At 40.4% G+C, this 1,153,433-nt stretch overlaps 2 protein-coding genes and 2 pseudogenes across 5 annotated transcripts; 2 read left to right on the top strand and 2 right to left on the bottom strand.

The window, feature by feature from the left end:
* The first annotated feature begins 3,634 nt into the window (after positions 1–3,634).
* Positions 3,635–89,567, top strand: trub1 (TruB pseudouridine (psi) synthase family member 1). Of its 4 annotated transcripts, none has more exons than XM_087998849.1 (9): positions 3,635–3,774; positions 20,131–20,226; positions 21,767–21,822; positions 66,551–66,632; positions 71,735–71,807; positions 73,092–73,231; positions 78,485–78,541; positions 78,670–78,916; positions 89,389–89,567. In XM_087998849.1, exons 1-8 carry the CDS (start codon positions 3,642–3,644, stop codon positions 78,882–78,884), a joined length of 852 nt encoding a protein of 283 aa, XP_087854975.1. In that variant the 5' UTR covers positions 3,635–3,641; the 3' UTR covers positions 78,885–78,916; positions 89,389–89,567. The 4 variants fall into 4 exon arrangements, with proteins under 4 accessions (XP_087854975.1, XP_043568744.2, XP_043568743.2 ...); XM_043712809.2 differs by lacking the exon at positions 89,389–89,567 and adding an exon at positions 88,559–88,708; XM_043712808.2 differs by lacking the exon at positions 89,389–89,567 and having other exon boundaries at positions 78,670–79,221.
* A 109,684-nt stretch (positions 89,568–199,251) lies between these two features.
* On the top strand, positions 199,252–1,147,141 carry atrnl1b (attractin like 1b). Its single transcript, XM_043712811.2, has 29 exons — positions 199,252–199,546; positions 222,061–222,144; positions 225,903–226,016; positions 233,206–233,334; positions 256,069–256,271; positions 296,535–296,709; positions 310,699–310,792; positions 361,034–361,289; positions 379,496–379,679; positions 392,135–392,289; positions 419,365–419,449; positions 419,991–420,199; positions 427,938–428,056; positions 438,555–438,687; positions 439,586–439,767; positions 458,240–458,453; positions 472,857–473,045; positions 478,943–479,161; positions 494,413–494,550; positions 569,473–569,566; positions 579,307–579,359; positions 603,438–603,532; positions 626,901–626,979; positions 648,496–648,653; positions 742,498–742,559; positions 789,254–789,332; positions 942,015–942,122; positions 1,090,959–1,091,073; positions 1,145,360–1,147,141. The coding sequence occupies exons 1-29, from the start codon at positions 199,266–199,268 to the stop codon at positions 1,145,482–1,145,484; spliced, it is 4,131 nt and encodes a 1,376-aa protein (XP_043568746.1). The 5' UTR covers positions 199,252–199,265; the 3' UTR covers positions 1,145,485–1,147,141.
* Positions 944,710–944,802, bottom strand: LOC148145960 (U6 spliceosomal RNA; annotated as a pseudogene).
* On the bottom strand, positions 1,012,155–1,061,111 carry LOC148145959 (uncharacterized; annotated as a pseudogene).
* Positions 1,147,142–1,153,433: the final 6,292 nt, after the last annotated feature.

Here is a 1,153,433-nt window from a genome sequence, read left to right as displayed (position 1 = left end):
TCTAAGGGGATAGTAGATGGGGTCTAACTTGATGTGTTTGTTGGTAAGAGTTCCGGTTGGATTGCCATGCTTTTAGGAATTCTTGTGCGTGCCTCTGTTTAGCTTGTCCTAAGATGGATGTGTTGTCCCAGTCAAAGTGGTGTCCTTCGTTATCTGTATGTAAGAATACTTGTGAGAGACGGTCATGTCGCCCTGTGGCTATTTGTGGCGAGTAATAACAGCTCTGAAAAAATTGACTAAAAATACTTATAAAAACAACATTAGATTCCACCGTTCCATTATAAATAAAATCCCACATAGGAGGCTAGTGAGCAAAATTAGGGTGCATGGTATTGGGGGCAAAGTACTAACTTGGATTGAAAGTTGGTTGGCTGAGAGGAAACAAAGAGTAGTGATAAATGGCTCCATTTCGGAATGGCAGGCAGTGACCAGTGGGGTACCGCAGGGATCAGTGCTGGGACTGCAGCTTTTTACAATATATATTAATGATATAGAAGATGGTATTAGTAATAACATTAGCAAATTTGCTGATGATACTAAGCTGGGTGGCAGGGTGAAATGTGAGGAGGATGTTAGGAGATTACAGGGTGACCTGGACAGGTTAGGTGAGTGGTCAGATGCATGGCAGATGCAGTTTAATGTGGATAAATGTATGGTTATCCACTTTGGTGGCAAGAACAGGAAGGCAGATTACTACCTAGATGGAATCAATTTAGGTAAAGGGGCAGTGCAGAGATTTGGGTGTTCTATTACACCAGTCAATGAAGGTAAGCATGCAGGTACAGCAGGTAGTGAAGAAGGCTAATAGCATGTTGGCCTTCATAACAAGAGGGATTGAGTATAGAAGCAAAGAGGTTCTTCTGCAGGTGTACAGGGCTCTGGTGAGACCACACCTGGAGTACTGTGCGCAGTTCTGGTCTCCAAATTTGAGGAAAGACATTCTGGCTATTGAGGGAGTGCAGCGTAGGTTCACGAGGTCAATTCCTGGAATGGCGGGACTACCTTACGCTGAAAGACTGGAGCGACTGGGCTTGTATACCCTTGAGTTTAGAAGACTGAGAGGGGATATGATTGAGACATATAAGATTATTAAAGGATTGGACACTCTGGAGGCAGAAAACATGTTTCCGCTGATGGGTGAGTGCCGAACCAGAGGACACAGCTTAAAAATACGGGGTAGACCATTTAGGACAGAGATGAGGAGAAACTTCTTCACCCAGAGAGTGGTGGCTGTGTGGAATGCTCTGCCCCAGAGGGCAGTGGAGGTCCAGTCTCTGAATTCATTTAAGAAAGAGTTGGATAGAGCTCTCAAGGATAGTGGAATCAAGGGTTATGGAGATAAGGCAGGAACAGGATACTGATTAAGGATGATCAGCCATGATCATATTGAATGGTGGTGCAGGCTCGAAGGGCAGAATGGCCTACTCCTGCACCTATTGTCTATTGTCTAAATACTGACTGAATTATTTTTTCAACAAAGGACAAATTTTCTACATTAGAATGTTCTAAATTCTACTTTAAGATCTTTTGAAGAATGCATTAGTACAGACTTCATTCACGTTGTAAGTTAGCATCAATATTAAGCTACTTTTGCTGACCAATTTCTGGAGGTGATAATAATTCTAATCTTGCTGTACACAGTGTTGCCCGAGGATTGATGTCTGCCTACTGTGATTCCAGCTACAATACTGAGCCAAATTCTTGCCAGGATAGAACTGCAAGAAAAACAGATTATTATAAAGATCATTGCTGTCAGAATTGTGATAACAGGAACACTACTCTAACTCCTTTCACAGATCCGATGTATGTACCAGAGATATTTGGACAATTTCTGTGCATCCTATTATATTTTAAACGTCTTGGCATTTTTGTTTTCCGTAGAATTACACTTTTAGCAACTTCTTTTTGCCGATACATAATAACAAGTTTTTAAAGGCATGTAATAAATATTATTAAACATACTTATTAAAATGTGCATATATATTCCTTTTTATCTGGAACTGGCCATTAAGTACCTATGTACTTTAAATTTCCCTGCAGTTTCAACTAACTGCATACTTGTTATATATTACCATTCATTTAAACATGTATTAGCCCCAATCCTCAAACTATTTGTAGAAATTTGTTGATGCACTTGTTATTTACTGTGTATTTATTCATCTACCTGTGCTAAGAAAACAAAATATAGTTTATTTATTTTCCAAAGCCAGCCACAAAATATATATAGAAAAGTAAGACTGTTGAAAAGATACTAACAAAACTATTTTCCTACTGGGCACTGTACTACCTTATAGACTCAGTCTGAATTGATTAAGGGAAAAGAGTATAATGAGAACTTCTAATATCTCATACTTGTTCAAAAATCTTTTTTAAGGTTTAGAAGATAATTACCATTCTATCTCAACTATTGTTAAGATTCTCTATAATGAGAATTACTAGTTGCTTAGTTGAACCCAGGGCCTTCACTTTTCCGGGTGCTTCAGTATTCCTCCTTTCAGCCACTCCAAATATAGCTTTTCCTCTCTTTCAACAGAGTTGGGGAAAACATTTTTTCAGAGCAAGGGAACAGAGAAATAGAGAGAGGTGTTGACATTGCAAGCTTTGCGAAGAAGGGTCTCTTGAGTCAAAACGTTAACTCTGTTTTCTCTCCATAGATGCTGTCAGATGTGCTGAGTTTCTCCAGCATTTTCTGTTTTTGTTTCATACCTTGAGCATCTGTGGTTCGTTAGTTTATTCTCTTGTGCCTTAACTGACGTATACTTTCTACGTTTTCTTGGCTCTCTATTCTAATTGTGGCTGTTCATCTCTCCTGCTGAACCTTCTCTTTGGATCCCAACCCCTGTCAAGTTAGCTTAAATCTTTGCGAACAGCACTAGCAAATGTCCCTGCAAAGATGCTGGTTTAGGTTTTAGGTTCAACCGTCCGCCTTGCACAGGTCCCACCAGGCACTCTGCCTGTATTCCTGATGAAGGGCTTTTGCCCAAAACGTCGATTTTACTGCTCCTCGAATGCTGCCTGAACTGCTGTGCTTTTCCAGCACCACTAATCCAGAAACACCACATCCAATACAGTCCCAATATCCCACCAGTCTGAAGCCCTCCTACCTGCACATTTCTCCAGCCATAATTTAATGTCGACTAACTTCTATTTTTATACTCATTATAATGGGGTCTGAAAGTAATCTAGAAATTACCTTTTGGATCTTGTTCTTTAACCTACATCCTCACTCCCTAAATTCAACTCAGTGGACCTCATCACTTTCTCCACCTGTGTCACTGATAGCATCATGTACGATTATCTCTGTCCATCCTTCCCCTTCAGAGTCAACCTATATTTTCCTGCATTTTTCGGGTGCTGACAGTTCAGCCGCTTCTTGCAAGGTGCGTTAACTTCCCACCCCTCACTTCTTTGGGTTTTAATATGGAAACAAAAATGTCTACATAACACAATTCCGGCGTCGTAATTATCTAATTACAAGAGCAGTCTATTTTCTTGATCCGAATTCTCCAATCACTGAGTTTGGTACTGTCACTGGGTATGAGCTCTCCAATCAGGATAGCGGACTCCAAGTCCCAGAATGCAGCGGGGGCCGCTGGTAGCACGTGACTGAAGAGGCAGTTGGCGGTGTGTGCTCGATAAACATGGCGTCTAGCTCGGGGTCTGTCGCTTTGGCTGAGAAGCTGCAGGGTCTGAATGGGCTCTTTGCTATCCACAAAAAGAAAGGCCCTACTTCAGCAGATGTACTGAATCTTCTGAAAACTAAGCTTTTAAAAGGTACATATGTTTTACAGATTTTGTTTGCATAAGGAAGCATCTCTGCGTCTAAACCAAACACATTAGTTTTGATTCGTTTCTGACATCTAATATGTATTTAAAAGAACATTTCCTGGAAGTCGAGCAACGGGGTAAAATCCATATTACGAAGAGAGTTTAGAACAAAAGAAAAATCTATAGTTTTAGGTATTTCCTTTGTTTCTCATCAGCTCCTTGGATGTAAACTGTGATTTAAATATTTCCTGCCCAGAAGGGCGGAGCTTCTTTTTAAGAGCGGTTTGCTTTAAATAGTTGATGAATAAATTCAAGTTTCTGTATACACTACATGAAAAATGCACAGTTGGCGCAGGGAATCTGCAGCTTGTTTTGGGGCTAAGTTTTTTTAAACATTCATTATCTTGAGTTGCTGAAGACCTATAGTATATATACCGTGTAGTGCTCTGACATTGAGATATCCGAATTGGAAAGAGTCGAGATTTGTTCCTGGACGTCAGATTTCAGTGCAGTAGTGGGGTTTAGATCTATGGTTAAAATCGATTAAAGTTAGATCTTAATCACTGTTGTGACCTTGAGTTAGTAAAATTTAAGTGGTTGAATACTGGCAAATCCAGACTTGAGCAAGGTTTTGTACCTGGAGAAGGGCCTGTGCCCGAAACGTCGAATCTCCTGTTCCCTGGATGCTGCCTGACCTGCTGTGCTGTTCCAGCAATAAAGTTTCAACTTTGATCTCCAGCATCTGCAGACCTCACTTTCTCCTTTGTACCTGGACAGGAAAGCAGCGTAATTCATAATATGGAAGATTTTGTAGCTGGATCAAAATTTCATGAGGAAATCGGGCGTGTAGACCATAAATAATCTTGAGCTTGTCTGAGAGATCATAGCTGATCTGATACTATAAAATAACAAGAACATAAGAAGTTGGTTCACATATCTCCTGTGGCTATACCTCTTTCAATCAAATATTTCCTTCTGGAGACTGTTGAATGAATAGTGTCTCAAGAAAAATAGAAGTGGCAGTCAGATCTTGGGCACTAAGAATGAATTTTGCATTAAGCAGGGTTTGTCAAAATTTAAAAGAATTTTTAAAGGGTACTCTCCTATCGGGCACAGACAGGATGCTCTGTGGCAATGGGTGTGAATCTAGAATAGTATTTTGAATTCCTAGTGCCAGGGTTCGAACTATACTGTCAAAGGGAAGAGTGAGGAGCCGGAAGTTGCTGTACACATTGGAAGGAACGACATCATTGGATATTGCCGAGTAAATATAAGAGATAGAAAGTTAAAAAATAGAACCTCAAAAGTAGTAATCTCTGGTTTCCACCTGCTGCCAAGTTCTAACTAGGGAAGGGAAAAGGCAGATAAATCAGTGCGCCACCTCTTGAGCCAATGTGCCGATATTCAGAATCTTGGATCATTGGGACCTCTGAGGTAGAAAAGGTTCAAAAGGGGTGGGTTTCGCTTAAACTGGAAAGGGACCAATATCCTGGTAGAGAGATTTGCTAGTTTACAGGCTTCTGAAATAGAACTATCAAAGAGCGTGAGTGGGAGGAGGGGGCGGTTCCTAAGTAGCAGTGAAAACAGATAGATGAGACTAGTTCTGAATCAGAAAAGAACAAGTTAATTGATTAGAAATTAATTGGCCTTTCTGTAAGGAAACTAGTGATAGTGGGTCATGTCTTTTGGTGGCTAGTAAGTGTTTGTGTATCCTGGTGGCTAGTTTTCTGCCTATTTGTCCGATGTAGTGTTTGTTACAGTCGTTGCAGAGTATTTTGTAAATGACATTTTTTTTTTAGATTACTTTACAGTGTGGAAACAGGCCCTTCGGCCCAACAAGTCCACACCGACCCGCCGAAGCGCAAACCACCCATACCCCTACATTTACCCCTTACCTAACACTACAGGCAATTTAGCATGGCCAATTCACCTGGCCTGCACATTTTGGACTGTGGGAGGAAACCGGAGCACCCGGAGGAAACCCACGCAGACACGGGGAGAACGTGCAAACTCCACACAGTCAGTCGCCTGAGGCGATTGTTTTGCTGATTGTTGGTACAGGGTCCTTTAGTTTATCAGCTGCTGTTTGTGTTGATAGGTTTGTGGGCTACAATGATGCCAAGGGGTCGGAGTAGTCTGGTACTCCTCTCCGAGATGTCTTTGATGCATGGTAGTGTGGGTAGAGTTTCTGGGCATGTTGTGTCTACTTGTTTGGATATGTTGTTTAAGAATAAGCAGACTGTGTTTATCGGATACCCGTTGTTCTTGAATATGTTGCATAGGTATTTTTCTTATGCCGCTCATAGTTCATGAATGTAGCAGTGTATTGTGGCCCAATTAAATAATATCCAGATGCAGCTCCATTTGTGGGACCCCCGACCCATAGTGTCTCACCATGGCACACTGACATACAGTCTAGCAAAGGAACTCGTGCCACTCCATCCACTCCACCCAAGAATTCCTGAACATCATTAAAGACACCAAGATAGAAGAGGGTGAAATAATGGTCTCCTTTGATGTAACAGCCCTATTCACATCAATTAACATCAGCCTGGTCAAAGAAACACTGACCACATTACTAGACAAACCAAGGACACAAACACCAGAAAGTACTAACTTCATCAGCAAGGACAACATCCTCAAGCTAGTAGACCTGTGCCTCACTACCCACTTCACCTTCAATGACAAGACCTACAAACAAATCAATGGGATACTCATGGCTCACCAATATTAGGCTTCTTAGCAGAAGCAGTAATGCAAAGACTAGAACGAACTGCCCTCCCCCACGATCCAACCCAAACTTTTGGGTCTGCTACATGGATGACACCTTTGTCATCACAAAACTGAACAAATTAGAGGAAACTTACAACATCATCAACAACATCCTTACTGGCATAAATTTCACAAAAGAGGAGGAGAACGAAACGACAACAGACTCCCCTTCCCAGATGTCACAGTGGAATGAACAGGTAATGGAAAACTACAGACCAGTGTCTACAGGAAGGCAACGCACCGAAGACCAGATACTTAACTAGAGAAGCAATCATCCCAACACCCACAAACGGAGCTGCATCAGGACATCATTTAAATGGGTCACAACACGCTACAACACCCAGGAACATAAGTGGCTGAAGAAAAATACCTATACAGCGTATTCAAGAACAATAGGTACCTGATAAACACAGTCTGCCGATTCTTAAACAACAAACCCAAACAAGTGGACACACAACAGGCCCAAAAACAATAGCCACGCTACCAGACATCAAAAATATCTGAGATGACTGCCACACTACTCTGACCCCTTGGCACCATGGTAGCCCACAAACCTACCAACATAGGAAAACAGTACTGGTGAATCTAAAGGACCCTGTATCAACAATCTGAAAAATAAATGTCATTTACAAAATACCCTGCGAGGACTGTAACAAACACTACATTGGACAGACAGGCAGAAAACTAGCCACCAAGATACACAAACACTTACTAGCCACCAAAAGACATGACCCACTATCACTAGTTTCTTTACATACAGACGAAGAAGGACACCACTTCAACTGGCAACACATCCATCCTACGACAGGCTAAATAGAGACATGCATGGGAATTCCTTGAGGCCTAGCATTCAAACTGGAACTCCATGAATAAACACATTGATTTGGACCCCATTTACCAACCTCTGAGAAAAAGAACTGGAGATGATATTATCCACCTTGACAGACCAAGACACACAAATAGAATGCGGGACAGAACATCAGCGCTTCACTGGAGGCTCACTGATGATGTTACCTAGCATGGTGATGCAACATCTGAAAACAAACCTACTAGCTCAGCAACCAAACTTACAATCTACAAATTTTAATAGCCTGAGACAAGAGCTTTCAAAAGTTGGCGTAGACTATTTGCAGGTAATGGGATGAGTGACAAGTGGGAGGCTTTCAAAGGTGTGATAATGAGAGTTCAGAGGCATTATTTTCTTGTTAGATTGAAAGGCAAGGTTGGCAGATTATTGAACGATGGATGAATAAAATATTGAGGTTCTAGTCAAGAATAAAAAAGTCATTATCAGAAGTATACAACTGGGAACAAATTATTTTCTTCAAGAATATAAAGCATGTAGGGGCAATCTTAAGAGGGAAATCAGAAAGGCAAAGAGAGGATATCACATAGCCTTGGCAGATAAGGTTAAGGGTAATCCAAAGAGATTCTGCAAATACATAAAGGGCAACTAGAGAGAGAGAGTAGGCCCCTGTAAAAAAAAAAAAAATCAATAGTCATTTTTGTGTTGAATCTCAGGAAATGGAAGTGATATTAAATTAATATTTTGAGTCTGTTTTTATTATGGAGAAAGAAATGGAGGCTAGAGAACTTGTGGAAATAATTATTGATGTTTTGAAAATAATTCACATTACAGAAGAGGAAGTGCTGGAGGTCTTAGCAACTGTAAAGCTGGATAAATTTATGGAACCTGTGTATTTTAGGATGTTGTGGAAGGTTAGGGAGGAAACTACAGGGCCGAAGTAGAAATATTTGTATCGTCCATAACCACAGGTGAGGTGTCAGAGGACTAGAGAGTGGCTAAGGTTGTGCCTTTATTTAAGTGACTGTAAGGCGAAGCCTGCAAGTTCATAGATGTGCGAGTCTGACGTCAGTTGGAGATGATTCTGAAAGAACAGAATTTACGTGCACTTGGAGAGGCATGGACTGAATAGGAATAGTAGGCATGGTTTTGTACAAGGGAAATTGTGTCTCAAACTTGATTGAGTTTTTTTTTTAAGGAAGTAACAAAATTGATGAACAAGGGCAATGGTAGATGTTGTTTACTTGCACTTTAGTAAAGCCTTTGACCAGGTTCCACATGGTAGATCAATTAATAAATTTAGATCATGTGGGATTCAGGGTTAGTTAGATACAAAATTGGCTTTATAGGAGGAGACAGAAGGTGGTCAGGAGAGCCATTTTTTTGTTGTTTGTTGTTTTTCCCCAGAGTAATAGGATCTTTATTTTTGTTCAACAAAGTCAAGGCAACTTGTTTTTCTGCCTTGAAAGACAGCAAAGTGACACTCTGCTGTGTTTTGCCCTGTGCTGGCCTTTTCCTGGAAGTGTTTGATGGGGTGTATTGTTTTTTTTCTGTTTACACCTTTTGGTTTAAAAAAAAGTGGAGGGTTGTTTTTTGGATTGGAGGCCTGCAACCGGCAGTGTTCCACAGGGATTGGTACTAGGTCCACTTTTGTTTGTCGTTTCATCTAAATGATTTAGATGAGAATATAGGAGGCATGGTTAGTAGGTTTATGGATGACACCCAAAATTGGTGGTAGAGTGAATAGTGGAGAAGGTTATCGAAGATTAAAAAGAGATCTTGACCAACTGGGTTGGTGGGCTGAGGAGTGGCTGATGGAGGTTAAATTTAGATAAAAGCGAGCTATTACATTTTGGTAATACAAGCAAGGGCAGGACTTACACAGTTAATAGTAAGGTTCTGGGTGGTGTTGTAGAACAGGGACCTGGAGGTTCAGGTACGTAACTCTTAGAAATTTACATCAAATGTAGACATGGTGGTTACCAATATGTTTAGCACACCTGCCTTCATTGCTCAGACTTTTGAGTGTGAAGTTTGGATGTTATGTTGAGGTTGCACAGGCTGTTGAACAGGTTTCTGTGGAGTACTGTGTCCGGTTCTGGTTGCCATGCTAGAGGAAGGATATTATTAAACTGTAGTGGATTCACACAAGATTTACCAGGCTGTTGTTGAGGATGGTGGGTCTGAGCTGGTCTGGGACTTTTTTCACTGGTGTGTAGGAGGTTGAGGGGCAACCTTAGAAGTTTATAAAATCATGAGGGGAATAGATAAGGTGAATAGCAAAGGTAATTTCCCTAAAGTAGGGGAGTTCAAAACTAGGGGGTACATTTTTTAAGGTGAGAGGAGAAACATTTTTTTAAAAAGGCGTGAGGGGCAACCTTTTTACATAGTGGTTTGTATGTGGAATGAACTGCGGGAAGAGGTGGTGGATGCGGGTCGAGTTAGAATATTTAAAAGACATTTGAATAAGTACGTGAATAGGAAAGGTTTGCGGGGATATGGGCCAAATGCAGGCAAATGGGAATAGTTTAGTTTGGGAACATGGTTGGCATGGACTGGTTGGATTGAAGGGTCTGTTTCCGTGCTGTATAATATGATAATGACCTTAACCTTCACTTTCTGCCTGCCCTATAACTCCTGGCTTCCATGTCTAACTCAGTCTTCAATATATTCTATGACACAGCCTCTTCTGCTGTCTAGGCAAGAGCACTCCAAAGACCTGAAAGAAGAAATTTCTCCTTATCTCAGTTTTCAATCAGAGACTCCTTATTTTGAAAATGAGTTCAAGTTCTAGATTATCTTTCAAAGGGAAACATCAGTACCTTTTCTATCAAGTCTGCTGAAGATAGTTTCTTTCATTCGGATCACCCTTCAATCTTCTAAATGCTAATAAGTAAAGTCTGCTCAACCTTTTCTCTAGACAGCTGAGGAAACAACTTAGTGAACCTTATCTGAATTCCCTCCTTAAGTAAAAAGAGCAAAACTGTGTACAATGCTCTAGATATGGTCTCAGCAATGCCTTGTATAGGCTACATTGTACATGGACTGTCTTATTAAATTCCATCTTTTACAATAAAAGCAAACATCCCATTTGCCTTGCTAATTACTTGTTATGGTTTCATGCTCCTCTTTGCATTTTGTCAAGAAGAACAGCCAGATCCAACTGTACTACAGCTTTGTGTGGTGTGCATTTAAATAATTTTGTTTTCTATTCTTACCACCAAAGTGAACAACTCTCCTTTCTTCATATTAAACTCTTAACTGTCAATATTTGTCTATTCATTAATCTACCTATATCCCTTTCCATGCTCAGTATCCTCCTTGCAGCTTGCTTTCCTATCTATCTTTGTCCCGATATTTGCTGATGGTTCAATATAGACTGTTGCTTCATCCAAATATCGACCATAAGTAGTCAAGGCCCCAGTGCTGATTCTGCTGGCATTTCACGAGTTAAAATTTGCCAAATTCAAAATGACCCAGTTATCCTGACTTTGTAAAATGAACAGGAAACAATCTTGTGTGGCACCTTATTGAACACACTTTGTAAATATGAATACACTGCATGAACTGATGTTCTTTTATCCACATTGCTTGGTACATTCTTATCGAGCTTATAATTTTATTAAATGTAATTTCCTTTTAGGAAGCCGTGTTAACACTGTCTATTTTGTACAGGTTCTCCTATAATGTTGTAGTTGTGTTTTAGAAAATCGTGCAATAGAAATAGTGGGGGTTATGGGAAAAGTAGTTGGGGCGAATGACCAAAACAAAAACCTGTAAAAATAGAAATAAAAATATTAGTTAGCCAAACACAAACAATAACACAGTCTACATAAATTTTGACCAATTGTAACTGACCTGTTGTATGGTACTGCATAGTGCAATGCATCAGAATCTTTAACTGATTACTCTTGATTGGCATCTATATGTGCTGGCTGCACTACATTCTAGCCAGTCTTCTGATCCCATCCAATGGTAACACTGCACAAGTCAGATCCCCGAATGAAACCTACCTTGATAGGTCAAGCGCTGAATCTTAATTTCTTTTGCTTACTGTCAGTTTTGTCAAGTTTCTTTTGGAGGGTTTCATATTGTGATGCTCGGGGACATCTATCACCTCATTTTACAAATCCCACCTGATTTATTACCTACCCACCCTTTGGTGCTCCTCTGTCACATTCTAGCACCACCATACCATGTGCCATTTCCAAAACAATTCACCACTTCCAGGATATCTCAGAATTGACCAATATCCGTAGAGCAGCATCATCTTTAAAACGATAATGTGCACTCAGACCAAGAGCTGTCAGTCTGGATCTGCCAAGCATGATTTCTGACATTGGAGAGGCTCACTGCCTTTATTCCTGATGAAGGGCTTTTGCCCGAAACGTCGATTTCGAAGCTCCTTGGATGCTGCCTGAACTGCTGCGCTCTTCCAGCACCATTAATCCAGAATCTGGTTTCCAGCATCTGCAGTCATTGTTTTTACCTAATGGAAAATTGGTGCCTCTCTTTGTGGACAGGGACATGGAGATGCTGCTGATGGGGATGGGGTGATGTTGAGGCAGGTCCTTTTCTCTCAGGCCAAACGAGGATGCTATTCTACTGGAACCATGCCAACCGGAACCAGGGTTACCATCCAGGCCAGTGTAGTCTCAACCACCTGAAGGAATACACTAAAAATAGGAAGAAGATCAATGACCTTCTCCACTCTGTCAATGAAAGTGCCATCATCTTTTTGTTGATACTTCAAACTCATTCTATCTCTCCTACCGTACTTTCCATTTTCTGCAACATTTCTCTCCCCCACCCACCACACACACGCTCATCCTCGCTAACATCATTCCTGAAGAAGGGCCTGTGCCCGAAACGTCGAATCTCCTGTTCCCTGGATGCTGCCTGACCTGCTGTGCTGTTCCAGCAATAAAGTTTCAACTCGCTAACATCTGACTCTGACTGACTAACCCTGAATCTCTTCTGCACAGCCTACTCATTCCCTCAGTACATCTCCACACATGCAGCAGCAGTAACAATGTGTGCCCATCTTTTTCTCCCTCACCCGCTATGTGCAGAGTTTGCTGACTCTGACCACCCTGAGCAGCTGACTGTGTCCAAGCCCCTGTACTGGTATTTTTTTGGAATTGGGTACCATAGTAATTAGTCACTGAAACAGATTCATGTGAGTCTGCAGATTTTTTTTAACATCTATCTGTATTTTTTAAACAAAAGAGAAAAAAGCTCTTAATACAAACAACAAAGCCAAGTTTCAAACTACTGGTCAGTTCCAATGAAATTTCACACTTATTCAACTCTAAGTTTTTAAATTAACAGATCTCTCCCAGTTTCTTGTCCTCAGACCATAAAAACATTTTTACGATGCTTTGCTAAAGTTCACAAGCACAAACCTTTCACAATACCTTTCATGAAGCCCTTTGTGAAAAAGTGCACGAGCTGACTGATCATGTGACACTGACGTGGAGTCCAATCCTCCATGACACCTAGTGCCAGGAATGAGAATCGTGTAACAGTGAGCGGAAGCTTGCTTTATTTTAAAAAAAAGTTCACGATTCTCAAATCATGTTATAGACATGTTGCATTTAATAAATGCACATTATAAGAACTACCTGTATCGTGGTTTTCTAACTGTCTCATTACAACCTATTTAATAATGGAATCCCACAATTTCCCAAGATCAGAGATGGGCAAGGACAAAATCAGGAAGGCATTTGCAAAGATGAGAATAAAATAATTTGCATTTATAGGGCGTAAAATGTTTCATAGTCAATGCAGTTTTATTAAGTATTGTCATTGTTGTAATATCGGAAAACATGGCAGTCAGTTTGTGCACAGCATTGTTTCGCAATACAATTAACTTGATCACAAGATCATCTGTTTATAATGATGCAATTCAAACACTGGCTGAAAGGCTATCTAGTCACTTAGCTCTGCTTCGTGTTGGACTTTTGCTATGTTCCAAACGTTGGCTACATTTCTTTGTTATATAGTTTGGGTGTGAAATGTTTTGGGACATTGTGAAAGGTATTATGTAAGTGCAAGTTCTATGAAACATTGCTAAAAAGAGACATGTAATCTAAACTATTCGTATTGCACTCATCAGGACTGAATTACAAAAAAAGCTAACTTTAGAAAGGAGCATTAAAGCAGTGTGCAGTTAATTATCAATAATCAATCTAAATTAACTGCTTAAATTGAAACCAGGCAAGTCCATTCTCATTTGAAAAGCTGCAGTATGTGGATATATTCCTTTTACCCGTAAAGAACAGGTTCCTATTTGTAAATCTATGATTGCTATCACATACTGTTATGGACCAGACCAAACCCCTCTCAAGATATGTAGAAAGTAGTCTAGACCCTAATTTTTTTTTATTGTAGAGGTAAATGTAAAGTGTTGCATTCCAGATCCAATTTTTGTCAACTTACTGGGTTTAAAGCAAAACACACTTTATTCATCCACTATAGTTAACATATAACAAAAGAAAGAGGGAATTTAAAAACTTCATTCTATTGGAAAACTTAACAGAATAATAAATAATTACTATTACTGATTAACTGCTCCAATATAGTAACATCTCACAAACACATGCTTGGTAAAAGGTAAAATCAGAATACAGTTTATCTCATACGCAACTCCAGCAGCAGGAAGAGAACCCCCATCTTTTGGCTGTAACAAGCAGAAGGAAAAAGAAAAAATTTCAAGACCCCAACAGCAACTGAAGAAAAAGAAAAATCCTGGCTTTGGGAGCTTGACCACACCCATTCAGGCTGCTTTTATTGTTCCAAAAGAAAACCCGAGGCCTTTCAAGCTGTTTATTGTAGTTGCTCTGAGAGATGCGTGGGTATTTCCTTTAAAATCTCTCTCCAAAGAAAAGGACAAAATAAACCTCTTAAAGCCAAAGTATTGTCACAATACAAATGAATCGCCCTGTGGGCTCAATTGATTGTCTTAAATTCATGTCTGATGTGATTCTTACTGCAGTCAGGATTAATGTTGATTGCCGTTGACCAATATCAGAATTTGTCCAGTGTTGCATGCTATGTTTGGAATTTTTGAATTTTTTGAAGCTGTTTGCACGCTGCCTTCTGGAGACAGATATATTGTTTGAAATAGTTCAACTTGTGATGTGTGACCTGCTGTACATAACTGGCTTCTCAACAGCATTGGGATTCCTATAACCTTACTTATTTTTGTGGTAAGCAGAATGCCATTTTGGTATAGCAGCAATATCCTGTTAGATGTTCTGTTTGCTGTGAATGATTTGTTTTGTGGAAATGGTTGGAGAATTGGACCTTCTTTGCTTGAAAGAATATGAAGAAGATGGCTCCATAGGGAGCATGAAATGTTATTTAGCAAAGGAAAATTTGAGTTTGGCCAACTTGAACTAAGCCAAAATATTGGGTAAGGACAATTTAGGAAAGATGTGACAGAATGATTGATGTTTGTATTGTTATGCGAAGTAAGGTGAAACTCTTATATTCATTTAATTTGCAGTTAGAAAATGTGTTGGGGGGGAGCTACCTGTTTCCTGTATTGATTGCACTAAAAAGTATTGGGCTTTCTATGTCTCTATTTGGGGGTGGGGGGGGGTGCATTATCTGGATGTCAGCAAAATGAGGTCAAACTTGGCTCTGATACACTCTGATTTACTTGTAGTTTTATATCTGCAGTAGTGTCGAAGGAATTGGAACCCATAGTGGATGAGAAGATATTGTTAGTTCATAATTGCAAGAGCACATTCTTTGATTAATAGATTTTAGAGCAAAATGATCACATCTGGGCCTGGAAATGGAATGACTATTCCTATTATATGCACATGATCAACCATAAGCTTAACATCTCGATGTTGGGAAGGTTGTGCCATTTTCTTTTCATAATTTGGCTTTTTCTGGCGCATCTAACTCGGAATGAAGTATTTGTGTAATTTCTTCAGATGATATAAATAGTTGAAAAGAAGCTGTCTGTTAATGTAGTACTTAAACAGAGATCTTGAGTATATATTTGACTTGACTATTTGTTTTGTAGTGTTGCTGAACAAAGAGACTTTGGTGTGCAAGTTCATAGTTCCCTGAAAGTGGAGTAGCAGGTAGATAGGATAGTGAACAAGGTGTTTGGTATGCTTACCTTTATTGGTCAGTGCATTGAGTGCAGGAGTTGGGAGGTCATATTGCAGCTGTGCAGGGCGTTGGTTAGGCCACTTTTCAAATATTGCATGAAATTCTAGTCTCCCTGCTATAGGAAGGATGTTGTGAAACTTGAAAGGGTTCAGAAAATATTTACAGGGATGTGGCCAGGTTTGGAGAGTTTGAACTCTAGGGAGATGCTGAATAGGCTGGGGCTATTTTCCCTGGAGCCTCAGAAGCTGCGGGGTGACTTTTTGTAGAAATTTAGAAAATCATGAGGGGCATGGGTACAAAGACTAAATACGCACTTTCTGTTTCCTGACTTGATAATTGCGCCCAGTTTTATCTTGGAGAAAGCACATCATTGTGACTGGAAGGTTTGGTGATTAATGGTAAACCCCAACATGTTGATAATGGTGGAATCAGAGGTGATAATGCCAACATACATCAAGGAATGATGGTTGGAGTTTGTTATTGCATGGCACAAATGTTTCTTGCCACTTCTCAATCCAAGCTTGAATGTTACCCAGGTTTTGCTACATTTTAGTATACTTTCCTTTACTATTTCACTTATTATAAATGAGACTGCATTCCATGAAATTATCAGTAAACATCCTCAATCTTGCTTTATGTTGGAGTCAAGGCTATTATTGAAGTAACTAAACGTTGTTGGGCCCGGAACACTGCACTAAGAAACTGTAGCAGCGATATTTTGGGGTTGAGATGATACACTGATTGTAACTTAATTTCCTTTCCATCTTCTTTTCAACTTCCCTCAATTGGTTCCACTCTTGCCTAACCATAGGCATAGCATTGCAAAAATCTTCACCTCCTGCTCCTACACCATTAAGTTCCTCCAAAAGGCTGATCTTTAGCTACATAGTCCAACGTCATGGGGTCTACTTCTATACCAGTTCTTAACATCTTTCTTAAAAATCCAAATCTTAAAACCAAGATTTTACTCACCAAATCTCACACTCTTTAGCATCAAACTCGGTCTGATAACATCTCTGAAAAGCTGCTCTGAATGCATTTGCTTTAAAAATCACCATCTATATGCAAGCCATTGTTTCCAAATAAGCTAAATTAATCCACTAATGAACGGATTGTGTCACAAGCAGTGTGGCACAATGGTAGCATCCCTACTTCCAGGCAAGATGATTCAGAAACAAGTCCCAACTGCCATGTACGGATGCATGTCATAACGTATACAAACGTTAAAAATAACTATAAAATTTAAGCACAGTTGTAACTGATGATTAAAATTCGGATTTGAAAAATCCCATTCAATGACCAAACTTTCCAGTCACAATGATGTGCTTTCTCCAAGATAAAACTGGGCGCAATTATCAAGTCAGGAAACAGTGCGTATTTAGTCTTTGTAGCCATTATAAAGCAGAGGTGGATGGCCAATATTATAGCTAAAGGTACCTTTTCATTATACATGTGGTGCGCTCTGCAATGAATGTAGCGCACAATTTGACTGTTGACCGACAATTCTATTCATCAATCCTTAGCTATCATTTGTTTCTCCAAATGTAGCAATGGCTCTATTGTTTAGAAGCGCAAGTCATTGGTCAAAACAGGTAATACCACTACCTCATACTTGGAAGCTTCGGGTTTGAGTTCTGGACTGGATAGTCACAGAACGTGCATTCGTAATAGAACCGAACGAGTTGATGTTCAACCTGCGAATGCAGATTGTAAAAGCAGAAGGATCTACTGATCAGTTAGAACCATGTGACAGCTCCAGTGCAACAGCCTACCTATGTTAGAAAAAAAATGCACATGAGCTAAATTCCTCGTTTCAAGGGATTGCTGATGATGATAGTCTTTAGTAAATACAGCACTTTTGATGACACAGGATCGGAGATATATAACACAGAAATAGACCTTTTGGTCCAACACGTCCATGCCGACCAGATATCCTAAACAAATCTAGTTCCACTTGCCAGCATTTGGCCCATTTCTCGCTAAACCCTTCCAATTCACGTACACATTCAGATGCCTTTTAAATGGTGTAATTGAACCAGCCTCCACCATTTGCTCTGGCAGCTCACTGCACACACGTACCATCCTTTGTGTGAAAAAGTTGCCCCCTCTGGTCCCTTTCAAATCTTTCCCCTCTCACCCTAAACCTGTGCCCTCTAGTTCTAGACTTCCTCACCTTGGGTAAAGGCCTTGTCTATTTACTCTACCCATGCCCCTCATGATTTTCTAAATTTCTACAAAAAGTCACCCCGCAGCTTCTGAGGCTCCAGGGAAAATAGCCCCAGCCTATTCAGCATCTCCCTAGAGTTCAAACTCTCCAAACCTGGCCACATCCCTGTAAATATTTTCTGAACTCTTTCAAGTTTCACAACATCCTTCCTATAGCAGGAAGACTAGAATTTCATGCAATATTTGAAAAGCGGCCTAACCAACGCCCTGCACAGCTGCAATATGACCTCCCAACTCCTGCACTCAATGCACTGACCAATAAAGGTAAGCATACCAAACACCTTGTTCACTATCCTCTCTACCTGCTACTCCACTTTCAGGGAACTCTAGAGACTTCCACATGCACAGTCAATAGGGGCACCTGGTGTCAGCAGATACTGACTCCTGAAGAAGGGTTTATGCCCGAAATGTCGATTCTCCTGTTCCCTGGATGCTGCCTGACCTGCTGCGCTTTTCCAGCAACACATTTTCAGCTCTTTACCATTAATCAGCAATTCTGAAGTAGCCTCAAATACTGGTTACAAGGGAAAATCAGAAACTGGAAATTCTGCAATGAGTAACTTAACCTTCTGTCTCCCCAAAGGTTGTCCATCAACTACAAGGCAACAGGTCAGGAGTGTGATTGAATAGTCACCAGTTTGCCAGGTTCAGTGTGGCTCCTATAATTCTCAACCAAAGAAAATTTATACCATCTCGAACAAAGCCCACTTGTTAACGCCCCATTTACCACCTTCAACATTGATGCATTTCAGTACTGGTGCATTGTGGCAGTGGTGTATATGACATGCAAAATGGATTGCAGCAACTCCCCGAGGACCTTTTTAACAACATCTCCTACCATCTGGACAGCAGATGCATGGAAACACCATGACCTCCATCTCTCAACATCCCAATTTTGAAATATGTCACTGTCCTTCACTATTACTAGATCAAAATTCTGGAATTGCTTACCTAATGGCACTGTACATATACCTTCAAACCATGGTCTGCTGCAGTTCAAGACGACAACAACTTGCACCAGCTTCTCAGTTAGAAATGGACAGTCACTGATATTGTTTGTAACTTTTTGGTCAAGCTTATTTCATCACTGGCTAATTGAATCGTTTCAAATATTTTTCCAATCTTGGAGTTGCAGAGAAAATGGGTACATTCTAGAGATGTAAAAATTTGCAAGGAAAAGGAGATTGGAAATGGCTGTAGTCTATAAGGATAGAGGGTGATCATAATCCTAAAATGAACTAATTCCACCTGTCTGCGCTTGGCCTATATCCATCCAAACATTTCTTATTAATGTACTAATCCAAATGAATTTTAAACATTGTAACTATATCCGCATTCACCACTTCCACTGGAAGTTCATTCTGCACCCAAATCACTCTGTAAAATAGATGCCCCACATGTCTTTTCAAAATCTTTCTTCTCACCTTTTTTTAATATAAAAGATGCTCCATAATCTTGAAATCCCCCTTTCTAGGGAATAGACACTTGCCATTCACCTTATCTATATCCTTCATTATTTTATAAACACATGTAAGGTCACCTCAACCTCCTATGTGTCAGTGTGAAAAGTCCTATCCTATCCAGCCTCTCCTGATAACTCAAACACTCTATTCATAACAACATCCTGGTAAATCTCTTCTGAACCTTCTCCAGCTTAATAATATCCTTTCTATAACGGAGACCAGAACTGGACATAGTACTCCAGAAGAGGCCTCAGCAACATCCTGTATAACCTCAGCATAACATCCCAACTCCTATCTCCAAAAGTTGTGAGCAATGAAGACAAGCATGCTAAACACCTCCTTAACAACCCTGGCTATATGTGATACAAACTTCAAAGAATTATGTACTTGAACCCCCATGTCTCAATGTTCTACAATACTATCCAAGGCCCTACTTTAAATTGTAGAAGTCTTCTTTGTTTGTTTTACTAAAATGCAATGCAATGCATTTATCCAAATTAAACTCCAAGAGAGGAGAATTCCCAATTTTTAATGTGATTGAGCCACATATGGTGATGGATGGCTAATTAGTTGTTGACCAGGTAAAGAAGTTCGAGAGAACTCACCTTTTTCCAGACTTGATGCAATTCAAAACCATAAATGATGGAGAGCATTCCTCTAAGTCAAATGAGATCATACGAAATTTCACTTGCTACTTCAACCATGAAATGAATTTAAAATCCATATCCTACACATCATGGTCTTTCTTCTTCAGTGTTCATTCTCAAGATTTTGGTATAGCCAACAAGATGCTGGCCGACTGTCAAATTCTGCAGACTATGGGAGAGTGCACTTTGGTAGTACCATTTAAATTTCAGCCAAAAAGCATAATAAAACACTTGTTCAGATATTTTGTGACATTTCAATTTTGTTTTTAAACAACTGACGTGTTAGTCTGACATTTGAATTGTGTTGCTCAAACAGAGGCTGGCATCAAGCAACATCCAATGAAAAGAAAGAAACAGGTTTTAAAGTTGGGACATGGAGGAACTCTTGACAGTGCAGCATCAGGAGTGCTTGGTAAGAAGAGGTGGGGATTGAAAGCTAAAGGTACTTCCGTAGCAATGGGTAAACAGCTATATGCATTGACGACTTGTTTGCTTTTATCACCCTTCGATGTCTTAAACATGTTAAAATAGACTTTGCATACTAGAAGGCATATATCACAGTATGTATGAGGGATTACAGTAATTTGCAGGCTGTGTTTGTTATCTATCAGCATTCTAATTTGGGCGGCAACTTTATACAATGCTGGTGAGAGATTGTACAACCAGCTGATGACTCCTGTTGCTCACAGATCTTGAGAAACAAAAGGCAGCTGAAGCTGATCACTAGCAGTGATGTACTGAGAAAGCCTATCAAAACATTAGATTTAAATGGACAAGAGCAATGTTTTAGGATTACCCTAACCCTAATACTAGGAGAAAGTGAGGACTGCAGATGCTGGAAGTCAGAGTCAGGATTGTGGTGCTGGAAAAGCACAGCAAGTCAGGCAGTATTCGAGGAGCAGGAGAATCGACATTTCAGGCAAGAGCCCTTCATCAGGATAGATGCATTCAAATGAAATGCATTTGTCGATAGATGCATTCAAATGAAATCCAGAGAAAATATTAATCTAGTCTCCAGCTTCCTTGATTTTAATCATATTTGTATTCCTTTCCTAGTTTTGAGTATTCGGATACTTGGCCTATATTGACATAAGAATCCTTTTTAAAATAACAAATTAACTTTGGAGCTTTTTTTATGTTGCACAATCCTTAAACTTCTATTGACTTTGCTGAACTGGAATGTTGTGCTGCACTCTGTCTTTAAGATAAACTCGCATGCACTTGGAAAGGAATGTTTGAGAGTGTTTCTTTATTCCCTGCATGATATTTTCCTAATTGCTACATAGATATGCATGTGAAAGAGAATCTTGGTTTGAATCCCGAATTCCAGATCATCTTTCTCAAGTTTCTCTCAGTTCTTGCATCTTAACACCTTCTTTTCTAAAGACTAGAGTTCAAATATAACGCTTAGCATTTTACCTCTGTATTTAAAGTGCAAATAACAAGGTTCTCTATGACTACTTTACTTTGTTAAAAGCAATAATATTTTTTGTGATTGCAGCAAGAGCTGTACAGAGTAGTCCAGAATTAACATAAAAACAGAAATTGCTGGAAAATCCCAGCAGGTCTGGCAGCATCTATAGAGAGATTTTAAGAGTTAATATTTTGGGTCCAGTGTCCCTTCTTCAGACCTCCGTTCAGTCCACCCAAGATTTTTCCAGCAATTTCTATTTTTATTTCAGATTTCCAGCATCCACAGTTTTTTCAGTTTTTAGTCAGAATTGAGTTATTGCTAATAATACAATGTTTGATTGAACGTTATCTTTCTGTTAACAGTAATTGAGCACTGTTGATGGTTTCATAGATTTATTTTGCATTATAGTCTTAAGACCTATTTCCTGACCAATGTTCTGCACAGTGCTCGATCTTTGTTTACAATTCTGATTTGCTGCAATTGTTTCTCTTGCCATATGTTTAAAAAAAATTACTGTTTTCCTTTTGTTTTACTTTAGTGGTTGGAATTGGCAAAGGGACCAAAATGCTTAGTGGAATGTTGTCCTGCTCCAAGGTAAGTGTAATTGTTTAATATGAATATGATTTGTTTCTGGTTCTGCTAAATTCATAGCCTCAGCATTTAATTCACTGTAAAATGTTCCCTTTTGAGAATCTCCCTTAACTTTGGCTGCATTTGATTGTGCTGCTTCAGCAAAAGTATAAACTGTGTTAATATTGCTGACATAGTTTAAGATTGCTTTATTAATATTCATCACTCAATAAAGTCATTGTTAATAATATGGGTGAGGTGACTGCATAACAGTATGCAGAGACCCAATTAATGATCTGTGGCCACAGCAGGTGGTAGAATTTGAACAAAAAATCCAGAATTAAAACTAAAATGAATTTCAAACCATTGTTGCTTGTCATAAAATCTCATCTGGTTCATTACTGTACCTCGAAGGTCAACTGATGTCCTTAACTGGTCTGGCCAACAAGTGACTCCAACATGATTAAATCTTAACCGTCTATGAAATGGCTGAACAAACCATTCTGTTGTATCAAGCACTAACTTATTTTTAAAAAAGGAAAGGAACCTGACAGATTTCCTGACGTTGACTAAGGCGCTAAAAAATAAATGAGGAGATAATGGCCTAATGGTATTAATGCTCGACTATTAATTCAGAAACTCAGCTGATGTTATGGGGGCTCTAGTTTGAATCCCACCATGATGGTGGAATTTGAACTCAACAAAAAACATTCTGGAATCAAGACTCTTGACCGTGAAACTACTGTCGATAATGTCCTTCAGGGAAGGAAATCTGCCATCTTCACCTTGTCTGGCCTAGGCGTGACTCCAGATCCATAGCAATGTGGCTGACTCTCAACTGCCATCTAAAATAGCCTACCAAGGCACTCCATTGTATCAATTACTGCAAAGTATCAACAAAGAAATGAAAACACACAGACCACCTGGTATCAACCAAGTACCGGAAAACACAACAGGAAAAACAGCCCTGTTAATCCTGCAAAGTCCTCCTTACGAATATCTGAGGGCTAGTGCCAAAATTGGGAGAGCAGTGTCAAATACTAGTCAAGCAACAGCCTGACATTGTCTGTAAAGTATGATTCTCTGAGTATGATGTATGTCCCAGGCGCCACCATCATCATCCTTGGATATGTCTTGACTCACGAGCAGAACAGCAGAAGTTGTGGCACCATGGTACACAGTTGGGAAGATATTGCTCTGGGAGATCTCAACATTGACTTCAGACCCCAAGAAGTCTTATTGCTTCAGGTTAAACGTGGGATTTGAAAAATCTTGCTGTTCTACCATGTGCCATCTTCTGTTGGCTGATGAATCAGTACTTGTTGAATAAAACTAGAAGGACGTATTGAAGTGGCAGGAGCACAAAAAGTACTCTGCATGGGTGATTTCAATATTCCTTGCCAAGAGTGGATTGGCAGCACTACTGATCGAGCTAGTCAGATCCTAAAGGACAGAGCTGGTAGACTGGGTCTGCAACAGATGGTGAGAGAACTAGCGAGCGAAAAACATACTTGACCTTATCCTTACCGATTGGCTGACTGCAGATGCATCTGTTCATGACAATCGGTAAGAGTGATCACCACACAGTTCTTGTGGCAAGAAAATCCTGCCTTCACACCAGGAATACCCTCTGTGTTGTGTCACTATCGCTGTGTCTAAATGGGGCAGACTTCAAACACATCTGGTAAGTCCAGACTGGGCATCCATGAGGAGCCATCAACAACAGCAGAATTGAACTCCAACACAACCTGCAATTTTATGGCCTGGCATATCCCCCACTCAGCCACTACTATCAAGCCAGAGGATCGACCCTAGTTCAAAGGAGTGTGTGGGATGGCATGCCAGCAATATCAGGCATACCTAAAAATAACCTGGTGAAGCAACTGAACTGGATTACTTGCATGCCAAACGGCATGTGCAGCAAGTGATAGAGCTAAGGGATCCCACAATCAACGAATCCGATCTAAACTCTGCAGTCTTGTCACATCCAGGTGTTAATGACGGTGGACAATTAAATGATTCATTGGAGGTAGAGGCTGCACAAATATCCCTACCCTCAAAGATGGAAGAGCCCAGCATGTCACTGCAAAAACTGTGCTGAAGCATTCGCAACAATCTTCAACCAGGCGTCCTGAGTGGATGATCCATATTGGCAACCTCCAGTAGTTCTACTCATTTAATTGTCCCTAATTTGGAATTTGGAATTCTAAATTGGAGAAAAACTAATTTTGACAGTATTAGGCAAGAACGTTCAAAAGCTGATTGGGTGCAGATGTTCGCAGGTAAAGGGACGTCTGGAAAATACGAAGCCTTCAGTAATGACAATCCAAAGACGGTGTATTCCTGTTAGGGTGAAAGGAAATGCTGGTAGATGTAGGGAATGCTGGGTGACTAGGGAAATTGAGGGTTTGGTTAAGAAAAAAAAGGAAGCAGATGTCAGGTATAGACAGGAGAGATCAAGTGAATCCTTAGAGTATAAAGGCAGTAGGAGTATACTGAAGAGAAAAATCAGGAGGGCAAAAAGAGGACATAGCTTTGGCAACTAGGGTTAAGGAGAATCCAAAGGTTTTTACAAATCCATTAAGGACAAAAGGGTAATTAAGGAGAGAATAGGGCCTCCCTCAAAGATCAGCAGCCTTTGTGTGGAGCCACAGGATTTGGGGAGAATATACAAAATGAGTATTTTGCATCATTGTTTACTGTGGAGAAGGGCATGAAAGATTTAGAATGTGGGGAAATAGAGGTGACATCTTGAAAAATGTCTGTATTACAGAGGAGGAAGTGTTGGATGTCTTGAAATGCATAATAGTGGATAAATCCCCAGGACCTGATCAGGTGTACCCCAGAACTCTGTGGAAACTAGGGAAGTGATTGCTGGGCCCCTTGCTGAGATATTTCTATCATCAATAGTCACAGGTGAGGTAACGGAAGACTGGAGGTTGGCTAACTTGGTACCATTATCTAAGAAGGGTGGTAAGAAAAAGCCAGGGAACTATAGACTGGTGATGTCGGTGGTGGGCAAGTTGTTAGAGGGAATCCTGAGGTACAGGATGTACATATATTTGGAAAGGCAAGAACTGATTCGGGATAGTCAACATGGCTCTGTGCATGGGAAGTCATGTCTCTCAAACTTGATTGAGTTTTTTGAAGACGTGACAAAGAGGATTGATGAGGGCAGAATGGTAGATGTGATCTATATGGACTTCAGTGAGGCGTTTGATAAGGTTCCCCATGGGATACTGGTTAGCAAGGTGTTAGATCTCATGGAATACAAGGAGAACTAGCCACTTGGATAAAGAACTGACTCGTAGGTGGAAGACAGAGTAGTGGTAGAGGTTTGTTTTTCAGACTGGAGGCCTGTGACCAGTGCAGTGCCACAAGGATCAGTGCTGGGTCCACTACTTCTCTTCATTTCTATAACTGATTTGGATATGAACATAGGAGGTACAATTAGTAAGTTTGCAGATGGCACCAAAATTGGAGGTGTAGTGGACAGCGAAGAAGGTTATCTCAGATTACAATGAGATCTTGATCAGATGGGCCAATGGGCTGAGAAGTGACAGATTGAGTTTAATTTGGGTAAATGCGAGGTGCTGTATTTTGGGAAAGCAAATTTTCGCAGGACTTGTACACTTAATGGTAAGGTCCTCAGGAGTGTTGCTGGATAAAGATACCTTGGAGTGTGTTCACAGCTCCTTGAAAGTTGAGTCGCAGGTAGATAGGAATGTGAAGGAGGAGTTTGGTATGCTTCCCTTGATTGATCAGTGCGTTGGGAGGTCATGTTGCAGCTGTACAGGATGTTGTTTTGGCTGCTTTTGGAATATTGTGTGCAATTTTGGTCTCCTTCCTATCAGAAAGATATTGTGAAACTTGGAAGGGTTCAGAAAAGATTTACAAGGATGTTGCCAGGATTGAAGAATTTGAGCTATAGCGAAAAGCTGAATAGGCTGGGGCTGTTTTCCCTGGAGTGTCGAAGGCTGAGGGGTGACCTTATAGAGGTTTATAAAATTATGAGAGGCGTGGATAGGATAAATAGACTGTCAATAAACACAAGCAAACGGTCTGGTCCTTTAATACTTCACACTTAATTTCTTATACGGCTGGGCACAGATCATCCAGAAACAGAGGTTAAACACTTCAGTGTTCCTCAGAGGAACTGAGCACATGGCTTAAAACCAAGACATTTTTATACTTTTTTTAAAGAGAGGTACAAGCTATAATTGTATATAAATACCAATTAATTGACGGAATGGTTTTATTGACAGCAACTCCGTCCCATGATTTTTCCTGGGAACCAACTTTGTTTTCCAACATTCAAACTATTCTTCTCTAACGAACCTAGTCTCTGCACCTGCACTTGAAGGTCAGTTAAGATGGCCAGTAATGTCTATCTAGTCTGGTTTTTTCTATGCGGTAAAGGAAGCATTGTCTGCTAATCTCTGTAGAGGCAGATTGTGGTTAAGTCAATTATGCAGCTTTAACAGGGTTAAAAGCCATTTTATGCAGCTTTAAGCAGAATTGGCAATTTGCAGCCTAGATGCGTTTTATTACGTTATTTGCATTAAAAAAACCATTTTATTTCCACCTAAGTTAGTAAGAATATGTATTACGTGGTTGTTCCTGACAACTATTAGTTACCTCCACCTGTATTTAGGTTTCAGATCTTCAGGCACAACATCGAGGGCCAAAGGGCCTGTACTGCAGTGTTATGTTCTATGAATGGCTTGCTAGGCATTTCAGACTTCAGTTGTGAGTCAACCACATTGCTATGGCTCTGGAGTCACATGTTGGCCAGACCAGGTATGGATGGCAGATTTTCTTTCCGAAAGGACATTAGTGAACCAAATGGGTCTTTTTATGACAAAAAAAAAATGGTGGTTTCATGGTCATCAGTTGACTCTTAATTCCAGATTTTTAAAATTGAATTCAAATTCCACCATCTGCCATGGCAGGACTTGAACCCAGGTCTCCAGAATATTATTCTGGGTCTTTGGATTAAAAGTCAAGTGCTCCTACCATTAGGCCATCACCGCCTCTCATAAGTCATAAAATGGAATGTTTTGCCAAGTGTCATTGCAGTGCCATTAACCAGGAACAGAACTGGACTAATTCAATAAATGTGTGTGAATGAATCACCATAGTCTTGCCAGCCCGTAGGTCTGCTGTCTCATTAGAGAGACTACTGATGGTGATTTTAACCTGAGGGCCACCATACCTCAGGCGAAGGGAGAGGTTAAGAACAATCTTCTTCAGCTGGCGATGAGAATTGATCCCATGCTATTGGCATCTCACTGCAACACAATCATCTAACCAACTGTGCTAAATATTGTTGATACAAGAGAAAGTTATAGAGGCTTGGAGTTCCGTGGCAAACAATTATCGAATAAATAAATAATTCCATCATTTGCTCATTTCCCCCAGAGTATGTCCATCATCTCGAGACTGAAGGCAGAATTTTCCTGAGTACAATTCTAACAACATTTGAAACTCTGCTCCATACAGGACAAAACAGCCTACTTAATTAGTCTCCATCCACTGACTTCAACATTCATTCCCTATGCCACCAGTGTCCAGCTGCAGCAGTGTGCTATGTATACCATTCACTGCTCCAAGTCACAAGGCCTCAGTCAATGGAACTTCCGAGTGAATAACCGCCTAGAAGTACACAGGCAGAGGATGCTTGGGAGCATATTGTGTACTCCCAATCATCTTTCATCCCCATGGTGTTCATGAATTTTATCTATCTCTGCCTTAAACAAAATTAAGATGGATGGAGCATGGAGATTCTCTGCTTTAAACTGTTCTGGATATTTGCTGAAATTTTGTTGCAACTTGGGCTGCTTCAATGAAATTTGCAACTCCCAGAAGATAACCTACATAAATGACAATAAGTAGGCCAGTACTGTCAGCAGAGGACAAAAAGTTAACTTTATTATGGAATGCGTGTAGGTATTGATCTCCATGTGGATTTCATGGCAAGCTGGTAGATTTCCTACTTTGAAACTAGTAGTAAACAAAACTTGTAAGCCTTGTTTTTATCAGAATTAGCTGGGAAGTTTTGAGGAGGAAACAAGAGCAAGATATTAAGGCATCTGCAGAAAGTGATGGTAGATTAAAATTTTACATATTATATCATGAAGTGAGGTGAATTAAAGTAGTTTGCAGTGGACTGTGATATATTAATGGGTGCTAATAGCAAATAAGCTATTGAGATACATAGAATAAGAAAATTCTTGGGGTCAGTAAGAAGTCAAACTGAGAGCATCACATTATTACATATCGACCATGTTATTAAATCAGTGGTGCTTATTTAAGCCTTTTAAAGTGAACTCTCCCACTTTGAAAGATAAGGACAGCAAACGTATGGAAACATAACCACCAGCAAGTTCCCCTTCAAATCTTTCTCCTTTCTGAATTGGAACTATATATTCATGTCTTCTGAGCAGCATCAAAATCCTAGAACTTTGCTTCAAGTGGTGTTATGTCTGTACCTCTTTGCACCCTTGCATGTCCTCTCGTCCTGTTGCTCTTGTCCCCTCTCTCTCTCCCAAAATCCATTTGGTCCAAAGCCAATTGGGAACCAGGTGATTACAGTTCCAAGTGTGAAAATATTGGATGAGGGTGTGGTCAGCTGTGTGAATTGCTGCGGAAGCTAAAGGGCATCAAAGTGGAACAGTCATAAATGGCATTTGTTACGATTGGAGAAAAGATGTTTTAATAATGGGGCAGAGGCTCAAACATGGAGAACGATTGCCGAAAGCTACAACAGAGTCACTTTGGAGTTTTCTTACATCAACACAAAAAAATAGGATACAAGTTCAGGTTAAAGTTAAGCAAATGGAATATTGGTCTTTATTTCAAATGATGCATTAAATAGGGAGGTCTTGCTAAAACTGTATAAGGTAATTATCACACCAGATTTGGAACATGGTGAACAGTTTAGGGCCCTTAATCTAAGGAAATTAGATCTTAATCTAATCTAAAACCCTTAAAATACTGGCATTGGAGGCAATCCAGAGAAAGTTCTCTAGACTGATACCAGATATAGAGGGACTGGTTGAATAGGTGAGGCCTGTTCTCATTTGTATGCTTCAATAAGTTCACTTCCTATTCTTCCAAATGGGGGACTTGACAGTGTAGATATAGAAAGGTTGTTTTCTCTTGTGCGAGAGTCTAGGACAAGAGGGCATAGTCTGATTAAGGGGTCATAATTTCAGGACAATGAGGAGCAATTTCTTCTCTGAGGATAGTAAACCTATGGAATTTTTTATGCAGAATGTTGTAGAGGCTGTGTCTATTCAAAGCTTCAGTCAGGTTTATGGGGGAAAGGCAGGAAAGTGGAGTTGAGAATTAACAGATCAATCACAATCTCATGGAATAGTGGAGCAGACTCAGGCAGAATGGCCTACCTCAGCTCCTACAGCTTATGGTCTTCGAGATCTGGCAATGATGGAAATGGATTTTGAAGGTGATGATGTATTGAGGACTGTGGCAAGCCAGAAGACGTCGGAGATGGGATAGCACTGCAAAGACAAGGGGATTAAGGGACCTCTTTTGAGGAGAGAGGTGAAAAAGAACATCACCTGAAGAAAGAATCATTTACAATATTGGCTACCTTAAGGGCTGGGGAGGAAAGTTGGATGATCACTTCAATGAGAATAGGATTGTCACTCAAAATGAGCTAGTATTGAATGCATCGATACACCTATCTGAATGTTAGGAGATATTTAAGGGAGCTGTTTCAAACTTATCCAACAAGCCTGCGATGATAGCAAGACAGTAGGGAGATTTAAGGAATACTGAAAAGTTGGGATGGGTAATTAGCAGCACAGAGCACATGAGAGTAAAATGACGGAAGGAATGACAACAGGGGAAAATTTTCCATTTGCTAGATTCATGCTATTACATAGGAAAATGTTTGCATTTGTTGGTGGTTAATCATCTCAACCTCAGGACATTTTTGTAAAAATTCCTTAGGGTGGGGCCTTGGGCCGACTCGACTTCGGCCAATTCATTTATCAAATCTTTCCCCATCAGATATGGAGATGTTCACTGATTATGCAATTTTGTTTATTTTGTATCATCTGTAATAATGCCGACTGTGCACATGCGCAACCCAACATGATCAACGTCCCAGTCATGGGCTGATCAGTGGTAAGTAACATTTGTGCCAGCTAAAGACTATCTCCAACAGTAGGTGATGTGACCATCTACTCTTGGTACTTAGAGTCAATCAGCACAGAAAGAGACCCTTCTGCACCAATCAGACATCCCAATCTGACCCAGTCTCATTTGCCAGCTTTTGATTTATATCCCTCTTAAACCCTTCCTATCTATGTACCCTGTTTTTTTTAAAAGTTGAAGTTATACCTGCGTCTACTTCCTCTGGCAGCTCATTCCATACGTGTACCACACTCTGTGCAAAGAAGTTACCCCTCAGGTCTTTTTAAAAATCTTTCCCCTCTCACCTTAAACCCATGCCTTCTAGTTTTGGACTCCCCTACTCTTGGAAAAAGACCTTGGCTATTCACCCTATCCATACCCTTCATGATTTTACAAACTTCTATTAGGTCACCCCTCAGCCTTCAGGGAAATTAGCCCCAGCCCATTCAGCCTCTCTCGACAGCTAAAATCTTCCAGTCCGAGCAACATTCTTCTAACTTTTTTTTTGCATCCTCTCAATTTTAACAACATCCTCCCTATAGAAGGGCATCCAGAATTGTACACAGTATTCTAAAAGTGGCCTCACTAATGTCACGTGTAGCTGCAACATGATGTCCCAACTCATATGCTAAGTGTTCTGACCAATGAAGGGAAGTGTGCCAAATGTTGCCTTCACCACCCTGTCTACCTGTGACTCCACTTTTAAGGAACTATGCACCAGTACCTCCTAGGTCTCTTTGTTGGAAACACTTCTCAGGGCCCTACTATTAACTGCATATGTCCTGTCCTGGTTTGCCTTATCAAAATGCAACTCCTTACATTTAAAATAAACTCCATCTGTCACTCCTCGGCCCATTAGTCCATCTGATCAAGGTCCCATTGAATTCTGAGTTAATCTTCTTCACTGTCCAATAAACCTATTTTGTGTCATCTGCAAATGTACTAACCATACCCCTCTTATTCACATCTAAATAATTTATATAAATGAAGAAAAGCAGTGGACCCAGCACTGATCCTTTGGATACCTGCACTATTGGTTATAGGCCTTCAGCCTGAAAAACAGTCCTCTACACCACCACTTGTCTCATACCTTCAAGCCAATTTTGTATCCAGTTGGCTAGCTCCCTCTAAATCCCATGCAGAAGAGTATTTAAATATGGTAAATGCTGACCTTGCCACTGCAACCCATTTCCCTTTAAAAAGAAGTCTCCAGTATAGGTTCTTGGATTTCTGACACCTGCCATTAGCACTGTCCATTGGACAAATCCGCAATGATTACTCTTGTAAGATCTGGAGAATACAGCAACCAATACACGTTATGCATTCCTCCTATGGAGAAAAACAACACATTGTACTGAACCGAAAAAAAAATCACGATGAAGAGCTAAACTCACCTGCCCAATGCTATTTTGATAGGTACAGTAATGCAGGAAGTAAAAAGATCTGCTGATAAATCCAGGTTCATAGTTAGAATTTCAATGGCCTCACAGGCAGCTAGCTGGATACAGTTCTTCATTGGTGACAAAGGCAGTGGATGATTTGGTTTGATAGCTGCACTCCACTCAAACATCATCCTAGATTGTGTGGTGAAGTTCTAACATTAATGATAATACCATCATTGCATGCCCCTCTTCAGTATCCTGTGGGTTAACTATTGAACCAGCATTTTGATTAGACCAGACACTTAAATGCTGTAGCTACAAAAACAGACTGAGGCAAGTCATTGTGGCATGTGACTTGTTGCCTAACTTCCAACAAAACCTTTCCACATCTACAAATCAGAAGTGTAATGAAATGTTCAATTCTGCCTACTTGCCTAGAGTATTGCAGCTCCTAACAACACTCTGTAAGCTTAACACTATCCAGGATAGAGCAGCCATTTGATTGATGGTGCCTTTTAACATTCATCCCCTTAACCACAGGCAACAGTACCCTCAAGCCTCTCCTGATGTTCACAGATAGACAATGTCAACATTGTGTACCAAGCATAAAAAACTGCCGTTAATTCATCGGAGACCTCTTTGATATCATTGCCCAAACCTGTGAGCTCCCCTATCCAGGAGGTTTAGGGCAACTGATGCATGGGAGCACCATAAAATGTTTAAAAAGGGTTTGACATAACAGGGAGTTGCAAAAGTGAATAGGAACTCTTGGGTTAATAAACCGCTTGCTCTGTTAGCCAAGTGTAAATGAGCCTACTGCTGCACAAGATATTTTTGCATTTTGTGCCAATGCGATGCTATAGAAGGGCAACGTGCATAATTTTTAAATGCCTAGGGTTGTTGGCCAGTTGAACATCTCTTTTGATATAGTAGTCAGAAGTCTTTTATTATTTTGGTGTTGACATTAAAATAGCTCCTATTTGTGTTTGTACAAAGCACAACATTGCTTGCATGATGCTTAATTGACAGTCTATTAGATGAGATATGCTATTGGCTAGATATTAATGCCAGTGTGCCATCATGTTAATCCTTGCATTGCTATTGGCAAGACCACTCATTTGTGACAAATCCTGTCCTGGACCATCAATAATTGTCTCAAACAAGTAAAGTTTATGAATCCTTTTAGTAGTGCAAGAGGTCTGATGTCTCTGGTTTAGAGGCTGGCTTTTCAATCAATTGTGTTGCAAAATTTATCGATACGCTTCTTTATCGTAGAATAAGCATAAATGTAGCTGTTAGAACAATGGATAGCTTTAAGGGAGACAATGCAAATGCAAGAAATAAAAATTAAAATCATGGAAGTAGAAAAAGAAAATAGTGAGAGTGGAATGGTGTTTTTGAGATTAATTAGTGATTAATTTTAGCAATTGTAGTCTTAATTAGGAATTTTAGTGCCACCTTGCAAGAGTTTAATTCTACAAGAAGCATAACATTCTGTGGAGCTATTAATAGCCTTGTCTTGGTGTCCTACAAGAATAATTGTTTCCGTTGAAATGGCCATTTGGCGTTGGAATTAAACTTTTTTTCTAATTTTCTTTTTTTCTCTGCTGTCAACACTTACTGTCTAGGAAATAGGCTAAGATGTTCAAAAATCTTTTCTCTCGCTCTCTTTCTTACAAACCCCTCCCCAACCAAGTTCATCTTAACTACCAGAAAGTGGAGATTTTCATCTCTTTAGCTCTGACTTTTAGTTCAAATGTCGCCTGAAGTACTCAAAGTGTAATCTAGCCCACTATCTGTCATTACCCCCCAAATTGCTTGAAATAAGTCACTTTATTTTTGATGGTGAGGCTGCACCAACCCATTTTTTTTTCCCAAAGCAATGGGTATATTTCCTTATAGTGCTGGCCCAATTAAGTCAGTGTCAATAGCAATGATACTGTCACTCCTCAGATTAACTTGAAATTTTTTTTTATATCAGCTTCAGTTTAGCCACAGCCACTGAGAAGATAACCCTTTATATACAGGGTTTATGAATGCCAGATTTACGAATGCTCATACATATGAACGTAATCTCATCTAGATGTGTAATTATAAAAATCCAACATACAAACATTTCCGATACTTGTGAACGGCTCCTTTATCTTGTCCTGTATTGTGTTCCAACTTGCAAAGGACTCCAGAATGGAACATGTTCACAACCTGGGGACTGTTATGTCTTGATTTTTAGAAACTTTATATTACAAATGTGTGAACCATTTTTGGAACATTTGCTGTAGACCTTGCCAGTGCAGGCATTGAATTATGGTTTGGTTATGGATATTGAGGTTGCCACCATGCCACTTATTACCTCACTCCTCACACTTTAGCAGTTAAAATTATTAGTGTAATTAGGTTTCCTGCGTGGACTTTTAAACTTCTGGTGTGTATAGTGTGTTTGTTAATAAATCTAAAAGCATGCACTTATTTTATGGAGGTTGGAAGTTTGTCTTATGGCTAATGTAGGATTGAATTTTTTGCTTTTAATTTCAGACAGTCAGGTGTTTTCTACAGGAAGTACTCCTAACCTTTCCTTTTTGTCAGTTGTACTTGCTTTGAACTAAGAGATGGAAGCATGTCTTGTGCTAGGTTCTTGTGATTTAGACATGCTGTCAGTGACCCTAGTTCACTGCACTGAGTAATTCAACACATTTAGTCTTAAAAACATTGTCTTATCTTCATTTTTTTCATATTTCCTTTTGTACTGCAAGTGTAATTGATGGAGAAGGACCTAGAACAGACCTTGTAAACTGCCTGTCCACTGAACTGGTAGATGTATATTGCTTCACTGCTGGCAGCACTGGTCTTCCATTTCTCTGCAGCTGTCTCCTGCAGCACACTAATTTTGATTTCCCTTGCTTGAAGAGAGTGTGGTGACAGAAGGCGCGGTTCTCTGGGTGAGGAAGGAAGCTTAGAATCTCATCTTCAAAGAAGCTCTACCTTAAATCATTGAATGTTTTTGGAACAATGAAAAAGAAATTGCCATTAGTGTTCCAAGAATTGGGTTGTGGAGGATGGGGTCAGCACTGTATCTTGTATGGAATTGCATTCTGTTATTGTACTGACATTTTCAGTCAGATTGCAGCATTAAAAGAAAAATGGCACATTTTGGGAAACGTATACATTTCCAAGGAATTGATCTTTGAATGTTTATAGTTTGACTGTTTAATTTGATGCATTGCAGTAAATTCTGCACTTGGAGGGTAAATGCATTTTTGTAATATTCAGAATTTTTAAAAAAAATGCTGCAGAGTGCTGTAACATCAAACATGAGATACAAAGGCCCACATTTATTCTGTTGTTAGCTACTGTTTCTTAGTTTTCTGCTGCAATAATCAATCCATACTTCATTTCAGATTGAACTTTTGTATGTTGAGGAGGGTTAGAGGACAAACGAATCAAACCATTATTAACCTTTACCTTTGGCATTCCTGTCCATTAATCAATCTGATAATTATCTCAGCATTGATCACTGAACCGTGATAAAAGATTGCTTTCCTTAACACTATACTCCCCCAAATGCAATGGTAAAACAACATAAATGAGCTTCTCTGCCTCTGTAGGCATGCACTTAGTACAGAATGAGATTTGATGCCTGATGTGTACTGAGTTAGAAATAACGAAGTCTGTTAGATGGAACCACCATGGTATACCACAGTGACCTCTGATTTGAGAACTGCAAAGATACGGAGAAAAACTGGAAAGTGCATATTCTGGTTTGAGATTAAAAATCACACAACACCAGGTTATAGTCCAACAGGTTTATTTGGAAGCACTAGCCTTTGGAGCACTGCTGCTTCATCAGGTGGTTGTGGAGTACACAATTGTAAGGCATAGAATTTATAGCAAAAGTTTTCAGTGTGATGTAACTGAAATTACATATTGAAAAAGACCTGGATTGTTTAAGTCTCTCATCTTTTAAAATGAGCATGTTGGTTTCAGTTCTTTCATATATAAATCGCAGAACATTTAAAAGTTACATTCTTAAGTGAACTTTAACAATTGGTGTCATGTTGGCCCGGATAATGCACTTAAAGTGTGAGCTGCCCTGTGTGAGACTGTCTGTATCACAATGGTCAGATTGATTCTAATCTTAAAAAATGGATTTATAGAATCTGACATGAATTCATGCAGTTTTTGAGCAAAGTAAAATGTAATTCTGCAAGTACAAATTCACCCCACAAACTTTAATGTCTGTGTGTGCATGTGGGTGCGAGTGTGTGTGTGTGGGATGGAGGGGGGGTGGGGGTTATGAGCGTCTGTGTGTGTGTGTGTGTTTGTGTGTAAAGGGATAGAAGTCTGTGAGAGGGTGTATATGTGAATGTGGGAGTGTATGGGTCAGTAGGAGTGTGTGTTTGTGTAGTGCAATGGGGTCACTTGTAGTATGACATGAACCCAATGACCCGGTTGAGGCCATCCCTATGGATACTAAATTATCAGCCTCTGCTTGGCCACTTTTCGTTGTTGCCCGTCGGAAGTCTGCCTTGCAGGACGGTCACTCGAAGGTCCGAGGTTGAATGTCCTGGACCGCTGAATTGCTCTCCAATTGGGAGGGAACACTCCTGTCTATTGTTGTGCGGTGTCCCTTCATTTGTTGCCCTAGCCCCTGCTTGGTCTTGCCAATGTTCAATGCCTTAGGACATCCTTGCCTGTAGTGTATGAGATAGACAACTTTGGCTGAGTCGCATGAGTTCCTGTCATGTACATGGTGGGAGGTGGCCCCACGCGTAATAGTGGTACCAGTGTTGACACTCTGACACGTCTTGTAGTGTCCTCACAAGGTTGTATGGTGTTGTCCTGAAAGCCAGGCTGTTTGCTGCGGACAGTGATCTGTTTGAGGTTTGGTGATTATTTAAAGATGAGAAGTACTCATCATCATTGATAATGTGTTGAAGGTTGGGAAGAACATGGTGTAGGTTTTTGGCTCCTGGGAAGTACTGGACAACGAAGGGTACTCTGTCGGTTGCAGCTCATGTCTCGTCTCCTGAGGAGGTCACTACAGTTCCTTGCTGTGGCACATTGGAACTGGCGGTCGATGAGTTGAGCATCATACCCTATTCTTATGAGGGCATCCTTGGGTACTTCCAGGTGCCAGTCACTTTCCTCCTCATCTGAACAGAACCTGCATATGCATAGGGCTTGTCTGTAGGGGGTGGCTGTTTTAATATGTTTTGGGTGGAAGCTGGAGAAGTGTACCATCTTGAGGTTATCTGTGGGTTTGTGGTAGAGTGAGGTGCTGAATTGCCCATCCTTGATAGGGATGTATGTGTCCAAGAATGAAACAGATAGTAGAGAGTAGTCCATGGTGAATTTGATGAAACTCGTTGGTATCACTGTGTAGATGTTTCAGTGACTCCTCTCCATGGGTCCACAGGAAGAAAATGTTGTCCAAGTATGTGATGTATATTGTTGGTTGGTGATGCTGCGTAGAGAAGAAGTCTTATTTGAACCTGTGCATGAAAATGTTGGCATATTGGGTTGAAAATTTGGTCCGCATGGCTGTTCGGTGTGCCTGGATGAAGAACTTGTTGTCAAAGGTGAAAATGTTGTGATTGAGGATAAAGCGGATGAGTTGTAGCATGGTACTCGGAGATTGGCAGTTGTTGGTGTTAAGTACTGAGGCTGTTGCTGTGATGCTGTCATTCTGGGGGATGCTGGAAATATCCATTGTGATGAGGAATGTTCCCGGTTCGAATAGTCCGTGGGTGCAGAGTTTCTGCAAGAAGTCTGTAGTGTCGTGACAGAAGATGGGGGTCCCCTGTACAATGGGTTTCAAGATGCCTTCGACATAGCCAGAGAGGTTCTCACACAGGGTCCCATTTCCTGATACAATGGGATGTCCTGGCATGTTGGCTTTGTGTTTCTTCAGAAGGCAGTAGAAGTTGCCTACACGAGAAGTATGTAGGATGAGGGCGTGTAGGGAACTCTGAAGGACTGGATCCAAAGTCCTGATCAATGTGTTTAGTTCACGGGTGTACTCTTTGGTCGGATCACTCTGTGGTTGCCTGTAGTGTTCCTGGTTGTTCAGTTGTCGGAACACTTCCTTGCAGCAGTCTGTTCTATTCTGAATGACTATGGCTCCTCCTTTATCTGCTGGTTTGATGAGAATGTTGTGATTGGTTTTGAGAGCATGGATGGTATTGCGTTGCGATCGGGTGATGTTCTGCTCTACCTTGTGGGTGTGGCTGATGAATCTGACATTTATATATGTCCTGACGGTTTGTTTGAGCATACATGTCAAGCCCAGAACAGCGGCCCTCCAGTGGGGTCCAAGTTGACGACTCCTTTGGTCCTTCCTCTATGGACCCCTGTGATGACTGTTCTACTTCCTTGGTAGGCTCACTGGGATCACTGCTGGTATCTCAAAATAATTTCCGGAGTCTCATGTGTCTGATGAATTCCTCTGTGTCTGCTGCAAGAACCATGGGGTCCATTTTGGTGGTGGGGCAGAAATTGAGACCCCTGCTAAGAACTTCAATCTCTTCTGGTTGAAGGGTGTGCTCCGATAAATTGACAATCAACCTCCCCGCAGTGATAACATTTTCCAGGGTGGGTTTGGTTACTGCTGGTGTCATACTCCAAATCATATTGTGGTTAGCTTTTGAAATTTGTTTATGGTTCCGAATATATTGCCTCCAGCACCTTTGTTTGAATGTTGATTTCCATTTAACACTTGTTTTAAAAAGTACTAATTGGTAATATAGCATATTGGAGCAGGAGAGACATTTGCATTTAGTTATTTTTATGGTACAAGTTGGCCAAAAGAAAATGGGAAGATTCCTCTCAAGGAATATATTTCTTTACTGCTAACCTGCAAGTGTTCCTATTTTTTCTGAAACTGGAATGTGGTGGTATTTTAATTTTAATTTTACGTCAACATTTTGTATCTAGATTTCTCCTGTGTCCTTGCATCAAATTTCAGCTGTAAATTTCAAAGGAATGGTTTGCAGTCATTCTGTAGGGTAGCTTTTGGGTCCAGCAAACATTAACTGCTTCACCTATAACCTTTTGTGACAATGAGGTCTGAAATGAAGCGGTTTGCTGATGATTCTGTAGTGTTCAGTACCTTTCCTTGCTTCTTTAGATGCTGAAGCAGCCCATGCCCTTTTTCAGAAGAATGTAGACAGCATTCAGACCTGAGCTGATAAGTGGCAGGTAACATTGCTAACTCACAAATGCCAGGAAATGACCATCTTTAACAAAAGCGAATCTCCCTTTGATGTCCAGTGTCATGACTGTTGCTGAATTTGCCATCATTCTCTCGGGGGAAAATTAGTAGCAGACTATTTCTTTGTCTCAAAATAATTTTATAGAAATACAGTAGATTCAACTTGCTGGTTTATTATTGTGTAAGTCTTTAAAAAGCTAAGACCCTGCAGTACTGTAAAATTGACAGTGATCCGGGTCAAGATGGCAATTGTACATGGCTTCCATAGGTGTATATTGAGAAATGTTTTTTTTTAAATTATTTAATATTGAAATCGATTTTAAAATCATGTCAGTTACTTTGTCTTCTATCCTTGCATAGTGTGTGTCTTTGCTTCTACAAAGGTGGGCTTATTTCTCTGCTCTCTTGTCATTCCATCTTTGAATCAAACCCAAATATTGAATCAGGACTCATGAATTGTTGGTGTCTGGAGTGTCGAGATCTTGTGTGCAAGTTGACCACTATGTTACCTGAAGTAGTAAATGTATGCAACAACTTCAAAGGCAATTTATTGGCTATATGACATATTTAGATGTTCTGTGGACAAGATTACTACTGTATAAATGCAAGTTTTTCCTTTTTACCATTTCTCTTGCCAATCTCTGGACAAGGATTTGTTTGTGTCTGTAATCATCCAACTCAAATTAAGAATTTATTGACACAGAAGCCTCGAACAGTGCACATTTGTTCTACCTTGGGAACCTGACATGAGCAGCATGGCAGTGCAAAACCTTGTGGCACAGGATGACTTTGAACCATGGAAATATGTTGTGGTGTAAAATTGCACAAGTTATTTAAAAATTGTTTAGGAGCTGGAAAAAATGACCATATGTTTACTACTTTTAAGAAATTGAGAATTAATCACTTTTGCTTCCTAAGGCCATAGTTTTTGTCTCCAAATCTATCAAATATGGCTTTTGATTTTTTTTGAAAAATCTCCTAAAGCAATATATTTCTGCTTGGAGACCAATATACTATACTCAAAATGGGTACAATCATATATTGCTGTTGTAGTGCAAGTTATAATATATTTTGAATACTGTGTGTGGCAGTACGAAGCAAGTCAATTCATGCTTCATTTATAAATATAGCATATATAGCATGGGATATCACCTAATTCTCAGATGCAGTTATATTGATGTCTAAACAGGTTCTTTTTTCCAAAACGACAAGGTCATTGCATTAATTTGGAGCTGAAGCAGGACACGAAATATGATGTCGAGTTTGTGTGCTAACAGTGCTTTGCTTTTCAGACATGGTATTTATCTGCATGTGATCAAATCATTGCACTTTCAACTGCTTCCTCCTTTTTCTGCTCCTCTCAACTTCCATCCTACATGATCTTACTCCTTTTTTGTTTCATTGCTAAAAGTCAAGATTTGTCATACTGTAACTCAGTCCTTCTAAACTGGAATATCTTCTTTCTTGCCAGTAACTAGTTATACTTGCTGATCTTAGCAATGTTTCAAAAACTTTTTTTCAATTGGTAGTCCTGCTTTATGGGTCTTATTTTTAAGCAATTATCCCTGCTTCTCTTATAAAATTTGGTGAACGGTAAAACAAAACTATTTTCTGTAGCTTTATCTCAGCTTGACCTGGTTGGAAAATCCCACTATTTTAGCAACAGATCAAATTTGTACAGAAACCTTAGAGATATTGAGCAACTGTTAGGGTAATTAGATTTGAGTTGCATAATATATCAATTCTTAGGTGTACAAAATAAAATTTTGGGAAGGACCATTGTACAGGAGAATAATATTGCAGTAGGTGAAGTAATAAACGATTTACTTCAGAGTTCCAGCATATTAGAGTCAGAGTCCTACAGCACGAAGATAAGCCCTTTGGCCTAAACTGGTCCATGCCGACCAAAATGTCCATCCATGCCAAGCCCATTTCCTTGCACTTAGTCCATATCCTTCTAATCCTTTCCTACCCATGTATTTGTCCAAATGCCTTTTAGATAAGGTCCCTCATAGAGTCATAGAGATGTACAGCATGGAAATAGACCCTTTGATCCAACCCATCCATGCCAACCAGGTATCCCAACCCAATTTAGTCCCACCTGCCAGCACCGGTCCATATCCCTCCAAACCCCTCCTATTCATATTCGCATCCAGATGCCTTTTAAATGTTGCAATTGTACCAGCCTCCACCACTTCTTCTGGCAGTTCATTCCATATACGTACCACCCTCTGTGTGGAAAAAGTTGCCCCTTAGGTCTCTTTTATATCTTTCCCCTCTCACTCTAGACTGGTGAGCAAGGTTAAATCTCATGGAATACAAGGAGATCTATCCATTTGGATACAGAACTGGCTCAAAGGGAGAAGGTGGTGATGGAGGACAGATGCCTTTCAGACTGGAGGTCTATGACCAGTGATGTGTCACAAGGACCAGTGCTGTGTCCACTGCTTTTCGTCATTTATATAAATGATTCAGATGTGAGCATAGGAGGTATAGTTAGTAAGTTTACAGATGGCACCAAAATTGCAGGTGTAATGAACAGCGAAGAAGTTTACCTCAGATTACAATGGGATCTTGACCAGATGGGCCAAGGAGTTGTAGATGAAGTTTAATTTTAGATAAATGATAAGTGCTGCATTTTGGAAAGGGAAATCAGGGCAGGACTTGTATACTTAATGGTAAGGTCCTGGGGAATGTTGCTAAACAAAGAAACCTTGGAGCGCAGGTTCATAGTTCCTTGAAAGTGGAGTCCCAGGTAGTCAGGATAGTGACGAAGGCATTTGCTATGCTTTCCTTTATTGGCCAGCACGTTGAGTAGCGGAGTTGGGAGGTCATGCTGTGGCTGTACAGGACATTAGTTAGTCCAATTTTAGAATATTGCGCGTAATTCTGGTCTTCCCTCCTATCAGAAGGATGTTGTGAAACTTGAAAGGGTTCAGAAAAGATTTGCAAGGATGTTGCCAGGGTTGGAGGATTTGAGCTGTAAGGAGAGGCTGAACAGGCTGGGGCCGTTTTCCCTGCAGCGGCGGAAGCTGAGGGTTGACCTTCTAGAGGTTTATAAAATCATGAGGAGTATAGACCAGGTTTTTTCCCCTGGTTTCAGGCGAGTCCAGAGTTAAAGGGCATAGGTTTATGGTGAGAGGGGAAAGTTATAAAAGGGATTTCCTTGATCCCAGCTGCCTGTATCTGAGCCACATCGTCTTTTCCTGGTCAAAGCCTCAATATCTCTTGTATTGAAATAAATGCAACTTAATCCTTGTTCCCCATTGTGTTTTAGCCTGACTTCTCTCTTCAGCTTACTATTACTGTATCTCCACCGAGCCCCGCACTTGCCTCTCTGCAGTTGAGGATGCCACCCCCCTTCTTTTCCCCCCCCCTCGCCTGCACAGTATCCAAAATGATATATGTGTTTTTGAGGAGAATGGCCATAGGGGATTCCTGCACTTTCTGCCTACTGCCTACTCCCTTTACCTTTCCTGGTGGTCACCCAGCACCTTGCATGTGACCAACTCACTAACAATCTTATCTATGAAACGCTCAGCATCTCTGATCCTGAGTGCATCCATCTCCAGCTCCCCAGCATGGTCTCCCAGGAGCTGCAGATGGATGTACTTGCCACAGGTGTAATGATTAGGGACAATTGAAATCTCCCGGAACTCCCACATCCTTCAGGAAGAACATGCAACTACTCTAACTGCCATCTTAACTGCTGTAAAACTAAAAATGAAAGTTAAAAGGACTTCACCTGAGCTTACGTGTACTTTTTGTGAGCTGCTGCTCTCCGAAGTCTCTCGAGTCAAAGCCTTACTACTTGGCTACCAACAAATTTTACAATAGCACATCTCTCCAACCTTCCACTTTTTTTTTGGCTAGAGAACGAGGGAACCACTATAGCGATGTAGTGTTTGGGCCTTAAGCACTCCTTCACACTAGGCCCACAACGACCTGCTCTTCAGTTAGTTAGGGAAAGAAGAAATAGCAAAGGACAGAAACTTTTGATCAAGCTTGCGCATCCCTTAGAGGGCAGAATTTATCCATGTTTATAACCCACCTCTCATTAATTGTCAAATGACTATGAAGGAGAGAATGAAAATACATTTTTAAAAACTAGGAATAGCTCCTCATTTATTGACCTGCAAAGGTTAGTTTTTCACTATATTTGAAAGCGCCATGTTATTCTACATTTGAACAGATGTTGTGCATTTCCAGTAGAATTAAGACTGGAGTTTGGAGGTTCTGTCCTGGCACAGTGGTAGTATCCCTTGCTCTGGGCCAAGAAGCCCAGGTTCACATGTCATCTGCTTTGGGGGTGTGTAATAGTACAGGTGCACAATCCTTTATCCGAAATGCTCAGGACCAGCTGGTTTTCGGAATTCAGAATTTTTCGAATTTCCGAATAAGTGATAGTTTGGTGAAATTTTACATGAGGAGCAACTCACTGAGTAAAATAGGCCTTGACAGAATTGAGGCCTGCCAGTGCTGGGCCACGCCCCCCACACGTTGCATCTGAGTGACATGCATAGAGTAGGTGTTGACTTGGCTTAGCTGTTTGTACGCCAAACAACTTAGTTATTGAGAAAAAACTTCTCAAAAAAACCTTTGGACTTTGGAGCTTTTCGGATAAAGGTTTGTCTACATTTAACTCTAAACAGGTTGATTAGAAAATATCGAGACAGGAATTTGGAACAGCAACATGAGGCTCAGACCAGGGAAAGCTTTGACTGAGCGTGGAGTCATAGATTTTTACAACTCGTCCATGCCAACCAGATATCCTAAACTGATCAAATACCATTTTCCAGTATTTGGCCCATATCCCTTTTGCCCCTTCCTATTCAGGTATCTATACAGATGCCATTTAAATGTTGTAATTATCCTTTATGACGTTTGACAGTTCATTGCATTCATGCCCCACACTCTTAGGTCATTTCAGGTCATTTTTCAGAAGAGTCTGTTTCCATACTGGACAACTCTGACTCGAAAGGTCACCCCTCAGCCTCCGGCACTCCAAGGAGAGAACTCTTCCTATTGCTCAAACCCTCCAATCGCTTCAACATTCTTGTAAATCTTTTCTGTCAGAAAAGAAGAAAACATTATAGGTGAAGAAATGGAATAAATAATAAATAATAAATATGTACTTTAGTTTGCTCAATATGCAGTGGTCATGTGACTGAAAAGTTGCAGAAGTGGATGTTGTGCACTTGAATTTTTAAAGATTTGTTAAAGTAAGTTTCCACATAGGATAGCCTCAGGACAAAATTATGGCAATAGTTATTAAATGGAGATGCAGCCTCGAAAAAAGGATAAAAGATGAAAAATGGTGACTTTATGCTTTTTTTGACTGAGGCCAAAGTGCAGCAGAGATTCACCAGTAATGGAAGACTTAAATTAGCAAGAGAGACAAGAGGAACCACTTTATCTTGAGAAAAGAGAAAGGCAGGAAAATCTGACAGAGGTGTTCAGGTTTGTGTGGATTTTTTGAGATAATAGGAAAGAATTATTTGGTAAATAGCCATACATTTGAGATCAGCTAGACAAGGGCATGGTTTAGATTTTGTTTTTAATGAGGTGGGGTGGGCATTAACATTGGAATAATTATTGCTGGAACATTGAATGCTCTGACACTATTGTCTGCAACTCATTGATCACAGTGTCTCTGACTGTGTCAGTCCCTCATACAGTGTTTGCCTTCTCTCTAAGCTGTGTGTGCATGTTAACTGTCATGTCGCTACATGACTTTCTGGAAACTCGTGCTACCTCAGAGCTCGGAGGTCCACGCAGGATGAAAAACATGTTATGGGTCTAATGTCTGAGTGACAGAAGCCAACCCACAAAACAAATTGTGACCATAGGAAAGACTTCCTGTGCCATACTTGAAAGTAGCTAATAATCTGATATTCTGGAGGAACAGATCCAGATGACTACTGGCTGAAAAATACATACCTACATGCATCAAGAAACTGACTTCTGTCACAGCTGCAAATGTGAGCTTTGTTGCATTTTTCAGAACTGATCCTTTTTTTGCCTCATTCTCAGTTAGATTAGATTACTGAGTGTGGAAATAGGCCCTTCGGCCCAACAAGTCCACACCGCCACGCCGAAGCGCAACCCACCCATACTCCTACATCTACCCCTTACCTAACACTACGGGCAATTTAGCATGGCCAGTTCACCTGACCTGCACGTCTTTGTGACTGTGGGAGGAAACTGGAGCACCCGGAGGAAACCCACGCAGACACGGGGAGAATGTGCAAACTCCACACAGTCAGTCGCCTGAGGCAGGAATTGAACCCGGGTCTCTGGCGCTGTGAGGCAGCAGTGCTAACCACTGTGCCACCGTGCCGCCCACTTATATTACTGTATAATTCACAAGGAGCATTAGCAAATAGGTTATGGACTTTTCTCATATAATGAAAATTCTTGTCAAGATTGTAAACTGAGTTTGAGCGAGATCACGTTTGAACTACTTGTTTAAATCCTTATTCTACGTACTCATTGCTGTCTGCGGTGAACTGATTCTCCATGTTGATGAGTTAATTCAAGTCTAGGGGAAGGTCCTGCAAAGATTTCCAGATCTGATGTCTCAAATCAACACTACTAAAATTAAGGAATGAGCTATGCATTGAGCTGTCCAACTTCAGGTTCGTTCAAGCTATAATGTCATACCTGAAGCGCACAGACTTTGCACAGTGCTGTGAATACATGCAAATTGAAACAGGGCAGTCCTCACTTTCTCCTGGGTCTCTGTCCCTCCAAATTAAAAAAAACTGCAACACCTTATGAGCGAATATCAGAAAGACAAAAACAAAAATCAGATGGTTCCACCCAGAAAGCCTCTCTGTACACCTGAAGAAATTAGCTGAGGAATTCAGAAATTAGATGTGTGGGATCAAATCATGATGATTATCTTAAATCCATTCCATCAAGTAAACATTGAGTGGGTTAGCAAATTCCATAGTGTTTACAAACCACTGGCATTAATCTGGAGATAATTACTGTGCGAAATGATATTTAAACTGGGAGTCAGATAAAGAGTGATTTTTGTTCATCTCACATTGTCATCTCACATTTAAAAGAACGTTGATGTTAATTTCCTACCCATGCAAATCTCTTGGATCATGGATTGAAACTCTTATTTTAGAACGTTAGTCTTCTGCTGACATTCTGATGTATATAATTGGGTATTAAAAGTTGAATTCGCAATAAATATTGAAAATTGCATATTATTTGTAGTGAGGTTTCCTCATAAGAAATTTTAGACTTTTTTTTAAAACCATGTTGGATGTAAGAGGATTTAGAATAAAGATTAACAGTTAGAGATGTATTTTGTAGTAACCAATCTGTTTTGACTTTGATTTTGTGTTTTTTATTAAAAAGAAACCTTGGTGTGGATGGTGTTTTTCCAAAGATGATCTGCACTTGTGGGTTTGTGGTTTACTGCTACGTAGGTTGAAAGTTATGGGGTGTTGATGAAGATTGAGTGCTGAATTGCGTAGTGGTCATATGCAGGCCTGATGAAACTGAACAGTGAAGATACTGCTGCACAGTGAGAGATGGAGGGTGAGGATTGAGAGGAAAGTCATCTGATTTTGACTTCTGAATTTTGACAATACTTTTGATTCTATTATTTTAAATTTTTGATTAGTCTTTTGGGACAAGGTTAGATGAAGAGGGTCTACTTAGTAAGCAAATGCAGGAGTAATGAATGAATTAGGTGATGTGTAAGAATTCTTCTCCCTTCCATTGTGTAATTGTTCAGAGTTACGAATTAAATGTCTATTATTGACTCAATACTGAGATTGATTGCAGTTCACTTAATGTTGCATTTATGATCGCAATACTGCATCTTGTCATCAATTGTTTAGGAAAAATCTGTATGGATAATATTATTAGTGAATTAAGGAGAACTAAGTGTTTATCCATTTGAAATATGTTTGATATAACTATTGCACAAATGTAGAATTCTGAAACTTGGAATATGGTTGTTGCAGCTCCAATTATTAGGGCTTGTATTTTTTTAAATGATCATGAAGTCAATTAAAGTGGTTGACTCCAGTTTGAAATCAAATATGCATCAAGTTTGTAAATACAGAATGATGATTTTACCAAGAAAACAATCTGAAAAAGAAACAAGAAAATTATTGCATCCATAAAAACAAAATACTCGAGAAATTCTGCACATTTGGCAGCAACTTTGACGGGGAAACCATTTTGAGTCCTGTATGACTCCTTCAAGGTGTATGGATAGCTCTTGAAACATTAACTCTGTTTCTCTTTGCACATAATGCTGGACCTGCTGAGTTTCTCCAGCATTTTCCTTTGTTTTTCAGGTTTCAGAATCTGCAGTATTTTGTTTTTAAAATGATTGTGAATGCAGATATAAGCAAAGTATAATGTTGAAATCTATCCTTAATTGTATCCTCGATTTATCCTATAGAATTTGCTGATGTGTGCATCTGTTTATTTTTTGGTGAAATTCCCAATTTTTAAACAATTTTTTCTATTTTAGAATTTGAGATATTGGTGGATGTTGTGAATGAGATGTTGACTGCATCATATCATTTGATATTTGTGTTGATTAGAAATGGATTTATGTTGAACTGTTGGTTTATCAGGCTCTATTCGCCTGGCATTAATGAAGCAGAAGTATTGGCAGGATGCCCAGATTCCTCTTTATATCTTATGTGTAAAAATGCGCTATCTATTTGGGAAGTGGCTGGTCTCAGAATCAAGTAAATAATAAATTAGGTGGGTATGCATGATTTGAAATAGCATCATAAATGGCAGAAGTGACTTGATTTGCAAGATTATGTAATACTGAAATCATATTTTTGGAGTTGTGTACTAGTGGTATATGCATGTTGGATTCCACTGGTTTTGGATATCGTGGCAGCTGAATTACTTTTTTAGTACAGTGCGTTGATATATTTGCAAACTGGTTCATGAATGATAGGTTCAGACATTGCCAAATTCTTTCTCTTTTCCAGCGGGTTTCAGAAATCTAGAGATTAGAGCAGGTTGTAGGAAATAGGTGGTTTTTTTATAAACTGTGTGCTTTTTTTTCCAGAAAGCATTTCGTGCATTGGAATGTTAAAAGGAGCCCTCTGGGGGAAGGTGCCCAACTTTCCCATTTTTAACCTAACATAAAAGGATATTAAAGTCAGTGTCAAATCATGCATAGAAGGCAAAATAGAGGGAAAATGAATTGGATTGAGAGATTTGATTTTGCAAAATTACAAATGAAACTTTTGTATTAAATGCTAAAGGAATAAAGCTAAAATCGTAAAAGTTCATTTTCAGTGAGAGAGCACTTATTTGGTAGTAATTTAAAAAATAATTTCAGTGGATTGCACAAACCTTTCAGCATGTATGATTTATATCTGAGACGAATTCAGATACTTTGTCATTCAGTTATTTGAATGGTGTGTCAGGTGGAGAAGTTATTTCTTGGAAACTTTGGTGGAGCTGGCATACTAGTTAACAAATTCCAGACATCCATGTTTATGTGTATGTATGGTCACTAGATATTGCTGTCCCAATTTTTATATGTGAATAATAATGAATATTATTGTCACCTCATTATTTTGACACAAAAATCCAACCTTGTTAAAAATAGTGAGTTATTGTGACATTGCTCATTTCTGAGGTTACTATTAAACTAGAATGTGCTGCATTGGAAATTGGAGAGGCCAATGGACAAGTTTGCAAAAAGTTATTTTGAGATATTATGACAACACTGAAGCATGTATCTTTTGATTTGTTCCCAGAAAATAACCCAACAGTGTTTTCCTCATTGCTGCAGGTAGGTAAACAGATTTTCTCCTTTCACAATGCTAGTTACATTAATATGAAAATCTATTGTGTTGTAGTTACAGAAGTAACTCCTTACTTTGTTATTTTATCTCTTGTTTTAACTTTATTGCCAGCCTAATAATTGCATCTTCTCTTGCATTGCTGATCATATTCTGTTACTAAGAAGAGCTGGATTGGATAACGCTTACAAACTCTCAGCCTTGGTACTTTTTGTGAATGGCTAGTATGTCTATCAATTGAAAAAACCTGATTTTAAAAATGCTGCTACTTTTATTACTCTTGGAAGATGTTTAATTTCAGGCTAAACTCTAAGCCAAAAGCCAAAATTCATTTGTTCAGTCTGCTGCTTATATGTGTATCATTAGTACTTCCCAAGTGGATTGAGTTAGCTTTTATTCTTTGTAACAATGGTCAGTGCATTGTTTTGATAGTTTGAGATAAAACTTAATTTTAGAAAATTGTATCTTGCACTTTTTGAGTTTAATCCATTTCACTAATTTAATTACTGCTATTCTTGGTTTCCGTGAAGTTTGGAATCCATTTATAATGTGAGTAATGTTAGTTCTTTACCTAGACTATGATCCCAGCTGATGGCATTGCTGGAGAAGTCCAATAGATCATGTTGTTTTAATGAGGTGGTCCTTCCCTGAAAGGTAGTTACACAAGGCTACGGATTTTCTTTTAATAATAAAATAGAATGCAATAAAATGATATAGGTAGAAAGAGGAAAGAGTTTGGGCTGCAGAGATATGAGCAGCTAGTGGATAAATAAAAAGCAGAACTGTAAACAAATCTACAGATTACTTCCTGAGCCACAAGGAAATTGGCACAGGGACAACAAGATTAAAGAGCTGTAAACCCTGTGGCTCAAAGATTTGTGTCGGAAAAATGGTTGCAAATTCATTGGACGTGGGCATCAGTCCATGCCGAAGAAGAGAGTTGTTCTGATGGGACAGGCTTCATCTAAATCCTGTTGGGACCTGAGTCCCTGTGAATCACATAACTGGACCTGTGGATTGGGTTTTAAACTAAAATGGGGTTTTGGGTTCAGTTGCATGGAAAATTATGGAAAAAGTAGAGGGAGGGGACAGAGCAAATAATAAGACAAGACAAAAACAGAAATAGCTTGGGAAACAGCGGATCTGGCAGCACCTATGGAGAGAAAGCAGACCCACTGGATCCGAAACATTAACTGTACATTCTCTTCACAGATGCTGCCAGATCTGCTGAGGTTTCCCAGCAATTTCCATTTTTGTTTCTGTTTTCCAACATCTGCTGTTCTATGTTTACCAATAGTAATAGGACTTAGATTCCTGACACTTTCGATACTCTACTCTAACTTCAGGCAGAGTAGATAAGGGGACAAATATGAAAAGGTGAGCAGTTAGTGCAGGACTGAGGATGTTGTACTTAAATTCATGAAGTGTACAAAACAAAGTAAATGAGCTTGTACCATTGAAATTGACAGGTATAATGCTGTGGGTATCACAGACATATGGCTGCAAGGGGATCAGGGTTAGGCATTAAATATCCAAGGTACTTGTCCTGTTGAAAGGACAGACAGGGGGCAGGGTTGCCTTGTTGATAAGAAATGAAATTAAATCAATAGCAAGAAGTGATCTAGAAACTGAAGGCATGGTGTATGTAGAGTTGACGAACCGCAAAGGGAAAAAGATCCTGATGGGAATTATGTATAGGCTTTCTAGCAGTAGTCAGGACATGGGGAAGAAAATAAATCAGTACATGTTGTTATCCTATTTCTGTATCAGTCAAAGCAAAAACTGAGACACAGTATGGCTCTACCTCCTTCATCTTTATTCTGACCCCTGGAGAGAGAGTGATCACCCATGTACACAAAGACATGAGTTCTCAGTCTTCTCTCGAACAGCAAATTCTTAAGGAGTTATATAGTCACTTACAGGGAGCAGCATCCAAATAAGGCAACATTATATTGATTGGGTAATCGTTACAATCAGCAAGCATCAACAGTAAAGATTAAGCCACCTGGCATTACACAATAGATGTTCTTCACTCATTAAACCATTACCCTTTCTTCCAGCACCTCATTGTTTACTGCAAGGTCTTACCTGGTCAAAGGCATGTTCGTTGAGTCTTTGTCAAGCAACCCTAAACTTAACTATTTTCTTACCTGCTCATACCTTATACACTCTCTCAATAAGAAAGGCATTGTTACAACAATCATGGGATATTTCAGTATGAAGTGGGCTGGGAAAATCAAGTTGGTAGTGGACCTCAAAAGGATTTGTGGAATGTCTGCAAGATTTCTTTGGAGAAGTTCGTGGTAGAAGCTGCTGGGCAACACACAGTTCTGGATTTGGTGCAATGTAATGAGGCAGACTTGATTTAAGGAGCTTGAGGTAAAGGAACCTTGAGGGTGGTGATGATAATATGATGAAATTCACCCTGCAGTTTGTGAGAGAAGATTGAGTCAGATGTAATGGTATTACAATTAAGTAAAGTTGACTAGAAAGACATGAGGGAGGAGCTGGTCAGAGTTGATTTGGAAGAGAAATGTGGGCGGCACGGTGGCACAGTGGTTAGCACTGCTGCCTCGCAGCGCCAGAGACCCGGGTTCAATTCCCGCCTCAGGCGACTGACTGTGTGGAGTTTGCACGTTCTCCCCGTGTCTGCGTGGGTTTCCTCCGGGTGCTCCAGTTTCCTCCCACAGTCCAAAGATGTGCAGGTCAGGTGAATTGGCCATGCTAAATTGTCCGTAGTGTTAGTTAAGGGGTAAATGTAGGAGTAGGGGTAGGGGTGGGTTACGCTTCGGCGGGTCGGTGTGGACTTGTTGGGCCGAAGGGCCTGTTTCCACACTGTAAAGTAATCTATGTAAAGAAGACAGTAGAGCAGTAGTAGCAGGAGTTTCTTGGGGTAATTTGGAAAGCATTGCAGAAATGCATCCCAAGGAGAAGAAACATGGGGAGGTTGAGCCAACCATGGCTGACCAGGGAAGTCAGGGACTACATAAAAACAAAAAAAAACTTACAATGTCGTGAAGATTAATGGGAAACCAGAGGATTGGGAAGCCTTTAAAAACTGGCAGAGGATAACTAAGAAAACGCAATAAGGGGGGGAGAAAATGAAACATGAAAGGAAGATAACTAGTAATATAAAAGAGTTTCATAGTTATCTAAAAAGGGAGAGAGAAGGAGGGAGTGGTCATTGGACTGGTGGAAAATGAGATTGGAGAAGTCATAATAGAGCACAAAGAGATAATGAAGAAACTGAATAGATACTTTGCATCAGAGATTTCACGGTGGAAGACAGTAGCATGCTAGAACTTGGAGAAAGTGAGGAATGCAGATGCTGGAGATCAGAGCTGAAGAATATGTTGCTGGAAAAGCGGAGCAGGAGAATCGACGTTTTGGGCATAATTTCGAGAGTCAAGGGCAGAGGTGAGTATGGTGGCCATCAATAAAGAAAAGATGCTGGGGAAGCAGAAAGGTCTGAATGTAGATAAATCACCTGGACCTGTTTAGAAGATTAAGGGGAGACTTAATAGAGACGTACAAAATAATACATGGCTTGGAAAAGGTGGATGCTAGGAAATTATTTCCGTTAGACGAGGAGACTAGGACCCGTGGACACAGCCTTAGAATTAGAGGGGGTCATTTCAGAACAGAAATGCGGAGACATTTCTTCAGCCAGAGAGTGGTGGGCCTGTGGAATTCATTGCCACAGAGTGCAGTGGAAGCCGGGACGCTAAATGTCTTCAAGGCCGAGATTGATAGATTCTTGTTGTCTACAGGAATTAAGGGCTACGGGGAGAAAGCTGGTAAGTGGAGCTGAAATGCGCATCAGCCATGATTGAATGGCGGAGTGGACTCGATGGGCCAAATGGCCTTACTTCCACTCCTATGTCTTATGGTCTTATGGACCAGATGGGCAATACGCCAGAATTCCGAGTTGTGATTGAGATAGTTGAAGAGATTGTAGAGGAATTGGTAGTGATCTTTCACGAATCACTAGAGTCAGGGACGGTTCCAGAGGATTGGAAAATGGCTAATGTAACACCCCTACTTAAGAAGCAGGGAAGCACAGAATTGGAAACTACAGGCCAGTTAGCCTGACCTCAGTTGTTGGTAAGATTTTAGAGTTCATTATTAAGGATGAGCTTGAAAATTACTTGGAAGAGTATAGTAAAGTTGGGCAGAGTCAGCACAATTTCATCAAGGGAGGTAATACCTAATAAATCTGTTGGAATTCTTTTGAGGTGGTAACAAGCATGTTAGATAAAGGAGAACCAGTGGATGTGATCTATTTAGATTTCCAAGAGGCCTTTGACAAGGTGTTGCACAGGAGGCTACTAAATCAGATAGGAGTCCATGATATTAGGGGAAATATACTGGCATGCATAGAGGACTGGCTGATTGGTAGAAGACAAAGCATGGGGATAAAGGGGTATTTTTCAGGACGGCAGCCAGAGTCTAGAGGAGTTCTGTAGTGGTCAGTGTTGGGATCATAACTATTCAAATTATACATTAATGGTCTGGATGAAGGAACTGAGGGCATTGTAGCTAAATTTGCAGATACAAATATAGGTAGAAGGGCGGGTGGTATTGAGGAAGAAGGGAGGCTGCAGCAGTATTTGGGATATGTTCGGTGAGTGGGCAAAGTTATGGAAGATGGAATACAATGTGAGAAAATGTGAGGTTATGCACTTTGGTAGGAAGAATAGAGTCACTGACTATTCAAAGTTTGTGAGAAGATTTGTCGCTCGGATGCTCGTTGTTGTGGTTCTGTTCACCGAGCTGGGAATTTGTGTTGCAGACGTTTCGTCCTCTGTCTAGGTGACATCCTCAGTGCTTGGGAGCCTCCTGTGAAGCGCTTCTGTGATGTTTCCTCCGGCATTTATAGTGATTTGTATCTGCCACTTCCGGTTGTCAGTTCCAGCTGTCCGGTGCAGTGGCCAGTGTATTGGGTCCAGGTCGATGTGCTTAGTAGCCACACACTTGGATGACAAGCAACATGAGTTCGACTGGGACAACACTACTATTATAGGACAAGCCAAACCGAGAACAGCCAGGGAATTCCTAGAGGCATGGCACTCATCTACAGATTCAATCAATAAGCACATTGACCTGGAACCAATATACCGGCCACTGCAGCGGACAGCTGGAACTGACAACCGGAAATGGCAGATACAAATCACTATAAATGCCGGAGGAAACATCACAGAAGTGCTTCACAGGAGGCTCCCAAGCACTGAGGATGTCACCTAGACAGAGGATGAAATGTCTGCAACACAAATTCCCAGCTCGGCGAACAGAACCACAACAATCACAGACTATTTTCTAAATGGGAAAAGGCTTTGAAAACCTGAAGCTCGAAATGACTTAAAAGTCCTGTTTCAGGATTCTCTTGAAAGTGGATGTGCAGGTTCAGTTGGCGGTTAGGAAATTCCATGTTAGCATTCATTTCAAGAGGGCTCTAAGAAAAGAGCAGAAATGTACTGCTGAGGCTGTATAAGGCATTATGTAGCATTTGGAATATTGTGAGCAATTTTGGGCCCCATATCTAAGGAAGGAGGAAGGATGTGTTGGCATTGGAGGGGATCCAGAGGAGGTTTACAAGAATGATCCCAGGATGAAGGACTTGTCATATGAAGAGCAGTTGAGGAGCCTGGCAGTCTACTCTGTGGAGTTTAGAAGAATGAGGTGGGATCTCGTTGAAACTTCCAGAATACTGAGGCGTTTAGATAGCGTCAACATGGAGAAGATGGTTCCACTAGTAGGAGAATTGAGGACCCAAAGGCTCACCCTTAGAAGAAACTACCCTTTAGAACTGAGATGCAGAATTTCTTTAGCCAGATAAGGAGATCAAGGGGTGAAGGTAGGAGAATGAAGTTGAGAAACCTATCAACCATGATCGAATTGCAGAGCAAAATCTGACCAAATGGCCTAACTCTGCTCCTATATCATGTGGTCTTATGGTCATTTTTAGCCTTGTCATATCAACTGTTAATTTATGCTAAGGAAGAAAAAGTATTATGAAGCACTCTTATTCATTAACTTCTTCCTTCAAGTCACCTCCAAGTGCCAATCTCAGTGGAACCTCAACATGTTTTGGGTGGCGCGGTTGCTCAGTGGTTATCACTGCTGCCTCAGCGCCAGGGACCTGGGTTAGATTCCAGCATCAGATGACTGTCAGTTTGGAGTTTGCACGTTCTCCCTGTGCGTGCGTGGGTTTCATCCAGGTGCTCTGGTTTCCTCCCATAATCCAAAGATGTGCAGGTTAGGTGAATTGGCCATGCTAAATTGTCCATTGTGTTTAGGGATGTGCAGGTTAGGTGCATTAGTCAGGGATAAATGTAAAGTAATAGGGTAGGGGAATGGGTCTGGATGAGTTACTCTTTGAAGGGTCAGTGTGGATTTGTTGGGCCGAATGGCCTGTTTCTGCACTGTAGGGATTCTGTGATTCTCTGAAAAGTGATTTCTTGTTACAGGTTTTCTTATTAAAATCATACAACGTTCAGGCATATTGACTTCAAGATCTGTGACGCCTCATTCCTGCTGAACAGTGAAAAGGATGGATGTTCAAGCAGTCTGACTTGGTCACAAAATGAAGTTAATTTAGAAATATTCCTATGAGGAAGATTGGCTGGCTCAAAATCACATTTTAGTTTTCTCCTCGGGACCCAAGTTTAAATCCATCCTGACCATTGGTGCTCATGGTGTACACTTAAAACTGGATGATTGCACTGTTCTCTTCTAGAGTCAAGTCCTGTAATTTTTTTGGTGAGAAATCTAGAACTTTTTTGGTGTTTAAAATTGCAGAAGTAATTAAACTACCAAAATTTGCCAAAAGTACTTCTAAGATTTGATTTTTATCGAATGAATTTTGCTTATCATGCGGGAAGACAACATAACTTCAAAACTTATGAACTGTGTACACTTTTGGAGAACACCTCTTTATTAGCTCATAAATAAGAGATTGATTTATTTCTCTTTCCCTACTTCCTCCATGCTGCTGAGCACCAACCACCAATGATATTATATTGCTGGAAAAATTGAGTACTTGTAATCAATGTTCCTTGGTTGCAGCATCTATGTGCTTTATTATTAAATTTACAAATTCATTTTGTGGCTTTTCTTTTTCCTTATCTATCTGCTACCTCATTACACTCATGGGGATAACTTGAGATGCAATTTTCCCTCCATTTTTGGTAGTGGAATAGGTGGCACGAAGTAATTGGAGGAGTTGGGCCTCGAGAAACTTGTTTCCTTCTCACTATCCCTCTAATTCAAGTTTTGGGTTTCAAAATCCATGGGCAACCTTCTCGACCCAACATCAATAACCAATTCAGAGCCTCAACACGTGACCTTACCAATCACCTGCCTCCTAGATGGGTGGCATTGTAGGCTAGAAGCTAGATTAATCTATCTGCTGATTTGGTGAGGGCTTCCAATGGCCCCAAACTGGTGGAAATCCGTGGATGGATTCCAAAGAGTGATCCATCAAAGCTATTTCCTTTAAACTTGCCCCCAACTGACTTTGAGAGAAAAATATACAAAGTACATACTTGAGGAGTTGGTCTCAACTGGGAGCAGCTCAATAACTAGCACTGCTGCCTCAACGCCAGAGACCTGGGTTTGATTCTAGCCTCTGGCAACCGTTTGTGAAGTTTGTACATTCTGCCTGTCTCTGTGTAGGTTTCCTCTTTCAGTCCAAAGACATTCAGGTTAGATGGATTGGCCCTAAATGGATTGGATTGCTAAATTGCCCTTAATGTCAAGGGATAAGTGGGCTAGGTGGATTAGCCATGGAAAATAGAGGTTTACAGGGATTGGGTAGGATCTGGGTCTGGGTGGGATGCTCTTTGGAGGGTCACTGTGCACTTGATGGGCAAAATGGCCTGCCTCCATTCTGTAGCGATTCTGGCAAGATTTTAAGAAGCAAAAGCCACTGGTATCTGATGGTCAAGAGCCTCTATTGAGCTGGGACGCCAATGTCCAGGTCTACGATTCATCGAGAACCTGCCAACACTCACCTGTCAGCTCTTAACAAACTGATTGGTGGGCAATTGGGCAAGTATGCTTATCATTAGCAGGGTCATATTACTTTACATCAAACATATTTGTGTCCACGCTTAAACAGAAAATGAGTGGAATGTTTCCTTTCTGCATTTGATTCCTTTTTGGGTGCCATTTCTGTCCTCTGCTGAAGTCCTGACCAATTTCAAACTTGGGTTTCAGTCTTTTGTCAGGTAGGCAGGAAGAATGGAGCTTGTAACGTTTACCAAATTTTTGAATTTTCTAATAGAGGAAATCTTGCTTCACTTCATCTTTCTTCTATGTTCTCGTCAAGGAGTTTAAGGAAATGTTTTAAATTATGAGGTTTGAAAATTGACAATTTCCCAAAGACCATGATCGAATTGCAGAGCAAAATCTGACCAAATGGCCTAACTCTGCTCCTATATCATGTGGTCTTATGGTCATTTTTAGCCTTTGAATTATGCTTGGTGTATGTCTAATTTATGAATTAGGAAATATAGTGAGTGAGGCCATTGGAGCCAAAGTTGATCTTATGAAACCTTACAGGAGAGCATAGCTATAGGAAGTATTCATGTGTATGTTATGTCGGGTTTCTTATTTTGAGTCTTCAATAAAGGGGAATAATCACCTTGAATAATAGGGGCAAGCCCAAAATAATTTTTTTACCTTACCCAGTAAGTTTTTAATCTTTGCAGGGACTGCTGTTATCTCCCAGTTCTTTCTTTAACAGATCAGATTTGCAAAATCTATGACAGTGTTGCAAATATACCAACTCAAAATGTTTGGTCCTTTTGGATATCTGACATGCCAGGTGACAGTTTTGTATGGTTTTTAAGCCTTCTGAAGATTCAACAGCCACTAAAGTTATTTTGAGATATTCATGTTTGAGTATCTAATATTGAAAAGTGAACTCTAGTGCAGTGCAGTGATACTTTAGCAGAACAACATGGAGGTACCTTCACATTTGTTTTCTGCAATAGCCTAATCATTTATCCAAAATTATCCATTTAAATTGAATACATGAAGGCTTTTGTAGATCTGTTACTCATGCATGCAGGCTTCAGTGAAATTTCATCAGGTAAGCTTCTAAACTGAGTAAGAAAAATAAAACTGGATTACTTATTACTTATGCTATTACTTAGTTATTTATTACTTTATTTCATATTTATGATCCCCTATGTGTATTTAAATTTATTTTCCAATTACATGGGAGAAGCTTAAAGTTTAAGCTGTAAGCTTTCGACTTAATTTGTGTTTTTGAGGTCTGTTAAAGTCCATATTTTCTGAGCTACTGATGTTGATTTTACCTGATTTGATCAGATAGTATCTGACCTTATTTGTTCTGTCGAATAAAATAAACCCTACATGACCGCCCATTGTAGAGTGTTTTACTGGGAGGCATGAGTTCCTACATGTATGTATGTCTTTAAGCAGGTCTGTTTATCTGTTTTGTTATAAAGCTTTTTTATAACATTGACTGACTAGGTTTAATTGAAATAGAGATGAAAAGCTGTTTTTCTTTCTCTCATTTCCACAGTGTAGGTGAATAAATTAAAATAAATTACCAGTTAAAGAAAATAATTCAACATAAGTGGTATCCTATAACAATTGGATAAATTAAGACCGAGGGAAGTTAGAGTTGGGCAGTAATATTCATTCATGGGATGTAGTAAGTTTTAAACAATCAAAGTATGATGATTATTTACAAAACACAGTGGTATAGATTTACAAATTATCTCACGGCTGGCCATCTATTAAAGTGACCAGTTGATTTTCTACTCCAAGGATGTTTGTGCAACTGACTGGATAAATGGTTCTTGATTAGGGACTAGTCAGAATAGACTTGTGTGCTTTGTAAATTCAGATTTTATAAAGGAGAAGTAGTTATGCTTCAGTTGAACCAAGTCTTTGTCAGACCCCACCTGGAGTGCTGTACCTCTACAACAAAGAGACTCTTTCTTTTCCTGTAGAAAACAGAGAAAGAGACTCTGTTCCTAGCTCTGGGCTGGAAGTCCTGGATTCAAGTCCCATTGGCTCCAGACGTGTGCCATAACATGTCTGAACAGGTTGATTTTTAAAAATTCTACAGGAAACCAAAGAAGTCAGGTATTACAGTTCATCTTGTAAAATGCACAATATGTTAAAAACTTACTGTAATAAAAACAGAGGGTCCAAGAAAATAGGTTGCAAAATGACAGAATTGTTATGGCATGGTAGGAAACCATTCAGCTCACTATACCAGTGTCAGCTCATCAAATGACGATCATAATGAAGTGCTAATTTTCTGCTTTATCCCCATATCTTTGCACGCTATTTCTATCCAAGTAATCATCCAATGCTGTCAATTGAACCTGCCCCCACCATACTTCAGGGTAATGCATTCCATACCCTAACCACTTGATGAGTGAAAAGGTTTCTCCTTATCTCCTGTCTTCAGCCTGCTCATGATTTTCAAGACCTCTATGAAATCTCCTCTCAGCTGCCTTCTCTCCAAGGAGAACAGTCCCAATTTATCCTCAATTGAAATTTCTCATTCCTGGAACCTTTCTTGTAAATTGTTTCTACATGTTTTCCAATTCATTCACATATTTCCAACATCTGAACGCAATACTGCAGCTGAAATCTAACACTATCTCATGCAAACTTAACATCACTTCCTTGTTCTTTCCTTCTCTCTGCCTCTGTCAATAAAACTGAGGACACTGCATGCCTTAAATGCTTTCGCCATTTGTTCTGCCACCTTAAGTGATCTGTTCCTAAACACACCTGGGTCTGTCTGTCCCGTATCCCTTTAATAAGTATACTCCCTATTTTACGTTAATGCTCCCAAAAAGTGCAAAAATGTTTTTAAAACTTTTTATTGACACTGGTTTTGGATGATAGCTTTTAAAATTAATAACTTTATTATTTTTTAATTGTTGTGGAGTGTGAACAAACCTTTTTTCAATAAACAATAGTTTGCTGGGAAACTATTTTTCCAGAATCTGCTGGCAATCCATTCATTAAAAATGGCATTGTTTAATTCACACTTCAATTTCAACCACATTACCTTCCTTGAGATTTGATAGTTTCGGCCAAATCCATAATAGAATAGACATATGTGGAGAAACCTGATTTAATGGACTGAGTTGTCTATTTCGGTTGCATACTTGTCCCACATCCTGTTTTCTTATAAAAGGAACTAAATTCCCTGAAAGCAGTATTTAATTCTTTACATTGTTTGAAGTGGTAAACTGAACTTCTTTCAGCATTTGTCAAATGTGGAGCTCTTGGCATCAAGTTGTTGGACTAATTCCAATTTTCCAAAACTTCGTCATCAACTGCCTCGCACTTTTTATTTCTAATACTCACTCATATCTGGGTATCATTAGGTGAATCAGCATTTTATTACCCATCCCTAATTGCTCTGGAGAAGGCATTGGTGAGCTGTGGCATTGAACCAATGAGGTCCATGTGCTGTACCCACAATGCAGTAAGGAAGGGAATTCTCAGGATTTTGATCCGAAGACACTGAAGAAGACGTGATACGTTTCTAAGTCAGGATAGCAAGTGGCTTGGAGCAAAACTTTCAATTGGTGGTTTTCCATATCTGCTGCCTTTTTCCCTCTAGATGGTAGTGGTTGTGGGTTTAGAAGGCACTGTCTGAGGATCTTTGGCAAATTTTTTCAGGGCATTTATGGATAACGTACAACATTACTGAGCATTAGTGTTGGAGAGACTGAATGTTTATAGATGTGGCGTCAATCTAGCAAGCTGCTTTGTCCTGGATGGTGTCAACCTTTTTGAGTGTTGGTGGTGGTGCTGCACTCATCCAGGCAGTTAGGGAATATTACATCACACTCCGACTTTTGCCTTGTAGATCGTGGGCAGGCTTTGAGGAGTCAGGAGGTGAGTTTCTCACAGCACTCTTCCTTGCCTCTGACCTCTTGTAGCATCTGTATTGAGTTTCTGGTCAATGGATGTTGATAGTGGCAGACTCTATGGTGGTAATGCTGTTGAGTGTCAAGGGCAGTGGTTCGATTGTCTCTTCTTGGAGATAGTCATTGTCTCCCATTTATACGGCACACATTTCTTGCTACTTTTCAGCCATTCTGGATATCATCCAGGTCTGGCTGCATTTGGACATGGACTGATTCAGTATCTGAGGAGTTGTGAATGGTGCTGAGCATCCCTACTTCTGACCTTACGATGGAGTGAAACTACATTGTGGCAAAAGTGAGGACTGCAGATGCTGGAAACCAGAGTTTAGATTAGAGTAGTGCTGGAAAAGCACAGCGGGTCAGGCAGCATCCGAGGAGCAGGAGAATCAACGTTTCGGGCAAAGGCCCTTCATCAGGAATAGAGGCAGCCTCCAGAGGCTCCCTGCCTCCTATTCCTGATGAAGGGCTTTTGCCCGAAATGTCGATTTTCCTGCTCTTTGGATGCTGCCTGATCTGTGCTTTTCCAGCACCACTCTAATCTAAACCCTGAATCTACATTGTGTTATATTCTTTCAGAATTTTTCAAGTCATGGGATGTATTGATATTGACCAGGTTTCATTTATTGCTTGTTGTTATTTTCCGAGGCTAGCAGTTGATTCTTGTATCACTGCAGTTATGATATGACGGTGATTCTACAATGGCAATGGTTATCAAAATTCTGGCATGTTGTACCTGTCCCAGTAATGAAGTGGTGGTGTTTGTCAAACAAAATTCGGTCTCAGGCGACCGAATCAACACGGACATCTACTACAAACCTACCGACTCCCACAGCTACCTGGACTACACCTCCTCCCATCCTGCCCCCTGTAAAAACGCCATCCCATTCTCCCAATTCCTTCGTCTCCGCCGCATCTGCTCCCAGGAGGACCAGTTCAAAATACGTACAACACAGATGGCCTCCTTCTTCAAGGACCGCAATTTCCCCCCCGACGTGGTCGACGGTGCCCTCCACCGCATCTCCTCCACTTCCCGCTCCTCCGCCCTTGAGCCCCGCCCCTCCAACCGCCACCAGGACAGAACCCCACTGGTCCTCACCTACCACCCCACCAATCTCCATGTACAGCGCATCATCCGCCGTCACTTCCGCCACCTCCAAACAGACCCCAGCACCAAGGATATATTTCCCTCCCCTCCCCTATCAGCTTTCCGTAGAGACCACTCCCTCCGCGACTCCCTTGTCAGATCCACACCCCCCACCGACCCAACCACCACTCCCGGCACCTTCCCTTGCAACCGCAGGAGGTGCAACACTTGCGCCCACACCTCCCCCCTCACTTCTCTCCAAGGCCCCAAGGGAAACTTCCATATCCGCCACAGATTCACCTGCACCTCCACCCACATCATCTACTGCATCCGCTGCAGCCGGTGTGGCCTCCTCTATATTGGGGAGACAGGCCGCCTACTTGCGGAGCGATTCAGGGAGCACCTCTGGGCCACCCGGACGAACCAACCCAACCAACCTGTGGCACAGCATTTCAACTCCCCCTCCCACTCCACCGAGGATATGCAGGTCATTGGACTCATCCACCGCCAAACCACAACAACCCGACGGTCGGAGGAGGAGCGTCTTATCTTCCGACTGGGAACCCTCCAACCGCAGGGGATGAACTTGGACTTCACCAGTTTCTTCATCCCCCCTCCCCCCACCTTGTCTCAGCCGGATCCTTCCAGCCCGGCACCGCCTTCCTGACCTGCAGTCTTCTTCTTGACCTCTCCGCCTCCACCCTACTCCGACCTATCACCCTCACCTTGACCTCTTTCCACCTATCACATTTCCAACTCCCCTCCTCCAAGTCCCTCCTCCCTACCTTTTATCTTCTCCTGCTGAACACTCTCTGCTCATTCCTGAAGAAGGGCCTGTGCCCGAAACGTCGAATCTCCTGTTCCCTGGATGCTGCCTGACCTGCTGTGCTGTTCCAGCAATAAAGTTTCAACTTTGATCTCCAGCATCTGCAGACCTCACTTTCTCCTGTTTGTCAAACAAGACTGGTGAATGATTTGGAAAGGAACCTGGCGGTCTTAATGTTTTTGCAATATTGTTGCTTCTGTATCTCTTGGTAGTGGAAGATGCAGAGGTAAAGGGAGATGACAAATTTAAGTTTTTTGAAGTTTTTTCTTCTAGGTGATGTGTCCCGTTCTGCAGTCACACAATAAGTATGATATAGTGAGAGTCTTTTAGCAAATGAAATTGTTCTGTCCTGGATTATGTAAAGTTTAATTAATTTTGTTATGACAGAACCTGTTCAGGTGAATAATGCTGAAAAATGTGTTGCTGGAAAAGCGCAGCAGGTCAGGCAGCATCCTGCTCCTTGGATGCTGCCTGACCTGCTGCACTTTTCCAGCAACACATTTTTCAGCTCTGATCTCCAGCATCTGCAGTCCTCGCTTTTTCCTCAGGTGAATAATGGACGTGTATCACACTCTGACTTGAATTAAAACGTTTAAGGTAGTACACCCATTACAGAACACTATCTTTGCGCTGTTTCTGTAGTATTGTTACTGGTCACTTGTTCTTGTTTGAATGACAGTGAATTAATTGTGATGCTGTTCGAATTCAGGGAGAAATAACTGGTCTTGCTTTTGAAATGGCTGTTGCCCACCATTTATGTGGTGTAAAGTTTTTCTACCTTTTCGCTCAAGCTTGACATTCACACCCTGCTGCAAGCTGCTGGCTAACTATCAGAAAATGTGCACAGCATATTGTGAAGTTGTCAGCAAATGTCAGATTCCCAATCTTTATGAAAGAAAGACTGCTAGAAACATGCTGGATCTTTGGACCAAGGACATTTCACCTAAGGAACTCTGGCAAGGTTTGGAGCAGTAATGATTGGCCTCTAACTATACTCATCACTCTTTTGACAGCAATGACTCCAGCCACTGGAGAGTTTTCTTTTGACTCAGTTGATCTTATTTTTGCTTGGACTGCTTTATGCTGGACTTAAGTGTTGTCTTGATGTTAAGGTTAGCTACTCTCTCTCTTAATAGAAGATTAGATTCCCTACAGTGTGGAAACAGGCCCTTCGGCCCAACAAAACCACACCGACCCTCTGAAGAGCAAACCACACCTCCTCTGACTAATGCTAACACTATGGGCAATTTAACATGGCCAATTCACCTGGCCTGCACATCTTTGGACTGTGGGAGGAAACCGGAGCACCCAGAGGAAACCCATGCAGATATGGAGAGAATGTGCAAACTCCGCACAAACAGTCGCCTGAGGATGGAATTGAACCTAGGATCCTTGTGCTGTGAGGCAGCAGTGCTAATCACTGAGCCACCAACTGATACTAAAATAACTCATCAGTATAGAATAATACAATGAAACTGAGAACAATTCTTGTGTCTTGTGGTCATATCTGGATTAAATCTGTGATCAGGTCTGGAACTAAGTAAACTTAGCAGAATCTTAATTTAAATGTTGGTGAGCGGTTCTTGCAAAATAGATATGACATCGCATAATTGAAGTTTTCTAGCACTTTCCTTGGACTGAGGTGGTTGATAGAATGGAGGTTACCTGATCAAAGTTTTCCGAGGGTTTTTTTTTGTAGATTCATTATATCAGGACATTTTCTACACTTTTAGGTAACTAACAGTGTTTTAACTGTACTGGTGCAGATTGAACGAACCTACATAAAATATGGGGAAGAGAATTCCCACCTTTCCTCACACTGCATGTCTCTCCCCTTAACATTTTAATAGCCAAACCTGTAGGAGTGACATTCGCTCACTTTGAAGGACAGTCCCGACCAACTGAGTATGGCCCAGCCCCGTACTGCAAGGACACTGATCTCCAGATGTGGTTGGACTAAGTGTCTATCTGATTGTGGCCATCCATGGGGACTGAGATCAGACAATCTCCTGGATCGAGTATGGCAGCAGCCCCTGACTGATCAAGGTTCCTTTTTGAGCGTTGGTCCCCTTTGACTTTCAGACATTGCCATCAGCTTGAATTATATGTACTATGTTTTTTATGTAAGCTGCTCGCATGTACTGCAGGTGTGACATTGACTGGGCCCAGAGCCATGCAGTAACATACCCACCCCCTCTAACTGTGTAGTGATCTGAATAGTGGCTTTGCCCTCTGCATTGAAGAGCAATGGACACCAAAGAGGCTGGCAACCTTTAATCATGGCTGACAATCCTTTGTACTAAAAAACAATGCAGGTTAGAAGTTTGGCAGCCTCAAGGTCTGTACTAAGAATATAAGCTAAGAGACATTCTATGTAAATGCATGAGAAGTGCAGCCAAGGCAATCTGGCAAAAGAATCCGCAAGACACAAATGTCCTTGAGTCCAAAGTGAAGTCCTGAAGGGCTTAAGTTGTGTGGAAATTGTTCTGAAAGTACTCGTGAAATGAGACTGATTTATTCAGTGATGCCCACTTGCGTGGAGGAAAGGTGAAAGAGGACGGTGTCCATGAACCGTGCTGGGAAATGGTGAGATGGTACAACTGGTTAATGGCCCAGAGAACCAAGTGTTAAGCTTCAGCACTAGGTATCTATGTTTTGATTTTTTTTGCCTGGACTTGGTGCCCTCTAGTTTCAGAAAAGGAGGGGAGAATGAGAGGTTGCATAGAAATGAATTGAGATTAGCTCTGAGCAAGATGCAAATGTATGGAAATAAGCCTGTTTCTGTTCATTAGTAAGACTGTGAGCTTGCAGCTGAAAAGTTAAAGGGAAAATGGAAAATATTTTTCTTCACATCAGGAATCTGATTTTTTTTCTATTCTTGTAATATTCAATCAAATATCCTTTTTAACTTCACAAGGGGTGGCACAATGGCTCATTGGTTAGCATTGCTGCCTCACATCACCAGGATCCAAGGTTTGATTCCTGCCTCGGGCAACTGTCTGTGTGGAGTTTGCATATTCTCCCTGTGTCTGCGTAGGTTTCCTCCGGGTGCTCCGGTTTCCACCCACAGTCCAAAGATGTGTAGGTCAGGTGGATTGGCCATACTAAATTGCCCAAAGTGTAAAGGGAAATGGGTCTGGATGGGTTTACTCTTCAGCGGGTCGGTGTGGACTGGTTGGGCCAAAGGGCCTGTTTCCACACTGTAGGGAATCTAATCTAATCTAATCTTAACTTCTACAATTGCGAAAGGCTTTTAATTCTCTCCTTTTTTTTCTGCTGTTGCAAAATAAATTTTGTAGGATGAAAATTAACTTGAACTACCATAGTGACATATTTCAATTCTGAATTCATTTATGGGAGGTTGTGACTTGGAATGGTGCTTTAAAACATTTTAAGCTGGGAAACAAAGTTGTAAGTAAACCAGTAATTTGTAGTAATGACATTGCATTTAATTATCATTAAAGTTTTGCTTTATTGACACAGAATAGTGAGCAGTTTTTGATAAATATGCTTAAACCTCCATGGGCCAGTCACTGGCATTGTGTGATAATATGCTACATGACAGCTGGGGTAACAATTTGACTCCAACCCTGTCTAACATCTGGCCTTGCAGGTGGTTTGCTGCCAGTTGTTTACATGTCAGGCACAGCATATTTTAAAGACAGAAGCCAGCATAATAGGAAATTTACATAAATTCACCTTGAACCATATATCAAGTCTTACGAGCTTTGCTGAAAACTTTGGAAGTTCATGAATGTCCATTCACCCTCAATCAAGTATGGGATATAATGTCTTGGAGGCTACCAGGGAAATGTTAACAAATTGCTTGTTTTTCCATTCCAACATTAAAATCCTCAGAATAATCATTCATAGCACAGAAACTGCTCATTCTTTTTCCATTTTATTATAAGTTGTTTCTGTAGTGGCTACAATCAGCTATTTAATAATTCACAAAATCAAATTAATATGGTTTCATTTCTGTAATTCACAGTAATATTAGTCCCTTTAATTATTTAACAAATCAGCTGGCAGTTTAGGCTGGAGGGAGTGATAAATAATCAAGTGTCAAATTCAACCAGATAGATTCATGATCCATTTTTGCTAATGCGGTCGCTGGCTCCCTACTAGTTTTCACAGACTACGATAAGCAGCAAGCAGTCATTTTTTGTTTCAACGAAAGACATGCTGCAAAAGAAAGTGGATGGTGAAAATATTTGGGTCGAGACAATATCTACAAATGTGACAATTTAATAGAAATAAAAATAGTAATTTACCTTGAATTTATGCTTTTGGTTATGTCTGGCAATGCAATCTTGTCAAATTTAGTTATCCAATTTATTTACAGAAATATACAACAGTTGGGGAATTTGGAAAGGCCACAGACACATTTGATGCTCTAGGGACAGTGACAGAAGTGCAATCATATGGTAAGAAAGCTTTTAGCAATCTTGTTTTAATAATTCTCTTCCAGATGAATTTTCTACACAATATGAAACTTGATAATGCAATACTTTTGGCAATGTACTTTCAGCAGCATTTAAAATATTGGACAAAGTCAGAAGTCACATGACTCCAGGTTATAGTTTAACAGGTTTACTTGAAATCACAAGCTTTCAGAGCGCTGCTGCACAGTCAGGTGAAGTGACCTGAGGAAGGAATAGTCACTCGATCCAAAACATTAACTGATTTCTCTCCACAGATGCTGCCTGACCTGCTGAGTTTTTCCAGCAATTTGTTTTCTCTCTGTACAGTATCTGCAGATTTTTTTGGTTTTCATTTTAAAATATTGGATCCTGGCTCTAGTTTAGTGCGTTCACTTCTGAGACAGAAGGTTTTTGGTTCAAGTTGCACTCAATTGGCGCCTAGTAAATAACCTGGGCTGGTGCATCAGTGGTCTATCAAGGGGGTTGTATTGCCCTATCCAACAGAGCTGTCTGTTTGTGAAATAAACAATCTCATGCCACTCTTGCATGTAATATCAGGAATTTTGCTCCACCAACATTACGAAACAGATTTATTGATAATTCATCTCATTGTGGGACTTGATTAAAATTGGTTGTTGCATTTGTCTATACTAAAAGTAATGACTGTGAAGTAAAGTGCCTTCTTTTGTTCCCAGTCATAGTTACAAAATAGTTCAAACTTAAGATTGTTTCATTAGTATCTTTAGTATATCCTCATCTGCTTCAGAGGAGAAGCAAACATGAGTTGACAATTCTAAATAAAAGTGCTATGCTGATTCTTTTGGAATGGAGCTGTTCAGTTCTGTGTACTTAGTTGAACTTCTGCACCAGCCCCTTGCTGAAAGTGTGTTTCTTTGTGTTAGCTCTGCTTTGCAGTGGACTTAACATCCCCTCTAGCGATTGCAGCTTTCTTTTCTTGGAGTGGGTATAGACATTGTAGAATAAAGAATATTGTGTTTTTCCATCTGAAAGCATTAATTGCAAACATAAATTAGTTTAAATATCATTTTCTTACTTGATCTTTGATATATGAATTATCAAAATGGACTAATTGTGACCGTGCCTTAATTTCTCCACACCCCATCCTTGAAAGTAGCAAATTGTATGACTTAGCAAGTGCCGAGGGTGTTGAACCCCTTCATGCTTTTCATAACTGAGTACTGGTATGTTATTTGAATTTGAAGCCTCACCATGCCCTCATTTGACTTCATTAGTTACAGCTACATATGTCAGAAGGATCAACCTTAGTTGATTGTTCTTGGGTAAGATGGAAGTGGATGTGGGGTTGCATGTTGATGCTAATTGTAAGTGTCTGTTACAATCCTGGCTGAAATAATTTTGCATTGATCATTGTAGAGACTATGATCTTACTATTTTTGTGGTACTCAGTTCCACATTGCTTACTGGGCAAAAGTTTCTGTGATGTTTATTCAATTTCCTGCTGCAGTTTTGCCAGATGCCTCAAGAAATTATCTAAATAGCAATAAAGAGGAATCTCTGTAGAAATTCCAACTTACTTTCTTTAACAACTGAGAAAGTGTGGAAATTTTCACAAATCCCTTTTAAGGCTAGGTATTTTGTAGCTGTTGAATGGATCCATTTGTTTTCTGTCTTTAGGGAGTGAAAAAGAAGTGTTGAGCAATATTGATGCAGGTATTCTTTGATGCCAAAGGAGAGTGATTTCATTGTTCTGTCCCAGTAATCATAATCATTAGAATAATGCAGCACAGATGGAGGCCTATCATTTTAATGCTGCCTCTTTTGAAGAACAGTCCCAGACATCTATTCTCTTATGCTCTCTCCTTGAAGTATTTATTTAGTTCCATTTTGAAGGCTACAATTGAATCTGTAGCCACTGCAAACACCATATTAAGCAATGCATTCAAAATCTTAACATTCTCAGATTTAAAAATGTTTCTTTTTGTCGTTTGTGGTTCTTTTGCTTGTGACTTTAAATCTGCGCTTCTAAACAAGAGTCATGTTGGTCTCAAAATGTCAACTCCAATTCTCTCTCCACAAACGCAGTCAGAGCTGTTGAGTTTCTCCAAGATTGTGTGTTTATTTCAGATTTCTAGAATCTCCCAGTATTTGTTTTTAATAAGACCATAAGACATAGGAGTGGAAGCAAGGCCATTCAACTCATCAAGTCCACTCTGCCATTTAATCATGACTGATGGGCGTTTCAATTCCACTTACCCACACTCTCATGGGGGCCTTAATTCCGTGTGAGATCAAGAATTTATCAATCTCTGCCTTAAAGGCACCCAACACCCCAGTCTCCACTACGATCCATGGCAATCAATTCCACAGGCCCACCACACTCTGGCTGAAGAAGTGTCTCCTCACTTCCGTTCTAAATTGACCCCCTCTATTTTTAAGGCTGTGCCCACGGGTCCTAGTCTTCCCGCCTAACTTGAATCAACTTCCCAGCATTCACCCTTTCTAAGCCATGCATTATCTTGTAAGTTTCTATTAGATCTCCCCTCAACCTTCTAAACTTTAATGAATACAATCCCAGGATCCTCAGCCATTCATCATATGTTAGGCCTACCATTCCATGGATCATGCGTGTGAATCTCTGCTGGACACGCTCCAGTGCCAGTGTGTCCTTTCTGAGATGTGAGGCCCAAAATTGGACACAGTATTCTAAATGGGGCTTAACTAGAGCTTTATAAAGTCTTGGAAGCATGTCGCTGCTTTTATATTCCAACCCTCTTGAGAAAAATGACAACATTACATTAACTTTCTTAATCATGGACTCAACCTGCGAATCAACCTTTAGAGAATGTTGGACTAGCACTCCCAGATCTCTTTCTACTTTGGCTTTATGAATTTTCTCATGGTTTTAAGAAAAAAAAGTCCATGTCTGTATTCTTTTTTCCAAAGTGTAAGACCTCGCACTTGCTCATGTTGAATTTAATCAGCCATTTCCTTGACCACTCTACTATACTGCCTAAATCTTTCTGCAGCCTCCCCACCACCTCAGTACTACCTGCCTGTCTGCCTAACTTCGTTTCATCGATGAACTTCGCCAGAATGCCCCCAGTCTTTTCATCCAGATCATGAATATATAAAGTAAACACCTGCGGCCCCAACACTGAAACCTGCAGGACCCGACTTGTCACCAGCTTCCATTCTGAAAAAGAACCTTTTATCCCAACTCTCTGCCTTCTGTCAGTCAACCAATCCCCAATCCATGCCAGTAGTTCACCTCGAACATCCTAGGCCTTCACCTTATTCAGCAGCCTCCTGTTAGGCACCTTATCAAAGGCCTTTTGGAAGTCTAGATAACATCCATTGAGTTTCCCTGGTCTAACCTACATGTTACCTCTTCAAAGAATTCGAATAGGTTTGTCAGACCCAACCTCCCCTTACTAAGTCCATGCTGACTTGTTCTAATCCCACCCTGCACTTCCAAGAATTTAGAAATCTCATCCTTAACAATGGATTCTGGAATTTTACCTACAACTGAGGTTAGGCTAATCGGCCGATAATTTTCCATGTTGTGTCTTGATCCTTTCTTGAACAAGGGGGTTACAACAGTATTTTTCCAATCATCTGGGACTTTCCCTGACTCCAGTGACTTCTGAAAGTTGACACCCAGCGCCTCTGCTATTTCCTCAGCCACCTCTCTCAGAACTCTAGGATGTAGCCCATCGGTGCCGGGAGATTTATCGATTTTTAGACCTTTTTTAGCTTTTCTAGCACTTCTTCTTTTGTAATGGCTACCATACTCAACTCTGCTCCCTGACTCTCCTTTGTTGGGATATTACTCCTGTCTTCCACTGAAGACTGACACAAAGTACTTACTAAGTTCTTCAGCTATTTCCTTATCTCCCAGCACTAGCCTTCCAGCATCAATTTGAAGCGGCTCAATTTCTACTTCTGCCTCCCATTTATTTCTTATATATTGAAAGAAACTTTTACTATCATTTCTAATATTACTGGCTAGCTTACCTTCATATTTGATCCTCCCCTTCCTTCTCTCTTTGTTATCCTCGGTTTTTGTAGTCTTCCCAATCTTCTGATTTCCCAGTGCTCTTGGCCACTTTATCGGGTCTCTCTTTTTCTTTGATACATTTCCTGACAGCTATGGCTGTCGAACCCCTCCCTGGATAATCTTTCTTTTCTTTGGGATGAATCTCTGCACTGTGTCCGCATACATCTATGCCATCTGGTTATTAACATTTTATTAACTTCAACTAATTTGTAGTTTTAAATACATCTATCAAATCTCCTCATAGTTTTTCCTCCTCTAGGGAGAACAACCTTAGTTTCCTAGTTCATCCACAAAACTAAATTTCATCCCTCAAACAGTTCTAATAAACTTTTCTGGACCTTCTCCAAAATGCCTTCATGTCTTCCTGCAGGGTTGTGCCCAGAATTGGAACACAGCTGGAGCTGAACTCACTTTGTATAATTTATCGTCAATTGCTTTTGTACTTGTCTCTATGTTGCCCAGAGTAGAAGTGTCTTTTCACCTTCAACAGTTAGCACACAGGAATCCTCAGACCTATTTTCTTGCACCCTTTTTAAAATGTTACCATGTAATATACATTCTGGCAAGAAGAATGAACATAATACGTGATCTCATACTTAACTACATTTCCACAAGTGTGTCTATGTCCTCCTAAATTAAAGGAGTTCCCAGTACTTACTGTGATTTAATCCCTCCAATGGAATTTTTGACAGTCTAATGCCAGTACTCCTCCCTTTTTCAAAGGGAAATTCGTAGTACTGTGCTATCAAGGAATAGAGTTTATCCACTAGACTTGTTTCAGCTATGTAACAAAAGAAACGTAAAAGGTTACTCACCACATCAGTAAGGCTAGGTTCCAACCAAGTGATGAAAGTGCACTATGCTAATCCATTAAACTACCAACTAAATATTTGGGATGCGTGTGGCAGTAAGTTGTTTTTGTGCTGGACAAGAGTCTGTACTATTCAAAACATATTTTAAAAGTGATACAATTTTGATTATTCTGAACTGAAGTAGTCTTTGGATAATAACTTTTCTCACTTCTTTGGCACAAAGAGTTTGAGTGTTTTATTTTTCCATTAACTAGATCACATAACAAAGGATGATCTGGAAAGTACTCTGAAGAAATTTAGAGGAAACATTATGCAGACTCCTCCAATGTAAGTTGATACTTATTATTTTTGGCACTGCTATAGATATTTTGCATTTCTGACTCTGCAGATCTATTTGCCACTTTGATATATTAAAGTACGGTTTTACATATAAAAAGTCTTTCATTTTTTACCTTTTATTATGAATTGGAATCCCTGCATCATTTAGAATTATAGACCTGAGTTTTAATGGATTCCCCCCACCTTGTTAGGAATGAGGTAAAATGGGAGGTTATTGGTAAAGTTGTCATAGTTTTACCACCATAGGCCTATTCTTCTGTTAGAGAGAGACAGCTGGTGATAATTTTAACCTGCGGGTCACCATGCCTTAGGTGAGAGCAGAGGTATAGAAAGAGCGCCAGTTGTTCAGCTGACTGAGCTGACCAGCCCCCTCCCTTTTTGGAAGACCATATATCCAATGTCATTTACCTTATCCTTATTAACCCTTTCTGTTCCATGTGTTGGTATAGAATAAATACAGTATTGTAATGGAGCTCTGTTGTTTAGCCAAATTGATTTGGTCTTTTGTCTACCTCCAGGACCATTAGACCATTTGTCAATGCTATCACCCCTCCCTCCTTTCTTTTCTTAGTTTGGTCATGTTTAGTCCAGGGAATTTGGAATACATGTTCTTGAGCCTTTTCCCTCGAAACATTATGTGCACAATCATGATTTTGGAAAGCTTAGCTTTTTGTCACACTTTTTTTTAAAAAAAAAAAGTGCGATTAGACCATATTTATTAATTTTTCTGTCTGGGCATTATTATAGCTAAAATTATCATTTAAAGAATGGATTTTGGAATAGTTTTCAAGATTATTCAAATTACAACTTCTGAAACTGTCTCCAGATTATTGTTCCTGAAATATGTATTGCAGATGATCTGATATTCATCAAGCATCTAATGCAGTTGTGGGATAGCCTAATACTGGTTGTATTGAATTTGACTAAATTTAAAAAAAATTTTGCTTTTTAATATAGGATTATACAACACAGGTTCAGTCACCTTTTCAAAAGTATTCCAAAGTACTTTAGGGAGCTTGATTTAATGATTATTGGAAACGCAAAGGTAGAATCTTGCTTGGATTGTGCCTCAAAACTACACAACAGAGAAATTGGATGTATGGGTGCAGGCTGCACATTAGTTCTGTCAAAAGAAATTAGATTAATCTGAAGCTGTGAATGTAATTTATAATGAACATGACAGTTGTTTTATTATTTTTTTTAACAGCTGATTGGTAATTTATTTTTGTGTTAAATGTATAATTTAACAATGCTTTACATTCTTGCTTTCAGATATTCTGCTTTGAAGCAAAACGGGCAACGGCTTTCCTGTTTGGTAAAGAAAGGAGAAGCTGTGGAAGCTAAACCTGCCAGACCTGTTGTGGTTTTTAGCCTTTCTGTACAGGATTACAATCCTCCTCTTTTTACTCTGAGTAAGCAAAGTCACTTGTTCAGTTCCTTCAAGGAGAAACATTGCAACCTCGGTACTTGCAATTTATTATTAAAGAGAAAATCTCACTTCTGAACCTGGATGGCAGTAAAGAAAAAGAGGAAATATTTTATGTTCATATCGTAGAATCATAGAGTCCCTACAGTGTGGAAACAGGTCGCTCGGCCCAACAAGTCCACACCAAAGCGCGCCCCCATTCGTGTAACCCTGCATTTCTCATGGCTAATTCACCTAACTTACACATCCCTAGAGACTTTGGGCAATTTTGCACGGTCATTCCACCTACCTGCACAGCTTTGGACTGTGGGAGGAAACCGGAACGCCCAGAGGAAACCCATGTGGACAGGAAGAATGTGCAAACTCCACATAGACAATTGCCCGAGGCTAGAATTGAATCTGTGTCCTGAGTGTTGTGAGGCAGCAGTGCTAATTACTGAACCACTGTGTTACATAAATGTATGTAATAGCATTTCTGATTTACACATGGTTGAAAATCGAAAGTAGCAAGAATAAAAGTCTTAATTTTATAACAACTTTTCAAGAGGATAAGAAGTGGATCAACAGTGAAATTAGATTTTAGAGATTAATTCATAGGCATGTTAATTTGGAAATGATTTGCCATTTTACATTAGCTTTTTGTTTCTTCATTGTTTACTATGCATCAAAATTGCATGTATTTTGCAGACTTTGCAATTGTGTCCTTTGCTCCAAAGTCCAAATCTAAGTAGAAATCTGAGACATCAGCGGTGCTTGTATCAAGCTGTCAGTGCCTGTGCAAATCTCTTGCTGATCTGAAAAACAGCCATTCACCACAACTTTTACTCTCTCTTCTATCCTTTTAGGATATTTTATATCCAGAAACTCTAATCATGTTAGTCGAACCTGGTTTGTCTTAAATAAATCTATTCTTTTAGTCCACATTTGTCCAAATGATTGTTGGTATAAGACCATCTTATCGTTTCCATATGTTTCTCACCATTTAGATTAAACTGAGATTTCATGTAGACCATGTCATGTCTCCATTTATCCTTTTTTTTCCCTTTGAACAGAATGTGACGTACTTATAGTCATCCAATCCTTTGACACCAGACTGATCTCCAAGGAGACTTTGAGATTATGGCCAGCAACTTCATAATTTATATTCCGATTCCCTTGGCACCTTAGAGGATGTATCCCAGCTGTCCACTGAAGCATTTGCAGCTTCTCTATTAAATATCTTGTTATATTAAATATAACAAGACTACTAAATTTAGCATGGTTTTGGCAAAGTCATTTTCCTAAATAATACTTCAACCATTCATAATGCCCATCCAATAGTTGTCTCATGCGGTCCCTTAACAATCCTCTAGCCACTGTTAGTGCTAATGTGCTCCGAGAAGAATTTTGGGTTTCCTTTGTATTAGCCACCAATCTACCCTCGTGACATCTTTTTATTTCTCCATTTGATATTTACCTTTGATTTTACCTTTTATTAAAGGTAATGCTTTTCTACCCTCTTTTTTTTCTGCTTCATTTGACTCTCCAGCTCCTTTATCCATGAAACCCTGGCTTTGGTTGTATTCCCTTTCCCTTTCACAACTGCTATCCCATTCAGTTTTGACACAGTTGAGGTCTCCAATCTCACAGCTGTATACTTCCTGAATCTTATTTCTTTGCAAGTCTGCTCCTTTAACTCTTTGCCATTCTTTGGCTTATAAACAAAGAGCTGCTTTATTGTTTTCAAGCTTCAACCAAATAGATTTTATCTTTGATCCCTTGAGGATTTTTTTTTCGTATAATACATTATCTAGAACAGAGAACATTACAGCACAGTACAGGCCCTTCAGCCCCCGATGTTGCACCGACCTGTGAAACCAATCTGAAGCCATCTAATCTACACTATATTCCATTTTTGTCCATGTGTCTTCCAGTAACCATTTAAATGCCCTTAAGGTTGGTGAGTCTACTACTGTTCCAAGAAAAAGGATTGTCTTGCCCACCTTATCTAACCCTCTGATTATCTTAAATGTCTCAATTAAGTCACCTCTCAACCTTCTCTCTAACGGAAACAGCCTCAAGTCCCTCAGCCTTTCCTTGTAAGACCTTCCCTCCATACCAAGCAACCTACTAGTAAATCTCTTCTGAACCCTTTTCAAAGCTTCCACCTCCTTCCTATAATGCGGTGATCAGAACTGTACGTAATACTCCGAGTGTGGCCTCACCAGAGTTGTACAGTTGCAGCATGACCTCATGGTTCCGAAACTCAATCCCTCTACAAATAAAAGCTAACACGGTATGCCTTCTTAACAACCTAATCAACCTGGTAGCAGCTTTCAGGGATCTTCGTACAAGGACACTGAGATCCCTCTGTTTATCTACACTACCAAGATACACTACATCTACACTATCATTAGCCCAGTATTCTTTATTCCTGTTGCTCCTTCCAAAGTAAATTACCTCTCACTTTTCCACATTAAACTCCATTTACCACCTCTCAGCCCAGCTGTTCAGTTTTTCTATGTGCCTCTGTAACTTACAACATTCTTCATCACTATCCCCAACTCTACCGCCCTTAATGTTGTCTGCAAATTTACTATTCCATCCTTCTGTGCCCTCATTCAGGTTGTTTATAAAAATGACAAACAACAGTGGACCCAAAACATATCCTTGCCAGACACCACTAGTAACTGAATTTCAGGATGAACATTTCCCATCAACTACCACTGTCTTCTTTCAGCCAGCCAATTTCTGACCCAAACCATTAAATCACCCTCAATCCCATGACTCCGTATTTTGTGCAGTAGCCTACTGTGGGAAACCTTATCAAACGCCTTACTGAAATGCAGTTATACCACATCAACCCTCAGCCACGTGTTTGGTCACCTCAAATAACTCTGTTAGGTTTGTGAGGTACAACCTACCCTTCAAAATCATGTTGACTATCCCTAATCACGCATTCCTTTCTAATGATTGGAAGCGATAGGATTTATAACCTTTTCCAACACTTTATACTCAACCGAAGTAAGGCTCACTTGTATATAATTACTAGGGTTGTCTGTTCTTTCCTTCTTGAACAAGGGAACAACTTTTGCTGTCCTCAAGTCTTTGGTACTATTCCTGTAGACGGTGACAACATAAAGATCAAAGCCAAAGGCTCTGTAATCGCCTCTCTGACTTCTCTTCGAATCCTAGGATAAATTCCATTCGGCCCAGGGGACTTACCTATTTTTACACTTTCCAGAATTGCTAACGCCACCTCCTTGTGAACCTCATCTAGTTTAGTAGCCTGTACCTCAGTATTCTCCTCGCCAACGTTGTCTTTTTCTGCTGTAAATACAGTTGAAAAATATTCATTTAGCGCTTCCCCATTTCCTCTGATTGCATGCACAACTTCCCACTACTTTTCTTAATTGGTCCTCATCTTACTCTAATCATTCTTTTATTCCAGATATACATTTGGCCTATATCTAATCTAATCTAATCATTTTTACTTCCCTATGTTTCGTGATTCCCTGTACCAAGAAAACTTAAACATCCAAGGCTCCCCTTTGTATTTTGCTCCAGGTCCACACCAATGACACTAAATCTAGTTTCATTATGGCTATTTGCATCTGCAGTTCAACACCCTTATTAACTGCACTTTGTGCATTTACGTAAATGCTATACTTCCATCTTTTGGATATCTCTTAGATGTTTTGTATGAATTTAACTTATTGTGTATTATCTTCAAGGCTATCTATGCCAGTGCACCTTGTTTCTACCCCTTATTGCCTAATCCCCTGCAAATTCGATTCCATCCTTTTCCACAGTACTGGTTATCCTACCTGATGAACGTTGATATTAACTTTGTTCGTATGCATTCCACTCTGACAGAACTGGTTCCACTATCCAGGAGTCTGAAGCCCTGCCTTTTCCACTGTTTTTAGACATGCATTCGAGTCATAGAGATGTACAGCATGGAAACAGATCCTTCGGTCCAATTCGTCTATGCCGACCAGATGTCCCAACCCAATTTAGTCCCACCTGCCAGCACCTGACCCATACTCCTCCAACCCTTCCTATTCGTATACCCATCCAGATGCCTTTTAAATGTTGCAATTGTATGAGCCTCCACCACTTCCTCTAGCAGCTCATTCCATATACGTACCACCCTCTGTGTGAAACAGTTGCCCCTTAGGTCTCTTTTTAATCTTTGAGAAAGTGAGGACTGCAGATGCTGGAGACCAGAGTTGAAAAATGTGATGCTGGAAAAACACAGCAGGCCAGGCAGCATCCGAGGAGCAGGAGAATGATTCCTGAAGAAGGGCTTATGCCCGAAACGTCGATTCACCTGCTCCTCGGATGCTGCCTGGCCTGCTGTGTTTTTCCAGCATCATATTTTTCAACTCTTTTATATCTTGCCCCTCTCACCCTAAACCTATTCCTCTCTAGGTTTGGACGCCCCCCACCCTGCTTTATTATCCCATGCACTTTCTTCCCTCCAGTTCACATTAAATATCTAGATATTTAGCTTAGTTATTAGCTTAGTCTCTGTAGTTTTACTTCTGAGTTGCATGTGAGGAACGGCCTGCTGAGTCTCTCCCAAATTCCTGAAAACATCAAAGTTTTAGCAGTTTATGTTTAACCCCACTGTCAACAAGCCATAAGACATCATATTATGAGAAAAAACTTGAAACCTGGACTTTTCAGCCAAGTGCCTGAAAAATGATCTTGTAGAATTCTATAAACAGTACACAAATGAACACTAATTTGAACATTAATTTAAACTAAATCTCGATGGAACATGTTTGAATTATAAAGCATTCATTAATGATTGATGAAAAAACCGTTCTTTGTACAAGTGATCATAATGTGGCTTGAGAGTAGAAGAAGCAAAAACCTTGAAGATATGGGGACATGTAACAGGAATATTTGGTCTTTTGCACCCTTGAGATGTGGTAAAATGGCCTTGCCTATTTGTGATGAATTCTAGTAATATGTTCTACTCAGCTGATGAAGTGGATCTAGAGCAATTAATTCTGAATTGTAAGTAAATTATCTTTTGGATCAGTTTTTTTTTCCCATATCGATTATATATAGGTTATCCTGCTTTACTTTGTGTACTACCGAAATAAAATTTGTTTAGCCCTCCAAAATGTAGATATTCTAGTTTGTAAGATGTTGCTCAGAGAAGGGTAAAGACATTGATTGATTGATTGGTTGATTGATTGTTTTTTGATCCAAATTAGCTGACTAAATTGATGTGTTTTTATTTCAGATGTTGAATGTGGTGGTGGGTTTTATGTCCGCAGTTTGGTTAATGACCTTGGCAAAGGTAGGAACAAATAAATAAACTTACCTTGTAGCAAAACCCAATTAATAAAGATTAGTGTTATTCACAGTTTTCTTTGCTCTATTGGAGTAATACCCGTGAAATTAACATCATATGTTTTTATTTTTAAGAACTTTCTTCATGTGCCCATGTAAAGGAGTTGATCAGAACCAAACAGGGTCCTTTTACACTGGATGAACATGCACTTCAAGAGGAGAAATGGACAATAGTTGAAATAGTAAAAGCTGTAGAGTCCGGCGTGCAATTAATTCCATCCGAAGTGGCATGCAAGAAATTGAAGATAGATTCTCAGGACAACAGTGAACAAGTGAAAGAAGCTACTTGATATTGAGTTACATTTCTTGTTGAAAAAGCAAAGTAAGGAATACAGTTTAACCTGAATTATTCTACTGTATGTTTATGATCTGAGCAATAAACCACTCTGATTAATAGCACTTTAAACATTTGCTTTGAAGTGCCAAGAATTTTGACCTTTTGTGTTGCCTAATTTGTCAATCCGGCTTCATAAGTTTGAATGATGTTTGGATGTTGGTTGTCAACAAGAGAAGGTCACTTAACGTCAAGATATTTTGTTGAAATGTTCAAGTGAGTTCTCATTTTTATACAAGATATAAATGTCAATAATTATTAAATAATAGACAAATATAAAATTTGAAAACTTACTTTTGAAGTTGTATTTGATCAATTATTGATATCAATACACAGCAATGAAAAATGTTCATTTATAACCCCTGAAGATGAAGAATTTCATATTGAAGTGCATTGGATTTTACCCAGCAACTTTGCAGCTCAGCTATGAGATGTAATATTATCTTCCTTGTTAGAAATGACCCCTTTACTTCCTAAGGCAATTCATCCCTGCACTATATCTATTTTGTTTAAAATGTGTAATGTAGGTCTGTCACATGTACTAATCAAATTCCATTAAAAGTTCAAGACAACATTTTAAAACTGTTAGCAAGTTTTGAGAAGATTTGTAGCTTCGGTCGAGGTTCTGGATGTAGGTTTGCTCGCTAAACTGGAAGGTTCATTTTCAGGCGTTTCGTCACCATATTAGGTAACATCTTCAGTGAGCTTCTGTGTGAAGCGCTGGTGGTAGAGCCCACTTTCTGTTTGTGTTTTGGGCTTCCTTGGGTTGGTGATGTCATTTCCTCGGTGACATCTAGCCATCAGGATACATGAACATAACTAGCCACAAAAAAAATGACCTACTCTTTCTAGTATCCTTACATACGGATGACGAAGGACACCACTTCGACTTGTACAACACATCCATCCTAGGACAAGCCAAAAAGAGACATGCACAAGAATTCCTAGAAGCATGGCATTCCAACCAGAACTCGATCAATAAACACACTGACTTGGATCCCATTTATCACCCCCTGAGAAAAAGAACAGGAAATTACATCAGAGGAAATGACATCACCACAGCAAACTGCATCACCAAACCAAGAAACCCAAACACAAATAGAAAGTGGGCTATACTACTAGTGCTTCAGCCAGAGGCTCACTGAAGATGTTACCTAGTATGGTGACGAAATGTCTGAAAATGAACCTTCCAGCTCAGCAAGCGAACCTACATCCACTTTAAAACTGTCTTTAAACAAAACAATTTCAAACTAAAACAGAAATTGTTGGCAAAATCCAGCAGGTATGGCAGCATACGTGGGAAGAAAGCAGAGTTAACAGTTCAAGTCTCTTGGTGACTCTTCGTTAGAACTCCTTAGCCACTGGGCAAAATTAATACTTTATGCTGACGACATAATTGGAGGTATGGAATGAGATGAGCAGATAGTGGAGAGCCCAGAGAGTTACGAATGGATTAGATAAACAAGGAATATATGGATAATAGGCCAGGACAAAAGAAATTCTAAAAAACTATTAGCTAAGTATAGGAAAGAATGGGTGAGCTGTACTGAAAATTGCCTATACAATGTGATAATAGGCAGAGGAGTAGGTGAGAACAGATTTCATAACAGGACTGGGTGTGGGGTAAGTAGTAAACATTGGAAGCAGGCTTTGAAGTTATTGAACTTGATTGAGTCTTCAAGGCTGCAGGGTCCCCAACCAGAAAATGAGGTGTTAGTCTTTGTGCTTGCACTGTCTCTCGCTGGAATCCTGCAGCAGGATTCTGTCTCTGCTCGCTCTCTTGCTCTTGCTCTTGCCCTTGCCCTTGCCCTCGCCCTCCCTCTCTCTTGCCCTCCCTCCCTCCCTCCCTCTCGCCTGCCCTCCCTCGCCCTTGCCCTCACTCTTCCTCCCACTCACCCCCCCCCGAGAATCTGAGAGACTTGAGGCTGTTTTTGTTGGAAGAAGGTTGAGAGATGACTTAATTGAGACATATGAGATAGGTTGCAGAGCGAGAGTTCTTTTTTTCTAGGATGGCGTTGGCTAGCACGAGGGGACATATCTTTAAATTGAGGGGTGATAGTTATAGGACAGATGTCAGAGGTAGTTTCTTTACTCTGAATAGAAGGGGTGTGGAATGCACTGCCTGCAATAGTAGTAGACTCATTAACCTTAAGGGCATTGGATAGGCATGTGGATGAGAATGGAATAGTGTCGGTTAGATGAGCTTCAGATTGGTTCTGCAGGTCGACGCAACATCAAGGGCTGATGGACCTGTACTGTGCTGTAATCTTTTATGTTAGCAGCTGCTAAATAACACAAAATATTATGCTGTGAAAAACTCCTTGAAGCCCAATGGAAGATTATTTTAGCTACTCGTTGAATTGAATGGCTTTTTCTTGTTAAGATATGGTGAAAGATACAATGTGTTTCAGTCAACCTCAAATCCCATGATATTGTGGGAGCCCCATTGCATCTGACTTTCCCCCTCAGCATGACCTGACTTTCTCTTTGGCCTTGATCTCAACCCCAGCCCATTTCACTTACTGGTTTTTGATCCTCTTCCATGGCGCCATCTTTCCACGGTTCATTTTTCAATCATCCATGGTCATATTACAATACATTTGCACTCTGGTTATAGCCAATGCGGCTATAATTTCACAATGCAGTCTGGACATTTGTAATCTAAATGAATAGACTGAACACCAGCTCTGAAGCAGACAGAAACTCTGCCAAAGTGTTTCTTACAATTTTATAAATACCCATATCACAAAAGAAGATTTGAAATTTTGGAACAGTAAAGCTAGCAGATGTTAGTTACTGAGGAGTTCACCACTTACACAAGACATAATCGATACTTATAATATGAGCATAATTTCTACAGTAATATACTTGCCACTTGTTAATATACAATTGGTGCATTGCAGTATTTCTCCATCTGAGATGTGGGACTTAACGGTGCAATTTTATTTTAAAAAGCATTAAAGTTTTTAAATGTTTTAATTTCTGAATTGTTTGGACTTCTGGATGTTCAGGCCTTTAGCAAATTATTTTTCTTGAGCATTGAAGTGTGTTAAATCTGGGGCCCAAAAAAAGACAAGCATATGATGAATTACTTTCAAAATACTGCAGTGTGCCAAGTAGATAAACAGTTTCTTGGGATCAGACTTAATGCTGCTGTTGTTAATTGATGCTTCAAAAAGATGTTTGATGTAGTATATGTAGATTGCTTAATGCATTATTCTTACTACTTCAAGTTTTATTTCCTCAGAAGTATGACCTTTGCTAAAGGCATAGAGTATAGAAGTTTTGCTGCAACTGTATAAGGCATTAATGAAACTGCATTGGAGTCTTACAGGTTTGGTACCCTTACTTGAGGACAGACATAGTTGCAATGGAGACAGTTCAGAGGAAGCTCACTCAATTGATTCCAGAAATGAGGGGTTTGCCTAATGAAGGGAGATTGGAAGAGTTCAGAAGAATAAGAGGAGATTTAATTGCAAATGAGATTGACAAAGGAGAGAGGCTGTTTCCTCTAATGAGGCAATCTAGAACATGAAGTCACAGTTTTAGGATAAGGGGTTGCAGATTTAAAACAGCTAAGCAGAAATTAAAAATAAAAAAAATTAAATATTAACTCAGTCTGAAATTTTTAAATATTAAAATATAGTGCACTTCTCGAGTTTTTATGACACTCGTTGACACACAATGATTCCTCTATAAAGCTGAATGTCAGATATAACAGACGTTATTTTTTTCTTGTATAGCAATTCACCAAGCAGAGGGACCAGAGCTAGAGTTATAAGACTGTTAGGCTAGTTAATTTCCCAACAAGCATCATTTGATCTGTTAAGTGAAATTTACTATTACATCCATCTATCCTCCATCCTTACAATCTAAAATACCATACTTTATAGACTAAAATACAGCAACCAAAACTAAACTAAAACCATTAAAACAGTTCTAAAATCTAAAATATTAAAACATTTAACATCAATTATAAAACTAAAATCAAATCTAAGACACAAACTATTTACCAAGAATAATTAGAAGTTCATTTAAAAGTCTGTAAACATTTGAAGCAGTTCTACAGTCAATGATGTTGTCAAGGTAGAGGTTTCCTGAGCAAATACTTTAAATTTCTCTATTCCTAGGTGTTCCATCAGTTTATTATTCATATCAGTCCATTTTCACCTAGCTCCCATAACAAAATCATTAAAGGAGAATAATTCACTCAGTTAATTCTTTAATCTCATCCTGAAGATGTTTATATTTACTTGATTTTTCATCCCAAGCTTTCTCCAAAGAATTGTTTTCATTTTCGAAATATACAGTGACATCCACTACTGTCACTGTTCTTTTTGAAAGAACAGATCTATAGCTTTCCATCCTTATCCCATAATCAAGATTCTAAGTATGCTTTCCAACCATATTTATCAACAAATTTTCGAAGTTTCTCAATTCTATTGTGTCTTTTTATCGTTGCCTGTTTAACAAATGGGCACTATCCAGAGATGTGGGGCAGGGTCTCCAACGATATTTCACATCTACGATAATTTTTGTTGATCTGTGGTGTACCATGGGTTAATGTAGTTTTCGTGGGATATAAGTTGGTTTGTAACAACATAATATTAATCAGTCTTAATGTTTTAGTACATAATGTGTTTTAATCCACGCATTCGACAATTTATCACTTTTAAAATCCCAGACTTTGACAGGGAAGAGACGTCCATTTACTCATTTCCTTTTCTCTCCAGCTTCTGTAATTAATGGTAATACCGTCTATAATTTTTCTTCTTTCTCTTCTGGATCCATCTCTTCTCAAGTCTCGACCACATATTGGGGGATTCCAAACTTATCTAAGATTATGTAGTTGGCCTAGTTCCATTATTTAACTAAAATGTCTTCATTATTAAATTGAAAAAGGCATGCATTATCCTATCCGATGAATGATTAAAGGCCTCATGTCTCCTAATAATTGTGTAGGTATTTGAACCGCTAACTTTGGAATCCCTAACCCTCCGTCCCTGTTTTTCACATAGAGTATTACATCAAATACATATGGTGATAAACGTAACAGCTCTTTAAAAAAAACCTCTAACAATTAAATCCAATTTACATAATAAATTCTGGGAGGCCTCTAATAGCTAAATGATAATATAGTCTTGAAAAAATAAGGTTTAAACAATTCAACTTTCTGCATAGGACGCAAAGCGGTTTTTTTTTTAAATTCCCAATCCATTCCTGTAATTTCAGCTCCCAGTCTCTCAAAGGTTAACAAATCTGTGGAGTTCAGAATCTTGAGTGCAGTGGATGCCTGGACATTTAGAAGGAGACAGATGATTTTTAATTAATAACTGATGGAAGGGTTATGGAGTGCAGGCAGGAAAGTGGAGTTGAGGCTAAGATGAGATCAGCCACGATCATATTGAATGGCAGAGCAGGCTTGAGGGACTGAAATGCTTACCTGCTCCTAGTTCTTCTCAATTTTCTAAATTCTCTTGTTTTGAAAGACTGGAATGTTAAACAATGAAAAACATCAATCATATAACATGGGTGTTTTTTTAAATAATTGGTGGCTAAAATATTTAGAAGAAATGTAATGGTAAATGTTTATAATTGCTGTTTTGGAAAGACTATTTCTCATAAGGGGTCAGCTCTTTGGTGTACACTTCACTGGATGCTAACTGCTCGACAATGAATTTCCCAGATGACTATTATTCATGGAATTGATCAGAGATCAGGTTAATCTTATTGCTTAATAGCCCATTGCTGCTGCAAAATGTAAACTTGTCAAATCTAACCTTCCATGGTCTACTGAGTTTGGCAGTGAGGTCAGTTTATACACTTCGGTACTATAGATAATGTCCATTAACTCTGCACAGGTGGGGTTATTGAAGCAAAATCCTGACATTCGATTTTTCTCAGCTGACTGCTGAGACATCAAATGTGTTTCTTTTGTGCACTTATGTTTTTAGTCATGCCTTTTGTTTGTAGTTATTCACATGATTGAGCATTGTCAAGTTGGATATAAGTCAGGCAATTTGTGATAAATGGAGAAAAAAAAACAGTTCTTGTTTTCCATCTTGTTAACTATTTGGTACTTGCTGGAGCAAGTTTTTGTTTGAACCTACTTCTATTTTGAATTTTGTCCCCTCATTATTGCTAATGATCAGAGAACCTAGTTGAGAAGATAAACCACTGTAAAGGCTTAATGCCAATGTACAAATGTGTCATAAACTGGAAGCTGTGAAGCTAGTTCGCAATGTTTATGAAATAAACATTTAATCGTGCAAATCTTATTCTGAAAATCACAACTAAGAAATGGTTCCCTTACTTGCATTTTCCATTTCATATTGATTTTTTTTTGTATTTATAATCAAAGACCATATGCATGTTGGCCATTGGGAAGGTCAAATTGCATTCTTCGCAAGACCGATAATTTGCATTTATGTTACACTTTTCACAAGTCAAGACATCCCAAGGTACTTTACAGCTTCTGCTGGCCCTTCGCATTCCAACAGTAGAAGCAATTCTGTTGTAACTTTTGCTAATCTGTTTGATTCATCCAATTTATAACCCAGCATGAAATCTACAGCATAAGTAATTAAAGATAATGAGCTGCATGTTCTCAAAGATTCACACGCAGCTGTCGGAAACTAGGTTTGTCGTGTGGCATGCATTCCTGGTGCTTGTGAATTCCCCATTATTAGACAAAGGTTCATGTAGGTGAACAAGAAACTACTGACATCCATGGATGGGTTGAGCACCAAGTCCTCATGCAGCAGAGCAAAAGTGCCCTACTTCATCAATGATGCATGGTATTTTTATTTGACACAACCACAGACATTAATTTTGGTTCCTCTGCCTAACTTAATTTTTGTGTTCACATTAAAGTTACAGTTACTACCTCTACTGTAAAGCACTGTAGTGGAACATGGCCTGATCCTCCTGAAATTTCTAATAGAAAATTAAAGCAACTTTTCTTTTTGGTCAGATTGTTAGTGCTACTCAATTTTCATGCAATATGTAAACCTGCAGAAGGTGAAAATCAGGAGTATAATCTCAGAAAAGAATTCATATAATTTGCAAAGTATTTAAATAAATCAAACTGGTAAAGATGGCAGGATGAACATCTTGCTTCTTAGGGGGTGGGTGTTGCTGGCTAAGCCAGCATTTGTTATCCTCCAGTTGTCCTTAAAAATATAGTATTAAGCAGCCTTTCTGAAGCGCTGTAGTCTGTACAGTGTAGCTATGCCTACAAAAAGCAGTGCAAACCCAACCCAGCCAATTACCACCCTATCTGTTTATTCAGCAAAATGATAAGAATAGTCAACAGTACTGTAGAGTGTCATTTGTAAAGATATAACATACTCGATGTTTGACCAGGTCTCAGCTCCTGCCTTCATTACAGCTTTGGTCTAAATGTGGACAAAAGAGTTGAACTCAGGAGTTAGAGAATTCTCTTGACATCAAGGCAGCTTTTGACTGGGTATAGCATGAGGCACCTAGCAAAGCTAAAGTCATGGAGTCATACAGAAACAGACCCTTCACTCCAATTCGTCTGCGTCGACCAAACATCCTAATCTGACCTAGTAATTCACCCATATCCCCCTAAACCATTCTATTCATGTACTCAACCAGATGTCTTTGAAAATGTTGCTATTGTACCCGTCTCCACCTCTTCAGCTGGCAGCCCGTTCTATACACACCCCACCCTCTGTGTGGAAAAAGCTACTCCTCAATCCTTTTTAAATCCCCCTTGGACTCTCACATTCTAGGGAAAGGACCTTGGCTGTTTTCCCTCTCAAGAGGGAAAAAAAAACCCTAGTCTATTTAGTCTCTTCCAATAAATCAAACCCTTCAGTCCCAGAAATATTCTTGTAAATCTTTTCTGCGTTTCCCCAGGTTTAGCAACATTCATCCTATAGAAGGGTGAGCAGATTGTAGGCAATATTCTAAAAGTTTTGTGCAGCTGCAACATGATGTCCCAACTCCTATATTCAAATGTTCTTGTAGATGAATTGAATGATTTGTTATCACTTGTATTTGACAATGAATAATTCATCCCAATCAGGCCCAATTTTGAATAGTTTAAGAATAAAAAGATATAATTGGGGCAGCATAGTGGGGCTCAGTGGTTAGCACTGCTGCCTCACAGCGCCAGGGACCTCTGTTTGATTCCTGCCTTGGGTGACTGACTGGAGTTTGCACATTCTCCTCATGTCTGTGTGGGTTTCCTCTGGTGCTCTGATTTTCTCCTACAATCCAAAGATGTGCAGATCAGGTGAATTGGCCAAGCTAAATTGCCCATATAGTGTTGGTTGCATTTCTCAGAGGTAAATTTTGAGTAGGGGAACAGGCCTGGGTAGGTTACTCTTCGGAGGGTTGGTGTGAACTTGTTGGGCCGAACAGCCTGTTTCCATACTGTAGGGATTCTATTCTAACCGAAAAAAGAGTCTATCTTGTACATTTGTTGCATTAGTTGCAGGGTTGGGTGGAGAGAGATTATTGCATTCTGTAAGTTAGCTCGCTGAGCTTGAAGGTTTATTTTCAGGCATTTTGTCACCATACTAAGTAATATCATGTTTATTGCGGAGTTCTGGTTAGAATGCCATGCCTCTAAGAATTCTCGTGCGTGTCTTTGTTTTGCCTGTCCTATGTCATGTCCAGAACTCTAACCAGAAATCCATCAATAAACACATCGATATAGATCCTATCTACCTTCACTTGAAAATAAGAACTGGAAATGACATCACCCACCTTAAGAAACCAAGACCTATAAATAGAGGCGCAGGACATGACACCAGTGCTTCACTGGAAACTCTCACTGATGGTGTTACCCAGTCTGGTGAAGAAACGTCTGAAATTAAAGCTTCAAGCTCAGTGAGCTAACTTACATACTTATTGTTTGCTTATCTACGCTATTTAATTATGTGATCTGCCTGTATTGCTCATAAGACTAAGCTTTTCACTGTGCCTTCACACGTCACAATAAATTTAATTCGGTTCAATTCAATTCATCAACCTGAGCTACAAATTTTTTCAAAATCCTACTTATTGTATTCTCTGTTACTAGAGATGCTCATTGCCCCCTCCTCGCACTTTCGTAGTCCGAGTGTTAGCTGTCGCTATCTGACCAAATTTAAATGCTGTTCAAGCCTTGTTGAGTCTGGATAGACTGCTTCAGTATCTAACAAAACATTATGAAATCATCAGCGAACATTCTCACCTCTGACTTCCTGATGCGGGAAACTCAAAATGTTCCTCACTTAAATTAACAAAATTATGCAAAATATTGTTGAAGCTATGAAGGTTTGGTCTGGAGACTTCGGACAACTCCATTTGAAATTCAGGATTTTTCAATGGCTAAATCCATAGATTCTGATGTGAGATAGGATGGTGCAGTTGCAGTGCAAAATCTTATGCTGCATCAGAAAATGGTTGAATTGCCATATCAAAACTGGCTTGATATGCATTGGGAAAGAATTCTTTGTAATAGGAAAAAGTATTGAAACCTTTGGTAATTTGGCAAAATGTGTAGATTTCCTGATTCATTTTGGCACAAAATGGAAATTTCCTGATTCATTTTGTCAAAGAACTGTATCTTTGCCTCTCTGTATATGCTGTTTCAGTTTTCTAATTAATTTTCAGTTCCATCTAGAAGAACAAGATCAGCAGATACGTGACAGCATCTTCACCTCAAGCTCCCCTCCAAGTCAGTCACCTTGCTGATTTGGAAATACATCACCATTCCTACATTGTGACTGGGTTAAAATCCTGGAAACCAACCCCTCCACCCCCCCCCCCCCCCCCCCCTCAAAGTATATGGACTCCAGTGATTCACGAAGACAGCTCAGTACCATCTTAAGGGAAATTAGAGATGGGCAGTAAGTGCTGCCACATCCCACAAATGAATTAAAACAAATTGTACCCCATTTTTAAAAAAATGTTTATTGATTCTATTTTGTCCCTGCCTAAATGTTCAGAATCTTGCTTCTCAAGATCTAAACTAATTGTTTGCTCCAATCATCTCACCTGACAGTAAAATTTTGTTTTCGTGTGCATTGGAAATCTTTATTATAAAGTGTAATATAAATGCTTGCTATTGTCATGTTAGTTATTGTCTGAAAGAGGATGTGTCTTTTTTTTTAGAAACTTTGCTCAATCCCTAACTATAAAAAATTTTGCTCAAATATATGGTTTCACCCTCTGAGCTTAGCTTTATGTTCCCTTCCAACTGGGTATATTGTTTTGGCATATTTCGCTTCAGTCGAGTTACAGCTTTAAAGTACATAGAAAAAGGAACTTACCATTGTTTATGATTTATCAACATGATTCAACATATCCAGCAGTCAAGCTCATCTGAGAATATGCAGCTAGATTTATTATTTTAGTAATCATATTAAATTACAATTTACAAATATGCTTTGGTTGCTTTATTCTGAAATACATCAACTATATTAATGTTTTGGAAATTCCAGGAAAATTGTGAAGATGACCAAGATTCCTACTGTCTCTAGGATGCAAAGAATAGAATGCCATACCTTGTTCAGTGCTTTGTAATTTGTTTGAAGCCAGACTGAGCAACGCTTCCAGTTTTGTAATGCATGATATCGAATGATTCCCAATAAAATTGCATCAAGAATTATGTTGCCAATCATATAAACAGTCTCAAAAGACTCATGATTACTCTGAAGATAAAGCTGGCTGACTGACTCTTCCACTTGTTTGTTCACTTCAATTACTGTTTCATTAACTCTTAATTATTTGTAGTTATGTTAAATTCAGAAGTTTCCTTCCTTTGGTATGTTATCCAAGTTTAAAAGCCTGAGCTGCAGCAGCTGAGGTGGTTGAAATTACTATTAAGTCTGAGGAGTAGCATGCAATGCAACTAAAGAAAACTACTTAACTTTTTTTTTTAAAGTGCTCTTGACTTCTATTTTGAACTGCCAAACAGTTCTGCTCTGATTTGTTTTGGAAAACTTCACTTTCTGGTTTTGTTCAACATATCCAAAATTCTGTGATAGCCTCATAAGGTGAGCTGGAAAAGAACTTCTCATCATATGCTCTTGATTCAAGTCTATTTCTCTGTGTACTTAAAAAGATTACATTTTTCTTGAGTTTTTATGATGCAAAAATCTTGACCATATAATCTCTCCTGTCTCTATCCCAGACCTTTCATTTTGTTATTCCACCCCAACCCCATATGCTTTCAGTCATATTCACCTCAAAGTGTTGACTGTTTTTCTGGCAGCACCTGTGGAGCAAGAGTTGATGTTTTGGGTATAACCCTTCATCAGGACTGGGGAGGGTGGAAGGGGGCTGAGAAATAAATAGGGGGAGGGAAGTAAGGCTGGGGGAAAGATAGGTGACATGTGGATAGGTGGGCGAAGGTATATTGTGAAGTATGTTGTGAAGTGTGGAGAAGATAGGTGGGAAGGAAGATGGACAGGTGGGTCAGGTCAAGCGGGCAAAGCTGAGTTGGAGAATTGGATCTGGGTTGGGGGAGTAAAGATTTAGAAATATCTCCCTACGTAGAAAGGATGAATGCACAGAGTTACAGGAAGAAGGCAGGTGAATGATACTAGACTAAGTCATTCATTTAGGGAGACAGTGCAGATATTGAGCTGAGTAGTCTCCTGTGCTGTAATGATTTGTGATTCTCTGGATAAGACTGGATAGGTAAGTGTGGAACTGGGAGAGGGTAGTCCCATCCAATTTGATCTGAAAACAACAAATGCTGGTGATCACAGCGAATCAGATTGCATCCATGGAGAGAGAACAAGCTAACATTTGGAGTTTAGATGATTCTTCAGAGCTGGCGTGAAGTGTGGAGGGGGCAGCATTTATGCATGGGCGAGAGATGTTGATGAACGATGGTGCTCAAGGGTGAGGAGGTAATGTTTACCACAATTGTAGTCATAGCAATACCTGTACTTTTTAGTAAGGTTATAATTGATCTTTTTGTGTATTGTATTCTACATTTCCAAATGTCACCTAGAGCCACCACTTCCTTTGCCTAACAATCTATCCACTTCTGCCATAAAAAAATTTGTTGAACCCCCTCTCTACTATTTTCTGAAGCAGGGTTCGCAAGCCTCAAGTCTGTCTTAAAACTGCAACCTCTAATTTTAAGTGTCCTTTAGTTCTGGATTCACCCACAAGGGTGCTTAATTTTCTTTAATTCTACTAGTCAAAATGAGCGATTACACAAATTTCCGTATTATAAATTATCTGTCAGATTTTTGCCACTGTCTGTCTATCTATTTGCATCCTTTTTACATCATCTTCACACCATAAATCACTGTCAGTCAACAATGTAGGGCCAAATATAAAGGGGAGTATTTTCAATGTTGCTAGGAATAGTAAAACATGGTCATTAGTGATTTATAGGTCATTGAAATCTACTGTTTATTCAGAAACCTTGTGATTGTTGAGTAGTTTAACGAGTTTATACCTGGTGCTTTGGATTTTCAGTTTTAAAAAAATAATGAAATACGTGATGCATGCAGTCACTTATGTCATTTCACAAGAGTTATGTGTCAGACACAACTGTTTTGTACATCTAACTTCAATCAAAACTTCTATGAACTAAAACCAAGTGTTTTCCAAGCTATGTATTTTACTTCCCCAAAGTGAAAGCTTTTCAATGTTTGCTCTGTCCAAACATAAAACTCTCCCTACCTCACACTGGCTTTAAAAATTCATGGGCTGTCTTTTCGCAGAATGATAGTGTCCCTCCCCCTAGACAGGGAAGCCTAGGTTCAAATCCCACCTGCTCCAGAAGCATGTAATAGCATCCCCAAACAGATTGTTTAGGAAAATTTGATAAAATAAATAATTAATGTTTAAGAATCATGGGCTGTCTTGTGTCTCAGTGGTAGTGTCCCTACTCCTGGACTGAGAGACAGGTTCAAGTTTCACCTGCTCCAGAGGTGCATGAAAACATCGCTCTACAGGTTGATTAAGAAAATGTCTATAACTTGCAACAAGATGGCCAATTCTTTAAGGGGCCCTCTTGTCAAACAGTAATCTATGTCTGGACCCTGAAGTTTGGGCTGAAGTCCTACCTACTCTGCAGGTGTGTAGTAACATCTCTGAACATAATAATTAGCAAAACATGTTAATAAAAAAATTTAAATATGGGCCCTTTTGTGGCTCACTGGCAGTGTCCCTATCACTGGATTAGGAAGCCTAAGTTAAAGTCCCATCAGTTTCAGAGATGTGTAATAACATCTCTGAACAGTTTGATTAGAAAAACAGGTTGAGCAAATTATTTTTAAAAACATCATAGCTGCAGGAGTGCTGACAAATTCATCATGATGCCCTATTTTGTGTGTATGTATGTATAGATAGATAGAGATCAAATACCTTGCACTAAAATTGCACCATTCTCTTTCTTTCTTTCGTTATCTTCTCTCCTTTTTTATACCTTTATTTTTAACCTTTCTCCTTCATCTCCTTTCCCCTATTCTCCCATTTCCTTTCCTGTTGTCCTTTTTCATGCTTAAACATTTCACTATCGTCTTAAGTTTATTTAGTCTGCGATGTTAAAAATATAAAGGAATATTAAAGGATTTTGTGAGTCAGCCAGGTGATGGAATTAGACCAGGAGACTAAATGAAGAATAACGTTGAAGAAATTGACTCTTTGTGCTGAAGTGGTCCATGACCCTGTGATGGAGTTTCTATTTCTGAAATATATTCAGTAAAGCAGCACTGGATATATTTAATGAGTCAGGGATGCACAAAAAGAGGGAGACTCAAAACTGCAGAAGATAGAATCATTATATTTTCCACCTTAGCCCTAAGGGGTCAGCCTTACTCCTTGACATGATAGAATTAGCAGAGACATAAGTCCCATGTTTCACGACATTCTGCCAAACAATAGATTTCCTATGTTGTCCAGCAGCAGAACGACCACTCCCCACCAGGCATCATACCAAGCTCCAAATCACTTATATTAAACTCTGAGGACTAGCTCAGCTCCTAATACTAAGGATATAAACACCCCTCCCAGAAATGTCAATCTCAAATGTTCAATCCTCACTATGGCTGTTAAATTTAGGTTAAAGATTTTAAAATAGTGCAATAGTTGAAAAGCATCTAATGGTTAAACAACAATTACAGTTTTCAAGTAAGAATTACCAGAAAACTGAATTCAATCCCTCAAATATTGGCAAAATCACAGAAATTCAAGTTTTAAAATAATGCAGTTTGACACTTCATTTGTTATAAACCAATGGCTGAGATGATCATAGCTGGCACAAGACTCTAATAATGTTCCTTCCAGCTCATCCTGAGCAATACCCTGGAAAATTCCCTAACAAGTCCTGGGCCCAATATGTATCGATCACACCCTCAGAAAGGTCTTGTAATATTTTTGATATTCCTGTCCAGTTTCAGATTCTTGATTTTTTCCTTTTTAATAATGTTTTGGTCGCCCTTTTGGTCTCTAACATATTCCTAATTCTCAGATTTACAACTATTCTTTGCAATCTTACATGCCTTAATTTATAATAACTGTAATCTTTTCTATACTTTCTAATGTTTTGAAGGGAAGAACCAGGCAAGGATATGGGGCGGGGTCTGAGAAGGCAAATGTGAATTGCTTCAGAGGAGTGGTTGCCTTCTATGTCATATTTGAAATTTGTTCCAGATGGAAAGTGATTAGTTTGTTTAAAAAAAATCAAATTTATATGGATCCTGAAGTGGTCAAGCAGTTAGTTACTCCTCTGAAAAACGTATTTGGAACAATAATACTGAAGAGGAAGATGAAATTAGCATCATGCCCATTTTGAACCAAATCTGTCAGCAGCAACACAAGAGGCTCAGAATTTTTTTAAAAGTTCTATTTAAAAGAAGCTACATGTTAAGAAAAAGTATGTACTGCATACCTCAGCTAACATAAATCTTTAATGCTTTTCAGCCACGTTGTACAGAAAAGACATTTGTCGAAACTCATTGTTCCAGGGCATTTAAAAAAAATCTATGATTTCAAGCGATTGTTCATACAATTTATTGTATCTCTGTACTGTGACTCCTCAACAGCACCTTTTTGATGAACTTGAGTTCTAATTACCATGTGATGTGCCATCAGTACTTTGTAGATCATTAGCACTGGGTTATCCTCTTCAAGGTGACTTTAAGTACAAAATTGGTTTTCCATAAGCAGTCAGTCATACTGAGATGAGTAAATATTAATGTGTTCTTCAATGGCATAACCCTGTTGGATGACTTGAATTTTACAGTATTAAGCAAAGACTTATCCTGTCAAATCTGAAATTTTACATCAAATTTTGTCTTATACTTAATTTTTTACATTGAGCAGATTCTCCTTTTGTGCACCAGCCTATCTTTTAGCTGTGTTGGTGAAACATTAAAATGATTAGAGAGTCCTCATAACTTCCTATGGTAGGGCCTATTAGGTGAGGGAGGAAGAGAGTCATATCAATGGTAACATTCATTGCATGAAGTACTGGAAGGTTTGTGTTATAAGGAGAGACTGGGACTTTTTCCCCTGGAATAGGAAGCTGAGGAGTGAACTTTTAGAGGTTTATGGCAGAGCATGGATAGGATGAATATCCTAAGATGGGGGAGAGTCCAAAACTAGAAGGCATCGGTTTAAAATGAGAGGGGAAGGATTTCAAAGGGGATTGAAGGGCAACTTTTTCACACAGGGTGGCACTTATATGGAATGAGATGTCGCAAGAAGTGATAGAGGCAGGTACAACTACAACATTTCAGCTGGATGAGTTGAGTCATAGGATCTGTTTTCCATGCTGTATGACTCTATAACTCTGATAGGATGTGAAGACTGCCTGCATGCACTGTGGCTCAAGTCCAACATAGTTAAGAGGAAATATTAAATGTTATCTTGACACTTGTCTGGTGGTGAATGAGAAGGTACATTATCCTGACCCGTACCTCTGGAAGGCAATTATAGAATATTTGGAAGTGATTTGGATCGGTTTGTTTTCTGAGATAGGGAATGCCATATAATGCATCAGCTAAGGATAAATTGGCTTCACATGCAATATGTAACTACCCATTAAATAAATGAAATCCATCTGTATGTTGCCAAGATGCAGCATGATTGAGACCATAATTTAGAATGTGAATTAGCCTTGCCCTGGATAGGAATTATAGTTCGACATGTTGGAGTGCAGTAATTCTGGAACAAGTTGTGTTCAAAATTGTGCTAATTTGTTCTATTTCCCCTCAGCTTCCATTCAAAGTTATTTTATTATCAAATGCAAAATCTGCTGTGGATCAGTGAAATTGGGCAACATTTTAAATTATAATATTTTTGTTAAATAATTGTGCTTTAAAATGTTTCATTTGTGATTTTAGGAGTAGTTTGATGTTTAGTTACATCAGTTGTGAATTGGGCTTAATCATAGCATTTAAGTATGTTAATCACAATCTCTGACTGAGCTGATTTTAAATCCACTCTAAAATATATAGAGAATGAATTTTCTAGTTAGTTGTTCCAGGTTTCTTAGCTTCATAGTCTGGTTAGTCCCTGTTTAGAATACTGTGTCCAGTTTTGGGCCCCACACCTCAGGAAGGACATACTGACACTGGAGTGTGTCCAGCGGAGATTCACACGCATGATCCCTGGAATGGTAGGCCTAACATATGATAAACGGCTGAGGATCCTGGCATTGTATTCATTAGAGCTTAGAAGGTTGAGGGTTGATCTAATAGCAATTTACAAGATAATGCATGGCTTAGAAATGGTGGACGCTGGGAAATTGTTTCTGTCAAGTGGGGATACTAGGACCCGTGGGCACAGCCTTAGAATTAGAGGGGGTCAATTTAAAACTGTAATGAGGAGACATTTCTTCAGCCAGAGTGTATTGGACCTGTGGAATTCATTGTCACGGAGTGCAGTGGAGGGCAGGACTTTAAATGTCTTCAAGGCAGGGATTGATAAATTCTTAATCTCACAAGGAATTAAGGGATACGGGGAGAGTGCGGGTAAGTGGCGTTGAAATGCCCATCAACCATGATTGAATGGCGGAGTGGATTCGATGGGTCAGCTTCATTTTAAAGTCTTTCTAACATGCAATTAGAAATTGCTCTCAATGGTGATTAACTGGCTTTGGCAGTTTTGCACAGCTTTGAGGGTGAGTCTGCCTCCAACATTTGAGACTTTTAAACTTACCATGAAGATCATGAAATTGCGCTTGAGGTTACAATTCTGCAATCATGTGCACCAATTATGCCAATTTCAGTCAAATTGCACTGAAAAGAAAACACAACTGAGCGTAAATGCCAAGTTCTGTTAAATTGAGTAAAACAACAATTAATGATAAAAACTCCACAATGAAATTAGCAAAATTAATTACCAGTGATCCAGGTCTCCATAGAATGCACAAGCTTCAGATTGTATGTCTGGGCAATCCAATAATATCTTTGTTCAAACAATTTCTTGCAAAGGCAATGCAGTGTAAATGCATGAGTATACAAGCCCAACTATTTTGTTATAGATAGTGTCATAGTGAGTATACTCAATTCAAGCAGGTCTGGCAGCACTTGTGGAATAAGTGAGGACTGCAGATGCTGGGGATCAGAGCTCGAAACGTCGATTCTCCTGCTCCTTTGATGCTGCCTGATCTGCGCTTTTCCAGCAACACATTTTTAAGCACTTGTGGAATGACAACACGTTAAATCAAATCAATAATTTGTCATTAGAATTGTTCTGACAAGGTCGTCAACCTGAGATATTAATTCTATTTTTCTCTCCAATATTTTTGTGTATCTTTCATTAAAAGTGGTGGTTGTCGTTGCAAATCTAAAATGGAAGTCTTTTAATAATCAGTCTGAAAGCTGCATAGAAACAATGTATAGTCTTGGTGGTGAAAAGAGAGAAGATTTATCATGAAATTGGCCAATATTCTTTGCCATTAAAAAGATACATCATATATTGTGAATCTAACATATGAGCAAGAGTTTTTCCCAGAGTATCATTCTGTGAAACTCATCCACATTTACTTTTTTTTCCCTGGTTTCTGACAATCGTCAAGCTTTCTACCAATCTTTGCAACATAATAAGCCTTTTCATCTAGTATTACCCTTAACTTCCCAAGAAAGCCACAATTAGATCCTACTGAACTTTTGATTGTTAATAGAAGGATTTTTATTTTACACTTGGAACTTTTACTTGAAATATTTTCCACTGCTACTCAGCACCATACCTTATCTAATTGACCTTACCTAAATATCATGTCTTATCCACCATGTGGATAAGACATGATATTTTTGGAATGGAATATATCACACTGTTCAATTTGAAATAGCCTTATTTCTAGTTAATTCCAAGAAAATTTCATAAATGCATTCTACAACTTAATCTGTTGGCAGACATTTTGTAACTTGATCTGGTCAATCTAATTGAAGATTTAAGTTGCCCAAAATTATCCTAAACTTCAATGTATGGCTTTAACTTCCAGATCTTCTTTTCTGTTCCATTTTTCTTAAGTTTTGTTTGCCCTGAAGTATTTATTTTCTAACCTTGGTCATCTCGTAACCTTGTGGAATGTTTATCTCTCAGAGGTGATGAGAGAGGTGAATGAAATCATTGGGCAGGTTTGCCTGGAGTGAAGCTCACTTCTTTCTCACTACCTCTGCAAATAAATGATGGGTGATGAGGTCCATGGGTTACGTTCTTGGTCAACAGTCACACAGAGGGTAGAAAGAATTGCTAGAGGAAGTGATGGAGGGTGGTACAATTACAACATTTAAAAGGTACCTAGATGGATATATGAAGGATTTAGAGGGACGTGGGCTAAATGCTGGCAAATGGGTTTAGATTAATTTAGGATATCTGGTCAGCATGGATGAGTTGGACTGAAGTATCTTACTGCGCTGTCCATTTCCATGACTCGATAATGTTAATGGTCACTTCCCCAGTTACCTGTGTCCCTGGCAGATGAGAAAGGTGGCTAGTTTCTGGACTGGAAAACCTGGGAGACCTATTTGGCAAGTTTTGGGAGAAGGGTTTTACTTGCCTCAAACTCTGGGTAATCTGAGGCATAAATGACAGGCAAGGGGGTGACCTTTAAAAGCAAGCATCTTCTCCTTCAGTCTGATCCCTCTTGTTCCCCACTCCACATGACCCCCATCCCACAACAAAAAGATGAAAAAAAGATTTAAAATTGCCACGGATCCCTACTTCTCTTGACCTCGACAACAGGTATATCTAAGGGTCCTAATAAGCAGCACATAGGTTTAATTATGTGATGGATGGACAATTGTAAGAACTATCTTGCCAGTGTGGGTGGTGTGTTCATTTCTCTATAACACACTCCTTACAATTTAAAAGAAAAGTCAAGATTTTCCTGTCTCTAATGACAAATACATTCATACTATTTATCTCTCTTTGTGCCACTATCTCATCTACCTTATTGTAACTGCTCTGTGAATTAGGATAAAGAGCCTAAAAATCTTTTTATCAATATTCTTTGCATTAATGTGATACAATATTGTATTTTACCGTCAAAGCCTCTTCATTCCTGTCACATTCTGATCTCTTTACGCAAAATGCTTCACTGTGCTGTTGCCTCAACATTTCTGTGTTGATTTCTAAAATTCCCTTTACCTAAAGCTTTCTCTCACCTTTCATTTAAAGTCCTTTTAACAGCCCAATATACAATTTGCTAATACCCTGATCCCAGCCTGCTTTGAATGGAGCCCATCCAAATGGAACAGATCCCTCTTTTTACAATACTGGTGCTAATATCCCATAAATCAAAACATCATCAGACTTTGACTCATGCGTATAATTCTCTAATTTGTTTGACACCATGCCAACTGCGTGTGTTTCCAATGCAATATAGAGATTCTTAAGCTTGAAGTTCTGCTTATTGTTTTAAAATGCTAGCCCCCCTCTATCTGTTGATTTCCACATGGAAGCATCAATTGAATGCATCCCCTCTCACTTCAAGTTCTTCTCCAGTCATAGGGAGCTGCCCCAAGTTCTGGTACTGGTTAGCCAGCATCGCCTCCATAACTCCTGGTCTCAGATATTTGAACACTTCAACTCCCCATCCCACTCTGCTAAGGATATGCAGGTCCTGGGCTTCCTCCATTGCCACACCCTAGCCACACCCTAACCACCCGACACCTGGAGGAAGAATGCCTCATCTTCCACCTTGGGACTCTCCAACCACATGGCATCAATGTAGACTTCACTAGTTTCCTCATTTTCCCTCCCCCCACCTTATCCCAGTTCCAATTTTCCAACTTGGTACCAGCCTCGTGACCTGTCCGACTTGTCCTATCTGTCCATCTTTGCTCCCACCTATCTGCTTCACCTTCCTCTCCGACCTATCACCATTCCCCCCCATCTCCATCTACCTATCGCACTCTCAGCTACCTTCCCCCCTCAGCCCCACACCAACCCCCCCACCTACCCCTCATTTATCTCTCTATCCCCTTGGCTCATGAGCCTCACTCCTGATGAAGGGCTCTTGCCCAAAATGTAGATTTTCCTGCTCCTCAGATGTTGCCTGACCTACTGTGCTTTTCCAGCACCATACTCTCAACTCTGATCTCCAGCAACTGCAGAACTCACTGCCTCCATGAAAATAGACCCTTCATTCCAACTTCTAGATTAGAGTGGTGCTGGAAAAGCACAGCAGTTCAGGCAGCATCCGAGGAGCAGGAAAATCGACGTTTCGGGCAAAAACCCTTCATCAGGAATAGAGGTAGAGTGCCTGCAGGGTGAAGGAATAAATGAGAGGAGGGTGGGGGTGGGGAGAAAGTAGCAGAGAGTACAATGGGTGAATGGGGGTGGGGTTGAAGGTGATAGGTCAGGGAGGAGGGTGGAGTGGATAGGTGGAAAGGAAGATAGGCAGGTAGGACAGGTCATAGGGACAGTGCTGAGCTGGAAGTTAGGAACTGGGGTGAGGTGGGGGAAGAGGAAATGAGGAAACTGGCGAAGTCCACATTGTTCCCAACCCCCCCCCCCATTCACCCATTGTACGTTTTGATACCTTGCCCCACCCTCCTCCCTGACCTATCACCTCCATGCCCACTCCCATTCACCTATTGTACTTTATGCTACTTTCTCCCCAACCCCACCCTCCTCTCATTTATTTCTCCACCCTGCAGGCATTCTGCCTGTATTCCTGATGAAGGGATTTTGCCCGAAACGTCGATTTTCCTCCAGTCCAACTTGTCCATGCTGACCAGAAATCCCAATTTGACCTTGCGATCATTTGGCCTACATCCCTCTAAACTATTCCCATTCATATACCCATCCAGATACCTTCAAATGTTGTATTTGTACCCACCTCCACCCCTTCCTCTGGCAGCTTGTTCCATACACTATCCTCTGAGTTGAAAAAGTTACCTCTTGGGTCCACTTTAAATCTTTTCCCTCTCACCTTAAATCTATGCCCTCTAATTTTAGACTCCCTACCATAGGAAAAAAACCTTGGCTAGTCACCCTATCCATGCCCCTCATGACTTTATAAACCTCTGTAAGGTCACCCCTCAGCCTCTAGTATTCAAGGGAAAAAACTCCCAGCCTACTCAGCCTCTTCCTATAACTCAAACCCTCCAATCCTGGCAACATCTGTAGTGGGTGGCACGGTGGTTAGCACCGCTGCCTCACAGCGCCAGAGACCCGGGTTCAGTTCCTGCCTTAGGTGACTGTCTGTGTGGAGTTTGCACATTCTCCCCGTGTCTGCGTGGGTTTCCTCCGGGTGCTCCGGTTTCCTCCTACAATCCAAAGATGTGCAGGTTAGATGAATTGCCCATGCTAAATTGCCCGTAGTGTTAGGTGAAGGGGTAAATGTAGGGGAACGGGTTTGGGTGGGTTGCGCTTCAGCAGGTCCGTGTGGACTTGTTGGGCCTGTTTCCACACTGTAAGTAATCTAATCTAAAAAAATTCTTTTCTGCATCTTCTCAAATTTAGCAACATCCTTCCTAGAGAAGGGCGAACAGAATTATATGCAGTATTCTAAAAGTGGCCTTACCAACATCTTGTACAGTCCCAACTTCTGTACTCAATGTTCTGATCAATGAAGGCAAGCACACCAAATGCCTTCTACACCACCCTGTCTACTTTTGACTGCACTTTCAAGGAACTATGCAAATGCACTTTTAGGTCTCTGTTTGATAACACTCCCCAGGGCCCTACCATTTACTGTATAAGTCCTTCCCATGTCTACCAAAATGCAATAACTCACATTTATCTAAATTAAACTCCATCTGTCACACCTCAATCCATTGACCCATTTGTTCAAGGTCCCATTGTACTCTGAGATAATCTTCACTGTCTATTATACCACCTAGTTTAGTATCATCTGCAAGCTTATGAACCATAGCTGTATATTCACGTTTATATAAATGATGAAAAGTAGTGGACCTAGCATCAAATCCTTGTGGCACACTGCTGGTCATAGGCCTCCAGTTGAAAAGCAATCTTCTACCACAATCCTGTGACTCTTGCCTTCAAGCCAATTTTGTAACCAATTGGTTAGCTCCCTTTGGTGCCCCATTGAAATGTTTTTTGAAATTGAGGGACTGGATAGAGTGAGTATTTGGAGGATGTTTCCTCTCCTCAAGGAGAGTAAAAAGTGGGATTGTTTTTAAAGATACGTCTCACTTCTAAGGTACAGATGAGGAGAGAGCTCTTCTCTCAGAAATCCATTAATATGTGGCATTCTCTTCCCCAGAAGGATTCGAGGCTGGGTCTTTAAATTAATTCAAGGCTGAGTTTGATAGACTTTGATAGACCAGGAATCGAGGATTAAATGGGTAAGACCGGAGAATAGCACTGAGACCTCAACCGGTTTATCCAGCATCTTATTGGATGGTGGAACAGGCTGAAATGGCCAAACAGTCTACTCCACTCCCGAGTCCCTTGTTCCTATCTTCCTGCTTTCCCAATGGCCATGGCTAAGCCAGGTTTTATCCTGAATCTCCCTTCTTGTCTTTTGTGAATCTAGCCCCAGTCCTGGTTTTATCTTGGTTCTTTCTTTTTATTCCACATTCAACAATGGAGCTGTCAGAAGCAATGCTTGGCAAACAAGAAAAGGTGATACATTGCAATTTAGTGCAAGCTGCACCCAACAGATGCAACGAATGGAAACAAATTAACATAAATATTTTAGTCCCAGTGAAATTGATATTTATTAATACAATTGTTCAAAACTATGAAAGATTTTCATACATTTAGATAAATGCAAGGTGCTGCATTTTGGGAAAGCAAATCTTAGCAGGACTTATACACGTAATGGTAAAGTCCTCGGGAGTGATGCTGAACAAAGTGACCTTGGAGTGCAGGCTCATAGCTCCTTGAAAGTGGAGTTGCAGGTAGATAGGATACTGAAAAAGGCGTTTGGTATGCTTGTGTTTATCGATCAGAGTATTGAGTACAGGAGTTGGGAGGCCATGTTGCGGCTGTACAGGACATTGGTTAGGCCACTGTTGGAATATTGCATGCAATTCTGGTCTCCTTCCTATTGGAAAGATATTGTGAAACTTGAAAGGGTTCAGGGAAGATTTACAAGGATGTTGCCAGGGTTGGAGGATTTGAGCTGAAGGGAGAGGTTGAATAGGCTAGGGCTGTTTTCCCTGGAACGTCTGAGGCTGAGGGGTGACCTTATAGAGGTTTACAAAATCATGAGGGGCATGGATAGGATAAATAGACAGTCTTTTCCCTGGGATGGGTGAGTCCAGAACTAGAGGGCATAGGTTTAGGGTGAGAGGGAAAGATATAAAAGAGACCTAAGGGGCAACTTTTTCACGCAGAAGGTGGTACTTGTATGGAATGAGAGGAAGTGGTGGAGGCTGGTACAATTGCAACATTTAAAAGGCATTTGGATGGTATATGAATAGGAGGGGTTTTGAGGGATTTGGGCCAGGTGCTGGCAGGTGGGACTAGATTGGGCTGGGATATCTGATCGGCATGGACGAGTTGGACCGAAGGGTCTGTTTCCATGCTGTACATCTCTATGATTCTATGACTCTATTTGGCAAGAAGAGAGGGATAGTAATTAAAGCACATTGTCTAACAGTAGATAATTGATTAGAATGTTGGTGACAGGACGGGTAAGTGGGCAGGTACAAATGATAGCTCTTTTAATTCTTCAAGTTGTTGAAACAATTCCAGTTAAATTTGTCTAAAATGTATTATCTGAGGGGATAGCAGAATTGATTCAATGTTTGTTGCTAAAAGATCAGATATAAACTTAAAAACATTGCAGGGATATGGGAAAAGAGCAGGGTAGTGTGTCTAACTGGTGAAGCTTTCAGAATACTAGCATCAGCATGATAAGCTAAATGGCATGATCCTATGATCTTAAGTTCTAGTATACACCGCCCAGGTGATGGCATCATTAAGTATAATTACTCCAAAAGATAATGCTTCAAATATTCTCTAATGCAGATTTGTTTTTGATTTCACAATTCGAGGTCTAATATTGTGAAAGGCTGTATGTATACCACACTGAAGCTGTATGTGAACACAATTTTTGTTTATTTTGTGCAGTAAATATGCTGTATTTTTGCATTTAGGTGATTTTCATCCCAGCTTTTGTGCAAATAAATTAACTTTTCAATGCACTTTACAGGGCAAGTACCTTTCAGAGAATGCAGGCAGAAATGTTTCTTTGCCTTTATTTCATTCAGATGGAAATGAGCACGTGCCTTTTGTTACTGATGGTAATTAATAAATTCAATATTCTAGAGACAGCTGGCTACTTAAATCAGCAAACTTCCTTGTCAAGTCATGTTGAGATAATGTTGCCACTTAGCATTTTGTTTTAAATGGATGTCGAAATTATTTGAATGTGTGCCTATTATAAGCTGTTTATTGGATTTGTCCATCTGTATTATACAATTGGGCAAATTCTCATCTGGATTTTTTACCAAATCAATGTAATTATTTTAGTTTTACATGTCAAAATTTATACCTGTACATTTTAGTTTTCATATGTCTATAGGTTAGGGGGGCTTGTAGCATTATTGCTGGACTATTAATCCAGAGACCCAGCTAATGTTCTGGGGATCCACTTTCAAATCCCACCACGGCAGATGATGGAATTTGAATTCGATAAAAAATCTGAATCATAGAATCCCTACAGTGTGGAAGCAGGCCATTCGGCCCATCGAGTCCACCCCAACTCTCTGAAGATCATCCCACCCAGACCCACCTCTGTAACTCTGCATTTCCAATGGCTAATCCATCTAACCTACACATCCCTTAACGCTATGGGCAATTTAGCATGGTTAATCCAAATAACCCACACAACTTTGGGTTAGAGTGAATTAAGCATTTCATGATGACCATGAATCAATTGCTGATTGTCAGAAATAAAACACCTGGTTCACTAATGTCCTTGAGGGCAACAACCTGCCATCCTTTCCTGGTTTGGCCTACGTGTGACTCCAGACCCACAGCAATAGAGGGCAGTTAGGGGTGAGCAATAAAATACTGGCCAAGCCAGTGAGGTCTACATTTCTTGATTTAATTACAAAAAAAGGAAACTTTAAAGCTTAGGGGCGAGACAAACGATGCTGTGTGAAGGAAATCAGGGTGCACAAGACACTTGAAATAGAGGAATACAGAGATCTTTGAGATTTGTAGGGCTGGAAAAGGTTGCAGAGATCAGCCCTGAAAAAAAGGTTGAAAGTTTTAAATGTGAGCTGTTGGCCGACTAAGAGCCGACGTAAGTCAGTGAGCACAGTGTGACGGGTAAAATGGGATTTGGTGGAGGTTAGGAAATAAATGATAGAAATTTGAATGAGGTTATCTCTGGAAGGGAGGCCAACCACAAGAGCATTTGAACAGTTAAGTATGACAAGTCAGAGCACAGCTGAGGGTTTCAGCAGCAGAAACACAGAGGTAGGTAGAGAGAGATACAAGTATCCAATCTTTGTAATGGAATGGAAGTATCATTGACACTCTTTGATTCACTTTTTTGTTTAGGTACCATGGGGAGAATTTTCATTTGCCAGCGGAGGTGAATTTTTTCTGGGTGGGCTTCTCTCGGGTATCGCTGGTTCCCAATGCTTCAGTGACGCGTTCAGATTTTCAAAAAGAGAACCGGAAGGGCAAGAGGTGACCAGCAAACTTCAAGTCACCAAATAGTTGCTTGTTGAGCTTGTTGCACCTATAGGGAGCAACACGTAGTGCTGGCTGTTTCGAAAAAAACTATCAAAAACACAGTTGGAAGTTATGAGTGCTCATGCGTACCGAGTGAGAAGTTATATAAAGTTGGAGTGTGAAACTAGCTTTCTCATGCAGTGGTACAGAGTTGCTATTATTAGAGCTGAGACACTTGATTTGGTGGCAAGAGAGAAACATGACATCTTTGACCACCTCTAGACATATTTATTAGTCTGGCTTACTATTGTTCTTCTTCTGGAAAGAGGGAACAATATAGCTCTCAGCCACAGCCTAAATCACTGTCACTGGAGGCATAAGAAAAATGTGGAAACACCCAGTATGGCTGCTCAAAACACTGCTGTCTACTTTTCCTGGTCATCCATTTACATAGGCTGCCATTGCTTTTACAATGATCCCTTCATACTTGGCTTCCATCTCCTGTCAACTCTGAATCTTAATTGGGCATCATTAGAGCCAATTAGAGCCAATTAGTGTCTGTGACTTTTAAACTAGTATTGTCACCGCACTTAGGCGGTAATGTGGGGGTAAAAAAAAAGAGTCAAAAAAAAGAACCAGAGTGTTGGAAAAAAATAAGCACTACCGCACTAGGTGGTAGTGTGGGGGTTAAATAAAAAAAAACGGGGTTTATCCTCCCCTTCACTGAAAAAAAAGCAAAAAAAAAGAAAGAATTAAACTCGTCTTGCCTCACTGGTGCAGGATCGTAACCTGGGAATCTTTAAGGTCAGGTTTTCAATCCTTGAATGAAAATTCTCCCCAAGTTATTGGGGAAGGACCTTTTAAGCTCCCCCTCTCAAGTATCTGTCTGGAATTATTGAACCTCCTCCATATCTAGAGGAAACTTGTCTAGATATGTCAATTAGGAATAGAATTCCAGTGTGTGTTTCCCAGTCATGAGTATTGCTGTCCAATATTATAGCAGCTCATCTATTTATTAAAGAGGAATGGAAATAGAAAATGAATGGCTGGGATTTGACTAGAATCCTAATTCTTGAAATTCAGATTGTGGTTCAATTTATTTAAATTAAAATACTAAAGGATTAGGACAGATATAATGGTTAATGGAATTCCAGCAGCTGGTTCATTAATTCAAACACCATTAACCTAAGATTTGGAAATGCAAATAAACAAGCTTGCATGCTGAAAATCCAATTTCCCTTCTGGCAATAAAGCACGCAGGTTTCAAATATATTATTGCTTTATCCTAAGGGTGCCTTGCCTCCTTGAACTCTTCTGAGGTGGCATATCATTGGAACTAAATGCTGACTGATTATAAATCAAGATCATTTTCCACACAATACTTTCTCTTCTTGGTATATTCACTATTTCAAATTAATATTTGTTTTTGAGTTTTACATTGGTATTGTGTTTTGAATGGCCCCTTGTACTGCACACAACGAATAATGGTCCAGATGTAAACAAAATCATGGTGAGCAGTCTACAAATGTAGAATTATGTATGAAATAATTGTTAATGTTTTAGCAATGAATTTAAAAAACCGGTAATATTACTAATGTTAATTACGCCACTAGAAATGTTTGCCTTTAACCTAAGGGGTTAACAAGCAGGAGACTTCTGTTTTCAACTCTCTCAAATATTAGATTAGATCACTTACAGTGTGGAAACAGGCCCTTCGGCCCAACAAGTCCACACCGACCCGCCGAAGCGCAACCCACCCATACCCCGACATTTACCCCTTACCTAACACTACGGGCAATTTAGCATGGCCAATTCACCTGACCCTGCACATCTTTAGAACTGTGGGAGGAAACCGGAGCACCCGGAGGAAACCCACGCTGACACGGGGAGAACGTGCAAACTCCACACAGTCAGTCGCCTGAGTCGGGAATTGAACCCGGATCTCTGGCGCTGTGAGGCAGCAGTGCTAACCACTGTGCCACCGTGCCGCCCACAATATATTTCTGTTACAGATTAATCAAGGTGTGATTTTCCAAATATTTACAACTACAGGTTATGGATCCTCAGTTCATAAGATGGAATGACAACCAAAGGGCTTTAGAGTCATGAATTTGGGGATATGGGAAGAGTACAATGGTAGAAAATCTTGTGTAGCTCAAAGAGTCGAATGTGCTAATTCATCTCCTAGGTTTTAGAGTATCAATATCTTCTGAATTATGGGCTATAGAGTTCAATGATGGGAAATTCTCTGCCTCAGACAGTACCATATTTTTCAGAATCACAGCTCCAGATTTAACAAAATGGTTATCACGCCATGGAATCTCCTTCATGAAGTCAATAAATTATGGCTTTCTGTTCCAGTCTCTGCATTTTGTAATTCATGAGTTTTGCAGTTAACTGAAAAAGTCATGGTTAGCATTTCTATGGACTGTTTTTTCAAATCAAGTCCTTTTTAGAATTTCAAGTATTTTGGTGAGGCTTCAACTTCAGTGTGCATTCCAGCCAGTTAAGATGTGCCATCTTGATAACTGCAATCAGTGAATAGGACTGTGATATAGTTCTGGTTTTCACATTATAGAAAGGATATAATTGCATTCGAGAAGGTTAAGAGGAGATTTACAGTAACGTTATCAGGAATGGAGAGTCTGTTTTATGAGGAAATGTTGATCAGGCTGGGGGCAGAGAAGACAGAAATATACCCAACATCATCCTCCTCTACATTTTTGTATGCTTAGCGAACAATGAGCAAAACTAATATCATTTACAAAATACCGTGCAAGGACTGTAACAAACACTACATTGACAAACAGGCAGAAAACTAGCCACCAGGATACATGAACACCAACTAGCCACAAAAAGGCATGACCCTCTCTCACGAGTATCCTCACATACGGATGAGGAAGGACACCACTTCGACTGGGACAACACATCCATCCTAGGACAAGCCAAACAAAGACACGCACGAGAATTCCTAGAAGCATGGCATTCCAACCAGAACTCCATCAACAAACACCTTGAGTTAGACTCCATCTACCACCCCATGAGAAAAGGAACAGGAAGTGCTTCACCACAGGAAATGACATCACCAACCCAAAGAAACCCAAACATATAAATAGAAAGCAGGAATTTTCAGCATTGCTTCACCTGAGGCCCACTGAAGATATTACCTCGCAGGGTAATGAAACGTCTGGAAATGAACCTTCCAGCTCAGTGAGCAAACCTAAATCCAAAATTTTTGTATGCTATTGCATCAAGCTGTGTATGTGTCCTTGGGACGCAAAACTATGTATCACTAGATAATGAGGTTCTACACGTGAAGGATGGGTCTAGCCACTTGCTGTGGAACACTCAAAGTAGTTGAACCCATGTCATATCTACTGACCCTCATAGAGAAAGTTATGAAAAAGTCCATCAAGCAGTGAACAGAATGCATCATCTTAGAGGCCCTGTGGGATAGGCAATAAAAATCCTGTCAGTTCCCTGAGCAGAATGTCAAAGGCATTAGCAGAATGCTTAATCGCCAGAGCATACAAACAAGCACCAAAACCTGTATTAGCTGGTGGTGAAAAAGGCCCTTCTGATGAGATCCATTCTGTATACCTAAAGTTTCACCCATTGCACATGTTGCCCTTGAGGTGGATGGAGTGAGAAAAGAACTGTTGTCTACCTGCTCATGCAATCTGTCTTTTCAAAGAAGGTCTGGAGAGACAAGCAGTGTTTTTCATCCTGAGCAGCTCCATAACAGAGGACTCTGTGCTTTTTGAATTGTACCTATGGATACAAACCAAGACAAACTTCAAATGAGGACAATCAACTCAGTGAAAGAGACTTTTGACCTTCCAATATAAAATATTTCTCTTGCTGAAGTGTTGCAGATTGGTCAGGACTACATGATAAGAGACGCATTGAAATTTGGGACAGCTGTTGCAGAGGCGCATTGGGAAAAAGATGACTTGTAAGGTTTTTCAGCCATAGTACACAAAGGGGCTAGAATCTGTAGTACCTCTCAGGCTGTATGCTGACAAGGAATAGACATTGTGAATAACCATTAAACTAAAATTATATTGTGGCAATCCAAAATGGAACATTGTATCCAAAGAAACGTTTATTTCTATTGCACTTCCTTAAATTGCAATATGAAATGTTTGCCCTTGGTCTATGTGACAGGGTATATAATTAGTATGATAAATATCAAGACTCTTACAATTATATTAAAGCACCTTGGAGTGAAATGCTGTATGGAGACAAGACATAATGGAGTTATAAATTATGTAATCTTCAAGCTAAAAAATATTTTACAATGCATTTTTGTAAATATTATGAATAATGTACTTTCTGGGAAAACATTTGGATAGACAGCAATATTTTTCTTGGGGACAGAGGAAGCTGACGAGAGATTTAATTGAGATATATCAACTTAGAAGGAGCCTATTCTCCTTAGCAGAGAGATCAATTACTAGGTTAGGGAGCATGGTATAGATTTGGAATAATTGGTAAATAGATTGGAAGGTATGGTGATGAAGGTATAGAACTGATTTCCTGTAAAGGGTGTAGAGGCTGAGGTACTCGGTTCACTTAAAAACATTTGAATATTCAATTGAAATTCTATAATCTACAAAGATCTAGAGCAGGAAAGTAAGGCTTGAGAGCCCTATTCAAGTGGCACAATCCATGAAGGACAGAATGGTTTGCTTCTATGCCACAAATTTTCTATGTTGTTGCTCCACTGCTCAGTTATATCAGATTTTTAAAAATGTTTTTATGCAAATTTATAAATGTTCTGTATTTGGGTTAAGGTGTTGCACTATGTTACAGTTTTATTGCCAGGTATTCACTATTTTGATAGTTTGTTCTTTCCTCATCAATGTATTACTTTTCAAGTATATAGAGTCATAGGGATGTACAGCACGGAAACAGACCATTCGATCCAACTCATCCTTGCCGACCAAATATCCTAAACTAATCTAGTCCCATTTGCCAGCACTTGGCCCATATCCTTCTAAACCTTTCGTAGTTATGTACCCATTCAGCTGCCTATTAAATATTGTAATTGTACCAGCCTTCACCAGTTCCTCTGGCAACTCATTCCATACATACACTACTCTGCATGAAAACGTTGCTCCTTAGATTCCTTTTAAATTTTTCCCCTCTCACCTTAAATCTATCCTCTCTAGTTCTGGTGTCACCAATCCCAGGGAAATGACTTTGTCTATTTACTCTATCCTTGCCCCTCATGATTTTATACGCCTCTATAAGGTCACCCCTCAGCCTCTGATGTTCCTGGGAAAATAGCCCCAGTCTATTCAGTTGAGCTCTCCCTATAGCTCAAACCCTCTACCTGTGGCAACATTCTTGTACATCTTTTCTGAACCCTTTCAGGTTTCACAACATCCTTCCTTTAGGAGGGACACCAGAATTGCACACAATATTTCCAAAAGTGGCCTAACCAATGTCCGTACAGCCACAGCATGACCTCCCAACTCCTATACTCAATGCTCTGACCAATAAAGGAAAGCATACCAAATGCCTCCTTCACTGTCCTATCTACCTGCGACTCCACTTTCAAGGAATTATGAATGTGCAGTCCAAGGTCTCTTTGTTCATTAACACTCCCCAGGTCTTTACCATTAAGTGTGTAAGTCCTGCCCTGACTTGCTTTTTCAAAATGCAGCATATCACACTTATCTAAATCAAACTCCATCTGCTACTTGTTGGCCCATTAGCCCATGTGCTCCAGTTCCCTTTGTGCTCTGAGGTAACCTTCTTTGCTATACACTACTCTGGTTGGGTCCAGAGCAGAAGTTGGGAAGCATTTTAGGACTCAACATTTTTTCAATGTCGAGTCAAACATTACATTTTTATTTAAATATACTAATATGATCAATATCCTGGTTGAGACTTGACCATTGCCATGAGGCTATAGAAGTAATCAAGTTGTTCCTTCCTAGCACATTCTTCAAAACATTAGTTTATTCTGGGCCTGTTAGCTGGCCAGCAGTTTTACATCAAGACAAATTGGTGGTTGCAACCCTTTTAACTTTCTACCCTGTGATTCTCTTTATAGAACTCATATTCTTACGTGCCTTTTAATTCACTTAAACTGCATATCACCTTTAAAATTGAAAAATAAGATTCTTAATGTTGAGAAAAGGAGTCTGATTTTCCAGTTGAAGTTTTAATGTTGAGTTGAGAATCCTGCAAATGAGCATATATTAACTTCCCATTATTACCTAATTTCACCTCATCTAATACACATTAGATATGCTATTTCCCAGGTACTGCAGAGAAACTAAAAAGTGACAGTTCATGACATGAAAGCCAACTTAGGCACCTGTGCGACTACAACTCGCTATTAACTTCTCTGGGCCTCCATCCTGGTGAGCATAACCTAACATCTAAGGGCATGCTTGTTTGTGCAGCGATTGTCTGTGCCCACAACAATGGAGGTTGTCATCAGACACACACCACCCTCTCCATACCGTCATGGTACATCTCTGACTCACTGACGCAGTTCACCACTTCAATACTGCACTTTAGAGTACATCAGCATTACTCATTGTAATGCTGCTGCTAGGCAACAATTGCACAGGGACAGGCAGTCCATTTCATGCATTGCTGCAGGGTGTATCTCAGCTTGATCATTTAGCGTTCACTCATTTTGTGCTTATTTATATGCTCTCAGCATTTCTCTCTTGCTTTGCCTTACCTTTTTCCATTTTGTCACGTAATTCAGACTGTACAGCCTTGCAGTATTTTTGGTTTGCCTTGCCTTTTAGAGCAGACACAAGCATGGCAGCTTGACATGATTCGACAGTGATCAGTCAAGAGATGGAAATATTACTGTGCAGCATCTTACTACACCATATCAGTATGTGCCAGCAGCTTGCATGACAAACACACTTCATGTGCTTCAACCAAATATACATGTTCCTTTGTTCAAGGGGAGTAGACCTCAGTTAAGATAGACTGTCATCAGTCAGCAGGTTCTGCTACATAATCACTTGGGCATGAAGGATGTTCGCAGTCAGGGATTGCTTATCACTGCAGTCTGGGGAGTGAACTAGACTCAATCCTGCCATGCCTGGGTTTTGCAGTAAGACGGTCAGAAAGGTGGATAGAGATCAGTTGGAGATCTGGTGAAATTGTGGTTGTGCTTCCAGGGTGGTCACAAAGATGGGCCACAGTCAGTCCTGAGGACCTGTTCGTTGAAAGTCAATGGATGTTATCGGGGACTATTACTGTGTTCGGCAAGTTGGGGATTTTAATTGTGGGCATTGAAGGCACCATGCCAGGATGGAGCAGGATTATAATTGATGAGATTGTAGACAAGAGAGCATTGAAGGACACAGATTACCATGGGAGGGGGATCAACATCAATCACAGTCACCCTGGCTCTGACAGGGAGACAGTGCATCACACCGTTTAGCATAGTTATACCATAGGCCTGGGACTCAAGGGGTAAAATAGAGATGCTGTTACATCACTGAAGCTTATGCAGATTTTTTTTTGTTGTGTCTTCGCTTATCCTGTTGTTTCAATAAATTAATGTTAATTATTTTAAGGCTTTACAAATTGTAACATTCCTGTATTTACCAATGATAAAATGTTATGCTATGTTAGGCCTTAGAGAAAGAGTAGCAGTCCTTCACGCTTAGTGCTAATATGGTGTGGCATCAAGGATGGGAAGCCTCTGTAGCTTCATTTTTGTAGCTGCAATTTCTCTGACAGCTGAGTAGATAGGTGATGATCTAAAGTAGCAATATATATCTAAGTGTGATCTTCTGTTTTCAGTGAAGTATCACCCATGCCACATATATACCACCTCACATTTCTAAATTTCCTTCTTATTATGTGGACTGTGAATGACTATTCCTGGCTAGAGACAAAAAAAACCTTGCAGATTCTGCAATCCAAAGTAGAAAGACAGGAGGCTGGAAGAGCACAGCAAGCCAGGCAGCATCAAGAGGTGGAGAAGTCGATGTTTTGGGTGTAACCCTTCTTCTGGACTGGGGGTGGGTGTGGGAGGAGCTGCAGATAAAGGGAGAAGCAGGGGCAGGGTGGTGAAGTAGGGATAGGAGCCGTAAAGTGTACGGCTTGGCTGGTCAATGGGAGGAATGAATCCAGTTGGTGGCCAGGGAGCTGTGGAAGGGAGGGGGAAGGGTGGGAAGAGAATCTGGAGATGGGGAGGGAGGTTATTTGAAATTGGAGAACTCTATTTTGAGTCCTCCAGGCTATAGGGTGCTCAGGCGGAAGATACGGTTTTGTTCCTCCAATAGGGGCTGTAGTGTGTTTGGGCAATGGAGGAGGCCAAGGATGGTCATGTCAGAAAGAGGGTGGTTGGGAGAATTGAGATAGGCGGTGACTGGGAGGTCCGATCTGCTCCTGTGGACCCAGCTGGGATGCTTGGTGAGCCATTCCCTAAGTTTATGTTCGGTCTCCCCAATGTAGAGAAGACCACATCGGGAGCCCCTGATGCAGTAAACTAGGTCAGATTTCACCTGGTGCACAGATGGGATTTAAATATGGTACCAATGGTATGTATTATGGAAAACCACTGTAGCGGCACATACTTCTGCTGCAGGAATGTGTGTTAGCGAATCTCCACAGAAGTGTGGTGGATAGTTCATTAGGTAAGCAGTGAAGAATTGCATGAGAAAAATTGCTGGGGCTCATGGAGAAAAACTCTCCAAGAGCTCCTTGAAATTGAGGGAATTTGGGGCAAAATGTAGCCCGTACTTTTATGCTTTTCATTCCCAAATCGTGTTTTGTAGGAGCCATTGTCTGAAACAGGAATTACATGAACAAAGCAATAATGAGATGAATTTTTTTTTAAGCAACTATTGGATATTGTTTATAATATTTTTACATAAATTTTTATACTCTTATGATATTTGACACTAGTGTTTTGTTTAATGTTGGCAGAAATATCAGGTAATCCTTTTGTGATACCAAAAGACAGAAACTAATTGAATCTGAACTATCTTAATCCAAGTTGCTGTGGAAACAGTAATTCACGCTTGGTAACAGGACTAGCTTCTGAAGCTGCTCCAACATCTGTAGGAGAATGCATTTCAAAAACATGCATAGAAATGACCTCCTACTCCTGCTGTAAAGGTGAAAGAAATTACAGGAAACCTATCATCAGCTTCTTTAGTGTAGGTTGCTTTTGAAACTCAAAGTAATTTATGTTATTATAGCTAATAATTATGTTGTCTCAAGCTATTGCTCTTTCACTTAATTATTAATATGTTACTTTGTAATTGACAGTAATATTTTTAAAAATTGTTTATTTATGGCTATTTTTAATCATGCCTTCTATGTGTTTATAACAAACAGGTCTTTTTATCTTTAAAAGGGAAGATTTTCTTTGACATTTCAGCTCATTAGTAATGCATAAATGTCACATGATCTCTTCTGAGACAGGAAATCAGGTGGAGGTCAAGGATGTTAGTGAACCAGATGGAATTTTCTAGCAATCGACAATGGTTTTATGGTCATCATTAGACTCTTTAATTCCAGATTTTTATTGAATTCAAATTCTGCCAACATGGGATTCAAACCCTGGTCCCCAGAACATTACCTGGGTCTCTGGATTAACAGTTCAGCGATAATACCACCAGACCACCACCTCCCCAATTTAGAATGCCAATCTCTAAGTACCCTTGAGAAGGTGCTGGTGATCTGTCTTCTTGAATTGCTACAGTCGTGGGGCATAGTTATGCTCACATTGCAGTTAGGAAGAGAGATCAAAGATTTTTACAAGGGTCAGTGAAGGAATGAAGATATAATTCCAAGTCAGGATGGTGTATGGCTTGGATGGGGACTTTCAGATGGTGGTGCTGTCATGTATCTGCTATCTTTGTCCCTCTGATAGTAGAGGATCAGGTTTGGAAGATGCTTTTGCATGAACCTAGGTGAGTTGCTACAATTATCTTGTAGATAATATTGCTATGGTGACAAAAGGAATGAATGTTATAGATGCTGTATTCCCACTAACTTAAATTTTTCCAGCATTCCTGATGCTACACTTGGTGAAATGTCATCTGAATGTCAAATGCAATCACTCTCACTTCACCTCTTGAGTTCAACTCTTTTGTTTGTTTTTTGAACTGAGGCTGTAATGAGGTCAGGAGCCAGTTGGCATGAGCAGAGCATAAACTGATTGTCTGTGAGCTGATTATTGCTATCTAAATGCAACTTGATAGCATTGTTGACAGCAGTTTCCAGTTTCTCATAACTGAGGTGTTACAATTTAGCAGTCTTGTCTAGGATCACAATAGTGTATCTATAGTAATAATGGATGTTGGAATCATAATAAGTATGCCCATTTTCCATTCCCATGTTTGTTAGCTAGTAAGAGTGTTGCTACCACTGAATATCAAGAGGTAGTGATTATATAGTCACTTATTTGATATGGTCCTGGCATTTGTGTGACATGAATCTAACTTGCCACTTGTCATCTTGTCAAGCCTGGATGTTGTCCAGATCTTGTTGCATTTGAACATGGATTGGTCAGTATCTGAGGAGTCTCAAATGGTGTTGTACATTGTGCAAATATCAGCAAACATTCCCATTTATGGTGGAGGGAAGGTCATAGATTAAGCAGCTAAGAAGGATTAGTTCTAGGGCACTATCCTTAGGAACTCCTGCAGAGATGACCCCGAGTTGAGATGACTGACCTCCAAGAGCCAGAACCATTTTCCTATGTACCCATGTATAACTCAATGAGTGGAGTGTTTGCCCCCAATACCCATTGATTCCAGTTTTGCTAGGGCTCTTTGATGCCATAGCTTGGTTGAATGCAGCCTTGATGTTAAGGGTTGCCACGCATCTCTGGAATTCAGCTCTTCTGTTCACATTTGAACCAGGCTGTCATGTGGTCAGAAGCTGAGTAGCCCTAATGGAACTCAAACTGGACATCAGTGAGCAGATTATTGCTAACTGGAGCTGTTTGATAGCATTGTTGATGACCCCTTTCATCACTTTACTGATGATTGTGAGTAGACTAATAAGACAGTAATTGGCCCGGTTGGATTTAATATGCTTTTTTCGCACAGGATGTAACTGGGCAATTTTCCACATTGCTGAAAATGTGTTGCTGGAAAAGCGCAGCAGGTCAGGCAGCATCCAAGGAGCAGGAGAATCGATGTTTCGGGCATGAGCCCTTCTTCAGGAATTTTCCACATTGCCAGGTAGAAGCCAGTGTTGTAACTCTACTTGAAGAGTTTGGTTAGAGGAGCAGCAAGTTCTGGACTATTTCTGGACTGTTATCAGGACCTACATCCTTTCAAGAAGTTCAAGATCTAATCAAGTTGCAAATGTTTTATGAACACGAACCTACAGTTTAAGTTAGTGGAAGAAGAATGTGCTGGGAATCTAATAACTCGGGTTTGTATAAAGGGAAAAGGTAATGAGGAAATATCTTTGTTTAACATATCCACTAGCATGAATACAGAGAATACTGAGGACTGCACAGAAAAAATCTAATTTTTAATTTTGATTTGGCGTATCTGTTTACAGATATTTGGCTCTTTATTATATTTCTATGTTCAATATATTATTATTATTATCCTGTTGTAATATATTTAACAGTAATATGGCAGCACTTAAAATTGTGAGGATGATACAACTTTTTAAAATATTTGGCTAAATAAATCTCCATTATTTAAAATTTATAAATTTTTAAACTTATTTATTTTGATACTAATTCTCTCAGTACTGTTGAGCTATTGAGAATTTTCCTGCATTCAACAGCAAAAGAGAAACTAGGTAAGCTTGATTCCATAATTGTAACATGGAACAGCCAATTGTAGGGCTACATGACCAGGCCTGACAGTTAGGTGATCCTAAGGGCTAAGAGTTCACAGATGATTCAGTTGCTGCTGCAAGCACAGCTTTGCAACTTTTCAGAAGTTAATTTAGTAAAAAGGGACATAGCTGAAAGGTTTGGGTTGAACTTTACAAAAAAAAACAAATGTGTCAATTTCCATAGTTTTTCTGAAGTGTTTCTCTGAGGGCTTCTTTATATTGTCTCTCTCAGTTCTTTGCTGCTTACCTCATTAGGCGTGCACCATGTCCTTCTCACTACCTTGCAATCACCAGCAGTAGAAGTACTTGCCAGTGCCGGGACTTTCCAGGACTTCTGCAACTGGTATCATATTTAAGACACAGCTGTGCAGCAGGTCAGACACTGCCAGCCACACAGCCTTTCACAGTAAACGTAGATGAATGGAAATGAAAAGGAAAAGCCTCTGAGGGTACAAAAGTGGTATAAATGACAAGTGCCACATGATCCTAAAGATGTTGCTGCAGTCCTGCAACTTGTCATTTGGCCCAGTACCTTGGATAAGCTTGGCTGCTGCACCTGTGTCTGGTTGTATAACTCATTTAAGTTATTAATTGCCAATACTACAGAGTCATCTGCTGGGCCTGAGCAGCCAAGTGGTCTTTAACAACTCTAGGAGTGCCAGTGACCTGGGAATGTTTCTTTTGGACCAGCCTGTGGAGATGTGGCAGTAAAGTGCTCACCACCAGGTGTTCATGACTGTTCTCTAGCTAATATATATACTGAGGTGTCAGTATCTGAGCTAATGGAGGATGCCTTACCAGTCATCATCTGAAGCAATTTGCCTTTTATCCTGGAGGGTTGAGAAGGGGATGTCTTGTAAGGTCAGCCTTTTTAATGTCAACATGGTGCCACTGATACCTGCAGCAGTCAAAAGGGAGAAAGTGTTGCGAACAAGAAGTAGAAGTTCAGGCATTTAAGAGGACCTTCACCATGGTGGTAATGGGAGAGTAACACAGCAATGGACAATGGTTCTTACTTTGTTGCTAGGGCCTGGAGGTTTTAGCATCACCAGAGCAGCATTTGTGGTCCTCACTAGGCAGAGCCAGGACCTTCTTTTTATAGGGAGTGAGAAACCAAGTGTGAAACACACCATGACTTGATTTGGCTTGCCCCACCCTGTTGTGAGTTGTTTTCTGCTGGACTGAGACACATGGAGGGATTGAGTGAAATGAAATTAGCTGATATTACTGGTTGTACTGGGAGAAAGTGGTGAAGTCTCCTGAATGAATGTATAGACAGCACAGACATTATGAAAGTTTAGTAATGTAGGAGGGTCAGGCAGTAGGACTGAGAGAGGGAAGATGTGGCAGGTAAGAGTGAGAGTGGGTGGGTATAGTAAGCAGAGAGAGAGAGTGAGTGTGAGGTAGCAGAGAGCAGAGGGGAGAAAGACATTAGCTCTCTTCCCACACTGCTGGACATTTCTCTGGACCATGTAGTCTGAAATAAGCTAGATCACAACCTTGGGGCAAGCTGGTAGTGTCTGCTGTTATAGCCTCCTCTGCCAGTCCTGGGGAAAGAGGACAGTTCTTTTCTGCAGCATCCCATTCTCTCTGTCTCTGTTTACAAAGTAGGCCATCAATTTTTTTTTCCTTATCTGCCATGTCTGGGGCAAGTGGACTATTGGGTGCATATTAGCTTTTAAAAAATGGCACCAGTGTTGGGAGTCCCAGAATTCACTGATAGTGATGGGTTATTCCATTCATGGCATTCCAGAATGCATTAGTAGTGATGAGTTATTGTATTCATGGCAAATGAAAGAATATGAAGAACAGGGCACTGTTAGGACATAAAGCATGAGGTAAGTTTGGGACAATAACGCAAGAACATACGCTAGGCCTCATGAAGATAAACCTTCCATGAAACTTGCCAAAAATGATACTTAGCCAATGTCTGGTAAGATTCCGCTGCATAGTGACTTCTGGTGTTCGAGGGAGCTATTGTCCACTATCTGACATCAAGGCAGTTATTTGTGTATAGTATTCAAGTAGGTGAGTTGGATCTTTAGTTCATCTTTGTATTTTGATCTAATATCCTTCCATAACTGACCATCATTTTTTATTGTGTGGATATTCTAGAATAATGCATGAATATTTGTAATGGACCAGACCACATACATTTCAAATATATAAAGGAGATAGCCTAGGCTCTAAATTGCATCTTATTTTAAAGGCAAGTGTAAGGTATTGTATTCCTGATGTAATTTGATCAGTCAAACTACTAGGCTTTAGGCAAAACATACTTTATTCTTACATCCAGCTCAAATACGAACAAAAGAAAGAAGAACTGGTTTAACTTTAATTCTTGCAATAAACAGGAGATATTGTTAGTAAGTTTGCAGATGACACCAAAATTGGAGGCACAGTGGACAGTGAAGAAGGTTACCTCAGAGTACAAGATCTTGATCAGGTGAGCCAATGGGCTGAGGAGTGGCAGATAGAGTTTAATTTAGATAAATGTGAGGTGCTGCATTTTGGAAAGGCAAATAAGGGCATGGCCTATACATAAATGGTAAGATCCTGGAGAGTGTTGCTGAACAAAGAGACCTTGGAGTGCAGGTTCATAGTTCCTTGAAAGTGGAGTTGCAGGTAGATAGGATAGTGAAGAAGGCATTTGGTATGCTTTCCATTATTGGTCAGAGTATTGAGTATAGGAGTTGGGAAGTCATGTTGCGACCGTACAGGACATTGGTTAGGCCACTTTTGGAATATTGCATGCAATTCTGGTCTCCTTCCTATCGGAAGGATGTTGTGAAACCTGAAAGGGTTCAGGGAAGATTTACAAGGATGTTGACAGGGTTGGAAGATTTGAGCTATAGGGAGAGATTAAATAGGCTGGGGCTCTTTTCCCTAGGGCGTCGGAGGCTGAGGGGTGACCTTTTAGAGGTTTATAAAATCATGAGGGACGTGGATAGGGTAAATAGACAAGGTCTTTTCCCTGAGGTGGGGGAATCCAGAACTAGAGGTTTAGGGTGAGAGGGGAAAGATATAAAAGAGACCTAAGGGGCAACTTTTTCACGCAGGGGATGGTACATGTATGGAATGAGCTGCCAGAGGGAGTGATGGGAGCAGGTACAATTACAACATTTAAAAGGCATCTGGATGGGTAACTGAATAGGAAAGGTTTAGAGGGATATGGGCTGAAAATGTGTTGCTGGAAAAGCGCAGCAGGTCAGGCAGCATCCAAGGAACAGGAGAATCGATGTTTCGGGCATAAGCCCTTCTTCAGGATTCCTGCTTATGCCCGAAATGTCGATTCTCCTGTTCCTTGGATGCTGCCTGACCTGCTGCGCTTTTCCAGCAACACATTTTCAGCTCTGATCTCTAGCATCTGCAGCCCTCACTTTCTCCTTAGAGGGATATGGACCAAGTGCTGGCAAACAGAACGAGATTAGTTTAGAATATCTGGTCGGCATGGACAAGTTTGACCAAAGGGTCTATTTCAATGCAGTACATCTCTCTGACTCTATAACCCCGCAGAAGCTGGTATCCTGATACCAAATCACCCTTTATTTATATGTGCACAGTACGTGGACTCTGACCAGCTAACTCATAGCCATTTTCAAGAATGAGGAGCATCTCTGAGGCTCCTGTATATATCTGTCAGCCAGGGCTCCCTGATTGGCCCCAGGTTAACAACCCCAATTGGGGATCTCATACTCAATGAGCTCAAACTGTCCCCTGTTGCAGATACTATAACTCTATTGGAAAATTTAAGAGAATAATAGATTATCTAACTACTAAACAGCAACTGTTCCAAATTGATGACAGTCCATAACCACACCTTGGCAAAGGCAAATTCAGTAAAATGAATTGTCTCACATGCAATCATTCTCCAATCCAAGAGGAAAAAAACATCAAGAGAAAATTCTGACAGGGAAAGAACTCTAGTCTTTTGCTGTGGAAAGCAAAACGAAAACCTTGGTTCTGTGGGAGCCTGACTCAACACATTCAGGCTGCTCCTATTGTTCCAACTTTTAAAAATAAGCTCCAAGTCCTTACAAATGAGTTATTTGCTTTGAATAGATAGCTCAGTACCTATGAATCAAAACCTCTCTTCATAAAAAAGGACAAAACATACCTTTTAAAGACATTATATCATCACATATTTCATTATAATACTAATTCATTGGGAGTGAAACGTCTTTTACTCAGCTTAACAAAATATTAAATATCCTGATACTATTCAGATGTAAATTATGGCATACATTGCTTTCAGATAACTTAGTCTTCCTCCTTGAATGTCTGAGAAGTGAATAGGGAATTGTGCGCTGTCAGGAACATCGGAGATGTGTTCGTTTCCATCTTCCAATTCCTTCAGGCATAGCCTCCTTCAGAAAAGAACTATTCTTTAATATCGTTTAATGTGCTTGCCACCCACTGGGTAATGTGAAATATAATAGGATTGAGATAATCATTTCATAGCAGTGAAGCAAAGGAGGATTTTGTATCAATGTCTTTCTTTATCAGTTATGTACCTAAATTTGTGGAATAATTCCATTTGTGATTTAACATTCCAGTATTGAATAAATGTCAAAATATGGTGGTATAGAATATAAATCTTCTATTAGCCATTAGGCTGATCTCAGCTTCCACATTCATGACCAGTAATATTTAGAATGAAAGATAGGGGATACAGCTGCATGAATTGCTTGTTTCAGCAGAGGTGGTTAAAGATTTTCTGCTCCCGAGGTTTCCATTGTAAAATAAACAGTCACCCAATTTCATATTCTAATTACAGTGAATGACAGAGGTATTCTTTAACTGGAGCTATATTTACTTTAACTCCTCTATTTAAACATCAACAATATTAAAACGTAAGCATATATTTAGCATCTGTGAATGGTTGTGTAGTCGGTGATCTTTTATAAATTGCTTTAAACAAGAATCTATGATGAATGGTGTAATTAGGTCACTGTAACCTAAATTAGTGTTTAATTATTATCTCACTGAAGAGCAGATGATCAATTTGCATTGTTCTGCAGTGGTTATGGTATCTATTGAAGTGCAGGTAAAATTCAACCATCAGTATGCTAGCACAGGCAGTGGAGTTTTTAGCAGTGAATATTTCCTGGTTGTATAGATTTTATGGATTATAGCTGTGTTGTGTTTCAAGCATAGTCTTCAAATAGAGTTTCCGACAAGGAATGCCAATAATGCATAAGAATTGTATATAATAATAACTATTTGTTATTATTTGGACACCTTGTAGCATAATATTGGAGAAGAGCAAGTTCAACTTGTTTTCAGCTTGACAAGGCTAACAAATCTATCGATATTGCTGGCAATTGTGTTGGCCAGCCTCTCAAGTAGAATTTCCCACCATTCAGAAACAGTGTTGATTTTGGAAGACTTGAGAATTGCATGACAGACAAGGCTCACATTCCATGAAAGCAAAGGATGTTTACATGAAGATAAATGGTTCAACAAGAACAGAATTTGAAACAATGGAAAAATTAGATAATGGCAACTATGCTTCAAAAGGAAATATCCATCAAAATGCTTCAGCAAATGCATCATAACTAGCACGCAATCACAGAAGTATTTAATAGTGCAGAAAGACACCATTTAGCCCATCCTGTCTGCACCAGCTCTCTAAACGAGCATTATGACTTTGTTCCATTTTCCTGCCTTTGCCCAATATCTTTGCACATTGTTTCTATTCAAATAATCATCTATTGCTCTTTTGAATGCCTCAAGTGAACCTGCCTCTACCACATTTCCAGGCAGTACATTCAAGACACTTAGCACTTGTACGAAAAAGTTTATTCTCACTTCGCATTTGTTAATCTTACAAAACACTTCAAATCTGTCCTTGCTTGTTCACATTCCTTTTATGAGTGGGATCAGTTTCTTGCTATCTACTCTACGCAGACGACTCATGATATTGAAAACTTCTGCAAAATCTCCTCTTAGGTTTCTTCTCTCCAAAGAAAAGTCTCAACCTCTCCAATGTATCTTCAAACTGAAGATTCTTATCCCTGGAACTGTTCCTGTAAACACCTTCTGCTCTCTCTCCTTCTTACATGGCATCCAGAGTTGTACTGTACTCTAATACTCCAGCTGAGATCTAACAAGTGTCTTCTATAAATTCAGAAAAATCTCATTGCTCTTGTATTCAATGCCACTATTAATAAAGCCCAGGATACTGTCTACTTTACTAACTCCTCTCTCCACCTGCTCTGCCACCTTCAATGATCTATGCACATATATACCAAGTCCCTCTGCTCTTGCACCCTATTAAGAAATGTACCCCTTCCTTTATATTGCCTGTCCATGTTCTTCATATCAAAATAAATCACTTCATACTTGTCTACTTTGAACTTCATTTGCTACCAATCTGCTCACTTTTCTATGTCCTTTTGGAGTTCTACATTTCCCCCTCTGTTACAATGCATCCAAGTTTTATATCTTTTGCAAACTTTGAAATTGTCCCCTGTGAACCAAGCTCCAGCTCATTAGTAAATTCCAGGAAAAGCAAGGGTCCCATTATGAGCCCCTGGGGAAAGCCAATAAAGACTTTCCACTAACCATTACTCGCTATTTCTTATCCCTCCTGAATTTGTATCTCTGAGCTCTAACTTTTCTCACAAGTATGGCACTGTTTGAATGTCTTTCAAAAGTCCATGTACATTATATTAACAGCATTACAATCATTGGCCCTTGTTTTAATTTTTCTATTGGTGTTAGTTGAACATGATTGACCTGGCGAAATCCATGCTGGATCGTCCAAATTAACCCACCAATTTCTATGGGACCATATGATGTACTGCCTTAATATCAAATGAGAATAATTTCACTGCACCAACATTTTAGGACAAGATACAGGAGTAAAGTCACATCTACTCCACCGTTCAATAAAGCAATGGCTGATCTGATAATTCTCAACTCCACTTTCCTGTTTTTGCCTCCTAGCTGTTGATTCTCTTACTGTTTATGAATCTATCTAACTCAGCCTTGAATATTCCTAACAACCAAGCATTGGCAGCACTCTGTGCTGAATAATTCCAAAGATTCATTATCCCCTGACAGAAGAAATTCCACCTCATCTTTGTCTTAAGTGGGTGAGCCCTTACTTAGACTATGCCTCTGATCCTAGACTTTCCCACAAGTGAAACAACCTCTTCACATCTATCATGTTAAGGTCCCTAAGAATCTTGTATGTTTCAATATGGTTGCCTCCCATTGTTCTAAACTACAATGAGAACTGAACCTACTCAACCTCTCCTCATTTAAAAAAAACCCTCTTGCCCAATGATCAACCGAGTAGAACTTGCTCTAAGTTACCTCTAATGCAAACTCTATCTTAGCTTAGATGAAGGGACCAAAATATGTTCACAGTATTCTAAGTGTGATCTAACTAGTGTTTTGTACTGTTTAGCAAGACCTAACTATTTTTATACCCAATTCCCTTTGAAATTAAGGCCAACATTCCAGTTGCCTTTCATGTTACTTGCTGAACTTACATGCTAACTTTTGTGATTCATACATGAGGATCCCAAATCCCTCTGTTCAGCAGTCTTTCTCCATTTAAATAAGATTCATTCCTCTATTCTTCCTACCAAAATGCATAACTTCACATTCTCCCACATTATATTCCATCTGGCAAATATTTGCCCACTCACTTAAATCACTTTTTGTCATCCTCATCACTTGCCTTCCCACTTATTTTTTGTGTCGTCTGCAAACTTGATTATTGTACATTCATTTTCCTCATCCAAGTCATTTATATTGTAAATAATTGTGACCACAGCATTGATTCCTGCAGCACTATAATAGTTAAAAGTTGCCATTCCTGAAAATGACACCTTATTCCAATTTCTGACCTTTATTATTTCTGCCAATCCCCTATCCATGCAAATATACTACCCCAAATATTCTTGCCTTCTTTCTTATTCAGTAACCTTACCAAATGCCTTTTGGAAATCTAAATATGTTTCATCAACTGGTTCCTCTTTGTATTGCTTGTTACCTCCTCCAAAAATCTTCATAAAACCATGCTGACTCTGCAAGATTATACTATGCATTTCTAAATGATATATATTATTACTTAAGAACTCCAGGATATAGGCATTACGGTACCTTGCACAGACTTCTAAGATGTGTGATACCTGAACCAATGATTATAGATTACTTGTACATTGATGTAATGGAATCCTTCTCTGTTCATGAAGTCAGTTGCATTATGATATGGTGCTCTCAAAGAAATGTATTTACAGCCTATATTGCACTGCTACTGTTGGCAAAGGCTACTGCTTGGGCTTCAGCACTGAACTTGTCACAGAGAAATGAGACAAAGTGATGTGATCTGGCAAAATAGTTTCTGTAACAGACTTGATATATTTGTGTGTCAAGAGTTGTGAGATCCCACACAGGTCCTGAGTGGATCCTTGGAAGCTGCCAGTTGCACATAAGTTTAGATAGAATGGCCACCCACTTCTTCAGGTTGCAGATGAGATGGTTCTGTGATAGTGTCGTGGGACATTCTCAGTCTGTGGAGAGACTACATCTCGCTAAACTGGAAGAAATGACATTAAGGACAATAGAGTCTGAGATCCTTGTGCATCTGGGGTGGACATTCAACAACATTCCCTCTAAGCTTTGCAGATATGAATGAATGCAGTTGTTCCAAGGTTTTGTGGACCCCAATTGTGGCATTGATTTCCAAATCCCGAAGTCACTGTTGCACATGGACTTCAGAGGCCCATTCAGCTGAAAGAAAATTAGAGGGAACGTTGGTTGCAATCTCTTCAAGTGGAGATTGTTCAGCATCCCCCAAAGATTGCTTGTGGTCCTCAGGTTACAGACTCATCTGTTTCTCCTCCATCTCTCTGTGCCTTTATTGAACCACAGCTGAGCCACAATGACCCATGTTACGACTGGATCTAATGGTGATGGTTCTAAGAAAATGGTTGGGGATATCAGACCTGCTTACAGGTCTTTACTAATGTAAGCAGTCAGCATTTATATCACTTACAAATGAAGATTCCGCATACACCACAAACAATGGGACATAGACTACTCCAACACAGAAAGCCCTAAAATGTTTGCATATACAGTAGTCCTCTGATGTAGGGACCTGATTCTGATGAATGCACCCAAGCCACATTAGACAAATATATTGGCAGAATATAAATCCAACAGGCTTACTGAAACTTTGTTCCCTTGCTATCCAAGGAATGCAGCATTGCATATGACAGCATGATAGTGAATATTTACACTTCAAGGTGAAAGGATATCAGTTTTGTGCCCTTGTGTTATCTTTGAGAATTTGAATTGTCTTTGGGTATTGTAGCCCTCATTTGCCTCTTTTAAAGTCACCTGTGATTTACTTGTGCTCAGTGCTCAATCTGTAATGACCAATGATATGGTCAAGATTCCTTATAATCAGGATTTGTATCTCAAACACTTGGACTCTGCGTTCTTTTCACATTTCAGGGTACTATGATAACAGATGACTTCAACCTGTACTGTGAAAGTGCCTGAGTAATGCAATTTACCTTTGAAGGGAATTACATTATTCACAAATGGAGCCCACATGCTCAGACAGAAAAGAAATCTTACTCCAACCATTGGTGTGGTGTCAGCTATTTTTCATTTCTACCAAGACATTTTCACTTTGCATAAATACAGAAGGCAACACATGTTGCGCTTGGGATAATGAGTCTCAGGCTGTTAATTTCATAGAATCCCCACAATGTTGAAGCATTGACCCATTAAGTCTACAATGCCCCTCTGACCCTCCCCCTACCCTATAAGCCTGCATTTCTCATGGCTAATCCTCCTAACCTACACATCTCTGGACACTATGGGGTAATTTAACATGACCAATTCACCTAATCTGCACATCTTTGAACTGAGGGAAGAAACCCATTAGATATGGGGAGAATGTAAATTTCATACAGTCAGTGTAGCTGGAATCAAACCTGGGTCCGTGGTGCTGGGAGCCAGCAGTACTAACCACTGAGCCACCGTGCCGTCCCAGTGACAGCACTGCGGATCATAGTCAGCAGGATTTGAACCTATGTGGCAGCTGTTCCAATCCATCACCTTAACCATTTGGATATGACAACAGTAGTCAAAAGGTTTCCTGACCCTCTATGTTCATTTCTTCTTTGCACTCTTGTTCAGCTCATCAGTACTGAGCTTCCACACATCTCTTTCATTTACAACTTCAACTTCCTATATTACCCTGAGCACTGGCACCAGAACTTAGTTATGCATTGTTCCTGTGTTGAAGCCACCACTCCCACAGTAACTCCTGTCTATGTGTGTATTCTTGTCTCTTCCACTTAGACACTGAGCTTCCCCCTTCACAATTATTGTCCTTTTGATCTTGCCATATTTTCCCAACTGGCTTGTCATTGCTTATGTTGTTCAGAGGTTGCGAAGATTCCGCTCTGTGTTTTAATATATAGGAAACACAGCAAAATGATAACCATCAGAATATTAATTTTAATGAGTTTAATTGAGAGATATGTATGCTCAAGGGTACCATAAGAACTCCCTTGTTTTTCTTTGAATTTTACACCCACCTAAGATGTGGGTAGGAGTCTGGTTTCAGTTTCTCAGTATTGACCTGAAATGTCAACCTAGATATTGTGCTAATATCTCTGAAGCAAGATTTGAATCTACAATTGCTAACTTAGAGAGCAGACATTATCACTTTGTCACAATGGATATCTACCAAAGCCTTTCTCTGGTCAGTAAAAAAATTGTGTGGTAAATGTAGGTTAATATGGAACAAGATCTGAGCTCATATCTTATGTTCAGAAGATAACTTCCATCATCATAGTCATCCTGTCAGAACCATAATGCACAAATAAAATTTCATTTTTATTCAATTTCTTAATGGAAGCATTCATCATGGTTGTAAGTTGTTCTAATTGTTGGTGCTCATGGAGTCGGTTAAAAACATACCAGGATAGGTATGGGTAATATACATGAATGTATACCTGAACATCAAAGCATGAAGTTGATGGTTTATACGTAATACTACCAGACCTTGGGTGAGGTTTCTTAATTTGTTACAGTTCCAGATAGGATGCCCCAAATCATTCAGCTCCCAGGTGAGGAGGGATGAATGGGCTTCCCTTAGTTATTCACCGATTCCTTTGATTGGTTACAATAGGTAATTTAAAAAGGATAATTTCTTTTCTACTAGACCCAAATTAGCTTCTATTTTAAATGGATTTAATCAGGATTTCTTGAACTAACAGAAGAGTGAGTTTTCTAAACTAAATTTGAGCAGAGATAGTAATGCAACACACACACACAAAGTATAAATAAACAAGAGTCTGAAGATATTAAAGTATAAAAAAAAACATTAGTCTAAGTTGTTCATGAACAGCTTCACCTGATGAAGAAGCAGTGCTCTGAAAGCTTGTAATTTCAAATCAACCTGCTGGACTATAACCTGATGTCATGTGACTACTGACATTGACCACTCCAGTCCAATATCGGCATCTCCACATAGTGAAGAGCAGATATCAAGATGTTGTGGCTGTACCCAAAGGTCGCAGCAGCAGTTGAACAGTTAGTCTTGAGATTCTTGGTTTTATAGGTTGCATGAAATTCTTTTTTTCTGATTCCTTTTGAATTGGTTGTAAAAATTGAGAGTGAGAGAGAATCTTTCCTCTTTGTTTTACCTCCAGTGCAAGGATATTTGATTGGTTGTTCTCAAAGCTGTAGTTTTCACAACATTCTAGTCTATACATTAGAATTTCCAGGTAATAATACATGCAGACCAGTCCTGCAGTCATACTGTAACTCCAGATATGTCGGCAATCTGTAGCTTTCTATGGATGGTGGGAGGAAATAGTCAACTCCCTCATTATCTCTCTTTGTTAAATCACTCCCTATTCAAAGTTACCCTGAATCTTTACAGGTGTGATGTTCTATTGGCTTCACTCAGGACTTCTGCAAACAATTACTGAAGTTACTCCTGCAGTATTTATTTTCCAGTAGCAGTTTTATTTTAAAGAATTATGAATTGTAAGTATCTATAAATACTTCAGGATACTGATCCACCATCATAACACATGATATTGAGTAACAAATATGATTATGATGCAAACAAAATTAACTAAATAAAAATGTACAACTAAATAAACAAGAATGCTATTCTCTTAAATGGTGAAGAGAATATTTTATACATTAATTGAATAAAGCCTACCATGATGTAATGTTTGATTTGTTACCTTTGATGATCCTCCTATTTTGTCACAATATACAGTTGCTTGATTGCAAATTGCCATTACATGGCAATTCAGGTCACAACAAACAGGTGCTTCATGTAAAAAATGTTTTTCTAATAAAGCTATTTCAGAAACTGATATTCACTTATACTAAGATACATGTGTCTGTTTCTTGCTGCAGAATCTGTGTATTTTTAGTGTGATGTTTGACAATGACTTGTGTAAATTATGCCATACAAGAGACTGTTTCATCTTTTTCAGGACACAATGGATGAAATAGCAGAATATAGTCCCGCAAAACAGCCATAAAAGTCCCATGTAATTAAAAATTGAATTAGATTTATTCAGTTGAGTAAAGCAATGGCCCTCCAGAGCACTGGGAGATCAGATGAGAGATGGTCAGAGAATAGTTTGGCAGCTTTGAGTACCTCTTTGAGTAATAGTGTGTCAATGCAAGAGGCTGAAGACTGTTAATATCTGGCATTTCACTCTCTGTGGGGCTATTAACCAAGAAGCCCAATGCCTTAAGCTGCAACATGTTGTCCTGAGTGGTCATGTAATGGCAATATGCAATCAAAACCCCAGGCAGTCACAGACTGGGAAGTCCAGGCCAGCTCAGCAAGCCTTTTAAAATTGCAATGCAGATCCTCACCCCCCACTCCAAAAAGTCTCTTCACCTTTCAGTTTGAGAATTATTAGTCCAGAGGATGTAGAAATGGCAATAGCAGAATTGTCAACAGCTGCCGTTTGACAAGAACGGTGCTTATGATCCGAAATTGTTGAAATCACATGTTGAGACTGGAAGGCTATAAATTGTTTATAGAGTCTTTGAATCATACAGCGTAGTAGCAGACCCTTCAGTCCAACCAGTCCATGCCGAACGTAATCCCCAACTAACTAGTCCCACCTGCCTGCTCCTGGCCCATATCCCTCCAAACTCCTCCGACTCATGTGTCTTTTAAATGTTGTAACAGTGCCCGCATGAAAAAGATCAGGTGCTGTTCCTCAAGATTCTGTTGAATCTCTTTGGAACAGTATAGGAAGTGGGAGACAGAAAAGGAGGAGTGAGTGCGAAAGTGAAGATCTAAACTTTACAGGAACCTGGAAGCTTTTTTACTGATGATATCAGTCATATTTCCTTCTTCTGCAACCAGAAAATGTAATCAATTTTCTTTGAGTCTATCCTTCCCTTACTTTCACATAGTCCTCTATCATTTGCCATTTCTGAGGAATAGACTGTTGATTTTAAAACTCCCATACCCAAAGTTCCGCCTATCTTGCAAATATTGGTGCTTCTCTAATTTTCCCTCTTCTCTCATTTCTCAGTTTCTTTTTCTCTGCCACTTACGTTGGAATGGTCTGTAATGCTATTACTTTCACCACGTATTTTGTTCCCATCCAAGGATTGTCCTTCATCTTGGTTGACAGGACTTTACAATTGCCCCCCGACATACCTACATTTGGTCATTTTCTACTGCATCTTCCTTTGCAAGTGCAGTCCTGTCAATATATGCCCTCATATAATGTGGCAAGGAGGCTTCCCAAGGAATTCATTGTCATGTTTTTGTGAGAATTTCTGAAGTATGTGACCTTATCCAATTGTATATTGTACAAGAATGTTTAGCCGTAGAATTATGCCAGTGAGACACTAAGATACTACCACCACAACCACCTCCCCACTACACCCCCAGGCTAGTATGCCATCAGAGAAAAGGCTCCCTTCCACTTGCCTTACATTTGCAAATATGGCAGTTGCAAAGCTTTAACTCCTATGCTTGCTGTGAAACGTGGTTGTGAAATGGAAACTTCAGGCTCTGCTTTTAAGTGTCTTGTTCTCACTCCAGTTGCTTAACTAACATGACACAGAAGGAATTAGTGTAGTGATGTCTACCTAGCCCCCTGACTTATCTACATGTAATCATAGTCTGCTTGCACTAAACCTGCAATTCCTTTACTTGACAAGATCACTTAACTGAGGCGTGATGCCCCTCAGGCTAAACCACCACCAGACATCTCTCTCAAATGAGAGAGCATCCCAATAGTCCTCTATGATTACTTTACCTTTATCTGTAAAACACAGTGACATGCTTTACTGATAGATTGATTGTTTAGGGTTTCCCACCTTCACAATCTCGAAAAGTGTGGTGCCAGAAAAGCACAGCAGGTCAGGCAGCATCGAAGTAGCAGGACAGTCAATGTTTTGGGCATAAACCCATTCCTGATGAAGAACCTCAGATGTTGTGCTTTTCCAGTATCACACTTTTCAACTCTGACCTCCAGCATCTGCAGTCCTCATTTTCTCCCACTGTCACAATGTGCTTATCTTTACTTTATGCTAGAAAATGAATTCAAACCACGAAGCTGCTGCCTCTAACTGAGCACTAAAGACACAGCACGAAGAATGAAATGCAAGCTGCACAAAGACTGGCAACCTGTAAATCAGTACTAAGCTCAGTGATTGTGCGTATGAAAGCAAATGAAGAGTTACAAGTGTATGAGTCCACATGTATGTAAAGGCATTCTGTGTAGATGCAGAGATGCATACCTGGCAGAAGTATGCAAGTCATAGATATCCATGAACTCCAAAGTGAAGTGGTGCCTTATTTGGTCCATAATAATATGATGATTGAAAAATGTGTTGCTGGAAAAGCGCAGCAGGTCAGGCAGCATCCAAGGAGCAGGAGAATCAACGTTTTGGGCATAAGCCCTTTTTATGCCTGAAACGTCGATTCTCCTGCTCCATGGATGCTGCCTAACCTGCTGCGCTTTTCCAGTAACACATTTTTCAGCTCTGATCTCCAGCATCTGCAGTCCTCACTTTTTCCATAATAATATGATGCTTTGCCAGTACCAACTTGCATGGACAATAGGTTGAGAAGAATGGTCGCCATAGGTGTGCAGGAATGTGATTCTGAAGAAACTGCATATGATGACTGGTAAAAACATTTGACAAGATGCAGCCAAGTACCTGCTGTCATTCACATGTTGGAAATTTGCACTGTCTAGTTTTTCAATACACAAGAGGAGAATTAGAAGTGGCATACAAAGTAAGTGAGTGGGCACATTTGCATGGAAATAAGGTAGGTCATAAATCAATGGTGATATACCTCAGTCCTAATTTAAGGCTTGAGGGGAAAGTCAGGAAAATTGTTGAGAATCAGGCCTTTACATTTTCACCTTTTGTGCTTTACTAATATCGCACCAAGGAGGGGAAATTGCACCCATTATTTTCAATGTTGAAACAAAGGGGAGAAATAAAAAGCAATTTAAAATTTTGAATATGAGAATAATCGAATTCCAGCAGAAGATGGTTTTACTCAGGGTAAACCAGAAGAGACAACACGTTCAATGATCTTGAACAGAAGAAGGAGCTCAGAGAAGGTGAAGTCGTTGAAGAGAAAGGAACAATCAGGCTTTTTGAGGAAGCAATGATAGTGATACTTTTACTTCAAAAAGATTAAGAGATGTAAAGAGAAGTAATGATGTTTTCAATGCAAGTATAAATGATTGACAGTTTTAGAAGATTGTATGAGGATTAATATTTTTCAAAGGAATTTTTAATGCCTAAATGCTTATTTTGACTGTTTCATGGGTACTTCAAAGACTTGCCAATGTTATTGAAGGGCTCATCCTGGTGGATGTTGGAAGAGTACTTTGGAGAATACATGAAGCTTTTGGAAAGAGCATAAAAGATGTGCAGGAGACATGCAGAGGTCATGGATTTAGCGAGGATACATAGGGGTAAAAAAAGGGCATAAATTTTGGGGTGGGATTGAGTAGGGAGGTCTAAGGGGTCTTACAATCAAATTGTGAATTAACTGATGTACCATCCAACTGGGGTACCTTCAAATCTGCCTGCTTCAGTATTTCTCCACCTCCCTTGCCACATCCAGCCTGTTTCAGGATGGGATGGATCAGTGAGTCTCTAGCTTGTCCTGTCCTCCTCAGGGTGAAAATATGTCATGCAGGAACTGCAGGATGAAGATGTGCTCACAAACTCTGATTCCCACCTCAAAGACAAAAATCCAGTTTCGGGGGTTTGGATGAAAGGAGGTAAGTCATGAGAAAGAGAAAGGAGAAGGCAGCAGAGGGAATTGTGCTGATATTGTCTCAATCTTGGAGATAAACAAGTCCACGGACTTAATACTTAAGGTGAGTATAGGCGGGGTAAGGAAAAGGGTTAACATAGAGATACAGACTGAACCTAATCATAAAACTAATTAAATACAAACAAGGTGGTGAAATAATGAAAGATTTATTTTAATTATTAAAACAGTATTTTAAAATCATTTAAAACAAATGAAAAATAAATACAAATTTATGTCGTGACTTTACATGAAAATATATCTGAAGGAAGCCAATTAGAAATGATTAATAAATACTGGACTCGGTGGCAACACATACATCCCAAGTATGCTTTTTTAATATAAAAAATGCTTTACTCTGTGGAACAAAATCAGTTGTGTCAAGATTTCCCCCATTTTAATTACCTTTCACATTAAGTTAAGCTCAGGTTTTTGCTCCAGTTTTTCTTTTGTATGTATAAAGAGTATGAGCTGCTTTCAAAAAGAAAGTAATTATTGAATAATTACTTTCAGAGGAGGAATGAGCAGTGGTTTGTTTAGACTTTGGCATGGATAATCTTAATCACTTAGGGCTGAATCTTATATTCTTTTGGCTAAGTGCTCATCAGATAATAGTACTTCTTGTGCATTGTGATAGGTTCATGTTCTTTGGACTGCAAATTTTTCACAATGTGAACCTCATTTTGAATAATTATGCCAATTGCCAAGTCTTCCAGGCAGTCAAAGTGTATAAAAATAACACTTCCACAGCTTGAATCATGACCGACAGATGTCTGTTCGTTTCAAATGTTAAGTAGCTATTTATCTCCTTTTCAAATTAAGTCTGTGATAGTGGAAGTAAAGACTCTGAAAACTGCTAGATTGTTCTAAAAATCCCATTGATTCATTAATGTCCTTCAATGTAGCCTATATGTAACTCCAATCTCACACTATACCATTGATTTTTAATGTCCTTGGGTCAGCAAGAAATGGACAATAAATATTGTGTTACCATAACTAGCTAAAGGAATATTTATTGTTTCATCTAAAATCTGATCAGGATAATTACCTTTCTTATGTTATTTTATTCCATCACAATTGAAGGAGAAATTCATCACTTCGTGAAATACAATTTTACATTCTATCTTTGTTAAGGTGGTAGAAATTTAACCTTGAATCTGGAAATTGTTTCCATATCTCTGAGTTTGTCACTTACATTCTCTCCAATGATGTTAGATTTCCCCCATTTTATTCACCTTTCACGTTAAGTTAAGCTCAGGTTTTTGCTCCAGTTTTTCTTTTGTATGTACAGAGAGTGTGAGCTGCTTTCAAAAAGAAAGTAATTATTGAATAATTACTTTCAGAGGAGGAATGAGCAGTGATTTGTTTAGACTTTGGCAAGGAAAATCTTAATCACTTAGGGCTGAATCTTACATTCTTTTGTTTAAGCGTGAGTTGCATGAAGTTTTGTTTGGAGGGAATCTCACCAAGAGACCCAGTGAGATTTCTCATCATATTTTATCAAAAGTGCCTTGTTAACTACCAACGCTGCTCCTGTGGCATCCCTGTTGTCCAATTCGATATTACCATATACTGTTCCTGGAACAACTCATCATTCACTAGGTATCTATCAAATGACCAGCATTCATGGTGCCCATGCCATATTTAAAAGATCACTTTGTACCAGGATGAGCACTGGTACTCTGAAGTTGCCCTGCTTGTTTTGGAAGATGTTGGAGAAGGAAAAAAGATAGCACTGTGATTCTCCAAAAAGGAACTATAAGTTTTGGTCAAGGGGATGGTGCAAACGAAGGGCATCTACTTCTAACAGAAGACCAAAAGAGGAGGCCATACCACTACAACGTACCCAATATGATCCAAGGTCACCAACCAGGTCAGTGCCATCTTGATGATGCAGAGAAACAGCTAGCATTACCATATGAAGATCAACTACCTGTTCTGCTGCGCTGGGGTAAGGTCTGCACTCTTTCCTCTACTACCTCACATTGTTTCTGCAACTGCACCAACTTCCACCAAGACTCATGCTCACCACTCTCACTATTCTTGCCACATTTTCCCTCACCTAATTTTATTGCCTCCAACCTTCCACACCACTAACTCTGCAAGGCCTCATTGCGTCTCTTCACTTCCTCAGAACACCTCACCACTTTTCAACCACCTGCACAAGCACAACCAGACATACCACTCAGATAAAAAAAAGAAATAAAATTACTGCTGATGCTGAAAATCAAAAGCAAGTATAGATAATGCTGGAGAAACTCAATAGGTGTGTTAATCAATTTGGAAAGAGAGACAAAGTTAACATTTCAAGTCTGATATGATTATTCTTTAGACGAAGTTTCTCCAGTAGTTTAGAAGAAGTTTTTGTGTTTTTAACAGTCATGCCACTCACTTTCACTTCACTCAATCCCCCCTTTTCTCTCATTACAGGAGAAGGTAGCCCTTAATAGGACAGAAAGAGCCTAAACAGGTGGAGCAGTGCCTGACATTTGACTCCTCACTCTATACAAGGAGAGAATCCTAGCTCTTGCAAATGAAGATTGAGTCTGTTCCTGCAGTGGTGCCCAAACATCCATGTTCTGCCAACCAAGTAAGTACAATTCTTCATTCACTGCAGCTCTCACCGTTACCCCTCAGTCAGTCCCATTCATTGAATAGTACTACTAAACACTAACTGCAGCACCTTCTCTCTCTTCTGTCTTGCAGATACTGCCAGCATGTCCATCAATTATCATGGTGAAATGGCTGGCCTTTCCAGAAACAATCTCCTTGACCTCTGAGGATGCATTGGAAAGGTTTCCTCCTGCATCCACTTCCAGTTTAGCCACTAACACCTCAGTGTGAATGATTGCCTTGTGAAGTTGGAATCACCTCACTGAAACAGCTTTGCAGCCAGCAGAGGAAGAAGCGTCACAGGAGGACTGCTGGAGACCAGGTATTGCTCAGCCCCAGACATTAGAGGAACTTGTGGTGTCAGCAATCAGGGGCTTCATCCACATGCACAGGGAGGAATGGGAGCAACAAAAGGTATGTGCCCAGTTTTCATCATATACACCATCTATATTTAGCATCCTGGAATCCCTACAATGTGGAAGCAGGCCATTCAGCCCATTGAGTCCACACTGATCCTCTGAAGAGCATCCGACCCTGACCCATCCCCTTATCCTATCCTATTCCTGATGTCCTGTATTTCCCATGGCTCACCCGCCAGGCTTGCACATCACTGGGGACTATAGGCAATTAAGCATTGCCAACCATCTAACCTGCACATATTTGGACTGAGGGAGAAAACCAGAGCACTTGGAGGAAACTCACAGAAACACATGGAGAATATACAAGCTCCACACAGACAGTCACCCAAGGCTGGAATTGAACCTGAGTCACTGGCACTGTAAGGCAGCAGTGCTAACCACTGAGCCTCTGTACTGCCCCATAGATAGGAGGTGGTGGGGTGAAAATCACAAAACAAATTACTAACACAGTACTAGAGGCTTTCATATCTCACCCTGATTTAGATGTCCATTCCCCTTGTCCAAAACAGGGGTGCTTATTTGTTAACAAAATGAAATCAAGTGGTCTCTCAGCTTTGATTTTCTTGTCCTTGTTTACAGATCCATTCATGTACTTGTTCTTCTCTATTCCTGCCAGATCCTCCAGCCGAAGAACCATCTCCACTCCACCTCTGGTCTCTCTGCCTTTGCTTTCCTCGGTGCTATGCTCTGGAATCACATCTCTTTTCTGTCAGTTCTTCTAACTCTCCTCTTTTAAGACATCTTCAAAAAATGGACTACTGGGACCAAGCTTTGATCTGTCCCAAAACACCTTAGGCTGCTTGGCATCTGCAACTCTTCTGTGAAGTGCTGCAGGATATATTATTGCATTGAAGGCATGATACAGATGCTAGCTGTTGTTCTGATAATGTTATTCCAGATGCTTTATTTGTGTCAATTAACACTGTCACTGTTACTTCCTCAACCTGCTGACAAACCATCAGTGGTATGAAGGTTACCTAGCAAAGTTTGTAAGCGGCCCTGATGAAGCATTATTGTTCTTGAAATATTAACTCTGCTTTCTTTCCACAGATGTTGCTTGACCTTCTGAGCTTCGCCAGCAATTTCTATATTGCTTTGAAAGAAAATAAATTCTTAAAATCAATTTTAATTATCTAATGATTGGTAATGATTTTTTCTTCATTATTTTGACTTTTTAAAAAAACCTTAAAGGTTCCCTTAAATTATACGCTTTACAGTTTCCTGCCAATTACACCTGCTATATACTTGACCTCTTTCAACTTTTGACCCAACTTTGCATGTCCAGTTGGATCACTTTCCCCTGTCATACTTCATACTGTCCCAAAAGTGGACTGAGTAAAAACAGCAGAATTAACACTGCTCCTTATTCTATGCACTTCAGTAAGGCCCAATCAGAAAATCTTCCAATTTTCTACTGACGGTACTTGGGGTGTGAAATGGACACATTATCCACAAGCCACTGATACATATCAGAAAGTGATCTCTTCTCTTTGCAGTTACCGTTAGTGTCAATTAACCTTGGACCAGTGACGTAAGTAGTTTACTGTTATGTCTCAGTGATCACAATAAAAATTGTTAATATCATTATTTTGTATGTAAGATCAACACTAAAAAAGTTTTAAAATTAAAATGCACTGTATATTGTTTTGTAGCATCCCATCCTTGCTCATCCAATTGAACAACAGCGTCCAGCAGCATTTGACAATCCTTACAAACTAAGAATAGTGGCTATGACTTGCAGAAAAGAATAGTGTAGCCTAAATCCACCAGCTGCCATAGTTTGATTAAGGGATAGGTGATTATCCATTGCTTCAAACAGCCATTGGCATTTGTCCAAAATTAGAAAGAGACAATTGGTTATGCAATGCTTGAGGACCACCATTCTGCAAAGATGGGATAAATATGGAGGAAGGCTTTCATGAATTACCACAGGAAGAACATGGATTAGATCTATGCCATTGATATAATTCAGCATAGATTTTAGCCAACTAAGTTAACTGACCACCCCCATGCAAGTATTTATCCAGGACTCCCAACAGATCGTGCGCCACTTTTTCAATCACAAATGATATCATGCTAGCTTCATGCATATTAAATTTAAGTTTAGTCATAGTAATTGAAAGTATTAAAAATCTTTGGAAAAGTATAAAGCATAACGTCTAGAAACAGCCTGCAAGGCCCTAATTTAAATTCTCAGTTTTGAAGAAGAGTTGAAATGTTAATTCTGATTCCCTCTCCACAGATGCTTCCAGATCTGCTGTGTATTTCCAGCATTTTCTATTTTTCTTTAAAAAGTTAATTTACAACATTTAAACTTCAAATTTTCTGAAGCAAATATTTTGTGGTTAGATTCTATCAAATGTTCCTGTATGAATATGTTTCCTATTGGTATGCTTTCCTTTATTGGGTACAGAAGTTGGGAGGTCATGCTGCGGCTGTACAGGACATTGGTTAGGCCACTGTTGGAATATTGCGTGCAATTCTGGTCTCCTTCCTATCAAAAGGATTTTGTGAAACTTGAAAGGGTTCAGAAAAGATTTACAAGGATGTTGTCAGGGTTGGAGCATTTGAGCTACAGGAAGAGGTTGAATAGGCTCGGGCTATTTTCTCTGGAGCTTCAGAGGCTGAGGGGTGATCGTATAGAAGTTTATAAAATCATGAGGGGCATGGATAGGATAAATATACAAAGTCTTTTCCCTGGGGTGAGGGAGTCCAGATCTAGAGGGCATAGGTTTAGGGTGAGAGGGGAAAGATATAAAAGAGATGTAAGAGGGCAACGTTTTCACTCAGAGGGTGGTACGTGTGTGGAAATGAGATGCCAGAGGAAGTGGTGGAGGCTGGTAGAATTGCAACATTTAAAAGACATCTGGGTGGGTATATGAATAGGAAGGGTTTGGAGAGATATGGGCCAGGTGCTGGCAGGTGAGACTAGATTGGGTTGGGATATCTTGGTCGGCCTGGATGAGTTGGACCGAAGGGTCTGTTTCCATTCTGTATATCTCTATGACTCTATAAGACAGTTTCTTGCAAAGAATATGAAAATATTTGAGAAAATCCCAAAACTTCAAACAAAATTTCTGAATGTAAAAACATATCCTTGAAATTATTTTAAAAAGTCAAACAGTCGTGAAAATGTCATCAACCAGCTGTTCAGAAAAAAGCTGGTTTAGAATTTAAATGTCATAGAGTCATAGAGATGTACAGTTACAAGGCTAGTAGCGCATACAATTTAGTGTACAATCTAGTTTGGGCATCAAGTATAAAACTTTAGAAGATTGGAGGTCAAAATTTCAAAGTAGAATCAGGAATCCAACATATAGATGGATTCCGGATCCTGATTCCATGCCACGAACGAGTTATCTGATGTAAAGTACTCAATGTTATGTGTGGAGTGCAATTTTCTGTATTTTGAAAAGCACCATTATCGGGTCAATGTTCAACACAAAGCACTTAAGATGCAACTTGTATTCACAGGAACTCCTGCGCTTAAACTGCTATAGAGGTGCATGCATACATTTGCATACAATTAAAGTAAAGGAATGAATGACTGAATAATGTGCTTTTGATAATGTTGCTTGAGGAATGAATGTTGACTAGGACATGGCGTAACACCCTCCTCTTCTTAATTCTGCCACTTTTCCATTCACCCAAAAAGCCAGACATTGCTTTGGTTTAATGTCTAACCCGACGCAGTCGGCAACAATTAATCAATCTTTGTAGTTGAATCAGCCAACTACCAGCATTCCTTACATGCAGTTCATCATTTACAAGTGGAAAATCTGATAGGATGGCTAATCTTTATTGGCTGACATGTTATGGAGGAGGATATATGTGTTCACACTGAAAAGGAGCAGTGAATGAGAGTGGCAGGGTAAGTTTGTACACTGGCTACAGCATTAAATGTTCTTTAGAACCTGTAAAGGATTAAAATACACAAATAGTTCTGGTTAAAAACAATGTCTAAAATGTAGCTTTGTCTTTTTCTTTCTGCATTTTATATTCCATTATAATATCACTAGACAAGGTCACCTCCCAAACTGTACTATGCATGCTTTGTGGGCATGTTGAAGAATTGGCAATAAAACACAGGTAGAAATAAAGGTGAAATAAGGCTATAAACTGTATTGTTTGACCATATGTTGCACATATGTCCTGACTGCAGTGAAATTCATGACCAGCCAAAATGTGATCCACCAAAAAATCAGAAAGGCAGGCAATGTACAGGTTAATTCTTCCTGCAGGTTTCCACTAGCTCCCAAAGATTAGGTGTAAAGGACACTTCTTTAGTATTGTATGGAAGTGTTACCCTACAATGGGTGCTGAAGCACATACTGCTGGGGCTCAGAACCCATCCTTACCTGATACCAAGGTGAGAATGCTACAGCCTGAGCCCTGGCATTCCTTGATCTTAATGTTCCTTGACCATAGAGTCATAGAGTCATAGAGATGTAGAGCGTGGAAATAGACCCTTCGGTCCAACCCGTCCATGCCGACCAGATATCCCAATCCAATTTAGTCCCAACTGCCAGCAACCGGCCCATATCCCTCCAAACCCTTACTATTCATATACCCATCCAAATGCCTCTTAAATGTTGCAATTGTACCAGCCTCCACCGCTTCCTCTGGCAGCTCATTCCAAACATGTACCACCCTCTATGTGCAAAAGTTTCCCAGTAGGTTTATTTTATATCTTTCCCCTCTCACTCTAAACCTCTGCCCTCTAATACTGGACTCCCCAACCCCAGGGAAAATACTTCGCCTATTTACCCTATCCATGCCCCTCATAATTTTGTAAATCTCCATAAGGTCATCCCTCAGTCTCTGACACTCCAGGGAAAACAGCCCCAGCCTGTTCAGCCTCTCCCTGTAGCTCAAATCCTCCAACCCTGGCAACATCCTTGTAAATCTTTTCTGAACTCTTTCAAGTTTCACAACATCTTTCAGACAGAAAGGAGACCAGAATTGCATGCAATATTCTAACAGTGGCCTAACCAATGTCCTGTACAGCCTCCCAACTCCTGTACTCAATACTCTGACCGTTAAAGGAAAGCATACCAAACGCCTTCTTCACTATCCTATCTTCCTGCGACTCCACTTTCAAGGAGCTATGAACCTGCACTCCAAGGTCACTTTGTTCAGCAACACTCCCTAGGACCTTACCCTTAAGTGTATAGGTCCTGTTAAGATTTGTTTTCCCAAAATGCAGCACCTTGCATTTAGCTGAATTGAACTCCATCTGCCACTTCTCAGCCCATTGGCCCATCTGGTCAAGATCCTGTTGTAATCTGAGGTAGCCTTCTTCGCTATCCACTACACCTCCAATTTTGGTGTCATCTGCAAACTTACTAACTGTACCTCTTATGCTCGCATCCAAATCATTTATGTAAATGACAAAAAGTAGAGGATCCAACACCAATCCTTGTGGCACTCCACTGGTCACAGCCTCCAGTCTGAAAAACAACCCTCCACCACCACCCTCTGTCTTCTACCTTTGAGCCAGTTCTGTATCCAAATGGCTAGTTCTTCCTGTATTCCATGAAATCTAACCTTGCTAATCAGTCTCCCATGGGGAACCTTGTCCAAAGCTAACATTACCTAGAGCAGTATGAGAACTTTCTTTTTGAGAACAATTAAAATAGTTGACTGACAGTTGGTTTTAGGAACTATGCAAAGAGGGATGTTTCTTGGATTCTCAAGTAGCGAGTTCATATCAGACTAGCAGCAGTCGGCCACCTACAATTTTATGATATGCAATAGCCCTATATTAGTCCCTAACAATGATTTAGGCCCTCAGAAAATCAATCCAGTAATCAGGGGATGTGTGCTGACTAATATTCCATCAAATCTACATCTGCTGCACGGATACAATAGATATGCACATGAAATAAATTCTGTTTATTCAGCAGTGCGGATGGTTTCTCACCCTTCTGAAAGTGGTAAGTGAATGCAGGCTTCCACATGCATTATGCAGCAGCAGATACACGGAAAAGGAATTAAATTCTGAATCATGAAAGATATAAATTGATGACAGATTTGTTCCATGAATTTTGAATCTTGAGAACAAGTAATTCTTTTGATGGGAAACATGGCAGGATGTCTGAGGATTTACTAAGACACTACAGAAACCATGTTCTCATTTTTATTATCATTAAGGTTCTACAGTTTCAAGACTGAAATTGCAATCACTAAAATAAGTATGGAATAACGCCAAATCATAAATGTTAGTTCTGAGAAGATAAATATTTAGTGAAACAAACTGTTTGTATCCTAACCACCATCAGTGAAGCAGCCAGAAACCAATATTGCAGTAGACTGACTTTAGATCTTTTAAAACTTCATCCTAAATAGTAATTCCAAATTTAGAAGCACATTTAATTTTAAAAGTCCAAGTAAGCCTCATTGCTAAATGAATTCTTAATATGATAATAACATTTTTGTTATTGTAGAAGATTTATATCAAATGTTTATAATGGTGGGGGTTAAAAATACATGCAAACTTTAAATTGAGGTTTCAATTTTTTTGGAACAAGCTTTCTAAGGAGCAGCTGGAAGAAGTTAGGATTGATTAACTCAAATACGAGTTTTTTATGGATTTTTCTCAGGAAATAACATTTTGGGATTAATTATATGAGCAATTTGAGATGTGGTAAGGATAGCACACTTGGGTGTAACATGTGACATTTGACCAATAGTTCCAAAATCTCTTCACACTGAGGTTTCTTGTGCATCGTATTTGGATCTGTTGCAGAACAACTATATGAGATTGATTTGCTTACAACCTATTAACTTTGTATCAGGCAGCTACCAGGATAGTGGAAAGTGAAATAGGTTAAATGCTACCTTCTTGAGTCCAGCATTTGTTATATTATTAGATTAGATTAGATTAGATTACAGTGTGGAAACAGGCCCTTTGGCCCAACAAGTCCACACCGACCCGCCGAAGCGAAACCCACCCATACCCCTACATTTACCCCTTACCTAACACTACGGGCAATTTAGTATGGCCAATTCACCTGACCCTGCACATCTTTGGACTGTGGGAGGAAACCGGAGCACCCGGAGGAAACCCACGCAGACACGGGGAGAACGTGCAAACTCCACACAGTCAGTTGCCTGAGGCGGGAATTGAACCCGGGTCTCTGGCGCTGTGAGGCAGCAGTGCTAACCACTGTGCCACCGTGCCGCCCATTATCATGTCGGTATTTTCTCCTCATCAATTTTAAATATGCATAGTACACATACCTCAGTCCTTCCCTAGCCTAATAGTTGAAATCATCATCCATCATGCTATTTCCTTCATTTTTCAGCAGAAACATATCTACTTTTCCCTTGAATCTGTTGGTTTGATTCTGCCTTCACTGCTCTCTGTGGCAGTCAGTTTCACAGATTCACAACCCTCTGAGAGAAGTAGTTTCTCCAATATCTCAGTTTTGAACCTACTTCCTCTCACTCTCTATCTATGCTGTCTTATTTGAGACTTACCCACATTAAACTCCATCTACCAGATTCTGATCTATTCTCCTTGACTCTCAATATTCATCTGTAAACTTGTTACCTTTTCATCACTGCCTGCTTTCCCACTTATTTTAGTATCATCCATGTTACACACTGTCCCACTTGAAGATTATTTATGTATTTTGTAAATAGTTGAGGTCCAAGAACTGAACCTTGCATCATCCTACTAGTTACAGTTTGCCATCCAGAGAAAGACCCATTTATCCTGACCCTTTGCTTCCTATCAGTCAGCCAATCCTCTATCCAAGCCAGTATTATACCCTTATCCCCTGTGATCTAATCTTCTTAATCAGTTCTTTATGTGGCTGCTTGTCAAATGCCTTCTGGATGGCTAGATATACCACATCCACTAGACCCCCATTATCCACCTTACTGAATACATCCCCAAAATACTCTAGTAAGTTTGTTAAGCATGACTTGTCCTTCATGAAACTGTGTTAACACTGGTGAATTGAGCTTTGAGTTTTCAAGTGTTCAGTTACCACCTCCTTTATGATTGACTCCAACAACCTGCCCCACAACAGATGTCAAACTAACTAGTTTATAGTTTCCCATATTTTGCCTACATCCTTTTTTGAAAAAGTCTAACACATTAGCATGCTTCCAATCCTCTGGTCCCTCCAGAATCTAAGGAATTTTGGAAAATCATAACTAATGCATCTGCTATCTCTGCTGCTGCCTCCTTTAATACCCTAGGGTATCGTCTATCAGTGCTCAGGAACTTAGCTGCTTTTAATCCTATCAGTTTCCTTACTATCTTTTCCCTAGTTATAGTAATTTTGCCAAATTCCTCCATATAATCTGCAGTTTTTGAAAAGAAATTTTTATCTTCTACTGTGAAAACAGAGACAAAATATTGTGCCTCAGACATTTCTGTGTTTCCCATTATTATCTTGCCATTTTTGTTCTTTAAAGGGCCAACATTTACTTTCACTATTATAAATATTAGGCAAGAGCTTTCAAAAGCTGATTGGGGGCAGATATTTGTGGGTAAAGGGACGGCTGGAAAATGGGAAGCCTTCAAAAATGAGATAACGAGAATCCGGAGAAAGTATATTCCTGTTAGGGTGAGAGGAAAAGTGGGTAGATATAGAGAATGCCGGATGACTAAAGAAATTTGGTTAAGAAAAAGAAGGAAGCATATGTCAGGTCTAGACAGGATAGATCGAGTGACTCCATAGAAGAGTGTAAAGGCAATAGGAGTATACTTAAGAGGGAAATCAGGAGGGCAAAAAAGGGACATGAGATAGCTTTGGCAAATAGAGTGAAGGCGAATCCAAAGGGTTTTTACAAATACATTAAGGACAAAAGGGTAACTAGGGAGAGAATAGGGCCCCTCAAAGATCAGCAAGGTGGCCTTTGTGTGGAGCCGCAGAAAATGGGGGAGATACGAAACAAGTATTTTGCATCAGTATTTGCTGTGGCAAAGGACATGGAAGATATAGAATGTAGGAAAATAGATGGTGACATCTTGAAAAATGTCCATATTACGGAGGAAGAAGTGCTGGATGTCTTGAAACGCATAAAGATGGATAAATCCCCAGGACCTGATTTGGTGTACCCTAGAACTCTGTGAGAACCTAGGGAAGTGATTGCTGGGCCTCTTGCTGAGAGCTGAAAAATGTGTTGCTGGAAAAGCGCAGCAGGTCAGGCAAGGAGCAGGAGATTCGACGTTTCAGGCATAAGCCCTTCTTCAGGAATGAGGAAGGTGTGCCAAGCAGGCTAAGATAATAGGTAGGGAGGAGGAACTGGGGGGAGGGGCATTGGAAATGCGATAGGTGGAAGGAGGTTAAGGTGAGGGTGAAAGGCCTGAGAGGGGGTGGGGACGGAGAGGTCGGCAAGAAGATTGCAGGTCAAGAAGGCGGTGCTGAATCCGAGGGTTGTGACTGAGATAAGGTGGGGGGGAGGGGAAATGAGGAAGTTGGAGAAATCTGCATTCATCCCTTGTGGTTGGAGGGTTCCTAGGCGGAAGATGAGGCGTTCTTCCTCCAGGCGTCATGTTGCCATGGTCTGGCGATGGAGGAGGCCAAGGTCCTGCATGTCCTTGGTGGAGTGGGAGTGGGAGGGGGAGGGGGAGTTCAGCCACGGGCGGTTGGGTTGGTTGGTGCAGGTATCCCAGAGGTGTTTTCTGAAACGTTCCGCAAGTAGGCGGCCTGTGTCCCCAATGTCGAGGAGGCCACATCAGGTGCAGCTGATGCTGTAAATGATGTGTGTGGAGGTGCAAGTGAATTTGTGATGGATATGGAAGGATCCCTTGGGGCCTTGGAGGGAAGTGAGGGTGGAGGTGTGGGTGCAAGTTTTGCATTTGTTGAGGTTGCAGGGGAAGGTGCCGGGAGTGGAGGTTGGGTTGGTGGAGAGTGTGGACCTGACGAGGGAGTCGCGGAGGGAGTGGTCTTTCCGGAAAGCTGATAGGGAAGGGGAGGGAAATATATCCTTGGTGGTGGGGGCTGTTTGGAGGTGGCAGAAATGACGAAGGATGATACGATGTATCTGGAGGTTGGTGGGGTGATAGGTGAGGACCAGTGGGGTTCTGTCCTGGTGGTGGTTGGAGAGGCGGGGTTCAAGGGCGGAGGAGCGGGAAGTGGAGAAGATGCGGTGGAGAGCATCGTCAACCATGTCTGAGGGTAAATTGCGGTCTTTGAAGAAGGAGGCCATCTGGGTTGTTCGGTATTGGAATTGGTCCTCCTGGGAGCAGATGCTGCGGAGGTGAAGGAATTGGGAATATGGGATGGCGTTTTTACAGGGGGCAGGGTGGGAGGAGGTGTAATTTTTTCCCTCTTGCTGAGATAATTGTATCATCAATAGTCACAGGTGAGGTGCCAGAAGACTGGAAGTTGGCTAACGTGGTGCCACTGTTTAAGAAGGGTGGTAAGGACAAGCCAGGGAACTATAGACCAGTGAGCTTGATGTCAGTGGTGAGCAAGTTGTTGGAGGGAATCCTGAGGGACAGGATGTACATGTATTTGGAAAGGCAAGGACTGATTAGGGACAGTCAACGTGGCTTGGCGCTCAGGAAAGCATGTCTCACAAACTTGATTGAGTTTTTTGAAGAAGTTACAAAGAGGATTGATGAGGGCAGAGCAGTAGATGTGATCTATATGGACTTCAGTAAGGCAGTCGACAAGGTTCCACATGGCAGACTGGTTAGCAAGGTTAGATCTCACAGAACACAGGGAGAACTAGCCAATTAGGTACAGAACTGGCTCAAAGGTAGAAGAAAGAGTGTGGTGGTGGAGGGTTGTTTTCAGACTGGATGTCTATGACCAGTGGAGTGCCACAAGGATCGGTGCTGGGTCCTCTACTTTTTGTCATTTATACAAATGATTTCGATGTGAGCAAAGGAGGTAGAGTTAGTAAGTTTGCAGACGACACCAAAATTGGAGGTGCAGTGGACAGCGAAGAAGGTTACCTCAGATTACAACAGGATCTTGACCAGATGGGCCAATGGGCTGAGAAGTGGCAGAAGGGGTTTAAGTCAGATATATGTGAGGAACTGCATTTTGGGAAAGCAAATCTTAGCAGGACTTACATACTTAATGGTAAGGTCCTAGGGAGTGTTGCTGAACAAAGAAACCTTGGAGTGCAGGTTTGTGGCTCATTGAAAGTGGAGTCACAGGTAGATAGGATAGTGAAGAAGGCGTTTGGTATGCTTTCCTTTAACTGTCAAGTGTATTGAGTACAGGAGTTGGGAGGTCATGTTGCGTCTGTATAGGACATTGGTTAGGCCACTGTTAGAATATTGCATGCAATTTTGGTCTCTTTCCTATTGGAAAAACGTTGTGAAACTTGAAAGGGTTCAGAAAAGATTGACAAGGATGTTGCCAGGGTTGGAGCATTTGAGCTATAGGGAGAGGCTGAACAGGCTGGGGCTGTTTTCCCTGGAGTGTCGGAACTGAGGGATGACCTTATAGAGGTTTACAAAATTATGAGAGGCATGGATATGATAAATGGCCAAAGTCTTTTCCCTGGGCTTGGGGAGTCCAGAACTATAGGGCATAGGTTTAGGGTGAGAGGGGAAAGATATAAAAGAGACCTAAGGGGCAACTTTTTTATGCAGAGTGTGGTACATGTATGGAATGAGTTGCCAGAGGAAATGGTGGAGGCTGGTACAATTGCAACATTTAAGAGGCATTTAGATGGGTATATGAATAGAAAGGGTTTGGAGGGATATGGGGCGGGTGCTGGCAGGTGGGACTGGATTGGGTCGGGATAACTGGTCAGCATGGATGGGTTGGACCGAAGGGTCTGTTTCCGTACTGTACATCTCTATGACTCTATTAAAGCTTTTGCTATCAGTGCTTAGTTTTCTGCTAGTTTCCGTTGGTGGTTCAACTTGGCTCTTTGATTTCATTTTAAGTGCTGACATTTAAAGATTCTCCCAAACTTCCGGAGTGCCACTAACTTTTGCAGTATCATATGGCCTAGTTTTTGTCAAATGTTATGCTTGACTTCCTTGTTAAGCTATGGATGATTTTTCATCTTGTTACAATTCCTTTTCCTCTCAGGAATGTATTTTAATTGAAAGGTATTTAGTACGTCCCTAAGCATTTGCCACTGTTCTTCAACTGTCCTGCCCCTTAATACTTTTGCCCAGTCCACTTGGGCCAATTCCTTCCTCAGGCCTGTACAATTACCTTTACCTAATGCTAAAACTGTTGTATGCAACTCTGTCTTCACTCTTTCAATCTGAAATTGAAACTCTAGCATGTTGTGGTCACTCCTTTCAAGAGGATCCTTATCTACCAGATCATTATCTACCAGGCCAAAGTTCAATGGTGCAATACCTTAGCAGGGATGATAGTGGAGGAACAATGGCAGATGTTTCTGGGTATAATGCAGAAGACGCAGGATCAGTTCATTCCAAAAAGGTAGAAAGATCCTATGAGGAGGCAGGGGTGGCCGTGGCTGATGAGGGAAGTTAAGAAACATATAAAGTCAAAAGAGAAAAAGAATAACACAGCAAAGATGAGTGGGAAAACGGAGGACTGGGAAGCTTTTAAAGAACAACAGAGGATTACTAAGAAGGAAATACGCAGAGGAAAAATGAGGTACGAAGGTAAACTGGCCAAAAATATAAAGGAGGATAGTAAAAGCTTTTTTAGGTATGTGAAAGGGAAAAAAATGGTTAAGACTAAAATTGGGCTCTTGAAGACAGAAACAGGGGAATATATTACGGGCAACAAAGAAATGGCAGAAGAGTTGAATTGGTATTTCAGATCTGTGTTTACTGGGGAAGACACAAGCAATCTCCCAGAGGTAACAGTGGCTGAAGGACCTGAACTGAAGGGAATTTATATTTGCCAGGAATTGGTCTTGGAGAGACTGTTAGGTCTGAAGGCTGATAAGTCCACGGGGCCTGATGGTCCACATCCCAGGGTACTGAAGGAGGTGGCTCTAGAAATCGTGGATGCGTTGGTGATTATTTTCCAGAGTTCAATAGATTCAGGATCAGTTCCTGCGGATTGGAGGGTGGCTAATGTTGTACCACTTTTTAAGAAAGGAGCGAGAGCGAAAGCAGGAAATTATAGACCAGTTAGTTTGACCTCAGTGGTGGGAAAGATGCTGAAGTCAATTATAAAGGATGAAATTATGACACATCTGGATAGCAGTAACAGGATAGGTCAGAGTCAGCATGGATTTATGAAGGGGAATCATGCTTGACTAACCTTCTGGAATTTTTTGAGGATGTAACTCTGAAGATGGACAAGGGAGATCCAGTGGATGTAGTATACCTGGACTTTCAGAAAGCCTTTGAGAAAGTCCCACATAGGAGGTTAGTGAGCAAAATTAGGGCGCATGGTATTGGGGGCAAAGCACTGACTTGGATTGAAAATTGGTTGGCTGACAGGAAACAAAGAGTAGTGATAAACGGCTCCCTTTCGGAATGGCAGGCAGTGACCAGTGGGGTACCGCAGGGATCAGTGCTGGGACCGTAGTTTTTTACAATATATATTAATGATATAGAAGATGGTATTAATAGTAACATTAGCGAATTTGCTGATGATACTAAGCTGGGTGGTAGGGTGAAATGTGAGGAGGATGTTAGGAGATTACAGGGTGACCTGGACAGGTTAGATGAGTGGACAGATGCATGGCAGATGCACTTTAATGTGGATAAATGAATGGTTATCCACTTTGGTGGCAAGAACAGGAAGGCAGATTACTACCTCAATGGATTCAATTTAGGTAAAGGGGCAGTACAAAAAGATCTGGGTGTTCTTGTACACGAGTCAATGAAGGCAAGCATGCAGGTACAGCAGGTAGTGAAGAAGGCTAATAGCATGCTGGCCTTCATAACAAAAGGGATTGAGTAAAGAAGCAAAGAGGTTCTTCTGCAGCTGTACAGGGCCCTGGTGAGACTGCACATGGAATATTGTGTGCAGTTCTGGTCTCCAAATTTGAGGAAAGACATTCTGGCTATTCAGGGAGTGCAGCGTAGGTTCACGAGGTCAATTCCTGGAATGGCGGGACTATCTTATGTTGAAAGATTGGAGCGACTGGGTTTGTATACCCTTGAGTTTAGAAGACTGAGAGGGGATGTGATTGAGACGTATAAGATTATTAAAGGATTGGACACTCTGGAGGCAGGAAACATGTTTCCGCTGATGGGTGAGTGCCGAACCAGAGGGGACAGCTTTAAAATAAGGGGTAGGCCATTTAGGACAGAGATGAGGAGAAACTTCTTCACTCAGAGAGTGGTGGGTGTGTGGAATGCTCTGCCTCAGAAGGCAGTGGAGGCCCAGTCTCTGCATTCGTTTAAGAAAGAGTTGGATAGAGCTCTCAAGGATAGTGGAATCAAGGGTTATGGAGATAAGGCAGGAACAAGATACTGATTGAGGATGATCAGCCATGATCATAATGAATGGTGGTGCAGGCTCGAAGGGCAAAATGGCCTACTCCTGCACCTATTGTCTATTGTCTATTATCATTTATCAATCCTTTTTCATTACATAAAACTATATCTAAAGTAGCCAGTTCCCTAAGAAACAATCCCTCATAAACTCTATGAACCTTTCTTCGAGGCTAGCTTTGCCAAGTTTTTCTCCAATCAATACACATTTTCAAATCACCCATAATTGCTGTTCTGTCCTTCTGACACACTCTCATTATTTCCTGGTTTATAATGCCCTACTTTGGAAGTACGGTTTGGGCATCTGTAAATTATTGCTACCAATGGGCTTCTTTCCTTGCTTTTTATGTTCACCAAGATTGATTCAACATTTTGGTCCTCAGTGCAAATATCATTTCTTAATACAGCCTTGATATCATCCTTAGCCTCACCTAAAGCAACTTCCTGCTTCTTCTCATCTATCCTTTCGGAATATTGAGTATTCTTCGACATTTAATTTCCATTCCTGATCTTGCTGTAACCATGTTTCAATAATCCCCACCAGATCGTACCCATTTGTCTCTATTTGTGCTGTCAGATCATCAACTTTATTCTGACAAAGTGGAAGGATGTTTTGTTTGCATCTGATTGTACATCTCATGATTGGAGAGTACTTGATCTGATACCGAATGAGTGTAATGAGAACATGTACCACTTTCCAGCACTAATTATCCACTTCTTGTTAAGCACAAAATCTTGCCCAATAAAACTAAATCTGAATATGGATTTTTTTTGCAGGATATTTGTCACATATTTTCATGCTTCATTCAATATTTCTGATGAGATATTTCAAGCATGATGTGAACAGGAGGGAAACTGAAATTCATAAAATCTTAAATATCCACAATCTAATTCATTTATCCGATCCCAGTTGAACAATGGTCATATATAACTGACATAACAGGAAGCTGGGAGGAACCTATGCTTCCGCTTAATCCACTTCATAAAAATATTAAACAACAGTAAATCATTCAAAGAAGTGTAGTGTTCTAATTTCAGCTTCATTTCACAAATTAATTTAAATAACTAAATTGTTCCAGAGTATATGATCATCTTTCAGCATCATTACATAAATCAATATTCTCATGTGGATGTTCAGATCGGTTTTGTGTAATTGAAATAGTTTTAATTTCACACTATAAATCTATGCATGTCCTTTGTTTCACAAGGTTGGGCTTGTTTGAAGACTACAGGAAACATCTGGAAAATATTTAACTGGGCATGAAAGCTTCCTAACTCAGATTACATCAGTTGAAATAAAAACAGGTTTCTTTTCTTCTAAAATATATTAATTTTATTTTTAAAAATACAAACAGCATAACAAATTCAAGTCAGTTTAAGGTTGCAAAGTAAAAATAAACATTGACTTCAGCTCAATTTAATACAGACAAGTAAGAAATGACCTCAGTTGGGGGAACAATATTGATGTAACAATTAGATTAGCTTCTCTGGAATAAGGAAGGGGAAACATAAGCTAATAGTTGCAGATCTGATTAGATATCTAGTGCCTTCTTCTGGAAGGACTGCTTGTATTGCTTTTGGCATTGGACAAGAATATGATCATATAGATAACATGCATCACCTAGAGCAATAAGTAGGAGCTTGCAGTACAGATAAAGGCCATTTTATTCATTGACAAAACTAGAAATTACTGAAAAAAACTCAGCAAGTCAGGCAGCAACTGTGGAGAGAAAGCAGAGTTATTATTTCAGCTTCAGTGAACCTTCTTCAGAACAGTGTTTTGATAGGTCATTGGACCCAAAATGTTAACTCTGCTTTCTCTCCAGAGATGCTGCCTGACCTGCTGAGTTTTTCCAGCAATTTCTAATTTTATCTCTAATTTCCAGCATCCACAGTTCCTCTTTTTATTTTATTTATTGTGTTAGATTTTTAAAGTGGGCTCAAAAATCTGATGCCCAGATTACTTCTAAGCACCAACTCTATGTCCCAACTCCTGCTACCCTATTACGAAGTGTAAATATTCTAATTGGTCCAGAAGGGAGTTCAGAACTGAATTAGTGATGCTGAGAATCTCCAGGAAGTTAGAGCTGTCTGCAATAATAGACAGTAGCCATGATAGGACTTGCCATTGCCATACTAAAGAGATCGTGCTGCAACTCTGAGGATCAGCAGCCTCATCACATATTAAGATGCCAAATCACCAAATAGAGATAATGCACATAATCCTGCACCCTGATACTTTTCACTTTATAACGGTTGCCTTCTCTATATTTAACCCAAAAGCTATGCATTATCATGAATCAAACCACTTCAGTTCTAACATTTGAAAATTACATTCTTTCACTCCTTAGCCTTTAACAAGCTCCCCAAGAATCTTAATTTGAGGCAAGGCATTTCCACATTCTCAATCTTCCCTCTAAAATTCAGAGTGCAACCCTGTACTTGTTCCAGAATCCTCAGGTAATTGAAGATCCCACACATTGTGCTAGACAGAAAATTTTCAAATATAGTCAAGTGCATTTGCTAGTCCAGATGAAGCAAAGGTCAGCATGAGTCACTATCTTCAGCAGAAGAGAAGCAGGGAATCAAATGGAATTATCTCTTTCACTGCAGTTTCATCAAAGAAAATAATGAGTCGAAGAGAATTTTCTTCATACGCTATTAGTAGAATCTGGCAGTCAAATTTTAAACTAATATGAACTATAAATAAATCTCATCATAATATAGAGAACTCAGAAAAAGATAGGTAACCTAGTAATCTCAAGGCCCTAACATTTCTCCATTTAATATGCATAGTTCAGTTGGAAAGTTGGATAATATAAAAAGTTTGTGATAATTTCATTGAAATAGGAAAGTCATCTCAGAACAGTGTGAAAATTGTGATTTTTTTTACCAATATTACAATTCATGTAATGACATTTTATATTAAAAAGAATATTTTAAATTCCCATAGAAATTGTCCTGATCTCAAACTTTTGCTTCGGCAGAAGATTGTTGGAATCTCTGTGGAAATTAAGTTGGCATCTATACATGACATAATGGTTAGAATCAGAAGAATCACATGGAAGGTTTCCTTTGGTCATTTTATTACTTACTACTAGTTTTAAAAGAACTTACATCTCTGGTTTTCTTACATCTCTGGTTTCTGACACTTCACATATTATAGCAATGAATGAATATTGTTTTTCACTTGTGATTACTTTTTGTCATTTACATAAATGATTTGAGTGTGAGCATAAGAGATAGAGTTAGTAAGTTTGCAGATGACACCAAAATTGGAGGTGTAGTGGACAGCGATGAGGGTTACCTCAGATTACAACAGGATCTTGACCAGAGGGGCCAATGGGCTGAGAAGTGGCAGATGGAGTTTAATTCAGATAAATGCGAGGTGCTGCATTTTGGGAAAGCAAATCTTAGCAGGACTTATACACTTAATAGTAAGGTCCTAGGGAGTGTTGCTGAACAAAGAGACCTTGGAGTGCAGGTTTATAGCTCCTTGAAAGTGGAGTCGCAGGTAGATAGGATAGTGAAGAAGGCGTTTGGTATGCTTTCCTTCATTGGTCACAGCAGTGAGTACAGGAGTTGGGAGGTCATGTTGCGGCTGTGCAGGGCATTGGTTAGGCCACTGTTGGAATATTGCATGCAATTCTGGACTCCTTCCTATCGGAAAGATGTTGTGAAACTTGAAAGGGTTCAGAAAAGATTTACAAGGATGTTGCCAGGGTTGGAGCATTTGAGCTATAGGGAGAGGCTGAACATGCTGGGGCTGATTTCCCTGGAGCGTTGGAGGCTGAGGGGTGACCTTATAGAGGTTTACAAAAATACGAGAGGCGGGGATATGATAAATAGGCAAAGTCTTTTCCCTGGGGTCGGGGAGTCTAGAACTAGAGGGCATAGGTTTAGGGTGAGAGGGGGCAAGATATTAAAGAGACCTAAGGGGCAACTTTTTCACACAGACAGTGGTACGTGTATGGAATGAGCTGCCAGAGGAAGTGTTGGAGGCTGGTACAATTGCAACAATTAAGAGGCATTTGGATGGGTACATGAATTGGAAGTGTTTGGAGGGATGTAGCCGGGTGCTGGCAGGTGGGACTAGATTGGGTTGGGATATCTAGTCAGCATGGACGTTTTGGACTGAAGGGTCTGTTTCCATGCTGTACATCTCTATGACTCTGTGTGGCAGCTAAAGATCATTAGGCCTAGGTCGTTTTACTGAGGAACTCTTGTAGATGACTGACCTCCAACAACCACAAACATCTTCCTCTGAGTCAGGTATGACTCCAACCAGCAGAGCTTGGCACCTGATACCTATTCATTCCAGTTTTGCAAAGGGTCCTTGAAGCTACACTTGGTTGAATGTGGCTTGATGTCAAGGGCTGTCACTGTCACTTCACCTCTGGAATTCAGCTCTCATTTCCACATTTGAATTGAGGCTGTAATGAGGTCAAATACTGAGTGGCCTTGGCAGAACCCAAACTGGGCATCACTGAGCAGGTGCTTCTTGACAGCATTGTTGATGACACCTTCCATAACTTAATTGATGATTGAGAGTAGACTTATGGGGCAGTAACTGGCCGAGTTGGATTAGTCCTACCTTTTGTGTACAGGACATAACCTGGGCAATTTTCCACAATGTCAAGTAGATGTCAGTCTTGTAGCAGATTTAAAATTTGCAGTCTTACCACAGCCAGTTGTGAATGGTGCTGGGCAATTAAACAATTAAGAAAAGGAGGTGTCTCTGGTTGTAAATCTACTCACTGAGCTGGCACATTTTGTCACCATGCTAGGTAACATCATCAGTGAGCCTCCGGTGAACTGCTGGTGTTCTGTCCCGCTTTCTATTTATGTGTCTTGGTCTTTTAAGGTGGGTGATATCATTTCTGATTCTTTTTCTCAGATGTTGGTAAAAGAGGTCCAAATCAATGTATTTAAATTTTGATTCAAACTCTATCAATAAATATCTTAAAATATTAAGGTTTTAATATTACATTCCATGACACTGCAATCCTGTTGCTATAAAGTCTATGTTGTATGAGTTGCTCCACAGCCACCTGATGAAGAAGCTGGGCTTCGAAAACTAGTGTTTCCAAATAAGACCAAAATTGTTAGACCAAAACCTTGTGTTGCGTATTTTGAGCCTGGTATGGTTCCTGTTCAGAACAGTCTAACATTGAAGATACAATTGTCTATCGATGAAGCCCTATCCCTACATGTCCCCAGAAGATGAATGATTGATTTTGATGTGGTTATTAAGTCATGCCATGAAGGAATTAACAAGCCAAATCCTGAGATCTACAAACGTTGTTTAGAACATCTGAAAGTCCACCCTACAGAATCAATTTAGCTTGATGACTCTGGACAAAATCTGAAACCAGCCGCACAGCTCGGGATGATTACAATTAAGGTAATGCTGTTATAGTTGCCAGGCACAGAAAAATAATTTGGAGGGCTATAGCACACAGTGCATCATGACTGGAGAAACAGGTACGATGTAAAGGCCTCACGAGTACTCGAGAAATAATTAATGTATAATTATCATAAATAATTAATATTCTATAGCTTTTCCTTTAGGATCAAAATGTTTTCATCTCCTGGGGTTGGTTACATAATCTCTCTCAGACGTCGGATACTTTGACCATCTGACCATTCTTTACGTGTGAACCAGGTGTGAACCAGATCTGAATCTCAACAGTCCTAATCCGATATGCACACTTGTATACTTTCTAGGTTACTGCTTGGCAAGGGAGGTAATGGCCTAGTTGTACTATCGCTGCACTGTTAATCCAGGGACTCAGCTAATGTTCTGGGGACTCAGATTCAAATCCTGCCATGGTGGATGGATTCAATAAAAGTTTGGAATTGAGAGAAACCATTGTTAATTGTCAGAAAAGCTAAAGTGGGCGGCACGGTGGATTAGTGGTTAGTACTGCTGCCTCACAGCGCCAGGAACCTGGATTGGATTCCAGCCTCAGGCAACTGTCTATGTAGAGTTTGTACAATCTCCCTGTATCTGCGTGGGTGTGCTCCGGTTTCCTTCCACAGTCCAAAGATGTGCGGGTCAGGTGGATTGACCATGCTAAATTGCCCATAGTGTTAGGTACGTTAGTTATGGGTAAATATAGGGTAGGGGAATTGGTCTGGGTGGGTTAATCTTCAGAGGATCAGTGTGGACTTGTTGGGCCGAAGTGCCTGTTTTCATGGGTGGCACGGTGGCTCAGTGGTTAGCACTGCTGCCTCACAGCACCAGGTTCCCAAGTTCAATTCCAGCCTCGGGTGACTGGAATGTTTGCACATTCTCCCCGTGTCTACGTGGGTTTCCTCTAGGTGCTCCACTTTCCTCCCACATTCCACAGATGAGAAGGTCAGGTAAATTGGCCATGCTAAATTGCCCATGGTGCTAGGTGCATTAGTCGTAGGGAAGTGGGTCTGGGTGGGTTCCTCTTCAGAAGGTCGGTGTGGACTGGTTGGGCCGAAGAGCCTGTTTCCACACTGTAGGGAATCTAATCTAATCTAATCAGAAGTGTCTCAACATCTGAAGGTTCGTTGGATCAAAGTCCTGGAATTCCCTTCCTAATTCTGGGTTTCCTTACCTAATACAGACAGCAGTGGTACAAGGAGGCAGTTCACTACCATCTTCTCAAGGGTAACTAGGGATGGGCAATAAATGCTCGCTCAGCCAGCAATGCCTATATCACAAATTAATTTTTAAAAATACAGTCATGAAGAAAGCTCTCTCAGAGACATTCAAGATTCACCTAAGAATGTCAAAAATGGACACTCACTGCATTGAGGAAAATCTTCAGGGATATGTTGTCCTTACTGCTTTAGAGACATTTCAACCTGCTTCTTGTAAGCATCTACATTGATTCAGTTAAAACAATAAGGTCAGACAGAAATTGCTGGATAACTGGGGTTTACCTCAGTGACAAGCTATTCAACCATGATACTTGCAAACATTCTTTAGGTTGTTCAGTGCAAGCTCAGAGACATAAGACAGTTTACTGAATCAGAAAGCCAACAAACTTCTGTCATATACAAATCATAGAGATTTGTTTGAGGTAAGCCATTTCTTAAGCTCAAGGTTTCAGTCTGTTATCAAACCTGTAGGCAATGAATGTGTTCACATATCTCAGCACACTCTCTGTCAGGCTGACTTCATTGGTAACAGCATATGTAAGCATTGTTTTGGCAAAATTCAAGCAACAATCTGGGTTTGAAGAACTACAAGTCTGCCTAACAAACTGAAAGTCTTTGAACAATTGCTCTTTGTGTGAGAAACTTGGACAGTTTTTAGGCAGATGATGCACAAGGTGGGAAGGAAGGAAGTTTTTGAGTAGCAAATGGTAATGACCTGAACTCATTGCCTGTGATGGTTGTGGAAGCAGGGCAATCAATAGTTTAAAAACTTGAGCACTTGTGGTAAATAAACTTGCAAGTCTATAGGATAGAGTAGGGGATGGGCCTGATTGAATTGCTCTACAGAGCTGTCATGGACTTGATGGGCTGAATAATGTCTGTGCTTTAATGTCTTCTTTATATGTATTCTAAACTTCAGTACACATTGTGTAAGTGGCACTTCTGCTCGTTAAAGCTCTGTCACCTATATCAGATCATCTGGGAAATACTACAAGTTTGGTTAACTGCAACCACAGCACAAGATTGGCTTCCTTTTTAATTCCTGCTCTGACACTATTCTGACTCATCATTAAGATATTTGTATTCAAAGCTTGATATAGTTTGATGAACATTATTTTGAACGATTGGTAGCAAGCTTATCCCAATTGTTAATATCAATATTATAATGATTTAAGGTAATGGTCATAGTGTCTTTGTAGTGTTTTCTTGCCATAGGGTTAGCTTTCTTTAAAACTAAGGCAATAGGGAAAAGGAACGGCATTTTTAACTAAAGGAATCACACGTTTAAAGAAAACAATCCAGAGACTCAGCTTTCTTTATGACCTTTTTGTAAGTGTGAAATTTTAACACGTTGTTAGATTATTTCTGAAGGTGTAAATGAGTTTCAGACATATTAACAACATTTTATAAAAGGAAACTCAAATTTGTTCAACTTGGATTAACTTTTTAGAAGAAGCTAAAAGCCTGGTGTCATAATGGAAGTATTACATATTAGCGATTTTTGAGAATTATTTTGAGTATTACTTATCTAATAACCTACATCACTATATACTTACACAATAACTATCACAATTATTGGTCCTATGTACTTTGAGATATTTTGAGATATGGTGGGTACAAAATATACAAGTTTCTTTTTCAAACCCAAATCCATTTCTTTATTTCCAAAAGTAAAATCAAAAGGAACATGACTTGGAGATGCCGGTGTTGAACTGGGGTGTACAAAGTTAAAAATCACATAACACCAGGTTACAGTCCAACAGGTTTAATTGGAAGCACTAGCTTTCGGAGCATCGCTCCTTCTCAGGTGATTGTGGAGTACACAATTGTAAGACACAGAATTTATAGCAATAGTGTACTGTGTTTGTGTGTCTGGGGTGGGGGGTTGTGAGTGTGAGAGAGAGTGTATATGTGTGTATGTGAGTGTAAAGTGTCTAAGTCTGTGAGAGGATGCATGTGTGTGTGTGTCAGTAGGTGTGTGTGTGTGTCTGGGATGGGGAGTTGTGAGTGTCTGTGAGAGAGTGTATATGTGTGTGTGTGTAAAGTGTCTAAGTCTGTGAGAGGATGCATGTGTGAGTGCGGGAGTGTGTGTGTCAGTAGGAGTGTGTGTGAGTGTCTGTATGCGTGTCAGTGTATACGTGTGCCTGTGTGTGTGTGTAGAGGTGTCTGTGCGTGTGTGTATAGTGCATTGGTGGTCACCTGTAGTGTGACATGAACCCAGGGGCCCGGTTGAGGCCCTCCCTATAGGTACAGAACTTAGCTATCAGCCTCTGCTCAGCCACTTTTTGCTGCTGCCTGTCCCGAAGTCTGCCTTGGAGGATGGTCACCCGAAGGTCCGAGGTTGAATGTCCTGGACCGCTGAAATGCTCCCCAACAGTGTACTCATGTGACTCAGCCAACATTGCTTATCTCATACGCTGCAGGCAAGGATGCCCTGAGGCATGGTACATTGGTGAAACCGAGCAAAGTCTAGGGAACGGATGAATGGGCACCGCACAATAATCAACAGACAGAAGTGTTCCCTCCCAGTTGGGGAACACTTCAGTGGTCCAGGACATTCGACCACGCTCTTCGGGTGGGCGGCACGGTGGCACAGTGGTTAGCACTGCTGCCTCACAGCGCCAGAGACCCGGGTTCAATTCCCGCCTCAGGCGACTGACTGTGTGGAGTTTGCACGTTCTCCCCGTGTCTGTGTGGGTTTCCTCCGGGTGCTCCGGTTTCCTCCCACAGTCCAAAGATGTGCAGGTCAGGTGAATTGGCCATGTTAAATTGCCCATAGTGTTAGGTAAGGGGTAAATGTAGGGGTATGGGTGGGTTGCGCTTCGGCGGGGCAGTGTGGACTTGTTGGGCCGAAGGGCTTGTTTCCACACTGTAAGTAATCTAATCTAAGTAATCTAATCTAATCTACACTCATACACACACATATACACGCTCTCTCACACTCACAACTTCCCACCCCAGACTGACTCACACACGCGCACACACAAACAAAAACTCACATGCACATATATACGTATACGTTTGTGGGGTGAATTTGTACTTGCAGAGTTACATTGTACTTTGCTCAAAAACTGCATGAATCCATGTAAGACTGTTAACTCGCTTTTTTAGATTAGAATCACTCTAAACATTATGGCACAGACAGGGAACACAGGGGGCTAACACCTTCAACATATTATCTGGCTGACACCAATTGTTACAGTTAACCTGAGAATGTAACTTTTAAAAAATGTTTTGTGATTTACATATGAAAGAAGTGAAACTATCATGGTCATTCTAACAGATGAAAGACTCAACAAACAATCAAGGTATTTTTCAATGTATAATTTCAGTTACATCACACTGTAAATATTTGCTATAAATTTTGTATCTTACAATTGTGTACTCCACAATCACCTGATGAAGGAGCGGTGCTCCGAAAGCTAGTGCTTCCAATTAAACCTGTTGGACTGTAACCTGGTGTTGTGTGATTTTTAACTCAAAAGGAACAAACATCTTATTAAAAGGCTGAAATGTTATTATAAAACAAACATTGATTTTCTTAGATAATAAAATATTATTGCTTGGAATTCATGGTCAGTCACTTTAGATCTAAACCATTGCATACCTCTGTATTGTTACCCTCTGTAAGATTTGCATATCTACTTCGAAATATAACTCACTAAGATTCCATCAATAGCACTTTTCAAATCAGTGACCTTTACTGCCTGGAAAGACATTAGCAGCTGATGGTATCTGAATTAGAAACGAATATCCAACTGATTGGCTTCCATGACTCTGTTGCACTTGTCCTTCAAGGTAACAAAATCTTCATAGTTCACAGCCAACATCAAATTAATTGACAGAAGAATATGGTGACTACAACCTCCAAACCACATGCCATCATGAGTTGGAACTATCATTGTGGAACTATTGTATCATCATTGTCAGAAGGACAAAATCCTGGAACTCCGATCCCAGCAGCACTGTCTGTATATCTAAACCAAATGGACCACTGTATAGTTCAAGTAGGCAGTTATGTTTTTAAGGATAATTTGAGATTGGCAACTAATGTTGGCCTAGGCAACAATGCCCACATCCTGTGGAAAAAACAATAAGAAGAAATAAAATATTCTTGTGCTTTTGAGAAAATATTCATGACAAAGTAGCTTCAAATAAGTTTATATCCATAAAGATTAATTTAAAAATTCTGTTGACATTTACTGAGCTTTGTTAATGAAACTAGTAATATTTGACAAATTTTTGTTTATAACCTTATGGGAGTAGAAACTCAAACTTCAATCATAAATATCTTTTATTCCTCAACAGCCAGGTTTTTTTATTTCTGCCACTCCTCATGGCAAAGATGGACAGCAACTTGGAGACCTGCATGTGCGACCAAACAGTAATGGTGATGTAAGGCATGTACAAAATAGGAGGTGCATGTAGCAAGGAGAATGCGGTAATCTGCAGTGACTTCAACGTACAAAACAGAATGGGTAACTCTAATGACCACCACTGCTGTGAAAGAAGAATTCCTAGAACACGTTTATGCCAATTTATGGGCAATATATCCAGAAATGAACTATTTTTGATCCAGTGTAAAATAATCTGTAGGGAATAGTGACCATAGTATGATAGAATTTTCTACTAAGTTTGAAAATGATTCAGTTTTGTCCAAAACCAATTTAGGACCATCATTTGGATTTAAATTGTGATGCTTTTGTGCATGCTAGAATTACATAGATTATTGCACGGGATCCTGTTTTATGTTAGCAAAAAGAATTTGTACATATATTTGAATGAAAAATAGGGGTCACAAAACCTGCCAAACTCTACTGCATTCTAACACGTACACACTCACACCACACTCTCTCTCTCTCTCTCAAATGCATGCACACACACATACCCTCTCTCTCTTACCATGTGCACGTTGGGAGGCATTATTTCATTCAAGATTGTTTTCTGCCAAAAAAAAACTGGACCTCAGCTTAAAACTTAGATTTAAAGTGGGGCGTCACACTTAATGTGCACTTTCTAGATATCACCTCTTGTACATTGATAAAAGCTTTAACTGTCTAGGGACAAAGACTTGAAAGGAATTCAGATTCTGCATTTTAATCAGCAGTCTATCTCCTAACTGATTAAAGGATTCAACAAGAGCAGCTAGCTTTAAAGTTGTTAACTTTTTGCTCATAGATACTGAGTCTTATATCTTGCTATCATACCACAACTGAGGAAAGAGCAGAGCTCTAAAAGCTTGCAATTTCAAATAAAACTGTTGGACTATAACCTGGTATCTTTTGATTTTTGATTTTGTCCATCCCAGTCCTACTTTGGCATCTCCACAACATAGCATTCTAATATAACACCTTGACTAATCAGAATTTGGCCTGAGTATGAGGATTGCCAGTTAACAGTTCTTGATGTCAATCATAGAATCATAGAAGTCAGCACTCTCTTATATTTTACAAAATTATCTTTTTTTACTTCAATTCTGTTTCTTGAATCAAAGTCCTGATGAGTGCAAGTCAACAATCTTTGACTTCTTACTTTTTATAGCTTCCAATGAAGTTCCACTCAGGACTTTAGTAAACAAAATTAAAGCGAATGTGATTAGGACCAATATACTAGCATGAATTGAGGATTGGTAAGCAGCCAGAAATGAGAGAGTAGGAATAAATGGGTTATTCTCAGGTTGGCAGACTGTGACCTGTGGGTACTGCAAGGATCGGTGCTGGGGCACCAGCTGTTCAAAATTGCTAAATCAGTGATTTGGATGTGGACTAACTGTAATGTAACCTAGTTTGCGCTTGAGACAAAATGTGGTGGGAAAGCAAGTTGTGAGGAGGATGCAAAGAGGCTTCAAAGGTACTTAAGACAGGTTAATTGAGTAGGCAAGAGCATGATAGATGAAATAAAATGTGGATTTATGTAAGGTTATCAACTTTGGTTGGAGGAACGAAAGTACATGGTATTTCTTAAATGGGTGAAGATTGGAAAATGCTGATGTCCAAATATAAGGTCCTATTCATAAGTCTTTGAAAGCATGCAATTTGGAATGCAAATGGTATGTTATTTTTCATCACAAGAAAATTTGCTTACAGGAGCAAAGAAATTTTGCTTCAATTGTATAGAATACCAGTGAGCCCACACAGTGTTGGGTGCAGTTCTGGCCTTCTTGCCTTAGGAAGGATGTCACTGCCATAGAGAGAATGCACTTGGAGTTCATTAGATTAATTCCTAGAATGTTGGTACTGACCTATGAAGAGGGATTGAGAAGACTGGGAATGGTCTATCGAATTTAGAAGAATGAAATTTACAGAATTCTGAAAGAGATACACAGGGTGGATGTAGAAAAAATTTTGCTCTGGCTGTAGGGTCAAGAATTATAAGACAGTTTCAGAATTAAAGGCAAGCCATTTAGGACTGCGATGAGGTGCAATTTCTTCACAGAAAATGATGAATCATTGGAATTCTCTGTCCCAAAGGACTGTGGAAACCCCCTCAGAGGGTCTCAACTTTTAAAATAAGAAAATCTGCATTAAACCAGCGAAATGATATCCACTCCATAAGGTTTCACTTTTTAAACCTGGCCAGTAACTGACCAACTAAAATTAACAGGGGAAGTGTTATACCTCAGGAAGCCCAATTGGAAAAGACCATCATTAATTGCTGAGCACCAAAATCTGTGGCATACGTAGGCTCGTCACAGCCCGGATAGACAGTTCTGCAGACTCATCCCTGAGACTCCCTTTCTTTTCATTAATCTATTTTTCTAATCAATCTTTTTAAGAGTTGTTATTCCACACCTCTGGAGCAGGTGGAATTGAACTCCGGCCTCTCAGGTCCGGGGCAGGGACACTACCCTCCTTTATTCAGGGTTCAAGTGATGACTTTCAACTGGGCAAGCCACTGTGTGTTACTAAGGGACTCATCCCCAGAAAGTTCCACAAGGAGATGAATTAGTGATTCCCATGGGTCTCGTAGAAGTTATTACAAGAAGGATATTTCAAATGAAAAAGTAAGCTTCACTTAAAATAATTGATACAACAAAGAAACACCTGAAATTAAAACAGACAGCACTGCATCTGTGGAGAAAAATCTTAGATAGAAACAGATATGTTCCAAAAGGAAAACTGCATTAACATAAACTAGGTTGGCATGTTGGGACTTTGCAGAGGTTCAGATGAGGCTGAGTGTAAGGGTACTGCTCTGGGAGTTGAAATTTAGTTTGGCAATTGCCCAGCCTCTGGAAATCTCTGAAAATGTCTCCAACTTAGAGTCAGTGTCAGAGAAGGCTCTAATTGTGTTAGCTTATCAGGAAACATTACAGGGACTAAAACCTGCTCTGACTCCTGGATAACTCCTACCCCCACCAAACCTGGCCACCCAACATGAATCTTAACTCCTCTCAGACCCCCAGTCAACACCCAACACCCTCAGTCAACCCAAATTTCCCCGACCTCCCCACTGGGACCTGATTGTGAAATAACATCCCCCCACCCTCCCCACATCCACCCATTGGAACCCCTCCCCAGACATCTGGCAGTTGAGTCCCAGACTTCTCACTGAGTCTCAACCGTTCCCTCTTCCTCAACCCTCAACTCAATACCTCAACTTCTCATGACGTAAAACCTGCTACAAACCTGAAACAACTGCCTTCTATTTTTCCCTCATCCCCCCAGCTAGACCCATCCCAACAATTTCCAACCATCCACCTGGTCCTATCTAAACACTCACCCACTTACCTTGCACTATGCCACCCACTCATCTGCCACCCTAGTCTCTTAGCCTGTTGCCACCTTCCACCCTACCCATTCATGTGCCACCCATCCCATCCTTCACCTGCCACATCACCCCTTTACCAATCTCGTGCTCTATCCTGGCACTGGATGTTTGGCAATAACATCATGCAGAGAAAATACCCTATGAAAAATTGCACATGCTATATGTGCATAAATGCATATACAAAATCAACATTTGTAACAATGATCAATGTTATGGGTACATTTATAATCATGTGTGGATTTATTCAAAGCTGAAAATGTGTTGCTGGAAAAGCGCAGCAGGTCAGGCAGCATCCAAGGAACAGGAGAATCGACGTTTCGGGCATAAGCCCTTCTTCAGGAAAGGGCTTATGCCCGAAACGTCGATTCTCCTGTTCCTTGGATGCTGCCTGACCTGCTGCGCTTTTCCAGCAACACATTTTCACCTCTGGATTTATTCAAAGGCTTGTTCAATAAAGGAACACATTTACACCAATAAATTCATTATTTACTGAGCATAGATAAATGCTTTTCCATGCTATTTGAGAGCTGAGTAAACATAGCTGAATGCAGACTGAGTCTTAGGCACCTTGCTGCAATTTCAGAATATAAGTACAAACCCAGAAGAGGAAAAAAGAAGTTATCCAAAAGAGCAATAATACTTGTACTGGTTATAATGAAACTCCACTTTGAGGTAGGCAAGACTAGTTGGACGAGTACGAATTATTCGCAAGATTTACTGTTTTTCCTCTCTGGGGAGTGAAAAACATTGCAGTGTGCAGTACACGTTTGTGAAGATAAAATCGTATATGGTTCTAAACTTTCAGAAGCATTTTAAATAGTTGATGAGTGTGTTATTACCAATCAATTTCAAACGGTTCCTTCAACAGAAAGATTTATGAACCACTGATTTGATTGACACTTATACAGTGCTGGAGGAATGCTGCACTATTGGAAGTGCCATATTTCAAATAATATGTTAAACTCAGACACTGTTTGTCATCTTTGATTGATGTAAAAGAAGCCGCAGCACTTGTTTTAAGAAAAGCAAGGGAATTCCCTTGGTGTCCTGTGAATATTTGTCATTGAAGCAACACAAAACAGGTAGAATCATAGATTCTTTACAAACATGAAAAGAAGCCACTTGGCCCATTGAGTCTGCACTGGCCCTCTGAAGATCATCCTAACCCACTCTATCCACATAACCTCTGCATTTTACCATGGCTAACTCACCTAGCCTGCACTGACCCTGGACAATTGACCACAGCCAATCCACCTAACTTGTACATCTTTGGACAAATGGGGAGAAACCTAGACACAGGGAGAACATGTAAGCTCCACACAGGCAGTCATCCAAGGCTGGAATTGAATCTGTGAGGCACTGTGAGGTAGAAGTGCTAACTACTGAGCCACCATACTACCCATCTAACTTACTGCTGTTTGTTGGACCTTGTTTTCTTTGACAGCTGTTAAAGCTGCTCAAAGAGAGGGGCTTTCAGCTCTACAACTATGGAATTAAGTGCTATGCTAACTTCATCAATATACTATCTCAAGATTGGCAAAAAACACAAAGCCAATTGGAAGGATGAGCTGTAAGGAGGATGCGGAGATGTTGCAGTGTGATTTGGACAGGCTAAGTAAGTGGGAAAATGCATGGAAGATGCAGTAAAATGTAGATAAAGGTGGGGTTATCCACATTGTTAGCACAAATAGGAAGGCAGGTTTTTTTTTGAATGGCTATATATCAAGAAAGGAGAATGTTCAACAAGACCTGGGTGGCCTCATGCACCAGTTGCTGAAAGTAAACAGGCAGGTGTAGTAGACACTAAAGAAAGCAAACTATGTGTTGGCCTTCATAGCAAGAGGATTTGTGTTCAGGAACAAGGATATCTTGCTGCAATTATACAGGGCATTAGTGAGGTCACACTAGGAATATTGTGTGCAGTTTTGGACTCCGTAGCTGAAGAACAATGTTCTTGCTATAGAGGAAGAAGAATGAAATTTTATCAGATTGAATCCTGGGATGGCAGGACTGATGTATAAGAAGAGCTTAGGTTGGTTAGGATTGTATTAATTGAGATTTAGAAGAATGAGGGGAGAATCTCATAGAAACTAGGTAATAAGACTAGGCAGGTTTGTTGGACGAAGGATGTTTCCGATGGTGGGGTGTCCAGAACTCGGGGTCATAGTTTAAGGATAATGGGCACACCTTTTATAGCTGAGATGAAGAATTTTTTTTTTCACCCAGAAAGTGGTGGGCCTGTGGAATTCTCTGCCACAGAAAATGGTTCAGGCCAAACCATGATTTTTTTTCCAGAAGGAGGCAGTTATAGTTTGTGTGAATAAATGGGTCAAGGCATATGGGGAGGGTGGGATTAGGGTATTGAACATGATGATCAGCCATAACCATAATGAATGGCAGAACATGTTTGAAGGGCTCATTAGTCTACTCTGCTCATATGTTTCTATTTTGATTAAACTCTATATAGAAAGGTTTGTTTGTAATTCCTGCATGGAATCTTCTATTGCTAACATGTTTTAAGGTAATGTTTTACAGCTCAACCAATTTAAAAAAATGTTGACAACAAGCAAACACATGAACAACATCCATACCACTAAAGTTCATAACAGTATAGATATATCAGAAAGAAGTGTTGGCCCACAATACTGACAATAAAAAAACCAATAAAAATTCCTGAAGAAGGGCCTGTGCCCGAAACGTCGAATCTCCTGTTCCCTGGATGCTGCCTGACCTGCTGTGCTGTTCCAGCAATAAAGTTTCAACTTTGATCTCCAGCATCTGCAGACCTCACTTTCTCCATAAAAAAACCAGGGCAGCTGAGTGGCTAGCACTGTTGCATCACAGTATCAGGGACCTGGGTTCAATTCCACCCTGAGACGACTGTCTGTGTGGAGTTTGTATGTTCGCCCTGTGTCTGTGTGGGTTTCCTCTGGGTGCTTTGATGATTGCCCATAGTCCAAAGATGTGCAGGTTAGGTGGATTGGCCATGCTAAATTGTCCATAGTGTCCAGGTATATTCAGGCCATGTGGGCTAGCCAGTTGGAAGTGCAGAGTTACAGGGATAGGATAGTGGGGTGAGTCTGGATGGGATGCTCTTCAGAGGGTCGGTGTGGACTAGATGGACTGAATGGCCTGCTTCCACACTGTACAGATTGTACAAATCAAATTGTGTGATGGGAATAAAATCTTTCCAAATTCTCTCAACAAAAGACAGGAAACTGAACAAGTACAAGAAATAGTGAAAAGGAACTAAGAAATGTAATTTATTATTTAACTCTATTTTCTGAAACAAAAATTGAAATCTACCTTTCCTAACTCTGAATTCATGGTTAAATTAATTCACAACATCCTTTGTAATTTAAGGTGAAATTGCTTTCGTAAATTGGGGTTGGTGCAGATGATATTTGAGACTTGGTGCTCGAGACTTATATGCATTACTATTTTTATGCAATTACCTATAGATTAACAAGATATTAAATGCCTTAGTTCTGAAAATCTATTTAATTGTTGTGACCAATATAAAGTACAAAAAGCTGCAAAAATCAAAGTAGGATCAATAGTACATTAACTTTGCATTTTTCATTCTAATAAGAGAAAACCTAAAACTTATCGACTTTCTCACAAATACTTGCTCCTATTGCTCTGTGCTGACAGTGGTGATAGGACTGTAATGTGTACATGCAAGCAATATGGTAACCTCTGTTTACAAAATCCAATGTAGGGAACATGATGGGATTGTGAGTTGACATGTAGTCTAAGCAAGACGTCCTTGTATGATGCAGCTGTTGAAAGGATGAAAGAATTATGACACAAATGTACTCACTAACTGATCAGCCTCATCAGTTACAGTTTGTGTATTCAAAGATGTGCTGCATAATTAATATTGACAGTTATGTAATGCTTTTCAACAAAGCTGAAAATACGGGTTGTCTGATATATCAGTCTTTACATGAAATAGCTGATATTTCATTTATAGATGAGAAATAGACACAACAGTTGAGGGCAGGGATGTCTTTTGCCAATCATCAACTGTCCCACTGCAATAGCGAAAGTTAATATCTGTGTAGTTGAAATAGATGTTAAAACTCTAAAAGTGTCTATTACCTGAGCAAAACGTGTTGAGACATTTGTCCACATTTATTGGCAGGTAGAAATGCAAACTCTGCATGCCATTTTTGAGGTTGGTAGGGTGGAAGGTGAGCACCAGGGCGGAGGTGCGGGAGATCTCCCATCCACAGCTTCCAACCTCACAGTTCGGGAACCCCGCACTGCCCGGTTCAGACCCCACCCCTCTAACCGTAACAAGGACAGAATGCCCCTGGTGCTCACCTTCCACCCTACCAACCTTCGCATAAACCAAATCATCCGCCGACATTTCGCCACCTCCAAACGGACCCCACCACCAGGGATATATTTCCCTCCCCACCCCTTTCCGCCTTCCGCAAAGACCGTTCCCTCCGTGACTACCTGGTCAGGTCCACACCCCCCTACAACCCACCCTCCCATTTTGGCACCTTCCCCTGCCACCGCAGGAACTGCAAAACCTGCGCCCACATCTCCTCCCTCACCTCCATCCAAGGCCCTAAAGGAGCCTTCCACATTCATTAAAGTTTTACCTGCACACCCACTAATATCATTTATTGCATCCGTTGCTCCCGATGCGGTCTCCTCTACATTGGGGAGACTGGACGCCTCCTAGCAGAGCGCTTTAGGGAACATCTCCGGGACACCCGCACCAATCAACCACACCGCCCTGTGGCCCAACATTTCAACTCCCCCTCCCACTCTGCCGAGGACATGGAGGTCCTGGGCCTCCTTCACCACCGCTCTCTCACCACCAGATGCTTGGAGGAAGAACGCCTCATCTTCCGCCTCGGAACACTTCAACCCCAGGGCATCAATGTGGACTTCAACAGTTTCCTCATTTCTCCTTCCCCCACCTCACCCCAGTTCCAAACTTCCAGCTCAGCACTGTTCCCTTGACTTGTCTGACCTGCCTATCTTCTTTTCCAACTATCCACTCCACCCTCCTCCCTAACCTATCACCTTCATCCCCTCCCCCACTCACCTATTGTACTCTATGCTACTTCTCCCCACCCCCACCCTCTTCTAGCTTATCTCTCCACGCTTCAGGCTCTCTGCCTTTACTCCTGATGAAGGGCTTTTGCCCAAAACGTCGATTTTGCTGCTCCTCGGATGCTGCCTGAACTGCTGTGCTCTTCCAGCACCACTAATCCAAAACCATTCAGATAATAACCTGCCTTCCTGTTTTGTGACCAAAGTGGAAAACCTCACATTTAGCGACATTATATTGCATTTGACAAGTATATGCCCACTCAGCCAGTCTTCCAAGTCACCCTGCAGCCTCTTAGCATTCTCCTATTCTCCTTAGCATGTTCTATTTAAATAATCAAAGGTACCCTACTTACAAAGGGTGTGGATAAGTACCTCTCCGAAGAAGAGGGACCTCAGAGGTAGTTTAGAATTTTGAGGTTAGGCCTGGTACAAGGCTACCCTCTGGATCTAAATGATTCCCATGGCGGTGGTGTAAAGGTATAATGTGAATATATTAAGTAATGTCAGATTGTTGACTTTTGGAAAATCATTCGCTCTGGAAGCCTTATGTGAAGTCTTGTTCTATACTTACAGTCCATTCTTCTATAAGGTGGTAGCTCCGTTCTTGTGCAACCCCATGTTATAGAAAATTGCGTAATAGTAGCACTACTTAAACTAATGGGCCGGAATTTGGTTATAACTAGTAGGCATTTTAAATGTTCACCCTATAGAGACATCGCCCCAAATTCATCAATTGTGTTATAGTGAATTGGCATTAACGAAACTCACCTTACAGCAGAACAATCTGTCGTTAGTATTTACTATGTTGAATAACCTGTAATGTCCCTGGATAGGAGACAGTGAGGTCTGCAGATGCTGAAGATCCGAGTTGAGTGTATGTTGCTGGAAAAGCACAGCAGGTCAGGCAGCATCCGAGGAGCAGGAAAATTGATGTTTCGGGACAGAGCCTTCATTCCTGACCTGCTGTGCTTTTCCAGCAATGCACTCTCAACAATGTTCCTGGACAACCAAGCATCCTGTAATCTTTATCAACTACTCCTGGCTACAGTCAAACTGGAACAACAGAATCCCTGAAAAGGAAAATAGAATTCCACCCTCACAGTTAGCTATGTGCTTCTGGGCCTTTCAACCTTTTCGATGGATTGGTATGCCAGATGAGTACAGATACCTGACATTACTATATTAGTTAAAATGTAACCCCATAACTCATGAACCTTGATGGATTCAATGGCCTTTGGGAACAGATAGCAAATTACTCACATTGTTATTAGGTAAGAAGTTCCAGAATTCTGACTGAGCAACAATACAAGAATAGAAGCTGATTTCCAAGTCAGGATGGAGTGTGAATTAGAAGGTCACTTACACGTGGCAGTATTCCAATGTGGCAGTTGTTCTCCTTGTCCTTTTAGGGTGTGGAGGTCATGGGTTTGGAAAGCGCCTTAGAAGAAACATTGATGAGATGTGCAACCTGTAGATGTTATATGCTGCAACCATTTTTGCACCAATGGTGATGGGGTTGAATGTTAATGATTGAGGATGGGGTGCCATTCAAGATGACTGTTTTATCCTGATGGTGTTGAGCTTCGAGTGTTGTTGGAGCTATGCGCATCCAAGCAAGTAGAGACTATTCCATCACTTGCCTGATTTGCGTCATGTAGATTGTAAACCAGCTCTGGGGGATCTGGAGCTCAGTCACGCATTGGAGAATACCTATCGCAGCACTGACATTGAGATCCTTTTTTCACCTCAGGGTTTTCATTTCTTTATCAACAAACACTTGAGATTATCTAAACAGCATTGATAGTGATTTTTTAAAAAACACAACTCAATATTCAATTTATTTCACCAGGGTGTAGTAGTATATCTCAGTGATTTAACATCAGCTAAATTGCTTTTTAAAAATCTATTAACTTGCCTGTGTGAGCATGCAGATTGCTATCAATATACCTAGAGATCAACTCCAACAAATAAGTGACATTAAAATAAGCTTGGAATCATTCATTATTCCACTTCTGTATATAATTGATTAAAATATGTAAGAAAAAAAAAAGAATAAATTACATGAGTAGCTAGCAGAACACAATTAAACTAGAACCTATTGTGCTAATTTGCCTTGATTGTCCAACAACACATTGTGAGAGAGGACTGAAGCCAAACTTCAGTTGGATAAAACCCATGGACTGATTTCAATCATTGCATCAGCATTTCAGCAGGATACTTGAAATAATTTTATTTTCCTTTGGAAATTGTTGGTAATTATTATTAGTATTGTATTTACCAAATGTTATATTTTCCCTACACACTAAAAATAAGGTTAATTTCAACTGACAGACGAATGCAGAGCCATAAGAACCTTTAATTAGAGTGTATTACTGTACTAACTATCCCGCCAGTGTAATTTTCTATAGTTAATTACAGCATGAATTCATGAAGGCTTTTAGATCAATGTGTAACTAGTCTAAACAATGACAGAACACTATAAAATGAAAATCCAAGCAAATCTATTGGAAGCACTGATTCTGAAATTGCTCGCAACAAAGGATTTTTTCCATATGCATGCACTGTAAATTAACAATAAGTATAAAGTTTAAAAATTGGCCCATTTAGAAATGATAATACAAATCTGGAATCTGGAAACAAGGAAATACCAGAGTTATTAGATATTATTCACATCAGTCTTCATTCAGGAAGAAGGAATTGAAAGGTGCCTTTGTTACTAATCAAATGTCCAGGAACAGCAGAGGAAAAGGTGATCAAGCCAAATAACCAAGAAAATTAAATGTATTTACAATTTTGATATTCCTGGTGCAGTGGTAAAATCTGCCATATCATTGAAAGATAAAGAACTGATTCTACATAATGTAATAGATTGAAGATACGATCACAGTTATGAAGAGGGATGATCTGTGCAAAGGATCACCAAATGAGGCCATACATGTTGAACTGAGCTACAAGAGCACTGCTGGGAATATCTTGCAGACATTCAAGCAATCAGAGGGAAATAGCACAGCATCTGTGAAGGTGAATTGCTGAAAGTACAAAACCAGTAGTAGAGAAATTCAACCCTATTAGCAGGATAAAATCAGTTTAAAAAGGTGTAGAGAGCATAGAATTCTTAAAATGCATTCAAAAGAATATTTGTAACCAGTATGCAGTAATACCCCACCAAGGGAAATAATAGTGCTAGGCTTAATTTTAGGAATGAGCTGGGCAGGTGAAAGGGGTACGTGTGGGTAAAGTATCAAATATGCTTCCTTCAAGATTTATTGTATATTTCATTAAGCATTAGCAATTATAGAAAGATACATATTTTAAAAAGCTAGACCTAGAATTCTATTAAATTTTATTTCTGTGCTTATGCTCGGCCTTCCATCTTAGTACAGAAGCGATCTATTCCTCAAGTTGTTGATCATATGTTTACCTGCCATTGTAAGATCAAACTATAAATTTTTTTAATAAATGAGTCTGTTATAGTTGATTTCCAAAGCATAACATTTACTTTAATGTTAACCAGTAAGGTGATAGATTATAATGCATCTGTTCTTCAGAGTCTGTAGGACCGGTCTATTGGTTCTGATCGACATGTCATTTACAGACTCTGAGATCCCTGGATTGCAAAGTTTGGCTTGTATTTTCTGTGGAATTGTATCTTTGGTTATGCTTACTGCAAAACTGTCAGATCATAAAATTGTACAGCAGAGAAGGAGTCCATTGACTCATACTGGCTTTTTGAAAGAGCTGACCAATTAGACCCAATCCAAGCTTTCTCCCCTTATCTTGCAAGTTAGTCCACTTCAAATGTATTACATGCTCAATTGTCTTGAAATTGTCTATGGAATTTGCTTCCACTACAATTTTAGATATTATCTTTCAGATATTAAGAAGCATCTGCCCACTTCAACATTCTGACAATATAATTCTGAAATCTGCTACTATTTTTCTCAACGCCTAGTACATTTACATCCAGTTTTTATACCCTCCTCAACCTTCGAATTATTTTCCCTTTATCCACACTAAGTTTTTTTACACGTAACAAGAACAATGGGCTGAATTTTATCAGAAATTTGCTGTGTCATTTTGATGAGTTCACTCATTGTTCAGGATCCCCTGACTATGGGTGTCACCCTTGACCTGATTGAGCACTATGATCTTAGATTTGGAGACATGTATATTTGTTTCAGTACTTGCAGCGTGTTGGCTGTGTGTGCTGTAGTTGCAGTGAGCAAATATGAAACTGATGTACCATGGCGTAATATAGCAACATATCCACTCCTTCACTGAAGACTGCTGACAGCTACCTCATTTTGAGTCTGCACTAAAATACAGAACAAGACAAACATATTGAGAGCCTCAAGCACTGGCTGAGGAGGCAAACCACACAAAGTTATGGTAAGATGGAGATACTGTGAGCATTGAAGTAGCTGCAAAGTGAGAGAGTGTTAACAGAGCAAGTGAGGAGCCCTGAGATACACCCTGGTCTAATCCATGACTTGGGTCTGTGAACAAAGTGGCCTGCCAATGGTGTTACAATGTTAAGGTGTTGGTGTACTGGTGTTCAGCACTGAGGTGCAGAATTGTATTGTAAGTGCTTCAGAAATTTGCTACAGATCTGAACAGTTGGGATGCAGTCTAAGATGAGACCCCAGAGAGCAAGTAGTGAGCTGTAGTTGCAAGGTACTTGTTCTGACTTTCATGTCAGGAATCATCAGACTCTTTTTTTCTATCTGACAGACAAGAGAATCCGAAACTTGAAACCAGTGTGGCAAAAGTTGGAAATAAAAGCATTCTGGTGCATTCAAATTAAAGCAAATAGGCCTCTTGCTGTTCGCTAATGAGATTCTCACCTTTTCCTTCAAACACTGTTGGAGATTTGGACTTTTCGTTCTTGATATCAAGAGTCTCATTTCTGACTATCGCACCATATTTTTCAAATGACTTGCCAACACCACTTTGTTTGGGGCTACGAACATTCCATCCAATGATTTTCACACTCTTTGCTAATTTTTACCCATAAGAAATATTTCTTATTAATTTTCTGACTCCTATCCCTTAGCTAATTTTGTACAGAAATTTCCAGCTGTTATCATTGAGGGGGTTCCAGGATTTTGGCCAGCAATAGTGAAGGAACATTGATATACAGTGACTTTTCATTAACTAGCACCTATGGGATCAGGAGTGTAGTGTGCTGGTCAAACAAATATTCCAGATAATCAAGAGGTCCACATAATCAATGTAACAACACACACTAAGTAATAGACACATTATGCAGAGGTATACACAAACAAATTTGTAAGGAGAGCTCAGTTATCTGTAAGAATAATGGGGTGGTTTTGGTAGGGGATTTCAACTTTCCAAATAGAGACTGGGACTGCCATAGTCTTAAGGGTTTAGATGGAGAGGAATCTGTTAAGTGTGTACAAGAAAATTTTCTGACTCAGTATGTGGATATACCTACTAGAGGTGTAAAACATGTCCTACTTGTGGGAAATAAGGCAGGGCAGGTGACTGAGGTGTCAGTAGGGGAGTACTTTGAGGCCAGCGACCATAATTCCATTAGTTTTGAAATAGTTATGGAAAGGATAGACCGGATCTAAAAGTTGAAATTCTAAATTGGAGAAAGGCCAATTTTGACGGTATTAGGCAAGAACTTTCAAAAGCTGATGGGGGCAGATGTTCGCAGATAAAGGGACGGCTGGAAAATGGGAAACCATTAGAATTTAGATAATGAAAATCCAGATAACGAGAATCCTGGTAAGGTGAAAGGAAAGGCTGATAGGTATAGGGAATGCTGGATGACTAAAGAAATTGAGTGTTTGTTTAAGAAAATGTTGTTTGTTTAAGGAAGCATTTATCAGGGATAGACAAGATAGATCGAGTGAATCTTTAGAAGAGTATAAAGGCAGGAGGAATATACTTAAGAGGGAAATCAGGAGGGCAAAAAGGAGACATTAGATAGCTTTGGCCAATAGAATTAAGGAGAATCCAAGGATTTTTACAAACACATCAAGGACAAAAAGATAACTAAAGAGAAAATGGGGCCTCTCAAAGATCAGCAAGGCGGCCTTTGTGTGGAGCTGCAGGAGATACGAAACGAGTATCTTGCATCAGTATTTACTGTGAAAAAGGACATGGAAGATATAGAATGTAGGGAAATAGATGGTGACATCTTGAAAAATGTCCATATTACAAAAGAGGAAGTGTTGGATGTTTTGAAATGCATAAAAGTGGATAAATCCCAGGACCTGATCAGGTGTACCCTAGAACTCTATGGGAAGCTTGGGAAGTGATTGTTGGCCCCCTTGCTGCGATATTTGTATCATCAATAGTCACAGGTGAGGTGCTGGAAGACTGGAGGTTGGCTAATGTGGTGACACTGTTTAAGAAAGGTGATAGGACAAGCCAGGGAACTTTAGACCAGGGAGCCTGACATCGGTGGTGGGCAAGTTGTTGGAGGGAATCCTAAGAGATAGGATGTACATGCATTTGGAAAGGCAAGGACTGATTAGGGATAGTCAACATGACTTTGTGTGTGGGAAATCATATCTCATACACTTGATTGAGTTTTTTGAAGAAGTAACAAAGAGGTTTGATGAGGGCAGAGCGGTAGATGTGATCTATATGGACTTCAGTAAGCCTTTCAACAAGGTTCCCCATGGGAAACTGGTTAGCAAGGTTAAATCTCATGGAATACAGAGAGAATTAGCCATTTGGATACAGAACTGGCTCAAAGGTAGAAGACAGAAGATGGTGGTAGAGGGTTGTTTTTCAGACCAGAAGCCTGTGACCAGTGGAGTGCCATAAGGATCGGTGCTGGGTCCACTGCTTTTCATCATTTACATAAATAATTTGGGTGTGAGCATAAGAAGTAGAGTTAGTAAGTTTGCAGATGACACCAAAATTGGAGGTGTACTGGACAGCGAAGAAGGTTACCTCAGATCACAACGGGATCATGATCAGATGGGCCAATAGGCTGAGAAGTGGCAGATGGAGTTTAATTTAGATTAATGCGAGGTGCTGCATTTTGGGAAAGCAAATTTTAGCAGGACTTAATGGTCAGGTCCTAGGATGTGTTGCTGAACAAAGAGACCTTGGAGTGCAGGTTCATAGCTCTTTGAAAGTGGAGTTGCAGGTAGATAGGATAGTGAAGGCATTTAGTATGCTTTCCTTTATTGGTCAGAGTATCGAGTATAAAAGTTGGAAGGTCATGCTGTGGCTGTACAGAACATTGGTTAGGCCACTGTTGGAATATTGTGTGCAATTCTGATCTCCCTTCCACAGGATGGATGTTGTGAAACTTGAAATGGATGGGAAAAGATTTACAAGGATGTTGCCAGGGTTGGAGGTTTTGAGCTATAGGGAGAAGCTGAAAAGGCTGGGGCTGATTTCCCTGGAGGGTCAGAGGTTGAGGGGTGACCTTATAGAGGTTTATAAAGTCATAAGGAGCATGGATAGCATAAATAGACAAGGTCTTTTCTCTGGTGTGGGGGAGTCCAGAACAAGAGGTCATAGATTTAAGGTGAGAGGGGTATGATTTAAAAGGGTCCTCAGGGACAAGTTTTTCATGCAAAGGGTGGTGAGTGTATGGAACGAGCTACCAGAGGAAGTGGTGGAGGCTGGTACAATTACAACACATGATGGTTACATGAATAGGAAGGGGTTAGAGGGAATATGGGTCAAATGCTGGCAAATGAGACTAGATTAATTTAGGATACTTGATTGGCATGGATGAGTGGACGGAAGGGTCTGTATCCATGCTGTACATCTCTATGACCCTATAACAGAGCAAACTTGGGCAATTTTTCACATTTATACAAAATGCCAGTATTGTAGTTGCACTGGAACAGCTTGGTTGGGGATTTGGTAAGGTCTAAAGTATAAAATGTTGTCCACAGCTTTCACAGCATTCAGTATCGTCAGCCACTTCTTGCTATCATATGGAGTGAAGTGAATTGGCTGAAGACAAGCATCTTTGATGCTGGGACCTATATTGGATACTGAGATATGTCATTCACTTGGCACTCCTGACTGCAGATACATGCATCAATCGTGTCTTTTGCACAGGCGTGGTGGGCTACCCCATTGTTGAGTAATGGTTTTGAGAATGTATATATAAACTAGCCCAGGATTTTGATAACCTCTACCAAATCTCCTCTCAGCCTTTTTCTCTACAAGAAGAACAGTCTGAACTTCTTCAATCTTTGTAACTGAAGTTTCTCTTTCATAAAACTATTCCTTATGTTGTTATTCCTTATGAATTTGCTGATGTAGAGACTTGCGTTTATTTAGTTTCTTTTATAGCTTTTTGACATCCCAAAGCGCTTTACAACCAAGTAATTGCCTTTGAAATGTAATCACTATTATGATGTCAGAATCACAGCAACCAACTTATGTGCAGTAAGGTACCACAAACAGCAATGTGATAACAACCAGATAAAATATTTTCACTTATTTGCCTGAGGGATAAATATTGACCAATGTACCAGGGAGAGAGAGTCCCTGCTTTTCTTTGAGATACTGCATTGTGATCTTTTGTATCCATCTAAGAAAGCAGCTGAGGGGATGCTTGGTTTAACATTTTCTACAGAATCACAGAATTGTTACAGCATAGGATGCCATTCAGCCTAACTGTGCCTGCACTGAATCTATTACCTAGTGCAAATCTCTTATCTTTTCCCTATATTCCTTTCCTATTTCTATCTGAATAATCATCCAAGCCTTCTTGAATGCCTCAATTGAACCAATCTCCTCCACATTTCCAGGCAGTGTATTCCATACCCCAACTACTCAATGTGGGAAAACATTTTTTTCTCACGTTACCCTTGCTTTGTTTGCACATCACATTGAATCCATTTTCTTTGTTTTTTTTCTTTTATCAGAGACAACTGGCTACTCCTACTACAACTACTTTGTCTAGCCTGCTCAGGATTTTGAAAGCCTTTACCAAATCTCCTCTCAGCCTTCTTTTCTACAAGAACAGTCTCAGCTTCTTCAATCCATCCTCATATCTAAGCATTCTCATTCCTGGAAACATTCTTGTAAATCACTTCTGCACTCTCTCCAGTGCATTTATGTTATTACTGCATGGAGAAGGACAGCTGAACCAAATCAGTCTTTCTACCTATGTATTCGCAATATATTAAAATTAAAATCTTCAAAGACCCTTAAAATTGATCCCAGTAGTTCCTAACCAGACATTTTGAATAACAAATTCCAGACTCTACATAAGGTTTCTCCAAACACACTGGAACAAATACTAACTTCATTAATGCCAAACAACTACTATCTGTTTAAACATATTGCTGTTCCCTTGTATCAAAGCATCTATAAAATGTTCGAAATAAGAGCCAACCTGCAGTTAACTTCCAGGCCTGACCTCACAAACTTGGTCTCTCTTTTTTTACTTAGTTCAAGCTGCTATTCAAATCCAAAGATCATTTTCAGCTCACAATTCTCAGTTCACAGCTCCGAACCAAAATTGCTAAAATGATAAAACAAAAATAAGAAAATTAGCCAGGTTTCTAACAATATCTTTACCATAACGTGGTGCCCACAACTGTACACAATACTCTAGCTAAGGTCTAATATATGTATTGTTCGAGTTCAACACCACCTCCTTGTTCTTGTACTCCAAGCCCCTATTAATAAAGCAGTATATGTTATTAACTGTTCTTGCCCTCTGTTTTGCTACCAATAATGATCTGTGTGAATGATAGCAACTTTACTTACCAGCATAGTTGCTCTAAACTGTCCATATGTTTTAAAATACATAAATGTCTGTGGCCACATAAAATTCACCTCAGGATCCCAAAGGCAATAAAGAAGGTATTTGCTGGAATTCTGACACAAATCTTTCAGCAATCACTGAATGCTAGAGTGGCGACTAGGGGCTGGAAATAGGCAGATGCTTCTTCTATTCTTAAGATAAAAAAACTGCCTCAGGAAAAGTTTACTGTAAGGAAAGCTATGAAAACCCTTATTAAGGATAACGTTGCAGAATGCTTAGATAGAAGCAATATTATAAGAGGAAGTCTTGTCAATCTGACATTAATTTTCTTTGAGGTGTTACATAGGAGTTTGAAAACATTATGATTGTGGATGTTCTTCGATTTCATTTAGCTCCTGATATAGTGCCTCTGGTAAAGCACAATAATCATTGGAATCATTTGACAGTGTATACGTAATAGGTTGACCAACAGAACCCAGAGGGTGCTAGTAAAGGGATTGCTATCTGCCCAAGAGAATGTTGCACAAAAGTCTTGCAATTTCTGTGTAGGTCAAGTAATTTGAAGAGACTAGCTCATGAAAGGTCCTGATCGCATAGGTGTTCTGCTGTAAAGGACACATATCAGTACTTTGATGCTGCAGCCTACAGAGTACCAGTCATGGGCTTGCACAACCAAATATTTGGTGCATTGTCAAGTCTGCCAGAAAATCTATAATTAATGTCAAGTGACACGAAGAGTACAATATTCATTGGCACAGGGTTAATTGCAAAGTTTGGGTCCATGGAAGCAGGAGCCAAATCCACCAGTATACTTGTGGATTCAGTTTCTTTTGCAGCACAAACAACTTTCACAAGAAGTCCTAAATGCTGTAAAAGCAGCCCAGACTGAAGTTGTGCAAGCTCAGTGTAACATGCAATGAGTTTACATGGTGGCAAAGCCACTAGAAATGTGCTGTCTAAAATTTAGGATTACTGTAGCACTATATGTGAGGACTGGCAGTATAGAGCATAAACTTGCCATCCTTTCTCAACATTTATCTTCCTACTCCTGACAGTCCATCTGCTTTTGTCTGCCATCCTTGTTGAGAGAGGGCATTCCACTGCCTTCTGGGTTCTCCACCAACATATCTGCATCCTCTTGCACCCAAAGTACAGTTTGATCACAAATGCAGCAGCAATTCATGCAGTACGGCCCAGATAGTTCTAGGGCAAGCAAAGGTAAACAGAAAATGGGTATTAAGGAAAATGAGAATGAATAGTTGGATTTTATATATAGAATTAGTTCATTTAAAATTTTTTTTTTTTGGTACCTTTACATTTTGCAATGAGGCCAGATGGATACTGTGATGGTCAGTAGCAGAAATAAGGCAAGATTTAGGGCTGTTGACAAATAGGAAATTGGGTTTGCAATTTTAAAAAAAAAAATGTGATGTGGGTGCCCCTGGCACAAACAGCATTCACTGCCCATACATAATTGCTCTTCAGGAGATGATGGTGAGCTCTTATGTTGAACCACGGTAATCCAACTGATGTAGGTATATCCATTATTGTACTGTTGGGGGGGAAATTCCAGGATTTTGACCAAGTGACAGTGAGGAAATAGCAATAATGTTCTACATCAGAATGGTATATGAAGTACACAGAGGCTGACAGTTTCCAAATAAATGGTAAAATTACTGAGCACAAATAGGCTAAAAACCATAAAATACATTCTGTGCTGATGCCTGAGATGCATTTGTGTCCATGCATACAAAACTGTCTGGAAGAAGTCATAGGTGTCCCTACACCTCAATGTAAAGAGTTGAAGGGTTAAATTAATGTGAATTAAACTGAAAACAGTGGTATACATGAGGAAAGCAATAAGGAGCTTCCTTAAATCCTCTTTTTCCTAATCATAATGCTCATGGCTCATTCAAGTTGAACATGAGAGACTCTTACAAGTAGGTGAACAGGAAAACAAAGGATTGTGAGGCATGAAGAAATGAGCAAGGGAAACTTGCCCTTGGGCAGATGATGATTAAGATCTCTGACTATAGTCACACATCAATTGGACACTTCCCTTTAGGCTGTAAAATTAATTCAATGTTGCACACTAACTGGTGTTATGGTCTACCTATTCTGAATATGTTTCATAGTTGTTGACTACACAAGTGCCAACAGCCACATCAATGTGACATCCTGTGTGACTTACTCCAGAGGACACAACTATTGTGGTAGTTAGTTTGACCTCAAAAGGCATTATTAACACCTAAACAATAGTTGTTACCAATTCCAATTTCATGGTAATCATTTTTGTTTCACTACTGTTGCATGGACTTGCAGGTAGGTAGGATAGTGAAGAAGGCATTTGGTATGCTTTCCTTTATTAGTCAGAGCATTGACTACAGGAGTTGTGAGGTCATGTTGTGGCTGTATAGTACACGGGTTAGGCCACTTCTGGAATACTGTGTGTAATTCTGGTCTGCCTCCTACGGAAAGAGGTTGTGAAACTTGAAGGGGTTCAGAAAAGATTTAAGGATGATGGCAGGGTTGGAGGACTTCATATATAGAGAGAGGCCGAATAGACTGGGGCTGTTTTCCCTGCAGCGTCAGAGGCACAGGGTGACCTTGTAGAGGTTTATAAAATCTCTAAAATGGATAAGGAAAATAGACAAGATCTTTACCCTAGGGTGGGGGAGTCCAGAACTGGAGGGCATAGGGTGAAAGGGGAAAGATTTAAAAGGGATGTAAGGGGCAACTTTTTCATGCAGATGGTGGTGAATGTATGGAATGAGCTGCCAGAGGAAGTGCTGGAGGCTGGGATAATTACAGCATTTAAAAGACACCTGGATGGGTATATGAATAGGACGGGTTTAGAGAGATATGGGCCAAGTGCTGGCAAATGGGACTAGATTAATTTAAGATATCTGTTCAGCATGGACAAGTTGGGCCAAAGGGTCTGTTTCTGTGCTGTACATCTCTATGACACTGTATTAATGATGGAGCATTCAGTATTCCAATGCCTCACGCTATCACCAACTGAATGACGTAAATCATATTTTAAAATCAAAATGCAATTTTCTGTTAATTATTGGGTGTGCCATGTACTTTCTTTTATAAGTTGTAAGCTCAGAAATACAGCTAAATCTTAAGTATAAGAAATTCCTTATAGACTTATACGCTGGAATTTTTCCCTCTCAAAATGGCAAGATAGGTAGTGAGAAGGGGACAAAATTGGGAAGGTTCATCCTGTAGAAAAACTTATCACTTTCTTGCTCGCTCAGCCATTAAGTGCTGGATGAGGGTGTCTGTTGCAGACATTTTTAAAAATATATTCAGAAGTACTCTTACACACAATCAAGTACTCTTTTCCCCCCATTATCAAGCCACTGTGACATTTTTTTTTTGCCTTTAACTACAAACAGCCACCAACAGATCGCTCATATAGCCAACTGGATATTAAGGGCAATGCTAACTATTAAAAGTGAGGGACAGGATGGGAGAGTGGGAAGGGGCTAAATCAAAATGAAATTGGATGGAAAGATAAAAGACTGTGGTGTCCAATTCTCTCTAAAGACAGAGAGGATTGGTGGACACTGTGTGCTCTCTCTACATAGGCACAAGAGACATGAATGGAGCCATTGAAGAGGACCAGACAGTCAGCAGAACTGACTCCATCTACAATCCGCTTCCTGGACCTGTTAATAGCCAATTTGATTAGGCTGAGGAGCAGACCCATCTGGAAATCCTCTGACTCGCCTATACTCCTCAGCATTGAATGATCAAAGATCATGAGCATGGGGCTGAAGAGCAACCAAAAGCACGACAAAAGATTTATCATATAACTAACGCAGGGTTGCAATCAGCCATAACCAAACTAGACATGATCCATGGACTTCACAGCAGGGCAAAACAAACTGGGAATCAGTGAACCACTGCAATCTGCAGTTGCATAGAACTGCAACATGCAACACCCTCTACCCCAGGTCCCTGAACGAAAAATGGGATGACTCCAGTGAAAAGAGTCCTCCCATTGGGGATTGATGTCTCCTGGCCATTGCAGACTTTCTTGACTCACAAGCAATTAAAGCTTTTAAGTGGCTGATTAATACCCACTTAATGGCCTTAACCTTGATCAAAAGTAGAAATTTCTGGAGAAATGTAGCACGCTTGGGAGAGGGAGAGAGGGGAAGAGAGTGAGAGTGAGGGAGAGAGAGGGGAGGGGGGAGAGGGAGAGAGAGGGGAGGGGGAGAGGGAGAGAGAGGGGAGGGGGAGAGGGAGAGAGAGGGGAGGGGGGAGAGGGAGAGAGAGGGGAGGGGGGAGAGGGAGAGAGAGAGTGAAAGAGTGTGTGACAGAGATTGTTGATAGTAAGCCAGCGAAGAAGTAAAACTAGATCGTGATAATGGGGGCTATTAATGGATGAAAATGAATTGGCTGTGCTGAAAGCAAACCATATCATGACAGGACTGGAGATGGGTAATGAGGCCTTGGATAGTGAGGAGGACAGTGGTAAACGGGTAAGTGTTGCACATTCTGCAATTGCTTTGGATGGTGGCATTGGGGTGTGCGAAAGTGTTGTGAGTGAAGGAGGAGTGAACTAGGGTGTCCCGAGGGAATGGTCCCTGCAGAATGTTAATAAGGGAGAGGAGGGGAATAAATGTCTGCAGGTGGTATCCTGCTGGAGGTGGTGGAAATAGTGGCTTATGATCCTTTGGATGTGAAGGCTAATGGGGGTGGAAAGTAAAGACCAAGGAGTCCTCATCATTACTGTGTGAGGGAAGAGAAGAGATCAGGTTAAAAATGCAGGAAATGGGTCAGACATGACTAAGGGCTGTGTCGACCATGGTAGTGGAAAATTCTCAGCCGGGGAAAGGGGTGCACATTTCCAGTGCACATCAGAACAGATGTAACGGAGACAGAGAAACTGGGAAATGGAATGGAATCCTTACAGGAAGCAGGGCGTGAGGATGCATTGTCCAGGTTTTGTCAGTGCACAAACATTGAATTGTTACCAGGTAACCTTCTTCATCACCGACCTCCCCACATGGGCAAGAAAAATGGCTAGTTTCCTCACTGGGAAGCCATATGGCAAACAGCCTGCAGGATTGGGGCGGTGCCTTCAATTGCCTCAGTTTGAGGGTATTCAGAGTCTGGATAGGGACCAGGCCTTGGATATCTACCCTTATGTCTTTGTCTCCAACTCCCTGAACCTTATGTCTCCACAACCCGAATAATGCAAAAAGAAAGAAAACCTGAATAACCTTCTCACTCCTCGATCCCCTCCAGAGTATGTTTGTTGTACAAAGTTAAAAATCACACAACACCAGGTTATAGTTCAACTGGTTTAACTGGAAGCACACTAGCTTTCGGAGTGCTGCTGTCTACCAGCTCCTAATGAAGTGATAAGTATGTGATATAGTGAGGTATCTTGCTGGTGGAAGCAGTGTGTTAATTGTACCTAATGCAATCATCCCAAACTCAGTCAAAAATTAGAAAAGTATCAGCCAAAGAAATTTAGAAAGAGGCTATTCAGCCTCTTATACTGGCCAAGAAGTAGGTATGCAGTCCTATCTCACTTTGCAGATTTTCTCTTAAGCAATGGTATTTTAAATGCAAATCCAAGTATTTCTTAAATGAGGCTTTCTGTTTCCACCACTCTTTCAGTTACTGAGGTGAAGTGCTCTACCATTCTCTGGATGAAAAAGGTTCCTCTCAAATTCCCACCAATATATCCTTTTACTCACAATCTACGCATCCTGGTTATTGTCCCAAAACCCATGGGAGAAGGTCTTTTCAACTTTCTCTTTCTAGAAATCTCATGTCTCTGAATACTTCAATAAATCTCTCCCCAGCTTCTCTCTTCCAAATAAATGGGTTAATTAGAATAGTGTTTCAATTCAAATTACTAGACTGTTACTTAGTGAAAGATGATTGGCAAAATTCTCTGACAAAGGTAGGTGTTTCAATCAAAATGGATGTTGTCTTCAATGTAAATAGGAAACTATAATTGCAGTGAACTCTATTCATATTTGAATACATTTCCTCTACTATTGACTGGTAATGACATAAATGTAAAATTGTTACATTAAAGAAATTAATAGGGATACTATACTCTGCATCACCTATAAATGATATTTCAGTAAATGTATGTTGCAAGTACATTAACTTACCAAAACCTCACCTATTAATGAACTGGGTTTCTCTATTTTAAGATGTAAAATTTAAAACAGCTGCAATGAATTGTTTTATTGTTTCAAGAAATACAAGACTTTAGACCAATGCTGTATTGTGTTTTCAATATATTCTATTTATTATTTCAGCAACAGTCTAAAATGACATAAATTAGATTAGTTCCATGATGCCCCCAGATTTCAAACTTACCTGGAGTATTCGATTGGTCTAATGATCAGGCAAAACAAAGATTGTCGAAAGAGAGGACATATCCAATGACGAAGTATCCTGCTATGAGGATTTTCTGTCTCTACAAACTTTAAGAGGCTTATTAAAGTACAATATATGGTTCATCTGACGACTCTGCTAAATCAAGGTTCTGTTTAGCAGTTGTGGGCCTCACTTTGCATCCAGGCTGGGATTGCTGGTGGTGCCTCCAAAAGCTTTTCTCTATTTCTAAAGTGCTCCCTTCCAAGACACTTATTGTGTGAGAGGGAAAAAAGTCTGGTATTAACCCCAGAACCAACAACCATTGCTGATAATCTTGACTACTGGATGACACTGGGTGCCCAGAATGTGTCCACTAATAACCTGGGATCTCTAGCTTGTGATCATTTCCTGTCCTTTATATTCCAGAAGAGTCAGAAACCATCAAACATTTCCTGGCAATTATATTGGGCAAAGGTTGTGTCAGATTTTCGGCACATTTGTAGTCAAAGTATGAACACCTAGATAAAACTGAATGGACCACATAATGGTTAATTTGTTGTTTTAATGTCTATAATTATGTATAAATGTAATGCTTCTAAAGTGGTGATTGTACAGTAAAGGTTACTGATGTTGCTGTAGCATAAAATGGCAGAATATATGAATCAATGATTTCCTAGCCAGTGAATTACTAATCTCAAAAGGCCATCTGGTAATACCAATCAGAGGCTCAATGTTTGCTCACAATGCAAAATAAAATCTACATTATCCAACAATGCTCTGACAAAACCCACAGCAGCTAATTACAGAGAGATATCACCAAAGGCTTCAACTGTTTGCATGCGAGCAATTTGCTATCTGGAGAATTCTCTCTTATTCAAGTCCTGTGGGATATTATTTTCAAGATGTTAGTAAGCTTACCATGTCATTTATCCCTTGTGTTCCTGGGCCATGACCCATGCACTCATTTTTGTTGCACAACCACAAGCCTTAATTCTCCTTCGGGAGCTGCATGTAAATCTGGGACAGCATTTGCAACACACTTTTAATTTTCCATAATATGCTGTGAAACGGTGATGAAGTTCAATGATTGCACGTTTTCACACTGTCCGAGTAAAAAATACATCAATAAAAAAAATCCACAAAGCAAGTGAATTCCAATTTCTTAAAGAACAGGACAAACTCCACACGCCTGTCTGCAACAGAGATAAGATTTTATTTATGTTTAATGGTAATCATCTGTTCTCAGCCAGATCTGTGCATTCACCTTCACCATTAATTTAGAATCTGCCATTGGATTGGTTGGGATTGGAAGCCATACATCTGTTCTGGCCAGAACTATGCACTCACATTTACCACTGGGATTCATGCCAGGTCTGCAATTCAATTTTTCAACTGGGTCATTTTACGGTAGTAGGATGACATGGTAGCAGAGGCCAATCAGATGTCAGTAAACATTTACTATCAGCTGATCGACTGCTACGGCAGTCGTGGAAGTATGTCTGCGTTGCTAAGAATGGTAAGATCTGGTGAGGTGGAATAAAGTGGGGTCAGGGATCAGTTTGGAGGTTGAGGAGCAAATCCTCTTCCAGGGGCTGCCATTCCTGCTAGTGTGGGCTTCTTGTAGACAGTGGCCAAACAGGAGGCCCACCCCTGCCCCATCCAAAGAACTCTCCGTTCTTGCCTTCATGCCTGCTTACATGACCCTTCTGTCTCTTAGTCCATTCCAGGGACAATTAAATTCCTCCCAAAAGAGAGGCTGACCTTCATTTTATTTTAACAACATGGTTCAGAAGGGTGCAAGAATATTCTGCCCAAGAATTAAGACATAGACTCCCTAATTTCCATTACTGTTCAATCAATCTTGGTCAGAGATTAAGAAGAATCCAAAGTTAGTTATTTATAAATTGCACTCACTCAGTAAAATATCATTCTCAACATTTCTGTTTGTGTCCAGTTGCATCAATGTATAGCTACTTGATGGATTCTCAAGAGAAGATTAAGCAGAATTTATGGTTACTACATGTTCTAGCTAGTTTTCAGCTTTTAAAGGCAACCATTCCCTATTAAAGTGGAGGTGCATTCATTCAAAGGAAGCAGCTGCTGGCTGTAAAAAATGGCAAACCAAGAAAGAGAGAAGGTTCCTTTGCTGACAAATGTGCGACTGGAGGCTTTAATGATGGAGCTTGACAGGATGAAGAAAGGCCATATTTCCATAGCAACCAGGGGGCCCTTATGGAATATCCAGTGAGAAAACAGAAACAGATGACTAAAGAGGTCAAATTTTTTTGCCTGACCCAAGGAAAATGGTACAAGTGCCAGAGGTAGTTTTATGATTCTGTGATGGCCCATGTGCTTTTGGAGAAAATCAGTCATTTTATATTGGAGTGATTGATCAAAATGTTGCCAGGAAAGGAGGGTTTGAGTTATAAGGGAAGGCTGGATAGGCTGGGACTTCTTCCACTGTAGCGTGGGAGATTGAGATGTGATCTTATAAAGGTTTATAAAATCATGAAGGGCTCAGAGAAGATGAATAGCAAAGGTCATTTCCCCAGGGTGGACGAGTTCAAAACTAGGGGGCATATTTTTAAGGTGAGAGGAGAAAGATTTAAAAGGGACCTGAGGGGCAACTTTTTTCACACAGAGGGTGATTCATGTTTACTATCACTTGCATTTTACAATGAATAATAAGGTAAAATAGAATGAAAAGTTCAATTGTCGCCACAGTCTGGCACCATTTTGAATAGTTTTAATAATTAAAAGATATAATTGAAAGAGAGTCTACCTTCATTCTGTCACCTCTGACATAAGTCCTGAGCTCAAAATGGTCTCTCAACAACACGTGAGCCTCCACCCCTCCTTCACTGCCTCATTACCTCCTGTGCCAGACCCAGTGACGTAGGAGTTCTAGGCGCCATCCCTTCATCACTGGGTCCACCTCGCTGATGAGGCTGCCGGGTCCTGTGCTGAACTCGCATTCTCCCCTCAACCAAGTGTCCCAGGCTTCTCTGCAGCCTTGTTGATAATCAAGAGTCCCAAGCTCCAAGCAAATGCAAGCAGGAGCTGCCGCTGCTCCCTCATTGATAACCATGAGTCTCTGCTGTCACTTACAATCCGGGAGGAGTTGCTTTCGCCTCTGACCACCAGAGTCTGCTGCCATTCCTGCACAGCTTGTTCTTGCAGCTGTGCCAATGCCATCGATTAACCCACTGCAAAAGGCTTTTAAGAGAAACAAATGGAAAAATGAAAGAGAAAAAAAGAGCAAAAGTAAAAAGAAAAAAAAAACATAAAAGAAAGCGGACGTGAGCAGATGAGCCCTGGGTTCAAGAGTCCACATTAGCCCTCCTGCTATGTTGCCATCTTGAATCATTTATGAAGTTTTTGTGAAGCTATGCAGAATGAACTCTCAGAGGAAGTAGTAGATGCAAGTACAGTTACAACATTTAAGAGACATTTTGATAGGTACATGAACAGGAAAGATTTAGAGGGATATGTGTGACCATAAATATACACACAACACTGTACTCCAAAAGTGGCCTCACCAACATCCTGTGCAACCTCAACATAATGTCTCAACTCATCTACTCAATGGTCCAAGCAATAAAAGCAAGTTAAACAACCTTCTTAACCACACTGTCTACCTGTGATGCAACTTTCAAAGAACTAAGTACCTGAACCCTCTGTTCGACAGGTGAGTGGGACTAGTTTGGTTTGGGAAACCTGGTTGGCATGGACGCATTGGACCGAAGATTCTGTTTCTGTGCTGTATGACCATATTACTCCATGTCTATATAAAAAGTTAATTATATGGGTGTTTAGTTTGTGGGTATGGTTAAGTTCTCATGCAGTGATTTTGCACCTTTCTGTTAGAGCAAGCTTACTGCAGGGAACATCTCTTTCAAGTTCAGTTGAAATTCTATGAGCCGAAAAAATGTTTAAACCTCTTGTTAACTGAAGGTCTCCTGACAGCGAGTTAGCCTCCTTTGACCCCTCCTGGGTCAAACTGAATAAGACTTAGAGTAAGACTTAGATGCAAGACTAGATAACTATTTGACTTGAGGTATTGGTGCTGAAAGCCAAACTGGTGAAAATTGAAAACTCAATTAAGAAGTTTGATTTAAAGAATAAACATCAATGTAAATTGGACTTTTACATAATCAACGTAATTGAATGTTTAATAAAGAACATAGTTTACAGTCTTTCTACTTTTTGATTTAATCTGTGAATCTGTAGTTCCATTAGTAAATGTCTGGATGTTTGGATTCTGGAAAATAACTAAACACATTACTTGGTCTCTACCAAAATTATAGCATCCTATATAAATGGCCAAGGCTACTGAATAAATCTGCAAAGGACATCTTATATAAATTACTCTGCCCAATTTACCATATGCTCATCACTCACCTTTTGGATATCCCTTGCAGTCAGGACTCAGGTCTAGCATTAAAATGCACCACCTCACCTTTGTATGAGGTAATCTGCACTCACCTCTCAAAGCAACCACCTATCTCCAGCTATTTAACTATGGCACATGCATTATCCAAACACATTGCGAAAGAATTGCTGATAGCTTTCCCTTTTCCATGCAAGACAATCATTAGCAACTGCAGCAGAATTGGGAGTGGTCAGATACATCTGAATATCCTGGGTCATATGAAGGTGACAGTGTCCAATATCAGGGGCCAGCTGCAAAAAACAAACATCTTGATGGAAACACTTAAGGATGATTTGATCCTCCTTAATAGTACTTCTCAACTTTCACCTTGCCTTCATCTTACCATCTGGCATGAAATATGTGCTGTTGATTCTGAGGTCATGGACCTCTTGCTTCCCACCCGACTGATGTTTCCTCACCCAAGCTCTCTCCTTCTTATTTTCTGCTTGAGATACCCAAAACTTTCATCCTCCCAGCCATAGCAGCCCATGAGGAAGGGCAAGAGTGACATCACAAAGCTGGTTAAAAGGTACCACCCCTTGATCTGACACAGCCTCAAGCTCAGATTTTGGCAGGGCACAAACCAAAAGGGTTGTTCAGAGTCAGAATTTGCATTTGTTGAGACACTAAGCATACATAAACTGCAGCCAGCATTGGGGAGAAAGATAGTTTGTGTGTCAGCAAATTAGAGGGCAAAGTCACAGAGGCATTCTATCACAGGGGACTCAGATAAGAACTTAACAGGGTGACATATTGATGAATGTTGATAACAAGGCACAGAAAGTTCTTGGTCTTTAGCAGTTCTGCCTCTTGTCATTATTAAAAATATTGTATGAGTCGAATTCCAACTTCATATGTGCATTGTGTAGATCGTACAGTCCATAGAAACCTTGGAAGTGGAAGTCAATCACATGATAGCATTTGAAGAACCTACTGAAATGCACTGTTTGCGAGCTTCTATATCACCCTCCATTGCAACATGGGAGGAAGAAAAACAATGTAAGAGTGGAAGGCTCAGCTCATGAAATCTAAACTAAGTTGCCATGCAGGCTGAGTTGGCTGCCTTCATAGATGTGATACTCAGCCAGCTCATGTCAAAAAAAAATGCTTTAAAGGCATTTTCCACTTCCTCAAAATTAAGTTTTTGACCTGGAACATCAGGATTTTTGAGATAATACCAAAAGCCACAGACCTAAAGATGCACCACTATCACAGTCTGGGATCTCCAATGCTTAAACATTGACATTGATGCCTTGAGTGAGACACAAAGAGTCATAGAAGGTCAGCTGAAAGAATAAAGTGGTGGTTACACCTTCTGTAATGGTAAATGTGACTAAGTCCAATTCTGTGGAGCTGGTTTCACCATTAAACATGAACTAGTTGACAGTCTCATTCCCACTATTGGATAATCAAGTGTCTTACCCTTTGGTTCATCTTAACCCAAAGACAGTACACTGCAATCAACAATGCATATACCCAAATCTCAAAACAATGGATGAGGTCAAAGAGAAATCCAATTCAGTCTTGATCAGCCACTGTCTATGTTTCAAAGGAAGACAAGCTTATTTCTCTTGGAGCATTTGATGCCCGGGGTGGGAGGAACACAAAGTTTTATAATTGGAAAGGAAGGCATTGGGAAGGTAAACACTAAAAAAAACTTCCTTCTGATGAAATTAGGGATTAGGGATAGTCAACATGGCTTTGTGCATGGGAAATCATGTCTCTCTAGCTTGACTGAGTTTTTTGAGTAAATAACAAAGAGGATTGATGAGGGCAGAACGGTAGATGTGATCCATATGGACTTCAGTAAGGTTCCACTAGCCATTTGGATACAGAACTGGCTTAAAGGTAGAAGACAGAGGGTGGTGATGGAGGGTTGTTTTTCAGACTGGAGGCTGTGACCAGTGGAGTGTCACAAGGAATGGTGCTGGGTCCACTACTTTTTGTCATTTATATAAATGATTTGGGTGTGAGCATAAGAGGTAGAGTTAGTAAGTTTGCAGATGACACCAAAATTGGAGGTGTAGTGGACAGCGAAGAAGGTTACTTTAGATCACAACGGGATCATGATCAGATGGGCCAATGGGCTGAGAAGTGGCAGATGGAGTTTAATTTAGATTAATGCGAGGTGCTGCATTTTGGGAAAGCAAATCTTAGCAAGACTTATACACTTAATGGTAAGGTCCGAGGGAGTGTTGCTGAACAAAGAGACCTTGGAGTGCAGGTTCATAGCTCCTTGAAAGTGGAGTCGCAGGTAGATAGGATAGTGAAGAAAGCATTTGGTATGCTTTCACTTATTGGTCAGAGTATTGAGTACAGGAGTTGGGAGGTCATGTTGCTGCTGTACAGGACATTGGTTAGGCCAATGTTGGAATATTGCATGCAATTCTGGTCTCCTACCTATCAGAAAGATGTTGTGAAACTTGAAAGAGTTCAGAAAAGATTTACAAAGATGTTGCCAGGGTTGGAGGATTTGAGCTATAGGGAGAGGCTGAACAGGTTGGGGCTGTTTTCCCTGGAGCGTCGGAGGCTGAGGGGTGACCTTATAGAGGTTTACAAAATTATGAGGGGAATGGATTGGGTAAATAGGCAAAGTCTTTTCCCTGGGGTCAGGGAGTCCAGAACTAGAGGGCATAGGTTTAGGATGAGAAGGGAAAGATATAAAAGAGACCTACCGGCCAACTATTTCACACAGAGGTGTTACGTGTATGGAATGAGCTGCCAGAGGAAGTGGTGGAGGCTGGTACAATTGCAACATTTAAGAGGCATTTGGATGGGTATATGAATAGGAAGGGTTTGGAGGGATATGGGCCGGGTGCTGGCAGGTGGGTCTAGATTGAGTTGGGATATCTGGTCGGCATGGACAGGTTCCATGCTGTACATCTCTATGACTCTAAATGCCTTGAGGATGACTTGGTCATAACAAATGCCCTATTTCATCAGAGTCAAGCACAAGACCTTATCGCAACACCTTTGCTCTGGACATTGGCACCTACTTGACAAATCATCACCCAAGTGATGGACTACAATGATGTTTGCATCAACTGTGTCACAGCATGAGCTGACAACTGCTAGATCAATCATTGTCTAATCTAATCTACTAACCCATCAGCATGGTCAAAGAAAAGTGATGGTAGCAGAAATACTGCCACAGAAAATTCAATATCTTAGGACTCTAGGACTGTGTAAAGAAGGCTAACTCAGTCAGTGCCTCCAGTCACCATAGCAATAGCCAAATTAAAAGGACCACAGGACATCCACTGAATCTGCTCTAACCTTAAATCCATTATAAGTAGCATTTGTAAGGAGACTCCAGGTTTCTCTGTCAGGAAGCAGCCAGGCTAGTTTGACAAGAATCCCCAGGAAATCTAGAAGTTACTCAATCTCAATCAGAAGATACTAAAAGTACCACAAAATTACAAAAGAAAGAAAGCAGGTCTACAGACAAATGAAGGCTGAGGTCCAACAAAAAAATTGTGAATTAAATAATGACGTTGTTGGAAGGAGCACAGGAAATAAAGCAAGTCATCCACAACCATGACATTTGTAGATTCTTCAGTACAATTAAGACCATTTATAGTGTGAGCACTCAAGGATCTACCCCATTGAAACTAAGAACAGAATTGTGCTCATTAAGGATAGAGACAAAAAACTGTAGATGCTGCAATCCAAAGTGGGCATGCAGGAGGCTGGAAGAACACAGCTAGCCAGGCAGTATCAGGAAGTGCAGAAGTTTTGGGTATAACCCTTCTTCAGGAGTGGGAGTGGGTGTGGGGAGAGCTGCTGATAAATGTGGAGGTGGGATCTCTACCTGTCTTCACTATCCCCACTTCACCACCCTGCCCCCGCTTCCCCTTTATCTGCAGCTCCCTCCACGCCCACCCACAGTCTTGAAGAAGGGTTACACTTGAAACGTCGACTTCTGCACCTCCTGATACTGCCTGGCTTGCTGTGTTCTTCCAGTCTCCTGCCTGTCTACATTAAGGACAGAAGGAGGTCAGCGTTCATTGGAAGGAGCACTTCCAGAATATCCTCAACCAAAACTCAGTGGCTGAAGTAGATGGTCTTGACCACATGCAAGAACATGCTATCCAGCCACTACATCATCACAACATGAGGTTGAAAAGGGCATCTGACAGTGGCAAATGAACCAGTGCAGATGAAATTCCTGCTTAAGTAATAAAATGAAGTACAGATGCACTCTTGGTATCAAAAGATGATTCTTTAGAAGGTGCAGAGCATTCCAACAAACTGCCAAGTCACTTTAATTGTGACCATCTTCAAAAAATATATAAAACTGCTTGTAATAACTTCAGACGGATTTTCCTACTGTCTACAAGTGGTTTGTGTGTTGAATGAACTTCCAGAGCGTTGAGTTACAATGTTTAAGAGTCCGTTTGGATAAGTACATGAATAAGAAATGTTGAGGGACATTGGGATTATGTTCTTCTGCCTAGGAACCCTCCAACCACACGAGATGAATGTAGATTTCTCCAGCTTCCTCATTTCCCCTCCCCCCACCTTATGTCAGTTCCAACCCCTGGATTCAGCACCGCCCTCTTGACCTGCAATCCTCTTCCCGAACTCTCTGCCCCCAACCCCTCTCCAGCCTATTACCCTCACCTCCTTCCATCTATCGTATTCCCAGCGCCCGCCCCCAAATTCCCTCCCCCCTACCTTTTATCTCAGCCCGCTTGGCACACCAACCTCATTCCTGAAGAAGGGCTTATGCCCAAAATGTCGATTTTCCTGCTCCTCGGATGCAGCCTGGCCTGCTGTGTTTTTCCAGCACCATATTTTTTCAACTCTGGTCTCCAGCATCTGCAGTCCTCACTTTCTTCTATTATATTCAGTGTGGACTGATGGGTCTGTTTCTGCGCTATATGATTATGACTCTATGACACAACAGGATAGTTCACACAAAAAGCTCTCCTCAATTGCTTCTTTCCAATGGCTGGACAGTTCCTGTCAAAGTCCAATGCAGATTGCATCTATCAAGAGGCACTGTGCACACGATTTTCACAACAAGGTAGGTCAAAAATGACAATCAATGCATCCATTATCTGTATAGCTATTTCTTTTACAAGTGTAGGATGCAACCCATCATGTTCAGAGGATTTAATAGCCTTTAGCCCCATTACTTTCCATTGTACTTTATTACTAGTGATTGTTATTGTATTTCCCCCATTCCATCCTGGGGCCCCTGATTATTTCATATTTTTGGAATGCTATTAGTGTCTTCTATGATGAAGACACATGCAAAGTACCTATTTAATTCATCTGTTCTTTCCTGATTCTCTATCATTATTTCCTCGGTGTCATTCCCTAAAATACATATGTTCACTTTGGTTTCTCTTTTCCTTGTTATATACCTAAAAGAAGCTCTTACTATTCATGTGTATATAACTTTGTAGTTTGCCCTCAGTTTATTTCCACCCTCTTTTGTTTTAGTCATCTTTTGTTGGCTTTTAAAACTTTTCTAATACTCTGGTTTTATCTTTGCCATATTGTATGTTTCCTCTTTCAATTTGATACTATTCTGAACTTCCTTTATTATCCGCTATTGGTTTATTCCCTTTCTAGAATCCTTCTTCCTGACTGGGATGTAATTTTACTGAGAGTCATGAACTTTTTTCATAAATATCTGTCATTGCTCTTCAACCATTATTTCCAGCAGGTCAGGCAGCATCCAGGGAACAGGAGAATCGACGTTTCGGGCATAAGCCCTTCTTCAGGATTCCTGAAGAAGGGCTTATGCCCGAAACGTTGATTCTCCTGTTCCCTGGATGCTGCCTGACCTGCTGCGCTTTTCCAGCAACACATTTTCAGCTCTGATCTCCAGCATCTGCAGACCTCACTTTCTCCTCAACCATTATTTCCAGTCCATTCCAGCCAACTCAACCCTTATCCTGAGTAATTACTCTTATTTAAGTTGAGCATTGTTGTTTCCGATCCACATTTCTCAATCACAAATTCAATGATAAATTCTACCATGTTATCCTCACTACTTCCCAGGAGATCGTTTACTTGGAAATAATTTGTTCAACCTGCTTCATTACCATTATTACCATTACACATTATCAAATCCAAAATGGCCTGATCCCTGGTTGGATCCACAACATACTGTTCCAGAAAACTGTCTTGAATCCTTCCTCATGGCTATCTTTGTAATTTGATTTTCCCCTTCTGCAAGAAAACTGAGGTCACCCATACTTAGCGAACCGTCTCCATCTCATGCCTTCATTATCTCTTGATTTATTTTCTGTCCTGCAGAACAGTTACAGTAAGGAGGTGAATAGACTGCTCCCCAGTGACTTCTTCCCCTTGTTAGTTTTCACCTCAACCCATTTGGATTCTAGATGCAAGATTGTTCCTTGCTGTTTTACTTAAATGTGTTGTGATGACCTGTCTGTTTGAGGATGAATGAAGGAGAGAGAGAAAATGCTATGTTCAATTTGACAGTTTACAAGGATGTTACAAGGGTTGGAGGATTTGAGCTAGAGGAAGAGGCTTGGGCTGTTTACCCTAGAGCGTCGGAAGCTGAGGGGTGACCTTATAGAGGTTTATAAAATCATGAGGGGCATGGATAGGGTAAATAGACAAGGTTGTTTCCCTGGGGTGGGGGAGTCCAGAACTAGAGGGCATAGGTTTAGGGTGAAAGGGAAAAGATATAAAAGAGACCTAAGGAGCAACTTTTTCACGCAGAGGATGTTGCTTGTATGGAATGAGCTGCCAGAGGACGTGGTGGAGGCTGGCACAATTACAGCATCTAAAACACACCTGGAATGTATATGAATAGGAAGGATTTTGAGGGATATGGGACAAGTGCTGGAAAATGGGACTAGATTAATTTAGAATATCTGATTGGCATGGATGAGTTGGATCAAAGGGTCTGTTTCCATGCCGTACATCTCTATGACTTTATGACAGTTATTGTGACCTACTGCTGGCTGTTGCCATTTTTATGTATTTCTGCAAAGCTTTGTAAGTTGAAATGAAAACTGTATTGGTTTGTGAACTGAAGGATAATGCATTCTCCTAGATGTCAGCCAAGGTGACTAAGCTATAGGGAGAGATTGAATAGGATAGGGCTGTTTACCCTAGAGCGTCAGAAGCTGAGGGGTTACCATTTAGAGGTTTATAAAATCATGAGGGGCATGGATGGGGTGGGGGAGTCCAGATATAAAGGGTATAGGTTTTGGGTGAGAGGGGAAAGATATAAAAGAGACCTTAGGGGCAACTTTTTCATGCAGAGTGTGATGCATGTATGGAATGAGCTGTCAGAGGAAGTGGTGGAGGCTAGTACAATTGCAACATTTAAAAAGCATCTGGATGGGTATATGAATAGGAAGGGTTTGGAGAGATATGAGTCAGGTGCTGGCAAGTGGGACTTGTTTAGGGTTGGGATATCTGGTCGGCATGGACAAGTTGGACTGAAGGGTCTGTTTCTGTGCTATACATCTCTATGACTGTAAAATTAACATGTCATTCCCCACAATTCCTCGTGATATCATACTGTGATACCTTCATCCCCAATGCGCCAGAATCTAAAAATTTGGTTGCTCTTACAAACAGTGGCATCATTCATTCAACTTCCAGTGTTGCCAGCCCTCACATCTTCCCCGTGCAGTTGGTGTCATACTGTAGAAATGTCCCTAATTAACATTCCTACGTTACGACAACAAAGACAAACTTACTTCGTTTGTTGTAAAACAATTCGGGACATCATGGTGTAATGAAACACGAAATGCAAGTTTTTCCTTTCTCGCCATCGAAATCCAGCAATCCCTACAATACTTTCAAACACTGCAAGCTCGTTCCCCACTGCTGCTGAAACCTTCGGGAATCTTGCAAACGCAATTAATAAAACAAAAAAAAACTTACTCAAGCCAAATGAGAAGAGTGATCCCGACAACACATTGCGGAACATCTTTGATAATAATTGAAAAATTTAATGGAACCATTAAGTCCTGAAGAAAAACACCGTCAGACTTATATTAAAAATGGTTTTAAGATCTGGCTTTTTGAATGAAAGGGGTCAATCAAGTTGACTGACAACATTAGTTTCAAGAGAAGCATAACAGAGATTTGGAGACGTATGGAAGACTTTATTGTTTACTGGGAATCGCACATGCGCAGCTCTCCATGCACTGCCCCTTTAATTAACAGCTTTGTGGCAGCTCGAGCAGAAGGAGGGGGAAGAAAGTTCTGGAGTCGGAGCCGTGCAGTTGAAAGCTGCACCCCCGGCTAGCTGACCGAGGTTGCAAAGGATGTTGGCTTTATTTAGCCACAAAAGCAGAACAGTCGAAGTGGTCTCTTCCTGTTTTCATTTTTAAAGACTACACATATGGATAACTAGAATTCTGTCATAATGAACAGACTTGGAGTTCCCCTTGTCTCCGTACTTCTTAATACCCTCAACACATCTTGGCTGACTTTTTGCAGACGTTTTAAAAGCTCAGCGGTTCACCTGAAGTATCTTTAATCGAGCTCAGCGTATTTTTGATCTTTCAAAAATATTAAAATAAAAACATAAAAGAATTTTATTTCCTGCTTAAAAGGGCAAATCGTTTTAAAATAATTTTAACAATTTCTTTGAAAAAAATTAAAACAATTATTTTATAAGTTCCTCGGCTTTCGGAGGTGGTCAGTTTGTTTTATCGAGGAGAGTCCCGGCTGGTTTGAACTGGGGGCTGGGGGTAAGTGGAGTCGAGGGGAGGGAATTCTTTTGGGGGGAGGGAGGGCTCTGGTAACTGAAATACACCAGGTTAAAATGGCGGCTGCAAACGGCGGTGGGAACCCGCAAACCGGTCCGGGATTGAGTCGCTTGAGCTGGAGTAAAGGGCCCTCGGCGGTGGCAGTCCGGGACGGCCCGGATCCTTACCGCTCCGGTATCTGCTATGCTCTCCTCTACCTGGTGGTGTCGGCCCGTGTGGGGTTTTGCCGAGACTGCGACAAGACGCCGTGTATCTACGGGAGATGTGTGAATGGGAGCTGCATCTGTGACCAAGGATGGGTCGGCGAACAGTGTCAACACTGCGGGGGTAGATTCAAGTAAGAACAACTGGTTTCATGTTATCCTCTCTTATATTTTATTTAGAATCAATTTGAAGGTACTGCGAATTTCTTTTCCATAATGAGGTGCATTTTCAACTCAATTGTATGTTTGATCGTAAAGTGAGCATCAGTTGGAATTTAAATAATGGCATTTCAAGTGGGCGTTTTCGTTGTTAACCAGGTTATAATGTCGGAAAAAATACAAATTTTGGAGTCTGGGAATAACCAATTGACATCTAAGTATATTCTTGAACAATTCATAAATTCCAACTTTGACACTGCATTATTTCCATTGCAGTGAGCAAGGATTTTGCTATTATTTCCATGGTGTAAACAGCTCTCAGGCCAGTCACAGGATATATTTTATTGCAATTCTTCATCTTCAAACTTACTTAACCATATTAATGATGTGTAAAACCGATTGCAGACATCGGAGTTCAGGCCTCTGGCTGTATGAAATATTGACAAGAAGTCTTGAAATAACAATTGAAACCTCCCGAGCGATATTGGGATGTTAACCATCTTGCTGCACCTTGTCTTTATATTTTCTGTCATTGTATTTGTTATTGCATAACTGCAAAATTTTGTTGTAGTTTCTTTTCTTAGAATCGCTGTTTCATTTTTCAACTTGGTACCATAAAGTTCCTCTTGTCGAGGCAGCATGCAAATTAAAACATTACAAGTGATCATTTCACCGAAAACCCATCCCCTTTAAATCTGGCACAAAGCTTTCTCTTCCCTTAGGCAATTGATTTTTAAAAATATTTTTCGTGGTGCTAATGTTATGTCTAGACTTGACAGTTATTGTGCTCACAGTCTGAGGCTTTTCAGGCTGAGAGAATTGAATGAATTCTCCTTTTTACTGTATGCAAATTGTGTTGTAGTCAACAGAAGGGCTAGAATTGAAGTCCACCAAATTTGTTACCATTTTCATAGCTTTTGTAGATATCCAATTAAACTTGCTTGACCTGGATTGACTTTCCTTTCTTAATTATAATGAATGTACTTAAAATAGTTGAAATGCTTGGTTTCTATCATTTTTGAAGGTGCTATATAATGTATATGTAATTGATTCTATTTCACACCCTTGCCCCAAAATAAAGTTATCTTCTTTTGCCATGCAGTTTCTGTGGCCTCTTGGGTAGACAGATGATCTGCTCCCACTCCTTCACTAATATTACTATATGGTTGGCTGCTTAACAATGAGAGCAAGATGGTTGTGTTTGATTTGGAAGTTTGTATTTCTGTCATACCTTGAGGTTGGGTTAGGGTTAGAAATTATTGACACTAAGCCATGTTTTTGCAGTCTGTGAGCAGTGGAGCTTATTAAAAATGTACCATTGATTGCGGTATATAAAAAACAATACTTTGGAACCATAAGTCAAACTTGCGCATATACTGATGCACCAAGTTTTTTTTTTACTTTATTTTTCTCCTTCCCTCCCCCCCCCCCCCCACCACCAACCAGCTACAAAATGCTATGCAACAATTAATAACTAGCCTCAATAAATAACTAGCCTCAATATTTTGCCCTAGAAATGCCCATTTTCCTTGCCTTATATTTTAAGTTAGATACAAGAAATACCCACACGACAGACTTTGCATGGCTGGAGATGGCCAAAAGAATTGGATCCTTCAGCAAAACTATTGTGAATGAAGTTTTTTTTCATTTGACAACATGTCAAATATCTGCCGAGAAGCAATTTTGTTTAAATTTAGAATAAAAAAACTGGTTTGTTCTGGACACTTTTCTTTCTCCATTCTCAAATGTAGCGTCAGAATAAGGACCATCCACTGGATTGATCTTGAGAAGCATATGTTAGAATGGTTCTTCAAATTGACAGTGGTTACAAATTGTCAAAGTGCAACACAGTATATAGTGTAGTTAAGTGTGTCAAATCAAATCTAGAGTTTAGCAGAGATTTCAGGGAGACAGCTAGTTATTGTAGCCACATAACAATCTAGTGTTATGGCAGAAAATCCACAGTTGTTCAGAGACGAGCAAAATATCTTGATGCCACAATCACTGATTTCCAGTAATTCATCAGATAGTATCAAATGCAGAGGACTATAAAATCTTGATGTGCCTATCAGCCAAGCTCTGGCATAGAAAGGTTCAAATAAGTCAGTGAAAACTGCAAGACCCAATAAGCTTAAGTGTAAGGTGGTACTAGTCTGTAGACAAAAACAAATTAAAGCCTACAGTAATTTCAAATATAAATCATGCTGACCACCAATTTCCTGCAGAAGTGTACGTATGTCCTTGGCAATGGTTAAATGAATGAGAATGGAATGAAATTATGAATTGATAATATATGAAATTGTCTTGATCATTTGCATGAAGATGGATGAATGGCATGAAGATGGATAAATCACCTGGACCAGATAGACTATACCCCAGAGTTCTAAGGGAGATAGGAGATAGTGAGGTCTGCAGATTCGAGAGATCCGAGTTGGGAGTGTGTTGCTGGAAAAGCACAGCTGGTCAGGCAGCATCCAAGGAGCAGGAAAATTGGCATTTGGGCCGGAGCCTGGCCTGAAATGACACCAAAATTAGTCCGGCTCTGCCCAGAAATGTCGATTTTCCTGCTCCTCGAATGCTGCCTGACCTGCCGTGCTTTTCCAGCAACACACTGTCAATTCTAAGGGAGATAGTGGAGGCATTAGTGGTGATCTTTCAGTAATTGTTAGAATCGGGGGCGGTCCCAGAGGACTGGAAAATGACTAATGTGACCCCTGTTTAAAAAGGGATTAAGGCAAAAGACGGAAAGTTACAGACTGATTAGCCTCATCTTGGTCATGAGTAAGATCCTGGAATCTATTGTGAAGGATGAGATTTCTGAATACTTGGAAATGTATGGTAAAATAGTGCAAAGTCAGCACGGTTTCATCAAGGGGTGGTCATGCCTGACAAAGCTGCTGAAATTCTTTGAGGAAGTAATGAGCAGGTTAGACCAAGGAGAGCCAATGGATATGATCCACCTGGACTTCCAGAAGGCCTTTGACAAGGTGCCACTGCTGAGTAAGGTAAGGGTCCATGGTGTTCGAGGCAAGGTGCTAGCATGGATAGCCAAGAGTGGGGATGAAAGGGTCCTCCTCAGGATCACACTTGGTGACAAGTAGTGTTCCGCAAGGCTTAGTGTTGGGACCACAACTTTTCACTTTTTATACATGACGATCATGATGAAGGAACTGAGGGCATTCTGGCTAAGTTTGCAGATGATACAAAGATAAGTATAGGGACAGGTAGCATTGAGGAAGTGGGGAGGCTGCAGAAGGGTTTGAACAGGTTAGAAGAGTGTACTTCATCTGCCACTTCTTTGCCCAATATGGGAAAATGTGAGGTCATGCACTTTGTTAGGAAGAATAGAGCCATGGGCTATTTTCTAAAAGGCCAAAAATTCAGAAGTGTGAAGTGCACAGGGACTTGGGAGTTCTACTCTAGGATTCTGACTCAACTTGCAAGTTTACCTTGAGAGGAGTTAGGAAGACAAATGCAATGATAGCATTTAATTTGAGCGGACTTGAGTATAAAAGCAGGGATGTACTTCTGAGACTCCATAAAGCTCTCGTCAGACCACATTTGGAGTATTGTGTGCAGTTTGGGGCCCATGTCTCAGGAATAATGTACTGGCCTGGAGTGTGTTTAGAGGTTCACGAGAATGATCCCAGAAATGAAAAGCTGAACATATGAGGAAGGTTTGAGACTCTGGGTCTATTCGGAATGAAGTTTAGCAGGATGAGGGGTATACAGAATACTTAATGGTCTGAATAGAGTAGATACTGGTCAGAGAGATTAGGACTTGAGGGCACAGCCTTAGAGTAAAGGGAATGCATTTTAGAATGGAGATAAGGAGGAACTTCTTCAGCCAGAGAATGATGAATCTATGGAATTCATTGCCACAGAAGGCTGTGGAGACCAGGTCATTGAGTATGTTTATGACTGAGATAGGTTTCTCAACCCCACTCTCCCACCTTCTCCCCATGACCCTTGATTCCCTTTACAAATTAAGAACCTATCAGCCATGAATGAATAGTGGAGCAGACTAGATGGGCTGAATGGCCTATTTTCTGTTCCTGTGTCTTATGGACCCTTCGGAATTGCGATTGCCCTTACCAGTCATTCACATTATATTGTGTATAAATTATTCCTAATTTTTTTTTGGAGGATTCAAAAGTCTAATTAGATGATGCAACTACAGTAATACCAGTAAATGGGAGCGCTTAATTTTATTTCTGACCATTCTGGTTTGTTACTGAGAAATTGCATCAAACTGAATATGATACAATTGTGGAGATTAAAAATAGCAATTTCTGTTGGTGCAAGGAATGCTTTTTAATAAAGGGGGGTGGGCAATTAAATTTGCTTTACACCTATATTAGACTTATACTCGCTCATATTCTAATTTCAGTGTAGCTATTTTTAAATGGTACAATCTTGAGCTTGGATTAAAAGAGGGAACTGACCCACATTTTTCAGTTTGTATGGTTTGATAGTATTTGCAGCCATATAGTATAGTAAGTCAAGCTTATCTCTGCATAAACATTGCCATGCTTGGTGGGAGGAGGTGGTGAGAGATTATTTCTATTTTGAGAGGGCAATTGTCTCTGAGTTGTTAAGGAGTAAATATCAAATTTACGAAAGCTTTATATATCTTCCGGTTATCGTCAAGATCTTTACAGTAAATGAAGTGTTCTGATGTGTATTTGCTACTTGAGTAGAGAAAACATGGTAGCCAATTTATTTTGCAAGAAATGGTTTGAGGTAATGCCCAGATAATCTGTTTTAGGTCTTGATTGATTTCTTTGCTTCACACGCCAGTATTTTTTGGATAGTGTTGATTTCAAATGATGAGCCTTCTCTATTAAGTCAGTGAAATAAATTCGACTTGCTCAGATATTTAAACTTAGAGTATGTCCCAGGATTAAAGTAAGGAGAGTCCCTTTGCATTGTTTTGGCTTACTAGTTTTAACATGTCATTGATTGATCTTTCTTGATATCCACAGTTAACTAAGGATCATGCTATTGCCAATTTGTGCTTGAATGCTGAAAGAAAATGTAGCTATATTCAATATTATCACAGGAAATGTGGTCTTGATTTCATACTTAACCCAAATTTTACTGCACAGAAAATGTTCAGTTGACTCATAATGCCTACAGCAGCTAAAGAATGGAACAAACCATGTCAAGTCCCACTTTTCAGCCTTCAGTCTTAGCCCTGTGGTTACACTACTTAAGGTGCATATCCAGACATCTTTTGAAATGAATTAAAGGTTTTTGCATTTAACCTTTTTCAGGCAGTGATCCAGACCCCTACAGCCTTTTGGGTTCAAACATTTTTCTTCCTTCCTTTCTCATTTCTCTGCTGATCACTTTACGTCTATTCCCCAAGTCGCTGACCTTGCTGCTCAGGAAAATAGGCCCTTCCCATCCACAGTATTGAGGCACCACTCAATTGTGTACAAACAGTCCCAGGTTGTGAATGGATTTTGTACTGCATTCTGTTTGTAAGTTGATTTGTACGCAAGTCAGAATATAATGCGGGATGTAATAAAGCAGCAATTTGTAATGTTCACTGTTGGATCTCTCAAAATTATACCCCTCTAAGGGATCACATGCATAAATCAGAGACCCCTTGACCATCTTAATTACATTTCTCCTCAGCCTCCTCTGTTTCAAGGAGCTCATGCGATAATTTTTCCATAGCTAATTTTCCTACACCTGATGATAACATCTTCAAAAATCTGCACTGTACCCTTGGTAGTATAATTGCAACGTATTCTGTAATGAAGTGACCAAAACTGCAGGCTGTACTGAAGTTGTGGCCTAACTAATTGTATCGGAACTGCAAAATTATTTCTCTGCTTGCATTATATATTTTAGTTAATAAAGAACAGAATTTCTTAATCACCTTATTGACCTCTCCTGCAACCTTCAAAGATTTGTGGATATTCACTCCAAAGTTCACACTCCTCAATCTTCTCTTCTTTGCCTTTTTTGACATCCTTAAATGCATTACCTCGCATGTTTTTCTCCAGTTGAATTCCATTTTCCAGTTTTTCTGCCCACCCAACTAGTCCATTGATCTCTTGCAGCTACAATGATTCTCCTTGTTATCAATCACGTGGCTAATTTTTGTGTTGTCTGCAAATTTCTTGATCGTGCCCTTTTACAGTTGCATCCAAATCATTTATTCCTGTATCGCCTTGGACTTGTATTTTGCACACGCTGTCCTATATAACAGCACCCATCCCTGGGGTATATCCTGTCCCACAGTAAGATCGACCCAGTAGAGGTGGCAGTACAATGTTGAACAATGAGGAGGGATTTGCTCTAGGATCCCTCAATATTGACACATGGGCTTCAGAGCCCATGACTTTGGTGTGAAGGTGCCGATGTTGGACTGGACTAAAAATCACATGACACCAGGTTATAGTCCAACAGATTTATTTGAAAGTACAAGCTTTCGGAGCTCAGCTCCTTTGTCAGGTAGCTGGTGAAGTAGGATCATAGGACACAGCAAAAGGTCATAGTGTCATCCACTGATGCGATATATTGAATAAACCTAGATTGTTGTTGGTTCAATATATCACATCAGTGTATGACACTGATCTTTTGATATAAATTGTGTCCTACGATCCTACTTCCACCTTCTACCATTGAGCCAGTTCTGTATCCAAATGGCTAGTTCTCCCTGTATTCCATGCAATCTAACCTTGCTAACCAGCCTTCCATGGGGAACCTTGTCGAACGCTTTACTGAAGTGCATATAAATCACATTTACTGCTCTGTGCTCATCAATCCTCTTTGAGTTTTTTGAAGAAGTAACAATCAAGTTTGCGAGACATGATTTCCCACATGCAAAGCCATGTTGACTATCCCTAATCAGTCCTTGCCTTTCCAAATACATGTACATCCTGTTCCTCAGAACTCCCTCCAACAACTTGCCCACCACCGATGTCAGGCTCACTGGTCGATAATTCTGTCAAAAGCACAGTTTTTTTCTTTATCTTCTAGGGAGTTCTGGATTTGTTTGCTGTATCTCTCCAGTTAATAGAAGACATCAATCTTGTAGCCACTGCACAGTGGCGGCATTTGTCTTTAATATATGCAAATTTGAGAAAGACCATAAGACATAGGAGCGGAAGTAAGGCCATTCGGCCCATCGAGTCCACTCCGCCATTCAATCATGGCTGATGGGCATTTCAACTCCACTTACCCGCATTCTCTAGGTAGCCCTTTATTCCTTGTGACATCAAGAATTTAGCAATCTCTGCCTTGAAGACGTTTAGCGTCCAGGTCTCCACTGCATCCCGCGGCAATGAATTCCACAGGCCCACCACTCTCTGGCTGAAGAAATGTCTCCGCATTTCTGTTCTGAATTTACCCCCTCTAATTCTAAGGCTGTGTCTACGGGTCTTAGTCTCCTCACGTAACGGACACAATTTTCTAGCGTCCACTCTTTCCAAGCCATGTATTATCTTGTAAGTTTCTATTAATCTTCTAAACTCCAATGAATACAATCCCAGGATCCTCAGCCGTTCCTCGTATGTTAGACCTACCATTCCAGGGATCATCTGTGTGAATCTCTGCTGGACATGCTCCAGTGCCAGTATGTCCTTCCTGAGGTGTGGGGACCAAAACTGGACACAGTACTCCAAATGGGGCCTAACCAGAGCTTTATAAAGTCTCAGTAGCACAACGGTGCTTTTATATTCCAACCCTCTTGAGATAATTGACAACATTGCATTCGCTTTCTTAATCACGGATTCAACCTGCATGTTTACCTTTAGAGAATCTTCAACAAGCACTCCCAGATCCCTCTGTACTTTGGCTTTACGAATTTTCTCATCGTTTAGAAAGTAGTCCATGCTTTTATTCTTTTTTCCAAAGTGCAAGGCCTCGCATTTGCTCACATTGAATTCCATCAGCTATTTCCTGGACCACTCTCCCAAACTGTCTAGATCCTTCTGCAGCCTCCCCACTTCCTCAGTACTACCTGCCTGTCCACCTAACTTCGTATCATCGGCAAACTTCGCTAGAATGCCCCCAGTCCCTTCATCCAGATCATTAATATATAATGTGAACGATATAATATATATAGTTCATTATATATAACAAGAAACGTTGCCCCCCCATTATAAGGTAATATGAGTTAGATCGTGGCTTTCTGGATAATGAAGTGGTGACCTTATCCATTTGTGAGGTTGTGACATTTTGGTTATCATGACTGACCATTATCTGGTGTATATGATGCAAACTCTCAAATGTGTAAAAGGCCATAAGAATTCTCAAAGCCATGGTAGGATTAGAGGTTATTGGGATGGGGTTTGATATTTGAGTGGAACAGCTTCTATTCAGTCTGTTATTGTCTTGACTTGTTGCTTTCTTAATTTAAAGCCAAGTGCCACAGAAGAAGGAATTGTTTTGAGTTGAACTTTTTAAACAGCTGAAACAGTGTGTTATCCAGTTGAAATGCCTGAAACAGTTCACATATTTGATGGGTTTGGAGTTGCATAATTTGTAATTGGTATCTAATGAAAATAGCAAATGGTTAATACAGTGTTATCTAATATGGATAACTGTCTGTGGTAAATGTGATGTTATGAGTTGTGCTTTTGCTTATCATAAGTGAAAACATGCTTGGCAATCTCAAGAAATATGGTAGCTTTGTGCTGTGCATTATGTTCGTTATTCTGGTTGATTAGAAATCTAGGTATGGCAGTTGCATTCCAGATCATAAATTAAAATAGTAATTTATACTGTTAGATCTGATTTCAATTCTCTTACTCATCTATCATATGCATATGTCCCTACTTCCCCCTGACTTTAGATGGTTTGCATTGCCCATAATGGGTTTTGCTTGGAGATATTAAATTGACTACATGAGCGATTACTGGTGCTGGTTAGTAGCCCAAGAAAAAAATGAAGTATATTATATAATCTGTGGTGCAGTGGTAGTATCTGTCTCTGAGCCGAATGGCCTGAGTTCAAGTCTCACCTGCTCCAGCGGTATGTCATAATGTCTTTGAACAGGTTGATTGTAAAATAATCATATGCATGAGGGGGTCTTGTGGTGCAGTGGTAGTGTCCCACCCTTTGAACAGGAGATCTGGGTTCAAGTCCCCACCGGTCTGGAAGTTGTAATAATGTGATAACACCTCTGAACAGGTTGATTAGAAAATATCTACAGCAAAAGTAACTGCTAACTAAAGATGAATCATATGCATGTGGTGAAGTGGTTGTACTCTTATTCTCATGATCAGGAGGCCTGGGTTGAAGTCCCATTTGCTCCACAGGTATGTTATAACACATTGGAACAGGTTAATTTTTTAAAAACATTACAATCGTATGTACATGACAATCTTTCGTGCACTTGTTGATAAAATGGTCAGACACAAAGCTGGCTAAAACTATTGTGGTTATTAACACATGATCAACAATTTGTATTGGATATTACTAAAGAAAAAGAGAAGAAATTGGACAGATTCAGAAATGCTTTGGAAGTCGAATTTCACAGTAAATACATTTTGTTCTGTTTATCAATGTTGGGCAGCTGGACAGAAAACAGCTTAGCCGTAAAATCTAACTTTAGTGGCCATCGTATGGAACAGAGATAGTGTCCTTACCCCTGGACTGGGAGGCCCAGGTTCAAGTCCCCATTGCTTTGGAGGTGTATAATAACCTCTCTGAACAGGTTGATTAGAAAAATAGGTAGCAGTAAAATTTATTCTTTTTTTAAAACTGGATACATTTGGAAGAAAATATTACATCTTGGAAGTATGTATCATTGACTTTTACTGTGTTAATAGTCAATAACAGTTTACAAACCTGAAAGGCCTTCATGTGACATTAGGTGCCCCTTTTCAGCAAAGTCATTTTTGTTTCTTGCTGGGGTAGATTGAAAGAAATGATGAACCAGCTTGTCTTCCTTGGCTTAATACAGATTTTGAAATAAATCTGAAGAAATAAACAAAGTCTGTTCCTGTTGTTAATGTTCATACTCCTTGCAAAAAAGTACACCACACCTAATCATGTAAAGCCTTTCTTATTTGAAGAAACAAGGTTGTCAGTCTGAAGTGATTCTAAAACAACTGTCTGAAGGTTGAAGTATTTTTCTATTCGTTTGCAGTCAGAAGAGACAATATTGGAGAGACTCTGTCTGCAGGTGTCAGTATACATCAGGATGTGCTTTCATTTCAGTTCTACCAGTATCACAAGCTACAATGAGTCAAGCTGCAACATATGATTCACTGGCACCACCCAATCCCAGTGCCTGATGGATAATATGAATTTTATTGTAGTTTCTATTTCAATTGTGAATAAAATATGATAAATTTGTGTAGTGATAATATCCAGGGCACTCGTTACTGCACAACATTTAAAGATACTGAGCAACAACAAACGTTCTACAAAACATGATGAAAGAATATCCAACATTTGTCTTAAAAATCTGATTATTCAGAGATTCTGTGAGCCAAAAAAAAATGAAATTGATTTTAATATTTCTGTTCTCCCAGTGCCTTGGTTCTACATTCCATTAATAGGCGTTACTGCATGTTGCTTATATTTAACATGATTCATGAACAATATTTCAATCAGTAGTGGCTGTTCTAACTTCATGGCCTATTTCATTAGCGAGGTCTTGCTTTGGCTTCCTTGTCTTCGAATAGGGGGAGGTAATGGTGTAGTGTTAATGTCACTAGCAATACAGAATCCCAGGATAATGTTTTTGGGGACATGACAGATGGTGAACGTTTGAACTGAATAAAATGTAGAATTAAAAACTAATGACCACTGTTGTTGTAAAAATCCATTTTGTGACCCTAATTTCACTTAATTAGGGAGGAAAAACTGACATCCTTACCTGGTCTGACAGACATGTGACTCCAGACTTACAACAAGGTGGTTGACTGTTAACTACCCTTTGAAATGGCATTGCAACCACTTATTTACATCTGCTACGAATTCTAATGAATGAGTGAAACCAGATGGTTCACCTGACATCCACTATGCATCAGAAACAGCAAATGGTAGACATAACCATGTTAACTACTTATGGACATCTAAGTGGGCTTGTGCTAAAATGGGAGGGCTCAGATTCCCAAGCAACAGCCCGACATTATCTATGTCCCAGAGATCATCATCACTGCTAATGGGTCAGGTTATAACCACTAGAAGTGGCAGCACAGTAGTATACAGTTGAGAAGGAATTGTCTTGAGTCCTCAACGTTGACTCGAAACCCAGTGAAACCTCATGACATTGGATTAAACGTGGACAAGAAATTTCCTGCTAATTGTCACTTGTACTATATCAATACTCCTCCATGTTGTACAATGCTTGAATGAAGCACTAATGGTGGAAAAGATGCAAAACGTAGTGAGTGTCGTGGCCTTCAATGTCCACCACAAAGAGTGGCTTTACATTACTCTTACTGACTAAACTGGTCCTAGAACTAGTCTAGCAGTTAATGATGAGGGAACTAACATGGAACAAATTCTATTTAGTCTTGTCCATGCCAATCAACTTGTCACAGATGTATCTGTCCAGGACAGTATTGTTTGGAGTGACCCACTGCGCAACTTCTTTTTTGGAGATGTCACATTGAAGGTGTCCTCCACCATGGTAAATGGAATGGACTTAGAACAGATTTAGCCATGCAGACCTGGGCATCCATGGATATTGTGGACCATCAGCAACAACAGAATTCACCCACAATCTGTAACTTCATGGCCAGGCATATTCACCATTCTATCACTACCGTCAACATGAAAGATAAGCCCTGGTTCAATGCAGGAAGGCTTTCCAGGGACAGCACAAGACAAAAGAATAAGACATCGCTCTGGTGAGTCTACAACACACAGCTACTTGTATGTTGGACAGTGGATGGAGTATGTGGTATCCAGGCTTAAGCAATCCCAAAACCAATGGATCATATCTATTCAGTCCTGAATGATTGTAGACCATTGAACAACTTGCTGAAGGTGAAAGATCCACAAATATCCCATGCTCAAAGAGGTAGGAGCCTAGCAAATCAGTGCCGAAGACAAGGCATTAATCTTCAGCCGAAGTGTCAAGTGGATCATCCATTTTTGCCTCCTCCTTAGGTTCCCAGCATCCCATCACACCTGGATCTATCCATATGCTGCTTGACATTCCGAAGCATTGCCATTGTTGAATTTCTCACACTTGATATCCTGGGTATTACCTCTGTTAAGAAACTGAACTGGATTAGTGATATAAATACTATGGCTACCTGAGCAGATCAGAAACTAGGAATTCTGCAGCAAGTAACTCTCTCCCTTACTCGCCAAAAACCTGTCTGCCATCTATAAAACAAATCAGGAGTGTGATGTAATATTCTCCACTTGCCTGGCTGATACCGAGAAATAACTGAAGTTATTGAATACTTAAGGATATGGGACCTGACAGCATTCAGGCAATATTAATGAACACTTGTTCTCCAGAACTCGCTGTGTCTGTAAATAAGCTACTGCAGTACAGCAGCAATACTGATCTATGTACGAAAAACAGGCCAAATCCAATGGAGGCAAACATGAGGGCTGCAGATGCTGGAGATTAGAGTCGAGAGTGTGGAAAAAGCACAGCAGGTCAGGCTGTCATCCCGTTTTATTTCCCCCATCAGTTGATGCAAAACGCTCAGATACAGTATGGTTTTACCTCTATTTTTATCTTTCTTCCGGGCCCGAGAGAGAGAGAAAAAAAAGATTGCCCATGTGCACAGAGACATGAGTTCACGGTCTTCTCTGGAGCAACAGTTTCTCAAAGAGCTATATAGTAATTTTACAGAGAGGAGCATACAGATAAGGCAACATACATATTTATTGGATGACTGTTACAATTAGCAATTGTCAGTAGTAAACATTAAGCCATCTGCTGTTCCACAATGAATAACTGACTTCACCACATAATGAATACTTTTCATCTTGTTAAACTGACCCCACATAGTGAATGTTACATCATCTTGTTAAATGGCTCTACGTAATGAATGCTTTTCCACCTTGTTAGCCCATTGCCCTTGCCTCCAGCATCCCATTGTTAACTGTAAGTTCTTATCTGATCTGAGTCATGCTCAGCTGAGCGTCTTGTTTCACAAAACTCAAAACTTAACTCTTTCCCTGCCCGCTTATTCCGTATACACATTCTCACCAAAGGGAAAAAGAGAGGTTACTTGAAAAGAACAATGATATCCAAGGTCTTCATTTTGTTGATCTCATCAGTGTTAAATTACCTTTTTAAAATGATTTATCATAGTGGATTCATTATGGTGAGAGGAATTCTCAATCACAAAAGGAAATAGCAAATGAAAGTTATCATGGGCAAGAAGAAGAAATTAATTCTTTTGCAGTGGTCCTCTGTTCAGGTAGGTTTTCTGAAGAGGCTGATGTTATTTGCCTTCTGTCTTTTGCCCCACCCCCAAATAACCTGTCTTTGAAGCTATATTTTAAATGTTGCTTAGGGCGGCATGGTGGTTAGCACTGCTGCCTTACAGTGCCAGGGACCCAGGTTCGATTCCAGCCTTGGGTGAACTATCTGTGTGGAGTTTGCACATTCTCTCCATGTCTACGTGGGTTTCCTCTGGGTGCTCCGGTTTCCTCCCACAATCCAATGATGTGCAGGCCAGATGAATTGGCCATTTTAAATTGCCCGTAGCGTTAGGTGCACTGGTCAGAGGGAAATGGATCTGGGTGCGTTACTCTTTAGAGGGTTGGTGTAGACTTGTGTGGGTGAAGGGCCTGTTTCCACACTGTAGGGAATCCAATCATAAGTCTCATAGCAAGCTTTGGATGCTAAAAGTTGCATTTTTTAACATGGGAGATATTTCATGATAGGAAGGTTATTTTGCGATGGGGAGCTGTACATACATTATAACCAAAAACAAAAGTTCTGTGCGCCAGATTGGTAAGGCTTTTCTTTTTGTCTTTTTTGATTTTTCAATAGTGTCTTTGGGAATTTAGAATAGTGGAATGGAGGTTAGGGCAGTTGAATGTTCCTCCTGCAGAATGTGGGAGGCAAGGGTTACCATTAGTGTCCCTGCAGATGAAATCAGCAGGAAGTGCACCCAACTCCAGTTCCTCGAAAACCGCTTTAGAGAACTGAAGCTGGATGAACTTCAGATCATTCGGGAGGCGGAGGGGGTTACTGAGAGGAGTTACAGGGAGTTAGTCACATGTTAGATATGAGAAAATGGCAGATCAGTTACAGTCAGGTGACGGAAAGGGAACCGGCACACAGTGCAGGGAACCCCTGTGCCCTTTCCCCTCAATAACAAGTATATTGTTTTGGATGCTGTTGGGGGGGGTGGATGCCGGGGAGAAACGTACCAGGGATAAACCATGGGATACAGGTCTTTGGCATAGAGTCTGTCCCTGATGCTCAGAAGGGAAGGGTGGAGCTATAGATGAGCAGAGCATTAGTCATTGTGGACTCTATTGTTAGGGGACAGATAGGAGGTTCTGTGGGAACTAGAGAGATACACGGTTGGTGTGTTGCCTCCCAGATGCCAGGGTTTGTGTTATCTCAGCCTGTGTTTTCAGGATCCTTGAGGGGGAGCAGCCCCAAGTAGTAGTCCACATAGGCACTAAAAACATAGATAGGAAAAGGGATGGGGATTTAAAGCAGAAATTCAGGGAGCTAGGGTGGAAGCTTAGAGCTAGAACCAACAGAGTTGTCATCTCTGGTTTGTTATTCATGCCATGTGCTAGTGAGGCAAGGAACATGGAGAGGGGGAGAGAAGAGTTGAACACATTGCTACAGGGATAGTGCAGGAGGGAAGGTTTTGAATACCTGGATAATTGGGGCTCATTCTGGGGTAGGTGGGACCTCTACAAACAGGATGGTCAACATCTGAACCAGCAGAGTACCAATATCCTGGGGGATTATATTTGCTAATGCTCTTCAAGAAGATTTAAACTAATTCAGCGGGGTGATGGGAACCTAAATTGTAGCTCCAGTGTACAAGAGGTCGAGAATGAGGTCAGAAATAAGGTTTCAAGGTCGCAAGCGTGCACTGGCAAGCAGGAAGGTGGTTTGAAATGTCTACTTCAATGCCAGGAGCATTCGGAATGAGATGATGAACGTGCAGCGTGGGTTGGCACCTGGGACTTTGATGTTGTGGCCGTTTTGGAGATTTGGATAGAGCAGGGACAGGAATGGTTGCTGCAAGTTCCGGGATTTAAATGTTTCAGTAAGGACAGAGAAGATGCTAAAAGAGGGGGAGGTGTGGCATTGTTAGTCAAGGATAGTATTACAGAGGCAGAAAGGACATTTGAGGACTCATCTACTGAGGTATTATGGGCTGAGGTTAGAAACAAGCAAACTGTTGGGAGTTTTCTATAGGCCTCCAAATAGTTCTAGAGATGTAGAGGAAAGGATAGCAAAGATGATTCTGGAAGGGAGCGAGAGTAACAGGGTAGTTGTTATGGGGTCTTTTTAACTTTCCAAGTTTTGACTGGAAATACCATAGTTTGAGTACTTTAGATGCATCAGTTTTTGTTCAATGTGTGCAGAAGGATTTCCTGACAGAGCTGATAATGTATTGCTGGAAAAGAGCAGCAGGTCAGGCAGCATCCAAGGAGCAGGAGAATCGACGTTTCGGGCATGAGCCCTTCTTCAGGAATGAGGAGAGTGTGCCAGTCAGGCTAAGATAAAAGGTAGAGAGGAGGGACTTGGGGGAGGGGTGTTGGAAATGCGATAGGTGGAAGGTGGTTAAGGTGAGGGTGATAGGCCGGAGTGGGGGAGGGTGATAGGCCGGAGTGGGGGTGGGGGGGGATGGAGAGGTCAGGAAGAAGATTGCAGGTTAGGAAGGTGGTGCTGAGTTCGAGGGTTGGGACTGAGACAAGGTGGGGGGAGGGGAAATGAGGAAACTGGAGAAATCTGAGTTCATCCCTTGTGGTTGGAGGGTTCCTAGGCAGAAGGTGAGGCGCTCTTCCTCCAGCCGTCGTGTTGCTGTGGTCTGGCGATGGAGGAGTCCAAGGATCTGCATGTCCTTGGTGAAGTGGGAGGGGGAGTTGAAATGTTGAGCCATGGGGTGGTTGGGTTGATTGGTCCGGGTGTCCCAGAGGTGTTCTCTGAAACGTTCCGCAAGTAGGTGGCCTGTCTGTCGAATACAGTGTGCAGATAAGCCAACAGGGACGAGGCCACATTGAATTTGGTACTGGGTAATGAACCCGGCCACTTGTTAGATTTGGAGGTTGGTGAACACTTTGAATTGTGGTCACTATCACCAGTTATGTTTACTTTAGCGATGGAAAGGGATAGATATATATTGCAGGGCAAGGGTTATAGCTGGACGAAAGGCAGTTATGATGCAATTAGGATGCATAGGATGGGGAAGGAAAGTGCATGGGATGGGCACAATTGAAATGTGGAGCTTATTCTAGTGCGTGTCCTTGATAAGTATGTACCTATCAGCGAGGGAGCCGTGCTTTACTAAAGAAGTTGAATCTCTCTTCAAGAGGAAGAAGAAGGCTTATATTAGGATGAGACATGAAGGCCCAGTTAGGGTGCTTGAGAGTTATAGGTTAGCCAGGAAAAACCTTAAAGAGAGCTAAAAAGAGCTAGGAGGGGACATGAGAAGTCGTTGGCAGATAAGGTTTTCCTTGATCCTAAAGCTTTCTATCAGTACATCAGGAATAAAAGAATGACTAGAGCAAGATTCGGGCCAATCAAGGACAGTAATGGGAAGTTGTGCGTGGAGTCTGAGGCGATAGGAGAAGCACTAAATGAAATTTTTTTGTCTTTTTCCAGTGTGAATACTGACGATGTCGAGAAGAATACTGAGATACAGGCTACTACATTGAGGTTCACAAGGAGGAGGTGTTAGCAATTCTGGAAAGTGTGAAAATAGATAAGTCCCCTGGGCTGGTTGGGATTTATCCCAGGATTCTCTGGGAAGCCAGGGAGCAGATTGCAGAGCCTTTGGCTTTGATCTTTGTTGTCAATGTCAACAGGAATAGTGCCAGAAGACTGAAGAATAGCAACTGTTGTCCCCTTGTTCAATAAGGGGAATAGAGACAACCTTGGTAATTATAGACAAGTGAGCCTTTGGTTGTGGGTAAAGTTTTTTGGAAAAGGTTATAAGAGACAGCAGTTATAATCATCTAGAAAAGAATAAGTTGATTAGAGATAGTCAACATGGTTTTATAAAGAGTAGGTCATACCTCATAAACCTTATTGAATTCCTTGATAAGGTGACCAATCAGAGGGATGAGAGTAAAGCGGTTGATGAGGTGTGTATGGATTTCAGTAAGGCACTTCAGTAAGTTTCCCCATACAAGGCTATTGCACAAAACATGGAGGCATGGGATTGAGGGTGATTTAGTGGTATGGATCAGAAATTGACTAGCCAAAAGAAGACAGGGTGGTGGTTGATGGGAAATGTTCATCCTGGGGGTCAGTTACTAGTGGTGTATCACAAGGATCTGTTTTGGGGCCACTGCTGTTTGTCATTTTTATCAATGACCTGGATGAGGGCATAGAAGGATAAGTTAGTAAATTTGCGGATGACACTAAGGTTGGTGGAATTGTGGATAGTGGTGAAGGATGTTGCATGTTACAGAGGGACATAGATAAACTGCACAGTTGGGCTGAGAGGTAGCAAATGAAGTTTAATGCGGAAAGGTATGAGGTGATTCACTTTGGAAGAAGTAACAGGAGTGCAGAGTACTAGGCTAATGGTAAGATTCTTGGTAGTGTAGATGAGCAGAGGGATCTCAGTGTCTATGTACATCCCTGAAAGTTGTCACCTAGGTTGATAGAGTTGTTAGTTGAAACTTTATTGCTGGAACAGCACAGCAGGTCAGGCAGCATCCAGGGGACAGGAGATTTGACGTTTCGGGCACAGGCCCTTCTTCAGGAATGAGCAGAGAGTGTTCAGCAGGAGAAGATAAAAGGTAGGGAGGAGGGACTTGGAGGAGGGGGGTTGGAAATGTGATAGGTGGAAAGAGGTCAAGGTGAGGGTGATAGGTCGGAGTAGGATGGAGGCTGAGAGGTCAAGAAGAAGACTGCAGGTCAGGAAGGCGGTGCCGGGCTGGAGGGATCCGGCTGAGACAAGGTGGGGGGAGGGGGGATGAAGAAACTGGTGAAGTCCAAGTTCATCCCCTGTGGTTGGAGGGTTCCCAGTCGGAAGATAAGACGCTCCTCCTCCGACCGTCGGGTTGTTGTGGTTTGGCGGTGGATGAGTCCAATGACCTGCATATCCTTGGTGGAGTGGGAGGGGGAGTTGAAATGCTGTGCTACAGGTTGGTTGGGTTGGTTCGTCCGGGTGGCTCTCTGAATCGCTCCGCAAGTAGGCGGCCTGTCTCCCCAATATAGAGGAGGCCACACCGGCTGCAGCGGATGCAGTAGATGATGTGGGTGGAGGTGCAGGTGAATCTGTGGCGGATATGGAAGTTTCCTTTGGGGCCTTGGAGAGAAGTGAGGGGGGAGGTGTGGGCGCAAGTGTTGCACCTCCTGCGGTTGCAAGGGAAGGTGCCGGGAGTGGAGGTTGGGTCGGTGGGGGGTGTGGATCTGACAAGGGAGTCGCGGAGGGAGTGGTCTCTACGGAAAGCTGATAGGGGAGGGGAGGGAAATATATCCTTGGTGCTGGGGTCTGTTTGGAGGTGGCGGAAGTGACGGCGGATGATGCGCTGTACATGGAGATTGGTGGGGTGGTAGGTGAGGACCAGTGGGGTTCTGTCCTGGTGGCGGTTGGAGGGGCGGGCTCAAGGGCGGAGGAGCGGGAAGTGGAGGAGATGCGGTGGAGGGCACCGTCGACCACGTCGGGGGGGAAATTGCGGTCCTTGAAGAAGGAGGCCATCTGTGTTGTACGTATTTTGAACTGGTCCTCTTGGGAGCAGATGCGGCGGAGACGAAGGAATTGGGAGAATGGGATGGCGTTTTTACAGGGGGCAGGATGGGAGGAAGTGTAGTCCAGGTAGCTGTGGGAGTCGGTTGGTTTGTAGTAGATGTCCGTGTTGATTCGGTCGCCTGAGATAGAAACAGAAAGGTAGCCATGGGCACCCGCATGGGCCCCAGCTATGCCTGCCTCTTCGTAGGGTATGTGGAACAATCCATCTTCCGCAACTACACTGGCCCTACCCCCCATCTTTTCCTTCGCTACATTGATGACTGTATCGGCGCTACCTCATGCTCCCACGAGGAGGTTGAACAGTTCATCCACTACACGAACACCTTCCACCCCAACCTCAAATTCACCTGGACAGTCTCGGACTCCTCCCTCCCCTTCCTAGACCTTTCTGTTTCTATCTCAGGCGACCGAATCAACACGGACATCTACTACAAACCAACCGACTCCCACAGCTACCTAGACTACACCTCCTCCCATCCTGCCCCCTGTAAAAACGCCATCCCATTCTCCCAATTCCTTCGTCTCCACCGCATCTGCTCCCAGGAGGACCAGTTCAAAATACGTACAACACAGATGGCCTCCTTCTTCAAGGACCGCAATTTCCCCCCCGACGTGGTCGACGGTGCCCTCCACCGCATCTCCTCCACTTCCCGCTCCTCCGCCCTTGAGCCCCGCCCCTCCAACCGCCACCAGGACAGAACCCCACTGGTCCTCACCTACCACCCCACCAATCTCCATGTACAGCGCATCATCCGCCGTCACTTCCGCCACCTCCAAACAGACCCCAGCACCAAGGATATATTTCCCTCCCCTCCCCTATCAGCTTTCCGTAGAAACCACTCCCTCCGCGACTCCCTTGTCAGATCCACACCCCCCACCGACCCAACCTCCACTCCCGGCACCTTCCCTTGCAACCGCAGGAGGTGCAACACTTGCGCCCACACCTCCCCCCTCACTTCTCTCCAAGGCCCCAAAGGAAACTTCCATATCCGCCACAGATTCACCTGCACCTCCACCCACATCATCTACTGCATCCGCTGCAGCCGGTGTGGCCTCCTCTATATTGGGGAGACAGGCCGCCTACTTGCGGAGCGATTCAGAGAGCCACCCGGACGAACCAACCCAACCAACCTGTAGCATAGCATTTCAACTCCCCCTCCCACTCCACCGAGGATATGCAGGTCATTGGACTCATCCACCGCCAAACCACAACAACCCGACAGTCGGAGGAGGAGCGTCTTATCTTCCGACTGGGAACCCTCCAACCGCAGGGGATGAACTTGGACTTCACCAGTTTCTTCATCCCCCCCCTCCCCCCACCTTGTCTCAGCCGGATCCCTCCAGCCCGGCACCGCCTTCCTGACCTGCAGTCTTCTTCTTGACCTCTCCGCCTCCATCCTACTCCGACCTATCACCCTCACCTTGACCTCTTTCCACCTATCACATTTCCAACCCCCCTCCTCCAAGTCCCTCCTCCCTACCTTTTATCTTCTCCTGCTGAACACTCTCTGCTCATTCCTGAAGAAGGGCCTGTGCCCGAAACGTTGAATCTCCTGTTCCCTGGATGCTGCCTGACCTGCTGTGCTGTTCCAGCAATAAAGTTTCAACTTTGATCTCCAGCATCTGCAGACCTCACTTTCTCCTGATAGAGTTGTTAAGAAGACATGCCGTGTGCTAGCTTTTATTTGTAGAGGGTTTGAGTTTTGGTGCCATGTGGTCATACTGCAGCGGTACAAAACTCTGGTACAGCCACATTTGGAGTATTCTGTACTGTTCTAGTCACTGCATTATAGGAAGGATGCAGAAGCTTTGGAAAGGGTTTAGAGGAGATTTACGAGGATGTTGCCTGATATGGAGGGATGGTCTTATGAGGAAAGGTTGAGGGACCTGAGGCTGTTTTCATTAGAGAGAATAAGGTTGAGAGGTGACTTAATTGAGACATTTAAGATAATCAGAGGGTTAGATAGGGTGGACATTGAGAGCCTTTTTCCTCAGATGGTGATGGTTAGCATGAGAGGGCATTGCTTTAAATTGAAGGGTGATAAGACACATGTCAGAGGTTGTTTCTTTATTCAGAGAGTAGTAGGGGCATGGAATGTAGTAGAGGCATGCCCTGCCTGCAACAATAGTCGACTTGTCAACTTTAAGGGTATTTAAATGGTCATTGGATAAACATATGGATTAAATGATATAGTGTAGGATAGATGAGCTTCAGATTCGTTCCACAAATCAGCGCAATATCGAGGGTCAAAGGCTCTGTACTGTGCAGTAATATTCTATTTTCTATTAGCTGATGTTATTCTGGCAGTGTACAGAGGAACTATCCTATTTGCTTGGTGAACGTAACTTTGTGACAATTTCAATTCCTTGTATTATCTTCCTTTATGAAGTGCACAAGTATGGGAAAGCGTGACCTTGATGTAAACCCTTCCCAAAGGCATTTAAAATTTGTTATTAAAATATATGTGCATCACTGGGGCTGGTCTTCAGTGAATGTCAGCCATAGTTCACTTAACAGTTATTGCAACTGTTGGGGGCAGCAAATCGAGCTTTCACATGTTGTTATGACATTGTACCTATTCTGCCACACCACTGCAATCGTACTTACTTAATTGATCACTTTGCAAACCTAGTTTCTAGTTAGGTAAAGTAACAAGAAGTTACAGTCTCCCACTTGAAGGTGAAAAAAACAACACTTTTTCAAATTGCAGCATTAGAGAGAAAACAAAATACTGCACTCCCAGGCACCAAATTACCAACATGGCACTCCATTCAGTTAGTCCATTGTTCCTAGGGTACTTCATTCTGCCATTTGCATAAAGTCATTGAGGAGGGTGGTCTTGGGTTATCTGAAGGATTGGGTTGTGTGGGTCAGAGGGATCAGGAGGAAACCTGCATGTGCGTCTGAGCTCGTGGCCGAAGAATATTTCTCAAAAATAAAGATTTGAAAAGGTGTACATTTGCTTTGGGTGGACAGTTCCAAATATAAAAGAGTTCAGTGGAAAATTGGTGCAAAACCTACTTATCTGGAAGAATTTCACAAGGACACGGGGACTTTAAAAATGAAATGTTTCAATGGTGTTGTGGAAGTATTACATGCAAGTGTTGAGGGACATTGTTTGGAGTCTGTCAGATTTTCTTGGCATCTGACTCATTCCATTTCTGGTGTGAATATTTGATGGTGACAGTGGGTTTTAAATTTGTAGCTGTTCCACGTGTTAGCATTGAACATGAGTTATTCTGCAATACAAAAACTGAGCAATATAATTTTACTGAAATTTGTTGTCAACAAATGTTCATTGTACTTATCTTAGATGACATGAGAACAGCAGATGCTGGAGAAGTCTATTCCCAGGTTGGTTTCATTCATTAATCACTGCGTAAGTTTACCTTACTATTCAGTGACATGAAAATACATTCTCGCATCTTACAAATTATGTATTTTATCAATGTGACTGCAGCTGTGAAATACAGCTGGAGGAATGCATTTAAATAGCTCCAAAGATGAACCATAATTAAATGGGTAGTTATTCTTTGTTCAACATAACTGTCTAAGTCAAAATCATGTAGCGAAGGGTGTGTTGGGGAAATTGTTAGATAACACATTATAACCATGATGTTACAATTATATTTTTCAGATTAACTGAACCATCAGGATATTTAACAGATGGACCAATAAATTATAAATATAAAACTAAATGCACGTGGTTAATTGAAGGATAGTAAGTATATCTAGTTTCTGGAATTGTTTTGAATTGCATCATATAGTTTAAGATCAATGATGTTTGAGAGACATTAATCTTGATTTTGATCCAATGGATTTAGTTACCTTTTTAAAATACTGTTTGAAGCTTTTCATGGATGATTACAGTAGCAACTTGTGTACTGTTTAACTTACTATTTATTGTTGGTCTCTTTCTAAAATAGTTTGCCTTTGTGTATAAAGGATGTACTGTTTGAGTGAAGTTCTCAACTGTTGGCTTTTTAAAGCAGTAGGATCCTTGCTGGAAGTAATTGATAGAATTTAAATTGTGTAGCAGATATGGTAAAGTGCACTGATTTCTCGTCTATTTACATCTGTTTGTTGGATTTTTCTTAAGCTTGTGATGTTGGAAGGGAATGAAGAATGCCCTTCTCCCTCCATTGGAAATGGACGATATAACCTAACAAGAGCGACAGAATGTAAATTAGAGATTGGGTGGTGTTTGAAGAGAAACTTGTTCACTGAAACAAGTTGAAAGGGATAGATTGATAAAATGCCCCATCAAATACCACAATAACATGATTTGGATGCGAGCATAAGAGGTACAGTTAGTAAGTTTGCAGATGACACCAAAATTGGAGGTGTAGTGGACAACAAAGAGGGTTACCTCTGATTACACCTGGACCAGGTGGGCCAGTGGGCTGAGAAGTGACAGATGGAGTTTAATTCAGATAAATGTGAGGTGCTGCATTTTGGGAAAGCAAATCTTAGCAGGACTTATACACTTAATGGTAAGGTCCTAGGGAGTGTTGCTGAACAAAGAGACCTTGGAGTGCAGGTTCATAGCTCCTTGAAAGTGGAGTTGCAGGTAGATAGGATAGTGAAGAAGGCATTTGGTATGCTTTCCTTCATTGGTCACAGCAGTGAGTACAGGAGTTGGGAGGTCATGTTGTGGCTGTACAGGACATTGGTTAGGCCACTGTTGGGATATTGCGTGCAATTCTGGTCTCTTTCCTATCGGAAAGATGTTGTGAAACTTGAAAGGGTTCAGAAAAGATTCACAAGGATGTTGCCAGGGTTGGAGGATCTGAGCTACAGGGAGAGGCTGAACAGGCTGGGGCTGTTTTCCCTGGAGCGTTGGAGGCTGAGAGGTGACCTTTATAGAGGTTTACAAAATTGAGGGGCATGGACAGGATAAATAGACAAAGTCTTTTCCCTGGGGTCGGGGAGTCCAGAACTAGAGGACATAGGTTTAGGGTGAGAGGAGAAAGATATAAAAGAGACCTAAGGGGCAACCTTTTCACGCAGAGGGTGGTACGTGTATGGAATGAACTGCCAGAAGAAGTGGTGGAGGCTGGTACAATTGCAACATTTAAGAGGCATTTGGATGGGTATATGAATAGGAAGGGTTTGGAAGGGTGTGGGCCGGATGCTGGCAGGTGGGACTAGATTGCGTTGGGATATCTGGTCGGCATGGACGGGTTGGATCGAAGGGTCTGTTTCCATGCTGTACATCTCTATGACTCTAAGTGATGGACAGTGTTCAGGTTAAGTATATTTTGGTCAGAAGTATAAGTGGTGTGTAAGAGACACAAATTCTTTATAATAGAACGTGATCTGCAAAGAAGCATATGCTAAGTTTAGGGTGATGAAAGTCAAAGTTAGAAATGCGGGTCCCTTTAAAGGCTGAGCAGATAGCTGCAGAGTTGATTGAGAGCATTAGGTTTTGAATCTTGAAACTAATATCTTGGTCGCATGGCCTAATGATTAATGCATCTAACTTTAGTGTCGTTCATTATTTATCAGAAGATTATAGATTTGAGCTGTGAAAATGGGGCTCTTGTGGTACAGTCTCTACCTTTGAGCCAGGAGGTCCAAGCTTCAGTCCCGCCTCCTCTAGAAGTGTGTAATAATATCTCTGAACATGTTGAATTTAAAAATATGAAGGGACTAAGTTATTCCCCAGTGTGAATTGGTTTCTGGACAGTTAAGTGGTCCAGAAAGAAAAGGTAGAAACTAACACTATACCATAGATTTATGTTGTGCTTTCTATAAATCCCAAAGTTTCTCACAGCCTAATTCAATATAGAAATATCAGAATGAAACATAGAAGATTAACATTGATCTCTTCAGGTGAGAAGGTGATGTAAGCAAAAGGGAATTGCTGTTTTGTTAATGAATAAGTCATGCTGCTAGATTTTGCCTTTAACCTTACCAGGAAGGGCCAAAATTTTTATTTTCAGAAAATTTAAAGCAGAATTGGAAATTCTAATATGATTTAATGGGCAGAGTTTACAAAAGGAATGACTTGCTGAGCCTTATTTAATAAATTGAGTAAGATGGACAATCAATTCATGGAGTTTGAGATGTTATATAAAAGGCTAGGTCAGAAGTCACACGACAGGTTATAATCCATCAAGCTTTTTTGAAATCATAAGCTTTCGGAGTGCAGCTCCTTTGTCAGGTGAAGTGAAGGGAAGGACCCGGCACAGAATTTACAGGCAGAGAGAGCAAAAGATCATATAAATAGTGTGAGTAGAGTGTCGACAGGCTGAATAATACATCTTTGCGAGTGATCGAGTGTCAGACAGTGAGAGTAAAATGTCAATAGCTGATAGCAAGTGAAAGGATGAACTGTAATCTGATTAACTGAGGTGTAGAGATAATTACAAAAAATTAAAAACAAGGTGTTGGATTCAAACCAAATGGCTGAAATAATATGATGGGTATAAGAGTTGCATGCCAAAATAACAACTATTCCAGTACTGGACAAACTAATTATGGTGGAGAGATCATAGCAAGTTATCAAGGTGTTGGTGTTCAGAATGGGACAGTAAAGACGATTGTACAGATACAGAACAGTATGATGCTACCACTGTGTCACAAAAGCCAAACTTGATCAGATTATCTCTAGAGTTGGTTGAAGTGATGTTCATCAGATTTTGTTTTAAAGCTGAATTGAATTTTGATTTACTCCCCTCCCTCCCTCCCTCACCTTTCATGTTATTGCATTGCCCTTAATGAACTTTGCATGTAAATTAATCAATTGAGCACATGTGATCTAGTACTGATAGTTATTAAGTTTGAAACTCTGTGGGTGGGTGGGGAGAAAACTCATTTGGTTGTGTGAGATAACACTTGTGGACATCAAAAACGAAAAAGACTGAGTTGCTGTCCCTATCCCGGGCCAGGGGACCCAGTTTTGAGTCCCAACTGCTTCAGAAGTGTGTAGTAGTATCTCTGAACAGGTTAATTGGAAAACATGAAAGGCTGAGTTGTGGGGTGTTTGCTTCTGGACAGAGGAGTGGTCCAATCAAAACTTTCCTAAATTTCTGAAGATCTTTTGGCTATTTCAGCATATAGATATCAGTGTGTGAAATAAGTAAAGATTGAAATATGTAGAAGTGAAACAAAAATGATTGTGAAGAAAGATTTTCAGTCAACGTAACATGGATGCAAAGGATGTTTTGGAATGCAGGCGTATAAGAATAATATAAGTTGCAACCCTTTGAATAAAAAGGTCACCTCATACTTGAGAGTAATGGTGGAGGTGTTACAGAAGAGGTTAAAAGTAGTGTAACTGAAGGGGATATGGAACAGATTATTGAGATAAATGTGTTAAATAAACTATTGAAGTTATTAAGACCAATTGTAAAGAAGTCAGCTGGCTTGAGGGGTTCTGAGGCTGAATTAACCACTGTCGTAACTGTTACTTTTGAAAAGCTGAAGGATTCAAAGTTGAACTTTTTTGAAATAAATTTATTTTTTCTTTTATAGTCCAAATGCTGTATTAAGGTTGCGATTTAACCACTTTGCCACAGAATGTAGCTGGGACCATATGTATGTATATGATGGTGATTCAATATATGCACCTTTGATAGCTGTGTTCAGGTAAGTTTGAGAATTTTTCTATTCCAACTGAATGTGTGCGTGTCCTGCTGTTTTTCAGTTTTAACTCAGCAATGTTACCTAGGTTATTTGCATATTAGTGTGAACATGTTTAACATGGTTGATATTCCAGCAGGAGCAAATTATTACAGATGCTGGAATCTGTACTGAAAACAATAAAAAATACTGAAAATTGCAGCAGGTAAGGCAACATCTGTGAAGAGAGAGCTGGCTAATGTTTGAAACCTAGATTTTGGAAAGGGGTGGGGAATAATTCATAACTCAGCAAAAATATATCGTAGTAAGGAGGAAAGATTCTGAGAGGGTTAAACAAGCCACCATGGCTAACTAAGGAAGTCAAGGAGAGTATTTAGTTAAAAAAGTAAAGCATGTAAGGAGGCCGATGTCAGTGATAGCCCTGAAAATTGGGAGAAATTCAGACTCCATCAAAGGAGGACTAAAGAGATAATAAAGACTAACAAAATGAGGGCAAACTGGCGAGGAATATAAAAGGTGACAAAAAGAGTTTCTCGAAAGAGAGAGGTCAAAATGAACACAGGACTCTTAGAAAATGAATCTGTGGAGATAGTTTGGGGAACAAGGAAATGGCAGAGGAGTTGCACAGATATTTCGCTTACATTTTTACGTTTGAAGGTACTTCAAATATTTCATTAATACTAAAGAACATGGGGAAGGAATTAAATACGATACTAGAGAAGTTAGTATTAAACAAATTAATAGGGCTAGAGTCAGATATGTCCCCTGGCCCTGATGGCTTGCATTCTGGAATACCAAAGAGATAGTGGATGCGTTAGTTTTAATTTTTAAAAATCTTTGGATTCTGGGGAAGTACCAGAGGGTTGGAAAACTGCTAATGTGCTACCCCAATCATTAAAGGGGAGAGAAGCAAACAGTGGGTAACTGTAAGCAAATTAGTTGAACATATTGTTTGAAAAGCATTGGAATCAATTATTAAGCAGGTTTTAGCAAAAAATTTGGAAAATCAAAATCTAATTGGCTTCATGAAAGGGAAATATTGTCTGACTAATTTATTCATTTTTTTGACCAAGTCTCAGCCAGAATTGATAGAGGGGAACCAGTACAAGTTTTGTATTTGGACTTACAGAAGGCATTCAACAAAGTATTTCACAAAAGCTTGTCATAAGATAAAAGCCAGTGGTGTTAGAGGTAACTTATTGGCATGAATAGAGAATTAGGTGAAAGTGAGGGCTGCTGATACTGGAAACCAGACTAGAGTGGTGCTGGAAAAGCACAGCAGGTCCGGCAGCATCCAAGGAGCAGAAAATCGACGTTTCGGGCAAAAACCCTTTGTCAGGAATGGAGGCAGGGAACCTCCTGGGTGGAGAGATAAATTGGGAGGGGTGGTGGGCATGTCTGGGGAGAAGGTAGCTTCAGGGCAGAGGAAATGATGTGGGGGCTCATGGATCAAGAATTGGCTCACTGGCAACAGCGAATGGGATTAAGGGGATTGCTCAGAGGTCAGTGTTGGGACCTAACTGTTTACAATAGATATTAATGACTTGGAGGACAGAGTGAACGTACTGTAACCATTTTGCACGCAACATTAAAATTGGTGGAAAAGGAGTTTGGGAGGAATACAGTCTAGAGACTAAGGTAGATTAAGTAAATATGCAAAAAATTAGCAAATGGAGTATAATGTGGGAAAATGCAAAGTCATTCATTTTTGGAAGCTGAATAAAGAACAGAATATAATGTAAATGGACAAGAGCTGCAGAAAACCGCAACACAAAGGGACTTACGGTTCTTGTGCACAAAACACAAGGCAGTGGTGCAGCAGTTAATCAGGAAGGCTCATGGAATGTTGGTTGTTATTTCAAGGGGGTTGGAGTATAAGAATAGGGAAGTTTTACTGCAACAGTACAAGGTGCTGGTGAGACCACATTTAGATAACTGTGAATAGTTTTGGTCCCCTTATTTAAGGAATGGTATAGTTTCATTAGAGGCAGTTCAGAGCAGATTCACAAGCGTAATCCCTGATGTGAAGGCATCATGAACAAAGGCTGAACAGGTCAGGACTATTAATTTGAATTTAGGAGAATGACCGGTAATCTCACTGAAATGTGGCGTTCTTAAGATTATTTAAAAAATTCATTCATGGGATGTGGGTATCGCTGGATGGCCAGCCACTTATTTCTTGTCCCTAGTTGCCCTTGGGAAGATAGTGGTGAGCTGCCTTCTTGAACCAGTGCAGTCTGACTGCTGTGGATTGACCCACAATGCCATTGGGGAAGGAATTCCAGGATTTTGACTCAGCGACACATATTTCCAAGTCAGGATAGTGAGTGGTGGTGTCCTTGTTCTTAAATGGGCGTGGTTGTGGGTTTAGAAATTGCTGTTGGAGGATCTTTAGTGAATTTCTGAAGTACATCTGGTAGATAGTATAAACTGCTATTAAACATTGGTGGAGGGAGTGAATGCTTATGAATGTGGTGCCAATAAAGTAGGCTGTTTTGTCCTGGATGGTTAGAGACAAAAAGACAGCAAGACAGGCAGGATCAGGAGGTGGAGAAGTTGACGTTTTGGGTGTAACCCCCTTCAGAATTGGGGAAGCTGCAGATAAAGGGGGTAGTGGGGGCTGGGTGGTGAAAAGGGGATAGGTGAAGACCGGCAGAGGGTGCGACCTGGTTGGTCAAGGGGAAGAATAAATCTGGTAGGGGGGTAGGGGCTAGGGGTTGTGAAGGGAGTCAGGGGAAGGGAGGTTATTTGGAATTGGTGAACTCAGTGTTGAGTCCTCCAGCCTTAGGCTGCCCAGGTGGAAGATGAGGTGGTGTTCCTCCAAATTGCAGTCTGATTCTTTGTGACAACGGAAGAGGCCAATGATGGTTAGGTTCAATGCGGCTATGAGGAATGTTGGATCAGCAATCATCCTGTTGAATGGCAGAGCAGGCTCAAAGGCCCAAATGGCCTACTCCTGTACCTGTTTGTTATGGCCTTCCAAGGCAAGTTTGGAGGAGCTATCTTTTGTCAAAAAAGTTAGACCAAAAACGACTCTTGCACCATTTTAAAACTCTCAGGATTTGAGTCATAGAGTCATGCAGCATGGAAACAGACCCTTCAGTCCAACTCATCCATGCAGACACATTTCCCAAACAACACGGGTCCCATTTGCCTGAGTTTGGTTCGTATCCCTCTAAACCTTTTACATCCGTGTACTTGTACTTGTATCTACCACTCCCTCTGGCAGTTCATTCCATGTATGAACCATCCTATGTGTCAAAAAAAGTGCCCCCTTGGCACCCCTTTTAAATCTTTATCCTCTCACCTTAAAATTATACCCTCTAGTTTTGAACTGCCCTACCTGAGCGAAAAGATCTTTGCTATTCACCTTTATGTCTTGATTTTATCTCATTGGAATATAGGAAACTATTTCATGTTTTACTTATTGAAGTTGCTTGTCTAATTTTAAAGTGTGTGAAAGGGTGGATGAGAAAGATTGCAAATTGATGTCTTTACATTTATCATTTTCAAAATGTGGATTTTCCGTTGCGTGTTTTTAGTTTTTAATGTTGAACATTGAAAATTTGGAGAAATGTAAAACTGTCATTCCTCCTTTCCCTGAATATCTGAAGCAAGATTTTTTTTTGGCATGGTACAGCCTGGTACTTGAAAGTGGATCTTGGTGCTGTATAATTCTTTGGAGAAAAAGCAATGCTGCTCTTTGGTTTTTGGTTTTGATTAGTTTGACAGTTGACAGTTGCACAGTGGCACAGTGGTTAGCACTGCTGCCTCACAGCACCAGAGACCCAGGTTCAATTCCCACCTCTGTGCAACTCCACACAGACAGTTGCCTTTCTCCCCATGTGTGCGTGGGTTTCCTCCCACAGTCCAAAAATGTGCAGGTTAGTTGAATTGCCCATAGTGTTAGGTGAAGGGGTAAATGTAGGGGAATGGGTGTGGGTGAGTTGCTGTTCGGAGGGTCGGTGTGGACTTGTTGGGCCAAAGAGCCTGTTTCCACACTGTAAGTAATCTAAAAAGCCATTGGGGACTAACTAGTGGGCGGCATGGTGGCACAGTGGTTAGCACTGCTGCCTCTCAGCGCCAGAGACCTGGGTTCAATTCCCGCCTCAGGCGACTGACTGTGTGGAGTTTGCACATTGTCCCTGTGTCTGCGTGGGTTTCCTCCCACAGTCCGAAGATGTGCAGGTGAGGTGAATTGGCCATGCTAAATTGCCCATAGTGTTAGGTGAAGGGGTAAAAGTAGGAGAATGGGTCTGGGTGGGTTGCGTTTCGGCAGGTCGGTGTGGACTTGTTGGGCTGAAGGGCCTGTTTCCACACTATCTAATCTAATCTAAAAAAAAATCTTCAGTAAGTGCCTGTGCTTCTCCTCAGCTTTATTTCCATATAACCATTGAAAGTGTTTAATGTTTGTATGTAGATGGTAATAATTCCTCTGATCAGTTTCAAAATACTGTAATGGCTTGAGAAACCAATTGAGGTCATTAGAATGTTCTAAAGATAAGGTATATAATTCCCCCCCACCCCCTTCAAATCTGAGCAGTATTTCTGTGCAAGCATCATTCACCTTTTTCTTTCTGAAAGCATGTTCTATGCTATCTTCTTGTTTTTGAGCAACAGCTTCTCCACGTGGAAGCATATGGTCTATATATTTCATTTATTTTAAAGTAGGATTTATTCTCATTTTGGGTGGAATCTTCTGTTGTGGATTCTAATGTAGTGTCAGGCATGTTAGAGGTCTTTGACTCTTGGGATGAGTTATTCATGCGATTAGGCATCATGCAAGCATGTGAGTTGTGTAAGTTGAACAGTGAATTTTATGAGCAGAAAGTTGTTACCTTGACCAGGACCTTCTGGGTTAAAAGGTTTAAATGCCAAATTTAAAAGCTATCGAGACAATCCTTTATCGCCATGAGAACTGGCAGTATGACTAAAGGCTGTGTTAGTCACAAATGCTATGTCTGCCTTGCAGACGTTTGATCTGACACTGCACGTTAAGAGAGGATGAAGGTCCTTGCCTCTGTCTCATCTCAGCTGCCACAGAGCCTCATCTACATAGAACATAGAAGAATACAGCGCAGTACAGGCCCTTTGGCCCTCGATGTTGCGCCGATCCAAGCCCACCTAACCTATACTAACCCACTATCCTCCATATACCTATCCAATGCCCGCTTAAATGCCCATAAAGAGGGAGAGTCCACCACTGCTACTGGCAGGGCATTCCATGAACTTACGACTCGCTGAGTGAAGAACCTACCCCTAACTTCAGTCCTATATCTACCCCCCCTTAATTTAAAGCTATGCCCCCTTGTAATACCCGACTCCATACGCGGGAAAAGGTTCACACTGTCAACCCTTTCTAACCCCCTAATCATCTTGTACACCTCAATCAAGTCACCCCTAAACCTTCTTTTCTCTAATGAAAACAGCCCCAAGTGTCTCAGTCTTTCCTCATACGATCTTCCTTCCATACCAGGCAACATCCTGGTAAACCTCCTCTGCACCCGTTCCAGTGCCTCCACATCCTTCCTATAGTATGGCGACCAAAACTGCACACAATATTCCAGATGCGGCCGCACCAGAGTCTTATACAACTGCAACATGACCTCAGGACTCCGGAACTCAATTCCTCTACCAATAAAAGCCAGTACGCCATATGCCTTCCTCACCGCACTATTTACCTGGGTGGCAACTTTCAGAGACCTGTGTACATGGACACCAAGATCCCTCTGCTCATCCACACTACCAAGTATCCGACCATTAGCCCAGTACCCCATCTTTTTGTTATTCTTCCCAAAGTGAATCACCTCACACTTAGCTACATTGAATTCCATTTGCCACCTTTCTGCCCAACTCTGCAGCTTCTCTATATCCTGCTGTAACCTGCCACATCCTTCCTCACTGTCAACAACTCCTCCGACTTTCGCATCATCCGCAAACTTGCTCACCCAACCTTCTAACCCCTCTTCCAGGTCATTTATAAAAATGACAAACAGCAATGGTCCCAAAACAGATCCTTGCGGAACACCGCTAGTGACGGCACTCCATGAAGAAACTTTGCCATCAACTACTACCCTCTGTCTTCTTAAACCCCCCCCCCAGGATCTATTCCTTTTTTATCTCTAACCATCACTATTTCAATGTACTTCTGTCTGGTGTCCCAAATTCTACTCTCCCTTAACCTACGTCCTCCAAAGCTCTGCCTGTGTTTGAGCTCCCAGCATGTCCTGTTCCCCTTTTTCAGTCCTGTGATTGCAGGCCTATATTGACTTCTGGTGAAGCAATTATTGTGTTTTTTTTTAAAATTGCTTTTCTTGTTTTTCATATCCATCCATGACCTTGACCTTTCTTATCTCTCTAATATCCTACAGCCCTTGATATACCAAGATATCAGCGCTCCTCAAAATCTGGCCTTTTGTGCATCCCCAATTACAATTCCTCCACCATTAATGACCTTCTCTTAGCTTGGCCCAAGCTTTAGAATTCTGCTCCACTTTGCTTTAAAGAGGTTTTTGAAAATGAAAGCAACCAGTTGCAAAGTTGATCATCTTAGGGGTGACACGGTGGCTCAATGGTTAGCACTGCTGCCTCACAGCATCAGCGTCCCAGGTTCAATTCCAGCCTTGGGCGACTGTCTGTGTGGAGTTTGCATGTTCTCCCCGTGTCTGCATGGGTTTCTTCTAGGTGCTCCGGTTTCCTCCCACAGTCCGAAGATGTGCAGGTGAGGTGAATTGGCCATGCTAAATTGCCCATAGTGTTAGCTGCACTAGTCAGAGGAAAATGATTCTGAGTGGGTTACTCTTTGGAGGATCGGTGTGGACTTGTTGGGCTGAAGGGCCTGTTTCCACACTGTAGAGAATCTAATCTAATCTTAGCTAATACCCTTCCTTTAGTTTGCTGTCATACTTAGTTTTATAATGCTCCTGTGAGGTGGTTTGGAATGCTTTGCTGTGTTAACGTCGCTCGATAAATAAAAATTGTCTTTGTACGTGTTTATCTCTCATAATAGAAGTTAAAATTATAATTTATTCATAATGCTGAAACATAATTAATAATTGAAAGTTTAAATTGCTTTACTCATATTGTGTAAATATGAGAAAGATTACTTTTTTGGATTACCATGTTTTCGTGAGTGTCTCTGACATTATTGTGCTGTTATTTTCCGATGTTGACGTACTTTTTCATTTACCCACAGTGGTCTGATAGTTCCAGAGGTGCATGGGAATGAGACTGTACCTGAAGTGGTTACCACATCTGGCTATGCATTACTGCACTTTTTTAGTGATGCTGCTTATAACTTAACTGGATTTAATATTTTTTACTCGTAAGTACTATTAAATACATTTATACTTGAGAACATTGTGATATAATTATGACTTCAGATAATCATGACTTTAAAAAGCTGACATTTGTCACAGTTGTATCTGTATTATGCTGTTTGTGGGATATTGGAAATTAAAGCATTTAACTGTTTAGCATGAGGATGGTAATTGGAAGTATGCAATATATATGTGCTTTTTCTTAACATCTCTGTTTTAATTTTGTATTAAAAGTGGTGTTGATGACTGGAAAGAGCTGTGTAAAATGCTGTCCACAGCCAGAATCTTCCCAAGTGTGGCAATCATCATGAATACAATTGTGGTTTTTTTTAAAACCTTTTCTGCACCTGAATTTCTGTATTTTTGATTGGAATTTGCAATGCTAGCTTCTTCACAACTGTGGAATGTATTTGAAATCTAATTGCTTTGTTGGGAAACAAGCCATACTTTTTATACTACTGTTGTATTCTGGTAGGCATTCATTGATGTGATGAAAAGCTTTGAAATATTTAAACAGCATTTCATTGTGGCAGTGAATGAATATGCAAGAGAACAGATGGGATGCGAATGTGGGTGTGTTTGGGGTTCAGTGCTGTAAATTTACCTAGTGTTAGACTACGACCTTTCTGCCTAACAGCATTTCTTGAATAATAATCCAGTTATGAGGAGAGGTTGTACAAATTAGGCCTGCTTTCTCTAGAATTTGAAAGGTTAAGGCATGTTTCAATTGAATTCTTCAAGAAATTAACAGAAAAAGACAGGGCAGATAAAGATAAACTATTTTTCAACTGGTTCGGAATTCTTGAACTGGGGACATAGTCTGACAATTAGGACCAGATTGTTCCGGAGAGATGTCGTGAAACATGTACATGCGAAAAGGGTGATAGATGTTTGGAACTGTCCCCAAATGGCAGTGGATGCTTGAACAGTTGATAATTTCACAACTGAGAAAGATAAACTTTTGTTATGGAAAGACAGGTGTACAGAGTTAGGCCATAGATCTGCCATGATCTCATTGAATGGTGGTACAGGCTCAAAGGGCAGAAAGGCCTGCATTTGTTCCAATATTCCTAATTCTCATGTAGTCAGTGGTTTGTGACATCCATCGCATCTTGATGTGCATCTCTGGTCAGATATCTTTTCTTGAAATCTTTCAGAGAAACAGATTAATAAGAAAGGGATCAATGCCTTATTGGGATTGTATTATAAGCCTCCTAATAATCAGCGGGAAATTGAGAAACAAATTTTGTAAGGAGATTTCAGTTATCTGTAAGAATAATAGTGTGGTTATGGTCGGGGATTTTAACTTTCCAAACATAGACTGGGACTGCCACAGTGTTAAGGGTTTAGATGGAGAGGAATTCGTTAAGAGTGTACAAGACAATTTACTGAGTCAGTATGTGGATGTACCTACTAGGGAAGGTTCAAAACTTGACATACTGTTGGGAAATAAGGCAGGTCTGGTGACTGAGGTGTCAGTGGGGGAGCACTTTGGGGCCAGCGACTATAATTCTATTCATTTTAAAATAGTGATGGAAAAGGATAGACCAGATCTAAAAGTTGAAGTTCTAAATTGGAGGAAGGCTAATTATGACTGTATTAGGCAAGAATTTTCAAAAGCTGATAAGTGCAGATGTTCGCAGGTAAAGGGCTGGTTGGAAAATGGGAAACCTTCAGAAATGAGATAACGAGAGTCCAGAGATAGTATATTCCTGTTTGGGTGAAAGAATAGGTTGGTAGGTGTAGGGAATGCTGGATGACGAGAGAAATTGTGGGTTTGGTTAAGAAAAAGAAGGAAGCATATGTCAAGTATCGACAGGAAAGATTAAGTGAATCCTTACAGTATAGAGACAGTAGGAGTATACTTAAGAGGGAAATCAGAAGGGCGAAAAGGGGACATGAGATAGCTTTGGCAAATAGAATTAAGGAGAATCCAAAGAGTTTTTACAAATACATTAAGGACAAAAAGGTAACCAGGGAGTGAATAGGGCCCCTCAAAGATCAGCAAAGCAGCCTTTGTGAGGAGTGGCAAGAGATACCAAACGAGTATTTTGAATCCGTATTTACTGTGGAGAAGACATGGAAGTTATAGAATGTGGGGAAATAGATGGTGACATCTTGAAAAATGTCCGTAATTACATAGGAGGAAGTGCTGGATATTGTGAAATGCATAAAGGTGGATAAATCCCCATGTGCCTAATCAGGGGTACCCTAGAACTCTGTGGGAAGCTAGGGAAGTGATTGGGGCCCTTGCTGAGATATTTGTATCATCGACAGTCATAGGTGAGATGCCAAAAAACTGGAGGTTGGCTAATATGGCATCATTATTTAAGAAAGGTGGTAAGGAAAAGCCAGGGAGCGAGAGACCGGTGAGCCTGGCATCGGTGGTGGGCAAGGTGATTGGAGGGAATCCTGAGGGACAGGAGGTACATGTATTTGGAAAGGCAAGGACTGATTAGGGATAGTCAACATGGCTTCGTGCGGACATCATGTCTCATGAGCTTGATTGGATTTTTTGAAGAAGTAACAAAGAGGATTGATGACAGCAGAGCGATGGATGTGACCCAAATGGACTTCAGTTTGGCATTTGACAAGGTTCCCCATGGGAGACAGGTTTGCAAGGTTAAATCTCATGGAATGCAGGAAGAACGAGCCATTTGGATGTAGAAGTGGCTCGAAGGTAGAAAAAAGAGAGTGGTGACTGGAGGCCTGTGACCAGTGGAGTGCCACAAAGATTGGTGCTGGGTCCTCTACTTTTTGCCATTTATATAAATGATTTGGATATAAACGTAGGAGGTATAGTTAGTAAGTTTGCAGATGACACCAAAATTGGAGGTGCGGTGGACAGCAAAGAAGGTTACCTCCGATTACAATGGGGTCTTGATCAGATGGGCCAATGGGCTGAGGAGAGGCAGATTGAGTTTAATTTTGGTAAATGCGAGGTGCTGCATTTTGGGAAAGCAAATCTTAGCAGGACTTGTACACTTAATGGTAAGGTCCTAGGGAGTGTTGCTGAACAAAGAGTCCTTGGAGTGCAGGTTCATAGCTCCTTGAAAGTGGAGTCATATGTAGATAGTATTGTGAAGAAGGTTTTTGGTATGCTTTCCTTTATTGGTCAGAGCATTGAGTATATGAATTGGGAGGTCATGTTGAGGCTGTACAGAACATCGATCAGGTCACTTTTTTGGAATATTGCATGCAATTCTGGTCTCCCTCCTATCGGGAGGATGTTGTGAAACTTGAAAGGGTTCAGAAAAGATTTACAAGGATGTGGCCAGGGTTCGAGGATTTGAACTACAAGGAGAGGCTGAATAGGCTGCGGATGTTTTCCCTGTAACATTGAAGGCTGTGAGGTCACCTCATAGAAGTTTATAAAATCATGAGGGGCATGGATAGGATAAATAGACAAGGTCTTTTCCCTGGGTTGGGGGAGTCCAGGACTAGCGGGAATAGGTTTAGAGTGAGAGGAGAAAGATTTAAGAGACCTAAGCGAAACTTTTTCACACAGAGGGTGGTACGTGTATTGAATGAGCTGCCAGAGGAAGTGGTGGAGGCTGATACAATTGCAACATTTAAGAGGCATCTGGATGGCTACATGAAGAGGAAAGGTTTAGCGGGATATGGACCAGGTGCTGGCAGGTGGGACTAGATTAAGTTGGGATATCTGGTCAGCATGGACGAGTTGGACCGAAGGATCTGTTTCCATGCTATGCATCTCTATGACACTATGACTGTACAACCAGAACATCCGGGCCACTGTATGTTGACTGGTCGAGTGTATGTTAGGTTCTTTTCCCAAGGTTTCACACGAGATGCAATTTGCACACATCAACGTCTGCAAACAGTTAACGTTTATTAAAGCCTGTACAAGCTAGGTGACCCCCTTTGACACTCTTCACAGGCGTGCAAAGTTGGGTCAAAAGAGGCTCCAAACAAAGAAAACACATCCCTTTTATACAGGTCAGTTGGTAATGCTCAGCAGTACTGTGGCCACTCAACCCATAACCACATATTACCCCAGGTACAATGGTAGGGTGAGATCATCCTCGAAGATAATGTAAGTACTCTAATCCTGGGGAATTGTTATGCAAACAATTTCCTGACTCCGTGATTCCCCAAGACAATGTAGGTGTGATATACTTCAGTATTAGGGGATGATCATGCAAACAAATTTAATTGGCTGGAGATGGCTATGAAAGCATTTCTGAATGGAAGGGACTGACTGAGGTTTTAATTTGATAATAGAGGTAAAATGGTAATAAATGGCTATTTAAATGAAGTATGATTCATCCACATTCCTGTGTGAATGTCACCCTCACCCACTTCCAGAATTTTCAGCTTCTGGAGAGAGACAGTACAGTTTAACCCTTTAACATTACATTAATGTCCAGTGAGAGAGTACAATTTAATCTTTTAACATTATAGGGGAATAAATTATTTTAATTAATCTCTTCAGTCTCATAAATTTTGTTTGCAGAAAACTAATACCCGGATGTGAATCCTCCAGATGTTCGTTGAAACCATTGCCCATACATAGATGGAAATATGTTCAGTCACCCAAATTTATTTTTCCAATGCAAGCTATTTTTGACTTTTTTTTTCAACAGTGAATAAGTCTGTAACTCTAGTAATTTCTCTAAAATGAAAGCAGTGTCTGCATTGTAAATTGTGTTTTACAATTTATGACAGCATAATATGGAGTAGTGGGGAAAGGGAGTGCAGTGTTTTGGTCCCAGTAGTTAAATGGGAATCTCATTAATAGTTGGATTAGTTGTAATTATCAAGGGCAATGTAATGAAGAAAATGTTTTTTTCCTCCCCACTGCAAACTGAGGGGAATCAGGATTGTTGTATTCAATCAATGCAGTTTGTGCACAAATGCACTGAAGTGACCAACAAATAAACTATGTCAGCACCATATATTGGTAATTTTATGTCAACAGGATATTTTAATTGTTTTCCGGAAGGCAATTCAACCTGTGCTGACAGGAGTATACTGAAACAGTTAGTCACTGTATTAAAAAAAACATTTTAAATATATGAAGATTTCAGTGCTGTGCTTCTGTAGTGTAGTGGCTATCATTTTCACCATGCATAAAAAGTTGATTACTATAATTGGGGATGAAACACAAATACATCTTGTGGCACATTGGTAATGCCTCTACCTATGGACTAGAAGACAAGTTCAACCTACCTGCTCCAAACCTGCAAGTTAACTTGTCTGAAATGGTTGATTTTAAAACTATTGACAAAATTTCCAGTCCAGTGGTCAATCCCTCAGTGCCTGACTGGTTTATATTTCAATACATAACAGCAATTTTTAATTTTTGTAACTTAATTCATTAGAAACTAAATTTTAGTAAAGGAATCTGATCAAGAAAAGAAACTGATGTGAGATTTATGGAATTGATTTGAATATAATGTAATTAAGTAAAATCTTGCATTTATATAATCTATTTGACCTCACAAGGTTTCCCAAAATATTAGCTAGTTGAGTAATTGTTAGAGTAGCACTGTTGCCTCACAGTACCAGGGACCCAGGTTCGATTCCAGCCTCGGGCGACTGTCTGTGTGGAGTTTACACATTCTCCCCATGTCTGCATGGGTTTCCTCTCGGTGCTCCGGTTTATTCCCACAGTTGAAAGATGTGCAGTTCAGGTGAATTGGCAAGGTTAAATTGCCCATAGTGTTCGGTGCATTCGTCAGGGGTAAGTGTAGGGAAATGGGTCTGGGTGGTTTACTCTCCGGAGGGTTGGTGTGGACTTGATAGGCCAAATGGCCTGTTTCCACACTGTAGGGAATCTAATCTTAATTTAGTCACCCATGTAATTTTGGAAAATGCATTGGGAGTAGCGATTCGATGACCTGTTTTTCAAGTCATTCTGGTTGAGTGATTAGAACCAGAGTATTTCGAGCAGGAGTAAGCCATTTGATGTTTCTGAGCCTGGTCCACCATTCAGTTAGATTGTGGCTAATCTATTTGTGGTTTTGTCTGGTTGTGGTTTAATCTGGATGGATTAATGCTAATATCACCAATAGGGTTTATTACTTTGAAAGATGAGGTACAAGCACTATATTGATCACAGGTTGTTTGCACAGTATGAAGATGGAAATCCTTGGATTCTTAATTAACTAGATTTATTCAGTCCTGAGGCATTCTCTGAATGGAGAAATGTTAATGCTAATCCAAGTGGAATTACTGTGTAAAGTTTTTATAAACGCCATTTACCAGAGTGTTGTAATTATGGCTAAATACATTATGAATTTGTGTGTGGACTGCAAACCATAGCTGCAACTCTACATAGCTGGATTTAATTCAGCTATGCATAGAAATAATGTGGAACATCCAGTCCAATTGGCTGGATTGTTGCATCCTTAAATTGGACTTATTTTGTCGATTACAATGTTACTCTGTTAAGAGTCAGTTAGACATTTGATAGCGCAAAACTTCTGTTGGTGAAAATATTTGTTGGAGATTTTAATGTGGCACTAATTGGCACGTTCTCAAGAATACTAATTTAACAGGCAACAGCATTTACAATGACAGTGTTCCCTGTCAAATAGATATTCTTGCTAATGTCCTGATGCATGCAAGGTGAAAAACCTTGAAAAAATGTCTTTTTGCAGTTTTATTTAAGATTTTGATTTAAAGTCATTACATTTTCAACCAAAATATCAGATTGGTGTTGACATGGATATCAAGTTTCAATATTACCTGTTGCTTTTAAGAATATACACATAGAATACTTCAGCCCTACAAAACTTTTGAAGTTTTTTTTTACAGCTTTAGTTTAATCAGACTTAGTTTAACCCATTGTTATTTTTTGTTTATTATATTTGCTCGCTATAGATTTTGTTTGTGTGCTTTGGTAAACATCTAGAATTTTCTCAAGTCTTAACGTATTGCTCAAGAAAATAACATCAATCAATCTCTCTGTTATGCAGGCCACAAGGAAAGGGAGCTACCAAGGGCCAATGAGAAATCAATTTTACAAGATTCTAATTGTGCATGTTGAGCTTCAGCAGGAGTGTATTTTAAAAGGTCAACTATTACTTTTTGTGCAACCATTTTGTAATCAAGTGATTTTTATCAGTTTTTATTTTGAGGAAACATATTGCAAATAAGTCAGCTGTCGAGCTAAAATATTTTCGCTAAATCTTGTGGAAAAATGTAATACTACAAGCCACATTAATTTAGTTCAGAATAATGAATTCAAAATATCGATTAACATTTGAAAGAAATGGGAAATTATTATAATGAATTGCATCAACCACAGACATCTACCTGGAATCAGTGTCACTTGTTTATTATGGAAGGTGGTTTTCATACCTCTACACAGCTGTGGAGCCCAGGGCTATAATTAAACTCCTGTGTTTTCCACAAGTGTAGTTAACCAGTTGAACTTTGGACAATATGATATTCATTTTGATTCATAAGCTGCTTTGGTCTACAACAGACAGAATAACGATAATTCATGTTTCGACCCCTTGATGCATTCTGTTACAATTCTGCTTATAAGCTGTTTCAAAAATAGTGCCAACCATGGATCTAGTCGCATTTTTAATCTGAGAGTTAGGTTGTAGATTTCTACTTCAGAGTTGACCCATCTGACATTTTTTTTCAATGCTGTATAAGTGCTACACTGTTCACCATACCATATTTCAGATGAAAAGTTTTAAAATTTCAAGTTGATGAGCTAGGAAAAATCCAGCTGCCAATTATTTGCAAGTGTGGCAGAGAGTTTCTTTCTGGTTTTTTGCTCAACGTTTTCTCTCAACTTATATCACTAAATCAGACATTGTGGTCTATAGTGCATTGCTATTGTGGGAACTTGGTTTAAGTTGTTTCATCTAATATGTTATGAGAGTGCCGACAATTCAAAAATATTTCATTGACTAAAATGCTATGGGATGCCTTAGGTCATGAATGGTGTAATATCACTGTGTAGAGTAATTTTGCTTATTTGATTGTGGATTGTAGTGGAAATTTTTTTAAAACCAAGGATGCACTTGAAAAAGCAAGTTACTGAAACTCAATGTAAGTCCTGTTTGCATTGCTGCTTTGTTCAAGAAGTGGGGCAGAAGCTGTTTGCAGTTGGGTTGGCAAAATATCAAATGAAGCTGGCAGTGTTTGCATTTCTTGCATTATCAGAGACAGCAATCAACATACTATATTAAAAAAAAGGAGCTCCTATGCATGGTAAATGTCACCGAGGATGCAGATTTTTCATGCATTGGTGAGTTTTGTGCAACTGAATTCTATGTGTTAGGCCTTTGCCTTTGGGACTGTGAAGTCACTGCAGTAAAGATTGGAGCATGCTATTGCAGCATCTTGCACCAGTCACTGCTGGACAGCATTGACCACAGAAATCAAAACAGGAGGTGCTGGAGAAACTCAGTTGGTCTGGCATGCATATATAGAGAGAAAGTGTTAATGTTTTGAGTCCAATATGACGATTCTTCAGAACTCTTGATGGTAGAAGTAGAAGCGCCTCAGTGCTGTCGATGAATCCATAGAGCAAGCACCAAAAAATTGTGTGAAACTGAAAAGATGGCTATAGTCATGAAGGTTATACCGAAAAAGATGATGAGAATGCAGTGGAAAATAAGCTCTAATTACTGAAGGGGTCATTGTCAAACCTCAGAATACAATCCGTGATGGAAGATGAATGCACAGTGTTTTCCTACACTTATAAAACAAACAAAGTTATCTGTGCACTCCAGGATTGGCTGTGTCTACAAAATCTGTTTTCCAGTACTGGAGTTGCTGTGAATCACCTGTAAAAGAATGACTCACGAGCTTGTGTACATGTTAATTTTCTGAATTTACAACAGCATTGAGCTGAAATCATACACTTAGTAGGCTTAACTCGTGACTTTTTGAAAAAGGAAGGCTTTTGCTTTTGATAGCTTTGACATCACATAAAAAATTAGAAAAAATGCTGCATAAGATTGACTTTTTTGGAAAGTCATAGGTAATGTTTGAGGATATTATGTAAGATGTTGCTTCAGCTCCTGTAGATTTACCAATTGATTTTTTTTTCATCTTTAAGTGTAAAAAATAAAACCACAGCTGAAAGAAATTTAACCAAGTTTTATTTTTGGAAAAGTCTGATGTTCAAATGATTCACAAATTGTAAGTTTTAATTTTAAACAGTGTATTGCAGTGTCTGTTCATTTTCTCAATTTCCGTTTGAAACTGGCCTTTTTCTTTTGCTAAATCTTTCTGGCACACTGTATTAATATAAAATTTCCTCTATTGGCCCTACTGACCACTGAACTTGCCTTCCTGGTCCTCATGTTAATATTGTGAATGGTTCTCTTCAGGTGTTGCTCCCTCCTTCATATCAGTTGCTATTACCTCTCAGAATAACGAACCTTTGGCTCCACTGCCCTTAAATGCTTGTCCTGTTTCCAAACTCTCACTCTTCTCCAAATGTGTTGCCTCTTCCCAAATTCAATGCTGTCTTTCTTGGAACTTCATGCTTCAATTTTTGTTATCAGATTTCCACTCCTGCCACAGTATCGAAACAACTCTTATTAAAGTAACTGATGACATGCTCATGACTGACTGAAGCAGATGTTCCCTTGTACACCTTCATGGACATTTACATCTTTTGACACAGTCTGGGATCATAAGAGTCAACTATGTTGTTACTGGTTAAGTTGATCCCAGGCTGAAACAGATTTTGCTTTGGTTTTAATCAAGTGGTCTCTCACTGAAACATGTTACAGCTTTTGTTTTACCAGTAGAACAAGTTGTTTATCAAAAGAAATAAGTTTTTGTTCATTCTATATTACCATCAACTTGTAACACAGATTTTTCAAACACACAATATAAGTATAATCTCATTATATCACTAAAATGCCTTACTGTACGTTGAAAACAGTATTTGTATGGTATCCAAAGCACATCTTGTATCTTACCCAAATACACTGTTCATACCATTCACTCATCAGAATTCCTATTTCTAACACCATGGGAATTTTAACTCATTTGGGATACCTTGTCGGCATGGACAGGTTGGACCAAAGGATCTGTTTCCATGCTGTACATCTCTATAACTCTATGACTAGAACTACTGAAGGTTTCTTCCCGGCAGAGTTTCATTATGCTTTGCTTTAGAATTAGAATTGGATTTTATTGTCAAGTCTACTGAAGTACAGGAGTGCAGTGAAAAGTATACAAAGTCACCATTCTCTGGTGCCATCTTAAAATACAAAATGCAAAACCAGAGTGTAAAAAGTCAAAAGCAAGAGAAGAAAACAACGAACAGAGCTGAAGGAAAAGGAAAACTGCCAGATCTTAAAAGTGTTATCACCCTGGGCCTAGTCTTGGCCTGGAGTCTTAGTCAGCATCCTCCTGAAATATGCTCCACTGACTGCCTTTGTTACAGCTGTTTCCACCACAGATTGCCAGGAGGATCCACTTCTGTTGCCACTGCTGCTGCACATGCTTGGTAGGCCAGGCCTGCACTTACTGATTTTCTAAAAAAAACTAAAAAGGAAAGAGCAAAAGTAATAAAGAAACAAAAAAAGCAAACGCATGCAGACAAGCCCCAGACCAGGAGCCCGAGTGCACCACTGCCACTCGGCCGCCATGTTGATAAAAATTCCGGACCGTTCACTGTAGAAGTGGGATCGCTACTTTTGAATAAGTAATGTTTTCGGGGTTTCACCTTAATATTTCTGGTCTCAGATGAATGCTAACTCTATACTCCAATGTAATCTAGTTTCACTATATCCTTCTATTCTCAGGAGCATTGGTCTATGCTACCAAACTCAAAGGACTTCACAAGACTGTCTAAAACTAAAGAAAAGAAATCCACTGTAAACTATGGATGTTTCAAGTAAGCTTAAAAATTCTGGACAAACCTTGAGAACCCCTTAATTACCTTGTTGGGTTGCAAAACCGTTGAAGGTAAATAAAAATCCATTAATTCTAAAGCTAGGCTTGTAAAATTGTTTTAAAATACATCAGTGACTACAAAGAAAATTTCAACTTAATTATTAACTTAAAACACACAGCCCATTCCACTAACTTAATTCAAAGCCTAAATTTATAATTAATCTGTCAGTCACAGCTTCACCACCCTCCCCGAGGCCTCTCCACTGTCATACTGTTGCATGAATCCACAGTCACCTAGTTCCATTCTCATGCCACTAATTGTATCTGGAGTATCAAAATACAATGGTTTCTTCTCCCTACTCGGGCAGAGTTAGCTCTGGTGGATCCCCAGGCCCATCTTTGCAAACCTCTCCCTCTTATTTCTCATCTACAAGCTGCTTTTTGGCAACCTTATCCAAGACCAGATTGTTAGTATTCACATGTATATCAACAATACACAACTCTCTCTCCACAACCACTGTTGACTTCTCTACAGTTGTTTTCAGGTTACTTAGCTGACATTTCAAACTGAATGAGTGGAAATGTCCTCCAATCAAATATTGAGAAGATTGAAACCATTGTTTTTACATGTTCCATCTGGTTATCTAGCAGCAAATTCTACTTGTCACCATGGCAACAGTCAGATTAAATCTGCCTTTAAAACTTTGGTGTTGTATATCACCTGAGGTGAGGTTCTGACTATACACATTGAGACTATTAAGATAGTCTATTCACCTCGAATGTTTCTCCCGTTTCTTGACTTGGCTATTCTATTATGTAATTGGCTAATATCCAACATACGATACCTCTAAACTTGAGATTATTCAAAATGTCTGCCCATTATTTTCTGCACGATGTCCCATTCACTTGTCTTTGTGCTGGCTGACCTGCGAGGGCCTGGCCAAGTAAGGTTTTAATTTTAAAATTCTTTCTTTTCAAATCATTTAATGGTCTTGCACCTCCATCTCTAATCTTCTTTCGCCCTAATAGCCTTCTAAGATAATTTCATTTGTCTTACTCTGCTGTTTTGAGTATTCCTAATTTTAATTGCTACAGCCTTGCCTTTGTTGTCTGCTGACCTAACATCTTCTCCCTAGTTCAGTTACAAATCTTGTTTTTTCTGTGAAACTCATCAGAATGTTTTATGTTAAAACTTCTTAAAAAAAAAATTATAAAAGGCAAGCAGATTCTTTTTAACAGTTTCTGCAGCAGCTGAAGACATGACCTGTGGAATTCTGATATAATTTGAGAACTCAAGGTTTGTGAGAAGATTTGCAGCTCGGGTGCTTGTTGTGATTCTGTTCGCCGAGCTGGGAATTTGTGTTGCAGACGTTTCGTCCCCTGTCTAGGTGACATCCTCAGTGCTTGGGAGCCTCCTGTGAAGCGCTTCTGTGTTGTTTCCTTCGGCATTTATAGTGGTTTGTCTCTGCCGCTTCCGGTTGTCAGTTCACATTCAACAACCAAGTATATGAACAAATCAATGGCACACCCATGGGCTCACCCATCTCTGGACTCATAGCAGAAGTTGTAATGCAAAGACGAGAACGAACAATCCTATCGCAAATTCAACCCAAACTCTGGGTCAGATATGTGGATGATACCTTTGTAATCATTAAAAACATAGAAATAGAAAACACACACCTGATCATCAAACGCCACCCTCACAGGAATCCGATTCGCTAGAGAGGAAGAAAAGGACAACCGACTCCCATTCCTAGACGTGATGGTACAGAGAACACCGAACGGAGAATTCACCACAAAGGTATACAGGAAAGCCACACACACAGACCAAGTCATGAACTACGAAAGCAACCAACCCAACACACACAAAAGAAGTTGCATCAAGACACTGTTCAAAAGGGCCACAACACACTGCAGCACACCAGAACTGCAAAAAGAGGAAGAAGAACACCTCTACAATGTATTCGCCAAAAACGGATACCCCTGCAATTTCATCAACAGATGCCTAAGGGAAAGACAACGGAATGAGGACATGGCACAACCCAAAGGACTAGCCACGTTACCATACATCAAGAACATTTTCTGAACTGACAGCCAGACAACTACGACCACTCGGACTCATAACAGCACACAAACCAACAGCCACTCTCAGACAAAAACTCACCAGGACAAATTACCCGATACCCAGCATGAGCAAAACCAACATAGTGTACAAAATCCCATGCAAGGACTGCACAAAACACTACATTGGACAAACAGGAAGACAGCTAATGATCCGTATCCATGAACACCAACTAGCCACGAAACAACACGACCAGCTACCCTTAGTAGCCACACATGCAGATGACAAGTATCATGAGTTGAACTGGGACAGCACAACTATTATAGGACAAGCCAAACAGAGAACAGCAGGGAATTCCGAGAGGCATGGCACTCATCCACAGATTCCATCAGCAAACACATCGACCTGGACCCAATATATCGGCCACTGCAGCGGACAGCTGGAACTGACAACCGGAAGCGGCAGAGACAAACCACTATAAATGCCGAAGGAAACAACACAGAAGCGCTTCACAGGAGGCTCCCAAGAACTGAGGATGTCACGTAGACAGGGGACGAAACGTTTGCAACACAAATTCCCAGCTCGGCGAACAGAACCACAACAATTTGAGAACTATTAAATTTATTCCAGTGGTGTTGATGAATTAATATCATTTTGTTTTGAGAAGTTCAGTATTAAGTAAATGTTGCTCATAATCTTGGTTTTGCCTTTGGATGGTATTATACTTTTCATTTTTAAATGAAACCTTACTCAAATTGTGTCTAGAATTGTACATTATTAAGCAATGTTATGTTTCACAATATTAGCCAGATCTCAGTTACCTTTGTGGTTACTAGACATTCTGGCATTTGTATTTAAATTTCCAGTATCTTGTCATAGAGTCATAGAGATGGCAGCACGGAAACAGATGTCTCGGTCCAACCCGTCCATGCCGACCTGATATCTCAATCCAATCTAGTCCCACCAGCCAGCACCTGTCCCATATCCCTCCAAACCCTTCCTATTCATATACTCATCCAAATGCCTCTTAAATATTGCAATTGCACCAGCCTCCACCACTTCCTCTGGCAGCTCATTCCACACACGCACCACTCTATGTGTGAAAAAGTTGCCCCGTAGGTCTCTTTTAGATTTTTCCCCTCTCACCCTAAACCTATGCTCTCTAATTCTGGACTCCCCAACCCCAGAGAAAAGACTTTGCCTATTTACCCTATGCATGCCGCTAATAATTTTGTAAACCTCTATAAGGTCACCCCTCAGCCTCCGACGCTCCAGGGAAAACAGCCCCAGCCTGTTCAGCCTCTCCCTATAGCTCAAATCCTCCAACCCTGACAACATCCTTGTAAATCTTTTCTGAACCCTTTCAAGTTTCACAACATCTTTCTGATAGGAAGGAGACCAGAATTGCACGCAATATTCCAAAAGTGGACTAACCAATGTCCTGTGCAGACACAACATGACCTCCCAACTCCTGTACTCAATACTCTGACCAATAAAAGAAAGCATACCAAACGTCGCCTTCACTATCCTATCTATCTGCGACTCCACTTTCAAGGAGCTACAAACCTGCACTCCAAAGACTTTTTGTTCAGCAACACTCCCTAGGACCTTACCATAAAGTGTGTATAATTCCTGCTAAGACTTGCTTTCCCAAACTGCAGCACCTCTCATTTATCTGAATTAAATTCCATCTGTCACTTAGCCAATTGGCCCATCTGGTCAAGATCCCATTGTAATCTGAGGCAACCCTCTTCGCTGTCCACTACACCTCTAATTTTGGGTGTAATCTGCAAACTTACTAACTGTATCTCTTATGCTCACATCCAAATCATTTATATACATGACAAAAAGAGGACCCAGCACCAATCCTTGTGGCACTCCACTGGTCACAGGCCTCCAATCTGAAAAACAACCCTCCAACACCACCCTCTGTCTTCTACCTTTAAGCCAGTTCTGTATCCAAATGACTAGTTCTCCCTGTATTCCATGAGATCTAACCTTGTTGAATGCCTTATTGAAGTCCATATGGATCACTGGAACAGCGCAGCAGATCAAGCAGCATCCAGGGAACAGGAGAATCGACGTTTCGGGCATAAGCCCTTCTTCAGGAAGGGCTTATGCCCGAAACGTCGATTCTCCTGTTCCCTGGGTGCTGCCTGACCTGCTCGCTGTTCCAGCAACACATTTTCAGCTCTGATCTCCAGCATCTGCAGACTTCACTTTCTCCTCCATATGGATCACATCTACCTTTCTGCCCTCATCAATCCTCTTAGTTACTTCTTCAAAAAACTCAATCTTTATGAGACATGATTTCCCACGCACAAAGCCATGTTCACTATCCCTAATCAATCCTTGCCTTTCCAAATACATGTACATCCTGTCCCTCAGGATTTTCGAGTTGTATGTCTTTGTAAGTGCACTCAGTACATTTGCTTCTAAATGGCTGCATGGCCCAGCTGTCTGTATTTGTAATTAGATATGATAAATTATATGGCTCAAATTTTCTGGAACCCATTTTATGGTGATTTACACCCTAACATCAAGATGATCAGTCATTGGCAACGTGCTGAAAATTTGCACCTTTCACAAACAGTATTCCCTGCAATTTATTCTCTTCCATGTGGACCTCCTGAAGTCTGTGTGGGCAATGACTTCTGGTACCAAATCTGCATTGGCAAATTAATTGCTGAGTGCTTACTTTCGAGGTGTTAGCCATATATCAGTAAGCTGAGTAAAACTTTAGTGTGACCATTGGGAACCCGAAGAAACCTGCTGAATATCATATCAGCTGATGCAATTAACAAATAATGCATTGCGTGGGTTTCCATTAAGTTAGGATGAAAAATTTGACTTGAAACTTGTGCATTCATCCGAACACAGATTTAAGTCTGTTACTGTTCACTATTTGCAGTGCAGCTGTCTTTAAGTTTTGTGCAAGAGTTCCCATCTAAACTGTTAACCCACTGATCCTTCAGGGAAATACTTAACTATCTCAGCTAGAGAGGGAAAAAGAAGAAAAAAAAGATTAGTTGAAAACAAGCCTTTTTACTCAAAAGCAAAATACAGCAGGTGCTGGAAATCTGCAAGAAAAGCAGCCAATGCTGGAAATACCAATCGGATTTGATTGCATGACATTGCCATACTACACAGAAAGAGACCCTTTGGTCCAACTCATCCATGCCAGCAAAGTTTCCTAAACTAAATAGCCCCATTTGGGCCAAATGCAGACATATCCTTCTAAACCAGTCCTGCTTGTGGATCTGTCTTTTGGAGATTGTTACTGTACCTGCACCTACTACTTTCCACACACAAACCACCATCTGCCAAAAAGTTGCTCCTCTGGTCCCTTTTAAATGTTTCTCCTCTTACCTTAACATTATGCCATCTAGCCCTAACCCTCTGGGAAGAAAACCTTTTGCTAGTCACCTTATCCAAGTCCCTCATGATTTTATAAACCTCTATAACGTCCCTCCTCAACCTCCTATGTTCCAGTGAAAAAGTCCCAGCTTATCTGGCTTCTCCTTAATAAATTAAACTCTCCCATCCTTGTAACATCCTTGTACATCTTTTCTGCACTCTCTCCAATTTAATAATAACCTCCCTATGACAGGGTGACCAGAACTGTACACAGTACTCCAAAAGTGGCCTCACCAAAATTCTGTGCAACCTCAACATGGTGTCCCAACTCCGATACTCAGTGACGAGGAGTAAGGAAGGACTGCAGTTGCTGGAGATCAGAGTCGAAAGGTGTGGTGCTGGAAAATTACAGCAGGTCAGGCAGCATCCCGACGTTTCTGGCATAAGCCCTTCAGGAATGAGGGGGTGGGGAGCAAGGTGGCTGAGAAGAAATTGGAATGGGGCTAGGAGGAAGGTAGCTGAGAAGGCGATAGGTAGGTGCAGGTGGGGGGGGATGGAGTGGCTGGGCGGGAAGAAAGATGGACAGGTGAAGAGGACGGTGCCGAGTTGGAGGCTTGGATCTGGAATGAGGTGAGGGAATGGGAGATTTGGAAACTAGTGAAGTCAGTGTTCATGCTGTGTGGTTGAGGGTCATCAGATGGCTTGGAGTTGGTGGAGCGTTTCAGGGAACATCTCTGGGACATATGCACCAAACAACCCCACTGCCCTGTGGCTGACCATGTCAACTCTCCCTCCCATTCCACGAAGGACATTGCAAGTTCTGGGTCGCCACCACCACCAAATCCAAGCCACCCAACGACTGGAGGAAGAATGCCTCATCTTTTGCCTCAGAACCCTTTAACTACACGGCATCAACATCGACTTCACTGATTTTCAAATCTGCCCCTCTCCCCACTCCAAATCCAACCTTCCAACTTGGCACCACCATCTTGACCTGTCCTAAACCCCCCCACCTCCACCCCTGCCCACCCCCCAGCATTCCTGATGAAGGGCTTCATATCAAAACATCAACTCTCCTGCTCCTCAGATGTTGCCTGACCTACTGTGTTTTTCCAGTGCCACACTTTTTGACTCTGATACTCTGTGCAATGAAAGCAAATGTGCCAAATTATTTCGTTGCCACCCTGCCTACCTATGATGCAACTTTCAAAGAACTGTATACCCGAACCCTTGGGTCTGTCTGTTCCACTACACACCCCATGCCCCTACCATTAACTGGAGAAGTCCTGCCCTGATTTGCCTTCCAAAAATGCAACACCTTGCATTTATCTAAGTTCAACTCCATCCGCCACTCTGACCCATTGGCCTATCTGATCACCTGTAACCTTAGGTAACCTTCCTCACTGTCTACTATGCCACCATTTTTGGTATCATCTAAGAACTTATTAATCATACTTTTTTTCCTCCTTCCACATCATTTTATATAAATGACAACCCATAATGGACCCAGCACCTATCCTTGTGGAATGTCTCTGGTCAAAGTCCTCCAGACCATAAAACAATCCTCCACCAGCACCCTCTGACTCTGAGTGTCAAGCCAGTTTTGTATCCAATTGATCATTGTCCCTGCATCCCATGTGATCTGACCTTACTAATTAGTCTACAATGTAGAACCTTGTCAAAGCCATTGCTAAAGTCCATATAGACAACATGTACCACTCTGTCCTCATTAGTTTTCTTGTTCACATCCTCAAAAAGACTCCAGTCAAGTTTGTGAGACATTATTTTCCATACGCAAAGCCATATTGATGATCCCTAATCAGTCCTTGTCTCTCCAAACACATGCAAATTCTGTCTCCCAGAATTCCCTCCAACAGCTGTCAGACTCACTGGTCTATGGTTCCCAGGGTTCTCTTTGTGGCCCTTCTTAAATAAAGGCACAACGTTAGCCATCGTCCAGTCTTCTGGCACCTCACCTCTGGCTATAGATGATACAAATATCTCTGCTAGGGACCCCACAATGTCTGAGAATACACTTGATTAGGTCTTGGAGATTTATGTATCTTTATGCTTTAAGATTTCCAGCACCAATTGTTTTGTAATGTGGACTGTTTTCGAGACATCAGTATTTATTTCCCTGAGTTCCCTAGCTTCCATTTCTTTTTCCACATTAAATACTGAAATGAAATATTTGTTTTAGTATCTCTCCCATCTCCTGCAGTTTCATAAATAGATGACCTCATTGATCTTTAAGGGATTCTATTCTGTCCCTGATCGTTGTAGGTAAGCAATTCTTGTTTGTCTTTAGCCAATGGCAAAAAAGAATTTACTTGCAATAAAGTTTGCAAGTTTCGAGAAGATTTGAGCTAGCTGGCTGAGCTAGAAGGTTCGTTTTCAGATGTTTCGTCATTCTTCTAGATAACATCATCAGTGAGCCTCTGGATGAAGCACTGGTGCTATGGCCTGCTTTTTATTTGTGTTTAGGTTTCCTTGGGTTGGTGATGTCATTTCTTGTTCCTTTTTCTCTGGTGATGGTAAATGGGATCCATAACAATGTGCTTGTTGGTAGAATTCCAGTTGGCATGCCGTACTTCTAGGAATTCTCCAGCGTGTTTCTGTTTGGCTTGTGCTTGGGTGAATGTGTTGTCCCAGTTGAAGTGGTGTCCTTCCTCATCCGTATGTAAAGAATCTAGTGAGAGTGGGTCATGTCTTTTTGTAGCTAGTCAATGTTCATATATTCTGCTGGCTAGTTTTCTGCTTATTTGTCCAATGTAGTGTTTGTACAGTTCTTGCAAGTTATTTTGTAGATTAATTTTGCCTGCTCGACAACTGTAACAAACGCTTCATTGGGCAAAAAGGTAGAAAACTAGCCAGCAGAATACATGAACATCAACTAGCCACAAAAAAGACATGATCCCCTCTCACTAGTACCTTTACATACAGATGAGGAAGGACACCACTTCAACTGGTACAACATATTCACCCTTGGACAAGCCAAACAGTCACGCGTGAGAATTCCTCGAAGCATGGCATTCCAACTGGAACTCTATCAACAAACACATTAACTTGGATTCCATTTACCACTCCCTGAGAAAAGAGCAGGAAATGACATCTGAAAATGAACCTTCTAGCTCAGCAAGCAAACCTACATCCGCAATAAAGTTATTTACTTGTTAAGTACAGAAACCTGGTGAATCCTTTAGCCTGCATTTGTAGTCAGATGAATTGGAGACTTATGGGTGGTTTAGTTTTTTTCATATTTGTAATGACTGGGAATAGTGGTGCTTCATTTCCAGGATATTGCCACAGTGAGTCATCCATTGTTTTGAGAATATGGAAAGGTGGTGTTTATCAACACTGGACTGCCTAATTTGCCTATGCATGCACAAGCCTCAGGAGCCATGTGTACGTGATTGTTTGTCCCTGCATCTGCCAACATGCTTGCACAGAAGCCACCAGATGGCCTTGTGGAGTGAAGCAGTTAATGTTTCAGGTCTAAAGATGAACTCTCGTGTCCACAGACACTTTGATTTGACTCTTTCCAAATTTTTGAGCTATTGAGGTGGTTTGGACTTTATTTTCCTATGGAAAATAGGCCTGTAGTTTTGGAAATTACACTGAATTAGTGCAATCAACAGTAAACATTACACCCAACAATATATATTTAACATAGTAAAGAGACCCAAGGTTCTTCACAGAAGTACAAAGAATGCAGACTCAAAGACAAACAGATGGTTGAACAAATCCTAGCTCAAAGTAGGTTTGCAGCAAAACCTTAAAGGAAATCTTTGAGTAGGCAAAAGGTTCACAAGAGTTTTCAATATGGAATAAAATGACTGAAGGCATGGCCAGCAAGGCTGAAGTCAAAGTTGGTGACAGAAAGACAAGAACTTAGTTTTCAAAACTTGGGGGAGGAGAATGTTTGTAGTTGCTGGTGGATGGGTGTTGTAGAGCTAGAGGAAGTTAGAGGCATGTCAAAGAGATGTATAGCAGAGAAACCGACACTTTGGTGTAACTCATCCTTGCCGACCAGATATCCTAAATTAGTTTAGTTTATTTCATTTGCCAGCATTTGGCCCATATCCCTCTATACCCTTCCTATTCATGTACCCATCCACTTGAGTTTTAAATGTTGTAATGTACTAGCCTCCACCACTACTTCTGGCAGCTCATTCCATGCAGGCTCTGCCCTTTGTGTGAAAAGGTTGCCCCTTAGGCCTCTTTTAAATCTTTCTCCTCTCCCTCTAAACCTATACTATCTAGTTCTAAACTCCCCCACACCAGGGAAAAGACCTTCTCTGTTTATCCTATCCATGCCCCTCCTGATTTTGTAAACATTTATAAGGTCACCCTTCAGCCTCCAAAGCTCCAGGGAAAGCAGCCCACAGCATATTCAGCCTCTTCCCTCATGCTCAAACCGTCCAACCTTGGCAACATCCTTGTGAATCTTTTGTGAATCCTTTCAAGTTTCACAACATCTTTCTGATAGCAAGGAGACCAGAATTGTGTGCAATATTCCAACAGTGGCCTAACCAATGTTCTGTACAGCTGCAACATGACCTTCCAACTCCTATACTCGACGCTCTGACCAGTAACGGAAAGATAACTAAACACCACCTTCACTTTCCTATCGACCTGAGACTCCACTTTTAAGGAGCTATGAACCTGCACTCCAAGGTCTCTTTGTTCAGCAACACTCCCCAGGACCTTACCATTAAGTGTATAAGTCCTGCTCTGATTTGCCTTTCCAAAATGCGGCACTTCACATTTCTCTAAATTAAACTCCATCTGCCACTCCTTGGCTTAATGGCCCATTTGATCAAGATCTTGTACTCTGAGGTAACCTCCTTTGGTGTCCACTACACCTCTAATTTTGGTGTCATCTGCAAATTTACTAACCGTACCTCAGATACAAATCACTTATGTAAATGACAAAGAGTAGTGGACCCAGCCTGATCCTTGTGGTACACCACTGGTCACAGGCCTTTAGTCTGAAAAGCAACCTTCCAACACCATCCTCTCTTCTACCTTCGAGCCAGTTCTGTATCCAAAGGGCTAGTTCTCTCTGTATTCCATGTGATCTAACTTCACTCATCAGTCTACCGTGAGGAAGCTTGTCGAATGTCAAACTGAGGTCCATTATAGATCACGTCCACTGCTCTGCCCTCGTTAATCGCCTTCATTACTTCTTCAAAAAGCTCTATCAAGTTAGTGATACATGATTTCCCACACACAAAGCCATTTTGTCTATCCCTACTCAGTCCTTGTCTATACAAGTGCATGTAAATCTTATCCCTCAGGATTTCCAGCACCATTGTCAGGCTCTCCAGTCTATAGTTCACGAGCTTTTCCTTTACAACCTTTCTTCAATAATGGCATCAAGTTAGCCACCTTCCAGTCTTCCGCTACCTCACCTGTGACTTCCGATGATCCAGATATCTCAGTAAGGGGCTCAGCAATCACTTCCTTAGCTCCCCACTGAGATCTCCGGTACACCTGATCAGGTCCTGGGGATTTATTGACTTCTATGCATTTCAAGACATCCAGCACCACCACGTATATAATATGAATATTTTCAAGATATCACTGTCTATTTCCATGCATTCTGTATCTTCCATGTCCTTCTCTACTGTAAACATTGATACAAAATACACATTTAGTATCTCCCCCATCTTCTGCAGTTCCACACATCGGCTGCCTTGCTGATTTTTGAGGGGTCCTGTTCTCTCCCTAGTTACCCTTTTATCCTTCATGTATTTATAAAATCCCTTTGGATTCAACTTAACCCTGTTTGCCAAAGCTAATTCATATCCCCTTTCTGCTGTCCTGATTTGAACATTTAGAAATTTTTGTAGGATTGTTGGAATTTGGAATACTTTGTGAAGTTAAACTTACACAAAGTTTGAGTATCATATTGTATTATGGGAAGGGAGCAGCACATTGAAAAAACATTTTGGATTGCTGTAACATGTGATGGACTAACTGGCTGCCTACACTAGTGATTTTTTAAAAAAAGTTTTTGACTATATTAGTCTTATTTCAATTTGTGTGCCACATTACTTGAGAGATTGAGCAAGGCAAAAGTGGAATGTGTGATGGCTAACCCTATAATGAGATGTACTAGTGGCTTAAAACTATTTTTAATAGTTTATTCTTCAATCCTAATTGATGTATTATTGTTACTGAGCGTTAGTCATGAATTTGACCAGCGTTCTATATTGGAGCAAACTTTTCTTTCTTTGAGCAGCAGTTGTAATACAAATAATTTAAATGTGTATATTATGATTCTAATAAATTGCTTGTTTAGTTTTATTGCAGCTATTCCAAATCATTTTGTACCTTCAGCTAAAAATACTTATGTAACAATGTCGTCTTTGTGAGGAGCAATGCATTGTTCACAATTGTACTGTTACATATTCTGGAGTGTCTTGTGCACTAAATATATTTTCACAGGTTTTCATCTTTCTTTAAGGATTAATTCCTGCCCAAACAATTGCTCAGGCCATGGAAAGTGCGTGACTGGAAATAGTGGCAGGGTGTTCTGTGAATGTGATGAATATTGGAAAGGGGAAGCTTGTGACATTCCATATTGTAAGGACAACTGTGGAAGCCCAGATCATGGTTACTGTGACCTAACTGGAGAGAAACTCTGTGTCTGTAATGACAGCTGGCAAGGTAAGTTGGTTGATTTTAACTGCAACTTTAATATGAAATGTATAAATGACTCAAAAGAGCTACTGACCCAGTCAATCAATACCGTTCAGCATCAGGAAAAAATGTTATTTGCAGTGAAACTTGAGCTGCACATGGAATAAGTGAAGCAAATAGTGCAGCTGCTTTTAAGGGAAATTTGATGGAAGGTTGGGGCTGGAAGAATGGAAGAGATAGACATTGAAGAAATAAGGTGAGAGGAGATGTATGAAGCATAAAGATTGGTCTAGAATTATTGAGCTGGTTGTGGTCTCTCTGTAAAAAAAAAAACTGTCTTCGAGATAATCATGGTTGCTTATGTTACATCATATAACATGACCTTGTTCTGTTTGAAAGCAGAAAGTTCCTGGCTAAGGCAAAAATATGCTATGGATTTACTTTCCCTTTGCTTTTGTGTCACTCAGATGTTCCTCATCAGCATTACTAAAAACGATACAATCAGATTGAGACAGAAATTCAATCTGTTCGGACACGTGCCAGAAATGGTCTTATCTTTCGTCTCTCCTAAACAGTTGATGTTTTCCTTTCACATGTGAATGTAGCTAGATCAATGCAGCAGATGTTGGCTCAGCAACAAGTATGTGCTGTTTTGGGATGCTCAGAGTTGGCAGCTTTGTCCTACCGCTAGGTGTCTTGGGTTTGTTTGAGGCAGGATTGATAGAAACTGTTTAACCTTTGCTCCTGCCTAGCTTGTCCAGGTCTCAACAAGAGTGCACTTGGGCCACAGATTTGATAAACTTGCAGGTTGTCATTGTTTCAAGCTTTTCAGCTTGGACTTAACTGCAGCTTTTTATAATGAGTTGATGTCAGTGTCAAGTGGCATATTGATAGTGATTTGAACAAAGAACTATGAAGCTGTACCAAACATTTCTAGCATCCTTCACTGCTGATAGATGGTGATATGACAATATCTTGAGATCATGAATTTTCTCTTACTGGTGCTGCTTAAACCTAATTCTCTACAGGCTTCACAGTCCTCTTATTTACCACTACTGTTGTTCCTCTGTTTGGAATATTAACCCTGCATCGTCAAAGCACGTTTTGGAACTTGGGCGAGCAAGATGAATGACTTGCTCTTAGTTCTAGTTTATAAGTAGACATCTTGTATTAGTGACCCGAAGGAATGTGATAGCACCAAAGAATATTAGTGTTAGATATGTGTTTGGATGCCACTGTAGATTTATATTTTGATGTCGTCCTGTCATGGTTGACCTTAGCAAACATCTTGTGTAGAGGGATGACGTTGAGCAACAGTTCTCTTCATTTTAAGTAGAGTGTTTTCAAATGATCTAATGTCTTGTTGAGATCAGTATAGCATTGTATCGGCTTCCTTTTGTTGTTGGTGTGATATTATACACTTTAGAACTTTAACTGTTCATGGACTGAAAGTATCAACAAAAAAAAGTTTATACATGGAAAGCAGCAGCAGTAACTGTCTGGAATAACCTGTCAAGACAAGGACAAACTTATACAGGAATTGAAATTCGCCGCATCTGGGGAAAAAAGGGAGTTGAAACTACATGAACAAAACTGTTTTGACTTCTTCTTAATAACTGAATGAATGTTTTATGTTACAAGGACAACTGATTGGCCTGCAGAGGAATTTAAGCAGTTAATTGTAGGAAACTGTTTTCAAACAGTCAGTTAATTAAATAGAGAAACTACCTCTAATAAGAAGACAAGCTGCAAACTTGCAGGAATTTGGATTAAAGGACTTTTAAAATAATCAATAATATTACACACACAGATTTTTGTCCTTCAGATCCAAGCACTGAATATCAGAACTCCCCCTTCAGCAGAACTTCGGAGAGCAACACAACATAGGGATCAAACATTGGACGCTTCCAGAGACAAAGACTGACTGAATTGTGGTCAAGGTCCACCGTTAATTGCGTAATAGCCAAGTTGGGTTGTGAGGCTTGTAATGAGAGTGGCTTTAGGAGGCGTATGTTGTCTTTTTTAATGAAGAGAGGTTGAGACAGAGGTGCAGTATTTTGTTTTTCCCAAGCCAATAAAGCAAACAGCTTGTGGGAGTCCTTGGAGTTTCTTTCAATGTTGAAAGAATAGAAGCAACATGAATGAGTGGGGTCAAGATCATACAAAACCAGCATTTTAGTTTCAGCTTTCAAAAACTGTTTAGAAGCTGCTGTACATCTCCTTGCCTCAGTATGATACAGGAGTGCTTTCGTTCTCTGTTGCGCACCCTCGCCCTCTCTTCCTTTCTCTCTCTCTTTCTTTCTCTCTCTGTCTCTCTCTTTGTGTCTCTCTCTCTGTCCCTCTGTCCCTTATTCTCTCTTTACCATTACAATTATTATTCCAATTCTTTCTTTTGTTTGTATTTTAACTATAGAGTCACAGAGTTGTACTACATGGAAACAGACCCTTCGGTCTAACTTGTCCATGCCGACCAGATATCCCAACCCAATCTAGTCCCACCTGCCAGCACCCGGCCCATATCCCTCTTAAACCCTTCCTATTCATATACCCATCCAAATGTCTTTTAAATGTTGCAATTGCACCAGCCTCCACCACTTCCTCTGGCAGCTCAATCCATAAACGTACCACCCTCTGTGTGAAAAAGCTGCCCCTTAGGTCTCTTTTATATCTTGCCCCTCTCACTCTAAACCTATGCTCTCTAGTTCTGGACTTCCCGACCCCAATGAAAAGACTTTGTCTATTTATCCTATCCATGTCACTCATAATTTTGTATACCTCTATAAGGTCCCCCCCAGCCTCCAATGCTCCAGGGAAAACAGCCCCAGCCTGTTCAGCCTCTCCCTATAGCTCAAATCCACCAACCCTGACAACATCCTTGTAAATCTTTTCTGATCCCTTTCAAGTTTCACAACACCTTTCCGATAGGAAGGAGACCGGAATTGCACTCAATATTCCAACAGTGGCCGAACCAATATCTTGTGCAGCCACACCATGACCTCCCAACTCCTGTGCTCAATACTCTGACCAATAAACGAAAGCATACCAAACATCTCCTTCACTATCCTATCTACCTGCAACTCCACTTTCAAGGAGCTACAAACTTACACTCCAAGGTCTCTTTGTTCAGCAACTCTCCCTAGGACCTTACTGTTAAGTGTATAAGTCCTGCTAAGATTTGCTTTCCCAAAATGCAGCACCTCTCATTTATCTGAATTAAACTCCATCTGCCACTTCTCAGCCCATTGGCCCATCTTGTCAAGATCCTGTTGCAATCTGAGGTAACCCGCTTTGCTGTCCACTACACCACTAATTTTGGTGTCATCTGCAAACTTACTAACTGTACCTCTTATGCTCGCATCCAAATATTTTACATAAATGACAAAAAGTAGAGGACCCAGCACTGGTCCTTGTGACACTCGACTGGTCACAGGCCTCCAGTCTGAAAAACAACACTCCACCACCAGCCTCTGTCATCTACCATTGAGCCAGTTCTGTATCCAAATGGCTAATTCTCCTGTATTCCGTGAGATCTAACCTTGCTAACCAGTCTCCCATGGGGAACATTGTTGAGTGGCTTACTGAAGTCCGTATAGATCAGATCTACTGCTCTGCCCTTATCAATCCTCTTTGTTATTTCTTCAAAAAACTCAATCAAGTTTGTGAGACTTGATTTCCCATGCCTAAAGCCATGTTGACTATCCCTAATAAGTCCTTGTCTTTCCAAATATATATATGTCCTGTCCCTCAGGATTCCCTCCAACAACTTGCCCACCACCGACGTCAGGCTCACTGGTCTATAGTTCCCTGGCTTGTCCTTCTCACTCTTCTTAAACAGTGGCACCACGTTAGCCAACTTCCAGTCTTCCGGCACCTCACCTGTGACTATCGATGATACAAATATCTCAGTAAGAGGCCCAGCAATCACTTATCTAGCTTCCCACGGAGTTCTGAAGTACATCTGATCAGGTCCTGGGGATTTATCCATCTTTGTGTTTCAAGACATCCAGCACTTCCTCCTCTGTAATATGGACATTTTTCAAGGTGTCACCATTTATTTCCCTACATTCTATATCTTCCATATCCTTTTCCGTAGTAAATACTGATGCAAAATACTCGTTTATTTACCGCTTGGTAAGGGAGGTAATGGCCTACTTGTACTATCGCTGCATTGTTAATCCAGGGACTCAGTTAATGTTCTGGGGACTCAGATTCAAATCCTGACTTGGTGGATAGATTCAATAAAAATTTGGAATTGAGAGAAGCCATTGTTAATTGTTGGCAAAAAGAAAGTGGGTGGCACGGTGGCTCAGTGGTTAGCACTGTTGCCTCACAGTGCCAGGGACCCGGGTTCAATTCCCGCCTCTGGCAACTGTCTGTGTGGAGTTTGCATGTTCTCCCATGTCTGCGTGGGTTTCTGGGTGCTCCGATTTCCTCCCAGAGTCCAAAGATGTGCAGGTTAGATTAATTGGCCATGCTAAATTGCCTGTAGCATTAGGTGCATTAGTCAGGGGTAAATGTAGGGGAATGGGTCTAGGTGGGTTGCTCTTCGGAGGGTCAGTTTCCACACTGTAGGGAATCTATCTATCTATCTAATGTATTTGCAAAAACCCTTTGGATTCTCCTTAATTCTATTTGCCAAAGCTATCTCATGCCCCCTTTTTTTGCCCTCCTGATTTCCCTCTTAAGTATACTCCTACTGCCTTTATACACTTTGTTAAGACGGACCCGTGGGTCCCGTCTTTGCGTGTCCTTTCAGAAGGAGACACTCACACTGGCAGCTATGGTTAGACGCAGACAGCAGTTTATTCACAGAATCTTAACTGGTACAACGAATCTACAAGCATGCATTCGTTGGAGAAGGCGTTCTGTCTTCCCGTTCAAACTTGACACAATTATACTTCGCGCTGCCTGGAGTCCCCGGTCAGTTCGCCTTCCCCATTGGTCCATTCATCTGCGCGCGCTGGGGATCCGTCCTCCTATTGGCCGCATCGAAGTGCCTGTCCAGCTCCTGCTGTGCTTGACAATGGCTCAGCCATCCCCGGGAGTGGTTCCGATCCCGTATTCAATAGTTCATTGTTTCAAGGAATTACTATGCGTCTGACAGGCTAGCCATTTTCAATGGTTTCAGTTTAACTAAATTGTCAATTACACTTATCAACTTTAGACTTAAATAGAGCCATTCACACTCAATAGTTACAGGTTCCGATAGAGCAATTCACACTTGTCTAACAGTTACAGATTCCGATCGGTTTCTTTATTAATCCCGAGTTTCGATGGGGCAATTGATACTGGCTGGTATTTACAGGCTCCAAGATTTAATTAACATTATGCATATCCCTTACAAGCTCCAGCCAGGTAGTCATGCAGTCGCCTGCAGCAGCTCGCTTTGCTGTTGTTAACCATTTCAGGGCTAGAAGTGTCACCCTCCCTAGCCCTACATTAAACACCCCAGTGAAATCTCCCCAACATTCCCTCCCTTGGCCTCTACTGAGGCCACACCAACCCATGTAAACAGTAACGAACGTAAGAGGGCCGGAAGGAGGAAAGTAAACTACATCGGGTGCCACATCTGCTGTCCAAAAAAAGAAGTCCCAAGTGTAAATGCCCATTCGCTACGGTGGTTTGTGTTTTGTCTTGTGTTTTCTTTTAAAACAAACGAGAAAGTGTAAGGGCATACTGCCCGCAGTCAGGTACACGCCAGCGATTGGAAAACCATTGGAACAGTGTACTGTGCCCCGGCCTTCCCGCCGGCCAGAATGGTTCACAGGCCTGCAGGCCCGTCCAGGCGTCTGATGTATGTACTGCAGGCCATGTGGTCGGAGCGCAATTGCACCTGTGCCAGGCTGACCCGTGCCCGAGGAGACTCTTCTGCCACTGGATAACCTCCAGTCAGTAACCGACAGCAACCTCCATCTAGTTGCCGCGGAGGACAGAGCCGGGCAGTGGCAATCCGATCAAAACCCACGTAGAACCTCCGATTGCAGTGTAGTAGTCACTGGTGTGATCAGCAGTTGAATCCCGGGGCATACAGTACTTCTCGGCCCCTGACTGCAGCGTACAGTACAAGTCAAAGTGCTGCCAATGTAGGTGGGCAAAACTAACATGGAAGGGGTTTATTTCTTTTTGAACAGCAGATGCTACACTGAGGGAGAAGGGATAGTATTGGGCAGCAGTAGGGAAAAAAAAAGAAGCATAAGCACACACTTATTGGAACCCCGTACCCTATGGAAATAGACGAACCTAAAATAGACCTGTCACCATGAGCAGTGTGAATTGCCGTACATTAGTGATAGTCCCCCGTCTACCGGGAACGGACATGCACGCAAATTACAGCATCTGTTTCTATCCAAGAGAGAAAGGGAAAAAAAATCATTATAAACCGCAAGTACCCCGCCCCCTCTTGAGAAAAAAATCATTATAAACCGCAAGGACCCTGCCCCCACTTGAGAAAAAATCATTATAAACCGCAAGGACCCCGCCCCCACTTGAGAAAAAATCATTATAAACCGCAAGGACCCCGCCACTTGTAATTACCCCCACGCAGAGGCAATCCGGCTGTCAGCTGATTAAACTTTCTAGGATTTAAGTACTCGAATCAGCAGGAGTTCCCCCGCAGCCCGCCAGCTGTGTAAACATATTAAAGGCACTTGAAAAGTGATTACCTAGAACTCTAGCAATTTCACCACAGGCCGTCGACCGTGTAGACAGCAAGGGCCCCTTGAGGTAAAAGCCGGGTGAGTTCCCGATTTAAAAGGACAGATGACACAGCCCGGGGTCTGTGGAATACAGTACCCACACCCGGGTGAAAGTGAGGGAATCGGGCACTAGGGTTACAGGGGAAAATCGTAGATAGTCTTGCGACTCATTACCCGTGATGTCGCATGTAACATGTGCGGGTTTTGGAGCGTACCCTCTTGCTGGGCAGTTTCAGCTGGAGGCCGGTCCAGCATCACCGCCTGGTATGCGAGCGAGGAGGCATCTGTTCCTGATAGGGCACGATCAATAGTGCGTGTTACCAGTGTCCTGATACACGGAATGCAGCAACACCCGCAAGTGACAAGAATAGCTACTGAGATGCACACCCCCATGGCCAGCTGCCCTAGCAGAGTCCCCCATCTCCCAAAAGTGGTGTTCAGCCAGTCGACGACTGGATTTTTTACCCCCGATTGGTGCTTCAGCTCAGCAGCCAGGGCTCGGAGCTTCACCAGGGTCTTAGTGAGTTTGCCATCTGGGCCTGTGTTGTTTGATATGGCTGTACAGCACATGGTCCCAAACAGTGCACAAGCACCTCCCTTTTTGGCAAGTAACATGTCCAAAGCCATCCTATTTTGTAAGGTCATGAGGGAGGACTGTGCAAGCTGTTCATGGATGGCGTCAACTGCATCCCGGGTTAGGTTGGTAAGCCTCTGCATATTGTAGTGGAGGAGGTTGATTCTGTTAACGTTTTTATTAACCGTGATCGGGAAAATGGCGGAAAAAAGGGGAAAACTTTCAAAACCCGCAGCAATCTCATCCACCAGCTTGTATTCGTCGGGGATATTTCTGGCCTGCCCAATGGCATCAATCCAGACCCCATCCGAATTCTTGAAATCCAGCAGCGGGTCAACAGCCCGTCTGTGTCGGGTCAGAGAGGCGAGCCCAGGCGGGGGCTCGTGGAGGGTGTAATCTCCCGGGGTCCGCGGGGAGATGAAGAGCGGGATATTGAGGGTGACCAGGACACAGCTCCCTTCCCAATTTAGGGGCAACCAATTGTACAGAATCCGTCCCCCACAGTACCACCACAAGTCCGCGCGGCTCACTGTTAGTGCTGCTGCTCGGCTTCCTGTAAGCACCCAGGTCCTGCTGCAGCTTGCCCTGTCTACGCTGCCAACTGGATATCCTCGGGTAAGTGGTGTGGGGTTGACGAAGCAGGTGAAGTTTACTAGCGGGTGTACAACGAAGTCAGGAGGGGTAACGTTTGCCGGTGCCATCGGGAAGTACTGTTCCCATGACCTGCACTTCAATGTAGGGTTAGTCTCGGACATTAGTTCGACCGCACAGCCCATGTGGCCGTCTTCAAATGGGGTCCTACTCATTATCAGGCCGGGCCGCCCCCCGCGCAAACCCAGCAGTGGTCGTGGCCTGCCTGTCGTGAAAACTGGATGACTCGATCCAGCCAGGTATTTGTCTCCATGTAGCCAGTGGCAGGTGCGATCTGCTCTCGGGGATCAACCAGCTTAGTCAGTTTGCGCGATTCAAACTCTGTAACTATACCAGGCACAGGCCAGGGGGGGTGGTTATCCTGGTCGAACGGGATCCCCAGCTGGTCCTGGGAAGAACCAGGCATTCCCAGATTTATTCGGATAATCCCCTCCGGGTCTTTCCCCGTGACCGCAACCCCAATTGCCAAATAGAGGATTTTCGCGCGTGCTGCACCCGACTGGTCAGATTCGTGCCCCCGTGCCCAACAGGTGTCACTGGACCACCCTGTCATGATCATGGGATTGGAGAGTCCGGGCTTGACTCGGAGAAGCAAAGGGTTCTTACGAGCTTGCGAGTCAGAGACTCGCCCTCTCCTGAGAGAGAGTTTTCTGCTAAAGTCCAAGTATTCTGCTCGTATCGGGGTGCTGGTGTAAGCCTGCCCCCACCAAACATCATCCCAGGAGGCACACATGCGGCGTGTATGGATGTCTTTCGGATATCCATAGCATTTGTGCAAGATGTGGGGGGCGCATGAACAAGGACACATGTATACACTGTAAGCAGTCCATCCCTCCTCTGAGTCAGTCCCCCCACAGTCTATCACATCGCACAGATCGAACTGGAAAGTCTTATCCTGCACGGGGTCTGCGTGTATGGTAACCATTGCTCCACATGAATCCCTTGAAACCTGCACGGACAGTCTTACCACTAGGCAGAAACCCAGCCAGTTCAGGAGTCTGTTACTTTCCCTCATTTTCCAGCTCCTTGTCGGGCGCGACCTCCGCAATCGGAGTCAGAGTAGTATTAGGCTTTCCTGACCTGGAGCAATGAGAGAAATGGTGCCAGTTATTGTCCCCCTCCCGGTTCACCCTTAAGGCGTTGGCAGCGACCCCCGTCACTGGGTAGGGGCCATGCCACCGCCCCTCGTCCCAGGTCGTACGGCCCATCTGCCGGAGGTAGACCTTGTCCCCCTCTCGAAGGGGTCGGGACCTGTCGGGGGTGTCCGGCCGTGCGGTCGTAATCTGGTTAGATATTAGCCGGACCATTTCCCCCAGTACTTGCATGTACTGTGTCATGTCCTGATTCATTGTATCCCAATCTGTTTCCCACAGGGGTGATGTTCGGGCGCCAGGCATGGAGCGACCTGTCAGGATTTCATGGGGTGTCAGGAAGGTATCGCCACTCCTTTCCTGCCTCATTGACAGCAAGGCTAGGGGGAGTGCCTGCACCCACGTCTATGCAGTCCCTGCCATGACCTTGGCAATCTTGTCTTTAAGCGTGCGATTGGCCCCCTCTACTAACCCCTGACTCTCAGGGTGGTAGACACTGCTGTAGCGGTGAAGTATCCCTAGAGTAGCCTCCACCCGGGCAAGATGTTCGTTTTTAAAATGTGTCCCATTGTCTGTGCAGATTTTTCGGGGGACGCCATAGCGGGGAATCAGTTCCTTTGTGAGCCACTTCACAACAACTTCCCCATCCTCCGTCTTTGTAGGAGTTGCCTCCACCCACCGGGAGAATCTGTCCACTACGACGAGCATGTATCTGTATTTATCTGGGGTCCTCCATTTGACCCCCATGTCCGTAAAGTCCATGCAGATCTCCTGCCACGGCCCTGTCGGGGTTGGGAACTTTAACATCGGGTGTGGGAGAACTCTCCTGGTGTTGTACTCATTACATACCCTGCACTCAGCCCTCAGGTTCTCTATATGTTCCCGCAGCCGGGGTGCCCACCAGTGGCTTTGGACGGTTCTTACAACTTGGGCAACTCCCACGTGAGTTGGCCCATGTATTTCAGAGAAAAGTGTTGGCAGGAGAGCCCTCGGGGCCACTACCTCTCCTCCCGGGGTTCGCCAAAGAGGCTGTTGAGACCCTTCGACCTCCACATACTGTCGGACTGCGCCTTTATTCTCCCATTACCTGACCTCAGCACTGCTTGCCCATCCCTGCAGCTCACACAGATGCCTAATGGCATCAACCCTAGCCGCCCCCTCAGGGGAATCACTGCTACCCTCCCCCGGCCTCGGACTCTGTTGGGTGACTGTCCCTGACCTCAGGGTGACCATCTGTACTGCGAGCTTGGCTGCCCTGTCAGCTGCATCATTTCCCAGCGCTTCCCTGGTATGTAAGGCAGAGTATCCTTGCACTTTCACCACTGCCACTTCCCTTGGACGATGCACTGCCTGGAGCAACCGTCGCAAACTCTGGTCGTGTTTTACCGGCCTCCCCGTGCTGGTTTTAAAAACCACGTCTAACCCATGCTGTGCCCTCTACGTGGACTGCGGTCCATGCATAATTGGAGTCAGTGAAGATGTTAACTCGGTGTCCCTCACTCAGTTCTAACGCCCTTGTCAGGGCTGTAATCTCTGCTAGCTGTGCAGATGCAGGCTGTGGGATTTCCCCAGACTCGATGGTGTCGTATACCCCCCCTGAATCTCTGACCACGGCATACGAGGCTCGTACGCCGCCTGCTTCCCGACGGCTGCTGCCATCAGTGTACATGTCCCAGTCTGCCTCGGCCAGGGGTTCTGAGTGCAACCCCTTACGTATCCTCCTCTCCTCAGCCACTCTGGCCACACAGTCGTGGGGCTTCAAGGATCCCCCATTCACTCCCACCATCATATTCCTAGTACTCCCCCTATCGGATGCAAACGTAATGTGCGGTGACAGAAGGGCATTCTCAATTCTAACCTGCCGCCCAGCTGAAAAGCTGAATGAGTTGGAGGCCAGAAAGGCTCCGATGCTGTGATCTGTGTGAATAGTCAAGGGATGACTAGATGGTCAGTGTTGTTGACCGCTTTCGTTACTGCTGCCACAAATCTGGCACAGCCTGGCTGTCCAATCTCAATGGGCTCTAAACGGCAGCTGTAATACCCCAGCACTCTCCTGCAGCCTCGGTCCTTTTGGTAGAGGACAGCGTTTACTATCCCCCCAGTCTCTGCCACGTCCAGGTGGAAACCTTTCTTATAGTCTGGGTGCGCTAGCGTGGCCGCTGCTCCCAAAGCTTGCTTCACCTCCTTGAATGATTTCTCTCTCTCCGCGTTCCATCGCAACTGACTCTTGAGCCTCTTTGCCCCAACCTCCGTGATCATTTCCCTGAGTGGGGATGTTATAGTCACAAAGTCAGGGACGTAGGTGCGAGAATACCCACATAACCCCAGGAAGGCCATCATATCCTGTACTGTTATAGGGGTGCCATAGGAGAGGATTGCTTCCCTGTGCGCTCTTGAAAGTGTGGTGCCCCCTTTTCCCAGTATCCGTCCCATAAAGGATACTGATTTTCGGGCTATCTGGCACTTTTCCTGTTTCACTTTAAAACCGGCTGCCACAAGGGTGTCCAGCAAGGTGCGGACCGCCTCCAAATTTTGGGTGTCAGTTTCACTGGCAATCAACAAATCATCAACATACTGTATGATTGTGGTGCTGGTGGGAAGCGACATCTGTTTAAGTATAGGGGTCAAAGCCGCACTAAACAGGCCTGGGGAGTCTTTGTACCCCTGCGGGAGGCGATTGTATGTGTACTGCTCTCCCTCGAAGGTGAAGGCAAACCACTCCTGACACTCTGGGTGCAGTGGAAGGCAGAAGAAAGCGTTAGCCAGGTCTAGAACATAGAACATAGAACATAGAAGAATACAGCGCAGTACAGGCCCTTTGGCCCTCGATGTTGCGCCGATCCAAGCCCACCTAACCTATACTAACCCACTATCCTCCATATACCTATCCAATGCCCGCTTAAATGCCCATAAAGAGGGACAGTCCACCACTGCTACTGGCAGGGCATTCCATGAACTTACGACTCGCTGAGTGAAGAACCTACCCCTAACTTCAGTCCTATATCTACCCCCCCTTAATTTAAAGCTATGCCCCCTTGTAATACCCGACTCCATACGCGGGAAAAGGTTCACACTGTCAACCCTATCTAACCCCCTAATCATCTTGTACACCTCAATCAAGTCACCCCTAAACCTTCTTTTCTCTAATGAAAACAGCCCCAAGTGTCTCAGTCTTTCCTCATACGATCTTCCTTCCATACCAGGCAACATCCTGGTAAACCTCCTCTGCACCCATTCCAGTGCCTCCACATCCTTCCTATAGTATGGCGACCAAAACTGCACACAATATTCCAGATGCGGCCGCACCAGAGTCTTATACAACTGCAACATGACCTCAGGACTCCGGAACTCAATTCCTCTACCAATAAAAGCCAGTACGCCATATGCCTTCCTCACCGCACTATTTACCTGGGTGGCAACTTTCAGAGATCTGTGTACATGGACACCAAGATCCCTCTGCTCATCCACACTACCAAGTATCCGACCATTAACCCAGTACCCCATCTTTTTGTTATTCTTCCCAAAGTGAATCACCTCCCACTTAGCTACATTGAATTCCATTTGCCACCTTTCTGCCCAGCTCTGCAGCTTCTCTATATCCTGCTGTAACCTGCCACATCCTTCCTCACTGTCAACAACTCCTCCGACTTTCGTATCATCCGCAAACTTGCTCACCCAACCTTCTAACCCCTCTTCCAGGTCATTTATAAAAATGACAAACAGCAATGGTCCCAAAACAGATCCTTGCGGAACACCGCTAGTGACGGCACTCCATGAAGAAACTTTGCCATCAACTACTACCCTCTGTCTTCTTAAACCCCCCCCCAGGATCTATTCCTTTCTTATCTCTAACCATCACTATTTCAATGTACTTCTGTCTGGTGTCCCAAATTCTACTCTCCCTTAACCTACGTCCTCCAAAGCTCTGCCTGTGTTTGAGCTCCCAGCACGTCCTGTTCCCCTTTTTCAGTCCTGTGATTGCAGGCCTATATTGACTTCTGGTGAAGCAATTATTGTGTTTTTTTTAAAATTGCTTTTCTTGTTTTTCATATCCATCCATGACCTTGACCTTTCTTATCTCTCTAATATCCTACAGCCCTTGATATACCAAGATATCAGCGCTCCTCAAAATCTGGCCTTTTGTGCATCCCCAATTACAATTCCTCCACCATTAATGACCTTCTCTTAGCTTGGCCCAAGCTTTAGAATTCTGCTCCACTTTGCTTTTAAGAGGTTTTTGAAAATGAAAGCAACCAGTTGCAAAGTTGATCATCATAGTTTTGTGAGGCACGACCTGCCCTTCACAAAACCATGCTGACTATCCTTGATCACATTATTCCTATCCAGATGTGCATAAATCCTATCCCTTACAATTCTCTCTAAGACTTTGCCCACAACAGAAGTGAGACTCACCGGCCTATAGTTACTAGGGTTATCCCTACTCCCCTTTTTGAACAAGGGAACCACATTTGCTATCCTCCAGTCTTCTGGCACTACTCCTGTAGACAAAGAGGACATAAAAATCAAGGCCAATGGCTCTGCAATCTCCTCCCTTGCTTCCCAGAGAATCCTAGGATAAATGCCATCAGGCCCAGGGGACTTATCTATTTTCACCTTTTCCAGGATTTCCAACACCTCTTCTCTACATACCTCAAAGCCATCCATTATACTTATTTGTGACTCAGTATTCACATCGACGACAATGCCCTGTTCCTGAGTAAATACTGAAGAAAAGTATTCATTCAGTGTCTCCCCAATCTCTTCCGCCTCCACACGCAACTTCCCACTACTATCCTTGACTGGACCTATTCCTACCCTAGTCATTCTTTTATTCCTAACATACCTATAGAAAGCCTTAGGGTTTTCCCTAATCCTACCGACTAAGGACCTTTCATGTCCCCTCCTTGCTGCTCTTAGCTCTCTCTTCAGGTCCTTCCTGGCTACCCTATAACTCTCAATCGCCCCAATTGAACCTTTACGTCTCATCTTGAGATAGGCCGCCCTCTTCCATTTAACAAGGGATTCCAATTCCTTATTAAACCACGGCTCCCTCGCACGACCCTTTCCTCCCTGCCTGACAGGTACATAATTATCAAGGACACTCAATAGTTGCTCCTTGAACAAGCTCCACATATCATTTACACTCTTGCCTTGCAGTCTACGTTTCCAAGCCACACATCCTAAGTCATGCCTCACCGCATCATAATTTCCCTGACCCCAGCTATAACTCTTGCCCTGTAGTACACACTTATCCCTCTCCATCACGAGAGTAAAAATCACCGAATTATGGTCACTATCCCCAAAGTGCTCACCTACCTCTAATTCTAACACCTGGCCTGGTTCGTTACCCAGAACCAAATCCAGTATGGCCTCACCTCTTGTTGGCCTGTCTACATATTGTGTCAGGAAACTCTCCTGCACACATTGAACAAACACTGACCCATCTAATGAACTTGAGCTATAGCTTTCCCAATCAATATCAGGAAAGTTAAAGTCCCCCATAACAACCACCCTATTACTGTCACTCATCTCCTGAATCACCTTCCCTATCCTTTCTTCAATGATTCTAGGACTATTAGGAGGCCTGTAAAAGACTCCTAGAAGGGTGACCTCACCTTTCCTATTCCTAACCTCAGCCCAAACTACCTCAGATGGCAAGTCCTCATCCATCGTCCTTTCCACCACTGTAATACTATCTTTGACAAGCAATGCCACACCTCCCCCTCTTTTACCCCCACCTCTGACCCTACTAAAACATTTAATCCTGGAACCTGCAACAGCCAATCCTGTCCCTGTTCTAGCCATGTCTCCGTAATAGCCACAACATCGAAGTCCCAGGTACCAACCCACGCTGCAAGTTCACGTACCTTATTTCGTATACTTCTTGCATTGAAGTATACACACTTCAAGCCACTTTCCTGTTTACAGACACCCTCCTTGGAAATTGATGCCATGTTCCTAACCTCCCTACACTCCAGGCCCTGCACCCTGAAGCTACAATCTGGGTTCCCATGCCCCTGCAGAGTTAGTTTAAACCCCCCCCAAGAGCACTAGCAAACCTCCCCCCAAGGATACTGGTGCCCCTCAGGTTCAGGTGTAGACCATCCTGTTTATAGAGGTCCCACCGTCCCCAGAAAGAACCCCAGTTATCCAAAAACCGGAATCCCTCCCTCCTGCACCATCCCTGTAGCCACGCATTTAAGTGTTTTCTTTCCCTATTCCTCGAATCTCTATCACGTGGCACGGGTAACAAACCAGAGACAACAACTCTGTTCGTTCTAACTCTGAGCTTCCAACCTAGCTCCCTGAAAGCCTGTCTAACATCCTCGGCACTCCTCCTACCTATGTCGTTGGTGCCAATATGGACCACGACTTCGGGCTGCTCCCCCTTCCCCTCCAGGACCCGGAAAACACGATCAGAGACATCACGTACCCTTGCACCTGGGAGGCAACATACCAAACGTGAATCTCTCTCGTTCCCACAAAACCGTCTATCTGTGCCCCTAACTATCGAGTCCCCAATTACTACTGCTCTGCTCTTCTTCACCCTTCCCTTCTGAGTAACGGGGACAGGCTATGACAGAGAAAAAGCGGCTGGCAGGCGTGAGCGCCTGCAGTGCAACGTAGGGGTCAGGGACCTTCAGGTTTAAAGTCTCCGTGGCTTCATTTATCCTTCGGAGGTCATGGACCATGTGCCACCCCTTGCCCATCCCCTTGGAGATGGGAAGGATTGGCGTATTCCAGTGTCCCCCCTTCACTTTCCTGAGGACCCCCACTTCTAGCAGTCCCCTGATTGTTGGGCGAATCCCTTCCCTCTGTTCTAAGGTGAGAGGATATTGTGTCACCCAGATGCAGCGTTTAACAGAAGGTTTCAGCTGCAGGTGGACTGCCCCGTCCAGTTGGCCAGTGTCCTGTGGGTGTACTGTCCAGAGGACGGGGTCTATATCACGCAGCAGTTGTGCCGCTTTCCAGTGGTCAACATTGTCCAAAAGGAGGGACCTGTCCACCGTCATTTTTTCGTAAATCCCTTCTTCTAGCACATCGATGGGGCGTCTTTGGAAGCAGCCATCCAGTGACACCTCATCGAGGCCTTCTCCTATTTTTTGGTACTCGCATCGTAGTGCGGCAAGGACCATGGGTCCCAGGTTACGGGCCTTTGATCCGGGTGCTATTGCGAGTATGACATGCGGGGCAGCCTGTTCCCCTAGGTGATACTACTCTGCCTGGTCCGGATGCAGGCTGACTGCAGCGGCAATCCCTTCCTTCCCGGCGATGAGATACGCGAGTTTAACCGTACCCCTTCTATCCCCCAGCTGGGCGTTGAAGCGGTCGTCGTACTCAGGGTCATAATGGATGACATAATTTAGCGTTATGTGGTAGGGGTTTTTCGGGGGGAGGTATGTCTGGGAGCCTGGAATAGATGGGAGCCAGTTTTCAAATTCCCCCATCAATCCCCTTCCCTCCAATGCGTACAACAGCCGAATCCAGTAAATGTCTACCGATGTAACTCGCGAGTCCCCTGAAGTCGGGGCAAGCAAGAATTGTCCCATTCCCCTTAAGTCCGGGGAGGGATCCCCAGGCCAGAGGAGTCGCAACCCCTCAGTTGTACAGTGGATGCAGACCCCTAACTTGGTAAGAGCATCTCTCGCCAGCAGGTTAACTGGACACTTTGGGGCCAGGAGTAGGGGCAGAGAGATCTTTTGTTCCCCGATGGTTATTGTTGCTGGCACGGTGTAAGGCTGGTCCTCGACCATCCCCGAGAATCCTACAGTCTCCAGTATCCTGCCCGAGAGGGTCAGGCCCCTTGGTAATTTAGTAATTGTGGAGGCAGATGCCCCTGTGTCAATCAGAAATAGGAAGTTCTCCCCACACACCTTTCCTCGAATCATAGGGGGTCTATTGGGGGGTGTCGCTTTGAGGGCCAGGGGACTGCAAGATTCTCGTGGGCACCGTCAGCACTCTTCCTCAGACCACCGGGAGTAGCTGTACTCCTCGTCGGGCCCCATCAGTGCACCCTGTACCACCCCTTGTGTTCCCCTGCCCCGGGTCTGAATCCAACCTCTCCGTTTATTCGTATCCCGGGGTCTCTCATTACTGTCCCGTCCATCCCGTTCCCCGGGACGCAGTCCCGAGCGTTTAGTAATGAATCGATCTTCCCTTCCCTTGTTACACTCGCGGGCGAAATGTCCAATCCCATTGCAGGACCAACACCTCACCCTCTGGTCACAGTTTTGAAAGTAATGGTCAGTTCCCTTACATGTCCAGCAGTGATCGCGCTGCCGTCCCCCCCGGAACCGCCTCTGCGCGTCTGAAGATAGCTGCTGTTGGCTGTCGTGGGCTGACACATGGCCGTCATATTCTGCCCTGTCAGGGCTAGGTCGTGGCAGGGCCTTGCGTGCATTGGGCTGTGGGGAACTGTACATCTGAGCGGCTGGAGGCACGAGCTCCCGCGCGGCGCTCTTTGCCCCCACCTGCTCTAAAATCTTCCCAAACTGCTCTAAGATATGTGTAGTCGTCTTGGAGGCCTGCCCTTCGACTTTCATCTTTTCTGAGGTACGGTGCCTGTTCAGATAGTGATGTACCTGTTTCCTCCATATGTCCTCCTTCATTGAATCCACCCCCACCAGGTCTTTCAATTTGCTCTGCACTGGTGCAGGGAGTCCCTCGGTCACCCCCCTCCGGAAATGTGCTATTGCCAATGGAGAGCTATCTGGCCTTTCACCTGTCCCAGCCTGCCATAGGTCCCAGGCCCTCCCCAGGTATTCATGTACGTCCTCCCCGTCCTTTAGTCTGAGGGTCCCCAACGCGTCCAGCGAGAAAGTAGTGGGGAAGCTGTCCCGCAGGGACTGCCAGATTAAATGAGACAGTTTCATCTGACCTGGAACACCTAGCTAGTCTTTCTGCCCTGATCAGCGCCTCCTCTGCTCGGATGCGTACCATTATGGTTCTAAAATCCGCCAGCGCTAGTTTCTCATGACAGGTCTCCCTCTCAAAAGTCGCTATCCAGGCAGACGCCCCGTTGGCAATCGGAGGAAGCCTCCTGACCAGGGCGTCTAGGTCTGTCCGTGACCAGGGGACGTACTTCTCTACCCCCGTACTAGTGGCGAGAAGAGGCGCTTGAACGGGCGGCATAGTGGCGAAAGTCCCCTGTATTGGGCGGCCGTGGGAGTGATGTGTAGGACCCCTTATCAAAATCCCCAATAATCTCCCCGTCGTCCTCCGAGGAGGTGGTATCTAGCTGGGAGTCATACTTGCTCCCTCCCTTCACAAGCTTGCTCTGGAGGCGAGCTCCCGTAACAATTAAAGTGTCCCCTTCCACAGCAATGGACCTACTGTCCTGCCGGGATTTTTGAATTCCCCGGGACGCCTGTTCAGACTTGGTGGACTGGCCATTCATTGAAGCCAATTTGTCATGTCTTCCCAGGGAAGGAAACTTTGGGGCATGGGAGCCATCCTGTCCCAGCACGGGGCAGCACCCCTCCCCTTGTACCTCCACGTCCTGTACTTCCCATTTCTGTGGGATGCCGTCCGGTTGGCCGATCCGACACAGACTGCCCCCTGCCTTTACCATCCCCATCCCGGCTGCGACCATTTCAGTGAGGGCGTTTAGTTTCTGCTCATGATTATTGAGCACACTCTCCAGTCGCTCTGTTACACGGTCTCGGATCGGGTCCTCACACGCGATATTTCCCCCTAGAACTTTGACAACAGGCGCCTGTATGGTTGGCCCTTCGCAACGCGGTTGGAGCGGACACAATGGTGCCCTGGTGTCCGCAAGCGGGGCCGTGGGCGATGCACCGGGAGCGGGTGATCCTGACTGTGGGCTGGTGTAAGGGGGTGGCGGACTTCCCTCGTGGTTGGCTCCTCGGGTCGGCACGGCCACAGGAGAAGTGTAGGGGGTGGGGGAGTAAATTGGAGTTTGGCTCAGAGACCACTCAGGCTCACATTCTGGGACAGGACCCTGCTCACCCAATACTGGTGTGTGAATAGGTGAAATTGGTAAGTGGCTCTGGAAGCGTATCAGAAGCTCCCGCAAGTAAACGTCTTCATCCTCCCTTTTAGTGGAAGATTTGGCTAAATTAAAAAACCCTTTCATGGTTTCCCCTTTCCCCTCCCGCAGGTAGGTTAGGACTTTAGCTTGGAAGGCATCAAATTCGCTTGTCGTAAAGAAGGGTTGGTCATCCTTAGGAAACCAGTTCTTAACCCGCCACAGCTTGAGACTATTCTCTAGGTTACGGACCTTTCGTTTAGCTTCCATAGCAGTATTATTCTCCCTTAACTGGGTCCTGATCTCCCCCAATATCTCCCCTGTTGGTGGCCGCGAGTCGGGGGTTTTCGGGACTGGGGTGGACTCGTCAGTGTATGCATCAGTGGGTCAAGTCACAGTCGCGGCTAAAAAGTCTAGCTCCCGGGTAAGACCGTCCGAAACAGTTGGGCCATTAGGGGAACAAACCGGTCTGTATCGCCACTGCGGGGTAAAGGTCACAACCCTTTTTGTTTTCCATTCCCGGGAGCTATCAGTGCTCGGGGGTGCCCACCCAGCGGGGGGCTTGCCTAGCACAATTGTTTGGAGAGCCGAATAATGTGACCTGTAGAGACCGTCCAGAATCTTGATCATTAATGTGGGATTTTTAAATGTTTCCCTCAATCTTGTCAGGATTATTCCCTTTTGTTCTGGTGCTTGGGCAATCACCAGGTCCAACTTTTCCTTATGCAGGGCTACGCTATCCAGCAGTAACTGACTATGAATAGGCATGTCCCCACTGTCCCTGCAGTGCCACCAGGGCACTCCGGGACGTGCTGTCCTGAGGTGAGTCAACTTAAGTGGTCCGAAATTCAGGTCCCCCATGTCGGATCTCCCCTGAAGGGAACCGCTTCAAGAACAGTACGTCTTTCAAAGCCTGACCTTCGCGTGGCAGATCTCTGCTCTTAACAACCGGTCTAAGGCAGACGTCTGTACGGTTAAACCCTCTTCAGGAGAAGAGCTCCAACCTCTGTCACCCCGGGTATGTTCGGTGGTCACAACGAATATACAAACAAAAAATTCGTCAGTTTTAAGTGCTCAGTAACATGGATCCAGGAAGTCGAATATGGTCAGCGCTCAGGTAGGTAACGTCAGGTAATCGTCAGGCAGAACAATCTGCAAAATCGGGCAAAACAGATATGCGCTCCGGCTCCGAAAGCTGCGCTAAGGATTCAGGTAAAAACAGATATGCGCTCCGGCTCCGAAAGCTGCGCTAGGGATTCAGGTAAAAACAGATATGCGTTAGTGAAATAAACACTCCAGGTAAGTTAAAAGGTTAGTAAAAGCTTACCAGTCAGGACTCTGCGATGCTGCTGTCAAATTGATCAGGTTTTTTGGGTTGGTGAGGGTCGGAGAGCAGACAAGAAACTAACTGAGAGTAAATCTAACTACTGGAAGCCTTAGATTTAACAGGCGCTTCCTCACCTTTAGAAAACTTCGGCCGAAGGTTGTCTGCTTCCTGATCCGCCAACGTTGCCAACTTGCCGTTGTCTCTTTTCGTTCCCGCGTCGGGGTCACCAAATGTTAAGACGGACCCGCGGGGTCCCGTCTTTGCGTATTCTTTCAGAAGGAGAGACTCACACTGGCAGCTATGGTTAGACGCAGACAGCAGTTTATTCACAGAATCTTAACTGGTACAACGAATCTACAAGCATGCATTCGTTGGAGAAGGCGTTCTGCCTTCCCGTTCAAACTTGACACAATTATACTTCGCACTGCCTGGAGTCCCCGGTCAGTTCGCCTTCCCCATTGGTCCATTCATCTGCACGCGCTGGGGATCCGTCCTCCTATTGGCCGCATCGAAGTGCCTGTCCAGCTCCTGCTGTGCTTGACAATGGCTCAGCCATCCCCGGGAGCGGTTCCGATCCCGTATTCAATAGTTCATTGTTTCAAGGAATTACTATGCGTCTGACAGGCTAGCCATTTTCAATAGTTTCAGTTTAACTAAATTGTCAATTACACTTATCAACTTTAGACTTAAATAGAGCCATTCACACTCCATAGTTACAGGTTCCGATAGAGCAATTCACACTTGTCTAACAGTTACAGATTCCGATCGGTTTCTTTATTAATCCCGAGTTTCGATGGGGCAATTGATACTAGCTGGTATTTACAGGCTCCAAGATTTAATTAACATTATGCATATCCCTTACAAGCTCCAGCTAGGTAGTCATGCAGTCGCCTGCAGCAGCTCGCTTTGCTGTTGTTAACCATTTTAGGGCTAGAAGTGTCACCCTCCCTAGCCCTACATTAAACACTCCAGTGAAATCTCCCCAACAACTTCTAAGGATTCACTCGATCTATCCTGTCTGTACCTGACATATGCTTCCTTCTTTTTCTTAACCAAACCCTCAATTTCTTTCGTCATCCAGCATCCTCTATACCTACCAGACTTTCCTTTCACCCTGACAGGAATATACTTTCTCTGGATTTTCGTTATCTCATTTCTTTAGGCTTCCCGTTTTCTAGCCGTCCCTTTACCTGCAAACATCTGCCCCAATCAGCTTTTGAAAGTTCTTGCCTCATACTGTCAAAATTGGCCTTTCTCCAATTTAGAATTTCAACTTTTAAATCGGGTCTATCCTTTTCCATCACTATTTTAAATCTGATAGAATTATGGTCGCTGGCCCCAAAGTACTCCCCCACTGACACCTCAGTCACCTGCCCTGCCTTATTTCCCAAGAGTAGGTCAAGTTTTGCACTCTCTCTAGTAGGTACATCCACATATTGAATCAGAAAGTTGTCTTGTATGCACTTAAGGGTTTAGATGGAGAGGAATTTCTTAACACTGGCAGTCCCAGTCTATGTTTGGAAAGTTAAAATCCCCTACCATAACCACACTATTATTCTTACAGATGGCTGAGATCTCCTTACAAGTTTGTTTCTCAATTTCCCTCTGACTATTAGGGAGTCTATAATACAATCCCAATAAGGTGATCATCCCTTTCTTATTTCTCAGTTCCACCCAAATAACTTCCCTGGATGTATTTCCAGGAATATCCTCCCTCAGCACAGCTGTAATGCTATCCCTTATCAAAAATGCCACTCCCCCTCCTCTCTTGCCTCCCCTTATATCCTTCCGGTAGCATTTGTATCCTGGAACATTAAGCTGCCAGTCCTGCCCATCCCTGAGCCATGTTTCTGTAATTGCTATGATACCTCTCTTATCTTTCTAGGAGTTAACCCATCTATGTGACTGTATCTGAGACTTTTCCCCCCTTCCTTTAACTGTCATCCATCACATACTGTTGCTGTTGCAAATTCCTCATTGCTTCTAACTGTCTCTCCAACCGATCCATTCGATCTGATAAGATTCGCAAGCAACAATCGTGTGTTTTGCTTCAAGCCTGCTAGTTTGACCAATCGAATTGCACCTGGAACACACTGCCTTACGATTGCCTTTGAAAATCAGAAAAAGTTGGTGTCTAGGCTATCATCATATATTTTTGAGGGGATCCATTCTTTTAGTACTTTATTATTTGGGTGATTTCTTAAGTAGCAGAATTAAAAAACTTGTGAATTACCCTTAACACTCGTATTGTTCTTGCACCAGCTGGACTAAAGAGTTTAATTTGTACATCCTCCAGTTCGAAAACTGGAGTTTCAGGTTGATGTATTTCGCAATGACCTGCAGTCTAATGAGGAACATGGGGCACATACGTTTTTTAGCAGAAAGACATTGCTATTGTAGTCTTTGATCTGCACAGTCACTATCCTGGGATCTGTCAGCTTCATCCAGCAGGACAAAATTTTGAGGGGATGCTGGAAGATTGCCAGTTCCTGTGTTTCAGGAGCTCAGGGAAAATAGCCTCATTGCCATGATGGCAAGCAAGCAAGTGACTTGACTAAACTGTTCCACTGTGGCTTCAATATCCAGCTTTGTTGAGATTCACAGACTTCATTTTGTTAGTGTAGCTCATGGTAGTAGTCCATGCTCCACAGTGGTTTTCAGCAGTTGTGGTGACCTCCCCAGCTTTGTTTTAAATGAAATATTCTTTTCTGCTGATAAATTTATCATCTGTTGATTTTTGTACATGCATCTGACATTTCTTGTGTTCAATCGCATCTGCATAATCTGACAGAGTTTTAACCTATAATTGATGCATGGCCTAGCCATCCCTACAAAGACTAGGCATACAAACTTTACACAAACTCTGGCAGATAAAATGTGAGCAAAGTATAAGCTTTTCCATCAAGAACCTTTTCCTCTCTAGTGATAGAACCTTACACAAATGATTAATAATGTATTCTCCAACTGTCTGTCAAATCGACCAGGGCTAGCTAATAGCAATTAGTATATGTGATGCATGCTGTTTTCTTCTCTGCAATTGCCACCAGGACAGAACCCCACTGGTCCTCACCTACCACTCCACCAACCTCCATATACATCGTATCATCCGTCGTCATTTCCGCCACCTCCAAACGGACCCCACCACCAGGGATATATTTCCCTCCTCTCCCCTCCCCATCAGCGTTCCAAAAAGACCACTCCCTCCGTGACTCCCTCGTCAGGTCCACACTCCCCACCAACCCAACCTCCACTCCCAGCACCTTCCCCTGCAACTGCAAGAAATGCAAAACTTGCGCCCACACTCCCCCCTTACTTCCCTCCAAGGCCCCAAGGGATCCTTCCATATCCGCCACAAATTCATTTGCACCTCCACACACATCATTTACTGCATCCGCTGCACCCGATGTGGCCTCCTCTGTATTGGGGAGACAGGCCGCCTACTAGCGGAACGTTTCAGAGAACACCTCTGGGATACCTCCGGACCAACCAACCCAACCACCCCGTGGCTCAACACTTTAACTCCCCCTCCCACTCCACCAAGGACATGCATGTCCTTGGACTCCTCCATCGCCAGACCATAGCAACACGACGGCTGGAGGAAGAGCGCCCCATCTTCCGCCTAGGAACCCTCCAACCACAAGGGATGAACTCAGATTTCTCCAGTTTCCTCATTTCCCCTCCCCCCACCTAGTCTCAATCCCAACCCTCGAACTCAGCACCACCTGCCGAACCTGCAATCATCTTCCTGACCTCTCCGCACCCAAACCCACTCCGGCCTATCACCCTCACCTTATCATCCTCACCTTAACCTCCTTCCACCTATCGTATTTCCAACGCCCCTCCTCCAAGTCCCTCCTCCCTACCTTTTATCTTAGCCTGCTTGGCACACTTTCCTCATTCCTGAAGAAGGGCTCATGCCTGAAACATCGATTCTCCTGCTCCTTGGATGCTCTGTGACACCACCAGTAAGGGCTAGACAGAGCTGGTGACCACCAGGGAGACAAGTAAGCACGCACAGGCAGTGCAGGTGTCCTCTTTGGCTACTCCCCCTCAAACAGGTATGCCATTTTGGATACTGTTGGGGAGGCTAGCCTCTCAGGAAAGCATCATCAGCAGCAGCCAGATCAGTGGTACTACGATTGGCTCTGTTGTGGAGCAGGGAGAGTCTAAGTGTTGGCAAGCAGAAGTGACAGTTAACTTTGTAGACATGCACAGGCGCTTCTGTGGCTACAAGCAAGACTCCCTGGTGCCAGGATCACAATGTTTGAGAAGGCACAGGGTATTCTGGAGGAGGAAGAGATGGGTGAGCAGCCAGAGGTGGTGGTCCGCATTGATACTAATGACATAGAAAGAGAGGAGGCTCTGCAAAGAGATTTTGGTCATAAGTTGAAAAGCAGGAACTCTCGAGTTGTAATCTCAGGATTACTTCCTGTGCCATGTGCTGGTTAGGTGAGGAATAGAAAAGTATTACAGTTAAATGTGGCTAACCATCTGGTGTAGGAGGGAGGACTTCATTTGAGATGTCTTCTGGGACAGATGTAACCTGTAAACTGGAGGAGCATTAATATCTCGTCACGGAGGTTTACTAGTGGCACTGAAGAAGATTAAAATTAGTGTGGTGGCGTACAGGAACCAGAGGAAGGAGGTCAGCAAATAAAATGACAGAGGAAGAGCCTGAGACTAAGGCCAATAAGACTGAGGAAGGAGAAGCAGGGAGAGGTTACTGAACATGGCAGGACTGGTGGTCTGACTTGTGTTTATTTTAATCTGAGGAGCATGTCAAGTCAGGCAGGTGAACAGAGATATACATATCAATCCAAGATCTAAGATGTCATAGCTATTGCAGAAACTTGCTTTAGAGAGGGACAAGATTGGCAGCTTAACATTCCAGGATTCACATGTTTCAAGGTAGATGGAAGGGGATATAAAAGAGATGTAGGAGTTGTGCTACTGATAAGGGGAAATATCACAACTGTACTGAAAGTGTTGGGGGGTGGGGTGCAGCTTGGACACCTCACTCAGTGAGGCCAGATGAATAGTACTCAGGAACAAGAGTGCAATCACTTTGGGTTTGTCCTAAAGGCCTGCCAGTAACTAGTGGGTGAGAGAGGAGCAGATATGTAGACAGATTGCGGAAAAATGTAAAAACAACATGGTTGGTGTTAATGTAATTTTAATTTCCCTTGTATCAACTGGGACTTGCTTTGTGTCAGGGGCTTTGGGGGAGAATTATTATGTCCAGGATAATTTGTTGAAACCATACTAAACCTGATATTGGGGAATGAGTCTGCCTAAGTGACCAAAGTTTCAATTGGGGAGCATTTCAGAAATAGTGATCATAATTCTGAGTTTTAAGTTACTGCTTGATAAGGATAAGAGTAATCTTTGGATGAAAGTACTGAACTGGGTGAACTAGCTATCACAATTAGGTCACAACTAGGGAATGTAGATTGGGTCAGCTGTTTGAGGATAAATTCGCATTTGGCATGTGAGAATATTTTAAAAGCCTCCTGATTGGACTTCAGGACCAGTATGTTCCTGTGCAAATGAATGATCAAGATGGCATTATTCAGGAACCTTGGATGATGAGAAATTGAGAATTTAGTCAAAAAGAAAAAGGCATAAGCACGAATTAGGAAACCAAAGACTGACAAAGACCTCGAATTCAAAATTAGCAGGAAAAATACTCAGGAATTTGGAGAGCTATAAGGGGCCATGAAATCCCTTTGGTAAATAGGATAAAAGAAAATCCCAAAGCATTTTATACATTAGAGGGTAACTTGGGAAAGAGAATGTCTACTCAAAGAAGGGAAACTATACATGGAGCCAGAGGAAGTAGGTGATATCCTGAAAAAATACCTTGCATCGGTATTCACAAAGGAGAAAGACACAGTGAATGAGGAGTCTTGGGAGGGATATTTTGATCTTCTCAGGCATGTCAGTATGGGAAAAAAAGATGGTGTTGGGGTTTATGAAAAGTATTCAACAAGGTTCCGCATGGTAGACTGGTTAGCAAGGTTAAATCACATGGAAGACCGAGAAAACTAGTCTTTGGATATAGAACTGGTTCGAAGGTAGGAGACAGAGGGTGGTGGTTGAGGCTTGATTTTCAGACTGGAGGCCTGTGATCAGCAGTGTGCCAAATGGATCGGTGCTAGTTCCATTGCTTTTTGTCACTCACTTAAATGATTTGGATGTGAACATCAGAGGGATGGTTAGTAAGTTTGCAGATGACACCAAAACTGGAAATGTTCTGGACAGCTAAGAAGGTTACCTCAGAGTAGAGCAGGATTTTGATCAGATGGGTCAGTTGGCTGATTAGTGGCAGATGGAGTTTAATTTGGATAAATGTGAAGTGCTGCATATGGGAAAGGCAAATCAGGGTAAAACTTATGCATTTAATGGTAAGGTCCTGGGGAGTGTTGTTGAACAAAGAGACCTTGGAGTGGAGGTTCACAGTTCCTTGACAGTGGAGTCGCAGGTAGATAGGATAATGAAAGAGGCATATGGTATGTTTGCCTTGATTGGTCAGTGCATTAAATATAGGAATTGGGAGGTCATGTTGTGGCTGTACAGGACATTAGTTAAGCCACTTTTGGAATACTACGTTCAATTCTGATCCCTGCTATAGGAAGGATGTTGTGAAACTTAAAAAGGTTTAGAAAAGATTTAAGGATATTGCCAGGGTTGGAGGGTTGAGCTGCAGGGACAGGCTGAATAGGGTCGGGCTACTTTCCCTGGAGCATTGGAGGTTGAGGGGTGACCTTACAGGGGATTATAAAATCATGAGGGGGTGTGGATAGGGTGAATAGACAAGGTCTTTTCCCCAGGGTAGCAGAGTCAAGAACAAGAGGGCAAAGGTTTAAGGTAGGGGGGAAAAAATTGGAATGGGACGTAAAGGGCGACTTTTTCAAGCTGAGATTGGTGCGTGCATGGAATGAGCTGGCAGAGGAATTGGTGGAGGCAGGTACAATTACAACAGTTAAAAGGCTATGGATGGGTACATAAATAGGAAGGGTTTGAATGGATATGGGCCAAACACTGGCAGATCGGACTAGATTAGTTTAGGATACTGGTCGGCATGGATGAGTTGGACTTAAAGGTTTGTTGCTATGCTGTACATCTCTGACTCTGTAACCTAATGGTATGCATCCCAGTATGCTGAGGAGGTTAGGTGAAGAAATTACTGGAACTTGTACGAAATTTTTGCATCCTCTTTAGGCACAGTTGGGGTCCCAGAAGACTGGAGAATAGCCAACATCGTTTCTTTGTTTTAGGTGATCACCAGGGATAATTCAGGAAATTACAAGCCAGTACACCTTACTATGGTAGAGAATTTATTGGTGAAGGTTCTTAGGGTTAGATGTACTCATATTAAGGAATATAGACTGTTTAGCAATAGGCAGCATGGCTTTGTGTGGGGAAGGTTGTGTCTCACACTTGGTTGACACTTCATCAAGAAACCTAAAAATGATTGAATAGGTCAGGGAGGTAGATATTGTAAACTGTATATGGACTTTAGCAAGGCCTTTGAGACTACAAGGTCGGCTGATACAGAAGGTGAAGCCACATGGCACATGGAATCCACTGGGAAGGTGGATACAGAACTGGCTTAGTCATGGAAGACAGTCACATTGGGAGGGTGATTTTCTGACTGAGATTTGTGACCAGTCGTGTTCTGTGGGGATTTTGGTGCTGGGGCCTCTGTTATTTGTTTGTAACATATATATATATATATATATATACACACACACACACCTTTTTTGTTTCTAAAATGATTTGGAAGAGAATTTAGGTAGTCTGTTTAGTAGGTTTGTGGACAGCACAAAGATTGGGGGAACTGCCAATAGTGAAGAGGATAGCCAGAGGATACAGCAGAATATAGATAGACTAGAGAATTGGCAGATGAAGTTTAATCCAGCCAAATATGAGGTGATGCATTTTGGAAGGTCTAATGCAGGAGAGAAGTATACAGTCAATGGCAGAACCCCAGTAGCTTCAACATAGGAGGATCTAAACGTACAAGTCCATAATTTCTTGACTGTGGCAACACAAGTAGATAAGGCATATGGTATGCTTGCCTTCGTTGTTCGGGGCTTAGAGTGAAAAAAATTGGCAAGTCACGTTGCAGCTGTATAGAATTTTTGTCAGACCACCTTTGGACTTGTGTGCAGATTCTCGTCACCACACTACCAGAAGAATGTGAAGGCTTTGGTGATGGTACAGAAAAGGTTTATGGGTTTCGAGGGTATTAGCTATGAAGAGAGATTGGATAAACTTGGTTTGTTTTCATTTGAACGTGAGGGGCAGTTTGACAAAATTTAGATGAATGGGTCATGTCTTTTTGTGGCTAGTCTATTATATCCTGGTGGCTAGTTTTCTGCCGGTTTGTCCAATGTAGTGTTTGTTACAGGTCTTGCAAGGTATTTCGTAGATGACATTAGTTTTGCTTGCTCGATAACTGTAACAAACACTACATTGGACAAACAAGCAGAAAACTGGCCAGCAGAATACATGAACATCAACTAGCCGCAAAAATGACATGACCCACTCTGACAAGTATTTTTACATACAGATGAGGGAGGACACCACTTCGACTGGGACAACACATTTATCCTTGGACAAGCCAAACAGAGTCATGCGTGAGAATTCCTCGAAGTGTGGCATTGCACCCAGAACTCTATCAACAAGCACATTGACTCTGTATTAGCTATGATGTCCCAGTAACATGTACCTAACCGTGCCCTGAGTTCATCTGCCTTCCCTGTTAGGCCTTTTGCATTGAAATAAATGCAGTTAAATTTCAGTCCTACCCTGTGCCCTGATTGTTTGACTTGCTGTTTTTCCTAACTGTACCAGTCTCGGATTGATATCTTTTCTCACTATTTTCCTCGGTCCCACCCCCCACCTTACTAGTTTAAATCCTCCTGAGCAGCTCTAGCAAATCTTTCTGCTAGTATGTTAGTCCTCTTCCAATTCAAGTGCAATCTGTCCTTCTGGGGTAGAAGTGATCTGTATAAGAAGAGATTGCACTGAACCAAAAATATGAACCCTTCTCCCCTGCACCAGCTCATCAGCCACACACTCATCTGCTCTATCCTCATATTCCTCCCCTCATTAACTCATAGCACCAGGAGCAATGCAGATATTACTACTCTTGAGGATCTCCTTTTAAACTCTTGCCTAACTTTCTATATTCTCCCTTCAGAATCTCATCCTTTTACCTTTCTATGTCATTAGTTCCAGTGTGTACAATGACCTGCTCTTGGTTCCCTTACCCTTTGAGAACATTCTGCTCTGTCTCCAAGCTATCCTTGATTTTTGCTGCCTGCCGCAGAAATGTCTGTCTGTGTTTCTGACTAGAGAGTCCTCTATATCTGTGGTCTGTTTCGATCTTGCTTGCACTCTAGCATGTAAATCTGAAATTATTTAAAAAAAAACCTCAGTTATCTCACCAAGGACCTTGTTTAACATTTAGTGTAAGTCACGTGATTTTGATTTTAAAATGTTGTGTTGATCCCCTGCCAAGGATTTTCTGACTCTTTCAAAAAAAAAAGTCACCTTCACGGAACTGAGAATTAAAAATACGTTTATCTTTACTTTGGAACTGAAGTTTCCAAATGATGTAGAATAAACTTTGAACACAACCTATCCCATAGAAATGATACAGTGTAAAATTGAGCTATTCGGCCCATCATGTTCATGCTGCCCCAAATGCACCCTTTCTAATCTCATATTTGTGCACAAAGCCCTGAAGCTTACAGCACTTAAGATGCAGATCCAGGTACATTTTAAGAGTTTAGGGTCTCTCTCTTCGCTCAGGCAGTGAATTCTAGGCACCCACCACCGTTTGCATAAAAGGTTTTCCTTTTGCCACTTTGCTTGAATGTATGACCCCTGGTTTTTGAGCTCTCTGCCAAGGGAAATAGATTTCTCCTGTCTATGCTACCTCTTGATTTTGTGTACCTCAATCATGTCACCCCCTAGCACCTCTGTTCCAAGGGAAATACCCCAAACCGTGCCAATCGCTCCTCATAGCTACAATTCTTCAGTTCTGGCAACATTCTAGTAAATCATCTCTTCACTCTCTGCAAAGTGATTGTGTCCTTCCTCTAATGTGGTGACCAGAAGTGCGTACAGCACTCTAGTTGTGGCGTCACCAGTGCCTTGTACAGTTTCACCATTATATCCCTACTTCTGTATTTTATATCTCTGCCAATAAACAAGAGCATTTCATATGCCTTCTTTACAACTTTATGTAAGTGTCATGCTACTCTAGGAACCACCAAGATCTCTTATTTCATCTACTCCTCTCAATATATTCTTTATTGTATATTCCCTTTTATTGTTTGGCCTCCCTGAATGCATTACCTCATACTTCGGGTTGAACGCCATCTGTCAATTGTTATGGACCAGACCAAACTCCCTCAAAATATATCAACGTTTTATTTTTTTAAAGGCTGTGTAAGCTGTTGTGTTGCAGAAGTGATTCAATTAATCCATTGCTAGACTTTTAGCTAAACACACTTTATTCTTACTCTAAAGTTAAAAGACAGACAAAATAGGATAGGCATACACTTAACTATTGAAATACTTAAAATAATATTTTATTTAACTATTAATTTTCAACTGTTCCAGTATAGCAATATCCCATAAACATACCCTTGGCAAAGGCAAATTCAGTAAAACAGATTTCCCTCACTTGCTGTCTCCTGTCCAGTCCAGGAGAAAGGAACATTGAAAGAAATAAACTAGCAGCAGAAAGAGAGACCGAAATCCATCAGTTTCAACAGCCAACTCTAAATCCCAACTGAAAGCAAAATTAAAACCCTGGGTCTGTATGACCTTGATTCCACCCACTCACTGTTCATTTGTCTAGTTAAAAGAAAACACTTAGGGAGCTCCAAGCTGTTTCCCCACTGCTTCTGAAGCACACATTCTGCCACCCATATGGCAATACTTCTCTGCGTGAGGAACAGCACAGACCAAATCTCTCATAAAGACACAATTCTGTTGCTCTTTTCTCCCAATTCCATTAACACATGTATACCATTTGAGCTTACAGCTATCCTCTACATGCCAATTCTTGTGTCTTCTGCAAATTTTCCAATTCTGCCCACCCCAGCAAAGGTCAAGTACAAATCATTAATGTATAAAACAAACCGCAGGGGTCCTAGCACCAGGCTGTATGAAAGACCACTTGTGAAAGCTATCCATTTGCAACTGCACCCATTGATCATTATCTTTTTGTTTTCTGTTAATTAGCTAACTTTGGATCCAATTTGACATATCACCCTGTAACCATGGTCCTTTTCTTTTTTGACCCATCTGATGTGTGGAACTTTGTCAAATGCTTTACTAAGATCTATCTGGACAACATCCACTCCTCTACCCTCAAACCTCTATGTCACCACCTCAAAAAAACTCATCACATTTGTAAGGCATGACCTTGCCTTAACAAGGTCATGCTGATGATCTCAGACTAGTCTGTGCCTTTATAAGTAACAGTTTATCCAGTCTCTCAGGATTGGTTCTAATAATTAGCCACTGCTGAAGTAACACTAATTGACCTATAATTGTTTGGTATTTCCTTTGTACCCTTTATAAAGGGAACCACATTTGCATTTCTCTAGTCCTCCGGCACCTCACCTAATGAAGGTTGGAAAATAATCTTCAGAGCATTTGCAATTTCCTCCCTGACTTCCTTCAGCATCCCTAGGAACAATCCATCCAGTCCTGGACACTTGTTCACTTTCAAGGGTTTCACCTCCTCTAACATTGTCCCTCATTATGATTACTTTGTTTGTTATTTCACACTGCTCTTAGATTATGTATCCACTTCATCCCTTTTCTTTGTGAACACAGAGACAAGTATTCATTTAAAATTCTTTCCCTATCTTCTGAATCTTCACACAGTTTCCTTAGAATAGAATCCATACGTGTGGAAGCAGGCCATTCAACCTATTGAGGCTACACCGCCCCTCCGAAGAGATCTCTCACAGACCTAACCCCCCCCCCCCAAAAAAAAATCCCTGTAACCCTGCAATTCCCATAGCTAATCCACCTAGCCTGCACAACCCTGTACACTATGGGCAATTTGGTATGGCCAGTCCACCCAACCTGCACATCTTTGGGCTGTGGGAGAAAACCGGAGTACTGGTTGAGAGAATGTGCAAAGTCCACTAACTCAGTCACCCAAGGCTGGAATCAAACCCAGGTCCCTGGTCTGAGAGTCAGCAGTGCTAACCATTGACTCACCATGCTGCCTTTCTTCATTTTTGATAGGTCACACTTTTCTGATAGCTACCCCATTGCTCTTTACAACTTGTGTTTCCCTTTATCTTGCTAATATTTTTTTCATGCTCTCAATTTGATTTTTTTTTTATTTACTTGATCACTATACCTTCTAAACTCTTCTAGGCTACCTGCAGTTTTGAGGTTTTTGTAGCCATTATGAACTCTTTTTCTGTTCAATCTTTCCCTGTATATTTCTAGACAACTATGGGGGTCTAGATTTGGCAGTGCTACTTATTTTTGGAGGTGAAACGTCTGTGCCTCAAAGGTTTTGCTTTTTAGAGCCTCCCACTGGTTTGCCACTTTATCCTTTAGTAGTCTTGTCCACCTCAGCCAAATCACTGCTCAGTTTTTTAAAATGTCTTCCCCCAGTTAAAACCTTTACTCCTGATGGACTTGTCCTTTTTCCATAATAATTCTAAATCCAATCGAATTGTGGTCACTATCCCTGATATGGTTGCCCATTGTCAGTTCGAGTTGCTCATCTTAATTTCCTAAAACTAAATCCAAAATTGTGTCTCTTGTTGGATGCATCACGTTTTTTCAAAAATAAAATTACTGGATGCAGTACATTAACTTTTCACCCTTGTGCCCCTTGTATTGCTTGAAACTCAGTTGATATTGAATAGTTAAAATCACCTACTATTATTGCCCTCTTATTCCCATCGGCAAAATCTACAAATGTTCTTCTACCTTCCTCCCACTATTTGGGGGTCTGTAGTATAGTAGCGTGACTGTCCCTCTTATTCATAAGTTCGACCCATAAAGTTTCATGTGTTAACCGATTGAGTGTGTCATTCCTTCTCACAACTGTCATTAGTTCTTTAACTAGTACTACTAATCACCTCCCTTTTAGTCACACACTCTATCCTGCCTGAGAATTCTATTTGGGGATGTAGAGCTGCTATCTCTGCCCCTCCTTTAGCCAGATTTCTATTATAGCAATAACAGCATGCTGCCATTCTTGTAATGCTCGCTGGACACTTTTAAATTAATTTCTTTTGTCTCTCCAAGTCTCTGACTGCATCATTAATGTTCCACCTCCTGTTTCCTAATCTGAATCTGATCCATCTAAGCCTACCTTTTGGTTTCCATCCCCTTGTCACACTAGTTTAAAACCTCATCAGCACTAGCAAAGGCCATGAGAATATTTGTTCCGTCTCTGCCCAGGTACAACCTGTCAGGCTTGCACAGGTCCCACCTTCCTCAAACACAGTACCAGTGCCTTGAGAATCCAAACCTCTCCTTCGTACACAGTTTCTCCAGCCATGCATTCATTTATTCTATCCTCGTAGTCCTGCTTTCGCTTGCACATGACACTGGGAGTAATCCTGAGATTAGAACATTTTAAGGTCCTGCATTTTAATTTATCTCTGTTTATTCAGCTTTCGGGTCTTCAGTCTTGCTTACCTATGTCATTGATACTTATATGTAGCATGCCCAGTGGATGTTCATTCTCCCACTCCAGAATGTCCTGCAGCTACTCCATGACAATCTTGACCCTGGCACCAGGAAGGCAATATACCATCCTGGATTCATGTCTGCAGTCACAGAAGCATCTGTCTGTACACTTTACTTTTGAATCCCTTATCACTATAACCCTACTGCCCATTTCCTCCCCTTCAGCATAGTAGAGGCATCTGCGGTACATGACTTGGTTGATGTTGCTTTCCCCTGAGAGTCTATACCCAACCTGACAGTACTCAAAGTAGTAATTTGTTTGTGAGAGAGAGAGAGAGAGAGATGACCATCGGGGACTCCTGCACTTCTTTCCTGAGCCTTTTACTTAGTCTGATGGTCACCCATTCCCTTTCTGCCTGTGTAATCCTCACCTGCAGTGTGATTGCTTTGCTAAACCTGCTATCCGTGACATTCTCAGCATCATCGATGCTCCAGAGTGAGTCTATCCACGGTTGCAGTTTCAGCTCCAGCTCCATAAAGGCAGTTAGCTAGTAGCTGCAGCTGGGCACACTTTGCACATGCAATCATCAGGGACACAGCAAGTGCTCCTTATTTCCCACATTGCACAAGAGGAGCACACTACAGGTCTGAGGTTTTCTGTCATGACTTCTCTCTAAGTTAAGCAGGTTAATCTCTTGAAGAAAATTTAATTAAACAAAGGACCTTCCTCCACTTCAAACTCTTCTCTTATAATTGTATGTCCCTACCTTTCATTTAAGCTAATATACTTAAAATAATACCTTTAAAAACTGCAAGACAATACCTGCATGTATCACTTACCAGTTGGCTGTTTCCATTGGAACTGCCACTTTCTGAACTGCCTAGACTGAGACTAAGCGCCACACTTAGTCTTTCAGTTTCAGCTTTACCTACTCTGTATCTCACTTAATTCCCAATTTTCCCCCAACTTCAAAGCACTTTTCTTTAGCCAAACAGCACTGAGGGCCTGAAAAATAATGCTTCTGAATGGAATCAAATCAGTTGTTCCATGAACAAACTTCACCTGAGAGTGACCGAGCTGACTCTTGTTTCAGAAATATGCCTGAAACTATACCCAATCATATGAGGAGGTTTTAGGTACCAGATTCAAGAACTAATTTAAGATTCACCCTGAAATAAAGTTTAATTCCCACTTACCCTTTGCAACTTACCCCTTGAAAATGTTTCCACCCAACTCTAAAGAGTACTCATTTAGCCAAATGACACTGCCCATTCAATTATCTTATCCAAAATATTAGGATATAGCACATCTTCGTAACAGTTATCAACCTAATGTTTCTACATGCCAGTGAAGTTTTTAATGTAAAGTCATGAATTGTAATTCACTTCTATCTGATAATCTGCTTTGAAAAATAAATTTCTATGAGGCGTCTGCCTTTCTTTTCTATTCTATAGTGATGGGATTTGAATAATAACTGTGTATAGGTAAAAACAATGACTGCAAATGCTGGAAACCAGATTTTGGATTAGTGGTGCTGGAAGAGCACAGCAGTTCAGGCAGCATCCGAGGAGCAGCAAAATCGACGTTTCGGGCAAAAGCCCTTCATCGGGAATAAAGGCAGAGAGCCTGAAGCATGGAGAGATAAGCTAGAGGAGGGTGGGGGTGGGGAGAAAGTAGCATAGAGTACAATATGTGAGTGGGGGGAGGGAATGAAGGTGATAGGTCAGGGAGGAGAGTGGACTCCCAGGTCATTTCCTCTGCCCTGAAGCTCTTCAACCATGACTCCACCCTCTTCCCTGACCTATCACCTTCATCCCCTCTCCCACTCACCTACTGTACTCCATGCTACTTTCTCCCCACCCCCACCCTCCTCTAGCTTATCTCTCCACGCTTCAGGCTCTCTGCCTTTATTCCCGATGAAGGGCTTTTGTCCGAAACGTCGATTTTGCTGCCTGAACTGCTGTGCTCTTCCAGCACCACTAGTCCAATAACTGTGTATAGGCTAGTTGCACCATCGTGTGGACATGAACATCAACAGCAGTATATTTTTTCACATGGCTGTTGGTTTTATTTGCTTTCTGCAAGCATTATTAATTTTTTATTTGACTTGATGAAGCCAGTTGCAAGAAGATACATTGAAATATTTTTTAGATGTTATATCAATTCAGCTGCAAACCTCTCTTACTAATTTATACTATAAAATTAAACAAAAATCTTAAACTAATTTATAATGCACACCATATTCTCCTTCTGCACTGTGATTGAAAAAATCATTACATCAACTCATTACATGAGCACGTTGGCTCAGTGGTTAGCACTGCTGCCTCACAGCAGCAGGGTCCCAGGTTCGATTCCAGCCTTGGGTGACTGTGTGGAGTTTGCACATTCTTCCCGTGTCTGTGTGGGTTTCCTCTGGGTGCTCCAGTCTGAAGATGTGCAGATCCTTCTGACAGAGAAAGATTGATTGATTGATTGAGATTTTATTTTGCACATATGCAGTTTGAGCATGCATGGCCATATTTGGTCCAGAACCTGTCCCAGTAATCAAGCGGCTGTTCGCGACTCTACAGCTGAGAGAGTTTTGATAGCATGAGGTGGCTCTTAACACTTGAGTGCACATCATCCATGTGATGCTGAGGCTTGTAGGAAAAAGTCCCATGTTATGCAAAAACAGACATTGCTGGAGAAATTCTGCAGCTCTGGTGGCATCTCTGGAGAGAAAGCAGATTTAATGTTTTGAGTCCAGCAATTTACTTGTTTGTTTTTGTTTCTAATTTCTAACATCGACAATTCTTTCAGTTTTTTGTCTTCAATGACGTACCTGTGTTAATCACCGCTCAGACTGACTGCCCTTATGAGTGTAAATTTGTAGTGAATGAGCAGTGACATGTGCCTTTACAGAGCACAGGAGATCATTTAACCTCTTTTTGAACTTTGGGTGAATTATGCTGCCCATGGACACTGACCAATGCACCTGTCTTGGTCTGATGGGCGAGCCTCCTGCTGTCATTGTTTGGAGGATTACTTACTTTATTTCCTGGACTGCTTGGACCAGAATCTATAGTGGGACCTAGCTGAAACTTTGGGCCTGTTTTTGTCTGATCTAGAAAGTCCAAGGGAGTGGTGGTGAGCAATGTATGCCATTACAATGCTGCAGGTTTGCAGTGAATTGAGGGCAACTAGGAGGTCTATAAACATGGCTCCTTACTTTCAACCCCAATGGGCACCAGAATTCTGAGCTGTTGATCTGTCTCATAAAATGTGCTGTTGAACCTCTGCAAAAACTAACATGCACATGCACTAAGCTGAAAATTGCATGACCACAAGAGAAAAACCTGAGTTGTCTTTGAGTACACATCGAGGAGAAAGTGAGGACTGCAGATGATGGAGATCAGAGCTGAAAATGTGTTGCTGGAAAAACACAGCAGGTCAGGCAGCATCCAAGGAACAGGAGAATCGACGTTTCAGGCATGAGCCCTTCTTCAGGAATGAGGAAAGTGTGTCCAGCAGGCTAAGATAAAAGGTGGGGAGGGGCATTGGAAATGTGATAGGTGGAAGGAGGTCAAGGTGAGGGTGATAGGCCGGGGTGGGGGCGGAGAGGTCAGGAAGAAGATTGCAGGTTAGGAAGGTGGTGCTGAGTTTGAGGGATTTGACTGAGACAAGGTGGGAGGACGGGAAATGAGGGAAACTGGAGAAATCTGAGTTCATCGCTCATGGTTGGAGGGTTTTCCTAGGCGGAGGATGAGGCGCTCTTCCTCCAGCCGTCGTGTTGCTATGGTCTGGCGATGGAGGAGTCCAAGGACCTGCATGTCCTTGGTGGAGTGGGAGGGGGAGTTGAAGTGTTGAGCCACGGGGTGGTTGGGTTGGTTGGTCCGGGTGTCCCAGAGGTGTTCTCTGAAACGTTCCGCAAGTAGGTGGCCTGTCTCCCCAATATAGAGGAGGCCACATCAGGTGCAGCGGATGCAATAAATGATGTGTGTGGAGGTGCAGGTGAATTTGTGGCAGATATGGAAGGATCCCTTGGGGCCTTGGAGGGAAGTAAGGGGGGAGGTGTGGGCGCAAGTTTTGCATTTGTTGCGGTTGCAGGGGAAGGTGCCGGGAGTGGAGGTTGGGTTGGTGGGGAGTGTGGACCTGACGAGGGAGTCACGGAGGGAGTTGTCTTTTCGGAACGCTGATAGGGGAGGGGAGGGAAATATATCAATGGTGTTGGGGTCCGTTTGGAGGTGGCGGAAATGACGACGGATGATACGATGTATATGGAGGTTGGTGGGGTGGTAGGTGAGGACCAGTGGGGTTCTGTCCTGGTGGCGATTGAAGGGGCAGGGCTCAAGGGCAGAGGAGGGGGAAGTGGAGGAGATGCGGTGGAGGGCATCGTCGATCACATCTGGGGGGAATTTGCGGTCTTTGAAGAAGGAGGCTATCTGGGTTGTATGGTATTAGAACTGGTCCTCCTGGGAGCAGATGTGGCGGAGACGAAGGAATTGGGAATATGGGATGGCGTTTTTACAGGTGGCAGGGTGGGAGGAGGTGTAGTCTAGGTAGCTGTGGGAGTCGGTCGGTTTATAGTAAATGTCCGTGTTGATTCGGTCGCCCGAGATAGAAATGAAACGGTCTCGGAAGGGGAGGGAGGAGTCTGAGGCAGTCCAGGTGAATTTGAGGTCGGGGTGGAAGATTTTGGTAAAGTGGATGAACTGTTCAATCTCCTTGTGGGAGCATGAGGCAGCGCCGATACAGTCATCAATGTAGCGGAGGAAAACGTGGGGGGTGGTGCCAGTGTAGCATCGTATCATCCGTCGTCATTTCCGCCACCTCCAAACGGACCCCACCACCATTGATGTATTTCCCTCCCCTCCCCTATCAGCGTTCCGAAAAGACCACTCCCTCTGTGACTCTCTCGTCAAGTCCACACTCCCCACCAACCCAACCTACACTCCCGGTACCTTTCCCTGCAACGGCAAGAAATGCAAAACTTGTGCCCACATCTCCACTATTACTCCCCTCCAAGGCCCCAAGGGATCCTTCCATATCCGCCGCAAATTCACCTGCACCTCCACACACATCATTTATTGCATCCGCTGCACCCGATGTGGCCTCCTCTATATTGGGGAGACAGGCCGCCTACTTGTGGAACGTTTCAGAGAACACTCTGGTACACCCGGACCAACCAATCCAACACCCTGTGGCTCAACACTTCAACTCCCCCTCCCACTCCACCAAGGACATGCAGGTCCTTGGACTCCTCCATCGCCAGACCATAGCAACACGACGGCTGGAGGAAGAGCGCCTCATCCTCCGCCTAGGAACCTTCCAACCACAAGGGATGAACTCAGATTTCTCCAGTTTCCCTCATTTCCCCTCCCCCCACCTTATCACAGTCAAATCCCTCGAACTCAGCACCACCTTCCTAACCTGCAATCTTCTTCCTGACCTCTCCGCCCCCACCCCCACTCCGGCCTATCACCCTCACCTTGACCTCCTTCCACCTATCACATTTCCAACGCCCCTCCCCCAAGTCCCTCCTCCCTACCTTTTATCTGCTGGACACACTTTCCTTATTCCTGAAGAAGGGCTCATGTCCGAAACGTCGATTCTCCTGTTCCTTGGATGCTGTGCTTTTCCAGCAACTCATTTTCAGCTTTGAGTACACATGATGACCACTTCTTGAACTGTAATTCTGAGGGGTGTGTGCATACATCTTTGAAGTTACTCGACATAATGAGATTTGTTAGTAATGGAATTTTGGATTTGTTAAATTTAGACATGGAATTTAAAAGAAAAGGAGTAGGGAAGTTCGGTCGAATCTTTATAGAACTATAGAGTAGTTTGTCAATAGTTAAGTATCACATCAGTTCTAGTTGTCATGTTTTGGAGGGGATTTGTGTGTCAATAATGGGTGAGGAAGATATTTATCAGTATGGATTTGGGGATGGGATATTTCAGGTATTATGAATTCAGTGGATCGAAATGGCTGTCTGACTTGAAATTTTGACCAAATTTAATGCTTTTGTTTCAGTTAACTGATGCATTTTGAGGCAGCACATTTCAAAGATGTTTATTTTTTGAGAATGCAAATTCTGCAATGTAATTAAATATGTGGATTCTAATGTTCGTTGTTGTGATCATTATCTGACAATGAAAATGTACACTTCATGTTTCAAATATGATTTAAGTTGTTTAATACTGAATTTTGTGAGTTGTTGCTATATGTCCCTGGGTTGACTAAGAACGCATGTCACAAAACAATTGAAATATTACATTTGTATTCTAGGACCAGATTGCTCTTTGACTGTTCCATCAATGGAATCCTACTGGGTACTGCCAAACATTAAACCCTTTAGCCCCAGTGTGAGCCGTGCATCTCACAAGGCTGTTGTATATGGGAAGTTTATGTGGGTAATTGGTGGATATACCTTCAATTATAGTTCATCGCAGATGATCCTTAAGTAAGTATGTGTTTGTAATTTAGTCTTAGCAGTTGTTGTATTTCACTTGAAGACTTGCATGTTTACTCATGTAAATTTGATGATCTCTTAGCTCTTCTTATTTGTTTGATAGTCTGCAGAGTTCAGACATCTGTTATGTTTGGAATCTCCAAGTATAGCAATCTAAATAGGCCACTTGCTTTTTTTTAAATACATTGACATTCGACATTTTCCCATACATTGCATTTTTAAAAAGCTTTTTAATGAAGTTCCATGCCGTTTTTCTATATACAAGCTACGAAGTGACTTTTGTTTGAAACCTAAGTTCTCCTATCTGAAATTTCAACAAGTTTAATAAATTTTCACTTTGCAGGTCCTTTTCTTTCATCAGATCAAATTGCCAATGGTTGGAGTTAACTAGAAAGGTCTATGAAGACTTGTAAAAGGGATTCCTTGTTAGTGTCTGGTTGTGACATGCAGATTCTCTATATAGTTCTGAAGTTTTGGCGTCTCTGGTCTCTAAATTTACGAGGAGATTTCATAAACTGCTGCTTCTCCATTTCCTTGCTATTACAGCATGATTTAATCTGACTTTGCACAATCAAGTATGATACCACCCAGATTTGATATAACATATCTTTCCCTAAAATTTCAGTACAATGTTCCAGAAAATTTACTGAACTGTAAATAACTTGCATAGGTTTTCTTAATATTCCTTGCATACCTTCTCCCTAGCTTGGCTGAAGATATTGACACCTAATATGATAATCCTTAGGTGCCTGTTGCCCACTGGTACATAAAAAATGATGAGTATTGGCAGAATCTTTAAATTGTGGGCTGTTCACACTTGAGCCTCCTTGTGCCCAAATTCAATGTTCACATATATACTTTTTAGTAATATCTTTGGATAGTGATTTGAGAATGCAACCTGAAGTGAATGGCTCACCCACATTCAGGACTGCTAAACATCAGCAGCCACTGTGTTGTTGATCAAGTAGTCCGATTGTGATTTGAAACTGAATTATTTTCTGTATGTCTCATTTACGCAGTGGTTTTACCAACTAAAGTGCTCCTTGATGACACCGTAGCATTTATATCTAATTGAATTCTACGCAACAACTGACGTGGAGGCTTATTTGTTGAGCTTGGCAAAGGCTGAGATTGGTAATAGGATTGTGGAATATTATGATTAGGCAAGAAATTGGAATTGAAGTCAATGATTAGGTATAATATAGAATGACAGCATAGGTTTGAAGTGCCTAATAGCCTAATTCTATTTCTTATCACCATTTGTGCTAGATATTTATGAGCACAACCTGATGAGAAGAAATGTGAATGGTCTGTTGTGATAAAGCTGCTCCTTTAACAAGTTTATGCAGTCCTTGGCTTTTTTTTTCAGACGTCATAAATGACACCGACTTCGAAAGGTCTGATGTGTAGGGTTTTGGAGCTTGTTTGATAATAGCTAACAGATACTGCCTCAGGATGAAGGCTTTCAAGTTTAAAAACAAACACTTCTACAATGAAAGAGGAGTGCCCAGTTCTCCCAGCTCAGCTTTTCTCTGGTTTGGTATTTAGCAGTAGTGTGGAAAAAAGCTGCTGGACACAAAAAAAAAACAGGTCCAGGCTGGAACTCTCTCTTTGACTTCTATCTTGTAAGAACCTGTTTGATTTTTTTCATTTGTTCCAAGGGGTGTTTATGGGGATTCTTGCAAGATTTTGGAACAGCATCATTAAATTGGGATAATCTATTGGGTTTTCAGGTAGAATAAGTTATTCGGTATTCTCTTCACTTTGTTTGTGTTTCATTCAGTAATCTTGTGAATAATTCTGTTTGTTTAAAACTAAGTGTTTTGACCAGCTGATTCTCTCCTGGAATATCGACTTTTTACCTGCTTAAAACAGCTAGCAAAGTTAGGGGTCTGGGCTACATTCTTGAAGTCTTTTGAGGGGTCTGACCTGGTCCATAATACTGTCTATTGTTAGCGATTTTTGAGAAGATTTGTAGCTCAGTTTGATGGTAAGTATGTAAGTTAGCTCGCTGAGCTTGAAGATTTGTTTTCAGACGTTTCGTCACCATATGTGGTAACATCATCAGTGAGAGTCTCCAGTGAAGCGCTGGTGATATGTCCCGTCTCTGTTTATAGGTCTTGGTTTCTTAAGGTGGGTGATGCCATTTCCGGTTCTTTATTTCAAGGGGAGGTAGATAGGAGCTAAATCAATGTATTTTATTGATGGAGTTCTGGTTAGAATGCCTGCCTCTCAGAATTCTTAAACGTGTCATTGTTTCGCCTGTCCGAGGATCTGTGTGTTGGCCCAATCAAAGTGTATGTAAAGAAAGTAGCAATAATGGGTCATGTCTATTGGTGGCCAGTTGGTGTTCATGAATCAAGTCTCCTGCTACTTTGTCTGATTTTTTTTTTACAGTTCTTGCATGGTATCTTGTAAATGTCTGGAAGTCATTTCTGATGTGTCTTTGATGTAATGTAATGTGGCTATAATTTTTGGTAGCATTGTGTCTGCTTGTTTGGGTTTGTATCTGAGGAATCAGTGGATTGTGTTTATTGGGTACGCGTTTTTCTTGAAAGCATTATATAGACATTTTTCTGCTTTTTGTAGTTCTTGGATGTTGCAGTGTGATGTAGCTTGTTGAAATGTCTTGATGTAGCTCCCTTTGTGGGTGTTGGGATGATTGCCTCTGAAGTCAGTGTTTGTTGTTTTTGTGTAGATGCTGGTTTGAAGCTCTCCATTAACTGTACATTTCAACTGTCACATGTAGGAATGGGAGTCTGTTGTCATTCTCTTCTTCCTTTTTGTGAATTTTATGCCTGTCAGGATGTCACGGTGTCGTATGTTTCCTCTAATTTGTTCCATTTTGTGATGACAAAGGCGTAATCTAGGTAGTGGACCCAGAATTTGGGTCGGATAGATGGGAGGGCAAGGAGAAAGTAAGGTCTGCAGATGCTGGAGATCAGAGTCCAGAGTGTGTTGCTGGAATAGCACAGCAGGTCAGGCAGCATCCGAGGAGCAGGAGAATCAATGTTTTGGGCCAGACCTCTCCTTCAAGAATGAGGCTGGGAGCCTCGGGGGTGGAGAGATAAATGAGAGGGGGGTGGGGCTGGGGAGAAGTTAGCTAAGAGTGCAATAGATGGATGGAGATAGGGATAAAGGTGATAGGTCGGAGAGGAAGGTAGAGCGGATAGATGAGAAGGAAGAGAGACAGGTGGAACAGGTCATGAGGGTGGTGCTGAGCTGGAAGGTTGGAACTGGGGTAAGGTGGGGGAAGGGGAAATGTGAAAACTGGTCAAGTCCACATAATACCCTGGGGTTGAAGGGTCTCAAAGCGGAAGATAAGGCGTTCTTCCTCCAGGCGTCAGGTGGTGAGGGAGTGGTGGTGGAGGAGGCCCAGGACCTGCATGTCCTTGACGGAGTGGGAGGGGGAGTTTAATTGTTTGGCCATGGGGCAGTGGGGTTGATTGGTGCGGGTATCCCAGAGATGTTCTCTAAAGCACTCTGCGAGTAGGTGTCCAGTCTCCCCAATGTAGAGGAGTCCACATTGGGAGCAATGGATACAATAACTGATGTATGGAAGTGCAGGTGAAATTTGTTGGATGTGGAAGGCTCCTTCGGGCCTTGAATGGAGGTGAGTGGGGGGAAGGTGTGAGCGCAGGTTATGCAATTCCTGTGGTGGCAGGGGAAGGTGCCAGGAGGGGAGGGTGGCTTGGTAGGTGTGTGGACCTGACCAGGTAGTCACAGATGGAACGGTCTTTGCAGAAAGTGGATAGGGGTGAGGAGGGAAATATATCTCTGGTGGTGGGGTCCATTTGTCGGTGGCGGAAATGTCGGCTGATGGGATTTATGAGGAGGTTGCTGAGGTGGAAGGTGAGGACCATGGGATTCTGTCCTTGTTGCAGTTGGAGGGGTGGTTTTCAAGGGCAGAGATGCAGGATGTGGATGAGATGGGTTTGAGAGCATCTTCATTCCTGAAGAAGGGCCTGTGCCCGAAACGTCAAATCTCCTGTTCCCTGGATGCTGCCTGACCTGCTGTGCTGTTCCAGCAATAAAGTTTCAACCGTGAGAGCATCTTCAACCATGTGGGAGGGGATGTTTCGGTCTTTAAGGAAGGAGACCATCTGGTGTGTTCTGTGGTGGAACTGGTCCTCCTGGGAGCAGATGCGGCAGAGGAATTGGGAATACAGGATAGCATTTTTGCAGGCGGTAGGGTGGGGGGAGGTGTAATCCAGGTAGCTGTGAAAGTCGGTAGGTTTGTAAAAAAAAAAATGTCAGCGTTGAATTGGTCTTCGTGGATGGAGATGGAGAGGTCTAGGAAGGGGAGGGAGGTGTTAGAGATGGTCCAGATGGGAGGGCAGCTTGTTCATGTCTCTGCATTACTGCTTCCGCTATGAGCCCTGATATTGGTGATCCCATAGGTGTTACGTTGACCTGTTTGGTTTTGTTATTGAATGTGAAGTGGATGCTGAGGCACAGGTCTACTAGTTTGACAAAGTTGTCTTTTCTGATGAAGTTGGTGTTTGTGGTCCTGGTTTTCCTAGTAGTGATGCCAGTGTTTCTTTGGCCAGGTCAATGTTAATTGACGTGAAAAGGGTTTTAATGTCAAAGGAGACCATTATTTTGTCCTCTTCTATTTTGGTGCCTTTGGTGTTCAGGAATTCTTGGAGAGTGAATGGAGTGGTGTGAATCTTCAATTAGGTGCTTTAGTTTTTGGTGGAGTTCTTTTGGCTAGTCTGTATGTTGGTGTTCCAGGTAGGGAGGCTATGGTTCTGAGGCTGGGGGGGGGGGGGGGGGGGGGGGGTCAACAGGTTTGTATATTTTTGGTAATTTGTATATTTTTGGATCCATCTGGTTTCATGTTTTGGAAGTCTATCCTGTTCAATTTTCCTAATTTTTTTTACGTTCTGTGAGAAAGAATGAGATTCTGTTTAGCAGTTGTGGGGTTGGGTATATCACCACCTGCTGGTAAGTGTCCAAAAAGCATTTGCCTTTTCAAGATAGTTGGATTTTTTTAAAATAAGGATCATCCGTCCCTTGTCTGCAGGTAAGGTTAAATATTAATGTGTTATAGCTTGTGTTGAAAAACAAGAACAGTCGTCTGTTGCTAGAGGGAATTATTGCCTTTGAACTGTCTAGTTTGCAACAGGTGCAGCGTTGTCTATGTCAGTATAAAATTGGCAAATTCTGTGTTTGTGATTTGAGCAAAAGTGTTTTAGTGAATCAAGACAGCTGACATCATAAGCAATGGAAAGAATTGGCATCCCTCAATATGCCGAATAATGCTCATGTAATGGTGAGAGAGAAAATTCAGATATTTGTAGTGTTATGGACCAGAGCAGACCCACTCAAAATATATTAAGAAGGTAACCTAGACACTAACTTTTTTGAACTTTAAAAGTAAATGTAAGATGTTGCATTCTAGATGCAGTTTGATTGGTCGAACTACTCGATGCTAAGCAAAACGCAGTTTATTCATACACTATTGTTAGAATGCAGTCAAAGAAATATTAAAGAATTGGCATCGTTGTAATTCAATGAAAATACTAAACACAGTAATAGATACAGTAACTATTTCTAATTAATTGTTCCAAAAAGTAACATCCCATAAACACCCTTGGCAAAAGCAGCCAATAAAATATATTGTGTATCATGCGATTCTTGTAGCCCAGGAGGAAAAACATGAGAACTCTGTAGCAGGGGGAGATGGACTGCAGCTTCCAAATTCTGCTGAGAATCCAGCAATAACTGCTGAACGTTAAAACTAAACGTCCTGGCTCTGTGGGAGCTTGACCACACCTATTTAGGCTGCTTCTATTCTTCCAACGTTTAACAAAAAAAATTTCCAAGGCCTGCCAAGCTGTTTGCTTTATAAGTTTTCAATAGGCAGCTCAGCATGTCAGCTTTAAAACCTCCCTCAAAAAAAAGGACAAAATAGACCTTTTAAAGCCATTGTGTTGTCGCCCATTCCTCAATTTAGAAAGATGCCTTCAATTTTAAAAACCTTTTTTGTCTTGTGCTATTAGTACACTAAATGCATTCAAAGTTTGTGAGAAGATTTGTAGCTCGGGTGCTCGTTGTTGTGGTTCTGTTCACTGAGCTGGGAATTTGTGTTGCAGACGTTTCGTCCCCTGTCTAGGTGACATCCTCAGTGCTTGGGAGCCTCCTGTGAAGCACTTCTATGATCTTTCCTTCTGCATTTGTAGTGGTTTGAATCTGCCGCTTCCGGTTGTCAGTTCCAGCAGTCCGTTGCAGTGATCGGTATAATGGGTCCAGGTCGATGTGCTTATTGATTGAATCTGTGGATGAGTGCCATGCCTCTAGGAATTCCCTGGCTGTTCTCTGTTTGGCTTGTCCTATAATAGTAGTGTTGTCCCAGTTGAACTCATGATACTTGTCATCTGCATGTGTGGCTACTAAGGATAGCTGGTCGTGTTGTTTCGTGGCTAGTTGGTGTTCATGGATGCGGATCGTTAGCTGTCTTCCTGTTTGTCCTATGTAGTGTTTTGTGCAGTCCTTGCATTGGATTTTGTACACTACATTGGTTTTGCTCATGCTGGGTATCGGATCCTTCGTTCTGGTGAGTTGTTGTCTGAGAGTGGCTGTTGGTTTGTGTGATGTTGTGAGTCCTAGTGGTCGCAGTCGTCTGGCTGTCAGTTCAGAAATGCTCTTCATGTATGGTAGTGTGGCTAGTCCTTTGGGTTGCGGCATGTCCTCGTTCCGTTGTCTTTCCCTTAGGCAGGGGTATCTGTTTTTGGCGAATACATTGTATACAGGAAAGCCACACACACAGACCAACTCCTGAACTATGAAAGCAACCACCCCAACACACACAAAAGAAGTTGCATCAAGACACTATTCAAAAGGGCCACAACACACTGCAGTACACCAGAACTGCAAAAAGAGGAAGAACACCTACAGTGTATTCGCCAAAAACAGATACCCGCGCATTTCATCAACAGATGCCTAAGGGAAAGATAACGGAACGAGGACATGCCGCAACCCAAAGGACTAGCCACACTACCGTACATCAAGAGCATTTCCGAACTGACAGCCAGACTACTGCGACCATTAGGACTCATAACAGCACACAAACCAACAGCCACGCTCAGACAACAACTCACCAGAACGAAGGATCCGATACCCAGCATGAGCAAAACCAATGCAGTGTACAAAATCCAATGCAAGGACTGCACAAAACACTACAAAGGACAAACAGGAAGACAGCTAACGATCCGCATCCATGAACACCAACTAGCCACGAAATAACACGACCAGCTATCCTTAGTAGCCACACATGCAGATGACAAGCAACATGAATTCGGCTGGGACAACACTACTATTATAGGACAAGCCAAACAGAGAACAGCCAGGGAATTCCTAGAGGCATGGCACTCATCCACAGATTCAATCAATAAGCACATCGAACTGGACCCAATATACCGACCACTGAAACGGACAGCTGGAACTGACAACCGGAAGCGACAGATTCAAACTACTACAAATGCCGGAGGAAGGATCATAGAAGCGCTTCACAGGAGGCTCCCAAGCACTGAGGATGTCACCTAGACAGGGGACGAAACGTCTGCAACACAAATTCCCAGCTCGGCGAACAGAATCACAACACTAAATGCATATATACTACATTGGATCTAAGCATGCAAACAATCACTACTACAGTCCATGTCAGTCCATTTTATTTGTCCCCACTAACTAACTACCAAAGTTACAAAATCTGATTCCTATCCTATTCCACATTTGGAAGGCTGTATTGAGAAGGTGGGATAAGCAACTTATAAGTTGGACTTATTCAGATGATATTGAAAGAAAGAAGAAAATTCATCAAAGTTGTGACAACGCCTCGTGAATTGCATTCTTTCGACTTGCTGGGGGTATAATTTTCAAATTGAATGGCTGCAATAATAACTTCCATCTAAACAGTGTGAAATCTTTGTCCTAAAATTTCTCCTAAAGCTTTAAGGAGTTATGATCTGTACATACAATTGTCTCAAGACACATTGCTGACAATATAAATGTTGAAATGTTGCAACGCCAGCACCAAACTCAAGGTCTCCTTCTCAATTATAGAATATTTATATTGATGATTATTTAATTTTCTTGAAAAATACACAGTAGGTTTTTCTAGCACTTGTATTTTTCTAGCACTTGTATTATTGTAAGAGTACAGCACTGACACCCACATCACTCTTATTGATAATCACCTTGAAAAGCTCAGTGAATTAGGTGTGGCAAACGCTTGGCAGTGGTTAACACAGCTTTCAGGCTGTCAAATGCTTTCTTACCGTCCTCTGTCCATTTGAAATTTTCTGCAACTCTTCAAGTCAGTCTGTGGAGCAACCACACTGCTAAAATTCAATACGACTTTCTGATTTAAAAAAAAACTTTATCCCAGGAATCATAGTATTGCCCTCTTCATTGATAGTATGGGAAACTCCCAAAAAACCTTAGTTTTCACATCCCATGGGGCCATCAGTCAATGTGACTTTGGCTTTTGCAAACTCCCTATTAGCCAGGTTTATCATCCAGCCCACTTCCCAAAGCCAATTTAAAAATTCTGATAGATGCTGCAAATATTCTTTCCATGTGCGATTAAAAATGATCACGTCCTCTATGTACACCACAGAATTAGGTAATCTCGCAATAACTTTATTGGTTATTCTTTGTGGCTGATGCATTTTTCATGTCAAATGGCATGACTTTAAGCTGGTACAGTCCATTTGGTATCATGAAAGCTGGAATTTTCTTCTTTCTTTCAAGATCATCTGAATAAGTCCAATTTATAAGTTGCTTATCTACCTTTTCAATACAGTCTTCCAAATGTGGAATAGGATATGAATCAGATTTTGTAACTTTGTGATAGTCCACACATTCCTTATATGCAATCGTTGGATACTGACTGGTTTTGGAACAGTTACTATGGGTGAGCTCCATTTGCTGCAGCTCACTTTGATTATAGTGCCTTTGCTCATGTGTTCAATGTTTTTTTTGAACCTGTGCCAACTTTGGAGGGTTATGTCTACAAGCATGTTGTTTAATTGCATCAGCATGTCATACATCTATTTCATGCATAATTAGACGAGTGCTTCCCAGCTTATTCTCACATATCTCCCCATATGATGTGAATAACTCATTCAGGCCATAATTTTTGAGAACTTCCTCATTGTCCAATTTAATTTGAGGCGTATCCAATTAGGAATCATTGGAACTTGATTCTTCATTCTGTGTTGTAACCTGTAACCCATTCCATTTGTTTTCCTTCCCCATCAAAATATCTTTTGAGCATATTCACATCACACACTCTGAGATTTCTTTCTATCTGACTTTCTTATGAAATAATTTACCTCTCTCAATTTCATTTCAATTTGATAAGGCCCACTAAATCTTGCCTTGACCACTGGAAGCAATGCTAATACTTCCCATCCACATAAGTAAAATTGGAAATTTCTTTGATATTGTGTCTTCCTTTTGTTTCATTTCATGCTTTGCTACTTTTAACTGTTGTCCAGCCAGCACTATTTAATTTTTCCCTAAAATTTGACAAATAGTCCAAATGTGTGGTTTCTGAACTCTGATACTCACCAATTTCTCCTTAATTAATTTGTGTTCCTCTCACCTCATGCCCAAAAACTAATTTAAATGGACAGGGAGATTAATTTGGTGCATCCCAAATTGCAAAAAGTACAAATGGAATTCCTTTATCCCAAACCTCTGAATGAATAGTTTTGAATATAAGCCCTCAACATTGTCTTTAAAGTTTGATGCCATATTCTAATGCTGTCTGTGATTCTGGATGGTATGCAGGGAATTTAAATTGTTTTATTCCTAAACTGTCCTTAACTTCCTTAATAGGTTTGATGTAAAATTTGACCCTTAATGCAATTGCATCTCTGTGAATCGTCGGTTATCTAATGGGGGAAAAAAAAAGTAACTCTTCTCCAATCCTTTTAGCTTTGATACTGCCTAATGGAATAGCCTCCAGAATTCTAGTGGACACATCCACTATGGTCAGCAAATATTGATTCCTACTTTTTGTTTTAGGTAGGGGTCCTATGCAATTAATTGAGACCCTTATAAAAGGTTCCTCAAATGCAGGAATGAGTATTAAGGGTGCTGGTTTTATCCCTGCCTGAGGTTTTCTAATTACCTGACACATATGATATGCCTGACAAAATTCTACCACATTGTTATGCAGTCCGGGCCAATAAAAATGTTTTTGATTTTGACTTGGGTTTTCCTTACTCTCAAATGACTACCACCTGGTAATTCATATGCAACACATTCTGTCTAAAGCCCACTAGTAATACAACTTGATGAACTTCTGCCTATTTCTTATCTGCATAAATGTGTGATAGTCTCCATTTCCTTATTAGAATACCATGTTTAAGATAGTAGCATTCTGGATGCACTCAGATTCTTCTTCTATGTAGGATTTTTGCTCCAACTGTTTTAGTGTTTTATCTTTCTGTTGGAATTCAGTTATTGTCCTCTACCTGTTCTTGTTTTTTCTTAACATCTTGTTCAAGCAGAGTCTCTGATAATTGAACTTTAGTTTTCTTTATTATTTGATTTCTCCTTCTGGTTCCATGAGTGGCTTTGTGACCTCATTCCCACATAGTCAGGAAAAATCCCAGGATATACTTCCTGTAACACCTCAGTTGCATAATTTTCCATTGGCTTTTCAACCACAGTCGGCATCACTCCCATTGATGGTCCAGCTTATCATTACCAAGGATAAATTGGAACCAAGAATTTCTTTACTTAGACCACAACATTATCATCGGACTCTCTGACCTCTATTTATATAATGGAACAACACTCTTCTCACTTTTCTGGCAATGCTCCCTCTGAAATACATATTTTATCATCTTTTCATATCAAAGGTGCACTTGCTTCTTTATGTCTCAAAATTTTAATTTCTTCACCTCCTCCTGGCAAAAATGAGCAAATCTTACCCTTGCAAATAAATTCTTTAAAGGGATCTGGCACTGTCTTCTCAACCAGCCCCTGGTCAGGTTGTACATTCTTTTGCAGCTTCCAAGCTTCCACTGGGCTTTCCTTCAGCACTTCAACAAAACTGACTGGCTTGTCCTGTTTTCCCACATCCATCTTCCCAGTACTTTTTCTAAATCACCAACACTGACTTCACGTGGCCCACTACATTACATTGAAAACACCTGGGCGTTTTTACCTTTTTTTTCCCCTCATGGGTTTCCTTTTCACCCTGTGGTAAACCATCCTTACTATCTTCAATGAGGTCTCCTTTTCCCATAACACCTGGTGATTTATTTTCCCAATTTCTTTCCCTCACAGCTAAATTTGCTTTATGAACCAACTCATAACCGTTTGCCATTTCAGCTAATCTTGTAGTCTTAAATGTCTGCTCCATGTGAGTTGTCACTACTTCAGGAAGTGAATTTTCGAACTTCTCTAAAATGATCATCTTTCTAATATATGTTTGATCTATCTTCAATGCCATTATCCACCTATCAAAATTAGTTTGTTTGATCCTTTCAAACACAATGTATTTTTGATCAGATTCCTTCAGTGGATTCTTAAAATATTGTCTGTCGGCTTCTGGTACTAGCTCATATACACTTAAGATGCCATTTTTCACTTCATTATACACCCCAAATACCACCTGTGATAGTGACCTTATTAGCTCTACCTACCAACTTTGTTTGGATCAATAGTACTCACACAGTCACTGATCATTTCAATTGTTTAGCCACATTGTCAAATAAAATGAAAAAGGCTTCTACATCCTTTTCGTTGAATTTAGGCAACATTTGGACATTATTTAAACAGATCCTCACCAGACCTTTGGCTATGATGGGATTGTTATCCATCACTGTCCTCATTACCACTAACTTTCGAGTCTACCGCTGCCATTTTTAGTTAGCTTTGAGTTTTCAGTTCTAACTTCTGAAGTTCAAAAGCTCTGTTTCTCCCTTTTCTTTTGTATCTAATTCAAGCTGCTTCATTTGCAATTGAATTTTAACCATTACCAAAAGTTCCAAAGGTATTCCGAGCAAATGTAAACTGTGCGTGATTCCTACAATTATCTCCCCTTTCCTTGCAGACACAGGCAAACCCAACTCTAGCTTGTTTGCCAATTCTGAAAGCCTTGTCTTGCTCACTTTCTTCCACTCCTAGAAAATTCCTAGTGACTGCAAGAGCCATTACTAGACAAGGTGCATCCTGTTTAAAGCAACAGAATTCAATACCTGAAATAAAAGATGCTAACACTTAGTATTCACTGCCTTAGGTCCAATTATCCTAAACCCAACCTTGAATTAGAGATTTTGATCCCAGATGAGCCCCCAGTTTGTTATAGACTAGACTGAAACCATTCAAAATGTATTAAGGAGGTAGCCTAGACCCAACTTTTTCTTATTTCAAAGGTAAATGTAAGGTGATGTAATTTGATTGGTCAAACTACTCAATGTTAAGCAAAACTCAATTTATGCCTATATGATAGTTAAAATGCAATCAAAGAATAAAATAAAAGAATTGGCTTAGCTGTAACTCTCTATTGAAATGCTTAACAAAAAGATGGATAGTAACCACTAAGAGGTTTGAAAAGATTTGCAGCTTGGGTTGTAGATACGATTGTCCTTTGCCCATAGAACTGGTAGGTTTGTATGCAGACATTTTGTCACCCTGCTAGGTAACATCCCCAGTGTACCTTCTGATGAAGTGTTATTGAACTACTCTGCTCATTATTTATGTGACCTGTTCTGTTATGGTGAGATATCATTTCCTCTCCTGCTCCGCAGTAGCTCGTTTACAGAATCCATTTCTGCAGACCTGTTGATAGTGTTCCTGTTTAAGAACCAGGAAATTCCCATGCGTGTCTTTGATTAGTTTGTCTCAAGATGGTTACATTGTCCCAGCTGAATTGATGGTCCTCCTTATCTAAGTGTACGGAGATGAGTGAGAATTAGTGGTCTTGTTTTACTACCATTGGTGTTTGTGTATTCTGGTATCTAGTTTCCTTCCAGTCTATCCAATCTAATGTTTGTGGTAGTCACGGCACAGACAATAACCACCACTAATAAGCTGTTCAAATGTAGTAACATCCTATAAATGCACCTTTGGGAAAGCCAAAGATTGTCCCTCTTGCAATTCTAACAACCCATGAGGAAAAGCTTTGAGAAAACTGAGAGAATGTAGCAGAGAGGGATGGACTGCAGGTTCCAAACCCTGCTGAGATTCCAGCAACAACTGTTGAAAGCTGAAACTAAAAATTCTGGTTCTGTGGAATCTTGACCACACCTATTTACGTGCTTCTATTGTTCCAATTTTGTATTGAAAAAAATCCCCAGGCAACACAAGCTGATCGCGAGTTCTCAATAGATAGATTGACACATCTGCCTTGAAACCTCTCCTCAAAAAGAAAATGACAGAATGCACTTCTTAAAGCCAAATTATCATTACAGTAAGTTCTGGGATTGATTAAAGAAAGATGAAAAAAATGATGTGGCAATAATACTTCATACAGTATAATAGCACTACATAAAAGTAAATGCAAGTAGTGGTAAGGAATGGGACAATTAAATTTTGCTTATTGTAAATTTGGTTGAGTTGAGCTACAAAAACCCAAGGCATACGCATTTTTACACAAGCAAATATAATTGCTGAAGGTGTGTTTGCTAGATTGTGTTGCTAAAGAGCAATCCCTCTAAGTAAGCTGTTTGGCCACATTTTAAATCTGAATTCTGGACAGGAGAATTTTAGTTAGAATATATATTTGGGGAGTAAATTCCCAGAAGTCAGATATTTCTTAGTTTTATGTCCAGTCATTTATCAATTTATGTGACACACAGTGACTGATAAATCTATACTTAGGGGCCTGATGTCACAAAATTGTTGAATGAATGTTAAATTAATTTGTACAGCAAAGACTTGGCAATTTTGTATCTTGATATGTATAAAAAGAAACTGTCTCCAGTAGCACTGACCTACTTAATTTGATTTCAGGTATGATTTGGAGAGCAATGGGTGGGCAGGTGTACCCATAGTAAGTGTTGCAAGACCATCTTCAAGATATGGACATTCCTTAACATTATATCAGGTACGCTTTAAACTGATTTTAACTTCTGTTTTTAAATTCATTTCTAATTGAGCTTCGTAATAACTCCTGGGTGCTCCAGAATTCCAAATATTAATTTTGGGTAATGTGTCTGTTTTTTTTTTATTTTTGCACAGCTTGCCAAATGTTAGACTATGAAATGCGATATGCAGATTTTATTCATCCTAGTATCCTCCATTAATTACTAGGTAGGGGCGTAGTTGACTGGAAAGAAAATTCTGTAATGTCAAAGCCTTGAGATGCTTTTAATGAGAACATTATCATTGTAATGTTTCCCAAGCTGTCTGTGGTACGTCTCTAACTTTTCTCTGTCAGCAGCCTTTTGAGATTCCTTCGTGCTGTTTTATATGGCAAAGTCCACAAAAATCCTTGGTAAGATAATTAGGACTGAGAAAGGCGATTTGGTTAATTTTGGTTCATTCATTCAAAATTACCTTGCAGTTTCTTTCATTTCAGCATTCTGTTTGTTTTTGGGATTACAAGATATTTCCTGCAACAGTGCAATATCCAGAATGTTGTTCAGTGTACTGTTTCTGTACTTGTATGAAGTTAAACTTCTCATCCCATTCCTAAATTTGCCTTTTACCATTTTCAAACTGTACTTCTGTTTTCTCAAACGAATTTAAATTACAGAACATCTTTACTATTTGAATTGTTAATATATTTCTACAAAGGCATCACTCAGATTTTTCCTTTAACTTGAGCTTTTCAACCTTTTTTCTGTCTTCACTTATTTTTAAACTTGTGCATCTTCATTGCATTCTGGGTTTGTATGTCCACTTAATGTCGTATGACCAGAAGTGAACAAAATAATAATATTGGTTTGTGCAAAACATTAGGCTCTTGGTGATTTTCTTAAATTGTACTCTTCTGTCTCAGCTATAGATGTGATTTTCTTTTGGATTAATCAATTTCTAAGCTTAAGTTGGTTAGAGTTTTTGAATGTTCGAGGTCTACTAAACTTCTTAATCTTTCTCAATGTTGTTATTTGCCACTTCCTGCATTTTTCATAGTCAGAAGTTGCATGACTCCAAGTTACAGTCCAACAGGTTTATTTGAAATTGCAAGCTTATGGAGCACAGCTGCTTTGTCGGGTGAAATTTTACTTTGTGTGGTACATTGAGTAACCGGATTTAGGCTAATCTGCCATTGATTTACCAATTTAACCATCTTGTAATTTCTGCCTCCAATACAGCTGCCTTCAATTTCACTGCTTCCTCATTGATCTAATAAGCAACATTGATAAACTTGCCTTTATTTTTCATTTGATGCAAACAGGAAACCATGGTTGTCTCAATAAAATTCCCTAGAACACTATAATGTTATTTTCCCCCAATCCTGAAATGACCGTTGATTTATGTTCCTCAGCCAATGTCTTATTGATCTCCAAAGTTGTATTAAATCTGTATGTGTTTTCAGCTTACGTAATAGGCTTTCAACTAGAACTTTGACAAATTATTTCTGGAGTTCTGGCCATAATACTTCACTGTAGCTACACGGTATGACACTTTCTCGGAGGTTAATGAGGTGAGCAGGCAGGAAGTCCTCACTGGAGTCCAAATTGACGCATCATTTATGTTTCTGATAATTAAATGTGAAGCTATTAAATGTGGAATTGAAGTAAGTAATGAATTTTTTTGAAGTTTTTAAATTTTGTACAAGAATACCAATGTAAGTGGAAACCAACATACTGTATGAGAGAGTGCAGATTGGTTGACAAGTAGATTCTTTTGTGGAGGTTGTTTCATGCAGAATGTACCAATTGGAGCTGATTCATGGTTAACTGCCAAGATTTGTTTCCGTTTTAAACCAGTCAGGTAGACTCTGGTCAACATATTGCTCTGAGAAATGAACCTGCAAATGGTTGTCATCTATTTTGATGACTGGTACTCCATGTGTGTTTATTTTGTGTGTGTGTCTGTGTGTGTGCTTGTAAAGTACAGGGCCTGGTTTACTACTATATGTTGCTTCCTGGTAGTTGGCTAACATTTGGTGGATAATTGAATATGCAAAGAACTGCACGACAACCAATTTAGGATCGTTAGTCTGGCTTGCAGTGTGATACATTTGTATGTAATGGATGTTCCCTATATTAGTACAGGAGCAGGGATGTCTCGTAACCACACAGGGCCATGGTGAGACTACAACTAGAATATAGTGTACAGTTTTGGTCTCATAGAAGCATTGAATGCTTGTAGTGTGGAGAGGCCATTTGGCCCATCAAGTCCACACTGACCCTCTGAAAAACATCCCATCCTGACCTGTCCCCACTACCCTATCCCTTTAGCCCTGCATTTATCATGGGCAACTTTGGTTTCCACTGGGTGCTCTGGTTTCCTCCCCCAGTCCAATGCTGGGGTTTACAAACTTTACGCAATCACCCAATTGATTCAATATTGAACCTGGCCCCTGGAGCTGTGAGGCAACAGTGCTACCATTGACACCGTGCTACTCTTGTCATCTGAGGAGGAAAATTCCTGCTGTTGAGGGAGCATAGGAAAAGTAAACTAGTTTGATTTCTGGGATTGATGTATGAGGAGGGATGAATTGTTTTGATTTATATTCATTGGAAGTCAGAAGAATGAGGGGGATCTCATTGAAACCTAAAACAGTTCTAACAGGGCAAGACATGGTCAATACAGGAAGGTTGTTCGTGATGCTGGAGGAGTCCAGCACCATGAATCACAGTCTAAGGATACAGTGTACACCATTTGGGATCGAGACGAGGAGAAATGTCTTCAGCTACAGAAAGCAGTTGAAGCCAAAATATTCTATGATTTCAAGAAGGAGTCAGATAAGACTTTGGGGCCAAAATAATTTAAGGATATAAGTTTGGGGAGGGGGGATGTGTGTGGTGTGGTGGGGGGGAAGGTGTTGTGAACAGGAACAAGCTATTGAGGTGGATGATCGACCGTGATCGTAATGAATGGTGGAGCAGGCTTGAAGGCCCAAATTTTCCATGTTGTTATGTTTAGTGCACAGGCCTTGTTCTGTGCAGACAGAAAGAGAATGTACATGCACTATGCCTGCTTTCAGCAAAATAGCTGACAGCCATTTGATGTTTCATTTCTCAGAGCAGTGCCTCGATCAGTCACTGCCAACCTTTTTGATTTAAAGTTTGAACAAATCTTGGCAGTTACTTGTCTTTTAGCATTTACTTGTAAATTATTTGGCACAACATCTCTACCAGTGTGTCCACTTGCAAACCAATCAACACTTTCAGACAATATAAATATTGCTTTTCCTTCACCTTAGTATCTTGAAAAATACCTTGTAGGGTGCAAGAAAAATGTACACTTTTATAGTGTTTGGAACGAGGTGGACTTTGTTGACTGTGAGGTCCTTGATTGAGGTGGTTAACCTGTACCAATCAGGAAGTCCTGGCTGACCCAATATGAACAGGTGATAATGAGTACTACCACTGTTAGGCGGTAGTGTTGGGGGAAATGGAAAAAAATAAGCAGGGGATTTAGAATCTCCTCAGTGCAGGGGACTGACTCTGAGCTGGCTTGCCAAAGCCAGTATATTGTGCATAAATAAATAAAAGGTGACTTGGTGACAGAATAGTGGCCTCTGCACAGTTATTTCAGTGGTGACGGGAGAAAACTATGTGCCTGAAGAATGTTAGAATGTTTGCTCACAACAGTCATCGTGCGTTAGGATTCCATTTCTGGTATCATGCATTTTTGTGGGAAAGTTGGCTCGTTTGATCCTGCTGTCAAAGAATTGGCCCAGTATGTGGAAAGAATGCAATATTTTTTCTTGGCTAATGACATTGGACCAGATGAAAAACAACAAGTAATCCTTCTGATTGCTTGTGGATCTGCAGCCTTTTCGATTATAAGGGGCTTAACTTTCCCAGAGGTCCCAGACATGAAAACCTTTCAAGATTTGATGAAGTTGGTTAAGGATCTTGGATGCTGCCTGACCTGCTGCGCTTTTACAGCAACACATTTTCAGCTCTGATCTCCAGCATCTGCAGTCCTCACTTTCTCCTAAGGACTATTCTGACCTCGAACCACCTTTAATCCTGAGATGCTATTGGTTTTATTTGGCTGTCAGAGAACCAGAGGAATCCGTATCAGGATTTTTGATGAGGTTGAGAATACTGGTAGAGGCGTGTGATTTTGGGTTAACCCTGAATGAGATGTTGAGAGACCGTTTGATATATGGGATTAATGACGTAACCATGCAGAAGCGCCGACTAGCTGAAGCCCAATAGACTTCAAACAGGCACTGCATCTGGCTCTGTCATTAGAAAATGTGACAAGTAGAGAATGGAAGCTATGGGGCATCCCAATGGAAATAGAACCCCTCCCATGCCCAACTGAACTTGTGGAACACCATTTGACTGTTGGCACAAGCAGAGTGTCACACAGGGCATATCCTGAGCAGAGAGACTGTAGGATAGCCCACAGTAGAACCCCACAACAATGCTGAGCCTTGACCAAATGGCTGAAAAGTTCTTCAGGATCTGGCCTGGCAAGCCATTGTATTCGCTGCCATTATGCGGACTTGAGATTGCAAAGGAGCCCAATAAAGCCTGACCAGAGTAAGAAAACTCTTTGGCCGGTACCCAGGAAAGTGTACATCCTGGAAAGACCCCTACATGTGGGTTGGAACAACAAAACTGTTTAGCAGCATCCAAATCAGCATTAGTGTTTGGTTCAATGGTCATCCAATTCCCATGGAGGTCGATACTGATGCAACAGTATCGTGGTTGCAGAATCTATCTTTAACAAGACTTGCTGAGGTCTCCAAGCCTTACATTTGCGTAAGACCTTAGCCAGACTGAGACCATCCACTGGGAACTGTCGCAAATTAAGGGTACGATTTCAGTTCCGCTGTGTTATGAGAAGCAGTTGGTGCAGTTATCACTGATGGTAGTAAGAGGCTTGGGTCCAAGCCTATTGGAGTGGAATTGGTTGAGAAAGATTTACCAACATTGATCATTACTTAGATTAGATTAGATTCCCTACAAGTCTACACCGACCCTCTGAAGAGTAACCAATCCAGACACATGCCCCTACATTTACCTCTGACTAATGCACCTAACACTATGGGCAAGTTAGTATGGCCAATTCACCTAACCTACGCATCTTTGGATTGTGGGAGGAAACCCATACAGACACACTGAGAATGTGCAAACTCCACACAGAAAGTCGCCTGAGGCAGGAATTGAACCTGGGTCCCTTGATTAGCAAGTGGCTGCTTCTGTGAAGTTCTAGTGAAATACCCAGGAGCTTCTCAGGAAGGGCTTGGGACTATCAAAGCGACCAGGAAGCAATTTTGCAAGGCCTGCCTGGTGCTGTCCTTCACGAAGCTTGATATGAGCCTGCCTACCTACAATTGCGACCTACTTAAGTCACAGTCGACAAAACTGGATTATACCGGTTGGAAGATAAAGTGAGGGCGATCAAAGGGATCCCAGCTCCCATGTCTGTACCGGAGCTTAGGTCTTTCCTTGGTTTAGTAAGTTTTTACAGAGAATTCATATGTAATCTGGACTCCATCTTGACACCTTTACACCGGCTGTTGAAAAAGAGTCAGCTTTGGAAATGGTATCGTGGTCAAGAGTTAAGCTTTAGGGATGTGAAAAAGCAGGTGTCGTCACCAAAGATGTGGGTCCACTACAGTCCGAAGTGAGAAGTAGTGCTGATATGCGATGCCTCCCTACATGGTATCAGGCTAGTGTTGGCTCACCGGTTATTTATTCCCAAAAACTGTTTGAATAAAAGATCTGTTATTATCTGTATACGACTTGTTTTTTGTGAATATACGTATCACATTGACTTATCTCCAGTCTACTCTTGATTATCAGTGGAAGATCATATTAAAATTGTTTCCTTCCAATCAATGTGCCAAGCAACTGCTATCCCTTATCATCATTGTTACTGAAATTTCCTTTTCATCTTGTTTTTGAGACACGTAGCAACATTATTCTCTAGTTGTTTAAGTTTCTCTATTCATACTGATTGAAGTTGCTGCAAAAATGAGGAACTATCCTTCAAGTTGTGATATGGGATGCAAGTAAACAAAGAAAATATATCTATTTTCTACCTCGCAAATTTAAGAGCACTAGAGGCAAGAAGCCAGCCCAACAATCTTAGAATGTGAATTCAATTGGGTGTTGTTGCTTTCCAACTGTTTACCAGTGTTTGTAACTTTTACTTCACACATGAAGTCTACAGAACTGTCAGAGACACTTTTCTGCAGATCATGAAATGAAAAAAAAATTGCAGTGCAGGATTTTGAAAGAGGTATGTGGTGAAGGTATGTACAGTAAATTAAAGCTTGAGAAATTAATACAGTTAAGATTCTATTACAGCTAAACTAATATGTGATCAAAAGTTGTCCAAAGATCCGATCCATTACAGTGAAACACAAATTGAACAAATGTGTGCCATATCACTGAGCATACTGGATCTTGTTTACTGTATGCATTACAGCTACTATTGCAGGCCAACAACTGGGCTGTTTTCCTTGAGGAAGAATCTTGTTCCAATTTTGCTGAACCTTTGTGGATCAGAGGCAAATGAATGGAAATGGAAAAGATGTTTGTCTGGTAAACAGTGAAGAAGAAAAGAGAAAAACACCAACAAGCTGATATGAAAGTAACACGGGGGAAAAAAAGTTAGAGACAACCTCACAATTATATTTAGAGTTTGCAAATATTCAAAAAAATCCTCATTAGACCTAAAAGTTAACTATTTCTCCACCGAACGCAAACTGATTGCTCTTGAATTTGATTTTTTCCTTCCGCGATGAGCTTTTGTGGCATCGTTATCTTGAGCACTGTCCTCCTATCAATAAAATGATGTCTAAATCAGTCAGAAACCTCTCTACATCCTGCCCATGCCACTCACTCCTCCTTGGTTTTGTCTTCTGTAAACCTGGAGCATTACATTTAATTCCCTCATTCAAATCATTCTGAATTAGTAAGTGACTAAGCACTGATTCTTGAGTTACTCTACTTGTCACTGCCTTCAACTCTGAGAAAGACCAAATTATTCTTAATTTCTTTTTTCCTGTCTGCTAACCAATGCTCAATTTATGCCTGTCTATTACAACCAGCTTGTGTGCTTTGATTTTGCACAGTAACCTCTTCTGGTGGGCTTTTATTAAAAACTTTATGAAAATCCAAATGCACCACAACCACTGGTTTTCACTTGTCTATGCAATTAGTTACATTCTTAAATAAGCACCATTAGGTTTTTCAAGCACCATTTTCATTTCATAAATTCACGTTGAATTTGTGTAATTCCATTGGAGATGGTATTTTCTTTGTGTCCCATTATCACATACTTTATGATAGACTCTAGCATTTTACCTACTACTGATGTTAGGCCAACCAGGCTATAAGTCCCTGTTTTCTCCCTCCCTCTTATTTTAATTGTAAGGTTACATTTGTCATCCTCCAATCTTCCTTGACTATTTCAGAGTCTCCAGAATGTTGGAAGATGACAACTAAATCATCCAATATCACCTTCATTGGTGCCCTTGGATCTAGATAATCTGCCTCTATGGATTTCTCAGATTTCAGACTCTTTTCTGGTACTTTTTTTTGGCTAATAATAATTGTCTTCAGTTCTTCTTTCCCAGTAGGCCTTTCCTTCTGTAGCAATTCTGGGAAGTTATTGGTGTCTTCGAAGGCTGCATGAAAGTAGCTGTTTAATTGCCCAACCATTTCCTTGTTTACCATTATCAATGCTTCTGTTTCAGACTGAGAGGAGCTTACATTTGTCTTCACTACCTTTTCTGTGCTTATGTACAGGCTTTTGCAGTTCACTTTAATTTTCTTGCAAATTGACTGTTATATAATCCATTTTCCCCCTTTTAACTTTTTGCTGAATTTTAAACTGCTGAGTCTCCAGCAGTTTTTGCTACTTTTTGTACAAACTTTTATAACATTTTGCATCGATTACTATTCTTAATTTCATTTGTTGTTAGCCATTGTCAGGCCACTTTTCATGTTATGTTCTTTTACCAAAAAGAAATGTATAGCTGTTGCAATGTGTACATTCTTTAAATAGTGGCCACTGCCTATACACAATCATGCCTTTTAATTACTCAGGGTATCATAGCCAACTCACCCCTCGTACCTTCATAGTTTCGTTTTTAGACGTATGACCCTAGTTTCAGATTGAACTACTTTACTTTCTATCCCAGTGAATAATTCTATTATAAAAGCAAAGGAATTCTATAATCTTACGGTCACTTTTTTTTTCCAAAAAGCCTCTCCTCATATCTTCTCTAAATCTTTCTCCTTGCTTTAAATCTCTGCCACCTGGTATTTGATCCCTTCAGCAAGGGGAAATGTTCCTTTACCTACCCCTTCTTAACCCCTCATATTAATTGTGTCTCCCCTTAGTCTCCTCTTCTCCTAGGGAAACAACCCCAGTCTATCCAATATCTCCACATCATTAAAGCTCTCCAGCCCAGGCAACATCCTAGTAAAATTCCTGTGCACTATCTCCGGTGCTATCACATCCCTTCTATAATGTTGATTCCAGAACTACATGCTATCTGCTCCTATCTTACTGCTTGTCACTTTTCTCCCTATTTCTTCCACTTGCTGCTTCAGTCTCCTAAATTTTTGCTGCTTTCCCTGCATCTTGCTCATCTCTCCTTTTCAAAGCTCTTGGTCATAGTGGTGGCTTGACGAAAGAGGAATTGGGAGGCAACAAGATGGTTGGCACAGCACAATGAGTGGGTGGAGGGTAAGTAAGAGGGATGGGGAACTGGAAGAAGCAAGCTAGAGATAATTGGAGAGTTGGCAAGTACACGTTTGGGCTGGTTATGTTCAAGGAAGCCAATAGGTTTTTAATGTATACATTTCAAGTGAGGAACATAACTGATCTGTTTTCACACAAGAAATTACAATATGATTTTTGTTAGTTTTTTTTAGCAAGTTAGGAGTGCTTAATGAGGAATAGCACCATTGGGAAATGTGGAAGGAATTTTTAAAATACCTATCACTTTGGACGATGTGGATAATACAGCAGTATTTGAAGTGGGAATAAGGAGGTCTGGTATTAATATCTAATACAAATTTGAGATGATTGCCAGAAATTTTTTTTAAAAATTGAGAGAAGTGTCTCAATAAAGAAAACTGAATATTTCCAATTGATCAAAATCTCCAGCAAGGAATGTCAATAGCTTAAAATACCAGTCCAGAATGATTTGCTCTAATTTGCGTTGTCTTGTTGCCAGATCTGTTCTGGTTTATCTCAAACGTGATTTGCTGCAGAATTTGCTGGCTCAGTGCCAGCAGAAGGCAGAAAATTGCCATGCACTTTAAATTTTACTCAGCAACTTTTAAAAGATTGTAACTTCAGAAAAATGGTTGATTTGTTTTAAAAATATTATTTTGTTAATTTGATGCATAACTATCATAGTTGGATCGATTTATCAAGAAATCTGTTTACTGCAATATAATGTCTGCACCTCCCAGAAGTTTGTGCACTGAATTAGAATGTTTACAACTAAGAAACAGATTAAATTTGCATTACTTTCTTTGTTACTTTTTACACTGGAACAACCATGCAAATCTTCCCCATGCAAGTCTTGGGTATCATTTATAGAAATAAGTAAAGAACATTTTTTGCACGTAATTGCATCGCATTTACAGCAGAGAAATGAACTATTTCACCCAACTGGTCTATGTTGATTATGTGATATACCAGATGTAAAGGCTGGTAACTTGGATTTAAGTGGTGGTGGTGGTGGTGGTGGTGATTCATTTCAACATAAAGCATTGTTTTTGTTTTAGAAATGGTTTGCAAATATAAAGGCTTGACCTCAGGACACATTGGCCGTTCTTCAGATTTTCTGTTGGAGTTAGCAACCCAAAGTGACTTAAAACCATTTCTATTCTTGTATTTTAGTCATTTCCTTGTTTGTTCCCGCAAGGAGCTAAACAAATTGCTTTAGTGTTAATAGTATAGTTGTGGTGTAATTTCAAGATATGTTTCCCTATCCTGCCTCAGTACTTTGATTTCAGAGTAGCATACAATTACAGATATTTTCTCATCAACCTATTCAGAGATGTTATTACACACCTCTGGAGCAGGTAGGTCTTTGAACTCTGGTCTCTTGGCACGGAGATATGGATGCTACCATTGTGCCACAAGACCAAAACGCACAATTATATATATTTTCTAATTAACCTATTCAGAGACATTATTGCATACTGCTGGAGCAGGTGCGGTTTGAACCCAGGTATCTTGGTCCAGAGGTAAGGATAGATAGTATGACTGCACTACAAGAGCTGAAGTGCACAATTATATTGTATCCTGCAAATCATCAATTTAATGAGGCATCATTATTAAACAGTTTATCAGGTGGAATCCCTTGTTTCTCTTGCCACATCCTCATTTATATTCTATCTAACCTATTTTTTTTATTTGATGCTGTTATTCTGATAATGCAAGTTATTGCCTCGCTTTTTGTTTTCAATTTTTAATTTAATTGTGGCAAGGGAGTGTTGTTACTAAGGCCAGCATTTGTTGCTCATCTTTAATTGCCCTCAGCAAAATGACAATAAGTGCCTTCTTGAGCCACTGCAGTGCAGTTAAGAAAGTTCCAGGATTTTGAGTGAAAGTGTACAAACTGTAGGATTGATGCATATCAAAAATTGAATTACTTTGATTTAATTGAACAAATAAAACACATTTTGTTTGATTGTGGTTATACGTAAAATATTTTTCAGTAAGGCAGGAAGCCATATGGTCCAGCTCAAATATGACATAAATTTAATATTTTGTGATTGCTTTACAGCTCAGGCTAATGTAAATCTAGGTAACATGTTAGAATGCTTTGTAATACTTTAATGCATGGACACATTACATTTTTAAACTGGTTTAGGTTTGTAGCTTCAAGCCTCTACAGAGGTGTTTTGGAGAACAAAAGCCTCTATGATTTTTGAAAAATAAGTTTTTATTTCTTTTAGACATCAGGTCATTGTACACTCACAGTTCTTTTAAAGAATAGTGGCAGGTTATGAGAACTGTTTTGATACATCAGTTTGGGCAGTTGAAATAGTTCATTCTCAATGACACTACATATTCTAAACAAATACATTAATTGTTCATGGGTGTCAAGTTATTTATAGAAATCTTTAAAGTTGACAGGATGATATCCTTTTGTAACAGCTTGTGAATGTTTAGACAAAGTAATTGGCACGTCAGAGAATGAATCGCAAGTAGGATTTTAAAGAAGACAATGGGAATTGGCAGACACCACCTAACCAATCCAAGACTGATGTGGAGGTGCAGGTGTTGGACTGGGGTGGACAAATCTGTCAACACCAGGTTATAGTCCAACAGGTTTATTTGGAAGTACTAAGCTTTCAGAGCACTGCTCCTTCATCAGGTAACTAGTGGGGCTGGATCATAGGGGACAGAATTTATAGTAAAAGATCAAAGTGACACACAACTGATACGATGTATTAGTTATATCAGTTGTACGAGTCTTCGATCTTTTACTATAAATTGTGTCCTGTGATCCTGCCCCACTGGCTACCTGATGAAGGAGCAGCATTCTGAAAGCTTAGTACTTACAAATATAACCTGATGTTGAGTGATCTTTACGGTTAATCTTGAATTGAGTTAAAGTGTTCATGCACTAACAAGTCCAGGATGTTGCTGATCATGCACAGGAGTAGTGGCCTGCAATGGTTAATAAGTGCTGATTCGTCATGGTTTGGTGCAAAAGGAAGGAAGAATGAAGACATGAGAAATTAATTGAATAGAACACTGAAATGTGTGCTCGGTCAACTAGTGCCTCAAACTAATATCTTGAATGAACTGACTGACAACTACTGCTTATGAGAAATTATTTATTTTGTACTTGTTATGATCAATCAATACCTTCTATAAGGTGTATGAAAATATACTTGAGTCTGGAATGTGTATTATTAAACAGGATTGCTGAACTTTTGGATTGACTCTCATATTCTGTCTGCATTTGTAATTGATACAGGTCTTTCAAATAAAGCTGAAGAGACCCCCACAAACTTATAGAATGGTGAAGTTCTCAAATGTGTGGTTTAGAGGGTGCTTGCACTTGATGTTCCCATGGGTCTGCAGCCCTTATACTTTTAGGTCATGGAGGTTGTTGCTCTTCTGAATTTCAGGGTTGGAAGTTAGGTATTGGTCAAAGTTGAGCTGTTTTTTTTAATGCATTAAGCTAACTGAAGACCAAATGAATTAAAATTCTTCAAAGTGTATCTCGTATTGATCAAATTAACTTCATTTTTGTTGGTGTACATTGATCAAATTTATCTCGTAATAAATTTGATCAATGTATACCAACAAAAATGAAGTTAAAAATCTCACAGCATCAGGTTATAGTCCAACAGGTTTATTTGGAAGCACTAGCTTTCGGAGTGCTGCTCCTTCATCAGGTGCCTATGAACTTATCTAGTGGTGAAAATGAGATTAAATACAAGTTTGAATGTATATTCATTAATTAAGAAATGGGAAAAAATAGCATTTCATATTATCAGAGATGTTACAATATGAGGAAGTCATTGGGCCCATCACATCAGTCTTTAATTGTAATTATATTACTTTTATCTTTACCTTTTTCACAATTCTTTGATATCAAGAAAATTGATAGAGAACATTTCAACAGTCTTACTCAATTGTATTGAATTATTGAAATTCTAGAAGTACTTAAAGTGCTATAGTAAATAAAGCTAAGGTGTCTTGTTAAATCAAAAACAGCATATTATAAGTTGCTCGTTGATCCCTAAAAATGGTAATGTAGTTTCAGAAAATGGATCAAGCATTTGTCCAGGCTGTATGCCATTATCTTTAAGGTTACGTGTGCAGTTATCTTGTAATTTTCCTTGGTCGAAAACAAATGTGTTGGTAGTCCTCCTTTTGCTTTTGTAATTACTGCATATAGCATACACAATATTATCTAGTTATATTTAGAATCTGAATGCATAATGCTCTTTGCCGTGTAGGTATTTTGTTATAGGAATCTTTATTCACTCACCAGCTTGCTATGTTCATTAATACTGCGTTCCCATTCATTCATTCATTCATTCATTCATTCATTCATTCATTCATTCATTCATTCATAACCCTTTGCTAACTTGTTGTTTACTATAACACATTTTCATTCATTCATTCATAAAACCATATTTTATAGTGTATTTAAATATTGCAAGATAGGTTAAATTAAAACATTACTTCCAAACTCATTACTGCTGCTTCACACCTTCAACCCTTATCATCAAAAGCTACCTTTGAATAAATATCAAAGGTTACTAACCTATTCAAAAACAATACCCTCCTGACAGTATCTCCACGACCCAACCGAAACTATGGACAGATTATAATGTTAATCAACCCCTACCAAGCGTCTCTCAGGACCTGTATAAATTACAGAATGTCAAAGTTTGTCCAACTAGGAAGTATATTAAACAGGGCCACTGTCCCCTTTACTGTCAAAACAGCGCTTCTGTGAAATTGCATGAATGAGTGAAACTCTCACAAGCAAACAGTAAACAAATCTCAACCCAGCTGTGGGAATCAGTTTAAGATCCTTTTTTCTTTTATTAAGTACATGTATAATTTCTAACTTCCTTAGAGCGTATAGACTTAGTATTTTTAGTACCATTAACTTAAAAGACGATAGGACTAACACCTTTTAATTATGCAAGCAGACCAGACAGACACTCTTAATCCCATCAGAAGTATCAGCTATTACTTAACCATCTCCTGTTTCCCCAGGACAGAAGTCACCCAAACTTTTGTGTACAGTACATAAAACGATGTAACATCATACTGACAGAATTTTAAGACATATAAGATCTGTGTATAAAGAAGCTAATGTAAGAACTGTATTTCGGGATTTCACCGCGCCTCGAAATATGCTAGTGCGGTTGCTGAATGAAGAGGATATTTTTACTACTCACCAATTTTGGTCATTATTTGAACACCATCCCACAATTTGGCATGGTTGGCAGGATCGCTGGGGGACACCGTCTAAACCGACGGGTCACTGAAAGTTCTTAGAGGGTAAGAAGCTTTCTTCTTAGAATCATGAACTAGTCCCTGAATACGATCCCGAACCTTCCGTGAATTGGCCACTTTTTTTCGAATCACCCGCGTCCAGGTCTCGAGCGCTCCAAATCGGCTGAAATAACCTACGGCAGGAAACTGCCCAAAACATGTGTATTCGGGTGACCGTTAGTGACCCCAGGAAACTGCTTATGAGCTCCAAAGGCAGGCTAGCCCCTCCTGACATAACCGAGGAAGAAATGCTGGGGCAGTTACAGAACTACCTTTGAAGCACAGTCCTTGTTAGGAATACATTAACCAAAATCGGGAAAAAGTATAATATGCCTAAATGACAGTGAAGCCTCGATGACGTGAGACAGGTCTGGGGGGAAACCACTTGACAGAAAGTTAAAGATAGAGCTAATGGTCACTTGCATTAATAGGACAGATTGCCAAAGAAATGAAATCATATCTCGAGTCTCCCATGTTCGTGAAGTAACCCAACTGAAAGAGCAATCGAATCTGTGCATAAACAGCTGCAGAAAGAACGATGAAAGAGGGAAAAAGCTGACCTTACAAATCAGGAGCTTGAAAAAGAGAACAAGAAACTGAAGGACGAGATAGTAGTCCTGTCATTTTCTCCCCCGGTTCCCAAGCCCATGAAGAATTTGTATCCAACTACTGAAGACATCCGGGAAGTGGTTCAGCAAAACCAAGGTATTGTCGTTGGGAAACAGAGGAATGAAAGTGATGGGTCTTCTTGCATTGAGAGCGGTGAGGACTGTATATACCCAGCACCACAGTTATGACTCCTTAAAACCGAGAAAGTAAAGATAGAGAAAGTGGTCAGGCAAAGATTACAGGACAGCACTGAGATGCATGTTCCGGTAAAACAGAGGAAGTGGTGGAGGCTGGTACAATTACAACATTTAAAAGGCATCTGGGTGGGTATATCAATAGGAAGGGTTTAGAGGGATATGGGCTAAATGCAGGCAAACAGGACTATGTTAATTTAGGGTAGCTGGTCAGTGTGGATGAGTTGGACCAAAGGGTCTGTTTTCATGCTGTACATCTCTATGATTTTATGACTAGCATCTCTTAATTATGCAAGCAGACTGGACAGATTTTCTTAAGCCCATCAGAAGTAACAGCCACCATTTAACAAATGTTTAAACCATTCTCCTTTTTCCCCAGGACAGAAGTCAGCCAAACTTTTGTGTATATTAGATAAAACAATGTAACACTATAGTGATAGTTCTTACATATATTGAAATTCTATGTATAAAGAAGCTACTGTAAGAACTGCATTTTGGGATTCCATCACACCTCAGACTGTGCTACTGCGGTTGCTGAATAAAGAGGCTATTTTTCTCACTCATTGATTTTGGTCATTATTTTAGAACACGTCCCACAGCCTGTAATTGTGCATTAAATAGATAAACTATTTGCTGGTTCTGTGGCTCTCAAATGTTGAATTAGCAATGTACAGTACAGAAAATTATCTATTTAAACATTTTCTTCATTTATATTTCCATTATTATTCTAATGATATGTCATCTGAGATTGCAAACACAAGTTAGCATCAATTTTTTTTCCAGTAATACATGAAGCAGCAGAGCATTGATTTGAGGCTGCTGAAGGACTTTAATAACTTTTAGCAGGATACTCCTCTGTATCATGGGATTACCCCATATGAGTCAGAGGTCTGTGATATTCATCACAACCGACTTGTGCTGACTCTGTCATCTCAACCACACATGCTTACTGCAACTTTTGAATATTACAATGTACAGGTCCATTGAAGTTTTTGAAGACCAGTTTGCTGTGGTCCTCAAAGCAAGATCCTGATTTTGTGTACTTAATTTAATTTGCTTTTTCCAAAGTGAATCAGGCTAGGATGATTTTTAGGATCAATAAATCCTCTAAAAGATTGATGACTCGTTTGTTGTAAATGAAAATGACAAAAGTGCTGTGTCAAATATACTTCATCCTGAAAAGCTTTTGTATTTTTTGTTAAGTGGTAATTCATAGTATGCCTACCTTTTATTAACTGGCATTTTGAAAATTCAGTTGTTTATTTGACATTTTGATTAGATTACAGTGTGGAAACAGGCCCTTCGGCCCAACAAGTCCACACCGACCCGCCGAAGCGCAACCCACCCATACCCCTACATTTACCCCTTACCTAACACTACGGGCAATTTAGCATGGCCAATTCATCTGACCTGCACATCTTTGGACTGTGGGAGCACCCAGAGAAAACCCACTCAGACACGGGGAGAACGTGCAAACTCCACACAGTCAGTCGCCTGAGGCGGGAATTGAACCCGGGTCTCCAGCGCTGTGAGGCAGCAGTGCTAGCCACCGTGCCGCCCACAATTTTGCATTTGCTTTAGTTTAGAAATTAATGTATGAGGTTAATTCTACTTTACCTTTCAATATAGCCTTTTTTTTATCATGATTGTACTTACAGATTTCTTCTCCATGCGAGTGATGATTTTAATCTTTGAGTGATAATTATTTAATGATGTGCATTTATACCCCAATCTATAAATGTAAATCAAGCATAATGCTCCTAAATCCTGCTTAATACCTATTGAAAATAGCACACAGTCAGCAACAAATTTACTTTAATTATAGAGGGTCACTTGTTCTTTAAACAGTAAGTCATCAACTTCAGACCTGTAATAGACTCAATAAAGTAGCAGGATAGACTGAAATGGCAATCAAGATTACCAAACTGTGATGCATGCCTTAACATGAAGTATAAAACAGCAAATCTTGAACTAAATACTTTTCATAAAGCATGTTCATTACCCTGTAACAGGACTGTGGCACCATACATCTAGAAAGCATAATGCTTATTCATAAATCAGAAGAACTTTGCACTTGGGTAGCATTGTTACTTTGGCTTTGTATCAATTTATCTAAATTATTTTTGAATTTGCATTTCCATGGAGATTTTTCTCATTTGCAGCAACTTTATAAAAATTTGCAGAACTGGGGAGACACTGCATACTCCAATGTTTCTGTAGCTTCTTTGATGTAACATTGGAAGTAATTTGATGGAATTTTGGACTGTTCAATGGTCATTTTAAAAAGTTACTTTGAATGATAAATGGTTATCTAGCCCATCAAATACAGTCTTCAAATCCATGCACAAGCTTTCCAATCATTGCTCCCTTTAAAAAAAAGATTCTGATGCACACTAAACACAGCAACATCCATGGAACCTTGATAAAAGTTGCTGAGTTTTCCATAGTACTTTTCCAAGTAGCAGCAGCTCAGTGACCATTGCTAATGATTAATGTGATCATCTTTTTATAGACTCAATTTAAAAAGGATAAGTATAATGTCACTCTTAAGGAGAAGCTAATTATGTAGTTAAGAAATAATAAGTCATGTTGAGTTGAAATGGAAGTGCTTGAAAGGTAGTCAAAGTCAGAATTTTGGCAATACCATCAATGTTGCAGACTCTGTAAAACTGTCAAAATGGGGCATTGAGTGTGTTAATGGAATTGCTAGCAAGTGAACATGGAATGCTACTCGCACATACATTGAAAGTCTAGACACTTTCGGAATTTGTTCCAAAACATGCACTCAAGCTATCAAGCTGGATAGCTGGGATATTTGCAATGCAGCATGAATGATGCCTTCATGTACACCAAATGCATACTAGGTCATACAGCTATTGAGTTTCTTCGAAATGTAATGAATTGTTTGTTCAATTTTATCATCATCTTCCTGCATCAATGCAGCTCCAACATCGCTGGTATAAAGGGTTTTATGAAATTTGGTGTGGCTAAAACTGGTGAAGTGGTCACTGTGGATTTTAGATTTTCAAATGCGCCCGGCAGTATTTTGCCCACCGAAATGTTCTTCTTTAGCAAATCCTTTAGTGATGCCGCCATGCTGCTGAGGTTTGGTAACCTCTGGTAGAATCTACTCAGTCCCAAAATTAAAAACACCTCTTTCTTCCAGGACGATAGTGGAAATTCCTTGATGGCCTTCATCTTCTTGTTCCTTGAGGTCATTCTTCTATGTCCAATGTTATGCCCCAAAAACATCACATCTGCCTTCGCAAATTCAGTATTTGCTCGATTTATAACCAGTTTTGACTTGTGCATTCTTTCAAAGAGCTCTGCCATCTATATGATTTGGAGATGCCGCTGTTGGACTGGGGTGTACAAAGTTAAAAATCACACAACACCAGGTTATAGTCCAACAGGTTTGATTGGCTAGCTAGTGCTTCCAGTTAAACCTGTTGGACTATAACCTGGTGTTGTGTGATTTTTAACTCTGCCAACTGTACCGTGTGATCTTTCCATGAATGACTGAAGATCACTAAATCATCAAGATAAATGGCACAATTACTTAACCCTGCCACAACTCTGTTCATGATTCTTTGGAATGTGGTTGCTGTGTTCTTCATTCCACAAAGGGCATTAATTTTATTTTTTTGATAGTCTATTTGGGGTTACAAACGTAGAAACCTCTTTAGTTTTCTCCAATAAATGTACTTCCCAATAACCACACAGTAAGTCCATCTTCATGATGTATGTGGCTTGTCCAACTTAGTCTCTTTACAGTCTTCCATCCTGGTATTGGGTATGAGTTCAATTTAGGTAAAGACAATGACTGCAGATGCTGGAAACCAGATTCTGGATTAGTGGTGCTGGAAGAGCACAGCAGTTCAGGCAGCATCTGAGGAGCAGTAAAATCGACATTTTGGGCAAAAGCCCTTCATAGTTATGGCATTAACCTTCCAATAGTTCACACAAAATTGTTGAGTCAGGTTTGGAAACTAACACGATTGGCGAATTCCACTCGCTCTCACTCGGCTCAGTGATGTCTTCTTTGAGCATCGCATCCATTTCCTTCTGTACCTGTACGGCTTTGAGAGGATTAAGCCTGTAGGAGTGTTGTTTTAGTGGAACAGCATTCCCTACTTCCGCCTCATGCACAATAGTATTAATCCTCCCCATTCTATTCCTACATATAGAACATAGAACAGCACACTTTCAGCCCTTTGGTCCTCGATATCAGACTAACCTCCTTACACTGCTGCAACAAACCTTTCAACTCAGTTCTTTGCTGCTGAGACAGATAGCTCACTATTTATCCCACTCTTCAAGGACTTTCTTGCTACATGAAAATCCATGTCATTTGGATTTGATTCCTCACTGCAGAACCTGTTTCTCCAGTTTCCTGTCTCTATTATTGTGAGGTTTCAACATATTGACATGACATACCTGATATAATTTTACTCCTTCTCAATTTGATAGGGGCAACTGAACCAGGCTTTGAAGGGATTGCCTACCACCAGTAACAACTCTAAACCATCACCCCCATGGGCAAATATAATTAGAGTTTTTATCTGCCTCCTGCTTCATTCTATGCTGTGCCCTCTTCAGGTCTGTTTAACTAATTCACCCACCCGGTTTAATCTCTCCCTCCCCTCAGATCCATAATCCAAGTGTGAGATCTCAGACTTCGGTCCGTCAATTTTTCTGTAATTGATTTCAAAGGCCTTCTCACTTCATGTCCAAATGTTATTTCAATGGGAGTAAACTGAACTGATTTGTTAGGGACATCTCTAATGGCAAACAATATGAATTGGATATCTTTATCTCAAGCATTTAGGTAATCCTGACAGTACACTCTCAACATGGTCTTCAGGATCTGATGCCACCTTTCCAAGGCTCCCTTGGGATTCTGGATGGTATGCACTTGATTTTAAGTGCTGTATGCTGAAAATGTCCATGACTTCCTTGAATTGTTTTGCAGTAAAATTAGATCCTTGGTCTGACTGAATTTCCCTGAGTAGCCCATACCAGGCAAAGAAACTTACCTACTCCACTACCCTTTTTACCTTAACACTCCGTAATGGAATTACCTCTGGAAATCTCGTGGACACATCCATTATGATTAGCAAGTTTTGGTTTCCACTTTTAGTTTTAGGGAGGGGACCTACAGAATCAGTCATAACCTGTGTGAAAAGTTCTTTGAATGCGGGAATTGGCAACAAAGATGCTGGTTTTATTATTGCCTGTAGCTTACCATTTGGCACATATGAGATGTATGGGAAAATACAACCACATCCTTATGCAGTCCAGGCTAATAGAAGTGATTTTGTATCTTAGCCTGAGTTTTCCTTACACCTACATGACGCCCTACAGGTAATTCAGGTGCTACCCGCAATACTTCATGTCTGTGTGCTACCTGTAAAACACTCTAGTGCACTTCAGCCCATTTTGTCTCTGCACTAACATGCCATGGTCTCCATTTTTGTCTTAGGATTCTATCCTTAAGAGAATGACTCTGGGGAATATATTCTGATTCCTTTTCTGATTTTGCATCATGATATAGGTCTTTTATCGTCTCATCTCTCTGTTGCAAGTCCATTAGCCTTTCAGGACTAAACCCCTCTGTCTGACCCTCCACCTGTTCAGGTTTTTCCTGGACCATTTCATCAAACAATATGTCCCCTAACTGAACCTCAATTCGTTTGTCTTTCTCTTTAGTTTTTCCTGTATGCTTTAACCTATGATAGTGGCATCTTGTTACTACACAATCTGGAAAAATTCCAGGGTATCTTTCTTTTAACTCCTCAGTTCCCTGGTTTTCTTTCGGCTTCTCCACCACAGGGGCTTTCTCCCACCTTGGATCCTGCCAGAATGTTTCTAAGAACAAACTGTATTCCTGGAACTGATATTCTGTCAATCACTTCTACTATCACTTCCCCAGCCTTGATTTGGTTCTCCAACCTGATTTTACACAGGGAATGCTAAATGTCTGCCCATCTATTCCCCAAATTATCACCTTCTCAGGCAGATGTTCTTCTTTTAGTATTAGAGACTGACCAGATCCTGTATCTCTTAAAATTATGACTTCTTTCCCTTCTCCCCCTGTTATTCCTGAGTAAATTTTACCCACAGAGGTGAAGTTTTTATCAAGATTGGGCACTAACTTAATCATAGCCAACTGCCGCCGCGATATTAACCGCTACCTGAACTCCCCCACCCCACTCACCCACTCCAACCTCTCACCCTCGGAACGCGCAGCCCTCCACTCACTCCGTTGCAACCCCAACCTCACTATCAAACCAGCAGACAAGGGAGGCGCGGTAGTAGTTTGGCGCACCGACCTCTATACTGCTGAGGCCAAACGCCAGCTCGCAGATACCTCCTCCTACTGCCCCCTTGACCAGGACCCCACCCCCCACCACCAAACCATCATCTCCCAGACCGTCCATAACCTCATCACCTCGGGTGATCTCCCATCCACCGCCTCCAACCTCATAGTCCCACAACCCCGCACCTCCCGCTTCTACCTCCTGCCCAAAATCAACAAACCTGACTGCCCCGGCCGACCCATTGTCTCCGCCTGCTCCTGCCCCACCGAACTCATCTCTGCATACTTCGACACGGTCCTGTCCCCCTTAGTCCAAGAACTCCCCACCTACGTTCGGGACACCACCCATGCCCTCCACCTGCTCCATGATTTTCGCTTCCCCGGTCCCCAACGCCTTATTTTCACCATGGACATCCAGTCCCTGTACACCTCCATCCCCCATCACGAAGGACTCAAAGCCCTCCGCTTCTTTCTTTCCCGCCGTACCGACCAGTACCCTTCCACTGACACCCTCCTTTGACTGACTGAACTGGTCCTCACCCTGAACAACTTCTCCTTCCAATCCTCCCACTTCCTCCAAACGAAAGGAGTAGCCATGGGCACCCGCATGGGCCCCAGCTATGCCTGCCTCTTCGTAGGATATGTGGAACAATCCATCTTCCGCAACTACACTGGCCCCACCCCCCACCTTTTCCTCCGCTACATCGATGACTGTATCGGCGCTGCCTCGTGCTCCCACGAGGAAGTTGAACAGTTCATCCACTTCACCAACACCTTCCACCCCGACCTCAAATTCACCTGGACAGTCTCAGATTCCTCCCTCCCCTTCCTCGACCTTTCTATTTCCATCTCAGGCGACCGAATCAACACGGACATCTACTACAAACCGACCGACTCCCACAGCTACCTGGACTACACCTCCTCCCATCCTGCCCCCTGTAAAAACGCCATCCCATTCTCCCAATTCCTTCGACTCCGCCGCATCTGCTCCCAGGAGGACCAGTTCCAAAAACGCACAACCCAGATGGCCTCCTTCTTCAAGGACCGCAATTTCTCCCCCGACGTGGTCGACGATGCCCTCCACCGCATCTCTTCCACTTCCCGCTCCTCCGCCCTTGAACCCCGCCCCTCCAACCGCCACCAGGACAGAACCCCACTGGTCCTCACCTACCACCCCACCAATCTCCATGTACAGCGCATCATCCGCCGTCATTTCCGCTACCTCCAAACGGACCCCACCACCAAGGATATATTTCCCTCCCCTCCCCTATCAGCATTCCGTAAAGACCACTCCCTCCGTGACTCCCTCGTCAGATCCACACCCCCCACCAACCCAACCTCCACTTCCGGCACCTTCCCCTGCAACCGCAGGAGGTGCAAGACTTGCGCCCACACCTCCCCCCTCACCTCCCTCCAAGGCCCCAAAGGAAACTTCCATATCCGCCACAGATTCACCTGCACCTCCACACATATCATCTATTGCATCCTCTGCACCCGATGTGGTCTCCTCTATATTGGGGAGACAGGCCGGCTACTTGCGGAGCGTTTCAGAGAACACCTCTGGGACACCCGGACCAACCAACCCAACCACCCTGTAGCTCAACATTTCAATTCCCCCTCCCACTCCACCAAGGATATGTAGATCTTTGGACTCCTCCATCGTCAGACCACAACAAAACGACGGTTGGAGGAAGAACGCCTCATCTTCCGCCTAGGAACCCTCCAACCACAAGGGATGAACTCGGATTTCACCAGTTTCCTCATTTCCCCTCCCCCCACCCTGTCTCAGTCAAATCCATCAAATTCAGCACCGCCTTCCTAACCTGAGATGATCTTCCCGACCTCTCCGCCCCCACCCCAGTCTGACCTATCACCCTCACCTTGACCTCTTTCCACCTATCACATTTCTGACGCCCCTCTCCCAAGTTCCTCCTCCCTACCTTTTATCTTAGCCTGCTGGACAAACTTTCCCCATTCCTGAAGAAGGGCTTATGCCCGAAACGTCGATTCTCCTGTTCCCTGGATGCTGCCTGACCTGCTGCGCTTTTCCAGCAACACATTTCCAGCTCTGATCTCCAGCATCTGCAGACCTCACTTTCTCCTCACTAACTTAATACCCAGTTCCTGCCTAGGCTGTGCACTTTCCTGCATCTCTTTAATCTTTCATGGGTTTCCTTTAGTACTTAGGCTAAACCAGTGGGATTAGCAGCTTTTACCACATCTTTTTCCCCAGTGCCTCTCTTCAACAACTGGCACTGGAACCATACGTGTCCCACCTTACTACAGTGGAAACACCTGAGGCCTTTCACCTTTTTTTTTGTCTGTGGTAAGCTATATCCAGGGGTGATCTACTTTTTCTTTTGTAGTGAAGGATTTCCCCTTCTCTCAATTTCTATCCCTCATGGGATGAAATTATTGTTGGAAGCTAAATTTTACCTTATGCACTAATGCATATTCATCTGCCACCTTTGTAGCTCTTCTCACTTCTTGAACTTTCTGTTCATCCACATGTGTTCTTATCATCTCTGGAATTGAGTTTATAAACTCCTCCAGCAGAATAATCTCTTTTATACCCTCATATATTTTGTCTATTTTTAAGGCCCACACCCATCTATCAAAATCATTATTTTTAATTCTTTCAAACTCAACTTACGTCTGACCAGGTTTCTCATTTATGTTTCTGAACCACTGGATGTAAGTTTGTTCGCTGAGCTGGAAGGTTCATTTTCAGATGTTTCGTCACTTACTAGGTAACATCATCAGTGAGCCCTTGGTGAAGCACTGGTAATATGACCCACTTCTTATTTGTGTTTAGGTTTTCTTGGGTTGGTGATATCATTTCCTATGGTGATGTCATTTTCTGTTCTTTTTCTGAGGAGGTGGTAAATTGGATCTAAGTCAATGTGTTTGTTGATAGAGTTCCAATTGAAGTGCCATGCTTCTAGTAATTCTGGTATGTGTCTCTGTTTGGCTTGACCTAGGATGGATGTGTTGTTCCAGTCAAAGTGGTGTCGTTCCCCATCTATACGTAAAGATACTAGTGAGAGTGGGTCCTATATTTTTGTGGCTAGTTGATGTTTATTGGGACATGGATTGGGATCAACACATCCATCCTAGGACAAGCCAAACAGAGACACGCATGTTAATTCCTAGAAGCATGGCACTCCAACCAGGACTCTATCAACAAACACATTGACTTGGTTCCCATTTACCACCCCTGAGAAAAAGAACAGGAAATGACCACCACAGGAACTGACGTCACCACAGAAAATGACATCACCAACCCAAAGAAACCTAAACACATAAATAAAAAGCAGGCCATACCACCAGTGCATCTCCGGAGGCTCACTGATGAAGTTACCAAGTATGGCGACGAAACATCTGAAAATGAACCTTCCAGCTCAGCGAGCAAACTTACATCCAGAACCTCAACCTGAGCTACAAATCTTCTCAACACTTTCTCAACCATTGTTTATAAGCTTCTGGTACCAATTCATAGGCACTCAAAATAGCCTGTTTGACATCTGAATAATCTCTTGATCCCTCGTCTGACAGCGCTGCAAACACCTAACTAGCCCTGTCTACCAGATTAGTCTGAGCTAGCATTACCCACAAGTTCTCTTGCTATTCCATCTGCCTAGCCACTCTTTCAAATTAAATTTAAGAAAAGACTTTGACATCTTCCTATTGAAATGAGGCAGAATTTTAACATATTTGTATATATCCCTACCTTCTTCCTTCATCTCCATCCTGTTAACTTGACTTTCCTGACTAATTCTCAACTTCTGAAGTTCCTCTCTTTTCTGAACTCTCTTTTTTCTTTCTCTCTCCCTTTCTCTTTCTTCTCTCTCTCTTCATTTTGCTCTGCTGAGAATCTTCTCTCCCTTTAATGACTCCTCCAACTCAAGTTGCTTCATTAGCAATTGAATTTTAGCCATTTCCAAAGATTCAAATGGCCTTTCTAGCACTTTTGAATGTTGAGCTATTTTGGTAATAACCTCATCTTTTTTTCAGAGACACAAGCAACCCCAGCTCAAGCTTGTCTGCCAACTGCAGCAGCTTTTCCTTGCTCACCTTTTGTAAAACTCCCAAAGTCACTTCTTCCACCCTAGAAAACATTTAGTAACTAAAAGTGCCTTTTCTCTCTCTTTTAATCTAACCAGCTACAAGTAGCTGAAATTAAACAGATTTTCTCACCTAACTTTTACTTAAGGATCCAGGACACTAATCCACAAGTGTGTTTTAATCTGTTTGGACCTTTCGTACCCCAAATCTGTTCAGATCTGACAAGATCCTGGTCCTGATCCGTCTAAATCTGTCCAATTCTGTCTCAATCCTGGATCTGAGCTCCCAATCTGTTTGGATGTGGCGGTCAAACCCTTCTGCTAATTAAAACTAAAACAGCCTGATAAGCTCACTTCAACTTATCTGTTTTAAAAAAATGTGAGCGAGTGAAAGAAAACTCCTGTTTCCTAAGTTTAACAGTGAGTACTAAACAAAAACTATAAACAAACTCGAGCCCGCTTTCTCTTAACTAATCACTATCTGACAACTCTGTTAAAATGCTGTTCCAAAAACACAATTATTAAACATTAAATTAACTTAATCTCTCAAAGTGCATAGTCTCTTATGCTGCCTTCTTTGCAGTCTTCCGAATCTGTTGTTTCCTTCCATCTTTCTGAATCTGCTGTCTTCTGCCTATGTCGTTTTCAATGTTTTTTTTACTACGAGTGTCTTTGTATAAAATTCCTTGGTACCTTTCATAGATGGCGCCTTCTGAGAGATTTCTTTGTGACCTTTGAGAGACCTTTCAGATGACATGTGCTCTCATGTTCGATGGGCAGTTAGCTCTGACTAATTTTCAAAGTGCCCTCCCTTATTTAACCCCAAGACTTGTACCCTCTCATTGATCTGATGTTGTCGATACAATCAAATTCAAATTGAATTGGTTTTTGGTATCCTGGGCATATTTTAAATTAATTGGTTAAATTCAAATCTGGTTGCCTTAACACAACCCCAAGTTGATTGTTGCATACTATCAATTCTCAGCACACTCCTCACCTGTTAGCTAGTCACAGACACGTGTGCTGTCACTATCTCTCAGCTCACAAAAAAAACCCTCTCTTAAAGTGACCATACACTCTTGCAACTTCATACCATTTATAAATTTAGCAAATGCTGTATTCTTTATAAAGGTTTTGTGCAAACATACCAGAGCTAGACTTGTCACTTATAGGTGAAAGGAAATTTTCCCAATCCTGAATGGGCTGCAAATTACCCAAAGAGATATTCAAATATTATTCAAAGTGGATCCAAACCATGAGCCATAGCAGAAGTTTTGAAACTGGTCTACACCAATTTGATGCAATTAATATGTTCCATGGGGAGAAATTGAAGTATGACTTCTTAAAAAAAGGAATCAGAAGATTTACCTTGGGGAGAGGCTCATTGATTTGGATGCAACATCACCATCAGTCAAGCAGTTGCTGCCCCTTGTGCAGCTGGTTGAGAATCCTGAAAGTCCATTGAGATCAGAGTGTGGTGTTTGTGAAAAAGTAATTCCAATGGTATTGAATTGTGTTGGTTTTGCATGCTGAAGAGCAGAAGATAGTTATGATTCTGTATACGTGGGGAGTCCATTGCTGATCCTCGAGAACCGATGATAAAAGCTACCTCTGCAGATTTATTGAAACAACCCTAAAAGCATTCGAAGCATGATTTGGCAATTGCAATTCAATCGTCCCAAAGCCACAGGAATCCATCGACTCATTGCTTGTGGACCTAAATATGGTGTATTGAAAGGACAAATTAATTGTGACCATACATTTCTATGACTCTATATGATTGTGAGGTAAAAAACAAAAACAACCATACTTTCAAAAACAAGCTGTACAGGCCACAATTAGGGAGAATAATTGGGTTATTCATGAAAATATCAAGGCTTTGGATGAGCTTGTTAGTTGGATCGGCCCTATGGTGGAACTCTGTCCTCTTAAAAACCTGCCCAATTTGTGTGTGTGTGTGTGTGTGAGAGAGAGTGAGTGAGTGAGTGAAGCTAAAAACTGGACAGAAGGCAGGATTGCTTAGCTGGAGGCACAGAATGCTTTTGGTGTAGAACATAAAAGATTCTGTGATTTAATTGTGGATTACAATGTTGAATCAAGACAGACCATATACTATTGGTCATGCTTCTGGATTCCAAAGAGTCAAAATGTTTTCATGAATATATTGTTTCAGATTCACACTGTGTAATTACATGACTCTGCCGGTCCCAGGTAAAATACATCACAATAGACAGGTTATCCGGAGCTGCACAAAACTTGACGCTTATCTGAGGTGTAAATGTTTTCATCAGTCAGCATGGTGGCTCAGTGGTTAGTATAGCTACCTCACAGAATCAGGGACTGTGGTTCAATTCTACTGTCTGTCTGTGCAGTTTGCACATTTTCCCCATGTCTTCGTGGGTTTCCTCTGGGTGCTCTGCCTTTTTCCTACAGTCCAAAGATGTGCAGGTTATGTGGATTTGCCATGCTAAAAATGGACCTTAGTGTCCAGGAATATGCAGGCTAGGTGCATTAGCCATGGGAGTTGCAGGGTTCCAGAGATAGAAATAGGGAATGGGGTTCTCGTTCAGATGCTCTTCAGAGGTTGGTGAGGATTCAATGGTCCAAATGGCACGATATGAAATCTATGATTCTGGTCACAATAAACTCTGCACCATCTTCTGAGAAAAATCAAAACAAAATCAAGAAAATGCAAAAGGAAGATTTAGACTATACCAGATTTGGCAATTTTAACTTGAAGGTTGATTAAAGCAATGCCTGAACAATCAACTCTCATGGAATTACAATGAAGTTCGAGGGTTACAGAGATGGAGAATGCCTGGAGAGTGGGCCGAGCTGGTAGTTGTTTCAGAAACTGTAACGGGCACGTTGGGTGGAAAAGCCTCCTGTACTGTAAAATTCTGATTCTGCGAACAGAAGAAGCACTTAATGATAAAATCTGAAAGAACCGCAGATGCTGTGAATCAAAAACAAAAACAAATTGCTGGACAAGCTCAGCAGGTTTGGCAGCATCTGTGGAGAAAAGTCAGAGTTAACATTTCGGGTCCAGTGACAGTTCTGAGGAACCTGAAATGTTGACTTAAGCATCTAATGTTAGTGGATGACCCTGTAGTGCTCAACCATAGGTTAGTAGAATTTGAGGCTGTGAAGGTGGAGACTCTTCATTAGAATCCATATTAATCACCAGTGAATAGTGAAGTGTAGAGCTCATGCTTAATATATGGTGGCCCCGAATTTCCGAAATAGTTGAAGATTTGCGGTCGTTCTGACATAATTGTGCAATTACTTGTTAAGCACCAAATAGTACCTTTGTATTACTACCTAGTTTTCCAGACACCTCTTGGCAAAAGTTGGAACTAATTGAGTTGCCTTTGGAGGAAAAGCATATCTGATAATGGTAGGCCATTGTTCAAAATGGTTAGCAGTCTCTAGACTCCAAACTATAATAGCTAAAATAGTGATAAGAATATTAACCAATATCCATTTAGTGCATATTTTACATGCATAATTGTCTTGGATGAAGGACCACAGTTCTTGAATGATGTTTGAACAGCATTCTGCAAATTTCTTATTAGATTTGTTAGATTTCCTTTCACACTGGCTAATGGAAAGGCTGAGAGAGTGGTTAATACTGTTAATGCTAATGAGTAAGGATAATAGTTGGGTTTCAGGCTTGATGAATTATAAAGCATTTTATAATTCACAGGCAGAGCTGCTTATGGATAGAAAGTTGAAAACTCAAATTTCTTTGTTGAAACAGCAACTAAAACCAAATATTACATGAGATAACCATGACACAGTGAGAAATATGAAGTATAATCATAAGAGGAAATGATTTAACTGCAAGTATAGAGTGAGAAGACTTTAGCAATGTTTGATCCATATCTTTTGACTCGATACACGATTGATAGTCTGAAGGCACAGTCTTTAAACAAACTAAACAGTCATGATCTTCTCCAACCTCTGGAATAATCAATAGTAACAGAGAGGGTAATCGTTATTGAAGGTTGCAAAAACAAATTAATTTGAATACCATAAACTTTGGGATGATCAAATCAATTCACAGGATTGTAGTTGAATCAGCAACCTTGGAGTCTACAGTCACCTTCGACCATTGATGACCAGAACATGGAGAATTATATTCACATCACAAATGTTTAGGCTGTGAAGTTTGACTTCTTTGTTATGCCCTATAGACGAACACACCAGCTCAAGCTCCACTTTTCTCAGTCTCATTACAAAATTAAATGATTTTATGAAATTGTGCAGAAAATTCTCCAATTTACAGGTTGTTCTGCTTTAACACGACAGTTGTGTTCATCTGCAACCTTCTGCTATAGAAATCAATTCTAGCTGCAGAGAAACAATTATGAATTGGCTACCTGTACCCTTCCTATTTAAAATTTTAACCCACCTTAATAAAAATTCTCACACACACACACACCATAGTTATTGTCAAAAGAAAAGATTGGGAAGGCAGTTAGTGGTCCCTATCCACAGAACTCACTGAGATGATCCTTTTGGTTTGTCATGAACTGCTGCTTCTCATTCTTCCTTCTCTAGGTATTTCACTTGCTTACTGTGAACAAGAGTGAAACTGTTGTTCTATGAGGTCTATGACGTATTAAGAACCACAGTTTACAGCAACTGAAGAGGGCTAAATTCAGGCAAATTGTTTAAGCTGAAGCTAACAGGACAGCTCCTTCCTTTTCGGAGGTCTGATGACTTCTGATTAAATGTTTACACCCACAAACTATTCAGCTACATGGGAGACAATCACATTTTTGATTGGGAGGCAGAAGGCCTTTGTCATCGACCACTTGTCACCATTCTATAGAGCAATCAGCTACTTACTGCTGGCCGAATTGCTATTGTTTATACACCTAGAACCAGCTTATCGGCAGTAAACATGTCACTGCAGTGTTAGCCCCACTATATGTCAGTTAACTTGCTTTTTAAAAAATGCACAAATAATTTCTGCAGTCCTTGTTTATTTTTAAACCATGCATTTTCTCATCTCAGTCCACAATCAAAAACACAATGCATTAAAAATATAGTTTTTATAGGAAGTTGTGGGATTGTAAATAGGTTAAGAAAATAGTTTGAAGATTATTAAAAATTTGAGATTATACTTTGTAGGAGACATGGTAATGAGTTAATAGTCATGGTAATGAGATCATGTGTATCATGATATAACTATACCATCAACGATTATGTAGAAGAATTTGAGAAGAGAGCTGGAATAGTATAAGAGAGATGCATTTACCTAGAAGTCTAGAAGGAACTATTGTGCAAATAAAGGAATTTCGAAAGAAAGCATATCAGGTTTAGAGCTCATTCAGTTTTCGGGCAGGAGTAATTTTCTCAATCCAAAACAGCACAGGTCACTCAAACTTACATGCAAATAATATTCAATGTGGAGCTAACTACAAGCCAAACAGTGGATTGCCAGCCCTAGAGAATATAAAGATCCTGTTTTGAACCATGAGCTATTTGTGCAAAGACTTGTTCTTCTTTTTCTTAGATAGTCAACCCCTTATCTGTTGGATAAGTACATATACATTCTGATAATTATGTGAAGTTGTATCTTGTTTTCTAATAGTCTCCATATTCCTTTGGGGATGTTAACAGAATGGCTATCCAAATAGGTTGATGCTTGGATATTTGCCAATTTTAGGTGTCATGTTTGTATAGTGTCTTCTATTTTGTGACAGCCATTAGCATTCTTTTTAGCCTTGTTTATCAAGTCTTTGTGAAATTTTTGCGACATTGATTAATCCATATAAATGATGGATCAAGAGTATTGAAAGGGCCACAGACCATCTTGAGTTTAACAATCTCAAAGAAACTTGATTATTGCTGAGGGTTTACTGCATCAACAATCTGTCATATTTATTGCATACTTGTCATAGTTGGCTAAATTTATAATTGTGTCATGTGGAAGCCTTTTTAACTTTGACCATATGCAAAAATAAACATCTTTGTAAGTATATGCCTTATTGTAAAGTATTGAGCAGCTACTTTGATTTAAAGTGAAAAAAAAAAATTAACATGAGCTTGTCCAACTGATAAAGTTTAATTCTTGCATCCATTTGGAAGCAGTTCGAAGATATTTTCTACACTAATATCTGGAGTGAGTGTATCGTTTGAGGATGCTAAGCTTAAATCCTCTGGAGCTTAGAACTGAAGGTGACTTAATTGAAGCATAAGATCCTGAGGACTTGATCAGAAAAGAAAGGATGTTTCCACTTATGAAAAAAACATAGAACCGGGGACCTTAGTTTGAAAATACATGGTTACCCATTTCAGAGACAGATGAGGGAATTTTTTTTTCCTCTGAGGGTTCAGTGCTTTTTGAATTCACTTCCTCAAAAGCATTGGATAAAGGATCTTTAAATATTTTTAAGACTGAGGTAGGTAGTTTCTTAATTATTGTGGATGGGGGACAGAAGTGCATGAATGTGGAATTGAGTTAAAATCAGATCAGCCATGACTTTATTGAATGGCTGAGCAGGATTGAAGGGCTGAATGACCTTTGCTTGTTCCTTGTTCATATCCTAGGTTGAGAATAAATATAATTTAAAAGAAACCAGTTCACAAAATTTTCTTACAATTTTCATGATATCTTGTTAATTCTTCAAGTTTATATGTTTAATATTGAGTTGTTAACTTCTTTCTGACTAGCATTCTTTGTCTCCTTAAATTCCAAGTGAACTGATATCCTTGGTCCATGTACAGAGATAAAGAATAATTTATGGGATTACAAAGACTTCAAACATTTGTACTTTTGTCATGGTTCTGTATGGGGAGAGATATATACATCCATTTAGACATGGGTTATCATCATTGCCTACAAATACTGCGGTCTGTTTAGACCACTTGCAATCTGATTATTGTCAGGTTTTTGATCCTTCTAATTATAAGCTTTGAAGTAGATTGTCTTCATTCTCCAATAGCCACTACTTCCTCAATTTTGTAAGTTGATATATTCTTGTAAACCTCTGCAAAAAGATTGACTTTCTGAAACCATACTTCTGATTCACTAAAGATCATCCCCGTGCATTTTGTGCTTCTCTTTAATCATAAATTTGATGTGTTAATATGTGAAGTTGAGCACAAGAAGCACTATTTCTGCTTTCAGCTTGCAGTGAAGAAATCCTAGGCTTGTTATTGTATTTAGTAGCAAATTGATCCAAAGCGAAAGGCTGTTTTACTGTCATATTTAGTCTCCAAAGTTTATGGCATTTGGCAAGGCTTTTATTCACAAAGTTTTTATTAAATCAGGAATCTCTTGTAATGCTAGTAACTTTATTGTTCCGTGTTGGCAGTAGTCCATCTGATGCCTCAATGTATGTAATTCTTCTTACATTGGCTCCTTGATAGTTGCATGTTTCTGTTAGTCCACTACAAATAAATGCAAATGCTTGGATAGTTTATGAATTCAAAATTGTTTTGATTATCTTTCTGCATTTGTATTCTCAGTTGATATCTATTTCCTTCAGCTTTCATTGTCATTGCCTATTGGATTCATTACTGCTTTATTAGTGCCATTTTTATTATAGAATAGAATTATAGAATCCCTAGAGTTCAGAAAGAGGCCTTTGGTCCATTAAGTCTGCACCGACCCTCTGAAGAGCAGTTCACTCTGTCCCTATATTCCCACATCCACTATGGCTAATCCATCTAACCTGCAATCCACCTAACCTGTAGTTAAATCAATTACCAATCACTTTCCTGCTTGGCAGAGATATTGAGACTCTTACCTGGTTGTAAACATAGTCTTGCACCTTACTTTACGTGATTTGTATTAAAATTACTCCATTTTCAGTAACCAAATGTGACAATAAAATACCAATCATTGAATAAACCTACCAAAGGATGTCGCTCTTGACCAATCAAAATAGTATGAATAAATAATATCTGGATCTTTATAGATGGTACAGTAATCAAAATCTATTACTCTGCTCCTGTTAGCTTTGCTAAAATAGAATTTTGATGTCTAACTAATGATTTGAAATATGTTGAATTTTTATGTAGTTGCTCTATTTTGCACAATAGGTTAGTACAAACTAAACTTATCATAGTGTTGTGTAGATATTTCTAATACTATGTTAACTGTTAATTATCAGTGCAGAGTTCTTTCCATTAAATTTTGGTTAGAGATTTTAAATATTAGATTAGATACCCTACACTGTGGAAACAGGCCCTTCGGCCCAACCAGTCCACACCGACCCTCCAAAGAGTAACTCACCCAGACCCATTTCTCTCTGACTAATGCACCTAGCACTATGGGCAAATTAGCATGGTCAATTCACCTGACCTGCACATCTTTGTGACTGTGGGAGGAAACCAGAGCACTCGGAGGAAACCCATGCAGACACGGGAAGAGTGTGTAAACCCCACACAGACAGTTGCCCAAGGCTGGAATGGAATGCAAGGCCCTGTTGCTGTGAGGCAGCAGTGCTAACCACTGAGCCACCATGCCACCCCTGAACCTTTCATTTTCTTTGGCTAATCCACCTAACCTCCACATCCTTGCCCTGTGGGAGAAAACTGGAGCACCCAGAAGAAACCCACACAGACACAGGGAGAATGTGCAAATTCCACACAACGCAGTCACCTGAGAGTGGAACTGAACCTGGATCCCTGGTGCTTTGAGGTAGTTGTGCTAACCACTGAGCCAGCAGATTTAACAATTTTTCTTTATCTGGTCAGGCTTTATCTTTTCTTCTTTGCAAACATTTTCCTAACAATTATATCTTAGTGAAGCTTGTTGAAACTTCTGGGAATAAATCAGTATTATCATATCGTGAAGTTTGAACATCTGAAGTTTGGAAAAATAATTACGCATAAAACAGCTGGTTCATCCATGGTTTCCGGTTGGGGAACATTTGGATTAACTTCTTCATCACGCAATCCTCTATACGTTTAACTGATAAAGTCTGTGACAGTAGTGGTACGCTCATTTAGGTTAGCCACTGAGCTTTTGAACATGGACCAGTCCACCAACTCCAAGCAGTCATGTTACCTTAGTCCAGCATTGTATGACTTTCTATACTGGATACGTTTCAGTTTCAGCTTGTTAGCTGGGAGAAGGAGCACAGCCTTATGGTCTGATTTAGCAAAATGTGGGCAGGGAATGGAGTGATTGACATGTTTGCTGGTTGTGTAGCAATGGTCCGAGGAGTTTGTGCCTCTGGTGGAGCAGGAGATATGTTGGTGGTATCTTGCCAACACACTCTTGAGGTTGACCTGGTAGAAGTCACCAGCTACGATGAACAAGGCCTCAGAGAATTCCATACATTTACTATTTGTAACAGTGTATATTTCTTAGGAGTGCATGTGAAAGATACATTAACAAGGGTTGAAAGGCACTTTAATCCTAGTGTGCAAGTGCTAGTAGAAGAAGATCTGCTAGTGAGTTAAGGTACTTAGAGCACGAGTCTGGACACAAGCTCCAGTTGAAGAACCATCTACTAGTCACTCTGTGTTACATAGAAACATAGAAAACAAGAGCAGGAATAGATCTTTTAGTCCTTTCGGCCTGTTCACCGTTCACATGATCACAGCTAATCAGTACCTTGTTCCTGTTTTCTCTGCATACCCTTTGATCCCTTTAGTCCTAAGAACTAAATCTAACTCCTTGAGGGTGGCACAGTGGCTCAGTGGTTAGCACTGGGTTCAATTCCTGCCTCAGGTGACTATCTGTGTGGAGTTGCATGTTCTCCCCGTGTCTGTGTGGGTTTCCTCCCACAGTTCAAAAATGTGTAGGTCAGGTGAATTGGCCATGCTAAATTGTCCCTTAGTGTTAGGTGCATTAGTCAGGGGTATGTTTAGGGTAGGGGAATGGGTCCGGATGGGTTACTCTTTGGCGGGTCAGTGTGGATCTGTTGGGCCGAAGGGCCTGTTTCCACACTGTCGGTAATCTAATCTAAAAACATTCAATGTTTTGTTTCAACTGTTTTCTGTGGCAGAGAGTTCTGTGGGCTTATCACTCTCTGAGACAACTTTTCCTTGTCTTGGCTCTGAATGGGTGCCCCATGTCCTTGGAGTGTAGCTCCTTGTTCTGGACTCCCCAATCATCGGGATCAATGTTTCTGTGCTTGCCTTGTCTTGGTCTTTTGGAATTATGGGATCCCCTTTATTCTTCTGGGCTCCAGTGGATATGGCTGATGTAGTCTCTCTTCTCTCTTCAGTCTGGTCAAGCTTTGTTGTACTCCCTTCATTGCTAGAACATTCTCCCTCAGATAAAGAGACCAAAACTACACACACTATTCCATGTGTAGTTTCATCAACGCCTTGTACTACTGCAGCAAGATATCCCTGCTCCTGTACCTGAATCCTCTTGCAATGGAGGCCAACATACCATTTGCCTTCTTCAACACCCACTGCAACTGAACGCTTACTTTCAGCGACTAGCGTACAAGGACACCCAAGTCTCTTTCCTTTTCCTAATCTATTACCATTCAGATACTAATCTGCCTTCCTGTTTTTGCTGTCAAAGTTGATAATCTCACATTTGTCCACATTGTACTTCTTCTGTCCTGCATTTATCCACTCACTCAGTTTGTCCACATCAGATTGAAGTATCTCTGCATCCTCTTCAGAGCTCACCCTCCCATCCAACTTTGTGTTGTCTGCAGACTTGGAGATAATTGATTTAGTTTCCTCATCTAAAACATTAATATGTATTATGAATAATTGGGGTCCTAACATTGAGCACTGCAATATCACGTAGCCACTGCCTGCCACTGAGAAAATGACCCATTGACAGCCAGGGAACAGTAGATGCAATCAGTTTTCTAGCCATGTCATTACACTGCCTCCAATCTCCTCAACTGTAATTTTGCATGCTAATCTCTTCTGTGGAATCTTATCGAAAGCCTTCTGAAAGCCAAAATCAGTCACATTCATGAATTCCCCTTTTCAACTCCACTAGTTACATCCTCGAAAAAAATCCAGTGAAGCATGCTTTCCCTTTCATGAATCCATGCTGGCTCTGTCCAACTCAGCCATAGGAAAGATGTAACTTGAAAGGATTCAGAAAAGATTTGCAAGGATGTTGCCAGGGTTGGAGGGTTTGAACAAAAGGGAGAGCCTAAATGGGCTGGCACTATTTTCCCTGAGGTATTGGAGGATGAGGGTTGAACTTACAGAGGTTGATAAAATCCAGAGAGGCATGGATAGGATGAATAGCCAGGGTCATTTCCCCAAGGTAAGGGAGTCTAAACTAGAGGGCATTGACTTCAGGTGAGAAGGGAAAGATTTAAAAGTGGTCAAAGGAGCAACGTTTTAATACAGAGGATTGTGCATATATAGAATGTGTTGCCAGAAGAGGTGGTGGAGGCTTGTACAATTAGAACATTTAAGAGGCATCCATATGGATACATGAATAGGAAGGATTTAAAGGGTTATGGGCTAAATACTGGCAAATGGAACTTGATTAATTTAGGATATCTGGTTGGCAAGGATGAGTTGTACCGAAGGGTCTGTTTCCATACTGTACATCAGTGTGACTATAGAAGCATGTCCACGGTCAAATTGAGAGATATTGCACTTAGCAATGTATAAAAATGAGTTAGTGTAACTGAGGTACAGTAAACTTTGTTCTAACCAGGATCTTGTGAACTCGACAAAAAACAGCAAAAATTGTATTCTCTATAATGTGACTCCGCATTATAGAAAAATCATGCTTTAGAAACAGCGCTCAAAGTGTTGTCAATGTAATTGCGTTACAGCCAACACACGTTTTAAAAGTTATCTCTATAGAAACAGTATCCCCAATTCAGCAATTGTGTTATAGCAAATTTTTGTTAACGAAATGCGCATTATAGCAGAGCAACCTGTATACTTGTTCAATTGAATGGCCACATGAAATATCAACGCTTGATTCAATTTCTCCTTAAATACCATGATCTGCCTCACTGTCCGAGTAATCAGTTGTGGATGTGAGTGAGAAGTCTGTCGATAAGTTTTATCTAAAACAAAAGTGCCTTATTATTTAAGTGGTTTATGTTGTAAATAAAGTGTAACAGTAATGTGTATACCCCTTGCATTATGTTTTTATTACTCTGTGTGTGTTTTTACATTGATTATCGGACGCCTTGATTAACTGGAATATTTGGTTAGTCAACACACTCCTGACTCAATAGATAAGCTGATTAGAGGGGAGGCCATATTGGGTTTGGTGCTTGGCAACAAAGCAGGTCAGATGTCAGATCTCTCCATGAGAGAGCATTTCAGTGACAGTGATCACAACTCCCTGATCTTTACTATAGTCAGGGAGAGGGATAGGAGCAGACGGTATAGGAAAGTATTTAATTAGGGGAGGGGGAATTGCAACGCTATTAGGCAGGAACTGTGGAGCATAAATTGGGAACAGATGTTCTCAGGGAAATGCACAACAGAAATGTGGAGGTTATTGAGGGAGCACTTGCTGCGAATGCTGGATAGGTTTGTCCCACTAAGGCAAGGAAGGGATGGTAGGGTGAAGGAACCTTGGATGACAAGAGATGAGGAACATCGAGTCAAGAGGAAGAAGGAAGCTTATTTAAGGTTGAGGAAGCAAGGATCAGACAGGGCTGTAGACGGTTACAAGATAGCCAGAAAGGAACTGAAGAATGGATTTAGGAGAGCTAGAAGAGAGCACGAAAAGACTTTGGCAGGTAGGATTAAGGAAAACCCCACGGTGTTCTGCACTTATGTGAGGACCAAGAAGATTGCCATAGATAGGGCTGATTAGGCTTTGTGGAGGGAACTTGTGCCTAGAATCGGGGGAGGTAGAGGAGGTTCTCACTTTGATTCAGTATTCACTAGTGAGAGGGACCTAGTTGTTTGTGAAGACAGCATGAAACAGGCTAATATGCTTGAACAGGTAATGTTAAGAAGGAGGCTGTGCTTGAAATTTTGAAAAACACAAGGATAGATACGTCTCCTGGGCCAGACGGGATATACCCAAGATTCCTTAGGGAAGCGAGGGAACAGATTGCTGCGTCTTTTGCAATGATCTTTGCATCCTCACTGCTGACTGGAGTAGGACCAGATGATTGGAGGGCGGCAAATGTTATTCCCTTGTTCAAGATGGGGAATAAGGATAACCCTGAGGATTACAGAGCAGTCAGTCTCATGTCTGTGGTGGGCAAATTATTGGAGAGGATTCTGAGACACATTTATGATTATTTGGAAAAGGATAGTTCGATTAGAGATAGTCCGCATGGCTTTGTGAGGGGCAGGTCATGCATCACAGGCCTTACTGAATTACTTGAGGATGTGGCAAAACACATTGAAGGTATAGCAATGGTTATGGTGTATATGAATTTTAGCAAGACGTTTGGCAAGGTTTCCCGTGGTAGGTTCATTCAGAAAGTAAGGAGGCATGGGATACAGGGAAATTTCGCTAACTGGATACAGAATTGGTTGGCCCATAGAAGACAGAGGGGGGTAGTTGATGAAAAGTATTCAGCCGGAGCTCAGTGACCAGTGATGTTCGCTGCTGAAAATGTGTTGCTGGAAAAGCGCAGCAGGTCAGGCAGCATCCAAGGATCAGGAGAATCGACGTTTCGGGCATGAGCCCTTCTTCAGGGCTCATGCCCGAAACGTCGATTCTCCTGCTCCTTGGATGCTGCCTGACCTGCTGCGCTTTTCCAGCAACGCATTTTCAGCACTGATCTCTAGCATCTGCAGTCCTCACTTGCTCCGACCAGTGATGTTCCTCAGGAATCTGTTCTGGGAGCTCTGCTCTTGGTGATTTTTATAAAAGACTTGGATGAGGAAGTGTAAGGGTGGGTGAGTAAGTTTGCCGATGACATGAAGGTTGGTGGAGTTATGGATAGTGTGGGAGGGCTGTTTTAGGTTGCAATGGGACATTGGCAGGATGCAGAGTTGGGCTGAGAAGTGGCAGATGGAGTTCAACCTGGAAACGTGTTAAGTGATTCATTTTGGAAGGTCTAATTTGAATGCCGATAATAAGGTAAAGGCAGGATTCTTGGCAGTGTGGAGGAATGGGTCCATGTCCTCAAAGTTGCCACCCAAGTTGATAGGGTTGGTAAGTTGTTTTGTGTGTTGGCTTTCATTAACAGGATTGAGTTTAAGAGTCGTGAGGTTATGCTGCAGCTCTGTAGAGCCCTGGTTAGACCACACTTGGAATACCGTGATCAGTTTTGGTCACCTCATTATGGGAAGGCTGTGGACCCTTTAGAGAGAGTGCAGAGGAGATTTACCAGAATGCTGCCTGGACTAGAGGGCATCTCTTATGAAGAAAGGTTGAGGGAGCTAGGTCTTTTCTCATTGGAGCGCAGAAGGATGAGAAGTGAGTTGATAGAGGTGTACAAGATGGTGAGAGGCATAATTTGAATGGATAGCCAGAAACTTTTTCCCAGGGTGAAAATGGCTATCACAACTGGGTATAATTTTAAGATGGTTGGAGGTAACTTTAGGAGAGATGTCAGAGGTTGGGTCTTTATACAGCGTGTGATGGGTGCGTGGAATGCACTGCCAGCAGTGGAAGTAGTAGATACATTAGGGACATTTAAGCGACGCTTGCATAGGCACATGGATGACAGTAAAATGAAGGGTATGTAGGTGAGTCTGATCTTAGAGTAGGATAAACGTTTGGCACAACATCGAGGGTCGAAGGGCATGCTCTGTGCTGTACCGTTCTATGTTCTAAACCCATAGGTGCCGCATTAATAAAAGATTTACAATATAGATTGCAAAATAAATATTCAGGAACAGATTTACCTTTTTGTCAAAGTACCTTAAGACAACAGAGCACCAAAATCACTTATATGAGGTTTAAGATTTTGCTTTGGGGGATAATGTTGATGTGTAAGCCTGAACGTTAAATGTCATCATTTTTGTTTGCAGATGACATTTTGCTTGAGTCTCATTTTATATTCATGCAGTTACTTTTCAGAAGGGACTACTTGACTTGGATGAAGTTACTCAGGGTAAATGCATTTAGCAGGGTATAGATTAAGTAATGACTTTGGACTATGTTGTCAAAAACCATAAATTGTGTCAGTAACAGAAATCTTAATTGCATAAATTACCAATCCTAAATAGCTATGGCAAGATTAATTTGTATTACTTGTATGAACTTAGCAAGTTTATGACCCAATTACTTTCAAAGGCTCATGGTGAAGATGCACTTTTTTTGTTGGAATCCAAGGAATGGTGCCAATGAACAATTATTGCTTTTTTTTCATAGCACTTAGAGTCATAGAGTTATAGAGATGTACAGCATGGAAACAGGCCCTTCGGTCCAACCTGTCCATGCCGACCAGATATCCCAACCCAATCTAGTCCCACCTGCCAGCACCTGGCCCAAATCCCTCCAAACCCTTCCTATTCATATACCTGTCCAAATGTCTCTTAAATGTTGCAATTGTACCAGCCTCCACCACATCCTCTGGCAGCTCATTCCATACACGTATCACCCTCAGGGTGAAAAAGTTGTCCCTTAGGTCTCTTTTATATCTTTCCCCCCTCACCCTAAACCTATGCCCCCTAGTTCTGGACTCCCTGGCCTCAGGAAAAAGACTTTGTCTATTTATTCTATCCATGCCCCTCATAATTTTGTAAACCTCTATAAGATCACCCCTTAGCCTCCGACGCTCCAGGGAAAACAGCCCCAGCCTGTTCAGCCTCTCCCTATAGCTCAGATCCTCCAACCCTGGCAACATCCTTGTGAATCTTTTCTGAACCCTTTCAAGTTTCACAACATCTTTCCGATAGGAAGGAGACCAGAATTGCACGCAATATTCCAACAATGGCCGAACCAATATCCTGTGCAGCCGCATTAAAAGTCCTTTGTATTTTTCCAGATATTTCTGGGCCATTCGCTGAAGTTCTCACTGTCTATATCATCAATGATTTACAAGTGCCATTTGTATTTTTGTTTCAGTGCAAACAGAATTATCTGTAAACTGCTTCTCGAAGACATTCAATGTTTTAGCCTTAACCATATTCTATGGCCAAAACATTGAATGTTTTTGAGAAAGAGTTGGATATAATTCTTTGCATGAGAGGGAATTGGCTGATCAGCCATGATTATATTGAATGGCAGAGTAGGCTTTAAGTGCCAGGGCTTGTCACATATTTTCTATATTTCTACTTATCTAAAAAATAAGTCCCTTTTTTATTCTGGACACTTTGTTTCACCCTCTAAAGTCAACTAGACTAATCAAGTTTCATGATTTAGAAATATTTTTAATTCCTTTGTATTCAAATTTGTTTAGAATTAATTGCAATTATTTTCCTATTTGAGTTGTTTGTCAGAAAGAAAACCAAACAAAAAATTGCACTGATGTAGTGCATTCTTCCATTAAGTTTTCTTGACCACAATCCATATTCTCTTTTCATGTAATACTGTGGTAATCATCCAAGCTTTCAATGTTTGCTGATATCACTGAACAAAACTCTGATATTGTACAACTAATGTATTGTGTGTTGATGAACTTGAAACAGTTTGATTTTCGGAAAGTGAATATGAAGAACACTGACCACTGACATCTTCATAGCTGCTTTGCTGTATTTTCCCACTAGAGTGCAGTGTTGCTTTCTTTTTTTTCATTTGTGGCAGAGCACGATTATGTATGATGAAACAGGGCAATAGTTAATATCAATAAAATTTTGTGTTCATCATTATAGGTGTGAAAGCTAAACCCATGAGATATTAACTGTAGGAGCCAACATCAAAATGAATAAAGCCTTTGAAGTATATTTAATAATTGACAGTTATAATGGTTGATAATTGCAATGCACTTACAATGCTTCAGAATTATAGAATGATACTCCAGATGTGTGTAAAAAGCACAATCAAAATTTCAAAATTATTGTTTTCTCAATTATGTTTCAAAAATAAATAACTTGATTTGCGATGGTGATTAGCATAGTTATCATCCCAGCTAATGGTAATACTGGACAAGTCAGATGTCAGGATGAAACATGGCTTGATAGACCCTTATTTTGAATTTTGCAGTTGATTACTATGGTGGCCAGTCATTGAACATGATCACACAATATGACCAACGTTCTTTAAGAAAATAAGACAAAAGAAAATAAATACTGCAGATGGATAAGCTGGTTTAGAAAGATTTTAATTTACTCGGCAAAACAAAGTTGTAATCTATTTCTCAGCAATATCTTTTACAGGTACTTAAACCCAGTGAAGTGTTACTTGTATCTTAACTTTTTAAAAGTTCTTACTTTAATGACTCTTCCCAGTTTTTAAAAACTTAGAAACCTTTTTGCAGTTCTGATGATTGAAGCACTCTTTTCAATTCTGTCAGCTTGAAAGCTTGTACATAAACTCTAACAACCTGGAGACTTGACAAACCAAAAACCCTGTTGTAAGGATGGGACTGTTCTTATGAACTGAAAATTTTGTACTGAATAAACTTGGTTCTGTATTGAACTCCTGGTGTGTTATCGCTCTATGTCATAAAAATTCAACTTTGTAAACATGTCATCATTGATAGCATAGATATCCTGCTAGACATATACATTCTTGGAACTGATATCTTTAGTTTACTGTCCAAATGGCATTCTGACCATCAACAGAAGTTGTCAGAACTGAAACCCCGTGTTTATTTTACCAGTGCTTTAAAATCCAAATTTCCAAATGATCAAACATCTTTATCACACAATTGATTAGATAACAAGGACATCATAGTTTAATGGAGTTTCCTTTTTTTTTATTAAAGTGGTTTGCTGTAATGTTAGGCTAGATATTTAATATTTCCAGAATTATTGTGACAGTTCTATGTTGATATAAATTAAAATCCAGGCAACCCAGAAATACTGAGAAACACAACTTTATTAAAATGTTTTAAAAATATTTTACTTGTTAATTTTACAAATTGCACAGAAAAAGTAAAGTCATAGAGAGTCAAAGAGAGTCATACAGCACAGGAACAGACCCTTTGGTGCAACTTGTCGATGATGACCAAGTTTCCCAAACTAAATTAGTCCCACTTGCCTGTGTTTGGCCCAGGTATGTTCAAACCTTTCCTATTAATGTACTTGTCCAAATGTCTTTTCACTGTTGTACCTGTACCTATATTCACCATTTCCTCTGGCAGTTTATTTCACACACGAACCAACCTCTGTGTGAAAAAGTTGCCTCTTCAGTACCCTTTTAAATCTTTCTTCTCTCACCTTAAAAATGTCACCTACTTTTTAAATTCACCCACTCTAGGGAATTAACCTTAGTTATTAACCTTATCTATGCTCTTCATGATTTCCTAAACCTCTATAAAGTCACTCCTCAATCTCCTGTGCTCCAGTGAAAAAAGTCCTAGCCTATCCAGCCTAACCTTATACTCAAACCGTCCAGACCCAGCAAGATTCTGGTAAATCTTTTCTGAACCCCCTCCGATTTAATAATATCCTTCCTATGGCAGGGCGACCAGAACTGTACACAGTAGTTAAGTATGCAATTACGTATAGTTAGATCCTGCATACCAAACCAAGAATGTTGAATTTGATTCTTAATTTGGCTTTGTAATTTATTCTTCTTGGAAAGTGCTACATTCACTAGCAGCAACAACCTTGTCTTGATTACCAATTTCAATTTATCACCTAATATTTCATGCATTGTTTGATACAAGACAGTCAACTGCAATCTGAAACTGATTGAGTACTTGACATGACACTTTTCTCATTCAACAACAATTAAATCTTTGAAGAGACAAAGTAGAATGTCTTGTATGGTATCCAGCTCTATCTTCATTTAGTAGCTCATCTGGATAACATAAGCAATGGAAATGGGAAGTTGGCCTAATGTAAGCCTGTATATGTTTCTTATGTATTAATGCCATTTTGGTGTTACATATTTTAGTCAACTCAAACATTGTATATCAAAAGAGGAATTTCAATTTTATTATTAAATGGCAAATAAATGCTGAATGTAAACTTGTTGAATCTTTTATTTTGATTGGACCATTTTCCCTCACATATTGTTCCTTAACGCATTTTTAAAAAATTCATTCATTCATGGGATTTGAGGTCGGCCAGCATTTATTGTCCCATCGCTAATTTTCCTTGAGAAGGTGATGGTGAGCTGCCACCTTGAACTGCTGCAATCTTTGTGTTGTTTGAGAAGGAGTTCCAGGCTTTTGACCTAACAACAATGCAGGAATGACAAGTATGGTTTTGGGAGATATCATTGAAGGAGCTTTGCTGAATTGTATCTTATAGATTGTGGGATTGCTTAACTCTGTCCATCACATACTGCTTCTTCTGTTTAGTATGCACATAGTTCTGTGTTGCAGATTTACCAATCTAACATTCCATTTTTTTAGATTTGTCAGTTGCTGTTTGTGGCACTGCCTCCAGCATGCTTCATTTCACTATGCTTGATCCGTGATTTGATGGTAATGATAGAATTAGAGAGGTTAGAGGTTATGGATTGTGGTTAAGCACAGCTCTGTTGCTGCAGATGGTTTATAGCACTTTGTGGATAATCAGTGTTTAGTTGCCAGATGTGTTTGAAAAATGCTCTAATTGGCAGAATGGCAGTGCTGCTCAACACAAAGGATATATTCAATGAAAACATAGCACATCCTTTCCACAAGGATTGGGTAGTTTTCATTCTTAATGATATGATCATGGACAGATCTTTTCATCTTAGTAAACTCACTACCTTCTGCGAATGCAGTCTCGCAACTATCCCTTTAGGACTTGGCCATTCTTGATGAAGAAGACTGGAGTGAGTTTTGAGAAGATTTGTAGCTCAGGTTGAGGTTCTGGATATAGGTTTGCTTGCTGAGCTGGAAGGTTCATTTTCAAATGTTTTGTCATCATACTAGGTAACATCTTCAGTGAGCCTCTGGATGGGGAAACCCAAACATATAAATAGAAAGTAGTGCTTCGTCCGGAGGCTCACTGAAGACATTGCCTAGTATGGTGACGAAACGTCTGAAAATGAACCTTCCAGCTCAGCAAGCAAACATACATCCAAGACTACAACTCGCCGTCCCATAGTACATTATGTGGCCCCATAATGCTGCTTTAATGCTTTGTTTGATGAGTCCTCCCTCACCACCTCAGAGGGGGTGGTGATTTCTTTCTCATGCTTGATCTGATGCCACAAGATTTCAGGGTTTCTGAGTTCAGGTTTAAGATTCCCAGACCAGCTCCCTCCAAATTGTATACCACTGTGCCATCGTGAATGGATTTGTTATGGCTGGTGTTTGCAGTGTCCGGGTCATTGTTTGCAAGGTATGGCTCTGTCAGACACCTGTTTGGCTGGTCTGTAGGACAGCTTTCCCAATTTTGGCACAGGATTCTGTGTAAGAAGGGAGGAAAGGCAGTGTGGAGACATGGAAGGTATCATTTCCGATGCCTAGATTCTGAGCGAGTTTTTGGTTTAATTCGTGATTGACTTTACAGTCACTTTTGATACAACATAATATCTTGCTAGACCATTTCAAAGGTTGTTTAAGAACCAATTTGTTCATCTGGAATAATTTGTAGACCGAACCAAATAAGACAATAGGAGCAGGAGTAGGCCATTCTGCCCTTCGAGCCTGCACCACCATTCAATAGGATCATGGCTGATCATCATTAATCAGTATCCTGTTCCTGCCTTATCTCCATAACCCTTGATTCCACTATCCTTGAGAGCTCTATCCAACTCTTTCTTAAATGAATCCAGAGACTGGGCCTCCACTGCCCTCTGGGGCAGAGCATTCCACACAGCCACCACTCTCTGGGTGAAGACGTTTCTCCTCATCTCTGTCCTAAAAGGCCTACCCCTTATTTTAAAGCTGTCCCCTCTGGTTCGGGACTCACCCATCAGCAGAAACATGTTTCCTGCCTCCAGAGTGTCCAATCCTTTAATAATCTTATACATCTCAATCACATCCCCTCTCAGTCTTCTAAACTCAAGGGTATACAAACCCAGTCGCTCCAATCTTTCAACATAAGATAGTCCCGCCATTCCAGGAATTGACCTCGTGAACCTACGCTGCACTCCCTCAATAGCCAGAATGTCTTTCCTCAGATTTAGAGACCAGAACTGCACACAATATTCCAGGTGTGGTCTCACCAGGGCCCTGTACAGCTGCAGAAGAATCTCTTTGCTTCTATACTCAATCCCTGTTGTTATGAAGGCCAGCATGCTATTAGCCTTCTTCACTACCTGTGTACCTGCATGCTTACTTCATTGACTGGTGTACAAGAACACCCAGATCTCTTTGTGCTGCCCCTTTACCTAAATTGATTCCATTTAGGTAGTAATCTGCCTTCCTGTTCTTGCCACCAAAGTGGATAACCATACATTTATCCACATTAAACTGCATCTGCCATGAATCTGTCCACTCACCGAACCTGTCCAGATCACCCTGTAATCTCCTAACATCCTCCTCACATTTCACTCTGCCACCCAGCTTTGTATCATCAGCAAATTTGCAAAAGTTATTACTAATACCATCTTCTATATCATCAATATATATTGTAAAAAGTTACTGTCCCAGCACTGATCCCTGCAGTACCCCACTGGTCACTGCCTGCCATTCCGAAATGGAGCCGTTTATCACTACTCTTTGTTTCCTGTCAGCCAACCAACTTTCAATCCAAATTAGTACTTTGCCCCCAATACCATGCGCCCTAATTTTGCTCACTAACCTCCTATGTGGGACTTTATCAAAAGCTTTCTGAAAGTCCAGGTACACTATATCTACTGGATCTCCCTCGTCCATCTTCAGAGTTACATCCTCAAAGAATTCCAGAAGATTAGTCAAGCATGATTTCCCCTTCATAAATCCATGCTGACTCTGACCTATCCTGTTACTACTATCCAGATGTGTCGTAATTTTATCCTTTATAATAGACTCCAGCATCTTTCCCACCACTGAGGTCAGACTAACTGGTCTATAATTTCCTGCTTTTTCTCTCCCACCTTTCTTAAAAAGTGGTACAACATTAGCCACCCTCCAATCCGCAGGATGTCAAATTTCCTCCCTAATGACCATCAGTGAACCAGATAGGTTTTCATGCCAATAGATAACATGGTCACCACTGGACTAGTTATAACTTCCAGATTAATTCCTTAAGTTGACATTTCACCATCTGCTGTATTAAAATTTGAATCCTTGCTCCCAGAACATTATCCTGGGTCCTCTTGTTCAGTGATAATACCACTGCACCACTGCCTCCCCAAAATAAGTATTTTTTTAAGGGTAGAATAATTACAAACAAATGTACGTTTTCATGAAATTTGATAAAACTATATTGAATGTTTTCCATGAGAGGCTTACTTCTACTTTGGCATTTTGGCCCACAGTTCCAATTTGCTGGCATATAGGAGTGCACATGACTTGAAATGGCTTTACCATCCATCTGACCAGTCTGGTAAATATGATAGAATATGCTACCTCTCTTAGCCCACCATTCTGGGTTAGTTATTTAACTCATTCTTGAAATTACAGTAGCAATTAACTGACTGTCATGGCAGTCTTAATTTATCCTTTTATTGACTTTAAGTGGCCCATGAAATCTAGTTGGCTTGTTGACTAACCAAAGATGAATTTCCATTTTTGATGATCTGGATAAGTTCTCTCTTTTTTATTGTAATATGAAAATGTTACATGTACATTATGCATCTGACCTTTACTTTTATACATGTGATTTTGTGTTACTGTTGTTTTGTTCTTTGGCTATTGTGTAACTTCAGGCATAGGATTTGCCAAATACTACGCAACGTAATCAGTGACAGTAATATGCATGATTGTGTTAATTTTGCTATTCATTTGATGTTATGCTTATTTATATTTCTCTATAATGTAAACAAATGTTAATTGATATTTATATGTAACCTTTTAGATGTATTATGGTACTCTTTTTCTCAACCTCTCCCCTTGTTTGAGGCATGGTGACCCTCAGTTTAAACCATCCACCAGTTGTCTATCTCCAATGAGTGAGCAGCCCGTGGTCTAGTGAAACAACAGCTACTTTACCTTTATTGTTACTAACAATTATCTAACTTGTCCATTCTCCCTTGCTCATTATTATTTCCTGATTTAAATACACTGGATAGAAGTAACCCTTCTATATTGGTGCAGCAGTGTTTCTGTGATCTAATATTTACACAGTCTGACTGGAAGTTATCTGTGCTCTCTAAATGTTGCCTGCTGTGGTAGAACTGCAAGTAAAGACATGTTTGAGGATGTTTGTGAATAATTTAAGTGGAACTGGATGCAGAGATTGCATGATTATTCTTTTTTTTTGTTTATTTATTTTGGATCGTGGGTGACATTGGCAAATCTTCTCCTATTTGACTTGAGAAGGAGTTGATGGGCTACGTTAAAGTCCTGACTGAATTTGAATATAAAAATGCTTTCAGAATTGAGATGTTCTTTAAATTCTTTTCAACTCTGTACAAAGTGAAAACTAGTTCATTTTAAAGGTATTGCCTAAGGGTACAATTTTGTCCTTTTTAGCTATGATTTGGTCTTTTGTTTTTTTTTCGGTTATTTGATGAAAAATTAAATGGTGAAGTGGTGGTAGCATGTTTGACTACAATTTGCAGACGAGGCACAAGTTTAGGCATTTGACCCTTCAAGAACTTGTCTCTCTTAAATCATGACCCATTTTAAAAAAGTTTCAAGTGATCCCATGCTCTGGAGTCTCCCTTAAGAGGAAATGTCCTTTCCATGTGCACCTTGTCAGGTTCTTATGTTTCAGTCAAGTTGTACCTTACTCTTCTAAACTTCAAAAGTTTGAAATGTTGTTACTATCATGTAATTATCAAGTAAGATGTTGTCTTAATTATGGTTTCATCATAACTGGGTATCACTTTGAGGAACTTGCTAAATACTTTATCTTCAAGTTTACCTAATTACCATACTAAATTTATATATCATTCCTGCTTATAAAACAGAGTATTGGGCTATTGTGAGCAAAAAGCTGCATAAATATCAGTATAATATTTGACACTCTAAATATCTATATAAAAATAACTTGTGAAGAGAGAGTCAGTGTTGTATGACAACGACCTTTCTTTTCATGTTGACTTCATTTTGATGTCAGTAATAAGTTTTGAACTACATTATCAGTAAATTTAAAAATACTAGTGTAAATTTGAATTGTCTACCACAGAGTGCTGTGGCAATTTTGCCTCAGGTGTATGTTTTGAGATGGATTTCTGGTTAAAGGTTTATGAGGACAGTGTGGGTAAAAGACATTGAAGTGCAACATCAGCTGTGATCATATTATGGCAGAGCAGGTTGACTGATTAAATACCCTGTTCTAATAATTGATTAATTGATTTTATTTTCAATTTAACAACTTTTGCACCAAAATTAAAATATCCCTTTAACTCTCTCATTCAATTGAGTGTTTGAACCACATTGAATTTATTTGGAATTTTGAAAAATTCACTCACAAGACGTGAGTGTCTCTGGCTAAACCAGCCTTTATTGCCTTTCCCTAATTTCAAGAGGGCAGTTAAGAGTCAACCACATTGCTGTGAGTCTTGACTCACATGTAGGCCAGACCAGGTAAGGACGACAGATTTCTTTCCCTAAAGAACATTAGTGAATCAGATGGGGTTTTTCAGCAGTCGACAATGCTTTCATGGTTGTCATTAGAGTCGATAAAGTATGGAGCTGGAAAAAGACAGCAGGTCAAGCAACATCAGAGGAGCAGGGGAGTCAACATTTCAGGTCAGAACCTTTTAATCAGGACTCTTAATTCCAGGTTTTTTTTAATTGATTTCAAAATCCATCATCTGCCATGAGGGGGCGTTTGGGGGGGGGGGGGTGTGGAGGGAGGGGGGAGGTGTTGGATTTGAATCCAGGTCCTCAGTCATTTGCTTGAGTTTTTGGATTAATAGTCTAGTGGTAATGCCACAAGGTTATTGCTCTCCAATTGTCATGGAGTATAAAGTAGAGATTAAATTCAGTGAGCACTAAACTTCTGGCTTGCCGACTCAGAAAAAAATCAACATTATGCAGATAAATGAGAGTAATTGTTACATTTATTTAATGATATTTTTTCCTTTCTAGGATGATATTTACATGTATGGAGGAAAAATTGATACTGATAATGGAAATATCACAAATGAACTATGGATCTTCAATATCCCCACTCTCTCATGGACTAGGAAAATTCCAACTGTTCTCTCCCCTGGGCAACAGTATGATGTAGAAGGGCATTCTGCACACATCATTGAAATGGACAGTGGCGATGTTATCATGATTATCATTTTTGGATATTCTGCACTTTATGGTTACATAAACAGTGTTCAGGAATACAATATTAGTAAGTAATTGATCTCTTGGTATTTGAGTATTGCCGAGAAAAGATGTGCTGTTGAAGCTTCTCATTTTACACTCTTCAGAACAATATGTATAGCATGTGAAAATATTGCTGATTGGTCTAGTAATTGCCATGGCAAATGCAAGAGAACAGTTAAACTGCAGGCTTTTGTTTTAAGTTTAAAAACAGGAAATTGACCCTGGTCAAAGCACTATTATGGGAAACGTACTAGCCCCATTTAACATTGTGAGAAGCTATGTATATTAATTTTACAGGGTCCTGTCCTTCTCCAAGTAGACAGAGCATGTCCAGACTTTTTGTTTAAAATCTGCTCAATTTCTGAGCTTTATTTATTAGGCGAACATTCATTGCTCATTCCTAATTGTTTTTGGGAGGGTAATTGGCAGCTGACTTCTTGAACTGCTGCTGTTCTTGTGTAAGGGCCCCCACAGTACTGTTTGAGAGGGAGTTCCAGGATATTGACTCCCAAGACAGCAATGGACCAATCATTTAGTTGCCCAGATGCTGTGGGACTTAGTGGGGAATGTGCATATGCTGCCTTGTCCTTCTAGCTGGAAAAAGTCAAAGATTTGAAAGGTTCTGGCAGACCAGCCTTGGTAAGTAATTGCAATGCATCCTGTAGCAATGCATTGAATGCCAGGGTGTCGGCATTGAATAGAATGAATGTTAAAATTAGCAGATGAATGCCAAACAAGAGAGCTGTTTGGTCCTAGAAGGTGTTGAGCAAAAGCATTGTGACTTTTCAATTAAACAAAAGCACAGGGATACTAGTTCTCTGGTGTTTTCTCCATGTCGATGTTTTGACTAATTGGCGTCTACTTGTCAAAGTTAGCACCAGTCTATAAAGTAAAGATCCTCACAGACCATAAGGCTGCCCTTTCATTAGAAAGAGAAGGCTAGTGGTGGTTTAATGTAAGGGTCACCACACGCCAAGCGAGGGGGTGGTTGAGAAGGAGAATCCTTCACAGTAACTTCAGCTGGTGTAGGAATTGAACCCATGTTATTTGGTATTACTCTGCATTGCAGACCAGCCATCCAGCCAATTGAGGTAACTGACCCCTCTAGCCAGTTTGTTGTTATATCAACAATATAAATTGTTTGTCACTCTGAACTATGGACCTATCTCATATTCAGCATATACAGGTCTATACAGGACAAAATGCTTGAACAGCATGTCTCTTTATTTCAGCTGTAGTTTAAGAAATTTGTGTGCTGAATGCTTGAAATGTTTTGTGAAATCAATTAATCAAAAAAGACTCCTCAGTATTGAAAATTAAACAAAGCCTTCCAATGAGAAGATAATGCAAAATGATTCAAGTTTTGCATTGGAGTGATGACAAGGCTGTCAGCCGATATTTTATATTCCTCTGCAACTGATAGCAATGTTTTGAGTTAGCAGATGAACAATTAAGCATAGAAATTTAGGAGATGCCACTGGTGATTCTGTGTTTTTTTGGCCACTGAGTATGCTGATGAGGTTCCTTCCTTCAATCCTTTTTTAAAAAAATGAACTGAAATCAATCAAGTTATCAAACTTTGAAGATCTTCCACTTTCATGGTCCTTAGTACGGTGTATCATTATGAACATCTTTGGAAAAATATTACATCTATTGATTGGGATGTAACTGAAAATGGAATGACTCAGTGAAGACTGCTCCTCCCTCTGAGCTCGAAGGCTTTGGGTTCAAAAACCAGTATCTAGAACCTGTTGGGTATGAAACAGCTAGCCATTGATTGCAGTCCCCTGCTTGAACAAATGGAGTGGTCTGCTGGAGAAAAGGCACCTGACTGTTTAAAAACCTAGCTGTCAAATCCCAAAAAAAAGGTGTGAAGGTGATCAACCAGCATTGTGGTGACTCTGTGTAACATGGGGTGACAGAGCGGTGGCACGGTGGCTCAGTGGTTAGCATTGCTGCCTCATAGTGCCAGGGATCCGGATTAGATTCCACCCTTGGGCAACTGTCTGTGTCGAGTTTACATATTTTCCTCATGTCTGTGTGGGTTTCCTCTGGGTACTCCGGTTTCCTCCCACAGTCCAAAGATGTGCAGGTTAGGTGAATTGGCAATGCTAAATTGCCCATAGTGTTCAGGGCTGTGTAGGTTAGGTATATTAGTAATGGGAAAATTTGGTATAATAGAGTAGGGGAGTGGTTCTGGATGGGATACTCTTCGGAGGGTTGGTGTGGACTTTGTTGGGACAAATGGACTGTTTCTACTCTGTAGAAATTCTATGAATATCTATGATTCTATGAAAAAAGATAAAGGAATGAAGAAAGTTGAATAGAAAAGGCCATACTCTCATTGGTGGAATGGGTGGCTAGGTGGCAGATGGGGTTCAATGCAATGAAGTGTGAATGGTACATTTTGGTAGGAAGAACATTGAAATACAAACTAAAATAGGGAAGACAATTCTAAAAGGAATGCAGGAGCAGAGAGACGTGGGTGGAAAATATGCAGGGATTATTAAAGGTGAAAGGACAAGTGGAGAGAGCAGTATGTAAAGCATGCAGTAATCCTGACTTTATTAATAAGTGTCATTAGATCTCTTTGGATCTAATTAGATCTCATCTGGAGTCTGATGTAAGGCAAGGTAAAGTCACCATAGGATCCCAGGGGACCATAGGGTTGCTCTTTTGAGCTGTGGGTGCCACATTGCAGGAAGGGTCTAATGCACTGGTGTTCTGCAGGATTTCCAGGGATGGAATATGTTGAAGTGGCTTGAATTGTTCTCATTAGTGGGAAGCCGGCTAAGAAGAGGTCTGGTAGAGGTTTTCAAAACCATGAATGGTTGAATGGAGTAGGTATGCTAAACAAGATGCCATGGATTTAAAGTGATTTGAAAAAAAAAGCAAGGATAATATGAGAAAAAAAACCTTTTTCAATCAATGATTAGTTTGGGTATGGACTGCGCTGCTTGGAAATATGGTGGAGGCAGATACAATTGAGGCATTTAAAAAGATTTTGGACCGTTATTTATATGTAATAATATGCAGAGGTATTGGGGGGTGGGAGAGAAAAGAGAATGGTACTGGAGTAATAACGCTTCTTTAAAGACCTGATGCTGATAGAATCAGCCATAAGACTGAAATCAAGTGTAACTCGGTTTGAAACAGCACACTAAGTTCTGAATTACTGCTAAACAGGCTCACTGGCCCTTAGAGTTTTAAAATTCGTTAAATGTCACATTTCTCAATATGATAAATTACATTTCTTCGTTATTTTACATTTTACCTTTAATATCATGTGCATGTCCCACTCATTTATTTCACCATCTGTAAAAGTTAAACATGAAAATAGAATGGCTTCACTAGTTTCTACTTTCTGATTTGCTGTCTGTGAGAGTAGTTCAGTGTTATTGGGTACTTGCCCTGCCTGATAACATCATTGTTGCCGGATGCAGAGTGATTTTCTTGATTTACTGGCAGAACCAAATTGTTGTTGAATTAGGGACAACTGCAGAGATTATCAGAGCTTCGTGGGCAGTTGTCTTTGGGTCAGTGACAAACATGGATGCTTTGCCACTGATCATAGGGTTCAACCCAACATAATAACTAAGAATCTGTTAGCAGTTAACGTCTTTAATTTCTAACCCTTTAGATTAGATTAGATTACCTACAGTATGGAAACAGGCCCTTCGGCCCAACAAGTCCACACCAACCCTCTGAATATTACCCACCCAGACCTGTTCCCCTATCCTATATTTACCCCTGACTAATGCACCTAATACTATGGACACTTTAGCATGGTCATTTCACCTGACCTGCACATCTTTGGATTGTGGGAGGAAACCAGAGCGAAACACGGCCGAAACCCACGCAGACACAGGGAGAACGAGCAAACTCCACACAAACAGTCGACCGAAGCGGAAATCCAACCCGGGTTCCTTGGCGCTATGAGGCAGCAGTGCTAACCACTGAGCCACCGTGCCACCTTTTTGTATAAAACCACTCTAAACGCTAGGCTGCAGAATTTAGCCGGTTAGTTTTGTTTACATTGTCCAGTATTGCTTAATGTTATGTCACATCAGAAGTCTTTTGCTTATGGTTATGCTCCAGTCTCCCAAACAGATGCTTTCGATATCTGTGTGAATACTTGTATGTATAGATATTTCATTGGATAATAGTGTAACTCTGAATAACATGGAGTTTGAAAATGCGAGAGTTGTAAATGTGTTGTCGAGAGTATTTTGGCATTATGTGGAAATAGTTAAACATTACTTTTAGCAATCATCTCGGATTTGTTATATTGCAGGCATGATAATAGAATAGTGCAATAAAGCTAAATCATTTCCTGAGGAAAATCAACTCCATGCAAGCCGAAAAGGCAATAAGCTGTCTGCTAACGTTATATTATTTGAAAATGCCACTTTAAAATCATATATGTGGCAGGTATGTAAAAATGCAATAGCCTAAGAATATTTTTTGTGAAGGTGATTTGAATCGTATTACTCTTTAACTATACCAAACATCTTGTACTAATATAAGTTGCCTTTACTGCTTTTGGTGGTATGTTACACATCACTCGAGTCCAAGTTGTTGTGATAACACGTGCCTTTTCATGCTTGTGTTTCCTGCATATTGTAGGCCAAAGCCATTGATCATGATAGTAGAGGCTTCAACTCCCTTTTCATCACACAGTTGATCAGAAATCTTTCCTGCTGTTACTGACAACCATTGACGTGTGTTGCAAGAATGTGCAAGTTGATAGCAATCTATTTGGTAGCTCCTTCCTTGGCTATCAAATCCTGGGTGGGACTTGAATGCAAATGATTTAGCATTGTAAGGTCTCCTTCCTCAGCAGCATAGATAATACTGGGTGCAATATAAGAGAATCAGTTTATTGCTTTTCACTGGTGGTCTACACATTCTTCAAACTTCTTTAAGAAAATGATGACAGTAACGAGCTTGTTTGCTAAGTAGTCATCTTCAGCTATCATCAATACACTTATTTTCTGGGGCATCATAGCTTAGCTAAAACAGCTATCAGAGAGTCTTTTTAGTTTGTTTATTTTTTAAATAAACTTTTAGATAAAAAACTGGATAAACTTAAGCAATTGTTATGTTCACAGCTGACGGTAATACTGGACAAGTCATATCTCAGAGTGAAACTTGACCTGATGAGTCATCAGTTTTATTTTTTCAGTTTGATTGGGTAGTCACTGAACATGATTATGCAATGCATGTCAATGTTCTTTTAGGAAAAGAAAGTTATTTTACATAAATGAAAATGCTATCAATGTCAAATTAGAAAGGTATTAACGTCCCTGAGATATCCTTTGCAGACATGTAATCCTTGTGAATTATCATCCTATGTTCACTCTTTAGTTTCTTATTTAACTGATGAGGTTACAAGTTTAAATATCACACAACACAAAAATCACACCTGGTTATAGTCCAACAGGTTTACTTGGAAGCACTACCTTTCAGATCCCTGCTCCTTCATCAGTTGGTTGTGGAGTATAAGATCGTAAATGTGATGCAACTGAAATTATATATCAAAAAAGACGTGAGGTTACAAGCATTTTCCTTTGGTGATAAGCTCTATGTTTAACAGATATGATTCTCTCCATTACTATCTATCCCTAATATACAAAGACACCTAATTCACTGACTCTCCCTTCTTGAACTTTAAGGTAATCCCTGTTCAATTAAACTGCTAAGACAAATTTTCCAGCTCTGAAAGCCTGTTTGCCACAAACTAAATTGTCCTTCTGTTGGTATGACACTTTTTCTCAATGGAAACCTGATTGTGGCCCCAGCCCATCTTTCTGTATCTCATAAAAATACAATTCTGTAAATGTTTCATCAGTTAACTCCTGACGTAGTTTGTCTTGTCATTGTGTTTCAGTCACATGCTTTTTGGAAATTGTCTGAACTTAGTGTTCAAACATGATTTTCTACTCTCTTAAAAAATGTCACCTTCACAGAACTTTAACTTTTTGTCCTTCATTTTTAACCTAAGTATTAACAACATTCTACATCACATTATAAAAAACAAAAGGTAAATAATTTGCGTGAAATATATCAGAAAATAGCTACTCTACTGTTATTACCAAGCCAGGGGATTGACTATGGTTCACTGAAAACTGCGGGAATGCATGCAAAGAACAGCATTTGACATACATAAGACTGATGATCAACCTGATGAAGCAACAATATTATATTCTGAGCAGCATGTGATAGAACTGAGTAATTCTGTTACAATTGAATCAGATCTTAGCTCTGCAGTCCTGCTACATCCAGCTGTGAATGGTAGACAATTAAACAACTCACTGGATGAGGGGGCTCGATAAGTACCCCCTTCTTAATTGGTAGAGGATCCAAGCACACCAGTGCAAAAGATGAGGCTGAAACAATTGCAAACATCTTCAGTCAGAAGTGCTGAGTGGGTAATCCATCTTGACCTTCTCTTGATGTCGCTAGCACCTCAATTGCCCACCTTTAGCCAATTTAATTTACTTTATGTGATATCAAGGAATGGTTAAAGGCATTGGATATTAGAAAGCTTTTGGAACCTGACAACATTCCAGCAGCAGTACTGAAGACTTATGTTCCAGAACCAGCCATGTTCCTAGCCAAACTGATCCACTACAGATATAACTCTGGCTTCCACCCAACAACATGGAAAGTTGCACAGGTATTTTCTGACCTTGAAAAGCTTGACAGCATCAACCCAGGCAATTAATGGGCCATCAGTCAGCTCTCAGTCATCAGCAACCTAATGGATGTTTTAGATGGTTCAGACAGTGATGTCAACTGCCACTTACTCAACAATAATGTGCTCACTATACTTAGTTTGGGTTTCATCAGGCCTATTCAGCTTTTGAGCTCACTACAACCTTGGTCCAAACATAAGAGCTAAACTGAAAAGGGGAAATGAATCACTGTCCTTGCCATCAAATCTGTATTTGACTAATAGTGCCATTAAGGAGCCCAGGAAAACTAGACTCGATGGAAATCGGGGCAAAGCTCCACTAGTTGGAGACTGCATGGTTGTTGGAGGTCAATCACCTCAGATGCAGAGTAATTTTGGAAGACTAGCCATCAGCAGCTGCTTAATGAATCATCTTCCCTCCATCAGAAGATCAGAAGTAAGGATTACCACTAATGATTGCATAATTTTCAGCACAGTTTGCAACTCCTCACTCAATGAAGCAGTCCTCACCCAAATCTAACAATGCTTTGACATCATTTGGGTTTGGATCGATAAATGACAAGTAAAATTTGTGCCACGCCAGTGCCAAAAGTAAGTAGCTTAAAGAAGAGAGAAAGAATCCAAATACCACACATTGATGTTTCATGACTTTGCCTTTGTTAAGGTCCCCACTATTAACATCCTGGGGATTACTATCAGCCAGAAATTAAACTGGAGCAACCATAAAAGTATAATGGCAGGTCAAATGCTGGGATTCCTGTGAAAAGTAATTCACCTGTTCACTCTTCAAAGCCGCTATGCCATTTGCAGTCCACAAGACAGGAGTGTGTTGGAATAATACTTAGTTGGCTGGATGAGTTCAACTCCAATAAACATATGTAAGGTATAGAGAGGATAGATCGAGTGAATCCTTAGAAGAGTATAAAGGAAGTAGGAGTATACTTAAGAGGGAAATCAGGAGGGCAAAAAGGGGACATGAGATAGCTTTGGCAAATAGAATTAAGGAGAACCCAAAGGGTTTTTACAAATATATTAAGGACAAAAGGGTAACTAGGGAGGGAATAGAGCCCCTCAAAGATCAACAAGGCGGCCTTTGTGTGGAGCTGCAGAAAATAGGGGAGATACTAAACAAGTATTTTGCATCAGTATTTACTGTGGAAAAGGATATGGAAGATATAGACTATAGGGAAATAGATGGTGACACCTTGCAAAACGGGTAAAAGGTGGATAAATTCCCAGGACTGATCAGGTGTACCTGAGAACTCTGTGGGAAGCTAGAGAAGTGATTGCTGGGCCTCTTGCTGAGATATTTGTGTCATCAATAGTTACAGGTGAGGTGGCGGAAGGCTGGAGGTTGGCAAATGTGGTGCCATTGTTTAAGAAGGGTGGTAAGGACAAGCCAGGGAACTATAGACCGGTGAGCCTGACCTCAGTGGTGGGTAAGTTGTTGGAAGGAATCCTGAGGGACAGGATGTACATGTATTTGGAAAGGCAAGGACTGATTAGGGATAGTTAACATGGTTTTGTGTGTGGGAAATCATGTCTCACAAACTTGATTGAGTTTTTTGATGAAGTCACAAAGAGGATTGATGAGGGCAGAGCGGTAGATGTGATCTATATAGACTTCAGTAAGCCATTTGACAAGGTTCCCCACAGGAGACTGATTAGCAAGGTTAGATCTCATGGAATACAGGGAGAACTAGCCATTTGGATACAGAATTAGCTCAAAGGTAGAAGACAGAGAGTGGTGGTGGAGGGTAGTTTTTCAGACTGGAGGCCTGTGACCAGTGGAGTGCCACAAGGATCGGTGCTGGGTCCTCTACTTTTTGTCATTGACATAAATGATTTGGATGCGAGCATAAGAGGTACAGTTAGTAAGTTTTCAGATGACACCAAAATTGGAGGTGAAGTGGACAGCGAAGAGAGTTACCTCAGATTACAACAGGATCTTGACCAGATGGGCCAATGGGCTGAGAAGTGGCAGATGGAGTTTAATTCAGATAAATGCGAGCTGCTGCATTTTGGGAAAGCAAATCTTAGCAGGACTTATACACTTAATGATAAGGTCCTAGGGAGTGTAGCTGAACAAAGAGACCTTGGAATGCAGGTTTGTAGCTCCTTGAAAGTGGAGTTGCAGGTAGATAGGATAGTGGAGAAGGCATTTGCTATGATTTCCTTTATTGGTCAGAGTATTGAGTACAGGAGTTTGGGAGGTCATGTTGCGGCTGCACAGGATATTGGTTAGGCCACTGTTGGAATATTGTGTGCAGTTCTGGTCTCCTTCCTATCGGAAAGATGTTGTGAAACTTGAAAGGGTTCAGAAAAGATTTACAAGGATGTTGCCAGGGTTGGAGGATTTGTGCTATAGGGAGATCTAAACAGGCTGGGGCTGTTTTCCCTGGAGTGTCGGAGGCTGAGGGGTGACCTTATAGAGGTTTACAAAATTGAGGGGCATGGATAGGGTAAATAGGCAAAGTCTTTTCCCTGGGGTAAGGGAGTCCAGAACCAGAGGGCAAGTTTTAGGGTGAGAAGGGAAAGATACAAAAGAGACCTAAGGGGCAACTTTTTTACACAGAGGGTGGTATGAGTATGTAATGAGCTGCCAGCGGATGTGGTGGAGGCTGGTACAATTGCAACATTTAAGAGGCATTTGGATGGGTATATGAATAAGAAGGGTTTGGAGGGATATGGGCTGGGTGCTGGCAGGTGGGACTAGATTGGGTTGGGATATCTGGTCGGCATGGACGGGTTGGACTGAAGGGTCTGTTTCCATGCTGTACATCTCTATGACTCTAAGACTCAAGAAACTTGATATCATTCAGGCTAGTCCATCTCATGCTTTCATCAACATTCATTCCTTCCGCCATTAACACAGTAAATTTGTTCTTCTTAGACAGTGCCTTTCAAACTTGTGGCTTCTACCATCCAAAAGGACAAAGGTGGCAGTTATATGGGAACACTTTTTAAGATTTCTTGCAAGTTCATGTCCATGTCGTACACCATAATGATTCCTTCAGTGCCATTGGATCAAAATCGTGGAACTCCATAATGCCACATGGATTGCAGCATTTCAAAAGGCAACTCGTAGCCACTTTTTCAAGGGAATTATGTAGACTTCTAAATGAATTTTTAAAAAAAGTTGCTCTCATCCATTAGATAGAACATAGAACATAGTACAGCACAGAACAGTCCCTTCAGCCCACGATGTTGTGCCGACCACTGATCCTCATGTATGCACCTTCAAATTTCTGTGATGCAGAATCGCATTTTATGCATTGAGGAAAGAAATGAACTGTTTTAATTAGACTATTAACTGTTTGACTTTCAATTGAGTCAATTTCTGCAGTCAATTGAGTTCACTCTGCTCGGCATCAGGAAGGAGATGAGACTATTTGGCTCAGAGTTTCTTTCTCAATTAATGCAGCTGTTGGGTTCAAATTAGACTTGCGAAGGATGCAGTTATGGTTTGAATAAGGTAAAGGATTTATTAGAAAGCAAGTGTGCACCACCCAGGAGATGATGTTTCCCTAATCATTGTTTGCTTTGCACATTTTATACAGTGGACCATCATGTCAGGTGTACAGGCATCCCAATCAACTTATGACTGCAAGCTACCAAAAGCTCTTGAAATATTTGTAATTCTTACTGAAGCTAAATGAGTCACTGCACAGTGATTGCATTCTTTGTGTAGCTTATCAGTTCCTCTGCTTTCTGTATTTAATAATGATCGTCCCTAAATACCTTTCAAGACAGTTCTTCACAGTCTATTTGCAGTGAGCATTTCTTTTGTAGGTATCCGTCTGACATGTATTAGAAGGATCAGATTCCCTTTATGGTTTTAAACACATTTCCACTGTCTGTTTATTGCAGCCATTTATCCAGTGAGTTAATCAACTCCCAGGTTTGCATATACTGTAATGATCCTGTTTTCCTTGATAACTTCAAGCAGATTTTGTTTTTGAGGTAGCTAGATGTGTCTCAACCCCTTTCAATGCCTATAGCATTAATTTTGATGGCTATACTATGCTTCAGTAGCTCATATCAGCATTTTGAATCCAATCAACTCTTCTACTCTGGCTGGCAGATTATCCTAAACATTTAACTCTAAAGTCTTTAAATACTTAATTTTACAACAGGACCTTTTTTTAAACATGGAAGCATCTTGAATCACGTGAGGTACCGAAGCATGTTTGAAATAATTGCAATGACTCTATGTATTAGTAAAGAAAAGCAAGAGCTATGCTCTGCCAGTAGTATAATGAAATGGATAAATTGTTAATCTGTGCTTTTCTGCTGTGTTGTGTTGCTCAAGAAAATGGGGTACTTTTTTTGAATAGTGTTATGAGATCTTGCAGCTTTTCTCTATGCATGTTCCCCGAGGGCAAGTTTTCAGCTTAATATTGAGCCTCAGGTGTGGTTTATCCAACAATGGAGCACTCTCAATGCACTGTAGCTTAGACTTATGACCATATATGTGACCAAAAACTTAGGTGACATTTTTTTCTGCTATTTTCTTTGCCTCACCTCCAAGTTATTTGCCTTATCATAACAATCCCCTCGTTCCCAGACAACTAGTTTTGAGCAACTAGGAGAAAGTGAGGACTGCAAATGCTGGAGAGTCAGAATTGAAAAGTATGGTGCTAGTAAAAGCACAGCAAGTCAGGCAGCATCTAAGGAGCAGGAGAATGGACGTTTTGGGCATAAGCCCTTCATCAGGAATGTGGAGGGGGATGGGGCCTGAGAGATAAATAGGAGATGGGGTGGGGCTGGGGTAAGATAGCTGGGATGGCGATAGGCGGATGCAGGTCGGAGGTGATTGTCATAGGTTGGTGGGGAAGGTGGAGCGGATGGATGGGAAGGAAGGTGGACATGTAGGTCAGGTCAAGAGGATCTGGGATGAGGTGCGGGTGGGGAGATTTGGAAACTGGTGAAGTCAATGTTGATGCGGTGTGGTTGTAGGGTCCTGAGGCAGAAGAGGAGGTATTCTTCCTCCAGTTGGCGGGTGGCTTTGATTTGGCGGTGGAGGAGGCCCAGTTTTTGGAATAGCAAGTCAGCATTTTATTCTCAATCCATTTATGTTATTAGTGTTGCAATGGATTGCACAACTAATTTTGTGAAAATTGAAATTGTTCTTTAATCAGTTTTGAAATTGAACAAAGGTTTTCACTGCATTTGGAAAAGAGATGAGCTGCAGTAATATATGATTACAGTTTTTTTGTCATTAGTTTTGGTCAAATCATTACTTTGATTTGCTGAAAAAAATTTGAAATAACCAGGTTCTGATCTGCAATTGCTGTATTTGGGAAATGAATAAGTAAAATATATTAACAAGGTACACAGTATGGAGCAAGTTATTAACCTTAATTTTAATTGCTTAGTTATGAGAAGGCCTCAATTTTAGCATTTTAAATTGACTTTCAAATGAAACACCAGGTTCTAATTTATGTTTTATAAATTTTAGATTGCAAGTGAAAGTGAAGATTTGAATTTTGGGTAAAATCCGAAAGAGCTGCAGATGATGTAAATCAGAAACAAAAATAGAAATTGCTGGAAAAGCTCAATACGGCTGGCAGCACCTGTGGCGAGAAATTAACATTTCAAGTCGAGTTACGAGAAATTAACATTTCAAGTTGAGTTACCCTTACCCAAAACATTAACTCTGATTTCTCTCCATAGATGCTGCCAGATCTGCTCAGCTTTTCCAGCAATTTCTATTTTTGTTTCTGATTTACATCATCTGCAGCTCTTTCGGATTTTACCCAAAATTCAAATTGAAATTTCTCTCCATAGATGCTGCCAGATCTGCTCAGCTTTTCCAGCAATTTCAATTTTATTTGAAATTACAGTTTAGGATTTTGTTTTATTAGATAAGTAATTTGTGCTGTACCGAATAACATAATTCCCCACTATGTGCCCATCAGTCTATTTTGTAGAACAGTACAATTTGCCCCACTGTTCACTCTTTCCCTATAAATCTTCAAATTTTTCCATTTAAATGTTTAATCGGTTTTCTTATTGCAGTTTTTACTGAAGCTGTTTTCATTACCCTGACAGGCAGCGCATTCCAGATTTTATTAACATGCAATAATTTTTATATTTAAAAAAAGAATTCAGATCCCTTTTTATTGCCAGTTACTTTTAAATCTGGATACAAAATTGGCTTGAAAGTAGGACTCAAGAGGATGGTGGTAGAGAGTTGTTTTTTGTACTGGAGGCCACAAAGATCAATGCTGAGTCCACTGTGTTTCACCATTTAATTGTTGATTTGAATGTGAATATAGGCGGTGTTAGAAACAAACTTAACAAAATTAGCCAAGACCACCAAAACTGGAAACAAGACAATTTATTTTATGATCTTGCAAGAAAGGGCGTCAAATGCTAAAGCAAATGAGCAATGAGCATTGAAACAAGTATACAGTTATACCTTTGAGCTGCCTGAGGTCACCTCTCCCGACTCCTACATTACCCAATCACCCTAGTTCTCTGCCTAACTTGTGACCTGACTGCCCCTACGTGACTTCTTATCTTGATTAGATTCTACTTCTATCTCCTTGGGCCATTAGCTGCAACCATTTTATATCTATATTAATACTTGCTGTGCTAGTGTTTTCTATTGTTCTGCTTTTCTGCCTGCACAAACTTGTTTTTCCCAGAAGTTTGCTAATCTGATCTTTGCCTGCAGCTGCCCTCTATACTTGTTTGTCAGCGCTATGCTTAAGCTTATTATCACTACCCTTTTTGCTACATCTGCGAAATCAACACCCTTCCCCATTTCTCACAGGGGTATGGTAAGTTTGCGGATGACGCCATGCTTAATTTAGATAAATGTGAAATGTTGCATTTTGGTAAGGCAAACCAGGGCAGGACTTTAACAGTTAATGGTATGGCCATGGGAGTGTTGTTGAACAAAGAGACAGAGAGGTGCAGGTGCATAGTCCCTTGAAAGTGGAGTTGCAGGTTGAGTTGGTGATGAAGAAGGCATTTGGCACGCATGCCTCCATTGGAGAGGCTGAACAGGCTGGGGCTTTTTTCCTTGGGATGTCAGAGGCTGAGGAATGACCTTATAGAGGTTTATAAAGTCGTGAGGGGTACAGATAGGATGAACAGTCAAGGTCATTTCCCAGGCTGGGGGGGGGAGGGGGAGGGCGGAAGTGGGGGTGCAGTGTTGTTGGTTTGCGCAGATCTAGAGGGTATAGGTTTAATGTGAGAGGGGAATGATTTAAGAAGAACTTGAGGGGCAACTTGTTCACGCAGAGGGTGGTGTTTGTACGGAGTAAGCTCCCAGAGGAAGTGGTGGAGTACAATTACAGCACTTAAAAGGCATCTTGATAGGTTATGAATAGGAAGAGTTTAGAGGGATATGGGCCAAATGCTGGCAAATGGGACTAGGTCAGATTAGGATATCTGGTTGGCGCGGACCGGTTCTACTAAAAAGTATGTCTCCATGCTGTATAACTCTATGACCTGGCTATCCTGCCATTGGAAATATTTCCTTCATATATTTTCTATCAAACCCTTTCATGGTTTTGTGCATGTCTGACAAATCTCTTACCTTTTGACTCCACTGCAACAATAGTTTTATTTATACAATGCTCTTTAAAGCAAAATGTTGCACAGCAGTGTTAGAATATCAATTTGACGCTGAACAACATGACGATGTGGCAATAACAAAGGTTGATGAAAGAGGTCGATTTTTCATGAGCATTGTTGTATTAGGAAGAGTTAAGAGATGCAAACAGGTTTAAAGAGGGAATTCCAGAAGTTGGTGCAAAGGCAGCTGAAAGCATGGCTATTGGTGTGAAGCAATTATAATTGCATGAATTCAAAGATGAAATATAATTGTTTATCACAGCAAAATATAACTGCATAATTTTTCATGGATAGAGTGTTTTGTTAAATTTTAATTCATGGTGTAATGTTAAAAGATTAAATTGTACTAACTTTCTGGACGTTAATGTAATGTTAAAGAGTTAAATTGTACTGTCTATCTCCAAGAGGCTGAACATTCTGGAAGTGGGTGGGGTGACATTCTATCTCTCAGACAAGAATGCAGGAATTTAGATGACTGTCCATTGTAATCCACTCTTTATTTGGGCAACCATTTACTCCTATTGCTGTTATCAAATTAAACTCTCATTCAGGCCCTTCCATTCAGAAATGTTTTTATGGACATTCCCCCAGCCAATCAAATTCGTTTGTATGATCATCCCCTGATACTGAAGTATATCACACCTCCATTGTCCAGGGAAGTAGTGGAGTCAGAACTTGTTTGCAGGGCCGACCCGAAGCTAAAACATATCACACCTGCATTGTCTTGGGGAATCACTGAGTCAGAAAATCGTTTGCATAATGATTCCCCAAGATTAGGGCATTTATATTTACATTATCTCCGAGGATAACCTCATCCTATCATTGTATCTGGGGTAACATGTGATTATGGAGAGGGAGCAGCTAGAATACCTGTGAGCATTACCAACTGACCTGTATAAAGAGGATGTATTCCCTTTGTTCAAGGTCTCTTTTAACTCACCTGTGAAGAGTGTCAAAGGGTGTCACCAGCTTGTAGAGGCTTTAATAAACTTGAACTGTTTGCAGAAGTTGGTGTGTGCAAATTGCATCTCGTGTGTGAAACCTTGGGAAAGGAACCTAACAATGGATGATATCTGATTTATTGCTGTCACATGTATTAAGATACAGTGAAAAGTGTTGTTTTTCATGCAATATAAAGTGCATCAGGGTAGCAGAACAGAGTGCAGAATACAGTGTTACAGCCGCAGAGAAGGTGCAGACAGGGAGATCAGAATTAACATTTGAGAGATCATTCAAATGTCAGATAACACCAGAGAAAAAGCTATTCTCTAATCTGTTCATACGTGTATTCAAACTTGTTTATCCTTTGCCCGATGGAAGAGGGTGGAAGAGAATATAATGGGGGTAGGAGAGATCTTTGATTTTGTTGCTTGTTTTCCCGAGGCCGCAAGAAGTATTGATGGTGTCAATGGATGGAAGGCTGGTTTGCGTGATGGACTGGGCTGTGTTCACAATTTTCCGTAATTTCTTGTGCTTTTGGGAAGAGCAGTTGCCAAATCATACTTTGATGCATCCAGGTATGGTGCTTTCTCTGATGCATCTATAAAAATTGGTAAGCGTGGATATACTGAATTTTCATAGCCTCCTGAAAAAGTAAAGATGTTGTTGAGCCTTCTTGACCATTACATTGACGGGGTGGACCAGGACTGGTTGTTGGTGATCATCAGTCCCAAGAACTTGATGCTCTCACTCATTTTCACCTCAACGTCAAGAATGCAGACGGAATGTGCCCTCCACTCGCCTTCCTGAAATCAATGGCTAGCTCCTTCATCTTGTTGACATTGATGGAGAACATTCAATCCCTTTCCTGTATTCTGTCTCATTGTTATTTCAAATCTGACCTACAATGCTGGGGTCATTAGCACATTTGTGAGTAGAATTGGGACAGAATTTGACTAAACCGACGTGAGTATACAGTCTGTTTTGATATAATGTTTCCTGTGCGATCCTGCATTATATAAAATTATTTTTAAAGCAGCACTATTTAAACCAGTGGGATCAGAAACGCATTATAGCCCCAACACAGGTAAGGAAAGTTCACATTCTACAAGTAATGGTCCAAATTCCTCAATCGCGTATTAGCCAATTCATATTGAAGAAAAGCGGTATAGCAGATTCCAACTGTATAAGGAGTTTAGTATGGGGCTGAGTATGCAGTCTTCCAGGGCACTGATGTTGAGGATTACAGTGGAGGCGGTGTTGTTGCCTATTCTTACGAGTTGCAGTCTATGGGTCAGAAAGTTGAGGCTCTAGTTACAGAGGAGAGATGCAGAGATCTAGGTCTTGGAGTTTAGAGATGAGTTTGTTTGGAATTTGGTGAAGGCAAAACTGTAGTCAATAAGTAGGAGTCTGATGTATCAGCTTTGTTAACCAGATGTTCCAGAGATGATTGTAAGGTCAGGGAGATGGCATCTGTTGTGGACCTGTTGCACTGGTAGGAGAATTGCAAAAGGATCAAGACAATTTGTAGGTTGGTGTTGATGTGAGCCACAACTAACCTCTCAAAGAACTTCATAATTATGCAGGTCAGAGCCCATGGGTGATTGTCATTTAGGCACACTGCATGATTTTTCTTTGACACTGGGATGTTGGTTGGGACTTCAGATCATAGTAAGGAAAGTTAAAGATGTCTGCAAATACTCTCTGCAGAGGATCCAAGTGCACAGCCTGGGACTCCATCCAGGCCAGTCGCTTTCAGTGGATTTATTCTCAAGAAAGCCGGTGTAACATCTGCAGCAGTAACCATGGGTACTCGTGCACCCGAGCTGTTGGGATAGGTGACATAATTTCACTGACCTTCTCTTCAAAATGAAATTAGAATGCATTGAGCCTGTTGGAGGGTATGTACTGTTGTCAAGATTAGAGTGGTGCTGGAAAAGCATAGCAGGTCAGGCAGCATCTGAGGAGCAGGAAAATCGACTTTTCGGGCTAAAGTCCTTCATCGGGAATGAGGCCTGAAATGTTGATTTTCCTGCTTCTTGGATGCTGCCTGACCTGTAGTGCTTTTCTAGCACCAGTCTAATCTTGATTCTAATCTCCAGCATCTGCTGTACCCACTTCTGCTTAGGGGATGTACTATTGCCTGCAATTTTGTTTAACTTCGCTTTGTAGCCTGTTACGTTGTGTAATCCTTGCTGCAAACAACAGGTGTCCGTGTGGTTGGTCTGGGTATCAAACTTAGTTTGCTATTGTGTCTTGTCATCTCCAATGGCCTTAGGAAGATTGTACCTGGATTTCCTGTATTGACAGGGTTGCCCGACTTACGCTGTAGACCTGGAGTTCAGTAGGGAGTTGATCTCTGGTTCATCCATGGTCCCCGGTTGAAGAACATTTGGATTAATTTCTTCAACATGGAGTCTACTACATAGTGACGATTGAAGTCCGTGACAATAGCTTGTTTAGGTTGGCCGTTGAGTTCTTGAATATGGCCCAATCCATTGATTCTAATCAGTCCTACAGAAACCCTTCCATTGCCTCAAATCAGCACTACACTACTGTCTGTACTGCGTCTTCCTGCTTCAATTTCTGACTGCAATTGTTTGATTTTTGTCTTGATTTAATGGTACCAGCCCAAAATGAAACATGAAAAGCAGTGTGAGGTTTATAAAGGAATTGAATTGGAATAAAGCCCCTTTTTGTTTTCATTATTTTAGTTAAAATGTAAGTGGGAGATTAAGGGAAGCACTGTTTGTACTACATTTTACTTGAAACATAAGATTCTGTTATAGATCAGCTTGAGGCAGTGTGACAACTTTTGTAGAAATCCTGACCAAATGTATGTTGGACTGTTGATAATTATTCGAGGATTAACTAGTTGCAGTAAAGTACATCTGTTTTCAGTGGTCGACTTTAAAAGTTATCTTTGTTTGTTGTTAGAAAAGAACAATGGAAAATATTATATTCTAGTCTTAATGGACTTTTAATCGGTTTTATTCCTTGTCCAGAAACCAACATGTGGTTAGTGCCAGATATCAAAGGTGCAATCGTCCAGGGTGGATATGGGCACAGCAGTGTTTATAATGCGATGACAAAATCAATTTATGTGCATGGAGGATACAAAGCATTTACAAACAATAAGTATGGTTTGGTGGATGATCTCTACAAGTACACAGTAACTACCCATACTTGGTAAGTGGACGAGTCAAACATTTATTCAGTTAATTTTTATTGCAGCATTTGATTTGAAATGAAAATAATTGAATGTTGGTGAGTATCTTAAGAACTTGAATTAGTCAATCCATTTTCTGTTCTTTATACCTTTATAGTGCTAGACAGGAAAGTTGAGAATAGTTTGCCAGCAAAAGTGTAAACATTTGTGGTCTTTCAGTACAGTGTTGCATTTGACTCTGTTTATGACTTATGCATTTTTAAATTGACTTTCTTTAGGAGTTTGAGATACATTTTGAGAATACATTTTACTGCAGATTTACTATATTTCAGAAATTAACACATATCAAAAATCTAGAATTGGCATGCTATGAATGTGATATATGACCTCCTTGGAATTATTTTGATCAATTATTCTTGGCACTTTGTGTTTTTCTGTCTTCAGAAATATATTTACTTATATAATGTTGCTGTTAATCAAAGGTTGCAATGTGCTGTGTAACTAATGAGCCTGTTTGAAGAGCAGTCAATGTTATGGAAGCCATGGTGTGGAGGAGCTGGTGTTGGACTTGGGTGGACAAAGTTAAAAATCACACAACACCAGGTCATAGTCCAACAGGTTTATTTGGAAGTACTAGCTTTCAGACTGGTACTGTCTAATCAGCTACCTGATGAAGGAGCAGTGCTATGACAGCTAGTGCTTCCAAATAAACCTGTTGGATGATAACCTGGTATTGTGTGTATTTTTTTACAGTGTAATTGAAAACTTTCTAATTAGTTTACATTATGCATTATGACTTCCGAGTAAAATAACTTTGGAAAGTTATATTTCTTTTGTGTGTGAACAGATTGTTCTGCCACTTAAATATATCTGGTAAAATGCCCTAATTTTTGTGACATGTTTACAATGTGAGTAAAGATTCCCTCAGTACCGAAGTTATGTAGTTTTTAATCCGTAGCAGAATCATTTTTAATAAAGATACCAACTAAATCATCCAACAAAGATCTACTCACTTTGCAAAAATTCCCTAATGATGTTGGAGAAACTTTGGTCTTTTATCACATCAAGCATACCATTTAGAATTGATTGGAAATCTTTTTATTGCTAAAAAGTACATTCTATGATGAACTCAAATATGACCCATCTTTGAATAAAAATGGTCTTCTAAAAGCACTGTAAAATGTAACCTAAGTTGAAGTTCTTGTTGATATTGTAAATAAAGTTTTAATAATATATTCATCCTTTAACTGGAACTGATCACCAATCTAATCTGTGATAAAGGATGTTGAATTGATTACACAGGAGCTTAGCAGATTCTCAAAACCAAGAGAAAATTAAATTAAGGCTCAAAATATTCTATGTAGTTCCATACATTGTAATAGTAAACTAATCAGTTTTGCTATTTCCAATACTTGACAATTATATTGCCAAGCAACCACTCTGGTGCTGAAACTCAGAATTCAATTAGTATTACAGATTTAAAGAATTAAGGTTAAATTGATTCTTTTAAATATTTTCTTTTTCATTGACAGCTTTCTTAATCATTTTGATCCTATTTTATCTCTCTTCATCTCCGCTGTCATTTTTGAATTTATATTTCTAATTTAGATCCTGCATGTCTAAGTGAGGTTTCTTCAATCTGATTAAAAGGCCTGCTGTGGTTCTGTTTGCATTTGGCACAGATTTCCTGCAGTGGAACTGGAATGGATGCCTATTGGTACCATGTTGCCATTCAGAAAGCTGAGAAAACCCTGTGGGTAGCTGTCAGCGTGGTATATAGCGAGCACCATTTTTTCGCTGGTTGCTGTTTACTGACCTAAGAAATTAGAATGGAAACTGTTGATGAAAAGTAACAGTATTTTAGATAGGAAGTGGATAATGGAATTTGAATATGATTATTAGATATTCCTACTTATAGTGAGGAAAATGCATTAATTATTTCATGGCAAATAAAAAGGCATTTAATTCATTTGCCTCAAATTTCTTTTTAAATTTGAGCGAATTGTTAATTCAACAGGCATAATGTCTTAAGGTTTACATCTGTATGCAGTTATTTGACCTAGTTCTTTAAATACAATAACAATACTTCCATTTGTCACAATTATTGTTTGTATTTTAAACAGCAATACCTGTGAATAACTGGCCAGAGGTCTTGGATAATTTTTATAATGCCACTTATTAGCAGGATGCATACAATATAATTAATTATTTGTGTGAAAAGCACTTGAGCATTGGACAAATTATCATGAAAATACTGAAACCACTTATTTATGTTGCTCTTGGCCTTTTTGTTCACTTCTATAGATCCTTCAGTTAAAGAAGCATTTCAACTAACATTTTCTTAATTTATTTGAAAATTTGCCTAGGGCAATCTGTAGTTAAGGATCCATTTCATTGTAAATGTTATGGAAATGAGTGTTGATTTTCATACAGTGGCACCTTTTTAAATGCCATCCGCCTTTAGCAATTTGACATTGGTGACTTCTATTTTTTTAATGTAATTTTCAAGCTTTGAAAGCAGAGGAGCACAACCCTGAGGCCTGTATAGCAATGGTGCACTGTACTTAATGATTATCAATAAAACCTAACTGTAGAAGCAACAAAGACAATTCATGCAATTGTTACGATATGGGAACCCCCCCCAATTAAAACCGTCAACACAGAAAAGATTTATCCAGCGCAGTAATCTGTGAAAATTTGAGAGGCCAAGAACTATTTAAAGTAAAAATTAACAACTTTATTTCTTAAAGTATAACAGACAATAATTAACTAAGAACTATTTACAAGTTCTTCCTCTAACCTATCTTTTACTTTCCCTTCTAGAATACTGGCCCGATTAAACCCCTGGTTAAGATTTACCAAAAAATTCACATTTCAAAACCAGCCAGCTATCGAATCTTCTCCTTGTATCTTTCTCTGTCTTCTTTTCTTCTTCTTAGGGATTATGCTTCACAGGTCGCTGATAGATAAAGGAACCTTTAAGAGAGGTATTTTTCAGGCAGTCCAAACATGCTGGTGGCTTAGCAGTTCTCCCTCAAGTGTTCATGTTTTCCCGGTCTTAAAACCCAAAGCATCGAATTGTGTCATTGGCTTTTAATATTGTCAATATACTAAATTCAAACTTGATTGGAGTCTGGTATTTTTTGGGGTATAATTTAACCTGATTTGCTCAATTCAAATTTGTTTTTGTCTCCTGGCAACCAGGAGACAAAATGTTACATTGTAACTTTATATATATTCCCTACAGCGTGGAAACAGGCCCTTCGGCCCAACCAGTCCACACCGACCCTCCGAAGAGTAACCCACCCAGACCCATTTCCCTCTGACTAATGTACCTAACACTATGGGCAATTTAGCATGGCCAATTCACCTGACCTGCACATCTTTGGATTGTGGGAGGAAACCGGAGCACCCGGAGAAAACCCACGCAGACACGAGGAGAATGTGCAAACTCCACACATTGTTCAGAGTACTTGGTGATGTCAGGTAGTTCTGCCAGTTTTTAACTTTTTTAAAAGTACAGTACACTTCTACACCTTCATAACACTATGTATAGAAATTACAATTTGACTTGTTACAACTTTCTGGGGTGATGCACTGGAAATCAAAGTTCATTATTCTCGGAATCATCACATGGAAATTTAATCAAACCACCAATTTTCCCAATTGCATCTAATCGTCCAATTCAGGTTTAAAAACTGCACACAAGGTTTTTTCATTAACAGGAAAATAACAATTTATTGTAATCAAACTGGTTTGAACAACAGCAAGAAAGAAACTTGAATTCTCCTTTTTAAAAATTCCCACACACGTACCAATCGACTTGTAGTGTCAAGATAAGGAAGGGGAAAAGTCAAAAAGCACAACTTTGGCACTATTCCAGATCACAAATGTTGATGTGTTGTTTTATTTGAGTTTTCTTTTGACTTATTACAATTTTTGCTAATGATACAAGGTTGTGAATACCTTGATTCTCAATTTTTCTGGATTCAGGGTTGAGGATTCATCAAATCAGTGCCTCTGAAGGACGTTTTTTTCCCTTCTACAAGAGAATTCACAGACAGCAGTTTATTGGGAAATGATGAATGAGATTAACTACCAAGAGATTTTCTGTGACTGCTCCACACAAAAAGAAACATTCAGGTGTTGTATCTTTGCAAACAAGAAACATCTCACCTAATGTCCAGATATCACCCCGTGTAGCCATTTGCTCAGCAACTAGTCAAATGATTACAATGTTGAAACCCTCCTGGGCTCACATCAACTGGTCCACCTGATAGTTTGTCCAGGGACAGACTTTTGATTGAAAAAATAATCTAAACATATTCCCGAGAGTTGAGGTGTCTAGAATCTACTCCATCAATTGAATATAGCAACATTGCAGATGCCACTTTTAATGAGATTGAGTAATGCATTTTTAAAACTCCCATCAGTATCTTCTATAGTTTTCTTAATATAAAGTGGTATCTTAATGCAGTTGGCACAGTATATGGCTCGGTGATTAACACTGATGCCTCACGGTGCCAGGGACCTGGGTTTGACTCCAGCCTTGGGGTAACTGGCTGTGGAGTTTCCACGTTCTCCCTGTGTCTGTGTGGGTTTCTACCTGAGTGCTCCAGCTTTCTCTCACAGTCCAAAGATGTGCACGTTAGGTGGATTGGCTATGCTAATGCAAGTATTATTCAGGGATGTGCAGGCAAGATGGGTTAATCATTGAAAATGCAGGGTTATTGTGTTGGGGTGGGGGGGAGGGGTGGCTAGTTGAGCTGGATCTAAGTGGGATGCTGTTTGAAAGGTTGGTGCAGATGTGATGGGCCAAATGGCCTCCTCGCACTGTAGGATTGCTGTCATTCTATGAATTCAAAACAGAAAGTTGTCTTTCTAGACTATATTGCTGAATACCTTATATAAGCAATAGGCTGATTGAACTTGCCCTGGACCTTGCTGATTTGGAGATGGGCAAGAGACAGGTTGGAAATTAAATATGGTGTTGCTACAATGATTTGTTTGACCGTTTGTGAAGCATTCATGTCCATGTCAATCACCTCAGCTGCCCTTGCTATTGGAAAAATACTCTGCTTGGGCAGGACCGTTTGGTAGTTGGTGTACACCAATATCCTATGTTAAAAGAACTCTCTCACTGACCTCTTCAATATGAAGTTTGGGATATGAGACATTAGGACTTTTGTGGACAACTCCATCAGTAGCCCAGGAACTCCAGGACCATGACCTTGTTGCTTTGAGTGAAATACAGCAGGCAGAGAAAGGTCAGCTCAAAGAATAAAGTGATGGGTACACCTTCTGGAAGATTAAATCAGTGGAAGAGTACTGACTGAATGGAATTGCCTTTGCTATTTAAGAAATGAACTTGTTGACATCTCAATAAGTTCCCTTTGGGAATAAATGAATGCCTCATGACCTTTTCGGCTCTCAATAACCCAGAAACAATATGCCATAGTCATCAGTGCATACATCCGTAGATGCAATGATTGAAGCACAAGAGGAATTCTACACTAGTTTTGATCTGCCATCCCATGTCTAGGAAGGAGACTATTTTTGGTGAATTTAGTGAGAGTTGGGAGTGGTACTATTGTCGGGAAAGATGTGATTAATAAGGAAGATATAGAAGAAACAAGTAACAACTGAATTTGAATCTCCACCTAACGAAATGTGGAGAATAAGGTCTAATCATAATGAACACCTTAGTTTATCAGAGAAACAAAAGATTAGACCTCCATGGTAACACACTTGTTCCAAACATTGACACTTCATGTCTATACCATTGCCCAAGTGAGGTACTGCAATGATCTTTGCATCATCTGTGTAGTGATAAACTGATGACTGACGGACTGACCACAGTTAAATTTGGTCTGTTATTTCCATTAGCCTGGACAAAAACTGGCAGCATGGAATGGACTTGAGAACTCTGAGGTATTGACTATCTTTCTTTCCTTAGTCATTCAACAACAGTTAATAATCATGAAACACAGTGTGTCTCCAGTGCCAGATCTGGCCTTGAATCCATCAGAAAAAGCATTTGCGAAGAGGCTCTTGATTTTGATTTTTAAATTCATATTTGTACATAGGATGTTGATGTCTCTAGCTAGGCCAGAACTTTTTGCCCATCCCTAATTACCCAGTAAAGAGTCAGCCACATTGCTGTGGATCTGATGTCACATGTAGACCAGAACAGGCATGGGTGGTGGATTTCCTTTACGAAAGGAAAATCTTCCCTTTAAGGGGCAATATTAAACTGAACAGGTGTTTACAACAATCAATAGATGTAAATTGCCATTTAGATTAGCTTTATATTCCAGGTTGTCATTGAGTTCAAACTTCGTTATCTGCCATGGGATTTGAAATCATGTCTTCAGGAAATTAGCAAGGAGTTCTGAATTACTTTAGGAAGGGTTTGGAGGGATATGGGCCAGGTGGGACTAGATTGGGTCGGGATATCTGGTCGGCATGGATGGGTTGGATCGAAGGGTCTGTTTCCATGCTGTGCATCTCTATGACTCTGCTAAGTCAATGCCTCCCCTTTCTCTACCAGGAAATATCCAGGTGGATTTGACAAGAATGAGTTGGAGACAGATGAGCTACTAAGTCACAAGAGTAAGACATTCCTGAACTGGGAATGTCATCAAAACGCAAGAGCAAGATGCATACATCAAATAGAGGTTAAGGTCCAACAAGAGATCCATGATCTAAAGAATAGATGGGGTACAAAGTGCAGGAAATCCAGCAACTTGCCTTTTGCCGTGCGTGGATACTTTAGGACAGTTGAAGACATCTACACTCAAGGACCTTCCCTATTGAGAGCTAAGAATGGTGGTGCTTATAAAGGACAGAGAGGCAGCTGATGTTGGAAGGTGTACTTCAAGGTTATCCTCAACAGAGATTCAGTCCTCGATGTTCGCACCCTCCATCACATCCCACAATAGGCTACATGCCAGTACTCGGCATAATACCACAACATTAGCCCCACATGAAATTGAAAAAGCTATCTGACAACTGATAACAACTAAGGCTGCTGATTCACATGGGAGTCTTGCTGAAATACAGTGAATAAGCACACTAAGCATGAATGTATGACTTCATCTCCATCACCTGGAAGGAGGAGAGCATGTCAGGTGAGATCTGAGACTTCAAGCAAGGAGATGAAACCAACTACAATGACTTTAGAAGAACTTCCCTGCTGTCTATAAGGGAAAATCACTGCAAAAAGTCTCCTCAATCACCTCCTTCCCAATTACTGAAGAGTTCCTCATATCTTCACAGTAAGATAATTCCAGAGAGCAGCAACAACCTCTCTGTATGGGCTCCTTTGATTTCACAAAGAACTTCAACTCTGTCAACTGTGATTGTGGAACGTTATCCTCAAATTTGGCTGCCCTCACAAATTATCACCATTCTCCACTTTTTTTTAGATTAGATTAGATTACATTACAGTGTGGAAACAGGCCCTTCGGCCCGACAAGTCCACACCGACCCGCCGAAGCGTAACCCACCCATACCCCTACATTTACCCCTTACCTAACACTACAGGCAATATAGCATGGCCAATTCACCTGACATGCACATCTTTGGACGGTGGGAGGAAACCGGAGCACCCGGAGGAAACCCATGCAGACACGGGGAGAACGTGCACACTCCACACAGTCAGTCGCCTAAGACGGGAATTGAACCCAGGTCTCAGGCGCTGTGAGGCAGCAGTGCTAACCACTGTGCCACTGTGCCGCCCAAAATCTTGCTGCACAATGACTTGCAAGTCATGATCCTCACGCACCACAAACGAAAAAACCATTGGAAATGGGGGTCAGGCAAGACTGTTTCATCCCATCCATGCTCTTCTCTATCTTCCCCAATGCGACATTCTACCACAAATTCATGAAGCTCTTCACTGGAGTGGAGCTTCACTGCAGAATGAGAGGGAAACTATTTAACCTATACTGTGTTCAGTGTAGTACCAAGACTCCCCAACTTCTGTCATTAAGTTACAGAATGCAGTTGACATATGCGTGTGCTGACATGGAGACTGAATGCAAGCTGTTTTTGATAAATTCACAGCCATACGAAAGACTTAGTCTTGAGCTAACCATCCAAAATACATACGTAGTCATCTACCAGCTTGCTCCTACCGCACAGCACTGCAGCTCATCTGCCATCTTTGCTGCTGATAAAAATAGCAAGACAGCAGAAGACATCAGACATGTTCCTGATCTGTTCCTGTGCAATTTGTCCAGCCTTCAAACCAGAAAAATGCCAGCCAATCTTTTGAATTTGGGACTTTTCAGCTTTTGTTCTTTAATGTATTCTTGAAACTCACCACTATTGCTCTGAACCAGAAGCTTGAGGCTCAAGTCCATTCCGGCACTTGGTGACCATTGAGTGAAGCAGTTGAAACAGATTATCTTAGTCTGCTAATACTTCCAACAATTGCCCACTATTTCCCAACTTGAAGGCAGTGTGAATGAGGGTATGAAATGAACAGACATCCCCTTTCTAAAAACAAATCTTGTATGGAATTGTATTTTGTAGATTTTAAAGTTTCAAAGATTGTATTTTGTGAAAGACTGAAATGAAAATCGGAAACTAAATTAATGATTGGAACTCTACAATTGTACAGGCAGCCTGAAGAAAACAGAGGTTCAATTCATAAGCTAAATTTAGAAGCAAAGTTGGTACACCTATTTCTATCACTTGAAGATAAGCAGGGTTGTGGAAGTTCTGCAGAGATGTGCCCTTTTTGAAGAAGATGATTCATATGTGATGCAGGTTGGTTATACACAGCTTGCATTAGGCTAGATCTGAAAAGATGACCTAAATTTTTTTAGTTGGGAAGAGTCTTGAAGGATTTTGTGACTGACCTTGATGATATATGCTGTGGACTGCCAGGCCAATTTGTAAGATCTATCTTTGCTGTATCTGTAAATTAATGTGTAATTTACAGTTTTAAAATCAATGGCATTTATGTAGGATCACTGAAACATAAATAGTTCATTCACCTCCTTGAGCCTACTCCACCATTAGATGATAGCAGACCATCTACTTCAATTCCATAATCACGCACAGTTCCCATATCCCTTTCTCATTAGTAGTTTGAAATCTATCAATTAATGCCTTGAATTTAATGGCTGAGCATCAACAGTCTGCTGAGGTAGAGAATTCCAATGGTTCACCACTTGGAGTGATAAAATTCCTCCTCCTGTCAGTACTTAATAGCTTGCCTTTATTCTGAGACTGTGTTGTCTGATGTTAGATCCTATTGTTGGGGGAAACATCCTTTCTGCTCCTACTCATTTAAGAATTTGGTATGATTCTCTGGGATCCTCACTCATCAAACTAGCTTGACCAGCTAGTCCCAGGAAGCAGTCTGGTGGACCTTGGTGTGCCTTTTAAATGTTGTTATTGTACCAGCCTACTCCACCTCCTCTGCATTGCCCTCTGCATGAAAAAGTTGCTCCTTACGTCCCTTTTAAATCTTCCCCTTGCAACTTAAATCTATGCCCTCTAGTTTTGAACTCCCCTACCCTGGGGAAAAGATCTTCACTATTCACCTATCCATGCCCCTCATGATTTTATAAACCTCTATAGGGTCACCCCTCAGCCTAAGTCACTCCAGAGAAAACAATCCCAGCCTCTTCAACCTGTCTCTGTAGCTGAAACGCTCCAATTCTGGCAATTTCCTTATAAATCTTTTCTGAACCCTTTCAATTTCACAACATCTTTCATATAGCAGGGAGAGCAAAACTGAACACATTATTCCAAAGGTGGCCTAACCAATGTCCTGTACATCCACAACATGACCTCCAAACTCCTATATGCGATGTCATGACCTATAAAAGCAACCATACTAAACACATTCTTCAATATGCTGTCTACTTGCGACTTTTGAACATACTGGACAGGCTCTGTCTTTGCCATGATCTGACTTGATAGACCATTCATATTTTAAAGAATTGATGGTAAGAACAAAAGTGATGGATGAATTATAACAGCAAAATAAATCATCTTTATTATACAAACATGAACAAAATAAATATAAACACTAATATCTGGGATATTGAGTAGGGAAGATGAATTTTGTCGAACACCACACAGACTGTGTACTAAATGGCCGATGTGGTCCAGGTAGATCCCACCAAGATGTTAAAGATGGCATCATCAATTTTGATTAGATTAGATTAGATTACTTACTCATTAAAATTCTTCCTTTAATTAGGAATTCCAATGCTTCGCTTCTGAAGATTTGATTTTGGAGTACTTCAAAGCCTCTCCTTCTGATTGCTTCAGTGACTCCTCATGTCTTAGTAGTTAAATCTCCATCTCCCCTATTTGGTCAGTTCCCCACAACCAGCAACAACAATCAGCACGGCCCCTCTCCACCACTACCACTGATTCCATATTCATGTCACCTTCTCCTAGCTGCTCTAAGATCAAAAGAAATATCACTGGAATGGAGACATTAGTTAATGCTTTCACTCCACTGAGTTTCTCAAGCAATTTCTGATTTTGCATAAGGTATTTTAGTTGAACCTGTCTATTTTCTATTGTTAAACTTGAATTTCTAAATCTCATGTACTTAAATGTGTGAACCATGAACTGAACATTCACATCAATTGATTCTAATGGCCATAAAAGTGTACATGAGCATGGTACATAAGATATTTAGAAAATAGATCAACTAAATTTCAAATTTTCACAGAATGTTTGCAAAGAACTACAGTTTTTTTTGCTATTTAAGTTATCTGGCTTTTTAATCTGTTTGTGACTGAAGGCATCCTTTGCCCACTGGTGTGATGCAGTACATTTTGAGGTAAGGATCTTATTGCTGGACATTCATCGAAATTGTGAATCAAAACAGGTTCACTGAGAATACTGGAGGTCTAATTCCTCATTGAGTTTTCAGATCAGTTTTTAGAGTAATATTTGACATGCCTGCTTTTTTTCATAAATATAATGCTTTCAGTTTTGCCATTTCTGACGGTTTTTAGTTATCTATCTCCACTAAAATAACAGAAGTTGGATTTATGTAGCATGCTATTACATCATCTGAATGTTCCAAGCTGCTCCATATCGAGTAACCTAGTTTTGAATCATAGTCACTGCTATAGCGTAGTCTAACAGAGCAGGTAATCTGTGCACAACATGGTCCTCCAGAAATTAGATAAATTTATGTTTAACAATATTATTTAAGGAATATGTGTTATCCAGAGAATCCTGCAGTTCCTCAGCTCCCTCTTCCAATAGAGCTTTGGGGTTCATTATTTTCACCAATGAGGAAAGATGCTGCATGCCATATTCACCACCAATTATGCAATATTTCTTCTGTATGTTACTGAAATGTCTGTCTAAATTATTGTACTAAAGTTGGGTTTGACACTCGTTTTTCAAAGTCTGGAGTGTTACTGACCTAAGAAAGTCTGAAAATAGAAATGCGGAAACTATAAATATTTATGTTCCAATTGTTAACTTTGCTTGAAATTGCCAGTTTGCTTATTGATATGTGAACAATAGGGAAGAATATTAGGATGAAAATATTTCAGTTGATCATGCATGCTCATCAGTTATCTCAGTACAGCAATGTACTAATTAATACTTTAATTCATTCTGATGACAGAAAATCTAAAATACGTTTACAGAAATTAATGTTTCCTTTAGCACTCTAGTGTGTGTTAATGTCAGTCCCATTATGACAGTTAAAGAATTTGTATTTACTTAAAAATACGAAGTTGGTATTCATGAAGATTAAACTCATTGACTAATATTCTATAGGAAAGGAGCCCCTGCTCTCCTTGCCATGGTGGCTATCTGCAATTCAAATATAATTGTCTTGTAACTCCCTCTCCAACCCACTGAAACCTTTTAATTACCAATTAAATTTACTCAAAGTTTGTGAGAAGATTTGTAGCTCGGGTGCTCGTTGCTGTGGTTCTGTTCGCAGAACTGTAAGTTTTTGTTGCAAACGTTTCATCCCCTGTCTAGGTGACATCCTCAGTGCTTGGGAGCCTCCTGTGAAGCGCTTCTGTGGTGTTTCCTCCGGCATTTCTAATGGCCTGTCCCTGCCGCTTCCGGTTGTCAGTTTCAGCTGTCCGCTGTAGTGGCCGGTATATTGGGTCCAGGTCTATGTGTTTGTTGATGGAGTTTGTGGATGACCTGGACCCAATATACCGGCCACTACAGCGGACAGCTGAAACTGACAACCGGAAGCGGCAGGGACAGGCCACTATAAATGCCGGAGGAAACACCACAGAAGCGCTTCACAGGAGGCTCCCAAGCACTGAGGATGTCACCTAGACAGGGGACGAAACGTTTACAACAAAAACTTACAGCTCGGCGAACAGAACCACAGCAATTAAATTTACAATTGTAATCCATGTTTCTCAAAATATCACTTCATTAAGGTTCATAGTAGTATTTTGATACATTTTATTGATACAAGTATTTTATTTTGCTTTTCTAAATACAAACTTAGGACAATCCTTAAAGAAAGCGGATTTGCTCGTTATCTACATTCAGCGGTCATCATCAGTGGGGCTATGCTCATTTTTGGCGGGAATACCCATAATGACACATCTCTGAGCAATGGAGCAAAATGTTTCTCTGCTGATTTCCTGGCGTATGACATTGGTATGTAATAGAACCATCCTTTGGAATTCAAACTTGATTCATTCTCGCACGCTCATTTTAGTTTTCTCTCTCTATTTTTCTTTCTCACTCTCTCTTATGAACATTTCTATCTATTTCTTCTCTCTCCCTTCTTCCCTGCCATTTGATTGTACATACTGAATTGTTACTGAAGTATAAAAAAAAGTACGACAAACACCTTACCACTAGTACCAACAGTTATCTTTCCCCAGTCATTATCTTGGATTTCTTTTAATCTGGTTATGTATCTGTTCCTCCTTGGCCACATCATTTCAAAACAGTATTAGAGTCTACATGTACATTGGTGTGACCCAATACAAGGGTGAGCAAAATTTTCTTTAAAATAAATCTTAGGAAGGCTGTTCTTGACAAATAAATGTCTTTTTTTAATGTTTGCTCACGGAATGAGGATGTCACTGGCTAGGTGAGCATTTATTGTCTATAAGAAACAACACAACCACACTACAGTGGGTCTGGAGTCACATGTAGGCCATACCAGGTAAGCATGGCAAATTTCCCTTCCTGAAGAACATTAGCGTCCTAGATGGGTTTTTAATGACAATCAGTACTAGTTGCAGGGTTGCCATTAGACCAGCATTTTATTCTAGATTTTGTAATGAATTCAAATTTCGCCAACTGCCCTGATGGGATTCAAACCCATGCCTGCAGAATATTGGCCTGGAGTTCTGGATTACTAGGATTCGAGATTACTGTTCCCTAGCCACTGACTCTATGTCTCTCTCTCTCTACTCTCTCTTCCTGAACTAGGTCATTCAATATTTTTTTGAAAGGGTGAGTGTAACCCTTTATTTTCTCTTAGGCCAGATGAGACTCTGGTTTCTTTGTTTAAACATTTATTCAGGCATGGATGGGAGATGTTCAAGACAATGGTATACAGTTCAAATTTTATTATAAAATTTTACTATTAAAAGAAAAGGGTTTATATGACTTTTTTTTTGCAGATAACAAACTTCCAATCGAAAATTCCAACAGATAATTTCCAATCTTGAGCCTATTTCTACCCAACCCTGGATGCATAATTCATATTCTAAGTTAGTAATCATGACTATATAATCCATCCTCTTGAAACTAATGCATATGATTGTATTATCCAATCACATCAATACATGTTAACATTTCTAACAGCTACCATACACTTGTAGTTACTGGAAACCCTTACTGCTTACTTTCCTCTCAGTCACCTTGGTGTTGTATTTGACACCAAGGTAGGTTGCTAACCACTTAGCAGCGCCATCACTATAACTGCCTATTTTTATCTCAAACGTATGGCCATCTTAATTACCTACCTCATCTCATTTACTACTGAAACTGCTGGTCAACCTACCATGTTCTCTTTTCCATTAACTTAAAATCATCTAAACCTCTGCTCTTCTTAATCAACTTTGCATGAAGGCCCATTCATCCACTATCTGTGTCTTTGCGATTTACATTGACTTCCACTTGGAAAATGCCTTGATTTTAAAGTACTTAATTCCTCCCCTTCTCTAATTTCTTCTCGCCTGAAAACCTTTATTTCATGTATTCCTCCAATCCTAGCTTCTGGTGTTTATCTGATTTAAATTCCTTTAAAACCAGCATGCCTTCAGTTGCCAAGCTCCTATGCTTTGAAATTCCCTCCCTCAATCCCTTGGCCTCTCTCTTTCCCTTTGCTCTTTCAACCCAGCCCTTGAAAGTTACCTCTGACTGAACTTTTGTGATCTGTTCTAATATCTCCTCACATGATTGTGTTAAATTTTATTTTTAAATGCTCCTGTACTTTGTTTTGTGATGTTTTACAATGCAAAAAATGTGATAAAAATTGAAGTTGTTCGACACAGTCATGGTGTTTAATTGATTGCAAACCACATGATTCTATTTAATGCCTGTCTGTAGTAGATTCTCTGAGAAACAAAGATGTGAAATAAACATACTTACGCCCAATGAACAATCATGTGAAAGCCGTGCACTGTAGAAAACGGACATTTTTTATGACAGTGCTGCCTTCTTGATGTTGAAAATGTTTTCATAAATCACTGTGAAATGATCTGACACATTTATTGCCCTGACTTGATTTTCTGAGTTCCAAAATTAATAGGTTTCATTAAGATACTTTTGCATGGAACCTTTAGTTGCTTAAGTGGTGTTACTTCAAGTGGATGTATTTTTTATTTAACTTTTCATACTTTTGGTGTATTATATGTATTAATGCTACTCTAATGCATTTATTTACATTGCCTGCATATACAATTCAAGTTCCAGCTTTCTGCTGCTGCTACCCATATTCTAGTTATTAAGGTTCAAAAAAATGCTTAGAAGGTATATTGATTGACTTTCTTGTAGACTGATAAAGCTTTCCATCCTTGGAGGGAATCATTTATCACTTGTTCATATTTCTCTTGATCAGTGACTTCCCTTGTGCCACTAGTCTATGTAAATCTGCTTCTAATGCATGCCTCGAGGAGTGGCATAAACTGTATATGTTTTCCCAAACTAACTTCCTCTTTCTAGCCTCTTCCTGAACTTAAGTTTCACAGGTACTGATTGTCATCTGATATCTCATCTACTTTGTCATTGTACATACTGAAAGCTTGATAATATGTAGATGGTGACACTATGCAGCATCAGGGTTGTGACCCATTATTGCTATGCACAACATTCTATGCACAAATAATTTGAACGTATAACTTGGGTTGTGTAAATCCTGGTGGACTTTCCTCTCACTCAGCCAGAGGGAATTATGGCCTCCAGATCCTGACCTGGCTGAAATTGGCTAACTCAAAACCGATGGGACAGTTATTTTAAAAAAAGTCATTATAAGCAAATAATCAAGAGCAGTATTACTCGTTACATTTCTATTGTTTTGACTTTTCTATCATTCATTGTGCTCCATCATTGCATGCACAAAGACACATATACTTGAAGAAATTTGAAAACGAAATAAGTTGTAACAATTTTTATTTGATGTTGTAAATGAAGATTTGAATGAATGGAAAAAGAATATTGTAAAGTTTATAGGTCTTTGTTGCATTAGGTAAAACAAAAATAATACCTTTTGGAGCATTTATTTTATGTTGCTTTGGGAACTTATTGGTTGTCAAATTAAAATGACTGTTGTATTTTCCATTTGTCCAGATGTGTTTGGATAGCTATTGGCTTCATAGGTACTTTCCAAAATAAGCACTTGTGGAATGTGTCAAAGTATTTCATGCAATCTGACGAAGACTTCCAATGAGGAGAATTTACTTAATGTCGCAAAATACTTTTTCATGATATCTTAGAAATAAGTTCAAGTAATTAGCTGAATATTCCCATCTGTCCTTTCATTGACCATCTTAAAAACACACAGGTAACCATAGGACTTGAAATAAATAAATTTTTCTGTTCCCTTCCTTCAAAATTCATGACTTATGAAGTCTTTGTCATATTATCCTTTTCAAACATGTACAGAGCTGATGGTTATCTATAATATTGTCTTCAGAGGAGAGTTCTAGTAACTGTCACAAAATCTAAACTTTACATGAGAATGTAGGAAACAGGCACAGCAATAGGCCATTCAGCCCATTAAGATTTCCTGACAATCTATGTGATTGATCTGCTCTAGATCTCAACGCTTCTTTTCTATCAACTCTTCATAACCTTTAATACTTCAATATTCCAAGGATCGAGGTACCTCCTGTTTAAATACTTTCAGTGACCTAGCCTCCACAAACTCTGGAGTAATGACTCCCAGACAGATGTTCACTATGCTCTGGGAGAAGAAATTCATTTTCACGGCATAGTGGCTCAGTGCTGCCTCACAGCACCAGAGACCCGTGTTTAATTCCAACCTCCGGTGACTGTGTGGAGTTTGCACATTCTCCCCGTATCTGCGTGGGTTTCCTCCGGATGCTCCAGTTTCCTCCCACAATCCAAAGATGTGGGGGAGATACTAAATGAATATTTTGCATCAGTATTTACTGTGGAACAGGATATGGAAGATATAGACTGTAGGGAAATAGATGGTGACATCTTGCAAAATGTCCGGATTACAGAGGAGGAAGTGCTGGATGTCTTGAAATGGTTAAAGGTGGATAAATCCCCAGGACTTGATCAGGTGTACCCGAGAACTCTGTGGGAAGCTCAAGAAGTGATTGCTGGGCCTGTTGCTGAGATATTTGTATCATCAATAGTCACAGGTGAGGTGCTGGAAGACTGGAGGTTGGCAAACATGGTGCCACTGTTTAAGAAGGGCGGTAAAGACAAGCCAAGGAACTATAGACCAGTGAGCCTGACCTCAGTGGTGGGCAAGTTGTTGGAGGGAATCCTGAGGGACAGAATGTACATGTATTTGGAAAGGCAAGGACTGATTCGGGATAGTCAACATGGCTTTGTGCATGGGAAATCATGTCTCACAAACTTGATTGAGTTTTTTGAAGAGGTAGCAAAGAAGATTGATGAGGGCAGAGCAGTAGATGTGATCTATATGGACTTCAGTAAGGCGTTCGATAAGGTTCCCCATGGGAGACTGATTAGCAAGGTTAGATGTCATGGAACACAGGGAGAACTAGCCATTTGGATACAGAACTGGCTCAAAGGTAGAAGATAGAGGGTGGTGGAAGGTTGTTTTTCAGACTGGAGGCCTGTGACCAGTAGAGTGCCACAAGGATCGGTGCTGGGTCCTCTACTTTTTGTTATTTACATAAATGATTTGGATGCGAGCATAAGAGGTACAGTTAGTAAGTTTTCAGATGACACCAAAATTGGAGGTGTAATGGACAGCGAAGAGGGTTACCTCAGATTAAAACAGGATCTTGACCAGCTGGGCTAATGGGCTGAGAAGTGGCACATGGAGTTTAATTCAGATAAATGCGAGCTGCTGCATTTTGGGAAAGCAAATCTTAGCAGGATTTATACACTAAATGGTAGGGTCCTAGGGAGTGTTGCTGAACAAAGAGACTTTGGAGTGCAGGTTCATAGTTCCTTGAAAGTGGAGTCGCAGGGAGATAGGATAATGAAGAAGGTGTTTGGTATGCTTTCCTTTATTGGTCAGAGTATTGAGTACAGGAGTTGGGAGGTCATGTTGCGTTTGTACAGGACATTGGTTAGGCCACTGTTGGAATATTGCGTGCAATTCTGGTCTCCTTCCTATCGGAAAGATGTGTGAAACTTGAAAGGGTTCAGAAAAGATTTACATGGATGTTGCCAGGGTTGGAGCATTTGAGCTACAGGGAAAGGCTGAACAGGGTGGGGCTGTTTTCCCTGAAGCGTCGGAGGCTGAGGGGTGAACTTATAGAGGTTTACAAAATTATGAGGGGCATGGATAGGATAAATAGACAAAGTCTTTTTCCTGAGGCCAGGGAGTCCAGAACTAGGGGGCATACGTTTAGGGTGAGAGGGGAAAGATATAAAAGAGACATAAGGGGCAACTTTTTCACGCAGAGGGTGGTACGTGTATGGAATGAGCTGCCAGAGGATGTGGTGGAGGCTGGTACAATTGCAACATTTAAGAGGATTCGGATGGGTATATGAATAGGAAGGGTTTGGAGGGAAATGGGCCGGGTGCTGGCAGGTGTGACTAGATTGGGTTGGGATATCTGGTTGGCGTGGTAGGTTGGACCGAAGAGTCTGTTTCCATGCTGTACATCTCTATGACTCTATGACTGTATGTGCAGGTCAGGTGAATTGGCCATGCTAAATTGCCCATAGTGTTAGGCACATTAGTCAGAGGTAAATGTAGGTGAATGGGTCTGGATGATTTACTCTTTGAAGGGTCGGTGTGGACTTGTTAGGCCGAAGTGCCTGTTTCCACTCTGTAGGTATCTAATATAAACAAATCTCAGTTTTAAATACATGTCCCCTTGGGATGTAATTATATCCCCTTGTTTGATATCCCCTCGTTTGAGATCCCCCAGTGGTAGAAACATTATGTCAACATCTACCCCATCAAGCCCCCTCACCTTTTTATTTTTCAATAAGATCGTCACTATTCATCTGAACTCCAGTGAATAAAGGCTTAATCTGTTTAGCCATTCTTGGTGAGTCAACCCCTTCAACTAAGGGACCAGCCTAGTGAATCTTTTTTGAACTGCCTCCAGTGCCATTGTAACTTTTCTCAAACACAGAGATCAAAACCATATGCAGTAGTGTGGGTGCAGCCACACCAACATCCTGTACAGTTGTAAAAGACTTGCCCATTTTTAATCTCCAGGCCTCAAGCAATAAAGAATAAAATTCCATTTGACCTGTTAAGTATTGCTGCACTTGCATGCTTACCTTTTGTGCTTCATACAGTTCCATCTGCACTACACTGTTTTTGGCACCTATCTCCACTGAAAAAATATCCTGCCTTTTGATTCTTCCTATCAAAGTGCATGTCCTCACATTTTCCTGCCTTAAACTGACTAGGAACAAATGTGACAATGTCTATATTCCCTTGCAGATTCTTTATGTCTTTGTCCCATTTTTTCTATCATCACAAGATTTGGATGTATTATCTCCCCTCCAACAAATCATAAATATAGATAGTATGTAATTGTGACCTGAGGACAGATTCTTGTGGCGTTCCACTAGCTATGTCCTTTTGTCCTAAAAATGACCATTAATCTCAATACTGTCTTGTGTGTGTTAATCAATCCACCTTAACCTGTGCTAATGCATTTTTCCAATACATGAGTTCTTATCTTGTGCAATAACCTTTTGTAACACCTTTATTGAATACCTTCTGGAAATGCAAATGCACTATATATGCCAGTTCTTCTTTATCATCTCTGTTTTCGATATCCATAAAGAATTCCAGAAAATTTGTCAAACATTCAAACCTGACAAACATTTGTCACTTTCACAAAACACACTAACTCTAACTCTATGTTAGCTTTCCTGAATTCCCCGCTATTTCTAATTTAATGGACTCCTAACACTTTTCCAACAACAGATATTAGGATAACTAGCCTATAGTCTCCTGTTTTATCTTCCTCCCTTCCAACATAGGACGTTTTATGAAAATTGGATCTGGAAGCCTCTGGCTGAGTAGATTGTCTCCAAAGGACATTTTTTTTCTTAGTGTGGAAGTGAGAAATTAACCTGACAGAGAGTTGGACTTTGGACTTGCTTTTATATGTGTCTGTCAGAAATGCAGTGCGCAACAAAACATGTTGCAAGATGCACCTGATCGCATTTGTTAGGAAATGCAGTTGTGCCTTTTGTTCAGTTTGGTTATTATTTGCTTTCTAGGTCATATTTAGAATTAAAATTAGATTTTATTGTCAAGTGTACTCGAGTACAAAATTACATGAGTACAGTGAAAAGTGTACAATATTGGCATTCCTGGCACCATCTTTGGTACAAAATCTTGATACAAAGTAGAAAAATAAAGAAATAAAGTTAAAAGTTAAAATCTTTCTTAAGTGCTTAGCCATGCTGGGCCACATTCCCTACAAGGACTCAATCTCTGCTTTGGCCTGCTCTCTGGGAGACCTTGGGCTGCTTGCTTTCACTGCAGATATCAGTGGACCTTCCTCACTCCTTGCTCATCCTGCATTGGGCTTGAACTCCGACTGTTAAAGTCCTGATTCGGACCTCCAACCACTGCCACTCTCTGGACCCCAACGTCCCCACTCCAGGCCCTCAGCTGCCGCCATGTTTTGGACTGAATTAGCCGCAATGCTGTGACCACTGCTGTCTCCACAACCGAGCTCTTGCCAGAAGATAAGTAAGTCAAAAAAAACCAGGGTAAAAACTGAAAGAAAAACAAGAAATGGGCTGAGGAGTGGCAGATGGAATTTAACTTAGATAAATGCGAGTGCTGCATTTTGGGAAATCAATCTCATCAGGACTTACACACTATGGTAAGATCCTCGGGAGTGTTGCTGAACAAAAAGACCTTGGAGTGCAGATTCATTGCTCCTTGAAAGTGGAGTTGCAGTTGATAGGATAGCAAAGAAGGTTTGCTTTCCTTTATTGGTCAGAGTATTGAGTACAGGAGTTGGGAGGTCATATTGCGGCTGCACAGGACATTGGTTAGACCACTGTTGGAATATTGCATGCAATTATAGTCTCCTTCCTATCGGTAGGATGTTGTGAAACTTGAAAGGGTTCAGAAAAGATTTACAAGGATGTTGCCAGGGTTGGAGGATTTGAATTATAGGGAGAGGTTGTATAGGCTAGGGCTGTTTTCCCTAAAAACATCGGAGGCTGAGGGGTGACCTTCTAGAGGGGCACGGATAGGATAAATAGACAAAGTTATAAAATCATGAGGGGCATGGATAGGATAAATTGGCAAAGTCTTTTCCCTTGGGCGGGGGAGTCCAGAACTAGAGGACATAGGTCTCTTTTATATCTTTCCCCTCTCACTCTAAACCTAAGGGGCAACTTTTTCTTGCAGAATGCGGTGGGTGTGCTGAATGGGCTGCCAGAGGAAGTGGTGGAGGCTGGTACAATTGCAACATTTAAAAGGCATCTGGATGGGTACATGAATAGGAAAGGTTTGGAGGGATATGGACCAGGTGCTGGCAGATGGGACTAAATTGGGTTGGGATATCTAGTTGGCATGAACGGGTTGGACCGAAGGGTCTGTTTCCATGCTGTACAGCTCTATGACTCAAAGAAAAGACAAAAAAGTAAAAAAATGAAAAAGAAAAATGGACAAATTGGGTGAGCTTACTCCACTGCTCCACATCTTTGGCTTTATAATGTGTTTTTACTTTGTTGGTATTTTGATATGGGAAATTGGATTCAAAAGTGGAGGAAAAGTGGATTTTAGTTTTCAGTTCTGAGAAAGGGACTTTTTGTTTTGAGGTCCGGAAAATCTTTTTTCTCAAAACAGTTCAATTGTTATTTCCAAGAAAGCATGAACAGTTAGTTTTGAAATAATGTGATAGTCCTATTTTTGTCCAATCTTGTGTTATGAGCAAACCGTGTCATAGACACACCATTTAACCTAATGGGGCCAGAATCACATTATAGCCTATACAGGTAAAAATAAATTGTGTTCCACAAATAACGATCTAAATTCTTCCATCACGTTAAAACCAATTTGCTTTGAAGAAACACGTTTATGGCAGAACTGGTTGTATTCAAAATGATACTTTCTAGATGGTATGTAGTTAAATACAGTGGATGTCTAAAGAGATTTGGGGGTTCAGCTTGTGACAGTGCTATGGCTTTAAGAGGTGTATTTTGTTTCGTTTTTTTTTGAAGAGAGGGTTTAAGACAAATGTGCCGAGCTGTCTATTGAAAACTTGTAAACAGCTTGTGAGACAAGGATGGTACCTGGTTCAGGGTGTTGGGTTATGCACAGAGGTTATGCAAATCAGGTATTTTTTTTTAGAATCTAGAAGATTAAGAGATGACCTGGTCGAACTCTACAAGATATTATTAAGAAAAGACAAGGTAGGTAAATGTAAACTATTTCCACTGTTTGGGGATTCTGGAACTAGATGGCATTGTGTGCAAATTAGTGTGAGACCATTCAGGAGAGATATTCGGAAGCACTCCTACACACCGACCATTGAGTATAGGAATTGGGAGGTCATGTTGTTGCTGTACAGGACATTGGTTAGACCACTTTTCGAATATTGTGTGCATTTCTGGTCTCCCTCCTATAAAAAGGCTGCTGTGAAACTTGAAACGGTTCAGAAAAGATTTACAAGGATATTGCCAGGGTTGGAGGATTTGAGCTATAGGAAGAGGCTGAATAGGCTAGGGCTGTGTTACCTGGAGTGTCGGAGGCTGAGGAGTGACCTTAAAGAGGTTTGTAAAATCATGAGGGGCATGGATATTGTAAATAGACAAAGTCTGGTACGAGTACAACATTTAAAAGGCATCTGGATGGGTATATGAAGGGGACAGGTTAAGAGAGATATGGGCCAAGTTCTGGTAAATGGAACTAGATTAACTTAGGATATCTGGTCGGCATGAATGAGTTGGACCAAAGGATCTGTTTCTGTGCTGTATACCTCTATGAGTATATGACTGTATGACAAAGGGTGCAAGATGTTTGGACCCTCTTCCACAGGTGACAGAGGGTGCTGGATCAGATGTTAATTTTACATTTGAAAAAGGTAATTTTTTATTAAACTAAGGTATAGGGACCAAAAGCAGGTATAATGCCATGGATCAGCCATGGCCTCATTGAATAGTTGAACAGGCTCAATGAGCTAAATGGTCTACTCCTCTTCCAACCTTCCTACCTAGTGAGTTAATGCTTACAAAGTTTAGTTTTACTATTTATCGAATCAGATGGGCAGGAACATAGGAACAGTAATTGTCATTCAGCCCATCAAGCCTGCTCATTCATTGAATAAGATTATGGCTGATTGAAAACTTCAGTGCCTTTTATCTACATAATTTCCATAACCCTTTACGCCCTTGATAATCAAAAAATTTATGAACCTCTAAGTTTAATGACTTGAGTTTCCATGGTCTTCAGGGCACAGAATTCCAATGACTCACTGCCCTCAAAGTTGAATAAGATACCCCATTTAGGTGCTAAATGGCATCCTCCTTATTCTCAGGTTGTGTCCCTGGTTCTAGATTCCACAACCAGAGAAAACATCTTACTGCATCTACCCTGTCTATCTAAGCATTTTGTATGTTTCAATTAAATTACCCCTCATCTTTTAAAACTCTAGAGACAGCAAGTCCAGTTTGCCAGTCTGTCTTCATATGACAGTTCCATCATTCAGGAACAAATCTTCATTGCACTCTATGGCAACAATATGTTTCCTGAGATAAGGAGATAAAAAATGCGCACAATATCCCAAGTGAGGTCTCACCAAGCTCCTATTCAATTGAACCAAGACTTCACTACTTATTCAAGTCGTCTTGCAACAAAAGCTAGCATTCCATTAGCTTTCCTAGTAGCTTGTGACTGGTAGCACGGACTGTCAGCTGAACAAGTTTAGAAGAAATCGTACCAGTTTCAGTTCTGTCGAAGTCTTCAGGGTGAAAGTTTAGTTTGTGGAAGTCTCCAGGATACAGTGCTGAAAAGAGTGTATGATCCTGTGAGAGACAGAGAATTTCAGAAAAGTCAGTTAATAAAGAAATCTTAAAGTGAATAACCTTCCCCAGGCTTGGTTCTGAAGATTTGTTGGTGTGTAACAGGTTGAATCTTTCCTTTTGCTCTTTGCATTAAGATGTTTCTAAATTGTTTTGTATAGTTGGCACTACAGGAAAAGACTGAAACAGTTAAAGATTGGTTTTCAATAATTTCTGTTGGTGCCTACAAAATTTATCTTTCATTTAAAAATGTTGGTTTCACTGGGGATTCTAACAATGCTGAGAATGCTCAAACTACCATAATTAAACCTATGCCTTCTGTACAAATCCAAAGCAGAGGCTTTTTTTTTGTGTGAACACATGTTCTTGTTTTTAGAATAGCTATAAAGTGATTTGCTTTGTTTCTTGGAAAGGAATTTGGGAAGTTGTTTGACGTATAGTTCGATATTTTATAAACTAGTGACAATGTGGAAAATTTTCTGTAAAGCTCTTGTGGATCGTAACTTTGATTTACAACTTTGATAGTAGTACCTTAAATAATCTCTAAGTATGCCAGAGAGATAATTAGTTGTTATTTCCCAAGTAATTAAATGTGAAATCAATAATGAATAGTGTTTGTACAGAAAATGCAAACAGCGTATTATTGACGGAAAGTGTTTTTAAAATAGAATCAGTAGGTTGATTCATCCATGAATAACAAAATATTCGACTGAAGCACATTAACATTTGAAAATACTGGGAAAAACATAGATTTTTATGTAATTTTAATTATTATAGGGATGAAAACATTTCTTTGACTTTTGAATAAAATGTTTTGTCATGAAATGAAATGAAAATGTTGTGGCAGGATTTCTAACATGTTAATCAGTGAGAAAAGCAGCTTAACCACTGTTTTTGCAGAATATTTCTTACATGCTGGCATTGCTTTTCTACAATAAAATTTTATAAAGCACCTATACATTTGAAACATTTGAAGCCATGGCATGGGCAGTGTAGAGGAAAAATTAAAACCAAGCCACATATAGAGATTTTAGAGCAAGCAACCAAAAACATGGTCAAAGAGTTAGGTTTTTGGAACTTCAAAATGTAAAGAAGAGAGAGATGGATCATTTAAATGGGAACCATAAGACTAGAAGACATGGGAGCAGAAATTAGCCATCTAATCCACCAGGTTTGCTGTGCCAGTCAGTGAGATCATAGGTGATCTGATGATCTTCCACTCTACTTTCCTTTCTTTCCCCATAACCCTTGATTCCTGACTGATTAAAAAAGTTTGTCCATCTCAGCTTTGAATATACTGAACAACCCAGGTTTTACAACCCTCTATTGTAAAGCATTTTACAATTTCACTATCCCCCGGCAAAAGAAATTCCTTCTCATCTGCCTTGAAAGGGTGACTTCTTATTCTGAGATTATGCCCTGTGGTCCAACAAGGGGGAAACAACCTTTCCCATCTTCCTTGTCAAGTCCCTCAAGAGCCTTGTATATTTCAATAAGGCCATCTTTCATCCTTCTAACTTCAGTGAGTACAGACTCATCTTCTCCTTGTAAGAAAGTCCCTTCACACTTAATGAATCTTCTGGGGGTTGTCTGCAATGCCAGTGTATTTTCTCTTAGATAAGGGTCAAAACTTCTTTGCAATATGACTACTGCCTTTTATAGTTTTTGCAAGGCTTCCTATTTTAATGCTCCATTTCTTGAAATGAAGGCTGTTTTTCCACATGCCTTCCTTTTGCGATTTGTGCATTAGAATTTACATAATATTCAGCTTCCCTTTTTTTCCCTGCCAAAGTGCATAACCCCCCATTTTCTCAATATCTTTGTTCACTGGCTTAACCTATCTATTTCCCTCTGCAGACTAATTGTGTTATCCTCTGCAATTGTCTTCGGACCTATTTTTGTGTCAAAGTTATGTCATCCTCTGCACTTGCCTTTAGATCTATTTTTGTGTCATCTGCAAACTTTGCTATTGTACATTTACTTTCCTCTTGGAAGTTATTTATGTATCTTATAAATAATCATGGCCCCAACACTGATCCCTGTGGCACTAGATATGTTACCATCCTGGAAATGCCCCCTTATGTCAACTCTCTGACCTCTATTAGTTTGCTAATCTTCTATCCATGATATCCATGATAATCTTCTATCCACCTCCAACACTAAATTTCAGGGCTCGGGGCCTAGGCAGTTGAAAGTATGACTGCAAATAGTAAAATGATTAAGTTAAGGATATCTAGTCAGAGTTATCAGAATGAAAATATCTTGGAGGTAGTGATAAAAGCAAATTACTGTGGATGCTGGAATCTGAAACCAAAAGAGAAAATGCTGGAAAATCTCAGCAGGTCTGGCAGCATCTGTAAGGAGAGAAAAGAGCTGACATTTCGAGTCTAACTGACCCTTTGTCAAAGCTCTTACAGATGCTGCCAGACCTGCTGAGATTTTCCAGCATTTTCTCTTTTGGTTTTGGAGGTAGTGATACTGGGCAAGTTACAGTGATGGGAAGTAACAAGACCATATGAGGATTTAAAAACAAGGATGAGAATTTTAAAATAGAGTCCTTGTTTAACCAGGAACCAGTGTCTGCGAATGAACACACGAGTGGTAGATGAATGGATCCTGTTATGAATTGGATGAGGATAGAATTAAGGATGGCCTCAAGTTTACTGAGAACAGAAAGTTGGTGGCATGTTGGAATTGACCAGTGAAATTTTAATTCTAATTTGATGACTTATTTTAAGCTTTAATTAATGAAACATGGGAATGGAGTCGAGCATTTAGTCCATCAACCCTGTTTGGTCATTCAGGGAGATTGTGGCTATTGTATCTATATTGCATCTATAATCTTGTATCTATATTTCTCTTCTTGCTCCACATTCCTTGTGATTGTAAGGTAACAAAAATCTTGTTGATAGATGTAAAGTTAAAGCTGATGTAATACCAATGTTCTTTGTAAAAGAGAGTTTCAAATTTCTGGCAACCTTTTGTGTTGTTACGACACGGTGGTGAACCCTTCTGCAAGTTAAACCAAACACCCAGAAAAGCTCACCTCGCCTCGTAATCTGTTAAAGTATGAGTGGCAAAGAACTCTCAACTTCTGCTATTTAAAGCAAAAATAATTATTCTTCAACTCATTAACAACTACTATTTATAACTCTAAACCTCTTTTCTCTTAAATGCTTGTTATCTACCTCCCACTCTATAATAATATACTGTTCCCATAAAACATTGTATTAAAATTACTTTAACTTAAGTTCAAAACCACACAGTGGCTGTTGTCTATGGTGCCATCCTTTTGGCTGAAGATCTCCGTGGGCTGTCTTTAGTCTTTTGCTGCAAAGATGTTTCATATGAAAAGGTACCTTTGATAGAGAGGGTTTTGAATGGCAGTCTCTCTCTAGGTGTCAGTTACTCATCCTCTCTGGCCAATCTCGAAATGCTAGCTTCTTTATATCCCAAACATTGGATCGTCTCATTGGATTAATGTTGTCAAAACAGTAAAATTAAAATTCGATTGGGTTTTAGTATCTTGATTGGTTTAAATTCGAACTATTGTGAAAACAGCATCAAAAACTCAGGTCTTTGTTTCACAGCCAAATGTTATATATTTTCAATTTTCTAGTACACTCTAAAACTGCTAGTCAGCCACATGACAGGTGCCTTGTAAGCTCTCAGTGCAAAATAGCTTTCTTAAAGTTACAGTACACACCCTCAACTTCATAACAGTGTGCAGAAGTACCTCTTGTCTTCACTGCTTAGCTCTAATTGTTTTTACTAACTCCTGAGTTTATGGATCTCATACCAGAGGAAATAGCTCTTCTTTTTCATTCTATCACTTTTTCCCTTTGTAGCTTGAAAACTTTAATCCAATTCTCACTTATAGTTCTAAATTATACAGAATACAACGTTAGCCTAAATGTAGAGACTAGGTATAGGCCATTCACCCCATCAAGCTGACTGTGATGTTTAATATGATCATGGATGATCCTGTATCCCAGTGTCATAATTCTGCACTTTCCCCATACCTCTTGATGCAATTAATGTCTAGAAATGTATTTCTTCCTGAAACATATTCAGTAATTTCAGTGATTTGGCCTCCACAGCCTTTTGTGGTAGAGAATTCCACAGTTACCACCCTGAGTGAAATTCTGTTGTAATAATGGTCAAGAATACATTTTACTTTCCACACACACTGCACCTGCATGTTTGCTTTCAAAGGCCATATCTTCCAATTACTCACCATTTAAATAAGACTCATCCATTCTGTTTTCCTGACTCAAGTGGATAACTTCACACTTTTCTACATTATACTGCATCTGCCAAAGATACATTGAAAATAGGCATTTTAGCCCTGCGAGTCTGCTCTGCTATTCAATATGATTACAGCTGATCAGGCAACAGTTGACCCTATTCCTGCTTTGTCTCAATATTCTTTGTCCTTTGAGCCCAAAGAACTATATCTAACTTCTTCTTGAAAATATTCGATGTTTTGGCCGAAAGCGCATGCTGTGGCAGAGGGTTCTGCAGGATTAGTTGTTTAATTGCAGTAAGGCATCTCTGTTTTTGTATTCACATTCTTTTTGTATGAAGGCCAATGTGCCATTTGCTGTCACTTTCACGTGCTATACCTGTATGTTTACTTTCACTGATTAATGTACAAGGACATCCAAGTCTGGTTACACCTGCCCTTTTCAAATTTATCACCATTCAGATAATCTGCCTACCTGTTTATGTCCTGATTTATGAAGTGGACAACCTCACATTTATCCACATTATAGTTCGACTGCCATACATTTTCCCACTCATTCCACTTGTCCGAAAGACACTGAAGTATCTCTGCAAGCTGCTCACAGTTCAATGTTCCACTCAGCTTGGTCGTCTGCAAACCTGGAGATATTGCATTTCATTCCCTGATCTAAATCATTACTATACATTGTGAATAGCTGATTCCTGCAGTACCCCACTAGCTACTGCCTGCCATGTGACAAAGACCCATTTATTCCTTCTGTTTGTTTCCTGTCTGCCAACTGATACATGACCCCAATCCCATGCACTTCCGTTTTATCTGCCATCTATTTTCATGCTCACCCAACTTGTCTAACTTGCCTTGAAGTCTCTTTGTATTTTTCTCACCATTCACAATTACACCTAGTTTTATGGCATGGGCAACTTGGAAAGATGATTCACTCATCCAGATTGTTGACATATTTTATGAGTACCTAATGTCCAATCATGGATCCTTCTGGTTCCTCACTAATCATTGCCTTCCATATGAAAAATGTCCCAGTTATTCCTACTGTCTCTTTGCTTTCTACTAACCAGTTCTCAATCTATGTCAATCTCACGTGCTTTCATTTTGCATGCTAACCTCATAGGCTTTATCAAAAGCTTTCTGAAAATCCGAATAAAGCATATTTGCCATATCTATTTTACTAGTTACATCCTCAATAAGTTCTAGTAGATTTGTCAAATGTGATTTCTCTTTCATAAATCGATGTTGGCTTTGTCCAATCTGGCTGATATTTTCGAAGTGGCCTGTTGTCACATCCTTTATAATAGACTCTAGCATTTTCCCTTCTGAATTTAGGCAAATCATTCTGTATTTCCATTTTTTTTAAGGGTGGGATCATATCTGCTGTCCTCCAATTTCCAGTGTAATCTTTCCTTGTAATTTAATTTTGCAGTGCTGTATCATTCTGCTAAATCTATGTGATTTATTTCTTACAAGGCTTATCTACAGTATTGCTGCAGTTTTGCCCTTTTGTTTATAATTGAAGCTATAATTCATACAAACAGTTGTTCAGGACAGGATTAATGATCACATGGAAAAAGACTAGTTGATTACAGATTTGAGCACAGACTTCTAAAGGTGAAATTATGTTTAACTAACTTACTGGAGTTTTTTGAAGAGGATTCATGTGAGTTATGCTGTTATGTGATATACATGGATTTTTAGATGGCATCTGATACAGTGCCACAGAACAGACTTGTGTAGAAAGTTTCTCTGTCATGGATTAAAAACGGCAGTAGCAATGTGGGTACAAAATTGGCTGAGTGATAGGAAGCAGAGTAGTTAATGGTCAATGGATATGGAGGAAGATTTACAGTGGATTCCCCAGGGACCAATATTGGGACATATGTTTTTCCTAATATATACTTAAATAGTCTACACCTTGGTGTGCTGGGAACAATTTACAAGTTTGCAGATGATACTATATTTGGAAGAATTGTAAATTTAAGGACAATCTGGAACTCCAAAGTGACAAGTTGGTGGCATGGATGGGTAAGTGTAGATGAGGTTCATTGCAGGAAAGCGTGAAATGAGAAGCACATTAAAAGACAATATCACATCGGGCATATGATTTCTATTCTAATTCTATAGGTCAGTTCTAAAGGGGGTACAGGAGTAGAGAGATCTTGGTGTATATGTGTGCAATATCAATGAAGGTGATACGACAGGTGAGTGAGCAGTTAATATGCATAGTATTCTTGGCTTTATTAATAGAGGTTTAGTATACCTGACCAAGGAGGTTTTTAATTTGTAATAGACACCCGTCAAACCTCAGCTGGAGTATTGTGTACAATTGTGCAAGCCACATTATCGGCCTTGAAAAGAGTGCATAAACAATTTATAAGGATGGTTCTAGGAATAAGAAACTTCAGATATGAAGATAAATCAAAGAAATTGGGACTGTTTCTCTTCGAGAGAAGAGGCCAAAAGAAGGTCTAATAGAGGTTTTAAGAATTATGAGTGGGCTTGACCAAGTAGGCAGGGAGAAGCTATTCCCATTCATAAAGGATAAAAGAACGAGATTTACGGTGATGTGAGAAAAACTGTTTTCACATAGCGAATCATTAGATATGGAATGTACTGCCTGGAAATGTGGTGGAGGCAGGTTTAATTAAGGCACCAAGGGCATTGAATGAGTATTTGGATATAAATAGTAGGCAGGAAATTGGCACAAGGTAAGAGGTCTGATATAGGCACAATAAGCCAAATGACCTCCTCTTGCTCTATAACAATTCTGTATGATAGATATTCCTTCCATCCATGTGGTTTAGAATGTTGTCTGTTTTTCTGTCATCAGTAGCTTGGGTATGTGATTATTTTTAAATCCTCATCCAACCATTAAAAAAATGGTCAATCAGTGAGGCCCCGACATGAGTCTTTGAGTAATAGCATCGGTAGATCTACTAATTAGAATACTTATCCACTTGTCTCTACTGTTTAATCTCCTGCTGCACAGCCATTTCCTAACAAGATCAATATTTTATTTTCAGTTCCATAAGCTTCAATCAGAACTGTCAGCCTCTTAGAGTAATAGAGATGTACAGCACGGAAACAGACCCTTCGGTCCAACTCATCCATGCCGACCAGATATCTTAACCTAATCTAGTCCCATTTGCCAGCACTTGGCTCATATCCCTCCAAATCCTTCCTATTCATGTACCCATCCAGATGCCTTTTAAATGCTGCCATTGTATGAGCCTCCACCAATTCCTCTCACAACTCATTCCATACACATACTATCCTCTACATGAAAAAGTTGCCACTTGAGTCTCTTTTAAATCTTTCATCTCTCACCCTAAACTAATGCCCTCTAGATCTGGGCTACCCCATCCCAGGGTGGTTGATCTTGCCTATTTACCCTATCAGTGCCCCTCATGATTTTATAAATCTCTATAAGATTACTCCTCCACCTCCGATGCTCCAGGGAAAACAGCCCCAGCCTATTCAGCCTCACCCTGTAGCTCAAATCCTCCGAACCTGGCAACATCCTTGTAAATCTTTTCTGAACTCTTTCATAGCAGTAGTAATATATATTTACTTTTTTAATGCTGTTTGCCACTTTATTTCCCCTCAGCTGTCTTCAAAGATTGAAAAGTCTACTTTTTCCCAGCTTTCCTTCATAAATTATGTAATAGTTTGAGTTATAGATTCTGCCCAAACTACCTTGAATGCATTTCTCCTGGATCATGAGAAATTACTGAAATTAACAGTTACCTGATTGCAAACCATATGGAGTTAAAGCATGACACATTCCAAAAGGGTAGAATACTTAGGTTGTATAGATTGTTTCATTGTTTGTCTGATGGAGCTGATAGAGGTGGTTGATGAAAGATGCAGTATTTTCCTACATCTTATCCCTAATTACAACCTTCAGATAATTAGAGCAAATTACCCAATTATCGTAAATTCGATGATAAAGGTGTATGATTCCTGCACATTTGGTGTATATGGTTCTTGGGATTCATGCTTCCAAACTATCAATTACAGGTAGCTTGGAAATTGATTAGGGTTAAAAACAAGGGGCACTTAAAAGAGTCATTCTCTCGATTCTATTTCAGAGCAATTGAAAGCCAGATACAATGCTGAGAAGTTCGACTGCAGACAACAAATAAGAAGAGTAATTGTTTCCAGACTGGAGATATAGACAAATCAGTTCCACCAGTTGTATAAATTACTACTTAGGAGGGAATTTATTGATCACCTTCTGAAAAGTCTATATTATTATTATCCAAAAACACTCTCCTATCAATTAGTTTTGCCAACTTAAATTTCTTAGATATGGCTACCCTTTTTGACTCCATGTTGGCTTTCCCATATTATTTGAAAGACTTCAGGTGTTTAGTTAATTTATCGTTAATTATGTAGCCTTTTCTTGACAAGGTTAAAGACCACACAACATCAGGTTATAGTCCAATAGATTTATTTGGAAGCACTAGCTTTCGGAGCACCTCTCTTTCTTCAGGTGGTCAGTGGATGTTAATTGACTAATTATTTCCTGGTTAGCCCTTCACCTATTTTAGATTGACAAATTGATGTATCATTACTGATAGGAACATTTTCAGAATTGAGAGAATTTTAAAACATTAGTTAGGTCATCTGCTGTGTTCACACTTACTTCTTTTAAAACCATGGGAGGGTAAACATCTCTCACTAGTATCCTTACATACGGATGAGGAAGGACATCACTTCGACTGGGACAACACAGCCATCCTAGGACAAGCCAAACAAAAATATGCCTGAGAATTCCTAGAAGCATGGCATTCCAACTGGAACTCTACCAGCATACATCGTGTTAGACTCCATCTACCACCCCCTGAGAAAAGGAACAGGAAGTGACTTCACCACAGGAAATGACATCACCAACCCAAAGAAACCCAAACATATAAATTGAAAGTAGGAATTTTCGGAAGTTCTTCGCCTGATACCCACTGAATATGTTACCCTGGTAGGGTGATGAAACATCTGGAAATGAACCTTCAAGCTCAGTGAGCAAATCGACATCCAAAACCTCCACCTGAGCTACAAATCTTCTCAAAACTCAATATGGTGTGGTCCATCGGGATAACTGCAATTACCTTCTGTGGTGGAATCAGCTCCAATTTGTGCTATACATTCCATTAACATTGGAATAATCTTACTTGCTTACTGTGATTTGAGTGATCTTTTTCAAAAACTGCATAAATCTCTGTTTGTCACTTGAGAATGATCATTGTCAAGGAATCATGCACAGTCTTTCACTGACTGTTTTCATTTATTTTAGATCAAGGAGACTGGATTTGTAGCATAATGCAGATCCCATGAGTGTATCATAAATGCAGTTCAAGAACAATCAAATGAATTCATCTTGTTAGAATAGGCAATGGTGCAGAGGTGTCTTACCTAGTATCTCTCAGTAATCCAAACTAGGTAAGCTTGCAGAAAGAATTTCAGGAGGTGAAATCAGATGCTGCTCATATTCTGTATTCCTATATCATTATGATCTTTCTAAATTGTGCTGGAATACTTCAACCCTTAAGTATTTGAAACTCTGCACTACTGTTTTTTTTTTAGCAATTGATGTTTGACCATAGCTATATCATAGAATTTCTAAAGTGTGGAAACAGGCTATTTGGCTCAACAAATCTACACTGACCCTCCAAAGAGTATCCCACCCAAATCCATTCCCCTACCCTATTGCTCTATGGGCAATTTAACATGTTTGGACTGTGGGAGGAAGCTGGAGCGCCCAGAGGGAACCCATGCAGACATGGGAAGAATGTACAAACTCCACACAGGCAGTTGCCCAAGGCTGGAATTTAATCTGGTTTCCTGAGATTGTGAGGCTTCAGTGCCAACTACTGAGCCATCATGTTGCCCATATATGTACCATTTAATAGGCTATTACCAAATTGCTATTTGGTTGAACAGAATCTGAATATTGCTGAAAAAGAGCTACATTTTGTTGAAGTTTATGTCTTGCATTCATAAAACAATTTGCCAGAATACAATTTGTGGGGAAAATTAAAATTCTCACTAAATGAGAGGAGAGTGCTGATTGGTTGGTTGGTAGACTCCTGTACAATTGCTGCCATGGAGAACGAACCCATTAATCCTGGTTGACAGTTAACTACCAGGCATTGTTTCAGTTGTAAAGGAGGCAAGTTGAAACTGGGCAGAGCATTTAAATAATATAACTGAATTGCTCCATTCACTTTGAAATGGTTTGATTTGCAGAGTAATTTGCATTCAAAATGTGATTGATTACCTGGAAATTCTTCAATTTGCCTAGTGGTTGACTGACTCAATTTATTTGCTGGTATTGGTTGGCGGGTTCTTTGCATGTCCTAGTTAAAGTAGCTAAGGGCAGACACATAAAAAAGTGTACTTTTATTAGTTCAGTGTGTCAGCATAATAATCATGGCTATGTCTTGGACTTATTGAAAATCAACACAAATATGTTTCCTTTCACTCTGCACATGCTATTTATTAGACATATGTAATATGGCATTTGAACATGCCGGTGTTGGACTGAGATGTACAAAGTTAAAAATCACACAACTCCAGGTTATAATCCAACAGGTTTATTTGGAAGCATAGCTTTTGGAGTGCTGCTCCTTCATCAGGTGGTTGTGGAGTATAAGATTGTAAGACACAGAATTTATAGCAAAAGTTTACAGTGTGATACAACTGAAATTATATTGAAAAAGACCTGAATTGTTTGTTATGTCTCTCATCTTTTAGAATGACCATGTTGGTTTCAGTTCTTTCATATGTAGGACTGTCATGATGGACGGTGCAAGACGTGTCAAAGTGTTGATCTATCTCAACTTCTCCTCATAAGAAAATCCTCTATGCCTGGGATCAACCGAGTGAGCCTTTTCTGTATTGTCTTCAAAGACAATATATCTTTCCTTAGATAAGAGGACTGAAACTGCTGACACTATTCTAGTTGGGATCTCATACCTTGTACAGTTTTAGCAAGTCCTCCCTGTTCTTATATTCCATTCTCTTGAAAGTAAAGACCAATATTCTATTTGTTTTCCCTATTACTTGCTGAATTTGTATGCTTGCTTTTTGTCACTCATAAATCAGTCTTTCTCCAATTAAATAATATTTAACTCTTCTACTATTTCTGCCAAAATGTGTAACCTCATATTTTCCCACATTATATTCCACCTGTCAAGTTTTTACACACTTAATCTGTCTATATCCCTCTATAGACTCACCATCACCATTTGCTTCCCACCTAGTTTTGTGTCATCAGCATTATTGGAAATAGTACATTACCTTCCCTCAATCAAAACATTATTATATATTGTAAATAATTGTGGCTAATTGTGGCCCTTGCTGTGATTCCTCTGACACTCAACGAGTTGCAGGTTGCCATCCTGAAAATGTTCTCCTTATCCCAACTCTATTTCCTGTTTGTTCGCCAGTCACCCAGCTATGCTAATATGCTACCTTCAAAACCATGGGCTCATATCTTATGAAGTAATTTTATGTGTAGTATTTTTACCACATGCCTTTTGGAAATCCAAATATACTACATCTACTGACTTCCTCTTTATCTAATCTGCTTGTTATCTCCTCATAAATTCTCCTAAATTTATTGAGCTTGATTTCCTCTTTATGAACCCATTTTGACTTCACTTTGTTATATTGTGTACTTCTAAATGCTTTGCTATTACATCCTTCATGACAGACTCAAACCTTTTTGTTAATGACAGATGTTAAGCTAACCAGTCTCTAGTTACATGTTTTTGGCGTCCTTTCTTGTTTGAATATGGATGTTATATTGGCAGTTTACCAATCCTGCAGGACCTTTCCAGAATCAAATTGTTCTTTAATTCAACCACTGTGTCCACTATCTCTGTAGTTAATTTCTTTAATAACCTAAAATTCAACCCATCAGGTCTTTGGAATCTATTAGCTTTAATGCTTACACTTTTTTTCTAGTGATTAGCTATTGCATTTATTTTCTTTCCCTCTTATTCTGTTTGATCAGTATTTTTGAAATGCCATTAATGTCTTCTACTATGATGACTGATGCAAAGTATTCAATTTCTCTGCCATTTGTTTTTGCTTCATTATTGTTTCCCAGCCTCATTTTCTAAAGTATGGTAAGGATGGAAATTGGAAAACAAATTGATGAAATGTTCCAGTTTGGGGGTGAAAGTAAGATCTGGCAAAAAGAGGTTTGAAAGGAAGTTAGCTTGGAAGCCAGAATATTTGCCAAATCCTGGTAGAAAGGTAGCTACAGTTGGACTTGTAAAGGCTCCCAGAGCAACATCTTCTATTTAAATAAAATGAGAAGAAGCCTTAAAGTCTGAGCATATTCAACCAGGCAAAGAAGAGTTATTATAGTTGCTTGGTTGGGTATCCATTCAAGGAGGAGGCATGGCAGTTTTTAGGGCCTGGAATTTATTAATGTACACCAGACCCACAGAAAAATCATGAATGCAAAGTTTTAAAAAGTAGATCTATGAGGCAAAGAGTAAGTTGAAATGATGGGTCTACTGGGGCAGTGCCATTTGTGGATGTTGGAATGAAAGTAGAGTCAGGCTTTACGGAGTTGGGTCTCAATAATATTGAAGACCTTAGAGAAATGATTTCCAGAGATGCTGTATATAACTGTTAAGTCTACACAATGCTTCGACAATGTTCCAGAATTATTCCATGTGGCAGCCTTGCATGTATCAGTTAAAATTTGACAATATCCAAGAAGTAATCATAGCAATAGACTCAAATCATTACAACAGAGGACACCATATAACTCACTGAATACATGCCAGCTGTCAGTAGATCAAACTAATGTGTGCCATTGCCAATTTGTTTAAGAATATCTTTCCTGTACTGCTGCAAACCATATAGTGAGGATACTGAAAGAAACTTGGCAATAGGACAGTTAGGCACTCACTCCTATTCTGTCATTCAAACAGACCCTGGCTGATATATGATCTAACTCGATATATCTGCTTTTGCTCCATATCTTGAAATTTGGCCAACAGCAATCTATTAATCTACTAATAAGACTTTTAATCCCATTTTCCTGGTACAAGTTAACTTTGAATATATTCTGTTGTTAGAACTGCCTTGATATCCAAAATGCAAATAAAACATTAAAATTTTGCCCATACAATGCTTACAATCACAAGTTAATGCTTTTATCAGGACTTGTCTGAAGATTAGACCAGAACAGGTGATCAGCCAGATCTGTCCCAATTTCTAGGTTCTGATCATAGGACCTCCACTCTCAGAACCAATTACTTGTGAAGTAAGGCAAGGTTGTATCATACTTTTTCCATTCAAAGAAGCTGCACATCCAGCAAATGATTAGTTTGACCACTGGTAAACATCACAAACACTTCAACTACCAGAACCAGTTTAATCAACTCATTAGGACTTGTGTGTGTCTCTTTGAAAATAAACTTACTGCTTTTAACAAACCTTGATCTTAGCTTTAGCTTGTGTTTGCTTTTACATTTGATCAAATTGAATGATATTTACACAGTGGAATTGTGTTATGTTCACAAATTCAGCTGATAAATAATCCACATTATTGTCTCCAATTCAGTGTCTGTTTTTAAACAAAACTTCAGCTTTTTCGGAGTTACTGTGACAGTTCAATCCAATACTGCTAAGTTACAATGCTTGATGTAAACACATAAACATTCTTTTAGCAAAACACGACACTTTAAAATCAAGAACTTTACTACTTATGAAGTCATCACCAGGCTTCATATGTTTTCTCCTCACTCAATTTCACTTCATGTTGGCTAAATCAGCAAATTTTAGATTAATATCAACAAATGTTATATTTAAAATGAATAACTGATGCAGCAACTATTGAGTAAAAGATTCCACCATTTGATTACTTTTTGCATGTAGAGGTTTTTCCCAACTTTTTTCCTGTAAAACCATTCTTCATTTTGTACGTTACATTCCCTAGTCCTAGATTGTCTTATGCATTCACTGGCTATTCTATCAGGCCTCCCTTAATATTCCTGCAATATTGTTAGGTTGGAATTCTGGGTTAATGAAGTCCGAGTGCAGTTACCCGTTATGTAAAACATACTGCATTTAGAGTCATCCAGCATGGAAACAGACCCTTCAGTCCAACCAATCCACACCAAACATAATCCTAAACTAAGCTAGTCGCAGCAGCCTGCTCCCAGCGCATATTGCTCCAAACCTTTCCTATTCATGTACTTATCCAAATGTCTTTTAAATGTTGTAATTGTACTCACATCTATCACTTCCTCAGGAAGTTCATTCCACATGCGAACCACCCTCTGTGTAAAGAATTTGGCCCTCTTGTCTTTTTAAATTTTTCTCCTCTCACCTTAAAAATATACCCCTGAGTCCTGAAATTCCCATCTTAGGGTAAAAACAACTACCATTAACTCTATTTCTACCCTTCATTATTTTAGAAACTTCTATAAAGTCACCTCTCAACCTCCTATGCTCTAGTGAAAAAAGTCCCAGCCTTTCTTTATAACACACATCCTCTATACCGGACAACATCCTGGTAATTCTCTTCTTAACCCTGTCTAGCTTAATAATATCCTTCCTATAACTGGGTGACCGCAACTGGACACAGTACTCTAGAAGTTGCCTCACCAATGTCCTGTACAACCTCAACATGGGGCACTCAAAGGGCCGAGCCATGAAGGCAAATGTGTCAAATGCCTTTTTAACCACCTTGACTATATGTGATGCAAACATGGCAGACCAGAAAGGACATTTAATTATAATTGAGGACAATTTAAAGTCTACCTTCTCCACTAAGCACATACTTCATAATCTGTCAATTATTTAGTGTAAATCTGTAGTGGTAATTCCGAAGAAATTGTTTCCAAAATATGAATTGGTACAATATCCAGTGTGTGGCAGTCTCTTGGTCCGGCATGGTGGTCTTTTGGCGGTATGTGGCAGTTTCTCGGCCTGGCGTGGCCTTACGATGGGTTTGTGGTCTTGAGGTGGCTCTTTAAAGTGTGGTTCCACTGACTAAGCACTTAAGAAAGACTATAATGTCTGAACTTTAAGTTTGATTTCTTTACTTTCTACTGTAATATGTACCTTTTAACCTTTTGTAAGATTTACATTATGCTATAAGTGCTGCGATGTTTAATTTCTATCTTATTCTTAAGATTCTGTACCTAAGTACTTGTACTTAAGATGGTGCCTTGTTTGGCAACATTTTACATTTTTCACTATACTCCGGTAATTTTGTACTTGAGTACACGTAAAAAAGTCAAAAATCAAATCAAAGGAGAAACAATATCAGTAGTGCATTTTTTCTTTGTTGCTTGCAATATATTTTGAAGCATCTTTATTACAAATCATACTTTGAAGGAAACAAAACCTTTCTGTATGTCCATACTGTTTCATTTTCCTTGTTAACAAAGGACAATATTCTTAATAATATTGTGAATAAACAGAAAGCAACATACCACAGCCCAAAGAAACATTTGAGATAAATTTACACTTTATGTTGTATTGCCTGATATTTCATGTATGTCCAGTTCTGTTTTAAAGCTGCTATTCATTTCAGGATGCTTCCCTGACTTAAACATAAAAGTTCAATTTTAGCAGGTTTCTCTCATTTTACAGTTGTCTTGATATGATCTATCATTTTGTGTTATTTCCATTCCTTCTTGAAAAATTAACAGTTAAACTGCCCAATTCTTTGCTTCAATTTTGTTTTCAGTAAACAAGTGAAAAGAAACATTGACATTTTAATAACTTTGAGAGTAATTGGTCATTAATCTCAAATTTTCTACAGCTAATGAACATAATGCTATTCTTTTGTCTAGCCTGTGATGAATGGACAATACTTCCAAAACCCAATTTGCATCGTGACCTCAATAGATTTGGACACACGGCAGTTGTAAGCAATGGGTGAGTCCATTATTTTCCTCTGTATCTATTTTCCCATTCCATTTATCTTGGTGGTCAAAGAAACTTTTCTTTATTACTCTGTTATCCTTCCTGGTATTTGTCAATAACTGACTAAAATTTGGCATTATTTTCTCCATTTAGCAATGTGAAATATAGAAAAACATTCATAGAGCGCATTAATTTAGGAATTGAAATTGTGAGACAAACTTTCATATGCCATTGTTTCATATTATGTTTGTCTCAACTTTTTAAATTTGCATTTTCTGCCCTTAAATTGAAAACAGTGCCCGTGATTTGGATGAAAGGGTATTGGAGAATGTACTTGCCAGTCCTGAGCAGACAACATCAACACACTTCCCGATTACTTGTGGGGGATGTTGTTGATTTTACTTTGAACTGATGACCTATGTTGGGAAAAGTTGTACACACCTGTGACTTATTAATTTGTGTGCTAGTGCTATCCTGTTTTAGTACCTGCTGTATACATTGGGAAATGAGTTTTTACATATTTATGAATAATGCTTTTCTCTTTCTCTTCCAGGTCTATGTATGTATTTGGTGGTTTCTCTAGTATGCTTTTGAATGATGTCCTTGTATACAAACCTTCAAGCTGTGAAGCCTTCAGTGAAGATCTTTGTCTGAATGCTGGTCCAGGTATTAGGTGTTTGTGGCACAAGCATCATTGTGCTCCGTGGGAACTGGGCCAAAGTAATAGTAGCTTCCATGAGGTGAAATGTCCCCTCAAAACTGGTAAGTACTGATAACACCTAAATATCAAGTAAACTATATTTTGTCAGCCCTTAAATAGGCTCCTTCCTTGCAATAAATCATAACTGTTATAAATAATTTATGGAATTGTAGGAGTATGGCATGTGAATTAATCTATAATTCTTGTTTTGTCCATTTTATTTTCTGTATGACAAACATTGTGAGCTTTAACTCAAATATTTTTTAATTGGCTCTGTTGAAGAATATGACACAATATTGATATTGAAGTGTGTACCTCAAATATTCTGTTGTAGTACAATTTGGTACAGTGGAATGGAAGTCAATAAATTAGTAGCAGTTGAAAATCTCTCATACTAGTAGTATCCTGAAAGATTGTACGATGGTCATAAAAACCCAACTCTCTCGTCCTAGTAGTATCCAGAAAGCCTTGAATAATGGTCATAAAAGCCCAAATTTTCAACTACTCTTTGATACATAAAAACTATGTCCTATCAATTATTTTTGCATACAACAAAGAACAACATTTACTTTATGCTTAGAGTCAACTACTGATCCTTTTTTTAAAAAAAAATCCATTTCTGTTCTTTCCAATTTACATTTTCTCTTTCAGTTCTGACGAAGTCATTGGTCAACAAGGTTCCACATAGTTGACTAATTAGTTAAGTTACATGAGATTCAGGGTGAGCTTGCCAATTAGATACATAATTGGCTTAATGGTAGGAGACAGAGAGTGATGGTAGAGGGCTGCTTTTCAGACTGGAGGTCTGTCACCAGAGATGTTCCACAGGGATTGGTTCTGGGTCTTCTTTTGTTTGTCATTTATATAAATGATTTGAATGAGAATATAGAAGGCATGGTTAATAAGTTTATGGACGACACCAAAATTAATGGCATACTGGACAATGAAGAGGGTCTTCTAAGAATATAAAGAGATCTTGATCAAATGGGTTAATGGGCTGAAAATGGCAGATGTAGTTCAATCTGGATAAATGTGAGGTATTGCAATTGGTGCACCACATTATTCAATTAATGGTAGGCCTTGGGTGGTGTTGTAGAACAGAGGGGCCTAGGGATGCATGTACATAATTCTTTGAAGTTTATGTCACATATAGACAGGGTAGTTAAAAAGGCATTTGGCACTCTTGCCTTCATTACTCAGTCCTTTGAGTAGAGGAGTTTGGAAGTTATGTTGAGGTTTTAACAGGACATTGGTAAGGCTTCTTCTGGAATACTGTGTCTAGTTTTGGTTACTGAGTAAAAAGAAGATTATTATTAAACTGGAGAGGGTTCAGAAGAGAATAACCAGGCTGTTGCCATGTATGGAAGATTTGAGTTATAAAGAAAGGCTGGATAGGCTGGGAATATTTTCACTGGAGCATCGGAGGTTGAGAGGTGACCTTATGGAAGTTTATAAAATAATGAGGGGTATAGAGTTAATGGTAGTTGTCTTTTCATTAGGATTGGGGATTTAAAGATTAGGGGCACATTTTTAAGGTGAGAGAAGAGAGATTTAAAAAAGACATGGGAGAAATTGTTTTACACAGAGGGTGGTTCGCATCTGTAATGAACTTTCTGAGGAAGAGGTGGACTTGGGTACAATTACAACATTGAAAAGACGTTTGAATAAGTACATGAATAAGAAAGGTTTAGAGGAATATGAACCAGGAACAAGCAGATGGGACTAGTTTAGTTTGGGGTTGTGTTTGGCATGGATTGGTTGGACTGAAGGGTCTGTTTCCTGCTGAATGACTCTGTGACTCTATAACTCTGTCAGACATGCTGAGTTTTTTTAGCATTTTCTATTTTTGTTATCTCCTCAATTATTAAATATATGTTTTCAATTCAGTGGAATTTCTTCTCACTGCATGTTTTTAGCAGAGTGACTGAAGAAACAGTTTACCATTTAAATAAAATATCCCACAAATTAATGCTACTCTTACTCTGGTGCAACTAGAAGAATGAAAGCACCATAAATTACTGAAAGATACTTGGAACATGAGCAGCAAAAGTAATTAATTATTTGATTTCATAGTCTCTTGAACACTGGTGAATTAGCTGCTCAGCTGATGATTTTGAACTAATCATCATAATAGCAGCTGTTAATCCTCTTACAGTTATAAAGCTCCATGCAAAATAGAATGTGAATCAACCATGTGGTTGAAGTAAGAACAGTAAGCTTCGCAAATTCTGAGACATCATGTAAACATAGCTTGAAAACATATTGCCCTTTAGTACAATGCCAGATGTTAGTGGCAAAGTTAGCTCTTCAGTCCCTCGAACCTACTCCATGATTTGATAAAACCACGCTTGATCCAATTCTGGTTTCTACTTTTCTGTTTACCTTGTCATTCAGCAATCTAACTCAACTTGAAAAATATTCAATGATTCTGGCTCCACTGTTCTTTGGGAACAGAATTGCAGAGACTAATGATTTGTTGAGATAAATAAATCTCTTCATCTGCATATTAATGGCGAGCACCATATGTTTATCTTTGGGTTTCCTTGTTTAGTTTGTGCCTTGAGGGGAAGCATCTTTCAGTATCATCTGTCAAGGCTCCTCAATATATGTTTCAATAAGATCACCTTTCATACTCTAAAGGATATATTACAAATCTTCAACTTCATGTTAAGAATCAGTTGGGTGAATCTTTTTTCCAGTTTCCAATGCAATTGTATCATTCCTTAAATATGAAGACTAAAATTGTGCATAGCACTTTGCGTTGAGCACAGTGATGGTGCTGCACAATGCACTGAAGTGTTCTCAGTGAGGATGAAGCTTTACCTCCACAAAGAATGTGCAAACTTCGTTCTTACCAGTACTGTCAAGCTTAGATATGTTTGTGACAAGTAGATTTGAGGGGACAGACCCGAGCCAGTCTGGCAGATATTTCCGTCTGGGCTTGACTAACCTTCTCATGTGGGGTTTGTGAACCACGTTTGGTGAAGGGTGAGGTTTCCATCTAGGATAGATTTTCATACTGATTCCATGTGGCATTTACAAAGTGGTGTACTGATTTATTAGCTGAGAGAAGATGGTAGATGGGTCGTCAGCAGACTGTGTTTGCTTGTTCGTATTTGTACTAGAGCAGTGAAACTTCATGGGGTCTGAACTCAATGTTTCTGAGCCACACTCTCCCAAATTAATCCTATTTAACAACCTCCAGTGAATCCATCCAGTCTTCAGCACAAGATATTCCATGGATGTTGGCCGAGCAGTCTGGAACTTGGTAAGACGTAAAAGCACATCTTTTAAACAATATCAGATTATTGCTTAATTATTCTGTGGGATAGCTGTTCCAATTTTGATGCAAGATTCCAGATGCTAACGAGAACTTTGCATTCTTAATTAGGTGCCATTGTACCATCTGTGTCTGTTTCAATGCAGGATGGTTGTTTTGATTTTGGATTTCTTACCTGTCTTCATTGTCTTGCTAGGCCATTTCAGAGGACAGTTAAGACTCAATCACAATTCTTTAAATTCAGACTGAGTCAGAATAACTTTTGAGTACAGTAACATGACAACTATTTTACTATACCTAAAATAAAAGCAAAGTACTGGAGGAACTCAGCAGGTTTGGCAGTATCTGTGTGGAAAGATATAAGAAAATTACCATTTCAAGTCGAATGTGACTTCTTCAGGGCTGGATAAATGACGGGTGTATGCCACTAATGTCTCAGCGTTCCCTACATCAAGATGCCCTGATCCCCAGCCCCTGGTGAATAGATCTGTACTGAATGGCATGACATGCGGCCTGTCTGTGTCTGAATAAGTGAACACATCAATACAGTAGTATTGATGGCTTTTGGCTCTAGCTGAAACATTTATAAGTATGGTAAGGCAAAGTAAGCCAAGACTTAGATTCCACAACTATGCTGGTAAGTGGTCAATAAGTGAGCACTAAAGGCAGCAAGTGAGCAGCCCTGAGATGAGCTGGACCGTTCTGTGATTTGAGTTCCTATGCACAAAGTATTCCTGTTGCAACCTTTCACAGCTAGTTGCTGTTGTCGTGGGTATGTGCGGCAAGTTGTTTGCATACATTTAGTTGCTGGTGTGCATTACAGTGCAAGTTTATACTTCCTAAGCACCTTTCAAGTGGATCAGAAAATGGTCATGAGTTTGCAAAAGCCAGATACCAGTGCACATGGATAAGAGTTGCATGCAGCTGGTGCCTGTGGATTATACTGTGAATTGTTGTTTGGTGCTGACCAACCTGGGAGGCTCTTCATAGCCACTGGCGAGCTGAAGCTACAGAGTACCCGCTCTGATTTCCATGTTAATGTTTCTTGACATCTAGCTTGTTCAGCCTAATTGGTAAAATGGGATGCTGAATAGTAATAAGGCAAGTTATGACATTAATAAGATATTTAACAAGCATAATCCCTTTAATTGGCACCATACCTTTGCTTAGTGAGAGACTTGTCTCGCAGCTTGGCAAAAGTATAATGTCCCTGATGTCATGATAGATTTGGACTTCTCATCCGATTCTGCCACATTTTGTTCAGACCTCAACAGCTCTACCCCATCCCATTATGACAACTGGAAAATTTAAATTTAGATACTCAGATAAATCTGGAATCGGGACCAATAATGATCCCCTATGTGATAGAAGGAAATCTGTCCTTACCTGGTCTGCTAACTCCAGATTCAGAGTAATGTGGGTTGGCTGTTAACTAGCCTCTGAAATCGGACAGCAAACCACTTAGTTGTCAAGAACATGGCTCACAATCATAGTCTCAGGGGCAGTTAAGTTTTGATAAACACTGGTTTTATCAACAATGCCTACATAGAGTTGTAGAGTCATAGAGATGTACAGCATGGAAACAGATCCTTCGGTCCAACCCATCCACGCCGAACATATGTCCCAACCCAATCTAGTCTCACCTGCCAGCACCCGGCCCAAATCCCTCTAAACCTTTCCTATTCATATACCCATCCAAATGCCTTCTAAATGTTGCAGTTGTACCAGCCTCCACCACTTCCTCTGGCAGCTCATTCCATACACGCACCGCCCTCTGTGTGAAAAGGTTGCCCCTTAGGTCTCTTTTATATCTTTCCCCTCTCACCCTAAACCTATGCCCTCTAGTTCTGGACTCCCCAACCCCAGGGAAAAGACTTTGTCTATTTATCCTGTCCATGCCCCTCATTAATTTTGTAAACCTCTATAAGGTTCCGACGCAGCAGGGAACATCTTTCCCATAGGAAGGAGACCAGAATTGCACGCAATATTCCAACTGTGGCCTAACCAATGACTTGTACAGCCGCAACATGACCTCCCAACTCCTGTACTCAATACTCTGACCAATAAAGGAAAGCATAATTAAATGCCTCCTTCACTATCCGAACTACCTGCGACTCCACTTCAAGGAGCTATGAACCTGCACTCCAAGGTCTCTTTGTTCGGCGACACTACCATTAAGTGTATAAGACCTGCTAAGATTTGCTTTCTCAAAATATAGCACCTTGCATTAATCTGAATTAAACTCCATCTGCCAGTTCTCAGCCCATTGGTCCATGTGATCAAGATCCTGTTGTAGTCCGAGGTAACTTTCTTAGCTGTCCACCACACCTCCAATTTTGATGTCATCTGCAAACTTACTAACCATACCTCTTGTGCTCACATCCAAATTATTTAAATAATTGACAAAACGTAGAGGACCCAGCACCAATCCTTGTGGTACTCCACTGGTCACAGGCCCCCAGTCTGATTTAGATTACTTTACTCAGTCTTAGATTTATATTACTTTACAGTGTGGAAACAGGCCCTTCGGCCCAACAAGTCCACACCGACCCGCCGAAGCGCAAACCACCCATGCCCCTACATTAACCCCTTACCTAACACTACGGACAATTTAGCATGGCCAATTCACCTGACCTGCCCATCTTTGGACTGTGGAAGGAAACCGGAGCACCCGGAGGAAACCCACGCAGACACTGGGAGAATGTGCAAACTCTACACAGTCAGTCGCCTGAGGCGGGAATTGAACCCGGGTCTCTGGCGCTGTGAGGCAGCAGTGCTAACCACTGTGCCACCGTGCCGCCCACAAACAACCACTCTCTGTCTTCTGCCTTTGAGCCAGTTCTGAATCCAAATGGTGAGTTCTCCCTGTATTCCGTGAGATTTAACTTTGCTAACCAGTCTCCTGTGGGGAACCTTGTCAAATGGCTTACTGAAGTCCATATAGATCACATCTACCATTCTGCCCTCATCAATCCTCTTTGTTACTTTGTCAAAAAACTCAATCAAGTTTGTGAGACATGATTTCCCACGCGCAAAGCCATGTTGACTATCCCTAATCAGTCCTTGCCTTTCCAAATACATGTACATCCTGTCCCTCAGGATTCCCTCCAACAAATTGCCCACTACCGACGTCAGGCTCACTGGTCTGTAGTTCCCTGGCTTGTCCTTACCATCCTTCTTAAACAGTGGCACCATGTTTGCCAACTTCCAGTCTTTCAGCACCTCACCTGTGACTACCGATGATACAAATATCTCAGCAAGAGTCCCAGCAGTCACTTCCCTAGCTTCCCACAGAGTTCTAGGGTACACCTAATCAGGTCCTGGGGATTTATCCACCTTTAACCGTTTCAAGACATCCAGCACTTCCTCCTCTGTAATCTGGACATTTTTCAAGGTGTCACCATCTATTTCCCTACAGTCTATACCTTCCATATCCTTTTGCACAGTGAATACTGATGCAAAATACTTGTTTAGTATCTCCCCTATTTTCTGCACTCCACACAAAGGCCGCCTTGCTGATCTTTGAGGGGCCCTATTCTCTCCCTAGTTACCCTTTTGTCCTTAATGTATTTGTAAAAACTCATTGGATTCTCCTTAATTCTATTTGCCAAAGCTATCTCATGTCCCCTTTTTGCCCTCCTGATTTCCCTCTTAAGTATACTCCTACTGTCTTTATACTCTTCTAAGGATTCACTCGATCTATCCTGTCTGTACCTGACATATGCTTCCTTCTTTTTCTTAACCAAACCCTCAATTTCTTTAGTCATCTGGCCTTCCCTATACCTACCGGCCTTCCCTATACCTACCAGCCTTCCCTTTCACCCTGACAGGAATATACTTTCTCTGGATTCTTGTTATCTCATTTCTGAAGGCTTCCCATGTTCCAGCCGTCCCTTTACCTGCGAACATCTGCCTCCAATCAGCTTTTGAAAGTTCTTGCCTAATACCGTCAAAATTGGCCTTTCTCCAATTTAGAACTTCAACTTTTAGATCTGGTCTATCCTTTTCCATCATTATTTTAAATCGAATAGAATTATGGTCGCTGGCCCCAATGTATGCCCCCACTGACACCTCAGTCATCTGTGCATGCTGTGTCTGGTCCATTTTTCTTATTCAATGTGGCAGATATCAAAGTATAAAGCTAAACAACCAATTTGGTAACATGGATGCATACAAAGCATCCATTTGAGAAAGAGTTCTTCTGTAGTTTTATTTTTCATTCTCCATTCAAACTTTCAACTGTGCAACAATGTTAACTGAAACACTGCCATGTAAAACTAGAATCAATGCCCTAAAAGTAAACTTAGAAATACTGAGTGAATTTGTAAAGTTAGTAGTTGTGCTATTGGCGGCTGCAAATTTATTAGTTGTTAGCTATTCTTTGTAAAGTTGTGCATCAGCTAAAGAGAGAACCTGTCAGTGACTCTGCAATGACAGCAAGAATGACAACAGTTTGGATGAAACCTTTTTCAATTCACTTCCCTTTCAGAAATGAATTTCTTCACTCATTTGTATTGCAGTAGCTACAGATGACAGATGTTTCAAGTATACAGACTGTGGCAGCTGTACAGCCAATATGAATGGATGTCAGTGGTGTGAGGATAAGAAATGCATTTCTATCACCAGCAACTGCTCTGTGGTAAGTTTAAGTAAAGGTTGGAATACATGTAGTATGTAAATTTTTTGCACAGACAGTCTTTTAGTTTAGCATTAGAGTCACGGAGTCATACAGCACATAAATACGCTCTTTGGTCCAACTTGTCCATGCCGACCAAGATTCTCAAACTGAACAAATCCCATTTGCCTGTGTTTGGCTCATATCCCTCTCAACCATTCCTATTCAAGTACCTGTCCAAATATCTTTTAAATGTTGTGACTGTACCTGTATCTACCACACCCTCAGGCAGTTCATTCCACACACGAATGAAAACGTGAAAAGGTTGCTCCTCAGGTCTATTTTAAATCTTTCTCTTTTCACCTTAAAAAGATGTCCTCGAGTTTTGAACTGCCGTACGTTAGGGAAAAGACCTTTGCTATTTGCCTTATCTATGCCTCTCAAGATTTTATAAACCTTCTACACTCCAGGAAAAAAGTCCCAGCAAATCCAGCCTCTCCTTATAACTCAAACGCTCATGTCCTGGTTACATCCTTGTAAGGTTTTTTTCTGAACCCCCTCCAATTTAATAATATCCTTCCTATAGCAGGGTCCAGAAGTGTGTGCAGTACTACAAAAGTGGCCTTACCAGCTTCCATGATGTCCCAACTCCTATATTCATTGGTCTGAGCAATGAAGGCAAGCATGCTAAACACCACCTTAACCACCCTGTTTACCTACAGCTCAGATTTAAAAAAATGATGTACCTGAACCCTCTGTTGAATGTTTCAATTATACTTGAGTTTTCAATCTTATTAAATAGCATATTTTTCATTTGCTGCAAAATGGTTTTGGCTTTAGATAATTGAAAACTGAGCAGTTTAATGCATTTGGGAAGTCATCCAAGTAACCTTGAGCTGAATGTGTGAGATAGCCATCAATAAGTTATCGCATCTCACTTGGATGTTGCAAGGCTCTGCTGTCCTTGGGCATAGCACACATCAGAAGACAAACTATACTCCTTCCCTCCATACAGATACCGGTCTGTTTCCTGATTGTAATAATTCTTTTATATAGGTTGAGGCTAGTTGTTTCCTTTCAGGGGTGTAGGTTTGCTTGCTGAGCTGTAGGTTTGATATCCAGATGTTTCATTACCTGGCTAGGTAACATCATCAGTGGTGACCTCCAAGTGGCTTCAGTGAGTAAATCTACACCCTAAACCTCAACCTGAGCTACAAACCTTCACAAACCTTGTTTCCTTTCAATTTAAAATAACGATACTGTCTTTTACTCGAGCAGAGACTTTCCCTATTTTCCTACCTTCTGCCTGGCTTAAAACCAATTATTACGTTCTAATGAAAAATCATTGTCCCGAAGCAGTAACTCTGCTTCTGGCTCCACAGTATTTCGAACGTTTTTTTTTTATCACACAAGATTTGTCAGATCACCAATTAATTCACCAGTTTGCTTATGGATGATAGTATGCAAATGTAACATTGAGCTCAAAAGCATAGTTAAAATATTAACTAATTCCACAAAGTGAATTATGCAAATCAGTCTATTTTAAAAAAATAGTTCTTCACATACAGTAAATGTGATTTTTGTTTGTACTCCCCCATCTGGCAGGAATGTATTTAATTACATTGGTAGTTGATGTATGGTTATTTCAAAAGAATTATTATATTTTATTTGAAAAGTTTAATGGTCCTATTCTGATTATTCTCCTAAATGTGTTTTGACAATATTGTTTGAGTTATTGGGGGAAATTAAAAACTTGGTAGTGCAATGTGTTTGTTTCCATGCTGTTATTGTTATCAATGTTTGGTCATTGTGATATAGTGAATATTTCTATTTGCTTTTAAGTTAACCAGATAACAATGTTTAATTTAAAATGTGAGTTTAAAGGAGAAAATTGACAAATTTACTCAGAAAGACAAAACCAAGTGGAATGAAAGTGTGATAGACAGACCTATGGAATACCAGAACCAACGAATCAAACCTTAAGTTCTGCAGTCCTGCCATATGCAGTGGTAAATGGCGATGGACAGTTAAACATCTGTCTGGAGGGGAAGACACCACAAATATTCTGATTCTGAATGATGGGGAGCCTAGCACATCAGTGCAAAAGACAAGGCTGAAGTAATGACAAGCATCTTCAGCTAGTAGTGCCAAGGCATGTTCCATTCTCAGCCTCCTCCTGAAGTCCCTGACATCATGGGTACAAGTTTTTGGCCAATTGTATTCATTTCATTTAATATTGGGGAATGGGCGAAGACATTGGGGTGCGGTAAAGATGATGATCCTGACAACATTCTGTGACACATTTCTGAATGCTGGCAGGGCGGCACTGTGGCTCAGTGGTTAGCACTGCTGCCTCACAGCACCAGGGCCCGGGTTCAATTCCTGCCTTGGGCAACTGTCTGTGTGGAGTTTGCACATTCTCCTCGTATCTGCGTGGATTTCCTCTGGGTGCTCTGGTTACCTCCCACAGTCCAAAGATATGCAGGTTAGGTGAATTGGCCATGCTGAATTGCTCATTGTGTTAGGTGGATTAGTCAGGGGTAAATGTAGGGGAATGGGTCTGGGTGGGTTGCTCCTCAGAGGGTTGGTATGGACTTGTTGAGCCGAAGGGCCTGTTTCCACACTGTAGGGAATCTAATCTAATCTAATCTAATCTGCTTGAAAATATGGAAAGCTGTTCTGCCCACAAAAATGATAGACAAATCTGAATTGGCAAATTTTAACCATTGCATTGTACTTATTGTCATCAGCTGCATGTGTTATTATCAACCATGCTAACAAACAGCAGTTGCTCCAAAATAACCTTTTCATTGTTGCTAAATCTGGATTCTGCTAGGGCTACTGAATTTATTACAGCTTTGCTCCAGACATTGACTAAAGAGGTAAACTCAGGCGGTGAGGTAAGGATGATTGCCTTTACATCAATGCAACATTCAACCAACTGTGGCATCAAGAAGCCCTAGTAAAATTGGAGGCAACAGGAAAGGAGAATCTCATGGAGATGAAGAGCCAGTAAGGCTTGGCCTTTGCCTTGCAGGCCTCCAAGATAATCTTCCAGTCCAGGGTTTGCAACATCAAACAGGATAAGATGTGCTTGTGTTTCTTCCCGAGAAAGGAGAGTTCTTTGATCACTATCCTGAGAGAAGTAGAATGGCTCAGAAATATCATCTCAGTCTGAGGATCAACCAATCCTTTTATACCATACTGTATGATACGAAGCCCACAGACTGCACAACCTCCCAGTTGTTCCTGACCTCTATCATGAAGATCTTAGAAGACAGCACACGGGAGGAGCTGAACCAATCATTATCTCTGGATGAGCTGACAAAGACCCTCAAGTACTTTGAAAAGAATAAAACTCCTGGAAGCGATTGCTTATCGACCAAGTTGTATCCAGCTCTATGGAACTGGATTAGCCTGAAAACGTGGAAAGCTGCTCAGGGTTGTTCTGCCCTCAAAAATGGAGGGCAAATCTGAATTGGCAAGTTTCAGCTAATCGCATTGTACTTTAGGTCTTGCAGATAGCATGTGTGAATTCACAAAGAAATGCATTATCACCCTCGTCTGTTAAGAGAAGGGGAGAGGGAGGAAATTCGAAATTGGCATTCAATTTCACTGTTGAATATGGTCTATTAAAACCTGTCTAAGGTCATTGCTAGGCAAAAGTGAGGAGTGCAGACGCTGGAAATCAGAGTCTAGATTAGAGTGGTGCTGGAAAAGCACAGCAGGTCAGGTAGCATCCGAGGAGCAGGAAAATTGATGTTTCGGGTGAAAGCCCTTCGCCAGGAATGAAGGCAGGGAGCCTCCGGGGTCTCTCTACCCTGGAAGCTCCCTGCCTTCATTCCTGATGAAGGGCTTTTGCCCAAAATGTCAATTTTCCTGCTCTAAGGTTATTGCCAACCAGGTCAGTTCTGCTCTGGAATCAGTGATTCACCTCTACCAAACCTGTGCTGTATCAGGCAGGATACTGCTGAGAGCACGACGCTCCTCAGAAATACAATTGCCTACATACAGAACAGCGGGTGGACACCTTATCAGCCTGGATGAGGAGAATGCCTTTGAAAGAAATTTGCACACCTACAAGAGGACTGTGCTCTCCAAAATGGACTTTGGGGAGGGAATCCACAATTGGATGTAGCTCTGCTGTACACCAGCATCAATATGCAGTCTCAAACAACGGTTGGGAATCAGAAAGCTTCCTAATCTGCTCTGGAGTCAGGCAGGACTACCCACTCTCTCTTGCAATGTTTGTGTGTTGTCTCTACCTTTTCTAAATCCATCAGGAAGGATGCATGTCTGGGAGGGGTGACTATTCCAGGCAGCGGAGGCCTGAAAGTCAAAATCTCTCTGTACATGGATGATGTCACTGTTTTTTGCTTGGATCCCTATCAGTGCACAAACTCGTGAGCATCTGCAACCAGTTTGAGCTGGCTTGTGAGGCAAGATCAAGGGCGTGTTCTTTGTGAACTGGGCCGATCAAACCTTTATCCCTTTCAATGTCAGATCAGATTTTCTGAAGGTACTGGGTATAAGGTACAGAGAGAGACTGGGGCATGTGCCAAAACTCAGGAACATATCGCCAAGATGACCCAGCAACTGGGAAGCTGGGAGCACCATTCCCTCTCCATTGGAAGTATAAACCTGGTCTTTTTTTAAATTCATTTATGGGCAATGGACATCAGTCATTAGACCAGCATGTATTGTCCATCCCTAATTGGCCAGATAGCAGTTAAGAGTCACCTCATTTTTGCGCACCTGGAGTCACATATAGGCCAGACCAGGTAAGGATGACAATTTCCTTCCCAAAAGGAACCGGATGAGATTTTCTCCATCAATCGACAATAGTTTCATCATCATCCTTCGAGTCTTAATTCCAGATGTTTAAATTAAATCGTAATTCCACCATCTGCCGTGGCCAGATTCAAACCTGGGTCCTCACAACATTACTTGGGTCTTAGGTTAAAAGTCCAGCAGTAATACCACTAGGCTATCGTCTCCCCTAGCAGGTATAAAGTATTCTTGGTGTTGCTGTATGTGGCACAGGTCTGCTCTATTCTCCAAACGTGAGCCACAGAAGTTATGGGGAGATGATGGCCTAGTGGCATTATTGCTAGACTATTAATCCAGAAAGATTAGAGTGGTGCTGGATAAATACAGCAGGTCAGGCAGCATCCGAGGAGCAGGAAAGTTGACGTTTCGGGCAAAAGCCCTCCATCAGGAATTAATCCAGAAACTCAGTTAATGTTCTGGGGATCTAGGTTTGAATCCCACCACAGCAGATGGTGGAATTTGAAGTCAGTAAAGGAAATCTGGAATTTAGAATCTACTGATGACCATGAAACCATTGTTGATTGTCAGAAAAAGCCATCTGGCTCACTGTTGTCCTTCATGAAAGGAAGGAGGTAAAAACAATGACTGCAGATGCTGGAAACCAGATTCTGGATCAGTGGTGCTGCCCTTCATGAAAGGAAGTCTGCCGTCCTCAACTGGTCTGGCCTACATGTAACTCCAGACTAACAACAATGTTATTGACTCTTAACTGCCCTCTGAAATGGCCCGGCAAGCCATTCAGTTGCATCAAACACTACAAGCTCTCAAGAAAGAAATGAAATTGATAGACCACCTGGCATCGAACCAGGGACCAGAAACAGCCTTGTCGACTCTGCAAAGTCCTGCTTACCAACATTTTGGACTAGTACCAAAATTAGGAGACCTGTCTCACAGACTATTGAAGAAACAGCTTGATGTAATCTTACCCACGGAATCATACCTGACAGATCATGTCTAAGACATCACCATCACCATCCTTGTATATATCCTGTTCTATGGCAAGTCAACTCCAGCAGAGATGCTGGCACAGTGGTTTACAGTCAGGACGGAGTTACCTTCAGAGTCCTTAACATTGACTGTGGACCCCATGAAATCTCATGGCTTCAGATTGGACTTGGGCAAAGAAACCTCCTACTGATTGCTATGTACTGTCCTCCCTCGGCTGATGAATCAGTACTCCTTCATGGAGTAAACTTTGAGGAAATGCTGAGGGTGGCAAGGGTGCAATCTGTACTTGAGATGGGGGATTTCAGTGTGCACCCACCAAGAGTGGCTTAGCAGCAACTGATTGAGCTGTTCAGATCCTAAAAGACATAGCTGCTAGACTGTGTCCGCAGCAGGTGGTGAGAGAACTAACAAGAGGGAAAAATACACTTGACCTCATCCTTACCAATCTGCTGGCTGCATATGCATCTGTCCATGACAATACTGATAAGAGTGATCACTGCACTGACGAAGTCCCACCTTCACACAATGGTGCAGAACTACCATCATGCTAAATGAGACAGACTTCAAACAGATCCAGCAACTCAAGACTGGGCATCCATGAGATGATATGGGCCATCAGCAGCAGCAGAATTGTACTCCAACAAAGCCTGCAACCACATAGCTTGGTATATCCATACTCGACCATTATGATCAAGCAAGGGCGTCAATAGAGTGTGCACGAGGGCATGCGGCCAGGATCAGCATTAAGCATAACTAAAACTGAAGTGTTAGCTTGGTGAGGCTCCAAAACAGAACTATTTACATAAGCAGTAAATGATAGAGCTAAGCGATCCTTCAACCAGTCAATCAGATCTAAGCTCTGCAGTCCTACCACATCCAGTCATGAATGGTGGTGGATAGTTAAACAACTCACTGCAGGAGGAGACTTCACAAATATCCACCTCCTCCATTATGGTAAGTGTAAAAAATAAGGCTGAAGCATTCAAAGCAACCTTCAGCCAACAAAAGACACTGTGGGTCAACGTATAGCAGGTGGACTGCAACATCTAATGAAGACAATTCACCAACACCTTCTCAAGGGCAAATAGGAATGGAAAATAAAAATGCTGGCCAGCCAGTGATGTTTATGTTTCAGACGTGAATTTAAAAAAACAGCCTGAGTTATGTTCTATTTCATCTGGAGGTCAAAGATGGACATTGTCCATAGGGACACCATGTACAAAGTTTTAGATACTCAGTGCTGCCTTTATCCTGATGACCATTTTTGAGTGTGGCTGCATCAGACCCACGGTAAACAAATACCCACTGTCACATTGTACTAAGATCCTACCTGTCCCACTTGTTAGGAACGATGCAGTTAGCCTCATTGCTGCGGAATGCTTCAAGTACTTGGACAGTTTTGCATCACCTGTCTCTTGTGGAAAAATTTGCAAAAGGAAACACCTTCGACCACAGGTCCATCAGGTAGTGGTCAGATTGTAGCATTCTTGAGACCCTATTGGAAAAAGAAAGGGTGTATCCCGTCATATGATTCCCTGAGCAGGCTATCAATGTCATTCGGCAGAATGCCTCATCGCAAGGATTTTCAACAAGTGCCATGACATAACTTGGCCAATGGTGAGAAGGGCACTACCTGTCAGATCCTTTACACACACCTGGACTCTCTGCTATTGCATGCTGCCCTTGAAGCAGCTACGTGGATGTGGGACGAAGACACTGTTGCACATCTCCTTCTGGAATGTTTTTCCTTTGCAAAGACATCTGGAAAGAGATGCTGTTGTTTTTGTTAAGGTTCATCCCGAGCAACTCTGTGATGCAGGACTCTGTGCTCTACTGTCTGTTCCCGGGATGGGCACCAAGATAAACATCAACTGTGCCTGGAAGAACATCAACTGGGTGAAGGAAGCTCTTTGGTCTGCCCAAACGTTTGTTGATCTTCCAGTGTAAAGAGTTGACCACGACTGCTTACTGCAGACAGGCACATCGCAATGTCCAGGACTACATGCTGAGGGATGCACTAAAGCTTAGGGCAGCTGCTGCTAAGGCATTGGAGAAAGACCACCATCTAAGGTCTTTCAGTTATCAGACCCTGATTGCCTCAAAGTGAATGTAAATAGAATCCTGTATGAATAGAACATGCCATTGTTTGCAATGCAGAGAAATCCTGAGGCATGTCAAAATCCAGTGTTTGCTTTTTCCTGTATAGAACTTCTGTAAGAGATTGTGTTTTAGGTTATCTTTACTATCTCACTCACCAGCTCACTATATTCATTCATACAGGGATCCTGTTCATTCATTCATAACCTGTTATTAACTCATTCATTCATAACCTGTTATTAACTTATTCATTCATTCGCGCTTTGTAATATATTTTACTGTTACAATGTAGACTAAAATGAAAACATCACCTTCAACCCATTCACTTTAAACCATTATCAGGCCTACTTCTACATTAATGAGGTGTCAATATCGTGAACAATACCATCCGCATCAAGTCTCCATGAAACATTATAATATTAATCAGCCCTTACAACCTCTCGGACCTAAATAGATTACAGAAAAACAAACATTTTCCCCAGTTAATACGTACTTGTTAACTATCTCTTAACTGGGCCATCATCCCTATAAGAAACTAACGGTCAAAAACAGCCCTTAAGTGAAATTGCGTGAATAAATGAATGAAACTCTCACCAGCAAATGGTAAACAAATCTCACAACCAAGTTGCAGTAATCATTTTAATATCCTTTATTCTTTTATTAAGTACGGGTACAATTTTTAACTTATTTAGAGCATGTAGGTCTAGTATTTTTTACTGACATTTACTAACTTAAAAGACAAAAGGACAAACACCTCTTAATTATGCAAACAGACTAGACAAACACTCTTAATCCTATCAGGAGTAGTAGCAGCCAGCATTTAGCACATTTAGATTAGATTAGATTAGATTCCCTACAGTGTGGAAACAGGCCCTTCGGCCCAACAAGTCCACACCGACCCTCCGAAGAGTAACCCACCCAGTCCCATTTTCCCTCTGGCTAATGCACCTAACACTATAGGCAGTTTAGCATGGCCAATTCACCTGACCTGCACATCTTTGGACTGTGGAAGGAAACTGGAGCACCCGGAGGAAATCCACGCAGACACGGGGAGAATGTGCAAACTCCACACAGACAGTTACCCAAGGCTGGAAACGAACCTGGGACCCTGGTGCTGTGAGGCAGCAGTGCTAACAACTAAGCCACCGTGCCACCCACCATGTTTCAACCCATCTCCTGTCTCCCAGAACTGAAGCCCCTCAAAGATTTATGTACTATGGGTAAAACAATGTAACACCATAGTAATCGAATTTTAATATATGTAAGAACTGTGTATAATAGGCTATTGTAAGAACTGTATTTTGGGATTCTATTGCCACCTTGGACTTATGCTACTTGTGGTTGCTGAATAAATGAGGCTATTTTCGCAACTCACCGATTTTGGTCGTTAGTTGAAAACGACCCCACAGTACGTATATACAGATAAATTTTATAAATAAGGTATATTTTTGCAATAGAAAAAGATTAGAGTCAATAAGAATTGGGAGAACCTCTCCACTGGTTGTTGTGACACCTAATTAAAAGGGAAGTGGTTTAGGTTTTTGGAGTTCAGTCATTGCACCCGCAGGAAAGTGTTGCTGAAGTTGCTCAGGATAGTGTTCTAGACCCAATCTATGTCAGATGTAGGGATGATTACACAATGTTTAGTGCCCTTCGCAACTTCTCTGATACTGAAGCAGTTAGTCTCTATATCTTTGGATACATTGCTGTCATAATTGAATGGAGCTTTAAGTTTTATTTAACCATTTTGGATATGAACTGTGGATGTTTGTTAAATGAGAATCAATTTATGGAATGCAGATTATGAAAACAATTAGTCGGGCTTACTACAGTCTTTCATGATCAGTGAATCCAAACTTTTTAAAGTTTGGCATGGGGAAGCATTTCTTAATATTCTAAATGCACTGAAATGGTGAATTAGTATTTTGAGGAATGGTGGAGTATGAATGTGCACATTTGTTTGAATAATATTTATAAGTTGTTTGCTTATGATGCAGACAGTTACTGTGTAACTTATTTGAAAGAAAGGAAGTAAAGCCTTGCATTTAAGTAGCGTCTTTCACATGTACTGGATGTCTTTTTTTATAGCCAAATAAGTATTTTTGCATTGTAGTCACCATTGTGTTGATTATTTCTAATTCTTTATTGTACACAACCCTACTGTCCTAGTTTTTCATGTATTTTTAGAAAAAGTCTTTAAAAGAAACTTGGCTGAAAATCAGATGTAATTGCTATGAAATAGATCCAATAGTTTAAAGTTTGACGCTAGGCATCATAGCTCTACCAAACTATATGCTCTTAACCAACTTACAGTAACTGGAAACAAATATACCTCCATATATTGTAATAACACCTTACCACTATTTACTTTTATCCGTAATACATTGATCTGATCCTTTTCTATATTCTTCAAAGGTATGATGTTTGAAATTTAGACCTTTGAAACAATGTAATGTATTCCATCCGATATTCTAAAACTTTTTTCTCAATTTTGGACAGTTGGAAAGACATTGTCTTAATGTAAGCAACTATTTATCAGTAATCAATGCTAGATTTTTATTGAAAAGTTGCATGTGATGTTTTATGGAGTGCTTTTGCTAAACTCTGGTAAATATCCAATGACAATTTTAGCCATTTCTTTTCCTAGTCTGTAAGAAACAATACAAAATGTCGTGTGCGGAATATGCATGTTTGTAGCAAATTTACAAGTTGCAAGACCTGTTCAATGAAGCTTAACTGTCAGTGGGATGAGCGGAACCAAGAGTGTCAGGCTTTGCCAGGTAAAAATCTGAACAATCCATAGTGTATGCTTTTTTTGCAAAAGGACTATTTTCTACTTGTGTTATTCCAATAACATATAGCTTTTGGTGTTATCAGTTACTAAATAAATGAGTCTGGTAATTATTTCATATTACAAAGTGTAAAATAGTCATTTCAGGCTCCTTAAAATCTTTTGTAATAACTTGTTATTAATTTGTTCTTCCTTTCATTGCAATATATGAAGTACGATTACCAATCACAGTACTATTTAGTGAAACAACTTTTATAAAAGTGAAAAGCATGACTTTTGTTTTCTGCCTGATGTGGGTCATGTCTAATTCTTGGATCTGATTTGATGATTTTATTTGCTTTTCCTGCCTCATAGAGTTCAGATACTTCCACACTTATGTGATCATCCACAATTTGAACTAATCTTCCCAGATAATTTGTGGAGAATGCAACATATTAACAACATACAAATCTTTGTTAACTTTATAAACTGTAAAATGTTTTGAGAAACAAAATAATGCCTTCAAAGTTTAACAAAAAAAGAATTGCCCTTAGAAAATGAGAAAATAAATTCAATTTTATGCAAAAGAATTAAATGTGGAAGTGTCGAATAAAAGAGTTCCATTTTTAATTCATCTTAAACTCAAGCTTTTAATACTATCTAATTAGCCTAGCAGAGTTTTGAGGAGGTTATCATTTGAATAACTTATTGTGATGTGGTGGAAGTGAAATTATGTGCAAGTTCACTTTTGAATTTGTTTAAATCGATGATTTAAGAAGAATCTGAGAAAAATGAAGTTTGTAGGATGTCATAAAATTCTTAGTTTCTTTGTGCTTTTTCACCCTGCATCAGAGTATTTCAAGGTCTTGAAAGAGGTTCAAAAATTGAATTTGTTCCTACAATTTCAGCCCATCTGTGTGGTGAAGGTTGGAGTCACGTTGGGGATGTCTGCCTCCGGATCAACACAAGTCGAGAAAACTATGATAATGCAAAACTTTATTGCTACAATCGTAGTGGCAATCTTGCTTCTCTTACCACATCTAAAGAAGTTGAATTTGTTCTAGATGAGCTACACAAATATACAGTTCAGGTATTTCAGATAATGTCATTTATAAAATTCCAACTTCTCCAATTTTGCATGCTTGGAGAATGCACACTGTGAAACATCAACAATAGTAAGTGAGTTATTAAGCTGCTGTAATGTTGCGGACACAAAATGGTGGAATGTAATTTAAAGACCTATCTTCAGTGGACCATTTTGGGAGTGTAGATTCCAGTTTATTTGGACTTTTGGGGTTTGTAGTTGGGAACTTTGGGCAATTACTTTTAATTTATATCTGTTTCCAACCTAACTGCCTGTAGACAGTGGCATTTTATTTCACAGCATTAAGTTCTCTACTGTAGTGACAGTAATATATTCTTGCCTGTTTTCACTTCAGAATGTTTAATACAGTTAATTTAAAATTAATGGGTTATTGACATTCGAGCATGATTATATGAACTACTTGTTGCTGTAAAATAGTGCTTTAAATGATTTTATTTAAAATTTAAAAATCTAAACTTAATTTCACAACTTAAAAATTAAAAATTGACCTCATATCTATATATGAAGAGGCATAAGAATTTTACTCAGAAAAATTGTAGTTTTGAATGCCTGGCCGTGGAAAAATAACAATCTGCAGTGCAATCCTACATTGATGCAGAAGAAACATTATGATGAGAGTCGCTTAACTTCAGTCTACTGCTATAAATCTGGCATAGCTGGACTTCTGCTTGTCATGTGGAATCATAGCTGAAAGTAAAGACTGCAAACTTGGCAGCTAACTTATTATTTGGAGTTATAAGATAACTTATCATTTGTTGTAAGAATGTATGATGAAAGTAGGAGTTAGGGCTGAAGCAGTTCATTGAATTTAATACGTCTGCATTTAAAACAATTCAAAGGATAACTTATCCACTTGGTGTGAAATAGAGGTAGTTCACATTATATATATTGGAATATTAATCATCTGGAAATAAATGATATTCTCCACCTTGCTATGTGACTAAAATGGGAGATAGTGAGGACTTAAATTATGGTGCTAGATAAAGTACAGTTGGTCGGGCAACATCTGAGGAACAGAAAAATCAACATTTTGGGCATAAGCCCTTCATCAGGAAGGACTTATTACCTGAAACATGACTCTCCTGCTCCTCTGATGCTGCCTGACCTCCTGTACCTTTTCCAGTGCTACGCTTTTCAACTTTTCAAAGATAGTAGTTCCTCACATCATTGACTTTAATATCCAGGCATATAGATCTAATTCAAGTTGACTTTAATATTGAGTCATATAGGTCTAATTCAAGTTGACTTTAATATTTAGTCATAAAGGTCTAATTCAAGTTGCTGTTTTCCCACAGTAGTATACTGTACTTGGTTCCTGCATGGTGGTGTACCTCGAGGTCTTGCAAAGAATTTAGTCTTGCCTATGTGTGTTGTGACTCAACATGAATGGCAGGAAGGCAATGGTCTTGTGTGTGCAACATCTACATTAACAGTCTTGTGTTGAATTGCATGTGTTTTCAAGACAATGAAGAAGAATCATCAAACCTCATCATTAATGTGACTATCATTATCTGAAATTGATATCTAAAGAATTTTTTTTAATGGTGTAATTCTGTCTGTTATTTAGACACAATGATCAGTACTTTTGCAGACTGCTGGCAGAAATTTGTCACCATCCTCTGCCTGCTGCATGCTGATATGCATGTTATAATTCTCATCAATGAATCCACCACCAACCCAATATGAATGCAACTGGGGCTAAGTGAGGCTCTATAGTTGTATCCAAACTCTTCTCCATCTTCCTCATCACAACATTCGACACCATATCTATTAAGGTCCTCAGTGGAGTTGGATCTTTCTACAGGATGAGCGGAACACTTTATAAGTGTTCTGAATCATGATAACTGTGACTTTTGTTATTGAGCTGCAGTATGCAGATAATATTTACTTATGTACATACTTAGAGGCTCAGCTCCAAGCCATCATTCATGCATCCTGAGAGGCATATGAAAGAAATGGACCTAAGGCAACACGTCCTCTACCAGACTGTTCTTGCTGGGTAGCACTGTCATATTAAATAGAAAGATCAAACCGTAAGACTCTGAGTAAAGTAGAGTACTTTTCTGTGGATTGGCTCCTTGCTGCAGTAAAGCAGTTTGAATGTTCTGTCGAGCCTGAGAAAAATGCCATCAGAGGTTATCAAGCTTGGCCAGCTGCTACCAGAGTGCAGTGGGGAAAGACCACTGTCTGAGGTCTTCCTGCTGAAGTTAAATGAGGGTTCATTCAGTTAACAGGCCCTCCAAGTACCTCAAATGCATGTAAATATAGCCTTGTTTGTAAGAGGTGTCTTTGGTTTGTTGAGATAAAGTGAAACTCCAAAGTTTGTTTGTTTCCTCGACATGCTATTGTATAGAACCAAACTGCAATTGTAACTATATTATTGTAGAGAGAAATATCAAAGAGGACTCTTATGTCCTGTGTTCCTTAGCAAAAGCGATCTTTATTCAGAGCCCTATTACCACATACATGGGAGAAGCCAGAGACCACCCCAAATCTAGCCTTCACGTGGGGGGCAGTAACCCTTTAATTATCAAGTTCAGATTGGAGGTCAATAACACAGTGAGATTCCCAGCAAAATGCAATATTTTTATACCTTTGCGTTACAATAATTACATGCAATGTTGATATCATTGTTAGCTGCTGAATCAATACAATCAATCCAGTAAACATACAATCAATGATGGACAACTCCATGGACAGCTCTAGGTCTTCCTGTAATCTCATGATGTTTCCAAGATACCTCCATCATCTGTCTTTGAGATCTTACAATGCCTCTGACAGATTTATTCCTTCCTAGACATTTGCCAGCTGCACTGCATTGTTTACTAAGAACTCATCCAAATTCTGTCCTTTTTTAGCATGGCAGATAAAGAACGATATTAATTTCTCCCAATTGTCTTTAAAAATTGTCTTTAAAATTAACTGTAATATAAAGTTCAAAAAGAGAAGTTACTGGAAAAGCTCAGCATGTCTGGCAGCATCAGTGCAGAGAAATCAGAGTTAACAATTTGGGTTTGGTGACCATTCCTCTAATATAGTTACTGTGACATAGCTGACAATTTCAGAACAACTCTTCTCTCGCTTCAGCCTGAGAGATCAGATACCAGTCCCTCTGACTTACAACTGCAGCTTACGACGCCTGCTATTTACATGCTTTTGAGTGAATTTTCAACTAAAGTTTCATTTTTAAATAAAATTTTACTATTTCCAATCTGAGCACTATCCATTATTAATTAACAGGATGAGTGTGAAATTCAAACACTTCGTAACTTTACCAAACCATTAAATGAAACTTGTTTAGATTACACAGACAACTAGGGACCAGCCACATCTTCATTCTGTATTTTGTAATCTGTCTTTGTCACTCTTCCCTTGATCTTTGGATGTAAGAATTTGTTCAAATTAGCTAAATCTGCATTTAAGTTTCAGTTGTTTATCTCGCTCAGTTGTGACCTCTTTTTACAACCTGGTGGTCAATGTTTTTTCGGAGCTCGTGTTTACACCATTTATTACTTTATCTTCCCCAATAATGCATTAAGCCTCTAACCTTTTCACACTAATTTGTTGTTTGCCCTTCTAATTCTCCAATTCCCTAAACTGATCAAAGTACAATAGGGTCAGACTTTTCCTTCTGCTCTTTAGGCTAAATAACAAACTTGAGACTGTGGCTAAATCAAACTTTACATAAATTCCCTTTACTAAAATGCTTATAACTTTAGAACCGCCTTTTCACAGGAACCTGATTAACTTCTGTAGTGTTTCTTCCTACTGAGAATCTTATCTAGTATATCTATATAGAGCTTACAAGTCAAGCTGTGAGCAACTGCTGTATGTAACTGTCAAATCTTTCCTGCCATCTTGTGTTTGCTAAAAAAGCCCAAATGGCCATATTGCCAACTTAGTCATGTGCTACTACAATAAAGATTTTTTTTATGAAGAAAGTATATTTTTAAAAGAAAAAATATTATTAACTCTTGGCAGGGCGACCCATGGTGGTAAGGTTAGAAGGAAAGAACTAGACAAAGCACAATCCAAAGCAAATTTTGAAACCATGATCCAGGCAGAAGATATTTTTATGATATGATCGGCTGCAACAACAGATGAAGGCTGCAGTATTATAGAAATCTCCAGTTAAAGAGGTTCCCTTCCCGTGCAATACAGAGAGAGAGACACACATGCAGACTGACGCATGCTAACCACTCTCAAACACCGCCTCTGGCGATGGGCAAAATTGATGGGGACGGGATCATGACATCTGGATTTTTCCATCTTTCAACCAGTATATAATTAATGGAGTTTGACCCAGTTATTTCACTCTTGAAATAGGCACAGAAGTGCATTTCGACAGCATACTTCATCATTAAGCAGCCCTCTTCACTCCTCTTACCCCTCGGGGGGAAAGGGCTAGAAAATGTGCTCTAAAAATGATCTCTTCTGTCACCAACCTGGCTGGAAAACTGCATCCAGCAGGCTATGGTTTGAAAATCAATGGCAATCTTGGAACCTGGAATGTACAAACGCTCATGGATGAAGAGCAAAGCATCATCTAGAATGAAGAACTGCCCTTGTGCCCATGAGCTTGGATACTTCAGCATCGATATTTATGCCCTGCTGGAGACTGGAAGACCAGGCAAAGGGCAATTGAGTGAAGAAGATGGTGCTTCTTCTGGATAGGAAAACCTACAAATCAACCTAGGATGAATGGAATCAGATTCACCATCAAGAACAAACTTGGCAACTACCTCTCAGAGCTCCCTGTTGGCATCAGTGATTACTTAATGACTCCCTGTCTGCAACTTGCCAAGAACCAGCAGGCAACGGTTGTAAGCCTGTGCTCTAAACCTTGATGCCACAAGTTAGCCCAAAAGCTTCTACTCCACTCTGGGTACCATACACCCCAAGATGCTCAAGTGTGATAAAATGATCCTCCTTGAAAACGTCAGTGCTAGGGTGGACAGGACTCTCAACCACTGTTCACCAAATGTAAGGAATACCAGCTGATTGGCTTTAACACACTTCTGCCAAAACAACAAACTCAAGACTTCTTGAAGGCATTCACAATCAAAACACTGGCATATAATTGACTAAGTCATCAATCAGTCCTGAAACCAAAAGTAATTTTTACTATGACGAAAGCAGTAATCAGTGCAGATGACCAGTTCATCTGTTCCCTTATGTCTAGCGAATGCCACCAGAAACAACTGAAGATGTAAAATCAACTCAAAAGAAATTATTATGGATTGGCTTCAAGAGCCAAGTAGAGTAGCGAACCTCCAACATTGTCTTCACCCAAATCTCCAAAGAGTTTATATTAATGGAATAGGTGAAACCTGGAAGAATCTGAAGATTGCCATTATCTTACGCTGTGAAGAAACTGTTGATGGTCAGACTAATCTTTGAGAATGGCCAGATCAATCGAGATCTCATCAATAAGAGGAGGAAAGCTCTGTGTCTAGCAAAACGGCATGGTGGCTCAGTGATTAGCACTGCCTCATACCACCAGGGCCCCAGGTTCAATTCTATTCTTGGGTGACTGTGTGGAGTTTGCATGTTTTCCCCGAGTCTGTGGGGTTTCTGCTGAGTGCTCTGGCTTCCTCTCACAGTCCTATGATGTACAGGTTAGGTGGATTGGCCATGCTAAATTGCCATAGTGTCCAGCGACATGTAGGTTAGTTGGGTTGGCCATGGGAAATGCAGGTTACAGGGATAGATTAGGAGGGTCGGTGTGGACTTGATGGATTGAATAGCCTGCTTCCAAACTGCAAGGATTCTATGATTCAAAATGATACCACCAGCAAGTTAGAGGAGATTTTATCAATCAGAAAGCAGAGTTACAATGAATAACTGGGGAAATCAGGAACCAATGGTGGACTGAGAAAGCGAAAGAGCTGCAACTCCTTGCTGACAAGCAACATTTTTGAGGTTTTTTCAGTGCCATGAAGGTAATTTACAGATCCATGCCCTTGGCCTCAAATCAGAGTAAAGATGGAACACTTTTGCGAAACAGAAAAAAAATCAGCCTTCGATGGAGTGAACACGTATGTTGATGACAATGTCATCCCTGCTTTATTAGAAGACAATCTTCAACCATGATGCAGTTATCGATGAAGACAAGTTTGAGGAAATACCCCAACAACCTATCATAGATGACCTTGGACTTCTACCTAATGTATCTAAAGAAAGAATAGAAAAGTTGCAGGATTAATCTAATCTAATCTAATCTAATCTAGTTAGACTGGATTCCGGTGGAGCTTTTAAACTTGGAAGAGCAGGGCTTGCCCACCATCTCCCAGAACTGTTCCTGAAAATCTGGGGCAAAGAAGAAATCCCTGCCAATTTTAGGGATGTTGTCATCACCATTGTCTTCAAGAAAAGTGGCAGTTTCCAGAGAAACTGATCAACATCCTCTGTCTCCTCAACAATAAGACGTCAGTGATGGCCCTAACTGACAATAATATGACAGAATCCTTCGATGTCAAGACAGGATATATCATTTGAAGGCAATGTTCAAAAACATTCAACTTTGCCACATTTACAATATAAATATTGTGCAATTTAGTTTTAACAACACAATCCCCCAAAATGTTGAACTTAATGGCTGTCACATGCGCAAAAAAAACACATGCACTTCTCCATCTTTATCACCATCATTTTTCATCTTGTCACGAACAAGCTTCCCAGTGATATGGACATTGTCTACACATGGATGGAAAGCATTTCTACCTCAACCAGTTGAAATCCAAGAAGAAAATGACATTGACCTCGCTTATGGAACTTCAGTATGTTGATGACAATGTCATCCCTGCTTTATTAGAAGACAATCTTCAGTCTTCTCATAATGCCTTCGTGGAATTGTACAAAAGAATTAGTCTCTGCCTCAACCTCAAGAAGACTGCCATATTTCACCAACCAGGCCCAGGTTAAGTTCTGGTCCATCCCTCCATTAAGATCAATTGAGAAATCCTCCCAAATATGGAATGTTTTTACCATAGCTGGGAAACACCCTCTGGTATAAAGCTGACACCGATATGGAGATTCAATGTCGCATCCGATCTGTGAATGCTGACTTTGGACACATAAAGAACGAGAGTCTTCAATGACCTTAACATCTGTGCTGATACCAAGATCCTTGTGTTTTCAGGCAGTCATCCATCCAATTCTTGGATTATGTATTGATGCCAGCTCAAGGCCCGTGAGAGGTATCATCAATGCTGTTTGAGATGTATTACCTACATCAGCTGGGAGGGCAGATGTACTAACATTACTGCCTTTGAAGCAGTCCGTTGCACTAGTATTAAGGCAATGATCATTTGAAATCAACTCTGTGGGGCTGCCTACATGCATAGGATGCCTGAGAGCTAACTGTCAAATCAAGCAAACTTCACTGAGCTCAAAGAAGACACGAGAATGAGAAGAGGTCAAAAGAAGCATTTCAAAAACTCCCTGAAGATTTCCTTCAAGAAATGCTGCATAGATATTAATGTGTGGGAGAACCTTGTTCAGAGAAAAATGACTTTGAAGAAGCCCCTTAATGAAGGGAGGCAATGCTTTGAGAACACCTATTGGCAAGAGCAAGTATGGAAAAGCAACAGGAGAAAACAATGCTACTGATTTCAAAGCCAAGGACCAATTCCACCACCTGCAAAGACCTGCCAAATGTGAGGTTGGAGACGCGGCTCTAAGAGCAGACTCATTAGCCATGCAAGGACTTGCAGAACTCATGACCAGTGAAACAGAATTTCCGAAGTAGACAGTTATACTTATTAGTGAGTAATTGCTGACGACAGCAAAAGTGGATTAATTCTCACGTCCTGGAAATATTTTTCTTTATGGACAGATATCAATGATGAAACTCAGTTTTTTTTTTACCAGCATGTTGTTCCTCAGCTGTCTGAGGAACAGAATTTTTCATGACAAAGATCTCAAATCTGACATCAATCTCAGGGTTTACAGGGCACAGAGTTAAGAACTCTCCTATACATGTTGGAACATGGAGGAACAGCAGACACTGTAAATCCCTCAAAAAATTTCACCAGTAATGTTTCTGCGAGATCCTGCAAATACAATGGCAGGGTAGGCATTCCAGTATTAGTGCCCTCTTTCAGGCTAACATTTTAGGCCAATATTCCCAGAATGGAGGCACTAATTTCTGTCACTCTGGGTGGCACATTATCCACATGACTGACATAATCAGTCCAAAGCAAGCTCCCTACTTCAAATTTCATCTTTGCAAATGATTACCTGAAAGGTAGTGGAAACACTTTGAGGATGTCCTCAAAGGTCGTCATCACAGAACTTTGAGTCTCTTGCCAAAGACGAAGCACTATGCGTCATCAAGCTCTACCTGTGGAAAAATGTTTTATTATGTGGGGACTTGGTATTTATGGTTTTCAGGTCCTTTTTTTAAGGGTCAGAAGTTATTTGGAATAGTGACCTAAAGACAGCATTTCTCCGAAATCATGTGACTTGAGCTAAACTTCTCAAACAACTACTTGGTGAGATAATTAGTGCTTTTGTTGACTTGATACATAGAAGGGAAGCCCATAGGCCAGAAACAATTCCAAACTAAAGATCTTTACTAGTGGTTGTGCAGTTTACTAGTTTAAAAGTAGTCAAAGCTTTAAGTTTATATTTGAGTTAATTAATAGAAGTCAATGTGTTAACCAGGGTGACAATGCAACTCAGGAACACACAGCATTCACCACATCTGGTGAATAAAAAAAGAGTTGCTGAAAGGAAACTTTTATGGCTGGTTAGTTCAATAAAAACTTGTATGTAAAGATAGGAGTGATATATCATCCAAGTTGTGTCTGTAAAGGATTTTGCTGAGAAAAGGATTGAGTCTATCTTCCTGTTGAACATGAAATCTTTCCAAATTTTCTTATTTTTTCTCGTGTAGTAAACTTAATTTTTTTGTTGTTAACAGTACATTAACAGCTTCATGTGAATGTTATTTGACCACCATGGTAATCAAATTGCAAAAAATAAAATGTGTAGCCTATCAAGCCAGTTTTCACTCCGGAATCTTGACTTATGCAGTATTACCATTAGCTGAAGGTCATAACAGAATGCTGAGGTGAACAATTTAGTTACCTCAGACCCACAATTCAGAATGGATGAAAATCTTCATATGGAATGGCTGTAGAAAAATGATTTGAAGACAATGTGTCTTTTCAAATGTCTACTTAAATAAAATGGTCTTTTGTTTGTGATTTTAGGAAGTGAATAGGCTAATCTCTGCCTGAAACAACTGCTCATAACTTCAAACTTGCTTGACATATGTAACAGAATTCTTGTAAATAACATTTGTGACAAAAAGCTAGGAGAAAGGTGGGCGGCACGGTGGCACAGTGGTTAGCACTGCTGCCTCACAGCGCCAGAGACCCGGGTTCAATTCCCGCCTCAGGCGACTGACTGTGTGGAGTTTGCACATTCTCCCCGTGTCTGCGTGGGTTTCCTCCGGGTGCTCCGGTTTCCTCCCACAGTCACAAAGATGTGCGGGTCAGGTGAATTGGCCATGCTAAATTACCCGTAGTGTTAGGTTAAAGGGGTAAATGTAGGGGTATGGGTGGGTTGCGCTTCGGCGGGTCGGTGTGGACTTGTTGGGCCGAAGGGCCTGTTTCCACACTGTAAGTAATCTAATCTAATCTAAAAAAAAAAGAATTAACCAATGTTATATAATGGTATTTGGGATTTGGAGCAAATGGGGCCTTTACTCTGAGTGCTTCACTTCATATTTAATTGTATTAAATTGTGCTTCTCATTTGTCTGCCCAATTTCAGGATTCTGTCTATGTCCTCTTCCCATCCTCATTATTTATTATTTTGCCAAGTTTTATGTGAATTTTAAATTTTAAAATTTTAAAATACTTTCGATGACATCTGTTATGGATCAGGCCAGACCCCTCAAAATATTTCAAGAAGGTAGCCCAAACCCTAATTTTGCTAGTTGTTTTAAGCAGGTGTAAAGTTGGTATTCCATTAAAGAATTAGCTAGTCAAGCCACTTAGTTTTAAGCAAAAGAGAATTTATTTACAAAATTACAGAATGAAACATAAATTACGGAAAACAGAATACCAAATAACTTATACTATCCGAAAACCCAACAGCCTATCCCAACTTAATGATGCTGTTCCCGATACTTGCAACAATCCCCATAAACACCCATTAGCACAAAAGGTAAAATCAAACAAGTTCCTATAGGAGAGAAGTCAGAGAGAGATCAGTATGGACCTGCCTCTGGGTCTATCAGTCTTTCTTCACACTCACTGCTTTTTAAAAAAAACCAAATCAGAGAAAAGCTGAGCTAGGAGAACTGGCCACTCTGCTTTCATTATACAAATGTGTTTTTTTTTAATTTGAAAGCCTTCTGTCTGAGGCAGTATCTGTTAGCTGTTATCAAATTAGCCCTAAAGCCCACCCAAACTCAGACCTTTCGGAACATGTGTCGTTTACAACCTCTCTGGAAAAACCAAGGACTCCATAACGTTGTTAAAGGAACACCTTTATCGCACGTAGTACATGTCTTTTACAAATTATGTGAAAAGTCTTTGCTCCCTAATACAGACTTCTGAGGGCCCCCACTGCATTCTTATCTCCAATCAAGAAAACATGTACTGTTCTTTGAATCTCTCATTACCTCCGAGCACTTAGTCAATTATGTACTCAAATTCCTACAGTCCCTTTAGTGCCATTTACTTTTTTTCCAAAAATTTCTGTTATGTGACATTTTATTAACTGCTTTTGTACGTCCAAATGTACAACAGCTGCTTCATGACCTTATCACATAAATGCTCTGAAAGAGCTTAGTCAAATTAATGAAACACATTTGCTTTTGATTCTTGTTCGTAAATAATCCATGCTTCTCCAAGTGTGACTGAATTTTATCTTTGCAATGGTCTTGTAGTTTTAACATGATTGATGTTGTTGCATTTATTTCTCACCCTTTTTGAATGATGATACACTCTGTATGCACTGGTTTAATTCGTAATTTTGACTGATGCTAACCTATTTAATATCTCTTTTGTACTTTTACCACTTGTAGAAGGTGGTAGCGTGGTGATAATATCACTGTACCAGTAATCCAGCATCCCAGACACATGATCTGGGGAGATGCATTGAAATCCAATCACATTAGCGGTTGAATTTAAATTCAATGAATAACTCTGGAATTTTTAATAAATTAAATCATTAACAATAATCATAAAACTCCTTTGGTTCACTGATATCCTTTAAAGAAGGAAATCGGCTATCTATCACAGATTCACATACTCATGCATCTGATATGACCATGTAATTCACTCAGATCAATAGAAAATAGGGATAAAAAAATAAATTCTGGCCTTGCTAGTGACACTTATGTCCCATGAAAGAATAAAGAAATAAATCTCTTGATTTCCTTGTCTTCTGTAGTAATTTCTTGCTTAATATTAGTTGTGTTCTTGAGGAAAGTGCAACTTTAAATGAAATTGCACTAAGCATCTCAGATCTTCCCATTACAACCTATGTAATAGCTAGTTCAGTTCTTTGAATCTTTCTTGTCAGGAAGAGTTGGAAAATTGCACCTTACTAATCCTAAATTGTAATTGAGGATCTGTTAAAATAATTTTAGAAAAGAAAAATAACTCATAATAGTTACCAACTGCCTGCTGCTCTCCCACTCGCTGATCCTTTTGTACCCCGACTTTCTCACTTACCGATTCTATCTGCTTGCTGCTTCTCTTTCCTGCTTGTCCTTAATTGCCACTTCCTGGTCCAAACCGTTGATGTCAGCAAGGGCTCAGGAGAGGGATTGTGACAGAGAGAGATGAGACTAGTTGCAAGTGGAAGAGTTGGAAGTGGGGGAGTGGGGAGGGGGGTGGGGTAGGGTAGTGGTGATGGGGAAGCATTGAACTGGAGAGGGTTGGGGAATGGGAGCAGCTGCTACAAATTGTGTCAATTGATCATACGATGCAACTTTGATCTTGGTATAAAATTATGCTAAAACAGAAATCATGATTCGAAATGCACGTACATGGCATTGTTATATCATGATATTGCAACAACGTAATTTAAAATGGGGCAACTTAGAATAGAAGCTGACTGTACTTCCACATAAACCTTTTGGATTATAACCTTATGCTGCGAGATTTTTAACTTTGTCCACCCCACTTCAACACAGGCACCTCCGCATCATGTACTATGAGATTAAGTTCTTCAGCTTTTGTGAAAGCAATTTCCAGTGATTCATGCCCTTTACCTCCACAAGAAAATTTCCTTTTTATGTCTTTAACCAGTCCCATCGTTCCTCTAAGTATCTTTTTACATTTATAAGCTTGTAGAAAACTTTGCACTCCCATTTATGTTTTCCATTGTTTCCCTACCGTACTTAATTCTGCAGGTGAAATCCACAGTTGCTTTGCTCCTTATCGACTTGGAAACATTCTGATTAGGACGTTTGCCTGTACATAGTCCACAAATTCTTTATCACCCTTGCCTTTTATGTATTTTTTTTCACTGCAGATTGTAGCAATTGAAGTTTCTTACTGATATGCTGCATTATTTTAAGATTTCTTTGAAATATACTTGCAGATTTAGTTCTCTCTCTTGTCTCACCATTTGATGGTCCATTTTAAACACTCAGCAATGTAACTCATTTTTGTTTCTTCACTAATCAAATAAATTCAACTTTTGAACTGTCTATATTGTCATCCTGTATAACTGTAATTTGACAGATCATAATTGCCTTACACTGCCCCCTACAATCCATCTCTATCCCATATAAGTACATTTTTGCCAGATAATTGTTTTCTTTCAGGCCCATGTTAAAGTAAGGTGTTTGTTGTAGTCATTATTATTGCAGCTGTGTGTAGCACCTCGTTTATGTAGCTTAACAATTTTATTTTTAATATTTGTTGCACAATTACAGATGTGTATAAAAATATCCACCGTGTTAGCTGTGACTCAGATAGCATACTATTCTGAGTCAGAGGATTGTGGGTTCATGCTCTGCTCCAGCATCTCTACAAAAAAATCTAAATACAGGACTAAATTGGATGTATTATTAAACCACCTCGGGCAAAAAAAGTAAAATAACTATGGCACTATTTTGAAGTGGATTAGAGCAATATCTTTGAGAACTTTGGTCAGGTTGAGAGGGTGGTGTAGGGTGTGGGGATTTTGATTTGGGTTAGATTTGGCAGGGGCAGGGGAATGGTTGGGTCCAACAGTTGTATGAAGCAAATATGAGTCTGTTTAATAGTTAGACAAGGAGTTAGGAGTTGGACTATGCATTTAACAGTCCAACTTCTCCTATGTAATTATTTTACTGATTTTTTTTTATTCATTCATGGGATGAGGGCATCACTAGCTAGGCCAGTATTAATCGTCCATCCTTAACTGCCCAGAAGACAGGTAAGAGTTAATCACATTACCTTTGGGTCTGGAATCACATGTTGGCCGATCAGGTAAAGTTGGCAGTTTCTTTCTCTCAAGGACATTTGTGAACCAGATGGGTTTTTCCAATAATTGGAAATCTATTTGTGGTCATCATTAGACTCCCAATGCCAGATTTTTATTGAATTCAAATTCTACCATTTGCCACGGTGGGATTTGAACCCTGGTCCCAGGAACATTACCTGGGTCTCTAGATTACCAGTCCAGCAATAATACCACTAGACCATCACCTCCCCATTATATTGGAACCGTCTGAAGTTTCCATTTGAATGGATGCTTTCAGAAGGGTCCGCACATAGAGGAATTGCCCAGCAAAAATTCAGTTTCCCAGACAAGTCATTTGGAGTTTGCTGCAGTAGAGATTCCACAAGGTAACTCCCATCTAACTGCAATAACAACTGTCTGGCCAGCAGAAAATCCGTCCGATGTCTGTGGGAGCTGTCTGCGCATTAATTCTATCAGCACTTCAAAAATACTTCAATGCCCATATCTACAGAAGTCTTTAGACTAGATTCCCTTCAGTATGGAAACAGGCTGTTCGGCCCAGCAAGCCCACACCGACCCTCTGAACAGTAACCCACCCAGACCCATTCCCCTACCCTATATTTACCCCTGACTATGACACCTAACACTATGGGCAATTTAGCATGCTCTATTCACCTGACCTCCAATCTTTGGATTGTGGGAGGAAACTCACACAGACAATGTGCAAACTCCACACAGACAGTCACCTGAGGCAGGAATCAAACCTGGGTGCCTGGCGCTGTGAGGCAGCACTACTAACCACTGAGCCACCGTTCCACCCTAGCCCTCTTTCTTTTGCTTTCCTGGATTTTGTTTCTTTGATCCATTCAATTCTTACTTCTCGATAAAAGTTTGTTCTGCCGATGTTAATTCTCTAAGTTACGATGGATTTTTTTCCCTTCCTTTGTGTTGCTGCCATCGTGCCCACTCCTTTCCCCACCCCATTTTTGATCAGCATTTATTGAAATACTTGCTCCATTAAGGCTCTTACTTTTAGCCAGTTATAAAATAAAACTGCAATATTCTGGCCAAACCATGTCAATCAAGCTATTATTAGACCTTAATTTTAAACTTCACATCTGAATTTAAAATCTCTCAGACTTTGCCCCTCCCTGTTCTCCATATCTCTGTACCTACTCCAGCCTAACAACACATGATAACTGTGCTCCTCTAATTCTGTGCCCTTGAACATCTGTGATGTTATTGCTGCACTACCGATGGTTATGACTTCTGCCGAGCCTTGAGCTTTGGCATCCCTCTCTAAACCTCTCCAGTTCTATACCCCTCTTTTATATTCTGTCTCCATCTTTTCTCCTTTAAAATACTCCTTAAAGTTTGCCACTTTGACCGAGGCTTTGGTCATCTGCCCTCACATCTCATGAACAAAGGAAGTTCCTTTCATTACTTGGCATCAAATTTTGTTTGATAATGTTCCTTTGAAGGATGTTGGAATGTTCTATTCGTAATGCTGTGTACATATAAATTGCTTTACAATTATTAGTAGACAAGCAGGAGGCTAGAAGAACATAGCAATCCAGCGGCAGCATTAGGAGGTTGAGAAGTCAACATTTTGGGCATAACCCTTTTTTAGGACTGGGGTTAGTGTAAGGGGAGTTGCAGAAGTTGTGGGGCTGTGTGTGTGGTTGCAGTTGGGTGTTGGGGAAGGGTTCTGGTTAGAGAGAAGGGCTGAGTGCTGTGGTACTGATAGGTGATCACAGGTAGGGGGTATAGCCTGTGGGTCGCCGGGAGGAATGAATCCGCTTGGTAGCTGGAAGGAAGGGTTGAGACAAAAAAATTGCAGATGCTGGAATCCAAGGTAAATAATAAGAGGCTGGGAGAACACAGCAAGCCAGGCAGCATCAGGAGGTGCAGAAGCCAATGTTTCAGGAGTTCTGAAGAAGGGTTACACCTCTAACATTGACTTCTACACCTCCTGATGCTGCCTGGCTTGCTGTGTTCTTCCAGCCTCCTGCTTGTCTACAGAAAGGAAGGGTAGGTCAAAGGAATGGAAGGGAAAAGGAGGGGCTGGAAAGGGAGTGGGGAATGGGAAGGGAGGTTATTTGAAATTGGAGATCTCAATGTTGAGTCCACAAAATGTATAATTCCACCCCTTCATGAATAGTATATCCAAGCTGGGCCAGCAGAAAAGGAAAGAGGTTTTGTCTGAACTCCAACACTTCATTAAATTGACATCAAGAGTTTTAATGACAGTGTGTATAATCATAACTCATTCATGCTGTGCCTTGAAATTGTTTCATATAACCAAGAAATACAAGTCTGCTCCCTTACTCTGGCAGACTTTTTCATGTGTTAGCCTGTACTGTGAAAACCTACACCTATGTGCTTGGCTCTATTTTGTTTTGCAGTTTGGAATTGTCTATAAGCCTTTCCTTAAACCATTAGGTAAAGGGTGTGTATGTTTGTCTGGAGTATAATCCAGATGGTTCAGAATAACGAGGTGTAACTCACTTGCACAGGGCAAATAAGTGAAAAGTTGACAGTGACCTCACAAGCACATTTGCTACTAAACTAGTGTGAATATTTTTCAAAATTAAATAACCTTTTTTGACTGAACTTTTCAATTTTATGTCAGCAGTAGGCAGCTTTTATGTTTTGAAACTATTTTCTAGAAATTAGCTTGATCTTTCCAACTAGTTCTAAGGTTTGTGTTTACGTTTATGTTTGTGTTTGTGTTTATTCTACCATGACATTGTATTGCTATAGATTTAAAAGTTATTTTTATTTGTTCCATTTAGTGTTTGAATAACATTTTTCTCAAGGCAAACTGACTATTTAAAACTATTTTCTGTTTTTACATAAGAAAAGTCTGATATGGAATCTTGGTAGGTATTGTTATAAAAATGAATACTGCATTATACCATTGTTAATGTTAGGGATGACTCATTTGCTTCGGCTTCTAAACAAGGTCATTTGATACAACTGTTTTGATCCCAGCTGTGGTAATATTGGACAGAATGAAACATGGCTTGATGAGACCATGAGTTTTATTTTTACTATTTGTTAACCATGTAATTAAGCAGGAGCAAGAATTGGCTATTCAACCCCTCAAGCCTGCCCCATCATTCTATAAGATCTTGACCCCAGGCGTCAAATTATCTTTCATGGCAGCTCCTCATAGTCCTCAATTCCTTCTTCTAAACATATTCAGTGATTCAGCTTCCACAACTCTTCGGGTAGACAGTTCCAGACATTCATTACTTTCTTGGAGAAGACTTTAATTTGCAGGAATTCTTTATTCTGTAGCCTTATTCCCTTATTCTGGAGCTATATCCTAGTTTGAGATTCCCCCATTTAGTGGAAATCCCTTCACAGCATGTACTTTGTCAAACTGTCTCAGAATTTTGTATGTTTCAATAAGATCTTGCCTTATCCTTCTCAACTCTAATTATTAATGCTAAACTGTTTCTCCATTCTTGATAAGTCAACCCCATTGTTCCAGGAATCAGCCTACTGAATCTCTTTTCAACTGCCTTCAATGCTAGCATATCTTTTTTATATATGGGGGCAACACTGTACACAGAGCTCTGGTATGACCTCACGGCACCTGTACAGTTGTAAGAAGACTTCCCTATGTAAAAACACTAAACCTCTAGCAATAAAGTCTAAAATTCCATTTGCTGCCTTAATCACCTGCTGTACTTGTATGCTAGCTCTTTTGTGTTTTGACCACCAAGAACACCCAGATTCTTCTCTGTTGCACATTTTTAGAGAGCCTCTCCATTTTAAAAAAATGAGGTGGCCAAATTTGTTTTTAAAAAGGCCGTCCAAGCTCATTATACACAAAATGTTTCCTTTTTAATTTGGACCTACTATAATCATAGAGTCATAGAGATGTTAAGCACGGAAACAGACCCTTTGGTCCATGCCGATCAGATATCCCAACCCAATGTAGTCCCACCTGGCCCATATCCCTCCAAATCATTCCTATTCATATATCCATCCAAATGTCTTTTAAATGTTGCAATTGTATCAGCCTCCACCACTTCCTCTGACAGCTCATGCCATACACGTACCATCCTCTGTGCTAAAAAGCTGCCCCTTAGGTCTCTCTTATATCTTTCCCCTTCCACCCTAAACCTATGCCCTCGAGTTCTGGACCCATCCACCCCAGGGAAAAGACCTTGTCCATCCATCCCATCCATGCATGCACACATCTGCATTCATTTGATGTTGCCTTTCACTTATATCACATTCTGAGGTCCTTAAAAAGCTGTTACCTCAGTTCACTTACTCCTTAATTAGTTCCTTAAACTTGTGTTTTCAACAGTCTTGCAGAATGTTTTCTTTTTCGAAAGCTTAAAACCGTCCATCCTTAGCGCCTTTAATTTAACTTCTAAGCCATCCAGAATCACTTCCAGGATTATTTTGAAGATAGTTTAATTACACTGTTGTTGTTACAGGTCTTTGCTCCTGGCTTATCTGCTTCCCTTTAAAAGAAACCTGTACACTGCCTTCCTAAATGCAATTGTTTCTGTTCCTGTCTTCCTGTGCAAAAGGACATGTTGTTGCTAAACAGCAGCCTAATTTTGTATCTTCCTTCTACTGTTAATTCTGATGCATTGACTTATTCACCTCTGCTTTAGAATCGAAACTCCCAGATGATAGTATATTGGGAACCTCCTCTATGCAACAGTTTTATGAAATATCAAACATGTTTGTCACTGTTACAGAAATCAAATGAAAGTCTGGCAACCTTTTCTGAGATTGAGCTCTTTGTCATGTGGAATGGTGTATTGTGCAAATAGTCTGCTATCTGTGGTAAATTGGAGCAGTTAGTAATGGCTGTTTTGTAGTGGATTTTAAGAAACGAACTGTTAACTGGAATATATTCAGAATATGTTCCTCCCAAAAAAATCAATGAAGCTATGCAAAATCAGAACAGAAAAAAATCAGAACAGTATTGATTTCAAACTGGAAGAAATGTAAATTATTTAATGAAAATGCTTATTATTCCTTCTCTTTTGCCTTTGTCATGTTAGAAAATATCACCTTGGGTTGGATTACGCAAAATTAACGTCTCCTACTGGGGCTGGGAAGATATGTCACCTTTTACAAACACAACTCTGCAGTGGCTCCCTGGTGAACCCAATGACTCTGGTTTCTGTGCATATCTAGTAAGAGCTGAAATTGTTGGATTGAAGGCTTATGCGTGCACTGAAATGGCAAATGGTCTAGTTTGTGAAAAACCAGTTGGTAAGTTTTGGCTTACCTCAGTACACAAATGTTCAGCATGATTTTGAAAGAAATGAAATTAGATAAACAAATAAGAAATGGGGCTTTTTTTTAGGTTGTGAAACCAGAGAGGCAATCTATCATTTGATATTGGTAATAAAATTATAAATTTCTGTATAAAGAATTTAATTGGAACATATCTGTAAATAACAAACAATTTAAATTTTCATTCATACTTGAGTCATGTTTGTTGGATTGTATCTAAACAGTTTACATACTAAAACATACTTTTATGTGTTACGTGCCAAATGAGCAGTTATTTTCTGTGTCTGCTTTCCTGCACACAGATGATCATTAGAGAAGCTAATCGGCTTTTTGTGTTGGTCAGATGATCAATGCGTTGATCAATTCTGAATATCAGTGGAACAGAACTTGAAAATGTCAGAGTGAAAAAGAAAATCTGTACAAAATATTTGTTGCTCCTATATTCCTGGCTGACAGTCTTTTATAAATGAAGTATCTTGAAGTAGAAATCCGTAAATTCCTTGTTTCTTTCAAATTCTTGTGTCCTCCCATTTTCATTTTTTTGCACCAATCCCAAGGAGCTCGTTTGTTTTATACTTTCAAAGACCAATATTTGCTTGCCAGATTTAGCCATTTTCTTACCGAAGACCCCCTATCATTGCATGCTTTCTTCTTCTCCTTCCTGGCCCTCCTGCATTTGATCATCTCTGAGACATTTCCCTTGTGGTTTTGCCCCTGAACTTCACAGAGTGCCCTGATCAAGCTACACACTGGAGAAACTACATTATTGATTAATTTGATACTGGTTTGCTTTCAGAAACCTAATAAAGTTTAGATTATTGTGCTTTATATAAATCAACAACACCATTCAGTCATATTTTAAGAAAGCAAGTGGTTGATGAAGAAATTGCTAAATGTGCGGTGGTAATTGGTTTTTGCTTCATATGTGAAGTTTCAAAGGGACACTGTTGTAGACCGGGAAACATTTGTTGTGGACATCCAAGATGCAGTAGAAAAAATGTATGCAGTTACTCGTAGTCTTTATTGGGCAATTGCTTAGCATGGAGATGGGAGGGCCCCAGAATTCCTACATGGCAGAGTAGGAAGGCTTGGAGACAGTCACTGCTTTTACTCCTTGTCCATGTTTTGTTGGGAAAAGTCTTGTAGATACTAAGCTTGCCCAGTTATTAGTAATGTGCCACTTCTGCAAGAGGAGGTGATCTTTTAAAGCATCGTGCCACAGCAGAAACCTCCTACCTCCAAATCAAAAATCTAAAGGGAGATCAGTTAATTCCAACTGTGTCCAAGAGCTAGAAGATATGGGTGATCATAAAGTGCCTTTTTTGGGCAAGGACAAATTCCAAGGAAGATTTTTGGTGTGCTAACATTATGTTCAAAGGCTGCAGAAGAAATTTCCAACATGACGTGGGAATACGAGTGTCAAATTTTCCTAATTCAGTAGTGGTTGAAATCTGATTTTCTACCTTCTTTGGTTATATAATTTCACAGTCTGGGGGCAGTAAACAGAGGGCAGTTAAGAACCAACCACATTGCTCTGGGTCTGGAGTCACATATTGGTTAGACCAAGTACAGATAGCAATTTCTCTCCTGAAAGGAAATGAAACGATAATTTCATGGTCACCATTCGACTCCTAATTTCAGATATTTATTGAATTCAAATTCCACCATCTGCCATGGTAGGATTCGTACCCAGGTCTCCAGAAAATTACCTGGTTCCTCTGGATTAACAGTTGAGCAATAATGCCAGTAGACTGTCGCCTTGCCTTGACTGCTGTGCTACAATATAATGGAAAGTAAATGGCAGAAGCTCTTTATGTAATTCAAAATAAGAATGCTCATTATTGACCTGGATAATTGGTGGTTTTCAAGTTTTGAATTTCTAGATAAGAACTCAGTATGACCCAGAACTATCTACCATTGTTGTGACTGATATGCATCCATTAGGCCAGGAGCTATATTATTCTAAATTGAGTAAAAGGGTCCTCAAAGATTGATATACTATGCCTCAGGCCTTTGACATGCTGACACTCTAGTTTACTACTCAGTCAGACTATAAGCTGTTGGACATGTTCAACACTAAAAAAATTTGATTGAGATGCATCTTAGAATGTGGAGGTTTTGTTTACGACACATGGCATTTGATATTCCCAGAGTGTGTCCATGATGAGCAGAAACTGCTTCAGATATGTTATCCCATATTTCATTGGTGTAGTCCACATAATGCCAGATATATTATGCAGAACCCTCTGCTTCCTATTATCATCTAGCAGCCAGTTAGACACTGAGGGAATTGTGCATCCCAAAAAGCTTGTATCGAATCTGTACAGATACATGGGAAAAATTGGCAATGACAGATTTTCAGCTAATCAATTCATCCACTTTGTTAGAATCACGTGATCAGTGGGGAATCAAGAGAAACACGTGTTAGTATCCATAAGCAGGCCTTGTCACTTGTAAGCCCAAGCTTGGATATTGTCTAGATCTTGTTGATCAGCAGGACACACAAATCCAACGAAAGTTTCAAGAACTGGGGAGTTTCCTAATCTTCTGGACAGCAGTGTATTACTTAACAAACACCACTGGACTGGACTAATTACCCAGATGACAGGATGACAGTCAGACCCACCCACTAACTGGTTCATATGCCCCTTTGCAGGAAGACACTCTGTCTCCAAAGGCATTAAGAACATGATCAGGCTGATTAGCCAAATCTCTGCAGCACGTGGGGAATGGCATCAATGACTTTAGGTGGGAAGGAGGTGGATGTAGCATGATGTGAATAATATGTTATACTAAATGCATAAATGTTTATTAGTTAGGACTTGTATGGTGTCCAGCCTCAGCTGTCAAAGGCTACTTGTAATATTACTGGACTATAACTTGGTGTTGTGTGATTTCTTTTAACTTTGTACATCCCACTCCAAATCATGGAATGTTACGACAAGTCTGGCTGCGTTTTGAGTCTTTTTTTTTCACTCTACTTTAAGCTACAAGCCCAGCTTTTTCAGTCTATACTATGGGGCATTATGTACACATATCTCAGCCTTTGTGATTTCATTCCTCTCTCAAAAGTCTCCTTCAAGCCTACCTCTCGGATCTTCTAGTCTCTCCTTCTAACCTCCATCATCCCCTGCCACTTCGCATTCTGTTTGATCACCAGTGTTTTGCACTTGTGAAATACTTTGTTTGCATCCAGTGCTGTGATGTATACTTTTATTGATGTAAAATTGTATGTCATTTGAAGTGGGAGAAAGTGAGGGATGGAGATCAGAGCTGAAAAATGTGTTGCTGGAAAAGCACAGCAGGTCAGGCATCATCAAAGGAGCAGGAGAATCGACGTTTTGGGCATAAGCTTATCCAACAACACATTTTTCAGCTGTCATTTGAAGTGGTCATACTAATTTGTGTCAAGGTTAATTTTCAATGTTCCATGGTTAGTTTTTTTTATGCTGTTACTTTTCTAAAATGTGACAACTTGACACTCTCAACCTGTCTTGAGGTTTCTTCACAAGGTGCTCTTATGAAATAAATCTTTATGATTTGCAATGTACCTAAGGTCATGTGTTTCTGTAATATAAACAGAAAATGCTGGGAAAAACTCAACAGGTCTGGGAGCATCTGGGGAGAGAGAAACAGTTAATGTTTCAAGTCCAAAGATCTTCTTTGGAACTACAGATCTGTTCTGAGGAAGAGCCTTTGGACTCAATGTTAACTCTGTTTTCCTATCCACAGTTACTGCTTGTCCTGACGTTCTTCAGCATTTTCTGTTTTTATTTCATATTTTCAGCATCCAATATTGTACTTTCAGTTAATGACGTGCTTTTTGTATTGGACTAATATTTAAACCTTCATTTTGTACTCCAGAGGGCAGACATGCTCTTGAATTAAAGCAGCTACAGCTAATCTCAAAATTTGTTTTATGTTTCTTTGACGTGATAACTGTACTAAATCTAAATTAGATCTAACTTAGTAATTATGACAGATATTTTTGTATAGGAAAAACTTAAAAATGATAAGGAAAACGAGCAAGAATTATTTGTATAATTAAATGCATTAGGAATAATATCTGAAACTCGAGACTTGTTTTAGTATATAGGTCAAATTTTCTACTCCACTAAAGATTACATCGCACACAATGTATGCAGTATGTGCTCTAGTAAATATACTGGCTCCTATATTTGGAAATATTTTCCCTCATTTATGCACAATGTGCAATAACCAAATCCATATACTGTTCATCTAAGGAACTTTAACAGATGACTGTATTTAATTTCAACAATAGTTAGAGTCATAGAGATATACAGCATGGAAACAGATTCTTCGGTCCAACCTGTCCATGCCGACCAGATATCCCAACCCAATCTAGTCCTACCTGCCAGCACCTGGCCCATGTACCTCCAAACCCTTCCTATTCATATACCCATCCACATGACTCTTAAATGTTGCAATTGTACCAGCCTCCACCACATCCTCTGGCAGCTCATTCCATACATGTACCACCCTCTGTGGAAAAAGTTGCCCCTTCGTTCTCTTTTATATCTTTCCCCTCTCACGCTAAATCTATGCCCTCTAGTTCTGGACTCCCCAACCCCAGGGAAAAGACTTTGTCTATTTATTCTATCTATGCCCCTCATAATTTTGTTAACCTCTATAAGGTCATCCCTCAGCCTCCGATGCTCCAGGGAAAACAGCCCAGCCTGTTCAGCCTCTCCCGATAGTTCAAATCCTCCAACCCTGCCAACATCCTTGTAAATCTTTTCTGAACCCTTTCAAGTTTCACAACATCTTTCTGATAGGAAGGAGACCAGAATTGCACGCAATATTCCAACAGTGGCCTAACCAATGTCCTGTACACCTGCAACATGACCTCCCAACTCCTGTACTCAATATTCAGACCAATAAAGGAACGCATACCAAATGCCTTTTTCACTATCCTATCTACTTGCGACTCCACTTTCAAGGAACTAAGAACCTGCACTCCAAGGTCTCTCTGTTCAGCAACACTCCCTAGGACTTTACCAGTAAGTATATCAGTCCTGCTAAGATTTGCTTTCCCAACATGCAGCAGCTTGCATTTATCTGAATTAAACTCCATCTGCTACTTCTCAGCCCATTGGCCCATCTGGTCCAGATCCTGTTGTAATCTGAGGTAACCCTCTTCGCTGTCCACCACACCTCCAATTTTGGTGTCATCTGCAAACTTAATAACTGTACCTCTTATGCTCGCATCCAAATCATTTACGTAAATGACAAAAAGTAGAGGACCCAGCACAGATCCTTGTGGCACTCCACTGATTACAGGCCTCCAGTCTGAAAAACAACCCTCCACCACCACCCTCTATCTTCTACCTTTGAGTCAGTTCTGTATCCAAATGGCTAGTTCTCCCTGTATTCCATGAGATCTAATCTTGCTAATCAGTCTCCCATGTGGAACCTTGTCAAACGCCTTACTGAAGTCCATATAGATCACATCTACTGCTCTACCCTCATCAATCCTCTTTGTTACTTCTTCAAAAAACTCAATCAAGTTTGTGAGACATGCTTTCCCAAACACAAAGCCATGTTGACTACTCCTAATCAGTCCTTGCCTTTCCAAATACATGTACATTCTGTCCCTCAGGATTCCCTCCAACAACTTGCCCACCACTGAGGTCAGGCTCATCGGTCTATAGTTCCTTGGCTTGTCTTTACTGCCCTTCTTAAACAGTAGCACCACGTTTGCCAACCTCCAGTCTTCTGGCACCTCACCTGTGACTATCGATGATACAAATATCTCTGCAAGAGGCCCAGCAATCACTTCTCGAGCTTCCCACAGAGTTCTCGGGTACACCTGATCAGGTCCTGGGGATTTATCTACCTTTAACCATTTCAAGACATCCAGCACTTCCTCCTCTGTAATCTGGACATTTTGCAAGATGTCACCATCTATTTCCCTACAGTCTATATCTTCCATATCCTTTTCCACAGTAAATACTGATGCAAATAGTCAAGAATGAGAAAATGTTTATCCATTTCAACATCATGAAGTTTGCTAATGTCATCCAATTTCATAGTGTCAGTGTTTATAGAAAAAGTAAAGAATTAAGTACAATTCTGAAAAAATAGCAATGTGATAATTAGAATCCAGTGTTTTTTAGTCTGGAAGAGGTACTGATGGACTACCCCAAATATGCATTCCAATGATAAAAATATTCTTTCTATAAACTTTTGCTATTTTCTCTGCACAGCGTTGGGAGAGGTAGCATCTAAATCTTATGGATCTTTGGCAATTAAAATAGAATTTAAGTCATCTACTCAAAGTTTGTGAAAAGATTTATAGCTCAGGTGCTCGTTGCTGTGGTTCTGTTTGCCGAGCTGGAAGTTTTTGTTGCATAAGTCATCTACACTACAGCGAGAACTGTTGTTTCAAAATGATTTCATTAGCTGTAAAATCCTTCACCTTATATGGTTGAGAAAAATGCTAAATTATTTTATTATTCTGAAAATACTAAGCTGTGCAGGATATAATTATGGCCATAATTACATAATAAAATAGAGAACTGGGGGTCCTGGAAAACTGAAACAAAAACAGACATTGCTGGAGAAATGAGTCCTGATGAAGAATCATTGGACTTGAAACATTAATCTGCTTTCTTCTCACAGATGCTGCCTGACATGCAGTTTCTCCAGAAATTTCTGATTTTGTTTCAGATTTCCGGCATCTGCAATTCTTTTGTTTAACTATGTAATTATGCCAAAATCTTTCGAAGGCCAGATAGCTGCTGGAGCACTGCAGACTTAAGTTGCTGTTAGAATCATGTGGAATTGTAGATGCAGCTGAATACAAGGGAATTGCATAGGAAATGATAAATTCCAACAGGCAATCCACCTGCATCTGCAATCCTTCATCAAAGCACCTCAATGTTGTAAATTCTATTGTTACAGTCCACTTAAGCTTAGTAATTCCCCAGGAAAAGATAGAGGATTAAACCTCTTCTCAGTCATGATTGACAGTTAGGTTCACCTTAATTCCTAAGATCCATGAACCTGACACCATCCAGGCTTTGCTAATCATGTCATCTATATCTTAAAAATAATGTTTTTCTTGTGATTTTAAAGTGAGAGTCTGCTGAGTTCACAATCTAAAATTTGGATGTGTTTGAACTGATGAATGTACGCTTATTTTGAATTTCCTCCTAATCTTTTGGAGCTGTTCAAGAAGGCAGCTCACTACTATTGCCTTCTCAAAGGCAACAGTGGAAGGGGAATAAATGCTGGTTAGCCAATGATACCCATGTCCCATGAGTGAATAAAAAATAACTTGCAATTGGACTTTGGTTTAATGCCTTGTTTCGAAGAAAACACCTGCAGCAGTATAGTTGAGTGAAGCCTGCACAAAGGGAATGTCAAAATTTGAATAAGTATAATCAGACAAATATTTTGCTATGTAACAGGTAAAAGCTGAACCTGAAATCCTGCACGTTCGCAATCCAAAATTAAGGGCAGCATTCAAAGCACCAAGCCTATTAACAACTTGAAACGCAGGGATCACAGATCAAAACCAGGTGTTTCATAAAATGTATTTTATGAAATGTGGAGGTCTTTTTCCAATGTTAGTAGATGTAAACATAGAGCTGTGGTTCTTGGGATTGAAGGAGTGAGATGTATATGATATTAATGTCTCTGGATGAGTAATCCAGAGGCCCAGGCTCATGACCTGGGATATGAATTAAAACTTTCCCTCAGAAGCTAGTGGAATTTAAGTTCAGTTAATAAAAATATGTGTAATATAAGGCTAGCATCGCTATTGGTGACAATGTCAACTATCTTTAATTGTTGTAAAACCTATCTTGTTCACTAGTTTGTTTTAGTTAAGGAAGTCTGTTGACCTGGTCTGGCTGACATGTGACACCATTTTATTATGATTGCAGCTCATTTCATGACTGGACTTATCAGATCCCTATCTGAATTCTGTCTTGGCAGATCATGTTTTGTTTTTATTTGGTTTTAACAAGCTGGTCTTTTAGACAATAGATAATAGACAATAGGTGCAGGAGTAGGCCATTCTGCCCTTTGAGCCTGCAGCACCATTCATTATGATCATGGCTGATCATCCTCAATCTGTATCCTGTTCCTGCCTTATCTCCATAACCCTTGATTCCACTATCCTTGAAAGCTCTATCCAACTCTTTCTTAAATGAATCCAGAGACTGGGCCTCCGCTGCCTTCTGGGGCAGAGCATTCCACACACCCACCACTCTCTGGGTGAAGAAGTTTCTCCTCATCTCTGTCCTAAATGGCCTACCCCTGATTTTTAAGCTGAATCCTCTGGTTCGGGACTCACCCATCAGTGGAAACATGTTTCCTGCCTCCAGAGTGTCCAATCCTTTAATAATCTTATACGTCTCAATCACATCCCCTCTCAGTCTTCTAAACTCAAGGGTATACAAGCCCAGTCGCTCCAATCTTTCAACATAAGATAGTCTCGCATTCCAGGAATTGACCTCGTGAACCTACGCTGCACTCCCTCAATAACCAGAATGTCTTTCCTCAAATTTGGAGACCAGAACAGTCCACAATATTCCAGGTGCAGTCTCACCAGGGCCCTGTACAGCTGCAGAAGAACCTCTTTGCTTCTATACTCAATCCCTGTTGTTATGAAGGCCAGCATGCTATTAGCCTTCTTCACTACCTGCTGTACCTGCATGCTTGCCTTCATTGACTGGTGTACAAGAACACCCAGATCTCTTTGTGCTGTCCCTTTACCTAACTTGACTCCATTTAGGTAGTAATCTGCCTTCCTGTTCTTGCCACCAAAGTGGATTACCATACATTTATCCACATTAAACTGCATCTGCCATGCATCTGCCGCTCACCTAACCTGTCTAGGTCACCCTGTAATCTCCTAACATCCTCCTGTCATTTCACTCTACCACCCAGCTTTGTATCATCTGCAGATTTGCTAATGTTACTATTAATACCATCTTCTATTTCATTAATATATATTGTAAAAAGCTGCGGTCCCAGCACAGATCCCTGCGGTACCCCACTAGTCACTGCCTGCCATTCTGAAAGGGACCCGTTTATCACTACTCTTTGTTTCCTGTAAGCCAACCAATTTTCAATCCAAGTCAGTACTTTGCCCCCAATACCATGCACCCTAATTTTGCTCACTAACCTCCTGTGTAGACTTTATCAAAGGCTTTCTGAAAGTCCAGGTACACTACATCCACTGGATCTCCCTTGTCCATCTTCAGAGTTACATCCTCAAAAAATTCCAGAAGATTAGTCAAGCATGATTTCCCCTTCATAAATCCATGCTGACTCTGACCTATCCTGTTACTACTATCCAGATGTGCAGTAATTTCATCCTTTATAATAGACTCCAGCAACTTTCCCACCACTGAGGTCAGACTAACTGGTCTATAATTTCCTGCTTTCTCTCTCGCTCCTTTCTTAAAAAGTGGTTCAACATCAGCCACCCTCCAAGCTGCAGGAACTGATCCTGAATCTATCGAACTCTGGAAAATAATCACCAACGCATCCACGATTTCTTGAGCCACCTCTTTCAGTACAATGGGATGTAGACCATCAGGCCCCGGGGACTTATCAGCCTTCAGACCTAACAGTCTCTCCAACACCAATTCCTGGCAAATATAAATTCCCTTCAGTTCAGGTCCTTCAGCCACTGTTACTTGTGGGAGATTGCTTGTGTCTTCCCCAGTGAACACAGATCTGAAGTACCAATTCAACTCTTCTGCCATTTCTTTGTTCCCCGTAATATATTCCCCTGTTTCTGTCTTCAAGGGCCCAATTTTAGTCTTAACCATTTTTTTGCCTTTCACATACCTAAAAAAGCTTTTACTATCCTCCTTTATATTTTTGGCCAGTTTACCTTCGTACCTCATTTTTTCTCTGCATATTTCCTTCTTAGTAATCCTCTGTTGTTCTTTAAAAGCTTCCCAGTCCTCCGTTTTCCCACTCATCTTTGCTATGTTATTCTTTTTCTCTTTTGACTTTATATGTTTCTTAACTTCTCTCGTCAACCACAGCCACCCCTGCCTCCTCATAGGATCTTTCTTCCTTTTTGGAATGAACTGATCCTGCATCTCCTGCATTATCCCCAAAAATATCTGCCATTGTTCCTCCACTGTCATCCCTGCTAAGGTATTGCACCATTGGTCTTTGGCCAGCTTCTCCCTCATAGCTCCATAGTTCCCTTTATTCAACTGACACAGCGCCAGAGACCTGGGTTCAATTCCCGCCTCAGGCGACTGACTGTGTGGAGTTTGCACGTATCTCCCCGTGTCTGCGTGGGTTTCCTCCGGGTGCTCCGGTTTCCTCCCACCATCCAAAGATGTGCAGGGTCAGGTGAATTGACCATGCTAAATTGCCTGTAGTGTAAGGTAAGGGGTAAATGTAGGGGTATGGGTGGGTTTCGCTTCGGCGGGTCGGTGTGGACTTGTTGGGCCGAAGGGCCTGTTTCCACACTGTAATCTAATCTAATCTAAATCTGAAATGTTGTCACTACCGATTGAACCCTCTCCCTTTCAAATTGCAGATTGAAGCTTATTGTGTTATGGTCACTACCTCCTAATGGCTCCTGCACTTTGAGGTCCCTGCTCAATTCTGGTTCGTTGCACAATACCAGATCCAGAATTGCCTTCTCCCTGGTAGGCTCCAGCACCAGCTGTTCTAAGAATCCATCTCGGAGGCACTCCACAAAGTCTCTTTCTTGAGGTCCAATACCATCCTGATTCTCCCAGTCTACCTGCATGTTGAAATCCCCCATAACAACTGTAGTAACGTCTTTGTGACAGGCCAATTTCAGCTCCTTATTCAACTTACACCCTACATCCATACTACTGTTTGGGGGCCTGTAGATAACTCCCAAGAGAGTCTTTCTCCCCTTAGAATTTCTCAGCTCTATCCATACTGTCTCTACATCCCCTGATTCTAGGTCTCCCCGCGCAAGGGACTGAATATCATCCCTTACCAACAGGGCCACCCCACCCCCTCTGCCCGTTAGTCTGTCCTTACGATAGCACGTGTAGCCTTGAATATTCATTTCCCAGACCCTGTTCACTTGAAGCCACGTCTCAGTTATCCCCACAATATCGTTGCTGCCAATTTCCAAAAGAGCCTCAAGCTCATCCATTTTATTTCTAATAATTTGTGCATTCATATATAGTATTTTTCATTTGTTACTGCCCTCACCCTTCCTATCAACCCCTATTTCACTCAACCTTCCGGCATGTTCCCTTTTGGAGTTATCTGCTTCATTGATACCGTTGTCTTTCTTGACTTCCCTTGTTCTAACTTTCCCTTCAATTTCTTTCTTAAACTTCCAGTTTGTCTCCCCCCCCCCCCCCCCCCCGCTATTTAGTTTAAACGCAGCTGTGTTGCAGTAGCAAACCTACCTGCCAGAATGCTGGTCCCCAACCTATTAAGGTGCAAACCGTCTCTTTGTATAATTTATGCTTACCACAAAACATACCCCAGTGATCCAAGAATTTAAATCCTTGCATGCAATGCTGGAGGTATTGTTTATAAAGAGGCAGAAATCAAACTATTTACATGTGACATATGTTGAAAGGTTTCAAATCACATTCAAAATATATAACACCATTAATCTCAAAAGCACAGTGATTTTAATTCTCAATTTGGAGATGCCGGTGTTGGACTGGGGTGTACAAAGTTAAAAATCACACAACACCAGGTTCTAGTTCAACAGGTTTAATTGGAAGCACTAGCTTTCGGAGCGCCGCTCCTTCTTCAGGTTGTGGTTTCAATTCCCAGTCTTCAGAAAATCTTGGTAGCCTCTTCTGGGAGCTTTTATGCAATTGAGCTTGCACTGTCTCAGATTTAAATACCTCCTTCAAGATTTTTAACCAAACACTTCTAGACTGAAACGTTTATTAAACTCCTTATATTGAGAGAATCTATTTTTAAGTATTCTAAGTAACTCCCTTTCTCAGGAAAAACTGCTTTACAAATCCAACTTTAATTCCAATAGACCCTACCAAAGTGAAACTTAAACTTTTTGTTTTCAAGCTATGGAGTGTTCTCCCAAATGAAAAGAAAAAAAGCCAATCCCTATCCTTCTGATCAGGAGCTATATTTGGAAACTGTATCTGGCAACACAGTTCAACATTGTCAAGTTGGAGTTGAGCTCCAACACTTTAAAATGTTAGCAATTGCAGTGCAATGGAATTCTAGGACAGATTTTTAGGACATTAATTTCACTGAATCATCTCCTCATTAATTTGGGTGGGAGGTCCCAGACCTACTGTATCCTGTTTGCCCTGTTTAGGCTGCTGCTGCTATAGCAGATCTCCTGGTCATGACCCTTTGCCTGAATAGAAAAGAATGACGATAAACTGAGAAACTCAAAAAGCTTAAAATAAACTGAAATTGTATGCCAATGACAGGTTTCCAAAATTATGCATAATCCTTGGTGAAAGCCAAAATCGATTGAGCAGTTCAGAAAATAGTGTGAGATATTTGGTTAATCCAGTTTATGATACATACAATAGCACTTTTGAAAAAAATCCTTTATGCAAATCTCCTGGGCTTCCTTAACTTGCAGTTTATACTGATCTTCCTCAGTACAGCGGTAAACTCTAATTACTATCTTGTGGATAATTTTAGTTGCATTGCCAGAACTTTCCTAACCATGAAACAAAGGTCTACTGCTCCATCATACTGTTTAATTTTGAGTCATTATAGAAAAATAGATTTCAAGTTTAATTGTCAATCAGCCGATAGCACTCTTCCTTTGAAAATTCTGAACTATATTGGATAAAATTTGATGTTTTTGTCACTGGGTTTCGAGGCAATGCATTTATTTGCAGAGTCTCTCCTATGTTTTGATTTCTCTGCAGTTTATACATTGTCTTGCAATTATAAAAAGTACACAGTACCATTGTTTATCAGAAAAAAAATGCTGTCAAGTTCTTGAATTTAATGTCAGATTAACCTGTTACCAGTCACTGATTAAGATACAAATTATTAATAAGTAGACCCCCAATACTACTTCTGCAAGCTCCCACTTGTGAAATATATCCAGACTTCGGTATTTCATAAGTTTGTCCAATGGTCTTGTTTAAATTAATTACAATAAGAATTCAAGCCATTTATTTAATTTCAAAAACATTTGTGAAAAGGGATCATGCAGTAGTAATATGTACATGAAATGTCCTTTAGGGAAGAAAATCTGTTGCCGTAACCTAATCTCCAGACTCATGACTCCAGACCCATAGCAATGTGGATGATTTTGACTGGCCCTCTGCATTTAGGAATGGGCACTAAATGCTGGTGTAGTCAGTCAGGGGCAGGTTAATTGAGTAGGCAAAAGCATGATAGCTGGAGAAATGAGAGGTCATTTACTTTGATAACAAAAACACAAAAATGGATTATTATCTGTTAGATGATCGATTCGGAAAGGGGGAAGTGCAATACGTTCTTGTACACCAGTTGCTGAAAGTAAAAATGCAAGTTCAGCAAATAGTGACGAAGGCAGATAATATGTTGGTCTTCATAGTGAGAGGATTTGAGTACAAAAGTAGCGATGTCTTGCTGCAATTGTACAGAACCTTGATGAGACCACACCTGGAGTATTGTGTGAGGTTTTAGTCTTCATTTCTGAGGAAGGATGTTCTGACTGTGGAGGGAATGCACTGAATGTCTACCATTTTGATTCCTGGGATGGCAAGACTGATATAAGATGAGGGACTGGATTTGTTAGAACTATATTCACTGGAGTTTAGAAGAATGAGGGGAGAAGAACCTTATAGAGTCCTATACATTTCAAATGGTGCCAGACATGGTAAGCACAGGAAGGATGTCCCTGAACCAGGCAACACAGTCGAAGGAGTAGCCCATTTAGGACTCAAAAAAGGAGGAATTTCTTCATCCAGAGAGTAGTGAACCCATGAAATTTTCTGCCAGAGAAAACAATTGAGACCAAAACGTTTAACAGTTCTTAGGACCAATGCCATCACTGGGTAAAGGGTGAAAATGGGAGCAGGTTACTGAGTTGGATGATCAACTATGATCATATTGAACTGTGGAACAGGCTCAAAGGGCCAAATGGACTACTTTTTTCCTGTTTCTCTGTGTGATAGCTATATCTCGGGAACAAATTGTAACCAATTGATATTTTGACTGAATGCCCTACCTTCTAATGTAGTCAACTCAGCCATATTAGGGAGATTTAAACAATCCTTAGATAAGCACATAAATGATTTTGGGATAGTTAGGGGGACGAGCTGAGAATAGTTCACAGGTTGGCGCAACATCAGGGGCCGAAGGGCCTGATTTGTGCTGTATTGTTCTATGTTCCATGTTCTATTATTGTTTAGTTTAATTCTGAGTAGGAGACATGTTCTTCTTTTGCAGTCAGTCCAAATCAAAATGCTAGACCCTGCAAGACTCCTTGCTCCCTCCGAACAACGTGCTCGAATTGCACAAGCCAGAATGTGGAATGCATGTGGTGCAGCAGTGCTAAGCGTTGTGTGGATTCCAATACATATGTAATCTCTTTTCCATATGGACAGTGCATGGAGTGGCAGACTGTGAACTGCCTTTGTAAGTATTTGATTATTTTTGTAAACTGTTTTATAATGCATCTCTTGGTTGAATAGCAAATTTATACAATGAGGATCTCATGTAGTACAACAGTTTATGTAGAACAAACTCTGAAGTTATTTGTTTATCTGCATTCCACAGTTGACAAAATAATCATTTTATGTCAACTTAATACTATTCACATTGGTTCATTTGGATACTGGAAAGAGATATTTGAATGCCATCTTACAAGTTGTTTACAAAGAAATCATTCAGCATAATTTAATTTTGAGACTAATAGTTTTATTATATGCTATTTAGCAAGTTATTCACTGGATGAAATTGAAGCAGATTACTATATTGTCTCATATCTACTTGTACAATATTCTAATGGTGGATATGCTTTTAATAAATGCTAATAAAAGCCATAAACTACTTGTATGAGTATAGAATATTGCATTTCAAAATACCTTATGACTGTAGAGCATACAAAAGTCAGGTATGGCCAAATCGCACAAGGTGTATCTCAACTTTCCATTTTGTTGCTGGCATCATCCTGTTGAATATAGCTATACACTTTCTTTGTGTTTGAAGCTCTTTCAATAACAAAGGACTTAAAACTGAACTCCCTACTCTCACCATGACCTAAACCATCTTTTATATAAAGCTATTATTTCACTTGATGCCTTTAGCCATAGGAATTCTTATACAATTGACTTTTTTATGGCTTTGACTGCTTAGACGTTCAGGGAGGAGCCCTATGCCAATAGGGTAATTGTAGCTGCCTTTCACATTAAGACAACCAGATCCAAAACTATGATATACTTCCATGAGTAACTGGGCATTCTTGAGTTAGTTTTCCAATTTTCACTGTTCTTAGTCACTGCCCAAACCTTGCTGCTTTCTGGACTTCTTGGAATGTTCTGGACCTTTGCTATACATCCCACTTGTCTCAGTTGATGGTACTACTGGACAAATCAAGAATGGTATCTGATTTGAGAGATCATTTTAATTTAAGGTAGTGGTCTTTCACTGAAACAAAGGCATGCAATGCTGCAGGTTTGCTTTTAAACAATAAAACGGGAATTTAGTACACAAAATAAATTAATATCAAGGAGGGTAAACTCATTAATTTACATAAAACACCATCTGAAAGATTTGAAAATACATGGCAAAATCAAATCCTGCCTATTCCCAACACAATTGCTCTATATTGTTCAAATATCAGAGAATTCCCTTCTTTAACACATTCAACAGTTTGACATAACTGTTTCTTTATTGAATTTCTGATCTTGATACCTGAATAGTTCCTTCCTTAATTATTCACACAACTGAGGTTAGACTTTATTAACTTTAAATAACCCATTCAGGGTTCCGACTAAAAACTTTGGTCTAGAATTTAAACTAAAACCTCCACACTATAGTAGCCTATTTCCAAACTATCCTGAACTAACTTCTTTCTCCAAGAGAAGTTGTTCTTGCTTCTAATTCCTGGCAGGTCTTCTGCAAATTGGAACAAAATTGACCAATCTGTGCAAAAAACACTTGATTCTGCTAACTCAAAAGTAAGCTAATACCTTTCAATTCCTTTTTGTGCCTCTGATTCTAAAACTCTCTTAATTCAACAAATCCACATTATCACTGCAGGACACTCCTAGTCACCTACTCTCTGATGCATACTGGTTTACAATCATAATTCCAGAAATACGTAAAACACCAGAATATACATAGATCAAAGTCCACATGACATTAGTTCAAAATACAACCTCTAAAACAAATGATATTTTAAAAAAGTCATTACTTGCTTCACTCCCAAAGAAGAATGAAAATGTATCTTTAAGAGTCATTTTTATTATCCATCAAAAGTTCTCATCTCAGTATCTGTATCACGTTAACAGTAGTATATATTATTAAACATACAATGAGTCCCACAACAACCTCATTTTAACCATGCATTCCATACTTTCCATGAAATAAGCCTTACATCTAATCTATTTCCTTACTTCCGAACTAACTTCTTTCTGCAAGAAAAATTATACTTGCATCAAACTGCAGCAAAGTCTTCTGCAAACTGAGCTAAATGTTTTCCAATTGATGGGTTTTTCCCATTAAAAATTCACTTCTTAATTTCATAAACTGACAGCAAACCAATGTCTTTTCAACACATAATGTCTCTGATAATTCACATTCATTTTATGAGTGCTGCAGTCACCTGCTGTCTGACGCTTGTTGGTTTACAATCATGGCTGCAAAAAGTGTTGATGATTAATAAACCTTCTCATACACAGACCAAAACATACTTGACGCCAATTTAAAATCCAAAATCCACTTAAACGTTTATTTATTTATTTATTTTTAAGTGGGGTGTGAGTGTCGCTGGCTGGCCAGCATTTATTGCCTGTCCCTAGTTGCCTTTGAGAAGGTGGTGGTGAGCTGTCTTCTTGAACCGTTGCAGTCCACCTGCTGTGGATTGACCCACAATTCCATTAAGGAGAGTATTTTATTTCACACCATCCTTTAGGTCAAATATATTTGTCCTGGCTAATCTCCCAAGATGTACATTCATAATTAGTCTGGGTTAGTAAATTATCGCTGGCATCAGAAAAATCGACTAAACCAGTAAAACAATATTTTATAAACATGAGGATGGCTTTACATTAAATAGATTATCACAGTGTTAAAGTAAAGCTGCTGTCAAAATTGGGGTGGGGAAATTTAATGTATTTGGTGGTAAGGAAATTTAATTGGACCTCTGTTTCCTTCCTGCCTGTGTTCCAATTAAGTTAGTAAGAGTACAGGCTCACGGGCAACCATCCCACACAGTGTCAATTGAGTGGTCAATCAATGCCCAATTAAGGATTTTCTTAACTGGCTGTAGGTAAGAGAGATCAAGTATGAAACTGGAAAGGCAGTCTCTAAGGGTCATGTTCACATTGTGATTAAGGGACTCAGCATCAAAAATGAACTCCTGAGAGCGCTGCCTTTGCTGTTGACCCACTCCCCATCCCCTGTGACCTCCACCCTGCATTGGCACATCCCATTGCCACTTACCTGTGGCCTTGGCAACTTGGTGACCCTAGGTTTCCCCAACAGTTCTGCTAAGCAGTGAAGAGCTTGTCGACCATTAATTGGTCAATATTCTTGATGAATTGGACTTTCACCCCAGAGTTTTTGATTTTGAGGATGTCCTGTTGCTGACCTGTTTGGCAGTCTTTCCCAAAGGAGCTGATGGAAGCCTCTGGTCAGCTCTCCAGCTGACAGTTGAGAGTCTACTGCCTACATTAAGTTCAGTCCATTGTCTGAGGGCAGAGTTTCTGGAAAATATTGGAAAATACAGAACAGATATTATGTGGAGAAAGATATGTGGGATTTCGGGAGTGAATGTTTATTTACCTATTCAATTAACTGCCTACCATTTAAATTGTGTGTTTCATTATCATTCTAATTTTCATTTTCTTTGGATTAATATTTGTTCAAACATTGAGATGATAATCATATCTAATTTACTTTGCTAAATACTGAACTGATACTCATGTCTCATATAGCACTCATGGGCTATGTTTTAGAAATCAGTAAACAAATACAGAAAGATGATTGATTACAGAGTGGAGCCATTTTTGAATGAACTGGCAGAAAACCAGGTTTGACAACTGAATGGCCTTTGTTAGAACATTTAACTTAGATGTGATTCAGACAGATTGCTAAATAAGCCATTGCAGCATTCTCACTCTTTGAGGTTGGGAGCTCAGTGAAGTGAGTGCCTCTCAAAAATGCTCCATTTGAAGCTTCTTTCTGAAAAGATCAATGTTTAAAATCTCTTTACCAAAAGATAGATAATTTGTAAGAACTACCTTAATGTCAGAATATATTGTTGACATGTCAAATGTTGACACAGTGATGTCACAAAGAAATGGCAAATTGTAGATTTCTATTCATTTAGATTTTGAAAATTCCTTGAAACTTAAGACAATTTTGATTGTGACTATTCTAAAACTACACGTAACCTTGAGTGTTAGAACACATAAGATAAAATAGTTAGTTCTAATGTTGTGGTTCTGTTCGCCGAGCTGGGAATTTGTGTTGCTGATGTTTCGCCCCCTGTCAAGGTGACATCCTCGGTGCTTGGGAGCCTCCTGTGAAGCGCTTCTGTGATCTTTCCTCCGGCATTTATAGTGGTTTGAATCTGCCGCTTCCGGTTGTCAGTTCCAGCTGTCCGCTGCAGTGGCCGATATATTGGGTCCAGGTCGATGTGCTTGTTGATTGAATCAGCGGATGAGTGCCATGCCTCTAGGAATTCCCTGGCTGTTCTCTGTTTGGCTTGTCCTATAATAGTAGTGTTGTCCCAGTCACACTGGGACAAGCCAAACAGAGAACAGCCAGGGAATTCCTAGAGGCATGGCACTCATCCACAGATTCAATCAATAAGCACATCGATCTGGACCCAATATACTGGCCACTGCAGCGGACAGCTGGAACTGACAACCGGAAGCGGCAGATTCAAACCACTATAAATGCCGGAGGAAAGATCACAGAAGCGCTTCACAGGAGGCTCCCAAGCACTGAGGATGTCACCTAGACAGAGGACGAAACGTCTGCAATACAAATTCCCAGCTCGGCGAACAGAACCACAATAACGAGCTCCCGAGCTACAAATCTTCGCACAAACTTTGAGTTAGTTCTAGTATTATATTGGACAATTAGTTTTCAGAAAAATGTTGCAAACATTCTATGTGTAGCTGTTTGCATATTGTTTTAGAGAATCAAAATATTTGCTTTAATTTATGACCTCATGGTTCCTGAATTTTCAGTCTATTATGAAATGATTGAACAAGGTTGACTTGGTGAGAAACTTGGCAGGGGACGAGGCCATTAAAATAAGATACTTAATTTTTTTTTATTTGTAGTGCTGGTTCTGTAATCATTAGATATAATTATATTTGGGAATGGAGACCATTCAAGTTAATTTACTTGCTCAGTGGAAAGAATTACATCTTCATTAATTACATTTCGACTGTTGCCTTTTGCTTTGGGAATTGTTTTAAAAGGTTACAAATTAAAGTGTAGAAAATGAATCCCATATTGTCTGAGAATTTCAATTTTAAAAAAAGGGCAGGTTAATTGTGTACATCTTCGCAATGTTTTATTACAAAAAGTCAAAGAATGGACTGATTGCTGAATGATTTGTACTACCTCGTCATTGGTCTTGCCAAAAATGGAACTAAGCTGCTGGTTTTCAGATGAGTTTCTAGGAAGTGCTCCAAAGTAAGGACACTAATCATGGGTTAGTTGCTGTTGCCAATGGCCTTGAGCCATGAAATCAGTTGGTTATCATTGATAAATTTGCAAATGGCAAATAAAGAACATAACCTGAAAGTTTAAACTGAGGAGTTTATAAAATCAACCCAACAAATTCCATACAGAAATGCATTACAGATACAACGACAGATTGAATTGATGATAGTCAAAGAGAAGACAAATTGGGAAGTACTCTAAAATAAAACCCAGATGCAAGAAAACAGAAACAAAAAGAGGAAGTGCTGGAGAAATTCAGCAGGTAGGGCAGCATCTATTGAGGGAGAAATAGTTAACATTTTGAGTCCAGTGACGCTTCATCAGAACAAGGCAGTTCTGACCACACGGAAAATGTAGATCTTTATTCTTGAATAATAATGGAGAAGATCTGAGAAATGGGATACTGTCAGTTTAAAATAAAACTTGTGAAAATTGCACAGATTGTCCACTGATTGTTAAACTTTTATTGTTTAATGTTTCACTTCACACTTCTCACCTGGCTGAGTTGACAACATGTTTTATCTAATTGACTATTAATTTGAACCTTGTATCTGTGAGAAGAATGCAATATCTCTGAATTTTTATTTAAATTAAAATTTAAGAATGTGTTTTCATTTCTTTCATAGCTCAAAATTGTTCTGGACTTCGTACATGTGAACAGTGTTTGGAACACCCTGGTTGTGGTTGGTGTAATGACCCTGCAAATACAGGGAAGGGACAATGTGTGGAAGGCTCTTCAAGAGGACCAATGAAATCTGCTGGGAAGAATGCCCAAGAAATGACACTTGATATGAATCTTTGCCCAAAAGACAAAAACAATGAATGGGCTTTTATTCAATGCCCAGGTAGGCATTAGCTTTGTTAGCAAAGAATTGCTTTTGAAAACATACAATTGAAATAGTTATTGCTATTGAAATGAAAATTACTATTATTAAATGCAGCCTATATTTTAAACAAAGAAAAATAAAAATTGCTGGAGAAACTCAGCTGGTCTGGCAGCATCTGCAGAGAGAAAACAATAAACATTTTGTGTCCTGTGACCTTCAGAACTACAGAATTCATACTGAAAGGTCACAGGACTCAGAACCACAAATGCTGCACTCAGCTGGTCTGGCAGCAGTTTCTCCACCAGTTTCTGTTCTTGTTTGTTTCAGATCTCTAACATCTGCAGTTCTTTTGTTTTATAGTTTATATGTTCGTTGTTTTTGTATAAATGTTCATGGATTAATCTTGATACTGTAATTTCTGAAATGTTGTATATGAAGTAGCTGAGAGTAAGTCTGCGCTGATGCCTAACCCTTGTTTGCCACTCATTGCCGATGTATAGTTTCTATCCCTCTGTTCGCCTACCGTTTATGTGTCTGTCAAGATGAGCCTTAAATGTTGCTCACATGTTTGCTTCCACCACCTCCACTGGCAGTGTGTTCCACCACTCTGTGTGAAAAATTCTCCCTTACTTCTCCCCTAAATTTTCCCTGCCTCACCTTGAACCTGTGCCCTTTTGTAGTTTACCTTTCTATTCTGGAAAAAAGCTTCTGGCTGTCCACTCTATCTATGCCTCTCATAATTTGTTGACCTCGATCAGGTTCCCCCCTCAGTCTCTGACCTAACAGTGAAAATAATCCAAATTTATCCAACCCTCCTCATACCTAAAACCTGCCAGACCAGGCTTGACTTTCATTTAATTTATGTTTAGATCAGAGTGGTGCTGGAAAAGCACAGCAGATCAGGCAGCATCCAAGGAGCAGGAAAATAGACGTTTCGGGTAAAAGCCCTTCATCAGGAATAGAGGAAGGGCTTTTGCCCGAAATGTCGATTTTCCTGCTCCTCAGATGCTGCCTGACCTGCTGTGCTTTTCCAGCACCACTCTGATCTAAACTCTGGTTTCCAGCATCTGCAGTCCTCACTTTTGCCTAGTTTCATTTAATTTATGCACAACTAATGCATTTAGATGTCCAACCATATAGAAATTGTTTTTCATTGAATTAATATAACAAGAAGGAGGCCATTCGACCCATCCAGTCTGTCAGTTCTCTAGAGAAAGGCAATTGGTCCCATTGCATTGCTGGATCCTTGTCGTCCTGCAAGATTTTCATTCAAGTTCTAGTAGAATGTTATTTTGAGGTCATTCATCAGCACCACTTTCTTGTGACAGCAAATTCCAAATCATTATTACATTGCAAAGTATGTTCTTCCTCACATCCCTTCTGCATCTCTTGCCCAAAACCTTATATCTGTGTTCCTCATCTTTATAAAATAAGCAAATGTGCACAGCATTTGTGTTTTTGTCAAATGCCTCATAATCTACATCTCTACCAAATTTCATTTGCTCCAAAGAGAGAACTCAAACCATTCTAGTAAATGTATTTTGCACTTGTCAACATTCCTCTTCCTTTTCTGAAATCTGGTGTCCAGAACACCATATTCTAGTTGTGTCCTAACTAGAGCTTTGTAACATTTCAGGATAGCTGCACTCTTTTTATACTGACTGCCACTGTCTATGAAGTCTGTTGATACTTTCTAAACAAACTGTTCAAAGATGTTATTATAAACTTCTGAATCAGGTAGGATTTGAACTCATGCTTCTGGCCCCAAGGTAGGGACACTAGTTCTCACAAACTTTGAACACTAGTTCTGTACCACAAGAGCTTTTACAATAACCTGCTTATTATGCAATCTCTCGACATAATGTAGATCCCTGAAGCTGAAAGGATAAGATCCCCCAGATCCTGCCTTCCCTGTACACTCTTCAGAATTATGCTATTAAGTCCTTTGGCTTTTCCCTATCCTTTCAGCTGTAATGCATTAATTCACATTTTTGAATAAAATAATCTGTCATTTGTCTATCCAATCTGAGAACACTATCTCTGTCCTGTTGATCATCATTTTCACTGACTGCTGTATTTTCAAACTTGGTATTTTTGGCAATTGTTGAAATTTTACACTCTTTTCCAGCACTTCATCATTTATCTAACTTTGAATCTTGAGAAACACTTCTGGCTGTCTTACTCCAGGCTGAGAAATAGCCATTACATGTCATAAAGTTATAACACAGAAGGAAGGTATTTGACCCATCAAGATGGAAGTGAGTACTGCAGATGCTAGAGATTGACTCAAGAGTGTGGTGCTGGAAAAGCACAGCAGGTCAGGCAGCATCCGAGGAGCAGGAAAGTGGACGTTTCAGGCAAAATTCCTTCATCAGGAGTGAGGCTGGGAGCCTTGGAGTGGAGAGATAAATGGGAGGGGGGTGGGGGTGGGAGGAAGATAGCTGAGAGTGCAGTAGGTGGATGGAGGTGGGGGTAAAGGTGATAGGTCAGAGGGGAGGGTGGAGCGGATAGGTGAGAAGGAAGGTTGACAGATGGGACAGGTCATGAGGATGGTGCTGAGGTGGAAGGATGGAACTGGGGTAAGGTGGGGGCCAGGGAAATGAGGAAATTGGTGAAATACACATTGATGCTATGGGGTTGAAGGCGTTCCTCCTGTAGGCATTGGGTGGCAAGGATATGGCAATGGAGGAGGTCCAGGACTTGCATGACTTTGGCAAAGTGGGAGGGGGAGTTGAAGTGTTTGACTACGGGGTGGTGGGGTTGATTGAAGCAGGTGTCCTGGCGATGTTTTCTGAAGCGCTGTGCAAGTAGGTGTCCTGTCTCCCCAGTGTAGAGGAGACCGCATCAGAAGCAACTGCGGTGGCAGGGGAAGGTGCCAGGAGGGGAGGGTGAATGTTAGGGGGTGTGGACCTCACGAAGGTAGTCGCGGAGGGAATGGTCTTTACGGGAAGGAGATGGGGTGGGGAGGGAAATATATCTCTGGTCATGGGGCTCATTTGTAGGTGGCAGAAATGGCGGAGGATGATGCATTGTATACGGAGGTTGGTGGGGTGGAAGGTGATGACCAGAGGGTGTTCTATCCTTGTTGCAGTTGGAGGGGTGGAGTTCGAGGGCGGAGGTGCAGGATGTAGATAAGATGCACTGGGGGGCATCATCAACCATGTGGGAGGGTAAATTGCAGTCTTTAAAGAAGGAGGCCATCTGGTGTGTTCTGTTGTGGAACTGGTCCTCCTGGGAGCAGATGTGGAGGAATTTGACCCACTAAGTCCATGCCAGCTTTTTGTATTGATCACTGATTCTGTTGTTGCGTCATTTTTATAAGCAGGCTGTTTCTGATCCTCCCTTTTCATCAGCATCAATTTTGTTGACCCAATTTCTCTGTGGTTCTTTGTTTCTTATATGGGTTTTAAATACACAGGACATTGACCTTTTATGTTAGCTATGTCTCCCTGATTGGACTTGATTAACAGCCCCAATCAGGGAACTCATTCCATGATATCCAGCTTGCTAATATTGTTACAATCACGGCAACCCTCCCCTTCTGAGTGAATGAGTCTTCTGGGGCATTTTAACATCAAGTCAGGTTCCTCAAAATTGGAATCAGACACAGGAGGCATGTACCGCATGGGAGTTCGCATCTTGTGCCTGGAGTGCCTCAGTAGACCTACACTCCTTTCTTCTGCAGCCAAAGCATCAAGGCATTTTCTCTCTTCATGTCCATCTTTGATTCAGACGACTCAACAATATTTGATGGACAGGGTGAATCAATGGGCCCCTGAAGTATTTTTGAAGGCTCAGAGGGGCAGGGCAAATTTTGCACCCATGCAGCCTGTGAACTTGCAGCTTTCAAATGGTCCATATGCTTATTTAAGACAGTCACATGAACCAGAACTTTATAAGTCACTCATCCTGATTTTGGGTTGATCATGCCTCATACCCAAGCATAGCCATTTCCATGATTCTTGCACCAAACGTTGTCTCCTGTATCAAACTCTCTCTCTCACTTGGCAGAGTCTTGGCATTGAAGTTCTTGATACTTCGTAAAAGCTATGGACTGTCTATGAGACCACTTCTAAGGTTGACCCTTTTTTTAGGAGTTGATGCAATGGCACCAGGATGGATGCCAGATTGCGTATGAACTTCCTGTAATAATTTAGCAGACTCAGAAAAAACCTAAGCTCTTGGACAGATGTGAGGGCTGGGGCATCTTTCATTGCCGTCACTTTACCATCCAGCGGTTATAAATCAGCCTTTTTGAGCCTGTAGCCCAAGTAGGTCACTTGGGAGGGTGTGCCAAGAACATACATTTTTCTCTTCTTAAGCGTATACTGGCTTAGAAAAACACCTTTGGACTACATCCAATTTCCCTATGTTTTCTTTATTAGTTTTCCCTGTTATCAGGATGTCATCTAAGAAAATGGTGACCTGAGTTGACCTTGCAAAATGTCCACTGAAAAACTGAACAGGCTGACAATACGCTGAATGGCAGTCTCCTATATTGAAACATGTCCTTATAGGTATTAATTGTAGCAAATTTCTGAGAATCCTGGTCTAAACCCAATTGCAAGCAAGCATGGCTCATGTCAAGCTTTGTGAAATATAAACCTCCTGCCTGCTTGCATATAGATCCTTTTCTTGCTCATTCAACCTGTTTAAATCCCCTTGAAGCTTCTTTGCATGCACATCCCTAGCAAGCTTTATATCATCTGTAAACTTGAAAATATTACACGTTACCCCACATACAAATCATTGATATAAATTGTGAACAGCTGGGGCATGAGCACTGATCCTTGCAGTAATCAACTGGTCTCAGCTGCAACCTGAGAATAATCCATTTATTTCTACTGTTTAGTTTTTGCCTGTTAACTAATCCTGAAGCTATTCTAGTATGTTATCCTCAATCTCATTTGTTTTAACTTTAGTTACCAATCTCCCATGTGGAACTTTATACAACAGCCTTCTGAAAATCCAAATATTCCACACCAACTGATATTCTCCTTAATGCTCATAGGCGGCATTCTCAAAAAGCTCTTGCTAGGTTTGAGGGACATAACTTCACCTTCATAAATTCATGTTAACTCTGCAATCAGGCAATTGTTTTCTTTTTATCTAATAATTGGACTATTTATAATTAATTCTGATATTTTTCCTATTCTTTACAAGGGGCTGACAGGTATGTTATTCCATGTTTTCTTCCTTCTTTAAATAATGTGGTTACATTTGCAATATTAATAGATTAGATTCCCTACAGTATGGAAACAAGCCCTTTGCCCAACAAGTCCGCACAGACCTTCCGAAGTAAATCCACCCAGACCCTACATTTAGACCTGACTAATGCATCTAACACTATGGGCAACTTAGCATGGTCAATCCACCTGACCAGCACATCTTTGGATTGTGGGGAGGAAACCAGAGCACCCAGAAGAAGCCTGTGCAGACACAGAAAAAACGTTCAAACTCCACACAGATAGTCACCTAAGGTGGGAATTGAACCCAGGTTCCTGCTGCTGTCAGGCAGCAGTGCTTATCACTGAGCCACTATGCTGCCCAAGTTAACACAAATTTGAAAATAATTACTGATGCAACCACTATTTGAAAGTCTGTCAGACCAGGTTTCATATTGAATCTGACTTGTTCGGTATTACCATCAGTTAGGATCATTACAATAGACGTCTGCACCTTTAACTGCACAGTAGCCATTTATATATGAGAACCATTGTTGCACAGACACAAAAGACAGCTGCAGGAGGGTACAGTAATGGTTTTAGGCATGCAGGAATCTGGAGTGCAATCTGATCAAAGATTTGCTGGCTATAAATTGGCAGTTATAAGATTTGAAGTTGCGTATTTGGATTTAACAAGCAGGAGACTGGTAGAACACAGCAAGCCAGGCAGCATCAAGAGATGGAGAAGTCAATGTTTTGGGTATAACCCTTCTTCAAGACTGGGGGTGGGTGTAAGGGGAACTGCAGATAAAGTTGAGGGAGGGAGGGGCGGGGTGGTGAGGCAGGGATAGGTGAACACAGATAGACGGTACGGCCAGGTTGGTAGCTGGAAAGAAGCTTCAATCAGAGGAATGGAAAGGAGGGGGAGGGGAGTTGGGGGATGAGAAGGCAGGTTATTTTGAAATTGGAGAACTTGATGTTGAGTCCTCCAGGCTATAGGCTGCTCAGGCAGATGAGGTGTAGTTCCTCCAATTTGCGCTGTCGTTCATTTTGGCAATGGAGGAGGCCAAGGATGCTCATGTCAGAGAGGGAGTGAGAAGGAGAATTAAAATAAGCAGTGACTGGGAGGTCAGGTTGGCCCTGTAGGCCCAGCTGAGGTTCTTGGTGAAACGTGCCCTGAGTTTACATTTGGTCTCCCTGATGCAGAGAAGGCCACATTGGGAGCACCAAATACAGGAAACTAGGCTGGAGGAGAGTCAAGATTAGAGATGTGCTGGAAAAGCACAGCAGGTCAAGCAGCATTCGAGGAGCAGGAAAAATTATGTTTCGGGCAAAAGCCCTTCACAGCCTGACTTGCTGTGCTTTTCCAGCACCACTCTAATCTTGACTCTGATCTCCAGCATCTGCAGTTCTCATTTTCACCTAGGTTGGAGGAGAGGCTTGTGAACTCCTGTAGCACCGGGAAAGAATGTTTGGGGCCCTAGATGGATGTGAGGGGGTTGCTGTACAGGCAGGTTTTGCATCTTTTATGATTGCAGAGGGAGGTACCTGAGGGTTCAGGAGGCGTGGATTGTGGGGAGAGTGGCAAGAACTAAGGATTGGCGAAGGGAACTGTCCTTGCAGAAGGCAGAGAAGGGTGGGGAGGGGAAGATGTTCTTGCTGGTGTTGTCTAATTGGAATTAGTGCAAGTGTTTAAAGATGATACGTTGGATGTGGAGACTGATGGGTGGTACATGAAGACATGCGGGACTTTGTCTTTATTGCATTTAGAGGGCGAGGGTTTTAAAGTAGTAGAGTGGAGAATGGAGGAGATGTGGTGGAGGGCTGTCTGGATGACAGAGGCAGGAAAAGCACGTTGTTAAAAATAGGTGGACATCTGGGATGCTTGGGAGTGGAATGCCTTCTTGTCTGAGCAGATATGGCGGAGGCAGAGGAATTAGGAGAATGGGATGGAGTTCTTGCAGGATACTGGGTGGGAGGAGTTGTAGACCAGGTAAGTTATGTGAGTCTGTGGGTTTGTAGTAAACGTCCATCTTGAGACTGTCGCTGAGCATCTCAGCTGGGCCCGCAGGGGCCAACCTGACCTCCCAGTCACTGTCTATTTTAATTTCCCTTCCCATTCCCTCTCCGACATGACCATCTTTGGCCTCCTCCATTGCCACAGCAAATCAGACGGCAAATTGGAGGAACAACACCTCATCCTCCGTCTGAGCAGCCTACAGCCTGGAGGACTCAACATTGAGTTCTCCAATTTCAAATAAACTACTTTCCCATCCCCTGACTCCCTCCCCCTCCTTTCCATTCCTCTGATCGACACTTCCTTCCAGCTACCACCCAGATTTATTCCTCTCATTGACTAACCAAGTCGTACTCTGTACCTGTGTTCACCTATCCCTAACTCACCACCCTGTCCCTCCCTCCTCCAACCACCCCCTGTATCTATGCTTCCCATACAGCCGCCCCCAGTCCTGAAGAACAGTTATACCCAAAACATTAACTTCTCTACTTTCTGATGCTGTCTGGCTTGCTGTGTTCTTCCAACCTCTTGCTTGTCTACCTTGGATTCCAGTTTTTTGTCTCTATTTGCAGTTAACAGCAGCAACAATCCATTGGGAGACAGTTAAAGATGAAAGGGCTAACGTGGGGACATTTTATGCTAGTTTTAACATTTCCTACCATGCACTCGGGAAGGAAAACAGAGCACTCTATTAATTACCAGTTTTGAGATATCTTTTTCCTTCTGCTGCAAAGTCAGGAATTCAAACTAATTATTGAGAACTGTTTGTGATGAAATTGGAGATGGTATTTTCATCCTCTTGACCACCTTGTGACTTGTCAATCATTCCTTGTTGTCTTGTGTAAACAGCAAGATTTTGTGTCAGATGACATCATTAGTTCATGTACGAAAGAGAGTCCAGTTATCAGGTCAGTTGCACAGGTGTCAAACATGGGACTCAATTTAATATTTGTCCCAACAATATTCTATTCGAAAAAGATTAAAATGAATAAGGAACAGATTTATATATGGCAGGCCATTCTAATGTACACAAACTATTTGATTAGATTAGATTAGATTCCCTACAGTATGGAAACAGGCCCTTCAGCCCAACCAGTCCACACCGACCCTCCGAAGAGTAACCCATCCAGACCCATTTCCCTCTGACTAATGCACCTAATACTATGGGCAATTTAGCATGGCCACTTCACCTTTTTGGACTGTGGGAGGAAACCGGAGCACCCGGAGAAAACCCACGCAGACACAGGGAGAATGTGCAAACTCCACACAGACAGTCGCCCGAGGCTGGAATCGAACCTGGGACCCTGGTGCTGTGAGGCATGTTGAAGGAAGTATGCAAATTGAGTTAAGCTGTTATGTGTTTGATTTTCAAAACTAGTTGACAATGAACCACACAGATGATATGTTCTGAAAATTAAGTCCTATCGAAACATAGTAAATAGATACAGGTGTAGGCCATTTGGCCCTTCGAGCCTGCACCACCATTCAATGTGATCATGGCTGATCATGCAATTTCTGTACCCCATTTCTGCCCTCTCCCCATATCCCTTGATCCCTTTAACCACAAGGGCCATGTCCAGCTCCCTTTTGAATATATCTTATGAAGTGGCTCCAACAGCTTCCTGTGGGACAGAATTCCACAGGTTCACAACTATTTGAATGAAGAAATCCTTCCTCATCTCAGTCCTGAATGGCTTACCCCTTGTTGTTAGAGTCTGACCTCTGGTTCTGGACTTACCCAACATAAGGAACGTTCTTCCCGCATCTAGCGTGTCCAGTCCTATCGAGATTTTATGTTTCTGTGAGATCCCCCCCTCATTCTTCTGAATTCCACTGAGTACAAGCCCAGTCAATCCAGTCTTTCCTCTTATGCCAGTCCTCCCATCCAGGGAATCAGTCTGGTGAACCTTCGCTGGACTCCCTTAATAGCAACAATATCCTTCCTCAAACTAGGAGACCAAAACTGCACATAATACTCAAGGTGTGGTCTCACCAAGGTCATAATTGCAGCATGACATCCTTATTCTGATACTCAAATCCTTTCGCTATGAAGGCCAGCATGCCATTAGCTTTCCTCACTGCCTGCTGCACCTACATGCCAACCTTTAACTGTTCCAACATGAAACCTAAATCTCATTGCACCTCAATGTTACCTAAACTGCCACCGGTCAGATAATAATCTGCCTTCCTGACTGAAATAGATAATCTCATATTCATCAACATTATATTGCACCACATTATATTGCATTTGCCAAGTATTTGCCCACTCAGCCAGTCTATCCAAGTCACCCTGCAGCCTCTTACTTCTTCGTCATAGCACACACTGCTCCCCAGCTTAGTATCATCTGAAAATTTTGAGTGATTACATTCAAAGCCTTCGTCTAAATCATTAATGTATGTCGTGAACAACTGAGGTCCCAGCACTGAAATCTGCAATACCCCATTCATCACTGCCTTCCACTCTGAAAACAACCCGTTGATTCCAACTCTCTGCTTCCTGTCCGCCAACCAGTTCTCTCTCTCTCTTCCTGTCAGTATTTTACCTCTGATCCCAGGAACTTTAACTTTCCGTACTAACCTCTTGTGTGAAATATTGCCAAAAGTCTTCTGAAATTCCAGATACACAACATCTACTGATTCATCCTTGTCCACTCTACTGGTCACATTCTCAAAAAGTTCCAAAAGTTTTGTCAAGCATGATTTTCCTTCAGTGAATCCATGCTGACTAGGACCGATTCTGTCACCGCTTTTCAAATGCTCAGTTATTATATCCTTAATGATTGATTCCAACGTTTTCCCCACCACTGATGTCACGCTAACTGGCCTACAATTCCCCATTTTCTCTCCCTTTTTTTTTAAAAGAGTGGGATCACAACAGCTACCATCCAGTCCATTGGAGCTCTTCCAGAGTCTACAGAATGCTGGAAAACAATCACCAGTACATCTGCTATTTCTCGGATCACTTCGCTACATACTCTGGGATGCAGAGCATCAGGCCCTGGGGACTCATCAGGTTTTAATTCCATCAATTTCCCCAATATGATTTTCTAACTAATAAGGATTTCCTTCAGTTCCTCCTTCATGCTTGACCCTCTGTCCCCTCGGAGAAAGTGAGGACTGCAGATGTTGGAGATCAGAGTTGAGAAAAGCGAGGAAGAACATTCATCTTAATGAGAGATATTATGGAGTCATAGAGATGTACAGCATGGAAACAGACTCTTCGATTCAACACATCCATGCTGACCAGATATCCTGACCCAATCTAGTCCGACCTGCCAGCACCCGGCCCATATCCCTCCAAACCCTTCCTATTCATATACCCATCCAAATGCCTATTAAATGTTGCAATTGTATCAGCCTCGACCACATCCTCTGGCAGCTTATTCCATACGCACACCACCCTCTGTGTGAAAATGTTGCCCATTAGGTCCCTTATAAATCTTTCCCATCTCACCCTAAACCTATGCCCTCTAGTTCTGGACTCCCTCACCCCAGAGAAAATACCTTGTATATTTATCCTATCCATGCCTGTCATGATTTTATAAAGCTCTACAAGGTCACCCCTCAGTTTCCGCGCTCCAGGGAAAACTGCCCCAGCCTATTCAGCCTCTCCCTGTAGCTCAAATCATCCAGCCCTGGCAACAAAGTTTCACAGCATCCTTCTGATAGGAAGGAGACTAGAATTTCACATACTATTCCAACAGTGGCCTATCCAATGTCCTGTACAGCCACAACATGATCTCCCAACTCCTATACTAAATGCTCTAATAATAAAGGAAAGCATACCAAACACCTTCTTCCCTATCCTATCTACCTGTGACTCAATTTTCAAGGAATTTTGAACCTGCACTTCAAGGTCTCTTTGTTCAGCAACACTCCCTAGGACCTTACCATTAAGTGTATAAGTCCTGCTAAGATTTGCTTTTCCAAAATGCAGCATCTCACATTTTTCTGAATTAAACTCCATCTGCCATGCCTCAGCCCATTGGCCCATCTGATCAAGATCCCATTGTAACCTGAGGTAACCTCCTTTGCTGTCCATTACACCTCCAATTTTGGTGTCATCTCCAAACTTACTAACTTATACCTCCTGTGTTCACATCCAAAATATTTATATAAATATCAAAAAGCAGTGAGCACAGCAATGATGTTTGTGGCACACCACTGGTCACAGGTCTCCAGTCTGAAAATCAACCCTCCACCACCACCCTCTGTCTTCTACCTTCGAGCCAATAGTGTATCCAAATGGCTAGTTCTCCCTGTACTCCATGAGATCTAACCTTGATAATCAGTCCACCATGACAAACCTTGTTGAACGCCTTGCTGAAATCCATATAGATCACGTCCACTGCTCTGTCTTCATCAATCCTTCTTGTTACGTCTTCAAAAAACTCAGTGAGACATGATTTCTTATGCACAAAGCCATATCCAAAATGAATCTAGTTCCATTTGCCTGGAATTGGCTCATATCCCTCTAAAGCCTTCTTATTTATGTACCCATCTAGATGCCTGTTAAATGTTTTAATCATACCAACCTCCTCCACTTCCTCTGGCAGTTCATTCCATACATGAACTACCCCCTCCGTGAAAAGGTTGCCTCTAAGGTGGTTTTTATATCTTTGCCCTTTCACCTTAAACCTGTGCCCTTTAGTTTTGGACTCCTCTACCCTGGGGAAAATAACTTTGGATACCCACCCTTTCCATGCCCCTCATGATTTATATACTTCTGTAAGGTCACCCTTCAACCTCTGATGCTCCATTAAAACAGCCCCAATCTATTCAGCCTTTCCCTCTAGCTCAAACCCTCCAATCCTGGCAACATCCTTGTAAATCTTTACTGCACCCTTTCAAGTTTAACAACATCTTTTCTATAGCAGACAGACCAGAATTGAATGCAATATTTCAAAAGTAGCCTAACCAATGTCCTGCACTGCTGCAACACGACATCCCAACTCCTATACTCAATGCGTTGACCAATAAAGGCAAATGCCTTTGCTACCCTGTCTACCTGTGACTCCAACTTTCAAGGAACTATGAGTCTGCATTCCAAGGCCTTTTTGTTCAGCAACACTCCCCAGGACCTTACCATTAAGTGTATAAATGCTGCCTTGATTTGCCTTACCAAAATGCAACACCTCCCATTTATCTAAATCAAATTCCATCTGATCAAAGTCCCATGTGACTCCCTTTGTGCCCTTTCCTTCCCTTTTTGAATTTTCCTCTTTCTTTGAAGAATCTACAAACTTCTGTTTGGCAACTAGGCACTCACTACAATGTGGTTTAGAACAGAGCTCCTCATTCCAACATTCTGTGACACAATACTCAGGGATCTGATTCATCCTGTTTGTTAGTCATTGTATTTGTGTTGATCACAAGGAATATCATTATTATATTGTACACTCACTGTAAACTGCAGAAAACCATCCAACCAATTAATTCTGTAAAATTCTTCTAACATAGCTGCAATACCTGTCCAGCGCTGCTGATATCAACAGTGCCCATGAGAGTACGGGCTGGGCTGGAACAAGCTCACCTGCAGTCAAAATTGGAGAACTAGTCATCCTCGGGCAATCATATGCATCTCATAGCATCTGGTTATACTGTGATTTTGGCAGAGATCTGAGATCAACAAGAGTTGACGCTCAGTAAGGCCGGGTGCTTTTTAATGAAATAAAAATAAAAGGGTACTTGTCTTTACAAGTAAGGGCTAAGCTATATTTCTTTCTTGATTAATAAATGGAGTCCAAACTTCTATTTAATAACTGACCATTTAGAGGTATAAATTTTTAACACAATACATTACATATTGAACATGTTCAGTTTTAGTTTATTAAGTAGCTAGGGTGTTAGAAGTTCTTGACATGATTTGTAGAAGTCTGTTTTAAATCTTTTCTTTTTTATCCAAAGTTGTGTGGATACTATAAAGCGTTTGCAGAATTCCACATAAAATTGAATATATTACGATTGAGATAAACAGATTTTGAAACATTTATTGAGAATTAGTGGATAGGATGGGAAAATAAAGTTTGTGTAGAAAATCAATAAAGATATTAAGTTGGCAAAGGGGTCGTATTGTTTCTTCATATTTTGTGTGTACTTAAAGATAATGGGGGAAAAAATGAACACCATGCATTTTTGCACAAGGCAAACAACTGCAATATGCAAATTATGTTAGACTGAGACATCTTGTACTTCACGAACCATAGAAACAAAATTTCAAGGAATAGAATAATTGACCCATTGATTCTGTTCTGCCATTCAGTAACATTATGCTTGATTAAGTCCCCTTAATTCCATTTTCATGCTTGTCCCTGTTGCCCTACATTCTCATGTCAATCAAAATCTGCCTGGTCAGTCTTGAATGTATTTAATGATGCATCCTCCACTGCTGTGATGGAAGAGAATTCCAAAGACAAACCACTGCCTGAGAAAAGAAATTCCTTCTCATCCCTGTCTTAAGTGGGAGACCCCAAATTTTCAGTAAGTCCATCCCACTCTTAGATTCTCCACAAGAGGAATATCATGCCAGCATTACCTCGTTGAGCCACCTCAGAATTATCTGAATTTCAATAAGATAATCTCTCACTGTTTTAAACTGAGTTTAGCTTTAACCTGTTCAATTTTTCTGAATAAGATAATCCTTCATCCCAGGAGTAAGTTTCATGAGACTTCTTTCAGCTGCTTTCAAGACAAGTATATTTTCCCTTAAGTAAGAAACCAAAACTGTGCTCACTCCATCCTCCTCACAATAAAATCCAACATTCCTCTAGTCTTATCTGTTGATTTTCACTTTAAATATTTATTTATATCCCTTCCTGTCAATTACTATTTCTCATCCTGATAATTTTTATCACTTTAGTTCATTGCCAGCCTATTTCGACTTCCCAAGGAATCCCTGAATCTTTAGGATCATCACCATGTCATGATTGTCACCTATATAGCTCTTGGTATGCTATGACAACGATTATCCATCCTTGTGGATTTGTGTTTAGAGTCCTTCCAAAGTATTTTAGGACCTGAGCTTTGGTATGCTGAGATCTACTTGAATGGCTTCAGTTACAGAGCAAATATTGCCAGAATATTTGCTGATAATTTGAGGAAAGTAATCAATATGTGTCCTTCCAATTGTATATTGTATGACACAAATAAGTTGGATGAAAACTCATATTTACAGGATCATACAAAATAAGCTTTCCGACACTGTTTTGAAACAGAAAGCATTTTGAAGACCTGTTGAGGTCATGTAATGAAAGCTGAACTTGTCATCTGTTTGCCTAGAGCTTTAACAGAATTATTGAATATTGTTTGAAAAAGAATTTAATTTTAACTTTACTTGTGTGGGTGTTCTTTGAATATTAAATAGAAGCTTGCCTCGGAGTAATTTGCCAACTTGTTGAAATAATTTACATGTTGACATATTAACAATTTATTGGAACATTTGTAATATTCTTCTGCTCTGTGATAATGCTTGCAGATGCAATAACAACTTTCATTTATGTAATATCTTTGAAGTTATGAAATGTACTCAGGCACTTCACAGGAACATTTTGCAAGGAAATATAATTCCTCATTTTTCTTGTCCCATGACTCTGTTTTTCTACCTTTGAGCAAAATGTTTGGAACTCCGACGAAAATATCCACCATGTAGATCAAAACCATTGATAGTGGCTCTGATTCAAAATTAAGAACAATCCTGAATGGCGGCTTTGCGCTTTAAAATAATGTGTTGAATGTCTCATAAGTAAATTTTACAAGCTTGTTGCGTTTGGTGCCTTTATTCTAATTTTGAACTACAGTTTGCTGAGCACACATTCAAAATATTGTTATATTGGGGGTGGACAATATGAGGAGAATATGAGTCAAGATCACTGTGCAAATTATCTGCATCATCCACTTAGGTTCAGTTTTCTGTACATTATATCCGAAAGTTAGCAGTCAAATATTCAGCAAAATTAACTAGCACGTACGACAACATACATGAATATTAAAATTAACTTGGTATGTGAAGGATAAAATGTTGAATCTGTAATAGCTTGTTTGAATTTATTGTAAAAAGGAAAATCACAACAGATGCATTTTCTTTGCAGCTTGTCAATGTAATGGTCACAGCACATGCATCAATGGCAGTATTTGTGAACAATGTAAGAACCTGACTGTTGGAAAACAATGTGAAGCTTGCATGCAGGGATACTATGGAGATCCAATTAATGGTGGCAGATGTCAATGTAAGTACTCGTTCAAATGCTCTGAAGTGTTCAATATAAAATTGTTGGTAAAAATTCCAGATGTTGTTTCTCAATAGATTTACAGTAAACTGAAGTTTTATCTGTTTAATATCAGTAAAAATTGTTAGTCATTTTCAGTACGATTGTAATAAGGTTGTATCTAATTATTGCTAGTTGCAAACAGCTAGCATAGTAAAGAATAATGCATCATCTATCCCCTGTGCCACAGTTGATGAATCACCTTTGTACGTTGGCCATGTCCTGAAAAGAAAAGCTATTGTTTTTTGTAGAATGATTTCTTTGATTCATAAGATTTTCTACAATGTGTACATTTACAAGACCTTTCTTGTATTTGTTTGGACTTCAAAGCAAAATGGCATTTGCCAAAGTGTCTTCAGTTACTCTCTGTTTTGGCAGACAACTAATTGGGACTAGCGAAATCAACCAACATAAATGTTTGATTTAATGTATCTTTTTTTTCATGTGTAATATTTTTATTCATTCATGGGACATGGGTGTGCTGGCTGGCCAGCATTCATTGTCCAAAACTAGTTGCCCTCAAGAAGGTGATAGCAAACTGCCTTCTTGAACCACGGTAGTCTGCATGCTGCTGGTTAACCCACAATGCCATTAATGAGGGCATTCCAGGATTTTGACCCAGCGACAGTGAAGGAATGATGATATACTTCCAAATTAAGATGGTGGGTGGCTTGGAGGGGAGTTGCAGACAGTGGTGTACTCATGTATCTCCTGCTCTTGTCTTTCTAGATTGAAGTAGTTGTGGGTTTGGAAGGTGATGTCTAATGCTGTTTGGTGAATGTTTGCAGTGTGTCATGAGATAGTACATACACCTGCTGCACCTGGTGGAGGGAGTGAATGTGATGTCAATCAAGCGGCTGCTTTGTCCTTGATGTTGTCAAGTTTATTGAATGTTGTTAGAGGTGCACCCATTCAGGCAAGTGGGGTGTAATCCATCATGTTTCTGACTTACTCCTTGTAGATTATGGACAGGTTTCAAGGAGTCAGATGGGGAATTTCTCACCACAGTATTCCTAGCCTGTGACCAGCTCTTGTAGCCTGTGTTTATTTGGCGAGTCAAGTTCAGTTTCTGGTCAATGATAACCCCCAAGATGTTGATAGTAGGGGACTCAGTGATTGTAACATCACTGAATGTCAACAGTAGTGGTTAGATTATCTCTGATTAGAGATGGTTGTTGTCTGGCAAATATTGCTTGTCTCTTGTCAGCCCACATAGGATACTGTCCAGATCTTGCTGCATTTGAACATGGATTGCTTCAGTATCTGAAGAGTTGCGAATGGTGCTGAGCATTAAGCAATCATTGATGAACATCCCCACTCTCTTCTTATGATGGAGGGTAAGTCATTGCTGAAGCATCTGAAGATTTTTGGACCTAAGACACTACTTTGAGGAACCCCCTCAGAGATATCCTGAAGCTAAGAAGACTGACCTGCTATTCAGCTGTTGTTCCCTGATTTGTTTTCCCTCATGGCACAAAAGCAGTGTCTTTTTTTTTGTTTCTGTCTGTGTGCATGTCCTGGGGCTTTGGTGACTTTGTGTGTTCTGATTGTGTTGTGAAGATGTGGGTATACTGTACCTTTAAGAGAGCTAAAAGCAACAGAATTACCTGACAGCACCAAGCGTTCTGAAAAAAGGTATAATATAACCTTTTGGTCCAGCAGGTAGTACAGCTGGTTGCCTGGAGACAAAAAGAAATTCAAATTAGGCTAATCAGTTTAAATTATGCCCTGAAAAGTACCAAACTCTAATCAAATCTGAATTTAGTATATTGACAATCTTAAAAACCAATGACACAATCCGATCTTTTGGGGGGGGGGGGGGTGGGTGTATAAGACCCGGGAAAATTGAACAGTTGGAAGGAGAACTGCCAAGCCAATGACATCTGCAAACTGCCCAGAGAATAGCTCTCTTAATCAATCAGTAACCTTTATCGATCAGTAACCTATGAAGCAGAATCACCAAGAAGAAGAAAAGCAGACAGGAATACAGAGAAGAAGCGAAAGCTTCCTGGTTTTGAGATAAGACATTTTGTTTTGTAAACCTTAATCGGGAGTTTTATTGGACTAATATTATAGAAGGGAAGGTAAAAGATAGGTTAGAAGAAGGGGTTGTAAATAGTTGTTAGTTAATTATTTTCTGTTATACTTTAAGCAATAAAGTTGTTAATTTCTACCTTAAATAGTTCTTGGCCTCTTGAATTTTCACAGATTACTTCATGGGATAAATCTTTTCTGTGTTGCTGCTTTAAATTAAGCAGGGGTGTTTACCTCGTGTCATAACATTTGCTCCAGTAACTTTTGTGGTGACCTCGGAGTAGTATGGTTTGAGAATCTGTACATGTTTCCAAGTGGGTTGTAACATCTTTGATAAATTTAGAAAACAGCATATATATTCTATTCAAAATACTAATGGAATTTAACAAATTATATACAGCATTGTAAAAATTCTACTTCATGATTCTAATTCAGTACTTGTTCTTAAATGCTTGAACTGTGCTAGGTGATGAACATGTTAAGACCCCAGGTATTAACTGGAATTAGATTTTCCAAAAGAAATAACCTTTTTTCAAACATCTGTGAGAAATCTTAAAAAAAAAATCCTGAAAAGACATCATTAATTCCTATCTCCTTTTGACTCAAGTGGAACATTCAGCAATAACTTTATGAATAGAGGATTCAGTGATAGCAGAAATGTGAGACTGGCCAGATACAGACTAATTATGTCAATTCGAAAGTAGAATCTAGATTAAAAAGAATGACGATAGAATCCCCTCTAGCAATTATTGTTCTCCAATTCCTGGCCACTCTTATGACACAATTATGAACTTTAGGCATACCAAGAGTATGATCGACAAATGACTTAGTTGCGAACCAAGTACCATTATTCAATGAATTGTTCTCAGTGGAACAACAAGGACTTTGACTTAAAGAATGACAAAAAAAGTTAGAAAGGAGAAAACGGTAATGCTGATCAGGTAGAGGGAATTTGACTATTTACAAGAAAGTTCAGCACATGCATGAATGTTTCAGTTGCACATTTATTCAGTTGCAACATATGTATGACCACAGTGCGTGGAATTGATTGATGAAAATGTTATTGAAAGGGCACCATGGTCACTCAGTGGTTAGCACTGCTGCCTCACAGTGCTAGGGATTTGGGTTCGATTCCACCCTTGGACGACTGTCTGTGGAGTTTGCATGTTCTCCCTGTGTCTGCATGGCTTTCCGCCCGGTGCTCCAGTTTCTACTCGCAGTCCAAAGATACGTGGATTGGCCATGCTAAATTGCCCATGGTGTTCAGGGATGTGTAGGCTAGTTGTGTTCACCATGGGAAATGCAGGGTTACAGGGAAGAAAGGGTAGGGGGATGGATATGGATGGGATGTTGTTCGGAGGGTTGGTGTGGACGAGTTGGGCTGAATGGCCTCTTTCCACACTGTAGTGATTCTATGATTCAATGAAAATTCTTTAAATGATGAGGGCCAAAGTAATTTGAAGGATTTTGAAAGTTCTATCAGCTTCAAGTTTGTGGATGATGATGATGTGTTTAAATCACTTAAAGAGTTGTGATTCCGGTAACATACCTGGGGTAGATCACTTTATCAGCACAAATGTTTTGTCAAATAAAATAGCCTTACTGTTAAGAAGGCTACATGTGAAAAATCTTAAATGAATGTGGACATTGAACATAACAAGACAATTGTTTTTGTAAGTTAGTGCATTTGCATTTTACAAACCTGGACTTCATTGCATTATTTTAATAAGACCAAATTTCTTCCCTTGAATTATTAAACAGCTATTATTAGCACTGGGAGATGGGAATTGCAAGGCAAAAGTGCTTAATTATTTTAAAACTACATCAGTGGTAAAGTGATACATATAAAAAATATAGGAGAACCTAATTACAGCCCACAGTGAGTCTTCCCATTAGTGAGAGACTGAAACAAAGTTGTGGCAATGCCATTGAAAAATGCATCGGTTCAATGACGTACCAACTGTTAATTGCCGAGTTTTGTTTAAATTTCAATTCTGGTTCAACGCTGGTTGATTGAAATTGGGCAAGGCATTACCTTGAGTGACTATGACCTAATCTGTTGAGTTAAAACTGGTGCAGTGTGTTGCATTCTTTCAGTTGGCTTGACAATCTTCTACCAATCAGAGTCCACTTGCCAACCAATCAATGCCCTCACATACAGTTCAAATGTTATTTTTCATTTACACTGGTATTCTTGTGAATTCTCTTGATGCAAGATTAAAAGCTTCATAAAATATTTTTTTCAGTAATGCTAAAGAGAAAGAGTAACATTGGTTAAGATAATGGAGAAATGGAGAAGGACTGGACTGGGACACAGGCTTAATTCCTAATGGAAAATAATGGTGGTATTTTACAACAATGAATTTAAGGATGTGTCTGAAAATAGTAACATTGTGGTAATAAACATGGTAGCATAAAGTTGTTTTGGGTAATGGAATGTTTGAAAGAGATTATGCGTTTGGATGATATGCTGCGTAAAATCCTGGTGGATGGCCAAGTTTTAAATTAACATCTCCCTTGCCAGAGGCAGTCCATGTGAAGAAGTCACAGCAAATGGTTGGTGGCTACATTACATATCAATTATTTTTTGGGAGAAATCTGAAAATTCCTTCAGTTATGAGTGATCATACCCTAGCTTATGAATAGTCTACAAGTAATGCTCCTCATTCTGTGTACTTGAATGCCTTTCATGCAAGGAGCAGGGCAATCATATAGGCTGAGGTTTCACAGAAAATGCAACAAGTCTTCATATATATGAAATCATAGAAACAGGTCCTTTGGCTCACTGCTGACTACAAGCATCGAACTAGACTCATCCCATTTACCTGCACTTCCTCCATAGCCTAAGGCCTACCAGGGGAAAGCGATAGTTGTCAGGTGTGGCTCTGTGGCTCAGAAGGGAAAGGGGAAGAATGGAAAAGCGCTAATGGTAGGGGACACAATAGTTAGACGGATTGACAGAAGATTTTGTGGTTCCCTTTCCTCCCCCTGACTGTAACCCAGCTGTCCTAATCCTGTGTCTGAGGAGTGACCACCTCCCTGTCCATCCTCTCAAGTTCCCCTCAGCCTGCCGGATGATCAGCAGTTCATCCAGTTCCAGCTCCAGCTCCAGTTCCCTAACTCGGTTTTTTGAGGAGCTGGAGTTGGGTGCACTTCCTGCAGACGTGGCCAGTGGAGACATGTGTCGTGTCTCTCACCTGCCACATTCTGCAGGGGGAACCTACAACTGCCCTATCAGTCATACCCCGCTAATCTGAAAGCCCACACCGAACTAAACAAGGAAGAAGAAAAAAAGAAAACCTGAAGAACTTACCACATTTACAGACTCTTATTAAAGTTAGAGGAGGTTGAAGGGAGACCCTAGGCTCTCGGGTTTAGATCTCACCCACTTAAGAAACCATCACTTACCCTTCCCAGCATCCCTTGCTTCTCTCTGCCCTCTCTCCTCGCCGCTCTGTAAAAAAAACGAGACAGTGAGGTGAGGAACAGGCAGCGAGTGCAGCTTAACACATGGCTGCGCAGCTGGTGCAGGAGGAAGGGCTTCAGATACTTAGACCATTGGGATGCCTTCTGGGGAAGGTGGGACCTGTACATGAAGGATGGGCTGCACCTGAACTGGAGGGGCACAAATGTCCTGGGTAGTTGATTTGCTCGTGTGGTTCGGGAGGGTTTAAATTAGTTTGGCGGGGGGTGGGAACCAGAGCTTTATATATCTGAGGGGGGGTTGGTAGTTGTAGATGGGGCAGTGACAGGATGTAGTGAAGATATTGGGGAGGTTTTTCATGTGATGAAACAAAGAGATCAGTTAAAGTGTGTCTGCTTTAACGCAAGGAGTATCAGAAATAAGAGTGATGAACTTAGAGCATGGATCAGTATTTGAGACTATGATGTTTTAGCCATAAGAGATGTGGGTTTCACAGGGGCAGGAATGGTTGCAAGATATTCCAGGGTTTAGAACATTTAAAAAGAACAGGGAGGGAGGGAGAAAGAGAAGGGGGTGTAGCATTGCTAGTCAGAGAGTGCATAACAGCTGCAGAAATGAAGGTTGTCGAGGAAGGTTTGTTTACTGAGTCAGTATGAGTGGAAGTTAGGAACAGCAAGGGAGCAGCCACCTAACTGGGGGCTTTCTACAGACCCCCTGATAGCAGTAGGGAGATCAAAGAACTCACAGGACGGCAGATTTTGGAAAAATGCAGATGTAGCAGTGTTGTTGTTATGGGTGACTTCAACTTTCCCAATATTGACTGGAACCCTTGTTAGTGTAGATGGTTTGGATGGAGCTGTTTTTGTCAGGTGTGTTCAGGTGGGTTCCCTTACTCAGTATGTTGACAGGCCAATGAGGGGAAGGACCATTTTGGATTTGGTGCTCAGCAATGAGCCAGGACAGATGTCAGATCTCGTGGTGGGAGAGCACTTTGGTGACAATGACCACAATGCTTCATATTTACTGTAGCCATGGAGAGAGAAAGGAGCAGTTACCATGGAAAGATATTTAATTGGGGAAAAGGAAATTATGATGCTATCAGTAAGGAGTTGGGAAGTACAGATTGGGAGCAATTGTTCCACAGAAAGGGCACAACAGACATGTGGAAACTGTTTAAGTAGCAGTTGTTGTGAAGTGATGCATAAATTTGTTCCTCTGAGACAGGCAAGAAGGGGTAAGATTAAGGAGCCTTGGATGACGAGAACAGAGGAGCTTCTTGTCAAAAGGAAGAAGGCAGCTTACAGAAGGTGGAGGAAGCAAGGATCTAGCATAGCTTAAGAGGATTACAGGCTTACGAGAAAGGAGCTCAAAAAATGGACTGAGGAGAGCTTGGAGCAGGCATGAAAAAAGCTTGCTGGGAAGGATTAGGGAGAACCCAAAGGCATTTTACTCTTACGTGAGGAATGCAAGAATGATCAGGGAGAAGATATGGCCAGTCAGGGATAGTGTAGGGAACTTGTGCATGGGGTCTGAGCAGATAAGAGAAGCCCTAAATGAGTTTTTTTTGCTTTTGGTTTTCACTAAGGAAAGGGACGTTGTTGTAGATGAGAACTTTGAGGAGCTGGAAAACAGGCTTGAACAGATAGAGATTGAGGAGGTTGATCTGCTGGAAACTTTGGCAAACATTAAGATTGATAAGTCCCCAGGGCCAGACCAGATTTATCCTAGATTGCTCCACGAAGAGAGAATGGAGTTTGCTCGGCCTTTGGCGAAGATCTTTGCTTCCTCACTCTTCACGGGAGTCGTACCGGAGGATTGGAGGGAGGCGAATGTTGTTCCTCTTTTCAAGAAGGGTAATAGGGAAACCCCTGGCAATTACAGACCAGTCAGTCTTACATCTGTGGTCAGCAAGGTTTTGGAAATAATTCTGTGGGATAGGATTTTTGACTATTTGGAAAAAGCATAGCATGATTAAAAGCAGTCAGCATGGCTTTGAGGAGCAGGTCATACCTCACAAATCTTATTGAGCTCTTTGAGGAGGTGATGAGACAGGTTGGCAAAGATCGGGCAGTGGATGTGGTGCATGTGGACTTCACCAAGGGATTTAGATTAGATTAGATTAGATTAGATTTGATTAGATTAGATTACAGTGTGGAAACAGGCCCTTCGGCCCAACAAGTCCACACCGACCCGCCGAAGCGAAACCCACCCATACCCCTACATTTACCCCTTACCTAACACTACGGGCAATTTAGTATGGCCAATTCACCTGACCCTGCACATCTTTGGACTGTGGGAGGAAACCGGAGCACCCGGAGGAAACCCACGCAGACACGGGGAGAACGTGCAAACTCCACACAGTCAGTCGCCTGAGGCGGGAATTGAACCCGGGTCTCTGGCGCTGTGAGGCAGCAGTGCTAACTACTGTGCCACCATGCCGCCCCCAATAATAAGGTTTGATAAGGTTCCCCATGGTAGGCTCATTCATAAAGTCAGGAGGTGTGGGATACAGGGAAATTTGGCTGTCTGGATTCAGAATTGGTTGGCTGACAGAAGGCAGAGAGTAGTTGTAGATCAAAGTATTCTGCCTGGAGGTCAGTGGTGAGTGGCGTCCCACAGGGCTCTGTTCTTGGGCTTCTGCTCTTTGTAGATTTTATAAATAACTTGGACGAGGAGTTGGAGGGGTGGGTTATTAAATTTGCAGATGACACAGAGGTTGAAGGTACCGTTGATAGTATTGAGCGCTGTTGCAAGCTGCAGCCCGACATAGACAGGATGTAGAGCTGGGCTGAGAAATGGCAGATGAAGTTCAACCTGGATAAATGCGAAGTGATGCATTTTGAAAGGTCAAACTTAAATGCTCATACAGGATTAAATATAGGGTTCTTGGCAGTGTGGTGGAACAGCAGGATCTTGATGTTCAAGTGCATAGATGCCTCAAAGTTGCCACCCAAGTAGATAGGGTTGGTAAGAAAGCATATAGTGTCTTGGCTTTCATTAACAGGGAGATCGAGTTTAAGAGCTGTGAGGTTTTGCTGCAGCTCTACAAGTCCCTGGTGAGACCACACTTGGAATATTGTTTCCACTTCTGGTCACCCTATTATAGGAAAGATGCAGAAGCTTTGGAAAGGGTGCAAAGAATGTTTACCAGGATGCTGCCTGGACTGGAGGGCTTTTCTTACAAAGAGAGGTTGACTAAGCTCAGTCTTTTCTCTTTGGAGAGAAGGAGGAAGAGAGGTGACCTGATCAAGGTGTATATGGTAATGAGAGGCATGGATAGAGCCGACAGCCAGAGACTTTTCCCAAGGGCAGGATGACTGCTACGAGGGATCATAGTTTTAAGGTGTTAGGAGGAAGGCATAGAGGAGACGTCAGAAGTAGGTTCTTTACACAGAGTTGTGAATGCGTTGCTAGTGGTGGTTGTGGAAGCAGAGTCATTAGGGACATTGAAGAGACTGCTGGACATAGACAGCAGTGAATTGAGGGGTGCGTAGGTTAGGTTATTTTATTTTAGATTAGGATTAATACTCGGTGCAAGATTGTGGGCCGAAGGGCCTGTTCTGTGCTGTACTTTTCTATGTTGTATGTTCTATGTACTATTCCCTGACATTTTCAGTGCCCCTCCATGATTCATAAATGTTGTGAGAGAATCTAATTTCTCTCAGAAGTACATTCCATATTCTTTGGGTAATTTTTTTTCTCTAATCTCCTCTAAATCACTTACTCCTCACCTTAAACTTCTGCTCTTTAGTCTTAGGCATGTCTGTCACTGGGAAAAGATTCTTCCAGTTTACTATGTTAATATTTCTCATAATTTTGTAAACATCAATCAAATCCCATCTCAGCCTCCTCTGCTCCGAAGAAAAATTCTGCCTATCCAATCTCTCACCACATCTGAGACTTTCATCTCAGGCAATATCCTGGTGAATTTTCTTTGCACCTTCTCCCTCACCTTGCGCAGTCACATCCTTCTGATCATCTTATGCTCATCAGATCAGTGTGATGAACATGGCATATTATGAAAGAGAAGAACAGAAAGAGTGGAAAGGTTTGTTTAAGGTTGTGATGGAAAATCAGTAATTATATAGAGTGGCAACTAAATTGTTAGGCTGTATCCCTAGGTTTAATGGGCACTGACGACAGATTAAATGAATCTGAAGAAGTTGATGAATGTGATAAGACACTGCTTACTTCATATATGCATATGTTGGACAATTGTGAGACTACATCGTGGTAGATGTGCTCTGAATGTGAACAATGTGTTAGAGCCTCAGGACAAGGCTATTTTTCCTCGAGAACAACAAAGAAAAGTTGCCACCAAAATAACATACATGTCAGAAATGGTCAGTAAGTGAAGGAAATTTGCTATTTTAGGGAGAACAACGAAAGCCAGCAGCAAATTCAAACAATGGCTAGATGGGTAAGATAAGGGAGAGGAATGAAGACCCGTGGATTGACAAAGTGAGGGAAAGATTTTGAAGGCAGAAAATGCAGTGCAGTTTCTGAAAATGGACCCGGAAGTGAATATAGTCCTAGGAAAAGATCTCAAACTTTCAAAAAGAGTTCTGATCATAGGAGGGAGAGATCTTGTAAGAATAGTCCAGAACAAGTCAGGAAGGCAAGTCGATGTCATAGTTTGGCAAGGAGAAGGAGGAAGCTGGAAATGCCATGAGAAGTACAAATCTTTAAAAATTTAACCTCAATAGGTTTTAGTGGCTACAAACAAATTAGAAGATAAATTGATAAAGGATGTCAAGCAAAGAATTTGAGAGCTGGAAAGAATTTGCTGGATACATTGAAGTACCAAATGGGGGACATTCAACTTTATTATCTAGTTGGATTTGCTCAGAAAAGATGCTCCTTGATGGGATGTATAAGTTGAAAAACAGACATGTGGCACAGGGTTTCAATGTGTAACTTGGTAATCACTTTATTCAAATGAAATCCCCTACATCAGGAAAAGTGACCTTGAAGGTCTTAGCTCTTTTACCAGCATACACATGGCACTGTAGGTCAATTGATATAAAAACTGCATTTTGCAAGGAGAAATGTTCAAAGGCAAGTATTTTTTAAATCACTGAGAAGAAAAAAAGGCAAGTGATATGGACGAAACACTACAGAAATGAAACAAACATGTTTATGGGTTGAATGATGCAGCGAGTGTGTAGGATTTCCCAGTTAGGTCCATCTTGCTGAAAGTATTACTTTCAACTGAAAGTAGACCCCAGCAATGTTCTACTAGTACTGCAAAGAGAGATTAGCAGGTATCTTTATCATGTATGTTAATGGTTTTCTGTGTGGTGGTTCTGTAGAATTAGCATATGTGTGATACATAGCATAAAAAGGGAATTTAAAATTGGAAGTCAGACTTCAAGGCTTTTAAAAATATGGAGCTAGATATTCAGTAGGATAAGTTGACAATGATTTTGGATCAACATCCTTACTTAAATGATATTTAAAAGCATCCTGATATTCCAGGCCAGGTCCTTACATAAAGATGGTTTTTGCAGAAAAGAGAAGCAAACTAGTTTTTTATATTGGACAGTTACACTGTGCGCTCAGTCTGTTTCCAAATCCAGTTGTGACTGAGCACTATGAAGAAATATGGTACTGTTGAAGAAAGCTGTGACAGCAAATAAAACATTAAATTAAATCTAGGAAAATGTGCTCTCAAGTTTCCAGCCTTGGGTGCCACAGAAGATATCCCAGCGCTCTACATGCCAGTCTTCCAATGGCTATTTGATTACAGCATATTTATCATATTCTTGCTGTCCATTGGTTTGGAAAGGCAAGAAAATAAATACAGGTAAATCGGACTCAGCAAGATGGCGGCGATTGTGTAGAACTGCTGTGGACAGCTCTGCCTAAGAGCCAAGGCATACTGGTGTTTTTAGCCATTCCTGTCCAACTTATGTGGTGGAATTATCAGTTTAAAACCTTACAGAACACATATTTGTTAATATTTGGGAGTGGGAAGGTTGCCAAAGGGAAAAGGAGCGAGCGAACAGCAGCAAGGAGGACACTCCCTGCAGCACCAGGCATACCAGAGACAGCAGCAACAGCAACCTCTCCTGAACCCCCCGGGAACCTGACAGACTCACAGGAATTGGCTGCGGCGATGGAGAGACTTACCTTGAAAGTTGGGGCTGCGAGTGAGGAGATCTGTGGGGAGATTCGTGCCCAGGTCCAACTTATCACATCCATGCTGCAGAAGCATGAGCAGGAGATCCAGGGCCTCGGGGAGTGGCTGGAGGAGGTGGAGAGTCGAACTAAGGCCTCGGAAGCTGCAATGGAGTCCTCATCCAGTCGGATCCAGGTGCTGGAGCGAGAGGTGTGGGCCCTGCGAGACCATATCGACGACCTTGAAAATCGAGGTCAGAGGATAAAGTTTTGAATTGTCGGGCTCCCTGAAGGTGAGGAAGGTGAGCAGCCAGTCAGCTTCTTTAAAAACTGGCTGCCGAAGTCTTTGGGCCTTCACATTGAGTCCAGCAGGCTGCAGATTGAAAGTGCTTATCGGGTTACAGTACATAGGTCAGGGCGAGTGCAGCGCCCCTGCCCGGTCCTAGTGCACTTCCACTCATATAAGGACAAGCAATAAGTGAAAGAATCTTCTAGATTACTGGGAAATGATCCACAGGCACTGCTGTACAAGGGGTCAAAAATCATGTTTTTCCAGGATTTCTCTGCAGCTTTAATTCGAAAGAGGAAGTCCTTCGATGAAGTTAAACAGAGACTAAGGAACCTGGGCATCTACTACTCCATGAGATACCCAGCAGTGCTCTGTTTCAGCCACGGGGACTCAGTTTATACATTTGACTCAGCGGATAAAGCTAAAAACTTTGTAGACACTTTAAAATAGACAGATTGGCCTGAAGAATGTGGTTAATGTTTGTTCTCTTTTCCTTCTTTCCCCATGTTTTCCTTTCCTTTTTTTAAAATTCCTTTCTTTCTCCCGAATAATTTCTTTTTTGGAACGGGGGAGAAAACCCTGGGATAAGTTGTTCCTATATTTTTAACAACTAGATTTTCTGATGGGAAATTTTGTGGATGTTCTTTGTTGTCTCTCCCCTTTTTTTGTTTGTTCTGTTTCTCTTTTAGTCACAAGTCGGGGTGGTCATGAAGCCAGGGATGGGTGGAGTGCTCATCCTGACTTTGTCTTGTTTCTGTTGATTCAAGGATCATCTGCTTGTTTTTTTTCTGGCCTTAGACTGGGGCACAGTCCAGGTTTGAAGGAGCTGTGAAGGAGGGGATGTGTAGGGTGAGTGCCCTCTATAGGCAGGGGGAAGAGTCTTGCATTCAAGGTTTTATAGTTGGTTTTCTTTGTAGTTTTTTTGGTAGTAATTGTTGTTTATAGTTTTGATAGAGTAGTTTTTGTATACATAGTTCTTCGACTCTGTGAGTCGTTATTTATTTGTGCTTGGTGCTTTGTAAGCAGGGTTCTCCCTCTGAGGGGTTCAAGAGTCTCTGAAAAGGGATATGGCTATGTGTCTTATTAAATGGTGCACCTGGAACATTAAGGGAAGTAATTCGCCTGTTAAAAGAAGAAAAGTGCTTTCTAGCCTTAAGAGGGAAAGGGTTGATATCACTTTGTTGCAGGAAACCCATCTTGATGATGGGGACCACCTGAAGTTACACCAGGGGGGTTATGACTAGGTATTCTTTTCATCCTTTACTACTAAAAGTAGGGGATTGGCGGTACTTATTTCAGAAAAATCTTCCGTTCACATTATTAGAACAGGGATGGTTTGTGATACTTAAAGCCCTGATACATGGGGAGGAATATGGCATTTTAAATGTCAACTGTCCACCAGCGCATCTCCTCAAATTTTTGATTAATGCTTTCTCTAAGTTGAGTGATTTTGGAACACGGCACATTATTATAGGAGGGATTTTAATTGTCTTTTGGACCTCCAAGTGTTTCTTCGCAGGCCAAGCAGGTGGTTAACTTATGCGAGGAGTTGGGGCTGGTGGATATTTGGAGATGCCTTCACCCTACCAACAGGGACTTCACTTTGTTTTCGAACCCACATAAATGTCACTCGAGGATTGACCTCTTTCTGGCTCCCTTGGCCCTTCTGGTTTTGATTATGGGTTGTAAAATTGGGAATACAGCTATGTCTGATCACGCGGCAGTATATTTGGAGTTTAAGGCCAAGAGTGAAGGGCTAGGTTTGCGGCACTAGCGTTTGAACCCTTTTCTCCTTAAGGATTCCAAACTTGTGGAATACATTTTGAAGGAGTTTCAGGAATTCTTGACTATCAACTCAGGCACAGTTAGTAGTCCGTCAATGCTATGGGAGACCGCTAAGGCCTTTGCTAGGGGATTAGCTATTTCCTATACGGCTAGCTGGAAACGACAGAAGGAGGAACAGCAGCATCTACTTGCGATGCATTTTGCGCAGCCTTCAGTGACTAAGCTACAGCGGATCACGGCCCTCCGGGCTGCCTTGAATTCAGTACTGACTGAAAATGCAAAGAAAGAACTTGCTTTTGCTAGACAAAGGCTGTTCGAATATGGGGATAGGCCAGGGAAGTATTTACATTACCTGACTGGGAAGAAGCGTGCTCCGATTCCATTGCTGCAATCAGAGACAGCGTCGGGGTCCTTACATACGATGCTAAAAAGATTAATGAGATTTTCAGAGCTTTTACTCTGAATTGTATCGGTCTGAAGGTTGCGAGGACAGGAGGGCTAAAATGGAGACCTTTTTTAAGAACCTGGACCTCTCAGCGGTAACCTTGGAACAGGCCTCTCTCCTTAATGCCCCCTTGATAGTTCAGGAAATACAGGAGGCAGCTAGGCAACTTCAGAATGGGAAAGTGCCTGGCTCTGATGGTCTCCTGGGTGAGCTTTATAAGGGTTTATAGGGATTATGGCAGGGCCGATGTTGGAGATGTCCAATCACTCCTATATGCATGAATGCCAACCACCATCTTTGAGAGAAGCTAATATTTCCTTAATTCATAAGAAGGGGAAGGTACCTGAGGATTGTGCCTCATAGAGGCCCATTTCTCTATTAAATTCAGATTTCAAGATTCTGTCCAACATCCTGGCGCTAAGATTGGAAAAGGTGTTGCCCCATATTGTTAAAGAGGACCACACAGGCTTTATAATGGTCTGTAAGTCCTTTAATAATATTAGAAGATTGCTGAATATGATCCACGTTTGTCAGCAACAATTGATCAGGGGTTGGTGATTTCCTTGGTTGCAGAGAAAGCATTTGACTGGGTGGAATGGCCGTATCTTTTTTATGTCTTTGAACAGTTTGGGTTGGGGGGGTGGTCATTGCTAGGTGGGTGGATGTTTTATATTGCCACCCTCTGGCCGCAGTCAACACCAATGGGGTGAAATCTGGGAATTTTAGGATTGGTAGGGGTAGTCGGCAAGGCTGCCCCCTCTCACCGTTGTTGTTTACGTTGGTGCTACAGTCGCTGGCAGAGGCCATTCGTCAGAACATCCACATAACCGTTCCGGAAGTGGGATCGAGAGCACACAAGATTACACTGTATGTGGATGATGTCCTTCTGTTTTTATCGAACTCGATGACCTCCGCACTCCATTTGATACAATGTATCAATTCATTTGAGGCTATTTCAGGATATAAGATTAACTTTGCAAAATCGGAGGCTATGCCTTTGGGGAATCTTGAGGATGTGCCAGAAGTTGAAGGTGGCCCTAAGTTCCCTTTTAAGTGGTCACTGGCAGGGTTGTGATACCTATGCATTTTTATTACCCCCAACTTTGATCTGTTATTTCGGAATAACTTTGCTCACTTGCTCAACAATATTAGACGAGATCTCCAGAGATGGGAGGCTCTTCCAATTTCATGGCTGGGCCTAATGATTTGGATGCGAGCATAAGAGGTACAGTTAGTACATTTGCAGATGACACCAAAATTGGAAGTGTAGTGGACATCGAAGAGGGTTACCTCAGATTACAACAGGATCTTGAGCAGATGGGCCAATGGGCAGAGAGGTGGCAGATGGAGTTTAATTCAGGTAAATGCGAGGTGCAGCATTTTGGGAACGCAAATCTTAGCAGGACGTATACACTTAATAATAATGTCCTAGGGAGTGTTGCTGAACAAAGAGACCTTGGAGTGCAGGTTTATAGCTCCTTGAAAGTGGAGTCGCAGGTAGATAGGATAGTGAAGAAGCGTTTTTGGACACTTTCTTTTATTGGTCAGAGTATTGAGATCAGGAGTTGGGAGGCCATGTTGCGGCTGTGCAGGACATTGGTTGGGCCACTGTTGGAATGTTGCGCGCAATTCTGGTCTCCTTCCTATTGGAAAGATGTTGTGAAACTTGAAAGGGTTCAGAAAAGATTTACAAGGATGTTGCCAGGGTTGGAGGATCTGAGCTATAGGGAGAGGCTGAACAGGGTGGTGGGGCTTTTTTCCCTGGAGCATTGGAGGCTGAGGGGTGACCTTATAGAGGTTTATAAAATTATGAGTGGCATGGATAGAGTAAATAGACAAAGTCCAGAACTAGAGGGCATAGGTTTAGGGTGAGAGGGGAAAGATATAAAAGAGACCTAAGGGGCAATGTTTTCACACAGAGGATGGTACGTGTATGGAATGAGCTGCCAGAGGAAGTGGTGGAGGCTGGTACAATTGCAATTTTTAAGAGGCATTTGGATGGGTATATGAATAGGAAGGGTTTGGAGGGATATGGGCTGGGTGCTGGCAGGTGGGACTAGATTGGGTTGGGATATCTGGTTGGCATGGGCAGGTTGGATCCAAGGGTCTATTTCCATGCTGTACATCTCTATGACTCTTCCTCGTTTGCTTTATCCCGTGCTTATGCTCCCTATAATGTTTCCCAGGTCAACGCTGCGGAAGCTTATGGGATGGTTTGGTTTCTTTGTCTGACATCGTGGGTGGCCCCTCATCAAACTTCCTAAATTGCAGTTGCCTCATGGAGGGGGAGGAGTTGATTTCCCAGACATCAGGAGGTATCAATTGAGTTCCCTACTGTCCTTTATCTGTGATTGTGTAGGTAACGATCCAAACTCAATATGGCTGGATATTGAGGCCTCCCAGGCAAAGTGCCCTCTTATTAGTCTGTTATTCATGGATAAGATGAGGACAGTTATGGACCATTGTTGGAATCCAATTGTCATTAGTACATTCAAGGCGTGGAGGGTGATGCGTCAGTGAGAGTTGCTTATCCAAGACTTCGCCACTTATGTCTATAGTTGGCATGCCAGGGTTCTGACCAGGGATGATGGACTCAGAATTCAGATGATGGGCAGCGAGAGGAGTTTCTAGTTTGGGAGATTTGTTTGAGGGGGTCTTTTGAGCAACTGAGCCCCAAATACGGGTTGCCCAGCAGAAATCTTTTCCGTTTTTTTCAGGTTAGAGATTTCAACCAGAAGAAGACTATGCTTCTCACTAAGCCCTATAAGCTCAATAAAGAGAGGTTGCTGCTACGTTCCACAAGCACCCTTTCGGTTATTGCCTTCTATTGCTTGCTGGGTGGCAGGGCCTGGCGGATTTTAACCGGTTATGTGAGGCCTGGGAGCAAGAGCTAGAAGTGGCGATCTCTTCTGAAACATGGGAGAATATATGAGTGAATCTATAAATCTGTATATAGGACATGCGCTATGCAGTTAAAAGTTCTGCACAGGGCTCATCTGGCAACAGACTGTCTGGTGAAGTTTTAAAAAAGGGCATCTTCAGTGTGCCCCAAATGTAAAGTAAGTGTAGGTACTCTTACCCATTGCTTCTGGACATGCGGCAAGCTCCGTGTTTATTGGAGCACTGTGGCAGCAGAGATGAGGAAGGTATTGAGGACTGAAGTCAAAGTAGACCCGATATTTCTCCTCTTAGGTCTACTGAATTTACCATCTTTAGACGGGCATGGGAAGAAACTATTTAATATTCTTGCATACTGTGCACGGAAGAATATTCTGATGTATTGGGTGTCTGAGAACCTGCTGGGCTTGCTGGGATGTCAGAAATTAATTATGGAGTACATTCCCTTGGACGTTTTTACAAACATGGTGCACCACACAACAGACCATTTTTATAAGACATGGCAGCCCTACTTGAGTTATTTGGATATAGATTTGTCAGTTATCTTAACCAGGGCATTTGTTTAACCAGGATGGTTAGGTTTGTCAAGCTGTGGGCCCTGGAGGGGGTCTCCTGAGTTAATACAGTATATATACAATGTTCCCGTTCCTTTGTTTGAGAGCTTTGCGCCAAGCATAGCTGTTCTGTATTTTGTGTTTTTTGGTTTTTTTGCTTTTCTTTTTTTTATCTATTAGTTATTTACTTATTTATTGGTGTTGCTTTGCACAGTGTTAGGGTTTGTTTTGTGTTATAGGGTAGGTTAGTAGTTAGTAGACAGTAGTTGTATTGTAATTTTTTTTTTCTTATTATACTGATATTTGTTATTGATTGTATTTTTCAATAATTTTATATGTTTGTAAAGTTTAAAAATTTTGCTAATAAATATATTTACAAAAAACAGGTAATTAAAAGTATCTTTGCTACGGCAACATCATCATGAGGAGAAACTATAGATACAGGGATATATTTATCCAATATTCTAATAAAATCCTATGTGGTCAGTAATCTAAAGAAAGATTTCATGAAAGCTATATTATACATATGTGGTACTTTTGAAATTGGATTTCAAAATGGAGGCAAATGGAGATGGATCAGTTCTGTAAAAATATTATTTAAAAGGTTAACATTAGTGAGGAACATTGACTAAAATGCACCTTTTCCAAGAAAACATGGCATTGATGCTGATTACCTTGAAAAACGCCTATGGTATTAATATGGTAAAATGTACAGTTAGGTTTATAGCAGGGAGAATAAAACATGTTACATTTAATTTTGAATTCAGAACAGAAGATTCAAGTCTTGATTTTTGATTTTTTTAATAGTCAGTAAAGAGGAAAAGGAATCACAAAAAGGCATCCTATAATTTTGATGAACTAAAGTGGAATATAACACTGAGTTCCAACAAAAACAAGAGATTGGAAAGATGAGAAAGCTTTTGGCTTTATTCATTTTATTGGACAATAAAATATATATCTAGCATGACATATATATAATTTGTATCAACCGCACTCTTACCTGCATTCTCTCTTCATTGTAACTTCCACGCACACACTTTCTCTCGCATGTACACACTTTCTCTCTCGTGCAAGCAAATGTTCTCTCCCTCTCTCACACATATGCACAATCTCTTGGAATATTGTGTGCAGTTCTGGTCTCCATCCTATAGGAAGGATGTTGTGAAATGTGAAAGGGTTCAGAAAGGATTTACAAGAATGTTGCCAAGGTTGGAGGGTTTGTGCCAAACAGAGAGGCTGATTACGCTGGGCTGTTTTCCCTGGAGCATTGTAGGCTGAGGGGGTGACCATATAGAGCTTTATAAAATCATGAGGGACATGGATAGGGTAAATAGACAAGGACATTTCCTTGGGTTGGGGTAGTCCAGAACTAGAGGGCTTGGGTTTAGGGTGAGAGGGGAAAGATTTGTAAGGAAACTAAGGGACAACTTTTTCATGCAAAGGGTGGTGCATATATGGAATGAACTGCCAGGGGAAATGGTGGAGGCTGGTACAATTACAACATTTAAAAGGCATTTGGATGGGACATGAATAGGAAGGGTTTAGAGGGATATGGGCCAAGTGCTGGCAAATGGGATTAGATTAATTTAGGACATCTGGTTGGCATGGACAAGTTGGACAGAAGTGTCTGTTTCTGTGCAGTACATCACAATGACTCGATGACTCCGAGTTCAGATGAACCCAGAATTCACTTCACATGATAGAACAAGTTTCTCTTAACAGGAGAATTGAGAGTATTTTCAAACCCGTCACCTAGTTCCACTCTAAAATAGTTCAGCCTCCTAGTAGGAATAGTTTGAATAGAATTTCAAGTTGTTAGACATGAAAAAATTTTAAGCCTTTCATGTCTGACGTTCCTGATGAAGGGCTTATGTCCAAAATGTCGACTCTCCTCCTCCTCAGATGCTGCCTGATCTGCTGTGCTTTATTAGCAGCACACTTTTCGACTCTGATCTCCAGCATCTGCAATCCTCATTTCCTCCTTATAAAAAGTTTACATCATCAAATTGAGAGGTGCATGCCAGTGGATTTAGAAAGAAATTGTCACCTGAATTCAAGAAAAGGAAACTGAGGAAAGTATGTTAAGTAAAGATTTAAAAATTATTGGAGTCATAATTGTCTGGAATTTAGTCTATGTAATGCATTAGAGTTGGGAAAAGGTTGACACTTAGTTTTGATGTTGTATTAAGATCTTTCTTATGTTTATTTCTTTTGTGTAATAAACGTATGTTCTAGTGTTAAATAACATCTGCAGTCTTATGTTTATGCCTAACCAACATGTGAACCAACTGCAAAATTAAAATTGTCTCGCGAGGCAAGATTCATTCCGGAGTCTGACTTATTCAGTATTATCATCATCTGGATCATAACCACCTTGGCAACTCTTCTTGGAAGAATGCATATTTGACAAAGCATGTTGCTGAGAAAAGTGTGAAGATTGACCTTGTTAGCACAAAGGAAGTGTTAGAAAGGAAATAGATTTCCAAAAGAAAGTGGATTCACACAAGTCACCACTTCTCAGATGGTTTCACAAAATGTGTGCCTGTGCCAAGAAATTATTGAACATCCTCAAAGAGGGGCACCTCCTGGTGGTTTGAAGAGTTATAGAAGAAAAATAAAACTGCTCCGAGTTTACAGTTTTTTTGTTCTAAATAAAGGTAAATATGGGAGGTTGAATGTATTTTTTGAATGTGCACGAATGTTTCATAAGGTAAAATGCAAAATAAAAAAAATCATTTTGTTTACTTTTTAATTATATTTTTTCATTTTAAATCTCATTTGCCTCACCGTTTGTTTGTTTTAAAGAAAAGAGAGGAACCAATTTATATAGGAAGTAGTTATGTGTGGTCCTTTGGCATAGTGACAGTGTTCCAAACTATGGTGCAGTTGGTCCAAATTGAAGTCCCCCCTATCTTGAAGACATGTCTTAACATATCCCAACAGATTGATTAAAAAACACTTGTAGCGAGGAGCTATGCAGCTCAGTGGAGTTTATTTATTATATATGCTCAATCGACTAATTAAAGGGGGAATAACTAGGATTGGCATGTGAAAGGAAATATAAGACTGAGTATTTGCTGAACTCTATATACAAAAAAGGTATCTTGATTTCTGTCTCACCAATTGCTGAGACCCTGATTGACATATATTGCTACATTAAAGTATAAAATATCTTGAAAAAAGTGTTTGAAAAAGAAACTTAAACAGGTTGTAATAAATTAGTTCATTAAGTTGCCTGCTCCCCTTTCTTTTGTTTAATTTTTCTTTGTGACAGACATTGTTCAGAGTTTGTAGCAGTTATAACAGATACATGAGTATGACAAACACAGAGAATCTTAGAGGAACATTGCATGTCTGGCAGTATCTGTGGAAAGAAAAACAGAGTTAATATTTTGAGTCTGGAAATGATTCTTCTTCAGAACTGTACCCTTACTTGATAACAACTTTTTGTAACTTGTACTCCAGAACAGTTAAATCCCTCTGTACCTTGGACTATATCTGGAAGGTGCTTGAATTATTTAGAGAATGACAAAGAGATCCGGTCATGCGGTTTAGAGGGGTCAGAGTTTGTTTTATTTTAGTACATGTGTTAAAGATTTTCATGGTTCATATTAATATCATTTTGGGAAACTGTATTATATACATGGGATAAAGTTGAAAATAAAATTACCTTTAGTAAAGTGAAATGGCCTCTAACATATTTCAAGATATTCAGATTCACTTATGCTTTAGTTTTTTGAAACTGGCCAAAAGTAAGACTCAAGTGAGAGGAGAAAGACTTAAAAAAAGGACATGATGGTGCAGTTTTTCAATACAGAGTGCGCTTTGTGTGTGGAATGAACTTCCAGAGGAAGTGGTGGATGCAGGTACAGTTATAGCATTCAAAAGACAATAGGTTTAAATACATGAATAAGAAATGTTTGGAAGGATATGGGCCAAGCTCAAGCAGGTGGGGCTAGTTTAGTTTGGGATTATGGTTAGTGTGGATTGGCTGGACCAAGGGGCCTGTTCCTGTGCTCTATGACTACATCATAAAAACTAGGAGCAGGAGTAGGCAATTCAACCCTCAAGACTACTCCATCAATTCATATAATTGTGGCTGACCTCATCTTGCCCCAACTTCACTAATTGTTAGTGATTTCACAAGATGATTATAGGGCGTTTTAGTTGAGCTCCACACTTTTATTGAGGGGATGAAAATTAATATGACTGGTTGCATTGCAAGCGAACATAAAAGTAATAAAAATTATAAAGATGTACAACAGAACAAATAAAACAAATATGATTTATTCAGAACCGAAAGGGCTAGCAAAAGATGGTTTATAAGCTGTTGACAAAGCGAGGAGCAGTGAATCAAAGAGATCATTAGAGTGCCCAGAGCAAAAGACAAAAGGAATGATAATGGTGGTAATGTGAGTGAAAGTGTTGAATGTAAAAATGACAAATAAGTCAACTCTGCTGAAAGCAAAGTCAACAAGATGCAACCAGGGGATAGTGAGGGGATGTAAGAAAAATAGAGGACATGGGTCATACTGTGAAGTTATGAAATTCAATGTTAAGTTCCAGAGGCTGTCAAGTGCCTAAGCATTAAAGGAGATTTTGTTTCTCCAGCTTCCATTGAGCATCATTGGAACACTGTAACAGGAATGTTATCATGGAGGATAGGAAGTTCTGTGACTGATGAAGGAGTGGACTGAGGAGTCACAGTGGGAGTGCAGAAGGCTGATACGGAAGGGAAGGGAAGACCATTTTATGTGCTCATGTACTGTTGGAGATGGAAATGGCAGAGGATGATCCTTTGAACATGGAAGTTTGTGGGTGGAAAGTGCAGACAATGGGAGCCCTGTCATTATATAGGGGTGGGGGGAGAGCAGTACTGTTGAGGAGAAGGGGTGAGGACAGAAGTGCATAACACTGTTCAGGGCCCTGACAACCACGCGGGATTGATTTCTCAGTTGAGGAACATGAGGACTTATTGGAGGCACCCCATTGAAGGTGGCAACATTGGAACAGAAGTGATGGAGAAGCTGAAAAATAAATGGATTCCTTGGAGAAAGCAGGCTGTGAGAAGGTGTAACCATAAAACTGGGAGATGGTGGATTTGTAGGGGATATTGGAGGATAGTCTATCCTGAGAAATGGAAATAAAGTAAAGGGAAGGATAGGCAGTATCAACAGTGGATCAGGTGAAGGTGAAAGAAGGATGGAAACTGGAACCAAAGATGAGCCATTTTTTCCAATTCCGGATGACAGTAGAAAGTGACAATGATGACATAATGGACGTATTAGATGAGGGTGAGGGCCCTGAATATGATTTGAACAAGCAATGTTCCACATACCTCACAAAGAAACAGGCATAACTGGGATCTATGCAGGTGCCCATACCACTCCTTTGATTTGGAGAAAACAAGATGAGTTGCAGGAAAATTTGTTCCAAGTGGGAATGAGCTCAGCCAGGTGAAGTGGCTGGTAATGGTTGGGGATTGTTCAGGCCTCTATTCGAGGAAGAAACAGAGAACCTCAGGCCATCCTAATGTGGGTTAGATCTGTAGATGATTCGTATATCCATGATGAAAAGGATGCAGCCTGAGGCGGGAAACTGGAAATTGTGGAACTGAGCACCCTCACAATCTGTTCCACTCACTTCTCCTCCTCCGTTAACAGTAGAAAAAGATCATTTTTACAGTTTCTTTTATTGCTGAAGTGCTTTTGTATTAGATTTTTAGAATTAGAATTAGAATCCCTACAGTGTGAAAACAGGCCCTTCAGCCCAACAAGACAAACCGACTCTCTGAAGAGTAACCCACCCAGACCCATTCCCCTACCCTATAGTTACCCCTGACTAATTAATCTAATCTACACATCCCTAAACACTATGGGCAATTTAGCACAGTCAATTCACCTAACCTGCACATCTTTAGATTGTCGGAGGAAACTGGATCACCCAGAGGAAACCCACGCAGACACGGGGAGAATGTGCAAACTCCACCCAGGCAGTCGCCCAAGGCTGGAATCAAGCCCGGCTCCCTGGTGCTGTGAGGTAGCAGTGCTAACCATTGAGCCACTGTGCTGCCCCTTGAAATATTTGAAGTATTAAATTTGCTTTGTCTCAACAGATGCTGCCAGTCCTGATGAGCTTTTCCAGCTCTCTTTTCTTTTCAGGTTTTTTGATTTATTTTATATTTTAGTTTTGAATACAAGCACTCCAACCTTTATGTTTCCTAATTAAGGGAAAATATATTTGAGGCTTTAAAATGTGTCGAGAGAACTGATTCATCTTTGTGCAGTACAGAATATGAATAGCTTCAAATCAGTTAAATTTAATAATTGAATCAAATTTACCTCTGTGCAAGAAGTGTAAAATGAAAATATATTCCCAATTTTGGCTCTCTCAATCTTTTCCAAGAACAATATACAAAATGCACTAAACACATGCCTTAATACTATGTCAAGACTAGACGATAAGCACACTTCCCTTTTACTACTTAATTCTACCAAAGCTCTCTTTCTTAGAGACAAAGAGATGTACAGCATCTTCGGCCCAACATGTCCATGCCTACCAGATATCCCAACCCAATCTAATCCCACCTGCCAGCACCCGGCCCATATCCCTCCAAACCCTTCCTATTCATATACCCATCCAAATGCCTCTTAAATGTTGCAATTGTACCAGCCTCCACCACATCCTCTGGCAGCTCACTCCCTACACGAACCACCCTCTGTGTGAAAAAGTGGCCCCATAGGTCTCTTTTATATCTTTCTCTTTTCACCCTAAACGTATGCCCTCTAGTTCTGGACGCCCCGACCCCAGGGAAAAGATTTTGTCTATTTATCCTATCCATGCCCCTCATAATTTTGTAAACCTCTATAAGGTCACCCCACATCCTCCGACGCTCCAGGGAAAACAGCCCCACCCTGTTCAGCCTTTCCCTATAGCTCAAATCCTCCAACCCTGGCAACATCCTTGTAAATCTTTTCTGAACCCTTTCAAGTTTCACAACATCTTTCCGATAGGAAGGAGATCAGAATTGCACGCAACATTCCAACAGTGGCCTCACCAATGTCTCGTGCAGCCGCAACATGACCTCCCAACTCCTGTACTCAATACTCTGACCAATAAAGCAAAGCATACCAAATGCGTTCTTCACTATCCTATCTACCTGCGACTCCACTTTCAAGGAGCTATGAACCTGCATTCCAAGGTCTCTTTGTTCAGCAACACTCCCGAGGATCTTACCATTAAGTTTATAAGTCCTGCTAAGATTTGCTGTCCCAAAATGCAGTACCTCACATTTATCTGAATTAAACTCCATCTGCCACTTCTTAGGCTATTGGCCCATCTGGTCCAGATGCTGTTTTAATCTGAGGTAACCCTCTTCGCTGTCCACTACACCTCTAATTTTGATGTCAGCCACAAACTTACTAACTGTACCTTTTATGCTCACATCCAAATCATTTATGTAAATGACAAAAAGTAGAGGACCCAGCACCGATCCTTGTGGCACTCCACTGGTCACAGGCCTCCAGTCTGAAAAACAACCTTCCATCAACACCCTCTGTCTCCTACCTTTGAGCCAGTTCTGTATCCAAATGGCTAGTCCACCCTGTATTCCGTGAGATCTAACCTTGCTAATCAGTCTCACATGGGGAACCTTGTCTAACGCCTTACTGAAGTCCATATAGATCACATCTACCGCTCTGCCCTCATCAATCCTCTTTGTTACTTCGTCAAAAAACTCAATCAAGTTTGTGAGACATGATTTCCCATGCACAAAGCCATGTTGACTATCCCTAATCAGTCCTTGCCTTTCCAAATACACGTACATCCTGTCCCTCAGGATTCCCTCCAACAACTTGCCCACCACTGACATCAGGCTCACTGGTTTATAGTTCCTTGGCTTGTTCTTACCACCCTTCTTAAACAGTGGCACCGCGTTAGCCAACCTCCAATCTTCCAGCACCTCACCTGTGACTATCGATGATACAAATATCTCAGCAAGAGGCCCAGCAATCACTTCTCTAGCTTCCCACAGAGTTCTAGGATACACCTGATCAGGTCCTGGGGATTTATCCACTTTTAACCATTTCAAGACATCCAGCACTTCCTCCTCTGTAATCCGGACATTTTGCAAGATGTCACCATCTATTTTCCTACAGTCTATACCTTCCATATCCTTTTCCACTGTAAATACTGATGCAAAATACTCATTTAGTATCTCCCCCATTTTCTGCGGCTCCACACAAAGGCTGCCTTGGTGATCTTTGAGGGGTCCTATTCTCTCCCTAGTTACCCTTTTGTCGTTAATGTATTTTTAAAAACTCTTTGGATTCTCCTTAATTCTATTTGCCAAAGCTATCTCATGTCCCTTTTTTGCCTTCCTGATTTCCTTCTTAAGTATACTCTTGCTTCCTTTATGCTCTTCTAAGGATTCACTCAATCTATCCTGTCTATACCTGATATATGCTTCCTTCTTTTTCTTAACCAAACCCTCAACTTCTTTAGTCATCCAGCATTCCCATACCTACATGCCTTTCCTTTCACCCTAATAGGAATATACTTTCTCTGGATTCTTGTTTTCTCATTTCTGAAGGCTTCCCATTTTCCAGCTGTCCCTTTACCTGTGAACATCTGCCCCCAATCAACTTTCGAAAGTTCTTGCCTCATACTGTCAAAATTGGCCTTTCTCCAATTTAGAACTTCAACTTTTAGATCTGGTCTATCCTTTTCCATCATTATTTTAAATCTAATAGAATTATCGTTGCTGGCCCCAAAGTGCTCCCCCACTGACATCTCAGTCACCTGCCCTGCCTTATTTCCCAATAATAGGCCAAGTACTGTACCTTGAAAATGTGTTGCTGGAAAAGCGCTGCAGGTCAGGCAGCATCTAAGGAGCAGGAGAATCGACGTTTCAGGCATGAGCCCTTCTTCAGGAATGAAGGGCTCATGCCCGAAACGTCGATTCTCCTGCTCCTTGGATGCTGCCTGACCTGCTGCGCTTTTCCAGCAACACATTTTCAGCTCTGATCTCCAGCATCTGCAGTCCTCACTTTCTCCTCAAGTACTGAACCTTCTCTAGTAGGTACGTTCACATACTGAATCAGAAAATTGTCTTGTACACACTTAACAAATTTCTCTCCATCTAATCCCTTAACACTATGGCAGCCCCAGTTGATGTTTGGAAACTTAAAATCCCCTACCATAACCACCCTATTATTGGTAGGGACTAGCTGAGATCTCCTTACAAGTTTGTTTCTTAATTTCCCTCTGACTATTAGGGGGTCTATAATACAATCCCAATAAGGTGATCATCCCTTTCTTATTTCTCAGTTCCACCCAAATAACTTCCCTGGATATATTTCCAGGAATATCCTCCCTCAGCACAGCTTTAATGCTATCCCTTATCTAAAATGCCACACCCTGCCCCCCCACTCCCACCCACCCCCCACCCCCCCCCTTCTATCCTTCCGGTAGCATTTGTAAGCTGGAACATTAAGCTGCCAATCCTGCCCATCCCTGAGCCATGTTTCTGTAATTGCTATGATATCCCAGTCCCATATTCCTAACCATGCCCTGAGTTCATCTGCCTTGAAATAAATGCAGTTTAATTTATTAGTCCTATCTTGTCCCTGTCTGCCCTGATCGTTTGACTCACTTCTGTTCTCAACTGTACCAGTCTCAGATTGATCTCTGTCCTCACTCTCTGCCTGGGCCCCCTCCCCCTACCTTACTAGTTTAAATCATCTTGAGCAGCTCTAGCAAATTTGCCTGCTAGTATATTAGTCCCTTCCAATTTAGGTGCAATCCGTCCTTCTTGTACAGGTCACTTCTAACCCAAAAGAGATTCCAATGATCCAAAAATGTGAATCCATCTCCCATACACCAGCTCCTCAGCCATGCTCTGTCCTCCTATTCCTGCCCTCACTAGCTTGTAGCACTACAAGTAATCCTGATATTATTACTCTCGAGGACCTCCTTTTTAAATTTTTGCCTAACTCCCTGTAAATTCCCTTTAGAATCTCAAACCTTTCCCTTCCTACGTCATTGGTTCCAATGTGGACAATGACCTTATGCTGGCCCCTCTCTCCCGTGAGAACATTCTGCACCCTCTCTGAGACATCCTTGATCCTGGCACCAGAGAACCAACATGCCATTCTGCTTTTTTGCTGCTGGCCATAGAAATGTTTGTCTGTACCTCTGTCTAGAGAATCCCCTTCTGAGAATCCATCACCCCCTACATTTTCCAAAACAACATTCCTGTTTGAAGTGGGATATCCACAAAAGACTCCTTGCTAACTGCCTACCGCTCTTACCTTTCCTGGAGTTAACCCATCTATGTGACTGTACCTGAGACTTTCCCCCTTCCTATAACTGCCATCGATCACATACTGTTGCTGTTGCAAATTCCTCATTGCTTCTAACTGTCTCTCTAACCAATCCATTCGATCTGATAAGATTTGCAGCCAACAGCATTTATGGCAGATATAATCTGCAGCAACCCTTAAACTCTCTTTAAACTCCCACATCTGACAAGAAGTACATATCACTCTCTCAAAGGCCATTTTTGCTCCTTCACAATCTACAGACCCTGAAATTAACACCATCTTATTCCTCTACAAACACTGCCCCAGGTTAAGTTAATAGTTTTGGCTTATATTTTTTCGTTTAATCAAGAGACATATCTCCAAAAGCATATAATCAAGAAAGAACCCACTCTTCTCACAACTGCAGATTCTCTGTCAGCCACACTTAAAACGATTAACTTATCTGATTCTGTGCTGTGAACTTCGCCCAACAGTTCCTCCAAGATTAGTTGTGAATTTCACTGTTTGTTAATTTTCCCAGATGCACTCCGATGTCCAATGATACATGAATTCAAACAGCAAAGACAGTAACTGTGCAGGTTCTCTCTCTCTCTCCTGCAATGATCTCACCATGTGCTTCCTTCGACTGTTCTTCTTCTTTTAAAACTGCTGTTGTTTTGACTTTTATTTTTCCCAAAGTTCCAAAACAATGCAACAGCATATGAAACAGTAATTGCTGCTCCTGAAATTCGAGGAAGTCACCTCCAGCACCTAAAATACCACAAAAAAGAAGCAACTGTTACAGCCAGAAATTTTTCCCGTCCTCCATCTCTCTCAATCTGGTCTCTGCCTCTGTGCTCTTATCCTCTGCATACTTATTCTATTCACCTTCGCCCTCTGTGCCTTCGGCCCCTATACTCTCGCTCTTGCCTTCTGCGCTCTCTCTCTCTGTGCTCTACCCTTTTGTCTTCTGCTCTCTCACCATCCATGCTTTCTTTCTGACTGTTAACTTCTGTGGGCAAAGTCGTGCATACATACACAAATTAATACAAAGGATTCCCACTCAAGCCCATCTCCATCATAATGTGACATACTTGTGATGTTTACATAGAAATATAAAGGTATTATCTTGTTGTCAACCTGAACCTACCCAAGCAATTTATCAACTAATCAGATTAACGGGCCCCTCTCCAGACTTCCTGTTTCCACCAAGACATCAGCATGTTTGCAGTGTGTTTTTAGCTTTGATCTGGGAGCTACATGAATAATCCAAATTCCTGATTGTGATAACTTTTACGGGTGGCACGGTGGCATAGTGCTTAGCACTGCTGCCTCACAGCACCAGAGACCTGGGTTCAATTCCCACCTCAGGCAACAGTCTGTGTGGAGTTTGCACACTCTCCCCGTGTCTGCGTGGGTTTCCTCCGGGTGCTCCGGTTTCCTCCCACAGTTCAAAAATGTGCAGGTTAGGTGAATTGGCCATGCTAAATTGCCACGTCATGTTAGGTAAAGGGGTAAATGTAGGGGAATGGGTCTGGGTGGGTTGCTCTTTGGAGGGTCGGTGTGGACTTGTTGGGCCAAAGGGCCTGTTTCCACACTGTAAGTAATCTAATCTGATCTGTAATCTAAACTGTAGACCTCTTATACCTACCAAAACTTGGTTATCCATTTTCACATCTCTACTCCTGCCCTTATTATATGTACACAAGTTCATGGATTGTAATTATACAAGGTCTGTTTACCAGTTTCTAAGCCAGGCTTTTCTGTTTATCTACATTTATTTTCTGTCCACTTAAGCCTATGTTTTCTATATCAATGTATAGAATGTGTAAGAAACCCATGTAAATTTCATAATGTATGTTAATCTTTCACACTAATCCTGAATCCCTAACCTAAAAGTTACATTTTCTAAATATAAAATCTGAATTCAAACATTCACAGCAATGTCCTGAATTTACAGTCTCAAGAAAAATAATTTGGAGAACTGTAGTGATGCTATGTTCACAGTGAATATTGAAAACGTCTCTGTGTCTGGCTTTTAAAAGATTTCAATTAGGTTTGTTGTGAAAATGGTGATTAAATAAGATGAAGGACTGTTTTCAGTTATCTCACACAAGTATCTGACACTTTATGAATACAGCTGATATTAAATGCACTGCACAACTATGTTTGAGTTATGTTTTAGTAGCTAAGATTTATAATGTCTCGTTTTGACAGTTGACCAATGAATTGTGCTTTATGCTCCCTTAAATAATTTCAAATAGTTCTCCTATTTCCTGAAGTTGTCAGGTGATTTTTGTGCCACCAATAATAAAATGCTTGTGCTTTGATTTAATGAAGCAGTTTTATTCTTTTGGGAATACATTGAACTTAATAACTATGTGGGCATTGTAATCTTTTGTTAAAATGAAAGGAAGTTCAATGAAGGTAGTTGTGCCCTTGATCGACTCTGAATTCTATAACATCTTTTTTAGGTTGTTAAATGATTTCTTAAATTAGAATCAAATTAATTTGTTTGCTTTTTGTATTTAATATGTGTGTGATATTATAACATGCGCCTTGCTATTTCTTTACAAACATTGACTTACCCAAATAATATAAAATGATTTGTATTTGAACTTAGATTTAAATAACAAGTATATCTTTAATCAAGCCACCCCAGCTCTCAAAACAAATCACTATTACTTGGTCACTGTGACAATATGAATATGGTGTTGTGGAAACTCTTATTTTTAGACTTTTCTCAAAGTACGTAATGAAATTAACATAGTTTCTGATACCTTCTTAATATTGATACAGAAAGCATAGGTTAAAGTGGAGAGAAGTAAAGCTATTATTGTCATAAACAAAAACAGAAATTGCTGTAAAAACTCAGCAGGTCTGGCAGCATCTGTGGAGAGAAATCAGAATTGATGTTTTGAGTCCAGTGACTCTTCTTCAGGACTAATGGTAGCTAGAAATTGGTTGGTATTTATGCAGAAGATGGGCTGTGATTGGGAGGGGAGAGAGACAGAGAGAGAGAGAGAGATAATGAGGGAAAGAAAGTAAACAATAGATAGCGATCGAGCCTGAAAAGAGAAGTGCAGACAAAGGAGTGGGTAAAGTCAGTTTAGGAGAATCAGTTGCTGCTAATGGGAACAATTAGTAGCTGACAATGGGTTGTGTGTGGTAGCAGCCCATATCAAACCAAGTCCTGGTGTGTGAGGTTGGCAAAAGATGTGGGAGACGGTGCCTCAAGGCCTAAAATTGTTGAATTTGATATTAAGTCCAGAAGGCTGCAGAGTTGCCAAGCAGAAAATGACGGGCTGTATTTATTGTGTTGGCTTGACAAGTTGTTTCTAGGTTGATCGGTGGTATTTCAAGTGTGGTCCTTGGACTACTGGTGGTTTCCACGATTTTCCACAAGTTCTGTGTGTTGATACAAAATGAAAGCAATGCAAGTTTGATGCCATATCTGAGGCCATATTAAAAAAAGGCTACAATCCTCATCCTCACCATCCCGACAGCCATGTGATGTACTAAGTTGGTAACTATTTCTGTAATGTATAAATATGAGGGGCAAGGGTTATGTTCTTGTTGATATTGTTTAACTAATATAGATTTAACATAAGTATTTGTTTCTGAGAAGATCATTTGGATGATTTCACAACAAGATATTTCAAATAAACATTGGTTTGTATGAATGAATAAGGTAGTTTAGAAACAGGATCAAGCCATTTAGCCCCCTGTGTACCCTCCACCATTCAGTAAGATTATGGCTGATTTTATTGTGACCCACATTCCAGTCCACCGCTGATAACCTTTGATTTCATCAGTAGTTGAGGATCTAGAATAATAGAATCCCTACATCATGGAAAAAGGCCATTTGGCTCATCAAGTCTGCACTGACCCTCTGAAGCGCATCCCACCCAGACATAGCCCCCGATCCTATTCTTCTAACCATTTACTATGGCTAATACTTCTAGCCTGCACACTTTGGGGCAATTTACCATGGCCAATGCACCTGACCTGCATATCTTTGGACAGTGGGGGGGGGGGAAGCTGGAGGAAACCTGTTCAGACGGGGAGAGCATGCAAACTTCACACAGTCGTCCAAAGCTGGAATCAAACCTGGGTCCCTGGTGCTGTGAGGCACCAGTGCTAACCGCTGAGCCACCATGCCATCCCTATCTATTTCTGCCTTGCATATACAAAGGCCCAGCCTCTGCTGCTCTCGGAAGAAGGGTTCTAAAGATCAACTGGTCTTGAAGAAAAAAGTTCTTTTCTTCTCCTTAAATGAGTGATCTATTATTTTTAAATGCTGTCCCCTTAATTTTAGTCTCTAGCACAAAGGGAAAAATCCTTTCAGTATCCAACCTGTAAAGTCCACTCAGGATCTTTGGTTTCAGTTAACTCACTTCTAAATTGCAGTAATATAGGCCAGGTTGTCTAATCTTTCTTCATAATGTATCTCCATTTAACCTAGCAATCAGTTGACTGAAGCTTCTCTAAACTACCTCTACCATGTTTATAATCTTTCTTAAGTAAAGACACCAAAACTATATGCAGTATTTGATGTGGTTTCACCCATGCCCCATACCACCCTAACAAAACCCTTACTTTTATATTCCATTCCCCTTGCAATAAATGACAACATTCCATTTGCCATCTTTAGAAGGCATGTAAAGCAAAAGATAAACTATTTGTAATTCATGTAACAGGGTACCTAAATCCCTCTGTACCTCAGAATTCTACAGACGCCTTTTTCCTGTCAAAGTAGACAAGGTGATGTTTTCTTTCATTATACTCCCTCTGCCAATTGTTTGCTGACTCAAGTAACCTATTCATGTCCCAGGCAGACAGCTAATGTCTTATTCACAACTTACTGTCCTACTTTGTGCAGTCAGCAAATTTTGCAATCGTGGATTTGGCTTCATCATCAAACCATTGAGATAAACTAGAATTATTTCAGGCCCAATCATCATCTCGATGGCACTTTACTTGTTGCATCTTTCAACTTTAAAATTCCCCATTACACGTGCTCTGCCTCATGTTAACTCATCAATCCTCTATCCATCCTAAAGTCTTACCCTCATACAGCAACGTCTTATTTTATGCAGCAACGTTTGTTGTGACATCTTGTTAAATGCCTTCTAGCAATCTAAGAACAGCACAGTCAAGGGTTCCCTTTTATCCATACTGCTTGTTCCTACATCAAAGAATTTCCATAAGTGAGTCCATAATAATTTGCCTTTAATGCAACCAAGCTAACTCTGCCTGATTACATTGAGAGATTCTAAATGCTTTATATTGTAATAATAATAGACAGCAGCATTTCCTCAACAACAGTGAAACCTCTACAGAGGCTGGTATCCTGTCACCAAGTCACGGTTCATTTACACGTGCAAAGTACTTGACACTGGTCCAGTCTCCTCAGAGCCAGTTCCCAGTGTGTACAGGATCTCTGACACTCCTGTTTATATCTGTCATCCAGGACAACCTGATTCAAATAAGGTAACTGTCCCAATTACTTAGAATCCCTACAGTGTGGAAACAGGCCATTTGGCCCAGCAAGTCCACACTAACCCTCTGAGGACTAACCCACCCATACCCATTCCCTTATTTCTCGACAATCAGGGAACTCATTTTCTGAAGTCCATCTGGTTGACCTCATTACATTCACTATATCCTTATTCCTCAAAGTCCAGGGATGTAGGCCTGTTTTTTTTCTCTGTAGCCTCTCCTGGGGTGTTTTTGCATGGAGTCCAGTTCCTCTGAGTCAGCCTTGAGTATAGGTGGCACGTACCAGACTGTAGCCCATCTCTTGCAGCTGGAGCACCTCGGAAGAAGCTCATTCTCTTCTTCTGGCAATAAAGGTGTCAAGGCAGCAACATCTGTGTCAATCTCAGACTCTGGGGTTTCTTCCATGCTATACAAAGTGGGAGAACCCACCAGTTCCACCAGCATTTCTGGCTGTTTGAGGGGCCAGGTTATTTTGCTCCTGCCCAATTGTTGTTTACACCTTGCATGTGGTCCACGTGCATTTTCAGGCTGTCGCGTCTACCCGAACTTTGTATGTCACAGCAACGTGATCTTGCATCAACAATACCTCTTAGCCATGCAAGGCCATTGCCATGGTTTTGGCACTTGAAGTAAACTGTCTCTTTTGCTAAGAGGCATTTTATGTCTTAAATTTACATTCGTGATGCCATTTTAACAAATTATACCCCTCCAACGGTTGAAGAAGATCAGATTTAACCTTCTATGGAGTCTTCTCCCCATTAGCAATAACAGTTGGAGCTATCCCTGTAGTTGCATGAGGGGCGGTCTGATAATCAAATAGGAACCAAGTCAAGCTGTAGGCTATTGCTTTAAGCCTGCCTTCAAAATTTGGACTGCTTTTTCCAGCAGACCATTGGATGATGGGTGGTCTGGAGCTGTCCTTGTATGCCAAATACTATTTTTCTTTAGGAAAAACTCAGATTCCCTGCTAGTTTATGATGGTCCGTTGTTTGTGACGAGCACTTATGGGAGCCTATGTATTGCAAAAAAAGGCTTGCAGATTTTCTATCGTCACCCCTGTATTTGACAAATGAACTCTATGCATGTTCAACCACTCTGAGTGGGTGCCCACAATGACGAAGTATGTTGAACCCATGAAAGGACTGGCAAAGTCAACTTGTAACCAAATCCAGGGTTTGCACAGCTATTTCTACGAATATGGGCCAGCTGTTGGCGGTAAATCTTGTCCTTGTTGGTGCTCTGGGCACTGCCCCACCAAATCAGCTATGTCTGCATCCAATGCTGGCTACCAGATATGACTTCTTGCCATTTTAGACACCCCTCGATGACCAAGGTAAAGTTTAGCCAGTATCTGGCAGCATACTTTGCCCAGGACAATCACTCTTCCTCCCCTTAATATTATTTTGTCCTCTATGGTGATCTGGTCTCGCTGGGCCCAGAAAGGTTTCATTGCTGGTTTTGATGGCCGTTTTGTTTCTCCCATCACCACCAGCTCTTTTGGTTTTGCCAGGATTAGATCTTTTTGCTACCACTGTCTGATATTGTCAGTGGTGACTGGAAGGTTGTCCAGAAAGTTTAAAATCAGAATGGGCTCTTTCTGTGGCAGCACTATTGGTGGTGCATCTACCAGTAGGAGGCAGCTCAAAACATCCACATTTGTAACTTGGCCTCCTGGATGGTATTCCATCTTGTGATTGTACACACTTAGAATGAGAGCCCACTACTGAATTTGACCTGAAGCTATGGGTTGCCTGGCCTTGTTCTCTTTGAGTAGCCCTTACAAGGGGTTGGTGTGCTACTATTACAACTTTACATCTGTAATGTTATTGATAGAAGTTTCTCACACCAAAGTTGACCACCAAACCTTTCTTCTCTATCTGGCTATATGCGCTCTGCAACAGCCAAAATCTGGGAGGCATATGCTATTGAGTGTTCCTCCCCATTGGGCTATCTGTGAGCCAACACTACTCCGATACTATATGGGGAGCATCACGTGTCAGAAACAGATTTCATTTGGGATCACAGTGTACCAAAATTTAGATGACGATTAATGCTTTTTCACTGCTCTAAAGCCAAATCTTGGCTACGAGACTATTTCCAAGGCTGACCCTTTTTCAATAGAGTGCTAGGATGGAGGGCAGATTATGTATGAATTTTCCATAACAATTCACCAATCCAAGGAAAGATCTAAGCTCCGTTACAGACATGGGAGTCAGGGCATCTTTGATCACTTCATCTGTCTTTCCTTTCTAAGTTGTACACTCACACTGGAAAAATGTTTAAGGACTACATCCAAGTGTGATAAGTACTCTTTGAAGTCTTCCCTGTTATTGTCATGTCATCCAGATAAATTATGACCTGGGTAGACCTTGTAAGAGTTTTTCCATCATCTGCTGAAACTGGCACGCGCTAATGATACCCCAAATGGCAGTCTCATATATTGGTACAAATCCTTACAGGTATTAATTGTACCATATATCAGGGAATCCTCATCTAACTGCAGTTGCAGGTATGCATGGCTCATGTTCAGCTTCGTGAACGACAGCTCCCCCACAAGCTTTGCGTTCAAGTTATGTAAAATTTTGGGTATTTATCAGCTGTGAGAAGTGGTTTTCTGTTTATTTAAAATCCCCACAAAGGCAAATCAACCCGTCATACTTCACAATCGGTACAACTGGTGCTGCTCATTCCACAAATTGTACTGGTTTGATGATTCCTTCACTTTATAGTCTCCTAATTTCTATCTTTACCTTTGCCCGCAAGGCAAATGACACAGGATGGGCCTTGCTGAATCGTGGAATTTCATTCTGGTCAACATGCAAGATGACCTTGGCTCCTTCGACGGTCCCTAAATGTTCCTGAAAACCTTCCGGGTATTTAATTAAGACCTACCCAAACCCTGTAACCCAGCATTTCCCATAGCTAATCCACTAAGCCTCCACATCACTTGATAAAATTTAGCATGGCGAGTCCAACTTGCAAGAGAGAAATTAAGAATTAAACTTAATTTAAAACAGCAATTTGTTTTAAAAGAGAAAAGAACAAAGAGAGATATTTTCTGTTTGGATCTGGCTTGGAAAGATAATGTAACTTAATAATTGATCTAAGAACAATGTAAACAAATCAGCACTGAGCTGTTGCTATGCTCAGAGCTGACTGCTGTTTCGATATTGAATTCATTAATCAAGAAAGGATTGGTGCTAACCAGCCAACGCCAGAAAATTTAAATTAATAAGATGAATAAGCAAGTTAGAACTGGTTTTGACTGAATTGACAGGAGGGAGTGTGATTGTTTGGAAACTTCTGGAGACGGTGTTGCTTAGTTTTGCTCTCTCTCTAGTTTTTCTTAAGTTATCAAACAGTTGAATGTTCTGAGAAAAAAAGTCTCAGTGTGTAAGAAATAAGTTAATATTTCTAGATGTCTGCTGAAACTATTTGCATTAGCCAGTCACTTTGGAGTTCAAGCAAGATATGTAGTTCTCATTGCCTGTGAACAACTCTTTGGCTAAGGATTTCATGAAGGCCTGGTAACCATCATTTGAAATAATTTATTAAACTGGCAAATCAGAATACTTTTTTTTATATGCTTATATCTTAACTGTGTCTGTCTCTCTATTTTTCTGTGTGAGTAGGGTTTATGATCAAAGAATATTGGGCTTTAGTTCAGGGATTTTAATTGGATAACCTTGATTATTAGTGTTCTGATAATGTTAAATTAATAATAAATTGCTAATTTTTATTTTAAATTGTTCAGGATCTTTTATTTGTGAATTTTAGTGAGGAACAATTAGGCGGTTTGGAAAATGTTTGAATTTTATTTTCACTATGTTGCGAATTCAGTGATAGTGAGGCTAATTTGGTTTGACTTGCTCTTCCTCTGTTGTAACGTTACTAACTTTTTGTGAGTTATGCACTAGAGCACCGAGATTTTTCTGACCTTGTTCTCTTTTGAGATAATAATCCTTTTTATTTCTTGGCAAAGTAACCAAATTCACATTTTACCACATTATGTTCCATTTGCCAGATTCTGTCGACTCACTCAACTGATGTCTGTCTGCAACCTTCCTATGTCTTTACAAGATAGTTTCTTACTTATCTTTGTGTCATCTACAAATGTGGCATTTGTGCCTTTGTTCCCCTCATCTAAATCATTGATTAAAATTGTAAAATTTGATTTTCCAACACAGATCCCTGTTGGACCCAACTTGCCATATCCTGCCAATCAGAAAAAGACCACTTTAAGTATACACTTTGTTTTCTGCTGTCCTGCCAATCTTCTATCCATGCTAGTTTATTAGCCATACATCATGTATTTCTGTAGCTACCCTATGACAGATGTCAATCTAAATGGTCTATAGCTTCCTGTTTCTACATTCCTCTCCTCTTGAATAGAGCTGATAATATTTGCTATGTTTTAGCCTAATTGAGCCTTTCTCAAGTCTAGCAAATTTTGGAAAATAAACACCAAGGCATCGACTGCTTTATTAAGTAGGATAAGCCCCTAGTCAGCCTGCATATGCCACAATTTGCGTAGTATTGTTTCCCTGATGAATACAATTTCACCAAATTCCTCTTTTCCTTCAACCTCCTGTTTTATATATATGACTGGGATTATTACTGTTAATATTGAGGCTTCTTTATGTCCTCTGTAGTGAAGACAAGCGAAAGATGTGTTTATTTTATCCACCGTTTCCTCATTATTTAATATTAACTGTCATTCTCAATCTCTTGAAGACCAACATTCACTTTACGAATTATTTTCTTTTTCCAATAACTGAAACAAACTTTTGCTATCTGTTTTTGCATTGCTATCTAGTTTCCTCTCAAATTCTAATTTCTTTCTCCTGAATAATCTCTACTGTTTTTAAAATTCTGACTGATAATTTGAATCGCCCTCATCTTTATACAATTGTGTGTTTCTTGCTTAAGTTTGATGCTTTCGCAGAAAAATAGAAAATAGGAGGAGTAGGCCATTCAACCCGAAGACCCTACTCTGACCTTCAATATGATCCTGGCTGATCATCCAACTCAGTGTTCTGTTCCTGCTTTCTCCCCATATCCTTTGATCCCTTTAGCCCTAAGAACTGCATCTAACTCCTTGTTGAAACCATTCAATGTTTTTGCCTTGACTGCTTTATGTAGCAGAGAATTACAAGGGGCTCAGCATTCTCTGGGTGAAGAAATCCTGAAACTGTGATCCCTGGTTAGAATTCAGCAAATGAGAACCAAAAAACATATGAAGAAAAAATGTGAATATAAACTCTAAAAAACATAAAGACAGACTGCAAAAACTTCCAGAAGTATTTAAAAAGGAAACAATAATCGAAGATTAACATGGGTCATTACAGGCAGAGACAAAATAATTTATAATGGGAAATAGGGTTATGTTAGAAATGCTAAATAATTCATTTTGTCTGTCTTTATACCAAGGTACAAGAAATGTAGAAAATGAGGAACTGAAAGAAATTAGCATCAATAAAAAAATTGAGAAATTAAAAGTATTGAAATTTTACAAATCCCCAGGACTGATGATCTGCATCCAAGTGATGAAAGGGATGCATTGATGATGGTCCTTGAAAATTCTAATGATTCTGGAATTATACCTGCAGATTTGAAGATTGCAAATGTAACCTTGCTATTTAATAAAAAAGGGATAATGGGAACTGGAAAGTACGCATATGTTAGCCTGACATTGGCAGTAAGGAAAATATTAAAATCTATTACAAAGGATGTAAAAACTGATGATTGGGTTAGGCAGAGACAACAATGATTTATAAAAGGGAAATAATGTTTGACAAGCCTGTTAAACTTTTCAGGAAGTAAATAGCATTCTGGTGGCACAGTGGCTCATAGCACCAGGGACTTGAGTTCAATTTCACCCTTGGGGGACTGTCTGCATGGAGTTTGCACATTTTACTCATTTCTGTGTGAGTTTCCTCCAGGTTCTCCAGTTTCCTCCCACAGTCTAAAGATGTGCAGGTTCGGTGGGTTGGACGTGCTAAATTGCCCGTTGTATCAGGGATGTGCAGGCGAGGTGGATTAGCCATGGGAAATGCATGATTATAGGCTAAGTGAGGGGATCTGGGTGGGATGCTGTTTGGAGGTCAGTGTGGACTTGATGGAAGAAGTGACTGGCTTCCACACTAGTGATTCTATGTTTCTGGTAGATATGGCGGAAGTTCTATTTTGGAATTTTCAGAAGGTTTTCCATAAGGTCCTAGACAGGATTGTAGTAAACAAAAGTGGTATCTTATCAGCTTCTGAACCATTTGGTCATTGGTGTGATATATTGCAGAATTGAGTGAGATAATTGTTTTGATGGTAGGGTCATCTCACTGCAATGTCCCCAATTTATTCAAGTGATGTGTTGAGAATCTTTGCACGGAGTGGCAAATTCCTAATTGACATTCTCTATTACTTGTTAAACAGCTTGTTAACAGCCCAACTTCCTACAGATTTTAATCTTAGCAGACTTATTGTACAAACTGGTTGTCAGGAAAACTTATCATTGAACCCAGAGCAGGTTCTTGTGAGGTGTTATAAACTCATGGCTTGTTCTGGAATATATGTATTGGCTGTGGATAACCTGGAGGGCAGGGCACGATCCATCAGCATCTGCCATTTGGGTTGACCATGGCACAGTTAGTCGGTTAGGCATCCATACCAGTGCCAGTGAAGATCTCAACCCCCTGGGAGGGGTCTCTTGATTCTGCGATCAGTCAAATAATCAACAGGAATACGGTCTGCTTCAGCAAGATTTCACAGTTTATTTATGATGCCTGGCACAGGCTTGTCCAGCAACACAGAGGTTCAAAGCTTCTGTGTTCCTTGGAAAAACTGTGTAATTTCAATTGGAACAAAGGCAATTTTTATATGTTTCTTAAGAAATAGTACAGCCTTAATTGCAGAGTAAATTCAATAAAGTGTAATAAAATTACATAATGGACAGCAGGTTAACCCAATGATATTTCCTGGGAAACAAAGTTGTTTACTACACATTATCTCTTCCCATCTGCATTTCAAGGTTAGCTGGGATGGTTAGTAATATCCTGTCTAGCTTAGTTAATTCCATACTGTGAAGGGTCCATTGTTCTGCTGTATCTTTAATTCAGTTAACTTAGCAAGATAGGAATGCAGCCTTTAGCAGGGTGAGAAGCCATTTTAAACATAGTGTTAATTTGCAGGCTGAAGCCATTTTGTTATGTTACTTGGCATTGAGAAGCTATTTTGGAGTTAATAAAAGCATGCATAAAATGGTTGCTCCTGACAAGAGCATAAATCCAGATTTTAGATCCTCACTAGGCTTTGGCCATGGTCAAGCGTCCCCTTCAGGTGGTGTTGCAGGGAGCAGGTCATGGTCAGTCCTTTATCTCTTTATGGAGATTAGGGGTGTGGGGGAGGACTGTCATGACCTCGTGGAACGGGTTTGGAGGGAGGGATCTTATGAAATAGTAGGGGGACAGGTAAACTGTTTTAGTTGCACGTACAAGGCTTAGGTAATGAATGGTGTAAGTGAGACTTGTGAGGGAGGTAAGCTGCATTTGCAACTGTTCATTGGGAAGTAACATTGTCCTCAAAATATGATATGTAGGCCATACAGGCATGCAGTATGCCAAAGATGTCACTTTACGAAGTGGTAGAACTAATTTCATATCATTGTGAAAGAAACTTTAAAAATGGAAGTATTTCCTAAGTAAACCGTGGACATTGAGTACACTTAGGACATTTAGTGTATTTAAAACTGAGATAGGTATTGTCAGGGGGTTCAAGTGTTACAGGGAGAAGGCGGGAGAATGGGGATGAGAAACTTATCAGCTATGATTTGAATGGCAGAGCAGACTCAATGGGCTAAGTGGCCTAACTTCTTCTCCTATGTCTTATGGTCTTATAACAGAATATGGCAAGCGAAACTATTTACATAAAATATATTGATCAACAAACTACATGCAAATTTTCCATCTGTCACTTACACATTGCATTGGTAAATTTTTTGATACACTGCCCTGAAACCCTTTGCTCTGCAGACAGTGTGGAGGCACCTGTCCTATTGTGTACTCCTTTGCCTTGGTGGATTGGTTAGACAACTTGTGGATGGCATTTGGTTCTGGGTGAGCCAGACAAGTTAACCTCTTGGCTGGCACATTCGAAGAAAGGCAGGTAGGTGGCATTGGAAGGCCCAGCCAACTTTCAGTGGAAACTATTGTGGGACCTTTGTAGAGCATCTGGACTAAGGTCAAGACACTCTGCCCTGGTCTGGCCTTGCTTTTGGTCCTGAGGATCACTGCATGGGTGACGGAGCGTAGTTATTGATGACTCTCCAGTAACCCTGAAACGAGCTTGTCTGCCTATGGCAGCCACCAACCTGTCCATGGAGGCAGACAGATGATCGCAAGACTAGCTGTAGTGCTGTAGATTTTGGGTGATAACAGGCAGTGAATCAATGGTCTGCCTGCATGGCTGTTGCATATGAGCAATGACAGGCAATGAAATGATGCAGTGCTTTCATCATCCCAACCTCTCAGCAATCAGAGCAAGTGAGTCCTGAATGCCAGCCTGGTGCTGCTGCTCCATGCACATCTGCAAAAAGTCCCTTATAGCTAAGACCACAGGGTCATCTCCTGCCAGGGCTCAGCAGATGCCCAGACTTACGCAGTCCTCCAACTGCGGTGTTTCTTCCTCACCTAATTGTGGAGGTGCACGTGTGTGAAATTCAGTGGGCTGCTTCACAAAGCTGTCATCCTTGTTACTGGAGTTTCCAGGGGAATGCAGATGTTGGCTCCTCCACTGTGACCCCACAATCATCTAGCAAGGTCGAGGAACTCCCTTCAGGAGAGTCAAAGTGGTTCATGGAAGGATGGACCTACCTTTCAGACATGAGAGGAATTAGATATTTAGCCACTGGTTGGTAGTGGTATTCAGTGCCTGGTTAATGTGACTGTTGCATTGGGATGAAAAGTGCTACTCAGATGTTGGGTCAAGGATGTCCATGCATCCTCACAATAGCTGTCCATGTCATCTGCAAAGGCAAGAATCATTTCCTGAAGGGCTGAGGACATGGATCTCCCCACCTGTAATTCACTGCTAATTACAAGTGTTTCTCAACCCTGTAATTGGATGTCTTCTCCTGTAAAACCTTTAAGAATGTGAATGAGGAGAATGCAAGTGCATGGCATGTCTGTGAGAGGTGGGTGCAGTGTAACAGATAAGTAAGAGCTCTGCAGTTATTGCTCAGTCCTCCACATGCTGGAGCTGACACTGATCTGAATAGGGATCTTCAACCAGGCTGGCATAATATGGTGGCATGGCCTCCTCTGCTGGTCTTCTGGGCAGAGGACTTCTCTCAACTACCCCATTCACAAAGTCTTCCGGGTCCCTCATTGGGAAGTGTGGTGCCAGTTTGCTTGTCTCTTCTATCTCTCCTGTTGCCTGCCACAGCCAAGCAGAAGATGTTTCAGGTGGCAGTACTTCTACATTTGCATAACTGACTTTGAAAAATGGTGCCGTCCTCAGAAAAGCTGATTTTATGGGAAACCTCATTGAGCAGTGAGTTTTGAGAGAGATTTGAGAGATTGGGCCAGTATTCTATAACATTTAGAAGAATGAGAGATTATATTTTGAAACTTATGCAACTCTTAAAGGGAAAGTCAGGATAATATACAAAATGTGTTTCCAAGAGTTGAGTGTCAGGATTCCATGAACACGGCTTCAGAGTGAGGGACTAAGAGAAGGAGGAATTTCTTCCCTCAGTGGGTAGTGAATCTTTGGAATTCTTCCCCAGTGGATTGTGAAAGCTTTGCCATTGAGTATATTTAAGACAGAGATAATTCAGTTTCTGGATAGTGACTTTAGTCCTACAGGGATTGCAAGGGCAAATGCTGTTAAGGTAAATGATCATGACCTAGATGACAGAACAGGCTGAAGGATTGTCTCCTTCTGTATTCCTAAATTCAGTCATCTTGACCCACCAATATTAGAAGAAAAGGAATAGCGATATTGTTCCAAATAAAGGCATTCTGCAGAGTTTGATAGCATTGTTGATGGTGCCTTCCCTCATTTTGCTAATTAGCTAATTGAAAGGTAATTGGCTGTATTGCATTTGTCTAACCTTTTGTGGACACGTCATATCTGAGCAATTTTGCATTACGATGTAGATATCAGTATTGTAACTATGCTGGAACAGGTTGGCTTGGACAATGCCTAGCTCCAGTCCTGCTACTGGGATGTTTTCGACGTTCATTGCCTTTGTAGTCATGAAATGTTAGAACTAAGGTTATGACTGGGTGTGACAAGGCTTTGACACAGGAGTTTGACAACAGGATTAGAGCTCGGCAGCTTTGGGTGGCCAAGCTGAAAACATTTTTGTGATAAGCGGGTTGTAAATGGATACAAGAAGAGGGAACATGGAAGATGCCCTTGGAGTAAAATTTTGAAATGCATTGTGGTTGAGAGGATCTGAATTATTTTTCAGATGTTTGGGAGGCTTGGATAAGCATCTAGGACAGTGAGCTAAACCATTTTTGAACAGCTGGGAAGACTAGCAGAGTATTGAATTCAGGCAACCAGAAATTAAACGCTGGGAGATAGGTAGGCAGCTACCTATAGAACTTGAGGCTGGCAACCAGAAGGGGGTTTTCAGTGTTGTAATGAGACATGGGAGACGAATCGTACAGTTTATCAAGCGCAGTGTACACCTACAGTGTGACATTATGGAGGCAGTTTTCTTTGAAATTAATGGGAAAAAGAAACATAACTTTGTAACAGAGGAGGTTAGATGGAATGTGCATGGACAACCAAGCAGTTTTACTATGTATCTAAGATACTTCAAGGGTGATATATTAAATCTTGCTCATGGCATGTACTTTCCAGCATGAATTCCAAATAAATAATCCTAACTGAGAACCTTGCTAATATTTTCTTGCCTAACCTCAATAAATTGAATTCTACTATCTGATCTTTATTCTGTTTCTTATCAAGTAATTTGTTAGAGATCAAATTAAATTGGAATTCTTGCCACATATTGCTGAGTGCTACAGCAGTATTTTTAGAGCCAAGCTCATTAGGAGAACTTTGCATTGACACCTTTGAAACATTAACAATCTGAAATCAAATGTCATGTTATTGTGAGATTAAAAGTTAGCTATTAGAATTTTGGGATGCCCTTGTTACATTTCCTACACCCTTATTTTGCGGGAATCTGTTTTATAATTATCGAAGCAGGAATTACATCTAAATGGTGAGCCTCTGGTGTCAGAAATCTATTGTATTTGGCATTTTCACAGTAATCAATATAAACAATTGGAGGCTGTTCTGTAGAAATTATTTGCGTAAGGATTTTCCCCTAGTCTGATATCTATTCTAAATGTAAAAAAAGTCAATGTTTCATTAAGCTAAAGATTTTTCAAGGTGGGCTTTAAGTACTAGAGTACTGTAACATAGAGTAACTATTCAGCCAATTACTGCTTATTTACTATTGGTCTTTTCATGTTGCAATACCTAACAGAAAGACTTTTGTATTCATTCGTGGTAATGTCAACATACATGGTCCATCCATAATGGTAGGAGAAAGTGAGGTCTGCAGATGCTGGAGATCAGAGCTGGAAATGTGTTGCTGGAAAAGCGCAGCAGGTCAGACAGCATCCAGGGAACAGGAGAATCGACGTTTCGGGCATAAGCCCTTCTTCAGGAATGGGGAAAGTTTATCCAGCAGGCTAAGATAAAAGGTAGGGAGGAGGGACTTGGGGGAGGGGCATCGGAAATGTGATAGGTGGAAAGAGGTCAAGGTGAGGGTGATAGGTCAGACTGGGGTGGGGGCGGAGAGGTCGGGAAGAAGATCTCAGGTTAGAAAGGCGGTGCTGAATTTGATGGATTTGACTGAGACAGGGTGGGGGGAGGGGAAATGAGGAAACTGGTGAAATCCGAGTTCATCCCTTGTGGTTGGAGGGTTCCTAGGCGGAAGATGAGGCGTTCTTCCTCCAACCGTCGTTTTGTTGTGGTCTGACGATGGAGGAGTCCAAAGACCTGCTTATCCTTGGTGGAGTGGGAGGGGGAATTGAAATGTTGAGCTACAGGGTGGTTGGGTTGGTTGGTCCGGGTGTCCCAGAGGTGTTCTCTGAAACGCTCCGCAAGTAGCCGGCCTGTCTCCCCAATATAGAGGAGGCCACATCGGGTGCAGAGGATGCAATAGATGATATGTGTGGAGGTGCAGGTGAATGTGTGGCGGATATGGAAGTTTCCTTTGGGGCCTTGGAGGGAGGTGAGGGGGGAGGTGTGGGCGCAAGTCTTGCACCTCCTGCGGTTGCAGGGGAAGGTGCCGGGAGTGGAGGTTGGGTTGGTGGGGGGTGTGGATCTGACGAGGGAGTCACGGAGGGAGTGGTCTTTACGGAATGCTGATAGGGGAGGGGAGGGAAATATATCCTTGGTGGTGGGGTCCGTTTGGAGGTAGCGGAAATGACGGCGGATGATGCGCTGTACATGGAGATTGGTGGGGTGGTAGGTGAGGACCAGTGGGGTTCTGTCCTGGTGGTGGTTGGAGGGGCGGGGTTCAAGGGCGGAGGACCGGGAAGTGGAAGAGATGCAGTGGAGGGCATCGTCGACCACGTCGGGGGGGAAATTGCGGTCCTTGAAGAAGGAGGCCATCTGGGTTGTGAGTTTTTGGAACTGGTCCTCCTGGGAGCAGATGCGGCGGAGTCGAAGGAATTGGGAGAATGGGATGGCGTTTTTACAGGGGGCAGGATGGGAGGAGGTGTAGTCCAGGTAGCTGTGGGAGTCGGTCGGTTTGTAGTAGATGTCCGTGTTGATTCGGTCGCCTGAGATAGAAATAGAAAGGTCGAGGAAGGGGAGGGAGGAATCTGAGACTGTCCAGGTGAATTTGAGGTCGGGGTGGAAGGTGTTGGTGAAGTGGATGAACTGTTCAACTTCCTCGTGGGAGCACGAGGCGGCGCCGATACAGTCATCGATGTAGCGGAGGAAAAGGTGGGGGGTGGGGCCAGTGTAGTTGCAGAAGATGGATTGTTCCACATATCCTACGAAGAGGCAGGCATAGCTGGGGCCCATGCGGGTGCCCATGGCTACTCCTTTCGTTTGGAGGAAGTGGGAGGATTGGAAAGAGAAGTTGTTCAGGGTGAGGACCAGTTCAGTCAGTCGAAGGAGGGTGTCAGTGGAAGGGTACTGGTCGGTACGGCGGGAAAGAAAGAAGCGGAGGGCTTTGAGTCCTTCGTGATGGGGGATGGAGGTGTACAGGGACTGGATGTCCATGGTTAGTAAAGTTGGATCACATAGAATCCAGGGAAAGCTAGCCATTTGGTTACAAATTTGGATTGAAAATAGGTGACAGAGGGTGGTGGTGGAGAGTTGTTGTTGGACTGAGGGCCTGTGACCAGTGGTGTGCCGCAAGGATTGGTGCTGGGTCCACTGACCTTTGTCAGTTATACAAATGATTTGGATGTGAATATAGGAGGTATGGTTAGTAAGCTTACAGATGACACCAGAATTGGTCGTGTAGCGGACAGTGAAGATTGTTATTTCAGAGGGCAATGAGATCTTGATCAGATGGACCGATTGGCTGAGGATTGGCAGATGGAGTTTAATTTAGTTAATTGTGAGGGGATGCATTTTAGTGAGGCAAATAAGGGCTGGCCTTATATACTTATGATAAGGTCCTGGGGAGAGTGGCTGAACGAAGATTCCTTGGGGTGCAGGTATATAGTTCCTTAAAGTGAGATATCACAGGTAGACTGAGTGGTGAAGAAGGCGTTTGGTATGCTTGTGTTTATTGGTCAGTGCATTGAGTATGTGACTTTGCTGTCACTTTAAAAAGTTATTTTTTCCTTGGTGTTTTTGAAGAGAGGTTGTAAAGGCAGAAGTGCTGAACAGTCTAATTTAACAATGGAAGGGGAGTAGCCAGTTCTCCAGTTCAGGTTTTCTCTAGTTTTTTTTTAGCTGTAGCAGTTACAAGATGTGCGATCCAGGGGAGTTGCAAGCTTCAGTAAAGAAGCTGACCTTTTTTCTGAGATCTGTCTCTGGATGTGGTTCCCTCCCGACTGTAAGAATCTGTGTTTGAATTTACCTGTTTTCCAAGGGGTGTGTTTATCGGATATTCCTATGTTGGAACAGTGAATTAGTCAAGTTGCTGTATCAGGTCGGTAAGTTTTCCAATAGTTAAGTCATTGTAAATTCCACTTTCTTTTATTCATGTTTCAACCGTAGTGTTTAAATAAATTGTGTTTTGCTTAAAGCCGAGTGCTTCGACTAGTTGCATCACACCTGGAACATCCACTCACACCTCCCTTTAAAACAAGAAAAGGTTAGGGTCTAGACTACCTTCTTAAAATATTTTGATGGGGTCTGGCTTGATCCATAGCAATTATAGGAGTTGGGATGTCTTGTTGTGGCAGTACAGGACATTGGTTAGACAACTTTTGGAAAATTGCATTCGGTTCTGGTCTCCCTGCTTGTTAGATCCAATGAGAACTTGAGTCTGGTGATAGATTCAGGTACAACTTTATTTTGATACAACTGTGTTACAGCTTCAGATTTTCTTCGCAGATCCAATTTTCTTTCCTCGGAGTTTTACTGCCGATGGAGTGGTCAGCAGTAGTAGGGTATTTCCCACTTGGCTCCAAATGGTTCTTTCTAGATTTTCTTTACATAGACCCATGTTCTTGGGCCAATATTGTGTCCTCCATCAGGAGGGGAACCCCAAGCTGCTGATACCAGTTGGAAAGCAGACCTGACAGCATTGGTTAGTCTTGACAATACTTCAACAGTACATCACTCACTAAGTGGCAATTGGCTTTCTATAATTCAGTTGTTCCCGGCAGTAGCATAGGCTTTCTGGTGATGATTTCAAACGAGCTTAGTCCTATTGTTAGGGGGGGTCATCTAGATGATGCATAGTACTATTGATAGGACTTGTAGCTCCGTTTTGTTGTGCTTAGTGAGCTTTTGATTTATTCCACTTGCCTTGATGACCCATATTTTTTAAAGTTAGTTGATAACTCATTTTAGATATTTGATATATCACTATGTAAATTTATCCAAATTTAAAATTCAGTTTACTCGCTCAAATTTACTAACAGTTTTTCATGCATTGAAATTCCTAATACCCAATACATTTCATGTTTTTATAGTATTTCTCCACTGCTGAGATGGGTTGTTAATGAATGGCTTGGTGCTTTGAGGATGCTTGTCCATTACTGTGTGGCAACGTTTGAAAGTCTGCAGACAGGTTCAGAAATTGTAGCCATCTGTATCTGGAAAAAAAATCTATCCATTCCCCTTTAAGTAGAAAGGGTTAATTAGTAAAATGAGAATTACTACTAGTTTAAAGTGCATGGTGAAAATTCCTGGATGTAATTATGTCAACTGTCTCTCCTCCTCCTGTAAGGAAATAAATATATTATAATTAACAAAGGAAAAGTCCACCTCCTTTGTTGGACTCTCTATTTTAAAAAAAAACTCCTTGCTCAAAGAGAATTGCACTCCTAACATTCTAATTTTCTTATTACTTGGATACTTTCACCCCAAAGTACATTTGCAATGAGCAAATCTTATCATCCAGAATTAAAGATTCACTGATGTGGTAAAACAGTATTTGGAAGTTTACTTTGGACAGAAAATGAAATTCCAAACGTGATAATTTCTGAAATTAACATTTACCCAAGACTCTTTCCTTAGTCTAATTACAACATGGAGTCAATTCCAAAAGGTAATTTTTTCCCAAGCTTTACAAACCAAATTTTAAATCAACATTTTATCGCAGAGTTTAGCTTTCCGCAACTACTGATAGGTTCTTAAAGAACATTACATTAATCATACATGTTCAACAATGATACAGGCATGCACCACATTTTTAAATTGTCATAGATTCCCAAAATGCCAACTAAATTCAAAGCATTCCCAGATCTCAAACTCTAGGAAATGAAACCACAAATGTTTCATGAGACATCGTTTAACAAGCAACAAACAAAGGTGCATTCAAACCAGACCACAAAAAGTTAACACCTAGCTAAGTAAACGCGATTTACAGAAAGCTGGTCTCTCCCTCTCTCTCTCTCTCTCTCACTTGCAAACATTTTCTAATTTTTTCCCAACTCATTTTTCGCTTTTTGTTTTTTCCTTTCTTGTAAAGAGAATGAGATGTTCACATCCCAGAACAATCAAAATTGGGAAGTTTAGTTCTATAATTCTCGCCAGTGATACATAGCCGCTAATCAAAAACTTTCTCAAAGTGCACATCAAAATATGCCTCAGCCATTCCAGTTATTCCTGGTTTTCATTCCTCACTTTTTAATTTTCTTTTTTTCCTGGGACCAGGTTTTGCATTGCTTGGTCCATAGAGTTAGGAGAGGTTGGTTGGGGATCTGGATTCTTTTGTCGGGGAATTTCCTGCAGTTCTTCCTGGCTCTTTTCTCTTGCATTTCAATTTCTCACAGACAGCCTTTAATTAGCTTTTCAGCTCTGTTTTTTCCCCTGTCATGACTTGACTTCTGCATTATCTCATTCTGTTGTCAGATCTGTCCCATTAGAACAAGGGACCACTTTATTCATTCTTTCTCTTTTGTATGTGTAGCCTTTCCTCAGACCCTTTTAATATCATGCAAGGGACCATTGTCCCATGTAGGTATGGTACTTTTGCCTGATTTCCAGAGGTTTTAGGTAGGTCGAATTGTTGTTCTATATATTCCTTCAAGTTCTGTAAAATTTCATCTTTCAATATATCAGGTGGGGCCTACCCATCCTTTGTTATTATGGGGAGTTCTACTTTCTTTTCGACTGCCATTACTCCTCATGAGTATCAGTTTCAATGGGCTCCCTCGTATTGGGGGGCCGGTGGAAGAGGGGGCGGTGTGTGGGGATGCGCAGAGGTAATAATTTCTCTGCCGCAGGGGGCCAGAGGTATTATTTTGTTTGCCAGGTTAGACATCTCTTAGGGGACTTTGATATACTACTCATAGAATTTAGAAACCCCGTGGAGGATGGACCGAATGTAGACAAATGACTAAGAACTTTTAAAGGCAGGAGTTCTTACTGCCAGGGTCAGGCATATGTCTGTTGTCTGAGATTTAGTCCTTTATTCTTCCAGCAACCCTGCTCACAGCGTCCATTTGTTAGATCTCATATTTTCCAGTGAGAGTCCGAATCTGGTGGTGGAGTCAGGTGCAACTTTATTTTGGTACAACTTCAATACAGCTTCACATTTTCTTCGCACTAAGGCACACAATAACTTCAGATTGTATACAGTTAAAAATCTACAGTGGGATATCCCTCTGTAACACAACAACAAAGACATGGCTGGTGATCCACTCACAGTCATGATGTTTTTGCAGATTTTAATGATAAGTGGAGCCACTTCTACTGGTTTGAATCTTATCTTTTGCTGATTTTTTTGTATATATGTGGATCTATAGCTACTACGGAATCTATATATGTGATTAGCTGAAGTATCTTAACTAAAACATACTCTTAATATTGTAACATGTTGATTAATTAAAGAGAAACAACTACTTAGTGTAAAATGTTTATTCTATGTAAGCAATTGCACCTGCACATTCCATCCCAGCCAGTAACCTTGATTAAACAGTTTTGTTATTGTTTGACTTGCTGAGACTCAATTAAGCAAGTGTTCTCCCACATGCTCTGACCACTGTCAGCCATGTTCTACAGAGCTTGCCAGGGGCAGTTGTTGGCCATTTTGTGCCGATTAGTCATGGGCATCCCTAACACTACTAATGGAAAGATGTTATTAAACTTGAAAGTGGTCAAAAAAGATTTACAAGGATATTGCCAGGTTGGAGGGTTGAACTATAGGGAGAGGTTGAAAAGGCTCGGACCATTTTCCTTGGTGTGTCAGAGGCTAAGGGGTGACTTTATAGAGGTTTATAAAATAATGAGGGGCATGGACAGGGTGAACAGCAAAGGTCTTTTTCTGAGGGTGGATGAATCCAAAATTAGAGGGCATAGGTTTAAGGTGAGAGGGGAAAGATTTAAAATGACATAAGTGACAATGTTTTCACACATAGGGTGGTGCGTGTATGGAATGAGCTGCCAGAGAAAGTGATTGAGGCTGGTACAATTATAATATTTAAAATGCATCTGGATAGGCACTTGAAAAGAATGGTTTAGACAAATATGGGTCAAATGTTGGCAAATGGGACTAGGTTATCTAGTTGGACCGAGCTATCTGTTTCCATGCTGTACAACTCTATGACTCTAATTATCGTTGAAGGGGGTGGTAAACCACCTTATGGAACTACAGCAGTCCATGCATGAAAGGTACTCAGTGCTGTGAGATAATTCTTAGAATCTGACCCAGTGACCAAAAAGAGGCAGTGATACATTTTCACGTTAGACAATGAGAGATTTGGTGAATGCGCTTTCATGGTCACAGTCTGAAATATGCACAAAGGTTTAGGAAAAAGAAGTCATTTTATATTCTGGAATAAAGTGCACACTTAACCACAAAATATAATTATGCTGTGCAGAGCAATGATGATGGAATACTTGCAGATAAAAATAACAACATAAATCCCAGTACTTCTTTAAAAATGTATTTTAAAATTAAAACATTGTTAGCCAACATATCATTTTGAAATGTAGTAAAACTCCAGAAGTTGCAAGTTATTAAAATAATGTGTCTTTCCTGCTTCAATTGGCCATGGGCTGCCATGCAGGTTCTTGGTTTCTGTAATGCCATTTTGATGCCTTTGTTTGTGGTGAAATGCTCCTTGTTGAAAGGTGTTACAATCAATAAGACTGGTGACTATCAACACCTATAGGTGTGGGAGAAAGTGAGGGCTGCAGATCAGAGTCAAAAGGTGTGGTGCTGGAAAAACACAGCTGGTCAGGCAGCATCTGAGGAGCAGGAGAGTTGATGTTTCAAGCGTAAGCACATTCTTGATGAAGAGCTTATATTCAAAACGTTGACTCTCCTGTTCCTCAGATACTGCCTTTCTCCTGCTGTGCTTTTCAGGTTCACACCTATAGGTGTGGGCCAGGGCCAGATACCAGAACAAAATAGGAATTTTATGCAATAGTGAGGTTAATTTGTTCTGATCATGGAACTGGAGCTGCTAAAGCAAGTTGGCAATTGATTGTTGTCCACAGTATTAGCTATCCAGTATTATTGCATTTGCCCAAGAGGCAAGCTTAATGATTTGGGCACATGTTAATATTTAAATGTTTGAACTTCATCCTGATGGAAGTACTCTGATAGGACCATTGGCAGAGGTACTTGGTAAGTGCATTCCAGCATTCGCACCAGGATCAATACCTTTTGACATTGAGATCAATTAGGCAATATTTCATGAAGAATTGCCAGCTACATATATTATGAAGTTGAAGGCGTGTACTGCACCTTTAAGAGAGTGAGAATGCTGTTCCAAACTGAGAACTGACAAGTACCTGTGATAGGACTAGATAGCAGTCTCAGAGTACACTTGAAAATTGAAAATATGTAACATTTTGCTGTGAAATGGATACCTGGGTTGGTTGCTGTTTTGACAACAATTCAAATTTAGCCAATTAGTTTAAATTATGCCCCAGGATACTAAAACCCAGTCAAGTTTGAATTTATTGTTTTGCCAACATCGAACCAATGAGACGATCCGATGGTGCAGATGTAAGAATGCAGGCATTTTGAAAATTTGAGAAATTGCCATCGAGAGAGAGCCAAGAAATTAGTAAATACTCTCTATCAAAGGTACCTTTTCATATGAAACTTATTCACAGTAAAAGGAAAGAAATCGACCCAGGGAGATCTTTGGCCGGATGAAGAAAGACATCAAAAACGACAGCCGCTGAGTGGTTTTGAAATTAATTTGATGTATTTTTAATAATTGTCTTATTGGAACAGCATATTGTTATAAAGGCAGACAATAAGCAGCTAAGAGAAAATCGGGCTTAGAGTTGTGAATAGTTGTTTAATGTTCACTCTTAGAGTTAAAGAATAAATTGATTTTATTTTCTTTAAATAGTGGAATTTGGGACTTCTCTGTCCTTTAGATTTTAACAGATTACAAGGTGACGTGAGCTTTTCTGGGTATTTGGTTTAATTAACAGAGTGGTTCACCTCTATGTCATAACATATATAACCAGTGGAAGACCCCATTGTCTCCTTTTGAGATGAGTGGCTGAAAGCACTTAACTTAGCTTTCCCCAGGATCAAGGACCTCAAGAGCTGCTGGCCGGTCAGGCAGCTATGCATAAATTGGCAGTGTCACAGGGGGGGCATTAGCTGCTGCTCATTGCATATTTGCCAAAGTCCTAGGATCCCTACAGGACCAAGACTGGAAGTAAGACAGGTTAGACACTTGCTTGGTTTTTTTTACTGGCAGATCGTGGAGCTAAGAAGGACAACTCATGCCTGCCTTGGGAGTCATTGTCAAGTGTTTCTGTTTATCCTTAGATATGGTAATTGAGTTTGAAATAACATCAAAATGGCTCTCCTGATTTCTTCCTTAGGTACGTACAGTCTAGTCCCAATACAGGCTGAAATCCACAAGAGGAGTAATTAATTGCTGGGAGCCATTCTGTAAGATTCTTCATCCATTTTAAAGACAGATTTACATTATTTATGCATATATCATATAATTACACAGATATGATGGAAAGCAGAACATGGAACATAAGATACCTGTTTAATATTTGCATCATTTCCTTGTTTTCCATATAATTTTTTCAGACTCAAAATAGGACCAACACAAGCTTTACTTGTTCTTTTCCTATTTGAATAATTATAGAATCTGTTACTGTATTATTTTATATTGCTATCTAGTTTTCTCTTCTCTACTTTCTCCCTTGCTATTATCCTTCTCATTGCATTTCCCTCATTGAATCTGTTTATTCCACTGGGAGAAAGCTTTGTGATTCTTAAAGGTTGTTAAATATCTTTGTAAAAGTCTGCCTCTGCATTCCTCCTGTCCTATTCATTTTCACTTTGTTTCCCAATTCACTTTAGCCAGCCTTCCCTTTCTGGACTTATAGTTAAGTTTAAAAACTAGCCTTAGTCCCATGCTTTTCTTCAAACTGAATGTCCCCTGCTTTTGAGAGACCTGTAGTGGGATATCACACAAGGGTGTAACTCACAGCAGGCACTACTGATGGTACAAGGACCACAGGCAAAAGCCATGTTTCTTTAACATGTTGAAACAGGAGGCTAATGGAAAGGGAAAATAATGGAAGTACTGGAAATCTGAGAAAAAAACAAAGTAGAAAAATTACTTAGCAAGTTGGGTAGTATTTGTCGAGGGAAAAATAACATACGAGGTCTGTGATCGTCCATCACAACTGGAAAGGTCAAGAATGTAGAGGTGACAGTGAAGAATATTGGAAATAGATCTTGGGATGCAGCGAGATCACTGCTTTGACAAAGTTTGAATGTTTAGGAGATATCTGTAATCTTGGAGGTGTCAGTTGGAATTTTGCACTTTATTAACAAGGCCATTCCTGGGAGAGAAGTAGCAAAGTATTAAATATTAATCTGAAGTAATACAAATGCTGAAAATCTGAAATAAAATTAAAAAATGGTGAGAGCACTTAGGACATTGGTTAACATTTGTGGGACAAAAATTGAGGTGAACACCTCTTCTCTCAACTGCAAGCTGATGCATGATCAGCTGCTTGTCTCTGGTATTTTATTTAGAATCATAGAGTTTTATAAACAGAAAGAGGCCCTTGGCTCATCATGACTACACTGGCCATCAGACACCTATCCTTGCACTAGGAATATAGACTTAAATGCTATGACATTTCAAGTGTTCATATAAATACATCTTAAATGTCGTGTTGGTGCTTGACTCTAGTGCCTTTTTAAACAATGGGTTCCAGATATCCACCACCCTCTGAGTGAAAAGGTTTGCCCTTAAATCCCTCTAAATGCCCTGACTTTCCCTTTAAATCTATGCCCCCGGTAGTTGATCTCTTCCAGGGGAATTGTTTATTCCTATTGATTCTATTTATGCCCTCATAATTTCGTAAACCTGAATCAGGACTACTCAATCTTCTCTGCTCCTGAGATACTGTGTTTCACAAGGATCTGATAGTCATGTGTTGTCAATGACTGTTAAAGTTACTATCACTTTCTACTATTTTTGCCTCTGCATCCCTCGTAGTTCCACTGGAGATTCCTACAAACCTTCTCAAAAATTATTAAGGCAGGTGACTAATGGTCTATTCACCAGGACAGCGGTGTGAATTTCACCTACACTGATTTCAGTTAGAATGGATGTGCATTTCTTGCTTTCCTACAGGTGCAACTTCTCATCGACTGGACACATATGGGCATCTGGGCAGTTCAGTTCAACCAGAAGTCTTTACAAACTGAAAAGTTTTGCACTCCTTTAAGGCTTGCATGTTATCACATGCACACACTTACCAAAACATGTTTAAGGTTCTTTAGAAGCCACCATGATGCCTTCCTTCTCTGGCAGTCCAAGCTTCTTGACATCTGGAAGCCACTCAGAGTGAGTGCTCGGAATCCAGGATCACCCATTTCAAACTTGGTTAATGACATAACTGGCTACAAAATGTGAAGTGTGATCAACATAGTAGAGTTTAGGTGAATCTCCAACTGCACTGAACTTTTCTGACAATAGTTATGTTTTTCCACATTGTTGTTGTTACTCTGAGTATCTCTCTCTTCCAACCCCATCCCCATCCTATGTCACAGTTCTGAAACTGCAAGTGTCACAGCGTGCAAGGTACTGTTAAATTGGATTCCAGTTATTGATCATTTTGACTCTTGAGTGAGACTTAAACTATGTCTTATTGGTGAAGCTGTGATGCAGAAAGGAAAACAATTTTTGACAGTTGCTGTAGACTTTTGCAGATGAAATGTACTAAATTCCAATGACTTACAATGCTGAATAAGGTAGATAATTAAAGTAAAATGTGTTCATGTATGCAGCTAAAGTTGTGTTGACTTTACTTAGAGGAGATGATAGAAGAAGTCTCTGTAATCAATTATTTACCACTGAATCCAAAGTTGATTGAGGAATGGTAAGTGATCAGGAGCCTGGAATTGTAATATCAAAAATGTGAGTTTTTGACATGGGCACAAGCAAAGCAATGTTATTAGATTACATAATGATTTTTGTAGGCCATGGAATTAGAAACAAATAGAATGAGGAACAAATAATACTGAAGGGTAATTATAGGAAGATAATTAATGCACATAACATGACATTAGTAGATGTCCAATCAGAGTCTAAATAGTTAAAAAGAAAGATAAATGTCTGAGTAATTTAATTAAACCTGGAGAAATACATGCTGAAAAATTGTCAAAAGTAAATTAAGATGTGCTGAAAAGATAATTGAAGTGTAAATGGGAAAACAAATTGTAGTGGACATTAGGGAAAATACCAACAGGTTCTTCAAATAATATCATAGTTGGCAAGGCAATAAATAACAAATGTGGTCTGTAATGAAGAGAAAGCAATAATGCTGATAAATGAGTTTTTTAATAATTTGTTATTGTCAGCACACCGAGTGGAAAATGTCTGGCATTCCCGGTTTTGTAACCAAATTTTTAGCAGATGTATCTGAGTTCATAGCTAGTTCAAGTTAGAGATGAAATAGATATTAAGAAACTGAATGAAGATTCATAGAACATTCTTATCAGATGTAATACTTCTGAGAATACTAAAATAAAAGAAGACCTAGGGTGTTGTACTGGCAATCATCTAAAGTTGTTTAGACATTGGTAGTATCAGAAAGTTTGAAAGTATGTAATTTGATTTTATTCTACAGAAATAAAGCATAGTCCGAGGAATTGCTCTTTGAGTGGCCTTATTTTTGAAGAAATTCAAGAACATCTGCTGAAACAGAAACACGCATGATGGAGAGATTGTGTCTATTATGCTTACTGCAATTTTAGATTAGGTAGGTCAGCAACTCTGATTAACATGGTTAATATCAGAGAGCTGTAGATTCACAGATCATTTAAAGCATACTGCATTGTTCATAAGGTGGAAATTCATTCGCAAGATACTAGGAAGTGGAGGATAATCTTCATGCAAATGGTCAATGAAGTCATATTATTTGTAGTATTAATGAGCTTCAAGTAAGTGCTATTTGTAAACATTGCAAATTGTAGCAAAATTTGTGGTAGAACAAAGCATTTTATGAAATATTATGATGATGCTGTCACTTAACAAGGTTATTTTGTCCTTGGGTTCTTTTTTAGAGAGGTTGTAATGTCTGGAAATACCCTAGTTTAACAATGGCAGGGGAGTGGACAGTTCTCCCAATTCAGGTTGTTTCTAGTTTGATTTACAACAGTGAGAAGCTACTGCAGTGGAAAAAGGTTCCATACTTGAATAGAAGATCCCTGGCTGACTTTTCTATCTGAAATCTCTCCTGCCTGTTAAGAACTTGTGTTTGAATTTGCTTTTTGCCAGGATGTGTGTTGATGAGATGTTACGGGAATTGGAACAGCTCCTTAATTAAGTTGCTGTCTCGGGTTAATTAAATTTTCTAATAGTTAACTTACTCTAAATCCTGTTTCCTTTTGTTTGTGATTCAACTGTCATGTTTAAATAAATTTTGTTTTGCTGAGTGATTTGACCAGCTACATCACACTTGGAATATCCACTTCACATCTGCCTTTAAAATAAGCGAAAGTTAGGGTATAGCCTACTTTCTTAAAATATTTTGTGGCGATCTGGCCTGGTCCATAACAATATTGTGAATGAGGAACCCAGTATGTGTGTGGTAATAATTGGGTAGCTTTCTCAAAAAGCTGACTAGACATAATGGGCCCCGCAGCTGCCTTCTATGTTTTACCACTCCATGATTCCATTGAATGAAAAGACGCTTAAAAAATAAGAACATAATAAGAACATAAACACTAGAAGCAGGACTAGGCCCTCTGGCCCTTCAAGCCTGTTCCATCATTCAATAAGATCATAGCTGATCTTTTCGTGGCCTCAGCTCCACGGCTCAGTGGTTAGCACTGCTGCCTCACAGTGCCAGGGACCTGGGTTCAATTCTTGCCTCAGGCAACTGTCTGTGTGGAGTTTGCACATTCTCCCCATGTCTGCGTGGGTTTCCTCTGGGTGCTCTGGTTTCCTCCCACAGTCCAAAGATGTGTAGGTTAGGTGAATTGGCCATGCTAAATTGCTAGTTGGGTCTGGGCACAACCTGCTTGGGGTTTTGTTGGTTGAGGTTGTAGACTATAATTAATTCATTAGGTCTGTCCTCTGAAGTTAATTAAGAGGGGGCTGTTCATGTGTAAGGAGAGCTAAGCTGAATTATGTTCAAAATTCCCAGTACCCCTATCACCATGTCTCAGTCCCAGAGAAAAATGGCTGTGACAACTGAGTACAGGTCCAGCAATCCCTGAGGATGCTGGGCCTGGTTTTCAATGACTGCCCCTACCCTGTCAATACAAGGTGACATATGGTCACTTGACTATCTGCACTAATGTAGTTTCTGGGGATGGAGAGCAATTACGTTCCATTTACCTGTCTGCCATTGCTGCTCCTCCCTTTGCATTTGGGCAAAGTCCCTGATTGTCAACACTTCAGGGATCTCTCTAGCTGTCACACTGAGATGCTCACTAGATCGTGTACCTTCACTCTTCATAGTGATGGTTTCCACTGAGACTGGTGGGTGATGCATAAAGTAACCCTGCTGATTATTCCTTTGAGATGTCTGAGATTGAGGATGGGGCTTCTAATGGAGACCGACTGCTCTCTGACTATGAATCATAGTGCTATCTTTGATATTTTGTGAACATGTCCTTCAACAAGCAGGGCAGATTCAGAATGCCACCGTTTGGATGCATTGCAGTGATTAAAAATTGCATGGGCACAAAGGGTGTGGTCTTTGGATGAATATCCACCAAGTGGCAAGTTAATGATGTGAGACATGCCATGGGATTAGGTGTACAATTAATGCGACAGATTTGGTGAAGTAGGGTGAGAGAACTCACTCAGTGCAACTTGGATTTAATCAAAAGATCATAAGATTGTATCACTTTCAGATTCTCAAGATATCTTAAAGTAGTTCATAATGCACAAATGGCATTTGAAGCAAAGCCATTGTAGTGCTTCACTGTCACTAGTAATTTCTGAATTATTCAGTATGCTTTGAATGAATTGATTTTGATATTAATCAATAAATTAGTACTTTACATAGGGAAGATAATTTGAGATTATGATCATCTTGCAAATACTATTTCTATACACAAGAAATAATATGGGCATATACATCTGTGGAGAAAGCATCTAGCCCTGTGGCATACTTAAATATTTGCAAAGCGTTAGAATTTTGAGTTGTATATGTTTACATCTCATCTTCGTAGCATCTGACTGCAGACTTCGCAGAAGTACAATTTGTGGTGACATCAGTGAAAAATTTTCATTGCCCTTGTGATGAGGGAAAATCCCTTAAACAGTTCATCATTATTATTGAATTACATAAATATAACAAGAGAAGATAATTAAAAAAATGCTTGGCAACCTAATTGCAGCTTTGACACTTTCATAAATCATTCGTAAAAGAATTCTCTGCATTTAATTTCCTTCATTGTCTTTGTTCATTAAATCACATTGAATGTGTCTTCTGCAATTAGTATTCACAATGTAACGTTTATGCCGAAATATATCCATATCGTGGTTATAATGATTGTGGTCGGCAGAAGTATTATCAATAGCTTTTTAATGGTTGAAGTATTCTTTGCTCAGCTGCATATTGCTTCTCCAGAGAAAATTAACTCTCTAGGTAGGACAAGGCTACTTCTGGAATATTGACAAATAAAGTTAGCCAGAAGAAAGTGAGGACTACAGATGCTGGAGATCAGTGCTGAAAATGTGTTGCTGGAAAAGCGCAGCAGGTCAGGCAGCATCCAAGGAGCAAGAGAATCGATGTTTCGGCCATGAGCCCTTCTTCAGGAATCATCGACGTTTCGGGCATGAGCCCTTCTCCTGCTCTTTGGACGCTGCCTGACCTGCTGCGCTTTTCCACAACACATTTTCAGCTCTAATTAAAGTTAGCCATCGTGTGAAATTGAAGAAAGGTTTCATTAAGCTGCAGTTGATCTTGCGTTAAATTCACTAACACTGCAATTTTCTTAATTTGGTAGTTTGAACTTTTACTTTCCTTATTGGGCCAGTCAAATTAAGTTTGTACATTCAGAAATTCTAAGATCATCGAATCAATGTCCTATTCAGTGTTTTTAGGGAAGAAAATTAAGGAGCATAAAACTTCTAAGTAGAAGAATTGTGGTTAGAATTTACTGCGTTTCCTAAAATCTGCTTTGACTTTTTGAACTGTACAGCAAAAAAGGCTGGATCTCCTAATTTCACTTCATTTTTAACTTTTCTGTAGTTACTATGCGTAATTGGTCAGAAATGCACACCACCAGAAAATACTATTTTGGTTGTCCTTGGAATTCAAAAACAGAAAACATAGTTAATTTCCCCACCTGACATTTTTACCAAAGTCCTGCCTGATACTGTTTTTTTTTCAGATGGAATCCAATACCTGACCCTTGGCTTGATTTGATAATGTCTGTTCATTTACCTTCCCTGATCTGAGCTCAGTGTCATGCCACTATGTTAGCGTATTTGAGACATGATCGCCCAAGATCAATATGTTGTAAAAGGAAGCGATTGCATTGCACCCTTTATGACTTTTAAGACCCTCCAAGATGCATTTTAGCTGACAAAGTACTTTTTAAATATTGTCACTTTTTATTTTTCTGTATTTTTGTTTGGGGACTCAAATGGGGAAAGAATGGGTTTAAAAGTCAAGGATTTATGAGGATTGCTGCATGTTTTAAAAACAAATACCCAGACACTTCTTATAAATGCTGTTATAATGGCTGAAGATTCAGCTGCAACAAGTCACTATTTGATCTGTGAACTAATGACTAGTTATTGATGACAAAGGCCTTCTGCCTGCCAATGACTGTGATTGATTCCCAGCTGGCTTGGGAGTGTGAAAGAATGGTGAAGAAGTAATTGGACCTCAGCAAAGGCAGGTACTGTTTTCTTTGCAGTAAACTACTATCAGTAGTGTGAAACAAGCCAGTTTATTTTTCCTTTCACAGCTTCCAGATGCTCTTATGTAAATTAATAAAGATATTTCTAAGTGTAAGGCAGTCACCTTATGCCTCTTGAAAACAAGTAAAAGTATCTGGAGCTTTCTGATCAGCAAGAAGATCATCTCAGAATACTCTGTAGGCAGGAATCATTGAACTGCCTCCTCAGTCTTTTGTGTTTGTATGCGTGTGTGGAAAGTTAGTTTATAAGGATGTCTTGATTTCCATCATGCTATGCCAGTGAGGTATAATAATATATTAAGTATGGCAGCTAATTTGCACCCAGCAATCTCTTTCAACAACATTGTGATAAAGGGATATAGGCCAAAGGCAGAAGTATGAAGTTAGCCACAGATCAGCCAAAATCTCATTGAATGGTGGAACAGGTTCAAGGGGCTGCATGGCCTACTCCTGTTCCTGTATTCCTACTCATCTTGATGTCACGTGGAGTGAATTGAATTGGCTGAAGACTGGCTTCTTTGATACTGGGACCTATGGACAAGGCTCAGATGGATCCCACACTTGGCACCTGTGGCTGAATATTGATTTGAATGTTTCAGCCTTATTTTTTCACTGATGTGTTGGGCTCCCTTGTTGTTGAGGATGAGTATATTTGTGGAGTCTAAATTTGAACATTTAGAAAAACACATTCACTGGTTAGTAAGTAAATTATTTGGCAGAGACCTAAAATCTGATTATTATAAGAACCTGTTTCTATGTGCTCTGTAAGCAGATTTAACATACCACAAGTACTGTGTTGGAACAAGTTTCATAGATTCTAATTTAACGATAGATCTTAGCAAAATCCTGACTCAGGGCTGGCATCACATCATAGTTTGGATTTGCATCCTTTTTAATTTTAATTCTAGTTTTTGGCCATGTTTTAATTCTGAATTGGCCATTAGATGCACATTTAATTAAGTTGCTTCAGTAATATAATACAAAGAGAGCATGTTTGTATCAACATAACGCATTGAGGTAAATCTTATTTTGTAACTTAAACTATACTGAGATCAGTTTTAAAATCCACAATGTAACTTTATGATGTTAGGGCATTTTATTCAAATGAAATATTGTGCAAACAACTGCTAGAATAGGATAAATTTTATAGATTTTGGTCTTTCAGTTTTAAGAAACATTAATTTGCCAGTTTCATAGAAGTTCAAGTAACTTTTTTTTTAAAAAATCTTAGCTTTCTTAATGAATAATCTTGTAAAATGATTTCAGTTTGATGAAAACCACTAACATTTTATATTTAAAATCATCATTTATCAAATGTTATTAATGTAGTACATTTTCCAGATGCCTTACAGAGATAAGTTAAAAATTAAATAGAAATCATACTTTATGTCAGGGACCTTGAGTGGGGGCAGAGAAAATTTAACAGATTAGAGATTTTAATTAGTAGGTTAGTTTGGAAAAGCTGAGTTGTTGTTCTTGGAGCAAAAGAGGTTTTGGGGAGATTTGATAATATATAAGATTATGACAAATTTAGATTAGATACATGAAGGAAAGCTGTTCTCACAAGTTGATGGTACAAGGACTAGGGAATACAGATTAGGCAGGATGTACGGATGAACCTTTTAACAAAGTGAGTGGTATGGCTTGTGGTAGAGAGCTATGCGGACAGAGCAGGGGAATGGGATGGACTTGATTACTCTGCAGAAAGCTGATATTGTCCATGAACCAAATGACTGTCACCTGTACTGAAATTACTCTGAAATTGCATTTCAATGGGAATTTTCCAAAGTTGAACATGAACTTGGAGCAGGAGTAAGCTATTTGATATCCCTGATAACCTTTGAATCCTTTATCAATCAAGAATCTATCTAGTACTATCTTAATACTTGTGGAAGACTAGTTGAGAATATGCTGTTTATAATTCTCCTTAGACAGAACTATCATCCAGTTCAAGGAATTCATCTGATTAGTGAAGTAAATATAGTCTTGGCTGGTGAAAGGCTTTTGAATACATTCAGGTTGAGTTACATAATTGCAGTTTGCAGTAGACTTGGTCTAGTCTAGAGCCTCTGATGTGCAAATAGAAGTGTCATTTTACACATGTTTTTGGATTAAGGCAATGGACAGTTTTTTTTTAATGTACACAATTGTTTAATACCTGATATTGTTGGATGTTTGAAATTTCCCTTAGTTTAATGAAGGACTTATAATAAAAGAAATGCACAGGCTGCAGTCAATTAAGGTTTCAGGCACAATTCAAAGTACCATTATATCATGAGCTGTCCCTAACAGTACAATAGAATCCTCTGTTTTGTGTTTAGGAGAAAATGGAGATATGGATCAGAGAGGGCACTGTATTGGTGTCAAGAATTTTCAACCCAGTGATGAATACGTTGGTGACTGAACCTTTCAGTTGTGCAGGGTTGCATAACTGCAGTGTGTGGAAATACTACCTAGATTGTCTGAGTAATAAGAATCAGCCCAAAGTTAAGGAATTTGAGAGTTCTACCAATTTCAGATTTGGGCATGATGAGACATTAACGTCTTTAGTAATATTCATTTCTCGTAAAATTTATAAGCAGAATCTCTTTTCCCACTCCTCAGTGGTGTTTTGAAGGCAAGTCATTTTTATATTACTGATTTTCCTCAATTTTCTTCTGTCAGTGAAGATTGGTAGTTTGGGCAGGGATTAGAAGTAAGCTCAGCCATAAAATTTTCACCTTTTTCTTCAAAACAAAGTATAGTCAACTTGGAACTTTTTTTTCTCCTTTTCCATTACTGCATTTTGCTTTCTGTGTTGTTCCTCAGATTAACTAAGTAAAATGTATTTGGATGAACATTCTGGAGTAAAGTCCCAGATTGTCTTAAAATAACCAAAACATTATTGTCCTCATTTCTTAGTTAATACTCTCCTTGAGTTATGTCAACTGTAGCCTGTCTCCAGATGTTTTCACAAACCTGTTAATATTATCTCATCAACTTATTGTCACAAGACTGCAGGGCTCACTTGCACCATGAATTTTGCTGGAAAGAAATCGTTTTAGTGCTTCTGCCATATGTCCTCATGGTATTTTTCAGAAAATGTAACTTCTGTCAAAAGTTTAACTCAATACACTTGCATAGTCTAATATGTTAAATGCCAGTAGACATTGGGGCACTTCCATTTGGAATTACTCTAGACTTTTGAATGATCTACTGAATTCATTTATGTTTTCTTTTGTGGAGCTACCTTCACTATTCCTGAATGCACTTTTAGTGGCCGCCAAGTCCTGGAGTTGGACATGAATCTGGAGCTTCTAGCTCACTGGCAGGAATTTTACACTTTTTGCCACAAGAACTCCAGATTAAGTGGATATGGAATGCAAGGATGAAAGAAGCAGTAAGGTTTCAGTGGTTACCTAGACTGACAGGCTGAGGTTATAACTTATTCAGTGGAATATTACCTGTGTTGCATATTCCATGCTAAACTGAATTGCTAACTCGCAACCAAAATGCAAAATACCTGCATATACCCCTGGGGATGGACAGAATAACTGTTTGTCTTCTGTCTGAGGGAGCAGGTCCTACTTGTACATGACGTGAGGCTCTTCGACAGGCAATTTCATTAATCAGTTTAAAGACATCTATAATCATGGGATTCAGCGTGTGAACCGCATGCAGTGACAAGTATACCAAAAACAAATCTTGACCAATGTCATTCATCAATACAAATTGGTCACCATGGTCTCTATGAAGCAACTTACAAGTGTCAACTGCAATCCATAATTGATAATGATATTCCAAGGTCTCATAGGCTGCACAAGAGCATAGAGCTGCATTCCTCTCACAATGTAGTGTAAGTATTTGACAATATGTTCTTACATGCAATGATATCTTTGGTGGGTGATGTGGAGATTATGAGGGAGTTAGGGAGAGAAAGCTGTACTGCATGTCCATTATGCTTCACGGCTTCTGTTGCGTACACCAGAATAAGGTCAAATCTCAATGAATAAACATACCATGGCTCTTGTTTGTGGTGTCCTTTATGTCCCACTTTATCAATGACTATAGTAACTGTGCTTCTGATGCAAATGCTGACTGCTCAAAATACTCTTTCTCTCATTTTCCAAACAATGGTTCATATTAAAAAAAGCATGTTTCTTAGCTCGTGCTAACTCTGCTTTGTAGTAATGCCTATTTGGAAGTTGAAGCTAAATCGAAGTGCATTAGCCTAGAGTCATGCTAGTTTGGAGATCAGTAGAGCTTTGAAGATTCTTTGGTCTCAATTTATTTCTGATGTGGAGATGTTATTGTTTGACTAGGGTGGACAGAGTCAGAAGACATATAACATCAGGTTATAGACTAACAGGTTTATTTGAAATCACAAGTTTTTGGAGCACTGCTCCTTCACTTGACAAAGGGACAGTGCTTTGAAAGCTTGTGATTCCTTACCTGGTGTTGTGTGACTTTTGACTTTGTCTTAGTTTATCTCTGTTTGCTAGAAATTTTAAGCTATGTTTTTAACAGCTGCAGACAGTTAGAGTAAGTAAATTCCCTGGAAGAGTTTAATTTCTCATTTGAACTAAGAGTGGAACTAAAAGAAGGTATATCAAGACAGTGAGCTGGGTGATGAATTTATCTGCAGCATATAACTGCCAACCAGGTTTCCTAAACGGAAATAGTCGCGTTAGGCCTGTACACATCTAAATCTAAACCTGAGTTCAAATTCTAGCTTATGCATATTGTCTGTGGAAGATCTAAAAAAATCATAGTGCTGTATTTTGCCTTGGAGGTCATCCTGATTTCCAAGGAGAGACTGAGGAGATGAATAATATATGGCCTTTGGTAGGATTGCATTCAACAGCTTAGGTAGCCTTTTCTAATTCCAAGCATGTTTGATAGAAATGTTTCGAAATGGAAAGGGCATCCCCAAAATAAAAGTAGCTAAGGGATTGCAGCCTTATTTTTACAAGCAATTTGATTCTCTTTTAAATCAGAACTTCTGCAAATGAATTTTATTTATGATCTTTTCTCTGGGTAATTGTGAAGAGGTGGTTAAAAAGATTAAGAAATAAACTAAGGTAAATATGAACTAGCTTTAACATTGCAAATTTAGATGCTTAATTATCATTACCACAATATCAAACACATGTTTTTAATGACTGACTTTTGAGAATTGTTTCATTAGATTTGTCTAAATGTTTCTGCACAAATACAAGAACTTGATAATTCTTGTTGTAAAATGAAGGTGTATTTGAAACTTAATAGCAGTACATTTTTTTATTTATTGAACCATGCATGAGAGAGATGTAAATTAATACTTTCTCCCAGATCCTGCTGTTAATAGGTAGTTCTCACAGGTATCAACATTTCTTTTAGTAAATGTTCTTCTAGTGAACTCTCCTTTTTGTTTAGAATGTAGTTATTATATGTATTTTGATGGTGGTTTGACACCTCAAAAAGAAACTATTTGCATTCCAATGACTGAGTAACCAAGAAAGCTGTATGTCATAAGAATTGTGATGATGACATGTACTTTGACAGTTCTGGTTTGTGGCAAACTGTTGAAGCAGTTCTTTTTTTACATTTTTGTGAAGATGATATAGCATTTACTTATTGTAAAAGCTCATATTTTTAAGTAATGAACTTAAATAGCTTTTTGCTTGTGATAAGTGGGAAACATGTTCTGTGTCTGTGGCTCAGAATGTAGTTAATCTACAGATTTGAAATACAGCACTACGTTTGTGTGGTGTGAAAGCTGAAAGAATGGGACATACACCGACCTTCAAACAAAATGTTTTTGATTACATAAAACGTTTTGAAGGTGAACTGAGATGAGAAGCCGGACAAATGTTTGATATGGCAATGGGGGATTGTTTTAGCGATAGCAACCACAACAAAGCATGATTCAGATTTGTTCTGGACAAGGAAAAAGGTGGTCTGCAAAAGATGGGGGTAGGCAGATTTTAGTCAAATAAAATAGGATCTGGCCAAAGTTGACTGCTCTTGCAAGTAAGTCTACAGCTGAATAGTCAGGGGCATTCAAACAAGATCTGAGGAGAGTACAGGCCCAACGTGTACCTTTCAGAGGGAAATATAGGAGCAATAAGTTCAGAGAACCCTGGAGATCTAGGACAATTCAGGACTGGATATGGAAGAAAAGGACTTTTAGCATGTCCAAAGGGAACAAATCAACTGTGGCCCTCAAGGCATACAGAAAGTGCAGGTGGGAACTTAAAGCAATTTTAAAAAGGAGGCATGAGAAAGGACTTATGAACAAGATTAGGGAGATGAGGGAAATTCAGTTGATGTTGTTTATATGGATTTTAGCAAAGCGTTTGACAAGGTCCCACATAGGAGACTGATTGAGAAGGTTAAAGCACATTGAATTGAGGGAAACTAGGCGAGATGGATCAGTAACTGGAAAGATGTGATCACACTAGGGGGGGTACAAAGGAAGTTCACCAGGATGTTGCCTGGAATGGAGAAACTAATCAATGAGGAGAGACTATATAGGCTTTGATTGTTTTCTTTAGAGGAGTAGACTGGGGGATGGATGGGGGGGTAGGCATTTTTGAGATGTATAGGATTATGAGGGGTATGGGCATGGTGAATAGAGAGCAGATCTTATCCTTGGTTGAGGGGTCAATCAAGACAGGGTATAGTTTTAGGATACGGGGCAGGAGATTCAGAGGGGATTTGGGGTAAAAATTATTTCACTCAGATGGTGGGAATCTGGAATGCACGAGGTAAAAACAATGACTGCAGATGCTGGAAACCAGATTCTGGATCAATGGTGCTGGAAGAGCACAGCAATTCAGGCAGCATCCGACGAGCAGCAAAATCGACGTTTCGGGCAAAAGCCCTTCATCAGGAATAAAGGCAGAGAGCCTGAAGCGTGGAGAGATAAGCTAGAGGAGGGTGGGAGGGGGGAGAAAGTAGCATAAAGTACAATCGGTGAGTGGGGAGGAGACGAAGGTGATAGGTCAGGGAGGAGAGGGTGGAGAATTCCTCCGCCTCCGCCGTATCTGCTCCCAGGAGGACCAGTTCCACCATAGAACACACCAGATGACCTCCTTTTTTAGAGATTGCAATTTCCCTTCCCACGTGGTTAAAGATGCCCTCCAACTCATCTCGTCCACATCCCGCACCTCCACCCTCAGACCCCACCCCTCCAACCTTAACAAGGACAGAATGCCTCTGGTGCTCACCTTCCACCCTACAAACCTTCGCATAAACCAAATCATCCGCCGACATTTCCGCCACCTCCAAAAAGATCCCACCACCAAGGATATATTTCCCTCCCCACCCCTTTCTGCCTTCCGCAAAGACCGTTCCCTCCGTGTCTACCTGGTCAGGTCCACGCCCCCCTACGACCCACCCTCCCATCCTGGCACTTTCCCCTGCCACCGCAGGAACTGTAAAACCTGCGCCCACACCTCCTCCCTCACCTCTATCCAAGGCCCTAAAGGAGCCTTCCACATCCATCAAAGTTTTACCTGCACATCCACTAATATCATTTATTGTATCCGTTGCTCCCGATGCGGTCTCCTCTACATTGGGGAGACTGGGCGCCTCCTAGCAGAGCGCTTTAGGGAACATCTCAGAGACACCCGCACCAATCAACCAAACCGCCCCGTGGCCCAACATTTCAACTCCCCCTCCCACTCTGCCGAGGACATGGAGGTCCTGGGCCTCCTTCACCGCCGCTCCCTCACCACCAGACGCCTGGAGGAAGAACGCCTCATCTTCCGCCTCGGAACACTTCAACCCCAGGGCATCAATGTGGACTTCAACAGCTTCCTCATTTCCCCTTCCCCCACCTCATCCTAGTTTCAAACTTCCAGCCCGCACTGTCCCCTTGACCTGTCCGGACTTGTCCGACCTGCCTAGCTCCTTTTCCACCTATCCACTCCACCCTCTCCTCCCTGACCTATCACCTTCGTCTCCTGCCCCACTCACCTATTGTACTCTATGCTACTTTCTCCCCACCCCCACCCTCCTCTAGCTTATCTCTCCACGCTTCAGGCTCTCTGCCTTTATTCCTGATGAAGGGCTTTTGCCCGAAACGTCGATTTTGCTGCTTGTCGGATGCTGCCTGAATTGCTGTGCTCTTCCAGCACCACTGATCCAGAATCTGGAATGCACTGCCTGGGAAGGTAGTGGAGGCTGGAATCCGTACAACCTTTAAAAAATACTTGGATAAGTACTTCAAATATCATAACATTCTAGGACATGGTACAAATGCAGGAAATTGAGATTGGTGCATCTTCAGTGGTAGTTATGTTGGTGCAGACTCGATGGGCCAAAAGGCCTTTCTTGCGCTGTATGAATCTGAATCTCTGATGGATACAGTAATTTACAAGGCTCTGCATACAAAGACAGACCAATGTTATGTAATGCTTTTCATTACCACCAATCATGTCAGTACACTTTACTACCAATGAAGTGCATTTGAAGTGTATTGACTGTTGGAATATGGCAGCCATTCTGTACACAGCAAGCTCATACAATGAAAATTACCAGAGTAATCCATTTTTGCAATGTTGATTTTTTTTTTAAACCTAGAGGCTTATACCTTAGGAGAGTGATATTAACTGAGCAACAGCTGACATTAAAAACTTAAAGATGCAAATGGTTTTGGATAAGTATATCAAGTGCATGATATGGACATTTAAAATAGTGGTGGTAATTAGTTGACACAAACGACTATCTTATGTATGTAAAATAGTAGGTGTTCATGTTGCATGTCAAAGCAACTTAAAATCCTGGTTCTAATCAACACATTCAGAGATGTAAATACACACTTCCGGAGCAGGTGGGACTTGAACTCAGACCTTCTGGCACAGTAGTAGGGACACTACTACTGCACCACAAAAATCCTCTTTGTATTGTTTATAGATGTTTTCTAATCAACCTGTTCAGAGACGTTATTTGCACATCTCTGGAGCAGATAAGATGCAAACCCAGATCTCCTGGTCAGAGGTCAGCACTACTTAAGTTACAAGCTGTTTACTAATCAACATAATGCAAACTGATTTAGCTATAGTAATTGTTAGGATCCCTATGGAAACCAAAATCAATGAAAATTCAATATGAAATAAAGACAAATTTTATTCAAAAGAGGCCATAAATTAGACCTTAATGAATTGATATAAACAAGATATATTTCTCAGCTAACCCTCTTAGCATATATGTGACACTACATGCAATCCTTTTCATCTCTCCAGTAGAATTCAACTATTCTTTATCAAGCAGGATTTGATCACTAGCTAACATCTGACAGCAACATTTATTCCATCTTAAGTTCCAGGGATATTATTGACATTGAAAACATAGCTCTGCAACATGTCCTTTATTTTTTGTACAGGATAGGCCTGCTGCATAGTTTCCCAGTGTCACACTCATTTAACTACTCAATGCAAACCTGGTATAAGGTATAGTTGGCTTCAGTTTTTTTAAAAAAAGCACCAATCGCCTCCATAAAAACCAAAAGAACTGTTGTAAATCAGAAACAAAAACAGCAATTGCTGGAAAAACTCAGCAGGTCTGGCAGTATCTGTGGAAAGAAATTGGAGTTAATGTTTGGTGCTAGTGGGGAAGGGTCACTAGATCTGAAATGTCAACTATGCTTTATCTCCACAGTTGCTGCCAGACCTGCTGAGCTTTTCCAGCAATTTCTGTTTTTGTTACCACTCATTTAACTACTCAATGCAAACCTGGTATAAGGTATAGTTGGCTTCAGTTTTAAAAAAAAGCACCAATCGCCTCCATAAAAACCAAAAGAACTGTTGTAAATCAGAAACAAAAACAGCAATTGTTGGAAAAGCTCAGCAGGTCTGGCAGTATCTGTGGATCTATAAAAATTGGTAAGAATCATTGTGGACATGATAAATTTCCTTAGCCTTCTGAGGACGTAGAGGTGTTGGTGTGTTTTCTTATTGTAATGTCGATGTGGTTGGATCAGGTTGGTGATATTTACTCCGAGGAACTTGAAGCTCTCAACTACCTCCACCTTAGCACCATTGATGTAGTCAGGGGCATGTCCTCCACTCTGCTTCCTGAAGTCGATAACTAGCTCCTTCATTTTCCTGATTATTGAGGGAAAGATTGTTGTCTTTACACCATGCCTCTAAGTTGTCTATCGCTTTCCTGTACGCTGTCTTGTTGTTTGAGATCCGACTCACTATATTGGTGTCATCAGCAAATTTGTAAATGGAGTTAGAGCTGTACTGGGCCACATCATTAAAGGTGTATAAGGAGTATTGTAAAGGGCTGAGTACACAGCTGAGTATTATTATGGAGTATTATGGAGTATGGTGCTGAGTATTATTATGGAAGTGGTTTTGTCGCCTATCCTTTCTTGCGGTCTGTGGGTCAGGAGCTTGAGGATCCTGCTGCAGAGTGGGAGATCAGAGTCCAAGATCCCAGATTTTGGAGATGGGTTTGGTTGGAATTATGATGTTGAAGCTGGAGTTAAATTCAATAAATAAGAGTCTGACGTAGATGTCCTGTTATCCAAGTGTTCCAGGGATGAGTGTAGGTCTAGGGAGATGGCATCTGCCATAGATCCATTGTGATGGTAGCAGGTCAATACAATTTGGGAGCTGGAGTTGATGTGTGTCATTCCTAACCTCTCAAAGCACTTCATTATAATGCATGTCAGAGCCATTGGGCGGTAGTCACAAAGGCACATTGTCTGATTTTTCTTTGCTACTGTCATGATAGTGATTTTCTTGAAGCAGGTGGGAACCTCACATCATTAGTAAGGAGAGGCTAAAGATGTGTGCAAATACTCCTGTCAGCTGGGCTGCGCAGGATCTGACTGCATGACTGGGGGCTCCAGCTGGGCCAGCTGTTTGCAGTGGGTTCACCCTCAAGAAGGCTAGTATGATGTCTGCAGAGGTGCCTATGGATATAGGTGTACCCAAAGCTGTTGAGGCAGGTGACATTGCTTCACTGACCTTCTGTTCAAAATAAGCATAGAATGCAATGAGCTCATTGGAAAGCATGTATTGTTGTTGGTGATTATACTTGACTTCTCTTTTTAGCTTATTATATCATGTAAGCCTTGCCACAGTTAGTATTTGTGTCTTAGCTTGGGACTCTACTTAATTTTGTATTGTCTCTTGGCATCCCTGATGGCTTTGCAAAGATCGTGCCTTGATTTCACATATCGGCCAGGGTCAGCTGATTTGAATGTCTCAGTCCTGGACTTTAGTAGGAAGTGGATCTTCTGGTTCATCCATGGTTTCTGGTTGAGTCGCACTCGAATTAACTTCTTTGGCGCACAGTACGCTAGCATTTATTGATGATGTTTGTGACAGTTGCAGCATACTCATTTAGGTTGGCCCCTGAGTTCCTGAATGTGGACCTGTCCACCGAATCCAAGTCACATAGCAGCTTGTTCCTTACCTCAGACTAGTATTGTACAACTTTCTGTACCGGATCCTCAGACTTCAATGTTTGTCTGCAAGCTGGGAGAAGAAGCACAGCCTTATGGTCTGATTTACCAAAATGCGGGCAGGTGATGGAACAGTGCAATCATTCAGGGTTGTTGGGCCTCTGGTAGGACAGGAAACATGTTAGTGGTATTTTGGTAGCACACTCAATGTTGGCTTGGTTAAAATCCCCAGCTATGATGAACAAGGCTTCAGGGTATTATGCCTCAAGGCTATTTGTAGCAGGGTGTATTTCATCAAGCATTCTCTTCACTTCCACATGGGTTGGGATGTAAACTGCTGTCAGGATGGCAGAAGTAAACTCCCTCATCAGGTAGTAGGAATGGGGCTTCACTATTAGATATTCTGGATGTGCGGAGTAGTAACTCACCAAGGTTGTCACGTCTGAGCACAAAGAGGTTTTGATCTGGAGGCAGAGCCTTCCACCTAGTGCCTTGTCTGAGGACACTGTGCAACTGTGCAGTACATCAGGTGGATTGAGAAGCCCTCATGTTGTAAGGTGAAGCAGGCGTGAGCTATGTCTCTGTTAAACAGAGCACACAGCAAATTCTCAATTCCCTGTGGTAGGTGAGTCAAGCTTTTAAGTTTAGTCATTAAGCTATTGTTTTCAATAGCTTGGATGTTTTGAGGTTTGGAATGGTTGAGACTAAAAGATGGGTTTTCTGAATATCGCCAGTTGTACAACAGAGGCAGTTGAGGTATTCAGACACAAAGTTATCTGAATTGTGAATAACATGCCACTTGCCCCCTTGATTGTAAGCAGCAGTGTCAATGAAGGCACCCCTCTATGTCCAAGAGTCTGTCAACCTCTCAGAAATCTACAAACATACAAATTAGGACTGCACCTTTTAGCAAGATCAAGGTTGTTCTGATTACTCCACATGTCTGCCAACCTCTGTTAACATTTCACCCCCATGCATGCAAAGAATTTATCTGACTCTATCTTAAAATATTCAGTTTTTTAAATTTGTTTTTGAAAAGAAGAATTCCAAAGACCCATGACCCTCTGAGACAAAATTTCTGTCTGTCAGAAATGGACAATACTATCTGTCTTGTTATGGCTTGCTTCAGGCTGTTCTACTATCCCTCCCCTCAGGCCTCTTGTGATCGTATGCTGCAGCCAAAATGTGGTCTGCTTTCCTTAAATCCCCAAGTCCATCTCTGGTCCACAGACATGTGACCACCTTGGTAATCTTTCCTATGCTGAGAAAAACAGCAGCCTGCGGGCCTCCTGTTCCATTCCCATCATGCCCATGCTTTTGTTCGCTTCCCTAGTAAGCCTATCAGAAATAAGTAGGGAAAGAACAGCAAGTGATTGGAGGTGCAGTTCCTTAATATTTCCTCCCATTTTGTTTACAAAGTTGATGTTTCTCTGATTGATTGACCCTTGTGAATTAGGAACCTTTGGAAGGTTCCATGTATTTTGTGTTGCTTGGTGCTAAATTGGATTGAGATGCCCCTAATATGTGTGCTTCTGAATTAGAGTTAGCTTAACCCAGCTACAGAAGAAAATGATTTCATTTGGTTTCTTTAATTAACTTCAGGTAGTCTCATTTAGAGAGAGCTTGGATAACCCTGCTGAAACTTAGATAAAATTTAGAATTTGCAAAGAGTTTTAGCAAAAGATTATGAACTCCATTACTCAACAAACTCCCAACAATGTTCAAAATCACACTCAGGCTTTGTAGAATTGGAAGACTGAGCAAGCACTATGATAAATCTGCAATGAGACAAACTGTTACAGCTGTACAAAAGAAGCCAAGTGTTTATTATCCAGTTATTGACCTCTTGTCTGTCACTACCACAGCATTATGTGCGAGATTGTTGGTGTAATCCAAAGATTAACCTTTCTGCATTCAGGTCTAATCCTTATATCATTAAGTAAATATAGCATATTTGTTTTGGATAAACATCAACTGTATTCCTGGGGGTTATTAGTTGTACTTTGTTGGAATCTAATCTTGTCTCAAGTTAATTCATCCAAATTTCAACTATGAAGCTTACAGTATTTGAATACATTAATAATTATTAGCGTCTGTGATTCCCAGGTGTCTATTTATTTTGTTTTGGCTTCTTGTATGTTACAGCTTGTAAATGCAATGGACATGCAAATGCTTGCCATGCCCAAACTGGACAGTGCTTCTGTACAACAAAAGGAATCAAAGGAGATCAGTGTCAATTGTGAGTATTTCAATTCTACCTGATTGATGTCATTTTAACCACTTTTAGTTACTGGATGGAAATATCCATTACATTGGTTCCATCAGATTTAGATTTCAGAACTCATGGGAATTCTAGCAAAACGTAAACATTGGATCATATGAGAAACAAATACAAACAGATACAGTAACAGAAGGAAATATATTTGTGTTAAATCTATGATGGGTATTGATCTCTATGCTCTTACCAATACATTTTAAGTCGATACATTTAGACCATTGTCTTAGCTTATCTTTGTATAGATTACCCCTGTAAATCACAAAGCTTACTCAGTTTATAAATTTCTAATTTTGCATGTGCTGCCAGTAACAAACGTATTCTCAATTTACACTGCATTGCTTATAGATTGTTATATAACTTAACCAATAGTAGACTTTGTCTTGTCTAGAACTAATTCAATAGCACGAGAAAATGAAGGCACATTGAATACTATTGACAAATTATTCCTTCCTTCTGGCTGTAGTAAGTCAAATGTTACACATATGACATGCTGAATTAAATAAAAATAATTCAGTTATATGAGAAAGGATAATAGGTTGCTGCATTAACAAAATTGGTGACTGTGTAAACAGTGTCACAGTAAAAATGTGTAATGTTTTTAAATTATTCCAAAACCCAATGTGCCATTATGTTTTAGTTACCTAATCATGTGTAGATTTTATTGAATAAGAATAAATTGTTGCCCATAGCATAAATTATCCTCTTCTGCATGCAACATGAACTTTTGAATTCAATTTTTAAAAATGATTTCTACTTCAATTTTGAATAGCAAATATTTGGATTCTTGAATTTCAGATTCTCAATCTTAAATTAAACAAAAATCAGAATTTAATCAAAATGAGAATCCTGCAGGTAACAAAGTCATGAAGACCACATTTGACCAAGTATAACATCAAAGATCCTTAACAAAACTGAAGCCAATGATAACAAAGGGGAAAATTCTCCACTGATGTACCTAGCATAAAGGGAAATGTTTGTAGTTTTTCGAAGTTGATCATCTCATCCCTGGATATTGCTACAGAAGGTCCTCAGTAGTGATGTAGACCTAAACATCTTCATTGACACAGTGGCAACAGTAGATATTATCTCCAAGATGCAATGTGGTAACTCGCCAATGCTCCGCCAACATCACTTTCCAAACCCAACCTAAAATATTACTTCCCAATGTTTTTCCCTCTAATTCCATTTTGACACCTGAAAATTGACCCGTCTCCTTGATAAACATTGAGAGTTTGAAGGGAGGAAGGTGGGTGTCAGGAAATATCCTTGAGAAGTGGGGGTGAGTGAGAGAAGACCTGAGAGACTGAGGAAGGAAGACAGACTCCCTACTTTTACTGCTGCCTTGGAACTCGGGACCCCAATATTTCAGTTCATGACCCCACTTGGGATTCTAAGCACCCCCATTTTGGGGAGCTTTGACCTAGAAGAACAAGGTCAGCAGATGAAATCACTAAGTGCAAGTTTCCCTCCAAGCCGCACACCCTCTTGACTTTGAACAACATCATTGCTCTTTCACAGGTGTTGCATCAAAATCCTGGAACTACCTTCATAACAGCACTATAGTTAAACGCACACCAAATAGACTACAAACATTTGAGAAGGCAACATTCCACCATGTTCTAAAGGGCAATAAATAACTTTGAACTAGTCACTTGAACTACAACCATAGACATTGTAAACAATTATCTGGAGGTGCTGGTGTGGTACTTGGGTGCTACACCACCTGATGAAGAAGCAGCGCTCTGAAAGCTCGTGCTTCCAAATAAACCTGTTGGGACTGTGACCTGGTGTATGAGTTTTAACTTGGTAAACAATTATCATTCTTTTTAATCTAAAATCCCATGAATGAGTAACTGGTAAAGCCATATTTATTCACGCAAATCATTGTGTGGAAGCATGTGAACAAATTTGGAAAACCTAATTGCTGAGTAGACCTTTCAGTGAAAAGAGATGCATTTCATCCACTGTTTCGTTATAACAAGTCCTGACTTGATCGTCTTTCAAACGGTGAATAAATAATTGAAGAAAATTCTGGGTTGAATCAGGTTTTGATGCCTAATTAAGTAATCATTTCGGTGATGATGACTTGTAGTTGTTTTCACTGTTATTGACCATAAAAGTGCTGAATGTCTAATGTTTATAATCCACAACAGTGAAGCATAAATAATATTCAAAGAAACTGCAGCCTTTAATGCTTATTGCACAGTACGACATCTACCAGATGAATTCAATATCAAGATAGTTGCACTTAAGTCACCAGTTATAAGTTTTCCGATGATCATTTTGCTTCTGATCTTAATTTGATTTAAAAATCGACACACTTGCCCATATCGTGATTTTAACAGGCTCCAGGTTATGCCATAATTTAAAAATAATTCATTAACTGAGTACCCATCGCTAGATGTGTTCGAGAAGGTGGTATTTAGTTGCCACCTTGAAAACCACTATAGTCCATTGGTATAGGCATACTCTCAATGCAATTAGAGAGTTCCAGGACTTTCACCCAATTACACTGGAGGAATACCAATGTTTCCATGTCAAGATAGTGACTGGCTTGGAGGAGAACCTGCAGATGCTGATATTCCTATATGTCTGCTGCCCTTTACCATCCAGATGGTAATTTTATAAAACCTTTTTTAAAGCCATTTATTTGGGTTAGACCCTGGAACATTGTCCTCCAGCTTTGCATTTTTGTGTTTATACCTTTTTGTCAGTAAGAATTTATATCCAGCAATGTCCTTGACTTTGGTCTAGTCTAGTTACCACACTATTGGAAAAATGTGGAAGCTTTGGAGAGGGTGCAAAAGAAATTTACCAAGGTATTGCCTGGATTGGAGTGTATTAACTATCAGGAGAAGTTGAACAAATTTGGATCGCTTTCACTAGAGTGTCTGAAGTTGAGGAATACCTGACACAAGTATATAAAATTGAGGCATGGATAGGTTTGATAGTCGGAGTATTTTTTTCTTAGGGTGAAATTGTCAAAACTAGGGGGCATAAGTTTAAGGTGAGAGAGGAAAAGCTTAAAAGTTACATGTGAGCTAAGTTTTTTATGAAGAGGGTGAATGGTGCCTGGAATGTGCTGTCAGCAAGGTGGTGGAAGTAGATACAATAGCAACATCGAAGAGACATTTAGGCCAATGAACAGGCATGGGATAGAGGGATTGGACCACGTGCAGGCAGGTGGGATTAGTTTAGAATGGCATCATAGGCACAGACATGGTGGGCTGAAGGGCCTGTTCCAATGATGTTCAATATTCTAATGTCATTCATAGAATTTATCCTTCTACATATAATGCAGTCATATAGGATCATTTCCTTTAGGATATTTTTTAGTTTGAATTAAACTTAATTTTCTTGAAATAACCAGTTGATTCAGGCTGTAATGACTTGCAATAAAAAAGTGAGCATTTACTGAAATTCTTGATTTGAAACAATGGTCAGTTTCCAACTTTATTCTAGAAACATATTCAGAGCTACTTCACAGAGTAGAATTGGAAAATGGTGGACTACTTCACAAATGAAATAGGACTCTTCCAGTTAGGCCAGTAGAGATCCTTCTGAAATTGTAACTGTATTGGCATATAATTGTAGTGGAAAAGGGGCACAGAAAGGACTGCTGCAGCGCTTACTGTTTGCACTAGCTGATTCAACTTTAGAATCTGCCCTTTTCAAAAATGTATAAAGGAAATAAAATAATTGAATTTTATGTAAAAACCCAAGGACATTTCCTTGACTCTAAAAGACAGTCTATCAAAGTCCATGAGCTTTCCAATAACAGTTTTTACTAGCACTCCTTCACCTATACCAAAAGTATGTTTTCTTTTTAAGGATATGCCAGATGTGATTAGCAGCTATTCTATTTATATGTTGATGTTACTGGTATTGCTGTGGTGTTGAGGTCTGGTTCTTTCATCAGTATTACACACCACTTTTTCAGATAACCAATAAGCAATAACAACAGATAAAGCATGCGCTATGACCAGAAACACTTTGCACTTTGTCTTGCCATTGTGGTAGCAAATATATGATCAGGGCAGCAGCATATGTTGAAGTATGGATATCACAGATATCTATTAGATGTATAACAGATGTCTATTATACATTTTTGTTGATGAAACAGAAATGCAATTAGCTGCATTTGGCTCGTGGCAACATTTTGGTCAACTGGCTTATAGATCAGCATTTATTGCTCATTCCTAATTGTCCATGAAAAAGTTGATGTGCATAGATCTTTGAAAGTGGCAGGATATAGTGAGAGAATAGTTAGCAAAGCATGTTCATTTTGGGCTTAATTTAACAGAGCTATTGAGTAGAACAACAGGAAAGTTATGCTTATCCAGTTCTGCTCCCCACAATTTTACACTGATGGAAAGCTTTATTTAGTCATGTCACTGCCTGGCCAGTATTAATTGGCTGTCTCTGGTTGCCATTGAGAAGATGGTAGTAAGCTGCTTTAATTTGAAGTGCTGCAATCCATGTGCTGTATGTGTACCTAGTCTAAGGGAGGCAATTCCAGGATTTTGACACAGCAACAGTGAAGGAACAGCGGTATAGTTTCAAGTCAGGATGGTGAGTGCCTTGCAGGAGAACTTGGTGTTCCCACATATATGCTGCCCTTGAGAGGATGCAGGGGTGGTTTACTAGAATAGTTTTATGGATGAGAGAATTTGGTCAATTGTTAGTTTGGAGAAGTTTTCACAATGGAACAAATGAAGTTAAGGCGAGGGCTGATCGATGTGTACAAAATTTGCAAAATGTTAACAAAGAAAAGCTATTCCCATTATCTCATGGAACAAAGATTAGGGACTACACATTTAAAAGTTTTAAGAGGGGATGTGAAGCCAAACTAAGGGACAAGGGAAATTACTTGAAGAAATGACTACACATTCCTTTCCAAATCCCCAGAGCAGAGCCACAGTGGACCTACAAGTGACGCTATCTGTTTACATGGACAGTCATCAAATAGGCCATCAAGTTTCTGAAAAGGCAGGCCTGTGTTGGAACTGGTTAATATTGTTTTTAAGTGCTCTCCTGCAAGGGTCTCCTACGTTACAGTGATCTACTGTGTTCTCCATTACATGCACTCCAGAGAGGATTGTACTTTGAAGTGAGTGAATGACATAGCCCATTGGAGGAAGCGAAAATGGAAGAGGATAGCAATGAAGTTGAAGATACAGAGGAGGTGTGCCAAGCTTTAGGCACAAGGAAGGTGATTAGAGCTGGTACAGGTTTCTTCAGGGTGATATCAATACCAGGGAGCATCTAAATCAGACATTTTTTCAGTGTTTTGACTCAAAAAGACTGCATGCTCTGGAGCTCACTTTGAACTGCCTATGAGAAGAATGCATCTACTGATGCAATCTTGAATTCCTCATTCTTAACATCATGAAGGTTGACCATTTATCTAGTGATCTCCTGACCCTTTTGAAGGCTGAGATGGCTGTGGTGGTTGTATTTATAATGGTGATATTAGTGTGGACACCTCAAGACCGCTCCACCAGTGTCAATACTGTAGCAGCCTAGGTTGCAGGACTTTGCTGTATAATGGTCCCTTCATTTGAACCAAATAGGCCAATGGTGTTGTTGGCATCCATGAGAGAAAGCACTCTTAATTTGTATTAATGATCTTTCGATGGCATTCTAGATTGCTGGACAGGCCACCACATGAGACACAACTGGCAGTTAGTTAGTGGCAGTTAGTTAGTAAGTAACTAGCCCATGCTGTAAAGTATTGTATGTCGATATGAATATTATGCATTCTATTATGTTGATTATGCTTTTAATGAAAAATGCTATACTCTGAAAGCCCTGAGCCATAGTTTTGTTTGGGGGAGGTGATGGCTTTGTGATATTATCACTTGGATTGTTAATCCAGAGACAAAGTGTGGCGCTGGAAATGCGCAACAGGTCAGGCAGCATCCGAGGAGCAGGCGAGTCCATGTTTCAGGCATAAGCCCTTCATTGGGAGCGTGGAGGGAAAAGGGGGCTGAGAGATAAATAGGGGGTGGGGGTGGGAAGGCAATAGATGGATGCGGTGATAGGTCAGTAGGAGGGAAGATGGACAGGTTAAGGGGATGCTGCTGAGTTGGAAGGTTGGATCTGGGATGAGGTGGGGAGGGAAGATTTGGAAACTGGTGAAGTCGATTTTGATGCTGTGAGGTTGTCAGGTCGTGAGGCTTTCTTCCTCCAGATGGTGGGTGGCTTTGATTTGGCAGTGGAGGTAGCCCAGGACTTGCATGTCCTTGGGGGAGTGGTAGTTGAAGTGGTTGGCCTGACAGAGTTGAGATGCTGTGGATAGGACATCCCCTTGATAGATTGAGTCAAAATATAAGGAGGTAAGTTCGGTGGGGCAGGGCATAGACCCATGTTCTGCCATAGCAGGTGTTAAATTTGAATTCGATTTAAAAAAAAATTCTGGAATGAAGAGTCTAATGATGACCATGAATCCATTGTTGATTGCCAGAAAAACTCATTGGGTTCACTAATGTCCTTTAGGGAATGAAACTGCTGCCCTTACCTGTTCTGGCCTACATATAACTCCAGATCCACAGCAATGTGATTGAATCTTGAATAAATGCTGACCTAGAATAATCCCATGAACGAATTAAAAAAAAAGAAAGGCCTCCTTCATTTACTGCCCATGCCCAGAACCAAGGAGAGAAATCATGGATCGTGTTGGTTCTCTTGTTTTTGGGCTTCTTAATGCTTTCTACCCATTTTAACCTCTTGATACCATTTTGTGCAGCGTTTTTGCAATGTATTTTGGCTTTTCTGGAATAGAATATGCCAGCACAGAAGAAAGCCATTCAAACTATCTAGTCTGTGACTAGATTCCATTCCCACCCATTCTTTCCATTTTGTTTTCCAAATATTTATTCAGTTTCCTTTTGAACACTAATATGAATCTGTATCCACCAAAATAATAGGGAGGGAATACATTCCAAATCCTAACCATGTCTTATTTGAACATTTTTCCTTGTGTCCTCTCAGTTTCTTTCAGCAATCAACTAAACCTGGTAACAATTTCTGTTTATCGAGTCCTTTATAATTTTATTCATGTTCACCAAACAATTTATGTTCTATTCTTGGCTCCAGGGGGAACAATTCTAGCCTCTCTGTAATCCAATAGTTCTGGAACCATGCTTGTAAATTTCCACTGAACTTACGATGAAACTTCCATGCCCTTCTAGTACTCAGTTTTATAGTTATAGTACAGTAGTTTAGTTTTAAATTGTTTTAGCAAAAAATATTTGCTTTAGTACTCTATGTGTCTGTTTATACAGAGACCCCTGCCTGGTTAGATTTCCTTTGAAGCAATCAATAAGGTACTCGGTCAAATCAGGGGCAATGAGCGGATTTCAGAGAAGGTACATTCCATTTGTATAGTTAAGGATATTGCAGAGTGGCATTGCAGCCACTAAAGTGAAAAATTAGTTGAGTCGGGGGCATTGGGACTCATGGATTATGTGGCACGCACTCATTGCCCCCATGATCATTTGGCACCCATTTGAGAGATAAGTAGTTCTTAAGCCCAGGACCCCCAATAGTATGTTCCCAGTCTTCAGCACGACCTTCCAGGTCTTGCCCATAACACCATATTGTCTCAGGGAACTCTGACATCCATATCTTTCACTGCTGGTCAAAGTAATGCAACTCTGAGGGCCCTGCAATTGCATCAAACTGAACATGGTTGTGTTTGTAATTTCATTTTACAAGAGTGACTGTTATTCACTGTCACTGTGCACTTCACTGCATTTTCAAGGATCAATTGCCATTCATAATAGCAAGCTGGGGTATTTCTCCTCCAGTGGGTGTCTTTTCCATTGTATTCTGTGCCCCACTCTTCTGCAAGGCCGTTCTGGCCAATCCAACAACTTATTTGTTTCTGTTGCATGTGCTGTCAGGTCTTCAACAATAAGGCTCTGAGCATTTTTCCAATGTTCAGGGACTGCATTAACATCGGTATCTCTAGCCAATATGTCTCTTGGAAGCTGAGAACCCAGAGATCTATCATTAACATCTTTAGTTGCAGTTACTTTTACAGAATGAGTTAGGTAACTGAATCTGTTGCTGCTGTGCACCCAGTTATTTTGAAGTGCACTCTGGCTGTTGACAGTTTTGGTTGCGTCCATCTATACCTCTTTAGCTTGTATAGGCAGCCTTCTCATTTTGCCATTTAGGAAAAAGAATGTCCCTGTTTTCCCTTGTAATCTCCAAATAGATTTTGAGGTCCATATCAGCGAAGTGAGGGCCAATCCAACAACTTATTTGTTTCTGTTGCATGTGCTGTCAGGTCTTCAACAATAAGGCTCTGAGCATTTTTCCAATGTTCAGGGACTGCATTAACATCGGTATCTCTAGCCAATATGTCTCTTGGAAGCTGAGAACCCAGAGATCTATCATTAACATCTTTAGTTGCAGTTACTTTTACAGAATGAGTTAGGTAACTGAATCTGTTGCTGCTGTGCACCCAGTTATTTTGAAGTGCACTCTGGCTGTTGACAGTTTTGGTTGCGTCCATCTATACCTCTTTAGCTTGTATAGGCAGCCTTCTCATTTTGCCATTTAGGAAAAAGAATGTCCCTGTTTTCCCTTGTAATCTCCAAATAGATTTTGAGGTCCATATCAGCGAAGTGAGGGCCTTCCATGCTCTAGGTGCCAGATCAATGCTGCTACTCCTGTTTTCCTGGTATTTGCACCTCATATCAAGCTGGCTATTTCAATATTGGATGCTATGATGCCTTAAAATCTCTCTGTCTCAAATCATTGCTAATTGACCACCCTACAGCTTCTTGGATAATTGTAGGCTGTGGCTGTCTTCTTTCATGGGGTATTGCAGGATCTAGAATGGTTCCCCAGATCTGGCTCCTGACTTGGGTGGCAATATCCTTTCATGTGCACCAAATGCAATAAATGTGAAGAGAAATTATACAAATTGTGTATTAGTTTACTTCCAAAATCTTTTAGGTATTGAAAACTTTTTAAGTAGCTCAGAAGTTGGCATACCCACTACTAAGAGGTTACTTTAATAAATTATGGTACAGTTTTTCACTTGCAGTGCAATGTGTATTGTTTAGTTTTAGAAGATTGACATGATGTAGCTTGTGAAACAATAGGATTTTGCCATTAGAAATATCTCCATGGAGATTTCAAAGTACTTCCTGATAATCAATGGATGTTTACTAGTGGAAAGAAATTTAGCTTCCTAAATATGGACAGAAGTTGTTATCCTTGTATCTAAAAATGTTGAAATGTAACAATCATGTCCAAGATTGTTGATTCCCATAACAAAAGGGAAATTTTGGCCTTTCCAGTAAAGGGAAGGTCAGAAGCAGAGGCTAAAATAGGAGGTAAATAGTAAAGACTAATATAGGAAGTAAATAAGGAAGTTAAATATCATTGTAAAAAAAAAATATCTCATCCCGTGTAAGATAAAATAATCCTATATTCCCTGCTTTGTCTTCAATATCATTAAAATGCAAAATACTTCAGTCGTTTCAAAGGAACTCAAAGGTTTGAAAGAATTAAGATGGTGTTACACTTGTTGTATAGAACTCCTAATAATTAAAAATGGAATGCAATGAGACCCACTCAATATTTTGTATGTATAAAATGCTTGTCTAATCATGTACTTAAAAAAAGATAATTGATACATTCCTGCAGTATAGTTTTTTGAAGATGATTTTCTTTATATATAGGTGTGAGTCAGATAACCGCTACCTTGGTAACCCACTCAAAGGAACCTGTTACTGTAAGTATTGTTTTGTTTTTCATGCTTTTGTCGTTGGGATAACAGAGTTTATGAAAAATTAAGTTCCCATTAATTTTTAAGAACTAAATATAGGGAAAATACTTTTTGTTTGAGATGCTTCTCCTGCTCTTTTACGAAATTGTCCTCATTTGAATTTCCTTCAGGTTTTCTTGAATTCTCAGTTGTAATGCAATAACATCAAACTCCTGGAAGCATCTATCTACCTTCAAGGCCTTTCCAGTACACTAGTTATGAGGTTATAATCAACTAGGCGAAAGTAAGGACTGCAGATGCTGGAGATCAGAGTCAAGATTAGAGTGGTGCTGGAAAAGCACAGCAGGTCAGGTAGCATCCGAGGTTAAGTTAGGTTTAGGTTTGTCACATGTGCTCACATGAATACAGTGAAAACTTTACAAGTCTCCACTTATGGCACCATCTTAGGTAGAAGGTACCTCGGTACAGAATCTTAGGTACAAAGCAGAAAAACTTAAAGTTAAAATGTGAAACATTATAGTCCTCCTTACTAAAAATTAGAAAAACAGAAATACTATTAAAGTTCACCACAGTCTATAAGTGCCAAGCCATACTGGGCACGCACACCTTACAGGGGCTCGAGCTCCCCTGCTCTAGGCTCAATCTCACCCCTCACCACCAGGCTTCCTACCCCTGCTGTCCCTGCCACCTGCCTCAAGATGCATGTTCCTTTTCTCAATGCCATTTGGGATGTGTGCCATCAACATGGGGGACCTCTCTCGTTGCCACATTGGGCTTGCCCACTATTCGAATCATCCCAGAATGGCATTGTTGCAGGTGGCCTGAAACAGGTTGTATTTTCTTTAAGCTCTACGTTTTCATTCTCATCAACTCATTTATTAGCTGATGAAGTCATATCGTAAGTGTTTTATGTATTGATGTTGACTTTTTGGGTATTTGGACTTCTACAGAAGTGGAATTGGAGGAATTGATTGATATCCTTCATAATTATCAGCACTCTATTAAATTTAAAGTCACAACACACAAGGAAAGCATAGGCCAGGATTTAGTGCGAATTTTGGGGCAAATGGCTTCAGGGGTAACTAACTCCCTGTCCTCATCAGTGAGAAAGATCATAGATCAAACACCAACTAGGTATTTAAGTGTTGTCCAACAAGCTGCTTGTCCAGTCAGGAGCTGTGACACTGAAGTCCTACTTGCCTATGGCTACAGGTCAGTCAGAGGCCAGTAGCCTCAGGGAGTTGGTGATGCTGTTGAAAACCAGATCAGACTGTCAAGATGAGTTAGTGAGCAGATAAGTATTTTCATGGGGTGGAACTATTGCAGGATTTGGGGTCAGGAGGGGTTGGAAATAATGGCATGACGGTGATTTTGAGAACCAAACACCTGTCCCCATCATTGCCCCCAGTTGCATTCACATTGGATAAATGGAACCTCCCCAACCCAAAATCATCAGATAAGCTGCCCTGCGTTTTCTTTATGTAAAATAGTCACCTGTCCTGGCTGCTGGAAAGATGTAATCACAATGGTTGTGAGTTAAGGTCTTTGTGTGTCTTTAATTACTTAATGGACTGAATTTGTGGCAGGTTGAGAAAATCAGTCATGGACCTCTTTATTGAGAACCTCCTTACTGAGCTGGTGTGAAAAGTGTCACTGCACTAATCAATTTACCTTTCCTGTCACCATCTTGCATCCTTACCTTGAAGGGAGGGGAGGATCACACCACAGCATTTAAACTGGCAAACAACTGTGGGCATAAGTTAGCGACAGAAGTTTTTATCAAAATAACTGGCAATCATTTCTACATCCAAAACACCAACACACTGAACACATCCTCGAGATGGGTGATCTCATAGCTGATGTGCTTCAGTCGCGTACTCTCAAACTAGAAACATTTTGCCCAGCCAGTTATTATCCTTGTCATGCATCGTAAAAGTAAATCTGCATTTGATAGCTAATAATTAGCTGGTTATGGCCCATATCAACCCCCAGGCTCCCAGCCTGCCTTGATCCCCTGCAATTTGCCTACTGATGAAATAGGTCCACAGTGATGCCATTTCCCTAGCCCTAAACTCATCTCTGGAATAATCTGGATAACAAGGACACCTACGTCAGACTCCTACTCATCGAGTACAACTCAGCCTTCAACACCACAATCCCCTCCAGACTAATCTCAGAACTCCGAGACTAGGTCTCTGCTCTACCCTCTGCAACTGGATTCTTAGCTTCCTGACCCGCAGACTGCAGTGAAAATAGACAACAACAACACCTCCACCATAACACACAACACTGGAGCTTCCCAAGAATGTGTTCTCAGCCCTCTTCTATGCTCCCTGTACATCCAGATCTGTAGACAAATTCCAAATGAATGCCATCTACAAGTTTGCTGACATCATCATGGGAGGATGGATTACAAACAATGATTAGTCAGAATACAGGGAGAGGATAGATGGTTTGGTGTCATGGTGCAATGATAACCTCACTCTCATTGTCAGCAAAAGAAAAAAACTGATCATTCCTTTCAGAAAGAAAGGAGGAGGACATGCTCCCATCTACATTAACAGAGCTGAGGTGGAGAGGGTCGAGATTGTCCAGTTCCTAGGAGTGATAATAACTGAAAATCCATCCTGGACTTTCCATGTTGATGCGACAGTTAAGAAGACACACCAACACTGCAGGACCTCCACCAACTTTTACAGATGCACCATAGCATACTGTCCAGGTGCATAATGGTCTCTTACAACAACTACTCTGCCCAGGACCGTAACAAACTACAGAAGGCTGTGTGCACAGCCCAGACCATCACCGAAGCTAACTTCACATCCATGGATGCTATTCACACCCTTCGTTGCTGCGGAAGGGCTGCTGTTATCATTAAAGTTTCCTCCCACTCCAGGAATGCTCTCTTACAGAAGATACAGAATCTTGAACATCTGCACTAATAGGTTGAAGAACAGCTTCTTCCCTCTCTAACTTCAAATAATGTTGATCTTGCTTTGCACATCTCCTGTGCAGTTGTAACCTGTATGCCTCACTCTGTATATCTTTGTTTACTATGATCTGCCTGTACTGCTTTCAAAACAAAGTTGTTCACTGTACTTAGGTACGTATGACTACAGTAAATCAAATCAAATAATGTTCATTATGTCATAGATGCTGTTTAAACCAAACCTTGGAAAATGTTCCACAATTTATGGTTTCAGATAGGATAACCAAAAGTATTGAATTTCCTGCACAAGGAAACCAAGATTAGTTGAGTTATGTAATTAAAATTCCTGTCAACTGTGATTGAATTCTGCCATGCCCTTTACTTGTCAAGCTTCTCTTTTGTCTTGCCACTAGCTGTTTGACTCCCAGTAATTAGGATGAGAGGTTGGTTTTGCAACACGGGTGCCTAGAATATAGTTTCTTCAACTGTGACCATCCATGAACACTATGCAACAATTTAGCATGGCTAATCCATCTAACATTCACATCTTTGGACTGTGGGAGGAAACTGGAGCACCCAGTGGAAATCCCCAGTCACCCTAGGCTGGAAGCTGAAGACACTCCCTCCCTGTTTGGTGTTTCTTTTGACACCTTTAGGGATTATATGTCATTGATCCCACACAGAATTTTGGTCAGCCAATAAATTTACAACTACATAAACTTTGTTTTTGTAGAAGCCAGTTTTTTTTAAAATCACATTTTGAATGAAGCTCAAAAGACAGAGTCTAGATCAGAGTGGAACTGGAAAAGCACAGCCGGTCAGGCAGCATCCAAGGCACAGGAAAATCGACGTTTCGGGCAAAAGTCCTTCATCAGGACTGAAGACAGGCAGCCTTCAGGGTGGAGAGGGTAGTTAACTACCAAGCTTTAAATTTTAAGCGAGGCATGTTAACTTTGGTCTCGGTACTGCTGTGAGAAATGAACCAGAGAATGTGTTTTGAATTCAAACAGGTGCAGTGTGTATATCATCTTTCTGTCTGTAAAGAACAGGGCCCTGTATTAATGACTTGGATGAGGAGGTTGAGGGGTGGGTTAGTAAATTTACTGACGACACAAAGGTTAGAGGTGCCGTTGATAGTATTGAGGGCTATTGCAGGCTGCAGTGCTACATAGACAGTATGCAGACTGGGCTGAGAAATGGCAGATGGAGTTCAACCTGCATAAATGCAAAGTGATGCATTTTGGAAGGTTGAACTTGAATGCTGAATATAGGATTAAAGACAGGATTCTTGGAAGTGTGGAGGAGCAGTGGGATCTTGGTGTTCAAGTGCATAGATCCCTCAAATTGCCACCCAAGTGAATAGAGATGGAAATGTGTTGCTGGAAAAACGCAGCAGGTTAGGCAGCATCTAGGGAACAGGAGAATCGACGTTTCGGGCATTAGCCCTTCTTCAGGGCTAATGCCCAAGTGAATAGGTTTGTTAAGAAAGCATATGGTGTTTTGGGATCGAGTTTAAGCACAGCAAGGTTTTGCTGCAGCTCTTCCAAACTCTGGTGAGACCACACTTGGAATATTGTGTATTATAGGAAAGAAACGGAGGCTTTGGAGAGGGTGCACAGAACGTTTACCAGGATGCTGCCTGGACTGAGGGGCTTGTCTTACGACGAGAGGTTGACTAAGCTCGGACCTTTCTCTCTGGAGAGAAGGAGGAAGAGAGGTGACCTGATGGAGGTATACAAGGTATTTGAGTGGCATGGATAGAGTCAATAGCCAGAGACTTTTCCCCAGGGCAGGATTGACTGGCACGAGGGGTCATAGTTTTAAGATATAGGAGGAAGGTATAGAGGAGATGTTAGAGGTAGGTTCTTTATGCAGACAGTTGTGAATGCATAGAATGCGTTACCAGCGGTGGTGGTGGAAGCAGAGTCATTAGGGACATTTAAGTGACTGCTGGATATGCAGATGAATTGAAGGGTGTGTAGATTATTTTATTTTAGATTAGGAATATTCCTCAGCACAAGATCATGGGCTGAAGGGCCTGTTCTGTGCTGTACTTTTCTATGTTCTATTTTCTATTAACACACAGTATGGAAAACAAATTCAATTTAAAGCTATACATTTTTCCAGTTTAATACCCAAGTTCACAACCAGTTATGAACCTTCGCCACAGTCAATTGTGGTTTTATTCTTTTTCAAACTTTCTGCAACAGATTGCATGGCAATGTCTTAAGTCATTTCGGAGGACAATAAAGAGTGCAAGTCCAGAGTTACATATAGTTTTGAGCAGATAAGGATGATAAATGTATTTGCTTTAAAGGACCTTAAGAAACTTGATGGTTTTTTTTATGACAATCTGATAGTGACAGTGAACATGAAATTACCTTTTTATTTCAGATTTATTAATGAATTTATATTCCATTAACGATCATGCTGGAATTTGATCCCTTGTTTTAGGACCATTAGTTTGGATTTCTACATTACTAATCCAGTAACTAGCTTAATGCAACATAAGAAAAGAGAACTGTTCAGTGTATCAGCTAACATAGAGAAGCAAAACTGCTTTGTTAGTATTGTGGTCAGAAGATAGCTAAAGTCTCCTTTTACCAGAAAAGAAATTTGAGCAAGAGGCAGTGAAGGTGGAGGAAGATGCAAGTCCAGGACTAAGGTCGTGTAGTGAGGTGAGGAAATTGTTGAAGGATGTTTGGTCTGCTGGATGTGGAGATGCATACAAAATGACAGAGGTAGCTGGTTAAATAATCTCAGACCTCCTGACACAGATGCTTACGAACTCTCAGCATTAGGATGAGCATTAGGCAAGGCACAAGTTCTTTGGTAAGAATTGTTGGATAATTTCCCCAGAAATGGAAACAGTTTTCAGAAAGGGAAGAGAGGACTCAGAGATGGACCAGATGCAAGTGAGAGTGGGCTGGAAATTGGAAATGAAATAAATAAATGTTTCCAAAACCAGACAAGCAAAAGTAGCAGCATCCATGATATTGTCACTGTCCTGGGGACACAGTTGTGGCTGGGGTCCAGAGTAGTAGAAGCACGAGGAAGTTTCCATGTACCCCACAAAGAGACAGGCATAACTGGGGCCTATGCTGGTACCCATGTACACACCATTGACCTGAAAAAAGTGGAAGAAGTTAAAGAAGAAGTTGTTAAAAGCAAGGACTGGATTGGCCAAGTGGGGGAGTTTGGTGAATGGGGACTGTTCAGGCTTCTTTTGCAGGAAGAAATGGAGAGTCCTGAGATTATCCTGTCTTTTTGGTGGGTGGGAGGAGTGGGTTGGGAGTGGGTGGGAGTGTGGATGTGTAAAGAGATTGAACAAGCCTGCTAAAGACTAGGCAGCTGGAGTCTGAAAACTGGAAATTCTGAATCTGAGCATACAGGTAGTTTCAAGGATTACCTTGAGAGCAAACAAATAGTCCTGGTATAATGGGTGAGCCTGGTACCTGTCTCTTTGGGCACAGGGCACTTTGTGATATGCTGTAGGTATTACCACATTGAAATATTTGTGACTATAACAGAGACCTAAGTCAAGAAGCACAGGACTGGATATTTAATATTCCTGGATATAAGATTTTCAAGAAAGGAAAGAAAGAAGAGAGTGTGGCTGTATGGATTAAGGACGTGCTGTAGTGGCGAGGTAGGATGTTCTGGACATAGTGAAAATTGTTTGGTTAGAGCTAAAGAACATTACATGCAGTTATTTTGCTCAGTGTGGTCTATAAAACACTACTAGTGAGAAATGGTCAAGGAACACATTTGCTAGAAAATAGAGATCTACAAGAATTGTAGAGTAGTTATAATGGGGTACTTTCATTATCTGAATAATGACTGAGATAATTATACTGTAAAGAGTAGAGAATGTGTTTAAAAAAAAGTCACGAATATGCAAGAGAGAATCCGAGGCAGAATCCACCTGACTGCAGAGCGAAATGGATTTTGGTGAGAAAGTTGTGAGAATCGTGTAAGATTGATATTGACTACCAGCTGATAAGAATGAAACATCTCATTTTCCAACCAAGTGTTGAATGGCAAAACAAGATTCTCAAATAAAAACACAATACTGTGGATGCTTGAGATAAAAACAGTGCTGGAGTAATCCAGGAGGACTGGTGGCACCAGTGGAGAGTGAAATAGTTAACATTTTGATTGCAATATTTGCTTTTATTTGAGATAATATTCTCACTCATGAGCATTGAGAGGCCTCATTATTATGGCATCGCATTTTATTGATTGCAGTTTCCCATTCTCTCAACTGTCCCATTGAAACTAGACAGCAAGAATCTTAGAAATGAAATTCAGAGCAAGAGCCTGGCATCTCCAGCTCGCCATTTACTCCTGTGGCCCTCCATCAGCCACCAACATCTCTGAGATTGCTCCAAGAGCAATAACGATATGCAGCTGCCGTCCAGAAGAACTTCTAGGTCCTTGTCAGAAAAGGGCAGTGCCAATTACCTTCTGTCCAACATATCTATGGCAAGTAAAATGAACTATACAGGGAGAAGTAGACATCAAGTGCCTGACTAGATTCATCGTTGGCCTTTCAAAGATGATGCCGACACCAGGAATCGCAGGAATTCCCAGTAGTGGTCAGTACTTCTGCCTATAGCAAGTGGGATAATAGTATGAATGGGACACTACAGGAGTATGGTATGTAAGTTTGGAAAGGTAGTGTGAGAAAACACGCTGGTGCTCACAGAGAGAAACCCCTTTTGAAACTTCCCAAAAGCAACATTTTTGTCGATTTTCTGGTGAGACAAATTGTGCAAGTATGAAAAAAGGAATAGAAGGTTTTTTGTAGTGCAGTGGCAGTATCCCTATCCCTGGGTCAGAATTTCTGGGGTTCAAGTCCTATCCGCCCTAACCATGTCCTAACCTGTACAGCATGGTTTAAAGTATCGAAAAGGAGGAATGAGATTGATTTGTCATCATAAAGGCGATTCATGTATGATGGGAGCTGCAGTGGCTGAAATATTTACTTTGCATCTCTCTTTATCAAGGGAGAAGATGCTTCCCAGGTCATGGTGAAAGAGCAGGATAGTCAGACATTTAAAGTATTTAAAATTGATGAGATATGGTTTTGGTTAGGTTGTCTGTACTTAATAAAGCACCAGGACTGGACGAATTTTGTTTTCTTTATTATTTTATAGTCTCTGGGCATCTCTGGTTAGAGACAAAGAAAACCCTGCAGATGCTGGAATCCAAGGTAGACGAGCATGAGGCTGGAGGTGGAGGAGTCAACGTTTCGGGTGTAACCCTCCTTCAGGAGCCAAGAAGGGCTACATCCGAAATGTTGACTTCTCCACCTCCTTGTGCTGCCTGGCTTGCTGTGTTCGTCCAGACTCCTGCTTGTCTACCACTGGCATTTACTGTTCATCCCCAATCACCCTTGAACTGAGTGGCTTCCTAGGCCACTTCAGACAGCAAGTAAGAGTTCATAAGATATAGGGAGCAGAATTAGGCCATTTGGCCCATCGAGTCTGTTCCATCATTCGACTGTGGCTGATATGCTCCTCAGCCCTATTTTCCTGTCTTCTCTCCATATTTCTTCATTGTATTATCAATCAAAAATCTGTCTAACTCCTCTTTAAATTTACTCACTGTCTCAGCATCCACTGCACTTTGAGGTAGTGAATTCCACAGATCCGCAACCCTTTGAGAGAAGTAGTTTCTCTTCAACTCTGTTTTAAATTTGCTACCCTGTATCCTATGACTATGACCCTTTGTCCTAGAATGCTCCATGAGGAGGCATCCACACCTTTTATCTTGAGTACTTCAATTTGATCTCCCCTCATTCTGCTAAATTCCAGAACATATAGGCAAAACTGTTAAATCTCATTTATGACAACCCCCTCATCTCTGGGATCAACCTCATTGTTAGGAATATGTGGGTGGAGTGTACCTTTAAGAGAGTTAAAAGCGAGCAGAACGACCTGATAGCACCAAATGTTCTGAATAAGATACGATGTAAAATGTGGTCCAGCTACTGGAGTAACTAGGGTAGCTGATTGCCTGGAGACAAAGACGGATTTGAATTAGGCCAATCAGTTTAAACTATACCCCCCAAAAGTACCAAACACTTATCAGTTTAATATATTGACAATCTTAAAAGCCAATGACTCAATCCGATATTTTGTGCAGTTGGGAGGAAAACTGCCACACTGCCAACATGTAGAGATGGCCTGCAAAATAGCTCTATTAAAGGTAGCTTCATCAATCAGTAACCCCCCCACCCAGCCGATTATCAAACTGGTGTTCTAGAAGGGAAAGTAAAAGATACGTTAGAGGAAGGATTTGTAAATTATTGTTAGTTAATTATTCTTTGTTATACTTGAAGAAATAAAATTATTAATTTTTACTTTAAGTACTTCTTGGCCTCTCGAACTTTTACAGATCACTGCACTGGATAAATCTTTTCTGTGTTGCTTTGGTTTAAATTAAGCAGGAGGGTTCATCCTGTATTGTAACAGTTTGGGGGCTCATCGGCTGGATTTGAACTGGTTGAGACAGATTTAAATAGTGAGTTTTGAGAAGATTTGTAGCTAAGGCTGAGGTTTTGGATGTAGGTTTGCTCGCTGAGTGTGAAGGTTCATTTCCAGACGTTTCGTCACCCTACTAGATAACATCTTCAGTGGGTCTCAGGCGAAGCACCGCTGAAAATTCCTGCTTTCTATTTATACATTTGGGTTTCTTTGGGTTGGTGATGTCATTTCCTGTGGTGATGTTATTTCCTGTGGTGAAGTCACTTCCTGTTCGTTTTCTCAGGGAGTGATGGATGGGGTATAACTCGATGTGTTTGTTGATAGAGTTCTGGTTAGAATGCCATGCTTCTAGGAATTCTCGTGTGTGTCTTTGTTTGGTTTGTCCTAGGATGGATGTGTTGTCCCAGTCAAAGTGGTGTCCTTCCTCATCTGTATGTAAGGATACTAGTGAGAGAGGGTCATGTCTTTTTGTTGGTAGTTGGTGTTCATGTATCCTGGTGGCCAGTTTTCTGCCTGTTTGTCCAATGTAGACATTGGGTGAGAACAAGTTTGACTTGGCTATGCTGGGATTCCTGGTAACTTATCCTGCCAGTGCTCAGTGTAATATTCTGTGGGGAGGGGGACAAAAAAGATAAAAGCTTGCCTATTCACAAAGCAAAAGTATTAAACATGGAAATTGTAGGAATTTAAGTAGAAAAACATGTCGACTATATACTTTTGAGATAGCACTGCTTCCTTTTTGTTTATGACTGCTTAGCATTCTACTTGAATCATTCTATTCAGCTCATCCATTTATATTCTATAAGCCTCTCAATCAGACAAATGTATTTCTTAAGTTATAGTGATGTCATGCTGCATTTTACTACTTTTATTGGGTTCTTAATCTTCAAAGATATTGATTGCAATTCCAGCAGCAGGCATAATCTATGGGTACTCAAAGCAGAACATACAGGCACAGATGTGATCATGACACAGCATTTCCAACATATGAATTTTTGTGGGCTTGCTCTAGTTGTTAAAAGCATTTGTTATCAGTTGGGCAGGGGTTAGGGCAAATATATAAGAACTAGTTTTCACTAGGGAAGGCTGGTCTATAGAAGAAATTGGTCTGGAATTATGCTGTGCAGAATAATGTGAATAAACCTGTGGTATATCGACTGGATCCTCCTGCCTCCTTTACCTGATGCATTTTTTATCAGCTTTACAAGATCTACCACTCAGCAGTAAAGTTTTAGCAAAGTTTTCTGCACCGCAACATACTTGCAAGCTTTTAGCAGGATTTTATGATCCTGGCTGCAGGAGAAATAGGATTCTCCAGTGTTAGTCTGGCACATCGAGAAGAAGTTGAGCAAACAATTGAGTTACCCCTTTTCTGACGTCTGCCATGTTCACCTAAGCTTTTGAAAGTCTCAAGTCTTTCGATAATTGAGTGAGTGACTAAGTTGGATTGGGGGTACTTAGGTTGGTTGTATAATTGAGTTGGATCAAGTTTGTAACTGACTCTCATTAGGGGTGCATTGTATGGTTGAATTGGAGAGATGGGGGGAATTGTTGGGTTAAGAAATGTGATTAGATGGGTTTTTTTTCTGGCAAACAGTCCAGTTAAGCTGTTTAATTGCATGTTACATCCAGAAATTATGCTGTGTAATATTTCCACTGTAAGTGTCCACAGAAGCCTTGTGCATCTAACCTAAGTCTCTGACCCTGAACTCAGAATCAACGCCAATCAGAAGGTCATCGGGAAGAACAAATCCATCAAATGTTTACACCTGGGAAATTAGAGTCCAGATTTCACTACTGTAGGTATCATATTCAGGCCAACTTATAGTATTTTATTCCTGAAATAAGAGACTATTGGAGAACTTTCTATGTTTCAAAAAATGATACATTTCTGCTCAAGAAAACTTTACAGTTATCATTCCAAATTAATTTTAAAGGTTGAAATTTAATTTCCAAATTTTTAATTGCCCTTTGTGCCCCTTCTGTTGCATTCTGCTTCTCTCCCCTTTGCTCTTCTACCTACCATTCTCAAGTTCCTGACTTCTCTTTTTCTCTGCTTTTGTACCCCCTTCTCCTGATTCCTTTATTCATGTATTCCTGTCCCTTTTTCTTTCACTATCTTTTGTCTTCCTTCACAATGTCCTTTTCTCTCCTTTTTTCCTTCCTGGGGTTTCTTCCTTTTCCCATTTTCTTGCCTCATCCTTCATGCTATTTCCTTTCCTCATCTTTGTTCTTTTCCCTTTTTGTTTGCCTCTGTACTGTACCGTATTTAAGCTTTTTGAAATACAAAAAAACAAGGAACAGGAGAAGGTCATCACTTGAAACTTGCTGTGTCATTCATGACTAATCATCCAACCAGCCAATGCAAGACCCCTCAGAAGTGTACAATCATACTGTTGGACAAAATACTAAGTGACAACAGCAAGTCAATGAGCTTTCTCATTAGTGGGCACTTCATTAATGTGCTGCCACAGATCTCTCTGTCCTTGCACAAGCAACTCCAGACTAAGTTGATGGATGCTTACGGGAGCAATTAACCTTGTGGCAACAGTCATCATTATGTTATGATCAGTAAGCTTTGTATGGAAGTGGGAAAGAAAAAAACATTCAAAGTTTGTGTGAAGATTTGTAGTTCGGGTGCTCGTTGTTGTGGTTCTGTTCGCCGAGTTTTTGTTGCAAACGTTTTGTCCCCTGGCTAGGGGACATCATCAGTGCTTGGGAGCCTCCTGCGAAGCGCTTCTTTGATGTTTCCTCCGGTGTTTATAGTGGTCTGTCCCTGCCGCTTCCGGTTGTCCGTTTCAGCTGTCCGCTGTAGTGGTTGGTATATTGGGTCCAGGTTGATGTGTTTGTTGATGGAGTTTGTGGATGAATGCCATGCCTCTAGGAATTCCCTGGCTGTTCTCTGTCTGGCTTGCCTATGATAGTAGTGTTGTCCCAGTCGAATTCATGTTGCTTGTTGTCTGCGTGTGTGGCTACTAAGGATAGCTGGTCGTGTCGTTTCGTGGCTAGTTGATGTTCATGTATGTGGATTGTTAGCAGGGACAGACCACTATAAACACCGGAGGAAAGAATCGAATCCTTCCACAATGTGTCAGATACAGACCGCCAGTCAACAACCCACAAGCCAGGGAAACAGCCAAGCAGAACGGATTCAGGATGATCCAGGTAATGATCACAGACGCGCACAACCGACTCCACAAGTACAAACAAGAAATTGCGCGCCAAAAGTCATTAATTTCAAAAACCACTAATCGTGAATGGACCCGGACCATAGAACAGGCTGTCACCATAGGACAGAACAGGACAACACACCGCAAAAAAATGGCACTAAAAGAAAAAATGGCCAAACTAACACACAACAAAGAGGACACTACAACACACACCTGGGTTAAAAACCTCTCCCACAGACAGCTCACAGACACGGAAAGAACAATACTGGCCAAGGGACTCAACTACAACCACAGGGACGCCAAGACAACAGACTTCCTAGCAGCACTAGAATGCACACTCAGGAACAATGGACTGACAGAAGAGACACAACAAACAGTGAGACAAACTTCATACCTATGATAATAAGGAAAAGACAAACACATAACCTCAACACCAAGGAGAGGGAAGCACTGAAATCACTAAGAAATGATAAGAACATAATCATACTACCAGCAGATAAAGGCAGAATGACAGTCATCCTAGATAAATCAGATTACATCCAAAAAGCACAACAACTACTTGCAGATATCAACACCTACCAAATGAAGGAATTTGACCCCACACCACAACTCATCAATAGGATAAATAACACACTAAGGAATCTACAAAAAACCGACAGATAACCAGAGCTGACCTACAAAGAATGAAACCGGAAAGCAACAACACCCCCAGATTCTATGGATTACCTAAAGTACACAAACCAGACATCCCACTCAGACCCATAGTATCACTACCAGGGACACCATCATACAAACTGGCCAAAGAACTACAACAGAAACTGAAACACCTGGTCAGCAGATCCAAACACTCTATACAATCAACACAGGAATTCTTGGACATCATAAGAAATATACACATAGACAAAGAAGAAACCATGATATCATTCGACGTGACGGCACTGTTCACTTCGATTGACAAAACCTTAGCCAGAGAAACAATAGCCAATCGACTGGACATACAGAACAGAAAACAGGACGCTGAACCTATCAACAAAGATGGCATACTTAAACTACTGGACTTGTGCCTCACAACACACTTCACATTCAACAACCAGATATACGAACAAATCAATGGAACACCCATGGGATCACCAATCTCGGGACTCATAGCAGAGGCAGTTATGCAAAGGTTAGAACAAACAGTCCTACCACAAATGCAACCCAAACTCTGGGTCAGATAAGTCGATGACACGTTTGTAATCATTAAAAACACGGAAATAGAAAAAACACACCGGATCATCAACGCCACACTCACAGGAATCCGATTCACGAGAGAAGAAGAAAAGGATAGCCAACTCCCATTCCTAGACATGATGGTACAGAGAACACCCAACGGAGAATTCACTACAAGGGTATACAGGAAAGCCACACACACACACAGACCAAGTCCTAAACTATGAAAGTAACCACCCCAACACACACAAATGAAGCTGCATCAGGACACTATTCAAAAGGGCCACAACACACTGCAGTACACCAGAACTGCAAAAAGAAGAAGAGGAACACCTATACAAGGTATTCGCCAAAAACGGATACCCGCGCAACTTCATCAACAGATGCCTAAGAGAAAGACTACGGAACGAGGACATACCACAACCAAAAGGACTAGCCACACTACCATACATCAGGAGCATCTCAGAACTGACAGCCAGACTACTGTGACCCCTAGGACTCATAACCGCACACAAACCAACAGCCACGCTCAGACAACAACTCACCAGAACGAAGGACCCGATACCCAGCATGAGCAAAACTAATGTACTGTACAAAATACCATGCAAGGATTGCACAAAACACTATATAGGATAAACAGGAAGACAGCTAACAATCCGCATACATGAACATCAACTAGCCTCGAAACGACACGACCAGCTATCTTTAGTAGCCACACACGCAGACAACAAGCAACATGAATTCGACTGGGACAACACTACTATCATAGGGCAAGCCAGACAGAGAACAGCCAGGGAATTCCTAGAGGCATGGCAATCATCCACAAACTCCATCAACAAACACATCGACCTGGACCCAATTTACCAACCACTACAGCGGACAGCTGAAACTGACAACCGGAAGCGGCAGGGACAGACCACTATAAACACAGGAGGAAACATCAAAGAAGCGCTTCGCAGGTGGCTCCCAAGCACTGATGATGTCGCTTAGCCAGGGGACGAAACGTTTGCAACAAAAACTTCCAGCTCGGTGAACAGAACCACAACAAGAAAAAAACATGCATGACAATAAGGCAAAGTGAATTTACAAATTTACAAATGCAGAAGCTGAAATCTCTAAAAAGCAATATGTTCTGATATACATCTACTCTGTGCAAGAAGAGAGTGTCAACTGGCTGTCAAAAGACCAGCGTCCAGACATACAGATGAAACCTCTTTGTAGCTATGCTAATTCTTGCTGACCTCATGAATGCAGTTATGGACAATCTCATACCTAACAGTACAATGAGCTGTAACTAGAGAAAACATCCATTTTTGGTAAATATATTAAACTAAGTTTATCAAAAAAAGCTCAGTACCCTGTTCAGTTTACTCCCCCTACAATTTGATCGTTTTGATCTATGTCTTTCTTGGAAACACTCAGTGTTTTGCCCCCTTCTTTAACAGGTTCACCATTCTCTTGATGACTTCTCGTTTTTCCTCCTCATCACCCATCCTCTTCCTCTACTGTCCTATTGTCATGACAAGGCCAGACCACTCAAAACATTCTTAAGCAGGCAGCCCAGACCATAAATTTGCAATTTGTTTCGGTAAATGGACAGTGAAAATTACCTGGAATAAGTTAGCTAGGTTGACTACCAGGTTTCAAAACAGACAAAAATTTATTCACAAAATTACACATTGAGACACAAAGAACAGAATAAAGAACCCTGCAGAACTCAGTCTATCCAGACTATACTTAATTATGCTGTTCCGAATATACACAACAGTCCCAATAAGCAAATCCCTTAGAAATCAGTAAAAATGGAACAAATGCTTACAGGTTGAAGTTAGAAGGCAGAAAGAGAGAGAGAGAGGGAGCCTGTTTTCACACAGGGTAAAAACAATGACTGCAGATGCTGGAAACCAGATTCTGGATTAGTGGTGCTGGAAGAGGACAGCAGTTCAGGCAGCATCCAAGGAGCTTCGAAATCAACGTTTCGGGCAAAAGCCCTTTATCAGGAAGGGCTTTTGCCCGAAACGTCGATTTCGAAGCTCCTTGAATGCTGCCTGAACTGTTTACACACAGCTGAACTCCTGACTAGTTCTGGACTGAACTGCTCGGCTAGCGAGCTGGCCGCTCCCCTTTTATTATACAAGTTACTTTGAAAACATGACCACGTTGGACTGAAGTCTCATTTGTTTACATATAAACAAAAGGTCTCTCAATGCCCTTTTTCATCTCTGTATCAAACTAGCCACCTCGGAGCCAGGAGAGTTTAATGACTCCTCTGAAATAAATCAAGGACACAGTATCCTTGAGAAAAGGAACAGCTTTTAGAAGAAAGGGACTGGCTTTGTGACATTGTGTACCCCTTTTAACTTAATCTTTGACATTGCTTCACCTCACTGTAATCTCCCTTTTCACTCTTCTTTCCTGTTATCTTCTCTCTATCACTCTCTGCCTTTTCCCCAAAGCTGCTTTTTACTTCCTTCCATTCCATCTCTTTGTCTCCAATCTTATTGTACTTGTTCCTTATTATTCCCTTACACCGTTTTTTAACTTCTTTTTGTCCTTTTGTTTCCCTTTTGTGCCCTGTTTTTGATAGTATCTTTGCAAGTATTTTGAAAATATTTTTTGAGATGATCAAATGAGTATTTAGAGTTATTAAACTTGGGTTTTAATTTCACAAAACATTCGAACACGATTCATGTAAAAGCCCAAAAGATTCCAAAAAAGTCATATTAGACTCTTAGTTAGCTCTGTTTTCTCTCTTCTTAAATGAGTTTCTCAAGCATTTTCAATTTTATTATACAAATCATTTCTTCGTAAGTTTTAGTTGGAGTTTAAGTTGTTAAATGTACAATAAGTGGAAACATCTGATTTGATGAAGCAAATAGCCTTAGGGCAATTACAGTTAAAAATATTTATTTGAAGAGGTCAGTCTTAGAACAGAGGATTTGACCAATGGATGTCCAGTTTTGGATCTCTTGCTAGAGCCAGTGTGTTTATTGTTACTTCCGTAAATGAAGTTGAAGACAACTGTTTATACATGGGGCTTTCTTTGTGGCTCAACGAAACGAGACAGGGTAATTCACACTGATTGTGGAATCAAAGATTTATATCGAAAGTAAAATAAATTGTTTTTCTGGATATTTGCTGAGAAAGCAGATGGCTGCAATTTTACTTTGGCTTATACTGCATCACACAGGATTAAGAAGGAAAGATAAATAAAGAAGGAGATTGTACTGAGAGGTTTTAAGATAAATGGAAAAGTAAGGAAAAGAATTAAGTTAATAACGTTTTTGAAAGTTGTTTACTACTTTTTATGCAATTATCCAGTTGTGTTTGGGCCTTTGAGATTTTTTGGCACTGTAGGAACACTATGTATTTTTTATAAGGGTCCTGGCTTGATGACGTTGCACAGATTTCTGTAGCAGAAAGTGAGGACTGCAGATGGTGGAGATCAGAGTGGAGAGTAGAGTCCTGATGAAGGGCTTATGTCTGAAACGTCAATTGGCTTGCTCCTCAGATGATGCCTGACTCACTATGCTTTTCCAGCACCACACTCTTGACACAGATTTCTGTAACATACTCAATTCCTTAAAACAATACAAATAAGGCAATTGTTTTAAATTCTTGGGATTTCTGATAAGTTTTTTCTCTCTGTGAGTCAGTTGGCCACGTGGAGCAAATCATCCAGCAATCTGTGGCAATTCACATCCTAAGGTATATATCCTCTGGCCACAATTTACTGGGCCATTTGCACATTGTACGTATTTAGTTCTGTACCAATAATTGCTGCCAAGATAGACATCTTACTCAATAGTTTAAAGAAGTAGAAAATAAATCTCTGATGTCCTATTATATGAAATGTTTGATTTAAAAGTATAAATTAATGTTCATCAGGAAGTATCTATCTCATCTCTTAAAATTAATAACACAATGCCCTGATGGGTAGTAAGAAATTTAATAGCTTGAAGAATAGCACGATGGTTATTATAAAATGGCTCAGTAAAATCCTTCATTATAAACTACTGTCTCTCTTATTACTTAACCCTCAGGCCCATAAAGAGCTAAAACTGTGGTGTCAGTCAATATCTTTCATCTCTAGAGGTTGAAGATCAAGTGCATTGCAAAGGAAGCATAAAGATCTTTATGGGGGATGGCTATTAAGAAGAGGCCTAATTCCTGTTGAACAAATCCATAGTACAAAGTGAAGTACAGGGAGATTCAGTGTCTAGCTTGACACATTTCCCTTGATATTACTATTATTATCCGCTAATTTAAGAAGAAACTACACCTTTACAAAACATTGTCAGTAAATGCCAATCTGTGTTATGATTCTCAACACAGTTACTGAGTGAGAGTTATTCATGGGATCACGAGCAGAATTAGCTTGGCGATGTGTAATAAATGCTGGCCTTGCCAGTGTTACTTACATCCCATGAAAGAAGTTTTTTTAAAAAAAAAGTAGAGGATTTCCTTTGCCTGACAATGTTTAAAGAGTAGGATTAAGTTGACAATGAAAGTGAGTGTGCATTTTGTGTAAGTGTGGGCTTCAAAACTTTGTACTATTCTTAAAAGAAAGAAGCTTGTGTTTTTATATTACTTTTCATGGCTTCAAGGTAGCGTGAATGGTTTTAAAGACAGTAAAGTGCTCTAGAAATATAGGAAAATTACAAAAACTTTTTGTACAGCCGGGGAAATACGACGATGGTCAGAAAGTTTGTTTACCATTGTTGGTTGATGAGTAAATATTGACCAAGGCACTGGGAGAATACCTATACTCTTTGAAACTGTGCCATTGGATTTTCAAAATCCACCTGAGAAGCTAGACAAGGTTTTTGTTTAATCTTATCAACATCACATTGCCTTTAAAAATGTAGCATTGAATACGTATTACATTGAAATGTCAGCTTAGATTTTGTGTTCAGATCTCTGACAAGAGTTCACATCATTTAGGGGCAAAAGCACTGCTATGAGACCATAATACATAGAAGCAGAAGTAAGCATTCAGCCCACTGAGTCACTCACTGTTTAAATTTTCAGCTCCACTTTCCTCCTTTACCCCATAACTCATGATTCCCTTACTGATTACAAATCTGTCTATCTGAATATACTTAAGGACTGAGCCTCGACAGCCCTCTGCAAAAAATTCACAATGTTCTGATGGAGATGAGGAGGAATTTCATCTGTTTTACATGTGTAACCCCCCTAATTTTGAGGCCACAACAGCAAGATTTTTGAAAATTAGTGCAAACATCGCCAAAATTGCAGTCTTGTCTCTCAATGCTCTAATGCAACCTGTTACAGACTGATTTTAGTGATTGCCAGTTCTGGGACAATGAGAAGTGCTCCTACATTGCAGTTAGAAACTTATTTTTAAAATGTTGCACCCTGTTAAAATATTTTTAAACAATGATGTGATTAATTACATTTGTTGAACAACAGACGTGGCCCTGAAAACAATATATTGTAGAATACAGTTAAATTAATTATATAGAAATAATTTCAAATGTCTTTTCAACATATTTTATCTGCTAATCTTGCCATATATATGTCCCAATTTTTACTTTGGTGTTTGTATAAAACAAGTAATTGTAAGTTTTCTTTGTTCCTGTTTTGGGGCGGATGTCTGTGAAATTTGTTTCTTGTAATTTGCTCGTTACTGTACGCTTGCTAAGTTGAATTGACTTTCAACTTAAGTCGTAGAGGCATGTACAGCACAGAAAAAGACCTGTCGGTCCAATTCGTCTATGCTGACCAGATATCCTATATAAATCTAGTTCCATTTGTTAGTATTTGGGCCATATCAGTCTAAACCTTTCCTATTCATATACCCATCCAAATACCTTTTAAATGTTGTAATCGTACTAACCTCCACCACGACTTCTGGCAGGACACTACTTCTGGCAGCTCATTCCATACACTCACCACTTTTTGTGTGGAAAAGTTGTCCCTTGGGTCCCTTTTAAATCTTTCCCTCTCTCCTTAAACTTATACCCTTTAATTATGGACTCCCCCACCCCAGGGACAAAGACCCTGTCTATTTATCCTATACATGGCCCCCATGATTTATAGACCTATATAAGGTCACCCCCAGCCTCTGCTCCAGAGAAAATGGACCCAGCCTATTCAGTCTCTCCCTATAGCTTAAACCCTCCAATCCTGGCAACACCCTTGTGAGCTAGGGAAGGTAGATAAAGAGATTTTTTTAAATATTGAATTGAACTGTTTTAAATTAATTGATGCTATACGTATTATAGTAAAAGAAAACAGTTCAATGTTTAAAGTTGCAGCACATGTCAGTGTGGTTGCCTTTTTTTTATTGGTTGTTCATTTTGGAGTAATGTTCATAGAAGTTACTTCAAACCACAAATACTAAATTAAGCAATTTATCCTGCAAATGTCATAGCAGTCATTGGATCTTGGAATTCATTAGCGCATTCTTTAACATTGGAAATCATTGTAGGCAAATTAACCTGACAAACCAAAGGTGTCTTGAGTATTTGTGGATAATCTATACATTTATATTATTATTCTCTGCTTTGAAATAAGTATTATTACTTTTTGAAAGCTAAATAAATCTTAAGTTTAATTCCTTTTTGTATGTGTCTGTATATATGCATATTGGTCTGTGTGTCATCTATATATGTAAAAACACAAATATATGCAATGAAAAGTCGGCTTAATTATTGCAAGAAAGGTGAAAGTCACTTTCAAAAGTCCACCTCTTTCAGTTAAAAAACAATGTCATTGTCTAATTTTATGCTTTGAGTAGGTTCATTAAATTGGATGGCTTTTTGCCATCATTGCCATTCCTTTTCCTTTCCCTCTTATCTATTTCCCTTCCTTTTTTACTGACAGTCATTTCCTATTTGCACTGCCATCCGCCTCTATTCATTGAACATTTTTCCTGCGTCTTTGCTATTTGACTCTATTTATCATCCCATTCAAATTTGATGCTTTTTGCACAGGTTTCTCCAAACCAAATCCAGGAATTAATACATTGGGCAAGTGCGAGTTCTCTCTCCATTATGTGCTCAGTGCTAACAGCTAGAATTGTTCCCATTGTTGTTTATAAACAGTATGCAAATCCCAGCCATTTGTGCTCGAAGTTTGTTAAAATGGTGATTGAGTCTGGAAACTACAAGCAGAAGAACTGGGAGGCAGGAATGGTGGTAATGTTGATTGCTACTCCTCGGTTAATAAAGATCACATTTTGCATTCTTAGATGCACGTGAGAGTGATGATGGGTAATCATTTAGTGTTTTCCTTTTAAGACCATAAGACATAAGAGTGGAAGTAAGGCCATTCGACCCATTGAGTCCAATCCGCCATTTAATCATGGCTGATGGGCATTTCAACTCCACTTACCCGCACTCTCCCCGTAGCCCTTAATTCCTTGCAGGATCAAGAATTTGTCAATCTCTGCCTTGAAGACATTTAATGTCTCAGCCTCCACTGCGCTCCATGGCAATGAATTCCACAGGCCCACTACTGTCTGGCTGAAGAAATGTCTCCTCATTTCCATTCTAAATTGACCCCCTCTAATTCTAAGGCTGTGCCCACAGGTCCTAGTCTCTCCACAACTTCCCAGCGTCCACCCTTTCGAAGCCATGCATTATCTTGTAAGTTTCTATTAGATCTGCCCTCAACCTTCTAAACTGTAATGAAAACAATCCCAGGATCCTCAGCCATTCATCGTATGTTAAGCCTACCATTTCAGGGGTCATCCAAGTGAATCTCCTCTGGACACACTCCAGTGCCAGTATGTCCTTCCTGAGGTTTGGGGCCCAAAATTGGACACAGCGTTCTAAATGGGGCCTAACACGAGCTTTATAAAGTCCCAGAAGCACATAGCTGCTTTTACATTCCAACCTTTTGAGATAAATGACAACATTTCATTCGCTGTCGTAATCACGGACTCCACCTTGGAAATTAACCTTCAGAGAATCCTGGATGAGCACTCCTGGATCCCTTTGTACTTTGGTTTTATAAATTTTCTCACCATTTATAACAAAGTCCATGCCTGTGACTGAGATCACTGTTTCTGCGTGGCATTTTCTGAGGTGCTGTCAGAAAGATATCGTAATGGCTTTTGCCCACAACAAGTGTAGTGCTGATGCATAACAGGTTCCCACCTCAGGCAACTGTCTGTGTGGAGTTTGTACATTCTCCCCGTGTCTGCGTGGGTTTCCTCCGGGTGCTCCGGTTTCCTCCGACAGTCCAAAATGTGCAGGTTAGGTGAATTGGCCATGCTAAAATTGCAAGTAGTGTTAGGTGAAGGGGTACATGTAGGGGAATGGCTCTGGGTGGGTTGCGCTTCGGCGGGTCGGTGTGGACTTGTTGGGCCGAAGGGCCTGTTTCCACACTGTAAGTAATCTAATCTAATCTAATCTAATCAAAGATGAACTTTGAAAGTCCACTTGCTGGCTGTGTTAGGCAGGGGGTTGAGCCCAGTCTGACTATAATTGTTTTCACAGGTATTGCATTGATCCTGATTTTTGAATTCAAGCTTCATTCACAATGTAACTCCAACATTGATCTTGCTACATACCACACTATTGTGAATGCACTCTTGAAATTAGTGTTGTTTCTATGATACTTATAAGTACCATTTTACAGAACATAGTTGAAGAGTAATGATCTTTATAGCTGAGTACCCTTTTCTGTAGTTACATTTTGTAAAGTTTCCTGTACAGTAGATTTTTACATGTATGAATTGTATTAAATACAAAATATTTATTTTAGATTAAAATGTGTGTGTAATTTTTAGATCTACAGTAAACATTTCATTCTATTGACCTTATAAACATGTACTGTAACAAGTATCTGAAATAACATTTTATTTTATTGTAATGAATGAGTTGCCTTATACTCATTTGAGTGCCTATACTCACTGGAGTATCAAACAATGATAGGTGATCTGACTAAAATGCATAAGATTCTGAGAGGGCTTAATGGGTTAGCCATTGAGAAAATGCTTTCCATTGTGGGAAATCTGGAACTAGATCATAATTTACCATTTAAAGGTGAAATTATGAAAATTCTTAACTTACAATGATTTTGGATCAACAAGAGAATTGAGTTATGGGGAGTAGGCAGGAAGTTGGAGTTAACATCACAGTCAGACCAGTGAAGCAGGCTTAAGAGATATTCCTGTTCCTACTTATGTTCCTAATACAACCTATATTAATCTAATTTGAATATATAGTCAATTAAAAAAAAACTTATTATTAGAAAACGGCAGAAAGCCTCAAATGCTCTCCAAGTCAAGCAGCATTTAAGGTCAGATAGAGAAACAATTTATTTCAGAATTTGAGCATGGACTGTATTTTGCTTTTGTTTTTAACAAGTTGGATCGTGAATACGTTACTGTCCAGAGAAATTTTATTAATGTACTGTTGTGCATGGAACACTCAATGAAGGCTTGAATGTTTAACTAACATTCAATCCTTCATTTATGAATTATAAGACCAGAGATAAAGGAGCAGTTAAGTCATTCAGGCCATCAAGTCTGCTCCACCATTTGATCATGGCTGATATGTTTCTTAACCTCATTCCCTAACCTTCTCATCTTTAATTCTTGATCCTTTTATTAATCATGAATCCATCCATCTCGGTCTTAAATACACTCAATGATGTGTCCTCCACAGCCTTCTGCAGCAATGAGTCCCACAGATTAACCATCAATTGGCTGAAGAACTTCTCTCTTTTCAGTTCTAAAAGGCTGCTCCTTCACTCTGAGGATGTGCCCTTGCGTCCTAGTCTTTCCACCCAGTGGAAAGAATATCTCCACAACCATTTCGTCAACACAAATGAGAGTCAGCATATCGTTAGCAGGAACAATAGATTTCTATGTTTAGAATGTGTTTACCATACAATTTCTGTTAGTATCTACATGGAAATATGAAAGTTAACCAGCTGACCAAGTGGGCCTTCAATCACTTAATTTTGTTTTCCTTGGCCAAGTAATATAGCCATGTTTATGGCAAATGATCCTGTTGTCATATCATCAATAAGTGATAACAGTTCATATTAAGACCAGAATTGAGCAGTATGTGAACTATTGTAGTATGATAAATGAACGATGTGGAAAGTTAAAAGTTTCCTTTGCATGCAACATAAATGTCTTACTATTGATTCGGTTATTGTACTCTGGAATGCGATTCGCAAATAGGACTGCTTGCCATTTCCTGTAAATGGAGAGAAAATATTTTATGTTCTGCAGACATGAAAAGGAAATTACACTTTTCAGAAATTTAACTTTATGCTATACTTTTGATCTTGTCCACAGACAGTCTTTTGATTGATTATCAGTTTACCTTCAGCCTCACGCAGGATGATGACCGCTATTATACAGCTATCAACTTTATGGCTACCCCAGAACAGGTTAGTTGTGTTTCCACTGATCGTGTTCATTTTCTTTCATGCAACATTGATTTTTTTTCAGTTTCTTTTCATTTCACTTTGTGGACTTCAATTTACATTGCATTGTACTGACTAATGGTAAATATATCATGAAACTTAAATAATTTTGTCCTAAGAATAGTAAGTATCCACATTACAGAACATTTACACTGCTTCTCTATATTTAAAATGTACCTGATTAGCCAATAAAATTAATGACTATGTATGCCTTAGTACTGTTGGTCTTTCCACAGTGATGGTGGCAGCTTGCATTCTATAAGACTTTTTTTTGGGATTTGCAGTGAGCATATCGGTCTTGATTATCATTGGTCTTTGATTGTGAAACTACATTCTGGAAAACCAGCATAGCAATCTCTACCAGATAAATTTTCGCAATTTATAATAAGATGGGATTTTTTTCCCCTCCCTGGAAGTGATCGAAAAAGTGAGAGGAAAAGACTGGATATTTTTCTGGTACCAAACCACCTGTTTATATCTGGAAAACAAATTATCAGAGAGATAAGTGCTGAGGTAGTGGCTAAGTTCTGGAGACCTTCCCGACCTTCTATTAATTAATACTGTTAAGTCATCAATTGATGTCTACTTATGAGTCTTCAGTCTGTCATTGGTCTGATTAACTTTGTTCCTGGCAGATGAGAAATGTGGCAGCTTTTCCAGCTGTAAAAATGGGGTGACCAGCCTGCTGGACTTTGTGCTGGGATAGAGGATGGTGGCAGTGGCAGTAGGCTGGGTGTGGGGGGAGGGGGCATATCTTGAAATGTCCAATTTTTGGGAGTATTTGAAGGCATGGACGGGGCAGCTGATGGCAACTAAAATCCACTCTCCTGTCCTGGCCTCCGGTCCTCTTTGACCTTCCTCTTGGCCTCCCCCTGAAATCTGCACACAGAGAATTTACCTTTATGCCTGTCCCAGTCTTTTGCATTTCTGTGTAACCAGAAATCTGGGACTTACGTGGTCACTACTACTCTGTTATTCAGTGGCTGCTGGCATCCAGGTGGCCAAAAGCTTCAGATTGGCAGAACATCAATGCCCTGGGACTTGATTAGCTGAGAAGTCCATTGGATCACCATTCAGTTAATAATTAGCATTTTGTCTGGCAGGCTTCTTTGCAGCTGGAGGCAGAGAGTGTTTTGCTCTTAAAGATCTCATCCCAACTTGCAATCAAAAATGCTAGTCTTAATTAAAAAAAACTGCTTATACAATTTCTATGGTTTCATTGATTTATGGAAAACTAAATCCTAGCTTCCATATAAACTTTGTGGATAATGCAAGAGCAGATAATTGACATTCCATTATGTTGAACAATTTTCATTTGTTTTCCAGTGCAGTCAATGTTTTATTTATTCTGTATTATATGAGTGCTTCATCCCAGCTGGTTAATATGCTGCAAAGCTGGCAGTGCCTTTGTTATAATATTGACTTAAATGTCATCAGCAACTTTTCAAAATTTCAAAAGTCTTAAACTTGAAATAGATGGAAAATATATATTTTTAAAAGAGGATCACTTCTTTCTAGCAGTTTCCACCACTGGAAGATGGTTTCTGTTTTCACCTGAATTAAATGCACACGTTTTATAGGGAAGGGGCAGCATGTTTGGGAGCATGCAAGATTTTATCTTTTCTAAAAATGATCTTTGGTCTCATCTGGACATATTCAAAGGCAAGTAGCTAGTCCTCATGCAACTTTAAGGAGTTACCTTATTTGAATATTTATCAATTTCCTTTAAATCAAAGTTCTATTTCGAACCACTGAGATGAATCCACGTAGGGATGTGCTTCTTCATGAAAAGGAGCAGACTGGGAAACCTTTTATCAGTGAAACTGAAAAGATGCAGCCATGGTAAGATGAAATGGGGGACAGTTTCAGTAAGAGTGCCATGGAGTACATAAATAATGAGAGGCTCCATTGCATGATAGCTGCTGCCCGTTTTCTCATTAATAGACAATATTGAAATGAAGCTGCTTTTTTGTCTTGGCAACATTTTATACATCACTAAATCATTGCAGCCAAATTGAGAATGCCAACACATAAGCCAGAGTTCCTCTCTTAATGTGAAGCTGCTTTTAGAATAGTATGTGCTGCCTTTTAGTATTTTGTCTTCAAAAGGACATGATTGTATTTGACAGGATTTTTAGGATACTCAAGCTTTTGACTCTTGAAGTTATAAACGAATGTTGAAAAAAAATTGCATTCCTTAATTGAAAATGAAAGCGGGCAATGATGGTTGTGCTCTTCATAATGCAGTAAAAAGTAGAGACAACCCAGCATTTCTTGGTAGGTGTCAATTTACAGAACTGAAAGATGCAGGCAGCTTTGAAAAGCTGCAGTTGAGATTAGGGAAGAATATTTTGGGTAGATTTATATCAAAATCAGTTAATGCTGCATTGATGAAGTTGAAGATTAAAAGAAACTGATGAATATGTGCCTTGGAACAAAATTTAAAATGTTAACAAAGGGGTTGAGGGTCTAAAATATTTTCAGCAACACTGGCATTCTACCCCTGGGGGACTAGATAAGTAGCATTTGCAGAATTTAACTATTTTGACTTAATGACTGGAGATTGCAAGATTAAATTTGTATTACTGAGTTTCAGTGAGAATATCTTGGAAATCTTTCAGAATTTTATTCTTCATTCAATTTTAGGTGATTCCATTGCAATGTGTAGTATGTCTGTTTTCTTCTTTTCCTCAAATTAACGATGTTTGTTAGAGTTTATTTTGCAGGGAACCAAAAATAGCTGTCAGAGGAAGAAATGAAATTCAAAAACCATATAGATCTCCCACGACAATTGCCAGGGCCCTCACCCGTGTCCAATTAATTTCCTGCACTTCTGTATTCTGCCTTTTACCTCCCTCCCAAATTAGCAAAAGGATCTTCTTGTCCTCACATTCCACCCCAGCAACTGCTGTATTGAAAAGATGATCCTCCAGCATGTTCAATATGTCCAGTAGGATGGGATAGCTGAATATATGTTCCCCATGCCTCCTTTATCTGCATTGTGCAGGGACTGTTCCCTCTGTTACACCTAGTTAATCCTCCATTATTCCATTACTCCAAACATCTCTGCTCCCCCCACACCATCCCATTTAGCTTTTCCCTCATCACAGTCCAAAGCTCCAAATGTAGTAACTTTTGTGTACTTTGTTCAATCCAGTTTACTTTATTTGTTGCTTATAATACAGTCTTCTCCACTTTGGCATGACCCTTGAAATGCAGACTGGATTACCACTTGGTAGAAGGCTTGAATAAGAATGACCCCTAACTTCTAGTCATTTCAAAATGTTCTGTCCAAGACCTGCTGCAGTATTCCAGCAAACTCCAAAGCACGTTGTGGCTGTACAGGACATTGCTCAGGCTACTTTTAAAATAATGTATACAGTTCTGGTCTCCTTACTACAGGAAGAATGTTGTGAAACTTGAAAAGATTCAGAAAAAATTTACAAGAATGTTGCCAGTGTTGGAGGGTTTAAGCTATTGGGAGAGGCTGAATAGGCTGGGGCTATTTTCCCTGGAGCATTGGAGGGTGCAGGGTGACCTTATAGAGATATATAAAATCATGAGGAACATGGATAGGCTAAATAGACATGGTCTTTGTCCCAGGGTGGGGGGCTCCAAAACTAGAGGGCATAAGTTCAAGATGAGAGGGGAAAGATTGAAAAGGAATCTAAGGGGCAATTTTTTCACGCAGAAGGTGGTATGTGTATGGAATGAGCTGCCAGAGGAAGCGGTGGAGGCTAATACAATTGCAACATTTGAAAGGCATCTGGATGGTTATATGAATTAGAAGAGTTTAGAGGGAATTGGAACAAATGCTTGCAATTGGGAGTAGATTTATCTAGGATAGATACAGTCACAACTTTCCTCCCTTCCTAAAACTGCCATCCATCACATCCCTTGCTCTTGTAAATTCCTCAACGCCTACAACTGTCTCTCCAACTGATCCATTCGATCTGATAGGATTCACAAACAACGGTATTTATTGAAGATCTAATGCTCAGTAACACGAAAACACTCCTTAAATTCCCACATCTGACAAGAAGAGCATATCACTCTACTAAAGGCCATTTTTGCTGCTTTCAAACTACAGACCCAGAAAATAGCAGTGTCTTATTCCTCTACAAAGTTGCTCCAGGCTAACTTAACTTTGTGGGCGGCACGGTGGCACAGTGGTTAGCACTGCTGCCTCACAGCGCCAGAGACCCGGGTTCAATTCCCGTCTCAGGCGACTGTGTGGAGTTTGCACATTCTCCCCGTGTCTGCGTGGGTTTCCTCCGGGTGCTCCGGTTTCCTCCCACACTCCAAAAATGTGCAGATTAGGTGAATTGGCCACGCTAAATTGCCTGTAGTGTTAGGTGCAGGGATAACTGTAGGGGAATGGGTCTGGGTCGGTGCGCTTCGGCGGGTCGGTGTGGACTTGTTGGGCCGAAAGGCCTGTATCCACACTGTAAAGTAATCTAATCTAATCTTAATGATTATGGCTGATATTTTTAAGATTAATAAAGAGACATATCTCAATAAAACATATAATCAAGAAGGAACCCACTCTACTCACTACTGCAGACTTATTGTAAGGGCACACTTAAAAATATTCACTTATCTATTTCTGTGCTGTGCCCTCTCCCAACAGTCACACAGATGGGTTCACTCCAGGAAAGGTAAGAGAGATAGGCAGGTAGCGCAGGAGTCTTCTGTGGCTATCCCCATTTCAAACAAGTATGCTGTTTTGGCAAATGTAGGGGTGATGGATTCTCAGGGGAAGTGTAGCAAGAATAGCCAAGTTTCTGGTATTGAGACTGGTTCTAATGCAATGAGGGGTACATTAGGTTCCAAGAGATCAATTGTGTTTGGGGACTCCCTAATCTGAGGCACAGATAGATATTTCTGTGGCCAGCAGCGAAACATCAGAATGGTGTGTTGCCTCCCTGGTGCCAAGATCAAGGATGTCTCAGCGAGGGTGCAGAATGTTCTCAAGGGGAGAACCTTCTCCCCTTGCTGAGATATTTGTATCATCGATAGTTACAGGTGAGGTGCTAACGTGGTGCCACTGTTTAAGAAGTGTGGTAAGGACAAGCCAGGGAACTATAGACCAGTGAACCTGATGTTGATGGTGGGCACATTGTTGGAAGGAATCCTGAGGGACAGGATGTACGTGTATTTGGAAAGGCAAGGACTGATTAAGGATGGTCAACATGGCTTTGAACGTGGGAAATCATGTTTCACAAACTTGGAGTCATAGAGTCAGAGAGATGTACAGCATGGAAACAGACCCTTCGGTCCAACCCGTCCATGCCGAACAAATAGCCCAACCCAATCTCGACCCATCCGCCAGCACCTGGCCCATATCCCTCCAAATCCTTCCTGTTCATATACGCATCCAAATGCCTCTAAAATGTTGCAATTGTACCAGCCTCCACCACTTCCTCTGGCAGCTCATTTCATACATGTACCACCCTCTGTGTGAAAAGGTTGCCCTGTAGGTCTCTTTTATATCTTTCCCCTCTCACCCTAAACCTATGCCCTCTAGTTCTGGACTCCCCAACCCCAGGGAAAAGACTTTGCCTATTTACCCTATCCATGCCCCTCATAGTTTTGCAAACTTCTATAAGGTCATCCCTCAGCCTCCGACGCTCCAGGGAAAACAGCCCCAGCCTATTCAGCCTCTCCCTATAGCTCAAATGCTCCATCCTTGTAAATCTTTTCTGAACTCTTTCAAGTTTCACAACATCTTTCCGAATTGCACGCAATATTCCAACAGTGGCCTAACCAGTGTCCTGTACAGCCGCAACATGACCTCCCAACCCCTGTACTCATTACTCTGACCAATAAAGGAAAGCATACCAAACGTCGTCTTCACTATCCTATCTACCTGCGACTCCACTTTCAAGGTGCTATGAACCTGCACTCCAAGTTCTCTTTGTTCAGCAACACTCCCTAGGACCTTACCATTAAGTGTATACGTCCTGCTAAGATTTGCTTTTCCAAAGTGCAGCACCTCGCATTTATCTGAATTAAACTGCATCTGCCACTTCTCAGCCCATTGGCCCAATTTTGGTGTCATCTGCAAACTTACTAACTGTACCTCTTATGCTCACATCCAAATCATTTATGTAAATGACATAAAGTAGAGGACCCAGCACTGATCCTTGTGGCACTCCACTGGTCACAGGCCTCCAGTCTGAAAACAACCCTCCACCACCACCCTCTGTCTTCTACCTTTGAGCCAGTTCTGTATCCAAATGGCTAGTTCTCCCTGTATTCCATGAATCTAACCTTGCTAATCAGACTCCCATGTCGAACGCCTTACTGAAGTCCATATAGATCACATCTACCGCTCTGCCCTCATCAATCCTCTTTCTTACTTCCTCAAAAAACTCAAGCAAGTTTGTGAGACATGATTTCCCACGCACAAAGTCATGTTGACTATCCCTAATCAGTCCTTGCCTTTCCAAATATGTGTATAACCTGTCCCTCAGGATTCCCTCCAACAACTTGCCCACCACCGACTATAGTTCCCTGGCTTGTTCGTACCAACCTTCTTAAACAGTGGCACCATGTTAGCCAACCTCCAGTCTTCTGGCACCTCACGTGTGACTATCGATGATACAAATATCTCAGCAAGAGGCCCAGCAATCACTTCTCTAGCTTCCCACAGAGTTCTAGGATACATCTGATCAGGTACTCGGGATTTATCAACCTTTATGTGTTTCAAGACATCCAGTACTTCCTCCTCTGTAATCTGGGCATTTTGTAAGATGTCACCATCTATTTCCCTACAGTCTATATCTTCCATATCCTTTTCCACATTAAATACTGATGCAAAATACTCATTTAGCATCTCCCCCATTTTCTGAGGCTCCATACAAAGGCCGCATTGCTGATTTTTGAGGGACCCTATTGTCTCCCTAGTTACCCTTTTGTCCTTTATGTATTTGTAAAAACCCTTTGGATTCTCCTTAATTCTATTTGCCAAGCTATCTCATGTCCCCTTTTTGCCCTCCTCATTTCCCTCTTAAGTATACTCCTACTTCCTTTATACTATTCTAAGGATTCACTCGATCTATCCTGTCTATACCTTACATATACTTCCTCCTTTTTCTTAACCAAACCCTCAATTTCTTTAGACATGCAGCATTCACTCTACCAACCAGCCTTTCCTTTCACCCTAACAGGAATATACTTTCTCTAGATTCTCATTATCTAATTTCTGAAGGCTTCCCATTTTCCAACCGTCCCTTTACCTGCGAACATCTGCCTCCAATCAACTTTCAAAAGTTTTTGCCTAATACCATCAATATTGGCCTTTCTCCAATTTAGAACTTCAACTTTTAGATCTGGTCTGTTCTTTTCCATTCCGATTTTAAAACGAATAGAATTATGGTCGCTGGCCCCAAAGTGCTCCCCCACTGACACCTCAGTCACCTGCCCTGCCTTATTTCCCAAGAGTAGGTCAAGTTTTGCACCTTCTCTAGTAGGTACATCCACATACTGAATCAGAAAATTGTCTTGTACATACTTAAGAAATTCCTCTCCACCAAACCTTAAACACTATGGCAGTCCCAATCGACGTTTGGAAAGTTAAAATCCCCTACCATAACTTAATGGTAAGGTCCTAGGGAGTGTTGCTGTACAAAGAGACTTTGGAGTGCAGATTCATAATTCCTATGAAGGTAGAAGTGCAGGTAGATAAGATAGTGAAGAAGGCATTTGGTATGCTACCCTTTATTAGTCAGAGTATAGGAGTTGGGAGGTCATGTTGTGGCTGTACAGCACATTCGTTTTGGCCACTTCTAGAATATAGCATGCAATTCTGGTCTCCTTCCTATTGGAAAGACGTTGTGAACTTGAAATGGTTCAGAAAAGATTTACAAAGATGTTGCCAAGGTTGGAGGATTTGAGCTACAGGGAGAGGTTGAACAGGCTGGGGCTGTTTTCCCTGGAGCATCAGAGGCTGAGGGGTGACCTTATAGAAGTTTATCATGAGGGGCATGGATAGGATAAATAGTTAAAGTCACTCCCCTGGGTTGGGGGAGTTCAGAACTAGAGGGTATAGGTTTAGGGTGAGAGGTGAAATATATAAAAGAGACCTATGAGGCAACCTTTTCACGCAGAGGGTGATGCGTCCATGGAATGAGAGACCAGAGGAAGTGGTGGAGGCTGGTACAGTTGCAACGTTTAAAAGGCATCTGGATGGGTATATGAATAGGAAGGATTTGGAGGGATATGGGCCTGGTGCTGGGTTGGGATATCTGATTGGCATGGACGAATTGGACTGAAGGGTCTGTTTCGTGGTGTACATCTCAATGATTCTATCTATGACTCTCTGATACCAGGCTGGACTGAAGGGTCTTTTTCTGTATTGTGTATCTCTGTGACTCTTTGAATATCACCTCATTTTCAGGATAGGCACCATATTGTGAAAGACTGAATACTGAGTTCAAAACTTCAGACCTTGACGACATCCAACATTTTGATTACACCTTATATTACTTCACCCTGAGTCAGTGCCTTATTTGCATGGGTTTTGTTTGAATTGTTTTCTGCTGATAGCATTTACCATTAACGTCTATTCTTTTATATAGCTCCTCAACTGTTGATTTGTAAAGATTTTACAAGTGAAAAGTGACTGTGGAAATGTATGATTTTTTTGGTTCTGCTGAAAATAGTATAAATCTCGAATGCCTGATGTTTTTGCTGTATTGAATATCCAAGTAACTGTATTTAGACCAATTCCAGGGGACAGTAATTCATTTTTTGTTGTTTTAACCATTTTTATGCTTTACAAACAATAAATTCTAGGACAGGACAAAATTGCTTCTAATACATAATATGCATGAGTTGAAGTGACATTTCAATACTATCAAGGTAATCTGGCTTAATGAACTGATGCAATTCAAAAATGCAAGTGAAGGGACATAAAATATTTTTCTTGTGGTTTAATTCTAATTACTTTAGGTTGAAAGTGTAGAAGGAGGTCCATTATGATATTAGTTCTGAAAGTTAATCTCTTAATTGCACTGTGTCGTTAACTCTGTCCATGTTTTTCCTAATTACTAATTTTAAGAGACCTGTTTGGCTGTTCAGACTGGAGCTGTAGCTATTTGTATTCAGTGTGGAAACATTTGAAAAGCTCAAGAAGCATAATACCTATATCCAAATAGATATCCTTGCTATAACATAGCCATTAGGGTATCCACAATGAACCACTTTTTAAATCAACCTTGGTTTCACTTGCCATGATTTTTATTATAGTTTCAAAATACTATTTTTGTTGACATTACACTGGATGATACATGTATTTAAAAGGTAAAGTTATCTTTGTCCTATCCATCCATATGGCTACCCTCTTTCAGTAGAGGCAGACAACTGGTGATAGTTGAACCTGAGGGTCACTACACCTCAGGCATGGGGAAGGATTGAGAATTAGAATTCTTCATAATAACCAATAAAATTGATCCTATGCTGTTGGCATCACTTTGCATTGCAAACCAGCTGTCCAGCCAACTGAACAAACAGACCTTCTCCCCCACCAAAGAAAGAGGTTTGCTCTAATTAGAGATGACTGCTGGTAGTTTAACACAAGGGTCACCATAGCTCAGGCAAGGGGCAAGGTTTAAATGGAGAGCTCTTCATAATGACTAGAGCTAGTGCAGGGATTGAACCCACATTGTTTGTGACATTCTGTATTATAAACCAGCCATCCAGCCAACTGAGATAACCAAGTAGGTATATTGTAAAATGTTTTTCAATTCTTACACTGGAAATGGGCATCACTCGCAAAATTGATTGCCTATCACCAGCTGACTCTGAAAAGATGGTGTTGACCAACGTTTTGAAAGAAGCATTCTGAAGAAGAATGATTAGACCCAGAACATTAACTCTGCTTTCTCTCCACAGATATTTCCAGCCCTGTTTTTCTAGCAATTTCTGTTTTTATTTCTGATTTCCAGCATCCACAGTTTTCTGTTTTTTTTTGTCATCATGGGATGATAGTTTAGTGATGTTATTGTTAAATCTTTAATCCAGAGACCCAGCTAATATTTTGGGCACCCGTATTCATATCCGGTCATGGCAGATGGTAGAATTTGAATTCACAAAACAAAAATCTGGAATTAAGCGTTTAATAATGACCATGAAACCATCATTAATTATTCAAACAATGGGACAAAAAAACAGCCCTGTTTACGTTGCAAATTCTTCCTTACTGACAGCTGGAGGCTAATTTCAGCACTGGAAGTGCTTTTGACGCACTAGTCAAGTAACAGTCTGCTACAGTAATACTCATGGAATCATACCTTAATGACACTGTCTCAGATACCATCACCATCCCTTGATATGTCCTGACTCACCAGCAGGACAGGGACAGCAGACGTGGCAGAGAGTGGTATGTCGTCCTGTGAGTCCTCAACATTGACTCCGGACACCATGAAGTCTCAAGGCATCATCTCAAATATGGGTGAGGAAACCTCCTGCTAATTATCATAAAATGTCAAATCCCTCCCTATCGGCATTTTTGGGTCCACCTAATGCACATGGATTACAGCATTTAAGAGTGCAACTGACTACCACCTTAAGGACAACTAAGGTCGGGCAATAAATGTTGGCCCAGCCAGTGATGCCCAAGTCCCACAAATTTAAAAAAAAGCATTGCTACAGTCTACATGGTGAAGATGCTCCCATAGTGCTAATGTGTAGACCTATCATGGATTCAATTGATTTGGTTCAAGGTTGAATTTGGTCACAGTGGGGATATTAGATTCTGGTCAGAGTGAATCACCTATGTGGCGATTCTAGCTTTGGATGATTGTGGCCACTTCTTTGCACTCAATCTGTTCACATTGAGTGCAGCAATGTTGGTAGGTAGCTGCTTTCTCCAAATAGCTGATTAATTTAAGATTGGATGTGCCAGTACTGCAGAACATTATTATAATCTACTGGTTGTTAGATCATTTAGCTTTGTCTACGTTGTTCTGCTTCTGTTGTTTTAGAATAGCTTTATCCTGTGTTGTAATTTCATCAAGTTTGTATAATTTTTAAGTGTACCTGCTGCTTTTTCTGGCATGCTATTCAGTGCTTTTTTTGGGTTGGCCCTCTGTTTTGAACAAATATGCTGGCACATTAGGTTATAGATAGTGAGGAATGTAATTCTGCAGCTAATGTTCGACAATGCCTTATTGGTGCCCAGGTTTAGGCTCCTGGATTTATTTTGTTTAATCCCATTTACCAAAATGGCAGGTCTTTATAACAGTACAGGAGGACTACCTAGTGGTGAATCCTATCAATGCTGTCATAGAGAGAAGATATGTGATGGATAAATAGGGAGCATGGTTTCAAGTCATTTGTACCCTCTCTCATTTGTTTTTTTCACAACCTGACACAGCCAGTTTGGCAGGCATGTCCTTTAGGACTTGGCTAGCATGGTGTTCGAATTACAGTGGTTTACTGGGTGAATGCAGGCCCTTTGCCCAAATTGTCCATGCAACCAGTTTTCAAAACTAATCAAGTCCCATTTGCCTTGGTCCATATCCCTTTATACCCATCCCATCCATGTATTTGTCCAAATGTTTCTTAAATGACAAATTTTATTTGCCTCCACCACTACCTGTGGCAGCCCATTCCAGACTCTGTGCAAAGAAATTGCCCCTCTGGACCCTTCTTATATCTCTCCCCTCTCACTTTAAACCCACTCCCTCTAGTTTTAGACTCACCTCCCATGGGGAAAAGCTGTGGCTAGCTATCTTATCTATACCTCTCATGATTTTATAGACCTCTATAACGTAACTCCTCAGCCTTCTCCATGCCAGGGAAAAGGTGCCAGCTTATCCAGCCTCTCCTTATAAATGAAATCTTCCTGTCCATTTAGCATCTGAGTTTTTTTTCTGCACTCATTAAGTTTAATTATGTCCTTTCTATAATATGACAACCACAACTATATGCCGTACTTTAAATGTGGACTTACCGACGTCTTGTACAGCTGCAACAAGATGTCCTACTCCTATACTCAGTACTCTGACTGATGAAAGCGAGCATGTTCTTCACTACCCTGTCAACCTACTCCAATTTTAAGGAGCTATGAACGTGTACCCACTAGGTCTCTGTTCTGTAATACTCACCAGGGCACTACTATTAATTTGTTTAGGTCCTGCACTGGCTTCACCTACCAAAATGCAGCACATGGTATTTATCTAAATTGAACCCCATCTGCTATTCCTCAGCCCACTGGCCCACTTGATCAACATCTCGCTGTATTCCCAGATAACCTCCTTCACTGTCCACTATACCCCCAATCTTGGTGTCATCTGCAAATGTACTAAATGTACCTCCTAAATTCGCATCCAAATCTTTTGTATAAATGATGAACAACAGTGGATCATGCACCAATCCCTGTTGCACACTACTGGTCACAACATCCAATTTGCAAAATGACCGTTCACCACCACCCTCTGTCTTCTACCTTCAAGCCAATTTTCAATCCAGTTGACTAGCTCTCCCTAGATCTTGTGAGACTTAACTTTACTCAACAACCCACAATGCAGTAACTTATCAAATACCTTGTTAAAGTCCATGTATACAATGTCTACTCCACTGCCCTCATCTATTTTCTTGGCCGCCCCTTCAAAAAACTCAATCAAGTTTGAGAGACATGATTTCTCACACATAGTCATGCTGACTATCCCAAATGAATCCTTGCCTCTTCAAATGAACAAAGAACAAAGAAAATTAACAGCCCAGGAACAGGCCCTTCGGCCCTCCAAGCCTGAGCCGATCCAAATGTACTGTCTAAACCTGTCAGTCAATTCCTAAACATTTGTATCCCTCTGCTCCCCACCTACCCATGCATCTGACCAGACGCATCTTAAATGAATCTACCGTACCTACCTCTACCACCTCTGCTGGCAACATATTCCAAACGCCCACCACTTTCTGTGTGAAGTACTTGCCACGTGTATCCCCCTTAAACTTTCCACCTCTCACTTTGAAAGCATGACCTCTCGTTATTGAATCCTTCACCCTTGGAAAAAGCTTGTCTCTATCCACCCTGTCTATACCCTTTATGATTTTGTAAACCTCAATCAGGTCCCCCCTCAATCTCCTTTTTTCTAGTGAAAATAAACTTAACCTACCCAATCTCTCTTCATAGCTAGCACCTTCCATACCAGGCAACATCCTCGTAAACCTTCTCTGCACCCTCTCCAATGCGTCCACATCCTTTTAGTAATGTGGCGACCAGAACTCTACACAGTATTCTAAATGCGGCCGAACCAATGTTTTGTACAATTTTAACATGACTTGCCAGCTCTTATACTCAATACCCTGTCCAATGAAGGCAAGCATACTATATGCCTTCTTGACCACTCTATCCACCTATGCAGCAACCTTCAGGGTACAATGGACCTACATTCCCAGATCTCTCTGCCCATCAACTTTTCCCAAGGCTCTTCCATTCATTGTATAATTCGCTCTAAAATTAAACTTGTCTAAATGCATCACCTCACATTTGTCTGGATTGAAAGCCATCTGCCACTTTTTCGCTCAATTCTCCAGTCTATCTATATCCTCCTGTATTCTCTGACAGTCCCTTATACTTTCTGCTACTCCACCAATCTTTGTATCATCTGCAAACTTGCTAATCATACCAACAGTACCCTCTTCTAGATCATTTATGTATATTACAAACAACAGTGGCTCCAATACTGATCCCTGTGGAACACCACTGATCATCTTCCTCCATTTCGAGAAACTCCCTTCAACTACTACTCTCTGTCTCCTGTTGCTCAACCAGTCCTTTATCCACCTAGCTAGAACATCCTGCACACCATGTGACTTCACTTTCTCCATTAGTCTACAATGGGGAACTTTATCAAAGCCTTACTAAAGTCCATGTATATGACATCAACAGCCCTTCCTTCATCTAACAACTTGGTCACTTCCTCGAAGAACTCTATTAAGTTGGTAAGGCACGATTTCCCGCACGAAACCATGTTGCCTATCACTGATAAGCTCATTCTTTTCTAAATATAAATAGATACTATCTCTCAGTACCCTCTCCAGCAACTTTCCCACCACCAAAGTCAGGCTCACTGGTTTGTAGTTACCTGGAATATCCCTACTATCCTTCTTGTACAGGGGAACGACATAAGCAACCTTCTAGTTCTCAGGCACGTCACCTGTATTTAAAGATGCCTCAAACATATCTGTCAGGGCTGCAGCTATTTCCTCTCTCGCCTCCCTCAGCAACCTGGGATAGATCCCATCTGGTCCTGGGGATTTGTCCACCTTAATAACCTCTAGCCTACCCAACACATATTCTCTACTTATGCCAACGTGATCCAGACTAATCAAACTTCTATCTCTAATCTCAAGATTCATCATGTTCCTCTCCTCAGTGAGCACTGATGCAAAGTAATCATTCAGATTCTCACCCATTCTCTCAGGTTCAGCACACAGCCTTTCTTCATTATCTTATAGTGAACCAATTCTTTCTCTAGTTACCCGCTTGCTTCTTATATAAGAATAAAATGCTTTGGGATTTTCCTTAATTCTGCTTGCTAAAGCTTTTTCATGACCCCTTTTAGCCTGCTTGATTCATTGTTTAAGACCTGTCCTACTCTTCCGATATTCCTCCAGGGCCCGTTCTGTTCTTAGCTGCCTGGACCTTATGTACGCTTCCCTTTTCCTCTTGGCTAGTCGTACAATTTCTCTTATCATCCACGGTTCACATATCTTGCCCTTCAATGGGACATGCCTATCCTGCACTATCTTTAACCTATCTTTCAAAGCCTCCCACATCTCAAATGTGGACATCCCTTCAAATAGTTGTGTCCAATCCACATTTCCCAGATCCTGCTTAATTTTGATATAATTGGCCTTGGCCCAGCTTAGTAGTCTTCCGTTAGGACCACTCTCTTCTTTATCTATGAGTATTCTAAAACTTACAGAATTGTGGTCACTGTTCCCAAAGAAATCCCCCACCGCAACTCCTACCACTTGTCCTGGCTCGCTCCCCAGTACAAAGTCCAATATGGCCCCTTCCCTCATCGGACTATTGACATACTGCTCTAGAAAACTCTCCTGGATGCTACGTACAAATTCTTCTCCATCCAGACCTCTGACACTAAGTGTATCCCAGTCAATATTGGGAAAATTGAAATCTCCCATCACCACTACCCTATTGCCTCTACATATATTCATAATCTATTTACCTATTTATTCTTCTACCTCACGCTCACTGTTGGGAGGTCTGTAATACAGCCCCAACAATGCAACTACACCCTTCTTATTTCTCAGCTCCACCCATAATACCTCACTATCCAAGACTGCCATAGTGTCCTCCTTTAGCACAGCCGTGATATCGTCCCTGACCAGCAATGCAACTCCACCCCTCTTTTACTTCCCTCCCTGCCCTGTCTGAAGAGTCTGCATCCTGGAACATTTAGTTACCAATCATCATGCCCTCCTTCAACCAAGTCTCTGTGATGGCAATGATGTCATACTCGCAGGCACCAATCCAAGTCCTAAGTTCATCTGCCTTACACACTATACTCCTTGCATTAAAGTAGATGCATTTCAGGCCACCGGTTCTTTTGTGCTCACCTGCTCTCTGCCTATTCTTCCCTTTATTAATGCTATCTTCATAATTCTTATAGTCTCCAGTCTCCACCTCACTGCCTACTTGTTTTCTCTTCTGGTTCCCAATCCCCTGCCATATTAGTTTAAAACCTCCCCAACAGCAGTTTCAAAAACTCCCCCAAGGACATTGGTTCCAGTTTGGTTCATTTGAAGACCGTCCCTTTTGTAATAGCCCCACCTTCCCCAGAACCGGTCCCAATGTCCAACAAATCTGAAGCCCTCCCTCCGACACCATCTCTCAAGCCACGTGTTCATCCTGCCTATTTTTTAATTTCTACACTGGCTGGCACGTGGCACTGGTAGTAATCCCGAGATCACTACCTTTGAGGTTCTCCCCTTTAACCTCTGTTCTAGCTCCCTGAATTCTTCTTTCAGGACCTCATCTCGCTTTCTACTTATATTGTTGGTGCCTATATGCACCAAGACAACTGGCTGTTCACCCTCCCCTTTTAGAATGCTCTGCAGCCGATCAGTGACATCCCTGACCCGAGCACCTGAGAGGCATCAAACCATCCGGGAGTCCCGTTTTCGGCCACAGAACCGCCTATCTACTCCCCTCACAATAGAATCCTCTATGACTATGGCCCTAAGAGCCTTTTTCCTGCCCTTATGAACAGCAGTGCCCGCCACGGTGCCATGATCTTGACAACTGCTGCCCTCCCCTGGTGAGACATCTCCCCCAACAGTATCCAAAATGGTATACCTGTTTTGGAGAGAGATGATCGCAGAGGACACCTGGACTGCCTTCCTACTCTTTTTCTGTCTTGGTCATCCATTCACTGTCTACCTCAGCAATCCTAACCTGCGGTGTGACCAGTTCACTAAACGTGCTATCCACGACCTCCTTAGCATCGCGGATGCTCCACAGTGAGTCCATCTGCAGCTCCAGAGTCGTCATGCGGTCAAACAACAGCTGCAGCTGAACACTCTTCTTGCAAGTGTAAGAATCAAGAACGTCAGATACGTTCCTAAGCTCCCACATCAAGCAAGAGTCACATGCCACGGGTCTGAGGTCCCCTGCCATTGTAAGCTTCGCTTTATATGAACTAGCTAAAACCAAATAATGCACTTAAATAAATGAAGAAAGATAAGAAATGAAAGCCTTACCTTACAGGGTCTTTTTCTTCTGATTAGAGGAGGGGGTGGTGGTGGTGGGAGGGAGATACTACACATGTAGTATCTCGGGTTTAACCATTGCCCAAATATAAATTAAGCCCTTACCTACTCGAGGTAAGTCCCTTTTTAATCGGGAAAACTTACCCTTCCTGGTAGCCCTCGCTTCACTCCTCCTTCTCTCCTCACCGCTCTGGCAAAATGGAGCTGCCTATAGATCCTGAATCTCAGAATCCTTTCTCACAACTTATCCACCACAGACTTTAGGATCATTGGCCTATAGTATCCAGGCATTTCCCTGTGCCCTTCCTTAAATAATGGTAAAATATTAGCCACCCTCCAAACTTTGGGTGTTTCACCTGTGGCTGCCGATGATATGAGTGTCTTTGTAAGGGACCCCATACTTTCCTCCCCAGCCTCCCACAAAGTTCTGATTTTATCAGGTCCCAGGGATTTATCTACCTTAACTTCATTTTAAGACTTCTAGCACAACCTCTTCTGTCGTATGGATTCTCTTCAAGTCATCAAGTCATCAATGTCTTTCCCAACATAAATACTGATGAAAAATATTCATTTACAATCTCATCCATCACTTGTGGCTTTGCACATAGATGACCTTGGTGATATTTAAGAGGCCCTGTTCTCTCCCTAGTTACTCTTTTATGCCCTTCATATACTTGTAGAATCCCTTTGGATTTCCTTTCCCAAAGCCATCCATGTCCCCTTTTAGCCCTCCTGATTTCTCTAAGTGTACTTTGACCACTTCTGTGCTCAAGGAACTCACTTGATTCCAGCTGCCTATACATGTCTTTTGTTTCCTTCTTTTTCTTAACCAGGGCCTCAATCGTTCAGGGTTCCCTACTCCTGGCAGCCTTCCCTCCACTCTAGCGGGAACATGTTGAACCTGAACACTTATGAACTGACTTTTGAAAGTCTCCTATTTATCAAACATCCCTCTGCCTGCAAATAGCCTCCACGAATTAACTCTTGAAAGATTATTTCTAAGACCATCAATATTGGTCTTGCTCCAATTTAGAACTTCAACTATCCTTTTCCATAGCTATTTCAAAACGAATGCAATTTTGGTCACTTAGTAACATTTCTTTCACTTGCCCTGCCTTATTTCCCAAGAGTAGGTCAAGTTTTGCCCTTTCTCTGGTATTATTAGAATAGAGAATCATAGGGCATGCTGCATGAGAAATTCTTCGTGAACACACTTAACAAATTTCTTAAGCTCCATCAAACCCTTAACACTATTGCAGTTCCAGTCAATGTTAGGAAATTAAAATCTCCTACTATTACAATCCTGTTACTCTTGTAGCTATTTGCGATCTCCTGTCATATTTCCCCCTCAATCTTTCACTAGCTATTGGGGGTGCCTATAGTACAATGCTATCAAAATTATTTATCAGTTCTACTAATTTGACACAGGGGGCAAACCCTCAAGAATGTCCTCTCTCCGTACTGCTGTGATGTTCTCCTGGATCAAAAATGCAACTGCCCCCGCCCCACCTCCCTTCTATCCTTCCTATACTATCTGTACTCTGGAACATTGTGATGCCATGCCTGTGCCTCTCTCAACCATGTTTCTGCAATATCCCAGTGTCTCATACCTATCCATGCCCCAAGATTTTGTGTTTTAACTGTCAGGCCTCTTGCTTTGAAATAAATGCAGTTTAATCCAGACTTCACTTGCTTCCTGCTGTGCTCTTGCCTGCCCTGTCTAGTACTAGCATTACCAACACAGCTTCTATGATTTAAATTGTTCTCATTAACTTCTGTACTGTCCTCAACCTTCTCTTTTGACTCCCTACTGCTTTAGATCCAACTCCTCTGCCAGACTAGTTTAAATCCTCCTGGGTGGCTTGAATAAATGTATTGGTCCCTCTCCAGTTCAGGTGCAACCCGTCCCTCTTGTACAAGTCACTTCTGCCCCAGAACATATCCCAATGGTCTAAGAATTTGTATCCCTGCATCAGCTCCAAGCCAGGCATTCATGTGTCAAATTCTACTATTCCTACTCTCGCTAACACATGGAAGTGGAAGTAGTCGAGAAATTACTACCCTTGAGGTTTTGCATTTTAACTTTGTGCCTAGCTCCCTATAATCACTCTTCAGAGTCTTATCCTTTTTCCTACCAATGTTGTTGGTACCAATGTGTACAATGCCCTCTGGCTGCTCACCTTCCCTCTTAAGAATTTCATGCAACTGCTCAGTAACTTTTTCAACTCTGGGCCAGGGAGGCAACACACCATCTTAGAGTCTCAATCGCAGCCAGAGAAACAGCTGTCTGTGCCCCTAACTAACAAGTCCCCTATCCCCCGTGGAGCGGCATGGTGGCTCAGCACTGTTGCCTCATAATGCCATGGACCCGGGTTCGGTTCCAGCCTCAGGCAACTGTCTGCATGGAATTTGCACAATCTCCCCGTGCCTACGTGGGTTTCCTTCGGGTGCTCCAGTTTCCTCCCACAATCCAAAGGTGTACAGATTAGGTGAATTGGCCATGCTAAATTGCCCACAAGGTTCAGGGTTGTGTAGGTAAGGTGTATGAGTCAGGGGTAAATGTAGGGGAATGGTCTGTGTGCGTTACCCTTCAAAGGGTCGGTGTGGACCTGTTGGGCCAAATGGCCTGTTTCCACACTATCGGGATTCTGTACTAATGATCGCTTGGACTTTGCCCAAACCTGGCCTACAGTAGAGCCATTCATGGTGCTAAAGGCCTGGCTGCTGATGTTGTACTCTCTTGAGACGCTACCCCCTCAACAGTATCCAAAATGATATACCTGTTTGAACAAGGAATAGCAACAGGAGACACCTGCACTACCTGCCTACGTCTCCTGGTAGTCACCCATCTGCCTGACTGAACCTGTGGTGTGTCCACATCACTGTAAGTAGCGTCTATCACATGCTCTGCTCTTTCTATACTCAGTTTGTCCAATTGCTGCTCCAGCGGAAACAGGTGGTCCATGAGGAGCTGCAGACATAATAATCAGGGACACGAGACTGTTTTCCTTGATCTCCCATATTTGGCATGCCACTACCCTAACTGCCATCTGTGACCTTTCACAGTAAGACAAAGAATGGAATTTTACCTTGTCCTTAACTTTACCTTGTCCTTTACCTTGTCCTTGCTATTTGCCCTCCTCACTGAAGGGCAGTATTCAACAAAGCCCACATTTAAACCCCCAGCAGCACTTCAGCTACAAAACAGCCCTTCTCAAAATATTGCTTCATTAGAGTTTGTCTCCCTTTTATTTGCTCCTGTGCAGTCACTCGTGACTGAGCTGACTCCTTTCAGATTCCTCCTCAGTTGCTGCTAAGCAACTGTTGGATATATTATGGTAATATTAGTGAGTCAGTCTTGGTGGTGAAGATTAAAGTGTGCTATATAGGCTACACTACAATCCGCAGTGCTTTTACTAAGTGTTGCTCTACCTGAAGGAGTACTGATTCATAAGCTGAGAAAAGATGGTAAATAATGCTTTATTGCACATGTTGTGCATCTCGTGTTCAGATGTCAATATTGCAGGGTCTCAGGGTCATGACCACCAGAAGAAATTGGAGAGTAATTGTGCTTTGTAGATCCCACCTAATGAAAATCTTCAGCTGCTCGTGAGAAAGAACGCACCAAGAATTTGTTTCTTGTGTTCAAGATTATTATGCATTTTTAATAAATTGTAACATTGCAAGTGTAAGATTTACAGAAACAAAACAATCAATCGATTATCCGAACAATCAATCGGTTATCCGAACAAAATACTCACCGCCTGTCTTGTTCAGATAATCGAGGTTGTTCTGTACATGGATCTCCTTTGTTTCTCATGGTGGTGATATGCTGTCTTATAAAATCAATGATTATTCTAAGTCACAAGGATTGGTGCTGGGTCCACTGCTTTTCATCATTTATATAAATGATTTGGATATGAACATAGAGAGGGATAGGAGAGGTAAGTTTGCAGATGACACCAAAATTGGAGGTGTAGTGGACAGCGAAGAAGGTTACTAGGAGAAAATGAGGACTGCTGTTCCTGATGAAGGGCTTATGCCCGATATGTTGATTTTCCTGCTCCTCAAATGCTGCCTGGCCTGCTGTGCTTTTCCAACGCCACACTCTCAACAGTGAAGAAGGTTATCTCAAATTACGATAGGATCTTGATCAGATGGGCCAATGGGCTGAGGAATGGCAGGTGGAGTTTAATTTAGTTAAATGTGAGATGCTGAATTTTGGAAAGGCATATCAGAGCAGATCTTATACACGTAAGGATAAGGTGCTAGGGAGTCTTGCTGGACAAAGAGACCTTGGAGTGCAGGTTCATAGTTCCTTGGAGTGGCAAATAGTTAGGATAGTGAAGAAGGCATTTAGTATGCTTTCCTTTATTGGGATAGGAGTTGGGAGTAGAGTATAGTGTTGGAAAAGCTCAGCACATCAGGCAACATCCGAGGAATCTGAGGAAGGGTTAATGCCCAAAATGTCGATTCTTCTGATCTTTAGATGCTGCCTGACCGGCTGTGCTTTTCCAACACAATACTCTCGATTCTGAACTCCAGCATCTACAGTCCTCACTTTGGTTAAGTTGTGGCTGTCCAGGACATTGGTTAGGCCACTTTTGGAATATTGCATGCAATTCTGGTCTCCCTTTTATTGGAAGAATGTTGTGAATCTTGAAAAGGTACAGAAAAGATTTACATGGATGTTGCCATGGTTGGAGAGTTTGAGCTATAGGGAGAGACTGGGGCTGTTTTCCCTCGAGTGTCAGAGGCTGAGGGGTGACCTTACAGAGGTTTATAAAATCATGAGGGACAAAGATAGGATAAACAGACAAGATCAATTCCCTGGGGTAGTGGAGTCCAGAACTAGAGGGCATAGGTTTAGGGTGAGAGGGAAAAGATATAAAAAGGTGCTAAGGGACAAAAAGGTGCTAAGGTCTGTGTGTGGAATAACTTGGCAGAGGAAGTGGTGGAGGTTGGTACAATTACAACATTTAAAAGGTATCTGGATGGGTATATGAATAGGAAGTGTTTAGAGAGTTATTGGCCAAGTGCTGGCAAATAGGACTAGATTAGGTTTGGATATGTGACCAGCATGGATGAGTAGGACCAAAGGGTCTGTTTCCATCCTGTACATCTCTGTCTCTCTGACTCTACATACAATGTGTAATTCTACAGGTAAAATGTAGGTGAGTTCCTTTAAGATTACAAGAGTCATTATTAAGTTGACAGAGCTTGTCGTCATTGAGTTTAATTACTGATTATCTAAGGGAACATAGTAAAATGGGGTGTTCTTTCTGAGTTCCTGAAAATTACATTGCATTTTATCAAAGCGTGATACTTCTAAATGTTGGTGAGCAAAGGTGATTTGTGTTTTAGATTAGATTCCCTACAGTGTGGAAACAGGTCCTTTGACCCAACCAGTCCACACTGACCCTCTGAAGAGTAACCCGCCTCTACTCATTTCCCTCTGACTAATGCACCTTGCACTGTGGGCAATTTAGCGTGGCCAATTCACCTGACCTGCACATCTTTGGACTGTGGGAGGAAACCTACGCAGAAACAGGGAGAATGTGCAAACTCCACACATACAGTCGCCAAGGCTGGAATCAAACCTGGGACCCTGGTGCTGTGAGGCAGCAGTGCTAGCCATTGTGCCACCCCTTACATACAAAGAGATTTGCACATTCTTGCTATTGGTAGCTTTTCCTTGAGTCTTTGTTTGCTTTCAAATGATTGTGACACAAGGTTCAGTTTACATTTTGGGCAGCAATTCTATTCCTCTTCTAACTCCATTTTAATTGGGTTTTAGCTTATGTTTTTACAAAATTAGGTTACTTTACTTTATGGCTCAAAAAGGCTTAAATTAACCATTTGAATTAAACGTAAGGACCCAACTCAGATAAATTGCATTCACATGAAATATATATTTCCCTTTCACCTCCCCCACCCCCTGTCACCAGTCCCCCAACTAAAGCGCTGCTCTTTGTCATGCCCACACATTGGAGATATGTTTAACTCCCTCATTTCTTTGTGCTGGAGATGAACACCCCAGCTCAAGGGTGTATGAAATCTAGTACCTGAGCAACTAACAGTTTTGTGGGGCGAGTACATGTCTGATACTGTTCATATGAAGTATTAGTCGTTTTTTGTTATGAAAACATTGTTGAATTTGCATAGTTAGAAGTGTTTATATTTGTATTCTTGATGTTTTTATTTTCAAATATACAGAATCTGCTGCTTCTGAATTTTGGCTTGTGATCTGTATGTGCAACAAGCCATAAATTTAATTTTTACAAAGGATTACTGCTAAATTTAAATGTGAATTCAGATTATCTGGTTGTAAGTTTGTTACTGGTAACTTGTATTAAAACAAGTTTTTCATTAGAATTTACAAATTACAATTTGTGATTTAGGTAAATAATGGTATATAATATTGATTGCACTTGCTGATTTAGTTATGACCCTTAAGACATTACCAGTTTGAGTTTTTGTTTTATACTTTCATAGAAGTCTCTCGAAGACCCACATTTTTGAAAAAAAAAGAATGTTTTAGTATTAAAGGTTTCTTAAAGTAACTTATAACTTTTTGTTTGTGCAGACAAATAAAGATCTTGACTTGTCCATCAATGCGTCGAACAATTTCAATTTAAATGTCACTTGGTCTATTGGTTCAACAGGTAAGTTTGAGTTTTTGATTTTTAGTTGTACAGCAGAATCAATCATGTCTGAAATATAACAATATAGAGCTATAGATTCTGTATAACAATATAGAATCCACAAAATCATTTTTCTATTAACGCTTCACATTTTTAAGGAATTATTTTGCTGGAGAATGTATCAGAATAAAATTTTACACTGATCTTACATTCTAAATTTATTGTTTCCATGGTATAATACAAACAGCCTTCAAGATTCGGAGCCCGTTGGTTTTGTTGTTCTTGTTTACGGTTAAATCTTTGGCAAATAGTGGAATCAAAAATTAGGTTATCTTTGATTATCTGCTCTAAATTGTTAGATATGCTGAGTTTAAATGGGTCAGATATGGCATGTGTTAAACTAGGTTGTTCACATGGGGAGGTAAAGGCCTGGTAGTGTTATCGCTGAACTATTAATCCAGAAACTCAGCTCATCCTCTGCGGTCCTGGATTCAAATCCTATCACAGCAGATTCAAAATTCAAAAAAGAATCTGGAGTTAAGGGTCAAATGATGACTATGAAATCATTGCTGGTTGTTGGAAAAATGCATGTGAATTCGCTAATATCCTTTCGAGAAGAAAACCTGTCATAGAGTCATAGAACCAGAGAGATGTACAGCATGGAAACAGACCCTTCGATCCAACCCGTCCATGCCGACCAGATATCCCAACCCAATCTAGTCTTACCTGCCAGCACCCGGCCCATTTCCCTCCAAACCCTTCCTATTCATATACCCATCCAAATGCCTCTTAAATGTTGCAATTGTATCAGCCTCCACCACATCCTCTGGCAGCTCATTCCATACACATACCACCCCCTGCGTGAGAACGTTGCCCCATAGGTCTCTTTTATATCTTTCCCCTCTCACCCTAAACCTATGCCCGCTAGTTCTGGACTCCCCGATCCCAGACAAAAGACTTGGTCTATTTATCGTATCCATGCCCCTCATAATTTTGTAAACCTCTATAAGGTCACCCCTCAGCCTCTGATGCTCCAGGGAAAACAGCCCCAGCCTGTTCAGCCTCTCCCTGTAACTCAGATCCTCCAACTCTGGCAACATCCTTGTAAATCTTTTCTGAACCCTTTCAAGTTTCACAACATCTTTCCGATAGGAAGGAGACCAGAATTGCACGCAGTATTCCAACAGTGGCCGAACCAATGTCCTGTACAGCCGCAACATGACCTCCCAACTCCTGTACTCAATACTCTGACCAATAAAGGGAAGCATACCAAACGCCTTCTTCACTATCCTATCTACCTGCGACTCCACTTTCAAGGAGCTATGAACCTGCACTCTTTGTTCAGCAAAACTCCCTAGGACCTTACAATTAAGTGTATAAGTCTTGCTAAGATTTGCTTTTGCAAAATGCAGCACCTTGCATTGAAATGAATTAAACTCCATCTGCCACTTCTCAGCACATTGGCCCATCTGGTCCAGATCCTGTTGTAATCTGAGGTAACCCTCTTCGCTGTCCACTACACCTCCAATTTTGGTGTCATCTGCAAACTTACTAACTGTACCTCTTATGTTCGCATTCAAATCATTTATGTAAATGACAAAAGGTAGAGGGCCCAGCACTGATCCTTGTGGCACTCCACTGGTCACAGGCCTCCAGTCTGAAAAATAACCTTCCATCACCACCCTCCGTCTTGTACTTTTGAGCCAGTTCTGTATCCAAATGGCTAGTTCTCCCTGTATTCCATGAGATCTAACCTTGCTAATCAGCCTCCCATGGGGAACCTTGTTGACCGCCTTACAGAAGTCCATATAGATGACATCTACTGCTCTGCCCTCATTAATCTTCTTTGTTACTTCTTCAAAAAACTCAATCAAGTTTGTGAGACATGATTTCCCACGCACAAAGCCATGTTGACTATCCCGAATCAGTCCTTGCCTTTCCAAATACATGTGCATCTTGTCCCTCAGGATTCCCTCCAACAACTTGCCCACCACTGAGGTCAGGCTCACCGATCTATAGTTCCCTGGCTTGTCTTTACTGCCCTTCTTAAACAGTGGCACCACGTTTGCCAACCTCCAGTCTTCCAGCACCTCACCTGTGACTATCGATAATACAAATATCTCTGCAAAGGCCCAACAATCACTTCTCTAGCTTCCCACAGAGTTCTCGGGTACCCCTGATCAGGTCCTGGGGATTTATCCACCTTTAACCATTTCAAGACATCCAGCACTTCCTCCTCTGTAATCTGGACATTTTGCAAGATGTCACCATCTATTTCCCTACTGTCTATATCTTCCATATCCTTTTCCACAGTGAATACTGATGCAAAATATTCATTTAGTATCCCCCCCATTTTCTGAGGCTCCACACAAAGGCCGCCTTGCTGATCTTTAAGGGGCTCTACTCTCTCCCTAGTTACCCTTTTGTCCTTAATATATTTGTAAAAACCCTTTGGATTCTCCTTAATTCTATTTGTCAAAGCTATCTCATGTCCCCGTTTTGCCCTCCTGATTTTCCTCTTAAGTATACTCCTACTTTCTTTATATTATTCTAAGGATTCACTCGATCTATCCTGTCTATACCTGACATATGCTTCCTTCTTTTTCTTAACCAAACCCTCAATTCCTTTAGACATCCAGCATTCCCTATACCTACCAGCCTTCCCTTTCACCCTGACAGGAATATACTTTCCCTGAATTCTTGTTATCTAATTTCTGAAGGCTTCCCATTTTCCAGCCGTCCCTTTACCTGTGAACATCTGCCTCCAATCAGCTTTCGAAAGTTCTTGCCTAATAGCATCAAAATTGGCCTTTCTCCAATTTAGAAGTTCAACTTTTAGATCTGGTCTACCCTTTTCCATCACTATTTTAAAACAAATAGAATTATGGTCGCTAGCCCCAAAGTGCTCCCCCACTGATACCTCAGTCACCTGCCCTGCCTTATTTCCCAAGAGTAGGTCAAGTTTTGCACCTTCTCTAGTAGGTATATCCACATACTGAATCAGAAAATTGTCTTGTACACACTTAACAAATTTCTCTCCATCTAAACCTTTAACACTATGGCAGTCCCAGTCGATGTTTGGAAAGTTAAAATCCCCTACCATAACTGCCCTATTATTCTTACAGTTGACTGAGATCTCCTTACAAGTTTGTTTCTCAATTTCCCTCTGACTATTGGGGGGGGGTCTATAATACAATCCCAATCAGGTGATCATCCCTTTCTTATTTTTCAGCTCCACCCAAATAACTTCACTGGATATATTTCCAGGAATATCCTCCCTCAGCGCAGCTGCAATGCTATCCCTTATCAAAAATGCCACTCCCCCTCCTCTCTCGCCTCCCTTTCTATCTTTCCTGTAGCATTTGTATCTTGGAACATTAAGCTGCCAGTCCTGCCCATCCCTGAACCATGTTTCCATAATTGCTATGATATCTCAGTCCCATGTTCCTAATCATGCTCTGAGGTCATCTGCCTTCCCTGTTAGCCCCCTTGTGTTGAATTAAATGCAGTTAATTTATTAGTCCTACCTTGTCCCTGTCTGCCTGACTGTTTGACTCACTTCTCTTCTCAGCTGTACCCGTCTCAGATCAATCTCTTTCCTCACTATCTCCCTGGGTCCCACCTCCCCCACCTTACTAGTTTAAATCCTCCCAAGCAGTTCTAGCAAATTTATCTGCCAGTATATTAGTCCCCTTCCAATTTAGGTGGAATCTGTCCTTCTTGTACAGGTCACTTCTACACCAAAAGAGATTCTAATGATCCAAAAATTTGAATCCTTCTCCCACACACTAGCTCTTCAGCATTCATCTGCTCTATCCTCTTATTCCTGTCCTCACTAGCTCGTAGCACTGGGAGTAATCCAGATATTACTACCCTTGAGGACCTCCTTTTTAAATTTCTGCCTAACTCTCTGTAATCTCCCTTCAGAGTCTCAACCTTTTCCCTTCCAATGTCATTGATTCCAATGTGGACAATGACCTTATGTTGGCCCCTCTCCCCCGTGACAACATTCTGCACCGTCTCTGAGACATCCTTGATCCTGGCACCAAGGAAACAACACACCATTCTGCTTTTCTCTGCTGGTCACAGAAACGTCTGTCTGTACCTCTGACTACAGAATCCCCTAACACAATTGATTTCTTGGAAGCCGACGTACTGCTTGTTGCATCAGAGCCAGTCTCAATACCAGAAACTTGGCTGTTCGTGCTACGCTCCCCTGAGAATCCATCACCCCCTACATTTTCCAAAACAGCATACCTGTTTGAAATGGGTATGTCCACAAAAGATTCCTGCACTAGCTGCCTACCTCTCTTACCCTTCCTGGAGTTAACCCATCTATGTGACTGTATCTTAGACGTTCCCCCCTTCCTATAACTGCCATCCATCACATACTGTTGCTATTGCAAATTCCTCATCACTTCTATCTGTCTCTCCAACCGATCCACTCGATTTGATAAGATTCGCATCCAAGAGCATTTATGGCAGATATAATCCGCAGTAACCATTTAACTCTCTTTAAACTCCCACATTTGACAAGAAGTACATATCACTGCAAAGGCCATTTTTGCTCCTTCACAATCTACAGACCCAGAAAATAACACGGTCTTATTCCTCTACAAACACTGCCCCAAGTTAAATTAATAGCTATGGCTCCCGCTTTTCACAACAGAGAGCGGCGGGAGCTGAGCGGAAGTTCAGACGGAGCGCAAAGCCGGTCGGGAAGGTAAGTGATTACTATTAGAGTGGGTGTGTTCTAAACCCCAGGTCCTACAAAGTAGGGTCTCCCTCCCTTCCTCCTCCTCCAACCTTAATTAAGAATCCACAGACGTGCCACAAAGAGGGTCTAAGGAAGTTTAGATCGAAGAGTGAGGCTTCAGCTCAGGACTCGTTGACATGGAGGTTGAGTGAAGTGATTACACCACAGTTGAAGAGGGTGAAGACATGACTGCCCAGCTGGTTCAGTGCGCTACATGCTTGATGTGGGAGGTCAACGACTCTGGTGTGTCTGGCTCGTATATGTGTGGAAAGTGTGTGCACATTCAGCAATTGACTGAGCATATTGCAGCACTGACGAAAGAACTCGAAGACCTTAGGCTCCTCCGAGAAAACGAGATCTTTCTGGACAAGACCTTCAGCGATGTTATTACACCAATCATGCCAGAAGAGAGCAGAAGAGAGCAAATGATGAGGAAGGCAGAGAGGAGACAGGTGCAAGAGACCGCGGGAGAAGTACCTGTCAGGAACAAGTTGAAGCTTTTGGAAGCAGAGACTGATGACACTGCCAGTTCGCAAGGCGGCCAAGTTTGTCAATCAAAAGTTGCCGCAGAGGCAGAGCGGAAGAGTCGGACATTGCACAGAGCTGTGGTAATAGGGGACTCCATCGTGAGAGGAACTGACCGGGGTTTTTGTGGCAGGAGACGGGATTTAAGGATGGTGTGTTGCTTTCCTGGTGCTAGAGTGAAAGACATCGCGGACAGAGTGCAGGAAATCCTCGAGGATGAGGGTGAAGTGCCAGAGGTGGTGGTACATGTCGGCACAAATGATGTCGGGAAGAAGAGGAGGAACATACTACAGCGAGACTTCGGAGAACTAGGAAGAAGGCTGAAAAGCAGGACGTCCAAGGTGGTTATCTCCGGTTTGCTTCCAGTTCCTCGGGCGAGTGTGGCCAGAAACAGGGAGATAATGGACTTGAACGTGTGGTTGGGGAACTGGTGCAGGAAGCAAGGATTTAAGTTCTTGGATCACTGGGGTATATTTTGTGGTAAGCATAAATTCTACAAGAGAGACGGCTTGCACCTTAATAGGTTAAGGACCAGTATTCTGGCAGGCAGGTTTTCTACTGCAACACCGCTACATTTAAACTAAGTAGCGGGGGGGAGGGGACAAGCTGGATGTTTAAAAAGGAAATTGAAGGGAAAGTTAGAACAAGAGGTCAAGAAAGACAACTGTATTAATGAGGCAGAAAACTCAGAAAGGCATCATGCTGTAAGGTTGAGTGAAATAAGGGTTGATGGGAAGGGTGAGAGCAGTAACAAATTAAAAATACTATACATGAATGCATGAAGCATTAGACATAAGATGGATGAGCTTGAGGCTCTTTTGGAAATTGGCAGATACGATATTGTGGGGATAACTGAGACGTGGCTTCAAGTGGACAGGGTCTGGGAAATGAATATTCAAGGATACACGTGCTATCATAAGGACAGACTGACGGGCAGAGGGGGTGGGGCGGCCTTGTTGGTAAGGGATGATATTCAGTCCCTTGCGCGGGGGGAAGTAGAGTCAGGAGATGTAGAGTCAGTGTGGATAGAGCTTCGAAATACCAGGGGTAAAAAGACCCTCTTGGGAGTCATCTACAGGCCCCCAAACAGTAGTCTGGATGTCGGATGTAAGTTAAATCAGGAGCTGAAATTGGCCTGTCACAAAGATGTCACTACAGTTGTTATGGGGGATTTTAACATGCAGGTAGACTGGGAGAATCAGGATGGTATTGGGCCACAAGAAAGAGACTTTGTGGAGTGCCTCAGAGATGGATTCTTAGAGCAGCTGGTGCTGGAGCCGACCAGGGAGAAGGCAATTCTGGATCTGGTATTGTGTAACGAACCAGAATTGGTCAGAGACCTCGAAGTGAAGGAGCCATTGGGAAGTAGTGACCATAATACAATAAGCTTCAATCTGCAATTTGAGAGGGAGAGGGTACAGTCGGAAGTGACAGTATTTCTGTTGAATAAAGGGAATTATGGAGCTATGTGGGAGGAGCTGGCCAAAGTTCAATGCTGCAATACCTTAGCAGGGATGACCGTGGAGGAACAATGGCGGATATTTCCATGTATAATGCAGAAGTTGCAGGATCAGTTCATTCCTAAAAGGAAGAAAGATCCCAGGAGGAGGCATGGGCGGCTGTGGCTGACGAGGGAAGTAAAGAAACATATAAAGTTAAAAGAGAAAAAGTATAACATAGCTAAGATAATTTGGAAAACTGAGGACTGGGAAGCTTTTAAAGAGCAACAGAGGATTACTAAGAAGGAAATACGCAGAGGAAAAATGAGGTATGAAGGTAAACTGGCCAAGAATATTAAGGAGGATAGTAAAAGCTTTTTTAGGTATGTGCAAGGCAAAAAAATGGTTAGGACAAAAATTGGGCCCTTGAAGACAGAAACAGGGGAATATATTACTAGGAACAAAGAAATGGTAGAGGAATTAAATGGGTACTTCAGACCTGTGTTCACTGGGGAAGACACAAGCAATCTCCCTGAGGTAACAGTGGCTGAAGGACCTGAACTTAAGGGAATTTATATTTGCCAGGATTTGGTGTTGGCGAGGCTGTTAGGTCTGAAGGTTGATAAGTCTCCGGGGCCTGATGGTCTGCATCCCAGGGTACTGAAGGAGGTGGCTCGGGAAATCGTGGATGCGTTGGTGATTATTTTCCAGAGTTCAATGGATTCGGGGTCGGTTCCTGAGGATTGGAGGGTGGCTAATGTTATACCACTTTTTAAGAAAGGTGGGCGAGAGAAAGCAGGTAATTATAGATCAGTTAGTCTGACCTCAGTGGTGGAAAGATGCTGGAGTCTATTATAAAGGATGAAATTACTGCACATCTGGATAGTAGTAACAGGATAGGACAGAGTCAGCATGGATTTATGAAGGGAAGATCATGCTTGACTAATCTTCTTGAATTTTTTGAGGATGTAACTATGAAGTTGGACGAGGGAAATCCAGTAGATGTAGTGTACCTGGACTTTCAGAAAGCTTTTGATAAAGTCCCACACAGGAGGTTAGTGAGTAAAATTAGGGCGCATGGTATTGGGGGCAAAGTACTAGATTGGATTGAAAATTGGTTGGCTAATAGGAAACAAAGGGTAGTGATAAACGGCTCCATTTCGGAATGGCAGGCAGTGACCCAGTGGGGTACCGCAGGGATCCGTGCTGGCACCACAGCTTTTTACAATATATTTAATGATATAGAAGATGGTATCAGCAATAACATTAGCAAATCTGCTGATGATACAAAGCTGGGTGGCAGAGTGAAAAGTGATGAGGATGTTAGGAGATTACAGGGTGACCTGGACAAGTTAGGTGAGTGGGCAGATGCATGGCAGATGCAGTTTAATGTGGATAAATGTATGGTTATCCACTTTGGTAGCAAGAACAGGAAGGCAGACTACTACCTCAATGGAATCAATTTATGTAAAGGGGCAGTACAGAGAGATCTGGGTGTTCTTGTACACCAGTCAATGAAGGCAAGCATGCAGGTACAGCTGGTAGTGAAGAAGGCTAATAGCATGCTGGCCTTCATAACAAGAGGAATTGAGTATAGAAGCAAAGAGGTGCTTCTGCAGCTGTACAAGGCCCTGGTGAGACCACACCTGGAGTACTGTGTGCAGTTCTGGTCTCCAAATTTGAGAAAAGACATTCTGGTTATTGAGGGGGTGCAGCGTAGATTCACGAGGTCAATTCCTGGAATGGCAGGATTACCTTACACTGAAAGACTGAAGCGACTGGGTTTGTATACCCTTGAGTTTCGAAGATTGAGAGGGGATCTGATTGAGACGTATAAGATTATGAAAGGATTGGACACTCTGGCAGTAGGAAACATATTTCCACTGATGGGTGAGTGCCGAACCAGAGGACACAGCTTAAATATACGGGGTAGACCATTTAGGACAGAGCTCAGGAGAAACTTCTTCACCCAGAGAGTGGTGGCTGTGTGGAATGCTCTGCCCCAGAGGGCAGTGGAGGCCCACTCTCTGTATTCATTTAAGAAGGAGTTGGATAGAGCTCTCAAACATAGTGGAATCAAGGGTTATGGAGATAAGGCAGGAACAGGATACTGATTAAGGATGATCAGCCATGATTATATTGAATGGCGGTGCAGGCTCGAAGGGCTGAATGGCCTTCTCCTGCACCTATTGTCTATTGGCTTATATTTTAAGTTTAATCAAGAGACTTATCTCCAAAAACATATCATCAAGAAAGAATCCACTGTACTCACTCTGCAGCCTTTCTCTTGGACAGACTTAAAACAACGATTAACTTATCTGATTCTGTGTTGTGAACTTTGCCCAACAGTTCCTCCAAGATTAGTTGTGAATTTCACTGTTTGTTAATTTTCCCAGATGCACTCCGATGTCCAACGATACACGAATTCAAACTGTGCAGGTTCTCGCTCTCTCTTTCTCGCTCTCTCTCGCTTGCGCTCTCTCTCTCTCTCTCTCTCTCTCGCTCTCTCTCCCCTGCACTGTCATTACCTGGTATGGCCTCCACATCCCTAGACCCACATCACAGTGGTTGACTGTTAACTTCTTATCTTCTGCTTTGGGACCGTACAACCTCACAGAATCAACATTGACTTCAACAGTTTCCAAATCTCCTCATCCCTCCAACTTAGCACCAAAGTCTTGACCTGACCTACCTGTCCATCTTCCTCCCCACTAACCTATCACACTTATCTCCTACCTGCATTCGTCTATCGCCATCACATCTACCTTGCCCCAGCACCACCCCCACCCTATATGTCTCTCAAGTCCCTTCCCCCTTCACATTCTTGGTGAAAGGCTTTTGCCCGAAATGTTGACTGTCCTGCTACTTGGGTGCTGCCTGATCTGCTGTGCTTTTTCCAGTGCCACACTTTTCGACTGTTAACTACTTCTGGGCAATGAATGATGGCTCAGCAATAGATGAATAATAGTGAATAAAAACAAAATCTAGCTGAATGCCACATACAGGAAATTAAGTTGCATATTGAGAAGTGTTGGTTGGTTATTGTATGGAGTCCTATTTATGCATAGTCCTTTTGTGTTGGTGTCTATTCTTGTTCATTCTGCCCAGTTAATGCTTTTGTTTTTCTGTGATTGCATTCTGATGGAAGAGTGAGGTTTAACAGATTATTAATTTTAATCTAACAACTGTCATGATCTAACATGGTTCATCTGAACAGCTAAGAATCAAAGATGAAACAGCATTTTTTACCTCCTCTAAATGCAGTAAAACCAAAATGTTTTTCCAATGTAACTTTAACCAACCCAGCTAACGGTTAAATAAATTAATCAGTAATTATTTTACTCTCGCTCCAAATGCAAAACTACCAATGAAAGTTTATTATTAATTAAAATTTATTATTAAGGTAAATTATAGGAAGAATTAGTTCTTTGGAATGGCACTAAAATTGCATTTGCTGAAAATGAAATTCTAAATGCTTTGAGGTTGCTTTTATAGGGATCTTTGAGCCTCTAGAATATGTTTCATTCCTGAATGATTAATCATTTTTTAAGCATGGTCCAATAATTGTTCATATCATGGCATCATACATGAAATGCATTTCATAAAAATGTGATCCTATCTTGATATTTACGTGCACGTTTCAAATGTGATGAGCAGAAAGCAAGTTTGGAATATGGACCTTCGTTAACGTGTTTCTCTTTCTGTGCTCCCTTCCCTCTCTATCACACAAAAGCAAAGAAAATGTAAGGGCCTGTATTAAAACTTGACTGATATTGACCAGGCAGTGATCTGGATTTTTTCTGATATGCATGATGTAATGTTATATCCTTGGATGTCATTACTTACTGAGCTCACTTACTGAGCTCACCCTTCATCAGTATTATGGTTTAGAACTTCCTTGATCTGACTTGCAGTAAAACACTGAAGGCATCACATCCCTGAAATTTGCTAGGACCCTCAGTTTGTGGTAGAATGTAAAAGCCAGCAGGTACAGTAGCAGCATCATAATGTCAAGGGCAAAAGTGAAGACTGCAGATACTGGAGATCAGAGTCTAGATTAGCATGGTGCTAGAAAAGCACAGCAGGTCAGGCAGCTGCCTCGGATGCTGCCTGACCTGCTGTACTTTTCCAGCACCACTTTAATCTAGGTCATAATGTCAAGGTTATCTTCATAACTGGGGAGTGACCCAAATAATCAACAAAATTTTAATGTAAAGCATGGATAACATGTACGCAAGTTTCCTTAAAATCTGGTGCAATTTAGCATAAATGATGAGCATTTCAGAGAAATTTGGGGTTTATACATTTCAGGAATACTTGGAATTAAAATTATCCACTTTGATTTTTGATTCATCAATGTTACTGTTAAAATCTGTGTAAACTTTTTGTGGATTTTTGTGAAGAATTTGTTTTGAAGTTGAAAAAACTTTCTATACTTGAGGATGTAAGGGTTTTTAAAGAATTTGACTGCATCTTTTCAGTTATTGATTCACTATGGATTCTACACACACAACTTAATTAACTGTATTGCTTTGCATTTCATTTCAATGCAAAATGTTTTTGTCAAGAGCTGGCATTAACATTTCTGAAGCTCCGTCAATGAGTTGGTATAATTCAAGTTCAAATAACTTTCATCCAACAGCCTTAATTAATGTTCATGCATAATTTCAGTTAATGTTCAAAGTCTGAAGTTGCCTGATAATTTATATTGAATCCATACTTCATGTGGACTAGCAAAAGTAGATAGAGTTTAAATATGGATTTATAATTTAGCACGGGTTAGGCTGTTATCAGCCACAGCTGTGGTCTTTGGAATTAGTGTGTTGACATATACAATACTGTACAATTTAATACAGCACAGGAACAGGCTCTATAGTCCACCCAGCCTGTGTTTAATTCCAGCCCTTACTTAGACCCATTGCTTATTGCCCATATGCAATTTCCATTCTTCTGTTTGCAGGCCGTCCATGTGTTCAAGATATGCCTTAAATGTGTGCCTGCTTCCACTACCTCCAAAGCAGTGTGTTCCAGCAACCCACCACCCTCTGTGTGAAAGATTTGCCTTGCACTTCTCCCCTAACATTTCCATTTCTCACCTTGAACCTGTGCTCTTTTTTCTTTGTTGACCTTTCCACCATGGGGAAAAAGCCTTCGACTCTCCATCCTATCTCTACCTCACAATTTTGTAGACCTTTATCAAGTTGCCTTTCAGCCTCTGTAACTCCAGTGAAAATAATCCACATTTATTCAACCCCCCCTCATAATGAAAACTCTCCAGACCAGGCAACATCCAAGTAAACCTTTTCTGTACCCTCTCCAAAGCATCTACATCCTTCTGGTTGTGTGGTGACCAGAACTGCACACAATATTCCTAATGTTGCCTCAATATAGTTTTATACGGCTGTAACATAACTTACCAACTTTTATATTCAGTGCCCCAGCCAATGAAGGCAAGTTTGCTGTATGCTGCCTTGACCACCTTTATCTACCTGTGTTGCTATTTTCAGGGATCTGTGGATCTGTACGCCCAGATCTTCTGTATATCAATCCTCCTAAGGATTCTGTCATTTATTCCAAAATGCATCACCTCTCCTTTGTCTGAATTAAATTACATCTGCCAGTTTTCTGCCCAAACCTGCAAAGTATTTATATCCTGCTCTATCCTTTGACAAATCCTCCTCACTATTTGTAAGTATACCAATTTTGGTGTCATTTGCAAACTTACTAATTAGTGAACCTAATTTTCACCCAAATAATTTATAAATATGAATATTAAAGATGCTTTAACTTTGGAGACTGCAATAGGATGAGGGTGAGCTTGGCTAAAGTCGACTGGAAACAAAGATGGGACAGTTAACAAACAGTAAAGGACTTCCAAAGCAAATTTTGAGTACTCAGCAAAAGTATATTCCAGTGAAGAAGAAGGACTGTAACAAAAGGGGTAATTTGCTATGGGTGTCTAAGGAAATAAGGGAGGCTATCAAATTGAAAGAGAAGACATACAAAGTGGCCAAGATCAGCAGGAAACTAGAAGATTGGGAAAACTTTAAAAGGTAACAGAAAGCCACAAAAATAGATATAAAGAAAAGTAAGATAGAACATGAGAGAAAACGAGCACAGAATATAAAGACAGATAACAAAAGTTTCTATAAATATATAAAATGAAAAAACAGTGGCTAAAGTAAACGGCCCTTTAGAGGATAAGGGATAGTTAAGGGATATGATGAAATGGCCGAGGCATTGAACAGGTATTTTATATCAGTCTTCATATTGGAGGACACTAATAACATACCAGTAATTAGCGAAGAGTCAAAGGTAGGTGAGGACCTGGAAACAGTTATTACGAAAGAGATAGTGTTGGGCAAGCTAATGGAGCTAAGGATAGGCTGGCCTTGATGGAATGCCCATGGTACTAAAAGAGATGGCGGGAGGAATAGCAAGTGCATTTGTGGGAATTTTCCAAAATGTGCTGGACTCTGGAGCAGTTCCAGCAGATTGGAAAACAGCAAATGTAACAACACTGTTAAAAAAGGGGGACAGACAAATGATGGGGAATTATAGACTGCTTAGCTTAATTTCTGTAGTGGGGAAGATGCTTGAGACTATTATCAAGGAAGAAATAGAAATTATCCCGTTGGACAGACTCAGTATGGGTTCATGAAGGGCAGGTCATGCTTATCTAATCTTATGGAATTCTGTGAAGACATTACAAGAAAAGTGGACAACAGGGACTCTGTAGATGTGGAGTACCTAGATTTCCAAAAGGCCTTCGACAAAGTGCTGCTCAAAGAGGCTGCTGCATTCCTGATGAAGGGCTTATTGCCAAGACGTCGATTCTCCTGCTCCTTGGATGCCGTCTGATTGGCTGGGCTTTTCCAGCACCATACTCTCAACCCAGCTATTTCCTCCCTTGCCTCCCATAATATCTTGTTATGGCCCAGGCCAGACCCCTTCAAAACATTTCAAGAAGGTAGTTCAGACCTAACTTTTCTAGTTATTTTAAACAGGTGTAGAGTGGATATTCCAGGAGAGATGCAGCTGGCCCGACCACTCTGTTTTAAACAAAACTGAATTTATTTACAGACTACTGAATGAAACATGAATAAAAGAGAATTGAGTTAAGAATAACTTAACCTATCTAAAAACCCAATCCACTCTATTGCAACTTAATGATGCTGTTCCAAATACTTGCAAAATCCCCATAAACACTCCCTTGGTTAAAAAAAAAGTTAAAATGAAACACAGGAGAGATGTCAGAGAGAGAGAGGGAGAGGATCAGCATGGACCTGCTTCTTTGGGTCCCCAGCAGTGTCGCTGGGTTCTCAGCTAATTCTAGACCAGCTTACTTAAACCAAATCAAACCAAACCCTGATGTTTATGGATAAAGACATGAGAGGTCACTCATGTCTTTCATTGTACAAATGCTTTTTAAAAAAAAATATTTAAAAGCTTTTTCAAGTAGATATTTCCAGATATATCAGAACCTCTGCCTTTATGACCTCAATGAAAAATAAACAAGGACAACATAACCTTGATAAAGGAACAGCATCATCACAATCTCATCCCCTCCCTAGGGAATTATCTACCATAATGTATTTCAAAAAACACCTGCCTGAGAGTATTCACACTCCTCTTTCTATCCTCAACATCCCTCTTTGTTGAATACTGAAGTAAAGTACTCATTAAGGATCTCACTTATTTCCTCTGGCTACACTTATAATCTCTCTCCTTTATGCTTGAGTGGGCCTACTCTTTCCCTAGTGACCCTCTTGCTTCTAATATATGCATAAATGCCTTGGGATTCTTCTTAACTCTGATGGTCAGGGCGTTTCATACCCCCTTTTAGCCTCCTGACTCCCCATTTGAGCTCCTTCCTACTTTCTCTATATTCTTCATGCACTTCATCTGTTTTTAGTTGTCTAGATCTTAGGTATGCTTCCTTTTTTGACTAAGCTAATGATTTCCCCTTTCATCTAACATTCCTGAATCATGCCATTCCTATCCTTCATTTTCACAAACATGCCTGTCCTGCTCTAGAATCAACTTGGGTTCTTAAAAGACCCTCAGATAGCCACTCCCAATCTACATTGTCCAATTCTTGCTAAATTCAGTTATTGTTAGCCTTCCTTCAGTTTTACATCTTCATCTTCACCACTCATGTCTTTATTCATAAACATCTGGAAGCTTACAGAATTATGATCACTTCCCAAAATGCACCTCCTATAAAATTTTGATCACCTGGCTCATTGCCCAATACCAGATACAGTATGGCCCCCTCTCTGGTTGGGTTATCCATGTGCGTTTTCAAAAAATTGTCCTGGACACAATGACTTCCCATCCTAAGCCCCAGTACTAAGGAAGTCCCAGTCAATATGAAGGAAGTTAAAGTCACCCATCATAACAGCCTTCTTGTTTACATATCTTTCCAGAATCTGACTGCATATATCTTCCTCTATCTTCTACTTGCAGCTGGGAGATCTGTAGTACAATCCCAGCATTGTTATTGCAACCTTCCTAATCTGAGCTCTACCTGTAATGCCTTGCTGCAGGATCTCTCCAGGTTGTCCTCCCTCAATACAGTTGAGATTATCTCTCTAACTGGTGTAGCATTTCTTCCACCTCTTTTGCTTCCTCCTCTGTCTCGTCTAAAACATTGATATCCCAGAACATTAAGCTGCTAATCCTGTCTCTCTTTCAACCATATCTCTGTGATCACAACATTACAATTAAACATTAATCCAGGGTCTACATTCATTAATCTTACCTGTTATACTCTTGCATTGAAGCAAATACAGTCCAAGCCTCCGGTTTGACTGAGCTCAGCAACCTCTCCCAGACTGGTTTTCCTCTTAGTTAGGTTTGCCGTAGCCTTAAGCTCTTACCCAGTTTCTATACTTAACTGACCTGCTGCTCTGGTTTCCACCCCCCGCCACACTTGTTTATATGGATAGCATGCATGTCATGGAACTTCTTCCAAGGTGTAAGGCAATTAAATCCTTGAACCCAGTGCTCGAAAACTTGACAGATGTAGTTGCCCCTGTCTTGTTTCCTCCCAAGCATTTTTTAAAGCAAACCTAGAGTTTTGTGTTACTGAAATCCTTCTGTGAAGAATCAAAAGAAACACCAGTGAAACATATTTTTGAGATTAATAGAAATAATTGAATTAATTTATTTATTGCAATGATTTAGAAATCAGCAAAAAACTGGAACCCAAATTTAACTATCAGTAACAGCACAGACAAAAGTTGTAGATCCAGTCTGCACATATAAGATAGCAAAATTCATACAGTATCATTCTGTATAAAAATTCCATTCCTTTCAGTTAGTATCACTTCACTGCCTAGCTTTCTTCTCTGTCTAACCAATGGAAGTAGTACATTCTGCTCCTTCTGATAGCACGTTTTGGGTATGTGATCCATTTTTATTGGATCAAACTTCAAGGGGGTTCAGAAATAGATTTGATGCAGAATGTTAAGTTGCTGAACCAGTACATAATACTCTGATTTTATTGTACTCGAGGTATTGCTTACCTATTATTGATATCTATGAACAAAAGGAAAAGAAAAATGAGTTGTTTTTACCTCTCAAGCTGTCCATATGTTGAAACAGATATATCTGTGCCTCTTTGTAATTTCCATCCTCGACAGCTCTGATATTGAGTGCTGTTGTGTCAAGTTTGTTTAATATCTTAGGACTTAAGTTTTTTTAAATAGAATTTTGACAGATCACTTGGACACAGTGCCTCTTAGAGGTTCTTCATTTAGGAGCCCTAAATTTCCAATTTTTAGTTTGAGGATATTTTTCTTTGTGACCGGTTATTTTTGTTGTAAATGGTGTATAGAAACTTCAAATTTTCCCTGTTTCATAATTGGCTGATACTAACTTGTGAAACTTATGTGGCACCTGAAATTGAATTAAAGAAAAACGGACAAATCTAAAGCACTGCGGTGTCTTTACATACTGTCATAATTAAATTTCTTAGAGGCTTTGACTTCTGGGTAGGGAGTATTGAGATGGGACATTTCTTTGCCCTGCAAATCCAAACTAGAAAAAAACTGAGCTGGAGCATTGGATCTTTCCTTCCAGGGTGGCTGGGTTCTGTGGGAATCAAATTGGAAGAATTGGCATGAGAATGAAGGATGGTCTAATAAGTGCACTAGCATTCTGTTGAAGTTTAATTAAAAAGAATAAAGCAGAAACTATCGCTTGACCCTCATGCCCTCTCATTCCCCTTCTCCCACACAATTCCCATGTACCATCCATTTGACCTCTTGCTCACTACATGCCATCCTTCCCTTTCTACCTTCATGTCCAGTTTTGCCCCACTACCAAGTTCCAATGGCCCTGTTACAGTCTCACAGTCTCTTTGCCAATTTAATGTCAACTCATCCCAACCCATGACCTCACCTACCATCCTTAGTTTTACAAACTAGTATACTCCATTCACAGACTTTAGAACCTGTGCAGAGATCAAATAAAATATTGGTCCATTGAAGAAAGTTCCAAGTGTGCATTGCAGACTTCACTATATTGAAAAACATTTCTGCTTTAAAAAATGATTCAAGTGTATATAACATTTATAAGCGAAAGGCTTATAAAACAAACATTTCATTCAAGTGCTGCAAGCATTAGAATTCATCGCTGCACATAAAACTACTCGTAGCTATTCATCAAAGTGTAAAGTAGAAGGCACCTCACTGAGAAAATGGATGCTTATGAATTCAAAGGAGCTGTCCACTACTGGGACTCCTTAGGCTTATGTCAACGTGTAAAGTGAAGTGACAAGCAATTTTTTTTTGAACTCCAGACTTTCTTTCAATGATTTAAATGGTTGGATCTTTCATTGCTTTGACAGGTGCTTTTTAATAGTTTAACACGTCAATTGATTGTTGGAATTAACTTGAGAGTTTTTAAGTTCATACAGTTTTACACAAACTTATTCTTTCTTTTAACAGTTCAAAAGGGCACCTTATCTTTGCAAAGGGCAGTTTTGCCTCTTCCAAAGTTGTCCCATGCCAAGATTTAGAGGTGCCATATCTTTGCAAAGGTCTATCTGAATGAACACATCAGGGGGAAAATAATATTTTTTCAACGGTTCTTGAGGGTCAGTTTTGATTTTAAGGGATGACTGTCTGATTTGCAGGGGATCCTTTTTCATTCTCTCAGATTCTTTTATTAGATGATGCAGTTACATTGCCATCTATCTTTGTGTTGAAGTATGAATTAATTGAACTTTCACACATCAGAATGAGAGGAATTCATTAATATTTTCAATTATCGACCCTGTATTAAAATTGAAACCATAGCACACGAGGAAAGCATTAATTTCTGAGAGAGCACCACATTTAAATTGGCACAAGCCAACAGGCATATTTTAGCAAAATATTTTCCAGAATAGAATGGAAATTCATTGTCACATGTACTTTTGCATGAAAAATACTGTGAAAAGCTTTAAAAGTCACCCACCACAGTGCCTACATCAATGACAAGAGTAATTCATAATAAAAAAAAGTAAAATTCAGCCAAAGTTCACCACAGTTCAGTTAATGGGCTCGAGGGAAGTTGATTTAGGAATGACGAAATACCCTGAAATTGCAGCCGAGATGAGACTGCCATGTGGGTCACTGGATAATAATCTGGAACCTTTGCCAAGGAAGACCGCCATTCCAAACTGAGATTACCTGCTGCACTGCTGGAATACCTGAATGCTGAAGACAAAGAAGACGTCCATTTGAGTACAAGACTGCCATGAAGGGAGAAGACTGCCATATAGGGAGACGGCCATGCTAGGCTGAGACTGCTTTTCTCTTCCTTCAGGCACCCGGGCCTAACTACGGACCTGGAGCCTCAGCCAAGCCTGCAAGTCCAACCTGGGGGAGTCTGCCTTCTGCGCATAAAATACCATCTCACTAAACACACCTTCCAGATTGGTGTGGTCACAAAAAATACCTTTCTTTTGCATGTTCACAAAACTGGAATATTTCAACCAGGTAATTACTACCCATCTTACTGTATCTTAGATCTCAATCTCCAATTTAAATTGACAGTGTGCATTAAAACAGCATCCACTAAATTTTCATCATATAAATCCTGAACATGCGCAGTCTTAAATTAGAAATTCTGTATTTATTTGCATGTAATTCATCACCTCATTTAAAACTTCGAGCTGAGTGTCATTTTGTTGATACGTTGGGACTGTTCGCTTTTCTTTGTAGTCTCCCTTGCTTCTCCACTATGCAACCTCCTCTTTCCCTCTCTTCCCTTGTGACCTTCTTCTTTGTTTCTGACTTGAAACCTCCCTCTCTCTCCAACACACTTGCAGTATTCCCTTCTCTGAATATCTTTGCAGACTCCCCATCTTTTCCATAAACTTATAGCTACTCTCCCATCCGTCCTTTTACAGAAACATAGAAAATAGGAGCAGGAGTAGATCATTCTACCTTCAAGCCTGCTGTGCTATTCAACATGCCTCATTCTTTCTCCTGCCCCTTTTTCAACTCTCTGAATCCGCACATCCACTTTGTGGTCTCCCAGAGACCCTCCAGCCCTTATCTCTTGCAGTTTCCTTGTTATCCCCAAGCCCACACCTCTTGAAACCTCCTCCTATTTTCACCCATCTATCACTCCTTGTAGCTTCATCCTATGTCAGTCCATCCCATATCTGTTAAAACCTTCTGATTCCATCCGTTGAGTTTGCTGTGCTATTCAATGGTTGATTTAATGATCTTCAACTCCACTTTCTTGCCCTTTCCCCATAACTAATGATTCTCTCACTGATCAAAAATTTGATTTGATTTATTGTCACATGCACTGAGATACTGAAAAGTACTGTTTTGCACGCTAACAAGATAAATCTTACCTTATATTGGTACATCAATGTAAGAGAACAGAATGCAGAACATAGTGTTACAGCTACAGAGCTGAGAGTATGCCCTCTCATCCCAGACATTCCTACAAGGGGAAACAACCTTTTCAGATCTAACATGTCAAGAAGCCTAAGAATCTTGTATATTTTAATAAGGTCACCTTTCTTGTAAATTTCAATGACTACAGGCTCAACCTATTCAACCTGTCCTCTTAAGATGATCCAACAATACCTGGGATTGGGCAAGTGAACTTTCTGTGGACTACTTCCAATGCCAGTACATCTTTCCTTGGATAAGGGGATAAGGGGACCAAAATTGTTCACCATATTCCAGCTGGTATCTTGTATAATTTTAGGAAGCCTGCCTGATATTTATGTCCCGTTCCCTTTGAAATAAAGGCCAGTATTGCATTTGCCATCCCTATTACTTGCTGAACTTGTATGCTAGATGTTTGTGATTTGTGCACAATGACACCTCTATACTGTGACTTTCTGCAGTCTTTCTCTCTTTAAATAATATTCTGCTCCTCTATTTTTCCTGAAAAAGTACATAATTTCACATTTCCCCCATTATATTCCATCTGCCAAGTTTTGCCACTTACTTGTTTATATCCCTCTAGACTATTTGAGTCATCCTCAGTATTTGCTTTCTACTCTATTATTGTCATCTGAAAGCTTGACTATAGTATGTGCATTTTCTTTATCCAATTAATATTTATAATGAATATATATTGTAAATAATAGTGACTCCTTCACTGATCACCACCAGTTTATAGGTTGTCATAAAAAAAATTCTGTTATCTATTAGTTACCTAATCCTCTAATTAGCCATGCTAATGTATTATCTCCAACACCATGGGGTCTTATCTTAAGTGGCCTAACATATGGTACCTTATTAAATTTCTTCTGAAAACCCGAACATATCGTATTCACTGGCTCCCCTTTATCTATCCCATTTGTTCCTTTCTCAAAGATTCCTAGTAAATTTATCAGGCATGGGTTCCCCTTAGTGAGGCCATGCTGTCTCTGCTTGATGATATTATGTGTTTCTAAATGCTCTGCTATTACATCCTTTATAATAGACTCTAAAATTAACATTTTCCCAATAATAGATGTTAAGCTAACTGGCCTATAGTTACCTTTTTTTTTGCCTGTGACCCTTTGAGTAGCAAGCATGGAAGAGAAACAGCCAGTAATTGGATGAGCAGCTGCTCACCATTTTCTTCCATTTGCTTTAAGACTGAATTTTCAGATAATTTTGGGGACATTGATCTGCTTACTGCCATATCTGTTTTCAGTGCTGGAATACATGAGATTCAGACCTGTTCTGACAGTTGTAAGCTGTACACTTTTGGCTTTGTGCTCACTGGAGGCAGGTGATAAGTACTGAAAAAAAGTCAGACTAGACATAGAATATTATCTATTTGTCTCCACAGACCTGCTAAGTTTCTCCAGAGAGCTCTTTTGTTTCTCATCTTATATGTTTCAATGAGATCACCTTTCATTCTTCTAAATTTCAAAAGGTCCCAACCTTTCCCTATTAAGAGCCTTCCTGAATATCTGCTGCTACGTTCTGGTTTTCTGTGTTTCATGTATATTCCTTTGTTTTGTAGCTTTCTACAGTTTATTTTTTCAATTTAAACAATATTCTATTCTTTAGTCTCCCTTCCAAAATGAACAACTTCACATTTTACCACGATACTCCATTTGCCAACTTTTTGCCCACTTACCTAATATATCAACAACTCTGTAAAGATTTGAAGGAGCATCTCATGAATAATGTGACTTCAGAGAAGAAAAATACTAAAAAGATACTTCTAGTGAATTTTTACCATTTGATTCATGATCTCAACTAAAATTAATACCTTAATTTAATTTAAACTTCTGTTTAACATTGCTGTGTATGCTTCATTTAATTGCACTTACCTGAAACTCAAACGTTTGCTTTGCAGCTGGAACAATATCTGGAGAGGAAGTACCTATAATCGCAAAAGCAAACATTAAAGAGTACAGAGATGGCTTTTCTTATGAGAAGTTCAATTTTCGCAACAATCCAAATATCACATTTTACGTATATGTTAGCAACTTTAGTTGGCCTATCAAAATACAGGTGAGTGAACTTTGAAAAGGTAGAGTTATAAATCTTCAATGTCTACTTAAACTAGATGTGAATTAATCGATTCACCCATAAATTGAGTTACCTTATCAAATAAAGCATTCTAAATACTGTAAGTTATGCTTTAACTTAGTTATTATAAAAATGGGATTTTCATCATATGTTGCAAACCTGTGAATATTCATTATACATGTCATGAAATTAATGAAGTGCAAAGTTGCAATAAAAGAATTAAGGAATTATTAAACAACAGTTTTATTCCTTCAGTTATCTTTTACTTAGAAATTAGTGCCATATCTAGTTATTCACTGCATTGACTTGTCTTATTGTGTTCCCTGTGAGTATTACTTGTGTTCAGCTGAGTTGTGAATGCAAATCCACTGTTTTGTTAGGATGAGTGGCAAGGGAACTTCTATTTGATGATATTGATAATTGCAATAATATTTGCAGAATATGGCTTTATAATTTAAAGCATTAAGTTGCTAAATGGGCATATGGACTCCTATGTCCACATTTGTACAATGTAGCTTAATTATTGGTTTGTTGCTCTGTAATACCAAATTATGACTTGAAGTAAGCTGTTTAAATGCCTGGTGGAATTGAATAAACTGAAGAATTGCCATAATTTATTAATGAGGTAACACAAGTTTGGTTACTTTGACTTGAACAAATCATAAAGCAATGCTTGAAAACAATTATATAGTTTAATATAGTGTGGAGGTTCTGTAATGTTTCAGATGACATTTTTGCTGATGCATATGAAGCCATATCTGGAATCATTTATTTATAAATTTATCACAGCAAAGGCTTGTGTCTTTTGTTGTGTGGAAAACACTAGGCAAAGGACATTGTGTTGCTAAAACAATAAATAAACGTCAGAGGCATGATGGTGAGGTGATTTTGCTCCTGGATTAATAATCTAGAAGTTTCGACAGAGAATGAGTTTCAATCCTGCCGCATCTGTTTGAGAATTTGAACTCAGTTTTCTAAATGTTTAGACATAAAAACTGTTATAAATAAGCCTGACTGAAGCTTTCAGAACACATTTTAAAAATCCGATTGGTTCACTGATCTCTTTAAGGAATGAAATTGCCTATGCTCAGTTAGTCTGGTTTATGTGCTACAATGTGGTCGACTCTTAACAGCTTGCTGAAGTGCTCGAGCCATCCATTCACTGACTAGCAATAACAAGGAAGTAAGTCAGGATGAGTGCTCATCATCATTACCTTTGGCAGAGAACTTGAGCTTGAGCAGTAAATTACCATTCACAGCCTGAGAATAATGTGTTAAAATGTATAAAATGGTACACATCTAGTGCAGGATAACTCCTGAAGTTTTATTCTGCAGGTAAATAGAACTACTGATAATCTATAACATTATCAAAAAAGTGGGACCATATTAGGCCAGACGACTGGACTGTTAACCCTAAACCCCCTTCATGATAGAACTATTATTTTCAACTTGCAAATTGTAAATTACATAACAATTTACATGCTTTGAGAGACATTAAAAAAATTACAGTATGTTGAACCATGTTAAATTGGACTTCCACTACACTTTAAAAAAATTTCAAGAATGTCTTAATTAAATCTAGTGGCCAATTAAAATCTCAAACTTACACATGGAAAATATGTACAGACATCCCAGCAGTGGTTAGGACCAGGGGCGCAAGATGTACCAGGAAATAAATAGGGCATGTTAGAAAGGCAAGGTCACGGTGATCATGGGGGACTTCAATACGCAAATGGACTGGGTGAATAATGTTGCCAATGGATCCAAAGAGAGGGAATTCATGGAATGTTTACTGGATGGCTTTTTGGAACAGCTTGTGATGGAGCCCACAAGGGAGCAGGCTATCCTGGACTTAGTGCTATGAAATGATCCAGACTTTATAAAAGATCTTAAAGTAAGGGTACACTTAGGAGTCAGCGATCATAATATGGTAGAGTTCAGTTTGCAGTTTGAAAGAGAGAAGGCAAAATCAGATGTAATGGTGTTACAGCTAAATATAGGTAATTACAAGGGCATGAGAGAGGAACTGATGAAAATCGACTGGAAGCAGAGCCTAATGAGGAAGACAGTAGAGCAACAATGGCAGGAGTTTCTGGGTGTAATTGAGGTCACAGTACGGAGGTTTATCCCCCCAAAAAAGAAAGATTACCGGGGAGGGGGGCGGTCAGGAAATGTATTATAGTAAAAGAGAGACCCTATAAAGTGGTCAAGAGCACTGAGACATCAGAAGATTGGGAAGACTACAGAAACAAAAAGAGGGTAATGAAGAGACTGGGACTGCTGCAGTAGTCCGATGTGAATGAATTTGCATAATTCTGAGACGATGCATTGGCAGTTCTACCATTATTGGCAAAGACAATAAATATGCATTTCTAAACTTCATCCATTGCAGTGATTTAGCTACCTTTCCACAATAACTTAATATTGTCATCATGGTATCATTAGTACCATCAAGTAGTTTATTTCCCAAAATGCCATTTGCTGTGATTACTATCAGTGTTTTTAGTCTTAGAAAGATGCCAGATGGTATCTCTGATGCAATGTAAAGGGGATAGGGTTATTATCAATGAAATAAACTATTGGATGATATCACCAATTTTTCATACTTTAATGCAAATTAGCTTGAAAATATATTGGCTATTTTGTATATGCAGAAATAAAAATAATTTGGGTTAGGATAATATATTAATCGATACTCTTCTGACTCTGCCTGGGCAGATTTCAATTCTAAAATATTCATTTTTGTTTAACGTACTTTAGTGTTTACTCCTTGTGGAATCACGAACTTGAACACTTCACAAAGTGCCTGTTCTTTATTTGCTTATCGGAATGAGCAACGGACACAATACTGTCAATGAGTATAGTATGAGAAAAAGTCAGTGCACGAGGAGAGGTTGAGTGGCTTGGGCCTGAATTCATTGAAGTTTAGAAAAATGAGAGGTGACCTTATTGAAATGAATAAGATTCTTAGGGGACTTGACTTGGTAGATGCTGAGAGGTTTTTTTGCGTTTGTGGGACCAGGGGACATATTTCAGAATGGTCACCCCTTGAAGATAGAAATGCAGATTTTCTTCCCTCAGAGTGCAGAGTAAACCTGTGGATTTGTTTACTACAGAGCACTATAGAGGCTTGTGTTAAGTATCTTCAAGTCTGAGATCGATGGACTTTTAGACATAAGGGGATCGTATTTTACGGGGAAAAGACTGAAAAGTGTAATAGAGAATTACCAGATCAGCCAAGATCTCATTGAATGATGAGCAGACTTGGTGGTCTAAACGGCCTAATTCTGCATCTAAATTTCTTAGGCTTGTTTACACAATCAGCAGAGCAGTTGCGTTTTATAGGAGCATGTGTTAGACATAATGTTGTGGACTGTGTATCATTCTGACCTGCCATATTTTTAATTGGAGCTCCTTCCAATGAACCTTAGTTACACTCGTTTTTATATGACATGAAACTGAGTTGTAATTTAAGTTGCTGAAAATGTGTTGCTGGAAAAGCGCAGCAGGTCAGGCAGCATCCAAGGAATGCCTGACCTGCTGCGCTTTTCCAGCAACACATTTTCAGCTCTGATCTCCATCATCTGCAGTCCTCACTTTCTTTTTGTAATTTAAGTTGACCAAATTTCTAACAAAATGCAGAAGCTTTCCATCTTTCTCTCTCCAAGATGCTATAAACATCTTGTCATGAATGATCTGGATTTTAAGCACCCTGATTTAGTCTACAGAGAAGCTTTAACTTTTTGCTGAATTATTTTATTAGGGTTGTATATAGTGGTGAGACTGAGGTGTATTGTATCAACTTCAAATAATATGTGTTAAACTATTAAGTTGTTATCAATGCATATCCTTTATTAATATTTTTGATGACTTGAGCATATAGGATTGCGAAAATTGGTTTATTTGACGAACTAAGAAGAAACATGAGCTTTTTTTTCATGCATTTATTTAAAAAATGGAATTTCATGACATAAGCTAACTAAGTGGGCTTAAAAAGACACGAGTTTGTGGTGATTCAGAGTTGTAGTGATTTGATATTGATTCGCAGGTCAGTTGGGGTGAAACCTGTAAAGAGATAAGATCCCCACTGAGAATCTGCACCATTCAGCAAGAACTGAAAACAGGAATAGCATCTTTCCTCTCAAAATTTTCTCAAAGAAGTTCATCCTTTCTTTTTTGCAAATATATTTATTAGCAATTTTTTTTAACTTTACAAACATATAAAATTATTGAAAAATACAATCAATAACAAATATCAGTATAATAAATAAAAAACACAAATTACAATACAACTACTGTCTACTAACTACTAACCTAGTGTATAATGCAAAACAAACTGTGGAAAGTAGACCAAAAAAAAAGAAAGAAAGGCAAAAAGCAACCACAAAATGCAGAACAGTTATGCTCGGCGAAAAGCTCCCAAACAAAGGAACGGGAGCATTGTAAATATACCCGTATTAACTCAGGAGACCCCCTCCAGGGCCCAGGACTTGACAAATCTAACCATCCTGGTTAAACAAATACCCTAGTTAAGATAACTGACAAATCTATATCTAAATAACTCAAGTAGGGCTGCTATGTCTTATAAAAATGGTCTGTTGTGTGGTGCACTATGTTTGTAAAACAGTCCAAGGGAATGTGCTCCATAATTAATTTCTGCCATCCCAGCACGCCCGGTGGGTTCTCAGACACCCAATTCATCAGAATATTCTTCCGTGCACAATATGCGAGAATATTAAATAGATTCTTCCCATGCCCGTCTAAAGATGGTAAATTTGGTAGACCTAAGAGGAGAGATATCGGGTCTACTTTGACTTTATTCCTCAACACCCTCCCTATCTCTCCCGCCACAGTGCTCCAATAAACACGGAGCCTGTGGCATGTCCAGAAGCAATGGATAAAAGTACCTACACTTATTTTACATTTTGGGCACACTGAAAGAAGTTCATTCTTAATGCTTTGGCTGCCAAGTCTGTGTTTATACAGGTGACACAATGGCTCAGGGGTTAGCACTGCTGCCTCACAGTGCCAGAGACCGGAATTCGATTCCACTCTCTGGTGACTGTGTGGAGTTTGCACTCTCCCTGTGTCTGCGTGGATTCCTCCGGGTACACCAGTTTCCTCTCTCAGTCCAAAGATATCCTGGTTAGGTGGATTGTGCAATTTAGCCAGCCAGTGTCTAGAGATGTGCAGGCTGGATGGATTAGTCATGGGAAATGCATGATTGTAAAGGGCAGGTCTGGGTGGGATGCTGTTCACAGGATTGGAGTGAACTTGATGGACCAAAAGGCCTGCTTCCACAGTGTAGAGGTTTTGAAGTATTTGGAAGTCCATCTTCGTTTATCAGTAAACGAAGTTGATATCACCTGATGAAAGAGCGTCGCTCCGAAAGCTAGTGTGCTTCCAATTAAACCTGTTGGACTATAACCTAGTGTTGTGTGATTTTTAACTATGTAGAACTTAGTTCTTCATTAAGTGTGCATGCAAATATCACCTGCAAATTGAAATCTAAGACTGAGGGTGAATTGGTTTTGAGTTTGCATTGAAGGCAGTCTCAGCTGAAGTTTCCCTCCCTTTCTCTGTAGAATATTTCCACACATACAGCTAATTAACTGCACGTGAAGTGCAGTATTGCAGGAAGGAAAATGGAGAAGAGAGCTGGTGCAATGACGGCACTGTTTATCCCATTGTTGAGGACAGATAGCAGTGACCTCATGACTGTGGCTAAAGATATTGGTAGTTCAGTTTGCATAGATGTTTTGTAAACAATTGAAGTATTAACTGTGTTATAAACTTGAAGTTCTAATACAAGTAAATTATGGAGAATAATAATAGACTCATTGTTTTGAAATATAAAGGACTGTGGGGATCAATGCAAATGTTTGTTATTTTTTAAAAGCTCAATAGAAAAGGATAGCTATTTTAGCTTGTTCCTTGTGACATTCTTTGTGACTGATCAGTTTGTATTTACAAGAGAAACTAATTTGAAATTGTCTCAATTTAGTCAAATGTAATGTTCAATTTTCTTTGCTGGAAATAACTTGCAGGAGAACAGGTGTGCAGAAATAATGATGTAGCTCAGCACACAGATGTGAAACATGTAGTAAATTGTAAAGAATCTTGGAATGAGTCCATCTTTAAAATAAAGACAATTTATTGCATGAGATTCTACTTGCTGGACCAGAAACCAAACTGTGTAATGAAATTTTGCTAGCTTAGCTATCAACATCAGAGGTATCCTTTGAAATCATTCACCAATCATAGTTGAGGTCAGTTGTATTTTCAACAGCACCTTGTATTTTTAAGTAACACCTATAATTTGAGTTATCCCAAGCTGTTATAAAGTAAACTTTCACACTGAGCTCCATTATGTAATATTTGGACAGACGTCCAATGGCTGACTCAGGTAGCTTTTAAGGAGCAACTTAAAGGAGAAGGCTAGATAAAATGGCAGAGGGCTTTCAGGAGGGAATTTCAAAGCTTAGGGTCTTGGCAGCTGAAGGGGGCAAATGCTAATGGTGAAATGTTTAAATTTTTTTTGGTTGTGAGGTCAGATTTAGAGAATATTTTGGAGGATTGTGGTAATAAAGCAGATGGTACAGATAGAAAGAATGAAGCCATGGAGGAATTTGAAAGCATTGACCAGAATAGCAATGTATCTTAATCTGGAGCCACTGTTGATCAACAGGCATAGATATGATGGATAATGGGGCTTGGTATGGGACAAGGCATGGACAGGGACTGCAGGGTTTGAATTGTCTAATTGACAGTTTTATATGACATTGCTTAATGTATTTTTTTGAAATCATTTTTAAACTACTGGGAAAGACAGACATTTATAGTATCATATAATTCATGGCGATATTTTTAAATCTTTTGATTTGGAACATTGCCTTTTTAAACAAGTTATTGTTGTATACGTCTCCTTGAATATGAACAAAGAGGTGTGCTTGACCAAAAACCTGACTTTGTAGAAATCATTGGTTATGGATTGTATGAACAAAATTGTGAATATCTTCAGGGAATCATGGAAACTTACACCATAAAAAGAGGCCATTTGGCTCTTATGCCTGTACTAACTCCGTGAAAGAGCAGTCTGCTTGCCCAGATCCCCTTTTTGGTCCAAGATCCTGTGTGTTCTTCATCCTCAATTACCTGTTCAATTCCCCATTAAAGTCATTCATGAAATATGCAATCAGTCTCTTTTAGAAGTAGAGCATTTCAAATCCCAACAATTCTTGAGTGAAGAAAAAGTTTGCCTCACCTGTCCTTTTGGATCCTTCTGTGATTTTGAATCCATTACCTCTTGTTAATGTTCCACTTACTTTCAGGATATTTTTCCTCTTTGTCCTATCAATATTTTTCATCATATTGAAAACTTCGTGTCTTAATCTGTCTCCCAAGGAGAAAAGTCCTAACATTTTCAATCTCTAATCGTTGATAACATCCTTATATATCTCTTCTTTATCCTTTTTATGCCCTTACATCTCACTTTTAAGTGTGGTGCCTGGATTTTATTGTTAAAACTCTACATGAGACCTATCAGTCATTTTATAAAAAGCTTTTTTTTAATTAACTCATGCCTTCAGTGTAGATGTGAGTGGAAGGTAAATGTAGAAAGATTTTGAGATAATTGGTTTGCCTTATAGATTAACACAGTTGTTTCCATTTACGAATATGGGAACTTAATCCTCAGCATAAATGATGAAAAGCTGATATAATGGACAAATGAATGCAGAAAAGCATGGGAATAGGAGTAGCTCATTCAACCTGTTGAGCCTGCTCTGCCATTCAATGACGACATCATTGATCATCTCCTGCAAGATGATTTTCATTATCATCTTAACTTACATTATCTCCATATCCCTTGATGTCAACAGTCTCTAGAAGTCTGTTAATTCTGAATTAAGCAATATGTCATGAATACGCTCAATGATTGATCTTGCACATTCCTAGGATTCACCACCTTCTGAGTTAAAACATTCCTCCTTTTCTCAGAATAAAGGTTATGCCATTTAAGACTGAATTTATGCCCCTGCTTCTAGATTCACCAGCCAGGGGAAGCATTTGCATCTATCCACTCATGGACTGTTAGAATTTTCAGAGTTTCACTGCAATAACCTCTCATTCTTGGAGTCTCTAGACAGCATAAGACAATCCTTCATCCCAGGAATTTGTCTGGTGAATCTTCATTGCACTCCCTCAATGACCAATGTCCTTTCTTAGATAAGGATACCAAATAGCACATAATAACTAGATACAATCTCTAGGCTTTAATAATTAGGCTTTAATACCATAGCAAGGCATCTTCTATATTCAAATCTTCTTGCGATAAATGTCATACCTTTTGCTATCCTAATTGTTTGCAGCACTTGTATGTTAGCTTTTAGTGATTCATCAACAAGAACACTCAGGTTCTTTTGGATAGCAGTACTTCCCAATCTCTCATCATTTAAGAAATGTTCTGTCTTTGTTTATTTTTCTCTCAAAGTAGATAACTTTAAACTTATTCATACTGTATTACATCTCCCATGTTCTTGCCCATTCTCAACCTGCCCAAGTTCCTCTGACGTTTCCATGCATTCTCCTCACAACTGAAATTCTTATTCCTTTTTTTTATCATCAGAAAATTTGGAAATGTTGTAAATAACCAGAAATAATGTCATCTGGGACTTGAATTTGACCTTCAGCATAGACATTATAAGTCTCTAAGGGAAACTAATATTCCTAGACCAGCCAGCCAACTCCTCATAAATCAGCTGGAGTAGATTTTGGGGCCGCTTGTTTCCTGTTATACATTTAGTCATGCATGACAACAGTATATCTTCTATTCAGTCTTCAGTCTTGTAGTGCCAGTGTTGATCACTGACATATTCATTTTCACTTCCTGGATAAATTATACTGATTGTTTTTATAAAGAGCTGAACAGTATTTTGTAATCCAGCAAACTGCACTTAATGAGTTTTTATTAGAGTTTCGAACACCAAGTTACTTATTTACTCTCAGAATTGACATAATTAAATTGAACATATTTTATAGAGCAATTGACTTCGTTCCATATATTTTAACCTAGTCTATAGCAAGGTACATGAATCTAATGCTGATATTTTTGTCTCAATTTAATGAAGTTAAGTTGAGACTTCATGCCATGAATAGCTAAATAAACCGTGAGCTTAGTTATTTCTACTTAGTTGGTATCTAAGTACATACATAATTTAAACAGCAGTTTCCAATCTGATTTTATAAATTACAATGTTCATTACATTACATTTTACACTTTAAATGTAAAGTACAATCACTTTTTGTGAAGATGTGCAAATCATGTTTATATTATGCCTGTTTGGTTTTGTTAGTTACTGGATTGGCTTAATAGAAGAGAGAGACCAGAATAGCCTAAAATAAAGCAAAACTGTGGATGCTGAAGACCTGACACTGTAGTGATTGGAAGCAGGTGGGTCTCATTGACTGAGATTCTTGGTTGGTGTCATTAACCTGGACTAATCAGGATGCCCTGGCTGACCAATATCAACAGGGGATAGTCACACCTGCACACACACAACATGGGTGCGGAGGGAATAAATAAGCACTACTGCAGTTAGGCAGTAGTGTGGGGAAAACAAGTTAAAAAAAAAAGTGTCAAACGTTCTGCAAAGAAAAAAAGAGAGGAAAAAAATCAACAGGGAATTGTCACACCTGTACACACACAACATGAGTGCAGGGGAAAAATAAGCACTACCGCAGTTAGGTAGTAGTGTTGGGTTAAGAAAAATGTGAAAGAAAAACATTTTAAAAAGGAAAAACACAAAAAAAGCATGAGTGTCAGAGAATCTATTCACTCTGACTGAGAAAAAAAGAAAAAAAATCAACAGGGGATAGTCACACCTGCACACACACAACATGGGTGCTGGGGAAAAATAAGCACTACCGCAGTTGGGCGGAAGTGTGAAATAAAAAGAAGGAGTGTCAGACATCTGAGAGCTGGCTCTGAGGGAGCTGGATCAGTGTCAAAGGCTCTCCACATGCAAATAAAGGGTGACTTGGTGACAGGATAAAAAGTCAACAGGGGATAGTCTCCTCATTCTAGGGACTGGCATTGAGGAGACTGGTCAGAGTTCACATAAATAAAAAAGCAAAAATAAATAGGTGGGCCAGACAAGCTGTTCACTCTGAGAGCTGGCTCTGAGGGAGCTGGGACAATGTCAAGAACTCTGCACATATAAACCACAAGAGACAAGTCATGCTGAGAGAGTTTGAGCAGCTTGTGGGTAGAAGAAAAAAAATCAACAGGGAATTCAAAATCCCCTCCATCCAGGGACTGACTCCAAGCCGGCTGGCTGGCTAGTGAGAACTTTGCACATGTAAATAAAGGGTGACTTGGTGATGGGATTCTGGCTTCGATGCAGTTATTTCAGTAGTGATGGGAGAAAACAATACGTTCCTGAAGAACGTTTTCTTGCAATAGTCATCTTTCAGTTGAGGCAAGTATTTATAGCATCATGCCTTTATTTGGGAAGCCTGACTCATTTGATCCTGCTGCTGAAGAATGGGCCCAGTTTGCGGAAAGAATGTAGTAATTTTTCCGGGTAAATGACATTGGGCCAGATGAAAAGCCATGAGTAATCCTTCTGACTGCTTGCAGACCAATAGCATTTTTGGTTGTAAGGGGCTTAACTTTCCCAGAGGCACCAATCACTAAAACCTTCCAAAAGTTGATAGATTTGGTTAAGGAATATTATGACCCCAAGCGTTGTCTAATTCTGAGGTGCTATTGGTTTTATTTGGCTGTTCAAGAGCTGGGGTAATCTGTATCAGGATTTTTGATGAGGTTTAGCTGACTGGTAGAGGCATGTGATTTTGGTTCACCCTGAATGAGATGCTGAGAGACCGTTTGGGATTAATGACATAACCAGGCAAAAGTTCTTACCAGCTGAAGCCCGAGTGGACTTCAAACAGGCACTTCAACTGGCTTTGTCATTAAAAAATGTGGCAAGTGAGACCATGGGAGCTACAGGGCATCCCAATGGAAGTGGGGACCCCCACCTGTCCAACTCAGCTTGGGGAACACCACTTGAGTTTAGGCAATCACAGAGCCTCACACAGCATATCCTGAGCAGAGGGACCGTAGCACAACCACACAACAAAATAGCCTCGGCAAAGTAGCTTAAAATGTTCTTCAGGATCTGGTCTGGCAAGCAATTGTAGTTGCTACCAGCATGTGAACTTGACAGCAAAGGAGTCCTACAAGGCCTGACTTGATTAAGGAGAGAGCACACCCTGAAAAGTCCCCCTACATGTGGGTTGGAACAATTACATTGCATAGCAACATCCTATTCAGAATGATTAAAATTAATGTTTGGTTAAATAGTCACTCAGTTCTCATGGAGGTGAATACCAGCTCAGCTATATCTGTGGTTACAGAACCTGTCTTTAATAAGATTCGCTCTGAACTCCTATCCTTAAGTATGGGGAAGACCTCAGCCAACATACACGGGGGAACCATTGCAGACTAAGGGTATGACTTTGATACCAATCTCATATGAGAAGGAGTTGGCGCTGTTACCTGTGATGGTAGTTAGAGGCTTGGGCCCAAACCTTTTGGGTGAAATTGGTTGAGGAAGTTTCACCTTGATTGGCTCAACATTTTTTCAATTAGAAGATGACCGCCCCAGTGAAGTCCTAGTGAAATACTCAGCTGTTTTTCAGAAAGGGCTGTGGACTATGGAAGGGGCCTGAATGCAATTCTGTGAATTTACCAGACCTGCCAGGTGCCATTTGCCTTGCAGGTAAAAGCAGAAGCAAAAATCAGGAGGCTGAAGTGAAGGAATCAATAAAACAATGCAGTTTGCAGAATGGGCAGCACCTGTCATGCCAATTGTGAAGCCTGACAACTAGGCTCATGTTTGTGGGGATTTTAAGCAAGTGGTAAACCACTTCTTGTAGCTGGAAAAATACTTAATCCCTTGAAGAGAGGACTTATATGCAAAATTGGCACTGGGATTCATCCTGCACGAAGCTGGACATGAGCCATGCCATTCTGTAATTATTGAGAGAAAGTGAGGGCTGCAGATGCTGGAGATCAGAGCTGAAAATGTGTGGCTGGAAAAGCTGACCTGCTGCGCTTTTCCAGCAACACATTTTCAGCTCATTCTGTAATTATGACTAGATGAGGAGTCCCAGAAGTACTCCACAAATAATACCTGTAATGGTTTGTACCAATATGTGAATCTGTCATTTGGGGTATCATTAGCCTGCACCAGCGGACTATGGAAACCATTTTACAAGGGCTGACCCAGGTTGCCATTTATCTAAATGACATGTTAATTGGGAAGACCAGTAAAAGAGCACTTGGAGAACTTGGACGTAGTGCTTAAACATTTCTCCCTACCCCTTAGAAGGGAAAATGTGTTTTCCAGGCACCCAAGTGACTGACCTGGGTTACAGAGTCGACAAAACCAGATTACAGCCATTGGAAGATAACGAGAGGGCGATCAAAGGTGCCCTGGCTCCAATGTCTGTACTGGAGCATATGTCTTTCCTTGGGTTAGTGAATTATTACAGAAAATTCATATGCCACCAGGCCTCCATCTTGGCACTTTTACACCTGCTATTGAAAAAGGGTCAGCCTTGGAAATGGTCACATAGCCAAGAAGTAGTCTTTAGGAAAGTGAAGCAACTATCGTCATCTGAAGTGTTGCCCCACTACAATCCGAAAATGAGAGGTGATGCTGACATGCAATGCCTCTCTGCACAATATCAGGGCAGTGTTGGCTCACAGGTTGTCCAAACGAGAGGAATGGTCATTAGCGTATGCTAACCAGACTTCTGCTGATGTCGAATGCAAATATGCCCAGATAGGGAAGGAAGATTTGACGGTCATCTTTGGTGTGAGAAAGTAACATCACAAATCCCTGTAAGAAGAAACACAGGGCAGTGTCACCTACAGCTTCTGGTCAAATTCAGCTAGGAGCCCTTATTCTCATAGCGTATAAGTACAAGTTGAATCACAATCCAGGAGGTCGAGTGCTTAATGCGAATGCCTTGAGCTGCCTCCCATTGGCAGATACTCCAATGGTAGTACCTTCCCGGAAGAGTCAGTTCTTGTTTTGGACTTTCTGGACACCCTCCAATTACCACTGACAATACCTGACCCTGGACACACAAAGATTCTGCCTTGGCAACATTTTAAAAAATTGGTAGTATTGGGGCAAACAGAAGTGTCATCACAACGAGGATTGAAACCTTACTGGACACTATGAGACTAGATTACCATAGAGAATGGCATTTTGTTATGGGAGCAAGAGTGACTGTCCTGAATAAAGGTCACCACCAGATACTGGCTGAACTTCTCCAGGGTCACCCAGAGGTTTCCAAGTTGAAGATGCTCGCAAGAAGTTATGTCTGGTGGCCAGGGTTGGATGCTGACATAGCTGCGTTTAATGAGACAATGTCCGGAGTGACAACAAGGACAAGACTGCCACAGGTGGCACTTCTACATTTGTGGGAATGTCTGGGTAAACCCTGGTCTTGGTTACATGGTGACAATGCCGGTCCTTTTGTGAATTCAGTGTTCCTCGTGCTTGTGGAAGCCCGTTCAAAGTGGTTAGACATGCACTGATTCCATTCGGCAAACTCAGGGATGATGATTGAAAAGTGAGCATCATTTGGGAAACACTGATTCCTGGAAGAATTGTTCATAGATGTCATTTACCAGCAAGGAATTTCAGTAATTTCTTCAGTTGAATACCATAAGGGCAGCTCCATACCATCCATTTTTCAATGGTCTGGTAGAAAGAGCGGTCCAAGTACTGAAGGCAGGCTTAAAGGAACAATCTACAATGTCGCTTGATGCCAAACTATCCCAGTTGCCGTTTGATCATAGGACCACCTCGCATGCAACCACAGAGATAACTCCAGAGTTGCTGATGGGGAAAAGACTTTGCACCAGGTTAAGCCTGATATTCCTAGAACTGGAGGGTGGGGGGAGTTCTTGCAGGATGAAATAGCAGCAGGAATGCCATTTTGGTCATGTGCTTCATCAGAGCAAGAATTCATTTCAGGGGAAGAGTTTGATGCTGGAGTCACTGAAATGGCCTTGTATGGGTATGAGGTGAGGTTGATGCGAGGTCAGGTCCTTTGACTTCAGGTTGTTTAGGCAGTCCTGAACAAACATGTGGATCACCTGAAACTGCTACCTCGCAAATGGGGCAGGAGCAAAACATACTGGCCCCTCAGAACAGCCAAAGGCCTGTCAGAAACTGTGGGTTCTCCCCTCATTAAGTGCCAAGGAAATCTCAGCGAACGAGATGGATGCAACTTTGATACCATTACTGTCGGAAGAAGAGGAAGAAAGTCTCTAGTTGCTCTGGATGCAAGAAACGGGTTATTGTTGCCTGTGTCTGTGTCAGTGTCTGAATCAGAGAAACTGGACCTGAGGCAAAAACATCACAGGAAAAGCTACAAGAGAAAGACCAGCCCTGCATCCCTGGACTTTGGAGGTGGGGGTGAGGTAGGGCAATGGATGCAATGATTGGAATCAGGTGGATCTCATTCACTGAGATCCTTGATTGAGGTTATTAACCTGGTTTGTCAAGGCTTCCTGATTGTAAACAGAGGATTTAGCATCTCCTCTGTTCAGGGACTCACTCTGAGCTGGCTGGCCACAGCCAGTGAACTGCGCACATGTAAATAGCTAAAAATCACACAACACCAAGTTATAGTCCAACAGTCTTGAGACTTAACAAACAATCTCGGTTTTTTTCAATATATCATTTCAGTTACATACCACTAAACGTTCGCGATTGCACAATCACTTGATGAAGGAGTAACACTCTGAAAGCTAGTGCTTCCAAATAAACCTGTTGGACTATAACCTGGTGTTGTGTGGTTTTTAACTTTGTCCACCCCAGTCCAACATTGACATCTCCAAATCACATGTAAATAAATGGTGACAGGATAATGGCCTCTGTGTAGTTATTTCAGAGACAAAAACAGAAATTTGTAATTTCATTTTCATGGGGCCAGTAAGTCTGACAGTCATTGTTATTTTTAATTACTTCAGTAGAAGGCCCTCTAGTGGCATATCTCGACATGATTCCTGTATGTACAGAAACTACAAAGAAAACACCTCGCCCTCTGTACATTTTATAAAAGTAACTTGTCAATATTTTGGTTTGACTCCTTTGGCTGTATGGCTGGCTTACAATACAGCCACTAATAATGTGGGTTCAATTCCTATACCAGCTGAGGTTGCCATGGAGGAGTCTCCTTTTTGACCTTTTTCCTTGCCTGACGTGTGATGACCCACAGTTTAGATGCTTGCTAGCAGTCTCTTCTAATACGGAGAGTAGTTTGATGGTAAGACTATGGCGACTTTTTTTTTAACAGTAATGTTTTGACTTATTTACAGGATGGCCTATGTGCATTTCAGTGTGGCATTCTATTTTTTAACACTAATCTTTAATGTTGTGCTGGTATAGGTTGCAAAACCCTGTTGTATAACATTAAAAATCACACAACACCAGGTTATAGTTCAACAGGTTTAAATGGAAGCACTAGCTTTCGGAGTGCTGCTCCTTCATCAGACAACCACCTGATGAAGGAGCAGCGATCCAAAAACTAGTGCTTCCAATTAAACCTGTTGGACTATAACCTGGTGTCGTGATTTTTAACTTTGTACACCCCAGTCCAACACTGGCATCTCCAAATCATGACTTTTGTATAACAATCTTAAGGCTGTTCCAAGAGGACAGTTGGATACAGTTAAATGCAAGCAAATTTCACAGCAAAGGTGATCGTTATTTAAATTCACACATTTAATTCATACTCATATTAAACTGTTAATGTTATTTACTCTTGAGTGTTGACATAAAGATTGCCAGTAAAAGCATGCATAATGATGTTTACAATTACTTGAAGCAAATGTCTAATTAATGTGGACCAATTACCTTCCTCAGAAGCAAATAACTTAGGAGATTTGTGGAATATTTATACATTTAAGGATGTTATTTTGAAATACAAGTTCAAGGTGCGCACATCTGAAAGAAAATTATTTGAATATATCTGGAAGATTGACTTGTAATATCCCATATTCTACATTTCAATTGGAATACTATTAACTGCTAATTGGAAGCAAGCTTAAATATATTTAATCCAATATGTAATGTTTCTTGCCACAACATACAAATTTATAGCTTGTCTTAAAGATTAAATTTTTCACAGTCCACTCAGGAAATCAGAACATGCATGTCGAGGCAGTTTTTAAAAAAAAAATCTTATAAAGGAATTCAAACAACTTGTTCTGAAGTTTTGCCTCAACAGCCTTAGGAGACAGGATTGAAAGGTTTAAAGAAGCCCAGTTGTTCTGCTGGAAAGAAGATATAAGGTGTGTTCACACTTGGAGACAATTGTATCAGCATTTGCACATAGAGTGATTGGTAGTCTCAAGTCCCAGGAAGTTACTGACAAAGTTGTAAACAGTTATGCTTCAAATTGTTCATTTGCTTTAAGCTATCTAATTTGAAACTTTATTGCTGGAACAGCACAGCAGGTCAGGCAGCATCCAGGAAACAGGAGATTCGACGTTTCGGGCACAGGCCCTTGAAGAAGGGCCTGTGCCCGAAACGTCGAATCTCCTGTTCCCTGGATGCTGCCTGACCTGCTGTGCTGTTCCAGCAATAAAGTTTCAACTTTGATCTCCAGCATCTGCAGACCTCACTTTCTCCTTTAAGCTATCTAATTACAACCAAGAAAAACAGTGAGTAGAGTCTCTAGCATAGTTAGTGTGGGAGAAAATACAGGTCCCAGCCTTCCCATGACATGGCCATAAAATAGACAACACAAAATGTCTGCACTTAGCCACTGAGCCTACCTACAGTGCCTCAAGTTAGCCAAACCAGTCACCCCAGACATCACATATACCTCAGGACATGACTCATCCAGCCCCAGACCAAGAGAATATATTTCAGATTAACTGATAATGAGCCTCATACTCCACAATCGCCCAACGTGTCTGATGTTGTTAGGGCACAGCAACTCCCACTAGGAGTCAAACCTTCACAAAGGGTACCCAGACAAGGAGGCACTAAAGATACTTTGCTTGCCCTCTCAACAATACGAACACATTGATACTAGGATGAAACCCACTAACACCTACTCTATATTGGGGAGACAGGCCGGCTACTTGCGGAGCGTTTCAGAGAACACCTCTGGGACACCCGGACCAACCAACCCAACCACCCTGTGGCTCAACATTTCAACTCCCCCTCCCACTCCACCAAGGATATGCAGGTCTTTGGACTCCTCCATTGCCAGACCACAACAACACGACGGTTGGAGGAAGAGCGCCTCATCTTCCGCCTAGGAACCCTCCAACCACAAGGGATGAACTCGGATTTCACCAGTTTCCTCATTTCCCCTCCCCCCACCTTGTCTCAGTCAAATCCATCGAATTCAGCGCCGCCTTCCTAATCTGCAATCTTCTTCCTGACCTCTCTGCCCCCACCCCAGTCTGACCTATCACCCTCACCTTGACCTCTTTCCACCTATCACATTTCCGACGCCCCTCCCCCAAGTCCCTCCTCCCTACCTTTTATCTTAGCCTGCTGGACAAACTTTCCTCATTCCTGAAGAAGGGCTTATGCCCGAAACGTCGATTCTCCTGTTCCCTGGATGCTGCCTGACCTGCTGCGCTTTTCCAGCAACACATTTTCAGCTCTGATCTCCAGCATCTGCAGACCTCACTTTTTCCTCCTAACACCTACTCCAGCCAAGTTCACTTAAGCCATAAAGTCACCAGCATATAAGATTACATATTGCTTAGTTTTTGAAGACACTGTATACAAACATCTTCCAGTAGATTCCGAGGGATATTTATTTAATTCTCATAAATGAGATTCTATTCTCGAACTTTCAATAGTGATAATGAGAGGATACTAGGGGAGCAATCAAACCACCATCCTGTAAGTTTTGCAGAAACAATCCTTCTGACTTAAAGCACTGTTCCAAAACCAATTCAAACTCTGTCCTTTCTTTGTTAGTCTGTTTGTCTCCCTTTAAGTTTCCAGGTAACATCTGCCGCTCGTTTGAGCATAAGGCCTTTCTGGAGTCAGTAGCTGCAGAGCAGTTTTGAACAAGAAACAACCTACAATTAAATTTCATGCCTGGACTCAATAGCGAACAACAGATTTTTTCTCTCTTTAAAACAAACTGCAGGTCATAGCCCAAAGATCACATTCAGCTCTCAGCTCAGTTCACAGATCCAAACCTAATGCGATTTGTAATGCAGGTGATACATTTAAATGAAATTGTTACAAGATGTTAATTAAGTTTTTGCAAAGGAATGTATGGTCAGAATGAAGGAAGGCAATTGTATGTCCTATCCTTGACCTGTTGGATGGCATTCACAGATTTTACTTAGATTACTGTCAACAGCAATTTAAATTGCTGGATCTGAAATGTTTAAATGCACCCCAGTACTATAAGTCCAGCATAAGAGATTCTGTGACTTATTTTTGAATCACTTATCTTTTTGGAACAGTTCTACTCATAGTTGAAGTACAGGGAAATTTAGTTGTAGCAACAGGAAATTATACATGCACAGTTTTAAGTTTGGAATATAATGAAAATTATGAAGTGTATAAAACTGTTAGTATGGCTGTGGCTAAAAGTAGACTCTGGAGGCAACTGCTTCACATGAGAAAGATATATATTGGTGAAGCAAAAGAGTCGTGCTTTATCTGCTACCTGGCAATAGATGCACAGTAGACACTGTACTGGCAGGAAAAGGTCAGCACCACTAATCCACTGCCTGAATTGCTGTGCTCTTCCAGCACCACTAATCCAGACATCCACTAATATCTTTTCTTGTATCCGTTGCTCCGGATGCGGTCTCCTCTACATTGGGGAGACTGGACGCCTCCTAGCAGAGTGCTTTAGGGAACATCTCCGGGACACCTGCACCAATCAACCACACCGCCCCATGGCCTAACATTTCAACTCCCCCTCCCACTCTGCGAGGACATGGAGGTCCTGGGCCTCCTTCACCGCCGCTCCCTCACCACCAGATGCCTGGAGGAAGAACGCCTCATCGTCCTCCTCGGAACACTTCAACCCCAGGGCATCAATGTGGACTTCAACAGTTTTCTCATTTCCCCTTCCCCCACCTCACCCTAGTTTCAAACTTCCAGCTCAGCACTGTCCCCATGACTTGTCCGGACTTGTCCTACCTGCCTATCTCCTTTTCCACCTATCCACTCCACCCTCTCCTCCCTGACCTATCACCTTCGTCTCCTCCCCCACTCACCTATTGTACTCTATGCTACTTTCTCTCCACCCCCACCCTCCTCTAGCTTATCTCTCCACGCTTCAGGCTCTCTGCCTTTATTCCTGATGAAGAGCTTTTGTCCGAAACGCCGATTTCGCTGCTCCTTGGATGCTGCCTGAACTGCTGTGGTCTTCCAGCACCACTAATCCAGAAATAAAGTAAGCATCAGTCCACTAGCACTATATTAACACTTTGCTATAAAGTATTTTATGTACAATAGCCTCCAGATACTTGGATCAGAGTTAGAAACCTGATTTGATTGGATTAAAGATTATCCACTTAGCTTTAGGTTTCTTTTGCACTAGGAAATTCTGGACAAGGGTCTTGTGGAAAGAGTGTACCTAGAAATGGAGGTGGTCATCATAGACATCACATATCCTTTTGCATCAGTAGTGGCTGTGACTGTTATTTAAATGCCTAACAGCATAGCTAGCCACTTTGACAGCTCCTTTGAAAAAGTATATAGGTTAAATATGGAGTTAGGGCGTGCTATAGACCAGCTCAAACCCCCTTCAAATATATCAAGGAGCCTATGCCCTAACTTTTTATCTTATTTAAAGGCAAGTATAAGGTGCTATGTACCAGATATAATAAAGATTTTGTGTTCTTGTCAGCACAAGTATATCTCTCTGTAATAGAAAAGACTTTTTAAAATATCATTAAGAGCCAATTACAAGGCTTTTTTCAGTGAAAGAAGAAGCAATTTTATAATCTGATTAACCTGAGAAGAGTAACAGTGATGGGACAACCAGCATAAAGTGGTGGAGGTTGGTACAATTACAACATTTAAAAGGCATCTTGGTGGGTGCATGAATAGGAAGAGTTTGGAAGGATATGGTCCAAATGCTGGCAAATGGGATTGGATTAATTTAGGATATCTGGTCTGCGTGAACGAGTTGGACTGAAGGTTCTGTTTCTGTGCTGTACATCTCTTTATAACTCTATCCAATGTAAAATGAAGATAAAAAATATACAGGTTTACAGTCCATTGTGTCCATAAGATGTATGGTTTAAACTTGAGTTACGCTTGCTTTTAATGCCTTGTATTCTCAGAAACCGTGAATATTTCAATTGTCTTTTGAAGCAGTTCCATCACCCAGCACTTTTCTATCTTGAGAGGCATAGGGAATACTTTCTCCAGCTGACACATCATTCATCCAGTACCCTGAAGTACTCAGGTTTCTGTATTTCAATACCTGAGTTTACTGTTTCCAAACTTGAGAATTACAGATAACATATTTCATCTCCAGCATGTGAAACTTATCATACAGGTTGTGGGATACAGGAAAAGTAGTGTTACTTCTGTAATTCTAATTACTTATATATAGTAAATGAACTCACACCAGTGTGTAATTGTTTTAGCCAAGAGCTGAGTCAACAAGAATGGAAACTATGTGGAGGAAATACATAATTGTTTTTGTATTAGCCAAAAATGTATGCAAGAATGAAACGTGACTGCAAAACAATGGTAGATATTACAGGCGAATAGATAAGATGCTGTGGGGGGAGGAAGTTAAGCTAGATACACCTGTACAAACAGTAGGTATAAACATCTGTTTCCCACTTTTACAGAAACACAGGAACAAACCCCAATTAAAAGGGTCATAAGGATCAGTATGGTAGGGGAAGGTACAGATGGAGGGAGTAGATAATGGTGAAGAAAGAATACGCCTAACAATGACCCACAGCGGGATGAGGTCAAACGGCCTTGTGAGGCCAGAAATAAGCATTTTGTCACAGACAAGGCCGGATAAGGCAAGAGATAAACAGGAGTAATGGGTGCCGGTCTTAGGGAAGTGGAGGATGTAAACAGGGGAGAAGCAATGAAAAAAAAAGAAACCAAATTCTATAAATATTGTGTATTAATTGAATTTAGTGTGTGTGTGTCCCTTGCCTTGTAGACACTGGACATCACACCCTCTTGCAAGAGTAAAATAAAGAACACTACTGATTCAGATTTTGTCTCGGACCGCAATTATTGAAGTGTGTGAGCTTTGTTTCTCACACAGGTGTAAATCAAAATAGAGATTAGACTGACTTAGTGCCTGACAGGGTGCATTACTTTGTCTTTCAATAAAATTGTCAGTTTCAGCTCAGATGATTTTTTTAATCGATATTTTTATTAGAAATTTAACATTTTTACAAGTTTACAAAAATAAACAAAACTCTCAAGTACAAACATTGATATACAATTAAATCTTAAATATATAATAACCAAAATTTAACAAAAGAAAAATACCAAAAAAAAACCTCAACTAACTACTAATCTAACCTACAACTAACCAGAGTGTATATTTAAGTCTCTTACATTATTCAAATAAGAGAAAGAGAAAAAATAAACCAAAAAACAACGGATAACATAGAAATTGGGTAATGAGATACATGCTCGGAATGTATTAACATCAAATGTAACAAAACCCGTATTCATGCGGGATTCCTCTCCTAAGGGGCCCCGGACCAGCCAGGTTCGTAATCTCAATTAAATAAAAGCTCTTGTTAGGATAGCCGAAATATCTGTATTCATATAATTTAAGAAGGGCTGTCATATTTTATAAAATAATTCGGTCTTTCGGTGCACCATATTTGTAAGGAGGTCAAGGGGAATACATTCCATAATTAATCTGTGACAATTTGAAATTCCAGGGGGGCCCTCAGCCACCCAGCTTTTACCAAAATATTTTTCCTTGCACAGAAAGAGAGAATAGAAAATAGTCTCTTCCCGTGCATATCCAGGGAGGAAAAGTTCGAAAAACCCAAAAGGAGACATACAGGGTCCACTTTAATTTCCGTTCCTAAAATTCCTGTCAGGGTACTTGCTACTTTAGTCCAGTATCTACGGATCTTATGACAGGTTCATAGGCAATTTACAAGAGTCCCCACCTCTATTTTACATTTGTGACACATTGGAGATGCCCCTGCCTTAAATTTTGCCAATCGATCCAGTGCTATATGGGCCCTATGAAGTATCTTCAGCTGGATAGCCTGAGTTCTATTACAGATGGTGATTCTTCTGGTGTTTTCCCAAATGTCATTCCATGTTTCTATAGAGATTTCTAGTCCCAATTCCTGATCCCATGTTTTAAGCAGATTGCCCATATCTCCCGATACTTAATCATGTAGTAAATGATAAATAGTACTGATGAAGGAGACCCCTATTGGTCGTAGTACTCTACATTCTCTATCTGATTTATAAAGACTATCTAATAACGTAGTCTTCTTCTGTATATAATCTCGAATTTGGAAGTATCGATAGAGGTCTCCATTAGGTAATCCAAATTTCTGACGCAGCTGTTCAAAAGACATCAGGACCCCATCTATAAATAGGTCCCCGAGACATGAGATACCCCTGGATCTCCAGAGTTTAAAAGTGGCATCTGTAAACCCCAGTTGGAATCCCCATGCTCCCATTATCGGCGCATAGGGGGATGTTTTATGTGAGTTGCCCTCATTTTGCCGCATTATATTCCAAGCTTTAATTGTGTTTAGTATTATAGGGTTTTTACAGTGATCTGTAATGATTTTCCTCTTGTCTGAAAATAAAAGGTTAATAAGTAGGCATTTTACTTGAGAAGCCTCGATGTCCAGCCAGATTGATTGTGGATCAGACAAGACCCAATCAGCTATGTAACTTAATAGGGAACTTAACTGATATTTCCTAAAATCTGGAAATCCAATCCTCCCTTTGCCTGTGGCAGCTGTAGCTTCTTCAGCTTAATGAGGGGCCGTCTATGATTCCAGATAAAGGAACCCAACCAGCCATATAATTTACGTAGTGCCAGCCTCGGCAGCATCACCGGAAGCATTCTCATAAGATATAGGAGACGGGGCAGGACATTCATTTTAATTAGTGCTATTCTACCCAGCCAAGAAATTGGAAGGTCTCCCCATCGTTGGAGGTCCTGCCTTATCCTTTCCAGTGAATTCACAAAGTTGGCCTTGTATAACTGACCAAATACTGGGGTAATAAAAATGCCTAAATATAAGAAACCCTCCAGGGATCAACGAAAGGGAAAATGGGATCCGTCCACTAAGTGGGGTATCATAGCAACGCCTCCGATTTTGAGAAATTAATTTTATAGCCTGAGAATGCACTAAATGTATTAATAACTTGGATTAAGCGAGGCACGGACATCAGAGGGTTACTGAGGAATAGAAGCACATCATCTGCATAAAGAGTAATTTTATGTTTACCTGTACCAATCCTGAGGGCCGTTATATTAGGATCAGCCCGTATAGCTTCTGCTAGTGTTTCAATTATTAGCGTAAATAACAATGGCGAGAGAGGACATCCCTGACGGCAGTCCCTACCCACACTGAAGCTATCTGAACCTAATCCATTGGTAACCACAACTGCTTTGGGATCACTATACAATGTTGAGACCCATTTGGTGAACACCTTTCCAATGCCAAACCTTTCCAATGTGTAAAACAAATATGACCATTCAACCCTATCAAATGCCTTTTCCACGTCTAATGAAACTACTACTCCTGGTATCTTTCCCTGATGGCAGGCTTGAATCATATTCAAAACCCTTCTAATTTTATTGGATGATCTCCGGCCCTTAATAAACCCTGTCTGATCCTCCTTTATGATATGTGGCAGTACCCTTTCTAGTCTCAATGCTAGACCAGTTGGTTAAGTGGTGCATCTGGAATGTCAAGGGGAGTAATTCGCCAGTCAATAGGAAGAAAATATTATCAAATCTTAAGAAAGAAAGAGTTGATATAGCTCTCCTACAGGAGACACACCTGTTGGATAAAGAACACTTGAAATTACGACAGGGTGGATTTGATCAGGCCTCCCCCCATCAACATTAACTAACCCCCCCCCCGGTTTATATATATATATATATATATATACATACCACACATACATATATATATACACATATATATGCATACACACATACATACATAGAATAATAAAAAAAAAACCAAGAGGGGGAGAAAATTGTTAAATAGAGAACAAATAAATAAATCCCTCTCCCCACCCCCAAGATAATATTAAACAGTAAGGTAAGAAAAAAGAAAAAGGGGGGGATATAAACCGGAGTGGGGGAAAGGCAAACCAACATCCATTATCTCTTACAATTTATCTAAGAGAATCCAAAAATTCCTTAGCCTTTTCCGGCGATCCGAAGTTATACACTGATCCTTCATGGTTAAAGCGTAGCGTCGCTGGGTAGCGTAAGGAGTACTGAATATTTAAGTCCCTTAAACATTTCTTCGCCTCATCGAATGCCTTCCTCTTTCAGACCAGAGCTGGGGAAAAGTCCTGGAATAACATGATCTTGGATCCTTTATAGATCATGGCTTGGGAATCTTTTCCAAGATTTCTAGAGGCTTCTAGGAGTATCTGCCTCTCCTTATAGCTCTGCAGCCGGAACAGGACCGGGCGGGGACGCTGGTTCGAGACGGGCCCGTGTATTGTGACCCGGTAGGCCCATTCCACCCTTACCTGGCCTGATCCAGCTTCCAGATTTAAAAGCTGTGGCAGCCACTCCTCGAGAATCACTGTAAACTGGCCTTCCTCTTCCCGTTCGGGAAGGCCCAGCAAATGAATATTTTTTCGGCGACCTCGATTCTCGAGGTCATCAATATGATTCTCTAAGGTCTGGACTCGCTGTTCGAGAGCGCTCGATTTCTTTAATGTCTCGGTCGTGCTTTTGCGCGGCCGAGAGTGAGTCCCATCGGCTTCGGGATTCTTCAATAAAAGCGTCGATCTTCGCATCCAGTTTAGAGATGATTTCCACAAGGTTCGCCACCGTAGGTAAATCCCCCAGGGCGGCTGTGGACGCCTCTGCTGCAGCTGGAGAGGGTGGGGGAGGGGTTCCTGCCTGCTGAGAGTTGCGGGCTCCCTTCCCTTTAATCATTTTTACTGAAGATTAGATTGTTTAAATTTAATACTAAGCAACTAATTAAATTAAACAGCTATTTTAAATGATTTGGTGAGTGTGGTGGGGGTGGGTGGCCCACTTTGCCCAAGTCTTGGGAGGCGCACTATAGACTCAGACTTGCTGGGTCACCGCCATCTTGGATCCCCCAGCTCAGATGATTTTATTATTCCACATTGATTTCACAAAACTTATGTGGTTAGCTGATTGGTGTGGCCATTTTGTCAGCATTTCTTCTTTTTTCATACTTTCCATCCACAAAATTCCCCGATATTAAGTTCAGATCATGGGAATTTAAAATTAATAGTTCATATTTTATCACTATATTGACACAATTCAGTAAGTGTTCAACTATTTACATTCTCTGTAAGTGATACTAAGTAAGTCCTGCAAAGATTAAAGATATATAAGAACTGTAGATTCATGACTTGAGTGGAACAGGCAGAATTCAGTGGTTCTTCCATGTTTTAGTAACTCAAAAAAAAATTATGGTGCAAAAAGGGGCCATCAGCCCATGTTACACTGGCTTTCTGAGCATTTTGGCTTACTGCTACTTTGTTTGCACTTTCCCCATATTCCAATGCATCGTTTGTATTTAAATACTCAGCTAATGCTCTGCTGAATGCCTTAATTAAACATGCCTTCCAGGAAGTAGACATTGATGCAGATTAAGATGGAGTTAAATTATTTGCTTATTTTTCTGGAGCCAACAGTTTTTGGATTGAGTTATTTCATAATTCTATTTGTGGCACATGAACCATCAAATAGCATATAGGTTTTGAGCTTTCCAGATATGTTGAGAGGGAATAAGGCCCACATAGATGTTCTTGTCACATTGCCTATTTTCAACTGATCTGGAGAAAAAAGCTTCTTCAACACAAAAAGAGCAAGCTAACTTTTTGCATGATACTCTCTCTTCAACTGATCAGTGACCTGAATCAGGTTATGATCATTGTATTCCAGGGAGATGCTTTTGAGTTGATTAGATTATGATGGATTCACTTATCAGCCGGAGTTCATTGGCTGGGATTATGATGATTATGTTTGGTGCATTATCTGCACCTAACTGATTATCTGGCTGCTTTGTGATTGGGTTAGGAGATTATTCCATTCCCAATCCTTCCTTCCTTCGATATCCTTTCTAGACATATTGGCTTCACTTGATGACTTTAGGGTTTATCTTGTACAAGGCAAGTATTCAGCCATTAGATGCAGCTTCAAGTCCTTGGACTATTGTTACAGACTTAAAATCCAGAAAGTGGTTTCAGTTAGTTAGTCTATCAAGTCATTTGGTATAAAGCAAGGCTTTGTAATTCTTTCCAAAAATAAAATCACCTTTCATCCACAAAAAGAAAACTCTTTGAAACACACCATAGCCTAGAAAAGTGATGGGTGCAGTTTTCATTGAATCAATCAAGATGACATTAGATTAAAACAAAGAATTGCTGATGCTGAAGATGCGAAACAAAAACATAAATTTGCTGGAGAAATTCAACACGTCCAGGAGCATCTGTGGAGAAGAAGCAAGAGTTAACATTTTGAGTCTGGTATTATCTTTCTTCAGAACTAATGTAGTCAGAACTGCAGAAGGTTCAGTGGTCAGAATTTAGTTATTTAGAATATAGTTCCAAATAAAAAAGTTGGAATCTAGTGAGCAGTTTTGACCCTGTAGCTAAGAAAGGATGTGCTGATATTGGAGGGTCCAGAGAAAGTTTACAAGAATGATCCAGAGATAATTGTCTCATTGTGTGAGGAGTGGTTGAGGACTCTCTGGGCATGTATTCCAGTGTTGAGAAAGATGAGGGGAGAATCTGTTTGAAACTTACAGAATACTGAGAAGCTTGAATAGAATGGATATGGAGAAGATTTTTCCACTAGTAGGAGAGAATAGGATCCTATGGCAAAGCCTCAGACAGCCTTTTAGAACTGCAATGAGGAAGAATTTCTTCAGCCAGAGTCTATGGAACACTTTGCTGCAGAAGGTTGTGCAGGCCAAGTCATTGAGTGTTTTTAATACAGAGATAGGTAGGTTCTTGATTAGTAAGGGAATCAAGGGGATAAGGCAAGGAGAATGGGAACATATCAGCCATGATCGAAAGGTGGAGCAGAAAGATGGGCTGAATGGCCTAATTTTGCTTCTATATCCTATGGTCTAAAACTTTTGGGTTTGGAAGCCACAGATACCCAAGATAAACAGTTGACTATTCAGAAGTGTGTTGGCTTATAATTTCCTATTGGATTATTAAGAAGCAATAGTTTAGCTTCTTAAACTATTGAATCATCATTTAAACAGATAGAAACAGGCTGTGGCTTGTGACATTTGTGAGCAATTCACTGATACCAGAGGACTATCAGATGTTTGGCACATGTGTTCTCAAAGACTTGTGGTGGCAGCATTTTGTTCTCTAGTGCTTGACTAGGATTTCACCTGGTGGGGACTGCTCCTGTCTTTTAGCACTTACTCATTGACTTTGTTTTAGAGAAAGGAGAAAGTGAGGACTGCAGATGCTGGAGATCAGAGCTGAAAATGTGTTGCTGGAAAAGCGCAGCAGGTCAGGCAGCATCCAAGGAACAGGAGAATCGACGTTTCGGGCATGAGCCCTTCTTCAGGAATGAGGAAAGTGTGTCCAGCAGGCTAAGATAAAAGGTAGGGAGGAGGGACTTGGGGGAGGGGCGTTGGAATTGCGATAGGTGGAGGGAGGTCAAGGTGAGGGTGATAGGCCGGATTGGGGTGGGGGTGGAGAGGTCAGGAAGAAGATTGCAGGTTAGGAAGGTGGTGCTGAGTTCGAGGGATTTGACTGAGACAAGATGGGGGGAGGGGAAATGAGGAAACTGGAGAAATCTGAGTTCAAATCTGAACTCAGATTTCTCCAGGTTCCTCATTCCCCCTCCCCCCAACTTGTCTCAGTCAAATCCCTCGAACTAAGCACCGCCTTCCTAACCTGCAATCTTCTTCCTGACCTCTCCGCCCCCACCCCACTCCGGCCTATCACCCTCACCTTGACCTCCCTCCACCTATCGCAATTCCAACGCCCCTCCCCCAAGTCCCTCCTCCCTACCTTTTATCTTCGCCTGCTGGACACACTTTCCTCATTCCTGAAGAAGGGCTCATGCCCGAAACGTCGATTCTCCTGTTCCTTGGATGCTGCCTGACCTGCTGTGCTTTTCCAGCAACACATTTTCAGCTCTTTATTTTAGAGAAAGGTCATTTGCCCTAATCACTCATTCGTTTGAACCTTTTGACGTGTGAGGGTGGTTGAGGGCATGGATATCAAATATCCTTTGCTGGGGGAGCTGCCTGCTATGTTATGGGCTGTCTTATCCTGCAGTGAGAAAAAGGGGGCCAATATGTAAGATTACAAAGTGTGGGCATTGCTGTTGAATCTTGTGCATGTAGTAGTAAAGTGGTAATGAGTACTAAAGAACTGAGGGGGCAGCACAAAGTGCATGTAGGATTAGTGGTTTGGGGCCAGGGGTGGAGTGGAAATCAAGTAAGCAAAAATGTTACAAACATTACAGAATGTATCAGCGTTTGAGTCTTGCTAGAAGATTTGTTGCAGTGGCAGAGGTGGAGTGAATGTGAGGTCACACAGAAGAGTGTGACACTTACCCTGATGGAGTAAAGATGTTCATTGTCCTTCTTTCCGCGTTGTACCTTGGAGGTGGCACTGACCCAGGTGCTGATTTCAAGACCAGGTGGCAGTATCTGGTAGTGCAGCCACCTCTGTCTGTTCTCAGAAAAGAGGACGCTTCTCCTTTTGGACCATCCTGTCCATCTGGACTTCCATGTAACAGCCGGAGAATCACAGTGACATCTTCCCTTTCTTTGATATGTTCAGAATCCATTCTTTACCAGGCAGGATAACTTTGGAATGCCAGTGATTGTGCAGGTGCATGGTGATGTTTTAAAGTTGATGCGGTTGCAAAGGATGCCAGTGATTAGAGTTATCTGCTGAGTGGTAAGTTGTTGTGGGAATTTTATATGGTATGATGTGATGGAAACTGGACATGAGAGATGTCATAGAGATGTGATAGCTAATTAATAAGGTTTGGTGAGGTATGGCAAGAAAACTCACTCGGCCTCGCAGTGAAAATCCCTCAAAAACTCGATGCAACCTGGACTTAGTCAAACAAACACATTATTCAGCCCTAACAATTCTCTGTTATACTGAAAAATATTGTTGAGAGTCCTAATTTCTCTCATCATTTCTATCTCTGTCCTCATGAGGTCCATTTTCTGCATGGAGCTGACTGCTTATGCCCTCAACTGACTTCAACCTACTCAATCCTATATGCGCTGATGTTAATAAGCACTGGCTTCCTTCAGACATTTAATCCTGCATTTTTTTTTTCAATAAATGGATGTCATTCATTTGAAAAGGTCCCTAGCAAACCCAGTTATCTCACAACCTTTACATTCTTCAAAGCAGTTGATAGAACAGTTGCCAGCCACATATTCATCTTTTTTATCCCTCACCTTTGGAGTTCATCCATCCTCTTTTCAAGCATCACAGTTCCTCAGGATATTGTGGGTCAACCTACAGCATATGGACTGCAGCAGTTCAAGGTGGCAGCTCACCACCACCTTCTCAAGAGAAACAAGGGACTGGCAATACAATGCTGGCCAGCCAGCAATGTCCATGAATGAAAAGATAGGCAATGTAAGCAGTGATTTGTGAAAAGGTTTGATTAGCCTTTGTCTGTCATAACCCCATTTACTACAAATGTGTTGACTGTTGTACTTTCATCACCACATCTTTTCTGGGTCTACCTTTGTCAGTAGGATTGGCCCTGAGCGGGGACTGCTGTCTGCAGTAGGACTCTTGGCAGTGTCAGAAGGCAGCAGAGCCAGAGTCTCCTGAGGCATTGTTATTGTCATTGCTGTTCTGGAGTGGGGCTCCTCAGGAACCAGGAGACTCTGCAGAAGCCTGGAGCTGTGCTTGAGACCCAATTTGAACAGAAAATGAGCTTTAAGTAAACAAGAAATGCTGGAGATCACAGCAGGTCAGATAGCATCCATGGAGAGACAGCAAGCCAACATTCGAGTCTAGATGACTCTTCAGTGCAGCTCTGATGAAGTGTAGAGGGGTCAGTGTTATGCTTTAGTTTGGGGGAGGGTGGGAGTAGTGGATGTAGAGTGCTGGTGGAGTAAAGATATTAATATTGCAGATTAAGTGATCGGAATGTAAGAATGGCTCTTGCCAGACTTGAAAGGATAGTAACAGGGATGGGAGGAGGGGAGGACATGATAACAAGCTAAATGAAAGGGGTGAAATGGTTCGCAGTTTGAAGGTGTTAAACTCAATATTAAGTCCAAAAGGCTGTAAAATGCCTCGTCTGAAGATGAAATGTTGTTCCTCTCGTTTGCGTTGACATTCACTGGAACACTGCAGCATGCCAAGGACAGATATGTGGACACGCAAGCAGGACACTGTGTTAAAATGACTGGCTACAAGGAAGGTCAGGGTCCTGCTTGTACACAGACCTGAGGTGTTCTGATCGCTTAATCTGAACTATCTGAACTTTCAACATCTTTTCTCCAGCAGCACCCTATACCACCAACTCCACCCCCCCCCCCCCCTCCCCCCAATCTGCCATCCCCCAAACCATAGCATAAATGTTGACCCTCCAAACTTCAGCTCTGAAGTCACATAGACTGGAAATGTTAGCTTGTTCTCTCTCCATGGGTGCTGTCTATCCCGCTGTGATCTCCACCATTTGCTGTTTACAGTACAGGATTCCAGCATCTGCAGTAACTTTTTCCTACATCTTATTTAAGTAATTTCTTTTTATTCTTTTTTGTACCTCAAAATGGCACTGGATTGTGTCGACAAATCACTTTTCACATATCTTAAAGATATCTGTGACAATAAAATCATTCATTCATTCACATTGGCCTGTCCTAATCTGGCTCTCGCTATTTGAAAACAGTAGCTGCTTCTGCTCAATGTATGTCTCCATGCTGTAACTGTATAATTAACTCTGTTGCAGGGCATGCCATACTTGATCTCCTATTAAAAATTTTACCCCTCAGCAATGTTATCCAGAGCATTGAATTGCCTTTCACTCTTTGCTTTCAGCTTACCTCTATTCTAACACTCACTGATCCCAGTTTTGTTGCTATGCTGTTGAATTTCTGTTTTCCTCCAAGTTGTCAGACATATTTCAATGCTGAACATGTCTTACATGTCGACCTAAGATCGATGAAAACAATTTTCATCCTTTTTAAAACTTCTTAAAAATATCCTCAACAAAATTGTTCAGGCCAGTGCAAAATACTGCAGATGCTAGACATATAAAATAAAATTTGAAAATACTTTAAGTACTGTTCAGATCAGGCAGCATCCTCAATAAGAGTAACTGAGTCAACATTTCAGATGATTACACAGGATAGAATATAAACACTACAGAAAATAAGCACCAAGTTCTAATGGTCCATGAACATTTTAGCTCATTCCCATTTTTTCCTCATTTAATTTTACTGATGTAACTATTTATTTCCTTATCCACCCATCCTTACAATATCCCCTTAAATTCTTCTACACTATTTGCTTCAACCACTCCACATAATGATGACTGCATATTCTTACTACTCTTTGGCCAGCAAATTTACATCTGAACTCCCCAATGAAATTCTTGTGACTGCTTTATATTGATGGCTTCCAATTATGTTATTGTTGATTTAATTACAGAAGCCTGGTGGATATTTCTTTTATTCTGGATGCTAATAATCAGGAGGTGAATTATTCACTGCAGACTTCCAAGCTACTGAGCTGTTCTTTTAAACACAACATTTGTTTGGCTGATCAAGTTTGAGCTTCTGCTCAATTGTGATACTGCAATGTTGAGAGTGGTGAATTCAATGATTGTAATACCATTATTGCCAACAGGAAATTATTGGAACCTTGTTAGAAAAGGCCAATGCCTGCCACTTAAAGTCATAGAGATGTACAGCACGGAAACAGAACCTTCGATCCAACTCGTCCATGCCGATATCCCAAATTAATCTAGTCCCATTTGCCAGCACTTGGTCAATATCCCTCTAAACCCCTCCTATTCATCCAGATGGCTTTTAAATGGTATAATTGTACCACCCTCCACTTCCTTTGGCAGTTCATTACATATATGCATGACCCTTTGCATGAAGAAGTTACCCCTTAGGTCCCTTTTAAATCTTACCCCTCTCACCGTAAACCTATGCCATCTAGTTTTGGGTTTCCCTGGGAAAAGATCTGGTCTATTCACCCTACCCGTGCCCTCATGATTTATAAACCTCTATTAGGTCACCTCTCGGCCTCCAATACTCTAGGGAAAACAGCCCAGCCTATTCAGCCTCTCCCGATAGCCCAAACCTATTTGATGTCACATGCTACCCATGTGCCCAAGCCTGAAATCAGGTTCAGGTCTTGCAGTTTGCAGACACAGACTGCTTCAGTATCTGAAGTGTCATGTGCAGTTCTTAATACTGTGCAATCATCAGCATACATTCCTACTTTTACCTAAATGATGGAGGAAAGATGATCGATGAGACAGCTGAAATTGGTTGGGCCTAAGGTATTTCCCTATCTGCCGAGTCTGCCCTACAATTTAGTTTTATCATAGCTGATTATTTATGCCATTTTCTCACATTATCTCCACATCCTTTGATGTCTTTAGTCTTCAGAGATCTGTTGATTTCTGTTTTGTATATGCTAATTGATTGAGCTTCCAAAGCTCTCCAGGATAGAGAATTCCTAAGATTCAGTGATCCCTGAGTGAAGAAATCCCTCCTTATCTCGCTTTTAAATGAACTGTCACTTATCCTGAGATAATGACCACTGGTTTTAGATACTCAAGATTGAGGAATCATGACATACGCCATATTATGTGTTATAAGAATTTGGTAAATTACAGTGAGTTCACCCCCTATTCTTTGGAAATCTGAGGAATACACAGAAATGCCTGCAATAATGACCTAGTGCTGAAACAGATACAAAGTGAAGTGAGAATGGTAAATTACATGTTCATTTTATAGATCCATTGCATTTATCTCTTAATGATTTATAATAAAAATGGATATTAGCACAAAAATCACAAATACAAATGTATATAATAGAATAAATAACTAGCAAGAAATAGTGACTTCACCTTTCATGCTTTAAGTATCCGTTCTTAAGTTAATAAGTGAAATCCTCACGTGATCTGAGACAAGCACATGTAGACATGTCTGAAGCTAACATACATAGCAACCATTTTTAATGGCATTATATGAGAAGCTGAAAGACTCCACATAATTTTTGTGCAATTGAAAATACAGATACTCCAGTATGCTGCATCATGAAAGCATAGTTTCCCTCATGGTGCGATCTTGATCTCAGCTGTATTGAAAGTCCTGGAGTCATAGGGATATACAGCATGGAAACAGACCCTTCGGTCCAACCCATCCATGCCGACCAGATATCCCAACCCAATCTAGTCCCACCTGCCAGCACCCGGCCCATATCCCTCCAAACCCTTCCTATTCATATACCCATCCAAATGCCTCTTAAATGTTGCAATTGTACCAGCCTCCACCACATCCTCTGGCAGCTCATTCCATACACGTATCACCCTCTGTGTGAAAAAGTTGCCCCTTAGGTCTCTTTTATATCTTTCCCCTCTCACCCTAAACCTATGCCCTCTAGTTCTGGACTCCCCAACCCCAGGGAAAAGATTTTGTCTATTTATCCTATCCATGCCCCTCATAATTTTGTAAATCTCTATAAGGTCACCCCTCAGCCTCCAATGCTCCAGGGAAAACAGCCCCAGCCTGTTCAGCCTCTCCCTGTAGCTCAGATCCTCCAACCCTGGCAACATCCTTGTAAATCTTTTCTTAACCCTTTCAAGTTTCACAACATCTTTCCGATAGGAAGGAGACCAGAATTGCACTCAATATTCCAACAGTGGCCTAACCAATGTCCTGTACAGCCGCAACATGACCTCCCAACTCCTTTGTTACTTCTTCAAAAAACTCAATCAAGTTTGTGAGACATGATTTCCCATGCACAAAGCCATGTTGACTATCCCGAATCAGTCCTTGCCTTTCCAAATACACGTACATCCTGTCCCTCAGAATTCCCTCCAACAACTTGCCCACCACCGAGGTCAGGCTCACCGGTCTATAGTTCCCTGGCTTGTCTTTACCGCCCTTCTTAAACAGTGGCACCACGTTTGCCAACCTCCAGTCTTCCGGCACCTCACCTGTGACTATCGATGATACAAATATCTCAGCAAGAGGCCAGCAATCACTTCTCTAGCTTCCCACAGAGTTCTTGGGTACACCTGATCAGGTCCTGGGGATTTATCCACCTTTAACCATTTCAAGACATCCAGCACTTCCTCCTCTGTAATCTGGACATTTTGCAAGATGTTACCATCTATTTCCCTACAGTCTATATCTTCCATATCCTTTTCCACAGCAAAATATTCATTAAGTATCTCCCCCATTTTCTGTGGCTCCACACAAAGGCCACCTTGCTGATTTTTGAGGGGCGCTATTCTCTCCCTAGTTACCCTTTTGTCCTTAATATATTTGTAAAACCCCTTTGGGTTCTCCTTAATTCTATTTGTCAAAGCTATCTCATGTCCCCATTTTGCCCTTCTGATTACCCTCTTAAGTATACTCCTACTTTCTTTATACTCTTCTAAGGATTCACTCGATCTATCCTGTCTGTACCTGACATATGCTTCCTTCTTTTTCTTAACCAAACCCTCAATTTCTTTAGCCATCCAAACTGGGATTAATATAAAACTTTATGTCCTCAGGGCGTTTGACATTCCTTCACAGTGAACAAAGTATCTGAAGTATTTTAATATAACCAAGGTTCAAAGTGAAATGGAGCTATGGATGGAAAGTAGTATTGTGCACTAGGCTGCTTGGACTTTTTTTCAGCATTTCCTCTCTTTCAGTGCAAGGGTATTACTAGCCAGTGGAATAGTTTTCCTGCTTATCCCTCAACCTGGAAATGTATGGTGGAGAAAATGAAACAGAGAAATGAAATCGACTGGAGTGTGGGAGATCATCCTGCCTGTTTCCTTTTGTTACTTTCTTGCTATCTTTCCTTCCACGTTTCCCAATTGCTCACTGAAGCTCCCTTCACCTCTGTACCTTCCCCTCCTCTCTGTGCCTCTCCACTCCAGTCTATACTTATACCCCTGCCCATCTCTGTACATTGTTTTTCTGTATTCCTCTTCCCTGCTGTCAGAACATTCTATCCCTCCTTTTCTCCTCTAACCTCTTTGGATCCCTTCTTCTACTCCTTTGAGTTTTAACGAGGTAAAAACAATGACTGCAGATGCTGGAAACCAGATTCTGGATTAGTGGTGCTGGAAGAGCACAGCAGTTCAGGCAGCATCCAAGGAGCTTCGAAATTGACGTTTTGGGCAAAAGCCCTTCATCAGGAATAAAGGCATTGAGCCTGGAGCGTGGAGAGATACTCCACGCTCCAGGCTCACTGCCTTTATTCCTGATGAAGGGCTTTTGCTCGAAACGTCGATTTCGAAGCTCCTTGGATGCTGCCTGAACTGCTGTGCTCTTCCAGCACCACTAATCCAGAATCCTTTGAGTTTTACTCAGGCGCACCCCCCTTTCAGCCAATTAGATCTTTGTTCCCCCTCTCTCGACCTTACCTTTCTCCTTATCCCTCTTCACCTCTGTACATTTCTTCAAAACACTCTTGAAATACTTTTACTCAAATGACTTAATGGCTTGGTACAATACCGTATATACTCATGCGTAGGTCGAGTTTTGAAGACCATTTTAATCTAAAAGTAAGGGGTTGACTTATACATGATGTATTATTTTTGAGGGGATGAAACACGTGCTTGGCATGAGTCAAAAAATGGACAAGCACGTGGCAGAACTCTGTATAAAATAATAAACAACAAAAGGAAAAAGAATTATGGCCATTATTGAATATTTATCTCCAAAATAACTGTGTCCATTCTGCCTGCTATGGTAGAACAGTACAGTTGTACCATATTCCATTTAACAGTACCGTAAAGTGCATGTAGGTCTACACATATGTACAAAGGTTAATAGGCATATCAGCAGGTGGTCAGGCCATCTACCAGGGGTATTTGTACAACACAATTCATGAAATAAAAGCAGAGGAGCAGTTAATCAAAAAAATGTCCAATAGTATTTTATTTAGAAAAAGTGCATGAAACTTAATAATAAATGATAAACACTTTTCATCAAAAAACTGATATTCACAGCAAAATCTTCTTCTCATGGTATATCACAAATATTATTGGATAGCTGTTTAAAACCAAAGTTATTGACACATGCAAAGTCCATTAGAATCCTTCAATTTTACTTTCCTCATTAGTTGCACAACTGAATAATTCATTCCAGTCGTCTGGGTCAAGCATATCGTTGTGTGGATCATCTTCATCTGCACTGAAAAGAGGATCATCAGTTGATTTGGCATCAGTTCCATAAACAGTCATTCTCCATACTATCTAAAGCATTAGAGATTCCACATTTTTTGAAGGCCTTCATAATAATTTCAGTTTTCATCTCCTTCCCGGACTCAACAATCTACTCACATATAGTTGCAAATAATAGAGCATGCATGTTACCACCTTTTGTGAAGCTTTTTACCCCTTCTTGCATCCAAGCGTCTCATTTCTTCCGTACTAAGTCCTTCAATGGTTTATTGATGTTAGCATCCAGTGTCTGCACCATGCTTGTAAGGCCTCCAGGAATCATTGCAATGTCAGTATTGTTAGCTCAACGTTCACTAATTACACTTATCACTCTGTGTGATCCATACATATCCTAAACCAGTAAGCTTTTTTCCTATCTAAGTCCACCTGGTCGCATATTCCAGACCTCCCCAATCCAAGTCTTGCAGCCATCTTCATTCATGCACCGTTTTTCATAAACAAGGACACAATGCCTTTCAAAAATTTCTATTTGGGCAGAGTTTTCCATTTGTAAATCACCATCGGCTTTAACTTTGTTCCATCTGCCATACAACCAAGTACCTCAGTGAATCGACTCCTTTCATGGCCAGTGGTCTTAACCAAAACTGTTTTTGCTCCAATCTTGTCCAGAGTTCTGTTCCCTGACATATCAAAGTTCATTGGGGTTTCGTCCATATTGCTGATGCATGAGAGCCTGGACCTGTTTTTCTTCCGACTTCTGATTATAAAGTGATGGAACCCAATTAACTTGTCATTAAGTTCTGCTGGTAGGCAATGGGCAATCTTGGTTTTCTGTCTAAGCACTAAATCATAACTGTTTTCTAAATCTATTGCACCATCCAGCACTGGCTTTGAAATCACTGAATCCATCTTTTTTTGCTTCATTTTTAGCAAATATTCTTATACATTACCGAGTCACTATGCTTCCGTTCTGATGACACTGAATTACTCAGTCAGCAATTTTTTCTTCATTTGTTTAGCTTTCTTCTGTTTGTATACTTTTGTTTTGGCATAGCCTTTAACTGTGTAGCTTTTTTCCTCCAATCTCAAACATATCCGAGGAACAGGAGAATCGGCATTTCATTTCTGATGAAGGGCTTATGCCCGAAACATCGATTCTCCTGCTGCTCAGGTGCTGGCTGACCTGCTGTGCTTTTCTGCCACCACACTCTTGACTAGATACAGTATTCATTTTATCTTGCTCCTGTGAAACATTTCATTGCATTAAAGATGTTATATAAATATGTTGTTTCCATTTTTCTGAGCCCATCTCAGCCTGTACCTCTCAATTTTGTTGCTTGTTTGCTCTTGGGTAATGCTGGTATCACTCCCCTTAAATATTTTACTCTAGCAAGTAAGAGAAAGAAACAACAACAGCAACTTAAATGGCATTGTCAACAACCCAAGGTGTTTCATGTGAGTATTTTAAAACAAAATAAATTGGGTCACATTGGGTGGTACTAGGTTAGATAAGCAAAGAGTAATCTCTTAAGGGAGGAAAAACAGGTTGAGAAGTGGAAGGATGTAGAGCATGAGTGCAGAGCTTAGATATTTGATAGCGAGAGGGATGGCCACCTATAGCAGGATACTTAAAATTGGCAATGTTTGGAGTCCAGAATTAATTGAGTGCAGAAATCTGGGAAGGTTGCAGGGCTGGATGAAATTAGAGATTGTGAAGGGAGAGAATTTTAAAATTAAATCATTTGCTGCACTGCATGATCAGGAGCCGATGCTGTTTTTGAGTTGAAAGGAGAAGAGGGCTTGGTGCAATCAAGACCTTGGGCTGACCTTATGTTTATGGAGAAAATTAACCACTCAGGACAACCAAAAGAACATGGAGTACTCAGGTCTACAGATAATAGTGGCATGAATGAGCGGTTCAGCAACAGGTGAGATAACACAGGAGTGAAACAGACAATTTATGGAAGTGGAAATAGGCAGTTGTAACGATTGCATGACTGTAGGAAGCTCAATTATTACAAGTTTGGGATCGGATATGACACACAGCGTATGTGTCATATCACATTCAGTTTCTAACTATTATCAGGGAGATGGATGGATTGATAGCTAGGGAACTGAAATTGGAGCAGAATGATTTCAGTCATCCCAATGTTTAATTGAAAATGTTTGCTCCTCTTGGTCTTGATTTCAGATTAGTATTTTGATAGTTTAGCAACAGGTGAGGAGTTATAGGGATAGTGATTAAGTAGATAATGTGATAACTATTGCTGTGTTTTCAAATAATGTCAGTAGTGGCCACCATATAGATATAAAATATAAATATTTGGACACCAGAGGAAATGGTCCAGGACTCAGTAGGGAAGTCATTGCAAGTGATGCATTAGCTATGATTGCATAGATGAAAATGAAACCAAATGCGAGCAGTCCTACCCAGTTGGAGCTTGGTGGAGAGGCATTGAAGGAGGATAGTTAACAAATTAGATAAAAGATTGCTCATAGGTTCTTAATTGAATTTAATTGAATTTATTGTCACATGTACTGAGGCACAGTGAAAAGCTTTGTCTTGCGAGCAATACAGGCATAATCATATAGCTAAGTAGCATAGATAGTGACATAAGATGTCATTCGTGACTTTAAGAGCCGATTCAGTGCTTTGACAGGGCAAAGGCATGGCTTGGAGGGATTCAAATATGGAGCTCTGGGAAAAACAGGAACTGACTTGGGACGCGAGTGAAATAATCTTCAAGGACTTTGGAGAGGAAAGACAGATTGACAGTGGGTCAGTGGGATGGAGGATTCAAGTGTAGGTTCTATGAGGTTTGAGGTCCCAGCAAAGAAAAGGTTTCTCTCTCCAATAAAGCTACAAAATAATTTCCAATTAATTTTGAACTTAATATTGATGCGTATTCATAGGATATGGACCTTGATATTTTTCAACCTTTATTTACAGAATCCCCACAGTGTGGAAGCAGGCCATTTGGCCCATCATGTTCACACCTTCCCTCCAAAAAGCATCCCACCAAGTCCTTCCCCATCCCTGCAACCCTGTGTTTTCCATGACTAATCCACTTAACCAGCATAAGTGGATTAAGTGGGTGGATGTTGGGTGAATGTGCAAACCCCACACAGACAGCCTTCTGGGTCAAATGGAACCTGGATCCTTGGCACTGTGAGGCAGCAGTGCTAACCCCTGCGCCACCATGCTGCCCATTTTATGTAAATGAATTGTTCAGTTGCTATAAGAGAAATTAAAAAGGGTGTGTCAAGAGTTTGGCAATGAAAAAGGAGACAGAAGCCTTAATGAGAAACGGAGGAATTTAAAGTCAGAAGCAAAATGGTGTTAGTTTTCTTTCTCCAAATAATTTCCCCCACTTGGTGTATTGCAATGATTCAATTGTGCTTTTTAATTTTTTTGGCTGCTTTTTGATTTCAGTGACTAGGATAAATAAAAAAAAAGGTTATTGCAAGATGCTTTGGGGAGCCATGAGTCCAGTACCACACCCAGACTTTGTAGATCTGAGAGGAATGGCAATACTGATCACAGGTGGGCTCTGTGCTCACAAAAATAGCATCAGGCCGAACACATGTCGTGTTTCCTGAAGTAGAGATAGTCATAAATATCTCTCTTAAGCATTTCATAGCAGCATCACCCAGAGCTATTCTTTGTGATTGATTTTTAAATAAAAATGAATGAATAGTTAGTGACAATTCCCATGTTCATCTCTGGCAGCCCGTGTGTAATACCAAGAACTGTAAGTGGCAGAAAAACAAGTGCAGCAGAGACCTGCAATGCAGTACATATATTGCACAGTTCTTGTAAGACTCAGCCTGATATTGAACTGTGAGTCTTACTGCAAATCATTGAATCTTTGAAGTGAGTAAAAAAAATTATGTAAGATCAGCAAATGGTGTTAATGTATTATTAATCGTTCATGTTTAATACTCCAATATTACAAATAAAAACAGGAGTTTCTTTGTCCTAAAAAATACTTTATATGCATTTGGCAAAGTTGTTGATGAGCTTCTTTAAGAACTTCACAACTGCAAAGCTGAATGGAAAGATGACTATTTAACTGCCAGACGTGAACGAGAGTAACAATATCCAGAAACTGAGAGTTGTACAAGAACCAAATAATGCACGACTTTTTTTGACCCAGTTTGGATGTAATAGCCATTATCTTCATAATGGCCATTTCAGAGGCCAGTTGACAGTCAACCATGTTGCTGTGATTCTTGAAGCTTGTGTAGCAGTGCAGATTTCCTGTCCTGAAGTGAACTAGATGGAGGGTTTTATGACAATTGGTAATAATTTCATGGTCACCATTACAGAGACTAGTTTTCAATTTCTCTATTGAATTTAAATTATACCAGCTACATAATGGGATTTGAACACTTTTTTTTTTATTCATTTGTAGAATGTGGGCATTGCTGCCTGGCCAGCATTTATTGGATGGGAAAAAAACTTGAGTGCATTCACCCTATCATGATCTTATATATTTCTATCAGATCCCCCCTCAGTCTCCGACGCTCGAAAGTAAAATATCCTAGCTTGTCCAACCTCTCTCTATAACTCAGACCAGGCAACATCCTTCTAAATTTCTTCTGCACTGTTTCCAGTTTAATAACATCCTTCCTATAGCAAGGTGACCAAAACTGAACACAATACTCCAAGTGCGGTCTCACCAATGTCTTGCACAACTGCAACATAACTTCCCAACTTATATACTTAGTGCCCTGACTGTTGAAGGCAAGTGTGCCAAAAGCCTCCTTCACTGCTCTGTCCACTGTGACTCCATTTTCAGAGAACCATTCAACTGAACTCTAAGGTCCCTCTGTTCTACTACACTCCTTAAGGCCCTACCATTCACTATGAAACTCCTGCCTTTATTTGACTTTCCAAAGTGCAAGACTTCACACTTATCTCTATTAAATTCCATTTGCCATTTCTCAGCCCACTTTCCCAGCTGGTCTGCTGCAATTTCTGGTACCTTCCTCACTGTCTACAATACTGCCTATTTTAGTGTCATCTCCAAACTTATTAATTATGTTTTGTAAATACTCATCCAAATAGTTGATTATAGATAACAAACAGCAATGGGCCCAGCACCAACCCTGAGGCACTCCACTACTCACAGGCCTCCGATCCGACAAGTATCCCTCCACTATTACGCTTTGCTTCCTACCATCAAGCCAGTTGTGAATCCAATTTGCTAACTCCTCTTGGATTCCATGCAATGTAACTTTTCAGAGCAGCCTACCGTGTGGAACCTTATCAAAGGCCTTACTGGAATCCATAGACTATGCTTACCGCCTGGCCTCATCAACCTTCCTGGTCACATCATCAAAGAGCTCTAACAAATTTGTGTGGCATGATCTCCCATGCACAAAACCATGTTATTACTAATCCAACCCTGCCTTTCCAAATGCATGTGTATCTTATCTCAGAATATTCTCAAGTAACTTACTACCACGGATATTTGGCTGATTGGTTTATAGTTCCCAGGTTTTTTTCTTTGTAGCCCTTCTTGAATAAGGGCACAGCATTTGCTACCCTCTAGTCTTCCAGAACTTCACCCATGGCTAACGATAATGCAAAAATATCAGTCAGGACCCCTGAAATTTCTTGTCTAGCGTCTTGCAGTGTTCTTGGCTATATCTAGTCAGGACCAGGAGATTTATCCATCCATACATTCTAGTACATTCAATACCACTTACTATAATGTGGATTGTCCCCAAGTTCCCAAGTCTTCATGTCTTTCTCCACAGTAAACACTGGGGAGAAATAGTCATTGAAGACCTTATCCATCTCCTGTGGTTCGACACATATATGTCCACTTTGGTCCCTTCAGGGTCCTATTTTGCCTATTATTCTTTTTCCTTTAATATACTAAAATAACCTCTTTTTGCTTTCCCAATTTTCCCTCCATCTATAACATCTATAGGTTTTTTTTATGTTCACTGTCTGTCTGTGTGTATGTGTGTGCGTGTAAGGATGAGTTCATAACTGGTTAGAGTTATAGCTTGTGGTTTATAATTGTTTGCCTGTAGCTAGTCTTTTTACTTGTAATAAGTAGTAATTCTTGTTAAGTACAGAAAGCTTATACATACTTTCTATCAATGGAATTCTGAAAATCAGGTTAATTGAGAAATTTTGTGCACTTGTTCAAAATTTTTAATTTCTGCGATGACTGGGAATAGCAGGGCTATTACATTTACAGATTTTCAATGGGGCTATTTACATACTTCAATAAAATCTTTAACTCTTGTGATGACTGTGTGAATAATGAAGCATGATTTCTAATTCACTACCACAGTGAGACACAACAGTGGGCACTTATACCTTAAACCAAAATCCCAAACATACCACTCACCATTCTAAGTTTTAATTTCGAACAAGAATCTCTTTTTATTTAATTGTAGGACATCTGCATTGCTAGCTGGCCAGCATTTATTCCCAACCCTAGTTACTCTTGAGGTGGTAAGCTGTCTTCTTGAACCATGTGCTGCAGGTTGACCCACAATGCTTTCAGGGAGGGAATCCCAGAAGTTTGACCCAGTGACAGTGAAGAAATGATGATATATTTCCAAGTCAGGCAAACTTATTAATTATGCCTTGTAAATTCTCATCCGAATCATTGATATAGATAACAAACACAAATAGGCCCAGCACCAAACCCTGAGGCACTCCACCAGTCACAGGCCTCTGATCTGACAAACATCCCTCCAGTATTAGCCTCTGTTTCCTACCAGAAGATAGTGGTGTTCCCATGCATCTGCTGCACTTGTCCTTCTGGATGTAAGTGGTTGTGGGTTTGGAAGGTACTGTCTGAGGATCTTGAGTGAATTTCTGCAGCGCGTCTTGTAGATAATACACACTGCTGCTCCTGAGTGTCGGTGGAGGAGGATGTAGATGCTTGTGGCTGTGGTGCCAATCAAGCAGGCTGCTTAGTCCTGGATGGTGTCAAATCTCTTAAGAGTTGTTGCTTCTGCACCATCCTGGCAACTGGGGACTATTCCATCACACTTCTGACTTGTGTCTTGAAGACAGTGGATAGGCTTTGGGGTGTCAGGACATAAGTTACTCACCACAATGTTCCTAGCCTCTGACCTGTTCATGTAGCCAATGTATTTAAATGGCAAGACCAATTGAATTCTGGTCATGGTAATGTCCAGGATGTTGATAGTGGAGTTTGTCGGGGGGTATGATAGTGTAGATGGTAACGCCATTGAATGTCAAGTGCACTCAGAGCATGTGCAAATCAACTGGCAGAGGTCTTTTCGTAAATCTTCAACCTCTCCCTGCAGCAGGCCACTGTGCCTGCCTGTTTCAAGAGGGCTAACATCATCCACGTGCCTAAGAAGGCTCATGCAGCATGTCTCAATGACCACCGCTCAGTGACCCTAACTTCTGTGGTCATGAAATGCTTTGAAAGGCTGGTCATGGCATTAATCAACTCCAGCTTCCCACTACTGTTGACCCACTCCAATTTGCCTATTGGACCAATAGATCCACGTCAGATGTCATATCACTTGCTCTTCACTCCTCCCTAGAACATCTGGACAGCAAGAACAGTTATGTCAGAATCCTACTCATTGACTACAGGTCAGCCTTCAACACTATTATCCCCTCAAGACTGATTTCTAAACTTAGTAATCCCGGACTAAGCCCCACTCTCTGCAACCGGATCCTCAGTCTCCTGACCCACAAGCCACAATCAGTGAAGATTGGGAACAATATTTCATCATCACTAACACTCAACACTGGAGCCCCAGGGTTGTGTACTCAGCCCCCTACTGTCCTCACTGTATACCCATGACTGTGTCGCCAAATACCAGACATTTACAAGTTCGCTGATGACACCACCATCGTCGATTGAATCTTAGATGGCAATGAAACAGACTGCAGAAGGGAGGTGGAAGACCTGAAAAGATGGTGCACTGAGAACAACCTAGCTCTCAATGCTGGCAAAACCAAGGAACTCATTATTGACTTTTGGCAGGATGTTACTCATGCCCCCCAACACGTCAACAGCACAGAGGTGGAATGAGTGGAGAGTGTCAAGCTCCTGGGAGTGGTCATTCACAAGATTTTTTGGACTCTTCATGTGGACGCACTGGTTACAAAGGCCCAACAACGTCTCTTCTTCTTCAGGCAGCTGAGGAAATTTTACATGACGGCGAATACCTTTGCCATCCTTTATAGATGCGCCATCTTGGGCATTCTGTCTGGATGTATCACTACCTGGTATGGCAACTGTACCATTCAAGATCAGAGACAGTTACAGAGAGCGGTGAACTCAGCCCGGCAATCACAAAGGCCAACCTCCCATCTATAGAATCCATCTACCAGGCCCACTGTCAAGGAAAGGATGCCAGCATTCTCAAAGATCCATCCCACCTTGGCAATGTTTTTCTACAACCTCTACCATTGTGGAGAAGGTACAGAAGCCTGAACACACTCACCAGCCGGTTTTGAAACAGTTTCTACCCTACTGTTGTTAGAATACTGAATGGACTCACAAACCCTTAACATTTGCCTGTATCTGTGTTTTCTTTTTGTTTTTGCCACTGTTTACCTATTATTTACTTATCTATGCTACTTAACTATGTGATCTCCCTGTATTGCTCGCAAGGCAAAGCTTTTCACTGTGCCTCGGTACACGTGACAATAAATTCAATTCAATTCAATTTAGAGGCGGTCTTTGGATAGTGTCTTAATGGCAAATGCAATATTAACATTCATTTCAAGATGGCTAGAATATAAGAGGAGAGATGTACAGCTAAGGCTGTGTACGAATCTGATTGGATTGCATTTGGAATATTGTGAGTGGTTTCGGCCCCTTATCTCAGAAAGGAGAAGCTGGTGTTGAAGGTGATCCAGAGGACGTTTACAAGAATGGTCCTGAATGTGAAGGGCTTGTCATATGAGGAGCAGTTGAGGACTGTGGGTGTGTACTTGGAGTTTTGAAGGGTCAGAGGGGCTGTCATTGAAACATACAGAATACTCAAAGGCTTGGATAGAGTAGATGTGGAGATGATGTTTCCACTCCTAGGAGAAACTAGGATCTAAGGGCATAGTTTCAGAATTAAGGTATAACCCTCTATAACTGAAATGAGCAGGAATTTATTCAGCCAGAGTATGTACTTTAGGATATCTGGTTAACATGGACAAATTGGACTAAAGGGTCTATTTCCATGCTGTACAGCTCTATGACTCTATAGTTACTCTTTGGAACTCATTGCCGCAGAAGGATGTGGCAAAGTCACTGAAGTCATTGAGTGTATTTAAGACAGAGTTAACTTCTTGATTAATAAAGGGATCAAGGGTTAAGGGGAGAAGGCAGGAGAATAGGGTTGAGAAACATATCAGCCATGCAGAGCAGATTGAATGGGATGAGTAGTTTAAGTCTGCTCCTATGTCTTATAGCCTTATGGAGGAGGTCATTGTCTGGCATTTGTGTGGAACAAATGTTACTTGTTACTTGTCAGCCTAAGCCTGGATATTGTTCATATCTTGTTGCATTTGAACATTGCTTCAGTATCTGAGGAATTGTGAATAGTGCTGAACATTGTGCAATCATTGGCAAGCATCCCCACTTCTGACCTTTGGAGGGAAAATTATTGATAAAACAACTGAAGATGTTTGGGCCGAGGACGCTACCCCAAGGAACAGAGATGACCTAGAGCCGACTGACCTCCGATCACTCCAACCATTTTTCTCTGTGCCAGGTATGACTCCAACTGGTAAAGAGTTTGCCCTTTGATACCCATTAACTGCAGTTTGCTAGGGCTGCTTGATATCAAGGAGTGATCCAGTGGATTTTTCTGACAATTGACCTTATAGTTTCTTGATTGTTCGTTCACTACACTTGGAGCAAAAGCAATGTGTATCATGTGCACTGAGGGATTTGCTAAAAGTTTTTCTCAGTTTTCCAATTATGTAATTATTTCTCCAGCTCAGTCTGCCATTAGTTTCATTAGGCAGATCTCGCAGACCTTACACACTCAAGTTCATGAGAAGTTATCTCATTCATAATCTTGCGTAGTGTTCTAACAAAACATCCCTGGTTTCTGAATCTCTGATATGTAACTCCTGGAAGACACTCTGCCTTCTCAAGCTGCTCCTGTCATAGACTAACCAATGCAGTGAAGATATCACTTTCTCTTCTGGTACAATGCCCTAAGAGGCAGTTAGTAATCATTGGCTTCCATTAGACTTACTTCGGTCCATGATTATACTTGGTAAGATATTGAAATAGTTTATTTTTGTCTTCTACTGTATAACTTAGCAGGAAACTCTTATTGTTTTTTGACTGCCACTGGGCAAATTGGAAGGATTTACAGACTGATAATCAATCTACTGGCCATGTTATAAATGTACCATTAGCGATCCAATCCTGGAGTGGAACTTGAACCTAGAAGTCGTGGCACAACCTGGATGTAGATGTACAAAAATATACAAATTTAACTCCTATTATGAAGGAAGAGGTACTCAAAGCACTTTTGACACATTAAACTTTAAATTACAACATGTGTCTTCTTTTAAAATTGACTACGTCCAGAAGAATACACTAAATTCAGTGGCTGTCAGGAGAGGGAGACTGTAAATGTTCAATTTGATAACGTATTAAGGAAGTTCTAAAACAGCGGACTTTAAAAAGGAGAAAGTGCACTAAAAACTGAGCTATAATTTCCTAGAAGATGGTCATAGAGATGTACAGCATGGAAATGGATCCTTTGGTGCAACTCATCTATGCTGGACAGATATCCTAAATTAATCTAGTCCCATTTGCCAGCATTTGCCCCGTATCCGTCTAACCCCTTCCTATTCATATACCCATCTAGATGCCTTTTTAAGTGTTGTACTTGTACCAGCCTCCACCACCTCCTCTGGCAGCTCTTTCCATACATGCATCACTCTCTAGGTGAAAAAGATGCCCCTTGTCCCTTTAAAAATCTTTTCCCCTCACACTTTAAATTATACTTCCCAGTTTTGGAAACCTATATACTGGGCAAAATACTTTGTCTATTCACCCTATCTGTGCTCTTTATTATTTTATAAATCTCTTTCAGGTCACCCCTCAGCCTCTGACACTCCTGGGAAACACACCCAGCCTATTCCGCCTCTCCCGACAGCTCAAATCCTCCAATCTTGGTAACATCCTTATAAGTCTTTTCTAAACCTTTTAACATTTCACAGCATCTTTGCTATAGCAGGAAGACCAGAACTGAACTCACTATTCCAAAAGTGGTCTAACCAATGTCCCGTACAACCACAATATGACCTCCCAACTCTTACTCTCAAAGCACTGACCAGTAAAGGCAAGCATACCAAATGTGCCTTCACTACCCTGTCTACCTGCGACTTTGTTTTCAAGGAATTATGAACCTGCACCCCAAGGTCTCTTTGTTTGGCAACACTTCCCTGGACCTTACCATTGAGTGTATAAGTCCTGTCCTGATTTGTCTTCCCAAAATGCAGCATCTCACAGTTAGCTCGGGCAGTATGCAAGATGGAAGAAGAGACAGCAGTCGAAGAGTGTGGTGCTGGAAAAGCACTGCTGGTCAGGCAGCATCCAAGGAGCAGAAGAGTCGACATTTCGGGCAAAAGCCCTTCATCACACTGCCTGACCGGTTTTGATTTTCCAGGATCTGGATTAGTGGTGCTGGAAGAGCACAGCAGTTCAGGCAGCATCCAAGGAGTGCTGTGCTCTTCCAGCACCACTAATCCAGAATCTGATTTCCAGCATCTGCAGTCATTGTTTTTACCTCGTTGATTTTCCAGGACCACATTCTTAGACTCTGATCTTCAGCATCTGCAATTCTCACTTTCTCCAGGAAGAGACAGCAGTCTGGGGAACAGACATAATTTCCTCTTTCAAGAATACACAAGATGAGGTGTTAAAAACCAGTTCAAATCTCGTCTATGTGTGATAGTGTTAGAAGGTGTACTAATGAACTGAGTTACTAACGAGTGCCAGTAGGCTTTGATACTTTGTATATCTGTCTGGGTTCTCCCTCAAATGTGCTGTGAAGGTCACAGTCAAAGAACCACTCATGAGACATTGCTGCATTGCAAGTGAAGGTCTCTCTTGTTCAGAGTGAGCCAGTCAACCACATCGAAAGGAATCAGGGCATAAGAATTTCAATTAACTGCCAGCCAAGAATCTCAGAATCGACTACTTCACTATCAACATTCAATTATCTACTCTTGACAAACTACACTAGGATTGAACTATATATTTTATAGCTTATATAATTTGGGTTTGCTTCACATTTTTAATGTGTTTATGTGTTGCATTTTTATTTCTTTTCACATTTAATAACTGACAAACTGACTATTGTTAATTCCAGACAGCCTAATTCAATTGTCTCCTTTTAAATAAGGAATTTGTTTGGTCTGGAAGAAAGGTTTCCATGCTGGTGGATATTCTTTGTAAATAAACCTTATTGCAGCCAAACAATGGGCTGGCTGAATAAAGACAGGGAGCCAGTTCATCTCACCTCTCCCTGCAGCTTGTCAATTTGATGCATCTTGTCTGAAATTATACCTCACCTGGAATTTGAATGCAAAAATTGGGAACTCGTCAAGATCTAGTTGTAACACTTCTACAGCTAATCTGCATCGCAATGTGACGAACATGATCATTTCCAAGAGAGAAATAAATTAGTTATTTTTAATTTTAGAGCTGTTCATTGATGGGATCAGCATGTATGTGGATATTTAAAAACCTTCCTTTGTCTACTAGGTGCCTTCAAGTATGTCTTCAATCTGGAGAAATCACATGAATAATTTAAATGCCCTGTTTACACCTTAAATTCAACCTCTTTTAAGATACTCCTAACAAAGACCATCTCCTCAAAAGATAGTTAATATGGCTTGGAACTTAAATTTTAATACCTGTCATCATGACTTTACTAAGATAAACAAAGAAGTGCTGAATAAACTCAAATCAGGCAGTGTCTGTGAGGGAAACATTTAATCTTTCATGTCAAGTGACATTTCTTCTGAAGAAAGATGAATTAATATTTCTATCTTCAGATTTCCAGCATAAGCTGTACACTACTTTTGCTTCACTGCCAGGATTTCGACCACTCCCTTTGATCTGTATTCACCACAGTGTTACACCTGTGTTAGAATGGATGAAGTATCCCTGCTTCCCACTTCTCTACTGGTTAGAACATAATTCAAATTTAAAGAGTTACCAATTCCATACATCTCAATGTAGTTCAATAATCAGAAAAAAAAGTTAACCAGTATTCTTTGTAACAAGGATTATTATGGACAAACTTTTTGCAACTGAGAATGCAAAGATGATAAACAAAAGATAAAATCTGTAAAAAGGCATACAACTACACTTCTTGGAAACTAACATATATGCACACAACACAAATGCACAATCTCTAATAAAGGAAAATGGAATAACAACTGCGGAGTGTTACATTGACCAATAGTTTAATTAGTTCAATTCAGAGTAAAAATATTTGCAGATTGTCCCAAACGTTGGTCAGTTGCCAAAGTCACTGCTCCACAAACTGTTGGTACAAGAATTTCTTCCTGGATCGATTGCGACTGGCTTAATTTGCTTTTTCTAGAAACAGTAGTGTGGGTTTTGATTTCCTGTATGGAACCCTCCACAGGCAGTGATGAGGCTTTTCAGTTGATTTTCAACTCTTACAGTTTGGGCAAAATTTATAGTTCCTGGCCTGTAGTGTCTCTGTGTTTAAATCCAGTACATCTGTAAACTGGGCCATATGACATTTCTCTAAAAGTATTATTGACTCAACTGAACAGCTTGCATTCTTTTCAAATGCAGCATTTTTTTCCCCGGCTCATTTTTCCTTTGCTTGGTAAAGTGTTCTTTCCTCCCACAATGTCCAATATGTAGGTGTATGACCAGTCAATGATCTTTAAAACTTATGTATCGAATCACTTTCTTCTTAATGCCTGGAATGTCTTTCAGTGTTTCAGAACAGGCATCATTTAATTTATCTTGCATTCTAAAATTATGTCTCCAAGCAAAAAATCATCTTTTACCCATTTGTAAAACAGTCAGTTTCTGGTCTCAAGACTTTATTGTTGTGAATTAGAAATAGTTTAAATCTATAAATTAACGGATAAGTCAGACTCGTGAAACCTCTGTTAATCTTTTGCAGCTGACTAACAACAAGGAACTTCTGTGAATTAGTAAGAAGCACCTGTTAGGCTGTTGTGGTTTCAGAAAAGTAACCCATTGAGTTTCATTGAATTCAGAAGTCATGAAAATCACTGATATGCTTGAGCTGTGCTAATCTGTTGATGTGATGTAATTCCTGTAATCCAATGCTCATAATGACAGTAACTTTTAGAGTTTTAAGTTGAGATAGCTGATCATGGTGAAAGTAGCGTATTAAGTTCTAATTTGGAGGAGAAAGACAATATGTTTTTGACTCAAATTATTTTCATTTAGTCTGTTGAAAATGTTACAACACGTCCCCAGAGCAGGTGGGATTTGAACCTGGACCTTCCGACCCACAGGCAGGGAAGTAACTCTACTGTAAACTACCTCTGTGGAGCTGTCAGAAGTTGATGAATCTATAATTGTGAATTGCCTATATTACCGCCACACTTCAAACTCCCTGTCGAATGATATTATTTATTGTCGGATCATAATTTGTTGGCCATATGTTATTTTCATAGATTTACCAAGACTGCCCACATATACTATTTTGGTTTTCTGGCCTCTGCATGAATTCATAACTTAGTATGGAATTTTGACATGTTTCATGAATCTGCATTCATTAAGTACTCCACAACGGCTGTCTAACTAATTTGTTAGACTTCCAATTACCACACTAAATGCTGCTTTCATTCCTATCATTTTGGGTGTGAATTGATAAGATCCCAGAGCTGCAAACTAAATAAATGTACTATAAAATTCCACCCTGGTCTCCTTTCCATTTGGAATAGGATTTTTAATTCAAAATGGTGTCAGCATTTCATATCAGTTCAATTTCTTTGAGGCCTATTTATTCTGCTTTGTTCCGTCAGTTTTATCCAAGTAAATGTACACTTAGAAAGTCTAAAGCAGAATACCAATAAAATGGCAATTAAAAGACTTTTTTTAAAGAAAGACTTTAGTGCACAGCTGTTTCAGTTAATTGAAGTTGAGCATTTGTTTTGTAAAAAAAATTCTTCCCAGAGATTCATCGATATGATAAGCTACCACCTCACCCATGTTTGATCAACAAGCATTGATCTAATCTGTCACAACATTGTTAAAAAATATATTGAATAATAATGCTGGAAGTCCTTTAGAATGTAAAGCATTGCTTAAAATTTTGTCTCAGCTAACATCTTATTAATGTGCAGATGCATTCCATTAGATTGCAAGTAATTATTGCTTAAAATCAGCTTTCTACCCCCAAATCTTTTTGTTCTGCCTTTTGCAATGTCACACTAATTCAGTTAGCCTGTGGATTGTTTATGTGATAAGTTGAGTTTCTGAGGTAATAATGTGGTTTTCTCTGAAATATTACATACTTTATCTCAAGTTTACTTTACTAGGGACTCCTTTCCAACCGGCAGTTCAGGTACCTACACCCCACGAACTTCAGTGATTCAATATGCTATATCATCACTACCTTCTCAAGCCATTTAGGAATAGCCAATAAATACATAGCCAGTGATTTCCCAATTCATGAATGAATAATGAAAAGCAAACAGAAGCAAGAAGCTTCTTTTCAAATCAGTAGCCTGCACGTGAAGCTCAAGTTCTAATCTTTGACGTGGATGTGACTTTATGACAGGTATAGTAGGGAAAAAGTCAATAGCAGTAGCTGTTGCTACTGAAAAGCCTGTCAGCTTGTTTTACAGTACATCAGTTTTAGTTATTTCAATGCATCTCATCTGTATCCATACACCAATGTGGCTCATATTCAGTTGCAAGATGAAATTCTAGGTTTAGTCATAACCAAAAGCTATACGTCAAACCATTGTAACAAAGATTTGTTGATAGGATGAGTTTGACAACTCGGTGGCCTTTGATAATGCCAGTTTTTATGGATATTTCAATCTCAGTGATATCAGGATGTAAAGAAGTGGAAACTGGGGGTATACTGCAAGATTGCCTATTGTGTGTCATTTATCATATTGACGTCAAAAGTTGTGGTTTGAATGAGTTTAAGGCAGGAAATAGATGCAAGCAGTTTTGTATATAGATTTACTGAGACTGCAAGGTCTTAATCTGGTAGAGAATAGGAACAGGGCATGCTGTTTCAGTTCTTTAGTTTCCCATTTTATCTGTGATTTATTTTTTCCAGTGCACAATACTAACAAACATTGTTGATTTATTTCTTTCATAAATGCAATCACAGTAAGCCATTTGGTCAGTCTCTTTTATCCATGTTAAAAGAAGGTAATCTATTGAAGATGATTGTACTAATTGTGATATATTGTGTCTGCACTATGTGACTTTTTTTTATTAATTCATGGAATGAGGGCTGCACTGGCTAGGCCAGACCAGGTAAGGATGGTTTCTCTCTGTAAAGGATATTAGTGAACTAGATAAGTTTTTCAGCAATTGTCAATGGATTCGTGGTCATCATTAGACTCTTAATTCCACAAACTGCTGTGACGGAATTTGAACCCAGGTCCCTAGAACATTACCCGGGTCTACAGTCCAGCAATAATGCCCGACTCCATTGCCTCCCATTCAACTTTAATGTTTGTTCTCTGTTTGCAACTTCTATGTTAGTATTTCAATATTTTGTAGTTAGGAACTGAAGCAATGTTTAGTTGGCTATGCTTAACAATAAGAGGAAGTGGGGACTGCAGATGCTGGAGCTCAGAGTTGAGGGTGTAGTGGTGGACATTCTGATGAAGGGCTTATGCCCAAAACGTCGATTCACCTGCTTCTCAGATGCTGCCTAACCTGCTGTGCTTTTCCAGCACAACACTCTATGCCTAACAGTAGTGGAATACTGGAACAGTATTATGTAACTAGCTTTTTTCTAGCACAGTTCATTGATCTTGTATCATAGTCTCCAAAATTTAATCTTACATTTCTTTGGGACGTTGAGTTCTGTTGGAGGGTTTTGCAAGATCAAGGAAGATCTCTCACCATATCTTACCAAACTCACCTCAATAGTTACCCACTGTGCTTCTATAGCATCCCTCACATTAGAGGTCCTCACCACCTTACCATACGCTGTTACCAGCACAACTTGTCACTCTGAAGAGATCACGGAATTTACCGGCATTTTGTACTATCTTTAAAATCCTTTGTTCATCCGGACAAGCGCTATCGGTCTGGAGCTGCCATGCATTGTTCCTGATATTTGCCCTTTGCAGACAGGAATCTGGAGGTCCAATGGATATAGTGGAGCCAGTGCAGGACTTAGTTCTACCCCGGGTCCAGCAGTAGAGATCACATTACCAGATCATGCCAACCTGGTTTAAGATTGTATTCTCAGCTGTCTGGAGAAATGCTTGTACTGTATGAAGAAGTTCAATGTCATTCTCCACTTCATCAAAATAAGTTCCAACACTTTCTTTCTGATGCATCTCGGTCAATGTCTGCTACTGTACCCACCTGCCGCCAAGGTTAATGTTCTAATGCGATCACTATTGTCTGCAACACTTACCTCACTCCGTCACCTACTTAAACCCCAACAACTCTAAAGCTGCATGCTCTATGTGCTGCTTATGTACTTGCGAGAGACACGTCCCCACCTGCACCAACAATTATAACTTTCATTTCCCATAATGCCACCTCTCTCTCTCATTCTATGAGGAAAACAATCAACAACATGATAGAAATAGTCAAGATTAGTTGTGTGCTGTCTATCATTGGTTCCTTACCAGTTTTGAAAAGAGCATGCTGACTCTCATCAGCCCAAGCAGGACCTGAACTGATATAAGAGGCTGCCCTTGACTTATTGGGCTGGAGAACCCTGAACAAAAGCTATCCCCCTTGACTTGATGGAAGTTTGCTGCCAACTATGACAAGTATATCCTGGTTTTGTGTCTGCAAGAGGCTGAGGGGGCAAAGTACACAATGCAGGAATGTTGTGTGCATCCAAGTAGACTCGGTGAGTGAATGCTATGAGACCAAATAAACAGGCTGGAGGTGCAGCCTGGTCCAGTCCTTGAGCTGCATATGTGCTCTTGAGCACCTAATATATTTCCTGCAGCATTACAATGATGTTGCTGGTGCAGCCAAAGTTCAGCATTGGTGTACAGAAGCATCCTGTAAATGGATTTAAAATGTGCTGTGAAGGTTCAACACTGGCATATGTTGGATGCCAGTGTCAATAGATGTGTGATACATGTGATTGGTGCCTATCACTGCAGTCTAGTCTCGTTTGTATTACTCAGGTAATTTTTTTTGGTAGACTGGACAGTTTCAAGCAGCTTACTTCAGGTATAAACAAAAACTCTTTGATTTCTCCTTTCCGGCTTCTGGGCTAAGTCCTGGAACATATCCCTCATGGGTACGGGTGGATTACTCTATTTGATGATTTCCCTAACCTTAGTTGAATAGTGAGTGCTCCTTTTAGAATTTTTCTTGGTGGTAGGAGTATATTTATGCTGAGTATTCTGCAATATTCCCTTAAATGTCTGCCACTGATTTATTCTCCAGCCTAGTACGCTACTTCACTTCAGCCAGCTTGACTTCTATGCCCACGTAGTTGCCCTTAGTTTTAAATGCTAGTCTCAGACCCAATATTCTCTTTAAACTGAACATAAAATTCAAACATATTGTGGTTGCTTCTACCAAAGGATGCTTTAACTCCAAGCTAATTAATTAATACTGTCACCTTACACAACACCAAGTCTAATATAATCACCTCTTGTGTTTGGTTCCAAACTATGCTGCTTGAAGAAGCTACCTTGAAAGCATTCTATGAACTCCTCATCCAGGCTACCCTTTTGAATTACAACACACCAAGTTCCCAAATCATGGAAAGAGCATCTTCTGTTCCCCCACCCTTTTAAAAGACACACACACATACGTACATATGCACAAACATAGATACCAATCTTCTGTTCCCCTACCCTTTTAAAAGACATGCACATAAATACATATGCACAAAGACAGACACATGCATTATTCTAATTTATAATGTTTTCTTTTGTATTAGGTTTGCTTTGATTACTTTGTCTTCATTGCTATGACATTATCATTGCTAGTCCAGAGTTTGCAACATTTCCAGCACTCTGATTTCCTAAAATTGCATTGAAATACTGTCATAGATGTGCTTAGAAATTAATAGTTTGTTTTGGGAAAGTTGTTTAGTAAGTATGCCTCTAACAGCTTACTTGAAATACTTGGTGACTTGGTGTTAACCATGAGTTTGCAAATTAAGTTGGAGTATCTTTATTCATTTCGCAATATGTCATATGTAATGTAGACTTTGTAAATCTACCTCCCCAGCTTTGGAGTATTAATATTGTATTTTAATGCAGATGTAATTGAAATACTTCCATGAGAAAAGACATTGAGATTTTGAAAATTAGGAAGTTTTTAAGAAAACATGAATCTGGTCCTGAAGAATGATAAACATGTTATACTTTCTTTGTGATCAATGTTGCATCATGTTTTATGACATAGGACTTGGACTCGAGCAAAGGATTAGGCTAATGGTGTCCTAAGTAGGACATGGCATTTGAAGATGCATTCCCAATCTTAACAATGTTTGTGAAATTATTCAACCACCGCCTGCTTGGTATTCAAGCTCTTGAGGTTCCACAGCTGGGATTATCCTTCAATACTATTTCTTCCAACTTCTTTCTGAACATATGTTTGGAGGGCTGTCTGCCTTAGTGAGGATAAACAAATTCCCTCCTTTTAACTAAATGCAGTGCCTAAAAATCTCTTCCATAGTCTTGGGAGGATCTTGGAGGCTGTATTGGGAATGATTTCAGTCCACTAAAATCATAATACTCCTCCTATTTCAGCAGTGGTAAACACATGATATTGTGATCCTTGCCATTCAGTGAATAGGCCAAACACATGGAAATGAGCAGGGAGTACAAAGCTGGCATCCTGCCTGATGTGCAATCAACAGTTATGGGTTAATCATACATTGTGATCCCTGAACACTTTTTCAGGGATATCCAATTTAATTATTCATTTATTTATTGATATTTGTTGAGGCAGACATATTGGTCATAACTCTGGAGAAACATCTTCTACTTTTCCTTGAGTAATCCTATTGACTATTTTATGCCACCTGGGACAAAAGACACATCATACCACAATAGTCTCATTCAAAACACACAGTGCGGAATCTTATTGGAGTCTAGCCGACATGCCGTGGCAGGGCCAGCAAGGCCAATCTTGACCATTGGGAACATTTTGCTCCATCTTTTATGCTATTGACAAGCACCGTGGTGAATGTCTCACTAAACAATGGTAAATTGCCAATTAAACAGAATTATTGTTTTAGGAATATCTTGTTCATGACCGAACTCATTTCCTAATATTTAGCTTTCTGTCGTATCAAACATGGCAAACGAGCAAGAAAACTTGACATGGAAGTTAGAGCGACACCTGCTGAATTCAGCTCATTGCCACCTGCAAAAGGACCTGTGTGTTGCATGTAACCAAACTCTATCTCAGGGCACAGTCCATGGCCTGCAGCCGTGTGAACCCCTCATCCCCGGACATTGGCATCTGGCATTTGCCCTCATAACTATAATGACATCTATCCATTACATTGGCAGAGTGCTCTGGAAACACAAAACTGCATTATAAGGTGCACCAGCAACCCACATTAAAAGGACATACTTGCATGGACAGGCACTAAATTGAAGGACTGGACCAAACTGCAACTCACAGCTGTTCGCTTGCTCTCCTGGTGCCCGCTCACTTAGCACCTACCTGCATCCATACCTTCCTCTGCCTTCCCTTGCTGTGCCAATTAGCAATCTCACAAACAGCCAGCTTGCTTTACTGGTTCAGAGTCCTCAGTCAAAGGGTGTTGACACCGTGCTGTACTGCAGTGTGCTATATCAGTCTCACACCTGCTCCACGCCACATTAGTTTATAGGACAAACACACTACCTATACAGCAAGCACAAAGCCATACCTCAAAGTCTTTGGGGACTAGTCCTCACTGCAGTTCATGGTGTCACCCATCAGTCAGGGCATCCCAGCACAGTCAGTCAAGGCAGCAGTGTCCGATACCAGTCCAAGGTATTGGCCACAGTAGGTAAACCACTTGAGTGTTCTTGGTCAGGGTTCCATGAATCTGCTGTCTGGGGAGTGGCTTTAAGTCTGACATGTCTCTCCATTAGGGTGTAGTGCTAATGCTAGTGGAGAGATGTGCAGCTACTAGTCAAGGGTCTAGGCACTTCTAGTCTAAGGTTGTCCACTTTGGTTGCTCAAGGGGGTGGGCCAAGATCAGTATGTAATGTCTGTCCACAGAAATTAGGGGGAAAGTGATTTGGATTGGGACTGAGGGACAAGGGAGAGGGGTGCGCAGTGTTGTTGCTACAGGAAAGATAATCAGCACCTTATTCTTTAGGATTCAGGCGTGTAGTCTGGTAGAATAGGGATGTGGCAATTGTGAAGATGCGCCAACAATATACAGTTGGTTCTGCTATAACAAGTGTTTCTTCATTGTGAATCGGCTATAACGTGATTGAAGAATCTTGACCATTATTTAGTAGAACACAAACTTTCCCTATCTGTATTGGCTAGAACATGGTATTGGACCCATTGGTTTAAATGGTGCTGCTATTACGCGATTTTCTTACAACGAGGAATCACGTGGGAATAAACTATTACGTTATATCAGAATAGACCTTATGTAAAAGTGAATATGGTAAATTATTGTTAGGAAGGCGGTTTGTCAAGTAGGAGGGGATTTGTCCATAGTTAGGAACACCTTGACTGCAATATGGGGACAATGTATGACCACACATGACATAGACACCTCAAGTACAAATGATTTTTGGGAAGCAGGCAGTTGTTAGGTACTTGGGAAGGTACAAACCAATAATATTTATGAGAAGACCTATTAGGAAGAGAACTTGGAAGTTTAGTGGCTCAGAGACACTTGGAGGCAATGGTAAACGAAACGGCTGTGATCACAGTATGTAGGAGGCTGCTGATGTTAAGGCTTTTGAAGGGAGAGAACATTACACATAGACCTATTGGGTCTTTAATTTCTGGCCAATTTATTGCATTGCTCTTCTTTGTGTTTTTACCCCTTCCTGCTCCAGTCATTGCTCACCAACTCATTCCGCCAACACTTTCCACCACAGAGGATGGAAAGGAATAGGGATGCTGTAGGACCAGGGCCAAGGGAGTGGACATGTGGGAAGAGAGCTCCTTTCCTGTGCACCACCACATTGGAAAATTCATCACCGCATTATCTTTTTTTATATATGTTCTTGGTAAAGTTCGTCTGAACATGAAAGTAGCAAGGTCAATATCTACTATAGGAAGCCAGCTTTTTAAAAAGAATTTTTAATCAAGCTGTTCTGACAGGTTATGACACAACCATTGAGCAGGTGGGACTTGAATTCAAACCCTCTGGCCCTTCGCCCTAACCATTGCACTAGAATAGCCACCATAGCCAGTTCTGGTGTCCCTTACTTCTGAGTCAGGCAGCCTGGGTTTGAGTCCCATCTCCTCTAGAGGTGTGTTGTGACATCTCTGAATAGGTTCATTGTGCCTGCATTTTTAAAACTGACACTGCATCCCAAGAAGAATAACACTTCAAGAAGGCAGCTTGCCAAGGGTGATTAGGGCCAGGCAATAAATACTGGCTCAGCCAGCAACAGCAACTGTTGAAAAAGATTCTTTCCATTATCGATCCCATGGTCACTGTTTTGATGTTACCAGATGCAACAGTTTGCCATTAGATTAGATTAGATTAGATTAGATTAGATTAGATTACTTACAGTGTGGAAACAGGCCCTTCGGCCCAACAAGTCCACACCGTCCCGCCGAAGCGCAACCCACCCATACCCATTACGTTTACCCCTTACCTAACACTACGGGCAATTTAGCATGGCCAATTCACCTGACCTGCACATCTTTGGGAGGAAACCGGAGCACCCGGAGGAAACCCACGCAGACACGGGGAGAACGTGCAAACTCCACACAGTTGGTCGCCTGAGGCGGGAATTGAACCCGGGTCTCTGGCGCTGTGAGGCAGCAGTGCTAGCCACCGTGCCGCCCACATTACTTGTTCATATAGAAGTGATATCATGAATAAATTCAGGTAATTTAGTTTGTGATACACAAACAGTTAGATGTTGGTTTTTAAAAGCTTTGGAAGAAAACTAAAAGCAATTAACTGTTTTTATTGTGTTGAGGTCTTTTTTGTTATGATGTGAATGCATACTACTAACAGAGATTTGCAATGCATGTTTTGTTTATGCCAGCTGGAAAAAAAATTATCTAGATTGTGCCCAATATTTATGATGCTGTGAAGACACCTTCTATTGTATTTTGAATATATTTGATTGTTTGTTACTTGTTTCTTTCCTGCCATAACCTGTGGGTAACTAGGGAAGTTCAACATCAGACTCAGTCAGGAGTTGATTCTTTATGGAATTTTTCATGATATGTTATTGATAGTACAATTGTTGACGATTAGCTCAGATGTGTAACCATGAGGTGTATGTATGATTGACTGACTCATAATCTGTTTGCTTTAAATGCGCAGATGAAGTTGTTATGCAGGCTATTTTTGTCTGGTAAAGTAGTTTTCAATTGCTACTTTTTTGAAATGTAGGAAACCTGTTTAAAAAGATAATAGTTTAGTGCCCAATTAAATGCCAGACAAGTGCAATTTTTATGAAAGATATTTTGTTTCAAAACCATTTATAAGCAGAAATTTTGTTTTACAGCATTTCTTCAATTCAGTTGTTATATATAAAAAATAAACTCCATGCTGTGCTCTGACTTTAAAAGAGTAAAATTAATAGAAGGTAAATTAAGTACATGAAGTACTCTGCAGGCCTGGCAGCATCACTAGAGTGAGAAACAGTCAATGTTTTAGGCTGCTGATGAAAAGCCAGCAATCCAAAATGGATAGTATTTTGTTTTTAAAATAGAAAACCATTTTTGAGTTGTTCCAAAAGAATGGATGAATCGGAACACAACACCTTTCATATTTCAAGACATCCCAAAGCATCTGTTATGAACATTTTGAAATGTAGACACTTTTGTAGGCAAATCTGGCAACTAATTTCTTCACAAAAGGTACCCCAGACATCACTGGGATAAATGTCCAGCTAATTTGTTGTATTAGGCGATAAAGTTGGTGACAGATGACTATTGCTCAGGAATGAACTGAGTGATTTATTTTTGCTGGAACATGGAAGTGGCGATTTATTGTTCTAACATAAAGGTTAATGTGTGGGTTACCACTTTCATGTTTTTGCGCATGACAGCCAAATGTATTTGTGTGAAATTGCTTTTTGTCTGAAAAATAAAACAAGTGAATAAAGGACTGCATTGTATTACAGGCTTATGAAAGTAGAACACCTTGTATTTTGATTGCAGCTTATTTATACTAATTAGATCATGCAAAATATATAAACAAGTATCATCAGATTCAGGTACTTTATAGAATTAAAGTCGTTTTGAGAAAAAGGTTTAGTTTTGAGGGTGCATTTATCAAATGGTGTCTGAACCACACAAACCAGGATTTATCCATTGTTTGTGCTGAGCTGGTTGAGCTCACATAAGTGTTCAGTGACTGGTACTATGTTGGCTACCTCATTTGAATATGGAAGAGGGAAAATTCTGTCCTTAAAGTTTGTATTTGTACGTTTGTGTTTTCACATAATTGATGATAGACTTTCATGTTCATGTGTATTGAATTTCATTTTGTTTGAGATTCCAGAGGGCTCCTGCAAGTACAGTGCCAGATTAGTGGTCTAGCTAAAATACTAGCTGGGCTACTGTACCTAATCAAAATTGCATTACTGTCTGAGCACTTGTCACAGTATTAATATAGTTCTGGCTATAGGTGTTTGGGATCTCTGGCATTCACGAATGGTGATACAGTCAGGCTAAAGAATTCTTAGGTAGCAAACTAAGAAGAATGAAACTGATTATCTTTTACCTTTAAACATATGTTGCAGAGAGTGAAATGCTTAATTTATATGTTTATAGTATTTTAGACATTTGAAGAAATATTTGTCATTCCAGATGCAAGATCCAGGGCAGGTTTCAGGGCCAATTTAAAAGCTAACTTACCAGAAGAGATTTTAGATTGGCCAAATGGTTTTGTTAAATTGAGTGTTTATATCATTATCTTAAATATGGAAGAACAACTCTTTTAACAAATGTTACAAAAATTAATGCTGAAAACATTGCCTCAACTTTTCCATGCCTTGTTTCAATGTAAGAACTTATTGGTCTCTGGAGACTATCTCATTGCCATGTCAAATGAATAGACAGGGAAAAGAAGTTGTCTCAGTTTGGAGGGGAGCATTCACATGCTGATGTCCCCATGTGCCTACTGATTTTGTCCTTCTAAGTAGCAGACTTTGTAGGTTTGGGAGGTGTTGTCCAAGAATCCTTGGTAAATTGTAGATGATACTCAGCAACTACAATTACACTAGAAGTATCAATCAAACTTTTAACTTTGTTTTGTAAATCTCATTTCTCAAAGAATGGTTATAGCAAAGAAGACCAATTGTCTTGTTGTGACTACGCCAACTGTAAATACTAATAAAATACCACTCCCCGTCTTTTCTTTGAGGCACTGTAAATATTTGCTCTTCAGGCAATTATACAACCCTCACCATTGAAAGCCATGACTGAATTTTCTTCTGATTTAACATGAATTATGATAAAACTAACACAGAAATTAAATCTTTGAAAAATGTATCAGGAATAACATTTTGGAAGTTAAAAATCACACAACACCAGGTTATAGTCCAACAGGTTTAATCGGAAGCACTAGCTTTCGGAGCGCTGCTCCCTCATCAGGTGGTTGTCATTCCGAAAGCTAGTGCTTCTAATTAAACCTGTTGAACTATAACCTGGTGTTGTGTGATTTTTAACTTTGTACACCCCAGTCCAACATTTTAGAAGATTCACTGGTCATGTTTTTAAAAATCATGGATAAAAGAGTAAGGAAAATGTCATGAATTTTTCCATGTAAAAAGTTTACATGGTTCAATAGCTTAGCTACAAAGTGATGATTATTGAGTTTTTTTTGTGTTGGTCCTGCCATCCCATGTCCCAGAATTCTCAATACAACCTGGCCCACATTTGTTTCCAACTTTGAATGAAGTGTCAGCCACCATTGAACAGTACATAATCAGTTGATGAAAATGCTGACAGATGCAGGAGGCCATTTGTCATATCGTAAATGCACAATGCAAGCAAAATATAGTGGACCAGTTTTATCTGGCTTTATTCTGTATATAATCCAAAACCTTAAAACAAATTAATTAATTAAAATTAAACAGGTGGTGTGTTTTGCATGCCAGTATCTCTGGCAATTGTTGACAGCCTTTTTTTTTAACAACAGTAAACCTAAATTATAGTCACTTCAAAAATAATTCATTTTGCAAGCAATTTTTTTATTCACACATGGGATGTGAGTGACGTTGGCTAGGCCAGTATTTATTACCCGTCCTTAATTACTGTGGAGAAGGTTGTGATGCATTGCCTTCTTGAATTGCTGCAGAACTTGGAATTTCAGAATATCCACAAGTGCTGTTAGGATGTTAGATTAGATTAGATTACTTACAGTGTGGAAACAGGCCCTTCGGCCCAACAAGTTTTTTTTACCCAGTGACTATGAAGGAATAGTGACATATTTCCACTCAAAATGATGTGTGGCTTTGAGGGGAACTTGCAGTTGGTGGTATTCTTATGCATTTATACCACTTGTCCTTTTAGGTCATAGAGTTCGGGTGTTAGGAAGATTTGAAAGATCCTTGGTGCATTGTAGCAATGCAAGTTGTAGATGATGCACCTTGCTGCCACTGTGCATTGGTGGTGAAGGGTGAATAGTGGTTTGGATGCCAATTAAATGGGCTGCTTTGTCCTGCATGGTGATGGAGGCAAATGGAGAGCATTTTGCTTTGACGTTGACTGACAGACACTGGGGAGACAGAAGGTGAATTACTCACTATAGGATTCCTAACCTCCAATCTGCTCTCGTTGCCACAGTCTGGCTAATACAATTCAGTTTCTGATCAGTGATAACCCTCAGCATATTGATAGTGGGTGATTCATTAAATATAATGCAATTGAAATCAAGGGTGATGGCTAGTTTGTCTCTTGTTGGAAATGGTCATTTCAGGCGCAAATGTCACTTGCCACTTGTTAGCCTGAACATAGATACTGCCCAGGTCTTGCTGCATGTGGGCATGAACAATTTCAGCATTTTAGTGTTTGAAATACTGCTGCTCATTTTGCAATCATCGGCGAGCATATCCACTTCTGACCTTACAGTGAAGCAGCTAAAGATGAAGACTTATCCTGTGTTTTGTGTTGAGGACATAGCATAGTCATTTTATCACATTTGAAAAGTGTGGCACTGGAAAAGCACAGCAGATCAGGCAGCATCTGAGGAACAGGAGAGTTGACACTTTGGGCATAAGCCCTTCATCAGGAATGTGGGGGCTGTGAAAGCGGGTTGAGAGCTAAATAGGGAAGTGGGGATGGGGGGAAGGTAGCTGGGAAGGCGATAGGTAGATGCAGGTGGGAAGTGATAGTGATAGGTTGGTGGGGTGTGGAGCGGATAGGTAAGAACGAAGATGGACAGGTAGGACAGTTCAAGTGGGTGGTGCTGAGTTGGAAGGTTGGATTTGGGATGTGGTGAAGGGATGGAAGATTAGGAAACTAGTGAAGTTGATGTTGATGCCACGTGGTTGAAGGGTCCCAAAGTGGAAGATGAGGTGTTCTTCCTCCAGTCGTAGGGTGGCTTGGATTTGGTGGTGGAGAAGGCCCAGGACTTGCGTGTCCTTGGGGGAGGGGGAGTTGAAGTGGTCAACCAGAGGGTGGTAGGGTTGTTGGGTGCCTGTGTCTCAGAGATGCTCCCTGAAATGTTCCACGATTTGGCATTCTGCCTCCCCACTGTAGAGGAGACCACATCGACTGCAACAGATACAGTAGATGTGGTATTTAGATGTGCAGGAAAATCTCTGCTGGATCTTACTACTTTAAATTAACCACCTCCTTGAAAATGCCTTCTCGGTTCTGTAACACACTCTGATGATCTGGTTAGGGACTAATAACTAATGTGTTTAAAGTATGAGGTTCCAGATACTTAGTAACAGAATAAAGATCCCATGAATTTGAACAAACAGACAACTTTATTATAAAAGGTTTGAAAAGTAAAATCATTTACTATGAAAGTTATGTCGTAATATTCAGAGTGAACATGAGATAAATTTGAGTTAACAGACAAATTGTGATTTAACTCCTCACAAAGCAGAACAAATAATGACTGCAATTGCAGTCAAGATAGATCCCAAGGGTTACTTAGCCATCCACAGAGATGAGAATGACATTGTGTAAGTCACCAAATCTCAGTACGACACTGCCTACTTTGCAAGTCATTTAACTTTTTAGTTTGGAGTTTTATCTTTGGAACTCCTTCAAAGACAATTATATCACAGTTTAACTGAATGAATGCTCACATCCTGGTAGTTTAGTCTGTTTCGCATATTTCACTAGATTCCTGAGGCAGGGCTACAGCATCTACTCACAGATAGCTTTGCTCAGCTGACATTAGCAGTGGATTCATCTAAGCTCCAATATTTCTTCACAATGCTATTTGTGAACTTCTGTCACCTCAGCTGCTCTGGATTAGCAATGGCTTTCAAGGATCTCAACTGCATCTAATGTTGCTAATGGTTCCCAGCGCATCTATGAACCGTAAAGTGTTTGGAGCCTGCAATGGCACCTTTTTGGTATAGAGCGTCTTGCTCTTCAACTGATAGCCTACTCACATGGCATATCTTTTCTTACCTCCATGGGTCCTGTGGTCAACTTTACCTGTCACCACTACATAAAGATGGATGAATATCTCCAGGATGGCCACAGAAGAACTCTGAATACTGGGGTGGGAATCCACAGGCTGTGATACTTTGCAGCTATGAAATGTTAGCCTCTGTCAGAAACTTCTCCCCTGAAGACAGAGTTAAGTCCGCATTCCTTAACAATTCCAATCCACACTTCTTCCCGAAGGCAGGATCCTTACTCTAGCTTCTGATCTTCACTGAGCACATTGGAGCTTATGGAGGCAAAGTCCCTCCTTCACATTGAAAATAACCTCCATCATGTTGTGTGGCACTATCACCATGCTAAATGGGACATACTTTGAACGGATCTAGCAACTCAAGACTGGGCATCCATAAGGCGAGCTGGACCATCAACAGCAGCAGAATTGTACTCCAGCACGATCTAAAACTTCATGGCCCGGCATATCCCTGATTCAACCATTACCATCAAGCCTGGGGATCAATCCTGGTTCAATGGAGAGTGCAGGAGGGCATGCCAACAGCAGCACCCTCATACCTGAGGATGAGGTGTTAACCTGATGAAGCCATCCAACAGGACAGCTTGCATTCCAAACAGCATAAGCAGCAAGTGATAGACAGAACTAAGCAATCCCACAGCCAATAGATCAGATCTAAGCTCTGCAGTCCTGTCACATCCTGTCGTGAATAGTAGTGGACAATTAAACAACTCACTGGAGGAGGAGGCTCCACAAATATTCGCATCTTCAATGATGGAAGACCCCAGCATATCAGTGCAAAAAATAAGGCTGAAGCTTTCAAAGCAATCTTCAGCCAGAAGTGCTAAATGGATGATCCATCTCTTCTGCTTCTCGTGGTTTCTGGCATTACAGATCCCAATTCCATTCACTCCACATGGTATCAAGAAACAGTTGGAGGCACAGCAAAGGCTACAGGTCCTGACAACATTCCGGCAATAAAACTTCCGACTTGTGCTCCAGAATTTGCCACTCCCCTAGACAAGCTGTTCCAGTACAGTTGCAAACTGGCATCTACCCGACAATGACAGAAATTGTCCAAGTATATCCTGGACATAAAAAGCAGGACAAATCCAACCCAACCAATTACACCCCATCAGTAAAGTGATGGAAGGTGTCATCAATAGTGTTATCAAGCAGCACTTGCTCAGCAATAACCTGCTCACTGACGCCCACTTTGTTCCTGACCTCATTATAGCCTTGGTTCAAACATGGATGAAAGAGCTGAATTCCAGAGATGAGTGAGAGTGGCAGTTGTTGACATCAAGGCTGCATTCAAGTGGGTGTGGCATTAAGGTACACGAGCAAAACTGCAATCAGTGGGTATCGGGGACACACTTTCTAGGGGTTAGAATCATATCTGACACATAGCGAGATGGTCATGATTGTTGGAAGTCAGGCATCTCAGCTCCAGACATCTCTGCAGGTGATTTTCAGGGTTGTGTCCTAGGTCCAATCACCTTCAGCTGTTTCATCAATGACCTTTCCTCCAATAGAAGGTCATAAGTGGGGATGTTCGCCAATGATTGAACAATGTTCAGCACCATTTGTGACTCCTCAGATACTGAAGCAGTCTGTGTTCAAATGCAACAAGATATGGACAATATCCAGGCTTAAGATGGCAAGTGGCAAGTAAGATTCATGCCATACAAATGCCAGGATGTGACCATCACCAATAAGAGACAATTTAATCACTTGCCCTTCGAATTCAATGGGGTTACCATCACTGAATCCCCACTATCAATATCCTGGGAGTTATCATTAATCAGAAACTCAACCGGACTCACCACATAAACACAGTGGGTACAAGAGTAGGTCAGAGGCCAGGAGTATTGTGGCGAATGACTCCTCTCCCGACTACCCAAAGCCTATCCACCATCTATAAGGCACAAGTCAGGAGTGTGGTGAAATACTCCCTACTTGCCTGGATGTATTCAGCCCCAACAGTACTCAAGAAGCTTGACACCATCCAGGACATGGCAGCCTGCTTGACTGACACCATATCCATAAGCAGCCACATCCTCCACCATCTACACTTAGTAGCAGCAGTGTGTGCTATCTACAAAATGCACTGCAAAAATTCACCAAAGATCTTGAGACTGCACCTTCCAAACTCACTCCCACTTCCATCTAGAAGGGCAAGGACAGCAGATATATGGGAACACCACCACCTTCAAGCTCTCTGTCAAGCCACTCACCATCCTGACTCAGAAATATATCACCGTTCCTTCACTGTTGCTGGGTCCAAATTCTGGAATTCCCTCCCAAATGGATTGTGGGTCAACCCACAGCAAGTGGACTGCAGCAGTTTAAGAAGACAATCTTCTCAAGGGCAACTAGGGACGGGCAATAAGTGCTGGCCAGCCAGTGACGCCCACATCTCATAAAATGAATAAATAAATAAAAAACTCATGGCTACAGTTGTCTCTTTCTTGCCTTGCCAAAATGGTTGTTCAAGATGTGACCCGAAACAGCAAGTGTTAATGGGGACTGATCATGGAGCAAATCAGAACAGAGCTTGACCCATTGTCACCCGTTTTTGAGTATGTTTTCATGTTTTCCTACAGAAGTGTTACATACCTATTGAATGGAGGCATGCTGGCTAATTCTTTAACTCTATCCCCTCAAACTCAACAGTGCAACAGTATTTTGTGGGATCCCTCCTGTTGCCCTGCCTGAAATCAGCAAATTAGTGCAGGTTGAATCTGGACTTCTCTCATACAATGAATTGATCCTTTCCATGCTCTTAGCAGGAAGCTATATTCAAAGGGGAGTAAAGATTTGCAACATGGCTACAACACTTATGTTGGACCTATTTTTCCTTCAAGCATAGTTCAGTGCTCAGAGTTTAGAATCACTGATTCTTTTTTATCTTACTGCATTTGATGTCTAAGTGGGGAAACCGTTCAATCATTTAATTTTCATTTGCGATAGCTGTATTGGCTGAATTTTTAAAATGGTTTTCAGAAGAAAATTAATTTATAGAAAAGATTATTACTCATGAATATTGCATCCTACTTAGCATTGCAGTAAAGTCGAAATCAAATATCTGATTGCCTGAAGGGCAGTTTAACATCAATGCAATCAAATACTTTACTCAATAGCTGTAGTGTCTAAAAGACATAAAGAACAGCTTGATGCAGTAGTTGGACATAGAATAAATCATGTATTGTAGCAGAGACTTAGTAATTGATGGTTTTGATGCTGAGTGGCAGTTGGAAGAAAGGGAAAGAGGGCTCCTGCTAAATGGATTGGTTACGGGAGGCACAGTGCTCTAAGGGAGCAGCTATTTTCATAAAAATCTGCTGATGGCTTATTTCTCTTCACCTTGCATCTTATAAATGTCAGTGCTGGAGGAACACAACAGTAGATGGCATCGCAGTCAGCAAATCATTATGGTAATCATTAACTTTTTATCAGCCACATTGCATCTGTTCTTCTATCAGTACCTGTGCGTGGGACAAGATCTGCTTCACCATCTCTTAAAAGTTAATGGTTAATGTTCTGCACAGTCAGCAAGCTGAAAAAGCAAGGAAGAACAGCAAAATTGTAGGTTGTCTGTAATTCCTGATAAGAGTTGCTGTCTCTTGCCAGATTCAACCTAAAAGGGGAGTAAGGTCATGGTTTGGGGTCATTTAAATTTTAGCCCCAGGAGTGATTCTCTAGTCTGTCATTGGTGACATGCAAAATTACAATAAATAGATCTGAAGTCTCTGACTGGGTGCCAACAGTTTCGAGAGACCCACTGACGGTGTGCAGTTAATTTTGTGGATTTGTTGACATTGATGAAGATTAATTAAAATCTTTAAGTTAAAAATTAATATCTTATTATGAAGCACAGAACTAAGTCTGGCTGAAGAGAATAAGACAGACTATGTTGAAAAATAGACCTTTAGATTCTTGGTGTACACCCATTAGATTTTTAGTCTATAGAAAAATATGTTGATTCCAATGTTGTTAGTTAGGTAGGGCTTTTATGGATCTAGTTTCCCAAATCTGCTCTTTAATGCTTAAATTTGATATTTCTATAAAGTATAATTTTTGCAGATATTGACTTCATAAGTTTGAACAGATTTTTACATTTTGCTGAAGGCTCCCTTCACTATAGTTTTATAAATGTTAATCTTTAAATATTTACACTGAAGCTGAAGCTGAATACTAGAGAATGCTTATGGAATGCATTCTTTTAACCTCATCATGGGATGCGAGCCTCAAAGTCAGAATTTGTTGTCCGTCCTGAATTATCCTGGGAAAGATGCTAATGAGGTTCTTCAGTCCAACATGTGTAGGTGCACCCACATGTGTTGTTCCATGTTTTTGACCCAGTACCAGTGAATGAATCAGGATCGTATGTATTTAGAGGAGAACTTTGTAGGTGCTGGTTCCCATATATGTGCTGCTCATATCCTTTTGCTTCAACCTTCCAAACCCACAGAGTTTGTGGGTTTGGAAGGTTGAAGCAGGCTAGGTGAATTGCGGCTGAATATTCTGTGGATAGCACATATTGCTGCCAATGTATGTAGATGCTGGAGGGACTAATATTTAACGCTATGGACAGAGCACTGATGAAGCATGCTGGGTGGTGTTGAGCTTCTTGGGTGTTATGAATATCCAGGCAGATGGAACGTCTAGAGCACCAGGTTTTGAGGAGACTGGAGGTGAATTACTTAGCACAAAGTTCTTGGCCCCTGACTTACTGAATTGGCCACAATGTTTATAGGATTGGTCGAGTTAACTACCTAGTCGATAGTAATACCCCAGAATATTGATAGGGGTGGAATTTAGGAATAATAATGCCATTGAATTTTAAGGAAACATGGTAGGAGGGATAGGAGGATCACTCTTCAGTTGTAATGGATGTTTCTTTTATTTTGATACTTGCCAAATGTGTGTTTGATCCTTTTAATCCATTCTGTTTTTGTGTTTATTCCTAATTCCTTGCATATCAATTCATTATAACATAATACCAGTTCAAAGTTGACTGAGTGCAGAGTCATAGCTTTGTGAACAGCAGACATGAACAAAGAATTCTGTAACTTCATAACAGCACTTTGAGATAACCTAAACCTCAAGAACTATAATGGTTCAATAAGGTATTCCACCACCATCTTATCAAGGGCATTTAGGATTGAGCAATAAAAGCTGGCTCAGCTAGCAATGCTCACATCTTATGAACAAATATAAAATAAGCTCTAATCCTCATTGGTTGAGATGCACTGTTTGCTATTCAGTAAGATCACTAATGTCTTATTTCTCTTGCATTGCTGTCAGTGCACACTTGTGATGTGTTGGATTGGGGTGGACAAAGTTAAAAATTGCCTGACACCAGGTTATAGTCCAACAGATTTATTTGGAAGTACAAGCTTTTGGAGCACTGCTCCACCGTCAGGTAGCTAGTGGAGTAGGATCATAGGACACAAAATTTACAGCAAAAGATCATAATGTCATGTACTGATGCGATATATTGAACAAACCTAGATTGCTATTAAGTCTTTCATCTTTTAGAATGGGTTGCATGTTTTGATTCATTAATATGAAGGAAGTTCTGGCATTTACGTATTAATGAATCAAAACATGCAACCCATTCTAAAAGATGAAAGACTTAATAGCAATCTAGGTTTGTTCAGTAAATTGCATCAGTGTATGACACGATGATCTTTTGCTGTAAATTCTATGTTCTATGATCCTACACCACTAGCTACCTGACAATGGAGCCACACTCTGCAAGCTTGTACTTCCAAATAAACCTGTTGGACTATAACCTGACGTTGTGTGATTTTTAACTTAGTACACACTTAGAATAACTCACAAAAAATATTTTGAAATGCATGACGCAGGAAGTAGTCTAACTAATGGACATGTTGCAAGATGACCCACTCCAGCTATTAATGGTGCACATTTATTTAAAATGCAAACAAAATAAACAAAATGTTACATTTTGAAATGGACTGTGAAAGGAGTTTAATCAAAAAGACTGTTGAGCAAAGTGACAGACATTAAAGAAAATAGCTTATGACCCTGTGGGCAAAAAATTAACAGATGAAATATAATTTGTGAAAATGTGAGGATTTGCACTTTGTCAGGAACAATAGAAGTGCTAAACATTATTTAAATGGAGAGGGGCTGCAGAAAGTTGCAGAACAAAGGTCCGCATCCATTAATCACAAAAAAACTCACACCTGAGTTCTATGGGTAATAGGGAAGACAAATGGAATGATGGCCTTTACTTTAAAGGGAATGGAGCATAGAAGTAGATAAATCTTGCTTAAACTATACAAGGCATTAGTCAGACCATACCTAGAATACTATGAACAGTTTGGTTCCGTTATCTCAAGAATGATATACTGGCATTGGGTGCAATACAGAAAAGGTTTAGTAAATTGATTCTGGGTATGAAGGGATTTTCTTATGAGGAGTGTTGCATTGGTTGAGTGGGTATTCTCTGGAGTTTTGAAGAATAAGAGGAATACTTAATGATATACGTAAGTTTTTTAGAGGACTTAAGAAAGTAGATGTGGAAAAATTATTTATTCTTTTGGAAAGTCTGAGACTAGAGAATATAATCTAAGAGTGAAAAGTCACCCATTCAAGACAGTAATGAGGGCTCTTCACCATTGCAGACTGTAGGGGCTGATTGTTAAGTATGTTCAAGGCTGAGATAGACAGACAGGGTTTTTTAATCAGTAAGGGGGTGTAAGGATTATGGGGAAAAGACAGGAAAGTGGAGTTAAGGATTATTAGATCAGCTATGATCTTGTTGAATGGCTAAGCAACCAATTTCAGCTCCTAATTATTGTCTGTATTACCACTACATCACCATCCTTAAGGAGATGTAATGAATTGCATTTGTGAATTAAATAATGACTTCAATGCAGAAAGAGAAATATAAGTAAAGGAAAGAAGGATCAAAGTACAAAAAGGGAAAAAGAAATGAGACAATGACAAAGTTAAAAATTGTCAACAGTTTAAATTTTACTCTTCTAAACTGTGTCAATAGAAGTTCACTAACTAATAAAAATGTCTTCATCCTCAGTTCAATCATAGGGCTAGAGTGTTAGGTACTCAGAGTAAGTTTAAGGAAGAATTAATGTGCAAAGACAGCAACTTTGCAAAAATGATAGAGGTTAATATCAATAAGTTGTTTTTGCACAGGTGGTGCAAAATGGACAGCCACTTATGGCAATTTGCAAGATACCTCTTCCTCTTGCAGGCTACTTTGCATGAATCATTAAGAGACCACTATTTAACCCAATAAGTTTTAGCCCAAAAATATTATAACTTTCCAAACAGCTTTGGACAATTAGATACCTGAAGCAAGTCTGCATTTTATATCTACAAATATATTTATCTTTTAATTCCAATAAAATGCTTTCTAATCCATGTTTTCTTTACTTTTAGTATCTGAAGACACTTAAATATGGTAATTTCTGTTTACTTTCACCCAAAACCATCATCTTATTGTAAAAATATAAGCTTATATTTAGTTTTTTTGTTTTGAATTTATTTGATTTGAATTTTTATACTACAGTTGCAAACTAAAAAAATTATCCTATTTCTCATCTGTATTAATTTTTATTTAATTTTAAAAATCTAATGCTAATCTGTTGAGTATTTATCAGGTTCATCAGTATGTATGTGTTATTATAAAATTTAATGTAGTATTATTTGCAGTAGGAACGTTTGTGATTTGTCACAGAATATATTGTTAGGAAATTAATTATTTTATTTCATTTCCTGCAAAGCCAGTAATTTATCATTTTCAATGTAGCACTATTCACCTTTAAATGGAATTTGGGTTACAAATGAAGAGTGCTAAGTTTCTGATTGGCTATACACAGTGAATTGTGCTTAATTTGCCATGAAAACTTTGGATATCATTTCCTTTAACTTTCTTATGAGAAAAATAATTTTCAAAATTATCTTTCTCAAATACAGTAATGAAATATTGTTTATATCCCAAGGGAAATAGTTTGTGGTTATGTTTTCTGTGTGTGTACACACTTTATGAAATATCTTCTTTCTGTTATTATCTAATTCTATTTTACACATGTTTTAATATCTTGTAGTCAATAAACCTTTGATACCTCATATTATGGAGTATCATGACCAGATTGATGTTTTCTATTCCTACGGATCTCAGTGACCTAGTTTAGGATGTATTGTATATACCTATCTGTGATACAATATTCATTAATAGCTGACAATAATTATATATTCATTAGCACTGTCTAGTTGATATTCTGACTGACAGACAGTTAAGAGAACTTTATGGTTGTATACTCATGACCATTCTTGATAAATAAAAATCTGTCCTAGAGCTGAAAGAAACTCTACTGTAATCAATGTCATGTAGTGATAGCTTTTTAAAACTATTCAGTTAGAATGAGAAAACACTTTCTGTTGAGGTAATGATTTCTCACTACAGAGTAATCTTAATGTTCAACTAGAATCAAAGATTCCCTGCAGTGCAGATAAAGGCTATTCAGCCCATTGAGTCTGCGCTAACCCTTCGAAGATCATCCTCCGCCACTACGTACCAGCAGTGTACCACTTAATCAAATATTTTGGTTGACCAAGAGGTTCGCATAACCAATGTAAAGTCACACACTAATGTAATGCAGGGGTTATACATATCAGTGTTGTACTTTATTAACAGCATAAATTATTTCAATAATAATGCATCTTTGACTTAAATAAAACCTCTTCATCAGAGTGCCTTCTCACTCACACCATCACTGTGGAAGTGGAGTAGGACGCTTCAGATGGAGCTCCTTTATTTGTCCATTTTCTTTTTTTTCTCTCTTTTCTCTTTTTTGAGTCTCTCTTATTTTTCAGGTTTCTAACCTTAATTAAAATTTAAAGCAATGAGACTCTACAGCTGTAAGTGTTAATTTTTGGCGCTAAAGATGTATCTCTACTTAAGGTATATTACACTATTAAATGTTAACATACATTTGAAAGGTCATGTAGTAACTTTTTCTGGAGAGTTTATCTAGACAGCACACACAGCAACTTCACACTTCCCATATTTTTCAGTTCTGAGTCTGTTAGAAGCAATCTCAGAGAGAAGCAGGCAGTTTGCAAAGTAAATGACTGATTTTTGTGTTGAACTGTACCTGTAACGGTGCTGTTTGTTGTTGCCTAATGTTCTGTTTTAAAAATGATGTGTGCGAATAACTACATGTTTTATCACAAAAGTTGTTAATCTTTTTCCATCGAATCTTCCAATTAAATAAAAAAACACAAAGGGAGTTTGTGAGTTTGATTTGGAGTTAACCTCAACTTAATGTTACTCAATGTCTCCTTTCTATTCTGGAAACTCTTGAGGTCAAAATATTGAGGCTTTTCAAAAAGAAATTTTTGTTTAGGAATGGAGGGATCAATAGATATGAGAAGAAAGCAAGAACAAGGTGCTGATTTAGATGATTATATTGAAAAGCAAAGCAAGCTGGAAGGGCCTACTCCTGCTCCTATATTCCACATTTTTATGTTTTTACAAAACTGAAGACAAAACCAATATGTTTTGTATTTCTAGCCTCATTATTTAAGGAAAGCTAATGCTATTGGAAACTACTTGAGAATTATGCATCATTCTTGAAGGTTCATACTCAACATATTAACTACACATGGATTGTAAACTGATTGAACAAAGTAACCTCCACTACCTACTTTGGAAATATGAAAATAACATTTTTCTGCACAGAAGTTTGCATAAAATGGAAGATCAGAGCTGGGTCTGTCTTACGTTTGTGATCTGTGTCCTTTTGTTTTGATTACACACTATCAATTCCAAGTATTTAACAGTTCCCTTGTTTTCTTCCTCCTGAGTAGGGGAAAGTAAAGGACTACCATGGGGCGAATAGTAATACAGCTTTAGCAAACTATGAATATTGTAAACTCTGCAGAGTTTTGATACCTTCTATAAACTACAATAGGTATCATTCCAAGATTGCCATCATCCAATTTTGTAGCAAAAAACTTTATTTGTAGATTCCACAGCTAGACATTCTGTGAAAAAGTGAAAATAAATTCAGTGGAAAGAATTCGAGAAAGAAAATGAGCTGCAGAATGAGCCACTTAGTCAACTTCAGGAGTTTAAAATCCATGTCTAAAAATCCAAAACACATTCTGGTGTTTCTGAGCTAATTGATAATTCATGGCTTCGTTTCAGCTTAGTGACGTGTTTGCATTAAGTCTAACTCAACATATTTAGTAAAGTTAATACTTCTGGACTTAATAAATGTCTAAGGGAAATAGTTCATAATTGTTAAATCTCAAGCATTTGTCCACAATTGACATTGTGATATTATTCCCAATAAAAAACAATACTATGAAAATCTTTCAATTAGGCAATATGCAGACTCCAGAATCTGTAATGAACTCATCAACTGCAAATTGCAACTTCTGCCCTTGTTTCACTTTCTTTTACTGATTAGATTTTCTTAACTCTTTTTCTTCAACTTTTGGGCAGTAGCTGATTGATTTTGCGTTTTACACCTCTTCTAGATACATATGGTGTGTTTTGTCACATTACCACATGCTTCAAGCTTGCATCATCAATCTTTTTCTCACCTAATTTCCCCTGCCTTCCATTCCATCACAGACCTTTCCTTTTCTTCTTTTGCTAACTCTGCCGCTCTCTTTGTTTCTCCATAGATGCTGCAGATCTGCTGATGATTTTCAACAATTGTTTGATGGATATGGTTGTTGCTCATTTGTTGCTCATCCCTGATTATCCTTGAGAATGTAGTATTGAGCTGACTGTTTGAACCACTACACTGTACCAGTTTCAGGCATTTTCACAGTGCTGTTAGGTGAAGGAAATTCCCAGGGTTTTGACACATCAACAGTGATACAGTTCAAAGTCAAGGTGGTGTGGATAGGAACTTACAGGTATTGGTTTGCCCAGCCATCTGTTGCCCTAGACTCCTACATAACAGAGGTCACGTGTTTGGAAGGTACAGTTGATGGGATCCTGTAATTTGCTAGTGTGCACCTTGCATATAGTACAAACTGCCATATGTTGATGGTGGAGAGTGTGAGTGTTCAAGTTGATAGATGAGGTGCTGATCAAGCAGCTTTGGCTTGAACTTCATTTTCCCTGTTTCTGCTGGGAAGCTTTAGCAGTCAAATCTGCAGTCTTTAAAAGGAATCACTAAAGGCTAACACCAGATAGGTAAGATTCAGCCTTTGTATTTGCCTTATTCGAGATCACAGCAAGCAGGAATGTTCTTCTGTGCTTGACATTAAAACCTCCGACTGCATCTGACCGCTTTCAGCCTTCTCCAAGTGCCTCATGCAAATTCACCTCGGCCTTCATTTGGTGTGGGGCACCTGAGTTCCTCTCCAATGTGGCAGCAAGCTTACTCCCAAGTCTGTGATTGCTGTCCTGAACTCAATCAAGCAAATGAGGCAGGAGATCAATTTGCTGTGTTTCTGCTGTTGCCCTGATTTACACTATATTCATTGTGCTCCACTTCAGATGAAAAGCAATTTCTCAACCTTGTTCTTTTTACACCTAACTTGAATTGCAAATTTATGTTATTAATTTAGACTTCTATAGACACATGGATTCATTTTAAAACTGATCTTTAATTAGAAGTAATGAAATTCAAAGACATTCATGGAGAGTGAAAGTGAAATATTGTTGACATGATGCTTCATTTCAGATACATTAAGACATTAACAATATGTCGAATGGTGAGCAAACCTCATTAAGCAGAATTTCTTTATTTGTACATGTAAGTTATTTAAGTAATCCATTCTGATTTTGTTTGCATTTAATGGACTTACAATCAAAACTATGACAGAATCCAGGACTGTTGACTGATCTTGCATCTAATAAATGTAGGTCATTCTGACAATAATCCTTTTTGTATGCAGGTGAAAAGCCTCAGTGTTGTGGTTAAAACACAAACATTTCTGTATTCTCATCTGCTTTCTCATTAAACCCGTGGTTTTTCAAATTTTTCATTGCAAGTGGGCAGGTCTAATCTGCAGTCAACTTTGATAAAAAAAAAAGTATTCCTTGGGGCACTTTTCCTTTTTAAGCAGCATGTGAAATTCTAGACAGTTCTTTCTCACCTTGCCCCCACCTGTGGTACTAATCATCCCTAGATTGGGACAAATTGAGATCACTCACATAATCCAGCAGGCAAACCACCCACCCTGTTTTCCCGCTGCCATCTTTCTCATCTACTGAGAACAATGTTAACCAAACCACTGATGAACTGAGGCCCAAAAGTGCTTGTTAATTTACTACTAAGGGCTTTAGTTGGTGTCAGGCTGGGAAGGCCAACCATGGGGCAGCGAGAAGAGGACAGGTATGTCTACTACTATTCCCACTATCTCAGGCATATGGTTAACCTCCCTGTTCTACCATTAATGATCGTTAAAAGACATCAGTCTGTCAATGCTCTGATTACATTTATTCCCAGCAGATCAGAAAAGTGTAAAGCTTTCAGTCTCCTACAATGGAGTCACCTGCCCACTTTCTTTTTGGGGTGGACCTTGATTTTCTCCAATCTAAGGAGAATAGGGGCATGGATGAAGAACTGGGGGTATCTGCTGAAAGCCAATATCCTGTTCTTGCTTCTGAACTCTGATTTCCTTCTTTCTGCAACCGTGAAGCACACCTCCCCCACCAATCCCCACCACCAAACAGTCACTTAACTTCTTGCTGTCCATAGCATTGCTCCAATTAGCCAGCAGCTTGAGGTTGTTTACCTGTCTCAGGATCTGACTGAATGAGAAACCCATCAGATTATCACTCCTGTGTCTAATTGGCACTTGATCCTTTAAGATTTTTGCACTGGTGGGGGTGTTTCATTCTTAAAGACATTGACCCCTCATCTTGTAGAAAAAATAGAAAATACAAGCCCAAGATACACATCAACCATCATCTAAAAGAATAACAGAATAGTGTCAGCAGGTCTGGCAGTGTTCATGAAGAGAAGAGGTGACACGGTGGCTCAGTGGTTAGCACTGCTGCCTCACAGCACCAGGGGTGTGGAGTTTGCACATTCTCCCTGTGGGGGTTTCCTCCGGGTGCTCTGGTTTCCTCTCACAATCCAAAGATGTGTAAGTTAGGTGAATTAGGCATGCTAAATTGCCCATCGTGTTCAGGGAAGCGTAGGTTGGGTGCATGAGTCAGGAGTAAATGTAGGATAACAGGGTAGAGGAATGAGTTGGGGTGGATTACTGTTCGGAGGTGTGGACTTTTTGGGCCAAAGCGCCTGTTTCTACACTGCAGGGATCCTATGATTCTAGACATCAGATTTGATGTTTCTGGTCTGCTGACCCTTCCTCAGAACTGTACCTAAAACCTTAACTCTGATTTCTCTTCACAGATGCTGCTAGACTGGCTGAGCTTTTCCAGCATTTCTGTATTTTTTGTTTCTGATATACAGCTTCCTCAGTTCTTTCAGTTTTTATTTTGGCAGAATAATATATTTCTATTTCAACACATCTTCATCCTTCACTGGACACCATCATTGCCTCCCACAAAAAACGCCTAGGTCTGCTCATTGATCCAAACCTTCTCAACACCTGTTTTTCTGGTACCTCTCTCAACTTTACGTTTTAGCTCACATCTTCTTAGCAACTTCCTATGACAATATCTTAAAGCATCTTGCCTGCATGCTGTAGAAATCAAGCTGAAAATCATGTTCTGTTGCAAAATCTTGACTTCCTTGCCTCCCATCCAATTACCTCAAGCTTTGACAAACACTTTTGAATCTATCTTTTCATATACTCTTTCATTAACCTCCCAAAATCTATTTTTGTTTTGCTCTTGTCAGGAACGGATGCCCGCTTATGAAGGTTTTTTGCAGTCTTACACAGTATTTACATGTTGCTGCCGAGGCCAGCATTTGTTGCCCATTCCTAACTACTACTGAAAAGTGGCTGGGAAGTTGATTTCTCAAACTGCCACTGTGCTGATGCGAAGGGTGATCTAGGATTTTGAACCTGCAACAGTGAAAGAGTGACAATATAGTTCCAAGTCAATGTGGTGTATGGGAACTGTGTTTGTGTTCTGATGTATCTGCTTCCCTTCTGGGTCATAGAGTTGTGGGTTTGGAACATGCTGTCGGAGGAATTTTGCTGAGTTGCTACATTGCAGCTTATTGATAGCACACACTGTGCCATTGTGCAGAAGGATTGAATGTTTAAGATTCTGGATGGGAGTCACTCTAGTGAGCTACTTTATCCTGCATGGTGTTGAGCTTCTTGAGTATTGTTGATGCTATATTCATCCAGACGCTTGGAGAGTATTTCACCAAATCCTGATTTGTGCTCTGTAGACGATGTAAACAGTTTGGGGATGCAGAAAGTGAATTATTCATCTAATAATTCCAAAGGTCTGATCTGCTGTTGGAGCCACTGGTCCAGTTCAATTTCCAGTCAGTGGTAATTCTGAGGATGTTGATAGCAGTGGATTCAGTGATGGTGAAGCCATTTAATGTCAAGGTGAGCTGATTAGATTCTCTGTTGTTCGAGATGATGATTGCCTGGCATTTCTGTAACAGATATGCTACTTATAAGCTCAAGGTTGATTGTTGTCCAGGGCTTTCTGTATATTGGCTTGGACAACTTTAGTTTCTGAAAAGTTGCAAATAACACTGAATATTGTGCAATCAGCAGCATATATCCCCATGTCTGACCTTCGAAGGAAGGTCACTGATAAAGTAGCTGAAGATGATTGGACCTAGGAAACTACCTTGAGGAACTCCTGCAGAAATGTCTTAAGGCCAAAATGATTTGATTTCTGCACCCACAACAAATTTCCTTTATATTACGAATCACTCCAACCTGTTCAGAGTTATACCCTTGATTTCACTTTTGCCCGGGTCCTTGATCCCTTGATATTGCCTTGATGTCAAGCACAGTTAGTCTCATCTCCTCTGTTGTGTTCAACTGTTTCACTCATGGACATATTTCGAAAAGAAAGATACTTCAGAGAGTGAGTTGTTGTGGATAAAAATCGTCAAAGAGTACTATTACCTGTCAAATCTGAAAAGAAGTTGTGAACTTAAGCATAATTAAAACAGGAATGTTTAGTGATATTACATATTTGCCAGAAATACTTAGTAAAATATTCGACTTCATCTAAACTTTTCATATTTTTTGTAATTTCTGTAAAACTTAATTGAATTACTTCTTGTCCAGATCATATGCAGAAATTTATTTATGTAGCTGTGGAACATATTTGCTGTGTGTATAGCAAACACTGTGGGTGTTTTGAATTTTTCTTTTAAGCAGCAAATAAGTTTCTTGAAAATTATTTTTCTTGTCTGCTGTTGAAAATTACAGTGTTAGAATGAAGATCAGGAGAAATGAGAAAACTGCGATGGAACTAAAAATAAACCAAATAGAATAATAGTTACCAATGAAGAGTTTATGCCCAGGGCCAGTTTACCTGCAGTTGTTGGTGAAGCACTCAAAGAGGGTATACTGCTCCATGGAGGCTTCACAGAATTGTCGCAATTTCTATGACAAGACCTGCAACCACCGATTAGATTGTGTAGATGTTGCCTCTAGTAGTTAACGTCACTGTAGCCTGGAACCTTATTGCCTCTGGTATTCCAGTCTGAAGCAAATAAGTCTCTCATTCCTGCTTACATTAAACAGATGATTGCCGTTGTGCTTGCTATAACATACACTGATGAAGAAATGAACTTTTAGTTGTTTTCTTTCGTAGAAAACTAAAGAGAATCAAAGACTCTGATCTCCAAAGCATGAGAGAGAATTTAAAAATATGTATTAAAAATGTAATTATACTTATAAATCAGTGGCCCTGACAATGTGTTAATGATACAAGCCCCTTGCTGTTTTCAAACGGCATATTCTGGACTCATTATGTGGATTCACACAGGAGGGAGTTCATGTATATAAATGAATCCATCATGCATCTGTCTCATGGTTACATATGCTAAACAGTGTTTTTTAAAAAAGGCATCTATTCCTTGGTAATTCCAGCAATATGTAAGCAACTTAATGATGAAACTGACCGGCACCAACATATACCTGAATTTGCCAACTTGAGCCACTTTATCACATAAAATACTCAAGCAGTGACTAAAGCATGTTTTAAACACAGCCTCATATCTGTAGTTAAGCAACATAACTGATCTCCAGATTAAATATTAGAAATGTGGCAAGAAATTGACTGAAATAGTATATTGTGATGATACAATAATAGCTAACTTTACTCTAGATTATAATGATATAAGATTCTATTGTTGCCACAAGGAATATGATTTTGTTCTTCTTTACTGCAATGTGCCAGTCTTTCCCTTGAAGTTGAGATGGGTTTGTTATGCTGATGTTGAGTACGTGTGTAATTTCAATTAATTTAAACTACTACAGTGAAAAATATAGTTTCAACAAATAATTTGTAGAAAGGTACAGTTTGAAAGATTATTTTTGTTTGACATAAACGGTAGAGTCATAGAATCATAGAGATGTACAGCACAGAAACAGACCCTTCGGTCCAGCTCAATTCATGCCGACCGGATATCCCAACTTAATCTCACCCCACTTGCCAGCACCTGGCCCATATTCCTCCAAACCCTTCTTATTCATAAACCCATCCAGATGCCTTTTAAATGTTGCAATTTTACTAGCCTCCACCACTTCCTCTGGCAGCTCATTCCACACACGTAGCTCCCTCTGCATGAAAACATTGCCCCTTAGGTCTCTTCTATATCTTTCCTCTCTCACCCTAAACTACTACAGTGTTCTGCTCTCGTTCTGCACTCCCCCCCCCCCCCCCCCCCCCTCCCCCCAGGGAAAGGACTTTGTCTATTTATTCTATCCATGCCCCTCATGATTTTATAAACCTCTATAGGTCACCCTCCGATGCTCCAGGGAAAACAGCCCCAACCTATTCATCGTCTCACTATCGTTCAAATCCTCCAACCCTGGCAACATCCTTGTAAATGTTTTCTGAACTCTTTCAAGCTTCACAACATCATTCCAATAGGAGGGAGACCAGAATTGCACGCGATATTCCAAAAGTGGCCTAGCCAATGTCCTGTACAGCCGCAACATGACCTCCCAGATCCTGTACTCATTACTGTGACCAATAAAGGAAAGCATACCAAATACTTCCTTCGCTATCCTATCTACCTGTAATTTGACTTTCAAGGATCTATCAACCTGCACTCCAAGGTCTCTTGGCTCAGCAACACTCCCCAGGACTGTACCATTAAGTGTATAAAGTCCCGCTAAGATTTGCTTTCCCAAAATGCAGCACCTTGCATGCCAGTCCTCAGCTCATTAGCCGTTGTAATCTGAGGTAACCTTCTTTGCTGTCCACTAACCCCCAATTTTGGTGTAATCTGCAAACTTACTAACTGTACCTCTTATGCTCACAAACAAATCATTTATATAAATGACGAAGTAGTAGTCGAGAGTAATCCATTCCGCACTGTAAGCAAAATTATACATGCAGAAAATACCATTTATAACCATAAATAATGCTTCAATTTAACTTTTGTCTCCATTATGTTATATATGTGACAGGCATGGACTTCCTTGTTCAACTGCGCTTTAATCCCAGGGGAAAGAATATCTGTTAACTGTTTAAACTCTGTTTCCTTGATAATTTGATTAAAATTTAGTATCACAATTTGGGTGAAAATAACAACTAATTTGTTTATCTTTGTAAGATTATGTGTGGAAAAATACCAAGATGAGACTGTTGATTATCAACCACCTGGTTTAATAGATAGGGTTATACAGCATGGAAACAGACCCTTCATTCCGACTCGTCCAGGATGACCAGATATCCTAAGTTAATTTAGTTCCATTTGCCAGCATTTGGTTCATATCTCTCTAAACCCTTCCTATTAATATATCCGTCCAGATGCCTTTTACATTGTTGTAATTGTACCAGCTCTACCACCACCTCGAGTGAAAATCTGAAACCTGAATACAGGCTGAGCTAGGACATGGTGGCTCATGACCTGTGCCTATGGGACTCGTGTGACTAGCTACAGTTAGGAGCAACCTCCTGACGAATGCTCTTGGTAACTTAGATTGCAACAAGATGGCGTCTCAATGCAAGTTAGCACAACAAAATGGCTTCTACGCTGTTAATTGCTAATTCTACTAGAGTTGCATAAATGACTAACCGCAGACTGCTGCAAAAAGAGATTAGCGGACAACGCGCCCTTTAGTGTATAGAAGTAACTCAACAAGATAAGAGCCATACTGGCTGGCCTTCGCATGCACATGTAGTGGCTCGGTTCGTGAGACAAAAGTGACCTAAGTGTTGGAACATAAGTTGGTTCCCAGGAAACATCATTGGACCAAGTAACTGTCAATGAAGCAATATCATTGTTTGAATGTACTATGCGATCACGCCCTCTATCCTGCTTTAAGAAAAGTATAAAAATGTCTTTGTATTAAGCTGTTGGGTGCAGCTCCTCCGAGAAATACAGAAGTGCTGAACTTCTGTATTTCTGGATGCTCTGTACCCAGCTAAGTGAAGAAATAAAGAGTGAAGTCTTAAACAATTGTGAGTGCTTATTGACCGATCGGAACCTAGAGACCTTCCTCCCCCCCCACCTCGTAACCAACCCCACCTGGGGGGGTCCAGATACCTGCGTACCACCATCTGCGTGAAAAGGTTGGCCCTTAGGTTCCATTTAAATCTTTCCCCTCTCAACTTAAACCCATGCCCTCTGGTTTTGGACTCCACTACTCTGGAGAAAAGACCTTGGCTATGTACGTTACCTGTGCCCCGCATGATTTTATAAACCTCTATAAGGTCACCCCTCAGCCTCTGACACTCTAGGATAATAGTCTCAGCCAATTTAGCCTCTCCCGATAGTTCAAACCCTCCAACACTGGCATCATCCTTGTAAATCTTACCGAACCCTTTGAATTTCATAACATTTTTACTATAGCAGGGAGACTAGAATTGAGTGCAGCCGCAACATGACATTCCAACTCCTATATTCAATATACTGACTATTGAAGGCAAGTGTACCAAACAGCACTTTCACCACCCTGTCTACGTGCAACTCCACTTTCAAGGAACAATGAACCTTCACCCTGAAGTCTCTTTGTTCAGCTACACTCCCAAGGGTCCTACCATTAAGTGTATAAGTCCTACCCTGATTTGCCTTGCCAAAATGTAATACCTCACATTTATCCAGATTAAACTCCATCTGCCACTCCTCGGCCTATTGGCCCATTTGATCAAGGTCCTGTGGTATTCTGAGCTATCCTTCTTCAACTGTCCACTATGTGATAGAATTTCTCGGTTTTAGGAATCCAGGAATAAGTGTAAAATATAAAACCACCAACCTAGACAAAAGTCTACAGAAGTGCGTCATTTAAGGAGGTGAATTCTATTGAAAGAGAAATTTGAAGCTGGCCTTCATGTAAAAATTGAAAAGTGTGATGCTGGCAAAACACAGCTGTTGTTTCGAGCATAAGCTGCTGGGAGTGGAGGGTGGGTTGGTGAGGGCTGTGGACTTAACAAAGGAGTCGTGGACCTTTCCTTGCCACCGTAAGAAGTGCAAAAATTGTGCCCATGTCTGCCCCCTCAGCTCCGTCCAAGGCCCCATATGATCCTTCCACATTGGACAGAGCTTTATCTGTACTTCCACACACTTCATCTGTTGTGTCCGTTGCTCTCCGTGTGGTCTCCTCTACATTGGAGAGACAGGATGCCAACTTGTGGGATGTTTCACAGAACGTCTTTGGGGCACGCACTAAACAACCCCACTGCCCTGTAGCCAAACATTTTAATTCCCCCTTTCACTCCGCCAAGGACATGCAAATCCTGAGCCTCCTCCACCGCCAGACTCTAGCCACCCGACGCCTGGAGGAAGAATGACTCATCTTCGTCCTTGGGACCCTCCGGCCACATGGGATCATGGGATTTCACCAGTTTCATCATTTCCTCTCCCTCCACCTTATCCCAAGTCCAACCTTCCAACCTGGCACCGCCCTCTTGAACTGTCCTACCTGTTCAACTTCCATCAAACCTATCTGTTCCACCCTCCTTTCCGACCTATCACCATCACACCCCACCGCCATCTATATACCGCATTCCCAGCTACCTTCCTCCAGCCCCAACCCCCTCCCATTTATCTCTCAGACCTCTTGGTCCACCCCTTCATTCCCGATGAAGAGCTTATCTTCGAAATGTCGTCTCTCCCGTTTCTCGGATGCTGCCTGACTGGCTGTGCTTTTTCAGCAGCACACTTTTCAACTCTGATCTCCAGCATCTGCAGTCCTCACTTCCTCCTCCTCCATTTAAAAATGTTTGGTTTGGACGTTAGTTGCTCATTTACTTGCCAGTCTTTCTTGTGAAAATTCTCACATTTCTATTAAATATGAGACAATCAGTTTTGGATTGTAATGGTTTACTTGACAATGATTTTCTTTGAGTGAAACAACTTTCAACAATTGCTGACATTACAACATCCTTGAACAATTACAATATTGTAACCTGCACAAAAGTGACTTTCACAGAGTGTTTCATTGTATTACTTCAGAAAATCTTTTAAAATGCCAGTGTATTTCTTTGCCAAGTAGTTTTGTTTGCAGAAACATGATCACAACGCTTATAGCTTCCCCTGTGAGTGTGTCCCATTGTTTTTCAAATAGATGGCCCTTCCCATATTTTCAAAGGACAATGCTACAAAGCTGTAGTAGCGCCAAACTATTCAGCATTCACTTTGTAATGATCTTCATTTTTACATCTTTGCAACGCATGGCATTCCAATATACTCTGGATATGCTTAACCCAATTTTAGCTGTCAGTTAGTGATTGGTTAAAATATTCAACTTTGAAGACAAAAAGTGTATTTTCAATAGGAATCCAGGCATCAAAACTGATATTCGAAGACAAGGGAAGCCTGCGATACAGTCCTCAGTTTGGCCTGTTGAGGATAACAGCAATAGGTACAAATCAATAATAATGGGTAATATAAGCAGTACTGAGGCATTTCATTTGTAAGCTGGTTAGTTTCTGCTGAGGAGGACTTTTTGTTTTCTTTATGTACTTTGACACAAAGGAAAAGGATGATACAGATGTTGAAGTTACTTCTTCAGTTTTGTACACAATTTCTGTTCCTTTGTTCCTATTTTGGGAATATTTCTGACAGCATTAAGATGTGAGAAAATTATTTTTTTAAACAATACTTTCATCCCAGGGATATAATGGATAAATTGAGGTATATCGTTGTCTTTTTCCCTTCTTAAATTGCCAGAGAAAATTCAACAAGATTACATCAATATGTATTAAGATTTTTTAAAAACAAATCTGATATATAGACAAACATGGCAGATTTTAACACAAGACTATAAATTTGATAAAATGACAAATAAATACATGCTCAGAAGAACACTGGAATGCTCCTCTTCATCCTGTGCTACAAGACATATATTTTGTTTCAATCTGATCAATTAAACATGTTTTTGGTTTGAAGTACTATTTGAAAGATGCCAATTTCAAATAAAAGTAGTGAAGAATGTCTGTGTTTGTCCATGTTGTGGTCACCCAGCTAGAAACAAGAGACTGAGTTTTAACAAAAATCAGCCAAGTGTCAATTTCAGGGAGTTTCGTGCAGAGTTTCCCTCTGAGAGCTCTAGTGAATTATTTCAAGCAATTCTTCATTGCTTAGCATATATAAATGCACCACACTTCGACAGTGCATGCTCTTGCTATCGTGCCCATCACCAGTGATGGGCAGAAGGAAAGCTTCTGAGGGCACAAGGGCATGGGTGACACTTTATTGGACGTAGAGTTTCATGTCTGTAAATGTATGACCACTTTACATCACCTGTCACATCAGATGTCATTTGTAACTGTAGCTTTAAGACTGAAGCTGCAGTGGCTACTTGTCCTTAATGCCACACCCTATTTGAATCCAATTTGAAGGAGTTCCTCCCTTCTCCCTAACACCAATTGCAGCATAATGTCTTGTCTTTGTTGAATGTGGGAACAATACAATTTGTAAAGCCTTTAAACAGTTGTTAATATTAACGTTTAGTAAACAGAAGGAAAAATGAAAAGCCAACTGTCACATCTCATTTAGGTAGCATGCTTGGGTAGCATTCCTGAAGAAGGGCTTATGCCCGAAACGTCGATTCTCCTGTTCCTTGGATGCTGCCTGACCTGCTGCGCTTTTCCAGCAACACATTTTCAGCTCTGATCTCCAGCATCTGCAGCCCTCACTTTCTCCTGCTTAGAATAAAAGCCCAGTATTCCTGGAGTCATCACAAATGCTTTTTAAAAAAAAAATCTAAATATGCAAAGACCCCAGTTTGCCTTTTGATAACACCAGGCTAACAGAAAATAGGTTTTTGTATGGTCTAGGTTTTTGTATATAATAAGCACAACTGTTATTGTAAATTTAAAAACACAGGCTTTACATTGTAAAAGGACTGTTCGAATTACAATATTCAACTATAAACTGTTGGCATATAACCCTGCTTGCTAAAATTCTAATCCCTTCTCACTCACTCTCACACACTCTCACTCACTCACGCTCTCACTCATGCATGCTATGGGTGGAAAGAAAAAGAAATTGGGAAGCACATCAATGGCTTCTGTCCACAGTGTTCACTGAAATGATCTTTTTTGCCTGCTTGGATTTTCTGGTCCTTAATCTTTCCACCTGGTTCCTTTTCCCTCTTCACAATGGTCACAGTTAAGGCGACAATTATGCTGCAATGTCCCTTAGTTGGTTGGGCAGCAACAGTGTGTGCATGCAGAGAGAGATTTGGCTAGCAATAGGTTGTGGATGCCAGAGGTCATCAGGCTGACAACAACTCTCTGGTTCCTGGGAAGTTTCACAGCTTGTCTGTGTGAACTACAGAGGCACAAGGTCTCCAAACTGGAAAAAAGCTGTGTCACTATGTCTCCACAGTAAAAGTTAGCAAAGCTTGAAGAAAGCCAGTTTATTTCTCCCACTGGCTGTTGTAAGCTGTTGCATAGAAACAATTACTCAAAGACTTTACAATTAGCATATCAATTGCCCTGTGCTTCCTGTGAAGAACGTAGGAGGTATAGTGAGTAAGTTTGCAGATGACACCAAAATTGGAGGTGTAGTGGACAACAAACAAGGTTACTTCAGAGTAGAAAGGTATCTTGATCGGATGGGCCAATGGGCTGAGGAGTGGCAGATGGAGTTTAATTTAGATGAATGCGCGATGCTACATTTTGAAATGCAAATAACAGCAGGATTTATACACTTAATAGAGTCATAGAGATGTACAGCATGGAAACAAACCCTTCGGGCTAACTTGTCCATGCCGACCAGATATTCCAACCCAATCAAGTCCCACCTGCCTGCACCTGGCCCATATCCCTCCAAATCCTTCCTATTCATATACCCATCCAGATGCCTTTTAAATGTTGCAATCGCAGTAGCCTCCCCCACTTCCTCTGGCAGCTCATTCCATACACCCCACCATCTGCATGAAAACAATTGCCCCTCAGATCTCTTTTATATCTTTCACATCTCACCCTAAACCTATGCCCTCTAGTTCTGGACTCCCCCACCCCAGAGAAGAGAATTTGTCTATTTACCCTATCCATGCCCCTCATGATTTATAAACCTCTACAAGGTCACCCCTCAGCCTCTAATGCTCCAGGGAAAATAGCCCCAGCCAATTAATTGTCTCCCTATCGCTCAAATCCTCCAACCCTAGCAACATCCTTGTAAATCTTTTCTGAACCCTTTCAAGTTTCACAACATCCTTCCAATAGGAAGGAGACCGGAATTGCATGCGATATTCCAAAAGTGGCCTAACCAATGTCCTGTACAGCCGCAACATGACCTCCCAACTCCTGTACTCAATACTCTGAGAAATTTGACATGTCCACAATGACTCTTACCGGTTTTATAGATGTGCCATAGAAAACATCCTGTCTGAATGCATCACTGCTTGGCATGGCAACTGAAATTACAGAAAATTGTGAGTGCAGTCCAATCCATCATGAAAACCAGCCCTCCTTCCATTGATTCCATCTATATTTCCCGCTGCCTTGGGAAAGCAGCCAACATAATTAACTGGTTATACTCTCTTCCACTCTCTCCCATTGGGCAGAGGATATAGATGTTTGAAAACACGCACCCAACAGATTTAAGAACAGTTTCTTCCCCATTGTTACAAACATATGAATGGATCTCTCAATGTATTAGAGTTGATGATTAACTGCACTTTCTATACAGCTGTACCACTAGATTCTGCATACTGTTTTATTACCTTTATTAAAAGCATTAACTCTGTTTCACTACCCATAGTTGATGTCAGACCTACTGAAATCTCCAAGAATAATATTAAATCAAATCAAAGTAGATTAATAGGGAAGTCATTGGCAGGTTGGTTTTTTTTGTGAACAGGACATAAGTTTGCAACTTTCCACATTGTCAGCAGATGCGGCACGATGGGCGGCACGGTGGCACAGTGGTTAGCACTGCTGCCTCGCAGCGCCAGAGACCCGGGTTCATTTCCCACCTCAGGCGACTGACTGTGTGGAGTTTGCACATTCTCCCCGTGTCTGCGTGGGTTTCCTCCGGGTGCTCCGGTTTCCTCCCACAGTCCAAAGATGTGCAGGTCAGGTGAATTGGCCATGCTAAATTGCCCGTAGTGGTAGGTAAGGGGTAGATGTGTAGGGGTATGGGTGGGTTGCGCTTCGGCGGGTCGGTGTGGACTTGTTGGGCCGAAGGGCCTGTTTCCACACTGTAAAGTAATCTAAAAATCTAATGCCAGCCTGCGACTGTCCTGAAAAAACCTAGTTACGGGAACGGCAAGTTCTGGAGCACAAGTCTTCAGTACAATTTCTTGAATGTTCAACCCTTTTGCTTCTTCATGGACAACTGACTGAACAAACCAAAGTTGTTAACAAATTTCAAGAATTTATAGTTGCTAAGTAACGCAGGATTGAAGGGAGAGAAAATAATTTCCAGAAGTAAAATTCATTCGAATTTACAAATGACTTCGTATTCACCAACTACTCGTGAAACCTAAGTTCTGGATGAAACATATCTGACAGAATGTCTTGATCTCTCTCTGCTCTTTAAATATTTGACATTCTCTTTGGTTGTAGTTAAAAAAAAATCATCGTCATTTTGATCAGTTGTCAGAAGGTATCATTTGTTTTATATTTTATTGGTATGTACGACCTCAAGCCAGTGCACCATTTTCAATTGGTCTTATTCTCCCTAACAATGTAACACATGCAAAGTGCAGTAATTCAGGACTTTATAGTGTGTTCATTCTGATGAAAATCTTATCTATTATAAGGTAGTGCTCGCTGTGGAATCAGTACCCACTCCAGTTCCTAAATAGGTGAGGAAGCTGTAACAAACAGAGAAAATTCTTGGAGATTTCAGTAGGTCTGACATCAACTATGGGTAGCGAAACAGAGTTAATGCTTTTAGTCTAATATCACTTTTCTTCAGAACTGAAAGAGATTAGAAAATGCTTTTTATTCTTTTAACAAAGGCATAGGAAGGGCAATTGGAATAATTGACAAGGTGACACAGTGCTAAAGACAAAGGGATTGCTAATTGGAGTGAAAGAGAAATAAGAAGTTGCCATAGTCCTACCAAACCATGGGGTGTAAAATGTAAAATGGTAGTAAATTTTAGGTGTGAAAGGATGAAAATGGATCTTGTTGACTGAGAGCAAATTAAAGAAGACACAAACAAAACAATGCCTTTTGGTAGATGGGGTAAGTGGGAAGAAGAAGGTGAGAGAAATGGAGGATAAACATCATGAAGTTGTGGAATTTAGCATTGAGTCCTAGAGGCTTTAAAGTACCTACAGCAGAAAATGAGGTGGTGTTCTTTCTACTTGTGTTATCCTTCATTGACACTTGACAGCAGGCCCAGGAGAGAAACATTAGCATTAGGGCAAGGGGGCTTATTGAAATGGCAAGAGGATGCAATGTCAGAGACATTCCTGTGGACAAGAGCAGAGCTGTTTTACAAAGTGGTTACCCAGTCTGTGTTTGGTTTTGCAAATGTAAAGGTTACTATGTTGTAATTAGCAAATGTGGTAGACTAGATTAGGCGAAGTACAAGTAAAAAGATTCTTCACCGGGAAGTGTGTTTGAGGCCTTGGCCAGTATGGAGGGCGGAGGTGAAGAGGTAAGTGTTGCACCTTCTGTGATTGCATAGGTAGGTGCCATAGGGGAATGAAGAAGTGTTCTGACCAAGCTGTCATAGAGAGAACAGTGTTCATGGGACAGTGAGAGTGAAAGGGAGGAGAAGATGGGTTTGGTGGTGGCATTCTGGGGAAGGTGGCAGAAATGACAGGGGAATGATCTTTTTCTAAATTTTCTTCTATTTATTTTTTGTCAAATAGTTTTTAACATCTTGCAGCTTTATAGAATAATTTGGCCTTGCGCAGATATTATATAGATGCACACTTTCCTTAAGTGTTACATAATTACCAATTTAAATTGAAGATTAAAATTACTGCTCCTGTACTAGTCCTATTAGAGACTCCTGTAATGTGAGATCTAGAAAGGACAAACTGAGGTTTATTAGCTTAATGAGCATTTTAAGAAAATTAAGGTATGTTAGGAGCTTATGATACTGAGAATATAGTCACATAACTGATATAAAATGAATGCATGTATGGCCTTTTGGGAAGTGGAGATTGGATCTTTTTTGGTGTGTCTGTTTTGGTAATTTAAGCAGATCAATTTTTGAAGGTCAGTCGAGTCAGCACAATGGCAAACAGCTTCGCTCACCCATCTCATCAACCACAATATCACAACAACGAAACACAGCATGCCTTTCTGAGGTCATAAACAGATGTTGCAACAATGTAAACTGGTTTTTATTGTTTTGTTCCTTGTGGCAATTACAAATTGGGAATGTATTAAACAAATCAATTATTGGAGAATGCTGTCATGTTCACAAGAGGTGTTCTCTTTCCCTACTACTGGTAAAATCATAGTGCAATAATTTAATTATAAAATGTCCATGTTTTTCCTGTTAAACACTGACCCTTCCCACTCATCCCTCAGCAAAGATACTGGCGTATTGTTCCATGGACACTGGAAACCCTCCATATCTTGCATTAATTCACATGTGGAAACTAAAAGATCAAGCATTAATATAGTATTCATTGGGCATCACAGATGATTTTGTCCACAGCTGGTGGCAATGCTTGCCTAGGTCACTGAATAACAATCTGAAATAGAAATTCTAACTGAATTTTCAACTCTTTAACTCGTAGCACTGAAGCAAAATGTATTGCTTCTATTGTTATTCCAAAAAAAGTACAGTACCTTCCTTGTCTGTAGGACTTATTATGTAGTAGGTGGCCCATCTAACTATTGGATCATGCAAATGTGGTAGATTAGATTAGACAAAGTACAAGTAAAAAGATCAACTATTGATCGGTGGATTTGTGTTCTCATATGAGCATTATTGTTGGGTGTAGATTGGCTAGTTTTCAGTTTCGCGGCAGAGTTATTCTTAGACTAGTAAAATGAGAGAGGCCTGCTGTTTGCAAACAGTGAAGTTCTGTTATTATTGTATTTGCCAGATGGTCACTAATAGCCTTGTGTCACATCAAATTTATTTGTCATTTCTGTGCAAAACATTGCAAATGAGTTTTTTTGGAAAAAAGTCAGTGTGTAATAACAGCTACTTATTATGGTTACGCTGCAATCTTTCAGTGGAGGTTATGATTGTATTTTTATTTTAGACGAAGCTGACAACAGCTGTGTCTAACTACTACAGGGTGGCTTCACAGTTAGTGCAGCTTGTAAACCTGTTAAAATCCTAACATTCAGGATTCCAGTCATTTTGTTTTTATTTTTATATGATCATTAGTGCAAGCTAAAACCATTAATATGATACTTTTTAAACTTTGGATAGTATTTTGGAAGTGGTATATATTAACTCTGTTATTTATGATTTTACAAATATCCATGGTATGCAAAGTTCTTGAATAATTAGGGCATTATCTTTTTTGGATAGCTCCTTTCATAGCAGTGAAACATCATGAATTTGGTATTGTTTGTCAGACTTGAAGAATTAATCAAACTTATATCCTACTAAAGTTCAATTAACAATGCAGCAAGCACTTGAGAAACTCAACTTGTGATTTTGTTGTAAAAAGAATCTGATTATAATATTCTCAAATGTTTTTAAAAAGTGAATAAATTTTGGATATGCCCATATGTTATTTTCAAGATATAGTAATTTTTATATTTCAAATGTCTCTTCCACAGATTTCCTTTTCACAACACAGTAGCTTTATGGATCTCGTCCAATTCTTTGTTACATTTTTCAGGTATGAACCTATTTTAAAGCGTTAAATTAGTCTAATAACTCATGTGGAATACTCATTGTTTCCAAAAATGCATGTATAAAATTTGCATACAGTTCCAACAATTTAATTGGCTAGAAATATGAAGCAATTCAGATAATCTCTCTCTCTCTTCTCCCCCCCCCCTCCCATTTTCTTCCTTTCTTTCTCTCTTTCCTTCCTTCTTTCTTTCTCTCTTTCTTTCTTTCTCTCTGTCTGCCTCTCTCAGCATTTTCTCACTGATGAAGCATTTATGCAACTTGAACTCTTTGGTTGCAGACCCACAGTTAGGTTGTCAGGCTTATTCATGAATGCCAAATTGTCCAATAGCGGATAAAAGCGAGTTGTTGCTGGAGGAATTGGATCTATCCTTCTCCATTCACTATTAGACTGGCTGTTTGCAAATGTGGCTGTTTGCAACTAACCAACATTTCTTTTTTAAATTCCAGAAAGACTTTCTTCTGTCTCATCCAGACTTTTCCATTTTTGTTGGATAAGAAATTATTCCAATTTTTATTGAATGTTTTGACACTTTATATTAACTGCACTGCTGAGAAGTTTTTGTTTGATAAATTGATGTCCTTCAAACTCATTCATGGCTTTTTCAGATTTTTATTATGCTTTGTCCTCTCTTTGCAGTAAACCATTTTCAATATCCACCTTGGCCATTCCCTTTTTCTTTAGAGAGAAAACTTCTCATATCCATCTTAGTGTTTTATGTTTTCTTTCAATGAAACTAAACTTAACTTCCTATTCTGTTCATGACTTCATGATTATACATTGGATAATCTCCTGATATTTCCCTGTCTTTTTATTTACAATTTGCTAACTTGAATGTAGTATTCCTTGGATGGTTTCACAAATGTTTCATGGTCAGTAACAGATTCATGAACTTATAGGAATTAGGTCTTCCCAGCTAAGGCAGTTTAAGTAAATACATTTGAATAGCTTCAGACTCGCTGTAAGTTTTTGTTATGAAGAACATAGCTTGCATTTCCTAGAATGCCTTTAGCTGAGAATAGTAGATTTAAGGAATAATTTTACATTTTTGGATTATTGCAATGCTTTATTTAAAGCAAGGGTGAAATGGAGACTTTACTTTTCACCTTTCATTTTGTTATCTTTCTTTTTATTTCTGTTGAAGAGACTGATTGGAGTGATTTTATGCTTCATAATTCTTCAGGGGAGGTGATGGTCTACTGGTATTATCACTAGTCTATTAATCCAGAAATTCAAGTTCAAATCCTGCCATAATAGATGGTGAAATTTGAATTCAGCAGTAATCTGAATTTTAAAATTTACTGATGACCATGAATGCATTGTCGATTGTTAGAAAACCCATCTAGTTCACTAATATTCTTCAAGGAAATCTGTCATGCTCACCTGTACATGTGACTCCAGACCCACAGCAATTTGGTTTACTCTCAACTGCCCTCTGAAATGGCCTGACAAGCTATTCCGTTCAAAGGCAGCTAAGAATGGGCAATAAATGCTTGCCAGCCAGTGACACCCACAAGTGAGTAGTAAAACAAAATTCACGTTGGTTAGAATTATAGCTAGATATCAGTGCTAGCATGCTGTTCAAGCACAATGTGTTAGCCAAGCTCAATACTTTTCTCTTCAATTGTCCATTATACACATGCATTTTAATATTAGACAGATACAGGAACCTTGTTGCAGTTCCCTCTTTTGAACTATGAGAATGCTGTGGGCATTAGTTATAATAGTTATTTCCTGGCAAAGATAAGTTAAGCAGATTAGTATTTATTATCAGATCTTTCCAGTTCAAATACTTCAGCAACCCATGGTGGTAGGGCTGCAACAGTTTTTCTGTTTTGTAATTACTACTACATATTGTGCTAATGCTACTATTGTTCAGCAGTATTACAGCATTGCTTTCTTGTGGACTTATGCGTTTAATCACTGATTCATCATCTTGTTACTTTAACATCGTTGTCTACACTTAAGATTTATTTTATAATATGCATCTGTCATACTGACTGCAGGCAACAAGTTAACAAAACTGTAATTATTAGGGTCCTGACTTTTTAAAGCTTAAATTATAAGTTGTGATTTGTTGCTTTCAAATTTATGTTGTTTGAAAAGTTTCAGTATAATTCATTTTGTTTACGTCCTAATTTCTTTACGTATTTTTTTAATCATTCCACCTAAATCTTTTGTCTTATCTTTAAGCACCAAAGATTTGAGACATTTATCAGGCAAGCTGAAATATTGGTCTAGAAATTAGATTGCAACCTCAGTTATGAATCTGATAAAGTACATGCCTGTTGCTGGGACTGTGCTGTAATGGGTAGTCTTTGTAAAATAGCCTGTTTCCCTGTTTAGAATATTTTTCATGCATAATAGCCTCAAAGACAACTCATCAATCATGTTTGGTGGTGCAGTATGGGCATTTTTAATCAAAATGTTCAGATATGTTATTGCACACCTCTGGAGCAGGTGGAACCTGAACCCAGGACTTAGAGGCAGGGAAACTACCACTGTTACACAAGAGACCTCAAGATTGCACTCAATTTCAATCTGTTTAATTGAATCTCTTTCAACCACATTGCCCAATAAGGGATAGCTCACTCAACCATTACCACAAGGTTCCATTAAGATTATAGAAGAGCGAGTCGTTAATTAGAATGAGATGCCAACCTAACAAATGTTTCAACGGGGGATTATATGCATGCTACAAAGCTGAAACAGAGTGCTACAGACAGAGCAATATCACGATCAATGTATGAGATTTGAGGTCTGAAGCCCCACTATATCCAATTGTGAATAATGAGAAGCAGCTAGGCAAGAAATAGGCAAAGAAAGTTGCATGTACAGGCCCATCTTCAATGATTCTGAAACTTGGTGTGAGAGTTCAAAGGATAAAGTAATTACCATCTTCAGCCAGAAACTTTGATTGGATTATCCATCTTAGGTTTATATTGCAATGTTGGTCATCACAGAATCCAGTCTTTAACTAGTTTGATTCCAATTAATATCAAGAAATGGATGAACACACTAGTTACAGTCTCTGAAGACCTCTAAACGATACTGCTGAAGATTTGCGCTCTGGCCAAATTATTTTTTTGCAGCTACAGCACTGGTATTTGCCAAACACAGAAATATCCCAGCTAAGTCCTGTCCACAGAAAAAAAAAGGATAATCCAGTATGGCCAGTTATCATCCTATCAGTCCACTCTCAAGCATAAGCAAAATAATAGAATGTGTCATCAACAATACTTACCAAACAGCACTTCACCAAAAATCTATGTAACATTGTTCATGTTTGTCACCAGGATTGCTAAGTTCCAGATCTCATTGGTCTTAATGTTAGCAGAAGAACTAAATTCAGAAGGTGAGGTGAGAGGTATTGTTTTTGACATCATGTCAGCTTTTGAGTGAGTGTGGCATCCAGGCCAAAACTGAAATCAGTTGGAATGCACAGAAATATTGCAGTCATTATAATTAACACAAAGGAAGGTGATTGTTTGAGCCAATCATCTCAGTACAGAGCGTTGCTGCATGAGTTCCCAAGCTTAACCATCTTCAGTTGTGATACTGATGACTTTATATCCATCATCTATAAGATGAGAATTGGCTTCTTGTGATAAACAAAGTGTGATAAATAGCATCTGTTGTGATGAACAGTAAGTTTTAATTTAGAACTCCTCAGATGAATAATCAGTCTGTGCATACATGCACAAGATCTGGACAGTATCTAGATTGCACTAGTAAGTAATACATAATATGTGTGCCTCACAAACACTAATCACCAACCTGAGAGAATCTAACCAACCTCTCATTGCCATCATTGAATTTCCTACCAACAATGTCCTTACAATTACCATTGGCCAAAATTGGATCAGTTAGGGCAGATAGAAAATACTGTGAATACTCAAGCAAGTCAGAACCTAAGAATTCTGTAGTTAATGACTCACGAACAGGGAGAAGAGCCAGGCATGCACCCTTGGACCTTCAACTCAGGTCACTTCAGAGGTGTCCTATCTCTCCAGCTCTCCTCTGCTTGACTCCAGCTGGTCAGCATAAGGAGACTGCACCTGTTCAGGATACTCTCAGCAGGATGGGGTTCATCCTGGCCCTGAGCTCCAGATGACAATGGGCGGCACGGTGGCAATGGGCGGCACGGTGGCACAGTGGTTAGCACTGCTGCCTCACAGCGCCAGAGACCCGGGTTCAATTCCCGACTCAGGCGACTGACTGTGTGGAGTTTGCACATTCTCCCCGTGTCTGCGTGGGTTTCCTCCGGGTGCTCCGGTTTCCTCCCACAGTCACAAAGATGTGCAGGGTCAGGTGAATTGGCAATGCTAAATTGCCCGTAGTGTTAGGTTAAAGGGGTAAATGTAGGGGTATGGGTGGGTTGCGCTTCGGCGGGTCGGTGTGGACTTGTTGGGCCGAAGGGCCTGTTTCCACACTCTAAGTAATCTAATCTAATCTAATCTAAAAAGCCATTACAGTCAGCAAGGTGCATCTACCTCAAATGTTGGGGCAACACCTTGACATAGTGTTAGACAAAAAAAAAAATTGAAGGTACACTGAAGGTGACATTAAATATAGGTTCAATAAATATAGAGTCACCCAGCAAGGAAACAGACCCTTCGGTCCAACCAGTGCATGCCAAGCATAATCCAAGCTAAATTATTCCCACTTGCCTACTCCTTGTCCATATTCCTCCAAATCTCTCATATTCATGTATTTATCAAAATGCCTTTTAAACATCTACCACTTCGTCAGGAAGTTCATTCCTCATGCAAATCACCCACTGTATAAAAAAATTGCCTCCATGTCTTTTTAAAATCTCTCTCTTCTCACCTTACAAATGTGCCCCCTAGCCTTGAAATCCCCTATCCTAGGGAAAAGACAACTACTATTAACTCTATCTATACCTTTTATTATTTCATAAACTGTTATAAGGTCACCTCTCAACATCCTTGCTCCAGTGAAAAACGTCCCAGCTTGAGCAGCCTTTTTCTTGTAAGTCATATGTTCCATACCCAACAACATCCTAGTCAATCTCTTCTGAGTCCTCTCCAGTTTAATAATATCCTTCCTACAACTGGCAGCCTGAACTGCACATCATGTTCATCAGAAGAAACCTCACCAACATACTGTACCACCTCACCATGACTTCCCAAATCCTATATTCAAACGACTGAGCAATGAAGGCAGGCGTGTTAATACCTTTTTAACCACCCTGTCTATATGTGACGCAAACTTCAAAGAATTATGTGTCTAAACCCTAGTACCCTTTGTTCTACAACACTACCCAAGGCCCTACCATTAATTTTATAAATCCTACCCTTGTTTTTTGTACCAAAAAGCAATAAGTCACATTTATCCAACCTGAAATTCTGTATTCTGAATTCTATTCACTTGTGTTATTATAATGTTTGTTGTGGTCTCAAAACATTGCTATGTGCTGACACAGTTGTCTGACGTGAAAAAACTAGAATATCTATGCCTAAAAACAATGGGCTCTGTCAATATTTTGTCAATAGTACTGACGACTTGCTTCAGCCAAGTTGTTTCAGTATAGCTATAATGCTGTCATCTGCACAACAAAGCTGAAAATTGCCCAAGTATGTGGTGTTGAACACTGAGATTACCTGGGGACATCCTGAATTCTGAGCTTACAGTGAGGGAAGAGGAGATGAAGCAACTGAAGATGGTTGCGCATAGGGCACTATTTGAAAAACTCTTGCAGTGATGTCCAGAGACTGAGATGATTTACCTACAGCAACCACAATTATCCTCCTTTGTCCCAGGTATGACTCCAGCCAGCAGAGAGTTTTCTCCCTGATTCCCATTAACTCCACATTGTCAAATGTAGCCCTGATGTCCAGGGCAGTCACTCTTACCCACCTCCAATTCAGAAAACAGAACAATCCAACCTAGCCAATTATAATCCTATCGATCTACTTTCGCTTATCAGAAAAGTGGTGAAGGGATTACTGACAGTGTTGTCCAGCAGCACATTGCAAAGGAATTGCCAGATTTCTTTTGCACAGCTTAGCTTCGGTCAGGGCCACTCAGCTCTTAACCACATTGCAGATTTGATCCAAACATGGATGAAAGAGCTTGACACCATTCAGGATAAAGCAGTCTGCTCGATTAGTATCACATCCACAAATATTTACTCCCTCCCACCACCAACGTATGTATACCATCAACAAGGTACACTGCAAGCATTCATCAAAGTTCCTTAGATTGCACCTTCTGACTCTCAAAATTGTCCACCAAGATGGAGAAGGTTAGCAAACATATGGGAAAACCACCAGCTACAAGTTCCTCTCCAAGTCACATGCCATTCTAATTTGGACTAATAATCACCATTCTTTTACTGTTCCTGGTTCAAAATCCTCCCTAATGACATCTGCGTGTACCCTAAACCTCAAGGACTGTAGCAGTTCCAGAAGACAGCTCACCACCCCCAATTCCAAGGCAGTTAAGGATGGGCAACAAATGCTGACCCAAAACGAAAGCAAAATTAAAAACCAACAATTTATTACTGCAATGTATTTTTGTTCAATGAACTTTTTGTCGTTTTCGTAGCTTCTTTTTGAAATTCATATTTAATTTTGGACCAACTGCCAAACCAGTTCTCAAACTACTGCTAGGCTTTTTCCTGTAGGGGAATGAGAGGTTCACAAGAAAACTGCTTTATCGGAGAGTTGGAAAAAGGAATTTACTTGTTTCATTGGAATCAAGAAATGTGTTAGTCAGCACTTATGCTGAGAAAAACATTCAGAACTGGTGTAGATCAAAGACCTGAAACATTGACTCTGTTTCTTCTCAGATGCTGTCTGATCTGTTGATTATTTCTCAAACTTTTTTTTCAGTTTTCTAGCATTTGTTCTTTTATTATAAATTGTGGTTAGTTTTAATTTGAAATGATGAAATATTTATCGCTCAATGCAAAGTGTAATTTTTCTGTTAAAACCTGAATAGAAATGCCACATTATTGCAGATCAATAAATTGTTGCAAAATTACTAGAAAATTTGAAGTGAAACCAGGACACATGCACCAATAAATTCAAGATATTCTCATTTGTACACAGTGTTATTGTTTGTAGTGCTTGTGCAAAATTAAGTTTTTTGGATGTTAGTCAGGATATTTGCATCGAGCCAGATTCAAAGAAGCAGAGCTGGCAGTATAGTCTGAATGATCAAGTTGTGTGTTATTGTCTGATAAAAGTGTGATTGTATTGAGTACCCTTTTGGAACCTATGTTTTTGATGGGCTTTGTAAACAGAGGTATGGTCTGCATAAGTGAAGAATTTCTGCTGAATCTATATAAAATAATTTGATCTTCCTGTGACTACGATTTCCAATTATGGGTACCAGAGGGATGTGAAAAGACTTTGTTGAGGCTTCAAAAAAGATTTCTAGGATGAATCTTCAGGGATGAATCCCTACAAATAAGCTGAGGTGGTTCTGCTTATGGATAGGATTTTCTGGCAGTGTGTAAAATTATGATGGGTTTGTGACAAAAAATAGAAACAATTTCCAGTGCTTCTACCCTTTCAAGAACCTTTTCAAGAATAGTGTTTTGAAGTGCTTTCAGGTGATTGTTGTCCTTATTCATTCTTTAATATTGCTTGCTTTATTTTCTTCATCCCTGGTTATTTCAACTACGTTATGATTTATATTGCACATGTAAATCTGTTGAGGAAGAGTGCTTCACGTCGTATTGTGTATCAGCCAAATTTCAGAAGAAGCCATTCAACCAGTATTAAAACAAGATGGCTCAGATTTAAAATAGCTAAACAAAGATTTGCAATGAATTCTCAATCATTGCAGCTATTAATATTATGCAGTATAAAGGTTGAAAGAGATTTGGTAAAATCACATCTGAATGAAGAGTAGGTTCTAAATGACCAACTACAGCATTTAAAAAAAAATTCTCCTCTTTTATGGCCTCCTTTGTATCTATTTGTTACTAGATGAGGGATTCTCCAACTGGAAAGTAACAGTGTGAAAACAGGTTGTAAAGATGATAAATAATTGCTATCACTAATAGTTGACAAAGACAGAAACCTGGAGTGGAATGATATGGATTATTTAACCAATGCTGTAGGGAGATTGTTTCTGTTTGTTCCATAATCTCTGGCAGGACTCTAACTGAAAATTGTTGCATGATTGTCTTTCTATCACAAGTAAAGAATCCAACAAATGCAATTTGCTGTTTTGATACGTCTTGTAGTTTGTGTGCACAGAATGTGAAAAAAGTGAATGTGTCTCATCATCCTCAAATAGAAAAGAACTGAGTAGTGAAAATAGCAATTCTGCTGCTGAACTATTATATACAATCCAATTCAATACTGGTATGTGTAGATTTGCAAGATAAGGTTGCCTTTGTAATGTTGTGATATAGAATAAGCATGTTAAAACATAATTTCAGATTGTTGCTTGAAACAATGCTTTAATGGTAGTTGGAGTGCAGAGTTAGAAAATGTTCACAGAATTAAAACATTTTTGGCACAGATGAGGAGTTGAAGAATATGCTAAGATGGTGTAAGATAGTTAGTGTTCACAGTAAACAATAGTTATATCAAATGACATCTTCTTTCCAAATATTGCTCCAATCTCTGCATGAAGTCAGGTAACAGGTCTCTATGAAAAGAGAGGCATCAAAAAAAATGAACAACTTGTTTATAGATATAAAGAAAAATTATAACTCTTGTTCTGAATCTAATGCTGTTTTGACCATGGGGAATTGTGGTCACATTCAAAAGATTAGCTCCTTTGTGCATTTGGCATGATTATTATAAATAATGTATTTTAAAATCATCCAGCAATGGAGTTGGAGATGCTGCTGTTGTGGCAGATTATTTCAGTTAATTAAAAATGTTACTTCTCAAATGTCATTATAAAATATAACAGATTTAAATGGGTGAAACACTCGAACATTCGCCTTTGAGCAGAAGTAGTCAGAGGGTATTACAAAAATAATGTTCTGATGTTCTTAAGATTTATTCTTTTGTTATCTTAGTTCAATCTTATGCTCATAAATCAGTGATAAAATGAAAATAGTAAATAGCCTGCTATAGACCTGATCAGCACTGATAATGAACATGATAAATGTTAAACGCAAGATGCTGTAGTATCATTTTATATGGTGCTATATTATTGTCTGGCTCAGATTATAAATTCTGCCTTTGAGATATTTCCCTTAAAGAAATCAAACAGCGCCTTTTGAATGTGTTTGAGGCAATTACCCAATGTACTGGGCCTTTCAATGCTTTTGAACCTCCCCAATGCAATGGAGAAGTAACTATTCATAAAGAAGTGGGGCTCAGTGGTTAGCAGTGCTGCCTCACAGCGCCAGGGACCTCGGTTTGATTCCACCTTTGGCCGACTGTATGGAGTTTGCACAATCTCCTCTTGTATGTGTGTGTTTCCTCTGGATACTCTGGTTTCCTCTCACAGTCCAAAGATGTGCAGGTAGATGGATTGGCTATGCTAAATTTCCCATGGTGTCCAGGGATGTGAATTCAGGGAAACGGTGGGAAGTGTGTCTGAGGATTGGTTTGGACCTGATGAGCTGAATGGCCCACTTCCGCACTGTAGGTATTTTATGAAATTTTGATATTGCAATTTCTTAAGTCTTAATTGTGACACTTGTGTTCTGTGTCAGAAGATGCCTTTGTTAAAAAAATGTTACTCTGTACAGAATAGCGATTCAGCAATATTAATCTTTGTCGGTACGTTTTGTGTGGTTGAAAAAATGGAACACAATTTTTTGGATGTTCTTGGCATTTTTGATGCAACACTGCAGCTCAAGCACAGGCCATCAGTACCTGTAGCTGTGAAATGCAAATGGATGAAACTGAATGTTAATGAAGTGTGATGTTTAATAATCTCCCTTAATTACCAAGTCCCTACTTCCTAGTGAGAAACTCATCTCTCCTCTCAGTAAATACATAAATAATACAATGCGATGCACTTGATGTCAAGATGAGTCTTGCTGGGGTCAGTCAGATCCCTACAAGATTCCACTGCATGTCTCTTTTTAGTAATGTTTGATCATAATATGTATTTCATCTGTACTGCATTTTTTTCAGCAGAAGATGAGGGGAAAGATATGAAAACAAGGCCATGCGTTTAAGTCAAAATCTTGGCAATTTGAACATGCACCTCTCTATATATCTTGTGCAACTCTGATATTTTGGTTCAGGCTTACATGGTGTCTCCAAATCCTTTCTGTCCAGAACATATGAACTATTCACTTGCTAATTTCTCATGCCAATTGCACAGAACAAAGAAAATTTACAGCCCAGGAATAGGCCCTTCGGCCCTCCAAACCTGAGCCGATCCAAATGTACCGTCTAAACTATCGGTCAATTCCTAAGCATCACCTACTCATGCATCTGTCCAGACACATCTTAAGTGAATCTACCGTGCCACTCCTGCTGGCAATGCATTCCAAACGCCCACCACCTTCTGTGTGAAATATTTGCTGCGTGTATCCCCCTTAAACTTCCCACCTCTCACCTTGAAAGTGTGACCTCTTGTTATGGAATCCTTCACCCTGGGAAAAAAGCTTGTCTCTATCCACCCTGTCTATACCCTTCATGATTTTGTAAACCTCAATCAAGTCCCCCCTCAATCTCCTTTTTTCTAATGAAAATAAACCTAACCTACTCAACCTCTCTTCACTAGCACCTTCCATACCAGGCAACATCCTCGTAAACCTTCTCTGCACCCTCTCCAAAGCGTCCACATCTTTTTAGTATTGTGGCGACCAGAACTGTACACAGTATTCCAAATGCAGCCGAACCAATGTCCTGTATAATTTTAACATGACTTGCCAGCTCTTATACTCAACATCCCATCCAATGAAGGCAAGCATACTATCTGACTTCTTGACCACTCTATCCATCTGTGCAGCAACCCTCAGGGTACAATGGACCTGCACTCCCAGATCTCTCTGCCCATCAACTTTTCCCACGGCTCTACCGTTTATTGTATAATTCGCTCGAGAATTAGTCTTGCCTAAATACATCACCTCACATTTGTCTGGATTGAAATCCATCTGCCCAACTGTCCAGTCTATCTATATCCTCCTGTATTCTTTGACAGTCCCTAATGCGTTCTGCTACTCCACCAATCTTCGTGTCATCCACAAACTTGCTGATCATACCAACAGTGCCCTTTTCCAGATCATTTATGTATATTACAAACAACAGTGGCCCCAACACTGACCCGGCGGAACACCACTGGTCACCTTCCTCCATTTCGAGAAACTCCCTTCAACTACTACTCTCTGTTTCCTGTTGCTCAACCAGTTCTTTATCCACCTAGCTAGAACATCCTGCACACCATGTGACTTCACTTTCTCCATTAGTCTACAATGGGGAACCTTATCAAATGCTTTACTAAAGTCCATGTTAATGACATCAACAGCCCTGCCTTCATCTATCAACTTGGTTACTTCCTCGAAGAACTCTATTAAGTTGGTAAGGCACGATCTGCCCTGCACAAAACCATGTTGCCTATCACTGATAATCCCATTCTTTTCTAAATATAAATAGATCCTATCCCTCAGTATCCTCTCCAGCAACTTTCCCACCACCGACGTCACGCTCACAGTTGTGTAGTTACCCGGAATATCCCTACTACCCTTCTTGTACAGGGGGACAACATGAGCAACTTTCCAGTCCTCTGGCATCTCACCTGTATTTAAGGATGCCACAAAGATATCTGTCAGGGCCCCAGCTATTTCCTCTCGCGCCTCCCTCAGCAACCTGGTATAGATCCCATCTGGTCCTGGGGATTTGTCCACCTTAATAACCTCTAGCCTACCCAACACATTTTCCCTACTTATGCCAACGTGATCCAGACTAATCAAACTTCTATCTCTAATCTCAAGATTCATGTTCCTCTCCTCAATGAACACTGATGCAAATTCTTTGATTGGTACGTTTACTTTAGATTTATCTGAGGAAAAAGGAAGTTCAGCTAATCACTAACCATAAATGATCTGCTTCTTTCCACTCTAATTATATTACTGAGGAGGAGCTCCAAGAGTATTTGTTCAATATAGATGGCAGGGAGTTGTAACCAAAGAAAATGGGTGGCCTAACAGTCACTAATCTGGCCAAAGAAGCTACTAAGCCATGAAGCTTGCATGAGCATTGGGAAGCTGTGGTTAGTGAAGGTGACTTGTACAATGAAAATCGAAGAATCTATTTTCAACTGTAGTGAACACTGACAGGACAACACCATATTTCAGTTTTTCAGTTCTACCGCTGGTTGGAGTGTGATGAGTCAATACTGATGTAGGGCTTGACTGAAATATGCTATTACAGGAGAGTGATGGTGAGAGGACTGCAATCAGGAATGTAAATCCATTGAGGAACAAGCTAAGCCGATGTGAAGATAATTGGCAGGTTTCTGCAAAGCCAGATGTTATTGTTTAATACTCGAGATAATTTATGGTCAGCATTGCAGCTTTTTGTTTTCTCTTCCAGCAGTAGTGAATGTGTTTATGAATCATTTAGTTTTGCAATGACATTACTGAGACCATATGATCGTTTCTGTGTCCCTTCTGGTTTACTGGCCAAAATAAACATCTGGGCTAGATTGATAGAGTAGGGTTTTTAAAAATATAATCATGAAATAATAGATTTCACCTTCACCTTGTTTACCAAAATTTCACGTGGCTGGAATGGTGGCATTGTGAAAACAAACAAACTCATAACGACTGACAGGGAAGCAAAACTGTCTCCAAGTTGTTTGCTGCGTGGCTGAAGGACAAAACTAAACAGAGCAGTATTTATCATTATCCTTCCTCCTGAATTAACATATTTTGGACCATGCCTAAATCGGTATTGACTCATGCCTGAAGAGAAAATGAGGTCTGCAGATGCTGGAGATCAGAGATGGAAATGTGTTGCTGGAGAAGCATTCCCTAGATGCTGCCTGACCTGCTGCGCAAGGGATGAACTCGGATTTCACCAGTTTCCTCATTTCCCCTCCCCCCAGCCTGTCTCAGTCAAATCCATCAAATTCAGCACCGCCTTCCTAACCTGCAATCTTCTTGCCGACCTCTCCGCCCCCACCCCAATCTGTCCTATCACCCTCACCTTGACCTTTTTCCACCTATCACATTTCCGACGCCCCTCCCCCAAGTCCCTCCTCCCTATCTTTTATCTTAGCCTGCTGGACAAACTTTCCTCATTCCTGAAGAAGGGCTAATGCCCGAAACGTCGATTCTCCTGTTCCCCAGATGCTGCCTGACCTGCTGCGCTTCTCCAGCAACACATTTCCATTGACTCATGCCTCTCCACCATAGTGCTTTTGGAATGGTGGAATTGGAAAACTGGATGATAGTGTTGCACTGCCCTGTTTAGTTTAAATGAATTCATTTTGATACTTTCAGACATTCGAATAAAAATTGTGAATGTGCAAGAATTTCAGTGTAGAATTTGTAGACCGTGTTGCTATTGTGTAATTTGGTATTTAAGATTTTAAAATTTGTTTGCAACTGAGAATGAGATGGTTCAGTGTATTGTGTGATGTATGTACACTATACAGTTAGGGTTGCCATCTCTTCTAACTGCGAATCCAGCATGTGGTACATTATCAGGTACCTTCATAAAAGTTAATTGCAGTTACCTTTTTATTTGTTGATGAAATATGGTCATCACTGACAAGGCCAGCATTCACTGACCATTTATTAATTGCTCTTACTGTAGTGATGAGCTGAGTTTTGAACCTCTTTTGTCCATGCAGAAATTTTAGATACACTGTACTTGGACTACCTTTGCTCATTTGTAGTTTCACAGTAGTTGTGGGAACGTGTCTGAGAGTCAGGCAGCTCGCATGAGCTGGCAAAGGAGATAACAACTAAAGACAGAAGAGACAGACAAAGGAAGAAAAGGAGAGTTATTGGCAAGGAAGAAAGTCAGAACTTGTATATCATTGATTCAAACTGTATCTACTTTTCATAGCTCACTGAAATTGCATTGATAACGATGACAATAGCAGAAACTCTCAGAATGGCTTAAAATTAATAGTAATGCAAGCCCCAAATTTACTTTGAGTGGCAAAAGAATAGTATTGATATACTTTATACAGAGACCTGCCCTAAAATTAATAGTAATGCAAGCCCCAAATTTACTTTGAGTGGCAAAAGAATAGTATTGATATACTTTATACAGAGACCTGCCCCCAAATTTGTCAGATTAAGCAGATTTGTCAGTGTTACTGTCGATAGGGGTATTTCTGAACGGAGTAAATAGCAGGAAAGATGTTCGACCAATTAGATTGAAGAATCCAAAAAGCTAACTAAACTGGAAGCAAAAGGGAAGAAATCTATATAATACATTAAAATCATTGTTTTCGAGGTAAAATAAAGATTGGTTCATACATGGATTAGGAGAAAGACCTAAAAGAATAAAACTCTTAAAAAGCTGTTTTTGGGAACAAATACTGCTCATTCAAAGGGAATGTTTAGTAGCAATTATAAATTATAGCACTATTATGTCAGCTACTTCTGACTGAACAAGTTTTTAATCAATCATTGGTGCCAGTGGATAAGTATTTACATTGGCTTGTTTTTCAATTGTATATCCTATCAATCCAACCAGTCCATTTATGTTGCACTGAAATTTCCTCTCATTTATCTTTTTCCACATCTATTGTTCTCAGCCTCTAATACGATACCCTGCCCAGTTTATGCAGCCATCCCTGAATGCATCAATATTCTTAAGTTCAACCACTTTTGGTAGTGAGTTTTATACTCTCAGTATACTTTTGATTTCTTCATGACTGGCCACTGGTTATTCTGTCACCCACAGCTGGACACATTGTATGAAAACCTTTTATAATTTTGAAGTATTTTATTCAGCTACTCCTTAGCCTTTTCTGAAGAAGAGTGACATTCTGTTTATCCTTTCTTCATATTTTTTTCACATATTTGAACCATTGGAATCTCTTTTGGGGTAGAAGTGACCTGTACAAGAAGGACGGATTGCACCTAAATTGGAAGGGGACTAATATACTGGCAGGGAAATTTGCTAGAACTGCTTGGGAGGATTTAAACTAGTAAGGTGGGGGGATCGGACCCAGGGAGATAGTAAGGAAAGAGATCAATCTGAGACGGGTACAGCTGAGAACAGAAGTGAATCAAACAGTCAGGGCAGGCAGGGACAAGGTAGGACTAATAAATTAACTGCATTTATTTCAATGCAAGGGGCCTAACAGGGAAGGCAGATGAACTCAGGGCATGGTTAGGAACATGGGACTGGGATATCATAGCAATTACAGAAACATGGCTCAGGGATGGGCAGGACTGGCAGCTTAATGTTCCAGGATACAAATGCTATAGGAAGGATAGAAAGGGAGGCGAGAGGAGGGGGAGTGGCATTTTTGATAAGGGATAGCATTACAGCCGTGCTGAGGGAGGATATTCCTGGAAATACATCCAGGGAAGTTATTTGGGTAGAACTGAGAAATAAGAAAGGGATGATCACCAACTTGGGATTGCATTATAGACCCTAATAGTCAGAGAGAAATTGAGAAACAAACTTGTGAGGAGATCTCAGCTATCTGTAAGAATAATAGTGTGGTTATGGTCGGGGATTTTAACTTTCCAAATGTCGACTGGGACTGCCATAGTATTAAGGATTTAGATGGAGAGGAATTTCTTAAGTGTGTACAAGACAATTTTCTGATTCAGTATGTGGATGTACCTACTAGAGAAGGTGCAAAACTTGACCTACTCTTGGGAAATAAGGCAGGGCAGGTGACTGAGGTGTCTGTGGGGGAGCACTTTGGGGCCAGCGACCATAATTCTATTTGTTTTAAAATAGTGATGGAAAAGGGTAGACCAGATCTAAAAGTTGAAGTTCTAAATTAGAGAGAGGCCAATTTTGACGGTATTTGGCAAGAACTTTCGAAAGCTGATTGGAGGCAGATGTTCGCAGATAAATGGACGGCTGGAAAATTAGAAGCCTTCAGAAATGAGATAACAAGAATCCAGGGAAAGTATATTCCTGTCAGGGTGAAGGGGAAGGCTGGTAGATATAGGGAATGCTGGAAGACTAAAGAAATTGAGGGTTTGGTTAAGAAAAAGAAGGAAGCATATGTCAGATATAAGAGGACAGATCAAGTGAATCCTTAGAAGAGTGTAAAAGAAGTAGGAGTATACTTAAGAGGGAAATCAGGAGGGCAAAACAGGGACATGAGATAGCGATGGCAAATAGAATTAAGGAGAATCCAAAGGGTTTTTACAAATATATTAAGGACAAAAGGGTAACGAGGGAGAGAATAGGGCCCCTCAAAGACCAGCAAGGTGGCCTTTGTATGGAGCCACAGACAATGGGGGAGATACTAAATGAATATTTTGCATCGGTATTCACTGTGGAAAAGGATATGGAAGATATAGACTGTAGGGAAATAGATGGTGACGTCTTGTAAAATGTCCATATTACAGAGGAGGAAGTGCTGGATGTCTTGAAACGGTTAAAGGTGGATAAATCCCCAGGACCTGATCAGGAGTACCCGAGAACTCTGTGGGAAGCTAGAGAAGTGATTTCTGGGCCTCTTGCTGAGATATTTGTATCATCGATAGTCACAGGTGAGGTGCCAGAAGACTGGAGGTTGGCAAACGTGCCACCGTTTAAGAAGGGCAGTAAAGACAAGCCAGGGAACTATAGACCGGTGAGCCTGACCTCAGTGGTGGGCAAGTTGTTGGAGGGAATCCTGAGGAACAGGATGTACGTGTATTTGGAAAGGCAAGGACTGATTCGGGATAGTCAACATGGCTTTGTGCATGGGAAATCATGTCTCACAAACTTGATTGAGTTTTTTGAAGAAGTAACAAAGCAGATTGGTGAGGGCAGAGCAGTAGATGTGATCTATATGGACTTCAGTAAGGCGTTCGACAAGGTTCCCCATGGGAGGCTGATTAGCAAGGTTAGATCTCATGGAATAAAGGGAGAACTAGCCATTTGGATACAGAACTGGCTCAAAGGTAGAGGACAGAGTGTGGCGGTGGAGGGTTGTTTTTCAGACAGGAGGTTTGTGACTAGTGGAGTGTCACAAGGATCGGTGCTGGGTTCTCTACTTTTTTCATTTGCATAAATGATTTGGATGTTAGCATAAGAGGTACAGTTAGTAAGTTTGCAGATGACACCAAAATTGGAGGTGTAGTGGACAACGAAGAGGGTTACCTCAGATTACAACAGGATCTGGAAATGATGGACCAATGGGCTGAGAAGTGGCAGATGGAGTTTAATTCAGATAAACGCGAAGTGCTGCATTTTGGAAAAGCAAATCTTAGCAGGACTTATACACTTAATGGTAAGGTCCTCGGGAGTGTTGCTGAACAAAGAGACCTTGGAGTGCAGATTCATAGCTCCTTGAAAGTGGAGTGGCAGGTAGATAGGACAGTGAAGAAGGCATTTGGTATGCTTTCCTTTATTGGTCAGAGTATCGAGTACAGGAGTTGGGAGGTCATGTTGCGGCTGTACAGGACATTGGTTAGGCCACTGTTGGAATATTGAATGCAATTCTGGTCTCCTTCCTATCGGAAAGATGTTGTGAAACTTGAAAAGGTTCAGAAAAGATTTACAAGGATGTTGCCAGGGTTGGAGGATTTGAACTATAAGGAGAGGCTGAACAGGCTGGGACTGTTTTCCCTGGAGCATCGGAGGCTGAGGGGTGACCTTCTAGAGGTTTACAAAATTATGAGGGGCATGGATACGATAAATAGACCAAGTCTTTTCTCTGGGATCGGGGAGTCCAGAACTAGAGGGCATAGGTTTAGGGTGAGAGGGGAAAGATATAAAAGAGACCTAAGGGGCAACGTTTTCACGCAGGGGGTGGTATGTGTATGGAATGAGCTGCCAGAGGATGTGGTGTAGGGTGGTACAATTGCAACATTTAAGAGGCATTTGAATGGGTATATGAATAGAAAGGGTTTGCAGGGATATGGGCTGTGTGCTGGCAAGTGGGACTAGATTGGGTTGGGATATCTGCTCGGCATGGACAGGTTGGACCGAAGAGTCTGTTTCCATGCTGTACATCTCTGTGACTCTATATGTGTACCTACACTTTTCTGGTGTCAAGCTTGCAAATCTACTTCCCCTACATCCTGTTCAATAATAAGGCAACCAGCTGTTCTCAAGATACAGTTTAACTTTGCTTTGAATTCTCTGCCTGCAAAAATAAAGGCCACTTTTTGTTTTTTTTTTGACCTGCTAACCTGCAACATACTTTCTCATGATTGGTGTGTTTATACTTCAAGTTCCTTTGCTCCTTTACCCCCACCTTGATTTTATTTGATTTGACTTATTGTAGTCACATGTACCTAGGTACAGTGAAAAGTTTTGTTTTGCGAACAGGCAGATCAGAGCAAACAAACACATACAGATTGTAGGGTGCTTAGACAGAGTGAGGCATACAGGTTACAGCTACTCAGGAGATGGGCAAAACAAGATCAATATTCATAAGACCAATAATATTTGAAGTCAGGGAGTCCATTCATCAGTCTAATAACAGCAGGAAAGAAGCTGTTCTTGAACTTGTTGGTGCATGTTTTCAAGCTTCTGTATCTTCTGCCTGACGGAAGAGGTTGTAAGAGAACATTTTCAAAGTAATAAGTGACTTCACTATTCTCCTTATCAGAATTTGCTATATTGTTTAACTATGTTAAACTTCACTTGTCACCTATTTTCCATATTCTTCCAAGTTTTTTTTTTAATCTCTTATTTTTTCAAGTGCTCCTCAGTATTGGCTGTCTTCACCACTTCCACCCACTCCACTGCAAACTTGTGTATTTGATTCTAGAATCTTGAGTTGGTCATGTGAATTGTGAACGCCGTTGGACCCAGCACTGATCCTTGTCGGATCACATCTCACCTTCTACCATACTGAATAACTACCATTTACTCCCTTTCTGCTTTCTGTCTTGTAGCCAGCTAACAATCCATTCTGGTCCTTGTCCCTTAATCCATATTTTCAGACATTAATTAGCCTAAATTCACACTTTATCAGTGATTTGTATTGAGGTTCTGTTAGCAAGAACAACAACAGCAGAGCTTCTTGGGAGCAGGATATCACTAATAACTTAGAGATCTCTGTGTTTAACTGTATACTCAATACCTGAATATGCTGAAAATTTGCAAGGGGCATGGTGGCTTAGTGGTTAGCACTGTTGCCTCACAGTGCCGGGGCCCCGGTTCTATTCCAGCCTCAAGCACCTGTGCATTTGAAGTCTGTCTATTTTTCCTGTGTCTGTGAGTTTCCTCTGGATGTTCTGTTCGGTGGATTGACCACACTAAATTGACCATAGTGTCTAGGGATGTGCAGGATAGGTAAAATAGCTATGAGAAATGCAGGCTTACTTGGATAGGGTAACAGGGTCTGGGTGGGATGCTCCTTGGAGGGGTGGTGTGGATTTGATGGGCTGAATGGCCAGGATTCTTGGAATTCAATGATTCTATGAATTTAACCCCGTGAGCAATTGCTAAAAGCTTTTCTGTTGTTAGTACAGCAAAATCTGGCCAATGACTTGTTAGCCTGTTTGTAACAGACTGTAATAGATGCTATGTTATTAACTGTTGATGTCCATTCTCTTTATGCAAAATTTTCCTGCATTGCACAAAGAACAGTTTTGTCCCCCGGGGAGAGCACTTTAAACAAACACTATCTCTCTCTATGTCTCTGGACTATAGTTTAATTTGGACTCTGTGTGAAAATGAGAATTTTAAACTGGGAACACCAGTCAGATTCATTCTGACTTGGACTTCACATGTTAAAACTGTCTAGCTTATATAATGCAAGTGAATGAGTGCACAGTATTGTTTAAATGTGTGGCTGTTTCTCCTTGCCTGAATTGCTCATGATCTTCCTGATCCTACAACCAGTAGCATGTAACCAGGTGCCTGAAATCTCCTGATCTTCAATATAATAAAGGCCATAGGAATTCTCTTTGATCTAAATAATGCCCACCCAAGGACATTGCCCCTTCATTTGCTTCTTTATTGACACTGTGTATTCCCTTCAAGCATTATAGGTTTGTTACAATGTGGATGAAGCCAATTTAATTCACTGTGTCTGAGCTGGCTGTTTACATGAGGATCTCACCTAATGCCATTCTCCTGCTCCTCCACCCTCCTGCTCCTTGCCCCCTCCAATCCCCATCTGCCCCCTATGCCCCACTCAATCTATACATTTTTCTCCTTCAAATAACCATCTAATTCCATTTTAAATTCTTCAATTTAATTTCTCCCGATTACATGCTTGGGCAATGCATTCCAGACCCTCAATACTCATGTGAAAAAATGCTTTCCTCCTATTATTTTGTGCCCTTATTAGAATTTTTCCATTGTGACTTTATCCTGAATATTAACAGATACTTCCAGAATTATAAAGGGCTAAGGTCTTTTAATTGGCAATTCGACCTAAATACATAATTCTAATTTTGAAACTGGAACGTTTTGTAACATTCTCTTGCAATAATTCCAATCAGTACTGTACACTGCACTCACAATGCGCAATTAATTCATGATTGACTCTATCTTTGTCTTTTTGTAATATTGGACTGGCTGGTGTGAAGGTTTTACCTTTACGAAAGTTGCTCCAATTCAAATGTTAAAAGAAAACACACTAAAGTAGAGACAGAAATTGCTGGAAATACTCAGTGGCTCTAGCAGCATCAGTTGAGAAAGAAACATAATTACCATTTCAAATTGAATCTGTCTTTCCAGAACTGAAGGAAGCTAGAAGTTATAAGTTTTGTGCTGTTAAATAGGCTGAGGGAGGGCGTGGAAAGAACAAATGTAAAGCTCTCAGATAACATACACATCCATTTGAACAGCACAGGAACAGATCATTTTGCCCATGAAGCTAATCCCTTTTGCCTCCCCTTTGTCCATAGCCTCTATTTGTTGTGTATTTATGTGCTTATGTAAAGGTCCCTTGAATGCCCTAATCATATTTGCCTCCACCTGGCAGTATGCTCCAGATTCCTACCACTATCTATAACAAAAACTTGCTATTCACATCTCCTTTGAACATTCCCCTCTCAACTTAAATGCATGCCCCCTAGCATTAGACATTCCAACTCTGGGAAAAAAGATTCTGACTGCCAATAGTATCTGTGCATCTCATAATTTTATAAACTTCTATCAAGTCTCCCCTGAGCCTCCACCACTCGAGAAAACAACCTGAGGTTTTCTATCCTCTTCTCATAGCTCATAGTGTCTAATCCAAGCAGCATCCTGGTAAAGCTTCTCTGCACCCTAACAAAACCCTTCACATTCTTCCTGTAATGTGGTCACCAGAATTGAACACAATACTGGCCTAGCCAAAGTCTTAAAAAGCTGCAACATGACATCTTGACTCTTGTACTCAGTTCCCTGACCAATAAAAACAAGTTTGCCATACACCTTCTTTACAGCCTACCTACTTACATAGCCACTTTCAGGGAGCTGTGGACTTGAACTCCAAGATCCCTCTGCACATCAATGCTATTCAGAGTCCTACCATTAACTGTATACTTTTCCTTAACTTTTGATCTTCCAAAGTACAGCACCTCACACTTAGCTCTATTAAACTCCATTTGCCATTCTCTACCCATATTTGCAACTGATCTATGTCCTGCCTTTGGAATTAGAATAGAATTAGCATAGCCTTTATTGTCACATGACAACTTTCTACACTATCCACAACTCCACTGATCTTTTTATTGTCTGCAAACTTACTAACTCTCTCATCTCCATTTTCATGTAAGTCAGTTATATATGTGTGGAGTTTGCATGTTCTCCCCGTGTCTGCATGGGTTTCCTCCGGGAGCTCTGGTTTCCTCCCACAGTCCAAAAATGTGCAGTTAGGTGAATTGGCCAAGCTAAATTGCCCGTAGTGTTAAGTGAAGGGGTAAATGTAGGAGAATGGGTCTGGGTGGGTTGCGCTTCGGTGGGTCGGTGTGGACTTGTTGGGCCAAAGGGCCTGTTTCCAAACTGTAACTAATCTAATCTAATCTAATATATAGATCTCACAGAGCAGATATCCCATTACAGATCCCTGCAGAACACCACTATTCATGGACCTCCAGCCTGGCAAACACCCTTCCATCACTACCCTCTGTCTTCTCTGGGCGAGCAAATTCTGAATCCACACGGTCAGTTCACCTTGGACCCCATGCAAATTAGTCTTCTGGATGAGCCTACCATAAGGAACCTTGTCGAAAAACTGACTAAAATCCATACAAATAGTATTCACTGCTCTACCCTCATTGATTACCACCTCCTCCACCTTAAAAAATTCAATCAAGTTAGTAAGACATGACTTGCCCTACACAAAGACATGCTGACTGTCCCTAATTAGGCCATGCTTTTCCAAATGTGCATAAATCCTATCCCTAAGAATTCTTTCCAATTGCTTCACAACTACCAATGTGAGACTCATTGATCTGTAGTTTCCTGGATTATCCCTATTTCCCTGCTTGAAAAAAGGAACAGCGATAGCTACTCACCAGTCCTCCAGGACCTTTGTAATAGTAGTGAGGATACAAAGATCTTGGTCAAGGCCCAACAATCTCCTCTCTTGTCTATCTCAGTAACTTGGCATTGATACCTTCGGGGCTGAAACTTTATTGCTGGAACAGCACAGCAGGTCAGGCAGCATCTAGGGAACAGAAGATTCGACGTTTCGGGCACATGTGCCCGAAACGTCGAATCTTCTGTTCCCTAGATGCTGCCTGACCTGCTGTGCTGTTCAGCAATAAAGTTTCAGCTTTGATCTCCAGCGTCTGCAGACCTCACTTTCTCCTCATTGATACCTTCGGGCCATGGTGACATATCCACCTTAATGCTCTTCAAAAGATCCACCACCATTTCTTTCTTGATTTCAAAATGATCGTAGCCTATTAGCAAGCTCCACACAAATCTCACTATCCTTCATATTCTTCTCCTTGGTGAATGCCGATACAAAATATTCATTTAGGATCTCACACACATCTTCTGCCTCCAAGCACAAGTTCCCTTCTTTGTCTTTCTGTGCTTCTACCTCCAACCCAGTTATCCTCCTGCGTTTAATGTATCTGTAGAATGGCAACAGATTCTCTTAAACCCAATTTGCCACGGTCATTTTTCCTGCTTTCCTTATATTCCTCATGGGCTCTGTCCAATTTTAGCTTCCTTAACATTACATGTTCTTTTTATTCCTTTTGACTAAATTCACAACTTCTCTCATTATCCAAGGATCCCTTACCTTGCCATCTTTGCCCTTCCCCCTTACCGGACCCAATGCCAGTTTTGGACTCTCATTAACAGGTTTGTAAATAATTCCCACACATTAAATATGGAGTTGCCTGATCACAGAAGGCCTATAGTATAATCCTATCAGAGTAATTGCACCCATCTTATTTTTGAGCTCTACCCCTATTGCCTCAGTGGTTGAGCCCTCCAATAAGTCCTTTGAGTGCGGATGTAATGTTCTCCCTGATTAGTAATGTAACTCCTCCACCTCTTTTACCTTCTTCTCTACCTCGTCTAAAAAAACCAAACCCTGGAACATAGAGCAGCCGGTCCTGTTGCTCTCTCAACCAAGTCTCTGTAGTGGCCACACAACCATCAGCACCATGTACTGATCCAGGCTCTCAACTCATTTATCTTACCTATAATACTCTTTGCATTGAAATAAATAAACTTCAGCCCATTTGGACCATCGTGTTTATTTACCTGTCTCAGCCAGATTTTCCTTTCTGATTTCCTGGTCCTAACATCTGCCTTCCCCTCAATCCTTCTACTTGGTAACCTGCTGCTCTGGTTCCCCGCCCCCTGCCACTCTGGTGAATTACTCTGGAGTAATTAAATGACAAAAATAGCATGGAACAAAAGGTAAAGGGAATGGTAATGGTTATAGTGGAAAATCAAAACGGTTGTCCAGACTGACAGTAAATGTCAGACTAATGAACAGTTCTGCCTGCAATCATAAACATAAACACAAGACTCAGGCTGGCACATGGCAGAAAAGCAGGATCAAAATGGAGGGCAGAGTTCATGATCTGAAATTGTTAAACTCAACTGTAGTTTCAGAAGGTTGTAAAGTTCCTAAATGGCTGATGAGGTGATGTTCTTCAAGCTGATGTTGAGCTCGCTGGAACACAACAGGTCAGGGACAGAAATGTAAGCATGAGAGTAGGGGATTCATGTAAGTATGAGTTTGGTGGAGTACAATTAATCAAGCCAGCGAGTAGCAACTGAGGTCCTTGTCACCTTTTGCCTCCACCTAAGTTACGTGTTTACCGGCCTCACTACTAATTGAGTGTGGCTCCCGGGCTACTTTCATAGTATTGACTCAATAGCATATGGTGGACTTGTTGTGCAGGAAGCACAACAAGCAAACTTATGTGGGTTGCTTGTAGAGCCTGAGAGGATCTGTCATTCAAAGGCACTTCATGCCTGGAAGAGAGGATCTGCTGAAATACACACCTGAACCCCTGTTGGTAACTCTCTTCCCTTAGGAGAAAGTGAGGATTGCAGATGCTGGAGATCAGAGCTGAAAAATGTGTTGCTGGAAAAGCGCAGCAGGTCAGGCAGCATCCAAGGAGCAGGAGAATCGACGTTTCAGGCCTAAGCCCTTCTTCAGGAATGAGGAGGGTGTGACAAGCAGGTTAAGATAAAAGGTAGGGAGGAGGGACTTGGGGGAGGGGCGTTGGGAATGCGATAGGTGGAAGGAGGTTAAGGTGAGGGTGATAGGCTGGAGAGGGGATGGGGGCGGAGAGGTCGGGAAGAAGATTGCAGGTCAAGAAGGCGGTGCTGAGTCCAAGGGTTGGGACTGAGATAAGGTGGGGGAAGGGGCAATCTGCATTCATCCCTTGTGGTTGGAGGTTTCTTAGGCGGAAGATGAGGCGCTCTTCCTCCAGGCATTGTGTTGCCATGGTCTGGCGATGGTCATGGCCTCTTTGTCGGATATGTGGAACAGTCCATCTTCCGCAGCTACACTAGCACCATCCCCCACTTTTTCCTCCGCTACATCGATTACTGTATTGGCGCTACCTCGTGCTCCCACGAGGAGGTTGAACAGTTCATCCACTTTACTAACACCTTCCACCCTGACCTCAAATTTACCTGGACCGTCTCAGACTCCTCCCTTCCCTTCCTCGACCTCTCCATTTCTATCTCGGGCGACCGACTCAAACGAACATTTACTGTAAACCAACCGACTCCCATAGCTACTTAGATTACACCTCCTCCCACACTGCCCCCTGTAAAAACGCCATCCCATATTCCCAATTCCTTCGCCTCCGCCGCATCTGCTCCCAAGAGGACCAATTCCAATACCGAACAACCCAGATGGCCCCCTGCTTCAAAGACTGCAATTTCTCCTCAGACGTGGTTGACGATGCTCTCCACCACATCTCCTCCACTTCCCGCTCCTCCGCCCTTGAACCCCGCCCCTCCAATCGCCACCAGGACAGAAGCCCACTGGTCCTCACCTACCACCCCACCAACCTCCAGATACATCGTATCATCCTTTGTCATTTCCGTCACCTCCAAACAGACCCCACCACCAAGGATATATTTCCCTCCCCTCCCCTACCAGCGTTTCGGGAAGACCACTCCCTCCACGACTCCCTCGTCAGGTCCACACCCCCCACCAACCCAACCTTCGCTCCCGGCACCTTCCCCTGCAACCGCAAGAGATGCAAAACCTGCGCCCACACCTCCCCCCTCACTTCCCTCCAAGGCCCCAAGGGATCCTTCCATATCCGTCACAAATTCACCTGCATCTCCACACACATCATTTACTGCATCTGCTGCACACGATGTGGCCTCCTCTACCTTGGGGAGACAGGCCGCCTACTTGCGGAACGTTTCAGAGAACACCTCTGGGACACCCGCACCAACCAACCCAACTGCCCCGTGGCTGAACACTTTAACTCCCCCTCCTACTCCGCCAAGGACATGCAGGTCCTTGGCCTCCTCCATCGCCAGACCATGGCAACACGACACCTGGAGGAAGAGCGCCTCATCTTCAGCCTAGGAACCCCCCAACCACAAGGGATGAATGCAGATTTCTCCAGCTTCCTCATTTCCCTTCCCCCCACCTTATCTCAGTCCCAACCCTTGGACTCAGCACCGCCTTCTTGACCTGCAATCTTCTTCCCGACCTCTCCCCCTCCACCCCCTCTCCGGCCTATCACCCTCACCTTAACCTCCTTCCACCTATCGCATTCCCAACGCCCCTCCCCCAAGTCCCTCCTCCCTACCTTTTATCTTAGCCTGCTTGTCACACCCTCGTTATTCCTGAAGAAGTGCTTATGCCCCAAACGTCGATTCTCCTGCTCCTTGGATGCTGCCTGACCTGCTGCGCTTTTCCAGCAATACATTTTTCAACTCTCTTCCCTTGCTTGGTTTTGGCACCATGCTTCAAATGTCAAAATGGCAAAGAATGATCATTGAATATAGAGACTGGTGAGGTGGAAATTAGAACAGGGGATATTCTTGAGGGGCGTGGAAGTGTGGAAATTGCATTGGGCAAAATTTGGGACCATATTAAACAGATGGTGGGATATCCTCAGTAAGGTTTCCAGCACATTCTGTCTTCACAATAACTGCTGGACATTTCAAGCTACTTTAGTTTTTAATCCTTTGAGATATATATGAAAATAGTACTTGCTGTAGCTGAAACATTTGTTACTGTTTTCTCTGATTTTAAAAAAGTTTTATTTAGCTTGTTGCTTTTATCCCATTCTCCTTCATTCTTAAATTTCAGTTGGATCCTTTAGGGTTTTACTCTCTCTACTCAGTGCAATCTTTCTACTTCACAGTTGGAGATATTTTCCATCGTTTCATTTTACTTTTGTTGATTTGTTTATTTCAAGTCCTATTTTTCCATTTTAATCTCTTTATATCTGTTTATAGTCTCAGCCCAGTGGTTGCTTCTGATAATTTTCCCTTCGTGTTCTTAGCGCTTTCCCTTCGTGTTCTTAGCGCTTTCCCTGTTGATCTGAACTTATGCTGTTTCAATTGATGCTTAATGGCCCATTTGTCTTGATGCTGTTTTAATATTGGCTATGGAATTTCAACTATAAATTTGTCACCCAATTTGCATTGTAAAATAAACTCATTTTGCATCATGGCAGTCCCAACTTTTTTTTCCAAAATTAACTTGCTCCTTGGTGATTTGCTTTTTGAAATATTTATATAATTGTTATTTTACATGACAGTAATACCGTTTGATCGAAATTATTAGCACAGTTTTGATCATTTATTGTTTTGCTCGTTCATCTTAAACTTAATTTTGTGAAAGCAGAATAAAGCCTACCATTGCTAACCCTCAAGGGGAGGTCTGATACATATCTGGGATCATCTGTTTCTGTGTCCTTAGATATTAGTGGTATTTGTTATTGCTAGTCATTGAGGAATTGCTGTTTTTGGCACAAAAACCATAGAATTTTGTTACATTATTCTCCCCTAAGAATGTCAAGTGTTGTTCTTGGGTTACCAAAGACAGGTTACTTTTTATGTTACATTCAAAAATATAAAGATTTGGCTGCAACCAATTAACATTTTTTTTTATTTAAAAAAGTTTATTCTCAAAGTGGCCCACAATATTTTACTTCTCAGTGCATGGCCACATTTAAGTGTCTGCATTGATTCAATGGAGCTCTCTTACCCCTGGGTCAGTCGATTATTGATTTGAGTCTCACTGCAACGATTTCAATGCAACAGAGATATCATCCTGTGGACATGGCATTAAAAAGAGACCCTTTTCAGGTGTACATAAAACTATTATGTTCCTCAGAAATCTCTCGCAGCACATCATGTGCAATAAACTACTTTGGACTGTAAAGGATTCAATTAAAACAATATTGCAACATGAGGAAACATTTTTCACGCAGAGGGTGATGGATGCCTTAAATTCCCTGCCAGGATCGGTGTTTGAAGCGGAGACACTCAACTGATTTAAAAGGAATGTTGATGCGCAACCAAAACACAGTTACTTGCATGGCTATGTCCCAGATGTTAGAAAAGTAGGATTAGAATGGGTTGCTCATTCATTCAACTGGTGCAGACATGTTTGGCTGAATCGCCTTTGTCTGTGTCAGGACATTTCTATGCTTCTGGAGAACAATATTGCACTGGTGTGCACGGTAATTATAGCTCTTGGACTAAAAAGATAAAGAACATGAGTTCATAACTCAGCAATTATAAATTGTAAAATACATTCAAGAATAGGAGTGGCATGCTGGTTCAGTGGTTAGCATTGCTGCCTCACAGCGCCAAGGGACCCATGTTCAATTCCAGCCTCGGGTGACTGTCTGTTTGGAGTTTTGTACATTCTTCCTGTGGCAATGTGGGTTTCTGCTGGGTGCTGCAGTTCTCACCCACAATCCAAAGATGTGCAAGTTCGGTGAATTGGCTATGCTAAATTACCCATACTGCTCAGGGATGTGTAGGTTAGTCAGGGGTAAATGTAAAGGAATGTGGAATGGGTTTGGCCGGAATACTCTTTGGAGGGTTGGTGTGGACTTGTTGAGCCAAAGGGCTTGTTTCCACACTAGGGATTCTTAAAAAAACCCTGCGAATGACAGCTGGAGATGAGCAAGAAACTTGTTATTAGTGAATGGCAGATCTCTGCCCCTGAAGATAGTGCTGAATCAATTGGATCTTTGATGATTTGTAAACTTTAGTGGTCATCTTTAACTCATTCCCACAAATTAGCAGTTTTGTTTTCAGTTCAGTTTTGCAATTTACCATTGGTTAGCAATGTACTCAAACTTTGGATTTTCATTCTAATATGAGACTGAATTGAATTTACTACCTATTTCCAGAAATAAATTTTGTGCTTCATACCTCTCTCGCAAGACATAAATTTAAACTGTTGCAGAGAGCTGCAGTACACGCTATTTTCTATGATCATTTGTGATTCTTTTTATTCACTCATAAGATTCGGGCATCCCTGGCAGTCCAGTATTTGTATTACCTGTCCCTAGTTGCCCTTGAGAAAGTCATGGTGAGCTGCTACCTTGAACCACTGCAGTCCATCTGTTTTAAGTTGATCTACAATACTGATAGGGAGGGAATTCCAGGATTTTGACTCGATTACACTGGATGAACAGCAATATATTTCTGAGTCATAAAAGTAAGTGGCTTGGAGAGGAACTTGAAGTTTGTGGTGTCATCTTGCATCTGCTGCCCTTGTCCTTCGAGATAGATTTAGTTGTGGATTTGGAAGGTGCTGTTTAAGGATTTTGTGATGTTTTGCTGTGCATTTTGCAGATAGCACACAAAACCTACTGAGCATTGGTGATGAAGGGATTAGATGTTTGCGGGTGTGGTGTCATTCAAGTGGACTGTTCTGTTCTAGATGGTGCCAAGCGTCTTTTTGTTGGAGCTGCACCCATCCAAGCAAGTGGAGAGAATTCCATCATACTCCTGACTTGTGCTTTGTAGATGGTCTACAGGCTTTAGAGAGTAGGGAAGTGAGTTAGTCACTGCACTTTTCCAAGTTCTGATCTGCTCTGTAGCCAGTCCAGTTTCTGGTCAATGATAACTCCCAGGATGTTGCTAGTGCGGGTTTCAGCAATGGCAACTTCATTGAATGTTAAGGGCCGGTAGTTAGATTGACTGTTTTTGGAGTTGGTCATTGCCTGGCATTTGTATGGTGCGAATTGAGCAGCATGGTGGCTCAGTGGTTAGCACTGTTGCCTTACAGCAGCAGGGACCCAGATTCAATTCCACTTTCGGGCGACTGTCTGTGTGGTATTTGCACATTCTCCTCGTGTCTGCATGGTTTCCTCTGGGTTCTCCGGTTTCCTCCTACATTCCAAAGATATGCAGGTTAGGTGGATTGGCCATGCTAAATTGCCCATAGTGTCCAGGGCTATGCAGGCCAGATGGATGAGCCATGGGAAATGCAGGGTTACAGGGATAGGATCAGGGCTGGGTCCTGATTTGGAGGGTCATTGTGGACCCAATGGGCTTAATGGTCTGCTTACATACTGTAGGGATTCTATAATTCTGTGGATGTTACTTGAAAGCACCAGTATCAACCAGTTGTCAGTTGATTGAAGATCAACAAACTTGTTATAAACTTTATACATTATCTGAAACATCCTTCTCCACTAGAATATCAGTGATACAAAATCGCACATCATTTATCATTCAGAAAACTTCCTGGTGCAGCATTTCACATTGATATTGTCAAGCACTTCATAAAGACTGGTTACAACAAATGTTTCTTGAAATCACTCTAACATCAGGAACAATTCCTCACATAAATTGTTGCCTTCTTGAGTGACTATGTGCAATTTGATAAATTGGTGGATCTGTCCAATTGTAGCATGAAAACAATTCTCCTTCATCAGTTAAATGCTCCATAATTAATTGGACACTGCATCATATATTCTGAAGTATGAAATTATTTAATAAGAAGTCATCTGAATGTTGAATGCTTTTCCTGGTATATCTTTGAAATGGTCCAAATCTGCAGAGAAGAATGAAAATCTGTCCATTTAATTGTAGCTTCTTCACTTGAATTGTCAAATGGGCTATAGAGCAAAATGGTCTTTTTTTATTGTAAAGTCATGGCCTCTTCATTATGTTTTTGTATTAATAGACTCTATCTCTTGTGCCTAGAAGTGGGAAAGCTGGCTAACATTTAGTAGGACTCTGCTCCAATTCTACTCTCTAAAATGGTGTAAACATTAGCACAAGAAATTACACTGAGTAATTTATATTTCTCCATAAAATATTCTGTATTGATCTGAGACAAAGATGTTAGCTGCTTGATTGGTAGTACTTCTGCCTCTGTGTAGGAAATGTGTGGCATTGCATGAAGTGTAGTACTTGACATAATTTAGGTTGACACTGAACTACAACACTTCAGATTCAGAAGTGACATTCTTCAGGTAGCATCATAGTGTACAATGGGGGCTATTGAGTCATTGTCCCTTTGCTAGCTCTTGAGAGTACAGCAAGATGAAAATTAAACTCAAGCTCAGTTAACCTATATGGACTGATGAGAAAGGTAATGACTCTTCCTTCGTTCTAACAAAGAGTCTTCACCTAATCATAAATGTAACTCTAATTTTCTGAATTCTTTCTGCAAAAAAATCAAAGCTTCTAAAACAAGCAATATTATAAAATAGTGTAGATGTAACTTTAAGTAACTGCCTACTCTTAGCCTCAGTTACTCTTTTTTTCATATATTTGGTAAATCCCTTCCCACCACATTCCTAATTATGCAAAAGCAGCTATTATTCTGGTGCAAGATGGAGGCGGAGTAACAGGAATCCATGCAGGTTCTTGCCCAGGGCCCAACTGCTACCGTTTGCTTTTGTTCTTTGTTTTGCTTTTGCTTTTGTTTCTGCTATTTTGCTTTGTTTTTGTTTTTGTTTTCTTTTGTTTGTTCCCCCCTCCTTTTCTGTGGCATGTGATAGAGCATACCAGTTCGGCAGCGAGAGTCAAGTGGCAGACATGGCTCCGCCCGAAAATAGGAGGGAGCAGCAGCGAGGTACTAGTACCGGTAGCAAATGCATTCTCTTGCTATTCAAGGTCTGTGATAGTGGCAGCAAACTCATTCTCCTGGTATTTGGGACCAGTCGCAGCAGCAGCAAAGTTCTTCCAGCAATCAGGGACTTTGGTGCCGGCAGCAGTGGACTCTTCAAAATGGCAGCGGTCACAAGGCAACATCTGAAGTCAAAGCGGGACTCGTAGCCTAGTGTGGCCTAACCTGCTGCAGAGCCAGGGTTGCTTGGTTGTGGGGCAAGTGTGGATTCAGTTGCATCAGCGAAACGGGCTCTGCGGCGAAAAAATGGCACTGAAAAGTGAGGAGACTGTTATGTTGGTGTGTCCGGCACAGGTGGTGGCAAGGCCTTGGAGGTCTCCTTCAGGCTTGGTGCCAGCATGCACTGGGTCAGAGAGACTGATATTCAAAACGTCTTTCTTCTTTATTTTTCTAATTTATTTCCATGACCTATAGTGGTGGACTATTTATTTCTTTACTTTTTTTCTGTTTCCTACAAATTTGATCTCAATTATCTGTACATAGATACCTTTGTACCTAAACTGGTGCTATAATGCGGTGACTCTAAACTTTCACTCAACTCATTTGAGTACATGTGACAATAAAGCCAATTCAGTGTATTCAATTTGATTTTCAACTGTTAGTACTTGTGAAATAGGGAAATAATATTATTCCTCAGATCTACTCAAACACTAACAGTTTCACCACATTTTGTGTTGATTGTAACATGGGCACACAGTATTGTAGACAAACAGGACGTGAAGGGATTTGTGAAATGTTGTGTTGTAAACAAATATACAATATTTGCAAGTTAGATAGAGAAATCTTCTTTAAGGGATATTGTGCATTTACTGTGTGACAGTGAATACTTTAAGAGAGATTGATGACACTCAAAAGGGATCTTGTCCATGTAAGCAGGTAGACTAAGATGGATTTTGCTATTGATTAAATGCAAGATAATGCAAACTGGAATAAAAGCTTTATTTTGTTAAAGAAAATTCATTATTTAAAAGGTGAAACAGTTTTTGGATATGATTCTTGGCCATCCACTAATTAAAAATTGGCATTCATTTCTATGAAATTTGCAAAGTTACAATAAATCATTGGCCTGAATATTCACCAGTCAGGGAGGATATCTGTCGTAGTGAAAATGGCAACAGATATATCCATAAATCCATAAGTTCTTAATTTGTATATCTAGGTTTTGGGAGGCAATTGTGCATGTTAATTTTAGCTACCACAGATAAATCTGATTTTCACTGTTATGATATCCAAAACATAACTTGTGCACTTTAGACGTGGGTAAAAAATGACAAAACCTCCCAGAGTTCCTTGGAAGGATGGGATATCATTTTGATATGGTCTAAAAACAATGTTTGGATTGATAAAAATAGATATAATTGTACTTAAAAGTGGGTAAACCCATTGGAATTGTAAAACTCATTGGAGCTGTTGGGTCAGCTGTTAAAGGTAACTGTCAAGATATTTAAAATTGCTGACTTTAAATGTTTGGAAATAAAAATCTTTCCACAGTGATCAAAATAAATTAGTGTTTTGTATTGCATTTGGTTTGTTGATTTAAACCCATTTTCTGTCATTATTGGATTAATGTTGGATGACTGATTTCACAGCCTATCATCAGTTCACAACTTGATTGGCTGCTTTAAGAGATTATGAACTTTTTCAAGTGGGACTGTACATTAAAATGCTTGATTTTGTAAGGGATTAAATGAAGTTAAATGGCATAAATAGAATGTTAACAGCGACAATGTTTTCTTTTAAATAGCAAATTCATCGATTTGCACTTAAGAACTTAATTTAAACTCCGCATAAATGCATGTTGGGTGAGTTAGCATGGTAAGTGCAAATGCAAAAGGTATTGCATGCAGGGTGTGAGTTTCCATTAAGTTACATGGCTCTGTAAAATTGCATGGTTGTGAATAGAACTGTGTAGGAAGTCATGGTTGGCATGAGTGTCCATTGGGTGTGGGCAGAGGAAGAAAGATAGAGCTGTGTGGTCATGAATGAGACTCAGGGAATTTGTGAGATGGAGAGGAATAAGGGCCAGTGAACTTTTTTTTAATATAAGGCTCTCAGCTTGTTTTTCAGACTGGAGGCCTGTGACCAGTGGAGTGCCACAAGGATTGGTGCTGGGCCCTCTACTTTTTGTCATTTACATAAATGATTTGGATGCGAGCATAAGAGGTACAGTTTGTAAGTTTGCTGATGACACCAAAATTGGAGGTGTAGTGGACAGCAAATTGGGTAACCTCAGATTACAACAGGATCTGGACCAGATGGGCCAATGGGCTGAGAAGTGGTAGATGGAGTTTAATTCAGATAAATGTGAGGTGCTGCATTTTGGGAAAGCAAATCTTAGCAGGACTTACACTTAATGGTAAAGTCCTCGGGAGTGTTGCTGAACAAAGAGACCTCGGAGTGCAGGTTCATAGCTCCTTGAAAGTGGAGTTGCAGGTAGATAGGACAGTGAAGGCAGCATTTGGTATGCTTTCCTTTATTGGTCAGAGTAATGACTACAGGAGTTGGGAGGTCATGTTGCAGCTGTACAGGACATTGGTTAGGCCACTGTTGGAATATTGTGTGCAGTTCTGGTCTCCTTCCTATCGGAAAGATGTTGTGAAACATGAAAGGGTTCAGGAAAGATTTACATGGATGTTGCCAGGGTTGGAGGATCTGAGCTACAGGGAGAGGCTGAACAGGCTGGGGCTGTTTTCCCTGGAGCGTTGGAGGCTGAGGGGTGACCTTATAGAGGTTAGGATAAATAGACAAAGTCTTTTCCCTGGGGTCAGGGAGTCCAAAACTAGAGGGTATAAGTTTAGGGTGAGAGGGGAAAGATATAAAAGAGACCTAAGGGGCAATGTTTTCACGTCGAGGGTGGTGCGTGTATGGAATGAGCTGCCAGAGGAAGTGGTGGAGGCTGGTACAATTGCAACATTTAAGAGGCATTTGGATGGGTATATGAATAGGAAGGGTTTGGAGGAATGTGGGCCGGGTGCTGGCCTGTGGGACTAGATTGGGTTGGGATATCTAGTCGGCATGGACGAGCTGGACCGAAGGGTCTGTTTCCATGCTATACATCTCTATGGCCCTAAGTACTGGAAACTGAGGCCAATCTTTCACTCAGCTCGCTGTCAATATTGAGATATTCAAAGTAAGTGATATCATCCCCACAGAAACAATAACAAAAAATATCCAGTGGCCAACATCAGTTATTAAAGAATTTTAAGTTTTAAGACTCTTACTGAGAGGAAAAAAAAACTAAAAGCCACATCAAGTAAACATTATTCCATGGGCAACTGAAGCTTTAAATTATATAAAGAATAATCCATTGTAAATGCTTGAACATGATCAAACATCTTCCTCCACAGTTACAATTTACTCTGTCATTCAGGTAGCATTCTTCTTAAAAACAAGAAGTGCTGCAGATCACAGCAGGTCAGGCAGCATCCATGGAGATAAAGCAAGCTTACGCTTCATGTCTAGATGACTCTTCATCAGAACTGATGTGAAGTGTGGAGGGGGCAACTTTTATATGATGGGGGCGGGGATTGGAGTGTTTGGGGAGAAAGGATATTGATAGACTCCAAGGCTGGACTCCAACATCCATCCAACCTCGTCCTCCCCTCTCCACCTCTCGAACCCCCTCCTCTCCCATCACTCAGAGCCGATCCCTTACTGTCCCTTAGCACCCACCCCTTCCCGGTCCTCTGATGCCATCCCTTTCTGGCGCCCTGTGGTCACCTCTCTACGACCCACCAGCCCTTGCTGTGTTTTCACCATACCTCCTGACCTTTCTCTCCCTGAGGCTGAACATACTGTCCTCAACAAAGGATCAGCTTCATCCCCGCCTTAATAAATTTCAGGCTCGCCATGACATTGAACTGCAATTCCTCTTCCTTCATCCTCGCACTCACTTCTTCAGGCAGGATTCCATCCAACCTGTTCCACTGATTCCTTCACCCACCTCCAGTATTCACCCTCCATTTGGACCCCTTTCTCTGGCCTTTTACCTGACCTCGATCTCTTCACTGAAAACTGCCAGTGTGACAACAGCTGTATCAATTTCTCTGCTCGTCTCACCCACGCCAACCTGTCCCCTTCTGAAATTGCCACACTTCACGTTCTCAGGTCCAATCCTAACTCTGTTATCAAACCTGCTGACAGTAGTGGTGCCAGTGTAGTCTGGTGCTCTGATCTTTTCCTGGGGAGGCTAAATGTTAACTCTTGGACACTTCTTCCTACTGCCCCCTGAACCATGACCCCACATCCGAACATCAAGACATTGATGCCAGGACTGTCACCGGAGATGTTTCCCCCCCACTGCCTCCAATCTTATAGTCTGTTAACCTCGGACAGCCCGCTTCTACCTCCTTCCCAAAATCCACAAACCAGACTGCCCTGTTAGGCCCATTGTACCAGCTGTTCCTGCCCCATCAAACTCACTTCCATTTACCTTGACTCGATCCTCTCTCCACTTGTCCACACCCTGTCCATCTGCATCCATGACTCCTCTAATGCCCTCTATCATATTGACAATTTCCAGTTTCCTGGTCCTTACTGCCTCCTGTTCACCATGGATGTCCAATCTTTCTATACCTCCATTCGTCAAATGATGGTCTGAAGGCTTAATCCTCAACCAGAGGTCTGAACAATCTCCATCCACCAAACTCTCCTCTGTTTAACTAAATTTATTCTCTCACTCAACAATTTCTCCTCTAATTTATTTCACTTCCGCTGAGTCAAAGGAGTCACTATGGGCACCGGCATGGGGCCAGTTATGCCTGTCTTGTTATGGGGTATGTGGAACAATCCTTGTTCCAGTCCTTCACTACACCCCCTCCAGACCCCACAGCTCTGTTCGTGGTGTATCAGCATCGCTTTATTTTCCCACCTGGACCTTGAAATATTTATTCATTTTAACTCCAATTTCCACTCCTCTATAGCTTTCACCTCATTTCCAATACTTTCTTTCCTTTCCTTGATCTCTCCATCTCCATTTTCGGGAGTAAACTGTTGACTGCATCCACTATGTAGCCACTGACTCCCATAGCTACCTTCACTACAGCTCTTTCCACCCCACGTCTTACAAGGGTTCCATCCCATTCTCCCAGTTTCTTCTCCTATGTTATATCTGTTAGGATGATGCCACCTTCCAAAACAGCGCTGTTGACATTACTTCCTTCTTCCATAAGCATGGTTTCTCACCCACTGCGATTGACAGGGCCCTCAGCCACATCCAACCTATCACCTGTGCTTCTGCCCTTGCCCCTTTCTATCAGTGTCAAAAGCGTGATTGGGTCCACCTTGTCCTCACTTTTCATCCCACCAGCCTCTGCATTCAAAGGGTCCTTTTCCGATATTTCAGACAACTCCAGCAGACCACCACCAAACACATCCTCCCCTCACTCCCTCTGTCTGAATTTCATGGGAATTATTCCCTCCAGGACACCCCAGTCCATTTCTCAACTGCCAACACCAGCCCCCTGTTCCCATGGCACCTTCCCATGTAACTGCAGGAGTAATACCTGCCTTTCACCTCCCTGCTCATCATCCAAGGGCCTAAATAGACTTAACAGGTGAAGCAGTATTTCACCTGTACTACCTCCAATCTTCTGTATTGTATTCGCTGCACCCAATGTGGCCTACTCTACATTGGAGAAACCAAATGCAGGCTGGGTGACTGCTTTGCAGAACACCTCCAATCTGTGCACAAGCATGACCCTGACTTTCTCATAGCCGGTCATTTTAACACAGCGTCCTGCTCACATGCCCACTTGCCTATTCTTGGCTATGCTGCAGCAAATCACCGCACAAACTGGAGGAGCAACATCTCACCTTCAGACTAGGCACTTTACAACCTTCTGGGCTCAGTATTGAGTTCAGCACCTTCAAATTGTGAACCCATTCCTTCCCTTTCTTTTAGCTGTAAGGGTACATTCTCTGTTACCATGTCCTCTCTCCCCTTCCTCCACCCTAGTGGGACTGCCTATTCTTTCCAGTCTAGCAGTTAGATATTCTACTGTTCTGCCATCCTCACATTCTGATAACTTAATCTGAACTATCCACAGCGTTTTTTCCTCACCCTCCACAGCATAAATGCTGCCCCCTCCACACTTCACTTTAGGTCTGAAGAAGAGTCATGTAGACTGGAAACATAAGCTTGTTTTCTCTCCATGGATGCTGTCTGACCCGATGTGATCTCCAGCATTTTTTTATTTTCAGTACAGATTCCACCATCTGCAGTAATTTGCTCTTACTCTTCTTCTTGAGCTGTCCAGACTCTACTTAGCATCCTTACTTTTGCTTCTCTTTGTTCTTTTTTGCTTTTCCAGCTGGATAACTTCTCATCCATGAACTGACCTTTACTCTGAGATGTGCAATGGGTATTCTTCCATCTATTCAAGCAGGGAGTAGCTTCCAATTATATTTCAATACCCATGAACATAATCTCTTCAATGCATGTGTGAAATCCCCATGCTGCATTCTTGTGGTGACTTGCTGCCTCTATCCTTCATCTCTCTCACTTACTCACTCTCTCTCTGTCGATCCCTCCCTGTCTGTGTCAATCTCGCTGTCTGTGTCGATTCCTCTCTCTCTGTCAATCCCTCCCTTTCTCTGTCAATCTCTCTCTCTCTGTCTTTTCTCTTTCTCTTTTTTTGAATTCTAGCAGACAGAAGCTATTTGTGAGATTTGGTTTGACTTATTGTTGTTGCATGTACCTAAGGACGGTGAACAGTATTGTTTTGTGTGCAAACAGACAGATCATACATACAAAAACATAGGGTATTTAAACAGAGCGAGGCATGCAAGATTATGACTGCTACAAGAGATACACAAAAGCAAGATCAACATTAGATTTGAAATTAGAGAGGTTCATTCAGTAGTCTAATTACAGTGGGGAAGAAGCCATTCTTGAACCTGTTGTTACCATTGTGTTTAGGCTTCTGTATCCTCTGTCTGACGAAAGATGTTGGATGAGAGGATTATCGGGATGGGAGGAGTCTTTGATGTTGGCCGCATTTCCATGGAGTCAATGGATGGGAGGTTGGCTTGCGTGATGATATGGGCTATGTTCACAACTTTTGTAATTTCTTACAGTCTTGGGCAGAGCAGTTGCCATACCAAGTTGTGATGCACCCAGCGAGAATGCTCGTGGTGCATCTCTAAATGTTGGGGAGAGTCCCTCTGAAAGTGCTGAATTTCATAAGTCTCCTGAGGACGAAGAGGCATTGTTGGGCCTTCTTGACTTTTGCATCACTCTGAGAGGATCAGGATATATTGCTAATTATTGTCACTCCTAGAAAATTGATGCTCTCGATCATCTCCACCTCAGCTTTTTGATGTAGATAGGGGCATGTCCTCCTCCTTTCTTTGTGCAGTCAATGATGTTTTAAGAAAACGGCCTACAATATAATTATATAATGATTTCCTATGCTCTTGCTTTCTATAAAGCCTATCTCCAAGGTAATATGATTCACATTAGCCGTGTGTCCCAGAGAGGCAAACTAATTCGCTGTTCTTTAGACACACATCGTCATTTTATTTTAAAATTAACTAGACCACTTTCAGTTAAACCATTTACGAAACCTGATATTCTTAATGACATCGGAACTTTGTCACTAGAGGAATTCAAAACTGATTAGGAAGTTTTGGTACTTAAAGTTGGCAAGGCTCCAGGACCAGTTGAGGTACATCCAATGATATTCAAGGAAGTGTGCGTGAAGATTTCAGGGCATTAACCATAATCTTTTAGTCTTCACTTGACTCAGGGAAATGCCAGAAGACTGGAGAATTGCAAATATCATACTGTTGTTCAACAAAGGTTGTAAGGATAAGCCCAACAAATGATGACCAGTCAGTTTAACTTCAGGATAGGGTAATTTCAAAAACGGTCATTCAGGATAGAATTAATAGTCACATAGGGAAAACAGATGAGTTGACCAGGAAGAGCCAGCATAGATTTGTAAAACGAAAATGTTTTGAACCAAATTGAAAGAGGTTTTGAGTCGATAACAAAAAATCAATGACAGCAATGATATTAACTTAGTGTACCTTAACTTTCAAAAGTTTTTGAAGCAGTGGGATGGCATGGTGACTCAGTGGTTAGCACTGTTGCCTCACGGAGCCAGGCACCCGGGTTCGATTCCTGCCTCGGGTGACTGTCTGTGTGGAGTTTGCACGTTCTCCCCGTGTCTCTGTGGGTTTGCTCTGGTTTCCTCCCACAATCCAAAGATGTGCAGGTTAAGTGAATTGGCTATGTTAAAATTGCCCATAGAGTTCAGGGATGTGTCAGTTAGATGTATTCGTCTGGGATAAGTATCTGGGTGGGTTAATTTTTGGAGGGTCGGTGTGACTTGTTGGGCCACAGGGCCTGTTTCCACACTTTAAGGATTCTATATAACAGTGCTATGCAACAAACTTATGAGAAAGATCATAACTCATGAAATAAAATGGATAATAACAATGTAGATTAAAAATTGAGTAGTGGTAAGCCAGTCAATGGATATTTTTCGGGCTGGAAGAAGTTTTGTGGTGGAGTTCCCCATGAATTGGTATTGGGACTTTTGCTTTTTTTGATGTATATTACTGATAAGATCTTGGTGTACAGGTAAAATGTCAAGGTTTGCAGATGATGTGGAACTTGGAAACATTGTAAACTGTTATAAGGACAGTGTAGAACTTCAAAAGGAAGTAGGCAAGTTGGTGAAGTGGGTGGATAGATGACAGATGAAGTTCAATGCAGAGAAGAGTGAGATTGTGCATTTTGGTAAGGACATGAACATTTAATATGAAATAAGGGGTACAGTTCTAAAGGGGGTTCAGGAGTAGAGGGATCTGGATTTATGTGTGCACAGATCATTGAAGGTGACAGAACAGGTAAAGAGAGCACTTAAATCACATAATGTTCAGGGTTTATTAACAGAGGCATTGAACATAAGAGTATGGAAATCATGCTTAATTTATGTAGGACATACGTTAGGCCTGGTGGAGTCCAGGTGCTACTCTATAGGAAGGGTGTGAATATATTAGAGAGTGCAGATAAGATGTATAAGAATTGCTCCAGCGCTGATACACTTCAGTTATGAAAGTACAATGGAGAGGTAGGAGCTAACCTCCTTTGAGCGAAGAAGCCTAAGAGGAGATATGATAGAGAAATAGTTTCTAAGGAGAAACTGTTTCTGCTCATAAAAGGATCAAGGATAACTGGGCACAGAATTGAAATGATTTTCAAAAGAAGCAAATGTGATGTGAGAAAATAACTTTCCCTCAATGATGATTCAGATCTGGAATCATTACCTGGAGGTGACCTGGTAATTTCAATTCAATCTAAGTGTGAATTAGATGATTATTTAAAAACAAGAATGTGCAAGGTAAAAGAGAAAAGGCAGGATTAAAAGACTAAGTCATGATTTTCATCTGGAGAGTCAGTGCAGATGCAATGGGCCAAAATGGTCTTCGATTTCATTTCTGTGATTCATTGTTTCTGAGAACATCTTATGGGACTTAGGAACATGCAATTCCATTCACTGTCAGCATAAACACTTTGCCTATTGTTTAGCATCTTCTTCCTAGTAAAACAAGTTGGTGTCTCCTGTAATCTTGCACAACTACACCAGCTCGGCTTGCTGTCAGCAGAATTCAGAACAGGTTATGTAACTCTCATCAGTGTTTTATTCCTGGGTCTGCATTCTCTCAAGAATGTGAGGTGATCTCATTGAAACGTACAACATGCTTAAAGGGCTAAATAGAGGAGAGGATGTTTCCTCTGGCTGAGGGAATCCAGATCCAAGGGACACAGCTTCAGTAGAGGGACACACTCTTTAGAATTTCTTCATTGACGCTTGTGAATCTTTGGAATTCTCAATATCAAAGAGCAATGGAAACTGAGTTTCATGTTCGAAGAAGTGATCGATAGATTTCTAGATCCAAAAAATAGCGAAGGATAGAGGAATAAAGCAGGAAAGTGGCATGATCAAGCATGGTCTAAAATGATAGAGCAAACTTGCGGGGCTGAATTATCTAGTGCTCCTGTAGTCCATTTTGTCCTAAATTAAAAGCAGTCCTAAAGCATTATAACTTGACATTTGTAACAGTAACACTAATGCTTTGTATATAATTCAAGGATGGTAATTATTTTGAACTTTGCAAATGCAAGCAAATTGAAGTGAGAATAAAGAATTAATAAATTAATTGAATTGTCATTTGAAAGTGGAATCAGAGGTAGATAGGATATGTACACTATGTTTGGTAAACTTGCATTGGTTAGTGCATTGAGTATAAGAGTTGGGAGGTCATCATGCAGCGGTACACAACATTGGTTAGGCCACTTTTGGAATACTATGTTCAGTTCTGGTCTCCCTGCTTTAGGGAGGATGTTGTAAAATTTGAAAAGATTCAGAAAAGATTTACAAGGATATTACCCAGGTTGGAGGTTATGAGCTATGGGGAGAGACTGGTTAGGCTGGGGATGTTTTCCCTGGATCATCAGAGGCTGAGGGGTGACTTTAGAAGTTTATAAAATCATGAAGATCATGGATAGAATGAATAGTTCAAGGTCTTTTGCCCAGGGTGGGGGAGTCCAAAACTTGACGACATAGATTTAAGGTGAGAGGGGAAAGAGGGTGGTTCATGTGTGGAATGAGCTGCCAGAGGAAGTGGTGGAGGCTGGTACAATTACAACATTTAAAGGATATCTGGATGGGTATATGAATAAGAAGGGTTTAGGGGGATCTGGACCAAATGCTGGCAAATGGGATGGATTAATTTAGGATATCTGATTGGCATGGACAAGTCAGATTAAAGGGTCTGTTTCCGTGTTGTACATTTCTCTGTCTTTATTTTGTGTAATTTACTATTTAACTGAATTTCATAATTTCAGACAATCCCCTAGAATGCAACACACACATTATAAGAAACTTTGTTCCTTTTGTGAAAAACTGCCAGAATTTACGCAACCTTCATATTTGTAATTTATTGATTCTTTTATAATTAAAAAGGACTCCCATGATGCAACACAGCAGGTTTGATATCTTGTATTTTATTGCTCTAGAACTAGCAGTGACAACTGTCAAAACACCATGGTCACTCTTCAGTTCCCTTTATCATTGATATGGCAAATCGATCGATCCAAACGGGTGATGAGTGGGATCATTTCTCAGCTCAATTACTTGAAAAGATTCATCATAGAGTTTATATCTCAGATTTGAAAAAGAAAAATGCTTTTGCCTGATGCATTTCACATCTGAACCGCTCAACTTGAAAGCACTGGAACCGCATTACTATCAGTTTTTTTTAAGCGAAGTAGAAGGATTGATACAAGCTCCCTCATGTGAGAGGAGGTGGCAGAAGGAATTGCAAAACCATTTTTAGATATACAATAATTTAAAAATTGAGTTTTATAAGCCATTCACTTCGAATATAATGTTTTGAAAATAATTTGCATATTATCATGGTGTTGCTGACAGCATAGGATCTAAAGTATGGGCCTGAATTTTGGATGCAAAGTGACAAACTGAGATGTGGAGGCATGAATTCTGCATTAGAATCAAGAGTTGAGCAGTCCACACACCTGTCGGCCACCTTTTAGGACCTTCTAGGTGGGCAAGCCGTGGCTCCAAAGTGGTCTTCTCACCTTTACTGGAATTTTACTTGCAGAGGAAAAGCCCAGTGCCAGGGATCTCAGGTGGCTTTGTAAATATGCTACAAGCATTGTGGCTGGACTGGGGGAGTTGCTTTCAGTTTGGTAACACTGTACCCAATTATGTTCCTCATCCTCCTCCCCCAACCCCATCAGTCCAGGTAACTCAACCCTTCTAGCCTCATAGATTTAACTTTTCCATGTTCCTTGTTATTTCCTCTTCAGGGAACTGCCCGTCTTCCTGGCATTAGCTGCTACCATTGCTTGTAATACTGCTCGGATAAAAGATCTACCAGCTGTTGGTTGCCTGCCAAATCTCAGAGGCTTAATTGCTTCACACATGAGAATGGAAGATTTCACTTTAGTCAATTAAAGACACAGTGGCCATTATATGGCTGTGGGGCAAGATAGTCTGTTCCATTTTTGAGATGCCCAAATGTTTTGCCTTTAAGGTGACTACACTTAATAAATAAATCCAAATAATGTTAGCTGCTGAGCTCAGTGAGATCAGTCGGAAGCTAGGTCTATCTATGTTTCTTTAAGGTTTCAGATTGATAATTGAATTTTCTTTTATACTGATTGTTTTGTATGTGTAATACAAGGTGATATTTGGTGTTCAATGGATGCATACAAGACGCAAAACTTTTTGTATGCATTGAAACATTGAAGCAGTCTGTGACCATGTGAACAGCAACATTTTGTTTGGAGTATGCAGTCTTTGAGTATGTTGTTTATTTTTTGTTTAGATTTTACTTAAAATGCAAAAATATAGAAAAATGTAAACAGAAAATCTGTTGAATATTGATCTTCAATCTTCAACTCATTATAGAAGTGGGGGAGACAATAGACGATGGAAGGAAAAAGTGGTAATGCAGGATTGGGAATTGGCTGGACCTTGGCTTTGATTGGTGGGTGACCGGGGTAAAGAGGAGACAGGGAGATCAGGCATGTTTTTTCGACGTGCCTGGGGCTGGGAAGTGAGTGGGAAGATGAAGGCTTCGATAGATAGGTTGGCTAGGCATACGGAGTATTTCAAATCTGATTGGGTTGATGGGGAGGAATACTATCAAATTCACATGACCAGTTTAAACCGAATCACTGTACCTAAATGGCTGCTTCCCTTTAATTAGTGATTGTTGCTCTTGATATTACTTGCAATAGAATGTAAATTCCCACATCGCCACTGTCTAAGCTTCAAAACATCATGCATAATTCAGGAGGGGAACACAGATAATATATTCTAAGTGCATGATTAACAAAGTTAGAATAAGATTAGCTGTGCTTAGTTCATGTTATTGTAAAATCAGAGCTTCTCCAGTTCTACAATCTCTAAAGAAATCTCAGAAATTCACTTTTTGGGAAGAGATTTGAAAGCGATTTCCCCAAAGACAGTGAAGCAGTGCTTATTTATTGATTCTGAAAAAGTAAATAAATGTTACTTTCTTACACAATTGCAAACAGGTAATTTTGATCCCCTAAGGCATCTGTGTGGAATCAACCAGCCTGAGAAAAGTTGAAGTCAATGTGAAACAACAAAAACTCTAATTAGCATACCAAGCAAAATATAGATGGATGTCATTTTTGAGTCCTATCATCTCAGTCTCAGCTATCATTTCAAAAATTCCGCAGGCCCAACCGTCTTCAGCTGCTTCCCCCATTTCCAAGTCAGAATCGGGGATGTTCACTGACAGTTGCACAATGAGGTGTCACTCTCATTCCTCAGATACTGAACCGGTCTGTGACCATGTGCTAAAGCCCCTTGCTAATTGGTGTGGTTGGGCTGATAAATGTCAAACAACAGTTGACCATATTTAAGGAAGACATGAACCATTTTCAGCTATCTTCTTAAAGTTCAGTTGGTTTGCCATCACTAAATGTCTTCCACTATCAACATCCTGGAGATTGGCAAGAGTTACTTGGACCAACTTCACAGGGTGGGAATTCTGTGGCAACTAAATCACTTCCTGCAGAACTTGCCCTACATTGACAAGGCATAAGTCAATGTGTGATGGAATCCTCTCCACTTGCCTGGATGAGTACAGCACTTTCAGGTAGCATGACACCATCCATGACAAAGCTATCTGCATTATCAATGTCTTGTCCATTTGAATAGTGCCATCCTCTGCCACTAGTGCATAATGGCAGTGGTATGTACTATATGTAAGGTACACAGCAGCAACGTACCAAGCCTCCTTCAATAGCATCTTCCAAACCCCAGGATCTCTACCATGCTGAAGGATTGGACATCAGACGGTTGGAAACATTTACATCTGAAAGTACACTTTCAAGTCTCTCTCTGTGTCTGACTTGGAACAATATTGCCAGTTCCTCAGATACACACACATAAACTCCACACACACTCACCCACGCCCACACCCTCTCACGAGCTTTTACTCCATCACACTCAGGCACACACACTACCAAGCACACATGTGTATACGCACACATTCACACTCTCTCCCACACTTGCACACTCTCCCTCACATGCATGCACAAGCATATAAGTTTATATGGTTAATTTGCATTTGCAGAATTGTATTTGCAGATTTATTCTATTTTGTTCAAAAAGCACACAATCTGCAGGCAGTCAATCCATGTGACATTTCATAAATTCCTACTTTGGAAATACACCCAGTTTGACTCAACATTGGAGTACAGGTGGACTCTAACCGCACACTTTTAATGCATTGCCTGAGCTGAGGTGTCTTTTTTGAATAAAACTTTAAATTATCTCAGGAGTGTAACTTGAAAGAATTTCTGGGTTTTACATATTAATGAATTGATACCTGCAGCCCATTCTAAAAGATGAAAACTGAACAGCAGTCTAGGTTTGTTCGATATATCGTATCAGTTGCATGACACTATGATCTTTTACTATAAATTCTATGTCTTATGATCTTGCCCCACTAGTTATCTGATGAAGGAGCAGCGCTCTGAAAGCTAGTACTTCCAAATAAACCTTTTTGACTATAACCTGTGTTGTGTGATTTTTAACTTTGTCCACTTCAGTCCAACATCGGCACCTGCACATCATATATACAATACACAGTTAACTTCAAAGTGACCTCATAAAAAGGTAGACTTTGAGGAAGTAAGGTGGGATGTTGCCACAGAGGCTTATGTAAACCAGGACAAAAATTTGTAATTTAGTGCATTGGGAAACAGGAAACCTCTAGAGATTGCTGCGGTCAGGATTTACGGTATAAAAACACTGAGGATACCCAGTCTTGCATCATTCATAGAAAGCCCCAGAGAATTGGACACTTAAGTTTTGATTCTTCTTCGTCTTCTGCCTACCTGAATTTGAATCAATTAGATGCAAGTATGATACCTAATATTGGGAGAAATGTGTATCTTATTAAGAGCTTTCACATAAGGGCAAAGTTGCATTTTCATTACTATAAACTTTAAAAAGCTAAGTGGCAAATGCTGAATCATTATTGTGTAAAATTTGTTGTTATTGCAATGATAACATAATCATATCTGGATGCATTTGATTATTTCCTTGTAGCTGTTTCCTGTCATTACTCTTGGTGGCTGCTGTAGTATGGAAAATCAAACAATCTTGCTGGGCTTCGCGAAGGAGAGAGGTAGGAGATAGCAATGTTACTCTTAATTGATTGTTTATTTTGTCGAATTAATTTTCTTCCAATTCGTCTGGATATCTTACCTTTATTCCTGTGCAAAAAAGATGAGCAAAATGTTGCCAATTTATTCATCACTTGGCAGTATTCAAATCACATAATGGATGATATTGAGAATCAGATGATTACAGATCTTTGTAAGTGATTTGCTTTTTGCAAAGTACATGTAATGTGGATAATTTCATGTCCACGACAAGGTATAATAATTTCCTGATTAAACTATGATGGAGAATTTCTGGCTATTATGATCTATACATTTGATCTCTGGGTTGAAACTTAACTGACATGTAACTAATTTCTGTTTTGGTGAATTTTATGGAAGGTTACTGTCCACAAGCCCAAGTCTTTTGGATTGTGGGAGGAAACCAGTACACTCAGAGGAAACCCACACAGACACAGGGAGAACGTGCAAACTCCACACAGTCACCCGAGGCTGGGATCAAACACAGATCCCTGGAGTTGTGAGGCAGCAGTGCGAACCACTGAGCCATCGTGCCAACCCTTATTTGAGATAAAATACAAATTTGTCCCTCAATCTTTCATTTTAAATACCTAATGGTTTATGAATAAATCGCTCCTTGTCTTGGCAGTTTTGATGCAATATGTTTCCTTCTATTATCTAGATTTCACTTATTATTTTGGTTGTATTTTTTTGACTAATCAACTCAGTTTCCTGCCGTTTCTCTGCCCTGCTTCAACTTTACATTGTTATTGATCCACTTATCTAAAGATATGTAGGTTATACGGCAAACATTGTTTTAACTGGCACTCAACTGATACTCTTGGTAAACCAGCATAAAAAGCCGGAAATACCATTATTAGCTGCCATGTGTGAGTATTTATGTTTTTAATAAAGTACAACAGTCATATCTATATCCCAGATGTTTTTTTAGGGATGTTGATGTCTCAAAGCTCAGCTTGATAATGTTTTACTGTGGTTATGCATACTTCTTGATTATCCAAAATATTTGAACAACCGGCACGCTCCTTGTCCCATAGGTACCGGTGTGTCGACCAAATTTTCTGCTTGTACTGTTGTGGGAAAGGATCATTTTCATCAGAATTTCTGTGGAATCAGGTGCTCACATTATGTTATAATGCCAGTTTTCTGGCACAAACTTTTCTGCAGATGCACAAAATTTGTTCTCCTTCTTGAAGATAATGAATACTTTGCCAGATGTGGAGGAGCCGATGACAGACTGGGGTGGACAAAATTAAAAATCACACAATACTAAGTTATAATTTGGAAGCACTAGCTTTCGGAGTGCTGCTCCTTCATCAAGTGGCTGTGGAACGGCATCATAAGACAGAATTTACAGCAAAAGATTAGTGTCATGCAATTGAAATGATATATTGAACAAACATTGCTGTTAAGTCTTTCATCTTTTAGAATGGGTTGCAGGTTTCGATTCGTTATGTAAACAGAACTTCTTTTAAGTCAGATTCTCCAGATAATTTAAGGCTTTATAAAATCGGGTGACATCTCAGCTCAGACAATGCATTAAAGATATGAGGTTAGAATCTGTCTGTATCCCAATCTTGAGTCAGACTGGTTCTGTTTCCAAAGTAGGAACTTATAAAATGTTACATGGATTGACTGCCTGAATTGACTGCCTGTAGGCTGTGTGCTTTTTGAGCAAAATAGAATGTATCTGCACATATTAATCTGAAAATGCAAATTCACCCAATGGACTACATGTGTATGTGCATGCATGTGTGAGAGAGAGAGAGAGAAAGAACGAGAGTTTATGCCTGTGAATGTGAGTGCACATGAGAGAGTGTTTGTTTGCATGTGAGCATGTTTGGTAAAGTGTTTGTGTGTGAGTGTGATGGAGTATAAGCCTGTGAGAAGTTGTGTGCGTGGGTGCGAGTGCGGTGGGTGTGTGTGTGTATATGAGAAAGAACGTGTGTATGAGAGAGGGTCTGCGTGAGTGTGAGTATGTAAGAGTGTGCATGTATGAGAGAATGTATAGTTTAGTGGGGTCACCTGTAGTGCGACATGAACCCAAGGTCCAGATTGAGGCCATCCTTATGGTTTCCGAACTTGGCTATCAGCCTTTGCTCGACCACTCTACATTGTTGCATATCCTGAAGTCTGCCTTGGAGGACGGTCACCTGAAGATCCGAGGCTGCATGTCTCTGACTGCTGAAGTGTTCCCCGACTGGGAGGGAACATCCCTGTGTGGCAATTGTTGCACGGTGTCCATTAATCTGTTGTTGTAGCATCTGCTTGGTCTCACTAATGTACTATGCCTCGGGGCATCCTTGCCTGCAGCGAATGAGATAGAGTTTGATAAAGCCATACGCAAGAGGTTAGTAAATACGTTTGTCGCTCACAGGATTGGGGACAATGTACTGGCATGGATAAAGAGTTGATTTGCAAACAAAAAGACCATAGAAGTGAATGAAACAAAAACAGAAATTGTCATAAAAGTTCAGCAGGTTTGGCAGCATCAGTTCTGAGGGAAGAGTCACCAGACACGAAATGTTAACTTTGAATTCTCTTCACAGATGCTGTCAGATCTCCTGAACTTCGCCAGCAACCTCTGATTTTGTTTCTGATTCACAGCATCTGCAGTTCTTTTCAGAAAAGTTAATGGGTCATTTTTAGGTTGGGAGATTCTATCTAATGGATACACAAGGATAATTGCTTGGACTGCAGCAAATCATAATTTATACAACTGATTTTGAAATGGGGATAAAATGTAATATTCCATGATTACAAGTTAGATAGACTGGGTGGAAATGTTAGTTGTGAGGAAGATACAAAGACTTCTCAAAGAGATTTGGAGAGTCTAATTGGGAGGGTAAAAAATTTGCCAGATGGACTACATGTAGCATAATAAGAAATTATTCACATTTGTTGGAAAAGGAAGAATAAATTTCTTAAATATTGAGAGGCTGAAAATGCTGCACTTCAAAAGGAGTCGGATGTCCATGTGTGAGAGTCACTGAAAGTTAATGTGCAGGTACAGCAAGGAATAAAGAAGACAAGATTTAAACTGGTTTTTATTACAAATGGATTTGGATATAGGAGTAAAGATGTCTAAATACAATTATAAAGAACTCTGGTGAGACCATACCTGGTGAAATGCGAAATTTTGGTCTCCTTACCCACGGAGAGATATACTTGCCATACAGACACCGCAACAAAGTTTAACTAATCTAATTCCTGGGATAGAGGAATTATCCTGTGAGGAAAAGTCAGATAGACCAGGCCTATATGGTCTGGAGTTTAAAAGAATAAGAGGCAATCTCATTCAAATATGCAAAGTTCTCGTAGGAATCAACAAGTTAAATACAGGAAAGATGTTTACCCTGGCTGGGGTATCTAAAATGAGGGACACAACGTTAAAATAAGATTTATGTCATTTAGGACAGATAAGGAGAGGTTTTTTTCACTCAGAGTTCTGAATCTCTGGAATTCTCTGTTTCGGAGAACTTTGGAGGCTGTCACGTTATGTGTTCAAGACTTAAAATCGTAGATTTCTATATAGTAAAAGCATCAAAGACTATGGTAATAATGGAAAAAGGTGTTGAAATAAATGATCAGCCATGATCTCATTAAATTGTGGAGTAGCTTTAATGGGCCCAATAGCCTACTCTTGCTTCTTCTTCTTGAACCTTGTGAAGACTGGGAGTTGCAGGAATGCATGCATTCAAGGAGTTTTCAAATGGGCTGGCTGGTTGGGCATTTTTGTTTTAGTTTCTCTTATTTCAAACCTGATAACTGTTTAGGTAGACATTTTTAGAAGAACCTTTTGAAGCACTTGCCAATAAATTGCTTCTTAGCGATGATTGAGACTGTAAAGGATCCACATGAAGCTTTATGGTTTCCAAGAGAAAAGATATTCCAGATTGGCAGACTAAAAACTTTAAACTGCTACCCAGAATCCAAGATTCATGGACTTAAGATGTAACCTATTGTATGCATTTTATGTCAAAAATGGACATTGGTGCAGTTTTTAAATGCAATGCCGAGCGCCTCTTGTTTGCCAAGTATTATGGATATGTGACACTAGGCGATCTGTATTTGTTTTAGTGGCTCGATATTTTTACCTGTTTAGCTAAGTTTCTGTCTCTTATGCACTAATATTGTTACTGTTATTGCCTTGCCATATTATTGTTGAGAATGAAGAACTGAATATATAATGGTGTAAACATGACCTGACTTCAAATTTAATCCAACAAGTTGAGTAGCATCAATTTCTCAAGTGATTTTTTCATTTTTCTTTTCAACCCCTCTATTCCTGTGATTCTCACAAAAGTGGGCTTGATTTTAAAGCAAGAAGTCTGCCAGTTACCTTCCACAACCAAAGCGCTTCACCATGAATATCGAGCTTTTCAAGTGTGGTCACTGTTGTGACATAGAAAATGCCATGAAAAATTTGCAAAATTTGTACAGAAGGCCACTCCCACCCCTCAAAATAAAGAAAAGATATGTAATATTCAAGAGGTCATGAGGTGATTATGTAAATAGAAATAATGTGCACTATTATGATACAGGGTGAGAGAATGATACAACTTCATGATGATCATTTGGACTGCCAGAGCAGATGTGATGGACTGAATGGTTTCCTTTTGTGATTCTGTTACCTGAAAACATCTTTTTTGTAATTGGTTGAGGGATAAATTTTGGACACCAGAGAGAATACTCCTGCTGCTCCTCAAAAAATTCCATGGGAAATTTAATGTACACCTGAGATAGTCATAGAGAGGTACAGTACAGAAATAGACTCTTTGGTTCGACATGTCCATGCTGACCAGATATCCTAATTTAATCTTGTCCCATTTGACAGCACTTGGCTGTCCCTCTAAAAACTTCCTATTCATATACCCATCTGGATGTTTTTTTAAATGCTGTAATTGTACCAACTCCACCACTTCCTCTGGCAGCTCATTCCATTCATGCTGCACCATCTGTGTGAAAAACTTGCCCCTTAGGTCCATTTTAAATTTTCCCCCCCCTCACCCTAAACCTATGCCCTCTAATTCTGGACTCCTCCACCCCAGAGAAAAGGCCTTGTCTATTTACCCTATCCATGCCCCTCATGATTTTATAAACCTCTATATGGTCACCCCTCAGCCTCCAATGCCCAGGGAAAACAGCTCCAGCCTATCCAGCCTCTCACAAAGCTCAAACCATCCAACCCGGGCAACGTCCTTGTAAATCTTTTCTGAACCCTTTCAGGTTTCACAACATCATTTCGATAGGTGGGAGACCAGAATTGAACACAATATTCCAAAAGTGGGCCAACCAATGTCCTGTACAACTGCAACATGACCTCCCAACTCCTGTACTCAATGCTCTGACTAATAAAGGAAATCTTACCAAACACCACCTTCACTATGCTATCTACCTGCAACTGAAGGAACTATGAACCTGCATGCCAAGATTTCTTTGTTCAGTAACCCTCCCCAGGACCTTCTCATTAAGTCTATAAGTCCTGCGCTGATTTCCCTTTCGAAAATGCAGCACCTCACGTTTATCTAGATTAAACTTCATCTGCCACTCCTCAACCCATTGGCCCATCTGCTCAAGATCCTGTCTAACTCTGAGTAACCTTCTTTGCTGTCCACTGCACCTCCAAATTTGGTGTCATCTGCAAACTTATGAACTATACCTCTGAGTTCACATCCAAATCATTTATATAAATGACAAAAAGCAGTGTACCCAGCAGCAATCTTTGTGGCATATCATTGGTCACAGCCCTCCAATCTGAAAAACAACCCTTCACCTATGTCTTTTACCTTCGAGTCAATTCAGTATCCAAATGGCTAGTTCTCCTTGTATTCCATGTGATCTAATCTTGCTAACGAGTCTATCATGAGGAACCCTCTTGAACACCTTACCGAAGTCCATAAAGATCACGACCACTGCTCTGCCCTCGTCAATCCTCTTTGTTACTTCTTCAAAAAACTCGATCAAGTTAGTGAGACATGATTTCCCACGGACAAAGCCATGTTTGATGGTGAAACATTTTAGTCAAAAAATGGCATCTTCAACAGTACTTAATTTCTTCAGTATTTCACTGAATCATCAGCATCTTGTGGAGGCGACCACCACCACCACATGAAGGGCCAGTGAAACCCCATGTTATCACCTTTTGGGAAGGCCCCTCACATCTTGTGATATTCAGGCACTTAACAACTCAGTAGTTGTCCTTCCCCCAGTATCAGGTACTCCTGAATGCCAAAAATTGCTGACCATTTCAACATGCTTTGTTTTCTGGCACTGAATCAGTTTTGGACACAATTTGACATCCATTTGTCTCCCACTGCTCTTCTAACAATTTACCAGCAAGTGCCAATCTCCAATCCCCTTCTGTTAAGTGAAATCATAGAATCCCTACAGAATCAGCTCATTAAGTCCTCACCGATTCTCCAAGGAGCATCCCATCCAGACCCACCTAGTGCTGTAACCCTGAATTTCTCATGGCAAACCTACCCAGCCTGCACATCCCTGGAGACTGGGCAACTATTCATGGCCAATTCATCTAACCTGCACATCTTTGGATGGTGTGAGGAAACTGGAATAACCAAACAGAACCCACTCAGACATGTGGAGAATGTGCAAACTCCATGTAGATGGTTGACTGAGGCTGGAATCGAACTTGGGTCCCTGCTACTGTGAAGCAACAGTGCTAACCACTGTGCCACCATGCCATCCCAGTTTCATAAAGTTGGCCATGCCCAATCAGAACCTTTCTTTTCTGTTCTACATTTGCTCTTTTGACATCTACATTAAATCTAATGAGGTCACAACCACCAAAATACTCTACCCATACTTGCTCTGCTTTACTTCCAGATGTGTTCCTCCTTTTGTTGCACTTCCTATGCACTAACTAAAGAATTTCTCTAAATTCAGAGAAAGACTTTGATGACTTCTAAACCTTTTACATTGATTCTATTTCACTTCATATTAAGGTATTTAATGTTTCCTAATTATTAATGCAAATTGATTTGCACTTCAGAAATTCGTCTCAGTATTTGATCTTCCACATCCTTCTGGTTCATGGTGTTCTGTCTTTTATGTTGTTTGGTTTAAACCATCTGACCACATTTAACAACTGTGCTAATGTATGCCTTCACAGAACTGTAATTGTCTCTGTAATCAATACTGTGACCTCCTGATTGAGTTCACAAGATTATGAGGTTAACGGGTAGAATGAATAGAAAACAACTGTTCCCTTTTGTTGAAGCATTGATAATAAGAGGGACAGTTTTAAGATGAAAGTTAAAAGGCTTGGAGGGGAGTTGAGGAAAAAAATGTTTCTGCCAGAGGGTGGTGGGAGTCTGGAATGCACTGCCTGGGATTGTGGCAGAGGCAGATAACCTCACAACTTTTAAAAAGTACTTGAATGAGCATTTGAAATGTCACAATTGTCAAGGCTTTGGGCCAGTGCTGAGAAGTGGGACAAGTGTAGATAAAGCATAGTTTTGGTGTTACAGGTTCAATGTGCACTAAGGTCCAATGATTCGTTGATTCCTTTGTTTCATTATTAACCTGTAACCAGGAATATTGAACCGAAATTCCTTTCCTCCTTGAAACAAGTATCAGTAATAGTAAAGTTGTACTTTTATTCAGGAATTTGAGTAAAATGGGAAAGTAAAACAAATTTTTCTTTTCAGTTCTGTGAAGACCGAATTTGATTTTCTTTAGAAGGTAATTTTTTTTTACAGTGACTTTAAAACAGTATTTCCATGAGATTGTAATTTTAACTAATTACTAGATGATGAGATGATGGCTCCACTGACTCCAATCTTACTTTCTCCCAACCTTGGACAGCCTGCTTCTACTTGATTCTCAAAATCCACAAACCAGACTGCCCTGGTACAGCCACAATATGAGGCTTTTCTACTTCAATCAGAGACCTGAACACTCCCCATCTACCACCACTCCCCTCTGTCTAGCTGAACTTGTTCTCTCACTGAACAATTTCTCCTTTAATTCATCTCATTTCTGCCAAGTCAAAGGAGTAGCTATGGGCACCTGCGTGGGTCCCAGTTACGCCTGCCTCTTTATGTAGTATGTGGAATAATTCTTATTCTAGTCCTACACTGGCTCCCTCCCACATCTCTTTTGTCGGTACATCAATGACTGCTCCAGTGCCGCTTCATGCTCCTGTCAGGACCATGAAAACTTTGTTCATTCTGCCTCCAATTTTCATTCCTCTATAACTTTCACATTGTCCATTTCTGACACATCCCTTCCTTTCCCTGACCTCTCTCTCCATTGCAGGGAATAAACTGTCCACTAACTCCCATAGCTACCTTCACTACAGCTCATCACACCTCCATGTCCTGCAAAGATTCCATTCCATTCTCCCAATTCCTTCACCTACGTCTCATCTATTCAGATGATGCCACCTACCAAAATAGCACTGCTGACATGTCATCCTTGAAGAATTACTATGGTTTCCCACCCACTGTGATTGACAGGGTCCTCAAATGCATCTGACCGTGTTCTGTGCTTGCCCCTTCCCATAATTCATAACAGCATGATTGGGTCCCCCTTGTTCTCACTTTTCATCCCACCAGCCTCCGCATTCAAAGGATCATTCTCTGCCATTTCAGACAACTCCAGCAGAACGCCACATCAGTTCCCCCGTCTGCATTCTGCAGGGAACGTTCCCCCCAGGACATCTTTGTTCATTCATCCACCACTAACACCACCACTCCACCCTCTCCCACCCCACCAACATTGGAATCTTCCAATGTAACCATAGAAGGTGCAACACCTGCCCCTTTGCCACCTTACTCACTATCCGAGAGCCTAAACAATCTTTCCAGGTGAAGCAGTATTTCACCTGTACCTCCTCCAATCTTGTGTATTGTTTTGGTGCACCCAATGTTGCCTACTATACATTGGAGAAACAAACACAGACTGGGTGACTGCTCTGCAGAACACCTCCAGTCTCTGTGCACGTATGACTCCAACTTTCCTGTGGGTCATCGTTTTAACACAGCATCCTACTCACATGCTCACATGTCTGTCCTTGGCATGCTGCAATGATCCAGTGAATCACAGTGCAAACTGGAGGAAAACATCTCATCTTCAGACTAGGCACTTTACAGCCGATTGGACTTAATATTGGTCCAAATTGTGAACCAACTCCCATCCCTTCCTCTTCTTTTAGCTTTACTTGTTACATTCTCTGTCACCATGTCCTCTCCCTATTCCAACCCCCTGTCGAACACACTATTCTTTGAAGTATGGCAGTTAGACCCATTGTTCTCTCATTCTCACATTCCAATCACTTAATCTGAACTATCAATATCTTTTCTCCCCCACTACACTACATTCCACTCCACACCCCCAACTATAGCATAACTGTTGCCCCCTCCACACTTCACTTCCCCATAACTATCATTAATAGTAGTCTTTAAAACAGGATGAGCTGGGCTGAAGAAAAATCCTGTGTAGGAGCATAGTCAAAAATTCCAGGCCCCAAGGGCTACTCCTGGCTCAGGTCCCAGACCCAACTTCGATTATTGGACCCTGATAAACCCACTGTCCCATTCCCAGTCCTGAGTTACATAGAAGAAAATGCGAAATAGAAAGCTATGGAGTTGTCATAGAGAAAGGCTTCTTACAGTGTTATTGAAGGCATGACATTAAGACACCTATCATCAACAGCAATCAGGAACTGTGTTAGTAGCTGGAGCTAGATTAGGCAGGAGGGAGGCTTCTTAATTTGCTTTGATTGTAGCTGCAGAATGAGAGAAAAACTGAAGAGAAGGACATGATTTCAGGAAAAGAACATGAAAATGTATCACAATATTTCACCTCGTTAATGTGATTTGCATTTAACCATTTTATTGTCACTCCTTTTGTATTTGTGCAAAATCCTGGAATTCTGGGACAATGCAGTGGAGAAATAATAATTTTTGTTCCTTATTGTTGTGCTTTGCAGCTGTCGGGGGAAAAAGTGGCACTATTTCCCCAAGTCTAATTTTCTCACGTTGTGCAATCTTGAATATTTTTTTCTCTGTGCCATTGACCACATTTCTTTTTAGGCAGTATTTTATTGCCAAAAAATGTACACTTAAGTTGTATTTCTCAGTGAGATTGGAAGAACACGTTGCATGTGTTACCCATTTGGTATCCAATTATATGTACAGGCCAAATCTGTGCTAAGCACAGTGGAATCCTAAGTTAATAGAAATTTATGTTTTTATCTTAATACAACACAATCACACAATTCTGTTTTAACATAATTTGACATGAAATTGCAACCAGCATCAATATTGGTGAGACAGAAATCAGTTTTCTGTACAAGCGCAAAAACCATGATAAGCAAAACAAATGCAATTAAGTATGATGAGGATAGTGCTACTATCAAGTATTATTTTATGCCTTTTTCTTCTATTTTCTCATTTATTCATTTCTGCAATATTCTATAGCTAGGCAGCTTAACTATTGCAAGCTCATTGCCAATACCACTGCAACTGGTCACTATTACATACACATGAACGATGTAGGCTGGCCTGTTGCACTTGTTTTCCTCCTCACTTTGTTCCTATGAAAAATGCTTGTAATTCTACAGTGCCTTTTCCTGTTCCTTGTCTCAGATTGAAATTAAAGAGCAAAAAGACCAAACAAACAAATAGCAAAGTGTGTCAGAAAAATGATAAACGCTTCTCCGATGAAAATTTGAATCATAAGTAAAGGATCAACACAAACAGGTTTAAATTGTGAAAATTAACAGCAACCCAATGAAAACTATTGGTATTAATCTTTGGGGTCATTCCTGCACAAAATTACTTTCATTATCTAATTTTGAGTTAGTTGCCATTGATCCTTGGCTTAAAGAGCCACAAATGAGACTTCACTTCACCTCTTTTTTTGAGCAACCAGAATACCTACTAGAAAATGGGCAGCAGTCTATCTCTGACACCATTGCTGGCCTGTTTGACAGTTTTACTCAGAAGCAAGGTACATAAAGCTGGAGGACTTTGTTACATCATGCCTTGCTAGATGTTGCACTTCATCCATATTTTTTCCAGCTACTCAGCACTTTGAATAGAATACCACAAGCCCGTCTTGGAGTTACCAAAGTATCTACAGCTGCAGAGCTGAAAGTGCATTTTTCATGTATATAACACTTAATAAATTAACATTTCTAATGTATTTTAATCAACACTAGGTTTCAAGGAGTAGTGTTTAAAAGTTCAGGAGAGATAACTGAAGAGAATGGGATCTTAGCAACCAAAAGAATTTTATGATTATGGCTACAAGAGTTCCAGCTAGAATGTTACTGGGAAACCTGACAGATGAAAACAGTTGATAGTTAAGTCATTAATGTTGCTATATCAGCCTGCAGCTCATAAGACATGGCTTGGTCAATATCACAATGCAAGGCTCAAAATACATGCACTTGAAATACTGAGGTAATGAATTCCATGAAAGTGAATAAGAAATCTTTAGCTTAAGGCTACATGAATTCAACAGCTACTATTTGGCACTTAAAAAAAACATCGAATGCTATTAAATGCTATTGTTTGCGATTTTGGAGAAGATTTGTAGCTCAGGTTGTGGATCAGGTTGTACGTTTGCTCACTGAGCTGGTAGGTTTGTTCTCAGACATTTCATCATCATGGTAGGTAACATCATCAATTAGCTTCCGATGAAGCGCTGGTGTTCTGTCCCGCTTGCTATTTGTGTGTCTTGGTCGGTTGTGGTGGGTGATATCACTTCTGGTTCTTTTTCTGTGAGGTTGGTAAATGGGGTCCAAATAGATATGCTTGTTCATGGAGTTTCGGTTTGAATGCCAGGCCTCTAGGAGACTTGGGTAAAGAACCTGTCGGACCGACCACACTCAGACACGGAGAAAGCTGTCCTAGTACGAGGTATGTACTTCATAAAGACAAAAAAGACTTCTGAGCAGTACTGGAATCCACCCTGAAAGAGAACTGAATCACGGAAGAAATCCAACTGGTAATCAGACAGACAGTAGCACCAACACTAAGCTGAAAGAAAGAAGTGAACATCCTCAAGATACTGGAAAGGAAAGCCCTGGAAGGACTCAGAAGAGACAGAAATATCGTAATCCTACCGGCAGACAAAGGGCACATGACCATCATCCTAAACAGAACGCAATACATTGAAAAAGCAAGAACACTACCCGCAAATACCGATAACTACCAATTGATGGCGATGGACCCAACTCCATAGCTAGAAAACTGTAATTCAGCATCCCTGAGGAAACTTCACAAGACAGGTGAAATTAACAAGACAGACCTCCAACGAATGAAACCTGAAGGATCCAACACACCCCATTTCTACAGATTACCAAAGGTACAAAAATAAGGGGCCCCCCTCAGACCAATAGTCTCATGTCCCGGTACACCGACATATAGAGTAGCAAAGGAACTGCAACACAAACTGAAAAACCTAGTAGAAGACTCAAGCCACTCCATCCATTCGCCCCAGAAATTTCTTGACATCATCAAAGACACCAAGTTATAGGACAACAAGGTCATGTTTTCCTTCGGTGTGATGGCCCTATTCACATCAATAAACATCACCTTAGCCAAAGACACACTGGCCTCACTGCTAGACGAACCAAGGACACAAAACACCTGACAGCACCAACTCCATCAGCAAGGACAGAATCCTCAAACTAGTAGACCTGTACCTCAGCACACTTCACCTTCAATGACAGGTCCTACAAACAAATCAATGGGAAGCCTATGGGATCACCATTATCAGGACTCATAGCAGAAGCAGTAACACAGAGGTTAGACCAAACAGTCTCTCTCACGATCCAGCCCAAGTTTTGGGTCCACTATGTGGATGACATCTTTCATCATCACAAAACGCAACAAATTAGAATAAACCCACAAACACATAAAGAACATCCTTAATAATATAAAGTTCACAAAAGAGGAAGAGAACAACAAACAGACTCTCCATCCTAAGCATCACAGTAGAATGAAAAGCCAATGGAGAGCTGCAGACCAGCATCTGCAGGAAAGCCAAGCATACTGACCAGATTCTCGACTCCAGGAGTAATCATCCCAACACCCACAAATGGAGCTGCATCATTACATTATTTAAATGAGCCACAACACAGTGCAACACCCAGGAACTACGAGAAGCCGAGGAAAAACACCTGTACAATGTATTCAGGACCGAGTATCTAATAAGTGCAGTCTGCTGATTCGTACACAACAGACCTAAACACGAAGATACAACACACCCAGAGACTCTAGCCACCTTCCCATACATTAAAGACAATGCGGAGATGATGACCAGACTACTCCAGCCCCTAGGCATCACAGTAGCCCACAAACTACCACCGCAATGAAACAGCTCCTGATGAATTTAAAGGACCTCGTACCAACAACCAGCAGAACAAACATCATATACAAAATACCCTGCAAGGACTGCTACAAACACTGCATTGGACAGATGGGCAGGAAACTAGCCACCAGGATAAATGTGCACCAACTAGCCACCAAAAGACATGACCAGCTATCAATGGCATCCATACAGACGAAGAGCGACACCAGTTTGACTGGGACAATACTCCCATCCTGAGACAGGCTAAACAAAGACATGCATGGGAATTCCCAGAGGCCTGGCATTCAAACCAGAACTCCATTAACAAACATATTGATTTGGACCCCATTTACCAACCCCTCAGAAAAAAAACCGGAAATGATATCACTCACCACAACAGACCAAGACATATAAATAGCAAGCGGGACAGAACACCAGCACTTTCTCAGCAGCTCACTGATGATGTTACCTAGCATGGTGACGAAATAGATCCCTGGTGGTGGGGTCCGTTTGGAGGTGGCGGAAATGACAGCGGATGATACATTGTACATGGAGGTTGGTGGGGTGGTAGGTGGGGACCAGTGGGATTCTGTCCTGGTGGCATTTGGAGGGGCGGGGCTCAAGGGCGGAGGAGCGGGAAGTGGAAGAGATGCGGTGGAGGGCATCGTAGACTACGTCTGGCGGGAAATTGCGGTCCTTGAAGAAGGAGGCCATCTGGGTTGTACGGTTTTGGAACTGGTCCTCCTGGGAGCAGATGCGGCGGAGACGAAGGAATTGGGAATATGGGATGGTGTTTTTACAGGGGGCAGGGTGGAAGGAGGTGTAGTCTAGGTAGCTGTGGGAGTCGGTCGGTTTATAGTAGATGTTCGTGTCGATTCGGTCACCCGAGATAGAAATGGAAAGGTCTAGGAAGGGGAGGGAGGAGTCTGAGACGGTCCAGGTGAATTTGAGGTCGGGGTGGAAGGTGTTGGTAAAGTGGATGAACTGTTCAACCTCCTCGTGGGAGCACGAGGCAGCGCCGATACAGTCATCGATGTTGCGGAGGAAAAGGTGGGGGGTGTGGTGCCAGTGTAGCTGCGGATGATGGAATGTTCCACATATCCTACGAAGAGGCAGGCATAGCTGGGGCCCATGCGGGTGCTCATGGCTACTCCTTTGGTTTGGAGGAAGTGGGAGGATTGGAAAGAGAAGTTGTTCAGGGTGAGGACCAGTTCAGTCAGTCGAAGGAGGGTGTCGGTGGAAGGGTACTGGTTGGTACGGTGGGAAAGGAAGAAGCGGAAGGCTTTAAGTCCTTCGTGATGGGGGATGGAGGTGTACAGGGACTGGATGTCCATGGTGAAGATAAGGCGTTGGGGACCGGGGAAGCGAAAATCATGGAGGAGGTGGAGGGCGTGGGTGGTGTCCCGAACGTAGGTGGGGAGTTCTTGGACTAAGGGGGACAGGACCGTGTCGAGGTATGCAGAGATGAGTTCGGTGGAGCAGGAGCAGGCTGAGACAATGGGTCGGCCCGGGCAGTCAGGTTTGTGGATTTTGGGCAGGAGGTAGAAACGGGCGGTGCGGGGTTGTGGGACTATGAGGTTGGAGGCGGTGGATGGGAGATCCCCTGAGGTGATGAGGTTCTGGATGGTCTGGGAGATGATGGTTTGGTGGTGGGAGGTGGGGTCATGGTCAAGGGGGCAGTAGGAGGAGGTGTCCGCGAGGTGGCGTTTAGCCTCAGCGGTGTAAAGGTCGGTGCACCAAACTACTACCGCGCCTCCCTTGTCTGCTGGTTTGATAGTGAGGTTGGGGTTGGAACGGTAGAAATGATCAATAATTATTAGCCTTATAGGAATGTTACATTCCAAGAATTAAGAGATTCCCATCAACTCAGTCTATTAACTCCAAGTTGTACTGCAGCAGCATTAGGTGATGCTGCATTAAGGTGATGGTTAGCACACTGAGAACTTAAACAGAAGCAAATGGATATTCTGAAGAAGAAACTGTCCAAGATAGAGTTTTATATCTTCAACTGAATTCACAAAACTTCACCATTATTTCATGTCTTGCTTTCAGACATGGTTATTTCTCCTTATTTTGTGCAGTGAGCTTCTGTGTTTTAAACCTCTGTGTTGCTCATGATTTAAATAAACATGCCATGTAAATGAAGTCCATGCATGACTGTAATTGCATGCCTCCCAATATGGTGTGCACCAAAGTACGCTGTAACTGCCACCACTAAAACCTCACACCACAAAAATATACCTATTATATATCTGTGAATAAAGAGTAATATCTTCGGTTTTGTCATCTGTCAGTCCTACACTATGCAGTGCAGCAATTTAACACTTGAAAACAAAAACTGAGATTTGTGACTGGAAGTGCATTGGATGTCAAATTAGTAAATTAATTTCATCAGGACTGAATGACTACTGACAACATTGAGAAAAGACATATTATAGATCAATTTAAAGGCTGTACTGCAATTTTTGAACTGCACAAAATGAACAAAACTGCATTCCAGACAAAACCTAAACACAAACTAACATAATATTAGATGGAATAAAAGACTGCACTATATTCTCTCTCTCCTCACTGTATAGGTTTATTTACATGTATATACTAAAGTCATAATGAGGAGGACAGGCCGGCCATTCTACTCATCGATCATGACTGGTTGATTTTGGCCTCTACTTTCCTGTACATCTCTCATCTGCTTTTGCTCTCCTGTAAATCAAGAATCTATCTAACTCAGACTTAATGATCCTATCTCCACTGCCCTCTGGGAAAGAAAATTCCACAGCTTAATGACCCTCCTAAGAGTAATATTTCTGCTTATTTCATCTTAAATTGGACACGAGTTATTTTTAAACAATATCTTCCAGTTTTGGTCTTTTGAACATGTGAAACACTCTTTTAAGATTTTATATATTTCACAAGGAGCACCTCTTATTCTTCTAAACTGCAATGGACATGGACCCACCTTCCCAACCTTCTCTGCACTACTTGTAACACAATTATGTCCTCCTTGAATAAGGAGACTAGTACCAATGTACAATACTTTGAATCTGGCACAACTGTCACCAAACTTCTTTACTTTTATATTTCATTCCCTTTGTAATAAACAGCAACTTTCCATTGGCTTTTGTAATCACTTATTGTACCCACATGCTAAGTTTTTGTGGCTCACATTATCAGTTCGTGCAAATGTTCTCCATTAAAATAATGTCCTGCTTTTCTATTGTTCCTGACAAAGTGCGCAAGTTCGCACTTGCTCACGTTCGCACTTGCTCACGTTGTATTGTATTTACCACGTTTTTATCTCCTTACTCTCTTTGTGCCCCTCTGTAGACTCCTTCTGATCTCTTCACAAGTTGCTGACCTGCCTACCTTTGGGTCATCAGTAACTTTAGCAGCCATGCATTTAATCTCTTCATCCATGTCACCCCACCCCCCTCATCCCCAACCCCATCTCCAAGCCAGCACTATTTAAATAGATCATGAATGACCCTGAGGGTTATTGTTGAATTATTAAAATTGGATATGTTTTGAATTTTTTCTATGGTATAGTTGTTCCTGAAGTCTATTTTCTGTTCATTAACAATTACATGTTGAAACAAATTGGCTCCAGATATGGGTGCTCTGGTAGGATTTCATCTGAGAATTGAGTGTAAGTGTTAGAATGAAGGTAAACCATGCAGATGAGGAAGTGGTCATATTTGCTAAGGGACTTGAGAGAGCGATTGTTTTACCTCAACCTCAGCTAGGATTAACGTACAAATTATTTTTGTTTTACGAAAGAGATTGTGACTGAAATCTGCCAAGAGCTACAGCCACAGCTGCAACATTAAATCAGGGTAAACACATCACTGCCTTTGGTTGCCAAGGTAACTATGGTTATTCTATGCCTCTGGCTGTTTCTAGGCTGTGGCTTGAGATCTAAGGAAAATCTCACAGTTTGCAGTACACTGCTGCATAGAGGAGGTCACTGAAAGTCTTGATATATACAGAGGCAGCTTCATCTCCTCACCTCTCCCCAGAACTAAGGAATAGAGCAAACATAACAGTTTCTACATTTGCAGGTTTCCTTATGATGCAGGGTGTTATTGACTTTCACAAATTTCCATATGCCTATCTTAAGCCAATGCTTAATCATAAGCCAAATGAATTTGTATGCTTCAGTGTGTGTACCTGGTGCATAACCGTGGGCAGCATGCTATTAGAGGAAATGTACTATTAACTGGAAGCAACCTTTGCAGCACCAGAAAGAAAGTAAATGATCATTAGATGCCAGAATAGCGCCAATTCTTTAAGGAGGCCAAGATGTCCATTACAAGACCCCTTACCAGAAAGAAGGGAGTGTTTCTGCGAGCTGAAATGCCACCTGTTCTTGGGACCACAGGGGGAAAATAAATTAAGTCAGACCTAGGTGCTATCTCCCTACTGTCTTTTACACAGGGCAGAGGAAGGTGGAAAATCTGGACATATTCCTGCATTCAGGATGAAGGAAGTAAACGTCAATGGTACAACAGCTAATAATGCATTCATAGTCAATGAATAGAGTTCCTCAGCCCAACAGTGTGATTATAGTGAATAAAAATCCATTGCACATCTGTAAATTCATTTATTCTCAGGCATTCAAATGCATAATACATTTTTAAAAGCCTTGTGATCTCACACTTCCCTTTGTTATATTTTTAACTGTAGATTAGACAAGAGATGTAGAGTTGAATTCAAGACAAATTGAGTCAGACATTTAGCAAAATGATTCACCAAAAAAGTAATATTCTGGTTGGGTAAGGTACAAGAATATATCAGTAATATAAAAAGTATAATATGGATTTTGAGAGGTAAGTGGTGCCTCTCCCGATGTAGAGGAATTGAGTGATATGTGAAAAGGAAAACTAAGTGGAGTTAAACTCTCAAAGTAAATGTGTTTGAGTAATCTATTCCGAAAAAAAAAAGCTATAATTCTAATTGCATTGCACATCACTATCCAGATCTTGTGAAGTAGGCTTTTGTTGAAAAAAATAAGGAAATTTATTTTATGGCAGAATTCTGTCATAATAAGCCACTTATAGATATTAGGTCTGAATATTTTGGGAGATTGTAGAAATTAAGGATACAAGATTTGTTGTCAATCGTACCTGTTTTCTTGCGCATGGTGATAACTTTGAAGTCCAAAATGTATACATAGTTAAGCTACATAAGTCTACAGGGTATGGTGTATGTGGCGCATACTGAAGGAATTCATGTTGGCTTCCGCAAAGCCACATTCTCCTGGATATAGTTGGAGTGATATACATTCACTTTGACAGATGGTATGACTGCAAAAATGAACAGAGATGATAAAGAGCAGGATGGACTCCGAGCAAAATGGAGGAGGAGGACTGGAGAGAGGGATTCTCTGTAGGATGCCATATCGCCCAGTGTGTTCAGAATGTAAGTCTTCAGTGACAGTGAATGGACTTTAATGTTTTCAATGACTCCCCAGAGGTGAGCTCAAAGGCAGAGGGTGACAAGGTTATGATCCTGCCACCTTTTGTGTCCAACCCCACTCCCTTCTCCCTCCATTAAGTCACGGACAGGAAAGCCTGAGGTCAACCTTCCTACTTGAACGTCTATCAAGGCCTCATGGACATTTAATGCCTACTCAAGGACCTCATTCTCCACTGGTATTCATCTAGCAGCCATGTGGAAAGACCTACAAGAAAACTAACTCGTTTGGTTGTGTTCAACTAGGACCTGATTGAGGGACCCAGTACTGAGAAAGGATGGACTGTGCTGAGAACAATGCATCCTTTATTGTTTCCTCTCCCTCCCATCCCCACACTCCAAATCTCTCTCTCTCTGGTTATCTCCTCTGTGAAACTCCAATTCCAACCTCACTTACCTTTCTTCAGGGATCCAACAATAGTGAAGACCTGATTGTGGTACTAGTAGCCAGTACTCCCAGGCAGGATTTCCATCCTATTAGATGGCCTTGTTCCTGCAACTAAGCCAGGATTTAATTCCCTTGGGACCACTCAGCTGAGATTATGCTATTTTTGATGATGGATATTCCCGAAACGTCGATTCCCCTGCTCCTCGGATGCTGCCTGAATGGCTGTGCTTTTCCAGCACCACACTCTTAAACTCTGATCTCCAGCATCTGCAGTCCTCATTTTCTCCTCATTACATTCTGTCCAGTATGTGAGACATAAAACTGTAAAAATATTTATAGCACAACGAGAAGACTATCATGTTAATGTCAGTCTAAACTCATCTTGTAAATGTTCGTCTGTAGTTCTGCAAAGTTATGACACCTCAGATGCATCTTAATATTTGTTTAAAATGTAGTGCGTAGTTCTATCTCTATACCCTTTCAGGCTGTAAGGTCCAGACCCTCACCACGCTCTGGGTGGAGAGTTTTATTCCACTGCTTCTACCTTTTGCTTTAAACATATGCTCCCTTGTTATAAATTATTTTATTTTATTCTTTCATTGGGCATGATCTTTCCCAACCATCAATTACCCTTATAGATGGTGATTGCAGGCCATCTGATTCAACTTTTAGTTTGGTACAATTAAGTTTGCTGAACCATTTCAGAGGATAGTTGAAAGTCAATACATTGCTGTGGGTCTGGAGTAACCCGTAGACCAGACCAAATATGAATGGCATGTTTCCTTCTCTCAAGGGCATTTGTGAATTGGCTGATCATTTCTATTACTGAGGCTAGCTTTCATTTCTAAATTTAGGGGCTCTTGTGGCACAGTGGTAGGTCCCTACCTCTCGACCAACAGGCTCAGGTTCAAGTCCCACCTCTTCCAGAGGTGTGTAATAACATTGCTCAAATATCTATTTTTTTTAATGAGCTTAAATTCCATGAATTGAATTTGATTTGAACCTACTTCCAGAGACATCAGTCTAACCTCTGGATTACCAGTTCAGTGACATTATCACACTGTCAATATTTTCCATTTACATAAATAGGTCTTTTCAGTCCAATTTATCAAAGCCCCTACAATTCTTATACACCTCAATTAATTCTCTATCTTAAACTTCCTCTGTTCCAAAGAAAATAATCTCAACCTAAGCAATATTTCTTCATAATTGAAATTCTCCATTCCTGAGAATATATTTTCTGGAATCATTGAATCCCTACAGTGTAGAACCTGGCCATTTTGCTCATCAAGGCCACACCAACCCTCCATGGAGCTCACCATGGCAAAGGGCAGCAAATGGTATCTGCTGATAACATTACACATGATTCTGATCTATAAATCTCAGTCATGTTAGCTGCATGATACTTTGAAAGACTTGATGAGAAAACATAGTCCAAACAAGAACAACCACCTCTGCCTGCACTGTTTTGGAAGAACTCTGCAGAGCTTTGTAGAACAGATGTCAAGATTTGTCTTGCATAACCTTGCCAACATGAGAGCATGGCCTTTGCCAGTGAGCATCAGGCAGAACAGGGGGAGAGGAAGAAACCCTATCATCCCTTTTTCTGGCCAGAGTGTCCATGAACAGCTCACCTCACTGTGATACCAGTAACTGCAACCTGAATTCCCATTCACCAACAATTCATGCCTTCCCTTCCAACAGTCACTTATCATCATCGTAGCTGCTTTGTTGCAATTCACTTAAGTTTTCAAAACCAAATTTATTAGTCAAAGGAAACCCTTATTGCTGTAAATGCATCGTCCTTGTGCATTCCTTTGATGTCTATCTTCCTTGTGTCTTTGGTTCAAACAGAGTGACTGCAGCACAACTGCTGACTTTCACAGATTGATGCTGAACTCCTGTGTGCTTCTTCAGAATGGCAGGATTTCTGCATGCAAGCCAATGCACCAAGCGGATGATTCTGAAGGATACCACTAAATTGTTTAGAGGTTAGAAAGCCTGAATTCAGAGTGCATCTTCTTGTGATGTTTGTCATGATCTTGGTGGACTGATTGATGGACCACAAAGGATGCTGGCAGAGTGGCATCCTGAGAGTGGGCAGCATGGTTATTGGAAACACTGCCACTCCTCTGGGCAGTTCCTCAGCAATCCTAGTAATCTGGTGGAGGATAGATTGTTAGACTTCTGGTACATGCTATAAACCCATTTGAAAACTGTTGTCTGCAACCAAGTAGCACCAGTTTCAGTTTGTATAACTTTGCATAACAGGAGGCTGATCTTATGTGAGATCAGTCTGAGTTACCATAAGCAGTATGCAAACATTAAATGGCTTCTCCATGTTTTGTACTAAAAGCTGAGGCAACAACAACAAAAATACTGCACAAGGTTTAGTGCTTAAGTGTGATAATGAAGTTGACCAAATTCTTTCAATTTGGAAAGTTAGCCAGAAATATGAAAAACAGAAAGCAAGAGTTCCTGTAAATATTTAACCTGGAAAAGAGTTGAGAGTGAGCGTTGGTCCTCAAGAAAGTGAGTGTGGGAAGTAATTGTGGAAACTAAGGAGATAGCAGGTAAATTGATCTATAGAGAGTACAAATAACATAACATACCAGGAAATAGAATGTAAGGAGGAATTCAGTAAAATTTAAGTCACCAGAGAAATGGGTACTTGAGTAAATTGTTAGAATTAGAGATTGGTAAGTCCCTAGGTCCTGGTGGATGTTATCCTAGAGTCCAAAAACAAGTGGCTAGTTGAGACAGTTGATGCATTGGTTTTAATTTTCCAAAATTGTATTGATTTGTGGAAAGTCCTGTTTGGTTGAAAGATAGCAAATGTAGCTTTTTATTCAAAAAGGAAAGGACAGAAAGGTACAGAAAATTTTGAATATCTGCCATTCAAAATAGTATAAGCTGGTTTTTAAAATGTTATAACAGAATGCTTAGATGAATTGAAGGTAGTCAGGCAGACTCAAAATGGTTTTGTGAAAAGGAAGTCACATTTAACCAAGTTATTGAAGTCATTTTAGGAAATAACATGCTGTAGATAAAAGGAACTAGTGGATGTACTAGTGATGTAGTAGATTCCCAGAAGTCATTTGATAAATGTCACATCAAATGCTATTGTAGAATATAAATACTCTTCATTTAGTGAGGATTGGCAAGGATGAAAGATTGGCAAGGATAGAAGATTGTTTCCTGTTAGTCAATCAAAGTGTAAGCACAAACAGATTTTTCTTCAAGTTGGCAAGATGTAACTAGTGGTGTGCCAAAAAAATCAGTGCAATAAATAGCTTGGATAAAGGATAGAAGGTATGGTTACCAAATTTCCCAATAATACAAAGATAGGTAGAAATAATTAAATCATGAAGAGGACGATAAGAGACTACAAAAATATATCAATATGTTCAGTGAGCAGTTAAAGATTTGGCAAGTGGAGAACAATGTGGGAAAATGTGAAATTGTACATTTTAGCAGAAACATATAAAAAATAGATTATGTTAATGGTGAGATATTGAGGGAAGTTTGAATGCAGAGGTTTCTGGCTGCCCTAATGCATGAATTCCTAAAGGTCAGGTTGCAGATGCAGCAAGTAATGAAAAAAGCTAGTAAAACGGTATGATTTATTTAATCAGAAATTGAAAACAAAAGTAAATAGGTTATCATTCAGCTATTCAAAGCACTGGTGGGACTACATCTCGAGAACTGTGTGCAGTTTTGGTTACCTTATTTGAAGAAAATTGTGAATGTACTACAAGCAGTTCAGAGAAGGTTTACTAGACTAATACCTGGAAAGAGTGAGTTGTCTTAAGAGAAAAGATTGAATAATCTAGTCTTATGTCTACTGGAGTTTAGAAGAGTAAGAGGTGACATATTTGAAACATACAAGATCTGAGAAGTCCTGACAAGGTACATGTAGAGAATATGCTTTCTCTTTTATGACAATTAAGAACTATGGTTTACTATTTAAAAATAAGGGGACACTCATTTAAGAAGGAGATGAGGGGCAGTTTTTTCTTTGAGGGATCTTGAGGTTTTGAAACTTTCTACTTGAAAGAGGGTGGAAATAAATATCTTGAATAATTCTAAGGCAAAGAAGAATAATTTTTTGTGAAACAAGACATTAAAAAGGTTATCAGAGATATCTGGGAATGTGAATTTGCAGCTACAGACAGATTAGCGGTGGTCTTAAGTAAATGGAGGAGCAGGCTCAAGGGACCAAAGAGTACTCCTACTATTTCGATGAAAGAATGGATGCCAAACTCTGTGCAAAGCTCACTGGAAAATTGGTATTTTTGTGCTGCTTGACCATGTGAGGTTATCAGACAGGTTCCCCAATGAAACAAGTATTTCAGTGCAAATGCTTGTCAACCTCCTTCTGCAGACTGTCCAACCTAATTGCTCACTGGACCATCTACAGCAGGGGTTGTGTGTGATCCAATTCTCTAGTGAGCTGGCCCCTGTTTAAATCATGCCCTTTGTTGTTTGCCATATCTACTTTCGAGAGCAATTAAATCTAACTCCCTTATACTTTCCTGTTGCTGTCCTTCATCAAGATACAAAATACCTAATTCAGGTATTCATTCAGAGATTATGCAATGATTACTCAATTAAAGGGCCAATCTCAAGCACTCATTTTCTTTTTATGTGTATATCATGATGTTTGTGCAATTAAAGCTGGAAGAAATAAAGAGCAATAAAAACAAACTGATGAGTTTTCTGTCACATGCTTCATTTCTTTTGTAAATGACTTTCATTTTAAAACAATAAAGTGGCACAAAAAACACATTATTTCTCTTGTTTAATTATATTTATTTCAGGAGTTTTCACAATGCTGTTAAATACGCTGGCATTTCTTTTCTTGAAATGACCATGGTAAGAGAGTGCAACCATTTTATTTAAACATTTTAAGCACATCCTGCCTTAAAGTTAAATTTGTAGTTTTTCCAAAGAGTCTTAAGAGGAAGCCAAACTTACACCAAGCCGAAGTTAATATTTACTTGTAAGCAGGCACTACCGATTAACATGAATTTTAAAAAGTAGCCATGAGAAATGCAAAACAAAAATTGATTCTTTTGTATCTAAACAGCTTCCCACTTGTAGCTTCATTAATATGACTGCAATTAAAGCTCTTTCTAGAACTTGTAATACCTACTCTTTAATTATTCTTCATTGCCTGTTTACGAGTTAAATGCACCAATGCAATCATAATGTGCATCATTGACTGTAAATGGAAAATCTAAATAAGGATCCTAATGGGCATATTTGGTGCATGTTGACTGAGCAGCTTATAGCACAAAAGAGCACTATAATATGTATCCATTATTAGTGCAAAAAGTGATTGAGCACTCCAAATAAAAATCATGAATGGTTAAGGGCAGGTATAGGTGCAAGTGGTAGTCCTGATTTTGTGTACAGCAAGTGAAGGAGTACATAATTATACTATTCTCAATCATTAATGTGTTTGCATTATGAAAGTATTCATGTAAGTAAGTTTATCTCATAACTAAAATAAAACATGATTATCATTTAATCATAAACTGTTGATGTTCCTGTAGTTATTTCAGTGTTACAGTTAATGCTCAGGAATTGATCACGTAAAATACTTTGATTTGATGACCTTCAGACTTAAGAGGTAGGCCATTCAACTCATCAAGCTTCCTTCACCATTCAATGAGATCATAGCTGATCTGATCATTCTCAACTTCACTTTTTTGCCTATTCCCCATAACCCTTAATTCCTGTACTAATTAAAAAGCCATCTGTCTTAGCCTTGGATATATTTAATAAATCATCAGCTACAGTTGAGACAATTATATATTACTTAATAAAATCTGACTATTTAAAAACACTTCCAGCAGGTGTCCTGATTCTATCCTGATGTCAGAAGAGTTGATACTGTATTTTTAACATAAATGTCTAGTGTCTAGAAAATATCATAATTGAATTCAAGGATGTTAAGTTATCCTTTCTGGCTAGATGCCCAGTTGCATTTATCATCTCAGTAACAAAGAACAGTTGGAAAGTTTTGGGGTATGCATAAAATAGTGCTTGGGAAATGATCATAGATCGTACGAAAGAAAATAAAAATCAATAATAGGAACAGAGGGTGGAATATTCTGAGTTTGATGGATGTCTCTCACGTGGCCTGAAGAAAAATCTGAAGCACTCACCCTTCCTCTTGGAAGGGAGGTCAGACAGGTCCTTTGCTCATCAGGCACTTAAAGGGACATCAGCAAGTCTTCCGCCCAACTGAGGACCTCACAATACATGGCCCACTCACTACAGCTGTTGGCCAGTCAAAAACCAGCAACTCCAAAACACATCAGCATCGTAAAGGACGTGATGGCTGCTGCTGGTATAGAACCTCCCAGCATCAAATGGTGATCCAGGAAGAACATTGATGTTTTCAGGTGGGTCATAGTCTCACAGAATATGGTCAAATGAGGAAAGGGACCATGGTGGTTGGAAACAAGGAGAATGGTGTGCCCAATGTCAGTGTGTCATGCAAAAATCATTGCAGATTGAGGACTCCTTTCCTAACCAACTAGCAGCTTGCCCAGTTATACGTGTCGTGTAGGCCACCTGTCTAATATCCCACTTAGAGCTAAGAAAATTGCAACCCAGGTGGGAAGAGGCCTTAACTAATAATCAACTACTTAAGGGTCTTAAATGGAGGTGTAGAGGGCAGGTCACCCAGGGGTCTTCCTGACTAGAATTGACTTCCACGGAGATTGGAAGGCATCAAGTATTAGTTCTGATAACTTTTCTCCTCACTTGTCATGTCCTTTGTCTCTTAATTTCCTATGAGCCCAGAGGACATTGTCAATACTGTGTTTGTCTGCTCAGTAAGGTTTCTATGTATCATTGCTACAGTGATTTCTTAATGTGCATCACTTTGAGCAACCAGATCGCTGGAAAGCTGCCTTGACTACACCTCAGTTTGAATTCTGTTCTTGCCATTTGCTCTTTGATCTCCCCAAGAAGTCACCTTTCAGTTCAACCATATTTGGAAATCCTCATACCTGAGCCAATTAAGGAACTGCGTAGTTGGCAGCTGAAGAGTGGTTCATGTAGTGGACATGTTTGTCCTCGAGAGAGAAAGCTTGACATGTTTTTCAATGGCTAACTTAGAAAAATTGCAAAAAAAATACATTTAGTAGGTATTGTGAATAACTGCCACATAGTCAAAGATTAAGATTAAAGATTACAGAAATGGAAATACATTTTAGTTAATCACTAATCAATATCAAAGGAGGTTACACACAAGTCTCACATATTACACTTCTGTAATTTACATATGTTTCTAAGTATGTACAGTTCTGAAACATTGAAAATGTTTTTCATTTTTTCCCCACTTTTTTGTTGGTGAGAAAGATGTATATGCATCTTAGCAATGATCGCTATATTAATTCAAAATGCAAAACAGGAAGAGAGGAATGCAGTTTCTAGCCATACATTCCAGTGTGCCAGATCAGACCTGACAGAGACTGGTAAACTTCAAAGGTAATGTATGTCAGATTGACTAGGCTGATGTCGAAGAGCGGAGCTATACATCTCTGTGCAGTAGAGCAGAATCTGCAACAAAGTGATTAATCACTTTATCATATGTTGCAGATAATGATCGGTTTCAAAAGCATATTTATACTGAAGAGCTGTTCTTTTAATAAATGGTACCAACTTGATGTTTAATATAGGATTAACACAGTAAAATTAACTTAGAATCTTTGGCTTTATCAGTATATGTCACTGTATTAGTATTATCAATATGTGAATATTTCTTAGAAAGGGACTAGCTGTAGAAAGACAAAAATAGAAGTTGCAGGGGATGAGTAGGATAAGTATTTACATATAAAACAGATTAGAAATATAGGCAAGTTTTTGATTCGGCAACAAGGCTGTCTGCAAGAATTCAGTGGAATGTGATGGTTCCGAAAACATGTCTTTTGAGAAATCTAAATAGGATTCTACTGCTCAAAGAAGCAGAATGTATATGCAGTGTGTCTGCCACGCTTTGTACCTGAGCATCAATAATTTAATTTGCTTGGATGAGGCAAATAAAACCACTATCAGCTCAGAACAGGTGGCTGGTCCGTAATAACTGTATTGAATGAATTTTATCAAAAGCCTCTTACTGGTCTACCATTGCCTAACACCTACTCTGAGTCTTCATGAAAAATTTGCTATATATAATACCGATGACTTGGAACTGTAACGTCCGAGTCTCTTTAGTATAAATGAAAAGATTACAGTAAACCAATATCTACATTACAAATAACTAGAATGTAGCAAACATGTATCTGACTTCTTTACAAAATCTAAATCTAATTCTTTTAGAATTTTTAGTGACCATCTTCTAAAGAAACATACAAATAACCTGGTCACTGGTGAGTGGATATGGGTAGTGGGAAAACTTGTAATCTGCCTGCTGTTTGAACAGAAAATCCTAAAAGCATAAATCTGTGTCAAGGTATGTTCACTGTTTGTTGTTGAAATTACCTGAACCATTTTAAATTATTTTTCCAGCACTCAAATTAAATCTCAAGCAGTAATTAGATCACATCTTCCAGTAGCTAGACATTTCAACAAAGTCAAATGATGCTCTGCTGTCCTGTGAAGGTGCACCTGGCAGCCATGTTATTTACTGTGGTTCATTATTGTAATGAAGGTGAACATATCCAATTGCTTATTGTTATCCTGGATTACACATGTAATTAGACTATAACCCCACATTATGCACATGCGGCTTCACTGAAGACTTTGATACATAACATGAAAATTACTCCTTAGTCAAACGTGTATCCAAATAGTTTGTCACCCAAATGGATGTTAAAATTCTTCCTCCCTAGCACTGTTGGTAAAGCCTGTTTTTAATTGGTAATTCTAATGCTGTAGTAAAAACTCTATTAGCAGTCTACACTATCCAAGGATAAAAGCTAACATTATCTGAGAAGGCCCTTTCCAGCAACATCAACATCTGATATTTATACGACACCTAACGTAATAAAACCCCAGAAGGACACTACACAGGAACATTATAAAGAAAGTATGACACCAAAACATGTGAAGAGATTTCTGTCCCTTCCTGAAACTCTTACTAAAGTCTGAAATGATATCCCAAACACCTGTAACAAGGATAAGCTATCCTCCTTTATCCTTTTCAACTTGTCTACAATCTATGACACGGTTGACCAAAACTTCTCCTTCAACATTCAACTATTGTTCAGCTGGGTGGTACACTGTCATCGGGTTCCTTTCTCAAATATCTATTGCTGGCCAATGTATCATTTGGCATGGCATCCCTTCTTGCCTCTGCAGTGTTACACAATGTGTTTGCCCAAGGATTTGTCCTTGAGCCCTTGTAATTCTCGGTTACATGCTGTTTCTCAGTGACATCATCTGACAACTTAGTAGCTTAGTGTCACATTTTACCTTATAACCCTCCTCAAAAGGTTATTGGGATGTTTCATTTGCAATTAAAGGACACTACAAATGGAAACAGTTCTATAACTTCAAGTTCTGTTTTAGGGCAAACTGACTCAGAATAAGAATGAAAATGTGTTGCTGGAAAAGCGCAGCAGGTCAGGCAGCATCCAGGGAACAGGAGAATCGACGTTTCGGGCATAAGCCCTTCCTCAGGAATGAGGAAAGTTTGTCCAGCAGGCTAAGATAAAAGGTAGGGAGGAGGGACTTGGGGGAGGGGCGTCGGAAATGCGATAGGTGGAAAGAGGTCAAGGTGAGGGTGATAGGTCAGACTGGGATGGGGGCGGAGAGGTCAGGAAGAAGATTGCAGGTTAGGAAGGCGGTGCTGAGTTCGATGGATTTGACTGAGACAAGGTGGGGGGAGGGGAAATGAGGAAACTGGTGAAATCCGAGTTCATCCCTTGTGGTTGGAGGGTTCCTAGGCGGAAGATGAGGCGCTCTTCCTCCAACCGTCGTGTTGTTGTGGTCTGGCGATGGAGGAGTCCAAAGACCTGCATATCCTTGGTGGAGTGGGAGGGGGAGTTGAAGTGTTGAGCCACAGGGTGGTTGGGTTGGTTGGTCCGGGTGTCCCAGAGATGTTCTCTGAAACGCTTCGCAAGTAAGCGGCTTGTTTCCCCAATATAGAGGAGGCCACATCGGGTGCAGAGGATGCAATAGATGATGTGTGTGGAGGTGCAGGTGAATCTGTGGCGGATATGGAAGTTTCCTTTGGGGCCTTGGAGGGAGGTGAGGGGGGAGGTGTGGGCGCAAGGTGTGGGCTGGTAAGCGGTATTTGCTTGATGCAACTGACAGAACTTAAAGTTAATCTACAGAAATTCAGCAGCTTAGTAAAGCTAGGGTTTGATAAAATGTGAAATTATAATAGTAATTAGATATTTGGGAGAAGTCCTTGGGGATTCAATCTCAGGAGGTATTATTGAACTATCCAGGCATAAACAGTTGTTGAGGCAAACTGAATTGGAGAAGCTTTTATGGTGTTTTAAGAATTGGTCTTCAAAACTGAAAAATTGAAATCCCTTGTGGAACAGGCAAGAGATTTTTTTTATTTACTCGTGGAATGTGCTATCATTGGCTGGCCTGCATTTATTGCCCATCCCTAAATGCACTTGAACTGTGTGGTTTGGCAGGCCATTCAGAGGACAGTTGAGATTCAACTACATTGCTGTGGGTTTGGAGTTAAATGCAAACCAGACCAGGTGAGGATGCAGATTTCCATTGCTGATGGACATGCCAGACTTCTTAACTAAATTCAATTTGGGTTTATAACCCAGGTACCCAGAACAATAGCTGAGTTTCTGGATTAATAATCTAGCCATGGTATCACTCGGCTATTGCCTTCCCACCTGTAAAAACAGCTGGTGGGATCTGTCTTGACTACATTGGCCATTCAAAATGCAGTCTGTAGGGTGTTCATCCTAAGTTTGTTTGTTAATTCATATGTACCTCATGTTAATCAATCAAACACCTGAAAATAATCAACCAGCTGCTGTGGCTGCTGTGAGATTTTGCTGAATTTACTGGAGGTAATTCATATAGAGCACCATCTCCATTCAGATTCTGACCCATAAGCAAGCAGGATTGTGAGTTTCTAGGATGGGGATGCTTAAAATATATACATGCTCCCTGTTTAGGGAGCAGACCATGGTCTTCAATTGTCTCTGGCTGCTGCTGCAATTGGATAAATACCTTGCTCTGCCAGGACCATGTGGTAGTTGATGTGCAATGTTCACTCCACGTTAAAAGAACCCTCAGACAGGCATCTTCCCCACCCTAAAAATGAGATTTGGGATCTGGAACATCAGGACCATTGTGAATTACCCCAGCAGTGACAGATCTTAATATCACAGCTCAGGAACTCCAATGTTATAGCATTGATATTGATGCTCAGAGTGAGATACATTGGGCAAGAGAAAGTCAGCTTAAAGATGGATAGATTGCTAGAAAGATTACTGTCATTGCGCTGTGTTGAATAGGCGATATTGTCCACATGTCTCCCACGGGACTTCCAAAACAAGCTCTCTACGCAAAATGGCAAGCAATTACCAAGAAGCCAGAAACAATGCTTCATTTACATTCTCAAAGCCTCCCTGAAAAAAAAGCAATGGCTCCACCAACTTTTAGAACTCTCTTCCTAAGAGTGAGCATTGCTGTTGTGGCTATACCTCCTCCAAACGTAACACTCTCTCTCTGTGGCAAGGTTGTGCAGTCTAAAGCTCTCTGTGGAGCAGCTTATTAGGAACCTCCACCCTGTGGAGTTTACATGAACCTCTCTTTATCAAACATATTGTTTGTTGGTCCTGTGACATTAATTATACCTATAATGCTCAGCTGTGGTGGGTGGCACAGGAATGTCCTCAGGTACATATGTTGGAGATATGCCTTGCTGACCCCTCTCCCTCAAAAAGGCATCCTGCTTCCTGTCAAGTTGAAGGAAGGTTTGCATGTTCAGATGAATGGTTGGGTTTTGCTGCTCAAAACCGCATGATATATTTTCTATAATTGGAGAATAACCAGGAAATACTGGATTCTCAAGTGTGTATATATACACATACATAATCAACAGTACCTTGGAGCAAGACAAAGTAATGCTGAAATCTCCAGAGATATCTCATGTTGACTGATTAAGTCAGTGGGGAAAATGATGTATTGGTTATTTATGATGTCGCTTTGTATAACTGTAAACTGTAGTTTCATCAATAGGAGAGTGAAAGGAACCAGTAGCAAATTGATTTCTGGCTGAGGTGACTTTTAGAGCTGCCAGAGCCCATTGCCAAGGAAGTCCTGTTATAGAAGGAGATAGTGAACAGGCTACTTTGAGAATTGTTGCCCTGTAATACACTACTCAACTGACAGATTGAAAAACTGACTTCCATCCTAAACACCCTTTTTGCTGAGTAGGGCTAATGAGTATCTCCCAACCCTTTTCATCTGCTGTCGTCAAATAGTCCAGCTGCTGCTCATGCTTGTTGCTGAAGCTGCTTCTGCTCATCTTACACCAGTTCTTCCCATATCCAACTCAAGAAAATAATAAAATGACACATGTGATAGGCACCAGTAATGAGCAGAGAGAACATAAGGCAAACTTAGAAAGAAGTGAGTTGGAAGGTCTCCTGACAATCCAAGTAATGCAATGGTCTACAGATCCTGCCGTACAGTTTACATCAGATGAATGCCTCAGTAGTGTTTTGGATAAGACTTCACTGTAGAAGACACAGAAAACACACCAAGAATAATAGGAAATCAAGACACAAAAGCAGGTAAGGAACTTAAAATGACTTTGTCACTATAGAAAAAGATCTAAGAAAACTGAGAGGACTTAAAGCTGACAAGTTCATGGATCTGAATCCAAGGGCCTTAAAGGAAGTGGCTGAAGAGATGATGGATACATTGATTGCAACTTCCTAAATGACCCTAGCTTCTGAACAGTCCCAGCTTTTGAGAAAACCACAAGTGTAGCACTACTATTCAAGAAAGGAAGGTGACCGATAGCAGGAAATTACAGACTAGTTATTGTAATTGGAAAAATGCTAGAAAATATTATTAAGGAAGTAGTAACAGGATATTTAAAAGATCATAATACATTCAGGCTGAAGCAACATTCTATGACAGGGTTTCATGTTTGACAAACTTATTTGGAATTCTTAAAGAATATTATACTCAAGATATTTTAAGGAGAACAAATATATTTGGATTTCCAAAAGGCATTCAATTAGTTATCACAGAACATTAATGCATAAGGTGGATGCTCATGGTGTAGAGGGTGATACATTTGCATGGAATGAGAATTATCTAACTAACAAAAAACAGAATGTAAGAATAAACAGGGCAATGTGTAACTAGTAGAGTGCATAGAGGTGTTTAACATATGACGCAAGATAAATCTAAATTTTGCCCAATGTTCCTCCTTATGTATTTCCAAAAGCAGTTACTGGAATGGATAACAGTCAGTAACAAATTCATAACTGCAAAGGTCAATTTTGTAATGTTCAGGAGTTCATCAGCACTCTTTGGGATAAGAATAAAACCTGTGGTTTCCTGATGCTTATAACACAGCTATTCAGTTATATTATGAGATAGACCATCAGAATATCCCAGGTAAAGGAGAGCCTGGTGCTTTGGAAGCTCAATAAAAGCATGTTATGAGTGAGAGTTTGTGAAGAAAATGGCAAGTCCACTGAAGAACATGCTGGAAAATAAATATAAAAATTTTCCACATAATAAACTGTCATTATTAGCTGTTGTAATGTGGATGTATTTTTAATACTGTGATTCATCATTGGCATCTGTCCTTTAAAAGTAATTAGAACTTACATTGTTCAGCATTGTCATTGTTTACATGCATTACAATACTTTTCCAATGGAGAAAGAATCATAATGTGATGGAAAATGTAAAAAGATGCCTTCTGTTTTCATATTTTTGTTTTCTGTAATGATCTTGGTCGAGACTAATAATGTTTTTAGATTTTATTTAAAATCTGAAAAACCCAGGTATTTACTAAACAAATGAAATCACAGGCTCACAATTTAATAAAAGAATTCTACTACACAAAATCAAAGGGCATGAACTCTAATATCTGTACTCCATCTTAATTAGTTACATTAAAGATACAATGAATATAATTGCTTGTATTTCAAATTAAATGTCCTCACTTCTTTCCATGTTTATTAGACTTATTACACAAGCTCCCTCAAACCATCATAAGATATTCTTTCAGCCAAAACTCAGAATTCCAACTAAATTCGGATCACCAAGATGTTTCCTTCCCTCTAGCTTGTTCTAACACTCGCACAATGACTTGATCTACCCCAGGCAATCTTATCACATAACCATTTACTGGAATTCTGTTGAGGTTTTTTTTATTAGTACCAGAACTCAGATTCTGGTTTGAAAGGGACCATTGCTCCAATATGTAGATTTTATTTCCCCAGAAGTACAGCTCTGATTTATTTGGACTGGTGGATCTGGCTGGTTTAAAAGGAAACATGCTTCCAAAGGTATTCTACTTTGAAATGGAATATTTGGCTGGGTTTTGAAAGATTGAGTACAGCATGCGGTCTTAGAATTAATGGATAATTTATGATTCTATAATAACCAAATGTGTCTCTGCAGTGACTGAAAACAACGGATGCTGGAGATCACAGCAAGTCAGACAGCATCCATGGAAAGAGAGCAAACTAATGTTTTGATTCTAGACGCCTGGAGCATTGGAGGTTGAGGGGTGATCTTTTAGAGGTTTATAAAACATGAGGGGCATGGATGGGGTAAATAGACAAAGTATTTTCCTTGGGTTGGGGGAGTCCAGAACTAGAGGGCATAGGTTTAGTGTGAGAGGCGAAAGATTTAAAAAGGACCTAAGGGGCAATGTTATCACACAAATGGTACTGCGTATATGGAATGAGCTGCCAGAGGAAGTGGTGGAGGCTGGTACAATTTCAACATTTAAAAGGCATCTGGTTGGGTATATGAACAGGAAGAGATTAGATGGATATGGGCCATTTGCTGGCAGGTGGGACTAGATTGGGTTGGGATATCTGGGTCGGCATGGACGAGTTGTACTGAAGGGTCTATTTCCATGCTGTACATCTCTATGACTTGTTCATCAAAGCTGAAGTTATTTTGTTTACAAACCTAATAGACATTTCAATGATTATAAGTTATTTTTTCCCCTTTTTTATCAATGAATATTTGTAATCTCGGTTTGCTCAGATTGTTAGCAATGTAACGTTTCTCCAGTGATTTTGAAATAATTTCCATTGCTATTTTTATGGCTCCTGAGGGATGTACATAATGCATTCTGGGGAGTAACTATTGGAGGATACATAATGGGGCATGTATGCACTATGATGCTGCATGAGTGATCTGAAGGGGTTTTTAAGAGAACATATGAGTATGAGTTGTCTTGGGCAATTTGATGGGCATGAAGGATCAATGGGAGCATAGAAGAAGCAAGGGGTGTGTGAGAAGGGCAGTAGGTGATAATCGTTCATGCCCTTTGATTTTGTGTAGTAGAATTCTTTTATTAAATTGTGAGCCTGTGATTTCATTTGTTTAGCAAATACCTGGGTTTTTCAGATTTTAAATAAAATCTAAAAACATTATTAGTCTCGACCAAGATCATTACAGAAAGATCATTCCACCTTACCAGCATGACTCACAATCTACATTACAAACCTGACACTTGTGTGAAAAGATAAAATAAAATATCATGGGAAGTCACATATGGGACTCAAGTTCATTTTGCAAGCCATGAAAATATATAGTGTAGGTTTGGTTTTCCTGATCCTAGCTGAAGATTTCGCTTGGGGTTAAATGACTTTTACGCAGTAAGGACAGGACCCGCAGTTATGCTTTTGAGCAGTGTATGCTCGAAACTGGTTGATTATCAGCACTGTTATTTTTAATAACATTCCTTTAAACAATTGCTAAGGAACTAGTCCGCTATGATAGCTTTATTAGATTGCCAAGTTTGTTACAAAAGATTTTGATTTAATTTGACAGCACACCTCTTATTTCTACGAAAATAAAAGGATGTGGATGCTGGAAATCTGAAACACAAACAAAAATTGCTGTAGAAGCTTAGGAGGTCTGGCAGCATCTCTGGAGAGAAAGCAGTGTTAACATTTCAAGTCCAGTGACCAACATTCTCTCTACAGATTCTGCCAGACATGCTGCATTTTTCCAGCAATTCCTGTTTTTGTATAATTTCTGGGGTATAGAGTTACCTGCTAACTTAATACCTTATTTCATGGTTAACATAGAACATTACAGCGCAGTACAGGCCCTTCGGCCCTCGATGTTGCGCCAACCTGTCATACCAATCTGAAGCCCATCTAACCTACACTATTCCATGTACGTCCATATGTTTGTCCAATGACAACTTAAATGTACTTAAAGTTGGCAAATCTACTACTGTTGCAAGCAAAGCATTCCATACCCTTACTACTCTCTGAGTAAAGAAACTACCTCCGACATCTGTCCTATATCTATCACCCCTCAATTTAAAGCTATGCCCCCTCATGCTCGCCATCACCATACTTGGAAAAATGCTCTCCCTGTCCACCCTATCTAACCCTCTGATTATCTTATATGTCTCTATTAAGTCACCTCTCAACCTTCTTCTCTCTAACGAAAACAGCCGCAAGTCCCTCAGCCTTTCCTCGTAAGACCTTCCCGCCATACCAGGCAACATCCTAGTAAATCTCCTCTGCACCCTTTCCAAAGCTTCCACATCTTTCTAATAATGCGGTGACCAGAACTGTACACAATACTCCAAGTGCAGCCGCACTAGAGTTTTGAACAGCTGTAGCATAACCTCATGGTTCCGGAACTTGATCCCTCTATTAATAAAAGCTAAAACACTGTATGCCTTCTTAACAACCCTGTCAACCTGGGTGGCAACTTTCAAGGATCTGTGTACCTAGACACCGAGATCTCTGCTCATCTACACTACCAAGCATCTTACCATTAGCCCAGTACTTTGCATTCCGGTTACTCCAACCAAAGTGAATCACCTCACACTTGTCTGCATTAAACTCCATTTACCACCTCTCAGCCCAACTCTGCAGCTTATCTATGTCTCTCTGTAACCTACAACATCCTTTGTCACTATCCACAACTCCACCAACCTTAGTGTCGTCTGCAAATTTACTAACCCACGCTTCTATGCCTTCATCCAGTTCGTTTATAAAAATGACGAACAGCAGTGGACCCAACACCGACCCTTGTGATACACCACTGGTAACTGGACTCCAGGATGAACATTTCCCATCAACCACCACCATCTGTCTTCTTTCAGCAAGCCAATTACTGATCCAAACTGCTATATCTCCTATAATCCCATTGTTCCGCATTTTGTACAGTAGTCTACTGTGGGGAACCTTATCGAACGCCTTGCTGAAATCCATATACACCACATCAACCGGTTTACTCTCATCTACCTGTTTGGTCACCTTCTCAAAGAAGTCAATAAGGTTTGTGAGGCATGACCTACCCTTCACAAAACCGTGCTGACTATCCCTAATCAAATTATTCTTTTCTAGATGATTATAATCCTATCTCTTATAACCTTTTCCAACACTTTACCAACAACTGAAGTAAGGCTCACTGGTCTATAATTACCTGGGTTGTCTTTACTCCCCTTCTTGAACAGGGGAACCACATTTGCTATCCTCGGCACTATTAAGGTCTAAACGTTTTCAATATTTAAGATTGTTGTGAATTATTATCAAATCTACTTGATCTCATCTGACAGCTAGCTGAAGGGTGTAATATTGGAGGGATGTTGTGCAGTCTTGATCTAAATTTACTGATAATTTATTGTTGAGAGGAACAGTTGCTAAATATGTCAAGTTCCTTTCGACAATTTGCTTTCAGTGTAATCCGTAGACATTTTCTCTATGATATTTTTTCTTGTTGACGTTTCTTTCTTGCACTATTACTTGCTATTTACTAGCCTGAAGTCATTGCTATATTCACTTACTTAGTAAAGCTGTTTAAAACACAGTAGTTTTATACTGTTTGCAGCATGCTCAATTAAATATTTAGCCAAGGATGACGTCAAATGAGACTTAACAGGCTTAGTTAACTCACTGTTGAACATGTCTAACCAAAGCGAAGCATCAGTCAGAAAAGACATTGGAATTAAACAACTTAGATATAATAGTAGAATACAAGTTAAAGGAGGTTATGACTAAACTAGAAAATACTCTGGTCAGAGTTGCACCTAGTTCTAGTTGCCAAAACACAGGAGAGATATTACAATGCTAGAATAAAATTCATATGTGACCCATGAAGGTAATTTTTTGTGAAAGGAAAATTTTGGACTGATTAATTTATGAAGTGAAATTGCAAGTGGTTTTGTAGAGTTGAAAATCCTGGAATAATTTAAGAAACCATTTAAAGCTGAAGCACAGGAAATTTAGGAGCTCATTGGATGGATGAATTAGGTTAGGCTGATGGCAATTCCATAATTATTTGCTGAATTGAGAATTTGGTCATATTCTCTGAACTCTATCATGACTATTTTAAGGACTTAAAAGGAAACATCAAAGTCACTAATTCTTTTACCTGAAATTGTCAGGTGAAAGGACTCATTTCTACACGTTTCATGAAATCATTTGGTGACTTGGCATGTCAATATACAGCTAGTTTGTCACTGTTCGGTCAAGTTAACTGGTTTAAAAGTACTTAAAATAACTGAAGGTGCATACATTAGAATAAACGGAGACAATAAAAATAGTTCCATTTAATGTAATTAATCTTAAGGTAAGAAAATGTGACATGGTGATTTACAGGAGCATTCTTTATGCAAATATAGGAATAAGGAGTAAGAGTAAACTATTCAGCCCCTTTAGCCTGCTTTACCATTCAATTAAATTGTGACTGATTGTTTTTTAGCCTCAACTCTACTCACCAGTTGATCTCTCCTGACCCTTTGACTCCTTTGTTAATCAAGAATTTATCAAACAAAGCCTTGAAAATATTCAATGGCCCAGACACCATTGCTGTCTAGGTCAGAAAATTTCACAGGCTCAGTGCTCTTTGATCGAGAAAGTATTCCCTAGTCACTGCTTGAATGGGAAATCTTTATAAACACTGTCCCCTAGATCAAGTCTCTTCCACAAGATGAATCCCAACAGGATCTTATATGTTTCAATTAGATAACCTCTCATTCTTCTAAATTCAAATGGATGCAAGCTTGTCTGTCCACCCTTTTCCTATAAATAGTATTTCTTCCCGGGAATCAACTGACAAAGTTTTCTCTACATAACTTTGAATGCAATTATATTGTTTCTTAAAAAGGAGACTAGAACTGTACATAGTACTCCAAATGTGGTCTCGTGGATGCCCTGTATAACTCTAAAACAAAGTATGATGTAAGATGTGAGTGATTTTGAGGTTCACTCGTTTCATATTTCAGCCACACTGCTCCTCCACTTTTCAATCCATGACTTTTCTCCTTTATTATTTATTTATTATTATTACTTTCTTGCTGCTAACTGTTATCTTCCAACTTGTATTGGGCTGGGCAGCATTTAGGATGCATGGCAAATGAACATGTAGGTTGCAAAGCACTTGGTCGGAGGGTGTGCACGCAGCTGACCTAGAAAATACTCAAATTGGATGAGTGATCAAGCAGGAGAAAGAAGACAAGTTATGAAGGTGACATGTAGATGAGTTGTCAGCCTGGAAAATGCAGAGTTTAGGTCATCAGTTGGTCAATAAGAAATTGAAGTGAGAAGGTAATCTGTTACACTGTAAAACCTTGACTGAGCAGGGAAGCTGAAAAGTATTTGGACAAATTTGATTTTGTCTACACAATCTTTAATAAAACATTCTGTTTCAATGAGTCAATGGTTGCAAATAAATTTTCAAGTAAAGAGGGAGCATGTAAATATTTAACAAGTAAAGGTATTAAAAATGTTAATTAAATATTCTTTCCCTAGAAGTAAAATCATAATGGTATATTGAAAGCCCTATTGTTAGCATATTTATAGCAGTGCAAAATGTTTCACAATTGATTGAATTTTGAGTGATGTGGTGCAGACAAACTAAGTTGATGCTGCTGTGTACATGTAATTATTAATCCTCAAATACATAGTAAAACCTTAAAACACCTCTCATGACAGATGCCTCTGCTCCAAACGTTTACTACATCCATATTTAACTCTTTTTTTCATACCAAACGCAAAACCAGCTTAAACCGTAAATTTGAGTTTTAAAGCAGTATAACTTGTAACACTCTTCAATTTTGAAAAAGTAAATTGTCTCGACAGGATGCAGGCATTCTCAGTTTGGAGAGATGTGTGAGCACTACCGAGCAACAGGCAGACAACAACATGGCATGCAGCCTAAATGAATAATGGGACAGTTTTGCACTGAACTGGACACCTTCAGTAAGCTGTAGCTGAAGCTAAAATTAATTATATATTTATATTGTGTCAGTGGTACTTGTTTGACCCACGGAATAAAATTTAAATGAAACTTGCCTGCAGTGTCAACTGAATAATAGGCATGGGGAATAAGCGGCGCCACCTAGCATTTGTCTCCAGGTCCATTTGGATAATTATTTGTAAGAAAAAGGGCACTTCTGTGCAATTCCAGGGGAGTGCTGCTTTTTTGGAAGTACTGTCTTTCAGATGATAGATTAAACAGTGACCTAGTTAGCCTATACACATGTATATGGAAAAATCTTAAAACATTTTAAGATAATTCTCTGCACTTTCAAACTTCCTCAATATGCAATACCAAACACAAAATAGCTAGTTATTCTTCTCACTTCTGTTTATGAGATCATGCTGTATGTTAGTCTCATTCAGCTATGTAGCAACATTAACTAGAGCATTGATTTTTGGATACCTTAATATATCAAAGTTCTAAATAATTCTCTCCCAAGGAAGAATATTTGCTTAGCTGGTATCAGCGCATACTGACATATCATTTTATTATAGAGGTAATAGGATCATCTGTATCTCTAAATATATACTGTGTTTCATGGGGAATCAGTGGATGTATGGTACAGAGATTTCCAGAAGGATTTTGAGAAAGGGCTACATCATGAGTGATTGCATGAACTGAAACCTCATGGCATAGAAGGTAACATATTGTCTAGCATACAGGAAACAGAGGAAATACAAATGAGTAATTTTTCTGGTTAGCAATAAATACTGTTACAACACGGTAGTAAACCCCTCTGCTAATTAAACCATACACACAGAAAAGCTCACCTCGCCTCATAATCTGTTAAAGTATGAGTTAACAGAGAACTACACAAATTCCACTATTTAACAAAAATATCAATTTTATTCTTTAACGCTAAAAGTGAACATCAAACAACAACTATTTACAACTTTAAGCCACCTTTCTCTTAAAGTTTTTTTTATCTACCTCTCATTCTATAACAATACCCTGATCCAACAAGAGCCCCTATTAAATTTACAGCAACTTAATTTTCAAAACCAGACAGTGGCTGTCATCTCCAGTGTCAATCTTCCTCTGTTTGTAGATCTCCCTGGGTCATCTTCGGTCTTCTGCTGCAAACATGTTTCATATGAAAAAGGTACCTTTGACAGAAAGTATGGTGAATAGCAGTCTTTCAATGGCAGTTGGTGGTCTTTATGGCTAACTGTCCAAAATGTCTGCTTCTTTTATACTCCAAACATTGGATCGTCTCATTGGTTTGATATTGTCAAAACAATAAAATTCAAATTTGATTGGGTTTTAGTATCTTGGGGCATAATTTAAACTGGTGAAATTCAAACTGCTGTGAAAACAACTGAGGTATCTAGGTTACAGCCAAATATTACATCTTTCAATTTTCCAGCACACTCTGTGACTGCTAGTCAGTCACATAACAGGTGTTTGCCAGCTTTCAGCTTTCACTCTCTTAAAGGTGCAGTACACACCTTCAACTTCATAACATTATGATTGGATGTACCACAGAGATTAGTGTTGGGGTCTCAACTTTGTATGGTTTATATGAGGATACAAACAAATAAACTTTTAGGAGGCTTGTACATCACTCCTACAAGTTGTTTTTGCCTTTCTTATTTCCCATCTGTATCGAAACTGTTACCATATTTTGGTTTCTTAATTTAAATCATTCCTCTCTATTATGCTAATACCTCTAACTTTTCCTAATTTCTTGTCATCCCTAGATGTCATATACCCATCAAGAGCCAGGTCACAATCCATGCCATCTTGCAGTCATGTGTCTGAAGTGGCTACCAGATTGTATTTCCGTTTGCGCATTAAGTTCATCTGTGTTGTTTTAAATGTTACTTACATTCATGTTCACAGCCTTTGTAGAGTCATAGAGTTGTACAGCACAGAAACAGACCCTTTGGTCCAACTCGTCTATGCCGACCGCAAGGATCTGTTTTGGGTCCACTGCTGTTTGACATTTTTATAAATGACCTGGATGAGGATGTAGACGGATGGGTTAGTAAATTTGCGAATGACACTAAGGTCGGTGCAGTTGTGAATAGTGCCGAAGGGTGTTGCAGGCTACAGAGGAACATTGTTAAGCTGCAGATCTGGGCTGATATGTGGCAAATGGAGTTTAATGTGGAAAAGTGTGAGGTGATTCACTTTGGAAGGAGCAACAGGAATAAACAGTATTGGGCTGATGGTAAGATTCTTGGCAGTGTAGTTGAGCAGAGAGATCTCAGTGTCCGTGTACATAGATCCCTGAAAGTTGCCACCCAGGTTGACGGTGTTGTTAAGAAGACAATACAGTGTGTTAGCTTTTATTGGTAGAGAGATTGAGTTTTGGAGCTATGAGGTCATGTTGCAGCTGTACAAAACTTGGTGCAGCCACATTTGGAGTATTGCATGCAGTTCTGGTCACCACATTGTAGGAAAGATGTGGAAACTTTGGAAAGGGTTTAGAGGCAATTTACTAGAATGTTGCCTGATATGGAGGGAAGGTCTTATGAGGAAAGGCTGAGGGACTTGAGGCTGTTTTCTTTAGAGAGAAGTTTGAGAGGTGACTTAATTAAGACATATAAGAAAATCAGAGGGTTAGATGGGGTGGACAAGCTTTCTTCCTTGGATGGTGATGGCTAACATGAGGGGATATACCTTTAAATTGAGAGGTGATAGGTAGAGGATAGATGTCAGTGGTAGTTTCTTCACTCAGAGGAGTAGGAGCAAGGAATGCCCTGCCTGCAACAGTAGTAGACTCGCCAGATTTAAGGACATTTAAATGGTCATTGGATAAACATATGGATGAAAATGGAATATTGTAGGATAGATAGGCTTCAGGTTGGTTCCACAGATCAGTGCAACTTCGAGGGCTGAAGGGTCTGGACTGTACTGTAATGTTCTATGTTCTATATCCTAAATTAATCTAGTCCCATTGGGTAGCCTTTGGCACATTTCCCTCTAAACCCTTTCTATTCAAATACCCATCCAGATACCTTTTAAATGTTGTTATTATACCAACCTCCTCCACTTCCTCTGTCAGTTCATTCCATACATGCAACTACTCTCTGCGTGAAAAAGTCAGCCCTTATGTCCCTTTTTTTAAATCTTTCCCCTCACTTTTAACCTATGCCCACTAGTTTTAGAAACCCCTACTCCAGGAAAAAGACATTGGCTATTCGCACCATCAATGCCCCTCATGATTTTATAAACCTCTACAAGATCAACCCTTCAAGCTTCCGATGCTCCAGGGAAAATAGCCCCAGCCTATTCAGCCTCTCCCTATAGATCAAACCCTCCAACACGAGCGATATCCTTGGAAATTTTTTTCTGCATCCTTTCAAGTTTCACAACATTTTTCCTATAACAGGGAGACAAGAATTCAATGCAGTATTCCAAAAGTAGCCTAAACAATGTCCTGTACTGCCATGCCATGACATCCCAACTTCTTTACTCAATGCACTGACCAATGAAGGCAAGTGTACCAATTACATTCTTCACTATCCTGTCTACCTGCAACTCCAATTTCAAGGAACTTTGCACCCGCACCCCAAGATCTCTTTATTCTGCAATACTTCCCAGGACCTTACTATTAAGTGTATAAGTCCTTCCCTGATTTGCTTTTCCAAAATAAAACACTTCACATTTATCTAAATTAAACTCCAACTGCTACTCTTCGACCCGTTGGTCTATCTGATCAAGGTCCCATTGTACTCTGAGGTAGCGTTCTTCACTGTTCACTAAACCACCAATTTTGGTGTTATCTGCAAACTTACTAACCATTCCTCTTATATTCACATCCAAAACATTTGTACAAATTACAAATTGGAGTGGACCCAGCACCAATCCTTGTGGCACACTATTGGTCACAGGCTTCCAGTCCAAAAAATGATCCTACACCACCACCCTCTGCCTCCTACCATCAAGCCAATTTTGTATCCAAATGGCTAGCTCTCCCTGGACTCAGTTATCTAATCTTGCTAACCAATCTACCACGTAGATCTTTGTTGAACACCTTACTGAGGTCCATTTAGACAATGTTCACTGCTCTGCCTTCATCAATCGATTTTCTTTGTCACTTCTTCATAAAACTCAATCAAGTTAATGAGATGTGATTTCCCAAGCACAAAGCCATGTTGACTCCCTAGTTAATCCTTGCCTTTCCAAATTCATGTAAATCCTGTCTCTCAGAAACCCCTCCAACAACTTAACGACCACTGACATCAGGGTCACCAGTTTATAATTCCCTGGCTTTTCCTTACCACCTTTTTTAAATAGTGGCACCATGTTAGCCAATCTTCAATCTTCAGGCACCTCACCCGTGGTTATCAATGACATAAATACCTCAAAATTAAAAATCTCTCAACACCAGAATTCGTAGTTGACACTGCAATCTTGTGCTATAAAATCTGTGTTTTATGATCCTGTCCCACTGGCTACCTGACAAAGAAGCAGCACTCCGAAAGTTAGTACCTCCAAATAAACCTGTTGGACTATAACCTGGTGTTGTGTGATTTTTAACTTTGTCTAATCCAGTCCAACACTGACACATCCTCATCACAAATATCTCAGCAAGAGGTCCACCAATCACTTCCGTAGCTTCCCACAAAGTTTTATGCTTTTACTCTGTAAATTCCAGTCTTAACTTTTGGTTGACTCTTAGATTCATATTCTTTATCTCTTCCTATCATCATTTTCTCTATTAATACCTTTCTCTTTGGCTTGACTCTACTCAATGACTTTGCACATCCTCCCAAATTTAATCCCTTGTCCACACTATTTAGTTTCAAGTCTTATCCGTTCTGTAGGCACAATTCAAGGGGAGACTGTCATATCAGTACAGATCCCACTTCCCCCAATACTGGCACCAGTTTGCATGTCGTTCAGGTAATCAGAGATTATGACCTTGGAGGTTCTGCTTCTTAATTTGGCTACCTGCTTGTCCTGACTATGCAAAACTTCCTGTTCTGCCCATTTATTTTGTTGGTATTGAACATGCCTATATGAATTATAATGACTGGATTCTCTCTATCCCAGAGAATGCAAAGATACGCTTTCTAAATTTGCTGATGACAAAAAGATAAGTAGGAAAGTAAAAGGTGACCAGAACAAAATAGGTGACAAAACATCTAGATAATCTTTGTGAGCAAAGATCTGGCAAATTAAACTTAATGTTGGAAAATGTGACATTGTACATTTGGAAAGGAGGAATGAAAACTAAGCGTATTATCCAAGTGGTGGGAGATCATAGACCTCTGGGATGCAGAGGGACCTGGCTATTCTCATGTGTGAAGCATGAAGAGTTAACATGCAGATACAGCAAGCAATTACAAAAACTATGAGAATGTTATTTATTGTGAGGGGAATTGAAAACAGAAAAAGGGAGGTTATATTACAGTTATGCAGGGCATTGATGAGACCATATCTGGAGGACTGTACATGGTATTGGCCTCCTTATTTAAGGAATGATGTAAAGGCATTAGAAACAGTTCAGAGACTATTTACTAAAAGATAAACTATTATTTGGAATTGGTGAGTTTTCTGACAAAGAAAGATTGAACAGGCTATGCTAGAGTTTAAAAGAGTAAGAGGCGATGTGTTTGAAATACAAAATCTGGTGGGATCTTGACAGGGTGGATGTGGAGGCAAAATTTCCTATTGTGAGAGAATCGAAAATAGGGGCCACAGTTTAAAAATCAGTAGTTGCCCAATTAAGACAGTCGTGAATATTTGATCCACCTTTTCAAGAAGAGTCTGTTAATATTTTCAAGATACAGGTGTATAGATCCTTGATAAGCAAGTGGGTGAAAGGTTGTTGGTGATAAGCAAGAGTGTAGAGTAATCAGATCATCCATGATCCAATTGAATGTTGTAGCAGGCTAAAGGGTCTGCATGTCAGACCATTGCTCCTAATTTGTATGTTTTTACAGATATACACAGGATACAAAAGAATAAATCTTTTGCAGTTAGCATTAATACCTCACTTGTGTTAAAGCACATTTTGACAGTGACCATACTTGCTGAAGACATTTCAAAGTCAGGAAATATGGGAGCAACCTGTCATATCTTTAAAAGAGTTAAGTATGAAAGAAAAGGGAAGCTTTATTAAATATTTCATTGTCTTCATATTTTGAAATTATTACAAGCTAACTATTATGTCTGTGTTGTCCTGTTTAGAGACAGATAGGTTCCACTACCTTGTTTATCTTTGTAAAAAAAATTTTTGAATATTTTCGAACAGCAAGAAGGACATCTGCTCATGTTATCTTTTCTCGCAGTTTTGCATGTAAAGCAGAAACTATTTTTAAATTGTTTGAGTATCTTGTACTTCATAGCTCTACTGTCCCTTTGAATAAAGCTTTCAATTCTAAAGAATCTTTTAATGATCTTGAAGTGTGAATCTTAAGGAAAAACATCACTTTATACCATTTATATATTGTGTTCCACTTGATTAATCACTCCCTGCTGAGCAGGCTGTCTTTAATTTTTCTGCTCAAAATTAACATGTCCAATTTTATGCACTTGTATCAAAACTGTTTTGACAAAGGATTATAGTTTCAATGTTCTACTGGTAATTTGAGGTTATTGGCATGTAGTTGTAACAGTCAGCATCAGTATTCAATATATATCATTCTTTGTTGTTATTGTATTTTTGCAACACTACCTGAACTGCCTATGTAATTCTAATAAATGAGACTCTAAATGAGACTATGCAATTCTAATAAATGATAATTCAAATAAATGTCACAGATCATCATTTTTTAAAAATGGATATGTTGCTGCAGAACATTAAGGACTCCAACTATCAGGAAAATCCAACTCATAGTAATTATTAAAACTAATATAAATGGAATGCAAGATACATGTTAATACAGAAACACATCAGCTGCTTTCCAAAATGTTTATTTCCTCAAATTCTTATTTTTCTTATGAAAGCAACGATGTGTTGGGTGAGCTTTTGAATGGTGTTTGTACTTTGATAATTCTCGATAAATTAATCTAAATGCTGAGTGTCAGCAAGCTTTTCCAACAAAGCAGAGCTGAGGCTAATGCTATCTTTATCCATTATCTTTACATCAGCAGGAAAAACAAATTACATTATCTATATTTGAGCACATTGCAGCAAAAATCATTCTAACAATCTACAGCTTAATTGGTTACTAAACGTTTATTGCCCTTAAAGCTTAGAACAGATTGGCCAAGAGCCAATTCTAATATTCCCACAGTTTTTAAGACAATCTGAAAAAAGGGATGAGAAATAAATAACTTGACTACAGTAAACTTGACCAACTTGTTAAGAATTGAATCTATAAACATTGGGAAGTATGGAAAGTACTATCTGGTATGGTACAAAAGGAATAATTTCACTAAAGGGCAAAAGATGCAATTGTATAGTTCAGTAATAATGTTAACAAATAAATGTAAGAGGCAGTACCAAGCTGATATTTAAATGCAAGGAAGAGCAGAAATCCATCCAACTGGGAGAACTTTAACAAAGGAATGCAAATAAACCATTTCCTAAGGTTGAAGAAACCTGAAAAAGATGGCAGAATTTGAAAATTAGAGGTAAGCCATTTAAGATAAAATCAGGATAAAATCACAGCATAAATGGAATTCTGGGATTTGTTCCCCCCAAAACACTGAATTCTAGGTTATATGGCATTTTCAGCACCAAGATCAATTGATTTAAATTGGACAAAGGTATCAAGGGATGCAGACAAAGGTGGTTGAATCGAGTTGAGGCAGAGATCAGGAATAATGTAATTGAATGGTGGAACAGACTCCTAGGGCTAACTGGCCTACTCCTGTTCCTAAGCTTTTGTCACCGCCCACCTTGAGATCAGCAAATGGACTCACAGAGAAAACAATCCCTAGTTGCTCCAAAGGAGGTTATGTTAAATGCAACTTTTTTATCTTGCTTAGTTAAATTATAATGAAAAATGCTGTAGCTGAACAATCTTTGAAATAATTTCTAATTCAGTTGATGAATTTGATATGTTCTACAGTTAATCTCCTGAAACTGCAGCTGATTACATGAGCATTTCAATAAGGTTACTTATTTTGATTTATCTCAGTGAAAGGGGAGTTTCAGTTTAAGACTGCTACCCATTTTTGTTTTCTATGTTGCCAGCTTGTAAGTATGTTTTGTTTATATTGTAGTCCCTCGAAACAGGATAACACTTGCTCATGGCAAGAACCTGTGCATTGAGTTTTTTTAATGTGGAGATGCTATTGAACTGCAGATACCACATGATTCTGGCTGACCAAGAAACTCTCCTGCTCTTAGCGTTTTGCATAAGCATAATCAAAAGGATTTACAGGTGGATGATCAATCGATTTGGCTGAGTTACGACACATCTATGCTGGTCAAGTCTTTGGGGTTGGACTTGAGCCTGGAACATCTGGCACATATGTGGAGTCACTACCACTGTGCAAACACCTTGCCTTTGTATGCTGTGTATCTTGACTTAGTACTGAGTTATCAAGTGGATTGATTATTGTTGTAAAACATTAATCCTTTGGATATCGTCAATTGCACGTTACACTGTACACCACAAGAAAATGGACATCTCAATTTTTTGAGATTGAAGTAATTCATTCCTTGTATATTTCTGTAGCTGACATAGGTTCTTGTATTGATATTATTGTTTAATATAATTGAGTATCTGTGTACACAGAACATGCAACCCTTTTGCATGAGGAGCCATACTTTTGTGTCTCACTGGGCGGATGAGTCAGTGTTAGAAAGATCAGGTGCCAGAAATTTATCTTGCTGTTGTTGAAATAGTAAAAAATATGCTTTAAATAGGAAGACTTCAGTCGGGTGTTCAACAAGGTTCCACATAGCAGACTGGTTAATCAGGGTAGATCACATGGAATACAGGGAGAACTAGCTATCTGGATACAAAATTGACTCAAATGTAAGAGACAGGGGATGGTGGTGGAGTGTTGCTATGCAGACTGGATGCCTTTGACCAGCTGTGTGCCACAAAGATCTGTGCTGAGTCCCACTACTTTCTGTCATTTATATAAATGGATATGAATGTAGCAGGTATGGTTAGTAAGTTTGCAGATGACACTAAAATTGGTGGTCTAATCGACAGTGACAAAGATTACCTCAAAGTACAATGGGACCGTGATCAGAAGGGCCTATGTGACAAAGAGTGGCAGATGGAATTTAACCTAGATAAATATGAGGTGCTACACTTTGGTGGGACATATAGGGCAGCATTTGTACACTTTCTGGTAAGGTCCTGGGGAGTGTTGCCAAACAAAGAGACTTTGGAGTGCAGGTTCATAGTTCTGTGAATGTGACATCGCAGGTAGACAGGATAGTGAAGAAGTCATTTAGTGTACTTGCCTTTATTGGTCAGTGCTTTGATTACAGGAATTGGGAGGTCATGTTGTGGCTGTACAGGACTTTGGTTTGGCCGTTTTTGGAATACGGCGTTCAATTCTGGTCTCCCTGCTATAGGAAAGATTTTCCACAACTTGAAAGGGTTCAGAAAAGACTTACAAGGATGTTGCTAGGGTTGGAGGGTTTGTGCTGTAGGGAGAGGCTGAGTAGGCTGGGCTATTTTTTCTGGAGTGTCAGAGGTTGAAGGCTGACCTTATAGAGGTTTATAAAATCATGAGGGGCATGGATAGGGTAAATCATGAAGGTCTTCTCTCAGGGTTGGGAAGTCCAAACCTAGCAAATATAAGTTTAAGGCAAGGGGGAAAGATTTAAAAGAGACCTATGAATAATGCTGTCTGTTTTTGCATAAAGCAACATTCAATGAGTCACCTTTTCCCTCATAGGGTGGTGCATGTATGGAATGAACTGCCAGAGAATGTAGTGGAGGCTGGTATAATACCAACATCTAAAAGGCATTGCAAAGAGTGCATGAACTGGAAGAGTTTAGAGGGATGTGGTTCAAATGCTGGCAAATGGGACTCGATTAATTTAAGATATCTAGTTGGCATAGATGTGTTGAATTAAAGAGTCTGTGCTGTACATCCCCATGACATTATGACTAATATATTAGCTTATTTTCTTGTCAGAATATTGAATGTTGCTTTATGGAGATAGCTGACATTGTAGCTGCTAACCAAGGGACAAGCATCCTAAATCATTTGACAAACCGAAAACAAATGCCCATTACATATTTAAATCACCTATATTTGGACAACCTAATATAGTGGTTTTCTGGTGACAGATCAGATCAACTCTTCCCTAAAGAAAAAAATGATACTTTTGAATTCCCTCCTTCAATCTCTCTGCCTCTTTTAAAGTAAAAAAGAATCCACAGCAACCTCAATGGTAATAAATTGAATATTAAACATATCAAAATTGTTTTCTGTAAACAGTGTAATCTCCTCCATCCTTCCTACAACATTAGTCACCAGTTTTGCACCATATATTCAAGTTTTCAAACATGTGCAAAAACAGACAGCATTATTCTGCCATGCTGAAACCAATCAGTGGAAATCAGGACACAGAGTGTAATAAAAAAGACAAGTATTCAGAAATTTGGAGTTAGTGAAGATTGCAGATGCTGGAAAGTCAGAGTTGATAAAACATGGAGCTGGAAAAAGCACAGCAAGTCAAGCAGCATCAGAGGGGCAGGAGAGCTGACGTTTCAGTTCGAGACCTTTCTTCAGGGCTGGGGAGGTGGGGTGGGGGGGTGCTGCGTGGAAGGGGACTGAGAAATACAGGTTGGGCTGAGGCAAAGGTAGGTGGTTGGTGATAGGTAGATACAGGAATGAGGTATTTTTACTGGTCAATAGAAAGGTTGGAGTGGATAGATGGGAAGGAAGTTGAACAGGTTTGGTCAGGTCAAGGGGGCAAGTGGAGAGGGAGGCCTGGACCTGGGATGAGGTGGGGTGTGGGGCGATTTGGAAGCTGGTGAATTCTCCTGAGGCAGAAGAATTGTTCTTCCTCCAGTTTGCGCGTGGACTTATTTTGATGGTGGAGGAGGCCAAGGATGGACTTGTCATCAAGGGGGTGGGAGGGGGAGGTGAAATGGTTGGCAATTGGGAGGTGGGTTGGCTGGAGCATAAGGACCAGATGTTACCTGAACTGGTCACCAAGTTTGCACTCGGTGTCTCCGATGTAGAGGAGACCACATCGGGAACAATGGATGCAATAAATCAGGTTAGAGGAAATGCAAATGAATCTCTGCCTGACTTGGAATAATACTTTGGGACCTTGGATGGAGATAAGAGGAAAGGTGTGGGGGCAGGTTGTGCACCTCCTGTGGATGCAGGGAAAGGTGCCAGGTGTGGAGGAGAGGTTGGTGGGGAGTGTGGACCTAACAAGGGTGTTGATTTTGACTCATGTAAGGAGTTTTAGACCAATGTAGTACCTGCTGCCATACCTCCGAGGCAAAAGGGCCAGTTAGCTCAGTTAGCTGGATGGCTGGTTTGCTTCCCACATTGGCTGAGATTACCATGAAGGACTATCCTTCTCAACCTCTGCCCTCATCTGAGGCGTAAGGATCCTCAGTTTAAACCACCACCAGTTTTATATATATAACTCTGTCTCTCTTCTCTCTCTCTCTCTCTCTCTCTCTCTGTCTCTGTCTCTGTCTCTGTCTCTGTCTCACTCACACATACACACAAGGTGAGAGGTGAACAATTTAAAGGGAACTGAGAGGCAACTTTTGCACACACAAGGTGGTTTGTATATGGAATGAACTGTCAGAGGAAATGGTAGATACAAGTAAAATTAGAAGATTCGAAAGACTTTTGGAAAGCTACATGGATAGGAAAGGATTTAAGGGATATTGGATAAACACAGTCAAATTGAACAAGTTCAGTTTAGGAAACTTGGTTGGTGTGGATGATTTGGGCTGAAGGGTCTGTTTCCATGCTGTGTGACTCTATGAATAAATACAATTATATAATTTTCTATCTTCATAAGTAGCCTCTGTTAGCAGAAAAAAATAGATTTGCAATATGTGATAAAAACAATTTCTCTATTTAAATTGAAATTCACCCCGCAAACACAGAGCATATATCAGGAGAACAAAGTTCTGCAGATGTTTGAAATCTGAAATAGAAACACAAAATGCTGGGAATACTGAGCAGGCCAGACAGTTTCTGGAGAGAGGGAATGTGAAAGAATGGTTCAAATGCATAACTTTCACTAGTTTTAACAAATGGTTACTGATTTTTATTTCTCTCAGCAGAAATGCTGCTAGACATGCAGAATATTTCCAACACTGCCTTTATCTTTTGGAGCATAAACAGCCTTTTTGTCAGCATTTCAAAAAGCTGTCGGGATTCTTGTGAGTCTCTCATTTCCCTTCAGCAAGAAAACCAGCGACAGCTGCCCAAGATCTTCTTTCTCAAAGAGAAACACTCTATCGTCCATACACACTGACTCATTCTTTCACCCACACATTCACATTCTCACAAACTCACTCAATTCCCCCAAACCTGCAAGGCTGAGATTAATACTGCTGAGGAGGAGATTGTTTGGCTTTGAAGATGATAAGACCTTTCTCTTCCTCTCAGCCTTGTCTCAGATTTCAGCTGCCCTGGATCCTGCTGTTGCTGCACATTCCACTCCTGATTGGCTGTGGCCCACTATGCCATCTTGTCTCTTGTAGTCCTTTAGGGGGCTGGTGCCGATGCTGTAGTGACTCCCAGTTGCTCCCTCAGAGACCTTATTGTTTACCTGCCCTCTCACCTCCCTCAGACAGCCTCTCCCTTAAAATCTCTCTTTACCCAGCAGACTCACTGCTGTTGCAGTTCTGGCCTCCAATTGAGTGAAGTCAACTCTCCACTGAACTGTTCACTGCTCCTCCAATCAGTCTGTTTTCTCCCACTTTTGTTGGTGATAGGTCACTTGTGAGCCTTTCAACACCAAACATGGGAGAGAAACAGCCTGTGATTGGAGAAGCAGTTCCTGCAGAACCATCATCTCAACTTACCTGTCTTTTGAACATTTGTCTACAGGCTGGACAGCAGGCCAGCTGTTGAAGAAAGTTAAAGAATATTACATGCCAGAATCAAATAAAATAGTGCCAAGAGTTGAATATTTTACAATTAGCAATTTATCATTGATACAGGCTTGCAAACTCAAGTAAGACACAAGTAGAATGAATAGTGGAATTTGGTAATGAAGGCAGAGCATGATGAATTGTCTCAATCACGATAATGTACTTAAAGTGATCAAATATTTACATCTGTATTCAGTGGCACTGTATTACATTTCCAGTCACTGTAACACTTTGAATGTTTGTTAATTATGATTACAGTTGCCAAATTAATATTAATATCTACTTATGGAAGTTAGGTTGGTGTTACAACTTGTCAAAGTGTAAATAATGAAATCAGCATATATCCAAATACAGTTACATTTCTTTAGTATTCGCATCTAGAGCAATTAACATCTTCTTGTATCTCCTTTCTATTTCACATTCAGAAGACTTGAGTAGCACATAAAGTGGAAGTGGATAATTTCTTAGATCAAAGCTACCCCCTGTTTAAAAGGATATGAAGGTCTCTGACCTTTGGTTCAACAGATGGCAAAATGATCTACATGTCTCAAGCATATTTAACTGTTAAATGATTCCAAGGATTCACAGTCCTAAGGCCATGCAAATTAGAATTGTAAAATGTTCCTTTCAGAAAGTGAGTCAGACAGTAATTTTGCATGGATACACAACCTAACCAGATTATCTGGCTCGTTCAAGCTTATGAATCAGGCTTTTGTTAAACTTGTCAAACAAGCTTGCAACTATCATGGTCTGTATGTTAATCATAATTTTGATCAGTTACAGCAATTTTTAAAATCTTTTTTCCTCTATTCACTTGTTACAATGACTTTCAACTATAAAACCACAATTTCTATAGACTGATTTTTGCATTTTGTATTGTTGCACAATTTTGAAAGCATTATGGGAAGCTTAAAAAGAGTCAACTGTAAATCCTTTGCCAATGCTAGAACAATGTGTTTTGTTTTCGATGACAGACATACAACTTGTTTACCAGTATTATGCATTGGACTGAATCAAAGAACCTTTTTTTAGTAATCATTTTAACATAGAGTTTGCATGACTGTATCAATGATAAATTGCTAATTGTAAAGTATTCAACCCTTTGCTCTATTTTATTTGATTCAGACATGTAACATTCTTCAGAAATGCTTTCAGTAACATCTGCAACAGTTCTTTTCTTAAGAATAATTAATGAACTGTTTAGAAAACAAAAACTTTATTTGTGTGACTTTCGAACTGAAAAATTTCAACTGCAAAGTTTTCTGTGCCTCTTAATTCTAGGATAGTTAGAATGCATAATAAAACTCGGCATTAGATGCCTGTCAAGGTTATTACTTTAACATCACTGACATTACAGTTTTGTCACAAAAAGAAGAGGAATCTTACACAAAGCAACTATTTCAGAGGTATGTGGTACAGATTAGTTAAATGTTCAGGACACAAATTGCAATTTCCCTTTTGGAAATTTTTATGAGAAAATATTTTCATTAGCCCTGGTCAGTGGCTTCTAAACAAATTACAGATTAGTAGCTGCTCAGAAGAACACTGTGAAGGGGATCTTGAGCATTTTGTTTCTTTATTTACTGCTTACAAAAATAATTTTATCAAATTAAAAAGATAAGCTACATAATTGTGAAAGGGGCTCTTTTACAAATAAGTCTTTGCGACAGAATATTTAAATTAAATCACTATTAAAAATAGGGAAACATCTGGAAATTCTCAATGCTTTCTGAATTCCTTGTTAAATGTTACCTGCACATGTTGATGCAATCATTAGCACCTTTGAAATATTTCAGTACTTTTTGAACATATTAGGGTCATTTTGCCTAGTTGTAGCACAACCAAATGGGGCACACTTGATGATAAGACATTTACTCTGTTCATATTTTGAATATGTTAGCAAGAATACAAATTTAATACAATCCTGAAGCTGAAATTAATGCAAGAACGTAGGTACTTTTTCTAAGCTTCACAGAAGTTCTTGGAGAGAAAAGAGATTTAGTTTATAAAACAGCAAATTACCTTATTTTCCTAAATTTTAAAGCTTTTTGCTTTATGAGTCTACAGTTATACAACATGTGGAAAAACAAATTAGCAGAAAATGTCCTTTGCCTGAAGCATGTTCCACCATCATCTAATCAACTAATATCAATGCTGCTCAGTTTAATTCTTGGTTCCTACCTTGACTAAAATGTATTTTTTTTCCTTTTTAAATAAAGATCTTTTAACTTGTCGTCAAAGCTTAGATGTTCCTTTGATTCATTAGCAATTGTCATTTCCATTAGTGGTTCCAGCACCTCTTGCATTTGAGACTTACCTAGATTTCACGACATGTAATTGTAAGCAAGGGGCTGGAAAGTTGGGTTCCTTCGTGCTCCAAATGGAATATTTGGATTTTTGTAAGTATTCTCATCTATACCTTAAATACTAGACTTATAACTCCTCAGTTAGACATCATCACACATGAACTATTAAAGTATTTAAATTTCCACTTTTCTCTTAATAATAAAAAATGATAAACTGTGTCACAAGGTTCCTTCCAATTTGGTGACCTTCACCAAAAAGATGGAAAAGAATAGACTGGGTCTAAATGTTAAAGCTCTAAATTGTGAAAAGGCCAATTTTGACAGTAGGGCAGCACGGTGGCACAGTGGTTAGCACTGCTGCCTCAAAGCGCCAGACACCTGGGTTCAATTCCCACCTCAGGCAACTGTCTGTGTGGAGTTTGCACATTCTCCCCGTGTCTGCGTAGGTTTCCTCCGGGTGCTCCGGTTTCCTCCCACAGTCTAAAGATGTGCAGGTTAGATGAATTGGCCATTCTAAATTGCCCGTAGTGTTAGGTGAAGGGGTAAATGTAGGGGAACGGGTCTGGGTGGGTTGCTCTTCGGAGGGGCAGTGTGGACTTGTTGGGCTGAGGGGCTTGTTTCTGCACTTTTAAGTAATCTAATCTAAAGAAACTTTCAAAAGTTGATTGGGGTTGGATATTCACAGATGAAGGGATGGCTTCAAAAATGAGATAGCACGTATCCAGAGACAGTATGTTCCTGTTAGAGTGAAGGGCAAGGCTGTTAGGTGGAGGGAATGCTGGATGACTAGAGAAATTGAGATTTTGGTCAAGAAAAAGAAGGAAGCATATGGCAGGGATCAAGTGAATCCCTCGAAGAGAATATGGAAAGTCGAAGTATACTAAGAGGGAAGTCAGGAGGGCACAAAGGGGAAATGAAATAGCTTTGGCAAATAAGGTTAAGGAGAATCCAAAGGGATTCTACAAATACATTAAGAACAAGAGAGGACTAAGGAGAGAATAGGGCCCTTAAAGATCAGCAAGGCTGCCTTGAAAAGTGACACGGGGACGTGGTGCTAGACATCTTAAAACACATTAAGATGGATAAATCCCTGGGACCTGAATAGGTGTACCCTTAAACTTTGTGGGAAGCTAGGGAAGTGATTTCTGGGCCCCTTGCTGAAATATTTGTATCAACGATAGCCACAGGTGAGGTGCCGGAAGACTGGAGATTGGCCAACATAGTGCTAAGGAAAAGCCAGGGAACAATAGACAGGTGAGCCTGACATTGATGATGAGCAAGTTGTTGGAGGGGATTCTGAGGGACAGGATTTACATGTATTTGGGAAGACAATGGCTGATTAGGGATAGTCAAGATGGCTTTGTGCATGGGAATCTGTGTCTCACAAACTTGATTGAGTTTTTTTTAAGAAGTGAGGAAGAAAATTGATGACGGCAGATTGGTGGATATGATTCAGTTAGGCGCTCAACAAGGTTTTGTATGGTAGACTGATTAGCAAGGTTAGATCATATGGAATACCAAGTGAACTAGACATTTGGATCCAGAATTGGTTGGAAGAAAGGAGACAGAGGATGGTGATAGAGGGTTGATTTTCAGACTGGAGGCCTGCGACCAGCAGTGTGTTGTGAGGATCAGTGCTGGATCCTCTGCTTTTCATCATTTAGATAAATGATTTGGATGTGAACATAAGGAGATATGGTAGATAAGTTTGCAAATGACATCAAAATTGGTGGTGTAATGGACAGCGAAGAAGGTTACCTCAGAGTGCAGCAGGACCTTGATCCGATGGGCCGAGGAGTGACAGATGGAATTTAAGCTAAGTAAATGTGAGATGCTGCATTTTAGTAAGACAAGTCAGGGCAGGACTTATACATTTACTGGTAAGGTTCTGGGGAGTGTTGCTGAACAAAGAGTCGTTGGAGTGCAGGTTCATAGTTTCTTGAAAGTGGAATTACAGATAGACTGGATAATGAAGAATGCATTTGGTATGCTTGCCTTTATTGGTCAATGCATTGAGTATAAGATTTGGAAAGTTACGCTGTGGCTGTACAGGATATTGGTTAGGCCACTTTTGGAATACTGCATTCAGTTCTGGTTTCCCTGCTATAAGAAGGATGTTGTGAAACTTGAAAAGGATCAGAAAAGATTTACAAGGAAGTTGACAGGATTGAAGGGTTTGAGCTATAGAGAGAGGCTGAATAGGCTGGGGCTATTTTGCCTGGAGCATCGGAGGCTGAAAGGTGGCCTTATAGAAGTTTATAAAATCATGAGGGGCATGGATAGAGTAAATAGACAAGGTCTTTTTCCCCGGAGTAGGGAAGTTCAAAACTCGAGGGCATAGTTTTAAGATGAGAGGGGAAAGATTTAAAAGGGACCTAAGCGGAAACTTTTTCACACAGTGTGTTGCATGTACAAAGGAACCTCGAGCATCAGATTACCCACATATTGGATTATCCAGCAAGTTCTCAAGGTCCCGGTGCTTAGCTAAACTATATTACCCAGCATTCGATTATTGTGAATTCGATTAACTGAACAAAATACACCCTGTCCATGTCCCTCGGATAATCAAGATTCCTCTGTATGGAATGAACTGGCAGAGGAAGTGGAGGAGGCTGGTATAACCACAATATTTATAAGGCATTCGGATGGATGCACGAATAAGAAGGGTTCAGAGGATATGAGCCAAATGCTGGCAAATGGGTCTAGATTAATTTAGCATATCTGGCTGGCATGGACGAGTTGGAACCAAAGGGTCTTTTCCATACTGTACAGCTCTATGACTCTATAAGGCCAAGCCACAGTATTCTGACTTTTTCTTCACTCGTGCTGGATCAAAATCCTGGAAGTCCCTCCCTGGCAATATTATTGGTCTACCGACAACACGTGGCCTGCAGCTTCCAGAAGACTGCTTACCACCATTTTATCGAGCAATTAGGGATGAGCAATAAATGCTAGCTTAGCCAAAAACAAAACTCCCAAGGTATGCAGTCAACTTAACATTTTCTCTGGTCAGATTTCTGTATGTGATTGCTGCACACTTACTCTGAGAAATCCTTCCCTTAGACCAGTGGGCTACTCTATCTCTTGACTGAGCCCAGGAAACTTTTTTTCAGTTACAAGAAGTAAGAGCACTATCCCTTAACTTTTTCCTGTTTATTAATTCAAAAATTGGCAAGTGCTGTAAATTAAACCAGCTATCTCACTTCATTCCTCGAAGAATGGATAATTTTCTTTTATCAGACACCCCTAGCTGGTCTCAGATGAATACAGTGAGTGGTATCATCGACCATGCATTTAAACATCCCCATTTTTCTAAATGCAAAAATCAACAGTTGAATTCTCCCAGTCCCTGGATGATGCAGAAAATGCATTGTCAGTATGGAAAATATGGCAAGTTTGGAGAAGTGAAAGAGCCAATCAGAAATTGACAGCCAATTTTGGATAAAATTTAGCCCCATGTTTTTGCATATACATTGTGTCTAAGTTGTATCCTTCTTTCAGTCATGACATACTGTACTCATATTAGTAGTCAGCCTCAATATTTGATTCCACAAGTGCATACTTTGCTGATCATTGCTATTTAACTGGTTGCAAACAAGCAAATAATGTGGTATGTTGAAACTATGTATGGTATTTAAGGAACGTCTACTTTATGCATTGGATGCTGATGTCATTTCAAAATGGTGACCACCAACACCTACACTGCTTTTTTGCTTGTTGTATGAGGTGATACTCTGCTTCTCTACTACTTTGGAAGGTTTTTTTTGAAACTTAATAAATAGTCTTGCACACACAAACATCTATGGTAAGTTATGCCAATGGTACAATGTGTAAAGGTTCATTAGACCCTCTAAACAAATAACTATTATCTTGTGTACACTGCTTAATTTACTTCAACAATATCCTAATCCATATATCACAGCTCTGCATGTAAAATTTTAACTATTGTGAGCCAAATATTACTTAATAGTGATGTTTAAAAGCATAAATCCAGTGGCAGTTGAAAAAAATCCATCGGATTAGCTTTAGTTTTCCTTGTTATATTGAGGTCTTTAACCTTAATGTTTTATTTTATGTTTTTTCATCATCACAAAGAAGAATTTGTTTAATTTTAACAGATATTTAAAAACAAAGTAACTCAGATCTTTAAAATAAGGACTATGCCTTGTCACAGTTCCCTGAGGCAGCTGATGATCTTTCTCGAATGCATAGAGTATGCAGCATACTTATTTTACATACATCAATTATATTAAATGTATTTCAAGCCATCTATGATTTCAATACATGTAACCTCTACAGTGGCTTGATTTGAGTTAAATAGTATATCAAACGCCTACCTACCATCCCCCCATCCCAGAGCTCCAATTAATCATCTTTGTAGCTTTATGTTATAAGATTATAAGCACCATTGCTGCTCAAAATTGCTTGTTTGACTAAAGTAAGCATTCGTTTTCTTTTGAAATGGTTTGCTTTTTGTCATCTCCCCAGGGCTATTGGTATGTACTATATTCCTTAAGCTATATTTAATGTGACCCCTTAAAGGTTGTATTCTGTTTTTGGTAAAAGAATGTACGTTTAGTTCTACAAAGGAAATTTAAAGTGTCAAAGAGTCTTGCACATGGACTTCAGTTTTGACCATTTATAGATTGTCTCTGAATTCATATATCTTACTTTTTAATATCTTTACTGCAGTGATTGCTTTTGTAAACAATTTTACATTAAAAAATAATCTGTTGTGAGAAGTATTTTGGATGGCTTATAGCTTTTAATTTAAGTAATTGAGATGCAGTAGAATTCTGCAATAAACTATTCACAGACCTGCAGTATACCAAACACAGAGGTATGGGTTTGCACATGTAAGCTGCCTGTTCACATGAATGAAAGTAGGGAGTATTAGGAAAGACAGTTCAAGTGGTATCTTTTAATATTTTCTAGTTCTGATGGAGTTCTCCTTTGACCTTCTTTATAAACAAAAAAAGGGAAACTATTCTGTTTTAGTTTACCGACACTGTCATTTCCCATCTAATCTCTTATTCTCTACCTAAGGTCATTTCTGATAACTCTTTTGCAGGCTTGCATAATCTGTGTTTCCAACATCAAATCAACAAAGCAAACTTATATTTATACAGCATCTTTAATGTAACAAAATGTCACAGGTGTATTATAAAGCACATTTTGACACTGAGCCAACTAAGGCGATATTAAGCTAATGGTCAATTGCTTGGCCAAATTTGGGAGTTTTAAGGGAGAACATGATGTTGAGTAGCAGAAAGGTTTAAGAATTGTATTCTAGAACTTGTGTACAAAACTGCTGAAGGCACCACCATCAATGATGGAGCATTTAAAATGCTCAAGCAAGTGGAGTTAGACAAGTACCGATATCACTGATGTGGAGATTGCAGAGAAAGGAAAGGTAGGTAGAGACCTTGAAGGGACTTTAAAACAAGGATGAGAATTGCAAAACAGAAGCATTTGTTGACTGAGTCAAAGTAGGTTAGCTTCAAATTGTCACTTTACTCCTGCATAAAAACTCTTGTCCTAAAATAGAATTTTGCTTCTGAAGATTCATACATAAGGTATATCTATATGTATATAGACTTTTTCAGTCAAAATCCATGAGAAAACTAACATCCTTCGTAATGCTAAGTTTGACTCATTTCCTGTATTTGCATATCATTTATCCAACTATCCAATTGTTACTTTAACAAATCTTGGTTGAGAATGAGCAAGGTAGTAGGTATTTGGGCAATAACTTTTTCAGAGTGGTTATGCATCTGTATCAGCTGCAGAGTTTGTGTACCTTTTATTTGCTAGCCATCAAATGATTGATTGATTGCTGTGGCATATTACTATTGCATTACATACTGCAGCATAAAATGTGCAGCACTATCTCATCTGAACTTGTATAAAGATGTTGAGAAACTTTCATCTAAACTTTTCATGTCATTAGTAGTAATTTTTCCATTTGCAGATACAAAGATACTTCATTAAGCAATTTTTGGCATTGTTGAAACTGACAGCAAAATTTAGTGTTACTGCAAAAACAAATGATGATTACACCAATTATCAGCTGGCATATAACCTTCACTGCATCATATCACTGAACTATTCGCAAACAAATGACAGTCAATTTTTACTGTTCACATTACAGAAGAGGATGTGCTGAAGGTCTTGGAAAATATAACGGGAGATAAATCTCCAGGACCTGATCTCGTGTGTCCCTGGACATTGTGGGAAGTGAGGAAAGAAATTGTGGAGTCACTTAAAGCAATAGTATTTATCATCTATAATTATGGGTAAGGTGCTGAATCACTGGAGAGTGGCTAATGTTTTGCCTTTGTTTAAGAAGGGATGCAAGGAGAAGCCTGGGAACTATAGACCTGTGAGTCTGACTTCGTTGGTGGGTAAGCTGTTGGTGGTGATTCTGAAAGATAGGATTTATTTGCATTTAGAGAGGCAAGGAATGATTAGGGATTGTCAACATGTTAGAGTTTTTTGAGGAAGTATTCAAGAAGATTAATGAGGGTAGAGCAGTATTCCTTGATTACTTGGACTTTAGTAAAGCCTTTGACAAGGTTCAAACTGGTGGACTAATTAGTAAAGTTAGATCAGCATGGTAGACTAATTAGTTAAGCTAGATCACATGGGATTCAGGGTGAGCTTGCAATTTGGGTACAAAATTGGCTAAATGGCAGGAGACAGACTGTGGTGGAAAAGAGTTGTTTTTCAGACTGGAGGTCTGTTACCAGTGATGTTCTAGGCGGGATTGGTATTGGGTCCACTTTTGTTTGTCATTTATATAAATGAGTTAGATGACAGTATAGAAGGCATGGTTAGTAATTTTACAGATGACACCAAAACCGGTGGTATAGTGGATAGTGAAGAAGGTTATCTGAGATTGCAAAGAGATATTGATCAATTGGGTCAATGGGTTGAGGAGTGGCAGGTAGAGTTTAATTTGGATAAATCCTTGCATTTTGGTAAAACAAACATGGCCAGGACTTATACATTTAAAAGTAGGTGGGTAATTTTGAAAAACAGAAGACATAGGCATTCAGGTACATAATTCTTTGAAGCTTGCATCGCATGTAGACTGGTCGTTAAAAAGGTACTTAGCATACTTGCCTTCATTGCTCAAACCTTTGATTATAGGAGTTGAGATATCATGTTGAGGTTGTACAGGACGTCAATGAGGCCTTTTCTGGAGTATTGGTCTCTCTATATATTGGAAGGATATAATTAATCTGGAAAGGGTTCAGAAAAGATTTATCAGGATGTTGCTAGGAATGGAGGGTTTGAGTTACAAGGAGAGGCTTGGAGGGTTGGGACTTCTTTCACTGGAGCATAGGAGGTTGAAGGGTGAGGTTATAGAGGTTTGTAAAATCATGAGGTGTATAGCTAAAGTGAATGGCACATCTTTTTATTCCCTAAGGTGGGGGATTTCAAAAATATTGGGCCTATTTTTCAGGTGAGAGATTTTAAAAAGACACGAAGGGCAGTGTTCCACACAGACAATAGTTCATGTGTGAAATGAACTTGCAGAGGAAGTGGTGGGTCAGGGTCCAGTTACAACGTTTAAAAGACATTTGGATAAGTAAATGAATAAGAAATGTTTGGAGGTATTTGGGTCAAGCGCAGGTAGGTGGAACAAGTTTAGTTTGGGATAATGGTCAGGAGGACTGTTTGGACCGAGGGGTCTATTTCCGTGCTGCATGACCCTGATTCTCTGACTATATGACTATAGGACAGGCCTATTACATTAAAACTAAATGATTTCCAGGACATATAGATAAATTTCCAAATATTCCACATTGTATGTGGAGCTGTTCTGTGTGTTATGGTAATGACAGTATTCATCAATCTCACACACCACCTCTAGCCATGCACTTGACCTTGTACTGCTTGGTAGGTTAAGGAACTAACTGAATGTGACATACAAAACCCAAGCTGATTTATTTTTAAAACAAATTTTAAGGAATTTTGTATACATCAAAATGCTAGATTTAAATATTTATGAATACAATATTTTCCCGCAATTTGAATTTACTGTCAAACTATATGATGAATTGAGATGCAGTTTCTTCTCCATTACAATAATTTGACGCAAACACCGAAGGAGCTTTCCTGGTACACAGTGTGACATTTCTATTTGTTGAAGTGTGAGCTAGTAGCAGCATCTTGAATCTTGGTGACTACAGGACTAAGGGTGTAAATTGTGACCCACTGAAATTTAAGGATTACAAACTTTATTAGAAAGTGCTGAGAAAAAGATGAATCAGAGCAGTTGTTCACAATTTCTTTTGGCTGAAGGTTCCTTTTCAAATGGATTAGTACTCATGGACCACCCCTTCATCTAAATACAGTACAATATAATACTCCTAATATGGAAATTCTGCATGTAAAGGGTTTTTATATTTTGCTTTTAAGCAAACTTATATTCGTGGGATGGTCATGTCTACTTTTCATTGCAAATATTGCCTACCATCAGCATTCAGATAGTAGAAAATGGAGAAAACACGAGATGAATGTGGGGGAACAGGAGATGAAAGGAAGCATCTGCTCATTATTCTCACATTTTTGACCAGGGCCCTAGATTGTTCTAACACCACTTATCCTTTAATGTTGACTCCTGGAACACCTCTTAATCAGACTCTAGTTTGAAAACCACTTAGAGTGTTGAATTGAATATCAAATCTGCTGTGGAAAGAGAAGTAAAGAATATGTTGGATTAAGAATAGGTCAAAAGAGTCAGAAAGATTTTATTATTTTAGAAATCTGTGATTTTTAACATTTTTAACAATAATTTATGAGTTAAATTGGGACACCTTATTCCTTCAAGTTGCTCATTTTCTGGAAGAGTTTGATTGACAGTCTTTCACAAGTATCATGTTTTTTAAAATGTCCTTTATCAATTGCAAGACTCAACTTCATGTGGCAAGTTTAATGGGTCATTAATGGGAAATATAGAAATTTTGTGAAAATCACTGGGAGGTTAAGTGTGAAATAGCATTTTCCTGAAACGCTTCATGAAATATCTCTTCCTTGCAACAAGTTGTTGGCTGATTTGTACAGTGGTCACAGCATGTTTCATTATTGTCTTGTTCTTCAGTTCAGAAAATTTCAAACCTGCATAAATGAAAGTTCTTTGTAATTAATAAATCTTATCATTCTTAATGTAATGTTCTTCATGGCAAAATGGAGAAGGCTAAAATCTTTTCCAGAGACAATAATGAAAGATCTGATATCAGGTTTTGCTTTCCTGTTCAGATGTTCCAACCTGAATAACAAATTCGCCTAGTTCTATGTCTCCAAGCTCTTTCAGCATTGGCCATTCTTTTGTGATTGCTCTCCTCATTTAGTGGTTGGTTGGGGCTTCTACTTATTTGTACTTCATTCCACTTCTTTTTGGAGTTCTTGACAGGCTGTTTATTTTGTTTGAGAGAGAGCACCAGTCTTTTCCTCGGCTTGCCATATTGCAATTGCTTTATAGAGAAGAAAATATCCAAATAAACCTAGGGTGGAATCTTACGAGCAATTGAATGACATAGGCCAGAAGGAGATATGTGGCAGAATGGGAGAGGTGGTCTTCTCAATGCTGCAACTTTCTGCTTTGCTCAAGCAATGTGGTGGGATTCTCACCAGGAGAGCTGCGAGTTCCCAATTGACACACTTTAGTGCTTGCTAACGGGTTTGTTAACAGACCATTTTCCACTGGTTGAAAACTGCTCACTGGGAAAGCATGACATGGAAATTAAAGCAGATTCCTGCTGGATTCAACTTGCATTTGCTTCAAAAAGCCGCCATGTTGCCCACAGCCAAATTGCAGAGGACATGACTCACCAGCCATATGTACCTTTTCATTTCAGACTGGTATCTAGGCAGTGCATTGGCATTGTGCCCTGCAATCCTACACTTGTGAAGCAAGGCACACCAGCAATCAGCAATACATAGCTGCATTGGGTACAGTAACTCCAGCAGACATATCTTAAAATGAGGTGACAATCTGGTGAAATTTCCAAACAGATCTATTTTCATGCCAAACAGCATAAGCAGCTCATGATAGACAGAGCTAAGCGATCCCACAAGCACATTCTGCAATCCTGCTGCATCCAGTCATGAATGGTGGTGGATGATTAAACAACTCACTGGAGGAGGAGGCTTAACAAATAGCCCCATCCTCAATGATGGAAGAGCCCAAAATATCACTGCCAAAGATAAGGCTGAAGCATTTGCAACAATCTTCAGCCAGAAGTGCCAAGTGGATGATCCATCTTGGCTTCCTTCAGTAGTCTCCAGCATTATAGTTACCAGTTTTCAGCCAATACAATTCACTCGCTATGATGTCAAGAAATGATTGGAGGCATTGCAAAAGCGATGCATCCTGACAACATTCTGACAATAGTACTGAAGACTTTGCTACAGAACTTGCCACTCCTCTAGCCGAGCTCTTCCATTACAGTTACAGCACTGGTATATCTACCAGACAATGTGGAAATTTGTCCAGGTATGTCCTGTACACAAAAAGCAGGACGAATCCAACCAAGCAAATTAGTAGACTGCCCTGTCAGTCTACTCTTGACCATCAGTAAAATGATGGAAGGCATCATCAACAGTGCTATCAAGCAGCATCTGCTCAGTTATGCCCAGCTTGGGTTCCATCAGAGCCACTTAGATGCTGACCTCATTATAGCCTTGGTTCAAACTTGGACAAAAGAGCTGAATTCCAAAAGTGAGGTGACAGTGACCGGCCTTGACATCAAGGCCACATTCGAGTGATTGTAGCATCAAAGAGCCCTTGCAAAACTGGAATCAATGGGAATCAGGGGCAAACTCTCCCGTGGTTTGAGTCATGCTTGATACAGAAGAATAGTTGTTGGAGGTCAGTCATCTCAGTTTTAGGACATCTCTGCAGGAGCCTCAGGATAGTGCCTTAGACCAAACCATCTTCAGCTGTTTCATCAATGACCTTACCTGCATAATAAGGTCAGAAGTGAGGATGTTTGCCAGTGATTGCATTGTTCAGCAACAATCATGATACTTCAGATACTGAAGCAGTCCACGTTCAAATGCATGAGATCTGGCAATATCCAAGCTTGGGCTGACAACTGGCAAGTAACATTCGTGCCTCACAAATGCCAGGCAATGACCATATCCAAGAAAAGAATCTAGTCACCACCCCTTGACATTCAATTACGCTACCATCACTGAATCCCTACTATCAATGTCCTTGGAGTTACCGTTGACCAAAACTCAACTGGATTCACCACATAAACATAGGGCTGCAAGAGCAGATCAGAAGCTTGTAGTGAGTAACCCACTTCCTGACTCCCCAAGGCCTGTCCACCATCTAGGAAACACAGTGTGGAACAGCTGGTGTTGGACTGGAGTGGACAAAGTTAAAAATCACATAATGTGACTCGGCAAGATGGCGGCGATTCTGTAGAACTGCTGTGGACAGCTCTGCCTAACAGCCAAGGCATACCGGTGATTTTTGCCATCCCTGGTCAATTTAGTGGTGGAATTATTAGTTTAAAACCTTACAGAACACATATTTGTTAATATTTGGGAGTAGGAAGGATGCTAAAGGGAAAATAAGCGAGCAAACAGCAGCAGGGAGGACACTCCCCAGCTGTACCTACCACACCAGAGACTGCAGCAACAGCAGCATCTCCTGAACCCCCCCGGGGACCTGACAGACTCACAGGAATTGGCTGTGGCGATGGAGAGACTTATCTTGAAAGTTGGGGCTGCGATTGAGGAAATCCGTGGGGAGATTTGTGCCCAGATCCTATCACATCCATGCTGCAGAAGCATGAGCAGGGCCTCAGGGAGTGGCTGGAGGAGGTGGAGGGTTGAACTAAGGCCTCGGAAGCTGCGATGGAGTCCTCATCCAGTCGGATCCAGGTGCTGGAGTGAGCGGTGCGGGCCTTGCAAAACCTTATCGACGACCTCGAAAATCGAGGTCGGAGGTTAAATCTCCGAATTGTTGGGCTCCCTGAAGGTGAGGAAGGTGAGCAGCCAGTCAGCTTCTTCGAAAGCCGGCTGCTGGAGTTTTTGGGCCTTCATATCGAGTCCAGCAGGCTACAGATTGAAAGGGCTTATCGGGTTACAGTGCACAGGTCAGGGCCGGTGCAGCACCCCCGCTCGATCCTAGTGCACTTCCATTCATATAAGGACAAGCAAAACGTCAAAGAAGCTTCCAGATCCCTGGGAAAGGATCCGCAGGCACTGCTGTACATGTTTTTTCAGGATTTCTCTGCAGCTGTAATTCAAAAGAGGAAGTCCTTCAATGAAGTTAAAAAGAGGCTGAGGAACCAGGGCACCAGTACTCCGTGAGATACAAGGACTCAGTTTTGACTCAGTGGATAAAGCTAAAACTTTTGTGGACACTTTAAAATAGACAGATTGGCCTGAAGAATACGGTTAATGTTTGTTCTCTTTTCTATCTTTCCCCATGTTTTCCTTTCCTTTTTTTTATTCCTTTCTTTCTCCCTAATAATTTCCTTTGTGGAAAGGGGGGAAAAGACTTTGAAATAAGTTGTTCCTTTTTTTTAATAACTGGATTTTCTGATGGGAAATTTTGTGGATGTTCTTCGTTGTCTCTCACCCTTTTTTTTGTTTGTTCTGTTTCTCTTTTAGTCACAAGTAGGGGTGAGATGAAGCCAGGGATGGGTGGAGTGCTCATCCTGACTTTGTCTTTTTTCTGTTGATTTAAGGATCATCTCCTTGTTTTTTTTCTGGCCTAAGGCTGGGGCACAGTCCAGGTTTGAAGGATCTGTGAAGGAGGGGATGGATAGGATGAGTGCCCCCTATGGGCAGAGGAAAGAGTCTTCCATTCAAGGTTTTATAGTTGGTTTTCTTTGTAGTTTTTTGGTAGTAATAGTTGTTTATAGATATGATAGAGTAGTTTTTGTATAAATAGTTTTTCAATACTATGAGTCTTTATTTACTTATGCTCAGTGCTTTGTAAGCAGGGTTCTCCCTCTGAGGGTTTCAAGGGTGTCTGAAAGGGGATATGGCTAAGTGTCTTATTAAATAGTGCACCTGGAACATTAAAGGAAGTCATTTGCCTGTTAAAAAGAAAAAACGTGCTTTCTAGCCTTAAGAGGGAAAGGGTTGATATCGCTTTGATGCAGGAAACCCATCTTGATGATGGGGAACACCTGAAATTGCAACAGGGGAGTTATGACCGGGTATTCTTTTTATTCTTTACTACTAAAAGTAGGGGTTGGCGGTACTTATTCAGAAAAATCTTTCGTTCACATTATTAGAGCAGGTGAAAGATGAGCAGGGACGGTTTGTGATACTGAAAGCCCTGATACATGGAGAGGAATATGGCATTTTAAACGTCTACTGTCCTCCAGCACATCCCCTCAAATTTTTGATTAGTGCTTTCTCTAAGTTGAGTGCTTTTGGAACAAGGCACATTATTTTAGGGGGGCATTTAAATTGTCTTTTGGATCCGGCAGTGGACAGGATGCCTTGTGGGCCCCCAACAGTTTCTTCGCAGACCAAGCAGGTGGTTGACTCCCAAGCGAGGGAGTTGGGGCTGATGGATATTTGGAGATGTCTTCACCCTACCGGCAGGGACTTCACCTTTTTTTCAAACCCACATAAATGTCACACATTGACCTCTTTCTGGCTCCCTTGGCCCTTCTGAATTCGATTATGGGTTGTAAAATTGGGAATATAGCTATCTCTGATCACACGGCAGTATATTTGGAGGTTAAGGCCAAGAGTGAAGGGCGAGGTTTATGGCACTGGCTTTTGGACCCTTTTCTCCTTAAGGATTCCAAATTTGTGGAATACTTTTTGAAGGAGTTTCAGGAATTCTTGACTATCAACTCAGGCATGGCTAGTAGTCCGTCTATGCTATGGGAGACTGCTAAGGCCTTTGCTAGGGGATTAGCTATTTCCTATTCGGCTAGCCAGAAATGACAAAAGGAGGAACAGCAGCGTCTACTTAAGACACGATTGAAAGCCGCGGAGGTGGCACATTTTGTGCAGCCTTTAGTGACTAAGCTACAGCGGATCATGGCCCTTCAGGCTGCCTTGAATTCAATACTGACAGAAAACGCAAAGAAGTAACTTTCTTTAGCTAGACAAAGGCTGTTTGAATGTGGGGATAGGCCAGGGAAGTATTTAGCGTACCTGACTAGGAAAAAGTGTGCTCCCCAATCCATTACAGCAATCAGAGACAGCACCGGGGTCCTTACATATGATGCTAAAAAGATTAATGAGGCTTTTCGGAGCTTTTACCTCTGAATTGTATCAGTCTGAAGGTTGCAAGGACAGGAGGGCTAAAATGGAGACCTTTTATAAGAACCTAGATCTCCCAGGGGTAACCTTGGAACAGGCCTCTCTCCCTAATGCCCCCTTGACAGTTCAGGAAATACAGGAGGCAGCTATGCAACTGATGGTCTTCCGGATGAGTTTTATAAGGAGTTTATAGGGATTCTGTCAGGGACGATGTTTGGAGATGTGCAATCACTCCTATATGCATGAATGCCTACCACCATCTTTGAGAAAAGCTAATATTTCCTTTATTCTTAAGAAGGGGACGGTACCTGAGGATTGTGCCTCATACAGGCCCATCTCTTTATTAAATTCAGATTTCAAGATTCTGTCCAAGATCCTGGCACTGAGATTGGAAAGGGTGTTGCCCCATATTATTAAAGAGGACCAGACAAGCTTTATAAGGGGCCATAGGTCCTCTAATAATCTTAGAAGGTTGCTGAATGTGATCCAGGTTTATCAGCAACGATCGATTCAGGGGTTGGTGATTTCCTTAGATGCAGAGAAAGCATTTGACTGGGTGGAATGGCCGTATCTTTTTTATGTCTTAGAACAGTTTGGGTTTGGTGGAGTCTTTGTTAGGTGGGTGGAGGTTTTATATCACCACCCTCTGGCCACGGTCATCACCAATGGGGTGAAATCTGGGAATTTTAGGATTGTAGGGGTAGTCGGTGAGGCTGCCCCCTCTCACCGTTGTTGTTTACGTTGGTGATAGAGCCGCTGGCAGAAGCCATTTGTCAGAACTTCCACATAACCGTTCCGGAAGTGGGATCGAGGGCACACAAGGTTATGCTGTATGTGGATGATGTCCTTCTGTTTTTATCGAACACAATGACCTCCGCACTCCATTTGATACAATGTATCAATTCATTTGGGGCTATTTCAGGATATAAGATTAACTTTGCAAATTGGAGACTATGCCTTTGGGGAACCTTAAGGATGTGCCAGAAGTTGAAGGTGGCCCTAAGTTCCCTTTTAAGTGGTCACGCGCAGGGTTCCGATACCTAGGCATTTTTATTACCCCCAAGTTTGATCTGTTATTTCGGACTAACTTTGCTCACTTGCTCGACAATATTAGGCAAGATCTCCAGAGATGTGAGGCTCTTCCAATTTCATGCCTGGGCCGAATATCTCTCATTAAGATGAATGTTCTTTCTCATTTGCTTTATCCCATGCGTATGTTCCCTATAATGTTTCCCAGGTCAACACTGCGGAAGCTTATGGGGCAGTTTGGTTCCTTTGTCTGGCATCGTGGGCAGCCCCCTCATCAAACTTACTAAATTGCAGTTGCCTCAAGGAAGGGGAGGACTTGATTTCCCAGACATCAGGATGTATCAATTGAGTTCCCTGCTGTTCTTTGTCTGCGATTGATTAGGTAACGATCCAAACTCAATATGGCTGGATATTGAGGCCTCCCAAGCAAAGTGCCCTCTTATTAACCTGTTGTTCATGGATAAAATGAGGACAGTTATGGACCACTGCCGGAACCCCATTGTCATTAGTACAGTCAAGGCTTGGAGGGCGATGCGTCAGAGTGAGGGTTGTTTATCCAAGACTTCGCCACTTACACCTATAGTTGGCATGCCAGGGTTCAGACCAGGGATGATAGACTCAGGGTTCAAACTATGGGCAGAGAGAGGAGTTTCTAGTTTGGGAGACTTGTTTGAGGGGGAGGTTATGATGTCTTTTGAGCAACTGAGCTGCAAATACAGGTTACCAGCAGAGATCTTTTCTTTTTTTTTTCTGTTTAGGGATTTCATCCAGAAGAAGACTATGTTTCTCACTAAGCCCTATAAGCCCGATACAGAGAGGTTGCTATGTTCCACAAGCACCCTTTCGGTTAGTGCCCTCTATCGCCTGCTGGGTGGCAAGGCCTGGCAGGATATTAACCAGTTATGTGAGGTCTGGGAGCAAGAGCTAAGAGTGGAGATCTCTTCTGAAACATAGGAGAACACATGGGAGAATACTTGAAGGATCTCAATCTGTAATAGGACATGTGCTACTCAGTTAAATATTCTGCATAGGGCTCATCTGGCACCAGACTGTCTGGCGAAGTTTAAAAAAGGGGCATCTTCAGTGTGCCCCAAATGTAAAATAAGTATAGGTACTCTTACCCATTGCTTCTGGACATGCCACAGGCTCCGTGTTTATTGAAGCGCTGTGGCAGGAGAGATATGGAGGGGATTGAGGACTGAAGTCAAAATAGACCCGATATCTCTCCTCTTAAGTCTACCGAATTTACCATCTTTAGACGGGCATGAGAAGAAACTATTTAATATTCTTGCATACGGAAGAATATTCTGATGAATTGGGTGTCTGAGAACCTGCTGGGCTTGCTGGGATGGCAGAAATTAATTATGGAGCACATTCCCTTGGACATTTTTACAAACATGGTGCACCACACAACAGACCATTTTTATAAGACATGGCAGCCCTACTTGAGTTATTTGGATATAGATTGTCAGTTGTCTTAACTAGGGCATTTGTTTAACCAGGATGATTAGATTTGTCAAGCCCTGGGCCCTGGAGATGGTCTCCTGAGTTAATACGGGTATATTTACAATGCTCCCGTTCCTTTGTTTGGGAACTTTGTGCAGAGCATAGCTGTTCTGTATTTTGTGTTTTTTGTTTTTTTTGCTTTTCTTTCTTTTCTTTGGTATTGCTTTGCACAGTGTTAGGGTTTGTTTTGTATTCGAGGGTAGGTTAATAGTTAGTGGACAGTAGTTGTATTGTAATTTGTGTTTTTTTTCTTTTTATTATACTGATATTTGTTATTGATTGTATTTTTCAATAATTTAATGTGTTTGTAAATTTTTTAAAAATTTGCTAATAAATATATTTACAAAAAAAATCACATAACGCCAGGTTATAGTCCAACAGGTTTATTTGGAAGTACTAGCTTTCGGAGCGCTGCTCCTTTATCAGGTAGCTGTGGAGTAGGATCATAAGACACAGAATTTATGTCAAATCATTACAGTGTCATGCAACTGAAACAATATATTGAGCAAACCTAGATTTCTGTTAAGTCTGATCTTTTCGAATGGGTTGTAGGTTTCGATTCATTAACATGTAAATCCCAGAACTTTTTACAAGTCACATTCTCGAGATAACTGAAGGATGTATAAAAAAAACAGTGACATCTCAGCTCAGACAATGCATTAAAGGTGTAAGTTTAGAGTCTGTCTGTATCCCAATCGTGAGTCAGATTGATTCTATTTTGAAAGTAGAAATTTATAAAATGTTACCTGCATTGCCTGCCTGCAGATTGTGTGCCTTTTGAGTAAAATAGAATATATCTGCAAATACAAATTCACCCCATAGACTTATATGTATGTGTGCATGTAAGAGTGTGTGTGTGTGAGAGAGAGCGTGTGTATGAGAGGGGGTCTGCATGAGTGTGAGAGTATGTAAGAGAGTGTGTGTATGTGTGCTTGTGTGTGTGTGTGTGTATAATGTAGTGGGGTCATCTGTAGTGTGACATGAACTCAAAGTCCCGGTTGAAGCCATCCTCATGGGGACCAAAGTTGGCTATCAGCCTCTGCTCGGCCACTCTACGTTGTTCTGTATCCCAAAGTCCGCCTTTGAGGATAGTCACCCAAAGATCTGAGGCCAAATATCCATGAAGTGTTTCCCGAATGGGAGGAAACATCCCTGTCTGGTGATTGTTGCACGGTGTCCATTCATCTGTTGTCGCATCTGCTCGGTCTCAGCAATTTACCATGCCTCGGGGCATTTGTGCCTGCAGCGTATAAGATAGACAGAGTTGGCCGAGTCACAAGAATACCTTCCGCGTACATGGTGGTTGGTGTCCCCACATGTAATGGTGGTAACGATACTCTGACATGTCTTGCAGTGGTTGCCATGACAGGGTTGTATGGTGTTGTGGTCCACGCTGTCCTGAGGGTTGGGCAGTTTCCTCGAACAATGGTCTGTTTAAGGTTTGGCAATTGTTTAAAGGCGAGAAGTGGAGGCTAGGGAAGGTCTTGGCAAGGTGTTCATCCTCATCGATAATGTGTTGCAGGCAGTGAAGAACATGCCATGGTTTCTCCGCTCCTGGGAAATACAAGACAACGAAGGGTACCCTTTCGGTCGCATCCTGTGTCTGTCTCCTGAGGAGGTCATTACATTTCCTCGCTGTGACACGTCGGAACTGGTGATAGATGATTTGGGCATCATACCTTGTTCTTTTGAGGACGTACTTCAGCACCTTCAGGTGTCCTCCTCAGCTAAACAGATCCCGTATGTGTAGGGCTTGTCCATAAGGGATGGCTGTTTCAAGTGGAACAGACATTCAGGCACTCACATTCACACACTCACACTCACTCTCTCATGCACGTACACACACATATAAGTCTATGGGGTGAATTTGCACTTGTAGGATTGTATTTGCAGATTTATTTTATTTTGCTCAAAAAACATACAATCTGTAGGCAGTCAAACCATGGAACATTTTCTAAATTCCTACTTTGGAAATAGAACCAGTCTGACCATGATTGGTATACAGACAAACTCAAACCTCACACCTTTAATGCGTTGTCTGAGCTGAGATGTCACTTTTTTTTTAATAAAGCGTTAAGTTATCTTGAGAATGTGATTTAAAAGAAGTTCTGGGATTAACATATTAATGAACTGAAACCTGCAACCCATTCTAAAAGATGAAAGACTTAACAGCAATCTAGGTTTGTTCAGAATATCATTTCAGTTGGATGGCACTGTAATATTGTCCTTTAAGTTCTGTGTCTTATGATCCTGCTCCACAGCTACCTGATGAAGGGGCAGCGCTCCAAAAGCTAGTGCTTCCAAGTAAACCTGTTAGATTATAACCTGGTGTGATTTTTAACTTAGAAAACACAAGTTAGGAGTGTGATGGAATATACCTCACTTGCCTGGATGGGTACAACACTCAAGAAGCTTGATACCATCTAAGACATAGCAGTCCACCTAATAGACACCACATCCTCAAGTATCCACTCTCTCCATCACTGAAGCTCAGTAGCAGGAGTGCAACACTGCAGAAATTCACCAAAGATATTTAGGCAACCATCCAAATGCGCAACACCTGCCATCTAGCAGGCCAAGGGCTGCAAATACCTGGGAATACCATGATCTACAAGTTCCTCTCCAAATCATTTGACATCCTAACTTGGAAATATATCGCTATTCCTTCACTGTCGCTGGGTCAAAATCTTTGAATTCCCTCCCTAAGAGCATTGTGAGTCAACTTACAAAATGTGGATTGCAGCAGTTTAAGAAGGCAGTTCACCACCACCTTCTCAAAGGCCAGCCAGCGAAGCCCATGACTTATGAGTAAATAAAAAAGTACCCAGCCAACAGTGAGGATCAGGCTGCTCACGAGGGCTTCTCTCTTGCTCTCTCAGCACTCATTCACCTGGTGCCTATCAATAGGCACCAGGCGGCACGGTGGCACAGTGGTTAGCACTGCTGCCTCACAGCACCAGAGACCCGGGTTCAATTCCCGACTCAGGCGACTGTCTGTGTGGAGTTTGCAAGTTCTCCCCGTGTCTGCGTGGGTTTCCTCCGGGTGCTCCGGTTTCCTCCCACAGTCCAAAGATGTGCAGGTCAAGTGAATTGGCCATACTAAATTGCCCGTAGTGTTAGGTAAGGGGTAAATGTAGGGGTATGGATGGGTTGCGCTTCGGCGGGGCGGTGTGGACTTGTTGGGCCGAAGGGCCTGTTTCCACACTGTAAGTAATCTAATCTAATCTAAAAAAAAAAATGCCCACAGCATGGAAGGCTTGCCCTGCCACACTGCACTGGAAATGACTGCTATCATAGACTGAGGCGGGTAGCTATATATGCAGCAGTGCTCAGTTGAAGGAGTCTACATTTTCCATAAGGCAGTGAGCAACATCAGGTTGCCACTTGTACCTCATGGAAGCGGTTTTTGCACCAAACTCAGTGCTTGTGCTGCAAGCAGTGGAACCTGTCTAAAAGTCTTCAGGAAATGATCTACACCCTCCACTCCATTAGGGCTTCCATCAATCAGCAGAGGGGATTCAGAGTGGTTACTCAACAGCTGTCCTCCATACCAGTCAGGGGCATTGGGTGCAGATAGGAGTCTGGTCGAGATGGCATTGCACAGCAGATCTGTGAGCTTTAGGAAGAAGTGCTATGGAAGAGGCTGGGACTGAAATCTGCCACAATCGAGGACATATGTGGCTACGGGTGGGTTTTCTGCAGGTGTTGGCCAGGGGTGTGGGCCATGATTGTCTCATTGCCACCATTCATAGATGTTAAGGGAGTACAGGTGGGTGGTGGTGGCAGCAGCGAAGATGGTGTGGGTAGAGATGAATCTCCCACACACCTCTGTAGCTTCCTGTATATACACTGCCAATGGACATGTATGTGAGTCTTCCCTGTTTCCGTTTGTGAATGAGGCACTTGGACCATGGCCAAGGTTGCACACTTCTCCTTCACCTTGGCTTCAATCCCGAGGACTAATAACTGGGGCAATGGACAGCAGGTGTGTGCAACACTCCAGCAGACCCTGAGGATGCTGAGCCAGATTCTCCATTGTTACCACCAACCTGTCAATGGAGGCATTGCTGCAGTTTCTCTGGGCAGAGCTGAAGTGTTCTGCACACTCGGGTTTATCAGCTATCTCCATCCAATCACCAGTCATGAGCAGCACCCCTCCAGGTGTACTGAAGGTTTTGCTTTGATGGTTTTATGAGTTCTTAAGAGGATTAACTTCTTTTTTGCAATGACTGTTTATTTATTTTGACTATTTCATGAGAATTTCAAAAGCGTGTCAATTATCAGGCTCATAAATTCTGGCCATTGTGGCTTCTGAGTGAGTAGATATGAAGGTTAAATAGCAGGCTTGGTGAGAGAATTTGAAGGGTAGAAGCTCAGGTATTGATATTCCAGTGAACACAGACAGGCCTTCTAATCCATCCCACTCAGCATCCAAGCAGTTCTTTTCACACCACGGGCCTGCTCTGGATCTTGGAGCCTGACTCCACAGAGTCAAAATATGATGAGCATCTGAGGTCAGTCAAGAGGTTGGAACATAGCATTGTGCAATAGTCTGACTTGAGATTCCTGCCTCAAATGGAAAAAATTAGCCCATTGTATTGAAAGAATCCTTTGTGTACAAATATATATTAATAAACTAAAATATTCTACTATTATGTGTAATGTATTAACAATGTGAAGAAAAAATGTAAATTATAACACCTGTAAAACATTTTAAAAACTAGTAATGATTCATTTATGCTCTACTCCTTTTCCTGCAATATCCCTCTCCATCATCTTCCATAAGTACTACAGCTTAGTGAATAAACTTAAAGGAGATGTCATTTGTCTTACACAGTACATCTGCTGGGATAGATGACATTGAATCATACAGTTAATGTATTGAGACAACATTACTAATGGCTGTAAGTTTTAGGGTTCTCACCAATAAATCTAAATGTTGCTGTTTGCACAAAACATGGTCGTTAATCTTGTGTGTGTTTCTGCCAATGAATGTAGATTATGCATAAGAAAACTATCTCTATATAAACATTCTGTAAATATTTTGCTTACTCTCCTAAATATGCCCATCTTGGAGTGCCTGCTGAAGGCATTTTTAAAAATATTGCCCTGATTCTTTTAGTAGATGATACTGTGGTGTAAATTGCTCTCTTGGGAATCCACTGCTTTCATTTTTACAAGGGTTCAACTGCATGCTTATCTACATCCTTAAAAATCAATTAGTGACTATCTACCTTGGGGTTGCTTTGAAATTAAGATTAGAAATTGGGAATCTAATGTGGCAGATTATAATCCAATGTCCATCAGTCCAATTGCTGAACTAGTCAGTCTGATGCACCAATTGAATTTTAGATGCTGTCGACTGAGACTGGAATTTTTCAAACTTAAAGCCAAGGAGTCCTGATCAGTTTGGTCTGTGAGGAACCCAAGAATCAGCTGCCTCATTAAACTGTCTGTCTTTAGCAGGTTAATTTCCAGCCATATCTTTGACAACATTGGGAAATACTTAGATATGGGTGAGATGAAAAAGAAAGATGACAGGTTCATCACTGTACCTCACGTAAGTCAGATAGGTATGGTATTGATAGTGACTGTGGACAATTCTCTTGTTCAGATCTTAATCACTTGGCAGACAGTGTCCATCTTGTGTCAAAAGGCATGGCGTTTATTACAGCTTCACTATGCTCGCCTGTACCAAAGTTATCCAACCTAACATGGGACCCATTCCTACAGAAGGACATGTGAATAAACAAGCTTCTAGCAAGTCTTTTCAAAACATACTGACATTTATCGTGTGTCAGATATCTAGTTTGATCAAAGGCAATTTGATTAAGATTGATGTCTAAACATACACCAATTGCCTTGGAATAGACAAATGTAGCTATGAGCACATTTTCTAAGCATAATGGGAAACAGAGCCAATACTGTCGACATTATGCAATATCCTTTTCTATGGGAACCTAGCTAAGAATGTAGATTTAGAGTTAAATGACCTTCACAGCTTTAATCAACCATCTCAGGGTGATAAGGTAATCGGTATGAGGCATTATTAGGCTCATAGTAATAACAAATGTCATAGAACGATTGAGAACATGAAAGGGACATCTGCAGAGCATAAATATCTCTGTTTGTTGAAACGGGATATGTAATGTAAGTGTTAAGATAGTCAGTGGCAAGTGAAGTGTATAAAATGTAAGAGTATAAATTAATATGCTGACTTTGTATATGGGAGAGATCGTGGTAGAGCCCTTCCAAGAGCGTCTCCCAGCATGTGCTTGTGAAAACAAAACCAATAATAACTGAATCCATTATTCAAAGTGGCATTTTTATATCACAACAAGTTGACAGAATCCTTTAAGTATTTATAAGGTTTTCTGGCAATTAAATGACACCTTTCTGACTCTAGCTTCAGTACTTAGAATACTGTTGTTTATGCAAGTTCAATAGCATTCTTGGCACTTCCTGTTTCAGAAAGGAAAAAGTTACACATGCTTAAATCACACCTGTAGCTGACAACCCTAGATATGGTTAAAACGAAGGAAGAAGGAAAAAAGGTGACAGACTTATATATGTACCTCACATAAGTTAGACAGTGTATAGCACTGACAGTGACTGTGGATAATTCACTAGTTCAGATCTTAACCACTCAGCAGAAAGTGTCCAAATTGTGTCAAAAGGTTTGGCAGGTAGCACACTATTTTTTCTTCTTTTATAACAAGGGTACAAATCTTTTTTATTGTTTATTTCTATTTAATAAGTTCGAGCTTCAGTTTATGCTGGCACCTTTTTTAACAAATTGAGATAGAAGGTAAATGAAAAACAAACTAAAAATAATTTTTTTAAGAAAAATAAAATGCCAATTTTGCTATCAAAATAATGATGAGGCCAATAACTTATTTCTTATTGCTTTACAAATGGCAAAACAATTTTAAATAACAAGCAAATATGTGTTTAAATTTAAAAATCCAGTATCAAAGTGGCACTGCTCTACCTTCTACCTCTAACTCCATTATGTAGCAGCTTGTTGTAACCCTTACCATTAACATGCATTGCATTGTGTAATATTTTTGCTCGGTAGATAAAAAAGCGAGTCAAACAGTCAGGACAGGCAGGGACAAAGCAGAGAACAAGGTAGGGCTGCTAAATTAAACTACATTTATTTCAATGCAAGAGGCCTAACATGGAAGGCAGATGAACTCGGCATAGTTATGAACATGGGACCGGGATATCATAGCAATTACAGAAACATGGCTCAGGGATGGGCAGGACTGGCAGCTTAATGTTCCAGAATATAAATGCTACAGGAAGGACAGAAAGGGAGACAAGAGAGGATGGGGAGTGGTGTTTTTGATAAGGGATAGCATTACAGCTGTACTGAGGGAGGATATTCCAGGAAACTATTTGGGTTGAACTGAGAAATAAGAAAGGGGCGATCACCTTATTGGGATTGTATTATGGACCTCCTAATAGCCAGAGGGAAATTGTGAAACAAATTTGTAAGGAGATCTTAGTTATCTGTAACACTAATAGGGTGGTTGTGGTAGGGGATTTTAACTTTCCAAATATTGACTGGGACTGCCATATTGTTAAGGGTTTAGATGGAGAGGAATTTGTTAAGTGTGTACAAGAAAATTTTCTGATTCAATTTGTGGATGTACCTACTAGAAAAGGTGCAAACCTTGACCTAATCTTGGGAAATAAGGCAGGGCAGGTGATTGAGGTGTCAGTGGGGGAACACTTTGGGGCCAGCGACTATAATTCTATTAGTTTAAAAATAGTGATGGAAAAGGATAGACCAGATCAAAAAGTTGAAATTCTAAATTGGAGGAAGGCTAATTTTGAAGGTATTAGGCAAGAATTTTAAAAGCTAATTGGGGGCAGATGTTCGCAAGTAAAGGGACGACTGGAAAATGGGAAGCCTTCAGAAATGAGATAACGAGAGGCCAGAGACGGTATATTCCTGTTAGGGTGAAAGGAGAGGCAGGTAAGTGTAGGGAATGCTGGATGACAAAAGAAATTGATAGTTTGGTTAAGAAAAAGAATGAAGCATTTGTCAGGTATAGATAGATCAAATAAATCAAATAAATAAAGGCAGTAGGAGTGTACTTAAGAGAGAAGGCAGGAGGGCAAAAAGGGGACATTAGATAGCTTTGGCAAAAAGAGTTAAGGAGAATCCAGAGGGTTTTTACTAATACATTAAGGACAAAAGGGTAACTAGGGAGAGAATAGGACCCCTCAAAGACCAACAAGGTGTCCTTTGTGTGGAGCCACAGAAGATGGGGGAGATACTAAACGAGTATTTTGCATCAGTGTTTACTGTGGAAAATGGAAGATATAGAATGTAGGGAAATAGATGGTGACGTCTTGAAAAATGTCCATAATACAGAGGAGGAAGTGCTGGATGTCTTGAAATACATAAAAGTGGATAACTCCCCAGGACCTGATCAGGTCTAGAACTCTGTGGGAAACTAGGGAAGTGATTGTTGGGCCCCTTGCTGAGATATTTGTATCATTGATAGTCACAGGTGAGGTGCCGGAAGACTGGAGGTTGGCTAACATGGTGCCACTGTTTAAGAAGGGTGGTAAGGACAAGCCAGGGAACCATAGACCAGTGAGCCTGATGTTGGTGGTGGGCAAGTTGTTGGAGGGAATCCTGAGGGACAGGATGTACATGTATTTGGAAAGGCAAGGACTGATTCGGGATAGTCAACATGGCTTTGTGCATGGGAAATCATGTCTCACAAACTTGATTGAGTTTTTTGAGGAAGTAACAAAGAGGATTGATGAGGACAGAGTGGTGGACGTGATCTATGTGGACTTCAGTAAGGCATTCAGCAAGGTTCCCCATGGGAGACTGGTTAACAGGGTTAGATCTCATGGAATACAGGGAGAATTAGCCATTTGGATACACAACTAGCTCAAAGGTAGAAGATAGAGGGTGGTGGTGGAGGGTTTTTTTTCAGACTGGAGGCCTGTGACAAGTGGAGTGCCACAAGGATCAGTGCTGGGTCCATCACTTTTCATCATTTATATAAATTATTTGGATGTGAGCATAAGTGGCATAGTTAGTTTGCAGATTACACCAAAATTAGAGGTGTAGTGGACAGTGAAGAAGGTTTCCTCGGATTACAACAGGATCTTGATCAGATGGGCCGATGGGCTGAGAAGTGGCAGATGAAGGTTAATTTAGATAAATGTGAGGTGCTGCATTTTGGGAAAGCAAATCCTCACAGGACCTATACACTTTATGGTAAGTTCCGAGGGAGTGTTGTTGAACAAAGAGACCTTGGAGTGCAGGTTCATAGCTCCTTGAAAGTGGAGTCGCAGGTAGAAAGGATAGTGAAGAAGCCATTTGGTATGCTTTCCTTTATTGGTCAGAGAATTGAGTACAGGAGTTGGGAGGTCATGTTGCAGCTGTATAGGACATTGGTTAGGCCACTTTTGGAATATTGCATACAATTCTGGTCTCCTTCCTGTCAGAAAGATGTTGTGAAACTTGGAAGGGTCCAGAAAATATTTACAAGGATGTTGCCAGGGTTGGAGGATTTGAGCTATAAGGAGAGGTTGAATAGGCTGGGGCTGTTTTCCCTGGAGCGTCGGAGGCTGAGGGGTGACCTTATAGAGGTTTATAAAATTATGAGGGGCATGGATAGGATAAATAGACAAAATCTTTTCCATTGTGTGGGGGAGTCACAAACTAGAGGGCATAGGTTTAGGGCGAGAGGGGAAACAAATCGAGGAAACCTAAGGGGCAACTTTTTCACTCAGAGGATGGTACACGTGTGGAATGAGCTGCCAGAGGAAGTGGTGGAAGCTCGTACAATTGCAACATATAAAAGGAATCTGGATGGGTATATGAATAGGATGGGTTTGGAGGGATATGGGCCGGATGCTGGCAGGTGGGATGAATGTGTTGTCCCAGTCGAATTGGGACATACAGATGAGGAAGGACACCACTTTGACTGGGACAACACATCCATTCTAGGACAAGCCAAACAGAGACATGCACAAGAATTCCTAGAAGCTTGGCATTCCAACCGGAACTCTATCAACAAACACATCGACTTGGACCCCATTTACCACCCTCTGAGAAAAAGAACCGGAAATGATATCGCCACTGGAAATGACATCACCAACTTTGCTAAATAAAGATATAAATGAAGATTTAAAAACTGCTGAAATGAAACACTGAAATTTGAATATTTCATTTTTGTTGGTTGGAACCTTCCAGCTCAAAGAGCAAACTTACATCCAAACCTTTATTTATTTCTATTTCTGTTCCTGATTTTACATTTTATTTGCTGAGTTTAATTTACACTTCCTTCTCAATTGATGTTGTGCTACTTTCACAATACTTCAATCTGATTGATTAAGAAAACGTGTAGTTACTTGCCCTGTTCACTCAGCTTTGAAGTGACTTGTATCAGCAACATTACCATCTGATATTTTCATGCTACAGATGTATAAACTTAAGTATGGATGGAAAATAATATAGCACATAAAAGGTAAAGTAGCTCAAGTTTAAAGAATTGAGCCATGCCCGTTTGGATTCAAGTGAATATTAAATAATTTGACAAAATCATGAACAAAGTAGTATAAGTCTCTCCAAATTTTAAGAGAGCTACTCCATATCTGTCAGAAGGAGTTGCAGTCTGGTGATACATATGGATATGAGAAACAGTTAGAGACTCCCAGTATTAGCAACTTAGGAGCATACTGGCCGAACCTCCACTTTCAAGAATAATACAGCAACACTGTGTTTTGAAATCCAGTATGTGTTAAATAGCACTGCATCAGAGAATCTAAGAGTTATTTCTTTGACCTAATGCTCTACTGGTGCACTTAATGCTTCTCTGAAATTATCAGCTGCTACAGCCTAAATGAACCTGCTTTGTGATATAAATAGTATTTTTAAGAAATGCTTGCTCTAATTCATGTAGCCACATTCACGCTTGGATGCCCTGCTCAGCATATGGCCAGTCAGCAATGTGTTTATTCCTGGGATGTCACACCACAATCAGTGAGATGAGCAGGTAGTGTGAAGTTTGCCTGCTGACAAATCTTAGATGGGCATAGGATAAACCCACAATGCAATTCCCACATTTGAAAACTGACACCATGGAATATTTAGCTGATAATTTGTTTTGTAAGGGAACACTATGCCAATCAAAGACCATTACTATTATGCTCTGCTCATGATGCATAAAAAAAACTTCTGAACTTTACACATTAAATTTTGTGTAGAATTTGAGCTGATGAATGAAAATAGTTGATCTCATTAGAAAGTTTCTCTGTGTCTAAAATATTGGTTTAAACCAAATAAACAATTTATTTTAATGAATGCCAGAGTACAACACATTTTGAAATGAATAAATAGAAACTTGTATTAAAATTTTAAAATATCATTATGTTTTGAAAAGCATTATTACTGAGGAGACCAGGTACAGACTGGGTGACTGCTTTATAGAACAGCTCCATTCTGTCTGCAGGCAGAACCATGAACTTCCAGTTGCTTACTATTTTAATTCTCCACTTTGCTGCCATGCTGACCTTTCTGTCCATGGCCTGCTACAGTGTTCCGTTGAAGCTTAAAACAAGTTCAAAGAACATCACTTTATCTTTCTCGGTGCTCTACAACCATATGGACTCTGTATTAAGTTCAACAATCTTAGAACATAATCTCTGCCTCCATTGGTCTGGATTTGTGCTTTCTTTGTTATCTTTCTTCCAATTTGTTTTCCTGAACTGACCTCCATGTTATGTTTTTATCCCTTCATGTTGCATCCAAATGTTTTTATCTGGTAATTCATGACTCATCCATCACAATCTTTGTTTTTCACTAATTCTATAAACATTCTTTCGGGCTTTTGCATTATGAAAGCCTTTCTTATTTAGTTTCTATCCTGTCAAAGATCTTCTCCTTCATTCTTTCTGCCCCCTTCCTATCTTTCTCTAATTTAAACCACTTACAGTTTTTATTTTTCTTCAGTCCTGATGTTAGGTCGTTGAGCTGGTATGTTAGTAATCTCACCACAGATGCAGTTTGACCTGCTGAGATTTTCCAGTTTTGTTTTTGTTCTTATGTCATGAACCACTTTTTAATTCTACCTTAAAGAGTTTTAATTCAGATCCAAATTTTATGTTACCAAGGTACAACTTAACTGAACATGGCTTGTGAGAATAAAAATCCATTTTGATTTATTGTCCTAGTAGAGCTTTCATTGAAATCAATACAGGTTTAAGTACCTTGGATTAGTTGGATAGATATCAGAGATCAAATGAATAATAATTCTTATTTTAAAAAAAAAATAATTTCCAGGATGAGGGTCTCACTGACTAGGAGAAAGTGAGGACTGCAGATGCTGGAGTACCAGAGTTGAAAAATGTGGTGCTGGAAAAACACAAGAGGCCAGGCAGCATCCGAGGAGCAGGAGAATCGATGTTTCAGGCATAAGCCCTTCTTCAGGCCCTCATTCCTGAAGAAGGGCTTATGCCCGAAACATCGATTCTCACTGACTAGGCCAGCATTTGTTGCCCATCCCTAATTGCCCAGAGAGCAGTTAACCATATGTAGACTAGACCAAGTATGGATGGCAGATTTCCGTCATTCATTAGTGAACCAGGTGGGTTTTTCTGACATTTGACAACAGTTTCATAATTAGACTTTAGATATCAAATTTTTATTGAATTCAAAATCCACCATCTACTATGGTAGGATTCAAACCTGAATTCCCAGAACATTACCTGGGTGTTTGCCTTAACACTCTAGTATTAATGGCACTAATGAAGGGCTTTTGCCCGAAACGTTGATTTTCCTGCTCCTCGGGTGCTGCCTGACCTGCTGTGCTTTTCCAGCACCACACTCTCGACTGTTAATGGCACTGGGCTATCACCTCCCCACAAATACATATTACTGAGTTAGAATTCAACTGGGCTCAGTGATGGTCTTAATATGTGGTCAATCTATTAATATTGAACTGTATTGTTAACTGTATTTCTCTCTGCATAGATGCTGCCAAATCTGCTGAGTTCTTCAGCATTCTCTGTGTTGATACCAACAAAAGGAATTGGACATCAGAGACTTGCCAAACAGTCGTGTGTAGGAGGTTACTGGGGCAGTGACTAGCACTTTTTTATCCCAAAGTCTCTTTGCTATGCTCACTGAAATCCTCAATGTTGCCGATGTGCACCACCTTCTTCATTCATTTTCAGCCCCTTAGATAATGTGATTTGTCAATTGTTGTAATGAAGAACAGGACTCTTCACAGTATTTAAGTAAATTTCTTCTCATGTTTCTTAATGAAGAATGTGACCCATAATCACTAGGAATCTCAATACACAGTGGTTCTCCCACAAAAACTCTGAGTCCAAGAGGTCTTGGTGATCCTAGGGAGTAATATATTCAACCCTAATAGTGTCAATCTTGCATGTGCCCGGTGGTAGTGCGCTTTCATCTGATTATTTGTAGCTTGTCAGCCTAATAGTTTGGGAGGACAGACAGATTATTAAGAAATATGAACTGGCACCTTCAATAGATGCTAAAGTAGTAAATATGAGAATTAACCAATACTCCGTTGGCATTACACACCACTGTGGCTCTTAATAAAATTTGAATAGTAAACTAAAGCAAAAGAATTTAATAGCATATCAAAAACCTACAACTGCAACTAATTGTCCAACCAAAGCACCAATCGTATCGCTTTTCAGCAACTGATTGACGACTGAATTCAACTGTTGTGGCATGAGATTCACAGGTTTCCAGAATTGTTAGATTGCCTCTTACATCAGATGGAACTAAAGCGAATAGATTACTGTTTTGAATTACTGATTTCTAGTGTTGGCATATAATGAATTAAGAATGTAGGTTCATGTGGAAACATGACAAGTAATGGTAAATTGATGGGTACAATTGCATGTATCTGTAATAGGCAACTGTTATCAAACAGGCTACCTGCTTAGGTATGTCATTCATTCATTGAAAACAGAAACTCGTATTGCATACTAATATGAATTGAATGAAGAAATGTTAGATTATATCTATTTTGTATTTTTACTGGATGATTTGATAAAGTTTATGTTCTGATAGGACAAATATATCAATTGTTAATTGTCAAAGAATTGTTCGACAACTAAGCAATTGTAAAATTTTATTCGATGGATTTACTTCAATACATCTTCAAACAATCTGTTGTTGATGTGTGCAAGACAGTCTACAGTCAGTATCAGATAAATTTGGTTTGTTCAAAAATTAGATTGTGTCATGTTATATTCAAGCAACCATTTTTGGGAAAACATTTTCATTGCTTTCCTTTTGCAGACTTTATAATTAAGTTCTTTATTTTTCACAGAATCACTGAATTGTTATAGTGCAGAATTGGCCCATTGTGTCTGCAGCAGGTCTGAGTGAGCATTATGACTTGGTGCCATTCTCCTGCTTTTGTGACATAACCTTGAATATTGTTTCTATTTAAATAATAATTTAATCTCTTCTTGAATGCCTCAGTTGAACCTTCCTTACTGTTTATTTGTCTACTTGATTTAATTTTAGTAGGTTTATAGGCTGGGTTTTGATCTGAGAGACTAGATACTCAATCTGTCTACCAAAGAGAATAGAATTGAAGAATTAAGTTAGAAGCAATAGTGGTTCAAAAATCCTGCTTTGATTTTGCTATGATTCACCCAGAATGGAAAGATACAAACCAGCTCTACAGATGCTTGAGTTTATATAAGAGATTGCAGACGCTGGGCTCAAATAGAATATCTGGCATAAGATCCAAAAACGAAAGGCTCACGGGTTATGAATTTTGACATTTCGCAATAAGGTTTCTTTGATATAAAATAATATTTACATGTCATGCTGAGGATTAATGTCATCTTGTAATTTGGAATATCACCCTGATATTCACAGTAGTTTACATTTGTTTTTTTCCAGAAAAAAAAGCAAACAAATTCTCCGTATAATTTCCCCAGATAGTCAGAGAAATGGTTGTGGATGTTTCAAATAAACAGTCTTACCTCCCAAAGGCAATCACTGCTTCGTAGCAATTCGTGTGCTGTGAAAATCAGGTGGTTTGGTGGGCACAAATGCATCATGTTAGAACAGACAACTATTAACTTTGTAAACAGCAGAAACCTATTGTAATATGGAAATATATAAATTCTTGCTCTAATTATTTTAAATATGGCAACATGGAGTAATAGAATAAATAATCAAAGGCAAAATGTTCAATATGTCCACCACATCAGTATACTGTCCTGAACTACAGAATCGCCTCTCCCTAATCATTTCTCTGTTCCAATACTAATCTATAAAAAGCTAACTCCAGCACATTCATTTTACATTTTTGAAAAATAATATATTCCCAATACACTCCTCATATGCAGAAACAAATCTCTGTGATTTACTAAAAGGATTCCAAACAAGTGAAAGAAAAATGAGGTGGGGTAGTGAAAGCATGATCATTGAAAAGAAATTCAGGAATGTTTTTATAAGTTGATACAGAGGTTTCAAGATCAAATTTAAGTGAAATAACAGTTTCATGAAGTTGGCCATTTTCCATTCCGTATTTTGGAACCTTTCCTCCTGTCATAATTTTGAACTTTTGATAGCTTCAATAAATCTAATCAAATTATGGTCACTACCAACAAAATACCATGCCACTAATACCACTTCCACTGCCCAGCTTTGTTTCAAATATTTATTTTCTTTACTTTCAAGTAAATAAAAGCATTTAGTGACATTTGACTTTGAGTTGTTGCTAATGTGAAGCAATGGAGAGGTGGTTTGTAATTTTGAAGCCTTGGGATTTGTTGAGGAGCAAGTAGAAACTGGAATTCTCAAAAGAAGGCTGCCTACGAGGTGATAATAAGGATGTAGGAGCAAATTATTGCAGATGCTGGAATCTACTGAAAACAACAAGTGCTGGAGATCACAGTGGGTCAGACAGCATCCATGGAGAGAGAGCAAGCTAATGTTTCGAGTCAAGGTGACTCTTCTTCAATGTGGACAGGACATCATTTATGCAATGGTGGTGGGGGTGGGGGTGGGGGAGTTGGAGTTGGATTGCTGTGGGAGAAAGGATGTTGATAGTTCAGATTAAGTGATCAGAATGTGAAAATGACAGAACAATGTTGTGTCTAACTGCCAGACTGGAAAGAATGAACAGTCCCACTGGGGTAGGGGAGAGAAGACATGATAACAGGCAATATAACAAGGAAAGCTTAAAGAAAAGGCAGGAATGGGAGAATATAACAAGTAGAGTTAAAAGGAAGGGAAGCAATGGGAGTTGGTTCACAGTTTGAACGTGTTAAACTCAATATTGAGTCCAGAAGTGTGTAAAATGCCGAGTCTGAAGATGAGATGTTGTTCTTCCAGTTTGCACTGTGGTTCACTGGAGCATTGCAGCAGGCCAAAGGATAAACAAGTTGGCATATGAGCAGGATGCTGTGTTAAATTGACCATCTGTGGGAAGGTCGGGATTATCTTGCGCACAGACGGGAGATGTTATGCAAAGCAGTCACCCAGTCTGCGTTTGGTTGCTGCAATGTAGAGTAGGCCACACTGGTGCAGCAAGTGCAATACACAAGATTGAAATGCTTCTTCACCTGGACAGACTATTTAGGCTCTGGGATGATGAGCAGGGAGGAGGTGAAGGGACATTGGGAGGTGCCATGGGGAAGGGGTAGGTGGTGGTGGTCATAGAATGGACTTGGATGTCACAGAACAAGTGATCCCTGTGAAATGCAGACAGGGAGTGAGGAGAAAATACATTTGGTGATGGTGTTCTGCTGGAGTTGTTTGAAATGGTGGAGAATGATCCTTTGAATGTGGAGGCTGATGAACTGAAAAGTGAGGACATAGGAAACCTGATCATGCTGTTGTGAGTGATTGGAAATGGCAAGGCGGACGCATGGGTGATAGGCCGAAGCGGTTGAAGGCCCTGTCAACCACAGTGGGTGGGAAAGCACGATCATAGAAGAAGCAAGCCATGTTGGCAGCACTGTTTTGGAAGGTGGCGTCATCCGACTTAGTCTGCATTTGGTTGCTGCAATATAGAGTAGGCCACACTGGGTGCAGCAAATGCAATACAAAAGATTGCATCAAGAGGCAAGCATAACTGGGACCCATGTGGGTGCTCATAGCCACTCCTTTGACTTGGCAGAAGTGAAAGAATTAAAGGACAAATTGTTCAGTGAGAGAACAAGTTCAGCCAAGCTGCTGAAGAAGCTAAGAACTCTCAGACCATCCTGGTGGGGAACAGAGCTATAGAGGGATTGGACATCCATGGTGAACAGAAGGCATTTGGGGCCAGGGAACTGGAAATTGTCAGTATGGCAGGGGGCATCAGAGGCATTGGACAAATGGAAAAGAGGTAGGAGAAAATGAGCAGGATCAGGCTGATATGATGGGCCTACCAGGGCAGTCTGGTTTGTGCATTTTGGGAAGGAGGTAGAAGCGGGCTGTCTGGGCTTGGGAGACTATAAAGTTGGAGGCAGTGAGGGGAAGATCCCTGGAGGTAATGAAGTCACTGACAGTCCTGGCAACAATGACTTGATGTTCAGATGTGGGGTCATGGTCCTGTGGGCAGAATGAAGAAGAGTCCAAGAGTTAGTGTTGAGCCTCCACAAGGTAAACATCAGTGCGCCAGACTACAACGGCACCACCTTTGTTGGCTGGTTTAATTACAAAGTTAGGGTTGGACCTGAGAGAGCGAAGTGCGACAATTTCAGAAGGGGACAGGATTAGAGTGGGTGAGAGGAGCAGAGAAATTAAGATGGCCGATGTCATACCAGCAGTTTTCAATTTTGAATTATTAAAGCTCCCTGGGAGTTAATAATACCTTGACACAATGTAAATCAGATGTTATGAAGGCACGACAAGCCAAATTTGTGGAATTGTGTGGGATAGTTATGGGAATTCAACAATTAAGGATATTTGCAGTAACAGTTGTTCTGCTTTCCCTTTATTTTAGTTAAATCAAATGGAAGAAATTAAGTTAGATCTACATGAAAAAATTTATGAGAATATCGAAGAATTTCACAAGGGCTATGAAGATAATTTGTAATACTGCATTAATTTATATTTTCCAGTCAGTGTTAATTAATTTTGCCAGATGGTCCACAATCTTTGATATTTACAGTTTTCCAGATTAGCTTGTTGGCAATAAAATATACCATGAGGTTTTCTTGAAATTTTCTTTTACCTTGGGCCCTTATTGGAGAAAACTCTTCTCGGAAAACTTAATTGCAAAACTAATAACAGCTGGCTAATTTCTGTATATTCATTAATTGGATCTGGACATCACAATCTCGGCTATCAGTAGTTGCGAAGGTAGTGGTGAGCTGCCACTTCAAACTGCTGCAGTTCATTTGGTGTAGTCACCCACGATGCTGTTAGAGAGGCATTTCCAGGATTTTGACCCAGCAACACTGAAGGAATGGTAATATATTTCCAGGTCAGGATGGTGAATAACTTTGAGGGAAACTTGCAGGTGATGATGTTCCTATGTATCTGCTGCCCTTGATCATCTAGATGATCGTGATTGTGGACTTGGAAGCTGTGTAAGGAGCCTTAGTGAATCTCTGCAATGCATCTTGTAGTTGGTACACACTGTTGTTGCTGAGCATTGGTGGCGGGAGTGAATGTTTTTGGCTATGCTGCCATTCAAGCGGGCTGCATTTTCCTGGATGGTGTCAGACTTCTTGAGTATTGTTGGACTGTATCCATCCAAGCAAGTGAAAAGCATTATTCACACTGTTGACTTGTGCCTTGTAAATGGTGGACAAGCTTTGGGGAGTCAGGAGGTGAGTTACTTGCTGAAGGATTCCTAACTTCTGATTGTTCTGTGGCCACAATATTTATGTGAGTAATCAATTATATACCCCAGGAAGTTGATAGTAGAGATTCAGTGGGAATGTCAAAGGGCAGTGGGTATTTTCTCTCTTATTTGAGATGGGTCATTGCCTGGCACTTGTATGGTGTAAATGCTACTCTCAACTTGTCAGTCAAAAACTGGATATTTTCCAGATGTATTGTTGCATTTTGACATAGACTGCTTCAGTATTTGAATATTACTGTTCCATATTCAGACCATGGAACGACATGCAATATAAGGAATACAGAAAGGGAAAAATAACTCTTTGAATCAGCAGTTTTGTATATTACTAAAGACAATTCTATTTGGGACACTTTGTTTATTATCATCTGCAATATGGTCATTCTTCCATGCTTTGTGCTCCATATATTCTGTGGTAGATGAGAGAGTTGTTAAATATAAATAGATTTAAATTATACGAAAGTTGTCCAAGAATGTTCTGAGACTACAAAAAAGGCCACAGTTATTTGACAAAAGCAGCTTTTGCTGAATTGTTAAGTCTCTCTTTTATAATACAATTGATGCCTTTACTAAAATCTTTTAGACACAAGATTTGGTAGCTGATTGAAAACAGCACCCATGTGGAAATGCTATTAGCCCATTTTGAACATGTTTAGCTCATTCACAGTGGAATTACGACCCAATTTGATAGATTATTATTGGTCAAGACCCATCAGCCTAGCCAATTTTTTTATTTACCAGTATTTCATAGATTTTATATCACATTTGGTGTGGAATAAAGTTCAGTTGTGACAGATATGTTAAATTGCCCATAGTGTTAGGTGCATTCGGCAGGGATAAATACAGGGTATGGGAATGGGTCTGGGTGGGTTACTCTTCAGAGAGTCAGTGTGGACTTGTTGGGCCGAAGGGCCTGTTTCCATACTATAGATAATCTAATCATTTAAATTAGTATATTTACAGTCAGTCTAATGGCTGTATCTTCAGCTGGTTAGGCCACAAGTTCTTGCATTGTCTCCCTACACTGCTCCTCCTCCCTACCTTGTTTTCTTTTTACAAACCTTTAAAACAGCATTTTAGCTATTACTATGTTCAGGTTAATTTATAAATTATAAATAGACCATGAGGTAGATCTGTAGCACTTGAATCAGGAATAATTTATTATACATCTTTTTAGCTACACCGTTAGACTGACCCAAATCTTCCACTTGCAGTGACTAATCTCTTTCTTTTAAAAGGCAAAAAGCTTTCCAAACTACACATATAACATCCCTCCCCCTTTATTTCAAAAATTCCCATTAATGAATATATGTGCAACAATTATAAATATTATACTTGCATTGTAGCCAATGTATTTACATAGTCAGAAATATGTGTAAAACCATGGAAACCATGTGAGAATGGCCACACTATCCCAAATTCCACAGCATGTAACAACATGATCAGTCTGTCACAGGGATGACATTTTCTAAAAGACAATCGCATAGTCTCAGGAACCTTTTTCTGGTGTAATCTTCTCAACTGGCAATAGCTTCTGCCATTCAACAGGTGCGTCCCTCTCTGATTGGCTATTGTCTTCTCCTTGGGGATGGCCAACCCTGGATCAGAGACAACACAGGTTCATGTAGCCCGGCTCTGTATTTTGAGAGATCGTCCCCCTGTTGGTGAGGTCCAGTGATCAGCTGATTTGTGTGTCTCCTCCAGACTAACTCATCCATGCTCTGCACCATGTATGACTACAGGCGTGTTTCAGCCATCACCGTCGCTGGTACCCATTTTCCCCAGATGTGTAATTTTTGACCAAGGTGGTCTTTTTTTTTGGAATATCCTTGACTTTGAGGTCCCCACCTTCTGGTCATCATCCCTCTTGACTAGCTCTGCCACCTCTCTGGTCTCTTCTGGCCATAGTAAGATAAGCGTGGTTCTCAACTGGCGATTGAACATTAAGGACACTGGTGAGCATTGGGCTGGCTTGTGTGGAGTCAGTCCATCATAGCTTCCTCTGATACTGACTTCATAGTCGCCACATCAAGACACTTGGAGTGGTCATCCACAACTACTAGTAGCATCTGTCCCTCTACTGGTCCCGCAAAATTGATGTGAATCTGTTGCCACAGTGATTTTAATGTAATTTCCATGACTGAAAGTGCAAAGACAGAATCTTCCTTATTAATGCATAGGATCCAAATGATCCTGCTTTCTCTTCATTTCGGGAGTCCACATTCAGTCACTAAAGGCAGTTTCTGGGTATTTCTTTCATTTGCATTATGTTGGAGTGCCCATGGTGCACTTGTTCTACCACCTTTCCTCTTAATAAGAGAGGAATAACAACCCTCATTCTCCACATTAAATACACATTTGATACGGACAAGTCACACTTTCTGGACAGGTAAGGGCATAATTCTGGTCATCCTTCTCAGGGTCAGATCCACCACCGGGTTGTTGCAGATAGTGCAACCTGACTTACTGACACTGATACCTGTCGTCTTGGCTCCAGGCTCCAGACAGGAATATCTGCAGTGCCTGGCAGTGGCAATCTTGACAAGGCATCGGCATTGCCGTGCTTTCTGGCAGTATCTGATTTTATATGAGTGGCTTGACAGAGCCAGTGCTTATCACTGCAGTCGTGCTTCTGCCATTGACAGTATTCCTGTATATGGACCAAAAATGGAGGTAAGTGACCTGTGGTTGGTCAGGCAGCACAAATTGCTCCTTGGATGCTGCCTGAACTGCTGTTCTCTTCCAGCACCACTAATCCAGGCAGCACAAAGTGCCTGCCTGTAACCTTCATGATGGCCTCCATCTTCCTGGAACCTGTGTAGTCCCTCGGCACTAATTACATGGCCCAGGTAAGCAAAGGAATCCCTTGAGAACTCACATATCTTCCATTTTACTTGCACGCCATGAAGCTGCAACCTTTTTCGGGTTTCATCGAGGTTTCTCAAATGCTCCTCTTCAGAGGAACTAGTGACCAAAATATCATCCACGTAACACTAGACTCCAGACAACCCATTTAATATTTTAATATAATGGCGCAGTGGCACATTGATTCACACTGCTGCCTCACAGTGCCAGGGATCTAGTTTCGATTCCAGCCTTGGGTGTGGAGTTTGCACATCTTCCATATGTCTGCGTGAGTTTCCTTTGGGTGCTCCCATAGTCCAAAGATGCACAGGTTAGGTAGATTGGTCATTCTAAACTGTCCAGGGATAGGTGGGTTAGCTGTGGTAAATGTGGATTTTACAGGGATAGGATGGGATGCTTTTTAGAGGGTTAGTGCAGATTTGATTGGATGAGTATCCTCTATCTGCACTTATAGGGATTTAAACATATTTGATCCATGGCCCTCTGGAACAGAGCCAGCACTGCTGCGATGCCAACGGGAAGGCACTTATCGTGAAAAAGTTCCCTGTGTGTCACTGTCATCAGCGATGGCTGAGACACCCTTCGCCACCCCATCTATTAGTAGGCCTGTGACAGATCCATTTCAGGGAATTTCTTTCCCCTCTAATTAAGGAAATGAAAGGAGTTGAAATTAAGTTATAGCTGAAGCCAGAGGCTTGTGCAAGGAGTCTGGAGGCAGATCTGGTACGCCACTCAGTCGTATTGGCTGCTGAATCTGGGAGTATTGGAACCAGTGACCCCCACCAATGAATGGGTCACTCCAATGATTTCAGTCTCAAGGTCATAAACAACCCAGCCCTGAGTGTGGATCAATACCCACTCACACTCAGAAGACCTAATCAGTGGATCAGCTGGGGAAAAGAAATTCCCTGAAATGGATCTGTCACAGGGACTTGGGTTCGATTTCAGCCTCGGGTGTGGAGTTTGCATGTTCTCTCTGTGTCTGTGTGGGTTTCCTTTGGGTGCTCCTTTGATATCTCTTATACTTGTCCAGAATTTCTTGCAAACTCATGTTAGCATCCACCAGCCTATTAACCACATTACAAATCAACTTTAATTCTTGAAACCAGGAGTTTAGAAACCAGAGTCATAGAGTTTAAAGTGGGCGGCACGGTGGCACAGTGGTTAGCACTGCTGCCTCACAGCGCCAGAGACCCGGGTTCAATTCCCGACTCAGGCGACTGACTGTGTGGAGTTTGCACATTCTCCCCGTGTCTGCGTGGGTTTCCTCCGGGTGCTCTGGTTTCCTCCCACAGTCCTAAAGATGTGCAGGTCAGGTGAATTGGCCATGCTAAATTGCCCGTAGTGTTAGGTTAAAGGGGTAAATGTAGAGGTATGGGTGGGTTGCGCTTCGGCGGGTCGGTGTGGACTTGTTGGGCCGAAGGGCCTGTTTCCACACTGTAAGTAATCTAAGTAAATAATAGAGTATTCCCCTTTTACACATATAGTCGCAATTCTGCACACATGGTCCCTTAATTGTGTATTTACCAGTACTTAGCCCGTCAGTGACACTACTTGTTCTATGTATGTCCATACTGTAAATCTTAGCAGTATTCCCTGGTAGTGCCCTTAACTTCTCCCTATAGACTGATTTGGGAACAAGGGACACCACTGCACCCACATCCACTTCTATCTTAACTGTCTTCTCTGCTAATTTGGGAAGAAGCCAGAAATGATCAGCTTCACCCTGTACTGACAGGATATTTAACTGCAATTTTGAAAGCTGCCTTGAAATCTAGGTGTCTCCTTCTTAATAGCATCCGTTTCATGTCAGACACCAGAAACAAAATGGTCGCACAAGGCATCCTGGATGACCCCTCCAAATTCACAATATGCCGCTTATCTCTTTATGATGGCCACAGTTGGGCGATGGACTCTCCTTCCTGTTGTTCCCATTTATAAAATGGAAACATTCAGCGATCATAGTAACTTTGATGCAAAATGACTTTCCAATACTTCACAAAGTTCTTTATAGGTCTTCACCACTGGTTTCTCTGGTTGTAGCAGACACCCGAGAGTTATGAAGATCTTAATCCTAATGGTGCTCAAGAGCACTGGTATCCTTACGTGTTCAGCCATTCTGCTTGCCATCAGGTAACCATTAAAGTGTTCAGTATAGAGAATCCAACTTTCTGTCTCTTCATCAAACAATCCCATCATTCTAAACTGGCCTACCATTTGTTTCCCACCAGCAGGAAATTTTCCCAGACACTCAAGTCTAGCTGGCCAGTAGCCACTCACAACCTGAGTCTCCTTGGTGATGCTCTCCATGACAATTTCAATAAACAGTCAGGTGAATACTCCCCTTTTCAACCGTTGCCTGCAGCCTGAGTCTGCACATTTCCCCCCTCACCCAGCCTAATCCCAAGTGAGTATCCTTCTTTCCTGGCATAGACAGCAGTCCAAGTTCCCTTGTGATCAATTTCCTTGACATTTTGGTCTGTCTCCCAGCAAGTCCACCATGCTAGCTCTTCAATCCTGCAACATTTCCAAAGTACAGGCGAGGTTCGATCTCCTCTCTTCCTCCTGAAAATGACTGTAGCAGTGGGCTGTGTCTTAACCTCATTACCAGTTATTATGTTCAAGTCAATTCATAAATTATAAATATACCATCAGGTAAGCCAGTAGCACTTGAAACAGGGACAGTTTATTACAGAGCTCCTGCTCTGTGTTATCTGACCCACTCTCTTAAAGTGGCAGCAAGCACCTCCAACTGCATATATCTGAACTAATATCTCCTTATGTCATTTGACACCCTTCATGAGGAATGTGGGGGGGGGGGGGTCGGCGGGGAGGCAGGGGACTGAAAGATAAATAGGAGGTGGGGGTGGGGCTGGGGGGAAGGTAGATGGTAAGGTGATAGGTAGATGCAGGTGGGGGGGTGATGGTGATGGTGATAGGTCAGAGAGGAGGGTGGAGCAGATAGGTGGGAAGGAAGATGGACAGGTGGGACAGTTCAAGAAGGTGGTGCCAAGTTAGAGGATTGGATCTGGGACAGGGAGAGGTGGGAGATGAGGAAACTGGTGAAATCGATGTTGATGCCGTGTGGTTGGAGGGTCCCATGGCAGAAGATGAGGCGTTCTTCCTCCAAGCGTCAGGTGGTTAGAGTTTGGCAGTGGAGGAGGCCCAGGACTTGCATGTCCATAGCAAAGTGGGAAGTGGAGCTGAAGTGGTTGGCCATAGAGCAGTGGGTTTGTTTAGTGCGTGTGTCTCAGAGATATTCTCTGAAATGTTCTGCAAGTTGACGTCCTGTCTCCCCAATGTAAAGGAACAGGACGCCAACTCACGGAACTTTTCAGAGAACCTCTCTGAGACACACGCACCAAACAACCTCACTGCCCTGTGGCCAACCACTTCAACTTTCCCTCCCACTCTGCCAAGGATATGCAAGTCCTGGACTGCCTCCATTGCCACATCCTAGCCACTCGTGCCTGGATGAAGAAAGCCTCCTCTTCCACTATGGGACCCTCCACCACATGGCATCAACATCGATTACACCAGTTTCCTCACCTCCCCTCTTCCCACCTCATCCCAGATCCAACCCTCCAAGTCAGCACCACCCTCTTCAACTGTCTCACTTATCTATCTTTATTCCCACCTATCTGCTCCACCCTCCACTCTCACCTATCACCATCATCCCCCCACCTACATCTACCTATCGCCACCCCACCCCAACCCTAACGGCCAAAATTCCTGATGAAGGGCATATGCCTGAATATCAGTTCGACTCCTTGGATGCTGCCTGACCTGCTGTGCTTTTTTAATGCCACACCCTTTGACTCTTATTCTCCTGTGGCCTTGAAAAATATATGACATAACATAAACTTTGAATACTATTGCATTCTGAATGATATCAGAGAATGTTGCTCGTTTTGGACAAACATTGCATTAAAAGAAAACTAGCATGAGGTTTGCATTTGTAATTAAATTCCATTTTCATGTGGGAAAAGTTTAAGGCACTTCCATCATGAATACTTTAATTACAGAAGGACCCAAGGACTCTCAGTATAGAACAGTTACTTACATGGAGGATGATTGTAGATACTGAGCCATGCACTCTGGAGATTGACTATGCTACAGGTTTTGAATCTGAATATAAATTGTGAATAGTAATTTGCATTGAGGGGATGCTGATAAAGGAATCTGTATTACTAATAAAATTATATATTTTATAGTTTAGAGCCATTTCCAAAGAAACACAATATAAATTATTGATAAGTCTTTTGTCTAGTATAGTCTCCCTGAGTGAACAAGTAAGGCGTGTTGTGTGGAGTTTACAAAATTAAAAATCACACAACACCAGGCTATAGTTCAATTCTGTGTCCTACGATCTTATACTCCACAATCACCTGATGAAGGAGCAGCGCTCCAAAAACTAGTGCTTTCAAATAAACCTGTTGGACTATAACCTAGTGTTGTGTGATTTTTAACTTTGTACACCCTTGTCCAACACCGGTGCCTCTGAATCATGGGTGGAATTTGCATTCATTAGATGCCACAGAATCATTTGCACAAATGCATTTGTATTGGTTGCACAAGAGTTGCAGAGTAAAAGTTGAGACCATTGTTTAAATTAGTAGGGTACTGTGAACTTTAAACGTGCCAGACATCCAAATTACCCTGGATATGCAATGCAAACTTTAACCAGTTGTATATAAAAATGCATGCCAGGATCTGTACCAGGCGTGGCTGAAAATGAGATGAACAAGGTGAAGCTGCAGTATTGCATTACATACATGCAAAGTGGCAAAAGCTAATCGAAGCAACAATGAATGTGTCAGATCAAAGTTCTGGAACGTGCCCACATCCAATGGAAGATAATCATAGGCAGTTTAGCAACTAACAGGAGGAGAAAACTTCTTTAATGTCTTATTCCCATTCTCCAAATGTAACATGAGTGCAACAGACAAAACTGAACTTTTGTAACCATTTTTGCATCTGCTCTAAGGTGAAGTGTTTGCCAGGCAGATGTGTCTAAATGGATGAACTTCCTTTAACTCCTTTGAATTCCCATCATCCCCGAGTCTTCGAGCAAATTTGATTTACTCCACATTGCATCAAGAAATGGGTGTGTGCACTATACACGGCAGAGGCAGTCAGTTCCTACAACATCCAGCTCTAGCACTGAAGACCTGTGCTCAAAAACTCAAACTGTGGTTCAAACAAAAATTCTAGTGGTGAGATTGAATACTTTTCATGCCTACCTAGTATTTAACCACATGCAGCATCACAGAGCTCTAGTCTAGTAAAAGTGATTTTTAAAATATTATTTCACAGCATTTGTTATTGAGTCCTGATTGACATTGTGAAGGTGAGACACCTTCTGGAACTGCTTAAGCACTGTAGATCACAGTGTTTGCAGTGTATATGACCATATACATGTGGTCATGGCAAACAAGGCTTGAATGAACAGTGACTGATAGGATGCTGAAGTATATAGACAAGCAGGAAGATATTGGATTGGGTGTGCATAGATTCCAAAGTAGCATGACTGTTGGATAAGCTGATGAAGAAGGCATAGAAGTTTGTTTTCTTTTATTAGGAATGGAATTTAAAGTTGGAAGGAAAGTTAGGCTAAAACCTATAAAACTCTAGTTCAGCTTCAGCAAAAGTGGTGCGTAACGGTCTTCATCACCACATTGCAAGAAGGATTTGATTTCTCTGTAAATGTATGGAAAAGATTTATGAGACTATGTCAATTTTGGAAGATTTTAACTTGAAGAAAGGTTGAATAGATTGTGATTATTTCCTTTGAAACAGAGGAGGCAGAAGGGGGATTTAATTGGTTGTAGAAATTCTAAGTAGAATGAGTAAGAAGAACTTTAGCAGAAAAGTCAGCAGCTATGAAGCAACAATTTAAACTAATTAGCAGAAAGATTAGAGGGGAGTTAAAGAGAAATTATCTTATCAAAAGACTAATGTTGATCTGGAGCTCACTGCCTGAAAGGATTTTAGAAGTATAAACCCTATCACACTTAAAAAGCACTCAAAAGGTGCACATGCATTGTTGTGACTTGCAAAGTGATGAACCTAAAGTTTGAAAGTGGTACAAGATTGGGTACCATGACCTGAAGGTGCTGATGTTGGACTTGTGTGGACAAAATCACATAACATCAGGTTATAGTCCAACAGGTTTATTTGGAAGCACTAGCTTTTGGAGTGCCACTCTCAACCACCTGATGAAGGAGCCGTGCTCTGAAAGCTAGTGCTTCCAAGTAAACCTGTTGGACTATAACCTGGTGTTGTGTGATTTTTAAGATTTGGGTACATTCATTTTTCAGCCTGTATGGATATTCCATCAATTATATATGCTACTTCCTGACATTCAAAGCTTTTCTGAAAGCCAATAGTCAGATTTGTAATGAAGTACTATCCATTTGGATTGATGGGTGAATCTGCAACAATGTGAAAGAAGGCCAATGCTGTCAAGGATAAAACAATTCAGTTGATTGGTGCTTTATTCACTACCACTTTTCAAGCTTGGTTGCTGTGAACACTAGAGGATTTTCTGCAACAATTCAGCTTCCTTGGCATCACTTCCTAAGAAGGACAGCCACCTGAAACAACTAAGAAATCCCATCTCCCCCAAGTCACATGCCATCAATACCCACACCACAAGTGTTGTTTAACGGAGTACCAGTAGTTATCACTCTGTCACTGGACCAATGTGGCACTAAACAATGGACCATGACTGATGCTGACTACTTTATTTCAGAGTTCTAAATTGACAATTTATTTTCTCTTTCTATTTGCTTTGTTACTTCTTGATGGTGAACTTTCTGAGTACACTCACTGTGAAATCAGAAGCTGTTCTTTTTGGAACTGAAATGGAAATTGAAAGTGGCTTCAAAAACAGATATAAGATCAGATCCACAAAATCAGGAGTTGAATGAGCCCTGATATAATTATCATCTATGTATCTGCTTACAAATTCTTTGGATATTAGGCCTCGTTTATTGTTGCAAAGTTGGACAGAATGATGCATAATCTCTGTAATGTTAGTATCACGCTATTATTGCTTCTTGATTGTAGACTGCAGTTTGTTTGAAGAGTGAATACATGACTGCATTGAATTGACTGCTGTACTTAGGAAGATGTTTCACATTTTATTCAGTTTACTGTTCATGGTTATAACTTGTTCATGGTTGACTAACATTTTCTCTCAGCAGCCAGAAATAATTGTTTTACAAGCTATTTTATGAAATGTACTTAACTACTATAAAATCTGTAGATTTTATTCTTTGTGTAAAATGTTGCACAAAATTTAACACAATTATACCTTCACTATTTCATATTGTTCAGTTAGATCTTTTTCAAGGAATTTATCATTCTTCTACCAGCGTTCTGCTTCTAATACCATGTGTTTGTGTCTTTATTTAGTTCTCGATAAAATGATTTAAAAACTGCAAGTTGGTGCTTTTTACTTCCTAGTTTCTATCTGTGAGACTTCTTCAATCCGATTAGTTACTCAGTCTGCTTGATTATTTCACTTTTCTAGATATCAAAGATTCCTACCCATGGCATCAGGATGAAACTGATGTCATAAAACCTCATCAAAGAACCTGTTAAATCTTTTTGTCATTTTCTTTGAGGTCAGCTGTGAAAGCTCTCCTTTTGCTGTTGACAGCAAATTCCAAGTCAGTAGACCTGGAGGACAATGTTAAAGACTAATAGGATACAGAAGTAACATTGCTTCAAATGCAATTAATCTTAATACGAAGATGTAGAACACTCTATGCATAACCTTTGAAGCATTATTAGTGATAGCTATTAAATGGTTTAATCACACACTGTGAAATGATTATTAGATGCAGCTTCAATAGCATGGAAAGTTGTGCACAGTCAATGATTGTCTTATTAAACTTACAGTTTGCAGCTACTGTTTATCATGAGTGAAATACATATCTATATCCTTGGTCAGAAGGCTATATTATTAGTGGCTGATAAGGTATCTGCACAGAGGTGCCTGTAAAATTCCATTTGATTCAATCTTACTTTAATTTAGCTAATGGAATGTGGGCCCTTATTTCAAGGGAGTTGAAGTATCAGGATAGGAACTTATTGCAACTGTAACTAATGGTGCTGGTGAGAAGACATCTGGAAAACTGAGAGTTTTGGCCCCCTTATTTAAGAAAAAAAATTATTTCTTTAGAGGCAGTCCAGAGAAGATTCACTAGGATGATCCTCAGTATACAGGGATTGCCTTATGAGCAAAGTTTGAACAGGTTGGGACTGTACTCATTAGAATTTAGAAGACTGAGAGATGATCTCATTGAAGCATATTCTTAAAGGGCTTGACAGGGTAAATGCTGATAGGATGTTTCCCCTCATGGGAAAGTCTAGGACCAGAATGCATAGTCTCAGAATTAAGGGGTGCCAATTTAGATTAGATTACTTACTTACTTACTTACTTACAGTGTGGAAACAGGCCCTTCAGCCTTTACGACAGAGATGAGGAGGAATTTCTTCTCTGAGGTTTGTGAGTCTTTGGAACTGCTTGCCACAGACAGTCGTGGGGCAGAGACTTCCGTATCTATAAGGCTGAGATATATTCTTGATGAGTAGGGGAATGAAGTGTTAAGAGGAAAGGGCAGGCCATGATGCTATTGAATGGCAGAGCAAGGTCAAGGGGATGAACCACCTATTCTTACGGTCTTAGGAACAATTTGCATTGGTTTATTTGGAGGGTTTTTCTACTGTCAGATCTAGCAAGTTCTCTCACCATATTTTACCAGGCTCACAATATTAATTACCAACTATGCTCCAATGGGTTGTCTCAAGGGGGGCACGGTGGCTTACTGGTTGGCACTACTACCTTTTAGCACCAGGGACCCAGGTTTGATTTTACCCTCAGGCAACTGTCTTTGTGGAGTTTGCATGTTCTCCTTATATCTGTGTGGATTTCTTCCACCTGCTTTGATTTCCTCTACAGCCCAAAGATTGGCCATGCTAAATTATCCATCGTGTCAGGGATGTAGACTTGGTGGATTAGTCATGGAAAATGCAGGGTTATAGGGATAAGGTAGGGGTGTATGCCTGGGTGGGATGTTGTTTGGTGGGTTGATATGGACTTGATGGGTCAAATAGCCTGCTTCCATGTTGTAGGAATTCTATGATGTCAATATACAGTAATGATACAGCAGCCATATAGCCGGCAGATAGCCAACAAAGCTGACACTCCCTTGCATGTAAAACTCCCTTCTCTCTCACACTAGTTGCTGTTTAACCACTACACACCACACTTGTACATAATTACACCCCATCTGAACATCCTCTTAGTCAGCGCTATCGTGTCCTCAATGTTCGTTGTAGACTCACATCTTGTCATGCAGGCAAGGAATTGGTTAAATACATACACAAACATGAGCTTTTTATGTACAAAGGAAAAGGAAACAGAAATGAAACTAACAGAGGTATATTCTCGTCCCCAAAATGCCAATGTGATTTCAGCATCAAGACCAAAAACTGTTACATTTAATAATTGTAAGCTGCATTCAGCTCTCTTCTATTGGAACTGGGTGTCAATGAGGTTCTGTCTGGCTTGTAGCACTCATCGCAGATGAGCTCTGTCAGAACAATATCAGATTTCTGCAACCCAGAATCCTCGTACTCCTCCTTAAAAGATTGTACCCACTCCCCTAGCTCCTGTACATCCAAGACATCACCTTGTCGCCTGCTCCAGTTGGATGATGTGGCACTCTGTTGGTACTATAGAGTGGTCAAAGCAGCAAAACCGCATCTTCAAGAACCCACTAATCTACTCCGTCATAGCCTTGGTTGAAGCATGAGCAGCATTAAACCCACACTCTACACCAGCCAGAGGTCTGCACACTGGGGTATGGGTCATGGTCTCAGTGGGTATCCCTTGTCCCACAGTAACCAGCTTTGTAAGGCATCTAGAAACTCAGAACATCAGGTAAACAAGTGCTCCATGATGTAGTAGTCATGGCATCTAGATCCTCAGAATATCAGGTACACATGAGTGCTCCAGAATGTAATAGATATGGCAGCTGCAGGGCAGTGGACACTACCCTCCAGGAAATGGTAACAGGGATCACAGATCAGCTGAACAGTAAAGGAATGGAACCCCTTCCTGTTAATGAATTCCACAGTGTTGTGATATGGCCTTCTCAGTGCCATGTGTGTTCAGTTAAAGGCACCCTATACCTGGGGGATGTCAGCTATTTTACTGAATCATACTGCCTGGGCTGCAGCACTGACCTCCTCATGGGAGAACAAAATGAATTGCTGCGACCTTCCACAGTTGGCATTGGACACTGTCCTGATGCATTTGTGATGAACAACTAAGAGACCCCACACAAGTCATTTATTGGTCCCTGAATACCTACATGAGATTAGATTCCGTACTGAGTGGAAACAGGCCCTTCGGCCCAACAAGTCCACACCGACCCTCCGAAGAGCAACCCACCCAAACCCATTCCCCTCTATTCACCCCTGACGAATGCACCTAACACTACGGGCAATTTAGCATGGCCAATTCACCTAACCTGCACATCTTTGGACTGTGGGAGGAAACCGGAGCACCCGGAGGAAACCCACACTATCAGGAGATGGTCTCCTACTCCTGCAAGACTCGGGTCCTGCTCCAACATCTGACACAGTTCCATCACCATAACCTGCAACATACGGAGACTGTCTTGGCACTGCATCTCGCTCATGCCCAGGGAATGGAATTGGGGCCAGAAACGTTAGGGCCACTTGCATATACAGGTACTATGCATTCTGAAGCGCCCTGCACCAGCAACCTGTCCCTGAGCTGGATGCTTCTTGACTTCACTGTCAGTCGCTATTGCTCTTGGGCTTGCAGTCTGTCTGATCTTCCAGTATATGCCTTCATAGGTAGACAGCCATGCCACCAGCAACTCACCAGCCCCACAGCCCATCACTCTTGATGCAAAAAAGTCTAAACTGGTCACAGAAGTAAACAGTTATCTGTGACATACCCTGCAGATGAAGGCTGAGCACACTTCTCTACACAGTGAGACATGCTGAATGTGGATAATGGATGATACAAGCATGCAAGTTGCTAAAACATGAAGAAGTGCTAAGAGAGGAAATTAGTGGTGCAGAGATGCCGCCTGGTCCAATCCATGAGCTGGCTGCCTGTCTGTGTGCACCATATGTCCTGCCACAGCATCCTCATTGTTAGTAGCCCAGTGCACCCAGCAGTACATGTGTGTCTCTTGTGTGTCCTGCAAGTGGATCAGAGTGGTATCATGACAGTCGTGAATGATCATAATGGATGTTAGTGTCCATAGACCAAGAGTGTATGTGACGGATCATGCCTTAAGGTGTTGTTGCCCAATATCCAACGTGGAGAATGTTCAGAGCAAGTGTGGAATCCACCAGGTGCATGCTGTTGTTTCCTGGTGGTGTTTTCCTAATATTTAGCTTGTTTGGCGAGATGGTAAGATGGAAGCTTGAATGTTAATGAAGCGAGTTCTGTTTGCAAGACACTTAGCAAACATTAATCCTGCGAATGTCATCTCACTGCAGCCTAGTGAGAACCTTGCCACACCACTTGTGAAAGCCATAGAAACGTTGACCAAGGTCTCAGCATCTAGATACTTCTCACTACACATGTTGCCTTATGTTGCCGTACATCTCATTAGAGCTTGTATCACTCAGACCCTTTTAAGACTCTGCCCATTGACATTAATGTTGTGGATTGCAATGCCATTTAGAACAAATGGATGAGGAGAAAGTGAGGTCTGCAGATGCTGGAGATCAGAGCTGGAAATGTGTTGCTGGAAAAGCGCAGCACGTCAGGCAGCATCCAGGGAACAGGAGAATCGACGTTTCGGGCATAAGCCTGAGGAAGGGCTTATGCCCGAAACGTCGATTCTCCTATTCCCTGGATGCTGCCTGACCTGCTGCGCTTTTCCAGCAACACATTTCCAGAACAAATGGATGGATGATTATCTAGGTAAATATTTGTGATTCGTAACACCATAGTTGAATTTTTAACATTGCCTGCTTCAGGCCTCCTGAAAGTCTAAATGGCTGTCTGAACAGCAGGAAATATTGTTCACATGGTTTATTCTGACACTTCTGTGTCAACTCAGTGATTCTAGCTTTTCTTTTTCTTGTCTTTTACTGCACTACGTAATGACTGGCAAGGCCATGCCTTCAGATTCCAACTTTACTGTACTCTGTTAAGTGCCCTTATTCCGTTGACAAATGTCAGGTCTGAGTGAAAGTCCAGGGTACAATTCTATTTATCGCCCCACTAAATCTCTAAACAACTCTGCTTTTATTTTTCCTTAAATGGCTTTCAACAAGACGTTCATAATTCAGGAAGAATACTTTTTAAAATTACCTTTTAAGGCCCTTTTCATTTGAAAATGAAAATATAGGGGTAGATGGAAATTTTTGTGCTATTTTATGATTATTATATATCTCTGTTTTGTAATTACAGTTTAATTTATATTTTCAATTGCCTTTCTTTAAATCATATTCAATTATTTTTTCATGTTAATATTTAGATTCAATAATATTATTAGGTTAACCATATAAGTATCCATTTGTGTATTTCCTAATACAGGACTGAGCCCCATCAAATGTGTACGATATCATTAGCAAACATTGTATTGACTGATCACGATACTAAAGCATAGAAAATTAAGGTGCATATCATTCAGTTGAAATTGTCTTGTTCTTCTGACTTTTCTAGTGCAGCTACAACCCTGGAAAATTGTGCAGGTATATCCTGTACATAAAAGGCAGGACAAATGAAACACAGCCGATTACTGACCCATCAGTCTACTCTTGATTATCAGTAAAGTGTTGGAAGGTGTCATCAACAGTGCTATCGAGCAGCATCTGCTCAGTAATAACCTGATCGCTGACACCTAGTTTGGGTTCCGCCAGGGCCACTCAGCTCCTGACCTCATTTTGGCCTTGGTTCAAACTTAGACAAAGAGCTGAATTCCAGAAGTTAGAGTGACAGTCCTTGATATCAAGGCTGTATTCGACGGTGTCATAAAGGAGCTTGAGCAAAATTCGAATCAATGGGTATCAAACTCTCAGCTGGTTCAAGTCATACCTGGCAGTTAGGAAGATGGTTGTGGTTGTGGTTGTAGGAGGTCAGTCATCTCAGCTCCAGGACATCTCTGAAGGAGTTCCTCAGCGTTGTGTCCAACACAACCATCTTCAGCTGCTTCATCAATGCCCTTCCTTTCATCATGATGTCAGAAGTGGAGATGTTCACCAATGATCACACAATGTTCAGCACTATTCACAACTCCTCAGATACTAAAGCAGTCCATGTTCAATTGCAACAAATCTGGACAATATTCAGATTTGGACTGACAAGTGGCAAGTAACATTTATGCCAAACAAATGCCAGGCAATGACCATATCCAATAAGAGAAGTTAACCACTGCTTCTTGATATTCAGTGGTGTTGCCATCACTGAATTCCCCGCTATCACCTTTTGGATTACCATTGACTGAAGCATAAACACAATGGCTGTAGGTCAGAAGCTAGGAATTAAGCAGTCAGTAACTCACCTCCTGACTCTCCAAAGCCTATCCACCATCTGCAAGGTACAAGTCAGGAGTGTGATGAAATACTCCCAACTTGGATGGATGGATGTCGCTCCAACAACACTCAGGAAACTTGACACTGTAAAGCAGCCCGCTTGATTGGCAATGCAGCCACAAGTATCCATTCCCTCAACCATTGATGCTCAGTAGCAGCAGTATGTAAGAATGACCAACAATCCTTAGACAGCACCTTTCAGACATGCAATCACTTCTATCTAGAAGGACAAGGGAACACCACCTCCTGCAAACTCCCCTCAAAGCCACTCACCATCCTGACTTGGAAATATTTTGTCATTCCTTCACTGTTGCTGGGTCAAAATCCTGGAATTCCCTCCCTAACTGCATTGTGGATCTGCAACAGTTCAAGAAGGCAGCTCACCACCACCACCTCCTCAAGAGCAACTAGGAACGGACAATAAATGCTGGCTAGCCAGTAACGCCTGTGTCCCATGAATGAATAAAACAAAAAACAATCCTTTATCTTTCTGATGTGCAGTTCACATTGTAGCACTGGAAAATGTTGCTCTAAGGCTTCGGATGAATTGCCAATTCCATTTGGCTATTCAAGATTGAATTTAAACTCCTGTTAATGATGTTTTATAGTTTGAAATTTTAGATGTCAGTATGAGATACATTTTCATGCAGATAAATAATTCTTTCACCTTCATTTCCATCCCATCCACCTCTCCCATCCTCCAAACCACCCATTGTCTGTCTTATTGTGCAAAGCACTTGGTGATTGTTAAATGATATTGTTTCAGCTAAGGATCTCCTCTGAGAATCAATCACAGATGGTGTCAGATCTTGTTTCCTGTTTCTCCTCAGGCCAGCTTTGTCTGGGACTGGGTTTTTAAGTGATATTTTTACCCATTAGACATTAACAAGTGTCATACCATTTATCATTTTCAATTTTAGTAGATACTCTTCACCACAAACATGTTGGGGTTTGATGTTTTGTTGCCTTTGCAATTATGACAGGGATATTTTCCTATTAATTTATTCAGACAGGATGTGCCATAGATAAGAGCTTTGTTGGACAGATGGCTAGTTTTGTACTGTTGACTCAATCCACCAGAGTGTGCCCAATGAAATTATTGTTGTATTATTTAATCCATAAGCATTAAACCCAGTAGAAGACAGATTTGATAGCCCTTGAAATTATGCTGATCGCATGTCATGTGACACCATCGCTAAACAATTAGCTTTCTGATCATTAGCAAAAGAAGCCAATTACTTTCAGGCAATGTTGGTCTCCATGGACTTGCACTGTTACCATTTGTGTGCTTTGCCTCCACAGCTGTGAATTGATTTGCCAGTGGAAACTGCGCAAAAGAAAAATGCTTAATTAGCTTTGTATTTCTGCACAAAATGAGGTCATCTGGCTTCATCCAGATTACTATTGTGTATAAAATTGTTCAATGAGCTACGCTGATGTCACCATAGATCTTGAATGGTTTTTACATTATTAATACAAAATATACAATGATTTCCATCACATTGAACAAACTTATGCTCTATCAAATGGTAGCAACAGAAAACAGTGCCATTTCTATGTTGAATAGCATAATATTTCTGAGCATTACATTTTCAGTGAGTTCTCCATTTGGAGTGTGATGCAATTTATTTATGGTTCTATCTTCTACAAAGTCTAAGCAGTACACTCTAACAGGATAGAAACCAGGTTCACCCTGACAGCCATTGCAAATTAAATGGTCAATAATGAGCAACTAGGTCATGCTATTAGATAAACATAAACATTTGGAAAATGAAACCTTTAAGTTCATCTTTCACCTTTTCCCCTCTAGAAGTCCAGTTTTATTTCTCCTTTTGCAGTTCAGATTGACATGATTTATCAGAATAATTCAGTGTTACCTTTCTTTCAATGTTAATTCTCTAAGAAAAGTTGGTATAAAGGTAAACTAGCCCTGAAGGGCTTCACTGATCATTGTCTCACTAATGCTGAATACATTTAGTTACAATTCTTGGTTCTTGGGATTCATGAATTGTCCTTCATGCTGTTCAGGAATTTTCAAACCTTTTGTGTGATTGCCTTGTACTGTATGCTACTGACAGATGTGTTTTACACACATTTACACAGTTGCACAAAACAAATTTACTGTTGGAGATGCTTTCACAAATACAACACATCTTTAATAAGTGTTCTTATCAAGGATACCAGCTGGGTGACACTTATCTGCTACAGCAAAAGCAATTATACTTTTTGATTGAATTGGTAAAATCTCTCATCGGTAATATAGTATGTTATTCCTTACACGAAACTCCTTCAAAAACACTTCAACCTTCCCAGCAAAAAATTGAATTTTTAAAATAAACACCATGTAAATGTTACAGGAATAATTTACAAAAGTATGTTCATCAGTCAGAAATAATTCTGTTTTTTAAGAGATATTATCTCATCCCAATTTATTTGTTTAAAAGAGTTTTTGCTTCCTGTTATAGCGTTGTCTTTTATCAGAAAATAAATTAAGCATTCTGAAATATTTGTAACAGAAAACTTGCTTACTGATTGTATGTATTAACAGCTGAATTTAGTCCTTACATTTTGCATCCCGAATGTTGCAGTATTAAATTGAAAATACGGCAATAACAGAATGAAAAACAATTGAGTATGAGAACAGTACTATCTCTGTAATTTTGTTATAAATGTATTTTGACTAGATTTTGATGTCTTCCGCTCCATTGTTACATAGACCTTTAAGTTGAACTTTATCTGTTGATTGGACATATCATTGATCATTTGTACATCAGAATCAATAACCAAGAACCTTAAATAATCTATGACTTATACTTTATTATCTTTCACAATATGCAACATTGAGGTATATTTACTTGTTTCTGGTAACGCATAATTGTTGTAGATAAGAGGAAAACTTCATCAATAGACTAAAATGTTGAATATGACATGTATGTCTCATGGATCCCTTATTCTCACTGTTTTTTGGGGGTAACTCCTGAAGTGCAGGATGTGTGATGAGCTCATTTCTTTGTGTCTCTTGCAAATGGGGACCACTACCAATGCTTAAAAGTTCAGGATTAAAAATCACACAGCGCCAGTTTATAGTACAGACAAAGTTAAAAATCACACAATACTAGGTTATAGTCTATAACTTGGTGAGTGGTTTTTACCTTCATCACGTAGCGGCGCTCTGAAAGGTTGTACTTCCAAATAAACATGTTGGACTATAACCTCGTGTCATGTGATTTTTAATTTTGGCCGCCCCAGTACAACACCAGCACCTCCACATAAATGTTCAGGAAGGTCTTCTTTGTGTGGTTTCTGCAAAGAGTGCAGGTTTGTTATCTTGAAGGCACAAAGTTAAATTTAGGAATCCTAATATTTTATAGATTTAGTTAAAAAAAAAATTGAATGCATTTTGTTGATCAACCTACTATGAAGAACTCTTTATCGTTTATAAAATTAGAAGTCTTCCAATTAACATATGACATATTAAACTTACCCTACTTCAAAAATATTTCATCATCTATTTCCCATTGAATTAGCTTAAACAAAATGCATATTATTATAAATTAATAATGTTTTTTCAGGTAAGCATTCAAATAATTATGCTGCAGTTGTTTTTCTCATTATGGTTGCTGCCATTTCTATCTCTGATTGATCTGAATTCTTAGCCAAATAATAAAGTTTTACAAAATAGCACCTCATAGCTCTTTTAATAATCTGGGGGTTAAGATGAGTATAATATTCGGGAGAAATGGGCTTCAAGAACTGGGCAATATTTGGACTAAGGTATGAATTTAAAAATACAGTTTCTATTGCTGAATATTATATTTTTCCTTGAAATTTATATGTCTATCAATTAGGACATTCTGTCTGTAAATTTGTCGGGCGTTATGACCAAACCCCTGGCAAGGCATCACAAATTAATTTTGTTCCTTATCGATATTCCAAATGATTAAGCTCTTGGGTGAGGAGACATTAATTTGTTCCCCTTTATTCACAAATTCTTTATCTCACTTGTCATTATCCACAAATAATTGAATTTAAAAAAGGATCCATCCTTTGTAAATGCCTTTTTTTCTAGACCAAATAAATCTAGATTTTCAAAGGGACCAATTTAATCAAGCTTTCTTGAGTTAACACAAGACTGAGTTTTTTAGTTATTAAACCCAAGAAAAAATAATAACAGAGCACATATACACATGGATTATAAATGAGAAGTGAGTGCAGAAAGAAGATGCAGGTTAGTAGGTAGACAGTTTAGTCTGTGTATCATTATGAAGTGTAGCATAGTCAAGCAGTTGATATTGGGTTTCTTGACTTGGCAGGTTAATTGAAATTCTTTTGTCATTTTCCTTTGAAGGTGGCAGGCTAGCAGAGTCTTTCTTTCATCCTATCTCCTTTTGGCTGACTTTCTGGCCACACAGGTTATGGTACAACTGGCTTTTAATTCCCATTCTTGTGTATTCTTAAAGAGTAAAGTCATAAAATATATATTTTCTGCTGTCTTTTCCTCCATCATGCTCGCAAATTGAGTTAATTTCCATTAGATTACAGTTCAATTTGGAATGTATTTCTTCCATTACATGTATATCCCTTAAAGACTTCTTGCCATCTCATCAGGTGTGACATTCCAGGGTGTTTTACATTTATAGTAATCTGTTAGCTGTATGTCCCAATTGCATGCTCCTACCTGCCATTGTTATTTTGTCTATGACTTCTCTGCATCTGTGTCTGTCTCTCTTCCACTTCCGTTCTGCTTACCTCCCTCCTCCATAACTATTTCTTGACTCTGACCAGTTTGATTTTTTTCTTTGAAAGTGAAACTGACACCACAATGATGTTATTGTCAGCTTTTCTCTACCTTTTCCTTTGCTTCTGCCCTTAAACCATATTATCTGATGGAATTTTGCAATGGCAATTTAGTTTTATCATTATTACACTGAAGCTGATAGCTGTTTCAGGAGTTTGCATCCTGCAGAAATATGGAAACTCCTGTCACTTTGTTCTATGTTACTCTCGCACATGCAGTTTGTAATTGACGAGAATCTCCATTCTTACACTGTCATCACACTGTAAAAAGTTTGACAGTGATTACTGTTGACATCAAGACTTGATTTAGTGTGGTCTCAAGGAACCCTACTAAAATTAAAGAGAATAGAGTAATCTCTAGCACAGTGGAAGATAATTGTTGTTGAAAGCTGATCATCTCGGTCTGAGAACACACAGAATTCCTCAAGGTAGTATTCCAGGCCCAACCATGTCAACTGCTTTATCAGTGACTTTCCCTCCAAAATAATTTCATCAGTAGGATGTTCGGTGATGATTGCACAATGTTCTTTGCATTTATGACACCTCACATGCTGAAGAAGTTTATCGCCACAAGCAAGAAGAGCTGCATGATGTTCAAAATTGAGCTATTAAGTGGCAATAAATATCTCAACAGGGGATAATTGAACTATGACCTCTTGATATTCAATGGCATATCACTATCAACATTTTGGGGGTTATCATTGACCAGAAACTTAACTGGGCTCACTATATAAATAGTGTGGTGACAGGGGAAAGTCAAATGTTAGGAAGTTTGCATTGAATATCTTAACTCCTAATTCTCCAACAGTGGCATGCTAACTGGCAGTCATTATTGCTTGTTAACTGCCTTGTAAATGATACAACTCACCTTTATTATTCACATTCTCTTCGTAATAAATTCTTCAAATAAGCTAGACATCGGTGGGAAGTGCACCAAACTCCAGCTCCTCAGAGTTAGGGAGCTGGATGAACTTCGGATCATTCGGGAAGCGGATGGAGTAATCAAGAGGAGTTACTGGGAGGTAGTCTCACCTCAGATACAGGAAAAAGGTAGATGGGTTACAGACAGGGTACAGAAAGGGAACAGGCAAACAGTGCAGGGCTCCCCTATGTCTGTTCCCCTTCAATAATAATTATACCATTTTGGATAATGTTGGGGGGACAACCTACCAGCGGAAAGCCATAGTGGCCAGGTCTGTGGCTCAGAAGGGAAGGTGGCATAATAGAAAAGCGCTAGTGGTAGGAGACTCCATAGTTAGAGGAATGGATAGGAGATTCTGTCATCGAGAGACTCCCAGAAGGCATGTTGCCTCCCAGGTGCTAGGGTCCGGGATGTCTCTGATCAAGTCAACAAGATTCTGAAGGGGGGAGGATGAGCAGTCAGAAGTAGTGGTGCACGTTGGCACCAATGACATAGCTAGGAAAAGGGATGACAATCTAAAAAGTGATTTCAGGGAGTTAGGTAGGAAGCTAAAAAAAAGAGAATGAGCAGAGACATCCCGGACCCTAGCACCTGGGAGGCAACATGCCTTCTGGGAGTCTCTCGATGACAGAATCTCCTATCCATTCCTCTAACTATGGAGTCTCCTACCACTAGCGCTTTTCTATTATGCCACCTTCCCTTCTGAGCCACAGACCTGGCCACTATGGCTTTCCGCTGGTAGGTTGTCCCCCCAACATTATCCAAAATGGTATAATTATTATTGAAGGGGAACAGACATAGGGGAGCCCTGCACTGTTTGCCTGTTCCCTTTCTGTACCCTGTCTGTAACCCATCTACCTTTTTCCTGTATCTGAGGTGAGACTACCTCCCAGTAACTCCTCTTGATTACTCCATCCGCTTCCCGAATGATCCGAAGTTCATCCAGCTCCCTAACTCTGAGGAGCTGGAGTTTGGTGCACTTCCCACCGATGTCTAGCTTATTTGAAGAATTTATTACGAAGAGAATGTGAATAATAAAGGTGAGTTGTATCATTTACAAGGCAGTTAACAAGCAATAATGACTGCCAGTTAGCATGCCACTGTTGGAGAATTAGGAGTTAAGATATTCAATGCAAACTTCCTAACATTTGACTTTCCCCTGTCACCACACTATTTATATAGTGAGCCCAGTTAAGTTTCTGGTCAATGATAACCCCCAAAATGTTGATAGTGATATGCCATTGAATATCAAGAGGTCATAGTTCAATTATCCCCTGTTGAGATATTTATTGCCACTTAATAGCTCAATTTTGAACATCATGCAGCTCTTCTTGCTTGTGGCGATAAACTTCTTCAGCATGTGAGGTGTCATAAATGCAAAGAACATTGTGCAATCATCACCGAACATCCTACTGATGAAATTATTTTGGAGGGAAAGTCACTGATAAAGCAGTTGACATGGTTGGGCCTGGAATACTACCTTGAGGAATTCTGTGTGTTCTCAGACCGAGATGATCAGCTTTCAACAACAATTATCTTCCACTGTGCTAGAGATTACTCTATTCTCTTTAATTTTAGTAGGGTTCCTTGAGACCACACTAAATCAAGTCTTGATGTCAACAGTAATCACTGTCAAACTTTTTACAGTGTGATGACAGTGTAAGAATGGAGATTCTCGTCAATTACAAACTGCATGTGCGAGAGTAACATAGAACAAAGTGACAGGAGTTTCCATATTTCTGCAGGATGCAAACTCCTGAAACAGCTATCAGCTTCAGTGTAATAATGATAAAACTAAATTGCCATTGCAAAATTCCATCAGATAATATGGTTTAAGGGCAGAAGCAAAGGAAAAGGTAGAGAAAAGCTGACAATAACATCATTGTGGTGTCAGTTTCACTTTCAAAGAAAAAAATCAAACTGGTCAGAGTCAAGAAATAGTTATGGAGGAGGGAGGTAAGCAGAACGGAAGTGGAAGAGAGACAGACACAGATGCAGAGAAGTCATAGACAAAATAACAATGGCAGGTAGGAGCATGCAATTGGGACATACAGCTAACAGATTACTATAAATGTAAAACACCCTGGAATGTCACACCTGATGAGATGGCAAGAAGTCTTTAAGGGATATACATGTAATGGAAGAAATACATTCCAAATTGAACTGTAATCTAATGGAAATTAACTCAATTTGCGAGCATGATGGAGGAAAAGACAGCAGAAAATATATATTTTATGACTTTACTCTTTAAGAATACACAAGAATGGGAATTAAAAGCCAGTTGTACCATAACCTGTGTGGCCAGAAAGTCAGCCAAAAGGAGATAGGATGAAAGAAAGACTCTGCTAGCCTGCCACCTTCAAAGGAAAATGACAAAAGAATTTCAATTAACCTGCCAAGTCAAGAAACCCAATATCAACTGCTTGACTATGCTACACTTCATAATGATACACAGACTAAACTGTCTACCTACTAACCTGCATCTTCTTTCTGCACTCACTTCTCATTTATAATCCATGTGTATATGTGCTCTGTTATTATTTTTTCTTGGGTTTAATAACTAAAAAACTCAGTCTTGTGTTAACTCAAGAAAGCTTGATTAAATTGGTCCCTTTGAAAATCTAGATTTATTTGGTCTAGAAAAAAAGGCATTTACAAAGGATGGATCCTTTTTTAAATTCAATTATTTGTGGATAATGACAAGTGAGATAAAGAATTTGTGAATAAAGGGGAACAAATTAATGTCTCCTCACCCAAGAGCTTAATCATTTGGAATATCGATAAGGAACAAAATTAATTTGTGATGCCTTGCCAGGGGTTTGGTCATAACGCCCGACAAATTTACAGACAGAATGTCCTAATTGATAGACATATAAATTTCAAGGAAAAATATAATATTCAGCAATAGAAACTGTATTTTTAAATTCATACCTTAGTCCAAATATTGCCCAGTTCTTGAAGCCCATTTCTCCCGAATATTATACTCATCTTAACCCCCAGATTATTAAAAGAGCTATGAGGTGCTATTTTGTAAAACCGCAAGGAGTGTCAGGAATAAGAGTGATGAACTTAGAGCATGGAGGATCAGCACACGGAAGCACGATTTGTGGCCATATAGGAGACGTGGATTTCACAGGGACAGGAACAGTTGCTGGATGTTCAGGGTTTAGATCTTTTAAGAAGAATGGGGGGGGAGGGGGGGGGTGTAAAAAAGGAGGCGGAGTAGCATTGATAATTAGACAGTGCATCACAGCTGCAGAAAAGGCGGTTGTTGAGATGCGTTTGTCGACTGAGTCAGTATGGATGGAAGTGAGGAAAGGAGCAGTCACTTTAATGGGTGTTTTCTATAGACCCCCCCCCCCAATAGCAGTAGAGAGACGAAAGAACAGATTGGACATCTGATCTTGGAAGGTACAGGTGTAACAGAGTCGTTGTTATAGGTGACCCCCAATATTGATTGGAACCTCCTTAGTGCAGACAGGCAGATGGTCTGGATGGAGCCGATTTTGTCAGGTGTGTCCAGAACGGATTCCTGACTCAATATGTAGGGAAGGTTGCCTTTTGACTCTAATCCCCAGCACCACACTCTTGACTCTAATCTCCAGTATCTGCAGTTCTTACTTTCGCCTCAATATAGATAGGCCGACTTGGGAGGGGGGAGGCCATATTGTCTTTGGTGCTAGGCAATGAGCCAGGCCAGATCTCTTGGTGGGAGAGCATATCGGTGACAGTCACAATAACTGCCTCACCTTTACCATAGCCATTGGAGAGAGATAGGAACAGACAGTATGGGAAGGTATTAAACTGGGGGAGGGAAATTTATACTTCTATTAGATAGGAGCTGGGGAGTATAAATTGGGAACAATTGTTCTATGGGAAATGCACTACAGAAATGTGGAGGCTGTTTAAGGAGAACATGTTGTGAGTGTTGGCTAACTTTGTCCCACTGAGACAGGCAAGGAAATGTAAGGTGGAGGTGCCTTGGATGACAAGAGAAGAGGAGCTTCTCATCAAGAGGAAGAGGGAAGCTTACTTAGGGTTGAGAAATCAAGGAGCTGGCACAGCTTTAGACAATTGCAGGGTAGCTAGGAAAGATCTCAAAAATGGACCGAAGAGGGGTAGAAGGGGACACGAAGAAGCCATGGCGGGAACGATTTGGGAAAACCCAAAGGTGTTCTACACTTATGTGAGGAATAAGTGAATGATCAGAAGGAGGGTAGGACCAAGTAGGAATATGGAGCGAACTTGTGCCTGGACTGTGAAGAGGGCGGGTGGCCCAAAATGAGTTATTTGCTTCAGTATTCACTAGATAGAGGGACCTTGTTGACAGTGAGAACTCTATGGACCAGGTTAATAATCTTGAACTGATTGATATTAAGAACGTGGGTGTGCTGGAAATTCTAGGAAGCATCAAGGTAGATAAGTCCCCAGGGCTAGTCCAGATATATCCAAGGTTACTGTTGGAAGCGAGGAATGAGATTGCTGCGTCTCTGGCAATGATCTTTGCACTCTCACTCTCCACTGGATTAGTACCGGCTGATTGGAGGGAAGCGAATGTTGTTCTTCTGTTCAAGAAAGGGAAAGGAAAATCCCTGGGAATTACAGACCAGTCAGTCTTCTGTCTGTGATAAGCAAGGTACTGGAAAGGATTCTGAGAGGTGGATTTATGACGATTTTGAAAAACATAGTTTGATTAGAGATAGTCAGCATGGCTTTGTGAGGGTCAAGTTATGCCTCACAAGCCTTATTGAGTTATTTGAGGATGTGACAAGACAAGTTGATGAGCAGTGGATGTAGTGTATATGGATTTCAGAATGACATTTTACAAGGTTCTGCACGGTAGGCTCATTCAGAAAGTTAGGAAGTATGGGATACAGGGAAATTTGAATGTCTGGATATAGAATTTGCTGGCTGAAAGAAAACACTTAGTGGTAGTGGATGGAAAGTATTCTGCCTGCAGGTGGTGTCCAGTAGTGTCCCGCAGGGATTTGTTCCTGGGCCTCTGCTCTTTGTAGTTTTTAATAAATGAATTGCATGAAGTAGCGGAAAGATGGATTAACAAGTTTGCTGATGACACAAGGTTGGTAGATAATGCTGAGGCTGTTGCACACTACAGCAAGATGTTGACAGGATGCAGAGCTCAGCTGAGAAGTGACAGATGGAGGTCAACCTGGATAAATGCAAAGTGACTAATTTTGGAATGTTGAATTTGAATGCTGAATACAGGGTTAAAGACAGGATTCTTGGCAGTGTGGAGGAACAGTAATATCTTGGGGTCCACGTACATAGATCCACCCAAGTTGATAGGGTCATTAAGAAGGCTTTCATTAATAGGGTTATTGAGTTTAAGAACCGTGAGGTTTTTCTGCAGCTCTATAAAACTCTGGTTAGACTACATTTGGAATATTGTGTCCAGTTCTGGTTGCCTCATTATAGGAAAGATGTAGATGCTTTAGAGAGGGTGCAGAGGAGATTTACCAGGATGCTGCCTGGATTGGAGGGCTTGTCTAATGAAGAGAGGTTGAATGAGCTAGGGATTTTCACACTGGAGAGAAGAAGGAAGAGAGGTGACTTGATAGAGGTGTGCAAGATAATGAGAGGCATAGATAGAGTAGATAGCCAGAGACTTTTCCACAGGGCCGAAATGGCAGTCGTGAGGGGTCATAATTTTAAAGTGATTGGAGGAAGGTATAGGGGAGATGTCAAAGGTAGGTTCTTTGGCAGAGAGTGGTGGGTGCGTGAACTGCACTGCCAGCAGTGTTAAGAGAGTCAGAGACATTGGGGACATTTAAGTGACTAACGGACCAGCACATGGATGGTGGTAAATTGAGGGGTGTGTAGGTTAGGTTGATGTTAGACTAAGATAAATGCTCAGCACAACATCGTGGGCCAAAGGGCTGTACTGTTCTATCTTTTATCAGGAAAACTCAACAAAGAAGCCAGAGCAGGTATCTAGGGGACTCACCTATTGCTTGCTCCGAACAATATCCAGATTAGAAACCAGGAACCAACTCTTCCAGCATGCTCCATGGGCACCAACTGCACTTACACACATATGCATCCATAAACATCAGCATCTGAAATGTGGCAGTATCTAAGAACTCTCGTGTCACATCTATGATTCACTTATTCACTTTTCTGCACTTCAAAGTTGCACTTCAGACTGCCCCAGAATCTTATAATTGTAATGCTGCAACAAGGACACTGTGCATTCAGGGGCACAAACCCAGCTCATGGAATAAATCAGGTTGTATCTGCGAACCTTCATTTTTTCTCACAGTGCTCACTCATTTCCACCATAACTGGATGCTCACAACATCTCTGTCTTGCCTTGTCTTTTTGAGCTTTGAAAATTAACGAGGCAAGTTTGGTAAGATATAGCAATAAAACGGCAGCACAGTGGCTCGGGGGTAGCACTGCTGCCTCAAGGTGCCAGGGACTCTGGTTCGATTCCAACCTCGGGCAATTGTCTGTGTGGAGTTTGCACATTCTCCCTGTGTCTGCATGGGTTTCCTCCGGGTGCTCTGGTTTTCTCCTGCAATCCAAAGATGTGCAGGTTAGGTGAATTGACCATGCTAAATTGTCCATGGGCTCAGAGATGTATTAGTTAGGGGTAACTATAGAGTAATAGGGTATGGGAATGGGTTTGGGTGGAATACTCTTCAGCGGGTTAGTGTGGAGTTGCTGGACCAAAGGGTCTGTTTCCACACTGTAGGGATTCTATGATCTATTCTATGAAAACGTAATAGCCCTTGCGGTGACAAGCACTCTAAAAATCCTTGATGCAGCTCAGACTTAGGGAAACATTTTTATCAATTTAGTAACAGATACAATGTATTCTGACAAACTAACAGTACATTGCTCAGACTAAACAGTCTAAATTCAGCTATCGCATCTTGGTTGATTGAAAATTGCATCTAAATGCATGCTGAGAACAGCCTGAGGTCTGCAAGTGAAAACTTTAATGAAGGCACTAAAAGCAGAAATATAAACTGAGTAAATTAGTTTAATCATGTAGTTGTGAATTATGTAATTTTTACAAAATTCTTATTCAAACTCTGGCTTATTAGAAATTTCAGCCAGAGAAATACTGCAGGTAATATATTGTCACTATTAATTAGTCAGATTGCATGCAGCCTAACATTGTGAACACTGAAGAAACCTTCAAGACAGAAGGAATTTTCAATGAAACATGTGTCCTACATGTCTTATATTGGCCCAAAGTTTGCAGTCAGTGATGAAGGCAAGACACCCTCTGCCAGCATCGCTGTGATCTCTCCAGTAAGAAATTTAACTCTGCTACTAATTGCATTATGATAATAACGCTCCTTGCTCTAGATTGCCAACCTAGAGCTGCAGTGATGTGATCAAGTTGTTCAAGCAGCCAATAGCATTGAAGGATTTTCACAGCTACCCAACCAGGAAAAGAAATCCACATTTTTTCCCATGTGAACAAATGAAAGGTTAGAAAGTTATTACTCACATTGTTGTTAAATGCACTTTCATCTGATTGATGTGAGAGCGGGATATTTAAAACTCATGTCAGTAACTGGGGAGTTTGGTGTGCGAGGTGGTCAAATAGCACAGCTTGCTTGCAAGTATTGATTAACAGGCCCAAACCTGAGGATTTTCACGCTGAAGTCCAACCTTCTGAAGTTGCAATCAGTTCGCGAAGGCAAATGCTGACTATCAAATTCCTCTCCCACTCGGGCCACTAAATCTGGGCCAATCTAACATGGATTTTGCAAATTTGTCCTTTTCTATGCTGACTGCAGCTTAAATTCAATCTCAGTCCCCAGCTTCTATTATCCTCTGGACTGAGGCTGTTCAATTAGGTGTCAGTTTCTTGTGCTGCATAATTTCACTCTTGTCAGATTGCTAGGATGAATCCAGAATTCTTTGATGTTAATATGAGTGCATCTCTCATTCACCAGGAAAGTAGGAGTGGGCCAATAAACAGAATGATGATCTATAATGTAAATAACCCATCTCTGTGTCAGTTTTAGAAAGAATTCTGGGTTTTTAAGGATGCATTTAAATTTTCTACTTGGATGAACACACAAGGGTTTCCCCTAAAATGGAAGAAAGTGTTTATTTAACACAAAAATTACCAGTTTCCATAGTTGCATTTACAGCAGGCAATCAAATGTTTGAAGTACATTTCCACAGTACCTGCAAAATCAGATTTTCTGAATCTCTTGGAACTTACCCATGAGGTATTATGATTTCCCTCTTTACATTGGAATATTGCTAACGTGCAGACAAGAAACTTACTTTGCATTACAGCCGATTAGGTATTTTGAAATGTAGTCATTAAAGGAAATCACACAGCTAATTTATGCATTGGACATTCTCAGGGACAGTACTGTTATTTATTAATGACACATGATGCGTGGGTTTTAATGTGGGTGGCAGGGGCTCTGTCTTTGATAGTGAAGCCTGGTTTTATTGTCATCAAGCAGATCCCCAAAGGAATAAAGTTCCCAATTGGAATCAGGAATTCTACTGCAAGCTTTTCTCTTGCCAAGATTGTTAAAGTATTGCTCTACGAGGGAATGAATATCCTGTCCCAACAGCTGTGGGTTTCTCAGAGGCCAGGAGAGCTACAGTACAGGCAGTTTACTGCAAGCAGTGACCACCTGCTATATTGCACCAGGTTTATCTTGGCAATTAGCACTGCCTAATCCAGAGATAAGTAAGTGGTTTGGGATGGAGTTGCTAAGGAGGAGTGCATCAACCAGTGGCAATGAGGTTGAGTGGACAATAAGAACAACGACCTGCTTGCTGCATGACCTCTCTTATGGATGCTCCAGGACCCTTGATTGGATATAGAATGCCTTTGAATTTGGACTGTTTCTGGTAGTTCAATGAAAAACCTCACCAGGAGTGCCCCAGCACCCAAAGGAACATTTGTTCCTTGAATAGTATCAATGGATTTCTTTTTTTTACCTGAGGAAGCAGACAGGGCCTTAGTTTAATGTTTTAACTAAAAGATAACAAGTCTTCTTCCAAAGCACTCACTTAACATTGCACTGAAACACTACCCTAGATAATGTACTCAAAGCAGAAAAGAATATTTTTGAAACAATTGACATTTTACTTTTATCCCATGCTTACAAAATCTCCATGTAATAATAGATTATTTATACAGCAGAACCACAGTGATCTTACAGCCATCCGTATTTAAATATTTCAAGTTGTGTGTCCCTTTTGAAAATCACACATTTTTCAACATACTTTGAAGAACTCTACACATGGAATGCATTGCATTTACAAAGATAATGTAAAAACCACGTAACAAAATATCATTTGTGTTTCAAATAGATGAAACTGATAGGACAGTCAAAATATTAGTAAATATGAGACATACTGTTAGCCAAACCAAGCGCATTGTCTAAAGAAATGCATAGAATGCTTTCCCAACTAAGATTAGCTAACTGAGCACAAATCAAAATTTGAAACTCAGACTTTCTAGTGTTGTATCATTTACACATGAAGCCAACCATATTACATTCAATATAGATCCTATGTAATTCTAAGTGGTACATTGTCTTCAATTCAGTAGTTACACTCGTCTCTAAGCTTGTATAGATCCTGCTATATATTATTGTCTCCAGTACCAGTCTCCTCCAGTTTTCCAATACTGTTTCATGTAATTTTGAAACTTTCATCTGTCCCAGCCTATGTTGTGTCATTTTGTTTCTGTAATGTTGAAACATTTCATGGCCTTCTGTCGTGTGAGCAATGTGGCCAGTAATATATTTCAGCAAAGGATGTCACAGGCAAGTTCACACAATGCAAAATTAATAGGCAAAATTGAACAAAATTATGGTCTACAAGAAGTGCAAAACTGTTAACATATAGTAAACAATTGCCTACAAATAATTTTCCTACTTTGAAAAAAAAATCCTGAGGTAGTGAAAGCCTCCATTTGGCAAAGTCTTATTGTTTGCGTGAGGCAGAAAAAAGGAAAACCTCCATATTTTAAAACTGCTTTCCTGTAGAAATACAGGGTCAAGTACTGATGTCAAAACTGTGAAAAAAGATTTATTCTGGGAAACATCTGTATTGCAGAGACCAAGGTTGATAGAACTGAGAAGAATGTTCTCAAATAAACAGACCACTCACTGCATCTTAGAGAATGCTATATGTAAAAAAAGGCACAGGTATTCCAGAGGATACTGTTTGCAACAAAAAGCCAAAAGTATTGTCTGCAAGGCAGTACAAGAATAATGATTCAACAAAAATAGTCGCTACCAATGCCTGTAACTTTATTAATTGTCTGTAACTGTATAGATTTAACTAATATGAATCTTTCACAATGCTTCTACAATTGACTTTGTTTATCTTTGCCTGTTCAAAGTTGTTAACTGAACTGCAGAGCATGAAGTTAAGAGGTTTCCAATTTAATAAGGGGCAACCTCTTAACTTTATGCTCTGCAGTTCAGTTAACAACTTTGAACATGCAAAGATAAACAAAGTCAATTGTAGAAGCATTGTGAAAAATTCACATTAGTTATTAAATTGGAAATGAATGTTATGCAAAAGGAGGGCTTCTTAATATAAGTTAAGGGAGCCAACAAGTCAGAAGGATCATATCAGCGGGACAATGGGAAACTACATATAGATTTTTAAATCTAGAGCAAGTAGTAAATTATTTGCATCTCAGAGAATTAAATAGCAAAGTGAGCAAGTCGATGATTGATGCGAAAAGATATGTTTGTAGTAAAAATTTAATCTTCATTCCAAAAGAAATAATATATTAATAAATAATTTTATTTTTAAAATCATTTTAATAAATGTAATACTTTATGTTGAACTACAGTTTCAACAATTGGCTTGGTTAATTTGGTGTTTAAGATTTCTATTGAAGTATTGTTGAAAATACTTATTAAATACATTATGCAAAATTGTAAGAAATTGAACTATTTGGACTTTTTCTGAATTGAACAGGAGTTACCGTGTGTTTCCTTGAAAATGTCAACAGTTTAATATGTGGTTTAGTTTGCCTGCTGCTAACAGCAAGTTAAGTAGATGGAGAATAAACAAAGCTTTCAAGGAAATAAGAGATGGGGTTTATGGCCCTTAAAATCTGTAAAATCTAGCTTTGAAAAGACCATAGGCTTCTCTACTAATGGTTGCCTGGCAACCCTTTCAGGACTTAGATTTCTGGTTTACAAAGCTAATGGGGAGTAAGGGAAAACAATGCCAGAAGAAGCTTCGAATTTCCTTTCTTCTATCAGCAAATGTTCCTGGGAACTGTTAAAGTTTCTAATTATCAGTATTTCTGACTCCCTTATAATCCATAAAAAGCTGAGCTGTGTCCACTTTTCAAAGACTTGAATCCATCTTCATTTCAACCCAAACTGTGAAGGTCTTCTTTCGGTCTACGGTTGTCAGCTATTCAACATTGTCATCAGGAAATTGACTGGATCGTGAGAAGTCATGGTTATGGGAATGTTTTCCCTTTTTGTCTTTTTTTTTGTTTAACGTATTATCTGTGCAGGGAATGTTGTATTTTTGTGTGTGTCTGTGTTTGGGATTAAGGAGATATAGTTTTAATTTCAGAGTAAATTTGAGATATTGACCAGTATTTGTCAGTTGTATTATGAATAAGATTTATGTCATAATGAACAGATTATTTTGAGTTCATTAAGGAAACCTGGTAAAAGTCTCTTTTATTTTGAATAGTAGTACAAAAGAGATGCAATTGACCATTTTAGTTATTAAATCAATGCATTTACATTAATAGTGAGATTAGCAGAGTCGTGGGGCTTGATTATCAGTGACTTCTTCCTGTCACAGCCATAACAAAAATGAGTAATTCAGAACTAACAAAATGTAGGCATTCTGTATAGAGATGGAGCTTTTTTGATCGAGCATGCTTTGCTAAATTGTCATATTCCTACTGGGCCATAGGACTGCTCACACATTAGACAGAAATGACTAGTGGTGGATTAACCTGAGGGCACCATGCCTCAAGCGAGGGGATAGGTTGAGAAGGACAGTCCTTCATAGTAACCTCAGCTAGTGCAGGAATTGAACCTTTACTGTTGGCATCACTCTGCATCACAAACCAGCTAATCTAGTTAACTGACCAACTGTGCTGTGGTAGTTCTTATTATTTACATTAAATCCTCAGTACTTAGGGCAGCATTATAAGGCACTTCTATTTTATTTAATTAGATTTTACTGTATCAGCAGACCACACTGCTTGAAATAATTCACTGTAATCTAGATGCATAACCCAAAGTGACATTTGTTATTACTGATTCTCTCAAGTGTATTGCTATCTTCTCAGAAGTCACATTACAAAGCAATGGAGTAGAAGACTTTCTGGTCTCTAAACCAATGAAACAATAAAATAACCTCTGCATTGAAATATTGTAATAAAACATTCTTTGTGTCTGGCATTTATATGCAATTACCCTAACAGTGAAAATCAACACATTATTTTATTATAATCCTTAATCATTGTTTTTCCTCTTGTGGCAATGACATGAAAAGAAGAATATTCCATTTTTATTAAAAGATCAAAATTACGCAAAGTACTTTAGTATTATACCGGTATAGAGCATGTATTGTGTGTGATAAGTGTGCTGCTTAGTTCATGACAGTGCATTCTAATCTTATTCAAGCCATTGGATGAAATTAGATTTTTTATAGAGTGTGAACAAGGGCTGCAATGGCAAACAACCAAATTTATTGCAACTGTGCAAATGAAGGTTAAGAACGTTGCACTTGTTTTCATTTTCCTTTATTTAAAATTACAACTAATTTTATTCAAGAAAATAAAATCATTCTGCTGATCTTGGGGCAACAAGTTTTTGCGAATCAAGTTTTACTCTGACTGAAAACGAACTGTAGAACGGGTGAATTAAATGTCCAGTCAGTATCAGAGCGGAGTTGGTGGTGATGTAGTATACTGCCACTGGATGAGTAATCCAGAGGCCCAAGATTATGCTTTGGGAACATAGGTTGAAAACTATTTTGACAGATGGTGAAATCTGAATGAATTCATTTTAAAATAATGATATTGAAGCTAGTATTATATGTCTCTTTTTGCTTATTGTAAAAATCTATCTGGTAACTGAGGTCCTTTAAGAAAGGGATCACTGCCATCCTCTCCAGATCTAACCTAAAGGTGACTCCAAATCCCCAGTAGTGTGTTTAACTCTTAAATACCCTCTGATAATGCCTCACAGGCCAATCAGTTGAATCTAATCATTACAAAGTTTTATTAAAACAATGGAACCAAATTGGTCACCCAGCATGACCAAGACACCAGACATGACAATGGTACACACAGCCCCACTGACTCTTTCAGGTCCCCCGATTAGCATTTGAATTAGCATAGGGTAATCGCATATAAATGCCAGATACAAAGAAAAACTAAAACATAAGATGATGGTTTTGTCGGTGACACTGTCTGTAATGTATGGTTCTGCATGAATGTCTATCTTGTGCTGCTGCTCTTCTAATTCTCAGTCCTGTGAAGTCTTAAGGTGAAGTTGGCTATGCAAACTGATGCTTCTGAGAATTGAAAGATACAATGAAACTAGATGATCTTAGAGTAAAACGTTAGTGTTAGTTCCAGACCAGAAGTGTTGGGATAAAATTCCGAAGAGGTTATTTAAAGCTGAGTACACTTAAGCACAAGTGCATGGATGGCTCCAGGAAAAATCTACCTGTAGTTCCAATCTATAAGTTAAAGTAACAGATGACTTAAACCTACCAAGATGTTCAAGATAGGGATTCTGGTATGAATACTGTATGAGTAGGTTTTTTCAATGCTTTACCAGGAGTGTGTTATTGGTACTATATAAAATCTGTTGATCTTTTCCATTTATATGGGACTATACTTTTACTGGATATTTAAAAATCTTAAATTCATATTCTGTCGATAGTTTGGTTTATTCTATTTTATCTTAATTTTTGACAATTAACTTTTGTTTTAGTGTTAAAGTAAAATTTGTAGCATTATGTGTTTACATTTCAGTGAGAGATCACTTTGTTCAAGCTAAAGCAAATCAAAATATGATCTATCAAGCCGGGTTTCATCTGGGATCTGATTTGTCCAGTATAAAATCAGCTAGGAATCTGAGACGTGGAAGTACTGTGATCTGCAAGGTGTCTTCCAATCCTCGCATTGTCCTGACTAAAAATATATTGCCATACCTTCACTGTCATGGAGTCAATTTCTGGAACTCCATCTCCATCAGCACTCTGAGTATACCTATACCACATAAACTGCATGAGGTCAAGAGGGCAGCACACCATCACCTTCATAAGGCCAGTTGGAGTTGGGCAATAAATGCTGACCTAATATTCAATGTGACTATGCCATGAATGAAGAAAAAGGGAAGAGAAATAAACAATAGAATGTAATTTCATTCGTCATGGTGCATTTGATGGCAGCTGGAAACATTACTTCCCTCTTAAATCCATGGCCTTCTCACTTCACAGTGAGTTGTGGCAATGGGTTGTTTATATCTCACACACAGGCTGTTTCTTGTTCAGCTACATTCAAATCCTCTTTGAAAATTCTGGCATGGGAAGGGATGGAGGGAAGTTCACTGAGATTCAGCCTTAGCTGCACATTCTCTTCCTGCCTCCCCTATGCTTACCACTCTGTGACCATCTCCTGCCATCACTCCCTCTGCTTGGGCCCATGGAGGAACCTGGGTCTTGAGTCTAATTGTGGTAACAGCCATCACTTCTTGGAGACCTCTGGCTTACCATATAAGATCATGATTATGAGATGTAAGAGCCCATCAAGTATAAATCAAAGCTGCCTTGCAATGTCATTTTTCCTTGTAAACATACAAATTCCCTCTCCAGAAGAACCCCTCACCCATGAATTTAGTTTAAAGTCCCAGTTGTTTGATTCAACAAGACATTGGTTGCAGAACAATTCAAGTGGGTTGTAGTATGATTCAAAAGAAGCCTGTCCCACTAGAACAGCTCCCCCTTACCTCCGTACTGGTGCCAGTGCCTCATGAGCAGAAACACATAGGTCCCAGACCAAGCTTTGAGCCATGCATATAACTCCTTGACTTTATGATTCAAAAGAAGCCTGTCCCACTAGAACAGCCCCCCCTTACCTCCGTACTAGTGCCAGTGCCTCATGGCAGAAACACATTGATCCCAGACCAATCTTTGAGCCATGCATATAATTCCTTGACTTTATTTGTCCTATACCAGTTTGCACATGATTCAAGTCATAATCTAAGATTATTACCTTGGTGATTCTCATTTATAATTTAGTTCCTAATTGTTCTATAGCTTTCAGAACCTCCTTTCTAGATCTATCAATGCAGTTGGTACCACAGTGGAAGACAACAACTCCATTCCTCCCCTCCCATTCCAACTTCCTGTCCACCCTAGGAGATTTCCTTAATTCTTGGACTGGGCAAGTAAAAACGCTGTAGAGCTATCCCCCTAATTATACTGCATCCTATCACTGCTGGATTCCAATTGCCTTCCCCTACTTGAATGACCAAGGTACCATGGTCAGTTCCCACTTCCCCATTTCAGTTGCCCTCTTGACAGCACACCTTTGCAAGAACCTCATAACTTTCAAAAAATTGCCAGAACAAAATCTTCTTGGGTCCCCATGCAGCCTACCCTGCAGTGATGCTCCTGTCCCTGGTTTAAACGATCTAACCTGAGGGATGTAACAGCCTCCTGGAGCAAAACATTTAGGTAATTTTCCTCCTCCGTTTTATGGCACAATCTTGTAGCTCTGACTCTAGCTTTGCAATTAGTTTTGAAAATTGCTTGAGCTGAAAACACTTTGTGTTCAGTCTGGGTCAATTGGTGTCCTGCAACTCCCACATGCAGTTGTAACCAGGCAGGAATTTTGACCCTGGAATCCTTCATCCTGGAGAAGGCTTGCCAATGGCCAGTTCAGTGTCTGGTTGGCATTTAAATCAGTGCACCATTCTGAACAGAGATGAGAGAGATTTTCAAGCTGGTGAGTGTGAGCCCCCTTGCCTTCATTAAATCCCATCCATTAAGTAAGATTGAGAGATTGGAATCACATTGTAGATAAAAATGATAAAAAACACTTTTAAAAATTAATTGTCAGAATTTACATTTTCTTACATCTCCCAACAAGAATTTAATCCTGATGTGACAAGACTAAACTATTGTAATGGTCAATTTTCAGGAGCACAATCTGACAGTAATTTTCACTTACCAAGCTGTTAAAAGCCTATTAAGACTGAACCAGACCAATGTAACTTCAGAAGATGAGTTTAGCTTGTGTCTACCACACAAACACAGGGAGTACATGTCATTAATTGCATTTCAGTGTTGAGTCATATCATAGTCCGTCAGGAAAATACTTTTCTCAAGGAGTTAGCAGCAATTGGAACATCCTGCATTTGAAGAAACTTCAGACCTCGTTGCAGTAGCATTTTCCTGCAAATAAAATGAGCACCATTTGTCCAATCACTATCGTGGACTAATGTTGTAAATATACCAAATTTTAGGGAAACTCACACCAGTAGCAGAGTTTGTACTCCTGCTTTATAATGTGGTGTAAAATTTCAGTCTAGTTGCACTTATGATTTGCATTCTGCTTCCATGTTAAGCACCAATTTAATGTGTAATTAATAGCAATCTGGGGTGGTTGTTATTGAGCTCTTCTTAATATTTTATATGTCTTGTGAGTCACAAGAAAAGTCTCACCAATAAGTGTTGGGCTCAACTGCTGATGAATTCATCGAGAACTGGATATTTTGATCAGATTATCTAATAGCAATTTAGAAGACTCCTGCTAGATTAGTCAAGAAGAAATGATGTAGTAATTCATTCGAATTAAAACAGATAATGAGAGTAATAAACTCTTGTGAACATTGTTCAAATACATCAAATTTTTTGAAAATATATTATTCAGTGAAATAAGCATACTCATGTACAAGATAAACATGTTGTCGTAATCTTTTTATATAAAATTCATTTTATAAATTTTTCTAGAGTATTTTGTGATTGTCTTGGATTAATAGCAAAGATCCCCAACTTGTGGCAATATCATTTATGCTCTAAGAACAGAAACTGTAAGAGTAACTCATCAGGTCTATTAGCATCTCTGGAGAGAGAAACAAATTTAACATATCAGATCCAATATGACTCAAAGTGCTAACATTGTTTCTTTCTCCATAGATGTTGTCAGGGGTGCTGAGCTTTTTGCTCAGTGCACATTTTACTGCAATATACTCTTTTATGATGTATGTCATACTCTCACCCAGATATAGAACATTACATGATGGATAATTTCATTTGTATTGTGTTTGTTTTACACAGGTAAGACTTTCCCCATGCTTCTTGTCCCTCACACACTTCTCTATTTCACCAAGTATTTTTAAAATAATACGTATTCAAACAAACTGATGTTTTCTTTTAATGGAGAACATCTGTACTTTTACGTGATAATTATGGATATTTTCTGATCAACCTGTTCATCGATATTATACACTTCTGGGGAGGGTGGAACTTGAACATAGGCCTCCTGATCTAGAGGTAGGGACATGACCAGTACTATGCCACTAGCACTTTAGACGCCTTGGTCACACCACCACATTTACTGATATTGTTAGACACACAAAGACTAAAAGATTATTATTTAACCAATCTCAGTGGCGTGTGCATTAAGTTGCATATGCATATGCATTGTTTTGCTTCTGAAGATTGTGTATGAGTTACAGATCAGTGTAGTTAAAACTTATTTTTCAGAAATGAAAAGAGCAGTTTCAGATTAAAGTATTCCAAATAAATGGTGGAAGAATCTGGAGAAATAAGCTTATAGCAAGAAATGTACTCTTTGAAAATCTTATTTCAAATATAAGTTTTGCATAGGAACCATAAACCTTAATGCCTGTTGTAGAGCTGCTGCTAGTGACTAGGATGGCAACTTCTTCTGTACTCTCCAACTTATTCACATCCTTTCTAAATTGTACACAATGCACCAGCTGATGTCTTTACAATGTCCTATGTTGGTTCTGTATCAATTCCTATTCTTGATTTCTGTGTCTCTAATAATAAACTTAGAATATTGTTTGCCTTAATAACACGTATATTTCTACTTCCTGGCAGCTTGAATGACTTATGCATATATATACCCAGGTCTCTCTGCTTCTGCATACCCTTGAGAATAGTGGTAACAGCAGGTCTGATTTTTGTGGATTCCTTTGGATAACAATGATACCCTTTTGGTGAGCTAATTATGCCTTAGGATAGGGTTACAAGAAACCTTTGAGACGGGTCAAATGTATTTGGGTAGGCATGCATAAGAAGTATATAATCTCATGGTACTGTGAAGCTCATTGGAATTGTCAAAAATAATTGTTAAACATATCTCGAGGAAGCATATGTTAGAAAAAGATGTATGTTGAAACATTTAAAAGTCTTTCCTTTTAAATTTTTGGAGAAAAAGAGATCAGGAGTAGTTAAAAAAGAAATTTGCTATTTCTATCTGTTTTTTGACATAAGGCTAAGGGCTTCCATTACTGGATCATTGCTATAAGATTTTACAACTATCCATTATCACAGTAGGTTCCTTCCATTCCACAGTTTGATTGTTAGCTACAAGTAGTTATAACATCTTTGAAATGGGACTATGAATTTAATTATGATAAAAAAGTTGTGCACTTGAATAACATTTTTGTTATAAAACATCATGTATTCATGGAATGTAACTGTGATAAATAGGTCTATATGCATGATAGTTTTAAAAACAAAATGGTCTGCAATAGATATTTAGGGTCCATAAAACAAAATTATCTGAGGTCTGCCCATAGTAGATGGTAGATATAAGGGCAAAAAGTGGCGTGTGGAGGAGTAGGTTAGCATAGGTTAACACTAAGTTAGCATTAGGGCTATAAAAGATCATGTAGTTGGATAGAGAAGTATAAGTTAACACAGAGACTATGAAGAGTCATGGAGGTTGGATACAGAACCATAAATTGAGGAAATGAGGTCTTATGGTGGGGTGGTTACAAGGACATAGGTTGACATGGTGGAATTGGTGCTATGAAATATGCACCAAGCATGGGGCATGTGTGACAGTTGTGAAAATAAGGGCTCAAAGGCTGTTTTATGTCTTGCATTTATCATTTTTCGAAACTTTAATACATTGCCTGTGTGAAGAGGTAGACCTCTTAGCCAGTCCACCTCCACAAACAGCATTCTTCAATCTCATCCTGGCTAAATTCTTGGAGAACCCCAGAATAAAAATTGCAACCTCTTGGCCATTCTTTTCTCCTGAGTCAGTTTTGTGGATGTAGGGAAACACTCCAACTAAATTAATTTTATTACATTTTAAAATTCAAGCAAGTTCAGTATCTTAACTTTGAATAAATTGGCAGCTCCAAATAAGTGGCATGATATATTTCACTGACGTTGGACAATATATGTGATATAAATTTATATATGGAATCCAAATTACTTTGTGATTTTAATACTTGTACTTCACAGATGATGTTGCAGTTAAGCAGTAAAATAACATAGTTATTCACAATATAGTCACAATCCCATTGTGACTGCTATGTTAATACAGTGGTTGTTTTGGATGACCTATTCTGCTTAGACTTGGAATTGATGAATCCCATTGAGGCAAACTAACGATGGAGGCTAATTGATGTGATGTAATTGATGAACGACAAATCATCCTATTTCCCTCTCACAGCTGCCTGACTTTGTTCTAAGTACCCATGTCCTTTGACTCAGTCACTTTATTCATGCTGATCTTAATGCTGAATAGCTGTTATTTACAATCGCTCGAGCTGTGATGCAATAAAATGTCTAGATGCAAAAAAAAGTAAGCTACTTTGCAATATTTTCTATTTCTGAACACCCACATTCCTCATTCCCAAGCTGATTTAATATAGATCTGTGAGTTCTGTTTTTATTTACATTTTATAATTGTTAATTTAATTGCTGTTTGAAACATAGCTTAAAAACAATTGCTTTGCTACAGACTTTATAGATTATGAGATTTAAATGGCATTAAAGTTGTATTTATTCAGGCAAACTTTCAATTTATAGGTAATGTTCAAAGATGAAAGAGTTGTTTTAATTGTTTTTCCTTTATACTGTAATTAATAAGCATTTATTGATACATTAGTATTTTCTCTATCATTATAGGGTTTTTTGGGGTGGTTTTTCATATCTCACACCTCCAGCCCCCAATGTAAACTTGGCAGCATTGGAATTCTCCTCCCAACCGCGATTGCAGGTTGAGAAAGACTGTTTGCAATATCTGCATTCTATTAGAGCCTGAGCTGAATTTCAAACACCATATCCTCTTCATCACTGCAACTTACGCAAAACCGCCTGTCTTCCTACCTATTACAGCCCATCTTCTGCCAAAATTCTGAGTCACTCCTTCATTGTCTTCACACTCAATACATTCCAATGCTGACGGATTTTGTGTTTTGTTTGGAGAGGGTTCATACTTGATTGAATGCAGTAAGCATCACTCACATGGGCGATGTCATGAACACTTGATTAGAGTGTAGAAGGAGTTGGTTGGACTGGATCTGAGGCTGGTGTGCATCTACCTGCCACTGCAGTAAAGGAACAGAGAGCTCGGGATGTTACTAAATAAGCCACTTATAGCAGATGACCTTTGGGCATTTTAAAGAAGTACACAATCCTCGTCTGATGCTAAAGTTTCTTCAGGAAACAAGATAGCAGTACAAGGCTCCAAGGTGCAAAAAACCTCAGTTACAGACTAAAACCATTGGAAAACCCTCCAGGGTTGCAGCAAAATGCAAGAGAACCATCGTTACCACAGTGTAAAAAAAACTTTAAAGAAGATAAAATACATAGTCAAGTTAGGAAGATATGGTATCATAAATAGTATCACCAGAAAGATTTAATTTCAAAGATGGGCCAAATAAAATAAAATGTTGAACATCCTGGAGGAAATAGTTCTTGACTTATGCAATAGCTTCTAAGCTGGATACAATTATGTAAATCCATTTTTGTACACAATTGGAAGCATTAAAGACAATATTATGTTGCTCAACAGGTAAATTCAAAGAGGTGTTAAAAGCTTTTGAAAATTATTTAAATCTCAGAACTGGGGATTCAAGATGGCGGCAGTCTGAACCGTCTGCTGTGTTGGGCTCTGTGCCATACCCCAGACAAGGTGGGCTCCTAGCACCACCCCTCCCCCATCCATTAGTTACCCCTCAGGTAACCTTGTAGTATAAAGTAGGTAGAGCACCTCGAGCACCTTGTTGGTATTTGGATGATTTCGAACTGAAATGAAGGCATTGAAAGGAAAGGGAGCTAGGGGAGTGCAGAGGCAGGACACTCCCCTACTATGTCAGGCACACCCGCAGCCGTTACCTTGACTCCTGTGGTGGTGCCCTTAAGTTCAGTGGAGCAACAGAATTTACAAATGAGTTTGCAAAACACTGTGAAAAGATCGAGGGAGCGCTGGAAGCAACTACTGCCATGACGACAAAGCATGAGCAGGAGAACCAGGCTTTGGATCAGCGCATGGAAGTGATGGAGCAGAGGACTATGGCCTCGGAGGCCACAACTGAGAGCTCTAATGGTTGGTCTGAACCTTAGAAGGCTAGGTTCAGGCCCTGCAGGAACAAGTAGATGCTCTCAAAAATCGAGGTCAGAGAAAAAAAATCTACGGATCTTGGGCTTACCTGAGTGTGAAGAAGGTGAAAACCTTGCTGATTTCCTTGAGAAGTGGCTTCCGGGATTGCTGGAAATTGAGTCAGGCCAGGTGAGTGTGGAGCGGGCCTACTTGATCGTGATGCGCAGATCTGGGCTGGCCTAGCGCCCCCACCTGGTCCTAGTGCGACTCCAGCATTACAAAGAAAAGCATTTAATAATAGAAACGGTCAGAAGACTGGGAAGAGATCCACAGGCTTTGACTTATAAATGTTCGAAAATAATGCTTTCTCATGACTTTTCTTGGGCCCTAATTAAGAAAAGGAAGGTCTTTGATGATGTAAAGAAAAATTAAGAGATTTAAACATTCAGTATTCTCTGAGGAACCCGACAGTGCTACGTTTCAATTATGGGGGAACTGTCTACAACTTCGATTTGGCTGAAAAAGTAAAAGAATTTTTGAACTCTCTGAAATGATAGACTTTGACTGAGGAGCAAGAAGGAAAAGAGGAGTGTGGACAATGGCATAATATAATTTTTTAAAATTTTCTCTCTGTTCTTTTCTCTTTTGGGCTCTTAGGCTTTATAGGCTTGGTATTGCTTTGGTGTAAAATCCAATATGTTTCATATTATATCTGTTTAGTGGTTATTAGTTATTCTATTGTTCTGTTTTGCTGGGTGAGGGTGGTTACTCCTTTGATGTAAAAATATATGGGGTTAAGCTGAGGAAGGGAAGGGGTGGGCGTCCTTTGTTAACTTGTTGGAGTGTAAATAATAATGTTTTTTTCCATTGCCTTGGGTTTGGGGCACGGCTTTAGCTGGAAGGTGTTAGGATGGTTGTGAGGTTGGGAGTAAATGCCCTGTATAGGCAAGGGGGGAGATCTCTGGAAATTTGTGTTTTTTATGTTTATTTGTTTAAGTTAGGAGTAGAGGTTAGTTTTTTTAGTTTTCGTAGTTTTGGTAGTGTTTGTAGGAATAGTCTTTAAATTTGATAAAGTCTGTTTTTTCTCCACTCGTTGCACATTGAATGGGCTTCTTCCTCCCAGGGGACTGTGGGCTGCGGTGTACAGTCATGGCTAGTGATCTGTTCAGGTGGTGCACCTGGAATATAAAGAGAAGCCATTCCCCCATTAAAAGGAAAAAGGTGCTCTCAAATCTTAAGAAGGAAAAGGTTGACATTGCGCTGTTGCAAGAGACACATTTGACTGAGGGGGAACATCTGAAGTTACAGCGGGGGGATTCAATAGGGTATTCTTTTCCTCCTTTAACTCCAAAAGCAGAGGAGTGACCATACTGGTACGAAAGAACCTCCCATGTCAGGTGACAGATCAAATCAAAGGATGGGTATGGATAGTTCGTCATTCTCAAGGCGCTGATATATGGGGAAGAGTATGGCATCCTGAACGTTTACTGTCCCCTGGTTCATCCTCTCAAATTTTAGTTGATGCAATTTCTAAATTAATGGCTCTTGAGGTGTGCCATATGAATGTAGGAGGAGACTTTAACCGTCTCATGGACCCTGGAGGGTACACCTCGACAGTCCAGACAGTTAGTGGACTTGTGTGAGGATTTCAGGCTAATGGATGTGTGGAGGTGCTTCCACCTGAATGGGAGGGACTTTAGCTTTTTCTCCAACCAGCACAAGTGCCACACAAGAATTGATATGTTCTTTATTCCGTCAGTTTGTTTGGACTTGGTGCTAGCTACAGAATTGGGAGCATTACTATTCCGGACTATGCAGCAGTATGTTTAGATGTTAGGACCAAAGGTAGTGGAGTCAGCATGCGGCACTGGAGCATGGATCCGTTTCTGTTGAAGGATGACAACTTTGTATAGTATACTGCAAAGGAGGTCAGGGCTTTTTGGGACATCACTCAGGGTACGGCCGGTAATCCACCAGTGCTCTGGGAGACCATCAAAGCATTCTTAAGGGTTATAATTATTTCATACTCGACAACGAGAAGGAGGCAGAGAGGGGTGCAGCAGCGGATGCTTGAGTCCCAGCTGAAGGCAGCCGAATCGGCATATTATACCAGACCATCCGTGGTCAAATTGCAATTGGCCACGGCTCTTCGGGCTGCTGTGGACTCAGCGCTCACCCAATTGGAGAGGACAGGGCAAAGCAAAGGCTGTTTGAATTTGAGGATAAGCCTGGTAGATAGCTGGCTTACCTGGCTAGGAAGAAGAGTGCTCCACAGTCCATTGTGTCTATCAAGGAGAGAACTGGCAATGTCACTCATGAACTGAGGAAGATCAATGCCAGATTCTGGGAGTTCTATGCACAGTTATGCTGGTTGGAGGGCTGTGGGGATGGAGAAGTGATAATGGAATCCTTTTTTTGATAACTTGGACCTCCCCAGTATAAATGCAGATCAGGCCTCCCTTTTAAATGCTCCCCTGACAGTACAGGAGATGCAAGAGGCGGTAAGGCAGCTCCAAGGTGGTAAGGCACCCAGTCCAGCCAGGTTCTCGAGTGAGTTTTACAAGGAGTTCATACATTTGTTAGCTGAACAACTGCTGGAGATGTATAGTCATTCGTATAGCCAGGACTGTCTTCCTCCCTCTCTTAGGGAGGCTAATATCTCCCTTATTTTAAAGAAAGGGAAAGACCCCAAGGATCGCTCGTCCTATAGACCCATCTTGTTGTTGAATGTGGATTTTAAAATTCTATCAAAAATGTTGGCTCTGAGACAGGAGAAGGTGCTGCCCATTATTATAAAAGAGGATCAGACTGGTTTTATCAAGGGCTGTAGTGCAAATATGTCAGCAGAGAATGATTCCATGTTTGGTGGTCTCCCTGGATGCAGAAAAGGCTTTTGATTGGGTGGAATGGTCGTATCTTTTCACTGTTCTGGAGCAAATTGGTCTGTGAGGGGCCTTCGTCAGGTGGGTGGCAATGTTATATAAAGACCCCAAGGTGGCAGTTATCATGAACGGGGTTAAATCAAGCAATTTTGGTGTGAGGAGGGGCAGCTGAGGGGGATGTCCCCTGTCGCTACTACTGTTTACCTTGGTACTTGAACCACTGGCAGAGGCTATCTGAAAAGACCCTGAAATAATGGCACCGAAGGTGGGAGTTAGGAACACAAAATCACTCTCAATGCAGACGATGTCCTTCTGTTTTTAGCTAATCCCGAAAAGTCTATACTCCGCCTAATACAAAAAAAGTAAATTATATGGCAGCTTTTCTGGATACAGGATAAACTTTACAAAATCGGAAATCATGCCCGTGGGGGGATTGGTGGAAGTACCGAAACTGGAGGACAGAATGGAGTTTCCTTTTAAATGGTTGCATAAAAGTTTTCTCTATCTGGGAATTTGTACTACCCCTCACTTCTGGCAACTGTATGGAGTTAACTTTGTGTAGCTGTTTGTGAGGATAAATCAGAACTTGCAGCGATGGGAGGGACTACCCATATCATGGCTAGACGGTATAGCCTTGATTAAAATGAATGTTCTTCTTCGGCTGTTATATCCTATGAAGATGCTCCCATTGTTATTACCCAAATCGGTGCTGCGGAAGTTTGCGGAATGGCTTGGATCATTTATTTGGTACCGTAGGCGCCCCCTAATTAAATTTACCAAGTTGCAACTTCTGCAAGATATTGGGGGAGAGGTTGGTGCGTGGTGGATTTCTCAGATCTGATGAGATACCAAATAGGCGCCCTGTTGTCATATGTAGGCGAATGGATGCACAATGACTTGAAGTCGATATGGCTTGATGTAGAGGCCTCACAGGCAAGATATCCCCACATAAACTTACTATACACGGATAAGATGACATCCGTAGTTGAGCACTGTGAAAGTCTGGTAATCATAAATACAGTAAAAGCATGGAGGATAATGTGGCGAGGTGAGGGCAATTTACTGAAGACTTCGCCGTTTATCCGGTTAGTGGGAGCCCCAGGGTTTGTACCGGGGTCAATGGACTCCAGCTTCAGAGCATGGGGAATAAAGGAATCTCCTGTCTGGGAGATTTATTTGAGGGAGAGGTCTTGATGTCTTTTAGCCAATTAGATCAGAAATATGGAATCCCTAATAGGAACCTTTTCCGAAATTTCCAGGTTAGGGATTACATCCAGAAGAAGACCACACTCTTGACCCAGCCCTACAAGTCGAATATAGAACATAGAGTGTTCCAATGTGGAGGCACTCTCTCAGTTAGTACCATATATCATCTGCAGAGAGGGAAAGCCTTGGGGAATATGGAGAGATTCCATGAGATTTGGAATCAAGAATTGGGGGAAGAAATGTCATCGGAAACGTGGGAGGGTATATGGGGAATGTAAAGAAAATTTCATATGCGATAAGGCATAATCAATGCAAATGAAGATCCTCCACAGGGCCCATATGCTGCCAGAGAGGATTGCAAAATTCAAGAAACGATCTTTCCCGAAATGTCCCAAATGTATAAACAGTATTGGCACCCGTACCCATTGCTATCGGTCCTGTTACAAGATTCACGGATACTGGGGGTCCATAGTGAATGAGCTGGAGAGGATCCTGTGAATGGAAGTTAGGGAGGATCCACTGTCCCTCCTTTTGGGACTACCGAATCGTTTTTCCTTTTGGTAAGCATGGGAAGAGGTTATTCAATATTCTTGACACACTGTGCAAGGAAGAACATCCTAATGAATTGGATATCAGCAAACCCTCCAGGTCTTGCAAGGTGGCACAGACTTGTGATGGAGCATGCCCCTCAAGATTACCTGGCATGTATGGTGTGCCACAGAACGAGCAATTTTATAAGACATGGCGGCCCTTTCTAAATTACATAGACATGGATCTGTTGGTGGTACTGATTAGAGCCTTTATATAGCCACGAGGGACGTATATGGCGGTCCAGGCACCCCAGGGAGAGAGGCCTAGTAAATACGAGTATAATCATTGTTGCTCCCGTGGACGGGAGACTTGATGGAGGTGCGGCGAGTGGAGTAATGTAATATAGTACAATGTAATGTAATTTAATTTTAGTGGATTGTAATTTAATTTAATGTTTTTTATTTAATTTGAGATTGTGCTAATTTAGTTTAAGTTAACTAAATATGAGATGATTATTCTTGAGGAATGGTAGGCAGTTTATTGTCGATGTTACTGTAATATAATAGTACAATAGTATTTCTACTTTTCTGTACTTTTATAACTTATTTTTGGCTTATTTTTTTGTAAAAGATTCAAAAAAAAGTTTCAATAAATATATACATAAAAATACTCAAAACTGATAAAATTCTTGAAAGGGCAAGATTCAATAAAAGGATGCAAAACTAAGGTACTACATTCCCAGTGAGCTGTGCATGTATTTGGCTGTCCTTCAGGAAGAAAAATAGTGCATGTCCCATGATCTTCCACAGCTTCAACAACATGACATGCAAGCTCACACTCTGAACAATTGGTCAGTGCTAGGTACTCATGCAGCCATATCTATGGCCTCGGAGCTCCAGCTTCTGATCAAATGCAACTCCTGTTCAGGCAAGTACTAGGAGGTTGATTTGGGGCCAAAGAAGAGGCCATCTATATCTTGGAAGTTCTCGGAGCTTGGAGTTTACTATCTCAAGAGTTAATCAAGTGGCAGGTTAAAGTTTCCTTTCATAGATTTGCAACTAGTTTAAAAATATCTTATCAACAAAATGACCCAAAGAAAAGCAAATGAGTTTTCAAACTCCTTAAAAAAATAACTTTTCTGTGTGCATCAAAAAGGAATGGCTTTCCAAGTAGGTGAAACTGAAGTGTCATCTTCAGCACAAAAACAGAGGATACAAATCTGTGATAATTTCACTCATTGTGAAACTGACAATGACCTTTGTGCTATTTGCTCTGACGCAAATTGTTCTGAGGCAAGTTCAGCACTAGAAGAAAAAGATACAGATGGAAATTAGACTGTCTAAAGTGTATTTGATCTTAGACATGCGCATAGATTCCTTTATTAATTTACAAAACCACAATAGAGGTGAATTTTTTTATATGCTGGCCAAAGGATCAGATCATGAGATAAGGGTGGATTTATAGCACAAAAAAGGCCATTCTCATATGGTGGAAGTCTCTGATGATGTTGTCGCAATAATAATGATTGCGGCCATAGTTTCCATGGAAGGCATTCTTGAACATCTGGTGAAATACATGGCAATTAATGAAAGCTGGTGCAATAACAGTTACACCTTTGAATTTTTGGTCTGCATTAACTTAGTCATGCAGAAACAGTGCCTGAATGAAGTGTGTAAATCATGTTTTCTCGTGTTAATAGTAGACAAAAACACAGACATTACGGATAAGATGACATCCGTAGTTGAGCACTGTGAAAGTCTGGTAATCATAAATACAGTAAAAGCATGGAGGATAATGTGGCGAGGTGAGGGCAATTTACTGAAGACTTCGCCGTTTATCCGGTTAGTGGGAGCCCCAGGGTTTGTACCGGGGTCAATGGACTCCAGCTTCAGAGCATGGGGAATAAAGGAATCTCCTGTCTGGGAGATTTATTTGAGGGAGAGGTCTTGATGTCTTTTAGCCAATTAGATCAGAAATATGGAATCCCTAATAGGAACCTTTTAGCCAATTAGATCAGAAATATGGAATCCCTAATAGGAATACAAAAAAAAAGAAATTTGCACATTAAGTTTCAACCAAAATCAAAAGAATCAGGACTGTCTTTGCAGGTATTTTGAAACTGACTGTTTGGAGTAGCAACTCCATTGTAACAGCAACGAAGCAGTTTTGTACTAACAGTAATCTTGATTTACAGAAGATGGTGATGTTTACAGCAGACAGAGCTTCTGTTATGCTTGGAAAGAAAAGTAAAAAAGTGAAGTAGCAGCAGTTTTGCAACATCAAATCAAACATTGGTTGAAACAGCACTTTGTTGCTCAGACAAGATCTTGGAATGGATGATATTTGGAAACAAATCTCAATTATGCACAGTACATCTAAGAACAATGTTTACAATGTTCAGCAGATCATCTTTGACATAAGGACAATTCAGAGTACTTACCAAAGTCACAGAGGGTGATGCAGTGGCATTTGGACTTCTCAGTGAATTAAGATGGCTGTCAAGGCATTTTGCAATAAGTGCACTAATGCAAAACAACAATATCTTGATCAACTACTACAGAGCAAAAGTGAATAATTACAACAATCCAATAAATATTGCCTGAAAGTACTCTCAAAGCTACAATATTACATTGCATTAATAATTCTGAATGATATTTTAGATGAACTGACATTGTTATACAAGTTGTCACAGGTAATATGTCTAACAACAATTGAAGCATTGTAATTTGTAAAGGCCAAGCTTGACGAAATGAAGACTCAGTATCTAAGTAAACGTCTTTATTGGAGTGATGAAGTTGCAAAGGTTCTGGCCACTATGGACAGTGATGTTAACATGGCTGCAATTCTTCAACTAATTCAACAACTGGATAGCAGAATTCCAGAACAGAAATTAATGGGGTGGCATGCATTTCATCAGGCTGCAATGACCAAGATGACTCTTATGAATTGGGAAAAGACTGTGTTGTACAACTGATATCAAAATATTCCTTATATCCAAATATTACAAGAGGATGGCCTCAAAGATATGTGAACCGTACTCTGATTTCAAATTTGTCGTTGTGGAAAAAGTCAAGACAGATTTCATTCAGACATTGAGTAATTTGTGAGCTATGCCCTAAAAGACAATTAGTTTCAAAAAAATTCTATTCTTGACTTTCGCATAACATTGTAAGTATTGAATGCTCACTGTGAGAGTGTATTTAGCCTAATGATTTTGATTAAATCCAGAAATAGAATGAAAATAGATCACTTGGATAATTTGATGCAAATTAAGTTGTACATTACATCTAGACAAAATATTATAATATACATGATTATGATATTGCATTATTGCACAGTAAATAATGATAGGCATGAAAAGCTGCCAACAAGTAGTGAAGAAATTACTAAGGACACCTTTTGGTGGAGTATTATTCTTGGTATACAGAGCATAGCTTGAAACCAGATTTTTGAACCAAACAAACAATTTTGTTTATTTTAGCAAGTGGAAGACTTATAACTAAAATAACCTAAAAGTGCACTTTTAATAGTTTTTGTTATTCATTCGTGGGATGAACCGATATTTACAGCCCATCCTTAAAAGCCCCTTGATCATGTAGCTCAAGAGGGCAATTAATAATCAACCACTTTGCTTAGAGTCTGGAGTTGTGTGTAGGCCAGATCAGGTTAAGAATGACAGATTTCCTTCCCTAAGTAACATTCATAAACCACATGGGTTTTTATGACAATCAACAATGGCTTCATTGTCATTAATAGACTCTAATTCCAGAATTTTTTTATTGAATTTAAATTCCACCAACTGCCATGGCAGAATTTGGATCCACATCCCCAGAACATTAGCTGAGTGTTTGGATTAATAGTCTACTAATAATATATCCTCAAAAAGCACACTGCAAATATTTGCCATATGACATCTACTGAATGGATTCTCTAGTTTAAATACACTGTTCAACCTACTCAGCAGTCTGCACAGGCACCAAAAAAATTAGAGAGAACATTGTCCAGGCGAATCCATAAGTGATTTCATTATTAATCTCTACAGGCTAGTGGAGAGATACAACTATGGTGAATTTAAACTAGAATTTATAAGAGATTGGATTGTTGCAGGCATTATCAACGAGTCTTTGTTTGATTGATTACAGTCCAAAGATGCTCAAACTCTTGAGAAAATAGTTAGAGACTGTTAGTAAAGCAGAGATCTAGAAGTAAAATCCTAAGAGGAGTAGATAAAGTTAGGATTGTATTCATTTGTTCAGGTACAAAATCCATAACAGATAGGCCAATGCAGCAGGTGAGACAGACATCATACAGTAAGCCTTCTTGCTAACTCTAAGGAGCAAAGAAACAGTAAAATCACAAACAATATAAGCCTTAAAAATCATTTTTTTTAATGTAAGAAATATCTTGCCACTTTCAGAAAATGTGTCAATGCAGGACACAACACTGAAAAGTAAAAGAGATAAATGAAGTAGAGCGATCTGCAGTAGATGATAAACCCAAAGTTTTCCTCAAGGAGATCAGTCACCCAGATCAAAGATTGTGCATGCAGACATTTATGTCAACGGGCACCTCAAGTTTAAATTCAGATGTGGGAGCAAATGTCATAATTTTTCATACAGCAAGCCTGGGTTGAGATATTTTCTAATCAACCTGTTCAAATATGTTATTAGTCTCCTCTGGAGCAAGTGGGACCTGCACCTGGGCCTCTTAGCTCAGAGGAAGGGGCACTACCGCTGTACCACAAGATCCTCGAGCCTCAGCCTATGGGTGATAGAAGCTTCAAGACATGGTTCAGATCCATTGCACTTAACATGAAAGATATTGTGCGGCACGGTGGCACAGTGGTTAGCACTGCTGCCTCACAGCGCCAGAGACTCGGGTTCAATTCCTGCCTCAGGTGACCGACTGTGTGGAATTTGCACATTCTCCCCGTGTCTGCGTGGGTTTCCTCCGAGTGCTCCGGTTTCCTCCCACAGTCCAAAAATGTGCAGGTTAGGTGAATTGGCCATGCTAAATTGCCTGTAGTGTTAGGTGCAGGGGTAAATGTAGGGGAATGGGTCTGGGTGGGTGCGCTTTGGCGGGTCGGTGTGGACTTGTTGGGCCGAAGGGCCTGTTTCCACACTGTAAGTAATCTAATCTAATCTAATCTAATCTAGTCTAATATGTTACAAACAAGTCATACTTAGCACAAAGAAAGATGCGTCTGGTTGTTCAAGGTCAGTCATCGCAGCTTCAGGACTTCTCTGCAGGAGTTCCTCAGAGTAATATTCTTGACCCAACCATATTCAGCTGCTTTATCAATGACCTGCCCTCCACCATAAGGTCAGAGGTCGGGATGTTCACTGATGATTACATCATGTTCTGCACTATTTGTGATTCCTCAAGTAATGACACAGTCCATATCCAAATGTAGCAATACCTGAACAATATCCAGGTCTGGTCTGACAAATGGCAAGTAAAATTCACATTGCACAAATGCTAGGTAATAATCATCTTCAATGCAAGAGAATCTAACCAATATCCCTTGACATTCAATGGCATTTTAGAGGGCAGTTAAAAGTCAACCACATTGATATGATCTGGAGTCTTCATTGCTCAGACCATTGAGTATGGTTGGAACGTCATTTTGCAGTTGTCCAGGACATTAGTGAGGTAACTTTTGGGGTACGTGAACAGTCTTGGTCGCACTGCAATAGGAAGGATATTATTAAATTGGAGAGGGTTCAGAAAAGATTTACCAGAATGTTGCTAGGACAAGAGGGTCTGAGTTAATAATAAGCTCGAGAGTCAGGGACTTTTTTCAGTGGACCGCAGGAGGTTGAGGGGTAACCTTTTAGGTGTTTTATCATGAGGGGTGTAGATATAGTGCATAGAAAAGCCCTTTTCCCTAGGGTGGGGTAGTTCAAAACTAGGAGGCATATTTTTAAAGTGAGGGGAAAAAGATTTAAAAGGGACAGAAGGTGGATTGTGTGTGGAATGAACAACTAGGGGAAGTGATAGACACAGGTGGAATTAAAAACATTTAAAAGACATTTGGGCAGGTACATGAATGGAAAAGATTTAGAGGGATAAGGGCCAAACCAGGCAAGTGGAACTAGTTTAGTTAGGGAAACTTGGTCAAGAAGGATCTCTTTCTGTGCTGTATGACTCTATGGAGTCCAATGCAGGCCAGACCAAGTATGGAAGACAGATCTCCTCCCATAAAGGGCATTACTGAACTAAGTGAGTTTTACAACAATTGACAGTAGTTATAGGGTCGTTTCTTTTTTATTTAAGATTTTATTTCACTTAACGAACCCAAGTCCCCAGAGCTTTAGCTGGGGTCTAGATTACTAGTCCAGTGACATTTTCACTGTGCATCATCCTTCCCTAGAATGAATGAGAAAGAAATCTTCAACAGAAGATTATACTAGAACATAATACTAGAAACCTTATATATATTCTACAACCAAAAATATTTACTCCTGTGTTGAACATCGTGAATTCACTTTAATTTCATTGAAAAGGTGAAAGAGGTTAAACATCAAAACCAAAGAAAAGCTTGTAGAAAATTTTGCTCTGTTTATATTCATGGTGGATGTTATGACATGGGGTAAACCCCTCTGCTAATTTAAACCAGACACACAGAAAAGTTCATCTTGTGCCGTAATCTGTTACATTTCAAGTGGCAAAGAACAATACCAAATATCACAATTTAAAGAAAAAATTAACAATTTTATTCTTTAATTCCAAAAGAAAACATTAGACAACTACTTAGAACTCTTTTCACTTAAATCTTTTTCCTCCCATTCTACAATACTGGTCTGGCAAAACCCCAATTAATATTTTTTAAAAATCACATTTCTAAACCAGTCAGCTGGTTCAATTCTCCTTTGTAGATTTTCCTCTGTAGATTTTCCTGGGTTGTCTTTTCTTCAGTCTTCTGCTGCACAAATTTCTTACGGACAGATATCTTTCAGAGAGCTATTTTGCTAGCAGTCGGTTGGTACTTGGCTGCTCTTTGCCGTTCTCTGCAGTTCTCCCCAACTGTTCAAAATACCCGATTTTATATACCCCAAAACGTCGGACCATCTCATTGGTTTGATGTCATCAAAACATTAAAATTCAAATTTGATTGGATTTTGGGTATCTTGGGGGATAACTTAAACTGATTGGCCAAATTCAAATTTGTTGTGTACCATGGCAACGCAGCTCCAGCTATTTGTTTCATAACCAAATGTTACATTTTTAAATTGTTCAGCACACTATGTGCTTTCAGTTAGTCCTTGCCAGCTTTCACTCTTTCTTAAAGGTACAGTACACACCTGCAACTACATAACAGTGGAACCTAAACAAAAACAGAGTACCCTTAGGTCGGTTATATTGGAATAAAAAAACTGTTTCATTCCCTAAGTGAGATGAAAATCTATAGCTGGTTCATCTGAAATACTTTCCATTGCGTTCAAAGCTGACGAATGTTCAGATTCCAACAAACTTTGAAGCAAATGCAAAGATAAAGGTAAAACTGAAACATTACACAGTAATAGACAGAAAATGGTAATACTTGAAACTGAATTTAGTCAGATTGCCACTTAACATAACTGTCTAATCTAATTCTGCCATTAGGGCATTAGGTGACTGGAAAGGGCAAATTTCAAAAAGATTGGCTGACTTACCCATCTTCAAAGAAGAACCCCAACAATAACAAAGAGTATCCCATCAAGTAAGAATGCGTCTTGAGATAACACGAGCGGTGAAACAAACAAGCAGGTTTCACCAATAATTTCATAGCCGTGCAGGAAGGAGATGGTCCAAAATACAAAAGGGTTAATGTAATAAACCTGACTGCTTCGGCACAGATGTACAGGCAGGATTCAGACTCCACTGACACAAATTGAAGGTACAATTCCATAGAATATACCAGATTTTCTGCACTTGTAAAACTAAAGATTGGGGGGAGATGGAGTAATGATAAATGTAGCTATGCAAAAAGACGTAACAATACTAGTCTTATGAAAAAAAAACTAATGGAGACACAAAAGATGTTGTGCAAGAGTCTGAAAGACGTAATACATGAATGTGTGCATGGGCACCACCAGATGTGATGTTGGGAAGATTTTACTGAGCTGAGTAGAAGCTGGTCAGGCTTGGACGAGAAGGAAATGTGCTCCTCATAGTCTCTAAAATAATGTGGACAATATTCATTTAATCCATAAATTGTTGCTGTAATGCAGTAAATGTACTATTGTTTATAAACAGGACTCTTCTAGTTAGCCCAGAAGAGTGGCTATCCTAATCCATGCTTTACCACAACTATCAGCCTCCTGTCCACCATTGTCTGCACTGCACATTCTGCTGTCTGTATCTATTCTACACTGAGGGTTCACTCATCCTTCATTTCTAATTCATTAAACTAGCTCCTGATCGCTTTGTGCCGCCAATATTAAGGCTTACAAGCTCCTGTGAAAGTCTCTTCCTTGCCTCTCTTTAATATCTCTCTCCACCTCGATGTCTCTACCCTTCCTCCTTTAAACTGTGTAGGCAGCCAGAAGTTGATGCTGAGCCCTGCTGTTTGGAATTGCTCCTTAAATCCCCATGCCGCTCCAATTGTGGACATTTCTTAAGCTGCATTCTTAAAATCCACCTCTTAATCCAAGCTTTTGGTCAGCACCCTAATTTATTCTTTCTTGAGTCGGAAGGCTTTATGTTTGTTATTTTTTGGCTAAGCCTGATTTCTGTTGAATTTTTTGGAGGAATATCCACTGTAAGGCCTAGCAAGATTTCTCACCATATCTTACCAAACTCATCTTATGAGCAATCGAGTCTGCCCGTAGGACCTCCACCATGATCAATTCCAGTCCCATCTTACCATGTAATAGTGCAACTCACCACTCAATGGATAGCCTGAATTCACCAGCATCTCTTCCACCCGTGCCCATTGTGCATCCAGACAAGCTCTGTCAGTCCAGAACTGCAAAGTCTCTGACTGTTTGTCCCAGAAATGGTAGACCAGGAGAAATTGGTGCCCTGCTATATGGGCAGGGACCTGGAGATCCTGCTGAATGGGGTGTCACAGAGATTTCCTCTTTCTCCAAGACCAACAGAGGAGGTAATGACACCAAACAATGCCAGCCTGGTCTGAGATTGCCGCTTGGGTCGTCCACCTTCCGCAAAGACCGTTCCCTCTGTGACTACCTGGTCAGGTCCATGCCCCCCTACAACCCACCCTCCCATCCTGGCACCTTCCCCTGCCACCACAGGAACTGTAAAACCTGCACCCACACTTCCTCCCTCACCTCCCTCCAAGGCCCTAAAGGAGCCTTCCACATCCATCAAAGTTTTATCTGCACATCCACTAATATCATTTATTGTATCCGTTGCTCCCGATGCGGTCTCCTCTACATTGGGGAGACTGGACACCTCCTAGCAGAGCGCTTTAGGGAATATCTTCAGGACACCCGCATCAATCAACCATACCGCCCTGTGGCCCAACATTTCAACTCCCCCTCCCACTCTGCCAAGGACATGGAGGTCCTGGGCCTCCTTCACCGCCGCTCCCTCACCACCAGACGCCTGGAGGAAGAACGCCTCATCTTCCGCCTCGGAACACGTCAACCCCAGGGCATCAATGTGGACTTCAACAGTTTCCTCATTTCCCCTTCCCCCACCTCACCCCAGTTCCAAACTTCCAGCTCAGCACTGTTCCCTTGACTTGTCTGACCTGCCTATCTTCTTTTCCACCTATCCACTCCACCCTCCTCCCTGACCTATCACCTTTATCCCCTTCCCCACTCGATGCTACTTTCTCCCCACCCCCCAATCTCCTCTAGCTTATCTCTCCACGCTTCAGGCTCTCTGCCTTTATTCCTGATGAAGGGCTTTTGCCCGAAACGTCGATTTTACTGTTCCTCGGATGCTGCCTGAACTGCTGTGCTTTTCCAGCACCACTAATCCAGAATCAGTACAGTCTCAGTCATCTGGAGGAACGTCCAGCAATGTAGGAAGAAAGTTGATAATATTCTCCAGTTCACTGCCATTTTCTCTCTGATACCTCACCTTGCATTTTGGAAAGGCAAAACTTATACACTTAATGGTAAGGTCTTGGGGAGTGTTGCTGAATAAAGAGACCTTGGAGTGCAGATTCATAGATTCCTGAAAGTGGAGTCCAGGTAGATAGGATAGTGAAGAAAACATTTAGTATGCTTTCCTTTATTGGTCAGACCACTTAAGTGTGGGAGTTTGGAGGTCATGCTGCAGCTGTACAGGGCATTGGTTAGGCCACTTTTGGAATAATGTGTGCAATTCTGGTCTCCCTCCTATAGGAAGGATGTTGTGAAACTTGAAAGGGTTCAGAAAAGATTTACAAGGATGTTGCCAGGATTGGAGGATTTGAGCTATAGGAAGAGACTGAATAGGCCAGGGCTGTTTTCCCTGGAACATCAGAGGCTGAGGGGTGACCTTATAGAGGTTTATAAAATCATAAGGGTCATGGATAGGATAAATAGACAAGGTCTTTTCCTTGGGTTGGGGGAGTCCAGAACTAGAGGGCATAAGCTTAGGGTGAGAAGAGAAAGATTAAAAGGCACCCAAGGGGCAACGTTTTCATACAAAGGTGGTGCATGTATGGAATGAGTTGCCAGAGGAAGTGGTGGAGGCTGATACAATTACAATATTTAAAAGGCATCTGGATGGGGACATGCATAGGAACGGTTTAAAGGGATATTAGCCAAGTGCTGTCAAATGGGACTAGATTAGATGAGGATATCTGGTTGACATGGGCGAGTTGGACCGAAGTGTCTGTTTCTGTGCTGTACATCTCTATGACTCTATGATTCTCCCTATCTCTGTTATTTTACATATCTCCTATTGAGGCTCATGCTCTACCTCTCTCAATAATTCTTAGATTTTTTTCTCATTCACTGTCTCCACACCAGCCCCCACTACCATGAATCCTGTATAGCCTCTATGCTGCCTACTCATTTTGGGAGATGAGTTGACATTAGGCTTTTCAACCCTTAAGTAGAGAGAATCCTAACTCTGAACATCCCAAATGGCTGACTGACTATTTTCAAGCTCCTGAATTAGTATCGAAGGCTGCTCTTGACTTTGCTGGGAAGCCCTGAGTGAAAGCTATCCCCTTTGACTCGACTAAAGTCTGTTGGCAACTCTGACAAGCTTCCAGCCTCAGTGTCTGTGCTAAATGGCATGGCAAGACCTCAGTAAAAGGAACCTGGTACCTCTGGCTGAGGGAGCAAATTACAAAAAGCCAATGCATTAGCAGGGATGTTCTGACAGGGTCAGAATGCGTAAGCACTATGATAGCAAGCAATGAGCCCAGAGATGGAGCCTGGTCCAGTCCACGAGCTAGGAATGCACAGTGTCCCTGCTGCATTACAATGATAGTTGCAGGTGTAACCTGAGGTGTAGCATTGAATTGCAAAAACATCCTATATGCAGTATACCATGAGGATTTTTAGAGATTAGTACATATCAGGTGTCGGGTGTCCCTGACTGGTGCCAATGGAGTGTGCCTTTAGATTTTGTTGCCCCATGTCTAACATGGAGATTCCTTGGATCAAAAGTGAGCTCAGTTCACCAGGCACATGTTTTGGTTTCCATGCCGGGTTTTCTGAATGGCTAGCTTGTTCAGTGAGTTTGGTAAATTAGAAAGCTGAATGTTAATGAGGCAAATTGGGCTGTCAACAAAGCATTTAACAAGCAGTAATCCCATGTCATTCAAATTCATCAGAGTTTATTTTTGTCTCATGTCTTTGTGAACTTCTTTGAAATGTTCTCTTTCTAAATGAAAGTTTGTTGTCATGGAACATTTTCCTTTAATTAACTAGATGCACTAGTGCAAGCACTAATTGTTTGGAATTTTTCCATATTATTTATTAGAATTAGAGTTTAGTTATCTACTTCAAACAAATTTTTCTTTTTATATGGTGTACCATCCAATTCCAACATTTTATTGGGAAATAAAAACCAAAAGAACTGCAGATGTAAATTAGAAACAAAAACAGAAGTTGCTGGAAAAACTTGGCAAAATCAAAGTTAACGTTTTGTGTCCGGTGACCCTTTCTCAGAGCACTGAGGAAGGGTCACTGGACCTGAAACATTAACTTTGATTTCTCTTCACAGATGCTGTCAGACCTGCTGAGCTTTTCCAGCAGCTTCTGTTTTTGTTTCTGATAATATTTGGGAATGTTACTCCTGAGGATAGCAATGGACGTTAGTTGTGATCATCATTGGAAATATATATGCATAAAGTTAATAAAGAGCTGTGATCTTTGGGAATTGTCATTTTCTCTCAGGAGAATCTAAAGGAGAATAATCATTTATCATATGCTGTTAGATCATATTTCTCTTTAGGAAGGTCCTTGATTTTAAAAAGACAATATCACACTCAGCCAAGACAGTAAACCATGGTGGAATATTTTTAAAAGGGTTGGTATTGTCTGCACTTTGCAGAAGTTTTGTGACAATTCTTTCAGTGACTGAGGGCAAAGTGATTTATTGCTGGGCAATATTATGCCTCTTGTGACCTTCCTTTCTGAAAACATCATGGATTATAGACTATCTTTGCAACATTTGAAAATAACTCAAGCTTGGATCATTAATCTTTTTATTTAATTCCAGTCAATACAAGCTTCAGATTACACAGCCCAGAGAAAATTCTGCAGAACTTAAAGTGGAAAAGCTTTTCCAATCAACTACTTGCTTGAAACCTATACATATTGTTCAAGTGATGACTTTTGTTTTCAAAGTAGCTGTTATGGAAGTGACTATTGTTGCTAATAGCAAAATTATCACTTTTTTCGGATTTTCCTAGATCCTTTTGATTAAATGAAAGGCACAGGAATAGTGTCTGCCTTTTCTTTAGGGAGAATTAAATAGCTTTTAAAATAGGTTTAAAAGCTTTAAGTACCTTTTTAAAGCAACTCTAAAGCATTCAGTCACAAGCTACTTAATGGTAGATATTTAACATAAGCCCTTTGCACATTAAGTGAAAAATATTATAAGGATTTTGTCCAGTTTGGATTCCCTACAGTGTAAGTCTCTGAAATTAAAGTCAACTCTTGCTTCATATTGATTGTGAATGCAAAGAATCTTTCTTCAGTAAATTAATTCTTTGGGGAAAAAGATCTGCTAAAAGATTGATCAGAACCTTATTTCAGATAGACCTTTAACTCATTCATTACCAGTTTTTCCAACAAGTCAATATGACATTTTTTTTTGTGGTAAGACATTTTGTGATAATCTAATTCAAGTGTTATCAGTTGAAATGGAAATAATCTTTTTTTTTACTTTTAGTATCATTGCAAATAATTATGTGCAGTACTAGATCTTCAGTGGAAATATATGTGGCTAGATGCTACATGATATTTTGAAAAACCTTGGCTCGTTTGAATTATTGCAATCATATATTTTTGAATCATTATTGTTATTAATTTGACGCAGGTTGAAACTTGAAGTCATATTGGTTGACCAATTGTCAGTGAAACAATTGCTACTTATTTTCCTAATTGTTTTTCTTCAAGTTTAATTTTAAAATTAACTTTTCTGAAAACCTAATGTTGAACTACTACAGAATATAATGAAATTAAATCATGTGTAGCAGTATACTTGGCAGAGAATGAGAAAAAACTCTCAATTTGTTCGCTATGATGTGACAATATTATTACAAATCTGGAAGTGTACACAAGGGTTTTTCCTTTAAAAAATTCCAAACTCAAATTTCCTCAACGTTATATTGTGTCCCAAATTTTCAAAAACGTCTAACTTTTTTTTTCAAACAGCAACTCATGAGGGAAAGACAGCAGATGGCTAGCCGTCCTTTTGCATCTGTTGATGTCGCCCTAGAAGTTGGAGGTGAACAGCTTGATATTGTAAGAGGACCGCTAGAGGTAAGAATTGTGACTATCTCATAATAATTGCATATTTATATGAAGTCACCTTATGCAAAGTGTTATAATTACTCAGTATATTTGTAGTTATGTTGGTTGCATGGAAACCCTTGGCCACATCATGAATTTGTTATGATGTCAGCCAATGTTATTACTAGACAAGTCATACCCCAGATTGAAATAAGGCATGATAGATTATATTTTGTTTTTGGTGGTCACTCATTGAAGCATAAATGTGCAAAGTTGCACATTTGTTTTAACAATGTGACAGAGATTTATTATGCAAAAGTAAATGCTGTCTTCACATATAGCACACACTTATAAATTTCAAAATACGCAGTAAAAATATGATCCCATTAGTTTCAAAGACATCCCTTTACAATACTCATACAGGGGAGAAAACTCTCTTCTCCATCATTCCTACAGACTTAATTTAACTGTGGTTTCAACTGCAGTCTAGAAGTTTGACAGCATCTTCCTGGAGCCTTCATATAACTGAGCTTAAACTTCCTCAACTTCAAATAACCTCTTCAAGATTTTAACCGAACATGTTTGATCTGGAACGTTTACTAAATTGCTTATGCTGAGGTAATCTATTTTTTGTTAAAATTAACTCCCTTTTGCAGGAGCAACTCTTTATACATCTAGCTTCAGCCAAGATCTGCAGAACCTTGCAAACTGTAAGCTCATTAAAAACAAGCTTTTTTTTTAACAGCTATGTGTGTTGCTCCTAATCAAAAGAAAGATTTTTAAAAAATCAATCCCAAAATTTCTAAACTGAATTCTGATGCACACGTTTTCACCTTGTTTGCTTGTAAAATTATCCTAATTATCTTAATAATCCTAATAAACCCATTACTCTGTCTCAGTGTTTTAAAAAAATCATCATGGCTACATGAATAATTTCAAGTTAATCATTAAACACCTTGACATAAACACATTTCAAATTCACAAATAAATTATCATAAAATATTTTAAAATTACACCTTGAATCACCATACATGCATATAAGGGTCAGGCTTTTAAGATGAAATATTTAGACTTCTTACATGAGGTACACAATCACAAATGGAAATCCAAACTACCAGTAGTGACACTTCTTTGATTGAACATAAGAACTAAGAGTAGGAGTAAGTCCAACCATTAGGTAGGTAGCTCTGATTTCAGTAATTCACTGTTTATTCCAGTCTGGCCCTTCGAGCCTGTTCCACCACTCATAGCTGATCTTTTCATGGACTCAGATTCACTTACCTGTGTTCTCATGCATCCCTTAATTCCTTTATTGTTCAAAAAAATCTATCTTCGCTTTAAAAATGTTTACTGAATTGGTGTCAACTACTTCACTGGGCCAGGAATTCCATAGCTTTACAAACCTCTGGGTGAAGAAGTTCTGTCTCAATTCAGTCCGAATTCTGCTCCCTCTAATCTCGAGGCTGTACCCTCTTAACCTAGTTTCACCTGTCAGAGGAAACATTCTTTCTACTTCTATCTCATCTATTCCCTTCATAATTTTATATGTCTCTGTAAGATTCCCCCCTCAGTCTTCTGAATTCCAATGAATATAATCCTAGTCTACTCAGTCTCTCCTCATAAGCCAACCCTATCAACTCCGGAATCAACCTAGTGAACCACCTCTGCACTTCCTTTACTGCCAGTACATCCTTTCTCAAGTAAGGAGACGAAGACTGCACGCAGTACTCCAGGTGTGGCCTCACCAGCACCCTGTACAGCTGCAACATAACCTCCCTGCTTTTAAACTCAATCCCTTTAGCAATGAAGGACAAAAGTCCTGTTGCCTTCCTAATTACTTGTTGTACCTGCAGGCCAATCTTCTGTGGTTCATGCACCAGGACACCCATGTCCCTCTGCATAGCAGCATGCTGCAACGTTTTACCATTCATGTAATAATCCTTTTTACTGTTACTCCTTCCGAAATGGATGACTTCACATTTTTTAACATTGTGGTCCATCTGCCAGACCTTGACAACTCACTCAAAGTATCTGTGTTCCTCTGGAAAGTTCAACAGTCCTTTGCACACTTTGTTCTGCCACTCATCTTAGTGTCATCTGTAAACTTTGACACTCTACACATGGTCCCCAACTGCAAATCATTAATATAAATTGTGAATAATTGCGGTCCCAACACTGATCCCTGAGACACACCACGAGTCACTTATTGACAGTCAGAATAGCACTCATTTATCCCCATTCTTTGCTTCCTGTTAGTTAGCCATTCCTCTATCCATGCTAATACTTTACCCATAATGCCATGTGTCCTTATCTTATGTGGCAGCATCTTGTGCGGCACAGTGTTGCAACTCTTTTGGAAATCTAGGTACACCACATCCAATGGGTCCCCATTGTCCATCTTGCTCACAATGTCTTCATAGATTTCCAAAAGAATTGTTAAGCATGACCTGCCCTTCATGAACCTATGATGTGTCTGCCCAACGGCACAATTTTTATTGAGACGCCTTGTTAATTCTTCCTTGATATTAGACTCAAGCATCTTCCCCACTGCATAGGTTAAGCTAACCAGTCTATAATTTCCATCTTTTATCTACCTCCCTTTTGAAACAGTGGCATAAAAAATATGGAATGCTTCACTAATTTGCCCAGGGGCCATGCTTATCGCTGTATCATTCCAATTTTAGTGTATAAGAAGTCAGAGAACAACATTTGTCCTAGACTATCTATCAGTGTTTCTGATGTTTAATTGAGAAAAGAGCAATTGTTAAAAACACTCACTAGATTGTTTCCACCAACCCCACTCCTAAAAATAGCATAAGGTATTTTTGAAAGGATTTTTGGGCTAAATGCATATTATATATTCAAAATTAAGGTCAAAGGTCATACACGTTATTAATTATTACTTAAACATACACTGTATGAAATGCAATCTTCTTGGCACGTTTTCTCCCTAATGTTGCAATTCATTCACCTTAGCCATTATACTAAAGAAAAACTCGCATTTGCTGTTTTACATAAAATGAATGCAATGGGAAAGATCTTGGTGAAGGAAGTTGAAAATAGATGGATTTGAGATTTAACATCTGTCTAATAGCACGTTAATTTCTTAGCAGATATAATGCAGGAATGACACAAATAATGTGAGTTAATGAACAATCATTTTAAACCAAATAAGTTAGCTCTGTAGGATAAACTCAGCAATCCCATGTTTCCAGTGGCAATCAATGTTCAAAGAGAGCTTTGATCAAAATTTGCAGTGTTGTGTCAATTCTCTAATTCATACTCTCTTTGAGTATTGCTTCCTGCTCAAAGCTCCAAAGTGGTGAAGCAATTATTCTATCTTTGGCAAGGTTGTCACCGATTTATTGCCATTGTTATTAGTTCTATTGTTGTGGTTGTTCAAAAGTTTGTTAGCTTGAAATTAATATGTTTGTTTTCACAACCATATTCACATAATCAGACCTATCAGAAACGTGGTGGTCTTGGTGCATTCTGTTTTTTTGTCAATTTGAAATTTCACAATGTTTGTCTTATAAGTTATTATGTAAAAGCTGTGGTATTGTTGATTGTTGACTGGCACAAAAAAATCACGTTTGCAGAAATGTTCCCTAACAAATTCTTGCATTTATATAGTGCATGATCATCAGACCTCTCAATATACTTTATAATTAATAAAGTAATTTTTAGTAATCTAATCATTGGCATTGGTAGAAAATGTAACAGTTTTGTGCACAGTATACTCCTACAATGAGCAGTGTGATAATAACCAGACAGTTTTTGTGATGTTAGTTGAGGAATAAATATTGATCAGTATACTGTGGTAACTCACCTGAGTTAAATCATGCTACTCTCAAAACTTTGAGTTTGAATTATGTTCACATGCATGCATAATGTGCTGGCAACAGATTAATTTCAATCACTTCTTGAGTCCAACGATTACATGGTTAGGTGGGTAGCTCTGATTTCAGTAATCCATTGTCCATTTATGTTTCTTAAATGATGCTAATGTAGTTGTCAAATATTTGCTGGCTGTAGCTAATTTGTATTCTGGAGTTTGGAAAAAGACATCGAGTGGCTTAATTTACAGTTTCTCTCCAAAGACAGTCATGTTGCAGCTTCTCTGGATTTAAATAATATTTTAACATGTAACTGAAATGGCCAATTCAGAAGGTAGTGAATTCAACTCTTAGTTCTTTTTGGTTGAATGCACTTTTCCCCCATTGAATGGATTCTGTCAGCTGGGATAGCAGATGGATTGTCACAGCTCAGACATATTTAACAGCTTTAAAAATTCAATTGTCTTTGTGTGTGCGTGTGTATGTGTATTAACATATTAAGAGGATTAACAATCCAAATCAATATTTGTTACTATTTTTGTATTCTTTTTGTACAGAGGTACAGTAGCTGATAATCATTGTATGAGCATGTCAGTTCACAAACCTGTTCATGATGAAGGTTACTGCCACTATCCTCTGTAGGAAATTAGAGTCTGCTTTATGTAGTGTTTTTGAAGAAAACTCCTTCTTGGTTGAAGTGGAAGTGTATTTAGAGATAATAGCAATTGTAGTTTCATTTTTAATTATTTTATTTAATCTATTTTTCTAATCAACCTATTCAGAGATGTTGATACACACCTCTGAAGCAGGTGAGACTTGAACTCTGTATTCCCAGTCCAGAGGTAGGGGCACTACCACTGCACCACAAATGGGCCCACAACTGTAGTTTATTGTCTGTTAGCAATTAGTGAAAGGTTATGTTGATAAGGCAGACATATACAGCCTGGATTTTCAATGACCAGATAGTTAATTCTGCAGCATTGTTGGGAGCTATACGTCAGAATCCTCCTGGATTCCTGATATAGCAGAATTAGAGTGAATTCTCGTGAAATTAAAGATTCTTATGGGCAATTCTTCTGTGACTATCCATTTAATATGTAGGAATTTGCAGCAGTTAATAGTTACCCAAGCAAAGTTAGACAATTAAAAACCTAGGCTGACCCTACCATACCTTATGGACCAGACCAAACTCCCTCAAATATATTAAGAAGATTGCATGAACCTAACTTTTTTGTATTTTAAAGGCAAGTGACAGGCGTTGCATTCTAGATACAATTCAATTGGTGAAGCAAATCACACTTTATTCATACACTATAGTTAATATACAAAAAAAAGAACTTGGAATAACTTAACTCAATTGGAAAACTTTACTGAGCAATAGATTATTTAACTACTAAACAGCAACTATTCCAATGTAGTAATATCCCATAAACACACTATTGGTAAAGGCAAATTCAGTAAAATAGATTGTCTCACATGCAATTCTCCAGTCCAGGAGGAAAAACATCAAGAGAAAACACAGAGAGAGAGTAGCAGGGAAAGATGTCCTGCCCTTCCAAACCCAGTGTAATGAGCCCAGCAACTGCTACTGATAAACTAAAACTAAAAAAAAAATCTGGTTCTCTTGCAGCTTGACCCCACCAATTCAGGCTGCTTTTATTGTTCTAACCTTTAAAAATAAACTCCAAGCCCTCACAAACCGAAAACCTTGTTCACTCCAAGTAGACCGATTGACACCTCTGCCTCAACGTTTCTTCAATAAAAATCCAGGACAAAATGCACCTCTTAAGGCCAAAGTATCATCACACATTATACTATTTCTGATGCACTGACAAGACCGCAATGATGTTGTAATATTTGAAGATGAGAAGAAACTATATCGGTTTTGCCGAATGAGTGAATAAACATAAATGAATCTTCTACTAAATTTTTGTGTTTTATGTTTTGTGTTTTCATGTCAATATTATAATGAAGCACACTTGGAAATGTTTCATTTTCTAAAGGTGGAGGCATTTTAGGAATGACTATATTTATTTACAAACTCTGAGAAATCTGGAAGATATAGAACTGATTAAACATTTTCTATATTGAAAAGAGTTCACCATGTGGGTTCTTGGAAAATCAAGTCAACAGTTTAAGGGAGATGTGGTTCTCTTGCTGTTTGCAGAAGGTCAAGTGACTTTGGAGGAGAGACCAGCATAGTTTTTAAGGTGATAAGAGATGGGGTTTTTTTGGTGCTTAATTTCTGGAAAACATGGCTTTGAGAGGACTTTCGAGGTCATTATATCAATATTTGCCTAGCAACCCTTTCTGGACTTAGTTTATGTTTCACGGAATTAATTGATCAGTAAGGAAGAAACCCTCAGAGCTGCAAGTCCATCTCCTTCTCTTTCAGAGGAAGTGCTGGGAACCTGATACAGTTTCCAAATATCAGTTTCCCTGACCATGTTACATACACTGGAAAAGCTGGCCACTTTCCAAGGATTTATCGAGCTTGATTTGACTCTAAACTGACGATCATCCATCAGTCCACGGCTGTCAACAATTCAATGTATTTGACAAGAAATCCTGTGGACTGGGAGAAATCATTGAATTCTATCTTTTGTTTTCACTCTCTAGGCCAATAGGAATATTTTGTCCTTTTGTACTCTGTTTAGTATCATAATTTCTACAGAGACATTATCTTTTTATGTTGTGAGGGTGTGTCTGTCCATGGGATTAAGGGGATGTATGATAAAAACCAGTTCAACAGAATGGGAAAGGGGTTTCCAGAAAATAATAAAAGGTGCAGCATAAGAGTAACGGTGAATATTTTCATCAGAAAGTGAATGTTAAAGATGAGCGTCAACCAATTAATATAGATGAAAATGAGAGTTTAACAGATCAGAAGGGAATTGCAGAGTAAGGGCACATTACAAAAAGAGAGGAGGGTGTTAAACCCCTTGAGGATGCTGTGGCATGTAATTAATTTTTGAAAACTTTATTTAGCTCCAGGTGCATCACAAAAATCTATCTTTCTCATTTTGAAACACAGAACTCTGCATTTCTATGAATTTTTTTGTGAGAAAGTGGGACTCAAATTTTCTCGATTGTCCTCACTCTAATTTTATGCTTCTGTCTCCTTGCTCTCAAAGCTATCAAACATCAGAGAAAGTCATTTTTCTTAATTTGATCTATCAATTTTTTTTAACAATTTAAACATTCCTCAGTCTTTGTTAGTTAAAGAAATGCAAGCAAAGTAAACATTGGGGAAACAAGAACAAACCACTTGCAGTACAAGTGGATTTAAAGCATGTTTACAAATAGGTAATGGACTACTAGTGGGACTTGTGCTAAACAGACAACTGTTCAATCCAAAATCTACAGGACTACAGACCAATTCCTGGAAGACAAATCTAGAATGGATAGTCTTTTTTTGGCTGACGTAGACAAGATGGACCAAATAGCTTCCTCTGTGCTCAAAAGTTTATTTTGTTTCTAAATTTATGGAACTGATTACAAGGTAGATTTCCATAAAATCAACTATTATTCATTGAATGTGTTTCAGGGACTGACTAACTAATTCCTATCACAATTTTCAATGATTTCTTTCAATGTTCCTTCTAAAAACCTAAATACTGCACAACTAGTTTAAAGTACAAAATTTAAATTCATCCTTTGTCTTCTATTTCAAAGTGCACTCTCCTCTTCCCACTTTTGTCCTGTCATTTTTACTAAGTGGTAACTATTTCAAAGAAATATTTTTTTAAGTTCATTTGTCAAAAGGTAAAACTGTGCTTTGGGTTCTCAGAGACATGGAAAACCAGATCACTTTTTGGAAACAAGATGCAAATTAAAATTAGCTTCTGATCAGTTTGAACAGCTCCTCCAGCATTCACCTTTTTAAGAAAAAGAACTTGTTGTGGCACAGAAGTCTGAAGACACATGCAAGGCATTTTATGTAATTTTCAAAGATAAATCGCAATTGCTCAATGACAGATTTTCTTGGTAACCGTGGCAATTTATTTTGTTTTGAAATCACTTTCTCAGTTTCGCCTGCCATGTCTCCTTTCCTTTCTTGTGACTTTCCACCAATCCACCTGTCTGACCACCTGTAAAGTTAATGAGAACATATTTATAATGCGCAACCTTACATCAGTAATACATGTAAATTTGAGACTTGCATCTAGGATTTATTGAATAAGTGAATATACATATGAAATATTTTGAAAGTGTTGTATTCTGTGTAGCAAATTAAAGTATGATATGTTTAAGGTGAGGTAATTTGATTAATTATTTGAGTTTGTCTTCAGTGAAAATAGCGTAAAATTAACAACTTTCGATTTCCAGAATGAGTAGTTGCAAAGAATTTATATATTAATTTTAGAAATATCTGAAAATACAGGGCTGAATTTCAAGTGGCCTCAATAGTGGGGATTTTGCGCTGAGGTGTGGGGACAGGGTCTAATGGGGGTTAAGCCTAATGCTCTGAAAAGCAATGTGGTTGACAAGGCAGGATGTGTTGAAGAGAAGGTAGAACTGGAGTCAGATGTAGTGGGTGTGTGTGGAGTTATCAAATGGATGGATAAGGATGTAGGCTAAGGTAACATGTTGGGTAGGTAAGGGTGTAGGAGGGGAGGCAGGTGAGTGTGAGAGGGAGTAGGGTGTTGGATGGAGAGGTGAGGTGTTAAAATTGGGTGATATATTGGCTGGATGAGGGGTAAGAATGGTAAATGCATGTGTGAAAGGATATGCTGGGTAACCAGGTAGGTGGGTGAGGGATACTTGGGGTGAATGGGATCAAAGATTATGGGGAGAAACCAGGCTTAAGCTATTGAGTTGGACAATCAGCCATGATCATGATGATTGGCCAAGCAAGCTCGAAGGGCCAAATGGCATCCTCCTGCTCCTATCTTCTATGTTTCTATGACAAGGGAAGGGTCTCTAAAATATTACTGAATCTCACAGACAAGTTAATCTACCGGGATGCAGGAGAAATGGAGCAATTTGACACCAAATGTTTCTGTGGTTCATCGTGCAGAATGAGGATGGGAACTTGTCCCAGATTGAAAAGGTATTTGTGAGTATTTAAAGTGAGTCTGGAAGATTTATTTGGTCTGTGCCAGAGGATAAAACCTTCATGAAATATTCTCACCATGAAGAACAGTTCTGGATTTAAGTTACCAGACTAGGGAAGGAATGGAGTGGAATGGAAGTCATCTTCAGGAGTTCAGTCTCTTTGCACTAGCTCTGAGAAAAATCAATTAAGAATGTAAAAAATCTCTGTAAAATGATTTTTTCTTTGTGTCAAATGTAAGGGGGTAAGATCTGTTCTATAGTTTAAAGTGCAAGTTGCCTACAAAAATAGTGTTTCAGCAATGTTTATTACAGTAAGTCTTAAAACTTGAAATTTTCTCATGTAATTCTTTTAGTTATGAACTGGAAGTTTGAATTTTTTTTTAAGACATCTGCATCAACAAGATGTGATGTAATTGAGACCTATACACCACCTTCATCATTCACTTTTACTCCAGCACCAGTGCAAAATGGCTGTAGTGTGGACTATTGCAAGGGCTGTTCAATAGCTTTCTGAACCTATGGCCTCTACAGTCTAGAAGAACAGTGGCAATACCTGCTTAATTCTGCCTCAATGTAGCATTTCCCTGTGAAGTGATATACCACCCTGAATTGGAAATCTACCCCTTTTTTATTGTCAAAAGTAAAACATCCTAGAACTATCTACCGAACCAGACTGTGTGCCTACCATGTGGACTGCACAGGTTACAGAAGGCACTTTATCATCCATTTACCAGTGGCAATAAAAGCTGGTCTTCCCAACAATGCCTATAACCCATGGCGTTTTCTTTAAATGGAGAATGATAAAAGATACCCAGGCAACCCATTTAGGATTGAAGGCAGTTGTAGCATTTCTACTTCACACATATCACAGGACAATTTTGGAGAATGTTTGTAGCTCAGGTTGTGGATGAGGTTGGACGTTTGCTCACTGAGTTGGTAGATTTGTTCTCAGACGTTCATCACCATGCTAGGTAGCATCATCAGTGACCCTCCGATGAAATGCTGATGTTATGTCCCACTTGCTATTTGTATGTCTTGGTCTATTGTGGTGAGTGATATCATCTCCAGTTATTTTTCTGAGAGGTTGGTAAATGGGGTCCAAAACGTTTGTTAATGGAGTTCCGGTTTGAATGCCGGGCCTTGAGGAATTCCTATGCATGTCTTTGTTTAGCCTGTCCCAGGATGGATGTATTGACCCAGTTGAACTTGTGTCCCTCTTCGTCTGTGTATATGGAAACTAATGATAGTTTGTTGTGTCTTTTGGTGGCTAGTGGTGCCCATGTATCCTGGAGGCTAGTTTCCTGCCCGACTGTCTAATGTAATGTTTATTGCTGTCCTTGCAGGTATTTTGTATATGACATTCATTCTGCTGTTGTTGGTATGGGGTCCTTTAAATTCATCAGGAGCCTGTTTCATTGTGGTGGTAGGTTTGTGGGCTACCATGATGCCTAGGGGCCGGAATAGTCTGGTCATCATCACTGAAGTGTCTTTAATGTATGGCAGGATGACTAGAGTCTCTGGGCGTGTTGTCTTCTTGCTTAGGTCTGTTGTATAGGAATCAACAGACTGTGCTTATTGGGTACCCGTTGTTCCTGAGCTTCTCGTAGTTCCTGGGTGCTGCAGTGTGTTATGGCTCATTTAAATATTGTCCTGATGCAGCTCCATTTGTGGCTGTTGGGATTATTGCTCCTGTAGTTTAGATCAGAGTGGTGCTGGAAAAGCACAGCATCTGAGGAGCAGGAAAATCGACGTTTCGGGCAAAAGCCCTTCATCAGGAATTGCTCCTGTAGTTGAGTATCTGATCAGTGTGTGTGGCTTTCCTGTAGACGCTGATCTGTAGTTCTCTATTGGCTTTTCATTCTATTGTGACGTCTAGGAAGGATACATGAACACCAACCAACCACCAAAAGACATGATCAACCATCACGTTGATCCATGCTCACAGACGAATAGGAACACTAGTTCTGCTGGGACAATACATCCATCCTGGGACAGGCTAAACAAAGACACACATGGGAATTCCTGGAGCCCTGGCATTCAAACCGGAACTCCACTAATAAACATATTGATTTGGACCCATTTACCAACCTCTCAGAAAAAGAACCGGAAGTGATATTACTCATTACAACAGACCAAGACATATAAATAGCAAGCAGGACATAACATCAGTGCTTCATTACACACTCACTGATGATGTTAGCTAGCATAGTGATGAAACATCTGCGAGCAAATCTACCAGCTCAGCAAGCAAATGTACAACCTGAGAGGACAATTTGGAGGTAAGCATCAAAAATGGCTGTCAATTAATTGTATATCATTTTGATTGTCAATTATATTTCATTGCTTGAAGTGGGTATGTAAGGAGTTTGCAGATAAGATGCACAATTACTTTCCAAACACTTCCATTGAAAAGTATTTTAACCTGAATTGATCAAGTACAAACTTAGAAGAGAGAACATAAGTAGAAATTTGAGGCTATCACATGAGTAATAGAACACATGGGAAAAGTGTATGATTCATTTGAATGAGATAATGATTCATTGTTCCACACTGTCTATTTATTCTCTCCCAATTCACCTCACAACTTTTTATTTTATTCCATAATGCTTTCTCTTCTTTCAGCCAAAATGATTCCAAACTAATGCATTTCTTATTGTGGATAACTATCAAATGATGAACTGAATCCAATTTTGAGGTCATCTACTTTGTACCTAAAAAAGTTAGAACAGAGCACATTCTAAATGGTGAAATGCCAGAAACAGTAAAGGTTCAAAGAGATTTGACAGCCTAGGTACATAGATCATCAAAATGTCACGAATAGATACAGAAGATATTTTTAAAAAGGCTAAGTGAATGATGACCTTTATATTGACAGTACTTTAATACTAGGGGTGGAAGTTACGATTCAGTTATATGAATCTCTCTGTAGATCATGTTTGGAGTACTGTGAGCAGTTCTAGGCACCACACCTTAGGAAGAATATACTGGCCTTAGAAATGTAATACAGTTTTGTCAGAATGCCAGAATGGTAAAGGGTTAAGTTAGGAGGACTTTAGAAGATTAAGCGACAATTTAATCAACATTTTGAAATTATTAAGGGAAAACTATTCCATTTGTTGGGGAATTCAGTCACTGTGTAAATAAAACAACAAAATTTTTCACGTGCTAGGAGGTTAAAGATCTGTTATTGCTAGATCAGTTGTTAAATTTAAAACTGAAATTGAAATTTTTTTATTAATTTAAATTATTAATAGAATAGGGGTCAAAGGACTTAGTTCACAGGTGAGGTATTATCTCAGTGAATGGCGGAAGAGTTTCTGGGGGCCAGCTGATCTGCTTCTATTCTTATCTTCCAGTTTTCAAAAAGACAGAAACATATCAGGACTGATGTGAAATTGAAAGAATAAACCCTTTATCAAGAATCTAAATGCTGTCGTGGAGATCATAGGCTGGGAATCAAAGCAGGTTGTTAATTTTCAGCACCCTGGTTTATGCAGTGATATATTCACTGTTGCGTTCTCTATCACTTTCATCAACTCAAAAGTAGCATTTGCTCTTGATTTAAAATAAGCCATTTTCGTCATTGCAGCATCAATCTACTCAATAATATCCATGAAACACCATATGCAATCTGATATACAAAAGCCACAACTTTACATCATACTTTGCAATGAGCACATCACTGGAAGCAGACATCAGCTCAGATGTTGAGAGTTCCAAGAGTAATTTGAGTTTGAAGAATAACTAGGACAGTCATTCTTCACAGCAAGGAGTTTTTCTGTGATTCTGATCTGCAGTGAAATGAACATGTTCAGAAGGAATGGTCTTGTGTTTGAAAAATAAATGTAAGTTGGTGTGTGGGTAGTGTTTGATTTACCACAATTTGAACACTGTCATACAACAGAAACTTCCTTTAACAATGACTGCCATTACGCAGCAACACACCTTTGTAAGGCACACAGGCAGAACTTACAATTAGATTGTAAAAAATATTCTCTTGGATAAAGTGGAGATCTACAATCCTAGACACAATAACACTTGGCTTCAAAGCTAGGATCACCAGCTGAGAGAGATGATCTAAGAGAAACAGTTGTGCCTTAGAACCCTTGAAGGGGTCCTGAGAGATGTAAATGTTGTCAGCTTCAGAAAAGCACAGAGGAAAGAGCAGAAAAGAAAACTGTGCAAAATATAAAATTTATCCAAAAATGTTTGCAGTGCATTATATGTTCAAAAGAAATAGTTTATAATTAACACTGTATGTGAGTTGTGTATGTCAGTTCTGTAATGCAGTCACTTCTGTGTATTTGCAGGATTTTGTTTTCTTTGTAGTACAGAGGCAAGTTTTGCTGTTTTAAAAATGATAGTATAAATCGGGTTGTATAAACTTAGTTATGTGAAGAGGTAGTTAATATTGTGGCTTCAAAATTTGGTTTCATGGTTCCTGTATTCTTGTCACAAAAGATATTATTTTGCATCTAAAGTGCAATGTGCACACATTCCTGGTGTGGTGTGCACCAGATACCATTTAGGATTGGTCATCAGAACAGACACTGGGAGCACATGTCTGATGCATGCAAATTGGCAAATTGTGACATCACGCAACTTGTGATAATTTGGCTCCAGAGATGCCATTCAGCTATTGCTGAATTAATAGTAGCCCTTTCAGGGTTACTTAAAGGAGCAGGAGTAGGCCAGTTGGCCCTTTCATCTTGTTCTGCTAAAGTTGCTGCTGATGTTACAACTATAAGATTTATACATTAGTTCTGTTTTGGGATTTTATCTTTAATTTCATGTAGAATGAAGAAGAGTATATGGCCTGATCTGAGGTCTTCCTGACAGCAAGTCTGGTCAATTTGATATTAGAAATTAGAGGCAACCCAGAGTGATTGTGCAAGGTATTTAAACTTGGAGACATTGGCAGTAGCCTGTGTGTTAACTGTGATTAGACTGAGAGTCTCCAAAGGACTAGAAATGTGTTCAGACATTTGGGTTCTAAAAACATATGCTTTAAACTATCAATTAATTTCCTTGATAAAAGAGAATTGGTATCTCAAAGATTGTTAATCAGCATTCCAACCTGGATACAAAACACATGTGATTCATATTGCCATAGAAAATATCCCTGAAAATTCAGCCACAATTTGTTTGCTAGAATCTGAGAAAGAGAGGGACATAAAAAAAGAGCAGCTGAGATGTCGTTTGAAGTAGTTAACTAATTTGGAAAGTCCACATTTGTGAGGCGTTAAATGGTTTGGAAAATATGCCTAGCTTTACCTAGAGAGAAAAGTATCCAGAAAAGCTTAGACCATGAAAAATACTTCTGAATTTAAACGTTTCCAGCAGTGAAAAGGTAAAGTTTAGGAATAAACCCTTTTGGAACTAACTCTGATTCTGGTGGAACTAAATTTTCATAGTAAATTATTAAATTTTGAAAACTTGAGTCAATAATTCAGCAACTAATTTGAATTTCAAATTACCTATTGCAAATTACTACTCGAACTGAACCAAAGATGATAAGAAATAGTGTGACATGTAATGGAGGTCTTGGTTTTAGTTTCAACGATTCCGCTCAGACCATTTGCTCCCCATCACACATGCAATAGTATTTTTGTAAAAAGAATTTTTTCACAGAGACTGGGCGTCATTGACCAGGCCAAAATCTATTGCACATCCCTAATTACCTTGGAAAAGTGCTGATGAGCTTCTGCCTTGAACAACTGCAGTCTATGTGGTGTAGGTTGACCCACAGTGCTGTTAGGACATGAATTCCAAGATTTCGGTCCAGCGATAGTGAATGAATGGCTAATTTTTCAGGTGTTGGTGCTCCCATGCACGTACTGCCCTTGTTTCCCAGTTGGTCAAGGCCATGGACTTGGAAGGTGCTGTCAAAGCCTTGGTGAATGCTCACAGTCTATTTTGCTGATTGTACAATCTGCTTCCACTGTTCTTGTTGGTAGAGGGAAGTTTGGGGAGATGGATAAAATGCCAATCAAGCAAGCTACTTTGTCTTGGGTGCTGTCAAACTTCTTAAACATTGTTGGAGCTTCTTGACCTCTTAACCTGTAGCATAACAGAGAAAATGAATAAAGATTACAAAGAAGAGGAAAAGCTCATGGAAGAAGAAAGGAGGAAGGGAGAAAGGCTGTCAGGAGAAGGCCATACCTTCTCAAGAAGCAATTCTCCAACTTCTGTTCATTGATTTCACTGAGTCTGTAATGTCTCTGATTCCCTAAGAAAGTGGAATCACCCAACTGTTGAAGGTAGTCCTGTAATCTCAGAGCAGGGTGTTTGTGGCATTGCCAATTGCTATGAGGTTTGCTGACCACAGTCAAGAAATCTAATGCAATGGGCTCCTTCCAGGCTAGAGAAAGTGATATTTACAAAATCTTGCAGTTCACCGTCCACTATTGTAAATTAGATATCACTGAAATGCTATACAAGGACAGATGTTTACATTCCATATCTCTTTTGGAGAGGAGCAAGTGGAAAAAACATGTGACTTTGCCGTGATACCAGGTTTGTGCATAGTACCATTGATTGCATACACATTTCTCTGCGTGTAAATTCAGAGATGTGCTACAACTAAAATGGTTTTCACTCCCTCTGTGTGCAGCTCATAATTGAACATACTTGGCTATTGGGTGACCCAGTGCACATTATCCTTAGGCCATCATGATGTCTTTAATCTGTAGGCAGTTTAATATATCTTCAGCATTTGAGCCACCACAAGAAACTAGAAAGTAGCTGTTGAGCAACAAGGGCCAATGCACTTTGTTCATTAATGTGGTGAGTAAACTACACACAGTTGAGCAGAATGTATATCACCATTACCATGCTAAATATGTACAAACAGAGCATCAGGATAGTTAGGCAACACTTTATCTCTGCACTGTTCAGGAAGAGCCTGTAATATGGCCTATCATAGTAGGTCACTAATTGACAAGCTCAGAAGTATTCTTCACAATGCCACCATCATGAAGGGGAAAGCCTTTGTCACTATGTACAAGGTGAGCAAATGAGGATGAGGAGGAGAGATGTATAGGTTATTTTCCCTTATCAACCGAGGCAGAGCGTTTAAGAGCAGGGAGGTAATGCGGGAACTGTATAAAATGTTGGTCAGACCACAACGAGAATACCATAGCTGTTCTGGAATCCACATTTTAGGAGGGATGTAATTGCCCCAGAGAGGATGCAGAGGTGATTTCCCAGGATGCTGTCTGACCTGGAGAGTTTCAGTCAGGAAGAGTGATTGGACAGACTTTGTTTCTTTTCCTTGGAGGAGAAAATATTCCTTACAAAATTCAGGTAATCACGCTTGTGCATTCCCAGGTGGCCTGTCTTCCATGTGCCAGTGCCAATCGTAGAGCATCTATGTAATGCTACCCCAGTGTTTGCAGCAAGGTTAATGGAAAGCTGCCGATTTTCATGGAGAAAGATTGCAAATGGCGTTGAAGAGGGCATTAATAGTATGCTACAGATGGAAGAGAAAATGCTGGGATCTTAGAGAGGGGAGCAGGTTCCCATTCCACAGAACCTCTGCCACTTGTATGAGGCAAAGCCCCAACCTATATCACAACACACAATCTGATGTTCTGATGAAGGATCATTGGACTCAACATGTTAACTCTGTTTTTTTTCTCCACAAATGCAACAAGCATTGCTGAGTTTCTCCAGCACTTTCTGTTTTGGTTGCAGATCTCCAGCATACGCTGTTCTTTGTTTTATCATAGCACACATTGTTAGAGTGTTCTGCCACCCTTCCAGCTTCTTTATACTTTGATATCCACAGCCAGAATGGCCACATTTTGGCCTTTCACTGCAGCACTCGCCCATTTGGTAACTTCTGCTTCTACTGCAATGGAAGTTAAGATATCAGCCATCATATTTCCATTACAATTGGATCCACAAGTGTGAGAATGAAGTTAACTGTCATCTCCACACTAAAGCTTAAACTTCAGCCTCCAAGCAAAACCCTGGAAAGGTTGTTGTTGGATTTCTCTATGTTCCTTGACAGTGACTACAGGATTTCTGGTATGCTGTCCATGCAACATGTATTTCTGTGTGAATGCTCATCTATTTTCTGTATTTTTCCCAACAAAGTCCTTATCTGAGTTATTTGCAGCAAAATTGACATGTTGCTCTTTCACAAATCTGTGAGCAGATGCACCTCTATTAACTTTTCTTCCTGCCATGACATTCATGTCTGATATCTCTCTCCTTGTAGATTTTGTTTCCAGTCGAAACTCTAAAACAACTCTCCCCAAACTGTGGGTTGTCCTCCCCATGCCCCTTCCTAGGACCATGAACTCTGAGGCTGTACTGGTTACCTTTGAGTTCCAGCAAATGGTAACAGCTGTAAAGATCCTTTTAAATCCTTACATTCTTTTTAATGATGGGCATGACATAATTGATAGATCTTTGAGTCCTGATTCTTACTTCAGACAAAACCAGTGGAAAGCTGGGCTCTTTTAAAAAACACCCTGAAGGTTAAACACCTGAGAGCCTCTTCTGACATCATTGATTCAGTGTTTCAGGAAGTTAATGGCTTTGTGACTACACCACTGGCACTGCTCATGAGAGCTACATTCGCATTATCTGTCTCGAGGCCCCATGTGGACAGAGGATCACCTCATGCATTAATGCTACAGTTGGAAAACCTTGGACCATATCTTATGCCATGTTGTGTTACAGTTGTGAACTTCTGTGGAGAAATACTTTTCAAATGGTTCCTTCTACAGCCAAAATTATCTCCACTTCTTAAGAAGTGCAAAACAGCTTTAGGTATTGCAGGTTTAAAACAGCCTCTGAATCAAAACAGAAACTCTGCAGATCTGGCAGCATCTGGAGAGAATTAAGATCTACCTGTTTTGATTTTGTGCCCCTTTTTCTGGCATATAGCCACTGAATTATTGATATATGTTTCATTTGGTTGGGCTTGCCTGCTCAATAAACAGAGAAGGCAGAACATGCTGGAGTGCATCACTGAGCTTATTTGCAGTCCGCGGGTCAAGCAGAAACCTAGTGAGCTTGGGCCAGAAAACCCAACATCTTTGTGTATGTAAATACAAAAGTTATGTGAGTGTCAAAACATTGAAGTGTTAGTTATAAAATTAGTGCTATAATATTGAAAAACCTTGTAGATACCTTTGCTGTTGTCAATGAAAGATTAATGAGGTCCAAGGCAGCTTATTGTTCCCCATAATCCCCAATGACTTTGCCCCTATAGATTTATAATTTGGCTTAATATCAAGTCTATCTGAAGCAAATAACTATAGATATTGTTTCAGGAATGAAGCAGCATGCAATTATTCAGGGCTAATATAAACACCAAAAAATGACCTCGCTGTGTTTTGTGATATCCTGGAAAAACATACCTGGAAAGTTAAACTAATGGAGTACTATTGAACCAGTAGATTTAATATTCCTGTTCAGTTCTGAAGATCTTTATGTTGATTTGCACTACAAAACAATTAGCAAGAGATTCATTAAACTGATTATTCACAAATCAAATAATTAACTCAATAAACAGTCAAAGATAATTCTTGCAAATTTATGCCAAATAACACTACATATTTTTGCTTTGGAATTGTGGGCTATGTATAGTTTGTATGGTCTATGATTTAATTGGTTAAAATTGCCATGATACATAATTGATGAATGGTGAAAGACCATTAAGCCTGGTCAAGCTATCATGCAAAACACACTTTCATCCCTCAGAGATCCCGGTGCTTGTAACCCCTTGGCATATCAAAAAAGGCAGAAAAATGAAAAACAAACCAGGACTACTCTGGAGGAAACCCCACTCCAAACTCCCTCAGATAATCCAAATCCATCTAGGAGATCATAGGGACAAGATGTCACCTATAAATAGACTCAGATCCTGGCACCCTCCCCTGCCACCGCAGGAATTGCAAAACCTGCGCCCACACCCCCTTCCTCACCTCCATCCAAGGCCCCAAAGGAGCCTTCCACATCCATCAATGTTTTACCTGCACATCCACCAATATCATTTATTGTATCCGTTGCTCCCGATGCGGTCTCCTCTACATTGGGGAGACTGGACGCCTCCTAGCAGAGGGCTTTAGGGAACATCTCAGGGACACCCACACCAATCAACCCCACTGCCCTGTGGCCCAACATTTCAACCCCCCCTACCACTCTGCCGAGGACATGGAGGTCCTGGGCCTCCTCCACCGCCGCTCCCTCACCACCCGATGTCTGGAGGAAGATCGCCTCATCTTCTGCCTCGGAACACTTCAACTCCATAGCATCAATGTGGATTTCTCCAGTTTCTTCATTTCCCCTTCGCCCACCTCACCCCAGCTCCAACCTTCCAGCTCAGCACCACCCTCATGACTTGTCCTACCTGCCTATCTTCCTTTCCGCCTATCCACTCCACCCTCCTCTCTGACCTATCACCTTCATCCCCACCCCCATTCACCCGTTGTACTCTTTGCCACCTTGCCCCACCCTCCTCTCTGACCTATCACCTCCATCCCCACCCCCATTCACCTATTGTACTCTATGCTACTTTCTCCCCACCCCCACCCCCACCCTCTCATTTATCTCTCCACTTTGCAGGCACCCTGCTTCTATTCCTGATGAAGGGCTTTTGCCCCAAACGTCAATTTTCCTGCTCCTCGGATGCTGCCTGACCTGCTGTGCTTTTCCAGCACCACTATAATCTAGACTCAAATGGACATACACAGGGTCAGTGCTCATCGCACCATCTTAAATTAGTAAAACTGGAATAACTGCAACAAGCTAATTATGACTTAAAATGCAACATCTTTTATCTTTGAAAAGGTTTTCCCAAATCTACTCCCGTGGTTTGAATTAGAAAAAATATACGCAAAGCTGCCAAGCCCCATGTTTTGTTTTAAGTTGCTTGCAGAGAACTATACCCTCCTTACTTGCAAAGAATTGTGCAGAACCAGTAGCAAAACCTAACCACAATTTAGTTGCTACTGAAATTTTCTTGATTGGCAGTGAATTTTACATTTATATTTCTTACCAACATAATATAGCTGTAGCAAGTCAGCTTATCAGAAATATTTCAGGAGGACATCCATGGGACCATCTTTGATGTGACTTCAAACAAGCTGATGGTTTCCTTTGTGTAAATTATTATACATTAGCTAGACCCTATAATTGTCAATGTTTTAAATTTAGTTGTCTTCAAATTTCATACTTTATTTTTGTGTGATTATGTTTTCTTCTCCAGTAATGTCTGGTTTATACAACAGAACATCTATTGAAATAAACATATGAAAAATATGGCCAAGAAATCTCTGATGAAAGAAAGATCATTAAATTTTGCTAGTTATGTAGTGCTTTCCAGACACCTGAAAGTCCTTGAAGATTATGCAACAAGGATTAGTAATTTTATACTCAGTGTAATCTGTCCAAGTTTGAACTTGTTGCATTTTCTGGGTCAGAACTAAAATTTATTAGTGATAAACAATATTTGTCATACTGGGACTCCTCATTCTTCTTATTCTGTTTTCTTATTCAAGTATGCAATTTTATCTAGACTATAGTACCGGTACTGTCAAATATTGTATCTGTAAATTATACATTACATGCACAGCATCAGTTGACATGAATTTGTGTGCTAAAATCTCAAGTGTGCAAGTCAATTTCATATATTTTTATATAGTAATCACACCATTATGATCTATTCATCAACATAACCTTTCCAGTGAATTTTGCTGCAATTTGTGTTATTTGTTTAATGTTTGTTCTGCTGTTCCGATGACACATCAGTGAGGATGGAGTGTGATTTTTGGATCAGGCTTCCTTTGCAAATAAAGAGTAGCATATAGTTCTGTTGCTTGAAATTTGATGATTTTGATACAGGATATTACTAAGATAGTGGTGCATGAGCATTCTAGAGAGCTGATATGCAGTTTCTATTTGATTGGAGAATGAAAAGCTTAGGCCAGGGCCTTGCATCTGGAACAGCAAGAGATACAATGGCCGAGGTAGGAAGATAGTTGTTGATGAAGTGTAGATTGGAGTTATACATTTGGAACCTCTGGATGTCCTCACACAGCTGAGTCTTTGGGAATTGTCTGGAAAGCTGAAACTTCCACTGGGCAATTACCTGGTCTCCAGAACCCTTTATAAAGTTTCCAACCTCTGAATTAGAATTGGAAACTTTGGAGGATTACTTATGTTAATAGTTGGCCAGGACACATTAAAGAGATTAAAACCTGCTCTAAATCCTGGTGAATGATTGGTCTGACCATCTCAACTCACCACTGACTGCCATTCCTCCTCCCTATGGTAATCTCCCAAATCCATTAGGACACTAAAGCCCCAATAGGTACTTGTCAGCCTGCCCAGCCTGAGCCTACATGACTCACAAAATCCAACACCACCACTGACCCAACTCCAAATTTCTCCCTCACCACCCACTATCCTTAACCCTCCCACTTCCAACAACCTGGACACCTAAAGAACCTAACATCCCATCCTTTTCTGTCCTGACTGGAACTGCCCTAACTGCCCCACATCCCCTCCCCCTCTTTCTTGATCTGTGCTAACCCCTAACCTATGGATCTGACACCCTAGCCATCAGTCACCCTGTCTCCTCCCCACCTTACATCTGTATCCCCACCCATCTGGTACATGCATCCCCCCCAGTCACCTGGTGTCTGATGTCGATGGCATTCTCTCACTTACTTGACACTTTATCCCACACTCACTTAACCCTCTAATTGAACATCCACCTGGAATCAAACTCCCTTATTTAACTTACATACATACATACATTCTCTCAGTAGCCAAAATGAAATATGGTAGCTACTGCTGCAAAAGAGGGCTGCTGTATCAGCACTGATCTATTCCATTTCTACCTGAGTGGATTACTAGTCTGGAGTGCACTCTTTCAGCTGGAAGGCTCCTGGTCTGGAACTTCAGACAGAAATTTGTTCAAAAACATGTGGGCAACATATTGTCTGCCCTTGGATTAGAAATAGGGCTTCTGATGCAGATTGGAATTTTTAAAATCTATTCATGGGTTGTGGGCTTCTCTGGCTAAACTAGGATTTATTGCCCTTGCGTAATTACCATTGAGAAGGTAATGCAGAGCTGCCATCTTGTACTGCTGCAGGTGCTTGGGGTAGAGGGACAATAGTGCTTTTAGGGAAGGAGTTCCAGGATTTTGGCCTAGTAACAGTGAAAGAATGACAACTTAGTTTCAAGTCAGAATAGTTGCAGGTAATTATATGTCCTTGCATCTGCTGCCCTTGTTCTTCTCATGGTAGTGATTGCAGGTTTGGAAGGTGCTTTCAGAAGAGCTTTGGTGAATTTCTGTAGTGCATTTTATAGGTGATACATCATACCGTCACAGTGAATTAATAGTGATGGGGCTGAATGTTGAAGCTGATGGATGGGATGCCAATCAAGCTGACTGTGTTTTGACCTGGATGGTATCAAGCTTCTTATGTGCACTGGAGCTGCACTCATCCAGTGGATCCTATTTAGGCATATAGTTGGAGAGATTTACCTTGGCTTTTAAAGCTATATGCCTTCATTAGATCTGTAAGGCTTGGACTCTACTTGGAGGAAAAATAGGTAAGTATGCAAGGACCTCACTAGCTGAGCTGTTGATTATTTTAATGTTGTGCAATAGTTGATTGTCATCTTTCTGGTATTTACTCAAATTTTGGTTAGTGCTCATAATTTATGTTTAAATGTATATTCTATATGCGATAACTGAGTGAACTAAACAATAGATTAGGAAGATGTTAGTATGGTGCTAATGTAGTTGGACTAGTAGTCTAGAATTCCAGGCTAATGGTCTAAGAACATGGGTTCAATTCCCACAGATGATGAAATGTGAATTCAATAAAAAATCTGGAATGTACAAACTAGCCTAATGGTGACTGTATGACAACTGTGAGTTGTCATAATAATCTTTCTGGTTTGCTAATGTCCTTTAGGGAAAGAAATCTGCCATCCTTAGCAGGTCTAGTCCATGTGTAACTCCAGACTGACAGCAATATAATTGACTGTTAACTGGCCTCTGGGCAATTACAGATGAGTAATAAATTCTGGCCTAGTTAGACACATCCACATATATAAATGAAAGAGAGATGCTGGCAAACAGATATGTGGCTGTTTGTTACATGTGTTTTGAAAAACGTTTGTTAGTACCTGGCTATTGATGTTCTCCTTCCTGATTAGAACAGAAAGCTCTAAACCAAGGACAAATCAGTCCACTATAAACATCTTACACTGTATTATGGTAAGGTAAAGTTATCTTAGTCCCAGAGAAGCATTGAACTGTTCTGTTATGGAGAGATGACTGGCGGTGAGTATTACCTGAGGGCCTCCATTTCGCAGCAGCAGCGGGAGCAGTGAGAGCGAGGACCGGGGCTGCCAGGAAGGTAAATTTCCCCTGAAAAGGACTCACCTGGAGAGTCAGCAGCAGCAGAAGCAGTGATAGCAATGACCAGGGGCTGCCCGGAATATAAGCTACCCTTTCATTTCAGCGGCAAAGCTGAGTGGGAGCAGTCGAGTTGTGCTCAGGAAGGTGAGTGAACTGATATATTTGGGCAGTGGATGAACATGTCGTGTCTCCCACCCACCCTCCCCCCTAACCAAAAAAGAAGACTCTGTGGTGTGCTGATATGGTAAGGTTTTTGTATTTCTTTTTTATCATGTGATTGGTAAAATGTTTTTTTCCTTTTTCATTTATGTAATATTTGATATTATAGTTGGACTAAGTTAAGCTTAAGAGTGCAAATGGCAGGAGACCTCAGACCCATGTTTAGATTAGATTAGATTACTTATAGTGTGGAAACAGCCCTTCGGCCCAACAAGTCCACACTGACCCGCCGAAGCGCAACCCATCCAGACCCATTCCCTTACATTTACCCCTTCACCTAATACGACGGGCAATTTATCGTGGCCAATTCACCTAACCTGCACATTTTTGGATTGTGAGAGGAAACCGGAGCACCCGGAGGAAACCCACGTAGACACGGGGAGAATGTGCAAACTCCACACAGAGAGTCATCTGAGGCGGGAATTGAACCGGGGTCTCTGGCGCTGAGAGGCAACAGTGCTAACTACTGTGCCACCATGCCACCCATGTTATACTCCTCTTGCTCAATGTGGGAGCTCAGGGTTGCGGCTGATGTCACTGACTCCTTCTCGTGCAGGAAGTGTGTCCAGCTGCAGATCTTGGTGGACCGCATGACATCTCTGGAGCTGCGGATGGACTCACTTTGGAGCATCCGCGATACTGAGGAGGTTGTGGAGAGCACGTTTAGCGAATTGGTCACACTGCAGATTAGGATTGCTGAGGGAGAAAGGGACTTGGTGACCAAAAGGCAGAGAAAGAGCAGGAAGGCAGTACACGTGTCCCCTGTGGTCATCTCCCTCCAAAATAGGTATACCGTTTTGGATACTGTTTGGGGAGATGGCTTGCCAGAGAAAGGCAGCAGTAACCAGATTTATGGCATCGTGGCTGGCTCTGCTGCACAGAAGAGCAGGAAGAAGAGTGGAAGGGCTATAGTCATAGGTGATTCAATTGCAAGGGGAGTAGATAGGTGGTTCTGTGGTTGAAAACAAGACTCCTGAATGTATGTTGCCTCTCAGGTACACGGGTCAGGGATGTCTCAGATCGGTGGCAGAGCATTCTGAAGAGGGAGGGTGAACAGCCAGCTGTCGAGGTACATGTAGGCACCAATGATATAGGTAAAAAACTGGATGAGGTCTCACAAGCAGAATTTATGGAGTTCGGAGCCATAATAAAAAATAGGAGCTCAGGGGTAGTAATCTCGGATTGCTACCAGTGCCACGTGCTAGTCAGAGTAGAAATGAAAGAATAGGCTGGATGAATGCGTGGCTTGATAGATGGTGCAGGAGGGAGGGGCTGAGATTTTTAGAACATTGGAACTGGTTCTGGGGGAGGTGGGACTATTACAAATTGGACGGTCTACACCTGGCTGGACTGCAGTCAGTGACCTGGGGCTGCTTTTGCTAACGCTGTTGAGAAAGGTTTAACCTAATATGGTAGGAGGTTGGGAACCAAATGAGGAGGGTAGTGGACAGTCAGGAGGTAGTAACTAAAGAGTGACTAAGGAGAAGAGTAGGCAGGGAGCAGATGGTGGATGCAAAGGGACAGGTGGTTTGAGGTGCATTTGTTTTAATGCAAGAAGGCAGTAGGTAAGGCAGTTGAACTTAGGGCTATGATTAGTACCTGGGAGTATGTTATTGTTATTACTGAGACTTGGTTGAGGGAAGGGCATGATTGGCAACTAAATATCCCAGGATATAGATGCTTCAGGTGGGATAGAGAAGGAGGTAAAAGGGGTGGAGGAGTTACATTACTAGTCAGAAAGGATATCCACAACTGTGCATGATGAGGATTTGAGCAGTGAGGCAATATGGGCAGAACTCAGAAATAGGAAGGGTGCGGAAACAATGTTGAGGTTCTACTACAGACCTCCCAAAAGCGAGTGTGACATAGAGGTACAAATATGTAAACAGATTATGGAGAGATGTGGGAGCAACAGGGTGGTGGTGACAGGAGATTTTAATTTTCCCAACATTGACTGGGATTCACTTAGTGTTAGAGGTTTAATGAAACAAAATTTGTAAAGAGCATCCAGAAGTAGCATGTAAATAGTCCAACTTGGGAAGGGGCCATACTGGACCTGGTTGGGGAATGAGCCTGGCCTGGTGGTTGAAGTTTAAGTGGAGGATTACTTTGGGAATAGTGATCACAATTCTGTATGTTTTAGGATATTCATGGACAAAGATGAGAGTGGTCTGAAAAGAAGAGTGCAAAATTGGGGGGAAGGCCAACTATAGCAAAATTTGGCAGGAGCCGGGAAATGTGGATTGGGCTCAACTGTTTGAAGGTGATATTTGATGTGTGGGAGGCTTTTAAAGAGAGGATGATTAGAGTGCAGGACAGACATGTCCCTGTGAAAATGAGGGTTAGAAATGGCAAGATTAGGGAACGATGCATGACAGGGGCAACTGTGAGACTAGCTAAGAGGAAAAAGGAAACATACATAAGGTCTAGGCAACTGAAAACAGATGAAGCTTTGGAAGAATATCAGGAAAGTTGGACAGGGAATTAAGAGGGCTAAAATAGGTCGTGAAATATCTTTAGCAAACAGGGTTAAGGAAAATCCCAAAGCCTTTTACTCGTATATAAGGAGCAAGAGGGTAACTAGAGAAAAGGTTAGCCCACTCAAAGACAAAGGAGGAAAGTTATGCGTGGAGTCAGAGAAAATGGGTAGATTCTTAATGAATATTTTGTGTCAGTATTCACCAAGGAAGAGGACATGACAGATGCTGAGGTTAGGGATAGATGTTTGATTACTCTAGGTCAATTTGGCTTAAGAAGGGAGGAGGTGTTGGGTATTCTAAAAGGCATTAAGGTGGACAAGACCCCAGGTCCAGATGGGATCTATCCCAGGTTACGGAGGGATGCGAGAGAAAATAGCTGGGGCTTTAACAGATATCTTTGCAGCATCCTTGAACATGGGTGAGGTCCCAGAAGATTGGAGAATTGGTAATGTTGTCCCCTTGTTTAAGAAAGGTAGCAGAGATAATCCAGGCAATTATAGACCAGTGAACCTGACAACAGTGATAGGGAAGATGCTGTAGAAGATACTGAGGTATAGAAACTATTTACATTTGGAAGAAAATGGGCTTATCAGTGATGGGTAGCATGGTTTTGTGCAGGGTAGGTCATGTCGTACCGACTTAATAGAATTCTTTGAGGAAGTGACAAAGTTGATTGATGAGAGAAGGGTCGTAGATGTCATATGTATGGACTTCGGTAAGGCATTTGATAAGGTTCCCTATGGCTGATGGAGAAAGTGAAATCATATGGAGTCCAGGGTGTACTAGCTAGATGAATAGAGAACTGGCTGGGCAACAGGAGACAGAAAGTAGTAATGGAGGGGAGTTTCTCAAAATAGAGAACTATGACTAGTGGTGTTCCACAGGGATCCTTGTTGGGACCACTGTTGTTTGTGATATACATAAATGGCCTGGAGGAAGGTACAGATGGTCTGATTAGCAAGTTTGCAGATGACACTAAGATTGGTGGAGTAGCAGATTGTGAAGGGGACTGTCAGAGAATGTAGCAGAATATAGATAGATTGGAGAGTTGGACAGAGAAATGGCAGAAGGAATTCAATTGGGCCAATGCGATGAGATGCATTTTGGAAGATCCAATTTAAGAACAAACTAAACGACAAATGAAAAAGCCCTTGGGAAAATTGATGTACAGAGAGATCTGAGTGTTCAAGTCTATTTTATCCTGAAGGTGGCAACACAGGTCAATAGAGTGGTCAAGAAGGCATACCGCATGCTTTCACTCATCAGATGAGGTATTGAGTACAAGAGTTGGCAGGTCATGTTATAGTTGTATAGGACTTTGGTTCGGCTACGTTTGGAATACTGCGTACAGTTCTGGTCGCAACATTACCTAAAGGATGTAGATGCTTTGGAGAGGGTACAGAGGAGATTCACCAAGATGTTGCCTGGTATGGAGGGCACTAGCTATGAAGAGACACTAAGTAGATTGGGATTGTTTTCATTAGAAAGATGGAGGTTGAGGTCTGACTGAGGTCTAAAAAATCATGAGAGGTATAGATCTTTTTCCAAGAGTGTGGGGGGCTCAATTACTAATGGTCAGGAGTTCAAGGTGAGAGAGGAAATGTTTAAGGGAGATATGGGTGGAAAGTTCTTTACGCGGAGGGTGGTGGGTGCCTGTAACGTGTTGCCAGTGGAGGTTGTAGAGGTGGGCACGATAGCATCATTCAAGCTGTATCTAGACAGATACATGAATGGGCAGGGAGCAGAGGGAAACAAATCCTTAGAAAATAGGCAACAGGTTTAAATAGAGGATCTAGATCAGCGCGGGCTTGGAGGGCTGAATTTTCTTTGTTGTTTGTTCTTTGGGTGAGGTTGAGAAGGTGGGACCTTATCCGATGGGGAAATTCATAAAACGTTTTGAAAGTATTATCTCCTTAAACTTACAGGAATTAATTTTATGATACCTGAGGTTTTAATTTAAATCATCAGGTGTAAAAATGTATTTAAATCACTTGCAGCAGGAGGAAATGATGGAATACAAGGCACAATAAGAAAACTGGGAGGGAGTTAAGTTCCTCTGATTTTGGCTAACAGTAAAACATACAAAACAGGATGTTTGCGATTTTGGATAAGATTTGTAGCTCAGGTTGTGGATCAGGTTTAAGTTTGCCAGCTGAGCTGGTAGATTTGTTCTCAGATGTTTCATCACCAGGCTAGGTAACATCATCAGTGAGCCTCCAGTGAAGCACGGGTGTTCTATCCTGCTTGATATTTATGTGTCTTGGTCTGTTGTTGTGGGTGATATCATTTCTAGTTCTTTTTCTGAGACGTTGGTAAATGGGGTCCAAAACAATATGTTTGTTAATGGAGTTCTGGTTTGAATTCCAGGCCTCTAGGAATTCCTATGCATGTTCTTGTTTAGCCTGTCCTAAGATGAATGTATTGTCCCAGTCGAACTGGTGTCCGTCTTTGCCTGTGTCTATGGATAGTAACGATAATTGGTCATGTCTTTTGGTGGCTAGTTGGTGCCAATGTATCCTGGAGGCTAGTTTCCTACAAGTCTGTCCATGCAGGGTATTTTGTATAAGAAGTTCATTCTGCTGGTTGTTGGTGCGAGGTCCTCTAAATTCATCAGGAGCTGTTTCAATGGGCTATCATGATGCCTAGGGCCGGAGTAGTCTGGTCATCTCCAAGATGTCTGTAATGTATGGCAGGGTGGCTAGAGTCTCTGGGCGTGTTGTGACATCTTGTTTTGGTCTGTTGTGTAGGAATCGGTGGACTGCGATTATCGGGTATCCGATGTACCCAAGCATGTTGTACAGATGTTTTTCCTCAGCTTTTCATCGTTCCTGAGCGCTGCAGTGTGTTGTGGCTCATTTAAATAATGCCCTGATGCAGCTCCATTTGTGGGTGTTGGGACGATTGCTCCTGTAGTTGAGTATCTGGTCAGTGTGTGTGAATCTCCCATAGATGCTGGTCTGCAGCTCTCCATTGGCTTTTCTTTCTCCTGTGACGTCTAGGAAGGAGTCTAGTATTGTTCTCTTCCTCTTTGGTGAACTTTATACCAGTAAGGATGTTGTTCATGTGTTTGTGGGTTTCTTCTAATTTGTTGCATTTCATGATGTCATCCACATAGCGGACCCAAAGTTTGGGCTGGATCGTGGGAGGGGCTGTTCATTCTAACCTCTGCATAACTGCTTCTGCAAAGAGTCCTGATATTGGTGATCCCATGGCTGTCCCATTGATTTGTTTGTAGATCTTGTCGTTGAAGTGAAGTGAGGCACAGGTTTACTAGTTTGAGGAAGCTGTGTTTGCTAATGGAATTGGTGCTGTTGGATGTTTGTGTCCTTGGTTCAGGACAGGATGTGCACTCTTCCCAGTTTCTTTACTGAAATATATTTCAGGAAAAATTGCATTATCTGATTGTACTCCAAACACAGCATACCAAACAGCAACTATAAAGAGCAGAAAAAGTTTTGCATTTCTGATGACCTGAAATATTTAGCTATCACTCTTCTATAGGTACAGCAAGACCTCTGTCTATTTCCAGCATTTCTATTAGGAAATAAATTGACTTTCTACATAACCCACTCAAACATTTGTGTACATCAGACTTAAAGTGTGTGGTAGGTCTGTTAATGATTAGAACATTGATTCCATGAAAATGTTAGACTTGCTAGTACTCAGAAGGATGTGTTTCTTTATGAACAAGGTCAACAGTCTATGTCTTCCTTTCTGATATTTGTAATGTTGAGAATAGAGAAAAAGAAATTATTTTTCACCCTCACAGTAGAATACAGACGTAGGCTGTTCTTCATATGATTCAGGTAAAAGCCTGATGTTTGTTTTCCTGATGCCAACCCAGGCATCATCATATTAAGGTCCAACAATCACTGAATGTTTGGAACATGTCATAATATTTTGTCAGTGGCAGAATCCTAGTTCCTTATAAAGTAAAAATCTTTACTAACCCTCAGAGCCATTAGGTATGATTAGCATATTCTAGTTTGTATCTGAGTGATTGTAAGCTTGTAATTACACTGTCCACATTCACTGAAAAATTAAGTAACATCTCTGTGTTACACATCCTCAATCCATTTTTCTCATTTTTGATTCCTGGAGGATTAAGCAAAATCCTATTATAGAAGTGAAGAATGTTAATCCCCTCATATTTTATTTGTGAGAGGAAATAGCCCTGAATATCTCTAATGTCAGAACAAGAGTCAGAAAAATTGGATTTTAGAGTGAACTTACATTTTATGCAACCAATCTCGGTGTCATGGAGCCATACAGCATGGAAATAGACCCTTTGGTCCAACTAATCCATGCCAACCATGTTCCCAAACTAAACCTTCCTGTGTTTGGTTCACATGCCTCCAAACCTTTCCTATTCATGTACTCATTGAAACATTTTAAACTTTGTAACTGTACCTGCATCCACCACTTCCTCTGGTGGTTTATTGCACGCACTAACCAATCTCTGTGTAAAAATGTTGCTCCTCATGTCCTTTTTAAATCTTTCTCTTCTCACCTTTAAAAAATGTTCTCTAACTTTGAACTTCTCCACCTTAAGGAAAAGACCTTTGCTATTCACCTTATCAGTATCCCTCATGATTTTATAAACTTCTCTAAGGTGACCCCTCAACCACCTATGCTCCAGTGAAAAATGTCTCAGCCTATCCAGCCTACTTTTATGACTCAAATCTTCCATTTCTGGCAACAAAATGCTAAATCATTTCTGAACCCTCTCCAGTTTAATATTATTCTTCCTATAACAGAACGACCAAAACTACATAGAGTACTGCAGAAGAGGCCTCACCAATGCCCTGTACAACATGAACTGACTTCCCAACTCCTTTACTCAAAGGTCTGAGCAATGAAGGCAAGTGTGCTAAATGCCTTCTTAACCACCCAGGCTACTTGTGAGCCAAACTTTAAAGAATTATGTACCTGAAACCCTGGGTCTCTCTGTTTTACAACACTATCCATTAATTGTACATGTCGCACCCTTGCATTTATCCAAATTCAACTCCATCTGCCATTCCTCAGCCCATTGATCCAATTGATCAAAATCTCTTTGTAATCTTAGATAACCACCTCCCCTGTCCTCTAAAGCACTGATTTTAGTGTCATCTGCAAGCTTATTAATCATGCCTTTTATATTGTCATCCAAATCTTTTTTATAAATGATATATAAAAGTGGACCCTTTACCAATCCCGATGGAACACCACTGGTCACAGGCCTCCAGTCCAAAAAAAATCCTCCACACCACCACCCTCTATTTCCTATTGTAAACCCAATTTCCTATCCAATTGGCAAGCGGTGATCTAACTTTATCAATTATTAATTAGTCCACCATGTGGAACTTTATCAAAGGCATTACGAAGGTCTCAGTTAACAGTATCTACCACTCTGCCCTCATCAATATTTTTGGTCACATGCTTAAAAAAACTCAATCAAGTTTGTGCGACATGATTTCCCTTGCACAAAACCATGCTGAATATCGTTAACCATTCCTGCCTCTCCAAATGCATTTGAATCATACCACTGAAGCCTTCAGATTCAGTTCTAGATCCATATCAATTTTAAAGAAAACTAAACTTGCACTTTCATTGGTGGCTACTGCCAATATGTTGCATCTGCATCCAGAAAACCTAGGTGGACAGGGCCAATTACACAAATGACAGCTCAATTTTCCGAAGTCCCTCATTAACGAATGCCTATAAAAAAGAGAAATTCAAATTCTGCCAGCATATATATAATCCAGAATTGGAATTTTACTTTGCAAAAATATAGTTTTCTTCCTTGCAGGAAAGAGTTATTGATTAGATGTCAAAGCAGAGGTCAAATGTGTTGGTTTTGTTCATTATCATACAAATTTCTCATTTGCAAAAGCTTTGTTGCATTTCCACATAAATAACAAACAATTATGTAATTTCTTCTGTGAACTTGTTGGTGATGCTGCTTTTCTTCGGTTCTTGAAAAATCACAGAATGCAAATACTTTTTATTTGATATCTATATCTATTGCCCTGTACTCCTGTTTGTAGTTTTTAAATTCTTTCATAATCTTAGTTGCTGTAACTCAGAGTAAAATGTATTGATCTTATTTTGACCATGGATTGGCTAGATAAATTGCAGGTTTGCACAAAAAGTAGCAGAATAATGTAAGTGGGAATAGTGTTCTTTGCTATTGAAATACAAATCAGGTTAAATGAACTAAACCAATTTTTGGTGGTTACTGATGGTTTCTGGAGGATAAAGAAGTGTATGAACAATAACTTATAAATGGATTGTGTGTAAATATTTATGTTTTTTATCATATTTAATTCATTTTGAGCAGCAATCTTTATTTGACTTAAAATATTACTAGTGTCAATTGGCAAGATTACTACCTTAAGAAACACCTGTTAATCAAAACCAGCAATTAATTTAATACAATTTCTAAAGATGGAAAATGATTTCAATGACCCTTTGTAAAGTATAAAATGAGATATGAAAAACATGCTCAATGGATAGTGATTGCAGCCCAAGGGCAGATTGCTTGGCATTTTCAGAGTAAGTATTTGTATTGGGAACATTTTCTATGCTTCTGTCACCCTAAGGAGGGTCAAGGGAAATTAGGTGTCTAGAATATGCAAGGAAGCAAAGTGTTGCCTGCATCTATACCTGTTTTTTAAAGACCAAAACATGCTTAAAGACTCTTAAGTTGGAACGGAAATGTTCAGCAATGCTCAAAACAGCTATGGTTTTAATTTTGCTAAAATTTTGCTAGTTTTATCAGCGTCTCCCTCTCCCTCTCCCTCTCCCGGTACGAATCCCCTTTCTTTCATATCTGCCTTTATTAATTCTTGATTACCCATCCTTACTCCATCTCCAAATTTTCTTCCCACACTAAGTTTTTAAATATGTTTGTTGCCTCCCAACTCCATGTTCAGCTTTCTCATCACTCAGTTTTTAATACCTTTTATCAGGTACCAATGCTTCCACAGCCCATATCAAAAGCATAAATTACTCCAATCACATACATAAGAACACAAGAACTAAGCAGGAGTAGGCCATCTGGCCCTTCGAGCCTGTTCCGCCATTCAATAAGATCATGGCTGACCTTTTTGTGGACTCAGCTCCATTTACCTGCCTTCTCACCATAACCCTTAATTCCTTCATTGTTCAAAAAATAAATCCATCTTAGCTTTAAAAACATTGAACTAGAGTCAACTGGGCAGGACATTCCATAGATTTACAACCCTCTGGGTGAAGAGGATCCTTCTCGATTCAGTTCTAAATCTACTCCCTCTAATTTTGAGGCTGTGCCCTCTTATCCTAGTTTCACTTGGCAATGGAAACATCCTCTCTATGTTTATCTTAACTAGTCCCTTCATAATTTTATAAGATCCCCCCTCATTCTTCTAAATTCCAATGAATATAATTCAAGTCTACTCAGTCTCTCCTCATAAGCCCCTCAACTCCGGAATCAACCTAGTGAACCTCCTCTGCATCCCCTCCAGGGGTACCTTTCTAATTATCTGTTGAATCTGCAGAACAACCTTCTGTGATTCATGCACAAGGACACCCAGGTTCCTCTATAAAGCAGCATGCTGCACCTTTTTAACCATTCAAGTAATAGTCCTTTTCATTGTTACTCCTATCAAAATGGATGATTTCGCATTTTTTAACATTGTATTCCATCTACCCGACCTTTGCTCACTCGCTTAAAGTATCTATTTTCCTCTGCAAAATTTCACAGTCCTTCTGCACCCTTTGCTCTGCCACTCACCTTTGTGTCATCCACAAACTTTAACACAGTACACGTGGTCCCCAACTTAAAATCATCTATATAAATTGTGAATAATTGCAGTCCCAACAACACTGATCCATGAGGCATACTAGTTACTGATCACCAACCAGTTTAGCACTTATTTAACCCCACTCTTTGCTTCTTGTTAGTCAACCAATTCTCTATCCATGCTAATACTTTACCTGTAACACCATGCATCTTTATTTTATGCAGCTGCCTCTTGTGTGGCACAAATCACAAATTTATCATTCAAGCCATCAGTAAAATAATCCAAAAACATTGTCAGTTTCCACATATAAGCTGATGACATGATCTCTACCGTACCAGCATCTTTCTATCCTCCACAGTCTCTGAATTGTCAGACTCCTGATATGACATTTAGTTAAGAATGAACAGAATTTCCTTGCTTTTGACTCCAGACAACTGTCTCAGGCTGAACCAGACAATTTGTAACCTTGGTGTCATACTTGATTCTGAGGGGAGCTTCTAACTACATATCCATGCCATCACTTAGCTTGTTTCATTCCAACACTGTTGCTTTGCCTAACTCCATCTGCTGCTGCTGAAGTCCTTATTGTTGTTACTTATAAACTGCACTGTTCCGACGCACTCCTAGCTGCTCTCCCACCCTTCAATCTCTGACAACCTGAGGTCATCCAAATCTCTGTGGTCCACATGATAATTTATCAAGTCCTGTTCCTTGATTACCCTTGTCTGATTTCACCCATTTTGGCTCCAGGTTATTTATGCCCCGTTTTTAAATTTTTCATCCTTGCTTTCAAATTCCTTTTTGACAAAGTTTTTGGACCTTTGCCCTCAAATCTCTTTGTTATTCAGTGTTAGATTTTGTTTGATAATTCTCTGTAAAACACTTCAAAATATTTTATTATGTTCAAGATATTTTTGACCTCCATTGATCTTTGTCTCCCTCCCATTGGCTGTTCACTTGCTATTTACTTGCTATCTACCATCCAATAATGCATAAAAGATGAGTGCAATGAAAATACATCATTACCATTTATAAGTCTCAGGAATATATCAAATTTATACGTAATAATTTAATTTGAAGTGCAGTGGCTTCTGTTACCATGTTGATCACTATGATAGCCATTTTGTGTACGACATCAACCATAAATGGCATTGATATAAAACAATCTACTTTATTTTTAATAATGACACTTGTTTAAAATGCTGCTTGTGAGCCTGATACTATAAATTGTAATAAAGATAACAGAGGTATTTTACTTTGAGGACCCTTTTTTTGAGAAGATATAGTACATTTTGTGTGGGTGTATGCAGTCAAAAGTGGAGGATAAATCAAGTATAATCATAATTCTAATAAGCACCTGACTAAAATGTGGACCAGGATAATAGGGGCGGTACATATTATTTATCTTTTGCACTGAATGCCCACATTTGATGCATAATTATACCATGCTGATTTATTAGTCTGATAATTGAAATTGCACTTGTGAATTTAAAGAGTTTGATTAGCATTTTCCATTCCTAGTATTTAATTGAAAGTCGAATATTTAAGTACTGGGAGAAACAAAATCATCTTAGATACTTCTTACTGAAGTCTGAATGGAGCATTTATTTCCTGAGTGTCACTCTGATTTATTTCAATTATGCATATAATGGTTTGCCTATGTCTCAGCAGTTTACTGAAAAGTTCAGTTAAATTAATATTCCAGATATGTTGGGTGAAATTTTATAGGGGTCTGAGTGATGCGAGCTGTTTGTGTTAAAATCAGCCAAGAAAGAAGGTGACTCTTTTTTCACCATCAAAGGACCCAAATGATATCTTTTATGTTTTTCACAAGTGGTCTGGCAAGTTTCTCAGCTGGCCATAACTAGTTGCCAATTAAGGCGGATTATTGCTTGTTAAATGCCTTGCTAACAGTTTAGCTCACCTCATAATGTTCACCTTCCTATCTTACGCAATGCACTAAATAAGGTAAATGTTGAGAAATCAACATTTGCTCCAAATGACCTCCAGGTTGGACACAGATCATCAATATCCCAGGGCTATTTCTTAGGTGCCAGCCACATGCATCCCACTTTCACAAACATTGGGATCTGACATGTGCCAGTCTCTAAGAGCCCTCATGGCGCATCTCTGATCCACTTATAGGCCACTTCTGTACTTCAGTAATTTATCGTCAGTACTTCAGTATGATAGCACAACCAGCTATCATTGTAATGCTGTAGCAAGGACACTGTGCTCGGGGCACGTACCCAGCTCGTGGACTGGACTACACTGTGCAACCCCAGGCTCATTGCTCACTGTCCTCGTGCTCATTCACCCGACCTGGATGCTCACAGCTACCCTGCTTTGTATCACTTTGCCTTGACTTGTGTTTGTGTGCTTTGCCCCTCAGCCAATTCTATCAGGGTCATACTATTGTTGCCTTGTCTTGCTAACCACATAAGGGGTGAGAAACCGAATGTTGGGCAGCCTTGCATTCACCCTGATTTTGTCTGTCCTGCTGTGAGCTGTTTTCCTCCTGGAACAAGAGCGAGGCAGATATTATGGGAGCTGAAATTGGGTGGCACAGCTGTTACTTTCCATCCAAGTGGGGAGGTATTCTAATTGAGTGAGTAGGCAACACAAAGGGCATGCAGGATTAGTGGTGTTGGAATGGGTAACAGCAAGTGAGGGAAGTTGTTGCATGCCATAATGAGAGTGGTATGGTGTAGGCTGCCAGTTAATTTCAGGATATCGCAACAGTGGTGAATTGTTCCAGGAACAGCTTACAGTAAGTTAAGGATGGAATCGGATGTGAACAATGCCTTGGGGTGGAGTAATTAATGAGACACGTCTGGTTAAACGGGGAGAAAACTTCCTAGACTTTGGTATGGCGGACATTCCAAAAAAGCCCAACGCAACTTGCATTTAACCAAAAACTGTAAGATCCTGCTCATAGTCTTGAATAAATAAATGTGCCTTTGCCATATTTCTTCAAGTTTATAATGGAAATTTAATTCTTCCTTCATATAAAACTAGGTGTTTTTTAAAAAATTGATAGCCAAGTCAAATAATTAAAAATTTCACATTCGTAACTGACTTCTTTAATTTGCAACACATTTATCTTTTAAAAAACCTTCACGTAGCAAAGTGTAATGAATGGAGTAACGCTGTGATCCTCGAAACACCACAGTACTTAATATTGCATCCATTGTCAACCATGGAAGGTAACTGGAACTGGAAAAGAAAAACTCCATTCAGACAATCATTTAGGATTGAAATGGAGAATTTAAATCTTAATGAGAAAAATAGCATGTTTAATTCTATGGCCAACAAGAGGTGAGGCCATACTGGATTTGGTTCTGGGTAACGAACCAGGCCAGGTGTTAGAATTAGAGGTAGGTGAGCACTTTGGGGATAGTGACCATAATTCGGTGATTTTTACACTCGTGATGGAGAGGGATAAGTGTGTACTACAGGGCAAGAATTATAGCTGGGGTAAGGGAAATTATGATGCGGTGAGGCATGACTTAGGATGTGTGGCTTGGAAAAGTAGACTCCAAGGCAAGAGTGTAAATGATATGTGGAACTTGTTCAAGGGGCAACTATTGAGTGTCCTTGATAATTATGTACCTGTCAGGCAGGTAGGAAAGGGTCGTGCGAGGGAGCCGTGGTTCAATAAGGAATTGGAATCCCTTGTTAAATGGAAGAGGGCGGCCTATCTCAAGATGAGACGTGAAGGTTCAATTGGGGCGATTGAGAGTTATAGGGTAGCCAGGAAGGACCTGAAGAGAGAGCTAAAAGCAGCAAGGAGGGGACATGAAAGGTCCTTAGTAGATAGGATTAGGGAAAACCCTAAGGCTTTCTATAGGTATGTTAGGAATAAAAGAATGACTAGGGTAGGAATAGGTCCAGTCAAGGATAGTAGGGGGAAGTTGCGTGTGGAGGCGGAAGAGATTGGGGAGACACTGAATGAATACTTTTCTTCAGTATTCACTCAGGAACAGGGCATTGTTGTCGATGAGAATACTGAGGCACAAATAAGTAGAATGGATGGCTTTGAGGTATGTAGAGAAGAGGTGTTGGAAATCCTGGAAAAGGTGAAAATAGATAAGTCCCCTGGGCCTGATGGCATTTATCCTAGGATTCTCTGGGAAGCAAGGGAGGAGATTGCAGAGCCATTGGCCTTGATTTTTATGTCCTCTTTGTCTACAGGAGTAGTCCCAGAAGACTGGAGGATAGCAAATGTGGTTCCCTTGTTCAAAAAGGGGAGTAGGGATAGCCCTAGTAACTATAGGCCGGTGAGTCTCACTTCTGTTGTGGGCAAAGTCTTAGAGAGAATTGTAAGGGATAGGATTTATGCACATCTAGATAGGAATAATGTGATCAAGGATAGTCAGCATGGTTTTGTGAAGGGCAAGTCGTGCCTCACAAACCTTATTGAATTCTTTGAAAAGGTGACGAAGGAGGTTGATGAGGGGAAAGCGGTAGATGTGGTATATATGGATTTTAGTAAGGCGTTCGATAAGGTTCCCCATGGTAGGCTACTGCAGAAAATACGGAGATATGGCATTGAGGGTGAGTTGGAGGTTTGGATTAGGAATTGGCTGGATGGAAGAAGACAGAGGGTAGTAGTTGATGGCAAAGTTTCTTCATGGAGTGCCGTCACTAGCGGTGTTCCGCAAGGATCTGTTTTGGGACCATTGCTGTTTGTCATTTTTATAAATGACCTGGAAGAGGGGTTAGAAGGTTGGGTGAGCAAGTTTGCGGATGACACGAAAGTCGGAGGAGTTGTTGACAGTGAGGAAGCATGTGGCAGGTTACAGCAGGATATAGAGAAGCTGCAGAGCTGGGCAGAAAGGTGGCAGATGGAATTCAATGTAGCTAAGTGTGAGGTGATTCACTTTGGGAAGAATAACAAAAAGATGGGGTACTGGGCTAATGGTCGGATACTTGGTAGTGTGGATGAGCAGAGGGATCTTGGTGTCCATGTACACAGATCTCTGAAAGTTGCCACCCAGGTAAATAGTGCAGTGAGGAAGGCATATGGCGTACTGGCTTTTATTGGTAGAGGAATTGAGTTCCGGAGTCCTGAGGTCATGATGCAGTTGTATAAGACTCTGGTACGGCCACATCTGGAATATTGTGTGCAGTTTTGGTCGCCATACTATAGGAAGGATGTGGAGGCATTGGAACGGGTGCAGAGGAGGTTTACCAGGATGTTGCCTGGTATGGAAGGAAAATCGTATGAGGAAAGACTGAGGCACTTGGGGCTGTTTTCACTAGAGAAAAGAAGGTTTAGGGGTGACTTGATTGAGGTGTACAAGATGATTAGGGGGTTAGATAGGGTCGACAGTATGAACCTTTTCCCGCGTATTGAGTCGGGTATTACAAGGGGGCATAGCTTTAAATTAAGGGGGGGTAGATATAGGACTGATGTTAGGGGTAGGTTCTTCACTCAGCGAGTCGTTAGTTCATGGAATGCCCTGCCAGTAACAGTGGTGGACTCTCCCTCTTTATGGGCATTTAAGAGGGCATTGGATAGGTATATGGAGGATAGTGGGTTAGTGTAGTTTAGGTGGGCTTGGATCGGCGCAACATCGAGGGCCCAAGGGCCTGTACTGCGCTGTATTCTTCTATGTTCTATGTTCTATGTAATTCTTGAAAACAATTACATTACAACTGAGAACTCTGTAATTCTTTACACATCATTGTTTAAGTAAAGGAACTAACTATTGATTCATTTGTGATAACCAATACAAATATAATTTGTACAGTTACTTAGATTAATGCAAGTGATTATTCTGTCACATATTAATGAAATAGCACAGATCCACTGTTTTAGTTATCATATACTATAAATTATATAGTATATATAATCACCAGAACGAAGGACCCGATACCCAACATGAGCAAGACGAATGTAGTGTACAAAATACCATGCAAGGACTGCACTAAACACTATATAGGACAAACAGGAAGACAGCTAACAATCCGCATACATGAACATCAACTAGCCACGAAACGACACGACCAGCTATCCTTAGTAGCCACACACGCAGACAACAAGCAACATGAATTCGACTGGGACAACACTACTATCATAGGGCAAGCCAGACAGAGAACAGCCAGGGAATTCCTAGAGCCATGGCATTCATCCACAAACTCCATCAACAAACACATCGACCTGGACCCAATATACCAACCACTACAGCGGACAGCTGAAACTGACAACCGGAAGCGGCAGGGACAGACCACTATAAACACCGGAGGAAACATCAAAGAAGCGCTTCGCAGGAGGCTCCCAAGCACTGATGATGTCGCCTAGCCAGGGGACGAAAAGTTTGCAACAAAAACTTCCAGCTCGGCGAACAGAACCACAGCAACGAGCACCCGAGCTACAAATCTTCGCACAAACTTTGAACTATAAATTATACTATTAAATAGAGACAACAATCACTAGAGAAAAAGTACTAGAGAAACTAATGGGGTTAAAGATCGATAAGTCCCTTGAACCTGATGGGTTGCATCCAATGTTGTTAATGGAAGTAGCTAGAAAGGCTCACTTGACTGACAGTAAGTGTGGAGGCACTGTCTTATGAGGAGAGGTTGAGTCGATTGGGCCTGTACTCATTGGCATAAAAGAATGAGAGTCAACCTTATTGAAGCGTATAAGATTCTTCGAGGACTTGACATGGTAGATGTGGAAAGATTGTTTTCCCTTATGGGAGAGTCTTGGACCAGAGGACATAATCTCAGAATAAGGCATTACATATTCAATACAGAGATGCGAAGGATTTTTTTCTTCTGAGGATTGTGAATCTGTGGAATTCTTTACTATGGAGAGCTGTAGTATTAAGTATATTCAAGGATGAGATTGACAGATTTTAATCAATAAGGGAATCAGGAGTTAAGGGGAAAAGACACGAAAGTGGAGTTGAGGATTTTCAGATGGGCTATTATCTCATTAAATGGTGGAGCAAATTCGATGGGCTGAATTACCTACTTCTGTTTCTATGCCTGATGGATTTATGGAAAGTGGAGTTTCCCATTTTTTTGTTCAGATATTGGGCTGGGAAGTAAAAATGCTATATCCCAATAAAAGTTCAGTTGCTGTCTAATGCAGAGTATCTGACTTTCATACCATACCCATGTTTTAAAATGTTCTACATGTTGTCTACCCTCAAATTCCATAGCGAGCACTGGGGTTTAACAGAGCTCTAAGATTCTACTTTGGTGCCTGGAATTTGCAGAATATGGTGATGCTCAGTACTTAAAATTAGAAGGAAATGAAATAATCAATATATCCTTTCTACAGATGCCCTAAGAAATATACATTTGTTGATGTTAGGTGAGAATTATGCTTGGCAATGATGGGTCTCGAATTGAAATAGTCAGCTGACACTGATCAGATTCATCGATGAGTAAAGCCACTTAAGTATTATAGTCATGGGGGGCTGCTTCACCAGATGCTATAATTAAGCACAGAGCTGGTATGCTGATTGGAGACAAAAGTTGTGAAGAACAAAAATAATGTTGAATTTTTAAAAAATATATATTATTGAATGCAATGATGACCAGACTCCGGAATCCAAGAAAGGATATTTTCTGTTCTTTTTTTAAATGTGCTTTTGAGTTTATCCAGTGAAGAAATAAAATGAATCAAGAAATTTGTTAGACTGCACACAAAGGATTATATTTGTGAGCAGTGTCCTAGGGTCTGAACTCATCATTGAACAGGTTCATCAGGTGATGATTACACATCTGATAATGTTTGCAGAATGAGATCCTTCTCAGTGTTTTAGCCATTTTATTAAACTTGTTAAGTCTCAACATTTGACATTTTACTCACTCATTTTGGTTGAAAGGCGAAGTATGTTTAACATATTTCATTATGAGAAATAATCGCAACTTGATTTTGAATGAGTTTGTGATGTGCCTCATTCTTTTTAATCATCTAAACCTTGCCCTGAACACTTTCTGAATGTTGATGAGTGCAGCTGTATGTCTATCCTAGAGCTGACACTTAGTAGTATAAAATCTACTAATTGCATTTTCAGCTTATTGGTGAAACTTAAAGGAAATACACATTGAAGCAGTGAGCTCTTTAGTCCTCCATACAATTTCATTATATAGCTTAAATAAGCCTAAAATATGAATTCTGTGAGAGTATTGAAAAAAAGAACTGAACAGTAGAAAATAATCACAATGAAAGGTAGTGAGCAAATAATTCAAGAATTTCTTGTGTGTGTCTCTTTTCACAAACTATGTATATAATAGTGAATAACACAACTTGTCAGAATGGCTGTCTATTTAAAAGTATGCCACATCATGTGGCATGAAACTCAAATGCTGTGTAGTATAATATACTATTGTCTAATATCATATAAAGAAGTTACATTATGTTACATATAAAGAGGTTTTTCAACAGCTCCATGCACATTTCATCCATCAATTTCTTTAAAGTAAATTTTGCACTTATTCACTAATTCTTGGACACATAAAAAAGTGTGCATGTATGCTATATTGCTGACGCCCAAAAATTGTTACTGCCATATAATCTTATATTCACATCATGGATGTTGCCAAAGTCTCATACTTGAAAAAGGCCCAAGGAAATAATATAATGACGTTGTGGTGCAGAAGGCACAAGAGTATTTCAGTCACTCTTGTCAGAGTCATGTCAATCGTTGTTTCCCCTGCCTAAAGTCATCATTTATTTCAGCATCTACATTCAGAAAGCACATCTACAAATCTGAAAGCAATAAAACAGTTCTGTACCTAATTTAGTTTGACTTCTCATTCATCCAAGAAGTCAATTTCAAACCAAAACCCAAGCTTCATGCCTAAAACTAGAGCTTTACTGTCTTTGCGCTTTGTTCATGATCAGCTCCCATATCCATCTTTGTTTTATTTCAGTACTGGGAAAAGTATGAATGAAACATTGCCCTACAGGTATAGAATAAGTAACATAAAGCCTTTAATTTCTAATATGTGATCCAAGTATTTGTACACAACAAGACTTTTCATTGGAAGATGCAAAAGCTGTAAAAGCAACTTTTCCTCAGGGTAGGAATGCATGAGTGATGTTTCTGCAAAGGTAGCCTGGCTGCATCAGGACCTGCTTACTTTAGTTGATGTTGAGAATATTTTCTTATTTGTTGAAACAAAGGATTGCAGGGTAAAATTATTCTGCTGCTTAATATGCAAATGAGTCTCAATTCATTACTTCACAGATCACTTCAAAAGGTTCATCAACAATTCCAGTTGATTCAAGATTTAATAGATAATAGATTTGGCTCTATCACAATGTAATGATAAAGAAAATACATCCTTTTATAATGTAATGAGCGTTGCAGTCACTAATCCCAAGGCTGACAATATTTTTGGTTTTAATGTAGAAGTAGCAAATTAATTTAAGGTCAACCTGAGAAATAAAATTCCATACAAATTACCAAATGTGAATTAGGAGCAGAAGTAGGCTTTTCAGCTCCTTGACCTTGCTCCGTCATTCAGCATGGCTGATCTATTGTGACCTCAATAGATATTCCTACATAGCCCTGATGACCTTTGAGTCCCTTGTGAGCGAAAAATCTGTCTGCCTCTGCTTTGTGAATATTCAATGGCCTTTCCTTCGGTGTGGTCTGGGGAAGAGATTTGCAAAGATTCTCAATACTCGGAGAGACAAAAACTCTCCTCCTCTGTGTCTTAAATGGAAGATGCCTTATTTTTAAACTGTGCCACTTAGTTCCACTCTCTCCCAGATGGAGAAACATCATTTCAATAGCCATGCTGTCAAGTCCTCTTGAGGATCTCAGGAATTTTATCAATAAAATGACCTCTCATTCTTCTTAACTCCAATAGATGTGGGCTCGGCTTTCCAACCTTTCCTTATAAAATAGTGCCCATTGCCATCAGTTGGGTGAATCTTATCTAAAATGCTTCTAGCAAATTATATCCTCTCTTACATAAAGGAGACCAAACACTACAGAGTATTTCAGGTGTGTCCTCACCAGCACACTGTTGCAAAATTTCCAACATTTTATATTCCATTTCTTGCAATAAATTACAATATTCTATTTGTCTTCCTAATCATAGTACTTATATATACTAATTTTATGTAACTCAAGTACCAAATCCCTTTGTACTTCAGAGTTCCAGAATGTCTCTCCATATAAATAATGTGATACTTTTCTACTCTTCCTGCCAAATGCCCAAATGCCAAATTCTTGACCCTTCACTTAATCTGGTAAAAACAATGACTGCAGATGCTGGAAACCAGATTCTGGATTAGTAGTGCTGGAAGAGCACAGCAGTTCAGGCAGCATCCAAGGAGCTTCGAAACGTCGATTTCGAAGCTCCTTGGATGCTGCCTGAACTGCTGTGCTCTTCCAGCACTACTAATCCATTCACTTAATCTATCTATATCTCTTTGCAGATTTCTTATGTCCTCTTCACAAGTTCACACACTTCTGTTCCTTTATCAAGCTATTAATATAATTTGTGAATAGTTGAGGATTCAGCATAGATTCTTGTGGCTTTCCACTCCTCACAACTTGCCATCCCAAAAATGAGCCATATATGCCTACTCTGTTTCCTGTTAGCTAAATAATCCTCTATATTTGCTAATAGATTACCATGAACTTTTATTTTATATAGTAATCTTTGATGTGGTACCTTGTCAATGCCTCCTGAAAATTCAAGTACAGCAGGTTCCCCTTTATCTACTTGTTATTTCCTCAAAAAGTTCCAATGAGTTAGTCAGACGTGACTTCCCTCTCATAAACCAAGTTGAACCTGCCTGAGTTGCCCTGTGATTTGCAAAGTGCCCTGCCATATCCTCACGAATAAAAGGTTCCCACATTCCATTTTGCCAACCTTCCTGTCTCTGAACTCTACCTCACTCACCTTTTTTAAGATTAGATTTTGATGAGTTTCGTAAGACAATAGTCATTTTGGAGAACACTTAATCAGTTCAGCAAGAGCCCTTGATGCTTAATTTGGTGTAACCAGAGCCATTAACACATCATTGTGAGGCTGATAAAGTTCTGTTCATCATAATGTCATGATGATAAGATATCAAATGGTTAAATGCTCTACCCACTCATGATCGTTTCAGAGTTTTGGGTATATAAATTGAAAAGCATTTGTTACAAGATGTAATATAGGTACCATGGTAGAGTTCCAAAAAAAAACTTGAAATAGACTGTACAAATTAACTTTTACCATTGTTAAAGTAGCAGTCCTTTGAATACATGCCCGTAATGTCAGTCTTCTGGTCATAAAAATTAAAAATTGCAACATGTGAATCTTTTTTGTAAAGTTTAAGAAATGTGGATGAGTACTTTAAAAGTGGGCCTTCTTGAAGGAATATTGATTGCTGTGATTTGTTGTTTACTCAAGCTACAGTGCCAAATGACGAACGTTAATACAATATCTGAATTGTGTAATTAATCATTCATGTGAAAGCCATGTAAATATTAAAATGATATGGGCAAAAACATTTAGAAGATTTTAACTAAGTGATCTTAGAACCACCATGCAAGTCAAAGGGTAAAAAAAGCTTAATTCCAGATATATTAAAATATCCAAGTAATGAAATGATGCAACTTAACAATTATAATTATCTGAAATAATAGTAATTTTGTTTTAAGTATTGTAGCAGTTACATCATTTTACATGGATACTGAATGTTACAGGGAAAATTAAGAATGCTGGGGATATTTTAGACCTGATGGATTATAAAAGGTTCAACAGAATGTATATAAATGTGGGTGGCACAGTGGCACAGTTGTTAGCACTGCTGCCTCACAGTGCCAGAGACCCGGGTTCAATTCCCACCTCAGGCGACTGACTATGCGGAGTTTGCACATTCTCCCCATGTCTGCGTGGGTTTCATCCGGGTGCTCCAGTTTCCTTCCACAGTCCAAAAATGTGCAGGTTAGGTGCATTAGTCAGGGGTAAATGAACATAGAACATAGAACAATACAGCATAGAACAGGCCCTTCGGCCCACGATGTTGTTCGAACATTTGTCGTAGCTTAAGCAGCCATCCATGTACCTATCCAATTGCCGCTTAAAGGTCGCCACTGATTCTGACTCTGCCACTACCACAGGCAGTGCATTCCATGCCCCCACCACTCTCTGGGTAAAGAACCAAGCCCTGACATCCCCCCTATACCTTCCACCCTTCACCTTAAATTTATGTCCCTTGTAACACTCTGGTATCCGGGGAAAAAGTTTCTGACTGTCTACTCTATCTATTCCTCTGATCATCTTATAATCCTCTATCAAGTCACCCCTCATCCTTCGCCGTTCCAATGAGAAAAGGCCTAGCACTCTCAACCTATCCTCGTACGACCTATCCTCCATTCCAGGCAACATCCTGATAAATCTTCTCTGCACCCTCTCCAAAGATTCCACATCTTTCCTAAAGTGAGGCGACCAGAACTGCACACAGTACTCCAAATATGGCCTAACCAAGGTCCTGTACAGCTGCAACATCACTTCACGACTCTTGAATTCAATCCCTCTGCTAATGAATGCTCATACACCATAGGCCTTCTTACAAGCTCTATCCACCTGAGTGGCAACTTTCAAAGATCTATGAACATAGACCCCAAGATCCCTCTGCTCCTCCACCTTACTAAGAACCCTACCGTTAACCCTGTATTCCGCATTCTTATTTGTCCTTCCAAAATGGACAACCTCACACTTGACAGGGTTGAACTCCATCTGCCACTCCTCAGCCCAGCTCTGCATCATATCTAAATCTCTTTGCAGCCTACAACAGCCCTCCTCAGTATCCACAACTCCACCAATCTTCGTATCATCTGCAAATTTACTGACCCACCCTTCGACTCCCTCTTCCAAATCATTAATAAAAATTACAAACAGCAGAGGACCCAGAACTGATCCCTGCGGAACTCCACTTGTAACTGGGCTCCAGGCTGAATATTTACCATCTACCACCACTCTCTGACTTCGACCGGTTAGCCAGTTTTCTATCCAATTGGCCAAATTTCCCTCTATCCCATGCCTCCTGACTTTCCGCATAAGCCTTCCATGGTGAACCTTATCAAATGCCTTACTAAAATCCATGTACACTACATCCACTGCTCTACCCTCATCCACATGCTTGGTCACCTCCTCAAAGAATTCAATAAGACTTGTAAGGCAAGACCTACCCTTCACAAATCCGTGCTGGCTGTCCCTAATCAAGTAGTGTCTTTCCAGATACTCATAAATCCTATCCCTCAGTATCCTTTCCATTACTTTGCCTACCACCGAAGTAAGACTAACTGGCCTGTAATTCCCGGGGTTATCCCTATTCCCTTTTTTGAAAGGGGCACAACATTCGCCACTCTCCAGTCCCCTAGTACCATCCCCATTGACAGTGAAGACGAAAATATCATTGCCAACGGCTCTGCAATTTCCTCTCTTGCTTCCCACATAATCCTAGGATATATCCCGTCAGGCCCGGGGGACTTGTGTATCCTCAAGTTGTTCAAAATGCCCAACACATCTTCGTTCCTAATAAGTATTTCTTCTAGCTTACCAGTCCGTTTCACATTCTCCTCTTCAACAATACGGTCCCTCTCGTTTGTAAATACTGAAGAAAAGTACTCATTCAAGACCTCTCCTATCTCTTCCGACTCAATACACAGTCTCCCACTACTGTCCTTGATCGGACCTACCCTCGTTCTCGTCATTCTCATGTTTCTCACATACGCATAAAATGCCTTGGGGTTATCCTTGATCCTATCCGCCAAAGATTTTTCATGCCCTCTCTTAATCCCTTTCTTCAGCTCCCTTCTGGCTATCCTGTATCCCTCCAACACTCTGTCTGAACCTTGTTTCCTCAACCTTATATAAGCCTCCTTCTTCCTCTTTACAAGACATTCAACCTCCCTCGTCAACCAAGGTTCCCTCACACGACCATCTCTTTCCTGCCTGACAGGTACATACATATCAAGGACACGTCGTATCTGTTCCTTGAAAAAGTTCCACATTTCCACGACATCCTTCCCTGACAGCCTATGCTCCCAACTTATGCTCCTCAGATCCTGTCTCTCAGCATCGTATTTACCCTTCCCCCAATTGTAAAACCTACCCTGTTGCACGCACCTATCTCTCTCCATAACCAAGGTGAAAGTCACAGAATTGTGGTCACCATCACCAAAATGTTCACCCACTAACAAGCCCATCACTTGTCCTGGTTCGTTACCAAGTACCAAATCCAAAAAGGCCTTCCCTCTGGTCGGACAATCTACATACTGAGTTAGAAAAGCTTCCTGGACACACTGCACAAACACCGCCCTATCCAATCTACTTGATCTAAAGAGCTTCCAATCAATATTTGGGAAGTTGAAATTGCCCATGACTACTACCCTGTGGCTTCTGCACCTTTCCAAAATCTGTTTCCCAATCTGTTTCTCCACATCTCTGCTGCTATTGGGGGGCCTATAGTTAACACCCAACAAGGTGACTGCTCCTTTCCTATTTCTGACTTCAGCCCATACTACGTCCAAAGGCAGATCCCCCTCGAACTGCCTTTTTGCAGCCATTATACCATTTCTAATTAGCAACGCCACCCCCCCTCCTTTTTTACTACCCTCCCTAATCTTACTGAAACATCTGTAACCAGGAACCTCCAACAACCATTCCTGTCCCTCTTCTATTCACGTTTCCGTGATGGCCACAACATCGTAGTCCCAGGTACCGATCCACGCCTTAAGTTCACCCACCTTATTTCTGATACTCCTTGTGTTGAAGTATACACACTTGAACCCATCTCTGTGTCTGCAAGTATTCCCTGTCAGTGCTACCTTCTCCACAGCCTCCGTACATTCTTGGACATCCTGACAAACAGCTAGCCTACTTGCTGGACTACAAGTCCGGATCCCATCCCCCTGCCAAATTAGTTTAAACCCCCCCAAAGAGTGCTAGCAAACCTGCCTCCCAGGATATTGGTGCCCTTCTGGTTCAGGTGCAACCCGTCCTGCTTGTACAGGTCCCACCTTCCCCAGAATGCAGTCCAATTGTCCAAATACCTGAAGCCCTTCCTCCTACACCATCCTTGCAGCCACGTGTTCAACTGCACTCTCTCCCTATTCCTTGCCTCACTGTCACGTGGCACCGGCAACAACCCAGAGATGACGACTCTGTCCGTCCTAGCTTTTAGCTTCCAGCCTAACTCCCTGAGCTCCTGAATGACCTCCCCACCCCTCTTCCTACCCATGTCATTGGTGCCAACGTGCACCACGACTTCTGGCTGCACACCCTCCCCCTTAAGGATTCTGAAGACACAGGGATATTTTAGACCTGATGGATTATAAAAGGTTCAACAGAATGTATATAAATGTGGGTGGCATGGTGGCAGTTGTTAGCACTGCTGCCTCAAAGTGTCAGAGACCCGGGTTCAATTCCCGCCTCAGGCGACTGTGGAGTAATAGGGTTGGGGATGGGTCTGAGTGGGTTACTTGTCGGACAGTTGGTGCTGACTTGCTGGGCGGAATGGCCTGTTTCCGCACTGTAGGGATTCTAAAACCACATTAGAATCTGCACATTTTCCCCGTGTCTGCATGGGTTTCCTCCGGGTGCTCCGATTTCCTCCCACAGTCCAAAAATGTGCAGGTTAGGTGAATTGGCCACACTAAATTGCCCGTAGTGTTAGGTGCAGGGGTAAACGTAGGGGAATGGGTCTGGGTGGGTGCGCTTCGGCGGGTTGGTGTGGACTTGTTGGGCCGAAGGGCCTGTTTCCACATTGTAAGTAATCTAATCTAATCTAAACTGTTTATACTTACAGCTGAGCTGACACGAAAGGGTCAACAATATAACATCGCCACAAAGGTTAAATTAAAAAACATTTAAGAGAAATATCTTCAACAGAAAATAACGAGAATACAGAAGTGGTTGAAACAGATAGCATCGACATATTTAAAGGGGTGACGTGAGGCATAGACAGGGAGAAAGAAATAGAAGATATGGGTAGTGTAGGAGAAGTAATTTGTGATAGGAGACTGTGTGTTATAAATATACACTAGTAAAATCTTATGCCTTGTTTCTGTGCATGGGTTATTTGAATTAATGAGTTCCAGCTTTTGACTTTTCTGTGCTTTACTCTTGGAAAAGCAAATGTATAGCAATGGATAGAAAAACAACTACCCATGCCGAAATAGCAGCAGTAAAATATGTAAACAGACAGTTTATTATTATGATGTGGAGGTGCCAGTGTTGGACTGGGGCAAAGTTAAAAAATCACACAACACCAGGTTATGATCCAACAGGTTTACACTGTATTTGGAAGTACAAGCTTTCAGAATGCTGTTCCTTCATCAGGTAGCTGCTTGTACTGACCTTTGTCTTTGTTATTGATCCTAAATGTTTGCATATGAACATTAAGAGACATTGTTTAATGAAGAAATGTGATACATATTGAAAATACATATTATACACCAACATACATTCCCACACATAAACACATTCTCACACACACACACTCATATACCTATATATATCAATAGATGGGAACACTGCAAACTATGACATTTTGGAAACCTTGTCTGTGGTTGAAGTTGTTTTTTTCCTTCATTTAACTTGTCTATGAAAATATTCTTTTGAAGGAGCTATTGATCATAGAAAAATCACCCTAATGAAAAAGAATCTTGAATAAGAAAGCAATCTTTAAATTGTTTCTGGTGCTAACGGAGAGCTCTGAGATATTACATGACATTTAAATTCTATCCACTGAGAATCAGAGTTGGTAGAATGAAATTAATGATGGCTTTCGTGACACTGATACTATTTCTTCAGAATCCTGCAGTGGTCATGGAGATAACTTCCATTACATGGAATATTGCCCTAGGCATTAGAACAGCAAGCGCTCTATTGATTTTGGATTTCTAAAAGGTTTTTGTGTTGGGTACATCTCGCAGAGAAACATTAATATCAAAATGCATGCCTAAAAGTTGAGTAACATGAGTGATTTAAAAAAGAAAGTTATACGATGGTGAGGCATTGGAATGGAATTATATCAGAGATAATTTTGACAGGTAAAATATCCTGTTGTGTCATGCATATTATGTTGGCAGAAAACCAGTTGTTGACATCACATTGTATTCTCCCATAATACGTTATATTTGCTGAAGTATTCACAAAAATATACTTCAGAATGATTAGGGACACATTGGGAAGCAAGGATTTGATCAGAACAAGTGGTGTTCATTTCCAAAATTCCATTAGAGATGAATTGCAGAAGGTAAAGAAGTGATGATAATTATAGCAGACTTCAGTGTCTCAGTTGCAGCATTTAGGCAATGGCGACCATTACAGCTCAATCAGGATCTATACTCTGATCCCATGATAATTACTGCCTCACTTGTCCATTGAACAGTGACATGTTAATGGGGCATTGCATCCAACAATTGATTTTTTTTTTGTTTTGAAAACCATTTGATCAAACACAAATGTTAACTACTTTTCTTCCATTTATCAGCACCTCTAATAGTAGTCATTCAACAACATGCACCTTACCTTATAATCAAAGATGTAATAACTACTTTCCTTGAAATTTTCAAGAAAAATCGATCTTTATCTCCAACCAGTGATGCACGAAATTATACACATGCCCATCTCGGAATTTCAAAAACCTGTTGTCTGCCAGGCTGTTTAACTGTCACATAAAATAGCTCCTCACCTTTATTATGGTGAACATTTAATGTTAAAGTTGTAAGATGAATCTCTCATCCTTTGTTTTACTCTTTGTGTTGGACTGACCCAGTACTTTATTCTTCTGTGACCTTAGCCACGATCGTGAGAATCATCCTAATGTACGGCCTATCTGGCTTATCATTTTTCAGTTTTATTCATCCAGCATTCATTCTGCCCTTTGTTTTAAAATAGATGGTCTGTCATGCTGCTCCTGAGGAAACTAAAAGTGGAAACAATTGATCTAAGCAATAAACATAACTGAAAGCAATCTTTTGGGACCACAAAATACTTCTTTTCAGGATGATTAAAGCATTCAGATTTTTTTGAACAGTCAACCCTTATACTAAAGCCTTTCAAAGCATTGACTTCTCTTTGGTGCATGTACCTATAAATCCCTTAATGCTTTGCTACCTGGAGGAGGAGCCTTCATATTCTGGAATGCTGGTTGGTCAAATAAATAGTTCCCAAAGGAATCTTTTGTGCCTTGTTTCGTAAACTCTTCAGTCTTTGTTGACAGTGTTGTTTTATTGTTTGATTTAGATTTGGAATTAGAATCTTCATGTCACACTCCCATCCCTTTGACTCTCACATAACTCATTGACACCTGTTTCTGTTTGGTCTGGGTGTGAAAAGAATTCTGTGAAGGATTGTTTCTCCAGTTCACGATGGGGTCAGACTTTCCAACATCACAAAAAAACAAATACTAAAAAGATAAAGTGAACGTGATGCCAGAACCTGATAAAAAGCCATCGCAGAAAGTTCCCATGTTAAGGGCTTGGATGGTGACGAATTTGTTAAATATGTTCAAGAAAATATTCTTTATCAATATAAATTTAGCAGGCATAGTTAGTAAGTTTGCAAATGATACAAAAATTGGTGGTACAGAGAATGAACGATGAAGAAAGTTATCTAAGATTACAAAGAGATCTTGATCAATTGGGTCATTGGGCTGAGAAGTCACAGATGGAGTTTAATTTGGATAAATGTAAGGTATTGTATTTTGGTAAAATGAACAAGAGCAGGATTACAGAGAGGACTACAAACCACCCTCAGATCCCTTAACAGAACAGAGTGGCTAAGAAGGCGTTTCGCATGCTAACTTCATTGCTCTTACCATTGAGTACAGGAGTCGGGGCATCACGTTGAGAAATCATATTGAGGTTGCACAGGACATTGGTGAGGCTACTTTTGGAATACTGTGTGCAGTTCTGGTCTCCCAAGTCTAGGAAGGATATTATTCAATTGGAGAGGGTTCAGAAAAGATTTACAGAATATTGCCGGGACTGGAGAGTTTAAGAATTAATAATAGGCTGGATAGGCTAGGACTTTTTTCACTAGAGCATAGAAGGTTGCGAGATGAGGTTACAGAGGTTTATAAAATCATGAGGGGCACAGATAAGGTGAATAGCAAAGGTCTTTTCTCTAGGATGGGAGAGTTCAAAACTCGAGGACATATTTTTAAGGTGAGAGGAGAAAGATTTAAAAGGGATGTGAGGTGTAGCTTTTTCACAGAGGGTGGTTTATATGTAGAATGATGTGCCAGAGAAAGTGGCAGATGCAGGTACAGTTATACCATTTAAAAGATATTTGGACAGATACATGAATAAGAAACGTTTGGAGGGCTATATGCCAAAGGTAGCTGAGTTTGGAAAACATGGTCGGCATGGATGGGTTGAACCAAAGGGTCTGTTTCGCTGCTGTATTATTCTGTTTCAAAAAAGAATAGGAAAACTGAATCCAAATTCCTTCTTTAAATAAACTTGGTAATTAGTCTTTCTATTGGAATGTAATTGCTTTATAACAGGGCTATTTAGATTCTTAAGTCTTTTTGCTGTCTGTTCCTATCCAAACACAATGACAAACAGTGGACCAAAGTGAATCCAACTTTGTTTTAGCTTGTATCAAAGAAGCAGTGATATACCTAAACACAGTGATGGAAACAAATTGTGTAAGCAACCCAGATTTTGCATGATCCAATTAACTAATGCAACTGCTTCATATCTGAAAATAAACTTTGATGTAACTAGAATCTTAGATATTTTTGATTCTAAACATCAGTCACTGCTTGCTGTGAACACAGAACAGTACACCATATGAATAGACCCTTCAGCCCACTATAGGCAGAAGTGGGTACTACAGATACTGGAGATTAGAATCAAGGTTAGAGTGGTGCTGGAAAAGCACAGCAGGTCAAGCAAGATCCGGGGAGCAGCAAAATCAACGTTTTGGGCAAAAGCTCTTCATCAGGAATGAGGCTGGGAGCCTCAGGGGTGGAGAGATAAATAGGAGGGGGTTGGGGCTGGGGAGAAGGTAGCTGAGAGTGCAATAGAAGGATGGAGGTGGCATTGAAGGTGATAGGTCAGAGAGGAGGATGGAGCAGATAGGTGGGAAGGAAGATTGACAGGTGGGCAGGTCATCAGCCTACCATGTTTGTGCTAACCATGATTTCATTCTAAACTAATCCCATCTGCTTGCATAAGGCCTAGTTCCCTGTATTCCTTGTCTGTTCATGTGTCTGTCTAAATACCTCTTAAAAGTTGCTATCATATCTGCCTCTAACACCTCCTTTGGCAGCATGTTGCAGGCACTTACCATGCTCCGTGTTTAAAAAAACTTGCTTCGGCCATCCCCTTTAAACTTTCCTCATCTCGCCTTAAATTTATGCCCAACAGTATTTGCACCCTGGGGAATTCTAACTATCAACTCTATCCATGCCTCTAATAATTTTATTTACCTCTATTAGGTCACCCCTCAGGCTCCAAAGCTAGAGCAAAATTATCTAAGTTTATCCAGGTTTTTCCTTATAGCTCCAACACAGGCAACATCCTAGTAGATCTCTTTTGCACCCTCTTCGAAGCCTCCATATCCTTTCTATAGTGTGGCAAACAGAACTGCACCCAATAGTGCGAATGTAGCCGATCTGAAGTCTTTTATAACTGCAATCTGACTTGGTAACGTTTATACTTAATGCCACAACTGATGCCGTACACTTACTTTACCACCTTATCCAACTCCTTATCTGCTTGTGTTTTCACTTTCAGGGAACTATGAATTTGCACCCCAGGATTACTCTGGATATCAGAGCAACTAAGGGTCTGACCGTTTATTGTATGCTTTCCTCTTGAATTTGACTTCTCAAAATGCATCACTGCACCCTTGTCCAGATTGGCCTAGTAGCACTACTGCTCACCCAAGTCCAGAGACACAGGTAATGTTCTGGGGACCTAGGTTCAAATCTACGATGACAGATGGTGAAATTGAATTCAATAAAAATCTGGAATTAAGGATCTAATGATGACCACGAAACCATTGCCAATTATCAGACTAACCCATCTAGTTCACTAATATCCTCTAAGGAAAGAAACTATAATCCTTACTGGGTCAAGCCTACATGTGGCTCCAGAATCACTGCAATGTGGTTGACACTTAATAGCCTTTTGCAATGGCCAATAAGGGCTGGCTTAGCTATTGATGCCCACATTCCCATGAACAAATATAAAAATAAATTAAACTCCAACCGCCATTTCTCTGCCCAACTTTCTAACTGATCTGTATCCTACCGTATACTTTAACAACCTTTCTCACTATCCACAACTCCATCAATTTTCATATCATCTGCAATTTACTAATCAGACTACCTAAATTTTAATCTGAATTATTTATATATTACAAACAACAGAGGTCCCAGCACTGATCCTTATGGAAGACCACTGGTCATAGACATCCAGTCACAAAAATACCTTTCCACAACTAACCTCTGACTTTTATGGCCAAGCCAATATCCAACATTGATCTCATGTGGCTTAATCTTCTGGACCAGCCTACCATGAAAGACTTTGTCAAATGCTTTCGTAAAGCTCACATAGACAACATTCATGGCATGCTGGCTAAGTGATCAGCACTGCTGCCTCACAGCACCAGGAACCCAGATTTGATTCCAGCCTCGGGTGACTGTCTGGAGTTTGCACATTCCCCCCGTGTCTGCATGGTTTCCTCTGGGTGCTCTGGTTTCCTCCCACATTCGGAAGATGTGCAGGTAAGGTGAATTGGCCATGCTAAATTGCCCATGGTGTTCAGGGATGTGTAGGTTCAGTGCATTAGTCAGGGGTAAATGTAGAGAAATAGGTTCAGGGAATGGGTCTGGGTGGGTTACTCTTCAGATGGTCGGCATGGACTTGTTGGGCTGAAGGGGCTGTTTCCACACATAGGGATTCTATGATCTATGACTGCACTAACATCATTAATCATCTTCATCAATCCTTAAAAAACGCAAATCTTGTTTGTGAGACAAGACCTTCCCCGTGCAAAGTCATGCTGACTATCCTAATAAGTCCATTATTTTCCAAATGCAAGTAAAACCTGTCCCTAAGAATCTTCTCCAGTAATTTCCACTGATGTAAGGTACACCAGCCTATAATAAGCTGGATTATCCTTGTTGCTGTTCCTAAATAAAAGAACAACATTGGCTATTCTCTAATCTTCTGGGACCTTGCCTGTGGCTAAAGAAGATACAAAGATCTCTTTCAAGGTCCCAGCAATCTCCTCCCTTGCCACCCTAAGTATCCTGAGATAGATCCCATCAGGCCCTGGGCATTTAACTACTTTAAGTTTTTTATAAGACTCACAACAATATTCTTGGTGAATACTGAGATGAAGTATTCATTAAAGACCTCACCCACTTCCTCTGGCTGCACGCATAAATTCCTTCCTTTGTCCTTGAATAGCTACCCTTTCGCTAGCTACCCTCATGCTCCTAACATACATATAAAATGCATTGGGATTCTATTTCGTCTGACATGCCAAGGACATTTCATGGCCCCTTTTAGCCCTCCTAATTCCTTATTTAAATTCTTTCCTATTTCCTTTATAGTCCTCAAAGACCTTGTCTGATGTTAATTTCCAAAAACTTATATATTCTTTGTTTTTTTTCGATTAAACCTTCATTATCTCTTGTCATCCAGGGTTCTTGAACCTTGCTGACTTATAGTTTTACCTCACAGGAAAATGCTGGTCCTTATCTCTGAGCAGCGATCATTTAGAACACTCCCACATGTGAGATATGGCTTTACCCTCAAAAGCTGCCACCAATCTAATTTCTCCTATTCCTGCCTAATACTATTGTAATTAGTCTTCCCCCAATTTAGCACTTTCACCTGAGGACCAGTCTTCTCCTTATCCATAACTACTTTAAAACTTATGGAATTATGATCACTGTTCTCAAAATGCTTCCCCACTGAAAGTTCAATCACCTGGCCAGGTACATTCCATAATATAAGGTCTAGCATGGCACCTTCTTTGGTTGCACTATCTAAATATTGTTTCAGGAAACGCTCCTGGATGTAGCTCATAAATTCTGCCCCATCTAAGCCTCTGGCACTAAGGGAATGCCAGTCAATATTGAGGAAGTTAAAATTACCCACTATAACAACTCTGTTGTTTTTGTATCTTTCCATGATCTGCCTACATATCTGTTCCTCTATCTCCTGCTGGCTATTGGGAGGCCTACAGTACAACCCCCATCATAGTGATTGCACCTTTCTTATCCTTGCTGGATGAGCCCTCCAAGATGTCCTCTCTTAGTATAGCTGTGACATTCTCCTTAATCTTTAATACAACTCCCCTGCCCCATCTATCAAGCCTGAAATGTCTAAACCCTGGAATGTTGAGCTGTCAGCCCTGCCCTTCTCTCAAACAACTTTCTCTCATGGCTACAACATTGTGATTCCATGTACTAATTCAGGCTCTAATTCATCTGCCTTATCTGTTATATACCTTACATTAAAACAAATATACTTCAAACCACCAGTCCTGCTGGGGTCATTAGCCTGACCCTGCATGTTCTTTTTATTGGACATACTTGACTTCACCTTTACCTTCTTGTGAATCAGTCGACATGCTGACTTACTCTTTTAGTTCCTCCCCCACCAACCATCATGCTAGTTTAAAACCTCTCAAGTGAAGCTAAATTAAAAAGCTTGCTAAGTATTGGTAGTATAGATTATTGGTTGGGCAAAATTAGTTGTAAATTCCTGTTTAGATCTTTTGAAAGTTAATGGAGAACCAACTTAACACGCTAAACTTGAGGGAGAAAAGCTATCACGATTAACATTTAAATTGCAATGCTTTCAGAGCACACTGGTTATTAAAAATAAAAACAAACATAACTGAAAATTATTTTTTAGTTTATTCATCTTTTCACAACACAAGTCTAGAAGTAAAAGCATAAGGAATCATGGTGTAAAACAGCCAATTAGCTTTTAAAACCTGTTCCTTCTATGTGGTGCATATCCAATCTATCTTCTTATTAAACCTTTGAAGTGAAAATTCTAATTACTCCACGATCTTCATAGATACAACAAGACATTGGTCTATTCACATTTACACAATTTAATTGTGACCTGCTTTTTATTAAAACCCCGCTTATAATCTAACTTTAAAAATTTTCAAACTTACTACTGTAGATCATGGCATACAATACAACTCAATTTTTTTGGGCACATTGATACATATTTAAGCGGATACTCAGTATTTAAACAAACTTCCTCTTCCACCACCTTTTTTTAAATCTGTAATTACATGTTTAGGGCTATACTTGCATTGGAATTGGCTTCAGTTTTTCAGCTCAGAGAAACATATTGAGAATACATGGGATCAAACAAGCAATAATGACCATGTTGCTAAAAAGATGGGCAGAATTTTCTAGGTTGGCCTGGAGCTTTTGGAATGCTGAAGGGAAAGGTGAAGGCTTAGTGATGTAATCACAGGACAACTAATCCAAAGACTCAGGTAATGTTCTGGGGACCTGAGTTCAAATCCCTCTGTGGCAAATGGTGAAATTTAAATTCAATAGTAATCTGGAAATAAGAGTCTATTGATGACTGTAAAACCATTTTTGATTGTCAAGAAAAACCTAGTCTTTCGGACAGGAAATCTGCCATCCTCATCTGGTCTGGCCAACATGTGATTCCAGAGCGACAGCAATGTGTTTGACTCTTAACTGCCCTCTGGACAATTAGGGATGGGCAGCAAACCAGCCTAGACAGTGTTACCCAGATTCTGTGAATAAATAAAGAAAGGAAACTTACTTGGGTGGGAGGGGTTATGGCAAAGACTCATGGCAGGTTAAACTTTTCTGATTAAGATTTAGAAGCTTTCAGAAAGGTTATGGATTCCCTAAACTTGTTTAATGTTTAATAGCATGTCATAAATACTGACTAACACTCCAGCCCACTGGAATAATATTCACAAGCTCACTTTTGGTAGCCACCTGGGAAATGTGTCAGTTCATCATCCTGACTATATATATGTGGCAAGATAGACTTCATTCTTTGAGCTCCAGTGAGTATAAATGTCTTTTGTTTCTTGACTTCTTTTTAAGCAGGCATTTTTTGGTTCAAATGCTTACAATGTTAGGGGTGAAGCCACTCAGTGTTGGACAACTCTTGAAAACTCTGTCTAGGTCATTCCACTGGGGCAGACAAGTGTGTCTGAACACAAAAAGTGGCCAGAACTCAAAAAAAAAACATTTGTGGCTGCATCCTTGTCCCATATAAACCTTTTGATGAAAAGCAATCTGAAGTGTACATTTTAGTTGTGATGAAAGGTCAGTGATCTGATGGTGTATAAGTTGTCAAATACCATAGCTTCTTTTATGGTTTGAGTATGAAGCCCAGTAGATGTTTGAGGGGTAATATCACTGTGTACTGCACCAGTACCAACAATGAAGTGCCAGGCATTAATTGCATATGACGCATTTGATGGCAATGATGAGCAGCCAACCTTCTATGTTGCATTTATGTAGGATGGTAACCTTACACTATTATAAGGGCATGAAGCAAAGAACAAACAATGATACCTACCCTGATACCTACCTAGACCACAACTGATCATTGCAGCACTGGAGACAGATTCTCTTGAGTCACCCATCAGCCCTGATCTCTGCAATCACTTCTGCCCAGACTGCCTTCATCAGTACGGATAGCCTCATGTTGCTGTCCACAAGGAATAGAACTTCCCTCTTCTCCTGATGTTCCTTCAGGATAACATCTAAAGAGGTGTTGCTAATGCATGGTGCCATCTTTGCCTGGCCTCTGACATCTCTAGGGATAAGTGGGAGTAGAGGAGTGGTCCATTCATAATGTCACTGGATTAGCAATTGAGAACCCAAGTCTAGGGACATGGTTCATGGATGAAGTTTGAATTAGCAAACATCTGGAATACAAAGTAGGCCCATTGGAAACTATGTAACTACAATTGTCACAAAAACCCATCTGGTTCACTGACGTCTTTTGGGGGAAGGAAATCTGCTGTCCTTACCTGCTGTGATCTACATGTGAATCCAGACCCAGAGCAGTGTGATGGATTCTTAACTGTCTTCTGGGCAAGTGGAATGAACAATGAGTGCTGGACTACTGACTTGGGCCTAGTGACATCCCCACCTTGTGACCAAATAAAAAGAAAAAAAAAATCCCTGCACAAAATTTGGTGTTCCACACACAAATGTACATGTAATGAGCTGAGAAGAACCTAATTGCATGGGTAAACCTATCTAGTCCCCAAGTCCCTCCTGTCTTTCAGACCTGCTCAGCTACTTAACCTCAAAAGAGAAACTTCCACCCAATCTGTTGTGTTTAAGATACTCCCACACAGAGCAGACCACAAATGGTTAGCAATGGGCAAAAATCCTCCTGTGCAGAGGCAGGTCACCTTTTATACTTAGATTATAAATTGACTCCTGTTTTGGAACAAAACATTCATTGCTTCAAAGGTTGACTAAAATGCCATAACGTATGGCATATAATTATGCACAATGTGCCAGCCTTTATTTTGCTTATTTACCAATTCAAATGTTTATGTATCATTTCTGTACTGGTCTAATTATTATATACCTAATTCATTAATGGTCCAGTGCTTAAACCTGTTCATTAATTTCCATCAGTCCTATTTCTTTAGTGGGTATTGAAAATACCCACAGATTTCTCTTATCACTTTGAGAGACACCATCTATTTGACTTGCTAAGAAATCTATGAATATATTTCCTTCTTATATTCTGCCATCCCTTTTCCAAATCTCAGTTTTGACTAAATTGCAAGACTCTAAATACTGATTTTTTTTTATTTCTTAAAAAGATGAGACAGGCTGCTTGGTTTCTGCATCACAAGATATAAACAAATAAGAAAATCTCACCTTGGTGCTTATCATTCTAGAGAAAATGGGTATGATGATGATCATCACAGCTATCAGTTGTCCAAATTCTGTTTGCATTTACTATCAATCATCTGTACCATTTTAGAATGAAGCCTTCTGTCTTGTACTCTATTGATTTAGCAATATAATTCATTGTTCTATTTGTTTGGTTTATTGTAGAATGACTGCACATGTTAACTGCTATATCTGTTAACCCCTTTACATTGGTTTCACCTTCATCTGTAGTTATTTTGATAAATGTTGCCCATGTTTTCTTCCACTGGGGACATTTTGCTTAAATGTGTCAAACTTCATGTGCTGTAGTTATGCACACTTTATGAATTTTATCTAGTAATGGAAGGCCTTAATTAAAGAAACATTTGCACTTTGTATAATAGTTCATAACAATTAGAAAATTAAAAGTAGTAAATTTTGAGCCAGTGAAGCTTTTTTGAAATGTAGTCACTATTGAGATGGAGGAAACACACATAGCAAGTTCCTACAAACAGCAGTGTGATAATGACAATTTGTTTTTGTTACATTGATTGAAGAAAAACTGTCACTCTGGATACCATGAATAACTCCCCACTCTTTGTCAAACACTGCCACAGAATTTCAGTATCCACCCGATGAAATCTCAGTTTAATGTCATATTTGAAAAATGGCACTTCCAACACTGCAGTACTCAGTACTGGACTGGAATGGTTTTGCACTCAAATCCTAGATTGATATTTGAACTCCTTCGTAAGTCAGAGGCAAGAATGCTACTAACTGGACCACAGCTGAAATGTAATGGAACAAGTCAAGAGGAAGATTAGTGGTATCATTCCCTACCACTCCAGTAATATCCACAGAGTGACAATCTACCAGGTCTGGACAGAAATGACGGAGATGATTAACAACAGCAGGACCAGAATTAGTTACCTCACAAGCAGGATAAATGATTATGGCTTTTCAGCTCTCCGGTTCCTTCAATGACACCTTCCTACATTCACCACTTGCTCTCCATTATATATTTCAATATTGAAGAAAGAGGGTGGTTTGCAACACTTCCTTGTCTTGTTCAAAGTACAGTAACCTGTCTTCATTCTCTTCAGACTAATTACTTTCATTTTCATATTCTGGCACATACACGATCAGAATCTCGTTTTGGACTTTCATACTGAGTTCACATTCTACAAATCTAGCTTCCTATTCATCCCAGAATGGCCACATAGCAAGCATAAACAGAGGAGCATATCATCTCACCATGCTCATTCCTTCTTAATTTCTATCACACGAGGAGTGCATCCAAATATTCACAAAGCTTACTTTTCACTTACCTTTTTTTATAATATATTTTTATTAAGAAAAAATAGATTTTTAAATATTACAACAAATACAAAACAGTGCAATTCAAAAGAGTACAAAAATCGTACAAAACTAAACCCAAATATTTGTGAGAAAATCCAGGGGAATATGCTCCAGAACAATCTTTCGCCAACCCGACAGGCCTGGGGGGTTTTCTGATGTCCAACCTAGCAAGATATTCTTCCTTGCACAGAATGTAAGAATATTGAAAAGTTTTTCCTTATGCAAATTTGCAGGATATACAATGGGTAGGCCCAAAAGGAGCGAAATAGGGTCCTTCTCCACCCCTACAGCTAAAATCCTCTCCATTGCACCCACCACAGCGCTCCAATATGTTTGAAGCCTGTCCCAAGACCAGAGACAATGGGTAAGAGTATCCATACAGACCTTGCACTTGGGACATGCTGAAGATACCCCTGGTTTAGATTTTGACAAATGGTCTGGGGCTAAGTGGACCCTGTGGAGAATCTTCAACTGTAAAACATGGGTCCTATTGCAAATTGATATCTTCCTTGCATTCTCCCAAATATCCTCCCATGCCTCTGAAGAAATTTCAACACTCTTTCCCACATCTTGCAGAGTCAATCAGACTCATCTGAGGTGGCATCCCCCAATTGGTGATATAGAGTACTGACAGAGAGTGTACTCTTAGCCATTAGTACCCCTCTTTCTATGTCAGATTTGTAGGGATCAGTCAAAAGTGTGGTCTTTTTTTGAATAAAATCCCTAACTTGAAAAAAACGAAAGAGTTCTCTATTAGGTAACTCGTACTTCCGTACTAACTGATCGAAGGACATCATTACATCTCCCTCAAATAAATCACCCATGCAAGGTATACCCCTAGCTGCCCAACGTTTAAATCCTGAATCTATCATACCTGGTTGAAAACTTGGCATACCCACTAAAGGTGTAAACAAAGATGTTTTGCCAATATTACCTTCCCTTTGCCGAATTGCCCTCCATGCTTTGACAGTATTGATGACTATTGGGTTATGGCAATATTCCCTAACTGTCCTCACCTTGTCCAAAAACATCAAACTGGTAGGGGGGCACCTTGCTTGGGAGACTTCGATATCTAGTCATATTGAAAGAGGGTCCCCACAAACCCAATCACTTACGTAGGTCAAAAGCGAGCTTAATTGGTAATTTTTAATGTCCGGAAGGTCTACTCCCCCCAATCTGTGAGGCAACTGCAGTTTGGCTAATTTAATGAGGGGCCGTTTACGGTGCCAGAGAAAGGAGCTGAACCAACTGTTTAGTCTCCTGAGTGTTTGTTTATTGAAAATCAGGGGGAGCATCCGTATAGGGTATAGCAAATTAGGGAGAATATTCATCTTAATAAGCATTATCCGACCCAACCATGAGACTGGAAGTGCCTCCCATCTTTGGAGATCTGGTTTAATTTTTTCAAATAATTGAGTAAAATTGGCTTTGAACAGCCAATCCAGAACTGGAGTAATGAATATGCCCAAATACACAAAAGCCCCCTGTGACCACATAAATGGGAATCTATAGTCACTCTCAAGGGCCAACTCCTTTGTAAGACCACCCAGAGGCATAGCCTCTGATTTAGCAAAATTAATCTTATACCCTGAAAATGCATGAATGCATTGTATCAGGCAAGGCACTGAGACTGCTGGATTTGTCAAGAAAATTAGAACATCATCTGCATACAGCAAGATCTTGTGTAATTTTGACCCCATTTCTGGAGCTGATATATTGAGATTCCCACGAATGGCCTCTGCCAACGGTTCAATCACCAACGTAAAAAGTAATGGTGAAAGGGGACAGCCCTGCTGGCTGCCCCTAGAAATATAAAAATTGCTTGATGGCACCCCGTTGGTAATGACTGCAGTGAGAGGTACACTGTGGAGAACCTTTACCCATCTTATGAAAACTTCGCCCAGACCAAACCCATCTAAAGTATAGAAAAGGTACGACCACTCAACTCGGTCAAATGCCTCCTCTGCATCTAAAGAAATCACCAATCCTTGTATTGACTGCTGTTGGCATGCTTGAATTACGTTAAGCAGCCTCCTAACGTTATTGGAGGATCTGCGACCCTTTATGAAGCCTGTCTGATCCTCTTGAATAATAGAGGGTAACACAGTCTCCAGCCTTAATGCAAGAGCCTTAGAGAGGATCTTAAAGTCCACATTTAAGAGCAGGGCCTGTATGAAGCACAGTCTTCCGGATCCTTCTCTTTTTTAAGGATAAGTGAAATATTGGCCTCTCTCAGAGATGGTGGGAGACAAACATGACTGTATGAATCATTAAACATATTCAGCATCGGGCCTGACAGTATACTTATAAATTCCTTATAGAATTCACAGGGAAGTCCATCAGGACCGGGTGCCTTTCCACTCTGAGGTAAAAACAATGACTGCAGATGCTGGAAACCAGATTCTGGATTAGTGGTGCTGGAAGAGCACAGCAGTTCAGGCAGCATATGAGGAGCAGTAAAATCGACGTTTCAGGCAAAAGCCCTTCATCAGGAATACAGGCAGAGATCCTGAAGTGTGGAGAGATAAGTGAGAGGAGGGTGGGGATGTGGAGAAAGTAGCATAGAGTAAAGTAGATGAGTGGGGGAGGGAATGAATGTGATAGATCCGGGGGGAGGGTGGAGTGGATAGGTGGAAAAGAAGATAGGCAGGTATGACAAGTCATGGGGACAGTACTGAGCTGGAAGTTTGGAACTGGGGTGAGGTGGGGGAAGGGGAAATGAGGAAACTGTTGAAGTCCACATTGATGTCCTGGGGTCGAAGTGTTCCGAGGCGAAAGATGAGGTGTTCTTTCTCCAGGCATGTGGTGGTGAGGGAGCGGCGAATAAGGAGGCCCAGGACCTCCATGTCCTCGGCAGAGTGGGAGGGGGAGTTGAAATGTTGGGCACAGGGCGATGTGGTTCATTGGTGCGGGTAACCCGGAGATGTTCCCTAAAGCGCTCTGCTAGGAGGCATCCAGTCTCCCCAATGTAGAGGAGACCGCATCGGGAGCAACAGATACAATAAATGATATTGGTGGATGTGCAGGTAAAACATTGATGGATGTGGAAGGCTCCTTTAGGGCCTTGGATGGAGGTGAGGGAGGAGGTGTGGGTGCAGGTTTTGCAATTCCTGCAGTGGCAGGGGAAGGTGCCAGGATGGGAGGGTGGGTTGTAGGGGGGGGCGTGGACCTGACCAGGTAATCACGGAGGGAACAGTCTTTGCAGAAGGCGGAAAGGTGTGGTGAGGGAAATATATCCCTGGTGGTGGGGTCTGTCTGGAGGTGGCGGAAATATTGGTAGATGATTTGGTTTATGCGAAACTTGGTAGGGTGGAAGGTGAGCACCAGGGGCGTTCTGTCCTTGTTACGGTTGGAAGGGTGGGGTCTGAGGGCGGAGGTGCGAGATGTGGACGAGATGCGTTGAAGGGCATCTTTAACCACGTGGGAAGGGAAATTCCGGTCTCTAAAGAAGGAGGACATCTGGTGTGTTCTATGGTGGAACTGGTCCTCCTGGGAGCAGATACGGTGGAGGTGGAGGAATTGGGAATATGGGATGGCATTTTTGCAGGAGGTAGGGTGGTAAGCGGTGTAATCCAGGTAGCTGTGGGTGTCGGTGGGTTTGTAAAAAATGTCGGTGTCAAGTCGGTCATCATTAATGGAGATGGAGAGGTCCAGGAAGGGGAGGGAAGTGTCAGGCAGGTAAATTTAAGGTTAGGGTGGAATGTGTTGGTGAAGTTGATGAATTGCTCAACCTCCTCGCGGGAGCACGAGGTGGCGTCAGTGCAGTCATCAATGTAGCGGAGGAAAAGGTGGGGAGTGGTGCTGGTGTAATTACGGAAGATCGACTGTTCTACATAGCCAACAAAGACACAGGCATAGCTAGGGCCCATACGAGTGCCCATGGCTACCCCTTTAGTCTGGAGGAAGTGGGAGGATTCGAAGGAGAAATTGTTAAGGGTAAGGACCAGTTCGGCGAAACGAATAAGAGTGTCAGTGGAAGGATACTGTTGGGGACGTCGGGAGAGGAAGAAACGGAGGGCTTGGAGGCCCTGGTCATGGCGGATGGAGTTATAGAGGGATTGGATATCCATGGTAAAGATAAGGCGTTGGGGGCCGGGGAAACGGAAGTCTTGGAGGAGGTGGAGGGCATGGGTGGTGTCTCGAACGTATATGGGGAGTTCCTGGACTGGGGGGATAGGACAGTATCGAGGTAGGTAGAAATGAGTTCAGTGACGCGGAGCATGCTGAGACAATGGGTCTGCCAGGGTGGTCAGGCTTGTGGATCTTGGGAAGGAGATAGAACCGGGCAGTGCGGGACTCCCGGACTATGAGGTTGGAAGCTGTGGGTAGGAGATCTTCTGAGGTGATGAGGTTCTGTATGGTCAGGGAGATGATGGTTTGGTGAGGGGGGTTGGGGTCATGGTCAAGGGGGCGGTAGGAAGAGGTGTCCTCGAGTTGGCGTTTGGCTTCAGTAGTGTAGAGGTCAGTGCGCCAGACTACCATTGCACCCCCTTTATCTGCTGGCTTGATGGTGAGGTCGGGATTGGAGCAGAGGGATTGGAATGCTGTGTATTGTGAGGGTGAGAGATTGGAGTGGGGGAGAGGGGTAGACAGGTTGAGGCGGTTAATGTCCAGGCAGTAGTTGGAGATGAAGAGGTCAAGGGTGGGTAATAGGCCAGCACGGGGTGTCCAGGTGGATGCAGTGTGTTGGAGGTGGGCGAAGGGGTCCTGATTGTGAAAGTAAGCTCGGAGGCAGAATCGGCGGAAGAAGTGTTCGACGTCACGGCGTGTATTAAATTCATTGATGCGTGGGCAGAGGGGGATGAAGGTGAGTCCTTTGCTGAGGACTGATTGTTCGTCCTCAGTGAGGGGGAAGTCTGGAAGGATGGTGAACATTCGGCTGGGCTGGGAGCTGGGATCTGGTGTGGGTGTGGAACTGGGAGTGGGGGCGGAGCCAGTAACTGGAGTGGGTGTGGTGGTGGAGTCATGAGCAGGGGTGGTGTTCCCCTCAGGGTTCTGGGGGGCGGGGATGGTGACAATGGAATCTGTAGGGGCGTGTCAGCAGAATGCAGGTGAGTGGCGTTGGTGGGGGTGGAAGTGGTGGCAAACACGGCAGTAGGGGGAGGCAGAAGTCACTGCGCGTGTGACATCAGCCTTGATGTGAGGGACGGAAGTAATGTCACGTGTGGTGCATGAGGAATTGTGAGGGGCGGAAGTGGCTGTGGAAGCGGCCATGAAGGGGGCGGAAGTGACATCATCAATCAGCGTGGGGGTGGCAGCTGCACCAGCCGCATGGCTAATGGCACCTGAGCAGTTCCAGAGGCCGGGGGAATCTTCTGGAATGTTTGAGGAACGCTGGTTGAAGCTGCCTCACAGCTTCCTGCACTTCTTACTCTGATAATGGAGCATTGAGAAAGGACTGTTGTTCGGGAGTCACACCCGGGAACTTCAGATCTCTAAAAAAGGATTCCATTTTGGCCTGCCCCTCCTCACAATTCTCAGACTGATATAACTTAGAGTAGAATCTCTGGAACGCCACATTAATCTTTTTAGAATCACATGTTAGGTTCCCAGACCCTTCCCTAGTCACTGTCATGGTTTGTGGGGCACTTCTCTTTCTGGCAAGGTATGCTAAGTATTTGCCTGGCTTGTCACCATGCTCATATAACCTTTGCTTTGCAAAAGCCAGCTCCTTCTTTGCCATCTGCGTGAACACGGAATTTAGTGTAGACCGCAGTGCTGTAATCCTCTGTAGTTTGACCAAGAGGGTCTGTCAAAATAGCCCTTCTTGGCTGCCTTCAACCGTGCTTCAAGGAGACGTTGCTGCTCACCCTTCTGCCGCTTCCTACTTGTGGAATATGAAATAACTAACCCTCTGGCATAAGCTTTGGCAGTTTCCCAGAGAACAGATGAGCTATCAACTGAGCCTATGTTGATGTCTAGGAAGGCCCAAAATTCCCTAGAGAAAGACTCCACAAACTTACTGTCCATGAGAATAAAGGGGTCCATTCGCCAGTACCTTGAATCCACTGTAACATCCTTAATTTTAACCATGAGGTACACTGGAGCATGATTAGAGATGGCAATATTACCAATCATACAGGATGCCACCAGATCCAGGGTTACTGCAGGGGTAAAAAAAAAATCAATCCTCGTGTGACATCAATGCGGATTGGAGAAAGACGTGAAATCTCTACCTGTAGGGTGGAGACACCTCCAGACGTCCACCAACCCTAATTCCCCACACAAACCCAATAACTGTTTAGTTTGTGCAGAGGGTATCGTGGGACCTTTAGGCAACCTGTCTACTGTGGGCTCCATGAGGCAGTTAAAATCTCCCCCTGTAATGATGTGCCAAGACTTGAGACTTATTAGTTTAGAAAAAGCATCTACCAAGAATTTAAGAGGATGAGCTGGGGGACAATAAACATTTAAAATGCCATATTCTTCCCCATTTATCAAGGCTTTAAGAATTACAAACCTCCCGTATGTGTCTTTAACACATTCCAACAATTTAAATGAGAGATTTTTCCTTACCAGTATAGTCACTCCTCTACTTCTGGTATTAAATGATGAAAAATGAACTCGGTCGAAGCCATTCTGCTGTAATTTCAGATGCTCCTTGTCATCCAAATGTATCTTCTGTAACAAAGCAATATCCACCTTCTCCTTACTAAGACTCAAGAGTACCTTCTTCCTCTTAATTGGTGAGTGACCTCCCTTGATATTCCAGGTACACCATTTAATCAAATCATTAGCCATAATCTTCTGCAATTACATTTAAATTCCAGAGAGGAGGAACCCAAACCACAAATTGTTGAGCCTTAGTGTCGCATGGTCCACCAAATATAAAAATTACATAAACTAAAACCACTACATTTAACAAACATACACAATTATTAAAAATAAAAAACAACAAAAACCAGAAAACAAACCAACATAAAAAGCACCAATAGCGCTGAGTAGGGGAACTCACCCCCTGCCCGGAAGGGGCAACTACCCATCCCGAACTCCCCATAAGTAGGCATCTAACCATCTCAACCACCTTTACTTCTCCCAGCTAGAGTCATATCGCAAGCACAAGCTAAAAAGAATAAACACCCCAAAGAATATCAATATGAATTAAAAAACATTCTTTTATATAAAAAGGGGGAATAATTACCCCACTAATCCTTTGGTATGTCCTAACTTAGAAATTTAAAATGTACATCTTAACCACCGCCAGACATAGTTTGAACCAAATTATTATCAATAGAGGAAAAAAAAGGGGAAAAATAAAACTCCAACCAGATTTCCTCCATTTCTTTTACAGAATGATAAACGCATACCCAAGCAACAATATCTCAAGAGGGTTGGAATATAAAAGCAGAGATGTACTACTAAGACTTTATAAAGCTCTGGTTAGGCCCCATTTGGAGTACTGTGTCCAGTTTTGGTCCCCACACCTCAGGAAGGACATACTGGCACTGGAACGTGTCCAGCGGAGATTCACACGGATGATCCCTGGAATGACAGGTCTAACATATGAGGAATGGCTGAGGATACTGGGATTGTATTCGTTGGAGTTTAGAAGATTAAGGGGAGACTTAATAGAGACGTACAAAATAATACATGGCTTGGAAAAGGTAGATGCTAGGAAATTGTTTCAGTTAAACGAGGAGACTAGGACCCGTGGACACAGCCTTAGAATTAGAGGGGGTCATTTCAGAACAGAAATGCGGAGACATTTCTTCAGCCAGAGAGTGGTGGGCCTGTGGAATTCATTGCCACGGAGTGCAGTGGAAGCCGGGACGCTAAATGTCTTCAAGGCCGAGATTGATCGATTCTTGTTGTCTCGAGGAATTAAGGGCTACAGGGAGAACGCTGGTAAGTGGAGCTGAAATGCGCATCAGCCATGATTGAATGGCGGAGTGGACTCGATGGGCCGAATGGCCTTACTTCCACTCCTATGTCTTATGGTCTTAATATTTATACATACCACATTTGTTTAAATTAGCTTAGTTTGTCCACATGGTCTCTTGCCTTCTCCGATGTGTCAAAGAGATGCATGGATCCATCTAAGGGGATCCGAAGCACTGCCAGATATCTCAGGGAGTCACTGAATCCCAAGCTCCTTCAATCTTCTCTTGACGCCATCATACAATTTTTGTTTCTGGATCACTGCCACTGAAAAGTCCTGAAAAAACATGATCTTAGACCCCTCCTAAATTAGTGCCTTTGCATCCTTCCACTGGAGTCTGGAAGCCTTCATGACTCTCTCCTTATCCCGGTAATGATGGAACCGCACCAGGAAAGGACGAGGGCGTTGACCCAGACCTGACCTCCGTGCTGCGATCTGGTGAGCCCTCTCTATCTTCAATCCTCTCATGGCAGTCTCCAAGTCAAGACATTTCGGAAGCCAATCTTCAATAAATTCCACAGGCCGCTCACCTTCCTTACCCTCAGGCAGACCGATGATCCAAATGTTTTTTCTCCTGCCCCTGTTTTCAAGATCATCCACTTGGACACGCAAATTACGAACCTGCGTCTTCAGGGCTTAGATCTCTTCCTTGAATGAACTAGCATCAGCTTCCACCACTGTGACCCTGTGCTCCACCTCATCCGTCCCCTTCTCCAGGTCTCCTAGCTGCTGCTCATGCTTCTGCAGCATGAGAGAGACTGGAGCCAGCTTCTCTTCAATCTGTTTCCCCAACAACTTGCGAGATTTCGAGAACTGGTTCACCAGGTCCTGAAGAGTAATCGGCTCTGAGGCTGCTGCAGGCTGAGCTGCAGGCCCGGTCTCAGATGCTCCTCCTCCCTTTTTAGGCATTTCTGGACAGCTGAAAATACAGGTAAGTCAATTTTTAAATGTTTCTTGGGGCTCCACAATCTTTCCAACGCCCCAAGAAATCCTGATGAACTGAGTTGGGTGGGTTAAAGGACCTAGGAGAAAGTGAGGACTGCAGATGCTGGAGATCAGAGCTTAAAAATGTGTTGCTGGAAAAGCGCAGCAGGTCAGGCATCATCCAAGGAGAAGGAGAATCGACATTTCGGGCATTAAAGGACCGTCCTGCTCCTGCTGCGATGCGAAGCTCTGCAGTGTGATCTTCTCAGATCGCCGCCATCTTAGATCCCCCTCCACTTACCTTTTAATTTATTCGAGGAGAAAGTGAGGACTGCAGATGCTGGAGATCTTTTAATTTATTCGCCTTGATTAGGGAGAAACACCTAACGTAATGGTCCTCGCACAAATGAAACCGGAAGTCATGGAGATTAGTGGCCCAGATAAGGACAGGAACATCACGCAAGGTTGGGATATTTTGAACAGATTGTCGCCATATGACTTATAACACTTAATTCACATCATTAACACATTCACATCATGGCTCCCAGCCTGTGTAGTGTCATTTCACCCAGTGTTAACAATCTGCTATCTGTCTTGGACAGCATGGTTACCTCCAGGGAAACTGCAACTGGACTCTCGCAAAATAAATCAATGTTACCAGCTGTAGTTGAAGCATATATGGCTACTATGCAGATTCTGGGCTCCAATATGGAAAGACATCTGCTCACCTTGGCATTCACAGAGAACTCTGTTTTTGCAGTCTGCCCACCTGCACATCAGTAGAAGCATAAGTAATGCGTCCCAACCCTGTAGGATGTGATGTTATTAGATAGGAGCAGTAAGTGCTAGCTCTCAGGATGTTAACATGTCTGTGCCTTTACAATTTATTTTAATGCTTACCACCATGCCAGCATAATAACTCAGCCAAACTAACCTGGCATCAGCTGAGGTACAGCAGTCAGTGGTCACGAGCACCTCGAAGATCCTCACTTTCATCACTGTGGTATTCCACTGGCTTCATTGATGCCATGTGGTATGATACCCAGTAGGAGAAGTAAATGTAGGAAAGCCTGTCAGAAAGTTGTCATGGATTGATACTTGGTTGAGAAATTAATGAACATAATAACCAAATTCAAAATTAAATCCATCTCCTTTATTCCATTTGATACTTTAATCTGCAGTGTGGTTTTGTAGCAGTTTCTGAATCTGCATTTTCAGAATGTAATTCATGGAGACGTGGTCTAAATTGTTTATAATCTGTAACGCAGGATTAAAGTAAGAGATGTAACAAAACTAATGCAAATTAGTTTTCAGGACAGAAACATTGGCAGATTAACAAATCACTGAGCAATTAAGTCACTTTGCATCTCTTTTCTGTAAATTGTTGAAGCAATCCTTATTCTGCACCTCAACGTCACCTGATTCTTTCTGTTCCAAGGAGAACCACTGTTACTCTATAATGGAAAGTGCCTCACTTAATGATCAGTTTGTGCAAGCTGATTATTATTATGCAGAATGTATTTGTGGGGCACATTGTCCAAACCCAGCCAGACACCTGAATCTCTGCTCAGGAGCCTGAAACTGCTCCATAAATATCCCGGTCATTCTATATCTTTATCTGTATCTTGGAGGTGACATAATCTGTGTGTTTACTGTCATCCATGATCATCTAGCTGCACTACTGTAACATTCATGAAAGGACAAGGATTGCAGATATAACTATCATCCGATGTAAATTGCAACTGCTACCACTTGAACAGACCTGCATGATCTTGTCCCTGTGCACGCAGTATAGCTGGACATTTACATTTGGAACATTTACTATGTTAAGTCGCAATGTAACTGCAAGTTAACAAACAGTCCATCTCTCAAAGCAACATAAAATGCATACACAGGGAATGTAGCTCCTATATTTTACTGAATGACAAAACATACATGGGTTAGTAAACTGACTGGAGAAAGTGAGGGCTGCAGATGCTGGAGATCAGAGCTGAAAATGTGTTGCTGGAAAAGCGCAGCAGGTCAGGCAGCATCCAAGGTATCGACGTTTCGGGCATAAGCCCTTCTTCAGGGCTTATGATTCCAGAAGAAGGGCTTATGCCCGAAACATCGATTCTCCTGTTCCTTGGATGCTGCCTGACCTGCTGCGCTTTTCCAGCAACACATTTTCAGCTTAGTAAACTGACTCTCAAGACCAGGTTCTGTTGGGATGCTGATTTATGAAGCCCACATTCATAATTTATATGAAGTCCCTTTGTCGAATGACTGTGAAACATTAATGGCCTTTAGTTATCAAGAAATGAATCTCAACAGCTTTCATTTTCGCTGTTTGTGGTGCAATCTAGGCATCCCATGAAGTGACAAAACATGAATGCAGCAATCCTCTCAAAAACAAACCTCAAAAATATGTTAGTACTTAAAGCAGAGGTGACTTCATTGGCTTGCAGGATGTTCACAGGATAAAAAAAAACTGTGTTCCCAAGGAACTTTCTATGTGGTGGGGCAGCTAGATCCAGAACACGGATAGAACATCCAAAGCAGCATTTTTTGGATTCTTGCAAATTTCACAGGAAGGCCCCCAACATTGATTTTGACACCAGGAAGATACAATGATATTTCATATGGGCCAGCGTGAACCACCATAACAATCGGTGACCACAGTGGCTTTTGACAACTGGTGCTGACCTCAAAATCAAGAGGCCCTAGTGACACGTAATAGCCAGTTCATGCGCAGCACTTGTAGTACAGCCTGCTTCTCAAAAACTGACCTCTTCATCCATCTGTAAAAGTGTACCAAATGCAGCTCTCCCATTTCCAATGGATTCAGTTTGCTGAATGTTCATCATCTTGTGTCGATGGAAGGTTTCTGGTGATAAGTGCAATTGTTTTTGATTGCTATTCCTTATCACAAATGCTGCTAAGTAGAGTTCTGATACCCTGATTTCAACATGTTTAACTGTCCCTGACAGCCTGGAACGGAAAAGTCCAATTACTACAATAAAAATACCAAAGATTGCTCCATTTGATTGTTGAGATCAATTGGGAAATACACTTCCTGTATTCAGTGCATTTTTTTCTCTGTTTAATTTAGCTATATAATGTGGACTGAGATGTAGGAGATATTGCCTACAGTAAAATGAATGGTACCAGAGATGAAGAAGATAAGGGTTGTGGAGATTTTAGGAGGCACTGGCTTCTCATGGTTTCTTATCTATAAGTAATGGCTTTTGTTGTCACAAGCTGCAGGGGTCTCTGATAACTTATCAGGAGAAGTTCAGCCATATAAAGGACAACTGTTCACGTAGCTCCAAGAAATTGGTGTTTTGCTTGTGCACCCTATAAGCTGGGTAGGTCCTCCTATAAGCAGCCCCCTCACCAGCTGTCTTCTGATAGACCCAGCTGCTTCACAGGCTAGCTGCTTGGGGCGACAGCTGCTGTTGCTTCTTTTCCTCCAACTGGCAATAATAGCACCCATGATGAGCAGATGGTGAGCTTACTAAGGGTAAGTAAGGCTGAAAATATCGGAAAGAAGATAATTAAAAGCTGAAAATTCTCCTGACAATCTAAAAAGCACAATAGAATATAAGTCCTGTGTTGCAGTTGCATTCAGGAGTACAAAAGTACTGTTTCTATGGTACTGAATTCCACTTTTAGGTAAGCTGCCGGTTTCATGATATTCTAATTATGCTGCAGGATTCAGACTTAATTGTATTCACTGGGAAAACAAGGCTGATTTTTGTAAACATTGATTAGTTAACATGGTGTCTGGCAGAAATAAAGTGTTAATTTAATCGCAGCATTTTTACTTACCTGTTCATTTCCTACCAAGCATCTAAATTTAAAATACCCTTCATGTTACAGGCTTCCCTCAAGTCTGTTCCTAATAAGTTATTTCATTGTTTTAACCAATATGAGCTTGGCACAAATTAACTGGAGTTGTGTGTGTCAGTTTTGACAATTTTAAAATGAAAATTGACATAGCATTAGCTTATTTTTAATTTGCTGGGACCCTTTTGCAAACTGGTTTCACACAATCATTTCAAGATAAAGTGCAGGAAGAGGGTTTTTTTTCTCCTGTATTTATTGACCTGCCATAACTCCCATTATTAACAGTTTGGAAAAAAATTGTTGTGAATGTCTTATCTAGTCTGTTTGATTTATATTTATTGAATTTAACTCTCTTATCCTAGAAGGGAAGGAGACAAAGTAGGAAACTACTTTGGTTAGCTTAATGTCTGACATAGGCAGAATATTAAAAGTTATCATTTAAGATGTTGTACCAGAAAAAAATAAGGTAATCAGGCAGAATCAACATAAATTTGTTAAAGGGATATCATGTTTAACCAACTTATAGTTTTTTTTTAAAAAAAGCATATGTTATGGATAAAGGGGAAACCAGTGGATGTATTGTACTTCAGTTTCCAAAAAGCATTTGATAAGGTGCCACCTCAATGTTATTGCAGAAAATAAAAGCACAAGCTGTAGCACGTATTGTCACAAACAGAAGGTGGGCTAGCCAACAGGCAACAGAAAGAAGGCATAAATGAATCTTTTCCTAACTGGCAAGGTTTAATGAATAGTGTGTCACAAGATCTATGCTGGGTCGACAATGTTTTGAAATTTATATAAATAACTTAGATGAAGGGACGGAAAGTATGTTTCCAGAATTTGATGATGACACAAAATAATTTGGAAAGTAAATTGTGAAGCAGGCATAATGAGGCAACAAAGGGATATAGATAAGTTGTAAATGGGCAATGATCTGGAAAATGGAGTATAATGTGGGAAAATGTGGAATATTTCATTTTGGCAGGAAGAAGGAAAAGAAAAAAATGTGTTATTTAAATGGTGAGAGATTGCAAAGCTGAAGGATGCAGAGAGATCTGGGAATCCTGGTGCATGAGTTACAAAAGCTCAGTATGCAGGTACTGTAATTAGGAATCTTATTGAATCTTATTTATAATGAGGGAAAATGAATACAAAAGTAGAAAGGTTACGCTTTAGCTTGGAAGGATTGATGAGACCGCACCTGGAGTACCATGTACAGTACTGGTCTCCAGCTTTAAGAAAAGTATGTAAATACAGCTTGGAAAGTGTTTACCAGATTAACACCTGAATTGGATAAATTCTAATCCTTTGGAATTTAAATGAATAAGACACAACTTGATTTAAACATAGAGATTCCTGAGGGATCTTTTTAGGCTGGATACGAAAAGGATGTTTCCTCTCCTGGGAGAAACTAGAACTGGCGTCATTGCATAAAAATAAAGGGTCTCCCATTTATGACAGATGAAGAGAATTTTTTGTCACAGAATTATGCTGTTTAGAACTCTCTTACCCAAAAGTCAAAGTAAGCAGAGGGTGGAATCTTATAGTACTCTGAATGGTGTGGCCTCTGGTAAAAGTCTGGAAGAATCACACACGAAGGCCAGTGATGTCTTTCCTAGACATTTGGACCAACTAGCTGCATTTTCCAACAGAGTTCCGAGCATCAAGGTGGGATTAATGAGGATTATTGCTTGTTGTCAGCCTCCTTAAGTCTACGTTCTCAACCACCACGCCCACCATTAATTTGCAATTTCTACCTACCATTCACTGCGAGGAAAGCAGATACTGAGAAGATTTTCTCAAACAAGAAAATCAGAACAGGTACCCAGGCACTCCAACTCACTGTTTGCCTCTCTGGACCTCTATCTTGGGTACCTGGCACCAGCATGGCAGAGCATATTGCATGGAACCAGCCATACACACTCATGTCCACAGACCTTGGCATTGGATTTTGCCATTCTCTCTGCATAATCATGGCACATCTTCAATACACTTACAGAACACTTCTGCATTTTAAAGCTGCATCTCAATCCATACCAGCAACTATCATAGCATCACTGCTGCAAGGACACTGTGCAAGTAGGGATATACACCTAACTCATGGCTTAGCCCAGGCTAGATAGCTGCAGTGTTTGCTTGCTCTCCCAATGATAATTATCAAACTCCCTGAGCAAATGTTTCAGTCTCTGTGTCACAGCCTTTGGAGGGATTAGAATTACTTAACTAGATTAATTACCTTGGAATTGTTAGACAGATTATAGCCAAGTCTAACTCCTGGATAATTACACAACTGACTGTCCAAGGATCCTGATACTTCAATTCCCGCCATGACCCTCTTGAACTGCTGCATTCATGAGATGAAGGCAGTAGTTGATAGGTCAGGAATTTAAGGATTTTGACCCAGCTGCAAAGAAGGAATATTTTGCAGGTTTTCTTGTGCATTGTTAGTTTCTACCTTCACAATGGTTTTCCTCAGCGAGCACTTGTATTGTTACTGGTAGTTTTGCAGGACCACAACAGCAGATAAGGTAGCTCAGGTGACTGAAGATAATAAATGCAATTAAATAGTGACTTCCAAACAGCTCATACCAGTACTAGTTAATATAGGTTATAGAGTGATGGTACTTAAAGTAAAACAAAACAAACTTTGCATTCAGGCATGAGTTCTTTATAGAACTACCTGGAAACATAATGGATAGGGTGCATTCCCTGTATCGCAGTTGGAACTCAAAGGTTGCTAATGAGAGAGGAAATGACAGACCTCAGGAAAACTGCCAAGTTATCTAGTTCTTTCTTATAATAATTAACTGCTGAAGTATGCTTGCAACAATGTGTTCCTTCATAACTTGATATTCATCTCTTCTCCATGCTCATGACAGTCTTTCTGCTCTTTGGATGTTTCTCACACACAGACTGACGTCAACAGAATTGCAGAATTACCTTTTTGCAGAAGGCCATGCATTGTGTGCTTTGCCCAAAGGGCGTAAATTCAACTAGCAACTCATAACTGAAACTCATGACTCACTTTTAGTGGCTTCAGGTGGCAAATTTAACCCAATATGGGTTGATGAAAGGGAAATTATGGGTTACTAATATATTATCAGTTATTTGCAGAACATACTATGTGGATAAGGGGATCCTGTAAATGTGGTCAATTTGCAGAGAAAATTTAATAATATACTTCATCAATAGTTACTACACAAAAATAAGAGCTTTTGGTGTCAGATGGTAACACACAACCATGGATAGAGTTTTAGTTAGTTATCAGGACTCAAAGTTGGCATAATTGGGTGTATTGGGATCAGTGCTAGGATGTCAATTATTTACAATCTGTATCAATGACTTGGAAATAGAAAGGTTGGTCAAGGCATTGATATTAATAGTCAATAGGATGTTTTACCATGAACAAGCAAATAAATTTCATTTTAGAAAGTTGGCAGTGCCAAAAATGCAATGTGCAGTCTCTGCTGTACTAAAATGTTGGCTAAGATTATGTAAGTCCTATTTTGTTTCTGGGTCAGGTGTTCAGAATCAGGAGAAATCCCAGGTCTGCAAAATTGACCTTTAAAAGAAATCTCTTCCAAATTTTCCATTTTTGTTCCAGGGCTGCATACTAGATAGAAAGTTGACTGGATGATCAGGGAGGTATGAAGTATGTTGCTGGTTCCCAAGGTTGGCTGGGTGGAAAGCCTGCTTGGGGACTATTGTATTGTGTTCAAAGTTTAAAAATAAATATTAAAACCCCTTCAACTGTCATCACTCTCCATGCTCGATCCATGCCAACACTGCAACTTAAAGCCCTCTACTCTGCTTTATGGTATTTCATAACCTATGCTAACTTCAACCCTACTTCACCTACCACTCTTTTTCCTTTCACCTCCAATGCCAACTCTTTGAGTATCAACAAGTATTCATGCGCACAAGTGAAAAAAGAAGTTCTATTGCTTAAAGTTCACAGCTTAAAGTTTAAAGCTTATACCCTGCGCTGTATTATGAAAAGTACTCTTATTCACAAAAATATATTTTGACACATCTTAACAGTTTGACAAATCAACACTTGTTGACATTTCTCAACGTTGGACTGTTCAAAGGGGTTTATCCCTTTTCTATGTGTAATTTTCTCCTCAGTTAACACCCTCCAAAGATCCCACAAGACGTCCTGAAATTTTATCTTTCCAAAGGAGTGTGTGGCTATCCAAATGAAATACACTAAGAACAGATGCATTCTCATCTGGTCTAATCTCCACACTTTGGGTTCCAGACAACAGTAACTCCGAAATGTAATACTTAAATGGCCAGTTGCCTTTAGGAACTGAATATGCATCCACTACAGCTTAGCCCCCAATACCAGCCTCACAAAATGTGAAATGCCAGATTCGGAATGGGATTTAAGATTGCTGATGATATTTCACTGCAATGGACACTCTTTGTTGTGGTGAAATCTAAGCTGATATGTTTCATTTAGACTCTCTGACTATTGAGTCAAGCCATTAAAGCTTTAGACTGCAAAGTGACTCAAATATGCTGCAGAATTTAATAAAGAAAGCTTTGAAGAAAGGGATGCATAGATCTTCAAAACAGCCTTGGCTGTTACTGGGTGAAAATGGCTCAGCTAAATAACAAGTTGGATAGTTATACCATTATATTAATAAAACATTTCCCACTGTCACACTGCTTTGGAACAGAGCGTACTGGAGATGGATAGCTCGGAAGGAAATTTGTATATTTTTAAAGCCTCTCTAAAAAAATTTGTACTTTATGTTGTGGGCGATCGTAGATGAATTATTGACCTATTGTCAGTTTTCTGTATCATAATATTTAAACTGTGATTGTAATTCTTATAATTTTTCATTGATCAGACTTGAGCATGTGTTTGCACTGAATTTTTGTTACCTTTTAGTCTGTGCTCAGCAGAAGTAAATACAATAGAATGAACAGAGCCTGTAAACATTGCAACGGATTGATTTTAATGCTGTGGAATAGGGCAGTGAGGGAAACCTTTTGCCCATATGACAAACCAATACATCACCTCAATTAAAATAGGTAGATACGAAGAACGCAGCATTAAATATATTTATCTCGCAGGAAATGGGCTAGGAGAGCATTAATATAGTGATAAGTGCCATATGTTTTCAACCTACCATTCACTAAAACATTACCTGTAAATCATTATTTTCGGATATCGTCAGATGCTGTGATGAAAAATGACAACATTTTTCTCTGACTGCTTTGACATGCAAGTTGATACTTTCGACAGATCATTAAAATATTCAATTCTAAGCACAAGACCAGCTCTTGTGTTAGAAGCCCCAGCCTATTATCAGATTTTCCCCAACCATAAATATTTAATGCATTACTCAAACAAATTCTTGTACTTGCCTGCCCTGTACCAATTCATAAATTGTCAGTGTTCTCTGTATGTTTCTCTTCCAAAATTATATATGATTGGAATTTCCCCATTTACAGCTAAAATGTTTTGTGAAGTGGTATTCATTGCACTCGATTCACCACAGTTTGGATCGATTTTTCTCTCAATGTTCTGCTTTTCATCTCATCCGTTATGCAACCAGAATCTTGGAGGCCCTTCTTTAAGAGGTTGGTTGTTCACTATTGTTGGGACTTTCCAGCATTAATGCTGCTGATTCCATGTTTGAAGCCCAATTGTGTGCCATGTCAGATGCTTCAAAACAGAAACTGGCCCTAACACCATGGTGCTTGGCTATTATATGAGGGACATGATCCAGAGGAAAGGAAAGCTCACTTCTTAGCAGGACTTCTATACTTAATGGTAAGGTCCCAGGGAGTGTTGCTGAACAAAGAGACCTTGGAGTGCAGATTCATAGCTCCTTGAAAGTGGAGTCGCAGGTAGATACAATAGTTAAGAAGGCATTTGGTATGCTTTCCTTTATTGATCAGAGTATTGAGTACAGGAGTTGGGAGGTCATGTTGTGGCTGTACAGGACATTGGTTAGGCCACTGTTGGAATATTGCGTGCAATTCTGGTCTCCTTCCTATCGGAAATTTGAAAGGGTTCAGAAAAGATTTACAAGGATGTTGCCAGGGTTGGAGGATTTGAGCTATAGGGAGAGGCTGAACAGGCAGCTTTTTCATGCAGAGGGTGGTACGTATATGGAATGAGCTGCCAGAGGATGTGGTGGAGGCTGGTACAGTTGCAACATTTAAAAGGCATTTGGATGGGTATATGAATAGGAAGGGTTTGGACGGATATGGGCTGGATGCTGGCAGGTGGGACTAGGTTGGGTTGGGATATCTGGTCGACATGGACAGGTTGGACTGAAGGGTCTGTTTCCATGCTGTACATCTCTATGACTCTATGACATGGATCTGGATGACAAGGTGGAAAGGGTGGTGAAAACCAGGACTAGACCAGGCCAGTCTGGGCACAAATTACAGCCCAGGTCAGTGCTGTGTTCCAGATTAAGTGAGATATCCAACAGTGCAGGATCAATGTCAGTAATCTTCTACATTCCACAATGATAAGTCCACCATCTTCCCACTGCAATCACACACTCACAAAGCCATCACTCATTCTGCCATTGAACACATCTGTCACCAAGGTTCATGGACTATAGTTCTTACAGTTGCATACAAAATGCCCACTCAATGACTTTCACCATCTCATTCTCCTGAATTGCTAAACCTTTCATGTACTCCATGCTTCTTATTTACTCACTGGTGACACCTCACTGCTTCTCCTCCTGCATTGTCACTAACTGCTCTTTCATCTACTTCTAACATATTCAATTCCTTCCCTTTGTCGTATCGCAGGATAAACAGGTGCAGACCCTGGACTGACATTTCCACAGCACCCTGAAGCCCCCAGCTATAATCCCCAGATTGGTTGCACGACCAGTGGTATGGAGCCCAGTCTGGCTAGTAGAGGCATGAATTGCTGGATTTTGATAGTGCCTGGATAAACTTGACCCACCCCTGGACTGGAATTGGATGAAGCCATTGATTGACTGTGGTGATACCCAGTGACAGCCTGTAGGCCCCCTTCATTGAACTAAGGACTTGCCCTGCCCCACCCCATTTTACTTTCAGACATGACCATTTGCTTGAAGCAAATGTAGTGTGCTTGCCACATTAACTGCTGGCATATTCTGCAGTGTGAGGTTGATGCATTAAACCACTGGTAGCTTGATGGCTCAGTAGTTAGCACTGCTGCCTCATAGCACCAGGGATCTGGGTTCAGTTCTCACTTTGGGCAACTCTCTGTGTGGAGTTTGCACATTTTCCCTGTGTCTATGTGGGTTTTCTCCCACAGTCCAAAGATGTGCAGGTCAGGTGAATTGGCCGTGCTAAATTGCCCATAATGTTAGGTGCGTTAGTCAGGGGTAAATGTAGGGAAATGGGTCTGGGTGGGTAACTCTTCAGAGGGTTGGTGCGGATTTGTTGGGCCGAAGGGCCTGTTTCCATACTGTAAGGAATCTAATCTAAAAGTTTAATCCCAACATGCTCCTTCATAATGTGAAAAGAGAAAACAATATAGTTTTTGTGTGCTATCCCAAAACATATCACTCATACAGTACTCAAAACAATACTTATATAATACCAATACCTCAATAGGTTTAAGTCACTTATGATTTCATCTTTTACACTGGTACTGAAGATACTTGTTTCTAGGAGCTCTTATACACATGAGTGTATGCACCTCAAATTTAAGTAACTTCTTCAGGATTTTATCTTAACAATTCTGGTCTAGGACTAATGTTAACACTTTACTCTAAGGCAACCCAGAATACTATATATTCTTCCTTCTCAGGAGAACTGGTCTGCAAGCCATTGGTATTCCAAGGACTTCAGTGGAATGCCCAAAACTTGAAATAAGCTGAAACTAAAGATTTGTCTCCCTCAGCTATGGTTCTTTCCCTTAAACCTAAAATAAAGTTCCTGAAGTTTCTAACAAGCCCTGAGGCCCCATTATTTACCTTACCCAGGTCACAAAACAATGTAAGATAAGCAAAACGTCTATTGGTACTGCATAGAAACCCATTCACTGTAAAACTAGGTGTCAAAACTGGTTTAAAAGAAAACAGCACAACCATTGATATAAGTCAAAAGCCAAAAATCCAAACTTTCAATGAATGATATTAATTATACATACACACACATCCCACAGTTTATGTCACGACCATAAATGTTTTCCTATGTGCCAGATAGTACTCAAAGCAATGGAATTTTGTACACCTCTCCAAATCCCAATGACTTTAGTGTCCCTATGGCTCTTGCAATCAGTCAAATGCTGCCTTGATGTCAAAGACAATCACTCACCTGAGAGCTCAGCTCTTTCATAGATATTTGCAACAAGGTTGTAATGGGGTCAGGAGTTGAGTGGTCTTGATGAAACCCAAAATGAGAGCCAGTACGATAGTTATTGCTGTATGAGTACTGCTTGATATTACTGTCAACAATCCTTTCACTGATGATCATGAATCAACAATACTTTACCAAATAAATCTATTAGAAATCTAAGATCTTAATCTATTGATATTTGGATCCTTTGTGCCTTTGCATTTGCAAAATAATGTTAAGTGTATTGGCATTAATTTTGAAATAAGTATGCAATGTGTTTCAACCTTCATTATTCTTCCTATTTCTGTTGTTTGAAGTATTACATTAAGTCAACCTAATGCTGGTTGATTACCCTTCTCCTTTACCAATTGTATCAACCATGAATCTTGAATTTAGACAGGTAATTTTTTAAGTCAGATGCTTGCTTTTTTTTTGCCACTGACCCTCTTTATTTCCTAGTCTGGGAACCAGCAACAAAGGATATTGGATTATTTGTCGTAATGACTGGGTTCTTCCAAGGTTGTCAAGTCTTGGAGTGTGACCCCAAACCCAGAACTTTCTGGTTCAGAGGCACATTTGCTACTGCTTGAACCACAGATCGATCTCTGGACTTCTACGTTCTGGCCTTCGTAATTCTAACTATTTTGATAAATTTTTATTTTATTTATTTCACTCTTTAACTGATTTCCTTCTGACCTTAGCAAAGTGCTAGTTATGAGAATCATTCACTTTTAAGTTTGATAGTTCATTTTATATTAAGAAGATTTATGGCTATGTAATATGTAATATGTAACTTTGCAGTGAGCATTAATAAGACTAGAAGCACACAGTAAGCAAAATGTTTTTGTGAGAATTCTCTCTGGAGATGTGCATTTATTATCTAAATGAATTGGGTCTTTTATGGAATTACAAGAAACATTCATTGTCCTTTTGTCTCCCTGATTTGCATTCGATTGTTTTTAATGGAAATATACTCGGAGGTTTGTCAAATTGTTTAGTGGACTTAGTGAATCTTTATTAAAAGAACATTTTTACATCTGACACCATGTTCAATACAAGAAATAATTTTGGGATTGCCTATCAATTTATAGTAGTCACCAATTGCATTCCCTTTCTAATTATATCTGACAGGCAATCATATTTTAGTTAGGTTTACAGTAATATTGATATTGTGACTTCAGTCTTGCCAAACCTAGGAGCACTGGCATAATGATTACATCAGTAGATTTAAGCATATGAATAGGGTTATAGCAAATCCTTTTATTTTGGAGAGCTGCAAAGATTTTCTTTTCCCGATTGCAATTTTTTCTTCTATCAACTCAAATTCCAAATCTTTATGTTGGGTACTGTAATGGTATTAACAAGAATCACTTAAAACAGTCCTGAAATAATGCTGGAAAAATGCAACTTTAAAGATGAGCCATTCAATCATTCTGGTACATTTTGAAAGCAGTAAACTTGTGAATTAAATGTTACAGAATTATTTTTCTTTTCTTAATGTTCTAATGCATAACTTAAGCTTTTAAAGAATATAAATGGTATTTACATAGCTTCCATATACCTGAGCAAGTCCAATGTACCATATTGAAGAGATATATCTTACAAAAATTCACCAATGTAATAATAGGATGCTACGTCAGAAGTCACACAATACCAAATTCTAATTCAGTAGGTTTATTCAAAATCACAAGCTTTGGCCTTGCTTCTTTGTCAGCTGACTGTATGAGCTCACTTTGTCCACCCAAGTCCAAAACCAACATCTTCACATTAGGACACTAAGGCAGAGGAAAATTAGTGCCTCATTAAGATTCCTTGTCATTGATGATGTAGAATAATTTACATCCACATTATTGCTGCTCTATTGTATGACTTGTATACAGAACAACCTCGGTTATCCAAACATCACTTATCTGAACAAGACCTCAAGGTCCCAATAAAACGTTGCATCAAAGAGGTGTTACCGATACTGGTGCAACGATTGAGTTTTTTGTTTACATTGATTAGGAGTGAATTTGGATTACTGAAATGCTGCCGAGATCAGTCCCGAACTTCGATGGGAGCCCAGGCACCGTCTCCAAATGACTGACCTCTCTCTCTCTCTCTCTCTCTCTCTTTCTCTGAGTTTTTGAAAATAACAGTCCTGCACACACAAGAACATTAAAAGTTAACTGCTAACTTTCTTTATCTGAGTTTTTGTGGAATAATTAAAAATAAAGCAAATGTCTGGGTCACACACACACACACACACACACACACACACAGAACAGCTTTGCAGCATTCCCCTAACTTTGCACTTGGCTGCTCCTTGGATGCTGCCTGAACTGCTGTGCTGTTCCAGCACCACTAATCCAGAAAGATGTAAAAACTGTCAGCTTTCTCTGAGGAAAAGGAAGGTGGGTTTCACACAAATCTCCATCTGATTCACGCCACCCCGACACGCGCTTCTGAGCACAAAATAAATGGAAAATAAAACACCAGAGAATGGAATTCCCTCAATCAGTTTGCACTTTTCACTTTTTCGACAGCGCCTTTGAAGTCTCCAGATCTGAAAGGAGGTGAGTATTCAAGCATGCTTCTTTTAAAATAACAACGGCTCTGTTTTACCAAGAGGTCACAGCAAGCATTGGGGGCTTTCTAGGGTTTGAGACCCGCACCCACTTGCCCTGGAGCTTGTACACTGGTATACCTTACCATGCAAACCCCACTTGTCCAGATAATCTCTCCAATATTCTCCTGTCCAGGGCAGAGTGGGAACTTCGAGGAGAAAGTGAGGTCTGCAGATGCTGGAGATCAAAGTTGAAACTTTATTGCTGGAACAGCACAGTAGGTCAGGCAGCATCCAGGGAACAGGAGAATCTCCTGTTCCCTGGATGCTGCCTGACCTGCTGTGCTGTTCCAGCAATAAAGTTTCAACTGAGTGGGAACTTGTCAAAAAGGTGTGTATGTGCGTGCGTGCACGCGTGCGCTATTTTGAGACTCACCCCCCCTCCAAAGGAAGTGGAAGTTTTGCTGCTGGTGTCCAGTCCGGCTGCTGTCTCCATTCTGCTAGTTCATTTTGTTCCTGAATCATATTGGGGAGAAGAGATAAGAGGCATCAAGCAGCTTCACTCCATCTGCTGGCTGGAAACTTGGAGAGTTGAAAGCACATGGTGTGCGGAGGAGTTTACTGACCCACTGTTCTGCTGCCTTGTGTCCTGAATGGGGAGCAGACTCAGCAAATGCTCGCTCTGTCAATCCCATTGAAGTGAAGCAGCGACAGGGGAATACTTCAACAATGCTGCGGGTCCCTTACACTCACACACACTGTGTCTGCTCGGAATCAAACCATGAGACACAGAGAGAGGAAAAAGAAAACTTCAGAAAACTCTGAGTCCAAGAGGAGAGGCTTTGGATCAGTTATCTGAACAATCAGTTATCCGAGCAAAATACTCCACGCCCATCTTGTTTGCATAATCAAGGTTATTCTGTTATTACTGAAGTTTAGAAGAATGAATGGGATCTCACAGAAACCTATAAAATTCGAACAGGATTAGAGAGGATAAACACAGGAGGGAGTAGCTGATGACCAGGGAATCCAGAACGATGGGTCACAGACGAAAGAAACAGGGGAGGACTTTTAGGATGGAAATGTGGAAAAATCTCTTCATTCTGAAAGTGGTGAGCCTGTGGAATTCTCTGTCACAAAGTGGTTGAGGCCAAAATATTGAATGCTTTCAAGAAGGAAATTGATAGTTCTTAGCGCGACAGGGATCAAATGATATGAGGATAAAGTAAAACTAGGGTACTAAGTTGGATGCTCAGCCATGATTTTATTGAATGGTGGAGCAGGCTTGAATGTAATACTCCTGTTCCTATTTTCTATGTTTGCATGTCTATTCCTTTTTATGTTGAATTACATTGATACATTATTCTTAAAGTACATACTATACAAAAATGTCAGTGCAACATTTGCATTAGGAAAATACTTAAATATTAATTGCAGGGGCTGCCATAACATGAATGAATGTAATAACATCAAGAATCCTCCTTTCAGCCAGCACTCTTCTGTGCTTTCCAATTTTCTGACAAAATTCTTCAGTTTCATTTAATTCCTTCTCAAAAATGAGTGTTTTTTTTTATTTTGACATATGCAGATAAAACTGCTGCCAGTTCATTCTGCAATTCTGAATGTTTAGTTACATTGACTGGTATAATGTGGTTTTAGAATCCCTGCTGGGCAGAATGGCCTTTTTCCTACAGTGCGGAAACAGGCCATTCCGCCCAGGAAGTCAGCACCAACTCTCCGAGGAGTAACCCAGACCCATTCCCCAACCCTATTACTCCACATTTACCCCTGACTATTGCACCTAATCTACACATCCCTGAACATTATTGACAATTTAGTATGACCAATTCAGCTAGCTTGCACATCTTTGGATTGTGGGTGGAAACGAGCACCTGGAGGAAACCCACGGGGAGAATGTGCAAACTTCACACAGACAGTCGCCCAAGGCTGGAATTGAACCCGGATCCCTAGCCCTGTGAGGCAGCAGTGCTAACCACCGAGCCACTCAAAATCCACCTAATCTGCATATCATTGAATTGTGTGTGGAAATTCACAAAGACAGGGGGAGACTGTGCAAACTCCACATAATGACCTGAGGCTGGAATCGATCCCAGGTACCTGGTATTGTGAGGCAGCAGTGCTAACCACTGAGCCATCTTCGAGTGAATTCCCTGTCAATGTCAGATATAGTTCATTATTGACAAGTGTAAGATATTGTAGATTTTAATAAAATCAAAGTTGAAGTACGTACTCCATGAAATGTGACACCAGCTGTAAACAAAGTTGAACAAGATTTTAGCTGAGATTTACCTTGGCCAGTTATTGAGTGGAAAATGAAGAAGCGGCATACTAGGGTATAAAATCAAATCAATAAAAATAAGGCACAAGAAATGTTGTAATACTTTAATCAAACCTTAAATGGTACTTCCAGATTTATCACTTGAGAAAGGAAATATTCATACCCAGAAGCAACCTTGGAACTGATGCATATATATTAGTTTTGAACAAAAGTAGGTAATGTGGCTCCTTGAGTCTGCTCTGCCATTCTAAAAGATCATGTCTGATCATTTTGGGTTTTGAATTTCACATTCCCATCCAACTAATGGAAGTGAACTGCAGTGTGTAGACATATTAGAACTCTTCAGTATTAGAAGAGTCAACTGAGAAGAGATGTTATCAAGATATATAAGGTAATGAACACTGTATAAAGGATAATTAAGGTGTACTGAACTAGTAAAAGCCAATTTCTTCACTCCATAAATTTGAGATAATTCAAACCTTAATTCACAATGAGCCCATTAACCCATCATCCCTGATTTGCTAACTTATGTTTGCTCATGGTTAAACATTGCTTTGATCTTATACTTCTCATTCTTGTTTACAAAGTCCACTGTGGCCTCACCCCTGCATTACTCTGCATTTCTCCCCAGCCTACAAATCTCCAAGATATCCCCCCATTCATACTCTTAATCATTTAATTATTGGTGACTGTTTCTTCAGTCCTAAATTCTGGAATTCCCTCCTAAAATCTCTCTTTTTTCCTTTATGATAGTTTAAACTTAAATCCTTGAGCAAGGTTTTGGTCAATTGCACTCATATCTTCCTATTTGGTTCGGTGTTGAATTTTGTTGCATGTGAAGCAACTTGGGTCATGTTTCTGTGTGATACAAATTCAATAAATACAGTTGTTTATGTCAGAATGTTCTTACACAAAGGCTAATTATTCATGAATCATTTGAACTAATTCAAGTGAGGAAGAGGAAACAAAAACTTTGAATATTTTAAGAAACAGTTACAAGCTTTAATTTTGCCATTTACAGATTTTTGTTACATTAGCTATGTAGTAGATTAAGAAATTGAGGTAGAGTAGTCTTCTCATCCAGATTTATTTTCTGATTTTGGCAGTCTTCCCACGACAGTAATTAAAGAACTGGGAAACAGACTGGTGAGTGACATTGGTGGTGGATAAGTTGGAGGGGATTCTGAGCAATAGAATTTACATGCATTTGGTGAGACAAGGACTGATTAAAGATAGTCAGTATGGCTTTTTGCTTGGAAAATCATGTCTCATAAACTTGATTGAGTTTGTTGAGAATGTAATCAAAAAGATAGATGAGGACTGAGCAGTAGACGTTGTCTATATGGCGTGTGGTGCTGGAAAAGCACAGCAGGTCAGGCAGCATCTGAAGAGCAGGAGAATCGATGTTTTGAATAAGAGTCCTTCATCAGGAATGTCCTCACTTTCTCCTGGTTGTCTACATGGACTTTAGTAAAGCCATTGACGAAGTTCCACATGGTAGACTAATCAATAAAGTTAGGTCTCATGGGATTCAGGAACAGTTTGCCAATTGGAAACAAAATTGGCTTGATGGTAGGGGACAAAGGGTGGTGGTGCATGGTTGGTTTTCAGACTGGAGGCCTGTGACCAGCAGTTTTCAAAAGAGACTGGTGCTGAATCCACTGTTGTTCATCATTTATATAAACAATTTGGATGAGAATATAGGAGGCATGGTTAGTAAGTTTGTGGATGACACCAAATTGGTGGTATAGTCAAAAGTGAAGATTATGTAAGATTAAAAAAGAGGTTCTGGTCAATTGAGCCAATGGGCTGAGGATTAGCAGATGGAGTTCTACTTGGATAAATGTGAGGTATTGCATTTTGGCAAAACAGGACTTATTCAATGAATGGTGTTGGACCCTGGGTGATGTTATTAAACAGAGAAACCTGGGTTTCAGGTACATAGTTCTTTCGAAAGTTGCATTACTGGTAGACGGGGGTTGAGAAGATGTTAGCATGCTTACTTTCATCGATCAGATCATTGGGTATAGAAGTTTGGACGTTATGTTGAGGTCATACAGGAAGTACTTCTGGAGTATGTTATAAAGTTCTGGTCATCCAGCTATAGGAAGGATATTATTAATTTGGAGAGGGTTCAGAAAACATTTACCAGGATGTTACTAGGACTGGAAGGTGTTAGTTATAAGGAGATTTGGATAGGCTGGGACTATTTTAACTGGAGAATAGGAGGCTGAGGGCTAACCATATCGAGGTTTATGAAATCAGTGAGGGGTGTAGATAAGGTGAATAGCAAAGATATTTAAAAGAGACCTGAGGGGTAACCTTTACACACAGTGGCTGGTTTGTATGTGGAATGAACTGCCAGAGGCAGTGGCAGATGCTGATACAGTTATAACATTTAACTGATATATGGACAAGTACATGAACAGGAAAGTTTAAAGGGATCTGGGCCAAACACAGGTAAGTGGTATTAGTTTACTTTGGGAAACTTGGTCAGCCTGGACAACTTGGGCCAGAGGGTCTGTTTCCATGTTGTTCAAATCTATGACTTTGTATTGTATTTTACCTAGCACCAATGGAGAACGCCAGTATAGTGCCAGAATTAGATCTTTCTGTGCTGCAAAGTCTGGGGGACCATGTTCCTCGAGATCAAAGCAACTGGTTGAAGGGTAGACTACTTAGATTTTTGAACTCTATTAGTATGACCCTCTTGTGGTATAGGAAGGGGAGATACAATTTGAGAATGAAGATTTGTATTCTTAAAGTTGACTGATCTACTTTTTTTAGATACTTTGTTATAGAATGACCAATAAACTGACAGTAGAGAAATATTGCTATAAAGAATTGATCGCAATTATTCCTTGTATTGGCTTAAGTTTTTATAAATTACTCTGATGAAAAAAAGAGAAAATTGCATCAAAAAGCATAGATATTGCTTTTCCTTTTATTTTATTTACCTGCAACATATAATTTATAAATATTAATGTTAAAAAAGCATGTATTAGTGTAGCTTCACTGTATTTTCAAATGGTTAAGTATAGGTCTTTTTTGAAAATAGGTAGCACTGCCAAATAACTCACTAAAGATCAATGCTATTGAATCATCAAAATTAGAGCATGAAAATAATTTATTCATCCTATTTTGCATGTTTCTTTATACATGTAGTTCTTCTATAATACAATGGTTTCATTTTTGTGTGACTCCGTGCAATATAAAAATTGCACAATAAAAATAGTACTTAAAGTGTTTGCAATATAATCGCGTTATAGACAACACATGTTGTCAATATATTAAATTTAAACTTGATTGGAAGTTGGTATTTTTTGGGTATAATTTAAACTGATTGGCTGCATTTAAATTTGTTTTTGTCTCCAGGCAACCAGCTATCCTAGCTGCTGGACCAAAAGGTTACATTATATCTTGTTCAAGTACTTGGTGCTGTCAGGTAGTTCTGCTAGCTTTTTAATTTCTTAAAGGTACAGTAGACCCACATCTTCATAAAGCACTCATAACCACCATTCCCTCCTCCCCCCCCCCCCCCCCCCAACCTTTCTGTCTCCCTCTCTCTCACACATATAGCCACACACAATTATTCATGCATATCTACCCATTGAAGTCGTGGCTGGGTCTCCTTAATGGCCTCTCCATGATCCAGGAAGGGGCCACCTGGTGGAAATAACTATCCCCATAGCCATACTGTCGCCGCTTAAAGGTGTGACGCTGCCACAAAGAGATGACTGAGCATTTGCCTACTCACTTTTACAAGAGAGTACTTTGTAATTGAGGTCCACTCTTCTTCCAGCTGTAGCCACACTGAACTATAATAGTGATATTACCAATCTCTACCTTCAGATAAGGTTGGTTGGGAAATGAGTTGCTTCTGCCAGCAGCAATCTACTAAATGGATGCCAAAGCAAGCTTTCACCCTGCCCAGTCATCCAATGGGGTGGGATCAAATGCTGTGCCCGAAACGTCGAATCTCCTGTTCCCTGGATGCTGCCTGACCTGCTGTGCTATTCCAGCAATAAAGTTTCAACTTTGATCTCCAGCATCTGCAGACCTCACTTTCTCCGGTGGGATCAAATGCCTATTTTCAGCCAAGACAATGGGATTTCTGTCATGTGGCAAAACTTAGCACTGATACAAGTGGGAGATCATCATGTAATTGTAATGTCACTGAGATAGTAATCCGAAACCACAGATTAATTTTCTGGGTGGCACGATAGCACAATGGTTAGTAGTGCTGCCTCACAGTGCCAGGGACTTGGGTTTGACTCCAGCCTTGTGTGTCTGTCGATGTTGAGTTTGCACACGTCCCCTTGTCCACGTGAATTCCTTCTGGGTGCTTCTGTTTCTTCTCAGAGTCCAAACATATGCAGGTTGGGTGGATTGGCTAAGCTAAATTGCCTCACCATATTCTGGGATGTGCAGGTTGGTGCATTGGCCAAACAAGAATAAAATATGGACGGGTTACAGAGATAGGGTGGGATGCCCTTTGGAGAGTTGGTACAGAGTCAATGGGTTGAATAGTTGCCTTCTGCAGTTTGAGGATTTTATGATTCTGTGATTTGCAGGAGCCAACGCTGCTTGAGATAACCACATAGTTGATCTCAACATTTGAGATGAAAAGATCCACAGGCTGCACTGGAGGTGAAGATAGTGGGAGTAAGAGAAGACAGTTATTCACAGAAAAGGAGGAATTTAGGATGATCTTAACTTTCCTTAAGCTTTGACAATGGTATTGGGGCATTGGCATTGCTTGAGATGACTCAAATAGATGACAATGACAAAATCATTGATTTTTTTGAAATTTTAAAAAATACATCATGCATTTTCAGTTATTTCATAGAATGAAATAAGCAAGGAGTAGAAGTTCCGGTTATAATTTAATTTCCTTCTCTGTTTTCTTGACTTGTTTTATTAATTTTTTCTTTTCATAAATCACTTGTTAATTACATGTCTGACTGTTGTTCATCAGAGAAAGCACCAGGAAGTGAAACCATTATGATTATCACATGCTATGAGAGAAGTTAGCTTCTCCTGCTGCCTGCTAATTGTTGCAGTGCACACATCTGCAGTTTGCATTGGTTATGGGACAGAAATCTACCCAGATTAATGTAAATGTACAGAGGGCTTAGATTTTGAACATAAAGGATCATGGATCGAATGCACTAAAGTATCTGATTTCAGGTGAGAAATAGTTATCAAACTTAAACCACAAGTGGAAAAGCTCAGGACTCTATAACAAAGTGGAATAACTTTATTTGACACATTGTATTTTAGATGAGTGTTCCTCAACAGCTATTTCTTCTTGCCAATGAGAAAAAGCATAAAAGGTACCAGGTTGATTCAATTATTAGCACTCTTGCCTTTGGATTGAATGGTTATGAATTCGACCCTCATGAGTATAGTCTTTGATAATATAGCATTGTGTTCTTATGGATGCCATTTTCAGATTAGAATTTATGCTAATGTTCCGACTACCTATTTTGATGTTCTGTCCAAAGGAGAGAATATGTTCTCTCAAGTTCCATTCCTTCCATAATCTGCAACATCTAAAAGAGATGAATTGGCCATTCATTTCAAATCTATTTCTGTTACATTGCTGCCGCATAATCAGTGCTCTCAAGATTTGTGATTCAACGTGAGATGATCTTTGAGACATTCCAAGTGTTATCTGAAACCTGTTAAAAATTACTTATTTTTTGATTTTTGTTTTGTTCGTACAAATTTTGCTATGAGAGCTCCCACACTGAGTTAGCACTGGAAAGGCAGTCTCTGAAATTGCACTGGTTTTAGTAAATGTAAACTGGACAAATCACAACAGGGGTATGGAGGGTACAATTTACAGAAGGCCCTGGATCCATCAGCTTCCTGACCTATACAAAAGAGAGAATTTGGGAGTTAAATTTGATCAAGATAACACTTATTTAACTCATTTTTTCTATTGGTTAGTTTACCAGTATCTATTAAGACACAGCCTCTTAAAGTTTACAATGGCTTTGTTATCTGCTGCCAACTCTTAATCTCTGGAGTTAGATTTAGCAAAAAAGATTATACTTTAATAGATGTTGATGTAAACCCTTAACAATACAAGAAATTAATTTGTGTGATTTAACAGACCAGGTATATGACATAATTGGCTTCCTCATTTAAGTTTTTTTTTGCTCTATTTGTTTTTAAGATTATATCATGTGTGATTCTGCAGGAGAGGCTACATTTGAATTTCTCTGCTAATTTGCTTCATGAATATTTTTGTTGTCCAATAACACAGTTCACTATCTTTCTATTAATTAAGACTCCTGCCAATCAACTTTTGTCAATATTTTACAACTATGAGTAATGCAATATTACTGTAAGTGATGGTAAATCAAGTTTTAAAATAAATACTATATGCACTCAATTAAAGCCCCACAGTTTTTGACTTACTCACACCATGATAATACTGCATTAGTGTAGTCACTTGGTTGAATCAAACAAATCATTCAAAATGACAACATATTGCATGGTTGAAGTCCAGCAAATGTAGACAATTGCCTCACACTCTGAGCCCACTCAGATATACTGCTCATTGAAGGTGTAGTGTATTATGGCATTGTAAAACCTACATACCTTGTTTTGACAAACATTGGGAATATGCAATCCATTGTAAGTTTATAAACATCCTTGTTTACCCATGAGGTAAGTAAAGCTAGTGACATTAATATTAACTGAAATTAATTTTAATACATTCACTCAAAGAAACCTTACTCATCCTTTTTACTTTGCTTTCTATTTGTTAGTTGTGAATTGTTTACATTTGTCAATCATTCGTCCGATCAGACTACTTTGGCCATCTGCGTTACCTTGGCATTTTCTGACTAAAACTTGCAGTTAAAATGTAAATTATTTCACAATTATTACATATTGTTGACCTCATACCAGAGTGTTCATTCGAGTTGTGGACTAGTAATAATGTGAACAATTTTCCAGTAGTATCAATCTCTAGCAGTAAATGAGTTGCTAGATTACTACCTGCCTCTGTGAAAGGCTGCATGAAACCAATGAGCTGTGGAGGCCAACTTGTCCTCTTGATGTCACTCAGCAGTTAGAGCTATAGATGTAGGTAACAAATATTGACCAGGATGCAGCCCATAATATTCTACTTGAACCAGAGGCAGCAGCTGTGCTTCCCTGGCCCCACAGAAACAAAACCATATCTTCCTAAGCTTAGAGGGTAGATGTCTGCATTGGTTGAACACAGAATAATTTGGCAGATAATGCATGGCACTAGCTCTGCCAGTGATGGCCAATGGGTTCATAATTCCTGTTCCAAGTAAACATCCTCTGCTCTTGGAAATCACCAGCTTCTCATAAGTTTGGATGACATTGAGAGATTCTGCATAGGTAGATGACAGGGATAATGTACCTTGATTTTTCTCCAAATTCTGAAGGAGTTGCAAATAAAAGTCAGGTACCCTTTCAGATTAACCTTTCACCTCAATGTTCCATGCTGATAGCTCAGGAGGGGCATCTAATTTTCATCATATGCTGCTCCAGCTCTGTCAGCAAAATGGCTGCTGCCCATCCCCAATTTAATCTTGCAATTATTTTATACACACAGTTATGGTTTAACTTTGGCTTTTGTTTGTTACGCACTTGTTGAGAGTGAGAAAAAACAAGATGGACAGAAAATTTAATCCTCCCAAATAATGACTGTAAGAACTTCCAGGTTTAGAGTGGTGCTGGAACAGCACAGCAGTTCAGGCAGCATCCGAGGAGCAGCAAAATCGACGTTTCGGGCAAAAGCCCTTCATCAGGAATAGAGGCAGAGTGCCTGAAGGGTGGAGAGATAAATGAGAGGAGGGTGGGGGTAGGGAGAAAGTAGCATAGAGTACAATAGGTGAATGGGGGTGGGATGAAGGTGATAGGTCAGAAAGGAGGGTGGAGTGGATAAGTGGAAAGGAAGATAGGCAGGTAGGACAAGTCATGGGGATGGTGCTGAGCTGGAAGCCCAGCTCCTGCTCCTTGGATGCCGCCTGAACTGCTGTGCTTTTCCAGTACCACTCTAATCCAGAATCTGGTTTCCAGCATCTACAGTCATTGTTTTTACCTGTAAGAACTTCCATACTTGTTTCTTCTTTGATAACCTTTAGGAAGGTTTTTCTTGGAGATGGGGGTTGCCCGCAACTCACTTTTTAGCAGCTTCTTCATCCATCACTGAAACAACAAAATTAAGCATAAGAGAACGCAAACTTTAATTAGGTGGTGTCTGTCCCATTTAAATAGATCTCTGCAGGTCTGCCAAAAATTGGGCCCCAGATGGGTTAGCAAATCAAATCAATGGGTTTGAATTGGGGGGGAGGGGGGCGGGGAGCGGGTGGTTGGGTTGACAGACAGGTTATGGATTAATGGGCAGTAAAATAAACATTGACCTGAGAGTTTGGAAAGAGTCAGATGTAAAACTTTCCACAGAGGGTGATTCCCGCTCACTTTGTTACCATGCGTCCAGAGAAAATCAAAGCCCTTATCCGGTAACAGCTATAATCTTAAATTCAAGACATTCATACAAAACCTTATCAAAGTTAATTATTTTAATTCAAAAATCCATGCTAAAAATTAATTTTAGTGAAATTCTGAGGAGCTTGGCAATCAAAATACATGGAAGGAATTGCAACAGATGTATCCATATGCAAATCTAATTTTTCAAGCTTCCAAGAGGTCCATCAGGAATTGGTCAAAAACTTCAATCTGTCCCTTCATCATCTTAGGATAAATTTCTTTATGTTTGATTGCCAGCTCTGACACTCCTTGAACATTTTTGCTCTCGTATAATAAATGCAAAATACTATGGATGTTAGAAATCTGAAACAAAAACCGAAAATGTAGGTCTGGCATTGTCTGTGGGGAATTCATATTTTAACTCCAGTACAACTGTTCAGAACCCTGAAGAAACTACATCAGACTCAAAACATTAACCATGATTTTCTGTCTAACAGATCCTGCCAAACCTGCTGAGCTTCCCTAGTATTTTCTGTTTTATGTTGCTACGACACAGCGATGAACCCTTCCGTTAATTAAACCAAACACCCAGAAAAACTCACCTTGCCTCGAAATCTGTTAAAATATGAGTGACAGAGAACTCCCAAATTCCACTATTTAAACAAAATAATATCAATTTATTCTTTAACTCTGAACATGAACATTAAACAACACCCCCCTTTATCTTAACTGTTTATTTCCTGCCTCCAACTCGATAACAAATATACTGTTCTAATAAAACACTTATTAAAATTACATCAACTTAATTTCAAAACCATACAGCGGCTGTTGTCTCTAGTGTCTTTCTTGTTTTGGCTGAAGATCTCCCTGGATCATCATCTTTCATTTTACTGTGAAGATGTTTCATATGAAAAGGAACCTTTGGTCTCTCTCTCTCTCTCTCTCTCTCTCTCTCTCTCTCTCTCTCTCTCTCTCAATAGTAGTTATTCTCTCGATGACAGTTAGTTTGTTTGACTTTCAAAATGCCTGCCTTTATTATGTCTGATTGTCTCATTGACTTGAGGTTGGTAAAACAATAAATTCAAAATCAATTGGGTTTTAGTATCCTGAGGCATAATTTTAGCTGGTTGAATTCAAATTGTTGTCACAACAGCAACCAACTCAGTTATCTATTTCAGAGCCAAATGTTACATATTTTCAATTTTCCAGTACATTCTGAGACTGCTAGTTAGTCATATGACAGGTGCTTGTAAGCTCTCAGTGCAAAACAGCATTCACTTTCTCTTAAAAGTACAGTACACGCCTTCAATTTCATAACAATATCCTCTTCTTGGACCTTTGGCTGGTCTTGCCACGGGATTAGACAAAATATTGATGTACGTTGAAAACATTCTGAAAGGTTAATTTATATTTTTCTGAGGTAGAAAAAATTCAACTAAACCATATCTGTAAGAAGCAACAGTATTCCCCTGAAAATATTGTATGGTTTAGTTCCATTTTCATAGCCATCATGTTGTGAAACAACGTCAAGGTAATATTTTGAAACTGTGTTGTAACCAGTGATTAGTTGAATGTACTTTCCTTTTCTCAAGAAATGACATGAGATAATGACATTTGGATATTTTAAAGGATTGGAGTGATTGCACTTCTATTCAATGCGACAGGTTGTCATTATATCCTATGATGTTGACATAGGATGCAATTCTTTCAAGAGCTGTTTGCTTTGAAAAGGCAATACCTGGTCTGTAGTTTTCTCATGAATTGAAAGTTTGGGACAATCATAGGTAAGAAATGTGTGACGAGAAATGTTTGATGTCTTAGTTCCAACTTTCAGTTGAGGTATTAAACTAAGGCTCCATCTCTCCACTCATAAATAAAGAAGTTCAATCAGTTTAAATAAAAATCTAAGAAATCTCTCAAAATCCTGATCAATACTTCTCCCTCAACCAACATGCTACAAATATTATTTGATCATTATCTCATTGTTATTTACTGGAACCTGTTAAACACAAAGTGGCTTGCTGTATTTCCATACACTACATTATTGAGACCACTTCAAAAAAAATCTAATATCTGTGACACACTGAGCTAAAGTATCTCAAAACTTTCCCTGCCATTCATAACGAATTCAGAAGAAAATTGACTTTGAATTGTATTGATGGATTTTCCACTTAGAATCTCTCATAAACTATACTGTGAAGAAAATTAGAATGATCAAATGTAATATGTTAGACTGGATAAAACACTGGAGTGAAGCATTATAGGAGACAGTATTAGAATCCTCAGTCCATCTGTAACTCTGAAGGAGACAGATTTTTGTTTTCGAGATGAAGGGGGAATTATCTTATTTGGTGGCTCAAGATCTATAGACCACTTCAACAATAAGAGTAGTCAAAATAAATACTAAGGTGTTATCTTTGCTACTTGATCTTTTCAGCAGCAACAGATGACCTTTGTCACATCAGACAACTCTTTTGCAGTTCTTGACCAGCTGACTACCCTACATTAGGACTGTAATGGAATACATAGTTTTTTGGTCTTCCCCCAGACCTTCCCAATTTTAGAGTTCACAGTAATTCTAAGGTAGCTGGAAACAGAAAAGATTGGCAAGACTTTAGCTTATGCAAAGCTGTCCCAGAACCTCTGTCTTGAAGTGAGATTTTCAGCTGCTTATGCATGTTGGCAAACGTAGGTTTAGATGACTCAAATTAGCATTCTAATATTTACTTAGCACTCTCCATTCTAATGCGGAAGATCACCAGTTCAAATTTCATCATGGGCATAATCTAGCACAAATTTGCTCTTTCTAGAAGGAGTGCTGAGTTGTTAGAAACAATTATTTTAACTATGACTTGAAACTAAGTTCCAATCTGTCCCACTCAATTTTGCATAGAAAAGTTGTTGCTTTCTTGGAAGGAGTACAGAAAACTCTTCTGTTCTCCATTAGCCATTGGAGAAAAGGAAATGTAGTCATGCATTCACTTGGCTTCTTTGCAACCTTACTTTATGTAAATTAGCAACTGTCACTTATCTTAGCAAAGATCATCAGTTAGTTACAATGGATTCACTATTCCCCTTTAGGGAAGTAAACCTGCTGCTATTACTGATTCTGCCCTTTCAGCAGCTCCAATTCAGCAGAATACTGCAAGAATCAGGAATAAAACAAAAGCTTGGGAAAAAAATAGTCAGCAGGTCAGGCAGAATTAGGTTGGAGAGATAAGCAGATGTTTTCAGTCTGTGATCCCTCAACAGAACTGGGAATAGTTAAAGATGCATTAGTTTCAATGAGATTCAATGCACGTTAGGTACTTTGGGTCATGCACTCTACACCGTTCTGGACTCAGTGAGTTCATCAATTGCAGACCATGACACTATCTCAATTTTGCTTTCCCTTGATTTTCTTTGTTTCTTTTCCTCTTCAGTTCACAACACACTTTCTGTAGACCCATCTTTTGTTTTTCAGGTTTTTCTTGCCCCATCTCTATTCATTCTCATTCCCATTCCCTTTGGCTCTGGAGTACTATCCTTTCTGTAACTCAAACTCAACTGTCATTCACCCTGTTGCAGACCTTTCTTTTGTTCATGTCTAACCCCCTCCTCTTGTTCTAAACCTATTACATTTCTAACTTTTCACAGTTCTGCTGAAAGTCACAGGCCTGAACCATTGCATTGAATGTTACTTCTTTTGGCTAAGTCTGAGTTGTATTAATTTTCTGGCAGGTTTTTTGCTGTGAGATTTAGCAGGTCTTTACCATATCTTACTGTATCTTATTCATGAACTACTTACCCTACTCCTATGGTTCTCTCGCATTCAATTCCATCCCCATCTTCCCTTCAGGCCTTGTTGGAATTGCTTGCTACGACTGGACTAACCTGAAATGAACCAGTGTTTCTTCTGACTGCACCAGCCTGTTGTGCACCTGGACAAGCACTGTCAGTCTAGTACTGCCCTGCACAGTTTTTGACTTATGCCCCAGGTATGGCAGATGGAGAAATTGGCATCCACTTTGTGGGCAGTGGCCCACAGGTTCTGCTGGAAAGGATGGTACAGATGTGGAACTCTCTCTTCCTGCAGGACCAGCAGAGGAAGCCACTATACCAGACCATGCCAACCTGGGTCAGTGTGGACTCAGCTTGCCCAGCACTGTATAAAGAAAGTTAATGTCCTGTGGATCTTTTTATCTCAAAGGTTGAGACTAACTATGTGGTTACCTCAACCATCCTTAGCTCTTGCATATCAAAGAATCATAAACTCCTTACAGTGTAGAAGGAATCCATTCTGCCCATTGAGTCTGCACCGACCTTCTGAAGAGCATCCCACCATGTCTCCATCACCCCACCCATTTTTTTTACTCTTACCATGGCAAATCCACCCAACCTGCACATCTCAGAACACTGGGGAGCAATTTAACATGGCCAATCCACCTTAACTACACATCTTTGAAACTAGAGGGAAAACAGGATCACTCAGAGGAAACCCACACAGACAGTCCCACAAGGCAGGAATCAAACCTGAATACCTGCCTTTATGAGGCAGTAATGCTAACCACTGAGCCACCGAGCCTAGTCTCTTACTGTTCTCTGAAGGCTGGTAGTATGGGAAGTTTCTTCCTCATCCAGCCACAGAGCCATTGCAGTGAGGTGCTCACCAGATTGTGATACCACTCTCTTGAGGACAGACAGATGTCAAAGAGCTGACTTCTGACAGAGTGATCTGTTTCTCTGCCAAGGTGAAGGAGATGCCGGTTACACCTTCAAAGCACAAAAGAGAGAAGGCTTTGTTGCCAGTGGTTGGAATAATGAGGATGGACTGAGGTGTTACTGTGAGGGATGAAATGGAATGAAGAGTGATGCTTACTTGATTGACATGTCTTTGCATTCCTGCAGGGTTGGGCTGGTCTTCTCCTGTAAGAGCTAGGATTATGTTTTGTTATATTCAGAACCTCTGCTACATTCTGCCCTGTTATTGGTTATCAGCTGTTTTCACCTGTAATGCGTTAAAGAGAGGAAATGAATGAAAGGAAAGCACAGCTGTTAGTGTTGCTGCACGTGGTTGAAAGGTGGTGAGGTATCCGGAAGTAGTGAAAAGGCAGCTCAGTGGTTGTGCAGGGTTAGTGATATGGAAGATTAGCAGAGGAGAGAGGTTTAATGAGTAAGGGAGGATGTTGCAGATTATAGTGAAAATGCCAGAGCATGAGCCTTAGTGGGAACTGGGTGTCGTTAAGAGACAGAGTGAGTGTGAGGTAGCTGAGAGAGTATGGAGAAAACTTCAACAACCTTCCTTCAGTACTGGAGGTGGCACTGAGACTGATGGAAATTTTGTAGCAGGCTGCCAAGGTCTAATGGTGTAACATCATCTACTGGTACTTTAGGAAGTGCACTCTCCCTTTTACATCACCCTGTTTCCCAGGATCTCCAGATACTTGTCAGTGAATCATGGTATCACTTCCCCTTCTCTGACATACACCGACTTAATCTTTGACCAAGCTGGTCAACTTTAGTTCATGGTGTTCTGTTTAAGATGGTGCTAACGTAAAGAATTTTTTGGTGGTATCTACTGGGTGGCAAGTTGTTCTGGAAATAGTACGTTGTGAGATGGAGCTGGAATCAGTCATGATGGATGCCACAGGAATGCGTAGGTGCAGTGGGTAAGATATAGCGAGAAAATGCACTAAGTAGCAAGGTGAATATCCTCCAAAAGGCCTAAAACAACTGTTATGGACCAGGCCAGACCCCTCAAAATATTCCAAGAAGGTAGCCCAGACCCTAATATTTCCTTATTTTGAAGGCAGATGTGAAGTGGGAACTTCCAGGAGTGATGCAGCTGGTCAAACCACTCTGCTTTCATCAAACAGAATTTATACATACTCTACAGTTGAAACATGAACAAAAGAAAACAGAATTTAGCATAACGTAAACCCAACTGACTTGTAATAGCAACTTAAGTAAGGAGCTGTTTCAATTCCCATGACATCCCATAAACACATCCCTTGGCAAAAAGATAAATTCAAACACAGGTTCTTACATTCAGGAGGAAATAACTTCCAAAGATATTTCAGAGAAAAAGCCAGTCAGGAACCATCTGCTGAACTTTGGAACCATCCTGCACTGCAGCAGCTTCTGACTGCCTGCTAAAACTAAATCAAACAAGAAAAGACCTGAACTGGGAGAACTGACCACTCCCCTGCCATTGTTGAAGCAGACAATTCAGCACCTCTGCCTTTATGACCTCTCTTGAAAAAACACAAGGACAAAATAACCTTGTTAAAGGGGAGCATCGTCACAGCAACTCAGGGTTAGTCAAAACTACGTAAGATTTATATATTTCTACTCACAGGATATGGGTATCATTAATTTTCCTACTAAGGAAGGGTCGATAAACCTAACTCTAGTTTTACCTTGATTCCTTGGAAATCAGTATTTCACTTAAAATCATTCCATTTCAAGTTGTAATTCTTAGGAACACAAACTCAGCTTTATGTGAGGATTTTTGGAGCAGTATATAAGTGCAACTTAATTTGTTCTATGCAAATTTAATTCTATCAAAATATAATGAAGTTTTGAAGTTTTGTTAAGTCCTCAGAGCTACACTGCAATCATTTGTCTATTTCTAGACACAAATGTGATTGTTCTTCTTCTCCATAAGGAGAGGCAGGTAGGAATACTGCCCTTTTCGTCAGCTTTTCCCCATGTTCATGAGGAACTGCTCGCTGTGGGATTTATTCTAATCACATCTTCATTTCTTTTTTTCTCTGTTTTCAACAATGTGTTGTTGTTTCAGCATAACCAACCCAATTATTGCTGTTCTGCATTCTCTCTTTTCACTAGCTCAAAGTCGAAACTTTTATTCAATTATTTTTTTGGATTACATATTATTCCGTGGGACAATCTGCCAAATTTAATTGCAGAACAGCTCAAACTTTTTTTGTGTGGATTCTTTCTTCTCAAGAAAGTTAGCCTGTTGTCAATAGATATGCATAATATCCGTGGTATGGCAAGTTTAAAGTTGTGGCCAAAGCAGCTACCGGCAGTGTTCTGCAGTTACTCTTTGAACAGAGGAAGTGTATAATTAAATGGATCATTCGATACATTGTAAATATCAAAGTAGGTTGAATGAATATGTACTATTATAAGTGAAACTTTTCACTCACTAATAAAATGGACATGTTCCCAGTAATCATTACATCAGGATTGTGATGTTTACATTTTTTTGTCCATGTGCAAATATACCCAAACTCTTGCAGTTCGTGTTTAAAATCTTATTCTCAAGGGCGTTAACCTTCATTCACTTTTGAAAGTGTAACTTTCAAAAACTATAAGTTGTTCACTTTGATGTTATGCCTCCAACATGTAGATATATTCTTAATCTATTTTGAAACACTAGTTTCCAGACATGAAGTCTTCTTCATGAAACGCTTTGATATAAGATCCTTACACTTGAAAATAGCTCTGTGCTAAATTGTAGTACTGATACAGCTACCACTTAAAAGCACTCTTTATCTGAACAATGGTCAGCACCACAGATGAGATCAAAAGAAAGACGTGCATTTATTTAGCACCTTCATGACCATTGAAAGTTCCAAAGTGTTTTGCAGCCAGTGAAATGTTTCTGTAGCTTTCATATCTAATTTATATCCTTTAATTCTGTTGAAACTCCCCAAACCAAAATAATTTGGGATTGAGTATTAGTTTTACATCAGTTTGGGCATAAAAGAACACAAGATGATATTTGACTGCTAAAAATCTGAACGTTTAACTTACTAAAAATATAAATCAGAAATGTATCTTCAGTCAACTCTTAATGTAGAGCGGTAAGATATGCAGTTGTTGTTATTGTTGGCCTCAACCGTGTGACCCTTGTCAAGTACTCCACATATTTGAAGAAGGAATTTCTATTTCTATGGAGCCATCCCGATTCTTGAGTTATTCCACTGTGACTCATAGTCAATTATTAATTTTTGCAACATGCTGCTGATTTTTAGGCAGAGACAGCAATTTGTGCACAGCAAGGTTCCACAAACAGGATACAAAATAAATGACTAGTTAATCTCTTCTGGTGGTGGAGTTTGAAGGATGAATAGTAGCCAGTATATTGCTCTTTGAAGAATTGCCATTGGATCTCTTACATTCAAGTGAACAGATGGGCCACAGTTTACCGTTTCATATGAAAGACAGCATCCCTGGCAATGCATCACTCCCTCATTATTTCACTGATGTGTCAGCCTTGAGCACGTGCTCAGTTCTTGGAATGTGTCCGAATACCCACAACTTTTCTACTCAGATAATGCATCTATATACATAAACAAACAAACATTAAATTCTCTTCAGAGTGCAGAATGTACCAGGTGTGTGAACAAAATGATGTTTTTTTAACTATTTAGGTACAGCTCTGGTATTTTTTATTTCAGGAACTATTTTTCATTTTTGCTTTAAATAGTGAGACACATCGATCAGTATTTATTTTCTACCAAAATAATCCCATCTAGGTGACTATTTCTAATGCAGTTTTCACTGCTATAATTAGGTAATATTCTGTAAGAAACAGCAGCTTGGGAAAAGAGATCCCGGTAAGTTGTTTTAATCTAATTTCTTCTGTACACTAGGATGACAAGTTAATGTGTTATTGACCCATTCTCAATATAACACGTCTTAATCAGACATTAAGTTAAGTTTCTAGACAAAAATGATTGTGTTTATTTAGAGTCTGGGAATGCTAATAATGTAAATGAATATTTTACAAAATTAAGTCAGAAAACTGGTTAAAAATCACAGAAAATCTTTTGTATTGCTGTTAGTCTTTTGGCGGATGTACATACAGAAAATTCACTGAGCTGCAAAAAAATGGAGTGCAGAACTGGAGTTTGGGCTGTAACTCGATAATCCAACTGATTGTCTAACTTGTGTTTTCTTTGAGCGTGGAAGGAGTGCTAGGAACATTGAACTGTTGATTTTATCCTTTTCTGGTTACTTATACCCAAAATTTCCCCGAAGAATTGGTTCAGTAATATGTCCTGAAACTACTGGAGCTGCAGCAATCTAAAACATCCAGCCTCCAAGCAGCAGACTTCATTAAAGCATAAGTATTAGAAAATGAGCAGTGTCATTTAGGGAGTTAACAGGTTGCTGTAATATTGTAAGCAACAAGGAATGATTTCCTCTGTTAGATGTTGGGTGTTAATTTAGAATAATTTTCGTTGCAATTTTTTTAATACTATGGAAAAAAGTTTTTTTCTCACTGTCTATAAGAAAGTCCAACAAAATAGAATATATTTCTATTTTTTAACAAGCAAGCATGAAATCCTGATTGTGATGTGCTGAGAATCCCTTTTTCAATTGGAATTTGCTGCAAAATGTTTCAGACATTTTTAACACAAAAATTCTAAACACATTTCTTTAAGTTTGTCTGTTCTGCAACTTTCGATGTTGTGCTTTTATTATTTTTGGAAATAAATGAAGCAACATTTGGCTCTTACACAATCAGGAAATCTAACATAACTGATCAATTTACATGGGATTATTTAGATTAGTGAAATTTTGGGATCTGATGTACCATGACAAGATTATTGGGATGATTAATTGAAAATATTAGTTTTATACTGTCATAAATTTGTAACTGGCATTTATTTTAGCATTAGATAAGTCATTTGAAAGTTTTTATTTGTATTCAAATGATACCTAAAACTGAAAGTTAACTAAAAAGAAAATGTAAGTGCCCTTTTTATTACATTTTGTTGCAAATTTAACTGATTGTTTATATGCACTTCTAAGGATAACACTGCCCAATCATTAAATGAAGATACAGGAATGGATTTGATTTTGGTAAAATTTAGTTTCTACTTTGTAGAGAATGGTTGCTGTTAAAACAACTTCATTAAAGATTGAAATGACTCAAAGCTGCTGATGGAAAGTCACCAGACTTTGTTGCCAGACTTACAAGCATGTTGAGGAAGAATACAAAAGGGCTGTGAGCCTGAGATGAGAAATGCACATTTTTATAATAGCTTATTTTGCCTTGTAGTGCTTCAAGGAGGATTAATTATTTCAAAATTGAGTTATAGTTCTATGTGAGCAAGAACAGCAGCCATTGGTTCGGCAATTGTGCCAGCCAAAAGCAATTTGGAAAATTACTAGTTAATATGTTTTGGGTAGCATTAGTCAATTTTGGCTTGAATACCAGGAAAGCCATCTGTTCTTGGAACAGTATCATAGGATTCTTAACATCCATGGGATAAGGCAAATAATATCTCTCTTTAACATGTCTTTAAATGCAAAGAGCCTCCAACAATGTCATGCTGTCGAGTTTGGGTTGGAATACTAGCATGATTATGGAGAGGACAGAACAGAATTAAGAGGATAACTCAGTGAGTCGTGCTAACTCTGATAATACTAAATTGTGTTATAGAATCATTGAGTCATGCAGCAATAAAACCGGCCCTAGGGCCCACCATGTCTATGCCAACCAACAAACACCACTAATCCCATTTACCTGCACTTGGTCCATAAGCCCATAATGCCCTGGCATTTTAAATGTTCATCCAGATTCTGCTTAAATGTTGAGAGTAATTGCTTCCCCAATCTCAGGCAGCATGTTCCATTTATCTTAGCAATCTTTGAGTGAAATGTATTTTTCTCGGATCTCCTCTAAACCATTTACTCCTCACCTTAAATTTCTGCCCTTTGGTCTTAGACACAGTCTGCCATAGGGTAAAGATTCTCCTGACCTACTCTGTCTCTGCCTCTCAATTTTACATAACTCAGTCAAGTCCCCCTCTGCCTCCCCTGCTCCAAGGAAAGGAAACTCAGCCTGTCAAGTCTCTGCTCATAACTGAGACTTTTTATCCTAGTGAGTCTCTTCTGCATTCTCACCAGTCCTATCTGTTTTTAAATTTCAAACCCTCCATTCCTGGCAACATCCTATTAAATCTTTTCTGAACCCTCTCTAGTTTAATTATATCCTTCCAATAGCAGGGCAACCAAAACTGCACACAGTATTCCAGAAGAGGCCTCACCAAAGTCCGGTACAACTTCAACATGACATCCCAACTCTCTTATTCAAACATCTGAGCAATAAAGGCAAGTGTGCTAAATGCCTTGTTAACTACTGTATCTGCCTGTGATGCAAATTTCAAAGAGCTATGTACCTAAACCCTCGGTCTCTCAGTTATACAACACTACCAGGGCCCTATCATTAATTGCGTAAGTCTTGTCCTTGTCCTTGTTTGTGTTGCCAAAATGCAGACCTCACATTTATCCAAATTAAACTCCATCTGCCACTCCTCAGCCCATTGACCCAATTGATCAAGATCTCTTTGTAACCTTCGATAATCTTCTTCACTGTCTACTGTGCCTCCAATTTTGGTGTTATCTGCAAACTTACTAATTATGCCTGCTATATTCTCATCCAAATCATTTATGTAAATAACAAACAAAATTGGACCTAGCACTGATTTCTGTGGAATCCTCCACCTCCACCCTCCTACCGTAAAACCAATTTTGTATCCAATTGGCAAGCTCACCCTGAACCCCATGTGTTCCAACTTTACTAATTAGTCAACCATGCGGAACCTTATCAAAGGCTTTTCTGAAGTCTAAATAAACAATGATTTGAGTGGTGCTGGAAAAGCACAGCGGGTCAAGCAGCATCCAAGGAGTAGGAAAATCGATGTTTCAGGCAAAAGCCCTTTGTGGGCGGCACGGTGGCACAGTCGTTAGCACTGCTGCCTCACAGCGCCAGAGACCTGGGTTCAACTCCTGCCTCAGGTGACTCTCTGTGTGGAGTTTGCACATTCTCCCCGTGTCTGCGTGGGTTTCCTCCGGGTGCTCCGGTTTCCTCCCACACTCCAAAAATATGCAGGTTAGGTGAATTGGCCATGCTAAATTGCCCATAGTGTTAGGTGAAGGGGTAAACGTAGGAGTATGGGTCTGGGTGGTATACGCTTCGGCGAGTCGGTGTGGACTTGTTGGGCCGAAGGGCCTGTTTCCACACTGTAAGTAATCTAATCTAAAAACAATTATCCTGATGAAGGGCTTTTGCCCAAAACATCGATTTTCCTGTTCTTAGGATGCTGTCTGATATGTTGTGCTTTTCCAGCACCATTCTAATCTTGACTCTAATCTCCAGCATCTGCAGTACGCACCTCCGCCTCCAAATAAACAATGTCTATCACTCTGCTCTTATCATTCTTTTTGGTTACTTCATTAAAAAACTTAATCAATTTTGTGGGGCACGAATTTCCTTACACAAACCAACTGACTATCCCCAATCAATCCTTGCCTTTCCAAATGCACATATCTTTCAGTATCACCAGCAACAACTTACCCACCATGGATGTCAGACTCACAGGTCTATAGTTTCCAGGCTTCTCCTTACAGCTTTTCTTAAACAATGGCATAACATTAGCTACCCTCCAATCCTCAGCCATGTTTATAGATGATGCAATTATTTCTGCTAGGGATTCCTCAATTTCCTCCCTAACTTCCCACAACATTTTAGGATACACTTGATCAAATCGTAGAGATTTATCTATCTGTATGTTTGTAAGACCTCCATCACTTTCAGTTCTGTGATATAAACTGTTCTCCGAACATCAGTATATATTTCTGAGTTCTCTAGCCTCCATTTTTTTCTCAACGGTTAAAGCTGACATGAAATATTTATTTACTATCTTTCCCATCTCCTGAGATTCAACTCAAAGACAGCCTCATTGATCTTTAAGGGGTTCTACTCTCTCTCTACTTGCTCTCTTAATGTATATGTGGGGTCTTTTTGGATTATCATTCACCCTACCTGCCAGGGCTATCTCATAAGCCCTCTTTGCCTTCCTGGTTCCCTTCTTAAGAATGTCCCTATGCTCTTAATACTCGTCAAAAGGTTCTATATCTAATATGATTTTTTTTATTCTTGACAAGTACTTCAATATCTGTATTCATCTGTTGCTCCCTTATCTTACCAGCCTTGCCTAATTCTTCTGAAATCTCATTATCACACTTTTGAAAGCCTACCACTTGTATGTCATCCCTTTACTGCGAATAGTAAACTTATGAGACTTCTTGTTTCATATCTTTAAAGTTTTCCTTACTCCAATTAAAGACTTTAACTTTTACAGAAGACTTATCCCTTTCCATGACTGTTTAGAAACTAATAGTATTATGATCACTAGTCCCAAATTGTTCCCCTACTAACACCTCAGTCACTTGCCCTGCCTTATTTCCAAAATAAGGTCAAGTATTGTTCCTTCTCTAGTAGGAACGTTTACATATTGATAAAATTCTCGTGATTGTATTTCACAAATTCCGCACCATCCAAACCTTGAACACTATAGCAGTCCCAGTCAATGTCTGGAAAACCCCTACTATTACAACCTTATTATGCATACATTTTTTTGAGATCTCTCCACACATTTGCTTCTCAATTTCCCTCTGACTATTGGTGGGACTATAGTACAATCCCATCAAGGTGATCATCCCTTTTTTTATTTCTAATTTCAACCCATATATTTTTACTAAATGATCCCTCAAACATATCCTCTCTTAATACAGTAGTAATGTTTTCCCTAATCAAAATGCTGCTTCCCCTCCTCTCTTGCCGCCCTTTCTATTCTTCCTGTAACATCTCAAATCAGAAACATCTGAGCTGCCAGTCCTATCGTTCCCTCAGCCAAGTTTCTATAATAGCTACAACATCCCAATTTCATGGTCCCATACATGGCACCTCTTGGTAGATAGGGCTAATTAATTTCACAGGCCGCAACAGGGTCCTTCCTCATGCTTATCAGACTGTTAAATGTTATTGTTGATCTCTCTCTACACCTTCTCAGCAGCTGTAACATTGTATTTTGCATTTTATCCTAATTCACTTGTATAATACGATCTGCCTGGAAAGCACATAAGACAACACTTTTCACTGTACCTTGGTACACGTGACAGTAATAAATCAAATTAAATCAGATCTCAGCAGTGCAGTCCTACCACATCCATTCTTGAATGGTGATGGGCAATTTTTAAAAAACTCACTGGAGGAGAATGCTCATAAATATCCCCACCTGCAATGATGAGAGAAGCACAGAACATCATTGCATTTGCAACAATCTGCAGCCAGAAGTGCAAGTAGATGATCTCGAGGCTCCAAGCATCATAGATGTCAGTCTTCAGCTCATTTGTTTTACCCCATATGATATGAAGGAACACCTGGAAGCACTAGAGACTGGTTACTCAGTGGCAATGAGCTTGCCAGTACACCAGCAACAATACAGAAAGATGGTGCTCCATAATTTTCTGCATCCTTCACCAAGCTGTCCTAGTACAGAGACAACACTTAAACTTACCTGGCAATGTGGAAAATTGCCTAGGTATTTCCTCTATATAAAGAGCAGGGCAAATGCAACCCAGCCAATTCGTGTCCCATTAGTCTACTTTGAAACATTAGTAAAGTGATGGAAGTGATCATCAACAATGTCATCAAGTAGCACTTGCTTAGCAATAAACTGCTTACTGACATTCCGTTTGAATTTTGCTATGGCCACTCAGCTCCTGACTTCATTACAGCCTTGATCCAAAATGAACAGAAGAGTTGAACTCCACAGATGAGTTGAGAGTGATTGCCCTTGACATCAAGGCTGCATTTGACTAAGCGCATCATCAAAGAACCCAAGCAAAATTAGAGTCAATGGGAATCAGGGAAAACTCTGCTGACTGGTGTCATAACTAACACAAAGGAAGATGGTTATGTTTGTTGGAGGTCAGTGATCTTAGCTCCAGGACATTCCTGCAGGAATTCTCAGGGTGGTGTTTGAGGCACAACCATCTTTAACTGCTTCAATCAATGATCTTCCCTCCATCATTAGGTCAGAAATGGGATGTTATTTGATGGCTATACAGTGTTCAGCAGCATTTATGACTTCTCAGATACAGCAGCAGTCTTTGTTTAAATGCAACAAGACCTGAAAATATTCAGGCTTGGGCTAGCAAGTTTCAAGTAACTTTGATGCCATGCAGTGCTAGGCAATGACCACCTCCAACAAGAGAAAATCTAACCATCACCCCTTCAGCATTCAATGATGTTATCACCACTGAACCCCCCCCACCACACACACACTATCAACATTCTGGGGGTTACCATTGCCCAGAAACTGAATTGGAGTGGTCATAAAAATTTGGCTCCAAGAGCAGTTCAGAGGCTGGGAATCCTGCAATGATTAATTCACCATTGGACTGCCTAAAGCCTGAGCACCAGCTACAAAGCACAAGACAAGAGTTTACATAGATAGTTAATCAAACACTGTTCACTTAACCTGCAGAGTGCAGATTTGCCATCTCTAAAGTGCACTGCAGAAAGTCACCAAGGTTCCTCTGACAGCATCTTCCAAACCCAGGGCTGTTACTATTTTGAAAGACGAGGGCAGCAGATACATTGGAAGACTGTCACCTGCAAATTGTCATCCAGGCCACTCACCATCTCGACTATGGACTACACAACTGTTCCTTTATTGCTGCTGGGTGAAAATCTTGGAACTCTCTTCCCAACAACATTGTGCTGTCCCTGAATCAAATGTCCTGCAGCAGAAGGCAGCTCACCACTACCAACTCAAGGGCAAGTAGGGCTGTGAAAGAAATGTCATCCCACAGCAATGCCCAAAAACCATGCATTGCATGGAGATTACAATTAGCTCAGTAGTTCCATTCTTTTCACTGCACATCCCCAAATCATCATTTTGGAAGATGATGGCTACAAGAGCAGTGAAGTGTTTCAATTATATGTTTTACCATTTGTCTTGTTATCATTTTGTCATTTGACCTCTCATTAGAAATACTTTATTACTTAATTTTTATACTTCTCTTGAACAATAATCTCTCCAAAACAATCCTCTAATGAAGATGTGTTTTGTTTGAAGTAAGCACACAAAAGACAGTTCCAAGAGAGAGGCTAGTAAGCTCAGGGAACATTGCAAGTGTGATTGGAGTTTCAGCAACACCTCCAACAACGTTTAAAGTATTTTAATTATTTCAGTTTTATATTTCGAAGTGTGCCATTCTTATAGTATTTAGTATAGTATTATAGTATTTTGAAAGCCATCAGCACACTCAGTGCATTTAAGCAAACTGTGTTATTGTTGGCCTTGTCATGAAATAACTATTAAAATCAAACTGCAAACTGCATGATTCCAAAAGGAGAGATATAGTATTGCAGTTCATGTTTTGTTCATGGCCAGTGAATTGTGAACATTCCATTTCTCAAAATTACTGAAATTAATCGGATGATTTTGCTGTTATTGAGGTTCATGTCACAAATTGGTTTTACTGCACTTTCCTTTATATGTCAAAAGCATAAATGTGACAGATGTTGAATCATCTACGCATAAGTTTTTTGCCTGAGTATATTCAGTCACTGATTCATTCAACCTTGTTGCCAAGTTTTCTAGCTTGGATTTACCTGGTGTGTTTTATCTAATCCTTTCATCAGCTGCCTTCATTTTGATACTGATCACTATTTCCCAAGTGTTTTAGTATAATTGGTTTCATAATTAATCTTCTACATTTATTTACCTTAATATTTCTCAAATGTGAGTATGGCAGATAATTTCTGATCATTCACAATTAGGGCTTTTGAGGTGACTTAAAGAAAGTTTGTCAATTAAACAATGAATCTATACATAATTAAGGTAGATTCATGTGGATGATTGTTTATCAAAATAGTAAATGCAACATACCAAAGCAGATATCAGTTAATAAATCAGTTACACAAATCACTAAAATGACTAATTCAAGTTAATAAAATTATTAAAAAAGCAAATTGGAGTTAATTTCTAAAAGGATAAAATTCAAATACAAGGAAATTGAGCTGAACTTTCATCACAAAGGCAGGAAACAGGAATATGGTCTATTTTGGTCAGAAATCTGCCTCTGGTGAGAAACTGATTGAAGTTCAGGTTTCTGGAGCTGGGCCCTAATTTGGTATGGAGATGAGTTTCCTTTCTACTTAGAGCCAGTGGGAATGGAGGTGGTCAGATGAAATATTGAAATAATTTAGAAACCCCATGATTCCATCACTGAGGCAGCTGGCTTTTCTGAGACAGAAATCTAATGCTGTGTGCCAAGGTCTTTCAGTGTATCTTTCACTCAAGTGAGATGCCAAAAGAAAGCTAGAGGTTTGACATTCAGAGCAGAGAAGACCCTCACTTCATGGCTGCCAACCTGGATCTAAGGCTGGAGACCTTAAAAACAAGAGAAAGGTCCTTTATCCAGAGGGTGACAGGATGAGACCACCTCAGCGTAAAGCAGGGACACATCAATATTGAACGCTATGTGCTTCCTTTTCCAATTCCTCCTTGTTTCTTGTCTAATTGCTGTTCCTTCCCAAAAAGCTATGCAACTGCCTCTTTTTCTTCTCCCATACCCCCATGATGGCCAGGGTTATGTCCCTCATGTGGGAGTGTTACATCTTACCACTACTGGGCTCAAAATCTGGTACTGATGCCCCATTACCAGTTGAAACCTACTTCCTGCGCAGGTTGCTGGCAAATTGCCTTTTACCCCCATTCTCCTCCGCGCTCTCAATGCCAGGGACTGCCCACCTTTAAAGCTCACTTTCTGTACACTGCCAAGATCAATCACATACAAAATTTCCAGTCCTTGCTTTGCTCCATTGATGCTGGCTTTCTGCTGTGTACCATCCCCCCTCAGCTGTGGTGAAAATGAAAGCTTCGAAAACCTGTGCACCTCTTTAAACATCCCACCTTGCCCCTTTGTTACGTTTAACTGACCTTAGTGTGGAGGAGAGTAGGCATTCTGTCCTCCCTTTACTCCGCCTGTTAACTGTTGGATCCATTTTGGCTTGTAATGTGCGCCAAAGGTTTACCCAACAATAACTTGAGTAGGACTTTGGTTAGACTGTATTTAGAGTATTGTACAACATTCCAGCCCCCATGTTATTTTTTTAAAAAGATGTAGCAGGACACTGGAGAAGATGAAAAGACAGCAATTTCAAATTGTCGGTTGAGCTAGTGCTGGGGGAGCTTATTTCATGGTGTCATGGTGTTGGGCTGTAAATGGAGTCAAAGAATGAAAGGAAATTATACTGAGCGACATAAATAGAGGATAATTGATCAATATACAGTGTTGGTATTCACCACTGTAAATTTCAGGGGATTCAATTAGCCATGACTTTCCATTTTAATGGATAGCCAATCATAACTTTCTACATTCATACAATCATAGAATTTTCAGCATAGAAGCTGACCATTTTAACTATAATGCCATTCCAGCTCTTTGACAGAACAATCCAATTTGTCCTTCTCCCCTGTTTTTTCTTCATAGCCCTGTAATTTTCTTCCATACAGCAGCAACAACTTGTATGTGCATAGCATTGTTAATGTAGTAAAACATTCCATGGCATTTCACAACACTGTTTTCAAACAAATTTGACCACAACCAACATGAGACCAAATTTGTGCATCTGCCCCTGAACTTTATTTTAAAGGGTTAGGTTTAATGGGATATGTTGAAAGAGGAAAGACAATGGAGAGGTTCAGAAAGGGAACTTTACAACTAAGAGCCAATTGTGGAGTGATTAATTTGATATCAGTTTTGAAGTAAATGGATTGTGAAGTAGAGGTAAAATTTTTTTTGTTGTTTTCAGTGGCCTGAAGCTCTGATGTTTTTAAGAAGAGGCTTGTTTATATATGTTCAGTGACTAACCACCATCAAAAACCAACTCAACGTCTATCAAGACGGGTTTCACTCAGAAATCTGATTTGTCCAATATTATTATTAACTGATATTATAGCATGACAAAAGACAACATTTTAATTTTGTATACTGAGCTAAAGGCACCCTTTAGAAGTATTATGTGACTTATGCAAAATAACTCAAAAAGCTACCGAGTGAGATAATTGCTGCTCAATGTTGACTTGAATTTTTATCATCCACGCAATAGACAGTGGCCACAACAAGCTGAGTTCAGAAGAAAAGTTCCTTAACAGCAGTTAGTTTTTGGCAGCCTTCAGGCCAACAGGGCTGGAATGAATTCTTGGAATGTTTTAGCCATTCAAGTAGAAGCCCTTAGCTTTTTCTTAGGCTTCAGTGAGGAAAAGTCAATGAGGTAGCCTATCTATGTGTACTGGGGAGAGATGGAAAGCATTGTATTGGTCACGTGTAGTATATGGAAGTGGTGAAGGCTGGTAAAATTACAAGATTTAAAAAGCATCTGTATGGGTACATGATAGGAAGGGTTTAGAGGGATCTGGTCCAAGTTCTGGCAAATGGGCCTAGAATAATTTAGGATATCTGGTCAGCATGGACAAGTTGGACTGAAGGGTCTGTTTGTGCGCTGTACATCTCTATGACTCTAAAATCACTGAAAACAAAATCTTGTGACCTCATCAACTGAGTAAGAAATTTTAAGGAGTCATACCTCACTGGGTTTGCATGTCTGTAACAGAGTGCTGGGGAAAAGAAAAGTTGAATCATTATTTTCATTGTTTGACAAGATCTTTCAAAATTATCATATATTCATAGCTTTCTTCTTCCCTTTTGAGTAACAAGCACTTAAATGTTTTGTTAATAGAACATAAACAAGCTCGTTTGAATATGTTCAGTGACTAACCACCATCAAAAACCAACTCAACGTCTATCAAGACGGGTTTCACTCAGGAATCTGATTTGTCCAGTATTACCCTTAACTGATATTATAGCATGACAAAAGACAAGGATGAGGCATTCAGTAGTTGATAATCTAAAGCACAGAAGGAGTGGGTGATATTATGAATTATAAACAGCCTTAATGATGATACGGCTATGTGCTCAAAAAACACATTAAACATGACTCGAAGATTATGGACTGTCTGATCCAGCCTCAGAACATTGCCACAAAGAAGGATGCAGTCAGTGGTTAGGTCGCAGAGCTTGGAGACAGTGGCTCTGATCTTCCCAGTAATCACTGAATGGAAATTTCCAACCGTTTAGTATTTAGTGTTTGATAAGCAATCTGATTATGGAAGGAAGGTTGAGAGAAATGGTGATATACCCATGGGGCACAGCAGATGTAAAAATACCATTGAAGATGGTTTCCTGGGTATTTCTAGTAAATAAAAATAGAATCAAGCAATTACAGTCACCCCAAGCTACCATCATTGAAAGGAGTTGGAGGAGTTTGGAATGGATAATCAGAGCTGTCTTGAACTACAGACAGTTCAAGAAGGATCAATGGTTTATCCAGCTTATCTAATTCCCTTTTTAAAGTTATTGTTTTAAATCTTCATCCATTTCTCTTTCAGACAGTGTAGTAACTCGTCACTCTAAAAACAAATTTCAATTCACTCCTTTTGTTAATTACCATAAATCTGTGTCCTCTAGTTATCAATACTTCTGTCAGTAGCAATTGTTCTCCCTATTAACTCTACCAAAATCCTTCATAATTTTAATTGCTATATTAAATCTCCTCTGACCCATTCTGCTCTAGAAACAATCCCAGTATTTTTAATCTCTCTACAAAACTAAAGTGCTTTACCTTAAAGGTATCTTCTACTCATGACCCTATCATCATGCAAAGAATTATTACGATTTATGGGAAAATATTCTTCACATGTTAACAAAGGACAAGAATGGCCATTATTATACTACTTCATATTAAGACGTATTATGTTCTGGAATAAATCAGTACCTTAATGGTGATTCAGTTGAATATTGCAATAGAAAACAGATTCCTTATCCAAGATGGAACAGAGTGTTATGAGCTTTGCCAAGTTAGGAAAAAGATTAAGCTGCTTGGTGTGGGAATTATAAGGCTGACTTAAAGAAGTTGGGCAGACAAAATTGCCATTTCATGTTAACACTCCCTGTCTTCTTACAGAAATCGAGCTAATTATTCTAAATTATTTCTGCTTTGTGTAACAAAAACCAAGTACAAGCAATAAAATATTCTTGCCATCATTATCTTTTCCAGCAGTACATTTTGAATGAGATAATATCACTGTAGCTGCACTGCAAAAATTTGTTCCTAAAGCAATAAATGTTTTATTAATGAGCCAACAATCTGAAATTTTTGTAATCAACTACAATCAAATCAAAATCAGACATTTCTCTCCAAAATTAATGAAAATTGGCAAGAAGTGATACTTGCCTTTTTATTCATTTTAAAATATTTCCAATTGCCATTTAGACATATGAAAGTACACATAGGATATTTAAAAGCCACCATCACAAATCTTAAATTTAATTACACATCTCTAATTTGTCTTTGAGGGGACGAGATGTCCCGGAGGTACACCTATATGAAAATTCAGTTTATCAAGAAAATAAGATTAAGTTTCACCTGATAAAGTCAGACACATAACTAATTATGCAAATACAGTAGTGATAAAGTAAGCATACAGCAATGAGATGTGTTCTGTTTCCTGTCAACCCTGAAGTTAATTTCATTAAACCTGAGCGAGAAAGAAATGGGTATTGTTAAGACGGACCCGCGGGGTCCCGTCTTTGCGTATTCTTTCAGAAGGAGAGACTCACACTGGCAACTATGGTTAGACGCAGACAGCCGTTTATTCACAGAATCTTAACTGGTACAACGAATCTACAAGCATGCATTCGTTGGAGAAGGCGTTCTCCCTTCTCGTTCAAACTTGACACAATTATACTTCGCGCTGCCTGGAGTCCCCGGTCAGTTCGCCTTCCCCATTGGTCCATTCATCTGCGCGCGCTGGGAATCCGTCCTCCTATTGGCCGCACCGAAGTGCCTGTCCAGCTCCTGCTGTGCTTGACAATGGCTCAGCCATCCCCGGGAGCGGTTCCGATCCCGTATTCAATAATTCATCGTTTCAAGGAATTACTATGCGTCTGACAGGCTAGCCATTTTCAATAGTTTCAGTTTAACTAAATTGACAATTACACTTATCAACTTTAGACTTAAATAGAGCCATTCACACTTAACAGTTACAGGTTCCGATAGAGCAGTTCACACTTGTCTAACAGTTACAGATTCCGATCGGTTTCTTTGTTAATCCCGAGTTTCAATGGGGCAATTGGTACTGGCTGGTATTTACAGGCTCCAAGATTTAATTAACATTATGCATATCCCTTACAAGCTCCAGCCAGGTAGTCATGCAGTCGCCAGCAGCAGCTCGCTTGGCTGTTGTTAACCATTTCAGGGCTGGAACTAGAAGTGTCTGTTGCAGAACTAGTGTCACCCTCCCTAGCCCTACATTAAACACCCCAGTGAAATCTCCCCAACATTCCCTCCCTTGGCCTCTACTGAGGCCACACCAACCCATGTAAACATTAACAAACGTAAGAGGTCCGGAAAGGGGGAAAGTAAACTACATCGGGTGCCACGTCTGCTGTCCAAAAAAAGTCCCAAGTGTAAATGCCCATTTGCTACGGTGGTGTGTGTTTTGTCTTGTGTTTTTTTTAAAACAAACGAGAAAATGTAAAGGCATACTGCCCGCATGTCAGGTACACGCCAGCGATCGGAAAACCATTGGAACAGTGTACTGTGCCCCGGCCTTCCCGCCGGCCAGAATGGTTCACAGGCCTGCAGGCCCGTCCAGGCGTCTGATGTATGTACTGCTGGCCATGCGTTCAGCCAGTCGACGACTGGATTTTTGACCCCCGATTGGTGCTTCAGCTCAGCAGCCAGGGTTCGGAGCTTCACCAGGGTCTTAGTGAGTTTGCCATCTGGGCCTGTGTTGTTTGATATGGCTGTACAGCACATGGTCCCAAACAGTGCACAAACACCTCCTTTTTCGGCAAGTAACATGTCCAAAGCCATCCTATTTTGTAAGGTCATGAGGGAGGACTGTGCAAGCTGTTCATGGATGGCGTCAACTGCATCCCGGGTTAGGTTGGTAAGCCTCTGCATATTGTAGTGGAGGAGGTTGATTCTGTTAAGGATTTTATTAACCGTGATCGGGAAAATGGAGGAAAAAAGGGAAAACTTTCAAAACCCGCAGCAATCTCATCCACCAGCTTGTATTCGTCGGGGATATTTCTGGCCTGCCCAATGGCATCAATCCAGACCCCATCCGAATTCTTGAAATCCAACAGCGGGTCAACAGCCCGTCTGTGTCGGGTCAGAAAGGCTCCTATGCTGTGATCTGTGTGAATAGTCAAGGGATGGCAGAGTACTAGATGGTCAGTGTTGTTGACCGCTTTCGTTACTGCTGCCACAAATCTGGCACAGCCTGGCTGCCCTTTCTCAATGGGCTCTAAACGGCAGCTGTAATACACCAGCACTCTCCTGCAGCCTCGGTCCTTTAGGTACAGGATGGCGTTTACTATCCCCTCAGTCTCTGCCACGTCCAGGTGGAAATCTTTCTTATAGTCTGGGTGCGCTAACGTGGCCGCTGCTCCCAAAGCTTGCTTCACCTCCTTGAATGATTTCTCTCTCTCCGCGTTCCATCGCAACTGACTCTTGAGCCTCTTTGCCCCAACCTCCGTGATCATTTTCCTGAGTGGGGATGTCATAGTCACAAAGTCAGGGACGTAGGTGCGAGAATACCCACATAACCCCAGGAAGGCCATCATGTCCTGTACTGTTATAGGGGTGCCATAGGAGAGGATCGCTTCCCTGTGCGCTCTTGAAAGTGTGGTGCCCCCTTTTCCTACTATCCGTCCCATAAAGGATACTGATTTTCGGGCTATCTGGCATTTTTCCCGTTTTTACTTTAAAACCGGCTGCCACAAGGGTGTCCAGCAAGGTGCGGACCGCCTCCAAATTTTGGGTGTCAGTTTCACTGGCAATCAACAAATCATCGACATACTGTATGATTGTGGTGCTGGTGGGAAGCGACATCTGTTTAAGTATAGGGGTCAAAGCCGCACTAAACAGGCCTGGGGAGTCTTTGTACCCCTGCGGGAGGTGATTGTATGTGTACCGCTCTCCCTCGAAGGTGAAGGCAAACCACTCCTGACACTCTGGGTGCAGTGGAAGGCAGAAGAAAACGTTAGCCAGGTCTATGACAGAGAAAAAGCGGCTGGCAGGCGTGAGCGCCTGCAGTGCAACGTAGGGGTCAGGGACCTTCAGGTTTAAAGTCTCCGTGGCTTCATTTATCCTTCGGAGGTCATGGACCATGCGCCACCCCTTGCCCATCCCCTTGGAGATGGGAAGGATTGGCGTACTCCAGTGTCCCCCCTTCATTTTCCTGAGGACCCCCACTTCTAGCAGTCCCCTGATTGTTGGGCGAATCCTTTCCCTCTGTTCTAAGGTGAGAGGATATTGTGTCACCCAGATGCAGCGTTTAACGGAAGGTTTCAGCTGCAGGTGGACTGCCCCGTCCAGTTGGCCAGTGTCCTGTGGGTGTACCGTCCAGAGGACGGGGTCTATATCACGCAGCAGTTGTGCCGCTTTCCAGTGGTCGACATTGTCCAAAAGGAGGGACCTGTCCACCGCCATTTTTTCGTAAATCCCTTCTTCTAGCACATCGATGGGGCATCTCTGGAAGCAGCCATCCAGTGACACCTCATTGAGGCCTTCTCCTATTTTTTGGTACTCGCATCGTAGTGCGGCAAGGACCATGGGTCCCAGGTTACGGGCCTTTGATCCGGGTGCTATTGCGAGTGTCACATGCGGGGCAGCCTGTTCCCCTAGCTGATACCACTCTGCCTGGTCCGGATGCAGGCTGACTGCAGCGGCAATCCCTTCCTTCCCGGCGACGAGATACGTGAGTTTAACCATACCCCTTCTATCCCCCAGGTGGGCGTTGAAGCGGTCGTCGTACTCAGGGTCATAATGGGTGACATAATTTAGCGTTGTGTGGTAGGGGTTTTTCGGGGGGAGGTATGTCTGGGAGCCTGGAATAGATGGGAGCCAATTTTCAAATTCCCCCATCAATCCCCTTCCCTCCAATGTGTACAACAGCCGAATCCAGTAAATGTCTACAGATGTAACTCGCGAGTCCCCTGAAGTGGGGGCAAGCAAGAATTGTCCCATTCCCCTTAAGTCCGGGGAGGGATCCCCAGGCCAGAGGAGTCGCAACCCCTCAGTTGAACAGTGGATGCAGACCCCTAACCTGGTAAGAGCATCCCTCGCCAGCAGGTTAGCTGGACACTTTGGGGCCAGGAGTAGGGGCAGAGAGATCTTTTGTTCCCCGATGGTTATTGTTGCTGGCACGGTGTAAGGCTGTTCCTCGACCATCCCCGAGAATCCCACAGTCCCCAGTATCCTGCCCGAGAGGGTCAGGCCCCTTCGTAATTTAGTAATTCTGGAGGCAGATGCCCCTGTGTCAATCAGATAATTCCCTTTTGTTCTGGTGCTTGGGCAATCACCAGGTCCAACTTTTCCTTATGCAGGGCTACGCTATCCAGCAGTAACTGACTATGAATAGGCATGTCCCCACCGTCCCTGCAGTGCCACCAGGGCACTCCGGGACGTGCTGTCCTGAGGTGAGTCAACTTAGGTGGTCCGAAATTCAGGTCCCCCATGTCGGATCTCCCCTGAAGGGAACCGCTTCAAGAACAGTACGTCTTTCAAAGCCTGATCTTCGTGTGGCAGATCTCTGCTCTTAACAACCGGTCTAAGGCAGACGTCTGTACGGTTAAACCCTCTTCAGGAGAAGAGTTCCGACCTCTATCACCCCGGGTATGTTCGGTGGTCACAACGAATATACAAACAAAAAATTCGTCAGTTTTAAGTGCTCAGTAACATGGATCCAGGAAGTCGAATATGGTCAGCGCTCAGGTAGGTAACGTCAGGTAATCGTCAGGCAGAACAATCTGCAAAATCGGGCCAAACAGATATGCGGTCCGGCTCCGAAAGCCGCGCAAGGGACTCAGGCAAACACAGTTAGGCGCTCCGGCTCCGAAAGCTGCGCAAGGGACTCAGGCAAAAACAGATATGTGCTCCGGCTCCGAAAGCTGCGCAAGGGACTCAGGCAAAAACAGATATGCGCTCCGGCTCCGAAAGCTGCGCAAGGGACTCAGGCAAAAACAGATATGCGCTCCGGCTCCGAAAGCTGCGCAAGGGACTCAGGCAAAAACATATATGCGCTCCGGCTCCGAAAGCTGCGCAAGGGACTCAGGCAAAAACAGATATGCGCTCCGGCTCCGAAAGCTGCGCAAGGGACTCAGGCAAAAACAGATATGCGCTCCGGCTCCGAAAGCCGCGCAAGGGACTCAGGCAAAAACAGTTAGGCATTAGTGAAATAAACACTCTAGGTAAGTTAAAAGGTTAGTAAAAGCTTACCAGTCAGGACTCTGCGATGCTGCTGTCAAATTGATCAGGTTTTTTGGGTTGGTGAGGGTCGGAGAGCAGACAAGAAACTAACTGAGAGAAAATCTAACTACTGGAAGCCATAGATTTAACAGGCGCTTCCTCACCTTTAGAAAACTTCGGCCGAAGGTTGTCTGCTCCCTGATCCGCCAACGTTGCCAACTTGCCGTTGTCTCTTTTCCTTCCCGCGTCGGGGTCACCAAATGTTAAGACGGACCCGCGGGGTCCCATCTTTGCGTGTTCTTTTGGAAGGAGAGACTCACACTGGCAACTATGGTTAGACGCAGACAGCCGTTTATTCACAGAATCTTAACTGGTACAACGAATCTACAAGCATGCATTCGTTGGAGAAGGCGTTCTCCCTTCTCGTTCAAACTTGACACAATTATACTTCGCGCTGCCTGGAGTCCCCGGTCAGTTCGCCTTCCCCATTGGTCCATTCATCTGCGCGCGCTGGGGATCCGTCCTCCTATTGGCCGCATTGAAGTGCCTGTCCAGCTCCTGCTGTGCTTGACAATGGCTCAGCCATCCCCGGGAGCGGTTCCAATCCCGTATTCAATAGTTCATCGTTTCAAGGAATTACTATGCGTCTGACAGGCTAGCCATTTTCAATAGTTTCAGTTTAACTAAATTGACAATTACACTTATCAACTTTAGACTTAAATAGAGCCATTCACACTTAACAGTTACAGGTTCCGATAGAGCAATTCACACTTGTCTAACAGTTACAGATTCCGATCGGTTTCTTTATTAATCCCGAGTTTCGATGGGACAATTGGTACTGGCTGGTATTTACAGGCTCCAAGATTTAATTAACATTATGCATATCCCTTACAAGCTCCAGCCAGGTAGTCATGCAGTCGCCAGCAGCAGCTCGCTTGGCTGTTGTTAACCATTTCAGGGCTGGAACTAGAAGTGTCTGTTGCAGAACTAGTGTCACCCTCCCTAGCCCTACATTAAACACCCCAGTGAAATCTCCCCAACACTATGTTACTGAATAACTTCAAAAATAAAGAACACCAAGGGAAGCACTGGGATTGAAAATGAAGAAACAAAGAAAAGCAGACCAGTGTGCAAACTGATGGAGGAACAATATCAAATGGGTGCGGCACGGTGGCTCAGTGGTGAGCACTGCTGCCTCACAGCACCAGGGTTCCAGATTCGATTCCAGCCTCAGGTGACTGTCTATGTGGAGTTTGCACATTCTCCCCGTGTCTGCGTGGGTTTCCTCCGGGTGCTCCGGTTTCCTTCCACAGTCCAAAGATATGCAGATCAGTTGAATTGGCCATGCTAAATTGTCCATAGTGTTAGGTGCATTAATCAGAGGGAAATGGGTCTGGGTGAGTTACTCTTCGGAGGGTCGGTGTGGACTTGTTGGGCTGAAGGGCCTGTTTCCACACTGTAGGGAATCTAATCTAATCAAAAATATGCAGATCATTGGTTTTGGCACAGACGTTTCACAGTTGTTAAAATGATAGCCATAAAACCTTAAAGTATTTGAAAGGACATATTCAAAGTTAACAAGAATGGAGAATAGAACCAGAGGGATTGAAGCTCTAAATTATAGTCGCAATGCTTTCAGAATGAGTGAAATGATAATATTGTTGAGGAAAGGACAAACTTCTCAATTTCAGATACCTGTATGGACATTCCCCATACTGAGACAATACATGTGTTCATACCCTAATTTTATTTTTATGTTCAATAGAATAAATAGACAGCCACAGACACTATGGAATGTTATGTACTATTCCCATTCGTGATCTGATGTCTACTTAAACCCAAAATTCCTGCTAATCTCATTAACCAGATGAAAATGTGCACAAATAAGCAAACAATGTAAACAATTGGGATTCAAGGATGCCACTGAAATTGCATCATATTCTTTCATAAAGAAAGAAATTTAATAGTTTCTAGTCATTTAACCATGACACACACCCATTATTAAGCATGATATGTTTCATGCTTAACATTTGTAGTTCCACAAGATTTAAAATTTTTAATATGACTTGTACTGATGCCTTAACACTTTATTTGAATGAGCAGAATACAGTGCAGTTCTTGATGTAAATAAATTTTAAAAATCAGTCAAAATAATTGCCAAAAACCTAGAAAATGGCTCTCAAGTACGTCTACAGTTCTGAGCATAATTTAACCAGCAGCATAATTTACAGAAAGTTGCCAGGGTCATTGCTACAAATATGCAGAAATTTCTATTTTGGGTGCATTATTTTCAAGGTGAGGTGGACGCTGGAGTGGTCACGTACAGATAGAAAATTTCCCATTTAGAGTTCAGTAGTTGCAGTCCAAGTGTCCCCTTCCTTAATTTGAATTTACCATTCTCCACTTCATCAGCTGCTGATGAAAGGATATTGACCAAGACGGGATGTCTTTGTGGATTTCAAACGTGTTTCCATGGAATGTGATTCCCACTATAGAAATCAACAGGCTTACCCTTCTGACAGATAATAATCATACGGATATTAAAAGAGAGTGTCTTTGCAAAAGATTATTTGCCTTTTTGATTCAGAAAATACAAGTTTTGAGAACAAAAATAAAGACTGACTGGCAGCATCGAAAGCATTGTTGTACAAATAATGTAATAATGTAGTGGTAGTCCCAAATAATACGTTTGTGAAATGCTCACAGTTGGAGTCTAAAAAGTAATACATTGTTTCATAACTATTTTATGTTAATATTTTGTGCTCCAATGATTGCACAGCATTAATCTTGTGACTGTATCCTAATCGTCTTTTTGTGTTTGCGTACAAGATCAAATTCGGACCGTGCAATTGGAACTGAGTTAAATCAAGCTTGTGTAGTTTACCTGCAAGCGAGGTGAAATAATTTGAGTTTATTTATGGTTGAAAGTAGTTTATCACAGCATTTAGTTTATTATGCTGATGTGGAATCCTCACCTGTTTAGTGTTAAGTGTAATAAAGGTGGCAGCAGTAAAACATTTGTAATTGCCTTTAATAGTGATTATTTTTAATGAGGGCATAAGTTATACATAATTTTATTTAACTACCAGTTTATTACAATTTAATAGTATTAAAAGATTGCTTTTGTCAGAAAGTAATTTTTACTTAAGTATATTAATTGTCGAAACATGAGTGTCACTTGTGAGACCAACATCTATTGCCAACTATGGTTGGCCTGAAGAAGATGATAGGAGGAGGAAATATTCCTTCAATGTTTATGATGATTCTGCTGCTAACACATTGGCCTTGGCAATAATTTCCATAATTAGACATTTATGTGCCTGCTGCCATTCTAATAGTGAACAGTGTCCCATCTAAGAGAGGCTGAACATTAGCATATCGCAATCAGCGCGAACTATATATATGAGGTTGATTTAAATTTAACCAATGCTTTGCAAATTTCCAAGAACTTGGGCTTCCCTGCAGTGAAATCGAAGTGGGAGACAATTCAATTACAGCTATAAGCTTGACATCTGCCTGCTGATGTGGAAAAATTGCCCAGGTCCATTTTGTGAACAAAAGCTGAGCATAATAAATCTGCACATCAGCCCCTTTTCAGTAAAACAAAACAAAGAACTAAGGATGGTGGAGATCTGAAACAAAACCAGATTGTTGATGAAACTCAGCAGATCTGGCAACATCTGTGGCGAGAACGCAGTTAACATTTCGAGTTCAGTAGCTCTTCATCACAACTGTTCGTAGCTAGGTGGTATTTATGCTGAAAATAAATACCACCTAGGACTGAGGAGTAGTGGTGAGTGGATAGATGGGAGTCCAGAGAAAGAGATAGAAGAAAGGAGTAGGCAAACAAGAGGATTACTGATAGTAGACCAAGGTAGAAGAGAAGAGTCGAGAGTGTGGTGCTGGAAAAGCACAGCATCCGAGGAGCAGGAGAATTTATGTTTTGGGCAAAAGCACTTCATCAGGAGTCTTCACTTTTGCCAGATAGAAGAGAAGCTGACTGACTGATAATGAGAGCTGAGAGTAGGAGAGAACGCGTCATCTGTGCAATAAGCAATCCATGTCATGACAGGACCAGGCGTGGAGTGGGCAAACCATTTGAAGGACGAATCAGTCTGTAAAAATTATTCAGTTCGATATTGGGTCCTAGAGACTGCAGGGTCCTCAAACATAAAATGAGATACCATTCTTCGAGCTTGCACTGCAGATTGCTGGAACTGCAACAGATATTTTGATCAGGAAGCATGGTGGTGTGTTGAAGTGGCAGGGAAATTTGGAGTCATTTTTACCCAAAGATCATGGGCATCCTGGAAAGCCGTCACCCAGTCTGCATTTCGCCTCCCCATTGTACAGGATAGCACACTCTGAACAGCAAATACAGTTGTGTAGATAGAGTGAAGTGCAGGTAGAAGGGGTTTTGGGGCCTTGGATAGTGAGGTGGGTGGAGGTAAATGGGCAGGTGTTACACCTTATGCAGTTGCATGTGGGCAGGTATTGAGAGTGAAGGAGTGGACCAGGGTATCCCGAAGGAACAGTCCCTGTGGAATGCTGACAAAGGAGAGAAGAGAAATATGAGTCTGATTGTGGTATCCCACTGGAAGTGACGGAAATAGCAGCTGATGATCTTTTTGAATATGGAGGTGGTAAATGAAAATGAACCCTATCGTTGTAGGAGGGTCTTACTCTGACTCCATCCTTTTTTCTAACCCCACCTCCTGTCGAGTGTTTACTATCCCTTCTGACCTTCTGCTCTCTAATGCTGAGCGTTCTGTATTTAACAAACGTCTTAGTTTTATCCTTGTGCATTCCAACCTCAATGAATTTTGGGCAAGACACGCAATGAACTCTTCTTCTGTCGCCTTTGCCTCTTTGGCAGTTTCTTTGAACAAGAGTCCTCTCCCCATGCCACAAACCTCTTCACCCGCCTCCAACACTTTCCTGCTACCTGGAACCCTCCCTCTGGCCTTTTACCTGCACTCAACATGTTCAATGAGAACTGTTGATATGACATCAGTTGAGGGTGTGGGGCTGGAAAAGCACAGCAAGTCAGGCAGCATCCGAGGAGCAGGAGAATTGATGTTTTGGGCATAAGCCCTTCACTTGCTGAAGGGCTTATGCCTGAAACATCGATTCTCCTGCTCCTTGGGTGCTGCCTGACCTGCTGTGCTTTTCCAGCACCACACTCTCGACTCTGATCTCCAGCATCTGCAGTCCTCTCTTTCTCCGATATGACATCCATCACCTTAGTTTCTCTGGTCCCCACCCATCACACCGTCCAATACCCATTCAAACCTACCTCCCTCTGAACTGACTGCACTTCATACTGTTCGAACCAATCCTGACTTTGCCATCAACCATGCCAGCAAAGGTAGTGCTGTTGATTTCTGGCATACTGACCTCAACGTTGCAGAGGTTGAGCTCTCAGACATCTCCTCCAATCTTCCCCTGCACCATTACCCCACCTTCGAGCATTAGGCCATTGAATTCAAAGACTGTCACCAATCTCATCTCATCTCATCTGGCTATCTCCCCCCAATAGCTTCCCAGCTCATAGACCCACAACTCTGCACAGCACACTTGTAGCTTCTCCCCAAAATCCACAAACAGGACTGCTGAGCAGACTAGTTATTTCTGCCTGTTCCTGCCTCATGAAACCTACTTCGACTTGATTTTTTTCCCCTTATCCAATCCCTCCCCACTTTCATCTTCTTTATGTCGGTTTCAAAATTTCCAGTTAGCGGGCTCCAGCCCCCTCTTCTTTACCATACAATTCCCTTTACATTTCAATGCCTGTTATGCCTGTCCCTTTGTGGTGTACATGGAACATTCCTTGTTCCAGTACTATTCAGGCCCCCACCACAATTCTTTCTTTAGTACATCGATGACATCATGATGCTGCATTCTCTCTTGTCCAGAATTGGAAACATTTTTAAATTTTGCTTCCAATTTCTACTCTTGGCGCTCACCTGGTCCATTTCCAAACCCTCCTTCACTTCCTCAACATCTCTATTTTCATTTCCGAAGATAGCCTGGTCTCTAATATCCATTACAAACTTACTAAGTTACCTCGATTATACATCCTCACATGCTGTTTCTTGTAAAGACTCCATTCCATTCTCCCAGTTTTCTCATCTCTGTCGCATTTGCTCTGATGAGGCCACCTTCTGCAGGGCGGCCTCAGAAATGTTCAGCTTTCTCCTCAACCAAGGGTTCTCCACTAGTATTGTTGATAGGGCCCCTGGCTGTGTCCAAGTCATCTCCTGCACTTCTACTCTCACCCATTACTTTTCCTCCTCCAACAACAATAGGATCCCTGGGTCCTCACTCACCACCCCACCATCCTCTGCGGCCAAAGGATCATAAACTGCCATTGCCGTCACCTCCAACGGGATGTCATCATCCAGACATAGATTACCTTCTCCTCCTTTGTCAGCACTTTGCAGGAATTATTCCCTCCAGAACACCCTGGTCCATTCCTTTTCCATTTCCAACACCTCCCCATGCTACCATGTACCTTCCCATTCAACACTTGTCTGTTTTCCTCCTCCCTCCTTGGTACCCAAGGTCCTAGACTTGGCAATCTTTTAACATTTTGAGGTCAGTGTCTCTTATACTGCCTCATCTGCTGAGTTTTTCCAGCACTTTCTATTTTTTATTTCCAATTTCCAGCATCCATAAAATTTTACTTTTATTATGGTATAATGTTTTGGTTGCTGTTGGCACAATAGCTTTTTTTAAAAAATACATTATCCAAGGAGATTGCATGGTTAAGGGATCGTGTACGTATTGTTATGGGCAGGCCAAATGGATTTTCCTTGCCCTTCATTGAACACATTCACAGGTTTGAATAAATCAAGAAATAAATGGATAACTAAATTTAAGTTGTAATGAGATTAAAAGTTCCAGAAATCCTTTCACTAGTCAAGAAGTTACTAAATTAACATTAAAAAATTAGAAGGAATATGACCACACAGATATCTCAGTGATCAACCATAATAAATGGTTCAACATATCAAAATTATTTACAACCCTAGCCTAAAAAAGTTTTTGTTTTATTGTAAGTTAATGGGGAAAAAAAGCATGCTATAAATCACCAACCTCCAGAATTTCTTTTTATGATACAACAGAATAACTTTTGGTTTTATGACAGATACTTCCAGAAATTTTATTAAATGATAACCCAAGGGCATCTGATAATTTTCAATACTAGTCGTTTTGAAACACAAAATTATTTATGGATTAATAACAGTGATTTTCAGCTATATCTTTGACCTTAGACTTTAAAGTACTGAGTTCATTTGTGACTGCTTTTAGTGCAGGCATATTTTCAGAACACATTCGCCGTGTGTATTGAGAATGTTGCACTGAATATTTGCATTTGATAATTGTTATTGCCTCTAAATAGCACGCCTCTTGCAGCTCTATATTATGCTTTGGGTGGTATGTTCTCTGGCTCCTGATAGTCTCTATAATTGTGCAAGGTGACAATAGGACATTCTTCTCAAGGAGGGGGATCAGCCAGAAGTCATGGTCCACATAGACACCAATAACATAAGCAGGAAAAGGGGTGAGGGCACCAAAATAGAATTCAGTGAGTTAGGAAGGAAATTAAAAAGCAGGACCTCTAGAGCAGTAATCTCACACTTACTCCTAGTTCCACATGCTGATGAGCACAAGAACGAGAGGATTGATCAGGAGACTGATGCAAGGAGTGGGCATCAGAGTATTGAGGCACTGGGACATGTGGGACCAGTACGGGCTGACCAGGTTACATCTGGTTACATCAAGTTACATCAAAAATTCATCAGACATGTTCTGTGTTAAGAGACCTTTGGCAAAATGGACCTGTATTCACTTGAGTTTCAAAGAATGAGAGGTGATCTCATGAAACTCCAGAAATAGAGGGCATACTTTTAGGGTAAGAAGGGAAACATTTAAAAGGGACCTAAGGGTCAACTTTTTCATGCAGAGGGTGGTGCATGTACGGAATAAGCTGCCAGAGGAAGTGGTGGAGACTGGAACAAGTATAACATTTAAAAGGCATTTGGATGGGTATATGAATAGAAAGAGTTTAGAGAGATATGGGGCAAGTACTGGCAAATGAGACTAGATTGGGTTAGGGTATCTGGTCGGCATGGATAAATTGGACCGAAGGGTCTATTTCTGTGCTGTACATCTCTATGGCTGGGACTGGTGTACTCACAGGGAGGTTTGCTAGTGCTATTGGGTTGGTTGAAACTAGTTTTTCATGGGAATGGGAACTTGAATGATAACCCAACTTGAAAGAGATTTAAACTGGTAACAAGAAGTACAAAAGATCTGAGAGAAACTAAAAGACAGGAGGAACAAAACCAAGCTTTGAGTATGCCTGAATGTAAATGATGTCAAAAAGTCAAAGTTAAGGACGCTCTAGCAGAATGCACACAAAAATCCATAAAAAGATAGATGATCTAAAATTATAAATAGACATGAATGATTCTAATATAATTGCCATTACAGAAAATAGCTGCTTGGTGACCAAGACTAAATGCTGAATATTCAAAGATATGTAATAATTACGAAGAACTAAGAAGCAGGAAAAGGTGGCGGTGATAGTACAAGATATAATCAGTATATTAGTAAGGAAGGATCTCTGCTTGGGTGAAACTAAGAAATAGAAAGGGGCAGCAGACATTAGTTGAAGTTATTTATAGACCACCAAATAGTTGTGGCAGTGCATGGCATTGTATTAATCAGGCGATGAGAGAAGTTCATAGCGTGGGCAACACAGTAATCAAGGGTGACTCCAATCTGCATATAGTTTGCGTAAACTAATTAAGTATTAAAGCTGTGGTGGATCTGTTTCTGGAATATCTTAGAGATTTGTTTTTACAGCAGTATTTTGAAAAGACAATTAGAGGACTATTTTGGATTAAGTCTTATATAATGTAAAGGTGCTAAATAATTATCTTATTGTAAAAGAACCTTGAGAGATGAGTGACCACAATAGGATAGAACTTTACATTATTTTTGAAAGTGAGGTAGTTCAATCAGAAACAAGGTTATTAAATTTGAATAAGGGAGATTATGAAAACATGAGTGACAGTTGGCTGAATTGAATTGGGCAAATACATTTAGACTCAACATAGGGAATGTTTCTAAAGAACTATAACACAGCTTACAGCAATGATACGTTCCTTCAATTTGCAAAATCTCAAAAAGATCAGTTAACTGTGAGTGACAAGCTAAGAATTAAGTATTGTGCAAGATTAAAGTAAAAATCTTAGAGAGTGGCCAGAAATAGTCATAAATCTGAGGATTGGAAGCTTTACAAAGAAAAAGGAGAACCAAGAAGCCAATGAGAAAAGGAAACATTTGCCGAAGACAAATATGAGTCTATTAAAAGCAGAGTCAAGGGAATTTATAATGGGGAATACAGAAATGGCAGAAAAGATAAACAATTACCTAGTCTCTATTTACACTGGAGAAGACACAAGAAATCTCCTAGTAGCAGATATCTAAGAGTCCAGAGAACATGAGGAGATGTAAAATGTCAAATGTTTTCAGGAGGATTTGGACGGGGGGGTTGGGCAAGAATATGGCACATTGAATATAATGTGGATAAGTGTAAGTTTACACACTTAGTGGACTCCCGCGTAGAGAGCTCTCCACTGGGGATCCCACTGCAAGGTGGCAAATGGGCACTCCAAGGTGTGTCCAGGTGGTGGATAAGGAAAAAGAGGTGGATGGTGTGCAGCAGCAGTCCGTACAGAGCTCGTCGTGTTACGTCCCTGAGAGGGACAAAACTAAAATTCCGGAGGCGGCTCAGGTTGTGGGGTACAGGTTCCTGCAGGAAGTACGGGACCCTGGGGGCCAACAGCATTTATATAGTGCAGCTTATTGAATCTGATTAAATAGATCAAAGCAGCAATTAGAACAGTAAAAATGCCAAGTGTCTTACACCTAATACAAAGATGTTAATGTGGTAGAATTTCCTTTTTTAGATAAGATATCCGTTTACAACAATGTATCCCCATCAGAAAATAAGTATACAAGGCACAACTTGGGAACTTGATGATTCAACCGATTTCAATTTCACAGAATGTGTGCATGTTAGTGGCTGAAGAAAGAGAAGTTACAAACTGAAGAGATTAAACTACTTGGCATCAGTAGAGATTAAACTCCATGGCATTGGTAGAATAACTCTCCAGCAAAAGTTTGCTGCAGGTAACACTGTTGGCACAGAAAGCATAAAAAGTTGAAAACATACACGTAGTTCACAATCAAGATTTGTTACATTGGAGCCTGAGTGTATAACTAGCCATAAACATTCTTAAGATATCAGAGGGAGTCCAACTAGTTCCAAGTAAATAACTGGCACAGAAACAAAGCGTCATCATCCATGGGGTCAAGTCCCACCTGGTAGATGATTTCATTGGGTTCCTAGACTCATAGTAGAACCAAAAATGAAGAATGAGCCTATTAAGGTTACCTATGTCAGCATAAGAAAATTGTTTCATGCTTTCAGCAGGAAGGATGGCAAGTGGCTTGAAGAGGAACTTGTAGGTGGTGATGTTCCCATGTATCTTCTGCCCTGTCTTTCTAGATTGTACTGGTTGTTGGTTTGGAAGATGCTGCCTGGAAGCCTTGGTGAATTTCTGCTGTGCATCTTGTCGATGGTATGCATGACTGCTACTGTGTATCAGTGTTGATGGAGTGAATGATTGTAGATGTGGTACGAATCAAGCAGGTTGCTTTGTCATGTATAATGCCAAGGTTCTTGAGGTTGTTGGAACTGCATTCATTGATGTAAGTGGATTTTTCTCCAATTGAGGCACCTTTGCAGAAGAGATTGCTTCAAGTCGGTGAGGATATTGTATTTTTCAGTGAGGCTTTATCTTGAAGCATCTTTCTGCACTCCTGGTAAGCCCTTGTCATGACAAAGCTCAAAGTAGACAACTTGTTTATGTCAGACATGCAATAATGTGACCCGTCCATTGCAGTTGATTAACCATAGCCAGTGCCTTAACGCTCGATTCTTGGCCTGAAGGAGGAGACTAATACTGTAACTGGACTTGAACGGTTTTGCTGAGATGTACAAACAATCAGAATCAAGATCAACAATCCTCAGGCAAATAACTCATCTTTCAAGTCAGAAGACAATGTGTTCTGAAAGAATTGTGAGATCTCTTGACCCTCTGAACCTGCGAAATCAGAGTTTTGGGGGGAGATAGAGTACTGGAAATTGTAAATATAGTTAGATACCTAAATGTATAAATATTAAAATGGGCATAAAAGGTGGAAATTTTATGTGAATTAAGAGTTTTAACAGTGTTTATATTGAAGCTGCATTAAGCTCTAGCCAATCTGATAATGACACACAGTCTTTGAGAAGCACTCTGACAGGCGGTCCTGATAGAATCAAAGGTGTCATATCTGGTTTCCAATAGTCTTTGTAACTATACCAAACTAGTACCTATTGCTATTATGCAGTGGACTGTATCATGCTGTATAAGATGAATACCTCTTCCTGATGAAATTCAATAATGGTTTGTCCACTACCACTGATAATCAAATAAGCCCCTAGACACAGTATAAAAACAAAAATTGGTCACTACACTCTCCCCAACCATGAGCCAACAGTATTTGGTACCAAATCATACAACAATTATTTAGACACAAAATCATGGCACATTTTTTCACACAAAGCTTCACTGAGACTGAGAACACTGACTATCTTGAAAAAGTGAAGATCATTATGACAATTGGACGCTCCAAGACTGAGATCGATGAATCTTGTTAGGTAAAGATATCAATGGATATGGTGCAATGACAAGACATGATGCAAGTTTGCTATGAAATAATAAAGCAGTAGTTGGAGGCTGAGTTTTCGACTGTTTCTAATGCTTGTAAATCTCTATAGTCAGAGTTGGTAAGGGTAAGTACATAGGTTGAGGGTTAATATCACCTAGTATGGTCGTATCACCAAGCACTAACTATTATCATTGATATAATTAGATATTACAATTCAAAATAGTCATAAACTACAAGATGGCCATTTGTGTTGCTGAAGTTAATCCAATAAAATATAGTCCTTAACTCTGGGATATAATCCAGTGGCTATTATGCTTTTAGATTTTGAGAATACTTGACAACGTAGCCTATTAATTATGAGCATACAGCAAGGCAATTCACATCTGACCATAAACAATAAGTACTTCAACTTCAAGTTAACTAGAAAATGTTGGAGTTATAATTAATGGAACCTCAGTTCTCTTATAATAACATCTTTAACCATCACACAATTTGTCAAAATATCCTATGGAAAGCAGAAATTAGAATTATCTTTCGTGGATTTTTTCCTTGTCTTGATAAATGAATCTTCTTGGGTAAAATGCTCCCTCGAGCTAATAGACCGTGTGCTTGTCACAGGCAAAACATAATGAGAAGTGTAGAAGAGCATGCCATGAGTAGCACCAAGCATACTTACAAATTAAGAGAAAATCTGCTGAAACTACAATGTGAGAGTATATACATGCTAAATAGTGGGAGCAGCAGGCACTGAACAAGCAAAGCAACCCTATACCCAATGGACCAGATCAAGTTCTGCAGCTTCACCACACTCAGTCATGAATAGTGTTCGACAATTAAGTAACAAACCTAACGTGGAGGTTCCTGAAAAATCTTCACCTTCAGTGATGGGGTATCCACCCAGCACAAAAGGAGAAAAGGTAAATCTGAAGCATTTACAACCACCATCAGTCAGAAATATCAAGTGGTGATCCACATCAGCTACCTGGTCTCCAGCATTATGGAAGCCTGTCCTTAGCCTATTTGATTCATTCCACTAGAAAACAACTGAAGGCCTTGGATACTGCAAAGGCTACGAGTCATGACAACATCCCAGTTGTAATTCTTGTGCTTCAGAACTAGCTGTGCTCTAACCCTAAGCCTTCCAGCACAGATACAACATTGGCATCTATCTGAGAATGTCACAAATTGCCAAAGTATATCCTGTCCACAAGAGGTAGTATCAAACGAGTCTGGCCAATCACCATCCCATCAACCAACTCTCAAACATCAGCAAAACAATTACAGGTATCTTTGCCAGTGCTCTTAAATGGAGCAACTCAGCACTAGCCTGCTCAGTTTAGGGTCTGTCAAGGACACCTGTCTCCTGACATCATTGCAGCCTTGGACAGCAGAGCTGAAGTCAAAAGGTGAGGTGAGAATTGCCACATTAAGGCAGTATCTGACTGAGTATAGTGTCAAGGAGCTTTGGCAACATTGAAGTCAATAAGAATCGGGGTAAACATTCCTCTGATTGGAACCCAACCTAATACAAAGGGAGATCTTTGTTAAAGATGAATCATTTTATCCCCACTGCATTGCAGCAAAGTGCCTCAGGGTGTTTTCTTAGGCCTAACCATCTTTGTCTCCATCAACATCAGATCAGAAGTGGGGATGCTTGCTGATGAATGTGCAACGTTCAGTGCCAATCATAGCCATTCAGATAATGAAGCAGTCATGTTTGTATTCAGAAAGATACCAGCACCATCCAGGCTTGGGCTGAGAAGTGGTAAGCAGTGTTTGAACCTCACAAGTGTCAAGCAATGACCATCTCCAGTGAGAGATTCAAACCATTCCCTTGTACATTCAAAAGCAATACCTTCAATGAGTCTGCCACCACCAACGACTTTGACCAGAGACTTAACTAACCAACTACTGTACATAAGTTCTGTGGCTTCTACAGCAGGTCAAATGATCTGAATTCTATGATAACTAGCTCACCTCCTCTTTTTCCAAAGCTCTCAGCATCTACTTGGCACATGCAAGGAGTGTGCACTTGCCTCAATAATTGCAGCTCCAACAACACATAAGGAACTCAATAGCATCAGGGGTAAAGTACCCAACTTAATTGGCACTCCATCCACACCCCTAAAGATTTACTTCACTACTGGCAACAGTCTGTACCATGTACAATTTGCACTGCAGCAACACACCAAGCCTCCAAGTGCACCTTTCAAACCTGCACTTCCTGCCATCCAGGGAAAACTACTATCTGCAAGTTCCCAGTACTCCACACACCATACTGACATGGAACTGTCACTATTACTTCACTGTCGCTGAATTAAAATTCTAGATCTCCACCCCTAGCAGCAATATGGATGTTCCTACACAACACAGACTGCAGCAATTCAACAAGACAGCTCACTATCACTATTGTGATAGCAATTGGAAATGAGCAACAATGTTGGTGTTGCCTTCGATGCTCACCTATAAAAAAATAAAAGAACAATAAAGCCAAGAAGATTGCTGAAGAGTAGCATTTGAAATAATACATTGAGAATCACCAGTTTAAAAGGATGAAATGTGAAATGCAGTTGCACAATTAAGCTCTTTTGTATCCCTTAGTTGTTTGGAATTATTTGGTATTCAGTTTTTAAGGTAATACTTCAAACATTCTTGGACATCTGATATTTGGATCTCAGTAACGTGTGCTCTCTGAACATTACAATGTTTTGAAATGATTTCCGTGGCTACAGCTGTTTCTTCTGAAGTCCAGCATACCTGCAACTTCAGTGGCATTTCTACTTTTAAAAACAAATCTAGTCTGGACTGACCATACGGGAAATTGGAAAAATTCCCGAATGTTCCTTTGAAAGGTTCCACAGTGCTGCACTATCAGACACTCCTTTATCTCAAAGAAACTCGTGTCTTTTCAGGGGAACCAGTGCATCTCTGTATGTTGTCTGAGCTGCAGTTTTTTAGTGACCTTTTTTTTGATTTCTTAGTCACTGTCACTTTGTTCTCACTCTGATTCTGCCATAAGGATACAGAGCTGCTGGCATCCTGAACAGTAGCTTCCACTTAACAGGCAGAAGTTTACTCAGTAGCTTGTTTGATTTTTCTCAGCACCTTTAATCATAGTGGTGAATTGTCACATTCTCAGCTTGCTACTGCATTCTAAAATATAACGAGAGGTTCTCCAATGTGAAAATGTTCTATTTTTGACATTCCTCTAATTAAGGAGAGCCTAGTGTCCACTTGGTTTTCTTTTAAAGATGGCTATAAATTGAACTAACCTGAAGGTACAGAGCATTAGATATACCCTGACATACACCACAGTGAACTCATGATACAAGCTGACATTGTTCCAGGACACAGTATTTCAGAGAATTATTGCAACTGTAGTGTTGTTGCTCCCTAAACTAGCTTTGAGTGTAATTGAACACACCAACATTGAGAAATTGACATTAACACAGACATTCCAGTACACACATCCACACCTGCACACCATGACCCCCACCCCCGCCAACTCCCCGATACACACACACACACACACACACACACACACACACAATACAGACACAGCCATCTACACAAATGCGTGCGCGCATACCACATGGCTACACACATCTATACCCACCCCTAATGGGCATATTGTAAAGGATGTAGCTGCAGTAATAATGGATGCACTGGTAGTAAGGTTTTCAAGAACCCTTAAATTCTGAAAAAGTCCCAGAGGATTTGAAAACTGCCAAAAACACACTAATTCCTAAAGAGAGGGAGATAAAATCATGTAATCATCAGCATTCAAGAGGGCACTGAATGGTTCCTTGAATAGGAATGGATATGGGAAAAAGCAGAAGATTGGCGCTAGATAATCGAGCCAATGTGGACACGATGGGCAGAGCTTTTAAAAACATAATATAATCAAGTACAGCCAGCATGACTTCATGATGGGGAATTTATGCCTTAGGTGGTAACAAACAGGGTAAATAAAGGGCAACTAATAGATGTAATACATCTGAATTAATAAAAAGCATTCAAAGCACATAAGGCTACTCAATAAGAGGTGATGGTGTTGGGGGTAGTTTATTAGCATGGACAGAGGATTGGCTAACTAATAGAGAGTTGGGATAAAGGGGGAGTTTTCAGGATGGTAACCTATATAGTGGAGTGCCACAGAGATTGTTGCTGGGGGCACAAATATTTGCGATATAAATAACTTGGATGAGGGGATTGAATGTGTCATCATCAAGTTTGCAGTGGACACAAAAACATTTGGGAAGGCAAGTGATGATGATGACACAAGGAGTCTATATGGGGATATAGACAGTTAACTGGGAAAAACAACTTGCTCGATCAAATATAATGTGGGAAAATCTAAGGTTATGCACTTTGTCAGGAAGAATAGAAGAGCTAAGCATTATTGAAATAGGAAAAGACTGCAGAAAGCTGCAGCCACGAGGGGGATTTTTGGGTCCTATTGTTAAAATCACAACAAGCTAGCTTCCAAGTTCACCAGACAATAGGGAAGTCTTGCTAAAACTATACAAGGCACTGGTAATACCATCATTGAAATACTGTAAACAGTTTGTCTGTCATCTAAGAAAAAAATATGCTGTCAAGGGAGGCAGTTCAGAGATGGTTTTCTAGGCTGATACCAAGTATAGAAGGATTTTCTTCTGATGAGAGATTGAATAGACTAGAATTCTGCTCATTAGTGTTTAGATCAGAATGGTGCTGGAAAAGCACAGCAGGTCAGACAGCGTCCTAGGAGCAGAAAAATCAACGTGTCAGGCAAAAGCCCTTCATCAGGAATAGACAGGAAGCCTCCAGGGTGGAGAGATAAATGTGAGGAGTGGGGAGGGGGGGAGGGGAAATAGGGCTGGGGAGAAGGTAGCAAAGAGTACAATAGGTGAATGGGGTTGGGGATGGAGGTGATAGGTCAGAGAAGAGGGTGGGGAAGGTAACAAAGAGTACAATAGGTGAATGGGGGTGGGGATGGAGGTGATAGGTCAGAGAAGAGGGTGGAGTGGATAGGTGGGAAGGGAGATTGACAGGTAGGACAGGTCATGAGGACAGTGCTGAGCTGGAAGGTTGGAACTGAGGTAAGATGGGGGGAGGGGGAATGAGGAAACTGTTGAAGTCCACATTGATGCCCTGGGGTTGAAGTGTTCCGAGGCGGAAGATGAGGCGTTCTTCCTCCAGACGTCAGGTGGTGAGGGAGCGGCGGTGGAGGAGACCCAGGACCTGCATGTCCTCGGCAGAGTGGGAGGGGGAGTTGAAATGTTGGACCACGGGGCAGTAGGGTTGATTGGTGCAAGTGTCCCAGAGACATTCTCTGAAGCGCTCTGCGAGGAGGTGTCCGGTCTCCGCAATATAGAGGAGAACACGTTGGGAACAACGAATACAATAAATGATGTTGATGGATGTGCAGATAAAGCTTTGATGGATGTGGAAGGCTCCTTTGGGGCCTTGGATGATGGTGAGAGAGGAGATGTGGGCGCAGACTTTGCAATTCCTGCGGTGGCAGGGGAGGGTGGTTTGTTGGGGGGTGTGTACCTGACCAGATAGTCATGGAGGGAGCGGTCTTTGCGGAAAGCGGAAAGGGGTGGGGAGGGAAATATATCTCTGGTGGTGGGGTCTGTTTGGAGGTGGCGGAAATGTCGGCGGACGATGCTGTTAATGCGAAGGTTGGTAGGGTGGAAAGTGAGGACCAGGGGGGTTCTGTCCTTGTTACGGTTGGAGGGGTGATTTGAGGGCGGAGGTGCGGGATGTGGATGGGATGCGTTGGAGGGCATCTTCAATCACGTGAGAAGGGAAATTGCGATCTCTAAAGAAGGAGGCCATCTGGTGTGTTCCGTGGTGGAACTGGTCCTCCTGGGAGCAGTTACGACAGAGGTGGAGGAATTGGGAATATGGGATGGCATTTTTGCAGGAGGTAGGATTGGAAGAGGTGTAATCCAGGTAGCTGTGGGAGTCGATCGGTTTGTCAAAAATGTCGGTGTCAAGTCGGTCGTCAGTAATGGAGATGGAGAGGTCCAGGAAGGGGAGGGAGGTGTCAGAGATGGTCCTGGTGAATTTAAGGTCGGAGTGGAATGTGCTGGTGAAGTTGCTGAACTGCTCAACCTCCTCGCTGGAGCACGAGGCGGTTCCGACGCAGTCATCAATGTAGCGGAGGAAGAGGTGGAGAGTGGTGCCCTGGTCATGGCGGATGGAAATGTAGAGGGATTGGATGTTCATGGTGAAGATGAGGCGTTGGGGACCAGGGAAGCGGAAGTCTTGAAGGAGGTGGAGGGCGTGAGTGGAGTCTCAAACATATGTGGGGAGTTCCTGGACTAGGGGGGATAGGACAGTATCGAAGTAGCTGGGGATGAGTTCGGTGGGGCGGGGCAGGCTGAGACAATGGGTCGACCGGGGTGGTCAGGCTTGTGGATCTTGGGAAGGAGGTAGAATCGGGCGGTGCATGGTTCCTGGACTACAAGGTTGGAAGCTGTGAGTGGGAGATCTCCTGAGGTGATGAGGTTCTGTATGGTCTGGGAGATAATGGTTTGGTGATAGGGGGTGGGGTCATGGTTGAGGGTGCAGTAGGAGGAGGTGTCTTTGAGTTGGCGTCTGGCTTCAGCGGTATAGGTCAGTGCGCCAGACTACCACTGCACCCCCTGGCTTGATGGTGAAGTCGGGACTGGAGAAGAAGGAGTGGAGGGCTGCGCGTTGTGAGGGTGAGAGGTTGGAGTCGGGGAGGGGGGTAGACAGTTTGAGGCGGTTAATGTCTGGGCAGCAGTTGGAAATGAAGAGGTCGAGGGCGGGTAACAGGCCAGCGTGGGGTGTCCAGGTGGATGGGGTGTGTTGGAGGCAAGTGAAGGGGTCCTCAGAAGGTGGGCGGGAGCCCTGATTGTAAAAGTAAGCTTGGAGGCAGAGGCGGCAGAAGAAGTGTTCTGCTCATTAGAGTTTAGGAGAATGAGCAGAAACCTTATCAAAACTTTATTGAGGGATAGCTTTGGCCATTGGTATTATCACTCGACATTTAACCCAGAAAAACCATGGTAATGTTTTGGATTCAAATCCCACCATGGTAGATGGTGAAGTATAAATTCAATAAAAATCTGGAATTAAGAGTCTAATGATGACCATGAAACCATTGCCGATTGTCAGAAAAGTGCATCTGGTTTACTAATGGCCTCGAGGGAAGGAAGCTGCTGTCCTCATGCAGTCTAGCCTACATGTGACTCCAGACACACAGCAATGTGATTGACACTTTACTGCCCTCTGAGCAATTAGAGAAGGGCAATAAATGCCGACTTAGCCAGTAATGCTCAATTCCCATGAACAAATTACAGAAAACACACAAGATTCTTATTGAGGCTGACAAGATAGATGCAGAGAGGTTATTTCACTTTGTGGTAGAGTTTAGGACCAGAGGGCATAATCTCAGAATAGGAGCCACCCATTTAAGACAGACATGAGGAGGAATTTCTCATCCCTGATGGTGATGGATCTGTGGAGGTCTTTGCTGCAGAGAGCTGTTGAGGCTTGGTTATTAAGTATATTTAAACGGAGATAGACAGATTTCTAATTAGTCAGAGAATCAAGCATAATGGGATAAGGCTGGAAAGTGGAGGTAAGGATTATCAGATTAACTATGATCACATTGAAAGGTGGAGCAAACTTAATGGGCTAAATAGCCATCTCCTACATGTTGAGATCTTAGATTCATACTCCCAACAAAGCCACGTGTACGTGCCTATCTGTTTACATGCAGGTATCCTCTTCACATACACACACACACACCCAGGTACATCCATCCTTATGTACACATGAATCACCACAGCACCACATTGGGATTAAAATTTAGAGACTGCAGTGGTTCATAAAACGCTTCCGCCATCTTCTCAAAGGCAATTAGGGATTGACAACATGCTCGTATTCCTTGAAAGCATAAAATGAACAGTTATGCACATTTCTGCATTCATGTACAAATCCATGAGACATACAGAAACCATTTATTTTGTCACAATACATTGCCAACCATGGAATTCCTTCAAGAAATATGAATCAATGCTGCTTGGAAAATTTATTCATAATTTGGTTATGATGAGGAGAAGCAGAGTTTTCTCAGGTTGAAAACAGTAAATGTTAAGGTCTTCTCTGAGTTATATATTCATGATTTGGAGATGCCGGTGTTGGACTGGGGTGTACAAAGTTACATATCACACTATACCAGGTTATAGTCCAACAGGTTTAATTGGAAGCATTAGCTTTCGGAGTGCCACTCCTTCAACCACCTAATGAAGGAGCGGCACTCCGAAAGCTAGTGCTTCCAATTAAACCTGTTGGACTATAACCTGGTGTTGTGTGATTTGTAACTGAGTTATATATATTAATTCAGTTAGGTGACATATTATATTGACTCATATCCCAGTATCTTAATTACTTTTGAGATGTCCATTTTTCTCTAAGATGTCAAAACTATGGACTCCATATCACCCTTAGTTTGGCCTTCTTCCTACCTATAACCAATAGCTCATCTTTCTAATTTTTTTCCAGTTACAATGGTTTCTTCACAATTAGTCTTAATTTCTCAACATTGATTATAATATGGTATTCATATAAGTATTGTAACATTTTCTATTACTTTCCATGTGTTTAGGACCATTAGATAATCTCAGTAAAACCAAACAATTACAGGCACTTTAATGACTTGAATTGGCAATCCCTTTTTTATAAGATGATTCTATTTCAAAATAACATTTATAAACATAGTTTAAAAAAATTCTGAGGCATGGAAAATACTTTATCCAATGACCATAGTGACCAAAAAAGCACAATTTCTGTTAGTGAGTTGTACAAGCATTCACTCCTTGAGAGAGAATAATTTCTATGTCCCTATGAATACTGTGTAAAACAAAACCCCATTGCACAAAAGCCAAATCTTAAAATTAATTCATGATTTGTGCTGATCTATGTATGTCCCAGGTTTTAACTTGTATGGGTTGTGGTGCATTGAAGGTTCTCTGCAGTTCATAATTTACGGGAATCTGTAGTTTCAGGTTGTCTCTTACAATGTTCCCTGTAAGCTGTGTGGCCCTGCAGCTATCTAAGGTTTTCCACAAAGGTTGCATAACAAATGCTTCCTTCATGGTGTGTGCGAGATCCACAAAAAGTGTAAAAGGCTCGTGCATTGCAAAAAATAATTGAAGGATGTGTTGTCTCCTGTATACTCTACCAGGTATGATTTTTGGATCATAGTATGTGTTCATTGTTTTGAAAGAGTACATTCATACAGGTTTTATTGCTGTTTTACACTTTTAAAGTCAATTAATACAAGAGCAAGACATCAAAACTCAAGATGCATTATGTTATATTGCTACTCTACAAGGGCCAGTCAAACTCAGTGTTGAACATAAAGCGAACAGATAAATTGTTCTTTCAGTTGTAAACTATTAGATAAAGCATGAAGTTATCAGATGCCTGCACACAATTTCTTTGTTGTTGTATGTAAACATACAAATTCAGTCCCATGAATTTTATCCTCCATTCAATAAAATCATGTCTAATCTGAATACTCCACATTCCCACTTGTCCCTGATAGGCTCTCACCCCCTTGCTTGCTAAGCATTGATCCACCCCTACCTTAAAAACATTCAAAGATTTTGTTTCCACCAGATTTTGAGGAAGAGAATTCCAAAAATAAATAAAAAGTCCTCTGTAAAAACAAATTCTCCTCATCTCTGTTTTAAATGGGTGACCTGCTGTTTTTAAATAGTAACCTCCTAGTACTACCCTTAGCAGAGTGGAAGATTAGATTAGATTTCCCATACAGTGTGGAAACAGGCACTTCGGCCCAACAAGTCCACACTGACCCTCCGAAGAGTAACCCACCCAGGCCCATTTCCCTCTGACTAACGCACCTAACACTATGGGCAATTTAGCATGGCCAATTCACCTGACCTGCGCATCTTTGGACTGTGAGAGGAAACCCACATAGACACGGGGAGAATGTGCAAACTCCACACAGACAGTCGCCCGAGGCTGGAATCAAACCTGGGACTCTGGTGCTGTGAGGCAGCAACGTTAACCAGTGAGCCACTGTGCTACCCTTAGTAGAGTGAAAGAGTGTGCAGAAATTAGACTATGAGAAGTGGTTAAGTTCACCTTGTACTCTTTGGGTTAGGAGTGACAAATGCCTATTTGAAGTTACCAAAAAGTGAAATGACCGAGTAAAACTCAATAGGTTGTTTGCTGCAATGAAGGAATAAAGTAACAGGAGGCATAATTTAATAATTAGGAAGCTCTAAGTCAGATGGAAAGTGAAAAACTTCCCTTTCACACAGTGGTTAAAAAAATGCAAGGAGCCAGGAAAGCCATTGAATTACAGAATACAGAATCAGACAGCACGGAAACAGGCCCTTTGGTCCAACCAGTCCATGCTGAACATAATCCCAAACAAAACTAGTCCCAACTGCCTGTACTTGAGCCATATCCCTCCAACCATTTCTTAGTCATGTATTTATCTAAATGTTTTTTAAACTTTGTAACTGTAACCGAATCTACCACTTCCACTGGAAGTTCATTCTGCACATGAACTACTTTCTGTGTGTAAATAAAATTGCCCCTTTGTCTTTTTGAAATCTTTCTTCTCTGACTTTAAAAATGTGCCCCCTAGTCTTGAAATCCTTCATGGAAGGGAAAAGACACCTGCCATTCGCCTTATCTGTACCCCTCATTATTTTAATAACCTCTATAAGGTCACCTTTCAACCTCCTACGCTCCAATGTAAAATGTCCCAGCCTATCCAGCTTCTCCTTATAACTCAAACCCTCCATTCCAGACAGCATCCTGGTAAATCTCTTCGGAAATATGCATGTTGAAGAATTAGCAGTGTTCATTTCTGGAGCAGTATAGTGAGAAGGTAGGCATTTAAAAAAGACATCAGTCCAAAGAAATGACTAACTGGTTTCCTGTTCCTAAAATTCTTAAAATTCTTTAATTATGTTGAGGCAGATACACACAAACCAGTACTTGAAGTATACCTGGATTTGAGTATGCTGAAAAATGTTCACATTTTGTCAAAGCTTTTTGTCATGCACTCATGAGGACAATTTGCAACAGTATAAATGTAAAGGAAATGAACATTTACATTCATCTTCTTACAAAATGTACTGGTGAGTGCAAGTGGAAAGGCTTAACAAAATTTGCCATCTTCAGTAAGACTCAAGTTCTGGATGACCAAGTCACTATCTGTATACATGAATTTCCAAAAGGCATTTGGTAATGTCTCACAAAGTGTTAATAGACAAGATAAGGGCTAATGGTATTGGATGTACTATAGTAACATGAATAGAGGATTGATATTGAACAGAAAGCAGACAGTAAACATAGGCAGGGCATTTTGAGGTTGTTAGACAGTGAATGGTGAAGTGTCAGATAGGTCGGTTCTGGGGTCCTCAGCTATTTACAATATATGTTAATGACTTCTGTGAAGAGAAAGAATGTAATGTATCTGAAGTTTGATAATGATACAGTCTTGGCTGGAAAGGTATGCTTTGGGCATATCTGTGATGCAATGAAATAGTCAAGTGAGTAGGTCACAAGGCAATAGATAGCTTAAAATGTAGGGGAGTTTGAAGTCATTCACTTTGGTTATTAGAATAGGAAAAGATATTCACAGAGAGTTGAATGTATTCATATAAGAAACACAGAAAGTTAGCATGTAGGTACAAGGTGCAATAGGAAGTCAAATGGCATATTGGCCTTTCTCACAAATAAAAGATTGGAGTAAATAAGTTTTGTTAAAATTGTACAGAGATTTAGTGAGACCACATCTGGAGCACTGTGTGTAGTTTTTTTTGGTCTCCATATTTAAAAGATACATTGCATTGGAAGTGGTACAGCATAGGTTCCCTTCCTTGGACTCTTAGACTTTGATGAGAGGACTACATTCTCTGTGTAGAAGAGTGATTTCATGGTGACTTAATTTATAAAAATTCTAACTGAGCTTGATATAGTAGATACTATAAGATTGTCTCTTCAGTTTGAAGAAAATGAAGACAGTCTCAGGATGAGACCATTATTTATAACTGAGTTGAGGAGGAATGAAAGGTTTCTAACACTTTGGAATTCTCCCTCCCTATCCAGACTGGGAAAGATAGATTTTTGGTGTTTTAGGAATCAAGGGATATGGAGAATAGGAGGAAAGTGGAGCTGAAGATCAGCCCAAGAGCACATTCAGTGGTGAAGCAGTTTCGTTGGACTATTTGGTCTATTTCTGCTTTATTTCTTGCGCTTTTATATGAGTGTCTTCTTATGAAGATGTGTTATCCAAAGTATTCATTTACAATATTGACTGGATATGTACCTTTTGTATATATAGATATATACACACTACTTGTCTTGCATTTTTGAAAAACAATTTTGGAAATCAAAAGGTACTGGTTACAGTAGCAGCAATGTTGCACTTTCAAGGAACAGACTGCTTAGATAGAAACATGGCTTTTTCCCAGTCCCTGAGTAGTGTGGGAATTGGCAATAAATTGAGTGAATCCATATGAGGTCAGCATTGAGTCGTTTTTCATTGTCAGGAGCAGAAAATTTCATTTTCCAACATTCAATTGTTGAATGATAAGATGAGATTCTCGCTGGACTGTGGCAAGAGCTCTATTTGCTTGCATGTACAACTTCATTATGACATCATCTTAACTCAGTGATATTTAGTTTCCAACTTTTCCACCCGCCATGTAGAAACTACATGATAATGCCCGACATGAAAGTCAGGGCAGCGATCTGGTGACTCCAGCTCATCACTTGCTTCTCTGGAACTCCCATCAGTCACTAATTCCCAAGGGCACGCTCATGGGCAGTGACCATACACAGCTCCTGACCAACATGGCTTCCAGGTTCTCACCAAACGACAGTACCAATTACTCTCTGTCCAACATGAATGAGGTGAAGAAAACCAACCATGAAAGGTACCTGCAGACTGCCAACTCTTGACTTGATATACAGCTGAACTTTAAAGATGGCACTGGTGGCATTGGCCAGTGCTTCCACCTGTGCCAAGAGGGAGAATATGATGTGCAGGGTGCCATAAGAACACAGTGCATAGTTAATAAGATGCATTTGGAAAGATAGCATGAGAAAACTCAGTAGGGTTTGCTGAGGGAAACCCTCCAAATTGTCAAAAATGACACTCTGCCAATCAGGTCAGATTTAGCCCACAAAAACTGCAACATGTTCAGCGAGTGATCACATGACCAAGGAGACACTAGTATTGGATTCAACTTTTGAGATAACTTGCCTCAGGAGCAATAGCCCCTTCCTACTCTCTCTCTCTCTCCTCTGATTGAATTTTGAAAGTTGAAAACTATTATAAGACCTCGTCCTATATGTGAAGAGTTCCTAAATTCAGATTTGCCACTATCTCCAACTGCTTGTATGCAAAGTGTCTTCAGACACAAGCTGGCTTTCGAATGATCTGTGCATTTTGTTTCTGAATATACCTATTACTTCATAAAAATACTTTTAAGGTGACACTCCACAGAATTTTTATGTTATTTCATGACTTGCTGGTTGCATGTGTGTATATGTTATTTTTCTAGATGTGTAGTTATATATAATTGTACAGTTTAATTTTTCTTGGTCACAGTCTTTACATTTAGCTTGAATAAGTTTTTTTATTGCAATAGATTAGCTCTTTATTTGCTATCTGAGGAACCTGGCTGATTTCTTTTTCTAGTACTGAACGATATTTGATATATATAATTGGCAATATCACCTCTCCTTAAATTCACGCTTTGTTGTGGCTGGTGTGACAATGAAAGGAATCAGTTCACCATCCTAATTGGATCATAGCAGTGAGGTTAAAAGGATTGAAAATGGGCCAGGACCTGGAAACATCAATATAAACCACGTGTCTGAAAAGTTATTGTTTATTGGGTAAAATGAAAGAATGAAGCTAACTGTTCTCCAATTTGTTCAAACATAGAAATATGACTGATTAATATCGTGGAAATCCTACTTGTTCTTCTTGTTCATGTCTTTATGATTCTAAATAATGATCAGTTGAAATATAGATACAATAGAGTAACATTATAAATAAATACGACCAATTGTCTGTCTTAGTTTAGTGACTTTCATTTGGATTGACATTTTGCATCAATTGCTTCTCAATTATTTTGAGATTTTGAAAAAAATCTGATGGCTATGTAAGATAATCCATTTAATCTTGCAAAGATATCTCATTGTGATGATTATCTCTGACCCAATTCTTCTATTTTGCTTTGCATCTAATCATTCATAAACAAATCACCTTATTGTCAGCTGAAGGTTATGATTGGAAGTACCACAGCTGTGGAGAAATCTTTTGAACAGTACATTATGCTTTCTTCAAGCTAATAATTTTTTTAAAAATAATTTCAAAAGCAGCTTTCTAAATTCTATGACTTCTGTGAAATCTTGAGTTGCACTAAAGCACTTTTGTGCAATCGTTTGGCCTGCTTTGGCATAGAAGTGGAATTAAATAAACTAATTTTAGTTCTTGTGGAGCTCCACTCCCACTGCAAGCTTGATTAATGGTATGACAGCATTGTATTATAAATTTCCATGCTGTGATAATTGGAAAGCGCAATATACTGTACCAAAGTAGGCAATCTTTATTTGGCAGTTTTGGTTTTACATATATTATTTTATGTTTCGCAGGGAGCCCCCAAACCTATTGCTGTGGAGCCCTGTTCGGGAAACAAAGCTGCAGTTTTGACAGTTTTTATATGCCTGCCACGAGGTTCAACTGGTACTCCTCCTCCTGGACAAACAGGTGAGACAAATCTTTGAATTTGGTGCTCGAAATCCGTAGAAAGGATTGAGAATTGCTTTCTCAGAATTCATCTGACAAATCAATTTATATGGAATTACACAGAATTCAATAGGATACACAACACAGAACCGTGCCATTCTACCAACTAGTCCCTGCTGCCATTTATGCTGCACTCATTGTAACCCTCCATTCCCTTCTACCTCATATACTTGTCTAGCTTCTCTTTAAATATATCTGTACTATTCATTTTATGCATTCCCTGTGGAAAGGAGTTTCACATTCTCACCATTCTTTCTATAAATATGTTTCTGTTGAACTCTCATTTGAATTTCTAGATGACTATCTTGTACTGATAAGCTTTAGTCAAGCTCTTTCCTACAAGAAGAAATATTTTCTGTATCCACTGTATCAAAAAATTTCAGACTTTTCAACATATCTATGGCATTACCCCTAGCCTTTTTGCTGGACAAAAGAGAACCAATCTGATCATCTGATTTTCTGATACGTACGTCCATATGTTTCTGGTATCAAATTGCAGTTTTTCTCTGCACCTTCTCCAGTGTCTGTGTATAGTTTTGTATATGGCAAGTTTTGGGAACTATGTCTTCAATTTAAGATAAAATATAAGGAGTGAGGTGATCTGCAATACAGTCTGCCCAACAGAAGCTGGTGTGGTTTGTTTGTTGGAGGTTAAAGGGACCAAGGTCTTTTACTGGCAAGGAGGTGCAAAGTATTTACACTTCAAAAGAATGACAGCAGCCTATATGCTCATAGATGTTATGGACCAAATATATCAGCGAGGTAGCCTAGACGCTAATTTTTATCTTATGTAAAGGTAAGTGTAAGACGCTGTGTTCCAGATGTAATGCAATTGGCTAGACTACTCAGCTGTAAGCAAAACACACTTTATTCTTACCCTAAAGTTAAATGCAAACTAAAGAAAAAAGAATTAATGTAACTTTAACTCTATTGGAAATCTTAACAGAATAATAAATTAATTAACTACTAAACAGCAACTGTTCCAATTTATTAACATCCCATAAACACACCCTTGGCAAAGGCAAATTGAGTAAAATGATTTTGGGAGCAGAGAGAACTCCAGCTTTTTTGCTGTGGCCGAGGTAGATGTAGTTGCTTCTACAGCCATCTTCAAACCCTAACAACAGTTGAAAGCTAAATTAAAAGCCTGGTTCTGTGGGAGCCTGACTCCACCAGTTTGTGCTTCTATTATTCCAATTTTTGAAAAAACCAAAAGCCTCACAAGCTGTTTACTTCATTACTAATAGGCAGCTCTACTCCTCTATCCTAAAATCTCTCTTCAAAATAAAACAGGACAAAATACACCTTTGAAAGCCATAGTATCATCACACAGTGGATAAAGTAAGAGACCTCAAAGTCTTGGTATATTGAAAAATTTGTCTTGTAAAGAATTGTGTTCTAAACTAACCATTTACATTTAAAATAAAAGATGGTTTAAAATGTAATCCTGCTAGACTATGCTTGCCAATTTGGTGTTGTCCAGAAATTTAGAAAGTGTTTTTTTGATTCCAAAGTCCCATCTTTAATGATCAGAAATGTAACACTATTTTCAGTATCTAGGTTTAAAATCCATAACAGTTCATCTTCCATTCTGGATTAGCTGTGGCTCTCAGTTGTTCACATTCTCAACTCTGCTTCAGAAACTTATGCATTCAGTAAAGAAGTTGTGATTTCATAGCCACTCCAGAACTTGAGAACAAACATCGAGGCTGAGTCTGCATTTGCTTACTTGGGTGGATATAAAAGATCCCATGGCACTATTTCAAAGTAGAGTTTGGGGAACTGCTCTCAGCATCCTGGCCAATATTTATCCATCAAACAACTTCACAAAATAATTATCTGGTCAATATTACGTTGTTGTTTTAAACAGCTTGCTACACATAAATTGGCAGCTGTGTTTTCTACTTAACAGCACAAAAAGAACAACAAACTATGTTTATGTTCTGTCTTTAATGTATTGAAACATCCCGGATCACTTCACGGGTGCAATTATGATACAGATAACAGCTGACTACAGACTTGGGCAAACAGGCGGGTTTAGGCTTGCCTTCAAAGACAAAAATGAAGTAGGGTGGTGGAGAATTGTTGCAAGGATATTCCAGAGTTTGGGGCTAGGTAATAGCTACCAACGTTGGTGTGAATAAAATTGGGAATGCACAAGAGGCCAGAATTAGAACAGTGCAGATATTTCGAAGGGTGGAAGGCTACAGGAAGTTACAGAGAAAGGAAATATTGAAACAATTCAAGAATTTGAAAACGTGGATGACAGTTTTTAAATCAAGACATTGCTTTTGTCCAGGAACCAAAATGGGTCAACGAGATTTAGGCTGACAGGGAAATGGGATTTCTTGCAAGTTGGGACATGGATAGTGGAGTTTTAGATGACAAGCTGAGTGTGCATTGGAATAGTCATGCAGAGATAACAAAGGCAAGAATGAGGGTTTTGGCAGCAGATGATTTGAGATTGGTTGAATTTGATGGTGTTATGAAAGTAGAATGAGTTGATCTTAATATGATGTCGATATTTGCCAGAAATTCAACAGATATCAAATCTGTTCTTAATAAATTGATTTTATACTTGTAGGAGAAAGTGAGGACTGAGATGCTGGAGGTCAAAGTAAAGCGTTTGCTAAGTGTGTGGATTCTTCTCAGGATGAAGAACAGCAGATCTTATATTGTGCCAGGGAGAGAGAGATGGAGTCGATAACAAGGGAATGAAGTTTTGAGCAGCTACCAAGAACAATGACTTAATTCTTCTCAATATTTAATGGAAGGAATTTCTGCTTATCTTGTACTAGATGTTGGACAAGCAGTCTGATAACTTAGCAACAGTGCAGGAGTTGAAAGAGGGAGGGAGGTAAGGCTGAGGGTCATGAGCGTATAAGAAACCCAGTGCTGTGGTTTTCGATGAAATTGCCAAGAAGCAACATGTAAATAAAAATTAGGGGGAACAGAAGAGGTAACAGTACAGGAACAGGAAGAGAAGTCATTGCAAGAGATGGTCTAAATAGGATGGGTGTTACAACTCACAAGGGCTGTTCTTGAACGCTGCTGCAGATACCAGGGGACCTCCCTCACTGCTTGCTGTTTCCACATTGGGCTGTGACACCATCACTGCAACTGCCTTTGAAGCTGTCACCTCCCCCATCTCCCCCAGGCCTTGGAACATGGCTGGGCAGGACCCACTCTCACACTGAGAGAGCGCCATGAGCCACCAAGAGACCAGGCTAAGACACTGGCACCAGCCACGAGAGACTGGGCTGAAACACTGCCACAAACCACTGGAGAACAGGCTGAGACACTGCCAAGAGTTGCAAGAGACTGGGCTGAGACATTGCCAAGAGTCGTGAGAGACCGGGATGAGACACCACCGTGTGCTGCCAAGAGACCGGGCTGTGACACTGCCAAGAGCCACCGAGAGAGCAGGCTGAGACATTTCCAATAGCTGCAAGAAACCGGGCTAAGACACCGCCAAGAGCCGCAAGACTGGGCTGAGACACCGTCCCGAGCTGCGAGAAACCAGACTGAGACACCGCCATGAACAGCAAGAGACCGGCTGAGACACTGCCATTTGCCAATGAGAGACCGGGCTGAGAACCGCCATGAACAGCAAGAGAGCGGGCTGAGACACCACCATTTCTGATGAGAGACTGGGCTGAGACACCGCCATGAACAGTGAGAGACCGAGCTGAGACACCGCCATGAACAGTGAGAGACCGGGCTGAGACACTGCCATGAACAACAAGAGACCAGGCTGAGACACCGCCATTTGCTGATGAGAGTCTGGGCTGAGACACCGCCATAAACAGCGAAAGACCGGGCTGAGACACCGCCATGAACAGCGAGAGACCGGGCTGAGACACCACCACAAACAGCGAGAGACCGGGCTGAGACACCACCACATACAGCAAGAGACCGGGCTGAGACACCACCACAAACAGCGAGAGACCGGACTGAGTTACCGCCACAAACAGCGAGAGACTGCGCTGAGACACTGCCACGAACAGCGAGAGACCGGGTTGAAGAACTGCCATTTGCCGATGAGAGACTGGGCTGAGACACTGCCATCTGGCAATGAGAGACCGGGCTGAGACAGCACCATGAACCACTGAGAAACCAGGCCAAGACACTAGCACATGCCACCAGGAGACCCAGCCAAGACACCACCGTGAGCCTCTGAGAGACTGGGCTGAGACACTGCCATGCACTGCCAAGAGACCACCATGTGCCTCCAAGCGAGCAAGCCGAGACACCACCATGTGCCTCTCAAGAGACAAGGCTGAGACACCACATGGGTGCCTCGCCGGGTCCGTGCTGAGACCGGGAAAATAAACCAAGAAAGAAAGAAGAAAAAAGGAAAAAAAAGGGGAAGAAACAAAAAAGAAATGATGGAACGGATGAGCTCCGGCTGAAACGTCCTACTCTGCTGTCATCTTTTGATGTTGGTAAGATGAGAAGGCAGTTCATGATCCTTATTCACAGAGTTTGTGAGATCATTCTTCTGCTGATCAGGATGCTGCTTCTTGATCTTTCTGCTGCAGAGACTTTCACTTGTTTGCAGGAGGCACAGGGTGATTGCTTCCTATGTATAAGGGTCTTTAATTTATCAATTAAAAGTCGTAACTTAGACCAACTGGACGAGGGCATAGTAAACAAGATAACTTCAGACTTAAAAGCTTTTTACTGCAGAACAAAAACAGCTCCTTCTACTCCAGGTTTCTCTCAAAACATTCAGACCCCCAAGCTGTTCAACTGCCTGGGAGCCAATCACATCACTGTGGGCAGGGAGAAGCTTTTGTCCTTAATAAGTGGCCACAAGTCTACACACCAGTCAGCTACCTGTTGCTAGCCACAGCTACATTCATACATATCCCTTGGCTCTAACTCGTATGCAGAACTTAAAAATGTGTTGCTGGAAAAGCGCAGCAGGTCAGGCAGCAAAAAAATGAGCAGGAGAATCGACGTTTCAGGTATAAGCCCTTCTTCAGGAATGAGGAGGGTGTGCCAAGCAGGCTACAAGCAGGCTAAGATAAAAGGTAGGGAGGAGGGACTTGGGGGAGGGGCGTTGGGAATACGATAGGTAGAAGGAGGTTAAGGTGAGGGTGATAGGCCGGAGAGGGGGTGGGGGTGGAGAGGTCGGGAAGAAGATTGCAGGCCAAGAAGGTGGTGCTGAGTCTGAGGGTTGGGACTGAGAAAAGGTGGGGGGAGGGGAAATGAGAAAGCTGGACAAATCTGCATTCATCCCTTGTGGTTGGAGGTTCCTAGGTGGAAGATGAGGCGCTCTTCCTCCAGGCGTCGTGTTGCCATGGTCTGGCGATGGAGGAGGCCAAGGTCCTGCATGTCCTTGGCGGAGTGGGAGGGGGAGTTAAAGTGTTCAGCCACGGGGCGTTTGGGTTGGTTGGTGCGGGTGTCCCAGAGATGTTCTCTGAAAAGTTCCGCAAGTAGGCGGCCTGTCTCCCCAATGTATAGGAGGCCACAACTTGCGCCCACACCTCCCCCCTCACTTCCCTCCAAGACCCCAAGGGATCCTTCCATATCCATCAGAAATTGACCTGCGCCTCCACATACATCATTTACTGCGTCCGCTGCACTCGATGTGGCCTCCTATACATGTCATGGGGACAGTGCTGAGCCTAAAGTTTGGAACTGGGGTGAGGTGGGGGAAGGGGAAATGAGGAAACTGTTGAAGACCACATTGATTGCCTGGGGTTGAAGTGTTCCGAGGCGGAAGATGAGGCGTTCTTCCTCCAGGCATCTGGTGGTAGGGAGCGGCGGTGAAGGAGGCCCAGGACCTCCATGTTCTCGGCAGAGTGGGAGGGGGAGTTGAAATGTTGGGCCACAGGGCAGTGTGGTTGATTGGTGCAGGTGTCCCGGAGATGTTCCCTAAAGCACTCTGCTAGGAGGCGTCCAGTCTCCCCAATGTAGAGGAGACTGCATCGGGAGCAATGGATACAATAACTGATATTGGTGGATGTGCAGGTAAAACTTTGATGGATGTGGAAGGCTCCTTTAGGGCCTTGGATGGAGGTGAGGGAGGAGGTGTGGGCGCAGGTTTTGCAATTCCTGCAGTGGCAGGGGAAGGTGCCAGGATGGGAGGGTGGGTTGTAGCGGGGGCTGTGTGGACCTGACCAGGTAGTCACGGAGGGAACGGTCTTTGCGGAAGTCGGAAAGGGATGGGGAGGGAAATATATCCCTGGTGGTGGGGTCCGTTTGGAGGTGGCGGAAATGTCGGCGGATGATTTGGTTTATGCGAAGGTTGGTAGGGTGGAAGGTGAGCACCAGGGGCGCTCTGTCCTTGTTACAGTTGGAGGGGTGGGGTCTGAGGGCAGATGTGCGGGATGTGGACGAGATGCATTGCAGGGCATCTTTAACCACGTGGGAAGGGAAATTCCGGTCTCTAAAGAAGGAGGCCATCTGGTGTGTTCTGTGGTGGAACTGGTCCTCCTGGGAGCAGATACGGCGGAGGCAGAGGAATTGGGAATACGGGATGGCATTTTTGCAGGAGGTAGGGTGGGAAGAGGTGTAATCCAGTTTGCTGTGGGAGTTGGTGGGTTTGTAAAAAATGTCGGTGTCAAGTCAGTCGTCATTGATGGAGATGAAGAGGTCCAGGAAGGAGAGGGAGGTGTCAGAGATGGTCCAGGTAAACTTAAGGTCAGGGTGGAATTTCCGCCACCTCCAAATGGATCCCACTACCAGGGATATTTTTCCCTCCCCACCCCTTTCCACCTTTCGCAAAGACTGTTCCCTCCATGACTACATGGTCAGGTCCACGCGCCCCCTACAACCCACCCTCCCATCCTGGCACCTTCCCTTGCCACCGCAGGAATTGCAAAACCTGCGCCCACACCTCCTCCCTCACTTCCATCCAAGGCCCTAAAGGAGCCTTCCACATCCATCAAAGTTTTACCTGCACATCCACTAATATCATTTATTGTATCTGTTGCTCCCGATGCAGTCTCCTCTACGTTGGGGAGACTGGACGCCTCCTAGCAGAGCGTTTTAGGGAACATCTCTGGGACACCCGCACCAATTAACCACACTGCCCTGTGGCCCAACATTTCAACTCCCCCTCCCACTCTGCTGAGGACATGGAGGTCCTGGGCCTCCTTCACCACCGCTCCCTCACCACCAGATGCTTGGAGGAAGAACGTCTCATCTTCCGCCTTGGAACACTTTAACCCCAGGGCATCAATGTGCACTTCAACAGTTTCCTCATTTCCCCTTCCCCCACCTCACCCCAGTTCCAAACTTCCAGCTCAGCACTATCCCCATGACTTGTCCTACCTGCCTATCTTCTTTTCCACTATCCACTCCACCCTCCCCCCCCCTCGACCTATCACCTTCATCCCCACCCCCACTCACCTATTGTATTCTGTGCTACTTTCTCCCCACCCCCACCCTCCTCTCATTTATCTCTCCACTTTTCAGGCTCTCTGCCTGTATTCCTGATGAAGGGCTTTTGCCCGAAACGTCAATATTACTGCTCCTCCGATGCTGCCTGAACTGCTGTGCTTTTCCAGCGCCACTCTAATCTAGACTCTGGTTTCCAGCATCTGCAGTCATTGTTTTTACCTAGTTTTCCAATTTCAGTACACAGTGAAAAATAGAGCTAAAAGACACGGTCCTTACACTTGTTTGATTAGGACTAACTTCCACCCCTTTAAGTGGCTGTCACTTACTTATTTAGTTAATGTGTTTCGCTGGATTATAAGAGTATAAAGAGAATTAGCTGGGACACCACAGTAGTGGATCGGAGATTGTATCCTGTGAATAAAATTATCAAATAAAAATACCGTGACTTGTTTTATCCAACCATCTAGCTTGGTGAACACTTTGGACTTAGGAACTGGAGATGAGGGCTGTACAGCAGGAATGGCCAGCAAGACAGACAGCAATGATTGATCAGGGACTAGCACGTCAAGGGTAGAGGTAGCAGAGGAACATCTGGGAGTGAGTTTAACCTGAGGGTCACCATGCCTTCAGGCAAGGCAGGGTCTCAGCCACTACAAGAACTGAGTCGACACTGTTGATATCTCTGTGTATTACAACGTAGCTTTCTAACCAACTGTGTTAACCAATCAACAACAGTGACCTCCCACCCCCACCCCAAAAAATAAGCAACGTACTTAGCATTGCGTGTTCAGTTCTTCATTAACTTTCTTTTTAACTATGCTTATTACTTCAAATGGTCTGTTTCCTTCTATTAACATTAACAGGAAAAGAGTTTTATGTGTTGTATTGCAGATCAAATTTTACAAAAGTCATGCTTGTTACTGTAATTTGTAGGTTTTGAAATTTTAACAACATTATAGCTTGATCTTCCATATAATGTCTAACAATGTAGAGTTATTTTAAAAGAAATGAACCCAGGGGTAATGGAGCAAGTGTGTCAAATGTAAAATAAACTGATTCCCTTGTTCTTTATTGTGACATGCTTGTATCCTTCAGCACTAGAGAAACATTACTTTGCATGACAAAACCTGACTGAATCCTAAGAGAATTCCAACACTGCATACAGGGGATGAATATCTGTCATTATGACTTGGCAAGGTATAATGCTCATAACAGAATTAATAATACATTAACTGTCAAAAAGAAATCAAAATCAAAATTCTTATAGGCTTCTAGTCATACTATAACATATTCTTCCCAAGGAGAGGAAACGCACATGATATTTGCAAATTTTAATTTTGAAATTCACACACACACACAACACACACACATACCCACCTACCACATGATGGAATAGCAGCTGACAGGAACAAAGTTGACACTGCCCATAAAATCATGCTGCCGGTTGGTGCTGTTTGGGACCAACATCTGAGCAATCACCTAAGGTAGAGTTAGCCCCTAGTCTGCAGACATAAGAGGGACAGGAACAATAACAACAACTACAATCCAGGGAATGCAACCAGTCAACCTATGACTGGATTTTAGAGAAAAATATTACTATTTTCCTTGATTGTTTCAAAGTTTCTTAACATATTTCCTAACATAGGGTTGACATTGCCTTGTGACAAAATGGATGCCTTCTTTCCTTTCCATAAAGAATTTCATGGACAGCAAAATTTTGTCCTCCTTGAAAATATTTGATAGCAGCCAAATCAGCTTTGATTAAACTGGAATTACTACAATAAACAGCCCTAAGAATGCTCCCGTTTAACAATTTGTCTGCCATGTAATGCCAACTGCGCAGGCTCAAATGCACTATGACAAAGAAAACAATGTCATGGTGTGATGTCATTGGTGTCACCTGCTCATGTGCAGAGAGTGGCCATCTTGTCAGACATCTTGGTGTTGGCAACACACAAAATGATTTCTAAGCAGCCTTGCCAAATTATAGTGTTGGAATGAAAGTGAATTATGTTTTTAAAAAAAGTTTCATGCAAATGGCTGTAGATGCTTCTTCTGTTTATAAAGATGCATGTCATTTGATTTAGCAATTGGCAATTTGGTATTCTGATATTTTCATATTGAACAGTAATTCATAGACTTTGTAAATAAAGGCCTGCATGTGTAATCAATAGTAGGATCGATATAAGGCAATGAAACATTCATCTGCATAAAATTTACTGAATCCACTGCAGCACTCAATAAAACTATATCATTATATTTGACTATCTTTAAAAGGCATCTGCAGAAAGAAAAACGTAGTTAATGGGCTGAATTTTCATAAGGGAGTTCATCTATCAAGATGAAATGCAGTCAATGGCATTACCGTGCCCTCCTTGGGGAGGTCATCACTAACCAATAAAAACAAACTCATTGAACTGGCCACGTAAGCATGTATCTACAAAAGCAGGTCAGAAGCTGGGAACAATGCAGTCAGTATGTCGTCCCCTGACTCTCCAAACTGTGCCCACTATTTACAAGCCACAAGTCAGGAGTGTGTTGACATGCTCTCCACGTGCTTGGATGAGTACAAACTCGGGAAACATGATGCCATCCAGGTCAAAGCTGTCACATGTACTGGTCTGTTGATATCATCATAGTGGTTCTTCAGAGAGGTCACATACTTGGTTAAGGTCAATAGAAACTGCTGGAATAAACTGTTGGTAAGATTACCTTTTATTAAAATGTCTTGTAACTATGTAATCAATGAGGCTGAGCAGAAAGATCAACACACTCACACACAGTCCCTCTTTCACTTACACGCACACACACACATGTCTACTTATCGATAAATACACACATGCCTACCTATCAACACATACACACACTTTAACCTGCCTACATGCAGACACACCTACACATGCCTATATGCAATATCTGTTTTCATCTCTGGTTCACAGAGATATCTCTATCTCCCTGATCTGTTCTCAGCCTTTTTGGAGGAGCTAGATGATTTCTGTTCTCCTGTTGTCTTTTTCTCAAAATCAGTTGAGTAATCATATGTGAACATTCTTAGAATACCAGCTTGGTTTTAGGTCTTCGTCCAGATCCTGTGGATAACTGGTCCATTCCAGTGAAGGTCGTCTTTATGTAGATACCAACATCTCCTGTATCTTCTTAACTATTCCATTCTCAGTATCTATATGATAATATCTCAGCAGCCATGCTGTTTTATTTCAGAATTTGGCATTCCCAATTTTGATACAAAATCAGAAATTGCTGTAAAAGTTCAGCAGGTCTGGCAGAATCTGTGGAGAGAAATCAGTATTCTGAGGAAGGGTCACCTGACACGAAATGTTAAATCTGATTTCTCTCCACTGATGCTGCCAGACCTGCTGAGCTTTTCCAGCAATTTTTGTTTTTGTTTCTAATTTACAGCATCCACTGTTTCTTTGGGTTTTTCCCAATTCTGATTCCTATTTTGCACAAGTTCCCCTCAGAGAGTTCTTTCAAGTTATGGGCTTTGTGATGTTAGTTGTATTTTTTAGTTTGACTTGTATAGCACTCTAGGTGAAAGTGGGTACTGCAGATGCTGGAGATTAGAATCAAGATTAGAGTGGTGCTAGAAAAACAGAGCAGGTCAGGCAGCATCCTGATGAAGGGCTTTTGCCCGAAACGACAATTTTCCTGCTCCTCGGATGCTGCCTCGCTTGCTGTGCTTTTCCAGCACCACTCTACTCTTGCATAGCACTCTTCCTTCTCTCTGTCTGTTCTCATGATTCACTGCATGGGCATTGTGGAAGAGAAGGAAGTTGAGAATCTGCAATCTTTTTCTTAATAACATGGAACCAGACTATTCTGAAATAATGTGTGACTGTCACTCAAAAGTCACAATTAAATTATCATTTTTATTCAACAAGGTTTTGATCTCTTTCAGTTCCAATATTTGCTTGTGGTTGCTAGTGAATTGGTGATGTGCGCAAACCTATAGAACTCTGTGAAGTTGCACCCATTCATTGGAAAATTGTGGACTATTATCTGAAATAATGAGGTCTGGAATACCATGCGCAGCAAAAATGTCCTTAAGTATTTCCCTTTGGTACACTGAGGCATGACTGAGATATTTAACCTTAATCCATCAAGAATTACAGTCAATAACTAAGAGAAATATCTTCTCCTGGAGTTTGAGGAGATCTAGCACCGTTATGGACCAGACACCCTCAAAATATTTTAATAAAGTAGCCTAGACCCTAACTTTTTCTTATTTTAAAGATAGATGTAATCTCTTGAAAAAACTGTTTTGTCTTGCCAATACGATGCTTAGTTGTATCTAAACAATTGTCATTGTGGTTCAAAGAACAGAACAGCATAGGAGCAGGCTGTTCAGCCTTCGAAGCCTGAAATAACACATGCTGCTTTACTAACCTAAAAACCTTTTACCTTTGCACAGTCCATATCCCTCTATTTTCTACTTATTCTTGTACCTGTCAAGCTGCCTCTTAAATATTGATTTTCTATCTATTTCTACCAGCTCTTTAGGCAGTACTTTCGAGGCACTTACCACCCTCAGTGCCTTTCACATCTCCTTTAAACGTACCCCCTTTTACCTTTAACCTATGTCCCTGAGGATTTGACATTTTACCCTAGAAACAATACTCCAACTATGCATTCCATCCATGCCTCTCATCATTTTGTAAACCTCTATCTGGTCACCCCCCCCCCCCCCCCCCCCCCAGTCTCTCTTGTTCAAATGAAAACAAACCAAGTTTGTCAAATCTCTCCATATAGCTAATGCCCTTCAAACGTGGCAGCATCCTGATAAGCCTTTTCTGTACTCTCTCAAAAGCCTCCACATCATCCTGGTGACCACAACTGTGTGCAGTATTCCAAATGTGATATAACTAAAGTTCTATACAACTGTAACGTGACTTGCCATTTCTCATACTCTGTGTCCTGGCTTGTATCCCAAGCATGCGATACAACTTCTTAACCACCTTATTCACCTGTGTTGCCACTTTCAGGAATTTATGGACCTATGTGTCTAGATTCCTTTAAATGTTAATGCTTCTAAGTGTTCTGTCATTTACTATATACTTCCCTTCTGTATTAGACCTTCGAAAATGCATTTTGTCCAGATTAAATTCCTTCTGCCAATTCTCTGTCCAAGTCTCCAACCATCTACCCTGTTGTATTGCCTGGCAATCCTCCTCACTCTTCATTTACCTGTGCCAGATTGAATAAGAATTTTCCTCCATGATTGACAATTTACATGAATTTAAAGTTTGGCGATATCACAAGGTGGTAGAAAGTCTTTCATTGGTTAGGTTAGTTGAGGGAAAGGCTTGATTGATGATTGCTGCGTGAGCAAAAACGTAATGGTTGGTTGTGTGAATTTGCTTTAGTCAATAAGAATAAGTTTTGCTTTTTGCAAACATTGTAACACTACTCTCACTTTGTCATAAAATTCTGATGTGACTGAAAGTTGAATAGAATGTCAAAAAAAAGCAGATGACCCCTTCTAATCCTTGAAGAATATTGGCCATCATTCTTTGAAAAATTCTCAGTGTTGATTTAATCATAAAGAGTCATCAATTGCAGCAGTGTCTTCCAGCTGGTTTGATGAAAGTTGTCATTCATTTGGATTCTTTGTCCAGAGGTAATTGCCAGAAGCCACCCAGTTTGGCAAACAGTGTGCTTTTTGTAGCTACAGCTGCCATTGCTTGGCCTTACAACTTATTGACTTGTCATGATGATATGCATTGTTGAATCTTGAATTCCATACTCTGATTTTTATACATTGGGCTTCCATGGGCCGAAATGGTTTTTCAGATCAACCAAAGAATATTCACTTCAAATGGTCACAGGCATCAACTAACTGCAAAGTGGCCATTTCCACTTTCAACGTGGGTTAGACAACAGATTGCCAAATTGAAATTAACCATTTATCCAATGAAACCAGCCAACAAGTATCCACAATAGATTGCTATTGTGGCTGGATCAGAAGACACAGCAGGGTTAGGCCTAGGGAGCTACAGACAGAGGAGGCAGAGAAAGGTGACTCACAGAAGGCCTCACCCCTTCTGTGCACAAGGATCAAAAATGTCACACATGCAGATTATTGAAGATTCTCAGATTTACTGAGTGGCTTCTTCCAAACTTCTGTCATCTACTGCAGCAATGCACAAAGATTCTTATGCCCTTCTCAGTGGCGTTATTGTAATTGTGGCCTCGAACTTTAATGATTTGTAACTATTTCAGGATACAACAGGTGATATCAATCAATCAATCATGTATATCCTCCAGTTGGTAGCACACATCACTTTCTGTGAAAGCCAATCAATCATATCAGTCCCCAAAGCCATCACAAAGCAAGATGTCAGGGGCATGCGCTCATTTGCAAAACTTACAGGGTGTCCAACATGCAGAATATCACTGACTGTGCATATGAAACTTGTCTATTGTAGTAGAAGCTGTAAAGAGGAAGGATTTGCACGTAATGAACTGCTTTGTGATAGTTATGCATCTGTTTTCCTATTGATTGCAATGATGTCATCATCCTGCACTACTTCTTAACTCCAGACCACTGCAGTCCTGCACTCTTAATCTTATTACATGGTTAGAGCTTGGCTATTGCTACCTCTCTGATACAGAATGAAGTATGTGTCATGCTCCACTCAGGCCCAGTTGCACCAGATCATCGGCCATATGAAGTAATATGTCTGGTGCCTACAAAGATCTAGAGGTGTTCTAAAGTTTGTCCCAAGGCAGGTCATTACGACTTACTCCAGGCCTATTAGGTTTGGTCAATAAATCATGACTTTGCCAATGATGCCCACATTCCTATGAACGAATAAAATAAAAAGCTCCCAGACGCTCACTGCCTGCTGCACACTTGTAACTTTGCCCTAGGGTATCGTCCATTGATTAAACCAGCTACATAGAAAGTGTCAGCAAGGTACAGGACATAAATAGAACAAAACCCACCTATCCTGCTAATTCTAAAAGATCTTGAACAGCATCTAACAGGCGAATGCATCAGCTGAAAACGTACTTCCCTGATCATCAGTCCCTCTCAGTATCAGGCTAGCTTCTTCATTATCTTGAGGGTTGGAAAACAGCTAGTCAAAATCTGTTGCCAGTTCATCAACTATTCGTGGAATAAATTCTGCATTAACAAATACTGATTGTTAGATCCTCTACAAGTTGGCCCTCATGTAACTTCAGCTTGGGAGCTGTGGGCCTACAATGATTTATTTTGAGGTGTCATGTCTGAGAAGCGTGGCAAGTAAGTTTTATTTTTTATTCACTCATTCAGTGTAGATGTCACTGAAGGAACAGTGATATATACATCCAAGTCAGAATGGTGAGTAACTCAGAAGGGGATTGGTAAGAGGTGGTATTCCCACAGATCTGCTGCTCTTGTCCTTCAAGTTGGTCATGGATTTGGAAGATACTCTCTAGCGATCCTTGGTGAATTTCTGCCGTACGTCATGTAGATTGTGCACATTGTTGCTACTGAGTGTCGATGCTGAAAGGGGTGAATGTTTCTCAATGTGGTGGCAATTAGCATGTTTGCTTGTCCTAGATGGTATCAAGCTTCTTGAGTGTGATTGAAGCTGCACTCATCCAGGCAAGTGGGAAATATTCCATCACACTCCTGACTTAAGCTTCAATGATGGACAAACTTTGGCAAGTTGGAAAATGAGTTAATCGCTAGAAGATTTCTAGCCTCTCACTTGCTTTTGTATTTATAAGGCTTATCCAGTTCAGTGGAGAAAGTAGGGACTGCAGATGCTGGAGATCAGAGCTGAAAATGTGTTGCTGGAAAAGCGCAGAAGGTCAGGCAGCATGCAAGGAACAGGAGAATCGACGTTTCGGGCATAAGCCCTTATCCAGTTCAGTATCTGGCCAATGGTAACTCCAAGGATTTTGATAGTGGGGATGTAGTGATAGTAATTCTGTTGAATGTCAAGGAGCAATGGTTAGATTCTCGCTTGTTGGAGATAGTAATTGCCTGGCCCTGGAGTGGCACAAATGTCACTTGCAACTTGTCAGCAGACACCTTGATATTATCCAGGTCTTTCAGCATTTAAAAATGGACTGTTTCAGTATTTGAGGAGTTGCAAATGGTGCTGAACATTGTGCAATTATCAGAGAACATCCCTACTTCTGACCTTATGACAGAGGGAAAATCACAAATGAAGCAGCTGCAGATAGTTGGGCCAAAGACTACCCTGAGGAACTTCTGCAGAGATTTTTTGGAATTGAGTGGGATATTTGTGGATCCACCACCTCCAATGAGTTGATTAATTGTTTACAGTCATTACGTGATGTGACAGGATGGCAGATCTTAGATCTAATCCAAAAATAGAGAAACTCAGCATGTGTGGCAGCATCTGTGGAGAAAAAGCATATTAACATTTTGAAACCAGTGATTCTTCCTCAGAACCTTCTCTGATACTGAAGCAGTCCATTGGTGTGGACTTGTTATCTGTAACTTACTGCTTATGCTGATTGATGCATAAGTAGTCCTATTTTGTACCTTGAACTGGTTGACACCTCATTTTTAGGTAAGCCTGGTGTTACTTTAGTCATGTAGGATGTGTAGTGTCATGAAGCTGCAGATTGTATTGGAGTATAATTTCGCTGCTTCTAATAAATGCCCAGTGTTTAGCTAATAGATCTGTTTGATCCATCCCATTTAGCTTTTGGTGGTACCTCACAACATAATGATGGGTATCCTCAGTGTGAAGGTGGGACTTCATCTCCACAAAGACTATATGGCAGGCACTTTTACTGATGGTGTCACAGATTGATGCATCTGTGACAGGGAGATTGATGAGGGTGAGGTCAAGTATGTTTTCCCTCCTTATTGGTTTCCTTACCACTTGTCACAGGCCTAGTCTAGCAACAACATTCTTCGGGATTCAGGAGCACATTTTGCAGATGCTGGAATCTCTACTGAAAACAAAGAAATGCTGGAGATCATAGCGGGTCAGGCAGCATCCATGGAGAGAAAGAAAGCTAACATTTCCAGTCTAGATGATTCTTCATCAGAGCTGAAATGAATTAGGTTGGGGGCGGAGAGGCATGGTGATGGACAGGGAATGGGAAGGGCGTAGCATTTATGCAACAGCGGGAGGAAGGGTTGGAGTGCTGGGGGAGAAAGGCTATTGATAGTTCAGATTAATTGACTGGAATGTGAGAATGGCAGAACAATTGTGTGTCTAACTGCCAGGCTGGAAAGAATAGACAGTCCCACTAGAGTGGGAGGAGGAGAGAAAGGGCAGAGAATCTAACAAGCAAGGTTCAATCAGCTTGGTTATTGTATAGCTATCAAGCCACCCTAGTGATAGACCCACCTAGAGTACATCATGCATCCTTGCCAACCTTAATACTTTTTCTAAGTGAAACATTAAGGAGCACTGATTCATCAACCAAGGGAGAAAAGTATTTGGTATTCAGCAGGATGTTTCTTTGCCCATGTTTGACCTAATGCCAGGAGACTTCACGAGGTTTGGAGTTTTGTGACAGTCTGGCACAACTAGCTTAGGACTAGCACTGTAACTGTATTATTGAGGATTCCATTTCATACACTTCATGGTAGCTCAGTTAGTTTTCACAATGGCTAACAAGGACTTCTGTCCCACATTTTTTGTTGCCCATTGGCGTCAGATGGAAGTATGAATGGTCACTCTCAAGATTTTATTGCCACTTCATGGGGTTTTCCTCAATACTCCCATTTGTCCGTGGGGAACAGGCTATAAAAATGTTACAATGTCTTGTAATTCATTAACTATGTTTTCCTTCAAACTTAGTAAGCTGGAGGAAAGAGTGGAGACTAGAGATACATTCTGGAGAGATAGTAATATTGGCGCTAGAGATCTTTGGATGTATAAATCTCTGGCATTTGCATGAGTATTTCAGAAGATAGAAGTAGATTCCTTCACATACTCAAACGTGCGAATATGGTATTTCCTGATACACATCTACTTTGCACACTTTGTTGTCTTGCCTGTCTAGTGGTGTACATTGTGCAGGCTTATAAGCAAAGATTTTCATTGGTGCTGTCAGAGAAAGGCGGTACAGGCATTTAAAACTAATCTAACATGTTTGACAAATACCAACAACAGAAAGGAAGTGTTATGGTACTGTTCTTACAAATTTCATTTGATTCTACTTCAAATAGCCCAGTGATCCTGAGATAATAGAATCCTGTGTAAGGCCAACATTGTTCCATGCACACACTGAAAATGTGTCAGAGATGAAACAAGAGAGTTAATGTTCCTATTACTTTGACAGAAGCGACTTTAGAATGATATTTATCATCATCGGGTTCAATATAGCCTATTATTTCAGCCAGTAGCTCCTGATCACGTGAGGATTGTGAACATACTTACCATTCTGTGGGAGTTTTTGTTACATCTGAAATCATGTTCCCTGCACATCAAATGTGATTTATAAGGAAGAATGTCATTGTTGAGTATGCATTATTTCCATGTTGTTTGTGGATAATCAAATAATATAACAGATTTCTGTGTTGTTTTGACCAATTATAGATTAGCAGATCCACAGAGGCTTATAAATAGCATCTGATTGATAATGTGTTAAAATGACATCATCCCCAAATGAGTGTCGCTGTAGTTGTTCTTTCTTACAAATTAAAACATTGCAAAGAATTTACTCTGTTGATGTTAATAAATATCTCAGTAATGAATACTGACTATGGAATGTCAGGAATTGTCTTTGAAGGAATTATTTTTGAAGTCAGACCAACCTGAGAATAATGACCATCTCCAGTGATATTAATTCAGCGCTTCACGCTGTCACACCTAATACTTCCAAAACAGTATTCTGATGATAACAATAGACATTACTCAAACACCATGTCACACTCCAGATGTCACACTTCATTACAGATATAAATTAATTATGCACAAAACTTAAGATCAGCAGACACATTCTGATCTTAACATTTCACCAAACTATAAGATGATGTTTAACCTGAACTTGAATTTACCATTTTAACATTGTGACCCAGAAACTCGATGATGCTTTCTCCATTTGTGATGTGTACATGGTGCTAAAGCATTCCATTTGGTGAGTGGCGTGATTCTGATCTGGAAGAGTGCATCCTTAATATTGGTATTGGCAAAAAAAGGAATTGTCCAGCACACATATTTGAAACTGATTATAGATGATTTGCATGGAAGAAAATGAATACTTGTTCAATGCTCTCTTCACTAACTTTCTATGGAAAAGTCCCTTGAACCCTCAAATGCATTCAGTAAAAATGCATGCAGCTTTATCAACAGGTCTACAAGGGATGGCTAGCATTTGTAACCAAATGATAATCTTTGTAAAATATTATTTACTGAAATGGAATTGTGGTTATCAGAACACCTCTCCTGAGTTCATGACAGCTCTAAAGATTGTTGCTGACCTAGCCTTTTCTAGAGTGCTCCCTTCCATTAGGTGAGATATTGATATAGTAACTGTCACTGGGCTGGTAATCCAGATCCTACGCTAACATTCTGGTTACATGGGTGCAAATACCACCATGGCAGATAGTGAAATTTGAATTCAATAAAAATATAATGGTGATTGTTAATTATCATTGATGTAATGCCTAAAAGGTCCAAGGGGAAATCATCTTCCTGTGGAGCTCACTGAGTATATGTTCCCTTGGTTACAGGCAATGGCCTGCCCGGCTGGAACTCATCACCTGAGTCCTTTATAAAGCAGAACCAGGGATGTCTATCCTGGTCTGGGACTAGTGAGTAGTGGTGACTCTATTTTAGTATTCAGCAATAAATAATGTTCCTTTTCAGTCAGGTTTCCCGACTTTTACAGTTATCTGGTTCACCAATTCCCTTCAGAAAAGGAAATCTGCATCCTTACCTGTCCTAAACATGATTCGAAACACAAATCAGTGTGGTTGACTCTTAAATTTGTACTGTTAGGGGTGAACAACAAATGCTATCCTAGCCAGCAACACCCACATCCCATGAGTGAAGTAAAAAAAATGACCCTCTTCCCTCTTTTTATTCATGTCCCTTCCTCCCATTTGCTTTCCCAATCTTCCAGAGTCTATTAAACAAATGTTGCTGATGATTCAGTGGTCCTAAATTGAAATCCCTACACCTGTGAGTTGTTTGAGGATATTGAGTTGGTGGCTACATCTTACAAATATCATGTAAATTAGATCTGATGTCAAATATCAAGTGGCTCTCAGACCTACAGCTCCAGTATGCAATGGCCTGATGGTGCAAACCAATATTTTAGTTTATAGCTTTAAAGGGACATTACACATTATTTAGAGAAAAGACTTGCTGTTCACTATACAGTTGATGTATATTACAGATAAATTTCAGCACTGGTATGATGCCAGGTATATAGGCAGTCCACCCAAGTGATTGGCTGACTAATCAAATAGCATTTTCCTCATTTGCTTGCAATAAGCAGAAGGCTGAATCTTACGTTTTATTGGGTGAAGTCTGAGTTACGGGATCCTTTGTCTGCAACCTCTCCCATGATTATGTGCTCCTCCTCCTCAGCATGAGCTCCTGCTCTGAGCTTGCTAGCAGCCCTGTTCTTCCTGCATCCATCTTTGCCTTCTTAGCTAGGCAGCCAAGGCGTGCCATGAATTGGAGATTTTGTTTTAAGGGTAGGAAGAGCAATTATGAGAGCATTAAAGCTAACTGACTAATGTGAATTGGCGAAATAAGTTGAAAGTTAAGTCAGCAAAAAATGACCAAACAACTTAATAAAGAGATAAAATTTAGAGTATGGGGGAAAGTTAGTCAGAAAATAAAAGAGCAGATATTAAGAGGTTCTATAAATATTTGAAAAATCAGAATTAACAAAGGGAGTGTTGATCCCATAGAAATGATTTGGAGATGCCGGTGTTGGACTGGGATGTACGAAGTTAAAAATCACACAACACCAGGTTATAGTCCAACGGTTTATTTGGAAGCATTAACTTTCGGAGTACTGCTCCTTTATCAGATTTATTTGGAAGTACTAACTTTCCTTTATCAGGTGCAGCGCTCAAAAAGCTACTGCTTCCAAATAAACCTGTTGGGCTATAACCTGGTGTTGTGTGATTTTTAACTTTGTACATTCCATAGAAAGTGAGACTGGATGTTAAAAATGGGATATAACTGAGTTGACAGACAAATTGAACAGGTACTTTGCATTAGGATATGAGTAACTTTCCAAAAGCAGAATAAATTCAGAAATAAATGAGAAGGAGGAACTCAGGAAAATTAGAATCTCACAGAAGTGGTGCTGAGTAAAATGTTGGAAGTGAAAGCTGACAAGTGCCCAGAACCTGATGGATTTCATTCTGGAACCTTAAAAGAAGTTGTGATTGAGATAGTTGGTTTTCATTTTCCAAAACTCTGTTGACTTGGGGTATTCTATTAAATTGGAAGATGGAAAACGTAACTCTGTTACTTAAAATAGGAGAGAAATAGAAAGCAGGATACTAAGGCCAATTAGTTTCACATCTGTCATAGGAAGATTGTTAGAAGCTATTATTAAATAAGTTATAGCAGATGATTTAGCAATCTTCAAGGTCATCAGACAGAGTCAACATGATGTTTTGAAAAGGAAATTATGTTTGACCACTATATTGGAGTTCTTTGAGAAGGTAACATATGCTATGGATAAAGAGGAACTGGTGGATACTTTGATTTCCAGAGGTATTTGGTAATGTGCCACATCAAAGCTTCTTGCAGAGAATAAAAGCTCATGCTGAAGTGGATAGCACATTGACATGGATAGAAGATTGGCTGGCTAATAGGAAACAGAGAGTAGGCATAAGTGGTCTTTTTCAAGTCAGCAAGATGTAATGCGTGTCACAGGAATTGGTGCTGGGATCTCAATTGTTTACAATTCGTATGACTGACTTGGATGAAGGAGAGGAAGGTATGGTTGCCAAATCTGCTAATGACACAAAATCAAGTTGGAAATTAGATGCAAACAGAGCATAAGGAAGCTACAGACAGTATAGATATGTTAAGTGAATGAGCAAAGTTGTGCCAAATGGAGTATGATGTGGAAAAATGTGAAAATGTCCGTTTTGGCAGGAAGAATGAAAAAGAAACATCATCTAAATGTCAAAAGATTGTGAGGTTCTAAGATGCAAAGGGATCCATCTGTCCTGGTGCATGAATCATAAAAGATGAGCATACAGGCATGGCAAGTAATCGGGAAAACTAATCAAATATTATCATTTATCTCAGAAGGAATTAAATACACAAGTCAGAAGGTTATGTTTTATTATGCTACAGATAAACAGGGTATTGGTGAGACCTCATCTGCAGTATTATGCATAATATTGGTCAGCTTACTTTAAATAATGATGTAAACTTATTGGAAGTGGTTCATTGAAGGTTTACCAGAATAATATCCAGAATCAGAGGCTGATCTTGCAAAACAGAGCTTTAGTGTGAAATGATTAGACAGAGTGGAATTTTTTAAGTGCATTCAGGAGAGGTTTTAATGCCAATATGTAGATAAACCTGCAAGAGATGAGGCAGTGCTAGATCTAATCCAAAGGAAGGAAGCCAGTGAAGTGGTTGAAGTTTCAGTGGGCGAGCTTTTTGGGGGTAGCGGCCATAACTTTGTAAGTTTCAAAGACATTAGGGAAAAGGATAAGGATAGTGTGGAGGTTAAGTGTCAAAATTGGCAGAAGGTAGTTCAATATCATTAGGCAGGATCTGGCAAACATAAACTAGGAACAACTACTTGCAGCTAAATCTATATTTGGGAAGCGGGGGTCTTTTAAAGCTGACATAGTGAGAATTTAGGGACAGCATGTTCCTTTAAGAGTGAAGAGTAAGGGCAGCAAGTCCAGGGAATCCTGGATGTAAAGGGATATCGAGATTTTGAAAAAGACAAAAAAGCATTTGTCAGGTACAGCGCATTATAAACAGGGAGGTGGTTCAAAAGCGTAGAGTCTAATGGTTGCTAAAGAAAGAAATTAGGAGGACAAAGAGGAGCCATGAATTACATTTTGCAGATAACATTAAAGAAAGCCCCAAGCTATTTTATAAGCATTTTAAGAGTAAGAGGATTACCAGGGAAAGAGTGGGCCTATTAGAGACCAAAGAAGCAATCTCTGCGTGTAGCCAGAGGATTTGGGTGAGGTTTCAAATGAACATTTTCATCTGTATTCAGAGAGGAGGAAGATTTTGTAACCAGGGATTTCAGTTAGGATGGTAATGTTCTCGAACATGTTAGAATTAATAAGGAGGAAATATTAGATGTTTTAATAGGCATAAAGGTGCGTAAGTCCCTAGGGCCTGATGAGATGTATCCCAAACTACTATGAGAGGCAAGGGAGAAGATTGCTGGGGCTTTAGCAAAAATATTTCATACTTAGTTGACCACAGGCAAATTGCCAGACAACCGGAGGATAGCTAACATGGTCCTTTTGTTCAAAAGGGGAAGCAGCGAATGGCCAGGTAATTACAGCCTAATAGTCTGATGTCAGTGGGAGGGAAATTATTGGAAAATATTCTGAGGATCAGGATTGATCAACACTTGGAGAGACATGGATTGATCGTGGATATTCAGCACAGATTTATTAGTGGGAGGTCCTGTCTGACTATTTTAATCTATTTTTCTAATCAATCTGTTCAGAAATGTTATTACACACCTCTGGAGCAACCAAGGCCTCCCAGTTCAAGGTTATGAGCACTGCCACCACACCACAAAACTAATTGAACTGAATTTTTTACAGAGGTGACTGAATGTATTGATGAGTGTAGTGCTGTTGATGTTGTTTACATGGATTTCAGTAAGGCTTTTGATAAGGTCCCAAAAGGAAGACTAGTCCAAAAGATAAGAGCCCATGAGATCCAATGCACATTGAAAAACTGGGTCCTAAATTGGCTTACAAATAGGAGGCAAAAAGTGATGGTGGGGTTTTGTAATTGGAAGACTGTGACCAGTGGTGTACCACAGGGATCAGTGCTAGGACCCTTGCTGTTTCTTATGTGAGTTGATGACTTGGATATGAACATAGATGGTAGGTTTGCAGACGACGACAAAATCAGTGGTGTTCCTGATGGCAAGAAGGTGGTGTCAGGCTACAGTCTGATATTGATCAAGTAGTAAATTGGGCAGAGCAGATCCAGATGGAATTTAATCCCAATAAGTGCAAGGTAATGAATTTTGGGAAGCCTAAAAAGGAAAGGATATACAGATTGAATAAACATGGTGCCTAGTGAGTATTGAGGAACAAAGGGACCTTGGTGTACAATTTCAATACTCTTGAAGGTGTCATCACAGATAAATAGAGTGGTGAAGAAGGCATAGAGGATGCTTGCCTCCATTAGCCAGGGCATAGAGTTCGACAAGGTAGTCTTGTTATAACGATATAAAACATTGGGTCAGGCCACAGATGGAGTACTGTGTGCAACTCTGGTCACCACACTGTCAGAACATCATTGCACTGAAGAGGGTGCAAAGAAAATTCATCTTGCTTGGGGTGAAGTCTCGGTTATGAGGAGAAATCGGATAGACTAGCTTTGTTTTCTTGGAGCAGAGGAAGCTGAGGGAGGATCTGACTAAGGTATACAAAATCATAAGAAGCATAAACAGAGTAAATTGTGAGACTCTTTCCCAATGGCAGACACGTATAAGACCATATATCACAAGTTTAAGAAGAGAAGTAAGTAGTCTAGAGGAGATCTGAGGAAAACAAATTTCACCCAGCGACTAGTAGAAATATGGAACCTGCTGCCCGAGAGGGTAGTAGAGGCAGGTACTCTCACAACATTTAAGAAGCATCGGAATGAGCACTTAAAATGCCAGAACGTAGGCTATGGATCAAGTGCAAGTAAATTGCATTAGTGGTATTTGTTTTTTGGCGTAGACATGGTGGGCCGAGAGGCCTGTTTCTATGCTGTATGACTCTATGACTCTCTCATATAAGATCCTGAGGGGTCTTAAAAGGACATTTGGTATGTTAGGCATGGTTAGAGGATTGGCTGTTTGGCAGAAGGCAGTGAGTAGAGGAAAGGGGTCATTTTTAGGATGGAAGTTGGTGACTAGTGCAGTTCTGCAGGAGTCAGTGCTGGGACCAAAACTATTCATGTTATACCTTAACAACCTGGATCAAGGAACTGAGGGCCAAGTTTGCAGAAGACACAAAGATAGGTGGAAGGACTGGTAATGTTGAGGTAGCAGGGTGGGTCCAGAACAACTTGGACACACTAGGTGAGTGGGTAAAGAAGTGGCAGATGGAAGATAATGTGGGAAAGTGAACTTATGCAGAATAGAGATGTAGACTATTTTATAAATGGGGAAAGGCTTCAGAAATCTAAAGTGCAAAGGGACTTGGCAGCCCTCGTTCAGGATTTTCTTAAGGTTAACATGCAGGTTAAGTTAGAAGGTAGGAAGTTGTGAAGGCAAATGCAGTGTTAGCATTCATTTCAAGAGGATTAGAATACAAGAACAGGGATGTGCTGCTGAGACTGTATAAGGCTCTTCACATTTCGAATATTTTGAGCAGTTTTGTGCTCCATATCTAAAGAAGGATATCCTGGCATTGAAGGGCATCCAGAGGAGGATTATGAGAATGATCCCAGGGATGCAGGTCTTGACATATGAGGAGGTTAAAAATCACACAACACCAGGTTATAGTCTAACAGGTTTAATTGGAAGCACGAGCTTTTGGAACTCATTGCCGCAGAGGGTTGTGGAGGCTAAGTAATTGAGTGTATTTAAGACAGAGATAGATAGGTTCTTGATTAATAATGTGATCAAGGGTTGTAGGGAGAAGGCAGGAGAATGAAGTCAAAAACCATATCAACCATGATTGAATGGCAGAGCTGTCTCGATAGGCCGAATGACCTAATTCTGTTCCTGTATCTTATAGGCGTATAGTCATTTGTGGAGAGGATGCTTCCTCATATGGGATAATCTAGAACAAAGGGTCACAGTTTAAAATCAATTGCCCATTTAAAACAGAAATTGGGCAATTATCTTTAAGGCAGAGGTAAGTAGATTTTTGTTAAGCAAGGAAGTTATCAGGACTAAGCAGGAATCTGGGTTTGAGGTTACAATCAGATCAACATGATATAATTGAATGGTAGTGATCGCTTGAGGGGCTGAATGGCCTCCTCCTGCTCCTTGTTCATCTGAAAGCAATTTGCCGAGAATATAACGGCTAAGTGGCATTGTGACCTTGCCCATCTGTTATCTTGTAATTGACTTCATGATATGTGGATTTATACCAATATAGCCTTGTCTTCAAGAAGTTGGTCTAGTTACACAGTTAGCTAGCAATAGAATATAAATTAAGAATTAAATGGAATAATATTCTTATCCTGAACAAAACAACATATCCTTTAACTTTCCCTGAGCAATCGTTTGGGAAATTAATAGTCTGTGCGTATACTTACAAATAATGCACATGTCTATAAATCAAAGATGGAGAAAAAGTTAACAGGTGGTAATGTTGATATTCTTTAATGTCAAAAATGAAGATTTCTGCAAAAAAATGTAGGAAGTGCATCGAAGAATGGACGAATCAAGAAGACAACTAATCATCAGTTTATCACAAGTTTTTTTAAAAAGCTTAGAAAGTTTGGTGAATCCATGTTTGATCAATCTCACCCAGCTCTAAAGTAGCATTGCAGCTTGCTTAGTGGTTATGTTAATGAGATCACTCTTGAGTGCTTGACCTATGTAAGCCAATTTTGCAGCTGTATAACCATATCTGATGCCAGTACATAAAAGGCTATGAACATATAAGCCAAGTCATAAATCACCAGCTGCTGTTACTCTTTTCCCAAGTGACACTTGTTACTCTTTACTATGGGTTAGGTTTCACAGTGACAAATTTTATAGCATGAAACATATGTGTTTCTCAGAATAATTCACTAATGAATACAAACAAAGGAAGCTATTGCAACAATGTCAGACTTATTTTCATCATGCTATGTAGTTTTCCAGTAGAAGTGATCGAGAAAATCAGCTCTCAATTAGAAAAGAACATGTTGAGATGTGTCAGAGTGTCAACTGGACTCTAAGTTTTCCATGAGTAAGGTTTATATATGCTTCTAAGGCTGATCAATACAAAAAAAAATGATGTTTAAACACTGTATTGATGGCTACATTTCTTCAATTAGTTCAATTTAAGTTTTAGAAAATAAATTTGGAGCAATTGAGCATTAAAAATTTGTTTCCATCATTTTAAGGTACAGAGATTAAACTATCACATAGATGGTTGATTCTTACATTGGAATTTAAATTAAAAAATTTTTTTCAATTTTTTTTTTCCCAAGATTCTTTTGCCTGAAGGGCAAAAGGGCGATTGTAATTGCTAACTGTGAAATGGAGCAAAAAGCTAAGTATCCCATACAGAGTTCTTTATGTTTGTCTTTCTATCTCCTGCACCAGGAATGATAAGCCTTACAGTCAGGGCTATTTTGAATGTTTACGGTTGAAAGTAATAAAGAAATATTTGAATGAGAGCTGCTTATAGCTAGATTACAATTTTTTGATTGTACTTCTTTCTTGGATTTGGTGAAAAACAGTAAATTTCTCAGCTACAAGTTGTAGAATCCCTACCAACCCTCCAAAGAGTATCCCACCCAAACTCATTCCCCATTACTCTACATTTGCCTCTAACCTACACAACCCTGAAAACTATGGGCAGTTTAGCATGGCCAATTCACCTAACCTGCACATCTTTGGACTGTGGGAAGAAACCAGAGCACCAGGAGGGAACCCACACAGACATGGTGAGAATGTGCAGACAGTTGCCCGAGGCTGGAGTCGAACCCTGGTCCCTGGTGCTGCAAGACTGCAGTGCTAACCACTAAGCCACTATGCCACCTTTGTTAAAACCTTATCCTAGGGCAAAATCTATCATATTCTTTTATAAGATTCTTAACAAAGAATAACCAATTAAAATATAATATAAAATACAGAAGAGATAAAACTTCAATGTTGAGTGGACAATTTTAAACACCACTTATGCTTTCATCCCTGTCGCACAATACATGTGAATTCTGGTGTTTTTGGGAATAGATATAAATGTGTAAAAGGTTCAACTTGACATTCATAAGACAAATTACTCACTATATTTGAAAAAAAAAAATCAGACTAAGAGGGATCAAAGTGACTGGTCTTCCAGTCTATTCAGCAGAGCAAGAAATAAAAACGTTGGAAACCTTTGACTCACAGAGTGCGGATCAATACACATTTTGTTTTAAATTGTTAACAGAAATAAAAATGGAGAGCTATTTTTCCAAATAATTCAGAACATTTTATTATTAAAAATTAAAATAGAAGGCAACTTTGAAATATTTTGGGACTGGCATCATTTTCTAGATGTTCCTCTCCAAAATTTGTTTCAAAGTTTTATAAATGTCTCTTACCTATTGAAGAAATCAGTATCCTATAAGAATGTGCAAAGCTAATTGTTAAATTGAGTTGATTATTTCAATTCTTCAACTTCTTGCCATGGGCAAGTTTTGGGGTGTTGGGTGTTCCAGGGTCAGAGCATTTTGTTCCTGAATTTTTAGCACATGTACCTGTGGCTATGAGGATACAAATTCATCATAATGTAACAAGTAAAAACAAATATAATTTACCGGAGTTCCACATACTCAAAGGGTCAAGAACGAGGAGGTGAAAGGCAGCAGGTTTAGAGGGGATTTGAGGAAAGGACTTTTTTTCACCCAGGGATTGATGGACATCTGCAATGCAGTCCTTTGGCGGGTATTTGATGTGCGTAACCACACTATCTTTAGAAAGTACTTGGATGACCACTTTAAATGTCACACCATTAAAGTCTATGGGCCGAGTGCAGGTAAGTGGGACTGATATAAATAATCCTTTTTTTCCTGGCTCAGAATCCATGGGACAAAGGGCCTATTCTGTGCTGTATGATTCTGTGATTCCATAGGAAGTTTCTAGATCCTTGCTCCTTTAAGATTATGTTTGGATATGACTCTCCACACATTGTCTTAAAAAATGGAGAGTCTGAATCAGAAAGGTGTGTTTAGGGTTAGAGCTGAGCAAGTTCAAACAAACTTCAAGTATAATTTTTTTGGCCAATTTCATTTTAAGTCTGAGCTGTAACTTTGGGTGTATTTATATTCACACTAAACTCTACAATTTAATTTTTCACATTCCACTGGTTTCCCGTTGTTCATGATTCAAAACTAAAGTTTTAAAAATCAGACTGAGGAAACATTTGGTGTGAGTAGACCACCTATGAATTAATAGCTTAGTTAGTAGCAGAGCCTGCTATTGCATTTTTGCTCACTCACGCAAAACATTCTCTGCACCATAACACTGACTATTATATCAGTACTTGCTTATCCACATTTGTCATGGGATACAACACCACAGACTAGAAGGTTTCATCCATCCATTAAAAATCCTGCCACCAGTTAAAAGATCTGAAGTATACTGTGCTCAAAGAAAATCAATTTCCTACATCCGAGCTGGTTGTTCATCAACTGAAGATACTCTTTCAATCCAGATATACTGTACCAGTAAGTTATAAAAGAAAAGCAGGCTGTATTTAAATAGATTTACAACAGTAATTGCAAAATCAAACATGAAATGAAGTAAAATGGATGTGTTGACTTAACTACACTATTTATTGATGAGAATAATGTTTGTAGACATCAGTATTTAGTTGGTTGGAACATATGCCACTGACTCTGATTATAAAAAATGTTTGGCTTTCGCATTTACAATGATCACGTCCTCCTTGACTGGCAAGACTTTACATTATCACAGGCATTAATGCACACGCACCCCAACCTTTATGAACTAACTCAATAAATTTCGTCAGTACAATTTATCTTCATGGTATAATAGTACAAAATAGGAAACACGCACTAGTTCCCATATATCAATGAGTCATCAGGTAGGCTTAAACAAAATATCATCCAACCATTTCTGTGCATTGTAAGCCCATATGCTTTGCTGGACCTCACAAAGATTTTAAAAACCTGACTGTCACTATTTTTCTCTACCTGCTATTTTGGATAACTCTATCAAATGTATTAAACAAGAAACTTCCTAATACAGTAGATGTGAAGACTTTGTTGTTTATTGAAACAGGCATATGACTTGCATCTTTACATCATTCAATGAAAGTGGATGGTAATAATCAAATGTGTTACCATCTCGGAAATGATATGCTCATTTATACAAGTAACTTCTTCAACCAATATAGTACAAAGTTGTCACTCATGCTCTCCAGCATTGCTATTAAAGAGACGTTTCAAGTTGTCATTCCCATTGGATATGTCTCATGACCTGGTCCATATTACTGGTCAATGCTATAACATGGATTGTGAAAAAATTTGAAGTTTTTATGAAGTAATCTGGCCTACAGGAAGAAATGAAGATGGTATTGATCTGGGTCACCAGTTCAAAGTTATTTCCTTTGTTGACAGAATAATCTTGATCAAATCAAGTATGTATAGTAGTTATTCCATATTCTATACACACTTCCAGGGAAATCCCAACACATGTTTTGAAATCCTTCATAGTACTCAGAAAATAATTGATCTTTCAGGTATAGGAGGTGCAGATCATCAAACTTTATGCTTTGTCCAGGTCTACTTACACATGCGCATGCGCACATATACACTGGAGTGTTGCTTTCTTTTAATTGAGAAGTTGGCTATGGTTGCAAAGTAGGACTGTGACTTAACCTCCATTTGGAAGCTAGTTGTCTGAGGATTTGGAGGTCAATGATCCTTTAGGTGTGCTACACCTTAAAAATGTAGGGAAGAACATAGCCTGAATGTAATATTCCCAGGCAGATATAATGTCTTTCTTGGCAATTTAAGTTGGACCTAATGGGATTGAATGTATATCTGACACTGGTAAAGTTGAAATGATGTGAACTGTATCATTTATCAAACCTATCCCATTCCTCCATTTACGGAAGGTTTTATTTCCACCACCAGATGTTTTGCAGTATTTCAGAGGTATTAATTATGAGACAAACCTACAATAAAATCAGTAAATCAAAACAATTTTTCATAACTCAAAACATGCCTGGATTTTCAAGTAAACTCAATAAGTCACTGCATCTCTAGGGCAAAATTTGTGGCAATATTACTGGAGCTTTTTCATATAAATGAATCAACATGAAAAAGGATGACCTTGGAGGCTCAGATAAAGAGGTAAATTGGTTTCATGCTCAGAAACATCGGATTAATGTTCGTAAACTTTAACCTATAAACCAAGTCTACAGTGTGCCTAAGAAATCAAAGTTTTTTTTTAACTAAACAAATGACATCCCAGCAGGACAATTTTCCCCAGAAGTATACCTCTTACACCATAGGATTGTGGGTTAACAAGCATGCAAGCCTATTTGATGTGGAATTATTAGCCCTTCTGGGAAATAATGTGAAAAAATGATCAATTATTCATAGACCTGCTGGGTATGTTAGTGGACTATTTCTTTGCTGCTGTTCAGCAATGTATTTCTGTTGTCAAAGGTTTTATACATCCTATACCAGAAGCTCGTCAATGTAGTGGAATATAAAGACTAAAAGAGCAAATTGCCTATATCTGTTGATCATAAATGTCCCAAATTGTTTAATTTTCAAATAATGAATTTCTTTGCAAATACAGTAGCTATTTTTCACACAGCAAGGTCCCACAGCAAGCAATTAATGAGATGAATTACCAGATAACCTGGACCAAATGGAATCCTTCTGTTTCGATATGATCTCGCATTGGTGAATTCATTGAGAAAGTAATATGGCTCAACACAAGGAAAGCACATTACTAATTATGGAACAAGTTGAAAATTGGTATCTTTGACATTATTGTATTCCAACAGAATTATGCTGGTTATGTATTAAAACAGACTTGAATTCACCCCATTTGGATTTCTTTCATCATTATGATGTCTACGTTAGAGATCATTATGTGACAAAGGAAGTTATTGAATTACAAGTCATTTAATGGATGCAGCTAGCAACTTAGTTGTTTATTAAAAACATACATTTATTATGTGACTACTTGATGTATGTTTAATGAAAATAAATCAATGCAAGTTTTTGTTGTAATGAAAGGCCTAGTTATTTGTATTTAGCTGCAGTGACTAATGAATGTTATTAGATTCTTTTTAAAATGTTGTGTCTTAGAATTGTCCATGGTTTTTCATCAGGACACAAACAAAGAATCAGAGATGACAGGATGACCAACTTAATAGAATTCTTTGAGGAAGTGACAAAGTTGATTGATGAGGGAAGGGCTGTGGATGTCACATACATGGATTTAGGTAAAGCTATTTGATAAGGTTCCCCATGGTAGGCTGATGGAGAAAGTGAAGTTGTATGGGGTCCAGGGTGTACTAGTTAGATGGATAGAGAACTGGCTGAGCAACAGGAGACAGGGAGTGGTAGTGGAAGGGAGTTTCTCAAAATGGAGAACTGTGACCAGTGGTGTTCATGCTGGGAACACTGTTGATTGTGATAAACATAAATGATCTGGAGGAAGGCCAGGTGGTCGATTAACAAGTTTGCAGTAAGATTGGTGGAGTAGCAGATAGTGAAGGGGACTGTCAGAAAATGCAGCAGAATATAGATAGCTTGGAGAATTAGGCGGAGAAATAGCAGATGGAGTTCGATCTAAGCAAATACAAGGTGATGCATTTTGGAAGATCCAGTTCAAGAACAAACTATACGGTAAATGGAAAAATCCCTGGTGAAAATTGATGTGCAGAGAGATCTGGGTGTTCAGGTCCATTGTACTCTGAAGGTGGCAACACAGGTCAATAAAGGCATACCACATGCTTTCCTTCCTTGGACGGGGTATTGAGTACAAGAGTTGGCAGGTCACATTACAGTTATATAGGGCTTTAGTTTGGCCACCTCTGGAATACTGTGTACAGTTCTAGTCACCACATTACCAAAAGGATGTGGATGCTTTTGAGAGGGTGCAGAAGAGGTTCACCAGGATGTTACCTGGTATGGAGGGCGCTAGCTATGAAGAGAGGTTGCGTAGATTTGGATTATTTTCATTAGAAAGACTGAGGTTGAGGGGAAACCTGGTTGACGTCTACAAAATCATGAGAGGTATAGACAATATGGATAGCAAGAAGCTATTTCCCAGAGTGGGGGACTCAATTACGAGGGGTCACGAGTTCAAGGTGAGGGAGGAAAAGTTTAAGGGAAATATGCGTGGAAAGTTCTTTACGCAGAGGATGGTGGGTGCCTGGAATGCGTTGCCAGCGGAGATAGTAGAGGCGGGCCTTATAGCATCATTTAAGCTGTATCTAGACAGATACGTGAATGGGCAGGGAGCAGAGAGATACAGTTCCTTGGCAAATAGGCAACAAATTTAGATAGAGGATCTGGATTGGCACAGACTTGGAGGGCTGAAGGGCCTGTTCCTGTGCTGTAAGTTTCTTTGTTCTTTATTCTTTGATGCAAGCCAGCTCTTGTGCAACTATAGGTTCCTAATGTTTAAATCTTTGAAGTTTGATTTGAATGTGTACATTGCAAAAAAAACACAAGTAAAACTTCAGTTCAAAAAATAGAAGAACTTGATTTCATTTGAAATGCAAAAAAAGGTTAACAGCTGGAAATGCAGGTTATCAGAAAGCATTCCTAAACAGTTTTGGCACTCAATGACCCAGGCTTGCACACAGCTTTATAACATTTTGTTTATTTAGTGGAAGAGGATGATACTGTTTTGAATCTTCTGATTTATTCCAAATGTTTACAGAGCTTGAATCTTTCGTTACTCATTCCATGTTTCATAACTCCTGATTTCAAACAAATGTATATAGTGCTTTGGGAAATGCTTCTGGTCAGCTTCAACGCAATGGAAGTCTTGTAATATTTATGTATATTTTCTTTGATATTCTGTATTGTTGATGTGTCTTCCCAGAAGCCTCATATTTACTGTATTTTTAAACATTTTGCAGCAGCCACCAATGTATGCTTTTAAGACTACTTGAGGAATTTTCCATAGGAGACTGTAGGCATTTTGAATTTTTATTCAACGGCCTGTTGTTTTATGAATGATGCAAAATGAGTTTTTAATTAACATGGGCAGCACTTCCCATTATTGTCAGTGTTCAATGCAGCAGACTAAAGATATTAATAATGTAAACTGCATGTACCCCACTTGGATTGTAAATGTTCATTCTTTCATCATTATAACTTCTATTTTAAAGATCAGCATGTGACAAAGGAAGTTCTCATTGCATACAGGTTGTTTAATAAATACAGATAGCAATTAAAACACATCTTTATATGCAAGTACCTAATGCGATTTAATTAGAATAAATATTAAAAGTTTGGGTTGTAATGAAAGGGATGGTTACTTATGTTTTCATTGCGGTGACAAATACATTTTCTTAGAAAATTTTGTGTCTTAGAATTGTCCATGGTTTATGCAAAAGAACACAAACATATAAGACCTCAAGTGCCCATTGTTTGATAGTTATCCTTTTCCATTTAATAATAGTGAGATTTTGCCTGCAAGTTGCTGGAAATTTGAGTGACATCCCCCACAAGGCATTTCAGATCTGACTGAGATTTGTGTAAGTCCTTAACCAATCAGATTGAAAGCTTGGGAAATGAACAGCACAGGTATAACCAAAGAAGTGTTAATTTATAGTGAATATTTCAAACTCAAATTGCTAAACAAAAAGATGGAAAGGACATTTGGCTTAAGAAAGAAAAAGGTCCAGAAAAATAAAACTTAAAAATGTTAAAGGAGTATAGTGGCAAGATTAGGCCATTCCGCCCATCATTCTGTCATGCTCTATCATTCTAGATTATAGCTGATCATCTACCTCAGAGTCATATTCCCTATTCCCTATTCCTTGATTGCATTAGTAACTAGAAATATAGCAATATCTTACTTTGTTTTGATTTCTAGCAACAATTGTACTTAAATAGATCATTTTCAATACCATTGAGATTTTAGATTTACAAAATAAAAAGTACCTTATGAAAAAGATACTTGATTAAAATGGATAAGACCGAACAGCATGCCAGTCATTGCAGTTCAATGGTGAGCCATGAAGCATGACTGCTTACATCCAGTTCTGAACAGGCTGAATAATAAAAATTCTAAACGCAGAAATCTTATTTCCTATTGTCATGGTTTTAGATAATATTTTTCTGACATTACTTACCATGATAAATTTCCACATTGACTGCCTTGATTTTCAAACCACAAGTTGCTCTGTGGGACAAGTTTTAAAAGTCTTTCCCAACTTCATTACCATCTAGAATATAATAACCTTATATTCATCAACTCAGAATTTAACTAGTGAGGAAGAGAAAAAAGAAACCAAGTTGTACATCCTAGGCCCTCTTTTGGATTTTTTTTCTTATTTCTGTTCGTGACTTCTTTGTGTTTTCATATATTAATTATACCATATGAGCACATTATTTTGCTTAGAATAGGGCTCAAGAGGATTTAATAGAAATTATAGTTAAATGCTGCAATGTTTCATAAAGCAGCGAAACATCTTGTCAGTGACTCTAATTGTGATATATAATTAAAACAATTACTTCATCAAAAAGCTTTCTGCTCCCATGTCTTCTATCTGATAGTGACTTCTGTTCTGTTAAAAAGGGAAACAATTACATTTAGTTAAATGTAAATGCAACTAGTTTTATATGTAAACATGATGGAAAAACATTGTGTGGTTTCCATCCCTTAGGTATATTCTAATTCCTCCACATATGATAGAATGGTTTATACATAGTATGAAGTTCATAAAGTTTTTGATTTCTGTTTCTGTTGTTTCTGTTTTTGATTTTGTTCTTTAAATCTGTGCCTAAGAAAGGACAATGGTAAGATAGGTCACAGTTTACAGTCAAAGAAAGACAAGTTTTACTTTAAAAAACAAACTTGACAGGTTTGAAGTTGTGGTTATGGTTCAAAGATTTCGGGATTTTGTTTCCATTTTACAATATTGAGTTGTGGAAAATGGCTGAATGTGGATAGCATATCAGTAGTGCCTCTGGAGTTCAGTACAATATAAAAGGAAAATCATCTTCCTAAAGGTATTTTGGATATTACCTGTCGATAGTGTCTGGTCAATCACTCTGTTGAATAGCAGCTCTGCACCCACCTGAGGCCTATATTATCACTGGATCCTAGGCCAGAGGTGAGTGGTGGCAGGAAAGGAGACTCTGGAGAGTGAGGATTGGGTTTCAGCTGACCCTTCCCTCTCCTTGGGACTCCATAAGCAACCCTAAATGCTTTTGCTTGTTGTGTTTCCCACATGGGGACCCCTGTCACCTGTCTCTGAATTAATATCAACAGCAGTAAGATGAACCCCTCATTTGGACATTAAGTAGCCATTAAAGGCCTCAATTGGTGATTTTCAGGCAGATTGTTCACTAGCATTCTAGCCCCGCACTTTGTTGGAGTGGAAGCAGATAAAGAGCAGGAGCTGCACTCACTATCCTTTCACTTAATTAATGGCCACCAAAGTCATCATAGAGGAGTGCACAAGGAACTGCTATGTGTTTATAGGTGTGATGTAGTGCCATAAATTAAAGCACAACAACTGATATTACTTTGAAGGAATTGCTGCATGTTTTTCCAGATTTTCTCATTTGCCCAACAAAAACCCACAGAAGCAAAATCCACTTGGCCAAAGGTTTTCCTTGGTTATTTGTGACACGTCTTTACATTATTCATGACTTATTCATGAAATCTAATACATCTCCAGTCTGCACCCTAGATCTAACTTTACAGTTATCAATGACACTATCTTGTCAGATATGCCAACATTTTCTGTCCAGAAAGTGGATGCTCAAGTAAGTTGCTTCAATGGATGTCAGTATACATTTATCCTGCCTGCTAACAGGATTTAACTGCAAGTCAGTCATGACAAGAAATAATAATTGTCAGCCTGCTTAAAATTATTAACATACATGGTGATTTATGTAATTTTATATTAAAGTCTGTGATACACCAATCAGCAATAAGGTAAAAACAATGACTGCAGATGCTGGAAACCAGATTCTGGATTAGTGGTGCTGGAAGAGCACAGCAGTTCAGGCAGCATCCAAGGAGCTTCGAAATCGACATTTCGAGCAAAAGCCCTTCATCAGGAAAAAGGCTTTTTCCTGATGAAGGGCTTTTGCCCGAAACGTCGATTTCAAAGCTCCTTGGATGCTGCCTGAACTGCTGTGCTCTTCCAGCACCACTAATCCAGAACCAATCAGCAATAGGCTAGCCTAAAATATCATGTCAGACACAGCTGCATCAAAGCAGATTCAGTAACCAGTCAAATTTCCATTTTCATGTCAGTCCAAATAGGGACAATAAAACAAGAGAGCCACAAGATGAAACAAAAACAAAAAGTGCAAAGAACCCTAGCCGGTCTTGGACAGAGAAACATAATGTTTAGAGTCCACTTTGACTCATGTTTGGAACTTAGCTCCAAGTTGTCTGGCTATCCTTTCCACCGAAAAAATTAAGCTCAACTTCTGAGAAGAACATAGACTTATTATGCACATTTGAGTATTATATTTGTTAGTGTGTTGTTGCTGCTCCTTTGACAAGGTTATGCTGTCCTTGGTTTTGATTTCAAAGAGGTCGTAAAAGCAGTGATTCCAAACATTCTGTATTTAACTCCTTGAGAATGTTTTATGTTTTTGAAAAAGAACACATACAATGAAAAGGGAGTGGCCATTCAGGCATTCTCATTGCATTACAAAATCTTGAGATTTCCATCACTTTTATTGGGATCAAACTACAGTATGCCATAGCTGTTAGGAATTCCCTTTGATCCTCCTCAGGGGATGCTATCTTGACTTCTAGAGCTCTACAATGCTCTGTAACAATATTGATGATTAGTTTTAACAGGCATTTCTGATCATTTTAAACCATGTGAATTTGGACATTTCATTGGTCAAGTATGAACACCAGTTGCTTACTGGCTTTAAATCAGAAACAGCCCTAATGTTAAAGACTGCATTTGAATGTGTGTGGCAATGAGGAGCCCTAGTAAAACTAGAGTAAATGGAAATTAGAGGGAAATTCTCCATTGTTTTGAATCATACTTCACATAAAAAAAAGGTTGTCATTGTTGGAGATCAGTCATCTCAAGATATCCAGGATATCTTTGCAGTGTTCCTAGACTCAAAAATCTTCAACAGTTTCATCAATAACCTTCCCTTCATCATAAGGTCAAAAATGGGGATGTTGCTGCTGATTGTACAAATGTTCATCACTATATGCAACTCCCTAGAGGCTGTATCAATCCATGTCCAAATGCAGCAAGACCAGGACAATAGCTAGGCCTGGGCTGATAAGTGGCAAGAAATATTCATGCTACATAAGTACCAAACCATGTTCATCTCCAACAAGAGAAACTCTAACCATTGCACCTTGACATTCAGTGATGATAATGACATTGAATGTCCTACTAACAATGTCCTGGGAGCTACCATTAACCAAAAACTGAACTTGACCAGCCTTATATACTTACACATCACCTCAAGTCAGACGCTAGAAATCCTGCTGATATGGATCAGACCAACCCCCCTCAAAACATATCAAGGAGATAGCCGAGACTCTAACTTTTAACTTATTTAAAGGCAAGTGTAAGCCATTGTGTTCCAGATGTGATTCGCTTGGTCAAACTACAGGCTTTAAGCAAAACACACTTGTATTTTAACTGTTGTGTAAGAATAAAGCAAAAAAAAAAGAATTGGCATAACTTTAACTCAGTAAAAATACTTAACAAAATAATATATTCCTTAACTACTAATCATCAACTGTTCCAATATAACAGCAGCCCATAAGCAGACCCTTGGCAAAGGCAAAATCAGCAAAGCAGGTTTTCTCACATGCTCTCTCCAGTCCAGGAGAAAGAAACAATGAAACAAGCAATCTAGCAACAGAGAAAGAATTCAAACTTTTAACTGCAGTTATATCTAGCCGCTTCAAAGCCAAAAACCCCAACTTCTACTGAAAACAAAATTAAACAGGAGGGCTGTGCCAGCCTGAATTCACCCACTCATGCTTCTTTTGTCTAGTTTTAAGAAAACACACAGTGCTCAAAGTTGTTTACCTGCTGCTTCTGAAGCAGATATTCCAGTACCACTTGAAACACCTCTCAGTAAGAAAAACAGTGGAGAACAAAACCCTCTTAAAGGCTCAGTACTGCAGTAAATAACTCACCTACTGAGTCCCCAAAGACTTTCCACCATCTACAGGGCACAAATCAGGAGTACGATGTTATCCTCCCTGCTTACCTGGATGAGCACAGTTCCAACAACACTCAAGAAGCTTGAAACACCCCAGGAAAATGCGGCCTACTTGATTGGTATCACACCTATAAAATTCGCTCCCACTACCAGCTCTCTGGACAAGCATTATGACTTAGTGCCATTCTCTTTCCTTGCCCCATTGTATTAATAATCATCTAATGCTCTCTTGAATGCCTGAATTGAACCTGCCTCCACCACAGTTCCAGGCATTAAGTCCCAGATGCTAATTACATGGTGTGTGAAAAGGTTTTTCTCACATCAGATTTGCTTCTTTTGCAGCTTAATGTACATAGTAACAACCACTGATTTTAAGCTTTTCTGTACAAGACTTTTTTTTACAAGTAGCCAGAAATTCGTAGATTCACAAGAATATTAAATCACAATCTCATTCCACTTTATTTCTATCCAAAAACAAACATCAGTTCTACTTCCTGTTAAAATGTAACCATGTCCTGAGCCAAACATTCTGAGTTATGTACACTGTCCTTCTCCATTACACTCTCTGCATGTCATTAATAAAATATGAATAACGTATTGATGGTTATCATGGCCAGGGATACACTATCACGCATTCGTATTCCTCCCAAAAGCAACTTGTTGCCCATGGTTTAATGGTTTTCGCAAAACTAAATTATGCCAAAAATTAGGGGGGAATTAGTAGCACCTCATTAACTTCAAAAGCACATTAGAATAATTTAATTTTATACAGAAGGCAACTTCACTATCTGTGTAATACAGGCTTATGCCAAAACTAGCCTAGAAGATACTTTGTATAATGTAAATTCATCAAAATTGAAAACATTGAAGTTTTTTGAGATTAAATTGTTAAAGTCAACAGTTTTAAAGGATTATTAATAATAAAGTTCACATTTGTTAAAGTAAAAGACAAAACATGATACTATAACATAACGGGGATAATTTTCTCATTCCTTGTAAAATCTGACTGATTTTCATTACAACAAAAGGTATCATTAAAGGGTTGCCTTAATCTCTGAAGAGTAATTCTGGCAATTTGCTCTCCTGGGATGAATAATTGTTCCAATATTAAAGAAAATGTGGACAGGGCCTGCAATGTGTGCAGTGAACTGATATGGTATAGGTGGTCACTTAGTTTAATATTAAACAGAAACCTTTCTGTTCACATAAGGAAAGAATAAAGAGAACATTTGTACTTTATGTAGAACTTACGTCCAAAATGGCCCAAGAATATCACAATCAATGTATTATTTTTTGAAGTGTACTTAAAGTTAAGTGGACAAATATGGCACCACAAACAACAAATATTGAATAACCATTCAGCAATCATGAATTAAGGATTGTTGCCCAGAACAAGAAAAGAAATCTGTTGAGCATTGAGTAGTGCCATTGGATCATTTACATATCTTAAATTAAGAGTTATCCATGAGATTTCAGTATCAGGTCTTACCCAAAAGATTATGGCAACAATACAAAATTCACTCAGCACTTCATTGATTTACCAACTCAAGGTTATATCATCTGCTGAATTATGCATCAAAGCCAGATGAACTCTCACATGCATTAGTGTCACTTGTGTTTGGAAAACCCCGTTGTGAAGCAATTGAGTTAAATGGACTGATAATTCAAACTTATATCTAAGGTTGTGTCAAAGTAAATCCTTCACAGGCTCATCGCTCCTACTAGAAATTTTGAACTCAGCACACTTTATTCGCAAAATGTAAATCAGGTAGAAAAGTACTTATTATGTAGTCAGGATTTAACTTTCCTCCAATCCTCCTTCAAAAAAGCAAATCGAAAAATTGATGGTAATTAAAAACAAATTTCAATTGAATAAATTACTGTTCAACAAATTAATAAATTAACATTTGTTATAGTAAAAGCCAAAACATTCCAAAATAATGTCAGCTGCTAAAGCTTGGTTCACAGCTGCATTTTTCATTGCATACTCTTGGAAGAATTGAACACAATTTATTGTATTGTAATGTTCTCTTTGTTTTTCATTGTCCTGTAGTGTATAGTTTGCACATTACTTGGAAAGATTCAATGTACCCATCTCTTGGGACGATCTCTCTCAGGCTGAAGGATGAAGTAAAAACAGATTACCCTTAACATCACCAAGGCAAAGATTTATTAGTTAAAAACCTTCAGTGGAAAGCTGTCAGATATATTTATATGCATTTTCAGAAAGCTATTGGTTAACCGATGCACAGTAGCACATACATTAGATTGACTGCTTCTTGATGGATTCCTTCCCTGAATTCCTGAAAAGAGCATTTTCTGCTTGCAATCTTAACTGTTTCCAGCCCATGACCTTGTTTAGAAAGGGAATTGAATTGGCCAATAACAATCCTTTCATATGTCGTGGTCATTCAACAAATGTTGATGGCCATCTCTATGTCAAATTTGCCAGATTAGATTGAATGATTAATCTCTTGTGGATTGAAATTTAACATATTAAACAATAAAGAGGCTGCAATGATACATAAATAGGTTTCATGAGTGGGCAATGATCTGGTGAATGGAGTACATTGTGTGAAAATGTGAAATTGTCCGTTTGGCAGGAGGAATAAAAAGATTATTATCTAAATTATGAGAGATTACAGAGTTCTGAGATGCAGAGGCAAAAGGTTATTAAGCAGGTGTAATAAGTAATTAGGGTAGCTAATAGAATGTTAGTGTTTATTGAAAGGGGAACTGAAAACAAAACTAAGGAAGTTATGGTTTAGTTATGTACAGCATTGATGAGCCCACATCTGGAATACTATGTACAGTATTTGACACTTTATTTAAGGAAGAATATAAATGCATTGAAAGCAGGTTGTGAAAGTTTACTGAATTAATATTTGGAATGCCTGGCTTGCTTTATGGGGAAAGGTCAGACAGGATAGGCTTGTGTCAGCTGGAGTTTCGAGAGTGAGCACTCATTTGATTGAAACATATTAGATCCAGTTTCCTTTTGTAGAAGAATGTAGAACTAGGAGTCACTGTTTTAAAATAAAGGGTAACCTGTTTAAGATAGAGATGAGAAGAGATTCTTTTCTCATAGAAGATTGCATGTGCCTCTGGAGTACTCTTGCTGCAAGGTAGAAAAGCAGGATATTTGAATCTTTTGAACATAATTTTGGATTGTTTCTTGAAAGCTAAGGGGAAGGACGCTGTTGGTTGGGGGGGGATTGATAATTAATCAGATCACATTGAACAGTAAAACAGGCTCAAGGAACGTACTCCTGCTTCTGATCTATATGGTTGCATGTGGCTCATCAAGTTAAGACCATTTTTGGTAAAGAAACTGCAATTGTGAGGATTCACACGGTGAGATGGCTATGTTGCCTTTTTGAGTTTAAACAAAAATGCTGCCTGCAGATAAGAAAGACAATGAAAAGGCAGGAACACTTGGAGAAATATCGGACCCCTTGCATAAATGCTTCGTCTGGCCTGCAGAAAAGGTGACCGAGAACCCAGACATCAATCACATCTAACTTATTCATTTTCTGAAGAAACAATGGGAAACTAACCTCATTCTTTTAATAGGATTCTTGCAAACCTCTTCCGCCCCATGTGTTTAAATTCTTTGACCACTGTTCTCCTAAAGAAGACTTCTGAGCAGTCCTAAAACCTCTTACGGGCGTGGTGGCACAGTGGTTAGCACTGCTACCTCACAGTGCCAGAGACCCAGGTTCAATTCCCACCTCAGGCAACTGACTGTGGAGTTTGCACATTCTCCCCGTGTCTGCGTGGGTTTCCTCCTGATGCTCTGGTTTCCTCCCACAGTCCAAAAATGTGCAGGTTAGGTGAATTGGCCATGCTAAATTGCCTGCAGTGTTAGGTGAAGGGGTAAACGTAGGGGAATGGGTCTGGGTGGGTTGCTCTTCGGCGGGTCGGTGTGGACTTGTTGGGCCAAAGGGCCTGTTTCCACACTGTAAGTAATCTAATCTCTATTGAATGTTTGTGTGTGTATGAATATGTGAATGAATCTAGTGATCATTTTTGGATTACTTAGCGTTTTAAAATAAACAATTTTTTAAAAAAATCTCTGAAAGTCTTCTGCTGTATAATCACTTGATATTTTACACAGAATTAAAATTAACACATGTACTATGCCTGTTCTTTAAATTCACTGATCACATGCAGTTTCAAAAGGTGACCAGGAATGTCACTGATTCCCTTTAACTTGATGATGCCATTTTTTTTTATTTAACTAGCCGCCTGTGTCAACTGGAGTTGGAAAAATGTTATGCCAATTAAAGTAGTTGTTTGTTATCATTTCCACAGAGATGGCATTATGTCGTTATCAATATTTGGCTGCTTTCCACATTTGTAATTGTCTCAGTAGAAGGGCCTCAGGTTCATACTCTGAAGCCCAAAATGGTTAATAAATTATTATTTTTCTTTGATGTGGGCTTAAGCTTCAAACAGGCTTTCATAAATGTCAGTGTTTTTTTAACTAGAGTAGAGGATAAATTATATAATTAGACCTTTTCTTCATTTTCATTTCAGAATGGCTCTTGAGGTACCTCTCCATGGTAATGGTGGAGGTCATGAGTTGGCACTAACTTGCATGGGACATGAAGTTTGGGAATGTTGGTTATCATTAGGGGGACACAGGGTCTGTAATGAGCCAGGTGCTCAGTTGGGAGTGTGGATTAATATGGGACCGATTGAGATTGGGAGTGGCTGAAAGGCTGATGGAGTGTGATAGTTGAAGACCAGCAAGCATAAAATTCATGGAAACAAGTCTGAGAAGCAGTGGGGGCCTTTTAAATAGCCTACCACAGCATGTTGAAACCTTGACCACCTCCCAGTTCCACTGCCATGCCTGCTACCCCCACTCTCACTCTGCCCAGAGCAAACATTTTATCTGACAGCCAGTTTCGCCAGAAGGGGTTGATGCTCGCTGGGACATTTCCTAACACTAACTCATGCCTCAGGAGCAGAAGTGCAGACCAGTGTTTCCGGCTATAATCTATCATCAAAACCACTTTTGCTTTAGCTTTGATTGTATTAAAATCTTATGAGTTTAATTTGGAATTTTGGTTGCAGAAAAACAAGTAAAATTAACTTGGAAATTTTCAGGCTAAAATCAAAATTCATTTTTTGCAAAGATGTACTATTGCCATAAAATATATAGGCAACTCTGTCAGAAGTAAATTGTTAATTTTATAACTAATATGTATAACTAATAAAAGTAAATGGTACTGTACCGCAGTGGAACTCTTTGGGATTGACTTCAGTTTATCTTTCTTAAGGACTGGCTGCTGAAATTGATACAAGTTATATAATTTGACATCTTGCATGTGCCTTATTCTTGCATATGTATAGGAGTCCATTTGCACTACTTAACCTATTTAGGTATATTATTTGCCAAACATGTCAGCACACCATATTGTACTCTTTGTATGTAAAAACTACAGATATTCAAATTCCCTAAGTACTAAGTACTGTGGGCAGCATGGTAGCTCAGTGGTTAGCACTGCCGCCTCACAGCTCCAGGGACCCGGGTTTGATTCCAGCCTTGGGTGACTGCGTGAAGTTTACACATTCTTTCTGTGCCTGCGTAGGTTTCCTCCGGGTGCTCTGGTTTCCTCCCATACTCCAAAGATGTGCAGGTTAGGTGATTGGCCATGTTAAATTGCCTTTAGTGTTCAGGGATGTGCAGGTTAGGTGCATTAGTCAGGCTACATGTCAAGTAGTATGGGAGTGGGTCTTTGGAGGGTCGATGTGGACTTGTTCAGCCAAAGGGCCTGTTGCCACACTGTACAGATTAAAAAAAAAGTTTCCCTTTCAGAGTTTTACAGTTACTATTGATTGTACTTAATAGTGAATCTGATCATCTGACAAAGGAAAACATTATTAAAAGCTTTAGGGTGTAGGTTTGCTCGCTGAGATGTAGGATTGATATCCAGACGTTTCATTACCTGGCTTGGTAACATCATCAGTGGCGACCTCCAAGTGAAGCGAAGCTGTTGTTTCCTGCTTTCTATTTATATCTTTCTCCTGGATGGGGTTCCTGGGGTTTGTGGTGATGTCATTTCCTGTTCGTTTTCTGAGGGGTTGATAGATGACATCCAGATCTATGTGCTTGTTTATGGCGTTGTGGTTGGAGTGCCAGGCCTCTAGGAATTCTCTGGCATGTCTTTGCTTAGTCTGTCCCAGGATAGATGTGTTGTCCCAGTCGAAATGGTGGTTTTTTTCATCCGTGTGTAGGGCTATGAAGGAGAGGGGGTCGTGTCTTTTTGTGGCTAGCTGGTGTTCATGTATCCTGGTGGCTAACTTTCTTCCTATTTGTAAGTTAACCACCAGGATACATGAACACCAGCTAGCCACAAAAAGACACGACCCCCTCTCCTTCATAGCCCTACACACGGATGAAAAAACCACGATTTCGACTGGGACAACACATCTATCCTGAGACAGGCTAAGCAAAGACATGCCAGAGAATTCCTAGAGGCCTGGCACTCCAACCACAACGCCATAAACAAGCACATAGATCTGGATGCCATCTATCAACCCCTCAGAAAACGAACAGGAAATGACATCACCAGGAACCCCATCCAGGAGAAAGATATAAATAGAAAGCAGGAGACAACAGCTTCGCTTCACTTGGAGGTCGCCACTGATGATGTTACCTAGCCAGGTAATGAAACGTCTGGATATCAAACCTACAGCTCAGCGAGCAAACCTACATCCTAAACCTCAACCTGAGCTACAAACCATTATTAAAAGCTTTAAACTGTGAGACATTTTAACACATTCAGAATGATAATATTGACTTGTAACCAAACTTTCTCAAGTAAATAAGAGTTTGATTTTTTTTGTTCTTTTGTGGGATGTGGCCAGTATTTATTGCCCATTCCTATGTGCTCATAAGGAGATGGTAGGGAGCAGCTTTCTTGAACCTTGGCACTCCATTTGGTGTGGGTAGATGCACAATTTTGTTAGAAAAGGAGTTTCAGGATTTTGACCCAGTTACAACTGTTAGGATGGTAAATACCTTGCAAGGGACCTTTTAGATGATCGTGTATTGAGGTTGGTCTGTGTAGTCTAAGAAATCCTGGTGAAATTCTACTGTGCATCTACACTGCTGCTACTGAGTTTTGCTGGTGGAGGGTGTGAATTTGTGGACATGGTGCCAATCAAGCAACTACTGTATCCTGAATTGGTATCAAGTGCCTTGAGTGTTGTTGGAGCTGCAGTCATCCAGGCAAGTGGGAAGTTTTCCATCATGCTCCCTGATTTGTGCCTTGTTGATGTTAGATAGGCTGGGGAGAGTCAGGAGATGAATGACTCACTGCAGGATTCCTAGCGTCTAAACTGTTCTTGTAGCCAATATATTTGTACGGCTAGTATATTTCAGTTTCTGGTCAATGGTAACTCCCCCAGGATGTTGGGGCAATTGAATATCAGGTGAACATCATCTGTCACTTGTGTAGTGCTAATGACAACTGCAACTAGTCAATCCAAGTCTAGGTATTATGTAGGTCTTGAGATTGAGATTTGAATGATATAGATTTGTTAAAGCTCCTTGACATGACACTTGATCAAATGATAAGGGCTGTCATTCTCACCTCACTTGTTTTGAACTAAGGCCATGAGGTCAGAAGCAGTGTTCCGCCTGGCACTGTTGGTGACACCTTCCATCACTTTACTTTGCAATGTAGCAATGATAAATAGTTACTGCTCAGTCAGTTATTTCCTGTTAACCTCCCATAGAGGGAGGATAAGGGAACAGCCTGCATTTATTTAGCATCTCTAACATAGCATCCCAGAGCACTTAACAGCAGATTAAGAGCAAGTTTTAAGGAGTGATGTAAAGGAGTTGGGAGAACGAGAGAGCTTTAGGGAGGAAATTCCACAGCCAGCTTATGCTTTGACAGCTAATGGCACAGTTACCAATAATGGACTAATCGAAACCATGGAAATAAGAATTTAGAGGAAGTCAGATACTGTGAAAGATAAGTATGGAAATAGGAAGTAGTGGAGCAAAATAATGATTTGAAAAAAAATGATGAGTATTTTGAAATCGAGAAATTGTTTAAATAGAAACCAGTATAGATCAGTGAGTATAGTGTGGTGAGTGAACAGGGTGACACATTCACTCAGTGATTAGCTCTGCTGCCTCACTGTGCCAGGCACCCGGGTTCAATTCCACTCTGGGACAGCTGTCTGTCTGGAGTTTACATATTCTCCCCATGTCTGTGTGGGTTTCCTCTGGTTTCTTCCCATAGCCCAAAGATGTGCAGCTTAGGTGGATTGGCCATGCTAAATTGTCCATAGAATGTTGATGAATATGCAGGCTAGGTGGGTTAGCCATTGGAATTGCCGGGTTACAGGGATAGGATGGGAGGGTGATGTTGGTCTGGGTGGGATGCTCTTTAGAGGATCGATGTGCACCCGATGGGTTGAATGTCCTGTTTCCATACTGTAGGGATTCTGTGATGGGATGAGTCAGGACACAGGCAGCAGAGTTTTTTTAATAGCAGATAGTTATTGAAGTTTGAATGTCAGAGATTGGCCAGATTGTTGGACTCGTCATGATAAGAGATAAGAAATAATGGATTGGGGTTTTAACAGGTGATGGTCTGAGGTTGAGGAAAGGTCAGAAAATGTTACAATGATGGAAAAAAAGTGAACTTAATGATGACAAGTACATGGTTGGAAACTCATCCAGGGTCAAACATGACACCAAGATTATGAACAATAAGGTTTAGCCTCAGTGACTAGGGAGCTGAGGTTGTGGCAAGAACTGACAAATTGGTTTCAGTCTTTCCAATGTGGAGCTGGAGAAAATTACTGCTCATTCAAGACCAGATTTTGAAGAAGCAGTATGATAATTGAGAGACAATGAAGAGATCAAGAGAGGAGGAGTGGTGACTAGAGTCAGCTGCTGTCTGCAGTCTTGTGGAAACTGACCATGTGTTTTCCATACATCTGTACTAGAGGTACAGATGTATGTTATGAGTCAAAGGACCACAGGATAAGTCCTTGTGGAACATCAGAAATAACAGTTTGGGAGCAGGAAAAGAAGCCTTGCAAGGGATTCTCTGGCAATAATAACATAGATGATGGTGGACTGTATAGTGCCACAAAGCTGAACAATGGTGGAGAATTGTGTTACCTAGCCAAGCACTATTAGATTAGATTCCCTACAATGTGGAAACAGGCCCTTCGGCCCAACAAGTCCACACTGACCCTCCCTACAGCAACCCACCCATTCCCCTACATTTACCCATGACTAGTCCACCTAACACTAAGGACAATTTAGCATGGCCAATTCACCTGACCTGCACATCTTTGGGCTGTGGGAGGAAACCAGAGCACCCGGAGGAAACCCACGCAGACAAGGGGAGAACGTGCAAACTCCACACAGACAGTTGCCTGAGCTGGGAATCGAACCCGGGTCCCTGTCGCTGTGAGGCAGCAGTGCTAACCACTGTGCCGCCCCTGTCTGCTGACCTACCAGAGAAAAGCAGTAAAGGTAGAACCATGTCAAAGATTACGTAAATTGAGAACTAGAGGGATAGTTTGCTTTATCTTGGACACGATGAATCAGATGTATTTGTAATTTTGGTAAGATCTGTTTGAGAACTATTAGGAGATAGAAACCTGATTGGAAAGTTTCAGGCATGAAGTTCTGGTAAAGATGGGCACCGCAACAACACGTTTAAGGGCTTTGAGGAGGAAACAGGGATGGGAGATCAGATAGTAGTTTGTAACAACAAAATGTTCAAGTTTGTTGCTTGAGGAGGGGTGATGAAAGAGATTTGAAGGGGAGAAGAATAGCGCATTACAATATAAACTAACATGTGAGCCAGTAAGGTATGTTGGAAAGTGAACAGTTAGTGGGAGTTAGGCTGAGAGAGCAGAAGGGATGGATACTTAGGACCAGGGCAGGTGTGAGTTTTGGAGGACATTAAACCTAATGGGGAAAAAAAGCCCGAAAGGGAAGAAAACAGCAGATCATGTGGTCTGGCTTCCTTCCCTTAATTACACTCTAATAAAGGAATATATTAACAGTACTTTTTTTATTATTAACATCATTCAATTCTCATGAGTTATTTGCATCCTCTCTTTGAATGTCTTCCCATAAGCTAGGACCTGACTTGAAGGTTCCGTGATATCATATAGTGATAGAGTCACACAACATAGAGGCAGGCCCTTTGGCCCACCATGTCTATGCCGACCAACAAACTACACTTGGTCCATACAGTACTATGCCCTGGCATTTTAAATGCTTGTCTAGATGCTTCTTAAATGTTGTGAGAGTACCTGCCTCCATCATGTATCTCATGTAACATGTTCTACATCTTCACCAACCTCTATGGGGGGAGAAGTTTCCTCGTTCCCTTCTAAACCACTTAATTCTCACTTTGAACTTGTGCCCCCAGCCTTGAAAGCATCTACAATGGGGAAAGGATTCTAATGACCTACCTTATCTGCGCCTCTCATAATTTGGTATACCTCAATTCCTGATGAAGGGCTTTTGCCCGCAATGTCGATTTTCCAGCATCTAGGATGCTGCCTGACCTGCTGTGCTTTTCCAACACCACACTGTCGACTCTAATCTCCAGCATCTGCAGTCCTCACTTTCACCTACCTCAATTAGTTCCCCACCTCAGCCTCCTCTGCTCAGGACAAAACAACCCAGTCTCTCCTCATAACTGAGACTTTCCATCTCTGATAACATCTTGGTGAATCTCCTCTGCATCATCTCCTGTACGATTACGTCCATTTGATAGTCAGGGTGCAGGGGAAGGATCCAGAGCTACAGAGTTTTCAATCTGTGGCCTAACCAATATGAAACTGTAACAAGACTTCCTAACTCCCTGTCTAATGAAGGCAAACTTCCTGTACGCTGATCTTTGTATTACCAGAAGTGCTTTACACAATTGACTGAAGATCTGTTTTCAATTATCCTTTTAGCTTAACCAATTACAGCCTTCATTTTCTTTAGTTGTTCCTTTTATTTGAATCTGTGTAGTTGAGTATCAGATATTTGCTTTTTGGAGAAATGTAAGATTACAGTTGGGATTTCAGAAAGGAGCAGTGACCCCACAAACCATCAAGAAAAATACAGACCCTGGAAGCAATAATCCTGTTCAATGTGGTTCAAATTATTGGATTTTAGAACAAACACAGGATGGATGTGCACCAATTTGCATTAATTGTGAAAATTGACCTCAATATCATTATTTACAGTTATGTCATTTCAATCAAGTAAATTTTAACTAGCATCAACAAAAAAGTTTTAAATGTGCCGTTTGCAGGATTTTGACATGTGTAAATTGACTGTCATGTTTGCTGATATGGTGACAGTGAGTGACTATCAAAAAGACTTTATATTGGCTGTGAAATGCTTTATGACATGCTGAGGATGCAAAAGCCACCTTATAAACACAAAAGATAAAATACTGCAGAAACTGGAAAACTGAAATATAACAGAAAATGCCAGAAGTACTTATGAGGTCAGGCAGGGTCATATAAATACATGTCTTTCTTATAAGTACCATTACAGTATAATGTCCTATCTCGATTTATTACTGCAGCACAATGAGTTTTGGAATTTATAACTCTGTGGACAACAATATTCTCTTTCAATTGATTCAGAAGCTGCACATAATATGTTGCAGAAACAAAAAACCTTGGCACCATTGTAAGATGCCTGAAAGAAGTGCATTATTCTAACCCATTTCTATGAGACACATCTGGAGCCATGTCCTTTATCCCTCTTGTGTTTAAATTCCATTCATGTGAGGAAGAGATGTTTCAAAAAGAAAATTCTATATTTTGCTCACCAGACTAATACCTACTAATACTAATACTTTTAACAATTGTACTTTTCTATGGTAACGAATACGAAAATATCATCAACCGATGCCTGAAATAGCAACACTTTTTTTATTTCATCAAGCCCACCATAAGGAAAATACAATTCTAAATACCTACTGTAAATACCATATTCACAGAAGTAGGGTGTGTATACAATAATTATCTAAAGTTTGATTTATCAGAGTTATTTGGAGCATAGTTTACTGGAAGCTTAATTTGAAACTTGGGTTGCAAAAATAGTAAATACAGATGCCACAGGTTAGTTAGATTTGGTTCTCAGTTTGATTTGTAATTGGTGAAGACTAGTTAGAATAAAGATGGTCTATAATCTGTAGTTCAGACAATTTGAAGGTTTTTAGGTATTAAAACTAGGCTACCTTCAAATGTTAAGAGAGACCTGAAATTCTCTGGAAAAGTAAAGGCTGAGGGGTAACCCAATAATGTTATGTAGACTACCGATTAAGATTACTACCGATGCCACGTGCTCATGATAATTGGAATAACAGGATATACCAAATGATACATGGGTGGGGAAACATTGTAGTAGAGCAGGATTCAGTTTCCTGCGACATTGAGGCTGGCTTTGGAGAGGATGAAACTGAAACAAGGAGTACGGGTTGCTTCTGGACTTCACCAGGGCTAGTGTCCTCTGGGGATATGTGGTGATGTTGTGGGTGAAGAGTTGCTCATGCTGTCAGAGAGATTTTAATCTAGAATGAAAGGGGGATGGGAATCTGATCAGGAAGTCATAGAAGGGGGTAAAAATGGGAGTCAGAAAAAACAAGGACGAGAAACAAATGGACCATAATGCAAAATAAAGTTAGGATAACAAATAAGGGTAAAAACACAATTCTTTTGTCAAGAATTGGTATCTCCATATACAGAACATTTGGCAATGGTTAATATTTAAAGAAAGTATGCATGAATTACAACAATTAGTAATTCCTACGTGGCACAAAAAATGAAATAGAAAATGTGCCTCAAATAAGGTTAGAAAAAGAAATTAGGGAAAGTATTAGATCCAATGAGGAGACATAAAATTGGTAGAAGGAGCAGCAAGACTAAGAATTGGGCACATTTTATAATTCAGGAAAAGAGGACAAAAACTTTGACCAAGAGAGGAAATAGAGTGTGAGACTAAAGCTGGACAGAGCGTAAAACCTAACTGTAAAGCCTTATATAAATGTATGAAGAGAAGAAGGATACTAACGACAAATGGTCAGAAGGTAGGAAATTATAATGCAGAACAAAGAAGTGACAGAAGAACTTGGTTCTGTCTTCACAAAAAGTATCACAAATAACCTCTCAGAAATGTTAGGGAACCCAGGATATGATGAGAGGGAAGAATTCAAGAAAATCGTGTTAATAAAATAATAGTGTTAGGGACATTAATGGGGTTAAAGGCTAACAAATCACCAATCATTATTGCCTGCTGATCTGTATCCCAGAGTACGAAAGGAAGTGGCCCTGGAAATAATGGATGCATTGGATGGTCATCTTCCGAAACTCTATAGACTCTTGAGCAGCTCCTATAGACTGGAGGGTGTCAAATATAATCCTTCAATTTAAAAAGGGAGGAAGAAAATGTCTGTAGTGGAGAAAAATGCTAGAGTCTGTCATAAAAGACTTAAGAGAATATTTTGAAAGCATTATTGGGGAATACACAAAGCAAGCACGGGTTTATGATAGGCAAATAATGTTTAAAGCTACTGGAGTTTTTTCAGGATGTAGCTAGTAGATTAGATAAAGAAGAAACAGTGGATATGGTGTATTTGGATTTTCAGGAGGCTTTTGATAAAGTCCTACACAAGAGGTTAGTGGGCAAAACTAAAGCATACTAGATTGGAAATAGTACACTGGTATGGGTTGAAAATTGGTTGAAAAAGAGGAAACAGGACAGTAGGCAATGACTAGTGGGGTATCAAAACAATCAGTGCTTAGACCTCAGCTATTCATAATATATATATATGACCCAGAGAAGGGAACCAAAGGCAACATTTCAAAGTAATTCAGACAAGTTGAGTGCGTGAACAAACACAGAGTAGACACAGTACAGCATGGCTAAATGTGAATTTATACACTTCAATGTTAAAAAAAGAGATGAAGAGTATTACTTTAATGATGATTTATTCAAAAAATATGGATTTACAAAAGAATCTGGTCTGTTTGTACACCAGTCAATGAAAATAGATAGGCAAATGCAGCAAACAATAAGGAAGGTGAATGCCATATTGGCATTCATAGCAAAATGATTTGAATTCAGAGGTAAAGATGACTTACTGCAGTTATGCAGGATTTTTGTCAGACCACAGATGGAGTATTAGTGCCTAAGAAAAGATATGCTTGTCATAGAGGGAGTGCATGAAAGTTCACCAGGCTGATATGGAAATGGCAGGACTACCCTACGAGGAGAAATTGGTTCAACTGAGCCTATATTCACTGTGTTTAGAAGCAAAAGGATCTGATTAAAACTTATAAAAGTCCAGCAAACTAGAAAGACTTGATGCAGGGAGGATGTTTTCTTTGGTTCATGGGTCTAAAACTAGGAGTTATAATCTTGGGGTATAGGTCAACCAATTTCAGACTGAGGTTAGGAAAAATGTTTTCACTCAAAGGGAGGTGAACCTATTGAATTCTATATGGAAGGCTGTGGAGACCAAGTGACTGAATATATTCAAGAAAAAGATAGATATCTCTTTAGATATTAAAGTCATCAAGGGGTGTGAGGAGAAAGCAGGAATGTGATATTGAGATAGAGGATCAGACATGATCACCTTGAGTGGCAGAGAAGGCTGGAAGATTGAATAACCTATTCTTGCTTTTAGTTTCTATGTTTCGTGTATCTAATTGTAATTTGAAGCAAATAGCATGGCATGTATTTTATACCTGTTTTACTGAAAGTTTTATGAACTTATTGAATATTAAAAAACATTTGTATTGAACACATTGATTTGTATATTTGTATTAGGGAAAAGCTAAGTTAATCAGAGCAACTTCATACAAGTTGACAAAGGCTCTGTGGGATTGATTAGCATATCTAAATAAAGTATAAGTTCAACATTTACTACTTCTTCATGTATATACATGAAAGCCAGCATTCACCCCACATGAGAAAAACTGCAATAAATGTTGGATGAAAGTAATACATGAAGTCTGTTTAATTATCTAATTTGCTTTTCTTTTAAGTAGAACAAATTTTCAGTAACATGTTAAGCAATATTGCATGCAGAAAGGTATTCATGCTACTAATTTTCATGAAATATCCTCTTTCCCACCTGATATTTCCTCACATAATCAATCTCAGCCAACCATTCACTTCAGGACTTAAACTATTTAAAATATAATTATTCTTAAATACTTCAAAGCACTTCAAAATTCAATTAAGTGTTTTCAGATACATATGAAATTCAAACCCTGAAAGAAAGTGGACATTTGTAATGAACATTTGAGGCACTATATTTATATAAAGGCTTCAACTTGCTGTATATTTAAATTTATTTGACCCGTGCTTCTGTGAATCATCGTAACATAGTTAATGAAATTCCTTTAGACCTCAAGTTTTGAGTAATGAATTGTTCTTCATTTAATTGTATTGCTTTGATAACTAGGAACAGTACTGGACTGGAGAACACAATAAATGAATTTCATAAGATGATTTATGTGACATCTTGAAAAATGATCTCTTGTAGTGACCTGATTTAATGGAAATCAAACAGCATTGCCATACCAAAAACACTTTTTCGAAGTTGGAGTGGATAGTCTTTTCACTGTGCAGAAAAACAACCAGTATGTCGTAAAGGCTAATGGAGCTCCAAGTAAATCATTTTTCATTTTTGTTTCTGCAGGTCTTGCCATAGCCAGTGCACTTATAGATATTTCTCAACAAAAACCAAATGAGTGCAAAGAGAAGACCTCAGCAGTTAGAAACAGAAAACAACTCCCTCCAACACATCAAGGAACTTGTGTATAAATTGTATAAAAACTCACTTGTTTATCTTTAATCTTTTTTTCCTTTTGATATGGCTTTATTTATGAAGCCACTCAACAGCCTCAGACTTTGAAGGGGCAACAGCATAAGAATATTAAAACGTGGGCCCTGTCATCTCCATATATAAAGTCAGAGATGGGTCCTGTACCAGTCAATAGGGGTTAGACTTGTCTTCCATGCTGTCATTTTGATTTATTACATTTTCACATCATTAGTCATATTTTTGAAAACGATCATGAAAATAAAATTTAAAATGCTCAATGACCACAGATTTCTTTTCCCTTTTAGGAACATGTTGAAGGCAATTGATTGTGTATGAATAACTATCAGTCTTTTTAAGATTGTCAAAGTATTAATGTAAATATGTTAACGGGAATGAATGTTTTTGATATATGTGGTACTGCAACTTTGGTAACTGTGAAGGGGAGGAGAGAAATGTGTAAATGTGGATACATTTGTAACCATCTCGGAAGTCTGCGGTTATTTTTATTCTACAGTGGACATATGGAATAATACCGCTGTTGGCGGTTTGATTCATGGTTGCTTGCATGTTACAATGGTGCTGGAGCAATAATTAGAAATCAATAGTATGCTAATTATTTGAAAAAAATACAAGTGTTGCAATTTATAATATTCTTGGATTCTGCGTTTACATTTCAGTCTTCGTAAGGAATGCAGAAAATACTTCACTGCTGTCTTGTTGAATCACAGTATAGGAGAGCATTTATAAAAATGTTATTTATTGCAGACATCTAAGGGGAAAACCCCACATAATTACATTTTTTAAAACATAGTATATCCATTTTGTTGTTAGTTTACTGGGACAACTATATATGACAAAAGGAAAGAAAACACATCTTAGCATGGAAAGCAGATTGTGCAGTTCTGTCAGTGGTCATTATGTAAGTAACTTTGATAAACACTTGATTGAAATGATAGATATGTAATGGTGAAGGACACAGGGTAGAAGAATAACTTGAATTCATGCTTTTTTTTGTTTCTTGGGTGGGTTTAGGTGGCTGAGTTTGTCACATAACAATTTAGCTAAACAATAAATTTGAAAGAATATCTGCTTTTTCTAACTGAAATTTGATGTAATTTCTAAAAAAAAAGTGCATCAGGCTAGCATGGGACACTTGATTCAGTAATGTGTCTGACTCCAGTTTTCATATTTGAAGGAAATCTTCTTGTAGACTTACAGTAGACAATGATCTCGGACTTTTCCCTACTATGTATACAGAAGCTGTTCTTTATATGTAACATTTGTGTTGAATTGCACTGATCTATGGGATTTTAGTTCTAACCTATATTGGAAACACATTTCAAGTAATTGTGTATTAAGGAGTATGGAAGCCTCATTTTTTTTGCCTCATATTTCAGAAAAAGGTTCTGTGATTACCATTTTTTACTAATTTGTTTCATTCCATTTGTGTCTTGCTAGGTAATTCATAAAATTGTAAAGTATCACATCTGTAAATACACATCTGACAGGAGCAGTCAAGTGATTGCACAAATAAGTATTTTACACTGAAATATTTAGATTTGTATCATTAAAGAACAGCTCACTTAAATTTTGTGTTTACCTGGACCGATGTAAAACAGTTTTGAAGCTTCAACATAATAAAAAAAACTGAAAGTATTTTTCTTTCAATTTCTTTCTTGTATGTTGGAAAAGTTCTTCACTTGTAATGTTGTGTAGGCTTTCTGATATTGCGTGTGATAGCCCCAGGGGTACTAAAAGAAATAAAGCTGAATGTGTGCATGAAATGACAAAGTAACAATTGCTGGAGAATATGTATCAATGCTTTGTTATTCTTTGAGATTTGATTTAATCATAATTCCTGTGTTTTGTGCTGTCTTTGAATTCATCTTCACTCTTCTAATGGGAAAGTTGAAGAATTTTCTAATGCAGAAAATTCTACCATTTTGCAATGAAAATGGATTCAAACAACCTATATGCAGCATCTAGTTTATTTTTAATTTATAGTGTAAGATGAGGAGCAGGTCAACAGGAACGAAGTGACAATGGCCATAACCAATATTTGTTACACAGATTATAAACCTTTTAACAAGATGTACTGGGTGAAGGTAGGAATAGGGCATGATTGAAGTTTTGGATCATTTGTTAAATAGTAGTCTCAATAGATAAGGATATAGGGAATCCTCTACTTCAAAAGCTGCTAATGGAGTAGAACATATGAATTCAATATTCACAGTTGCACCAGGTAAATACTTGTTCTCACCATTGATTTCTCTTATAATCTTGTGATTTAAAAACACTTTGTAGTTATATACTTTCTTTTTAAAAAATCCATCAATATTTAGTTTTTGTGAGGAATAAACAAGATTACCATATCCTTTAAAAACTGCTGCTTGTTCAAACACTTCACGATTTGTGGTAAAGGTTTTTATGTCACTATGCAGAATCTTCTGTTAGCAGTGAAAGACCCACACTGTCTCTTTTGAGGAACGCCCGCCAGAATATCAGCCAATCAGGCAGTTTCCAGGACACCAGAGGGCCTTACTCTGGAATTAGGCTCCCACCACCACCAAAGGCAGAAGGATATTATTGATCATTAATTAAAGAGGAGACATCACTGAATAGCAGTCTCAACACAGCAAACCACTGGCCAATCAGAGTCCAGTCCCTGCAGTTGGCAATGTTGCAGCGGAGGCCATGGCTGGTTCTGGAAGAGCAACCCTGGAACTCCAGGAGTGAAGTAAGTGATGATTCAGGTAAGGATGTTTCATGAAGTGGTGGTGCAGAGTGATTAGATTAGATTACTTACAGTGTGGAAACAGGCCCTTCAGCCCAACAAGTCCACACCGACCCGCCAAAGCGCAACCCACCCATTCCCCTACACTTACCCCTTTACCTAATACTATGGGCAATTTAGCATGGCCAATTCACCTAACCTGCACATTCTTGGACTGTGGGAGGAAACCGGAGCACCCAGAGGAAACCCACGCAGACACAGGGAGAATATGCAAACTCCACACAGTCAGTCGCCTGACTCGGGAATTGAACCCGGGTCTCTGGTGCTGTGAGGCAGTAGTGCTAACTACTGTGCCACCATGCCACCCAAGGAGAGCTGAATCAAGGGGAGGTGATGGCCCAGTGGTATCACTGGACTCTTCTTACTGGGACCCAGCTAATTATGATTTGGATGAAGGGACTGAATACAATACATGCAAATTTGCAGATGACACTAAGCTGGGTGGCAGTGTGTGCTGTGAGGAGGATATTAAGAGGTGGCAGGGTGACTTGGAAAGACTGGCTGAGTTGGTAAGTACTTGGCAAATGCAATTAAATGTGAGGTTATCCACTTTGGTCGCAAAAATAGGAAGGCAGATTATTATCTGAATGGTGTCAGTTTAGGAAAAGGTGAGGTGCAGTGAGATCTGGATGTCATGGTAGAACAGTCATTGAAGGTTGGCATGCAGGTGCAGCTGGCAATGAGGAAAGTTATTGGCATGCTGTCCTTCACAGCAAGAGGATTTGAAAACAGAATAAAAAGGTCTTGCTGCAGTTATAAAGGGCCTTGGTGAGACCATACCTTGAGTATTGTGTGCAGTTTTGGTCCCCTCATCTGAGGGAGCATGTTCTTGCTATTGAGGGAGTCACAAAGGTTCACCAGACTGACTCGCAAGATAGCACGACTGACATATGAGGAAAGACTAGATGGACTGGGCTTGTACTCACTGGAATTTTAAAAAAATGAGGAGGGGTCTCACAGAAACATATAAAATCCTGCTGGACTGGACAGGCTAGATGTGGGAAGAATGTTTCCGATGTTGACGAAGTTCAGGACTAGGGGTCATAGTCTAAGAATAAGGGGTAAGCCATTCAGGACTGATATGAGGAAGAATTTCTCAACTCAGAGTGTTGGGGACCTGTGGAATTCTCTCCCACAGGGAGCTGTTGGGCCACTTTATTAGATATATTCAAGAGGGAGCTGGATGTGGTCATTGCAGCTGATGGGATCAAGGGGTATGGAGAGAAACTGGTAATGGGATACTGAGATTGCATGATCATCCATGATCATGTTGAATGGTGGTGCAAGCTCAAAGGGCTGAATATGGCCTCTCCTGCACCTATATTTTATATTTCTATATTTCAAATTCTGGGGAAGCAGGTTCAAATCCCACCATAGCAGATGATATAATTTGAACTCAATAAAGAATCAGGAATGAAGAGTCTAATGATGACCATGAAACTATTGCCAATTGTCAGAAAATGCTCAGCTGGTTCACTAATGTCCTTTAGGGAAGGAAGCATTTCATCCTTACCTGGTCTAGCCTACATGTGACTCCAGATCCACAGCAATGTGGTTGATTCTTAACTGCACTCTGGGCAATTCAGGATGACCAATAAATGCTCGCCTAGCCCATGTTGCCTACATCCCATGAATTAGTAAAAAGAAAGGGCAGGATATGGCTCTCAGCAAGGAACCTTCCTGTTTGATGTCCATGAACTCAGTCATGCAGTGAATTCCTTTAATGAAGCTACCCCCTTCCCCTCAACTGATAAGCAGCTACCGCTCTTTTTGTTTAAATCAAGTCTGCCTGCAGCTGCATTAATCCCAGCAACAGCAGGAAGAGACATTAAAGTGATTCTTCATTGGTCACTTAAGGGCCTAACTTGGTTGTATGTTGAACCTTACTGCCCAGGACATAATCCTGGTGCTGGAGGGAGAGTTTGGGTATATGGCCACTTCATCTAATGAATTGCCCTTCTCACCTCCTACATTGATCAAATAGGAAGCAGAAGATTCTGCCAGTTGCCTACAATTGAATGGGCATATGCTACAATTAAAAGAGCTTTTGTTAAGCTTTTTTTAATAGGATTAGATCGATTATGAGCATTTACCTGACCTACTTTTGTTGCAGATCTCCCATCTCAGGTGTTGTTTTGCACTTTCCCACACCTGTCTCCAAGCTCACCTACTTTTTTGACATTCTGAGCCCTAGATTCTATTTCTTGGATGTTCTTTTGAGCTTCCAGCCCTGTGCTTTGACTTCCTGTATGTATCACACCATTTGTATTTTGCTCCACCATGCTCATTCAGCAGAACCTTGTGCTTATTGCAAATTATTATTTGACAGCACTAATCTGCCCATTATCTCTCAGGGATGGCATCAAAGGTGTTAAGTTATGGAACTGGTAATTACATTATCTACAGTATAGTAACAGGCCATTGAGCCCAACTAGTCCACACCAACCCTCCGAAGAGTAACCCACCCAGACCCATTTCCTTCTGAATGATGCACCTAACACTATGGGCAATTTGGCATGGCCAATTCACCTAACCTGCACATCTTTGGACTGTGGGAGGAAACCAGAACACCCAGAGGAAACCCACGCAGACATGGGGAGAATGTGCAAACTCCATACACAGTCACCTGAGGCAGGAATTGAACCCAGGTCCCTGGCGCTGTGAGGCAGCAGTGCTAACCATTGAGCTACAGTGCTGCCCCAAATCAAGAGGCCCAGACCAAGATTCTAGAGGCATCATGTTAAATCCCACCTTGGCAGCTGCAGAATTTAAATTAATAGTAATTAGTTAAATCTGAAATTAAAAGATAGTATCAGTAATGGTAATCATGAAGCTACCTGACATAAAAACCTATCTGGGTAAAAACAATGACTGCAGATGATGGAAACCAGATTCTGGATTAGTGGTGCTGGAAGAGCACAGCAGTTCAGGCAGCATCCAAGGAGCTTTGAAATCGACGTTTCGGGCAAAAGCCCTTCATCAGGAATAAAGGCAGTGAGCCTGAAGCGTGAAGAGATAAGCTAGGGGAGGGTGGGGGTGGGGAGAGAGTAGCATAGAGTACAATGAGTGAGTGGGGGAGGAGATGAAGGTGATAGGAAAGGGAGGAGAGGATGGAGTGGATAGGTGGAAAAGGAGCTAGGCAGGTCGGACAAGTCCGGACAAGTCATGGGGAGAATGCTGAGCTGGAAGTTTGAAACTATGATGAGGTGAGGGAAGGGGAAATGAGGAAGCTGTTGAAGTCCACATTGATGCCCTGGGGTTGAAGTGTTCCGAGGCGGAAGATGAGGCGTTCTTCCTCCAGGCGTCTGGTGGTGAGGGAGCGGCAGTGAAAGAGGCCCAGGACCTCCATGTCTTCGGCAGAGTGGGAGGGGGAGTTGAAATGTTGGGCCACGGGGCGATGTGGTTGATTGGTACGGGTGTCCCAGAGATGTTCCCTAAAGCGCTCTACTAGGAGGCGCCCAGTCTCCCCATTGTAGAGGAGACCGCATCAGGAGCAACGTATACAATAAATGATATTAGTGGAGCCTTCCACATCCATCAAAGTTTTACTTGCAAATACCCACCCTCCCATCCTGGCACTTTCCCCTGCCACCGCAGGAACTGTAAAACCTGCGCCCACACCTCCTCCCTCACCTCTATCCAAGGCCCTAAAGGAGCCTTCCACATCCATCAAAGTTTTACTTGTACATCCACAAGGATCAGTACTGGGTCCATTACTTTTCAACATTTATATAAATGATTTCGATGTGAGCATAAGAGATATAGTTAGTAAGTTTGCTGATCACACCAAAATTGGAGGTGTAGTGGACAGTGAAGTAGGTTACCTCAGATTACAGTGGGATTTTGATTAAATGGGCCAATGGGCTGAGAACTGGCAGATGGAGTTTAATTTAGATAAATGTGAGGTGCTCCATTTTGGGAAAGCAAATCTTACCAGGACTTATACACTTAACAGTCAGGTCCTAGGGAGTGCTGCTGAACAAAGAGACCTTGGAGTGCAGGTTCATAGCTCCTTGAAAGTGGAGTCGCAGGCAGATAGGATAATGAAGAAGGCATTTGGTATGCTTTCCTTTATTAGTCAGAGTATTGAGTACAGGAGTTGGGAGGTCATGTTGTGGCTGTACAGGACATTGGTTTGACCACTGTTGGAATATTGCGTGCAATTCTGGTCTCCTTATTGGAAAGATGTTGTGAAACTTAAAAGGGTTCAGAAAAGATTTACGAGGATGTTGCCAGGGTTGGAGGATCTGAGCTGCAGGGAGAGGCTGAACAGGCTGGGGCTGTTTTCTGTGGAGCGTTGGAGGCTGATGGGTGACCTTATAGAGGTTTATAAAATCATGAGCGGCATGGATAGGATAAATAGACAGTCTTTTTCCCTGGGGTGGGGGAGTCCAGAACTAGAAAGCATAGGTTTAGGGTGAGAGGGGAAAGATAGCAAAGAGACCTAAGAGGCAACATTTTCACTCAGAGGGTGGTACATGTATGGAATGAGCTGCCAGGGGAAGTAGTGAAGGATAGTACAATTGCAACATTTAAAAGACATCTAGATGGGTATATGGATAGGAAGGGTTTGAAGGGATATGGGCCAGGTGCTGGCAGGGGGGACTAGATTGGGTTGAGATTTCTAGTCAGCATGGACAAGTTGGACCGAAGGGTCTATTTCCGTGCTGTATGTCTCTATGACAGTACTGGTAATAATCATGAGTAAATTGACGCCTACTGTTTTCAGAGTATTTACTATTCATTTTGGCTAAATATACACCTCCAATTGAAAATTCACCTCCAAGTATCTTAAATCTATTTTTAAAAATTAAAATCTTCCTCTTTGAACCACTTAGTTTAATATTTTGCGGAAATTGTTTAACAATAGCCCCTACCCCAACTTTGTCCCCTCTGCAATTTGGTTGTGTGTCTCTTTCTGCCTTTGAACTATTTGTTTCAGTTCTTACATGGTGCTATAATACGCATACTGCAATTCATAAGCAATATAGAGCTTTCAGAAATTAAGTGCTGGTTTATTTATAAAGATGGCATATCAGAACCAGAGATATTGCAGAAGGCAAAATGGCTAGAGATGGCAAGTCCCAGGCTATGAGCTCTGTCCATGGTCAACAAAGAATTAAAAATGTTTTTATTTTGCAAGGAGATAAGGAA

This window comes from Chiloscyllium plagiosum, unplaced genomic scaffold, assembly GCF_037043375.1.
Source record: "Chiloscyllium plagiosum isolate Xiang-an unplaced genomic scaffold, Cpla_swu_hap1 HiC_scaffold_22, whole genome shotgun sequence".
Taxonomy (NCBI): Eukaryota; Metazoa; Chordata; class Chondrichthyes; order Orectolobiformes; family Hemiscylliidae; genus Chiloscyllium; species Chiloscyllium plagiosum.
Note: the sequence above shows the minus strand (reverse complement) of the source record. Positions and strands in the feature narration are given on the sequence as shown.

Excerpts from the sequence above, each read along its gene's own strand:
- atrnl1b (XM_043712811.2), top strand. The coding sequence starts at position 199,266 with ATGGCGGCTGCAAACGGCGGTGGGAACCCGCAAACCGGTCCGGGATTG. Across the intron at positions 361,290-379,495 it reads TGTTCAGGAATACAATATTA|AAACCAACATGTGGTTAGTG; the intron begins GTAAGTAATTGA and ends TTCCTTGTCCAG. Across the intron at positions 419,450-419,990 it reads ACGGCAGTTGTAAGCAATGG|GTCTATGTATGTATTTGGTG; the intron begins GTGAGTCCATTA and ends TTTCTCTTCCAG.
- trub1 (XM_087998849.1), top strand. The coding sequence starts at position 3,642 with ATGGCGTCTAGCTCGGGGTCTGTCGCTTTGGCTGAGAAGCTGCAGGGT. Across the intron at positions 3,775-20,130 it reads GAAAACTAAGCTTTTAAAAG|AGGCTGGCATCAAGCAACAT; the intron begins GTACATATGTTT and ends TTGCTCAAACAG. Across the intron at positions 21,823-66,550 it reads GAATGTTGTCCTGCTCCAAG|AAATATACAACAGTTGGGGA; the intron begins GTAAGTGTAATT and ends ATTTATTTACAG.